The 1,131,160-nt window shown below is 41.9% G+C and overlaps 7 protein-coding genes and 4 long non-coding RNA genes across 21 annotated transcripts; 3 read left to right on the forward strand and 8 right to left on the reverse strand.

Moving 5' to 3' along the window:
• The first annotated feature begins 12,683 nt into the window (after positions 1 to 12,683).
• On the forward strand, positions 12,684 to 546,930 carry Slc9a9 (solute carrier family 9 member A9). The gene is made up of 16 exons (XM_040739467.1): positions 12,684 to 13,163; positions 28,180 to 28,382; positions 56,846 to 56,923; positions 58,456 to 58,532; positions 149,845 to 149,960; positions 188,352 to 188,457; positions 251,346 to 251,484; positions 254,288 to 254,393; positions 279,735 to 279,823; positions 339,517 to 339,630; positions 341,014 to 341,125; positions 373,685 to 373,838; positions 444,623 to 444,674; positions 458,643 to 458,722; positions 543,745 to 543,850; positions 545,337 to 546,930. The coding sequence occupies exons 1-16, from the start codon at positions 12,989 to 12,991 to the stop codon at positions 545,562 to 545,564; spliced, it is 1,935 nt and encodes a 644-aa protein (XP_040595401.1). The 5' UTR covers positions 12,684 to 12,988; the 3' UTR covers positions 545,565 to 546,930.
• Positions 204,363 to 205,411, reverse strand: LOC106021994. The gene is made up of 2 exons (XR_001197099.2): positions 205,171 to 205,411; positions 204,363 to 204,555 (listed from the first exon to the last, which is right to left on the reverse strand). It is a non-coding gene; the product is annotated as an uncharacterized LOC106021994 (long non-coding RNA).
• Positions 483,308 to 514,276, reverse strand: LOC110342872. Its single transcript, XR_002385045.2, has 3 exons — positions 514,227 to 514,276; positions 501,378 to 501,440; positions 483,308 to 483,446 (listed from the first exon to the last, which is right to left on the reverse strand). It is a non-coding gene; the product is annotated as an uncharacterized LOC110342872 (long non-coding RNA).
• A 126,796-nt stretch (positions 546,931 to 673,726) lies between the features above and the next one.
• LOC121137456 lies at positions 673,727 to 675,959 on the reverse strand. Its single transcript, XR_005874690.1, has 3 exons — positions 675,706 to 675,959; positions 674,575 to 675,006; positions 673,727 to 674,166 (listed from the first exon to the last, which is right to left on the reverse strand). It is a non-coding gene; the product is annotated as an uncharacterized LOC121137456 (long non-coding RNA).
• A 22,853-nt stretch (positions 675,960 to 698,812) lies between these two features.
• Positions 698,813 to 703,560, reverse strand: Chst2 (carbohydrate sulfotransferase 2). The gene is made up of 2 exons (XM_013120987.2): positions 702,811 to 703,560; positions 698,813 to 702,707 (listed from the first exon to the last, which is right to left on the reverse strand). The coding sequence occupies exon 2, from the start codon at positions 702,523 to 702,525 to the stop codon at positions 700,933 to 700,935; it is 1,593 nt and encodes a 530-aa protein (XP_012976441.2). The 5' UTR covers positions 702,526 to 702,707; positions 702,811 to 703,560; the 3' UTR covers positions 698,813 to 700,932.
• A 47,870-nt stretch (positions 703,561 to 751,430) lies between these two features.
• Positions 751,431 to 808,581, reverse strand: LOC101834837 (U2 snRNP associated SURP domain containing). 4 transcript variants are annotated; one of them, XM_040739484.1, is made up of 28 exons: positions 808,335 to 808,581; positions 799,117 to 799,161; positions 797,300 to 797,431; positions 791,417 to 791,515; positions 789,006 to 789,120; positions 788,449 to 788,582; positions 787,636 to 787,703; positions 787,036 to 787,130; positions 786,921 to 786,956; positions 786,746 to 786,828; positions 785,636 to 785,801; positions 785,232 to 785,443; positions 784,264 to 784,307; positions 781,098 to 781,202; positions 779,572 to 779,638; positions 779,332 to 779,495; positions 777,265 to 777,427; positions 776,838 to 776,917; positions 773,817 to 773,904; positions 771,338 to 771,460; positions 767,915 to 768,071; positions 766,895 to 766,990; positions 766,111 to 766,177; positions 763,850 to 764,009; positions 761,574 to 761,684; positions 759,135 to 759,253; positions 757,147 to 757,323; positions 751,431 to 755,978 (listed from the first exon to the last, which is right to left on the reverse strand). In XM_040739484.1, exons 1-28 carry the CDS (start codon positions 808,377 to 808,379, stop codon positions 755,840 to 755,842), a joined length of 3,090 nt encoding a protein of 1,029 aa, XP_040595418.1. In that variant the 5' UTR covers positions 808,380 to 808,581; the 3' UTR covers positions 751,431 to 755,839. The 4 variants fall into 4 exon arrangements, with proteins under 4 accessions (XP_040595418.1, XP_040595415.1, XP_040595416.1 ...); XM_040739481.1 differs by having other exon boundaries at positions 786,924 to 786,956; positions 808,335 to 808,493; XM_040739482.1 differs by lacking the exon at positions 797,300 to 797,431 and having other exon boundaries at positions 808,335 to 808,493.
• A 39,193-nt stretch (positions 808,582 to 847,774) lies between these two features.
• On the forward strand, positions 847,775 to 856,720 carry Paqr9 (progestin and adipoQ receptor family member 9). Of its 2 annotated transcripts, XR_005874817.1 has the most exons (3): positions 847,775 to 849,746; positions 849,852 to 850,035; positions 856,331 to 856,720. XR_005874817.1 is itself a non-coding variant. In XM_040739994.1 (2 exons), exons 1-2 carry the CDS (start codon positions 848,629 to 848,631, stop codon positions 849,943 to 849,945), a joined length of 1,212 nt encoding a protein of 403 aa, XP_040595928.1. In that variant the 5' UTR covers positions 847,775 to 848,628; the 3' UTR covers positions 849,946 to 850,673. The 2 variants fall into 2 exon arrangements, 1 of the variants encoding a protein (XP_040595928.1); XM_040739994.1 differs by lacking the exon at positions 856,331 to 856,720 and having other exon boundaries at positions 849,852 to 850,673.
• A 13,340-nt stretch (positions 856,721 to 870,060) lies between these two features.
• On the reverse strand, positions 870,061 to 899,669 carry LOC106021999. Its single transcript, XR_001197101.2, has 4 exons — positions 899,624 to 899,669; positions 881,639 to 881,846; positions 871,206 to 871,322; positions 870,061 to 870,996 (listed from the first exon to the last, which is right to left on the reverse strand). It is a non-coding gene; the product is annotated as an uncharacterized LOC106021999 (long non-coding RNA).
• Positions 899,670 to 922,260: 22,591 nt separating this feature from the next.
• On the forward strand, positions 922,261 to 969,149 carry Pcolce2 (procollagen C-endopeptidase enhancer 2). Of its 2 annotated transcripts, XM_040739610.1 has the most exons (9): positions 922,267 to 922,735; positions 923,515 to 923,623; positions 946,741 to 946,996; positions 951,703 to 951,827; positions 954,965 to 955,101; positions 958,304 to 958,458; positions 965,292 to 965,375; positions 967,502 to 967,669; positions 967,839 to 969,149. In XM_040739610.1, exons 1-9 carry the CDS (start codon positions 922,656 to 922,658, stop codon positions 967,967 to 967,969), a joined length of 1,245 nt encoding a protein of 414 aa, XP_040595544.1. In that variant the 5' UTR covers positions 922,267 to 922,655; the 3' UTR covers positions 967,970 to 969,149. The 2 variants fall into 2 exon arrangements, with proteins under 2 accessions (XP_040595545.1, XP_040595544.1); XM_040739611.1 differs by lacking the exon at positions 967,502 to 967,669 and having other exon boundaries at positions 922,261 to 922,735.
• A 9,332-nt stretch (positions 969,150 to 978,481) lies between these two features.
• On the reverse strand, positions 978,482 to 1,029,969 carry Trpc1 (transient receptor potential cation channel subfamily C member 1). Of its 4 annotated transcripts, XM_040739606.1 has the most exons (13): positions 1,029,274 to 1,029,969; positions 1,019,493 to 1,019,647; positions 1,013,144 to 1,013,245; positions 1,008,230 to 1,008,432; positions 1,001,823 to 1,001,954; positions 999,160 to 999,355; positions 997,246 to 997,582; positions 990,001 to 990,140; positions 988,290 to 988,433; positions 984,151 to 984,326; positions 982,642 to 982,843; positions 982,171 to 982,365; positions 978,482 to 980,352 (listed from the first exon to the last, which is right to left on the reverse strand). In XM_040739606.1, the coding sequence occupies exons 1-13, from the start codon at positions 1,029,491 to 1,029,493 to the stop codon at positions 980,125 to 980,127; spliced, it is 2,430 nt and encodes an 809-aa protein (XP_040595540.1). In that variant the 5' UTR covers positions 1,029,494 to 1,029,969; the 3' UTR covers positions 978,482 to 980,124. The 4 variants fall into 4 exon arrangements, with proteins under 4 accessions (XP_040595540.1, XP_040595541.1, XP_040595542.1 ...); XM_040739607.1 differs by lacking the exon at positions 1,013,144 to 1,013,245 and having other exon boundaries at positions 1,029,274 to 1,029,968; XM_040739608.1 differs by lacking the exon at positions 1,019,493 to 1,019,647 and having other exon boundaries at positions 1,029,274 to 1,029,442.
• Positions 1,029,970 to 1,032,645: 2,676 nt separating this feature from the next.
• Positions 1,032,646 to 1,109,392, reverse strand: Pls1 (plastin 1). Of its 3 annotated transcripts, none has more exons than XM_040739810.1 (16): positions 1,109,283 to 1,109,392; positions 1,070,336 to 1,070,440; positions 1,063,711 to 1,063,874; positions 1,062,245 to 1,062,374; positions 1,060,878 to 1,061,010; positions 1,059,294 to 1,059,375; positions 1,055,271 to 1,055,436; positions 1,055,048 to 1,055,190; positions 1,052,947 to 1,053,042; positions 1,052,075 to 1,052,270; positions 1,047,393 to 1,047,471; positions 1,042,967 to 1,043,081; positions 1,040,597 to 1,040,730; positions 1,039,976 to 1,040,099; positions 1,034,813 to 1,034,937; positions 1,032,646 to 1,034,581 (listed from the first exon to the last, which is right to left on the reverse strand). In XM_040739810.1, the coding sequence occupies exons 2-16, from the start codon at positions 1,070,403 to 1,070,405 to the stop codon at positions 1,034,446 to 1,034,448; spliced, it is 1,893 nt and encodes a 630-aa protein (XP_040595744.1). In that variant the 5' UTR covers positions 1,070,406 to 1,070,440; positions 1,109,283 to 1,109,392; the 3' UTR covers positions 1,032,646 to 1,034,445. The 3 variants fall into 3 exon arrangements, with proteins under 3 accessions (XP_040595744.1, XP_040595745.1, XP_040595743.1); XM_040739811.1 differs by lacking the exon at positions 1,109,283 to 1,109,392 and adding an exon at positions 1,101,052 to 1,101,124; XM_040739809.1 differs by lacking the exon at positions 1,109,283 to 1,109,392 and adding an exon at positions 1,084,276 to 1,084,424.
• Positions 1,109,393 to 1,131,160: the final 21,768 nt, after the last annotated feature.

Raw genomic sequence — 1,131,160 nt, forward strand, 5'->3', positions numbered from 1 at the left:
AAACACAAGGGCAAGCATGACATGAAGGAGGAGAGGTAACAGCCACGAGCCACATGGCAGAACATAGATTAATATAAATGGGTTAAGTTTAAAGAAGCTTAGAAACAAGCTTAAGCTATAGGCCAAGCTTTCATAATTATTAGAAGTCTCCGTGTCATTATTTGGGAGCTGTTGGGACAGAGAAAGACTCGTTACAGGTGGACCTAGAAGTGCATGTGGAAGGAAGGAAGGAAGGAAGGAAGGAAGGAAGGAAGGAAGGAAGGAAGAAAGGAAAGGGGGGAGGGAGGGAGGGAGGGAGGGGTAAGGGAGATTTTCCCTCCAGGAGAAATGGAATGAAGAAAAGACAGTGATAAAGTTTGTATTGCCCTGTGGTGAGAACCACAACACAACGAGTCACACTCCAAAGCAGTGCCGGGCTTTAGTTGAGGGGGTGTATAAATAAGAAGGAGGGGAGAAAATCCCAGCCAGGTGTGATGCTTTGGAGAACCTCTGGGAAAAGTGTGCAGCACCTGAGAGGAAGGCAGGTGTTTACTGTGGTTTTGCACTGGAGTGGAAGGGAGGGGAGGAAGAGAAGGAGAGAGAAGATGAAGGAAGGAGATAAAGAAGGAAGACATTAACGGAGGGAGGAGATGGGGAGAAGTGGAAATGGGGGAGGGAGAGATGGAGAGAAGGATGGGTTGTGGTACTATACACCCAAACTCCTTTGCAGGAACTCTGTTTCCCTGTACTGGGCTAGTAACTGATGTCTGGGGGCCTCACACGGCTGGCTGTAATTTGCATGTGTCATTATTTTGTTCCTTCTTTTTCTAATGAGGAAGTCATCCAGCAGAGACAACTCCAGTGTCTAGGGTTCCTGCATAAGCAAATTGAAGCTGACTCTGTCTACACAGCATAATTTAATTTGAGCCTGTCCAAGCAGAAACAGCCAACTGACCTCTTGGAACTCTACAGCTTAAACAATCAAATACTTTCTGCTTTGCTTCTGCAAACACCTTCTAAGTTTCCCTCTCACACCTTTTGGCAGAGCCTCCCTCCTGCCTCTTGGCAGAGCCTAAACTGCTTATGCTTTCCACCGCCCAGCACTTGAACTCTTGTCAGATTAAAGGGGTTCGTTAAAGGTTAAGTGCACTTAAGTTTATCTCTTAACAGGGCTTATTCTGAATAAACGGTTAGTACTCCTTGGAATTTGGGCTCCATTTACTTTGTGGTTCAAAATGCTATGGGTGCATCTATCTATCTCACTATCTCTTAGAGCCTTGTTTGCCAGTTTCCCAATAGGGTCAGAAACGTCCCAAGGAGTTCTCACACCCCACTGATATGACAAAGCTCCTGGGAGACCATGGAAGATTCCACGGCAGGCAAGGGTGACTGAGGTGGTGGACAAACATGCCAGGCAGACAGAGCTTAGTGAGAAGTTTTTTTTTCTTTTGGTTTTACGAGACAGGGTTTCTCTGTATTGTTTTGGAGGCTATCGGTCCAGCCCAGCCTCAAACTCACAGAGATCCGCCTGCCTCTGCCTGCCGAGTGCTGGGATTAAAGGCATGCACCACCACTGCCCGGCGAGAAGTTTTATTAGAAAGGGAAAGGAGGATAATGAAAGAGAAAAGAGGTAAAGAGACAGAGACAGAGAGATGACAGAAAAGAAGAGAACGACAGGAAAAAATCCTGTTTGCCCCAGGGGAATGGCAGGAAAGACAGCATAAGTGGGCAGGGGTCTTTATTTTAAAGAGGTCCTTTGCACCTGCGTGCAGACTACACAACCAAGGAATCCTGGGCTGACCAAAGTACATTCTGCCAGGTGACAGGGACAGGCCAACATAATGCCTGAATCCTTACATTCCCACCTCGCCACACCACCAACCCACCCAACACATACTCAGATCCACGTGGTCTGCCTCCCACCCAGTCCTGGAATTCAGAGTGAGGCAATGGCTGTCCCTCCCCAGAGGTGTACCTCCAGGTACATGAAGCAGAGGCATTCCACACTGGCTTTGAGTCTCAGCAAATAGTTTCACAGTGACCCTTGTACAGTGTCCTCTCTGTGACAGTCTAGACATCTTTCTCTAGGCAAACAGCCAGGCCCATGGAACAGAACACTCAGGCCATGGAGTTCTTCTCCGGGAACTTTCCACTGCTGCAAAGAAAAGAAACAACATCTTTGCCATTTTCTCTCTTAATGGGTGTGATGGCTGGAGCTGTCACACATCTATAAAGGTGACACAGCTCAAGACACGAACACAAACTGCACAGCCCTGTAATGAAAATCTTATCCTGGACCAGTGAGGTGGCTCCGTAGTTAAGGCCTTTTCATACTGGCCAGAGGAACTGAGTGCAATCCCCGTGCATCTCATAAGGAGCCAGGGGGATAATTGACTCTAATGGAGTAAGGCATCAGGAGGCAACCTACTCCAAAGAGTTGTCCTCTGATCTCCACACATACACTGTATTCACACATACACAAACAATGGATAGTAAAGACCGTGTCCAATTTGAGAATGGGAAGATACTTGACAGGGGTAGAGACGGCAAGAAGGTGGAGATGTGGTGACGGTGGCCGGTGACTGTGGGACCTGCAAGGGGCGTGCCTTGAAAGTCTGCCCCTTATTTTCATAGTGAGACTGTTCTGCTCTCCCTAACAGGGGTTGGCAGAAACGGGGTGGAGAGTGGAGAGCTGCAGGGCAACGAGCAACGAGCCCCCTCTGAACTGGAGGAAGGACACTGCAGCCTGTCCTCAATGCATTTTCCTGACTCCTGACCGCCCAATGCTGTCTAGGCTCCCCTGGTGTGCCAACAGAGGCTTGTCCATCACTGAGCTGGCTCCTCACTCTCTGAGCTGGGGGATTGCTCTGGGATAGATGGCCTCCACTGTGCTGGGGAGGAGTAGAGCAGAGGAGCTTAATGTTTGGGAATTCTGAAGGTATTTCATCCCCCGGGAAAGGGCCGTTGACAATAGAGAGGCATACCTTGCCAAGAGGAATGGCAGGTAGGTTTCGTCTCAGGCTGAGGGTGACAGAGCTCAGAAGGAGCAGAGTTGAGTTTGAACCCTAATTGGGAAGAGATGGGCAGAGCAACCCTGGTAGAGGGAACAAGTCCAGGCTGGGTCTCCTCTGGACTCTGCAGTTCTGAAGGTGATGCTCACACCGCCAGTCCAGGGACCTTCCTCTGAGATCCATGGTATTTGAAAAGCAATACAGAATTCTTACTATATGTTCATAGCATTGAGATGTTTAAATACAAGATTGCATTCCAAGGATAACAATTACATGGTTCAGAAAAATATTGCTAATTCACAAAGTGATTCTGTTTGTCATTGTATCCATAAGGAAATCAAAGATTTCTGTGATGTTTTGTAAGGCAAGCATCGGAAACTCAGAACTAGCTAAGGAAATTAATTACTTGAAGTCAGCCTCTCCAAACTACCCTCTTTAGCTTTAAAACTTCAAATGTAGGAGATTCAATAGCTTCTTGTCTTCAAATGGGCCCTGGTTTGGCCCAGTGAGAACACATTCACTTACTCTATCCTCTGGACATAGTCCTCAAAATGAAGTTTGTGACCCTGTGACCCTGTTCCATCTTCAATGGACAGAACATGGTTCACTGGACCCTTGGACTGCGTTCTATGCTTGAAGACTACATTTTATAACAAAGGAGGGCTTTCATGCTCTCTGTCTCTTTCTTGTCTCTGTCTCTCTCCCTGATTTCCTAACTTCTCAGGTAGGAACAGGCTAGCTTCCATGTCACTGGGTAAAGGGGCTTACCTAGGCAACATCATTCCACAGGCAATGTCCATCCTCGACACAGTATACAACACAGGGCTTGTGTTTGCTGCCAGGTACCTAAGTAAACTCAGAGTCTTAGACCCAGGCTTGGATGTACCCTCAGTGTGAATGTGCAAGTTCCAGATCAAAGAAAACTTCCAGTCTAAGCTGCATCCCTTGCTATTCTGGTAATGCACTTGCCTGCCTGTCCTGTGAGTGATCCTTTCATTAGTTAACACACTGGAAGGAAATGGGAGTTTTAGGTTTCCAATACTTCAAAAATGTAGGTCGGGAAATATGACCATTGAACCTGTGTAGGTCTTAGGTATGCTGCCATAGTCTCTGTGAGCCCATATGTGTGTCAATCCTGTTATCTCTTGATGACACTGTCTCCCCAGAGTCATCCACGGCCTCCGTCTCTTAGTTTTTCTGCCTCCTCTTCTGCATACATCCTTGAGTCTTTTGGGGAGCTCCCATCTAGAACTGAGTGCTCCTACATCTCTTACTGACTACTCTGTGGGAATTCCTATCTACTGCATGCAAAAGCCTCTCTGATGTGGGTTTTGTGAGGAATTGATCTGTCTCAATGCAGTGTGGCCACTGGGGATTACTGAGAAGGTGTTTTTGCAGGTCAGTGGCTGACAAAAAGGAATGAAGATGGCAGGGGAGAGTGAAATGTCAAATTCTTGAAAATAGATAAACTAGAGAGAAAGGAAGTATCCTAGCTACCACTGTCAGTTGGGAGGAAGGGGACTCCAAAGACCAGATACGGAAGGCGAGGCTGTGAGAAGCATCTGGGCCAACTCTCTCAGTGCACGTGCAGATCAAGGGAAACGTGGAGAAAGAACTTGCCTTTTACACTAATCTTATTTGAATTTTTTACCTATGGAAATATGCAAAGATGTAATAAAAAAGAGAGTAAAACATGCTGAACATCCATGTGTCTGTCTCTAAGCTTTGGCAGCTGTCAACACAAATGTCTGCCTCAGCACTCTTGCAGCACCTGCTAGACTCCTCCCCTGAGCACCTGCTGGACTCCTCCCTTGAGCACCTGCTGCCTGACTGCCCCTGCACCTGAGCATCCACTGAACTCCTCCCCTGAGAACCTGCTGAACTCATCCCCTAAGCACCTGCTGAACTCCCCCCAAGGGATCTGCTGGATCCTCCTCTAGGCACCTGCTGGACTGCCCTCCATCCCCTAAGCACCTGCTGGACCCCCTCCCTCCTCTAGGCACCTGATGGACTGCCCTCCCTCCCTTATACACCTGTTGGAACATTCTGAAGTTACCTCCAGACATCTTGTGACTTCATCTGTATTATCTTAAGCAAACAAGTTGTGTGAGCTGTTTTTGTTTGATTTGTGGTTTTTTGAGATAAGAATCTTACTTCATAGTCCAGGTTGGCCTCATGTCAATCCTTCTGCTTCCCAAATGCTGGTGTTCCAGGTATATACACCACACCCAACTAAAGAATTTAAAGAAAAATTAAGTATCTATAATCTATTTCACACTTAAAATATAGTCATATAACGTCTGCCTATTTTCTAACTTCTCTAGTTTTATAAATAACATGCATACATTCCTCAATAAATACATATAATTAGATCGGTTTGAATAAGGAAAGTGTTCACATTGCATTTGGTTGATATGTCCACTACATTTCTTGTCATCTAACAGCTCCACTCCATTTTGTCTGTATATTTGCCAAATTTTTCAGAGAAGTTATTGTTTCTTTGAATCTAACATTTTGGTAGCTGTTTTCTTAGGTTCACAATAACAGAGGAGATGGGAAACTTCTAGGAGTTGCTGCATATAGCAGTTCCAAGAGTGCAAACAGCATTTATGTGAGAAAACCCAGGATGATCCACAGAGTACACAATAAGATCGCTAGGTAAGGTTGAAGGTGGCACACTCATTACAGGTAGCAAACCTCACATGACCTTGGTTTGGTGAAGTGACTCACATTCTGGAAAGATAAAACAAAGTGAAAGGGGACCAGCTGGGTAAAAAAAAAAAATACATCAGTACCAAACCAGAGTTAGCTGCTAGAAGTCACCTTCTATGAGGAACTGGCCAGAATAAGGTGGTGTGGTGACTGGATGTCTGAACAAAACACACATTTGTCTTGCAAGTCTTTGGCTTTAACTGAATGATCCCAACCAGAAAAGCAAGAAGAGAGCAGGAACTCTGGCCCAGCAACCAGTGTGATTTACAAGTGTGGAATACGAATACGCATCAGAATGAGACAGTCTGAAGAAACTGAACAGTAGGGACAAAAAAGGGGTAAAAAGCCTAGGTGTACAAGAGGGAGGGAAGTTAGAGTTCAGTACATTTGTTTTCACAAGTGAGCGGTTATAACTGGGTATGGTGGCTCATCCCTGAAGTTCCAGTTCTTGAAAGGCAGAGGCAGGAGAATTGCCATTGAATTCAAAGGCTAGGATGGGCCACATAGTGAGTTCCAGGCCAGCCAGAGCTACACAGCAGGACTTAGTCTCAAAAGAGCAAAACTAAACAAAAATAGGAATCTAATAATTGAGATCAATGCTTTAAGTACTGAATATTGTTTCACAGTATACTTTTGAGTCCATTTAGGCTGACATTAAAATGGTGTACTTTGAGCAACTTAGGATCAACATTAGATGTTTGTTGTGACCAAACCTAGAGTTTTGAAAAGCTCAGCTGGAGTGCACTGTCACCCTTTGATGTAGGTGGAGGTTGGGGGAACTTCTCACCCCTTTAGGGCATCATTTACAGCAAGGACCACACAGGTCACTATAAGGTATAGAAAGAGTTCTCATGAGTATAAGAGCAGCCTTCTGGTGCAGTGCTGGTTCCCAGGTCTGCTGTTGGATCTCTGAAGATGGTACCCAGTGGGCAGTGCTTGCTTGTTGTTTGTTTTCAAGTACATTCCCTCCCCCCATCTGTTCCGACTCCTCTAGATGTGCTTATTGTCCCCACCTCCCCATCCAGCTTGTGAAGAGGACAAGTAAACCAAATCCCGTTTCATCACAGAGCACTCGCTTTGCATTCCTGGGATGCCCCACCAGTGCTCTTGCACAGACTGCTTTTGCATGCCCCTTCTGTTAATGTAGCTTTTCTCGGTAATTTCAGTGGTTCAGCCCAACAGGCTTCAAGAACAAATAATCAGGAACGGTTCTGTTCCTATTTTCACATTTCCACAGTGGTCGATGCAGGATGTACTTCTGATCTGTTGGAAGTGACATTGACTGCTTTGGCTCCTATTTTTGATCCCTTGGAACAGGCACCATCTGAGGGGACCAAGGTGTCACCTGAATGAACTACTCTTTGACACAGGTGAGTTTCCCGAGTTTGCAATCAAAGGCTGAATGTTTTTCCTCACATTATTTGGTCAACAGTCGGTGAGCCTATGAGGCTAAGGGTGATGCATGGAGCCCTAAAGTTCTTTCTCTTTCCTGTTTTGTCTTTGTAGGCAGCCCTCTTTTTTAAAACAAGCTGAACATGGGGATGCTATAAGCATGAAATAACAACTGTGCTTTAAGGAAATAGAAAACCAGCTTTAGGCCTACTTGATGTACTATCTCAGAAGTGTGATTCTAGAACCCAGGAAGCTGAGACAGGGGGGTTATGAGGCCAGTCTGGGCTGTGTAGTGAGTTCCAAGCCAACCTGGGCTACAACCTAGGGAGAAATCTTCTCTTTCTCTCCAAAAACAAAATCACAATCAAACAAAAAAGTTTATTTTGGACCAGATGGTATAATTGACCATAGCTTAGGGATATAGATTCAAGGTTCCTTGAAAGACGTGTTCCACCCTGGAAGGATAAAAGAGAGTCACAAATTCATGAACCTACAGGATACACTTGTGGAATATTGTGTAGAAACACTGAATCAAGGCTGGAAGATCTCTTTCATCACATTTTTAGCTTTAAGGTTGATGGAGAGTAGAGCTTCTTTTAGATTAATGACAAAACCCAAGAACTATATCTTAAAGTAAGGATGTTAAGTCAGAGGCAGATGCTGGCTAGAAGGGACAATGACACATAAGAAAGGACTACAGATAGCCCAAGATAAGTCTGGTCATTGACTTGCAATGTCACACCTAAAGTCTCAGTGTTCTGTTCAGTCCAGTAACTGCAGCCTGCAGGATCCTTCATATATAGATACAGCTATCCAGAGAGCTTCAGCTCAGAGTGGGCTCTGTTCTGCAGTCTGTTTAAAATGGCAGGTGCATCTCAGAGTGTATGGTCCTCAGCCTCCTGGTGGACTTGAGGTGAGATCACCAGGAGGCCTCTGCTCTAAGCCGCATTCTCAAACAGAGGTCACAGAAAGTCTGACATTTCTTCAGTTGACAGTAGCCGGGGACGTGAGAGTTCAACCTGTTAATGCTCTAGGACACAAATCCATTTCTCACATAGAGATAGAAACAGCTTAAGGACTAGGCTCTGGGGATCTCATATTATTTGAATCTTAAATTGCTGATAATCTTTTGGTTCTGCTTTTTTCAAATTCAAGGGTTCTCAGAGTGATAGTAGCTTGACAGACAAGGTTTCAATAATTTCAAAGTACAGTTTAGAATAAACACTTGCTTTCAAAAAAGATTCCTTATTTAACCTTCTTCCTTTCCAGACTTAATTTTGAAGCCCACATAACTGGAGAAATACTATTTAGATTGTCTTCTAAGAAAGGACACAAAGGACAAGACATTCATAGTTGTCCACTGTTTCAGTGATTATGGCGGGCAGAAAAGCCTTTTTCTGCAGCTGCCATGACACAGTGTTCCCGGTGGCAATTTTAATTGAGACTTTCAGAACCTGGCTATGTTCCAACAGACAATTCTTTCCATACCCTAAGTGTGGCTGTCTCAAAGGTTTGGGCTTGAATTGACTTAGATGAGACAAAGAGGCAACCATAGTCTGCTTGGAATTTTCACTTCATTTTCATACAGAGTCCATGAATCCCTGTCTTGAATTCCATCCTCTCCTGTCATGAAGAAAAGATGGGTACTAAGGAGAGGCAAGGAACTTGGTACAGTTCCTTGTTGGTTTATACAAAAGCAAGCTAACTTCCTTCCCTCTTTCCTTCTGCTTTCCCCCTGTTCTTTCCTTACTTGGTACAGTTCCTTGTTGGTTTATACAAAAGCAAGCTAACTTCCTTCCTTCTGCTTTCCCCCTGTTCTTTCCTTACTTGATTTATTGGGACACTGTCTCACCTGTAGCTCAGAGTGGCCTGGAATTCACTAGATAGCCCTCATATTCACATTGGTTTTCTTCCTAAGAGGTGGGATTTCAAGCACAAACTGCTACTCCTGGCCATACGAAACTGACTTAATCCAAGTCATGGGGCAGCCTGTTTCAGGGAAGGGAACTAGAGTAGTTAGTTGGTGGTGGAAGACCTAGGGTGACTTTACAGAAAGAGGCAAATGTATTTATCACATGCACACGTGAAAGGAGAACAAAGAAGGGGAAGTTCTCACACTTTTCGGCTTCAGAATTTCTCTTGGCTACAGAGGTTCTTTGATTCTCTTGTGACTCCCCTTGTCTTCTCCCTGCCCCTGGCTCCAGGGTTCCTATTCCATACCAACCAGGAAGCCTACAGGGATTTAGGCAGTTACAGCTACTGGGGCCAGCCTGCACCCCCTCTACCTTGCCTGTGGAGACCAAAGGTCAGTGAATCAATTTTTCCCTTAAGACTACTCTCTCACCATGTCCAGGACAGAAGAGAGGCCGATGGGCCAAAGCTTGTTTTTATTGAAGACGCATCCTCCAGAAGTTAAGAGGTGCCATGCTATAGACAAAAGGGAGGTGATTGCAGGGAACAGGTGAGAATAGACAAGATGGCAATCGAGGGGTGTCTGTATGGGCCCCTCCACATTCCTAAGGCCGTGGATAGAATGCCATTGCCTCTTTCATGGCTTGGGGATAACAAGGCTAAATGACAGACACAATGTCAGGCTCACCTGGATGCTGCAAAGAGCATGGAACAGAATCCTTGGGTGTCTCTTCTTCCAGGTGGCCGGCCTCTCCTGTCTGGGCTTGCAGCCCTCTTATAACAGCAGTGCTCACTGCTGGCTGTAGATTCAGTAACACTGGCTGGGTGCCACTCCCTCCTGAGAGCAAGATGTGCTCCACCCTGGCTTACCCTGGCAGCACAGGTTCCTCTCTTTGATTCTTCCTCTCGGTTGGCCTCTGTGGACAAGCTGAGACAGAACATATGGATGCCAGTAAACCAGGCAGATCTGTCCTTTCTCTTTCTTATCTCATTTGCATGTAGCTCATTTATGCATACTCATTTATATATGCTTATATGCTCATTTGCACACAGCATCTTGGGTTGAGCACCTTCAACTCAGTTCCCTATAGGTTTTGAGACTGGGATTTAAAGGCATGTAATAACTTCTCTTAGGGCTGTGTTTTGCATTCCAGTGGTGGTTAGTTTTGTTTTATTTCTTTTTGTTTTTTGTAAACTGGACACAAGCTAGGGTCATCTGGGAAAAGGGAACCTCAATTGAGAAAATGCCTCCATTAGATAGTCTGTAGGTGAGTCTGTAAGGCATTTTCTCGATTAATGATTGATGGGGAGCACCCAGCCATTGCAGAGAGGCGCTCCTCCTGGGCAGGTAGTCCTGGGGGTATGAGAAAGCAGGCCGAGTGAGAACAACTCAGGAAGCAGTGTTTCTCCATGGTCTCTGCATCGGTTCTTCTCTCCAGGTTCCTGTCTTGAGTCCCTGCCCCAACTTCCTTTAATGAGGGACTATGATCTGGATGTATGAGCCAAACAAACCCTTGATTCACAAGTTGTTTTGGTCATTTCAATAGAAACCAAACTAAGACAAAAGGAACTTGTTTGGGGTTCCACACCCCACCCCCATTCCTGTGAGGATGTGACATAGGGAACAGCACAGTGCCTTCCTTTTCCGTTGATAATCTTCCTACTGTCGACATCTACCTCCTGTTACTGCAAGTTAGGGTCCGGAACAGGCATTCCTGGGTTCTTGGCATCTTACCCAAAGAACTGAAGACAGGGCTTACACAGATTTACAAAAGAAGCAAGGTAACTCAGTCTGGGCAAAGCTGTAGTGCACACTGTAGAGGGAGACACATTGTCAAGATGGACAGCTAGCCACAAAAGTGTCAGCACTCCCGAGGGTCAGAAGGGCCGGAGGGCAACTCCTTTTGTTCTGTGGACCTAGGGAATTGAACCCGGGTCATCAGGTTTGGCAGCAAGCCCACTTACTCTCTGAGCCACCTCGCCAGCCTCTTCCCTTCTTTTAACAAATGAAAATTATATGGTCTTTCCAGGGGTGCCTTAGATGGTATTGTAAGCTGGTAATTAAAAACAAACAAAAAATGGGGCAAGGAGTTGAAAAAGAGAGTCAAAAGTCTATCTTTTGCTGTAAATGGGCTTTTGAGATCCCTAGCTTTGGTAACTGGGAAAGTAGAACGGCCGTTTGCACTGAGGCCTCAAGACAGCACCTTACTATGGTAATGTTACCATTTAAGCATCTATGGAAGAGGATTACTGCTTCTGTCCAAACCTTCCCAGCCACCGCCATGACTGGGCTTCCATCCTCCACTCTCAGCAGGCATGAGGCTTTGACCAGACTCACGGGTGAGCCGCCCCTTCCTCTACCCAAGTCTCCTTGTCTTTCTGCACTGCCTTGTCTCAGCATCCTTCAGAGCCTTTAAAAGGATTGTACAGCCGGGCAAACTTCCCATGCTCCTTCTCACCCACTTGTCACGTCCCTTTACCGGTAGAAGAGTGAAATGGTTGTGGTAAGACAATCAAGGGACTTGTGTTTTCTCACATGGAGAAACCATGAGAAGAGACAACCAATGTGACTGACTCAATGGTGACTTAAAAAGCAGCAAAACAGGAAGCTGTCAGGCTTTGAATTTGCATTATCTTGTAAATCTAACGACTCAACCTGTGGGCTTGCAAAGAATGAAGGTGAGGCTGCTGGCAAAGGCTTGCAAGCAATCGCTGACAGGCTGCACAGCATCTTGAAAATTAGTCATCGCAGATGACTGCCAAGGGGGCGGGGCATAAGAACATCTGCAATGCACACAGATACCCCCTGCCAAGCACAGAGAAATCCAGCTCCACAATTCATAAGCAAAGAAGCTGAGGCAGGGGAATGGTTGATAAATTCTCCCAAACTGCAAAACTAGGTTTTTGATGGGTTGACTTCCAGGGTCTATGTAGCTCAGGGAGACCTTGAATTCACATTGATCCTCTTGCCTCAGTTTCCTGAATGGGAGCATTCCAGGCTGGAAAGCCCGTAAACTGGGAGTTCCTAAGGCTATATGTTTGTCCCAAAGCCTTTGGTGATGTGCTTGGATTCTATGAACTCAGTGAGTTACATGATAGAAATGGGGTCCTAATTCAATCAGAATAGAAACCTGACATCAACACTCCTCCATTTCCACCATGTGGTGAGGTTCTGGGACTCCGCAGCATACCTGGCTGCATGGTGATTGGTTGTTAAAAGTAAGAAAGTGTTGTTTGCCAAGGAACAAGAAAAACTGGAGGTACCACCATCTTGAACATCTCCTTCTTTCTTGCCTCCCCCTTCCCCTGTCTCCCTTCCTCTCTTCTTTTCCTCAACATTCCCAAATACCATAGAATTGACCTAGAATTTCCCTTTAGATTATTTTAGTTGAAGGACTATGCTGTGACTAAAAATTATTAAAAAGTCAAAGGATCTGTGCTTCTCCATTTAAGAAATAGCCCCATGAAGTCCTGTCTGTCCATCCTTATCCTGTGGGAGGCTCTGGTGGGAAAGGGGAAACCCGAGTGGGTGAAAGTCGGGGTCTATACTTGCCCTTTCAATCTGGAAAATATCGATGTGGTAAATCTAACTGTTTTATCATCAATCTACAGTTTGCCAGTTATACAGCCTGAGAAATCATGCTGGAAACGGGAGGGGCATAGAGTCTACATATCAGCACCCTGCTTGCATGTTTGACCTCCGTGGAAGGTCTCTACCCAGAACGAATCGTTTACAGACAGTCTTCGATGATGAAACCACCCTCTCGAGTTTGAAAAGAGACGAGGCTGCTTTAAGAGAGAAACAGGAAGTTGTAACTAGAAGCCCTCTGAATGCTAAGCCATCTGAACGCTTGTGAAGTAGCAACAAAGTAGCAGCGTTTATTCTGAAATTCCGTGGCTGCCAGTCTGTCCTGGACAAATCTCTTCAAAGTGCTCATCCCTCACCCAGGGATTTCTGAGCATCACGTTTCAGCTAGTGGAGAATGGCGGGGCAGCTTCGGCTTACGACAGGCAAGGATGAAGATCACTTCCAACACCAGGGAGCAGTGGAGCTGCTTGCCTTTAATTTTTTGCTCATCCTTACCATTTTAACAATATGGTTATTTAAAAATCATCGATTCCGCTTTTTGCATGAGACTGGAGGCGCGATGGTGTATGGTGAGTGTGTAAATGGTGGGATTGATGTGAAACTTGTTGCCTGGGTGTAATTAGAGACTTGTGCTCAGATGGCAAAGTACCGAAAGTGAGGAGAAGATGCTGACTGAAGTGTCATTAGCTTGATGGGAGGTGCTGCGATGTTATGAATGTTAGCCTCTTTCTAGAGGAGCAGCAGAAAGTTGCCGGGTCACAGAGCCGCTGTCACAGTCATGTTCTGAGGCAGCACTTTATATGAGTCTGTTGAGGACAGCTGCAGTCCTTTGTCATGCAGGGAGTCAGGATAGTGGGGTGTGGTAGCGGTGTGGTCAGGGCAGCCTCTATCTCAGGCAGCCAGAGGATGGTGCAAAGTTAACCAAATCTCTTCAGATTCACTGAAGGAAAGACTCTTCCAACTATTTTCAAGAAGAAATGCTTGTAGAAACAGATCCCACCCCTGTTACAGGAATAATTGTGTCAAATCCCTTTCATCATATGAACATTATTTTAGCTTCTGATAATAAAAGTGTTAAACCAAGAATTTCCTATGCAATATTTCCCATTGCTTAGCCTGAGCTCATATTATTTTGTTTATAATACTAGTTTATGCTCTCACACACTTTCTGTTGCTTCTGCATTCTTTTTTAACTTTTAGGCAGGGTCTCACTCTGTAGCCAAAGTTAGCCTCACACTCACACTGATCCTCCTGCCTCAGCTTCCTGAGCGTTGGAAGAATAGGTGTGAGTAACAATACCAGATTCTTTTAAGCCACATGGAAAAGTGTTAGTTTAAGATTTAACCTCCCAAAGTGATGCTCCTTCTGTGCAAGTTACTATGTCATCCATCCTTTTTGGAAAGTTTAATAAAATGGATTATGCAGTAATTACAGACTAGACTGGATTATCTAGTTTTTTAAGGTAAGATACGAGGCACCTATACTGAACTGCCAACTGGCTTCACAATCCTTATCCCACCAAGTAAAAAATAACAACTTTGAACACAATGCTGAGAGTCTGGGGGCTGCCAAAATGCACAGTGAAGAACATATTTTTTGGCTTCCCATAATTTCAGAAGTCCTGAGGCCCCATTTATACGCCTGAGGTTCAAGGAATAAGATGAGTGTACATCATATGTGCTAAGCATGTGATGTCCTGATGGTAAGCATATAAAGCCCTGAAGTGGAACATGAGAAATCCTATCCTTAACCAGATCTGCTTCAAGACACCTGAGCCATAGAACAGACATTGGGGGCCAAGCAGTGCAGGTGGTTTTCAGGCAGCGCATTCAGAGCAGAGTTAAGCTCCTTGTAGTGAGAGTCTCACAGCACACAGCAAAACTTTTGGAGTGAGGGTTGAACTCTGAGGAGAGGTGCCTAAACAGAAAGGTGTGGCATGGCGCTTTCAGAGGCAGGGAGGCCAGGGCATGAGTCATCCTCTCTTTTTCTGTAATCGATTTACCAGGACCTTTCTCTGTCTTGGGTAATAAATAATCAAAAAGACACAGGATGTAATCTGAGAAGCCAGGAACAATGCCGCCCTTAGAGTCAAAGCATCAAATCCAAGGGCGGTGTATACCTTATGATGCATCACACATTTAAGGCTAGGTCCTTATTAGAGGGAAGATTAGCCCACAGCCTTATAATTCACTTGCTTGAATTATGATTATTGTTACCAATTTCCTTCTCTACTGTAGGGATATTGTTTTATAAAAGTAGTTAGAGTCTGACTGAATTAATTTTGACTAGTAAGCCGGCACAGAGGTCCTCCCCAAGCTGAACAGCAGGTGCCGTGGTCCTCCCATGTGTTTTCCTACATTTCTAGCTGTCACCTTCCAGGCTAGACTCTGGAAGGAATCCGTCAGGATGGCCTCCACATTCTTCTTCTGGGACAACCAAAATGCTGTACTTGAAGTGCTTCATGCTTTTAGTTAGGGATGTAATGAAATAGTCAAACTAAAACCTGGGGAGAAGAGGAGCCCCAAGAACTACCTGTTACTAGTAAGGGGGAGAGAACCCCAAATGCATTAGTTGCCCAGTCTTTGTAAAGGAATATGGAATTCCTACAGTGGAATGGGACCTCAGCAAACAGAATCCTCATTGTACAGAGGAAGTGGAACTTCTGGAGGTCACAGTGTTAGTTTGGAGGGGTGTTCAGCATGGCTTTTAACTAAGGATGCTAAGATAGTAATAGTAAATCCGTCAGGACATGAGAGAGAGAGAGAGAGGTGAGTGTATGTGTGTGTGAGTGTGTGAGTGTGTGTGTGTGTGTGTGTGTGTGTGCGTGCACTGCGAGCAGGGCGTGGGCGGATGGTGGAGAAATACAAAAGAGCAATCACTAAATATGGCTCCTGCTGTAAATGCTTTAAGGATATAGTTGTTGGGTATGTGATTGCTTGTTTGTTTGTTTGTTTTCCAGCAGATCGAACAAACTGAAATGCCAGGGTAAACCCTTTCTCCATATGAGGAGGAAGGTGTTGTTTCTATAGTAGTCTGGAGAGACACATAATGAGGACCAATGGACAAGGAAGACAAACTTAGACATTCTAATTGTCTTGTTTTATGAAGACAGACACAGTAAACTGCAGCACCACCCCCATCCCCCACAACAGGCTTGCTGCCTTAAAGTAGACTGCAACAATTCTCTCTACCCTTCAGGCTTGCCACAATGCGCTACGGAGAGTAGCCTTTTTCTTCAGGCTTATCAGGGAATTAGAATAGCAGCCCCTACTTTTCTGCTACAACTCTTACCTTCACAGGCTGCTTGCACAACCTACCATCAGTCCCTATACTGAGACCGGTATTTTCTTCAAGGCACCACATTCCCTGTATTCCCTCAGCCCAGTCCACCACCTGCCTCTCTACGGACATTCTGGTGACCTGTGCTAAATGTCCCTTAGAAGATTTAATAGATGTTGATACATTTAATCAGTGGACTTGGGAATCCAATTTAAGAAATTCTAGGATCACAGGCTTAGAAAATGAGCAGTTGGAGGATAAACGAGGGGCAATGTGAATGTTGAACAATTCTTTCATAATTATTGTTAGAAACAATTTTCAAGTTGTTAACCTTAAAATATCATATTCATAGTTGTAGGGGCAAGAAGTTTCCTCTGTGTTGATTGGAAATAAAACCGAAGATACAAATACAAGTAATTGCTTATACAAAAAAAAAAAAAGGTCTTCTCTCATTATTACAGGTCATGGAATGCTTTCAAAACTTAGCAGCATCATTGTAGCAATATTTTTGCTTCACCAGGCATAGTAAAGGGTAATTGTCGCTCGTGACATCCTATGGCTCTGCTTATTTCAAAATGGAAGAATAAGCAGCAGTAATAATCATTTAAACTGGACTAAAAGCCAGAATGAGCCTTAATGGTCAAAATATTGATTGACAGCAGCTGGAACACTTAGTGCTGTTTATTTGGGGCCTGGCGTCATCTCCTCATAAAAGAGCACTTGTTCTTGGTCCCTGATAGCATCAAGGAATCCGTTGTCTCTCCCTGGGGGCTGTCATATCCTGCAGGACATTTGTAATGTCATACCTTAGAGAATTGGGATTTAAGATGGGGGGCAGAACAATTTAAACATCTTAGAGTTCTATCTTTGGTTTTATAGTCATCCAATTGGACACTGCCCTGAATCCAGGTAGAAATTTGCTCATCATTTAGTAGGACCCAAGGAAATTCCATGCCTCTATACTTAGACTTTTGAGTTCCTCAAAAGCCCTACCATATTAAAATGTTTTCCAATCCCTGAAGAATCTTATTAGCTAAAATTTAATAGAGCAATTTAATTTAATCAACAGCTAGGTTTATTTTTTTCAGGTTTAAAGAACCCATAGTCACAAAACTGTCTTTCCCCAGATCTTGTGTAGGCGTTGATTCCATTCCATCCCTTCTCAGAGGTTCCAGGATGAAAATAGGCTACTGGTCCACTTTCAGCCCAGCCTGTGCCCCTGACAGCCAGACCTACAGAGGATGCTCATCACTGCTCCCCCTCCGTATCCACCTGAGTGGTCTTTCTTAGGCACTTTGCCTGTTGAAAGCTGGCAAACTCTGTAAAGAATGAACCCATGCTCTCTCTCTCTCTGGGGATTACTGCTTTTAAGGCTGATTCACTCTTCTCTGTCTCTGTCTCTGTCTCTGTCTCTGTCTCTCTCTCTCTCCCTCTCTCTCTCTCTCTCCCTCTCTCCAGTGTGATGTTTCTGGTCTGATTTTCCTCACCTGTGAAATCAGGAGGAAATGGCCCAGATGGACATGAGTCAGACGTCTTGGAGCTACTTCCATTCAATCCAGTAGCTTTCCTTATGGAGTCAAATAAGCAATCATGACATCTGGTCCTTTCTCCTAGACACGGTTTTATTTAGCTGCATTGATTTAACACTCTTAGTTCTTCCAGGCCTGCTTTGATTTTTAATTGGGCCCTCAGTAAATCTTACTGAATTTCTATTGGGATTCCTCGATAGGAAGCAACTCCCTCAGAGCACTTAGGGTTGGCTGTGGTGTGCATATCTGTAGGTCCCTTTCTCACTAGACCAGAGTGGCTCTGCCTTAACATGAAGGATCTGCAGGTCAGGTAGTTAGGATCAGGATTCCCCCACTGTGCTCTGAAAGCTTGATTTGGGCACCCCAGAGGTCTTCCCAAGGTTTTCCACAATGTATGATGTCTGCTAAATTAAATAAGTAGAGGAATGGAATCAAGGACATTTATTCTACGTAGTATGTTATAATGGGGCATCCTGATACACGCCTGTAATCCTAGCACTTAGGAGGCAGAGGCAGGAGGATCAACACAAGTTTCGTTTCACATCACTCTGATTTGCACAGTAAGTTATGGGCCAGTGCGGACTGTGAGTTAGACTCTGTTTCAACAAGGGCAGGAGAGATAGCTCAGAGGTTACGACTCTGCTTCAAAAACCAGAGGGGAGGGATTTTTTAAGTAAAATAAGCTCTGTATTCTAAATAAACCTGCGTATTGTGCTAGGGTTTGGAACCTCCGGAGTCGTACAGCGTTGACCTGGCTGCCCTGGTGCCTCTTCATTGCTCCTCTCAGGGCTGGAGGTTACTGACACTAAGAGAGCAGGTTTATGACTCAAGCTATTTATGAGCTATTATCTAGAGTCTAATTAACTAAACTCACACGATTAGTGACAGGAAATATTAACATTTGTTATCTCAAAGAGACGACATATAATAAAAAAACAAGCTAACGACAAATAGAATCTATAATGCAAAATTTACAGATGTAAGGACTTTGTACATATTAACCCATTTAATCCTCACAGCAGTCATTTTAGCTAGGGAAACTGGGACAGCAGAGAGTCCAGTAACTTGTCCAATGTCACACAAGTACTAAAGGCCAGGTGTGGGACTCAGAGATCACCAGTTTGGTTCTATGTGGCTTCTAGGTACCGTAAGTGTGTGTGTGTGTGTGTGTGTGTGTGTGTGTGTGTGTGCGTGCATGTGTTTGCACACACTTACACAAGCATGTGCGTGCACACACAAGTGCATAGAGAAGAGATCTTTGCTTTCATGCTACAGATGAGGAATCCAATACTTAGTCACAGAGTAGCTGGTAACTGCAGGTCTGCGTTTGAAACTCAGGACTGTGACATCAGTGCTCTTCTGCCTGCCCTAAGCATTCACTCTAGACTAGCTGCTGTTGCTCACAAAGGGTTTATTCTGCTCCAGGCAATGGTAACTGTGCTGCCTACTTTCATGTCGATTTGACCCAAGCTAAAGTCATCTGAGAGAAGGGAACCTCAATTCAGAAACTGCCTTCTTAAGATCAGGCTGTAGGCAAGCCTGCAGGGCATTATCTCTATTAGTGATAGATGGGGGAGGGGCTAGCCCATTGTGGGTGGTGCATCCCTGGGACAGGTTGTTCCTGGGTTCTACAAGAAGGCAGGCTGAGCAAGCTGTGGGAACAAGCCAGTAAGCAGCATCCCTCCATGGCCTCTGCTTCAGGTTCCCGCTCTGAGTCCCTGCCCTGGCCTCCTTCAATGATGAACAGAGATGTGGCAATGTAAGCCAAATAAACCTCAATTCCCTACCTTGTTTTTAGCATGGTGTTTCATTGCAGCAAATGAAAATCCTACGACAGCTACCTTTGGAAGTTTACAAAGTAAATATAAAGAAGCAGAGAAACAGAAAATGTACCTGCTACACAGAGCTGGTAGGAGCACTGTTGAATGTCTGTGCTCTCGGGTTTGGGTCACCATTGTGTTCTTATCAGAGTATGCCCCTTCAGTCACTGGGAGATTGTTGTGGGCAAGGGCAGGTCAGTCCCTTTATTACCTGGAGCCTCAGAAACGGTAATGTCTAGGGCAAACAGCCCAATGTAACCCAATGAATGCAATACTGCGACGTCACATTTATGCTAAGTAGCTGGAGCTGATGTATCCCAAGGAAACACTTGCCCACACCTCTGGGGTAGCTACCTTGACACTTGCCTCATTTTGGTTTTAAATACCTGTGGATGTCAGAATGTGTGTGGTAGATGCTTTACATAGCTTGAGAGTGGGTTTATGTGAATCATAAAAAATAGGCTTTTGCCATATGTCAGCTGGACTGAATTTAATTTTTGGAAGCGTTTGGAGGATGATGACTTTTATCTCAGGGGTCTCAGAAACCTGAGAGCTTCATGCTGAGTTGACACTGTTGATCTTGGTAGGATTCCAAGGCTGTAGTCTCAATTCTATTGCCTATTGATTCTACTATCTTATAGAGTGCTTCCAACAGCCTGGGTCCTGCACTAATAAATTCATCAGCTAAGGAACAATGACCAAAAGCAGATGAATATGAACAAAAACTCTGGGCTGTGACCCAGCAGTTTGTCTACCTTTTAGCTGGCTCCCACGGATCCAGACTCTCGAGTTTCACTGGGAAAAGAATTAAACAGGTAGTGCTGACTTCATTTCCTACCATCTTTTCCACCCCACTAGGGTGAAAATCATCTCCCTTTAGGAAGCTCCTTTCACTGTCCACAACATTATGCTACTAGGAAGAAAATGGCAGATTGTGTTGTCTAAAACTATGAAGTAAGGGAGCATTGTTTAGCCAATATGTATCTAGTTAGACCCTCTTGTCTACAGTTCTGCTGGCAGCCTCTTAGGGATCATGAGGAAGGATGTTGGCTACAAAAAGTTGATGCCTAAAGAAGTTTCCAGAGAAAAATAATCTATAATGCACGATAGAAATCCCCAAACCCAGTGGAATGTATGTATACATGCATATTGTATGTTATGTATGTGCACACATGTCTATATGGCATATTGAGTGTTATGTGTACCAAGGATGGGTGGTGGACATGAGGAATCTTACATTGGAGAGAATATGATGGCTGGACATCTGGAATTTTCCATGGTACTCTTCCACAAAACAATCAATATTTTGAAGTTGTCCCAAGGTGAACAGCTTCATGGATGGCTCTACATCTGGGTGTACATGGGGGGGGGGGCTCGGGCTAGCAGGTGCCACACTCTAGTCCTGAAATCATTAGGAAACTATTTTCTCTAGCAGACCAAGTTCATAGTGAAGAGCGTGAAGCAGTAAATTGTGTCCCTTTTAGCAACACCCACACTCTGATTTCAAATTTAGAAAGTTTGTGGTGGGGGAGTGGCAGGGGGATAAAAACCAGATGACTTAAATGACAGACAGCATTGTATATATAGATACTTCCCTTTCCTTTTCATCCCTGACTAAATGCAGATCTAAACCAAATCACTAAACAGGAACTTGTTAGGAAATGCATTTGGACATTGACATCCAAGTCTTTGTCATCTCTTTCAACCAGTGTGAGTACCAGGACTTTGATAAGGTGAAAACAGAATAGGTAACTATAAAATAAGAAGTTAAATGTAATGGAGATATAGTTTAACTCCAATACGTGTAAATGTCAGCTGCTTGGCTTTCTTAGACTGTCATGTTCTTTCTTTCACTGTCACCCTTATTGTTCACCACGCCCACTGCCTCATTGCCCAGTCAACAATGTGCTCCTTCTTCTGTGCATGCTTCTTCATGGCTCCGATACATCTCCTCTTATCCACAGACTGAACTCTTGGAGAGGCTTCCTGAAGATGGAGTTTCTTTCCTACCAGATCCTGCAGCCCTTTAGGCCCAAATAAACATACAGAGGCTTATATTAATTATAAACTGTTTGGCCAATGACTTAGGTTTCTTGCTGGCTAGCTCTCTCTTAATTATTAACCCATATCTATTAATCTATGTATTTCCACATGGCCTTATCTTACTGGAGAACATCAGGTGTCCTACCTTGCCAGTAGCTACATCGCAACTCCTCCCCACATTCCTCTTCCCAGAATTCTCCTAATCTGGTAGTCCCACCTTTACTTCCTGCCTGGTTACTGGTCAATCAGCATTAATTCATCAACCGTTAAGAGAAACATATATTCACAGCACCCAGAAGGACATCCCACATTAGCTTTCTCTGGTGCTGTAAGGACAAGGCTACTGGATGTTTTTTTTTTACATTCCCTGGGACTTGACACATTATTTTTTCATAGAGTTTTAAGACACATTCAGGGCTGGTGATGCAGCTCAGTATCAGTGCTTCTCGAATGCCCAGGACTTGTGGTCTATTCAGCAACAAATGATAGAAATCCTGACCCCTGACTTCCCTCTTCTCTCTTCCTCTCCTCTCCTCCCTGTCTCTCAAACTCTTCTATGAAGCTCCCTGGCAGGGTTTCCTTCACTTGTTATTGGCTGCAATAAGGTCACATAAATATTCCAGAGCCATCTACCAACAGAGGAAAAAAGAAGGTGCCTGGAGCTGAGAATGAAGTCAATTTATCTGGAGCACTTGGCTGTGTAGGGGAGGGATGACGAGAAATTGAAAAAAAAAAAGGGCATCCTCTATGTGTGGTGTGTATGTTTGTAGTATCAGCTATTGGTGAGGGGCTAGCAGGAGGATCATGAATTTGAGACCCTGTCACAAAACAAACAATAGGACTTTGTTACATGGCGGTAGAGAGAGTAGTAAAAACTAGTTTTACCAGACATGTCAGGTTGAGATGCTTAGGGATTCACCCACTTGGTTTACAGAAGGTGCGATGCCATCAGTCAACTCATGGGGTGTAACACGAATAATAAGAACCCGGAGACAGATATTGGGGTCCAAGCTGAAGATCAGAAAAGCAAAGCAGCCAAGCCAGCAGAGAGCTCTTACCTCTACCAAGGCTGGAGAGATCCTGACCTCAGTGTGGCTGAATGAATCCAGAATGAGACACTGAGTTCCTTAAACACCTCTCTAGTGCTGGGATTAAATGCATGAGCTCCCACATGCTGAGCTCTCCATCATGTGAGCTGTTTATCTTAGACTGTTTCACTCTCATGTAGCCCTGGGTGGCTTTGAACTCACAGAGATCCATCTGCCTCTATCTCCTGAGTCCTGGGATTAAAGGTGTGTGCCAACATTGCCTAGCTTCTATGGTTGTGGCCTGCTTTGCATTCTGATTCTTCAGGAGAGCTTTATTAAGTCATAAACAATGTATTACTACAATGGAGGATCAACTCCCGAACTCGGCGGTCTGGCAGTCTTCATGTATTAGTTGCCTGTGCATGTGACTTCCAGCACTTGAGTGAATGCTACCCAGTAGTCCATAAAGCTCTCCCCCACCGCTGGGATGGCTGTGCCCTTTATCTCCAGGGAAGCAGGATTCCTACAAAACTAGAGTCCCAGGGGAGCTGGAGTTGTGCCTTGCCCTGTGGGCACTATGTGGGTCCGTGTAAACAGAAAAGAGTCTGGGATACCGTCTGTTTGAAAGACCATTCTGCCATCTGCTGCCATCTATGATTTGTAGAAGTATTAAGGTCCTATCCATATTTCTGTAAGCAAAGCCCTGTCAGTGAGACATTTCTGTACCATATTGAGTAACTGTCAGCAGGATACAGAGACAAAGGTTTATAGCGAGACACTTGCAGTACCTCATTCTTGGAGGGCATCAGCATGCCAGGACTGTACGGGAGGAAAAGGCCAGTGGGCTGCTGGCCTATTCTCATGTTTCTTGGGGTAAGATCATTCTGTATTCATTTCTTTCTAGCTTCCACAAGCCTCAGAACAGCATTACATTAAGGTGGCATGCAAGTAGAACAAGGTGGATGATGAAATAAGAGAGAATCCAAATGACAAGGCGGCTGTTTCTGAATGTTCCATGATGGGAGCATCCCTGAAGCTCTTTCCACTTTCTGCTCTCTCTCTCTCTCTCTCTCTCTCTCTCTCTCTCTCTCTCTCTCTCTCTCTCTCTCTCTCTCTCTCTCTCTCTCTCTCTCTGCTCTCTCTCTCCTCTCTTTGGTTGTTTGACACAAAGCCTCATATAGTCTAGTGTTGCCTTAAACTCTTGATTTTCCTGCCTCCATCTCTCAAGTTCAAGGATAACATGTGCGTTCAGCCACACATCTCTCCTTCCCTCCCTTCTTCATGCTGTGACATGGCATGGCAGCCTCTCAGACATCTGCTAGATGACAGTCATATAGAAAGCCCTTAAGGACAGGGACATCACAGCATTTATTGAGGTGCTCATACTCTGTGACACTTTAAAATCCCTGGGACTGGTGGACTACTTAGCAGATCCTTTTCTTCACTTCAACTGGAAAAAATCCAGCTACAATGCTGCCTGAAGTATTTGTCTTTTTCTGGAGGAAAGGGGATGAATCATAGCACTGAGCCTCTGCCTTAAACAGTCTCATTGTGTACCAGAGGTCTGTTAGGCCACCCTGAATAATGTGGGCTCCCAGAAGACAGGCTCCCAATGCTGTGCAGTTTACACTATGTGAGCTGTACTCAGGAGGTCTACGTACAGGGGCTCTGATAGAGCATGTTTGCCAAGGTGAGGCCATATGCCTTCGAGTGCTGGGTGCTATGCAAATAAAGCTCTGTAAGGGGACTGTGTGATGCTGAGGGCGGCCAGGGTTCCTCTCCCTACCCTAGGTGTTCAGACATTTGAACTTAAAGGAGCCCCAATGCTTCTTAATTAGAGACTGCCTGAAAAGGTAATGCCAGTTCCTGCCAAAGAAGTGGGTCTCAGAGAAGTGCTCTGAGTGCTGGGGCAGACCTATGTTGTGATTGTAAGCATGCGTTCTGGGAGATGGTCCCTTACTGAGTGGGGCAGGATAGCTCCTTTGACTTTCTGATTTTCTTGTTTTGCAATGGAAGTGGTGCTGTTGTGTTCTGCAGCTATGGTGGCCCATCTGTCATTCATTTGTGATACGGTGACTGGCACTTCCTTTATCCCGTACCTTTGTGTGGATATGAAAACAGTCCCTTCCACTTGGAATGTTCTTTCTCTTGCAGTCCTCCTTTATCTCTGATCTACTCCCATGCAGTCTTGCCTGTGAAGTGTGTGTCAGTTAGCCACGCCATCTTTGTGTCGGCATATGACCAAAGCACCGAGTTTGCCTGTGAAAAACTGTGGGAGGCTGCCTGATCATGCCTGGCCTCTGACAAGCAAGGACTGTCCAGCTGCTGTTCCTGCAGCATGGGTGTGCTAGCCATGGTGCCTCTGGAAACTGCCAAGATTTGATTCCTCCAAACACTTGGGGTTTGGAGCAAACTAGGTCCAGAACCTTTTGGCTCATATGTTAAGTTGGCTCCTATAAGAAGGAAGTGCTGGAAGAGATTAACTGTAGAAACTATTTTACTATGAGAAACTTCTTTGAGAGAAAATGGGGAGGGGTATGAGAACTCCAGGATAGCTGTCTGTCTTTGATGTTGAACCAGCATTTTTGGAGAAAGGAAAGGAAGAGAGGCTGCGCAGGGGACCTTTAGCACACTACAATTCTAAGAAAGGTCTGGAAAGTTATGGGCGATTGCACCCATGGCTGTTCTTCAGAGAGGTCCCTGGCTCCTTGCCTTAGCAAACCTGCTGGGCTCAGACATTGGCTGTGCACAGGGCATAGAATGCCTCTGCATGAATGTGCTGGTAGAGCCTGGGATACAACTGCTAAATCCATGCTGACTTCCTTCCTCTCACGAGAGCTGCATTTTCTTGGCTAATACATCTGCTTGTTTCTGGCTGCAAATGCCTCCACTTACTTCAGGGAGTTTCTTCTTGGAGTCTGAGAACCAAGCTGGTGCAGGAGTAGGTAGGACCATTTAGTTTTTGAGGCCTTATGTAAACTTACCCAGACCAGTGAGTAGGCATTTACTGTTGGGGGCAAGGGCATGCTCTCTATGCTTGGGAAATGACTATGGGCAGACACTTTTTGTTCATTTCTTTTTATCTCATTGAGAGCAGTTTTCAAAACTAACTAGCTTACCTACTGGAAATTTGAAGTGATATTAATTTAGGATTGTTCCATTCAGACCCCTGCAGATTCTGTTTTGTGCTTCCTTTAGTCTGGTGTTGTGGCACCAGTTGACTCACTCTTAGGAGAGGAGCTCACAGAGTGATCTTCCACAGACACCCAAATAGCATGAGGTATGGGGGATGCATCCTCTGCCCTTCTGAAGGTGGTTTAATTATAAGCATTCAGCACTATGCCTGGAAGTCTCCTGCTGTTCTGTGAGCTGATAAGACTTCATTGCTGGGGTGAAACGGCCAAGAATACAACAAAGGCAGGATTTATTTGGGCTCATGGTCTCAGAGACTTCAATCTATGGCTGCTTGGTCCCATCTCTGTGGCCTGAGGCGATAAAGAACATGAGTGGCATATTGCCTGGAGCTCTTACTTCATGGCAGAAGCAGAGAGGGACAGGAAGGATCTGGGACAAGGTATAGTTTTAGGGAATTCCCCCCCCATGACCTTGATCCATTCATGCCTCAATAATTGAACCCAGCAGCTAAGAACAAACTTGCAACATGTGAACCTTTGGGGAGACCCCTTTTTTCTTATCTTGGTCATGAAGATTGTGTACAGTGTTCTTCTTATGGAAGAGTAGGTTAAACTGAAGCAAACATAAGTGAAAATTTTAAAAATTCATCAAAGAAATTTGTTAATTTGTTTTTTAACCCCTCTAATCAATTCTCCATAGTTTCCTGAGTGATAACTCTTATATCAAAATCTAATTATTTTACCATCTTGCCTAAAATGTTTCACTAGTTCTCAGTACCACTGAACTGAAAGTCAGTCTCTCAGCATATCAGCCGTACCCTGTGATCTCCTCTCTCTGTCTCTGTCTCTTTCTTTCCCTTCCCTCCCTTCTTCTCCCTCCTGCCATTCCTCCCTTCCTCCTTTCCCTTTTCCTCTCCTCTACCTCATGCATTCATTCTGGACCACTAGTAATTTCCTAAAAGCATCAGGTCTCCTTTGGAAAGTCCCTTTGCAGTGACACTTGTCCTGATGAGATTATTACTAGTGACTGTGGACACAGAAACACCAAGATACTAGCCATTTGTACAAAAGAGCAGCCAAACACAGGTGCTCCTGGCTGGCAGATGCCCCCACCCCCATACTCCTGGTTTCTCAGGGACCTAGTCCCCTTATGACCAGTAACATTGTCTGTCTTTAGCGTCTGTGACCATCTCCCTATGCAGCCAATAAGGGAGTGAAAGGAGAGAGAAAATTCACTAGATAATTCTCTGCCCCAACCTAGAAATAGAACCTATCACTTTTGCTTACATGCCATTGATGAGATCTGGCCAGAGATGAAGCAGCCAGGAAACAGGCCTTAGCTGAGCAAGCACCTCCCACCAACCGTGGTGCTGGAGAACTTATATCCGGATACACTTTCTACTGACTGTGAGTCCCACGGCTACCCAGATCCTGGTCATTGTCTGATCAGCTCATGGAGATAAGACTTCTGTGAGCCCTCGTTCTCCTCGGGCTCTGCGTTGTTCAGTGCTTCTCTCTACAACAGCGTGCTTCCCAGCTGCCCTGGCACACGTGGTGCTGTCTTAGAATTTTCTACTCATGAATCTTCAACAAAATATTTCACTGGACAAAATAGAACGTTGAGCTGGGTAAGGTGGTGTGTGCCTGTAGTATTAGCACTTAGGAGATGGAGGCAGGAGGATCAGGAATTTAAGGCTATCTTTGGCTACATAGTGAGACTGAAGCCAGCCTAGACTACATGTGATCCTGTCTAAAAAGTAAAAAAGGAAGCAACATCAAAGGTGGAAAGAAAACAAATAATAAATATTACAAGATTATAGAATTAACAAACAAAAGACAAAAACATGAGGTTCAAAGAATAAAGTTGGATTATTTATCCCAAAACACATATATCAATCCAAATTTGAAATCAAGAACTGTTTGGGGTCTCTAAAGCTCTTTTCTCCATATTTGTTAATAAATTCAAAATTTAAGAGTTTGTAGTGATCTTACTACCATGAATGTCCTACTAGAGTTTAGAAGCTTAGAAGTGAAGGATTGGCCCCTTGTACAAAGGATGCTATGTCTGAGAATACATGTGACTATGGGCAAGCAAACCTTTAACTGGAAATGGCTTGAAAGGTTAAGAAAAGGTATCTTGTTGCCTGTCAGGAAGTAAAGAATTTGGTAGCTATAGAGGAAGCTGTTTGATGTCACTCAGGAGGAAGCTCAAAGATGTCACTCAGGAGTCAAAGTCCATCTGTACCTTGGACCTGTGTCCTTGGACCAAATCCTCTTCGGGTTGGTCCCAGATACCTGCCAATAAAAATGCAGAAGCTATCGCTTTGTCATAACTTCAGGAAGACAACAAGGTCACTTCTCCCCCTAGGCCTGAAATATAAATGAATCAATCATGTTAGTGAGAAGGACAGTTCTTCACAAGACACAATCCCTGGGTATCCACTTCCTGAATAATAAGTCATTTTATGTTGGTCACAGAGTAAAGATTCTCTTGAATACTTTAAGTGGATAGGAGATGTAGGTACCTCCCCTCCAAACTGGGGAGAAAAAAAAAGGGAATATATTCTGAGGATGCAAGCAATATTACCCACAACTTATTCCAATAACACAACCCAACGAGTTAGTATCTGTGAGTGAACAACTTTCAAACCAAGCAAGGGCCCTGTGTTTCTTCATGTCACTTCTATTAAACTTCAATTATGAGAGATTTAGCTTGCCTTCTTCCAGTACAATTATTTGTTCTTTATTTTAGGTCTCATAATGGGGTTAATTTTACGATATGCCACAGCACCAACTGATATTGAGAGTGGAACTGTCTACGAGTGTGGGAAATTGTCATTCAGCCCATCAACTCTGCTAGTCAACATCACTGACCAAGTTTACGAATATAAGTACAAGAGAGAAATCAGTCAGCATAACGTCAGTCCCCACCAAGGCAATGCCATCCTGGAGAAGGTAAGGGCCCTGTCTGTTCATGTAGCTTTGTTTTCCATCATCGATGTTCCATATATAAGCCTCTGTATATAAGGTACATCCTACACACCTGTCGTTTTCAACACCGTAACACTGGGGCGCTTAGTTGACTATATAAATACAGTTGTCAGTATTTTGCATACAATCTGAGAAAAGATTTTAATGTAATTATTTAGCAAGCCAGAGCTGTATTCAATTTCTTTTAAAGATAAACTCTTTCAGCCATTTTTCCTTTCTTGAGATGTATCCCAGTGTTCATGTGTGTGCTTTTAGTGTTGTTGTATATGTTACCAGCTGGCAATTTGGTTCAAATCTCCCCAGGCCAAAGAGGAAATAGAGAGGAATGAAAATATTTCCATTTGCGAACTTTGATCTAGGATGGCTTTTGTTGCCAATAAAAGGCACTGATTGCTGGTTGGCTGCTTATAAATACCCCAACCTTGAGTCTACCCAGGACATCTTCACCGTGGTGGTTTAACTAAGGAATTTTAGGTTGAACAATTGCAAAATGATTCATATTTTATAAACTAATTTCAGGCTTGGGATGTAGTTCAGTGATAGGACACTTGTCTGGCATGTGTGAAGTTCTGGTCTTGATTCCCGGCAAAAAAGAGAGAGAGGGAGGGAGGGAATGAGGGAGGGAAGGAGGGAGAGAGACAGAGGCAGAGGTAGAGACAGAGACAGAGACAGAGACAGGTTGCACTGCACATTTGTGACAGCTTAGCTACTTTGTCCACTAGAAAGAGACCATTCTCCCACTGAAAACACTCAAAATAAGGAATCAGCTTTAGCGTTCTTTTGTGGTATCTTGTATGTCGAACATCACCCTTGAGATGGTAAGTTCCTGTTATCAATGAATGCCTGTGGTAGGAGCCAGAAACTTGTAGGAATCACTTCAGAGTCTTTGGGTCAGAGGTGTGCACTCTTTGGATGGTAATGCATTTTATCACTTGTATCTCATACAGTCTTAACTTTCTTTTTTTCCATTTTTTAATTTAAATTAGAAACAAGCTTCTTTTACATGTTAATCCCAGTTCCTTCTCCTTCTCCTCTTCCCTGCATCCCATCTACCCCCTATCCCATCCCCTTTCTGCTCTCCAGGAAGGGTGAGGTCTTCCATGCAGAATCTTCAAAGTCTGTCATATCCTTTAGAGTAAGGACTAGGCCCTCCCCCATGTGTCTAGGTTGAGTGCGCATTCCTCTATGTGGAGTGGGCTCCCAAAGTCCATTGTGTACTAGGGTTAAATACTGATCCACTACCAAAGGCCCCATAGATTAACCAGACCTCCTCATTGACACCCACATTCAGTGGGTCTGGATCAATCCTATACTGGCCTCTCAGACATCAGTCTGGGGTCCAGGAGCAACCCCTTGTTCAGGTCAGCTCTTTCTGTGGGTTTCTCCAGCCTGGTCTTTACCCCTTTGCTCATCACTCCTCCATCTCTACAGCTGGATTGCAGAGTTCAGCTCAGTGTTTAGCTGTGGATGTCTGCTTCTGCTTCCATCAGCTACTAGATGAAGGCTCTAGGATAGCATATAAGGTAGTTTTCAATCTCATTATCGGAGAAGGACATTTAAGGTAGCCTCTCGACTATTGCTTAGATTATTAGTTGGGGTCAACCTTGTAGATCTCTGGACCTCTGGACATTTCCCTAGTGCCAGATTTCTCTTTCAACCTATAATGGCTATGAGAGACACATAAGAAAGTGCTCAGCATCCTTAGCCATCAGAGAACTGTAAATCAAGACAACTCTGAGATACCATCTTACTCCTCTCAGAATGGCTAAAATCAAAAACACCAATGACAGTTTATGATGGAGAGGATGTGGAGAAAGCAGAACACTCCTCCACTGCTGGTAGAAGTAAAAACTTGTATAGCCACTTTGGAAATCAGTATGGCAGTTCCTCAGGAAAATTGGAACCAGTCTACCATAAGACCCAGCAATTTCACTCTTAGGCATTTATCCAAAAGTTGCCCATAAGATCCTGCAACCCCACTCTTAGGCATATACAGAAAAGATACAGATTCATACAACAAGGATATCTGTTCAACCATGCTTATAGCAGCATTATTTGTAGTAGCCAGAACCTGGAAGCAACCTAGGTGCCTCTCAACTGAAGAGCGGATAGAGAAAATGTAGTACATTTACATAATGTAGTACTACTCAGTGGAAAAAAAAAACAATGGAATCTTGAAATTATCAGGCAAATGGATGCAACTAGAAGAAACCATCCTGAGCGAGGTAACCCAGTCACAAAAAGACAAAAATGGTATATACTCACTCGTATATGGATTTTAGACATAGAGCAAAGGAGTACCAGCCTACAATCCACACCATCAGAGAAGCTAGGAAACAAGGAGGACCATAAGAGAGATAGACATACATGGCCACCCAGAGAAGGGTAAAAGGACAAGATCTTTTCAGTTTTAACTTTCTTATTAAAACACATTTCTAGGTAGTGGTAGAGCATATCTTTAATCCCAGCACTAGGGAAGCAGACACAGGTACATCTTTGAATTCGAGACCAGCCTGGTCTATAAGTGAGTTCTGGGACAGCCAAGGCTACACAGAAAAACTCCGTTTCAACAAAACAAAACAAGAACAACAAAAGCATATATTTCAGGCAAAGGGGCTAGAAAGATTGCTCAGTGGTTAAGGCTGCTTCCTGCTGTTCCAGAATACCCAAGTTTGATTCCTAATGAGATGGCTCACCACTGCCTGTAACTCCAGCTTCAGAAACCCAGACACTATTCTGGTTCTGTGTTACACACCACACACACACACACACACACTGTACACACACACACACACACAAACACACACACATACTTTCCCAATTTTGAGAAGTTTAGAGAGGTAGGAGAGGGATTTGGTTTTCTATTTTTCCTTTTACAAGATGACTGACTTACAGTTTTTTCTTTTTTCTTCATTAACTTCCACTAGTATATTTCTATATTAAATATGTAATAGGTTTGTTATGACTCAGGAAAGTCAAATTATAATATTAAGCCAAATCACACTTAACTAGGTAAGTAATTTGAGCACACAGCAAGGAAGCTAAATAATACACTTCTGTATTATTTTGAATGATCTCAGTGTCATATGACTCTCTTTATCCACAAGTATAATAGAAAATTATTTACCAAAAATAATTTTGTATAACCTGTTAACAATACAGAATATAATTTAAAAACATATTTCAGTTTTGTTTATTTATTGTGAGCCAAGATCTGTCTGTGCACCCTAATGTTTCCTGGAACTCTCTATATAGCACAGGTTACCCTTGAATTCATCTTAGTCTCCCAAGTGCTGGGCTCACAGGCATGTACCAAACACCTGGCCAGTTTACATTTGGCATTTCCTGGTTATAAATTACTTCTCTCCTTCTCCTCCTACCCAATTTTGTCTGCATTTCTATACAGCAGTACTCTAGACAGTTTGATTCTCCAAGGATGCTGGAATTATTCCTGTTGCCATAGCAATTTTGTTCTCTAGCAGCACTGCCCATAAATACCTGGCCCGAATTTTGGTACTGTGTTACAATATAGTAATTTCTTTATCATCAGCCACAATCAAGTGTTTGCTTTTGAAAACTTAAGGTAAGAGATGAAAATATTTCTTTCAGTGGTGAGATGATATGTCCCTAGGATGTTTTCTTTACATTGACTAGATCAGGCATCTTCTGAGTACACTTCTAAGCCATGAACTTTTGAGTCAAGGTCAGCACTTGGTTCTTCAAGTGCCTAGAGTTTATAGTTGATGACTCTGTGCCAAGTACAAATACTCCCATCTCTACTGGTGGAGAACAAGACATCTCCCAGAGTCTTTTACTGCATTAGGTGCTCTTAAATAGTCAGGAGTATGACTTACTCCATATCTGATACTCATGTGACAACAGGAGCCCATCGTAGGTCTGTACAAATGTACAGTTGTTGGCTTGGCTTCCTCTTGACTTCTACATGAACCATTTATATCAATCAGTTAATTTCTGTTAGATGAATAGAGATTCCATAAAAGGATCCATTCATGGAAAGTTAATAGGGAGATTACATGGATCACACAATATGTCATTTCCCCTAGGTCATTTAAATTGCTATTGTTCCCAACTTTCTTTTTCAAAAAATATTTTAAAGTTGTATTTATTTAATATGAGTGTTTTGCCTGTATGTATGCATACATATCACATGAGAACCGTATCTGCAAAGGTCAAAGAGGGGGTTGTATCCTCTGGAGCTGGAGTTATTGATAGCTGTGGGATGCCATATAGGTGCTGGGAATTGAAATGTGTCCTCTGCAACAGCATCAAATTGCTCTTATCCACTGATCAATCTCCTTAGTTCTCTAAACTTTGTTTTTAAATGCTACACAAAATTGTATATATCAATGGGGTATCATGTGATGTTTTCATATACATACACATTGTAGAATACACTGAAATAACTCTAAACATACCCATCATCTCAAACATTTATCATTTCTTTAGGCTAGAAACAATCACAACCCTATTTCTAGTTTTACAAACTGTACAGTATGTTACTATTATTAAAAATCATCCTACTGAGTGAGAAAAACCACAATGGATAGTCTTTTTTAAATTCTATGGTTAAGACTCCATGAATGTAGTCTCAGTGAGGAGGCCACAGAAATCACTGGGGTCTTGGGTAGTACATCAGTGTTTATCATGGTTTATGAATGATCTTTGGGAGCCCATTCCAAATAGAGGGATGCTCTCTTAGCCTGGACACATGGGGAAGGGCCTAGGTCCTGCCCTGGATGAAATGACAGATTTTGGAGATCCCCCAAGGAGGGCCTCACCCTCCATGGGGAATGATGTGGGGATTGAGTGGGGGGTTAGGGGGGGTTGGTGGAGGGACAGGGAAGGGGTGGAAGAGGGAGCTGGGAAAATATTAAGATTCAGTTGTACTTGGAGGTTTCATACTAAGTGAATATGAACACAGACTATATTAATAAACCAAAATAAAATTAAAATTTATGGAAATTTAATAAAAAAAGAAATATGGGTTAATTTAAATTTAAGAGTTAGCTAGTAACAAGCCTGAACTACTAGCCAAGCATTTCAAATTAATATAAGCCTCTATGTTGTAATTTGAAAGCGGCTACCAGGATGGGAAAACTCCACTTATAGGGTTATGCTTCTAAAAATCAACGTGACTAATAAATTACATTCTTTCTAACTATAAGAAAAATGAAAAAATTCTATGGTTATTATTTTAAGTTATGTGGATGTGAGTGCAAGTACCCTTGGAAGTTAAAGATGAGAAATGCTGGAGGCCCGAAAGATTAGATTGCAGCTACTAGCCACCTGATGTGGGCGGTAGGAATCAAACTCTGGTATTCTACAAGAACAGCAGTGCTCTTAACCACCAAGTCATCCCCCAGCCCAAAAAATTCTTAACCCTGTCTTCCTGACTTCGCACCTGTGATGATCAGTGTCACTTGCCACTGTCAGAGGATCTGGAATCCCCTGGGATATGAGCCTCTAGGCCAATGCTTCTCAACATGTGACTCCTAATCCCATTGGCAAACCTCTATCCCCCAAAATATCTGCATTACAGTTCATAACAGTAGCAAAGTTACAGTTATAAAGTAGCAACAAAAATAATTGTATGGTTGGGGAGGTCACCGAAACGGGAGGAACTGTATTAAAAATAATTGTATGGTTGGGGAGGTCACCGAAACAGGAGGAACTGTATTAAAAGGCTGCAGTATCAGGAAGGTTGAGAACCACCGCTGACCCCCTAAGGGATGACGTAATCCTTGGGTATGACTCTGAAGCGTTGATTACATTAGTTGAAGAGAGAAGACCCATGTTGAAAGTAGTTGGTCCCACTCATGGTCTTGCCATGCCTCTTATTGACCATTATATCCTTACAGCCTGCCATGGTGTCTCATGCTAAATAAATATCTGGTGAGTGAATAAAGAAATGGATAATTGAATAAATCTGAAAACTTGACAATATGTATACATCTGGAGAAAAATGAAACGTTTGAAAATTATCATCCTGATTTTGATAGAATTATAGTGTCCTGGATGCTAAATGTTTTAAAATTTTCAATTATCCTCTCATGCTGGTTGTGCATACGCAGAGAATAAAACAATCAGTGTCTACAGAGATGACATGCTGGACCAGACTTCTGTGCCAGTGGGAAGAATCCACACTGAGACTCACAGCACTTGATCCTGAGTCCTGACAGTTTATTGTACCCACACACTGACCAGCTCTCCAAAAGCCTGCAGAGAAGAGGCTGAGGCCAAGGGAATTTCAGCTTTACAGGCAGGAGGAGATGGGAAGTTCTGGGGAGCATTCAGATGTCCTACACAGTGGGGTTCAGAAGCCACCACAGGGCCCCCCTAGATTGCTTTCCTTTTTGGAATGTGTTACAATGAGTTTTAAGCCTTTTATCTACATATCAGGATCTGATAGTTTTACTCTTAGTAGGATGGGATTTGATGGTTGGATGAAATGCCAAGGTTTGGGGAGACAAGGAGGAATCCCCATGCTGTGTCATCATGTCTTGGAAGGTTTTACATGAGCACACCCATTTCTGGGCTGGATAGGCACTGGTGGTGCCTGGAAACAGAACACAGCTCGATGCCTCCACGCACTCCTTCCAATAGGAAAGCAGAAAGCTGGAAACTTGAGAGCTACCGGCATCTACAGCAGCGGCAATGTGCCGTGTGGTTATGTTGCATGCAAACTTCAGGAAATACCACATGGAAACCTGTCCCATTCATGCTCAACACAGGTAAAATGTAGGACAGAAAATGGCGTTTGACTTAGAGACAAGTGAAAACGGTGCTGCACATGTTATAAGCCGATGTGAACTCAAACAGCCGGCTACACCTGTCCTGTGGTGGCTGCACCTGTCCTGTGCTGCCCTGTAACTGCCCCTTTGATTCTCAGTGTTATTTGCCAGAGTTGTTCTAAGCATCCACGGTATCTAATTTTAACTCATTGGGGCCCACATTGTGCTTTATAATGGCTTTACAAATGTTAATTTGCTAAGTAATAGTTAAAACTGAACATTTCTGACTTTCATGTAAATAGGAAGTTTAAAAATTATTTTTGTAAAGGAGATGGAAATTTAAAGTAAAAAAAAAACAAACAAACAAGGAACCATCCACACTTCAGGAGTGGGGATGGAGTTTGGTGATAAAGAATTTACCAAGCATGTGAAGGTCCCAGGTGTGATTCCAAGTACCATCCAAAGAAACAACAGCCCTTGTCTATTACTAATGTTTCATTTATATATTCTTTAATATCAATGAACTGAGCTCCCCCCATACACAGTTATGCTTCTAAAATATACATGATTTCCAGGAGGATACTAGTAAGCCAGAGGTAAAAGTACCTGAGTAACACTGAGGAAGGAATACTAAAGTGTAGGTACCAAAGGGAGGGTTGTACCAAGACCCCCTCCTCCAGACACTCACAAGGAGCTGGTGTCCTGGGTATTACGACAGACAGGAAGGTTTACAAGGAAGCATCCAGATGGATTCTGGGTACATTTGTGTGGAATGATGAGATAAGGGTGGGGAGACATTCCAGGCAGAGAGAAGGACATGGTATGCAGGAGGGAAAAGCAATAAATATTCCAGGAAAGGAAACATTTACGATTTTTGGAAGTATGGAAGACTAGAAAAACAGGGGTGGAAATGAGGGCAGGTCTCGATTCCAGAAGCCGCTGAATGCCAGGCTGTTTGTGTTCACTCTTGTTTATAGTCACAGAGAAGGGGATGCTAACAAAGGTGGAAGGCTACTTAGGCTGCAGCAGGCAGGAAATAAAGCAGAAGCAGAGACAGCACGCGGGTGGTGACCCGGGGCCTGGTGGAGAGGTAGGACAAGCAGGGCTCCGAAGAACTGGGCATGAGGAGTAGAGGAGGAACTACTTGGTGTTCCCACCTGAGTGCATCGAAAGAAGGGGTGGGAAGAAATGGAGGCATTTGAATAGAGGACAAGGATTATAGGGGAAACTCCCAGGATGACTGACAGTGATGAATCCATCAAGTGTCTCATCATTAACACACTCACGAGTAGTAGCACGTTATGTACTTACGCTGCTGAGCTGAAAGGGTGAGCTGTGCATTTGGCTAGATTGTCGTGCAGATCCAGTATATTTTTAAAAAGTTGTCAGCACAGTTAAATTTATCATTCTATGCCCCCATAAATCAGATGACTACAGTGTACAGACAAAGGAAACTCCTCAGTGAAAATTTTGCTAAGTCTTCACTTCCTGTTTGAAAATGTGACACTATCAGTTGGTTAAGGGAAGTGGCTTTGGGGTGCTGAGCTATAATGTCCTATTGTTTCAAAAAGGATAATCTGGTCCTCTCCCAGCAGGTCACAGAACATGACTAATATGACCATGGTTTTCAAGGATGTTTTAAAGAAACTATGAACACAGATAATTGTATGCTTTAATTTGGTTGTTCCCTTTAATTTGATCAGTCAATTGTTTTTCCCTCTGATTTTCACATTTATCTGTGAGCTTTCTGGTCTTTCACTCTGCTTGACGAGTTTCTTGGGCAGAGGTCAGAGACAGAGCTCTTCTGGTAACAGGAACAATTTAACCAGGGAAAGTGGCTGAACCAAGAGATAAATCTGTGTAGTTAACACTGGAGCACTCTTGGGAAGGCTAAAGATGGTCTGGGGACAAGTTCCTGTAAAGCTTTTCTAGGCATGCTGGGAGGAGGGAGCCTCCAGGTGATTAATCAGCACCAGGGTTTGGATAAGCATTGGTGGTATACCCTCAATGTGTAGGTTTTATCCTTCATAGTCTACAAAGAAACAGGTGGTCTCCATCCAGACGGTCTTGACTGTACTGTATAAGAAGATCCCAGTGCAACCCGAGCTTGACAGAGAGGGCCATGAGGCTGCCTGGATACTTCACTGTTTTAATTCTAAACATTTGTTATAAAGAAGCAAATTCATTTATAAAGTTTCTAATTAGAAAATTTGTTATAAAGAGGCAGTCCCCTTGGTTTGGTTTGTGGTGAGAGCATCAGATGGAATCACCTCACAATGACAAAACATTCAGCAAAAGAAGGTTACGTCTCAAACAGGAGCAAGGGTGGTGGCTTATGACCAGGCTTCCTCTTCTGTAACACTATCTCTAAAGAACTCAAGGGTGTTGCATGAGAATTATCTCAGGACCCAGGCTCCACCTTCCCAAGGGTCCACATTCTGTGCAAATCACCGTGGATACCAGCCTTCAGTAACAATGTGACCACACTCAAACCATAACAATAAACCCAACTTCCTCAGTAAAATGCTCTAATATAACCCTACATTTTACAAATTATATGCAAGTAACACCCTAGATTATAACGCATATATAAAAGTAGAAATCTTCAAGGATTAGCCAACAATGAAATACAATTGAACTCTTCTCATCACAACTCACTAGCATATGGGACACCTTACTTTAGGGATCAGCATGATGTCACCCATTTTATTAGAACTGTATTTTTACTTTAATTAGTTCTGTATTGGTCCCTTCTGGGCCCTGATAATGGAACACCACCATACTAAGTGATATAAATAAGGTAAACCTGGCTTGTCTTTCTGAAGGCTAGAAACCAAAGATCAAGTCACCCATCTAGTGAGGACCCTTCTTCCCGTGTCAGCACAGAGGAAGTCATCAAGTGGTAAAACAGGAAGTGGGGGAAGGGACCAAAACTCATTCATCTTCCTGGAGCACATTTGTTAAGGTTTGAATCTAGAGTGTTCCCCCCAAAGGCTCACTATAGTTGGATTTTTACTCTTTGAGGGCCCTCCACCCAGCTCCCAAATAAATATATGGAAATTTATTCTTACTTATGAATGCTGGGTCTTAGCTTGGCTTGTTTCTAGCCAGCTTTTCTAACTTAAATTATCCCATTTCTCTTTACCTATGTTGTGCCTCTGGGCTTTTTACATTTCTTTATTTTGTGTATATTTCTCATCTTCTTACTCTGCGGCTGCTATGTGCCTGGGTGGCTGGCCCCTGGTGTCCTCCCCTCATTCTCCTTTCTCACTCCTTATTCTTGCCTGGCAGCCCTGCCTATTCCTCTCCTGCCTAGCTACTGAGCTATTGGCTATTCAATTGTAATTAGACCAATCAGGTGTTTTAGGCAGGCCAAGTAACACAGCTTTACAGAATTAAACAAATGCAGCAGAAAAGAGGGCAACATATCTTTGCATCATTAAAAAATATTCCACAGTATAAATGAATATAACGCATCTTAAACTAATACTTCACAACGGCTCACCATTTGAACATGTAGTCCCCAGCTTCTGGCTCTATTTTGAAGGCCGAAGAGACTTTATGAGGGCAGGGTTTGACTGGTGGGAGTGATCCTGTCCCAGCCTGATTTTGCTGAGCCTTCGTCTGCACCCAGGTAAAGAGCCTCAAGCTCTACCACACTGCATCCACACCTTCCTCTCCATGATGGGCTGAAACATCTCATTTGCCACAGCAGATCCTTCCTCTAGTACGATGATATTTTAGCATAGAAATGAAAGAAAATAACCAGTGCTACACTCTACAGTAATCCATTCCTGAGAATAATGCCAGTCCATTTTTCACACACAGCCCTCATGGGTTCAACATCTGATCAAGGCCACACCTAGCCATGAAGTTGCATCTGGATTGAGTTCCTAACTCAGAGTACTGGAGTGTTGGGGAAGTCCTGGGTATATGTCAATAAAGCACTGTTGGCCAATAGGGAAGCAAGATAGGTGGGACTAGGAGTCCAGGAGGACTCTGGGTAGGAGAAACACAGGGAGTCAAGATGTAACCGCCATAGAGATAAGAAGCACGGAGACTTCTCCGGTAAGAGAAATACTTACAAACAAGGCCAACAGCTTAATAATTAATACAGTGTCTTATGTGTTATTTGGGGACTACAACATGGTAGAGCCCAGGTGACTGGTTGGGAAAAACCAAGCGGCTAGCAAGGAAAAGACTTCTCTTTACACTGGAGGAGATGTGAAAACCATAGCAGCTCCTTCAGAAATTCCACTCTTCTGAAGTCTTCTCTGAGCTCTGGATTCACAGTGACAAGGGTGTGGTGTGTGTGTGTGTGTGTGTGTGTGTGTGTGTGTGTGTGTGTGTGTGTGTGTGTGTGTGTGTGTGTGTGGTGTGTATGGGTGTGTATATGTCACTGTGTGTACATATCTGTGTGTGTATGCCCGTGCATGCATGCATGTATGCGTGTGTGTGTGTGTGTGTGTGTGTGTAGGGGGGGTGTTGGCTTGGGATGGAGATATTTTTGGGAGCAGATAAACCTTTGAGGAGTGCATGTCCCCATCTTAAATGACCTCATGCCATTGCATTCCAGAATCATTATTTTGTGTCACAAGTCCACAGTCTCAGGCCCACCTTTCATTCTCCCTTTGCATCTAACAGTGTGGTAAATCCGAATTTCCTTCTATGATGATCTGATTAATGTCTCTCCTCCCCCAAAGCTTCCAGGAGGTCAGGGTCTAGATCTGCTGTCTGTCACATAGTGTTCCCAGTGCCTGTCACATGGTGGGTGCTCAGTAGATCCAGGCACACGAATGGATGGTGCAGGTAAGTATCCATCAGTTTCTGCTGAGAGTTGTGATCTGTCACTGCCATGGTGTCCTGTCTGAACTGCTGCCTATTTTGTACTGAAGTGTGTCATAGGTTTGTAGGTTTAATCCTTAGGGTAAAACATACCGGCTCTGAAATGACTCTTGTTACTCAGAGGCCTGAACTGCTACAAGCCTCACCTCCAAATATTCTGAGAGGGAGATATGAGGGAAGAGAGACCAAAGAGATGGCCGAGAATAGGCGAGACAGAAGAAGCTGGGTGGGGGAGAGAGGCTTCCTATTAGATGTTGACTCTGAGTACACAGAACTGGGAATGGATCTTACACTATCTCGGGCTTTGCTCTGCTCCTTCGAAAACACTAAACTGGCAGAACTGCAATTTCATCATGGCTGGTCTCTGGGGAACAGTTACATAAAGCCCGGTCCCATGGCACTCCCCGCTTTTCTTCTCAGGCCACCTGCCAGAGGCCCTCCCTGATAGCTCGCACAGCTGGGGTGGCAGACACAGGGCAGGCTGAAGTGAAGGCAGCAGGGGCCTTAAGTGGGGTGGAGGACAAGGGTCCCCTCACTGCTCTCTCATGTCATTTCTTTTCTGAAAAATATACTCACTTGTTCTTTCATCATCACCATCGTTGTTGTTTTAATAGTACGGGCATTGTACCCACAGGTTCACTCATGCTAAGTGTACCCACTCCAGCACCTCTCAGATCACTTCTCACGGCAAGGCCTGCAGCTGCAGCCATTCTGCCTCAGGCTGAGCTTGATACCAGAAGTCGAGCTAATATTGCCTTTCCTTTGCCTGTTGTCTCTGAGTTCTCAGAGAAGCATGGGCCCACAGAACAGGCAGTGTGTGGTGAGCAGGGTATAAGTGCCTGGAAGTTTCACTTGTGGCCAGAGGAAGAAGAAGCCTGAGGGCAGAAGGATATGAGAGGAGAAGCAGGCCTGGGATGCTGCTGTCTCCTCAGATGAAGCTGTGGTTCTGCAGTGGGCCTCAGGGCCAGCCTCATCTGAACCATGGCATCTCGCCCCTGAAGGACCAGACCATTCTGTGTCTGGGTCAGAGACATTCGGGAAAGGTCATGACCTTGCCAGTCTTGGCTCTGTAGCTTTGGCAGTCATCTGAGTTGCCTGATCACACCCCAGGCAGCAGGAACATCAAGGAACAGTGACCTCTCATCTGGATGGCGCTTCACAGGGTCCCAGTACCGACCTCCTCAAGCTACATTTCACTTTCCCAAGCCACACCTAAGTTAGTTAAGGCAGAGTGGGACTCAGGGGGTCCCACTGCAATATGAGAATCTCCCAGCTCTTGTGAGCCGAATTTCAGTGAATTTTCAGAGTCAGACGAGCCAATTGTTAAATGTGACAGCATGAAATGGGTCACACTAGGAATATTTCTGCTACAGGAATCGGGAAATGTTTCAAACCGAGCTTGTAAGAGTATATTCCCTCCGGAGAGATGATTTGCCAGCACAGAACACGTGCTTAAGTAATTGTATTTTTAGGATAATTGGAAGTATCCAAACATCTCAGGTCTTATCTCTCTGAAAAGTCCATCTCCCACAATGGCTGTCTTCAGACTTCCCAGGCAGACAGAGCCTCACACCCTCATCCTAAACTCTGGCTCCTCTAACCCTATAAAGAAAAGCATCAGGCCTTCCAGTTGGACCCAGGAGTGAATCTCATTTGACCACTCTCAGGAACAGGACCAGAATGTGAATTTCTCTGGGCAAATTTTCCCTCATCTGTAATGTAGGGCTTAGTGCTACCTACAGCAGAGGTCACTCTCCAAAGTTAAATACGAAAGTATGTGTTTAATGTCAGGTGTGTCCTAAATATTAGTCTGCTTCCATTTCCCATTTCTGAAATATTTGCCACTGACAGGTGTTTATTCCCCAAGAGCAAGAGGCCTGAGGTGGATCTCTGGAGGTTGGCTGCTGTGGTTTTTTTTTTTTTGTACACTATTTTTAAGGTGAATGCAACATTTAAAAACGCATTGCCTCATTTTAATCCTACTTCCTGCTGATGTCAGCATGCTCTCCTTCCCCTCCTACCCCCTCCATCCTGCTCTGACCCTGCTACTTGCTGACTCAACCCTTCCCAGTCAAGCTTCCCCAGGCCAGTTGCTCCCTGGTGAGATCTTATGGTGGGGAAGCTGTACGTGCCATTCATAGCTTAGTCTGATAAGGATAAGGCAAACTCAAAACAGTTGCTAGGCTTAGAGAGAAATGATGAGACAGGGATCCCCCTGTGTCTGGTATGATAGAAGCAAGGTGTCTCCCGTCTGAGGTATCAAGGTTGGCCAAGAGTAAGATCAGCTCCAGACTTGGGGAGATGGGAGTCACTCTTTATTTTTTATTTAAATTAGAAACATGCATGCTTCAAATGTCAATCCCAGCTCCCCCTCTTCTCCCTCCCAGCCCCACCCCCACTCCCACCCCCCCACCCCCAGCCCAATCCCCACATCTTTCCCCAGGGAGGGTGAGGCCCTCCTTGCGGGGATCTCCAGAGTCTGTCATTTCATCCTGGGCAGGACCTAGGCCCTTCCCCATGAGTCCAGGCTGAGAGAGCATCCCTCCATGTGGAATGTGCTCCCAAAGTTCATTTGTTTGCCATGGTGAACACTAATCTACTACCCAAGGCCCCAGAGATTTCTGAGGCTTCCTCACTGACACTACATTCACAAAGTTTGGATCAGTCCCCTGTTGGCCTCTTAGCCATCAGTCTGGGGTTCAAGAGCTCCCTCTTGTCCAGTCAGCTGTCTTTGTGGGTTTCACCAGCATGGTCTTGACCCCTTTGCTCATCACTCCTCCATCTCTGTCACTGGGTTCCTGCGGGTCAGTTCAGTGTTTAGCTGTGAGTATCTGTCTCTGCTTCAGTCACTGGATGAAGGTTCTAGGATGTCATATAAGGAAGTCATCAACCTTATCATTAGGTAGGGGCTATTAATGTAGTCTCTCTGCTATTACTTAGTTTTCCAGTTGGTGTTATCCTTGTAGATCTCTGGACATCTCACTGGTGTCAGCTCTCTCCTCAAAGCTATAATGACTCCAACTATTATGGTATCTCTCGTCTTGGTCTCCTCTATTCTTACCCCGACTCAACCTTCCTGCTCCCCCATGTCTTCTTCTACCCTCCTCTTATCCCCCTCTCTTTTTCCTGGTTCCCTCTCCTCTCCCCCCATGTTCCCAATCTGCTCAGGAGATCTTGCCTCTTTCCAATTCTGGAAGAATATATTGGGTGCACAGGTCCCGAGAAAAGTTCACTGAGGAGAGGTTGAATAGGCACTTCTACCCACTTGCTCTTCACTCTCTGTCTATCCTATGCCAGTCTTAGAATTAAGCTGTCCTGTCATGCCAAAGCCACAGACTGTGAGGCATACCAGGCCACCACTCCATGAAGGTCAGGCCAGAAAAGGTTAGAAGCAGTCTATCCAAGTGTAGAATGGGTTAAAGGGTCAGAAGTCCTGGCCTCTAGGGTCAGGAGGAAGCAGTTGTCACCTCTGTCTCATAGACTAGAACTTGAGAGTAAAGGGAGAAACTGTGTATGACTAGGAGAGGACAAGAGGCATACATGCAGCCAGGCCATATGATCACAGAGTCAAGAGTCACATAGGTGACATGGGGAGTAATCTGTGAGTTCCAGAAACTTAAGCAAAAGACAGGAGTCTCTCCAGGCCTTGCCAATTTGATGCTGTCTGGAAAAACTAATGCATGGCAGATGATGAGAGACACATGTAGCAGTGAATTATGTGACTTCAATATTCTTTTGGGGACAGAAAGAATACTGGCTAAGAAGCCAGTCCCTGGGCTGTATGACTTAGTTCAAATGTTACTTTACATCTATGTGACTTAAGGAATCTAGGTTAACTCTTTCAGTTCAATGTCCCCATTTGTAAAAATATAACATATTTCTGCTTACAGTGCGAGGTCATCATGAATTACAATTTTAAAAGTTACATGCAAAGAACTTAAAATAAGGACTGGAGTTTAGTAGGTGCTCACAGTATTGACTGTTCTTACTTCCACTAAAGTCACTTTTGCTCTCAGTAAAGCAGTTGGAATCTAAAGTTTGAGTCCAGGCCATGCTGTTTACCAGGTATGTGACTTTGGGCAAATCACATACCAGGGCTTTCGTTCCACATCTGTAAAAACAAGGCATTCACATATTTACCTGGAAAGGCTGTAGGGAAGGAAAACCAAGTTGCTATGTGTAAAGGAAGTGTGAAAACCAAAACTGCATCATGGAAATTTTTATATGTGTTGATGCTTATGATGAATTGACAAATGGTAGATATACAGGTACTCTCTTCTTTCTTTGTTGTAATGTGTAGAGTTATTATTTGTGAGAAGAATTTTATTACATTTTTACTATAACTTCCAGATAATATTAGTGGATGTCTATTTTAGATAGAAACATGTATTTTGAAAAGAAGGAATCCAAATAATTCTATAATATTATACAACCACCATGAAAGTTTCCAGATATCCAGTCTATCTTATCACGTGTATCATTTGTAGAAAGTTTAGACAGGATCTAAAACTTTTTCACCTTCCTATGCTTGCTTAAACTTAAACCTTTTCTCAAATGTTTAGAAACTTTAGTGCAGTGGATGGACTAGTGTTTGATATTTGTGTTCTTTTTAAATTGTGGCTGGCATGAGTGATTTTTTTAGTGAATGCCATCTATCCAAAGCTTCCCCTGTATCCTGGATCACTAAGTGGGCCATCTATCTGATGGCAGGCATGAAATATTTATTGAAATAAGTGCTTCCTGCATCTTCTGGAAAGCACTAGACAGTGACCGCATATCCAACAGAACCAGTGGCTAAAGGATGAATTGCTTAAAACCAGGACCTTTCCCTGTGACAATTGGCTCTCCATATGACAGAAAGACAGTTACTGAGTCCCCATTTCATGTCTGTAACATTTACATTTCATGAGAATTAATGACCTAGTTGTAGAATACAATACAAAAATGGTGAAATTGGGGAGAAAATATAGTTACAGTATTGGAATATGGAAAAAATAAAACCATCCCTTTATCTCAAATAATATAAAAATGCACACATTTCACAACATTCAAATTATGTAAAAGACTGTCTACAATGTCACAAAAACAAATTGTTGAAGGAGATAATAAGACTAGAAGAATTTATTTGAAATATAAGTAAGTAACCAAACAGAATTATAGCCAAATTCTGCAAATAAACTAATCAACAAGGAAACCCAAACTGGATAAAAGATATGATCAAGAATTACCATGAAGAAATATTTAAAATCTCAACAAGTAAAATAAATATGTTTATTTCATTAGCAATGGGAAACAAAGTAAAGAATGTGATGTTTACTATTAATCAAATTGCCAACCAATTAGGAAATTATCAGTCATAGTGTTGGCTAGAATGTGAGAAAATAGCCTAAGAATCCCCTGTGGGAGTGTAAATGGCTGTAAGCAGTAGTAACTTCTATACAGAGGCAGTCCATGTAGCGTACGGTTTAACAGTCCACCTCTAGAAAGGCTTTTGAGTGTATACAATAATTTCTACATCAGTATTTTGTGTTGGTGGAAGATAGAAATCCACCTAACTGTCCATCAGAGAGTAAAACCTGGATCAGTCCTATATACAATGTCCTAAGGCAGTTTAAGCAAACAGACAAGATTCATGTGTTCATTAGTATAGATAAATTTAAAAGCCGAAGTTGTATCAAAGGCAGGACACAAAAGGATATTTAATAAAGCCCCACAACATTACTGATAATTGTTTGTGGACACATCTTACAGAATGAAAGAATATAACTGACGAAGGAAAGGACACTGGCTTCTGGGTGTGTCTTGCTTCCTAGATGAGATGAAGATGGGCATCAACCAGACAGCACCTCACTTAAACTTCCCAAAATACTTGGGGCAATTTACATGCCTACCATTTTAGCTCTTGGGAGGTTGACACAGGAGTCTTGCTGCAAATTTGAGATCCACCTGGCCAACATAGTGAGTACCAAACTAGCCAGGGCTACATAGCTCTATCTAAATTGTCACCACCCCCATAAAGAATCTCAAAGTAAAATTAAGAGTATAAATAAAATAAATGATAATGGTTTCTAGTTTAGAAGTTTCAAGCCCATTTGTTAGTCAATCTGCCCCCTCTGAAACTGGATTCCAGGAGTTTGGCTCAGTGCTTGACTGCGAATCTCTGCTTCTGCTTCCATCAGCTTGGCTGCTCTAGGATGGCATTTAAGGTAGTAATCAATCTCATTATTGGAAAAGGCAGCATCTCCACCATTGCTTAGATTCTTAGTTGGGGTCATTCCTGTATATCTCTGGACATTTCCCTAGTGCCAGATTTCTCTTTAAACCTATAATGGCTCCCTCTATTATGGTATCTCTTTTCTTGCTCTCCTCTATTCCTCTCCCCACTCAGTCTTCCTGATCCCTCATGTTCTCCTCTCCACTCCTCTTCTCCTCTCCTTTTTCTCCTCCCTCCTCCCTCTCCATACTCCCCATTTTTTCAGGGGTTCTTGTCCCTTTCTGCTTCACTGGGGGACCATGTATGTCTCTCTTATGGTCTGCCTTGTTTCCTAGCTTCTCTGGAGGTGTGGATTGTAGGCTGGTAATTCTTTTCACTATGTCTAGAATGCATATATGAGTGACTACAAAGCATGTTTGTCTTTCTGTGACTGAGTTACCTCACTTAGGATGGTTTCTTCTAGTTCCATCCATAATACCCACAGAGATACCTGACCTGAGCAAGTGTGAACTCATGGACCCCAGCAGTCTGTCAGCTGGGGAACCAACATAGGACCAAAACAGGCCACTTGAATGTGGGTGCCAGCTAGAAGCACTGGGCAGTCTATGGGGCCTCTGGCAGTGGAACCAGGATGTATCCCTAGTGCACGAACATACTTCAGGAGTCCATTTCCCACAGAGGAATACTCTCTTAGCCTAGACACACAGGGGAGGGCCTAGACCAAATGACTTGACATATTTTAATGATCCCCCATGGAAGGCCTCACCCTCCCTGGGGAGTGGATGGGGGATGGAATTGGGGAGGGTTGTTGAAGGGTATGGGAGGATGGAAGGAAGAGGGAACTGGGATTGAAATGTAAAAGAAGATTGTTTCTAATTTAAATATATATATATATGTATATATAATTTTAAAAAGAAAGAAAGAGAGAGAGAGAGAGAAAATTTCAAGCCCAGTGCTGCCCCCAAGTGACCAGAATTTAGTTTTAGGTCAGGGATTCTAACGCTTTCTATCAGAGGGGCATTTTGTTCAATAAAAGTGATATAGCCTCACAGAGTACGGAACAGGCAAAGTCAAACTGCTTAGACAGGAAGGGAGACTGGGTCCAGGGAGGAAGGGAGGCTAGGCCCTGGCAGAAAGGGAGTCAGAGACCTAGCAAGAAGGGAGGCTGGGCCCAGGTAGGAAGGGAGGCCGATCTCTGGCAGGAGGTGAGGCTGAGCCCAGTAGATGCTGTGCAGTCACAGGACAAGCACCCTGCTCCCGTTGCTTCCCATGTAATGAAGCTTCCGTACAGCCCCTCAAGCCCTCTGTCTGTCAACGCTAACCTATGTAAAGCACATCCTACCTCTCTGACAAGTGCTTGCTACATTTAAGACGTAAAGGTTCTGCATGAAAGAGTATTTTCCACATGAATAGTCATCATTTAATGTGGACAGCCACGGTCTTAATGCCCGAGTAAGAGTTCACTGATTTGGAGACGCTCATTCATCGTTTATTTGCGCTGTTGCTTTTACCGCTTATTTCACTCCCCACGCTCATTCAGCGTCTTAATTTCGCTTTACTCCTCTGTCCAGCTCCCATTCTTCTCTTTCTTTCCTGCTCATCATCTTTGTCCCATTATCCTCCCCTCCCCCACACACACCTTCTCCTTCCTTTATATGCTGTCACTATTTTCCAGGTCCCTAAAGACAGCCACTCCCTGAGAGAGGGTCCCAGAGCCCACCGCACCGGCTTTCTCAGCACACACTTTTTCCATAACCCCTGTACCCACATCTGCCTCGCCGTCAACCCGAAAGGATCGGCTTCCAAACCATGAGATTCTGATCCTCAAATTGCAGTTTCAGTACCTGGGTTTGGTGGGGGGAATCGGTCCCTTCCCAGCCCATCTCAGAGACCCACCCTGAGCAAAAGCACAGCTCAGTTTGAAAGCTTGCGTTCTTGCCCCTGTCTGAAATTATTGAATTTCACATACACAGTGAATAGCTGGGGGAAATGTGTCCCAGATGTGGTGCTAAGAAATTATTCCGAGAACGAGGTTATGTACACAAAGCCCCAGCCTCCCTGCGCATCTGTCACTGATGCTGGCACCTGCATCCAATAGCAGCAACTTTCTGGAGCTCTTTATTGGGCCTTCTGCAGCTGAACTCTTTGTCTCTCTGCCTGCTATCTGTCTCTTTGTGTCTCTGTCTCTGTCTGTTTGTCTTTGTGTGTGTGTTTGACTGTCTCTTGGTCTGTGTCTCTGTGTCTGTCTTTGTGTGTGTGTCTCTGTCTCTTTGTGTCTCTGTGTCTGTCTGTCTGTCTCTGTCTCTCTTTGTGTCTCTGTCTCTGACTGTCTGTCTGTCTCTCTCTGTGTCTCTCTCTCTGTGTCTCTGTCTCTGTCTCTGTCTCTCTCTCTCTCTCTCTCCCTGTCTATCTATTTCTGCCTCTCTCTGTCTCTCTCCTCCCAGCCTTTACCCTCTTCTCTTTTCCATGACACTCACTCCCCAGAGACCCCGCTTCACTCCAGTGATTATGGAGTGTTTCTCCTTGGCATTGACCTTTCCATCAAGTACACGTCTCCAAGTGTTCCAGACACACAGACAGACTCGGTGTACTGAAGCTCTCAAGGCCTCTGGGGTCCTGGCCCTGTTACTTGCAAGGAGTCAGCCTCTCCCCAGCCACATTCTCTGTCACTCATCAAGGTGTAAAATCATAGGTCTTCCCTTTCATTTTTATGTCTCTGTTTCAACCCTAAGCCCTGCTAATCCTCCCTGCCATATGTCTGGCTTATTTTAAGCGAATCCTTGTTGAGTGAATAGCTGTGCCCTGGGTTTGTTTCTTCTCATTCTGTCTCAGCCACCTCCCCACCTCCGTTAGCACCTTGTGCTGGCTTTGGTATCTGCAGCCTGACAGTGTCTTCCTTCTACCCAGCTCAGCTTTGATGTCTGCAAACTAATCAAAGGACTCGTCTTTCCGAAGAAGAAAACAAACAGACAAAGACCACACTTTATTCTTTGAGTAGCTGAGACAGTCACATGACTCAGCATTTCAAAGATTAAAAGTGCCTGTGGGGATGTTGAAGCATCCTTTCCGTGTCTCTCCTGTCGGCCTCATTGTGCAGCCAATAGAGAAGTAGATGGGAGGTCAGAAGCGTGGAGATGGAGAGTGAGGTTAGTAAGGAGGGGTTCAGGGATCGAGTGGGTAGAGATGGAGAGTGAGGTTAGTAAGGAGGGGTTCAGGGATCGAGTGGGTAGAGAGAACAGTACTGATGGGGGAACCTCTGGGAAGGAGTACTTATTACTCCTCTCTGGATTCAGTTGGTTGGAATTCAGACATAGGCCCCACCTGACAGCAAGGAAGCAGAGAAAACAGTCTGAGTCCTGGGCAGTTTCAGCTACGTGTACTGGACAGAACAGGACATGGAGCTGGGCCCCCTTGTCCTTTCGAGTTGACAGAGGGCAGAAAGCAACTCTATCCAATTATAGGCTGCTTCTTTAGCCTTTCTAAGCATGTATAGTCACATTAAATTTCAGCTTCTGATTATATCACAATGGACTAACCAAGCAATGGTTCTGCCATCTTCTCTGATCTGTGGGGTTACCTTTCATGCAAGTCTATTTGCATCAGAAAAAAATCTTCAGATTAGATGTTGCCAAATCAAGCAGTATTGACAGTATTTTCATAGCCATTGTCAAATTATACAAGTTCATATTCCTAATAGCCATTTAGTGTTGATCCTGTTTAGAAAAATGTCTTGACTTTTCATTGTCTTCGAATGAAGAGAGTTCAAATTCATTACCAGTATTTGAGAGACTTAGTCTAGGCTAGCATGGACCCACCGAGCCTCCCCTCCCCCCACCCCTCTACCTTGTTTTTTTCTGTTCTGTAGGTATGACTTGTCTCCAATCCCTAGACCATTAGCACTTTCTTTCATTTAGATTCAGATCTCTAATAGTCAGAATCCTCCAAATTAATTAACCCTCTGAAGTCACCAGTTTGTAGACACTGTCCTACTTAAAGTGCTAATAGGAAATGGGACTCAGAGAAGTTGAGTAGGGAGACCATGGTCACCTGATTAGTGTCATGGAATAGTTTCATGAAGTATTTTGAGTCTGCCCTTTCTCTCACTTCTGTAGTTCAAACCAAAGTTATGCTGGGATAGAAGAAAGAACAAGCATATCCAAGAGCCACCACCAGATGTGTCCTGTGGCTATGTGCCCAAGGTCATCTGAGTTTCCTTTAAAGTCTCCTATTTGAATTAAAAATGCTCGGAGATCATGGATTCTACTTTTTAATTTTTCGCTTATTTTAGTATTTAAAAATATTTTAAGTTACTTGCTACCAGCTGTAACTGAACTCCTGGAAGCTGCATACTTACCCTGTGACTTGGACTACCCTGGCCCATGGGGCCAATAGCTGGTGACTGAGCATAGTTCTGCGTGTAGGAGGGCAATGGATACACTCTCATCCATACTGGGAATCCCAGCTCATCAACTGTTTTGATATCAAGACTTACCACAGGTCAGATATCCCAGAGTATTGTCTCTGTGCTAGAGAACTCCAAATTATAGTTTACCTCACGCACAGCCTTGTGTGGCCGGCATACAGTTTGTTGCCTTTCTTTGTTTATAGCCTTCCTGTGATCAACCTGTCACACAATGTATCTTCATATTCCTTATAACAAGAGGTTTGCTAAATTTCCAGTAATTAAAACATTGGAGATGACCGAACATGCCATTTTGCTAGCTGTTTTTGCTTGTCCAATGGAACCAACTATTCTCTGAATAACAAAAGCCTAACTCTTAGTCCCAAATCTTTCTTATTTATATAAACCTAGTTCCCTTGGGAAGAATGCATTTAGTTGGTTCATACATACACATTCAATTCCCAGTGACATTCCTGTCATGTTGATTGACACTGGGGCATGCCATTAATTTCTTCTTCTGTCTTTGGAAAATAGGGATAATTGCATTTGCCAGCTACCACTCAGGAATGCTGTCAGATGTGATGAAATACTGTTTTTAAAACAAATCTTTGAAAGGACTAGGCCACATCAATCACGGTCCTTCGCCAGTGTGGTTACTTTAGTGCTTATTTACTTAGTAGGTCAGTAGAACACTGGTATTTCTTCCCAGACAAGTCATATTGAGTCATTGCACACTCAAGACCAAATATAGTTTCATATCTACAACCTTCTGATGCCTCAAGGATTAAGTTTGAAATAGTCTTTCCACTCTTGAAAATTGTCTAGTTGGTTTTCTCTGGGATCGTAGGTATGGACCATTTCTAGTCAAATACTGGTACATATGCAGAATAGCATCTCAAATACAATCCACTATTGTCAGCACACTGGTATTTACTGTCCTCTTATTATCTTTAAGTTTTAATTCTGATGCTTAAAAAAATCTGTTTTCTTAAAACATAGATAACGCTTGCCCCTCAGAGTCTCTGGACTGTTGTTTTAAATCTTCCACATCTTTAAGAATGAAGCGTGATATTTGAAAATTTAAATGGTGTGAATGTGGGGTAACTGTATAAATGTTAACATGCTGATTGCCACTAACCACCAGCGCGAGAGGTAAAAATTCAGTCCTTCAGTTGAAGAGCTCAGCAAGACATGTTTCCAATCTGGTTTGTGATCACATAAAAGTTTTGATGGGCAGGGTCTAATCTGCAATTTGCTTCTTGAGAGATGTATGTAAATCCTTTGCCTGGGGCATTTTGTCTCTCTGCTCTTCTTCACCCTCTATTAAGGGACCCCCCCCCAACCCTCCGGTATTTTAATTTAAAAAGATGAATAGTTCAGACCTTACAACTGCCTCACTACCAAGGCCAGGATCGGAACACAAGTCTGAGGAAAATGACACGTGGGATTTCCAAGGGAGGCTGGGACAGTGGCAAACCCAGCCATTTCTGAGAAATCGCCTGGATTGGAGTCACTCCCAGAACTCTGATTTAGCAGCGACTAACCCTAGAACTAGGCTGAAAGGAACACAAATCTGTTTGTATACACAAATAAATCCCCCTGAGCTGCGCACCACTCTCAGCCAGCCAGCTTCATCTGGCTGCTCCAGAAACTGTAATCCAGTGGTGCGCTGGTTACCCCGTGTACGGGGAGTGTGCTGTGCTGATGACTGAAAAGCCTGCTTCCGCAGCTAGCCGGGTTTCTGCAGAAAAGGCAGAGGCGAGGGTTTTCCTGTGAAGAGATCATGCCACCGAGCTTCCACCTTCCAGATGGTCACAGCTGTATGCTCATCGCTCCAGCTTCAGTGATGTCCCTCTGGAGCCACTAACAGCTGCAGCTGACCTTTTCAGGAAGAGTCAACCTAGAGGGAGCCTTATAATCTGCACCCACACTTCACATGGATGTGGAACGGTTGTTTTAGTGTAGAAATAATCTTCCCCAGGGACGAGCATACCTGCTTATCTGGTAACAAATGGTCAGCCCTGAAAACATACATACACGTAACAATATGTAGACTGAGCAGATTATATTTAGAATATATATGTATGTGCATGTATTCATACAATAACAATTAATGAAAAAAAAAGACCATGAACTTGAAAGCAAGCAGGGAAGAGTATATGGGTGGGCTTAAAGGGAAGAGAGAAACGTTGTAGTTTTATCTGTTATTTGTTTTCATATTTGTATTTTATATTTTAATATTTATATTATAAATATAATTGTATTTGTGGAAATGTGTTTTATATAGATATATAAATGTATTTATGAATTATTTTATGTTTCTGTACTTGTAATTGTATTTGTTATTACAATTGTTTATTTAGTGTTTATGTGTGGGAACATATGTTGTCACAGCACACACATGAACATCAAGGGCCAACTGTGGGAGTCAATTTTCTACTTGTACCATGTGCATCCCAAATATTGAACGTGAGTCATCAGGCTTTGCCAAAAACACCTTTACTCATTATGCCAGATAGTTTTATGTCAACTTAACACAAGCTATCGTAATCTGAGAGAACAGAACCTCAATTAAGAAAATGCCTTCAAAGGATTGGGTTGTTAGAGCATTTTTTAAATTAATGATTGATGGGGGAGGACCCTGCCCTTTATGGGTAGTGCTATTCCTAGGCTAGTGGCCCCGGTTTCTATAAGAAAGCAGGCTGAGCCAACCATGAGGAGCAAGCCAGTAAGCAGCACCTCCTCATGGCTTCTGCGTCAACTCCTGCCTCAAGGTTCCTGCTCTGTATGAGTTCCTATTCTGACTTTCATAGATGATAAACAAGGACGTGGAAGCATAAACCAAATAAAACTTTTCCTCCCCAAATTGCTTTTGGTCATGATAACCCTGACTAAGAAAGCCAGCAAGCCTTCTTACTGGCCCATTATTAGAAAATTCTTAGCCATAAATTTTATTTTATTTGTAATGAACACTTACAAACTGCTAACTGTGCACCAGTTAATGGTGTAGGGCTTTACAGGTGACATCACTTATAACTACCTTAACTGTATACAACATATTATCGTGTTTGTTGTACAATAAAGAAATCAAGGCACCAGGAGGGTGAACCCAGGCCAAGGAGATCGGATTTAGACCTAGGCAGCATGACTCTTAGGGTCCACAGTTTTTTTTTTTTTTTTTTGGTATTTCGAGACAGGGTTTCTCTGTATTGTTTTGGAGGCTGTCCTGGAACTCGCATCGTAGACCAGGCTGGCCTGGAACTCACAGAGATCCGCCTGCCTCTGCCTCCTGAGTGCTGGGATTAAAGGCATGCACCAACAACAACCGGCTTTAGGGTTCACACTCTTAAAACTATCCTAGGTAACCTAGAAAATGAGAATTCTAGACCACAAGGGACTTAGGGTTGAAGTGGCACCTAATTAAAAGCCAGAAGTTTGAAGATGAAAAAAATGAAATTATAACATTACATTACTGTTGTAGAGTCTTTTACAGAATTTCTAAAGCAAAGGGAAGATGTCTTAAGAACTAAGAATGAATTATATAGCACAAAACCTGTTAGAACTGGGCAATTCTTTTAAAATAGCTTGGGTTAGCTTATTTTACACATTGGATGAACATCACCAACTTTACTCTGGAAATTGCTGCCTTCAGAGCAACTATTTCGAATGAGGCAATACATAAAACAAGATAATGAGTTTAACTGTGTTCACATAATGTGAGATATTCTCTCTCTCTAAATTTATATATATATACATACATGCATACACATAAGTACATATATATATATATATATATATATATATATATAGAGAGAGAGAGAGAGAGAGAGAGAGAGAGAGAGAGAGAAGCAAACATGGGCCTAAGGTGTCTTTTGCCCCTGAAGTGCAGAGTCCCAGAGCTAATTCTCCCTTTCCCGTCTTCCTTACCAACTGTTGTCACCTGCTCATCCTCTGCTCATCCTCTGCTCATCCTGCCTCCCAGCACATCTGGAAGACAGTCTCTTTTCCCTCTTTTCCCCATCACCAGGCTTGGATTCTGCAGCTGTCATCAACTGCATCTCTTACAGTAGCAGTTCTCAACCTGAGGGTCACAACCCCTTTAAGGATCAAACAACATTTTCACAGGAGTTACATATCAGATATTTACATTATGACTCACATCAGTGCAAAATTACAGTTAAGAAGTAGCAATGAAACAATTTTATGGTTGGGTCACCTCAACAACAGGCACTGTTATGAAGGGTCGAAGCATTGGGAAGGTGGAGAGCCACTGTCCTAAAGCATTAGGTGAGCTCTTTCTCGTCTGTGTTCCAACTTTCTCCTGGGGCTGTTTCTATCCAGGCCCCCACAAGTCTCACCTTGCATTCCTTTGGTCTCCTTAGCCACACTAACACTTGGCTTGCCTGGCCTAGTCACTCCAGGCTTGGCATTCTTCTCCCTACCTCAGATCTCCGCAAGTGTTGTCCTGACTTCCTTCAATGATGAACAGTGTAAGCCAAATAAACTCCTTGTACCCCAAGTTGCTTTAGTCAGGGCATTTCATCACAACAGTGATAACCCTAACTAGAGCAATGGGGCTCTGGTGGAAGCCTGGGGCGTAGATGACCTGTGTAGATGCTCACTGGTGTAGGAGTATTTCCATACTCCATGGGTGCCTTGCTGGGTTTGTGAGGCAGGGCCAAGCTTAGCAGTTCCTACTCATTCCACCTTCTCCACGTAAATATTATTTAGATGAGCAGAGTTGAAACTGAGCATGGAGAAGGGAGAAGAGAAACTCTGTTGGTGCTCTCATTGTCCCAAAATGAAAACCATCAAGTCAGAGAGAGGCTCTGCTGAACGTTCTCTACTATCCCTCACTTATGATGAGGCCGAGTGTGTCTCATTTTCTTTTAACAGGTTTGACTCTCAAAGGTAATTCTCTTTTCAGTTGAGTAAATATGTATTGAGCCATGGTCTAGGCAAAGGGAGGGACTGGGCTGAGCCAAAATGATTAGGCATCACTGTGAACGTGGATTTAATGGAAAAAACAGAGCATCACTCAGAATATGTCAGAAACCATGCTATCAGGAGGGGCCAAGGGCTATGAACACATAGAGAAGATGCAGCCTTGGTGGAGAGGTTGGGAATTTCCACGGCAAAGCCACTTCTGCAATCCACTCCTGGGATCCACTTCTGGGATCCACTCCTGAGATCTGCCTCAGAGAGGAGTGAGGGGAGAGGCAGCAAGAGGGAGACTGCAGATTATAGTATGAAACCTATGCATCTGGGGGATTTGGATGAACATCCTAATGGTGAGTGGGTCTTAGAGATGAAATGTGGTGTGTGTGTGTGTATGTGTGTGTATGTGTGTCTGTGTCTGTGTCTGTGTGTGTGAGAGAGAGACAGAGAGAGACAGAGATAGAGAGAGATGAAGATGAGGATTAGTGTAGGATGGCTTTAGAAAGCAAATGAGCTTTTTGCAAATTGTCAAGTGCACAGCAGATGTTGGATTCAAGAATTTTCACATCTCATTTCATTATACTTCACACCAGTTCATACTTTTTGGCTAAGTTTATTTTAACACAATTAAAAGCAATGTATAAATGCTAGAAAATGCATTTTCATTTTCACATGTGTTTTCCTCAGTTTGGAAATATATTTTAAACTTTGGAGGAGGATAAAGTAGAGAAAATAAAGACCAAATATCTAGCTTTTTTATTTTGAAAACACTTTAAATCTTTGTCAACAGCTAAAAAGTTGAGCATTTCAGCTTTTTGACCAATAAAGAGTAAAATATAACTAAAAACACACTTGAACTATGAAGGATGAGCTGTACATGGTAATGCCTACCCTGTATTCTCAGTACTAGAGTGGCTGAGGCAGGAGAATTGTGAGTTCAAGGTTATTCTAGACTATGTAATGAAAACTAGCATAATAAAATAAAATTAGGAATGACTAATCAGGTTAAAAGAAAAAGTTTTCCTTCCTAGAGAAATTTCATTGATATTTATTTGCTGTTATTGTTAGCAATAGGATGAAAAAATATACATTTTAGATTATTTAAATATTGTTTTACACAATAGTGTATCTATAGATTTCTAATGTTATATTTTCTTATTTTGTTTTTTCTTATTTTTTAATAGCATATCAATATAACCTTCATACAACCTTTGAAAACGTACTATACGTATTTTGTAAACACATGTCTAATTTTACTTTTGTCTTTCTTTGGCAGATGACATTTGACCCAGAAATATTCTTCAACGTTTTACTGCCTCCCATTATATTCCATGCAGGATACAGCCTGAAGAAGGTAAACTTAAAGAGTGAACCCCTCTCTTACCATTAAGTAGAGAATTTTGCCAACATTAATGAGAAGTAGTTATATTTTATGGGATTTCCAATTAAGTAAGAACAGCACTGTGTAGATCATGCAATAAATGTTTAACCCTGACATTCTTGGAATTCTTTTAAATCTATTAAACCTGCACCAAGGGTTTGGTCACACATAGCTAATGAGCACTGAGCACTGTGGCTTGTCTAAAAGTGAGATACACTGTAAATGCAACATGTACATTAGATATTAGTCTCAGCATTTTAAAAAAGAATGTAAATCATTTCAATATTGTTCTATACTGATTTCGTAAAGAAACTGTAGCATTAGGAATATACTGTGTTAAACAAAACATTAACAAACTTCATTTCACCTTTTAAAAGCTTATTTAATGTGCTCCCCTAGGAGACCTGTAAATGACATATGTGGCCTGTGTGATTTTCCCGTTGAACAGTGTTATTATAGATGACTGTGCCCCAAGAGCTCACATACTGGTTCACACAGAGTTTATCACTAGGGGGTAAAGTCAGAAAGACTGTAGTTGTCCTCAGAGAGAGCCACGGTTTTCAGTCATTGAGCCTGACTGTCCATGTCACAGGTTAGTCATTCACTTAGGTGGCTAGTGCTGTGCCACCTAAGTGGCAGAGGCAGGGGCAGAGCAGGGCAGAGAGTCCATGATGCTCTTCTGCTGTCTAGACACCACCTTGGAGACCTCCAGGGCTCATCTCTGTCTCCCTTTGGCCTGCCATATCCAGCAGCTAGGCAGCTTCTTCACAACAGACCTGGAGGGATTTTTGTTGTTGTTTGGTTTTTGAGTTTCCGGTTTTGTTGTTTTGTTTTGTGGACTCCAGGCTCCCTCTGGCTGCCAATTCTGTCTGTTCAGCTCTCACTAACAGTCTGGAAGGAAGTATTCCTTACTAAGCATTTGAAAGGATTCAGGTTAGATTTTTACAGGTCATCTTTCCTCATACCCTACCTACCTCAGTACTAGGCATCATTTCACATATGAGTCGTAAAGTATCTGTTTACATAGGATTTTAATGTTTGATTGCATCACATTCTGAAGATTTGTGATGGAGAGAACTCAGACTATTCTATGAATATTTCATGAATATTCATTTAAATTACTTGGAATAATATTTTAAAAGATAAATGTGTTATGTCTACAAAACCCTTCTTGACAACTGTGTCTGATTAAGTAATTGTCCCAGAGCCCCGGCCATTCACAGCCCAGCCTGTTCTGTCTTCTGGGGTTTTTATCGGCTCCATAGGTCATCTTTCCCCTGTCATCGTCATACAGATTTTTTTCATTGCTTTTCTTTTTTCCTTATTCTTTGTGGAGAAATCACTTACTCAGCTTCACACCCATGTGAAGTAAATCCTGGATGAGGCTTCCAGAAGATTTGCTTAAATAATAAGAGATCGGGAGGCTGTGAGTGGCCAGGCTTATATTTCCTGTTTCAGTAAGAACTGCAGATGTACTCTATGAAATATTTTCTGTTTCTCCCCAGAGACACTTTTTTCAAAACCTGGGATCAATTTTAACATACGCCTTCTTGGGAACAGTCATCTCCTGTGTGGTCATAGGGTAAGTGACCTTCAGAATCTGAGCTCTAGGTGACTGGAGGGCAGCAATCTGGGACAGGATCCCAGACTCCTGGACTCTTACTTCTTGGACCAAATGTGGTTTTCTTTCTACTGCATCACTTTTGGGTTTGTTGCACTCAATTTGTGTTTTAGCTGTTCTGTAGCGTAACCATGTAACAGGTTAGACAAGTCTCCTGCCACTGAGTACCAGGACATCACAGACCCAGGACATCTTGTCTTCATAGATTTCTTCCAGCCCTGGTCCAACACATCTATATCTTCTGATAAACATAAGGCTTTAGAGCAAAGCAAACTGCTACTGGGTGGCTGGATTTTCTCTGTGAGTTTCTCCTTCCGATTTAGGTGTGTGGACCACTTGACCTCAGCTAATCGAAGTCAATCACATTCTTACTTAGCTTGAGTAATGTATATGATCTCAATGCATTTTTCCCCACCATCTTTGTAGGGCCTTACCTATATTTGACAAAAATATAACAGTAGCTATATACCAAGGGTTTTATTCTGAAGAAAAATTTATAAGCAAGAAGTTTGAAACAAATAACTTCAAATATCAGCAGATCGTATACGGCTGGGGTGGCTTTCAGGTTGATGCAGTGTAGACTGTGATCCTCTTTTACCACTCAATATATTTATTGGTTATGCTTCTGGTCCAAAGTCTAATTGCAGCAACTCTGTCACACAGCTCTCCATAAAGCGAAATAAGGTCCAACATGGTGAAACGTGTCCAGTCTACTATGACATGAAAGTCCCCATTCAGAAAGATGTTGGCCTGCTATGACTGTGATGATGCATCTGTCTTAAACTGTGAGACACACCAACTCTACTTGTGAGTTTTTTCATGCCTGCAACATCTATCATCCCTCTCACCAAGAATGTGATGCCGAGCATGCACACCAGTCATGCCTCCAGCCCTTCTTTTACGAGGTGTTCAGTGTGTACCAGCCAAAGCTGAGGAGGTGTCAGGGCTCTATGCAAACCTGAAAGCAGGGAGTCTGCACTGAACACTTGTTTAATCAAAGTTAGAACAACGGAGCTCTACAGTCTGTGAAAATGTGCAGCATGGTTTAGGTGTTGAAGCAGCCAAAGACTTTTTTAGTTCCAGAGAGTGGAAGCTTCTGTGAATGAAAACTTGTCACATCCAGACTCTCGAGTGGTCACTAAACTGTCTGTGACAGTATGCCTGGTCCTTCCCAGTGTTCTGAGAGGCCTTCACGACCTGTGTACGTGTGTGTGCAGGAGCTCCATATGTAAATTTTGAGACTGTTAAGGGCCTCAGTGATCTACATCATTAAACCTGCTCAGTCTGAAGAGGAACTTGAAAAGCTAAGTAATTAGGCCAGTGTTATCATCAGTGAGAAACAGGGCCATGGTCAAGACAGAACTTGAAAGCTTAGCTCCTGACCCAGTAGAGTGTGCTTTTGACTTCCCTCAGCCTATACACCGTGCCACACCCACAGAGGGCTCTCAGATATATGGCCTAGTGACAGGTAATTGTTGGTTCATAGCAAACATCAGCTTTAGCAGTTGTGTGTCATTAGGATCTGAATTTTATAATGGATAAAGTTCCAAGATGACGAGGCAGTACTTAATTATAGTACAACTCGTTTTCATTAATATCCTGTATCCTCTGTACATCTAATTTTAAGTATATATATATATATATATATTTTATACTTTCATTTCTTAAAAAAATCCCTATTCTTTCTTAGATATGAAATAGTTCATAGAAAGTAAAGGGAACCATACCTCATGTCCATGAAATAGCTTTTTCCAGACTATTTCAATTTAAGAGATACGGTGATTTTCACTTATTGCAACTAAGAATTAGTTTTTGTGGGGGGAAGGGTCACTGTGTAGAAAAACCTGGCCTCACCCTTGTCACAATCCTCCAACCCCCCAAGAGCTGAGATCCAGGTGTGTTTCACTGTACTTGGCTTCTTTTAATGAATGTTATATGCATAACCAGAAATTTAAATAGTGACTTGAAGAAAAGTGTAGTTCTGGGAAAATCTTCAGAAAATGTTACTTTGTTTAAACTGTGAATGATAGGAGTCACAAAATCATGCAGGTTGATTTACCTTTTATTTTTTTGAGATTTTATACACAAGTACTTTATTTAATCTTTTGTAAGTCTCTCCCGACTCCAACTCCTCCTGTGTCTCTGCATCTCCTTCTCAAGTTCCTGACGTCTTCTTCTTTATTGGTTCACATATGCACATATGAATAGATACAGGCTGCTACATCCACTTAATGTTGCTTGTATGTCTATGTGTTTAGTAATGACCACGGGAGACTTGGTAACCTATCAGAGGCTTGTCCGTGGAGAAGACTGAATCTCTTCCCCTAGAAGTGTGCCCTGTGAGATTTACCCCATTTGTGTTGGCATGCTAACTGCTGTTGTAATTGTATAGGGCTTATTTAAGTGACCATAGTTTTTAGATTCTATGGGTGTGACTTCTCATCATAAGACACAGCAGGTGTCCTAATCCTCTGGTTCTTACAATCTTTCCCCCCCATATTTTACAAACTTCCCTGAGCCTCAAGTGTGGGAGTTGTGTTGTAGATTTATCTGTTGGGCCTGTGCATCCCACAGTTGATCTCTGTGTTAGAACAAGTTGTAGATTTCTGTAATGGCCTCCACCTGCTTCCTTGGTGAGGAATGAGAACCACACTCATCTGTGGGTATAAGGTTAAGTATTTAGAATGCAGTTAGAAGTTACACTGGTTTAGGAAGGTAGAATAAGAAAGAGGAGTAGATTCTTCTTTAAAGACCATGACATCACCAGCCATGCCTAGCCAGCTAGGTTTACAGTACTAGGCATTAATTCCATCCTATTGAGCATGCCTTAAGTGTAATAAGAAAGCTGTTGAGTAGTCCCAAGATAGAAGTGTCACTATTGCACCATTGGGTAACAGTGCCATCCCAGTCACTGTTGTGAATCAAGGCCTTATAGATAGTTGGGCTACTGTTCGATTTTTCCCTTGGCATCTTACATAGCATATTTTGGTACTACTAGAGCAAATTCTTAGGAACAAGGCTTTCACATAAGATCCAGTAGAATCATTCAAGTCCTGTGTCTGAAGTATGTGAAATCTTTAGCAATAGAGACTTATGTTCAGATTCTGGGAGGCAACTAAAATACAGTGTAATGCCTGTATTATTTATGGGGTGTCTCTTGGACTTCCTTGACCAATAACTCAAAAGGAAGTTTCTCATGCCTGGGACTATGATTATTTTTGTTAGGTAGTCTATGACCTTGGAGGGGAACATTATCACCCCAGGTGGCATAACTTCATTTAAACTCTGTGTGCCTGCATGTCTGTGCGCACATGCGCTAGTGTGTGGGGTGTGTGTATGTGTGTGTGTGTGTGTGTGTGAGTGTGAGTGTCACATACCATGTGGACCTCAGAGGATAATATATAGATAGATATACGTTCTTTTCTTCCGCCATGTGACTTTCGAGATTAAACAGAGGTTGTTGGGCTTGATGACTTGATGGCTTGATGGCGAGCACATTTATTCACTCAGTCATCTTGCTGGCCCAAGATGCTTTTTATAAGAGCAATGAGACTGGTATTCTTCTTAATTTCTCTGTTAATGGAGAATTTAAACCAACTGTGCAATACCAGAAATATTTATAGAAAACTAATATTTTGAATTTGTGCTGACATAAGCTTCTCATATGTGTTCTCTCATTTCATTGCTGTGATAACCTCATGAGATAACCACTGTTGTTACTTTCATTTATGTACAACCTTGCCAAGTCTGAGGTTTTCCCAAAGCTACACAGTAACTAAATAGTGGTAAATGGTAGAGGGTGCCAGACGCCAGAGTGTACACTCTCAGCTGACTCTTATCCTCCTAACACAACCCGTTACAGTCCTTGTGTTTTACACTGAGTTACTGCACCTGGCCAATAGACCTTTCATGGTTTCAAATTCAAACATTTATCATTATAACTAATGATTATGAAATCTGGGTATTTAAGAATTAGCTGAAATTATGATTGCATAGAGGAAATTGAATCTGCCTTCTCTCTCTAGAGGCAGCTAGGAGGAAGATAGAATATACTTTACTAGACTCTTGATAATTCACTCAGGTCAACCTGTATTTATAAATATGATGTTATTAACATTATTCGTGCCAACATTACTCAGGACTGATTTCCACATAGGAATCCCTATTATACACAGAATATTAGGATGCCCTGAAGCCTTGTCTATGAGGCACAATCCTGAACAGGGTTTTGTGGATGCTTGTTGCTGCCCTCTGAGTAGACATGGCTGCTCACCTGGGAACCTTTAGATCCCAGTAGCCCCCCAAATACTGACTCCTTAACCCTAAAGGAGGGGCACATCAGTCATTCAGAAGCTAAATGTGACGTTGGCAGCTCAGCGGGTGAAGCTGAGATGTATTCATGTCTTTAAGCTCCAACCCTAGGAAGAGAACTAATTCAAGTTGAGCTCTCAACTTGAGGAACAAGAACCCTGAGGTCATGCACAAAGCCTTCAGGGAAGAACGAAGGTCTTTAAGTTGGTTGTGAAGTTTTATAGGTGAGAGCCTGCACAGATTTTTACCATTTCATCAGATCCTCTTGGGAGCTACAGTCTGTATGATAGAAAGGAAAGAACGAAAGAACGAAAGAACGAAAGAAAGAAAGAAAGAACGAAAAACGAAAGAAAGAAAGAAAGAAAGAAAGAAAGAAAGAAAGGTGGATGGAAGGAAAGAAGGAAGGAAGGAAGGAAGGAAGGAAGGAAGGAAGGAAGGAAGGAAAGAGCCCTGCTTTAAAAGCCCTGACAAAGACAAAGCTGCAACAGTCAGAATTTTATGTATCTCTGTATTTAGTTAGGATGGGAGACTAAGAGTGGCTATAAAGTCTGGAAATACACATACTATCATTTTATCTTGTGTGGCAAGGTAGCAACAATAGCGTAGTCATTATGCATTTTTTTCCTGGGCTTGATGGCTATCTGTCCTATCTACTGAAGAGAGCAAGTGCAGGGCTATAAATCCAAAATAGCCACTCGGGGTTTTACAAAATAGCACTAAAATCCTTACTGTTTTTTTCTCTTAATGTCTCACAGTCCAGTAGGTACAAAATGAAATTGCATTGTCGCCTTCATTTGTGACTTCATAGTTATTGAATTGGTGATACTTTTGTAATCCTTTTTTCCCTCTTTGAAGTGTTTTGCCCTTTTTCCAAAGTTCTTTGGAGGTCTTTGTACGTGACATATATTAATCCATATTCACTTAATGTAGTTCTTAAGTGTATCTCTCAGGTGGCATTGTGTATTCTTGTGGTTAGAAGTTTTGTATTCTGTTGATAAGCCCTTCTCTGCCCTAAACCCCTAAGGTACTTTCCTCTTCACTGCTCTAAACTTTCACTGTTTATAGGGAGTCCATTTGGGGAAACAATTTTGGTTTTGGTGGACAGTAGATTTCCAGATTTTGGTAATACCATTTATTAGCCAACCTTGCATTTCTCCAGAACTTTCTTCCAAGTATTGTTCTTTTTATTTTTTTGGCTCTCAATTCTACTGGAATGACCTATAATCTATGTCCACCATGGCCTACCTAACTATTGATATTCTTAGACACCTCAGTTTCTTAGGTTGTAATATTTTATACAGAAAGATTCCAGATATACTATTCTGTAGGTATCATTAGTTTTTTATTTATTCTTATAAATTTACTGCAATATAATCTATGAATATACAAACATTTTACATTTATTAAAATTGTGTTTTGTACATACCTTATGTTTTTCTTAGAGATCCCTTTGCACATGAATAGGAGATTTGTAGCTTCATAAAGGGATTTGTAGCTTCAGTGGTCACCATAGTGGAAACTTGATACAATTTAGACCCCATAAGTAGGAAAATAGACAAGTAAATTCAGACAGTATAAAACTCCACAGCAGGGAAAACAATAACATCATCTAAGACAGCATAGACGAATCTCAGAAACATGATGGAAAATGGGCACATTGATTCACTGTTCATAATTGACAAACACTGAATGCTATTAAGACACATACATGTGGACATGAAGATATGTGTGCAAGTGTGTAATAAGTAAGGAAACTGAGAAGCCAGAACTCTGTCATGACCTGTTTGGGAAGGAAAAGGCAAGAATAGTATGGAAAGAAACACAAAGGAGAGATACATTACAGATAATATGCTGAGTCATGGCTGGGTGTTACACTATCTAGTATATTATTATGACATATAACTTGCATGCATCTTCTGTATAGCTTCTTGCGTGTATCAATTACATTAAAAAGAAAACAAAGGGGGCAAGTGAAAGGAGCTATTTAATGAATTTATAGTATTCTTCTTTGTTACCCTGTGGTTCGTTTCCAATCCTGGGAAACTATTCTTTTATTGTTTTCCTCTGTGTTTCCATGAGAACAGTTTGGGTTGGCAGGCAGCAGTGGAGAGGCACAAGTCCCAAGGGAGGGTTTGCCAGTATCCCCAGGTTCGTTCTTTTGAGTCCCAAAGCCCTTTTCCCTCTGTCTTCCAGACACACTTCTCTTTGTTTTCCCTTCTCTGCGTCCTTTCTTCTCAGTCATCTTTTCTCTGTCTCTAGAGACCATCTGGACTGCTCTCGATGTCTCTCTCTTTCTGGGACATCAAAAGTAGCTCAGAGTGCATTCTTTTACTCTCAATTCTGGCTGGGGTAACTATCACTGGTATCAAGGGGGAAAAACAAATATATCCCTTCCAAGACACAGCTGAGTAAGAAACATAATCTCTAATATGTGAAGGGACAGCGCCGGATGCTGACAGGGTGGTTTATTCTATCTGTATCAAAGTATGCGCAGACTGTACAGCCTGCAGTAGAGAGGAGACGGATGTATGGGGGGGGGGGGATAGGAAGGAAGAGACTATGGAGAACATCAGAGAGGCATTTGGGGGTGGAGGCAAGCTCAGGTTGATTTGCTCGTCTAATTCCCTTGCTGCCCTGGATGGTGACAGGAGATAAGAATGCCAGGGCCAGGAAGAAAACAGAAAGAATTCCCAAGAAAAAATGAAACCTGTCTCCAAACTGGAAAAAGAAATATTGGAAGCACCGAAGAATGTTATGTAGAAGCGCTGGAGTGGGACAGGAGTAGTGTCTAATCATGAAAGAAATATGTGAAAATTAGTAAAAGGCATTCTCAATGGGAATTTGCCAGAAGAGCCCCTCCACACGACAATGCAGCTGAAGGCTTCTGGCTGTGGAATTCCTAGTAAAGGAAATAACCCAAGCCTTCCCCTCATCCTCTAGCACCCTAAAATGTAAAGTCTGATTTTTTCTCATTTAACCAAAGATTGATAGGAGAGTTACAATATATGTAGCACTGCTAGCACACACACACACACACACACACACACACACACAGAGAGAGAGAGAGAGAGAGAGAGAGAGAGATAATAAGTAGGAAAAATAAAGGGGGTGTATTAATTTCTATTCCTGTATAATAACCTTTACCTCCAATTCTTGGGATCTTCAAACAGCAACCATAATTCAGCATTTAAAGTAGGGCTCTTCTTGGTAGTTTTTGGTTCCCCTTAAAGTCTTTCATGCTTGGCTGGGGTTAGTGACCTAACTAAAATGGGATCCCTCGTGTGTCTGATGATCGATTGTGATTTGGTGTGACAGAGGGCACTACCGCTGCTCTGGGGAGAGCTTCAGAAACACATAGGGAACTAGTGAGTCTTCTAGGGATGTGACTGCTGACCTGAGATCTTAAACTGTTCCAGAAAAATGGGGATCCAGGAGTGGATATCTTGTCAGACGAGACAGCACAGCAGACACCAGCATTCAGGCATTCATGTTGCCTGTTGTTCAAGGAGGCCAGAGGACATGACAACATCAAATATGGTTGGTATTGAGGCAGTGCTAGACCATATCTTGAAATGTATATTCTGGAGTTTGAAGATGACTGTTGACTGTAGGGTGGTAATTGAAATGTATATTCTGGAGTTTGGAGATGACTCTTGACTGTAGGGTGGTAATTGAAATGTATATTCTGGAGTTTGGAGATGACTCTTGACTGTAGGGTGGTAATTGGGAACATGCACATTTAAGGAGCAACTCTCCCACCACCTTTGGCAAGAATATGATGATGAGTATAAGAAAAACAAGAGAGCCACATAACATACAGGAAGTGCTTGAGTTTTGACCCTGGAGGCTGCTTAGTGGGACTTTGCCTAGGAGCTATGTGGGAGATGCTCAGGTGAAGAGAAATAAAGGCCATCATCATCAAACATAAAATTTCTGGCTTCAACCTGTTGTAAGGCCTTGCTAGTCAGAGGTTGCTATCTATCATGACCTGACAGTTCTCTCCAAAACTCAGCAACATGGGGGACTCCCTCCCCAGTGAGACATCCTGTTCTCTGCCTACCCAGAGACTGTCTCTAGGCCCAGAGGACTGGCCTTTTCTGAAAGCTGTCTCCAAGGCTGGATGCCTGATTTATCTCTAGCATGACCCTCAGTACAGTCTCTTGCTAGAAGGTTCCACCCCTGCTGCACATATGGTAACGAAGACTTGTGCTAGAAGCTTTGCTGTAGAACCCTACTGCCACATACAAAGCCTTACAATAGGAGTGTGTCACTTAAGTCAAATTAGGGGATGCCCCTGCCACTGTCCCCAGCCTCTATTGTCCCTGGAATATAGTTCTGGAATAAAGCAGAGGTGTAACACTTAAACTGTCTGCCCAGAGAGTGAAGAGCTGTCTCCATAGATTCACAAGTCCTCCTACCCCACTCACTCGTTTCAGTTCCCTCTCTCCTGAGGACAGGTGGCCAAAGATCCCAAGGAAGAAGCAGAGCCACACAGCTCCCTCGCTGTGGTTTGACTATCAAATAATCCCAGCCCAAGCCTCACACACTAGTCCTTTCTCATCCTTACCCGTGCTTTTCACTAGGCTGCCCTTCTGTTGCCCTTACTTTTCATGAGGCTGTAACTAAATTGCCAAGTGAGAACAGGATTAGTCGGAATATGTGAGAGCCGGGCATCCCTTCACTGTCAAACAGATGGGGAAAAAAACAATAGAAGTGACATCAGATAACTTTGTGTGAATCTTCTGAGTGCTAATCCCTAACTGACCACTCTGTATTTGCTGTCTCATTTTAACCTCACAATGATCAGTAAAGGTAGATGTTTCTGTCCTTAGTTCTTCCTTTTAGGAGAGGTACCTCAGGCTCTGATTGTTTAGTGACTTTTATGAAATGTCACTGATTCTGGAGTATTCCAAGTCCATACTTGCAACTGAAATTGCATCCCTGGTCCTCCAACACATCAGCAGCATCAGGAGTTTGTTAGACAGGCACAGTCTCAGGTGGTACCATGAACTCTTGAGACCATGTTTGCTTCTTAACAAGAGGCCCAGGTGACTTCCACTGGCGCTAAAATATTCTACATTCCCAAATTTAGCAGAGAGATTTAGTAGTTTTCTTAGGATCTACTAAACACAGATTATAGGCATGGAAATAATTTCAACAAATATCTAGTGCACATTTCACAGAAATCACCAAAACTAAACCAAATCAACTGATTTTATGATCATAGTCACAGTATTTATATGACACATGTCTAGACATAATAGGGTATGTGTATTATGCAGAAGATAATTGGTAGAACACTGTTACTTGGGCACAGAGAAGTATCATAGTGAAAAACGTTCAGTGTTCTGGTCCAAAGATTTTAGCACTTCAGGTGTGGGAAGTGTTCAACCTGACTTGGCAATTACATTCCGAGGTCATTAAATTAAAATGGTCCCAATAAAAGAACTAGAAGTCAATCTTAACTATTGCTTTGAGAGGTTTTATTGGCCTATTTCACTTGTGTCTGCTAATCCTCACTGCATGAGAGGCAGGTGGAAAACTCATTTCCTATGGGCAACCCACATGATTAATGGAATCATGACTACAATGGTGACATCATTGCTCAGCATTGATAAGCAAGTGCGTTCTTGAAGGTCATTGCTACTAGGAGGCAGATGCCTCAAGTCTGTGTTTCCATATGACTATCAGCCACTTGCCTTTTGGTTGCATTTCCTGTGATTTTGTTTGCTTTAGCTCTGCTTTTCTGGAGGGTTCTGGTACTTTCTGAAGCTATTAATCAATGGTTTTCTTGATCTACTAAGGGTACATTTGTTTTCTCTCTTCAAGCAAATTCTACCACATGAAAAATACTAAATATAAAGCTGGATGTAGTAGCACGTACCTATAAACTAGAACTTATGAAGTGGAGAGTGGAGGGGCAGGAGTTCAAGGTCATCTTCATCTCTATGGGCAGTTGAAGGCCAACTTGACTACTTGAAACCCTGTCTCAAACAAAACAAAATAGAAAAAGAATTATAAAGTATAGCAATGACAGTTTCTTGCATTCCTTAAGAATTTCATGTGTGCCAACCACTGCCTTTGCACACTTTCTGTGTAGAAAACTCACTTGATCCCTCAAGATTTCCCTCAAAATAAGACAGCATATATTTGCTTCTATAAATTATACAAAATTTGCTTTATTAGACATTTTCTAATTTTGTTGTAGTAGCAAAGAACCTTCAAAGTATTTTGAGAGGTCTCTTAATTTGTTGTATAGACTCATGCCAAGTGTTTTATTAATTTACAATAGAAACTTAAGGAATCTCAAAAAAGAATCTCCACATAGAATGTATAAGGCAAAGAGCAGATCCTAATGTCAATCATGAGCTTTAATCAGTAATAATGTATCATTCAGCGTTGGGCTGGAAGCTGTAACAAGTGGGTCAGATAGTGAAAGACGTAATATAGGACTAGAGTGAGGGAATGTGATCATACTTAGAATACTTCCTGTCCTACTCTTCTACAAGCCTGAAACTGCTAGTAAAAAATAGCCTGCTAATTTAAATAGGGTTTCTGTATTATAAATGCTTTATGTGATCCCTTTCATAACAAGTAGATAGTAACAGATATTTTCCATGACACTTCCTGTCCCACAATGGCTGACAATTGGCTCCCTTTTAGGCATGTGAATTCCCAGAAGTCATTAGGCTTGTTGTAGCTGGCATCTTGTCTGATGTTCTTTTTCCACTTCTGTATCCTGGCACCTGGCCTTCTGAGACTAGCACTAGACACTAGACTCTATGGCTGCCGAAAAAGTCCCCATTAATTAGCCTCACATACATAATGGTACTCTTCTCCATCTCATACCTGCTATGAATACCATGCTTGCTAAATAGCCCACACTTAACACTTTAGTTCTTCTGTATTAAGGAATGGATATTAGCTCTCTTGAGACTTTTGTTTCTTCTCTTTAAGTATCCAAACTTGTAATACCGACAAACTTACGAGTAGACAAGAGATTTGCCTGTGACTTAGTATACTGTATTGTTGATCCTTAATTAACTGTAATTCAGTCCACTTAAAAAAATAGGGCATACCTTCATTACATATTTTGTGCCATGTCACATGACAGCAAACCTTCCTTCCACACCACCTATTAATTGCTCCTGAGTCTCCTGGCCACTTCTGTTTCAAAGTTTAGTTGTTCCTATTGATTTTTTTTATAACTTGATATTCTGTCACCAAACCCTCTTCTTCCTAGGCAGACCTTGGCTTCTTCCATGTCAAGACAAATTGCTTACATGATTGTGAAGATGCTGCTGTTAATCTGCAGAACAGTAGCTATTGTAGGTTGCAGATTTAGGGCCTCCACAGAAATCAATGACCTGATTATTTTACACCTCATTGCACAGGGCTAAATACAATTACAGACTTATCCCAGTGGATGGGGAATTAGGAGTGCAGAAAGAGGCAAACATTATCCTAGGAGAATGGAAAGTAAAGAGAAACTCGTTTGGTAAGATGTGAGTATTTACTGTGCATGGCTCAGGCTTTAGGGAGTAATTTCACTTCTGGTCTCCCTGCATCTAAAGGAAGGCAGCTCAAGTTAGAAACATATTAAAAGGTACTGCTTTCCTCTGCCCACAGACAGGGTTTTTACATAGCTTATCATATTTTCATTTTATAGCTATAGGAAACAGTCAGGGTCAATATTAATTTACTGTATGGATACAAACACCAAGGGTCAGTTACTTCCCCAAATGCTATTAATATTTGTCAAAGTTGAGCATAACTATTTGTTCAGCTTTCTGGCTCTCTCTCTGCAAATGTTTTTCCAAAGTAGTTAAGGGCCTACTCAACCTTGAAACCTGCTCTTCAAATCAGTCATCCAAGGCAAAACAAAACAAAATTTGAGACTTATGAGCAGTGTGATAAATAATGTAATCACATATGTGATATATACATCTGTGTACACATCTGCACACAAACACAGCATGTTTAATCTCGAAATAGAATTTTAACCCGTTTTATTTCAACTGCTTATCATGTAAGCTAGGATTTGAAATTTCCTCCAGAGAGGCCCATTCATAAAAGACAATACATGTAGTGAAGTTGTCCAGAACCTGGAGGAAAAACTTCCTTAAGACTCTTAAAATGTCCTTAAGAGTCTAGCATTGGTGACAGAACACCATGTTCTCAAACATTGCTAAACGGAATTTAGTTCCTCTAGAGGAAATGACATACACAGAGCATGCAGGTTGGCTAACATTAACTCACTCAATTACAGCCCAAATTACACGTTTCAGGAGCTGTGTCTAAACTCCCCTTAGACTCAACTGATCCATTACTTTCACTGACCTGCGGCTTAGCTTGGCTACTTCACTGAATTTTTAGGGGGAAAGAAACTGGTTTTTCTGTTGGAAAAAATGCAAATCACCCTAAATGTTTTTCCTCCATTTCCTTCTAAATTTAACTAATTTTCCATCTATCATATTAGGAAAATACAACTACCTTAAGGTATCTTCTTAATGGCTGCCAAATAATTTCCACCCATCCCCATTTTCCCTCCCTCCCAGGCTTCCAGAAGGATACATTTCAAGGAACATGCTTAGCCAGCACAATACCATTCCAAAACACAAGCTCTGACTCCATTCCTTCCATGTTGAAAATTCCAATATTCAGGGAGAATGGAAATTATTTCTGTTTTAAATTTCCATTAAATTAGAGATTATAGTTTAACCTTAAGTTGTTCATAGCTATTTAAATATACTGAAGAATTTTTGAATAGCATTAACATTCTTCACATGATTCAATTATGAGCACTTGCCAAGGCCAATTAGAACCATAACATGAGGGAACCTGTGCAGTGTTGTGTGCAGACCCGTACTTCCTGGAGGATTGAGTGCTATTAGACTTGGACTCACTACAAAATTGAACATCAGCATTTAGGAATACTCATAGTGATTGGAGAGAGTAATTCCTGATCTGTTAAATATGGCAATAAAAATTGGATAGTTTTGTTTAGTATAAAACTACTAACTACAGGGATACACACATAACTGTGTGAGGCTGAGGCGGAAGGATGACTCAGAGTCAATTTGGGCTGCATAGTGAGTTTGGAGTCAGCCTGTGCAATATAGCAATACTCTAATTCAAAAACCAACCCCCAACAAAGCCCTTTCTTCAGCACACCATTTTATTGCAATAACTTAAGGATAATATTAGCTGAATTAATTAATCCTCCCCCACAGAGCCTGACAAGGGCACAAAGAACTCAAAGAATTCCTCTTTGTGGGGTCATCTATGAAGGAAAGGAGGACACGGGAACATTTTTAGGTAATAGTTTAGAAAATATCTTCTGGTTTCAAGGTGAATAATATTCATAGGATGGATAATTAATTTCTCAAAACAAATGTTCAATTCTACCAAAATCATCAAAATGACCTAAAATACATTTTCAAGAAGTGGTATTTTTAAAAGAACATTTAAAAAGTTATTTTAGTTTGTGTATGTGTGTGTTGTCTGTATGTATGTCTGTGTACCACTTACATGCCTGGTGCCCATGGACACAGAGAAAGGCACTGGATCCCCTAGAACTGGTTTTCTATACGCTGTGAGACATGATGTAAGAGCTGGGAATTGAGCCCTGGTCCTCTGCAAGAGTTGCAGCATTTAACCACTGAGCCATTTTTGCAGTCCAAGAATAGTTTTTGACCAAAAAAAAGGACTGTTACATAAATTTTATTCCAATTTTCTTTTACTGGAGTGGAGAAAGAGGGAGGCCACTGGATACTTACCTGATTTCCTCTATAACTTGAATTTTTCCTGTTGGATGTGTGTGAATGCAGCTGAATTTCAAGAAACTTTGATTGTTTGGGTTGAAACAAAAATGTTAGTTTCCAGAAAGAGCTGAGAGGGCTGGGCTTCAGACATGACCACTGCCAGGCTGGAGTTTCCTCGAATTAAGAGCAAGCTTTTATAATGTTTGCTGAGAGTTGATAGAATTATGTCTGATAAATATAATAAAAGCAGAATGTGGGGTCAGAGAACAGATTAAAATGTTAGAGAGCCTATTTTCATCAGAAACTCCCAGGTTTTTTGGGGAGGGGGTATTTTTCCAGACAAGGTTTCTTTATGTAACAGCCCTTGAACTCATTCTGTAGACCAGGCTGGCCTCGAACTCACAGAGATCCACCTGTCTCTGCGTCGCAATTGCTAGGATTAAAGACATACACCATCACTGCCCATATGGGAACCCCAAATTTGTGTATCTTTTTGTTTTTAAACAATCAAGATTTTAGGATTTAACTATTTCTCAAAATAAGCCTTTTTAATAAAAATATTTTCCAGAGAATATGGACAGTCCCTGTCATTTTGAAACATTACCCTTGAAATTGAGTCAAATTCATGCTCCTTAACCACCACCAATCATTAAGGATCCATATATAGTCAGTGTTTTTCAGCATAGTAGAAAATGTAAGCAACATTTATCTGTCCTTGCAGTGTTTAGAATACCAGTGTCCTCTGCTTGGGACTTCATTTTCCTAGATTACTAAAGAAGGTTGTATTCTCGTAGCCCCCAAGTTATTGTCTTCATGATAAAATAAGCTTTTTTCTCAATATTTTTTATTTAAATTAGAAACATGCATGCTTCACATGTCGATCCCAGCTCCCTCTCCCACCCCTCCTTCTTGCCACTCTACCAGCCCCCCAACCCCCCACCCAATTCCCACACCATTCCCCATATGCCCAGGCTCAGAGACGTTCCCTCCATATGGAATGTGCTCCCAAAGTTCATTCATAAGCCATGGTAAACACTGATATACTACCCAAGGCCCCAGAGATTGCTGAGGTCTCCTCACTGACACCACATTCAGAGTGATCTGGATCAGTCCCATGCTGGCCTCTCAGCCATCAGTCTTGGGTCCAAGAGCTCCCCCTTGTCAGGTCCGCTGTCTCTGTTGGTTTCACCAGCACCATCTTGACCCCTTGGTTTATCACTCCTCCCTCTCTGTCAATGGGTTTCAGGAGTTCAGTTCAGTGTTTAGCTGTGGGTATCTGCCTCTGCTTCCATCCGTTCCTGGGTGGCATATAAGGTAGTCTTATTATCAGGCAGGGGAAATTAAGGTAGTCTCTCCACTATTGCTTAGTTTGCCAGTTGGTGTCATCCTTGTAGATCTCTGGAAATCCCACTAGTGTTAGCTCTCTCCTCTAACCTATAATGACTCCCTCGATTATAGTATGTCTCATCCTGGTCTCCTCCATTCTTCCCCTGACTCAACCTTACTGCTCCCCCATATCTTCCTCTCCTCTCCTCTTCTCCTCTCTTTTTCCTGGTTACCTTTCCCCTCCCCCCATGCTCCCAATCTGCTCATGAGATCTTGCTTCATTCCCCTTCTCTGGGGTATCTTGAATATCTCTCTTGGGAACCTCCCTGTTTCCCAGACTGGCAATGGGATTGTAGGGTGGCACTCCCCTGATCCATGTCTAAAATCCATATATGAGTGAGTACATGTCATGTTTTTGTGACTGGGTTACCTCACTCAGGATGGTTTCTTCTAGTGCCATACATTTGCCTGAAAATATCAAGATTCCATTGTTTTTTCCACTTAGTAATACTTGATTGTGCAAACGTACCACACTTTCTCTATCCACTCTTCAGTTTTGGGGCATCTAGGTTGCTTCCAGGATCTAGCTACTACAAATAGTGCTGGTATGAATATAGTGGAACAGACATCCTTGTTGTGTGAATGGGCATCTTTGGGGTATATGCTTAAGAGTGGAATTGCTGAGTCTTGTGGGAGACTGATTGCTATTTTCCTGAGGAATCTCCATACTGATTTCCAAAGTGGCTGTACAAGTTGGCACTCCCACCAGCAATGGACGAGTATTCCACTTTTCCTACATCCTCTACAGCATAAGCTGTCATTGGTGTTTTTTATTTTGGCCATTCTGACAGGAGTAAGATGATATCTCAGAGTTGTTTTGATTTGCATTTCCCTAATGGCTAAGGATGTTGAGCACTTTGTTAAGTGTCTCTTGGCCATTTTAGAGTCCTCTATTGAGAATTCTCTATTTAGTTCCACTTTTTAATTGGATTCTTTGGTGTTTTAGAGACTTGTTTCTTGAGTTCTTTGTAAATTTTGGAGACCAGCCCTCTGTCAGATGTGGGGTTAGTGAGTATCTTTTCCCATGCTGTGGGCTGCCTTTTTGTCTTGTTGACAATGCCCTTTGCCTTACAGAAGCTTCTCAGTTTCAGGAGGTCCCATTTATTAATTGTCGATCTCAGTGTCTATTCTACTGGTGTTATGTTCAGGAAGTGGTCTCCTGTGCCAATTCATTCAAGGGTACCGCCTACTTTCTCTTCTAAGAGGTTCAGTGTGACTGGATTTATGTTGAGGTCTTTGATCCATTTGGACTTAAGTTTTGTGCATGGCAATACATATGAATCTATCTGCAGTCTTCTACATGCCAATATCCAGCCAAACTTGTATATCTTTTACCTTGACTATGGTGAGTCCTTTGTCCCTCTGAAGGAAATTTCCACACTGAGAATAGGGTTTCAGCACCCTGAAGTAAGTTTGCAAAATTCTTATGACAGGGAGTGTTAAATTGTACAACCTTTCTAAAATAATAAACCTGTATTAAAATGTGTTCTCCTCCATTGAAACAATGTTCCTGGCATAGTTATACCAAACACCCATTCATGATGAAAGGGAAGTAGAGTATAGCTTCTGATATGTCACTGGATGAAAACATTCTGATCTAGAAAAAGAATCCCCTCTTATAAATTATAATTTTGATATCAAATACTTTTTGACTCTTCTGTTTTAATTTATAATTTAATTTTTCTAATGAAACAGATCCTAAAAATATCTACCAATTTGGAGAGGAGTTAGTTGAGAAAAATAGCTTTTAGTTTAAAGGAAAGATTTCCTGATTTCCAAATTATTAAGAGTTAGCTTTATAATATCTTAGAATTTTGTTTTCAATTTCCCCCTTTTTGCTTAGATTTAATGATGTTTGTACAGTGGGCCCTCAAAAAGTCCTCCAAATCAGAATCAAGAACAAATCCTAATGGTTTGCACAAAATTTAATTTGAGAAAATAGGTGATGATTTTAAAATCACACAAGCATGGAGAGTAGTGGTGACCTCTATTCCCATTTCCTGTCCCTAGCCTAAGCCAACACACATTTTTAGAAAGTAATAGAAGATTGGTTTCCCCTGAAAATGTGAGACTTCAGATTTAAGAAACAAATATTTAAATTTTGAAGGTGATAGATTTTATTTGGGATATGGAAAATGTTACATTTTCTCAGAGCTCAAGGGTTTGCATATAAACCAGATTCATAGCACAATGTAAGCTGGTAAATCTAGAATCTGTTTTTATGTCTCTAAAGTGGCTCAGAGTCAAAGATGATTTCGAATGTGCTCAGAGACACTTCCATGTGTTATTCCAAACTCAAATCTCAAAGTCATTTCCAAGTTCTGATCTCTTTGCCTGCCGGGAGGATGATGTGGACATGTTTAAAGGCCCTGTTTTAATAGGCAGGTGTGAAAATCCATTTTGATGAAATTATTTGTGGATTTCAGAGTCAGTCAAACCCTAATCATGAAGAGTGGAATGTGGGTTATGTTAAAGTGGATGTTGAAAAGGTAGGGGCCACTGTCACCAGGAAGGAGGCTGAGCTTCCACTCCAAAATGTGCAAGGTAAATGGCCTGACTGCCATGGCCAAGCAGCCATTGGCTTTTACATTGTGCCCTCTAGTGGGAAACTTTATACATAGCAATTTCAATAGTCTGAATTCATTTGATAACATTTTCTGTAAAATCAAACTTCAACTTTTGGGAAAATGCATGGAAAATATCAATTAATCCAACTGCCTAAATTTGCCTGGAAATGAAAAATGACTCTGTGAGCTTGAAAGAAGTGAATTATTTATTGTTGAGTTCTCCAGTGTTCCAGGGAAGGTATTAATTATTGACTACCTACTAAGTGCCAGACACTACATAAGCATCATTTTATTAAATACCATCAACTCTGAGACATTTAGTTGGAGACATTTCTCCATCATTATCCCTGTTGCTTTAGCGTCTTCCCAGGGGAGCTGAAACCATCTCCAGACAGCAGACAGTTGCGTAAATGGCACTAAGTGCATCTTTTCTCATCATTTTTCAAAGAAGGGCCTGTGAGGAGCAAACTCAGTAGGGCAGTGCTCCTCTTTGTGGGAACAGAGTCCTGAGATCTGGGATCCATCACAAAATCAGCACTGGGAATGGGAGCCAAATCCATGCCATACATTGCTGGGCAGTAGAGACAAGGATAAATGGTAGAGATCACAGTGAGGCCAGTGACTCACTGTGAGAAAGATGGAGAGAAGAAAACATACTGCGCTGCTTTTTTTCATTGCTGTCACGAAATACCTGACAAATACAATTTAAGGAGGGTTGATTTTGGCTCGTGGTTTAGGAAAGGATAGATTCCATCATGACAGGAAGAGCATGGAACCAAGTGTGTGAGAATTAGGGTCACAGTGTTTCTGTAGTCATGTGGCAGAGAGTGGGCATAAAACCACATGGGCCACCCCCAGTGACTCATTCGTTCCAATGAGACTATAACATCTAGAGAGTCTACAACCTCTTTGAACAGTGTCATTAGCTAGAAAAAAATCAGTGTTCAAACGTATGAGCCTATGAGAGATATTTCACAACCAAACTGCAATAGCAACGAAGTACTTGAGTAGTTGGGGAGGAAGCCAAGTGGGTCCCAAAAGGGCTGAAAGCACGTTAGAGCATGTTAACAAAACTTTTAGGATACTCTCAGATCAATGCATAAGGCTCAGGTTGGGCATCTTGAATAGAATATGAAATATTTTTTTATAATTAGAAGATATCATACAATTATAGTTGAGCTTCTGGTTTTGCTTTCTGAAAGAATATTGCTTTTTTCCTTGTTTTAATATATATATAGTGTGGTGTAGCTAATAAGAGAAAAACTAATATATATCAACAATGTTCATATATGTCATAGTATGGGAATCCATTCAAGCCTCACTGTCCACTAAGTGGATAATGCTTTGTCCTCAATTTTCAATGATAAGACAGAAGCCCAGAAAGAGAAGAGACCCTGCTGAAGGTCACATGGCAAAAGTGAAGAGCTGGCATCTACCCCAGTTAACAGGCTTCACACCGTGTTCAGAACCAGTGTGCAGTGCAACTTGAAAGTCCCCGGCTCAACTACAAAAATGAGCCCGTTACTAGTACCACTGAAGCATCCTCCCAGATGCCTGTTCATGGCCCCTGTGAGTTTACTTAGCATCCCATACAGTTGAACAACTGGGCTATAGAAAGCCACCAGGTCTTGCTGAGTTTGACTCTTAACTACTGCACTGACTTATATTGTGACCATCCTAGAAGTAATGAAGATATTCTAAGAGGACACTTGGCTCATGCTCTTTGCCTATCAGACTATAGAACAATGCATCCCAAGAGCTGGAGTTTTCCCACCAAGTTTCCTGCTAAGAAAAGGAAAAGGCTGGGCCCTGATGCCAGCCAGAGTAGGAGCTCAACTCCCAGGGAGGATTTCACACAGTTTTGACTTGTCAGCAACCTGGAGGGAAGATGATGGTGGGTGGGACCATGTCTTGACAGAGCTTCTTAGCCAAGGGTATCTCTTGCCTTCTCTTTAAACCCAAACCTCATATCAGGACCACAGGATGATGGACTTGGAGGGCCAATGGACCAGTTCATTTGGCACTCTTCCCATTGTGGGCACATTTAGTAAATCTCTTTTCTCCATTACTTCTCCATTTAATTAGCTTGTAAGGACAAGTGACTAAGTCTGGGACAGGAGGGTCCAGGCCCTAATCATACCAACTCCTTTAACAGTGTGGGCTTTACATAGAAGCACAAGTTTGTGAGTTGATTGAGTTATTGAGGTCCAAACCCCCAGGAGTGTTGCCTTCTGTGTCTTTCTGTCCTGCATACGGAAATACCAAGTGTTAAAGCTTAAAGAGATGTTTTTGGATATCCAGTCAACAAGTTGTGGGCTTATGATGGTTCGTCTTCACTGTCAACTCAATTGGATTGAGATGCAAGACCATTACTAAAGTACAACTTTACATATGATTTGGGTCTTTCCAGGGAGGATTAGTGAAGAGGGGAGACCCACAGTGGTGGTGGGATCCTGGTAGACCAGTTCCTCATGTTGTGGTGAACCCCAACCACAAAATTATTTTTGTTGCTCCTTCATAACTGTAATTTTGCAACTGTTATGAATTGTAATGTAAATATCTGTGTTTTCTGATGGTGTTAGGCAATCCCTGTATAAGGGGCCATTAGACTCCTACAAGGTCATGATCCACAGGCTGAGAACCACTGAGGTAGACAAAGGGAACACATACTCTTGTTTTTGCTTCTTGGATGCCCTGATGTGAACTGCACTGATCTTCTACACCCTCCCACGCTGGGAGCCCCAAAGGGCCATCTTTAAGATGTTTGTCACAGTGGTGACCACTGACTGATACACTTCCCTATGGAAAATGCCCACTAGTTTCAATCATCATCCCCGGAGGCACTGATTTAATGGCTTGTCCCGGCTGGGAGAGCTGGTATTTTCAGGCATAAAAGCACTATAAATATGGGCTAACAAGCATCTCTTCAGAGCTCTAAGCTCAGAGGTATCCCGTATGTAGCTTGAAATTGGACATTGTGTAAGTATTTATTCCGTGGAAACCAACCAATGTTACAAATCAAGGAATTTCCTTCCAAAACTCTAGTTGTTGACCATTAGCAGTAAACCATGGTCACAGTGGAGATTCATAGGCACCCTCCAGCCACCTCAAAATATGATTTTCTAACAGAGTCAGTGATTTGAAAAACACACTATTTTTTTTAATTTGAAAGACAAAAAGGAAAGCCAAGCAGTCAATAAATCCCACTGTGATTCTTAGCAATGGTAATTTAAAGTATTACTTAACCTTTAATAGAGATTAAAGTCAACCCCATTTCCATATTACCCAAGATGTCAACATTTCTTGGCTTTGCACACAGAAATACAGCTGATGCTTCTGCAACTGGCAGCAGATGGTGGGACCACCTGGGGCAGTTTCCGGTCCGTGGCGGGTCTTCCACAGACGGGGCTGCAAGCCCACTATGCTGGCTGGCTAAGCAGAACCTCACAGGCACAGTCCCATCCCTTCCCTTTGGGTGGAAAGACATCTGCAGTATTTAATCAGTCCTGTGCCCGTCTATGACTGTGGCTACCCTTGCTTCCAGGACTGGTTGTCACTTCAGCGAAGCAGACGGAGTGCTCACAAAGTCATACAGTAAGGACTCACAGGATGAAACACACGTGACTTAACCTAGAATTTCAGGCTTTACTAACTGGAATCTTCCTTCTCTGATATCAGCACTGGAACATATTTTAATTCACAGTGCTGAGTGAGCAATAAACAGACATTTCTATATATGCTGGGAACATGGGATTAAGTCTCTTTCCCTAGAATTGTGTCCAACTGCCAGAGGCTTCAGAGCGCTAAGGCATGAGGGATGGGGGAGCCTCCTGTACAGGTAAGTTATCTGGGCACACTGGATGACCTAAAGTGACCTTCAGACCATTCATCAGTCATCACACACCCTCCTTGTCCTGGCAACAAAGCCTCACTGGCTGCCAGCAGTCTGGGTCATGTTGATGCCATGCATCCCATGGGAACTAGTCTGGGGCTGTCTGTTCCCCAGACCACACACACACACACTGCTCTGAGTCTGTATTGTGCCACCTGCCTAGGCAAGTCCTGGCCGCAGTCAATGTCATGACAGTAGTTAAAGCTCCATCCAGGACCAGCCACAGCTATGCCTCTGACCATCCATCCAGGCATCTCCATCTTCTGCTGCCCAGCTTGTGAGGTGGTCTGGAAAGGAAGCTACTTTTTCTTCTGAACCAACTCAGGAACAGGATGTGGTCATTGCTCCAGGCCCTGTGGTCAGTGATCCAGCCCCTGAGAACTGAGGAGAGGGAAGAAAGTCGTCTACTGACGTTTTCCTAGGGATTGAAGGAGAGGAATGTGAGTCATTTCCATCACTCCCACACCAAAGAGCATGGCAACAAGCAGAGACAGCAGGGAGGAAATCGAATCTCACTGACAAGGTCCATTCTAAAGGTCAATGAAATCCCATTATAGCTAAGGAGTTTCCTGAAGCCTAAATTGTGGTAGGTAGGGCTGGAATAATTCAGTCTAAAGAACAAACTCCCTCCTATTCAGAATTTCTAGGCATTTCTGAGTTTGAGATTCTAGCTTTTCTCCAATGGTACATATTCCAAGAAATTAACATGACAGATTGAAGGGATGAAAGATTATATAAACATATCTGTGAGGTTAAGTTCTACTAGTCAAGAAAGATTAATAAGAAGTCATCTATGGCAATGACTTATTGATTTAATATTTGCGATGAATACCAAGCTATCTGCAAGCAATCACATCTGCTGTCTTTAGACAGCCTATTTCTTTAATGGGGGCCACAGTCACAGTCAGTTCCTTAGAAGTTCCTCTCACCTTGGCTTGTCTTATTGCTGGACTGTGGAAAATGTGCTTCACATGTGAGTATCCTTGCAGCACATGGGGAAGTGAGGGAGGAGGCACTGGAGCCAGAACACATACTCTTGTTTATCCAGCACACAAGGCTATACTTCACAAGCAAGAGTGCTTTGCATATCAGCATTCCCGAACTTGCCCGTTACATTGCTATGTTTGTAGGGAAGTTTTAATCCATAACTCACACAGAACTACAAGTTAGCATCTTGGAGATCTGGGGTCACCAGCTGCTCTCAGACAGAACCAGAGAGACCATTTGTAATAGAGTAGGGAGGTGATAGGTCCCATGATTTCTTGTATTTTCTTCTGATTTTTGTTTCATTTCAGAGGAATACCTTAGGGACAGAAAAATAAAACATCAAATGAACTAGGCTGGTATCCACAGCAGAATTCAGTGTGGACTTGTTTGCACTAATGTTAACGTAGGTAAGGATTGCATGAACCCACCTAGGGGTATAAATAGGAGAGGGGCTCGTGTAGGGAGAGCCTGGTGTAAAAGAGCCCCAACTGTGTTAGGTGTGAGGAAGACATTCATTTATCCTTAAGATTATAAAACAGAATTTTATTTTGTCTTAACATTTTAGCTTTTTATTTCACTTTAATTGCTAGTAATATCATTTACTACTCACAATATAAAGGATCCATGATTCATGTTTTCATCCATTCTCGATCACATTATCATGTGGTTACCCCTCACTCAACAGTGGAGGAAGTGAGCTTAGAAATGTTAGTTAACTCAACTAATGGTTAAGGGGGAACCTGTGGAGAGACCTGGGTTCCGAGTCGCAGGCCATGTAGGGTCTCCCCTGACAAACTAAAAGGTTTTGTTTTTACAAAGATTTTTTGTACATTTATTTAGTGTGTGTTTGTGTTTCTCTGTCTGTCTGTCTGTGACTCTGTGTTGTATATATGTCTGTGTGTGAATAGCTAGGACCCCCTTTAACCTAAAGAGAACTTCCTGGAGTTCTGAAGCAGTTTCTGCAATGTTTAGATGGGATACATTCTAATAACTTGTAGGAAGCATTCCATTACTGCTGCCATGTCTTCCCGGAATTGTCTTTCATTCCCTTAAAATATAGAACAATCAGCTAGGCATAGTGTTGCATGCCTTTAATCCTAGTAATCTGGAGGTAGAGGCAGGCAGATCTCTGTGAGTTCAAGACCAACTTGGTCTACATAGTGAGTTTCAGGATAGCAAGGACTACGTAGAGATACTCTGTCTCAAAAACAAAAGGAGAATCTTGAATTTATAAGCTGGAGCTAAAACATAGCACAGGTTATAGTAAATATTAAGCAAACCAACTCGATTAAGTGATAGTTTTAAAACAATGCCAGATACTCCAGTAAGTGGTTTCTTGTGGTTGCTCATTATAATTATCATTATAGGGTTGAGGTAGTGATGTTTCTCTGGTGTTTCTGTAATACTCCAAATTAACCAGTAAGCCCCACCTGCCCAAGGACTGGAATGCTGGGAGTTGTAGTCCTTGAAAAATAATAACAGTCTCATGGGAAAGTATGGTGATCTAAGAGTTTTGTTCCAGACTTGTGTCTGGTCCATTCTAGGGAAAGGTCCAGGGAGTGGTCCTGACCAAGGTCAGTATTTAATATTTTAATAAAGCTTGCTTCGAAATTGCCCCCCAATGGTGAGACTGACTGTTCTCCGTCAGACCTCAGGATTAACATGTCCCCTGGCTGAGAATCAGCGGGAGTGAGGAGCCTCTTGCAGTGTCAGGCAGCCAGTGAGCAAACAAAGAAGGGAAGTGAGAGGAAGCAATACAGCTCATCAAAAACGGAAAGGCTAGGGTGCTGGCCACGTACATGTGCCTGTGACTCACATCACAAAGGCAGCAGCAAATGGGAGAAACTTGGATAGGACCCTACACTCTGGGTGGAACATCATGGTGGTGGGATCATATGATAAAAAGGGCTTTCACCAATAGTGGACAGGAGAAGGGAGGGGGCCTAGTGGGGACCAGGTACCACCTTCAAAATCACACTCCCCATCTTCAGAATGACAGCACTGTCTGGGAAGAAAGCTTTCAACTGATGAGCCTATGGGGGCATATCATATTCAAACCAAGACAGCCATGAAGAAGGAAAAGCCTAGCTTGGAGGAGAAAGGGAGTGGCTTAGCTGTCATTTTTTTAACCTTCAATTTCCTGGTCCAAAATTTACAACAAGAAGACCAACATTAGAATTCACAGCGTCTCACTTCAATAAAACCTATTTTGATCATGAAGCAAATTCTGGAGGAGTAAGAACTAGGAAGATATGATTACCACCTGTTTTATTAATTCTAAATCATTAGGCTTCCCTGCATAATCAGTAGTTTGTAAGAAGGAAAGGTGTCCGAAAGACACATGAAATGATAAAGACAGTTGGAAGCTTAACATCCACATAGCCGTTTGTGTGAGGAAATAGGCTGTTATTTTCCCAAACGCATGGCATTTGAAAAATTCATGCTGTAATGAACAGAGGAAGAGTTGAATGTATAGTCGAAGAAATTCTAACCCTTTTTAGATCTCTATAAACAAGTCTTTACTAAATGTTCTTTAGAGAGGAGCAGGAACAGCCTTGAATACTATAGGGAAATAAAACAAGAACACTCCTGGGGAATTTTGCAGGAGAGGTTAAGAAGGCAGCTTCCCACAAAGCTAACTATCCTCCTAGCCAAATGGGACAAGCAGTTCATGTACTTCTTTAAGTTCCTTTCTTTTCCCTCCTTTCAAAGGTCAGTGCTATCTTACCTGTTTGCATTCTGGGGAAAGGGGGGAATACATGCACTCGGTGTGGGAAATTGACAGGAAATGGGGTTCTCCTTGTCTTCCAAGCTCTCATTGCTCCTTGGCATGAATGACATAAGGATGCAGAACCTTGATTCTTTAGTGTGCTCCCTGCAGAACTTGGAGGATGCAGGAAAGCGGGGTGGGTGGCGTGTGTTCTGCAAACCCTAACCACATCTCTCTCAGGGTCAGGTCACACACAAACTGCCCTGGATGCTACACATTCTGCTTTCCCATGGCTCACAGCGGTTTGGATAGACCCATCACAGCTCTTACAATCATTTTGCAAAGGGTTGAATTAGTATACTGAAATAATAGAATTCTGGGGCACACAGAAATCTTTAGAACAACCCCTGTCTATACCTTTCCTTTTCAGTAAAGAAATTGAGGCCCAGTTAGACAAGTACCCACAGTGATAAGTCAATCAGCTCCTTTGAACCTCCAATGAGAGTGGCCCCTACCTGGTAGCCATCCTGTCACGCTGGAATTCCATTCCTTTTCCAATGTAGCCACCTACAGTTTGACTCACTCTGGCCTGTTGTTTGACTGTATCTTTTCCAGCTTTGTATCATAAAATGTCAACTAATCCATCACGTGGCCGTTTCCTCACTTGCGCTCTCCCTGGCTTTTGTTGTTCTATTCTCTAGGCATAGTTTTATGCTCACGCTTCAGCTGCCAATCAGAACTCCCTCTGGTCAACCACTGGCCATTGTGAAACACAGTGTGTATCCTATATCAGTCGCGTATCGCCTCACCAAATGACAAGGTAGCGATGGCAAAGCATTCAACGATGGTGCTATCTCAAATGTCTGTGGGCCGAGGAAAGGAGCCCTCACTGAGCTAAGACAGGAAGAGTTCAGGGATCATGTAGGTCCAGGTTTCAAGTTTTGCTCCATCTGCTGCGTTTGCTATTGCTCGGTGTCATATATTCGACATTTGGCTGGTGTGTGACGAGAGGGACCAGAGTGACTGTGCCATGCACGTCCGTTGTTGAGTAGACATGCCTAGACCTGTTTTTATGGAGCTGGCAAGGACCTTCCATGAAGCAGAAATGTGCAAGAATGCTGCTAAACCTTTACTCTGACTTCTCCCAGCAAACCTACTGGTCAAAGCAAGCCACATGATTTAGGCCATGGTCCAACTGACAGCACACTGCAGAGTTACAGAGCAAAGGGATGAGGGGTGGAGCCATGAAAACAGTCATCTCACTGTATGTCCAGAGTAAAAACTCAACGGTGACATGAAAGCTGTATTGAATATGGCTGCCCAGAGCCCAGGTTGACTTGGAGGCAATGGGTTATAATACTGATTTACATCAGTGAACAGAAATTTCTGGTTATCATGAACAGCGGTTGTCAACAACTGACAATTGTTGCTTATTTCTGCATTGAAGAACAGATAGGGGGAGGCTGAATACTATTTAATTCAATTTAATAAGCAATTCTTTACCAGGTGTGGCGTGCTAGTCATGAAAGAGCAGCTGGTTGGCTGAGCCGCAACAGTCTAACAAGAACCCAGTGGGACCCACGTCCCTGCATCTTTTCCAGGCAGCAAGCTGGCAATCTCAGAGACCCACAGAATTTGAGTCCCATGAAGCTGGCCTTAGGGCTCCTTCTTGTTTTGACTGGGGCAGACTCGGGGTCCTTAAAGAAAACACTAGAAATAATGAAGAGAATGTGGGAAATTGAGCAAAGGAATGCTCAGCCTTTCTGTATCAGAGGTGACCACCAGAGGGCGGGACTTTTTGCAGAGCAGTCTCCCATCCAGGTTTAAAGCAGAAAAGGAAAGATCACAGACGTCCTGGTTCTGCTACAATGTTTCAAAAGGATCGGGGATCTTAGACTATCTTAGCAGAGAAGCTAACAGATAATAATTTAGGAAATAGACGTTCATCATTTTACAAAAGCAACGTCAGCTTATCACGCATTTTGTATGAAAAAAGAGTTCCTCTGACTTGATGCCACAATATGCGGTTTGTGGTTTTGTTTTACAACACTCGTTACCTCTAAATGTCCACTAGGTGGAGCTCCTGAGCCATAATCTATGGTTTATGGGGCACATGAAGAAATGTGGAAAGCCTTTTATTTTGCTTTTTCCCCCCTTCAATTTTCATGGCTTTTTTTTTTCTTCAGCTTGAAAGATTGCAGAGAGGAATTATTTATCAGTTGGTATATTAAAGAAAATCTGGCATGTCCAAACAAGCACTTCAAAGGTTTTTTAGTAACACCTATCATAAGACTGAATTGATATGAAGAAGTAGGAGTGTAAATCCCATGATGGTATTTTATTATCAAAGAGAAATGGGAAGGGGTTGTGTTTCTCTCTGTGAAACAACAGTGACCAAATCATACATCAACTGTTGGACTGATTTGTTTATGAAACCTTTTTAGACCAGATGTCTGTATTCTTGCAACTCAGAATTTCTTTGTTCAGAGTCAGTAAGTCAGCAACAACGGAAAAAGTAAGCAGATGTACATTTCCCTAAGATGTGTGAACATCTACTTCTTGCTTTGGTGGCTGACATGGATATCCAAATGCCGCTACGAGTTGTATCTTGTGACTGTCACAAAGGTTCTAAAAGAAGTGAGTAGAAACTTCTCTGGTTCCTAAAATGTCAAATGGATTTCTAATTCTCCACACTGAATAGGTTTGTTGCCACCCTAACAACAGCAGAGGGCTGATAATATCTAAGTTCATCCTGGTCGAAAAGACCTGAGACCCAGTAATCCTCTTTGCTTGTGCTTTTGGAGCCCCAGAACATGGCCTGAGCAAGGACAGATCAGGGATCAGCTGCTTCTGTCTGGGCCTCCAATTCTGTTGGCATCAACTCCCTGTCCTCTGACTTGAGCGCCTGTGTCATAACTCTACACCCTGAAGCCATGGCCCTGTAAACTTGGCCTTCTCATGGCAGTAAAACACTAAGAGGTTACAATCAGAAATCTTGACGCCCAGTTCAGGGCCAACCTGCCTCTGAATTGTGTAGCTCGCTCTTTAGGCATCTTTATCTGTAAAAGTGAGAGAGCTGTTCATCCACACAAACACAGAAGTTACTGCAGGAAGCTCAGGTCAACCGGAGGAAGTAATCCTAGGTGGTACCTTGTGTCTCTCTCCTTCCTTCACAAAGAGTGGTTCACATGGTGACGTTGCCCTGATGGTCACTATACAATTGGCACAACATGTTGCTAAGCTTTATTCCAAAACATAAAGATTGTGCATCCATCTAGTTGCACTATTTTTGCTGTTTATTAAGGATCTCATGGCACTTGCTTTCTCTTAAATTGAAGCAGCTCAAATACAATGAAGGTATTCCGTAAAGAAAGCTGATGTTTGTGATATTAGCTATGATGCTCGTAGCTATTGTTTTTAACCATCTTTCTAAAGCCAGTGTTTCCTATCTTTTTCATGTGTACAGCATGGTTACAGGCAAGGACTAAGATCAAAGAGCCTTCAGCCCTTCCTCTTTCCTATACAACGTTTGGCAGGTTGTTTAACTTCCTCTACATTAATTTCTTAAGCTGTGAAACCAGAGTACCCACAGTGTTGGTAAGATACAAACAGTGAACGCTTGTAAAGCTAGCAACACAATGTAACTAATAAATATTTATTGTTGAGATCATTATTAAATGGCACAAGATTTTATCCTAATGTCTGGAGTTGCTTGGCTCTGGCTCTGCTGTTGCTTGAAGTTCTGAAATTGTCTGGTAGAAATTATGTCATCATCCCACCACCCCTATCTGGCTGATGTTCTCAGTCAATAATTTAATCTACAGACAACTACAAGTCTGCCTGCATTAGTTACTTTTCTGTTGCTTTGACAAAAATATACCCACAAAGGCAACTTAATGGAGAGAAGACTCTTATGACTTCCACTTCAGGGGATGCATAGTCTATCATGGTGGGGGAGACAGGGAAGGAATGGAGAGGGCTGCTTACTTGCTTCTATGCTTAGGAAATGGAGAGTGAACAGGAAGAGAGACTGGCATATAAAGTCTCATAGCGTCCCCCAGTCTCCTTCATATTCCAGCAAGGCTCCACCTCCTAAGGGTTTGACAAACTTCCCAAACATCACTACCAACCCAGACCAAGTGCTCAGATGTCTGAGCCTATGACTCTAGCGTTAATCAAATTAGTCTTAATCATAAAAACCCAGAGTCAGATATTGGGGTAAATGCTGAAAGATCAGGGAAGTAATGGCACCAGCCACTAGCGAGAGCTCTTACCTCTACTGAATCCTCGTATGGAAGGGACTGAGCTCCTGTCTCTACAAATTCTCAGACTGAGTGGGCAAGAGATCCTGTCTCTACCCACCTTCTATTCCTCTCTCTGCCCAGCCACATCACTTCCTGTCTCCATCTGGGATTAAAAAAGTGTGCCTCCCAAGTACTGGGACCAAAGGCAAGACATCCCAAGTGCTGGGATCAGAAGTGTGTGCCACCACTGCCCAGCCTCTATGGTTAACTAGTTACTAGCTCATATGAGGGACACTGCACACTCAAATCATAACAACCTCTGTCCCTCACAGGCTCGTGAACATTTCTTGATGCAAAATGTATCTAATTCAATTTTGAAAATCCTTTTAGTCTTTAACAGTCTCAGCAATATTCAAAAATCCAAAGTCTACAGTCTCTTCTGAGACTTGAGACAGTCTCTTAATTGTGACTCCCTGTAATACACACACACACACACACACACACACACACACACACACACACGGCCGGCATACAATGGTATAGATTATGTATTTGTATTTCAACAAAGAGAAATGGTGGCATAACAAGGAAATATTGGATTAAAGCAAGATGACTGGGGAGGGTTACCTGTACCTCCATGACTGGCACTTGGGGCTTATGGTGGAATCATTTCAGTTCCAAATGGCTTATGTAGCCTTGCTACCTCACTCTTAGGATCGGTCCACTCTGTGTATGTCATTTTTGTTTATGGCCATCCTGCTGGTTCTGGACTCTCTAGGATCTGGGCATCTCCATTGCAACCCAGGGTTCATCTTTACAGTTTCTCAAGTGACCTCAGTTTCTCATACGGGTATCTTTGCAAGTACTCTGACCCTGTCACATATTTCATGCCCTTAATAATTCTCCGGAACTTTGGTGTGGTGTAACACACTATGACTCCTTCCATCTTTCATGTCTGTTGACTCAAAGGCATTAGGAGTCCCAAGTGATCAAGGGGGAGTGCTAAGTTCCAGATCAATGGAATGTCTGTTAGACCTCATGAGAAAGGGACAACTCCTTGCCCTTCCTGGTTTGGAGCAGGAAGTAGGACTATTTATAAAGGCTCCAGACCTAACCCTTGTGACTCACTTCCTCCAGTGAGGCTCTACTTCCTAGAGGTTCTACAATTTCCCAAACAACACCAGCTACTGGGACCAGGTGTTCCAAAACACAAACCCACATCAGACATTTCAGATTCAAATTATAATGTTTTCTGGGAGGCTATTTTAACCTTCTCAAAACTGTGAAGGTTATACTTGTCATCAAGGACTGTTTCTACAACCATTGAGTCCTAAAAGTGGCAGATTCTCTTCTCAGAAGGTATAAATAAGTGCAATGCCATACTGTAAGAATCATTACCAGGTTTACTAAGAATTTCATCGCATGATCATTCAAAAGTGATTTCTATCCAGCTTTCACATGCCTGCAATCCAAGCACTCAAGGAGCAGAGACTGGAAGATTGAGTGTTCAAGGCCAGCCTCAACTTTATTGTGATATCCTGTCTCAAAAATCCAAACAAGCAAATATATCCAAAAGTCCTTCTATTTCTGAATAGAACACTGTATAGTAGATATATTAACTAGGATTGCTTTAAATAAATCAGAACTTGGTGCTTAGGTGAGTTTTTCACTTAAGGAAGCTAATTGTATACACTGCAGCACCTTGTGTGAGGGCCATTGACCAAGAGTTGGCAATGGCCTCGTTATGTAGAACTGGGCATTATAAATTCTAGTCATTAAAACTGGATTCTACTTTTAGTGAGGGGCAAGACACAAAGTGTAGAGTTTCTCAAATTGGACAGTCTGGGGAAGATCCAGGCTAATGGAAGAGGATGAAAGGGAGCAGGCTTGAAAGACCCTGTGGTTGGTGGCAACAGCAGAGAGGACTGGTCCAGCCTTCCTGTTTGCATACTTGCCCGGCTGTTCCCTTTGCCTAGTGACTGCCTTGCCTTTGATCATTCCCTCTGCCCCCTCCTCTTCTCATTATCTTCATATTTCCTGCCAAGTCCTCCATGGTCCCCTTCTGAGTGCAGAGGAAGGCAACGGAGAGGATCACCTTCAGCCATACCATCCTTAAACCAGAAAATCACAGCCGACTTGTATCGACACGAAGTAGACATACAAAGCAAGGTTTGAAAATGTCAAGCCAAGGTATGACATAAGTTAGCTTTGGAACTGGACACAGTGGTTCTCACCAGTGTGGCAGGAAGACACATGGAGTTCTCAAAGGGGGCATTTTAGTGTCGGAAAAGTCAGATGTGAGTTGACTCCAGTATACAGGGAATCCTAGAGGGAGAAATGTCTGTACATGAGAAACTTTAGTTGGAGGAATACACCGAATATCTCAAAAGGATCTCAGAAAGCAGGCATTAGGTCAAGACTACAATTCATAGATGTAAGTTGTTTGCCCTAAAGTAAACTTTATAGAAAAATTAATTTATGTATAGCAAGAGCCATTATCTCACCTTCCTGAAGACGCAGCTCCCTCTTCTTGTTTTTGAAGTCATTCATTTACTTTCTGTTTTCCTTTCCTAGTACTCAGAGGCATTTGCCACTGCCTGGTGATTTTGACTTAGGTGTCACAAATCTATGTTACTGAAAAGCCATGCAAGCTCTAACTTTTACTGACCTCTCTCTGCTTTTTCTTTTTCTTTTGGGTGGCAGCAGCAGAAAGGACTGGTCCCAGCCTTTCTGTTCGTGATTTTCCCTGCTGTTCCCTTTACCTGATGACTGCCTTGCCTTTGGTCATTTCCTCCTCCAGCACTGTTTACAAGGTAGAATCCTGGGTCATTGAAAGATGCTTTAGACCCAGGATGCTTGCTCTCAGTCTTGCTCAGAGACTCTCCTTTAGTAGTGGGCTGCAGTCAACACACAGGTCATGTAGCCAGTCAGAGTACTGAGAAGGAAACACTGAGTTTGCAGCCCTAAAGGGATGTCTGAATCCATCTCCACCCCTACCCATCCCCCAAGGCCCAGCGAACACCTCTAAAGGGGACAGAGGACACAGAAACAATGTCAGAGCAGGAGGAAGGGGAGGAGTGCTGAGAAATGTCTTCTGGACAGAACAGGGCTATGGCACTGTGAACTTACAGCAGCAGGGGTACTGCACAGGGTCAAGTCAGCTCCAAATATGGCATAGATGGCATGCTCGCCAGGCCCTGTCCCTTATTGAGGAGCTATCAGCAGTTGATAGATGCTGGGGGTGTGGCTCCTGAGAGGATTCCCCTGCTCCAGTGGATGGCCCCACCCCCACGCAATATAGACAGCACTAAACCACTAAACCGGAAGTGCATGAAGTTATGAGGTGTCCGTTGGGAAGAACATGAGGGGAGTTGTATGGGAAGATGGGGAGGAGATCCACTTACATGTCAGCATAAATGTATGAAATTCTTTGAATAAAAAAACTTTTAAAACTAGTAAAGAGAATAAAAGAAAATAAATAATGGAGACAAAATGAAGTTTAAAAGTAAGCCTTAATTCTCTGCCTTTTCCTGTGCTTGGTTATGAATATTTTGAATATTCCTATAATTTACTAAGCTGCCATAGAAGGCATTCTCAGCTTCTATATTTGTTAGTTCATGACTTTTGCCCATTCTAAAAAGACTGGAGGCAGCTTGCAGTAGTAACAAGACAATTAAAACGGAATCAGAGTCATTTAAAAAATCAATTCAGAGGACAAGAATTACTAGGGTTAATTTGTTCCTTCAGTTAGATATTTAACTTAACCCTGTGTCTCCTCAGTTGAGTGAAAAATGGGTTATATAATTTTCCTTGTTCAATTGAGAAGAATCACACAGATTTAGGGACCGAAACCACATGTGCTGACATTAACATCTAGGAGTATTTTGTTACATGGATCTACATAACTGTTCTTGTTAACATTTTTGGCCTGTCTGTATTTGCTGCTGTAAAAATGGATTATCCATCTAACAAGCCAATTTATCCCCCTAGTGTCCTGAATCCAATGCATGAAGTTATAGAGGACCAGTAAGTTTACTTGAAATACATTATCCCTTATGGTGTATCCATGATAGATTGACCTCAGGACCTTTATAGATTCCCACATTAAGGATGATCAATCCCCGCATATAAATGTATTTTTTGTATGTAATACCCACACATCTTCACATATCTTTAAATCATGCCTAGATCACTGATAATGCTTATTATAGTGAAAATATTATATAAGCAGTTATATTTTGTTCCTTATGGAGAAATGAAAAGAAAAGGTCTGGACCTGTTTAGAGCAGGTGAAAAAAATCCCCCCAAAATACTTTGGATCTGTGGTTTGTTAAATCTGTGAAAATAGAACCCAGGAGATTTGACTGCATGTGCCTTTGAAAATCTTTGATTGTCGATGGCCACACGTTTACTATACACAGGACAAAGATTATAAGGCAGATTGATGTTTAGAACAAATTTTTCTTTGGATTTGGGATTCAGATGCTTTTAAGGAAACGGAAGTGAGACGGGAGAGAATGTAGGACGAACACCAGCAGCTCTCCGCTATTCCCTCTGAATCCCTTGCCTGGCCACCCCATAGCTTTAGCCCATATATTTCAAGGGCTAAGCCAGCATGACTGCCACTCCAGAGGAGAGTCCCCCTTCCCTGCATCTTGGCTCTCCTTATAGGGTTATAGCTCAAAAGGCCCGTGGGTATTTTCTCCATATGCGACCGCATGATGGATGAAATGCCATTTCTGTTACGGTGAGGTGCAGGAGGAAGTGGTGATTTACCTGACACGGTCTTCCAGAGACTTCCCCCTCGGGCCACCACTGCATCACACAGACATGCCACTAGACACATCTCTCCCTGAACCTTTCCTCAAGTGTGACGTGGTATCCATCATATTTCCCTCTTTCTTTTTTTCTAAGAAACTTACAGAGAAAGGCAAAAACAGTTTGCTTCAGCTTACTTTACTGGGTTGTGGGCATTAAGATAGGACCCCACACTGTAGGCCATGCTAAACTTGAACTCCTGGAAATCCTCCTGCCTCAGCCTCCCGAGTACAGGGATCTTACTTCTTGACCCCTAAGTGCATTTGAAAAGTCACATGCATAGTCAAACACACAATTTGCATATATACTTTGCAATGTGTTTAGGATTAAATATATTATGACAATGTATTCTGAGTGGCTTCAAATTCTTTTTGAAATTTAGGGGAATAATATAAATGAATTAAGTAAGTAACAAGTCATTAGGTGTGAGTGTGTGTGTGTGTGTGTGTGTGTGTGTGTAAACCAGAGTTCTTATGTCTGGAGTCTTTGGTAGAAAGGAAGTGTATTTTCCTTTCTCGCATGTGACTGTTTAACGGGACATTTCTATGTGACCATAACAGAGTCTCACAAGTGTCTTTCAGATGGCATCAGAGCTCCTTTGTTTCTAGTAGCACTAGCTCACTTTTGAAATTGAAGATCTTATAAAAAAATTTCAATATTAAATATCCTGGACCAAAATTGCATAATAATCTAAATTGGTAGTTCTCAACTTCCCTAATGCTATGACCCTTTAATACAGTTACTTACTCATGTTGTGGTGACCCCTCCAACCATAAAGTTATTTTCATTGCTACTTCATACCTGTAATTTTGATAATGTTATGAATTATTTGCAATGTAAACATCTGTGTTTTCCAGTGATATTAGGTGACCCACGTGAAAAGGTTATTCGGTCTCTAGAGGGTCTGGACCCTCAGGTTGACAGCTAGGGGTTTTCATTTCCCCGTGTCTGTGGATGCAGTGTGTAAAATTCCTTGTTCTGAGATGTTGTGATCAGATTAAACACTGGAAAACATGCCTGTGGTCACATAAATGTTTGTTGATAGCAGGGTGGGTGAGTCACCAAGTCTTTTATTTATATATGCCAGGGGAATCTAATGTATTCAACTTGGCAACTCACTGAGACAGGACTGTCTTCAGTGTTGTTTAGGGTCAGTTTGGTGGCAGCTGGGGCTACTCTGAAAGCCTTCCGTTCTCTCTGAGAGGATGGGGGCTCCTAAATCACCCACTGTGCAAACATCTATTCCCTAGTAAGTTGTGTTATAAGACTATACATCCATAGCAGGAGTTTGATGGTGCTGTAAACCACTCGACCTCAACTCTTATAATTTATTGAAACATCAGCTCCCCTCAAGGGAATTATAGACAGATAATTACCACTTTGTCCAGTGTCATAAACCAAGTCAAGTGCCTCTGGATTTCTCTATGGTGAAACAAAATTCAGCATTGGGGGGCAGGAGGAAGCTCTTATGAAGACTAAACAGCTTAGCAGATAGGAACCACATCACCCAAATGGGACTCTTTTGATACACATGGTCCTGGCTCTCTCCTCACTGGTCACCCTGGTTAAATCACTGCAGATTGCTCTCTTGGAAGAGCTTGTGTGATAATTTTGCTCTTTCTCCATATCTCTGAAAGCCTTTGTGATATTTGTTTCTGTCACGGGCTTCGTCTCTTGGATCCTGGCTTCGTTTCCATCCTTCTGTTTCCCCTTTGTGCTTTTCCTCTCGTGGCGTCCTCCCCTGACTGACTCATCCTTTTCAGTCATGAAGCCCTTTCAACAGCTTGCTCACATGGGGAAAAATGTCTATTCTGCATGGGACCCACTGACGCTCCATGTCAATAAAGCAAATCGGCTCAGCGACAGGTTTAACCCATTTCCCAATTAATGTCTGCAGATGCTCTTCTGAGCAAGCAATCCCAGGATCTCTTCACTCACAAAACAACACTCCCTTGGCAGAGAGCTCTTGTTGGGAGCTTCAAAAGGAAAAACAGAACAAAGGAAGAATAGAAGATGTTCTCTGGATGGGACTTATGGGCATACAAATCACTCCTGTATAGAGGGATAAGAGCAGGGAGCATCGCCAAATCCCAACCCTGTGGTTTCCATGAAAGAGACAGGGCAAGAGTCTCCCTGCTTTACTGCTGAGGTTGCTGCTTTGCTGTCTTTGCCCACTGCCTCTGCCCTCCGCGTTCTGGATTCAGGAGCATTTACAAGACAGCATTCCCTCCTGTATGGCTTTCTCTTGAGTCTTTCACAGTGATCTCTGTCAAAATCCTGGAGGATAGGTAGGCCTCTTCACTTTCCCCTGCCTTCTGAAAGGAGAAAGCACTATCAGGACCCCCAGATATGGTAGACGGTCCATCTCAAGTTTTCTCTACCCTCTGCTGGCACAAAGTATTGGCGAGTTGCCATAGTGGACTTTATCTTTATTTGTAAGCCTGTCTCTTGCCTCTCTTCCCTGGCCTTCTGTACACAAAGCATCAGGAAAATTTTAAGACTGCTCTTGTTTAAATGTCACTATTACATGTCCTTCTGGGCAGTGCTGGTTATGCAAGAGTGACCCCAGTAAGGAGATCAGGAATGATGTGGTGGGAGATAAAGAGCTCTAATTCCCTCTGAGCTTAGTCACATCTGGGTATTGTCAGAGAGCAATCAGAGACAGCAATTCCTGTTCAGCCGCAGCACACAGTACACCTTAGCACCCCCCCCATAAAGCCCTCTGAGGTTGCTATGGATAATAGCCCCCGTGAAAGTTCAGTTGTGGTCACCAATGAATATGTATGCCGCAGGACACTAAGAAAGACCAAAAGGCTAGAGCAACCATGGGCCAGGGGGGTGGCATCTGATGGCCTTCTGTCTTGTAGGAATGTCCCGCGTTGGTCCTCGATCTGCCCATAGACACGGGTAAGCTTTGCAAAGGCTGCAGATTAGGAGAGAGGAGGCATGGTGCAGGGTCCCCCGAGTTGGGAGCCTCTGAAGAGTGCAGCTTCCTCCTGCGCTCTGCCTTGGAGGCGCTTGGCGAGCAGACTGATATGTCCACACCTCTCCCCACACAAGGCAAATCTTAATTTAGCAGGAAAATCCTCCCAGAGGTGACAAAGCAAGAGAAGGTAAAGCTACAGCCTGCAGGCAGATGTGCATCTTCGAAAAGCCGAGCAAAATTTCCAGAGCTGCTCTGCTCCAAGGGAATGAAAGGAGAAAAGGAGCCAAGGTCTGGACTTCAAAGAAATGTAACTAGAAATGCCTCCCACTCTGATTTTAATCTTCTCATTGGCCCTTTCTGCGAGGGGGGACCTGAGTGAGTAGATTTGCCTGCTCCTTCAGCAATTCAAAGCTTTTCAGAGAGGGTTCATCGGCAGGGACTCCTTACCCCAGGAAACTGTAATTGGAGGTAAATATTAATTCCAGAGGAAGGCCTTTAAGCTCAAGGAGCGCGGCAACAATGCGCCTCCAAGGAGCCGCTTCTTTTCTTTTCCGTGTCCGTTGGAAGCAGATTGTGGGAGCAAAGCTTATCTCCCATTTTTATCCGTTTTTAACAATGCTCTGCCTACTGCTAGTTAAACTGAGCTGCCTTAAGCTCAGCACAAAAAGCTCTTTTCAGAGCATCTAGTAGATAACTTTTAAAAAAAGAAAAGAAAAGAAATCTTTTCACATAGCTCTCCTGGTGCCCTTTCATGAGTCGGGGCTCTGTACAGGCAGCCGAGCCTGAGATGGCTTTTGGGGACAAAGCCACCATCAAGTATTAAGTCCACATTCATCCTTTAAAGCAGACCATGTTTGTGCCCCTACCTTCTGCCGTCTGTGCACTGTGCCCCCACTGACCCCAGTGTATGTCTGTGAGTGAGGCACAGTGGGACTCTCCGAGTCAAATCCGCGTCTCACCCTCACTGGGTGATGATACCCAACAGGGGCAGCCTTGTCCGGAGCCTTGCATGTGCCTGAGGTAATGAAAAGGAGAATTCGGAGCCCACGGAATGGTGGCCACATTCTGCTGGAAGCCTAAATAGCTGTGTTCCTATCAGCAGCGCCAGGGCTAGACCGCTGCTTTCCCTGATAATGAGAGAAATTTCTGGAATCTCATTTTCCTTTAACAATAAGGGCAGGGGTGGTGCCCACTCAGCGGCCGCAGACGATGAGATTTCTGAAGACTCTGTAGTTTATTTTCAACCCTCTGAACATATGAACATCACTTTGAAGTCAGTCTGCTTTGAAGCAACTCTGAACCGGATCCCGAAGAGCTTGATGAGCATCTGAGAGGCGATTCAAAAGGTTCTGGGTGGAAGAGCCATGCCGTCCTCTCGACCCTGGTTCTTCTGTCCTCTCTAAGATCCCCGCGGTGCTGATGAGATAGTCATTGAGGGTGCTGGGATCCTGCACGAGCATACCCAGCTCAAAAGGAAAAACATGGCCTCATGCGTTCTAATCTTCAATATTATCTGCATCTCCCCTGTCCTGTTTGCTTTCCTTAGTTTCCCTCAGCATTTGCCTGCTGAGGCCATATCCACCTCATTACTCTTGAATAGTCAATTTTACAGGGCAGGGATGATGAATCAAATGTTCTGAAAAGAGATGGGATCTGTGTCATATCACCTACCACCATCCCCTAGTCACACCAGAGATGTTTCCTCTGCTGGGGCCCTCCTGTTCTTGACTTGAAGTTTTTAGTGCCTCTCAAGAAAGTGCAATTTCCCATGTGCCAAGAACCAGGTTGGCAACAAGAAGCACAGTACCCTTGAATCCCCCTGAAATGCCAAGCCAAGACCAGCTGAGGACAGCCTGAGATCTTAGGGAAGTGATATTTAAAGTATCCTCTACAGCAGACTTGAGAAAGGGGTCTAGCAGCTGGAGAGGACAGCACCAGCATTCAGATGCCCCAGGAAACTTGGATTTCAGCACAGGGAAAATATATAAATATTTATCTAATCACATAATTAGAGAAAATCTACTGGCCTCTACAGTTGCAATCTAAATAGCCCACTTCATTAAAACACAAAAGTTCTTGCGCAACACTTTCAACTATTTTCTCCTCCAAATGGTTTTATTTGTTAAGATCAGGAAGAAATGTTTGTCTTAGATAACATTAAAATTTAAATATATTTACATATGCTTATGATACATATAAAGGTAGTATAATGGTTTATATTTAGCACCAGACGCAGGTACAGACTAACTGGACTGGCTTTACTCTTCCCATTTTATTTGCACTGTCAACATTTATTGGTACTGAACAAAAGCCTTAGGGGACTGTGTCACCATCACTTCCTTCCATGTCTCCAGTACAGGACAGCAGGCGGATTTGTCTACACAGGTGAGGGAAGTGGAGGACTGAATTATTCAGTGAATTTGATTAATGTTTATGTCAGAGCAGGAACTAATGTATCAGTAATGGGGAAGTTCAATTAGTGCTTCAATTAATTAGACTCCCATTTTTAGCCATATTGTGCAGGATAATTATTTGTTAGCTTTGCTTAGGGCCTGGGTTAAGGCTTTGATTGCAGGTATTTAAAAAAAACAATACAAGGTGGTTGGGGCTCTCTGGAGGCAACATGAAGATCCCAAGATTAGAAAATGCAAAGCCTTGTCATTTCCTGAAGTCATTAAGGGCTCCATGAGAAGTTAGAACAGAGTTCAAAATAATCTATTGGGGCTGACAATAACACTATTGTAGGGGCTCTTAGAGGCACTGATTCTCCTCCTTCTTTTGCATCCAGGGTTAATTTTAACTGTGCTGTCAGGAGCAAGTGGCTACCAGGCAAGCTGATGTTGGAGCCGCCTGTCATTCTTGGCTCTGCTAGGAGCTTCCTTTACAAAAACAAATGGTAAACCCACAGAGAAACATTCTAGTTCTGGAGGCTGAATCTTACAACAGAAGCAGAATGACACATTCAGGGGAGCCTGAATTGTTTTGACTTCACCCCAACTCATGGCCTGCTCTTGGTGGCATCTGCAAGGCAGGGGGACTTAATGTGTGTAAGGGACCTGTGTATAGACAGACTCTCCTTTTGTTTGTGTCCCCAGTAGGTCAGCAGTCCTCAGACTTTAGTATGTACAGGGTTATCACACAGAAATACACTCTCAAACCCAAGATAGCTGTACCCTATGGGCCAATTAATGGATGGTTGCAGATGATTGAGATGATCTGAGAATTAGAGACAAAGCTGATCAACTGTTGGACAGTTAGGTTAGGAAATCAATCAACTAATCACGTCAACCCTGGCTTTCCAGTATGACAAAAATACTGTACTACTGAAAATGAAACATACGAGTAAACACACGGGTGACTTGCCTCTTGGCTTTTAATGAATTAGACAGCATTTACTATTCATTCCATAAAGTAGCACGGCTTTCTATAGAGCCTATTGCGTTGTTCTTAGTGTGAGAGAAGGAGCATTTCCTGCCCAGCTCTTTGATTCTCAGCCTTCTGTGTTACATTATGACTTCTTCAAATTTCTGTGGCGGTTTGTGCAATGTGATTTCTTCCTCAGTTTATTTGTGTATACATATTTCTAGAAGGAAGACTATTCCAACTGTATGTGAGAATGTTCAATACCGTAGGTCTTTCTTTTCCAAACTACATCAGTCTCAGTGCATCAAACAGGTCAGAGATGTGTAGTGTTTTCTTGAATACTGTTTTAAAATAGCATGACAAGCATGATTTTATGTGTTCTCCATATTTAATAATGCTCTAAACTTTCTTTAGTTTATATATGAGCCTTACTAATATTGTCCATGAAGTCAGAAGGTAGACTGCCGTGTTTAACTGTCAACTTTTAAAAACTGATCTTTGCATCCACAAACCTATTTATCACAGTGATCAAGTCTATAATTTTAGCTTGTACCTGTCTTCAGTTAATACTAGACTTGTTTTTAATTTCTCTTACCCTCCTTTTAATGGTTTTGTATCATGGACATGAGTCTTTTATGTCTTTAAGGTGTCTGGGTAGTTTGTTTTTTTTTTTAATGAAGGAAACATCTATGGATAAGGATTCTTCTGGAGGAGGGTGGTGGGAGCAAGCCAGCAAATTAACAAGTATTTTTAAAAACTTAAGAGTACATATGGCCTTGTTCCCTGTGTTTGGCTGTAAATGAGTGCAATCAGGAGAAAGGCTAGGTATGGACTGTATATTCAAGATATATGCAGTGAACATAAATATTTAATGTGTTTCTCACTTGTTGACAAAAAGAAAATGATTGACAGTACATAGTCCCTGCTTTCATGGAAAAAGATTATAGATCTATTTCTGCTTTGTGTGATAAGCTCTAAAAAAATGTATGCATTTAGGCCTCCTGAAAGAATAAGGCCTCATGAGAGAGATGCCCTCTGTCGTCATGGCAGCAAACTGAAAGGTGGCCAGAGTGGAGTGAATTATGCTCGCTACAGCCTCACTGGACTGGTAGAAAGAAAAATTCTGTATGCCAAGCACAGCTAGAACATTCCTGACACAAGAGGCAGTGAGGCCTGAATGCCATATTCCACCCGTATTGTCAGAGGATGGAGTCATGATCATCAGCCCTTTGGCAACCAACCTGTGCAACTTCTAGAGCAGCCTGCAGTAGTTTCTCATTTAGGAAAGCAAGCACCATGTTGGTCTCTGAACAGGCAGCAGGAAGCTAACCAGTAAGATCCCAAGCCACAGGGCATCCTCTCCACCTTCATCCTCCATCCTCTTCATCTCCGCAAGAGATGCTCAGTAAGAAAACAATGACCGCAAAGGTGTGCTTGATGAGCTCCGGAACTCCTGCCAGAGAGACTGCAGGAATTCATGGATAAGTTGTGATGTCCCTGGAAGCAGGAGTTGCACATCCCGGGTGGACTCTGAGATGCAAATGAACTCAGCATCTTTGGGAAGCAAATCAGAGGAAGGAGGGGTTGGATGCAGATGAGCAAAGAGGGAGAAGAAGGAAGAATGAGAAGTCAGAGGGAATCCCACCCACAGAGTATGGTGGAGACTGTGGCTTTTATACTAAGTACCCCAGGTTATACTTAGCGTTTCCACAAGGGAGGAATATTAAAGAGAGCCCTTACTGCTTTACTGTGTGCGGCTGTATATATAAAGTTGAATTTCAATGAGGAACTATTGCAGAAGGGAAACCTTCTTATAGAACTCTGGTCCAGAAACAACATGGACAAGTGAGGATCTGGGGGTAGAGTTGGGTCATCTGAAAACCTCAGTAGCTTTCTTGCTGAGAGTCAGCCCAGGGAAGAATATATCAGGGGTGAAGAATTTGTGAATAGACTTAGCAGGATTCCTGCTCTTGAAGAGAGGCCCAAAGTTCATACCTCAAGATCAGGGATGGTGGGGTAGGGGCAGGCATTTAGTCCCAGCACTCAGGAAGCAGAGACAGGCTGATCTCTGTGAGTTCTAGACCAGCCTGGTCTACAAGAGCTACTTCCAGGACAGCCTCCAAAGCCACAGAGAAACCCTATCTCAAAGAAAAACAAAAAATTATCCAAATTCTGAAGTGGTGTGCATGTGTGTGCCCACGTGTGTGAGTGTATGTATTGCCTTTGTTTTCTGCTGTTTTCCAAAGCAAAAAAGAGAGAGATGAAATGGAAGGTAAAAGGACAGAAAGCAGACCATGCCCCAAAGAATTCCAAATAGTATTTGAGGTGGATGGAGAATGACTGTGTTGGTTTCCCCTGGTTTCTGTAATTGACAACCACATACCAGAAAACAAAGATGTTTTCTTTCAGGGTTCTGGGGGTTGAGGTCTGAAATCAGAATCTCTGGTAAAAAGCAAAGCATCAATAGTACCTCTTTCCCGCTGACACCCCAGGGAAATCACCATCATTTCATCTTTCTATTCTGGTGACTGCCACAATTTCTTGGTCTACAGCTCCATCATTCCAGTCTTCAGTTTCATTCTGCCTAATGCTCGCGTCTCCCCTGTGTGTGTGTCCAGTCTTTCTCTGCCTGTCCGCCCTCAGGGTTCATATGATCATATTCAGGGTCTGCTTGAATAATCTAGATAATATATCCATGTCAATATTTGCAATTTAATTACACATTCAAAGTCCCTATTTCTATTTAAGATCACATTTACATCCTCTAGAGACAAGGGTCTGCTGTCTTAGTGGGACCATTATTCTGTTCCATGGTTCAAGGGTTAGCATTTGGGAAGGAGAAAAAAAATAGTTGTGTCGGAAAAAGCACATAAAGTTGTTGGAAAGTTTAACGTAGAAAGATATATATTTCAATCTTGGGTGTTATAGAGACCATTATCAGTGGTGACAAATTTTAAGAAAAGAATTATGACTTTATTCCATGTTTAGAAAGTAAACCTGATAGCAGGTACCTGAAAAAAAATGAGCCTTTTCATCCAACTGTGTTTCTAAGTTGGTTCTTATTAATTGCTATTTTTTTATTTGTGATGAGCAGGTTGCAAATCATATCATATAAGAAAGAAATTATTTGAGTAATTTCAAAGAGGTGAATGTCCCCATATTGGCATGTCCTGGTGACAAGCTCTTTTCCTGAGAACTGGAGATAACAGCCTTGAATTCATTTCAACTTTTCAATTAAACTCAAAATGCATTTATTGAGAGACCAGGAACTGCCAAGCACTGAGCTCCATTTTGCTATAGAAAGATAAATTATATCTCAAGCGTGTCCTCCGAGACCCTACAATTTGGCATGTGAGAAGGGATGGTCATAAGCAATTAAGAAAGCAGAAACAATGCAGTATGCGCTGTGAGAAGGCTATGATTGAATTCAGGGATAGAGGTGCTGGAAACAGAGGAGACCCAAGGAAACTGATATTCAGGGCCCACTTAATACATATGCAAATGAAGAGAACCAGCCCCATCACCTGGAGTGTAAGCTGTCCTTACCTCTTATCTCAAGTATTGGAGAGCCTGTACAACGGTCCCCAGGAGCCACTTTTATCCTTCCAATCCCATTCAACAAATAGTAGACCATGCCATCCCTGCCTACAACCTCCAGTTGCATCTGAACTCACTGGAAACAAGAGCTCATTCTGAAGTCTCTTAGAAACAAGAGCCTTCCTGGATGTTTGGCATGATCCAGTCCCACTAGCTGCTACCATTCTAGAACCTCTGAGCTCCTTCCTGCCCCAGGGCTCTGTCTTTACCCTGGTGTCCCCGTGGAGAGAATCTGTCTTTATAAAGGACGCTCCCAAGGAATTGTTCCCTTGAAGCAGCTGTCAGTTTCCAAAATGATGTGTCTTCTGTTTGCTTCCTTCCACCCTCCGTTGAGATGCAATTTCCTTGAGGCAGGGACCTTGTTAATCCTGTACAACATCTTATTCCTGGTGCCTGTCACATCATAGAAGAGTATCCTGGCACCTGGGATGGTATGGCAATTCGCATATGTACTCCTCAAGGTCAGCATCCTGATGACAGGATTTCCAAAAATAAAAACACCAGCCACTGTTATCCTGGCACCCTAGTTTCCTGGGCATGGATGACACTACCCTCCAAGCCTGTGGGAGTCAATGCTATAAAGCTCACTGAGCACAGTTGTAAAGGTTTTATAGAGGACTGTTTTAGTGTCCTGTTCTTTCCAGACTCATGGGCTAGTCACGGAGCTGGAATTATGACACAAGAATAAAAATGAGCTTAACAAAATACAGCAGTACTTTAAAATAACAGCAGTCCAAGAGAGAACTCTGTGGTAATCTGAATTTAGATACATCCTTCCATTCCTTCTCTGGATTCTTTTCTGCACCCCAACGACAAAATGCCTGTAGTTTCTTTGTATCTAGAGAAAGTCATAGTCAAAAAGAGATGTGTCTGGGTGCCTTAAAAAAATGGTCAGTGGTCAGTATTTGCCATTCATGCCGTTTGGCCTGAACACCTCATCTCGATTTCCTTTGAGTTATCTCCCGAGCATCAAGCCAGTATCGTCTGAATGCCTGTCATATTAAATTAGAGGGTAAAAGGCAAAACCTCCTCTGTGGAAAGGCCAGGGTTCTTTAAAAAAAGCTTCTGGCATTCAAAGTTGGAGCAGTAAACAACAAAAGAGGATGACGACGTTGAACAAATGGTCTTAATTGGCCATTAAGCTTGGACTGCTTTGAGAATAATGCCTAACCCTGCACTGGGGTATCTGCCTTTTCTAAGGAGGGTTCCTTTGGTGGGTGAACTTCTGACAAACGCTCTCTTATTCCTTTCTCATTAAAAACTTCCTCTGGATGTTGGCATGGTGAATACCTATGTAACAAAATATATACGGCTTGCGTCTTATTCCTCTGACTCTTCGGCTTAGGTTTAGTTGTTATTTATTTGCCTAATTCAGGAACCATTTAAACCTATTTTTCACTTAATTGTCTGAGTAAAAAAAAGCAGTGAAGATTTTTGAATCTTTCTTAAACATTAAAGCATCAATTAATGCGTTCTAACTATTATCTAGTATCTTGGAGGAACAGAATCAGCTGCTCTTTTACGGCAGGAAGAATACACGCGGGGTTCAGTCAGGTTGCTGAATGGTGCCCTAGGAAAGAGAGCCGATTTTTCTATTATTGTGCTTCAGCTCTGAAGGAGGTTTGAGTCGGGGATACATGTATAGAATATGGGTGACTGTCATCGCAGATTAAAACAGCCTGTGGGCCTATGTGCCTCTGGAGGGGAGCAGCCTTATGTTCAGGTAGCTAAAGAGGACAGAGGGGATCTGGAGGTATCCACCAACCACGTGGCTGTCTGAGGACACCAGAATCTATGGTGACAACTGGAACACAGCGATACTTCTAACAAAATTTAAAAATTGCCATTAGCCAGACTATGTTAAGAATTCTGAAATTCTCAATGCTAAAAATAATGTTGAGTCCTGTATCTCGAGTGTCTGAGGTATGCTATGCATTACATTGATATTAACTACTGTTATTACTAGAATGGTATTAGATGCTCACCACTTCTTAGCACCTTAGCATTATAATGCTGGGATGTAGTCTAAACATTCACATTTAGGGGCTTAAAGATGTCAGAAGTTATTAAGCCGAACTTTTCACTCATATTCATTACTAAAGAAATGTACAGCAGAAATGATAGTCTTTTAACTTTTATGTCTCCATTCATGAAATAGTAGGAATGCCATGGAACCAATAGCACATCCCAGTGCATCCAAGAACATGACACAAAGGTCCCCTTCCACAGGGCATCCTGTTACCTGGCCCATGGGTTCCACAAGCAGAACAGGATTTGGATTTTGATTCCGATTTGCCCTGTGCATATGGACTTCCACAGCAGGGCCTCCTGGAGTCAGAAATAGACTCTCCTGGAGAAGTGTGATGTGTTTCATTCTTTGTAACAGTTCTAGAGGCGCACAAAAACTGAGCGAATAAGGGTTCCTGTTACTCAGTTTACCTCATTGACATTGTTTTAGAACTCATTTCTTAGAACTGGTTCATTGATCCCAACTAATAAACTGTGGTATGATATTACTAACCATAGTTTGTTGCAGTTTTCTTTTTTGTTTTTTGTTTGTTTGTTTGTTTTTTCTTCCCTGAGTGTCTCTTCCGTGTTTTAGGATCCTATCCAGTATTCTGAATTACATTTGGCCATTGGGTTCCCCTAGGCTCCTCTTGGCTGTGATAATTTCTCAAGCTTGCATTTGTTTTAACGATTTGAACAATTTTATGGGAGTTAGACAGGTAGTGTAGAATGACCTTGTCCTGGAATTTTCATCTCATGATTAGATGGGGGTTTTGGGTTTGGAGAAGAAAGATCATGGAAGTTCAGTACCGTTTGCATGGCATCATCCCAAGGGCACATACTCTCAACATAAATATTAGGACTGATGTGTACTTTGACCCCTTGCTGGAGGTGATGGTGGCCAGTGTCCCTGTCAAAGCTGCCTTCCTCTCTTCCCTGCTGCATGATTTTTAAAGGAGCTTACCTGTTGTAGAATATTATTTTAAGATTTGTTACATTTCTTTTAATGATGCAAATAGTGTTGCATTATTTTATGTTGCATTTGTTTAACTCTGTAAAGCTGTGTTACTTTGTCTAAAACACCAGATTGGTCTAATAAAGAGCTGAATGGTCAATAGCAAAGCAGGAGAAAGGAAAGGCAGGGCTGGCAGGGAGAGAGAATAAACAGGAGAAGAAATGAGAAAAGGAAGAAGAAGGAACAAGACAGAACAAGGAAAGGAGGATGTCAGGGGCCAGCCACCCATCCACCCAGCCACCCAGCCACCCAGACACCCAGACACCCAGACACCCAGACACTCAGTTTCCCAGCCAGCCACAGAGTAAGAGTGGACGTAATATATACAGAATTAAGAAAAGGGAAAAACCCCAGAGGCAAAAGGTAGTTAGGATAATTTAAGTTAAGAAAAGCTGGCAAGAAATAAGCCAAGATAAGGCTAGTCATTCGTAAGCAAGAATAAGTCTCTGTGTATGATTTATTTGGGAGCTGGGTGACAGGCCCCCAAAAGAGCCAAAAAAAAAAGTAAAGAATATAAAACCAACAACAGCACTTGCCATGCACAGCCCACAGGATGCAGCCTGTCATTTTCTCCACTCGGGTGGAGTGGATGCATACTTTTTAAAAAGTCTTCTCCATGGGAGCATCGCCTCTTTCCAATGGTTACTTTGTCCAATTACTTGTTTGTATCAGTGAGACCCGTAGGTATTTCTATTCTTCAGTTAATATTGTGAGACTCCTTCATTATGTTGCCTAAATGATGTCAACCTTGGCCACTGGGAGCTCTTTCAGTTGGCCTGCATGCCTGCCTGGCACACAGACACCACTGGGAACTTTCTTGCTTCCCTAGCAACGCAAGATGCTCCAGGCTCATGTTGAATATTCCCTTCTCTGTTCTCTGCACTTCCAGTACAGGGAGGTTTCTTTAGAGAGCCTAGGTTCCTCTAACTAGGGAATGAATTAGAAACGAAAATGTGTTGCTAATACTAGTAAGCGGATTCCTTCAGATGCCCTCAGGTAACAAAGACATAGACACTTGTGCACTAACCTGTCCACATGTGCACATCTATGCTGCCTTCACACAGAACCACCTATATCTAGAGCAAGGTAAACCTGGGTTATTACTTATATCTTCAACCCTAATTCATTACTACAGTGTAGCCTCTTTCTCCTGCTTCACTGTGACAGTGAGAAACTAATAAATTTCTTGATGCTATTATACATAGATACCAGTATCAGAATATTTCACTGCTGCTTCCTTAGAGAAGAACTTAAGTCCAGTCCAACAGTCCAACACTATTTGATAGTTCATCTTGCCTTTAGTCTCACAGGTTCTGCTTGTTTCTACAAATATTAAGGTCAGCTTCTTTCTCCTTTCAATTTTCATGAGATTTTTCACACATTAATTTATGTATCTGTGCATATTTGTATTATGTATTCTCTTGTCAGTTGATTCTCATTCTTGATTCCTGGTGGGAATGATTGTTTAGTAACCAAAGTAATCTTATGTTCATTCAAAGATTATATATATATCTTCCAAAAATAATGTTTCTATTTTAATGACTGCATTTATTTTGATATTACTAGAAAAGTACATAATTTCCTATCAAAATGATGGTATCATAAATACTATTAATTAGGACAATGACAGATAGATTTAATTTAATAACTGAGTCAATTAAGAAAACCTATTTGGCAACTGGGAACAGCTGTAGTTTGGGAGATCCAAAAGGGCCATACTCTGCTACTTTTCATAAATTATCCTTTTAAAAACAATTAACCCTTTAATTCCACAGATTAGGACATTTTTGACAATTTAAAATGATGTCTATACATGTATGTATATGTATGTCCCACATATATTTATATTTGAATTTTTGTATTATCTTTTTGTGTAAATAGCAATGCTTCTATCTCTAGTCTCAAGACTATACTCTACATGGGCAATAATCAATTTATAACTCAGCTGACTTCTTGTCAAGTTGAAAACTTCTTTGATGGGGCAGAGTATGGGAAACTCCAGGACTTCCTAGCAGGAGAAACTGGAAATTGTCAGCAAAACCAACATGTTAACTCAATTCATGGAAACATGGATGAGAAGGAGCATCTTGCATGGAAAGTGAGCATGATAAAAATGTCTTGGTGGGATATGGTATGGGGCTAGTAATGGAAACACTTACCAAAATCACCACATACACACACACACACACACACACACACACACACACACACACACAGAGAGAGAGAGAGAGAGAGAGAGAGAGAGAGAGACAGACAGACAGACAGACAGACAGAGAGAGAGAGAGAGAGAGAGAGAGAGAGAGAGAGAGAGAGAGAGAGAGAGAGAGAGAGGGACGGAGGGACGGAGGGAGGGAGAGAGAGACTTTACTAGCCCACAGGTTGCTGGGATTATCTCCATAGTTTCCAGTTAGCTACATCTGGGTAGATTTTCATTTGTAACAAATTTCTGGAAAACATTGACGTTGCATAAATGAGCATCAACCTGTTTCATTGGTCCAAGTGTTTACAGCGGCTTAGGAAAAGCAAAAGACCATGCTTGCCCTGTATGTGTTATCATAGAAATTATAGCTTCTAGCTGACAAAAGTTTTCAAATAAAAGTTTAGAAATCTAAATAAAGCTAAACCTAGACCCTGGAGTCGCCTTCATCTTTTGATCACATTAGAAGATGGCATGAGAAAGAAAGTGTTTGCCTGTAAGTGTGATGAAAGTGACAGCGGCATATCCCTGTGGCAGATCTTTTCTTCCATGGCAAAGAACATCAGATTGAAATCTGACTCCCCCTTATATTCTATTGATTGGAATGTTATTACACGTATATAATGCGTTTTGATTAAGTCCATCCCCAATTCCCTTCCCTCCGATTCCTGGACTATTCTTCCACTCCCAACCACTATCCTCTCTAAATTTCCTCTTTTCTATCTTATCTCATCTCATCTCTATCTACCTCTGTCTCCTTTCATCTTTCTCTCTGTATCTAATTTCTGTCTACCTCTATCTCTACTTACCTCTATTTCTATCATCTCTCAATCTCTGTCTATCTACCTCTACCTCTTTCTCTACCTATCTCCATTTCTATCATCTCTCTCCCTTCTGTGGGGTTCACACAATGCTGCTGGTATGTGCACAGGACCATATCCTGGAACATGGGGAAGTAACCTTCCAGGGACTGCATCCCTGGATAAAGGTGATTCTTCACACAGCAATCACAAAATAGATTTCATGCCTGGCACCATTAACGGGGCCAGGGACCCAAGTCTAGGTATTGTGTAGGCCCTAGGGGATAGCCTACTGCTATTATTCTGCTCAGTGGATATAATAGCAACTGACTTCTAAAGATGAATCCTTATTCCCATCAAATAATACATCTCAGTCTTCATTAGAGAAGCTTTTCTTTGCAGTAGATTAACAAAGCCCCACAATTAGTCAAGGTTCAGAGGGTAAAGAACTGTGGAATTTTCACCCCTAAGCAGGATGTCTATATCACACACCTCCTCCCAAGACTCAGGGATCACTGAGGAAGAGAGAGAGCAGAATGACTGTAAAAGCCAGAATAGTGAGTGACTACAGTGAAACACTCTTGTCCAGACATAACAGAGCACTTGCACATATGAAATGGCAGTGGTTGAGACGGCATGCACAGACCTACACGAAATCAAGCCAGACAAAATTACAGCATGGAAGACAGAGGTGGCCAGGAAATTCCATCCCTAGATGGGGAGTTTTTGGCAATTAAGTCTGATTTTTTGAAGTCAGGGGCTTCTTCTTCTTGTTGAGTTTGGGTTACTTAACTCAAATAGAATAGCCCAAAGAAAGAATCTTTTTCAATTAAAAATATTGTGTGTAGTTTTAGTTCACCTGATGTATATTAATATCAGATGTTTTTGAGACAGGGTTTCTCTGTGTACCTTTGTAGATGAGGCTGGCCTACAACTCACAGAGATCTGCTTGCCTCTGCCTCCTGAGTGCTGGGGTTAAAGGCCTGTACCACTACCACCTGGCTTAATATCAGAATCTTAAAATAATTCACAGCCTGAGATATTGTAATTCAATTTTTTTAGCAATCTGTCTTTGATAAAAAATGAAACATAGGGATATATGGGCAAAATCTGAGAACAGACATTTCATCATTATTTGAAAGTAAAAACTGGAACTCATCCTAAAATCCAGTATTAAGAAACCATTAAAATATAATATACTAAATATTAGCAATAGAATATTCTTCAACTCCTGCAAGTCAAAATTATAAGTGATGTAAAAATCGTCACACTATCATTTAAAAATAGACTACTGTAACATTCTGTAAGTGGTATGAGTCACAGATTGGTAGAAATGTATAAGATGTAGACTGATATAAAATGTTCCAAAGTAAAATACAATTTATCATAGAAGTTGAGTTCTGTCCCTAGATACAGATCCAGTGGGCATCAGCTCCAGCTTTTACCCCTTGTCCCCTATATCTAATTTCCCCCTAGCATTTGTACAAACCCTTAACAGCCTGGAATCTCCAGAAACAGGGGTGATAGCAGCATCTCTATGTCTGAGCTTATGCTGTTTATATGACTCCTGCTTGGCCCCCTCTGGCTTTAGTGCAGGCATTGATCATCACAGAGACAAAGGCACAAGTAGAGCATTGACCTCTCAGTCCCACCCCTCCCCCACCCAGCCCAAGAGTGAATTCACTCCACGGTTGCCAATGGTTTATTCGATTATGCCTGTACAACCAAGTTTCAATCAAACCAGACTATACAGAGCTTCTGGCTTGCCAAATACAGAAAGTACTAGGAGGGCATGAGCGCTTCATGCCCACTCCTTCCTCGCCTTGCTCCTCTCTTTCATTGGGCTATCCCTAAGTAGTATCCCATGTGGGGAACCAGTACTGCTGGGCAAAGCACTTTCCAAAGTCCTGTAAACTGTTGCAGCAAATAGATTATTCTAAGGGAGTTGTGGGGACCACTGATTTATAGCTAGTCTGTTAGAACTATAGGTAGTCTGGTTTTTAAAACTGCCATTTCAAGTGTGGACAGCCTTAGGATGAGGAGACATTTAACCAGTTTGGAGGTAACAGTGACTTCAGATACATAGCAGCAGAATGGAATTGAATTGCTGGACACCCTACTGATGACAGATGAACTAAAGAGCTGGTATTAAGAAACACCATAGGAATAATATTCTGCTGTCACAGTAAGGGCTTAATCAGGAAACAGATCCATCCTAGGTATTAAAATCAGAAAGAATTTAATTATATTTTGGAGCTTATAAAACAGTAGGTAGAAAGGAAGAAGAAAGTCAAGGAAATATTTTACACAGTGCCCCAGACCATGGGGGAATTTAAGACCAGAGTGAGAAACCATAGAAAATTTTGCCCCATGCAGCTGCCTAAGCCTTACGTGTAGAGCTAGAAAGGGATTCAGAGGCTACAACAAAACTAAGTCCCATCCTCTACTGTAACAGGAAAATAAATGGCCTCCCAGTCTCAGCCGTCTCCCAAGTCATACGCATATCATTAGATGGGAAAAAATGTAAGTCACAGAACCTGTGATGGGTCTAGGAGATGTAGCCCTTGTTTTCGACTCCGAGGGAAGCACAAAAACATCATAGGAATAAATGTGTATCACTTACACTGATTTTAAAATTCTGGCATTTTATCTTGTAATAATATTGTGAGGATTGAATTACAGAACACACATATGCATAACACACATACAGTGTTAACAGGACATATGGGTAATTTCATATATTTGGTGGATATAAACATTGTTCACTGTGATGGCGATGGTGGTGACAACCCTGATATGTTAGTGGGACAAGATTGGGTATCTGGCTTATATGTTACCCACATTTTCAAATTTCTACATTGAAACTTAATATTTTTTATTTTCAAAAAAAGGTGAGCTTAACCCCTAACATAAACACTAAGAAGTCATGTTTTCTGTAGCTTCATACTAAATATCGTTGTTAGATATCAATCATGTAAGAAGAAAGTCTAACTGTAGCAGTAAGTGAAAAACGTTTTCACACCAACCAAACGCATGGAGCTTGAACTAGGCATGGACACATTTGAAACTCCAGATTACCACACAGCTCTGCCATCTCGGGGTAATTTTATACTCACATTAATTCTTATAGACATCAACTGATTTCAGCATCAAGTCTTTATTTATGTGTTTCAAACTTTGCTACTGTACCTGCTGTCTTTCCCAACTAAAAATGCTTCTACCACGCACTAGAACATCTTGGCAAAGACTGGAAATGGCAAGTGACTAACAAAGAACATTAATTGTACCTAGGACAAAGCTAATAGTAAGAAAATGGAAGGACATTGTTTTCAGTGAACCCAAAGAGGAAATTCTAGTTAAAACTAACTAAAACACCAGGACAGAAAACGCTGCTCTCAAGAAGAGATTATATAAAAGACTTGTAAAGCAAGATCCTTCCACAGTAAATCTTAAGTTGTAACATACTACCATGACACTTTTTAATGTGGCATGTAGTCTATTGGATTATTATTGCTGACTGTAAATCTTCAGTACTACAAAACATGATAACTTGATATTTTAATCAAGGGATATTATTAGAAGGACTCAAAATCTGAGCTTTGTTCCACCTAGTGAATTAAAATAATTTTTTCCAAATACACCAATTATGATTGTCAGAGTTAAGTGGGAAATAATTTATTTAGGAGAGAACCTCCTTCTTAACACTCCCTACCCACTGACTCATAGTTTACGAACCAGCTGCAGCCAGCCTCAGAAGAGCCAGCTCGTTATTGGTACATTATTGTGTTAGTCCTTTTCTCAGGAACTGATTAGCAGGCCAATTAACCGCCTTCTCCTCAGAGTTCAGCTACTTGGATGGAGAGGGGATGTTCCTTCCATTGAATCATTGGCTTGAGTCACCAATTTTGAACCTGAGAAGTAGGAATAAACAGGAAAGAGATGTACTGGTCTTTGGTCCTCTCAACATATTAAAGTATATATGAGATTTAGACGAACTCTAAAGGAGAAAGGAAATACATATCCGTTGCCTCTCTTGCTGCTGTAACAAAATGTCCCATGGTAACAACTTAAGAAAACATCTATTTTGGCTCTCAGTTCAAGAGTACAGTTCATCATAGAGGAGAAAGCATGGTGGCAGGGATTGTATGGAGACTCAAAAAGCATAGGGGGCTGGGTTTGTATGTGGGGGGCTGGATGTGGGGAGGGAAGCTGGTGGCACTCAGCTCATTTTCTCCTTTGAATTTAGTCCAGAACCTCAGGCCATAAAATGTTGCTGCCCACTGGGTAGATCTTCCTCCTTAACTAACCCAATCTACAAATGCCCATATACAATTCCCAGAGATTGGTCCTGTCGGGCAGAAAATCAATACTAAACATTGCATCTTACTTCAACAAAGCCCCCTAGTGTATGTTTTTCCTGTTTCCCTTTCTTTAATAATCTGCTTCCACTGGACCCCACATTCTTAAAATGTAGTATTTAATTTTGCATTCCTTCTGAACCCAAATGCCTAAAATTTTGTCTGGCATATAGTAGGATCTCAATAAATGCTTGTTTAGCAAATAAATAAAGGCTTACTATGATATTATACAATAGCAAAGAACATGGCTCTTACCACATTGAAGGCAGCTGCCACGTTAGAAGAAAACCAGACACAAAAACAGATAAATATAAGCTTGTAGATGCTGCACTACTGAAGTACAGGCACGGGAAGAGAGCGAGACAAAGATGCTTAGTTTTCTGTCACATTGGCAGTTTGGGTTAGAGCAGAGCAATTTTCCTAGAGATAAGATCATATAAGTTTCAAAGAATTGTCAAGAACTCAACAAGCCAAAAGAAGGGTTCAGAACAAAAGCACAACATATACAAAGACATGGATTTCTGGAAGTACACTTTCCATTAAAAATACAACAATACTTATAAAATGCATGTACTTTTGAGACTTCATAGTCAGGTTTCCCTAACAGAAACATGACAAAACTTGGGGAAGAATGGATAAGTGGAAAGGAGAATGTCAATATTTAATAATTGAATTGTCTAAGAAAGCAAGGTCTAGAGATGCCGAGTAAATTGTTCACGGTCACATGGAAGAGCATAGGTAGAGTTCATTGAGTTCTTTTCCTAGAGGTACCAACATAACCCCTGACAGTGTGCTGTCACAGTTAGTGTGGGCTGCTGACTTCTCCTCCTTTCACTGAATTAGCAGACTCAACGGATCAATTCATTTCTCAAAGACTTCTTTGATGACTATGAAATCAGAAGGAACCCTGTGATTTGGATGATTTCTCAGAATCCTATTTTGCATCTAGTTATTGTTTGTTTATTTTCTTTTATTTTTAGCTCACTGTGTTGCCTGCCAACTCATTCATTCATTCATTCATTCATTCCATGGTTCAAGCTCACAGATGGCAAGTTCTGTGATGCATACTGATTCTTAGCTCTCTTTGCCATGGCTTCATTGAATTGACATGAGAAAAGCCACTACCTCTAACCTCTTTTCCCCCAGAGTCATTGAAGAGGACATGCAAATCTAGTCTTACTTATAGAATATCTCTTTAATTCAAGGATTTCACAAGTGAAAAGAGCCGTACTTATTAAAGAATTCCCAGAGTTCCCCACAGCAGGAGTCATTTTATTTGAGGACTTTGGGGATGCCTCATCTGATTTTCTGCCTCAACTTGTGGGTTGCAGAGGTTTCGGTAATCATTAAGATTTTCATTTATGGATCTGGTTCTCAAATCCATATTCCGTGGTGAATGTGGAAAAAGAAGAGAGTGCATTTCATTATTTATCAAGAGGAGATGCTGACTCTAATGCGTATGCATACTGACTTTGTCAAAGATTGCATTCTGTCAGTAAGTCCTCCTGGTACTCAAAGCAAGTCTTTGAATCTGAATATATCACTGATTGCCATGTGAATGAATCTAAGTAGACAGTAGCCAGTAGCCAGACAGAAGCAATAACCTCCCTTTTCCTCCAAGTCCCCTAGTCCCCTCTAATCAATGTTCTATCTCTATAATTTACATATTGTAGATGTCTCACATAAGTTGAATTATATATACATTTGTCCTCCAGTGTGTTTGCATATATATCACTTATTTTTGAGATTCCCGTGTTTTCATGTATCCAAACACACAACATTTTATAACTGTATAATTTTGCCTTAGCTTATGTTCATTGACCACCTACATTTTCACAACCTTGGATTAGCTATATAAAAATAAAATAATAACATGTGGTCTATGTCCTAAAACTGTTCATCACAGCAGGAAAAGAGAAGGACTCACTCATGGAAGTTAGGAAGCAAACCAATCAGTCATCCTGGACTGTGTGCTAAGTATTGTCAGCATGCACACTGTAACAAAGCTATGAGGAAAGTCACATGAATATGCTTCCTAATGCACTGAACAAAAACTTGGGCTTGCTGAACCATAAGTTTTAGAAGTACCAATGCTGTGGAAGGTGGCCACATCTGTTTCCTTCTTGTCCTCTATCCAGAGTCCACACATAATGCAAGTCCTGGGTAGTTTCTCATCTTTGGTCTTAGCACGGGAATGCATGACCTCACTGTTTGTCCAGCAGAGCCTTTGGGGCTGCCTTGTTTATCTCTCCTTCAGGAGCCACAGTGAGGTGAAAGAGAAAGTTGCCTCAGTGTTCTTTTTGGGCAACTCACATCTGTCTCCCTTCCTCCCAAGGCACTTCCTACCGGAAACCTCAGTGAGCTAAAGTGCTTTCCCTGGGATTCACATGGGAAATGATCCTTAAGTCTTATGCCCTGACATTGCCCCTGGCCAAGTCTGTCAACCCTAGTGACTTCTGTCCTCACTTTCTCTGTCTCAATCCACAGAATAGCAATGTCTAATGTGTAGGATCCACCCTCCCATTCTAATCCCACCCCCTTCTAGGCAAGGAAACTGCCTTTGATTTGGATTTAGGGGTGAGGTGGGGCTGGAAAAACTGGTTCGGGCTAAAGCCCCTTTTGTCCAAATCTATTCATCATATTCTAAGTCTTTCCAGACCTTTGATTTCAACATTCAAAACACAGGCTTTTAAGAAAACCCCCAAATCATTTTCTCTCCAACTGTTATATATCTTGAAGTACAAAATCTAAGAGGTTTGAAATCAAAAGTTGAGCTGAGGTAAGATGAAAAAGAAGTAATACTTCATAGATGACACCATTTGGCAGTGTGCTGGATAGTTTTATGTCAACGTGACACAAGCCGGAATCACTGGAGAGATGGGAGCATCAGTTGAGAAACGGCATCAGTATGATCAGGCTATAGCAACCCTACAGGGCATTTTCTTAATTAGTGATTGAAACGGGAGGGTCCAGCCCAGTGTTTGTGTGGCCACCCCTGGACTGGTGGTCCTGAGTTCTAAGAAAGCAGACTGAGCAAGCCAATAAGGTGACATGGAAATGTAAGCCAATAAACACTTTCCAAGTTGCTTTGGTCATGGTGTTTCATCACAGCAATAGTGAGGCAAACTAAGACAGGGAGGAAACCCCAAACCTAGTTGATGCAGCAAGTAAGACAAAGCTCTGTCTTTACACAATGGTGCTCCATCTGGACCTGCCTGCCTAGTTACATATTGTAGGTGACATTGCGTAAGACTCTTTCTTTGAGGTCAGTGCCATGAGCACACACTTTCACTTATGAGAAATGGGTCATTGAAGATATCTAAGGTGTCTCTGTCCTGACATGAGGGAAATAAGAGCTGCCCTTTGTCCACTAATATATCACAGGTATCACCTAAAAGGACTTGGGAGGCTAAGTTAAAGAACACATGTATTTTTAGCAGGAATAAACTGGCATTAGGAGTTAGACAGTGTGAGTATTTTAAATTCATGGCATAGTGTACTTACCTTTTGAGGTGGGAGATGTGGGCCCTCTGTTGTCATCAGTTTATCCTCTGAATCAGTGACACATGCTCCAATAAACATCAAGTGACAGCTCCTAGTCACTAATCAACACGAGGTTCCTGGAGCAAGTCCAATCCACAGGAACAGAAGCCATGTAAATAAACCCTGTTGGGCAGGTCATGCACAGAAAGTGAATTAGACTAAGACATCAAGACAGTTGCTGAACACACTGCTGTGGCTGAACAGATGGCCAGCAAGAGGGGTCCTCAAAGGAGCCAGTGGAGCACAATTCCAAGTGATGTCTCACATCCTTTGGCAGTCGGGGAGTGACAGAAGCAAACAGATCATGAGGGTGTGATAACACTTAGAAAGGAATGATCAGGCGCAAAGACGACCTGAGCAGAAGATAAGCTATGCCCATTTAGAAAAGGATAATGGATACAAGAGATGACTGAAACATAGGTACCCAGGAAGAGGACAGTGACCTTCAGGACATAGTCTAGGTCAGAGATGTAATGTAGCATTCAGATTGTCATATGTCTTTTTTTAAAGCCTAACTTGTGATGTCTCCAGAATTGTCTGTGTATGCTCAGTACAGAGTGTGTTCTGTGATTGTTGAGTGGAATGTCCTAAGTATGTCTGTTCTGTCCATTTGACCTAGAGTCTTATCTAAGTCCCTTTCCTCTTTATTTATCTCTGTATGGTCCAGCCATTATTAAAAGGGGAATAAAGCTTACTTATGCATTGCTACTTCTCAATACTGTTAATAGTCACTTTCTTTTTAAATTTCATTAATTTTTATTATGCATTTTGATCATATCTGCTCCCCTTCCCCAACTCCTCTCAGGTCCTTCACACCTCCTTACACACCGAGGTTCATTTTTTTCTGTCTCTGTCTCTCTCTAAAACAGGGGAAAGAACAAAAATAAAAACAGACCAAAAAAAAAAAAAAGAAGAAAATAACCCATTAAAACAAAATGTACAACAAAGACATGCCTACAAGGTATACTGGCAAGGCAGAAGCACAAATACATGGGAGTAATCAACCCAACTTTTTCATTGGACTTATGGCCCACTTCATGAGATGAAACCCATGTGGGACACTGATAAAGAGGCCAAGAATCTGAGACTGGATAGGTCATAGGCCTCAATGAAAACCTACTACTATTACTCTGCTAAAGGGAGGTAGGGACACAACGATTCCTCATGACTTACTGCTATACCCACAGGGCTGAGCATCACTCAGTCCTCATGACAGAAACTTCTTGCAGTAAATAGTAATTACCAAAGAGATCCACAACCGGACAATGTGCAGACACTGAGAGATTTTGGAGCACTCAGTCCTATATTGAGATGTTTATATCAATTCTTCCCCAGCCCGAAGGCTCAGGGTTGGGAAGACTATAATAGTCAGAGGTGGTAGATCACTCCAACAAGCTGTTCTTAATCTGTGGGTTGTGACCCCTCTGGTGGTCAGACAGCCCTTTCACAGGAGTTACATATCACATATCAGACATTTACATTATGATTCATAATAGTAGCAAAATTACAGTTGTTGCATAGCAATGAAAATAATTTTATAGTCAGGGGTCACCACAACATGAGAAACTGTATTAAAGGATCACAGCATTGGCAAGGGTGAGAACCACTGCTCCAAGGAAACAGTGTGTCCTAGACAAATCATACATATATCATACGAACTCACAGAGACTGGGACAGCACATACAAGATCTACACACATGCAAACTAGACAAAATCCCAGCATTGGGAAGTGAACACAAGTTTCCACCCTAGCCAAGAAGCTATTTGCAATTAGTACCTGCTGGAAAAGTGAAAATCAGCTTTCTCTAGTGGATAACACTGCGTCTATGAACCATACTCTAGAGCACTCCCCATGCCCGGGAGTACTTGGCCAATACAAAACGGAGTCCATGTTTTTTTTTTTATGTATGCACTTTTTGTTTTGTTTCTGGTATTTTGCCACATCTTTAGAGTCCCATGTTTATCAGGAGGCATTGCATCTGAAATCATGTCAACAGTGAGAATACTTGAATGGATGGAGACAGGCGTGGTCAAGTACTTCCTACCTCAGAAGGAGGAGCAAAGGCACTTACAGATGATGAGCAGGAACAGCTATGACCTTGAGAATCACAAGGCAGAGAAAGTAAACTAGGGCAGTTAATATTCAGGAATGCTCCATCCTTCATAGGTCCTGCACAGGCCCAGTGAGAGCAAAAGAGCTCAGTTCAACTTTGTATGGGTGTAAATATTACATGGAGAGCACTGATTGGGAGCTTAAACTTTGGAAAGGACACTGCTGATTGCCTGTTTAATGTCCCCTCTCCTTTCCTACTCCCTGAAGAGTCTATATTTCATTTCAACATGGCATCCACTTCTCACCCACCGTGCTCTGAGGAAGGTGGCTTCTTCCCTAGCCCAAGGGTAAGTTCCTGTTAGCATGAGAAGGACTTCTATTAGAGGATGGTTGGAAGAGGGCAAACTAGGTCTGGGCAATGAGACCTCTGGGTTATCTCTGGGGGATTCTGGGAAAAGATTCTCCTATCTAAAGATGAAATGACCCTTTCATTTTGGGGGCTTGTAATGTCTATACATAATGGCTAGAAAGTGATGCTGCAGCCATCTTTTGACCACAAAAGAATTGAATCATAAGCTCATCAGATAATTATGGCAGAGCTTAGCAATGTAAGTAAGGGCTTTTCACTAGAAGTTTATGGTGTCTTTATTAATGCTTTTGAAGATGCTGTGCCAACTTTTCAGAAAATATAGCAGTGTGTTAGGGGCAGAAATAGGTCAGCCAATAAGGCTTCATCTTCTTCCTTGCCATCCATGCATCCATCCATCTATCCATCCATCCATCCATACATACATACATACATACATGCATGTACCTATGCACCCATACATGCATATCTCCAACATTAATTGAATGCTTATAATGTGTTATGCATTTTGGTGAATATTAAGATAATATGACAAACTTTAAAGATCCCCATGGAAGGCCTCACCCTCCCTGGAAATCAGAAAGGGGATGGGATAGTGGGTTGGTGGGAGGAGGGGAGGGAGAGGAAACTAGGATTGACATGTAAAAGAAGCTTGTCTCTAATTTAAGTAAGAAAGGGGGAAAAGCCATGAAAATAAACCAGAAGTAACTCCTGATCTTCCTACATTCATAACCTGGGTAATAGATGATATTTAATAATATGACAAAGTAAATCCTATTAAACAGCAAACTATTGAATGTCTTGGTAGTTCAGAGTAAAGGGTTCTTATCTCTAGGCCAGACTTAAATAAGGACACATGGAAAATGAGCAGAACAGGATCAGTATACATCCTGAGCAGTGAGCCTGCAGAAGCAAAGAACAGCAGCAAAGAGCTACCATCACTGCAAACCCAGATACATGGCCGAGCGCAGACTATGTGTAGAAGCAGTCTCTGTCACAGGTGAAGCCCAGAGAAAGGTAAGCTAGAAAAAGCAGCTAGTTTATTTAGCTCCTAGAAGAAGGGGGTATAAGAAGAAGGCTTGTAGGCCCACTAGAAGTGTAACCACTGCTCTTAAGTTACAATAGCCTTGTTCATGCCCACAAGATCCTTCCAGTGAAGCCAAAGAAATGAGCACCCTTCCTGAAATCTTCACCCTTTTCTATCTGACTCTGATTGGCAAAGTTAGTTAAGTATTTCCATCAACCACGTTTGATCCTAACGCGTGCACTTGGGTTATACATACTTTATTTAAACGTTTATTTGTCATGTGTGTGTTATAGTTTGTAGGATGAGATTAGGAGATGAATAGTAGATTCGGGACTTAATAGTTTATAAGCTAGAAGGGAAAAATAAACACAGAATAATTACAAAAAAGGTATGCCTACAGGTGGAATTACTGAGGGTTACAGTGGTAGGAGGTTGGCCAGGTGCAGAGAGTAGGCTGTACTTCTACTGAAGGACAAGTAATAAGGGTTTTCTGTCTGGGGATATCTTCGGGGTGGAAGGAACCGCAGTCAAAGTGGCTGTCTAAGGTTGCAGTTTCCTAGAGAGAAGAAATCATAAAATGATGAGTGGGACTACCAGAAAACATTTACTGAAACAGCCTATGATGAGAGATGGGCGGGGCTCATGTATCAGCAGAAGTCTCACTTGGCATTTTCAGGAGCCTGAATATCATTTATCCTCTATTTAGTCAGTTTCTGCCATGTGTCACATACAATAAAATGAAGCAGAGTGTCTACATGGACAAAATAGGTATCAATGGGGGAGACAGACATGGACAAGCACAGAAGTGCTAACATGTATAGGGCCCCGCCTATGCCAACACTGTCTCGACTGTGTCTTGCAGTCTTCACAAAAATTCAGTGAATGGAAACTGTTGAGTTGGCTTTGCAGAGGAGAGACTCAGTATAGACAGGTTAAGTATCTTTCCCAAGACATTATAGATATAATGTAGCAGAATCTGGGTTCAAACTTTGGGCCATTGGGTTCAGGACTACTATAACAGAAATCTGAAAGCTCAATGGAGTGGTATTTAAGTCAAGCTGGAGTCAACGAAGTCTTCCTTAGGGAGTTGATGCATACAGTGTTGTAAAATTGAGACATACACGAGGCAATGAAAGTTGGCAGAAAGAGCAGTTTGAATGGGGTGTGGAGGTGGGGAGCTAGTTGCCTGATGGCAGCACTGGGTATTGGTTTTGCCACTGTTATAAGGCAAGAAAAAGTGGAAATGATCCTGGAGGAATCAGATCACAGATTGCCTTTGAAGGAATAAGCTGGACACTGTCAGTCCTAGCTTGTTCCATGGATATCATCATAATGTCATTATCGTCACTTCACTATCACCTTGGCTGATGTTAGACACAGTTGTTAATCCAAAAGGAGTTTGGTTTATTACTATGTATTATTATTAAGACATATTTTATTCTGAGCCAACACAATTGAGTACAGCCTAGGAACATGGATCCATGCTGCCCCGCATGAAACGCTCTACTTTGAAATTGGTTGTGTGAATTGCTTATATGGTCACAGAAAAAAATCATAAATCAATACATTCATCAAATCTATTGCTGGGAACATTAGGGAGACAGGTTACAGCAAAATATGAGTGAGATAGATGCTATCAGAGGTTTCAAATATTACTTAGCTTTAGGGTTGATGGAGGTGAATGATCCGCTAATTTCATATATTGCAAATATTTTTACTTGATAGTTAAAACAATGTTAGGTCAGATACAAGATGGATAATAAATGGCTAACAAAGCTATCAAAGACAGCCCATATATGATGTAACTTTCTGTCTGGAATATAATCAGCAAATCCTGATAGGTCAATCCACAGTGTACTTGTGGCCTTTTCAGGAAACTTCAGTTCATTGTCACTGTCCACACAGTAGCTATATGAGACGTTGAGATCACCACCCATCCTGAGGGCCATCCAACACTTGTTCAGTGAATCAGCACTCAGGGATGTTCTCTTTGGGATGCATAGCTAATCTGGTTCCTTCTCCATCTTCACTGTGGCCCTTCTCCCCATAAGACTGGCACAGGCATCCTGTACCTGGAATACAATAAGGGTCCACTTTGGAAGGTCTTGTCCTCCACCCAGAAGCTGAGGAAATCTCTTAAGAAGAAATCAGACTTTCCTCTTTGTTTTGTATTCTCCTATGGCTTCTCTTCCACATCAGAAATAATCCAAGCAGCTTATCATGGCTGGCTAGTATCTCTCCAAGCTCACCTCACCCTCTTATTCCCAGTCAACTTGAATCAACTTTCTTCCCCTGGATGGGTTTCAATTTTTCACTTCCCTCCTGCCTAGAGGCCATAGTTCATGCAGCAGTCCATACTAAACATGATATGGTCTAGATCTTAACAAGACTTCTTCAGATTTCAGCTTCAGTGCTGCTTTACTTGGTCCTCCTGTCCCCCATCATCTCTTTTCAATTTGCTCTCTATCTTTAATATCTTTTCTCTTTAGTGTCCTCATGATAGGTCATCTCTATGACTATCTCTTTTCTCACAAGAGGCAGTAAGTACTTTGTTGGTCACATTCCCATTCAGACCTAAGTGTCTATCCCAGAATAACTACTGGCATTAGAAATGTAGTTACCTTCTGTCAGATATCTCAGAACAGTTCCACCTACTAACAACTGAATATCTAAGACAGCTAAGAGACTGAATGTGAAGAGGAAAGCCACACATAGGACATGGGGAAGCAGGCATAATGCATGAGGGCTACTTTGTACAGTGACTGGCAGAGAAAGGGCATCAATAAACATTTGTCTAATAAATTAATATTAGCCAAATGATTTGTGAGGAGTGCAGATAGACACTCCAATACCGACAGATTCCACAGTGTCCAGGAAAAGCAAAGCAACAGCCCAAGTACAGATGGGTCATTCTCCAAAGTATATTCTTCATCTATGAAGGAAAAACTCACTGTGAAGAAGTGTTCCACTTTCCCAGCTGCCTAGTACTTAGTCACTATCCAAACTGAAGCCAGCATCCACTTTGTTATGGAAGATAAACCTTGCCAGCCATGACATTTTGGCAGGCAAGAGACAGAAGTATTTCCCCTTGGTAGAGAAAAGAGGTTGATTAAGTAAAGAGTAATCTAATAACACTGAGTGAAATAAGAATGGAGACCAAAGAGCAGCCAGAAAAGTGTTGGTCCCCATAGGATAATATGGTATTGGTAAGGGTGTGCTCAAATGCATTCGGTTCCAGTAGGAAAGTGGCCAAGGTCATCAGACTCGGTCTTCTGAAGGGAGCGATGGTTCACTCCACTGCCGTGATGGTGTCCTTAGAGAAAGCTTTATAAAATCTCCCTCATGTACAGCGGGAAACAGACTGTGTGCTTGAGCTATGTCGATTAGAAGCCAAGTATAAGGCTTTAGACTCTTGTCTCCTTGCACAGCCGCTCAGAGGGCTTTGGTTTTAAATCTCCAGCTATCAGTCAACAAATATTTATGGAATGCTTTCTATGTGCCAGACAGTGTTAATTAAAGTTTGCTCTCTCTTGTCAAAGCGCTCAGCTTTTGTCTTTGTTTGCCTTATAATTAGGAAGAGACTCTTTTTCTTGGTACTTTATTCTTCGGTTCATCATGACGTTTTTTTGGAGGCAGGGACATCTTAGGGCTAAACTTTTAAGTAAGTCACCTCTGTTCTCCAGCAACTATTGAAAGATCCTACACCAGTGCAGTCTAGGGACTACGGCCTGAACTGTTTAAGCTGTATGCTGGGTGCTTTTGTTAGGAAGAATTCCTTTGAGTGAGGAAAGCTAAATACCATTTGCTTACTGTTTTCCTGATCAACCATACTCTCCCTGAACATATACTCTTCCATTGAGCACTTTAGATAGTAGGTGGGTTATTTTTTACCATACCTAGGACGATATTATTTACTTAATTAGGTCATTATCTTTAAAATCTCTAACCAAAAAGCTTGTATTGGCCACTTGCTGCCTCATACTGAAGATACCCTTACTAGTAGCTTGGAGGACAAGTGGCTCGTCTGCTGAAGAGATGTGTCGGAATGTGTTCAGAATATTCAGGGGCAAAAACAAATCTATTGATGTACTGTGAGATAAGAATAAATATTATATAATAACGATTCTTATATTTTTCTTTTTAAGATGAAATGCATTAAGTTACACTTACATATAATGCAAGCACTCATTTTAAGTGTATCAACTAGATGGATGTTAACAAGCACATATATTGTTTAGTGCCATCTTAATAAATAGAGTCTTGCCATCTCTCAAAGAGTGTCCATGGTTCCCTGTGCAGTCAGTCTCCCTGCCCCTAGCTTTGAACAACTATTGATTAGAACTGTGTTTCTAACATAAAATGCAAATTAATGTTTAGAGTACAGGAAAAGAGACAGCTCCTGCTGTTGGATGACAAAACTTTTCATGGGGAGACACAACACACACATCCCATATTTCATGTTACACCAAAGCACAGATGTCACCAAAGTCCAAGTTGTGAACCAGTGAGTTTTATTGGGATTACTTACAAGAGCAGAAATGTCTCAACTCAAAGACAGCTGTATCATCAAAGCCAAAACCCATGCCAGCATAGGTGACAGCTCATGAGCGGTGGGAACCTGGAGCACAGTGCACATGGCCTGCAGCCAGATCAACAGGTGCAGAGTGTCCTTTCCAAGTGACTCAGTTTGTCTAAATCTCTTCCAGGCTACTCTGGTGGTCTCTGCTTCTTCCAGGCAGCTGGTCTAGTCAAGAGTCTTCTTGGCAGATTGACTCTCTGCAGTCTAAAGGGACTCTGAGTTTTTCCTTTGCTTACTCTGGCAGGGAGGCTTGTGGTGCACCTGGGCAGTATCAGGTACTTCCTGACATGATTTTGAGTTGTTTGTCTTCCTGCAAGAAGAAAAGTTTCAGTTTTGAAGGAAGCTGTTTCACAACATTTGCCTTCACAGTGTTTAAGTTATAGCAAGCAACTTTTAAAAAGCACAGAAGAAATTGGCTAACAAGGAGCTGTCGGATGAATGGAGTGTCCAGAGGCTTGGCAGTGGTGGGTGGAAGGAGGACTGGACTAAGCAACCTGAGCTCTGGTTCGTGTTCATACATTATTTCTAATTATGTTTCTTGTTTTTTGACTTATACAATAATGTGTGTCACCATCCTGCATCCAAAAGCCCTTCTGACATCATAGTCTTTGTTTTGCATCTGAGGGTGGCTTCTCTTTTGTTAGGGTTCAATTTGTATGGAATCCTGTACTCTAATATCTGTCTTCCCTAAAATACATTTAAGTAAAAATTCTAATTTGAAGCACTCCAAAGTCTTCTCATCAGAAGCAGTCATTAGAGTGTCATTTCAGTCTATTTACATAGTTTGAAATAATTTGAAGGAACTACCTTGGGTTCCGTTTTGAGAAATATGTTAACTGATATTTTTCCAGCCAGGAAATAGTTCCAGGATGCTCTTTTCAGTGGTCATCATCCTCCCTGCTGGCAGGTACACTTACCAATGCAGTTAGGTGTCCAGAAAGCTATAATTTCCACAGAAAATGAGATAAGTGAAAACACGGGAGAAGAGGCCTTCACAACGGCTTTAATTCCAAGAAGATCAAACTGCCACCTCTTGATACAGACAAAGAATTGGGTCTTTTTCTACATATCCTGCACCTCTGGTCTTCAGATCTGTTTATTTCCCTCCAATAGGCAGTACTTCTCGCTCTTTAACAAATTAAACCTTTGCAATGGGCCTCATGCTAGAATGTCTATCTCAGTCTGAGTTGGAGCTAGGGATTTTACCTTCATTGCATGCCCCCAGGTGGATGAGATGGACCAGAGAACACACCTGCAAGGTCCACTCCAAGGAGGAGTTGGAACCAGGACAACGGAACCACCGAGTACTCTTTGAAGTTCCTTATGTGTCCAAGGCGAAAAGATTAGAAAGCTTAGTATGCTTAGGGAACAGGCTGCCTATGACTTAAGCCCTGTGTAAATCAGTGCTCTGACAGTACTGCAAATACTATTGAAAAATACACATGTTCAACAGGGCAAGCAACCCAGCCATGAAGCCTTCTTGCTGGAAAATCTGTTGTCCTTTAAATTAACATGAAAAATGTGAAAATCACCCCCTGCCCCAAGTCCTCAGGGACCTGTATGCTAGCTGTCAATGTTCCATCCATCAGCCTCTGAAAGGACTCAGAGCTGAGACAGTGTAGTTTGGTTCCATCTACATGGACATCCGACTTTCAGGTCAGCATCCAACTCTGTGCATACCAGGGTCAGAACAAAGTTTGGTCCTGAACTTGTTTTTCAACAACAGTTATTTTTTCAGCTCCCCTCCACCCCTGTTTATTGGTTTGTTGATTTCTAAAAGCAATCTTTGTTCCATCAATCTCATACCCGGGGAGACATATTATTTTTATCACCTAAGGAAGGCAGATGCTGAAACTCAGAGCAGATTTATGTGCTGTTGGGTTTATTTATCTGTGGGGTATCTGAACTAAATCAGCCTGTTGGGTTGACTAGACAGGAGGGATGTGGAGAGTCGACATCACACTATAGTCAGAAGGTTGTGGGGAGGAATTACAACATCCAAGTTATGTGGAAAGGAAAGGCTAAATGACATTAGCAATGGCTGGAATTGGTGATGTGGGATGCAGATTAGATGGAAACTCGTTTTAAATGAAATGGAGAGTTCAGAGACAGCCAAATTATGGGTGTCCTGAGCCCTATGCACTCTTGGCGAATATTAAAGTTGCAATTATCTGAAATAATTGAGCCTTAGGAAGAGAGAATGTGTAAATAGATAGAACTTGCTCTTAGAAAAAGTCATAGTGAGACCAATTAGTAGCCACTAAGGAAAAAAATTTGCTAAAAATAAGAAGTTTGGGAGTGAGAAGAAAAATGTCACCAGGCACAGGAATGAAATACAGCAGAAAAAATAACCCTCCCAGCTCTGAAGGCCATGGACTTTTAGACTAGGTAGCTAGAAAGAAAATCTGAATTCTGCAGATTTTGTGAGACTGTGGTACCCACCCCCCCCCACTCTCCACCTTGGATACAGTGGCTTATTCCTAGGGGCCCTATTCATTTTTATTGATGAAAGTGACTTAGTTTAATCTGACAAAATAACCTCTGGATTAAGGCACATTTGGAACTTAATGCCACCTCCTCTATGTTCCTCAAATTTTTAAATACTTGACATGATAGAGCCACCTGCTACTACTTTCAGAGATCTTGAACCCAGAACCACCCAAATTCTAAGCAAGTACTTTACCATTAAGTAACACCCCAGTCCCTGTTTCTTTGTAAAGATTTATTTTATTTTTATTTACGTGTATATATGTCTGTCTCAGAACGACAAGTTATTTGAGCTGTCCAACACTGGTGCTATGAACTGAACTCTGCTTCTCCAAATGAACTGCAGGTTCTCCGAACCACTGAGCCTTCTTGCAGCTCCAGCCCTTGAATTTTAAAGACAAAAGCCTCCCTATGTTGCCCAGGCTGACCTCAAACTCAAGATCTGCCCCTACCTTCTAAGTGTTAGAGTCTTCAACCTGTGGTCCCCCCTCCCCCCCTCCTCTGTCACTTTTGTTCACTTAAAACCACTTTATTTTAAAAGAGTTTCTTGAAGTCCACCTTAAACTAGTGCTTTTTATTTTATCGACTGGCTTGTCAGTCATATTGCTGAAATGCAAAAGCACACCATAATTTAAAAAAAATACCATTGAGTTGAGAGTTCAGAGAGTCTACCTGGTACTTGCATGGCCTGTGTGAAGTCCCTGGGCTGGGTCCCTCTCACCATAAGCAGAGCAAAATTGACTGAATAGTTAGTCCCTGAGACTTGATGCTCATCTCCAGAGGGACCTCCTGGTTTCTTGCCTTCAGCTCCTATTACTCAGCTCTTCCTCTCCCTCTTTTCCTTGTCTACTCTCCACTATGTCTCCACTGTCTCTGGCGCTACCTCACTTATGTCCACAGCTGGAGCGAGGAGTCTAATGCCCTGGTGTCTACAGGAGGGAAGCTCTGGAGGGATGCTCCTCACCTCCATGGCCCCTGCAAAATGCCTCTTCTTTCCCTGAGCAAGGGGTACATCACAGGGCTCACCTCCAGAGCCTGCTTTCTACTGTGTTTGTCTCATCAACTCCTCTAGAGCATCCTACCCACACCCGTTCCTGAGTCTACATCACATTCTCCGTGTAAACATCTGGACCACAACAGAAAACAAAGAGACGGAAAGATGAATGTTCCAATGAGAATCCCCTCTCTGATCACATGAGTGGCTTGGCTTAGCCCTTTTCTATGCATCCCTTGTATATACCGTGAGGAGCAGAAATTGCAAGAGATGTAGTTGAGGGCCTGCACACAGTCTGGACTTCATTAAGTAAGAGAAGACATAAGGGAAATACTTAATGCTGTAGATAAAGCATCTACAATTAGTTCTTGAATCTGGGAAGCCAGATTTCACCTACCATCTCTTTGTCTTCCGAGAATGGGCCAAGAAAGTAGACCTGGGTGTGAAAGGCCCTTTCAGTGCTCTGCCGATTCTTTGACAAAGGGCAGTTGAGTGTGGAGGTGGATTGGGGCTGAGCTGGGGGAGATGAGTGGAAGCAGCAGAAGGTGGTGAGGAGAGGCAGTCTTGGCTCTGTGTGGTTTCCCAAGGAGTGTGGGGTTCCAGGAGGCCTAGAGAAAGTGGAAGGTGTTTCATATGGGCAGGAGAACCTTGTTTCCTGACACCTCTATATGTCTGGGTTGAATTGTCAGAATAAAACTGTACACCTGCTCATTTGTTCTTTTCTCTGCAAGCAAGGCCAAAGGCATTGACTGCCAACTACATCCTCCTCAGGTGGCCCCAGCCTCACAGTGCCGGTCCTGACTTTGAGTGCTAGGAAAAGAAGTGAAGAGACAATCCCTGGGTCTACACAAAAGCTGTGGACTTTTCAAATTGCCACATCTGTAGCCATAGGCACCTTTTTAAATGCTTGCATCATGATTCAGGAAATAGGCTGTGTGGCTATCTGTCTGTCTGCCTGTCTTCCTGTATTATCTATTTGTCATCTATGTACACATATATACACATTCATATGTCATATGATTTAATCTACAAATATCATGTAGTATCTTATATGATATCTTACATACACTACAATATCTCTATTTTGTTCTATGTATGTATAGTTACATATATTTATTTGTTGGTTTTTCTTAGTTTTATATACAAAATAGTGTGTGTGTGTGTGTGTGCGCGCACATGTGTGAGTGTGTGAGACAGGGTTTCACTATTTAGCCCAGAATGGACTCAAGCTCTTGATCCTTCTGCCAACCCTCCCAAATGCTGAGGTTATAAACATGAGCCATCAGACACTACTCACACATATATATGTGTATGTATATAAATATGTCATCAGAATCTTTACAAATATAACTTAGACTTAGCATAGTATACTCATTTGTAAGCTTTAAAAAATTCTGCTGGATACTATAGTTAGGAATTATAACCAAGTGAGAGACAAGCAGCAGACTCATTTTTGGACAGAATGATTATTGAGTGTGGATTCTGTAGAAGCTGTTCCCAGTGCAAAGCTCAGGGACTGAGCCCCATGGGAAGGAGTTCTGGAAAACTGACATCTATACAGACAGGCAGTGACAAGTGTCCCCACAGCCAATCTGTTATGCAGATTGATGAATGAAGGTTAAAAGCTGGTGATGCAGTCTTTTCAGGGGTCCCTAGATGGGACAACTTGGTAAAGACTGGGTTGCCAAGCTAGCTTTAAAGGAAGTAGGTTCCAGTGGGAACTTGTTGGGTTATTGGAGTCGTGCACTTGAAGGGGTCTGTGGGACTGTGGTTCAATTTTCACTCCCTTTGCCCTCTGAAGGAAAGGTGTTTACCAGTGTTTCTCTGGCATATATCCCATCTGTGATGTACTGTTTAGCCACAGTCCTAAATATAATGGCTCCAATTCACTAGAGAAATCTCTGAGAGTGGTAACCAAAGTAACCTTTTCTCTTTAAAGATTTCTCACCATGGTGTTCGTTACAGTCACATGAAATTGACGAACATAGGCAATTTTCCACATGGAAAGCCAAGAGAGTCCACCCTACACAAAACCAGGCTAGAGATTATCTAGTCTTGCTGTTGTGGGTTGCTTCTTTCCTTGGGAGATTCAGGAAGAAGAGGGTAAGGACTGGCCTTTGAAATGGTATTGGTCTCTGGACTGAGACCTGAATGGTATAGGACTGTTTCAGTTGGGTACAGAACCAAGGTAGAGGCATAAAATATCCCCAAGAGGGAAACAGAGGCACAAAAAAGTAAACTGTGTCCTTCCATTAGCTTTGTGCATTGTTCAACAGAAATACTGTACCCACATCATCAGGTCTTTTGTATCCAAGTAAAATGCAGATGCTATTTTTGTAGCACTACCATCTCTAACACTATTGTTTAGAACCTCACCAGTCAGGAGAAATGAGCAGGCACTCAAAGCACTGACTACTTTTATCAGCATAAAGGGAACTGCTATGTAATGGGTAGTAAATGGACCTTAAAGGTCACAAAAAGCAGAGGTCAGACATTGGCCAATAGAGCATCCTTTCTGAGGCTTAACCTCGATGGAGAAAGTATGCCATTTGGCTGCTCAGACCTGGAAGTGTCCCCTGCCTGTCCTCTTTCCTGGTTACCTGAAGTGTGTAGCTTTCCTTGCCCCACCCTCTGTTATAGTGACCTGCCCCCACAAAACTGGAAATGACAGAGCCAAGTGACCACAGGTAGTCCAGGAGACTCCGAATCAAGATCAGCATCCTTTAAGTTGATTGTTTTCCCTTTGGAATTTTGTCACAGCAACAGAAAACAAACATGCTGTTTAAAAGCTACAGGCCCAAACTCTCCATGTAAACTGAGTCCTTCCATCTGCAAAAGGCCCTAAGTGACAGCTAATAAGGTAAGTACATTGAGAGAGCCTCAAGTCCAACCCCAAAGAGCCAGTAAACTCAAGACACGTCACCCAGCTGGCCCCTTCCCCATGAACACTCTGTACTCTTCATCTGCCATGAGACACCCTCCAGGCAGCCCTCCACTATGTGTTATGTCCCATAGAGATGCAGCCATGTGTTGACAGAACATATTAGGAAATTAATGCTTCATTTGTCTGCTGAAGAAGTAGCATCCATTTATTGAGATGCCTACTGTGTAGCTGCAGAACAGCTCCACAGGCCAGTATTGCTGCAGTGGGCAGAAGAAACTAATGCTCTAAGTGGCTGTGTTGGTCTGGGTTAAATTGCTACTGAATGGCAGTGCTAAGACTTGGACTCAGCATTTCTGAAAGCCTCTTCTCTTTACATTCAGCTGATACCTGGAAAGGAATTGGATTTATAATTTAAAAAATATTATATATACATGTGTGTGTGTGTTGTTGTTGTTGTTGTTGTTATGTTGTGTTGTGTGGTCTTCATGGAGGCCAGAAGGGGGCGTTGGGTTTTCTGAAGTTAGATCACAGTAGGTTGTGAGCTACCTGACCTGAGTGCAGTAAGGATTCAGGCATTATGCTGCCCTACCCCTGTCACCTGGCAGAATGCACTCAGGCAGTACCCTGGTCAGCCTAGGTGCCAAGGAGCCCTTTAAAGAAAGACCCCTGCCCACTTACAATCTCTTTCTGCTCTTCTCTTCCCCACTCTCATTCCCGCTGTTCCCCTGGGGCAGACAGGACTTTTCCTGTCTCCCTCTTCTCTTTTGTCCCCTCTCTGTGTTTGTGCCTCTTTGACTCTTTTCTCTCTCCTTTCTCCTCCCTCCCTTTCTAATAAAATTCCTCACTTCAGCTCTGTCTGCCTTGCATGTTTGTCCCTCTGCCTCGGTCACCCTCACCTGCCATGGAATCCACCAAGGTTCCCCTCGCTATTTATCCTAACAAGTGCTGTGACCCTCACTCTGGTCCTCTATCAGAGTAGCAAGCACCCCTAATTGCCATCTCTCCAGATGCTCGCATTCATCTTTGATAAAGGGAAAAGGGAAGCTTAAACAGAGGTGAGCTGCTGCAGATCTTGGCCTGGGATCCTACAGAGGGCACCATAAAGGGTTCTGGAACCAACAGAGGAGTCAGCCCCTATCTGTCAGGTGGGAGGAGTCTGGAAGGTACTGGAATCTGGGAATTTCATTTCTGAGGCAGACCAGCTGAGAGGCGTTAAGACCCCAGGAACAGAGGCTGATCTACTCTTGCTAGCACGCTACTGCCTGCGCCTTTCATTCAAGTCCTTTGCTAACAAAGGCAGAAATGTTCTTTCTGTGAGGACTCCGTTGGTGTTACAGATACTGTATCAACAAAGGCATGAAAGAATTATGCAAGGAAAACATTTTCCCTCGAGTTCCTTCTCAAAATCTTACGTGCGGGGGAGAAAAAAAATGTACAAAGAATAGAAAGAGAGATGTAAGTAAACAGAAGCCAAGCCAGCAGGCGAGCTTGTGCATCCACGATTGCTAGAGGACACTGGGCTCTTTCAGGGTTCTGAGTGTTGGTTTTTTGGGACCCTTAATGTTTTCAAACCAGAGGATCCAAATGTGCCAGTTCCTGAGATATAGCTACAGTTAAGATGCTCTCCCTCCACCCCAAGTTCAGCCATTTTTCCCCATTGTTTATCTCTCCATGACCCAGTTGATTTTCATCTTTTGTGGCCTGAACCTTTTATCACTGACTGATGCATCCTACCACTGCTCTTGAACACAACCAGCTGCTCAGTTTTTACCACTTGAGAAAATTGTGTTCACATTTGAAGCATAGACCTACTAACCCCGCTGTTTGTAAAACCGTTCATCGTTCCTTCTGCAAATGGGCCAGGCCGCGTCACAGCAGAGAGTGTGTTCTCTGTGGACTTGCTTCCACCCCCTAGTCCCAGTGGTGTCGTGCTCCAAAATGGAGAAGTGAGGTTATTACTAAACACGCTTTACTGGAAGCAAAGACACTGTTCTAATAAACAGATAGTTCAAGTCCATATATCAGAATTTACAGACACAAATGCAAACGGGGCCAAGGCAGTCAAAGCAGTTCAGTAGCAAGTATGGTAAGGGTCCCGGGAAGAGCACACAGACAGCCCCAGTCAGCTCTGATCATTTCCAGGAAGAAACAGCCCAGCGTGGCCTCCATTGTATTTTCCAACAGATGTTCACAGTTTGACTTTTTACATATAACCTTTTTATTGTTAGTCAGTGATTCTAAAAAAAAAATAATTAAAATACTCTCCTGGCACTCAGCTGCCAGTGTGCAGCCTCTAGTAGTAAGGAATAAAGGGAAAAGCTCTACTAAGATAGCCCTATTCATTAGGAAATGGAAAGCGGTGTGTAGTTCAGGCCCTTAATCCTTACAGTGCACTCCAAAGCCCAGCAGACTTGGTGTTGGCTGTGACTGTTAGTCAGAACCTCAGGCCTCGTCCTAGGTTTGTTGACTTATCAAGGTCCCCAAGGGATTGGTCTGCACATTGGGGTTATGATGACAGTGATAACCTACATGAATGCAGGGTGGGGACATGCCTAATGTCCTAGAGAAGCCTCCACCAAGGCAGGACTACCCTGGGGACACCCCAGAGCCTCTAAGGTCTCAAAACTAACTATTGAGCAACATCTGATGGGTTCATCAACTCCTCACTTCGCTGTGGCTCATCTCTCACCTCCATCCTTTCCCCTCTTCCTGCTCTCATTGGTCAGCGAGCATGGATCACATGGAGCGGTACAGCAAACAGCGACAGAGCCACATGAAGGCCAGGGCTCTGGGAATTGCTTGCACTCATGCGACAGTTGCCTCTGGTTTCCTTGGCCTGCACCTCTTGCGTTTTCTTTAGTCATCTTCTTGCTTGTTTGACTTTAGTTGTTGTTAATCGTCTTTTTTTTTTATATTTTTAATTTTAAATAGCTTGTTTTACATGTCAATCCCAGTTCCCTCTCCCTCCCCTCCTCCCGCACTCCCCTTCCACCCTCCCTCCCACCCTATTGCCAAATCCTTCCACATAGGGGATGTCTAGAGTCTATCATTTTACTCTTGGTAGGGTCAAGGCACTCCCCTAAGAGTCCAGGCTGAGAGAGCATCTCTCTTTGTGCTATAGGCACATGAAGACAGATTGTATACCAGGGATAGACACTGATCCACAGCTCAGAGCCCCATAGGTTGTCCAGGCCTTCTCACTGACACTCACATTTGGGGGGGTCCAGATCAGTCCCATTCTGGCCTCCCCACTGTCGGTCTGGGGTCCAAGAGCACTCCCCTGTTCAGATCAGCTGTCTCTGCTGGTTTTGCCAGCCCATTCTTTGCCAATTTGCTCATCATTCCTCTCTCTCTGTCACTGGGTTCCTTGGGTTCAGTTCAGTCCTTAGTTGTGTGTTTGCCTCTGCTTCCATCAGTCCCAGGATGAAGGCTCCCGGATAGTTATAGACATCAAGTTCATTATCAGGAATGGGCATTCGAGGTGGTCCTTCCACTATTGCTTTGTTTTGTTTTGCCTCAGTCCTTTGTCCATCATTATTGGAATCAGAAGTCCCAGTCTAGTCTTTTGAGGAAGCTTCATCTTGTTAGTGCTCACAAACTCCAGTCTTGTCTAATAAATAGTTGCTATAACATTTAAGCAATAATGTTAGGAAGATGGTATGCTCATATTCACCACACATTTTTTCAGATATTTTCCATCCAATATTAGCTGAATATACAGACATAGAAACCAGAGATATGGAGGACCTAGTATGTGTGTGTGTGTGTGTGTGTTTCTTAAATGTATTAACATTTGAATCTGAAAGTAGAAACATAATTTCTTTTTCTTAAGAAGCACAAGGTAACACCTCTGTCAAATCCAGCCTAGTTACTGGACTATGAAAGCTCCAAATTCAGTAAGGTGAAAAACAATCTATTCTTTTGTGTATAAACCTCACATTTGAAAATGTATTTAATTGAAGATAACCTCTTTGAAAATAATATCTCTGGAAAATGTGTCATCTATTTGTGATGTCATTCCTCCCCCAGCTTTACTATGACATTGGGGAATTTTGATGCCTTTGTTTGTTGGCTTAGCAATGTGATATTTCACATGTGTAAGTGATCCTAAGTTTTCCTCAAAATCAGAAAGAGCCCTGCTGTTAAATGTGACAGAAAGATCACTAGACTTTGTGTTCAAGATCATTTGGAAAAGCAAAATGTGTGATTCCCAGTTTTGGAGAGAAATAGTTTGCTTTCTATTGCTGTGATGAACACCATGACTAAAAGCAACTTATGAAGTTGTCTTTCTTTCTTCTTTCTTCCTTCCTTCCTTCCTTTCTTTCTTTCTTTTTTTCTTTCTTTCTTTCTTTCTTTCTGTTTTTGTTTGTTTGTTTTTTAAGACAGGGGTTTTCTTTGTAGCCATGACTATCCTGGAACTCTCTCTGTAGACCAGGCTGGCCTTGAACTCATGAGATCTACTTGTCTCTACCTTCCAAGTGCTGGGATTAAAGGCATGCACCACCACCACTTGGTCTCTTAAAACTTGCAGTCTGTCTCTGAAGGAAACGAAAGCAGGAAACAGTACTCCAAACTGAACTAACTGTCTTGAGTTTTTATTCTGTGACTGACTAAACTAAGCTATTGGTGACTCCCTGACAAGGTTGCCTTTGTTCTTTTGTTGGTGTCCTTGTTCACTTTATTCTGGAAGATTTAAAACTTGAGGTTGTGGTTTTAGGACTAGTGCTCACTTTGATGCATGTTTACCACAAGATTCCTCCCTACTCTCAAAAACCAAATGCAGTGGATTGGGAGAGTCATCTCTTCCCAGGTAAATCTTGGTAAGCTTTGAGAATGAGCGCAGACACAAATATGCGCTTCCATGTAGAAAACACTTACCTAATGACAGTTCCTAGATGCTTCCAAAATAGAGCTCCTTTCGATTGATATTTTCTTAGAGAGAGAGGATGCTAAATAGTCTTGAGTGCTTCCATGAAAAATGATAGCTGGAAAAAAATGGAGCTAAATGCTTGAAACATTCAGCAAGAATTCCTGCCCAAGCACACAAATTATCATATTGCTTGTTTATGACAAGGACATCAAGGGGAAATAGGTAGCTGCCTATGGTCAATGACCAAGGGTTCCTAATTAACAGCCTGTTATTTCTGTGTTATCCAGTAGATTGTCCATTACCTTCTTTTCATTTTGTGTTCTGTCGCTGGCCACATAGTGTTGAACAAATAAATATTGGGCACTGAATTAAAAATATATGTAAACAGTTCTTTATTTTTTCATTAAAACTTGTTTTTTGGGGTTTTTTTTTGTTTTGTTTTGTTTTGGTTTGGTTTTTTGAGACAGGATTTCTCTGTGGCTTTGGAGGCTGTCCTGGAACTAGCTATTGAAGACCAGGTTGGTCTTGAACTTAGAGATCCACCTGCTGCTGCCTCCCGAGTGCTATTGGTGACTCCCTAACAAGGTTGCCTTTGTCCCTTTTGTTGGTGTCCTTGTTCACTTTATTCAGGAAGACTTAAGACTTGTGGTTGTGGTATTAGGACCAATGCTCACTTTGATGCATGTTTACTGCAAGATTCCTCCCTACTCTCAAAAGCCAAATGCAATGGATTGGAAGAGTCATACACCACCACCGCCCAGTTTAAAACTTGGGTTTTTTGTTTTGTTTTGTTTTGTTTTTACAAAGTAAAGACATCAACATTTTCTTCAGTTGTACCCTTAAGGATCAAATCAGGTTTGCTAAATAACAGGCATCTTTGTTCTTCCAAACAAAGGGTGGCTACATAATCAAATCAACTGTAGACATGCTTGTTCTCGGCCTTCATCTGCAGATGCTTCATGCAAACACACTCTGCATTTTGCCTGAATCAAAAGCCTCTACTCAGACAAGATGAAGGCTTGTAGAACATTTCACCTCAATGCCCTTGTATTGTAAAGTCGTTGTCAAGCTGGGGTTGGGGAGTAGTGGGCAAGGAGTAAGGGATAAGAGTAAGTCATATTTATTGTCTGGTGGCGTATAGATCATAATACTTTGCAATAGCCAAAATGCCCTTACCAATCAGTTACTATTTGTCTCATGTAGTTATAACATTAGTCTAATTACTTAATATTGTGACAGGAACATTTGAGAACAACCTCTAGATAAACCCTTTTTAAGATATACTTGGGTTTCCTGGGCATGGAGAGTTAAGAGTAGTAATGGCAAGTCTCAGATACATCACAGAACCATTTCTATATGAAAGTAGGTATTTTATATGCTGTTGTCCTTTAAAGTGTTGGGGCAATTTCTTTTACATTTGATTAGTGGATAAGTTTTGTTATAAAAGCAAAGCCTCTGAGAAATCTGTCTACTTTAAAGAGTGAATTGAATTATTACAAAAGAAGTTCACCCCATGCCCTCAAAGGAATTTCAAGTACCAGGCTGTGTTACATGCAACACAAGCAAAACAGGCTTCTTGAAGCTTTCCATTCTAGATTTAAAATCTTTCAAAAATACATTGACATGATTGAATATAAATCGGGGCAAAGAAATAATGTTTGATTTTCATCTTTCACAAGATAAGTTGTTCATTCTATATTGTCATTAATAATGACAACATATTTTAAGGCCATCAATCAAACGGCAACTAATGTAACATCTTAATTTGAGCTAAATACGTTTTAAACATCTCCATTATTTATCAGCTGACTGCTTGCTGGGATATTGATCTGATTGAAGAAAATCCAAAGGGTTGCATTTTCTTGTCATTTACATTCTGTTGCAACCAGCAGTTGTTTGCAGGGTTCCAAATGGTACAGCTGGAAAAGAGAAATATGCTTTAGAGGCTATGAAACGAGATGGAAACTCTCCTATGAATGATATATTAGGCAAATTATATTCAAATCATAGGCTTTTTTCCCTTTGCTGAAACAAAGCTTCAGGGGATTGACATGGGTTGCCAGTTCAGGTGAATTTAGGAGAAATAAAAATCACATCCCTGGTTCTGCTGCCAGCTGGCTTCAGTGTGGCTTCAACTAAGTCACTGACCCGACCAGGTCTTGATCCATGTAGATCTGCAAGAATTGGTCCTGAACCAAAATGCTGGACCGTTTCTGTCTACGTTGAATGTAAACAATGGTTCCAAACAGTGTTTTAGTTTCACACTTGGAGATAGATGGCAGAGAACAGGCAAAGGGATAAATAACTTCTGCACACCTTGTGACAGACAAGTCCATTGTCTGGGCAAGAGGAATAGTGGGAGTTGATTCTTTCCCCTCCCAGTAGAATGAGGACAAACGAGATGATGGTCCCACATAGGCTTTCAAAGGTAGAAAGTCACGGCCAATGGTTAGAGGTTCATTCACAGCTACTCTTCTACTTTTGCCTGGGCAAATTTCATAATTCTATTTAAAACATATTTTAATTAGTATTATTATTTAATTATGTGTGTTCATGTGTGAGATGTATATGTTTGAGGGCACACATGCCATGACACATGTGGAAGTCAGAGGACAACTATATAGAGCTGATTCTTTCCTCTCACCTTTATTGGGATCTGGGGGTTGAATCCAGGTCACCAGGACTGTGAGGCAAGCACTTTACCCTCAGAGCTGTCCTGCTGACTTCCCTCCCTTGAGATCTTTCTGGACAGTTTCCCCATTATTATTCATCAGAGGATATGGGCATAGTTATGTAGGTATTATGTATATCAAGCACATCATACTCATATATGTGCACACATATTTCACATCAGATAACCTAAGTTGATATAATGAGGCTCAAAACAAAGAAACCACCCACATTATCCTGTTAATTAGCATGTTCCTTTAGTAAACATAGAATTTATTCGGGTGTTTTTTAACCAATTTAAAATGAAAACATTGAGGATTTACTTGGGCACATTCTACAAACGTCTTAGAATCTTGCAGTGACCAGAATCAGATGTGTCCTAATAAAAGAAGACATTGTCCATCTATTGCTCTCAATATACTCCAAGAACTATATATCATAATTCAGAGTGTCTTACTAGTGTGACTTGGGGCCAGTAATAATGTCACCACCAGGAAGCATATCATAAATGCAGAATGTTGAGCCCCCACTAGCCCTCTGATATAGCTTAAACATTGTGATGGGGAAGGTCCTTCTATATGCTGTGAATATATGTTTCTCTTACAGGTTTAATAAAACACTGATTGGCCAGTAGCAAGGCAGAGAGTTTAGGCAGGGCTACCAGACCAGGAGACTGCTGGGTAGAGAAAGGTAGAGAGTGAGTTGCTGGAGAGACGCCATGTGGTCACCAAAGAAGTAACATGATGGAGCATGACAGGCAAACCACAGCCTCGCAGTAATACATAGTTTAATAGAACTGGGATAATAATTAAGAGAGAGCTAGCCAATAAGAAGCCTGCGCCACCGGCCAAACAGCTTATAATTAATATAAGCCTTTGTGTGTTCATTTGGGACTAAATGGCTGTGGAACCGGGTGGGACAGAAACTCCATCTTCAATATTGGAGCACAAGAAGTTATGATTTAGAAAGTTGTGTTGGATCCTGACCACATAGTAGAACAATAGACAAACTTTAGCAACACGATACTGGAACTCACCTTCAGAAAATCTGCTTTATTTTGTCAGAAGTTAGCCAGCATCATAGCCTTCAAATGATTCATATTCATTGTCATAGCCTTTACATGATTCTAATATGCAGCAAAATTTGTGACCCCATGAATTAGGCAATCTACTAGGGAAATTCACTGAGCTAACTTTATCCACAGCACAAGCATTACTTCCACTTGTTTTGATAGCCATTTGTCCTTCCTGTATTGTGACTGTCTAGTCCTCTTTCTCCCATAACCATATCTGAGCCTAAGCAACCTTTTTCCTCCTGACTATGCTTCCCCTTCTCAGGTTGTGGTCCTTTAATGAGTGTGGCTGAATTTGTGTTGTCCTTAGGATTCCTCTCAGCCTTGTGCAAGTATGTTTGAAACCATTGATACTGAAGGATGGGTGGGCTCTGTGCTGGACACAGCAGTTCCTTTTCACACATGAATGGCTGGTACTTGGCTAGACAGGGAATGTGATGAGCATAACATCAGGATGCCTTGTCAGGTTCTGCCTACGTGTAGTTCATTTTTAAAAGTTCTTTTCTCCTCTACATTCAATATTGCAGTTATTCCCATTACATATTCATGTTAGGGTTTATATCATATTTCTTCCAAGAACCTTAAGGCACTTCACAGAAGGGAGTCTTGATCCCCAACAGGCAGCTGTGTAGATTGCTGCAGCAGCAGGAACTAGCACGAAAACGCAAGGATGAGTGAAGCTTCCAAGGGATGTCAGGAAGGAGGTAGGAGGGAGGCAGATGCAAGGCAAGAGGGATTCAGCTTTCTTCCAAGAGTCTCGAGGTCAGAGACTGCCCATCCAGGATTAAATGACAATGTATTTTATCCCAGCTTGCAGTCTGCAGTATTTTCCCCTCTTCAAAAATCACGGGCGGTGGTGGTAGGTCTACAGGTAGCCAAGTGCAAAACTGGCTGGAAGGAAATCATGGAAGGCATAGGACTCCCACAACTGCAGTCAGCACCCAGAGGGAACTTCTTCTGGGCCATATCTAATCCTGAAATAGATAAGATGATATCCACTAGAAACAAAAGACATAGTGATAGATGTTATAACTTGGGAAACTAAGGCACAGCTGTGTTAAATTCTCTTCTTAATACTAAATAGTAAAAAAAAAAGTATTTTAAATCTCATTCATAATCATTGTTGGTTTTACCTGTTAATAAAATGAGAATGATGATGGCAGTCCAACTGATGTTCTCTCTCTCTCTCTCTCTCTCTCTCTCTCTCTCTCTCTCTCTCTCTCTCTCTCTCTCTCTCGCTCTCTCACTCACTCACACACACACACACACACACACACACACACACACGTTTCAGTAAAATTACAACACGTGGCAGACGGTAATGGTGCTAAGATTACCAATGGCTGGGTTTTATTTGTCTGTACATGAGGTTTTTTGTTTGTTTTTCCTGTGTTAAGAAGAAACTGCCATATGCTCCCAGCAAACACTCAAAGGTACATACAATCCTGCATTCCTCTTTGCCATCGTATGTTCCTAATCATGATTGAGCAAAGTCACTATTTTTAAACTCTTCTTTGTGAACTGCGGTAAGACACGAACATCTTCAGAGCTTCTCACTGATCTGAAATCAATTCATGTCCCAGGCCAGCTCTCTGTCTGGAGAGACTTGAGTCCCCTCCTAGCCCGATGCCTACTAGTCTCAATTTCTTCATGTCCCAGGTTCTTTTCTACCCATTATGATCTCACTTTACACTGTAATGGCCCTAGATTAATTGGTCCTCTTTTTACTGTTCAACCTCTCTGACCTTATTAGAACATCTCCTGCCTTTGACTCCTGTGACACTCATCTCTGGTGACAGATTCCTGGCCCCTCTGTTTTCTTCACCCTCCTTTAACTTTCTTGAAGTGATGGTATCCCCAGGCCTCAGCCATGAGCCTTCTACTGCATGGTCACTCGAGACTTTTATCTATACTAAGACTAGACTAATGCACCTCAAATGTTTGTTCTCAGGGCTGAGTCTAAAGCAAAATCCCACTGATCTGTCTCTGGCTCCTAACAGTCTGTCTCACTACCACAGACGCAACATTTCTAAAACAGAATTTCTGTAAAATAGAGATCCCTCAGATTTCCCCAGAACTCAGAGTTGTGTATGTAAGTTGTCTTCTATCTAGAACACTTAGCCACAATGTGGATAAAATATAAGATACAAATGAACTGATGAACAGTTGTACTCTAAGAGTAATCTTCTTGAGAGCAAGAATAATATCTACTAGTAATTATTTGTTGAATGAAGAAGTTTAGTGTTCAGATTTATGAACTCCTGAGTGATGAAATGAATGACATTAGCTGGAAGTCCCAATCCTGTGCAACAAAACTCTAAGGACTTGTGAGTTCTCCAGTGGGATATTACTATTAAATGTATGCCTCCGTAAAAACAAAATGGGATACTGAAACCCTGTAGCACATGAACAAATAAATAGGAAAATATGCAAATTCAAAGGAAAACATTTAGGCACAGAGTTCAGAAATTCATGGGCTGAAGGGACAGCTTAGGGCTTTAGAGTGGGCACTGTCTCTCCAGATGATCTCCAGCCCCACATTGAGTGACTCCCAACTGCTAGTAAGTCCAGATATGTGGGGTCCACCTTTTTTTCTGGACTCCTCAATGGGTTCCTGCACTAGTGTGCACATACTCACATATAGGAATGCACCTAAACATGCTTTAGAATATTATTTTAACTATATAAAGATGTGTTAAATTAGTGTAGGCTGCAGAATATTACTTTAACTGTGTAAAGGTGTGCTGCATTTGTTTAATGACGTAAGAATGTGTGTTTAATTATGTAAAGATGTGTTGTGTTTGTTTGACCTTGCCTGTCTAAGGCACCTTATTGGTCTAATAAAAAGATGAACAGCCAATAGCTAGGCAGGAAGAGTAGGTGGGGCTGGCAGGAAGAGATCATAAATAGGAGAGAAGAATGAGAGAAGAGAAGGAGAAGCAAGGAAGAAAGAGAGGGAAATGCCTGGGACCAACCAGACAGCTGCCATCCAGCAGACACAGAGTAGGACCTAAAGACGGAAAGGTAAAACTCCCTCAGGCAAAAAGTAGATAAAGAGAAACAGGTTAATTTAAGTTAAAAGAGCTAGCCAGATACGAGACTAAGCTAGGCTGACCTTTCAAAACTAATAATAAGTCTCTGTGTCATGATTTGGGAGCTGGTTGGTGCCCATCTCCCAAAAAAACAAAGCCTGATTCATATGCACAAAATTATAAATAAAATAAATCTTTAAAAATTTTTCAGAAATTCAGGCGCACATTGATCCTGGGGCCTATGGGTCCCAGATTTCTACACTAGTGAGTGAATTCTACGTAGTTGCCTGTTTCTTGTGCTCAGGCAGATATGTGATCCTTTAGAGTGTAATAAAAATAACCCATGGAGTTCAATGCAAAAAATCCTCCTTTCTTGGTGATGTAGACAGAGCTTGGTGATGGTTATTTTTCGAAAAGAAAAGGAGGACAGAAACTTTTTAAAATATGGAGATTAAAATGACATATTTTGAAATTATTCAAGCAACTGAACACTCTGGAACTTTTTGTTTTGAAACATTTTCTCAGCATGCCTTCAGGTGTGTGGTTTAGAGAGTGTGAGACAAGATGAAGAAATTTAAAATTAGCACATGCATCGTGACCACTCAGTAAAGTATGCTGAGCACTTCCCCCGACTCTGTTGCCTAGTGCCCTCCATTACAGCAAGTGACATACTGCCATTTTGTTACTCTAGTCACTGTCATAGATTCCCAACCCTGTGGTCTCCGTAGCTCCTGTGCTCCACTTCCCAAAGAATAGCACAAAGTGGGCATCCACACTTCTTGTGGGAGCCCAAGTTGACATCAGTGTTATCAACAGCTGTGCTGGAAGAGGCAGCTCCTGCCATTGTCCACCCATCACCTGGAAGGCCACTAATTGAAGTGACCCCGGGCAACCCGTCTCAGGTTTGCCATTCTGAGACACCTGAAAGGGTTTCTGTGAAGTGCTGATAGAGCACACCACTCTATAAAAATATATGGCTGCTAATGAGTTCACTTTCTAGCCTCCCGGTTGATGTGATCATAACTAATTGTCTTATTAATGACAATGTAGCCATGACAATGGTGTGCCAGTATATGAAGAGCATAATAAGAATAACTTATTACAGTTAGCAGCAATAGTAGCTCTTGTTAGAGAGCCGTAAGAGTTAAAGTGACCAAAATGAGCTTTTCTTTTTGCATTGCTTTATTTATTTAGTATGTTAATTCAAGGAAGTAACTCTGATTATAATTACCTTTGTCCAGTGGTTCATCTAGAGTAACTTATTAATTTACATTTTTAAAGCAAATGTGTGTGCATCCCTACCCACACCCTGATTTCACCAAGTATTCCCAAGCGTTGCCAAGCTGGGCTAAGCGTTTGTGTTTGTCCACCCAGCCAACGGAAGCTCGCTGTGTGACTATTTAACCTCTGCGACTCTTGATTGTCTCATTTGTGAAGGGGATAATTACAATGCCTTCCTCAGAGGACTGTGAGGATTAAATAGCACAATGACTATCTATTGTCTGTAACAGAACTCACTAATGTGCATTATTGTTTGTTTCTACCATGGCTATTATTGTAAAAGAATTGGAAAAATGCAGTAAAGCAGAAGAAAAGTTCACATTTAATTCCTTTTATGTAATTGCTATTAACAGTAATAATGGATCCTGTGCTGTTCTAGTTTGCTTTCTATTGCTGTGAGAAAGGCCATGACCAAAAACAACTTTGGGAGATGCAGGGGTGGGTGGAATGGTAGGGGTGTCTGGGTGTGGGGTAGTCAGGGAGAGGGATGTAGGGACTTAGGCCTTTACTGGGGCAGAGAGGGAATGGCAGGCAAATAGACACAGGGACAGGAAGCTGGGATCAGGTGGTCTGGGCTCTCAGATAGAGAAAATGCAGCACCCCAGAAGCGTAGCATGAAGCGGGAGAGCAGTCTTCAGGCTGACAACACCCAGGAGGAGAAAACTATGGTAGACATTTTCTGCACACATTGTCAATACCTATATCCTAAATCCCCAAGGAAGGATTTGTCATTTCCTCCTGGGTCTTACCTGGTAGAGCTTTGCCATTCCTGTGGAGTTGAGGTCCTTGATATGACTGTGTCTATGTCAACAGCATCCATCCATCCACAGGACCTCATACCCTCAGGACTTCCTCCACTCCTCACCAATTACAACAGCCAGATTACACCTGAGACTATGAGAACCTGGCACTCTGTGTTTGGGGATAGGCACCTCAACATCCAAAAGTGGTCCCAGAATAGCTGTCTCTTACTGGAGAGATGACCACCTGTTACACAGTCCTCAAGGCTGGGTTCTCAGGAGTCCCAGTTCAGCATTAGAAGTCTGGAAAGTGCTTGGAGAGCTGTTGGTCCTTAATCCAAGATGAAAGCTTGGAAACTTGGGTTCTGCTGTTAGTGAAGGCAGAAACAGTGAGCAAATCAACTCACTGACACGATGGAAGGCCACACCAGCAGCCTTGCTTCTGGCCCCCCAGATAAGTAGCTGAAGGTGCTGCCTCAGTCAGGGTGGGTCATTACACATCAATCAAGGCAATTCCTTGGAGCATGGTGGGGGGGGCTCCCCCTACCCAGGAGATTTTAATCTGTGACAAGTTGACATAAGAACAGATTATAATAAAAGAAAAGGATGTATTTGGCTTATACTTTCTACATGACAGTCCATTATTGAGGGAAGTCAGAGCAGGAACCAGGAGGCAGGACCTGAAGCAGAGATGATGGAGGAATAGTATTCACTTCCTTGCACTAGTGGGGAGCACTAATGGGGTGGCACCACTAAAAGGAGACTGAGATCCCTACACAAATTACTAATCTAGAAAATCCTGCCCCCAGATTTCCTTACAAGCCAATCTGATGGAAGCATGTGTCCTCTTCCCAGATGACCCTGGCCTGTGTTGAGTTAACAAAACCTAGCTAGGACACGTGCTTTCGGTTTTTCTGCTTGGGCTGATACCTAAATTTACACAACTTCAAAAAGTTTTTCATTCACTTATTAAATTTATTAAAATCGTAATAAATTTTCTGTACCCACAATATCCTTGTACGTAATTTTAATGGTTGAGAACTGGTCAGTCAGATGTGCTATAACCATCTTTGAACTGTTGCTGTCATAAGTACTTGTGATATGAAGCAAACTAAATGCATGTGTTTCAGAACAGATTTGATTAATTTATTGATATTCATAGAAACATTTGATGAAATACAGACTACTTTAACAGTGCTTTGTAAGGTGAATTGCCATATATAAGGACATCAGTTTTGTTTTTAGCAATTGTACAAACACGGCTTTTAGCTTCCTCTTAGTTTCACCAAGCATAGGTAACAGGTAGCGTGTAGTTTTCTCTTTTCCAAATTAATGGCTTCTGAACAATGTATGGTAAGTATATTTCAACTCTGAGTTTCTTCTTCTGTAAAATCAGCTAGTAGATACAGAACTCAGGGATATGATAATAGTGCATGATATTAGTCACAGTTCTGCAGCCTGGTCGTGCTCAGTGTCTGAAGTTCAGTTCAAATGAGAAAGGAGATTTGTGAAGCCGAGGTGTGAAAACGGGCTGAATTGTTATTGTCCAATGTCATGGGGCTGACCATACTTGCAGATTCCAACCAAGGGAATGATGCTGATAACAGAAATTTTTTACATTTCTAATTATTTTCATTTTTGTCCATCCCATTAAGTCATATTGTAGCCAGAGTTTCTTTCCTGCCTGGTTTCGTAGCCATTTAGCCCCAAATGAACACACAGAGGCGTCTATTAATTATAAACTGTTGGGCGATGGTTCAGGCTTCTTACTGGCTAGCTCTCTCTTAATTATTAAACCATAACTACTAATCTATGTATTTCTACCTGGTTTTATCTTACCAGAGGACTTTTGGCATCCTATCTTCCCAACAGCTACATGGTGTCTCCCTCTGGCTGATCCTCTCTTTCCTGTACCCAGCATTCTGGTCGTCTGGTAGTCCCGCCTATATTTCCTGCCTGGCCACTGGTCAATCAGTGTTTTATTTATCAACCAATAAAAGAAACATATATACAGGAGACCATCACCCATCACCGTATGGTCAATGAAGGCACAGATCTTGGTTCATTAATTTCTAGTAGAGAACCTGATATAGTAGGTATTCAATAAAATATATATATTGAACAACAACAAAATAAGTAGAATGAAATTCCTTGGATTTGCTGTGAGATTTTGTATTTGGCAGTCAGTTTGTGTCCCCAGACTTTGGGGGTATTTGCAGCTCCTGTGGTCATACCCTATTGGAATAGTGTTTACTAATATTGAGTACATTTGATCTAGTTAAGAGTCAGTTCCCACCCTGGAATCCACACTCTGCAAAGTCATGTTGAGTGTCTTAGCTCTAGCTCATTGTGGGTCCACTTAATAGTTCAGTCCAGAGGATGGTGTCAGCCTCAAGTTTTTAATAATATTTCAATCCTGCCCCTTAGACTGTCTAGAATGATTACTTAATGGCATGGCTAAGAGTCCAGTGCATGAGACAGTTTATTAGTGTAGTGGAAAACATAAAGCCATTCTTCAGGTAACACATTATGGTGGCTAAAAAGCCTGACATTAGAACCAGGCTATCTCAATTCAAACTTTAGCATCCTGCTTAATTTGCCATGTTAAATAGGTTATTGCATCACACTGTGTAAATACTGTTGACCTTACAGGATCCACTGTAGATTAATGTAATTAAAGCAGGTGAAGAGACAGAGACTGTAAACAAATGCTTCCCATCTCTACCCTCAGGGAGATGTAGGAAGCAGCTCCTTGAGAGGGCTAAGAGCACTGGACACCAGACGTTGCTTCTTTAATTCATCCTCGAACATCTCTGTGGGCCATTATTGTTACCTTATCTGATGAATCGAGGTACTGAGGGCTAGACAGTTTTAATAATACCCTGAATCATATAGGTTGAATATGATAGTGACTGTTCAAATGCAGCTCTGTCTGAAATATCCCCTTGAGGAGATAGTTCTCTTAACAGAATTGAAAGTGTTTGTATCACTGTGGAAACCGTTAAGTTCTAATAGCTGGCATTTAGCCATTTCTTTGCCATGCTCACAGCCTCAGCACATTTTTAAAAAAGTAAATTGCAAGCACATGTGAGGATTTCAACATCTGTCTAGAGATTGGATGGTCTGCAGTTTCTAAGGACTGTTGCTGATTTTAAATTATGTTGGTACCAAGGGTTAGTTCACTAATCTCTGTATTTTCTCTATTGGGGTTTAAGCAAAAATCAATCCTTTAAATAAATAAATAAGTAAATAAATAACTTTAAAGTTTTCATTAGCATATGTTAATTAAATATAATAGTGGGTTGGTAGTGCTATTTTCATACATGTGTATGATGCATTTTGGTTATATTAGCCTCCCCAGTGCCCTCTCCTGTCTCCTCCCTCTCCAGCTGATCCCCTCCCTTTCTCAGTTCCCTTTGCACTTTTACTTAATTTTATTTTAGATTATTATCATTTCTTGTTTTGGTGAATAAGCTTAATTAAAGTTACTTAGAGAAAAAGTATGGGTGATGTGTTTTTTACAGGAGCATGGGCAACTTAATCCATTTCTCTTCTGGTTTTACCCAGAGAATAGCTTTAGGTTTTCCATGATAGTAATGTTGTCTCATGCAATGTACTCTCAGCCACTCGGTGACTCAGTACAGGCTTCTGACCTGGTTTATAGTACCAGATGTGAATTTCCTCCAGTCAAACAGTCCTCAAATTCAATCGGAAAACAGTTGGTAATCCCCTCAAAGTCATGCAACTGTCTCAGCAGTGGGCACTTCTTGCTTGGGAGGTTGGTACTGTAGCTTGCAGGGTCCACAGCTGAGTAAGACTGTTGATAACAGTGGTAGACAGACCCTTCCAGCACTTTGCAAACCAGCTGGCAGACAGGGAGCTTCCAGCTCACTTTCAGCTTGGCTTTCTGTGTTCTGCAACCAAACTGTGTGGCATCTAGTTCTGGTGGGCAACCAGCAGCAGTGATAGGAGCCTGCATTGCTTTTCCCTTTGGAGGCACAAAGGGAGGTACTCTACCCATGCGACTGGGATTTTAATTTACAGACTTCACAGATTCTGAGACTGACTTTCTTTTAAAATGATAGCATGGCAAATCTTGAACCAGAGACACTGCATTCCATGTTGTAGAGATATTTAGTTACCCTTTAAATCTTCTTTAAAGGGTATCTTCTGTTGAAAAACCAAATATGTAGTCATTTCCGTGTTGTCTTCAATGCTGTCGAAGCTGTGTGTGCTTCTCCACCCAAAGCCAGAATTGTCCTGACATCAGGACAAGACAGACATACATGTGGTAAAGGGGCTGCTTGGCTGTGTTGTGGCTACAAGCAGTCAGCAGTCCTCTCACTACAGTGACAGACCCTTTCCTGATATCCCTAGCAGATAAAACAAGAAAAACTGGAAAGAAATCCATTTGCAGACATCAACACAGCTCCTGTGTCTGTAGGCATGATTTGTTGTGCTGTGTTTGACAATTTTTGACATCTTTGAAGCTTACCTTATTTTCCATGGCATATGCTATCAAATATTCTGTTACCATTTGCTAGGTGAATGGATTGTGAATTCAGTGAATGTACTGTTCAGAGCTGAGAGAGAATAGTGGCCATGAGTTGGCAGGATTGGTGGATTATGTGTGGTACATATCCAGAAAGCATGGTAGAATGTTCTCTGAGATAGCATGGGTTTACACAGGATCCAGTTTGATGTTTAAATGTTTTCTGTTTCTCTTCTGCAGGTTAATTATGTATGGCTTTGTGAAGATCATGGTGTATGCCGGCCAGCTGAAGAGTGGGGACTTCCATTTCACTGACTGTTTATTTTTTGGTTCACTGATGTCTGCTACAGATCCAGGTAACTGTTCAAATAATGCCTTTCTTTTTTTTGAAGAGTCAAACATTTAAATTGACCGTTTCTCTACAGGCAGTCATCTAGTCTCCCTGGTAATAATTCTTCATTCCTCATCACAGGCTGTTGACACATCTGTAAGTGAATTAAATAAAAAAGTCAAAAAAGAAAAGGCAAGATATAGGTGATATCTGACAGCTCCCAAGAAATTGGTCAGAAAGCAATCTCCATAGTAGAAGGGATTTTTTAAAGCCATTATGGCTGCTCTCCAGTTTAGAGCCATTCTAAGCTGTTGTCCTTAAATTTGCCTCTATTCAATATATCTACTTTTGAAAATCTGTTGAAGTAAATAGTTTAAAGATTCTTTTAAAACTGCTGCAGAACTTTTTAAACATGTCAAGGGTAGGGATTAAAGATGATTGCCCTCTAGCCGTTAGTAGCCAAATATGAACACATGTTCTCCAGCCACTCCTGTTTATTACGACTGTATTGCATTATAGTAAATTGTTGCCAATAGAAGACTTACAACTGATCATGATTTAATAATATGAAACCTCCAGTCACTGTTTAAATATCCTCAGTTCACTTGTCATTATTATCATTACTGGTTTGTTAGTAGCTTATACAAAATGTATCCAAAGATGACATGTAATTAGTGGCAATGTCCCCATGTGCCCAGTGTTTCTTATGGTTAAAGCTAGAGGCTTAATCAGAATTGGGTTCAACCTTTTCCTATCATGATTACTTTAAAAATGATGCTGGGGACATCACAGCAGAAGACAAGTGGTGACTGGTGAATCAGCTGTCAGGTTAATTTATCACATCTCTGGATTGCCACTCTAGCAAAGTCTACCAGAATGCACCAGAGGAATGAAATGAGTTTCTTATATGGTGAAATGAAAGAGAATGCTCACAGAGGGTGTGCAGGCTAGTTTTATGCCAACTCGGTACAAGCTAGAGCCATCAAAGAGGAGGTAGTCTCAACTGAAAAAAAATGTTTCCGTAAGATTGGGCTATAGGCAGGCAATCCTGTAGGACATTATCTCATTAGTGGTTAATGGGGGAGGGCCCCACCCATTGTTGGCAGGGTCTCGCCTGGGCTGGTGGTCCTGGGTTCTATAAGAAAGAAGGCTGAGCAAGCCAGTAAGCAGCACTCCTTCATGCCTCCTGCATCAGCTCCTGCCTCCAGGTTCCTACCCTGCTTGAGTTCCTGTCATGATTTTCTTCAATGATGAACAGTGATGTGGAAGTGTAAACCAAATAAACCCTTTCTTCCCCAAGTTGTTTTGGTCAGGATGTTTCATCACCGCAATAGTAACCCTGACTAAGACATCAAGGAACCATATGAGAAGGACTGGGTTTCCATTTGTGATATTTAGGGCATCAGGACTTTGCTCTGGAGTAGATGTGTCAGGAAGTAAAAGTAATCCATAGTTATCCATTCAGTTAAGTTTCCTCTTAAAAGAGATAAGACCAGACTAAGCCTAAATTTGTAATTAATAAAGAAGCCATTTCCCTCTTCATGGTCCGAATGGACGATGTTCTGTCAGTTTTAGGCTTGGATAATGCTCATTATGTATGTTTAGATATGATAATGTAGTTGTTTTTCTTCTACTCCACTCTGCTCAGAGTTACTTTGCCTGGGGTTGTTCTGTGGAAACATTTATATCTACTAAACCCAGTGGATGGTAGCAGCCAATACACCCTGACCAGCAGTGCTGGTGTCAGATGAGGTATACCAGAACTCTCTCAGGCTCAACCTCAGATGTCAGAATTTAACAGGGAGCCCAGCAACCCCTAAGCACAGGCATCTGACAAGCGCTACAGATTGCAGTTCCCATCAACCCACTGGCTTCCCCAGGTCTCATGATGGTCACTACTTAATGCAATATAGTCTCCTCAAAGGAATTTCATTGTTCAGCTATTTGAGCACTCCATGGTGTAATATAAACAAACAACAAGAATCAAGCAAGACAAATGACTGATTATTTCCTTTAACTTACTAAAATCCAAGATAATGTGTTGTTTCCATGGCATCCTCCACATGTTACTTGCAAGACAGGTCTTTAAAACACATCTCTCTGAACGTGTGTATTTTAACACAGCTGTTATATTTCAGCCTATGCTGGCTTTTTCCGTCCTATGGTTAAAACATTACATTTTCACAAGGGCAGGGGTGGAGGGCAGTCTTCAGGTTTCTGATGTAACTTCTTAGCATGACTTTCATGGTCTTTGATAAACTGCTTGCATTTAGGTAGGTCTAATATTCTATGACTTCTGTCCCTCAATTTAAAAATCAGCCATCTCTCCTAGGAGCCTTGAATCTTTTAAGAAGAAAATTGGTTTAAGGATCACTTTTGCAACTGTTTTGATTGCTATTGAATAGGTCATTCTTTTTAAACCTCTGTGTTTAGGCAAAGTTCTACCAGAAATTCCTTTTAATATTTGCAGCTCAGTTTTAGGATTGTAGAAATTTTATTGTGATGCCATGAATTTTAATTTACATTTGCATTTTTCTTCTGCTTCTTTTTCTTCCTCCAACCACATTAATATAATTTTACTTGCTTAAAATATATACTCTCAAAATGATCTCACATACATTAATGCTAAAAATATAGCAACTGAAAATTACTTAAGATTTCTTGTAGTTATTTTTAGCCTTTGAGTATACCCCACTGGGATGCAGTTAAAAGTTGTTCTTTTTTTTAAATCACTTGAAATTATTCTGATGTGTGGTTAAGCCCCAAGTCAATCACAATAATGTTCTTCTGTTGCACTGTGCTTTTTTTGTTTTGTTTTGTTTTGTTTTAAAATTAGATTAAATATCCCAAAGATTCATAAATGAAAAACCATGGTGGAGGTAGAGAGCCTAGCTGCTAGCCCCATTCCCTCTGCCCTGACTTTTGGGATATTTTGATGGTTATTGGATTACATTTCCACCTTTAAATTTAGGTGTACATGCAAGCATAAACACCCCTTCCCCCGTATTACACTCGCTCTTTGTCTTAACTTTGTTTAATGAGCAGCGTTTAGACATTGGCAGCATCTAAAGATCTTCCTCGTTCCCTTTTACAGCTACACAATAGGCTACTATTTAGCCACTCTCCTATCAATGGGTATTCCAGGGTGTTTTCTTGTACTTTTAAATTAGCAATTGTGCGGCAATTAATGGCTCTTAAATGAACAGCTTTCTATGTGTTTCCAGTGTGTCCTTGGGATTGATTTCTAGAAATAGATATTCCTAGATACTAACATTCTCCCCTGAACTGTGGACTGGTTTGCATTCATGCTAGTGATCTATGGAGGTTCATTTTCCTCACAGACATGCCAAGGCAAATTTAGGGTTCCCCATGGGCTAAGGGATTTACATGTCCCTGTGGCCTGCCCAAGCATTTCTCTTATTACTAGTAAGACTGAACATTTATTTACATGTGAAGGGGACATAAGGATATATTTTCAAACTCTGGTTTGGAGCCCAAGATGTAGATGAGAGAACCAGAGATCCATGCAGTGTAAAGAGATAGAATGCTCCACCCCCCAGGGTGCGGGACAGCTTGGCTAGTCCATCACTGCTGAGAGAGTTGCATTGCATTTTCCAGAATGATTCTACACTACATTACATGCCCCAGGGAAATGCAGAGGTGGCTTGGCAACCACTAGAAGCATAAGCTCAAGACAAAGGATTTCATCCCTAGTGCTTTTCTAGTATACACTCTTCGATTCAATATGAACATTCCGTCTTTCAGTGTTGGGTCAGATTTCAGGTCACCTTTACCCAAATGTGCGTGTTGCAAGGCACGGCATCCTTTGTTTCCTGGTCTCAACAGTGAGTTAACTGCTACAGCCTGAGTTTGCTGAATTCTGACTAACTGGGCTGTCTCCAAGCACACTTGAGTTGTGTTCAAGCTTTGTCCCTTCTGTTACTGTTGATATTCCCAAGGTTCTGTGTGAAGAACACAGAAAATGGACAGAAATGATGGGTGGGCAATCCCGCGTAGTAAATGATTACTTAGGTGCCTTTTGTCAACTAAGCAGAAGAGTCCTTTAAAATCTCACACTGGCTTGCAGCCAGTAGGAAAATGCAGAGAACCGAGTCCACCTCCTGTGTCTGGCGTGGGCCGGTTGTGCCACTTCGGGCGGCTGCTTCACTTCCTATGATTTCACAGATCCTTGCAGGCAGAAGATACGCAGTCTCCTGCCTTTTCACCTCTTGAGTTTTCAGATAACGACACTGCCTCTTCATCCGTAAACCACAAAGTACTGACCACAGCCCTCACAGCCTTCCAGCTCTAGTGGCCCGTGATTGTTTTTGTGAGATTTCTTTGAAAATGAACTCTAGTTTAAAGAAAATGTAAAATCAACCCAAAGCCAGTTTGGGGTTCTAACCCCACTCAGCAAATGTGGCCATGATTTCACCCAGCAGAAGCCTGCTTCATATAAGGAGGAGCCCTCACTTTCCCTCCTTTACTGAGAGCTAATTGTTATATTAAATGCATTGAACCCACTCTCTGCTAAATTGGTGTAATTTAAGATCTTCAATAACCTTAAAACACTTAATCTTACCCCACAATTATTCATTTATTGCCTAAATTCTCATGACTCACTAATTTATGAAAGAGAACCTGTACTCTCCAGGCCTGACGTTTCTTGGTCTTCTTTAAATGAGTCCTTTCCCAGCTAGCTGCATCTGAACCAGGGGTTACTACCTACTCATGTATCTATTAAATGAGCACACATTAAGACTCTAATTCTTCCTGCCTGTTTCAGACTCTCTCTAGCTAGGTTTGGTTTACTCTGACTAGTAAGTCTCCTAGTTTAGCTATGATGATTTGACCATAATTTGATTAGTTTTCTCTTACTGCTGCAATGGGTAATGACTGGGACAGTGAACAGATAACTTGGGACAGACTACTGTGTAGGCTAGGCAGGTTACAGGGGCATCCACGCAGTGTGTGAGGCAGCTTTTCTTCAGATACATTCAAAATAAGGAGATCAAAAAGATGGGGCAAAGACAAAGAAATTTAAACACAGTAGCAAAAGGCTACTCTCTCCTACTGGTCTCTCTCTCTCCTACTGGTTCTTCCTGCACTGAGTTGGGGCCATTTGGTACATTTAGACCACCCAGGATGATGACCTTGACTGAGATCTCAATGCCCTTTCAAATGTGGTAGATAAGACAGGTGTCCTCGAGTGTCCTTGAGGACCATGGAGACCCCACTCGCCCCCAGCAGAGCCACATGCCTTGAATATGACTGGTTCTGGGTTCTGTTGTGGTCTCACTCTCCTTACTCCACCTTCCTTAAGGACCCTGCTCAAGTGTCACCTTTTGTTGTGGGTTACCTAGCTCAGACACCCCTTGGGGGAGGGGGTGAGAAGATGCAGCACCAGCAGGCACTGGGAGTCATGAAGTTAGACCTGCCTCTATACCCCCTCCCAAGATCCCAGTGGCTCAGGTGGCTGACTCCGCTGCATTACCCTTTACTCATTGGTGTCTCTGGTGACATGTCTCTTCATCAGCAGTCTCCAGGGTATAGACAGGCTTGTCTCAGGGAGGAAGTTCCTGCCACACATGCTCATGGAGGCTAGCCAGGACATTTGCGGCTTGGATAGGCCAGCCCAAGTTTCTCCTACAACCTTTAAAGTAATGTTAGCTCTGCCCGGTTTATTAAGAACCTCTCATCCTCGTCACCTCGAAACCCTAGTCCCTTGCTATATTTATCTGAAGAGTACCTACAAGCACCAATTAGCTTTTTCTCTTGATCTATCTAATTATTGATGATCTGTTCTCTAGGTAGGAGGACTTTTCACGTATCTTTTAATGGTAGTATGTCTACTGTCTGGAACAGTGGGTTTTCAATAAATTAATTAATGAGTGTATTTGTGGAAGGAACTGTTAGAGCAGAGTCTGGAGCACAGAGAAGAATCTCCTCTGAATTTGAAATGTGAAGCAGTCTAACATCGGGGTCACTGTCAGTAATCAGATGTGTCATGGCCCTGGAAAGGACAGGGACATGAGGTACAAGTCAAACTCGGTATATAAAACATTTGTTTCTGTCCTCTAAAATGTTACAATCAACTAAAATGAAAATGTGGGCCTTTCTTTTCTAACCAAGTAGATAGAATTCCTTTCTCCCTGCCAGGTAGTCAGGTTGACACTTTTCTGAGAAGGGCAAGCCATGGTTCCTGGACTGAGGAAATGTAATAATGATGTAGGCATTTCAGGTTGGAAGATACTCAAAGTAATAAGGTAATACTTAATAAGACTTCACCCATTATGCCATGTATTAAGTAATCACCAGAGAACTCTAGAAACTCATCCTGGCATTTGACAAGAGTGATGCCTTCCTGCAGGTCCAGAGAAAGTTGCCCATTGGAGCATGTGTAATCTGTGCATCTTTGTACTCCATCCATTTCTCTATTTCTTCTTTGGATTAAAATGTCTTCATTGTATATGCTGCAGCTGCACTGAGACTCAAACACAGCTGCAGCACTTTGAGCTCTGGAAGCATTACATCAGAACTCAAAGCTGGAGGGTAACTCTGACTTCATAGACTTGGCTGTTTTTACCAGGAGAATCACTCCAGTCTTGCATTTGGGTCACATTAGCTAAGGAGGTGGTCTACAGTCTTGTCTGGTAGCTTACAAAATATGCATGGCTACTAAACACTTAGAATGTGATAGGTTCAGTCAATATGTACTATAAGCATAAATACACCCTCTGTTTCAAGGACTTAATATTAAAAATACTTCATTAATAATTTCTTTGTTGTTTTTGTGGTGCTGGAAATCAAACCCAGGGCTTTAGGCATCTTAGGCAGGTGCTGTGCCCCTGAAACATGAAATGAATTTCATCTGTTCATCTTTACTTTTTAAAATATGATCACTAAAACTTTTAAAATTATGTGTGTGGCTTGCATTACATTATTCAGTAGTGCTTCTTCAATAGAGCAATGTCAAAGACGAAGGCTGTAAGCCAAATGTATAATCCCTAATAAAAAAGTACCACAGTAATTTAAAGTTGAATACGAGAATCAGGCATTCTTACAGGTGTGTTGGTTTGAATAAGAATGGCCCCATAGGCTTAAAGACTTGAACGCTTAGTCATTAGGGAGTGGCAATAGGAGATGGGGCCTTGTTAGAGGAAGTATATCACTGGGGGCCGTCTTTGGGATTTCAAGTGCTCAAACCAGGCCCAGTGTCTTTCTCTGCTTGCTGCCTGTGGATCTCGATATATAACTCTCAAGCTACTTTTCCAGCACCATGTCTGCCTGGGTAGCACCATGCTTCCATCCATGACCACATGGACTAAACCTCTGAATGTAAGCAAGCGCCAGTTAAATGCTTTCTTTCATAAGAGTTGCTATGGCCATGGCATCTCTGTGAAGCAATAGAACAGTGACTAAGACACGGGGCCCCAGGTGCATCATGGCCTTTGTTGAAATACAGGTAATTTATAATTTATGAAATTGAACTAACATGTCTGAAATTTTCTTTCTTACAATCTCTTTTCTAGTCTCTTTTTTCCCACTGTAATGCATAGTGACCCATAAACTAATTTACACCCATGCTTCAGAAGCAAAGCAAAGAGAAAAGGAAGTAAATATCTGGATGATTTAAATACCATAGATGTGCCATCTAACCCATAAATACTGCAGCCTCTGACTTGGTGAAAGGCAGCTTCAATGATCAACAGCCTGAGAATCTCAACTGTTCCTCTCCTTAGCAGAACATAAATAAAAGGCCTAACAGCCTCAGACTATCTCCGCCCCGCTGTGTGTGTGTGTGTGTGTGTGTGTGTGTGTGTGTGTGTGGCTATTACTGATTTTGATACAGTTTGTCACACACCCAGCAAATCTCAGTCTTCATTATGTTAGTCCCATTTCAAAGTGTGTCGAGACATTTGATGTTCCTAAATTAGATAACTCAATATCAGAAATAAATGTTTATGTAAAAGAAGTCAATAGAGACTACTCATGTAGTTGGTTGGGAAAATATAGCCCATAACTCTTCATGAAGTTTAGCTTTTAAAACTAGCTGATGTAGATTATTGGTTTGGATCTCCAATTAAGCAAAGCAAAACACAGTATTCAATATGATTCGTTTATTTGTCATTGTCATCAATAAATGACATTTAGTGACTATATGTAAGAAAGCATTTACAGATGCCTCAGAATACGAAGAGGCTTGCTGCTATGGAGTGCAAAATAGACATGTGGTGAATAAATAGCAGAGATGTTGATTATTGCTTAAGAAAAGTCTGCAGGGAGTGACAGACTAATGTTTAAATCTGCCTTCAATCTGAGCTACATGAGCCTTAGTTTCTCCTTACAAAATGGGGATAAGATTTATTTAAAGGTTTGCCTTTGAGAGTAAATGAGATGATACGTGTTTTGGTTGTCACTATTTTACAATGGCACGGAGATGGAGATGGCATGTTGCCGTAAGTATAATACAACAAGGAGTGCACATTTGTGCTTGTTTTTCTGACAACAGTACTAAACTCTTCATCCTTGGTGGAATCTCCCTTGTATGGCTGCTCTCCTTTGAGGGCTGCAAGGTCACAGTCAGAAGTGTGGTGTGGAAAGGGTGGTGGTCTTGCTTAAACCCACGAGCAACACTTTCACGTCTGTTTCCACTGGTAGAGGACAATGATTCATAAAAGTGTTGCCCTTCAATGTAGATATTGTCATTACATTTAGATATTGCCATTAAATTTAGAGCATGTCATTTTATCCCTAAGAATCTAAAAATCATGTACAAGGGTGAACAAGTCATTCTCTTGTAAAAACTTTCAAAATCTTGTAAAAACTTGCAAAGAGTCTCAGAATCCACTGCTGTTATCAGCTAATCTATTCACTTGATTCCCAGATGGTCCATTCTGTCTGTAATAAGAACGCAAGCAGGATATATGAGTGGCATGTAGGTGTCATACCTCTAAGTGCGACAGTTGATTTCCCCATCAGGCTCACCCACCACAATTCCTTATGTTCTGGGCCTATTAGTTTCATTAGGAATGGCAAGATGGAATATATATATATTCCAAATCTTTAGCAACAAACCTATCCTATGTACTTATTCTAAGTCATTCCTATTATACAGACATTCTCTGGACTATTGTTCAAATGAACACTTCATAAACAAACTTCCATTATAGACATGTATTAAATTTAATCACAGTGCCACCATTGCACCTAAAATACTCGAAGCAATTTTTGTGGTAAGTGAAATAATGGCCCTGCAAAACCCTAATCCCCAGAGCCTACGAATATGATTACATTAACTTTCTTGGCACAAGAGACTTTGCATATGTGATTAAGTTAAGAACCTGGAGTTGAGAAAATTGCCCTATCTAATCATGTGGGACCCTACAAATTGAAGACCCCCTTCCTGGCTTTGATTAGAGGAAGATGTGAGTATGAAAAGAAGGCACAGAGAGATAATGTTGGTGCTGAAAGTGGAGGAGGGGAGCTGTGACAGAAGAAATAGAGGTAGATACTGCCAGCTGGAATGTCCAAGGAAACTGGTTGTCCCCTGCAGCCTATGTCTGCTACTTTTCTAGGATTATGACAAAATAACTAACAAAAACTAGAGAAAGAATAGGCAAGGAAGTGATGCAGCAGGAGAGTGAGGCAGCTGGTCACGTTCTATCATCAGTCCTATCCCACTTTGGGTCTGGACATGGGGCTTCCCTAAAAACCTCAAGGCCTGCTTAGGTGATCCACTTCTACCAGAGAGGTTCCATCTCCTACAGATTCTACAATCTTCCAGAACAGCACCATCAGCTGGAGACCACGGGTTCAAGCACTGGTACTATGAAGGTTGTTTCACCTTCAAACCTTCAGCAAGGATTGTAACCCTCCCTTAATTTTTATCCTTCTGTGATTGGTGTTGAGATCTACTTATAGAACTATAAGATGCTAAATTTGTGCTGTCTTAAGAAATTAAAGTTTCAGTTTGCTATGGTAATAATTTAATACTAATACAACTCTTAAATATTAGCAATATGTGATTAGGGTAAAATTTCCCAAAATGCCCCATAAAACTTACTATATCTGCTTTCTTTGATCAAGAATCCAGACAATATGTGCTCATTGCTTTTAGAAATAATTTAAAATAATAAAGTTGTAGGATGTTTTTCTAAAGTCTTTTTAAAGATAGTGTATACCAACATTTTTTATTTACAAAGAACAAACAAAGGTTTAGAAATAATTTGTCTCTACAGCAATCATTTGAAAGCTAGCATTACTAACTGGAAGAACAGCTTTGCCTATAATACATCACTTGGAAAGTAAAAGGCAGGATAATCTGAGATCCACAAGCAACCTGGACTACTTAGCAGGTTCCTGGGTGTCCTGGGGTACCTAATGAGATCCTATATTTTAAAATGTTCATACTGGTGATACTTAATCATTATTACCAGCCTGAGAGAATTTAGAGCCACCATGAAAACACCTTCAAGTACATCTATGAGGGTAGAGGGTGGTTCCAGATGGACAGGATGACCTCTGTGAATTTGTGACACCCCTCCATCAACTGGATCCTGTACTGAACATAGAAAAAGCCAGCCAAGCATCAACATTTGCCTCTCTCTACTCCCTGACTGTGAATCCACTGTGACCAGCCGCCTCATGCTCCTGCCACAGACTGACCCTGGATCTGTGAGCCAAAATAAACCCTTTGTTAAGTTTGTTGTGTGAAGTACTCTATCACAGCTTGAAATGAAGCAACTAAAACAGCTATACAATTACTCTAGATGGTTCCCTAGAGTCCACAGTGAATTCTGGGAGAGCGGCAGCCTTATTTTGTTTCCCCCATCTTTTGTTTCTCCACTTATCTGACTTTCCCAAGCTTTTGTTTCCCATATGTTCCCAAGTGCTGGCAAAAATCATGAGCTCTGTGTTGTTCCTGTAGAGTGAGCTTTCTGTGTTGTGAATAGTGTGAGTCTTTAGATCCCTCTGCCTGCTGTAAAGGAGGCTACATGTGGGGACTGGAAGGTCATAAATGTAAGAAAATTGTGTGTTGTAAACCTGTGCATTTTGACCGTTCATGATAGGAAGATGACAGAGGTTGATATAGACCTAATGTTAGGGAACTTGACCTCCTTGGTTCCTGGGTAGCATGGTGGCTTCCATTTGGTGCCTAAGGGCTAGCCATGCTGCTTCAGCATTGTCACTTAGAGAACTGTTAACATAGAGGGACTTCCCACACTTTCAAGCTCCAGGAAGCCAAGAAGCAAAATAAAAGCACAGGATTTCTTAGCAGCCTGAGGGAGGAAGAGCATCCCAGACAAGCAGAGTGCACACCCAGGATACTAATTACTCCAGCAGTCAAAAGAAAACTGCAGTGATCTTGGAGGGCCGCTAAAAAGACCAAGTGCAGACATGACCTATGGTTTTTCCAAGTAACGACTGAATGGAAAAGTAATATCACCCATTGTAATAAAAGCCTGAGTTAGTGGTAGGTTATAAAGAAAGAAAACTGAAATGTGTAAAAGGAAATCTAAGACATTTGTTTATTTTTATTTTGGGGGGGCACATGTATAGGTGTCTATTTCCTCCAGAAGAGGGCATCAGACCTCCTGGAGCTGGAGTTATAGGCAGTTGTGAGCTGCCAAATATAGGTGCTAAGAACTGGACTCAAGCCAGCTGGAGGAGAAGCAGGCATCCTTACCCTTTGAGCCACTTATCTAGCCCCAGAAAATAACATTTTAAAATATGTAAACCAAGAAGATAAAACCAGTAACTGGATGGCTAGGCCAAGATGCATCGCATATAAAAAATATGAGCACCAGCATAGAGAGAGGTTTTTTTTTTTTAAAAAGTAATAATTATACAAACAAGGCATTTTTTCTGGACTGATTAAAACCTCAACCCTTCAGATTAAATCTATTTGAGTCCATCCTGTTTCAAGCAGGACTGATGAGGAATCCTAAAGTGATGTCTTGGCAGCATGCCTAAATTGCACGGAGGAAGAGAAAGCTAAATAAAGCAATGGCATACAAATGTAAAAGACAAAACAATAAAGCCATTTGTGGTGGGAACCTTTAATTGTCCACTTGACACGGCCTCGAATCCACTGCAGAAGAGAGACGATCAATAGCTGTTCTTACTCTGTGTCGTGAGGCGACCAGCTGTCTTCTATTTCCTGCACTATGACTTTCCCACAATGATGGACTGCATACTTGGGATTACGAACTAAAAATTAACCCCTCCTCCCCCAAGTCGCTTTTTGTCTGAATGTTTTATCACCGCAACAAAATGAAGTCAGGATGCCACTGGACTTCCCCTCTGTAATATCTGGTGGTAGAACACAGAGCATGCAATATTGTAGCTGCTAAATTTATGTTTACCAATTTCAACAGGACGCATTCATTTGATTAAAGGATAATTATGCTGGGTGCCCTCAATAAACTCTTTTAGAATTAGATATAATAGAGAAATAAAAAGTAATGGATTGAATAATGTAACTAATCAACATGATATATGAGATATTTAATAGGTCTTTACCTTCCTAATGAAGAATTGCTTTTTGTTAATCAAAGAAAATTTCAAAACTTGGCTGTGTATTTTGTCACAAAGGAACACCAACAAATTTAACAACAAAGGATTTGCTAGTAGTAGTCTCTTATCGCATTGCCTACAAAGCAAAGGAGACAATAGAACTCTTTTTACAAATTGAAAGAAATCAAAAGGTATGTATTTAATGCCTAGTATATAAAGTAAAGAAGAACTTTGGAGCCACACCAAATAGACAATCAGATGAAATGTTATGGCATTAAATATATTTTGGGCCTAGGCCCTGCCCCAAATGATGTGACAGACTTTGATGATTCCCCCATAGAAGGCCTCATTCTCCCTGGGGAGCAGAAGGGGGATGAGATGGGGTTGGTGGGGGAACATGGGAGGATGTGAGGGAGAGGGAACTGGGATGGATATGTAAAATAAGATAGTTTCTAATTTAAATAAAAACAATACAATATATATATACACATACATACATATATCTACATATATGTATATTTGTTATTGAAGAAGAACCTCACCTATAAAGGAATTTAGAACTTAACATAGGAGCTCAGATAAAGAAAAATCAAATAAACAGAAAATGACAATTCATAAAGAGCAATAACCTGAATAATGAAATAGAAATTGAAAAAGCAACAAACAGATAATTGTGTGCAGGGTTAACTCACTGAACAACTGGAAAGAGAGATGTAGCATGCAAAAGCTTCATTGGAGACAGAGAAGACAAGGATAACCAACAACCCGAAGGAGAGGAGCCAGACCCTCAGCTAGTGCAGTGCCCGAAGTAATATTCCAGGCAACTTACAAGGAAAAAACCTTAACCATGAACAAAATTATAATAAACTTCTCTGGGTACAAATAAAAATCTGGAGCAAAAGATTAGAAAGATAATGAAACGTCTATCATTGCAAAGGCAGCATGGTCAAATGGTTTCATAGCTGAACTGCATCTCACTGTAAAGGACCAAGGATCCTAATAAAAGTTAACTATTGCAATCCATGAAGAGGCATGAATGCATCCTGTTGAAAGATGGCAAGATGCTGAAATCCAGCTGCTGAAAAGAGGCACTGCAGAAAGCTGAAATCCACCCTCCTCAGACTTGTAAATTTACTAGAGTTCAAAAGAAAACACTTGTAAATAGAAGCCATTAGTGTTAGTTATAAAAATTCAGAGACAACTACTGCATGCCCTGTGGCTAAAGTCTAGCCTGTCTCAGAGGAAACCATCAGTAAATGTCAATAAAATAAATAGATGCATCAAAATGATAGTAATGTTAAGTGGACTGAAGAGGTGAAACACTTGAGCAGCATGAACAAGGCCCTGGGTTCAGTCTCCAGGAACACAAAGAAAGACCAACAAAACACCCCACTAACTAAGCTTAATACACTATGGCTGTAAAAATGGCCAGTCTTCATCAAATCTACAAACTTCCTCTACTTCATAAGTATAGTAAAGAGGACACAACATCTGACATATTTGTGAGGTAAAGGCATTTGAAACCATGCTGTAACATTAAAAATGAATTCCAGGTTTAAAAGATGAATTAAAAAAATGTAACTCAAAGTATTTACCAAAATCAAATAGCCTATATCATCTTAAATAACAGCTTGAAAGTGGATAATTCCAAGATGTATTTGTAGCAGACTTTCTTCAAAGCAATGGATATGGAAGTCTGAAGAATAAAACAGAATTCTAATACTTTGTATTATCAATAGCTCTCACCCCTGTGTCCTTGGCTAAGAGGAGAAAGTGGCCCAGTGAACCAAATGGGGGAATCATGTGGAGTCTCTCACTGTAGGGGAAGCTTCTATTCAATGACACTGTCAGTTCCATGTAACACTGCAGTGAAAATCAAGACATAAACATCAACATTTCCCGTTTTACCTTTCTACATTCCTTTTGATTTCTCCTTGGACTCCCCACTGGACAGACAATTGGACACTAGGGCCTTGAGACTTCTTGAGACTTATTGTTATCATTATGTGGTCAGTGTTCTATGCAGAGAGCAAGGAGATAAAGACAGATGAGGTTCTGGAGGGGCAGATATAAGATACTGGCAGTGTTCCAGACATTGAACTAGGGGGAAGAGATGTAGGGCAAAAGTCACATATAGTAGAAGTTAAAAAATAAAGCTACCAGTTTTTTGTTAACATTGCACTATCTAAAACAACTATTATATTAAATGTAACATTTAGTAAAGTACCTAGATATAAGATAAATATACAAAACCCGCTAGCTTTAAGGTTTGTTGTTGTTGTTGTTTTAAGCTGGGCCTTGAAATCCAAGCCTGTTATCCACCCACTCAGGAGGCTGAAGTAGTAAGACCACAAATTCAGGGCCAGCCTACGCTAGAGAGTGAGTTCAAGCCTAGTTTGGGCAACTTGGTGAGACCATCTCAAAATGAAAAGTACACAAAGGGCTGAGGATATAGTGCTTGCCTAGTGTGCATGAAGCTCTGGGTTCAAGCCCAAGAGCTGGCTCCTGCAACAGCAGCAAAAATATATAGAAGTACAATACATTATCTACAAAATCTGCACATAGTTGGGGTTAGTATTAATACTGAAAATTATAACACATTAAATAATAGAACTGTTGTTGGGGTACCCCGAATTGAGGAGGGGTCCCCAAGCTGGATTCATCACCCCAAGAATCAAGAGTCCATGCGCCAATTGATGCAACACGCAAAGGCTTTAATTAGGCATCTGCAGATGGGCCTCTCAGTCAGCTTTTAGACCGATTGGCCCTGAGGTTCAGTTACAATCAGCTTTTAAAGACAAAAACCACAAGCTTTTGGGAGGGGTCCCTATCTTGTGGCGGGGGGAGGTGTATGTGACTACTGACCAGGGGAAGTAGATGTCTTCCTGACCTACACGTTGTAAATTCCTCAAATCTTGGTATGAGTTAATCCTCTCTCCCTAAGTAAATGGTGGTTATCGTCTCCTTGTTTCCCACAAATCTTGTTTGCCCACCTCTGATGCCCTGGTCAGTTCTTCACAGGTGGTCAGCAGCCCAGAATTGGCCTTTTGTGGGTTTACAGCCCTTCTGCAATTAAGGTTGCTAAACCATACATTCCATTCTGTGGTTTGGCCAGTTCCTGGGATGGGGTCCTTTGTTCACTTCCCAAGTTCTCTAGTGGGGTGCCCTCCCTGTTTAAGCTTATATTTTATTTCTATAAATTCGGGGTCTTTCACTGTCATTATATACAAATGAAGAAATAAATCCTACAATGGGTGCTGGGGTCTGGCCCATATCAGTCCTACGCTGCAAAAGAGTCACTTATCCTGGACTGGCCTGAACCAGCCAAACAGCCCCGGGTCTGACCCTGAGTGGGGGAGTGTGGATCAGGGAAGTCCTAGCTACCCAACCAACAGCTTTAAGAATGACACAGAGATATATTGTCTTTTCAGGAAGGCTCTCAGTCCATACTGGAGACACCAGTTTATTCCAGCATCCTCTTAAATAGCTTTCTAGAAGCAGGAGTACTGCCAGAAGACATCTATTATCATGTATATAGGGCTGACCAGGAAACACGTTCTTTAACCCTAGAGACAGTCCTAGAATGCACATACACAAACCTTCAGACCTCCCATAACACAGGTCTCAGAGTCTTCAGGTATGTCTCAATGGCCCCAGGCATGTCCCACTAGCCACATGATGGGTGCCTGGCCTAGACCTATTGTTATGCAAACTAGAAGTCATTCTCCACTGTGGCCACACCATCCAGAGGTAACCAGGCCACATCTAAATTACAGTAGGAGATTCTCAGAGCTCCTGGAATTGAGCTGAGGTCTATATTGAAATATCATATTCTGGCCCTGACAAATGTGAAGATCTAATTAGGGACTCTCTTTTTCTATCACTTGCTGCTAGATGTTTTTAACGTAGACTTTTATTAAACAACAAAGTCCTGAACAAGTTACATCATCCATGTTACTTCTGTTGTCTCATTCCAAACATGCTAATGCCAGTGAAACAATCTTTTTGAAATTTTGTATGCCTGGAAGTATTTTACTTAGGTCATCTTATTATAACAGCAATTTGATTAGATATAAAATTGGGCATTCAAAGTTCCTTTTCTTCCCTATTGCTTAAAGTTTATTTAAGTATTTGAAGTTTAAGTATGTATCTCTTTACATTTTTAGTTTCAATTCCATCTGTGACTCCCATTATCCAGAAGCTGTGCCCCGATTTCTTGCCTCCTGTTTCTCAATATTTTTAAATGTATTTTGTGTCTTAAACCTTCCTGTTTCAATCTTGTAGAGCTCCATTGCTGAAGTTCTCATTTGCCCAAATCACTTCTTCATCCGGATCCATTTATCCACTATCCTACATTATCATGTCCCTGTTGTGTTCTTTTTTTTCTAGTTCCTAATTTTGTTTTGACTTTGATTGGTTGATTGTTTGGTGTGTGTGTGTGTGTGTGTGTGTGTGTGTGTGTGTTCCTGAGTATGCATACCACAGTGCACACACAGAGGTCAGAGGACAACCTACAGAGATTGGCTCTCTCCGACAACCATGAGTCTCAAGGACTGAACTCTGGTGACAAACACCTTTCCCAACTGTGCCTTCCTGCTGACAGTGCAGCTTTTGTCCCTTACATTTTCTCTCTCATTTATTTCTATTAATAACTATTAAATAACTTAATAATCAAACCCTAATATAATCAATCTAGTACTGTTCCTGCTTGTTGCTTTTCTGTGTTGTTACAACCCTCATAGCTCCTTTAGCTATTTCAACAATTGAACTGATGAGTTCTGGATTGGGTCCTTAAGACCACAGCCAATCACTTTCACTTGCTAAGATTTCTCTAGCCCAGTTACCTGGGACAATTGACTTTCAGGAGACATTAACCACAGAGATCATTTTTGCTCATCGGAAGAGCGGTAGCTAGGCATCTGACATTGAGAGGGCAGGGAGGCTGCTAAGCCTTGATGATGCAGAGGACAACCACTCTAATAGGTACTTACCTGGTCATGAGTCCCAACGTTGCAAAGTCCTGTGCTAGTTAACTGTCTGGCACAAGGTTTAGACCTTAGGGGGTAACAGCATTGCAGTCTGCTGGCCCGGGATAAATGAAAAGGGTTTCAGGGTCTATTTATTTAAATTCCAGAATGCTCTATAATGCTCTGTTATGATGCCAGTGAACACCTGCCCAAGTGTCTGGCTATACGTGCATCCTTCAAACAACAGAGAGCCAAACAATGATTATACCAAGGAAATGAAAGTAAAAAATGCAGACTGTAAGTGAGCATAGTTGTTAAGAGAAGCTTTTTCCTTGAGAGGGAGCCGTTCCGCCAGCCTGGTTCCAGAGCCGTATCAGTCCCAAATAAACACACAGGAGGCTATATGAATTATGAAGCTGTTGGCCTTGCTTGTTTCTTACTGGCTAGCTCTGACTTAAGTAATTACCCCATAATTGTTAATCTAAGTATGTCTCTTACCGGAGAGGTTTCCGGGCTTCCTACCCCAATGGCGTTACCTCTCGAACTCCTGTGTTTCTCTTACCCAGAGTCCTTCTGGACTCCTAGTCCCTCCCATCTAGATTCCCTATTGGGCAGACAGTACTTTATTGACAAATGCACAGGACTTCCCCAACATCTCCTCTTTTCTGTTTAAACAAAAAGAAAGGTCTTAACTTTAACATAGTCAAATTGTATATGACGGAACAGTTATCAAGTAAGAACATAGTTACAATATTTTAGCAAGATTTAAAGAAAATATCATCCATCCCATCCTTGTGAGTACAAAGTTCTATATGTAGAAGATTTCTCAGCAAAACAGGAAATTTCAAACTGTCCATCTGCATTGGCAGTCTGTTATTCACTTTTCTTTGTCCTGTAGAAAGTCTCTTAGACTCTTCCATGAAGCAGGAACCCTGTAAGACTGAGTTCAGCAGTCACTTTCCTGTGGGTCCTGCATGTTCAGTTTATACAGCAACAGTCAAACAGTCTAGGCAAGAGCAGTTTCTTGCCCAAATGGCTAACCTTGCCATGTTGAAAGCAAACTCCGTAACAAGTTTCTTCCATGCCCATCTTCCTCTCATACGTAATTGGTGCTGCCAGGAGCAGACATTTCTCATTGTCAAGAAAAACCTTAAACCATTTTAAATCATAGTTGTTCTTGTTTCCTGATTTTTCTTGCTTTATTTGTCCCATTCTTCCTACCTCCAATTGCCTGCTCTTTATACACAGTAAATCCAAATAGCCTTCCTTCTCCCTAAGATTTCTCATAGCTTTTGTTGTTAATTGTTGTTTGTTTTATTTCCAATTTTCTATAGACTTCTTCATTATTGATTTTGGAGAAAGCTAGTAGCATATTATATTACTTTCATAAAATGTCACCGTCTCTTAAATTAATTCAATAGACTCCCAAGGAAAGCATAGTACTTTCAAATTGAAACTGATAAAATTATTTCAAGGCTTATGATATCAAATAAAAGTAGGAGAGGACCTGCCTAGCCAGATACAAGAATATCATAAAAATTCATTATAATCAATCAGGATGGCATTGGCCCAAGATAGGAAAAAAAGATGATTAAGAAAAATATCCCAGAATAAATTTGAAAGAAATGAAAACGTGATAGATTCACTAAATGCTACTTGCACAACTGATTGGCTATACATTTATAAGATGATATTTATAAAAATGTATTTGAATTAAAATGTGATAAGTAAAAACCAAGAGAATTTATAAACCCTTTTAATTATGAATATATATTGACCTTCATAAAAAATGGAGGCATGATTTATAAAAATACATATTTAAAAAGAAAAAAACTTTAAATGGAAAGAGCTACTATAAATAAAATCAAAGGACAGGCAACATACTGGTAGAAGTAATTTACATGCAAATGATGAGTTATTACTCTCTCTTTACGGTGGTAATCTGGCAATACCTAACAGAAACATGGGCATAGGCTAAGACCAGGCAATCTGTAAGGATCAGAACTACTTGGCCACAAACCTGACAAGTTGTTCAAGTTAAGGAAAGCCATAGAAATGTACAATAAAAAACAGCATATCATTTTACCTTTCGTAGTTTGGCAGCAGTTATAACACCAACAGTTACTGTTGGCAGGGATGCAGGGAAGGTGTACTTCTACACTTTTCCAGGGAAATGAAAACCATTAAGAGACCTTTGGAAAGCAATTTGGCACCATTTATTGTAACTTCCAACACATAGACCCTCCTGACCCAGCAAGGTGACTTATAGAGGTCTAATCCACATAAGTATAACAAAAAAACCAGACTAACTCTTAAGAGTTTATGAACGAGGATGTTTACCACCACATTCTTAAGATTATAGAGATTGTAGGACTCTGTAGAATATTTTGGAGCCATCAAAAGGGTAAATTAGTGCTTTTCCTATGGACGTCAGGATGTTTGTTCTAAGAGGCAATTTTCACTGTGTTAAGAAGCAGAAAATTATACACAAAATAATTCATTTTTTTTTAGTTTTTGTTTTTAACTTTAAATTTAAATTAGAAACAAGGTTGTTTCACATGTCAATTCCAGGTCCCTCTAATAATTCAAAAATTTAAATCAATGTCACACCCTCCTGTCGTGTGCCTGTGTTCATGTGTTGTATATACTTGATTTGGTCCTTGAAAGGGATTCATGAAGTGTAGCCATGAACACTGCTTTTCCCCCTCCTCATCGCTGTCTTAAAAAACATCCTGTATGCTACTGCTTCCCACTGATAGATTAAAAACCCTGAGGTATTTAAGTTGCTGGCAGAGACTAAGGTTAGTATTGAATACCTCCAATCCTATGTAATAATGCAAAATTTCAATTTGATTAAGGTGTGATTTTAATATCATTCTCCCTCACTTGCTGAAGACAGGTAGTAACACTTGAGAAGAGGTGTAGAAAAGGTCACCTATCTCGCATGCCTTGTTTGTCACTCCCTGGTATAGTTTCTGACTTCTCCAAGGTGGGGAAAGTGATGAGAAAAATAATGTTTTTATGTGACTGATACAAGCCACTTACTCAGAGCACCTATATAGCCTGTGCCTGTGAGATTTTCAAGTAAGACTCAAGCATCATTCCACTCCATTCATCCCCCAGCTCCCATGGGGGCATCTTACGTTGTCTATTGGGCTTAGATGCAATTCTTTTCCAAAGCTTTGAGATGAGGGGTGAGAGCCCCAGGCATCCCACATGAGTATGTAAGAGTCTCAGCTCACTAGAGGCAGAAGCCCCTTAACAAATCTCAACCTCCATGGGGGGCTAAGGCCTTAGAATCCTTTCACTGGCTTATAGTGGGCAAGTGGATGAAGAGCAGAAATCTCCCTGTAGAGATGCATCTCTGTTCCTGTGTTTCAAACTCTGATCTAACATCTGCTGCAAATGTGTGCAGTGATTATTATAAAGAGGCTTGTAGCGCGAAGAAAACCTGGTGGGACATATGCTGGATTGTAAGGTTGGGAAGAGAGAGAAAATGAGAGGTTGGGTTATGGGACATGGGAGAGGGTATCAAAAGCAAAACTACCACTAATGCAAAGCGCACAGATAAACAGTGTGTTTGTTTGTGTAAGCCTACTTGTGTGCTTGGAGGGAAAACCACATATAGAAATTAAGAAGTCATTTTTATAGTACGTTAGTAAACCACCATGAGCTATAAAGGAAAAGATCTTAAAACTCAGTACGATATTGTGCATGCCTTGAAATTTAAAACAAATTCAGCAAATTCACATATGACATGTAAGTCACACATCTTCACTTCCTCTAGCAGCTAACATGTGCTAAGAATCCAAATTGCCTGATGAGGCCCTGAGCACTGGATATGGGCTTTCAGAAGGAGACTACCGGCTCCCGCTAATTGAATTTAGAAAACTCACGGTGGCATTATCCTGTCTGGAGACTAAATTAAATGCATGGATTATAATTCATTTACTAAAATTAGATGCCAACAGGCATATGGATCTAAAGTCAAAGTCTATTTTGCTCATATTTAGCTGACCATCCCCTATTTGACATGTGTTGTGGACTAGTGCTGTTTTTATTATTGAGACCTAAGGTCTCACCCAAGTCCTGCTTCAAGTACACAGAGCACATTCAAGATGGCTGCTTAACTGTCCTAGGCCTTATTTTCCTTGTGTTGGTAGCTAAGATCACTTCCTTTGCAGTTAGGAGTGTTCCATTTTAAATACCAAAGACTCCCAGGAGAGTTTGTTAAAATACAGATTACTGGGTGCAGCCACCAGAAGTTCTGATTCGGTGGGTCCAGAGTTGGTCCCAATGTTCCTTTCCTAACAGATCTCAGTGAAAAATAATGATGCTGGTCTACATAGCTGACAAATGTAAAGCTTGAAGAGCAAAATATTTGCTTTTCTGAGTAAAAATGGTGGATTGTAAAGAAAAGTAAGCTCAATACTTGTGTTTTCTCTAAAGTATCGGTGAAAGCCCTTGTGGGACATGTTACAGTTTTAAATGTGTCACATCTCGTTTCTTACTGGAATTAGAAGAAAGACACATGTTTTTCCATACTAATTTTTTCCTAAGAGAATGTGGACTTCTGAAGTCTTAGTGCCCAGGAGCTTGGCACATGTAGAAACTTGGTCAGGGAGGCATAGGTCAGTGATGGAATACTTACCTAGCATGTGTGAAGCCCTGGCTTCATCCCCAGTACTGCAAAACAAATACATAGAAATGAAGAATCGATGAGTAAATAAAGAACTATGAAAAGTGCTGCTAGCAACATCTGGGATGGCGCTCTGTGTGGAGGACTGAGCTCTGCGTGGAGGACTGAGCTCTGCGTGGAGGACTGCGCTCTGTGTGGAGGACTGATGCTCTGAGGGGAGAACTGAGCTCTGAGGGGAGGACTGCTGCTCTGAGTGGAGGACTGCTGCTCTGAGTGGAGGACTGGAGCTCTGAAGGGAGGACTGGTGCTCTGTGTGGAGGACTGGAGCTCTGCGTGGAGGACTGCGCTCTGAGTGGAGGACTGATGCTCTGAGGGGAGAACTGAGCTCTGAGGGGAGGACTGCTGCTCTGAGTGGAGGACTGCTGCTCTGCGTGGAGGACTGGAGCTCTGTGTGGAGGACTGAGCTCTGAGGAGAGGACTGAGCTCTGAGTAGAGGACTGCGCTCTGTGTGGAGGACTGATGCTCTGAGTGGAGGACTGAGCTCTGAGTGGAGGACTGCGCTCTGAGTGGAGGACTGCGCTCTGCGTGGAGGACTGAGCTCTGCGTGGAGGACTGATGCTCTGAGTGGAGGACTGAGCTCTGCGTGGAGGACTGCGCTCTGCGTGGAGGACTGGGGCTCTGCGTGGAGGACTGAGCTCTGAGGAGAGGACTGAGCTCTGAGGAGAGGACTGCGCTCTGCGTGGAGGACTGATGCTCTGAGGGGAGAACTGAGCTCTGAGGGGAGGACTGCTGCTCTGAGTGGAGGACTGCGCTCTGAGTGGAGAACTGCGCTCTGAGCTCAGGGAGACCTCAGTCTGAGTGGAGGAAGATCACCACTTAGTGTCTTAAACTCTTGAAAACTTATATTTCACATCTTTGAATAGGCCTTGTCAAAACAAGACAAAAATCAAACAAAAAGTATTTTCTGTTTCCCCTTAGAGTTGTTGTCAGAACTAAATAAGATGTTTTGTAGAAAATTATTTATAAATTGCTGAGTGTTCTGTATAAAGTTCTATAGCACAACTTCGCAACTGTCAACTCTCCTTAGGTGTTTAACTGGCTCTTTGGATGCCCCTCCCATAGCACTTTAGCTATTTGATACTGCACATAAAATTGCCAGAGGTCCATTCTCCATAAAGCAGCCACTATAACGAACGTGCTTCCTCCCGTTCCTCTCTTGCCGCCATCCACTCCCATTGCAAAAACACTAAAAGGAAGGGAATAAGCAATTATAGTTATGCCCACGTGGAAGCTTCCCTTTCCATGCCTGCTGTGCAAGCACAGATTCTGAATTCACAGCAGTTGCTGGCTGTGAGGGTCCTGCCCCTATTGCCCCATCTATTAATTAAGTATGGCCAGATCAGCTTCTGTCCTGGACAGTGTTTGGTGTTACCTAGGTCATGGATGCTCTGAAAAACTAATCAGCTGTGGACACTTAAGACTTTCATTCCCTACCAGCTAATGTTTTGCCATCCAGTCCTACCCTGCCCATGTACTGTAAAGCCCTGTTCAGATCTGTGTTTGGGTTGGCCCGTCACTGCTGTCTAAACCAGCTCCACTGTTCCCCTAATTAAAGATGCTTTTTCTTTGTAATTTGACTGTCAGTCCTCACCCTGAGTCACTGTCTGCAGTTCAACCCATGAGATGTGTGTCTACCAACCTCCCCAGAGCTCATGAACACAAACTATGACAGCTCATCTTGGGATTTTTGGTGTGGGATTTTTTCCCCGGTCTGGAACAAATTCTCCAACTCAGAAATATGATTGTTAATATTATTGTTCCTGTGTCACACTCAGATAGAAGCACTAGAGAAACGTGCACATGTGAATATTCATCTTTCTGGTTACTAACACTGTGAGGAAGAGTTGTCCAAAATGAAAGGCATTTCCATACACCACATTTGCAAGTCAAAATTTTCTCTTAACATTTAAGGAGGAGAAAAACAAAATTTAAGAGCACTTCCACCCTTTAAAGTTTCCCTCGGTGTAACTATTCCAGAGGCACACGAACTATCTTACCTTTGATCGCACTGATAATCTGAGGACCCTTTCTATTTGGGGTTACTATGGTTACGCTGCACGGGTGATGTGTGAGCTGCACTGCTGTTTTGATAAAAATAGGTATTAACTAGCAGCCGTGGTGCCTCTCATCTTGAAGCAGCTCTTACTGAAGCGCAGTGGCATACTTAAAGGGGGACGCGAGGATGCGGGGGACCGTCTCCAAGGCACCACAAGAGAACATCTGCATAAATAATGGTGATTGGTCATGTGTATAAAAATATTTTTAATTAAATTCCTTCTAATTAAACAGGGCATTTTTTTCTGAATCCCTTTCTGTTATTTGCACCGAGCTTAGCCTTGAGGAAGATGGCTGATTAACAGACCCAAGAACCTATAATTAAAAGCAGAACTGTTATTTTCGGAGAAAAGCCTCTTCAGTAGGGGTGACTTAATTGGGCTGTCTCTCATGATTTTTCATTTGTCATTGAACCCCTTCATGTTTTTTTTAAGATGGGGGACATGATTACTAACATTGGTGTGACCCACAGAGTTTTTATTGAACCCCTTCATGTTTTTTTTTAAGATGGGGGACATGATTACTAACATTGGTGTGACCCACAGAGTTTTTATTGAACCCCTTCATGTTTTTTTTTAAGATGGGGGACATGATTGCTAACATTGGTGTAACCCACAGAGTTTTTATTTTGGGCATGTGCTTGCTGCTTGTCCCTTTGCTCACGCTCTCTGGTCACTGTTGTCTCTCACTATTTGATTGTGTTCTTCATTTATTTGCTTTGTCATGGAACCTGTCATCCTTTTGTATATCATAGTATATAAATATTGATTTTTTTTTTGGTCACCTTCTGGCTCTCTTTGCCTCTGTGTTTCCTAGTGTCAAGTGGCTAGATACTTGGCTTATTGTCTTTGGTTTTAGCATGCTACCTTGAGAAATCAAAAGGAAACTGAATAACTTTTTATTCACATGCACACATACACACACTATCAAAATAAACCAACCAAATGCGATCAACAAAGGCATTTATTCAGTATCATAATGAACAAGGAGAACAAAGACAATATTTAATTAACATCCCCTGTCTGGCAAGTAGCATAGGAATATACTGAGGTGGGTATGTCACCTGTATTCATCAGAATGAAAATAGAATACTATAAAGTTCGTAGAGTTAAATTATCTGTGCGGTCACTGTGGAGAAACATGTTTGACTCTACTTTCAGTATGCTATATTTGAAAGATATCACTGCATTGAGACTATGGTAGAGGACAGGAGTGAGAAAATATTCATGTACTTTCCTTGAACTGCTAGGGGGAAGAGCATATTAGCCTAGAACATTTCTGCCTGAAACCATCAGGCTTCGAGATAGTGCTGGCAGACCAGCCATTTTCTCTATGGGATCTGCTACAAGCCTGCACCGTGTTATTTAACAGCACTCGAATACATTTTCTTAGTCTATCCAATTCCATGTTAAGCACACTGTGATAGCATCAGTTGAAAAGCCTGTATATAAACCTTAGTCCATAAAGCTCCCTCATATAAACCCAGATTCTATTCTTGAGCAAATTTACTCAGAAGTAAAAATACCAGCTTGGATTTATATTGTGTATCTCTTTCAAAGAACTCAAATGACTTCCACACACAGTGTCTCTGCTCATTTCACATCATTGTCACAGGGAGAGACGAGCCACTTTTTAGTAAAATAATTGAGGTGCAAAGAAATTTGAAGTCAGTCTGAGGTTTCACAGCCAGCCGGTAGGTCCTAGATGAGAGTGCAGGTTTTGTATTGCCTCAGTTTTTTGGACTGTGCTGTTGCTAGAGCATCTATATGAGCAAAATGTCTTAACAAACTTCAGCCAACTTTCTCCCACCTGAAGATCAGTGATGTTTTTACTCTACTCTCAAAACAGCATCCCTGCAAGAGTCAGCATGCACAAGAAGAACCCCAAGCGGATAAAGAACAGTCTGGCTTTTCTACACAGAGGGTCTGTCATGTGCTGATAAGGATCTTTCGTTGTGTACACAAATTTCTGACCTGATATATTTGGAATACATGATTGTATCACCACCATGACCAGATGATTTAATCCATTTCAAGAAGCAGAGGTTCTAAATACTTTATTGCTTAAGTCTATAAAGTTCACCACAGGCAGCAGAGTTGAAGACAGAGCACTTTCAGTAGTCTTTGTCCCATGCCAACTGCTGTTTCTCAAGACAGAACACCACTGTGCCAATCAAGTTTTAAGAGAAAATGATGCTCAATAGTCATGTTCTCATTTCACTATTGATCTCATTTAATGAGTGGCTACTGGGTAGAAGATTCTGAGAGTGAGTCTATGGCAGCTGCAGGTAAGAGGCAAACGGAGATCCTGTCTCAAGCTATTCCAAGCCTGTGGAGGAGTGTAGTTCCAACCACTGAGGATGAGTTTAAAGGACAAAGCAGTAATGGGGACGCAGGGAGGGCCTTGTAAACACAGGTGTGCCCTTTACTGGTCTAGTTGGCTAAGGCTCTGGGAGAGCTTTTAGAGGCTGTCTCACCACAACCCAACACTGTGCTCTTTGGAAAGGGATGGTATGCCAGCTAGTGGAACCAGGAGGCCTATTCCTCCTCTGTAAGAGATGGGCCTGTGGTGAGCAGAGGGTTTTCATTCCAATCCAGGGCCACACACATTGTGACCCCCCCCCAACATTAGCAAAGTATCCCTGGGTTCAGACACTTCTGGGATCACGGCTAGACAGACAGTTCTAACCTCATTCCAGAGGGAAGGTTAAACTCATTAATAACTTTCACTGTTCTCCCCAATACATTTGAAGTTCTGTTACTCTAAACCCCTCCATTGATCCCAGCACCACAGAGGGGGCCCCTCTGCATAATTAGGAAGATGTGAGGGATCCACATCCAAGATCAGAGTCTGGGTTCTGGGAATTACAAATTTTGAGATGTGGAAGGCATTTAAAAGATAATCTTTTTCAGCCTCCTCATCTGCAAACAAGGACCCTGAGACTCAGAAGGAGAAAGTAAATGTGCGCACAGTATGCAGAGGGTTGTAAGAAAGCACATGTTGAGCCTTCCTTTACTTGACATCTGGTTTCCTCCCGTTAAATCATTTCGTGTCAAAAGGGTAAGAAAGGCGACTATCACTTGCTTTGTAGATAGACTCAACACTGGCATGAAAAATGATAGTAATGGTGGCCGCAATTGTTTGTCCACATGCGGTATGCCAAGTGCTTTGCAGAAACGGTTCCTCTTAGCCGTTTGCCAGGACATCTGAGGAATGAGCATTTCTCTTCATTTACCAATGCCACTCACCTGAAAAACTTTAGTCAGGTAGGTAGCTGCCTCAAGATCACCAAAAGCATTTGCATCATGTGGGACCCCAACTGGGGTCACTTTGACACCAGAGTCAGGTTTCCAACCACCTCCCTCTACTCCAGCATACAACAGATAGCAGGGTCTCACACAAAGGTCTTGCTTGAGAAGTTTGAAGTCCAGTCCTGGAGCATCAGCTGCACAGACCAAACTTGGAAACAGCAATAAAGGATGGCCAGCTATGCCTCAGGATATTGGACATAGATGCAGCGAGACTCCAGGTGTCCTGGAGATGGGGTTTCAAGAACACACTGAAAAAACATTTGAAGCAATTCAACGGTTCTAAAGACATCTGGGAAACAGCTGTGGTTGATGGACCTCTCTGGTTTACTGCTCTTGGGAATAGAATGACTCTGCTCAATGAAAGTGGTTCATTCGCAGCAGTTCTCAAAGGCAGACCTGCAGAATGGGGGCTTTGAAAGCCCACACCTCTGTTTATGACTTAGCGAGGATGGCATACATTGGAGCAAGCTGGAGTCAGCAATTTCTTAGATATTTTCCTTACAGTCTGGCTCTTTTGATGGCACAGTATGTAGTGAGATCAAAATTGTGGAGAAATGAGGCAAGCAGAAAAGATCATGGATGGGTGGGGTCAATGTTGTTTATACATCCCTAAGGGTGGTGCCACCTTAACGATAAGGCGTGTAGGGTGGGAGAGTACCCACTAGTAGTGGGCTGAGAGTTTTCTTAATCTAGGAAGATTCTTGAGTCCTTGGGTTAAGAATCCTTCAAGTATCTTCATTTTTCCTGGATGTTCTAGATGAGAAACCCTTTGCTGTCACTATACTACTTTAACAGAAATGGTGATCGTATCTATAAACAAGTACGTACGTGGTGGATCACCTGGAGAATGCACAACACAGAAGCTGTTCCTACCCAAGAGTTAACCAAGCAGCAAAATTAATGCTTGCCAGAAAACCTCGAGGCATTGACAAACACATAGCTGAATAAGCAATATTAAGGATGACTAGCTTTTTTTAAAAAGCTGTATTTATTTAAATTTCATGTCTGTGTGTTGCTTGCATGCATGTATGTGCACCACTTGTGTGAAGTGTCTAAGAGGCCAGAGGAGGGTGTTGGGTCATCTAGAACTGAACCCCAGTCCTCTGCAGGAACAAGTGCTCTTAACGGCTGAGTCATCTCTCCAGCCCCAATGACTAACTTGGTATCCCAGAAGACCCTGTCCAGGGTTTGTGTGATGTTCTTTGGGGTCACAGTGCTTTTGAAAGTTACTCTTTTCACATGAGAAAATAAATGAATCAGCAACTGAACTTTGTATTTTTTGCATTATTTTCCTTCTAGAAAGATTACTGTAGGGGGCTAAGACTTCAGGGCTAGCAAAGTTAATTCTTGCTGCAGTATCTGATGTAATATAACACCTTCAGGATGGATTTCTGTCTCCTTGCCTGACCTTGTAATCTGCTGTACTGCAAAGTGTGGTTTGACTCCTATTATTGTACTCTCTAAAGCCAGAGATTTCTCCATTGCAAATAACATCTGTCGATCTATCATCTATCTATCCATCCACCCATCCTTATAACACAAACAAAGAGCTTCTATGTTGGCAACATGATTTCCTTAGACTCAAAAAAAAAAAAAAAAAAAAAGCAGACTTATGGGGTTTCGCTCCAAGGGAGCCAAGAGCTAATCAAACGGCCATTCCCAGTGACAGGCACACAGAGCCACTGCAGGTGAAACTGCCCGGGAAGAGGCTGGAGACCTGAGTCTGTATCTGGAAAGAGAGAGGACTGAGATCCCCATGGGGAATATGTGTGGTGAGAAGGACCTTGAGGATGCTTTCCTGGCCAGGCTTTGTGTTAAAGCAATGATTTCAGGAGGACAGAGAAAAGAGGTCAGAGAGATTCAAGGAAAGCCACGGGAGGCCAGTCTCCCCAAACAAAGGAGAGATAAAAGGAAGCCAGAGTCTATGCCTCACATAGAGGGGCCAGCAATCTGGAAGCACAGACCAGGCACTCCGGAGGGCTAGGGCCTCCCACGTGGCAACCGCGGCTTCTTTTTTAGCTTGGGCAATTTTATGAATGGCTTTCTGCTCATTCTGAGCCTAAAAATATAGAAAATTCAGAATAATGAAACAAAATGCCCCAAAGTAATAATTCCAGCAGTTGTTTTCTCCTCTTATGGGGTTACTTTGTGATTTGGGACTTATATCAATAACTGAGACTGTTGGCCTGGCACCCTGGTCTGAACTCCATCCATGTTAGCACCATAATGGTGACTATGTATGACAGTGTGGCCTGGAAAGGGTAAGCCTGGAGAGTAAGGTGACTCTGAGGTATAAAACAGCACATTCTGAGGGACTGAATGATGTGCTGTATGTTGATGGCACCAGGAGGTGTATTCACAGATGACTACATCAGTGTTTAGTGTTGGTGCCCACTATGCCATGGTTTTTACTCTGGTTCAAGCTTGCTTTTGTTAAGTATGATCTAAAATATGAATTTGTGTATGTGATTCATTTTATGCCAGTGGTGCTATCGTGGCAGAAAAGGCTTGCAATGACTGAGAATGGCGTCATTCCAGCCATATCCCTACTCAGGAGCTCAGGTTCTAAAGAGTACAGTGCCTGCCCACCCATCATGTTCAAATTACTGTGGTCAAGGGTGCCCAGACATGTTAATGTGTAAGCAGAATAATAAATGACCACACATCCAGCAGACATTGGCATCATAAATTTATTACCTCACATCTTTGAAGGTCAGAAGTTCAGCTTGGCTGGGTTGAGTTCTTTGCTCTTAGTATCATAAGGTCAAAGTCAAGGTTTGACTGGTTGGTCTCTTTTTAGCAATTCTAAGAAGAACTTGTCTCTAAGATCATCTGGGTTCCTGGCAGAATACAAACTATTGCAGCTACGCGGCTTACTAACAGAGTCAGCCATGGCTGTCCAAGACATATCTCTCTCTCTGCCCTAGCAAAACAGTTTCTACATTTTAAAGGCAACAGAGGCATGCCAAACCCTTCTACCACCTATAATGTTCCTGACTTTACGTTTTATTCACATCCCTCCAATTAGTTTTCTCGCTCCAGCCTAAGAAATCTCCCCCCCTTTTTATTATATTTCTTAAAAAATTAAAAACAAGCTTGCTTCATATGTCAATCCCAGCTCCCTCTCCCTCCTCTTCTCCTGCACCCCCCCACCAACACCTCCAGCCCCCCACCCTATTCCCACTCCCTTCCCCATAGGATCTCCAGAGTCTGTCATTTCCTTCAGGACAGGACCTAGGCCCTCCCCCCAAGAGTCCATGCTGAGAGAGCATCCCTCTTTGTGGTATAGACACCCAAAGTTTATTTGCATGCCAGGGATAAATACTGATCTACTGTCCAGGGCCCCATAGATTGTCCAGTCCTCTTCACTGACACCCACATTCAGGGGGTCTAGATTAGTACCATGCTGGCCTCCCAGATATAGGTCTCGAGTCCAAGAGCTCCTCCTTGTTCAGGTCAGCTGATTCTATGGGTTAAACCAGCCCAGTCTTAACCCCTTTGCTCATCACTCCTCCCTCTCTGTCACTGGGTTCCAGGGGTTCAATTCAATGTCTAGCTGTGGGTGTCTGCCTCTGCTTCCATCAGTCACTGGATGAAGGCTCTAGGATGGCATATAAGGTTATCAGTGATGGGCATTTTAGGTAGTCTCTCCACTATTGCTTAGTTTGCCAGTTGGTGTCATCCTTGTAGATCTCTGCAGATTTGACTAGTGCCAGATCTCTCCTCAAGTCTATAATGACTTTCTGTTATGGTATTTCTTATCCTGTTCTCATCTGTTCTTCTCCTGACTTAACCTTCTTGCTCCCCCATGACCTCCTCTCTCCTCCTCTTCTCCCCTCTCTTTTTCCCAGCTCCCTCTCCACCACCCCCCATGCTCCCAATCTTCTCAGGAGATCTTTCCTCACTCCCCTTCTCTGGGGTACCATGCATATCTCGCAGGTTCCTTCCTGTTTCCCAGACTTTCTGGCAGTAGGATTTTAGGCTGGCACACCCCTGATCCATGTCTAAAATCCATATATGAGTGGGTACATATCTAGAGGTTGGAAAATTATTGTATATGACATCTGTTTTATATCATTTTATAGTAAAAAATTAAAAACACTCCTATTCTGTGTCAGCCATAGTCATGACTAACACAACTGTCTTTTGACTTCTCATTTTCCTTACAATTGCTCTATGTAATGAACCACAGTATTACGTTTACCTCCAAGTGATGATTTCTAAGTGACCTATCACTAACTTGGGCTGCTCTTTGGAGTCACTGGGCTTTTCTCTGAATGTATTTCATGATTTGTAGATAAACATTTGCCTGCCATATCCAGTTTTTAAATGGCAAAGTGCTCAAGCAATCAGCCTGATTGGAGAAAGCTTGTGCAGTGACATGAGTCATCTTCACTTGGATACTGGGTATGCAGCACAGATCCGCATTAAATTCCACCATGCCTCATTAAACCCTATTGGTGAGAAAATTGGGTCTTTGTTAAATGTTTATGTTCACTGCTAATGTTAAATTTAGAATATTCTTGCTGTAGATACCTTTGGGGAAAATTTCGAAGCACTAGCTGAAGTGCCAAGCAGGTTTCAATTCATACAGTCCCAGTTACAAGACCTAGGAACTTGTCCTGCCTGGATTGGTTATTAAATATATCTCTTTGCAGCATTTATATGTTAGAATTTAATTTTCTCATTGCCGGATCTCATGACCTTCTGGTAACTGTTTTCTGCTCTCAGAGACAAGTAGGTGTTGTACTTGTGGCTTTTGAGCAAAAGGTGAAGTCAGTTATTTTCAAACACCATGCAGCCATGAATTCAAGGATGGGATTGTGACTGTGTTTTCATTGTACACCCTTCCATTAAAGAAACAACTCCCAAATATTTTCCTTTCATAACAATGGCTTAAGCAAATGCAGATACCAGTGATGGAATTGTGACTCTAAAAATAGGCTCCTAGGGCTAATATAGAAAGATGACCATTTCGTCATTGGGAGTTTCTGTAAATCTTCTACATGGACACTCAGAGACAGTGTGGCAAAAGAGGTTGAGACATAGGAAGCCTTTCTGGGTAAGGACCAAGCATGCAAACTGAGCTCCCCAGAAAGTAACAGAGAGGGTGTTTCCTCATCTTTCTCAAACAGGATGCCCAGCTAGTGTCACACTGCCTAGGAAAGAAGCCATTATATACCCTCCTGTCTTAGGACAGTCATTCTCAGGCATTTTATAATGTGGTCCTTCATAACTCACTAAAATTAAAAAGGACCCCAAAGAGTTTCTGTTGATGTATCCATTATTATTTGTCCTACTAGAAATAATGTAATTTTATTCATTATTTAAAGTGTAAATAATTTACATGTGACTATAAGTAGCATATCTTTTTTGCTTTTTTGTTTTTTCAAAACTATGTAGCTTTGGAGCCTATCCTGGCACTCGCTCTGTAGACCAGACCAGCCTCGAACTCACAGAGATCCACCTAAATAATATACCTTATGAAAGACAAACTTATTTCCCAAGAGAAACAAAAAATTTTGAAAAAATAGCATTGCCTTATTTTTTGCAAAGTTCTTCCATGTGAGATATGAGCTATAAAAGTCAGGATCCTTACGTTTGCCCTGAATGCAATATGCTGCATTAATACTATCTTACAGCCTTTTGAAAGCTCTACTGCATGTGAAGCAAAGAATAAGAATAAAAAATGCAAGTAACACATCCCTGTTATTGTGAAGACAGTTCTGACCTTGAAGATCTTCCTGGATGTAACTCAGGCAACTCCAAGGATACCTGGGCTACCCGTTGAAACCATCACCTTAAGCATTAGAGCTTGTTTCTCACGAGGAGACCAGGCTGAAAGGGCTGCAACAGTGTGCTGGCATGTAACATCTTTTTCACCACTTACTCAGTACCTAAAACATATATCACCATGAAGGCCAAATAAAATTGCCATGTATTAGGGCTAAGTAATTTGTGGTGCTTTGTGGAATGTACAATTTAGAATAACCTCAACAAAGTAGCATCTAATGATATGCTTTCCAAAGTTGGCCTCATTCTTTGACCTAGTTCAAAAGGGTAGGGTTTCTGTTATATTTCTGTTATTATGACTGGCAGAGCCCCACTGGCAAAACCCATCCACGAATTGATTGTATAGTCAAGTGCGTGGAGAGGGAGGGTCCAGACTAAAACTAATTCCAATATTCTAGACTGTTCCCACAGAGCTACAACTGTTTAAAAAACTCCCCTATAAACACCATGTCTGGAAAATAAAAAGTTCACAGTATTGAGTTTTAAAAAGAGAAGAATGCCCCCTGATTTATATATATAAATGAATAACACTGTCAGGACAAACAGATTCAGCTGCAGAAGCCTTAGACACTTCTGATTCTCCACGTGTCATGGACAAGTGTCATACACACTGATTTGCACAGAAAGCAATAGCAAGTACTACAAGGAGAGCCAGCCTTTGACAAGGCTGAATGATGACTTGGAATGACAAGGGAGGAAACTATTGTGTCTTGTTGTCTATCGACCTAGGCAGATCTTGTGCGAGGTTGCTGAGTGCTGGCAATTGAAATACCATTTGAAATTTAAATTCCTTGTAAAACATCAAGAAAATATGGGCCAGATAGCTGCTAACAAAGGTTCTAAGACACGGACTGTCACTAAATCACTCCAAAGACTTCAGAGTTACTGAGAGAGCTTCCAGAAAGTGATCATTTACAGACAGGCAGTTAAAAATACACAAAGCATCACTTAGCAGCCAATACATTGGCATGCTGATGGGCTTAAATAGTCATTATCTGTATTTTTTACTCTAAGAATGTTTTCTTACCATCTTTCTGGTTGAGATGAGACTAGAGTTTCAGTATGGTGAGATTAATAAAAAATATACTATTTCAGTGTTTGGATTTCTCTTAGAGATTGAAAATTGGTTTACACTTGATTCTAATAGTTTGTCATGAGTTCATCCCTCTGGAGATATTTCAAGCATTTCCAGTCTCCAGGGGCCTGACTCATGCACTGGTACCCAGATCTCAGCAGATGATCTTATGTTACTAAGGAACCTAACTTCCCTGCTGCCATCCATTGTCCTCTGCCTTCTTCAGACTGTGCCCTAGTAGTTTCTTCTATTTTATTCTCTGTCTTCAACCTCTCTATCCTATGGCTTATTCTACTTAACTTACAACACTGGACATCTAGAAAAAAACCTGCTCAGCTTTGCACCTTAAAGTTGTGACCTTGGGTCTCTATCCCACCTCACTGAGTTCTCAGAAAAATAGCCATGCTATTTCTTCACACTCATGCCAAAGCAGACCTCTGCTGTTTGGCTGCTCAAACTATTTTCTCAAAACTGTCCCATGCTTAGTGGCATCTGTCAGTTGCTCAGTTGCCACACCCTCCCAGTGCCCTAGATAAAAGTCTGTACCTTTAGCATAAGTCATAGGAGCTTATATCCCTTCTTACACGGTGAGAGGCAAGGCTTAGTTTTCTGTAGCTAAAAATCATGTCTTAGGACAGCAGAGATGGCTCGGCAGTTAAGATCACTTGTTGCTCTTGCAGAAGACATGGGTTCCATTCCCAGCACCTGCACAGTGGCTCACAACCATCTATAACTCTTGTCCCAGGGTATCTGACACTCTGTTCTAACCCCATAGGGACCAGGCACTCATGTGGTACACACATATACTTGCAGGCAAAACACTCATATGCATAAACTTAAATTCTGGTCTTAGAAGGTATAAGAAAAAGAATGAAGCTGCCGTGGGGAAGCAAGTGGACTAACAGTGTGATGCAGGCAAAAATGACCAAATCTTAATAAGACTGTAAATTCAGAAAATTCATTGTGTCCTCTCTCCTCCCTATACAATTTTACATCTAGACTCTTCTCATGAGGTCACAAAAGACTAACCTTAAATACGTTCTGGTTTTCAGCCTAGCCTTGGGTTAGGACTAGTTTCCTCAACCCAGCAAAATCTGAGAAGAGCTGCTGTGAGTTGCACTTGACTGTTTCAAGAAAGTCTATAGTGGGACGGCACTGCTGACCATGTAGAACACTGCAAAAATGAGCACTGTCTGTGAACTAACTAAATGAGTTCTTTTCAAAGTTCCCAGCTCACTAGCAGAGTGGGTGGCTAATTTCCTGACTCACCTATTCAACTCATTTGCTGTCCTGACAAAATACTCCCCCCTCTTTCCTCTGGGACACACTGGCTGGCTTTATTCTGAAGCTGTTGCGTTTCTTCACAGGGTAGATAGGAATGCGCCAAGTAATAGCTTTCCCTTTTGTGTGGGATATTGTTTATGAAGCGGAGCCCAGTTCTTTGTTCAGGAGGAATCGTGTGAATGCCAGATCAGTTTTGAACATAACTGGATATATAGTTTAAAGGCTTTCCTCAAAATAGCCTTGTGCTCTCTTTGGAAAAGTGTCGACTCCATCTCATAGAACAAAATGAGTACCAATGAGCAGGAATTTGGGGATAGGAAACCAAATGTTATGCCACACATGAACTTTGGAAATCATCACCCCCCCCAAGAGTAGAGATGGGTCACAAGCTATCATCAGAGCTTAGGAACAAATACAGCCAGAAGCTGAAGTTGGCACTTGAGCTGCTGCAACAGAATTTTCTGCTGAAGAGCAACTTGTATTTTATTCCACAAGATCCCAGCAAAAAGAGAATGATGTTAACGAAAACCTCAGGTGAAACCTCATTGCTTTGGTTAGATGCATGCTCTTGGCTCAACCTAAGATGGAGAAAACAATCATGTGAGAGAGACACACGCTGCCCCTCCCATCTCCACCTGCAGAGGCTTCAGGTTATAGCAAATGTTCGAAGCTCCCCAGGAGCTGAGAGGAGATCTCTGCCATTTGCCTGGTGTGATTAATGTGACCCTCTCAGCTTGAAACATGAAATTGATTCAATCCTTGGTTTTTAAAAAGGAATCAGGGCATGCCGTCATTCTAATTCATGACCCCTGTCTCTCTTTCTTCATTTGTTTTGTTGTTACATTCTTATAGTAGCTTATTTTTTTAAAGCATTAAAGAAAAGATAAAATGTTTTACTCAACAAATAAAACTCATAAGGTGTTTATAGTGTGTGGTGTATTTGATGCCCACAAACAGTAGGAAGGCCAATCGCGTCAATTAGCGTGGGCATCACTTCACATGCTGATCAATCCTTTTGGGTTTTGTAGTAAAAACATTTAAAATCTACCCTCTAGCAATTTTCAAGTAGGTAATACATTATTTTAAACAAGCTGCTCCTTCTACCTTGTCCTTACAACACCCTTTCTTGTTTATCTGCTTGCTAACAGCATGCTACACTGCCTCAGAGCGTGGTGAGGTAAGGATATGAAAACCAATAAAAAAAGGTTTGTATTAGGACTTTGGTCATGGGCCTGGCTGTACCTGCAACGATAGATGTGCGGGACCAGTAGTGTGTGTGTGTGTGTGTGTGTGTGTGTGTGTGTGTGTGTGTGTGTGTGTGTGTGTGTGTATGTGTGTGTGTGTGTGTGTGTGTGTAAGGGCGTGGAGCCTGATTCCACACCTCTCTCTGTCTTGGACCAACCCATCTTTTACTGGAATTGCTAGGGATTCCTGGATCTACCTCTCTATTCTGCCTCTGCACTGATTTCTGAGCTTTATGTCCAAGTTCAAACCAGAATGTGTCAACTCTCTTACTAAAGACCTTCAGTTGTTTTCTACTGTGGGAGACAAGGCAACTTGCAAATTTCTTGATTACTTGCAAAACCTTCACACTTAACTCGCTTCTCCTCCCACATCACCCACACCCCAGCACTCTGTTTATCAAATACATATTGGCCTCACACTTGACGAAATAGGAGAGGAAAGAACAGAAGTAAAAATACGCATTCTGCCTTAAAATTTTTACTGTCAGTATCATTTTGTACCACTCTTTTTCCCTCTTGGCAATCAACTCAGTGGATAGTTTTCATAATGAGTGCTGCTCACACTTTGCATAACTGTTTTAAATATCAAGACTTGAGTGGTGTCTACTGCCCTGATCAATTTACAAAGGCTCAGAACTAAACAGCAGGTAGTAGCTGGGCAAGTCCTGCTCTGGATAACAGAGTCTGTTTTTATGACTGAATGAGCTCCTAGGAGCAAATGAGAGCCAGGATCTGGTTGCCTCTTCCTACACAGTAGCAGGCCCCTGCAATGATATTCATTTGTCCATTCCTTCACGCATGCACCAAATAATCATTGCATGCTAGTCACATAAATACCAGGGCTGCAGATTGCACCCTATTCCCAGGGAGCTCAGTCCCTTCTATGTGTCTGTGATTTGATCCGAATGCTAGGATCATAAAAGAATGAGCCGACCCAATGCTGAGGAAATCAGGGACTGAGATGGAGTCCCTTTCAAGGCTCTTGAAGAATGAATAAAAGGATCTTTGGAAGCAAAACTATATGTGCACAACCCATCCCCCCATGAGAGTGTGTCCTCCCTTCCCATTTGTGTGTGTCAGTGTATATGTGAATTGTGGGAATGGTGGAAGTCAATGCCAAAGACATTTACACCCTTTTAGGAGGAGTCAAATTTTAAAAAAAGTTTTAAAAAGTCAGTGTATTTGGAAAGCTGCAGCAAGTTCAACGTAACTGGAGGGCAACAGCCAAGGGTGGGCCAAGTGTGCAAAGAGAGGCATCCCTGGAAGGGAAGTGTGGTACTGATAGGACTTATGAACTGGGAGCAGAGCTATGACATCATCTATTGTTTTGAGTGAAGATCTCTTCTTGGTATGGAGGGTGAATTTGAAAAAATCAGTACTTAGTGAATGATTTTTAAACATGACCACATGAAGGCAAATATCACAGCCATGTCCTACCTAACTTGCCGTCTTTATGTGTGTCTTCCTAGTGACGGTGTTGGCCATTTTCCATGAACTACATGTGGACCCCGACCTGTACACACTGCTGTTTGGGGAGAGTGTACTGAACGATGCAGTGGCCATCGTCCTCACATAGTAAGTACCGGATCTCATCTTACTCCTTTAACCATAGTTACTCCTGGAGGTAATTCCTGATGTTTTCAGTAGCGTCTTTCTCTATGACAGAGCGATACAAGCACTTTGTAGCTTTTAAAGAATCGTTACCATAGACGAGCTCCAATAATGGGCACAATTCATTAGCCACCTAACAGTAATACCTAATACTGTTAATGGCTTTCACACTCCCAGCTTATTACAAGATACTACCCAGAGGGTAGCATATTTTTTTTTCCCTCGGTGCATATATTTAGTTGATTCACTGAAGGTTCCTAAGATGCAAGGAAATGAGCTTCTGCATTTCAAATCATTGCCTCTTAGTGTTTTCCTTCCACGAGTTGCTTTCCAGTTAACAGACTGAGAGAAGCTCTGGAATTTACCTTTTGGTTGATGGGTGTCCTCGAACTTAGGGTCCTTACCCTCTCCATGAAGATTCAGTGCTCTAAGGCGTGTGCACACACAGGTTGCTAACACTTCCTGTGTGCACGTGACCCGGAAGCTGCCTCAGCTGAGTACGGATGAGGCTTCCCTTTGCACAGAGGGTCTTCTTCCCAAGAGACCCAGCTCTGTTTTTATCCACCTCCTCTTTAGACATGTAGCCATTTATATTTAATAAATGCCACGCTGGCAGCTTTCACTGTGTCAGAGGTCTCTCTGTGGTTTTAGATTAAGACCAACACTTTGGGCAACTGTCAGATATCCCCAAGGAAAGCAGCTATCTGATAATTAAATGTGACAAGAGAATCCTATTCCCTGCGTTAATTACTTCAAATGCAGTTGAAAATGTATTGGGAAGTAACAAAGGATTTTCAAGGCTGACCTCAGGCATGGGAGTGAGCAGCAGGCAGAGCCTGGCAGCCCTGCCAGCTAGTTTTCTGCTTCCTTTGTTTGCCAGTTGACATTTCTTAAGGCTGCCTCCCTCCAAAGTTGCCACTGAATTCAGCCACGTTTACCTGGCCACAGAGACACACAGGGCCTTTTCTGCGTTGCAGGTAATTACCATCATGTATAAATAAAAGCAACAGCCGTGGGCAGAGTCATAAATGCAAGAGGATGCTTTGAAAGTAACATCAAGAACAATTAATTAGGACACCAAGAAACCTTGTCCCAGAAACACTCACATTAGAGGAATATATGAAGAAAAAAAAAAGGAAAAATCTGCTGAGTCCCCCATTTTTTTCTTCCTGAGCTGCCAAATTACAAAAGGCCAAGCCAAGCCAAACCACTAAAGCACAAAAGAGCTGAGCGACCCACACAGCTCCATCCAAGGCAAGCTTGGCCTCTGCTCAGCACTGTCACTTACAGTGGCTCCCATTAAAAATAAGGATTTGGGGATGAATGTCGCCCTGTTGAGTATAAACCTGGGGCACTGGAAACTGCTTCTTTTCCATCTCACGTTCATTTAAGCCTCCCTAACCCAACTATGCATGTCTAAATAAATCTTAATCACAAAGAATACCTGCCCATTTGTAGAGTGGGAGGAGTGATGACCAAAGGGGTCAAGACCACGCTGGGGAAACCCACAGAAACAGCTGACCTGACCAAGGGGGAGCTCATGGACCCCAGACTGATAGCTGGAAGACCAGCATAGGACAGAACCAGGCCCCCTGAACATGGGCGTCAGTTAGGAGGCCTGGGCAGTCTATGGGGCCTCTGATAGTGGAAAAGTATTTAACCCTAGTGTACAAATGGACTTGGAGAGCACATTCTCCATAGAGGGATACTTGCTTAGCCTAGACACACGGGGAAGGGCCTATGCCCTGCTCCAAATGATATGACAGACTTTGATGATCCCTCATGGAAGGCCTCACCCTTTGTATGGAGCAGAAGAGGGATGGCATGGGAGGATGGAAGGGAGAGGGAACTGGGATTGATATGTAAAATAAGATCGTTCCTAATTTAAATAAAAAAGAATGGTCCCCCCCCCATAATGAATATTAGAGGGTGGCTCCTCAGTTTGTGGTGATGGTGGAAGAGTCTGGAAACCTTAGGAGGTAGACTGCAGGTGGAAGACATAGATCCCTTGAGTCTGGTCCTTGGTGGTATAGATCCTGAACCCTTCTTGTTCTCTCTCCCTTCGCTCCTGCCCCGGCTTCCAGTATGCCACTGCACTTACCATGTGCTGCCACGTGTCCAGTCCAAACACATGGGTCAAGCAGCCACAGACTAGATTCTCTGCAACCATACAAAATTCATCTTTTTAAACTCAAGCTGTTTCTTTCAGGTATTTTGGTGACATGTATCTAATACATGCTATCTTGACAAGGTGTCTTCCTTTCTGGGCAGGAGACAGTTGACACTCTAGTTGAGGCCCTGGAGTCTTGAGCTTTGCTATTCTGCCACTGTGTAGTATAAACCCAGTGAGTTCCTGTTAAAATAAAACAATACCTGTGGAAGACTCTTTGACTGCCCAAAGTCCACACGTGAGGATCTCCAGGGTCTCTATCATGAGTTTGTTTGATTTGACTGTCAGCCACTGTGTGTGTGTGTGTGTGTGTGTGTGTGTGTGTGTGTGTGTGTGTGTGTGTATGTGATGGCCTAGCTCTGGCCTGTCTATCTACCAGCTTTTTCTATGTCTTGCCTCTTCTCCTTGTACATTGTTTTCCATGTGTTTTCTTTTTACTTGTTCACTCACTTCTTATTAAAACTATTTTGGAGAATTGTGTGAGTACTGTATATACATCATTTCTATCCTTTCCCCTCTCCATCCAATCTTTCCATGTCCCCCTACTTCTTCTCTGATTCATGACCTCATCTTTTTTTGTTTGTTTGTTTTGGTTTGGTTTTTCGAGACAGGGTTTCTCTGTATTGTTTTGGAGGCTTGTCGGTCCAGCCTGGCCTCGAACTCACAGAGATCTGCCTGCCTCTGCCTCCCGAGTGCTGGGATTAAAGGCGTGTGCCACCAACACCCAGCCCTTGACCTCATCTTTTTTTTTTTGTTTTGTTTTTTTGTTTTTTTTCGAGACAGGGTTTCTCTGTGGCTTTGGAGGCTGTCCTGGAACTCGCTTGGTAGTCCAGGCTGGTCTCGAACTTACAGAGATCCGCCTGCCTCTGCCTCCCGAGTGCTAGGATTAAAGGCGTGTGCCACCAACGCCTGGCTACCTCATCTTTAAATATATATATATATATATCCTATTGAATCACTTTAGTGTTGCTTATATGTAAATGTCTTTAGGTAGACCACTTGGGATTGAAAATTCATCAGGGGCTTTTCCTGGTGAAAACTCATTCTCTCTCTCTCTCTCTCTCTCTCTCTCTCTCTCTCTCTCTCTCTCTCTCTCTCTCTCTCTCCATCCGTCCACTGATTGCTTATAGCTTTTCATCTAGGGTACTTCTCAATTGGTTTTCTCATTATACAGGTCTTATTTAAGTAGTTATATGGAGATATTTCATGGGTGTGGCTTCTCTGCCATGTTTAGAACATATTAGCTCATAGTGGACATTCCAGTCCCTCAGACTTCTTCAGTCTCTTTCTTCTTCCATAATTTTCCTTAAGCCTTGGGTATGGGGGCTGTACTATAAATGTATCAATTGGATGTGGACATCCAATGGTCATTTATTCTCTGCATTTGCCAGTTGTGAGTCTCTGTATAGTCTGCAACTGTTTCAAAAGGAGCCTCTTTGAGAAGGGGTAAGAGTGACACTTATTTGTGGGTCTGAGTATTAGAAAACAGAATTGTATTGGTTTAGGACAATTGCACTAGCAAGTTCTATTTAGTTTCTACAACTTGTCCAGCCATTGTTAGTTAGCTAGCTGGAAGTGATCTGCAAGCCTCTTCCCTGAGAACTAATGTTCATAGTATCAGAACGTAGTATGCATTGTGCCAAGGAAGGAAAAATGATTGATAACCTACCCAGCTGTAAACCTCCCAACCACAGCAGTGGTCAGCCTTGCAAGACATCTTGAATAGTATAATAGTGGCATTTTTATTTTGGGAGTAACCAATGGTTGTCTAATTGGACATAAGGCTCTCTCAGTAGGAAAGAGTCCTGCCTGATAGTCCTTGCTTCTTCAGTTTAGTTTACATCCTACATATTGATCTCTTCATGTTATTTCTTGTTCATGTCTCCTTCTAATGCCCATCTCAACCTCTCTTTCAACCAAATCCCTTAGGAAAGCCCTATTTCAACATTGCTTGATGGTTCTCCTTGGCTTTCTTACTAACAGTTCATCAATACCTCCTCCTTTCTTTCCCTCTGTTCTGAACCTCACAGAACTTGACAGCCTTCTGGGTGATAGGTCTGATCCTTCACACAAAATCCCCCTTCCCACATTGCTCTCCCAGCTTCTGGTTCTGCTCAGGCACATCTTCCATCTCTCATCCCAGTATCTTTCCTTCAGGAACCACCAGCTCACAAATATGCCTGGACCTCCCAATGCTATTAATGCCTTTCCCGTTGGCATTGGATTTGAATATATGTTTGGTTTCTAGATAATAACTTTTGAAAACAGATACTTGAAGTGTGTATTAAAAGAATAAATAAATATTTCTTTGTGTTTTGCCTTTCTTAGTTCCACCTTTGGGAGATTTTCATGTTTAAGAACAGTGATAGGTGCTGGGAGCATAGCTCACTGGTAGGGCATTTGACTAGCATGGAATGGAACCCTGGGTTCCACCACTACTACCAAAGTTTTCCACAAAAAGAATAGCCATAGTGCTATTATTATTTTGCAAGAATCATGGAAAAATAAATTTAAAATTTTTATGTTAAGCTGGGTATACATTGTCTTTCCCTTTATCCACATGGGCTACATTTCAAGATTTTCAAAATTATCTAAAAGTCTCATACTGAAGCATACAGATGTAATGTTTTCTTCCTATACAAATATAGCTCTGATGAAATTTAATTTTAACATTGTAGACTAAGTGAAATAGACAATTAGTAACAACTTGCAATAGTGAAGAGCTCTTTTTTTGTTTGCTTTTCTAGACAGGGTTTCTCTATGTGACAGTCCTGACTATCCTGGAACTCTCTTTCTAGACCAGGCTGACTTTGAACTCAATGAAATCCACCTACCTCTGCCTCCCAAGTGCTAGAATTAAAGGTGTGCACCACTAACACCCAGCTGTAAAGAGCTCTTAAAAGTTACCTACTGTGCATTTTTAGAAGGTTCTGTTTAATAATTTAATTGAACTTGACCAGGGATGATAAAGCTACATAACAGCAAAACCATAGATAAATAGAGACTACTATATTAAGCCCCAAATCATTGATAACTGTGGCCATTTACCTTCCTGTTATCTGCCATAAAATTTTACTTAAGAACTATCTGTTCCATTCAGTTTTAATACTTGGTATTTTTAGTTGTTAATATTATAACAATAGTTTGCTCTAGTATTCAGTGACATTTTTTGATTAAAGATGCCTTTCTTTGATAGTCTATGAAACAAAACATTGTAATTAATACTGTTTCTTAGATTAAATGTCGTCTCAATTTCAGAGAATTGATTTATAATTGAATTTGATTTTTCCATTTCTCCTACATAGCACAGGATGATGAGTGCTGTATTAGGGTTCTATGGTTTCAAATGACCTAGCAATTCTTTGTCCTGAAATAAAAGTAACTTCACTTAAACACAAAAGTTCTGAAACTAGCTTATCTCTGACCCATATTGTGATTTCTAGTATACTGGAATATCCTTTCCAAATGTGTTCATACTGGCTCAAAATAAATGAATTCTACATGATGGATTTGCCTTTCTAAAAGTCGTTAAATAGACTTTAAAAGGAGGCAGAAGACAGAGCAAAGAGATCTAGAGGGGGTATGCATGCTTGGGTCCTAAACAAAGGCATTAATTTCAGAGGCAGCATGACAGAGTCAAAAAAAGCCACAATTAGAAGTCAGATCTGGTGTCAGGACCCCCATTAATTAACTGTGCAATCAGCAAAATTTTCACAGAACCAACTCAGCCATTGTAAGCAAACAGACTGTGAGCTGATGTAAATGAGCAGCAGCCATAGAAACAGCTCAGTCAAGGGCCCGGTGAAATGAGTACACTCTCCCTCAGCAGTCGTCATAGGAAGCTTCCCCTTTTGGATAGGAGGCAGCTGCCTCATTTTCAGAACAGACCAAGAACCATTGCCCCATGGTTCCCAGCCTTAAGTTTTGCCACACCTTGTAGATTCTAGAAAAGCTACTGTCTTTACGACTGCTCACTGAGGCCAGAGAGACACAGCATGACTCACTCATCTAAGCCATGTGCAAGGAGGCTAGGGACATAAGTGACCTTACTTGGAACCAAATGAGCTGCGATGGGGGAAAGCAGAATTATTGTTCAGGTAAAATTGCCATGAATGAGGAAAAGTAAATATTAGATAGAAACAGCAAAAGTTAGCATACCAGAACAGACATTTTCTATGGCCATAGTTATCTGTGTTTGTTTGCTTAGGCAAAAAAAATTTTTTTGGTTTTTCCAGACAGGGTTTCTCTGTATTGTTTTGGAGCCTGTCCTGGAACTCTCTCGGTAGACCAGGCTTGGTCTCGAAATCACAGAGATCCACCTGCCTCTGCCTCCCGAGTGCTAGGATTACAGGCATGCGCCACCACCACCCGGCTTATGCAAAAACTTTAAGAGTAACTGTTTAGTATACATCACAAAGTTACTCTGAGCAATAAATAAAGCAACACAGCTGAAAAATCTTTGTATCTCTATAATCTAGAAAGAATATGTGATAGAATTATTTTCTATTTATGTTATCATAAATATCAATCCCTGTTACTCTACCTACCCAGCTTTCTGCTTTCATTTGGCTGACACACTTCTAATAAAGTAGTCACTAATAAATATGGAATTTTATGATCCAAAAATATAAAGAATAGCCATCTTGACATATTATTTCCCCCATGAGGAATGCCTTATGTAATTAAGATATATTGGCTAAAGTTGGCAAATCAAGAAACAGAGGTATATTAAAGTTGTAAAGTACTTGTTGCACAGACTCTTCCTGGGAGATATGAACAAATAAATCAAGAAAAACATTTACATCCATTTATTAATAAAAAGAAGCATAGACATCTCAAACAAATAACCTAATTATGTACCTCAAGGTCTTAGAAACCAAAAGATAAGTCAAAATTTTAAAAAGTTAATGGAAAGTAAAAATAAAAAGGCAGTATTTACTGAAGACTAAGAAAAAAGATAGTACATAGAATCAAACAAAAACTTGACTCATTGAAAAGGTAAAAAAAATTAATAAACCCTTAGCCAAACTGACCAAAGGAAGCCAAATGGTCTTTATAATATGCATGGTGAATTGTTAACCTCCTCAGTATAGGACATTCAGACAAGTTACTGTGGTGGTTTGAGTGAGAATGACCCCGAAAGGCTCACGTGTTTGAATACTTGGTCCCTAGTTGGTGTAACTATTTGAAATTAGGAGGTGTGGTCTTGTGGGAGGAGGTGTGTCACTGAAGGCAGGCTTGTAGTTTCCAAAGACCCATGTCATTCACGATTAGCTCTCTCTGCCTCATGGTTGTCAGCTCTCAGCTGCTGCTCCAGTACCATGCCTGCCTGCCTGCTGCTATGCTCCCCACTATGATGGCATGGACTTTGACCCTCAGAACCATGAACCCTAAATTAAGTGCTTTTCCCCCCAAGTTACCTTGGTTATGGTATCTTTTCACAGCAATGGAAAGGTAAGACTGTTACTACATAACCTTTCGGTGCTTTAGCTGCTCTTCAGCGATGAGGGATGGTAGCAGTACATACCTCATTAGATTAGAAAGTCCTGGCTTGTTGCACTTAATATGTTGTCAGCCATTACCTTCTATTATTACTCCCATCTGCAAAGATCAGTTATAAGAGGTAAGCTTATAGAACAATGTGCAAACCATATAGAGAACGAACAAAAACCAGAAGCTCTAATGGCCAGTAAGATCAACTTCAGTAATAACAAATGAAAAATGAAAGAAACCCAAGCATATCATTTTTTTTAAAAAACAAGCAAATCTCCAAATCTTAAGAAGTCAAGATGGTATAATCACCAATAGAGTTGATGTCTAAGAAATGGGAACCCTTCTATGTTACTGACAAAAGAGAAAAGTGATAAAACGTTTACAAAGATAATTTAGCAGTATTTAGTAAAAGTCATTAGACTTTGAATCATTTGTTCAGGAACTACACTTCCGGAAATTTATCCTAAAAAGTAGTTGAGACCTTGAAGTTGTGTGCAATGGTTGTTGCCAGTTGGTTCAGCAAATTTTGTGTATTGATGTTACCCATCCCACATATTTAAAAACAATAGATAGAGAAAGAAATATATAGATGTAAAAATGTTCATAATATATTTAAGACAAAGTACCCTAATTTATATTTGTATCTAATAGATAACATTTATATTTTTTAATTTTTATTTTTAAATTTAAATTTAAATTGGAAACAAGGTTGCTTCACCTATCAATTCCAGGCCCCTCTCCCTTTCCCTCCCCTCCTCCCACGCCCTCCCACCAACTCCTCCAATATCCCCTCATTTCCCCAGGGAGGGTGAGGCCCTCCATGGGGGTGTCCATAGTCTGTCATTTCATTCAGGGCAGGGCCTAGACCCTCCCCTGGGAGTCCAGGGTGAGAGTGCATCTCTCATTGTTGGATGGGCGCCCAAAGTCCATTTGTATACCCGGGATAAATACTGATCTACTACCCAAGGCAATAATATTTATACTTAGTAAATACTATGAAATTTAAATAGATAGGAAGATCTAGATTGAAGATAGAATTCCAACCAATTACAAAGCAAATTCAAGGTCAGCCTTAGCTATACAATGAGAATTTGTCTCAAAAAAAATCAAAACAAAAGCACCAACTGTATGTGGATGCAGATATGCTCACATCATATTTCTGACCCAGTTTGCTTTCTACTGCTGTCACAAAGACCATGACCAAAGCAGCTTGGGAAGGGAAGGGTTTACTTGGCTTGCATATCTTGAGCACAGTTCATCATTTACTGAAGTCAGAGCAGGAACTCAAAAAGTCAGAACTTAGAGGCAAGAACTGAAGCAGGGACTGTGGAGGCATGCTGCTAATTGGCTTGCTCAATTTGCTTTTGTGTATAGACTATCACCAATCATTAATCATGATAACACCCCACAGACTTGCCTGCAGGCCTATCTGGTAGAGGCATTTCCTCAATTGAAGTTCCCTTTTCCATAATGACCTTACCTTGACTCAATTTGACAAAAAAACACTAACCAGACAAATTATGCATGTTTTAATGATATAGTTTATGTTAGTTCTTCATTTTACATAGAATTGTGAAGAGATAGTGAAGTACTTTTGTTATTTTCGTGTAAATTACTTGTGTATCATATATAAAATATATAGTAGTTCCATACAAATGTAATTTATATATTTGAAGTGGTAAGTACAGCATTGTACTGGAACTTGTTCTTTTGAAATAATTCCATAGTATATAAATGACTCCAAGTTTTCTTAGAGATAAACTAAGTGCCTCTGTAAAGACAAGGCTCTCAAAGGGTAATAAATACACTCTAAGTGCCTTTATGCTTTGTAAAGCAAAGACTGATAAGGAAATTCAGTGTAGCTCATTAAAAGAGAGAGAAACGGAGCAGCCATTTTTCCCCTTCTCAGTGAAGGTACTGTGCTGCTTGGAAGTTTTTGCTAGGAAATGTCATAGAAAGTGCGATGCCACTGAATGCTTGGCACTTCACCACAAGTGATATTTTGAAAGACCACAGTTCTTAAGGCCTGTGCTTCTTCAGGGGAATTCAACATGAAAGCTAACAGGATGCTGGGAGACTCAACCATGGAACCAAGAGGAACCTTGAGCTGTTATCCAGCCATTCAACATAATGTGCTCAGCACCTGTACATGCAATCTATAGATTATCTGGATACAGTCACCCATCCCTGCCCTCAGAGAGTTGGGCAAATAATAACTACAACATAATTTAATATGTATAAGAGAACATTTCTCTAAAAGTCAATTCAGAAGAGCTATAAAATTTGAACATAAAAATAGGTCCCTAAGGAAATCCCATTCATTCTCTTCAAATGCCTTATAGGCAACTTGGACTTTTCTCTGTCCCTCACAACACAAACTAGTTGTTTGGCAGTTTCTCCAATAATTACCGAGTGAATCAATTAGGGTCTTTTCAGGTGCAGATGGAGGCATTTATTAATTCTCTCATTAACATCTTTCTAGAGGACATGTGTTTAATCGTCTTTATTGTGCTTCTTCCAACATTTTGAGTGGCCCAGTTAGCTACTCTCATTAGCTCCGTGTCTCCCATTGGCTCCTACTGGGAAACATGGGCACGATGAGAAGGTGTACCTTGCGGATGAGAGTTAGCAGAAACTGCCATGACAACCCAGAGATATATTTCTCATCAACCTGATTAACCTAAAAGTGAGTCCCTTATGTCTTGACACATCTTTCTGACGGTGATTCAGAAATTAATTTTGGCTTGGAAACTAATAATCAGCCTGAACTGCATTTGTTTAGATGACTATCTAGATATATACTTGTGTGTTGTATAATTAAAAGAAAAATAATGTATGGCTCACTTTGCCTGAGGACTCCTGTCCAGGCAATCAATTCTATGCTAATGTCAGTTCTTAAACACTAGGTGGTGTCACATGGCAGGAACGGAAAAGGCACCCTGGGCTCTTTAAATAGCACCGGGGCATCTGTCCTCAGCTGACAATCCCAGTGGGGACCTTCACACCTGTCCCCTGCTGCTGTCTTGGGTTTTGCTCACTCTAGATCTCTGGCTCCTGTCTCCTGACCTTGACTTTGCAGTCTCCCTTACCCTGGCTCTTAATGCCTCTTCAGATCACTAGACTTTTAATGCCTCTTCAGATCACCTTGGCATTATCCAGTGACTCTGCTCCATTTCTTGACTCTTGGATTAGATCTAACAATGGCTTGCTACTTCTTCAGAACTCAGCCCCATGATGTAGAACTTGACTTGCTTATGCCATACCACATATGACAAAATGGTCTACTAAACATAAACAAATAAAAAGATAGATAAATATTGTGAATCCAGATTGATGGTTGTTTATCTCAATTCCATTGTACTTTAATTCATTGGTATGTATGTCAGATGTAATTGACACAGACACAATGAAAATTAATGTAAGCAAGGGAAATTATTGGACTGTGTATCAGGGTTGAGCTGTCTGGGGCATGATTCTCTGAGGGCAAGCCTCTGTGTTCACACAGGTAGATAAATGGCTTACTCTGTTAAACAGGAGAGGATATCTCTAGGCATATACAATTTTGAGTTCAAAGTAACACTTCATTTTTCCAGAATTTTGCATATCATTCACAAATTCTCCAATTGGTTCTGCCTGCATTAGATCACACTGTACTCCAAGGGAATTAGGAGGCAGTCATTAGTCAGATCTGAGTCTTGCCCCACACTAAGGCTTCAGGCTTGCGATCTATTGTGAGATGAAATCAATTGGCGGAAAAGTCTAACAGATTTTCCAAAACTGTAGCTACCGTAGTCATCATAATGTGGTGCATTGAAGCAGAAAGGCCCCCATGCTACCATAAGCTTGAAAATGTTCTATCTTAGAAAGCAAACGTTCTTTTCCGTAGGTGGAACTGAAGTCTAGAAAAATGAGCTCTGTATGCTACAAACAATAAAAACATCACAGCAGGAATGGGAAAAACCCACAGTGTGGGCGTGCATGCTCTCCTGCAGCCTCAGACGCTCTTGCACTGGAATCCCATTCCCCATCTTTTGATAATTCAGCTCTGATGTTTTCAGCTGCTCATTCAGCCACATCTGCTCTTCCGCTGACCTTAAGAAGGGGTAAGGAAGCTTGCCATTGCCTTGGAATTCAAACGATCCAAAGCATTGGACCAGGCAGTATGAAATCTGAAACATAACTCTGTAAATCAAAAGCAAAGGCGTGGAAGACAATTAAAACAATGTTCCCGCCCACACTCCACTCTCACCAATAAAACAATGTAATCCTGTTCCAAAGTGATATATTTTCATAGGTAGGGCCATAGAAATCCCATAGGAAAAAAGGAACAATTCTTCCTGAAAATGAGCTCATACACAAAAAGGAACAGGCCACTAAAGGGCATAGCTCCAACTGAGGGAAAACTAGGAATCAAGTAGAGGAGAGGAAGTCAGAGGGGCAAGCACCCAGAAGGCATGGAGTCTGGGAAGATTATAAAATGGGCACATTAAAATCGGCATAGAAAGCCAGTGGAAGAGTAGGAATGGGGAGAAGAGAAGAACTCAACGCAAAAATAGAGCTTGGCCAATGAAAATGCAAATATTGACATTAAAAACTCAATGGATGACATAAATGTCATATTATAAACCTACTGGCAAGTGGAAGATGAAGTTGACAAATGGTCCAGAATGAATGTAGCACAGGCTTAAAAAATATGACAGGTTGGTTAAGAGATGTGAATGATAGCATAGAAAGGAATCCAGAAGATATCAGCAAAAAATTCAGAAGGAGAAATGAAAGGGAATGATGTGAGGCCATATTTGAAGAGACTGTGAATAATAATTTTCTAGAGGTAAAGAGGCAAATTGAAATATCACATAGTATTTACAGCTTCATAAGTGGAAAGTAATTCTATAGCCAATACATTTTAATTTTTAGTTGTTTTTAAATCCCCCTCGTGTATGTGTGTGTTTGTGTGTGTGTGTGTGCATGCTTTTGATCAGATAGTAGTTCACTAATTAGGAAGCATCAAACTCTAAGTGAAGTAATAGGACATAAGAAGAAAATGTAAAAGGCCTTTGAGGAAGTACTAAGAGGGGTGGGGGAATAAATGATTGCTTGAAGTGCAGTGAGCTGAAAGATCAGTAAAGATAAAGTGCAAATCTTAAGGGAACCAGAAAGGTAAGATTGGGTCCTTAGTATGAAGGTCACTCACAGTTAGAAATTGTCCAAGAATAGTGTCCTCATTAGGAGTAAATGAATCCCAAGAGGAGAGGACTGTCCAAGGCCTGGTGGGAAATAACCAATAGCCCAAGACCCAAATTCAACAAAAATGTAATTTAAAACTAAAAGTGAAATATACTTTCAAATATAGTTTACTATTCATATGTCATCAGTTAGAGATCTTTCAAGGGATATAATTAAGTAGAAATAAGAAACTTATCTCAGTAAGAAATGAGGAGTGGAGGACATTAAACTACGGTATTGGCAGAAACACTCTTAGATAAAATGAGAAATGACTGCTGCAGACATAATGAAGATGAATAGAGAGGGGAGAATGGGGTAGACAGCGACTCCAAATTCTGCTCCAATATTCAAAGACAATGGATGTTAGATAGCTATAGGGAGAGAGATAATGTGGACATAGTAGAGATACAGCAAAGACATACTTACTGTAGCACTCCAGATTTCACTCATCCAAACATCTCTCAAGCTGGTACAAGAGAGTCTGAGAACAGGCCACAATTCTCTATTTTTTGCAATGAAAGCCTACTGTGAAATCTTGGTATTCTCATCATTTTGAACTGTGCAAGTGGTACCACATGCTAAGAAGCTGGGCTTGTCTTCTGCCGCACCTTTTCCTAGGTAATAGAAGCTTCACATTCCTTTTAGCCCAGTTTGAAAATTTTTCCTGTTGCTTAGAGGCTCCACAGTATGCCATAGTCTAAACCCAGAAAACCCAGCCATAAGAGAATGAGATGCACTAAGCAACCTGTACACGAGGCAGCAGTAGGAGCAGAGTTCTTATAATTAACAAAAGAAATTAGTGATCCATGGGTGAGAATAGCCATGCCCGTGTGATGGGTTGCTTTTCTTCCTGGAGCCAAGCTACTTCTGATATTTAATCGTCATCTGCTTTATTAATTCACCACAGGAAATTACTGTCATTGGGACTTCAAGAGTCCTAGGATCATATGGTCTTTCTCGCACCCGGTTTGCATACAGGAACAAATACTATCCAGAGGTGTGTGTGGTACCCATGGAGACAGGTGGAAGTTGACTGGTCTGTTAGATGATTGTCTTTATCTTCATCATTCACAAACTCACAAAAAGCTACTTAAAGAGCAATATTAAGCTACACAAAGTATACAGGGAAGGGTTCTCTTATGATACTTTATTAGGGAGAAGTCACTTACATGAGAAGCCAAGAATCTGAGGTCAGTGCTCTGCTGGTCTCCCAACCTCCACCAGAACCCCAAGAGAAGAGTGTCCTCTTCCTCCTAGGTCTTTATGTCCCTGCCTTCTCCCATATATCTGTGGCCACGCCCAAATGGGTGTGCTTAGTGCTACAGGTAGGTAAGATCTCTCCCTACAGTTACTTTCCAATGAGACCTGAAATTTTGGGTTTTTAGCAACCACCACCAAATACAAAGAACTACAAATACAAAGTTTGACAAGATAAATAGAACCGGCCCTTTCTCTAATGCACAGAGCTGTGATGGTGAACTGCAGTCTTCAGTTCCATGATTCTTCTCCATTCCTCCATGATTAACCAATTCCTCCTTGATGCAGTGTCCTTTTGTCATGGGGCAAAACTATTATTGTCTCTATCTAGTGTCCTTCAGTGTCTGGTTGGGAGAATTGATAACGTTTTCTAGTTTTTGACTCTGCCATGACCAGTGACGTTCACTGATAGGAGGGTACCTGGTGGCAGATGGTAATTCATACTAGGTAGCAGGCTGTATAAGGCAAGAATAAACCATGACTTTAGCCTCCTATCAGGCAAGCTTCACCAAAACTTAAGAACTTCTAGTGACAGTGTGATGGAAAACTCTGAATGCTGAATTTTCAGTGGGATATCAGAGACTTAGAGTCTGAAGGAAGTCAGGAGTCTCATACCACAGGGGTAAAAGGTACAAACTAATAAAAAGGTAAAACATGACAGTTTCAGGAGCTCTATATTAAGACTTTTTCCTCATAAGGTGTGGTTTATTTCAAACAAACTTAAGTTTAACTTCTCATTCTATATAACCAGGAAAATATCTTTGATTTAAAGTTCCCTGTTTTGAATTTTTTTCTACAATTTTTTTCAAGGAACAAGGGACCAAATCAATATTCACCCATAGTTTTGGCCCAAATTAAAATCCCTCTTGGCCTGCAGAATATAATCTGTTCATACTACATAATGCATTTATGTAGCAGGCTTGTTATAGGTCTGACATGGGTTCTGCCTTCCTGAGGCATGTGATGCTGAGGAAGTCTAATTAAACTCTGAGAAAGAGCAGCTGTTCTGTAATAGTGGATGAACTCGGGACCCATTTTTCAGAGCCTCACTGCGAGGCCTGGCACCAGCCATTGGATGATAAATGAACTGTCCCTGAATGCCCAACTCCCGTGCTAATAGCTTTAAAATATCAGTTCTTTATGAGAAAGAAGTTGGGAACTTTGATCAATTTTTCTGTCCCAGGGGTCCACAGATACGTCATTTTTCCCACTGGTGGAATGGCAGGCAGTGTTGTGAGGCAAGGGTAGAAGTTCACTCACCATTTAGATGTTCTCTATAGGTTAACAATGTCACACCTCATATCAAAATGTAGTAGATAGGGTTCCCAGTAAATTCTTATGTGAACTGAGACATAATGAAATCCAGACGACTCTCTACTGCATTTTCCTGTTATACTGGAATTATAATGCAGCTTCATATGGTATTTACAGAGGGGTGGACTTCAAACTGGATATATGAACACAATAGCCCAGGCCAAAGGGCTTATTTTCCAAATGACAGCTAAACAGTCAAATGTGTCTAAGTGCCATGAATGTGACTGTCATATTTGAGGGTATTGATTTCAAACTTTATCTTACCATGTGTAACTTTGTTCTTTTCATATGTCTGCATTCCTATCCTCATGTGTTTGTTTCCGTGGAGATTTGAATATTACTTTTTATGTGAAAGGTGACCATTCTTCAGTCTTTCCTTGTGATGTTCATAAGAAAAAATCATGGAAGAAACTATGCAAATTATTTTATTAATAATTCTGATAAAGTTTTGGTAGAAAACTCTTGATCTTTGAACATTCCTCAGATGTAGATGGGGTGGATTTTACTTCTTGATGGAATCTGTCAGGTTTCTCATCATCCAAGTGGGAGCTTTAATATACCCAGGGAAAGACGAACCTCTTTAGATGGGAGATTGAATGAAGCTGTGGATTATATAAATAGATAAGATAAACTTTATAGGGAGTAAAACTAGAAAATCGGACTTCAAGTATGCAAACCTGGTTCCTGGGATGGGTACAAAAGGCCAGGATATTCATCACATGAGGAAGGACTGAAATTATAAAAAGCAAACTTATAGAAATGTTAAATATGAAAATCAAAATAAATTACTTAATAGATACACAAAGGACCAACTACTAGTGAGCTCAGAAATTCAGCTCTGCAGGAGAGTAAGATGCAAAATTCAACCACAGCCATCACAGATAATAATTACCTTCCTCAAAGCAACCTTCACAAGTCCAAAATAATTAGAAGACTTTTAAATAATAGATGTCTAAAATATCTACAGAGAAAATCTTACTTTTGGCAATGGACAAAATAGTCTCAAAAATCAGGATTATAGTTTGAATATAACTCCCAAATTTCATATATTGGAAACTTAATCAGCAATTCAACAATGCAGAGAAATGGGACCTTTAAAGAGTGATGAGGTCATGAGTTTCTGCTCTTATGACTATTAATGTCATTGTCACAGAAGTGGGTGACTTATCACGAGTGAGCTCAAGAGTAAGGCTGTTTTTCCCCTCGCATACACTCACCTTCCATTGCACTCTATAATGGATGACACAGCATAAGCTCCCTACCCAGTATGGGCCCTTGATCTTGGATTCAGCCTTTAGAACTGCAAGAAGCACATATATGTGACTTACTCACCCTCTGATATTCTGTTACAGCAGCACAAAATGAACTAAGATACTCAGTAATATAACAAACGAGCTTGAGTGTGTTCATTGCTCTTTCAGAGGAGCAGGGTTAAGTTCCTAGAATCCAAGTTAGGCAGCTCACACACACGTACAACTCCAATTCTAGGGTGTTCAAATACCTCTTCTTGACTCCTTGGGCACCTGTACACAATAGCACATACACATGCATACATAAACATGTCATTACTGTGAAATAGGGCAAAAAAAAAATGGATCCCCAGGGTTAAAGAACCACTGGGTCGCAGATCAGATTCTTTTGGAATCACAAACAGCATGAGAGCTGCAGAGATGGTGTCTTTTGAGTTTCAGAAAAGACACATGGGACATCCAGGAAAGAAACCCAAGTCATATGCAGAGGTAGAAGTAATGAGGTTGACCTTTGACTTAACCAGTGACATCCGATTTTAGAAGGTGGAAACACAGCACATTTTTCCTTCTAAGGGAAAGAGTGTGGAACTCAGGCAATATGTCCCTCCAACATAAAGACTACATCACTTTGAGAGTTTTAATAAAAATGGTAGGACTGTTCTGTTGCGAGGAAAAAGCTAAAGACTTAATCCACACCATTCTGAAAATAAACTGCAGCCGGGCGTTGGTGGCTCACACCTTTAATCCCAGCACTCGGAAGGCAGAGGCAGGCAGATCTCTGTGAGTTCGAGACCAGCCTGGACTACCAAGCGAGTTCCAGGACAGCCTCCAAAGCCACAGAGAAACCCTGTCTCGAAAAACCAAAAAAAAAAAAAAAAAAAAAAAAAGCTGCAAGAATTACAGAGCTAAATGCTTAGAAAAACCACAAACAGGAAGTCTTCCTGTGGGTTATTTTTTTTAATGTTGATGTCATCTGATTCAGAATCTAGAAACTAAGCTGGCAAGATGGTTCTGTGGATAAAGTTCCCACTGGACAAGCATGAGAGCCTGAGTTCAGATTCCAGAACCCAAATAAAATGTCAAAAACAGAGGGCAGATGCCTGTGGCCTTGGTGCTTAGAGTCAGGGCAGGGAGCAGAGACAGGGGGATCAATGGGCTTGCTGGTCCACTTGTCTAGTTAGCTATTTGGTGAGCTACAGGTACAGTGAAGAGACCCAGTCTCAAAACACATAAGGGAGAAAGTAATACAACAAGGTTCCCTCTGGCCTCTACATGCATATTCATGCATACACATGCATGTACATGAATATCCATTCAGCACGCATGCACACAAAAAAATTTAAAAATCCACAAGAACAGTAGAGAAAAAATAGCCACTATACCTGTGACTTTAAAAACAAAGAGCTTTAGTAGAAAATGAAGGATGGACTACAAGAAGTATCTGTAATGTCTTTGACAATATTAATATATTAAACACACAGTCAGTGTATTTAAGATATTAATGCAATAGCATCTTGATAGAATTATGAATAATGAATTTATTATTTTCTGTGTTTTGTGTACAGATATGGATATATTACTCTGCATACACATAGTCAGTGTTGCCAAGTTTGAACACAAAGGAACTCATGTTCTTTATGGCAATATTGGAATAAGTTTTAAATATGCCCAACAAAGCAAGTTTGAGAAGCCTTCCTCAAGAAAGTATCTGTTTACATCAATAAAGATATCTATACATTGCAACAGCCTGCCAGCAATAAAAATGTGAATAGCCATAGATGTTTATTGATAAAGAAGAGATTAAATATTTCATCCTATATGCAAGGTCTGAAAAAATCCAGGGTCTTTCATAAATGTATTATACAGAAAAATCTCTAAAATTTTCAAGTTACAAAATTTCTGAAAAATGTGCATTACATAATAGCATTTATACAAAAGACTGAATAGGCATATAAATACAAGTAGATGCAATAGTATGGTTTCAGGCACTACACTCTTTGCACTTATACATTGCCTTTATCTTTAATACACATAGTTATATTACTGTTATAGTTTGATAATAAAAGTGATTTAAATACCAAATACATTTTAATATGAATAAAATATCTTGCCTACTTACCTAATAGAATTTAAGATTATAGCCCTATAACCTATAGTTGGAATAATAGTTGACTCATTTTTGTTGGCAGGTTTTTGTCTACTAATGAATGAATGAGTGATTGATTGACAGATATATAATGGCGATCTCATGGTAGACAGAGGTAAAAGGTGTATAGAAGTATATGTGTTTATGTGATGAAAAGGCTGTTTATAAATGATGAGAGCAAAACCGCAGAAATGAGACACACATCTCTGCTGCCAGAACAGTTGATTGAAAATTGCAATCTTTGGCCAGCCAACCAGTCGTCTGAATGATTAGCTTGGGAATTTAATCAGTGGCTCTGAAAGAGAATGGCTCTAACCAGTCCTGTCAGAGCCCATCACTGGATCAGAGCCGGATCCAGGCCGGCAGAACATTTCACATCAGTATCCCAGAACATGAGAGCATCTGATCAAGGCAGCTCCTTTAAGATGCATTACCCAATTTCCTAGCCACATAAAAATGTTTATGAGGCATTAGATGTGTGTACCATGAACTTGTCTTAGAAAAATATGTTTATATCAACTCAGAATTTATTGCTGCCAATGGAAGATCTAAGTGCTTTGCGGGCCAGTCAGCTAATGTAGATGTGTGATGGTCCAGGATATCAAGCATTAAGATGATACGGGGCCAGGGCTTAATGAAGATTGATGCCATCCAAACATGTTTTAGCTTCCATTTGCATTTTAATCTGTGGTATTTAAACATAACCAGATATGGCCAGCTTGTATCCCCAGGATTACCTGCCATGCTCCCCTGTTTTCAGTAGCATTTTAGCATCACCATCACTACCTTGGGCCACTCTCTCATTTAACTTCTACATCCTATGCCTTGTGCCTTGTTTTATCAGCAAAGAATTCCTTCCAAGGCACACACATACACTGTGTGTGTGTGTGTGTGTGTGTGTGTCTGTAAAAGAGAGAGACAGACAGACAGACAGACAGTGTTGGCTTTGACCTCACTAAGTCAAGGTTATCCTTGAACTCTTGATTCTGATTCTCCTGCCTCTACTTCCCAAATACTGGGATTACATACATGTTCCCCATGTCTGGCTCCCTGGTCTACATATGGCAATCATTCTGTAGAGTCAAGCTCCCATCCTACCTGGCTGGCAAACATTTTCAAGAACTTTCCAGATACGGATTCATTCCCATCCCTGATCCTAGATTCATTGTGAGTTTAAGGTCATTGGATCCATTGTGAGATGATTAGATGACATTAGATGTCATTAGGTGACACCACTCACTGGATTTGGTGATCTTAGAAGATAGCAGGACATCTCTGGGAGTTTCAAGTTTTCCCCTACACACAAATTTTACTTGCTCTCAGTCTTTTCAAGTCACTGAGCTAGTATTTTGTGGGAGCTTCCCAGTATTGAGCGATGGGGATATTTAAAAAAAATTAAATTTGTTGCCCAGATTTAAAATAAAGACAACATAAAAACCCAGATTTCTGGTTTCTTTTGAGAAAAAGAAAAAAGTTAGGAAATTCAGTAAGATTGGGAGAGTACATGTAGATTTTACCTGGCAATCGTTAGCCGGTGTTAAAAGGCTTCTGTCTTTCCCCTTTAACCCAAGAACAGAGCCTGCTATTGAGCCCAGAGTTTCAGCTGCCTAGGACAATTGAGTTAGTCCAGTGAGAGAGCTGAGGTAATGTTTCCTGTTCTTAGGCCTATTTCAGGAGAAGAACAAGGATGACATTGGCTTAACATGGCCCATCTAACCCTGGTGAGATCCAAGCAGCCATCTTTAATGTTAAGCAAGAATGTGCTCTCTGATAGAAACACCCTTTAGATATTAAAAAAAAAGAAAGAGAAAAGTAAAGCCATTAAGAATTAAATGTTTTCTCTTCTACAAATCCCCACTTGTGCTCTGCAGCCTCTGGTCACACCCACTGTCCCCACTGCTCTCCACTGAACAAGTTTGTTTCTGTTTTCAAAAGTGTATTAAAGTTTTTGAGCCAAATGCAGGGATTATTTTTTAATCCCTATGAAATTGTGTGTGGATTTATGCAAGATGCTTGGCCTCTCATCAGAAACTTGTGGATTAATACAGAGAGTTTAGAGCTAGATGCAGGCAAAATTAAGTAATTGCATATCGATTTGTATAGCAATAAATTCCAATATTTCTAGTAGCTTAACAGTGAGTTCTGTTCAGAAATTTATTCTGTTTAATATTTTTATTAAGGGCTGAACTTGTGGGAAACATGGCAAGTTTGTCAGGTCAGAGCTGATATGGGTCTGAGAAGTAAATGAAATGTAGAATAAAATATCAGCATTCACCTAGCAGCAGCAAACTGGAGAAAGAGAGCACATGTGTACTACAGGGCCCTTTGGCATAATCAGTCCCTGAATTATTCATTATTGTATCATCATCGCATTTTATGCGATATTTAATCATTAATAGCCAGATTCTTTAAACATAATTTGTATGGTTTGGAAAGCACACAGTATATAGCATTTCTTAATTTTTGAAGAGGAAACGTTTTTAATGAACTATAAATCATAACTATTTTTGACCCTTAATTTGTTTTCATGATAAACTCAAGCTGGGGCCTTATCAGTTTCCCCTTAAACTGTATCATTAACAAGTGCATGTTAATTTAAAAAATCAGGCAGAATCTACCTTAGCTTCTATAACAAGAAGAATTGTGAGGCTGGTGTTGTGGATCTGTGGTTAAAGAATTTCATGTGCCACCATGTCTGACATTCTGAGTTTAAACCCTGGAGCCTACATGGTAGAAGGAAAGAACTATTTTTTACAAGTTGTCCTATAAAAACCACACATGCTCCATGGCGTGTTCACACACATATACACCCACACAATGCAAAATGACTATACAAATGTAGGACAAAGGAATTGTTTGGCACTTTTCTCTACAAGAATCACTTCTCGGGGCTAGGGAGATGGCTCAGTGGTTATGATCTCATAGGACTCTTGCAGAGGTCTTGGGTTTGGTTTCCAGTACTCTGATCCAGGTCAGCTGATGCCTCTGGGCCCCAAAGTCACTGGCACTCACATGCACATACCCCCCCCCCCCCACACCACACACACACACACACACACACACACACACACACACACATACACATCAGGCATATACAATTTAAAATAAGATAAATATGTTTTTTTTAAATCAAAATCACTGTCTCACACATGGCAAACTGACATGTTGAGAGCAAAAAAAGCAATCACAGGTGTGTTTTTGATGTCTTTGTGATGTGATGTGATATGTTCGTGACTTTCATAAAGTTCTCAGGAGGTAGCCACATTACAAGACTGGAGAATACATCCGTGTCATCCATGGTCACATCCAGAGCATCTCTGTTGGTCTTGGGACATGGTAGACCAGACAAGTGGTTCTTTGGTTGTTCCTCGGAGCTCTATTTTTCTATCACATAAGCTGATTGACTTATATCAAAGTGTCTAAAATCTCTAAAAATTCACTTACTGACAAGTGACCCAAAGATGAGTATTGGAAAGAATAACAAAATGTTGCCTTTGAGAAGAAATGGCTACTGAATTCAGCAAGAACGTATTTTTTTTCCTCTGTGAGTCACATATTAGCAACTAAGGATGTAAAACGGTGTGTTTGGATGGTCTTCCATCACCTTCCTGATAATGATTTCCTAGTTTCTCTGTCTCAGCATCCTCAGTTGGTCCCTTTCTTCCCCCCTGCTCCTTTTCAGCAGACCCCTTTCCTCAGTATTTCTCCCTTCACTGGAGCACTGGCTTTTGTTTCCTGGTGTTTACTTAGGTCGTGTGTGTTGAGTCTGGAGAGCAGATGCACATGGAATTAATTATTTCACACTAATTGATCAGTGACTGGAGCTGACAGACCAGTTATTTCTTCAGTGTTTTCCCCTGATGTTGTGACTTAGTACAGCCAGTTATATTTAAAGACTAGCACCTTCTTTTCCTTTGATGCTGTCTTCATAGATGTCACCTCTACTCATACAGAGTAAAACAGGAAGAGGGCCCTGAACTCACCCAGAGACTTTAACTAATTAAACAAGTAGAATGCTGCTTTTTCTGTTGATTATTTCTGTGTTTGGTTTATTTATTTACTTATTTTTGCAAAGGAAATGAACATAATTGAGTTACATTTTAAAAAGTTGTTTTTACAAGATTGAAAATTTGTGTACACACACAGTCATGGGCAAATACACATACATACAACTGGCTCTTTGTATTTTATCAATCATTTTTGTTGGTTTGCATCACATATAAATTTTTCCACAAGTAATCCCTCCAAACTCAGTGTATTCACAGGAAATGTAGACAAGTAAGAATTAATTGAATGCCATAGAGTAGAAACTAACAATATAAAGAAGTGGAGAGATCTGGGGGCCAGCTTGGGTACCAGCTGCTGCTGAGTTCTGCAGAGCCCGACTCTTGTCTTACAAAGCATCCTACTGGATTACCTCTTCTTACTTCACCAGTGACAAGTCATCACCTCTTGTAACCACCCCTTAATGGAGGCAATGTGTTTGTGCTACCCAATGGACCTACCCAAGTAAAAATGCAAATATTGCTCAGAATGGGGTAGTAGTTCCAGCATGTCCAGAGTGTCTGTGCTGCTGTTTTCTCTGTCATATTAATTAGTGACATCAAGCAGGAACCAGTACCTTAGTTCATTATAGCATGATGTGGTGAGTGTACTAGGACAGAGTGTCTGCACCAACTCACCACCACTATTTTCCAAAGGAAGTACAGTGAGCTCCAAGGCTTCCTCAACCCCCTTGCAGCCTTCTGAAAACAGCAGCTACTTCCCAGACCTGCTCCTTTTGATGTGGGATAATTATTTTCCCATTTTTGTATTTCCATTTTCAAAGAATAGTTACAAGCTCAAACTCTCTGGACTGTCACTGAAGCCTTCCTTGGAATTGTTCTGGGCACCACACCTCTTCCTGTGGCTCATAGACTCATCTTCAGCCACTCTACTGCTGGGCTCTAGTCAGCCATGTTACTCCACTGGCCTACCAGAGCATGTCCCCATTGATGTTTTAATATCTGTTTCTTGTATGTTATATTCTGAAAGTGACTTATGTCAACCATCTCAGTCTCCCTAAACTACTATGATATATATATTCCATATTCCTACTTAGATCAGAAACCTTGCACAAAGGAAGGATAAGCTACTTGTTCAAACCCTTGCCTAGAAACTGAAAGGTCTTTGCTATAATTAAATGAGCAGAGGCAGGCGGATCTCTGTGAGTTCGAGACCAGCCTGGTCTACAGAGCTAGTTCCAGGACAGCCTCCAAAGCCACAGAGAAACCCTGTCTCAAAAAACCAGAAAAAAAGAGTCAAATGGAATAAATGTCAAAAGAAAGGAATCAAAGAGTTCCCATGAAAGGAGATGAACTCCCTGCAGATGAACCCAAGAACCACAGCATGACTCAGAGACAGGAGTCATCAGGAACCGGATTCCCTCAGTCAAGGCTGATATGAAGCAGGCATCAGGGTCAGAGAGAAGAAAATAGGCTAAAGCCACCAGTGATGAAGCTTAGCCTAGACCACTTCCTGCAATCCCAGGCAACTAGCAGGGTCTCTCTAATGTCCAACAAATCACACATGGAACTTTAGAGTAAGATGAATGAGATTAGCCTTTTGTTAGCTTTAAGATACCAGATATTGATTTATTTGGCCTCTTATGTTGGATACAGCAGAGCCAACTGAGTTACTGGGAAAGACAAAGACATGTTTAGAAGTGTTTCTTTTTTTAAACTCAGTTTATTCCCAAACTGCCAAACATGTTTGTAGCTCACTGTTGTCAGCTGGAAGGTAGTGGAGATTAAGGGGTACTAGTTTATCCTCTTATACAAAGCTATTGTCCTGGTAAAATGAAGATTTATGTGCCTTCCCTTGGGAGTGACACAGCCTGACACCATGAAATGAATTTTTATCTAGGACATGGCGAGACTTTCCCATGCACGCTGAACTCAAGTAAAGCCTCTGTACAAATGGGGGTGCTTGGCTGCTGTGCTCGGAAAATGTGTGTGCATTATGCATAATATGGAAATTTCTGCAAAATTTGAAAATCCGATTTTCATCAGAGAAGTATAATGGTTGGAGTTTGTGTTGAGTAAGCACCCTTTCTAAATATTAATCATTCTTTGTAAATGCATTTTCTTCTCTTTCGCCTATACATGAAATTACTCTATTTGTTACAAGTTTTATCCCAAACTGAGCATTGTGTGTTACCTTGCTCCAGAAGTTGTGTGATCTTTGTGAAGCCAGTGTGTCCTAGGTTTCCCTTTTAAACACTTTGCTTTTTGCCTTGTCTTCGGTTACTCCTCATGGGCATTCTCCAACGTCTCTCTCCAATGTTAACGAAGTACAGGGCTTGGAAAACTGCCTTTCCAGCTCCCATGGGTGAGTTAGATGCTGGTGAGTTGTTGGGGAAAATCTTTGTGTTCTGTGAGATTCCTTTCACTGTCGTGATGAAGCTGATTGAGAGACCACCCCACCTCTCATGCTGACAGTGTGGCTCTGGTCCTCTCAGGTGACATTCTGTAGAAACCGCCATTTCTCCTCTCCTCAGAAATAAGCTAGACCTTCTGTGTCTTTCATTCTCTATTTGAAAAACCACTAGATTGAAACCTATAGGAAATTCTTTCTACATGCTTTTTCCTCTTTTCAAGTAAATAGCTGTTTTGAGATTATCTCTCCATTGGCGAGTGAACACGGGATTTCAATTTTGAGAGGTGGCTGAGCCTTCTTGTTAGGTGGGGGTGTGGGAAAAGACTTGGAGGCCTTTCTGGATGCTGTGAAATAACTTGGCTGCAGTGCACATAGGAAATCTAAGAACGCTAGGCATCCTGTCTCAGTGCCAGAACGGCCCAGCAGTGGCCTCTCTCCTAACATCAGGACCTAGTATGGTTTGGGAGGCAAAAACTGAGAAAATTCTGCACAATTTCCAATCCTTGTAGAGTGTGTGGTTATCTGTATCTAACAGAATTTTAAAACAGGGGATATACATTGGACCCCAAGGCTCCTGACTAGCTCTTTCTCCCTTCAGAGATTTAGAGGTTCCATCCTTGTCATCCAAGGCCATGATTTCCAGCCCACGGTGATCTTTCCAAAGGGCTTTTATGCTGTATCCTAAATGCTCTAATATGTAAATAAATGAGTAAGACATGTTAAGCACAGTCATACTGAATTTTAGCGGCTCTGTTGAAGTATCCTGGTGAGGGTCAGGAAATGCTAGGCATTAATGACCTACCTTCCACCATTCCATTAGTCTGACATCTACTTGAATCTCAGTCTCTCTGTTTGCTCAGCCATCAGCAAATGTTCCAGAATCCATCTTGTCACCTTCCATCTGACACTGTGTGGAGGCCTCTCTCAACCCTTTCCTGAATCTCTTCAAAAGAAGTCTTTACTGGCCTCACAGCCTCCAGTCCCAGTTCCCTTCCATGTTCTCTTCAAGCTGCTCTCGGAGTCCTGGTCAATAAAAGCCACTCTTGTTGGTCAGTGCACTGCTTCAAACCCTGTGGTGTCTCCTGACACCCTGGGCTAGGAAGACCCAGATCCTTGGCAAGGTGCTACTGAACTACCTCTGCTTTGAACTCTAGCCCTTTCAGGATTCACGGACAGACAAGTGAGGCAGGCCAGGATGGGTAACTTGGACTTCAGGGAGATGCGAATTGCCTATATTTGGTATATCTGAAAGTGACTGATGTTGCTGAGTTCTGTCTAGGTACTGCATTACAGAAAATAGGGCCATAACAAATGGATCTGAATTTTCAAGAAAAATAGGGAATCTCCATTTTTTATGTGATGTTAGACCCTGATGTTTAAATGTTGAAAATACTTTGTGTTTTCTTTTTCACAAGCAAATAAAAGGAGAATGACAGGCCTCACGAAGGCAGACACTCAGAGGAGCCCGAGCTTCTGAATAGCCTACCCCATGTCTCTCTATGCTCTAACCCAGGTTCCGGCAATAGTGTTGATAAAACTGCTACCTGGGCCATGCTGTTTGTGAATTGTTTCTTCTGTGGTGGTAGTGGTGGTGGTGCTGGTGATACAAAATTAGCCACGCCCACTGGGTGAATGAATTAGCAAGGGTGTGTGCTCCAGTAGAGAGAGGAAGCAGATGGCCTGATCCTGTTGACTGAGGTCATTGCTTATTTCTGCCTTATCTAGAGACTATTCATAGTGGCAGAAACACTCCTGCATAAAATTTCTCAGGATCATTCGCCCGACTCTTTTTTGGGATGGAACCTACAAACACCTTTTGTGAAGTCTAGCTGTTGGGCGGCTCTGGCCTCCTGCATTGCCCTGAGAGTTCTTTCCCCAGTGTTCTCCCTGCTGCTCACTTTTCTGCTACTGAACATCTCTTTAGCGGGCACTTGACTAATATCTAATTAACCACGCAAAAAGAAATAATTAACATCATCTAATTTAACATCAACCTTTCTTTGTGTGTAGAATGATAGAGTGAGAGGGTTTTGTGTTACCCAGGCTCACTACATATGTAGCTCAAGCTAGCCTCAATTTATAGCAATCCTCCTTGCCTAAGCCTTTTTGAATGCTGGGATTACATGTGTGACCTACTATTCCCAGCTTGAATTTTTAAATGGATACACTTACACAATTATAATTGTAAATAATTATATTTGTTAATGTGTAATAAACATGATGTTCTATGATGTATGCATTGTATGCTGATCAAATCATGGTAATTATCATATCTGTCACATCAAACAATTATCTTTTTTCTGCTGGTGAAACGTCCAGGATCCACTTTTTTATACAATCCACTGCTAACTGTCATTATTAACCAACTCAGCAGTAAACATCAGAATTTACTCCTCAGATACACTATAACATTGTCAAACCCTTCCTCCTCCTACTCCTTCCCTCCCCCAACTTCTGTGACTTCTGGTTAGTCATCATTCCTCTTCCCATTTCTTCCAGATGTCTCATACAGGTTCCACTGAGGAATGAAATCATGTACTATTTGGCTTTCTGTGTAGGAAAATGTTCCACTGAATCTAGTCACATTATCAAAAATGACAAGATTTTATCTACTTTTTTTTGGTAGTAATACTTCAGTGTGTGAATATTCAACTTGCCTTCATCCTTTCACCTGCTGATATTTGGTTAGATCCTCATCCTGTTTATTGTGACGAATACTGCAGTGTGTGGGAGTTTGGATACCTCCGAACACACCCCAGTGTGGAACTACTGTGTCATGTGACTGTTGTGGTTTTAGTTTTTGGACCAGTCTCTACTTCTTCCCATGATGGGTTTATATGCTGACATTCTCACCAAGGCTTTGCTTTTCTCTCTGTTTTCCACCACGCTTGCTATCTTTTGTTATCAGCTGACCCAGTAGCAAGAATGTACTTGAGTCGTCATCCTCGCATTTCTACGATGATTAATGGTACTGAAGCACTTTTCACAGACTTGTTGGCCATTTGTAGAACTGTATTTTTAGAAATGTCCCATTTAGATCTTTTGTCTAGTTGCAGACTGAACTATTTGAGGTCTTGTTACCACTGAGTGTTTGAGTTCCTCACATATTCTAGATGCCAACACCTTGTGGCATGAGTAGCTTGCAAATCTTCTCTCTCCTTTATCACCGTGTTGATTGTTCCCATAGCTGTAAAGCTTTGTGACAGAGTTTGACATAATCCCACTTCTCTAGTTCAGCTTTAGTCCACTGTGTTTGGAAGTTTCACCAAAAGGACTTTATCCATCTCTGTGTCATGAGGTATCTCCACTATGTTTTCTTTCAGTAGTCCATATTACTTTTTGCTACCCATAGCCATAGGATCTTCTAGAAGGTGTCACTGAACATTTTAGCAGTGTGCTAGGAGGTATTCAAAGTGTCCTTAATCAAGAGTTTGGAAGAGTGAGTCTGTGCTAAGCATTGCCAGCGGCTAACCCTTGGCTAGGCCAACTCTGCCAGCTCCTGGGGTAGGATCGTTGCATTTCTGGAAACTGAACATGTGTCTTCCCCAGTGCGAGGCTAGCATTCTGCAGTCCACCTGTACCCTGTGTTTGTTAATTCATCTGGTAATATGGTCTGTAAATGTCTTCTCCATCCCCATAATTCCCTGGGAAATGGCATCTTACATCAGCCACAGAGAGAATCTGTCTGATGCCAACACCTGGTACAAACATCCAAGATTGCCAGGGGTAAAGAGAATTTTAGCACCATCACTCATCATCTCCAGAGTATATGTTTCGGGGTACTTGTATAAAATTGGTTTGGTGTTTTGGAATATTTTAAGAAATATATTTCTTCACTATGAATGTAGCTCAAAGGCAGAGCCTTGCTTAGCTATACAAAGCCTTGCATTCAATTCGCCATATTTCTCCTCCTTAAATTTTAGTTCTATTTTTTTATACATTTGGTAGCATTCAAACTCTTTATTTGCTCTTTCTGGGTTTTGCATTTGTAATTAAAAGTAGCCAAACTTCTCTACACATCTTAGGATTGTGTAGATGACAGAAATGAGAGGCAGTAGAGTGCTCTATTGAAAAGAGCACAGACTCCCAATTGGATGGATGAAGATAAACTTTTCCTCTGCCTCTGTCACTACCTGTGTGCAGCTTGAGCAAAATACTAAGGCTCCCAGATACCTGCTTTCCTCCTGGATGAAGTGGACCACCACACAGCTTCTATAAGCCAGTGTGGAAAATTATTACAGCATCCAACTAACCCATGATGAAGCTCAACAAATGGCCAGAGGGTGGTGGTTCAAACCTTTAATCCCGGAATTTGGGAGATAGAAGCAGACAGATATAAGGCTACCCTGATCTACAGAGTTAGTTCAAGGACAGTCAGGGCTACACAGACAAAACCTGTTTTTAAAAATGAATAAATAAAAACTCAGCAATGGTCATGCTTCATTTACTACTGCTACTAATACTATCATTATCATCACTATATCATCATTATTGACTCAAGTTATTGTAACATGGACGACACTAGTCACTCAGCTTGGAGTGGGTACATTTCCCATTTCTTATTAACTGACATCAAAGATGAGTCTTGTAGTTAAAGACATTCCAGCAGCTTGCTCTGCAGTGTTCTCACAGAACAGATAGCTGGAGCATGCCAATGACCTATACCAGATCCATCCAGGGACAGAGGATAGATCAGGAAGGCTGCATGTAAGAACCATTCTCAGAGTTTGGGATTCTCTGACTCTCTTTTTTATGCCCATATGCAGTCTTGGTAAGTGATCAGGAGTTTCACTTGAAAGTATGTTTAATCTGTTCTTAAATGGTAAACCTTAGCCGGGCGTTGGTGGTGCACGCCTTTAATCCCAGCACTTGGAAGGCAGAGGCAGGCGGATCTCTGTGAGTTCGAGACCAGCCTGGTCTATAGAGCAAGTTCCAGGACAGCCTCCAAAACAATACAGAGAAACCCTGTCTTGAAAAGAAAAAAAAAAAGGATAAGCCTTATTTTAAGATTCAAAAGAGCTGCATCTGAGCCAATTATAATGTGGTTGCCACTAGATTCCTGCACCTAGTGGTGATGACTGTCATTTGCAATGCACCAGGCAACAGATATCCAGTGTACCACAGACCAGAAGCTAACAGGCTTCTGGCTCTGCATGGCTTAGTGAGGTGAACCCAGGTGACTTGGCTCTGTGGGTAACAGCAGAATCCAGCTGACATCAAAGGGTACTAAGACTTCTGTGTGAACAGAAGGCCAGGAGGGCAACAGTGCCCCCTGTCGCATGTGTGACTTTGCTAGAAGCATTAGTATAGGATTTTTTGTCAGGGAAATCTCTTTGTTTCCCTCTCTGGAAGACAATAGCCACTCAGTTTTCTGCCAAGAATTTTAAGAATTTTACCTTCGCCTTCTGTCTTTACAGCATCATGATGCTGGAGCCTTCCAGACAAGGGGCTCCTGTGTCACAGCAAGAGCTGGGAACACACCAGCCAAACTGGTCTTAAAGCCAGAAGCACATTTGAACCACACTCCTCCTGGGATGGCGTCCCAGTCAATTATCTCCCATGATCATTTTAATGCATGGACATAAGCTTCTATAACTTTTTTTAAGCTTCTATTTCCTAAGCTCATGGCTGTCTTTTGTAAATCAAAGCATGATAGTATCTGAGTGAATGCCAAGCACCCTACCTGACATACAAAAGATATGCATAGCTGTGGATTGTGAATTGAGAGTTCTACCATCATTCTTGGCAGTGGAAAATTCTAATGTCCTAAGTGGGATTTATATCATTCTTACAGTAATAAAAAGAAAAACTAAAACCCTCTTGGATGCTTATTGAATACCATGTGAACAGAGACATGATCCAATTACAGAATATCCAGAGAGCAATTTCTTCTCCTTTATTAGGTAATCAGTACGATGCACTCTATTGTCTACCAGAGGACTATGAAGTGCCTGGAGTCTGAGTGGAGCCTTGCACAGTCTGTTTCCTCCTGAGCTGGAGCGGTCCCCAAATAGTTGTTGTGGCTCATTAGGAGAAAGACAGAGAAGTGATTGAGTTAGAAGGATCTGATACACTGCTTGTAAATGATGTGTTGTGAGGATGGGAGGGGAAAGAGACCAATAATGGACCCAGGATTCATGTAAACAGAAACAAAACCACTAACCTTAACCTTCATAAATGATCTCTTTATCACTTGCTTTCATCCTCTCAGAGGACAAAGCAAAGGACCAATGCTCATTATGGTAACCAAGTGCTCCTACCAGGCACAAAGATAACTAAAATCACAGAGATAGTGTGCACAGCCTAGAGAAGACATTAAAAAACTTGAGATGAGGAGAAACAGGCTATGTTCTTAGATAGGAACACTCAATATTAAAAATGCAAATTCTCCTGTGTGGTTTCATGTGGTTTCTGTAGCTATAACAGAGTGCTTGTCCTGGTAAGCCTTGATTTTCAACTTGATGCAGCTTAGAAGCATCGGAGGGGGAAGAAAAACCTCAACTGAAAAACGGGCTAGGTCAGACTGTGGGCAGGTCTGTGAAGGATTGTCTTGTAACTGACATAGGAGAGCCCAGCCCACTCTGGACAGCACCATCTATAGACAGGCTGTCTTGTTCTGGGCTGTATTTAAAGAAACGAAAGAATGAAAGAACAATAGGAAGGAAAGAAGGCAGGAAGGGAGGGAAGGAGGGAGGGAGGAAGGAAAAAAAGGAAGGAAGGAGAAAAAAAACCTAGTTAATTGTGAGCCTACGAGTGAGTGAACCCATAAGCAGTGTTCCTCCATAGTTTCAGCTTCAAGTTCCTGCTTGACTTCGCTCAATGGTATACTGTGATCAAGAAGTATAAACTAAATAAAATCCCCCATACTCTTTATTTCTTATTGTCAAGGTATATTGATCACAGCAGCAGAGATCAAAGTAGAATCTGAAGCCTGGAAGATACAACAAGAACTAAAAATCGAAACCCATATAGTTGTCATCTGTGAGGGTCTTCATACTGTATCATCTCATGGTAGAAGATGGAAAGGCAAGAGAGAGCTATATTATATTCACGTTTATAATAAGCATGCTCATGACAAGTGTCCCACTCTTGGGATAACACCATTTATCCACCCACGAAGGTAGAGATTTCATGACTGATGCCTTATTAGCATGCACCTCTTAATACTGTTGCATTGGTGATCAAGGTTTCAATATGTGGACCTTGGGGGCATGTTCAAACTACAGCTTCCCTAGATTAGTTTTAAAATGTAATATAATCTGCATGGAAATAATATAGCATTGTTCCTAGAACTGTATTACATTATTTAACTTTCATATGGAAGAATAAATGAATTACAGTGTCCAGAAATTCTAAAAATGAAGAATAATGGAATAATACAATTCTTACAATTATTGAAATGGGATACCAGTATAGAAAAGGAATCAGTATGGTCAAAGGAACAGCATGGAACCTGCAGGAGCGAGAGATTTATGCCACTGGACATGTATGTACATGTGTTACAAGTATATAAACAGTGTGACAGTTCTACCATGAAAGAGAAAAGATGCAAAGGTGAACATTTAGGTGATTAATTATTTGAACAAAAAAAGGAAAATTGTTAATTCTACCATCATGTCTCATATGTAAATAGGTTACAGATAATTTTTTTGTATTTTGATGATATTCACCCTACCTCCCTGCCCACTTAAGTTTGTCCACCCTGCCTTTCTCTCTCCATAGACTCAAATTTATGTTGACTAAACTACTCTTGGGTATGGGGTCTGTCCTGACGTGTGCGGTCAGTATTCACAGCATAAAAGAAAACTGACTTTCTTTACCAGAAGCTATCAATTTCCAAAGTCTTCTCAGTTAGTGATGAACTACATACTCACCTCCCCAACTATGGTGAGATTTTGTCTGGCCTGAGCTTGCTATGGGGCTTGTACATGCTGTCATAATATCTGCAAGTTCATATGTGCATTTGACCTGTTGTGTCCTGAAACATTGTTCCTTGAAGTCAACCACCACCTCTGTCTCTTGCAAACTTTCTGCCCTTTCTTTCATTATTCCTTGTGACCTTGAAGAGAGTGTTAACTCCATTTAAACTCATTTTAAATTTTACAAGGTTTCTACAATACCATGTTTCTATGTGGTTTCCTCAAAATGTTATTCATCCCTCCCATACAGGTTTCTGATCATTTTTATGGTAAAATTATAACATACCTGAAATGCTGTAATAGATAGTATACAGTAACACTGGTAGAATACTTTTTGGCTGTGATATTGGATTAGAAAATTTGAAAAGGCACAGTATTTTGAAGACTCTGATTGCCAGGTTCTTTGATACATTAAAATTAAACTTTATTTTTTAAATCTTTATGATTTTGTACTGAATTTCTTTTCAGTAGGTTAACAACTATAACTTCTAAATATGAATCACTTACTATTGGTGTTTGGAATACTTTTTCAACATTATTCAATTTTAAGGCTTTTTTTTTTAATTTAGGGAAGGAAATGATATATCTTCTATCCCTTTGGGTGAGATATTAATCACAGGATCCTAACCACAGCATAGCAAATACAAAGAGAAGTGATTGATCATGTTAAAAGTAGCTTGCATGACAGCATGTTTTGTTTCTTTTCAATATTTCCTGCAGTCAAGGAATCAGCTGAGACAAGAATACAGGCAGTATGTTATTGGGATACTCTTGTAATTGTCACAGCTGTTTCCAAATTGTTTGTCACATATTTTAGGACCTGCTGTGGTACTTTTCCTTTTTTTATAAATTAGAAAAAAAATCTGTATTGGTCCAATTTGGGCTTCTTCATGTACTTCAAGTTTCTAAGGGAATTCTTTAAGTAAGTTGTGTTTAAAGTAATTCCTTTTGTTTATGTTTAATATTCAAATCAAAATCACAGGAGTCTCTTCTACAAGCAAGCTAGAATGTTTCTGTGAGAGGCGTCAAAGAATTCACCCACAAGGGTGTATAAATATGCATCTTGGTGCAAATCAACAGGGGATTTCCTGTACCTGTCATTTCAAATTGGTAGACGACTTGCAGGTATTTGCTATAAACAAGGGAATATACGAAATGGAGGTTTACTAAACACACGGTTCTTCTGAGGACCCTTGCTTAGCCTCAGGGGGCAGTTATTATCAGTGCTTCCCATTAGACATTCACACCATTGCACCAGCACCCTAATCCCCAGGTGCCTCTTGCAAACAGAGGAGCCTGAGGAAGCCCTGAAGAGCAATGAGTCTTCATCCAGGCCAGCTTTGCTTATTCACCTAAGATACTCTCAGGAGGGAGAGATGGAAACGAAGGGTTTGGGTTGACTGTGCAGAGGGTGGTCTACTAAAATAGCTGTGCTCATAAAAATCGTATGGGTTCAAGTTTTGAGGCTTTGGAACAAGCAGAAATTGCAAAGTTGTTACTTCTATGCTCTCAGAATCCCTCTCCCTCTGTCCTTTCCCATTCCCATCCCTCCCCTCCCCTCCTCTCTACCACCGTGTGGCTATGCTGTCTGTGCACAGGACTAGGACTTCTATAAGGTACCATTACTCAGGCCATTCTCCCTGTCTACATTTTATATGCCAAACATCAAATACTGAGGACTGACCCACACTACCTCTTCAAAGCATCCACAGTTCAGTTGTTTTGTGCTGACCTACAGATCATCTTCCACCAAGAGCCACCCGGCATTCACACAGGCCACATGTTCTCACTCATGTTCCAGGGCTACACAGCACTTCTAGTCAGCTCATAGAACAGGGTCTAACATATAATGTCTTTGGAGACCATCTGGCCGTTTAAAATATGACCTGGGGTCGTTTTTCCCATAAACAAGTGTTTCATTCTAGAGTCTTGTGTTTGAGCCCCCTCTGCCTTGTTACTGACTTCTGAAGCACGACAGAAAAGTTATAGAATGGCAATACTTATCCACCACTCTTTCTGGATATATGGAGAACTAAATGACTAAAGGTTCAAAAACCCACATTTGTTTGAAAAAAAATCACTTAACATTTGCTAGTTAAGGATTCTGAATTATTGAAACAACAGCTTTAAACAGTTTTTAGAAAATAACTAAGGGCAGCCCCTTACTTTTAGAGAATGCTCCTTCGTTACAGCATGATCTTATCACTTGTACCAAGAACATATCCATAGTGCTTCCTGAGAGCACAGGGCAAGCCAAACAGCTGAGAGGGTGTATTTGACCAAGAATCAACTTGAGTTTTGTGAAATGAGGGGAAGTGTCAAAAAATTACAAAAAAAAATATTATTTAGTATTTTTCTTCTTCATTTTCTGCTTCTAAGCAAAAACACTGCATGTACTGTAGAAGAAAACTCCCATTTTTGAGGAGCAAAGGAACTGTAGGAGACCCCAGGATGCTCCCACCTGCTCAAAGATCACACACCACACTGTGTATGGCCTTGAGCTATGTATGCTCGTGAGGCACAGAGCTGACAAGGAGACCTTATCTTGCCACAGTGTAAAAGTGCATGAAACTGGCCACTCCTTGTCAGATGTAGTTAGATTTTTATCGTGAAGATTGTTTTTGTTGCTAAAATTTTACTTTTACAAACAGATATAGCAATAGTTAGTAGAAATAGAAACTGAAGCATAAGGGAAGAAAAGTATTCTGAAAATTGACAAAAATATCTCTAAAAAAACATAGAAATAAAGAGGACCCAAATTGCCTTTTCATGAAAACAGCTAATTGTTTTGCAATCCGTCCCAAGTCATTTTATTTATTCTGTTTTTTTTTATAAGCTAGTTGTTCTCTGTGACTGAGTCATTTTATTGGGTGATGTTGCATTTTTTGGGGGGAGCAAGTATTTAACTAGGGATCAAAGAGGGGCCCTCTGTGTTGTGAGGTGCTCTTGTCTGTATAATGGTTTACATCTGTCTTACGTTCCTTAAGTTCTTTTACCCACCCAGAGATCAGTGTGGACCTCACTCAGTTCTTACCTCTAGAAATGTCTACCACCTGTGAATCGTGAACACAGAATCAGCGCAGGCCTGAACACCTTTATCTTTTCTCCAGCTTTGCTAAAATTGTCCCTTCTCCGCTGCAGTCACTGTCGTCCTCTGGATGCCTGCTCCTTTGTACACAACTCAAGGGTATTTCCCAGACTCCTCTCTTCCTCTTTCATCGGAATCTCTTCCGGATCGCCGTCCTCCTTGCTCCTTTTAGATATGCTTGACTTTCCCCTCTTAAACAGTCCATCTCTATGTCCCTACTATCTACTTAGCAATTAGTGTTGGCCAACTCTTATAAAGGGAAAAAACATTTCATTGGTGTAGCTTACATTTTTAGATGTTTAGTCCATTATCATCATGATGGCACATGGTGGCATATAGGCAGACATGGTGCTGGAGAAGGATCTGACCACAGGCAACAGGAAGTGGTCTGAGTGTTACACTGAATAAAGCCTGAGCAAAGAAGACCTCAAAGCCCAAAAGACCACCCCAAGTGACACACTTCTCTAACAAGGCTGCACCTACTCCAACAAAGCCTCACATCCTCCCTGTGAGTTTGTGGGGCCCAATTGCATTCAAACCACCACAGTGTGTATGGATATTATGCCAAGTGTGTATGGATATTATGCCTGCCTGTATTATGCTTGTATTTCACATGGGTACCTAGTTTTCATGGAGGCTGCAAAAGGGCACTGGAGTTAGATATGGTTATGAGCCACCATATGGGAGCAGATAATCAAACCCATGTTCTATGGAAGAGTAGCCACTGTTCTTAACCACCAAGCCATCCTTCCAGCCCGATATTAATATAATTTTTTGCAGTGTGGAAATTTGAATCCAGGCCTCTTACATAGGCTAGGCAAGTGCTCTACCACTGAGCCGTGTTCCCTGCCTCTATTATCTTCTAAATATTACATAGTGAACATTGCTGTGTTTTCCACTTGTAAATAAAAGATCCTTTGACTATCGAGCTAGTTAGGAAATGATGTCACCTGAGAATAGTCCAGGCAAGTCTCCTTGCCATCAGAAAATGAGTGCTGGGTGCCTTCCACCCCTTGTTTTGCTAGTACCAGTCTCCTGTCTGAAGGACCCGGGGCACCTGGCATGAGTGGAGAGCTCTTCTCCCAGAAACTGAACTTCGGAAAGCTCAGTCCTGTGAAGGCAGAGTCCAGGGCTTATGAAAGAGTGGGGCCAGAAAAAAAACAAAACCAATTCATGCTGGAATTTAAAACACAATGAAAGTAGCTTTTCATGTGTATGGGGTGGGGGGAAATGAGTCATAATAAGATTTCTTTGTGATATTGTTTATAATAATAAAAATTGAAATAAGCAAAATGTCCATCTAAGTAGAACTGGTTTATTAAGTGTTATTAATTGTATATGAGTCTAAGTTTGTCTAGAAACTCATTTGGAAAAGCACCCAATATATAAATTAAGTTAAAATGCAAATTACTGATATATATATATATTTATGTGTGTGTGTACATAAATATTTTTTATTCTTTCGAAAACACTATTTAGTTTCTAATAGTTTCTATAACCCAAACTATAGTATAATTAAATATAGAGAAGCATGAGAAAGATTAACAGAGCTTATATCAGAAAGGCCTTGGCATAGGAGAGTGGGGAAGGATCGCGTATTTATTTTTACTTTATGCTTTCTGCACTGCTCAGGAGAATATATACCATAAACAGCTAAAATTTTGTTAAAACTTATTAACAATTTCAATACCTTGTTGTTTTTCAAATACCAAACTGAGTGAATAGTTTGGAAATGTGATTGCAAAAACATGGGTTCTAGACTGATTTATAGAGAATTAATTGGTCCAGGAGATGAGATTTCCTCAAGGTGCCTTCACTCTCCATCTCTATCCCCATGGGTCCTCCTTCGCATTCTTTGGATTTGTTTGTTTGAAGCTATGAGATCTTGCACCCCAGAGGTTTTTTGTCTTTGTTTTTGTTTTTTTTAGTTTGCCTTGGTGTGAATGCTTCCTGACTCCTGTTCTTGGTTAGGGCACCATGATTGCAGCCGACCTGTACACAGAACACTGTCTTTGTAAAGGGACTAAGCTCAGCTCTGCCCTCTGACCTGGCTAGGAAATGGATCACATATGGCTACTGAGCACCTCCTATGAGACACAATGAATTTATGACAGCATGGCAACCTTTAACCTCTAGAAGTTTCTGTTGTTCTGGAGAAAAGAAACTTTTCAAATACTTAGCAAAAAATTTTTGGTATCCATCACCCGTACGGGGCTTTAAAAAACAAAAAACAAAGCAGCAACAATTTTTTTTCATGTTTCCTCCTCCCATCGCCAGTTCCCTGAAATCCTTCTTCCTGTATTGTCCCATCCTAACATCATGGCATGTGTTTGTCAAACATGTGCCTATGAATGCTCTACTCCACATTTCTGCATCTTCAGGCCGAGTGAAGGAGTGAAGGGTATCACAGCGCGCTCACTTGTTACAGTTGGACCACACTGGCCACAAGGAGCAGAAAATCACTTCCAGGATAGCAGATCCACAGCAGCAGTAATTCCCTCACAAAACAAGTCAGTTTAGGAACAGGGCTTCTAAGAGCAGTTCCTGATCTCACACGATGGTGTTGTCTACCAGTCTGCTTCAGATCCTGGCTTGTGCATTCAGGGGAGGTTAAAGGTGGTGGGTGAACAATGCCTTTTCGTTATTAATTTTTTATTGGAGCAGGGAGAGAGATGCCAGAGATGCTTGCTGAGCAGGTGCTTCTCTTGCAGTTAGAGAGGCCAAGGTACTGAATGTTTCATTTTAAATGTCTAACATAGGACAAAAAGACAGGACAAAAAGAAGCAACTGATGACTTACATAACTAATCAAGATGTCTTATAATTTGCTATTATGTCTTTTAAGCTCATCCATATTTTTAATTCTAGATGTAAGTCATGTCATATGCTAGATAATATTCTCCCAGGACATAGTTATACATTATAATTTACTTGACCATCTTCCAAATTTTGTTACTGTTATAACAGTGCTGTGTGAGCATCCTTTTGTATCTCTTTGCAGTTGTGTGAGAACTTTTGTGCACATAGAAATTAAAATACAATACTTTAAAACATATTTCATATGCAAATCCTCTAAATGCTCACATAGGATGTGTGTGTTATACATAAATGTGTCTCACTTTGTGCTTTCATATACGAAGGGCTGTTTCTGTTCTTGTTTTCTCCTCCCCTGCTTCTGTGAGACTGAATGGCCATCATCTCTCATTTTTTGATCATTGTTGTAGAACTATGCTGGGAAGGGGGTTCATTCTGCTTCCTTCCATTGATTTTTAACCTTGTATTTTAGCCTATATAATAAACAGAGTCTTAGAGTTCTGGACACGCGATGTCTTCATTATTTCGCCCTCCATGCATCATGTTATTGTCGGCCATCCCAATTCCACCTTATCTTTAACCAGTCAGGGATGATTATCATTTATCTAATTAGCACTAGGTTTACTTTCTGCTTGCTTAGCGGTCTTATTGTTTACGGGGCCTCTGCTTTCCTCCTTCTGAAGCTTTTCCTGTGATGCCCAATGTGGTCTCTAACGTATGCACACAGTAGGTAATTTATCTTACTACTTCAACCTACCCAACCGGTGTTTTTTTCTGGATTAAAAGTTTATTTCCTCCTGACTGTGAAAGAATATTTTATGTGTGTATAGAATTCAGAATCGACAAGCATTTTTTTCCTTAGAACACTGGGAATATTAAGAGTTTAATTTTAGATGTTTTTATTACTATAATATGTTCTGGGGGCTAGAGAGATGGCTCAGCAGTTAAGAGTACTTGGATTTTTCCCATTTATTCTGCATGCCTGAGATGGCTTCCTGCTATACCTCTTTGTCACATGCAGTGTGGGTGATTTCCTCAGAATCTGCCGTTTCCTTTCGAGCTATAACCTGAGTTCATTTTTATTGCCTATATTTTATTTGCTAGATTCTTTTCTACCCTTTCTAAGTTGGCTTCAGCTATATCATTTTACTATATTTTATACTTAACTTTATGGTCTGCTTAGTCATTTTAAATGGGATGTTTTAGAGTCCTCAAGTTGTATTACTTTCATTTTACGGCAGTGGTTCTTTCTCTTTAAGTGTGTACTTTTTAATTCTCTGCCCCACCTTCATACACACTCCTCTTAGATATTTTCATATTTAAAATATCTTGTGAAGCAGTTATAATAGAAAGAGAAGGACAACTGTTTAACTGTTTTTTTAAATTGGAAGTTTATTGAGTTGTAGGAACCTCTGGCTAATTTTAGTGTGTGATGTTTTTATTTACTTGTAGATTTTTTATAATAAAGTTTGTAAAATTGATAAGAATAAATAAGTAAATCTGAAGGTCATCTATTTACTTGATTCCTTAAGTCAGTTAAAGAAAGCACATAATTCATTTATATAAAAATTTTTGTAGTTATCATCAAATGGAGTTTATCATCCTAGCAATTAGTTCCCTTTGTTTAATACTCCTAGGATTTTGTCTGCTTAAATAGAGCTATTTTATTTTTATTTTGTTTTTTTGAGACAGGGTTTCTCTGTGTAATTCTGACTGTCCTGGCTCTATAGATCAGGCTGGCCTCAAACTCACAGACACAGATCCTCCTGCCTCCCAAGTGCTAGAATTAAAGGTATGTGTCACCACTACCTAGCTCAGGCTTTTAAAACATGGGTATAATTTGCAAATAAACCTATGTATAGTAGTATAGGAGGGAGCTCCACTTTGGTCTGATTCTGTAGAGACACCTCTACAGACTGCCTGTAAATGATACATTGCTTAGGACTCCAGTTAGCCCTTACTGATGTCAGGTCACCAAAACTAAGAGACCTTAAAGGTGGTTTCTGTACAATTCCTTTAGCACGTGCCAAAGATGGTATCTACTAGCATGACTGTCTAAAGATGAAGTTAGTGACGTGCAGTCCCCGACCTCCACCATCCTGACTCCATCAGCCCACAGACTTCGTAGTCTGTGCAATGTTTAGTATTTGATGTGCCATTCCAGCATTTTAAAATTGGCAAATTATACTCCATGCATTTAAATTTTAAGTTTTTCATAAAAAACACCAGAATAACCCCAGGAAATTGGTGGACAGTGTGGGCCTGGGAAGGTGTGAATAGCTCCAGTCAACTGACCCTTCAGACAGCTTGACCTCTGCATGAGACATACGACTTGCAGGCACCCGGGTTTGCAATTGCTGTTCTAAAGATTTAAGAAAAAATTGCAGAGTCCCAGCAAATAATTACCATTAAGACCCCATTAAATATGTAAAAGGCTGATTAATTGAGCTAGTATGTGAGGTTCTTCACCCACACAGGTCCAACACAGAGTAAACCCTCTGTGAGTGCTGAGGACAGACCTACGTTGCTGTTAACCAGTGCACGCTGTGTATAGTTCCTATCCCAGGACACAGGTGCACATGCTCAGAGTGTGTGAAGTGCCAGGCTTGGTCACACATTTTCCTTCCATCCTTGCATTGGTGACCCAACTGTTTCCTCCCAAGAGTCCATATCTGAGGCACTTACAAGAACTTGAGATTGCCCATAGTTTTGTTCATATGATATGGAATGGAAATCTTGTCTTTTAAGACTTTATGCTCACGGGTGGCTGCTGTCATTCTCATCCATGAGTCTTGGAAATGTCATTTGACGTGCTTAATATCCAGTAGGATTGTCTCTTTCCCCCTTTTGTGCTTTTGTTTTGTCAAGATGGTCTTTGCTTTATAGCCCAGGTTGCCATTAGGATCTTCCAACTTCTGCTTTGCCTTTCCTAGTACTGAGCCTGGCAGAATGCATCTTCAATGGCCTTCAGGAACGGAGTTGAAACTGAATGAAGGGAAAAGGGCCTCTTTGGGCGAGACCAGATACTATTGTCAACTCCATTCTACAGGTAGATTATGCAACTTGGTACTGCAGAGATAAGCCTCAGATATCATTCCAGCTGGAATGGCACAGTTAAACCATCTCAGATTTTCTTCCCTTATGCCCAGATGTCTTAGAATCTTTTAAAAATCAATCATTAAACTATTAATATGAGTAAAATATCAAATAAAGCAATACCTAGTAATAAATAGCATTAAAGCACTGTGCTTAAAAATTAAGACTTTTTAGAAGATTTTTAAAAATCGCTAAAATTAACCAGATCGGTTTAAAGGCAGGGAGTATTTTCAGCAACAGAGCCGGCAGGCACAGCTGACCTTTCTCAATAGGGAGAGAAGAGCCTCTTAAGGGGCCGACTTTAAGATTTCACAGTGAATCATGAAATGTCCCAACCTGGACCCCTTTGGAGTGAGCCCCAGCTGCAGCTTTGGGCAGAAGTCTGCACAATAAAGAGGCTTTTGCCCCAGGCCAGGCTACCTAGAGCCAGTCCTGTAGGGAGCAAACGTGCAACTTGCTGAGGCAAAGCGGTTCGATGGGTCTTCTCTCCCTGCCGTGAAACATCAAATAATGCAACACCAAAAATGACACGTAAAACAATAGTGTTCCTGACAAATAAGGTCTGCAGAGACAGCTAATTGTTAAAAGTCAAGGAAAGCACTGCTAAGAATTTAAACAAACAAGGCCATCAGCTCTTCGGCAGTTAGAAGTGCCCTTACCGGGGAAAGCCTCTCCAAGAAGGAACAGCAGGGCCGAAAGTCCCAGCCAGCAGACGTGTGTGCAGTAGGGGTGGAGGGAGGCTAGACAAGGAACTGTGTGGACAGTGCTGAGCAATGTGTGGAATCCTGGTGAGCACTATCTGCGAAGTCACACTTACCTTCCCTCTGAGACAGCTTTTAGCAAAATGGGCAGAACTGGAGTCCAGTCTAGTTCTAAGTGGTAGCCAGATGACAGGCTTCGTCAATAGCCTCCTAAAGGTTGCTTCCTGAGGCTCCCGGCCTGCGAACTGATAAATTTGACCACTTGCTTTGTTAGCTGGAGATCTATTTGTCCTTGGCATTGACTGCGATGAACCTTCAGCAGCACGCTTAGACTCCTCTTTGTGTGTGAGAAACCAAGTCTAGGGGTGTTTGAGCAGACAGCTGTTACACAACATCCTCCTAAGAGCCCTGAGAGGAAAATTGGGGCAACTCGTGTTGTCTTGGCTCCCTCTTCACAGATGAGCCAACAAAGACAAAGGAAAGGGTTTCCTATATAACTGTGTTGTATGTACCACTGATTACATTATTGTGCCCAGAGATGCCAAGAGGTTGTCAGGCACACAGCTATCTCTCAAGAGGCACTGCCGACTGGCAGATCTGAAACCTGCTCTCCCTTCCCCTTGGTGATCCTAATGCACTGGAATGGAAAAAGCTAGGATCCATATAAAAATGCCAGGAGCACTTCATAATTTTCTCTTCCTTTCTCTGAATTCCTGAAACAGTGGCCTATCTACTTGGATCTGCCAAACTTACGTGAGAAAGTATTACTGTGCTTTATCTCTGCTTTGAAATTTCAAACCTCTTGAGAAAAGGAGCCATATTTCATTTCCTAATCACCTTCCAGCCCAGGTCCCTCTCTGAACTCACACGAACTGAGGCTTGGGGCCTCTTTGTTCCTCAAACCAGATGCAGCCAGGTCTCTCTAGTAAACGTAATTGGAAGCAGTGGTCTATCTGAAATCTGCCAGGCTGTATATTTACACTAGGGGGAAGAGGGTTAATGCATGAATTGAGGGCGTGTTTAAGACCAGGTTGGGAGGCTGAATGTAAATGTAGAGTTTTCAAAACAGTCTTTGGAAGTGAGCTGGTGCAGTGAGAAACAGACCGAGAGGAGAGGAAAGCCTGGCTGCTGCTCGCTGTGGAAATGAATTTAGTCAAACCACATTACTGAATTTCCATCTCCAGATGAGATATTGTCAAAAGCCCTTTATAATTCCAAGTTCAGAATTATTTTTCATTTGTGGGTGTGAGTCACTTCTCACCTTAACTAATGGATTGTTGGGTTATATATTTATCATCTATTTCACTTTATTCCCAGAACCTCTAAAACCCTAAGTGTTTAGTAGGTCCTCAGTAAATACCACTATGTGAAGAAATGTGACCCCCATCAAAGGGAAGACATTTTGAAAACTAACTAACCCCCCATCATTATCAAGATAACTTCTCCCCCAGGTTCTTATATCTCTAATGATGGGTGGTCAGTTACCATTGACAGCATTTTGCTTGTATCCCAGTTCACCATATTACTACGTTCAGTTACATTAGGTCACACTGAACTTTTCCCCATGTTATCTTGGTCTTCAGACAGCCATTCCAGAATAAGAGAGGTAACCCTGTTGTCACTTCAAGAAGCTTTAGCCTGGTAAAGAGGATTGGAAATATCAGAAGTGTTGGTAGGAAAAGCAGCAGGCTTCCATGTGTCTATATCCATCCTATCTCGCCACCTTAGCCTCTCTTAACCCTGTGAAGTACTTTTCCCACCCACCCCTTCTCTGGATCATAACCAGAAGGTCGTTTACACACAGACCAGTTGAGTTTGGGGAGGGTGACTTCAAGTGTACCCAACAAACAATAATGTTGCCAATTTCTGCACATTTATTAATATTTAGAAATGGTGGACTACGGTCCACTTACATCACTGTTTAAATTGATAAATTAAATAGTTGTACTGTTTATTTCCCCTTTCTTGTAGAATCCTACTCTGTCCAGAGGGAGCTTCCCTCTGTCCTCTGTTCTCCCTGCCCCCCCCCCCACTTAGGACAACAGAACACCTATGTGTGTAGACACTGGGTTACCAATCAGAACTGGGATAGACTGCCAGTTATTTGTAAGAGTTTGCATCAGTGTCTTAAGTCTCCATATTCTCACTGGTTTCTGGGCTTACAAAAGCATGTGTGCCATTGATGTCACACTTAGATGTTGAAAGAATAGATGAGACATATTGAGACACTTTAACTTCTCACTCATAATTGTTTATTCATTTGTAGTCATTATATTCAACTTATTATATATGCTGTTTCTAACAACATATGGAATTGTAATGTCTGAAGGTGCCTGAAGGAATTTGGATTCCTTCTTCCTATAGTCAGCTAGTAACACCAGTCATGAGGCAATTGTGAGGAAAATGGAAGCACTGTTTGTTACTGTCAGTCTCTTGCCATTGAGTTTCGAACACAGGCTATTGCACACGTCACAGGAGTTACAGATGCTGTGGCTTTCTAGAAGCCACATCTCAGTCTTGCATTAAGTACAACCACCTCAAAGGACTTCCGATTACTTACATGTTTAGCAAAGCAAAGGAAGGCCCTTATCCCAGAATGCAAGGACCACTTGCACTTCCTAAGAAGCATCCTTTTTTTTTTAGATTACTGGGCATTGGGCAATGTGTAATGACTACAATTCAGTGCTTAAAGCAACAACAAGATAGATCTAATCAAACCCCAAACAATATTGTGTCTCTGAGCATTCATCCATCAGTAACATGAGATGGGGTATTGATGGCTGGATAATTTCTCTTCTGATGCTTTTCCCCCGAGGAATGTGGTCAACTTTCCTCCCTTCACTGTTTTGTGGCTACAGTCCCAGGTGCACATTGTGTGGGAACATCAGCAAGAAGAGCCCCTCGCATGTTGAGGGGTAACCAGTTGAATCTTGTTTAGGAGGAGGAGGAAGTCAGATCACTGTTTCATAGCTGGGAGTTCTCACATCACATTTAGCATCTGATTTGGCTAGCAATACCAAGCCCTAAACAAAAACAAACAAAAAATACCTGCTACTCCAAACTCTAGTGACCCAGATAACAGCATTTTGCCCTTGTTAGTGCCAACTAGACCACACACACAGAACATCAAACTCCCTTCTCTGGAAGGACCAGAGCAGCATATTTGGTCTCTCTAGAAGGTCTGCATGGTTTGAAATTGCTGGTGGTATATTTATAGTGTGTAGGTGGGCAGCTCTAGATGGTGAGATAAACAGGGAGGGAGTCCCAACAGCAGCCACCCCTGGAGTGAGGATACATGCGGAATTAGGGAAGGTGGGTAGCTTTTGAAAGGATAAAACTGAACAGACAACAGCTCTAATTTATCAGCCCCAAATGCTTAAAATGAAAGCAAGTGGCCATGTTGAGGCAACCCATAGCCCCATCCTTTGGTCTATTAGAGGGACAGCATCCTCACCTGGCAAAGGCTGGAACACCATTGCATTTGGTCTTATTTCGTGATGCCTCATGGAAACAGCTGCGTTGTCTATCTTTGTATGGATACAGATTTTTAAAAATGAAAATTGTCATGGCAACAGCGGCAGCCACTTATCACAGAGCAGTGGGAGTGACGCAGGTATTTGTGGGGAAATCTATGCTCTCAGAATAATGTGTACCTTTATACTATAGTGGATTCCCCCACTAACATTTCTGTTCAAAAACAGAAAAGGGGTAAGAGGGTATGTTCAAAGAAATTCACCAGGAAACTGAAAGGCTGGGGAAATTAGTAAGTTAGGATGGAAACTTTTATCTGCATGTTAAACCCTACATATTAAACAATTGGGTTAGCAACTGTTTACAATAGCTGTTGGATGCAGCTATGGGTGGATGCACTGGTCTTGCATCTAACACCCTGGTACCCAAGGAGCCATCTAAACAGAATCACTAAATAGCAGCCTCAGTGATGATTAGGATGTTCACTGAATCCAGTTTGCAGCCTCTTTTAACATCCTACCTTCCTTGGAACTTTGAGGACTCTCTAGATTTGAGACTATAGGAGCCAGTTTTCTCCCATCTTTGTCAGTGAGTACAGGGTAGCTAAGAGTAAGCTAAAATTTCTACTAAAGTATGAGAGAAGTAGCAACTTTCATGGACTCTTAATAAATGTTCTGGCACTTTCTTTTTTCTGAAAATTTGCTTGAGTTACAAGAGTTCCAGAAGAAAAAATGGTTTGCTCTGACCTGGAAGAAGAGAATCTGTGTATTAGGTTTTTCATATCCCATTAGCAAGATTGCCATCTTAATGATCCTATATGCCATGCCTCTGATGGAAGCAGCCAGATAATACAACAGAAACTGTTCTACTATGAAGGAACAGAGATGCTACTCTGGGTAACTTATGGAAAAGATAAAACCTCAATAGGCTGGTGGCCTTCAGAGCTACAGATGAATAAGCCTTGAGTGTAGGAAGAAAATCCATCAAAGCCAATATCCTTCATGCACTTATGACAACTTCTGACACCTAAAGAAATACAGAGCAGTGGGTGCCTGTGAGTGAAGAGGAGCTGAGAAGAGACCAGAATGCATGTTGCCCACTAATCTGTCACATGGTCCAGATCCCTTAAATGAAAGTCTGTATGTCATGAGCCCTGAAGCTCTTAGTGTATGTATTTCACCTCCAAAATTACATTTTGTCCAGGCTTTCTCAAACTGTGTTGTGCCCTAGTTTGTTTCCCACATCATTCAGAAGAGGTGGAGAAGCCCATGGAGAAAAGCTTGGCTCAGGGCTACAAAAAACAGATTGCAAAAAGTCTCCACCTCATTCTGTTCTAGAAAATGACAGAAAGCCAGTCTCCTTCCTCTTCTAAGCTCTGTCCCCAGAGATTGTTTTGTTTGTGTTGTAGGACAGGGCAGGTCATTACAAAGCTAGTGTGCAGGACGCTGGAGGTTCCAGCTCTCTCATTTATGGGGCCAAGTCTGTTCCCTGTCCAAAGCAACCAAGGAAAGATCCCAGAACTGCAACCTGGGGGGTCAGAATGCCACCTGGGGGTTCTTTCCAGTGAGTCTCCATCACTGCTTCGTTGCTCACATTTTCTCCTTACAGCATTTGTGTGGTCGGTTGAGGGCAAGTTTCCAGTCAATACAAAGACCATCCTAACACTGTCACTCACACTGCACCCAGCCTTAGTTGAGAGGCTCCAGAGGAATACAATGGTAGCCATTTGGTATTCACTAAGCTAAGTAAGGATGAGGTTCTAAAGATTTAAATCCAGGAGGGAAACAGGAGCATTGTAAGAAATGCTACAATAAAGAAGGGAGGCTTGAAAGCCTTTCATGGTGGGGTGACCTCAGGCAGATGATTGACAGGGGCTGTAGGCAGAGCTAGGATCCCCCACTGGCATACATTTTAGTTTCAGTGGACTATATTGAAGACAAAAGAATGTGGCTCTATGACAGGGTATCCATAGTAGCTGAGCAAGAGGGGCCAAGCTGATCAGCTCCAGGGTGGACCTCTGTGAGATGCCTAGGTCAAGAGAGTCATGACCATAGCACTGTGTGTGTGTGTGTGTGTGTGTGTGTGTGTGAGAGAGAGAGAGAGAGAGAGAGAGAGAGAGAGAGACCTGTGATATGTGGTGAGTGTATGTGTGTATACACACGTGTGGACACACATGTCTTAGTATGTTCTGAAGAACAAATCACACAATTCAAATCTCAGTGTTCCAGAGTGCCATGTGCAGTTGCATCCTGTCTAGATAGTAATCAGGTTAGTTTGGTGATGAGGGCCTAAAGCATCTTGCTACCAAAAGTGTCTCCATTTGGAATCGTATTGAATTCTGACAGAAAAACAATGTTTTAATTAACCCCCCAAATGAGTAGCAATCAAGGATAGATATGAAACTTATTTGCTGCCAGATAAAGAAGCTATCCCACCTTTCAAACATAAACATTTTGTTGTGCCTAGAGGGAAGATCTGGATCAAAGCTAACCCTGTTCTATTTCTGTTTCAAAGGTTCTTTCTTGGGATAACCTGTTAGGCCACTTTTCTTTTTGAATTATTTTTGCTGCTTCACTTCTAAATAAACACAGAAGAAAAAGAAAAGAACTAAGAAAATGTGAAGATTCAGTTAAACTAAGTTATATGAAGACACCCAGTGGGGGTTAACTCACGAAGGAGCCTACCTACTGGGTAGGTAGCTAACCTTTTCTTCAAGCATAGATGTGCCGTTCACAGGGTGTGGGCATCAAAGTTGAGCATACAGCAAGGCACTTTACAGAAGATTGGCAAGGGATCTGATGCCAATGGTACCATTTACTACATGGCTTCGGCTGTGCTGCTTAATCTGTCTTAATTTCCCCTTGTAATGTGTAAACAATACTATTTCTGCTATGGGTTTATTGGGAGAATTATCTAGTAATGTATTAAAAATAATGATCACAATTCTGGCTTGCAAAAGTCTCTCAATAAATGGCAGCTATTAAAACTGAAATGTAGAACCCTCAGAGCCCAAGAGAATTTCACTGCTGAACATCTTGCTGAAATAGACTATATAAGCTTTCCAAATTCAGTATTTAAATATCGCCAAAGTGGCACTATACTGGGTGATGCTCAGTTTACTAATAAACTATCTTTTTGTATCATTATGGTTTGTTTCAGTATGGTTTGAGAAGCCAAGAATCTTTACCCCTCTTTTTGTTTTTGTCATCTGTTAACATTTTCTTTATTTCTTTTTTTTCCCCTGAAATCTGGAATTTTAAGAGTTGAACGTTTTCGGTAAGACTATCCAGACCCCAAAGTCTCCTTCCCCTCCAGCTCCACAGACTGCACAAAGCAGAGTGAAGGGTGGTCAGGAAGCCACCAAGCCAAGCATGGCTTGGATGCTGCCCCGTTTTCTGGGATGCCATTGCCCTGGGGTCCCAGTGCTGGTGCTATTACAGGATAAACACACTTTTTCCTGTGGGTGAAGTTACTCATAAAATAGTCAGGGTGCTGTAATCTCCATTTATACACGATAGGCTTTTCCTAATAATGTGCATTAGCATTGATTGACAAGATGGGCTTTTCATAAACAAAAAACAGGGGTTTGCTATTCCTCAGCATGCGATTTTGAGGTCCCCTCTCTAGGCACCCCCAACTTCACACACAGGGTCTGAGAGGTGGCACAGCCCTGCATATTTCTTCCTTTTAATTTAAGTGGCATTTTCCTTTCCTGTGCCACCTCACCCGTTTCCATTTAGGTGCTTTCTAACAATGGCCCTGAGGCAAGTGTTTTAAACCGAATTTTCTAAGAAGGAGTATAATAGGTTTGAATAAAAGTCTAATGAATATGCTTAATCCAGAGGAGATAGTGAGGTCTAATTATTGAATTCTACTCTTTCGCCCAAATAATTTGCAATTTATGTATAACCTTCATCCCATCTGAGAAGTATAGCACAACACTAGCTTGTAGCACTGCCGTTAAAGGGATCACATGGTTGTATGAAAAAATACCTGCTGAATAAATTCAGAGAGAGAGGTGGGGCGGGGAAAGACAGAGACCACAGAAGGAGAGGGGCTACCAAAGAGCAATCCTTCTGCCTTCTGGCCTCCAGTGGTGTGGGTTCCTCTTGAGTCACAGCCCCTCTGTGTGCTCTTAGGAGATCCTTGAGTTCTTTAGTTTGAAGCTGTCTCAAAAGCACCTGCATACCTCATGGTTCTCATGACCAAAGTACTATTTCAAAATTTAGTCTTCAGCAGAGGATTTTCTCAGCTTCTCGTGTGTATAAGTGTGCAAGTGTGTGTGTATTATTTCTTGTGATATATAATGACTCTGTGTGTGTGTTTTACAATGATAGCGGATCTTACAGAGATCTATCCCTGGGTGAGATGAAAATCAAGACCTTGGAATTGCTGCATCTCATGTATTCTGGTTGATCCCAGGAGCACTGAGCCCTGATTGTGGTAGCCATGTGGCTTTTCATGTATTGGCATAATTAATATTAATATCAATAAAGCCATGACTGAAAAGTCAGGCTGGTCAGCTCAGCTATGTATACCGCCTTCAAAACCCTCATTCTTTAAGTCATGTATGGATAGATGATGTCAGGATCCACCATTGTTTTCTCATTATCTTGTCATTACTCAATCTTAGTCTCCCCTATGGGGTCTGGAGCTCAGAGCAGCCACACGGGACCCCTGCTGAGCTGGAGGTGTGTGAGAGGTCATGGCTGAGGCACAGAGTCGCTCCCATTACCAAGATCTTGTTTCACATTTATTTTACCAGTCACTCAGCTTTCCCCTCTTTGCTCTGCCGTCAGTATTGTATACCAACTTCAGTTGTTTTCAGGGCATGTGGACCACATGGGCAATGTGAAGAAAACTGAGGAGTATCCCTCTAGATAAAAAGCATGTGTGCATTGACACGATTCAAGTCACATCATGGCTGGGCTCCCAGAATCATTCATTTCTGACCCCCAAGGAGGTTGTTCACATGCAAGCCTATGGCTTAGTTGCTTCATTCTAACATGAGCTTTTCTCTGATTGCTCTCCATCCCAACCATCAGCAAAACTTCCAATTACATCTTCTTCCAGGCTATAAGCTGTTACAGACCAATATATAAACCTGACCCTTAAGCTTCCAACTTCCTGAGACCAAGCCATAGCTAGATGGCTTAGCAAGGGAAATGTTGGCTTTTGTGTTGAGTCTCTGACTGGAAGGTTTTGTAAGACTTTCTATTGCGTGGTAGTGCAGAGAGATCTGTTAACGAATATGTGTTACTATAAGCTGTGTTTGCTGAAATTTAAATAGAATATACCAGAGAAGGCTATTTTCTGGAGGGTCTGTGCTTTCTAGCAATTTCTACGTGTGTAACTTAAGAACCTTAGGTGGATGAGAGCCTTTATCTGGTAAGCTTTGTTGATCTTCAGGTTCCATACTTTATATAAAATTCAGATGTGTGCACCCTGGTAAAAGGCTTTAATTTAAGATGGTAACAGGTGCTTCGATCCTAAACAGAACTTGAAGTTGAGGGAAATTCTCTGTACTTCTAAAAAGATGGATGTAGAGATTTACTTAAATTAATCTGTGATTTGGGATCCAGATGCTCACTTAATTGCTAATAAATGGGAAAGCAGTGGCAGGGGAGATGGTCTGGGCGAGTCAATTGATCAGGGCAAATATTTTGCAGGTGTTGCCTTCTCCATGGGTTGTCTCAGACAGCTGTTTATAATCAGAGAGGGACGAAGGAAAAAAGACCCCATATTAAGAAGGTAGCACATTGTCTGTGAAACGTCCTTTGACCCAGCCAGAGGAAAGAAACATTTCATCCAGCCACTCGTCAGCCATGTCCTCACCACACAGCACCTGTGGGACAATCAGACACCAATGCAAATGAGTGCCTGTGTCTGATTCTTCTTATCTCCACGTAGCATGTGATGAGTTGTGAATTGGCAGCCTCCATGAAAGCAAACTCAGTGAGTTCATGCCTTCTCCCCTTCATCACTGCTATCAACAATTCCACAAAGTGTCATGAGATACTGTTCACAAACATATTTCCTTCAGATATAACAGTAGGATTTCTGTGCTATGTCTGTGTATCTTGGGGTCTCCTTCCCTCACAGAACAGCTCAAAAATCAGCTGTTTGATTGGCGGGAAAACTAGTAGTGTTTTATTCTCAGTTATTGTTAAAAATGTACGTGCATCCAATTTGTTTGATACTATCCTTGTAACCCTATTGGCCTCATTGAGAAAAGGAGAAATTCAATATTTTATCTAACCGCACATATTGCTTATTCCATCCTAAAAGATTCTAATAAAGTTCAGACATGTTAATGGCAAATGCCAACTGTGCCCATGTTCTTAGAAATGGTCCTTAATTTTTACTTATTTCTTTCAGGGGAAAAGTGATAAAGAGAGATAATAGTCATCTAGTAATGTTAATATAAACTTTAATAATTATAAAGTTAACCTCTACGGGGAGCTGTCTATGTTATGTTCCAGGTGTTAATTATTAAAAACCTATGAACACATCCAATCCTAACCCTTAAAGAAATATTCCTTAAATATAATTTTATCACAATTTTTTAAGTAAAAACTCAGAAAACAAGATAAGCAATTGCTCTAAAGAGACAACAGTCACTACATGTTGCAAGCAGGGTGAATAATAGATGGAGTGGAAAGCCAGAATTAATGTTGACAGGAATGTCAAGAGATATGGATACAGTTATTTACTACAAAGGACAGGTCTCTCTTTAGAAACCCTAACCACTGACTGTCACATTGAAATGCATATTTTAACTATTGTGATTTTTTTTCTCCCTTGCAGTTAGGATTAGAAGTCCTAAAATCTTCACTTTCTGAGAATGGTCTTTGCCTGACTTGTATGAAGATTGTTTTTGTTGAGTCATTTCTTTGCATACTCTGAGGTGGTGCATCCAGATGTTTCCTTCTTAGTCAGCTTGCTATACAGGATGCCATCAGGGAGACCCAGAGTTGAGAAGCTGGTTTCGAGTTCAGTTGGGCAAAGGATTTCACCTCTCTGGATCTGCCTGGATGTAAAACAAGAATACTTCCTTCATGAGACTGTTGAGAAGATTAAGTAAGATGAAGTGCATGAAGTCACGTAATCTCATTAAGCCATAACTTCCTCACCTACAAAATGAAATAATAATGAGCCTGCTTCAGGGGGTTATGGTGAGGGTTGTAAGAAATAAAGCTTACAAAATGTTTAACAAAGCAAATTTTGGACAGGAGTGGGGTATTTTGTGTCCTCTATTAACCTGAGATGAAAGAGACTCTGTCTCCCTTCCCTGGTTTCAAACTCCCACTTGCACCCATTTACTGAATTTACATTTTAGTAGACGTCCATCGTAAGCTATTGACCCACTTTTCAGTATCTTTTCAGTTTTACTCCAAGTTTTGTGTATCACAGGATGGTGGTAGCTAAGATTTTATTAATGAGGATTAACAATACAGAAATGTTGGGAAAGGGGAAGAAATTCCCAATGGGACACAGGGATCCTGTCTACTCTGCCCTCTCCCCCAAGCCCCATCTCTCACCTAGGCTCATGGGACTCAAATTCCTATTTCTGCTTAAAAAGAAAAAAAAAGGAAGAAAGTGGAAATTCTAAGAGTGTTTGCAAGCTACTTTCATCTTTGAGGCCATCTAAAATTCACTTTCAATATTAGGTATAAGAGAAATTTTCTCAAAGCCGACTGACTAATTTAATCCTCACAAGATTTTTCAGGCTAAATTGCAAAGTAATTTAGGATCTCCTTTCAAAGAAAATGCACATATAATTCACACACACACACACACACACACACTCACACACACATGCACACACACACCCTCCTTTTTAACCACTTTTAAACTCAAGAGTTCTTTGTGTCACCTTGAAGTTGGGATTTAATGGACCAGAGCCACTCAGGAAACTGTCAAGGGCACAATTCTGTGCTGAACTCTCTAACTGTTCTTGACCCTGTTCCCAGTCTGATGTTGACCGACACTCTCGCTGCATTCTCTGAGAGATGGATTGGTCCTTCCTGGCTGTGGCAGTCTCTCCAGCATCTGTGTGTCCTGCCTGCTTCCATGGCAGATGCGGAGGAAGGTAGAAAATAAGTCAGTGACCGTTCAGTGAGCAGTTTCCAGGCAGTGCCATGTCATCAACTCTCAAGCACATGAGTTTCCTCCATGGCGCCCAGGCTAGAAATTTGTTTGTTCTATGTTTAAGCATCTCCAACTTCAGAGACCTCAAGGCTCTTTTGAAGAGCCCATCCCATTTTCACTTGGTTCTGAGAATCAGGATGTTTTGAAATGGACTATAATCTGAAATATCTTCCAATGGTATCTTACTGTCAGACTTTATCTGCCCTGCTAGACACGTGAGGTCAGGTGTTTCTCCACAGGGTTTCCAGGCCCTTCCTCTGCACCGTCGCCTTTCAAATGCTCGGTGCAGCTGCTACTCTGAAATCCATCTATCCTCTAGCCTCTTGTGGGTTCCTTGGTCTTTCTCTTCACTGCCTGTGTCTTTCCTAGGCTGTTCAGGCATTAGCCTCCAGCTGCTAAGGAGAGGCCTGGCCGCTTCAGTCTTTGACTATGCCGCGATGTCAATTTGCCAATTGCCTGACTGCCTCTGAGGGTTGTGAATAGTCTGCACTCTTTTCCTCTACCTCCAAGCTCTTCAGTGACTGCCCTTGTACCCCAGAGGAAAATCCTAACACTGGCTTGAAAGGTTCCCCAAGAGTCAGTTACACCCCCACCCTAGCCCTGCCTCCCACCCTTCACACAGCCACACTGACCTCCTGCCACTGCTCTGACCCTCCATGGATGCTCTGCCTCAGAATCCAGAAAGTTCTTTTCACCTCACTCCCCTCACAGTCATCTTCAAGCAGCCTTCCGTGCAGCACACACACACCCTCCGTCACATCCTCCCTTCCACTCAGGCCACCTTGGTTTCTGGTTAGCAGCTGTCATTTCTTCAAGGATTTGTTTGCTTAGCTGTATTCATGTTGTCTTCTCCACTGCAGTGTAAAAACAGCTGTGTTTTGTCCCTGTTGTATCCCCAATGCTAGGAACAATGTCTGCACACAGTAGGGGCAGTGGGTATTTGTTGGTGGAATGAATCACTTTGGCTTGAGATTGCATTACTCACACAGTATGGCTGTGACACAACAACTTCTACTTCCCATAGAATTATCCTTGTCTTTTTCTCTTGGTGCTAACATTAGAATAACAAGATGATGTTCATCAAGGGCCTGGAAAAATCACTCTCTGGGTATGAATTTGAGCTCTTAGCAAGTAATCATTAAATGATACTTCAAAACCCGAAAGAGTTAATTAATGAGCCTCCCCTGGCACAGCCCTCTGTAGGGCCCCTTGGCCCTTGAGAAGGTGAAACTCTATGCTTCTAACTCATGCTCAGTGAACTTCTGGCCAAGACCTCTTATTATTAAGACAGCTCTTCTAACCTCCCAGGGTGCCTGGAGTGCCCCCAATTCCTGAAGCCATTATGTTTTACAGCAGGTTCTCTTGACAGAACTTCATCAGCCTTTGGCAGAACATAAGCCCGAATAATGGGCAGGCAGACGCCAGAATGAATTCCAATGTGTACACACAATTCTTGGCCCCATAAAAATCAATTCCTTATTCATAATTAAGCAAGTTCCCTGGGAAAGGGCACGTTGGTATAGTTATTAAAAGATAAATAATAGATAAGGATCCACTTGTTTCTTGTTCTGTTCATCTTTCTTTTCTTAGTACAAAGAGTTTTAAATGCAAACTAACACTGTAATTAATTCTTTTCTCCTGCCTGGTCCCTGCCTGTGACATACAAGCCCAACAAAATGAAACAGCGTCTAAGAAAGTTCATTGTCATTCTGGGCTGTATTGCTCTTTTAAAAATGTGTCCCAATGAGCATAATGACAACCCAACCCTAGATGGGGAGAAAATAAACTGTAAGTGCCTGACATTAAATAGCACAAGTCACAGAGTGCTTGTCTCATGAGCCTTTTCTGGGTTTTCAGGTTGGGTTAGGGACATGGTTGCAAATGCAAAAAGTCTACATCTGAGCTCCATAATAGAGAGGCCCACCCCTACTAACTGCTGAATTCAATGGACCAGCCAATGCTGTGGGTTGGGAAGGATGGAGATGTCCTCAGAGAGGTGTAGTATTGAGAAGTGATGCTGCTGCCCCTTCTCATAGGAATACTTCCTCTCCCCTCAGCCACATAGAAGAGGCTCCCCTGAGTCACTAGACAGCTGGAACTGCCAATTCATCCTCTAAGGGAGAGAGCTAAGTCCTCCTCCAAGCAGAGTCCAAGGAGGGAATTCTTGGCTATGGATCCTCAGAGTGTGCAGCACAAGCACATAGAGACTGGTACTTTTTTCTGGCCTATAGAATTAATAAAGCAGGAACCAGTTGGAGTAAGACCTGTAGGCTCCCTGGTTTGATGTATTTGAGGAGCAGGTGAGATCACCTAGCCAGCTCTGTTTCTTGACCTAGGGGAATTCTTAGGGGAAATTCCTGAGTCCCAGCAGCCACTAAATCAAGCCATGAAGATAAACAGGAATATGTGTGGCTGGTATAGAAAACAAAGGTTGAGTTGGCCCCTGGCAAGTAATTCCCAACAGCACATCAGCTGAGGTCTCTGGGAGAATGACTCAATAGGAAGCAGAGTGAGACCAGAGCATATCTCACCAAGAACAAGAGCCAGGCACACCCTCTAGCATCCAGAACCACAGGGTACCAGCAGGGAAGGACCTCACTGCTGCCATCCCTTCCAGGAACAACCTGGTGCTGGTGACCTCTCTAGACTTTTCTGTGTAGAGAAGAGGACTCCTGTTGCGAAGGTGGAGGTTTAAAGCTGCTGGACTTCATGAAGTTTTACTCAAGAAGAGCCATTGAATAACCAAGTTTGACCAAGACATCTCAACAGAACTACTTACCCAGCACAAAGGGGATTCTATACAACACAAGGAGAGTGCTTTGGGGGGAGTGTGAAGCCATTTCACATTTAAGCCACAACTAATCAAGAACTCTTGTCAATGAACTGGTGCCAATAGTTTGAATTTCTTTGTTAGAGATTAAAGATTGGGCAGAGAAAAATGAAAGGTTCTTTTAAATATTTTTGGCTATAGTAATCATTTTCTTATTTTTTAATGATTAAAGTCACAGAAATTCTAAAGGGATATAGTATGTTCACTTAACACTTTTTATAAACTTTCGAGTGATGCTGACTTAATGCTAGCAATGGAGGTGAGAATAGATTGAAAGGTACAGAAGAAACTTGTTCTAAGGAGTCACCTGAGTTGCAGGAGGACCATGTAGACTATGGTGTAGCTACATAGATGCTGGGAACCCAGGCAGTTCTTATAAGTAACTGTGCAGCAATACATTTTAGGGGCTTCAGTGAAGAATATCAAGAGTGAAAGATGAGAGGCTTGATTTAGTTATGACAATTCAGAAAATGATGAATCAGTAGGGTCTGGAATGGAAAGGTGGTCAAAGTCATGGGTGGGACCAATGAGATCCTACGTTCCTTACTGTATGTACTCTCACTGTCATTTGGTCATTTTTCTCACAGCATCTCTTCCTCCTTTCTTTTACTTTTAGCTCCCCCTCCTCGATGCCTCCTTCTGCACCGTGAACTCTCTATCCCAGAATCCTTTGTACTAAATCCTTTGTGTGTACCAACGATCCCTGCCCCTCAGAGTTGAGACCAGGGGAGAAGCAGCAAAGCCTTGGTTCCATATACGTGAAAGTTTTCATGGGACATCTACTTTGAAACCCTTCCTTCAGAACTAAATCAAGGTCGAAGAGAGAAAAGGCAAAAGACACAGACAGAAATAGAAAAAAATTGTCATATCAGGATGGAAGATTTCCCTAAAAAGTTATTATCTAGTTCCTTTCAGGCACCAGATGCCATTTTAAGAGCTTTAAAATGTCGATGCATTTAATTGTCACAGCAGCACTATGTGGTGGGTACTGTTATAATTTTATAGAGAGGGGAATACAAATAGTTTAAGTAATTTGATCAAGGTCACACAGCCAATGAGACAGAGCCAAGATCTATTTCAAATTCAGAATCTCAATTCTCCCTTTGCCACCAAGTCTTTTCATTTGAGGACCATTGTGTTATAGGCATAAAAAAATCAGTTATTGAGGAATAGGAGACAGAATCTTAGTGGTGCCTATGAATCTTAAATGGTACACTGAAAAATGAAGACCCATATTAATGTTGTTTCATCAAGTTACAATACTTCATTTATTTCAAATTTCTTAGGTAGAAGGACCTGTGCACATTTATTTCCCAATTTCTGCTGAGCAGTCAGTTCCTGAACGGGGTAAATCGATAACCTAAACTTATTTCCAACTTATGAGATGAATATTTAAGCACTACTGGGTATTTCTGGTCATAATGTTTTCAAAGATATTGGCTCCATCCGCCTCAAAACTCTAGTGACTATAGCCACCTGTACCGGTTGGTGCTATACACAATGCCTCTTTGGTATTCTGAAGAACAGCCATTGAAGAGGTTAACAGACAGTCTACTTCCTTTTCCCTTCTCTTGTCCTTCCAATTTTTTACCCATTGATAGTTCAGCCATCACAATTGGCACTGGTCAAGTCACAAGAGCTGAAGTTGCTTCAAGTTGCAGGTGCTACCTAAATCTTGGGCTGTTTCCAGCTTCTAAGCCTAGCTGCTGCACCCAGTGTCATGACTGGAAACCAGAGCCCAAAGAGATGTCTTTTCAGGAGCAAGAATCTAGAGAACGAATTGTCTGAAACCTTGGCAGTGTAGAGAAGGCACCTCCCTGGGGACAGCTAGCTTTTGTAGTCTTTTTCTTCCCTCCTGCTTCATTCTTCCCCAGAAATTAGGTATCCCTCTCTACACTTGGAACTAAAACTTGCTTCAAATTATAGAACTCTGCTATCTGCCAGTGTGAGATGTGCAGGAGTTCTTAGCAAAACTATGTTGATAATGGGGATAAGCAACTTTCATTGGGTCTCTGTGTGAGTGTACATGACAAGCATTTACTGAATAACCCTGGAATTGGCACCACCTACATACGAGTTTTACATGTGCTTCATAAACTCACAGTTGTGGAGGGATAATATCATCTCTATTGACCAGGTGATGAAATTGAATCTGAGTATGACTTGCCCCAGGTCCTCCAAACAAGAGGTGACAGAGTGTGACATGAATAACAGGGTATAAGAGTGATTCTGAGAGTTGGACTGAGAACCCACAGCATGACTGCATCTACTCAATGCCTAATAGAAATAAAAATCTTAAGGGAATAGTTCTTTTTAAGATTTGACTAACTTTCAAGACTCTTTTCTTCCTTCCTCTTTTTATTTCTTTCCTCCTTTCCTCCCTCCCCCTCATTTCTTCATGCCTAAAATCATTCCATCATCTTTAGCACAGATTCCACATGCAAGCACCAGGCTGTGTTGTAGGCATACAAAGAGGAATGAAACCTAAGTGAGGCTGAACAAAGCTTGACGGGTGGGCGAGGAAGCCATCTTTGAACACAGGTTTCCTTTAGGAAGCCCAGGTGGTGCTGCTAGGACCCACTGCAGTACCCGCTCACCTTCCATCTGAGCAAAGGCTCTGGTACCCAAGAAACTACTGTCTTAAAGTGAATGGAAGAAGCACCACTCAACTATGTTCATGTGAGTTCTGTTTTCTTCCAAGGATTAGTTTCGTTGTTGTTTGTTTTGTTTTTTAATAAATAAGAAACCAAGTCTTCATACCGCAAGCTGACTAGCTAAGTGATTCTGATTTCTCTTTTCTTCAGCTACTTTATTTTAATAAGTAGGGAGGGAGGGAACAGGGGAGGAGGACCCGTAATTGACCCTGCTTATCTTACACAAATGAACAAAATTATAATGTAGGCAGAAGATAGTGGATGTTGTGAAAATGAGCATCTTTAACATGGAACTGCCGGCTCTGAGAAATGCCTTGTTACCCTTCTCACCTGTTTCACGTGGGTACCTATAGGTACTCCTGAGTTCCAGCCATCACCATGGCGCAGCTACGCCTTGAAGGTGCCCTGAACTCATCTGCCTCACTGCCCAGAATGGTCTCTCCCCATCACTGTCTGTTGACCTGACATCAAACACCATCTCCTTTATTCTAACATAGCATTTCCTCTTTTGTACTGTTAAATGTCTTATAGCTCTCACAAAAACACCACATTCAGCACTGGGCTTGTCATCCATATCTTAGGATTTTCTACTTAGAGATGGTTTCCATGTACCAGTTGACATTTGTCGAAGTTGATTTCGTTTCCACTCTGTGTGCTTCTCCACCTGTCTCCAGCACCCTGTATGTAATGTGTCACCCAGCATGTAGCAGGCACCCAGTGATTATATTATGGGAGGATTTATGACCAACAGATTCAGTGGACTACCTCCCTGGACCTTTCTTGTCTAATAAGACAAACATCACGGAGAAGCACATGGAGTTGAGCAATCATAGGCTCTATCATAATTGATGGACAGAAATAGAACACGTCCTAAAGAGCATACTTTAAAATCAGTGGGGCCAGCAAGATGAGCTGAGGTCACACAAGGAACTCTTTGTTAATGTACACCTTCTCACATACATTATAAAAATATATTTAGCATATCAAACTTAAATTTTTATACATATTTTCTAATGAAAGCTTTTATACCTGAATAAAAGTGAAATCGGCTTGAGGAAAAGCAGTTCATAAATAATGGTGTAAGGTGTCACCAGCTGTCACTGTGGATACCAGGAGTACCCAGAAATAACATTTCCACGGAGATGGAGGTGGGATGAAGAGGCACCACCTCCAAGGGTCAGATCCACTGGTACAGCCTCCAGAACCTTAGAGTTATTTACAAAGCTCCATTATTGTAAATATTAATGAATTAAAAATGCTTTTACTTAAAAGAAAGGAGAGGATTCTCCCTTTCATGTCTCTTCACTAAAATGGAGAATTGTGCCCGTGTATGTCAAGGTGAACTCAGGCTTCCCAGCTCCAGCTCTACACTTCCATCAGCCCTGGGATTTAACACATTCCCAGGGCTTGGCAACTACAAAGACTCAAAGGTGTGTTTGCGACTGACTTTCCTGAAAGCCTAGCACCCCGCAGCAGGAGGAGGGCCTCAGTGGCCACCTCCCTCACATCTACATCAGGGCTCCCTTACCACCATTCATGTTCCTTCTCCAATTAAGAGATCAAAGTAGAAGTGTTCAGCCTGCATGGGGGGTTTAAAGGCATACATAGAAACCCAAAGAACATTTAGAAGTACCGCCTCTCCTACATTCTTCCTGAGGAGAGGCTGGGAACCACTACTCCTTCCATCAACGACCTAGTATCTAGGGGCAGAGAGCCAGGGCAGAGGCAGCAGGCTCTAACCACCCAGGCATGAAGACTCAGTTACGTTCTGTATAATCCTGTATAATCTCAGTCAGCATGTCTGGTGTGCTGTTTTTTTTTCTTCACGCAGCTACGAAGTCCTTTCCAGAATTCACTGCCAAATCCTTAAATTTTTTTCCTGACTAATTTTAAGGACTCTATGTTAAAAATAAAACTATAAAAATTTTTCTAAAGTCTAACTTTGTTAGTCTCCCTAAACCAAGTCAGCTCATTTCAATGCTACACTATGAGGAGTTCATAGTCCCTAATATGGTACACAGCTTGTCCTTCTCATTAGCACTCTGGGATCTGAAGGCTCCATTAAATAAATCAAATACAGCATCCTCAGAATATCTGTGTAAGCCAAGCCTGATGGTTCACTCCTACAGTCCCATTTGAGAGGCAGATACAGGAAGATTTCTGTAAGTTGGGGCCAGACGAGGCTCAAAAGAAAGAAATTAAACAAGCAGACTGCCTGTTGGTGGCTTGCATTTCTCTGGAGGGGATGTGGAATCTGTCTATTGGCACAAGAACAAGACATGAGAAATGACCTTGGGTGGCTGCTGCTATTTATTTCTGTGGAAGGGTGGGGCTTTGCCTGTTTGGGGAGTCAATGCTACAGGGTTCTGCATACCTCCAGGGCTCTTTTTCCACAGGGTTGCACTGGAGAGAGAAATGCTTTGTGGCTTATGACAAGATCATGGCAGGATATTTTGTGCATGCCGTGATTTGTATCGCCCATTTGTGCACAGGCCATAAAAGTGCACTTTTTATCAGGAACATTTGTGAATATATAACAGCACTGAAGACATATGGCCACTAAATAATTCACAGTTATCTATCTTCTCAGCAGATTCCATGTACACCTACCATGTTTTAATGCCTAGTTTGTTCAGAAACAATATTCTTTACGACTCTCCCAGTATAACAATGTTTACTGACTGGCAGAGGTATATGGACACCATGGGAATGGCCTGGAAGACAAGGAACTTCTCTACCTTCTCTCCCCATCAGTTCCTCTCACCAGTACCCAGGCTCACTGGAAAGTGTGCCTCTCCCAGAAGGTAGTGTGCAAGTCCGACTGCCACTCACTAAGCTACTCTCTTCTCTTTTCAGCTCTATATCCATCTACAGTCCCAAGGAGAATCCCAATGCGTTTGACACTGCAGCGTTCTTCCAGTCCGTGGGGAATTTCCTAGGGATCTTCGCTGGCTCCTTTGCAATGGGCTCTGCATACGCAGTTGTCACAGCACTGATATCCTTTGTCCTTGTGTGGAAGGTGGGGACATTTCAGAGCAGTCACTGTGCATGAACTGTTTGTAAGGCTGAATGACCTCCGCAGCAATTATCCTAACTGTGGAGCTGAATAATCTTGAACAATTAAAGCTAAACAATTTGATGGTGGCCATAGAGCTAGGGTGCTCTGGGGCTGAGATTCAAAACCAGACTTTTCACCCTGCCAGCACAGACAAGGTGGGAAAGGTGAAATCAGACCTCCCTCAGGCTGGTGTGAGCAGTATGTGTGGACACAGAAGTGAGTGCGCTGATGAGGAAAGGGAATGTCCTGGAGGCTGAAAATCTGCCAGAGGTCAGGTCACATCTGGAAGAAAGGGCATAGAGGGGACCAGACAGAGGACAATGGAAAGCACTCCACTACAGTACTGGGTCAATTGTGTGGCACCTGGTGGCTTTAACGGGCTCTACAGACAGGCTATAGAGACGTAGCTGTCTGTCCGTCCCTATCCTGGATATCGTGTCCACACTAAGGTAGTCTCCTAAGGTCAGGTCCTCAGGCTCTAGACTTGGACTTCAATTCAGACCTAATGACTTCCCGGAGAAGGAAGAAGGAAAAGCCCTTCTATAGCTCACTTAGATACATAACCAAACAAGTGGAAGGCTTCCCTTTAAAACAACCCAGAAAGGGTTAGGAGAGCAGACCTGATGAGAAACAAAGTCTTCCTCCTAAGTAACGAAGGGGGATGTTGGGAAGGACCTCAGGTAAGCCCGTGCTTTACCCCACACATGCAGATCTTTCAGGAAGGATGTTTTACCAAAAGAACTTAACCTGAACCACCAACAGAAAAGTGTACATAGCCCTCATTGCATGCCAGTGCTGTTCTGAGTACGTCATTGAGTACAGGGACAATGACCAGATAATGCCATCATCCCATGTTCCCTCAGAGACTCAGAGGCACTAAGTGCTTTCGATGTATGACTGAGTGGAGAGTGCATTTTGAATCCTGCCATTCTGACTCTTGGCATTCTGGCTTTTTTTTTTTTTGCTTTGTATTTTTTTATTATTTTAATTTTAAATAGCTTGTTTTACATGCCAATCCCAGTTCCCTCTCCCTCCTCTCCTCCTGCAACCCCCACCATCCTCCCCAGCCTCCCACCCTATCCCCACTTCCTTCCACATAGGGGATATCTAGTGTCTATCATTTCACTCAGGGTAGGGTCCAGGCACTCCCCTAAGAGTCCAGGCTGAGAGAGCATCCCTCTTTGTGTTATGGACACATGATGTCTGTTTGTATTCCAGGGATAAACACTGATCCACTGCCCAGAGCCCCATAGCTTGCCCAGGCCTCCTCACAGACTCTCACACTCAGGGGTTCTGACTCAGTCCCATGCTGGCCTCTCAGCTGTCAGTCTGGGGTCCAAGAGCTCTCCCTTGTTCAGATCAGCTGTCTCTGCTGGTTTTGCCAGCCCATTCTTTGCCAATTTGCTCATCGCTCCTCTCTCTCTGTCACTGGATTCCTTGGGTTCAGTTCAGTGTTTAACTGTGGGTGTTTGCCTCTGCTTCCATCAGTCACTGGATGAAGGTTCCCGGATGGTTATAGATATCAAGTTCATTATCAGGAATGGGCATTCGAGGTGGTCTCTCCACTATTGCTTAGCTTGCCAGTTGGTGTCATCCCTTTAGATCACTAGAGGTCACACTGGTGTCTGATCTGTCTTCTAACCTATGACTTTCTAAAACTTAACAAATCACTTTACACACACATACCTCATTTCACTCTCCAAACTTGGGAGCGGATGTATTACTCTTTCTGCCAAGTCACATAGAACAGAGGTGGGGACCAGTAATACACTGCTCAGAAGCCACACACCCAGTGACTGGACAAGCCAAGGACTGAACACAAATATTCCATCCTAGAGGTCAAAGGTCAGGCTTTTCCCTCCATAACATGCACTGTCCATCTTTTAATGTTGAATGGGTTTCATGTTTTCTTCTAAAATCATTAGATTGCAAGTCAATCACATCTTGTCCAGGGCATTTGTGCCTAACAAACATGATAGCAATGTAACACTTTCCCATCATCAGAGGTCCCTAACCATCTCCCCATAACCCATTATTTATTTGCCCAGCTTGGGTCACCACCCTTTATTTTCCTTCTAATTTATACTTCACAGATTATTGTCCAAGTATTACCTTTGGCAAAATGAAACATTGCTTGCCAAAAGGTGTTTGACTTAGAAATAACACTAATTCTCCTGCATGCATTAATACCAAGAAGGCTTGAGCAGATCCCTTTTCATTGTGAATAACTTCATCTCTTGCCCTGTTTCTACCCCTAGGGTAGGGGGTTCAACAGGGAAGCCTGCTTCAGGCTGCATCCTAGGGACCAGCACCACCACTTCTTCTGAGGGACACTTATGATTCCAAGGCATGTTCCTTTGCTTGGCATTCTTCTATCTGCCAGTGTTTCTGGGGTGATACTCCAAGGGTCAAATCATACTACGGAGATTTCATACCCATAGCCTACTGGGTTTAATATATACATATAATATATAATATATATGTATAATATAATGCATATAATAAATATACACATATATATGTATTTAAATCTGAGCACTGGTTTGAATTTTTATGGGTGTGTTGAACCTGCAGTGAAGCATGGAACCCATGCTGCTCTTCTTAGGGCCTTCATGCTAGACCAACTCAGATGTGAAAACTTAGCCTTTTCCTCTGCGACTCTCATCACCAAATTCCTCTTAGCCAACAAGCAGATTTAGTTGTAAAAACAGTTGTTGTTTTCCTTAACACATCTTGTCACTTGACCAAATTTACCAAGCTCTGTGAGTTCCCGATGCTGGAAACAGGCCTGTTTTTCCTCCTTTCTTGGAGTGCCTTCCTGTCTGCAGAGGCCGCTGGCTTAACAGGTCAGTACTTTGTGCTGCCATGTGAGCAAGACCTATGAATGTGGCTTGTTGTATGTGTCTCAGTGTGTGCTCTCCCTGGCTCAGCAGGAGGGGAAATGAAGTCTTGCTTAAATAGTGAATCGAATGGGTTTTACCAGAATCAGTCTCTGCAAGGCTCCCTGGGGAGAAATAATAAAAAAAATAATTCACCCACTTTGTGCAAAATAGTTTAACAGAATGATTTCAAAATGTTCTTTTCTCCTTTTTGGACACGGGCTGTTGAAAGGACTGGCTTACAGTTATGATGAATGACTTTGCAAATGAAAGGCTGTGTGCACTGGGAAGGGATACACACAACCGGCCTTGCTGGGGAGGATGGAGTGGCAGCAGGCTCCATTGTGGGCAGCCTCCCCAGGGTGTGCACATCTCACACACAACAGTGTTCATAATCTTGGCACAGCTGCCTGGCAAGTCAGGTAGCCAAAAGCCAGTGGGTGGCTCTACAGGCTGATGTCCCATATGGCAGAAAGTCTACAGAGTCCTCTGTACAGTTGACCCAGGAAAAGCTGTCTTAAGGTCCCATGAACCCATGGACTCTGTATTCCTCAATCAAATGGCTGTTCTGTCATTGCATGGGCTGCACTAGGGTGGCTATACTAATCGGGTCATTTCCATGTGCAAGAATCACCAAGGCTCTCCAGCCTGACTTCCTTATGCTCTCCAGTTTCAGTCCTGGGCCCATTTTACACACTGCATTTTAACTGACAAGCAGGGGGTACAAATCTCTACTATACTATTACCCATAGTAATACATAGTAATACAGGTATTGTTGTATTGGGGGTATTGTTGTTCTAATGATGAATAACCTAAATAACACTTAAAATGGACACCCATTGAGGATGTTCAGTTTACTATCTGTCCAGATGATCTCATCAATCTACAGAAAAGAGATGCCCAAGTTCACTGTGTGGTGGGTGGTGACACTGAGGTTAAACCTAGAACATTCAAATCCAAACCTTGGGAAGTTCCATTGGCAAATGAATTTCCCTGTGGGAGACAAGGATAGCCTCCAAGAGAGGGTGGTCATTGGGTCCCAGGAGGCTGATTTGTCTGTTTGCTCTTAGGCTCGTCATCTCTGCTCTGTTCTGCCATGCACGTGGTTTTAGTATGATGACCAATTGGTTAACTGGCCTGTCACATTGCAATACCTCATGGGCCCTACATTCCTACAGAGTTCTAGCCAGAAGGTTCTCATGACACTGAAAGTTCTCATGACACTCTAGTCAAGACTGCACACACACACTTAAAACTGGTACATTTCTACGAAGACTTTTGATTTCTGGGTTCCTTTCAACTAGATCTTATTCTAGAAACTACATGCAAGGTCACAGTCTACAGGAAACTCTCTATTTCAGCTCTTCTTACCTCACTCATTTACCTTTCAACCTGATTCCCTTAGTAGACACCAGAAGACTAAGGAGCCAGCCTCACAAAATGGGTAGTTGCAGATATGAGCCTTGGTAGTAGGAAAACCCCAATGTCCGTGGCTGTACCTAGCATCAGGATCTCCTGAGCAGTACTCCAGATTTAGGCAATATGCCTAAGAGGCATTTGATTCAAACCAAGGTAGGTACAAGCATTTCCTATTGCCAAAGACCACGCCTAGGCATTCCAAATCACTTATGGGTTTATTTGTTATTTAATCCTTGCCTATTTCCAAATTGGATTTGTGACAACTCATAATACCAGCCATTCATATCATGGGGCTTCTTAGTTGAGGATAAACGTTCGTGTTCTGAGATAGTTTTTCTGAAAATTAGGCAGCCGTGTGTTGCTATAGTTTGGCAATAAGCATGGCTCTGAACTCTTTGGGAGCCAAAGTCAAAAGAGGACATGTTGAATCGTCCAGGACTAAAACAGCCTTGTCAGATGAAGTCTCATTTATTTATAAAAATGAGCAAAAAAATTTTTGGAGATTTTTGTCAGTTGGGTCATCATGTAGAGAGTTTGAGCACCTGACTGGAAATGTCTTTAATAATAATTTTTGGTGAAGTTTGTGACTTGTTTTTCATATGGCACACTAGCAGTGCAACATGTGGGACCTGTACATGGTACTTATGTGCCATCATTTCCCAGAAAGATTACCTGAGCCAAGACATTGTCTGTAGGTGGATTTTTCTGTCCCTCCTACCAGATCCCAAATCATAGCATGGAGACTTATTGTTAATTGTGAAATCTCAGCTGATAGCTTAGGCTTGTTTTTAACTAGCTCTTAAAACTTAAATTAACCCATTTTTATCAATCTACTTTTGTCTCGAGGATTTATCACCTTTACTGTGTATTGGCATGCTGCTTTTTCTCTACTTGGCTGGTTACTCTGCCCTTCTTCTTCCCAGCATTCTCTCTGCCCCAAAACTCCTGCCTAGTTGTTGACCATTATCTTTTTATTAAACCAATCACAGTGATATATCTTCACACAGTGTAAAGGAATATTCCTCAACATGAATCTTTAAGGACATTGCCTGGAAAGCAGGCCTGTGAACTGTCCATGGCTAGTTCTCTTTTGTAGGTTCTATGAGTTAGATTTTTCACATGTGATTTGGCCTTGAAAACAGGATAAATACATATTGTTACTTTATTTTTTACCTCCATTGAAAGACATTTACTGTATGAAATTTTAGAAAATATACATTCACAGAAGGAAACAAATTAGAAATAGCTTGTATCATTACTTCCTATTTATAACTATTATTAATATTATACTGTGTCCGTTTAATAAAATGTATGCACATATATTTACATTCACATACAACAAATTGAATATGTAGTTAAATATACTCAGGCAGTTAGATATATTTAATCTAAATTTAATTTAGAAAATGAATAAGCAAACTTGCTTTCCTCACTCAATAGTTTATAATAAATGTTTTTGATGATATTCAATACTATGGCGCATAGACTTAACTTCTACCAAACCTTTGATTATTTACAGCTTTAAGTATTAATATTTTGGGGATAATAATCCTTTTATCTAGGTATCCTAGTTGGGGTTTCTATTGCTGGGAAGAGACACCATAACAATGGCAACTCTCATAAAGGAAAATGTTTAATAATGGGGTGGCTTACAGTTTCAGAGGTTCTGTCCCTTACTATCATGGTGGGATATGGTGGCATACAGACAGACATGGTGCTGGAGAAAGAGTTGAGAGTCTTATATCTTACAAGCAACAGGAAATGGTCTGAGGGTCACACTGAGAGAAGCTTGAGCAAAAGAGACCTTAAAGCCCACCCCCAGAGTGTCATACTTCCTTCAACAAGGCCACACCTCCTAATAGTGCTCACTTTGCTCACTCCCTGTGAGCTTGTGGGGTCCAATTACATTCAAACTACCATACTTAGTATATGAATTCTATTTATAGAACTACCTTAAAACAAAATGTCTAGGCTAATATTTTAAGTTTATGGGGAGCTGTTCTAATTGTCGTCTGAAAAAATCAAACCCCCTTGTGCTTCTGCCAGCGTGGGCATTCACTCACATCAACCTGTTAAAAACGCTGAACTAATCATTGAGTTCTGTTTTCTTCTGTACGCTCCTCGTACTGAACAAAAGTGTCCTAATGGCATGCTGTTGTTCATCAGCATCTTTTTTTTTTTTTGGTGGATCACTTGTTAGGCTCTTTGTCCTTTCTTCTCATACAAATCCTTATCATACCACATTTTGGTTTCATTGTTCTTTATCAAGAAAATTTAACTTAACTTTCATTGGTCATATATTCTATGAATATTCTTCAATTTGTACTTGCCCTTTCATTTTATTTAGTGTGTGTGTGTGTGTGTGTGTGTTCCCATGTATGCACATGCTGTTCATGAGTGTGAAGGCCAGAGGTTAACATACATACTTTATTTGGTCATTCTCTACCCTATATATTGAGGCAGGGTCCTTGCTGAAGCCATAACACTAATTTAGCTGGTCTAGCTAGCGAGTGTCCTAGGGGATTCCCTGCTCTACCTCCCAAGTGATGGAATTACAAGTGGGCCATCACACCCAGTTGTCATTTACAGGAGTACTGGGGATCTGACCTTCTTGTGCTTGTTCAGCAAGTTGTTTAGTCATGGAATCTTCTCTCTAGGCACCTGTTTCCTTTTGAAATATGCTATATTTTGTTTACTTCTATCAGGTAATGTAGTCAATATAGACATTTTCAAGTTTTGTATAAGTTTACCCCCTTTCTGCAACACCCACATATTTCTTTAATGATAATATATGCTTTATTGTAGTAGTTCTTTTGTTTTATTTGTGGGGTAGAATAAGGATTTGATTTCCTTCCCAGGTGGTAAACTAATGAATTGTTCTAACAATCCATAGATTTAAATATACCTGTGTAGACATGTATTATATATATGCCCTGGACTTCCTGTACTTAGCATTTGATCTTCACTCTAAATTATTTCAGCTTCATGGTTTATCTTAATATTCAATACATCAGGGCTGGAGGGATGTCTCGGTGGTTAAGAGTACTGACTACTCTTTCAGAGGACATAGGTTTGATTACCCAGTACCTACACGGTGGCTCACAACCATCTGTAACTCCAACTCCAGGGGATCAAACACTCTTCTAGTTTTCATAGGAACTGCAAGCATGTGGTGCACCAACAAACACACATGAAGGCAAAACACTTATACACATAAACTAAAAATAAATAAATCTCAAAACTTCAATATGTGTATACATCTACATAGAGGTATATAGATATAGATATGTAGATATATCTGATAGATCAATAGCCTACATTCAATCCTCAATTTTAAAGGCCCCTATACTATTTATAGTTCTCATATATTTATAATTCTAAGTGACTTGAAAATAACATTGTGTTTCAAACAGAAAATGATTTCAGAATTATGTCTCTCTATTTATCATTTTATGGCCCTCAGTAAATTTTTATGGTTATCTTCATATTAGACTTACAAATTACTTCTTAAGTATCTTTTTAGCTATTTTTGTAGTGTGGGGTTCCATAATGAATGAGGACTTGCTTGTCCATAAGAATCTATATCTTACTACCTTACTTCATTTATTCTTTGTGATTATGAAATACTGAAGTACTGACCTGATGTGTAGACTTGAAGGGCAATAGACTATTAGGTCCACAGCAAGATTGAAATCTCCCAGGCACTTAGTCTGTGTATTGTGTGTGTGTGTGTGTGTGTGTGTGTGTGTATGTGTGTGTGTGTATGTGCGTACGCGCGCGCACGCAAATGTATGTGTGGGCCAGAGATCTACATCAGGTATCTTCTTCAATCACTGACCCTGGAACTTGCCTATTTGTCTACATTAGCTGGCCAGCAAGCCTCAAGAACCCTCCTCTCTTCATTTCCCTAATGCTAGGATAACAGGTACATTTTGCTACCCTCAATTTTTTTTGTTTGTTTGTTTACTTCTTTTGACTTATGGGTTCAGGTCCTCATGCTTGCACAGAAAACACATTACATACTGGACCGCCCAAGTCTCAGTGCTCATCTTTTTAGTCTTGGAATAAGTGAATACATTTCATCAGAGAATCAAATTTCCAACTCTGCATCAGAGACTTCATGATAGAGTAGTTAAGTGCTCCTGTGCCTGACAGTATTGCCATAGTTCCTTCTGACCACTGGTCAGGCCATCCCAGGGCAAATTCACAGACCAAGTAAATTACGACTGTGAATTTCATGAATCTGTAACCCGACTTCCATACCTACTCAGCTAAAAATTAGGACACTTAGACATGAAAATAGCCTAGTCTAGAGGAATGTAGTGGACACGTACTGGTGCATCTGCCCACCACCCATTCTCTCGTCCACTGATGGTAACGCCCCAGTGTTGACTAAAGAATGACCCCCTGTTCAACTGGATAAGAGTATATTAAGCAAGGTGTTCCACCCTCCCTTGCTAAAATGATTGACAGCTTCTGGAATTAGGTCCACCAGAGGCTGTCCCTGGGATGGGAAGATGGATAACTGTTGGCACCTATTCTTTGCAATAGCAAAACCCTTGAGACCTTCTATTCATTCCTGCCAGCACAGCCCTGGCACTTGGTACCTTTTTTTTTTTAATTTTCCCTGAGAGCTGCCATACTTCCTTCCAATAAATTCCACCTGGTGACAGTAACCATGGTCTGCTTACAAAGAAGCCTAAATGGGATCAAGGAAATAATGATCTACGGGCTATTTCATAAAGGAAACCGCAAGTGGATAACAAACCAGGAAGGAAATGAAGTTCAAAGACAGCAAGCCTTGAGGCAAGAGTACTTGGGACCATCTTATACCAGGTGCATACTTAGAGACAAACAAACAGCCCCCCCCAAATCGAGCTTTCAAAGATGGTTTGCACGGTGCTCGTTATCCTTGTCATTCCAGCTTCTTATTAGATTCATGATGAGCACTTCATCGGGGAAGGGGCTTTCTCACTACCACGTCTCCAACTTTCACTTCAGTTGCTACTAATTCGATGATGATCATTTGATTTGTTTTCATCATCTTTTACTTCAACAGCCATAGTTGCCACCACCTCATTCAGTCTCTTGGAAACTGCACCTGCAAATATTCAATAGTCACATGGAAGAGCCTGGTTTTATTGAAACAAGTGGTTTTTAGACATGCAAATGAAGGATGGCATTTCTAGTCCACAGAAGTCTGATTTTCCTGCTCCTGGAAATACTATGAGTGCAGTTGGAGAAGTTTTCTTAGGAAGACTGGACAGAGACAAGGTGCAAAGGAAAAGTCTTCCTTGGGGAGGAAAGTATGCACAACGAGATGGACATCAGGGATTCTCCAAAGCAAGGAGTGCCAAGAAGAAAGAATTTATGAGGCTATGTCTGCCTGGCTTTCACAACCAGCTGTGCAGGGAGCAGCCACTGGCTGGCTTCTGGCTCTTCAGCTGACTCACAAGGGGCTGGAACAAGCCATTCTATTAATTGGTTCTTATCTCTTCACTGATAAAGCAAACGGATTTCATTAGTTTCCAGTGGAGGGACTTTGTACAAATACCCAGTGTGGCTTTTGCTGAAATGCAAGACCCTGAGGTACTCTCTCCAAGAGATGCCTGGTATACCTGCATCCCTGACTTGTGATCAGGTAGAAATCTCCCTGTCCAGAGGCTCATTTTCTGAAAGTCATTAAGTTACTAAAGCCATTATTTTAAATTGAATATTGAAAATAATTCAGCAGCATTATGTATAGCATAATCCTTAATCAAACTGGATCCTGTTGCAGGAGCTGATTCTCAGCTTATGAAGATAGCAAAAGAGCACAGCTGGAGAGGTAATTTGAAAATTCATTTTTATAATCTCTTTCCCAGCAGAGACTTGGGGGTCCAGTTCTTGCCAGAAGCAAACTTTCAGGACTCTCATTAAATACTGAAGTATGTGATTTCTAAGGGCAACATTGACATGGTGTCTAATGATTCCCTACTCCCAGGCACTGCTGTAATAAATGCATCTTCCATTTTTAGATTCCTGGGGCCTATTTTATAGCCACGGGAGGAAAAGGGAAGGGGATTGACATGCCTCTCTCTCACACACAAAATTTAAACAATATAGCCCACTATTTATTCAGCTTAGAATGGTTTCCATCTAAGAAAATAAACTCATAAACTATGACGGAAACTAGCCTTGATTGCTGAGCAAAGCTGGTGGACTTTGAAGTCTGAGCCTAGAGAATAAGAGGTTCCATGAAAAATAAATACATAAACAACCATGGAGAGGCTAAAACAAGTCCCGATGTGGTTCACTCTCTGGCAGAACTGACCAAGATGTGGGACAAAGATGCACTAGGTTACATGTGTGGAATACAACAATGAAGTCACATCCCGTCACCCAGCTGCTTTTTCTGTTGGTTTGCAGTCTCAGGCCCTGATTACACTGCCTAGTAAGGAAGAGCCGACACATGTCAGGTCAGTCCGTGAAAGGCTTTTGTGGAGTGAAAGGGGAACCTGGGAAAGTTTCTCCTCTTTCACAGCAGCTGAGGAAAATAGCTCTCCCAGTGCAGTAACTTCACCAGACATGTGGAGACTTCATTTGATCCGTGTGACTCGGCTCTTGGCTTCTCATCCTTACCGTCTCACTGACAGGCAAAAGTGGGCTGAAAATTCCAAAGAAAGCTTTCAGCTTAGGAGAAATTGTGTTCCATTTGGCTTGCCTCTGCCTGGAACTGGAATATGGTGTTTATGGTGCCCAGTAACTAAAGCAAATTGCCATAAAGGTCTTAATTGGAACTGTTTCTCCAAACAAATCTGCCCAGCACCTCTTTGCTTACGATTTTACACCAACAAAACTAAGCAAAGCTCATATAGACAAGTCTCACCAATAGATATGGAACAGTGTTTACCAAGAGTCTTCAGGCTATATGAACAGGCACCCATCCTTCCAAGGAGGTTAGATACTCACATGTTGGGCAAGCATGCACTGATGCAGGGTCAGTGAGCAAGTATATCAACACATCTCTGTAGTCAGGTTTTTCTTTGGGCTGCCAGCTCACAAATAACAACACAGAGACTTATTAATTATGAAAGCTTGGCCTCAGCTTAGGCTTGTTCCTAACTAGCTCTTATAACTTAAATTAACCCATTTATATTAATGTATGCTCTATCACTTGGCGTTACCTCTTTTCCGTCTTGCACCTCCTGTTTCCTCTCCATGTCTGCTGGTGTCTCCTGCAGCTCAATTCCTGCTACTTCCTCCCTCTACCCAGAAGTCCAGACTATACATCCTGCCTAGTTATTGACCATTCAGCTCTTGATTAAAACAATTGCAGCAACACATTTTCAAGCAATGTACGTATCTCCCCCATTGTAGCTCATCAACACACATCTGTACTTTCTTGAGTCAAATTACCCTTCATGTCAATATCTAAACTACCTGTACAAGTAACTAAAGTCATGGACAATCTTACCCCTGCCTTCCTCACTGTGAGTGTTCTCAACCAATACCTCATAGCATCAGGAGGCAGAGTGAGAAAAGGAAAATGAGTTCTCAAGAACTATATTCTGCACAGGAGTATAAAAATTGCCATACTGTGACACAAATAACCAATGTACAGACAATGGGAGAAAAGGTAGTCAAAGATATTTCCAGATGCATACCTCAATGTTTCTGTTTACTAAAACAATGCAGGGAAGGACAATCTCTTGGTTCCTTTTCCTAGCGCTGTGATTAAATACTCTGACAAAAGCAATTTTAAGGATGGAAAGGTTTAGTTTAGGTCACAGTTCGAGGTGCAGCCCAAGGCAGCAGGAGCTTGAAACAACTGGTCACATGGCACCTCCAGTCAGAAGACTAGAACAATGAATGCATGTTAGTGTTTAGTTTGTATTCTCCATTTTATACAGTCCAAGTGCTCCTGCTGTGCAGTGGTCCTGTTCACAGTCAAGAGGGTTTTTGATCATCAATTATGTAATCAAGTGTCCAAGCATGCCCAGAGTCCCTTCTTCTAGATTCTGTAAGATGGGCAATTGTCACCAACTCTCACTGACAACAATTAGTTCACATAAGGGCCTTCAGAATTCTACCCATGTGGAACAGCCATGTAAGAAGGGGCATCTCCCACTAATAGGTGCAATCACTAATTAGAAATTCCAGCTATCTCACTATAATTGTGTTCATTGATTCTAAGGAAATGGACAGGCAGGTGGGCTTAAGGCTGATGAACTATTAAAACTTGAGGCAAAATGTCAAGGGTTTGAGCAAAACAACAACAAAACAAGAAAAAAATGAAATTCTCTTCTTCCTCAGCCCTCAAGTTAACCTGTATTCACGACCCCATTAGTACATTAGTACAAATTTCCTTACATTGATAGTCAGGGGTGGAGGATGGAAGTGGTGCTTAGAGGAAATTTAAAAACTTTGCAACCTGAAATAATGTTGAAATGTATATGCTGTGTGTACCAGAGAAGTCAGGAATGAGAACATAGGCTGTTTTCACTCTTACATTCCACAGACTCCTGACCAATCTACCAAGGGAAACAAGACAGTAAACCTACTCCTTGGAAACTTAGATTCCTTCATATTCCATGAGAGAGTTTTTCCATTCTGTTAAATCTTTGACTTCTCGCTTCCAAGTTCCCTCTCAGCGTTAGCAGCAAACATGTCAGAACGGCTCTTATACTAGATCAAGAATAAAGAAATGTGTAGCATGGACAAAGAAACCATCAGCCTTGAAACCCTTACAGTACTGAGTAAGAACAAGATACATTGTTTTCTTTCTCACTCTCTATCTGTGTTCTGGTAATATAATCAATATTTCCTGTCTAAAAATGCAATATTTTCCAATTTTAGAAACCCCTCAAGTCTGCATTTAATGTCAAAGAAAATCATGCTGTGTGTGACAGACATTTGTTTTTATGCTTCCCTGTCTGAAAGCCTTGTCGACTTTTAATGAGAAAAGGATAATGTTATCACTGACTGAGACTATAGGTGGCAATGGACTTGAATAAAACAGTTAAATGTAAGGGAAAAATGGAACGCACAACTAATGAATCCTCATAAACATGTGTTTGTATGTAAGGCTACAAATCCTCACCCCGCGTTCTCTTCTCAAAGTAAATAAGCATTTCATTAGGTAGAGAAGAATTAATTTGACAAACAAGCATTTGAGCACCTAGTATCTTCTAGAAAGTATTATCGGTTGGAGATAATACAGGGAGAAAAGTAGTGGACACACTCTTAAAGTTAAGTAGGTGGACAGGAAGTCAACATGCATCTGCAGGGCTCCCTGCAAGCCTTCCTTTCCACCTTACATAGGCCTTGACAGGATGTAAGAACTGCTGTGTTCATACCATGGACACTTCAAGTTGTAAGAAGTTTAGAAGTCACCATAGCCGGGCGATAGTGGCACACGCCTTTAATCCCAGCATTCGGGAGGCAGAGGCAGGCGGATCTCTGTGAGTTCGAGGCCGGGCTGGACCAACAGCCTCCAAAACAATACAGAGAAACCCTGTCTTGTAAAAACCAAAAAAAAAAAAAAAAAGTCACCTACCTTCGGCTGTGCTTGCCAGAACTTCTTGACTCTGACAGGCTATACTATAAATGGGTATATCATGTACCACTTACTTTTATATTTGTTTTCATAAGAGTTCTTACCTTATTTTGCAGGACAGAACAGTGCTTGTTAAAATTATGAAGTTCTCGAGTTTTCTTCCACCTTCCAGTTGTCTCACCCCAATTCAAAACCGCTACTGCAGACTACTGTCCTCAATTTACTGAGAAGACAATGGGATTGAGTGGAATGTGATTAATTTAATTTGAACCAATCATCCAATTTATTCAGTGTCTGAACAATCGCCTACGGGTCCTAGGCCTCCTCATTCCCAATGTAGTATTATTCTTTTACATAATTTACAATCACAGGATCATGAACCTTGATCATGTAAGCAAGCAAATTAATATGGAGGTCTCTAAGGGGGTCCGGAAGTATAAATAACAGAGAATGGTGTAAATAGTATTCAGTTACTCAAAGGGGGGTAATTGTTCCGTGAAAACTGACCTCTCTGGAAATAATTTACATATCAACAGTATCATTATTTTTTTTTTTGCCAAATAGCTGTTTCCTGAATTTTCTTGCCAGTGAATTTAAACTGAACTGTGTGCTTTGTGGTTTCTCAAAACAGTTCTTTTAACTGGTGTCTGAAAGTGTTGGTTCTAATTTTTGTTAAAAAAATGCATAAATGAGTCTCTGTGGCCAAGCCTTTTATGACCTTGCCCACCACTGAAACCTCAGTGGGCAGATGCTGAAAGGCAATTTTGTGCACAAACATGAGTCAGACACTTACTTTCCCTAAACCACTTCCCGATTTCTTCCAGAGGTTTATTTAATGGCTGCTTGTTTTTCCAGAGGTGGTAGAAATAGAACCAATATAATTTACATGATACAAAATGAAGAATATTTCCCATGTAAATTTATTGGTAATTTGAGAGTTCCATTCAATGTGTTTTATTATATTCGCCCCTCCCCCAAGTTTTTCCAGATCATCCATCGAGTCCCTATACACCCAACTTTATGTCTTCCCATGTAGTCTAATTTGTGCTACCCTTATATTCTTAAACATGTAGCAGCTAGCCTAGCACTAAAGCATAGTGGATCTACCACGGGTACATTCTTAAAGAAAACTGACTCTCCCTTGTATGGCTTGAACTGGCATGGGGCTTATGTATCCTGTCACAGCTACTGTAAGTCCAGGCATGCAACTGCCCCCCTGTGTCCAGGAAAAGACTGTACCCTTGTAATTATGCATGCCTCTGTTCTTGCATTCTTTCAGCCCCCTCTCTTGCAATGACCCCTGAAACTTGGACAGAAGGGTTGTGATATGTACATCCCATGTAGGGATGATAAATATTCACCTCCTTGACCAATCATGGGTCTTTGTGCTAATCACTCTCTACCTCGTGCAAATACAAGCTTTTCTGATAAGGGTTTACATATGCATTAATATAGGTTTACAATAATATGATAAGTCACTGCGAGTCAGTTTAATAATATGTACATTTAGCAAAACAATTGTAACCCAGGAAAACCTGTCCCCGCCTGGGCATGGCAGGCGTATGTAGCCTGGATCTTTAAAAGAAAGGCTCCACCCACTTCTGTTCTCTTATTCCTGCTGTTTCTTTGGAGTTCAGACAGGGCCTTTCTTGCCCCTCCTCCCGCCCCCACCCCTTTTCTCTTCTGTCCTGTCGCTGTGTCTCTTTACCTTATTTTCTTACCTCATCCATAATAAAACTCTAATTAGAGCCACATCTACAGGTCTCTGTTTCCCCATTGGCCTGCAATCCATGGAGACCTGCCACCTTCGGTCCCAGCCCATTGTTCTTTATTCCTGACAATAACAGTACTCGCTTCTCCCCTAGGGCTGATGGCCTGTCTAGCTGTAGACCCTTGGCCCCAGTAATAGTTCTGGGTATGAGTCGCATCTTGTAGAAACAGGCCTCAAACCAAACCAGGACAAGCTTGCCTGCTCCCGCCATGTCCCTGCCTCTTTTGCACCAGTGAGCGTGTCTTGTTGGGTTAGTCGTTATTGTAGCTCTTGGAGTTCATGCTGGCTAAGACTGGTGATTGTCAGGTTAGTCGTTATTGTAGCTCTTGGAGTTCGTGCTGGCTAAGACTGGTGATTCCTTTTCTCCTGGAGTAGGATGCATACATAGCACCTTCTAACTCTACACAAGCTGGCCAGGAGAGAGGAGACTTCCAGGTCATTATCAGCTTGAAATTCTCTATGCTCTATGATTCAAGTAGATGGTATCTTCAGAAACAGGGTCTGACTGTCAAGTTCTGGAGGGTCATCAATAACATTGGCAATGGCCTGGAATGTTTAGTGGTCCATGGGATTCATAGACCAACAACTCCAAAAGAGGTTAACCCATTCCGGACCCTTCCCTATATGCCCTCCTCTACCCTACCCTTCTACCCCCAACTTTAACCCTTCCTGTTCCATTATTCCCCTTTAACCCTTTACATCATTGAGTTTGTCCTCTCTTCTCTTTAAAGCCCCTTACTAATAGCCTGACCCTGGTCCATGTAAGAATGCTGAGAGAATATATAGGAAGAATCAACCATAGATTCCTCTTCCCAGATGTTTACAGCCTAACTCTGCTTTCCTATAAAGACCCATCCAGCAACTGAGACTAGCTAACCCTTCCTTCATGTGCTGATCATATAAACAGACTGAGTTTCCAGGTTGGCAGTGTAGTGGGTGCCCCCAATGAGAGCAAGGACGGCCCACCCAAACCCAACTTTTCTATATGTGTCTCTATCATTCCTTCAGTATCTATCATCTCTCCATTCCCATTCTGTCCTAGTTAAGTTTCCCAACATAAGTCCAGCAAACACCGATTTTACAACCATGTCCAGAGCCAGAAAATGGCAGCCTGGGTAGGAAAGAGACCTGAGGTACTTTGGGCTGCTGAGAGGCATAGAACATGCTGTTATTTTACTGCTCTGTATTTTACCCATCATCTACATTATTAGATGCTAGCTGATTTTTATTATACTTATTTTGAATCTATTTTATGCCACATGTCTAACTTCTTGAAGTTAATAGTCCACTTACTATCAATCTTTCTTTTACTAGTAAATTCTATATAAAGCTATAAAATTTCCTCCAAATAATGTTATTTCTATCCCCTTGGTTTTGACAGAAATATACACTTAGTGATATATATTTCTAAGTAAATTATAATTTCTAATTTGATTTTGTCTTCAACCCCAAGAAAAGTCTATTTTGAAATTTCTAATGTGCACAGTTAGTTGTCCATGTCTTTTTGTTAGTTTTTTATCCTATGTAACTTGGATGAAAAAAGATGTGATAATTTTTTATGTCTTTTTTATTTTTAAATTTAAATTAGAAACAAGGTTGCTTCACATATCAATCCCAGGTCCCTCTCCCTCCTCTCCTCCCATGCCCTCCCTCCAGCCCCCATACCTCCCTCCCCCAATCCTCACTTCTTTCCCTAGGGAGAATGAGGCCCTCCATTGGGGGGGTATCCATAGTCTGTCATTTCATCCAGGGTAGGGCCTAGGCCCTCCCCCAAGAGTCCAGGCTGAGAGAGCATCTCTCAGTGTGTGATGGGCACCCAAAGTCCATTTGTAGGCCAGGAATAAATATTGATCTACTACCCAAGGCCCCATAGATTGCCTAGGCCTCCTCACTGACACCCACATTCAGAGGGTCTGGGTCAGTCCCATGCTGGATTCCCAGCCATCAGTCTGGGGTTCAAGATCTCCCCCCTTGTTCAGGTCAGCTGTTTCTGTAGGTTAAACAAACCCAGTCTTGACTGCTATGATCATCAGTCCTTACTCTCTGTCACTGGGTTCCTTGAGTTCAGCTCAGTGTTTAACCGTGGATGTCTGCCTCTGGTTCCATCAGTCATTAGTTGAAGGTTCTGTTTCCCATACTCTCTGGCAGTAGGACTGTATGCTGGCACTCCCCTGACCCATGTCTAAGATCCATATATGAGTGAGTAAATACCATGTTTATCATTTTGTGACTGGGTTACCTCACTCAGGATGGTTTCTTCTAGTACCATCCATTTGCCTGCAAATTTCAGGATTCCATTGTTTTTTTCCCACTGAATAGTACTCCATTGTATAAATGTACCACATTTTATCTATCCACTTTTCAATTGAGGGGCATCTAGGTTGCTACAGGTTCTGGCTATTACAAATAATGCTGCTATGAACATAGTGGAACAGACATGCTTGTCATATGAATGTGCATCTTTTGGATATATGCTTAAGAGTAGAATTGCTGGGTCTTGTGGTAGGCTAATTTCTACCTGAGGAATCTCCATACTGATTTCCAAAGTGGCTGTACAAGTTGGCACTCCCACCGGCAGTCCAGGAGTATTCCCCTTTCTCCACATCCCCTCCAGCATAAACTGTCATTGGTGTTTTTGATTTTAGCCATTCTGACAGGAATAAGATGGTATCTCAGAGTTGTTTGATTTGCATTTCCCTGATGGCTAGTGATATTGAGCACAGTCTCAGTTGCCTCTCAGCCATTTTAGACTCCTCTATTAAGAATTCTCTATTTAATTCTGTAGGCCACTTTTTAATTGGATTCTTTGATGTTATGGAGACTTGCTTCTTGAGTTCTTTGCAAGTTTTAGAGATCAGCCCTCTGTGAGATGTGGGGTTAGTGAATATCTTTCCCATTCTGTGGGCTGCCTTTTTGTCTTGTTGACTGTGTCCTTTGCCTTACAGAAGCTTCTCAATTTTAGGAGATCCCATGTATTAATGGTTGACATCAGTGTCTGTGATACTGATACTGGTGTTATGTTCAGGAAGCTATCTCCTGTACGAATTCATTCAAGGGTACCTCCCACTTTCTCTTCTAAGAGGTTCAGTGTGGCTGGATTTATGTTGAGGTCTTTGATCCATTTGGACTTAAGTTTTGTGCATGGTGATAGACGTGGATCTATCCACATTTTTCTACATACCAGCATCCAGTTATGCCAGCACCATTCGTTGAAGATGCTTTCTTTTTTCCATTGTATAATTTTAGCTTCTTTGTCGAAGATCAAGTGTTTATACGTGTATGGGTTAATATCAGGGTATTCAGTTTGATTCCATTTGTCTACCAGTCTCTTTTTGTGCCACTACCAAGCTGTTTTCAGGACTATAGCTCTATAATAGAGCTTGAAATCAGGGATGGTGATGACTCCAGATGTTGCTTTGTTGACTAAGGTTGTTTTGCCTATCCTGGATCTTTTGTTTTTCCATAAAAAATTGATTATTGTTCTTTCAAGGTCTGTGAAGAATTGTGCTGGTATTTTAATGGGGATTGCATTAAATCTGTAGATTGCTTTTGGCAGGATTGCCATTCTTATTACATTGATCCTGCCTATCCTAAAGCATGGGAGATCTTTGCATTTTCTGAGGGATTCTTTAATTTCTTTCTTTAAAGACTCAAAGTTCTTGCAATACAGGTCTTTCACTTGTCTGGTTAGCGTTACCCCAAGGTATTTTATGTTGTTTGTGGCAATTGTAAGGGGTGATGTTTCTCTGATTTCTTTCTCAGCCCTTTTATCATCTGTATATAGTAGGGCTACTGATTTTCTTAAGTTGATCTTGTAGCCTGCCACTTTGCTGAAAGTATATATCAGCTGTAGGAGTTCCCTGGTAGAGTTCTTTGGATCACTCATGTAAACTATCATTTCATCTGCAAATAGTGAAAGTTTGACCTCTTCCTTTTGTATCTCCTCGATCTCCTTTTGTTGTCTCATTGCTCTAGTTAGAAATTCAGGTACAATATTGAAGAGGTATGAATAGAGTGGACAGCCTTTTCTTGTTCCTGATTTTAGAGGAGTTTCTATCCACTTAGTTTGATGCTGGCTGTTGGTTTCCTGTATATAGCTTTTATTATGTTTAGGTATGTTCTTGTTATCCTGGATCTCTCCAAGTCCTTTATCAAGAAAGGGTGTTGGATTTTGTCAAAGGCTTTTTCAGCATCTAGTGAGATGATCATGTGAGTTTTGCTTTTCAGCTTGTTTATGTGGTGGATTACATTGATGGACTTTCATATGTTGTACCATCCCTGTATCCCTGGAATGAAACCTACTTGATCATGTTGAATGATTGTTTTGATGTGTTCTTGGATCTGATTTCCCAGTATTTTAATGAGTATTTTTGCATCAATGTTCATGAGGGATATTAGTCTGAATTATCTTTCCTCGTTGCATCTTTGTGTGGTTTGGGTATCAAGGTTTGAAGCTTCATAGAAAGAGATTGACAAAAACCCTTCTTCTTCTATTGCATGGAATACTTTGAGAAGAATTTGTATAAGCTTCTTTTCTTTGAATTTCTGGTAGAATTCTGCACTGAGGCCATCTGGACCTGGGCTTTTTTTTTTTTTTTTTTTTTTTTTTTTGCTTGGGAGACGTTTGATGACTGCTTCTATTTCCATAGGGGTTATAGGTCTTTTTAAATTGCTTATCTGTTCTTGATTTAATTTTGGCAAGTGATAGCTATCCAAAAAAAGTGTACATTTCCTTTAAATTTTCGAATTTTGCGGAGTACAGGTTTTCAAAGTATGAACTGATGATTCTCTTGATTTCCTCAGTGTCTCTTGTTATATCTCCCTTTTCATTTCTGATTGTGTTAATTTGCATGTTCATTTCATAAGTTTGGATAATGGTTGGTCTATCTTGTTGATTTTATCAAAGAACCAACTCTTTGTTACATTGATTTTTTTGTATTGTTTCCCTAGTTTCTATTGATTTCAGCCCCCAGTTTGATTATTTCTTGGCTTCTACTCCTCCTGGCTGAGTTTGCTTCTTTGTGTTCTAGAGCTTTCAGCTGTGCTATTAATTCTCTAGTGTAACTATTCTCCAGTTTCTTCATGTGGGCACTTAGTGCTATGAACTTTCCTCTTAGCACTGCTTTCAAAATGTCCCATAAATTTGGGTATGTTGTATCCTCATTCTCATTGAATTCTAGGAAGTCTTTAATTTCTTCTTTTATTTCTTCTTTGATCCAGGAATGGTGCAATTGTGCATTATTCAATTTCCATGAGTTTGTAGGGTTTCTGCAATTTGTGTTGTTGCTGAATTCTAATTTTAATGCATGGTGGTCTGATAAGATGCATGGAGTTATTCCAAATTTTTGTACCTGTTGAGGTTTGATATGTTGCCAAGTATGTGGTCGATTTGTGAGAAGGTCCCATGTGGCACTGAGAAGAAGGTATATTCTTTTTAATGTGGATGGAATGTTCTATAGATGTCTGTTAATCCCAATTGGGTTATAAATTCTGTTAGTTCCCTTGATTTTTATTAAGTTTCTGTCTGATAGTCGTGTCTAGTGGTGAGAGTGGGGTGTTGAAGTCTCCCACTATAAGTGTGTGGGGCTTTATATGTGATTTGAGTTTTAGTAATGTTTCTTTTACAAACGTGGATGCCTTTGTATTTAGGGCATAGATGTGCAGGATTGAAACTTCATCGTGGTGGATTTCTCCTGTGATGAATATGAAATGGTTTCCTTCATCTCTTTGGATTGATTTTATTTTAAAGTCTAATTTGTTAGATACTAGGATTGCTACCCCTGCTTGTTTCTTGGGTCCATTTGATTGGAAAATCGTTTCCCAATCCTTAACTCTGAGGTAATATCTGTCCTTGAAGCTGAGGTGTGTTTCTTGTATGCAGCATAAAGATGGGTTCTGTCTTTGAATCCATTCTGTTAGCCTGTGTCTTTTTAATGGGTGAGTTAAGACCATTAATATTGAGGGATATTAATGAACATTGCTCATTCTTGTTTGTTTTAGAATGGGTATTGGTGGCTGAATTATATGAGGATTTCCACCCCTTTTTTCTTTTGGTTGTTGGTAAGGTGGGATTATCATTTGCCTATCTTTTTCTGGTTATAGCTAACTTCCTTGTGTTGGAGTTTTCCGTCCAGAACTTTCTGTAGGGCTATGTTAGTGGATATGTATTGTTTGAATCTGTTTTTTTTTTTCATGGAATATCTTGTTTTCTCCATCTATAATGATAGAAAGCTTTGCTGGGTACAGTAGTCTGGGCTGGCATCTGTGGTCTCTTAGAGTTGGTGGAATATCTATTCAGGACCTTTTGGCTTTCAGAGTTTCCATGGAGAAGTCAGGTGTACTTCGGATAGGTTTGCCTTTATATGTTACATGACCTTTTTTGTTAGCTGCTCTTAATATTCTTTCGTTATTCTGTATGTTTGGGATCTTGATTATTATGTGGGGGACATTATTTGTGGTCCACTCTATTTGGTGTTCTGTAAGCTTCTTGTACCTTCATTGGCATGTCTTTCCTTAGGTTTGGAAAGTTTTCTTCTATGATTTTGTTGAATATATTTTCTGTCCCTTTGAGGTGGTTTTCTTTACCTTCTTCTATACCTATTATCCTTAGGTTTGGTCTTTTCATGGTGTCCCATATTTCCTGGATAGTTTGTGTTAGGGATTTGTTGAACTTAAGATTTTCTTTGGTCGATGAATCTGGTTCCTCCCCTAGTGTATCTTCAACACCAGAGATTCTCTCTTCCATCTCTTGTATTCTGTTTGTTATGCTTGTATCTGTAGTACCTGAACGTTTGCCCAGTTTTTATATTTCCAGCCTTCCTTCAGACTGTGTTTTTTTTATTGTCTCTATTTCAGTTTTCAATCCTTGTACTGTTTGAATTGTTTCTTGCAATTTTTGCTTTGTCCTTTCCTCTATTTGTTGTATTTTTTGTTTGCTCTTTCTTCTATTTCTTGCATTGTTTGGTTTGCTTTTTCTTCCATTTCTTTAAAGGATTTTCCCATATCCTCTTTGAGGGCCTCTATCATTTTCATGGAGTTGTTTTTAAGGTCATTCTCTTCTGCTTCATTTGCATTGGAATATTGGAGTCCTGCTGGTGTAGAGTCTCTAGAATCTGGACTTGTCATATTTGTTTTTCTGTTGCTGAGTATGTTTTTGTATTGTCTCCTTCCCATCCCTTATTCTAGTGGGTTCAGAAAGAGTCTCTTCCTGGCCTGGTTGTTAGGGAGGCAGAGATCCCTTTTGGTGGGTCCAAGCAAGTCCAATACTCTGGTAGTTCTCCTCTTCCTGGTACTAGTCCTGGTCTTGTGGGTAGAGAAGAAGACCAGAAATATGGGGTGCATAGGCTCCTGCTGGGAGGGGAGGCCAAGATGTGATAATTTTATAGTGATTAAATGATGGGAGTTGTTTGCTTTCTTTGGAGAAGAAATTTTACTGATGGTAAAACTATTTGATGGTAAAACATATTGTTTAATTTTCTCCATGTAAACAATTTCTTAACTCATCAGTATTACTTTACTTAAAAATTAAAAAATAAAACAAAATAATTAAAGCCCTCAAAAGTTCTACATGATAGCAGGTCTCTGAAACAAAAATTTCATTCAGAGGATCATGTTGATTCTGGAAAACCAGAAAAGGAGAAACATAAAAAAAATACACAAAAATATGACTTTAAAACTTCCTTCACATTAGCAAGAGACATTGATAAAATAAGAAATAAAGGATGACAACAAAAAGTGTGTTGTTCCCAAAGAATCAAGAACAAAGCAAAGGTCTCATTTTAGGGCCATGCAAAGTTAAGGCCAAGTTGTGAGGCCAAGAGCAAGTTGACTTTGGTCAATGAATATTTCCTAAGTTTTGTCTAAGGACCAAAAAGTCTCCTGACAATATGAAAATATAGAGTTTGGGACCTTGCTCCAAAATTACTGTACTATAAGAAGTTTGCTAGTACTTGCTGATCTGGATATTCATTAACTCTGGTTGAATTCCAGAATTCTCTTGTCTAATGCAGGTTCCGGGTCACAAGAGGACTTCCAGAAGGGTAAAGAGCTTCTGGTGACAATGACAAGCTGTAGCTAAGCATATTCCAGGAGTGCTGAGGACAGGCAATGTGGGGGATGAGAAATAGCAGTAAGAAAGAATGTGGGTCACTCCTGCTGATCTGCCTCTGTCCTTGGGACAGACATTGAAGGAGTCTGGAGGGTTGATGAAATGTGTTTCAGAATTAGTAAAACATAGAACTTAAGTGAGACTACCTTCCACTTGATGAAAAAGCCCTTTCTAAAGTAGCAGTGATCATGAGCCTGAACATATCCAATCATGAGGACTTTCATACCCACTGTGGGGTTGTACAAATGTCCTGCAAAGGCCAAGGGACCGGGAATAAGAAGACACGCCCAAGTCTGAACTGTACCTCTTCTTCCATGTTCCTAGGTCTGACCTGTGCCTAATCCCAAGCCACTTTCTTTCTGTCTCAAACCCTTACTACTTTTTAGAACCACCTATTCCAACCATAAAGAGAACTGAAAAGAAAATGAATTGAGGCCTCCAAAGACATAAAGTCCCATCTACCTTGGTGTCCCCCATAGTCCTAGTTTTAACAGGGAAAATACAAGATGATTTTATTTCCAAATGGAAAGAATGCAAGGGTTCTGGGAATCATGAAGTTTAGAATGTGAGGGTGGCCCCAAGAGTCCCTTTCAAAATACAGTCAAAAAAGAGATGCCACCAGGCCACTGACATACAGATGACTCCAGGAACTTGGGTAACCTGGTGGTGTGGCATTAGTAAAGTCAAAGAAGGAACTGATGTCATTCTAGACAGCAAATGTGAACACCAGGACTAGATAGAGCTACGGGAAACGAATAGAGGAATTTGGAGGTGGGATCCTAGGCCTGTGGCCCTGGGAACACTTCCAGGCTGCACTTGCTTTCTCTGAGAGGTGTGCAGCTGGCCAGGAGGTGCAATAAAGGGCAAATGATAGAGTAGGAAAGGAGGCAGACCTGACTAAGGGGAAGAAATACTCTAAGGTGCCCCTGAGCAGAAAGTAGAACACAACAGGCAGGAGGGAGTCCTGGGTTCAGTTTGCTGCTCTTCCTCTGGGGCTGCTTGGCAGAAGCAGAGAGCAACCACAAGAGAGTGTGACTTGGATTCCTGGAGCTGGGATCAGAATCAAGAAGGAAGGTAGATTTAGAGCTGAGCCACTGGTGGGTGAATAGCTCAAAGAGCCCTTGGCTTCTGTCTCTTACATGCAACTGTCGGAAACAGAGCGCTTAAGTCTGCTGTGCAGGGCACTACATGACAGTAGCACAAGGACTAGCTAGCATGGGTGTGGAGAAGCATCATCGTTACAATTAAAACGTGCATTAGAAAACAGAACCCTGTCAACTCTGAATCTGTTCCATGAGGGGAAATGTTAGGAATACTCCAGTTCCCCTTTGTTCACAGGGGACATGGTCCAAGACCCATCTGTGCCTGAATACTGGATACTGCCTAACTAAGGGGCACAATAAGAGATCTGTAACAACTAATGCAAATCAAAAGAACAATTAAAATAATAAGTTGAAATAAAAGCTATTTTAAACTGAAGCATTTCTGGAATTTTCCATCTAGTATTTTCAGAACAAAATTGAGCACAGATAACTGAAACCACAATGTGAAACTATAGATAAGAAGGGGTGGCTGGCCAGACAATGGTGGTATACACCTTTGATCCCAGCACTTGAGAGGCACAAGCAAGTGGATCTCAGTGAGTCTGAGGCCAGCCTGGTCTACAAAGCCAGTTCCAGGACAGCCAGGAGTATGACACAGAGAAACCCTGTCTCAAACAACCAAAAAAAATGGTTTAGTTGATATATTTAGATGAGGCAGTTTCAAAATGTGTTTGGCTTGTAAAAGTCATTCTAATCATAGTAATTTGTGTGATTTAATTAATTACCAGGCTATAGAATTATGATCATGTATGCTAATACCAAGGGCCAAATCAAACTTGTTACTTTGCTAATTGCAGCAGCAAGCTTCTGATCACATGACTTTCATGGTTTGCTATACATCCGATGGAGCTACACACCTGGTTCTGAAAGTATTCGGCCGGGACGCAGCAAGTTAGTGTTGCACAGGAGGCAAGGAAATGAAACCCAACAGAGTGATGTGGAAAAACCTGCTCAAAGGACGAGGAGAGCCAGCTCAGATGTGTAATCCCCACCATCAGATATCCACTTCCCTGCATTATCAGAAACGACAGTTTTCAGACAGTCAGGAATCGCTTCAGAGCATTCCTAGATGGCCTGATGTTGGCAGAAAAAGGCAGAGAGAAAGTTGGGGGAAGGTGCATTACAGCTGTCACTTCCACAGTGACCTTCAGTAAATGACTTAGTCCCTCACCTCCTCGCGGGGACAGAAACATCCAGTTATTTATTAACAACACTCACATGTGCCCAGGGCTTCTCTAGGAATTAGTGGCCAGAGGCAGAAACTGTTAGGTGGCATTGGACAGCATGGACCGCGGAGCAAGAGATGGGTAGAGAATGATGAGAGGGCCAGTTTTACAAAGTGAGTAGAGGATGTTTGCTGTTTACATGACATCTGAAGAGATATCCAAAGGAAGGAGGGAACCATCAGGCTTTCTGGAGAAGAGCTCTCCCAATTCTGGGACTCAGATGTTCAAGGGCCTTGTGGCAAGGCATGTGTAGTAGGGACCAGGAGTCAGGAGGGTGTCAAAAATGAGGTCAGAGCATTGTAGCCAAGAAGAGGGCTAGACCCTGGGAATACATTACAAAGTCTGGGCAAAATGACTTACATAACCTGCAATGTTTTTAAATAATCACTGTTCCTGTATGAACACAATATAAGAGACCAACCAGGAAGCCAAGGACTTCACTTAGATAGCCATTGCTGTCATCCAAACTAAAAAATGATGATTGTTTGGAAAAGGACATCAGCTTAGAGCAGCTGAATAGTGGTTGGGCTCAACCGATGAATGCATTTGGTGTTATACAATGAAAGGAGAAGTAAAGGGTGAACCCAAGGGCAGGAAAAGGAGGGAAATGAAGACGACGCTGAGCAGAGGAAGGCAGCTGGAGGCACTACTGAGTCACCAAGAGCCTGAACCTGTGTGCAAGAAAACAGCAATGCAGTCGCCAGGAAGAGGGAGAGAAAACCAGCACCATTGTGTCCACCATGCTGAGCCCCTGCCCTGCAAAGCATCTCTTAGCCATTCTTATTCTCAAGATGAACCAATTCACTATCCTCCACACCTTCACATGTATTCGTGTCCTCTCCAGAATATCAATATATTGTTAATTAGTTTCACAGTATTGAGAGGGTCAGCGAATTCTGATTCAAACTAGTTAAGATAAATACTTCATCATATCTTCAAATAAACACAGAGAAACATTTGATATCAAAACAATTTATGAATGGCAGTCTTCCTACACCCTCAATATCCTTCATAACTGGTACTGGTTAGTTTTTGATAATAAATTCTGTGAAGAGTAAAAAATACTTTATTCTTAGAAACTATACAGATTTACCAAAAATCTCCAGGAGTATTTATTAGATATATATTTTTAAAAAACAAATCTTTCCTACATGGTTTTTATTCTTTATCTAAAATGTAAAACATCATGGTAAAAAGGAATAAGCCATGGAAATGGCTATGTGCTATTATTCTATAAACATGTTTAAACAATATTTTATCTGTTACCAACTTGAAAAATAACCAGCATGTAAATAAATGCATGCAGTCTACATATGAAAAAGCTCAGCCCTTTAAAACTCTTTATTCCAAGCTCATTTGGAATGCTGGTATTCCATTCACATAGCTCTATACTCTTAAGAATCATCAGCATTTAATTTATGAGTGTTTTTAGATGGAGAGCTTCTGCTGCTTAAAATTCAGTTCGATCCTCTTGTTCTGAGTTAAGGAATACTTATCTCCTGTGCTTTTCCCCAAGCCCCCCTCTATGCACAATTTCCCCTAATTAATCTCATCTTTAATCCAAAGTAGAATGAAGCTCTCACCAAAAGCCACCCAGGCCAGGGACACTAACAGAGAGGCAGAGCCAAGGAACAAGAAACACATTTGTCCTGTTGTTGCTATTCTCTGTTCTCCAAGAGCATCTGGCATGTGTGACTTCATGTAACATTTAAAACCATGAGTAATGTAGCTTAAGAAATGCTTTCCTGTAGCTGGCCAGGCATGGGCTGGTGGTAAGAACACTGGAATAGATGACAGATCAACTACCTTTAAGTAGAGCATGGCTTGGGAAGGGATACCCATTGGTGTTCAGCTGCAACGAGAGCCCACCCAGCTTTGCCAGAGAGGCAAAGGGGCACATGAGGTCTCTAGGGGATCATTTCCCTCCAGGAGGAAACTACTTCCATTTTAATAAGAATCTACTGCTTAATGCTTTTCTTTGTTTCAACTCCAAGACCTGTTTAAAGCAAGTAGCAAGATTTGACATGGTTTCATTATCACGGTAATTATTGAGATTGTTACCTCTCCAGACATCAAGTCCATTTTTCAGCCCTTTGACTTGGGAAAGAGAATTGGTTTTGACTGGTCTTCTCTTGAATTTCAGGCATAGTTGCTGTTCTCTTCTGTGGCGTCACACAAGCACATTATACCTACAACAACCTGTCATCAGATTCCAAACTGAGGACCAAACAGGTAAAAGAAAAACTGGTGACTAGCATTGACTCTTTCTTGGTGGGGGAGTTCTGTAGTAACTCTGGCAGTGCACGTGGAAAGAATTTCATTAGTAAAGGAAGAAAGTAAGCTTAAGGCTTCATTGCAGGTTGGATATTTATAGATTTTCCCCCTCCAGGATAACCATTAACAATTCTCTTGGTAAGCAAAAATATAGTTATAATAGTTTCTCCCTCCTGAGAGTTGTGGAACATAAACTGTCAGTCTTGAAGATGAAAGACCTACAGTCGGTAATAATTCATAGTCACTTAACATCTAAAAGGCGTTATAAACCGTGTGCATTTGAGTAGTTATACAGAGAAGGATGAAGAAGACTGTGGAATATTGCTTGATCTTCAATTGGATGTTTTTGTTTTCAAGAAAATTCAACTTCTCACTGCTACATGAGCAAAAATGCCTCCCTTATTCTGAGGATATATTGGTTTGTGTATCTGCAAAAGAACATACATAGGCTCCTTCTACTAAGACCTGCTTAGCCATTCTTTGCCAAACGCATCCTACTAGCTATGCTGAGACTGAATGTGGCTTTTCCTTCGAGGGAGAAGCCCTTGTGGAGGCTACTGATGAGGACAAGGCATATGATAAACACCCAACCCAGAGTGTGCTGCATATTCGGACAGAAATATCTGGAGAGTGTGTGGGGAGCATCCGATAAGGCCTTCTCCCATGACTGTGACAGGGAAAGACAGGAGGAAGTTGCCAGAGACAATGTCCAATCGGGAGCAAGATAAACAATAGTAAGGAGGTATCAAGTCAGATGTAGCAGAGGATGAAGAGTGTTAAGGAGGATGTTTGATGGGCTGGAGAGATGGTTTAGCAGTTAAGAGCATTGTCTGTTCTTCCAGGTGATCCGGGTTCAATTCCCTATCTGTAACTCTAGTTCCAGATGATCCCACACTCTCATACAGACATACATGTGGGAAAAACACCATTGTACATAAAATACAAATAAATCAATTATATTTTAAAAGGAAGAGTACCTGAGGGCAAGGAATTGGCACAGACAGAGTCTCTTGGGAAATTCACTGATGTGTTATAGGCAGTTGAATGGACTTACAAGAAAACAGAAACTGAGTCAAGGAGACACAAGTGAGGAATAAGAGCACACAGGCAGCTCCAAGCTAAGACTGATTGTGTAAGAAGTTGAACTTCATCCCAAGAGTAATAGGATACATTGCTGTTCAACCTTCCTAATGCATTAATCCTTCATACAGTTCCACATGTATAAAATTATTTCCTTGCTTACTACCTCATCACTGTAATTTTATGACAGTTATACATTGTAATGAAAATATCTGATATGCTGGATATCTGATATGTGATTCCGCAGGGGTCATGACCCATAGGTTGGGAACTACTGGGTTAGAGTAACTAGGAGGAGTCATTGCCTCAAAGCTCTGGAGTTCAGAAAATGGGACAACAGTGTTGGCATGATTAGCTCCTTCTCGGGGAAAATATGTACTATCTCTTTCTTCGTTTCAGGGGTTTTCTGACAATCTTTGCTCTTGTTCCTTGACAACAGCTGATCTGTGTGTTTGTTGATGTCTATGTGGTTCTTCCAGGCTCCAGCCTATCTTCAAAGTTTCTTCTTTTGATAAGAACATGAGTCACATTGAGGTAGCACCAACCCTACTCCAACATAACCTCCTCTGAACTGATTACATCTCCAGTGACCCTACTTCCTAATAAGATCAAGTCCTGGGGCACTAAGGATTAGACCTGCAATACATAAATCTGGGGGAAGTATGAATAACTCAGCTTATAAAGTTATTACAGAAGTACTTAAAGTCAGACTAATGTTAGGATAATCAGAGTTTTGTTTTAGGACCCTCATTCTGGTGGATATGAAGACAGAGTACATAGACAAGTTAGCTTTTGCTGTTTAAAAGCAACAACAAAAAATTGACTATCCAAACATCTAGTGGGAAGCATTTGGTTCCCGTGTCTGTAAGTGTCCATCACTTTGACTGATGGGTTTGGTGGTCTGCTTACATGGATTGGGCTTGTCCAAGTGTGTGTGGATTTGTTGGGGTATACGTTCTAGGATAAACTTTGTGCCTGTGCCTGTCATTCTGTGAGTACTGAAGCAAGTCCATTTCCAATCATCAGCTTGGACCGCCTCTCCTAATCAACCTCTGTGATTCAGTACAAAACAAGAAGTCATGCAAGTGCCCAATGTGCAGTGAGTAAGCTTTGCAGTATGATTTGGCAGGGACTGTGGCTATGGGACATGATGAAGAATTGGACTGAGTGGTGAGAGCTACCCAAAATGCAAATGAAGGCAGAGAAGCCTAAGACTTGCCATGTGATACTGGAGAGTGGGAGTAGGGAAAGTAAGACAACCTCCCAGCCAAATCTGGAATTGGCCAGGAGTTCCCGAAGGCTTATACAGGGCTCTCTGCCGCAGCTCTGGCTAGCTGTCATGTCTCAATCTCAGCTTGTCCTGACTGTGTCCTCTTGAACAGGGACTCTGCAAGGCCACCCTTCCAAGAGTTTATCACTTCACTTCAGGTGGATGCTTTAGAGACATCATCAAAAGCAATTGCTGACACTTTGACAGCCTTCTAGTAAAAGAGAAATAAATAAGCCAAAATCCTGATACTAATACCCAGAAAGCTCCCATTCCAGGATCTTTTAAACCATGAAGACTGGTAGAATTCTCCTGGGCTTTAAGGGAAATGTCTTGGGCTGGTTTTTCCTAGCCTCTTTGGTTCTCTCAGCATTTGTATTCCGGGAAGCTGAATCCTGTTTAGGGACTTGCACTTTTAAGTCATGCTATCTAGACGGCTCAGCAACACTTCAAAGATAACTCGTCTCATGGTGAGACAGCAGTCCAATACCTAGGGGAGACAAAGCCAAAATCAGTGCCCTACAGCCTTCTGTTCTCCCTCTGAATGTCATGACAAGTGCTCCCTGACAGGCTCCCAATTCATCTCATAGTACTTTCTTTATGAAAAGAGGTTTCTACAAGCTTATCCGTTAGCATCTAGATAGCGGCACATCTCTGCCCTTGCTCCCCCACTGCCTTCTGCCTGGGTGGGGTAGGAGTTTAATAAATGCTGATTCTCTTCCACTCCCTTCTAGTGGCTCTCCTTCTTTTCTTCTACCACTTCCAATTCACGTTCCTCTACTAACATATGCATATATATAGCATATACATGCATATACATGCATACTTGTGTGTATGTATGGGGTCAATACATAACCCACACTACCATATGCAGAGTCTGTGATCACTGCTCTGCAAAAGAAGAGAGAAGACATACTCAGACATATCTGCACAGAGTAGTGAGAGAAGTTCCAACTCTCTCTGTGAGCTGTACAGAACCTCCAAGGTATGGGTTATAATTGTGGCTACCATATCCCACTAAACTTGGGGATGCTTTGGAAAATATTATGTGACATCACATGGCCATAAGACACAGTATCTCTTCCCACACTATGTCCACACTGCCAACAGGAGAAGCAGCTGTCTGACCTCTGCCTCTCTCTAGAACCATGTAATGGGATATTAGAAAGTTAATAAAGGAGAGTTTCCTTCCTGGCAGGAGCCAGGCACCCCAGATCCCAGGTCTTCTCTTCCACCAACAAGACCAGGGGACCAGCAGGTCCAGGTAAACAAGGCCCCACATCCAGGCCTGCCTTCTAGTGCCTGGGGACTGCCTACTGACTGCCACAGAGCCTCCCATCCCAGCGGGAGCCAAGCACCCCAGATCCCCAGGTCTTCTCCTCCACCAACGGGACCAGGTGGGAGACTACACACTCCAGATTCCTGGGCTTCTTCTCCACCCACGGGACCAGGACTAGGACCAGGAATAGAACTATCAGAGTATTGGATTTGCTTGCACCCAACAAAAGGGAACTCTGGTCCCCTACCAACCAGACCAGTAAGGGGCTCATACTGCACCCACTAAAAGAAGAGATGGGAAAGAGACAAAACAAAAACACACTCAGGAACAGAAAAAAAAATAGGACACCTCCAGATTCTAGAGACTCCACACCAGCAAGACTCCAACATTCCAATGCAAATAAAACAGAAGAGAATGACCTTAAAAACAATATCATGAAAATGATAGAGGCCCTAAAAGAGGATATTGGAAAATCCCTCAAAGAAATGGAAGAAAAAACAATCCAAAAAATGCAAGAAATGGAAGAAAAAAACAAACCAAAAAAATGCAAAAAATGGAAGAAAAAACAAACCAAAAAATGCAAGAAATGGAAGAAAAAACAAACCAAAAAATTCATAAAATGCAACAAATGGACAAAAAGACAAAGCAAAAATTGCAAGAAATAATTCAAACAATGCAAGGGTTGAAAACTGAAATAGAGACAATAAAAAATACAGAATCTGAAGGAAGGCTGGAAATATAAAAGCTGGGCAAACATTCAGGTACTACAGATACAAGCATAACTAACAGAATACAAGAGATGGAAGAGAGAATCTCAGGGGTTGAAGATACACTAGGAGAAATTGATTCATCAACCAAAGAAAATCTTAAGTCCAACAAATCCCTAACACAAAACATCTATGAAATATGGGACACCATGAAAAGACCAAACCTAAGAATAATAGGTATAGAAGAAGGAGAAGAAAACCACCTCAAAGGGGCAGGAAACATATTCAAAAAATCATAGAAGAAAACGTTCCCAACCTAAAAAAAGTCATGCCAATGAAGGTACAAGAAGCTTACAGAACACCAAATAGAGTGGACAACTAAAAAAGTCCCCTCGCCACATAATAATCAAGACCCCAAGTATACAGGATAATGAAAGAATATTCAGAGCAGCTAAGGAAAAAGGCCAAGTAATATATAAAGGCAAACCTATCAGAATTACACCTGACTTCTCCATGGAAACTCTGAAATCCAGAAAGTCCTGGATAGATATTCTACCACAACTAAGAGACCACGGATGCCAGCCAGACTACTATACCTGGCAAAGCTCTCAATCACTATAGATGGAGAAAACAAGATATTCCATGACAAAACTAGATGCAAGCAATACATATCCACTAACCCAGCCTTATAGAAAGTTCTAGAAGGAAAAATCCAACCCAAGGAAGTTAACTACAACCAGAAAAACATAGGCAATCATAATTCCACCACCAACACCCATTCCAAATCAAAGAAGAATGAGCAATCAATGGTCATTAATATCCCTTAATATTAGTGGCCTTAACTCACCCATAAAAAGACACAGGCTAACAGAATGGATTCAAAGACAGAACCCATCCTTCTTCTGCATACAAGAAACACACCTCACCCTTAAAGACAGACATTACCTCAGAGTTAAATGTTGGGAAAATATTTTCCAATCAAATGGACCCAAGAAGCAAGTGGAGTTAGCAATCCTAATAACAAATTAGACTTTAAAATAAAATCAATCCAAAGAGATGAAGGAAACGATTTCATATTCATCACAGGAGAAATCCACCACGATGAAGTTTCAATTCTGAACATTTATGCCCCAAATACAAAGGCATCCACATTTGTAAAAGAAACATTACTAAAACTCAAATCACATATAAAGCCCCACGCACTTATAATGGGAGACTTCAACACCCACCTCACACCACTAGACAGGACTACCAGTCAGAAGCGTAACAAAGAAGCAAAGGGTCTAAAAGAACTTATGACTCAATTGGGATTAACAGACATCTATAGAACATTCCACCCACATTAAAAAGAATATACTTTCTTCTCAGTGCCACATGGAACATTCTTAAAAATCGACCACATACTTGGCAACATATCAAAACCGCAGCTGGTAAAAAAAAAATTGGAATAACTCCATGCATCTTATCAGACCACCATGCGTTAAAATTAGAATTCAGCCAGGCGGTGGTGGCACATGCCTTTAATCCCAGCACTCGGGAGGCAGAGGCAGGCGGATCTCTGTGAGTTTGAGGCCGGGCTGGACCGGTAGCCTCTGAAACAATACAGAGAAACCCTGTCTCGTAAAAACCAAAAAAAAAAATTAGACTTCAACAACAACACAAATTGCATAAACCCTACAAATTCATGGAAATTGAATAATGCACAATTGCACCATTCTTGGATCAAAGAAGAAAAAAAAAGAAATTAAAGACTTCCTAGAATTCAATGAGAATGAGGATACAACATACCCAAACTTATGGGACACTTTGAAAGCAATGCTACGAAGGAAGTTTATAGCACTAAGTGCCCACATGAAGAAAATGGAGAATAGTTATACTAGAGAATTAACAGCACAGCTGAAAGCTCTAGAACACAAAGAAGCAAACTCACCCAGGAAGAGTAGATGCCAGGAAATAGTCAAACTGAGGGCTGAAATCGATAAAGTAGAAACTAGGAAAACAATACAAAGAATCAATGCAACAAAGAGTTGGTTAATAAACAAGATAGACAAACCTTTATGCAAACTTACCAAACAGCAGGGTGTGAACATGCAAATTAACAAAATCAGAAATGAAAAGGGGGACATAACAACAGATTCTGAGGAAATTCAGAGAATCATCAGGTCATACTTTGAAAACCTGTACTTCAAAAAATTCAAAAATTTAAAGGAAATGGACAATTTTCTGGATAGCTATCAGTTGCCAAAATTAAATCAAGAACAGATAAGCAATTTAAAAAGACCTATAACCCCTATGGAAATAGAAGCAGTCATCAAACGTCTCCCAAGCAAAAAAAAAAAAAAAAAAAAGCCCAGGTCCAGATGGCCTCAGTGCAGAATTCTACCAGAAATTCAAAGAAAAGCTTATACCAATTCTTCTCAAAGTATTCCATGCAATAGAAGCAGAAGGGTCTTTGCCAAACTCTTTCTACAAGGCTTCAATAACCTTGATCTCCAAGCCACACAAAGACACAACTAAGAAAGAGAACTTCAGACCAGTATCCCTCATGAACATTGATGAAAAAATACTCAATAAAATACTGGCAAACCGGGTCGAAGAACACCTCAAAACAATCATTCACCACGAACAAGTAGGTTTCATCCCAGGGATGCAGGGATTGTTCAATATATGAAAATCCATCAATGTAATCCACCATATAAACAAGCTAAAAAACAAAAATCACATGATCATCTCACTAGATGCAGAAAAAGCCTCTGACAAAATCCAACACCCCTTCATGGTAAAGGTTTTGGAGAGATTTGGGATAACAGGAACACACCTAAACTTAATAAAAGCTATATACAGCAAACCAACAGCCAGCATCAAACTAAATGGACAGAAACTCAAAGCGATTCTGCTACAATCAGGAACAAGACAAGGCAGTCCACTCTCTCCATACCTTTTCAATATTGTACCTGAAGTTCTAGCTAGAGCCATACAACACAAAAGGAGATCATGGGGATACAAATTGGGGAAAGAAAGGTCAAACTTTCACTGTTTGCAGATGATATGATAGTTTACATAAATGACCCAAAGAACTCTTCCAGGGAACTCTTACAGCTGATTAACACCTTCAGCAAAGTGGCAAGATACAAGATCAACTCAAGAAAATCAGTAGCCCTACTATACAGACAATAAAAGGGCTGAGAAAGAAATCAGAGAAACATCACCCTTTACAGTTGCCACAAACAACATAAAATACCTTGGGGTAACGCTAACCAGACAAGTGAAAGATCTGTTCACAAGAACTTTGAGTCTTTAAAGAAAGAAATTAAAGAATCCCTCAGAAAATGGAAAGATCTCCCATGCTTTTGGATAGGTAGGATCAATGTAGTAAAAATGGCAATCCTGCCAAAAGCAATCTACAGATTCAATGCAATCCCCATTAAAATATCAGCACAATTCTTCACAGACCTTGAAAGAACAATAATCAATTTTTTATGGAAAAACAAAAGACCCAGGATAGCCAAAACAACCTTACTCAACAAAGTAACATCTGGAGGCATCACCATCCCTGACCTCAAGCTCTATTATAGAGCTGTAGTCCTGAAAACAGTTTGGTATTAGCACAAAAATAGACAGGTAGACAAATGGAATCAAATTGAACACCCTGATATTATCCCATACATGTATGAACATCTGATCTTCGACAAAGAAGCTAAAAATATACAATGGAAAAAAGAAAGCATCTTCAGCGAATGGTGCTGGCATAACTGGATGCTGGCATGTAGAAGAATGCGGGTAGATCCATGTCTATTGCCATGTACAAAACTTAAGTCCAAATGGATCAAAGACCTCAACATAAATCCAGCCACAATGAACCTCTTAGAAGAGAAAGTGGGTGGTACCCTTGAATGAATTGGTACAGGAGACACCTTCCTGAACATAACACCAGTTGCATAGACAGTGAGATCAACAATTAATAAATGGGACCTCCTGAAACTGAGAAGCTTCTGTAAGGCAAAGGACACAGTCAGCAAGACAAAAAGGCAGCCCACAGAATGAGAAAAGATATTCACTAACCCCACATTTGACAGAGGGCTGATCTCCAAAATTTACAAAGAACTCAAGAACCAAGTCTCCGAAATACCAAAGGACCCAATTAAAAAGTGGGCTACAGAACTCAATAGAGAATTCTTAACCAGGGACTACTCAAGGTACAGATTAAAGGGTACTTCAGTAGAAGAACTTTATAGTAGTCAAAATAAATGACACTAGATCATGTATTTACAATAGTCATGAAGCCAGTTGCAGGACAAGGAATGGAGATAGGATTGGGGTTTGAAATTTTCAATAGGGCAGCCAGAAAAGGCAAAGGCAAGACAGATATTTCACAGAGATGAAAATGGGAACCATATTAATATTTGGAGTACAATATTTAGAAATTGAGAACAGTTCATGATAAGGACAAAAGGACAAACATGGCTGGAACAGAGTGAATCAAGGAGTGTCAGAGGCATCAGCATGGCATCAAACGTCAGGTCACAGAGCATCTGAATGATATGGATAAACACTGGAGCACCTCCCACAAGCATGTATGTACTATGATTTAATATCAGAGGTGCCATGATGAGCCAGGGAAGGGTATGAGGCCAACTGGCTGGAAGACAATTAGGAGCCTGTGTTGACTCACTCAGTTGGGTTGTACATTAGGCAGTCAAATGGAGCAGAGTCCTTATTGTCTCGGGAAAATGTCTAGGCCAGATATGCAGTGTTGGAAGTCATCAGCATGTAGCTGATATTGATATATAGGACCTAGTGGGAAGTCTTAGATGTCTGGGTATACCCTTAAAGAGGGCTGTGAAACTCTGCTCCTCTTTATCCTTTGCTTCCTGACCATGGAGTGAATGGTTTTACACCACCACACCTCTTTGATGTGTTGCTGTAGGACTCACAAACCTAAACAGAGTCAACCAGCCCTCAACAACCTTCAAAGCTATAAGCTGAAACAATTATTCTCACTTTACAAATTAATTGTCTCAAGTATGTTATCATATCAGTAGGAAAAAGAAAGTCTGGAACAGTATCCTCTCCTAGAAACCAAAGGGAGACCCAGCTCATTAAGGAATGTGGTGAATTGTGGCAATGGTGATGACATATCAAGGAAAATGGGAAATGGGAAGGTTGTTGACATTGATGCCATAGGCTAGCAGAGTGACAAGGAAAACCCAATAAAAACAAGTCCAAGACAGAAGAGGAAGAAAGAAATTTGAGCCTTGTAGTATATAGACAAGCCTTCCAAAGCGATTCCACTGTAAAGGGGACCAGAAAAATTAACTGAGTAGCTGGTTGGAGTGGTCGGAGGGAGAATTAGCAGTCTTTGTTTGTGCTGGGGAGTGATATGAAGACTAGGTGACCAGTCAGAGGGTGTGCCAAGTCTTCTCAGAAGCAGACTGCAGCTTCAGACTTTTTGAGACTGTGGAACTTATTAAATGCTTGTTATTAGTAGGTAAGAGGGTATCAGTTAACCTCACTTATCCAATAAGGCTTTCACAATTGGCATGGATAAGGGGACAAATGCTTGGTGCCTCAGTCACTGTTCTATTGCTGTGAAGAGACACCATGGTCAAGGCAACTCTTAAAAGAGAAAGCATTTGATTAGGGGCTTACTTGCAGTGGAAGAGGGTCTGTTATTATGGGGGAAAGTATAGTGGCAAACAGGCAGGCACTGGAACAGTAGCTGAGAGCTACATACTCATCCATAGGTAAAGAAAGAGACACAGAGACCTGGCCTGGCATGGGCTTTTGAAACCTCAAAGCCTACCGCCAGTGACATACTTTCCCCAACCAGGTCACATCTACTAATCCTTCTAAGCCTTTCAATCAGCTCTACTTCCTGGCAACCAAACAGTCAAACATATGAGCATATAGGGGGCCATTATTCAAACCATCACACTTTCAGCTGGCTCAGACAGTAAAATTTTTCTTAAATTTCCTCTATCATACTTGAAAATCTACTAGTTTTGGATCATTCTACCTTCTTAACAGAAATGCAGTAGGGTTGGACATATCATGTATTTGCTTTTGAAAAGCCAGAGTCCTTGTCAAGTATTTATGGGCAAACAATAACACCTTCATTATAGCATTCCTTCCAGATGCTTATTTTATTTCCTCCACCTCCATGATATTTTTAGTGTTCATTGCCATTGAATGGGAAAGCAGCAATGCAAATCCAAATTTAAATTTCCAATAAAAAGAGACAATGGGAGCCAAATTGAATGTGCTATGCATGACTTTGCAAGAAAATGCAAATAAAGGATTTGGAATATAAGAGAAGCAAGGAAATATGGTGAAAGAGCATTTGACTGACTGCTGCTGATGGCAGGACCCTGGATACTTAACACGTGTGACCTTCAGTTTTCTCTTTTAAAATGAATGGTTGAACTACGTGTGCTGTCAAACATATTCCAAACCTAATATTCTGTCAAACACTGAGCACGAGGTACACACTTGGTTCCTTCTCTTAAACTACAGTTGGGGAAGGATAACTTGCTTAAAAATGATAATTCATGGAGATGTGATGAGGGCCTCAAATTGTCAAATTAAATTCATGATTGAGGCAATCAAAAATAACATCATTAGTCCTACTGGGAAGAAAAATTTCACACTGAGAATTGGACGATTCTCTGTGGAAAAATTCTCAGCTTGAACCAAACTGAGTGGTTGCAAAGGCTATTCCTAAGACTGCCTGCATCTGTGACAGAGAGCATAAATGTCATGCTTCCAGCACACAACATCTTCAGACATGAGAAAAAGATTTTCCAGGTTTTTTTTCCATTTTAAGCATGTTCTGAGCATGTACTAAACATGACAATGGTTACATGGCAGACATGATGGAAGCCTGGGTAACAAAGGTAAATAAGACAGTGATTCCCCTTAGGAGTTCCTAATACAACATAGATCTATACATGGGGGAGGTTGTGTCCTCCAGTGGAGCAAGAGTTAATATGGGAGAGAGGCCCAACATGCACTAATAGCCAGAGGACTAAATTGCTTACTAAAAACGAGGTGAAGCAAACCTGGGACTTTGGGGCTTGGAGTTTGGTTCTGATGGCAATCAGGAGATCACTATGCAGGTGTATAGAGCCTAAAAGCAAAGACAAGTAATTAAGAGCCATAACGCAGAAAGAAGAAGAAGCAGGAGTCCCTAAAACACAGAGTCAAAGTAGAAAGAAGGTACGTCTTGCTGCCAGTGTAGACCAGAAATAAAATAGAGAGGTGAGCTCAGAGGGACCTTTTAGCCCTCACTGGGCTGTTTTGGAGAACTCCATCCAATTAGGCTGATGATTGTTTTAGACATTCAGACCCGGGGGTGATGATAATCAGATGGATGACACTATTGAGGAAAGTTTTAAGGGCTAGTGTGGTTATTGATCTTAACACTGCATTTCCTTCTATTAAGCCATTCATACAAATACTATTTAAATTCACTTCAGCTTTTCAAGACTCTAGACGCTCATCTCTTAGGATGTTTGGTCTATAAGAGATGTTTATGGAAACTTATCCTTTGGCTTTTGCCTTGGACTTAGGTGTTCAATAAAATCTTACTGAATTAATAAGTAGATTAATGAATGACTGGCTTATGACCATGAACCTTCCAAGATAAAAGCTAGAAAGGGGAAACACTATACAATAATTAATGGGTTTTTCTTTAGTTCTGATATCGTGCATTAATTTAAATTTAATGAGCAGGATTCATAAGGCTAATGTCTAGGGTAATCCTGAGACATTGAAAGGAAGAGTGAGTGCAGTTCTATTACTTGCTGTGTTTCCTGCAGCGTGTCTCTGCCTTATTGATTTGCATTACAGTGGTTTTGGATTAAGGTTTTGTGCATTTTTCCCCTTCCAACACATTAACAAAAGCAGTCACGTTTCATGCCTGTTACCTATTCTGAGACAGTGGAGGGAGAGAGGGAGAGGAGAGCAACAATGCCCGTGCTTCCCTGACTTCCGAAAAGATCAAAGATATCTACAGAAAGCATAGAATTGCCTTTATTTTTTACTCTAATTACATTTCTTTTGTCGAGATTTCTACCACTTTTCTTCTTCTCTTCATTCAAAGTACCTTTAAAATATTATCCTAGAAGGGTTGAGTTTATAACTGATGGCAAAGTGTTTAAATTTCTCTGTAGCTGAGCTGGTGACTCTTTTCAATGAAACTATTATGTTGTATAAAGGACATTTAGTAGTTTGGCTAATAAGTGTTCCCTTTCAAATGCTAATGACAGTAACACTCCCACATCAAGGCAAGAACACACTGTACTGTACTTTCAGTGCCCAGAATGTCTGTGAACCCCTAGTGCAGAAGCTTTAATCCACAGGAAAACAGAGGCCATGGATGACCATTTGGAGAACCAGTGAATTCCCTCCGCATCCTGAGCACTGGAACCCAAGGGACAAGGAAGATAAAGATAAATAAGGCATGTACCAGGAGCCATACTTCCCCTTCAAATTTTTTCATGTAAATATTTTCCCCCCTCTGGCAAAACTATAGTCAGATTGTAACTGCTCCAATGATCTTTACTGGTCTGTTAACCTCACATCTGTGTTTGTTGATAATACATAGCATACCATTGTGTTGGGAATTTCCAGGATCAGAGCTAGGTGGGGCTATGAAGGTAAACTTTTAGCTTACACTCACAAACACACACGCACGCACACATGCGCCTTTCCATCCATCCATCTCTCCTTCACCTTTAGACAACAAAAAATACCATCATCAATACTTAAATAGAAGCCTATAAATATTTATGACCCATACTCTTGTATGATTATGTCTGATTCCATGCAAAATGAGAAAAAATGTATCTGAATAGAGTCTAATCCATCAACTGTCCTGGTCCCTACTTTGATGACATTCAAGACAGATGGTAACCCATTATTCCCCTAAAATTTCTAAGGATGGTAGTGGCATAACCCCTTTAATGGCCCATTATACTTTTATCATCCTACTTATAGGTACAGGTCTGAAGGGCTTTTGTATCATAATAGCATTTGAGGATGATAAATGGAAATGGCTGTAATTTTTCTACACATTTTAATTAAATTTTATTGATGCAGCACAGAAAACATCAAGGCTGAATGTATATGCCCAAGTGTGTGTTTATTAAGAATGTGGCGAAATTTCAGGCTGCCATTTCCTTGATGGCCTTGAAGGACATAGAGAATGCAAGTAACAGAAAGTCTCTTTCTTATACCTTCAAGAAAGAATCGGAATTGCTTCTAGAAATGTGACTCAAAACTCCCGAAACCATCCTTTCCATGAAAATATGATCTGGAGCCCTGAATAAAATATCTGAAAGAGAATTTGGATTTATGAAGGTCACTAAGGCACCTGTGCTATATGACACTGGGGTTGAGGCTGGGGAGGTTGAAATCCTGTCTAGTCTTGAAAGAGAGGAGACTACCCATGGTGGTAGACCTTCTTTGGGACGAGTGCCAGGTAGTGAGCTATGATTGGTACATTTCCTTTTTGTTCTAAGCTGTTAAAAGTATGCACTAAGACACGCTTCTTTCCCCTTTTTCATACTGTGCCTTGTTCTGATCAAATTAAACTTTCAAGATGAAGTAGAGGGAACAGATACCTGATTAAAAAAATGATTTTCTTTAGTGGAAGAGTTTTGATCTTCTCATCACTGTAAGAGCCTGTGTTCACATGACAGTTCTTCCCCAGAGATCTGGGAAGACAGGGTCATTGATGTCCTTCAGGATGGGTTACTTCGGGTTCCCAGGAAGGCAACATTTTGCTCTTCTCTGCAGACTGTGCCTATGATTCTGTGGGGCTCTGACACAGGATGGGGCAGATGTACTGACCACTATGTCAGACAGGTGAGGAGGGGTTCTGAGATCTGACACAGCAGGTTTCTGGATTGCTAATGGGAAGTTCTCTACACAGAGAATTCCCTAGGGCCAGAAGAGAAACTATGTCTTAACTTTTTATGTGCTAATGCAGGTTTTCTTGACTGGTGGTCTACAGGCTGATATCAGAGTGATTCATTCTGATGACACTGTCTGGACTCATTTCTGTCATAAATTAATAATTTATAGCACCCTCCTAGAGAAAACACCATCATTCTTCCCCTCTCCAATGATTTATTATTTGCCTTTAGTCTTGCTCTTAGAGCACAATGTTGAGGTCTATATGAGACTTTTGTTTCAGCTATATGAAGAATGGGAAGTTTGAGGCTATCCAAATGAAAGCAGGCTAATTTTTAAGGGAACATTTCTTTCCCTTAAAATTCTTACCAGATATTTCCCAGAATGAATGTGCTGTTTTGTAGAGTTCCAATGTAACAGCATGGTTACTACAGAACTCTTTGAAGGGTTTCTCTGTCCTAAAGGCAGTAAACATCAATTAAAGTCTCTAGAATGTCCATGGGCAGTACAATGTGTTCAGACCCACTTGGTGATTGCCTGAGTTCAAGGCCCCCCAAGGGGAAGGAATCTGGATTTTTATTAATAATTGGGATTCAAGTATTTATAAATTAATATGTAAACAAAAAGCCCTAAGAGTCAAATCCCTAGAAATGGAGAGGAATATGACAGAACTTGAAGGTCAGCCTCCTCTTGTGGGACGAACTTGACCACCCCAACTCACCTACCTGCAGGCATGCCTGCACTATGGGAACACTGACACTTGAGGCAGGGATAGGATGGGAGTAGAGGCAAGAGCGTTTCATCAGGAACACAGGTATCCCTACTTGGGCCCGATTCTCTTCTCAGAGTGCTAGAGAAAAACAACACACACACACACACACACACACACACACACACACACACACAAAACAGCCAAAAAAAAAAAAACCAAAAACAAAACAGAAGGAATTTGAGAAAGTGCCCAAGGAACAGAAAGGGGATCAGTTCTTAAAAAAAATAACACACACACACGAAAGCTTTTTTGAGAAAAAAATTATTAGAAAAACACATACATGCCAAAGACAAAGAGGCAGGAAAATATGGCTTAAGACCCCAGTAGCAGAAATAAGCTGGTGTCCCTAAGGAGTGAGACAATCCTGGAATTGCAGGTGACAAATCATGGTTAGTGTGGGTGGCAACCTGGGGTGAAATCTGGGCAAGCTGGGGCTAGCTGCAGCTCTGTGTGTAGGAGAATACCACCAGAGCACAGAGGCAAGCAATGACACATTCATGAGAGAGGCTATCTCAACTCTCTGAGAGACTGCTAAAGCAATACACATCAAAAATGTTGTTCATAAAACCCAGGTGCCTGGACCTCATGCCCAGGACGTATTTATTAAGTCTAGACTAGGGCATGACTGTAGCATTTTAAATTCTACTTAAGTATTTCTAAAGAGTGAGGGGGAGAAACTAGAAAGCCCTAGGCACTGCATGGAAGGACTGACTGGAATCCCGTTAGTTGGCAGGTGGAGAGGGTTTTGAGCCAGTGAAACAAGTAAAAATGTTTGTGTTGGTAAGAAGCAGCTAATGTTGGTGGGCTTTGGACGGTGATCCTCAAACCAGGATGCATGATGGAAACACACAGAGAGTTTTTAAAACCTGTTTGTTATGCCTTCAAAGATTCTGATTTATTGGGTCTGCAGTGCAGCTTCAGCAGCAGGATTGTAAGTCCCCCGGCAGAGGGAAACCCTCCAGAAGCAGTGATCAAGGGGACACTAAAGTCAATAAGGAACTCCTCCCTCCGGGTTTCTATAAATACTTAAGAAAAAAGAGTTTGCCAGGGATTTTATATTCTGTGTGAGTAGGTGGAGACTAAGAGACACCAAGAGTTGAGTGTTTGTATAAATGCATATATTTTTGTAGATGGGGTGACTCCAAGACATCGCCAAAATTAGAATCCTACAGTTCTCAGCTTTGGAAAAGCAATCCCACCGCCAAAGCCCAATCCCACAGGTTCCTTTTCAAGGTGACTTCCCCACTTACTCAGAACTCATGTAGAGGCTCCCCTGATGAACCACAGATTCACTGCAGCAATCGCAGCACATGACACTGCCCTACTACAAAAAGATAAATAAATCTATTTTCACCTACCCTAACTTTGTAAAATACTCAATTGATTAGTATTTGTTGAATATTTGTCATTCACTATCTAGGATAGTTCAATGAAAATTGACATCCTTACCTCTTGTGACGTCAACCACTGACCTACATGCTGTTTTGAGCTCTTGTTTACCAAGCAGGAAACTGGAATATGAGCAAAATGTTCATCACATGAAACTGTAGTCAGTAGAAACACGGGAAAAAAACAGATTGGAACCAATCCTAAGTCCAGTGCTTTCTCACCGCTGACATCCACCACCATCCCTAGTTTGTGAGTGAGTCTCCCAATCTCTCATGTTCTAGCTCTCCCTTCACAAGGGCACTTGGAAAGGTTCTCAGTGGAGAGTGTGCCAAGACCAGTTTTTATCCATATGCTATGCTCATTTACTAAACCTAGAAAATGGCAAATGTGTCAATTCACCTAAAACTATTTGGCACCCCAACAAACCATGTTTCTTGGATTCAATACTCTTGAAACTCCAGAGATTGAAATCTGATCTGCAATTTTGTCATCTGAGCACAGACAATGATTACAATTTGCACTCTATCCATTTGTGAATTAGGAAACAACATCCCATGACTGTTTCCTAAAAACTAAGGTCTGCTGGATGATTTCTTCAGAACTACATAAAAATAACATGTTTTCTATATAAAGATGTAAATGTTCAGTGAAGAATCAAATGTGTATTTGAGGTTTTAATTCATGTGCAAGTATTCTGTAAGTTTGTGTTGCATATTTAAGAATCTTTAACATTCTCAAGAACACTCATTCTCAAAATATTTTATTGTGTTCAGTGAATGGCACCTTTGTCTGGTAAACCATAAGCATCCTGAAGCCCCATTATCACTAAAAGATGTATTCACGGACTTGATAATAGATAAAGAAACCCTATTTCCAAAATCATATTTAATAACTCCAAGAAAAGTCACTCAGTGATCTCCAATGTTAAGGAAAAACAATTTTTAAAGGATGCAAATTTACTAATAATGTCCAACTGGGCATGGAAATATACTTCCCAGGTATCATTGGCTGAGATCAGTAGATTGTAGCTGGATCAAGGTTTCCACTTTTCACACTTGTCTTTCTGCTGAGAAACAATTTGTGCTATCACATTTTGTGATATGAAAATTATCCCAATTCCATGACAGAACATTAGTATTTTAAGCTCTTTTTAAGATGTTCTCTAATCTCTGTGTTCATAAATGACTCAGTTTTACATATATTTAAAAAAGGTATATGTAAAATAATGTAGCTCTCTCCTGCAGTGTATGTGCACATTATACTGGATACCTTGTCAGTGCTCTAAGTGCATATGAGCAATCTATCTCTTCTGAGTGCTTCCTCGGTCACAAGTCATGCTGAGAGTGATGACCTCCAGGGGCTGGAATCAGATCTGTCTTTCAAAAGAAAGGTGACTGCTTTTCTATTGTTCCTACAGATGTTCTGATGAGTGATGGGATCAAAACAACAGTTCTTATCCCTTCTATTACCTCAACCCAGGAATTTGAAAAGAAAATCCTAGATTTGAAATTGCGTTGAAAGTTTCAGCTAATGCTACAAAGGAAAAAAAGCAGGAAAAAAAACCCAAACCGTGACTTTATGAAGTGTTTCTAACAAATTGTTACATGTGCCATTAGCCTCCCTGGGACTTTAGTAATGATGGTGACTTAAAGGAAAGGTCTAGGCAGATGAATGTCATTATTCTCAAAATATTTTTCTCCTCTCATCCTGTATCAAAACTCACTGACAAGTATTGTCATATTGTCATATGTGGACCCAATGACCCTGTAGGCCAACAAAGGTACCCTTCAGCCAGCACACAAGATTTGGGTAGGTTCCAGGCCCAGCTCTGTACTGTTGCTATTTTCTGAGAGTAACTAGACACAGGGCCAAAATGCTGCAGAACTTAACATGAGCCAAGAGTCATCCCATTAAGAGGCTCCTGCTACTGGTATCCCAGGAGCTTGGTCCTGACCTGGGGAGGGGCACCGCAGTGCTCCTGGAGATACCTGATGCAGAGTGCTGTGCAAAACAGTAGTTCCCTCAGCAAGCTCAGACTCCAGAATGACCAGTTTGATTTTTTAAAAGAAAATCTAAAAAATATTCACATGTCACAGTCAGACTTCCAAAACAATGCCCTGTTTGTGGTTCTGTGTGATTTGAAGTCATTTTAGACTTTATTTAAAACATTCTATAAGAACCTATGTGCCTTTTCTTATTGTACATCCTTCTGAGCTCTGAAATATCATCAGGTCTAATTCCTGTGAGCTGGGCTTGACTCCCTATGCATTACATGATAACTGAACTAATTTTCAACATAGGCAGCGTAGGAATTTTCTCATAAATAGAACTGTTTGTGAGTGAATCTAGGCAGGGTGATTATTATGCTCTGATTGTAACTGTATGAAATCTCTAATAAGAAAAGCATTTATCATAGCTTTGTGAATTATTCCGACTTGTAAGGTATGACTTGATTTATTCATAGGTACTTATGTTAGAGTTTGCATTATATTTTAGACAATGGGTTAGGTGGATTGCACCCAGACACTTAGTGCATTACAGAGAGATCTACATTATTATTTTTGAAAAAATATATAATAACTCTTCTTAAACGTTCACCTCATTAACAAAGAAATGCCATTTCACTCTAGCTATAAAGACCTTTCTCTCACAGAGGCGCATTCACAGAAATGGACTATTTGAATACCTTTCTCCCACGCTCAGACACAGTTTTTTTACAATCCCTTCACCTCCAAATGACTCAAAGATATGATATTTAAGGCTGTGACCATATTTTTCCCCCACAGCTATGGGTCTCCACCACAACAAAGGTCACGTTGCCATGCTTTGCTCATCTGTCTATTTCAATCACTTTGGCCTCAGCAATACAATCTCCGTAACTCAGCATATCCGTCCTTTCAAAGCACCTTCAACTGGATTGGATCCACAGATACATTCATTCCAGGACTCAGATATACAAATGCTGAATTATCCTGTGTCCCAAGGCCAGTCTTCAGCTGCCTCAGCACCTGACAAGGCAGAGAAGAGTGGGGAGGGAGCCCACCTAGAAGGTCTGGTTTCTCAGCCTAGATCTGGGGGTACACCAGTGTGTATCACGGAGCGAGGGTCTGGTGACTATAATCCCTGGAATCATGGCACCATAAGAACAGGGTCATGATCTATTTCTTGGCCAGTGTTTTACAGTCCCCTGCCATTTGTGCAGTGTAGGCCAGTATGAACAGATGAGCCTCTGTGTTCTCGTCTATGAAGCTCAGGCCCACAGGAGCACTGGGAGTGAAGATCATATGATTCAGCCATCACTGGAGACTATAGAAGGTAGTAAGTTAATGACCTAGAGTCACCTGGTGCTTCGGGGGACTCCGTGGAAGTCAGAGAGGTCCTTGAGAGGAGACCTCGACACCAACTAGATGTGAAAATCAAAAGGCACTGGGAAGGTAGACGCATGGCAGATGGGGTCTCATCCAGGGAAGCTGTCTTGTGAGGGCATAAACATCTGGCATCCTTATAGTGATCACGTATGTGAGGAATGAGCCAGAGTGGATGAGAGCATCACTGGACTCTGAATTGTGGGGCTGAAAGAAACCTGATTCTCATATGAGCCCATAGTATCTACTGGGAAAGCAAAGCCCAGAGATCTCCAAACAATAGATTGAAATACATGCCTTTTCTTTTTCAGGGTCGGTTGGTTGGATGAACTGATTGGCTATTTAGATATTTTTTTGTCAATGTGACACAAGCTGCCATCATACTCGCCTACAAGCAAGTCTGTAGGGATTATTATTATTAATGATTGATGTGAGATGGTCTATCCCACTGTGGGTGCCATCACCCATGGGCAGGTAGGCCTGAACAGTATAAGAAAGCAGACTGAGCAGGTCAAGCAGAACAAGCCAGCAAGCAGTATTTCTTCATGGTTTCTGCTTCAGTTCCTGCCTCCAGGTTCCTGGTGGAGTTCCTGCCCCTACTTCTCTCAGTGATGAGCCAGGATGGGGGATGATAAGTCAAAGTAAACACTTTCCTCCCCATGTTGCTTTTGATCAGAATGGTTTATCACAGCAAGAGAAGACAAACTAACACAGCTGGATTTTGTTGGTTTGATTTTTTTGTCTTGTTTTATTTTGTTTGGATTTTAATTTGTTTTGTTTTTGTTTGTTTGTTTGAGATAGGGCCTCATTATGTAGACAAGAAACCTCCACTGGAACTCATAGAGCTCTTCCTGCCTCTGTCTCTGGACGCTGGGGTTAAAGTTGGTATGCCACTCACGCTGGCATTTCACAAACTTTGGGAAACAAGAGTTCTTCATAGTTTTAGAAATTACTGAGAAGAACTTGTTTTTGTGAATTGTGTTCAGAGGAGCTAGCTGGAACTGTCAACTCGAGTTTAGCAATGACTTGAGGACATAATGGGTGTATTCACACTATCAGGGTTCTCTCACTCCCCAACACTGCCAACTGTTAAACATCTACCAGCATAGGGTTAATTTCAGGGATCAATGTTACTGAATTAGAAAATTTTAATGAGGATTTTAAGACATTAGGTAACTTATTTCAAGAAACAATAATGAACATACCACATTAACATAAGCAACACTTTCTGTTTACATATTTGCAAATCTCCTACTGCTTGATTTATAGAAGGCAGCTGAAGTCTGTCTGCTTCAGCAGACAGGTTGGGAGGTTATGCAGTCTTGGGAAGCCTCTACTGGACTACATTCATGGGAGTGAATGCAAGGTAAAGCATGGCTTCACTTGACATTCTTGACAATCCTACCCTTCCACCCTCCAGACTCTCTGCAGTGGCCTTCGAGAGTCTTGGGCTGCTTTCATCCTTTGAAAGCTGTGACACATAAATATTTATGTATGTGTATACGTGTGCATACCCCACAGCACACATGGGGAAGTCAGAAGACAACTCCAACAGTGACTTTCTTCTTCCATGATGTGGGCCTGGATCCTCAGGCATAGCAGAAGGTGCCTTCACCAGGAGTTGCTTTTAGCAGCTGAGTCATCTTGACAGCCTCGGTTAAAAAGCTTCCCCACAATGGATTTGATATAAATCTTCATTAAAATAGCTCATGTCATATATGCTAACAATTAACTAGACGGCTTGTTGTTGTTTTTACTATTTTTTCCATATATTTTACCATCTAGAGAACAAGAGAACACAGAGGAGGCAAGATGGAACCCAGCAACTTCCTGATGGGTTCTTTTTGGGATATTTTGGGTTGATTACTCCATGCTTTATGTCATACTTGGGTCAGTGTGACCTCCGGCTGACAGACAGATATACTGTGTCTGCCTCTGGTTTTAATCTCTTCATCCTCCATCTGAATGCAAAAACATACAAGATGTCCTCACCAGTCTTTCAAGGCAGCCTAAATAAACAAAATCCTGCTGTGTTTACCACAGTCCCCAGAGAGCAAGGAGCAGACTCAGGAGGGAGGAAGGGTGAGGTTGTGGTTGACATTTCTCGAGAATGAAGGTTTTAAAATCTCAGAAGCTGAACAAAAGCAGAATGCTCAAGATGAGGCTGGGGTGGAAACCACACTCATTAATACGAATAATGATAGCCTTTACATCCTGACACCAGAAACCACTGTAGACTCATCCCTGAGTTCCTATGACACACACCCGCAGACACCAAGGGTTGTAGATGCCACAGTCCTTTTTATAAAGGGATATAGTGTTGGCATATAGCCTAGGCATGCTCTCCAGTAGACTTTAAATCATCTCTGCATTACTCATGATTCCCAATACCTAACAAATGTTGTGTAAATAGTTGCCAGGCTATGTGGTATTTAAGAAAGGGTCTGTATATGTCAAAACATTTGCAATGTTTTTTTTTATTTCAAATACTTTTGAACTGTAGTTGGTTGAATTGATGGGTATGTGACCCACACATGGGCCCAGAGGAAGTGACTGTACTCACCAAATAGACTCAAATAGGGTTGTAAGGACTGAAGTCTTCATAGATTAGTTTACACAGGTGTCCTAATAAACAATGTGCTCATGCAGTTTTGTTTTGGTTGTATTAATTCCCCCTTGTTTGTTTGTTTAATAACAAGGACTCAATATTTACCCCCACGGAACTCACCTTGAACCCTCAACAATCCTCTTGCCTCAACTCCCCATGTGCGGAAACTGACAATGTCCAGCGTGGCTCTTTTTTGTTTTGTTTGTCCTGATCTCTAGAGTCAGGATCATAATTAAACATCGCAGCTCAAGATTCTGATCTATAATCAGATTATTTTATTCTATGAATAAAATTTAAACTATTAAAAGAAGATAGGTTGACAGAGGTGAATCTATAGCCTGGCGATTTCTCAATGAGTTCAAATACAGTAGCTAGCAACCTGCAGCTGTGTTAGCGCGGAATAACATGTTGAGGAATGAACAGGCTGACAGTTCAGCGAGAGGCCAGAGGCAGCACTTCAGAGCTGTCTCGTTCCTGTCCTCCTCCCCAGTGTTTGCAACAGCTATTTGAATAATGCTATCAAAATCTGGACGAAACTGAGAAAAGGTACACACACTTTCAGCTTGACCAACGTTTCTCCTTCCTGGCTTGCCAGTTATACCTGAGTATTCCACTAACCAGAATCCAGATACTTACAGCCTCTTCTCATTTGCTGACACAGTCCTCTGCACTCCTCAAACACAGATATTTATTACCTTCTCCCAGCGTGGTACACCTTGCACACTCAGTGAATGAAGGCTGTGATAATGCAGACCCAGCCCTAAGTCCTGCAAACATAGCTGAAGTTCTAGGCAGATACCACCCAGGGGGACCTTACCATCACTCGTCCTTGTTGGGGTCATGGGGGCTGTGGCCCTTCCTCTCATCAGAGATTTGGACACAAAGTGGAGACAATCCTTTTAGATTTTCTGTTGGAAATCTTATTAGAAATACAGCATTAAACATGATACCTGATCATTCTAGCCTTCCAGTTAAGAATGGTTCCCCTTTTAATAAAGATTCAATGACTTTATAAATACTGTATAAATATATATAAATATAGAGCCTTCATAAAATACTCTGGCTTCTCAGTCTCTTCTAAGACGTTAATGATCATTCATGACCGTGGATGGAATGGACAATTATGACCTCTACTCTATTATCTTTCTTAAGTTTTACTTTCGCTTTCTTAGAATTAAATATCCATGCCCTGCTGGGTTTTGATTTTCATCCAGTAAATAAAGCTCTCAGTGGGTTTTTTTGGGGGGGGGCAAAGACAGGAGGTGCAACTCTCCATTGTCACTCTCAGCAGTCTGACTGAGGATTTCCCTTAGACTCTCAGGGATCTTTACTCAGGCCAAACCAGTTGATAAAGCTGAGTTGGAGTTAAACGAAGACATTTTAATGCAGCTTTAAACACAAAGGCTAAGAGAAAGAAACAGGCCCAGAAGGAAAGACAAGGCACACATAACACATGACTGTGGCTTCTGACAGGGAAGTTGCAGAAAACAAGACATCCCAAGCATGGTTATAGGATCTTCGGGGGAGTCAGATATCTCAGCCTTGTTTAGTGTTACTTTAACATAAGCTATCTATATATGAGGGAAATACTATTTCTGTGTTATGGCCCTTCACAGCAAATACTGTAGGTTGTTCTGGGATTCTTGCATTTCTGTTAGTGAGAGATGAGAGGCTGCTCTCCCTTCCTATGTCCTCACAATCTCCTCCTCCTTTTCATCCTGCCCCAAAGCCATTCAAAACAAAAACACTGGATCTTCCAATTCACACATGCCCTCACATTTCTAAATAAAACAGCCCAATGCCCTTGCTTTATCGGAACTCTGAGAGGGATACATAGCAATTTTTAGTAGAAATAGGACCAATATATGGCAGATGAATTAAGAAATCCTCTATGCCATTTCCCTGTCCCTTGGGTTTTTACACTTTTTAAGTTGTTTTTTTCCTGACTCTCTCATTGCTAATTCCTTACAAAAGGTATTTCCCACCCTGAAAGGATGCTGTCTCTGACCCTGAAGATGCTGCAGAAGAAAGGAGTCGGTGGCCCACACAGAGTCACCTCATCTGAAGCTCTGTCCCTCACTATTGGTCCAGGCCCTTCTTTCCCCATCTTTAGACATACATAGTCCCCTTCAGGCTTTGTTCTTTTTCTCTGGAGTTATGCTCTTAGCCAGTTCACACGTCCATCTCTTCATTGTGTTCATTCTCCCGACCTTTGAGTTAAGAAGAAAATCCACAGCAGGATAACAAACTCCTCATCCATGGTATAGTCAGACGCCTATCATACCGTTGGTGCTTAAGACCTAAACTGTTCTTTCTTGTAAACTAGCAGGAAAGGCACATGGATAGAGATGAACACATGAAAGGTCTTTTCTCCTCAGCTCTCTCTTCACTATAGTGGGACTTTTCTCTAGGTCAGATTTTGGGAAATGCTCCTATTTGATATTTTAAGCCTTATAAAAAGATGTGTTGGGGAGGGGTTGATTCCACGATGCTAAGTAGCTGTTTTGGTTAATCTTGATTATCACCTTGATTGGACTGAAAAAGTGATGAGATTGGTAAAGTGTGTCTTTTCCAGAGATGATTAGACCCTGTGAGCTCTGACCTAAGGTACAGGAGAAGATGATCAGTCTGTATCATGAGGGCATTGTTGGGAGGTGGTGAAAGCTGGACCTAGTTAGAGGAAGTAAATGACTGAGCATGTGTCCTTGGGATGGCCCTTCCTGGTTACTCTCTCTCCCTCCCCTCCTCCCCTCTGTCCATCTCTCTTTACCATAAAATGGAGAATCTGCTGTTACATGGTCCTACTGTCATATGGTCTTGCATCCATGATATTCTTTCTGTGCAAACACACAGGCCCAGGCAACCACAACCCAAGCCCCATAAAAGCATGAACTCAAAGAAACCTTCCCTGCCTTGCATCATTGCAGGTATTCAGTCACAGTAATGCAAAAATAGCTAATGCAGCTCCTGGATGGTGTTCTGTTTGCAAAGTTCCTCTTCACAGCCGGGGGACCAGTCGCAGAGGTTTGCCCATGACTGAAGAGCCACTTCTAGGATGTCAGAAGTAGAATGCTATCATGGGAGAAGCTCACCGCTTGGACTGCTGAGTCACCCTGATCATTATACTAGTCTAATTATGCTTTCTTATTCCCAAGACAGATAAAAGGTTAAAATCATAGCAACCTCATAACTCAGGTTACACAAGCCTTACTCTGTACAAGTGGCTCACTTTAATCAGTCCCTCCAAAACTTCCTAGTAGATTTCTAAGCAATCCTCAGTTCTTTTAATAAGTCACATCACAGTTTACTGCTAAGAAAAAGGAGATGTAGAACTACAAAATTCCCTGACAAAGGTCACAGCGTGTATGGTGACAGAGCAGAGAGCTGAGCCTGGGAATCTGGGTCCTCTCAAAGGAGGCAGGCACTCTTGTCTCTTCCATGAAGGTGTGCGGTTTCCGAAAAGCCAGACACTGTAACGTGTATTCTTCCTGCTAGCAGCCTGGGCTCTGTCAAGCTGTCTCAACCCCCAAATAACACACAGGACGCTATATTAATTATGAAGCTGTTGGCCATTTGCTATGATTTCTTATTGGCTAGCTCTGGCTTAATTATTAACCCATAATTACTAATATATATTTCTATAAGGACTTATCTTTCAGAGAACGCCAGACTTGTGTTCTTTCTTCAAGGGATCACATGGTGACTACTCTCTTTACTACATTTCCCAGAATCCTCCTAGACTCCTAGTCCTACCTATCTTGCTTCCCTATTGGCCCACAGTACTTTATTTATACCAGTGAAACATATACACAGAAGGACTTCCCCCGTAGACACAGAAGTGATTCATGAGGCAAAGAAAGGGGATATTCTCTCTAGGCCTCTCTAGCTTCAGTTTTTTTTTTCTCACTCTTGTTCACTGAGCATTTACATACAGTAACAGTTAATTAGCCTTGGCTGTGCCCCCAGCAAGCCCAGACTGCCCATATCCCCTACCCTACCCTAACTGTTAGCATAAGATGTCATGATCTGGTCTACTAAGCCTGTCTCTTCTCTGGACCACTGGTCACTGCACAGCATCTTCAGCTGGAGTCCATGCAGCTTTGTGGTTCTGCCTCTGCTGCTTAGTGACTGTGGAAAGGAAGGTCAAACACTAGAGGAGGGTGGGCCTTGTTGCTCCACTTGGAAGAGCCTTGAATGTCACATTAACATGATGCGTTTTCATCCAGTAGAGAGTTGGGAGCTATCTACTATCTACGAGCAATGACATGAGCTGCTCTGTGTTTTGGAAAGTAAGATCCACTGTGGACAGGAACAAGGAGTCTGTAGAGATGTTGACTATCTTCAGTGTATGATGCCTGACACATTCAGATGCAGTTCTGCTGAGCACTTAAGCACCAAGACAACTAGTCAGTCAGATGAGGAAAAAAATTCTGCCTACTGAAGTTCAAAGTCTTCAGGTTTTTACTGAGGATCCCTGACACTTACCTTACTGAACCAACAGAAAAATTGTAATGGTAAAACAAACACAAATACAAGTAGGTGCTAAGCATTGCCACCTGTCCCTTGAACACTTTTACAATGTTAGAGCCTACCATGCTTCCAGTGTGTACATCTATCTGCTTAAAACACTAAACGAGTGTTAATATAACACTGAAGCTTAAAAAGAAACCCTGGATTCACATTGCAGGTTGGATATGAAGAGATAGCAAAACTCAAAACTATGAAGTCTCCAAAAGGCAAATGACAGCACCGAAATGCACTTTCAAAGCCTCCCCTCACTGTTCTCTCATGGCTTAGGAATCCTACAAATATCCATCTAAACCTGGAAAGAGAGCATTTCAGAACTGAAGGCAGCCAAACCTACTTTAGAATAAGAAAGGAGCACCCCAAATAACCCTGGCCCTTTCTACAAAGCAGCCCTGCTTTAAATGAATGCAACATAATCTATGCATAAATCCATAGTTCCCCAGGGATGCCAGAGCCCTTCACCCCACAGGAAGCTTGATATGCATTTCAACAGGTAAAATAACATTACTTTGCCTTCAGACCTCCTTTTAAGGCTTGCTAAGTTCAGGATTCTTAAAATGGCTTCCAACTCAATATTTCAAAGACTGTCTACATTAATACTTTTCAAAAGCCCAAAGTTTGGCAAGGAATAAAAATTGTTTTTGAATGTGCTTCAGAAATTAATATTAGAGAATATGAGGCATTCCTTCTCAGAAAATTGAAGCTGAATGTATTGTTCTCACTGTCCTTAGAAGTGGAGTCTGAGGGCTGAAGATGGGTGCAACATGAGGAGGTGTGGCAGAGCTTTGGGGACCTATGTGGGGCCTCGGATGTGTTCTTACTCTTAAATGATGTGTGTGACCATATCCTTAAACCCAGTGTAGATGCCAAAATGCAGGAAGTAAGTCTGTTAGCTTAGAGTTATGTCCAGGATAATTGGATTTGCTGTGTTGTTGTGGCCCCAGAGTGGGGCTGAGGTGATTGTAGCACCCTCACTGCTTAGGCACAGGGCACTGAAGGAAGCATGCATGTGCCGCACTTCTCAGCCATGAGAAGACAAGCCCCATAGACTGCTTCACAATGCTTCAGCCATCTCTCTTGTCTTGGACAAGCTCATAGTCTTGGACAAGCAGGTATTTCAGTGACGTGAGGGCTTAAGTTCCTTGCTTCTTTCAAAAATCCAGCCTCTCACTCACAGGTCAAGTGGTTTCAATGACAGCTTTGATTTAGTTACTTCTCCTTATAGAGATAACATGATTGTTATATTATATTGGTAAATACAAAACAGAATAGTAACACTAGAGGAAAACTCCTGCTACTTGAAGGAGAAAGAGCATTGTAATTGCCAATATTTTGGCCATTTTCCCTCTAGTCTTTTTTAACCTAGTTACGAATGTGCTGTGTGCGGATAGTGTTGTACTCTGCACATTCTTCTTGAGTTTTAAACCAAGCACATCCCTGCCAATTCTCATTCCTCTTCTTTATTTTGTCATTGTTGCCCAAACAAAGCTATTTTAGATACCATCTACTCTTCTGTTAAAACCTATGTGTTTGGGTAATTTCACTCTTTCACTTATTTGGCTCTAGTTTAATTTGGATTTTAATAAGTTCATTTTTTCTTACTTATGCCGCATATTCTATAAAAAATCTATTTATATTACCTAAGTGGTATGCTTAAAAATAGAATAATGTTCCTCAGTTCTCAAAGACCCAGAAAGTACTCCAAAGTTGCTATGGAATTTGTAGACTACTTCTCAGCATAAATGATGAACAGCTTCCCTAGAACCACCCAGAGAAAGAGCTTGTGGAAGACTCACATGCTGCTTCCTCAATCCAGGGGACACATCAAGGCTAACAACAAGCTCTCAAACATGGTGTTTAACTTTCCTGAGCCTCTAAACCTCCTCTACAGAATTAGTGAGTGTCCTTCTCTCACCCAGGGAGGCTGCTAAGCACACCAAAGATTTGACCTCATTATTCACTGGGACACCTTTTCAAATCTGGGTTAATTTAAATATAGTTCATGAAAATAGAGAAATAACATTTTCCAGAGGGCCTTAAAATATAAAAAAAAAAGTTTCTAAATTAACTGCATTCCTTTTTCACTCAAGTCTCCCATATTTCTCCTCAGCTCAGGCTCTTTGACATCTGGATAAATTTTGATACTCTATGTTCATCTTGGTGAAGTGGGGATGTTGACTCTTAATACATATGATTCCACAGATCTATCAAAATGGGGAAGATTTATAAAGTTTAAAGAACTATAAATGAGTAAAGTTAGCATTAGTCCTGTCAGTCTTAGACAGAATAGTTGTTGGCATATGAACAAACAATATGGCCATACTGTAATCACATCTGTACATCAAGGCATTTTTGCTTGCTCATCATTCTACATATTATCCTTCCCAACCCTCCCTGAGTCCCTCACCTCAGGTGAACTGAAGTAATCAGTGGGATGGGAAGACTAGAAACCTTGGTCTTCTTAGTTCATTCTCTCTTCTCTCCCTCTCCTGTCTCAGAATGCTCTTACAACTCCTCAGTGTCTTTCTGAGACTTCTCTTCCCTGGTACCTTTAGCCCCTAAACCCAGTTGGTTCTCCTCAGTTCTGTCATCACAGAGAAGATTCATTCTTCAATCTTGTCTTGACTTGGTTTCTCTGAGATAGACAATTTGCTTCCTACTTTCTGATTCACTTCTCATTCTCCTGTTTTAATAAGACACTAAAATCTACATTCAGAAAGAACCACCAAATCATGTAATCTCAGCATGCTAAAAGTGGAATATTACCATTAAATTTCATTGTTGGCTTAGGTAAAGGAGACAGCTATATTCAGTTCTTTCTTCTTTTATATTGTTTCCATGACTATAAAGAACTAAAGATTAAAAAGTAATACTTAGTAATATTACAAATAGATAATGTGTATGCCATCAATACTTTGTTACCTTCTCATTAACTCGTTGTCCTAGATGTCACAACATGCACACTGTTGTCATGACTGTCTTCTAGCAATCACTCATTGGGATCCCTACATGTTAGATAGTGCAGAAAATTAGAAGTTACCCTTCATTGAACCCCTTGCATTTGCAAGAAAGTTTATATGACTAGAACCTTTCACCTTAGGTATTAAATACCTCAGTCAAGACGTCAAGTTCACACACCTTCCAACCAAGGACCCCATGTTCAGGCTGCATTCTTGACTGCATTTACAAGACTGGACGGAAAGTGAGGCTGATTACAAGATGTACAAGTCGGGAGATATGGCTATGAGGAAGCATCTGTCAGTTCTGACAAAACTAACTATAGAATTATATACTTCATTTACTTACCTTTCCAAAAATCAAGAGGAAATATTAAAGTAGTGGTTTCCTAAAAGGCAAAAAAATAATATCAATTTACAAATAAATTTTCTCTAGCCTCATAAAATCATGACTGGCACTTTACAACTGGTCAGGAACAAGAGAGGTCATTGACCCTAGAAAGAGACCAACTAATGTTTTATCGTTTGTTTGTTCATTTTGCTTTTGCTGAATGAACTGCTCTCAGCCCTTGTCAGACAAGCTTCTTTTTGTAGTAGGTAGTAGTTGATATAAATGATCTACTGGCCAAGTGCTGAGAATAATAATTTTGTGCTTGGTTCTAAATAGGATGACATCTCTTCTGCCCCTCCTAGGATCAGGAAACACCATGGAATGAGGAACAGAAAGACTTTGAGAGCCAGAGAATGAGGAAGGGTGCTGTGAATTTCTGTTTTCTGAGCATGGCATGTTGGCCATTGCTCTCATGAACTCACAGTAGCCAAGGTTATCTACACAAGATTGAAGCCATCATTATTTCACCATGGGTGGAGGAGGGGTTCTGAGTCCTAACCCTCCTTGAGGAGTTATTGTCTGTTAAAGATTGTTAGGAGAAGCACTGTCATTCTCTTCAATACTGTAGCCATTTAGTGATGTAGGCTCTGGTTTAAAAAAAAAAAACAGTGTACTCGTAACCATAGCTAAACTCAATGAATCACCAAACTAAAACAAAAGTCATGAAGGGAGCAGTAGGGGTTACTGGGAAGCAGAGTGGGTCATCAGGAGAGGGAAGGAGCCAACATTATGTAATGAAGGTGAACATGATTAAAATTCATTATGTACATGTATTAACTTGTCAAAGAATACAAGAACTGGGACAAAAATAGTGTTATTTTGTTTAAAAAATGAAAAATGAATTCAGAGAAGTCCAGTGCTGGCCTTTTGCCCATCGCTCCTAAGTTCTATGGACTCAGACATCCTGCAATTTGAAAAGTGCCAAAGCTGTGCTTCTCTGACAGCATTGACATTTTGTTTTCCTGTGGCTTTCTAGAAGTTAAAAAGACTTTCTTATATTGTTCCCAAATGAAAATAAATACCAACCTAGTGCTCACATGAAATCAGGGCAAGCCACAAAAGAGATCAGAGGCGTGCAAAGAGAAGCAAATGACTCTCTCTTCTTATATCCAGTGTTCTCTGTTTTTTCAGGTAGTTTTAGGTTGTGCTTCGCTGGGGTTTTATGAACATTTCCTTGTGCTCTTCTTCTTGCAAGTTTCCAATGCAGTGATTATTATGGCTTGGAGATACAAGTCTGAGTCTTACTGTAGCTGAATCTAGGCATCAGGGTTAGGTGTCTCAAGGGAGTCCTTGCTTCTGTGTCACTCCAAATATGCCTAGTGTCCTCTGATCTTGGCAGCTCCTTGAATTTTGTGGGAATACTAGGTGTTACCAGTATTTCTCTTAGGTGAGAAATGATGAGCAGGGACAAGAGGTGATGACCTGAACGTTCGCAAAGCATTGTGGAAGGTCCTGTGGATGTTTCAGAACTCAGGAAAAAGAGAGTTAGGATTGATCAAATTCATGCTGAGGCCATGTGAGTAGAGGAGAAAAGCCTGGTACCCATGCTTAGTTTATTCCAATGTAACAAGGTTGTCAATACCTCTGACTATGAACTCCCAGCGGGGGAGAATGTGTTTTTTCTTTACTAAATTTCCAGTGACTACTACAGTATTGGCACAAACTAGATAGTCAACTGGTATGTTAATAGTATGCAAATGATAGTTGTGAACTATGCTTGTTTCTGGTTTAAGTGCTGGATTTATCTGGTGAATAGTCATTAAATGAGACCTGCTTGTATTACAACCTCTGAGATAGCATTGGGTGTGTTCTAGATGGAGAAAGATGTATCCCTTGAGAAATTCAAACCTCGGGTTTGACTTTATGGGGGTTTGTGTTTTAAATTTATATTGCCTGTGACATCCAAGAGACTTAAACTGAAAAATCAATTTAAAACCAGTTATTAGATTGGAACAGAGGAAAAACAAAGATAAAGCATCTTTGCAGGGCTATACTCTCAGCCAAGGCCACAAAAGTGTCACCTTTGCTAACGTGCCACCAACACTACTCACAGTGGGAAATAAAAAGGTGCAATGAAGCAAACAACCATGAGAGACAGAGGAAATAACAAAACAGGGAGCCCAAATTTTCCAATGGTAGAATAATTGGATAAAGTTTATGAAACATTTGTGTTCAGATTGATTCAGATGGGAAAACTAAAACGCAGTGTTAAGAATGAAACATAAATTATTAAAATAAGGAGCAAATATTTGAAGGCTTTAGGTCCTTATAAAAGAGTTTCAAGGACATGAGGCTGGACAGATGACTCACCAGTTAAGAACATAGACTGCTTTTCAATAGGATCTATGTTCAATTTCTAGTACTCACACAGTGGCTCACAACTGTCTGTCACTCCAGTTCCAGGAAATCTGATTCCTTCTTTTGGCCTCCAGAGGCACCAAGCATATACATTGTACACAGACATACAGGCCAGCAAAACACCATATACATAATTATTTTTAGATAAAAATACAAAAGCATCAAGGATAATTTATATAAGTTAAATATATCTCTTAAAATACAGTGAGTAACTTTCCAAGCAGCAGAAGCCTAGAAAGCATAAATAATTAGTCAATCAATGCAAAGAAAAGTAGGAAATAAGAACAGCAACAAACCTAAAAACGAAGGACAGCCAGAGTAATTTGGAGGTCAATGGCTGGAGTAAATCCAAGTGTATTAATAACAAACAAAGTTATAAGCAGACTAATTTTGTGAACAGAGAAAGAACTTTAGACTTGATTCTTAAAATTTTCCATTGAAGTTAAAGATACCCAAAGAAAAATGCAGATAAGTGAAAAACACGGTGAATGTTCACAAACTGAACTCAGGTGGATAATCAGACTTCAGACATAAAATGCAACCGTATCAGCCCCTTGAAGCTGACACCATGTCTCTTTCTGCCTCCTTTGTGTTCTCTCCTGAAAAGGTGGCTGTCCTGAGCCCAACAACGTGTCTTAGTTTGGGTTTTTAATCCAGATTTGACTAAAGATATAATACAAAAGGCAAAATTCAAAAAAATTTCAGAAAATAGACTTTGTCATATCAGAGTCTACAAAAATCCTGAAATATAAGAATACATACAAAGGAAAAAAACTGATAAATTTTACTACATCAGGATAGAGAATTTTTGTTTATCATCACAAAAGCAATAGGGAGTCTGGTGAAACCTGAGAGAGAAAGAAAAACACTGCAGTCAGACAAACAATTCCCCTGGTATCTGTTCCAGAATACACGAGGAATCCCCCTAAGTCCATGAGAAACATGCTGCCAATTAGTTTTTGAAATGGACAAATGAAGTCGGCATACACGCCACTGGAGATTTAGTCTTCATGGCAGTCTATGTATCACAAAATGTTTGATGTGGTGATTACCCAGGGAACTCAAAAATGAAACCATAACTCCAAGATTGGTAAAAACTAAAACAGAATGTACAGCTAGAAGCAGAAACTGGAGTAGACTCTGACTACAACCTCAGGTCTGAACACTAGTCCTGTATTCTTGATCAAGTTGCTATTCTTTATTTTTTGCTTTCTATCTGTAAAATGAAGCCAATAATTCTTCCTACCCATTTTAGTCCACTTTCTGTTGCTAATACCAAGAAAAGAACATTATTTGTGTTAATGGTTCTGTCCCAGTATTGAGGGCCACATCTAAGGGTGGACATTTGGTGGCAGAGTTCTGAACTGGGCAGAGCTTCAAATGATGCATACATAATAAATAAATAAATAAATAAATAAATAAATAAATAAAAGAGAGATGGGAACACAAGAGGAACCTAGATCAATCTACTGTCAAGATAACCCATCAATCCATTAATTGTCTAACTGGACTAATCCATTCATAAAGGCAGAGCCTTGATCACCTCTTAGTATCTCATAATGGGGAAATTTTAACGTGGGTTTTGAAGGGAACAAGCTGTATTCTGACGATAGCACTAGCTCATGGGGTTACTGTGATGGACAAATTAATTATTATGTGCGAAGTGTGAGAAAAGGGCCTGATGTGGTGAGAATTTTATTTGCTAATTGTGTGCCTTGGGGTCAGGTTGTTAGGTCACCAGGCACTGAATTGATTATGTGTCATTTATTTCTCTGATGCCTGTCGTCTAAGAAACTCAACCCAAAGTACTGTCAGATTTATTATCTAACAAGGGCTTATTCTCTGGTTTACGGAGAATTGCCATCTGGTTACATTCTCTGATGGCAGACATGGAACTAGAGAAAGCTGTCATGTCTGCTTTTATAAGGGCACTGAACCCGGGGTCATAGATCTACATACTTACCCCAACCAGAGAAGATGCTTATTGCATCAGGAATGGGCTGAGAAGGACACAACCATTCAGTCCATGGCTATGTTAATAATTGTGACAGTAGGAGGACCGTGGGCCTTTTGCATTTTCTGCCTATATTGCCTTCCTAATGACCTTCCTCAGAATAATGGATTATTATATACTTTCAGCCCAGCCTCCTAAACTGTAGTCTCACATATTTATATATCTTCTCAACACAGGCATGCATTGTATAATGTTCTCCTAAACTTTAACATGCCTATCTACTCATACAAACACCCACACAGGCATACCTCCTTACTGAGAGCCTTCCGTCTTTCCCTTTGTTCAGGCCAAACCTTTTGCTGTTGACTTTAATTTCTTTATTTATCTTATATCCTAACTTTGGCCTTTAGAAAATATTATCATAATATTATCATGTCTACTTCCAGTGTTTGTGTGTGTGTGTGTGTGTGTGAGTGTGTGTCTCCCCTCTTCACAATCCGATTACCACCACGCTCACCCAGGATGCTGACATCTCCCAACTAAGCTATTACATTAACCTTCATACTGGCTTTTCTACTCAGCCCTGGATCCCTGCAGGCTACTCTCAACAAAGCAGCTGACTGATGATGCTACAGAAGAAGCAGGACCTTCTGTTCATCCTCTAAAACCTTCCAAGACCTTCCCATCTTCCTCAGTAAAAGCTTTAATTCCCGGAAAATTCTGTGTGTCCCTGAATAATCATATACTGTGTTTCCATTCTGACTGTCTCTATTTACACTCCATCTGCTTCTTCTTTGGGGACTTCATATTGCTATTCACTGTGTCTGGAGTGTTCTAGATGCTGACTCGGCTTACACCTCACTTTCTTTCATACCTTAACCTAAATGACATTTTTTCATTGACATGTTCTTTCAACACTCTCCAAAACCTCAACACTCATTGCCATGCTTTATATCTCCTGTGGTGGTTAGAGAGAGAATGATCACCATAGGTTCATATGTTCAAATATTATGTGATAAGAGAGAACTAAATTCAGGTGATGGATTCTTGGGCCATGAAAGAGGATATAAAACTACTTGTCTTTCTACTCTTCCATTGATTTTCATTGTTTTAGCACTGGATAGGTGCACAAAAATATATTTAATAGTGAAAGTATAAAATCCAATGTTAAGTTCCATAGCTCCAAAATGGCTATTCTGACTACAGAAGTTTGTTGAGACTCATAGACCTTGGGCCTTGTTAATTTTGGTGTCTAATTTTTTTATTTGCAAGTTCTTCATAATAAGTTTTAATAAAAAGTGCTGGCAAATCTCAGGAACAAAATGTTTAGCAATATATGCAACATAGTTTTATTACTATGACTTTCAAAACATGAAAGTAAAATTAATTTTTAATATATACAACAAAATGCAAAGGAAAATGAGACAACAGTCTTCTGTTTTAAGAGAATGACTAGGAGAGGGATAAGAAATGACAGGATTGTGGAGTGATTATAAAGGCAATGTTGTGTTGTTTTCTTTTTTGTTCTTCTTGTTTATTTACTTGCACAGTCAATGGTAATTTACTGTCATGGTTACAAAAATATCACAGTAGACACCTTAGTTCAATCTACTAATTACCCTGTTGGTTTGGTCTTTACTTTTGCCAGGATCTCTACCTTCTTCAAAATGGGATTTCTTTTCTTTCATTCTGCCTCATGAGAAAACAATTTGAAGGGTCATGGGAAATTATTTGTTTCCTTGAAGCATGTACCCCCAGTATAAAATCTCACTAATCAGATTAGGTCCTCCATTCAGAGAATACCATATTTACCACAAGACTGACCAATCAGAGTGATTTGCCAAGGCAATTCACTTTTTGTTGATTTTGCCATAACTGCTCTTGTAGATTAGTTCATTTCCTGCCTTTAGCTTTTGGTCCCTCAATGTGCCGCTTAATTCCACAGTCCTCTGTGTGTTATGAAGCCTTGTAAAATGTGTCAGAGGTTCCATCCATTGGAGATCTGGCAAAGAGAGTGAAGATGCAATAGCTTATGGCATTGGGGTTCACACCACTGATGCCTCTGATTCTGGAGGCCGATTTCTTAAGTACATAGATATTGCCATATTTTCTTGCCATCTCAGCAATTCTGATATCAGTTCTGGACATTGTCCTATATTCTTGTGATAGTACTTAGCTTGTACAATGATTAATTTCCCCCCTTGCCTTTCAAAGTATCTAGGGAACAATTTTTTAAATCAGGCTCCTTTCCCTCAACTCTGCTAAATCTTTTATTTTTCCCTTAACGGTTTATGTACAACAGAAACCTTTGTTTCTCTTTCTTCTGAAACCCTCCTTAGTTCTGCCTATGAGATGCTTTTCTTCAACTGTGAAATGTATATAGATATTTACAGTATTTCTTGTTTCATGGTTATAATTGTTCTGTAATGGCTATTCCACAGCTAAGAACTAATTTTTGACATAAACCTAAAGGGAATAAAAGAAGATGATGAAAGAAGCTAACTGGCTGGTAGGAATTAGAGATGTTCCAAGCTCATAATTAATTAGGAATTTTAAGTAAAACAATAATAGTGTCCCTAAGTTCAACAAAAGATGATCATATTGTGTATTAATAAAATTTCAAGGAAATAACTGGTACACATGGATAGGGGAATGATGTTCTGTCTTGGAGGACAATTTTGTAGTATCACTTGAAACTAATCATAGGTAAAAATTCCTTTAGTATATGTTCAAGATAAGAACATTTTTGAAAAGATAAAAAGGTACTATTTTATTGACTATATCTTTTTAGATGAAAATATCTTGTGTGGTTGGAAATGCATCAAAATGGGTACAAAGAATGTTCTATCAACAATAACAAAAATTGCTTTTGAAGGACTCATTTATACATTGCTTGCTTAATTGCAAGTAATTAATTGTAAGTAAAAGCTGCATACCAAAAGTTACAAAAGAAATAAAGTAAAAGCCACATACCAAAATTTGCTAAATGCAGTTAATTAAATGTAGCATTTAATTAAAATTAAGCATTTATATCCCTTGGTGTTTATAATAGAAACCACAAAACCTAACTTTAATGAGGTAAGATACCAATGTGAGAGGTTAGGAAAAGGCACTCTTCACAAATCTAAAGAATGCACAATTCAGCAAAAAAGGAAGATAAAAGCAGAAATAAAAGAAATAGAAGATGAAACTACAATAGAGAAGAGCAACAAGGTCAAAGTTGTTCCTTTGACGAAACCAATGGAACAGACCATTCTAGTGAGTCAAAATAAAAGAACAAAAAATAAACATATCTATAAAAGAAAATGAGGACCCCAGCAGAGGCACTTTAGAGATTATAAAGATAAGAGTATGCATGAAAAATTTATGCAAATAAATCTGAAAGCTTAGATGAAATGGATAACTTTCTAGAAGCATAAGCTTTAGCAAACTGTCTAAAAAAAAAGAATGAAAGGAAATTAAACCAGTAACTAAAACATCCATTCACCAGAAGCATAAGACTGGTGCTTTTTTTAGATGACTTCAATTTAGCTTTCAATTTTGTTTTTTTTTATCATTTTTTATTTTAATTTTAAATAGCTTGTTTTACATGTCAATCCCAGTTCCCTCCCCCTCCCCTCCTCCGGCACTCCCCTTCCACCCTCCCTCCCACCCTATTGCCAAATCCTTCCACATAGGGGATATCTAGAGTCTATCATTTTACTCTTGGTAGGGTCAAGGCACTCCCCTAAGAGTCCAGGCTGAGAGCATCTCTCTTTGTGCTATAGGCACATGAAGACAGATTGTATACCAGGGATAGACACTGATCCACAGCTCAGGGCCCCATAGGTTGCCCAGGCCTTCTCACTGACACTCACATTTGGGGGGTCCAGATCAGTCCCATTCTGGCCTCCCCACTGTCGGTCTGGGGTCCAAGAGCACTCCCCTGTTCAGATCAGCTGTCTCTGCTGGTTTTGCCAGCCCATTCTTTGCCAATTTGCTCATCACTCCTCTCTCTCTGTCACTGGGTTCCTTGGGTTCAGTTCAGTGCTTAGTTGTGTGTTTGCCTCTGCTTCCATCAGTCACAGGATGAAGGCTCCCGGATGGTTATAGACATCAAGTTCATTATCAGGAATGGGCATTCGAGGTGGTCCTTCCACTATTGCTTAGCTTGCCAATTGATGTTATACCTTTAGATCACTCGAGGTCACTCTGGTGCCTGATCTGTCTTCGATCCTATGATTCCCTCTTCCCCCTATTTTACCCCCACCCCCTCAACTTCCTGTTCCCCCATGACCAACTCCCTTCCTCTTTACCCCCTCTATTCTTCCCAGGTCCCACTACCCCCTCGCCGTGTTCCCCATCCATTCAGAGGATCTTGTCTCCATCCTCTTCTCTTGGGTACTATGCATATATGCATATCTTTTAGGTTCTTTCCTGTTTCCCAGACTCTCTATCTGTGGAAGTGCAGACTGGCACTATCCTGATCCATATTTAAAATCCATATATGAGTGAGTACATACCATGTTTGTCTTTTTGCGACTGGGTTACCTCACTCAGGATGGTTTCTTCCAGTGCTATCCATTTCCCTGCAAATTATAGATTCCATTGTTTTTTACTGCTGAGTAATACTCCATTGTGTAAATGTACCACATTTTCTCTATCCACTCTTCAGTTGAGGGGCATCTAGGTTGCTTCCAGGTTCTGGCTATTACAAACAATGCTGCTATGAACATAGTGGAGCAGATGCCCTTGTTGTATGAACCTGCCTCATTTGGATAAATGCCTAAGAGTGGAATTGCTGGGTCTAGTGGTAGATTAATTCCCATTTTCCTGAGGAATCTCCATACTGATTTCCAAAGAGGCCGTATGAGTCGGCATTCCCACCAGCAGTGGAGGAGTGTTCCTCTCTCTCCACATCCTCTCCAGCATAAATTGTCTTCGGTGTTTTTGATTCTAGACATTCTGACAGGAGTAAGATGGTATCTCAGAGTTGTTTTGATTTGCATTTCAATTTTATAAGAATCTTTCAAGAGAAAAACAGGAAGCAGGAATGCGCACCTAGTACCATCATCACAGAGCTAACACAATACACAGGAGGTCAAAAGCAGTCCACATCAGTGTCTTAGTTGCTTTTCCTGAGGCTGTAATAAAATAGCTCAATTTATTCTGTCTATGGTTCAGGGATTCAGTCCATCACTGTGGTGAAATCATGCCAGCAGGAAGGAGTTTGAAGCAGTTGGTTATAGGGCATCCACAGTCAGGATGCAGAGAGGAATGCATGCATCCTGCTGCTCAGCTCTGCTTCTACAAGTGTGCACTTCAGGGTTCAGTCAGGAAAAGGAGGTGCCCAGAGTGGCCGGTCTTCCCACCTCAGTTAAAGTAATCAAGGTAATGCCCAACCAACATAGTCAGAGGCCTGGCTCCAGGTGAGTGTAGATCTCATCAAGTTGACAAGTGAGATTAATCACAGACTGCAATGAAAATGAATAATGTATGTCAGTCTCACGGGAACAGATATGAAGGTTTGGAAGAAAATAATATCAAGCTATATTCACCAATGTTTAAAAAAGCACTATCCACCAGGAGTTGGTAGTGCACACCTTTAATCCAGCACTTAGGAAGAAAAGGCAGGCGGATCTCTGTGAGTTCGAGGCCAGCCTGGTCTACAACTGAGTTCAAGGACAACCTCCAAAGCAATACAAAGAAATCCTGTCTCAAAAACAAATGTACAAACAAACAAAAAAGCACTAACCAACTTAGGTCCATCCTAGGGATAGACTGGAATGCTGACACTCTTACACTCTTTCTCCCTCCTCTACAACAGAACTCCCTAAGTCCTTAGGGGAAGGATTTGATGGAGACACCCCATTTAGAGCTGAGGGTTCTAAGAGTTCCACTCTCTGTACATTGTCTGTCTGGGTGGGGTGGTGGGTATCTCTGTATCTGTTCCCATCTGCTGCAGGAGGAAGCTTCTCTGATGGTAGCTGAGCAAGACATTGATCTATGAGTCCAGCAGAATATTGTTAGGAGTCATTTCATTACTATGTTCCTTTAACAGAACACAGTATCTGGTTTTGGTTTTCCCCCTAGGTCTCTGGCCTATCTAGTCTCAGGTTCTTGACATCGAATGGGAAGTTTGAACATATGTTAGTTATATGGTTTCTAGAAAAACAGAATCAAAAATAATTTTCTTTATCTGTTAAAAATGTTTAATTAAAAACTATAGGACATGACAGATGGTGGTAAAGTTTGGCATTATAATCTCTATTATATACTCTAGTACAGTGGCTCTCAATCTTCCTCATGGTGCAACCCTTAAATACAGTTTCTCAGGTTATGGTGACCCCCCAACCATAAAATTATTTTCACTGCTACTTCATAATTTTGTTACTGTTATGTATCACAATGTAATATCTGTGTGTGCCGATGGTCTTAAGTGACCCCTGTGAAAGGGTCATTCCACTCCCAAAGGAGGCACAGCACACAGGTTGAAAACCACTGGGCTACTAGGTTTGCCCTTTTATATGTGTTTTTATTGCTTTCTATCCTTTTGGTTTAAAGCCATAAGCATCCTGGATTGTGCAATTGTCACAATTTCCTTGCAAGTTCTAAGATGAATCCTTGCTCAATCCAGGATGTATGCCATGTACATTTTAGTATTATGTTCCTAAATGTCCATGAGGGAAGATTATAAAAGGTTACTCAATAGGGAATAAAATGTACTAAGGGTTCACCTCTATTTACACCTATCTGCATATACATTTCCTGACAATATTCAGTCTCAGAAAACAAGGCCTCACCAGCCAAATTAATGAGCTTTCCCAATGGCCACAACTACTACTAAATATCCCCAAAGCTTAACAACATGAAGAAAAATCAAGAATCGAAAATAGACATAACATACTTTAAAGAACTAAAGTATAATAGGAGTAATATAAAGCAGGTATAAAAAGATGCAAGAAAAATGAAAATGTTAAACTCCTTTTTTTTAAAGTTCACAAATAGGCAATCAACTTTATGCTTTTTCCACCAACACAGAGTTTGAAGCAATCAGTTAATGGAAAAGTCAGTTAAACCAGGAATCATTAAAACACATACACATACACACACAAGTCTTAGGCATTTGCTTTTGATTTACTATAGGTAAAAGTGTATTTATTCGTTAATTTTTTGATTACTTGGTGCATTAGTTAACTTCCCATTACTATGACAAAACACTCAAGTTCATCAGCTCATGAGCTATAAAAGAAATAGCTTATTTTGGCTCACACATTTACCTATGGCCACTTGGCTCTGTAATTGGAGTCTATGGTGGCAAAAGAACACCATAGGAGCATATTGCAAATGAGAGCATAGCGCATCGAGGGAGCTGAGATGCTGAGAGGAGCAAACAGCCAGTCCCAACACCCTCACTAAGGTCGCTTCCTCAGTGAAATCATTTCTTCCATTAGGCCCCATCTCCCCAAGGTTCCATCACCTCCCAATAGCATTGCAGGCTGAGGACCACACCCTCTAAAACATGGGCCTTGGGGGGTATTTTAGATACTGGCAAAAACAAAGGCAATTCTTGTTTTAAGCATCCACCTTTGAATGTTAGATTTTGAACTTGTCTTTAGTATACAAAGCGCCCCCAAAATATATTGACAAGAAAGTCTAGCTCTATTTCTCTCTCTTTAGGTCTGAGCTAAAACCACGACACTGGCAAAGTAATAAAACTAAGAATGCTCCTATATTTAAATATGCAGCATTTTACAGCTGTCTTGCTCACTGCTAATTTCATAGCATTTGCTAAAAAGCTTGTGTCAAGTCTTCCCACATGTTTAATTTAGTTCTGTAGAGAGTATCAGCTTTCCTACACACTAATTTGTAATACATCGATATGGCTAAATACACAATAACATACATAAAATTTAAAGCAGAGGTAACCAGGGCCAAGTGGTTTAGTCAGTAAAATGCTTGCCTTGCGATCATAAAGACCTGTGTTTGAACCCTAAAACTTACATTAAAAGATATCAAAGTGTTATGGAACTTGCATGTGATGCTGGGGTACAAGGGTGAGGACAAGAGGCAGAGACAGGCTGATACATGGGGCTTGCAGACCCACCAGCCTCGCTGAATCTGTGAGCTCCAGGCCAGTGAGAGATGATCTCCAAAGAGGTGGTAGACAGCACCCAAGGGATGACACTTGAGGTTGTTCTCTAACCTCTACTTGTATGTGGATACATGTACAATTGCACGCACACAAACATGCATACACACAAATGAACAGAAGTAAATGTGTCAGACACAAACAGATTGTGCAGCTGGCACACAGACTCTTGTTGAGCACAGCATTCGTGTGGGGGGACAAAAGTTACCTGTGCACCTGGAGAGGAACCTATGGGCCATCAGTGTTTGGTGTGTGTGATGCAGGAAACAGCATGTTCCACAGAAGCAGTGGAAAGGGAATTTCAGTAGCAGAGTCTTTCCCTGCACACAAGCAAGGGATTTGTTTAGCATGCTGAGTAGATTTTGGTATGTGCACAAGTATCCAAGAGAAATTTCTGGGAGAGCTTTGTGAGTTAACACTGTTGTGCCTATATACAAAAATAAAATCGTCCATCAAATCTAAGATAAAGCTCCCCTCCAGGCCTGATTTATCCATGCAAAGTTTTGATGCGAAAGTAGGGCAGCCTTCCCCAGAAACAAAAGGAAAGACCTTCTTACACTGTAGTAATTCATAATTTTTGACACTTTCCCTATATTTTAGAAGGCTGCAGTATCTTCAGTTCTAATAGACTCTCTGAAGGAGAGCTTTCTAAATCTCACTGAAAAAGAAAGCTCAATGAAGCTAATAGATACAAAATAAGAATTTTCTGGAGTCAACATAAGCACAGATAATCTATACTCACTATGTTTTAACTGTGTGCTCCAAAGTAATGGGTCAAGCAAACCTCATTTTTATCAACTATGGATTTATTGGTAGTCATGCCTTCATAAAAATCATTTGATAGTGGTTCTCAAGTTTAATGGTATTATCCAAATGTCATATTTTGTATCCTTCATTTCCATTGATTTCTCTGATTTATAAAAACTCTTTCACAGTTTCTACTTTCTCATCAGGCCCAGCAGAATCAATGTTCTGCTCTGGGCTCCTGGCTTTGTATTGAATGCCTTTCTATGGTCCATTCTGCCGGAGTTTAAAAAATTGAGCTCAGAGTCTTCTGAATAATAATGATATTCTTTAACCCTTTGCTTCTAGCTCTCTAACTTTTTCATAGACAAGTTGATTAACTCTCTAACCACTTAGAAAACAAATGTTAAAAAATGTGAATATCATTGTTTACATACAGTGTAAACTTGACTTTTATATAAATCCATTAGATTTAAGATCACATTGAAAGACCCAACGAAGCCGGGCAGTGGTGGCGCATGCCTTTAATCCCAGCACTCGGGAGGCAGAGGCAGGCAGATCTCTGTGAGTTCGAGGCCGGGCTGGACCGATAGCCTCCGAAACAATACAGAGAAACCCTGTCTCGTAAAAACCAAAAAAGAAAAAAAAAAAAAAAAGAAAAAAATAAAAGAAATACCCAATGAAAATATCAATGCTTCCTCCAAATTGTAAAATGTCTTCCTCCATCTTTTTGTTAAAACTGGACCGCAAAGCAAAAGTTTGACAGGAAATCTGGTCAAGTTAATAGTAAATAAGTTTAATTAGTATTCACATTCTTTTCCCTGAGAAATAAAGACTAATGGAAGTATGGTAAAATAAATTTTCTATAAAGTTCTGGTGCCTGGCATACTGTTTAAAAGTATGTAAGATTGCCTTCTTTAGAACGTTTGCCCACAGAAATTTGAATATGGCAAATGCATTAGCATTAATGATAGTGTTCATTAAGAGTAAAAAAAGCACAAAGCAGATTCCATTCTTGAAATCTTCAAGCTGATGATAGAAGACTGCTCTGTTTCAGACTCTGGCTTCAGTGTCTCCCTGCAGAACACTGGGGACAAAGCTTACACAAATGAAGGCCAATTTGATTCCAATATTTCCTATTGACCTGGTTAATCTAAAGCACTTAATTGCAAAAATAGCCAGTCCTGAAACCATACTGAATAATGTCCTAAAATGTAGACGTTTACAGTATTTTCATCAAGAAGTGATATTGTGTAGAGGCCAAACACAGCATGTGAGGTCTGGGGTAAATGTTTGTTGCCACAAGAACACATGGTTCTCCTGGTAGGCAAAGCATCAGTCATATCAGTCATATCTTGGGTGACTGTCATTCAGATGGATGACAAAGGCAGGGATGATGATACTCAGTTTGAAAGCCTAAAGGGACATCATTAGAAACCCTTTCTTCTATGTTGTTATGGGCTACATGTTTGTGCTCCACCCTCCCTATTCATGTGTTAAAATTAGAATCCACAGTGTAATTGATATTTGGAGAGGGGGACTATCAGGAGGTTCATGGCTCTAAGTTGATGATGGGAAGACATGAGAGGAAATTTTTTCTGCTCTCACTGTGAGGAGATATCCAGTCATCATAAACCAGGACAGGTAGCCTCATCAGACTCTGATACACATGCAATTTGACCTTGAACTCCCCACTTTTCAAACTTGACAGAAATAAGCAATTTGGTGTTGAATCTACCCAATCTGCAATACATTTATCATAGCAATCTACACTGACCAAGACATGAATATTCATCCTGTCCCTGCCCAGCTCAAGACTTTAGCATAGGCTAATGAGAAAGATGAAAAGATACAGAAGCAAGGTACTATAGCTAGAGAGAACTGTTATGGAAGCTGCAGGCTTTCAGTAATAATGATATGTCAAGGTAGATTCTTTAGAACAAATACTGCTGCCCTGATGGGGGATACGGATGGAGAAATTCTGTCTGTAACCGGGGTATAGATAACTTATCTCAATTTTACTACAAACCTAAAACTTCTCTTAAAATAGCCCTAGAGACATACACACAAGATGAATAAGACTAGAATAACTTAAATGAGAAAAACTGATTTTTTAAAAAGAAGTAAACACCTTTTAAAAATTAGTAATGTGTGGAAATTTTTATGCTAGTGCTTAATATCAATATCAGTGTGTCTCTGCACTTATTAATTGAGTGACTTTTTAAAAGAGCAATCTAATTTTTGCAATATATATGTATATATATGAAATATTGCCTCAACTCAGTAATTTTCTTTACCTAGCATTTATTGGTGAAACCACAGAAAAACTAATTATGTTATTCTACAACTTTATTTTTCTCAGAAGCTGTGCTGTCAAGTGTTCTGTAAAGTGGTTTCTCTAGAGAACTTACCTGAATGGATCCTTATTACCACAGTCCCCAACACACACAAGAGAGAAAGAGACAGAGAGAGAGAGAGAGAGAGAGAGAGAGAGAGAGTCAGAGACAGAGACAGAGAGACAGAGACAGAGACAGAGACAGAGAGACAGAGAGAGAATTGCAAACCAACTACCACCCTCAGTAAAATATTTGTTTTCCAGACTAAGAAGACTATTGAATGGAAGGGGGATTGCCTATCATAGACTTGGCTCTTGCTGTTATGTATTCTGTGAAAAGTCTTCTCTGCTGCCAGAGCCACGTGGAACAAAACAAAATGATACTCCAGATGATTCATTCTCTATGAACCAAAGAGTAAGAGAAGTAGTCAGCATGATTAAGTGGTAAATTTCATCTGAACACAAGGAAGGGGCTTTCAGGAGCTATATTACCACAAGATGCTATTTGCTCACTTGTGTAGCATGGTGGCCTGAATACGAATAGCCCCATATTCTCCAGCTGATGGAACCTCTTTTGAAAGGATTGTTGGAGGAGGTGTATCACTAAGGGTGGGCTTCATGGTTTCAAAAGCTCACACCATTCCCAGCGTGTGCTCTCTATGCCTCATGGTTGTTATATCAAGATTTAAGTTCTAAGCTAATTAAGTTCCCTACCTCGGTACCATATCTTTCTCCCTGTTTCCATGTTCTCCACAATCATGGTCATAGACTATACTCCTCTGAGGCAGTAAACCCCAGTAAAGTCTTTCTTCTATAAATTTTCTTGGTCATGGTGTCTCATCACAGTAGTAGAAAAGTAACTAAGACAAGTAGTCATAAGATTTCTGCCTTTGGCCACAGTCTATTACAGACCAAGCAATGCACTCACAAGGGTGTTGGAGAAATTAAGAATTTAGTAGATGTCTGAACTGACCACAGATTGATACTGTCTTTGAAATCTTGTGATCCTAAGTCATATATCTGTATGTTCTTACATCATAAAAATAGATCTAAGACCAATCTTATGTTGAGACCAATATTTCTGAACCTTGTCATCAAAATATACATGTCGTGAAACTGGAGACTTGAGAAGTACTCTTGGTATCATAACTTAAGTGTGATACTATAGAACCTGCAATTCAATAGAAAAAGAAAGAAATGCTGTAAGTAGAAAACCCTCCAGAAATGAGAATATTATTATCAATGTTTACTGGCTAAAGTAATTTGGCAAATTGAAAGAAAACAGCCTTCCCCTTAAGTTATAACCTTGAAGATTTCAAGAAAACCTGGTTACAGTAGTTGTTAACTATTCAGTTTAATGAAGCCCAATTCTTTGAAGTTGTAACTACATTTATTTCCTGTATTAACTTTACTGGCTTAATGATGTCTATCCATCTTCCTAAGATGTGTTTTGTTGTCTTTTTGTAGGCTGCACTTTTGAAGGAGTCATGGTTTTTAAAAGTCAAATTAGGTTTAGGAAAGAATGAAATGCAGAGGGTGAAAGAGGGCTGAGTAGCAAGTAGGAGTGCACAGACAGCCCCAAAACATCTCCAGCAAAGGAGTATTATGACAAGTGCTTATGACTACAGGAAATAGATAATCTCAATGATTTTACCTCTAGCAGAGAGATCACAGACAGAACAGCAACTGTGTAATATGCATCTGATCTGAGACAAGTAAAGTAATCCATACATATCACCTCTCTATAATGTTGTATGCAGTCATCTCATTACTCTAGAGCCCGGCTTCTTAAAATGTGGGTCAAGACTCCACATGGGGGATCATAGTTGAGTGTGAGGGTCATGAATATATTTGGTATTAATATAAGGTTTCTGATCATTCAACAAACAAAAATTGTGCATTCAAAAATGTATAATGAACCCAGGTGTTTCTAGAAGCATTCATCCCTATAGCATTGTGCAACTTCATTGCATCTTGGTTCTAAACACATGACACACTTTACACTGAGAATGCCTCAAAATACACAATACAGCCAATTCTTCCTGAAGGTCTTCTGCTCAGAATCAAGATTATTGTATGTTATGAATTGCTCCTGTAGAAATATAATTATTTAATTACAGAAAATAAGGATGTAGTGTTTTTCTGCCACCAATCTCTACATGTTTAAATTACTCTGTTTTGGATTGTATTGTGCTACAGTATTGATTTTTAAACTGCTATTTGAGTTGCTGACTCAAGTTTCTTAAAAAGTCATTCAGTGAATTTGGAATTGGAATTAGGACAAGATTTCCAGCAATTTCTGAAATGACTCTATTTCTGCATTTTGTACTGTATATGTGAAATGGCATTCTGAGCATTGATGATAATAAAAATCAAATTACTGACCAGTTCTGAAAAATGTTGAAAATTCTCTGCATCCTGTAGGATCAAATATTCAGTCAAGACTTCATACTTTATATAGAAATAAGCAAGTACATGCATCATATTACTGTGAAAAATTGCTTTAATCTTTATAAATGTTCAAATAAATTACACATCAAAATTGTTTTAAAAATGTATTCCCTTATGATTTGTTATCATTGGTATATATATCTTTGCATTTTATATGCCTATATGTTCAAAGTCCTGTAAAATTTCTTGGGTAGGAAGGGATCGCAAGCAGACAAGCTTAATAAGCCCCCATCTGAAACACAGTGAAGGTCTGGAGTTTCTTTGAGGGAGAAATGGTGAATCAGAAAGGGCTCAGAGGGAAATTAGTCTTTAGCAAGAAATAAGTTTTCTCTTGTTGTTTCGAGTGTATAAAGGGGTTGGCCTTTATGGATAGATGATATTTGGGAGAAAATGAGTATATGCTGCCTTAAGTCACCCTTCCTTAATTAGCTTCCATTAACAGGCAAAAATATATTAACTGATTAAAAAGTAAATTTTGGCTAAATTTACTTCTTTTCATTAAGAAAAATGCAAGTGAAAACTATCTGGTCAGAGTCTCATGTATCTTCCGTTCCAATCCCAGAGCTGTTTCAATGAACAAACACAATATGAGTATAAATATATGCCTCTCAAACTCTGAAATACTGCAGGTGCTCACTGCCAAGTCTATGAGCAAGCACCATACCCAAACATGAACTTTCTTGGGGAAGCCACACCTTCTTGCAGAAGTAGCCTAGACCTTGGACCAAACTCATGATAACTCCATTTCCCAGTCCTGTGTTTCACTTGGACAAGTACATGCATACCTTAGATGCAGTCTCCCCAGCTATAAAGTGGGAAGAACAGTGTCACAGCATGAGTGCAGGTCGTTGCAACATAGCTTGCTTAGAAACAATCTTAAGTTAAAGTCCTTAATGTCTGCCAGTTTGTTAGGTCCTACAAACCTGGGAGTTCTTCAGCATTATTACTATTTTAAAAGTAGTAATGCTGTTATTACTAGAAGAGTCTCCAAGGAGTGCACTTTACCAATAGGTAACTAAGAAATTTCATCTTGCTCTGTGGTAAAATAGTTCTCAGAAGGTCCCAGTGATAAAGACCTTCATGATATCTCATCTCTTATACTACAGCCACAAAGATGACTGGGGGGTTACTTTGGCAAAATTTCTCAGTATGTAGAACTAAGCAATTATATAACACTGTTGAACAAAACTTTATATTTTCAATATTTCACTGTAATGGACATAAATTCCACAGTGCAGAGATTTTTACAAAATTCACTTATACCCTAGTTTATTAAAAATAGAATCTATGCATTCAACAGTATTTACTGGTGAAAGCTGAAATGTTTTCAACAGAACGATCCAATGTACCCACAGTACAATTCATAAAGTATTTGCCATGTACCCTTGAGGGTCTAAGGTTCATTGCCAAACCCATGTCACAAAGCTTTGCACAGGGAGGTAGAGACTGAATTAACCTTGAAATTGTTGGCCATACAACCTAGCTTAATTGACTAAAGTCCCAATGAAATAACCTACCTCCAAAAAGGGATTGGCTCCTAAGGAACATCTCAAGTTGATCCCTTGCCTTCACATACACATATACATAGCCATACATATTCACCAGCACATATACACCCAGAAAGAAAAAGACAAAGAAAGAGACCCCAGTAAAGAAAACAAAAAAATTCTATACAAATTTTAAAAAATACATGAATTCTGGGATAAAATTCTACAAAAAATAAGATAATATTTTGAGTCTTCACTTCATTTTTATTGCAATTCATACTGCAGCTTACTTCAAGCCCTGGTGTGCTGGTTAGGGTTTTGTTTGTTTGTCTCATTGGTTGGTTGGTTGGTTGGTTTTTATGTATTTGTTGATTTGATACAAACTAGAGACACCTAGGAAGAAGGAAATTCGATTGAGGAATTGCCTCCATCAGACTGCCCCATGGGAACTTTTACATATATATATATATATATATATATATAATTTTTAAATTTAAATTAGAAACAAGGTTGCTTCACATGTCAATTCCAGGTCCCTCTCTGTTTCCCTCCCCTCCGCCCGTGACCTCCCACCAACTGCCCCCAATATCCCCTCATTTCCCCAGGGAGGGTAAGGCCTTCCATCGGGGTGTCCATAGTCTGTCATTTCATCCAGGGCAGGGCCTAGACCCTCCCCCAAGAATTCAGAGTGAGAGTGCATCTCTCATTGTTGGATGGGAGTCCAAAGTCAATTTGTATACCTGGGATAAATACTGATCTACTTACTACCTAAGGTTCAATAGATTACCTAGGCCTCCTCACTGACACCCACATTCAGGGGATCTTGATCAGTCCCATGCTGGCTGGATTCCCAGGCATCAGTCTGGGATTCAAGAGTTAACCGTTGTCAGGTCAGCTGTTTCTGGGGGTTAAACCAGTCCAGTCTTAATCCCTTTGGTCATCAGTCCTCCCTCTCTGTCTCTGGCTTTCTTGAGTTCAGCTCAGTACTTAGCCGCGGGAGTCTGCCTCTGCTTCCATCAGCCACTGAATGAAGGTTCTCCTTCCCAGACTCTCTGGCCATGGGATTGTAGGCTGGCACTCCCCAGATCTATGTCTAAAATCCATATATGAGAGAGTACATGCCATGTTTCTCTTTTTGTGACTGGGTTACCACGCTCAGGATGGTTTCTTCTAGTGCCATCAATTTGCCTGCAAATTTCAGGATTCTATTGTTTTTTTTTTCTGCTGAATAGTACTCCATTGTGTAAATGTACCACATTTTCTCTATCCACTCTTCAGTTGAGGGGCATCTAGGTTGCTTTCAGCTTCTGGCTATTACAAACAATACTGCTATGAACATAGTGGAACAGACATCCTTGTATGAATGGGCATCTTTTGGATATATGCCTAAGAGTGGAGTTGCTGGGTCTTGTGGTAGGTTTATTTCCATTTTTCTGAGGAATCTATATATTGATTTCCAAAGTGGCTCCCACCAGCAGTGGAGGAGTGTTCCCCTTCCACCACATCCTCTCCAGCATAAATTGTCATTGGTGTTTTTGATTTTAGCCATTCTAACAGGAGTGAGATGGTATCTCAGAGTTGTTTTGATTTGCATTTCCCGGATGGCAAAGGATGTTGAGAACTTTCTCAAGTGCCTCTCAGCCATCTTAGACTCCTCTATTGAAAATTCTCTATTTAGTTCTGTAGCACACATTTTAATTGGATCCGTTGGTGTTTGGGAGACTTGCTTCTTGAGTTCTTTGTAAATTTTGGAGATCAGCCTTCTGTCAGATGTGGGGTTAGTGAATATCTTTTCCCATTCTGTGGGCTGCCTTTTTGTCTTGCTGACTGTGTCCTTTGCCTTACAGAAGCTTCTCAATTTCAGGAGGTACCATTTATTACTTGTCGATCTCACTGTCTGTGCTACTGGTGTTATGTTCAGGAAGCTGTCTCCTGTACCAATTCGTTCAAGGGACTACCCACTTTCTCTTCTAAGAGATTCAGTGTGGCTGGATTTATGTTGAGGTCTTTGATCCATTTGGACTTAAGTTTTGTGAAGGGCCATAAATATGGATCTATCCGCATTCTTCTACATGCCAGCATCCAGTTATGCCAGCACCATTTGTTGAAGATGCTTTCTTTTTTTCCATTGTATATTTTTAGCTTCTTTGTCAAAAATCAGATGTGCATATGTGTGTGGTTTAATATCAGGGTGTTCAATTCGATTCCATTGGTCTACCTGTCTATTTCTGTGCCAATACCAAGCTGTTTTCAGGACTATAGCTCTATAATAGAGCTTGAGGTCAGAAATGGTGATGCCTCCGGACATTGCCTTGTTGAACAGGGTTGTTTTGGCTATCCTGGGTCTTTTGTTTTTCCATACAAAATTGATTATTGTTCTTTCAAGGTCTGTGATGAATTGTGCTGGTGTTTTAATGGGGATTGCATTGAATCTGTAGATTGCTTTTGGCAGGATTGCCATTTTTACTACATTGATCCTACCTATCCAAAAGCATGGGAGATCTTTCCATTTTCTGAGGGCTTCTTTAATTTCTCTGTTTAAAGACTCAAAGTTCATGCAATACAGGTCTTTCACTTGTTTGGTTAGCGTTACTCCAAGGTATTTTATGTTGTTTGTGGCAATTGTAAAGGGTGATGTTTCTCTGATTTCTTTCTCAGCCCTTTTATCATCTGTATATAGTAGGGCTACTGATTTTCTTGAGTTGATCTTGTAGCCTGCCACTTTGCTGAAGGTGTTAATCAGCTGTAAGAGTTACCTGGTAGAGTTATTTGGGTCATTTATGTAAACTATCATATCATCTGCAAATAGTGAAAGTTTGACCTCATTCATCCTTTCCAATTTGTATCCCTGTGATCTCCTTTGTTGTCATATGGCTCTGGCTAGAACTTCAAATACAATATTGAAAAGGTATGGAGAGAGTGGACAACTTTGTCTTGTTCCTGATTTTAGCGGAACTGCGTTGATTTTCTGTCCATTTAGTTTGATGTTGGCGGTTGGTTTGCTGTATATAGCTTTTATTATGTTGAGGTAAGTTCCTGTTATTCCAGATCTCTCCAAGACCTTTATCATGAATGGGTGTTGGATTTTGTCAAAGGCTTTTTCAGCATCTAGTGAGATGATCATGTGATTTTTGTTTTTCAGCTTGTTTATATGGTGGATTACATTGATGGATTTTCATATGTTGAACCGTCCCTGCATCCCTGGGATGAAACCTAGTTGATTGTGCTGAATGATTGTTTTGATGTGTGCTTGGATTCGATTTGTCAGTATTTTATTGAGTATTTTTGCATCAATGTTCATGAGGGATATTGGTCTGAAGTTGTATCTTTGTGTGGCTTGGGGATCAAGGTTATTGAAGACTCGTGGAAAGAGTTTGGCAACGTCCCTTCTGCTACTATTGAGTGGAATACTTTGAGAAGAATTGGTATAAGCTATTCTTTGAATTTCTGGTAGAATTCTGCACTGAGGCCATCAGGACCTGGGCTTTTTTTGGTTGGGAGACTTTTGATGACTGCTTCTATTTCCATAGGGGTTATAGGTCTATTTAAATTGTTTATCTGTTCTTGATTTAATTTTGGCAAGTGATAGCTATCTAGGAAACTGTCCATTTCCTTTAAATTTTTGAATTTTGTGGAGTATAGGTTTTCAAAGTATCACCTGATGATTCTCTGAATTTCCTCAGAGTCTGTTGTTATGTCCCCCTTTTCATTTCTGATTTTGTTAATTTGCATATTCACACTCTGCTGTTTGGTAAGTTTGGACAAAGGTTTGTCTATCTTGTTGATTTTCTCAAAGAACCAACTCTTTGTTGCATTGATTCTTTGTATTGTTTTCCTAGGTTCTACTTTTTCTTAATTAACAACGATTGGTGTGGGAGAGCCTTTAGGGATGGTGCCACTCTGGGCTGATGGGCCTGGGTTGTATAAAATATGTGAATTGAGCAAGTCATGACCAGTAAACAGTATTTCTCAAGAGGTGTCTTCTGCCCCTGCTTGAGTTTCTACTCTGACTTCTCTCAATGATGGACTGGGATGGGAATGAATAAGCCAAATGAGACCTTTCCTCCCCTAGTTGGTCTTGGTTGATGTTTTAGCACAACAACAGAAAGCAAGCTAGGACATCCAGTCATGATGAATTTCAGTGCCTCTCTTTCACTACATACATGAAAATCACTAGATGTGTTAAACTCTCCTAAACCTAAGTGATGTTGAAGAATTCATGTGAACTTAAATTAATATATAATTATTTATAAATTTAAATTAATATTTGATAACTAGATGACACTGAATTATGTAAAATTTCTCCACATGAATAATGATTATGTGATCAAACTTCATATTTTGGAAGAAATAGGAAAATGTCCGTGAGAATTAGTGATTAGCACGCTTCATAAAATGTGATTTCTTAAGTTCTTAGAAAGGAACTCATGCCGGTCTGCATAGTGTGTAGTGAGTGTTTGCTGAACATTGCTTGCTGAGCAAAGTTGTTACTTGATGGACATGTGAACGGTTACCATGAGCTTCCAGAATATTAAAATAACCTATCCTCTTAGCAGTTTGAATCTTTCCAACTCTCTTTGGCACTGTTAGCTGGCTTTCTCTCCCCTGAAATACAGCACTGCCAAGCAAAGATTTCTTTTAACCTGGGTCACCTCCAAAAATTTGCATACCATGAATACATGCAAACAAAATAAATATGATTTATTATACCGATAACTAAAACGTTGAGTCAAGTTTCTTTCCCTGATCCCAAGTGGGAAGGACACAGATTAGCAATTTTTTACATTGAATTATGAGTTGAATAATCTGTTGCTATTGTTAATATTACTGACTTTGGGATGAAGCTTTTTTCTTTATATTTGTTCATCAATTTTTGCCTAAATTGGCCAGAGATTCCATTTCCTCAGTGACTGACTACTTGAGGCCTGACTTACACAATGATGTTTTAATAGTCAAGTTGGATTTGTCTGATGAGGAACTTGCTCTTGAGTACCTTTTGAAACATCTTTAGGAGGCTTTGCATGTGAAACAAAATTGAATTCACCCACAGATTTTCATTAAGTGCCTCAAAAAGGAAATAATTACAATGCCTGTTCATTCAGCCCATGGTGTTACATGCTAGAGCTAGACAGAGGAGTGCTAATCAGTGTGGCCGCCTTGCTATTAAAGGAATCTTTTTAAAATGCTAACAACTATCACAATTTAAAATACGTGAATCTATCAGATTGTCAAAGGTTTTTTAAAACTTGGTAAAAATGAATGTTGGCAGGAGTGTGGAGGAAAGGGTACCCTCTGCAGCCTGAGCAGAGATGCAAATTGGCTCATTCTCTCTGAAGGGCAGGCTGGTGGGATGCTCAAAATGGGAAATTAATGTATCTCCACTGACAGAGAGGACTGTGTCAGGAAATCTACCTGAGAAGCAATCACTCACTAGGAGAGAAGCCTGGACAAAGATGCTCTAGGCAGCATTGTTTATAAGTGAAGAGATCTGAAAATAACCAGGTGTCTGGGAGCAAGCACTGTGAAGTCAAGTTTAGTAGGAGGAAAGATACAGATGGAAAGTTTAGCACCTTCAAATTCTGTTGAGTGGAAAGAGGTTATCTGTACAAAATGCATAGAAAGTCATCCCATGTTGCACATGTGAACTATATGTCTGTGCTTAGACAAAGGGAGACACCATGGAAACAGATACTCTGCAGAAGGATAAATGCTGTTGTGTTGCTATTGTCTTTCTCTGTGTTGGAAAGTAGCCTTTAAAGAAAGCAGGAAGTGTACTAGACAGGACAAAGGTGCCTGGTAACTTCCTAGGAATACAGAGACACTGGTTAGCTGCTGACACAAAGCTAAAGAAGCAAATACTTGGAAGGGTTTTTATTTTACTTGAATATGCTGGTTCTAGTCTCATTTAATTTTTCAAACTATGAAAGGAATGGTTTCAAAGGAAAGAAAAGTTAAGGTAACTTTCCATAAAATAAGAAATGTGCACAAATAAGGATACCAACTACATGTTGGCTGTAAAGGAAAGCAATAAAACGTACTCTTATCTTAAAACAATAGTGAAGTCGAACCTACCAATTAATATGAAAATTATTACATAAATTTAATAAGACCCGAAATAAAAGATTCGTTTAAGAATCAAATAAATATACAGCAAACAATTAGAAAGTGAACTTAATTATGTTATACTGTTTACAATAGCAACAAATCATCAAATAGTAGTTAATCTAAGCAAAGATGTCTGAAATATTCATGCAGAAGTTACGAGGAGAAATTAAAATTGAAGTAATGATAAAGATAGGGAGAGTTTGTGTGTCAATTCCATGTTACAGAGCTATAAAGAGTTTATCTAAAAATTCAATGCAATTTCAACTAAAATATCAGCATGCTATTTTGTTCAAATTGACAAGATGATTCCTAGATTCAAAAGTCAAGAGGCAAAAATATGAATTCAAAAATCATAAAAAGAAAATAAACCCAGAACCATAGCATTGGCAGGAATGTGAAGCGACTGGGACCACTGGTGGAGTGGGAGTGGGCACTACCCCTCTAGAAGACGGCATGGTACCCCCCAATAATTCTGCAGAAAGGGAAACACATAACAACAGAACTCACCATGCTACAAACTGAAACAGCAGAAATGTTCACCTGCACTAGCATGAATAAGCAGATTATAAAATATTAATATAACAAAAACTGTCATATAAAAAATGAAGAATCTCACAAATATTCTATTGAGTAGTGGATGATAAAGTGGACATACTGTCTAGTTTTGTTCATATGAAACTGGAAAGCAGAGAAAAACAACTGGTGGTCATGTAAGTTCTAATTCTGGGGGAGCGTGTGTGACATGGAAGGGGCATGAGACCGATCTTGGGTGCTGACAATCCTTCTGTAAACTTTAAATTGTTGACATATCATTTATAGACCATATATAATTTTTTGAGTAATGAAGAATCAATAAAATTACTTTAACATATGTGAAACCAGACTCTATGTAATATTGTGATGCATTATGAGTCAATGTTACTTACGGGGGTCTGGCAGAACAGGCAACTGTGGGAACAAAGAAACAGATCCCAGAATGAACTTAAGTGCAAAGTGAAAGTCTTGTGCTGTGTATATGTACACAGATACTTATAATGTGTAGTAGATTTAAGTATGCTGAGTGAATAAATCAAACTAAAATTCAGCATTATCAAAAGGAAGAAGCTTTGTCAACTAAACACTCAAAACCATAGACCCAAAGTAAAATGAACAGTAAAAGCTCCCGTCCTACCTCAACTAACAGAAAGAACTGATTGTCCCATAGGTCCCTTTTCTCTCCTTAAGATGAGTGGCAGTCTGCAAGAATAATAAACTTTCCTATTATCTTAAAAAGGGTCAGAAAATTGTCCACACTCCTCTTAAAGCAGAAAGGACCTCCACTTTGTATTACGAGAAGTTAGATAAAAGAGCTGAAGGCTCAGCTCCCCTCTTAGCTATTTCTGCTGTGATCACAGATGCCTGTGGGTGGCTTCTGCCAGCATCCTTCTGACTTCTCATGCAGTGGAAAGGTGAGTGTCAGCATCCCATCACTCCCTAAAAAGCCCTGTTGAGTTGCTTTGGCTCCAAATATGCCATAATCATTTTGAACCAAATGTGGGGTGTAGAGAAATATGTGGATCTGAGTTATTTGGTACAGAATTCTGTGCTTCCTATCCAAGCTAGAGGGGCTTTAGAGGCCATAGAGTGTAGCCAGAGATTTTCTGTCCCATCCACCAGTCCCACAGACACTCATAGACACTCAGAGGCTTAATATTCATTATAGTTGCTTGGCCGATAGCTCGGGCTTATTACTAGCTTGCTCTTACATTTAAATTAACCCATTTCTGTTCACCTTTGCATTGCCACATGGCCGTCCCATTACCTCATTTTCTACATGTCTCGCATCCTCGGTGGCTGCTGGCATCTTCACCCGACTCTACCTTCTTTCTCCCTGTATCTCTGCTTGGATTTCCTGCCTAGCTATATTCTGCCCTGCCACAGGCCAAAACATATTTATGCATCAACCAATAAAAGTAACAACACACATTTGCAAAGTACAGAAGGGCATCCCACATCAATAGAAGCTACAGAGAATGAGGGACATTCTAGCGAGAAACTAGTGTGACCACACAGAAGAGGATGAATATATTCCTAGTCACAAAATGTCCTCTCCAGGGTAAAATACACGATAGACATTTTGGAGTGGATACACCATAGACATTTTGAACTTTGTATTGGCATTTGCTTATCGGTGTTAAAAACTATAGTGCTTCCCAGGACTGGGCATATTTCCATCCTCCTCCTTCCCTGGCCCCAAAAATTCAGATATTGGACCAGTGGGATGCTATTTGAAGGCAAAGGCTCAGGAAGTAGTAAGGTCCTGATCGTGGGTCCCTCATGATTTTAATCAGTGTTCTTATAAAAATAGATAGAAGAAAAGTAGACTCTTCACTTACCACAAGCAGGGGTAAATGAGAAAGAGGACCGTCTTCAACATCGGATCAGATGCCAGTTCCATCTTGTACATCTCAGTGTCCAGAATTATGGGAGACAAACTCCTTTGTTTATCCAGGCAGACTGGATCTTTCATTAGGGCAGCTCACACTGATTGATATAATGATGAGATCTTGCTTTTGGGAACAGTGAAGGCATAAAGAGATAGCAAAAGGTTATCCATCTTCTGTATTCCCTAGCCCGGTGTTCTACATTTGCAGTAGTTATGTGAGTGACAGTATTTGTTTACATTGCTGCCCTAGAATGAGAGCAGAGTGCTCACAGAAATTGATGATACTGCCACTGCAGAAAGACCATCTTGTTCCGAAGGAGCGGTGTCTTTTTTAATCCTTTCTTTCTATTACTGGTTTTAAATAATGCTTCTGACAAGATCCTGCTTCTCTTTCTGTCAACTGTCAGGGAACAGGTATTGGGCATTATTTGTGGGGCTGTAAATACATTACATGAAAAAATAATGAGTCCTCACAAAGTCGGAAGCAATGCCTCCAGAGACATTTACCTAACGTGATTTATGTAGGTCTGGGAATGAAGTTTCAGAAACTTCCAAATGGAAAGCCTGGATCATAAAATAAAGTCTCTGCCAAATCAGACTTTGGTAGAGCCCCTGGACACATTTCCCATCTACTTTTAATATGGAAATTAGAAAGCGCTTTTTATGTTCAACTTAAATTGTTTAGTTAATGGTCTAAGAATAACTCTGGGGAGTACCCCTCAGCATAGCATGTTATTACTCCATTCTTCCATCTGAGTCTGATGTATCTATTGTGTTCTTGCTGCAGAGGCTGATCCCTGAGATTAATCATCCCCTTTACTAGCTAGAAATTGGAGACATTTAATGGATATACCTACATCAGTCAATTTAATGAGTCTCATTGTCTAGGGTTTGAAATAAACTAATCACTCTAATGTTAAAATATAATTGATGTTCATCCTCACTCTAAGTTTTCTAGGTTTGTCTCTCCTGCCTGCCTGAAGAGGCCAATTTACTTTAAGCTGCTTTCTGTTCTTTCATTCATTAACTGGGCCTTTGGAACTAAATTGTATCTACTGGTTGAGGTAAGGATAGTCTGAACCGTCTTAGCATCTTTGCTATAGCACAGCTTGAGTGAGCTGCTTGCCTTCCACTTCCTTACCAGGGAATATTTTGCCACCATAGTAGGAACTGTTCTGTGAACACCGCCTGAGGTATCTCTGGAAGCCTGACAGTTGCAAATAATAGGACACCAACATGGCTGTGGCATGAATCACTGGGCAGAGAACCAAGGACATCAACCGACCTAATAGCAGGAGCTCAAGGCCAAAGTGGTGGCTTGCCCAGTCAGTCACCAAAGTACAAACAAGCTGTACACAAATCTGAGTCATAATCAGTGGATTTTGGTCTCTGTTTTGTTTTCAGCTGTTTGAATTTATGAACTTCCTGGCTGAGAATGTCATCTTCTGCTACATGGGCCTGGCTCTATTCACCTTCCAGAATCACATTTTCAACGCTCTTTTTATACTTGGAGCCTTTGTATCCTTTGAAGGAAAAATAAAATAGAAAAATGGTCAAACCTTTTTCTTAGTAGGACTTTGAAAACATCAGAGAAGTCAATGTGTCCATTGTACTTTCACCATCAGAAGCATCATGCACGTGTAAGTTTACTTCCATTGACTAACACCTTCTGGGGCTGTGAAGTTAGCTCAGTGAAATATTAACCTTACAAGTATGAGGACCACAATTCAATTCCCAGAACCTACAAAATATCCAGCCATGGTGGTAGATGATTGCAATCCCAGTTCTGGAGAGGCAAAGACATGTGGATCTCTAGGACTTGCTGGCCAGCCAGCCTAGTCTAATCAGTAAGTCACATGCAATGCACACATGCACACACACACACACACACACACACACACACACACACACACACACATACACACACCATTTCCTCCCTAGGAGAATAGACAAAATGTAGACCCCACTTTTAATACAGAGGGTACTCCTTCTGTAGGGCTTAAGTGGGAGGCAACCATCTGTCCAAAGAGACACTGAGCAACTACAAATGTTCCTAAGAAGAGCCTTCTGCTATTGTCCATCGCACTTGGAAAATGGGATGATGCTTCCTTTGGTCACAAGCAGATGACTTTACCTCTAAAGAGCCTGCCATGTCCCTGTGTCCACTGCTCACCTGAATTTGGTGTCAGTCTCTCATCCCTGAGGTTCTGCTAAACTTTCAAATTTCATCTGAAACCTCGATCTTAGAAAGAAGGAAACTATCTCACTCCAAATAGCTTCATCCTGCAGAGGACTGAAGGAATAGAGACAACAACAAAGGAGGAAGGCTTATGGCTGACCTTTTCAGGAGATATTCACTTACAAGACATTGGCTTTAGGAAAGTCTCCTGAAGTAGCATTTGTACTATATATATTGACAGTCAGCTTCTCTCAAAATTAAATCCAGTAAATGAAAAAGGTAAGCAAGCTTGCTAGAAACAGGTACATGAACCGATGGGAAGTGAAACGGAAACCACATCAGGAATATATTTATTCTTTCCAAAGTGCTGCTGGAGAAGATAACACCATAGTACCAGGTGTCGCTACCTCACAGCTTCCAGCAGGATTGAGGATAGAGTCAGTCACTGGGAACATAAATGTGATGGGAAAATTTAGGGATTGAAATGGCATGACTGTACCAACTTTCAGCCAAGCATATGTTCAAAGGAAGACAGAGTTTTATGTCATTCTGGGAAGGAACTGACATTGAACGATGAATGTGGTGAGTGAGTTAGACATAGATGAGTTGTCATGTTTATCCTTGTTTTCCAGGTCATATCATGGAGAAGCATATGGACATGATACCTGAGCATGCTCAGTCAGCCCCTCTGTGGCAGTGTTTTCCTTAATGTGTCCTAACAGCTAGCAATTTTTGTTGCCAGAGCCTGCAACATTTATCCCCTCTCCTTCCTCCTGAATCTGGGCAGGAAACAGAAGATCCCATGGAACTTCCAACACATGATGATGTTTTCAGGTATGTGGACTCACTGTTCACTCATGCTGCTGCTCTCCCACCTCTGTGGAGCACAGAAAGCCGTGGGGCACCTGCAACACTCATGGAAAACCTGAGTTTTCTTTACCCTCGGATCCAGCCCTGGGCTCATCCCTCAGTGCTGAACAACAAGGAGTGCTTGTTCCCAATGAGAAGGGAAGTTAAAGGGAATTTCCTGGTGACCTCGAGTATCTGAACAGAAGTGAGCTCCAGCTGAGCACTAGACTTTCCTCTGGGCCATCAGAGCAGTTTCCATATTAAGGAATTGAATTACCATCCTCTCAACTGCAGTATATAGTATTGAATGGTACCACCCTTCTCCCTGTGCCTTTACCATCCTTGCAGGGTTCCAAAACCTTTTTGTGGCTCCCACAAAGCTAGTCAGATCCAGGTGGGCTCTGTTATTAGTTGAAAGAACATGTTAATTAAGCACCAGAAGGTGCAAAAGAGTGGATCCTGACTCTGTCTGATGGAAACACAGGTCTCCTCTCCTAGGAATATTCTCATTGCTAAGTTATGAACAGAGCTCTTTTCCAGAAGAAAATACAGCAAATGAGTTTGCTGACCACTGAACTATTCTGAAGGATTGAAGCTGCTTTCTATTTGATTATCTTTCCCTGATTTAAGACAGGATTCAAAGACTCTATATACCTTCTGTGTGTGTGTACACCTACAATACATTTAGAAGAGTTCATTGGCAGATCCATGACATTAGAGTGAAAAAAAATCTGCCATCAGAACAGTGTCAAGACTGTTGGGACACGTGGGCAAATATAACAAAAATGAGAGTAACCAGTATTTATTAATATGTGTTGTTTGCTGCTTATAATACACCAGTCCTGGAAAGCTAGTGTTAGGTTTTGTGCATAGGATCTCTAACATCTGAAGTAACTAGACCAAGGACAAAAGCATTTACGATCCAGACTTCACTTCAGTGCTAACCAAGTGTTTTGAAATTCACATTTTAAAAATTATTTCATATGTCTGAGTGTTTTGTCTTGTCTGCATGTATGGAGGCCAGAAGAGGGTACCAGATCCCTTGGAACTGGAGTTATAGATGGTGATGAGCTGCCAAATAGGTGCTGGGAATTGCACCCATGTCCTCCAGAAGAACAACCAGTGTTATTAACCACTGAGCCATCTCTCTAGCCGAAAAGTACGCATTCTTTAAAATGGTCCTGAGAGTAGAAGGTTTGTTCCTTTCTCAATTCTATGTTAGCGTGGTCCACAGAGCACTTGGTGCAGCCCCCAAGTTTGGAATGAGTTGTCTTATCAAATATGATCACATGAAAATCCACAGTTAAATCTTGTCCTTCATAGGGCCTCTGACAGGACTTTCTAATGCTTCTAGATGTGCTATGGTAAGAGATTCAGAAAGAAAGTGAGGTGTCAAGTTGACAGTGATCCCTGGCTTAGGGCAGCATTGACCCTTATGGAAAAGTAAAGGGAAGCTTATTTCCTTAAAACTTGAAAGCCAGCACTGGTGTTCGAAGGGTTTCCCATCAAAACATCCATAGTTTTCTTATCAGTATCGTATTTGGAAAGCTTGGCATTTTATTTCAAGCATCATTTTATTAGACAAAGAGGTTTTAGTAATAAGCCAAGATTACAGACACGAGTGCAAACTCTCTGCCCAAATGGCCACCTGGCTTGATGAATTCTTTGCAATTTGGCAATGCCTAAGTTTGCTTAGCTATATGATTGGAGCTACAGAAAAACAAAAACAAACAGCAAATTTTAGTAGAGGCCAAAACTGTGGCATATGCAAAGACTGAGAAAAGATATGTAATTTGATGGTGTCTTTATGAGGTTCTTTTTTAAACCCTTTCTTTGATAAATTCACACATGCATATAGTAAATTTTTTAGTCATTTTTTCCTCCCATAATCCCCTGTTATCCCCCTTCCTCTCCACTAAAATCCTTTCTTTTTCTGACAAGTCTCCCTACTACTTTTGTGTTTTTTTTTAAATCTAGTTTTTAATGACACTAAATTTTAATTGTGTTTGTTTGCATGAGCCCAAGTGGAGGGTAATTTACTGGGTCCTAGGCAGTTTATCTGTGGATTTACACCCCCAACAGTCATTAGCAGTCCAAGGTTCCTCAGTGAGGGAAGATAGGCTCTAATGAACCCTTTATATAGCCTAATGAACCCATATTTGGTAAAATGGTGGTGGACCCAATCTTATGCAGATCTTGAGCAGGTAACTACAGCAAAGATGAGTTCATGTGTACAACAAACAGGTCAGGTCCAGAAAACACACAGCACTCTTCCCCATCCTCTGGCTCTTACATTCTTCCTGCTTTTTCTTCCCCAATGTTCCCTGAGCATGAAGGGATCAACTTAGGTGTTAGGACCATGTACACCGCTGTCAGTTACTCTTCTCAGCACTCCAGGCAGCTGTGAGTCTGTGTGGTTACTGCAGCTCACTGTCAAAAGAAGCCTCTCTGGCAAAGGCTGAGAGCAGCACTAACAGGTGGATACAAACATAAGTAGTTAGAAGGTAGATGATGCCATGTCCATTTAGCAAACAACAGCAATGGGTTCCCCACTAGAGCCCATGACTGCTGCAGCCATGGGCATTCTACCAAGTTTACAGCATCAGGCATGATTTCCTTCCTGTGCGTGGGGCTTAGATCCAATCATAAAGTGGTTGGTTATTTCCTACTAGTCATGCCACTGTTGCTTTGTTGAGCACATCTTGCCTGTCTGTTTGTTATTGTAGTTCATGCGGTCCACAGCTATAGGATTGTTGTTGGCCTTCTCCCACAGTGTAATATATCCTGAAATACAGCCAGCAGAGGGGGGCTCCCAGATCAACTCAACTTGACTTCTCTGTGTCCTATAACCCAAGTCTGTAACATCTTCAGCAGTAGGGACTAACCATCTAGTTCTGAAGGGAAACCAACAACTACAAACCAAACAATATTGAATAATTTGGGGGGAAACTTCTGGGGTCTCTTTGACCAACAACTCATCATAGAGAGTTATCTCACAGCTGGTCCTGGGTTTGTCATTTAATAGCCTTCAACTTCTAGGGGAAACATTATCTATCCATAGTACATCTACTTAACCCGTGTGTGTGTGTGTGTGTGTGTGTGTGTGTGTGTGTGTGTGTGTGTGTGTTAAATGCTTTCACTTGCTAAAAGAGAAGCAAGGCAAGATTCTTTAACTTACCTTGGTTTAATTTATTACCGCCACCAAAAAGACTGGCAAGTCTAATTCTTCAAACACTTCCCTATTGTGACCCTGATGTCAGAGAATGCTGTGGGTTGTCAACATCTGTGTCACTTGTCAAGTATTGATTGAAATGAATCTGAGCAACACAGAAATTGTTACTTCTACATGTTTTTAATAATATATTTCTTTTTTTTTTTGGTTTTTTGAGACAAGGTTTCTCTGTATTGTTTTGGAGGCTGTCCTGGAACTTACTTTGTAGACCAGGCTGGCCTCAGACTCACAGAGATCCGCCTGCCTCTGCCTCCCGGGTGCTGGGATTAAAGGCATGCACCACCAATGCCTGGCAATAATATATTTCTGAAAAGTGAATAATATTCATAGTTTACTTGGTATAGAAGAAAAAACACTGGAGTTTCCATGAAGCAGCTTCTCTCATTTTCAATGTTACATACTTGTCTGATGGGGCCCAATGATGCCACAAGCCATAAGCCACAGCTTGCCTTCCCAAAGCGTTTGAAACTCATGGCTGAGCTAAAACAGGCAGGGATTAACAACCTTTGTTTCTTGGTTGTTATTTTGTTTCATTTTACCCTCTAATTCTCTTTTCATTTTGGTGTTTGAAGACAGGGTTTCTCTATGTATCTTTGTAGACTAAACTGGCCTCAAACTGACAGAGATCTGTCTGCTTCTGCCTCCCAAGTGCTGGGATGCATTTCTAAACAGTGTGATGATCACAACCAATAGTTAATAGTCATACTCTTTTCATCTTGTAAAACGGAAACTGTAAGCATTAAACAGTAGCTCCCCTTCCAAGCACCTAGAAACTATCCTATTACTTTCTGCTTCTGTGATTTTGACTACTGTGGTTTCCTCATTTAAGTGGAATTGTGACTGCCTTGACATAGTGTCCTCAATATTTGTCAATGTTTTGTTAATACAAAATTTCCTTCCTTTTAAGGTGGAATGATAGTCCCTTATGTATGCGTATAAGTATCATACATTGCTTATCCAATCATCTAGCACTCTTGGGTTTCTTTTATTCTTTTTGATAGTACAAAAAAAACCCTGATATGAACATGGGTACACAAATTTCTTTTTAAAAAAAACCTTGCTCAGGCGGTGGTGGTGCACGCCTTTAATCCCAGCACTCGGGAGGCAGAGGCAGGCAGATCTCTGTGAGTTCGAGGCCAGGCTGAACCAACAGCCTCCAAAACAATACAGAGAAACCCTGACTCGTAAAACCAAAAAAAAAAAAAAAAAAAAAAAAAAACCTTGCTAACAATTTTAAATATATGTCCAGAAGTAGAATTGCTGAATTATATGGTAATTTTTACCAGCTAATTATTTGGGGGAACCACCATACCGTTTTCCATAGCAGCTGTGGTGTTTCACAGTCTCACCAGTGGTGCTCAGGAGTTCTAATCGCTCTACACCATTCCCAACACTTGTTTATTTGCCCTTTATGGTAGTCGTGCTCACTGACAGTATGAGGTAGTTCTTTTGATGTGTATTTCCTTGCTCACTGGTGATGTGTTGAGCATCTTTTGAGGAACACATTGGCCATCCATCTTTTTTTACTTATCTCAAATCAAGTCTTGTCTTTTGCTCAACAATTTTCAAATTTCTATTTCCTAGATATTGACCCCTTATAAAACAGATAATTTGCAAATGTTCTCTCCCATTCCATTTGTTTCTGTCATGCTGTGCTTAAGTTGTCTTTTGATACGCAACATTTTTTTTAATTTTCATGAAGTCTAGCTTTTCTGTTGTTTTTGTTCTCATCTGTGCCTTTGGTGTCCTGCCACAGCAACCATTGCCAAATCTGATGTCACTAAGATTGTGCCTGTATTCTCCAAAGAATGTTGTAGCTTTAGGCTTACTTAGCTGTTGATACATAATATGTATGTGTAATTTGGGGGTAGAACTTCATTCTTTTGCAACTGGATACCCAGGTGTTCCATTTCATTTGTTCACAACTGCACTTCCTTTCTGACTGATCTTCGCAGTTTTGTCAAAAATGAGCTAACCATATGTATGAGAGTTTATTGTCAAGTTGTTTTTTCTATCCCATGTTTGTCTTTTGCCTGCACCATACTGTCGAGATAACTGAAGGTGTGTGGGGTGTGGGGGGGCTTTAGGACACGCTGAGGTGTTATTCTTAAGCAACATCTGACCATTTCTCTAACCGTATCTCTCACTGGCCTAGAACTCACCCATTGAATTAGGATGACTGTCTAATGATCCCAGATATCCACCTTTCTCCTCATCTCTAGCATTGTAATTACAAGTGCACAGTACCATGCCCAGACTTTTTCTTTTTAAAATGGCTAGGGGATTGAACTCTGGTCTCATGCTATCTCCCCAGCCTTTATTGAGGTTTTTTAGTTAGTTTTACAAACATGGAAGCTTATTTTGTTCTTGTCCTCTTATTTCATTCTTTTTTTTTTTCAAGATTATTTTGGTTATGTAGGAGGATTGGAGAGGTCCATCAAGATTCATATGAATTTTCTATTTATTATCATTTGGGGTTTTGATAAGCATCAAATTAGGTAGTATTGCTAATCTTAATAATATTAAATCTTATAGTTCATGAGCATGGGAAGTGTTTCTATATATTTCTGATTTTAATTTATTTTAGCATTTTATAATTTTAATGTCATCATATTGGTTAATATCGAGGTGATTTTTTTCTTTTTCTGTTTTTGTAAATGGAATTACTTTTATAATTTCCCTTTCAGATTTTTCCTTGTTGGTTATTAAAATGTCCCTGACATTTGTGTATTAATTTTGCATCTTTCTATTTTGCTGATTTCATTTGTTATCTGTAATAGCTTTTGTGTATGCGTATGGAATCTATAGGATTTTCTACATATAAAATCTTCTCACATCTGTGAACAGAAATGATTTTACTTCACTTCCAACTTGAATAACTTTATTTCTTTTTCTTCATTATTTGTCCTGGCAAGAGTCCCCAGTACTGTGTTGAATAGAAATGATCTTCGTGGGCAACCTTTGCTTTCTTCTGAATAGAAGGGGAACTTCCACTATCAAATATGATATTTTTTCATATATGGCTTTTATTATGTTGAAATGATTTTCTTCTATTGTTAGTTTGCTGAACATCGTTTACTTGTGAAATGCTGGTGATGGGTTAACAGACTGGTTCAATGGATAAAGGTGCTTACCACTAAGTCTGACAACATGAATTTAATTCCCGGGACCCATGTGGCAAAAGTAGAGAACTCATTCCTGAAAGTTGTCACCCTGCGTCTACACACACACACACACACACACACACACACACACACACACACACACACACAAACACATACAAGCACACACACACACATCTAAATGGCATAATTTTTAAAGAAAGCCAGTAAACTGGACCAAGTGCTTTTCCTATATAAACCAAGGTCATCATGTGATTGCCCCTTCATTCTGTTGATACAGTTTGCTGTTATTTGCAGTGTTGAACCATCTTTCTGCTCTAAGAATGAATCTCACTTGGGTATGATGAAGAATTCTTTTAATGTTGTGTTGAATTTGAGTTAAGGTTTCTTCTTTCGGTAGTCATAAGAGATGTCAGCCCACTGGTTTTCTTGTAGTGTCTTTGTGTGGTTTTGGTATGAGAACACAGCAGGTCTTAGAGAATGAGCTAAGGGGTGTTTCCTTTTCCTCGATTTCTTTAGAAGAGACTGTAGGATAAGTGTTAGTTTTCTTTAATGCTTGGCAGAATTCACCTGTGACACCTCCCGGGCTTGCAATTTCCTTTCTCTGGAGAGATATTACTGGTTCCATCTTCTAACAGTTATGAATGTGTCTGTTTAGATTTTCTGCTCATCTTTAGTGAGCATTGTATTTCTACTCATTTACCCATTGTATTTAATTATCTGTGAAACTTGCTTACAATTCTTATTTTTCTACAATGATGGTAAGTCTCCATTTTTATTTTTGATTCTAGAAATTTGAATTTTCTTTCATTTCTTAATACATTTAGTGCAAGGATTGTCAATTTTGTTGAAACAACTTATGATTGCATTTATTTTCCCTATAGTATCTCTATCCTCTATTTCACGTATCTCTGCTCCAAACCTTATTATTTCCTTCTAGCTGGTAGTTTCAGGCTTTTTTCCTAGTTCTTTAAATCACAAGGTTTGTTCGTTGGGCTGTTGGCTCAATATCTTTCTTGTATTAATAGGCTAGTAGCTATACGTGTCTGCCTTCATTTCATTGTGTCTTAAAAATCTCGTTATGTATTTCCTTCTCAGCCATCTCTTACAATTTTCTACATCTTCTTCTGATATCACCTTTAATTTATTGGTTGCCTGTATGCCTGTACGCCTGTGTGAGTAAATGCCATAAATGCACAACTACCGAAAGAGGCTGGAAAAGGGTGTTGGATCTCCTAGTCCTGGAGTTACAGTCAATTGGGAGTCACCTGATGTGGGTGCTGGCAACTGGAATGGGATCCTCTGGAAGAGCAGCAAGTGCTCTTAGCCACTGAGCATCTCCTGCCAGGTCTTTTTCTGTTGACTTTTCTTGCAGATAGCTGACAAAAGTGGGACTAGACTTCTTTTTGTTGTAGTTGGAATTTAAACATTTTAACCTAATATTGTGATGACTTCAGAAAGTACACATGCCCCCCTGCCCTGAGTTTGCTTTCTTTTGCTATTGTCGTTATTTATATTTGTTTTAAATTTTAATTTAATACTTATTTATTTTTAACTTAAGTAGGCTGTCCTTCTGTAAAGGATCAAGCCAAGCTACATGCATCTCAAGTCCTTCCAAGCTTGTGGCTTTCTCTGAGCATGCCCAATCACTTTCTAATTTCACTCTAATGTGCAGATATTTTTTAATGTCCTAGTCTTTAATGGATGGTTCCCAAATGTAGAAAAAGAGAAAAATGAAAGAGGGAACATGAAAGTATTCTGACCCTTTAGATCTCCAGGCACTCAGGAGGCCAGGAACTTGCAATATTGAGCAGAGGTACAGCAGCAATGGCTGATGATCTCTCTGTTTGTGCCCTTGTGACGAGGACCAGCAATCAGATGGCAGCACACAAGTCCATGACATTATCCTACTGGTTCCTTCCAGATTTTTGTAAGCAGCTTCAGAATTTCACATGTCACTGACAACCCTATGATGGACAGCTTGCCACTATACTGTCCTAATGAGCTTTCAGTTTCTGTAATAGAAACAAAGACCAAAAGCAGCTTGGAGAGGAAAGGATTTATTCAGCTTACATGTCCTAGGCATAATTCATTAATGAAGGAAACCAAGACAAGAACCCAAGGCCTGGAGGCAGGAATGGATGCAGAGACCATGGAGGAGTGCTGTTCAGTGGTTTTATCTCCAGGGCTAGCTCAGCCTACTTTTTTCTGTATCCCAAGATCACCTGCCCTAGAGTGGCACCACACACAGTGGCCTGCTCCCTCCCCTCACCCCATCAATCATGAATCAATAAAATGCCCCCAAAGACATGTCTACTGCTTAATCTGGTGGAAGCATTCTTTCAATTGAGGCTCTCTCTTCACAGGTGAATCTGGCTTTTGTCAGGTTGACAAAACTAACCAGTATGTATACCAAGAGAAAAAATGATTGGACTCATCACAATTTATTGTCTGAAGTTTGTACTGGATATCTCAAACCTTCCAGTTCTAGAAATCCAAAATCAGTTACCTGAGACACATTCCAGCAGTGTGATTATTGTGCAGGAAAAGAGACGGATTCCCATTCTTTCCACTCTACATCTTCCCAGGATGTCCCTATTGGAACATGTAGAGAGACAGGGAGAAGCTGGGCACCCTGCTTACAATCTCACAACCCATTAAAGAATAATTATGAAATGAACCCAGCCTCTTGACTTGGAACTTAGAATCTTGTCTACATGATACTACCTCAGATTTACCTTCAAGGTGATGAGAACAAAAATTAAATGAAAACCATGTCTTTTGTAAAGCAAGCCACCCTCAGCCGGTGTGGCATGTCCCTCCTACAAACCCCAACCTTGTCTAGTTCACAAAATGCTCAACAAATGGGTGGGCTCCCCCAAGCTACAGACTGAGGCTTCATAATGACTCCACTGGTGAGTGCCATGCACAAGGTAACGTTTCTCTAAAGAAGATACTACACACTCACCGTTGATTACCTGCATGATTCTGAGCTATAGCTCACTCAGGACTTAGAGTTGCTCTTTGCCACTGAACAAGTGTGTGTGTGTGTGTGTGTGTGTGTGTGTGTGTGTGTGTGTGTGTGTGTGTTTGCACGCAAGCAGATAACCTCAGGTGCTACTCCTCCGGTGCCATCCACCTCATGTGAGACAGAGCCTCTCACTAGCCTGAAACTGACTGGTGGGTGAGCCCTAAAGATCTTCCTGTCTACATCTCCAGAGTTAGGATTATGAGCATGCCAACACCATACCTGTCATTTTAAAAAATGGGTTCTTGGAATCAAACTCAGGTCCTCAGGCTTGCAAAGCAAGCACTTTTCTGACTAAGACATATCCCAAAGTCTTGAACACAAAGAGTTCTGAAGGTCAGTATAATTTCACTCAAGCCAAAGGAAGGGATTTGCAAAGTAAAGCAAACAGTGGACCGACCATTTCTGAGTATAAGAGAGTGACACCAGCTGACACCAGGAGGAAAATGTAGCCATCTTAAAAGATACTTGCTTCCCATGGGGGTTAATGCTAAAGATGGTGAGGCGTGACATCAGTAGTCCTCTGACAGAATCTAGTTGCCCATGCTTAATAAATAAATTTAGATGGAACCTTTCTTTGCCTAACTCAAAACACTTTATAAGAAGCCCTTTATAAAGAAAACCAATAATGTGTCTCTAAAATGTGAATATAAAATCATTTTTTCTTTCATTGAAAACATATTTTTACTCACATAATATGTCCTGATTATGGGTTCCCCTCCTTTACTCCTCCAGGTTTCTTGCTATCTGCCCTTCCATCCAGATCCACCCCCTTTCTGTCTCTCCTTAGAAAACAAACAGGCTTCTAATGGCTAGTAATAAAATAAAAGATAAGTTAAAACAGAATTAGGGCGTTGGAATAGGACAAAACAAACAAAAGGAAAAGAGCCCAAGAAATATACATATATATATATATATATATATATATATATATATGCAGAAATCCACTCATTCATACACTTGGGAATCCCGTAAAAAACATTAAACTAGAAGTCATAATATATACACAAAGGACTTGTATAGGACAGACAGATAGACAGACAGACAGACAGAGACAGAGATAGACAGAGAGAGAAGATATATGCATATACATATTTATGTGCATATATGTGCTAAATAAAACTTTAAAAATAAGGTAAAATTTTAAAGCCCTGATGTGACATTATGAAACAAGGAACCTCCAACGGTACCATTGAGTTCATTTTCCTTCAGTTGTTTTTGTATAGTCTGGACTGGCATCTGTGCTCTCTGAGTCTTCAGGACATCTGTCCAGGACTGTCTGGTTCTAAAGTCTTCATTGAGAAGTCAGGTGTAATTTCAGGTCTTTTCAGATTTCTTGGATGTTCTGTGCCAGAACTTTTTTTTAAGATTTTATGTTTTCTTTGGTGGAGGTGTCCATTTCTTCGAATGTGCCTTCAGTGCCCTGGGGTTCTCTCTTCTGTCCCTTGTACCCTGTTGATGAGACTTGCTTCTGAGTTTCCTGTTCCAGTTCCAAAATTTTTCATTTTCAGATTTCCCTCAGTTTTGGGCTTTCTTTATGGATTCTATTTCTGCTTTCTGGTCTCTTTTATCCATTGGTGTTATTGCTGATTTCCTTAAGGGATTTATTCATTTCCTCATTATGCAACTCTATCATCTTCATACAGGCTATTTGAAGGTCTTTTTCTTGTTTTTCAGCTGTGTTAGAGTATTAAAGGTCTGGTGTGGTAGGGTTACTAGACTCTAATGGAGATTTATTGTTCTGGCTGTTTATTGATTGTTCTTATGCTGGCATCTAGGCATCTTGGTTTGAGGTGATCATATCTGGTCACTGGGTGAGGGGTTGTTGTTTTGTTTTCTTGGATTCCATTACCCTCTCCGGTTCTTAGGAAGATATAATGGTTGTGTGTTGCCTGATAGAAAATTCTTCTGGGATCCTGATAAGTGTAACTACTGGGAATTCCAGGTAAATATGTTTCTAGGTATTAGGAGCTAATCCTAGAATGGGGATGAACTAGGAGGTCCACCCTTTTGGAGGGAAGCAGGGTATTTCAACATGATCTACCTAATCCTGTGAAACTAGGGACAGAGAGTGAGAGCCATACCAGGTCTGCTACAGAGCTGGGATTAGACTGGGGATTAGATTTGGATAGGGAGAGTGAAGATGTGAAGCTGGCCTTCCTGCTTGGCTGGCCCACTTTCTTCTCTGGCAGCCTAGACTAGCAGGTTCCAGGGAATGTCTGCTGGAATTATGGGCTTGGATAACGGAATGAGTGAGCAAGAAGGTTAGAGGAGAAGATCCATGTGATCTGCTGGATGTGGTCAGAGAAGGGGGGAGGTGCCACACAGCTGGGTCTGCTACAAAGTTGGGGTGAGCCTGGAGCATTTGCTTCAGAGCAGAGGAGAGAGAGGTCCATCTGCGGTCAGCTTACCTGCTTCCTTGGCCGGCATGGTCTGTGGATTCCAGAGGAATGCCTGCTGGTGTTGGGGGCTGGGATAATGGGATGAGTGGCAGGGAGGAAGGTTGGAGGAGAAGGTCATGTGATCAGTTGGCCATGTGGTAAGAAGGAAGAAGAGGCTGCAGCAGGTGGGTCTGCTACAGAGCCAGGGTGAGAATGGGGGCGTTGGATTTGGAAGAGAGGAGGCAAAGGTAACGATCTGAAGTTAGCCTACCTGCTTCCCTGCAGGGCCAGAGGCATAAAATCATTTTTCTATTCGGTCATCCAGATACTCCCTCAGCACATATTTGTCAGCCAGTGTGTGCTTTAAGGTGGGTATTCGGGTAAACAAAGACAAAGGTGCCTTTGAGAGAGAGATTTGGCTTGGCTTAGTCCTCTAAGTACATATCCTTCAGACTCAAATGTCAATCACATAAAAACCTTAGCTCTCTGGTTCAGTGGATGGTGCCTGCCATTTGATAATTCTCCTATTTATCTGCCCTCATGATTTGCACACCTTTTGGCATTAGGCAGGAGGGGAAAATGTTTAAAGCAGAGGTGAATTCTTTGTGAACTTAGTGGACATAAGCTTTACTTTCCTCTTTGTACCAGAGTTCAGCTCCTGGGGAAAAAAATCCCCAGCAGAGCATCCTGACTTGTGTAGATATACTCATGTAGTTTCTATCTAGTCTTATTAAAGAGAGCCATGGATAGGCTTTAGGCTCCTTAAAACCAGGCCAAGCCCACCTCCAAATATGGATGAACCAAGAAATATGGGGCTGGAGAGATGACTTACTGGTTAAGAGCTCTAGCTGTTCTTCCAGAGGACCTGGTTTTGATTCCCAGCAACCACATGGTGACTCACAACTGCCCCAAACTCCAGATTCAAGGATCTAAAGCCTTCTTCTGGCCTCCATGGACACCAGGGAATCATGTGATGTAAGACGTATATGCAGGCAAAACATGTAGATGACCTAGTGATGTTTCTGAGTGAAGCACTGGTTGTTAGTGAGTGATTCCGAGACTGTTGCCCTGCCCCCTGCCTCCATCCTTGCCTCCAGAACAATGGTACTCACAAAACAACAGAGAGACAGATAGCATCCTGGATTTCTCGCCTAACAAACCCTCCTACAATTCTTCAACATAAACTAGTAGAGTGTATACATACAGCCTCCAAACAGTAAGCTGGTGAGTGGATTATGATCACCAGGCGAGGACTCTGGACCCCACTGTTTGTCTTCTCTGTCTGAAGGAGTTTTTGATGATGACAGGTCTATTGGTAGTTTAGATGCTGTTAAAGAGTCAATCAAAGAGGTTAATCCCAAACAATATGTAAGACTTTCCTTAAATGCAAGGCCAGGAGGCTGTAACTGCTCTGGAGTATCCTGTGACACCCAGGACAAAGGGCTTAAGCAGAACACTAAATTCCCTTGAGACCACTCCTACCTACCGATCCCAAGCACAGCCCTAGGAAAGCCCCAGTGAACAGCCCTGTCCCAGCTCTCAGCTCCCTTGAAACCAAAGAGGCTGCTCTCTGTGGTTTAAATTAAAGGAGGATATGTGTTTCGCACAAATTAGCTTCCCTATTGATGTGGTGCATATTACAAAGATCAGTCTTCTTGTTTTAATTCAAATCCATGTGCTGCAATTTTTATTTAATTTAAAACTAAATAAGAGCCAGGAGCTGATAGAAGAAGGGGAAATGCCAAGCCTAATTGAGCCCTGGCAGCCTTCTTAAAACCACTGATTTGGGAACTGAAGCCCCTGGAGGTGCCATGCAGAGATGCTCCACTTATCTGACTGGGAGGGAGGCAGGGCAAGAGAAAGAACACGCTTCCTTGCACGCATCCCCTTTGGCAGCACTTGGAAGAAGACATGAAGTCCATGATATAGCCTGTGCACAAATTCTGACAGGTCTTAATAATAAAAACCCAGAGTCAGAGAAGCAAAGCAGCCAGCCACTAGCTCTTACCTCTATCTCAGATGAAGGGGAAGATCCTGTCTCCATGAATCCTCAGACTGAATCCTCAGACTGACTGCCTAGACTGCATTCTCAAACTGCTCCAGACTGACTGCTGCTCAGACTGCCTTGAGCTCCTGTCTCTTCCCTCTTTATATTCCTCTCTCAACACAGCCATATCACTCCTGTCTCCACCTCCCTGGTGCTGAGATTAAAGGCATGTGATCCCAAGTGCTAGGATCACCTTTGTGTGAGCTGTTACACTTTTAGACTGGATCAATTTCATGTAGCCCAGGGTGACCCTGAACTAGCAGACATCCGTCTGCCTCTGGTTCCCTAATGCTTCTGGGATTAAATGTGTGTGCCACTACTGCCTGGCTTCTATGGTTAACCAGTGTGGCTAGCCTTGCACTCTGATCTTCAGGCAAGCTTTATTTCTTAGATCACAAACAAAATATCACCACAGTAGCCTCTCACAAAAACAAAGACAAGTTTGAAGTAGGGGAACGTGACCCCAATGCAGATTTATATGAAAACACACGCCTCAGCTCAGCACAGTCACCAAAACAACTATGCCAAGTCCTCCAGGCTTTGCTGATGTGTTTACTGTCCATTCTATCATCTACTGGCACATGTTAACGTTCAAATAGCTGCCAGCACCAAAGGAAGAGGAGAAAGATGTGGAAGAAAAACCTGAAAGTCATTTTTTTCATCAACATTTATTGTTGCCCCTCAGCTGTGTAAATGTCAGCATTCGTACTAATATCTAGTGGAGTGCTGTGCTCTTCAGTTTACGGTCAATGGAAGAATCACCACAAAGCTAGAGGTCACTTTTCCTGTTGTCATTTTGGGAAACACCAATCATCCACAATCTGGATTCCATTTGAGACTCTAACACAAAAGTTATTATATCTAGAAACCAGCTGAGAAGGAAACACAAATGGGAATGGGCCTGGATCAGTCAGTCTTATGGCACTGTGTCCAAACAACTATTAGCACATGGTTTCCGATGATCCAGTCTCTGGTCACTTGGTGCCATAAACTTCAGGAGAGCATGGCAGTGGCAGGAAGCTGTATAGCAGAGGCTGCTTGTCACTCCTTGGTTGACAGGAAGCAGACAGTACCCACAGGAGGGACCAAAGGTCTTTCCCTATGGACCTTCCCTCAGACACCTACATTTTCTAGCTAGGTCTCTGTTCCTAAAATGTCCAGTCTCCAAAGTAGCATGACCTGCTGGGAAGCAAGTGTTCAAACCATGACCTGTAGGACACATTTTCTATTCAAGCCACAGCAGAAGGAATGAAAGTGAAGGTGAAGTATGAAGAAGGCCACTGTGTCAGCAGTGTTAAGAAACAGAAACGGGAGTCCTTCTGTAATCCTTTGTGGACTAATGAAACTCTGTTAAGATGACTAACCTCTCCCAGTTGCCAGTCACTATCTAAAAGGGACACTTTCATGCTCTCCTAATCCAAAACCCCTATGCTAGTACATCTTCATGACAAAAATAAATTACCCTACATAATAAGAGAGTTTGATGATTAGCTTTAATTACCAACTTGTTATAACCTGAAATCACCTGGGAAGAGGGATTGTTTACTTAGGTCTGGTCTGTAGGTCTATCTCTGGGGGATCATCTTAAAGTAATTCATATGGGAAGAACAAGCCCACTGTGGGAGGCACTAACCCCTAGGCAGGGGTTCCTGAACTGTATTGAGAGTAGAGGAATCCGAATGATCACAGGCAAGCGAGCAAGCCAGTGTGTATGTATTGGTTTCTGCTTTTGACTATGGCTGTCATCAGCTATCTCAGCCTCCTGTGGCTGTGACTTCCCTGTAGACTTTAACATGGGATCGTGAGTTAAAATAAGTCCCTTCTCCCCTAAGGTATTATCACAGCAAGAGAAATGAAACTAGAATAGAGAACAAGGATGGATTTGTTCACAGTTTCCGGTTCTATGGATGGGCACTTGGCACTGTGACTTCTGGACTATACAGAGGTAAAGCATTGTGGTGGGAACATGAAATGGAGCCTCTTACCTCATGTCAGACAGACAGAAAACATAAAAGCTTTTCTGTGGTGGCGCACGCCTTTAATCCCAGAATTCAGGAGGCAGAGGCAGGTGAATCTCTATAAGTCTGAGGCCAGCCTGGTCTACAGAGCAAGTTCCAGGACAGGCTCCAAAGCTACCTAGAGAAACCCTGTCCTGAAAAACAAACAAACAACAACAACAAAAACAGAAAACATCAACGTAAAGGGAGAAGGTCAAGAACAAAACACCCTTCAAAGCCATGCCCCTTCCACTAACTAGGCCTTACCTCCCACCACCTCCCAACAATGCCATCAAATTAATAATCCATCCATATACTAATATGTTGATGAAGTCAGAGCCCTTCTGATCCTGTCACTTTACAATGAATGGATCCACCAGGGGAAGATCAACAATCAATACATGAATCTTTGTGGCAGATACTTCATAGCTAACCCATACCAATCCCCAAGTGTAGTACTCAACTTAGAAGTCCTTGGAGCTCATTATGAACACTGAATTTAATCTACATCCTAACAGAGTCTCAGGGTAATTCGGGTATATGTTTAGATTTGAGAAGAATGTTCCCAAAAGTCATTACAATTCATGGCTTCTGCTCTGAGCCTATCCCTTTAATTCACTCCTCCCATGTCATTGTGTTGGGTTGGAAGGCTTGCCTGTGGGCCACATGCATTCCAGGTAGCTGTGAATGCATTCCAACACATTTGTAGATGATAATGTCATATTACAACATCAAAAGACTGAACATTCCTGCAAGCCACTCCTAGGTGCCTTCATTCTGTAGTCTGATCAGCAAGCACTGTTTATTTAGTTACTGGATGTCTTTCAGTCGATTCAGGCTAATCTCTTTCTTCCCACCCTCCTTTACTTCTTAGTAATTCCATTGATTCTTCAGATCTCAGCTTAGACCTTTCTAACTAGAAGGTCTTGCAGCACCTTAAATCTAAGGCCTTTCAGCACCTCAAATCTCAGTTGACATCCTTCTTATCTGTTCTATGGCCCCTAACATTATCCCTTCCTAGAAGATATCATATTCTACCATGGTCGTCAGTCTGTCTATCTGTATCCCCTTCTATGTTGGGAGTTTCGTCAGACGTGATGCTTATATTTATAACTCAGCCCCAGAACACTGCTTGAGGAAACTTGAGTAGCCTTCTATATATACTTGGTAAATAATAAGCAAATGAATGAACAATGTACAGCACTGTTCACCAACTTAAATGGTATGTTTATATTGCCATTTAAGAATTATCTAATCTATCCTGTTTTATTTCTAGGAACTATTACAAAATTGCCCTGTTAGCTCACATCAGCCTTGCCCAGGTCCATAGGTGCAAGATAAGCAACACTAATTTCAAAGCAAGAGATTAACAAATGAAACTTACTATTATCTAGCCAGAAAGTTGGTAACATTAACATAACTTCAAAATAACGTGAATTTGAAAATATTTTTCAAAGCTTTGCTTGCTTTATGCTGGGGGAATGCGTTTGCTTTTTTATTTAAAAAAATCCGAGGTTATTTGAATCAAAAACGAAGCCAACTTAAGTTATACTTAGGAAGATAATTTCCTTAAACATGTGCTCAGGTTTATCTAAGACTCTGAATCCGATCACCGGTACTGAGGGATTGCATTCCCTTTTTCTTGCTTGTGCTTCCAGAGGTGAAAAGATTCCCAGCAGTGCCAGCACCCTCTGAGTAATAGCTATCCCACTGTCCTCTTTGCAGCCTTCTACCTAAATTCCAGGGCTTGCCCCTCTCCAGTGCTCCCTCTCTTCCTGCCCTCAGCCTACCTTGTGTAATTAATCAGTTCAGTAGTAGGCCACTAACCAACTAATGGGGCACAGAGACGGAACTTTTCTCCATTAGAGGATATGACTGTGGAAGCCCCGTCTTTCTCATGTGGTAAAAACTGTGGCCTGGGGCAGGCATTAGTGAGTGGTGACCGCAACAGGTCTTCTGAGGTCTTTAAGTGGGACAGGATTAATCAGTTTGCGCAGGAAATGAGCCACAAAAATGTTTTAACCACTGTGTCAAGCAATCACAGAAAATGTCATCTGGGTAATGGATGAGCATGCACAGCGCCGTTGTGACAGAGCCGATGAGCATCTCAGACCCCCATGGGTCACAGATCCCATTAGCTCTCCTGGTTTCACCCACTGGGGGACGGTTGTAGGATTGTGGTGACTGCAGAATAGCCGAGAAACAGCTGAGGATGGTAGGCAGTCCTATACATCTGTTTCTTCTATTAGGAAGTCAAAGCATTATCTATCATTCTTCACTTAGCTCCAAAGTACATTTATAGTAAGAATGACTTGCTCTTGCATTTTTAAGCAGAAAATTAGATTTTGCTACTTTTTACACCACAGTATTTCATAAATAGGAACTACTGTTTTGTCAAAGTATAGAAATTTAGACTTTGAAGTAGACTCTGCCCTTTATGATTAACTGGTTCTAACCCACAGCTTCCTAGATGGCCAAGTAGAAAAAAAAAATGTCCCTAGCCTAGATGGTCAGTGTTAAAAACCAAACTAGCTATACAGCTGCCTTGGGACTAGAGAGATGACTCAACTGTTAAGAGCACTTGCTGCTCTTATAATGAACCTAGGTTAGATTCTCAGCATCTGAACTGGGAAGCTCACAACTGATTAACTCCAAGTCCAGAAGATCCAGTGCCCTCTTCTGGCCTCTATAGGCACTGCACACATGTGATGCACATGCAGATAACCAGGTGCACACACATACACATAAGTAAAAATAAGTATATTTTAAATGATACTAGAAGATTCAACCATCCTGCCCAGAAGCTACCACCTTGGAGACACACAGAGGGAGAGTTTCTTTTGCTTCCCTTCACCATCACAGATGACAAGACAGCCCTCACAGGAGGTGTGCTCCAATAAGCTGCCTGCTACTCTCAGAACAGCATCCTTAAAAGGCTGAGGTCTTCATTCTGAAGAATGGATGACTGTTAATCCCTGTGGAAGACACAGTCTGGGGCAGAAGCTAAGTGTAAACTACCGGTATGTCTCCTGCTTCGTTCTCTCCTGTCAGGTGAGGACAGTTTAATATTCCATGTGCAGGTATATATCCTTGGTCACTATATCAACCAAAATGTTAAAACTCAAAGTACCAGTAACTACATGAAAAAAATATAGCGTTCTCCTTCCCCCACGAGTACCCATGTAAAATGAAGACCCTTTTTGGCATTTATACTGTGAGAAAGTGACAGTATCTTGAATTGACCAGACTGACTTATCTTTTGAAATAGTATAACCAACACACTCAATAATGAAAAGGGATAACACAGATTGTCACTGCTCCCTGAGTTCCAGGAATATAGTCTTAGAAGGATACAGGAACATCAACAATTTAGCCACTCAGTTCTAGAATTTTTATGGGCATTTGGGGTTTTCAAGATGTCCACATGAACAAATACTTTATTAATAGTTGTAACCAAATCAACTTTTCCACTGAGGCAAACAAGTAAACTATGTAATTCTACCCTATTTTCTGCCTGAATTTACTTACTAATAGTTTGCTGATTTGGGGCATGGAGTAGACAAAACCATAGAAACTATTAACATAAGCAAACCAATTTCAAAAATTAGTCTCTGTGTGCCAGCACAAATCCCTTGTAATATCTGCCTGGGGTTCTATAGATAGAACTCAAGAGAAACCAATAGAATTGATTCATATAAGTCATATGTGCAAATTAGCAAGGAGCAGTTGCATTCACAAATGCCTTGTGCTGAACACCCACAGGGCCAAAATTGTGCAGCATTGGCTCTGAAATATCAAGAAAGTTCCAACACTGGCCAGCCTGTGTTTCAGACACTGACCGAACTTCTGTAGTAAGGCAAGACTTCTAGCTCTACCTCCCATTCTCCCAAAGGCTCTGCAAGGAATCGGTCCCAATTAGGGGACTGGTGATCCCTCCTGAGAGAAGGAAGAGTCCCCTGGCAGCAGCTCTGCCTCCGACTCAGCATTTGCAAAATGGTCACCTGAGGCATCACAGCAGCCACCCTCTCTACACTTCACCAAAGCTATTTTCAATCCCACAGGGAGACATGCTAGCATAGGTGTTAAGGTTTGTTGCCTTTGGTGTTTTTCCTTTCTTTCTTTCTCTCTTTCTTCCTTTTCTTTCTTCTTTCTTCTTCATTTTTTTGTTAAGTCTTTCCCTGTATGTAGCTTAGGCTGGCCTAGGAGCTTCCTTTGTGGTCCAAACTTCCCAGACTAACGTTGATACTCCTGCCTCAGCTTCCAGAGTGCCTGGATTATAAGCATGAACCATTACACCTGCTGAATACTTTAAAATGTACTCCTCTTGGGAAGAACGGGTACTGCCCTTCAATCTATTTCTTACAATGGCACTCTTGCTGGTGGGACACTCATTCCAGCTGCCAGAGGAGATGAAGGCATGATTGGAGAGTCCAAGAGTGCTGGTTAGTTTTTGTCATCTTGACACAAATCAGAATCAGATGGCATGGAGGAGGCACCTGCACACGGCCTGTGGGCATGTCTGTGGTGTATTTTCTTGTAAGCAGCATTCCTGGGTGGCCTGTGCTTCTGTTCTTGTCTTGAGCCCCTCCTTAGCTTCCCTTGGGGATGGACTATAAACTTTAAGGTAGAAATAAACCCTTTCCTCTGCGATTTGCTTTTGGTCAGTATTTTACCTCAGAAATGGAAAATCAAACTAGAATAATGAGACAAACCACATTATCTTTGTGTAGGGTAGTGAGATTGATGTGGTTTCTGTCAGGCATAGCGGTGCAGGGCTTTAATCCCAGCACTCAGGAGGCAGAGGCAGGTTGATCTTTGTGAATTCGAAGCCAGCCTGGTCTACATAATGAATCCCAGGACACTCAGGTCTATATAGTGAGACCCTATCTCAGAGGGGAAAAAAGGAAAGGCAGTTTCATGTCTACTATAAGCCTGATGAATAAGGCTTTTAGAAGTCGAAGAAAATCTGGGACCATATTCAAGTAGGTTTTGTGACAGTTAGCCATCTTTGCTAAGGCAGCATCTAGAAAAACATTGTTATCTGTTACAACAATGTTACAATTATATTACAGTGCAAAACGTCTTAGATACAAAGTGAGGTTTCTCAACTCTAGGGATCCTTGCCATTTAAGTCAAGTTAGTCACTGCTGTGGCTATTGTGTGCATTGTGAACACTTGCAGGATCCCTGGCCTCTGCCCTGTAGATGACAGGGAAGTCTCACTAACTCCCAAACCCCACCACTCAGCCCACATCCCTGCATCCCAGCCCTAGGACACCCATGAACGTTTCTAGACCTTGTCAAATACTCACTGGAGCAAGATCCCCCCAGCTGAGGTCTTCTGCCCCACATGGAAAGTTCTGAGTTCTCTTGAGCACAGCCTGGGAAGGAGTTGAGTGTGGTTCAGAGACTGTTTTGCCTCTTCGGAAATCCACAGTTGGAGATGGAGCTAGCAGGGAGAATCAGCCCACGGTATACTGCCATATCCATCTTTACCACATAAAAATAAATGTCTAAAGCCCGAGGCGGCTCTGTGTGTTGACTTCAGAGCTGTGGAAGAGCTAATCCCATCCCCAATTACCCATCCTGCTGCCCAGGGCTTCCAAAAACAAACTTCATTCCAGATAAAAATGTATTGCTGTTGCATTACTTTCCTTCTTCACAGCCTGGAGTTTCAGTAATGCAAGTTCAGGGGGAGATGAAGGAAAGAAAGTTCTACTGGTCTAACACAAGTTTGTTTTCTAGAAGGACTCAATTTGTTTCCCAATGTAGACGATTTTTAACTCCGCAAACAATCTGTTGGCTTCCCTTCCCTGTGATAAAATGATGTTGAATTGAAAATGGAACCGAGTAGCAAGGTTGCACGATTCGGGAAGGCATATTTTGAAACCCGACTGACATTTTTGCTGAAAGTAGTTACCCTGTGCAAGGTCATAAGACTTTAGCAAGTGTAAAAGCTATACATAATTCAATTGTGGACCTGTCCCGGGCTTTGATTTACCAGACTAATAATAAGAATGTGTTAGGTCTTTGAAATCAGCTCCCTCACAGCAGTTAAAGTGAGGGTGTGGGGAGACTTAAGACAGGCTCCTATTCCAAATGAGAAGACAGGAAGCTGGAAGACTCCTACAAAGGACAATTCTTTTAAAGGACAGACAGGTTCCTCAGGTACATGACTGTACCCCAGTCCATCTCCCGCTCATTTCCTTTTGGATTCCAGTAACACTTTCAAATGCAAAAGTGACCTTTCCTTCCTCCATTCATTTGGGCATTCATCACAAGGCAGGCTTGAGCAGTGCTTACCCTGTCAGAGGAGCCATGCAGCCATCCAGGGGGGATGTCACAGCAAATGCCACAGACTGGGGCTACTGTTCCCAAGCTCACTTTCTAGTCAAGGAAGATGAATAAATAAATAGAAAACTAAATGAATTCCAGATGGCAAGGAATACAATGAACATGCATACACACACAAAAAAGTCCTGGGTGCAGGTGAAAGTATTGTGATCTGTCCTGCAGGCCTAGCCTGAGATGAGGAGGGGTAACCCAGGGATTGCCTGGGACAGGCAGTGTAGTAGGGAGGGGTAGCATGGGAGGGACAGGCCAGCTGAGGGGACAGTGAGTACAAAGTCTAAGAAGCAAAAACAAACTTTACCTTCCTGAGCTTTTCAAATCCCGAGGTATCTCCCTCCTCCTGCGCTCTAGTAGGAGGATGCTAACCTCCCTTGAACCATGCACTCTTTCATCAAAGCATCTGTCTGCTCAACCTTTCCACTGGGGAGACTAATGGACCTCTCATAATGGACTACAATCCAAGCCTTGATCGCCTTTGTCCAACCCCATCCTCAAACACACTCCTTAGTAGTTTCCCCTAATTCCTCTGAGTGCTTAGGACACCCTGTATTCCTGGTGACTCTCCCCACATGCCTTCATCTGACCCATCAACAAAGACTGTAAGACTCTGACATGCCGGGACCTACCACACTCTCACCCCAGTGAGCACACTTACCTGCTGCCTGGATTAAGGTACTGGGCCCACTGGCTCCTGGTTTCAGCCTACAAGTCTGGCTTCCACACAGCAGCCAGGGTTTCTCCTCTAACCATTGAGTAGATGAAATCACCTTCTTGCATACAACTTTCCTAAAGTTTCTCATCTCAGAATAACCTTGACCTTCAAAAGGCCATTGGTACCTGGCTCTGTGACCTCTATGGTATCTCCTCCTTCTATAGTCCCCAATCTGAACCTCTTCAACCTACACCAGTCACACTGCCTTCCAGCTCCCTTCCTTGGAACTTTCCTCAAACTTCCCAAAGATGAACAGGTACTGACCAGGCTTGTCCTTCTGTTGGAGCCTCTGATCAAACATCACTAACCTGTGAGGACTCCCAAAGCAGCCTAACACTGAAGCCCTGGAGTGCACACAGGCTGGCTGTCCTCTTACCTGCTATGGTTTTCTTCCCAGCACCTTATGCAACTAACCCGGATGTGCCTTTAAGTCAAGAACTAGCTCTCATTTGCTACTCAACTCTGTATGCTGAAGGAATTGAGGAAGTAAGTGATCACATGTAGGTATTACCATAGAAGTAAGTGATCACACGTAGGTATTGCCATAGAAGTAAGTGATCACACGTAGGTATCGCCATATCCTAGCTAGACAGTTGGAAGTCGGTGCAATTGTTCGCTTTAAGAGCATCACTGAATTTCATATCCGTGACACTGTGGGAAATCTGGGAACTACTTTAAAAAGATGTAATTCTAACCTTTTGAGAGACTAGAAGTTGGGAGAAAAGAACATGCCACATTAAAGATTGATTTATCCAGATTATGGTTTAGTAGTACAAGTGGTATGATCAGTGTATTGTATAGGATTTCAAAGAGAGAACATTGTGACTAGAGGATTCCAAGAACCCATGAGAGTGAGGGTAGGCAGAAACATAGTTAAATGGGCAAACACTGGAGAAGCCCAAAGGAAATGCAGAATTCTGGAAGTGAAGCAAGAGCTGAGTGGGCTGGTGCCATAAAGGCAACTGAATGCTGCGAGTCTCTCATTGCAAGCCAACAAAGGAAGACAGAGTGGGATTTGATCGAGAGGTTTCTGTGAACTATGGGAAGCTGTGTGCTGAGGTGAATTACAACTGCATAAACTAGGATTTGGGAGAGCTTTTCTGAGGGACATGGAGGAGAACATGGGGTTCATGAGTCACAAAGTGGACTTTCAGCTGGTGTAGAGTTGAGATGATGGCCTTGGGCCACCATGACCAGTGGCCTGAGCTATCACCATAAGATTTTGATGTGCACTCCAGTTGAAGACTACAAGTCAAGCCTTAAAATGTGCATTTAGAAATGAGTTAGCATGGGCTGGAGAAATGGCTCAATTGTTAAGAGCATTGTCTGCAATTCCAGAGGACCTGGGTTTCAGTCACAGCATCCACATGGCAGGTCACAGCTATCTGTAACTTTAGTTTCAAGAGATCTGATGCCTTCTTCTGGCCTCTGTGAGCACTAGGCACACTCATGGTGTACAAACATATGTCATATAGTGTACATATATATTTGCAGACAAAATACCCATACACATAAAATAAACAAATCAATAAATAACTTAAAAAGGAAATGAGATAACAGAAATGAAGCAACCTGCTTAGACTCATGGAAGACATTAGAGGTAGTCCTAATAACAGATTCCAGAACCCTTGAACCTCAACATAAGGAACTGAAATTAAATAATAAAATTTCAGGCACTGGGCTTTCAGAAAATATCCAACTATTACATCAAACTACAAAGTAGTCATCATTTTCTCTATGTAATTTGGACTTGTGAAAGATCAGAAGATTTATCTAGTCATTGATTTGGTCAATAAATATTCATTGAGCACTTATTATGTCCCTGGTCTTGCCTCAGTGTTGCTGGTAAACAAAGCCTGACAGTTATAAAGCATTGTATGGGAGCTCTGAGGGGAACTGGGCTGTTCTAGGAATATAAGGCAGCCTGTCCCAGCCTCAGGCCTCAGAGAAGGCTTCCTGGACAAAGAAGTGTCTTAGCCAAACTGTGAAGAATAGCTAGAACACAGTGATGTTCCACTGGAGGATACAGGAGAAAGAACTCGGATAAAAACAGATACTCCAGGGGTATTGCACTCCAGTGACTTCAGACCCACACATTCTGTGAATTGATTGGCAGTAGTCATAAATGGGGCCATCATAATCCTTCATCGTTTCCCTTCATCAGTATATCCTTTCAAAACACCCCCTTTAGTGCACATTTTAACATACCCTCTAATACACTCCATCTAAATTTACCTTTTATTCAATATTTATCTGAGGCTTTCACGCGAGTATACTGCATTGCATCATGTCCACGTCTCTTTCCCTCCAACTTTGACCCATATCATTCAAACTACCCCCCTCGAGAATTCAGACCTCTTCTGTAGTCACACACATACACAACCTACTTAGTCCCTTTAGTGTTATCTTTGTTCCCATGTGCTTAGGACTGACCCCTTAGGATTGGTGTCTCATCCCTGAAAAAAAAAAAAAAGACTTTTCTTATTCCTCATCAGCCACTGACTGCCTATAGCTTACCATCTAGGAATGGTGCCTTTTGAAATTTTCCTCCATGCACGTTGACATGTCATCTTGGTGAGATCTTTGTAGTCAGCCACATCATTGAGAGTTAATGGAAGCAGCACCCCCATCATATTCCGAAGATATAATCTCACAGCAGTCATCTGGGTCCTCAGGCTCTTACAATCTTTCTGTCCTTTCCTCTGAGATGTTCCATGAGGAGTAGAGTTATTGACATACCATTTGGGTCTGGGCACCCTGTGGTCAGTTGCAAAGCTGTCTATTAGTCTCTGACTGGTGTAAAAAGAAGCTCCATCAAAGAGATGTGAGAGTTGAACTTACCTATGGGTATAAGGATGAATATTTAGAAGGCTTTAGTACATTAGTACTCCAGTACTTTAGTACCAGATTACTGTAGTACAATAGTAATTGCAATAGTAATCTGGTAGTAGTAGATTCTCCTCTGGGGTCTACAGTACAGATTACTATAGTAGTACAGATTCCTATAGTAATCCCTATAGTTCTCCTTCAGGGTCTATGACTTCTCCAGTCATAGTTTCTTGGCTAGGTTTATGGTATCAGACATAAATTCCCTGTAAGTCACTGGGCTTTAGGTTGAATTAGATAGCTGTTGGTTGCCCTCAAGATGCAAGTGTCACAATTGCACCACTGAGGATATGTTGCTGGTTCCATTGTTGTCATTCTCAAGCTGTAAAGCTGGATAGGACTACTGATACCTTTTCTTCCTTGGTGGCTTGCATGACATCTTTCAACACTGTGAAAGCTAGTCCTCAAGGACTAAACCTCCACATCAATACCAGAATTGTTTTACCAAGACCTGTGACTGAAGTATGTGGTGTCTTCAGCACTAGGGTATTACCCCCATGTTCTAGAAAGTAATTGGGGGAGTTTCTTGGACTCTTCTGTACAACTTGAAGGTAGGCATTACTTGCCTGACATTGAGTTTTTTGTTAGCTAGCCTATGGTTCCTTAGGAGAACATTATCCCACCATGTGGGGTAACTCCATTAAAATCATATGTATACAGGGGCTGGAGAGATGTCTTAATGGTTATTAACACTAGCTGTTCTTCCAGAGAACCTAGGTTCAATTCCCAGAACCCACATGAAGGCCCATAACCTTCTGTAAATCCAGTTCCAGGATATCTGATGTCTTTTTCTGGCCTCCACAGGTGCCAGGCATGAGTGTAGTACACAGATAGATGTATATATGGGCAGAATATCCATATGCATGAAGTAAAAATAAATAAAATAAATATTTTTAAAACTAGATCCATGTATATCTTCTCTATCTCTCCCTCATCCTTGTGTGTGTGTAAGCTTACAAAATGACAGATTTCCCTATGGGTCTTAGAGACATCCTGATGTTATATCCCCTCCTCCCTCCCGCTCCACGTTGTAAGACAGTCGTGTTTGTAGGACTAAGTGCCTTAGAGAAGCTGAACCTTCCTTACTGTGTTCCCACTCTGTGTTTTGGTTAAAGCCAGTCACATAATGGGTGATCAGGAAATGTTTACAGTTTTGCATTACCGCTTTGCACCTTAAATGAGAACGTCCAAGGAGATATTTATATTCCCGTGGTTTAAATGTGGCTATATATATCTGACCTGTACCCATCTGCAGCACCTTTGCAAATGTGTAACTGATTAAATGCTTCACTGTTGCTCTTTAAAGATAAACAGGAAACTGCACATTTTCTGCCGCAGGGGTTCTTGCTGAAATCTTTCTTTGGCTCAATAGTGTTCTATTGTTATGAGCAGAACATCAATATAATTAACATAAGAAGCCCTTAGAGGCCAATTTTAAGTGAAACCACATTTAATTGTAGGTATTTCCTTTATTCCCCAAGATGATAATAACTTTCCAATTGGGCATATAAAATGTGTCAAAAATTCTCACAAAGTCAATCTTTTTTTAAAGTGAAATTATATAGTCTACCAATTCCCAGAAGTACAGAATTGCTTTGACTAGCTGACCGAAACAAAGAGAAGAAAGGTGAACCAAAGGGTCCAAGTACTCAGAAATCAAATCAAATCCAAGTCTTGATGTGCTCTGAATTTCCTGCTTCCAAGCAAAACTGTATATGCTCTTTGAAAGTACTGTTTTGCTACAATGAAAATCCCAAGATCAATATCATCTATTTTTTACATCTTAGTATTTTTTCAGTAGCTGGAATGATTTTTTTTTCAATTCTAAAATCCTCTGTGTCCTAAATCCGTGGTGTTAAGAAGAAGGGGTCAGCATGTACACATATGTACTTACATATGTGTGGATAGAGACATAAATATAGATAAGCATTAATTAAAGCAATGAATGGTCACTGATTAGACATTTACCTAGGCTCTTGATGTGTAAGGAGGAACTTCTAGAGTCATGAGGGATAGGCAGGACAGGACAGAGCGTCAACTGTACTTTGCCCACTTAGCAAACTCAGCACTCCCAAGAACTTGCACTTGCTGTCACCACCCCATGTCACCTGTGACAAATGCCATGCAGGCTAAGGATGACCAGGGCAGGTACAGATGACCTCTTCTCCCTATATCCCTCAGCTCTGAAGTTCACTAGGTGCCCATCCATTCAGAGTCATTCTTTCACAGTGTCTTAGAGTTTGGACTTAATAAACATTTTCCAACCTGCCACAAGGTCATTGCTATGCTTTTCTTGTTTTTGCCCCAGACATCTCTACATTGCTTTGCCTGTGAATATAGGTTTTAATACAATTTCATATATTAAAGTTTCATATAGATTGACATGAAGTCAGAATAACAATTATACTTCCATATATGTGTATTTGAGAATGTTGGGGTGTCTGGAGGGACCTTGTTTTATTTTTTTAAGATAGGGTCTTGCTGTTGCAGTCCATACGGTCTTCAAAGTTGATGTTCTCTTGTTGTAGCTTCCTGATTGCCATGGTTGCAGATGTACGCCATCAAACCTGCCACTATTTTAAGTGCATGCTTAAACTAAGGAGGGCTTACGTATAATTTACTTAAAAGACAGTTATGCCAGTTTGGCAGAATAACCGTACCTTATTAAACATGGTTAGAAGAGTTAGCAATTGCTTACTACTTTGTCCTTGGTATCTAATGTGGATGAGTTTACAGTGGGCAAGATACACAATGTTTTTATTTGTAGTCTTATAAAAACACAAAAGAACTACAAGTATTTACAGCAAGAAACAAACAGCAGATATCAATCATTGTTTAATATTCCATACCTCTTCTGTCACCTTATATGGGCAATGCTGTTTAACTGACATATCTAGCAATATGACCTTATTGGGGGGGGGGAAGAAAAATGAAAGGATTGCTTTCTCCAGGCTTGCACTATGATTAAACAACCTTGACCTATAAATCCTGTGCTCAGATAATAGGAGTCTATTTCCTTGCATTTCCATTCCCTAATGATGCTGTTTGTGTATCCTGGAGAGAGCATTACTCAAATTGTCCCAGTGTTGGGGCCTCTTGTTGCCCTCCCAGCCTTCTCTACCCTGTTGTGTCTGAGAGCAGGAACACCTTTGCTGAGCACAGCCATCCTGGCGTTCAGAACTTCTGATGTGAAGGAACATTTTTTATTAATGTCTACTTCAAATGTTATCGTCCCTCTCTTCAGGCCATTTCCTTGTCTACATGGAGATTCAGAATAATTTTCTTCCTCCATTACCTTGTCCCTTGGAGGTATTTTATAATCAGAGTGCATGTTCCTCTCTTTCTTCCGAGGCTTTTATGGTTCAGGCAAAATGTGTTCAATCTCTCTGGCCTAGTCCTCTGTCTCTCCTGTCACACCACTTGTCTCGTATGTTTTCAGCATGAAGCGAACAGAGAAGCATTATAATCTATGCTCTGGGGTGGCATAACTGTGACGGTCCTCATTCTACCCAGTATCTTTCGTTTCTCAACAATTTGAAATGTAAAATATTGATTTGGAATCCCAAAACTGTTATAAAAATGCTGCCTGTCCTTTGGCACAACCACAGTCCAAAGCACCTGTGATTACTTCTCTGACACCCTCACAAGATCAGGCCCATTAACAGTACCTCATAGGAAGAGAAACGTGAGGACAGTCACTAGACCCTCACCAGCGATGCCAGCTACTTATTCCTACACACATGCAGCTGCAAGTACTCCTACCTCAAATGTGCATCTCCAGAGTGCTAGAGAGCACGGGAGGTAGAATGTTGGTTTAAGGGGGGATCTCTACCCCTACACCTGCTTTTCAGTAATGTAGCTTTTGAGGGGTCAGTCATGTTTCTGGAAGAAATCCCAGTTAAACTCATAGGGTTCACCAAGTTTTAAATCATTAGTTTACCAAGCTGGTCTTGGATGGGATTATTTTTCTGGTCTGTTGCTGATGCCCTATTTAGAGTTAAAAATAAAGACATTTGCCCACTGTAGTATGAATAATAAAAACCCAGAGACAGATATTGGGGTTCAAGCTGGAGATCAGAGAAACAAAGCAGCCAGCCACTAGAGAATTCTCACCTCTACCAATGCTCAGACCTGAGGGGCGACCCACTGAACCTCAGACTACATCTCCAGGCTACACTGCTGTCCACCAAGCCTCAGAATCCTAGAATGCCCTCTGAGACTGCATTGAGCTCCTTATCTTCTCTCTAGTATTGGGATTAAAGGTGTGAGCTCTGTTTCTCTTTTAGAACACTTCACTCTAATGTGTAACCCTGGGTGGCCTTAAACTCACAGAGATCCATCTGCCTCTGTCTCCTGAGTCCTGGGATTAAAACTAGTGTGGCTGGCTTTGCACTCTGATCCTTCAGGCAATCTTTATTAAATCATAGATAACATATCATCACAGTTCACCTCTACCCTCTACTTTGGAGAAGTAACAAAGTAGACCCCTAGCACTACAGAAAATATAGAAACTGGACCTTTGAAATTATATGTATCTTATTTTAACCTTCCTATAAAAATAGCTGAGTCATTACTTCTTTGACTTCTGCTTGCTCCCATTATAAACCTTTCTCCCCTGCTAGACAGTATGATTAGCATCTCAGTGTTCAGTGAGTCTCAAGTCACCACCTCTAGCCTCCTGCTTTGCCTCCTTTGCTGCTCACAATTTATTTACTTCCCATCTAAGTCTGCATTTCTGTTTTTGTTAACATCACCCCAATTTGATATGTCCTTTCATTTTGTAAAACCTCTTATGCTTAATACAGATTAACAAATATACAATATAAAATTAGCATATTTTTACCTTAGAACAAAAAAGTAAAATAAAGAAAAAAGCAGTTCCAATAGATTAGTTTAAATCCCAGAGTTTGTGAAAGTATATAATCAGTCTAGAATGTTTTAAGTGTCAGTTAATTAGTAATTAGTTAATTAGTGGTCCTGGTTTTCCTTGTTATCTGACACATTCAATTTAGAACAGTGTTCCCAGAAAGGTATTCTTTTGTAGACAAATACAATATAAATCTAAAGTTTTATGGGAAAGCAAGAAAACCAGCTATGGGTGAGAGAAAGAATTTCTGTACCTAATTTAAAGGCCCACTATGTACTTACAGTAATCAGGACAGTGTGCTGCAAAAACGGACACAAATAAATGAAATAAGTAGAGAACTCAGAAAGAGTCACAAGGTATAAGCAGCTGGTTTTGGACAGATGTTAAAAAAAAAAGAAAAGCAGTCAATGGGAAAGGTAGATGTCACCAGTGCAAAAGATAACCATGACCCAAGCCTGTCCCTTGATATGAAAACTGCCCCAGGATGATTGTGGAGTTAAATGTAAAACTTATAAAAGAAAATCTTTGGGGACTAGGTTTATGCAAAGAGTCTTTAGAATTGACTCCAAAAGCACAGTTCATTTGAAGATTGACAAGTTTTATTCATCAGACTGAAAAAGATTGTTCTATAAAAGCTCAAAAAGTGAGAAAAAGAAGGTACAGAATAGAAGGAAATATTTTCAAAACATTGCATCTGACAAAGGCCTATTATGGACCATGTATAAAGAGCTCAGCACACAGCAATTAGAAATCCCAGTAATGCAATTAAAAAGTAGAAAAAAATGCAAATGCTATTTCATGTAGCAAAGTATACAGATAACAAAGTAACAAATTAAAAATATTCAGTGTTAGCTGGGCGGTGGTGGCGCACGCCTTTAATCCCAGCACTCAGGAGGCAGAGGCAGGCGGATCTTTGTGCGTTCGAGGCCAGGCTAGACCGATAGCCTCTGAAACAATACAGAGAAACCCTGTCTCGTAAAAACCAAAAAAAAAAAAAATTCAGTGTTTTTGGCCATTCAGAGAAGAAAATTCAAACCATAATAAATTACCATTCCCTATCTATCACAACAGTTTAGGCTAAAAGGTGACACCACCGAATATGTCAAGGATGGTGGAAATTTAGACAATTTTTATGTTGCTAGTCTGAATGAAAAAATGGTAACCTCTTTACAAATGAAGCCTGCAGATACAGCACCACTGTGATCATAATCTGGAGCTTTATCCAGAGAAAGGAAAGCATGTCACACACAAACCAGTATGCCAACTTGTGCAGCTTTCATTTAACCTCCAGGAACTAGGAAAAATGTAGATGTCCGTCAACAAACAGGTGATGAAAGAGACCACCCATGGAACATTTATACCAAGGTTAGGTTCAAGGGAGAAAACAAGCAAACACCTGGTCCAGTCAACACCTGAATACCTGGAGAATTATACTGGACAGGCACAGTGACAAAGTGATTCCATCATAGACATGAAAGCAACTGTAAAGTGACAAAGTTTCTAAATGGAGAATAGACATACTGATGACTGAGTTAAGGAGTGTGTGTGTGTGTGTGTGTGTGTGTGTGTGTGTGTATGTATGTATGTATGTATGTATGTAGTCAGTGGGTGAGATTATAAAAGAGCATCAGTGAGACTCCTAAGTTGATTAGAAGATACATTCTATGTCTTAACTGCATAGCTAGACATCAGTATTCTGACTAAGATAACATGCTGTTTTGTTGCAAGATGTTGTCACTGGCAGAGTCTAAGGAAAAGTATTTCTGTATCTTATTTCTCAGAACTCCATGAGAATCTGCAATCATCTCTGAATAAAAATTTTAGTTAATGAAGAAATTATATTAGCAACTTGCAAAGATAAATATAGTGAAGAGAATGGGTTAGTCTTGATATTAATTTTCTCCTCTCGGTTTCTCTGGAAGGTTTGCGAGGTGCCATCGCCTTCGCTCTGGCCATCCGCAACACAGAATCGCAGCCCAAACAGATGATGTTCACCACTACACTGCTCCTCGTGTTCTTCACTGTCTGGGTGTTTGGAGGAGGAACCACCCCCATGCTTACATGGCTTCAGATTCGGTAAATAATCCTACTATAATGAGCAAACCATTGAGAGGCCTGGCTGACCTGTCTCATTTCTACTACAGCTGACTTGTTTGGGGTGCAATGATAGATCTGTTCCTCAACTGTCCCTGGAGTTCCCAGTGACCTTCACTAACTGGTGAAGCAATATGACCTATCATGTACTGAGCCAGTTTTTTTCAACAGTCTTGGAATGATTTCTGTTTTCAAACTGTCCTACAAATAGATTTATTCACCCGTGACTTCTTCCATTCAACAGTGTTAGAGTTCAGTGTGATACACACTCTTGTCCTCAAGATACTCACCGTCTAGCAGACTGTTAAAGAAAAGGCAGCGAAACTAGCAAGAACACAGATTCCCTATGTTTTTAACTCCTGGCACTAGCACTTAAGATAGGAGAAAATACTTAACATGTATTTGGTGAGACAGTCATAGGTTTTTCAAAGGGGATGCTGTAGACACAAGCTATATACTTTCTCACCAAAGAGAAAGTCAAGTCCCAGTCAGAAACCATCTAATAAGCAGTGCCTGCAGCTGGCTGCTAGGAATTGAAACTATAGGGGTAGCAGAGGATTAGATAAAAGTGGATAGGTGAAGCCAGTTTGGAAAATGTATAAATCTGTCATACAGTGTTCTTGTCCTTATTTAAGTATTTCAGTGACCCAGGTCCTCATTTTCATTTTCCAGAAGATAAGGGATTAAGTAAACATTTGTTTCTCACATCTATACATGATAATGCTCATCCCCAGTTCCTACCTATTCTCTAGAACAAACTGATAGGTAAAGATCCTTCTAACTACTAAGGGTTTCTGAGACGACTCTACCAACAGGGGTTGTAATTTGGGCACCTTTGTCTGGCACATCGATTATAATAAAATCAAATAAATAATTCATGAAACTTAAATTAATATAACCATAAACACAAATGCTTTTGTTGCACATTTGCAAGAATTTTCCCTGTTTGGCCAAGAAGAAGCAGAAGCAAGCCTCACAGATTTAGTAGAAGAAGGCTTATGTGTAAACCAGGCCAAGTGGCTGCACATTAAACCAAATTTCAGGGGAAAAGGCCCCGTGGACTACTGTGAATATTACTAAGAACACAAAAGTGCATTGACTAAAGGTGAACAGTGAGCATTTTGAAATGCTTGTTGAATTATTTTTCTAGCCATATAAACGTGGCCTGCAATTTCTTTCACAGTGGTGGGTACCTGAAGGCTCCCATGGATGAGTACACACATTGCATTAAACTCTCGAGTATCAGATCCCCTGCAAATCGTTAGTGAGACAGTGGTGTGTTCAGATTTCTGGAAAATAAAATTCAGTTGTTTGGATCCCTGTGTGGAAAATGAGGGCATAGAAGGCAGTGAATTCATAGAAGTGAATTCCTACTGAAATACCAAATACACTATCAAATATTCTGTGGAAACATAAGGAAGAGATGTCAAAGTTTCCCTGGTAATAAAACATAATTTCTTTTCTACGATTTCTTTCCCTACTCTCAGGTTGTTCCCCAATTTGGTAACATATTTGTTTAGCCAGCTCTTCTAGGGTGCTTTCCAGTAGCAGTAGCTGACTTCCCATGGGTGTCTTAATTTACATGGTCTCTGATGCCCAGTTCACTGGGAAGAAAGAGGTATGCTAGAGAGTCCTTAGATTGGCTACAGCAATTATCCAGGTGACAAGACAAAGTTGATAAAGAAAGCAGACAATGTTAGCCAGGCATTGGTAGTGCACACCTTTAATCCCAGCACTCAGGAGGCAGAGGCAGGCAGGATCTCTGTGAGTTCGAGGCCAGCCTGGTCTACAAAACTATACAGAAAAAGCCTATCTCAGAAAAAAAGTGGTGGGGGGGATAATGTCAAAATCAGTATCCAGAATGAGGTGCTGGAAGGCCAACCTAAGTCAATGACATTCTCCCTACCAAGATCAGAGCATGGGATCACCTAATGGAGCTGTACCAGTTGGGGAAGATTCCAAAAGGTCCAAGTAAGACAGCACCAGATCTGGCCGCAAACTGGGAAAAGGAGAAGCATGGCTAGGACCACCACATTTATAGGGAAAGGAAATAACAGGGACTCAGGCACACGAAAAAGGTGATGTTTTCAGCTGAAATCAGGGTAGAAACCCCAGAGACCAATCCTAAGAAAATACAGGATATATAGATATGAAGATGTTCAGAAAGTTACCTTGGGCAGATGGACTTTGAGGCAATAAGAACATTTAAAGGCCGGCATGGTAAAAGATTACATATGCAAAAACACAGATGTGTGATGTTGGTAGGGCGGGCTTAACTGTGTTATAGTGATCTTGTCATAGGCTCAGCTCTCCTAGCTTACGATGTGGTTGATAAAGAAACCATCACTTCCGTCTCAGCTTTCAGACTCACAGCTGCCGTTCCCTGCACCGTTGGCAGGGTCTGCCTCTTCACAGTGCAATGCCCCATTCACCAGCATTCACCTCAGGCTCTTCCATAGAACAACAGCATGCAAGCTGCAACTTGGATAAAATGACATTAGTGGAAGAAGCTAAGGGACGGAATTCAAATGTGATCTCACACAAGCCCCACATTCTTGCCAGAATATGACTTGTTTACATATTTTACAAGCCCTTTCCTTCTTGAGTCCTACATTTGCTTCTCTTAAATTATTTGGAAAGTACTTGAACTCAGTTTTCGTTTTCAATTCCTATAGAATTTTTCATTCTGTTAGAAACTACCACAGGAGGAGATAAGGAAAATGTTTTTTGTCGGTAGCAATTAGTAGCAACAGCATCAGTTTCTCTTTGATAGACATGACTCAAACAGCAATGGTCACATCATGGAGACAAGCTCTTAAGTCTGGTCCTAGCCACAGTGTAAAGTTCTTAACTTAAAGAAACTTAATTTATTTTAAAAATAATAGTAAAATATATTTAATGAGGCAATTTAAAATACATCAGTTGTTTGTTTCTTTTTATATTTTAAAGAAAAATGACTCCTCCCATATTATTTTGGAGGCTTAGACGCAAAAAGGAAGGTAGAGTTTCTTCTTGGTTAGAGTTCAGCTCTTCCCTCCTATAGGTACGTCAGCACCACAGTGAAGAGAACCAGCACAGTCTGCGAGGATCCTTGGGTGCTAGGCAGGAAACTGGAGAGATGAAAGGTCCCAGACTCCCTCCATCCCGCCTCACAGAGGCCAATAAACAGGATCACGAACCCAATGTTCACATGTGCTTACAAATAAGCACCAAAGCCCAAGAGGCCCAGCTCTGTGGACGTGGCACTAAGTAGTTAACTGGAATGGCAATATCTTTCTCAACTTAGGGTTGGGCACCATGTGGAACTAACAGACTTGAGAATGAGCCCAGACCCCCAAGGACAGGCCAGTGCAGATGCCTCAATACTAAAAATGATGGGAGCCACCTCTCAGCTGGGGTAAAAACTGGCAATGTGTCTTCATCGTAGGACTGCAGAGCCAGGAAGATCCTGTCTACCGGGAGGACTGGTCAGGCTCACTTCTGCAACAGAGATTCTCCATGTAGTCTTTCCCTGTGACTAGCAGTACTTAGAGTTCAACAAAGTCAGTCCTGGCCCCAAGTTCCCAAAAGAGGAAATCTGTCTTGCTCAGCTACAACCTAGAATTAAAGGAATTACAGGAATTTATTATCCTTCCCCATTCAAGCCAAGCCATCCCACACTATCTTTCCCAAATCAAGGAAACAAAATTGCATATACTAGCCTTTGTCCATTACAGGGAAATAGCTTTTAGTTTGACTCCTCTGGTGTTTGGTATTTTAGCTGTATATTTAAAATTGATTCTTGGATTTTGGCCTAAAGCTATGTAAAAATGCTTTATCACTTTTGCCCACTGACTACAAACTTCTATGATAACAGTTATCTTTGGAATGTACACAGAGATAACAAGAGTTCTGTCCATATATATATATATATGTTTATATATATGTATATACATGTTAAGTACAAGTGCTTACACACAAAATTTCCTGTACTACTGAGGTGAGAAAACACCAATTTAAAACAGTGGAGGGATGCTTATAATAAGTTCTTAAGTTCTTTTACTATTTATCTATTTGGTTTCCCTCCAGCATCAAAGTTCCCAAGCATGCTCAACAACTACCTTCACAAAGAGATTAATGCAGCAAATATCATGTGTTTGTGATGTGTACATACTCACACAGAGATTTAAAGTAAGTCATTCCCTGTCTCTGCCTTGTAGAAGTAGGGACTATGAGCTCCCAATTCAGTTCTTCAGTTTTCTTATCTATGGAATGAGGGTGATAACAACAATACCACTTTAGAATTTAGGAGCAATAGGTGTTAAGTCTGCAAGAATTTAAAGCATGCAACAAGTACTCCTGCAAACTCAAAGAATACCTAGGTGCCTTTTCTTAGCTACGTACTTATTGCTTATTGTGATAAGCACAAATACAGTGTTTTTAATTAGACGCATTTGTGAAAGCTTGCTTTCATGGAATATAGAAAGAAATAGTCTCTTGAGAGATTAGTTCATTTTGTACTATAACTAGATTCATCAATTTTAGAGACAACTCCTACTTATGCATTCAAAAGGATAGACTTCATTAAAATCTCACAAAAACTATTACAGCAGTCCAAAGGCTCAAAAGGAGTCTTCCTAGACTGTGTTTCTATTGCCATCTTCACATAGTGACCCTTGCTTATGCGACTTTCAAATACCTGATTTGTGTCATTTCATCAGTTTATATTTTATGTTTATGTCTTGTATTGATTTTAAGCCAGCTTACACATTTTATGTCAAGTTATCTCAGTCAACAGACCTGAGAAATATGTTGTCTTGTGAAACATGGGCAACCAGTTCACTTACTGAAATAGAATTATACATTCTGCTTCTCGCCCACTGCTCCCTTTTGGAAATTATTTTCTACTTTCTATAGATTCTTCTATAAATATTTCTAAATCTATGGATTTATTGCTAACATCAATCTAAGTTGACATATTAATTATGAATATTGGATAACTGTAGCAGTCTACTGCTGACCTAAAGGAATGGCATGTTTATAAACAGTGATTATCAGTTAGCTGTCTATGTTCCCAGCACCAGCTGGCTTCTTTACTGTGCTGTGATCATAGATACAGAATCTCTCCAGTTCCAGGATACATTCTTTACCACTGCAGCCTCCAGCTGCCCCCCACTAGCCCTGTTCTTATTTATTTTCTCTGAGCATCAGTACCAGTGAGATTCACCCATGCTTTGTGTTAAGTTTACCAAACAACCGCGTTCCACTCTGTGGAAGGCAATCTATGTGATGGCTAGAAAGCACCATCCAAAACCACCCTTGCCTTTCTTAAAGTAACAGGCACATATTTATGTGAGTATGAGGTCTGACAAAAGTGGCTTAGCTGCAGTTTGTGGAACATGTTATTCAAGGGTGAGGAAAAGCTCCCACACCTGGCTGAAACAGAGCATTCGTGCTTACCCCCCACGCCTCCCAGTAAGTGCAACTCAAAGTACTTGACCCAGCACAAGCAGTGATTGTATGACGATTCTAAAAGCAAATGGTAGGAACCAGCCTAGAAGCCCATTAACGGATGAACAGATAGAGAAAACATGTTGTACACAACATGATGAAATTTTATTCTGCCATAAGGGAGAATGAAATCATGGCATTTTCAGGAAAAAGGGTGGAACCGGGGTGGTTATGTTAAACAAAATAAGCCAGAATTGGAACAAATCCCACATTTTGCCTCATATGCAAATCTAGGGGTGTGTGAGTGTGTGTGTGTGTGAGTGTGAGTGTGTGTGAGTGTGTGTGTGAGTGTGTGTGTATGTGTGTGTGGTGTGTGCGTGATGAAAGAAGAAGAAGGATCAGAGAGGGGGAGGGAGAAGAAGAGAGACACGGTGGTAGTAAATTGCATGTTATGAGAGCAGGAGGGAGAACGGCATCAGGAGGCCAGGAAGGACAGGGAGAGCGGCGAGGAAGAAGGATAAATAAAAACAAAATATTTCACAGGTATCTGAGAATAATGTAATGAAGTGTATCGCTTTGTATCCTAAATTTAAAATCATTAATAAAAGGAGAAAGAAAAGTAAGAACAAATGATAATAGATGAGGGAGTGAACGGATTCTTGGGCCGGCAGTGAGGTTCCCTTCTCCCTCTTCTGTGTCCTGAAGTCTCTTGACTTGGGCCCAAAGGCAGTCCAGTGAATGGATTTCTGCAGCAAGGAAATGAAAAGGAATTGTGAGATAATCCCTTTGTTTCTGGTTTAAGGAAAAGGCAAATAGTGAAACTGTAGGTCAAAGAGTAGGGAAGGAAGGGGAGGAGGAGGGAGGGGGGGAGTTTGAACAAAGAGGAAGTGGGGGAGGCAAGCAAGCACTAGAAGAGTCCCTGGCTTTGTGACTTTTCTTCACATTTTCTCCCTGATCTTACATAGCCACGAGGTAACAGGTGACCATGGCACTAACAAATGAGAAAATACCCAAAATCCCCCCCCAAAGGGACCTGTGGCACTGGGACCACAAGGAAGAATGATCCCATTGCAACTGTTTGTCTCCTGCCCCTCCCACCAGTTATCATTGAGAGCAGGTGAGCATTGTAGAGAAGGCGCGGGAAAGGCAGAGCAATGGAGGAAAACTAGAGACTTTAATTCTTCAGGAGCCAAGGGACGGCTTTGAGGCTGGAAGAGGCTCAAGCAAGTGGAGTTGTGATCAACTCTGGGCTATCTCTCGAGCTGTGTGTGTTTAACTAACCCTGAATAACACAGCACAGCTGAGTCAGAAGGCACCCTGGGTGACACACGTGCAAGGCGGGGCTGAATCGTGCCGCAAAGACTTAGGAACGGAATTGTTAATGGAACTACGGGCAGCACAAGGCAGGTAAGAGCTGGTGCCCTGAACCTAATCCTGCTGGACACCCATAAAATAAATATTTCATAGGAGAATCTGATCAAATCATTTCATATAATATTCAAATTTTCTAGTATAAGCCCATAATCACTCAGTATATGAAGAACGAGAAAAATATATATCACAAATAAAAACATGATAGATGCCAACCTCAAGATGATGCACATATAAAGACTAATACTTTGATGAAACTTTCATGACCTTGCCTAAGAAGTAAAATCAAACACACACATACACACATATATACATATACATGCACATACACATATGCATACATATACATGTACGCACACATACACATATATGCACACACATAAACATATACACATACATAGCAAACACAACAGAAACAAATTTAAAAATATAAATGGAAAAAAGATGTGAAGTGCAAATAAATGAGGCTTTTAGAACCTGAAAAGCAATGCCTAAAATGAACTATCCACTGGATTGGCTTAATGCCAAAATAAAAGATGGCAGATGAAGGACTCGGTGAAGTTGAAGATGGTTAACATCCTCCCCTTCTAACAAAAATGAGAGTGCGTTTTCACCAGCAGACCCATTCTGGATAAACAACCATATGAAGGGAATTCCTCAGAGGGCAGAGAAACAATAGTTGAATAAGGTCAAACAGCAGAAATAAGGAAGGATGTGGAAACAGTAAGCATCAGTATAGTATAGTATAGTATCGTATCGTATCGTATCGTATCGTATAGTATAGTATAGTATGGTATAGGATAGTATAATATAGTATAGTATAGTATAGCATAGCATAGTATAGTATCGTATCGTATCGTATAGTATAGTATAGTATGGTATAGGATAGTATAGTATGGTATAGTATAGTATAGTATAGTATAGTATAGTATAATATAGTATAGTATAGTATAGTATGTAGACCTTTTCTTCTCTTGGGATCTTAAAAATCCTATGTAATGCTGAAAGTTAACTTTAACATAGTTTTTCAAAACAGAGGGTGGGCATAAAGGTGTGGAAAATAGGTTTTTAAGATCTACTTGAAATGTTAAAAATTTTATTCAAAATAGATTGTAAAGAATTATGTTTATATTCTAATTTCTATATTGATTACAAAAATACATAAAGAATCAGAGTATATTTTAAAATTAAACTAGTACTAAAATGGAATATCAAATAAATTCAACACCCCACCCTCAGAAAGCAGTAAGACAGAACAGCACAAACAAAGCCAAGTGATAAGATATATATCTACACCCACATTAATTATTGCATCAGTTATATGAAATAGATTGTCACAATGAATAAAAACTAAGAATCAACTATGTGCACCCATAAGAGACATGCTTGACTAATGATGTAGGTGTGGCATAGTTGGCGAAACATAAGAGAATTAGAAAAGCTTTGCTGTGCAAACACCGATGAGGCTTTGCCCATGATAATCTTCTGAGCAAGAACATTTCTCAGGTTAAAAAGGATGCTATGTGATGATGAAAAGATCAGTTTACCCAGACAATATGGCTCTATAAAATGAGCACACGCTAACAATGTTGTTTTCTAAGACATGCCAAGCCTGACAGATCCAAAACGAGAGATGGACAAGTCCACACTTAGAACTGAGGACTTCATAGCTCTCACAGCAACTGACAAAACAAAGCAGGCAAAAAAAAAAAAAAGACTGTCATTCAGGAAGCAGCAACAACAATAGAGTGGGTTACTGAGCATACACACTCTGATTCCTTAAGTCATTTTTCATGTGGGTCTTTAATCACCTTCCCAATGTCTCTAAGACATGAGATCTCTCTCTCTCTCTCTCTCTCTCTCTCTCTCTCTCTCTCTCTCTCTCTCTCTCTCTCTCTCTCTCTCTCTCTCTCTCTCTCTCTCTCTCTCTCTCACACACACACCCTTTCACCTACTTCTTCAAGTCATTAATAATTTTCCCCTTTAGCTTTCTCGTCTTCCTCTGTAAATGCATATACACTAACTATATCTCTATGTAAGTGATCTTTTTGTAGCCCTGGGATGGAACCCAGGGTTTTGCATATCTTAGGAGAGCATTCTACAACTGAGCTACAGCCCCATCTTCCATATGCTTTATACTTCTTCTCCTTTCTTCTCTTCTGTTTGAATATCAGGACAGGCCTCATATTCTTCTTATGTTAAAGCATGTGTCTTAAAGGATACAGACATTCTATTAAGTATCCAAAATACATAGGTAGAAAAGACATTGTGAAGCATTATTATCAGCATTGTTCAAATGGTCCTTGTTATTGTAAAAACTGCTTTTACAGGTGTTTTGAAATTCAGGATTTAATCAAGGCAATATATTTTATTTGGGCCTTAGTCTTTTTTTCCATGATATTGATTTTTATAGAAGAAACCAGGTCAGTTGTTTTATATGCTTGTCCACATTCTGGACTTGTTTCCTCATAGTGTGGGCTTGTTTCCTCATAGTGTCAATTAATATCTTCCTTCCTGTATTGTATTTCTTATAAACTAGAAATTAGGTCAAGTCTTGAAATTTGGCTTGAGTACTTGTTTTTTTCCTTGCAAGAATGCCCATTGGTGATGTTGTGTGTATTGCTTGCTTTGTGAATTTGGGGACCTTGCCCTGCAGGCTCCATCAGTGTGTCACGATGATGAGTTTATTTCCATGGGACAGTAGTAGTATCTGTTACAAAGGTACATTTTGTTTATTTTATAATTTCCTTTCAATCTGTGGGGCAATAATTGAGTGCCATACAAACATCTTCTTCCCAACAATCCTCTTCTCCCCACTTGAGCATCCACTGGTGATGCTTGTTCAATTAAACTATTGCATTTGGCTAACTCAGTTTAATTTGCTCTTGATATCTAATGTTTTGCATGTGTGCACATGTGCCTATGTGTGGACACTGGCAGGCAACCTCAGGAAATGTCCCTGAGGCATCTTCCACCGTTTTGTTTTGACAGAGTCTTTCCTTAGGCAGGAGCTCACCCACTAGGGTAGACCAGCTGGCCAGTGAACCCCTGGGATCTGGTGCCTCTTCCTCCCCAGATCTGGGGTCATAAGAACCTGCCACAACTCCTGGCTCTTTATCACAGGTTCTGAGGTTTAAGTTCAGGTTCTCCTGCATGCATAGCACCATGTTTCCTACTGATCTGCCTTCCCAAACCTTGACACATAATTCCTAGAGAGAGAGTTCCTCTCTTGCCAAATGATTACGTTTTTAATAACATTTTTAATTTTCTGTGGGATTTTTTGGAGACAGTTTCATGTAACCCAGGCTAGTCTTGAACTCCTGATCTGTCAGCTTCTTTCTCACCATTGCTGAAGTTACAGGAATGAAACATCATGCCTGACAAACTTAACTGCTTTTTCTTGATGATGGGGATTGAGACCAGGACCTTGGGCATACTACACAAGTGCTCCAGCACTGTCACCTCCACCACAATTTTCCCTTTAAAAATATGGCATTCTTCTTTATGACCAAGAACAAATGAGTTCTTGTCATGAAAAAAGTATGTATTTGATATTTTAAGGAATAAAGTTCTATATATATTCATTGGGTTGATTATAATTCATTCAACTTCCCAATATCAATATCTCTGTCCTCCTGATTAGGCCAGAATGTGAAAGGTGTACATCAAATTTCTCATTATAATTTCTGTAGTCTGAGTCTTTTTTTCTGTAATATCTGTTATTACATCAGAATGCACCACACATTGCTAAGATGTGCATCTGACTGCTGTTTGTGAGGCATGTTGTTTTATGATAGACATCAGCCCTGCCTTTACATTTGCCTTCTCTGTTTTGTTCACCCAGAAATAAAACAAAATGGTCACATCGTCCTTATGTGTTAATGCCCCATGATCATCTCCAGTCCCGACATGTGGGATCATAAGGGGTGCGAGCAATGGGGTCATGGTGCGTTTCTGAGCCCTAGGCAGTGGGGGCTTCCCTTCTCTCACTCATTTTGGTTCAGGAAGCAGTGAGTAGGCTCCAACTTGGGTAGATTTCGGTATTTTCATCAACATCATTTAATTCTCCGTAATCTCTAGTTTCTCATCAGAAAATAAAGTCTTATTTTTTTAATCTGTTATAACCTTTTACCTGGTAATGCCCATTTTAAATCTACGTGGAACTGCTTAAGAAAAATTACAGAGTAAAATCCAAGGAATTACATTAAAATGCCCATTTCATGTCTACCCCAAAGATCAATTGCATAGCCAAAATATGGGATTCTAACTGGAGTTATTAAAAATAGTACTCAGGTTTACACTTAGCATCACATTGAGGAAATTGCTTTAGACAGAGAAACTGCCTATTAGAGGAAAAATATAGCTTAATGGCAATTTCATTGTACTCAGGGCAACTATCTGGTTTGGAAAAATGCCAGAGGAATGTTTCGAAGAATGTTTCTTCTTATTCTTCCTTCCTTTTTTCTTTAAACTCTCTTCAGAGCTAGGATCATTGCAGTGTAGAGTACAACCCATCAGTAATGAAGCTGTACCCTTGTTTGTAGGTGGTAACTCCAAGTATCTCTGGCCATTTCCCTCCCTCAATGGTACTGGCTACCTTTGTTTTTTTGTAGGATTCAGCCTGGATATTACAGTCTCCACTGTTACCTCATGCCTTTTCCTTCCCTTTCCTCACAGATGTAGCCTGTTAGCATGACTCCCTGGCAGACAAACCACGTTCTGTGCCAAGAGCACAACAGGGTGCTGAGGAGGGCTTGGTGGGCCGACTCTCATGGCTGCCACAGACTGTTCATGCTTTTCTACTGTACCTCAGGCTGCTCTGCCTGCTGCCCTTGTGTCCTTATGGGTTTATTGTGACATAGCTATTAAAATAATCCCACTTTTCACTTCTTTTAAATTACCTTCATCATGGACCTGTTCTTTTATACAGTACTTTTGTCATTTTAATAGGATTCTCAAAGAGTTGGAGATTATTGCTCAAAACAGTCAACTTAACTCTGTGTTTTATTAGCCAACCCTAGGCATTTGATCAAGTGGTTAATTTTTGTGCACACTAAAATAATGTTTATTACTTAAAATTAGAAAGAAAATATTATTTAAAAATTATATTTGCCTGGTTCATTTCACATGAAGGCAATTATGGTTAAAATTTTAGTGCGTTTTGCTAAAAATTAATTGCTTTCAATGTTTCTATTAACAAGAAGGTCTTTTTAACATTTAAAAATATTTTATGTGTATGAATATTTTGCCTGTATGTATGTCTTTGCATCAAATATATTTCCCTAGTGCCTGAGGGACCAGAAAGGATGTAGGACCCCTAGATCTAGAGTTACAGATGGTTTTGAGCTATCATGTGGGTGCAGGAACCAAACCCAGGTTCTGAAAGCAGCAGATCCTCTTAGAAATGCGACCACCTCTCCTGCTCTTCCAACCTGTTTATATTGGTCCAGGATTAGTTTGTGTTCTTGAGGGCACATACCAGTAATTAGAGCTTTGTCCTGGTCCCAGAAGTTCATTTCGTGGTGATCTGCAGGAAGATTCCAGTTTCCCTCGTGCAGTAGAATATCTTGATGGGCTCTGTGCTGACCATGTTGTCTTTGCCAGCACTTGAGTTTCTGATGAGCTCCAAATTCTTTCAGATTTGGTGGCTTCTACCACACAGGTACATAGACTTCCCATCCTCCCCTTGGGCCCCTTTGACTATGTATTACCTTTTACTGAAGTGACAGCTAACAAGTGGAAAGTGTCACATTTATAATGCAGGCCTGTGACCTCTTCTCCTGCCCTTGCTGCTTCATTCCCAGGCCTGTGACTACTCATTGCCTTCTACTCCTGGCATCTCCAGCCTGGCCCCCATCTTACTCACAGGACATTTAGTTCCTTAAGATACAGTGTTACATCATAAATGCCTATTTCACCTCACCCCCTGCCATCTCCATCCATACTGTGGTGGCTAATATTGACTGTATCTTAACAGTATATAGAATAATCTGAGAGACAAGCCATTGGGCATGTGTGTTGGTTAGTTTCATGTTAACTTAACACAAACAATAGTCATCAGGGACGAGGGACTCTCAGATGAGAAAAATGCCTCTATCATATTGCTCTATAGGCAAATCTGTTGGGCATAATCTTAATTAATGATTTGAGAGGGCCCAGCCCCCTGCGGGTGATGCCACCACTGGGCAGGTGTTCCTGGGTTCTATAAGCAGGCTGAGCAAGGCATGAGGAGCAGCCACGTAAGCAGCGCTCCTGGCTGATTTTTGCCTTAAGTTCTTACCCTGACTTCTCTCAATGATAGAGTGTGACCGGAAAGTTGTAAGATAAACCCTTTCCCCCCATGTTGCTTTTGGGGCTTTAGTGCAGCATACCTGTGAGGAATTACAACATGGGGTTATTTGAGATAGGAGGAACCACCCTAGATATGAGCAGAGCTATTTCATGGGCTCGGATCCTGGATGAAAGAAAAGTAAGAGCTAAGTAGTAGCATTTACTTCCCCTGGCTCCCTGCCTCACACTCCTGCCGAATGTCTTCCCTGCCATGGTGGATTTCCTCTCAAGGTGTATGCTAAATTAAACTCATCCTTCCTTACGTTGCTTTGGTCAGGTATTCCGTGGTAGCAATGTGGAAAGTAACTAAAGCACTCAGTAGACATTTACTGAACTATACTGTGACAGACGACAAATAAAGCATACACTCAGTGGCAAAAGCCTGTGACTTTGTGTGGTTGACACTATCCCCTGGCTTTCATCTTCAATGCCTGCGCCATGACAGCACTAGTCCTCTAAATCAAGCACACAGTGGGACTGTGAACAGCTTCCCAGTCTCTTCTGTTGTGCAGACAGACAAGGATGTTCTGTCCCTGAGATGAGACAGCAGTAGACCAGTGGTTTCTTTTCCCAGATTCTTCAGTATTGGGGGCTTCAGTGGGACTGTCACCTTTGGGTGTTAAAAAGTACTGACTCAGAAGCTCCTAGTCACCATCAACAGCTGCCAACTTTATACTGTTCTGAACAGAAGTCACACAGGGAATTTGCTAACCACAGTTTACTTGGCTGTGTGTCTTAGCTAGGGTTTTATTGCTGCGAAGAGACACCATGACCATGGCAATGCTCATAAAGGAAAACATTTAATTGGGTCTGGCTTATAGACCAGAGGTTTAGTCCATTATTGTCATGGCAAGAAGCATGGTGGCATGCAGGCTGACATGGTGCTGGAGAAGTAGCCAAGAGTTCTATATTTGAGTCAGCAGGCAGCAGGAAGGTAGAATAACATGAGACCTGACTTGAGCTTCTGAAATCTCAAAGCCCACCTCCCACTCCTCCACACCTACCCCCACCCCTCCCATCCAGTGTCATACTTCTCACAAAGTCACACATACTCCAAGGCCATAGCTTCTAATAGTGTCACTCTCCATGAGCCTATAGGGGCATCCACACTCAAACCACCACACTAGGTTTTGTTGTTCACAGCTGGTTAGTGGGCTGGGTGTTATTTTTTTTCCTCTCTAACGAAAATTGATTTTTGAGGCAGTGGTCTTCAGCAAGAATTTCTCAGTTGGTAACAGAACAAAACAAACAAACAAAAACACCAAAGACTATGGAAGTAAATGCCTTTTATAAAGCTATGGCACATTCCACTTTTCTGTTCACTTATTTTACTTAATATTTCTTCTTTGAATCCTTGATACAAACATTAAGATTTTGTTTTTAATAGCTCACTGAGACAAATCCTCAGAGTGCATAGCCGGGTCAGACACCAAGGTGAAATGAAGCTGTGGCCTGACTTTACATCTCCTTGTCAGTTTCTCACCGTGTTGCCTGGTGTGTCCTACTGCTATCAACATATGTTATAAAAAACAAAGGATACAAGGTAGGCATCCTGAGAGTCTGTTTGCAGTACAGCTCATAGAAGAAAAGGATGTAGTTTCAAGTATGTAACGAATATGGCATGGAAATAGGAAGACAGGATGTGCCAGTCATGACATTCAGCAGATGTATTTCTAGGACTCCTCTGTCAAACATGCATGCATGTAAGCCTATACACATTATGACTGTGTGTGTATATGCACACATACCCTACATTTCAGTATATTGACCTGCTTTCATCTCTTCCCCAACATGCCACAGTACTTTTTTCTCTTTATCAAGGCAGCCAGCCTTCCCACTTTCATTATGGGATGGTCACTATTTCCTCTTCATATCCCATCTAGGTTGGTCGTCTCTTCTCCTTTCTCTTATCAGTCTCCTCTGGTGCTGTTAGAGCAGCTTCTTTCTTGCTTGGTATCCCCACCACCTCCAGCTTTCCCTCCTGAAAGAGCCCAGACACAGAAATTAATTTCAGACTCTGCTTGTGTATATCAATGGCAGTTCTCCACTGTAGACTGTGAGACTCCAGAGAGTGGGGGTGAGTCTGCCTCCCAGTGCCTAGCACAGTCTCTGACATATAGTAGGTACTTGACCCTTCCAGGATGCCCACCCCTCGTCCTGAAGCTCCCGATCCCATGCTGTCTCACACTGGTTCACTGGTTCTTCGTCTCCACTCTCCTCAAGCTCCCATCTCCTTTTCTCAGCTGACTCTTTAAACTGATGATCTTTCCAATTCACTGGAGCAGAAGCCATCAATAAATGATTTCACAAGTCTCCCACCAAATCCACCTTGCTCCCAGCATCAACGCCCTTCGATTCCAACTTCCATCAAACTCCAGTGGGCAGACTGGCCCTGCTCCATTGAAGGCCCGTGGTTTTGTTTTATGTGCTAGGTCCATCCTCTCTCAGTTGCTGAGATGCATTTTTCCAACATTCCCTAAACTTGGCACAACCGAGGTAAAGGTGGGACTGGGGCAGTAAAGATCAGGAAGGGACAAGGAAAAGCTTTTTGTGGCATACCCAAACTGGTGCCAGGGACTCACTATGCGTGAACTGAGACTATTTCTGTGATGAGAAGTAACTAGAGGACTTTTTAAAAAGAACTGTCTGCAAATAGTAAGTCCTCCCAGGAACCAGCTCCTCGGAGTCTGTAAAAGTAGGCTAGGGATCAGGAGTTTCAGAGGAAGGAAAAGCATGCAGAAATGTCTCCCCTCCCCTCCCCTCCCCTCCCCTCTCTCTCTCCCTCCCTCCCTCCTTCTCTCTGTCTCTGTCTGTCTGTCTGTCTCTTTCTCTTGCTCACTAGCTCTGTGTATATGTGTGTGTGTATTTGCTTGTATATGCATGTATGCATATGCAATCAGGGCCGCAGGTCCACATCTGACATCTTCCTCTGTTGCTATTCACCTGACATTTTTAGACTGCATCTCTCTCACTAACCTTGAGCTCACTTATTGGTTATACTGACTGTCCAGCGAACCCCAGGTCTTCAACCCCATCCCACCACCAAGGCTGAGGACACAGAAGGGTACCACCGTGACCGGGTCCAATGTTTGCAGAGCAAGTATCTCCCCAACCTCTCAAGTTGTTTTCTTTGGTTCTCCGTCTGTTCCGAATGCTCCAGGCTCCAGCATTGCACTCTGGACTGGTTGCATCAGATGCATTTCTCATTGTTGTTACTAAACACCTGGTACAGATAAATCACAGGGAAGAAAGACTTCTTGCTCCTGGTTTCAGATGATTTGTCACTCCATAGCTGCTTGGCCTCAATGTGACTGGACAGGACACCGCTGCAGTGGGGCATTTGGCCTCAGTATGATGGGATGCAGCATGACTGCAGTGGGGCCATTAAGCAGAAGAACTTGCTTATCTCATTGATGACCAGACACAGAGAAAGAAACAGGAGACTGGGTACCCAGGACCGCTTGTGCAGCAGGCATGCTCCCACCCCTAGTGGTCTACTTCTGGCTAGGCACTGTCTTTCATAGACCAGGCTTTCAAAACATGAGTCTCGGGGACTTTCATATTCAAGCCATGACATTAAGCTCCACGTTTGCATCACAGTTTTGTGGAAATCGGGCAACTTCATTGATGTCCTTGACCATGAGAAAACGGAATGCCAGGACTTTAGTTCACAATTGGCTGGCCTCCCTCTTGACCCTGCTTACACAAAGGCAACCTAGGCATCTGGCCAAATCCACTACCAAAGAATTTTACTGCAAGGGTGTTGAATTTGGTTTCCGTTTTCATTTCTGAACACAATTGGTACTGATTCTCAAGTGTTTTTAGGAAGTCAGTTAAAACATAGAGGTGTAGCTGCAACTCTTTTATGAAATGTCTTCTTTTGTTTTGACCTTGCCTGTGCTTAGATACAGAAACTTGTGTGGTGTGACTGTGGGGTGTGGAGGCCAGTGACTTAAATCATTGCAACACCCACTGGAAGTCAGGGAACCCTGAGCCAAGGGTTCATTTCCTACTTTATGAAGTCAAGGGCTGCAATTGAGTGTATGGCTGTGGATAACGTGACTCAGATTAGGAACTGAGCCTATGGAATTTGTTTTCTGGCCAAAAGAACTAGAATTCAGTTGCAACCAGAGTTAAGTAGAAAATGTACACTTTCACCTTCATTGGCGCTACTCCTTTTAGATTCATCGGGACTGTGAGATTGAATTTAAAGATGGTGGCATGGATTCTGGTCGTAGAGAACTAAGAGACCCATTGGGAATATTGCCTTGCATTGTCAGCCCCGCTCAGGCTCAGCACCTGACCTTGGACATCACATTTCTGGGGATAGTCTCAGAAGAGAGGCCATTGATTACTCACACTCAGTACCAAGCTGGAAAAAAAACCCGCCTCATTTAGACACTGGCTTTACTAATATGACCCCTCATCTGCGGATTTATTCGCTTATCTAGTCATTTCTGTCTTAAAGTATAGCCTTTCGCAGCAGCACCTCCGGGTGCAAGCAGCACATTACCGCAGTGATGAAAAGAGATAAAAACACAACAAAGCAAAGCAGCTGCTGAAAAAAAGAGCACAGATTATATCTTGAAATACTATTATGCTGAAAGCGTTCTGTAAAAGACCATTCATGCCGTCAGTATAGCAGGCACACGTGCGCAGAGAAGAACCCCTGGCCGAGACTTTCAGGGATCATAATTAGAAAACACACGGTGAGAGGGACTGGTTCAACCTGCCCTGCCCAGCCCGGGCTCTGCTCTGCTCACCTGTTGAAGGGTTTGTTTTACAGCGAATGTGTCTCTTCAGCCTCAAGCATTTCAGAGGACTCAAAAGCCTCTTTCTTTCCCAGGGGCTGTAACTGGAGCTCCTCATTGTACATTACACGGCTTAAATGGCAGTTGATCATGCTTAAGTACTGGAAACAATCAAAGGACCACGACCTCAGAGAACATTCTTCCAGCTGAGTAGGAAAACCCTTGTCCTGCATCCCCCATTCCCACCCCCCCCCCCCCGGTGCCGTCAGCTGATGGTTTCCTTACACAGCACTGTATCCTCTCATGTCCTCTCATAGGCTTTAAGCAGAGCCTTATAATTCTTAGCCTCGAGGGTCCCTATTGTCATTCTAGTGTAACCTATAGCTTTAGACAGAATCTGTGTGAGCAGCAAGCAGTGCAAAGGGCAGAGGGGACCACGGCTGTTGGGTTTTCTAGCTGGGGAGAGCTTGGTGAGCTACCAGCAGGGTGTACTGCAATCACTCTTGGAGGACATGGAGGTTGCTGCTATGTGCCATTTAGGAACCCTGCCTTAGGAAACCCGTCTTGTATGTACAAAGGTGTCACTATATGTCCATTTCAATAACAAACAATTAACTAGAGGAGTTAAAGAGTTTCTTTCCTGGATTTAGAACTCTGCTCCCACCCCAGTCCCACCACTTTCCAAGTGAGTCACCTAAGCCTGGATTTTCTTGTCTGTAAAATGGGGCTAGTAAGAGACTCTCCCCAGGTGGTCACGCACAAGGTCACGCATTCAGAAATGTTCACTTTCTGCTGTTTTTAGACATTTCTCTATGTTATGAGGACATAGAAAAAAGACCCATTTCCTAGAGATTGTATTGAATGTGGTAGACAGGAACCAATTAAGATTTGTGATTTTTTTATATGACGGTGATCTTCGCTAAGTGTTGGGATGGTGAAGGTAAGGTGACAATGGAAACAATTATCTGTTTTAGAGAAGACAACCTTCCTGGGAAAGTGGCTTTGATCAGAAACCTTCTCCGTAAGGAAGGTTTTAACCGTAAAGTACAGAGAGCAAAAATCTCTTCAAGGAGTGATGAAAGGGTAACAGCATTGAATAGGGAAGATAGAGGCTGCAGGAGAGACCTACAGGGGCCCATTACACAGGGACTGGTTAGCCAGGGCACACATTGGGTTGTCATAGTGAGATGGAAGGTTTGGGTGGAGCAAAGGATCTGAGTGATAGGCAGGTGGCCCATCGGGCAGATGTGCAAATACCCTACTGCTTAGACGAGATTTTAAAGATTACTCCATGTCTGACCAAATGACAACTGTAGGGCTGAGATAGGGGACTCAGAGAATGGCTACAGAGAGACAGATCTCAAGAAGGCAGAAGCAACAGCCCACCAGGTTGAAGCACTCAGTGCTTCAACATGTCTGCACTGCAGACATTGCTTCTCAGATGACTACTGGCAATCGCAGTTATCCTTAGCAACACAGGAGATGCACACATTTCCCTGATGAGATGCCTGTGACTAGCCCTCGGGTTCCTCATGACAGATGAATGGCTACAGCCCATCAAGAGACTGTGGGCATGTGCAAAGGTACCTGACACTGAAGGAATATTCACTCAACTGTAAAATTGTTCATCTGGAATCTTCTGTGAGAATCTCACCTTTTCACTTCCCACGCTCCCTGGTGTATCTGCACCCTCATTTCTACCGAGCCTGAAAACAAGATATGTTCAGCATGTTATACCACAGTGTAAAACATACTGGGTTAGGGTGAGAACGAGGAATGATTCCAGTTCATCCTCATTGCTGATTACCACTTACTGGTTACCGTTAAGTGTTTGACCCTTGGGAGGGTGGGGCATAGAAAGTAGGCCTGGGGTAGCTGGGTGTTGGTAAGAGGAAGGGAAAACGGAGATGTGAAAAAGGAGATGTCAACACAACCGTGTCCTCCTGAGGGGTGAGCCTGCCCCCAAAAAGAGAAACTTCCTGATATCACAGAATGGAGTTGCCCCAAGTCTTCAAGTTAAAAGAGAATTCTCTAGAACAGCTCCTACAATTCTATACATAATGCTCTGTCAAATGCTAGAGAAGAGCGGCCCCCTAAGTCAGCTAGGCTCATTTCAAAGCGTCTTCCGCATGAACATATTTAAACACTCCATTTTTGCTAGTGGAAACCCTTTGGGGGCACAGCACTCTTTCTAACCATGAGGCTGTGATCATTCTGGAATTTCCCATCAAAGAGCAGATCACTGCATTCATTGAAAACTCTGCTGGAAAACAAAGGCCGGCTGAGGCCCTCAGCTAACCCTTCCAGGTCCGCTCCTTTCCTAAGTAGCTTCATATGCCTGATGAGGTGCGTACCCTACTCTGCCAAGAATGAACAGAGAGGAAACCTCTGGCAATTCCCATGGCAGGAGCATAATGACAACCAAAGATTTAGTAGACTGACTTTGAAAGACGTCCTGGTTTCCTCCAGGAAACGCTGTGAAATCGCCACCCTTTCAGTGCTTGCAAAGTCTTTAAATGGCAGCATCTCTGCTGCTGCAGAGAGTGGAAGGTTGAAGCTCTCGACTTCTTGGCTACCATCAGCAGGTTTCCTCTCTCCCCTATAAACTCACTCAACCCCAGTGGCCCTTCCCAGCCGTGAGCGTAGCTAGAATGTAACTAATGTGCAAGAGGGCAGTGCATCTTGGGCCAGCTAATTCTGCTAGCCTGAACCCCCATGCACACACCAGGGGCAAGCTGAATGCGGTGCTAGGGTAGCTTCCGAAATGCCTTCTGTGTGTTAAGGCTTAAGACCTAAGGCAGATGCCAAAGTTCTAAGGAACCGCCTCCACCCTAAGGTGAGCCGCTCCTGCTTTGTCCTCAGGGCTAAACATCTTGTCCTGAACCCCCCCCCCTTCCCACCTACCAAAGTGCTTAATAGATTCCTTGGCCTCAAGTCTCGGTGATTTCTGTCCCACCCACTGTCTTCATACAGAAAGTGTTTAGGAGGATGCTAAGGAGAAGTTGAGAAATGGATACAGAGAAGAATGGAATGTCCTCAAAGAGTTTAAGCTAAGTAGGAGGACAAGTCACACACGTGAAACCCTCATGCCTCCCCAAACCAGGTGTGACAGAGTCACCTCCAGGCCTTTGTTTCCAAAATCTCTGTGGCTCAGGGTGTGTCTTGTTCCATTTCCCTTATCCCACCTGTCTCAAGCTTAGATGAACCTTTTCCACTGAGGACTAAGCCCTCCCCCCATTCCCCCCCCCCCCCACTAGATTCTGAATGTGCAACAAGCTGAACCAGAGGTGGTACAGGCTCATAGCTTAGAAGATGGGTTATGCAAATGTTTGTCCCGGATCTTGTCCTTTCTTAGCTGCTGGGCATCCTGAGGGGAGTTGCTTTACCCCTCTCTGCCTCTGCTTCATCACTTTTGTAGTGCGGTCGAGCATATCTGCTGCACAAGGCTCTTTACTCCCTGAGATAGCCAGTGGGAATGGCTGAGTGACATCTGGCATGTGGGCAATACCTGTAACTGACAACTGTTGCATGCACTGCACTGCTGCTTCTAGGTACAGGTGCTGTTCTTATACCCCTGTACCTACACATCTGCAGCTGGACATAAAGCAGCCTATACAAACTGGAGATGAATGTTGGACAAGTAGAAGAATTGAATAAGTGATTAATTTACAAATAAATGGACCTTAGTATGGACACATAAGGTGGCAGGGTATGGTAGCAAAATCCCTGGACTCTCAGATCTAGAAGACTGTGTTTCACCAATAACATGACCTTTATACCCCTTCAAGTGAGACCCCGAGTCCTCTTGAACAATGACTTTTCTGGACTGGGTATGGTCTGGCCCTAGGGGTTGCATAGGAGGCTGAGATACCTCAGACCAGTGGCTGGGAACTGGGGACTAGTCTCAGCTCAAGAACCACATGGATTGATTGCTCTCTCCAGAGAGGGACTGGAAATTTGTTTCTAGAAGCTTCTGCAGGAGCTTCCCAGAATGCCCTGTACCTGGCCCAAGTTTGGGAATGACTGGACCAGGCTAAGGTTAGAGGTCCCCCAACACTGTTTTTCCATACCACCCCCACCACCCATACAAACTCACTATACATGTGCGTGTAAACACACACACACACTCACTCACTCAGCCAAAGGGATATTCTAAATAACTGTCCACCCCTTTCTGCAGACACAGTACCTCAGGTACCTCGGACTGCACCTGCCCACTAACTTTCCCTCTATGAAGGGGGTAAAGAACCCGGGCCACCGCGGTGAGGAGGCTGGGATCCTGGCACCTACCACCTCCCCAGCACACGCATGACAAGTGCAGGATGGGTCTCTGACTCCCCTTGAACCAAGCTGGTTATAAACTGTGATGGACCTGGTTAATTATTTTGCCTGCGTGCGCACATTTTGCTTCATCCATTTGTCAAGCTGAGGGGAGGTTGTTTTATAAAAGGGATTTAATTAAATGTTGTGTCCCCACCTGCCCTTTCCCTTTCACATCTGCATTACGCTTGTGTCATATTTTCCCTGGAGGGCAGGAAAACAATTTAATCAAAATGAAGGATCCATTGATTTACTATTGAAAAAGGAAATGCCAAGCTAACAGCTCCCCTCTATAATTTCCTAGTGACCATAAGAGAGAGCCCAGTCATTTAATGTAGAGGCGATGTGTTTCCCAGGCCACCCGAAGTATGCCTGCTGCTAGGTTTACAGTCTTCCTCTATAGGAATTATTTCCTGAACACCCGTTAGAGTTATTTTCCTCACTGAACAAATGTGTATTTCTAGTTAGTAAAATCCTTTCATCGCTTCCACCTCCAGTCTGGTGACTGAGGTGAGGACCCGACTTTTCCCCCCAAGACGCTCACAGTGAGGTCACAGGCTGCTCCTGTCATCTGACCACAGCTCTCCCACAGGGTATAGAATTCAACTTGCCCTACTTTCCTGCCTGCTAAGCTGCCTCGGGGCCTCGACTGTTCTTCTAGCTGATATCAGATGATTTCTGGGTTAAAATCTCAGATCCCTAGCTAATACAATACCCCTGAGCTTCAAAGAAAGCAGAATGTATACATCATCTGACGGAGCTGGGTATGGCAGGCCCTTGCTGATGTCCCCTGCCTCCTTCTGCCACCCTGGGTGCCCTGACGACTCTCTTGAAATCTGAGCGTGTCTGGAATGAGATAGTTCTAGAAGCAGCCTGCTTCATGTTGAGGGTAGGGGAATTGTAAGTGAAAGAATATAGCACTGGGATCGGGACAGGGTGACTTGACACTGGAGCATGGTGTCACCGCCATTTATTGAGCTCTTGCTATGGAAAAGCCACTGTGCCCAGGGACAATGGGGGTGAAGTTCAGAGTGCTGCTGACATGTGGTTTGGGGTTGGCAGAAGCAGATGGAATTGAGTTTTTAAGAAAACAAGCCTGACATGACAATAGAGAGAGTCTCACCAGAAAGACCTAGTGCACTTCCCACTCTGGAGGAAGAAGGCGCCGGGTAGACCCACACCACAGTGTCGCTCTTCTGATGCTCGTGTCCCTGTGACTAGAATACGGTCCTTTAGGAATCACAGCTGCTGACCTCTGGATGGGAGCCGCTCAGCCAGAATGCATTTACGCCTAATTGGCCACAAATTACAGTACACAGAGAGGAGATGTTTTGCTTGGCAGGATTATATCAAGAGCCATGGTCTCCCCTCTTCCCTACCTCCTTCTACACTACAGGGACCTACAAAGGGACGGTTCCCTTGCCTTCACTCTGCTTTTGACCACTCATCAGACCAAACTGGAGAAGATGTACTGGAAGATGTCAATGACACCTCTCAGCTCCTGGTGGACTGAGCAGAGCTGGTGGCAGCTGCTCTGGATTTATGGCACTTTCTATCTGAAGACTCCTAGTTGCCTTATTACTATGCGCCATCAACGCCATGGTCACAGGGGTTGGTCTCTTTGTTTGTTTACTTATGTGTTTTGCCACTGAGATTTGGGCCATGGACTTCACATATGCTCTTCAAATACTCTACCACTGAGTTACACCCCCGGTCTACAATTGCTGTGTGGCCAGTGATGATCAACCAGGCTCAGTCTACTGCCAAGCCCTCTCATAGGGATTTTTCATAGATGAGGAACTTGCTCATTAGTGATTAGGAGGGTGAGGAGGTGTGCCTGGGCGTGGCCATGGACCAGCTCGGCCAGCAGCAAAACTTCTCTTCAAACTAATCCTCTCCTATTTTCCATGGCTTCTCAGCTGGTCAGGTCTTTTCTGTGCTTAGACTTCCAGTCTGTCAGTCTTTCTAATATAGCTCTAGACAGTAGGTTGGGGGGGGCTCCCACCAGCATTGGGAGAACTTGAAGGAGACACCACAGGGCACCTTGTGGTCATGGCACGAAGAGATGACCGGAAAGGAAAAGGGCAGACTGTTCATCCATGAGTTTATCAGCCCTGAGGAGTTATAGGAGATGACAATCTAGTGACAGCTAAGCAGGGGGTCTTCCAGGACAGCCTCTGAAACGTGGTTTTCCTTTTCTTCTCTGGCCTCCCTCCCGTTCTTATTTCTTTTCTAAAATTCAACCCCTTGCCCCATCTTCTACTGACCCTCCATGTATCTGCAGAGTCAGAACTGTGTTTGTTTTCGCCATTGCATCATCTTCTTCAATTCTCCAGGAAAGCCACCTTGAGAAAGGTACCAGGCCTCGGTGTGACCTTGAAATATTACTTTAATTAAGTGAAATTAAGTGTGTGGGATGTTTCATGGTATAAAGCTGCAGTGTGCTGGATGCCTCATTATTTATTATCTTCTTATTGGATCCACTTGAAAGATCAAAAAACAGGTCCTGGGAGACAGATACTCATTTAAAGCCAGACAGGCAGTAAACTGTAATAGACCCTGACTCCCAAGCCCATCTGCAGCACATCGCCCCCTAGTGATGTGAAGATGAAGTGAGAAATCACTCTGTAAAGCTGTCACCCAAAGGTACAGAAGATGCAGGCCATTGGAACTTCAGGGTCACTGAAACTAACGGTCTAACACAACCTCTCTTCTTACTAACTGCTTTTAGTAAAATTTTCAGACTCATTCCAATGCCGAAAATATGCAGGTGTCCTCAAGATTTGGAACAGGGTAGGACAAGAGAGGAAGAAAGGAATAAACAGAATATAAATAGTTTCTCTGGGGTCTGTTTTAGAGTGAAGCATCCTGCATTATCCTCTGTGCTTGGCACCTGGTGCTCAAAGGGTTAGAAGACATCCCGCTTCCGTGTTGTCAGCAGATCTCAATTCATCTGGCAAATGCTATAAATCAAGGGCCAGTGTGAAATTGGACACTAAATGTATTGGACGTTATTATAAAAAGAGAAATTGGATAATTTCTGCTCATTTCTATCTGAAAATGAAAAACCGCCAGGGTAATGAATCTCCTTGATCTGTTGAAATGCCTTTCGGTTATAAAGTACTTTTCCATCAGCGAGATAAGCCATCAAAACACACAATGCAAATTATGCACAGAGATATTTCTGAGTAACAGTAAATAAGAGTCCCTGTTGTTTAGAGGTATAGTCCTCTAACGGAGCCAAGGGACTGTCTAAAAGCACAGCTTCAGAGTGAAGAGGGGCGCTTGTTGGGGGGAACTCAGAGTAAAAAGAAAGAAATCTTTGAAACTGTTAGGTGAATGGTCTCTATAAACAAGAGCCAACCATTAAGATTCCTATGATGGAGCAAGGATAGATTTGCTTTAGAAGGCCAATAAACCCAAAGGCTATATTTAAATAGTCTGTTGTCACTAGGGTTAACATCTTTCTCATCGTTAAGGTCAAAGATAAGAAAGTTACATGACTAGCAGGGCTCTAACCCAGTTCTAGTGGATGCTATTGGTCTTGTGGGATTGCATCTTGAATCCAAGGGAGGGAAGTGGCGTCAATTGGGATAAAACTCTGACGTGATCATCTGGGGCGCCATCATTCTGGGGGAAGACTCAGCAGAATTATTAAAACGTCTTTCTTTATAAATAAGGAACCACTCCAGTCTGGTTCTGAGTACTTGAAATAGATCATGTAACAACAAGAAAAGCAGTGAATGAAGAGAGGAGATGAGAGGAGAGGAGAGGAGAGGAGAGGAGAGGAGAGGAGAGGAGAGGAGAGGGGAGGGGAGGGGAGGGGAGGGAGGGGAGGGGAGGGGAGGGGAGGGGAGGGGAGGGGAGGGGAGGGGAGGGGAGGGGAGGGGAGAGGAGAAAAACTTGTCCTCGGGGAGTTTTCACTGTAACAAAAGGAAATAAATCATAAGCAAATAGCATGATAAACATGCAAATTATATATTAGATAAGTGAAGTAGAAGAGATGGAGCAGAGTAAATGGGGGAGGGGCACAGGGATAGGATTGTGGGGCTGGGATGTGATATGAATTAGGATGACTGGTGGATGCCTCCATGGTAAAGTGTCTCTTGGAAAAGACTAGAAAGGGGATAAGGAAGGGCATGCTAGCTGAAGAAACAGTTTGCACAAAGCTTATGGGCAGCAGTGTCTCTGGAAGGGCCAGCTGTGGTGAAGAGGAGAGTGTTGTAGCTAGTGAGAAAGAAAGGGGGTGGGGTTACATAGAGCCTGATGAGTCACTAAGACTGTGCCTTCAAGGGAAAGAAAGTTGTGTTGTGCAGGAGGCATTAATCAGCTCTGTGGAGAAGAGGAATGCTATCTAGCTGGTGTTCTGCAGGGATTCCTGTGATGCATTCTGCAGGGAGGCAAAGGTGGAGGCCAAGAAGCCATGGCAACAATCTGGGCAAATCCGGGAACTACACACACTCTGCATGTTGTCTCAGCACAAAAAACACTGGAGCCAAGGCAAAGTGTGGGACTAGATCTTCCAGGAAGACTCTCCCAGTGTTGTGACCTGTGTACTACAGGAAAAAATGTGTTAGAGGAGTAAAACAGGTGACATAGAAAGGTCTGGAGGCACCAGATGGCAGGAGCCTGGAATCTCGGGGCTACTATTCAATGTGAAACTAGGAAATATCCGAATACATAGCCCAGCAAATGGGTCTTGCCTTCTGCATTGTGAAATCTGGAGAAAGCAGCCCAGAACTGATAGAAAAAGATGAACAATAACGGTGTCAACTTGAACTCTTTCTGGTTCCCATGCTTTGCTTGTCCTGGTCTTAAGAGCACTGGCACATGTAGATTCAGAAAAAGGAAAGATGGGGGGGCAGGAAGGAAGGAGGGGAAGAAGCAAACAAGGGAGGAAAGAAGACTGGGAGGGAAGGAAGCCAAAGAGTGCCTGGTGAGTCTGCCTGGTTTATAACCAGGAAACAAAATCTTCTAGAAGCTCCCACCAACAAATGTGTGCTTATGTGTGTCTGGCCCAGCTGTTGACGTGACCATTCCTGTTTAGGAGGTGTTCAGCACAGGGGTGGCTCTGAAGGGTCTGGCACCCGGAGTATTATACAAGCTCATGGTCCACCAGCTGCAAGGGAAGACAGTACTTCCCCAGCAGGCAGAATGTGGCTCTGGCAGCCTCCTTGACTCTTAGAAGTGAGCTTGGTGCAGAGTGCTGCCTGAGAGAGGGCACCCTCCTCACCTCTGATGCCATTGCCCTGCCTCTTCCACATGGCCTCACATGGAAAAGGCTTCTAAGCTCTGCCTTTTCTACCAGTCTGTGAGCATCTTGGATTCAACAGGGGTCCAAAAGCTGTTAATTATGGCATCCACATATCCATGGAGAGGAGGTGTGGGTGAGCATCTCTGCTTCAGCAGGAGTCCATACACTGTACTGATCATGGCAGCCACGTATCCATGGAAAGGTATGTATGAATGAACCCAGCTCACTACCAGTTGTCTAAGTTATAAGTCCCCAAGACCATGTGTTGGGAGGAACATGTGGCTATGTATCAATAAACCACACTGTGTACCAAACAGGATGGATTCTGTAGATATAGCCTGCATTCTAGAATCCCAGGTTCCCCCTGTCCTTCTATCTTTGCTGTTTCCAAATCTGTTCACATAAAGGTTCAGGTGAAGTCATTAACCCTGAAGCACAAATGACTGAAAATGACCTGTCCTCCAAGTGTGCTTTTATTTTAATAGCTGCCAAGCTCCCAAGGCTCAAACCAAAATGTGTCACAGGCAAGGGCACCGGCATATCTGATTTGTGTGTCCAGCTCTGTCACTCACTTCTCAGAGAATCAATGCATTTGAGGATACAGCTTCTTCTCTGTAAATAGCCAACGACCTCCCAGGTTCTCCCTACTCTATGTAGTGAGTTAGGCATGTTTCAGCACCCAATGAGCTGATGGTTTCCAGGATGAGAGAGAGAGCTCCTTTCTGCTGCTTCCAACACAGTGCTGCCATGAAGCTGGTACTCAATAGATGTTTGTAAAGAGCTATGCACATGGCAGTTGAAAAGATGGCAGGAATAGACTGCTCCTTCTACTCTTCCTCTGAGAGATAGGCTCACTGAGCCTTTGCCTTCTGTCTGTTCTATGTCTTCCCTCTCTCTTCTTACTGTCAGACAGTCACTGTAGATGTAGACTCCCAGAGGAGACCTTCTCCCAGACACCACTGCTTATACTAGTTGACTTGGTTACTAATGTAAAGATGATCCTGCTTTGAATGTTCCATTAATGATAAGAGTAAGCACACGTAATGCTCTCTCAACTTTTCAAACCCTCTCCTCTCCTCTTTCTTGGGAGGCCAGTTTTTTTTAGTATTTACATGTGGTAGCTTCTAAGAACTGTGCTTGCAGCCAGCTGAGAGACAATAACAAGAGAGCCCAAAGATGCACATCCAAGAGAATTATATACTAACACAAAGCTGATGAGGAGCAAATTTAAAAAATGAAATATTAGACCCAGGGTATATTTCTGTCGTACATGTTGCTTCCTGCTCTTTTAAATACAGAGCCAAGTTTTACTGGATGTCTAAGTCCTGTTTCAGGTATTCTGAGACCATCATTTTCCACAATAGAGGTGGGTCCCTAATCCCTCTGTTTCCCCCTTTTTGTTACTTATTGCTCCCCTTTTCAAAGTCTTCCAAGTTGCTTCCCATTCAATTTTATTGAAAGATAGGGTACAAGTAATAAACAGGTTACTTTATAAGTATACTTATTACAGGTAATACTCCCTTATAAAAATGACAAATGCATAGGAAGATTTCAGAATCATTTTATATATCTTATAGTAAGTAAATCATCTCCATAGCTATCAACCTTCTATCTGTCCATCTATCTGTCTGTCTGTCTGTCTATCTGCCTATCTATTCATCCATTCATCTATCCATCTATCATCTATTATCATTTTTCTGTTTATCTTCATTGTTTTAAGTACATAGAAAATACAGTAAGACCACTTCTATTTAGAGTATGAGACCACATATACTGATAGGGTGACTAGTGTTAGATACACACAAAGCTTTGCTATCATCCCCAGGGGATGTACTCTGGCCATTTGACCCATGCCCTTCTTTAGCCCTATACACAGTAATTTCTTGGAATGATTGTCAGTCAGGATTAGGAAGTTGCTTTTTGATGTGTTTTTCTTGCATTTTCATGAGTTGCCTTTTGAAATGAAAAGTCGACTGATCCTTGCTCTTGCAGATTGGGTGTTACAACATTAGTAGATCCTCAGATGTACAATGCACCAGCTACCTGTGTTCCACGCTTATGGACTGATCATCTAGCCTCATGGTGCTATTACTATCAGGGGGTTACAGTAGAAACTGCGGATTATCATAATGGGAACTATCTTAGAAGTCATTATAATGGTTACCATACACAGTTCATCAAGCACTCAGTACTTGAAACAGTGCCTGGGACAGAGTAGGTCCCTGTTCATTGTAAGCACAGAGCACATTGAGGTAGAAGCATTTACTCAGAAATGAACAGAGCAAACAGGAGAAAAATAGGGCAAGAAATCGGTGAACTCGGAGATTCTTTTAAGAAAGGAAACTAACACATTCCCATAAGAGGCTCCTTCTACAACTGGATCAGCCTGGAAATTTCCATTGGCTTAATTGCGAGGGGCCAAAACTGTTCCACACTGATAAGTGAATATAACAGAGTAACAGAGTTGATTAAAATACTCTCGAAGATAAAGTCTTTGCTACAACCTGAGCCAGTAAGAGCTAGTAAACAGATAATTACATTATAACATGTTTTTTTAAAATTGTTAATTATAATAAAAGAAGCAACAACCCAACAATAATTTGCCAGTCCGTACATCTGTGAAGTTTAAATGGGAAAATTGCCTCTTGTCTCAGCAAGGATGTAATTGATTCTTGGGCACTTAACGATATAATACCAGTTGCTGTCTGCTCTTCCCTCTTCCTTCAAAGAGCTGACACCATTATGTCACTGATATAAATGGAATCTTGAAGGTGCATCAAAAATTCTGTCTTTTGAGAGGGGGAAAAAGTCACTGTGTCTCTTTGTTTGGAACAAGGCATATTCAACTGGAATGTCCCCTTGGAACAAAGTCGGAGTTTAGCCCAGCTGGAGTATTTCACCCTGTGTACAGGGTGAAGGAGCCCATTTTTTCCTGTTAGCAATGGTCATTGCGAACCAAATAAAATATTTTTAAGTAACATTGCAAGGGACTGTCGGATGATGATGCCAAGGAGCCTTGTCAGAGGCCATCTGCTCTCATGTCAGCTGAACCCAACTGGAAAAGTACACAGAGTTCTTGAGACAATTTGATCAGTGAAGATAAACTAAAAAAAGAACTCAACAAAAGATGCCTTGTAAAGTATTAGCCTTGTGCCCCATCCCCCAAACACACCAAGCTCTCAGTATTGGATTGTTAAGCTGATATCAAGTATACAAGGATGGAAAAGACATAAACCCAAGAGTCAAGATCAAAGTAGATCTTGATTCCCTTTCCTACCAGAACATTGCTTGACAAAACCTTTAAACTACTCTACTTTTAATTGAATTAGCCACACTTGGTAGCAGATACCCTTTAATCCTTTGTAACAGACCAGCCTTGCATATTTTAAAACAGCTTAAGAGACATCTTGTCAATGAGATAACCACTTTTTATTCAGTCCAATGTTTAAATTATTCCAAACACTACATTTTCACCTGATAGAAGGATCATGTGTAGTCAAAATTAAAATTTTGAAATAATTCCAGGCCTCATTGCATATCAAATGTGTACCAATAGTAAATTGCATGTGGAGAATGTGAACATATCTGTTACATGACTTCCATCTATAAAACATAGACATCTACTGGAATAATAGGATGGACCATACAGTAAGGGCACAAATGGTCCTGCCAGGGACATGCTGTGATGGAAAATGGATCCATTGACTGTTCTTAGGGCAAAAGACAGAACCTGGTCCTCATAACTCGCTATAGAATGTGTGCTATTGAGCGCTGTATTCTGTCAGCTTACCTAAGTCCACAAAGCAACTGTGAGGCCATGGTTAACCCCGCTTTATAGACTAGGGAAGTAAGTCAGGAACAACCTGGCTAAATCTACATAGCTCGGAAGTGGCAAAGCTGGGATTGAAACCCAAGCCTGTGGTTCCCAGCACTTCCCTCTGCCCACCGCAAGCAGCACCACAGTGTCCCTCGGTGGTTGAGGTTCTTACTGCTGGGGGGATGACTTTTGTCCATCAAACCTTTGAAGAATGACAATCGCAGCCCTCTGTCTTCCTCAGTCACTGAAAGTCATCGGGCCAACCCTCTAGCACTTTCAGCGAGCCAGTTTATGAGTCTGCGGAGTGAGATTGTGCTCTGCAGTTACTACCCAGATCTCCCAGTTCACCAGTCATGCCATTTAGACCTGGAGTAACAATTCTGGTGCTCGCGCTGGTTTTAGTATCATGAGTCCCTGGTCACTTTGTACCTAGAATAGTTCTCCCATCTTTCATAACCCTTTAGAGCATATCTACATACATATGTATACACACGCACACACACACACACACACACACACACACACACACATATCTATAAAACTACAGGCCAAGACTTTGCAGGGTTCCCTATTTGGTGTGTTTAGTATTGCCTCATGATTAGATATAGGTCTTGCATCATCATTATCAGGGACATTCTGGAAGCAATCCTGAGTTCACGTGTGCACTAATAGGGGGCAGTGATTTAGATGACTCCCATTTCTGGCATCTACACCCTGATCTCTTAGTTAATGTAACGTCACCCAGACTTCTCTGCTGTAATGTCACCCATCTACCCCACTCCCCAGAGTTAGTGCTTTGGGAAAGGTCCTTTGAAGCAATTCATTGTTTGATGTCAGAATGAACTCTGTGCCTGTATCCTGTGGATTGGAGAATATTACTGTTGTTATTTGTCTTGATGTTCAAGCTGTCTTCAGTTTGGCCATCGGGAGCCTCTTCAACCTGTCTGCTCTGCCACTGGTGCTCTTATCTTTTTTTTAAGGCTAATTGGAACAGTGCGATTTGGGGAGCTCATCCTGTACTGTGCTTGCTATGGCCCTGGGATTCTGCCTTTTCAATGATCCCTGTTTTATTTTCCTGGAGAACTGTACACAGAAGCCAAGGCCTGTGTTTGAGTGTGGTCATTGCTGCTTCAGGGTCAAGGTAGGAATAGGAAGAGACAGAGAGACAGAGACAGAGACAGAGACAGAGACAGAGAGAGAATACAGAATACACATAAGGAAAATAATTTACATGGTGATGCATGTTTATATCTGTGTGGACTTTCTTTCCATTTTCATATTTGGAGCACTCTTCTCTGATAGTGAGAAACCAACAGCCTGCTTTCTTACTGTGCTGTTCCAGGCAGGAAAATTACAGGGGTGGGGTGAGTGCTGAATTAAACTTCAAGAAAACAGGCTCCACTGTTGCTCTCCTCTTCTGTAGCTATAAGACGGTGAAGAAAATTACGACCTCTCTAGGGTCAGCACTCTGTCTCTAAACTGGTTATGGCCATAATATGTATCAGGACCCCATGGAGGATAACAGGCAAAGCACAGGGTCAGGGCCAGCTTCTGGATTCTCATTTCCTGTGCAACCTTGAGAAAATGACTCAACATCTCTGAGCCTGGCTTCTTGATCTTTAAAATGTGCATGATGCTCCTCCCCATCTACCCCTGCAAGCTACCCAAGTGATTGCGATGTTTAAATGTGTACAGAACCATTGCTCTATACAGTGTCTGGCAGATAGAACCAGCTATAAATGAATCCCCCCATTCCTCTTATGGCAATGTGAGATCATAACCATAAGATTTACCACCCCACTGAGGCTGAGCAATAGAAAATCCAACAAAAGTTAAAAAGATCATATGATTCTTTTTTCAAGTGCAGGAGACAACAGCTGGACATCCTATTTTGCATTTTATGGACTGTACACCCTTGCTGAGCATTCCCAAGTTAAATTAGAAGCAGAAAGGGAGAAGATTGTTCCAGTAATAATGAATCCACTTAGGGACATTCTGCCATTGAGTTTCTATCACCACGTTTAACTGTGTAACTATAACTAAGGATAGCTCTGATCGACTGGACCTCTGTTACACCAAGAACTTTCTGAAACTCGTTCCTAGATCCCTTCAGGAAAGGTAATACTGTGTCCATGCCATCAGCCATAATAATTCCTCAAGGCCATGCAGCCAGTCTGTGGCTGGGTGCAGGCTGAATCCATGATGGGCAGTTCCAATGGCAGTCTCCTTTCTGTTCTGTCCACGTTGTGTCTCAAGAACCACACAGGATGTACCTAGCTGACTTATTTGAGGAATTCTGGACAGGTTCATTTGAACAAAGAAACCAATTAAGCTTGCTGAAAATGAGCTCTAGACATGCCCTGCCCTGTTCCCAGAATTCCACACTCCCTGTTTCAGGAAATTAGAGAGCACAATGCCTGGAGTCCTTGGTGTCTTGTTGCCATAGCATTTCTCCAGGCCAGCTGGGTGAGCCAGCATCTGCTTAGGAACTAAAAGGACTCCCACAGAGACTGAAGTAAATTCAGCACCACAGACCCAACCCTTTTCTGTATGTAGCTTATTCCTTCTGGAGCTGTGTGCCTGTAGGGTGGGCCTCCTCCTTGGATGTACTTTGCCTGTTGAGAGATCAGAAACCCCAGCTAAATCAGAGTTTTTAATGAGGCAAGGAAAGTATTGCATCATCCTTGTCTTTCCTAAAATGGGGTAGGATATCCATAAAAATGTACTTGCTACCTAGATGGGCAAATGCATGCTGCTGGTGATCCATCCTGAGCAATGCCTGGCAGTGGTCGAAAAGGGAGGTAGAAGTCACAGGTAAGAGCTCAGTGGGAGATACTATACATTTCCATAGCAAATAGTGTAAGTCAACAGACAATTTTAGTACATTAGAAAAGCTTATGGGTACCAATCGTGTACTTCAGAAAAAGTGTACCTGGTGAACCCTCACTCTGGTTCTTACTTCCTGTGTGACCCTCTGTAAGCCACTAAAGCTACCTGTGCCCTTATCTGTAAGAGGAGGTGGTTGTGAAAAATCAATTTAGTCATATATGTGAATTGCCTTCAATATTGCCTGGCACCCAGTAGGTACTCAGCAAGCATGGTGTTACTCTCTGCTCTCATAGCCAAATATGGAGATCCCAATAGGGCAATGAAAAGAAAATATAGTGCCCAAAGCTACATAAATGAAGAAAATGTGTTCTTTGTCCAAAGCATTCCACAAATTAAATTACCATAAACTGGCAATTTACACATGTAGTCCCAAGGGAACGGACACAGAAATGAAAATGAAGCTGCCACAAGGTGAGAACTCAAATATATTTCCCTTCATCGTTAACACAGTGTGTAATGAGAAAATCAGCACAGTCAGTGGTGTGAAAGTAGACTTCGGTGCTCCGTATGCACATCTGCAAATAAGGGTTATCAGAAGAAGTCACTCTAGACCTTCCCCCTGCCACACTTAGGTCACTGGAGATTGGGAGAAGTTCACACTATCAAACCTATTTACACTTTACATTCATTGTCTCAAGATTTAAACTGGCTGCAAATTACATAGCAGGCTTTCTACATTTCCCTAGAAGTCTCATTTTTCCCTCTTAGGCGTCTAAATCATTCCTCGTCCATCCTTCACAGACCTTCCTGGCTGTCCTGCCCACCTTCCCCCTGTAACAAGCATTCTTCCCACCAGCCTGGTCCCAGAGTCACATCAGTCAAATGAACATGCAGGACGCTATATTAATTATGAAGCTGTTGGCCTTTTGCTATGGTTTCTTATTGGCTTAATTATTAACTCATAACTGCTAATCTGAGTATTTCCACATGGTCTTCTCTTACCTGAGAAAGGGTCTGGACCTCTTACTCCTCTCATATCCTACATGGTGACTGACTGTGCCTCCATTTCCCAGAATCCTCCACCTCTTCTAGTCCCATCTATGTTGCTTCCCTATTTATCAACAGTGCCTTATTCATCAACCAATAAGACAAACATATACACAGAAGGCCATTCCCCATTATCTCCCATCAGCTGAAGCCAAGCCCTCAGACAGAAGCCACACAAGTTCACTTGCTCCTTTCTCTTCCTCTCAATAGTCAAGAAGCAATTTCCTTTAGAAATTAGTGTCCTGGTCCGCAAGTCCTCCCCTTTGCTCCACGAACTCCCATTGGTCCCCTGCTAACAAGCTTGGGAAGGGAAAGCTTAAACAAAAAAGCCAACTCTGTTTATCGTGCACTAAGTTTGATTTTATAAAATGTGTATTGGTTTTCTTGATTCTCTACAACATGCTCATGAGGTTAGTGGTGGTATTGTCCCCACATGATGGGCAAGAACACTAAAACACAGAGTATACATTGTTAGCCATGAGCCACAGTACTAGGAGGAATGGATCAGGCCTCCACTCCAGAGGCTGAACTATTTAGTCCCCAAGTCTCGCCAGGAAGACTGGAGAGCAGATGAGAAAAGAGAAGGCCATTAAGCCTGGATTTTATAAAGACCTTCACTGCTCAGAAGAGACCCCTTTGGGGCCTGCGTTTTTCTTGAGGGAATGAGTGAGCAAAGGAAACTCCACAAAGCACAGGACAGGGTTAGTTAATCTCAAAACTGAGAGCTCTGAACCCTGGTCACCTCCCCCCCCATAGTTCATCCATTGCCCCAGCATCTGTGACACTGGCTCTAATAAGATACTATGTCTCCAGATTCAGATGCTCTTGGGGTCTTGGGAGCTGTTCTTGCATAAGTTGATGACCACATGTGTAGATGGATTGAGAGGTTTCTCAGTCAACTGGAGATGCCACAACAAAATGCCATAGCTGGGATGGCCCTAATCATGGACCACTTATACTTCTCTTATAATGACACCACTCCTATTAGATTAGGACACCTCCAATCTGGCCTCATTTACCAAAATTACCCTCTTAAGTCCTGATTTTAAATGAAGTCACACTGGAGGTTAGGACTTCAACTTGGATGGAGTTTAGACCATTGCAATAGGTATTCCAGTCTGTTGCTGCAACTTGGGAAAAGTTTCCTGCCCTAGTAGAAGACTTACCCCTCCTTCTCTGGAAGGTATCCCTCCCCTGAGCTCCAGACCCTGACCCCACTCACCCCTCCACAGCTTCCATCCTCTGCTATCCCTTCCTTCCTGCAACACCATTACTTCTATTCAGATCAGACTGTGTGGTCTATGTCAGAATCCCGACAGGTTCTCCACGTGTCACTTCACCAAGCAATCATGCCTTCTCTATCCTACCTAACCTACTTTTCTCCAGAAATACTGCAAGTCTCAGACAACAGACTCAAGCAACATGGCTCTTTTCAATGTTACTTCTGTGGAAAAGTAGTGATGAGCAGCCCGTGGTGTGTTCTAATATGTATATAGGTACACACCCATGAGCACACACAAACATTACAGATAGATGCTCATATATACAAATTGTATACATACACAAGTATAAAGGCATGCACACCTACACACATGTGCACACAGTGTGGAGAGGGTTTAAGAGTGAAAAGACATTGGAATGTGATTGAGAAAACAAATGGTGTCAAAGCTGAAGAAAAAAGATTCCAGCTGAATCTTGCTTTTCCGCTGAATACTGACTCTTCCATTTTCTACACATTTTTCAAGTGCCTGCTCCACGTCTGGCCCTGGGCAAGCCACTGGCCCTTGCTTTTTAAATGGCCCATTTAGAACATCAGCGTGCTCGGGGAATTTTTTAAGGGGGCAATAGGCCTTGCACCTAAAAGTGTGGTAGTGGTTTTTTTTTCACCCAGGAAAGGCTGCTTGGAACATACTGACACACCTTTATAATAAGCATACACACATACACATACGGAGGGGCGGGGCATAAGACCTGTCTCTGTATTAATTATTGTTTTCCATAAGGCCCCCAAACCTCAAGATGCTAGTGACTGGGGCAGGGGCAGGTATAGTCAGATCTTTTCTTCACTCATCTCCAAGACCTGCAGACATATGGCAACAGGTTAAAGTGATGGCTTCTACTTCTCACCTTAGCTTAGGTCCTGCTGTCCACCCGCAGCCTGCGTCACCTGAATCCATCTGTAAAGCAAGAGGTCTTCATTCAGTAGTGTAAGCCACCCGCTGTGATGAGCTGCCTTTGAAAGGGCAGCCCTTGTTGTCAGTTGTGATGGCTTAATGGGAAATGTCCCCCACAAGCCTGTGTGTTAGAACGTTTGGGTCCAGTTTGTAAAACTATCTGAGGAGATTGCGTACCATTGGGGCAGGCAGGAGGCAAAGACCATGAGGTAGTCCCCAGAAGCGGGTCTCAGGGTAAATTCTGCTTTGTACTACTTCTACCACTACACTTGCTGCTCCCCAATCCATCAAGATATGAGAAAGTGTGTCACACAGTCTGACCACCACAGACCATGCACTCCAGTTGGCATGTCTGTCTTTCGGTGATGGACTGTATCGCATGAGCCAAGAGCTAAAATAATCCCTCATTCCAAAATATTCTTTCTGTCAGATATTTGTTCACAATGACAAAAGACGTAACAAATCCATCAAACCCTCCATCGAATTGAACCTTTCACCACAGTGCACCTTTTGAAACTTCAGAAAGTGCCAGCACAGTTTTCTTCACAATTCATCTCTTCCATCACCCACCTGGACAGGTCCCTGGAAAGCACAAATTACTGGGAGAAATGTTTCTAAATCCTCTGGATCTCAGGCAGTGGGAGCAGAGCCTCCATATCAGCTCAGTGGCTGTGGCCAGCTGGAGGTCTAGCTGTTCCAACTCGGTTGCTCATGGAGTGGAAGAAGACAGTAGGAAGAGCCCCCTGTGGTGAGAGTTCATGAGTTCTTCAGGGTCAAGAACATCAGTCCATTTGATAAAAGACCAGCTGAAGCTCTGTGCCCTTGCCTCTCACATGTGGGGGGGGGGGAAGCACAGGACTGGTCCAGTAATAATTGGTGCAGTTGGTTTCCAGTCTCAGTTCAGTGCTATGAAGAATAGGGGCCAATTTCATATAAGACATTGTGGAAAGAGATAAGATGGACCAGGTAGAGTACATTGTGTTAAATGCCACCACTGAAGAACAAGCAGAAGTAGAGGATGAGGAAAAAAGAAAAAATAACCCAGTTGAGACTTCCTGGTCTTCTGAACAGTGGTTCCTTAGCTACACAATGACAAAGAGACTTTTGCTTGAAGGGAATATGTGCATAGCCATAGAAGGAGTGGGGCTAGACACAGCGTGGTTCTGAAGACAGGGACGACTCCAGAATGCTGAAAAACATAAAGGATAGAGCTTTCTCTGGTGAATGAGCCTAAGCAGGTCTCACCTCAAAAGACTAAGTTATGGATGTTGTATCCTAGGGAACAGGGAGTCACTAATGGTGCTGAGGCCTCAAGAAATGGGGAACCACTGGGGTGCACATCAAGAAGAAATGGAACTTTTTAAGGTGTATTTCCCAGAGAAATACTTGTCCTCTGTCCTTTCAGTCTTGCCTTAAGTCAACAACAACAAAAAATGAGATTAGGAGAAGATTCCAAGGGACCCCTAAGGGCAGGACTCGGGGAGTGCCTTTAGGTTCCATGGTAACCAGCAACACTTTCCAGCCCACAGAGGAGGAATACTGCTCCTCTTAGTAGAAGTCTCCTCTTCCACGGATCTGACAGAACCTATCCATTTCTCTGTTGAAAAGGGGGCTTCATCAGCCCCATCAGCCAAAGGCCACCAGCATGAGCTATTCACCTGCTCTATCTGATCAAATAGACTGAGCAGGACAGACATTAAGGAAGCACATAGAATTGATTAGAGAATGGAAAGTTACAATGATTCAAAGGGACTCTGAAACCAGAAGAAATACCAGGCTGAGCAATAAGAGCTGGCAGCTTCATTTATAGTTGAACTAATGGAAAGAGAAAGGAGACATTAATAAAAGTAATTAAAACAAAGATATAATTAGAGTACAGGAAAGGCTTTCTGGAACAAAGAATGATATTTCTGAATTTTAAAAATTTAGTAGACAAATTAAAAAAAAAGAATATTAACTGCCAAGAATAGATCTCATTTCTAAGAGACTGAGTTTCTGAAGACTGAAAGAATCACTCTCAAATGGAAATCACATCCAAAAAGAAAAGGAATTAGATATAAGTTCAGAGAACAACTCTAGGCTCACCAGACAAGCTGGAAGACAGGTAGTAAGAACACAACAAGAACAATAAGCAAACAATGAAACAAAGTACTGCAAATGTTCCCTAAGCTGAGGAATATTTGGTATCATGAAGAGCCAGGGAGTCATAGACAGAAAGAATTAGTGAAAACTAACCATTTGGAAGCACTTTGGCAAGATATTTAGACTTCAAAGATAGGCAGGGTATTAGTCTTCTGCCATGCTAACAATGCCTGAGACGATCCACCTACATGAAGGAGGTTGTTTGGACTCATGGGTTTACAATTATCAATCTGTAACAGCTGAATGTGTTGTGTTGGTGCTGTGGCAGCCCCATCAGGTGGGAACACATGGTAGAGCAACATGGCAGGAAGTTAAAGAAGAGAAAGAGAAAGGACCAGGCTTCTACAATCCTTCAAGGGTACCCACAATGACCTAAAGACTTCTTTCTTGTTGGGCCAGACCACTTAAGTTTTTTTTTTTTTGAAGTAGCAAAGAAAAATTTTTTTTATTTTTATAGCTTGTTTTACATGTCAATCCCAGTTCCCTCTCCCTCCCCTCCTCCCGCACTCCCCTTCCACCCTCCCTCCCAACCTATTGCCAAATCCTTCCACATAGGGGATGTCTAGAGTCTATCATTTTACTCTTGGTAGGGTCAAGGCACTCCCCTAAGAGTCCAGGCTGAGAGAGCATCTCTCTTTGTGCTATAGGCACATGAAGACAGATTGTATACCAGGGATAGACACTGATCCACAGCTCAGAGCCCCATAGGTTGTCCAGGCCTTCTCACTGACACTCACATTTGGGGGGTCCAGATCAGTCCCATTCTGGCCTCCCCACTGTCCGTCTGGGGTCCAAGAGCACTCCCCTGTTCAGATCAGCTGTCTCTGCTGGTTTTGCCAGCCCATTCTTTGCCAATTTGCTCATCATTCCTCTCTCTCTGTCACTGGGTTCCTTGGGTTCAGTTCAGTGCTTAGTTGTGTGTTTGCCTCTGCTTCCATCAGTCCCAGGATGAAGGCTCCCGGATAGTTATAGACATCAAGTTCATTATCAGGAATGGGCATTCGAGGTGGTCCTTCCACTATTGCTTAGCTTGCCAATTGGTGTTATCCCTTTAGATCACTAGAGGTCGCTCTGGTGCCTGATCTGTCTTCGATCCTATGATTCCCTCTTCCCCCTATTCTACCCCCACCCCCTCAACTTCCTGTTCCCCCATGACCAACTCCCTTCCTCTTTACCCCCTCTATTCTTCCCAGGTCCCACTACCCCCTCGCCCTGTTCCCCATCCATTCAGAGGATCTTGTCTCCATCCTCTTCTCTTGGGTACTATGCATATATGCATATCTTTTAAGTTCTTTCCTGTTTCCCAGACTCTCTATCTGTGGAAGTGCAGACTGGCACTATCCTGATCCATATCTAAAATCCATATATGAGTGAGTACATACCATGTTTGTCTTTTTGCGACTGGGTTACCTCACTCAGGATGGTTTCTTCCAGTGCTATCCATTTCCCTGCGAATTTCAAGATTCCATTGTTTTTTTCTGCTGAGTAATACTCCATTGTGTAAATGTACCACATTTTCTCTATCCACTCTTCAGTTGAGGGGCATCTAGGTTGCTTCCAGGTTCTGGCTATTACAAACAATGCTGCTATGAACATAGTGGAGCAGATGCCCTTGTTGTATGAACCTGCCTCATTTGGATAAATGCCTAAGAGTGGAATTGCTGGGTCTAGTGGTAGATTAATTCCCATTTTCCTGAGGAATCTCCATACTGATTTCCAAAGAGGCTGTATGAGTTGGCATTCCCACCAGCAGTGGAGGAGTGTTCCTCTCTCTCCACATCCCCTCCAGCATAAATTGTCTTCGGTGTTTTTGATTCTAGACATTCTGACAGGAGTAAGATGGTATCTCAGAGTTGTTTTGATTTGCATTTCCCTGATGGCTAAGGATGTTGAGCACTTTCTTAAGTGTCTCTTGGCCATTTTAGCCTCCTCTACTGAGAATTCTCTATTTAGCTCTGTACCCCACCTTTCAAGTGGATCCTTTGGTGTTTTGGAGACTTGTTTCTTGAGTTCTTTGTAAATTTTGGAGATTAGCCCTCTGTCAGATGTAGGGTTAGTGAATATCTTTTCCCATTCTGTGGCCTGCCTTTTTGTCTTTTTGATTGTGTCCTTTGCCTTACAGAAGCTTTTTAGTTTCAGAAGGTCCCATTTGTTAATTGTTGATCTCAGTGCCTGTGCCACTGGTGTTATGTTTAGGAAGTGGTCTCCTGTACCAACTCGTTGAAGAGTATCTCCCACTTTCTCTTCTAAAAGTTTCAGTGTGGCTGGATGTATGTTGAGATCTTTGATCCATTTGGACTTAAGTTTTGTACAAGGCGATAAACATGGATCTATCTGCAGTCTTCTGCATACCACTACCCAGTTATGCCAGCACCATTTGTTGAAGATGCTTTCTTTTTTCCACTGTACAGTTTTAGCTTCTTTGTCAAAAATCAGGTGTTCATAGGTGTGTGGGTTAAAATTAGGGCTTTCGATTCGGTTCCATTGGTCTACCTGCCTATTTTTGTGCCAATACCAAGCTGTTTTCAGGACTATAGCTCTATAATAGAGCTTGAAGTAAGGTATGGTGATGCCTCCTGAAGTTCCTTTATTGTATAGGGATGTTTTGGCTATCCTGGGCCTTTTGTTTTTCCATATAAAGTTGCTTAATGTTCTTTCCAGGTCCTTGAAAAATTGTGATGGAATTTTGATAGGGATTGCATTGAATCTATAGACTGCTTTTGGCAAGATTGCCATTTTTATTATGTTGATCCTACCAATCCAAGAGCATGGGAGATCTTTCCATTTTCTGGTATCTTCTTTGATTTCTTTCTTCAAAGACACAAAGTTCTTGATATACAGGTCTTTCCCTTCCTTGGTTAACATTATCCCCAGATATTTGATGCTGTTTTTGGCTATTGTAAAAGGTGATGTTTCTCTGATTTCTTTCTCAGTCACTTCATCATCTGTATATAATAGGGCCACTGATTTTTTTGAGTTTACCTTGTATCCTGCCACATTGCTGAAGGTGTTTATCAGCTCTAGGAGTAACCTTGCGGAGTTTTTTGGGTCACTTATGTAAACTATCATATCATCTGCAAATAATGAAAGTTTGACTTCTTCTTTACCTATTTGTATCCCCTTTATCTCCTTTTGTTGTCTTATTGCTGTAGCTAGAACTTCAAGTACAATATTGAAGAGATATGGAGAGAGTGGACAGCCTTGTCTTGTTCCTGATTTTAGAGGAATTACTTTGAGTTTCTCTCCATTTAGTTTGATGTTAGCTGTTGGTTTACTGTATATTGCTTTTATTATATTCAGGTACGTTCCTGTTATCCCTGATCTCTCTAGGACCTTTATCATGAAGGGGTGCTGGATTTTGTCAAAGGCTTTTTCAGCATCTAGTGAGATGATCATGTGGTTTTTCTTTCGCAGATTGTTAATATGGTGGATTACATTGATAGATTTTCTAATGTTGAACCATCCCTGCATTCCTGGAATGAAGCCTACTTGATCATGGTGGATGATTTTTCTGATGTGTTCTTGAATCCGGTTTGCAAGTATTTTATTGAGTATTTTTGCATCAATGTTCATGAGGGAAATTGGTCTATAGTTCTCTTTCTTAGTTGTGTCTTTGTGTGGCTTGGGTATCAAGGTAATTGTAGCCTCGTAGAAAGAGTTTGGCAGTGAGCCTCCTGCTTCTATTGTGTGGAATACTTTGACGAGTATTGGAATGAGCTCTTCTTTGAATTTCTGGTAGAATTCTGCACTGAAGCCATCTGGGCCTGGGCTTTTTTTGTTTGGGAGACTTTTGATGACTGCTTCTATTTCATTAGGGGTTATAGGTCTGTTTAGATTATTTATCTGTTCTTGATTTAGTTTTGGCAAGTGATATCTATCCAGGAAATTGTCCATTTCCTTTAAATTTTCAAATTTTGTGGAGTACAGATTTTCAAAGTATGCCCTGATGATTCTCTTGATTTCCTCAGAGTCCGTTGTTATGTCCCCTTTCTCATCCCTGATTTTGTTAATTAGCATGTTCTCTCTCTGTCTTTTGGTTAGTTTGGACAGAGGTTTGTCTATTTTGTTGATTTTCTCAAAGAACCAACTCTTTGTTTCATTGATTCTTCTCAATGTTTTCCTGGTTTCTACTTGATTGATTTCAGCCCTCAATTTGATTATTTCCTGGCGTCTGCTCCTCCTGGGGAGTTTGCTTCTTTTTGTTCTAGAACATTCAGCTGTGCTATTAATTCTCTAGTATGACTGTTCTCCAGTTTTTTCATGTGGGCACTTAGTGCTATAAACTTTCCTCTCAGCACTGCTTTCAAAGTGTCCCATAAGTTTGTGTATGTTGTGTCTTCATTCTCATTGAAATCGAGGAAGTCTTTAATTTCTTTTTTTATTTGTTCCTTTACCCAGGGATGGTGCAATTGTGCATTGTTCAATCTCCATGAGTTTGTAGGGTTTCTGCGATTTGTGTTATTGTTGAATTCTAATGTTAATGCATGGTGGTCTGATAAGATGCAGGGGGTTATTCCAATTTTTTTGTATCTGTGGAGATTTGCTATGTTTCCTATTATGTGGTCAATTTTAGAGAAGGTTCCATGTGGTGCCGAGAAGAAGGTATATCCCTTTGTATTTGGGTGGAATGTTCTATAGATGTCTGTTAAACCCAGTTGGGTCATAACTTCTATTAATTCTTTTGTTTCTTTGTTAAGTTTCTGTCTGGAGGTCCTATCTAGCGGTGAGAGCGGAGTGTTGAAGTCTCCTACTATTAGTGTGTGAGATTTTAAGTTTTAACCACTTTCCAACACCATATTTCTGAGGCCCAAACCTTTAACACATACCCTTTGGGGGCCATTCCTGATCCAAACTATGCAGGAAATGAGTTTAATTTTAATATAGGGAGTGAAGATACAGTCATCTGTGAAACTCAGCATTGGAGTACTGTGTTTCTGGATGTGCCCTGCTCACCCAGATCTCTTGTTGCTAGCCCAGGGCAATAGATGGCATCTCAAGATGACAATAAAAATATGTAAGTTTAATACAGACTGCTTCCAGAAGAGTCCAATGACAGCTCTAGGGTGAGAGACAAGGCCAGCTTCTCCATAACTGTCTTCCACTACATCTCAGAGGGACTGTCACCCTCAGAGACTGGGACTAGGGTGAGCAGGTAGAGAGACCAACAAGGTCAGCATTTCCTCCTCATTATTCTGCTCAAATGCTCTACTTAGGAAACTAGCGAGTTTCTCAAGAGATGTGTCCTTGAAGTATTTAAACACAATCTCAGTTGTAGCTCAATGACTATTAAATAGAACTTGAACTCTCTAGTTCAATTTATATTTTCTTTGCCCTTGCCCTCCTCCTGCTCCCACAGCCAAGAATTCTGGCAACACAGCACTGAGAAACTCAGATCTGAAAAAAAATATCAGAACTGCTGGTTAGGATCCTTAATATCAAGATAACTCCTTTGAACAAATGCAGGAATACATGCTCTGACCTCTTTCCAAGGAGTTCCTGTGCAGATTCCAGGAGAAGCAGGAATCCAGAAATAATATGCATTAGAAACAGAAAAGAAAAAGCCAGTCCAAGAGCATGCTGAGAGGAACATCTCCCAATGTGCACCGCTGCTTATGCCATTTGGATTTTCTCTTTTGCACAGAAGGTAGCTTTGCAAAATAGAGTTGCTGATTCCTCTACTACTCGTGCTATGTCTACTCAGTCCATGGATAATGACTAAACTGAGAATGTCTATCAGTGGTACCAGATTGGAAATCAGCCTTGATAGTGTGCTGTTCACGGCTATGAATCAAAGACCTCAGATACTGATATTGTTCTAGACTCCCATGAGTCTATTGTTACCCCCTAGGGTTCTCAGCTTTGTCCTTTCTATCCTGTCTCCTATATCTGAGAATGCTGCAGCCTACAAGAAAGGAGCCACCAGGTTCAGACCACAGAAGGTCAGGTATATATCTTTAAGGCTGCCACTATTCAGTCAAAAGAAATCCAAGGCTGTCTGCCACCTAACAATTGAAGCCTGTGAGTTTTGCTTTGAGTTAATACCCTTGGAGGTAACTGAATGTGGGCTCTGTGGCCTGACCTCGCATCCAAAGGAGCTCAATTCATGCTCAAGCAAAATAAAAACCTAGGCATCCAAAGCAATTCTGAAAGCTGGAGACATAATCACTGGAGAAAACTGGTGTCCCTGAGCCCAGAACTAACAAGCCTCCTTTGCAGGAAATTGTCAAACTGTATCAGGGCAGGAGTTCTTTTCTATTCAGATCTTTGATAAAGTCAACCCCTATTTCTCCTGGCTGGAGATTCTCATTAGCAGTCCAAATAAAATGACAGCATAATGGCTCTAGTCTTCTTCTTTTTTTAAAGCTGTACTTATCTTTGTAGATCTATTGAAAGCACCACTTTGGAAATTTAGGTGAGGTTTTTCTCTCCTGTCTATGTGCTAGCATGATTCTTCTCTGTGGCACTGGTGCCTTGTCTCTTGGCACTAGCTGATGAACTTTTAATAATGTTCCAAAGAAGGGGTCTAAGGATTTGACCTTCAGATAAAGAAGTCTGGGAGAACTTGATCTAGAGAGTACCGCATGACTTGGAAAAGACCCAAATATCTGAGCAGTATGCTCCAAGTAAAGACACATGGAGGTCATTTTCTTTAAGAACTGGCTGCCATTCTATGTGTTTTTTGCTTTAAAGCAGGAAAAAATATATGGCTGTAACATACTTTGATCAAGTCCCCCATTTTACTCTCTCATCACCCTCCCACTACCTCTGACCCCTTTCTTCTTCCCAGGAAGTTCCCACCCACTCCCCTGTCTTTTTCCATTTTGTGTGTGTGTGTCCTCCTGCATTTAATTAGGGTTGCCTGCATGAGCATGTTTATGGGGGCAGGGTGTGTGGGGAGCTCATATTTACTTGAATAACGCCAGTTTAGCAGTGTCTATACCACTGAAGAATATGACTCCCCATTAATTGCCTGTAGCTCCTCAAGGAGGGGTAGGGACCTCATGAACCCTTCTCCCATCCATGGTGAAATGTTGATGAGTACAATCTTGGACGGGTCTTCTAAAAGTAGCCACACCAGCTGTGAGGTCATGGGTGCAGTGAGGTCAAGTTCAGAATGTAGCCTTTCACAGCAGTCCTCCCCCATTCCCTGCCTCTTATTCTCTTTCTGCCTCCTCCATGTGTTCCCTTAGCTTTGGGGGGATAACATTGACCAGTTATAAACCTTTACATTAACCACTGCCCATTGTGAACAGAAGCTTCCCTGGTCAATGCTGAAAGCAGCACTAATCTATAAATAAAACATATTTAGAATGCAGTTTGATATCATGTCCATTTAGCCAAGTAACAGTAGTAGGTTTCTTTAGAGCGGTGGTTCTCAACCTTCCTAATGCTGCCACCTTTTAATACAGGTTCTCATGTTGTGGTGACCCCCAACCATAAAATTATTTTCATTGCTACTTCATAACTGTAATTTTGCTACTGTAATGAAAATATCTGGTATGTAGGATATCTGATATGCAGCCCCAAATGGGTCATGACCCACAGCTTGAGAACCTCTGCTGTAGAACCTCTAACCATCCAGTCATGAACTTTTCACGAGGTTTATTTATCCAGGTATAAATTCTCTCTTGTAGAGTGAAGCTAAAATCCAAGCCAAAAGTAGCTGATTGTTCCCCCACAACAATCATGCCACTATTTCCCCAGTGGCTACAGCTTGTCTAATAGGCTGGTAGTGTAGCACCTGGTGTTTGTAGCTGGGTAAGACTGCTGATGGCTCTTCTCTCCCAGCAGCCTGCACAGCATGCCAACAGCTACAAAGCTGAGAAGGAACTTCAAACTCAGTTCCAGCTTGATTTCTCAGTGTCTAACAACCCAAGTGTGTGATGTCTTCAGGAACGGGGTCTTAACATCCACCTCTTATGGGCAAAAAGAGCAATTACAATAGCCTGTATTGTCTGGGAAGTCTGAATGGCCTCCCTAAGCAAGAACTCATAAAGAGGGATCCCACACGTGGAACTGGGAATTTTGTTTAATAACCTATAGCTTCTGGGAGCAGCAGTATCCACACATTCAAGGCACCACCTTCAAGCTCATTTTTTCAATTATGTTTTTAATTAGCTTGCAAGGCAGTAAGCTTTCTTGTGGCTTTTCATGCCTTTGGGTTAAACATAGAAACACTCCTTGTTTCCCTCATCCTACCACTCCTATCCTCACTTAACTTTATATGTCATTATGTCACAGTATTGATATTGTCATCAGTATCATTCCTGAACAGGGCTTACTCACATTGTCAGCCATATGTTGTCCTGCTCTTTATTGCACAGCATTACTCTGTCTCAATATAGAAACTGGGTCCTGATAGCCCAAATATGAGCCAAACAAAGACCTGCTGTATCCACATGCCCTAAAATATAAACTCTCGAGCCATACCAACAACTGCTACTAAAATTCCTCTCCTTTCTATGCACAATTCACATGTTTAATTTCTATGTGTTTGTGGGGAAAAGGCCTATAAGCATGATATGAGGGTTAAATGGGGAAAATAAGGATGGGGCTCTGATCTGATAGTATTATCCTTATAAGAGACATAATAGAACTCTTCATTTCTGGAAATAATTATGAAGAAAATGGCATGTGAGCACACAAAAAGCAAGCAGCCTACAGGCTTAACCAGGAACTGATTTGGACATTCTCCTACTCTTGGCCTTTCTAGATCCTAGAATTCTGATGGCAGCTTTATGTTACTTAAGCCATCTGATTATGGTATTTTTGGTAGCCCAAACTGACTAATATACCTACTGATTCAAAATATTTATTCTAACAAGAGCCTCTGGTGATGAGTTAGTTACTTGTGGAAGTTCAAGAAGGCTTCTGTTTCAATTGACCTTGATCTTAAAGTAGAAAACTTCTTGACTGTTCTATCATTTTTCAATGGAGAAAAACTTGAGTAGTATCCAGAATGTGGCTTTACACTCTCTGAACATAATTTTTAGTCTCAACTTATCATTCTTTAAGATATAAGGAGCCCATGGGCTCTGGTTAAGAGTGAAGAGGTAGCCTGATTTGTTAGTGCACACCTTTAATCCCAACACTTGGGAGGCAGTGGCAGGTGGATTTTTGTAAGTTCCAGGAGATAGAGGGTTTTGGGGAGAGATGGAGGGATCCATGTGTGTCTAGAAGACTGGAAGTTGCAATTGGTTTGAAGGAAAGGCTTACATGAGGGTCACCAGTTGTCACACGGTAAAAAAGTGACATAAGGAAAAGCTTACAAGAGGGTCACCAGTTGTCATACGGTAAAAAAAAGTGACACAAGTGCATGGTTCTTTGAATAATACCCCATGTTGCCTTCCCTATGGCACACATTTTATTATCATTGGTTTCTGGTCTTCTTTTACCCAGGAGTCCATCACTCATGGGAATATGTTGTTTGGAGCAACACTTATGAAACCTTTAAAAAAAAAACCTTGGTATTTCCTCAAATCTAGTGTGTTTATGTCACCTCTGAAATTTCGTGTCAATGCAACAGTATGGAATGATGAGGCTTTTAGGTGATGAAGTCATGAAAGTTTCAACCTGAATGGATCCATCATTTATTTATAAAAAGGCTTTGGAGAGTAAATTGATCCTTTTATCCTTCTATCATGTGAGGCTACATCTGTCTCCTCTGAGGGAGTCAGCACTAACATCCCTTCTAGGATCAGAGAGCAGCCCTAGCCCAACAGCCTGTTACCTCCTTGATCCTATACCCCAAGTCTCCAGACCTGTATAAAATACATCTCTTGGCAAATCACTCAGGTTATAGGGTTTTGTTACAGAAGCACACAGTATAACTGTGATAAATCAAAGCTTATCTATTCCTATTTCTTTGGTATCAATAATAGTTGGTGAGAAACTATGTATGACCACAATATGAGTAGTAGTGTCTTCCTCAAAAAGATTATTCCATGTAGCAATGGACATCAACAGGGGACAAGTGAACAAGAAATTTTTGATTTTATAGCCTGGTGCCAGAAAAGCACAGAACTCATTCTGGAGTGGAGAAAGGGGCTCTGCCCTCACCAAGGGAAGGCAGAGCACTCAATCATTCCTACCTGACTGGGGACAGTGGGTGGTAATCTCCAGTGAGCATGCTGACACATGTAGCTTGGGTTTTATTTTAAACTCAAGTTAGAACATTTCATCTTAGAATTCCCAGTGCTAGATTTTTTTATGCCACTGTATGACTTTTACATATTGCTTAATCCTTCTTCAAGAGAGGTGCAGAGAGGCCTTATGCCCACTGGACAGTTTTGCTGTGTTTTTGCTGACTGTTATAAAGTATGCCTTAGTGCAACCCAGAAGGTGTACCTGAGTGAGTCTACCACTTCCTTTCCTCGTTAATAAAGTCCAAGGTAATGTGAATGTCCCCTAAGGTAGCCATTTCTTCTTTGTCATTGCTGTTCTGTATTTTTGTTTAGCACCGAGACCTGAATAGCATTCCCTATTGTGGCTTTCAGTTTTCTTTAGACAATGAAGTTGTCAATAGAGGAAAAACCAAGAATTAATCAAATAACTTGTGTCTTTCAAAAAAGGCCAAAATTTTCAACAAATATCTAAAGCACCAAACGCCTCAAACGGGAGTTCTTATCTAATCTTTGTCAGTTTATTCTCATTGTTGAGAAAAGTCCATCAACCAGGCTTGATGACTTACACATGTAATCCCTGCGCTAGGAAGGCTAGATTCAGATGATCACTTCAAGTTCAAGGCCAACTTGGGCTCCATAGTGAGTTCCAATTCAGTCCAAGCCACAAAGTGAGTCCCAATCTCAAAACTAAAGACACCACACACACACACACACACACACACACACACACACACACACACACACACACGCACACGCACACCAGAGCTTGTATCTAACCTTTCATCCATATATGGGTACTATCCATGTTTTGTTCTCTAAGATTTGCCTCACTTAATCGTATGCCTTTTGTGTCCACACATTGATACACATGACTGCTCGTCCTCTGTTGGTAAATGTCCTGGATCCAGGTCTACTTGTCCACTAGTCACAATCTCGCTATGCTTCATCCAAGAGCCACCACTGCTGAGGAGCAAGGGGAGAAGCAAACTCCCTGAGCACCTGTTGCTTTCTGGTCACCATTGCTGTAGCTGCATTGGGGTGCACAAGGCAGTCAAACCTGGAGCCAGATATCGTAGTAAATGCTGAAAGATCAGAGAGACAATGCAGCAGGCCATGGCCAACTCTTACCTCGACAACTCAGCCGAAAAGAGACAAAGCTGTCTCCTCCAATCTTGTATTCTTCTCTCCTCCCAATCGTATCATTTCATGTCTGTCTGTACAGACCTCTAGACATCTATGCTTAATTAGTGGCTAGATCCACCTTCTGATATTCAGACAACTTTTATTTGCTAGAGTACAAATAAGATATCACCACAGGTCTCTATTATTATCCTTTATAGCTTCTACTACTCTCCTTTATAGACGCTGAAAGTGGAGTTCCTGAAGGCAAAGGCTTCTGTCCACTGTCACACAACTAAAAATCATTGCTCCAAAATTCAAACAGAAGTGACTCTGGTTCCAAAACATCCCAGACATTCAGCACACTGTCTACAGGGTAACACACTCAACTCTAGAGTGTTTTCAGTACACTGTCTGCAGGGTGACACACTCAACTCTGGAGTGTTTTCAGCACACCTGTCTATAGGGTACCACACTGCAATTGAGAGTGTTCTCAGATGTGTTATGAGTTAAAGGTATACATTCATTTTTAACTTCAACATAACAAGAACAATCACTATTTAGTTCCAGTGCTTCTTTATTTTTATATTTCAAGAGCTTTTGTGAATTTTGTTCTTGAGTGAAAATCAACTTTCAGAAAGAAGGTAAATGCACCAAATGCACTTTCTGCTATGTTTTTGCTGAGATGATAGCTCGATGCCAAAGAAATATGAAATGAGGAATATCCCAGAGATTTATCAGCTGCTTAACAGTGTCATGCATGAAGCTGGGATGCTTTAGTCTTGCAAATATTTTCCTAGATTTCAAATATATCATTAAGAGATTGTAGCTGCTCCTTACTTTTGACTGTTCTTTACATACTTGTATCATCAAGATAAGAAAATTAAATAAAGTTTCTGGAATTTTAGATAGCTCATAACTTCATTAAAGTGGAAAAGTAGGCTGTCTTATTAGGTCCAGAGTACAAAACATTTTCAATTTTAGATATGTGATCAACAGTTACTGAGTCTATTAAATTATTTTTCTTCCCATAATCTTTATTATCTTAGTGTATATACCTAATTCAACATTTACCCATTTACAAATTGCATCAAGGAATTTGCACTCAAACAGCATTAAAATAATGAAAGGATGGTGGGTGTAGCCTTTTATAAGTATGGGATGGTCCAAATTCTTGCTTCATAGTATTTGTTATATTATAAAATTATTCCTGAGGAATGACTAACTGGACAAGAAGGCCGCATTTTGGTTTTGCTTTAGAATGACCTTGTTCACTCATGGATTCTCGAGTTGAAAATACATCTAGGAGGTCATTATCTGCAGAAGAATGATCTGAAATGCTATGAATCCTACACAACCAGTGTGACCACCACCCTCACAGTGGAGACGCCTGCTGCCTCTTTGCATCTGTCTTCTCATTTTCATTTAACAATCCTGAACTCTATGACTTTGTAAATTGTATTCTTTTTGCCATAATGAGCAAGGAATGAAAAATTCTGAATTTTCACTTGTGTTCAAAGGAAACCAAAAACAAGCCGTAAAGAGTATTTCCTGTCTCCTTTGTACCTTCTGACAGGTGATAAAATAAAATTGGCAACATAAAAATAAAACCAAAGAATGGCAGAATAATGATGACTCATTTCTCTATTGTATGTTGCTTTTGTGTTTTTTGTAATAATTTGGTCTTTTTATAAAAGTATTAAGGGAATAATGAAAATAATAGATAATAACGTAATAATCCCCAGAGTGATGAAAAGTTTTTCAAGGTTTAAGAAAACTAAGATCACTCAGATTTTATTGTATATCTTACCTTTCAAAAAGAGCTCAATAGACCTAGGTGGTAATTATAAGGCAAAAACAGCATTGGGTTTTAATAAGTAAAATTTTTTTCTTTGTACTGCAATATTAATAGGAAGAAATTTTAAAAGTCATAGAATATCAGTGATTACAAATAGAACTGTTCAAAGGGAATGAAACTAAAATTAACTACAATGGACACTGAGAAGGAAGGATTAAAATATATAGCTAGTATATCAATTCATGACTTCAGGAAACTATACCTTAACATTATGCTTATATGAACATCAATTGAGCAAGTCTTGTGAAAATCCTCCATGAGGAGCTTAGTAGACCCTCTCCTAATGAAGAAGACATTTAACTGGTAAAAATGATAATATAGTGATTTAATCTCTAGAGGTTGATATTAAGGTACATAGAAATGTCAGAGGTATTGTAAAAAATATATATATAGTGGCATATTTCACTATACACATTGATGACCTTATGATGACATTTTCATTCAAATATTTCATTTAATTGACTATATTCATTTCCCATGTCATCCCATCTGCCTCCTCCTTCTAGTCCAGTTCCTTTGCCTAGACTTTTTCACTTAATTTTCATGTAATTTGTATGTGTGGTATATGTGCACATGCATCCATGGAAAACCTAGCATTCATAAGTGAGAGAAATGTGCAATGTTTGTCTTTCTGAATCTCTCTTATTGTGCTTCATATAATCTCCAATTGCATCTGTATTCTAAGAAATAGCAAAATTTCATTCTTTATGATGAAACAATAAGAATGCGAGTCTGGAAGCAAGCCAGTTGCAGTGTTTTTCTGTGATCTGTGCTTTAGCTCCTGCCTTAGTTCCTGCTTCGATTCCTGCCTTGGTACCCCTCAATGATGGACTGTAACCCATAAGCTAAATAAACTCTTTCTACCATAATTTGTTTTGGGTTAGTGTTTTATCACAGCAACAGAGAGCAAGCTAAGATGCTAACTAAGCCATCTTGCTGGTTCTGTTTATATTTGCTGTTTGTTTGTTTGTTTGTTAAATTATAACCATTCTTACTGGACTAAGATGGAATCCCTGTATAGTTTAGTTTGTGTTTTTCTGATGCCCAAGGATATTGAACTTTCTTTCCCTTTGTTTATGGACCATATGTACATTTGTGGAGATTGGCTGTTTGACCTTTTTGATATTTAATTTTTGTGTTCTTTCTATATTCTAAATGTTAATCATCTGTTGGTTATGTAGCTAGCAAAGATGCATTTGCATTCTGTAGAATGTTTCTTCATTCACTTACTTCCTTCTCCATACAGACTTTTAATTTCATGTGAGCCCACTTGTCAGTGTTCATGGTTGCTTCCTGGGCTACTGGACTCATTCACAGAAAGTCCTTGCTTATACCTAGGTAAACATTTTCTTTAACCATTCAGAGTTTCCAGTCTTACATTAATGCTGTTGATGCATTTTAATTTTTTTAGTTTTTAGTACAGGGCCAAATTTGGGAATGCAGCTTCATTAGTCTGCATGTGGCTATCCAATTTCCCCAACACCATTTGTTAAACAGGCTGTTTTCTCCACTGTATGTTTTTGAAACCTTTATTAAAACTCAAGTGGTTGTAGCTGTGTGGGTTTGATTCTTAGTCCTCTATTCTATTTTGCTGATTTATGTGTCTGTTTTTATGCCAGTACCATGCTGTTTCTGTTACTGTGGCTCTGTAATACAACATGAACCCCAGCATTGTGAAGACTCCAACACTGATCCTTTTGTTCAGGATTGCTTTGGTTATGCAGTGTCCTTTGTGCTTCCATATACAATTTAAGGCTGTTTCTCTTGTTCTGTGAAGAATGTCACTGTAATTTTGATAGGGATTGTGTTGAATCTGTAGATTGCTTTTAGTAGTACAGACAGTTTCTTCATGTTGTTTCTGCCAACTCATGAGTATGTCAAGTCTTTCTATGGTCTAGTGTAAAAACATTTATTTATTATTTGTGTCCGCAGAGGTCAGAGGATGGTTTTGTGGGGTTGGTTCTTCTCCTTTACCTTTGTGTGAGTTCTGGTCCTGGGAATAAAACTTGGGTGGTCTGCCTAAGCAGAAAGTGCCTTTACCCACTGAGATGTCTCTTCAGCCCTCTGGGGTCCTTTTCAGTTTCTTCCATTGATGTTCTGAAAGTTTTGCTTAGGAAGCCTGTTGCTCCCTTGGTTATATTCATTGCTAAGTTTTCTCTTTTTTTTGTTTGTTTATCTTTCTTTTTTAAAGATTTGTTTATTTATTATGTATACAGTGTTCTGCCTGCATGTATGCCTGCAGGCCAGAAAAGGGCACCAGATCTCTTTACAGATGGTTGTGAGTCACCATGTGGATGCTGGGAATTGAACTCGGGACCTCTGGAAGAGCAGCCAAGTGCTCTTACCCTCTTACCCTCCAGCCCCTGTTTGTTTATCTTGAGTGTGATTATTTCCTGAATATTTTTTCTTGGCATGCTTGTTTTTGTTAGACAGGAAAGCCCTAGTGATTTTTGTGTCTTGTTACTTTGCTGAAAGGGGCACTCATTTCATAGAGGTTTTTGGTCAAGTCTGTAGTGTATAGGATCATTCGACTCAAATTGGGACAACTTGACTTTTTCCATTCTTTTATTATTTTTATTTCTTTGTCTTTTCTCATTGCTCTAGTTAAGACTTCAGGGACTATATTGAATAAGAGTGGAGAAAATAAATATCTTCATCTCAATTCTTAGTTTAGGGGACACACTTTATGCTTTGCATCATTTAGTTTATTGTTATTATTATATCGGATTATATAGCCTTTACTATGATGAGGTATATTCATCTTAGTTTCTCTTTAAAATAAATTTAGAATATTGGTTTTATATGTATGTAATGGGTCTTTCTCTGCCGCACCTCTTAGCTCCCCAATAACCACATGGAGACTTCTTATTAATTATAAAAGCTTGCCCTTAGCTTAGGATTGTTCCTAAATAGCTCTTATAACTTAAATTAACCCATTTCTATTAATATACAGGTTGACACATAGCTCATAGCTTTTACCTCTCCTCCTTCGTTCCCTGCTTCCTCTGCTTCTGGGTGGTGAGTCTGCCTTTCTCCCCCTCTCTGTCCCCAGAAGTGCCACCTAACCTCTTCCTGCCTAGTTATTGGTCATTCAGCTCTCTATTAAACCAATCACAGTGACACGTCTTCACACAGTGTAAAGGAATATTCCACAACATGTGTGTGAATATTTTGCCTGCATTGTATGTGTGTATACCAAATGGGTGCCTGGTGTCTGTGGTGGTCAGAAGAGAGTGTTGGATGTCCTGGAACTAGAGTTTATAGATAACTGTGAGCCACCATGTGATGCTGGAAACTCAATCCAGGTCTTCTGTAAGAGCAATAAGTTCTCTCCTTCTGTAAGAACTTTAAATAAACTCCTCAGGCTCCCTTTCTCATTTCTTTAGGGATGAGATGTTGGACGTCACCAAAGAAAACAACTTTATTACAACTATTAAGGTGACCATGTAATTTCTATCCTTATATTTATGTGGTATATTTATTGATCCGCATATGTCGAAGCATTCTTGTATCCCTAAAAGTAAGCTGATTTAGTAATGATTAATAAACTTCGTGTTTTCAATTTAAATTTTATTTTATGTATATGGGCATTTTGCATGCATATATCTGTGTATCACATGTGTGCCTCATATGACAGAATCCACAAAAGAATCCCCTGGGACTGGAGTTACAGACAGTTGTAAGCAACCACACAGGTACTAAGTATGGAATGTGGTGCTCTTAACAGCTGAACCATTTCTCCAGTCTCCTTTTAAAGATATTCTTGAAATCAGTTTTTACATATTTTATTTAATATTTTTGTAACAATGTTCATCATGGAGATTGGCTCATGATTTTCAATTTTTTAAATTGTTTATCTAGTTTGGTATCAGAGTACTGATGGATTTGTAAAATGAGATTGATAGTATTCCTTCCCTTTCTAATTTATGGAATAATTTGAGGAGCAGTAGAGGTAATGTTTATTTGAAGGACAGGTAGAATTCAGCAGTGAATCTGGTTGTAGACAGTTTTTTAGTTGGGAGACTTTCCCAATACTGCTTGCTGTATTCCCTTTAAGTTGTTTCTGTTGTCTAGGTTTAAGTTTGGTGAGTCATATGTGTCTGGATCCAGTCCTAGATTTTTTTCATTGTATTAAAATATAGGTTTTCAATGTATATTTGAATGATTCTATGATTTGCACAGATATTTGTTGCAGTATCTCCTCTTTCATTTCAAATTTCATTAATCTGACTCTCTCTCTCTCTCTCTCTCTCTCTCTCTCTCTCTCTCTCTCTCTCTCTCTCTCTCTCTCGGTCTTGGCTATTTGGCTAAAAGTTTGCCACTCTTGTTTATCTTTTCCAAGAACTAATCTTTTATCTCACTGATGTTTGTATTGGTATTTTTGTGTTGTTCTTTTTATTTCCATTTCATTAGTATATACCTGATTTCTATTGTCTCTTTTGATCTACTTAATTAAGGTTTGGTGACAACACTGATGACCCAGAAAGAAGAGGGTCTTGCATAAATACCAAATCTTTACTCCCTCTGCCTTTCCATGGTTCTGACAGTCAGTGCTTGCTATTGGCCAAACCAATCTAAGGTCAGAGGGTAAGAGAACTCAGTGCTATCCACATTTGTCAGAATCCAGAGACTAAGGTGCAAAAATGGGTGCAAAGGGGAAGATGGGGGAAGTTAGAACAATTCCCAAGGATCCAGTAGTAGATGTGTAAAAATGGCAGTAAGGTGGTTATTTCACCCAAGGACATGACAGAGCAAGACATCATGTCCCCAAAGGATGCAAACAGAGGTATCCTTCTCAGGGGTGTACAGATGCTTACTTGGCACCTGCATGACCCCCTGGGTATCTCACTCACCTCATCCTAAGCCTGGCTGAATTACCAAGTGACTTGGGGATTATATCCAATAGGATCAAGAAAGAAGATGAATTGCCTTAACCGAAGTGTACAGTGAATAGTTTGATAAAGTATCTCTTTTGACTGTCTCCCTGGATAACCTCTAAGTAATACTGGTCATACGTGAAATAAATAGGGATAGAATGTGTACAAGCAAGCATTGCTTATAAACCCTGGATTTTGAATATTTTGTAAGTATATGTCACTGATTTTAAACTTACATTTTCACATCTTAACCTTTCTCAAGTAAACATTTATCATACAATTAATGGCGCACCAAATATAGCCAACGGTAATTTTTTTGGGAAGTACATAAAGTAATAGCATGCCTTGTGATTGATGTTATCTTAGGTTTAGCAAAAAACCAGCAGAATTACTTTAAAGATTCACTAACAAATTTTTCATGTTTCCTGAAATAGCAAAACAAGAGTGGTCTTGATCTATTTTGCACTAAGGAATGCATCGCGATCATTATGAATCCTCCATTGTTCCCCTTCATACTTCCCCAAATGCATCTTCCTACCCCCTACACAACCTTATTCTAGACATAGAGTGCAGCAATTTTGCATATCAAGCCAGACGCATCCTTCTCTTGCAGTACTTATGTCAGCTGGCAATTATTGCAGTTACAAAGTTAAAACATAATAGACATGGGCATAATGAAGGACAACACTATTTAAACCCAGACAATTCTTTCATGGCTGCAAGGGTATGCTTATATATAGTTCCTTTTTCTACAAGAGGGTCCATGTCTCAATCTCTCTATAAAATGCAGACTTTGATGAGGCACTCTTTTCCTATTCCACCATACCATAATTCTTCTTTCACCAGTATAAACTCAATATGTATGATAAAGATGGTTCTATCCATCCCACAATTTGCATTGTATTTTTTCCTCTTTGAGCATAACAGATCCTACCATGGAGTCTATGCTTAGTGTCCAGGGAACTTACTCTCAATAGTTGGCACTAAGAGTATTCTTGAGACTTTCTTCCTAGTCTGTGTATGCATGCTCTGCTCTCCTTTCCGGAACTGTGAGATATGGTTAATGTTCCAAGTTTTGTATTTCTCATATGTACCTGTTTCCATTGAGATAAAAGTTCCTAGGATTGGGAATTGTAGCCAGTAATTCTAGATAAAAGATTTCAGAAGCATTAGCCCTCTGCTGAATCTTAGGGGAAAATATTTGAAAAGGAACAGAATTTCCAGGGAAAATGACAACTGTTGTATGTATGACTGACAAAGTAAAACTAAAAACTGCCCAAAGAATCACCATGTACACTGAGAGAGAAAGAGCCTGCAAGCTGCACAAATTTTGCACATTCCTATGCTATCCCATGAACTACTGGTCTTTGCCAAGTGAGAGTCCATTTCCACAGGTGCCTTGCCCTGAGGAAACCCATTGGACAGGTAGTCATATGCTGATCCGAGATTAGACTGCATGGCTCCCGACACATAGGTGTTTACCTTCAGGATGTACATAGTATGTCAGTTAAAACATCAGTTCACATGCACCAATTGTTTAAGCTGCCATCAGGATCTTCTCGAGTGATCAGCTGAGAAATCCTGAATGATGCATTAGCCATGAGCATCCACTTAACTCTCATTATTTCATTTCCTGCCAAATTGATGCTGATGTTGTTCCCGTGCTGTGCATGTTCTGTGGTCATGGTGACGATGTGAAAACCTGTTTTACAGCACCCTCCTCCTCTCTTTCATCTTCTCCTTCCTTGTATATTCTAACACAACTTCCTAACAGCATTCTCATCAGTTCTTGATTCATTTTCCTGATTTTAAACCATTGGTTCTAATATCAAAGTGCATTTTTTGAGTGTTATTCTAGCACTGAGCATGCATTCCTCAATGTTTTGAGCTTGAACATTTAATTTCACTTTCAGCAAAGGGAAGCCTCTGAGTATGCACACAGCACCATGCTTAACAGCAGTTGGTTTAAAGCAGAGGAAAATAATATTTTTCTGTCAATTTACCTTTTTCTAGTGATTTGCTTCCATCCTACTCAGCAAGAGGTGAAAATTACTTTCTTCTCTTTTGATGAGTCATGGCAGTAACAACTTCCTAACTTAGCCATTATCTCTTCCTGTCAGTTTCTTTTTTAAAATTAAGAGATTTATTCCCATTTAGTAAAAGCAAGATTTTATATTAAAACTGTTTATGACTTAACTCTACTGAGGTTACAGAAGAAGCTTTTTCATCTAAAGAATATGTGTGTATGATATGTGTGTAAATATAGTGTAAATATGAGTGTTAATTATTAATAACACCATGTGATCTTATGAAGTGTTAACCAACTAGAAGGAAAATAAGTTTTACTTGCTGAGATTATAGATCACAATCTACTTCTAATTATGGGCTTAAATGTTGGTTTTGGCAGCTATTATTCATCCCAAAGCCACTTTAATTTCAATTTCAGTGATTTATTAGTGTTGGTGAAACAATCTTCTTTGGCTATTTTTTGTTTTAGGTCCACATGGTTCATAATATTTGTAGCATCTGCAGGATGCTGGTGATGGATGGCCAGTAGCTATAGACATACTGGCACAAAATTACCATAGAGCCCAGTTGCTAGCGTGCTGTAATGATGAACTTAAAGTAATTACTTATAAGCCTTTCGTTTTTGTGTTTTTATTACTAAAATACATGGTGTATCTTCAGATTTTCTTCACCAGATTCACACACTTTATATATAATACATGAATATTACCGAGTTGAGACTTTTCGTGTCAACTAGTACTATCACAGTTTTGTGTCTCTGGCTTCATTTTTTTTATCTTCTTCTTCTCTTACTCCAGTGCTCTGTAGGAGCATCTACCAATAATTGTGGTGACCTTGAGATTTTGTTTTCACTTCTTCTGACTCAATCACTTTTACCTTATGTGAACACAAGTCCAAGAATTACCTCTGCCAAGTCCTTGCCTTTTAAGCCTAATTTCCAAAGAGACACAGAAAACCTCATGCTGTGCTAAGGAAGGTCATGATTTGTTGGAAAACCTGCCTCCCAAATTGGAAAGCTGATTTGAGATGGAGATTCCAAACAAAGCCCTAGAATTTTACCTTCTGTGTGGGATGGTTTTGCCTTTCATGAGTTTGTTTCACTTAAGCATCCATTAAGCTTGAAAGCATTGTTGCTTACCTCTAAGGATTCTTTCTAGGGCATCGCTGGACGAAAATATTTCCTGATTGTCATTGGCTTTGATTAGACCAACTTTTCTTAGATTATGCTTAGAGAACCTTAAATACTTGTTTCACCCACATGACCCCTTTGTCAAAGTCCACTCTTGATTTCTACAGGTGATTTTCATAGGATACAGTCCTTGCACTGCAAGACTATGTAGTCATTCTAGTTTCCTCCCAGGCTTCCATAGCAGCTGGGAAACACCCAAATCAGCACCATAAAGATGCTCTCAGATCTCTGTCCAGCCCACATTGTGCACCAAGCATGGTCTTACTAGAGAGCCAGGAGCAGGCCACAGCTTTCTCTGCCATTCCCTATAGCCAGGAGTGGCTTTGTGTGAGGGAAAGTTGTCCTTATGAATTGTCATCTATTTCTCTATGCTGGACTAGGAGGTAGTCATATGGCTTTCAGGTGTTAGGATTTCCACTTTTTCCCCAAATGCCCAATAGTCTAGGATTTATTTCCAACCACTTTCTACTTCATACCAACACATAAAGCACACTCCTGTGACTATTTTATATTCAGTAATAAACTGCCTTTCCCCATATAACATGTTCAGCCTGACTTTGAGAAGACACCCCACCTGGTAACACACTAGAATTTAAACAAGCTAATCCACTTGAAAGGATGTTTTTTTCTGGGGATGTGCATTTGGCCCTGATAAATCCCTAATTGCTCAGGCAGGGCACCACAGAGAAGCCTTAGGAAAGAAAGGCCAGCTGCCTCGCTAAGCCACTACATCTGTCTTCCCACCAAAGGGTGTCTGTCAGTGCACTGTGGCTTAGGTCAAAATAAATTGGTCTGCATAATCATTCTTAATCCAGTTTCGAACTGATTTTAGCTGTCGTTTGAAATTAGCTTACCTCTTGGCAGAACTAAACACTCTGATCTTAAAGGAAGTTTTGCTAAACATGAAGCACAGGATGTGTTTCTGTCTGCGACATGCACTTGTTTATTGAAGTTTACTTTTCAAAGACCATAATATTTTTAGCATCTCATACATCTCTCAATGGTATTCCAAGGTTGGCAGATGGGTTTAAACCCTTGCCACATGGCGCAGCTGTGCAGGCCAAACATACCTGCTTTTCTCAGTCATCATATCCCCAAACTCTATTGCCAATAAGCCTCCAGTGGAATCAGAAGTCACAAAGAAAACCTGCCTTTGGACCAGATGAGATGGGTGAAACACAACTGTTAGGTCAGAGATTTCAGGCCAGAAAGCAGAGGTACAAAGACAGTGCCATCACCCATCGGTACAAGCACCACTCTAGCTTCCAGGCACTTTCTTGGCAGGCCTTACATAGGCCATATCCACAAAGCCACCAGGGACAGTTGTCATTCATATCTCTATAAAGCTGAGGAAAAAAAACTGAGAAACAGCTTCTTATCTGGAGTCACACAAATAAGTGCTAAGACAAGGTAGTCTTAAGGAATATGGTGAAATGGTCATGGAGTATCTCCAGCAAACTTTATCAGCAGAGTCCAACAGCCCAGAACCCCTCAGTCTGCTCAGCTTGACAGTGTTTACAGAATCCATCCCAGCTCCATAATCTCTGGAAAAGAACAGATTCATGCAGGCAGCTCAGAACAGCAAGGCAGGAATGCCAAAATAATCTTTTGATCCTGCCATGTTCAGTTTGATAACAGGACAAGCCCCAGGGTTTGGGAAGTGGAACCTAGAACAGAGGGGCCCAATAGATAGGTCCATGCCAAGAAGGCAATTCTGCTCTAAGAAGCATCCTCAGGCTTGTACAGTCTGGGTACTGTCACTGCACATACTTCATGTCACACCGTGGAACCTCCCTCACCTCTTCAGCTTCACTTACACACTTCCTCACTGGCCACATTCAGAATCAGAGCCACCACTGAGCCCACACTTGTGCTCTGAAATGAATCTCTGAGTAGAAGTATCATGACATCTGCCCCATGACTGACCAAAGGACTCACTACAGCAACATTGCTGTTATGATCTATCATCTTTGCTTTGCGGTGGATGGGTACTGTGGCTTTTCTTGAATTCAAGCCAACACTGACATTAGGAAACTGTGACATGTCCCTGACCTGTGTAGTCCAGACCAAGATGTTTCACATTCATTGCATGTCTTCCCAGAAAATGCTCACTTCTCCCCAAGGTCACCTGACAACCAATCTTCTGAGCATCCTTCCTGACAGCCTCACTACAGTCCTTACGTTAGATGTCCAAACAAACACTACACATGACACACAATGATAATTTCCAGTCCACTGCCTTGTGCTTGCGTCTGAAGAAGCCATGAGTTATCCTCTTTCCTTGCACTTTACTTGTTGGTCAGAACCTCTATTCCAGACAAGCAAGGAGCTTAAACCTGAGGGTGGAGAGTTCATTTCTCCTGAGTTGATAATCTGGAGACTGACATGTTCCATTACAGCAGAAATGCTCTGACCTATGACCCTGAGCTTCAGTTTCACCTTTACAATTTGATGTCACTTTGGGTACAGTGTCACCTATGTTTCCCCATCTTTAATGTAGGAGGGAAGCAACTCTCTCAGGTGTCCTAAGTAGAAGTTCAGACGGGTCTGTCATGTGCCCCGTCAGCATCCCACCATGCATAGCCACATCTCTGAAATGTACCTCCTCTTTGCCTGCGTCCTAAATTATATCCTGATGAATTCTTGGCTAAACCACTGATGCTGCTCAATAAATGACGTGCATTTCCGGGAATCTTGCTAGTAAAACACATATCTCCAATGATCTTTTTAATACGCCTTCCTAAGCATAGCACTCGAGAGTCCTTAGAATTCAGCCTCCAGACACTTTGTAGTGTCATAAAAGCAATCCTGCCTACAGTTTTATCTGTTCACCACATTCCAAACATCTTATTACTGCTGTTCTTTGCTTTTCTTTCTTCGTTGTTGAACTACCTAGTTTTTATTGTCAACTTGACACAATGGAAAGAGGGAGCCCCAATTGAAGAAACACCTAGATCAAACTGGTCTATGACCATGTGTTTTAGAAATTGTCTTGATTATGTGGGAAGGGCAGGCCCATTATGGGCAGTGCCAACCCTAGGGCAGGAGTGCCTGGACTGTACAAGAAAGTAGACTGAGCGAGAACCGAGAACAAGCCAGTAAGCAGACTTCCTCCGTAGTTTCTGCTCCAGGTTCCTGCTCTGAGTTCCTACCTTGGCTTTCCTCAAGGATGTACTGTCACATGGAAGGAGGTGTAAGCCAAATAACCCTTTCCTCCCCAACTTGCTTTTGGCCATGGTGTTGATCACAGCAGCAGAACGCAATCTAAAATACTCGTAATGACCTGTCAAATGAACCTGTGCTCATTGCCACGTACAGCTGAGAAAATTAAGGTTTGAAGAAGTTATACAAATGTTTGAGGAACCAGGGAAGTGTCATTATGGGTGAAGGTGCTTGCCACACAAGTCTGGTGGCCTGAGATTTATTCTAAATACCCATGTTAAGTTGGAAAGAAAGAGCAGCTCCCCAAAGTTGTCCTCTGACCTCTACATGCATGTTGTGACTCACACACACACATATGCACCATACTAATAAATAAAACTTTCAAAGTTTCAAATGTGATAAGTGACAGAGTTCAGATGGGAAACCCAAAGCCCAGACTCTTTACTGTAGTGTCATACTGAAATTAAAAAGGGGAAAAGAGTACAGCTGCTTCTCCCACTTAACTTTGGTTTCCTTTCTTGTTTCCCAAAATAGTTACAATATTTTAGTTGTTAAATTGGATTAATTTTGATCTGACATGAACTCCAGTAGTATTTAATCAAAGGATGTGGGGAGCAGTGAGGACACTGCCAGACCATAGTCCCCATGTAGTGCCCTTGTGTCCATACGAGAGTCCCCAAGCATTATCAGGTGTGTCTCACACTGCTCCACCATCAGCTGTATTTATGTGATCAAGATCCAGTCACTCTTCTCTTACTGAAAATGTCCTTTTTTACACTGTCCCATCAAATGCTGTTCTTAGAGGAAATGGTTTCTCCTCCTTCACTCTACAGCCTATCAGCAGGCGGCTCAAAAGAATCAGAAGAGTTCCTGGGACCACTGGAATTCACATAATGAAAAACTAAGGCTTAGTGGTATTTCACTGCCTTTCCAGAGCTGCTAAGTGATAAGAATCAGCAAGGAATTTGTTGTCTTTAATGGGAAAAGTGAACCTTTTGTTAGTTACATCCATTGCTTTCCTGCTAAGAAAAACCCAACTTTGAAGCATTCATTTGGCTATGGTTGGGTATGGGAGCAGCCAGAGATTTTTATTATGTCTAATAAAATCCACCAAAGAATGGAGGCTGCATTATGGTCCACAAGAGATGCGTTTTGCTCTGAAAATGGAGCTGGATGCTCACTGTAAATGAGGAACCCAGAGTGAGATGTTCGAGGGCACAGCTGGGAATATGTGCAAAGCTCACTTTCATTTCCATTTGAATACCACAGAGGCAGCACTCCACTCGCTTAAAATTAAAAGGTACATCAAGAATGCAAAATGTCATATAAAATTTTCACCATACTTTTCAGTGGCTTCTTAATCCGTTACCGGCTCTTTGTCTCTCCACTTCTAGATAAAGCATTGCCCTTCTGGGATGTGCACACATCCACTCTTGGCCTCCTTTTCCCAAGGTTCCCTGTGCCCTCTGTGCCCTGCTCTGTACCTGCCTCTTGCACCCTTTCTTTATAATGTTGTCTTTTTTCCCTTTTAGTCTTTCCATTTCACCTTCCTTTGTTTTCTGCCTCCTGCACCCTTTCTTTATAATGTTGTCTTTTTTCCCTTTTAGTCTTTCCATTTCACCTTCCTTTGTTTTCTGCCTCCTGCACCCTTTCTTTATAATGTTGTCTTTTTTCCCTTTTAGTCTTTCCATTTCACCTTCCTTTGTTTTCTTCCTGATCAGCTCTTCCTTCTCCCTTCCCTTTGCTCTTTTGCTAGCCTCCTTTTCCCCTACTCTATGTGTGTGCATACATGCATGCGTGCGTGCCTCTGTGTGTGTGTGTGTGTGTGTGTGTGTGTGTATACATACATATATATATAATCCCAACTGAGAAATTGGGGTAGAATTGATACCCTAGAGTCCCACTGCGCACTGTCATGTGGCTCTTGCTAAAATTCTAGAGTGCCTCAATGCAGAACCTAAGGGTTTGTCTAGAGACACTGGTAAGCAACAGGCATGGCAAGTCTGAACTCTGGTGCTACTGACAGAAGATAACAGCAAACACTAATATCAACAGTAGCTGATCACATTTAAGAGCTTTCTGTGCACTGGGATCTAGGAAACATTCCACCCAATGAAGTCACATTGTAGCATTGCTCCCTTTGTACTAGCCAGAGAACTGAATAGAGACACAGTGCCTGGTGCAGGCCATCTGAGTTGAGAGGTAGAGCCATGCCTCCCAGCCCTGGCTGTCTGGTTTCAGACCACCCCTGTTGACAAATGGGTTTCATTGATACCTCAACAGTTGAAGAGAGGCCCTGGAGTCACTGGGCTCCAATGAGAGCTGGCAAACTGTATAGAACACCAGTTTGTCTTGTAGTGCCACCTCAGTATTGCCACACAGGTGAATAGAGGGTGAGCCAGGGTCACCACATACAAAGCAAGGTGGTCTTGGATGTACACAGGAACCACAACTAGAGGAGTTCTTCCCAAAGAGGGTGAAACTTTTAGGAGAGGGGATCTGAGACCCATGAAGAATGTGGTGAGAGAGCCAGGGAGATGGCAGGAAAACAACGTTTGAAAGTTCAGGCAGGACATCACAGAGGCAGCCAGTGTGGCCCAAACAACAGCCCTGGAGCCTGGAAGAAAGAAGTCTGATCATTAGAAAGGCATGGGTGAAGTAGGGCACAGAGCTCAGAGACAGTAGTAGATACTGGGTTAGGAAACAAGAGGTGCTGGGTTAGATTGGCAGAAGGGAAACCCAACAGTCGGAGGTGTGTCAAGGAGTCTTTAGTATCACTTGAGTAGGTTGGACTTCATTCCATAAACCCTTGATTTCACTTGGGGAGCTGCTGTGTACACATGTGGCATCACAAGCCAAGGTGACATCATGCCATGTTTCTACAATCTCTCTCAAACCCATAGGGTATAAGTAATATTTAATGCATAAAAGTGAATGCAAATTTATCCTGAAAATGTCTCTTTCACATTCTGGTTTGCTTCCTTGAATAGAAGACTGAGTGATACAGACATAGCCAGAATGTTTGCATAACCCCCTGGGATGCTGTGTGAGCATGCCATGAACATCAATATCCACTATTACATACAGCAATCAAGAAAAATACAGAAAACCACTCTTAGAGGAAATACAGGGGTTAAGCTGAGGGTACATGAACCGAGGTAAGGATAACTGAGTGTTTCTGTAAAGCTTTCTACAATGTTTGAAATTTGTTAGTATATAATAAACCTAAAAATAAAAATGTGTCCGATTGAAGAAGAGGCAGACTCCCTCGGTTAAGTACTGAGCTGAACTCAAGAAAGCCAGTAACAGAGAGGGAGGACTGTTGACCAAAGGGATTAAGACTGGGCTGGTTTAACCCCCAGAAACAGCTGACCTGACAAAGGTTAACTCTTGAATCCCAGGCATCAGCCTGGGAATCCAGCATGGGACTGATCAAGACCCCCCTGAATCTGAGTGTCAGAGAGGAGGCCTAGGTAATCTATTGAGCCTTGGACAGCTGATCAGTACCCATCCCGAGTATACACATGCACTTTGGACTCCCATCCAACAATGTGAGGTGCACTCTCACCCTGAACTCTTGGGGAAGGGTCTAGGCCCTGCCCTATATGAAATGACAGACTATGGACACCCCCATGGAGGGCCTCACCCTCCCTGGGGAAATGAGGGGATAATGGGGGGACTGGGGGGAGGGCACGGGAGGAGGGGAGGGAAAGGGAGAGGGCCCTGGAACTGACTTGTGAAGCAACCTTGTTTCTTATCTAAATTTAAACTGAAAAATAAATTTAAAAAAAAAGTAAAAAAGAAAAAAAAGAAAACCATTCTCCAAAAAAAAAAAAAAGTGTCCGATTTAATCATCAGGCTATTAGTCTCACTAAATAAAAAGTGTGCTGTGGTAGGAGACAGACATGACACGGAGAAAACACGTTAGCATATTATTGTTGCAGCCAGGAAATTAAGAGAGTCTAATTGGCAGATTTAAAAAAAAAAATAGTATTCAGGGAGCATTTAGTGTGATCATAAAGAGGTTCACACACCTCTCAGAAATCATTATAATGTGGCTAGCATTAGGTTTTATGGGACCAGAGGTAATGCTGAGCCCCCTAGTTAAGACGAGGACACCCTAGGACCCTGTATTTAAGGAGGCAATATATTTTAGCAAGATTTTTTTTAATCCAAGAATTTCCAAAGTCTCAAGTGAATGGTGTTTCTTACGCTGTCCCTTCATGACACTTAACTACCATATTTTTTTTCTAAATTTTATTTTCATTAAACCTTCCAAACTAAACACACACGGGGCCATTTCTGTTTGCTTTAGTGCTCACCCAGGCTACCCCGGGAAAGTGACTTTGAAGGGCTGCCTTCTGTCTTTCTTCATGCCACTACAGATGTCCACTGCGCTTTAGACCAAGACCAGCAGCAGTCTGTCCCGAAGCAGATCTCCTCCTGGTGGAAATGGGCTGAGTTGGGGAGAGCAGAGTCTTGTTTGTGACCTGGCCTCTGAGGTGTTTTGTGCACAGGAAGCCACAGCCCTTAATCGCCTGCCATCCTTCCTGCCTGAATAATTGGGATTAGAAGGGTCTGTTTTGAGTGCTGCTGGGGATAAATGATTAAGTTTTCGTGAGAAACCTCAGTACTGCTTCTGTAGTAGCTGGGTTTCTTAGGAAATTTTTACTCCTATTCTCTCCTGTGTTTCAAGAAAAGCACTAGAAAACAAGTCGCCAAAATAGCACAGGAATCAGTGCTTGGGGTTCTCAGCCCACCGGAGTGCCCGGCAGTCCTGGGAGAGGGGGACCTATTGAAATGGAGCCTCAAAGGAATTTCCTGTATGAGAAGCAAGGCTCAGCTCCACCAATCCAGTGTGAGGGCCTCCTAGTCCCAGGGAAAAGGGCAGCCCTGACCTCCACCCTCGGGATTTCTGGGGCCCAAGGTCACTGCCTACACTGGACTTGGGGGGAGGGGAATCTCACCTTAATTACCTTCTACTCTATTACCCCTTCCTCCCTAGCTTCCTTCTGTCCCCCTTTCCCCTCCCTTTCTCCCTCTTTCCTTTCCCACCCTTCCTCTTACCCCCCACCTCTGCTTGCCGGTTCTCCTTAAATGAAGTCGTTGAAACACTTTTCCCTACTCTACCGGGGGAGAATCTAATGTTAGTCCACGCGAACCGTATCCACCAGCCTGAATGCCACAGAGTGAGGCAATAGAGAGTCCTTCCTTTGGGTTGCTCCAGCAGAAGGGCAGCCTGTGCCCAGGGGGTTCTGACGTGCAGGAACTGGGTAGCTTAAACAGCTCCCATCTTCACTGTGGCTGGGGTCCTCTCACCAGCTCAGGGCTCTGAGGAGCACACTTCTGCCTCTGCCGTCAGGGATGCCTGGAGGATGACGGCAGAGATGTTTGAGAGAGGTAGAGGCTGAAGCAAAGACCCTGAAAACCTGCTAAAGGCAGCCTTCAGAGAGGCTCTGCTGGAGCAGACTTAATCACTTCCTCCTACACTCCCAGCCCCCCTCTCTTTGGGAGAGGAAATGTAATCATTAGAGCCCCTTGCTTGCTCTGACTCTTCCGGGACCCTGGGAAGGACCTCAGCACTGTGTTCCCAGGGTCTGTGTTTCTGTAAGAGTTGGGAGAGGAGAATGTTTTAAACACAGCCTGAAGGGCTATTTCCATCTCCTACAGCTCCCCGCTTGCCCTCATTCTTCTCTGATCAGAAGGCTGTGGGTATTTGGGGGATCCAACCCAAGAGCCCCTGAAGTGGGCATGGATTTCATTTGCAGTGAGTGGGATATATTTATAGTAGCCACAGTGACTTCTGTGTGTCTGATCTTCCTGTAGTAGGAAAAGTGTATAGGAACTGAGCTTAAAGACTGCATTAAATGCAGACATAGCCTTTGACACCTGGCAGCCAAGGCCTGTGGGTACTGGGCAGGGGGGAGGGGTGCAGCACACAAAACATGAGACACACAGAGCCAGAAGCAATCTGGAAAATGAAAACTCAGTTCTTGTTGATGCCTGTCAAAATGGAAATTCCGAAATGTATTCAGTAAGGAGGCATGGGTAGAGATCAGTACACTGCACATTGTTTATGGAAATTGCATGAATCTAGCATTTGGCACATTAGCATAACAGTGCTGCATGGAGCAAGTCAGTCTGGGAAAGGAAGCATGCCTTGGTACCTCTTGGTTATCAAGAATCTCAGTATAGCTGGGGAAGACTCCCTTTTCTTTCCATCCTCACTAGTATAAGATCATTATCAGATAAAGGAAACATCAAAGTATGCAAGCAAATTTCACAGAGGAAAAGGTGATTTTGGAGGTGTGCAGTTAATTAAAATTGTGAGGTTTTTACTATTGTTGTTGCTATTATGTGATATTAGTTGCATTTACTAGCTTTACAAAATGGTTGTGATTTTTTTCTTTTCTGAAGAGCCTCTTTAGAATATTCCATTGTTGTGTTCTATATTATTTCCTTAAAGAACACTCCCTCAAACTGTGTAAGTTTCAGGCCCCACAATCCTGACCCTCACCGTGCACAGCCCATGTGAATCTAGACAAGAGTTGACTGTCTCTGCAATAGGGAACCCTACTCCAGGCAAGGGACCCATGATTCTAGGAGAGTTTGCTCAGTAAATCCTGCAGGGTAGCCTTGGGTTTTAGGCCACAGAGGTCTTTGTTGTGTTACCTCCTATCCCAAGTTCTCAGGGCCTTGCTCCTCACTTAAAGTCCATAGCAGCGAACTGCTGTTGACTCTCACTTCCTCCAGCTGTGCTGAGCCCAGCTGTGCAGGGTCTCATCATGATCCGTCCATGGTGGACTGTGTTTCTGAGGAGGATGGGTGGCTTTCTGACAAACCTTTGCTCACATTTATGTCGTGATGATTTGACTGATGCTCCGGACCTCATCTCTTCAGCAGCAGGGCATTTATGGTTATCTGTTCTCTTTGTTTTTTAACAGAGTTGGTGTGGACATGGATGAAAGCCTAAAGGAGGAGCCCTCCTCACAGCAGGCAAGTCGGATAAGTTAGTGTACAAAACATGATCTGGTCTATGAACTGCTCCATGGTACATAGCCAGGGTAACTATTTCTAAAAGGAGCTGCCTCTGCTAATAGTACATAGGACTTCAGGGTGTTGGTTATGTTTAACATAGGAATGTTCAGAACCAGCTCACTGCAGCCTCTTATGATGCCAGGAATCCCAAAAACACAGACTGGGATCCAGACATGATTGTAAGACTGGCACCCCATGCTTCCCATCCTGCCCAGCAGCTAGCTCCTCAGATCTCAATCAACTCATGGCTGTTGTGAACTTACTCAGCACACAACAAATGAACCTTTTTCTCCTGAGTGGGTTCTCATTCATCAGATCTGGGTGTTCAGAAATAGTGAAACAGACAAGAGACAGAGAAACAATTTAGGTGATCCGTTCTTGACCTTACTGAACAACCATTCTCTACAAAGACCCAAAAAGCCTTTGAGAAGATTACTCAAAACAATGTGCTGATCCTCTGAGTAGGGGAAAATTATTCTCCAAGCCCTAGTTTTGAATCTGCCATCAAGGTAAGATCTGTCATTGGTGCTGTCCCATCTCTTACCATCATTGTAACACAGCTGGCTGCCACCCCTAGGCAGGAGGCCACTTCCCTGGGTCAGACATCCAAAGAAAGATGAGTCCCTATTCTGCAGAGAAGGCTGAAGAATGACGCTCATGATGAACATGACTCTGGGGTACTTTGAACTTGGTGATCATGTGTGTCCCGGGGCCATACGGTGTCCTTTCCACAGAAGATTGCCCTGGAAGCAACCTCAGGGTGGAATAGAGCACAGCATGGCTGCCGGAGCATTGGGACTAGGGCCAGCTTGGTGACCTTAGGGACAGAATCAAAGCCCTCACCTGGGCTGTAATGAGGAGAGAAGAAGGCCTGGCTGTGACTGAGTTTTCAAAAGCATTTTTATCTACCATAGGTCAAATAATCTGTTCTCTGACCTTCAAGCAAAACCTTTATCTAAATTCTATCCTTTTCATGTACCTTCTTCTTTAGAAGACAGAATAAGAAAATTCATCAAAGAAAATTCTTTGTCTTCCTCTAATGGCCTAAAATTTTATAATCACATATAATTATTGGTAAAAATTCCCTACTAGCCTAACTCCTTTTTAAAGTTTCTACAGATTTTAGCTTATTCATACAACCCTCTAAAGTTCAACATTGTTAATTCAGCAATGACTCTTACCTGGAGATATTACCATAATGAAAGGTATTTTTTAGTTGTTTCAGAAATAGGATTGTGTTACATAGAAAGTGAACATTATGTGACATTTAGGTCTCCGGAAAGCTCTCACATCTTGGAGTTTCAGCTTCCCTGTCTGTACAAAGTGAATGATAACAATGTTTACCTCAGCAGGCTGTCATGAAAATCACAAACTTAGGGCTGGGGAGATGCTCAGTGGGTAAAGTGCTTGCTGTGTAAGCATGAGGCCCTGAGTTCAGATCTCCAGCACATATAAAAGCTGGCCTTAATCACAGGGCTGGGTAGGGTTGGGAGCAGGGTGGTTCTGAAGTTCATTGGCTGATCAGCCTAACTCTAGGTTCAGTGAGAGCTCCTGGATCAAAACAAGTAAGACCAAAACACAACAAAGGAAGACACCCAACCTCAATGTCTATCCTCCACATGCACATAAGACTAGTAAGCATGCCCATGCACACATGCGCACACGCACGCACACATATACACATGTCACTAAAATAAACCAATCTCATCGTGTAAAAGAGTTTAGATAACTAAAACCATTGCATATCATTAAATAATTATGTGTGCTAAATTTCAGCAGAGTAGGAATAATCAGAACAGAAAGTAAACAGGCAGGGTAAAGAGGAGCCAAGAAGCAGGTGGTACAAAAACAGTGGTGCTCACTGTGGTTCACTGCCCTCTCCCCCAAGGCATCTTGCAGAGGGCAATAAGGGGCTCTCTCCATGTTAAGCCACTCCCACTTTAAATTACATGGTTCCTGGGGAGCTTATATGAGCTTCTTGTGGGCATTCTTTCTCACCATATACTGTTTGTTTGTTTGTTTGTTTGTTTCAAGACAGGGTTTCATTGTGTAGCCCTGACTGTTCTAGAACTCACTTTGTAGATCAAGCTGGCTTTGAACTCACAAAGATCCACCTGCCTCTGCCTCCTGAGTACTGGAATTAAAGGCTTGTGCTTCCACTGCCCAACTCTCACCATAGTCTTTAGCTAACAAAGCTAGCAAATAGCAAAAAGATGTTGGAGTCATTATTCTCTGTACCAAATACTGGAAACAGTGGACTCCAGCCAGAAGCAATTGGCCTCAGGATCCATGCATCTGCCATTCAACCCGCACAGACTGTTTGGTACTTTCCAAACCTCTGTGAAGATACTCTCTGCTCCCCTGTTGCCTGGTAGTGCCTTACTTATCGTCAGTATTTATTGATCCCCAGCATAAGTCTGATTCTCAGCAAGATTATGTCTCTGCTTTCTTTGCATTTATTAAACTGTGTTTACATTAGCAAGATGAACAAGTAGGATAATTTCTGCTCTGGCCAATGATAACACCAGACTTAACCAGAAGCTAGAACTGTTTAAAGTACTTACAGCCATTACTGACTGTACAATCTCAAAATCAATACTAAGCATGTATAATTAAATGTGGCTGTTTATAAAGGAGTTTTCCACCTTCTGAGTTTGTAGGGAATACCTTTGGGATGTGAACTTGAAATGCAGTTCCCTTCTTTGTGATGCGTGACTGTACATTCTCATTATACAGGCTGGGAGGCCTTGGAAAGCATCCTCCAAATGCAGCCGTTAAGCTTTAAATGCATACTGTTGGTAACTATTCTGTTCTAAGAAATGCAAGATTCTGTGTATGTCTCAGAAGCTTGGAAAACAGTAGTGCTTCCCTCTCCCATCCCCACAAGCTTTCCTTGTAGTTGTGTCTCTGTCCTTGGAAGCGTGCCCTTGTGACATAGGGAAAGTCTCTGGATACCACTCCAGCATTTAAGAGGACTCGGTATGGCTTCTTTTTCCCTTTTCATCATTCTGTCATAATCTGCCTATTGAATGCTGGCCATGGCTTTTAATACTGCTCTGAATGTATTGTATGTATTACCCCAATTTCCAAGATAACCCTGGACAGGTACTACATCATCCCATCTACAAACAAGGAAACTGTACACAGAGAAGTTAGATAATGTGACCAAAGGCACAGCGCAGGCAAGGGTGGAATCTGAATACAGGTAATTGGGTTCCAGAACATCCCATTGTACCAGATATGCATGCATTCATACTAGTAATCATTGACCCCACTCCTATCTAATACTAAGCTACTGCAAGGAGAGTTTAACTGCTACTATTTTTGAAGTCTTTTCTCACACAGAGATTCTGTTCGAAGGAGAGGCACCTATCAGAAAAAAATAGAGTAAGAAAAGGTTGTAAGTCAAGAGGAAAATAGTAAAGGAGGTGAGGGGGTAGGAAAGAGAGGAGAGGTCGCTGGCTATACAGGACAGGCCTACAAAAGTACCATTCGATAAAAAGCTGAAGTGTGCACAGAAGAAAGACAGGTGGAAATGAAGGAAGTGATCCAGTCAGAGGCCGCAGTAAGGATGCAGGCTCGAAGTCAGTGAACTTCTGTGAGCCCCAGCGGAGCAGCGTTCAGCCCCGTGTGGCCTGAAGTCAGTGGACAAGGCAGAAGTAGAAGGGATGGGGTAGGTGTGATGACCAGGGCCAGCACCTGAGCTGCGATGGCGAGTTTCATCTCACTGTGCATGTAATGGACACATTCAACAGTTTCTCAAGCTTAGAAGTTTTTCATTTCTCCTAACCCCACTCAGTCCACTCTTATGACAAAGCTCATTTTCATCATTACTAGTATAATTTTATTTTTAACACAGTGCTAACCTCTCCAGGGTTTCTCTTAATACGAGCTTGTGCCTTTCTTTTATTTCTGGTAGTCCCTGTCCTGAAGGTCTAATTTTGCTTGTCCATTCTGTGTGGGTGCAACCTTGGTCCTGATTTCTGTGGCTCTAGACAGTGGAAGCCGGCCACAAAAGGTCCTGAGAAGAGCAGAAGGACACTCGCAATAACTGAGCAACGGGGATTTAAAGGATAAGATTTCTTCCCCAGAAAGGCTCATGCTAAGCAGAGACACAAAGAAATGTCTGTCAAATATGAAGGGCATAAGTACAGTGAACAAACACCCATCTGCCGAGTCTCAGAAAGGCATAACCTTGAATGCCTTTGAAACTTGCCATCTCTAGTGCAGAACTGTAGGATTTATTCCTCTGCGCAAATGGCACTTCTTACCCTGGATCCTCTAGAGGTGTAGAGTTCAGAAATGTAGGTAAGTTCATCACGTGGAGTGACTAATCAGCAAAAGGTAGGGTCATCTGCTTCATTACAGAAGACTTACCTTCCCATTGTTTATATTTTCAAATATTCCTAGTAGAGTTTTAAGAACAGAGTGATGAACTTCACCTACAGCTGTCACACTTAGGAGTGAACGCTCTCCGGTCCTTTCTTTATTCCTTGAGCCTACAGTTGCCATTGGTTTCATGGGATATTAATTCCACCCAACACCCAACAAGTGTTTCAGGAACAGACTACTAGGTTCAGAAACTAATGTGGCTCAGATGAAACTTTTTAATGTTACACTGTTACTAAAACAACCTTGATAAAATTAAGATGACTATCCCCAAGCAAATTCATTGGGTTTCCCTTGGCTAACACTGGAAGTTTCGTTTATTATACTTAACTATGTTATACATACCCAAAAGCATACTCCCACTAACGTTTTTACATACAGGGTAAACATCCACATGCTTTTCGTACCATCAGAGTCTTTAATTCCATGCTCTGAAAAGCAGAAATAATATAATGAGGAAGCAGAGGGAGGTGGTAGTTACAACTTAAGGAGCAATTTTTTTACACATTTTCATATACAAGACTTAAGCCATCTTTAATTTTTAACTTGCCCAATCAGGGTATCTATTATTAAAGCCCTACCTTAAAATGATAAGATGAAAGTTTCTTAAAAAGGAGCCTTCCCCAAGGCAACCAACCAGTGATGTGTTGAACCATGACTGAAAGCCAAATTCATTCCATCCTGGCAGTCCTCCGTGGGCACTTATCTAGTCTGTGTCCAGTCTTCCTTCCCATTGACATTGAAGTGATCACTTTCCCAGCCCGGCTAACTTCTCAGTTCTATGAAGAATATAACCCGATCCTCGTTTCAAGGGCCTAAAGCTTAGTCTTCATCCCACTTGATTATCTCAACATGGAATCTTCCCTCCCCCGTGCCCACTAAGCTGAAAGCCTTGTTCCATTGTCTAAGAAGCCCTCTCCACAGTATGTCAACCTTCAGTTATAGCAGAATAGACTCTAAACCCTCCCCCCATTATTCTCTGCTTCTTAATTCCTCATTGCAAGGGTTGCCTGTCTAAAACTATTACTCCCATGGAGGTCTAAAGGAAGAACATTCCAGACAGAACAAAATCCCAGAGGAAGGAACATTCATAGCCTGTGTTACAAGTAGTAATGATGCTGCAACAGCTTTAATAGCAACAGGGAGCATTAGAGACTATGCATCTCTAAGAGACAGAGGCAGGAGCTAGCTTGTGTGAGTCTGTCGCCACATTAATGCTGGATAACACACTCAAAATCTGAGAGGTGTGCAGCAGGAGTCCTACTGTTCTGTGCTACCTTGGGTACCCCATTCTACTGGCAAAGACAGGGCAAGCATATAAGATAAAGCATGCAATGTTTCTTAGAGCTAGCCTTGGTTCTTCTGCTCTGGCACTGCTTGCTACATTCTATTCTCCAGAGAGTTTGAAGACCATCCTAGAAAGTAAGCAGAAAAACAGGCAACTCTTCTTTGGTGGAAAGTACTGCCAGGTTTCATTGGAAAGCCAGTGACAAAGGGAGAGTTGAGAAATTGGGATCTCTAACATAGCTGATCTGCCATTTGGGCTATGGTAAAGAGTTTCAATTTTATAATAGATAAAATTTAAGTCTTTTGAATGTGGTTGGCTTTATTTTATAATCATTATTGGTCCATCTTGGTAAACATTCCATGTAGAAAAGATGTGTCTTCTAGCAACTGTTTTAATAGCATACCCAACAACTGCAGGACATAGTTGGTATAATATTACAAAAGTGTCAGTCATTGGGGGAGAGGATGTAGGTTAGTTGTTGAAGTATATACCTAAAAGCATGGATTCCATCAATGGTGCTGCACAAGCTTGGAACTGGTGTTACTTGCTTGTAATTCTAACACCTAAGAGGTGGTAGCAGAAGGATGAGAAATTCATAGTCACCCTTGGCCACATAGTGTGAGAATCTCTCTCAAAATAAAAGGCTGGCTGGTAGGGTGATGTCTCAGTTACTAGAGTGCTTGCTGAGAAAACATGAGTGTCTGGTTTCAGGTCCCCAGCACCCCCGTAAAAAGCCAGGCACAGGGATACATGTCTGTAACCCCAGTGTGGGGAAGCAGTAACAGGTGGATCAACATCATAAGCAGCCATCCTAGATGAATCAATGAACTCCAGGTCCCATGAGAGATACTGTCTCAGAAAATAAGGTAGAGAGTGAAAAAGTCATCAACTTCTGCCCTTAATGCATACATGTATGCATACTCACATGCACATGTTCTCATACTCATACAAATATATATGTACCACACACATACACGCAAAATGTCAACTATGTCAGATTCTTTGTTTTAATCTACTCATTGTACCAATTACTGATGCAGCTTTCCCCCACTAGAGGTTTGCCTGTTTTTCCTTCATGCTTTGGACAGCACTGCCTCACATACTTCAGAAAGCCCTTTGAATATGAATATAGAACTCAATTTCTTTAACACTTTGAAAACTGTATTCTCTCACCTTCAAGCCTTTATTTTTTCATGAAATATTAGTAGAATTTATTTTATTTTACTGAACATAATTTGATCTGTATTAATCTCATTTCTTATCTTCAGTTTTAAAAGTTTGATTATGGCTTGTTGCTTTTTAAATTTATTCTAATTCAAAATCATTGAGTTTCTTGAATTTTCATGTAGATGCTTTTAGTTGAATTTTACAAATTGAATTTGTCCTCTCAAATGTTCTATTTTCTGTGTTCCATGTTCCTTTCATGCATTACAGACAAAGAATTCTTAAGCCACTTTAATGTTTTTCTTATGTCACTTAGGCTCTTTCCTACTATTGAAATCCTAATTCTCTGTGTTCTACATGTTAGATGATTTAATTTGTCTCTTTACAAGTTCACTACCAGTTTCTTCGTTAGTATCCAGTCAGCCCTTAAGCCAATATAGTAGATTTTTCTTTCTAGATATTATATACCTTTGTTCTGGAATCTTCCTTTTTTCTTTCTTTCTTTTTTATTTCTCACATGTTTCTTCTGAGGTCTTCATTTTGTACTTACTATCTCAGTGGATTTAAATTCTCCGGCATGTTTTTTAAATAGCTGTTTTAAAGCCTTTGCCTATTAATTCTAATGCCTGAGTTATTTCAAAATCTGTTTCTATTGATTGCCAATGGGAATGTTTCATTTTTGTTGCTATTTTATCTGTAGCTTACCCTGTCGTTCTCTACTGCCTATTACCCAATCATTGAGGCCTTTTATGTCTGTGATACCAGTCACTCCATATGCACACCATTGCATATTCTGTAAACAGTTTTGAACTCCGGGGGTATTTCTGGGGGTATATTAGCATACTTGAGGGTAGCTTGAACCAGGATCTAGTTTTGTAAGATGCATTTTCCAATATGGTGTATGAGTGCATGTGGATGAAGGTATATAAAAGGGCTATCATACCAATTAAGCCTTGCCATAAATCAGGTTATCAGGTAAGAGTACTGTAGAGAAAGAACAATGACATGGCGTGAACACCCTCCATCTTTAAATGTATCCATTTATTTTTCTTTTGTTTTGTCCTTGTCCTCAGTCTTCAGTTTGTAATATGGTCATTTTGAACTCTGTTAAGGGGGGAAATAAGTCTTCTTCTACCTTACAAATAAGTTGTTTGGTAAAAATACTTTCCAAGGACTATGTAAATATATTATTACATTTTTTAATTCCTATGAGTACCTTTCATATCTATAATTCATAGTAGAGTGTGAAATAGTTAGTATTCACTACCTACTGCTACATAATGACTTAGAACAACACATACTTGGTAGTTCAAAGGCTTTATGGGTCAAGAATTTGAAAGCAACTTAACTGAGTGTTGCCACTTGGTCTCCCATGAGGTCAACTGTAGTGACTGTCTTTGGAAGACTTTTCTAGATCCAGAGAATCCACATTTATGTCAGCAGAAGTCCCCAATTTCTTTCTAGCTGTACAAGACTCTGTGGTAAGACACAGAGGATTCCACGAGCCTACTACAGAGTCATTACCTGGAAACCAGCTTCTCAGAGCAGACAATCTAAGAAAGGAAGCAAAGACAGAGTCCTGGTGCCTTTATATGAGCTAATCTTGAGCAGGGCATACCATTATATCACTGATATAGTACATTTTAGTCACTAAATGAGTTTTTAAGTGCATACTACATGCAATGTTGAGGAAAATTAGGCTCCATCTTTTTAAAGGAAGTAGAATTCAAGAATTTGTAGGTATCTATTTAAAAACTGATACTGCATTTTCCTGAGTCAAACACTTTATCTTCCCTGTATGAATATACATGTGCTACCAGCCCAAGTCATATGGATCAGATCTGTTCATTGGCAGCTAACCTGGTAGTACAGGCTACCCGCAGTTCTATGGAGATACCTGGGAGACATCTCATTAGAGTTTTGCCTATCTCCTGTTTTATCTGCCTCCATGTTTTCTTCTAACACATGCATTTCCTGATTCCCTTCTTTGGAACATTTAAGAATTTATTTGGGAATTGGGAAGATGAGAACATTTGCATAAAGTGTTTCTATGTGAGGACTAAGAACTGGTGGTTGCCCTTTTAAAAGGTAACTTAAAAATTTTTCCATTTGCCCTCATATGCTATGAGCTCCCTTCAGAATCCTGGAATCTTTCCCTTTAAGGGCACAAAATTTAGTTCTCTCCTGAGTAACTAGTAAATCAAGGCATAAATTTGAAATTGCCAAATAAGACTCTCAGGACAGAGGTGATAAGGCAAAATACCAAAGCCATTTCATTTATATGGACCACAGAAAAGCAGCTTGGGAATCCAGAAGGGACCTCACATCATTGTGGAAGCAATTTCAGAATCCATTTAATAATCACTTCACTTAACTTCTACTTACATTAGTATTGAATATGAAATACCGAGAAAGAGAAAGGAAAACACTCCTTCAATGTGCCCATCTGAAATAAGCAACAGCCCATGTGGATACCTGCTGGAGAGTTCCCAGTCCAGTCAGGGAAAGCCTCATTTGCATAGTATTTGGAGCAAGCCTTCACATTTGCTCAGTACTTTTCTTTGAAGCCCATGCAGCACACAATCCTTCCTTGCTTCTGTGTCTGGTTTTTATAGGATTCTGGCCAGAGCCTTTGGTTTTTCCTTCACCAGTCCAAATGAACCCAAGACAAAGAAGACCATCATAATTTTCCTCCCAGGGTGGTGCCACACATGAGGGACTCAGTAAAAGAAAACTATTCACTTCCTGCTGTGCCCAGTCATTTCCCAATCTCTACTCTGTTCCCTTGTTCAAAGAGTGGGGGTGGGAAGGGAGAGAAAGATCAGATTGCCTAGCCATTTTTAAATGTTCCCAGAAACAGAAGATAATAAGGGAGCCAGAAATTCCATATACATCCATCATCCTGCTTCTTAGACGTAGCAAGGTAAATAAAAGGTACAATTCAACGCTCTTGAATTTCCAGTTCCCATGCAGAGCTGGGAAACCTGAGGCTCTGAGTTGGTGAGTGTATCATTGTTATTCAATGGAAGAGAGTCCCAATCTTGGTCTTGAAAACATTTAAGAATTCATCTGGGAGTAGAAAAGGTGAGGATATGTTGTATCCTATGCTTGTTCTAAAATGCGTACGTATCACTTCCCCGAAATAAAGAAACTAACTATGGTTAGTGATAAGAAAACCACCATGGAGCTGTAGATTCACCCTCCTTCTGGTGACTGCTCACATCCGTTATCCTTGAAGCATGTGCTGATCTTTATTTCAGAATAAGATTGATGCCCTCCTGTCCTCTGCACATTAGGACCCTTCTGAGGGCCTGTTTCCAATGCTGTGCTTACTGTCCCCACTCCGCTGTGACTGTAAGGGCTGGCCTTCCCTCGGCACCTTTATCTTTAACCCCCACTGCACAAACAGAACACACACTGGAGTAACTCATTTATTTCTGCTCATTTATTAATGGCCTCTCATAACCAAGTTATTAAGTCATCAGTAACTCCAGAGAAGTAAATGAATGGATCCAGATCTGGGCCAATAGATGTTTAAGATACATATTGAAATTTTTAACTATGATCAGCAAAACGGTCAATTCTTGGTCATCAGTAGAATTTTCCCACCTGGGAAAAGACATTCCACCCCTGTTTTATTAGAATTAGAACTCCATTTACTTCTTTATAAAGTAGATGAATAGCATCTCCAGTAACTCAGCTGAAATAAAGGTTGTTTTTAATTACATACTGTACCCTTTAGCTGACCAATAAATAAATAAATAAAATCTGTAGAAGTTTTTGCAGAAAAATGTCCTCCCAGGGATGCTTCTGACTTCCAATTTTGTATCCCTAGGAAACAAAATTAAAAGGAGGGGGAAAGGAAAGACAGGAAAGGGGAGTTATCGCAGAAAACACTTGAAAAGAATGCCTGAGTCTAAGTTGTGTGTAGCTGTTCCCTCTCATGTCTCGGTGTCCTGACCTTGTCTTCCTGCTCAGAGACCCCTTGGTGCCCCCATTGGCTTCCTGTTTACCCCAGAGCTCTAGCTGGATAAAAGAATTCCTGTTTCTGGAGAAATTAAAATGTGCTTAGAGATAGATCTCCATGTTCTCTATTCACCTTGGGTTCCTTGTCTTTAAAACAGAGGTAATGAAAAAACACACTTTCATAACTTGTTATCATCGGAATCTACAATGACCAAAATCTTTTAGTATGTTGTCTGACATTGACTGGCATGTGCTCAAGAAGCACCCACTGCTGTTATAGTGGTCAGTAATATAAATACAGTAATTCCAAATGGTCTTAGTTCCTTAGAGACCCAACAGTCTGATTTCCTCAATTAATTTTAAGATTAAGAAACTGTAACCCAGCCACGCGGTGGTGGCGCACGCCTTTAATCCGAGCAGAGGCAGGCGGATCTCTGAGTTCGAGGCCAGGCTGGACCGACAGCCTCCAAAACAATACAGAGAAACCCTGTCTCGTAAAAACCAAAAACAAACAAACAAACAAACAAAAAAACAAAAGAAACTGTAACCCACACTGAATATGCTGTAATCCTAGCATTTATGAGGTTGAGGAAGGAGGATGTCAAGTTTGAGGTCAGCATCTGAAAAAAATATGAGGAAGGAAGAAAAGGGAAGGGAGGAAAGCACTGTGAAATTATGTTACCCGCTAGAGAATGGCTATGCTCTCCGCAGTTTAAATATGAGATCCTTGGAGGAAACATTATCTTTGGAGTCTAGCAATTCAGTCCTAGACTCAAATCGCTGCCATTTCTTGGTAACCATGTGACTACCTTCACATCTTCCCTTCTCTGGGGGTCTCTAGGTCCTTGAGTACAAAATTTAGCTAGAACTCAACCAAGCTAGATGGATTGTGGCAAAAATTGAAAAATAATGATTGGAAAAATTAATAGCTGAATAATGTGACTAGCATGCTGCCTGGAAGTTAATGAGCATTCAATAGCTAGGAACTGTCATTATTTCAAAGCCACTCATCTGGGCTGTTGAAGACTGGCAGCTGAGCCTCCAATGTTACCCAAGCTTACCATCTCAACACCTACTCTTTCTTTATAAAAATGGGGGGTCTAGCCCTCCCTTTTCTCAACTTTACTCAGTGACTATTTTTATCCATTCCTGTTGATGGTTGGTGGGTAAAACTCCAAAAGTCCTTATTCTTAAGGGGAAAAAAAGGAGAAATTTATAAAGAAAGTTCCCACATTCTATGTAGACCTCCCTTAACTAGTCCAGTTCATTGTGAGAAGTTTTGCTCTGGCAGCTGAACCCTGGCATGTTGTGGGCAATAGAGGCTCCTAAACAGGTTGCCTCGTGATGCAGAAATTGCTGTATGAAGCAGTTGCTCGGATGTCATTTTTGGGTAAACACATACAAAAAGACACAGGGAAGTATGAGGAGATCAAACCAGATGACTATGTTTCCTTTAGTGAGAGGTAACAAGAAATTCTAACTCTTGATACCAAGGCATGGCACTTCATCATTCTTACACCAAAGACCTCATAATGCCCATGAGAGACAACAGGCCGTCATGGAAAGATTGGGAACAGAAAATGAGGTCCACAGTCCAGTAGGTATGAAAACATTACCCACTTGAAGATTTTTTTCAATGGTTATTATAATAGGTTAGAAGGTGGTGCCTCAGGTCTTTAACCTCAATACTCAGGAGGCAGAGGTAGGTTGATCTCCATGAGTTTGCGCCAGTCTGGTATACAGAGTGAGTTCCAGGACAGCCAGCACTATGTAGTGAGGTGCCGTCTCAAAAACAAAACAAAACAAAAGGTTGGGATGTTGGACTGCTAAGGAACATTTAGGGGACTGTCTAGCCTGTCTGTCCTCATAATGTCCATCAGTATGATAGGAACAGTGGTATTTCAGGGAGCATCACATAAGAAGCTTTCAGTTTTGATATGTTAGAGATCTTAAGACATAAAGATGATGAGTTTGGGTTTGGTTTCAGTGTGAGTCTGCTGCACCATTTTCAACAAAGGGGAAATGGTGAACAACAATGGGACACAATCACCTGTCCTGTATTCCTATTTCTTGGATCTGTAGCATTCTCTGGTACATTTCACAGAGCAAGCATAGTTATTCATCATTATCAATAATGGAGCTAGCTGGGAAGAGCAAGAAACAAGCTAAAGACAATGAAATCGAATCAAGCTGTGCTTGAGGGCTGGCTTGAGCATGGGGGGTGGGTTTTCGTCGTCTTCCATGAGTCATCGTGCATCAGAACAATGCTTACTTTATTGTTGATCAGCCAAGCCATAGTATAGTTTGAAGTGGAAATTCTGAGCCCAGAAAAAGCAGAAATTCCACACTAAACCTACAGTGTAAGAGGTTGTTACAATGGAGATTGATTGGAATTCACTTTTCCTAATATGCAAAATGCAATAATCAGACAACAAAATGCTCCTGAAGATCCATCTTACTGCAGTGCAAGCATCTTTAGCACAAAACCTTTCTAGTTGCCTTCTTTCCAGTTTCTCCTCTTTCATCCTCTGCTCTGCCATCGAGTGCATTTTCTTTCTCTTTTGTCTCTTTTGCCTTCTCCCTGATTTTATGGCACTTGTGGGTAGGAAGAAACAAGCACACCTCCAGTTCATATTGGTTTCCCATCAGGAACATCTCTTTGAACTGTTTCTAATCTTAACAGAAAGGTAAAAACCAATCACAGCCTCTAATAGTGAGCTATCAAAAAGAAAGTGAACAAAAACCAGTGTAATGGTCATTAGGCTATTATTTCTCTAGTCATTTCTTGATAATCTGCAAATAAATGTCACCTAGATTTGATTTAAATGGACCGCAAGATTCTTACAACAGCAATGTGACAGAAGCACCATTTTCACTAGGATCCAAAAGTGGTATCTCTTAGCTGTCCAGTAAAATTGAGATGATTAAGAAAGAGAATGCTGAACTGTGCCAAAAAAAAGTCTCACCCATATAGTAAGATCCTGAGCTAATTTGAAAACTCTTTCACCATTAAGATGAACATGCCTAGACTTTTTAAAGTGTTTCTTTAGTAATGTAGTTAAATTGGATTTGGTTTGACATATATTTAAGATGTACCATTTTCTATGGTCTCTCTCCAGGAAGCAAATAAGTTGGATAAAAACCCAACAAAGACAGAGAGTGCACAGCTCTTCAGGATGTGGTATGGATTTGATCACAAGTATCCTTTCTAATGACAACGTGGCAGGTCCTCCTGAGGGCAGATTGCTCTGCACACCCTCATCATGGAGGAATGAGGCCTACATCCCGAGGAGCACACGAAGGTAAAGTGAATACACAGGCAAGCTTACACCAAGGGATTATTTTCAAAGTCTAAAACTACATAGACCATGTGAAGTGTTGAAAAAGCAAAGTGAAATCCTTGTGTAAAATGTGCATAATGTTTTTGTGGTGATAGGATATTTTCTAATGTCAGATAACAAAATCTCATGATCCTAAAGAGTTTATCTATTTGTTGTTTCATATAAAGGTTTTACTTCCGGTTGGGTTGATCAGAGATCTGTTTTACTGAACAGGCTCAGTAGCTTTTGCAGGCTTTCACTGAACAGATGGGCATGGACAGAATGGCGTTACACCCGCCTCCCAGGAGCCCACTGTGTGTCTTTGTTTCCTGTGTAAAATGATGGGGTTAGAGTAGAAATGAATGGGCTGAGGAATGGCAGCCTGGTTCCTCACCAAATAAAATAGCATTGCTCTTGGTTTTCCTCTCAGGAACACTTAGGTAAGCTCTTTCCTCTGAAAAGCATTTTTTCCCCACAATTGTAGCCATCAGTGTGAAAACCGAAGCTCTGACATGCCTTGCCATGTGAGTCTGAGGGCTGAAGTGCTCTACCCTGTAGAAGCAAGCAGCCCATGGCTAATCCAGCCAAGAGCACCACAGTATGAAACAGACAATTGCACTGTGAATTGAATGTTTTGGGTCGTCCCTGGCTTTCTGTAGTGACAAAATTCCTCTCCATTCAGCAAGAGAAAGTCACTGGGATTAAAACCCAAAGCAACAGTTAAAACCACAACACTTCAACCGGGTTGGGGGGGGGGGGAGTTTAAGAGGAGCGGTGAAAGGATCTTTTTTTGAAAGCTTGATAAAACTCAGCAAACAGATGAAGGAGGAGACTGTATGATGGAAATGGGTGAGGAGGCAAGAAATATTGTAAATTCACATCAGGGATGAAAGGAACGCAGATTAGAGAAGGACTGGAAATTAGAAAGGAAGATTAAGACAAGAAACCAACTGAGGAGGCACAGAGGTAGGTAAGAGCATGTCCGTGTGAATTAGAAAAGAACATTGTGGTGCTCCGGCATCACATGGTGCTGTGGAGGGCGGGTGGGGGAGGGGCTGAGAGTTTAGTTCTGCTTAAAGGCATCTCTCTGCTGTCTGTGGCCAGATGTCTTCCCTCGCTTTCAGTTCTGCCTCTGTGTAGGCAGTGCAGCCCTGCAAAGAACATCTTGGTCATTAACAACCTCTTGCTCTGGTCTCGTTAGCTACCTGGAACCTTCCTGCTCTCTAGGGGAGTTTGTTCTTGGCAGGTTATTGCCGGTTTATACTCCTTCTCGACTTCTCTTCTAGAAACAGGATTGACTCCTGCCCTTGATTTCAATCTCTGATAACCAAATTTATAGGAAGGTAGAAGAAATGGTTGAAGACAGCACCTAACGAAATACACAAGCAAGGAAATAGGAAATCAGAAGCCTGGAAAGAGGTCTTTGTTTTCTTCCTCCAAATTCTAGAAGTGCTATGAGGAAGCTTTACAACAAAGAAAAAGGATAAAGTAGAAAAATTAACTAGGAGACAAGAAAATGAAATTTGGAGCCCACTCAAATTTCTAGCTTGGAGCAGCGGCTCTAAATTTAGATGATGTCACAGTTTTTAATCTCACTTTCCACCAAAGGTTTATTTTCATACGATTAAGGGCAGCCTAGTAGAAATGAAGCAGATTTATCCTCTGTGTAATATCTCTCTGCATTGCCATTTGTCCTCCTGTGCATTCACTCTAGAAACTGTGGTGCAGCCATCATTGCACAAATACGTTTTTCTTATCGACAACAGGGATTTTGTGTCCCAGGTAAGGTCTGATTTTTACCTGGCGAGGAGCATGCCAACCAGTTTTAACTCTGCGATCTCATCGTATGGGTATATTTTCAGACAAGTTGTGAATTTGGCATTGCATCCACTCTGTTGTCCATTTAGAACCCAGTTGACATTCCTTGTCACCCTAATAGGTTAGACCATGTCAGTCATTGCCATAGTAGAGATGGGAGTCAGGTTGCCTAGCCTTGACCAAAGGGAATTTTAGCATGCTGATAGAAATGGAATGTACAATGTGGTGCTATTGAGACTTCATTTCTATAAAATCCTATCGCATGGTTGAAGCAGCATAAAGAATTGTTGCTTATCTCTGTAGTATTGACAGTTTAAACTCAGGGCCTTGTATGTGCTAGATATGAGCTATATATCACCCTCCACCTCTTTAATTTTCTGTTTTGAGATAACCATCTTGCTAAATTGCCCATACTGGTCATGAACTCAGGCAGGCCTTGAACTTGCCACTATCCTGCTTCAGCCGTCTATCAAGAATTCCTGGCAAACTTGAGACAGAAGTTCTATGATAAGACACTTACCTAATATAAAAGGCCCCAGGTTTGATCCCCAGCACCATAAAAAGGGAATTTTTGACAAAAATGAACAAGCCTTCAGACACACCTGAATTACACAGGGTTCTCCAGAGAAACAGAAACAATTGCTAGAAGTAATCTGTGTATGCATATGTGCACATAGAGACCCATTTCAAAGAACCGGTTTGTGGAGTTGTAGAAGCTTTAAGAGCGCACAGTCTGAAGGTCAGACTCTCAGTCTAGAAGCTAGTGTAGCTACCAAGACTTCAGTCTTGAGGAAGAATCTTGCAGAGAAGCCTCCCTTCCGCTTTCAAGGCTATGCAACTAATTGTAGGAGACCTACTGGATAATTTATTTTACTTAGAACCAACTGATCGCACTTTTAACCACATCTACAAATGCTTTCAAGAGTGACATTCAAGAGACTAGTGGGGTAGCCTTAGAAATCTAGTGATGATTGTCCCCATTCCCATGCAGTTGACACCCAATGTTCAGACTCAAGGATAACTTATTATTTCATCATTATTAGCAATAAAACAAACCACTGGAGCTCACCATTTTTTTTTACTTTTACATGGCATTATGTAATTCATACATATATTCTTATAAAAATTTTCCTCAAAACTACGGGGGCAGGGGGGGTCAGAGGAATTATACAGATGAAGATTTAATGTTGATGAGCAATGGCCAAGTACCGAGGACTTTCAACTCAGCACCTCACTTCCATTCTGGGCTCTGTAGGAGGGTGGGGGTGCTAGAGAGTGCATACAAAGAGACCACTGGGGTCAAGGTTGGCCTCAGCACAGCAGCCTGGGCTCCCCTGTTCAACCATAATGTTGGAAGTCTCTGGAACCAAAATTGATGATTAATGACAGTCTCATCACAGTTCAGTGTGGACAGCAATTCTGAATCATGCAGGAGAAAGAAGAAATTGAGATATGAAGGCAATGGTGGGGAATAAGTGCTATTGAGCATTTTCAGGCACTGACTTCATGAATCTTAGAACCACACTTTTGGTTTGGGGTCTGACCCTTGTGAGAGAAAGCCAAACTCCCAGATCACTTACATAACTAACTTCACATTCCACAGTTGGTGAAATTCAATTTCATGATTCAAACCCAGATCCCCCCTGGTAAAGTCCATAGAGATATTTAAATGAACTTTACTTCGAGCAATTCTCTTATTCCACTTATAAGACTCCGTATTTCAATATATGCTTGAAGCTGCCCTTTGAACAAGGACTAGTTTTGATCCCTCACTACGTAGTACACCACTGCCACTCAAATGCCTGTTGACACTATTCTGGTGATATCAGGGTTAGGGGTCAGAGCTGGTCACAAAGAGAACATCACCACAAAAGAACTGCTAAGTCTCTGAGTCGCATCCTTGAAGTCTGAGCAGGGCCTATAACACAGCAGTAGAGCACTCAGAAGGTGTGAGGTCCTGGGTTCCATCCCTAGTACCATAAAACAAGTCATGTCTCCAACTTCTCAGGGCTATAAAGTTAAATATGCAAAGAACTCTAAGAATTACTTCAATCTCCTAAGACAATAGACTTAGTTTAGTTAAACTCCAAGGAGTCAGAAATGCAAACCAGACATCAAACTTCTGTGTTAACATGTCTCCATGGTGTGGAATAGTCTTGCCTATCCAGAGGATTAAAGTCACACTCTGGCCCCATATGCCTTGTATGTGTCAAGAAGAGGTCTCTGACTCTCCCTTCAGATTGCAATGCCTCTACGCTTCCCCTCTCTCCTTCCTTTTGCCTGGACCCTCCTGGCTCTATATTGGAATTAGCAAGTCCCTATAGGCATTCACTTAGTTCTTCTCGGCTGTATAATATTCCTATAATAATACTTTCTGACATATTATGTGCTTTCTTTTAATTGTCTCCTCTGACCAGGAGGAGATTTGGGTCTGTTCTTAGTCTGTGGTTGTCCTTAGGACACAGAATAATGTCTGGCAGGGAGGGGATACTCAATATGTATTGGGTGGATGGGTGGATCAGATAAGCAGCAAGCAAATAAGCCATTTTTTTTTATCCAAGGCACCTTCACTTCAGGTATTAACATAGGAAGAAATTCATATTAATTATATGAAGGTTACTAAGTAAGTCTGCAAGCAGAGCAAGGCCAATGGAATGATATTAGTGGTTCTCATCTAGGATGTCGCAGGTAGACATTCACCCAGGGTCTGCTAGCCTGTGTATCTTACTCCCTGGACACAAACAGCTATACACCTGACCTGGGTCCCAATTACTTTTGCTGACCTCAAGTTTACAGTTGATTCTCTCTTCCTTAGTCCCTACCCTATATAGGGAGAAATAAATCCAGGGTTTTTTTTTCAATTAATTTCCTGGTGTAACCACTGGAATTTTGCAAACATAATTTAGTAGTGACTTAATAACACAGGAGCCCAAAATTTCATGGCTAAGATTCTGGTTAGAGTAAGATGATTACCCATTGCATGTAAGGGAGGACTTTTTAAAAGTTTAAAGGATAAACTCAAATGACCCAGATATTGCACATAGTCATTTATGTTCTACTCCACAGCTGAACTGCTGTGTCGAGCTTGGCCCTGGCTTAGAAGCCCTGTATGCTCTGTGGGAGGTGACTGAATATATCTTATCACAGTGTTGGTTCTATTAACATCAAACTCAAAACTTTAGAACAACCTATCAACCTCACTAAGAATCTCATATAATGAGCAGGTTAGAAACTAAAATTGATGCATCCTTATTCATATTTTAAGACATAGGATAGAATGATTTGCCTAAACCCAGAGCGTTACAGCTGGTGTGGGACTCTTGCATGCCTTCCTCATGACTAATGGTCCTGCTGGGTTGTCGGCTTCGTAGAGTCTTTTTCCACTCCATCATTCATCATTGCTCTCCTTAAGCATGTGTGTATATTAGTCCTACAAAAGCAAATGACACAAGATAAAAATGACCTTTTCCAAAATAAAAAGGGCAGCATAAAATCATTTGAGCACTTCCCCTGTGCCAATATCAACTGACATAAGAACTCAGTGTGTACTTGCCAGCATTTTACATAGCATGAAGAATTCTCAGAGATAACAATGAGTTGGCAGACTGACCCAGTAATAGAATTCCAGAAAGCCACATGACTTGCGTATCACACACCCACCAAATGAAAGGCCCACTGCAGGATGCATGGGTGCTGGCTGCAGCTCTCGTATGTTCATATGTTCCCGTTGGGCAGAGTAGCAAACTTCCTGCTACCCTGAAGTGTGAGTGGTTGGGATTCCACTCTAGAAGACATCAACTCTGAGTATCTGGGTTGTTCTCTAACAGTATTTGGGACCACATATTTAGGGAACTTAAATGAAGCAATGCTTTGATCTTAACAGCGAATTAGAAAAAGGAAGTGATAATTAAATAGAGAATACTTTTCCTGAAACTGGACAGAATGCTTTCTATCCCGCATGGTCATTCTTATTTTAAATCCTAGGAATGAGTATTATCATCAGCAATTTCAATTTCAAGTGATGATTCCCCGAAATGCAGTTTTTCCTTATGCCAATTGGTGGAAGCAGCCGTAAGTCATTTATTGGAGTAGTGCTCTAGCCTTCACGAATGGCTTAAGTTTGTCTTACACAACATTCCAGAAGAGCAGGACCCTCTGCTCTATAAAGGAGCCACTGAGCTCAAAGGAGGAAAAGGCTCATCTGAGATGTCCAGTGTTGCTGATGGACCTGAAGCAGAAACATAGTCAATTCAATGCCCATCAGAAGAACCTAGAGCTCCTGGTTCATGGGATGTATTTATTGAGTTCTGCTGTCCTTGACATATGAGTGATGATAATGCTGTGCATGTATCTAGCATTGTTTCAGTGATTTTAACATCATCATTTCTTTAGGAGCTCATTAAAAGCTTTGCCAGTCTGTGCATGAGGCACATTTTACTTTCATTAGCAAGCAGGAAAGATAGCAGAATCTACAAGTATGAGTGTCCACTATATGCCAGGTGACACATTAGATCAGTGATTCTCAACCTATCAGTCACGATCCCCTTGGGAGCTGAATGACCCTTTCACAGGTGTCACCTAAGGCCATCAGAAAACAATAGCAAAATTACAGTTATGAAGTAGCAAAGAAAGTAATTCTATGGTTGGGGTCACCACAGCATGAGGAACTGTATTAAAGGGATGCAGCATTAGGAAGGCTAAGAAACACTGCATTAGATGCTAGATTTCAGTAGCAAACAAGGTAGGTGGATGGTTGATCCTCATGAAGTTCTGCTGTTTACCTTGTTGAAGTGAGTGTTGGCTCCAAATCCTTGTGAAATGACTAGCAAGACAGAGACTTGGGGATAGGAGGATGTGCTTAAAGGAGCTAGAGATTACAACCATACAGACATTTGTAGTTCTCACTTACAAAATGTAACCAGATGATCCAAAAGTGGTTTCAGGAAGCACCATGATTTGTACATATCTGAGACAAGCAAAAGTAATCTGCTTCCTCTGAATAGCTCCTCACAGAAGAATGCCTACAGCATTGTATCTGCTTCCCCCAGGAAGCTGGCCAGAAGGAGTGTTTCTGCAAGGAGCAGAGGGTCCACTACTGCCCAAATCCCTTGGTCAGTCCCTGGGGCATTCCAGTTGGCTTTTGGTCACCCTGGCCTTCATTAGATACCACTGTTGACATAGCTTACATCTAGTCCTTGCTTTTAGGCCTCAAACAAAAGAAATTAAAATTTACTGCAAGAAAAAAGCCAGTTTCCTGGACTCTGTGTTCTCATGACATTTTGGTGGAAGCAACACACAGGACTTTTAACAGGGGAGCAGAGATCATCGTGTTCAAGTCATAATATGGCTGTCCACTACCTTCTTCCATATAATAGGATGAATGCATATTATCCTTCACTTTGTCTGAATCCATGAGAAAACTGACTAGTTATTAAAAACCTCCTACTGAAAGCAACCCAACTCACTACCATCACAGCACCAAAACATTGAAAACGCCCAAAGAGTGCTATTTTCTCAAGGCCCTGCATCCTAAATCCGTAGTTGGGTTAGCTCTCCAAGACATTGACTGTAACTGTAGATTTCAACCTCTGAACACCATAGCCTTCCACTGCCATTATGAAAGTCCAATGATGGTGACAGGGTTTTCCACAATGGCCCTAGGGTTCTACATGAGACTTAAGACTCTATTTTCCCCATAAACATATTTTGATAATGTCGCTATTAGATGAGAATGCTTTCTCAATTCACCTTCACTTTAAGCAAACAAAATAAAAATTGAGATTTATGCAACCACAAAATTCAGAACATAGCTCCTCCTTTTATGAGAAATGGGTTCACAAATTTCATTAAATTACAACACCAAAACAATCTATTGTGTATTTTTCCAGTATATACAGCATTGTCTTAGATATTCCTCACTCCTTCATTGATTCATTCTTGGCTTGTTGCATAATTGTCAAGAACCTTTCATGGGCCAAAGGCCATCCTAGGCTCCAGATACGTGACGCAAACAAAATCCAGAGCTTGTATTCTAATATGGTTGAATGATTTCTGGTTTATAGGCATCCCTTTAAGAAGGCATTTCTAGAATAAAGAAAGGCACACTCAGATGCCCCGCTGTTGCTTTTTATCAAATAAAGAATATCTGCTTTAATGGGCAAGCATTGATTCTCTACAGCAAATCACTTCTTTGCCTCTTAGCTTAAATCAACTGTGATTTACTATTATGGCCTACCCAGGACTAGTCATGTAATTGTTTGGTTTGTTGTGATCATTAAGAGAATACACTCAGGGCACTTGGAGTGATGCTTAATAAATGTTAGACTTCTGTTAACTTTACTATGTATTGACAGATCTAAAAGAATAGTGTCATGTAGTGTACTTAATATTCATTATCACTTGTTATCTGTGAGTTGTCCAACTTCCATTTTATATCCCAGCAATAATGCTTAGTTATAAGAGTTATATTTTAGTACCATAAGGAAGTCTTCAGTCTGCATAAGTAAAAGGCTTCACTTGGTCTGTGTGAACTAGCCAAAATTCTCATTTGATCCCGAGTCAATGGCCCAGGCTGGAGACTAAGCTGAACATTTTTGTAGTCTGTGCTGTACACACACTTATTTCACTAATAATTTTTCCTAAGCTATGGTCCATCCTCCTATAGTTACTTTTCTGGAAATTATACCATGGAGAGCAATTTGGACTTGACAGAGAAGTACAGCAATCTTTTGATTCCACAATGGAAGCAATACCAGGCTTTGATGATAATTATTCCTCTTGTACCTTCCCTTGATAAAGGAAGTCATCCAATTGCCCCTTCCAGGTGAAGCTGTGCTGTTTTGCCATTAGCAATGCGGTGTCATAGTGATGATTTCTAGGTTAGCACTGTATCATTTGGTTTAAAAATAGTCAAAGAAAAAATGTAGACTTTTAAAATCAAATGCACACTGCTTCAATGTTGACAGTATTGAATTTTGTTTTTGTATTTCTTCCTCCTTGGAGGGAAAAAAAGTCTTTTGTTTAAAATTTAATTGTTACTTAGTCACTCCTCAACTGTGGCAGCCAGGGTATTTTCAAGTTGCCAACAAATTCATGAGCTACCAGAGACACGTTATCAGCATGGACGGCTGCTACTGCCTACACAGATTACCACCTGACACGAGGCAGAGCCTGGTCTCTCCAGAGGACTGAAGTTACTTAGCACCTGTCTGCATATGAAGCCGTGTAGACACCACACAACACAGACCGCCCTAAGTTAAGATTTCCCTCGCAGGGTAGAGATGGTGATGGTACCGTCTCCGTGTATGTCACACCGCTCCAGAAGCGAGAGTAGACAAAGTACAGTACACAAGGTTCTCAGAGGAAGGGCTTAACACAGTGATAGTTACTGTTCTTTCTGTCAGAAAGGGTCCATGGAGGACTTAAGGTTTCCCAACATGGAATTCAATAATGAGAAGGGAACCTGAGCATTCTAAACAAGGAGAATAACATGAGAAAGACCTGTGACAGGTGTGGTGTGCCATACATGGATAAAAGAAAACCCGCGAGGCAGAGAATCAGAAGAATGTGATGAAAGGCAGTCTCTACAGGACAGGGTTATTTCCAGAGAGGAGTGCACTAAAGCATTCCACAGTGAGTTACAGTAAGAGTTCTCAGGTAGGTGTGCTGGCACACACCTTTAATCCCAGCCCTTGGTAGGCAGTGGTAAGCAGAGCTCTGTGAGTTCAAGACCAGTCTGTTCTGTATGAGTTCCAGGCAGACCCTATATTACAGAGGGGTGGGGGAAAAGGAAAAGAATTCTCTCTTACTGCTGATTAATGAGTATTTTGTCTGGTGGCTTGAGTGCCTTAAAAATGGACCAAAGTGTACTTGGCTCGTCCCTGTGACAGTCATTTTTCAGGCACCTACACATAAAGCTTTCAGGATTGAATTTGGTTTCAATGTCTTCCTTCATAAGAAAAAATAGGTGTTTTGTTTGCGTCTTCTTGATTTTTCTTACTTGGAGTAGGGGGCATATGACTTCAACCTTCTTCCGAAGCCGCAGAAGTAAACTAGTCATCAGGTCTTTTCCATAGGGACAGAGGTCCTGTTTATTAGAACAGAACACTCTAAACTGAATCACTTCCAAAAGGCCCCGCCCCTCAGTGTGGCCCCTTGGGGATTAGGCTCCAACAGATGAGTTTTGGGAACACAAACAGCTGGAACATTGAGACACTGTGGGAGCCAGACAGACATGTGATAAGCAGCAGCTCTGGAGAGCCACAGAGCCACGTGGGAGGACTGAGGCACTGAGTGGCAGGCAGACCTACGGAGGCTGAGGGCAGGAGAGGCTCTCTGGCAGGTCCACAAAACCACCAGCAGGTGCAAGGTGTTTGGAAAACAGCACAACTGACAGGAAGTAAGAACTGAGCATTCTCCACACACAGGTTGTCAGTCACACACGTCATAGGCACAAAAAAAAAAAATCTTGCCTCTTGAGAACAGGAGGTGAATGCTTCAGCACAGAGTCACCCGGTGCCTTTGTTATGAGGATGAGGACTAATGGCCAGATGTACAGTGGTGTGACAGGGAAAACGAAATGATTTGGGATAGCTGCTTCCCAAACACTCACTAGTTGCCTGTTTGGATAAAAATTAGTGCGGTGAAATTTTCGTTCTACTTTGAATGATATTCTGAGCCCCTCAGCATGCATTCTAAGACATAAATGTGTTAACATGTGCAAGTGCCCTCATGAAGAGAGTCACTCCTAGATTTCCTCTAATGAAGATGAGCCAGTAGGGTAAGTATTCCAGGCAAAGTCAAGCAGAACACTTTCCAGCTAAAAGCCGAGCCAAGCCATCAGCCAGCTGACCTGGCATTTAGCTAGCCATCTACCGTCAGAAACTGCAGGATTTCCGACAGAGGCCTTAGCTAAGCTAACAGAAAATGTGTGGCTCAAAGTTCACTTTCAAAAAAATAAGTTGCTTTTCTGTTCTCAGACTGGTAAACTACAATGGCACCAGCATCCCAGTCATGCCCACCCAGCTCCTCGGGCAGCCTGTTGCCAGCAGTAGTGGCTGGCGCTGTTGCCTTTCCAAAGCAGGGGAAGAGGCACAGGGGAACCTCCCTCCTCCCAAAGGAAGCAGACACATCCGGAAACCATTGCCTTTGACACCCCTTGGAGCTATTTCCTCAAAATTCCTTGAAATCCAGCAGTGTCCTGAGTTTCATTGACGTGTTACCTGTAAACACAGCTAGAACACAGGATGCTATGCAAGCCCGTGCCTGGACTTCTCATGTGCACTAGACATCCGGCAATAAGAGAGTCTGGAACAACTCTGCGATATCCTCATGGCTTTTCCCCAGCAACTGCACCAAGTAATTCGGGGCACTTGTAAGTGTAGCATGCTTGCATCTGCCAGAGTGGCAGCATGTGCTACAGGTTCTAGGTGCTGAGAAATGAAGGGGTTTCCAGAAGAGAGCACCCCACATCTAAAACAGCTCCCGAAATATAAGCTCCTCTTTAACTAGTTTGACCAATGTTTCTCCTTTTGGAAAAAAAAAAATCTTTCACTCAAAGTTTGCAGTCCTCAGGCCTTCTGTAAGCTGCAATGCTCAGAAGATGAACATTATGGTAATTGGTAATTGTACAAGCACTTTGCAAACATCAAGTGCTTCATAAAGTTGAAATGATACTAAATTCAGTGACAGGTTTACAGGCCTGAAGGCCCGAAGACTCTTTATGCAGATAGAAACAAAGAATTTTATTGCATTTTTATTATTTTGAAATTCTAGCTGATTTCCCTCAATATTCAAGATTATGATGAGCATGTAAGTTTCCTCTCAGGATTCAGACACATATTATTGAGAAATCTTCCTCCTGCATCTCTCGTTCCCACAGATCTCACTCCTCGAAAATGCCACACTTCGACATGGCCTCCTTCCCGAAAGGAGCTGATGTCCCCTGGCTGGCCAAGGCCTTTCCTTCCTGTCCCAGTCTTGTCAGAACTGTTTTTGTTTCCAGGCGGAACTGTGCTTAAATCCCTGCTAAACGTGTCTCTCTTGCAAGTCCAGTCTGTTGCAAAACTCTCAAAATATTTGGGGGCTCTTAAAAGATTTCAGTTCGAGATTTTCAAACAGCAGTTCAGAACTCAGTAGTGGGTCTCAAAATCTGCTTAGTGGGTTCCTCGCTGAAATTTTGAACACACCAGAGCACACTGAATTTTTGAAAGCTTGACCTCTGTTGGCACGGTGCCTACCATGCCCTTATGCAGGAATTCTCAGGACTTTCCCCCAATTGTTGCAAGTAGTTAGCAAGTGAGGCAGTTGCTAGATAAACCCAGAGGAGCGCCTCATCCCTCGGTTTTGGAAAAGTACAGAATTAATGCATTCGAGCTGGACTTTTGTAGACTTTGATAGATGGGATGAGGATGGTAGATACAAAATAAAGTTTGAGGTTCTGACTTCTTAGGTATGGAATCTCAGGCTCCTGCCCCCCCCACTGTTTTCAAATCCATTGAATGAATACAGTCACATTTGTCCTGCAGAAAATCTGTGTGTGCAAATGGAGTAAGTAAGAAATAACAAGTCAAGCAAACACTAGGTGTACTGGCTGTCTCCCGGCAAAGCTACGTTCAGAGAGAAGGCAAGAAAGGAAAGTGTTACACACTCCTAGGGGTGAGGCGAGGGGGGGGGAGGAGGGGGACAGTTGCTGCCTGGTACATTGACAACTGGCTGTTAGAAGAGAGCCTAAGAAGCTGCGTGAAGGGAAACTTGTAAACATTTTCAGGGCTAGGGGAATTTGTCTGGATGTGATTTGGAAGACAATGAAGAATCAGGTAGTGTGTGGACACAGTGATCCTGGCTGCTTTTAGGAAGATTGATCTAGCAGCATTGATTCAGAAGTCACAGGGTACCTAATTAGGGTAGTTACAATGGGAATAGAAAGGAGAAGGGCAAGGGCTAGGAAACTCTTGCTCCAATTCCTCAGATTCAGGTGTGATATTATTGAAGACATCAGATCTACAGAGGTAAAGGGCCAGGCCGTAAGGAAGTAGGGATCCATGTGACCATAGGTATCCAGCCCTGATGATCCTAAGTCGAATGATATAATCATAGCAGACAGACTGGGGGGGGGTAAATACCCGCCTACCCAGGTATTTGATGACCTCATACTTATCCAGTACACATGGCACTCTGGAGACCTCTGAGCGAACTTGGCTTTTCTCGAACAGCTAGCTCTCTTACAGGGGAATGCTCCACAGTGAACACCCTGCTCAGAGAGACGGAACATTTATTTCAGTATTTTGCACTAATTTGGTCTCATCAGCTTGTCTTCTGTCTATAGACCTCACTGAAATTCACCTCAGGCTAACTTGAGTTATGAATAGGCAAGGCTGTGCCACATCTTACCAAGTCAACTTCAGACTCATTAGCCCCAGGCAGCACAGCTTGAGTCAAATGGCTCAGTTCACAGCATTGTCACTTACCAGCTGTGTGACTTGGGGACAACTACTGGAACCCCCCTCTCTAGACCCTGATGTATAACATAAGAATGATGACGATAATAACCTGTACATTGCATGATCTAGGTGAGATTCCCACAACTGTACACAGCATATGTAGCAAAGGGTTTCGCCATAACCACCCCATAGCCTTTCCCTATTTCCATAGAAGCGTTTACTGAAGTTTCTGCCCAAGAAGAAGCTCTGCCAGGGCTGGCCTGGCCAAACCTGTCCCTTAGAAGCAAAGTGTTCTCATTGTTCCTCTGCTCTCTAGACACCTTACAGCAAACCCCAGCTACAGACCCTCCCAACAAGATGATTTCATTCCAATCCAGCAATCTGGAAATTCCAAGTATCGCTTACTGAAGATCAGTATTCAGAACTGAGACTACTTGCTCAGACTGAGGACAGAGTATTGCAGAGAGGGGGCCGTGGTCTCTTTGACTACAAGTATCAGAGTCCTGGGGTGGCTGGCTTCCTCCTGCCTCGCCATCAGTACAATAATAGTTTCTATGTGATCCTGCAAATAAATTGCCCATTTTTTCTGTCATACACGGTGACTTTAAGCATTATCTATGCAAGTGCTTTTCTTCAAGTGAATAGAGTGTTCACTGTAGGAAAAATCAGGTACGTCCCAAATTGACCAGAACTTATATTCACAGACCATGCAGTTAGGCCCCGAGGTCACCAGCAGCGAGATATGGATCAGACTTGCATCTCAGACTTGCTGGCCATGTGAGCGTGAACCAGCCCTTCAAGGGCCTGTTTCTGACAGCTGAAGGAAACTCTCTCACTGTTCTTTTGCCACACGAGCAATTTCTATCACCCTATGCAGTCTGCATGCAAGTTTATGTGAGAGCCCATACACCTGGGAACCCATGTTTTCATGTGCCTTTCTCTGTGGTTTCATAGGCTTGGCAATTAGAAATGGTTTTACAGGTTTTCATCCAAAACCAAACCACAGAGTGGAAGTGTTTTGTTTTTTTCTGTGAGAGTCTGGCGTCTTGTTAGCCGAACATAAAAGATTACTTGTATCTAAAGAAATGAGTATTTCTTGGTGGTTTTGTGTGAGAGAAGGAAGAAGTCTCCTGGCCCTCCATTATGAATTTAAATCCGTCTTGCAGAACTAAGTTGCGTTTGCCATGTGCTTATCCTTACCAATTCAGTAAAATGTAGTAAGTATGTTAGATGGCATATAGGGAACAAGTGTGCTTTCTTAGGCCCCCAGGAGATGATTGACACCTTAACTTGACGTGACTTGGTCACAGAAAGCATGCATGAATATGAAAGATACCATATAGAGGCTAGTATGTGGCTATGAATAGCTTTTTAACTTCAGATATAGTTTCCAACATGACCTACTTTTGCCTTCCTTCTCAACAGACACAAACTCATCTATTCTATGACATTCTTTCAACTGTCACCTTACAGATGTATTTTTTTCCCAACTTTGCGCCATTCATCATCTTGGCTTTGGAATAAACTTTTCAAGGACAAACTACAAAGAGCTGTTCACTCTAAGTTGTCAGATGCTCATTTTCAGCGTTTGGAAAAAACGACTGCAAAGACAGCCATCCTCTATCCGTCAGGGTGACTGTAGATGGGAACGGGCAAGAGAAATGCTGATGCCCTTTCTTTCTGTTCATACCACCGACCAGGAATAACACTTGATCCTTAGAGGTAAGGAAACTGAGGCTCAGAAAAGCAATGACTAAACTCCAGGGCCAGAGCTCCCTTATCAAAGAACCATTTCCCTGTCCTATGCTTTGTTAACACCCGACCTCAAAGACACATAGTTTCATTTGATCTCTGATTTAACCAAAAATGGCCATCATTTTCTTAGGACAAATAGTCTTTGAGGCATTTTTGTTTCGTTTTCATTCTGCTTCCTTTAAATAGTCTTCATCTTGCCTTCCCTTCTTACCTTTTTAATTGCTCCATTTGTTGACGCAAACAAAACCGTGCTGCTTCCTTTCCTACTCTTCCATCTCATTAAGCCTCTTCTGCATGGAAGCCCTCGAGATTCCGCAGTCATGCTCATAGAAACGGATGCATGCTCACATCCAAAGGCGAAAAATAGCCTGGTGTTCCCTGCAGTGGGCAGCTAGATCCATCATCTCAACCCGCATAGCAGCATGCACTAGGATTCCAGCCTCTGCCTCAGGTCCATGGTTCAGTCCAGGTTGGTCTTTGAACAGTTAGATTATTTCTTTTGTTTGTTTTTGTTTTTCAAGACAGTGTTTCTCTGTGTAGCTCTGGCTTCCCTGGACTATGCTATGCAGACCAGGCTGGCCTTGGACTCAAGAGATCCACCTGCCTCTGCTTCCTGAGTGCTGGGATTAATGGGGTGTGCCCCATTGTTTCTTTTTATTTGAGGTTTGGTTGGTGAGTGGAAAAGTCCATTTACCTACCAGAAATTCCTGGTTTCTTGCCTTTCTGGGAAGAAAAAGTTTACTCTGGCTATCACTCATCATTTGGGGAAGAAAATTGGGGAGCGAGCTAAAAAAAATGTTGTGAAGTCTGACTGTAAATCATTTCATTACTGTTTTCATATCTGCTTTCTACATAGCAAATGTTTCATTACTTTTCTATTCCATCTTATCTACAAGTTTTTATAAAAATGATACCAAAAGACTAAATACTACAGAAAATGAATGGCACTCTACAATGAGTGAAATTTCTGGTTTTTGGCCTCATGGATTGCTTTTCTCAAGCAGTTAGCTCAGATTTCCTTCCATAGGAGTGATAGACAATTAGGTGTGTGAGTAAGATTTTGATATTCCTCCTTTTCCTCTTCTTCCTCCTCACCTAGAGGGCAATTCTTGGCATACAATGACCCTCTTTACCTTAGCCAAACGAAGAGGAGAGATGACTTTTCCTGCAAGCTCCTTGTTACCTCTGGCACAGCAGAAACTTACACTCATATATGAACATGCATCAGCATGGACTCGTCCAAGGTTTGTTTTTCCATAGCCGGCCTCCTACGAACCTGATGGGAGAGAGAGCTGATAAAGTTAGGCCCAGTCCTCTTTCTCCTCTACTTTCATCAAAAGGAAATTCTTTACATTCAGAGCATGGAAAGAGAATTACAGTTTTCAAAGGAACACATGCTTTTTCTCCTGTGGACCAGCTGTGTTAAAGGTGGCATACCACTAAATGAGGGCCTTCTTCAAGCCAGTAAGAGATACTGGCTCACATCTTTCACATTCCTCTTTGCCCAGGTGGGAGTCATGCTTCACCATTTTCACAACAGCCCCACAAACGCTCCAGACTCCACTACCTCCCTTATGCCACTGATCTGGAAAAAGTCCAAGCAGTAAAAACTCCTACCCATTGCTTCCAAAGCAACCACAGCACAGTTGAGTTAATGTCCTTAGCTCAATCTGAATTGTTGTGTTACAGAGAGCGAGCTACATACCTTAAAGACAGGTTTCTGCCTTCCTTATAAATGTTTGACCATCGACTTCTAACAGATCTGCACTACCCAAAACCCCCCACTGCACATCTCTCTCCATTTTGTCTTCAATGACTTCATAGCCTACCCCTACTTTCCAGAAATCTCCAGCCCTCTGACTCCTCACTCTGAACAACTGATTTTGCTTCCTTCTTCACAAAGAATGTGGAAGACATGTTGGGTGGGAATTGTTCCCATCAACCTGTCAAACATCAAAAACAATCCATTCCTACAATGCCTCCTTTCTTGTGTAGTCAACCTTCCAACCAAATCCTTTGAAATGACTTTTAAATGCCTAAGTCCTGACCGCTTAACAACAATGACATGAATAAAACCCTCCAGCAACTTGACAGACCCTCATATGTCACCTTCCCTTCCTGGTCAAACTCCTCAGAACATTGACCTTGTCAGCTATTCGTTTTTCCCAGCTGTTCAACTGCTGCCTGACTCCCCTCATTCCCAGTGCAGCTTGTCAGTCCCCAGGGACCACCCCATTACCAAGCAGCGGGTATTGTCAGCTCTGCTCTGACCTGTCTTTCAACAGCAACTGATACTTGTTGATCATTGGTCACTGTCTCATTATTGACATGCCCTTATCCTTGCTCTCCTTAGCTCTGTGCTGTTTGGGTGTCTCCCACCACTCTTCTGGGCAAGCATTTTCATGTTCATCTTCTGTTTTAGAAGTGTTGTGTGTGCACACATACATTCTGAAGCTTGTATACCCCAATGAACATGCAGAAGTCAGAGAACAACTTGTAAGAGTCTGTTCTCTCCTGAGTCTGTGCTCTCCTCCCACCATTGGGTCCTTGATTTGAACCCAGGTTATCAAGCTTGGTGGCAAGCACCTTTATCCACTGAGCCATCTCTCTGACCCAGGCTGACCCTTCTTTTTTTGCCCACTAAATGTCTTGTGGTGCTACAAGAGCATCCTTTCTTATTACCCAAGTCTCTGTCTTTTCCTTTCTATTCTGGGACTAAAACAACATGGAAACCAAGAAGAGTCCTATGTGTACCGCAGGCTCTGCCTCCTGGCGCCCTCACTTGCTATTGCATTGTGTGCCCCACGGGCACAGAAGCCATTTCTGCAGCTCATCTTGGGAGTCCTCTTCCAAGCCTAACCCACATCCATTCTTCCCTCCATCCTGATAGTGAAACAGATGTTCAGGAGTTTTCTGGATGCTCTTCCGGTCATCCAGCTGTTTTACAAATTGTCATTTCCCTTGCTATCGCCTTCAGGACAAATACTTCAGAATGCTATCATTATTATTGTCTGATTGTCTTTCTTTTAAAGAACAATGCAATATTCCGCCACCCCCAACCCACAATGCACTAAAACAAGAAAGAATTAAGAATAGGGAAATTATGTAACTATAAAGTTCTGTTCAGGACCAGACTGTTTTGCAAAAAGAAGAAAATCACATGCCAGGAAACATTTTATTTTGGTTTTGTTGCTACTGTTGTTTTTTCAAGAGACTGTTAGTAGTGGGTACCACCTTGTTACCCCCTTAAGGTCACAGTCATACAGTCACTAAATAACACAGAAACACCCAAAGTACTCCAGCCTGCAAGTAAGAATTCCAAAAAGTTGAAATGAATTACTGCCTCACCATCATATACATATATACATATATATATGTATATATATATGATGCCCTTATATTCGGTGGCATTGTAAAGGAATTTTAAAATTAATATTTTGATCATTAAATCTTGTAAATGAGCATGTTCATATTGGATTTATCAAAGGATCCATAGTGCGGCCTATAAAAGAGAGATCTCCTAATGTATTTTAAAATATATTTTCCTTTAGCGAAGAGCACTACACAGCTAGAATATATATTTTGTCCTAGTCTGTTTTAGTCATGACTGTTTGTGCACTAGTAAAGAAAACATTCTCCTCCACAAAAGCCCCACGAGAATGAAAAGTTACAATTGTTTGGGAAATAAATGCTGCATTTTTGCAAGTAATATCTTGTACCCTTATTGAAAGCACAGCATTCATAGGCACTTTCCCAAATAATATACTTCCCTCTGCCAATATACAAAGCCCCCCTGGGTTAATACAGACCATGATTAATTGTGACCTGAACAACATATGACATCAGAGAAAACTAGCATACATTATCCCAATGTGAAGTGTAAATGGATGCATCCATTGAATGAAGCCAATTTGCATGATTCTTCTTCCCACTGTCATTTCTGTAAGTAATCATTCATTTAAATAGTGGCCAGCACAAAAGCTGGAGTCCTAATTATTCTGAAGTTGTATGGATTTGATGGGCAAGCCATTCTTCCAGCCATAGCTTGCAAGCTGAGCTAGCCACTGATTACTCACCTGACTGTAAGTTTATCTACAATACTGCTTGGATAGTTAGATACCTGCTCCGATCTCTGCTCATAGACAGAAAGTCCCTGGGTCGTAGAACGGCAGCATGGGCAGACCCCTCAGGTGAAGACAAATCTCTCTCATTTTAAGTGTTCAGCAAGGAAACAAAAAGTGCTTCCCATTTTAGGTAACTGCGAATCTCCTTTGACACCAGAGAAATCAGTGGCAGACAGATCACCTGCTCACCCCAGGTTCCAGCAGAATGCCTCATTCATCGTGAAGGGACATAATAGGGACTCCTGCAGCTTTTTCTCTAGTATTTCCTTGCTGTAGCCAACACCACATTATGAAGCCCTGGCATTGATTTGATCGACTCCCACTCATGGCAGCTCTCGCCTAGCTGTTGAAAATTACTTTTGCCCACTCCCCCCCCCCCCCCTTTACATCTTTGTAGAACATCTTATTCTGAGAATTGACTTATTCTCGCCCTTTGTTCCCACACTTTTCTTAGGAAAAGAATTTTTAAAAGAATGCCCCTCTGCTCCCCCAGTCTTCTTCCCCCCCAAAAAAATAAAAAAGAATTTAACATTTCCTGTCACACACGTTCATGTGCTTATGACCACACACAATTAGTCTCCTGAACAATAGAGAGGGTGAAGCAGGAGAAAAGTATCTGTAACTTCTCATCATGTTGAGTCTATGGGATATACTACACAGTGGAATGCTCTATTAAGGTTAAAAAACCTTTCCCTCCTCTGCTGGATGTGTAAACTGCCCACATCAGTCATTTTAGTGAATAAAAGAATAAAGATTAGAAAATAGGATAGTTGCAAATTTGAGCACTCAAAGTGCCAGTGCCATGGACAGGCACGGCATCACTTGTATTATTACAGTAATTTTTATATTACTAGCATTTGAGGATTCTATTACCTGGCAGCTGAGGGTTGCTTTGACAGCTTGCTCACAGACAGGCAAGACAGGAAGAGGGCATAATTCTTTCAAGAACAGACAGATATTTACTCGTGTATTTGCACATACATGTGTGACCTGCCATATAAGACTCAGCCTTACTACATAGCAGATATGGTATATCTAGCACAAGTGATTAAATATAGAGCTTTCAGTAGGAATTTTTGCAGCTCATTTTTGTCTTTACCCATCTTTTGAAATAAGGTAATATTTTATGATGGTGTGTGCATTTTTTAAAACATTGCCTGATTATGTTAACTTGCTCTCGTTGTCTTGCAAACTCTGATTCTGGGCATCTATTTAATTCTGAAGGTTGTTTTAGTTGTGCACACTGATCTTGTTGCCCCAAGGGTGGTGGCACGGAGTGTGGTGCTTTCTATCTAAGGTAGTCAAATAACAGCCTGGGAGGGTCAGCAATGCACTTTTCGAGCTTCCAGCCCAGGAGTTAGAAACCGCTGGCCCGTAAGACAGAAGAAGTCCCAGTGTTTGTTCCACTTATGTATTTCCTCCAAAGGATTCCACCCAGCACCTTCTGAGGTGCTCAGCAGATGGTTAAGAAGTATTATTAATGGTGAGCAATAGACCTGCAGTTCTCTCCTTTGTCCTTGCCTGCCTCCAAGGTGCAAGGAGAGCTGCGGCCACACACAGCATGGAGTTCCTGTAACACAGCCTTCCTGGCAGAGGTAGATTTCCCAGGATCCAATGCAGCTCAGCTTTTAGAACCCTTCAGTTTTGTGGGCCTCTTTTAAGGGGGTTGTACTTATTTTATGTTCAAAAGTTTGTATTATTTTTGTAAAGAGGAAACCCATAAACTGGGTAGTCTGCAGGCTGGGTTTTATTCTTGTCCATGTGAGGGAATGCTGGAAGAAAAATAAGGCAACTTACAGTCTACAACATTAATTCTTCTAATAAATCACAATTGTAAGAGATCTCAGTCCCTACACAGCATCGTTTTCTTCATTTGCCTGCCAGTGCAGTTTCGGTGGATGAATAAAATTCCAGTGTGTTCAAGCAAGGTTCCGAGATTCTTTGAGTCTAACTCTCAGTGTTGTTTCCAGTGTTAACCCTCTCCATGTCTCTGTGCAGCCACTCTGCATAGCTTTCCCTGTTCGGTGCTAAGGCAAGCAACATGTCACCTTCGGGAGTGTGTATTTAAACCCATAGCCAGGAGATAGTAATCGTTCTAGTGCCTTCCCTTCTCCCATCAAAATGTACACTGCGCACTCGTGGCCTGGCATGATTCTGCCCTTCTTTGCAACTCAGCCTACTGCATTGATTATTACTCCTATAAAATCCTCCTGAATTCCCCAGACTGCAGGCGTCAGAGGCTCCCAAACTGATTCTGCCTCAGGTACCCATGCCCAAGACCAAAGTTCACGAGAGCTAACCGCACCGCTCCAAACACCCTGCTCCACAGAAGCTCCACAGAACAGTGGGAAGGATCCTAATTAAAGCAAATTGCTTCCCAATCATACCAAATTAATGCTGCCCTGAGACGCTTTCAGAGAAAAGAATTTATTATATTTACTGGAAGTGCCAAAAGGTATTTGGACAGACTATTCAGCCTTCAGGATAATGAGAGAGACAGTCTTCAGAATTCTGTTAGGGATTTCTTCAAGAATTTCCTTAGAATTAAGGGCCCTTTTCAGCTTTAATTATGATTCGGTTTATCAGCAAAAGTGCTTAAGTTCAAATGATTCTTACCGTGGAAAATACAGCTAGATGAAGAAAGTCATTCCTGATGGTGCCTGATACCTCTCGATACATTTTCAGTCTCTGTTCTCTACATTCCTCGAACTAGCACTTAGAGCAAATGAAAGGGTTCTGGTAATGGTTTCAAGGCCTCAGGAGAATCTTGGCTGAGAGCAGATAGACCAGAGCAGAAAGCCTTTCCTGAGAAGGAGTGGTGAATACAGTCAGGTGAATAATTAATGCAAGCAACATCTGAGAAAGGGTAGGAAGTCAATGCCACATCAACAGCAGGAATCCCAGAGAAGGTGTGGGAAACCCATCACAGACCCAACTGGCACCTCCATGAGTCTCTCCAGGACCCCCGTGGCTACAGAGTGTCTGAAGAGTGCACCATCTGGTTCTCCACTGAGAAACTGCAAGTGTGCATTAGTGCCTGTGTGCTCCCGGTTCCTGCCAACAGGCCCACTGTGTTTGACCACAACAGGTGCTCCAGAAATACCTACTTAGTGTTTACTCTGCAGGGAATGAAAAGAGTCCTTCAGTTCAAGGATAGCAGAAACTCTGTGGTTTCCAGGGAAAGACTTGCTATGTTTCAGGTTGGTAGTGGGCATTGCCTTTTGACTGCTATTCATTCTTTTACTGATTTATTTGCTTGGTGCTAACCTCTGTGACTTGGCCTGGTTGTGAACAGAATCTAGAGCCTGGGGTTGTATTAAGCTGGTCAAGCATGAAATTATAGCGTGTTAGCTGCTGGCAATGCACAAGGATGCACAGGAGACTAAGAATGACCCAACAGTACCGGGGACTTCCAACATGGATTTTATTATTCTGTTTACAGTGTCACCGTACAACAAGTTTACATTTTGTATCCTCAATGCTTTTGAGATTTCAACTTTGTAATAGTCTTTGCGTTTTAATCACGTTGGTTAACAAACACCCTTTGGGGGCTATGGTTGTGGATAGCACAGCCCACCATTTAGTCAGCACCATCCTTTTCCAGCATTTGTCACTTGGGAGTGCTATTAATAATTAGAAGAAACAGTGACTTGAGCAACAGTTGTTAACAGGAAGCCAGGGATCAGAGCCGAAGGCAGCCAGGCACAGCTTTGCAGCAGGGAAGAAAACCATCACTGTATCTGTGATCAAGAGAACTCCAGAGAACAGCCCAGCAGTCTGCTCTCACTAACTATTGTTCACCAGATACGCACCTTCTTAAATGATGTGGCAATGTGGTGTGAGGGAAGGATCTGGAGAGTAATTTATTCACACTAAGAAGCAGAGTAGGTGTCAGTGCAGAAGGGGGTGGGGCGTGATGGAGAGACCAAAAGGGAAAGGTTTGCCAACCACCAGTTGAGAAGTAAGCAGCCTGCAGCCAAGCAGAGAAACCCCCAGTCCCAGTCCTGAGCTGCCCAGGTGAGTGAGCGAGCTGGAAGCTGCGGTTCTTCTCCTCAGCTTCTCACTTCACAGGAAGCTGTGCAAATTGCAATTAATTACCCAAGAAAAGGATGCCAGACAATGCGTACTAGCAGAGGAGGCTGGAGGGTCCCTCTCCAAGGAATGTCCACATCAGGAGTGCGTGCTAATGAGGAGACTGAGACAGGGTAACATGGAATTCCTGGGGACTCACAAATAATTATTGGCTACGACTGAGGAGAAAAACCATTGGTAGTAGCATAAGCAAACCAAAATACCATGCCTCGGGCTGTCAGCTGACAGGGTGTTCTGCAGGGTAGGCATCAATAAGATTTAAATATGGCATCTGAAGGATCCCAGATTTCTCAACTGCTTCTTGTCTATAATTCACCAGCAAACTAGCAAAGCTCGACAGAGCAGCTGAGGCAGGCTGTCTGCAAGCTTTTCTCTCAGGCTGTAGAGGGTACTGACATGTACCTCGCAGAATGTGAATTGTAGAAGCAGGATCTGAACCCCTGGCTCTTTCACTTAACACCTGAGGGACTTGAGTAAGCTGTGTTTTCAAATCTCTAGTTTCAATTAATTAAAATGGGAGCCATGTACCTTCACCATGGGGCAGTGTGGCACACTAGGCTACTCATAATTCACTTATGTGATCCTCAGGCTGCGCAGGGTTGTTTTTAGCATAAAAATTGCCCATCCGTTCGGATCCTTTTCCTCTGTCCAGTAGCTCTGTCTAAACCTCTTACGGCCATAGGGTACAGCCAGCTGTGTCATTATTTTAAACAGATTATTTTAAGATGTGTGCATGTGTGTCCCAAGACCTGCGTATCCGTCTGATTTAGGTAGATATATGATTTAATTGAGCTGACTAGTGGCCATCTTGTTCACTCCTCCTCTTTCTCCTGCTCTCTCTTCTTCCTCCCTGGGATTCACAGAGGTGTTTTGAAATACCCCATCTGCTTATTAATCTGACATAGAATAACATAAAGACCAAATTGGGTCCAAGCAGTTATCAATGACTTCCTGTTGGAGTCGCAAGCTTTGTGCGAATGGAAACATTACAAAAAGAAGAGTCCAGTTTTACTTACAACAAAGGATCTTAAAATGGACTTAGGCCTGGCCAGGTGACAGCCATAACCCTGACATTGCAACCAACACAAGTGCTTTTTTCTTTCTTAAAACTCCTGAGGTCTGCAGATAGGGAACCTGGTGGTTCAGTGAAGTGTGATACCACACATACACACACACACACACACAATTAATTATTTTTAAAAGGAGTTTTGGTTTATTACATATTACTCTCGCGTTTAAAAAATCATTTAAATGGTGTTCAAGGATCCTTCCCTTCTTCATTTACCCTCGAGGACAGGTCATCTGGAACCATGTGACTTTGCATCTGGAAGACATGACTGGTTGCGTGGTGATTCTGACGTTCGCAGCTGCTCCTGCACTGACAGAGAAAGCATGGGTCAGGAAAAAATGATGTTAGAGGCCAAAGCCACCATAGGCTGTGGTGGCCCTCCCATTCTGTAGCTTCCAAGAGCCTTTCTTGGGTTCACAGTGCCGCCTCTCAGGGCTTTCAGAGAAGGACAGTTCCAGCTGCCTGAGCACATGCTTAGCGTTCAGTTTGTCTTACATTTAACCACTAGGGTTCAGGCTGTCTAGAGGTAGTGCCAAGAGGCCTGTATTGCTTAACCTGTGCCAGGGGGTTTCTGCTATAAAATCTACCAGAAAGCCCCGGAAAAATCCAGACCCTAGGAAGAGGGTGACTTGACACATTCAGGCAAAGCCTACCTGGACTACAGGCTTTGTGAATGACCAGATCAAGTAAATCAGTCGTTCTCAACCTGTGGACCATGACCCCTATGGAGGCAAAGGACCTTTTCACAGGAGTCAAATATCAGATACCCTGAAGATGAGATATTTACATTACAATTCATAACAGTAGCAAAACTAGAGTTATGAAGTAGCAACGGAAATAATTTTACTGTGGAGGAGGGGGGTCACCACAATATGATGAACCGTATTAAAGGGTCAGAGTGTAGGAAGGTTGAGAACCACTGAGGTAAATGAATAGGCAAGGGGAGGGTTTCTTAAAGCACGCTTCCCACTGGGTGTGAGCTGGTTGCTCCCAGTGGCTCCAGCTCTGTGTTCTCAGAGTACTGTACTGACCTCCTTTTCCTGAGCTCAGTCTCTCACATAGCTTCCAGGAACAAGTGTCTCCCCAGGTCCTCTGTCCATTGTTTCAGTTGGGTTGTTTATTTCTGCTGTCCGTTTGTGAGAATTCTTTATATGCCCGCAATACTAGCTCTGAGAGTTTACAAGTGTTTTCTCCCATTCTGTAGGTGGTTTTTCCATTTTGTTGATTGTTTCATGTACTGTGAATTTTATGATTTGATACCACATAGTTGGTCTGTTTTTCCTTTTATTGCTCTTGATGTCATAGCAGAATATAGTTTCCAAGCCCAATGTCTCAAAGCCTTCCCTCTTTGTTTTCTTCCTCAAGTTTTCTACTTTTAGACCTTCATCATTTTCAGTTTGCTTTTCTTTACAATATAAGGTAAGGTTCCAACTTCACTGTTTTATATAGATTCTCAGTTTTCCAAAGTCATTTGTTGGAGAAATTGTCCATTCCACATTATATGTTCCTGGTACCTCATGGAAAATAATCTGACAATGTACCCAAGAATATATAATATATATATGTATATGCATATATATATATTCTGATCTCTTTACTGCCATGATCCATATTTCTGTCTTATGGCAGTCACACACTGTTTTGATCATTATAGCTTTGTAATATGTCTTTATCATCCATGTTTTGATTACTTGAGAGCCCTTCTGATTATGTATAAATGATAGATTTTTTTATTTTGTTTTGTTTTTTTCTAAAGAGCCCCCTTGGAAGTTTAATGAGAACGCTACTGAATTTGATAGATCACTTTGTAGTATGAACATTTGAGCAGAGTCAGCTGGTCACTTGGCTCAGTAGGAAAAGACACCTGCTGCCAAGCATGATGGCCAGAGGTTCCATCCCAAGGTCCACTTGGAGGAAGGAGAAAACCAGCTCCTGAAAGCTGTCCTCTGACCTTGACACAGGAGGATGGCATGCATGGAATAAACAAACAAACAAATAAGAAAATAAATAGATGATAGATGAAGATAGATAGATAGATAGATAGATAGATAGATAGATAGATAGATGATAGATGTAGTAAAATGAAAAGACAATGAAATGAGGAGAGGGACACATCAAGAAGTTCATGTCACATGTCTTCTTTGACTGCTCATATGTGAGCACTTAACAATCAGGCAGCACTTACAAATTTGTCTAGTCTAGCCAGGCAGTTTTTTCCAGAGACCCCCATCTCTGCTCCTCAAGAGATGGAATTATAGGTAGGCCACCTCATCTGCTGGCCATTTACACAGGCACCAACTACCAGAACCCTGGTCCTCACACTTCTAAACCATCTCCTGGGTCCCCTTTTGTTGTTTACATTTTTTTGCTTTTTACATTTATTTATTCACTTCCACAATACTTTCTTCTCCTACATGGTAGCAAGATGTCTCCCAATTACTTGTGTCTGCTTTCATTCTGTTCTTGGTCATTCCCTGTGTTTATTCCTAATGTGTTTATTCTCTTCAAACCTTTTATTAACGGGACTGAGTTCTTAATTTCCTTTCTGTCTTACTTACTATTGATGTATGGAAAGTTAACTAATTCTTTCATGTAGGTTTGGTGTGGTGTACCTTTCTGATTTAATGGTTAGTTTGAACAGTATTTTGTGGATTTTTTTATTTAAGATTTTCAGTGTGTAAAAGTTGATCATTTTATTACTTCTTTTCAAGACAAATCACTTTTATTTCTTTTTATTCTTACTTAATTGACCTGGCTAGACCTTTCCATTGTTACCCTGTTAAATGTAAGTGGCACAAGTAAGCAGGCTTGCCTTAATCCTGAAAACTTGTTTGGTTTTACACATGAGGTTGTTTATGGACTTTTCTGAAATGCATAGCCTCCTGTGCTGCTAGCCCCAGGCTAGCAAATCTTTTTATGTAACTTATAATTATGTAAATCTCAGGATGCCATTGTGAATTAATATGTGAGTTACAGTATTGTTGTGACCTCAAGAGGTTTTGCCTTCTAAAGAAAATGGCTTGGGTTACTTCCTAACAGAGCCATTGTTACCATGTCCTTTGTCTGTGACTGTCACACATAGAACTGCTTCAATCCACACAAACATTAGGAGTAGGTATCACAATCCATCCCACTTCATAGAAGAGAACACTGAGACCTGATGTCACAGAGAAAGTCAAGGAGCAAACTGGACTGTGAACCAAACTCGTCAGCCTCAAGAGGATGCTGGCTCTCTCTATGAGAAATCCCAGTTCTCAGTGTGGATCATGTCTGGATTGCTGTGCCATCTATGACTTTTCAGCATGTTGGCTCCAAACCACATTTACTAATGATGTTTCCTGAAACATGGTAACCAAGACTATTAATTCAGCAATCGCATCTTTACACCAGCAGCCTGCTGGTTGTGGTAAAAGATCCATGCGTGGCCTGGACCTCACCTGAGAGTCAAGTCTGTGATCTACATGATGACTATGTTCATGTCAGTTTTTGAGAACATGTACGGGATCAAGATTGAATTCCCAGATGATTAAATTAATAAATTCAACTGATTGACATACACAGATACTTTTTCCCAGAGGTTTCCCCTCTCCAGGGCAGTGTGTCTCACAGCAACTGTAACAAATTATTTCTTTAATATAGAACCAATGAGAAGTGATGGGAGGGAACACTGCTTCTCCCCTGCTTTCTTTTCTTCCTGTAACATCTGCTAAGGTCCTCTCCCCCACTGTGGAATCTTGGAAAGAGCCCAGCTGGAAGGGTTGGGTTCTCTTCCCCATGATAATTTTAGAAGCAGAAGCTAAGGAAATGCATGGAGTTTGGTCAAGAGAGTGAATGATAAAAAATATGATAAATGCCCCTTGCTAGAGTCCTTTGTTAGGGCTTGGTATGATCTGATGACTGAAGGCAGCTTATTCGGAGTTCCGAGTTCAGAACTTGGAGCTCTGCTGTGTGACACACTTCTAACATCCTTCATCACTATCCAGCCATGAAGCACTCTAGCTATGGACTCAGGTAAGGAAGCAGCCTGTGGTCTTATACATGGGATCCAATTAGATGCACATCTTAGGTGACGGCTATTTGAGTACAGACTCCAGATGCTTCCGAAAGAGTAAGAACCCAGCATGTACAGGGAATATGCTAGCTACCAACAATGTCCTACTTATCAATTCTGATAATTTGGCAGCCATGGAGGATTATTTGGTTGATAAGTGACATCTGGCAAAACAAATCAAATTTTATAGACATCTGTGAAAGGCTAAACAAAGTGTCTTTGATGTGAGTGTACTTTCCTTTTGTCCAGCAGAGAAAACATACATCTCAGGAGTGTGGTGTAGTGTGCGCACTGGATCTGAGACAGTCAGGAAACATTGTGAAAGCACTAGATGGCAACAATGATTGGTCCAACCCTAAAAGAGATGCTCACATAGCCCATCGGTCTTCCCCACAATATGACACTTAGTTGGCCATTGTAACTAATGTCAATTTCCCTATGAACTTGGGTAAGTTAACTCAGTGTCTCCGGGTCTCCAAGCTTTGGCTACTTCATCTGTTTACTGGGAATAATAAATATATACTCATAGGGCAAATGTGAGAAAGTAAATGAAATCACATACCTATATACAAGTCAGTAGGCACACGGTTAGATAAGCACCAAAACATTTGTTTCTAGTATCCCCCCAATCTTGGCAAATCCTCCCTCATCTTTTCAACTCATTCTTTCCCATCTTTGAGTCTATGCTGAAGGAGGTAAAACTTCCATTAAGTACCTACATAAATAAATGTTGTCATGAAGAGAGAACAACAAAAAATAGATTGCAATGCTTGAGCACACAGAACCACCTGGCTTGGGTTTTATTTAGAATAAATCGGGATGTGTTAGCCTGTGGTGGGACCCTGGTTTGGTGTTTTTAAAAGCATCCTAGGGGGTTCAAAGTGCATCCAAGCTGAGAAACGATGGCTCAAGCCAGCAGTTTCCTTCTATTTCCCAGTGTGCTAATTCCAGTAAGTTGGTTGTGGCTTCTCAAAAATCTAGTGTGTAAGATTCTAGAAGTAGGCCTGACAAGAAAGGTCACCATTAGGTGAAGAGTCTGCTTCTTCCAGCATAGACAGTGAGGCCATCACTTAAGACAGCTGAAGAGCTTGCATGAGTTACTTGCTTTCAGCCAAAGGCTACATCCACCATCAGTTTCTTATTGTTCCTACCAGGCAGAAAGCCTGAGTTCCATGCCTTCACCTACTACTGCCAGCTCCTTGCTACAGTGGCCCTGCTCTTTCTTCCTCCCACTAACCCCTAACTCCTATTCCAAGATTCAAGTCGAATATCAACTTTCCCCCAAAGATTTCTGACTGCCCTGAATGTAATCAGTCTGTCTCCACTTCTAAACTGTGTAGCATTTTTCTCTTCTTTCTAATTGATTTTGTTGTGTTGTGTTGTGTAGTAATGTTCTCTAGGTTTACATGTGTGCCCTCCTAATACACTGAACATCACTGATAGTGAGTGAGAGAGTGAATGAGTGAGTGAGTGAGTGAATGAATGAGTGAATGAGTGAGTGAGTGAGTTAGTGAGTGAGTGAGAGAGTGAGCAAAAGAGAGAGTGGAGTCCTTAGGTGCATATGTTTATGCTTACTCATCTCAGTGAGTAACTGACACATAGTAGGAGTTCAGGGGGAGCTGACTGAGTGACGAGAAGTGTCTGTGGGCCCTGCTGCCACCCATCTGCTGCAATAATCTGGGCTCATTCTGAGTCATAAAGCACAATCTGCCAGAAAGCTTCCATCTGGAGAGACCTCTCCCCACAGCAGCCTCTCCTTTCCATCTTTAGGCCTGTGTTGTTTCTTATTCAACAGGAAATAATTGAATGCTAGTACTGACACAAAAATAACTGCGAAGCTATGAAAATCGTAAACTGTCTATTAGTAATATTGCACAGGATGCTGTAGGGCAGAGCTGTTCAGCACCACACGTTTAGCACCCAGGATTTCTATGTATCATGTGTGCATGCTCCTCTGGCTGTGTCGAGGCGTCAGCACATCAGGCTCACGGCTTGTGCAAAACCAGCTGGGTCCTATGCGTGTGGAGGAAATGTACTCCATCATCCCAAATTAGTTGATGTATGCGGGAGAAAGCCTGCCGCCACGGGTTCTCACTCCACCCACTTGAATCCCTAGCATTGGACTTTATAAAATACAAAGGGAATTCTGGTCCAAAGAACTGTGTGTAAGCACAACAACGATGATATTCAAGAAGAGTTAAGTTTTTTTTATTCCTGGTGATTGACTCGTTTAAGTCAGCATCACTGCAGAGCAGAAACTATTTCAGCTCCGTGCATAAGTGGAATATCTAATAGAGAATTACATTATAATGAAATATGCATTAATACAAGCTTCATAAAGTACTTCTCGTGTTCTGTGGGCATCCAAAAGTTTCAAATGCACATAATTTTATTTTAGTTGCTGTTAAAATGATGGTACATTTGGGTTAATGTGCTTAATTAAAAGTTACATTTGAAGCATGTAGCAGGGTAGTTAATTCTCTATTGACATTTACTATAACATAGTTAAGCATGTGGAAACAAGACAATGGGATATGTCACTGCTGGAGGGGGAGACTAGTGGAGTAGAAGAAGGATGTTTTAAAATGTTCAGGGTAGAGCAGGTGTTTGACACTCAGGAAAATGCACCAAGCAAGTCCTAAGACATTGGCCATTGATGATACATTTTTGGATAAAGAGATGCTCTCAAAATGACATTCAAACACTCTATAGCCTCTATTTAGATGGAGGTCAGTTGTCTAGATGTTTCCAGGGCTCCAAAACCACAGTTCAGATGCCCTGTGGGCTTACTGGTTGAAAAGTACATGGGATGCTCACCAGTTTTTCAAGAGCGCTGTCCTGATTTCCTTCCGCCTGTCCTAAGGTAAGTGTAACTGCCATACTACTCCATTGTTCCTGCACACTGGACATCCTGCTTCTGGGTGAGCAGGATCCACCCTCCCCCATTCTCATCCTCCACCCAGATTAAAGCCTGATTGAAGCTCAGAGCCAGCCCACATTATACTTCATCCCGCCTTGCAACCAGCATCTTCCAGTATTTTAAAGGTTTTCTCAGGTCTCCTCCTAGCTACCCTCCCTCAAAATCCTCAGGTCCAAACCCAGAACTCACCAAAGTGGAACACAGTAGAGAGGTTCAGGAACACCTGCACTGAATGCTTGGTTGGGCAAGATATACATGGTCTGAGTCCTGCCACCAAAGGCACCTCAGCCCCTAGCTGAGCTGAGAGTTTACAGACCAAATGGGGAACCTTGATGACCCAGGAGAGGAGTGGAAGGGAAGGGAAGACCCTAAGCCAGAGAGACCCAGCTTCTCCACAAATACAGGAACCTAAGGCCACAAGAGGCACAGAATCAGGCAAGACTATTAGTGGACAGCTAGGAATGGCAGCATGGTACCAATCCCCATTCTGCCAACAATAACTAGATGAAAAGGTCTGATTGCTTTAATGGCCAGTGATCTCCAACTTCATGTCAGTAAGCATACAATGGTACCAAGACAGAGGGGTTTTCCGGATAGACCCTACTTCTCTGCTGCATGTGGGCGTCTTCCTCCAATGTGGTCACTCAACATCCTGTCTGGGCTCTCATTCTCTTTCTTATGCCCCAATCAACTTCTTTCCTGATACCCCCACCCTAATATTTTTTCCTTCCCCCCCTTCCTCTCCCCCTCCCCCTCTCACTCCCTTTGAAAGACAATGAATGAGAAGATCTCTAAGTTGCCCAGACAGGAGAGTCCCCTCTGCCACGTGCAGTGTTTGCTGTGGGCAGGGAAGCAGAGCGTTCCGCTTGACTCTGCCAGGCTTGGGAAGCAGCTCCCTGTTAACTGGGGGGGTTCTTCAAAGCTGGGCTTTCGACTCTGTGATCTTTTTTGAACAAGTACCACTCTCAAAGGTCAGTGTAAGTGGAAAGTCCAAGGCCCACAGCTGGCAACAGGTTACATGGCCAGTGCCCTGTGGCCTGGTTTTCAACATGAATGGAACATGTTCAGGCAAAATTAACAGCAGAGTATAAGCACTGAGACTCGTAGGCAGACAAGCAAAGGAAAGCAGTGCCCTGAGACAGATCTGTGAGGATATCGGGCACTGACTCAAACTAGTCAGGAACAGCAAACTAGACATCTAGCAACTAAAGAAACACAGATGTCTGTGTTCATGTGTAGAACCTGGGAAAGTTCAGTAAGTTCCCAGTGGGGCTCTGGAATGACAGAAATGACTCCAAGTGGAGACTGGATGTTCTGAGAGATCAGACTTGCCTTCCAGCACTACGTGGTGCTGAAACAAGATGATGGGGAACAGAGGATGGTTCCATGGGGTTAAGGGCCACCCAGACTTCACTGTTACATAGGAACATGGTTAGAATAGTGGAAGAAATTAATACTGCTCCACAAGGTACCTATTTCACCAACTGGCCCTGTGTCTAAATTAGTCCCCGACTCCAATTCACACACATTTATGAAGAGAGTTCCTTTTATATCTTTTATAGACTCCTCAACTGGACCTCCCCCATAGTCTACACGTATCATTCAATGTGCTTTTCTTTACATATGGGAGGCCTGACTGTTCAGAAAGGATGCTAAGCCCTCACACTTGGATTTACCTTTGCCACTTTGGGAGACTTCAGCGTTCCTTTTTTTCTGTCCTGTCTATAAGTGCCTCTATAGTGAAGTCCAGGTGAAATTCTACAGGAACAAATTGCCAGTCCCCCAAGAATGCTCTAAAAGTCCTACAAGAGCCATGTGCACTCCTTTTTCAGCTGGATTGATCTTTTGACGTGTATACTCTGCTGACAAAGTCAAGGGGATCATTACCCCTGAGGAAAAAAATATATTTCACCATATAAATGATCACTGTTCCTATTTTTTAAACCCATGATCAAAAATATGAGAGTCTTATGACCATCAAGTATAAAAGACATACACCAAACATGCAGGCACTGTACTTGGTGATGAAAGATGTAGCCCTGTTTTCAGACAGCTTTCAATGAAATAATGTAGTGGGGGGGTCAAATTAACAAGAAGAATAATTACATCATGTGACATAACAGAAAACAAAAGAAGCAAGGGACTTCTTGTGAAAGGAGGTGGTGATAGAAGGACTTTCTGAAACTGAGGTGAGTGGAAGGCGTCTCCTCAGGAGCTGAGAGAACATTCCAGGCAGAAGGCACAGTTTGTGCAAAGACCTGGGAGGAAAGAGCTAAGCATGTTTAAGAAATGGAAGGCCAGTATGGTCAATGTGTCGGAAAATCCAGTTAGTGAGGAAGCCACAAGGCAGCCAACAGGCCACAGCCACCTGAGTGGAGCTTCCATTCTAAATGGAGTAGACATCCGTGGGGTTTAAACATCAGATAATGTACTTGGAGTCACTTCCCTTCAGATGGCTCTGTGCTGTGGAGATTGTTAGAATGTGAAACCATGTAAGAAGCTGTTGCACTAGTGTACACAAGAGCTAGAAATCACCTGAATGGGGAATTAAGGAATCATGATGCCTTGAGATCTGGCCTTGGAGTAGAATCACAGGACTTTGCATGCACGGAGTGTGGAAAAAGGGAGGTCAAGGCTGGTTCCCCAGGGTCCTGACTTACACATTCCTGTGGATGATGGTGTGATCTACTGGTACAAGGGGTATGGTGTGTGTGTGTGTGTGTGTGTGTGTGTGTGTGTGTGTGTGGTATGTGTGTGTATGATGATTACACTTGACTGTCAACTTGTCTAGATTGAAAAAACACCTAGATTTTCAAAGCACACATCTATTCACATCTGTGAAGATGTTTCTAGTGGGGACTAGATCCTGAGGGCTGTGATCTACTGAACGATTAAATTCATTCGTGGATTGGAACTTTGAACAGACCACCAGGGGCAGTGACACTGTGGGAAGTGGATCCTGGCTGGAAGAAGCCAGTCAGTGGGGCATGCCTTGAAGGACCTGACTTGGCCCTGGTTCCTTCTTGTTCCTCTTCCTCTCTCTACTCTCCCACTGTCTGTCATCTGGTGGGTGAGCAGCCTCCTCCCCCACATGTCCTCAGCCCAGAAACAACAGCGCCAAACAACCATTTATTAGCAACTCTGACACTGAGTCATCAACCGAGTACTAACAACTCTCAAGTCTTGATTCCAAGTAATCTCTTGCTACCCTGACCTGCTTTCTCAGATACTTTGTTACAATAATAAAAAGCAGACCAAGGGCTGGGAAGACTTAATAAACACGTCTGTCTGTCTATCCATCTTCCTTCTTTTGCTTCTTTTCATTGCAATCGATGCAAGTGATCCTTGTTTTGGAGCCATAGTCAGAATGACCATGGCTCAGGAACACAGATTTAAGCTACCCCAAGTCCTATGTTTCTCAAGTAGATTAAACTTGGTTTGCCAAAGGTGATGGTGAGTAGCCATCTAGTAGATCTAGCCAAGCTTGGTGTAACCTTCTCTCCCACTCCTTTCCCACTGCCCAGCTGGGACCGTGAGCACCTCAGGCTTCAACTGCAGTGGTACCTTCCTCTGCCTGTGCCTAGACCAGGCTAGCCTGTCCCCTTGGAGCACTCCCCAATACCTCCCCACACAGCCCCCACTTGTTCAGGAAAACCAGCACAGTTCTCCCGTCCTCATGGCTTCAACACAAGGGGCAGCCTGTGAAAAACCATTGTGTCCAGGGTGTGATACAGGGAGGACCTTACGTGGTCAGATAGCAAGGTTGGGGATGCCCTGGTACAGAGAGGGAGGCCTGATGGACTCCACACATTTCCCTTCCGGTGTCTACACATCTGTCATCACCAGCAAGTCATCAGTCTGTGACTGAAAGCCTGCCGCTTTGCTCTGCAGTAGAGACCACAGTAAGCGGAGCTTCTAGAAATCCAGGCAGGGCTTGCCCCCATACTCTCTGCTGGGCTCCAGTTAAACTGTGTGATATTAGGAGTTCATTTTCTAGGGTGGCTGTAACAAAATACCTCAAGCTGGGAATGACATTAATTACAATTTAGTCCCCACAGCCCTGAAGGTTACCTGCTGCAAATGAAAGTGTCGGTAGTCCATGCACCTTTTGGGAGGCATCTCTCCTGACCTCTTCTTACATGTTATGGTGGCTGGCATCCTCAACACCCCTTGGCTCACAGTGTCTGTCCTGCCTCTGTTTTGTCTTCTTGGCTGTGTTTCTGTCCCTGTATACACATTCCCTTCTTATGTAAAAGGACCAGTCATAAAAAAAGGCACCCTGTCCTAATAAATGCTGAACTTCCCTGTATAACAGAAGACTCTCTTCCAGTGTGTCAAGTGTTTCAGGGTGGGATTGGAATGTATGTTTTGGGAGGATATCACTCACCTCACAGTGCTTCATAGAGCTTTCTCCCTTTCCAGACAGTGCTGGGGATCGAACCCAGGGCTTTGCTCATACTGGACAAGTGCCTTACCACCAATCTCCATCCTCTGCCCTACATAAGAGTATGCTGTCATACAGAAGTCCTCCAGCTCCCATGCCCAGGCCAGTCCCCAAAACTGGCACGCCACAGTGAAGTAGATAGCTGAGCCACCGTCATGAAGCTCACTTAGGCATGGAGAGGCAGAGTTTGGCAAAGGAGCATGCCACATAGAGGAAGAGAGGTAGGAACTCATCCATGCTAAGGCCAAGGAGACCGTTTAGGTAGACAAGCCCTGAGTGATCCCCCACAAATAAGGGACTCATGTTTATGGGCAGATGATGGCCCTGACACAGTAGACACCACACTATGGAGGGAAGACAGAGACAAAGGGACAGGAAAGGGCTGTCACCCTCATCTGAGAGCCAAGAAATAGAAGTCATTGCTTCCAGGGCCCAGCCTTGCACTCTCTACCCTTTCCCCTGATCATCTTGACATGTTTCTTAGGAGGCTTTAAATTTCAATTTCAGCTGAAATCCTTGGTGACCTTTCGCCTTCCCCGTTAGCTGCTCCACCCACCCACCCCTGGCAATTTATTCTGCAGGATTTGTGTCTTCCGACAGACTGCAAATGTCAGTGAGGAAAAAGACAAATGGCAATAATAGCCCAGGAGCTGCTGCCTCTTTCCTATTCACAGAGGCGGCCTCTAGGAAAACCTTGCCTGCTAATTAAATAAACCTTTCCCCTGACAGATGAGAACCTAGGGGAGAGCAGTAACTGCCCTGAGACCCAGCCTCTCTTCTAAGGGAACTGACATTCCAACAAGCAGAGAGCTCTGGTTTTCAAAGGACTTAACAGAACCCATTCCCCCAAACCACCACTCTCGTGCCCAGGTGTCACTCATCACTGCTGTTTGCCAGGGGGGAAACAATGCAGTGTAGCCATTGGGCCCGGTCCTAGGACTCAAGGAGACAATAGAGGAAGCCTTGGTCCTAGGTTGCTTCAGGTGGCCACAGCTGCTCCATGATGTATGATGTGAGTCAGAGATCGTGTCCTTCCCTGACACCAATTGTTGTAGACTTTCTGCGGTCTTTACTTACCAGGTAGAGGCTTGGGAGGTTATTTAAATCTTAGGTGTAGTTTTTAAAAGTAGATTGTGTGAGATGTTGTAAAACTGAAAAGCAGTTTTGTGTCCAACACCCAGGTTGGTGGGTGGACTAACCTTTTAGACATCTCACTGTGGTGAAGGCCTACAAAGAGACAGATGAGGGGAGACAGAAGAAAACGGAACAGTGAACACTTCGGGCCTTGTAAGTGAATGATAAAATGTGTGGCACTGCTTCTCTAAAAGAAAGACAACAGATACTTGTCTAGTAGGCAGATGGTCCACATCTGGCAAACAGTGGGAAAGTCTTGGCCCCTAGATTTCACTGTTGCACTCCCTGATGACCTCACAGTCTCCTGCTAGTGGGAGTATCAGAACTATAGGGGAACTGTTTTAATCCAGGAGACCCTGAGATAATCAGGGATGGGTTTGGGCAAACGCAACAGGTTCCTCCTTGGCTGGCCCCTAGTGGGCATGGTGCTCAGCTGGAGGGAAAGGACAGCTGCCAAGTGCTCGCCTGGTTTCCTCTTGCCTTTAGTCATCAAAGGGTCTGTGTTGGGTTGGATATTTGGGGGGGGATCATCTGTTCTTCCCTTGGAGAAGAACTGCAGTGGAGATTTATCTCTGTGTGTGCGTATGTGTGTCTGTTTGCGTGTGTGCGAGTATGATGGTGGTTAATAATTATTGAGTGCTGACTGTATTCTAGATCATGTTTCTAGCACCTTGCCCATATAAGGGCATATGACTCAGATAGGAAGTGAGATCCAATGTTGTGCTTACTACTTAGTACCTTGGTACAGGGCAAGCACTGTCCTTTGACTCCTCCCTACCTCAGGATACTCATCCTAGAGATAAAAATAATGGCGTCACCTCCCTATGTGTCTTGTCAAGACAATTACATGCAAAGGTACTTGTAAAATGTTTTAAGTGCTCACTATGCCTTTGCTCTTAGCATTAGCCATGTCATCCTCCTCTACTCCTTCCCAGAAGGGCCAGTTTTCCCACTGCCTTACTTTGGGTGCATGTCAGAGTCAGGGTTTATTGGATGTCCAGAATGCAATACCTTCTGTACACATACATGATGTGGGTCCAACAAGGCATTCTCTTAATAGAACTGAGATGTGTCAATGTCAACACAGGCATGTCTACTGTGCAGTTCACTGCATACAGCATAGTCTGCTGGCCACTGTTATAGCCATTGTTTTGCAAACACGACAGAGGTTCTCTTGTCACCGCATTTATTATAAGCACCGCTGCTGTCCCTTCCAGAGACTCCCGTCCCATGTCTCTCAGGTCACTGAGCACAGAAATTGAAGTACTCTGCTTTTTCTTCTTGTCCTTACTGAGATAGAAACAAATTTGAAGACAGACAGTGTGTCTTAAGGATGGTTGTTATTGTTCTCATTGGCTGGTAAAGTCTTTAATATACTAGATATATAAATGTCAATTGGACCTGTAACTGCCCTGGCAGAAAGGAAGACCTTCAAAAGAGACACATGTGTCTCTCCATCTGACTATCAGAGAACTGAAACAATGGACCCCACGGAAAGGGGATTTCGTCCAGGAATCTCATGCTGAAAGGGCACCAGCCAGAGGAGGGGACTTGTCTCCTGGAAAGAGATTTCACATAGTTCTAGCGCCTTCTCAGACTCAGACACCATACAGGATAAAATTGAAACCCAGATAATGATGGGTCAATGGTGGATGCAACTACACCTTGACCAAGACTGATCTTACCTCAGGACACCAAAGATGGACTCTGTGGTGGGAGCAGGGGAGTCACTGGATCTCTGTTTCCTTCTTCCTAATGTGGCCACATCGAATAAATCTCCTTTTTTTATTTTTTATTTTTTGCTTTCACTATTCCTTTGGCTCTTTTAATTGACTTATTGGGGATGGGTGGCTGGACCTGACTTGAGACATAGGTTATGACCCCAAGGTTGATAATTGTTATGTCAATATCATGAAATAAAACTGGCAAACCCACCCTCCCCATATAGCCAACTTTGGGGCCCTGTGGGTAGTGGGTAGCTAAAGATCTAGGGAATGTGTTTACAGTACAGTCTTCATTCTTCCTGTCTTAGATTCCAGAATTCTAACTCTATTGATCCCCAACAACCGTCAGCTCCAACTGCCTCAGCCAAGTATAATCCACCCACCTGCTCAGAAACCAGTAGATGGAAAGCAGCCCAGGCAAGAGGACTAGAGATCTTTCTAGGTCACTACATCTCTCCACTCAGATCAGCCTCCATTTTTCTCTCCTCTTCACAGCATAGAGCCAAAGGATGGTGTTCACTGCACCAGTGCACATTAATATACATTTAAACACTACCCCCAGGGCAACATTAAACAGAGTTTCTATTTTTAACTCTACCAGTGGGAATCCTTACCATTAAAGAAATAATTTTAAAAAACTGAAGTTGTCACTGACTAAAAGTATCATAAAATTTCTTTCACAAAAGGACAAGCCACCCCTGGGTCTCTGTGACCTGTCTATGCTTGTGACCCATGAGCCTAACACATGAATTTTAACTGAGGAAAATTGCATAGTGGCAACTTTCAGTTCCTGCTGGGGTTGTAGGGATACTTGGCTGAGAGCAGCCAAGGCCCTCTTCTTTGTTCAAAGTCACAGAGGGAGCCGGGCGGTGGTGGCGCACGCCTTTAATCCCAGCACTCGGGAGGCAGAGGCAGGAGGATCTCTGTGAGTTCGAGGCCGGGCTGGACCGATAGCCTCCAAAACAATACAGAGAAACCCTGTCTCATAAAAACAAACAAAAAAAAAGTCACAGAGGGGAAAGCAGGGGACCGTTGAGCATTGTTTTTGCAATGCCATGTGGCGACCTCATGAGCCCTGGAGACACAGAGGATACAAGAGGGAGTTGAGCAGCATAGTCTGCCCAGACGGAGCCTGATGCCAGCAGAGGCTCGCCCCACCACTGGGCTTGTCACGGGGAGTCAGCTATATCTTTGCAAAGATCTAATTTTAGAGAACAGAGCTTGATAATGCGCACCCAATGTAACAGGAATAAAGTGTGACTTCCATTAGTTAGATGAACAGAAGATGGACTACGCCTTGTCTTTGCTGGGGCCCTGCAGCTGGAGCATTTTAAATTTCATTTATTCTCGAAAATTGATTTTCTTTATTCGATTTACCTCCTCATCAGCTTTCTACTAAGACTGCCCCATTGTGCCGCCGTTAATAACCACAGGACATTCTGAAATTTCCTTGAGTGTCACACCTGGGGGTTATTTGTTTCTGTGAATTAGACTCTTAACTCTGATGAGAACATTCAAAAAACCCAAACAGTATTTTCTGTTTAACATCCTAGGTGGGGAAGGGCTGAGCCCTGCCCACCGGGCCAGCAGCTGCTCACTGTGTAGTACAGAGATGGACCGGTTCTTAGAGACCCCAGAGCAGTTCTGAGGTTAATCTCCTGGAGTGTGGCTCTTGCCCAAAGCACCGCAAGGCTGCCTGGGCCACCTCTGTCACAAATGATATTTTACCTCCTGCTTTTCAGGCAGAGCCAGAGCATTTGTTGGGGCCAATTTACAGTTCTGATGCCAAGCAGTCAGCATGGAGGAACTGGGCTCCGGTGCATGTCTGTGACGCAGTCCCAAGGAGGGTTTGTCCATGGGGAGAAACTGGGTTAAAGACCTTGTGGCTCATCAGTTGGAGAAACTTCTTTCCTTTGGGCCATTTTGGAATGATCTCGAATGATTCATTTCCATGGAGTTTTGTTTTAAATTCTGAGTTCATTGTAGTGATACTTGTTAATCAATTTAAGTGGAAACAGCTGCTGTGTGTCACTCCCACGGTCCCCCTGAAAACCCTAGAAAACCATAATTCAAACCATCTTCTCGCTCTTCTCAGTTCGGCTCAGAATGCTTATTGCTGCTGCTCTGTGGGCCAGGTTTCTAGGCTTTTTCCTGGAATCGGCCCTCGGCACCGAGAGCTAAGGTGAGCATGGTGGAGGGAGGCACATGACTAGGAAGGATTCTGCACCTGTCTGATGAGACATAACAGCAAGCCACCTTAACAACAAAAGTCAGGATCCATGGGAAATCCATGTTTCTCTCCTCATTGGTCCAGAACGCACTTATTGAAAAGTTACTATGAGCAAGCAAACCGCTGCCTGCTGGGTTTGTAAAATAGAAAACACAGCTCTCAAGGAGCTCACAGCCTGGTGTGTGTGGGGGAGAGAACTTAAAAAGAAATTGTAGCACAGAGAACTAAATGAGAAAGCTGTGGTGGCCGTGGTAAGCAGAAGCCCAATGACGGGCTGCGGAACTCCTCTGTCCCATTTATATCCAGCATCCATCACCCCTCATCCCTACCCCCAGAGGGGCAGGAGTGCCTGGCATGACCATCTCCATGCTTGCTATAGCACGACTCCTCCCCTGGAGATGGGTTCTGCCTGATACAGATAGGATTTGGTGCACTGTACCCTTAACCACTGCCATGTTCTATGTAGCTCTGCCTGTGAATGGTCAGACTGCTTCCAGAGCCAGCATCAAAGCCAAGATGGTCCCAAGCAATGCTTGTAAGTGTTCTCTGTAAAAGCCATAAGGTTATGAATGCTCAAGGGGATGATGGTGATGTCTCTGTCAAGTAGGAATGATGCCTAGAATACGCTAGGACAGTGGTTCTCAACATGTGGGCCCAGACCCCTTTGGCAAACCTCTACCTCCAAAAAAATATGTATAGTATGATTTATAACACTAGCAAAATTGCAGTTATGAAGTAGCAATGAAAATAATTTTGAGGTCACCGCAACATGAGGAGGCGTTCGAAAGGGTCGCAGCATTAGGAAGGTTGAGAACCACTGCCCTAGCAGTAGGCAAGGGGAAATGGAACTGTTGATGTGAGAGGAGAGCAAACCAGAGCCCTCCATGCATCTTCCAAGTTAAAGTTACTCATAAAACTGTTTTCCTGTGGCTACAGGAAGACAAAAGGAGGTTGGGCTGTAAGGGGATTTAATCTGTGGGATACAGTATACCCCATCATTTGCCCTCCTTCTGTGAGTAGCTGTATGGTTGAGAACAGCTTTAGAAACAGCAAGATACTGTTCTCCCACTGACAGCTGAGCGCAGGCTCCATTTCCACAGCCACTGAAGTAGCAGCAGCCATCACTACCTGACAGGACCCCTGTGGGGGACAGTGGTGGGCCTTGTGAAAGCCCTTGGTGTGCTGTGTTGTCTCCAGCAGGAAACTAATCCCAGCTTTTGTGGTTGCTTTCCTAACTCCCTGAGTCCATGTCCAGTAAAATCGACCCTCATAAAGTCTCCAAAAGGAACGGGTTCTCTGTTATCCAGGCAGCAGTCCGAAGAAAGATGTTTGAAAGGAGAGGAGGGCGTGTCAGAAGAAGAGCCTGTTCTCCAGGGTGGAAGGTTGACTGAGGAACCCCCTGAGACCGTAATGTACGGGATGGGGCTGTCATGAGGCAGGGGGTGCCATCTTGGTCTGAGCAATGGTTACAGGTGTGAGTGACAAAAATGTGGGGGACAGCTTCAGACCTCAAATGTCTGACACCATCAGAAACAGCCATCACCTCTTCTGAAGGGAGATAAGGTCAGGATTGAACACTGCAACGAGGAGAACTAGGTACAAAGCAAGATGACAGCTGCGGGAATAGGGTACCCGGGGAAGGTGTAGAAAATTGCTTCTCAATCAGTCATGCAAGCAGGATAAGTTTTCATTTGCTTGAGATAACGGTAGGAGGATGAAGCAGATGACTCACCTGGGGTGGGGCCATGCTGATGCCTTGGTGGGTGACAACAAGCAGACCACCTGCTCATCAAGTCTGGAAGAGAGTCAGAACAGTCAGGATGGAGGTTTGAGCAACACCCAGCCTCACCCATAAAAATATATTCATACTTCTACAAACAGAGCTTTTCCTGGGGGCTGCTGTGACTGTGAAGTCAGGCCAACTGTTTGAAAGCCATGTCTGTTCTTCCTGCTCCTTTTGACTTGCTATTGTTTTGGGCCGGTGGTGGTGCCTTTTACCACCTACACACCAACTCTTGTTCACTATGTGACACAAGTAGGTCTTACTCTGTCCTCTGACACCATGACAGAGCGACTGATTATTCTCCTGAGATGAGTTCGAGTCTCTGCATCTTAAAAATCACTTTACAGACAAAATGTCATAATTCAGGCTTTGTTCCCCGTGAATGGTGGAGCTTCTAGGAGACAAATAGAATGTTTCTGTCAAAGGGACTCCTGTAAAAATTTTCCCCATTGGAAAAAGAAGTACAATATATTTTCAAAATGTTTTCTAAGACACATTAAAATATGGAATGACAGTCTTCAGTCATCATTTTCATAACATTTAGGACTGGTGTTCGGGACACACAGGTGCAAAGTCAGCCAGAGCAATGAGTAGAGAAAAAAAGAACATTCCCAATATTTTTCCTGTCTCTTCTCCTGTTGGCACAATCGGATGAACATCCTAAGGAAGCATGCAGAGAGAAGGGACTATCCCCATCATTTCTTTTTTTGTTTGTTTGTTTGGTTTGCTTTTCAAGACAGGGTTTCTCTGTGGCTTTGGAGCCTGTCCTGGAACTCACTCTGTAAACCAGGCTGGCCTCAAACTCACAGAGATCCACCTGCTTCTACCTCCCAAGTGCTGGGATTAAAGGCATGTGCCTCCATCATTTCTATTTTATGTCATAAGACTGACATTTCCTGTGAGTACGAGGCCAGGCTAGACCGACAGCCTCCAAAACAATACAGAGAAACTGTGTCTCGTAAAAACCAAAAAACAAACAAAAAAAAAAGACTGAAATTTCACCAGCTTTTAATAGATCTGTACTTGGGCCTAATTTTCCCAGTTACTGTCCCTTTGTTCTCAAAGTCAAAGGTATAGTTATTGAGAGTAGAAGCACCCAGCCTGCCCAGGAGGAAGCCTGCTTTTCCCTGATAACTAAGGAAGACTATCTCATGATTTAGGAGAGTTAAGTTCTCATGAGTTTTGAATTGGAATAAGAAGTCCCAGGTTTGAGCTCTGCACCTGCCACTTGTGTTCTTGTTAATAAATCATTTCCCATGCTTTCATTTCCCTATCTTTAAAAATAAGATCACACACACACACACACACACACACACACACACACACACACACACACACACACACCTGGAAAACATGAGAGGATGTATGGGAAAGGTCGAGTAAACTGTTAAGTCCTACCCTCCACTGCACAGCAGTCTGACATTTAAATGTCTGTATGCCATTGATTTCCCAACTAGCCAGAGGAGAGGGTCATAACCAACTAGGAAAACAGACATGTTAGCTTATTAATGAAGACCATTTTTGACCCCATGCCAAAGTAATTCCCTGTTTTACTCCTAAGCTGTGAGAAGTCTCTGTTTTGCTTAGGTAGAATGGAAATATTAATATCAAACTCACAAAGTCACACTTCTGTGACTTTCTGGTCCTCTAGACCATTTCACTGTCTTTGCTTTCCGAGACACCCTTCTCTTCATTGCTGAAGTACAAACCCTCCCCCATGGGAGGAGATACTGGCAGCTGGTAGGGTCTCACAGCTCAGACAGACAACTTCTATTAGCTCACAATGGACTTTCTCTTTGCAGAGTGTTAGGGAGATTGGAGATCAAACCCGGGCCCCTTTATATGTTAGGCAAGTACTCTACTGTGGAGCTACGTAAATCCAAAGCTACCTACTCTTCGAAGTAGGGTCTCACAAAGTTGCCCAGGCTAGCCATGAATTTACTCTGCAACTCAGGTAGGCCTTGAACTTGTCTCATCCTCCAGAAGAACAATCTGTACCACCAGGCCCAGCTTGAACTTGTTCATAAAGAAAAAAACGACCTGGGGGCTGGAAAAATAGCTGACTAATTAGGAACACTGGGTGCTCTTCCAGAGTACCAGAGTTCAATTCCCTGCACCCACATGGCAACTCACAACTGTCTGTAACTCCAGTTCCAGAGGATCCAATGTCCTTTTCTGGTCTCACTGGGCACAAAGCACACACATGGTATACAGACATTAATGCAGGAAAGAAAAAACCACCAACACATATAAAATAAAAATAATTTAAAAGGAACATATACCGACTGAGGCAAAGAGCCCATTTTAATCTGGTCTGCAATGGATAACAGAAGGCTCCCTAAAAATTAAGCTGTTTACAGTTATTCCCTTTTTACAACCTTGGGCAACTCACTTGACCTTTCTCAGAATTCATTTCCTGGTATCCAAAAGGAGAAGCCTAAGGACATCCCACATCCTCCCAGATAAACAATTCGGTTTAACTCAGAGACATTCTTAGCATTGGATGACTAGAGGTCCAGAAGATTTTTCTAGAACTTAAATATTATTTTCTATTTATGAACATTACAACTACCTGTGCTTGTCAGTGCTTACACAGTCAAACAAGTATGTAGAAGCCCCAGAACACAAATTCTTCTGGATGTCCCAGCTCTTACCACCACCCTCTCTACACATAGGACACAGTACCCCTTCCGTTCTTAGGAGTTCTAGCATAGGCACTATCTACCGCCATGTTCTTTTCAGTGGTTGCACAAAAGTTCTCCATACAGAGAGCATCCCTTATGTCATGAGAGTGAACAGGAAACTGAAGGCATCCATGTCTGATATCAGTGCAAATTTAGATCCTAAATTGGTATCTACAAAAAAAAATGTTAGAAGATCTGGTTTTGTTTCATAAAGGCCACCCCCACACTTCACTGCAAGCCCCTCAGCACCCGTTGGCCTGATACCAATTATAAATTAATAACAGCCTTCAAGAAAGATTATTCCTCTGCCCTGTAGAAAAGGAAGAAAGTGTCTACCAGAAATGGCTCCTAGTCTACAACCTCACTCATGGTCCCACACTGGCCTTCTAATCATGATGTCTCAGAATCTGAGACATTGCACTTCTTTACGAAGCTTGAAAATGGAGAACATGGTACGTGGCCCTGGACATCCTGAGTGTTTTGCAGACCCCTCCGGCTAACTGGAGCTCTGCCATCAACATTTCTGTGGTAGGAGAAGGTGGCACACAGTTCAGAAGAAAGCAAGCCTAAAGAGAAATGAGAAAACAAAACAAAATACCATCTTCCCAACAAGGAATATGCATCTGGCCCTGAGCCAGTTCGTGTTGAAAATGAAACTTTTAATGTTTTCTTTTAACTGAAGTTATAGATTGCCTTAAAAATGATCCAGACCTATTATTGCACAGCCAGGGCTCAGCTGAGGGAAGACCTGAACACACAGGGTGGGCATGATCTGGGGAGCAGCAAGTTTCCAGGGCCAGGCTGCTTTCCCTTAACTCTTTACCCCTGGGAAAAACTCAGAATGCTCTAGACACCAAACACATGACCAGATGCCCCATGTGTTCACATGGCCCAGAGCCAGGACTAAAAAGAGTCCTTCTCTCCTTCTAGCCTGTTCTCAGAAAGGAATGACTGACAAGATAGCCCCAACATAGCACTTAGGTAGAGGGAGCCGAAAGGTTAGGAAAGGCTCCTTTGATGCAGACAGCATCCATTTACTCAGCAGAGAACACAAGAAAGGGTCTGGAACCCTCCACTCCCCTAGCAGAATGCAAACAGACTACAGAGAAACCAGGGAGTCTCTTCTGTGTCAGGCATCCAAGCTTTGAGAAAACAGGAATAGTCAGCTTAAAATAAAAATCATGTAGAAAGCCCAAATGACAAGTAATGTTTTTGGTTTTGCTTTTCTGGTTTGTTTTCTATTTATTCTCATAAGAAATTACTCTAGAAAGAATAATTGCAAAGTACAATCCTAGATAGAGGCTTCCTGATGTTCCCTTAGCCCGTAATAACGTAACGCTGTGGAGGTCTGGCTTAGATTTCCACATACCCCTCACATCATATGGCCCTCTGAGTCCATTCACCTCCCTAAACCTCCAACTGCTCATGCATGAAATGGGGGATCTTTAAAGGAATTTTGGAAATAACCTAGGAGCCCTTCGTGTATGTATTCAGAAGGTAGAAATGTCTTTATGTGAATGGACCTTGAAATCCAAAGAGAATTTCTGCAAGCCCAAGGAGGCAGAAGAACATTAAGACCCTGCTCATGTGTACACACATCACGGAACTGATCAGAACAGATTCGGGGTTGGTAAGCTTTCTGGAGATTTCTGCAGTCCCTGTGTGATACACGGAGGGGGGGGAGGACCTGATCCTAGAGAAGCTGAAGTGACTTTTGGAAGATCACCCAGTTCTGTCAGTGTCAAGGCAAAAATTTAGATGAAGTCAAGCTGGACTTCAGTGAAGCAATCACGACTGCATGCGGTTTACCCGGACCATGGATGGGCTCAGTGCAGTAAATGTTTGGAGCCATTTAGCCACCATAGTCATGGGTTTGGACCTTCTCATCTCCAGAGCCAGGTTCACGGGCATGAGACCCATTCAGTTACTGATGGCCCCACTCAGAAGGACTATGTACTTGGTTTCTTGTTCTACCCAACCACTGGTTTGAAATCCTTTGTTGTTGTTTTAACATTTTCATTTTGCATTGATCCCCACAAGTTAAGCAGAGAGTCCTCACACACAAGTTAAGCAGAGAGTCCTCATTATTTCCGTTTCGTAGATGTGTCATCGGAGACTTACAGAAATTCAATTGTTTGTTCTTGGCCTGACTGCAAACATCTCAGCAAGGGGAAGCAGGGGCAGATGCTGCTGGGCTGAGGGGGAAGCTCCGAGGGTGGCATGATTGCAGAGCCCTTTGGGAATCCCCTGCTAACGATGACCTGAAGTCTCTTTGCTCTGGGGTTATGTGGTCAAATACGGTAATCACACATCCCAGTTTATCATAAACTAATCCTTTTTCTGTGCCAGCATCAGGAGAGTCCCTAGAAAACTGGGTTGAGCTGGTTATTCTATAGAGAGATCCAAGTAAAGCTTTCCAGAAGTGTCCCAGACCTTACCTGTTATACTGTTTTCTGTGCCTGGTGGGCCACAGATATGACCTCCAAAGATGGGACTCACCCAGATAACAAGCTAAAGAGCCTGATCCAGGCAGAAATAGGCAGCTAACTGACTGCCACTGCAAGGCTTGGAGTCAGACAGACAAGCAGAGAGGGAGTTAGCTTGAGAACTAGCCTGCTGTGGTCGGTATCCAGAGATCAGAGCAGACTGCTAACAGTATGGTGTCCTTAAGACAGCAGGATGGACAGACCTGTGTGCAGCCTCAGGGCATCTCCAGCTTGTCTACTCTGTGACCCGGCCAAATAATTTCCCTTTATTAAGACTGAATTTCATCGTTTAGAAAGTGGGGAAGTAGTATTAAACTCATGAGTGAGTGTTGAGGACAAAGAGCAGCTATACAGAGAGCACAGTTCACTGTGGCTGTACCGAAAAGCTTAACTTCCGTTTATTCAACTCTTTAAATATTTCCAGAGCCCTAACAGGAGCCAGGCTCTGTGGGACAGACTGAGATCTACGGAATCAGCCAGTAGCATGCTCATAAATGTTTAAAAACCAGTTATCCGGAGGAAAAGTAAAGACTACTTTATGGCATATGCCAGTTTCCATGGTGTAATTACTGCCCCTGTGGCACCATCTGTCACTGGATATAGAAGTAGGAGATGTCCGTTATCTTACTCTATGGATCCTACACCAGCTGAACACAGAGAACAGACAGACCGTGGTACCATAGGAAGGAACAAATAGTCAATACAATGGGACGGAATGGGAAGGACTTCCCTAAAGACAGAGTTCTACTAGACTTGGCAAATGTCTGGATATAAATGGAATAAAGAAGCAATAGTGGGTTTGGTCAGCCGGGAAGGGGGTGAAGATGAAAGCTAGCTGAGAAAAGCCCAGAACAGGGAAAAGACAGGTCTGAGGAAAAGCAGAGCGCAGAGGAGCCAGGGGCAGCATTTGACAAGTTCCAGAGCTGGGTTCGGTGAAGAGGAATGCATGGCACTCACCCCATAGTTTAGATCATTCTGGCTGCAGCATAAATAATGCATACAGAGACTAAAGGTAAGCAGGGATAGCAGGTCAGGTGACAGCCCAGGCAGAAGAGGCTGGTGACCAGGGCTAGGTTTATAGTCCCTTGTTCCTCAGTCACCCAGCCCCAGGATAATCAAACCCATAAATACTCAAGTCCCTTATATAGCATGGCACAATATTTGCTGAGAACCTATGCAAATCCTTCTGAATTTTTTTTTTATTTTTGCAATGCGAGGGATGGTACCTAAAGCCTTGTCCTTGTAAGCATCTTACTTCTGAGCTATAACCTTACCCCACTCCTAATGTCATCTCTAGAGTACTGACACAACCTAATATCATGGAACTGCCTTGTAAATAGTTGTTTACAATGTATTGTTTGGGGAATAAAGCAAGGAAAATCTGTCTGGATGTGGACACTATACCATATACTTTCGAGAAACCTTGGATATGCAAGATACAGTTGTGTATTTATTGAACAGGCATTCACTGAGTTTGTGCCAGGCACCTATTACTGTGCTAGGCCCTGGTAGCCCACCAAAGAGAGCGCTACCATAGCCTTTATGAAATTTATGGATGAGTAGAAATGCCCTAAAAGTTATAAGAATGGCTAGATCTGCTGGGCCTTTAATCCCAGCACTTAGGAGACAGAGGCAGGCAAATCTCTGTGAGTTCGAGACCAGCCTGGTCTACAAGAGCTAGTTCCAGGACAGCCTCCAAAGCCACAGAGAAACCCTGTCTCCAAAAACCAAAACAAACAAACAAAAAAAGAATGGCTAGATCTTTGGAGCTCAATGCATGCCCAGCACAGCATTTGCATCACTAGTTTGTCCTACTCTGCAGTAAATCTGACAAGTGACAAGCGTTGTCTTCCATCACAAACTATAAAAGAAACTGTAGAGGCAAGCCTGTGACCATGTCCCACTGTCAGCCAGACCCTAGCCGGTGATGCACTTCTATTTTCAGTTGTTTCTTTTTATGTGAGGTGACAGGCAGTTGGTTTTGATCATGGGCTTTAAAGAGAAATGACCTCTACTAACAACATCTGCTATATTTCCCAAAAGATTTCCTAAGACCATTCCACCCTAATATTTATATTTGTATAGACAGCCTCTTTTCTAGGCTTTCTCTTTCTAGAAAAGTATTTCCCCTCAGCAACCCTTCATAAACACACAAAGACCTAACTGGATGGGAATTTCTGTCTTTAAGGTCAGACAGAAACAGTCCAAGCCTTCAAGTTTCTAACTACTTAGGAGCCATGTAACTCTAAGAAATGTACCTACTTTCTCTGGGTCTGTTTCTTAGTGAAAATCTTATTTCCTGACTTTAGGTGGTTCTTAAGGAAGGGAAATGAGGTAAAGACATAAAGTGTTCAGCACTAAGAACATACATTGTTTCTGTGAGCAGAAATGGCACAGCAGCAGTCTACCAAAGTGACTATAACTCTGGGACAGAGTTAGGAGGGATGGGGACCACCTACCAGAACATGGGGGAGAAGTGCAGTAGAAACAGCTTATAGCATGTCCCAGAAATCTACTCACAGTCTACCCAGACTTCTCACACCAGCTGAGATTTAGGATTCTCAAGAGAATAGTGATATAAAAGGGAGTTCTTGTATCTTACTGGTTTTGAGTTATTTAAAGGGGAACTTGTTTCTTAATACTAGTAATTAGTGGGATTCTGATACTTGTTTGTGATCAAATATCAAAATATGTTTTCTCCAGAGCTAACATCCATAGACCCAAATCCATTGGTTGTTGTAAGTTACACACAGAGTAAGCAGTCACCAGGAAGAGGTGCTAGGCCACCAAAGAGTGTGTGGGGCCTTGGATGGAGAACTGAAAATGGAAGCAGCCCTCCCCTAGACTTTCAGGAGAAGGGTCCACCTCTGGGATGCTGGGTGTGACTCTACCCTGATGCTCTAGGACTTCCGTTCTAACAACAAGACTCTAAAAGGAAGGAGGGATGGTCAATCAGACTTTCAAACTGTTATTAATAAAAGGCAGATGTCTTGGGGAACACTTTGAGAAGGGTCATTTTTCATATTATCTTCCTTGAGAAAAACTTCAAGGAGACACAACCTTATCAGCAGAGATAATAATAATTTAATCGGCTTCTCCAAAGATAGATCTTGAGTGTCCCATTGATGATTCAACCTTGGCTGGACTCCTATCAGATCTGAGGGCTTCAAACCAAGTTCCCCACAGCCTCAGGCCAAGATGAAGGAAAGTCCAAGGGAGATAATTGTTTCCCTCTTCTCCCAGTGTCTCTCTGGAAAGCTGAGAGGATGAGGGCTCTGGATCTTCTCTCGGTGCTATCTCAGCCATGGGAAGCCTTCTCCAACTCTTCCATTCTTCTGCAGTCTAATGAAGGTGTGTCCCAGGCAGGGCCATCAAGCCATGCACTTCCTGATGGCTCAGCCAGTAAGTGCTCCGGTGGCTATGACTACAGCGTGGAGTTTTCCATCTCTCATCTCCCCACGGCCATCTCTAGGACCCGCCTTAAGAGACCTAGCTAAGAGACAGGAAGAGTGGAGAAACACTAAGGAAATGTCCTTTCTCTGTCCTAAGCGAGCCTGCCACGGAGTCAAGTGGGAGTGCAGACAATAGCACTGGCAATAGTCCGGCTTGATCCACGTCCCAGCTGGTGACTAAGAACTGACCAGAGTCACCATTTCCCACAAAAGCCCAAGGATCTTCACCCCCCCCCCTGCACTTCTTCTAGTAGAAGTGTTTTCTGGAAATCCCTGTCAGACAACAGCCAATGGGGAATTTGAGTTTAGCTTTCTAAATAGTGACCTGGTCGCCTGTGAAGACTTGGAGGAAAGAGACATGCTTAAGCCATCTTTTTCTTTAAAGAACCAAGGACATTATCTATGTCGAGCCAAACTTAGTCCTTTCTGGCTTTACCAAGTGGCAAGGATAGATCCGAGTTCCCCAAGGAAAATCTTACACATCAGACTGAAGTGTGCGTAGAACACCTAGTCTATCACAGCACAATGAGATCAGGTTATGGTTCCAGCTTCGATTTTGTGACCAGGAACAGGTCATTTACAAATGCTTCATTGGGGCCTAATTTTCTCCCAGTAAAAAACAGTCTCACCTTCCTGGAATCACAGTTCTCAGGGGCACATTTAACTCTGCTTTGTCCCTGCCTGAGACCAAAAGCTTGACCCTTCCTGTCTCTTCTTGCCTCATCTGATCTGGGACAAACACTCCACAATACTGAGTGCCACCCTCTTCCCTCCCCTGCTCCCGTTCAAACCCCTGGAATCACCTCGCCTTCTACCAGCCTTCTTCCGAAATGCATGCCTGGAGCAGGGGATATTTGTGCTGACCCAAACCTTCCCGAGGCACTTTGATAACTTTACTCAGTTGAGATGTCCCTGTGAAGAATTTCCCTGGAGTTCTGGAGACAGCTCCACGTGCTGCCCCAGCACAGGAGAGCTCCTTCCTGGCTAAGTTTGATCAGTTTCTTTGTTGTTTTGTTTTGTTTTGTTTTCTCACCTACAGCCTTCCCTGTATCATCTACCCAGGACCCCAGTCAGGCTCCTGTCCCTAACTTATACAAAAGTTATTTGTACAATAGCTGTGACCCTGGAAGAGTGAGGGTCTGCAGGACAAGGAGGCTGAGTCCACATTTGGAAAGGAAATGCCTAGAGTTCAGTCCAGTTGTGTCTTGGTAGGGGTGGGGGGTGGGGTGGGGACAGGATGTGGTGGGTGGGAAGGCTGCCAAAAAGTTGCTGTGGTATTAAAAGATGATGTCTGGTGCTGAGCTGAGGTGGATTTGTTGTGTGGGAGGGACTTTGCTGTCTTGAAGAGGATAGTTGAGATGAGGAGGATCGAGCAGTTTGTAAACTTCCGGTTCCAGACACCATGAGATTCCTGACCATTCACCTACATTGGTTCTGCTCTGCTCAGGCCCAAATCCCTGGACAAGCATGCCCTCCCTCATGGCAGCTCTAGCCTCCCTCCCTGGCCCCTTCTTTCTGGCTCTTTCCTCCTTTCATCTGCCTTCTTCCCCCAGCCCCTCATCCCCGCCCCTGCTGTCTTCTCTCCTGCCGGGTTTCACTTTTTACCTGTCTGTCTCAGGGCCTCTACTCCTTCCCGACTCCACTCAAGCTTCATGGGACACAGGCCCTTCCTGCCTCTCTCTCCCTTGCGGGGCTCTCCCAGGCCTGTGCTTCATCCTCCTGGCTGTTTATGGACACCAAGATCTCATGTTCGCCCTCCTTTGACATCACGCCCATTCTGTTTTCTGTTGTCCTTGGAGTCCTCTGTGCTTCCTCATCTTGCTACTTTGTTCGTTCATCGTTCAAATGTTTCTTTTTACATTTTAGTGGAGGTCAGAGGAGAGCTTTCTGAGGTCAGCCCTCTACTTTCCCACATGGGTCCTAAAGACCAAACTGGGGTCATCGGGTTGGTGGCAAGCACCCCTTGCTGCTGAGCCATCTCACTGGCCCTCATAGCATTCCCTAAGTTATTTCTCTCTGTATTCTGGCAGCATGCTCCATCTTAAGGAAACAAAGATGCATGCTCCCTTTTTGCAAAGCCACGGTACAAACAGTTGTCTCTCAAAGCCCTGCACTCCCCTCTCCCCATCTCTAAGCCCCCTCAGCTCACCACTGCCACACCAAATGCCAAGGGTACCCTGGCAAGCTAGGCCAAAAGTGAGAGGGTCACACACCTGAAAATGAAGTCTTCCGGGGACTTATGCTTTTGGCCTTGGATACGTTTGAGAATGTGTCCAGGAAGACACTACCTGAAAACACTAAGGGACAGCTAATGCTAAACAGAAGTCTCAACTTTGGATCAGTATGGGAACAACCCGGGGAAATCTGGCCAAACACAAGGGCCAGGCCTGCTCCTGCCTGGGCGATCTTCATGAGCTCTCCTCCTCTCTTGCCCTTCACTTTGACTCCGTTTTGCAGCTTACCAGAGTGGTGGTCCTGTCTTGGCATACTTAGAAGCCCCCAGGGAGCTGCAACTGGGAGGCTCCGTCCTGTGTCAAAGACACTTCAGTCTAACCCGGGGGTCATGACAGGACTTGTTAAAGCCCCACCCAGGGCAATCTTATATGCACCCAATTCCAGAACCACTGCCCCAAACCAGGCAACTCAAAGTTTATCTCTGTGCTCAAGGAGCCTGGAAAGCACCTAAGAGCTGCTTAGAGTCCCAGGCCCCACAGACTCAGGAACCAGATCTGTGTTTGAACAATATTATCAGGTAAGTTGAATGCATTTAAAGATTAAGAAGCACGTTTCAGAGGACCTATTTTTATACTGAAGAGGCTTACAGAGAATAATCACCCTCCAATTAGATCCAGGATAAGCACAGAGTGAACCAAAGAATTTTAGAATGACAATAATAACAGCTAATGACTAATCTACACACTGAGAACTCTTCTCGAATTATTTAATTGGATGTTCATCATGATCCTGGATATGGCTATAAGCTCTGTGCCCATTTCATAGCTAAGCAGAATGAGGCTCAGTCCTATGTAAACAGCAAAAGTACCATCCAGATAGTCAGATGAGGACACACTTCAAGTTTCCAGGATACAGTATTTGAATAATCTTGCTTTAGCGGCTTAGTCATCGTGTCAAACCCACGTATCAAATGTCTGAATTGGTTCCAGATGCACCCAGGTAAATGATCCTCAGCACCCGGAGCTGAAGGAATGACTATCAAGTTCTGCCTTACTCTACCTTAAGTGACACTTTGCCAAATCATCCTTTCCACCCCCACTAGGCAGAGAGGAAACTGTGTCCCCTGGGGTTAAGATCCTATGCACAGTCACCCGATGCCTTAAAACTAGGATGGGTCCAGTGTGCAGGAGTCCCAGCTTCCTGCACACACCTTCCCACCAGGCAGAGACCTTCAGTGCCCTCCGACTGAAAGCATCTTCTCAGCAGGGAACTGTAAGGTCTCCATGGCCACCCCTAGGTCGTCCTAGTGAGTCCCTGGGTGGTCCTAACATTGTTCAGCCTGAGAGCTGACCACTAGTGCAAGCTGCCCCAGGGCTGCCTCCACCCCCCACCCCAGCCCAGCTTCAGCTTCTCTGCAAAGAGAGGTTTCTTAAGGGACTTAGCTTTACACTAAGCTGAAATTTACATGCTGCTTTAATCTTCTTAGGGCCTTCTTTACCCTTTGGGGGTGGGGGGAAAGCTGTAATATTTTAGGATGGAGAAAGTTAAGTGGTGGCTCCAGATGAAATATTAATGTTCTTTCCGTGTTTTAACCCACTTTCTGCTAAGGTCATAAAGAGTTGGACGTCACCAGGAGACAGGAGAACCGGCATGTGCTCTATGCCGGGCAGGGCATCAGGAGCACAGGTCAATGGGCGTGTCTATCATCTCATTTAACATCATCTGAGGAAACTGAGATTAGAGACAGGTTGACTTGCTTAAGGTCACAAAGTGGCAATGGTGGCCTCAGGATTTGTCTTATCACCTGTGCTCCTCTGTTCTTTTACCTCCAGCAGGGGGAAAAATGAACCTCTTCAGGGTCTGGAACAGTCAGATTCTAGAAAGCCTAGAACAAGCCTCTAGATCAGAGCTGTCCATTCATAGCCCACTCAGTTCTCTCTTCCTGAGCCTGGGCTCACACTGCTTCGAAGCTCTCCAGTCATGAAAAGGGAAGTAGCTCACCTGTGAAGCATCCTGCAGAATTTAGGAGTCTCTCTATTTGGCAGCACCTGTTCCAAGACAGCAAGGATAGCATTTCAGTGCCCTGTAAGCAGCCCTGAACCTTGCTCTTTATATGACCACAACTACAGCTTGGGACAGGAAATCTCAAAATATGTAGCAGGATGACAATGATGCAGGGAAGTACGTCTCCCCGGCTCCCCAGTAAGAGCATCTGGTTCACTAAATACAAAGAGCAAAGAAAGCAATGGCTAACTCAGAGAGCCATGGCAGAGCAAGCTAGAGGACAGAGGGTCTTAAAAGTTTATGTAGTCAGTGTAGGCTTCCATTCCTGCCTGTTTCCCCAGAACATCTAAATACCCAGTTCCTAGACATCACATCCCTCACAAGGATGGACACATACAGGTTCTACAGAACATCAAGACAAGGGAAGCTCTTCCAACTTGTGGTCCAAATGGCTAAAGTCATTTGCAGAACTCACCAGGCAAAATAAACATCATGCTCAAACTTTCTCGTCCATACAAAAAAAAAAAAACCTCATTCTCTGCCCTGAGTGATGCTATTTGACTTTTACACTTTATCAAATGCAGATTGGCCATTTTTGTTAGTGTCTTTGTTGGAGATTGCCTAGACCTGAGAGTCCTCCAAACCTGTGCCTACTTTCCCTTTGAACTCAGTTCTGAGCCCACTGAATCTCCTCTGCCTGTATGTCACCACCACGCATGACTGCTGTCCTCAAGTCAAGAACGGGCTCAGCTACAGAATATAAACCAATATACAAACACTAACAGCAAACTATCTAGAAAAGAAGTTACAAACAAACATTAAAATAGTATCAAAAATGGTAAAAGGCTCAGAAATAAACTTGACCAAGGTAGTGACAGATTTGCACAGTGATAACTAAAAACCCTGGCAATAGACATTAATGAGAAGATATTATATGTTAATTCTACCTAATTGAGACACAAATCCATTTGTAATGCCCACCGAAATTCCAATGGTATTTTTTTCACGTGACAGAAAAGATAATCCTAAATATAGAACAGTGGTTCTCAATCTATGGATAGTGACCCTTTCAGGGACAAATAACCCTTTCATGGTGGTCACATACCAAATACCTTGTATATTGAATATTTCTGTTCTAATTCATAACAGCAAAATTACAGTCAAAATGTAGCAACAAAATAATTTTATGGTTGGGGGTCACCACAACATGAGGAACTGTGTAAAAGGGTTGGAGCGTTAGGAAGGTTGAGACTCACTGATATAGACCAAAAATGGCCAAAGCAATCTTGAGAAAGTAGAATCATATTGGAGAATCTACATTTTCTTATTTCAAGACGTATTAAAAGCTATAGTAAAGCAATTAAGACAGTATATTACTACATAAAATTGATATGTTACATCAAAAGACTAAGAAAGAAAGCTCTCAATTATCAGTCTATGTTGATGCAATAAAGCCATGCATATTCAGGCAACACTTCTCAGCAAGAGCACAAAGAACACAATGGGAAGAGAATCCCTTAGAACAATAGTGCTAAGGAAATCGAATGTCTCCATGTGAATCAGTGACACTGGACCCTGATGTCACACCACACACAATAATCAACTTAAAGAGTTAAACATGACATTTGTCTAGGCAATGATTTCTTGACCATGACACCAATAACACACACAAAAGACCAAAGCCCGACAAGGCTGGGCAGACAAAGCTTCCATCAAGGAAACAGTGGAGTGAAAAAGCAACCTACAGAAAGGGAAAAAGGTTTGAAAGCAATGGACCTGGTCAGGGTCAATAGCCAAAGTATCTGAGGGATTCCTACCACTCAATGGCAAAAATAACCTGATTCAAAAATGGAAGAAGACTTGGATTATAGAAGACAGTGTGGAACTACCTAAAAACATGAAATTAGCAGGTCACAATAATATATGCCTGTAACCTCGAGACTTGGGAACCTGAGGCAGAAATACTGCAGTTTAAGGCCATCTTGGTCTGTGTAGTAAGTTTGAGGCCAGCTTAGGCTACATGACAAAATTCTTTCAAGAACTTAAAAATGGAACCATCATACGAACTAGCACCCCCACATCTGAGTCCCTCTTCAAATCAAATAAGACCAAACCTCCAAGAATGTTTATTCTTCACAACTGCTAAGGTGTGAAACCAACCTGTCAATCAATGAATGGAGGGAGAAAATGCAGCTTGTACACATAAAGGGATATTATCTAACCTTTGAAAGGACAGTATGGAGGAACCTACAGGACACAATTAGAGCATAGCTGTCATTTCGGAGTTCTTACTACAATTACTTCATCAATTTCCAGAAATTATTCAGCTCTGCTGGGCGTTTCATATTATTGGCTACTATATGGCCTTGAAATCGACTAATAGAGAGTTGCCTAGTGCCAGAGAGTAGGGGCTCTTCTGTCTCAATGGGGAAGGTTGTCATGGGTAGGAAGGCAGGATCCTTTGGGTATTTCTGTGTATTTTTGTTTGTTTGTCTGTTTGTTTTTCGAGACAGGGTTTCTCTGTATTGCTTTGGAGGTTGTCCTGGAATTCACTCTGTAAGCCAGGCTGGCCTCGAACTCACAGAGATCTGCCTGCCTCTGCCTCCCGAGTGCTAGGATTAAAGGCATGAGCCACCAACACCCCACTATTTCTGCATATTTATTCCATTTAGGTTTATGTTATCACTTAATTGCGTGAATGCTAGAATGGTCTGAAAGCACAACAAAAAGTCAGTTGGCTAGAGAGAGAATGAAAGAGGGGCCAGGCTTGAAGGTATGAGTAATAGGTAACTAGGTTGGCTATGGAAATGGTAGGAAAGGTTATATGTTGTCCATCACCAGGTAAAGCATCCTCTGTGGCTTGGAGGTAGGGCAATACATTTTAAAAAGAGTTTCTTTGAGCTGTTTAATATCCACTGAGATTAATTTTCTTCAAACCAGCCATCATTCCACAGAACCAAAGAGTAACTTGAGCTTCCAAGGGGTTAATGAGCTAGCCTCAAATAATAGACTTGATTGTCATCATGGTAGCTTCTTGCATGCAAGTGTCTCTTAGAGCTTTTGATGCTTCTCTGCCTCCTGTGTCAGGAAAGCCCCCAAGATGCCTATAGGACATGGCAGGTAGTACAAATGAAAGAGGCTGCAGATGTGAAGAATGGAAGAAGCAAAAGCTAGAGGTCATTTGCCTTCCTGAATGAGGAGACAATGAAGCTATGTGGGGTCTGACTCAGGAAGAAGAACTGAGGACAATTCTGCGATCAGCTGCCCCTTAGAGCTAATTCTATCACACAGGGACTCAGTGTGCATCTGCCAGTGCCTGGACCAGTGAGCATCTACCTATGCCTGGACCAGTGAGTATCTACCAGTGCCTGGACGAGGGAGCATCTACCAGTGCCTTTATTTTATAGATAGAAAGTTCACATCATAAATCCCAGTCTAAATTATAATACTAATCTTTGTGTAAATGGCACTTTCAATAAATAACAGTTGTATTATAATATGGGCCTGTACAGAACAAACATGTATGTTGACATAAGAGTTTGCTTACATGTTAGCTAAGTGGGAGATGTGTGATGTCTCTGAACATTATACAAAATTTGCATGTGAGTTGGAGTTGAGATAAGATTTAAGTGAGGAAATGAATTGTCAGATATTACTGTACACTAGACCCATTAGGAGGCATTTGTGAAACCGTGGAGGTGTCTTCATGACCCTCTTCTCCTCAGCCCTCCTTGACCTGTGAATTGTTGGTTTCATTGTCCGAGCCACCAGCTTAGAATCCAGTGGGTTTCCTCCCGAAGTTAGTGTGGAATAGCAAGTGTGGCTTCTAGTCTGCAGATCAATCTTCTGCTACATTTCTTGGCTGGCTAGCTGAGCACCTGCTGGGTTCCTGGTCAAGATTTGAAAAAAGGCAACAAGCTCTTGAGCTCCCAAAATTGTCATAGGGGTACACACCAGTGATCCCTAGAGACTTGGAAGGTAGAGACAGGAGAATTAAGAGTTCAACGTCAAACTTGGCTGCCTGCGGAGCAAGTCCCAGGCTAGATGGGGCTACACGAATCAGTCTTTAAGAAAAAAAACGAAAAAAGATCTCGAGCTTGCCCTGCAATCATAAGAATTCTGTTAGTCAAAAGCACAAACAGCAAAAACTCCCCAATTCCTCCTCCTTGTGTCTCTGGTGTATGAATTTAGTGTGTTCTCTTCCACTATAAATGCCAACATCTGGGAGAAAGTAGGCAATTTGGACTTAGTTTTGCTTAGTTTTATTTGAGGCTAAGTGAGTCCCACAGCAATGAAAAATCAATCCTATATTTGGCCAGGTAGACATTATTAAGACACCTGGATTAAATGGAACATAAATAATAGTCCATTGATTTTTTTATCCAACTTGTTGTAATTTAGTTTACAAGAAACAGAATAATTCTCAACCCTCCAAGCCCGTGATGAGGCTGAACATGCCTACAAGCAGCTGTAGGCTCTGTGTTGCAACATCCATCATGTTTGTTCTAGTTGCTTTTATAAACATGGACAAGACTAGAGATGCATCTGTTTTCCTTCTCCAGTTTTTCATACCTAGCCCTAGTTAAATGATCCATTTAACAGTGAGCATCCCCTGCAATAGCTACAATGTCCAAAGCCCTGACTTTTGCAAAAAGTATGAGAAAAAATCTGAGGCTTCTTTTTAAGATATGGTCGTGGTGATTAAACCCTCTGACTTGGAGACTATCCTGTGCCCAGATTATTATTCAAGAATTATTTAATAATTTCCAGTTCTTTCTGGGCCAAATGAGGCTCTGATATGCTGCTGTGATTGGCAGGTACCTACTGGAACTTATAACCACCAATTTCAGTTGTCAGTTAGCTCCCTTCCCACACCTCAGCTTTGCACAGTAAGACTCAGTTCTCAGGTGAGTTCCGGTTTGAAGGTCCTTCCTTCCAGAAGCAGCGGATCCTGAGGGCTGTTAGAGGGAGGATGTCAATTATGGCCAGAGTGAGTAGAACTAGAATGCTAAACAGTGTAAACTGGTCTTCATCCCCTGCCTCTTCCAAAAGCATGGCTACTGTCAGCTGCTCATGTAAAGTTTGCACAGCAACCTCCATGTACATAGTATTGATCTGGGGGCGGGGGGATAAGAAACTAAAATAACGTGAGTGTGTGCAATCTGTTCAGACACACAACTCACTGCTAAGCGAGGCTCGGACTGCCGCATACAAGTAGGTCATCGCAAGCCACCACAAACCAGGGCAGCTCCCTTGGCAGGCAGCATTAACCTGCAGAAGGAAGCTTGGCAGCAGGTGATACATTTCAGCCAGGCAGCTGTATATTTTATTTATGAACTGATATAAGTGTATGGACACACGAGGAGAGGAATGTATAAAAATTTGTCCTTAAAGGTTCTGTAAAGATAGATAGGAAAAGATGAATACCTCTGAATTTTCTAATTTACCCAACTACCACCACCACCAAAGAGACGTGGGAGCTAATGCTACAACTCGAGGGTCCTTGTTTGTCCCCCAGCAAGGGAAACATTAGCACACCAGGATCCTGGCTCAGTAAAGACAGTTTATGCCTCAACCAGAGGAAGTGCCCTGAAGTCACAGGGTGATGACAGGTCCCACGTGTGCACTTGGCCCACAACCATGAAGGTCTTGCAATTGAGAAGATGTCTCAGAGGGTACAAATTTACCTTCATAGTGTCTATCAGGTGTGGCTCATCTTATACAGGGGACACATTAGGGACATATCACAGTCATGGAGCCCACACACCTGGGGATATTCCCAGCCACAGGGTCTGCACATCCAGCATAAAGAAGCAGGGGACCGTGGTGTGGTCGAGGAAGTGGCAGGTTAGGTTCTATTGAAAGTAGGATGGATAGATTCAGGTCTCAAATGTATGAACTGAGGCACAATTAACATTCTGACTCCAGCTTCACTCATTTGAACACTGGATATAATACCATGAGTTCATGGGCTACTGTCTGCAAACTGAATGTTTCATGATTTATTTGGTGGTAAATCTGACTAGGACTGAACTGACTTGGAGGCAAAACCTCCTTAAAGTAACATGGGGCTGAAGGTTATCACTCTTCATTCCATGATATAGTGTGAATTCTAAGTGGGCTTAATAATAAAAACACAGAGTCAGGTATAGGACTGAAATCTGAAAGATCAGAGAAGCAGAGCAGTCACTAGTTCTTACCTCTACTGAATCCTCAGACCAAAGGGGCGATCCTGTCCCTACAAATCCTCTGACTGAATGCAATGAGCTCCTGTCTCCTCCAGCCTTTTATTCCTCTTTCTGCCAGCCACATCCCTTCTGTCTCCTCCTCCTTAGTGCTGGGATTAAAGGCATGTAACTTGCAAGTACTGGGATTGAAGGTGTGAGCCACCACCACCTGACTCTGTTTCTCTTTTAGACTGAATCAATCTCATGTAGCCCAGGGTAGCCGTGAACTCCCAGAGATCCTTCTCCCTCTGTATCCCTAATGCTGGGATTATAGGTGTATGCCACCACCGCCCAGCCTCTATGGTTAACTAGTGGTTAGTTCCACACTCCAATCTTTAGGCAAGCTTTGTTTGTTAAAGCACAAACAAAATATCACCACACCATGGCGGCTAAGTGCCAGCCTTCCAAGAGGCTTCTAAGCCCAAGGTAAAGCCTCCATCCTTGTGCTGGCTGCACACCTGGTTCATGTCTGCTTCAGTCAGATAGCAGTTTGACCAGGAAGAGCCTGAAGACTGGCTCTTCTTTGACACAAATGTACTATGTTTAGACTCCCCTCAGCACCTGCCTTGTCACCTAGAGCAGAGGTAGGGCAAGCCCCCAGCTGTACTCACCTGAAGCTCACAATGGCTCACAAGAGAATTGCACTGGGACATTCCCTGGATCTTTTCTCTCCCGTTTTAAACTAGAAGACATCAGAAAAGGAAGAGGAAGGTGTGGTGATGCATCCCTGTCCTCCTAGCATTTGGGGAGGGGGAGGCAAGAGAATTGCCACAAGGTCTCAGGACAGTCTTGGCCTCAGAATAAGTTCCAGGACAGTTTGAGCTACATTTGCAAGGAATGTAATTCATTGCAGGAAAGAACAAAGGGGAAAGGGGAATTCCACTGAAACCTTAGGGGACTCCCGTCATGCTGTAACAGAGAATACCATCTCAGAAGAAACAATCAGCTGGTACTCCAACACCCCGTCAAACCACACCTTTTGCTCAGTGGGCACTGAGTTCAATTTTGCTTGCCTTAGCCAAGGCTATCCCTACAGATGGGTAGAGTATTAAACAGAGTGTGGAGTGGGCCCTGCTCAGAATAAGCCCTACCACCAAGTCCTCTGCCACACAATAGCTTTTTTTTCTTGAAGGTCAGAAAGGTTTTATCCAACAAGAAGCATCCGAGGCAAATGTGCCTGACTACAGCCAAGTCTAATCAGTGTGGCGCTTTGGTGTCAGAGACTGACAGCTGAAAGGCTACAGGAGTAGACACGGGGAGGGTGAGGCTGGGGACTGGGTGGTGCTCACAGAAAAGATCAGCTCTGGTGACCTTACTGTTCCTGGGCCATTGTCAGGCAAGCCTGAATCCTTCTTCGCCCCGCCCCACCTACAGGGCTGGCCTTACAGATGCCATGACCTCCCCAACCTCAAGCTCTCCATCTTCAGTCCGTGAGGCAAGAATCTTTTGAGCCTTGGCTGTGAGTCAGGTCCTGGGCAAGGCACTGATGAGCAAAGCCTGCAGATGTAAAGCTTCCAGGTGCCCGCCGGTGCCTGCGCCACAGCTCTGCAAGCTCTGCATTGCTTCTCAAAGGAGGCTCTGTAGAATACAAACCCTGGGTGAGTGATAAGGCAAGCAGGGTGTTGCCAGGGCTATTGGAATCTGAAAAACGTTGCTTAGAAAAAGTCTGAATCTGCATGGCTTCTTTAGGGTCCTGAGTTCATCTGTCCTATAACATCAGTGATCCAAGTTCTTGTCTTCCTGAAACACACTTTGTCATCTGCCCCTCTGCTTCATCTCAGAAGATTCTCTTTGGTATTCAGAAGGTTGATGGTGCTAGCAACGCCATCTGGTATGTCCATCTCTGTGCCGTGTGGGACAGCCGAGGCCTTTGTCAGAGAAAGAACAGGAAAGATTTAGGTTCATGGGGTATCCAAGCCCACTGGCAGTGGGCAGAGGCAGAGCTTCTCCTGGACTCTGGAATCTGGGACCACATGGCCAAACTGCTGTTTCCTGCTGTCGTGTTCATCCCTTAAACACTTACAAATCTGTGCCAAACACTTACTATGGAAGTCAACTACTTTGGGAACCAGGCATTACCATCCTCTTACGTGTCAGGCCTCTGAGATGCTTTTCTTGCCCCTCTTTCCCATGGACTTCTATGGCCTGCAATATTAGAACCTGACACTTGAGTTATGTTCCTGATAACTGAGGAAGTTGTGACCATGGACGGTGGTGGGGTTGAAAGGAGGCCTGTAAACAAGGCTCAGGACGTGCAGCATATGGGAGGAGAGTGGCCTCAGAGGAAAGCTGCATTAGACTCTTTCTAAGGACCAACGGGGCTGTCAGTATTTAGTTTAGTTTTGTTTCATTATCAGGGAAGCCCATGATCCCATCAGCTTTACAGAAGGCTATCTCTGACTCGGAGTGGAAGTGGAGCAAAACTCTGGGCTGATCAACACAGCCTGTAGACCTATAAGGGCATCGTTACAACTCTGAAGAGAGGTGCCAACAACCTGGGTGCAGCAGTTAGTTATGGGCTGAAGAAGAAGGAAAGAATGAATGGGGGGGGGGGGGGCAGATGGACTGACCGACACCTGAATACAAGGATGATAGAAGTGTTGATTTGACACAGTGGAGAAAAGAGAAGGAAGACTGGTAGGTTAGGCCCATGTCGGGTCATGAAATAGGAAGAGGCCGTTACAACGAGTAGTGATGCACAGAGGGAAAAACGGGCCCAGGCAAAGGAGAGACAGTACCTGCAGATTTGGTCAGAATAAGTGTAAAATGCCTTGCTGTATCTCTGAGAGTCCTTGGCTTTTTTTTTTCCAGAGCTTCAGTGCCAAATGGGGAAAAACAACATTTGGGGGAAGAAAAAAAAAAAGATTCAGAAATATTCTCGAAACTGAATGAAACAAAAAGCCAAGTCAAAGTGTACCAGGGCAGCCTTGTTACGGGTGCCATGAATCACTGCTGCTGTTGTTCAGGAGGCAGTGAATTGAACCTCCGATGCCAAGATCCTCTATTTAGTCTCCTCTGTTGTGGGACTAGAGCCAATATGAACAAGGACCCTGTAAGCATCCCGCCTACCCACCATGAGTACAGAGCCTTAGATTCCAGTCTGACGGCCCAGCTATCAAATGGGACGGTCTCAGGTTTAAAGTCGGTCGATGGATGATCTGAAAGCCATTCACCAGCTGTTTCATCTCCCTTGTCATTGCTTCCCTGTGCTCCAAGCATCCCTGGCTCACTGTGAACACAGAACGGGAATTGGGGCTGTAGGGTTTTGGTTGTTGTTGTTGCTCTGGACCAGAGACGATCAGAGCTTTAGGTTATCACGATTGTTCTTGGGTCTGTCAAGGTCACTTGAAATCCTGTAGTTGGTTTTCTAGCCATTTTTGACTCTGAGCTTCAAGGCTTCTCAACATATTGACCTTACTCTAAAAATAATAGCAATAGTAAAATTCCCAAACACTTGTGGTTCCTACTTTACCCTTATTAAAAAGGGGGAAATGATTTTCTGAGCTGACTCCATCTGTGGAGCTCTGCTCACTAGATGGCGCTGCAGTGGGAGGTGACCTCTGTAGCAACCATAAAAGTCACCTTCTCTAAACCCAGCTGGGGCAGTGGCAGCTGGAGTCCAATTTCTCAAACCCTGAGGCATCTGAAGATGTATTATTCACCCTACAAAGCCTGGCACTGTAGTCCAGAGGCCCAAGCTTTGCAGACTAAACAAGAAAATTCACATATCCCTTCACGATGTGTTGTAGTGACCCAATGGGAGTCTTTTAAGGAGGCCTGGAAAGAACCCTGAGCCCTGAATGTAGATCCTGAGTCCCGTATTTGTTTTTTACTTGGCAGTCCCTGGAAACCTACAGGCACTTGGTCTTTAAAACAACGTGTGATGTGTCCTTTGATTTTTTTTTCCATTGTTGTTATAATAGGAGGCCAGGCTTAGCTTCTTTTCCATGCTCTTTCTGTGTATAGCTGGAATAACAATCCTCATAGTCAAGCATTTGAGCAAACAAAAATAATCACTTGAAAGCTATTTCCCATACGCTCTTTAGTGCTCAGTTCACCACAATCCCGCTAGAAGGAAATGTTCCATTTTTGCCCATTGTAGTCCTGTCAGTGGCAGAAGCAATGACCAGCTCTCAACATAGAAAATTAACTCCACTCCAGCTTTTCTGAATAAAAACAAATCAATCAAAAGCCTGAGTCCTTTTCCAGGAAAGGGCTTTTTGATAAAGACCAGCACTTACCAAGGAACTCCATCCTTGTTATAAAGTTACTTAAAGTAAGCAATTGGTATAACTTAGAGTCTGTTTTTTTTTAATCAAGTAATTTATCTCTGGGAAATGTTTTAAGTCTTCCAAATGCTCTTTGGAGATCGCTTTATGTGAGTGATCCTCTTCACCTAGGTCATTCCTAAATGAAAGGCAAAGGTGTGGGGGCTGGAGAGAGAGAGAGAGAGAGAGAGAGAGAGAGAGAGAGAGAGAGAGAGAGAGAGAGAGGGAGGGAGGGAGGGAGGGAGGGAGGGAGGGAGGGAGGGAGGGAGGGAGGGAGGGAGGGAGGGAGGGAGGGAGGGAGGGAGGGAGGGAGACAGAGAGAATGCTTGCTTGCACTGGCCTGCATGAGCACTGGCATCGGGAATTCTTCCAGACCGGGAGGCAGCAGCTACACAGTCAGTTTTCATTGTGTGAGTAAGGAGAGAACTCATGGCCTGGAACCTGTGGCTGATCTGATCTTTCAACTCCAGGACCTTGTGAACCACAAGAGCAGCCAGCAATGACAAGCATGATAGAGAAGCTTCCAGAACACCAGTAAAGACAAAAGTGACATTCCCCCTTTAGATCATAACACCTCCCCTGCTTACCTGTGGCAGTCTATCATGTGACTCTTCAAATAAATCCCAGCAGGCTTTGCTAGAGCATGTCCATATCCACAAAGTGGAAACCATGCCCAAGCTGTGAACTGACCAAACCAAAGATCGAACACAAAATCGAAATTGTCACCAGCCTTGCCTTCTCTTCTCACTCAGTGCCCACAGTCCACCCAGAAGCGCTTCAGTGGTCTTTTCCCCGTCTCCCTGCTTGCCAGCTGGTGTCCTCCAGAGCACTAACCCAAGCAGCAGGGTGAGGGAGGACTTGGGAAATTCCACACATAAGCCTTTTGCTTCAAGATTTCTAGTGATGTGGACTCTGATGTCTCAGAGGTGAGCTGCACTGGCATGGGTTTCAGTCTCTTGGGAATCCAGAGATAATCTAGAGAGTTCAGGGTTGATCTGCATTATTTGAGTCTTGGAAAGCACCGAGAAGATGCCATTCAGATGCTTTCCAGGTGTGTATTAATCCATATTGCATTGATGACCTGGAAAAAATCAATGGGAAAGACAGACTTTCACCCTGTGGCACAGAACAGTGGCTGCTTTAGCTTGAGCAGGACGGCTCTGAGAAGCTGAACTAGGGATTAGAGCTAGAAGGGATGTCACCAGGTAGTAAACACCAGTAATTACTAAGAGCCTGGCTGCTTCCTGGACTAAAAATTACAGTGGACTCCTTTCAAAATGTCAAATTACTCCAATGATTTTGAATGGCATCAGGCTTCTGGGGTCCTGAGGAAGCCAGCAGAAGGATGGCTGGGCTGCTTGCTTGGCCTCTTCCAAATGCTCTGAAAGGTCATAGGCCCTGTCTGCATCAGCACTGTGTTTGTGACCAAGTCATTGCCCGAGCTCTCAGGTAGGTCCAGGAAAGCTGATGGAGAGCACTTCAGCCCTGCCCACTGCCCTTACCTGCAGAGAGTGCACATGCCCTTGTTGGCAAGCACTCCTAAGCTCAGCTACAGAATAACAGCAATGACAGAAAAAAGAAGCTCAATTAGGAGAAAATGGTAACAACTACCATTCAGTCAGCAGATGGCAGATGGAATATGGAGTTTCCAGCTTCTGAAATCATCAGCTTTTGGACGCCCTTGACCTCCCTCTATCTGGTGAAAAGAGAAGAGGACCCTTCAGTTCTCTGGGTGTTACTAACCCTGCAACCCAGCCTCTCTTGGGGGCTGGGTTATAGGCATCTCTTTCTCCTTGGTTGTTTAATTTCTGAAAGTTGAATTTCTCAAAGCACAGCTCCTGGATATAATCTTGGAATGAGAGAGAGAAAGAAAGAGAGAGAGAGAGAGAGAGAGAGAGAGAGAGAGAGAGAGAGAGAGAGAGAGAGACTGTGTGAATATTTGCTCTTCCTTTCTTTTTCTGCTTTGTCCTCCAAGATCCCAGACCCAGTAAGACAAAAGTGCTAAAAACTTCCATCTTTGCAAGTGGAAGTTTCCAGTAAACTTTCAGGGGAAAAAAATCTTTGTCTAACAGTCTGTGGCTGGTTCTCCTACCATAAGTGAACAGAGGCCTCAGATTCCCTTCACCTGCCAGGTTGATAACCCTGGGTGTGAAGTGTAGCAAGCGTCAGAGTGATGCTGTTTCCCTAGGAGATGCCTCCAATGACTCAGCCTGAGCTAAGGAAGCTGTTGTACTGCATCACCCTCCAGAGACAAGGTAGTGTGTTGGGAGGTGGTGTGAGTACATCAGTATATCGGTACATCACTAGGGAGTTCCACCCGATATTCTTGTACCCAGACTATATGGCCATACAGTGGTCTCCTGGTCCCCCAGTACTCCGATATCCTCAGGCTTAAGAGGAGGGCAATGATAAACAGATTAAAGAGCATTTTTCATATGAAAAGCTGGTATGGAGCTTCCAGAGTACTTTGTGTCTACCAGACAGTAGGCACCAAGAATGTAGTTTGCTGCGTGTGATTCTTGCGTAAGAAACTCAGTGATACTGCACAGAATTTGGAAAAGGACATAGCAGGTCTAAATCCATAGCCTGGACAGGGCCACTGCTATCAGTATGTGTGCACCTTCCCTTGTGCAAGCAGGACAGCCCCAGAAATGGTTATTCAATAAGCAATCTGAAGGTGAGTGAAATGTTATGTATATCCAGAGCAGTCAGCTGTCTGTATCATGCATTTTGCTAACAGAAAGTCTTGGGCTTCGGAGGATGACCCATGAATAATGGCAGAGTCGCTCCCATCATTTACCTATCAGCCAGGAGGGTGCAAGTTTTCAGGAGCCAAGTTCAAATGTTACAAGAGTACCTGGGCACCAAAGTCCTGTGGGGCTGAGGTGGAAACTTTTTAAGATCCAGTTTTCCCTGCCAAATTCCAGCTGGCTAAGACTCAGGTTGAGCTGCAGATATCCATACCATAATCATATTCCTGGACAGCTACCAATACTCTCTTCCTTACCACTGCCGAGCAGTAGACAGATGAATGTGAGGAGAAGTTTGCCATCCTTCTGAAACATTAGAGAGGAAGTATACCTCAAGGTGACAAGCCATTCAGTTTCCCATTTTCTGAGGTGATCTCCAAGACAGACTTCAAAGCTAGGACAAGAGCTAAAGGCCATTGACATTCCTAGAGCTGGCATTAAGTGAGTCTTCTCTGCCAGTGCTCCTGGCAATGGTTGGATGTTAACAAGGAAAAAAGAGTTATCATTTGGGACTCCAAATACTGCCACTTTCTTTATGTATCCTTAAAGAATGAATAGACTTCCAGTTCCTCTCAGTTCTGTGAGTCTGCTCACACTTGCAAAGGAATGATAAATAATCAGGGTGAATGGGAAGTGATTGGAGAGAGTAAGACTGCCTTGTGGGCTAGGTACTTTTTCTGTCTCTCCTGCAACATGGCAAGCAGAACAGCCCCAGCCACTGCTTTGGCTTAAATCCCTATCTGTGCGTTCCCATAAAGGGTCCTAGAACTGTTTATTAAAGTGAGCACACAAACACCCACAGCCAACCTACCAAAACAATTTTTATTATTTTTACAAGGACAGAATAATCATATTATGAGTCACAGTTTAATTTGCTCTCCAGTGGTTTTATTTAGCCAAAAGATCAATTTTGTTCATGCCAAACAACATTTCAAGTGGCTTTAATAAAATGTGTGCTTTCCATTTTCTCATCACATTGGTTCCCTGGTAGCCGTGACCTCTAGTCCCCAGAAAAATTGTTGGTATAGCAGATACAAACTATGTCGTCCTTTGCAGCCCTAATCTACCAGGAGGGGAAAGCTGGCTTTGTACTTATGCTGAAAGAGGTCTAGAACCCCCAGTGGTGAAAACTTTGATCTGGAGCATAAAAGCATCTTATCCAAACATATATTCCCTTAATCTTGCAACTCAGTCATGAAGGACCCTCCCAGAGTACCTGGGGGGGGCAAGGGGACAGGGCTGAGGCTTGCAGAGGAGACGGGCAACCATGCCCAAGGATCCAGTTATCTCTGTTCCACAGTCCCAGGGGAAAGGCTTTGCTGCTTGCTTGAGGAGGCTAAAACAAGAAGGCAAGGCATCCTTACTGGTCAGGCTGCCCCAGGGCTTTCTAGGGACATGGATTTCATGGCAGGAAAATGTGACAGCAAGTAAGAACTGCCCTGGGACAATCCACAGCTGAAACCATAGCTGAACTTTTTTTTCCCCTTTCCATCCAATAATGGGTTCAAAGGACTCCATCGGTGCCACATCCCAAGACTTTATTACTTTGCCGGTAAAATCGAAAATAAGATCCCAAGGGAATTTGCGTTCCAGCCCCAAATCTCTCTCAAGTCTCGATTTGATCCATCAAGCATCACTTGAAAGGATTCATTTCTGGTCACTTGGCACTAAGCACTTGTGAGCACAAAGAGGAATGAGTGACAATATCCCTCCCTCAAGATGCACACAGCCTAACTGGAGGTAAAATATGGTCAAATAATTTTGAGGTAATGCGTGCAGTCAGAATGGTCTTGGTAGGAGCTTGTAGAAATCTTGGTGAGGAAGTTCTCTGGTAGGCACAGAGACCTCAGCTCTGCTCCATTGCCTTGAGCTTAGTGTATTAGTTCCTACTGTAACAAAATACCTGCAGGAGGACAGGTTGATTTTGGCTCATGGATTCAGAGATTTCGGTCCATCATCATAGCCGATAGGCATGACAAAATGGCTATTCCCTGATGGTGAGAGTTTGAGGGGAAGACAGCAGGCAGAGAAGGCAGGCCCAGTTAGAGAAGTCTGGCTGTCAGTGGCAGGTAATGGAGCTCAGTGGTGTCACTGGTACTACTATAATCCCATTATTTGTTCTTTCTGCCAGTGCTAATGTGTGCTTGTTATCCATCCCCAAGTTTACTCTGGACCTCAGAATAGCTTCTGGAGTTCCAGAAAATGCATTCAAGTTCTAGACAAGAAGGGAAAGGGGACAAGATTAATGCTTTATTTAAATAGTTAGAAACCATATCTATCAATTTCTTCGATTTTGCTGGCTACCTTATCTATTGAGGAAGTAGACTAATTTAAAAACTTGGGTCTTTTATTTTAAGGAAGGGAGACTAGGCATTGGGAAGGCAAATGCCACCCCACTCTATATGCTTTAAGGCAAGACCTGAGGGTCAGTGCGTGCCAAGGTAAATATCTATAACAAGCATTCAATGGAGACGAGGCAACATGAGTACTCAAGAACAGCCTCTCACCAAATCCACCTTCATAAATCCATATTGTCTTTTGAAGTATGTGGCATCATAGGCATTGAGGTTTAGTCATTCACAAAATACTTCTATTTGGATGAGAGGTCCCCCTTGCAAGATGAAAAGCTAAAAGCAAAACATCTTTGGTTCAAGGTGTGGTAGGAGAAAGAGCGCGATGCTTTAATGATGAATCTGTGTGCGGCAGGGAGTGAGGGGTCCTGGGAGAGTGGAATATAAAACATCAAAGGGTCGTGGTTTGGAAACAGGAGATCTGCATGTGAATAAATGGGTAAAGGACTCCCACATGCCAAGGTGCACACTGGAGTGAACATTATCTGTAAAGATCCAGAGAGACAGAACACATAAAAAGGATCAAGTTTAATTCCAGGAAAGCTAGTGGAAGAGCATAGCCAATGAGACTAGGAAGAGACTCACAGAGGGCTGCCATGCACGTGTAGTGTCTTAAGGGCCCAGCCATGATGGAGGCCTCCAAGCCCATCTTTGACTGTTCAGTACAGCAGTTTATTTTAATGCTGAGCAGGATACACTGTAGTCTAGATGCTCAGTTCACACAGGCCGGTACTTAAAGCATGGAGTTGACAACACATGGGTCTGAATCCTTGTACATTTGAGAGGTAGAGTCCCACAGAAAGAGCGACTCTGCTGAGAAAGTGAACTTAGTCCCCATGCATTCTGGTAGGGACTGAGGAAGGAAAGCACTGGAGTGTCCTCTTCCTCCTCCCTGGAGCACTGTCCTTCACTCTGGGACAACAGATCCCAGCACTTGGGATACAGAGGCAGGAGGATCTCTGTGAGTTTGAGGAAAGCCTGGTTTCCAGAGTTAGTTTCAGGACAACCAGGTAGAAATTATGTCTATTTTTATCTCATCTAATCCTCTCTATTATGAGGTCACTGTGGTAAGTTATTTCCATCTTATAAAGATCAAAGATGTCAAAAAATTTAACCATTCATGGATAATCAGTAGCAAAGCTGTTATTCAAGCCTAGTCTGTCCTTTTACTTCAAAAATTTGTGAATAAGTAAACACTAAATTTGGATGGCCCTAAGGTAGTTAGGTATTATACATTGAATTGCATTCTCACCCCTAATCCTCTTTCCCCCACCCCTGCCAAGAAAGACATGTGGAAGCTCTAACTTCAGGACCTCAAAATGCAGCCTCATTTGTAAACAGATTGGTTAAGAAGAGCTGAGATCATCCTGGAACAGTATCACAGGTCTCACCCACAGACGTGAGAGGGTCAACTTAAAGGGCCAGGAGACTGCATTTTAATAAGCACAGCACCAGCTTCTGATGCAGTCAGGTGATCAGCTGGCAGAGACTGGGTGTAGACTTTCTTCTGAAGATCCAAGGATGTGGATTAGATGCATGCTAAGGTTTCCTCCTGATTCCAGCATGTCTGCTAGTTAATCCTGATTCCATTTGTCCTGATTACACTGGTGCTTTGGTATCTTAGAATTCTCATCTTTCCTTTAAGCTTTCAAACAAACATCGATGCCCTTTCCCTGTCCCTGGATGGTCTGAATATGAGGATTCCAACAGATTTATCTTAGCAAGTGATAAGTAGATCCTATAGCTATCGCTGATAAAAAACTAACCCCTGGTACCAACAGGATCATCAGTCTTCTACTTTATCATTCCTTAATCTGCCCTTGTTCCTAATCATTCCTCAGTTTCCTAACTCCAGTCCCTGGGCGAATGTCTGAAAAAATTGCACACAGGTGATGAGTGTGTTAGCATTTGCAGAGATAAATCCTCTGCCAGGGAAGGTGGAGAACCATGGCTCCAGGCATCATATGACTACCTAGCTCACCTGGGTATGGCTCCAATGTTCATTTTGATAATTCTAAGGGACACTGTTTGATTACAGGCAGATCTCCGGCAGCTTGAGTGATTCTGGGGGCTGGGAAGGTGGAAGTGGCATTAACAAGACAGTCTTTGAATCTCTACAAACCCCTGTAGAAAAATGGGTGGAACAGCTGGATAAAACACCCATGGACACATTTCCACCCAAATTAGGGTCAAATTGTCTCACAAGACGTAGATGACAAGTGGGTAGAAACAGCTAAGTAGTAGTATCTGGGAGAAGCTGGGAAATTGGGATGCCTTTGAAACAAGCATTAAAGGTGTTCAGGCAGTAGAGAGTATCACCATCTCTATCAGCAGAAATGGAGAGGTCTCAGTAAGGGGTGCTGAAGGGACTAGAGCAGACAAGTAGGCTGAACGTTCTCAGGATAGATCCACCAGGGTAGGGCGAGAAACTACATTGAGTGGAATCAAAATATATATGAGGTCCGGGTTAGCTGGAGGAGTAAACAGGCAGGGAAGTTCAGAATACAAGCCACCATATTTAATGTCATGTTTAATTCCACAGAAGAGGGACCCTGGAATTGGAAAAACATTCCTGAAAACAGAGTCTTGCCATAAGTTCAAGAAAAATAATTTCATGTAAAAATGAATGCAAAAATATGGAAGTCAGGTCCTAGGTAGCTTTTACAAGAAAAAAAATAAAACATAAATAACATACACAAAGAATGCATGCCAAAAATACACCCATAAAGTAAATCAGAACTATTCCATTACTCATTAGCTAAGTTAGAAAACAATGTGCAAATAATATAAGAAACAAAACAACATTAATCAGAATCATAAAAACTTAAACTCCAAAAATAATTTAAAAGAAAAAAATCATTTTAGAAATCATGGCTAAATTACAAATAAGCACAATGAATAATACCTTCAGAGAAAAAAAACAGCTGATAAAAGGATAAAGTTTAAATAAAGAAAAAAGACTATAAAAAGAATTTGAGAGAGAATGACAAATATCAAAGTCGAGCAAACCAAGTTGAACATCCAGGAAACAGGAGCCCCTAAAGAAGGAAGGCAAAACCCATGTATTACCTTTCTCTTGCTGTGACAAACCACCTGAGGAAAACAGCTTGCAGGAGGAAAAGGTTTTCTGGCTAGTGGTTGCAGTTTTCAGCCTGCGGTTAGCTGACTGCCCAGTTTTAGACCGAGGTGAAGCAGAAAATCACAACAGCAAGCACATGCATCAGAGCAGGCTGTTGGCACCATGGCATCCAGGAAGGAGGGAGAGAGAGAGAGAGAGAGGGAGGGAGGGAGGGAGGGAGGGAGGGAGGGAGGGGAGGGAGAGGGAGAGGGAGAGGGAGAGGGAGAGGGAGGAGAGGGAGGGGGGAGAGGGAGAGGGAGGAGAGGGAGAGGGAGGAGAGGGAGAGGGAGGAGAGGGAGAGGGAGAGGGAGAGGGAGAGAAGAAAAAGAAAGAGAAGGAGAAAGAGGTAAGCATCCTGCTCCTGGCTGACCTTTTTCCTCAGCCAGATCGCACCCCCTGTTACTCTTTTCAGCCATGAATTCATCCATAGATTGCTAATCCATTCGTCAGGATAGCATCTCATGGCCCAGCCACCCCTTGGTGTTCCACCTCTGACTATTGCTTGGGATCAAGCATGAGTTTGGGGTCAGCACTTCATATTCCAGCCACAAGAGCAAGGAAACAGCAAATTCTTAAGTCAGAGACCTTTCCTGAAATACCAGGTTTGGAACTGCTTGTAGAGCATGCCTCATGCCTGCGGCCATCAGGCTAGAACAGACTGCACCAGACAAATGCTAGTAGTACTAATAAATTCTAAGGAAAAAGTCCCTTGAGCATCAGGTAGAAAAGCACATGATTTACATTTTCATTATACTTTCAGGAGCAACTTCATGTGTCAAAAGAAATAGAGTGATATATTGATATATTTTCAAAGAAAATAAGTCAATGATTTTATTTCCAGAAAAATTGACTTTCAAAATATAATGGGCACTGACTGTTATCAATATACAAGAACTCAGAGAACATTGATGCCATGAGCCTTTCCTGAGAAATCTATTGAATAACAAGTTTAAATCTAGATGACTTGTGAGACATTGACAGAAGATCTGATGGTGGGCATTTGATGCACAGTACTTGTACAGCTGGGACTAGGAAAATATTAATAGCCACATATACAGGCAATATAAATAAGGGGCTGCTATCTATAGTTACTACAGAGTTTTGTGGGAAGCTAGAATACAAAAGAAGTGTTAATGCAAAAAATGAGAATATGCAAAAATCAACATTTTTGTAATTATTGTGGTGACAATAGTAATATTCTGTGTCTGTTCTGTGTGCAATATGGGAGATAACAAATGAATAATTATGCAAAATTCTAATTATTTTTGTCATGCCCTGAATAATTAGAAACTTGAACTTCAGGTGGAAATATCTGTAGGAAGGCATGAGATATTGAACCTGAAATACATAAGGGTAGCTGATAAAAGCAGACAGCACACAACTTTCCCCAGTTCCACATTCAACCATGTCACATTAATATCCTAAAATTAGCTATGAGGAAAGTACTTGCCCCATGGATATGATGAAGCGTTACTAACCAGCCTCTGTGTGTGTGTGTGTGTGTGTGTGTGTGTGTGTGTGTGTGTGTGTGTATGCATGCTAAAGGAAAACAGGAAATTCCAGAGAAATCTTTGATCCAGGCTATGAGCCAAGATATGTATAAGATGAGCCTGAAAACAATAGTCATATATATGGTAAGAATGATATCAAGCAGGTGGTGGTGGTGCACACCTTTAAACCCAGTACTTAGGAGGCAGAGGTAGTCAGATCTGTGTGAGTTTGACACCACCCTGATCTACAGGAGCTAGTTCCAGGACAGGCTCCAAAGCTATACAGTGAAACCCTGTCTAGAAAAAAAAATGATGTCCAAGGTATTGAAGTTGGAAATAGAGGCAGACAGATCCCTATGAATTCGAGGTCAATTCATATGAATGGCAGTCAGGGACTTTCGGGAGTCATCAAGTCCAGCCCTGCTGACTCCCTCCCAGGGTTCGGGTCAGTTGCCACAATGCAGCGAAGGGAACTTAGAAGATTTCTAGTCTGAGGAGTTACAGAATGAGCTCACACAGGTGCTGTTCAAGTCATGTTCTTTATTCCTCTGCCCACCTATTCTCTTGTCGAGATTGTCTGTAATTTATTAGTTCTAATTCTTTAGTTCTAATTCTAATTTTCTAATTCTCTGTTTCTGTTCTTCCAATTCTGTCTGCTTCTCTGTTCTTCTAACCTAAATGCATTTTTTAAACAGGAGGCTGAAGCAATAATAAAAAATGACAGGAGTTACATCCCATTGGTCAAAAGCACATTCCTTTGGGTGAGTGGTAAGAGCAGAGCCCTTTACCAATGGCAACACCAAGTTTGAAGCTCTCTGGAGTAAGATTGTGAGCAGAGGGTTGGGGCATAGTACCCGGTGAGATAAGTTTTAAGGCATAGGTCTTTGATCAGTTGGCCTAGACAAATGAAGAACTGACTGGCGTAGTTTTTAGGCTTCTTTGTGTTAATAACTTTGGTTAGACACCTGCAACTCTGACCTTGTGCATAATTGTAAAGTTTTAAACTTATGATCCATTAAAAAAAACTTTAGTCTAGTTTGAACTTGCTCTGAGGTAAAAATGAGCTAATTGTATGCAGCTTGCCTTAGTTGGGGAAAAACTTGTTGTTTTCTGATAGTATTCTGAATAATGGGAACTTTAAGTGTCACATGGTCCTCATGGGACAGTAGCTCTAGTTATGAAGCATATCCTAGAATATATTCTATATATCAAAATTACACAGTTAGTGAGAAGTGATCTTCATGATCATCCACAGATATATGTGCCCAGTAGATAGAATATTTTCATGAGATAAACACACAAGCAGTGGGGAAACACCCAAAGCCATTCTTAGGGAAGAAATGAAGTGATTCATGGGAGAAATTACAGAGACAAACAGTTATCCACTGCCAGTGACCCCACAACTGTGCCCCCCAACAGAGAATCACTCATCTGGCAGGTCAGCCTGTTGAACACTAGTTGTCACCTGCTGTGCACTCCCATCATCTGTAAGGGACACTTAGTGAGACCTTGTCTCAAAAAAGTAAAAAGACACTGGAATCATGTCACTAAGACTCAGGAGGTGGCTTGAAAAAACTATCACTAACCGAAGATGGGTCAATTTGAGCATCAACAATAATAACTATAATCAAATAAACTTAAACTTACCACCTCACTATGACATTTGCCAAAAATAACAGTCACTTTTAGAAAGACTGAAGAAATGAACCATTATCTTAAATGCTGACAAATACATGGGATGACTCAGGTACTGTCTTCCATATCTAATGTACTACCAAATAAACCAAATAAATAAATGATGTGCCTCTTTAAAATAGTCTACCTCGCAAAGTTATTCTAGAGATACAATTTCATTATTTTGCAACTCCCACTGAGCAAACAGATGACCTGTGTTTTACTTGTCAGTGGGTGGATGCTAGGGCCTCACCAAGGGCAACAATCACATATGAGCATGCATGAGCCAACTGGAAATAAGCAGGACGTGCCCAAGGCAGAAGAAAGTTGACTTTTACTTGAGCTCTAATCAGCAAAATGCAGACTGGGAAATGCCCAAAGTCAACTGGATCATCAGCAGATAGACTGGAAAAAAAACAAGAATGTTGGGGAAGAGCCCAAGAATCAGAAGACATATACCCTTTCCTTACTGGGCAAGACAAACTGTAGTGTGCAGGAATGCGCTTACAGGTGATAAAACTATAGTGCAAGCTCAGGACATGGTTCATATAAAAATCAGGATGTCAAGTCCCTGTGGGAGGAGGGGGACACTTTGATGAGGATGAAACAGGGCCAAGGGATTTTGCAAGTAGGTGATCAAGTTCTATTTGCAAGCAGCTGTGGTGTGTTTTTTTATTAACCTGTGTATTCGATTTATAAGGTTTGCCAATTCCCTCTTCCTCTCTCTAGTGAAAATCCTTTTAAAATATAATCAGGTGTGCTCACCTGGTACATACAAGGCCCTGAGTTCAATTCTCATCACTAGGAGGAAAAAAACTAAATAAAGTTCTTGACATCAAGGAGGCCAGAGTCTAGAGTGGGAAATCATGTTGTAAATAGTTAGTTTTGAGGCACTATGACAAATGTTTTCAGACATATGTGTACACATGGTTGTCAAAGCAGGATGACCCTGAAACAGTTCAGCAGGGCAGGTCCAAGAAGGCTCCCAGAAGCAGGAAACACATCACCTGGATTTCAAGGGATAACCTTCCCCAGAAAGGCATGTGAAGGACAGAGCCCAGAAACTATAGACTAGAGGGATCTCAGCAGAAGGACATGCAAGGGACAGAGCTCAGGGACTAGACTAGAGGGGTCTCTGCTCACCTGGCACTGGCTTTCTCTAGGCAACCCAGGATCCTTGGTGTTTATTCTGGAATCTGTTTCTTCCTTTGTGTCCCTGCATTTGTCTAAGGCAATATTCTCTAAGAGAATAGAGTATACAATTAATTGTTGACTGAAAGAGCATGTTCTTATGTGATTATATGAATGAAAGATAGTGTATCTACCTTTCTATCATTTTAAAACCAGAACATCACATATGCTATGGAAAAAGAGATTTCTGCTTTTTTTTCAGAGTAGCTGCTGTGAAGGAGGTTCCCACCTAGCCATGGTCAGCTATAATTCCTCCTTCAGCTGGGGAGCTAAGGGATGGAGGAGTTTGTAGAAGCCTTCCTGCCATTTGAGCCCCAGGTGCCAACTCTACAGAATGGCCCATTACATGTTTAACCAGAAGGACAAGACAGCAAACATCAGATGATAAAATCTGGCATATCCAAAGTGAAGAGGAAGGACACACTTTGTTAGGCTACATTTCCTGAGAACCAAACAAAAATGGTGTGATTTGTATTTTGGAATCCAAGAACAATTGTGTGTGTACAAGTCTGGGTGTCCTCTGCTAGCCCCGTTGCTGGATACTCTGTAAATAGCACTGTGGGGCCCAGAAAGGCATGTGGGACCCAGGTACTCTACAGGAACCTAAGGACTGAGAGTCAATTTAGCATCTAGTCCAGTACACACTTACTCATCTCACCCACCTGCCATTCATCCATCACTATCTCTGCTGGCAAGCTGGCACTAGAAGCTAAACGTACTCAGGAAATACAGTTAAGAATGGGTTAGAAAAGACTGGAATTCAAAACGTTGTCTGCTTCCAGGTTTATTGATTTATAAAATGGGGCTATAGCACCTGCCTCTACTGTTGAGGAGAAAACAAGATAAATGGGAAAAGTTAGAAATGAATGGAGTAGAGTGTTCCCAAGCACCTGACCTAGAGACACATACTTTCCTTCTGTATGCCACTAGGTACTGGCAAGTGTGTCGTCCTTACAAAACCCATTTATCGGGACAGTACATTACAGGCTCGTGTGAGTGTTCCCAGAATGGACAAATCTTCCCTCCACAAGCCAAGACATGCCACTCTGGTAATCCAAGACCAACATCAAGTATTCATCGTCTCAGACTAAGTATCTGTGCTGTCTCTCAGACAAGATAAAACCACCATCAGAGACCATCGCATAGATGTGGGTCAGAAACAAGTAGGCTCTCCTTCTTCCTGTCCTCATCCTAAACTTTGTAAATTTATGGATATGAAAAGGCATTCTCATTGGCTTCCCTGTTACCCTGCTTCTTCCTGTCCTCATCCTAAACTTTGTAAATTTTTGGATATGAAAAGGCATTCTCATTGGCTTCCCTGTTACCCTGCTTCTGTGTCCCTATCTTGCTCTAGTTTGGCAATACAACAACAAAAACATAAGAAACAAGCTTGCAAGGGTCTCAAAACCAGACTGATTGCTGGAAATAAGGATATCTTACTCTGCTGTGGCTTCTATAACAAAATGCCATAGACTACTTGGTTTCAGAAACCAGAAATTTATGTTCTCATTGGTCTGGAAACTAACATTTTAAGAGTAGATGCCAGCATGGTCAAGTTTTGGTAAAGCCTCTCCTCCTGGTAGAGAGAGAGAATGCAAATTTCTTCTGAGGACACTAATCACACCATGGGAGACAGCACACTGATGACCTCATGATACACACTGATGACATCATAACACACAATGATGACAAATGATGGCATCATGATACACAATGATGGCCTCATAACATCCCGCTTACCCCTCAGAGGCTCTATGTCCACTTAATATCCCATTGAAGCAAAGGCTTTATATCCAACACAGGACTCTGATAAATAAAACAAATCTTGAGTCCATGCAAAGGGGTGGTGGGGCTTTAAGTGGGGTCTTTGCTTCTCTGTGAAACGTCACTTAAACAAGGCACAAACACCAACAAACTGTACATCCATTGCTTAGAGTAAATTAAAATGAATGAAGTATGATGATCCAGTATGCCAAACCTCAACACAAGACAAAAACCAGAGTGGCCAGGTACTTCAGTTGTTAATGTGGATGGGTACTAAATTTTGCTCCAATATCTCTGACCAAAGGAGAAAATGCATTTGCTAATGGCTTTCTCCTGTTTCTCATGTGTTAAACCTCAGGCTGGGTTCCAGCTTCCACTCATTCCTGAACCAAACAACCAGTCCCTTTAAAAATGAGAAAAGCCGCTGTTTTCCCCCAAGAGCTTAACATTTTGTCTCAGTGCATTTTCAGCTTTCTAGGGAAGCAAAGCTAGCAAGACCAAATGCCCCTTGAGGAATCTCCCTCCCCAAACACGTACTAGAGTCCTAATGAGAAAAATAACACATTTTGCAAAATCTGCTGTTGAGGATATTTTTTGTAGATCAAAAGATTTTTCCTACTTTTTAATAATTCAGGTAACCTTGGAGATCCAGCTGCTTTTCAGATATTGCTTAGCAATGAAGAACCAGAAAGTTGCTGCTTCCCCTGTTCCCACTCAATCATCTTACTAGGCAGGTCCACTTAGTCTGTCTCTAGGACAAGAGGGAAAGCTATGGGAAAAGGGTCCGTAGTCTCAGGCCAGGTCTACTGCCTTCCACAGAGCCTTTATTTGCCCTCGCCTAGCTGGTGTCTTTATTGATTTAGCAATCATTTATTGAGTGACTAAGATATACCAAATACTGTACACAAATAAAAGGAATATCCCTGCACCCAAGGGTACTGCAGGCTGGAAACGAAGCAGTCCATCTTCTCACATAATTGTTACTCTGCCTCTGTGGGTGTTCATCTCTAGCCTGCATTAGTGTGGCACATAAAACAAAAGCGTACAGAAAGAAACAAGTGAGAGTAGGTGAGTGAGTGGGTGTGTGAGAGAGTGAGTGAGTGAGTGAGTGAGAGAGTGGGTGAGTGAGTGAGTGAGTGAGTGAGAGAGTGGATGAGTGAGAGAGAGAGTGAGTGAGTGAGTGAGTGAGGCACAAAGGTAATTTCTAAACACCCAATTTTGTGTCATCATCACGCTTCCTGGGACCCCCCATTGTCTAACAGTACAAGCTCAAGTGGTCCGTTTGACCTGTCTTAGCCTTCCATTCTTGGGGAAAAACTTGTGCCTTAGCTGTAATCTGCCTTTCTCATTCTTCCTGGGAACTCATTCAGAACCTACTCCTGTTCCTCATACCACACCACCTCTCCATATCATCCTGTACCAGAGATTCAGCAGACACTGAGCACATCATATATGGCCATCACTGAGCAAGCCAAGATGTTGGGGAGTACAGTCTGGGCTCCACATCTCTGGCAATGCATGGAGCACCATACCTCCCATCATGCAGAGAGGCCATGCTTCCTGGGGTTCACACCACTACAAAACGGTCAAAGAGCATTGTGTGCTTCCCAAGATCCCAGGAATCACCCATCAACAAAGGCTGCCCACCTCTCCCCCACTCATCACTTCCTGCTAGCCCCTACTGGGTAGTTTTCAATGGACACAGATGTCCAGGGGCACAAGGTCTGCCTCAGCGCTCATAAATTCCAATGCTGCACCAAATGCCTGAGTGGCAGGTGTGTTTACCTTTGATCCCCACTGTCACTTAGACAAGGACTAGAACGCCAAAAACAAATTTTAAGAATCAGATAAATAGTTCCAGGCCTGGTGGCAAAGGGACATAACACCAGATGCTTGAGAGCCTTGGTTAGGAAAACTACGAGTTCAAGGCAAGCATAGGAAACCTATTGAGAACCGCCCCCAATCTCAAAGTAAAGGTAAAAAGAGGGCCAAGGGTGTAGTTCGATGGTAGAGTGCCTGCCTAGCATGACAAAAACCTTAGTCTTAATCCTCAATGCCATAAAAATAGCATCTGAAAGGCAAGTTAAAGTTTAAATTCTTCTGTTTATGTTATTTTAGTAACTATGTATAACAAACCTGAGGCTCAGACAGATTAATAACTGGACCATCAGTTGTATAATACAGCTTGTGTTCATGTCCATATCATTTGCAGAGCCTATCCAGGAGGAGTTAAATAGCTCTGTTTGGTTTTAGTTCTAATATTCACAAAAAAGAAAAACCCTAGAATTTTAGTCTTTGAGGGTTTTCTCTAATGGTATTGTACATAATTTAAACAAGTACCTCATCAGGATTAAAAGTACGTTCTTAGTGCAACTTTAAACTTGTGTTTTACTTAAATAACCCTGTTTTGTCATTTTTTACTCTTTAGCACACTGAGAAGCCTGATAGAGGTCCTTGGGCCTCTCTCACACTCTTAGAGCCTTGACCACACTGGTACCCCTAGGACATTGTTGACATGCCACTACTTAGGCCTCAAGAAACCAAGTTGGCTAGGTTTTCCTTGTTCTTAAGTTGGTCGTTGAAAAGCCTTTCCACTTATTTTCATGGGTCTGTACATATGGTAAACCCTGACAGCTAAGCCTCTCCTGTCCCAGCTCAGAAGAGGCTCAGCTCACCAGCAGAAAGAGACTCCAAAAGATGCTTCTAGGGAACTCTGCAGATCACCTGCCATACCTGATTCTGCCTTGGTAAGTTCCCTTCTTAAGGAGATGTGGTGGTTTGAATAGGAATGACCCCCATAGACTCATGTGTTTGGTTCACAGGGGGTGGCATTACAGGAGGTGTGGCCTTGTTGGAGTAGATATGTTTTTGTTGGAGGCCTTGAGGTTTCAGAAGCTCAAGCAAGGCCTCGTGTCTCAGTTCTTTTTCTGCTGCCCTCAGATCAAGACGTAGAACTCTCAACTCCTTCTCCATCACCATGCCTTCCTGCTTGCCACCATGCTTCAGGCCATGATGGTGGACTAAACCTCTGAACTGTAAGCCAGCCCCAATTAAATGTTTTCCTTTATAAAAGTCACCATGGTCATGGTGTCTCTTCATAGCAATAAAAACCTAAGTAAGACAGAGATGATGGTGATGGATTTAAAATTGCAAGAGGGAGAGGGTCATAGAGGGATGGCTCAGCCATTAAGGGCTAGGCTCACAACAAAAATTGCAAAGGGAGACTTTAGGTTACATCAAATTATAATATCTCCAGGCCTTAATTCCTTCATCCAGAAAATGAAGGAAATAACACTCTAATGAAAATTAATAGGATACCATTGAGGGCTTTCAGATTTGTCTGTGTACTTATAAGATGTGACAGCAAAGCCAGTCTCTGAAGGATAATTTCTTCCCTGGTCCTCAAGTGACCTCACCAGCCACTCATCTTAAAGGAGCCAACCTTCCCATTTGCACGTAACACTGCAGACTGGCTTGCAAATCTCGTCAGTTATTTTCTTCCTTACCTGAGCCACGTTCACAGTCCCCTGCTTCATTGCCACTTTACTGTCAAGTGATCTGCATCCAGAGGGGTCCAGAGATCCTCCCTCTGCTCCCACTTGCTGGGACATCACGGGAGTGAACGAGGTATTCTCCAGCTATGGGTAGTCCCTATAGCCATCCCCTGGATCTTCTCCCACCCCAAGTGCCTGTGGGTGGCTGCAGATCTTCACAAGCCAACCAGTGTCAAGTGTTTCTTTTTTCTCCCTTTCTCTTTTTATCATCACTGTGTGGAAAGTTGATGAGATAAAATACACTCCAGCAGAGGAAATAATATAAACTTAGAAGTCATTTCTAATAGAATGGTGGAATAATTCCACTACTTTCTTTCAGATAATAATAATAATAACAATAATAATAGTAATAATGCCACATGATGCTCCTTCTGGGGATTTCATTATTGATGGATTGGAGGAGAGCACAATGGCTTCAGATGAACAGGTTTCCTTTTAACTGGTTGGAACACTTTGGGATGAAGAAATGAGACGGACAGGTGCTAGACAATAGAACAAACCTAGCAGCAGCTTATTTGCATAATTTTGTATAGAAGTGTACTGATGTATGAAGTATAAAGTTACTGTATTGCATACTAAAAATGAAGAATCTTGGAAAACATTCAGTGTTGACTACCCAATTCTGAAATAGCTGAGCGTTTTATGAAATACCTCTTGCTTCTTTGTGGAAATGAGTGGTGTTTTACTCTAGCTCTCTCTCCCTCTCTCCCTCTTGTTGTATGTGTGTGTGCACACATGTACACACTCGTGTTTGTGTACAATTTTTAGGAAACACACCTTTTATACTATTGTTCTAGGTAATTCTTCAAAAGGTATTCTCTAAACAGATTAGCCACCGTGTGGGGTCTCGAGGAATAGGGGGTTGGGCATTTTGCATCTTTCTCTAACACTGTGTAGCCCCTCGCTATGTCTGCATGATAAAAGGCCACCCGAAGGCCTACACCAGTGTATAGAGCGAAGATTAGGAACAGCAATTTTTGCAGGCCAAATCGCTCCCTAAATGAGGGAGCAGAAGATTTAAAGGTGAACATAACTGTCTGTTTGGACAGCATGCAAAGGTCTCTGCTGTGTGAGAAATGAAAGCCTAACCTCCTTTTGACAAGTATTCCTTAACAGGCCCCACCCCAGATATCTGAAGCCCATCTTAACCCACTCAGGTCCTCCACTGACCACCACATTGCCTGCGTGGTGTGGCCCTGTCTCCAGGCTGCTTACCAGTCCTCAGGCCTACGGGGTGAGTGAACAGTCAGGTGGGGCAAGCCCGGTGAGTATGGATGAGCTAGAGACCTCAGGCTTCCTCCTTAGCTTGAGGGGGAGGCAGCTTTGACATTTACTGCACCAAGAAGTATTTCTCTTCTCTGCTCAGTTGTTGCTGATGCTGGCTTCTTCTTTTTAAAAAAAATGGGGGATTTTTTTATTTTTACCAATATCTTTAATCATAAAATGAACTTAGAAAATGTAAAAGTGATGTGTCTTCACAAACTGCTGTGTTTTGAAGTTTTGGATATTAGGTCTGTGCTTTATAGCTCAGGGGAGTAGAATAAAAAACAAAACAAAACTACTGAGAAGCAATTAGAGTCATTACCAGCAAATCAGAGTGTCGGGCAACTGGAGAAGCACAGAGTCTGGGAGCTGAGAGAGGCCTAAGGAGCCATCAGCCAGCATCCTCACAGAAGGAGGCTCTTTCTCTCAGATAACCTCAGCCGCTGAGGGCTTCCCACAGGAACATGACCGAAAGACTCCTCACACAACAGATTCATTTTAAATAGCTCTCAGATGCTCCCAGAGTAGACTAAAGGTGGAACCCTGTCCTAAGGTGCCATCCTTCCTAACAAATGGAAGAGCTGAGATGCCACTCTCTTTGGGGGAACTTCTGGATGAGGTGACCATTCCTGGTCAGATATATTCATTTCTGACATTATCCCATCCTTTATGGCCAATGTCAGTCACTTCTAGTCTTGTGACACTTATCTCAAGAAATGTCCTGAAACCCCATTTAAAGTGAAACATAACATCCTGATCCAAGAGTTTTTCGAGAAGGCAGGGGCCTTTCAAACCCAGATGGGGCCTCTTTAAGGACACAGGATTTGGCTGTCTTGATTCTGGTCCACCTTCCTGGGTACCAGTGAAGAAAACCCACCAAATCCCATTCTTCTCCCCTGAGCCCATGGAGATGGGTCACAGGATCAGAGACTCTTTGAGGCTATGGAGAAAGCCAAGTTTTCATGTTGACATAGAGAATGCTATGCCATGAACAAGTGCAGATGGGCCATAGTGAAAGTGGCCATTAATTCAAAGAAAAGGGTTTTCCAGTCCTGGAGAGATGGCTCATTCGGGAAAGCATGTGCTGTGAAAACATGAAGACCTGAATTGGGATCCCCAGCATGGGCCATGCACCTGTAATCCCACAGATAGAGGCACATGAAGATGCCTAGAGCTAGCTCACTAGCCAGATGGTCTAACTTAACTGGTGAGTCCAGATCTAGTGAGAGAAAAAATAGAGAGGAAGAAAGAAAGGCAAAGTGGAAAACCATTAAAAACACAGGATGTCAGCCTCTGGTATCCACTCACATGTGTGTATGTATTACACACACACACACACACACACACACACACACACACAAATCTATTTTTTAACGCAGTAGAAATGCTTCTGTTTTCTGCCTTCATCATGAAGTGACCCCCCCTCTCTCTCCTCCCCCCCCATCTTAATAAACCAGGAACACCTGAAAGAGGATGATGTGGAATGTATTGTAAACCAAGATGAACTCGCCATGAATTACCAGGAACCAGACTCCTCACCCAGCAGTCCTGCCACAAAGCTAGCCCTAGATCAGAAGCCTTCACTCGGGACTCCAGGCAAGGAAAACATCTACGAAGGAGACCTTGGCCTCGGCAGCTATGAACTCAAACTGGAGCAGACCCGGAGTCAACCCCAGATGGACTAATTTCATGGTGAGGGCAGATGTAATCACAAGTGACAGTGACGCAAGACCGCTGCGGAATGCCAACAGCCTAAGAGGCAGTGCAGAGAGAGACAGAAAGTATTAAGGACATAAATTGGACAGAATCAAAACCTTGTCGCATGTTTCCTCCCGTGCCTTCAGAGACAAGAATTCATTACCTTCCCTCTGTATTATCCAACCTCATTTAATTATCTGACAGCCATTTTTACTGCTGGATTGGGGGCCAGGCGAGTCAGGTCTAGCTGCCTTTGGGATAAACCACATGTGCCGGGTCTGCAGGGGGCTCCGCCTCCTGCTCCTCAGATGGCTCTCCAGGCCCTTCACGTGGAGTATGGACTACCTTCCCTTAATTATGGAGCATTAACAACATGAAAAAAGAGCCTCTGAGCATAGCGACAGTTCTTATCTCTTAGGACTTGGCTCCAATTGTTCTAACTGATTCTAAGGCCATGGCAGAGCCCACTGAGTATTCAGTGCCCACTATTGATGGCCTCGGAGAATTTCCATGCCTTAGGGACCCTGTTGTTCTTGCTGGCACTCTCTCCATACTGTTCTTCCCACTATTCCAAGGAGCTACTTGCCTCCAGGTGTGTCTATGTTAAGCATAGGGCCTCTTGCCAGTCTAAGGGAACTCTTTCCAGGAAAAGCTGGTTTCTTTCCCACATTCTGTGTTTTATCCAAATGATGAGCCTCCCTTCCTTGTGCACTGGAGCAACTTCTTGGCTCTTGAAGCAGGTTCCCTCTGCATGCTGGGAAGACATATTTTGCAACATGATCCACATGGGGGAGACTGTGCAGGGCCCTGACCTTTCCCAGTTCCAATACTGGTGGCTGATTGGTAGCAAAAAGGCAAAAATAATAGGGCTGGTGGCATTTAAGCCACACTGAGGCACCAAGGACAAGCACCAATCCGGACTCACCCCTTCCCAGTGTGCTCAAGGATGCATTGGAGAGATCAACACAATAGTTTTTAATTCAGCTGCATGACCTGTGCCTTTGAAGCCATAAGATACCTCAAGCCTAGCTTCTCTTGAAATGCAGATGTTGCTATCAGGCTCCAAAGAGCAGGCTTCAGACTGAGGAGCCCAAGACATGATGGACTTGCTTTTGAGGGAGATGGAGAATGATGTCTTTCTCAGGCCCAAAGCTTAAAACTAATGCATGCTTTGCTGATCACTTCTTAGGCCTTAGACCTATGGTATCGGGTATACTGCTCTGCATGTCATCTTTCTTGCTTCCAAATAGTAGAAACTGGGGGAAACTTTTGTATTCAACTGATTAAAATCTTGTCATTTTGGGTAAATATGGCAAGTCGAGAAGTTTTTCCTAATAAAATTTTGTTAATGGAGTATGATTATTTTGGTGGTTGGTTCATTTCAAGACATCTCCTCTGACCAGACTAATTGAGAGTTCTGCACTTTTGTCTTTAGAGCGTGGGGTATTACTAGCAGGTACTAAATGCTAACTTAAGGGAGGTGCTTGGGTCCTCAGACCCATGAACAACCAAAGGTGACAGAGCAGCAAGCCACTGAAGGAATGAAGAAATCTGGGAGGGTGTCCCAAATGAGGGAACCCAGTCAAGCAAAGTGGCACAGCCTCCTTTCATCCCACCAGAGGTGACCGGAATTTGTGAAGAGCTATAAAAGTAGAGAAGACACTAAAGGAGGAAGGAAAGATGGCCAGAAGGTGAGGATCGATCTCATTTCTGCCCATATCACATGGAAGGAGAAGCTGAAAACTTGGTGTTTGCTTTGTGTTGAAAGGGAGGGGGACTTCCCCAAAACAGTCAAGTAGTAATGAGAACAGAGAGAGTGAAAGGAAGAAGAATTTGACTGGCAGATACCAGGTGAAATGACATAAGGTGTGGAGGGGTGGGAGCAGACTAAAACCAGCATCAAGTCACGAAGCACGAGTTAGAACAAAACTAGTCTCTGCCTCCCCAATGGCTTCTTGCTTAGAGACAATCTCCCTTTGCAACCCACCAGCATGCATTACTACTGACAAGGACAGTGGGATAACCATCACCATGCTGAATCCTGGAGTAGGATCCCAATCATAGCCCATCCTATATGTGAGACAGTGCTCTCTTCTTGCTATGTGACTACCAGCCAGCCTCTGAATCAGTCCAAGAACCTAACAGAGGCTAGTAGTGCCCAGTTAGCAATTCAAAAAGACAAGCCCTGTTATGCTGCTACTGGGAAGGATAATGAATTATTATCTTAAGCAATGTCCTGTGCTTTGATTAGCAGCCTCATGACTGTGAAATGCAAACCTATTATTTACTGCCAGGTTCTAATGAATAATAAAGGCACAAGTTCTTTATTCAAGCTACTAATATTTTCATTCATTATTAGAGCTTTAAACAGGATTCTCGTTAATTAGATGACTGGATCTTCCTTGAACTTTTTAGCATGGGTCCATCGCACACATGCGCATTCATACACATAGAGTTTGACTCACTATCACATACATGCGCATTCATACACATAGAGTTTGACTCACTATCAGAGCCCCGTCCAAAGCCTCTACAGTGTGTCCCATAATGCTTGGATATGTCTGAGCAGGTCTGAAACCCAGTATCAAATGCTATTATGGTCTTTATTTATTGTGAAATTTCTCAAAATTTCTTAGAGATCAATCTAACAATACAAATCAAAACTGAGATTTTAAGTACTCCCTGGACCACTAATATCATGTGCAGAGCTATTGTTTACAGTGAAAAGCAGAATACAGGAAAATCTTCAATATATCCACATTTTGGAAGTGGTACAAAGATGCCCAGTGGACCCCAAGTCTAACTTAGAATCCTAAAATGAGAAGGCAAGATGTATACAGAACCAAGCTGTCTGGCCAAGGTGTAGTCCTGGCCACCACTGTCTCTGCCCCAGTCTCTTCTGCAAGGCTATCTGACAAGTTACAAATCTGTCTCCAAAAGATATTAGATTCCTCTTCTGGTGGACAAATTTCTCCTCCCAATGCCACCAGGGCTTCCATACTTTCTTCTCAAAGCAGGAGATTCCTGGGAAAATTCTAATTTGCTTGTGTACATTGTTTGAATAGTATGAAAGCCCAAGAGAGGGACATAAGTATCTCTCTAGAATGTATTCATTTGTGCCAGGCAGGCTGGTTACATTTCCCAACTCTATGTTTGTTGTTTATTTTTGTTTTGTTTTGTTTTTGAGACAGGGTCTTTTTCAGACCTTGGTGTCCTAGAATTACTATAGACCACGCTGGCCTTGAAATCACAGAGATCAGATACTCTTTGTTTTAACAACTCAGTGAATTATACCTGCATCTAAAACAAGTCGGAGCCAAGGTTAGAACACATTCAGTTAGTATACAGTACACAAGAACCATTTCTGTAGAGCCTCTTGGCTTTGGTTGCTTTTGGAAGGTCTGGCATAAGGAACTCTATCTTGTTGGTTTGAGACAAAATTTCACTGTGAAGTCCAGGCTGGTCTCAAACTTATGGTATCTTCAGCTTCCCAAGTGCTGAGATCACCACATCCAACATGACTTCATTTTCGTTCTGACAATTCCCCCTCCCTTGTCTGTGAACAATATTCTCTGAAGATCTCACTGACTAACCAGCAGAGGGTTTGTTCTCTCTTGTGTCTCATTGCCAAGATAATATTAGCAGTTGGTTGGTCTGATTTGATTCTGCATTGGGAGAATAAGTGGCAGGTGTCAAGTTATTAGTGCCAGAAAGCTTTTATGGCCAATTTTGAGCAACTAAGAAGTCTAGAAGGAATGGCTCACAGGTCAAGCATTTCTAGAGTCCATTCTGTTTATTCTGTGGGTAGTGTCCTGACATCTCAAAAATATTGTCTGTGTTCCTTTGTCAGAGGCTGTACTTCTGCAGAATGTTCACAAACAACAGTTTCATAAAGCTTAACAAATATACAACTACCAAGAGCAAACACTGTTAAAGAATGCTAACAGAAAATAGTTACAAAGCTTCACAAAAGATATAATCAACCAGAGTAGAACTGATTCCAAACTTGTGTACAAATGTCCAATGCCTATTCATTCTTAGAAGGCTTATATAGACAGTATAAGAGGCATATAAAAGATCCCCCTAAAAATAAGCATTATTACACAGAACTTTATAAAGGCCCTATATATATATATATATTAATTTAGCTTCTACTGTTAAAACAAAATTTAGAATCCTTGGTTCAGTAGGATAAGGCTACAGGATTGACAATCAAAATTTTAGACCTCTCACATAGGCAAGGAACTGCTCTAATTATTACAGATTATATACAAATAGACCCCATATGTATAGTCACACAACAGAGCTAAGACAAACAGACCACAGTTTCAGATAACAAAATTGTTCAAATGTCAAGTTTCCCATTTGACTACACTGAAAACAACATTTTTTTTGGTTTTTCGAGACATGGTTTCTCTGTATTGTTTTGGAGGCTGTCCTGGAACTCGTTCTGTAGACCAGGCTGGCCTCGAACTCACAGAGATCTGCCTGCCTTCTGCCTCCCTAGTGCTGGGATTAAAGGCGTGCGCCACCAACGCTGGACAGCAATTTTTATTCTGGATATGTGAGAAGTTACACATATTGAAAGCATTTATTAAAACAACTTAGTTGTTATTCTGAACAATAAATCATGGTACATCCATTTCATAAAACAGAATCTTACATGTTCATATAAACTGAACTTTGAGATACGTAGGGCAACAAAGTTTGGGCCAGAATGCATGCCGGACTACCATGAGGAAACTGATAGGAACGGTTGACTGTTAAGAACTAGAGGGAGACAATTTTCACTTTTGTCCCTTCCGAGTTATACATACTGCAGACATATTATTTATTCAAAATAAAACATTAGTTAGGCTCTTACAAAATAATCCGATGCAGAAAGCTAAGCTGCAGTAGGAAGCGGAGTGGAAAGTTAGAAGCCCTATCATTGTCAAAACCGTCTTTCAGAGACCTTAAGAGTGTGCAGTGTGACACCTAGAGTACCCAGCACCCACTCATCCAGCACTCAGTCACAGGTGCCACTCTGCAAAAGCTCTGACTCACTGACTCCTGAAAGTGCCCCCACCTCTCAAATAATTAACACCTTTTAAAAAGTGGTTTCCTATCAGATAGCAAAACATGGAAAAAAGAGACGGCAATGTAACTAGAACAATGTGCCGCTGACCCAGAAACAAGCAAGATCAGGAAAATCAGTACAAAGCCCAGAAACAGACCTGTACATGGATATATTTAGAAGTCTAGTTTAAGAAAATGTGGCATTTCAATTTGGGCTAGAGAGAAGTGGACTAATTGCTTTTCAATTTAGAAAATGAAAGCAAGTTAGATACTGTCCTTTAATGAGTGTGAAACCAAATCCTAAGTACTTGAAATAGCCAAACATAAAAGAGCAAAACAACAGGACATTTCAAAGTTAATAATACTGCAAAACATACAAGCAACCTTGCCACAGAGTCTTCCTGAGACAGAAACAAAACAAACACAAATATGACTTTAAAATCTGAGACCTCCTTTGTTAAATAACACCAAATTTGAAAGCAAGAAACAAACAGGGAAATGTATGTATGTATGTATGTATATGCATATATGTATATATGTATGTATGTGTATATATATGCATATATGTTATCTGTATGTATAGGTTGAGAATTATTCCCCAGAATATACATTTTTTTGAGATAGGATTTCTCTGTGTAGTCCTGACTGTCCTGTAACTCATTTTGTAGGCCAACCAGGCTGCCTTCAACTCAGAGATCTTCCTGCCTCTGCATCCCAAGTGCTAGGATTAAAGGTATGAGCTACCACCTCCAGGCACAAATAATTCTTACCAACACATGAGAAAAATGTTTAAAAGACTACCAAATTTAAAAGAAAAAAATGGTGCCAAGGCTTATGGGATTAACTGTTGTGCACCTTCGAGTCATAATCTCTACTTTAAGGTAACTAGTAGAAAAACAATAACTGATATTTAGACATAAGAAAATGTACAGAACAGTCTTTAGTGTGACACTATTTGTTGCCACAAAATGTTGGGGAAAACATTCCAAAATGCCCATCAATAACACAAGAGTCACCTAAACTGTCCCATTCTGTGGAACACTGCAGCAATCCCAGGCTGTGATTAGCCTATCTGCATACGCTCAACTGGAAATATTTCTATTGGTAGGGTTTAAATATAAACTATCCCCATAGGATCTTGTATTGATCATGTATTGTAATCAGCTGGGGGTGCTCTTGCCAGAGGGAGGCGGGATCTAAATACACACAGTTGTAACTGGAGGGATGTGGAAGGAAGAGAAATACAGATGATATAATGACCCCCAGTCTAAGGCTTACACAATGACTTACATTATACATTACATAAGGTTTACACAACTCCATCCTTTGCAGGGGAAACTGAGAGAAAGAATGGGTTCGCAGAAAAGGTAGTCAATCTGGTTCCGAACAAGACAAAACTGAGGCTCCCATGCAGCACCTCTAGAGATTTATAGAGATACTGTTTAGGTGGTTTTAAAGTTTGAGTAGGGGGCTAAAATACATCTTAGTGGCATGACACTTGTCCAGCACTTGCAAGGCTGTGGTTCTAATCCTCAGCTTTGCAATAGCAATAATAATAATAGTGATAGAATTTAGGTAAAGGTTCTCGGTTGGAGATATGGGTTTGGAGGGATGAGATGTGCATGCTGGGAGTTTTTCAGGTACCATAAGACTCTTATGTTTCTCTAACTCCTGTAAAGGGATTCCAATATGTTCTCTATGAAAGGAGACTATAGACTCTCTGTGAGGGAAAGCATGACTGTGTCCAAAAGAAACCACAGTGATTGAGATGCACCATGGGAGAACTGCAGACAAGTAAGGAACAAAATGGAGAGCTGAGGCACGGTAGACGGCATAATTGGACAGACTACGCACCTGTGAAACACCCCCTGGAGGATCCCTTACTACAAAACCAAGATCTGACATTTGCATGGAGTAGAGAATTGGATACAGAGCAATGTTGATTTCTGCTGTCTCTGTATCTGTGGATTCACACACCTGCTCTACGTCTCCCCAGCTGTGATGGTCAGCCTAGCATATTATCACTTCCCCGGTACCTATTGATCTGACAAATACTTTGCTCTTGATAACTCTTAGAAACCACCGAAAGTTGTTTGCTTTCAGGTGGCAAAGCCAGAAGTGCCACTTCACTGTCCTATGTCAGTGGCATGTCAGTTCTTTTAATCTGGCCATAATTTAATCGTTGGTGGCACCCATCACCTTTCCCTTCCCCCAAGACATCAAACTGGTCTGTTACATCGATGACACTTGGACCTAGTGAGCAAAGGGTAGTAGCTATTATTCTGAACATAATGGTAAGACATTTGCCTGTCAGAGCTCAGAAATAAACTTGACAAAAATGCCAGACCTTTGAACCTTAGAGAAATGACCCAGTCTGGTAATGTACAGCATATTGAGTTATATCCTCTTGACAATGACGATAAGCTGTTGCATATGGCCCCTTCTGAGACTACAAAAGGCATTACACACTGGCTGTGAACTATAGAGGGAGATACATTCTTCATCTGCTGATCCAACTCATTTACCAAGGTTGAATTATAAACCCCTCAAAAGATATGGTACCCAGGAATGCAGCTTTACTTGATAATAGGATCTTTGTGGGTATAATCAAGTTAAGACGGGATCATAGGGGATTAGAGCAAGCCATAATTTGAACAACTACTGTCTTTATATGCAAATAGAGACACTCAGGACTGATAGCATGTGACAGTGAAGACAGACAATGGAGTGATGTCAGCTATAAGCCAATGAAAGCCAAGGATTACTGCAAAGGCCAGAAGCAAGGAAACAGATAGGCAGCATTTTTCTTTTAAAGCTCATGGTTGGAATTTGTAAGACCTTGAGTGCAGACTCCTGGCCTCTGGACCTGTACGAGAATAAATGTCTATGTTTTCAAGCCATCAGTGTGTGGTAATGTTACAGTGGCCCTAGGAAAGTCATATACAAATGACCTGAAGAGCTGTGAGTTTGAGAGGAACACTGGACAAGAGAAGGCTTTGTAATTGATCCAAGATACAGTGCAAATGTCTCTTGGCACTTGGACCCCAACGATGTGCTAGTGCTGGCCCTGCAAAGTCCCTGTAGATGAATCATCATTCAGAGCCTTAGGATTTCAGAGCAAAGTCCTACTGTCCTTTGTAGATAACTGCCTGTGGCTGAAAAATAATCTAATCTGTTGCTGGACCTTAATAGAGGCTGACACTTACCCATGGACCACCAAGGTGATGTGTGACCTGAGCTGCCATCATGAACAGGGTGCTTTATAACCACAAAGACACGAAACTGAGGGAAGAGGTATATAAAATGACCAGGCAGGCATTAAAGAGACATTTTAGTTTATGTGAGGATGTGCCCAAATGTGTGTAGTTCCAAATGTGTGTAGTTCCTCTTCTGCTATTTACTTTCTCTTCCCCAGCCTCACACGGAATGCCATATAAACAGCTGCCTGAGGCGGGCCTGGTTCACAGAGGGTTTCGCATGCAGAACTCAAATGTGGACAACTGCAGGCCTGTGGTCCTTTGTCCTAGCATCTCTGAGGGAGAGAGATGCCAGTCAATCCTCACAATGAGCAGAACACTTTGTTGTCACCTTTGTTTGGAAAAGAAGTAGCCAAAGACAAAGATCTCTGCTGCCATGGGTTACAGAGGATTTTTGGCCAGATGGCATGAAGTTAGAAATAGCATTATTGGAAAATTGCAGAGAAGAAGTCTGACAAAGAGGAGTGTTCAGAGACATCTCTGGGTGTGCAAGGAATGTGATGGTGTTTGTGTTTTCATGTCCATGCTCACAAATAATAATGATCTCAACAATGATAGATTTTAGTAAGTAAGTCAAAAGTGAAGAGAATGACCCAATATGTGGGTATCAGTGAGTCTGTTTGTCCGGTCATTGGTCTACCCGATAGCCTCATAAACACCATCCACTGGGACAGGGATATGGGTATGTGTAAGTTTAGCAACATGGACTTTCACTCCCCAAAGCCAACATGGCCACAACCACGGCTGAGTGCCAGTCTGCCACTAGCAGAGACCAACCTGAATCCCCAGCATAGCTCTATTTACTCAGGTAATCAGGCAGCCACCTGGTGGCAGATTGATTCCACTGGGCCACTCCCACTGTGGAAGAGACAGCCATTTGCTTTTACTGGAATACATATTTGGGTACTAATTTGACTTCCCTGACACAGTGCTTCTCCTTTGCAAAGAAAGGAAAATAAACACCCTCATAACCACATGCTCTGTTGGTCTAGAGGTCTAAGGAAAGATGACTTCCACCCAGGGACCACAATGTCCTGCCCGACCACTCCAGTCTCAGGAATAGAACTGAAGTTTGTGGAGAGAAAAAGTTTTACCTGGGGACAGTAGAGTCCACATCCACCAGAAGGTTCTAGTGCCCAAGTGATGGTCTGTCATCCATGCAGGACAATCCTATAACAGTATCACTGTCTTTCCCTTCCAACCTTCAAACTAGATTCAGAAAGACATTGGCAGTAAGAATGTCCACAAGAATAAATGAAACACAGAGACATCTGATGGAATAAGAAGTTTTCAAGGGTTATTTCTTTCTGAAAAAAACAAACAAACAAAAACACTCTTTGTGTTGAACTCACCATTCTCTGCCGTGTGTCATCACCCTTCTCTATCTGCAATGTAGTTCAAGGGGAGCTGATGTTCATAAAAATGGTCCTTAAACAAACCCTTAAATTGCCTAGACCAGCAAAGAAGCATTCAGGTGTATCCATTATTTGTGTCAGAGCAGTTGTTGGGCTGGGTATAGGGGGTTGTTTGAAGGTATAAGAAGCTTAGCTATTTAAAATAGAAGGTTCCATGTGCTTCGTAAATATTTCCCATCAACCTGTCATTCACTGTGTTCCACAAACAGTTATTAAACCCTTTTAGTAGGCTACTGATAATCACAGTTAGGCACAATGTGAGAGTCATGGGATGAATATGACTTGGGAGAAGAGGCCACAGTAGAGAAAGTGCATTGATTTGGAAACATGATCTCCTGCTTCATCACACTGACTTCTTAAACTTAGCAATGCATGGGGAAGACAGGGGGTCTTCCCCAGCCTGAGGTAAGAAGCATGGAGCAGCTATCTGCCGCACTACAATGGTCACTTTGCCTGCATGTCAGTATGTACCTTCACTCCTGTCCCCACTGAGCAGTGGGTGAAGAGAGACTCAGCATGGACTTAACACCAGTCTCAGACTCAAGTGCCTCCCACCTCCTAACGAGGTCCAAAGCAATACAAAACCACGCTGGGCACTCTCTTATCCCATGGCTGGTCTAAAGAAACTCTCAGTCAGTGGAAACCACAAAATTACCCTTCTTGAAAGCATGTTTTCCACCCACATCTAGCAGATGGCAAGCGTAAAAACATGCCGATTAAGCAGAATTAGACTGAATTAAATTTTGGCTCCCTTGTACCTGGCACTATCTCCTGAGTAAAGAAAGAGGAAATGACAGCAGGAGGGAAAGGAAACAAATACGAATGAGCCTTTATATTGGCCTTGCTTTTCTACACATGCAATCTCGTCTCATCCTTCGGACCTTGGAAACATCATCTTAAGATGTCTCCTCACTTTATGCACATGGTCCAAGGAGACAAGGGTCTAAAATTGCTTGGGTAGCTAATGGAAGAAGCAAATTTTGAACCCAGAATAATATAGATCCATGGATATTACCCTGCTATACCAGGATGCTGAAAAAATATTATATACACCAAAAACATTTCATGCACTAGCATTGAATGGAGCACTGGACAGATGCAACCAAGCAACGCGATGTTTATGGCACTCAGATCAGATTCAGGATAAATGGCCATGAAGAGTAGAGGGGCAGTGCCAAAGGGTCATCTAGAAGACCCCAGGGCCTGGATTAGTCAAACCTTAGTTGGTACACTAAGTGGTACCAAGATGCCCATCAGCACTCTTGGGCTTTACTCATTCTTATGGCCTGTAATTCCTAAACCCTAAAGGTAGCTTTTTCCTAATTACACTAGTAAAATCCTAAGAATGCTGTGATTGGCATCTTGTGCATCCTCTTCACTCCTGGGCAGTTATTGAGTCAGCTAGCCCACATTACATGCCCGTCTTGTGTAGTCTCACACACAAGTATTTGGTGGATGGCTCCTGTAAGAAACAATAATTAAGTTCTGTTGTGGGATGTTTGTACACCGTATGAAGATGTATTTCTGTGATTTGGTGTAATAAAAAGCTGAACAGCCAATAGCTAGTCAGGAGAGTATAGGCAGGACTTGTAGGCAGAGAAAATTCTGGGAAGAAGAAAGGGCAGCCAAATGCAGAGAAAGTAGGATAAGCAGTATGGAAATGAGGCAATGAGCCTCAAGGAAGCATGTAGATTTAAAAATAGGGGTTAATTTATAAGAGCTAGTTAGGAAGAAGAAGCCTAAGCTAAGGCTCATCTTTTATAGTTAATAATAAGTCTCCATATCATTATTTGCGAGCTAGTGGTCCCAAAGAGAAAGTACTATTACAAAGTTCTTGTGTTGTATCTTCCTAAATTAACCTACACAGCCAGCAGGAGATTACGGAGATAATAATTCATAAACACAAAGCATTTCAGCTTCTGCCAGGTGGTCTTGGATCTTAACACTGTGAGAAATTAGTTGTCACATAAAGATAGTCATGTGGAGAAGTTTATGTTGCATGGAAATGTGACTGCTTGCCAGTGTCCCCCACAACTCTTCACCATATTTGTTAGCAAGCTTGGAAGGGATCCTCCTTCAAATGTAACATTTGACTACAACCTATGAAAGTCCTTGAGCCAGAGCCACCCAGGGAAGCTGTTCCCTGATTCCCGATCCACAGAAACTGTAGAAAAGTAAATATGTACTATTGTTTTTCTGTCACTGGCTTTGAGGCTGGCTTGTTATGCAGTCGTTGCAATGCAAAACTCCTAGATGCACAAAAAGCTCTATGGCCATGCATACCATTAAGCACTTCTTGCAGTAAAAGCAAATCTTGTGCTTAATGATAAAGAGTGCATCTCCCCATCTCAGCATATACATATCTGATTTCCCCCACCCTCTGATCCTGAATTCATGAATGGAAGGCAGTGACAGCAGCAAAGTAGCAGTGGCTACACACCCTCTGATCAGAGTCACACAAGGGTTCTACCGGGGTTGAAAAGAGAGGCAGTATAGGCTCACCTAAATGACTGCTAATTGCTATAAGGGAACAGAGAATGGAAAAATCATTGCTGACTTGTAGAGGATTCTAATCTAGGTACAGCAATGAAGTGAAAATGGCATTCTTTCTATAATCCATAGAAGCATTAGGTATAAATGGAACAGCCATAACAGGAAAGCATCATGGTCCTTGGTCACCCATTAAGTTTGCACATTGCATCAATCAGGCGAGTTTCTAAGACTATTAAAGCATGGTTGCCAATCCTGGAGTTTCAATATCAAGCCATACTGTGACCCAAAATCCAGGAATATTTTTAAAGCTCCCCAGGTTATTCTACTGTGTGAATCACATTGAGAACCAGGAGTTTCAGGATATTTGATCGAACTGTGAAACACAACACTATGTTAATAAGATCAACCTTGGAGCCAGGGGGCAGAGCCAGCAACTAGTTGATAGAAATTAGCCATAGAGAGTATGGAGGGGCCGGAAAGATGAATAGAGAGATACACAGGAAGGAGTAGGAAGGAATTTGGAGTTTCAAGGTTTTGGTTCGGGACAGCTAGAGGGAAGCTCTCTTATTGGATCCCTGGCCAAAAAAAAAAAGTAGTTATCTGGTTGCTTCTCAGCCTTTCTGAGCTAGCAGGTTTTCACCCCATCATCTGACTCCCAAATCTTTATTGGTAAATAGAACTATAGAAACTTAGTTAGAAACAACAACCAGGAGCAATAGGAGTCTCCAGAGGGAGAGGCAATGACTGTCTGCAGAAAAAGCATCAGAGACTTCCTAGAGCAACTACGAGTTAACATGTGAAAGATTTCAAAACCAGAGAGGATAGTTCAGGAGAGGAGAAGAACTTGAGCAAGTTACCACAGTAGAGGCATGGTCATGTGACCTGGGGCTGTGGGGAGCATCCAAGTAAAAAGTCCTCACAGGTTGATGAGGATGCTGCTGGAGTTTCTATTCTTATTCCAAACCTTGGCTGTTAACTCCAGAACCAAAAGCTCCAGTTCACAAAACCTGTGAATCATCAACTTCTAAATCCTTGGCATGCAACACATTTGGGATATCATTTTAGGGAGCCACAGCTGCTGCCTGGACAAAAGAAGAAAGAAAAATAACTGCTCCCTCTGAGGCCCCATGACTGAACAACAATGTCATCCGACATACCACTTCAAATTGTCTCCTTTCGTTAGTACCAGATAGGAAGCTGAAAACTGCACCCAAATCTGGCTCCACTCTGGTTTGGTTAATCCTGGATATACATTTTCTAAGTATGTTTATTCCCCACTCAAATATTCAGTGAGAACTGTCCCCACTCTCACCCCACAAATTCACACCATGAGAAAGTGGAGAAATGACTACTGGTCTGACGGAGTTTGCCCATTCTAAGTGTTGACTTCCTTCCCTCAAAAGTCTGTTATTGCTCTTTCTGAGGTAAACATGCTAGCCCTCCTCCTGCCCGTCTTATTCCAAAGAGGCATGCAGAATGGGGCTTCTTAAATTTTAGTGTGTGTGTGGATACACTAAGGGTCTTATCAAAACCATAGGACCCAAGGGTGTGTGTTCCTATAGGGCTCCCAGATGACACTTCCCAATGGTCAGAGCAATGTCCATCAGGCTTGGGACTTCCTTGTCTACAGGCAATCTGGAAGCTTTAGCACTAAAGCAGCCATAACATCTCCACCAGTTTAACTACATTACCCATTTAACTTGCATTGATGGAGTTTTTCACAGAAATTCTTGTAGCTTTAAAGTATGTCCACATATGATAAAGATGGATTTGTGGTTTGTACCCTCCAGTTAATACAGGGCAAAGTTGGTTCTAATATATTTCACTTTATTTGGGTGTCCATGTTTATAGTTAACAAGTATCCATTTTAGTTGTTAGTATTATATCATCAGAATTCATAAACCTCTATCCATCACTCAATGTATTTTCTAGGACATAAAAGCAGATATGAAGCAACAACGAAAGCCCCAAAACTCCAGCATGGCATCCATAGAGGTTGCAAAGGGGTCTCTGTAAGAGCGCAGGACCTGATTCTGGAGGTTGGGGGTGTGAGTCTTCAGAACTGGCACCTGCACAGAGAAACCCACAGGAGAAGACTCTGAAATGCCCTTAGCAGGTCACCCATCACTTCTGCAGGACTCACTCTGTAGGAGGCCTATGAAAGTTGGACATGAAATTTTCAAAACACAGAGTGAACCCTTGAGTGCTTCCAGTACACATAAAAGTAGTATTTCCCAGTACAAAAAAATCCACAGATTTCACCCCCGATTGAAGAAGACTCCTAAGCCACATGAATGTCATTCAAAGCTATATACCTAGTAGCAAAAAAAGCTATAGTCTTGCCAAAGTATTTCTTAAACCAGTCTAATTGAAAAGAATGGAATCATCAGGGATGGTAGCATGAATCACTAAACCTAGCTCTGAGAGATGGAGGCAAAACAATCATGAGTTTAAGGTCAACTAAAGCCACACAGCAAGACCCTATTTCAGAAAGCCAGAAGAAGATTAGGAAGGAGGAAAGAAGGTTAGGGAGAAGGAAAAGGAGGAGTCAGGAAGGAGAAGAATAGACTCTAGGACAGTTTTCAAGGTGAAACCCCTTTCTGATCACTTTTGCTAGTTAATATTTCACTTTTCAGTGGTTCCATGTTCTGGTTAAGCTCAATTGACAATTTGATTAAGTCTAGAATCATCAGGGAGACAGTATCTGGGCATGCCCATGATGGGGTATCTTGATTAAGTTAGTTGTGGTGAAAAGACCTCCCCTGGCTGTGTGGGGCACTATTGCCTGGGCTGGAATCCCTGACTCTTTAAAGTAGGAGAAAGCAAACTGAGCACAAACATCCGGGTTCTCTGCTCTCAACAGCAGATGCAATAGGACTGGCTGCATCAAGCCCCTCCCACAGAATGTCCGGACATGATGGGCTTTACCCTTGAGAGCTGAGCCAAAATAACCCTCTCTTAAGCTGCTGTGTCAGGGTTCTTTTTCTTTCTTCTTCTTCTTCTTCTTCTTCTTCTTCTTCTTCTTCTTCTTCTTCTTCTTCTTCTTCTTCTTCTTCTTCTTCCTCTTCTTCTTCTTCTTCTTCTCCTTCTTCTCCTTCTTCTTCTTCTTCTTCTTCTTCCTCTTCTTCTTCTTCTTCTTCTCCTTCTTCTTCTTCTTCCTCTTCTTCTTCCTCTTCTTCTTCTTCTTCTTCTTCTTCTTCTTCTTCTCCTTCTTCTTCTTCCTCTTCTTCTTCCTCTTCTTCTTCTTCTTCTTCTTCTTCTTCTTCTTCTTCTTCTTCTTCTCCTCCTCCTCCTCCTCCTCCTCCTCCTCCTCCTCCTCCTCCTCCTCCTCCTCCTCCTCCTCCTCCTCCTCCTCCTCCTCCTCCTCCTTCTTCTTCTTCTTCTTCTTCTTCTTCTTCTTCTTCTTTTTTAACCGCAGCAACAGGAAAGCAGCTAAGACTGACATCAATGTGTACAGAATACAAAACAGCTCTTAGCTGTTGTGAGAGACGGGGTGAAACTGAAAGCTCTTGTTTTGTTTGTGAAACCCTTGCTGCAGGAAGACTTTATTTACATTTTGAAAATGCTTGTTCCATGCCTGATGGAACAGACTGGGGAAGAGGTGTTAGGGTCGAACGGGCAAAATCCTGTTAGGGTGACCAGGAAGGTCTTAGCTAGGAAATTAAACCTGTCTACCCTCACTTTGCTTTAGCAAAGAGAACCAAGATGGTCACCAATACACTCCCTGTTCTCTTCAGTGAGTATCTAATGAGAGCCTGTAATGGTCTGGCATTGTTCTTACCGTACATGGAAGCCTTGCAGGAGGCAGATGTAGCCATGTGGTATGTTACCAATCCCCACGGCCCCATGAGGTTTGAGAGCAGGGAAAAGCAGTTTGAGAATACAGACTGGGTGGTAACTTGGAAGTTAAAGCTTACCTAGAGGGTATGGTCCTATGAGAAGGTGGCATTTGAGACTTAACAAAGACGACGAGTTGAGTGAGATTCATCTTTAAGGAGAGGTGTCCAGGCTTGATTAGAACCTTCCAGAACAGCCAGGAAACAAGGTAAGCAAGGAGAACTGTAGAATACAAGGTCAGATTGGGAGGATTCAGAGCAGTGCAGTTCCAGTAGACCATCATAAAAACTGGCTTCTTTCTCAGTGACAGCGGCAGCCAATCATGGGGGCTGTCAGCAAATGGCAAATCTAACTTCTAAAAGAATCACTGTGGTACTTTGTGAAAATAAACTCGAGGCAAGTAATAAAGAATATTGGTCCGACATTGCTTCATAACAATGTTAAAAGCTCAGCCACATGAACAGTGAGGGTTTCTTTAGATAAAACATCTGTATATTTGGGGGTCGGATGGGCTACACTGAGTCCTACTGAGTCAGTGTCATTGGGCTCCCCCCACTCCCTTTGTAATCTCCAACAAAGCCTGCTAGCAGGACCTGGAATTCTCTCTCTCTCTGTCTCTCTCTGTCTCTCTCTGTCTCTCTCTGTCTCTCTCTGTCTCTCTCTCTCTCTCTCTGTCTCTCTGTCTCTCTTTCTCTCTCTCTCTCTCTCTCTCTCTCTGTCTCTATCTCCCTCCCCCCACCCTTCCTCTCCCTCCCTCCCTCCCTCTCTCTCTCTCTCTCTCTCTCTCTCTCTCTCTCTCTCTCACTTTCTAAATTAGTTCGTACAAATATGCTTTGATATGCTTTGATCTTATTCACCCCTCCTCCCAGATCCTGCCTCTCCACCCAATTTTGTGTTATTTTCTTTTTCTGATGTCCATCAAGGCCAAGGCAGTGTTAATCCCAACACTCGGGAGGCAGAGGCAGGCGGATTTCTGTGAGGTTAAGGTCAGCCTGGTCTAAAAGCTAATTCTAGGAAAGATAGGGCTACACAGAGAAACTCTGTCTTAAAAAAATGTCCATCAAGTCCAATTTGTACTGCCCATATATTCTTTCTTGGACCTGTGGCCTTCCACTGGACTGTGACCAGCCTATCAAAGGCTACATAACTCATAAAGGATGCCAACCGTCCTTCTCCAACAGTTGTCAATGGCTGATACTCCTCCTCTCCTAGGGGAGGACTTTATGCACACCCCCCCAAACACACACATATTCCATGTTGGAATTTGTAGACCTAGAATTTCCTTTTCGTGGCAATCATTTGCATTTCAGGTAACCTTTTATGTGTGATCTTGGTTTGACACTAATGTTACATATTAACTAAAAACTACATTCCTTGTAGTTTTCTTTGTTTTTGCTTTTGTTTTTAGCATGCCTTGTAGAGCATGTACAGTGAATATTTTGTGCTTTCACTTCCAAGTGTTCTAAGTGTGTGGCATGGTGGGACTCACTAGGGTTTGGTTTCAGAGAAAAGATTTTTTCCCTCCATGACAGTGACTGCCAACAGAAGTGATCTTTATAACATAACATTCCAACTTTTTTCCTCACGTTACATATCACAGCAATGTGTTCAGTTCCTGAACAGATTGACTCTATCTCTACAAACTGAAATACCATACTTCCAATGTTTCAGATAAGGCATCAAGATTAAAAAAATGCCTACAACTCCCTTATCTGGAAGTGGCAATTTTTCTAAGACGTTTTTTCCTCTTCTGAGAGAAAGACACTCACGACTTATTAGTAGGCATATTTGAAAGCCACATATAAATATTATGACAGAATTAGAAAAAACTTACAAATACAGTCAAATAGTAAATAATGAATCCATTTACCATTGGCTTCTTTGCTAGTATATCTAAATCTCTACAGCATCACCAACCTCTCTCTGGACTTGTGGATATAGAGACTGACAAAATGCCATGAAATTTGGGTTCAGTTTCCACTCAGATAGACAGCCTGAATGCCCTGACCCATCCCTTCATTACCAATGACATATAATTATGAGTTAAACCTTTTAAGTTCAGAAGTTATATTAAAGAGGAAAAGCAATGAGCTCTACAGAGATGCTCAGCTGTAGCCCACACTCCATCATTGTACCTGATTTGGTTGCTCTGCAATAGGCCTTGGACTAGAGATTGTGATGAAACAAAATAGGACAAAAACTATTATGATTTGTTGTTTGAGCTATGAGATACATCATTGAATCTTTTCTCCATGAAAGTGGTGGGACGCTAGTATACCACATGCCCATTGGACAGCTCATGAATTGCTCACATTTTGAGAAGCAGGCCAAGAAGTGACAAGCAAATCCAGCCTGTTCCCTTGCCTACCACAAATCAGGTTATACTGAGTACTGCTGACAGATAGCCTGGGATAAAGTATACGAGACAATCCATTTGAAGGGAAAATACTCCTAATAATTTTCAGTCTGCAACACCCAGTCGTGCCAGCAAGCCAAGTGAGTTATAAGAATGATGAAACAAGTACAGTCATAAAAATAGTGACCGAGCCACATTAAAAAGAGAAAAGACTCACAACTCCATTTGGCACTGGATGAAAATGACCTCTAGTTATCACACTGTCACAGTGACAGCTCCTCCCTCTCACACCCACTGGACATGTGGAAATAGGGCAATTACTAGCTCATTCCCTGCAGACAGCACTTCACAAGCATTTACAGTAGCCCTAACCTCAAGAGAGCTTGCTCTGAGGGGTAATCGTCCCTCCCTCCTATGCAATTAGTCCATCTATGTATCTCCCACTCTGAGTTGATCTTCTGAAGGGCAGCACAACAGGTCAAGTTCAAGTGCTGAAAACAGATAGCACAGATGAGTAAGATTACAGGGAACGCTCAGTGGGGAGCAGGCTGAGTCTGAAGGCCTCTGAACAAACATGGATAACCTTTTGGCCAAGTGTCTTGTGATAAAGAGTTGTGTGCACACAGGTAGATGAGTCTGAACCAGGTGGGGAAGAAAAGCGAACAGAGCAAAAGATCAGACACTGTAATGTATGCACAGTCCATGAAGGACAGAGGAGGACTGTTATTTCAACATGGTTTTCCATTCAACACAATCACGAGATAAAAGTCACCACTAACAAGCTAAAATGGCAGTTGGTTAAAATATAAGAAGAAATGTGGGGACTAAGCCAAGCAAAGCTGAGTTAGCACAATTCCAGGAAGACAGAGATGCTGGCCTGGATATCATCACCTGTGAAGTTGTCCCTGAGTATTTGTCTTAGTCAGTGCTCTAATGCTGTGAAGACACATCATGACCAAGACAACTCTTATAAAAGAAAACATTTAATGGGGGGGCTTGATTACAGTTTTAGAGGGTTAGTGTTGTGATTATAAAAAGTGGTGCCGGGCGGTGGTGGCGCACGTCTTTAATCCCAGCACTCGGGCGGCAGAGGCAGGCGGATCTCTGTGAGTTAGAGGCCAGGCTGGACTGATATCCTCTGAAACAATACAGAGAAACCCTGTCTCGTAAAAACCAAAAAATAAAAAAATAATAAAAAAATAAAAAGTGGTGCAGGAGAGAAAGACGCCATGTGACAGAGCTTGGATGGAGGGGATTTTTATTGGGGGAAAGTGAATGGGAAAGGGGAGAAGAGAAGAGAGGAGACCAGACTCTGCAGACAGAAATGGCAGAAGAGAAGAGACATGTAGTGTGGGTGGGGGGAGACAAAAACAAGCAAAGAAGCAGAGAGAGAGAGAGAGAGAGAGAGAGAGAGAGAGAGAGAGAGAGAGAGAGAGAGAGAGAGAGAGAGAGAAACAGACAGAAGGAGAGAGAGAGGAGGTGGACAGGGCCCTTCTAAAAGGGAATGTAGTAAATGTGCACAGGTGGTCTCTTAGTGGCTGCAGCTGAGGGTGTATCCTGTCAGAACCCCAAGGACAGACCAATACAGATGCCTGAATGCTAACTGTTAGCCCATGGTCATCATGTCAGGAAGCAGACAGGCATGGCACTAAAGCAGAAGCTGAGAGCTTTACATCATGATCCAAAGGCAGCAGGCAAAGAGAGAGAGATTGGCTCTGGCATGGGCTTTTGAAACCTCAAAGCCCACCTCCAGTGCATTTCCTCAAGCAAGACCACACTTCCTAATCCTTCCCAAAAGACCCACAGACTGGAAATCAAGAATTCAAACATAAAAGCCTATGGGGGCTATTCTCCTTCAAACCACCAGTGTTCAAATTGTTTCTTTGTTTGTTTTGCACCTAAAATGACAAAGAAGGATAGAGATTTGCATTCTTCATGAGCCAGGTCTCCTGCCTCCGTGTGCTTCTGATACCTCTGGCCCAATTCCCACCCAAAACACCTTCTCCTTTCAGGGTTGTGGGAGGAAAGGTGAAAGCATATTTTGCCAGTCCCTCCTTTGTGTATTGTATGTATCCTGTGTCCCTCCTTTGTGGTGGTATTGTATGTATCCCGTGTCCCTCCTTTGTGGTGGTATTGTATGTATCCTGTGTCCCTCCTTTGTGGTGGTATTGTATGTATTCTGTGAAGACAGCAGGCATTCCTGCTCAGAGGTAAGATTATCACCACACATGGAGAAAACATGGCAGTGACTGTGTCACCCAGAGCCACTCAGAAGCACATCTGCCTGACAAGATACCACCAGTAAAGCCATCAATATGCGTGGAGTAAGCCATCTGAAAATAACCCAAAAGATTGCAGATGTGTGACTGAAAGGACTTGGAACACTCAAAACTCCAATCAAGAGGACCAGAGCATAATTTCTAAGAAACAAAACTCAACTGTGATTGTAATTGAGATAAATAAATCCTAATCAATTGCATTGTACCCAGTTTAAGAACAGATTCTGGAATGCCAGGCACAGGGGTTAGCATGGAGCACAAGGAGAGGAGCAACGGAGCTGGGAGTAACAGCACTGTCCCAGCACAGTCCTGAGGGGAGAGTCCTCAGGTCAGGTATCATCAGCAAGATAACCCAGCCTGCCACAGGGCAAGACTGGCACGTCAGTCTCCTCAGGACCACTGCAGATGAGGAGGAGCCCAGCTGCTGTGATCTCAACTCCCAACCTGAAGCACCCAAAGCAGTCCCAACCCCGATAAATCCCACATACTGACATCCAAGAAGAACAAGAACAAGAAGAAACAGCAGGAGTATTGGTTGAGGAGCTAGCTGATTCAATAAAAACGCTTGCCATACAAACATGAGGACCTGAATTTGACCCTGAAACCCATATTTTAAACAGAAAGTGCGATTATATTCCTATAACCCACCCACGTACTGTGAGAGAGGAATTAAGCGGGAGGACACCTGGGGTTCACTGGCTAGCTACCCTAATCTAATCTGTGATCTCCAGGCTAATGAGGGGCTTTGTCTCAAAAGCCAAGATAGATGGTACCTGGTGCCTGAAAAATGACATCGGGTTAACCTCTGACCTCCACACACAAATACTCACACATGTGAACATGCACATATACATACAGAAAGTATACAGACATAAATATAAATAAATAAATTACAAGAGCCTTCATTGGAAAACATCTGTCCTTCCCTAACTAAATACCTATAAGACTCTCTGATATACTGTTCCTTCCCCTTGAGATGATGTCATAGCTACAAAGCAACTTTATGATGATAATTTTTCTTCCCCTGCTAGAGGGAAAAAAGGGTTCTCAAATAGCGATACAAATATCAGACACCAGCATTACATGTCCTGATGACAGGTGTATAAAATCTAGTATAATCATCAGACTCTTATAACATTAATTGGTCCTAATAACACATAAGTCAAGTCACCCTCCCATCTAGCTGAGACCAGGTCCCTAGTGGATTCACCACCCTCAAGTCTCTCTAGGACCCATCAGATAGCATTCTACCTTCACATGACAATATGGGAATCTGAATTAGATGTTTAACTTGAGCCTGTCAACCAAGAAAAACTCTTCTATGACCACAAAACCCAATGAAGGAACAAGTGGATAGATTTAACCATTATCTGTGGCAGGTGCGTATATACTCCCATAACAGAGTGGTGGGGAAAAGGGCTTTCTAAGTAAAGGGTGGGGTCTTTGAGAGTTTGCCCAAACCAAAAATGCTTCTTTCCTCTTCCAAAACTGGGTTCATGAGGTCCATCCACAGAGCAGAGCCAGTTAACTGCACACCTTTGCAAGCACACAAAGTACTTCATAGTAGAAAGAAGTCACTGAAAGAAAAGGATTTGAGGCAACCCAGGTCTTGACCTGGAGCACATCTTGGTTTCTCACTCCTATGGCAAATATTTGCATCAATTTATTTGCTTCAAACACACAACATATTGTCTGATAACACCAGAAGTCAGAGGACCAGCTGCTCTGGTTCAGGGCTCAGACATAGGGTTCTGAATGTATCTGCTGTCTCTTGGCCCTTTCTGCTTCTAGAAGATGTCAGAATCTGTGACTTGTGACTCTTCCTTGGATCATTCAACTTCTTGTTTCCAATTCTTATCTTCCTAGTTCCTACTTGTTTAAGAATCTTGGGTTACAATGGGTCCTCCTGGATAGTCTAGCAATTCCCTCTCTCACACCCCTATTCACATCTACAGAACACCTTCACCATGAAAGAGGGCACTGGCAAGCTCCAGGGACCAGGAAGTGAACATCTGGAAAGCTATTATCCAGCTTACCACAAGTGTCATAATTGTGGGTTAGAAACAAGAGTGATGGCATAACTGAATGTTCCTAGTGACTGCACTGTAACACAGACTTGAATTTGTCTGAAATGGACTGTCATGATTCAATAGGAGGCACAGGCTTCCAGAGGACATGATGTGGGCCAAGGACTGTCTCAGACAATACCCAGGACTAGGCAATGCCCAAGGACAATCCCAGGCAAAACAACATAAGAAAAAATACTGATAGAACCCAACGAATACCCTGGTCCTGGCCAGGTCCGCAGTTTGTGAGCTAGTAATTGAAGGGATTGAATGTGTGTTCATTATTCTTAGTACTTGTGTGTCTTTATTTTGTAATATATAGTGGGTGAGCATTATACTTTACTCTGTGTACTTAATTGTCCCCTTTTGTTGTCTTTATAAAGCCTGGGGCGGATAATTACTTTAAATCTTACTAAGCAAGAAACCTGAACAGAGGTCCTAACATAGGTGGTCACTGTGCCAAGATCTGAGGTGGGGAGTTCAGAGTGAGCATCATGAGTGATAGCAGTTCTCTGGAAGATCTCCCTCCCATGCCAGACATGCAGACACAGGCTCCTATTAGCCCAGTTATCTTTCCCAGGCCCTGTAACAAGCCTAGAAATTAGGATCTGCTTACTATCAAGCTTGATTTCCAAACTAGGTCTATCCATGTCTTCCTGAGTACCTGGAAATACAAATGTTAGCCACCAGCATTACAAATATCTAATTACAAATACATAACATACATCACAAGACTCTTCAGACCGTGGCTGATCCTAATGCCTAGGTTGTATTCAAACCAGTCACACCTTCCTGTATGGCTGAGATCCAGTCCTCAATGAAGTCACCACTCTTGTGATTATATTATCTGTGTGGTCATGATACATTTATATAACTTTTCTGAGTCTTGATTTCATTATCTATGAAATATTGATTAAGATCTACTTACAAGTTATGAACATAATGGCTAAAATAGAATTATAAAAGTGTTGGAGGAGTACAGTACTTGATAGATAACTGCTGGTATGGTTTCCTGGCCTTTAAAACAGGCATAATAATATAGTTCATGTTTTTTAAGACACACACTGAGCTTAAGACACAATATCAAACACAGAAAATACTCGCTTCCAAGCTCCCCTTCACTAAGCTCTCCAAATCATTCTAGTGAGTTAACTGCAGATGGAGTACTAGGCACAGACCATTTTTCATATGGACTTAGCACACACTGCTACCCAAGACCCAATCCTTAAGATTATGGGACAGCATGTCTGCAGGCGATTGGGATACTGCAGTATGCAGGAAGCCACTTACTAAGGGCCTTTCATGAAAAGATGGTCAGCAACAGAGTTACAGCTTTGCCAAGCTTAAGGGAAATACAAAATGAAGGCTTTGTTAGCTAGCATCACAGAAATGTCCAGTCGGCTTGTCTGGTAGATGTTACTGGGTCCATCCCTTGCCTTTGCTTTCTTCTGTTCTGTCTTTCTTTCTCAAGAAACCACACCCTAAAGGCAGCTTCTAGTCACCAGCTTAGCAAACCCAGAAGACAAGAGTGTCTTTCTCCATAGTTTCACAAAACCCCTGTGCTAAATTTCACTGGACCACACTGAGCCCAGTGGCCATCCCTATACTCGTCAGCAAACTAAAGGGATAGCCTATGATTACTGGGCAAGCCTGCCTAGCCCTTGGATCTCAGGTTTGCTTATGGTATAGGGAGGGCAGTGAGTGGCAGTTTCCACCTGAATCCAGTCACTGGAAGCTGGTGACAAGCAGTTTGCCAAAAAGAAACCACAGTTCTCCGATTAGAACAAACTGGAAAGGAAACATCTCAGAAGGTCCCCAAACCAAGCTACAGGCTCTGGAAGAATGGAAGGAGACATGTTAGGTCTACACAGCAATGTGGGTTGCAGCTATTGTCCAGTCTGCCTATTGTTGGAAAAAGAATCATATCTCATCTGCCTGCAGAGCCATCCCTAGCATGTCCATGACTCGTTTTCTTTATGACTCTGCTCAGGACATTCTATTATCTCTAGTATATTACCTGAGGTTGCAGCCACTTGACCACGCTGCCTGGTCATGGGCAAGTGAGGGTGAGGAGATGAATCTAAGTTGAGACAGGAAGGCAGAAGAAACGTGGGGTGGGTGGCCTGACAACCTTTTAGTTTAAGGTGCTTCTTTCTCAGTGTCCTGAAATGCAACTGGGTGACAAAAATGAGAGAAAAATTCTTTAACCACAAAGTTCATTACTGGACCATTGGGTGAAGCCCTGACCAAAGCCTGCCAAAGTGAAAATGACTAGTGGTTCCTGGTCCAAGGTGTCACACCTCCTCATTAGTCCATGGACTCTAACAGTCATCACACACACACACACACACACACACACACACACACACACACACACGGCTATTTAGTTGCTTTATTATGAGCTAACTTTACCAAAGGCTTCTGAAAAGACTAAAAAATTATAGCTACTAGTCCCTTTTATCCACCTCTTCATTTTCTGACAGGTTCAAGAGGCTTAATCTCCCCACGTCAGAGGCCCGTTCTATTCAAATTCCACCCATCCCATTGCTTCATATGGCTTTCATGTGACTCCTTTTAACTTTTGCAGTTAGTTCCCTGTGCCATGTGCATCTCAGCCTCTACACGCAAGAGTTTTATCTTCTGTCCACAATTCCCAAGGCTAAGCCACCTTTGCTTCAGCATCTGCAGAGAATAGTAACTGTGGCTTGCACGAGAAGACATTTCTGACACCTTTGGCCATGTCTGCAAAACCAGCTTTTCAGGATCAGGTGGTTTCATGCCAAACTGACAAAATAGCCAAGGATATGGGTTCCCTATTCTAACCATCCATTAAGATCATCCAAGGAGATTTTTTAAACTACCATGCCTCAGCCCTAAACACAAACCTCCAGGGTTGGGGGCCTATGAATTTTCTTCTGAGCATGCAGCCAAGGTATGAACTTTGGATCAGACTTCTAATTCATCTTCAGGCTGCTGACACCTGTAGGAAGATGTCTGCAGTGGTCTGAAGGAGTATATGTCCCCTTCACTGTGTCTTTTCTGCCTGAGGATGGCGAGCTTGTGAACTAAAAGCTCCCGAGGTAGACTTCAAGGGAGGTCAAATCTCTGGTATTTGTGAGGAGAAAAAAAAAGGAGCCTGGTTAGTCACAAAGGAGGAAAGTGACGATAAAGTATGATGGGAACAAAGGAGAGAAATAAATAAAGATCAGAGCGGGTAAACAGCCAAACCTAGAAGTGACAGCATGAGAGAGTACTACTGACCAAACTTCTGCTCCTTACCTGCTTGCCCTGGGCGATGCTGTTACCCTCCCTTGTCAGCTTCACCCTCTTAAAGAATGACACATGCTTGTTGGCACTTAGATCTTTTGCATAAATAATGGGCACGAGGCAGCCCATAAACCTAATTGTTGGTCTAAAATTAACCAAATGTCCAAACAGCCAGCCGAGAAGGAACATCCCCCTGCTGCATGCTGCCTTTACTTTCCTTTCGGTCACTTTAATTCTGTCATTTAAGGAAACAAAAGACAAAATCCTGAAAATGTACCTGGCAGGTGGTATTGAGAGAGAGTCATGCTGGAGGAAACGTGCGGCTGGGCAGAGAACAGTGATTTCAGTTTTTGCATTAGCCACACTGGTGACCATAGACAGGTGAATTTGAAGACCCAGGTGGGGAAGAGAAGCTTAGGAAAGACAAGCAGAAGCCCAGAAAGCCAGATGGAGGCAGGAACATTTGTGAAATAATACCCTGGCCAAAGCCAGAAACGTAGCTGTAGGACGAGAGGGCTTAGGGAGATGGAATCTGAAAGCTGGATCAGAAAGTGAGAGAACCCTGTCAGAAGTCTACACATTCCAGTATGGTTACCATTCACTGGACGCACGGCAGGTGACACTCAGGCTGGGCTCTGAGTGAGTGATGTCTCCCATGACTGTCCTCATTTCTCAAATGAACAGATTCATAGGGCTTGAAGAACTGGCTCAAGGCGAAAGCTCAGTCAGTAAAGGAGCCAAGTTTTATCATCCTTTTATCTGACTACAGAACATTCACTCTTAACTAATGTGTTCTAATATCAAGTACTGTCAGAAAACCTTTTCTTGTCTTCTGCTCTATGCCCAGAAAGGAGGTGAATTTTCAATTGCAAACAATAAAAGAGGAAACTCAGCCACCTGGGGGTTAAGGAAGCAAAGAACACTAAAATCACACCAGAAAAGGCACCACTCTCGGCTGTCTGCGCAGGGGCATCAAGGGCAGCTTGGCGATCTAATGCCAGGCAGTCCAATCCTTCCTTTCAAGATCTGACAAGCCAGCCAACCCTGGCACTTTCCTCTGGCTCACGCCACAGGAAAAAGAACTGAGCTGACTGGGTGGTCCAGGGACTGAAGTACCTAAACTTGAAGGTCAGGTGGAACCTTGCCGAAACCAGCTTGTTTTCTCCAGCAAACCATTTAAAACAGAACGGGCCCTTTCACGTCTTTGACATGACACACAAAGGGTTTCATGTCACCACATACCCAATGGAAATCTGTGTCTCGGCAGGAGGGTCTGGTCTGAAAGATGGTTTTGTTTCCCACAGTCTTCAGTGTTCAGATACAGGCTTAGTGGGAGGGGTCCTTCTGAGAGGACCACGCTAATGCATTCTCCTGCAGCATACGGGAAGAACTGTGTTTTCCTCCTGGATTCCACACAACTCACTGGATCCTGACAACTCAGGAACAGATACATGTCCCTCCCCATCCCACTTCATCCCTCCCTCCCACTCTCTCCCTCCACTACCACACACACACACACACACACACACAAGATTTCTTTCTAGCAGAACTCTATTGCCTTGTTGAAGAATGCAGTGAAGCAGAAAACAAATGCAGAAAGTGTCAGACAACACATGCATTTGTCCAATTAGCAATAAGAAAATTATAAGCACCGATGGTGACCACTCATGTTGAACAACCTGCTCAGCAAAAAGCCTTGTTACATGTCTGTCTGATCTGGGAACGGTTCATGCCATCACTGACTGACCTACCTTCCCCTACATTTTAATACCATGACCCTACTCTCGTGGTGTTAATTAAGGGCATTGATAGTTTTGATCCATACACAAACTATTGAGCTATTCTAAAGTAGCCCCTGCTCCATTTTACTATTTTTTAAATCTAGATATGCCTTAGAATCAAGATAACTGGCAACTATTATAGCATTCCCATGGCCTCTGAATGGCAAAGTTGCTCATGGCTGTTCATACTGTCATCATTTCAACTGAATTAAATACATGTTTTCAAGATGGGCATTAAGGTTCAATGATGTCATAAAGGTTATCAAAATGATATTCAATGAGCTTTTTTGTCTACAAAAAAAGAAAACATTGGAATAGAGGACTAGGTTTAAATCTGAGAGCTGCATGAAGCTAAGGCAGCCATTATCTCCAGAGTAAATAAGAGGCAGGAAGAGAGGAAAGGGCAGGAACATGGTGAAACACCCTCACCTAAAGCATGTTGGGACCCTTAAAATTTGAATATTACTTTAAATGCAATGGAAAGAGATGCTGTTAAATCTTTAAGAAACAGTCACAAAAGTCAAATTTTAAAAAATAAATAAATGACTGCTTGTGGCCTGAAGAACAGTGTGCTAAGAGGGTGTTGTCAGAGCTCAAGGGTTGTTTGGTGCAAACAGAGATGGAAACAAGGGCCCACATCTGAGACATGTTTTATTAAGCTAGAAGACATGTGGGTGGAGGCATGGAGAATGTGTTAAAACAGGGAACTAGGAGTCATTCCCTATGTTTGGGTTACAACAAAGCACTCAAGAGGACCTTGGGCAAGTGAGTCTGGAGCTTGGAGGAACTCAATGGGTCTGTGGGTTTAGGAGGCAGCAGCCTACGGCAGCTACTTAATAGCATGGATTTAAAAATCATATAAGACAAGATCACGTATAGATCTGTGGTGCTGCACACCTGTTATCAGTGACTCACACTTGGAAACTAAGTGTGTAAGTCGGGCAGATGCTCAGGTACCCAGAACCCTTGCCTTCTGATGTGAATGCAACTGCACAGCCATCTTACCTTGAGTGCTGTTGAGTCCTGTGACTTATCTCTAAGTCACAGAATATGGCACTCTCGTGATTACATTATATTATGTGTTAACAGTGAGGTCACTTCTGCATCATATTGCATTATCCAGTATTCCCTGCCCTTAGCTGTCTTGCTACCTCTGTTGATTTCATAGTCACAGGGATAGTGTTTATCAGCAGTCTGAAGAAGTTTAGAAGTTCTAATCTCACAACTGAGTTTCCAGACAAGAACCCATCTCTGACACTTGGATCACAATTTTTCTGAGGATCTGGCTCTGCCATTCCTGGCTTCTTGACCTACAGAAACTGTGCAATAGTAAATTTGTAGATTTTAAGTTGCTAAATTTGTTACACCGCATAGAAAACCTACATACCGAACTTATATAATATTCACCAAATTTCTGTAAATTTTAGTGATATTGTAAATTATCTCTACTATGCTGGCATCTTACAGAGATTAGAGATTATTGATGGTTTCTAGTAGGTGCTCAAATAAGTTGGTTGCTTATTTCAATTGTTGTTCTTTTATTCTTGCATTTTCTGAGAGTCTTTCTAGCCAATGACATGCCAACATTGTCTACACATTCTATCTCCCTTTCTTTGTGGCTTTATTCTTGGTCAGTCAGACCCCATCTAGTTCTTACCCATTCCAGACTACTGAAGAGGTTCTTGTCATGGTGACTAAGGACAGTGCCAGCTTCATCCTGTCAGCAGTGTCAGCCGTAAGTGCTAATGTTCAGTTATTTTTCTCCATTTTATTCAGTCCAAGACCCAGGCTTACTGAATGGTGCCACCCACAGTTAAAGTAGGTCTTCTCCCCTCAGTAAACACCTAGATAATCTCCCATAGGCAAACCCAGAAGCTAACCTAAACTAGAAAAAAATCCCTCACAGGCATGCCAAGAGGCTAACCTAATCTAGATAATCCCTCAGAGCCATGCCCAAAGGCTTATCACCTAAGTGATTCTGGAGCCTGTCAAGTTGCCAGGCAGTATTCACCATGTGCCCTGAAATAAAATTCTGTTTAAAACACCCCAGCTATGAAGCAACCTCAGGAAGGGGTACCAGTTGGAAGGGCAGACGCAAGAGTCTAATCAGAACAGTGGGTTTTCATGCCCAGTCCATGGCTGCTGGAGCCTTTAATCCCCACACATGCAGCCCAGAGCTATTAAAGTGCAGTTGCTCCTTGGGCAGGTCTGGATGGAGCCTGAATCCCTGCATCTGACCTCATTCTCAGCCCTCATCTGAATGTGTCTCAAGGATCTAATGGTGCAATTACATAACCATGTCTTCCCATGCCAGCCCTTTTCTCTCTCCTCCACCTTAGTCTGTCATTTTTCTCTCTACACTAGAGACCCAGTAGGCCAGTACCCGGATGAGAAAAGAGAGCCTATTATTTCTGGGTTCTTAGCCTCTTCTCTCACAAGCACAGCCCATTGCCTGGGAAGGTAAGATGCCTTTGAGTTGACCTGAAGAATTAATCTGCTGTTTCTTACCTTCAACTCACTCACTAACCTCCCTTTGTAGGGAGTACAAAATGATTTCACCCACCCCTGCAAGGATTGAATAATGCAGACCAGTGTGTCTTATTAACCAGGAACTGTAGCCTTGATGCACATAACGCAATAGGACAGGTTTTAATGCTGAGCATGAAATGAAGTAGTAGCCAAGAAAGAAGCTACCAAAAGGAGGAATGGGGAAGAAGAGAGTGAAGGCAAGAATTAGGAAAGTGTCCTAAGATGTCCTTACTCCTTCAAGATGGCAACAAGACCCACTCTGGATAAGAGTAAGTCACGGGCCTGCTAAACCATAGTCCTTTGAAGGAATTTAATCAATCAATCTATCCTTGGTGTTGATCTGTGTGAGTCCTTCTGGGACTTCAAAATTGTTGGAGGCCAGGATATAAAACTACTGCCTCCCAAATATAAAGAAAAAACTACCAAAACACAAATTAATAGATATTTATTGCCAAAATGTAACAGTATTTTAACCTCACTAACTGTTTAGTTTTGTTTTCCTAAGAATTTCATTACATCTGAACTCTATTTGTGGCTTTTGCTCACCTTGCAAAATCCCCTGAGCAAACAGGATGATTGCCAAGAAATCATAGCAAATTGCCAATTAAGTAAGTTTCCAGTGTCCAGTTATTTCTAAAGGCTCCTACAAAACCTTTTTTCCTACTTTACAGGAAAATACGATTTTAATGTGGGCTTTGGGTGCATATTAACACGAAAAGCATAATGTGAGACCTGAAAGCTGGTAGTGGCCTCACAATGTGTCAAGCCTTTATGGAAAACTGTAAACTGAAAAGAAAGTAAGACTCAAACAACGGTAAGTGTTAGGCGCCAACTGCACAATCTAATGGCTTACTCAAAGCTGTCTGCTGATAACATAAGTGATTCATTCATTCTGTAGCTCTGAGAGATCCTGTGTATGTCTGGTACCACTCCTGACAAAAGCAATAGAGAGTAAAATCAAAACCATACCTTGAACTACAGCTTGCTAAGCTCCTCCTAGCCCACTCACTGGAACAGGGCCAGGTAGGCCCAGCTGAACATGGGTGGAACATCAAAGACTTGGGGAAAGCCATTCTCATTACCTCCCGTGGAATGAGGGAATCTGTTTGACTAAGTGCCATTTTCTATGCCCGGCTCATGATCTCATCCTCCAACAACTCTACTAGATCTTGTCATTTTCATATTGGCCATAACATAACTCTGGGGGGAGGTGTTGGTTCCCCAAGGTCAGCCAGATGGCTAGTTGGTGGCCAGTTAGGATCCAAACCCAGGCCTGTCTAACATCTCACTGTGGTTCTTAATTCTGTGTCTTGGTTATTCATCTATTAATGTGAAGAGGCACCATGGCAAAGCCCACATTAAATAAAGCATTTAATTTGAGACTCACAGTTCCAGTGGTAGTGGAGTCAGTGACCATTATGGCAGGGAGCATGGCAGTAGGCAGGCATGGTGCTAAAGCAGCAGCTGAAAGCTTAAAATTTTTTTTGAGGACTTAACATCTTATCCACAGATTGGATGCAGAGAGACTAAGCATGGTGTGGGTTTTGAAACCTCAAAGCCCAACCCCTGTGACCCACCTCCTCCTCCAAGTCCACACCTCCTAATCCTTCCCCCAAACAGCCCCTCTAAGCATTCAAATACAAGAGCCTGTAGGAGTCATTCTCATTCAAGGCACCGCATTCTGACAGCCTTTCTGAGGGCAGCCTGGTATACTCTGAGAAGCTCTGTGAACTTCAACAGTGGATGACAGTGCTGAGCCTCTTTGTCACCAACCAGGATGGTAGTTCTCTGGCTCTATGAGAGAAGCCAGATGGTGATCCTGAAGGTTCTAGATGTTCTTTGTCCCTGTCCTCACAACTTCCCTAAATATCTCTCTGTCTGTGTCATCTGGTGTCTTGAAAGCCACCCACCACTGCCCTTTCTAGTGCCCATTAGCCCTTCAGATGTCCAACCTCACAATTCCTGCAGCAAAGCATTGCCTTGGGCTCTGAGCTTAAACATTTCCACCCCTTCCAGGCTTCTTTCCTCTCCCAGAACCTCAGTTCAGATCTACCACTCTCCCATCCCCAAGCTGGGCTCAGTAGAATGGCTTCTCCAGGAAGGCTGTTCAGTCAGCATCTGTGTTTATCTCCTCCTCAACACCCATGGTTTTCCCCAACCAACCTTTAGAAACTCAAGGGCAACTACTCACCAACAAAATATATTTGAAGACTCTCCACAGGCCATGATACCCAATCCCCACACCTATCTCTGGTGACCAGGTTGGTGAGGGGGTATCTTTATGAATGAGTCAAGAACACAGCGTTTTTGCTTAGCTTTCTAACAAAATAACTGACAATTTCTTCTTCAGCACCCAAAATGAAATCAGCTTTCCTATCCTCAAAGAAGCAGCTGGAAGACCAGTAAATGGCTGGCTAGAAGCCAAAGCAAATGAAAGCAAGTAGGAAAGCCATCCTGTCTTGTAGTAACAGCACATGAACCCAGCTGATGACAAGCATACAATCATGTGTCACTTAGCAGGGTTACATTCTGAAAAGTACATCTTTAATGACTCTACTTGCACAAACTGTAGCCAACTGCTTGCGGTGGCTCATAGTGCTATCAGGGACTCGAATACATGAGATGTGAATGACAGTTACCAGCATGTCACCACTCCCTGCTTCTCTAAAATGATGACTTAAGGACAGAATGGCAACTGTAAAAATCAGTAGCAGATTCTTTAGAAATCTGTTTATCTTTATTTCGTGGGTATGAGTGTTTTGCCTGTATGTGTGTCTGTGTACCATGTATGTGCTGTTCCAAAAGAGTCTAGAAGAGGGCATCAGATCCTTTGGGATTGGAGTTACAGCAGTTGTTAGCCACCATGTGGGTGCTGGAAATAAAACCTACATCCCTGGGAGAACAGGCAGTGCTATTAACTGCTGAGTCATCTCTCCAGCCTGCAGTAACAGAATTTTACCATGTTTTATGGACTGTATGCAACTGTCCATGTTATTCTGTTATAGCAGTGAGTAGATTTGTCTTAGTCAGCACATCACCCCAAATACCAGAGTGATGCCTCACGCAGCAATGCCACTAGGTGATGTGGATGTTTGCAGTTCCATTGCGATCTTTTCATTGCATTTATTTATTTATTCATTTAGTGTGTGTGTGTGTGTGTCTGTGTGCACGTGTGCATGTGCACGCACACATTCAACTGGGCCATCATGCATGTGTGAAGGTTAGAGGACAACTTACAGGAGCAGCTTCTCTCCTTCCATCATGGGGGATCCAACATCTTCAACAAATAAGCCATCTTGTGGTCTTCCATCATAATCTTATATTGACTGTTGTCATTGCACCAGTGTGTGTCTCTCTGTCTCCGACTGTCTCTCTGTCTCTTTCCTTCCCTTCCTCCCTCCCTCCCTTCCCTTTCTCTCATTCCACTGTTTCCCCCTGCCCCCACCTTCCCACTAACTTTCTTTAGCAGACACTTCCAGTTGCCTGCTCTCCTTGTCTTCACTAGGTTTGAAACCTTCCCTTCTATGTTTCCTTTCTGCTGCACTGACTTGACTGGCCCCATCCTCTGTCCTTCAGCTTTCCCTTCCCCATGCTGAGAGGAGATGGGACAGACTGGAGTTAGGAGGAGTTAGGTAGCAGAATTGACCTTCAAAGCATGAGACCTCTCTCCACAAGTCTCACTCTTTTAATTCCTTGGAGCTTATTCTTGTAAACTATCCTAGATATGAAGAAGCTAATTTTCTTCCAGATGGAGAGCCTGTAGTACTCACAGATTATTAAATAAACCATTCTTCTGCTACTGAAAAAACACATTTTCATATACAAAATTCTCCATGTAGAACGGGATCTATTTGTGAATTGCCCATCTGTGCTCTGATCTATACAGCTACCCTCTGTCTCTACACATAGATTTACGATGGTGAGTTTGCTATCTTAATATTCACCCAAGCAGCTGCCTCTTCACCATGTGGCTTCTTGCATATTTACTGGCTGTTTATGAACACTGCCCCTTCATATGAGATGCAAGATCCCATTAGTTACTGCACCAAAACGTCTGCATTAGAATTCCAGGTATTTGGTTAACATTCAAAGATTGACCAAGTTTTGCTACAATATTATATTAGCCCCGCCCATCCAAAATTTTAAGTTTTTCCACTCAATTTACATTCTTCCATTACTTCATATAGGTTCTATACTTTCTCTCAAATATTTAAATTTTTTCCTCAATATGTTTTTATTTAAATTAGAAACATAAATGCTTCACATGTCAATCCCAGCTCCCTCTCCCACCCCTCCTCCCTTGGTCCTCCACCAGCCCCCCCTCCAGTCCCCCACCCAATCCCCACATCATTCCCCAGGGAGGGTGAGGCCCTCCTTGGGGGGGATCTCCAGAGTCTGTCATTTCATCCAGAGCAGGGCCTAGGCCCTTCCCCACGTGTCTAGGCTGAGAGAGCATCCCTCCATTTGGACTGTGCTCCCAGAGTTCACTTGTACACCATGGTAAACACTGATCTACTACCCAAGGCCCCAGAGATTTATGAGGCCTCCTCAATGACACTACATTCATGGAGTCTGGATCAGTCCCCTGTTGGCCTCTCAGCCATCAGTCTGGAGTTCCAGAGCTCCCCTTTGTCCGGTCAGTTGTCTTTGTGGGTTTCACCAGCACAGTTCTGACCCCTTTGCTCATCACTCCTCCATCTCTGTCACTGCGTTCCAAGGGGTCAGTTCAGTATTTAGCTGTGGGTATCTGTCTCTGCTTCCATCAGTCTCTGGATGAAGGTTACAAGATGGCAGATAAGATAGTCATCAACCTTATCATCAAGGAGGGACTATTAATGAAGTCTTTCCACTATTGCATAGTTTGCCAGTTGGTGTTATCCTTGTAGATCTCTGGAAATCTCACTAGTGTCAGATCTCTCCTCAAAGCTGTAATAACTCCATCTATTATGATATCCCTCATCCTGCTCTCCTCTATTCTTACCGTGACACAACCTTCCTACTCCCCCATGTCTTCTTCTCCCCTCCACTTATCCCCCTCTCCTTTTCCTGGTTCCCTCTCTCCTCCCCCCATGTTCCCAATCTGCTCAGGAGATCTTGCCTAATTCCACTTCTCTGGGGTATAATGCATATCTCTTGGGAACCTCCCTGTTTCCCAGACTCACTGGCCCTGGGATTGTTGGCTGGCACTCCCCTGATCTATGTCTAAAATCCATATATGAATGAGCACATACCATATTTGTCTTTTTGTAACTGGGTTACCTCACTCAGGATGGTTTCTTCTAGTGCCATCCATTTGCCTGCAAATTTCAAGATTCCATTGTTTTCTTTCCACTGAGTAGTACTCCATTGTGTAAATGTACCACATTTTCTCTATCTACTCTTCAGTTGTGGAGCATCAAGGTTGCTTCTAGGATCTAGCTATTACATATACACGAACATAGTGGAGCAGACACCCTTGTTGTGTGAATGGGCAACTTTTGGGTATATGCCTAAGAGTGGAATTGCTGAGTCTTGTGGTAGACTGAGTCCCATTTTCCTGAGGAATCTCCATACTTATTTCCAAAGTGGCTGTACAAGTTTGCACTCCCACCAGCAATGGACGAGTGATCCCCTTTCTCCACATCCTCTCCAGCATAAACTGTCAATGGTGTTTTTTTTATCTTAGCCATTCTGACAGGAGTAAAATGATATCTCAGAGTTGTTTTGATTTGCATTTCCCTAATGGCTAAGGATGTTGAACACTTTCTTAAGTGTTTCTCAGCCATTTCAGACTCCTCCATTGAGAATTCTCTATTTAGTTCAGTCCCCCACTTTTTAATTGGGTCCTTTGGAGACTTGTTTCTTGAGTTCTTTGTAAATTTTGGAGATTAGCCCTCTGTCAGATGTGGGGTTAGTGAATCTTTTCGAAATCTGTGGCGTGCCATTTTGTCTTGCTGACTGTGTCCTTTGCCTTTCAGAAGCTTCTCAGTTTCAGGAGGTCCCATTTATTAATTGTCGATCTCAGTATTTGTACTACTGTTGTTATGTTCAGGAAGTAGTCTCCTGTACCAATTCATTCAAGGGTACATCCCACTTTCTCTTCTAACAGGTTCAGTGTGGTTGCATTTATATTGAGGTCTTTGATCCATTTAGATTTAAGTTTTGTGCATGGCAATAGACATGGATCTATCTGCAGTCTTCTACATGCCAATATCCAGTTATACCAGCACCATTTGCTAAAGATGCTATCTTGTTTCCATTGTATAATTTTAGCTTCTTTATCGAAAATCAGCTGTTCGTGGGTTTGTGGATTAATCTCAGGGTGTTTACTCGATTCCATTGGTCTACCTGTCTATTTTTGTACCAATACCAAGCAGTTTTCAGGACTATAGCTCTATAATAGAGTTTGAAGTCAGGGATGGTGATGCCTCCAGACATTGCTTTGTTGAGTAGGGTTGTCTTGGCTACCCTGGGATTTTTGTTTTTTCATATAAAGTTGAGAATTGTTCTTTCAGGGTCTGTGAAGAATTGTGCTGGGATTTTTATGGGGACTGTATTGAGTCTGTAAATTGCTTTTGGCAGGATTGCCATTTTTACTACATTGATCCTACCTATCGAAGAGCATGGGAGATCTTTCCATTTTCTGGTGTCTACTTTCTTTCTTTAAAGACTCAAAGTTCTTGTGATACAGGTCTTTCACGTGTTTGGTTAGTGTTACCCCCAAGGTATTTTATGTTGTTTGTGGCAATTGTAAAGGGTGATGTTTCTATGGTTTCTTTCTCAGCCCTTTTATCGTCTGTATATAGTAGGGCTACTGATTTTCTTGAATTTATCTTGTATCCTGCCACTTTGCTGGAAGGTGTTTATCAGCTGTAAGAGTTCCCTGGTAGAGACCTTTGGGTCACTTATGTAAACTATCATATCATCTGCAAATAATGAAAGTTTTACCTCTTCCTTTCCAATTTGTGTCCCCTTAATCTCCTTTTGTTGTCTTATTGCTCTAGCTAGAACTTTGAGTACAATATTGAAGAGGTATGGGGAGAGGAGACAGCCTTGCCTTGTTCCTGATTTTAGAGGAATTGCCTTGAGTTTCTCTCCATTCAGTTTGATGCTGGCTGTTGGTTTGCTGAATATAGCTTTTATGATGTTTAGGTATGTTCCTATGATCCCAGATCTCTCCAAGACCTTTATCATGAAGGAGTGTTGGATTTTGTCAATGACTTTTTCAGCATCTAGTGAGATTATCATGTGATTTTTGTTTCTCATCTTGTTTATATGGTGGATTATATTGATGGATTTTCGTATGTTGAACCATCCCTGCATCCCTGGAATGAAGCCTAATTGATCATGGTGGATGAGTTGTCTGATGTGTACTTGGATCCGATTTGCCAGTATTTGATTGAGTATTTTTACATCAATGTTCCTTAGGGATATTGGTCTGAAGTTTTCCTTCTTAGTTGTGTCTTTGTGTGGATAGGGTATCAATGTTATTGAAGCCTCGTAAAAAAAAAGAGTTTGGCAAAGACCCTTCTGCTTCTATTGCATAGAATACTTTTAGGAGAATTGGTATAACCTGTTCTTTGAATTTCTGAATTTCTGTTAAAATTCTGCACTGAAGCCTTCTGGCCCTGGGCTTTTTTTGGTTGGGAGACTTTTGATGACTGCTTCTATATACTTAAGTGTTATAGGACTATTTAAATTGCTTACCTGTTCTTGGTTTAATTTTGGTAAGTGATAGCTATCCAGAAAATTGTCCATTTCCTTTAAATTTTCAAATTTTGTGGAGTACAGCTTTTCAAAATATGACTTGATGATTCTCTGGATTTCCTAAGTGCCCGTTGTTATGTCTCCCTTTTCATTTCTGATTTTGTTAATTTGCATGTTCATATTTTGCCGTTTGGTAAGTTTGGATAAAGGTTTGTCTATCTTGTTGATTTTCTCAAAGAACCAACTCTTCATTACATTGATTCTTTTTATTGTTTTCCTAGTTTCTACTTTATTGATTTCAGCCCTCAATTTAATTATTTCCTGGTGTCTGCTCCTCTGGGGTGAGTTTGCTTCCTTTTGTTCTAGAGCTTTCAGTTGCGCTGTTAATTCTCTAGTGTGACTATTCTCCAGTTTCTTACTGTGGGCACTTAGTGCTATGAACTTTCTTCTTAGCACTGCTTTCAAAGTGTCCCATAAGTTTGGGTATGTTGCATCTTCATTCTCATTGAATTCTAGGAAGTCTTTAATTTCTTTTTTATTTCTTCTTTTTTGACCAAGGAGTGGTGCAATTGTGCATTATTCAATTTCCATGAATTTGCAGGGTTTCTGGGATTTGTGTTATTGTTGACTTCTAACTTTAAGGCATGGTGGTCTGATAAGGTACATGGAGTTATTCCAATTTTTTGTACCTGTTGAGGTTTGCTATGTTGCCAAGTATGTGGTCGATTTTTGAGAAGGTTCTGTGTGGAGCTGAGAAGAAGGTATATGCTTTTGTGTTTGGATGGAGTCTTCTATAGATGTCTGTTAAATCCAATTAGGCCATAACTTCTATTAGGTCCTTCATATCCTTGTTAAGTTTCTTTCTTGTGGTCCTGTCTAGTGGTGAAGGCTCCCACTACAAGTGTGTGAGGTTTTATATGTGCTTGGAGTTTTAGTAATGTTTCTTTTATGAACATGGATGGCTTTGTATTTGGGACATAGATGTTCAGAACTGAGACGTCATCTTGGTTGATTTCTCCTGTAATGAGTATGAAGTGACCTCCTTCATTTCTTTTTATTGATTTTAGTTTAAAGTCTAATTTGTTAGATATTAGGATTGCTACCCCTGCTTGTTTCTTGGGTCCATTTGATTGGAAAATCTTTTCCCAACCCTTAACTCTGAAATAACATCTATCTTTGAAGCTGAGGTGTGTTTCTTGTATGCAGCAGAAGGATAGATTCTGTCTTTGAATCCATTCTGTTAACCTGTGTCTTTTTATGGGTGAGTTAAGACCATTAATATTGAGGGAAATTAATGACCATTGATAGCTCATTCTCCTTTGTTTTGGGATGGTTATTGTTGGTGGGATTGTATGTGGATTTCCACCACTTTTTCTTTTGTTTATGTTTTTCTGGTTGTAGTTAACTTCCTTGGGTTGGAGTTTTCCTTCCAGAATTTTCTGTAGGGCTTGGCTAGTGGATATGTATTGTTTAAATCTTGTTTTGTCACAAAATATCTTGTTTTCTCCATCTATATTGATTGAAAGCTTTCCTGGGTACAGTAGTCTTGGCTGGCATCCGTGGTCTCTTAGTGTTAATAGAATGTCTATCCAGGACCTTCTGGCTTTCATAGTTTCCATGGAGAAGTCAGGTATAATTCTGATAGGTTTGCCTTTATATGTTACTTTGCCTTTTTCCCTAGATGCTCTTAATATTCTTTCTTTACTCTGTATGTTTGGGGTCTTGATTATTATGTGTCAAGGGGATTTTTTTTTGGTCTACTCTAGTTGGTGTTTGGTAAGCTTCTTGCACCTTCATTGGCATGTCTTTCTTTAGGTTGGGAAAGTTTTCTTCTATTATTTTGTTGAATATGGTTTCTGGCCCTTTGAGGTGGGTTTTGTCACCTTCTTCTATGCCTATTATTCTTAAGTTTGGTCTTTTCACAGTGTCCCATATTTCCTGGATATTTTGTGTTAGGGACTTAAAATTTGGTGTTAGGGACTTAAAATTTTCTTTGGTTGATGAATCTAATTCTCCTAGTGTATCTTCAACACCTGAGATTCTCTCTTCCATCTCTTGTATTCTGTTGTTTATGCTTGCATCTGTAGTACCTGACTGTTTTCCCAACTTTTCTATTTCCAACATTCCTTCCGACTTTGTTTTTTTATTGTTTCTATTTCAGATTTCAGCCCTTGCACTGTTTGAATTGTTTCTTCAATTTTTGCTTTGCATTTCTTCCATTTCTTGCATTTTTTGGATTGTTTTTTCTTCTATCTCTTCAAGGGATTTTCTCATATCCCTTGTTGTTTTTAATGTCATTCTCTTCTGGTTCATTTGTGTTGGAATGCTCCAGCCTTGGTGGTATAGGTTCTCTGGCCTCTGGCAGTGTCATAATGCTTTTTCTGTTGCTCCTTGTGTTTTTATATTGTCTCCTTCCCATCTGTTCTTGCAGTGGGTTCCAAAAGGTGCCTCTTTCTCTCCTGGTGGGTGTGGGACCAGGGTTCCCTACTGGTGGGTGTAGGCTAATCTCGGCTTCTTGGGCTAATTAACAGTGTTAGGTATGGGTTCTATCTCATGGAGTGGAGCGTAAATCCAAGTAAAGGGTCACTGCCATAGCATCTGTGCCCCTATTGCACCAATTGGCTTATCTTGCTAGGTAGGTCATTATCAAAGCTCAAAGGGTTCGCAGTTGGGTGAAACTGATGATTACTTTTCTCCTCTGGTAGCATGTATAGCACCTTCCAGTACTATGAACACTAGCCAATGGGGGGTGAAGCTTTCAGCTGACAACCAACTAGATTTGTTCTATGACATAAGTTTGTGGTATCTTCAGCAACAGTGTCTTACTGTCAGATTGTAGAGGGTAACCAATAACATTGTCAATATCCTGTAATGTTTGGGGTGATCTATGGAAACTCGTTGGCCAATGACTCAAAAAAATGCAACCCATATTCCCTCCTCTACCCCGCTCTCCCATCCCCACACCATTTAATCTTCTCGCTCCAACTTTCCATTTATCTCTCTTTCTAACGCTATATCCTATTCCTCCTTCCTTAGGTATTCTAAATGAAACACATGTGTCTAAAGCTTAGAGCTTATCAGCAACATATGAAAGAAAAGTTTTCCCATTTTGAAGTTCTTATTCCTAAGAAAACCTATTTCTACCATTACCAAATAATCTTAGTTCTAGAAATGCTTAAAACTAGACTTTCTTTGCTCTTGTATCTAAAGAGTCACATAATCAGTTTAGCTTTTACCCGGTGTTTATATAAATTATTTTATTATTTTCCTGTGAACATTCACTAAAACCTCCAAACAGTATTGAACAGCAGAGGTAATTATTTGCATCACTGTTGCATTATTGATTTTGACTTATCTTTAATATTTTAGTATCAGAGTGATATTTCAATCTCTCTTAATTTGCTATCTGATAAGGAATACTGATAAATTTCCACATATCCAATCCCCCTGCTTTTCCTATTAATCCTAATACGTGTTGGATTTTTTTGTAACATTTGTATCAGTCGCCTTTGTCATCATTGTGACTAAACTCCTAACAGAAATAGTTTAAAGGGGAATTTTATTTGGGATCATGATTTCAGAAGGGTTGGAACCCTGGCAGCTGTGCCCATTTTTCCTTTTATTACCCCAGGACTCTTCACTCATGGTAAGTCTCTCACCATTAATCCTCTCTGGAAGCATGCCCGCAGACACACCCAGAGATGCGCCACACCATCTCCTAGGGGATTCCAGATCTAGTAAAGATGATGTTGACATTAGCCATCAGGTTTCTATGTTGTCCTTGTGTTTGTGCTATTTGGGTAATAACTGGTGCTGATGTCATTGTTATACTGGCTTTATTAAATGAATTTGAGAGATTTTTTCATCTTTTTCTATGATCTTTAATAGTTTGCTGGAATTATTTTTGTTTGAATCTGAGACTAAAGGCCAAGAAGTGATTTTTTTTATCTGAACACAACATATTAACTTATGAAACTATCTGACTCTGGTTTTTTACACCACACAACCTTTTTAATTCTTCCACAATATTTTTTCTTTTCAAATCTTCCATCTTGTATTAGGTCATTTTTTGCAAACTATTTCTCTAAAAATTATTATTTCTTCTGGATCAAGTCAACAAACAGTGGCCTCCAGGCCAAGCCTGTCCCAACATCTCATTTTCTACAATTACTGAGCAAAATCTGATTTATAAATTTTTAAATGTTTGAATTTGAAATGGCACTTAAATGCCAGCATATTATCCTTTAGTTCACAATGTCTAAAATATTTATTACACAAGCTGGCAACCCATATCCTTAATTTTGGAAAAGCTTGCCAATGAGATGTTCTTTTGTGGTTTCTGACCTCTGCATTATCTGTTATTCCTTTCTCTTACCCCCCGCCCTTGTACATGTTGCTCTCACTCTCCTTTATACAAGCTTGGGAAGAGTTTACAAAGTTTACTAACTTTGGCAAGAAACTAGTTTTCATAGTTACTTATACATTCTACTCTCGCTTCTCACTCTTATTAACTCTAGCATTTGGCTATTTTATCACATTCCATAATTACTTTGGACCATTCTGAAAAACAAAACACTTTCACATAATCTACAACATAAGGCCTTCTTATCACTTCGTTTACTTGGTATTTCTTGGGAGAATAGTTTTAGATTTATTTAGGCCTGAGTTTTGGTCTTATTTTCCTGAAGCATCCATAAAAGGAAAATGTGAAACTTCTCCAGCTGTCTATAAACTGTCTTCTTCTCATGGGGAGGCCAGCTCTTTGAAGTCACAATGGACCTCACCATCAGTGTTCCTATCTGGACACAGTGTTGGTCCTCACTAAAGCAAGACAATCTTTTTTTCTTGGAAAAGCGACATATTATGCATTCCAAGTTTGCTCCACAAAAGTGCCCTTGCTCTTTCTGCAAGTTTCCACGTTGCTTATCTCTTAGTGGAAGTGTCACTCAAGTAGTTCAGACATCAGCTCGCACTCATAGTGCTGATGAGAGAGTGTTTAAATGGCCTTTTGACTGACATGCCGAGAGATTTCATTTGTATCACCAAAAGAACAGTCAAGTTCTGGCATGCACGGACAATAACAACGAGGCCATGCCACTACATGACCAACAAAAATTAAGGACACATCCCAGTTGCAGAGATATCAAAGTGAAAAGTGAAGCAGGCCTTTAAATTGATGAAATATGGTAATCCTTACTTCCTGTTTATTTTCCCTTATTCGGGATTTTTTGCTATTTTTAAGGTTGGTGATGTTTGTGTAGTCTCTCTCCTGTACTGCTGAGGATATTTAAGGCTATGAATAATTGTTTTTCATATAAATTATTATTCTTTTCATTGCATTCCAATAGATTTCAAACTCAGTCTTAATTTCCATTATACCAAGCATTATCCACTTATTCTTATTTGCCTTCGGCCACTGTTTCTGGAACTTTCCAGTCTCAGCTTATTATCAGGCTGTGCTGTGCTGTATGATTCACCTTGTAAAGTTCCACCACAAAAAGATAAGATCAGCCCAGCGAGATGAGATTAGCTCGGTGGTAGAAACTGCTTAGCATACAGTGAACCCTGAGCTTGTGCACCAAAACCTTTCTTTAAAATGATAAGATATTCACTGTGATAACATACGTCACTAATTTTATGGATTTTTGTTGACATGTAATATGTGTAATATTTATTCAAGGAAAATGAAGTCGATCAAAACAGAATACACTAAAACTTTCAATCAGCTCAATAATGGCTTCATTCAGCTCCTCCCTGTCTTACTGCATTTCCTCTAGTTATGAGAAAGTGTGCAAGCAGACAAGTTGCCCACTTAAGGTTCTGCTAACATGGAGGCTTTAGAAGAGCTGCGGGGCCAGCCTAGGTCCCTGTGTAGTCCCCGGAGGCTGGGTCCTCTGATGGGAATGCCTGAAAGTGGCCAGGAAGGGAACTCACCCTGTTCTTTTCCTCCTGTGCTGGAGACACATTGCATGCAGTTTGTGAATGTTCTATGACTTTTGTACATCTTGATAAAAATGCTTTTTCTTCTTCTTATAGTTTGTTAATGCAGCTGCAAGGTACAGTTATTTGGGGCTGCCGCTTCTCTCTTTCACTATTGCCTCTCTCACCCACAGGCACTGATCTAAGACAAATATTGATTTCACCTCTAGACCTGCCTGTGGAAACTGCTTCACGTCCCAGCTCCTGCTCTTCTGTTCCTACGGAGGCTGCTTTAAGCAACAGTTTAATCTAACAGAGCTGTGGATTAACACGCTCCCAGAGAGCCCAGTGCAGGTTAGCACAGGTCAGGAAGACTCCTCCTTGTAGCTACTCACCCTAGAAAGGGTGACCTTCAAACATCACAGTGGCAGAGAAAGAGGAATCAGAGGCCCACGACTGTGGCTAATTGTACTTCTGCCTCCATCTGATAGCCAAAACCCAGGCTCAGGACCCCACACTAACCAAGGAAGAGTCCTGGGGAAAAGTAGCTGTCAGCTGTCATCTTGCCTGACCTGGAAGAGTATATTGAATCTATCTTCTCAGCCACTAGAGTCAGCTCTTAATCCCACAAAGCAATGCTTACTTCTTAACCACATGATGCTGATAATATATATATATTATATATATGTATATACATATAACTTTAATTCTTTAATTGAGGAAATTTACATTGTCAGAATTGGAAAACAGCATTTTTGTTGACAGCTTATTAGTGCTGTTTTGTAGTCTCAGTACAGAAGTTAAAAACTGGTATAACTATGTTACTTTTGGAGCTTGAAAACATATTCGCAATACAACCCTAATTGACATATAGGAAAATACCCCAAGGCTATGTATGTAGCCCTGTTTACCTATGAGTAAAAGGCCATGTTAAGAATTGCGTGTGAACATCAGTTGCAGATCCCCAGCAACTAATACTCGCGTACTAAGAGCACTCCCAAACATTTGCTTGCCTCTTTTCTTTTCTTTCTTTCTTTTCACTAAATTTATTTATATCTGGACAGCAGTTTCCCCCTCCTTCCTCTCCTTCCATCCCCTTCCCCCACCACCCCTCTGCCCTACCCCAATCCACTCCTCCTGTTTCTGTCCTCTGTTCTGGCCAGCCTCCCGTTGATATCAACAAAGCATGGCATATCAAGTTGCAGTAGAACTAAGCACCTTCCCTGGTATTAAGGCTGGCCAAGGCAATTCAGCACGAAGTGTTAGGGACAGCCCTTGCTCCCACTGTTAGGAGTCCCACAAGTGGACCAAGCTACACAACTGTCACTTATATGTAGAGGGCATAAATGGGTTTCATACAGACTTCCTGGTTGTTGGTTCAGACTCTGTGAGCTCCTATGAGTACAAGTTAGTTGTTTCTGTGGGTTTTCCTGTGATTCCCTTGACTCCTCTGGCTCTTACAATCCTTCCTGCCTCTGTTCAGCAGGATTCCCCAAGCTTAGCTTAATGTTTTCTTGTGGGTCTCTGCATTTGTTTCCACCAGTTACTGATGACACTTCTCTGATGACAATTGGGGTAGTAACCAATTTAGGAGTATAGCAGAATATTATTAGGCATCATTACATGGACATTTTTTTCTCAAACCATGTTTGGTTCTATCCTAGGTCTCTGGGTCATCCCCTGTGTCCTGGCACTCCAGGCAGTGTCAGGGGGTGGATTCACTCTCCAGGAATGAGTCTCAGGCTGGACCAGTCATTGATTGACCACTCCCACAATCTCTACACCACCCTTACCCCAGCACATCCCATAGGCAGGACAGACTGTAGGTGGAAGGTTATATGGCTGAGTTAGTACCCCAAAACCTCCACTTGAAGTCTTGCCTGGTTACTGGAGATGGACAGTTAAGGCTTCATGCCCACTATTGTGGAAGTCTTAGCTGTGGTCATCCTTATAGAATCCTGGGAGTTTCTTTGCACCAGGTTTCTACCTGACCCCAAAATGATGCTGATATCTTAACCCTTGTTCTTTATGAGAAAACCTATATGTATGTGTACAGATAGATAGATAGATAGATAGATAGATAGATAGATAGATAGATAGACAGACAGACAGACAGACAGATAGATAATCTTTATGTTTATTATAGCTCTCTTCACAACAACTAAGACATGGAAACAACCTAAATGATTTAATTACTTTTTTATCATTATGACAACATACATGTGAAAAGCAACATAAAGGAGCATTTCTTTTAGCTCCCAGTTTCATGGTAGGGTAGGCACAACAGCAGGCTTGGAGGCAGGCACAGTAGTTCTGGGTTCATGGCTCATTTAGGCACCTGACAGAAAGCAGAGAGGGCTTGGTGTTGGAACTGTAACCCATAAGGCCCACCCCCAGTAACTCACTTTCTCTGGTGAATCCTACTCCCACCACTTTAAGGTCATACAATGTCCCATAGCAGTGCCAACAGCTTGGAACACTCTGTTCAAACACGTGAGCCTACAGGAACATTTCATCAAAAGGATAACATTAGGTGTCCATCAGCTGGTGAACAAGAAAATGTGTACATACACAGTAGGGCACAATTCATCTATTTTTTAAAGATAAAATATTGTCATGTTTAACACTATGGATGGGACTGGAGGTAGTAGTAATAAATAAAATAATCTGGACACAAAAGACAGTCTCTGCATGCTCTCAGCCATTTGTATAATAGGTGAAAAGTCAACCTCATAGAAGCTCAGAGTAGAATGATGATTGTCAGAGATTTGGGGACATGGGACAAGGGAGGCATGGGAAGGTTAATCAGTGGGCACAAAATTACTGTTAGGTAGGAGTGGGAAGTGCTGATATGCCAGTGTGAGTGACTGTGAATAACAATGTGTGCCACATATCATCTTAAGGCCCCAGGCAAGTGGGTTTTGGAAGTTTTTACCATAAGGAAAGGACAATGGGTATGTTTGTTATGATTTTAACTTGATACAAAATGTTTGCATGTGTTGAAACTTGACATGGTACCCCACTACTGTGCATTATTTTTATATGATTATGTATATATTTTAAAAGAAACATACCATTTTTAAGAGACAGAGGAAAAAGATTCCAGTGCCTGTTTGCAGTGAGTTTTGAAAATAGAAAATGGAAAAATACAGAGTTTTACTTACCCAATTATTTGTTTGGCAGTTAAACACTCTGATTTTTCTCGAACATTCCTCAGCAATGTCCAGTACTAGTTTGGGTGTCTCATATCCACAGTATATCATCAATTCTTCCTATATATTGGTTTTGCATACACATATTCAACCAACCTGAGTCAGAGACACTCTGAGAAAATAGTGTTATACAGTTCCTGGTGTGACTGTGTAGTTGGGAGTCTTGATGTTCTTTCTATTACCATAATAAAGCACCATGACAGAAAGCAACTTAGGGAAGAAAAGGTTTATTTGGCTTATACATCCCAATCATAGTCCATTATGAAGGGAGTCAAACCAGGAGCTCAAGGCAGGAACTTGGAAGCAGAAATGGAATCAGAGGTGTGGGGGGAGGGACACGACACAGGACTGCTTACTGGCTGGCTCACCCTGGTTTGCCTTTCTTATACAAACTAAGACTACCTTTCTAGAGGGACACCATCTACAGTAGGCTAGGCCTTCTCATATCAATCATTAATCAAGAAAATATCTCACAGACTTGCCTAAAGGCTACTCTGATGGAGACATTTTTCTCAACTGAGGTTTCCTCTTTTCTTATGACCCTAGCTTGTGCCAAGTTGACAAAAAGCTAACCAGCACAGTAATGGCTGCTCTGTATTGAACATGCATAGAATTTTCCTCATCATTGTACCCTAATCAGTACCATATAATGACAATTTACATGGTATTTACATTGTATTAGATACTCAAAGTGATACAGAAATAACAAAAAGAATACAGAAGGCTCTACGTGGGTTATGCACAAATACTACAGCATTTTATGTAAAGGGCTCCACAGTCTCTGCTGAGTTCCCTCTGCCCTTCCAGGCAGTCTTCTTGGTTAGTATCTTGGTTACTTTTCCATGTAATATTTCCCATGACCAAGGCAACTTATAAGAGAAAGCATTTAACTTGGTTATGGTTTCAGAGGGTCCATGATGGCAGAGTGAAAAAAAAAGCTGAGAGCTCACATCTTGACACACAACCGTGAGGCAGAGAAGAGCACCAGAAATCCCACAAGTCTATTGAAACCTCAAAGACTTTCTGACAGTAGCACACCCCTTTCCAACAAAGCCACGCTTCTCAGTCCTTCCCAAACAGTTCCTCCAAGTGGGAGTCAAGTATTTGAACGTAGAAGGCCTATGGCGGCCATTCTCATTCAAGTCACCTACTCTTGGAGTCTGGATAACTTCACATTGGTTTCCTCACACTCACCAGTTCATCTAAAAGAAATGTTTCTTGCCCCATTGTACTTATGGAGTGGAAGTCCTTCCTTTGTTGTGACTCCTCCCCATGCTTCCCCAAAAGAAGCAAAGCAGCACCAGCCTTTTGCCTTTCCATCCTTCAATGTGACGCAGACACTTATCTCTGCTGGGACATGTGTCAAGCTCACTGATGGCTCCATCAAAGACCTTCTCCTAAGCTTGAAAGGAAAGAAAACAATGTTACGACATTCCGAACACAACCCTCTCTGATTCTAGTTAGTCCTCTCATTACCTTGGTGGCTGAGGGATATGAGGACTCCAAAAAGACTGTGAGCAAATCATTTGCCTGTCCTGCACGGTGACCCCAGTCTCCCCTTTCTAACAGAAGTTAGTCTTGAGATTCTGGCCAAAAATGACACCAAAGGGGCCATGTGTTCTCATCCTGTGATACTAATCTAATGGAAATATTAGAGATCTGAACACAGACACATCTGATACCCAAGCCATCCTCTTCCTACAATGCCAGAACACTATTACCTATGTCAGCTTGGAGTATCACTTCAAATGCATTTGCTACTTTGTTAATGGTTTGTGTATAGCTCTGGAAAAGATGTCTTTCAAAATGTGTCCATGTCACACTCCTCTTCTCCTGAATTTTTTCCACCTTATTAAAGAAGAGAAAACCAAAACAGCCACTGGCTTCCATTTCTTAAGTGAGGTGGAGAAAAATCAATTAGCTCCTATTCTTAATAAACAGTGTAATTGTAACTATTGTCTGTTATTTCTTTCCTTAAAGAAATGGAGAAGTAGAATGGAGTACTGCATTATGCAAAGATAGATGATATAGAGATAGACATAGATGCAGATATACATCTATAGATATAGTTATGTGTAGCTATATAGATGTATGTATCTTCCAAACATCTTGGAAAAGGCATTTGCAAGCTTTTGTTACTGTGATCTCACTTTGTAGAAGCCTGGTGTTTCCAAATTTGCACTTTCAGATGGGCATCTGTAGACCAGTATGTAGACTTCTCTGAACACTATAGATGATACTGTAGTAGCCCTTGTGGTCGCTACTACCCCTCACCCTGAGCTCCAACTGAGTAGTCCCTTAGGACAAGTCTTCCCGTAACTAAAGGACTCCCTAATCTAATCTGCTTCTTTCACTGTTGTTCCACGATAAAGCGCATCTCAGGCTTTATGGAAAACATAGTTGTCTGTCCCCCTTTAATACAAAATAAAGTCTTCCCCAGAAGCATGTATTTAGCCACAAGGAGGACCCAGCAGGAGTTCTCTATCTGGAAGCAAGTTTTGAGAATGACTTCACAGACCTGAAAATCTTGGACAGATGAAGTTCCTGCTGGCAGAACAATGGGAAAGATTTCTGCACTTGAACTGAAACCCAAACCCTTTGATTACACTTGCTGTTTGAATAAACAATTGCACGTGCATTGAGAAGATTCAAATTGTTTGTTTGTTTGTTTTCCTGTAAGTCAAGGAAATGCTATTGCTAGAATTTCAATAAAGGATGTTGAAGAGAAGCATGAACACCTCCCAACCCCTTGGGAATTAAAGTTAAGAGCTTGACCATACATTTTCCTAACTATCTTAAAATTATTTAAATGTGTAATATAAAAATAGATTCTATTCCTGGTAACTTTTATTTAAATGTTTTATTTTTGAGAATTTCACCCATGAGTATCATTTATATCATTCCCATCCCTCCATCACCCCCTCTAAGTCCTCCCATGTCTCCCCCACCATTTCCTTTCATGTTCATGACCCCTTCTATAATTCTTATTCATACACACACACACACACACACACACACACACACACACCTGTGTCCATTTAGTGTTGCTCTTGTGTACCTGTGTTTAGGACTGACCACTTGGGATTGAATAACTTATCGAGTAACTTGTCACCAGAGAATGCTCATTCTCCTCTCATTGGCATATCTACTGGTGTTGTCTCATTATGCAGGTCTTGTTTAAATAACCATATTGTTGAGATTTCATGGCAAAGATTCCATGTCATGTCTAGAAGACACTGTCTTACATTGAGCATCCTGGTCCTCTGACTCCTACAATCCTTCCACTTCGTCTTCTCTGGTGTTCCCTGAGTCCTAGGTATGAGAGCTGTATCATTTGGGGCTGGGTACTCCACGGTCACTTATTCTATGCCTTTTGACAGGTTATAGATCTCTGTGGTAGCCTCCATCTGCTTCAAAAGAAAACAGCTTCCTTGATAAGGCATGAAAACTACACTTACCTGTGGGTATACGTTATAAATTTTATTGGTTTGGGGAAATGGCAGTAGTAGGTTCCATTCCAGGATCCATGGCCTTTCCAACAATGGGTATTTGGCTACTTTTACAGTACAAGACATGAATTGCCACCTATTTATCAGGCCTTAAGTCCTATTAGATGGCTGTTAATTACCTTCGAGGTAATAGTACCGCCACTGCACCATCAGGGTTATCTTGCTGAGCCAGTCGTTACCATGGTTCCCAGGCTTTACACCTAAGTAGAACTATTGGTTTCTTTCCTCCCTGGACACCTCCAATAGCATCTTCTAATACTATGAAATCTAGTCCTTGGGGAGGAGGCTTCCAGGTCGAATCTAGCTCACATTCTCCAAGCACTACATCTGAAGTGTGTGGTGTTTTCAGCAATAGGATCTTAACTTCAAGTCCGGGAGACAATCAAGGGAAACAGCAAAAGCCTATATTGCTTGGGGAGTCTCTTGAATTCTCCTAACCAACAACTCTAAGGGAAGTTCCCCATGTCTGTTACTAGGGGGTTTTGTTACATCGTCTATGGCTATTGGAAGGAGCATTATTTCCCCATGAAACACGGATATTTTAAATAATAAAGTATTGAATACAATTGAATTTCTTTTCTTCTTAGATGTGGAACTAATTATGCTATAAACTTGACTCTACAGAACATATGTTAAAATGAACAAAGCAGAAGTTTCTTGGCCTGACTTATGAATCCTAAGGTAGACAGATGGTACAAGAATCCTCTGGAATGCTGCACCATGAAGGTTGCCCAATCTCACATCCCATCATAGTTCATGAACCAGGACACAGCCACACCCTGGCAAGGAAAACTGGAGAATGTTGTCCTCTTTGGTGTCTATGGTGAAAACCACAGAAAGGGGTAGCCTTATGAGGGTGAGATGGGTAAATGCCACGCTGGTGCCGGTAGGCTTAGCTCTGTACAGAACTCTTGTCGTAACCTATTTGTTCTGAATCCTTTTATTTTATTAACTGCTCACCTTTCTAAATGCTTCTGTCTCACAGTTTACTCAAGCAATATTTTTATATCTGAAATAGGGGGTTATTTCCAGGTTCTCATTGTTTTCCTTTTGCCACCGCAAGCAAGAATATTGAATTTGAATGATCTTTTTCAAACAAACCCACTGTGTTTTATCTCTCCTTGACTGACAGGCGGAGAGATGACAATTAAGTCTTTCTTCTTCAATATTAAAGAGCCATGAAGCTGGCTGAAAACATGCATGTGAAGCGCCACAATAACCCCTTGTTCCCTGCTTCTTCCATGGGCTTGTTCCTTCCTTGGTGAAGGAGCGGGTGACTCACAGAAATCGAACTAGACATGTGTGCTTTACCAAGAGGAGGCTGCCTTTGGAGAGAACAGCAGTGACTCGGCAGATTTTTCTCCAGACAACAGGTTGTGAGCTGCACTCTGACAGGTATACCCTTTAGCTTAATTGCTCCTCAAAAGCGGAGAGTTTGTTGCTACTTCTTGCTAGGCGATTCCTGGCAAGAAAATGGTTTTGTGTTAAAAGGAGGATTGTCTGTAACCTGAATGCCCGATCATAATGTAGTCTTGGGGAAAAAATAATAGAGATGGGCAGAAAGAAGGAGGAAAAGGGAAGGGAAGGAGGAGAGGAGAGAGGCAAATCTGTACAGTAACACGTAGGCGTGGGGGATGGCCAAGCAAATGAAGCTGTGTTTTAAGTTAAGTCACTTTGGTTCTGATAATAGACAGGAGCTCATTTGTTTAAAGCTAAGAGGCATCTCAGGAGGCAAAGGAAAACTGGGTTCAGGGAAGGGCAGAAACAAAGAAGGAAAGAAAGCTCTCTGGCAATCAGTTTCACTCCTCCCATGTCACATCTGAAGACTATCCTTTTCTTTTAGAAATCCAGCCTAAGCTCGGCAATCTGTGGGGCCTCGGGTACTGATCAGTATTTATCCCTGGCATACGAATGAACTTTGGGAGCCCATTCCACATGGAGGGATGCTCTCTCAGCCTGGACACATGGGGGAGGGCCTAGGCCCTGCCCCGGATGATATGACAGACTTTGGAGATCCCCCATGGAGGGCCTCACTGTCCCTGGGGAGCTGAATGGGGATTGGTTGGGGAGGTTGGTGGGTGACAGGGGAGAAGGGAAGGGAGAGGAAACTGGGATTGACATGGGAAGCAAGCTTGATTCTAATTTAAATTTAAAAAAGAAAACCAGCCTAAGTGAAATGGGTTATACTATTAATTTACATGTCATTGAGAAAAAATATGCTATTCCATCCACCCTGGGATGATGAACTGTGGCTAAAGAAGCCAAGTCTACTGAAAAAAACTGGGTCCCAAGACTCCACACCCAGGGTACAAGTGCAGACCTCCAGGCATAAAGTCACTGTGAGCTGAGAAGACCTTCAGACAGAGTGATACATCGAGTCTCTCAATAGAAGAGATTACCCTTCAAATCATATTAACTTCTAGATGTTACTGACCATTTTAGAAGTGTCACCTGGTTTAGAGATTCAGATCACACAGGCAAGGCCATTCTAATAGATTCGGCAACTCTGGTTAGCAGTGTTATTGAACCTCAGCTTTTAAACCTGTAAACGGGGCGGGGGGGGGCTATTGCTTTCCATCACCAAAACACTATCCCAGCCAATGGAAGGGAGGTTTGGGGATTTCTCATCCTGCCTAGACCCAACTATCAGGACACCCCAACATATGTAATGGTCTTCTTGTACCTAGGAAAGTGTAAAGCAGGGACAAATACCAGCTTAAGAAATAAGGAAGATGAATTTAGGTTTGATACTTCTGATATCCAGCATGGAGGAAGACTCTGTGGAAGAGAGAAGTCGATGTGTTCTAACATTCACCCAGAACATCTCAAAAAGAGTGAATTAGTGTCACATGTTGTGAATCCTAATACCTGCTATCACAGTGTGCAAGCAGCCGATGGGACCACGTGACTTTCACACACACAAGCTAGCATCCAGTTCTGCCTAGCAAACACTTGCTTCTCTGGACTTTATGCAAGGCTACTTACTGACTTGTGGGTCTTCATTTTGATCACTTAACTAGCATAATGTTAGCTAGTCATCATAAAAAGTAGGTAAGACCATCGGTGCTGTAGAATTTAAGGTCAGTGGAGCTGAGACTGAAGTCCAGTGTGAAATGTCTAACTGGAAATATTGGGCTGAGACCACAGTTTGTCATCTCCAACAGTGTAGCTTCTAAAAGTAGCCTAGCAGCAATAGCTGCATCTTGCAGATAACTAACTTAGATGTTACCATAGCACTCAACTCTTGTTCTGCAAGAGGAACCAGGATCCGTGAAGTATGGATGTTTCTATTCTTCCTGGGAAGGAAATATCGGGTCAAGAAGGGATTCTTCTAAAAGACAGAGGGCCGGTTTGAAGAGCAAAAGGAAGCTGTGTGAAGAGTCCCCAGTTGATGAAGATGTGGTCCTTTGAGAACAGGATGCTGGCCTACTTCATGGTTGATTGAAATACTTTTTTAGATTTGTACAAAAAAAAAAAACATGACATCTCAATAGCACTTAGAACAAAACTGGCACTATAAAGTATTCAAAATGTGCCTGAAAGCAAAATGTAAGCATGATAAATTATGCTCAATATATATGGAATGTGATCATTACTGTTTGGGATTTTGTATTATATGAACTGGGCTTATAAGACTAATATTTAATACACACATATTCATAACATTGCATAGGCAAAGAAGAGTAAACATTAAAAAGTTTTGCTTAAGCCAAAAACTCATGGGGAAATTAGAAAGCGAATCAGGATCAGGAGGATGGAGCAGCACCAGTGGCCGCAAGCAGCAGGAGTACTGAACTCAGGACCCTCAGCAATCACACACAATGATTCACTCCGGAGTCCAGCCACAGGAGCCAAGAGACCAGAGGGCCAGGGCTGCACCAGAGGAATGGTGGTCATTTTGTGTAGTGTTTGAGGGAAGAATTGCCATACAGAATGAAGGAAATCAGACCTAAGAAGCAGAGTTGAGACCCAGTTGCAGGAGTGTCCTTAGTAACCCTTGGAGAACCCTGAAAGTAGAATGGCTCTTCAGGGAGATGGTATTTGAGGCAACTAGTCACACTTTCCTTCTCGGCATTGGCCAGAAGTCAGAGCACCCAAGGTCTGGAATAGACCTCAGGCAAGGCATCTTCTCTTTGCTAAAGGCAATTCCCCAGGAGCAACTCAGCTGGAGACCAGCAGCAAGAGGCCTGGAGTGGAGGGGGGCAATTCCTTCACCCTGAGGCAGGGGTCTGGGTGCTCTGACATTCACTGCAGTCCCCTCTGCCCTCCCACCTCCCACCTCCTACCTCCCACCTCCCAGGGTATCTGATTAATTTCTGTGAGTCATCCTTTAAGGAAGAACACCTCCAAAAACCTGGTGGTTTCTTTTTCTGAAGAAATTTGCAAGAAGCATGGCTAATAGGACACAGGTCAGCCCCTCCACTGCTGCAGGTTTCCAGGCTGCAGCAAGGACACACAACACAGTGGCCCTGCTTCACCCAGGAAGTGAGAGTTTCAGTGGTTAAACCAGGATAGCTCAGGGCAAGCTAGAAGGGCCAGTTATCTTGACGGCATCTACAGGCACTGGCACCCTCTGCTCCTCAGCAACTACTTACTCTAGATGCCTCAGTTTGCAACTCTCTTGAAATTTCTCCACTCTTGACAGAGCTAATTTTTCACATATCCTAAAATGCTTAAGCCATCATGAGGCATGTGACTTTTTCCGTCAGAATCATCAGAGGACAGTCACTTAACTTGGTGTGGAGGGGTGGTCTCTCCTACCCCACTGTGCAACATCAATCTATCTCCTGGTTATCATGGTCAGTCAATTATGCCAAACTGATGGTTTATTCCTTTTTCGATGTTCTCCCGGTACACAGACTCCAAGTTTGAAGTTTGCTGGTACTCACAGTATTCCCTGATGGAAATATCTTGAACTTGTAGATCTAGAGTTGTAGAGAAGGAAGTCAAATCTCCCCAGATGGCTTCTAGTAAGTCAACCCAATCCTACTTGTACTTTCTCCTTCTAAGATTCACATACCCTCTCTATTGGAGGCATTGCTTCATCAACTGTTGGCTTAGGATATATGCTCTATTCTGGGGGGGGGGCGGAACCCTTTCTTTTTAAGATGGGACCTCAGTTGTGCTTTCAAGAGACTCTTCTGTCTCTATAGGAACAAAAGCTTCTCTGGAACTGGTAGGTCCCATGGTCAGGTGACCTCTGCCACATGCCTTCTGCTGCAAACGAAATGTTCACTCCAATGAAATGTTCTGTCAAGTCCCACCTCAGCAGACTAAACACTCAGTAAGTGGGGGCTGGAGAGATGGCTCAGTAGTTAAGAGCACTGGCTAGTCTTCCAGAAGACCTGGCTTTGATTCTCACCACTTACACAGCAGCCCACAAGTCTAATCCAGTCCTAAAGTGATGTGATACCATCTTCTGGACTCCCATGGGCACCAGGAATGCATATGGGAGTGGAGACATACATCCAAGCAAAACGTACATACACATTAAAAGAAAAAGAAATAAATAAAAGTGGTTTAAAAAAAAAAGACCTCAGCAAGTGCCTGAATGGTCTGCCTATGAAATGTGCTGACTCTACACACAATGAGTTGCTTCCACACCTCTCAGAAGGGAAGTGACCCAGTGTGGTCACCTTGTTTCTAAGGGGTAGAGTCTATACTTAGAATTATTGTTGGTCTTTATCGCTGTCAAGTTGACCACTTGGTGTTAGTAGCAACTATACCAGTCACAGTAAATGACTCCATAAGTAGCCTCTACCTCAGTCACCATGGTAACTTAAGTTTTGTGCCAGCATTGATATGACTGATAACAACAGACCAAGTCATTCTATCTTCTTGTCAACGTGTGCCAGCCACAGCTGAAAGAGTATGAATGGAATACTAGGTCAATTGAGGCAGGGGGAGGGGAAGTTGGGTATAAGAGACTCCATTGATATGAGAATACTCTTCAGGACATAGGACCAAATGCTGGGGAAAAAATAGCTAAGCACCTTTATTTTTGGAGGCATGGAGAAGCTGATGACCCACACCTGGGCAGGTATCTTTGCTGTGGCTGCATGTTTCTATGCCCACTGTGTCCCATTCACCAAATAACTGTGAACCAACTGCAAAGCAGACATGAGAAATTCTCTTGCTGATGATGGAATAGGAGAGCCCTATCTCCTTGGGAGAGCAGGGATGGGATGGGCACATACTATGTGTATACAGGTTTCCTTAGAGACCAGAAGAGGACATCAGACCCCTTGGAGTTGGAGTTATAGGCAGGCTGTTGGGGATGAAGCTCAGTCCTCTGGAAGAGCAGCAAGGGCTCTTAACCATCCAGCCATCTCTCAGCCCCCCATCTGCTTCTTAACCAATTCTTCTATCGTTCTCCCCTCCTGGAAGGCAATAGACAGGATACATGCCAGGGTCCCAGTAGCTGCCATCTGGAGCTAGCTACTAATTATTGGAGATAACCTGAAGTCATTTACACTGAGGACTCAGCTCTACTTCCAGGGTTGAAAAGAAGGAGGAGGAGGAAGTGGAGGAGGAGGAGGAGGGAGAGGAGGAGGAGGAAGACAGGAAAACCAAATTTAGAGATTTGTGTGTGTGTACAGTGGGAAGAAAAATATCCCCTACTTACACTCCCAAGCAGCCAAGAGTCAGGCAAAGATCCAGGTTTTGGAAGCAACTTTTTCCCAGGAGTATTTTTCAGCATCCAGGGCTTCTGAAACGCAAGCTGTATGTGCAAAAGACTCACCCGGAAGTAGTCACACAAACTCCTCCAATGCGTGTCCTTCCTTTTCTTTCTAAAGCATTTATGCCCTGTTCCTACAAAAGATGACCTCCCTAGCCCCACGGCCTCTCCTGGAAGTCTTCTACTCTTGAGTGGAATCCAGGGTCTCTGGTTCCTGCTCTCCCTAAAGTCCACAGAGGAGAATGCAATGGGGCCCACTCTTTTCTCCTAGGTCATTTTGTTGCTTGGTTGGTTGGTTGGTTGGTTGGTTGGTTGGTTGGTTTCATTTTGTTTTTTTCATACTACTGACTTCCTTTTCACTTTGTGTTGAGGCAGTTTTTAAAATCCAGAGTCCTGGGACATCCTGCCATCAAACTTCAGCCAAGCTGTCCTGGAGCTGTCCTAGTGAGGAGACCTCGGTGTATCTCAGTAAACCCTGTGTGCCTGGCACTCTTTAGCACTTCCTGCCTGGCAGAACCACAAAGCAGGGTTATCATCTGGACAAATAATCCACTGACCCTCCAAGTGGCTTTTTGTGAGGCCAATTGAAGGGACAGAAGGAAATATCTATCTTCCAACTAGTTGTATGGCCTTTGTTAAATCCCCTCCCCTCCCCTCTGTTTCTGAGTCCTTGGGAGTCACCTGAGGACAAAATACTAAATGATGTAATACTTCTGACTCACTTGTTATCAGCATTTGGAACTGACACTTTGAACCCTCACTCTACACTCTTCCCCTTCTCCCCACATCTGGGAAAATCAGTAAGACAGTCCCAATTCTCACCCCTGTGGTGTTCAAGTCATATAAGCCCTCTGGTGTCCAGGAAACTTCATGTGACCCCATACCGTACCCAACAAGGAAAGTCACTATTTCGTGCCCACACGCTTAAGCCGTTTTTTATCTTCTTGGATCTACTGTATTTTCTCCAGTACATCCAATGAACAACACTTTTCATTTCCTACTGAGATGTGTGTGTGTGTGTGTCATAATCTACCTCAAAATCTGAACCAATTTTGAGGCAATGGGTTGTCCAGTTTCTATAGAGAGTCATACAGATGACCTCTGATGTCTGTGTCCCAAGGCTGTACCACAAATAAATGCAGTATGAGTCAAATGTGGAAATCACACATTTTCTAGAGGCCATATTTTGAATGTCAAAAGCAGCCAATCATGGTGGCACACACCTTTAGTCCCAGCACTCAAGAGGCAGTGGCAGGAAGATCTCTATGAGTTTGGGGCCAGCCTGGTCTACATAGCAAATTCCAGGCTAGTAAAGTGAGACCAGACCCTGTCTCACAAAATGTCAAGAGAAAGTAAAAAATCAACAGAAGGCAAATTCTAACAATATAGTTTGTTTAGTCCAATATGCTCAAGAAGTTCTCATTTCTACACTCAACCAACTTAAAAAAAACATTGAGTGTTGTTTTTCATGGCAAATACCCAGTACTTGGTGAGCACTTGCAACAAATCCCACCACAGCCTGAGCCAGTCTCACTGCAAGGGTTCAAAACATGCTATGTGTGTGCCCATCCTCTTCCACCAGACAGGGCTGCTCTGGAAGCCCCCAGAGAAAATGTCAGGTTCTAAAACCAGTGTTGTCTACAGGAGTTTCATGGTAGTCAGAAACTGAGAGGTCATCCATTACAAGCCAAGTTCTTACTTAAGAAAACATCTACAAAGTAAATAGCAATGCCTAGATCCCAGCTTCCATGCCTGGAGTGAGCACTGTGGACCTTTGAACTCTTTTGAATATATGCATATCAGTTCCCCCTAAAATCCCAGACTCCAGGAAAGCTCTAAGGTCGAAACCCAATATCTTTGGTGTTAGCACACATTCTTTTTCTGTCCTCCCACCCTTTCTGCCTAAGCTCAGACATTCCTTCCCTTAATTTCTGCTTATAGTGGAGCAGTGTCTGGACTAAATGTCTGTGCCCTGCACAGTCATAGGCTGAAATAAGAGCCCCAGGCAATGGCCTTAGGATGGCTCCTCCAGGAGATGAGGAGGCCAAAAACAGCAGAGCTTGGATTGAAACCACTGCCCTTCTCAAAAAGCCCCTGCTTCTACCACTTGAAGATGTAGTGAGAATCAGCAGACTGCAATTCAGGAGGGTTCCTCAGCAGAGCCCACCTACGCTGGTACACTGATATCACACTTCCGGCCTCCAGAATAAATATCTGTGGTTTGTACCCACCGATGTATGGCATTTGATTATAGCAACAGTAAGGAGCTCAGAGGGAGTCTATGTCGGCAGCACTCGCAGTGTCATGGGAATCCAAATGAAACTTTACTGTGACACAGCAAAATCTCCGAAGCCCCTAAACAGCCCTCTGAATGAATATCATTTTATTGCCGTAGACAAACAATAGCAAATCAGACTCAGAGAGGGTAAGCAAGCTGCTCTAGGTCAAACAGCATCTAAATGGCAAAATCAACATTTGAGTCTGCCTGATTCTGAACCCATGTATTTTGATAATCAAAAGAAGGAGATATGAAAGTGGGTTATAGCTAAGGACCCAAAAGAGAACTACTTACCGTTATTTGTCTTGGTAAACCCAAAGAACCAAGTTCAAATCTTAGTTCTGCAGCTTGCAGAAATCTGAATCACTCTGGCATATTAGTTCTCATGTAAAGTAAGGTTGAGAATATTTTCGTCACTGAAGGTAAGATTATTCACTTTTAAAACTGCCTACTGCTCACATGCCTTGTGCTAGTCTCCATTTCCAGTGCTGGGGGATAGCTCTGAGTAATTCCGATGAACTTTCGGCCCTCAAAAAGACTGGCAGTAAACAATTAAAACATTGGGTCACTGTCAAAACCCAATGGAGACCTGATCTATTGGAGCACTTGGGAGCAGAGACAGGGGGACTCCTGTGAGTGAGACCCTGTATCAAAACAAACAACAGAAATGATTAAAGGAGACAGGGCATTCGAAATGCTCAGCCCTGAGCTTAACACAAAGAGAGGGAGTCACAAGGTGACTTAGCACGGACTGTGCTAACATAGGCCATTGACTGGGTGGTCCAACCAATTTTCAGTTCTCAGTGCTAAGTAGAGGTGCTGGCAGATTTGATTTCTGGTGAGGGTCCTCTTGCTGGTTCACAGGTGGCCGTCTCTGTGTTGTCCCCTCTCAGAAGAGGACAGACGAGCTCTCTGAAGGATGCTAACTCCACTCAGAAAGTCTCCACTCAAAGCCTCTATCAACTACTGCTCTCACACAGAAGATTAGGATTTCAGCATGTGAAATTGGGGACTCAAACATTCAGACTAAAGCATTCTGCTCCTGAACTCCCCAAAAATCCATGTATTTCTTTAATGTAAAATATACTCATTCCATTTTAACAGTTCCAAATGCCTTAATTTATTCCAGCACCAACTCAAACTCTAAAGGCCAAAGTCTCATCTAAATGGCATCTAAATTAGATATGGATGAGACCCAAGGTGTGATTCATGCAAAGGCAAAATTCCTCTCCAGCTGTGAGACTGTTATATACTTCCTGAACTCAATAGCAAGATAAGCACAGGTTCGGCATCTCCATTCCCAAAGGGGGAAATACAGCTGAAGAAAAGGGTACAGGCCCCCACATAAGTCCAAAACCTAGCAGAGGTAGCAACAGTACCTAGTACCCAAAGATAACCCTGCTTAGCTCCACAGCCCACCCTCTGGGCCCACTGGACGCTGCCCTTGACAGTAACTGTCCTGTCATACGGAAGGAGGCCTGCAATCCTGGATATCCAGGGTTGGGGGCTAAAATGAAATGATTTTTTAATGTTATTTTTAATAAAACTAGTAGTGTTCAAATCACCATTAGGAAGGCAAGTCACCAAAAGGACTCCTCTGGTGAGGTTGGATTTGAGTCTCTGGGCTGTGGAGAAGGACAGGGTACCTGACCCCTGCTCTCCCATCTCTAGAAGAAAGTGGCTGAGCTCTGTGGTGCTCAGGATACTGAAACTCTACACACACTGAATGAGATGGTGAAAGGCCTGTGGCTGTCCCGGGATGGGCAGAGAGCCGGGAAAGGAACAAGTCACCACCATCCCAAGCAGGGCTTGTTATGGGACCGTAACTTTTATAGTCTCGTTTGTAATTCTAAACATTCCAGGTACCTAGAAGGTGGGAGTGATCACAAAAATAACTGCGAACTTTGTAGGCAAGCACAAGCAGGACTGTGAACATCTTTAAACACTCAGGAAAGTCAGTGCTGAAACATCCCGACTCAGCTCCACGTAATCAAGGAAATTCTCCTGCCCTATATCTAATGCCCATGCCGTCAGCCATAGCATCATGGACACTCTTTTCTATTGAAGGACCTGACTACTCTCCCTTAGGTCACCTTTTTCATAACTCAGCTAACCAGTAACTACGGCTTAAGGGAAATTCTGATGCCCCCTGTGCTGCCATCTGAGAGGCTCGGGTGAAGTGTTCCTGTGTGCTTGGAAACACTGCTTGTGCTGTGTGCTACTTTACGCCGAGCATGCCAAACATCAGCTCCCTCTTCACTGTCAGCCCTTTGCCTGGGTTGAAATTCTATCTGATCATCTTGATGGACACTTTTAGCTGAGGTCTTCATGCAACTGTTGTCAAACCCATAGGAAGCAAACTCGTTATGAGATTCCAGGCCTTTTTTCTGAGCTCTTCAGAACTGCAGAGGTGTAGTTGTTAACCGTGGGTGATAAGCCATGACCACCCAAAGCACTGTGTGACTTAATCCCAAAGCTTCATCTACAGCCCTTGTCTGTGTGTTGGATCCCTTCTGTTCACTGAGGTATTCTTTGGAACTCAGGAGAGTGTTTTAACAAATGGAATTGAGCATTCCAAGTTTCCCTGTGTCCTTATAAAGAAACCTGCTTAGTCATAAGAGGTGACCAACCACTGCAGCCAGAGCTGACATATGATAATGGGTCTAATGGAGGAAGCCATGCAGAGTTTCATTCTTTTGGCCTTTGTCTCTATGCTCTGGGACATCAGTGGATAGCTTGGTAGCAGTAGGGCAGGAACTGAACATGATCTGTGCTTGGTATCATCAAGGAAATAGCTTCTCCAGCCTTTGCCATACTGTGAGGTATGTCGCTGATGGTTTCTCTGATAGCTCTAGAAGGGGCACTTGGGCATAAGCATCATGCATGAAGAGTAACAACCCAAAGCAGCACTGAGCTCCACTCTTTCCTGTCAATCATATTGACAATAAACGTCCCCAGAAGCAGTCTCAGCAAACTTCTCCACTCATCCTGCCCGACGTGTAAAGTCAGGTGGCCTCAGTGTCTCAGACAAAACATTTACTCCAGGAACTCAAGAAAGAGCTCAGCCCGTTCTCTGGTATCTAAACACTCAGAGGACAAAGAACTGAAGTTGTGTCACTCTTCTCATTTGTATTGCTTAGAAATTTTTCTTACACTTGCTGGCATAAAATAACAATGATTTAACAATGTTCACAGTTTGTAGAGGTCTGGGAGGGGTGACCCATATCTGTACTGTGACATCTAAAGCTTTAGATGGAAAGATTAAGATTGTTGGGAGACCAGAATAGATACTTGAGGACCTCTTTACACATGTCTGGTGCTTGGGCAGAAGACGCCGAGAAGCTGAGCTTGCTAGGTGATTATGCCTCCCTATGGCTTCCCAGTAGGGCTTGGGCTTCCACACAGCATCAGGCTGGAAGGAACCAGACTCCTTATCTAGCTTCCCTGGGCTCCAAATGTGAATATTCCTGTGAACAATGAGACAGTTGGAGTGATTTGGGGACTCAGCCTAGGAAGTACTCTGTTGGTTGCTTCCATCCTTAGATTCCCAAGATTCAAAGGGAAAGTGTAGCAACTGCTCCTCAATAGAAAACAAAATAAAAAACTTTCCAATCATCTCTTAAAATCACTTTTCTGTTGTTAGCAGAGAAGCAGAGTCAGGCAAACAGCGGCATGTGCCTTGGGATCAGAAATAAGCTACATTTTCAGAAAACAATCGCAGAATAATCATACTTCTGGAAAACGTCTTGCAAACTTTTCCAATCGCCAAATCCCTGTTCAGCAGCGCGGCTGTAACCTCGACCACCTACCCATCGATTTCATCTATAATTTAGCAATCAGGAAGGTTGGTGCTTTTCAAAATATGTGAAGAGTGGTCTCTGCTCTCTAGGAACTGTAAAGTTTAATGAGAAAAAAAATAAGCTGCTCCATGGCTCCTTTTCTATTGGTTAGAAGTTCTCCCCGCATCCTCTCCCACTAGTTCTCCATCTTAAAATGATAGGGACCTTTGTAATCTGTTTGTCCATCTGTAAAATGGACTTAGTGAGCCCTGGAAGAGAAGGTTCTTGGATTCCTTTTCTGTATTCACAGCGGACTTTGCAAGCCTCGGAGACTGTGCTGTTTAAATGCAAAATGTTATGACTATCATTTCATTATCGGAAAACCTAAACACCAGGAGGATGCTTCTGTTACCCTGTTGCTAGGTTACTGGCAGACCTCCCTGCCTGCTCTGAGATGTTGAGACTTGCTACAGCTTTGCACCTGGGCAGTCTTTCCTGGGATGTGATGAAGGTGAGGGAGACAGTTGGCCTAGAGTCAAACTGCTGTGGCCATCACCATGGGGAAGAGGTATTTAGCCTGCAGGTACCATGGCTGTGTTTGCTTGCTCTCAGGATCCAACAACTCAACTCCATCAGTTCTAACCAAATGGGGGGCTTAACCTGGAGAAAGTTCAGGTGCCTTTCTGAAGAAGCCACACCCATAAGCTCTTCATTGTCCACAGAGTGAAGAAGGAGATAATCAAGTATGGCAGGCAGTAACACCTGGAACTCTTTTCAGGCGCTCACTGTATGCCATCACCCTACATGTGTTTGCCACATTTCTAAGGGTGGAGAGAGAAATCTCATGCGGGTAAGACTGTACCGTGAAAACTCTTCCTTCCAGGGACACATCATCTCCTGTTGGTGTTCGTACTATAGATGCCACTGGGAACCTAAAGGGTGGTAAACATCCCAAATATGACATTTAGATATGGTAACAAGTACACACACACACACACACACACACACACACACACACACACACACACGCACGCACACACGCACGCACGCAGGCACATACACAGCTCTAGTCCTGCCTTGTTTCTGGTGAAGACAGTTCACTCCCAGGGAAAGTTGTCAACAGATTCAGGCTGGTAAGCCTTTGTCTCTGTAACAATGATGTAAGGCAGGCAGTATCATCCCAGCTTTCAAAAAACCTGGGGTATTTTTCTCCCTGGCCATGTAAATCTGAAGAATAATTTTAGCAAATTCCAAAATGATCTCATCAATGGGGAGTGATATTCAGTATTCAACAGAAATCCTCTACCCATCTGTTTCCTTCTGCAGCAGCATGGGAGAAGTGGCAAGGAAACCAACAGAGTTGTTACAAATGAACAGTGGGGAAGGGCAGAGCTTGGAGCAGACAGGTGGACATCAAACAGTGGGACAGTTCTTCCTGCACTAGGCAGGGGAATGGAGAGCAGTGTTCCTTCAAAAGCCACAAATCCACTCACTGGTCACCAAAGACTTCCTGAGAATCTTCCCTGTGCTAGGCCTGTCTTAGGACCTGGAAGCAGCAAGGAGCCTGGGGGGACACAGAGATCAGCCAGAGAAACCAACAAGACCACCATGGAAGCCACCAAAGAAACCCAGGCCACTGTGTGCATGAGGACAAGTAATTGAAACAGGGAGGTCTCAGAAGACCTCCTGAGGAGGTAGCATTTGCTCTACAGAGACACCTGGAGACTGTGGGTGGTGGCTGGCAACAAGGTCACCCCAGCAGAGAGGCTTTTGGTATGTGCTCAGCTAAGGAGACAAAGTGGGTCTCCGCTGTTGCCTCCACTGCCTTGAGAATGAGAAACTGAGCTCACGCAGCCAGTGGGGCTCTCAGCCCCTCCACTTCTTCCCAGGGACCCTTGAGGGGATAGCCATTCTGTCAGCGAGACTATTGCATCTTAGGACCTCTTCTGTCTGGAATGATGTCAAAGATAACTTCCTGGTTGGCTTTCTTTCTCACTGGGCACATTGTCCTCCTTCCAACAGTGGGACTCATCACTCTTGCTCATGACCTCCTTTGACCCTCTGTGTGTCATTAGATGTCTCAAAGAACCCTGCTGCCCACATGATTTTGCAGCAAGCTGTCTTATGGGAAAGGATGTCCACGTGTACACAGGGTGAAGATATGTTATTCCAACTTCTCTTTACAAAATTAAAGGCTTCTGGGGCTGGGAGTAAACCAAATATTTCTCTTGATGTTGAAAGAACTTCTCCAGAGGACTCATCTCACAAGATAAACTCGAGCAGCGCCACATTGATTTGCTGTAAAGTAAGCTGGAATTAACCAGCTCTGTCGGGAAGGCCTCCTCGAAACGCTCCATCCTGAACTGCTGTCTGGGATGTGACTCAGCTGCATCCTCTGATACTGGAAGCCTACACAGAAAAGGGCAGCAAAATCCACAAGAGCTGGCCCGGCTCACTCTATCCAAGTCACATCTGCCATCCTGCAATAAACATTCTATATGCAAATCGCCTCGAGTGACTCTCCAGAAATTGACTAGTTTCTTACGATGTATCTTAACAGCAAAAGAAATTGAAAACATTTTTATGGCTTATGTCCATAATCCATTCCTTCAGTGTGTGCTGTGTATTTAGCCAATATATTTTAAACCCTTCTTTCAGTGCTTGCTAAGGCATCGGTTCGTTTTATTTATGGCAGTGGTGGGGGCAGGCTTTCATATTCATCCAAATGAGAGCTATTAATGGCTACCACCAAAGTGAGCTCACACTTCTACTGTTTCTTAAATAGAATTATTTCAATGAAGACAGTTGTGCAGATTAGAGCATGTTTGATACAGAAATTAGGCCCCATTCTTCTGGAAATGAAGTCTTGGGTGGACATGTGCTCTGCCCTGGGTTTCTTTGTCTGGTCATGAAGCTTTGTCTACTTAGGGCCTAAGCTTTACATCCAATCAAAGAGATCAAGTAAAGCCACTGTCCTCCGTGTTTTCTTTTTAAGTTGTGAGATGAAGGTGATTGTGTTTTTGTTGGGTAGGCTGCCAGGGATAGTAAATGCTTGGTCAGGCTCTGGTGTTCCTCCTAATCCCATTGCTCTTAAGAAGAGCCTGGCAGGGACTTTCAAAGGCCTTGTTTCTTTTGTTCAGATTCCCTGGAGCTTTGTAAAATAGTAACAGGACCCAGGTCCCCATCCTTCATCAAAGCCCCCACTCTCAGAACTCCACTCTCACCCCTGCTTTGGAACTGACACAATGCTAGTGCGGGGTGGTCTTCGATTTGTTTTTATCACAGAGTTGAAAGCTAGAAAATATATGAAATTGAACTGACTCCAAAGTGGACTTGGTTCTGCTGTTTCCCAGTGAATGTCAACTAAGAGCAGTGTGTGTGGGCATGTCCAAAGCTCTGTGAATGCTTGTGACCATGGTGCCATGGGCTGTAACAGCATCACTCCTTTTAGAGACCACTCGTTATACAAATGTTATGCTATAAATAACAGACTTGAGACTCTTGCTACCCAAAGAAGTCTGAGCAATGCTGACAAGACTTCCCCAGCTTACTAATGAAATGCTGAGGCCCAGGTCCCTATAGCCAGCCAATGCACAACTGAGGCAGGATCTAGACTTCCTGGTTAAGAACTGCTTGGATCAAAACAGATTCCTGTGTCCTTTTACAAGTTTCTTCATGATATTTGACTCAGGACTTTTATCATTTATACAAAAAGTAAGTCAGCTAGCTCGTGAAAAGATAGACTATTTAGGAGGTGAAAGGTTCCAGGTGCCAGATCCAAGGGGAACACTCAGGCAGGTGAGAGACTTAGTAAGAGATTTATTAGAAGTTGTTAGCAACGTAGACAAATGGACTGTGTGTCAGGGGCTCTGAGCAGAGTTCAGGCTCATGTCCCACAGTAAAAGAGCCTTCTTAGAGGGTTTGGAGAATGGGGAATGTTGCATGGCACATGGCTGATGGGTGCCTGTAGCAGTCCATGCTTGTAAAGAAGCTGTCTGTTGATGGAAGTTGTGCCGTTTGAGGAGGGAAAATGTTGTGTCAGTATGGGGAGGATTAAAGCACATTCATCATGTGGGATGTGTTACCCAAAAGTCTTTATAGGTGTGTTGCAATATCAGCCACCCTAGCTCTGGATGGGCAAGACCCGAGCAGCCCCAGAGTAGAACGTTTCCACCTTATAAAGAGAAAGGGGAAGGTTTTTGGAGAGGAGTTAGGGGAGTCTTTCAGGGTTCTAGGCATCATATTCAATTTCTGGCAGCTTCCTGCTGTCTGCTAAGGAAGCATGTAGTTAGAAGGCCTCCCCATCCCAGTCGGTATCAGAGACTGGTAATGGTATTCAGGCATCAAGAGGATGCTGTCCACATGAGTATTCATGGCATGACATGATCAGAATGAATCCAGTTAGCAGAATGATCAGAGAGAGGCCTATGAATATATCCATCAAAACTAGTTATCAAAGAAATAACCTTCTATGTCAGGAAGTCCATAAAGAGTTCTAAGGACAGTTTGAATTGCAGTTGGTAAGGACTAGTGGGTAAATGGAAGAACTGGTAACACAGTGGGCACCATCAGAAGAGGGTGTAGCCATAAGATCCAAGAGATCCAAGATCTCTATTCTAGAGGCAGTTGGGATAGAATGCATCAGAGAGAGCATCAGAGAGTAAAACTGGGTCTTGATAGAGTTGTTACAGATCTCCACAAAGTTAGTCATTAAATAGGTTTCTGAGTTTTGGTCACAATAAGGTTAAGTCATAGATTGGCTACTAAAAAGAAAGAAAAAGGAAGGAGGGAGAGAGAGGGAGGGAAGGAGAAAGAAAGAAAGAAAGAAAGAAAGAAAGAAAGAAAGAAGGAAAGAAGGAAGGAAGAGAGAGAGAGAGAGAGAGAGAGAGAGAGAGAGAGAGAGAGAGAGAGAGAGAGAGAGAGAGAAAGGCTAAAGTAGCCCAGGTTGTAGTCTTTGGCTTTAGACCTGTAATGTTCTGATTCTCCATGCTCACTGTTAAAGTTCTGATGACGCGGGTGCAGCTCATTGAAATTGTAAGGATGCAGGCTTTGCTTTTCCTCGGAACTTTAAAGCTTCCTGTTGGCCAAGCATACCAAATATGGGTTCATATGTCACATTGCTAAGATGTTTTGTCCTAGGACCTGAGTAGGCCTTCAGGGAAGAGATCTTCAGGGAAAAGAAATGGGTGCTAAAGTCACTGAGGAAGAAATTTCTAGATCCTATTAATCTATGAACCATTGTAATCAGGGAGCGATTTTGTCCCAGTTCTGCATCTGATTTAACATTGACGTAACAGAGGTCTTACATCTAATAAAACAATCAAAAATATTGTGTGTTCCAAAGAAGAAAAGCCACTGGAGGAAGGTGACAGGGACTTGCCCATCTTACTGATGAAATGCTGAGGCCCAGGTCCTATAGCCAGAGCTGGGGCAGGACCCAGACTTCCTGGTTCAGAACTGCTTGACTCAAAACAGATTTTTTTTTCCTGTTTTCCTTCCAATGAGAAGAGTTCACTTGACTCTTCACACATCCCTGGCTATAGTAAATGGAAATAAAACAAGTAATCCAACTCATTGGAACCAGTAAACATTCTTTTCTTTCTTCTTAATAGGATAAAAAAAAAAGTCTGTTGGGAAAAGTCTGTTGGGGGACACTAAAAGTTCGGATTTAAAACATAGGCACCCCCCATGGAGTTTCTTCTGGACAACTTAAATTAAGATTTTTGTCAATTTTAAAATAGATTTTTAAAAATCCAAATTATGCTGAATAATAAGATAGTGAAAACACTTGAATCATTTGAAGAGATCTTTTCCAAGTAAGCTGGGAGGGAGATCTGAGTAAAGGACTTGCACTTTCATCGGAATTGAGCAGAGTGTCATTTTTATCATTGAGGGATAGTTAGTGCAGCAAATTTTTGAATATTTTTTAAATACAAAAAGATTTAAGAAATGCAAGAGCATGATCCTCCCCCTTGAGGCTGGAGAGGGTCTCCTTCTAATTAATGAACTAATTTGGCTGTCTTTACTTTCCAGGCACTTATAGTGTAAACTTTCATTTCATTAATGCCGTTATTCATTCCATCACAATCCACACAACCAAAGATCAGAGACTTGATGAAATTTTGCATAATAGGCCAGATTTATAGAGATTTATGTTTTTATCCAGCAAAGTAAGTTTGTGATCATTATGCCCTTTAACAGGACTGACTCAAGCGGGAATAATTCTTTGTGGCCATTTCTTTTCCTCGCTGGGAAGGCAGTGTCTGTGTAATAAGTGAAGGCTTTACACGACAGTGAAACATGTTCAGGATTTCAAGAAATAAACACAGGTTTTCAATATCTCAGCAAAAGGATAAAGCAGAACCCTTAGTTTCCTTAGCCGGTTTTTGTAAACATTTCTGTGATTGGATCAATACTTTAAGAAAATCGTATTGTTGTAAACAGAATTGGGATTAATTTCATCTCAGTGCAATGCGATTCTAACCTCAGGTATTGTTGTATGTCATATATGATCTATGATATGTATGGTATATAATGTATCTAACCATCCCTTATAAATTTTCATGTAAAAATCTTTTTTCATCCCAAAGCATTTCCCTTTCTTTAACCTTCTTTATCAGAAATATACTTCGTGTCTATAACTCTTCTCTCAGAAATCACATTGCATGACAAAAACAATTAACATGATCATCGTGTGGATTGTGATAAAATGAACAACTACATTAATGAAATGAAAGTTTACACTATAAGTGCCTGGAAAGTAAAGACAGCCAAATTAGTTCATTAATTAGAAGGAGACCCTCTCCAGCCTCAAGGGGGAGGATCATGCAATTGTTATTAACCCAAATACATTGTAAAAGTTGTGTTGATGATGTACTAAAACACATAAGATTACCTGTAAATTCTAAGATGTCCTGTATGTATTTGAGCAAAAATCTCTTTTTCTTAAGATATTTGTATCCATCTGCATACTCACGCATTCACGTCCATGTACATGTTCACATCTTACCATCAGGCATACGGCATTCTGTGACCTTAACAGCGGCAAGGTCTTAGTTAGACTTTCTTCTCCCCTTAGGACACAGAGTGACACATAAAAACAGTTTACATACAAAGAACACCCTGAACACAGATTGCACACGGCTGCAGCACATAAGCAAAATGATGACGCATTAAATAGCATGATTCCATGTAGCCACTGAGAGGGCAAAGGCTTAGAGCTGAGCAGTGTTTATGGAACGCTCTGCCGTAGAGGACACTGTAGCTGGGAGGGAATGCAGGCAGCTTTTAAACCCCACTATGTATGCAGGTGCGAGCTCGCATGCGCACACACGGTTTCACAGCTTGTGACTGAGAACCGCAGGGCTGTAGGAAGAATCAGGTTAGTTGTCTGCTCAATTCTGAAGTTGCTCTGACTGGGGAGAGCCAAGACCCTGAGAGCTTCCTGTCAGTGGGGGTGCATGCTCAGCCTTGTTCAAGAAACACATTAGTTGTTGAGGACTGAACTTCCTGATTGGCTAAAGTCAAGACAATTAAGTTGCCTTGGTTGATGGGGTGGGGATTGAGGTTTACTTTTTTATATTATTATTATTATTGTAATGTAGTTCAGGGGTGAGTCAGTGTGGGCTCTAAAGAATAAGGGGCCCCTTCGTGTCTGGCTTGAGGTGAACCCTGGTTTTACCTTAGTCATAGTCAGCGGGCAGACTTGAACGTCAGGAGGGGCTGAGAATTTATATGTGGCTGCAAAGCAGACTTCTCCGTGGGAGAAGCAATGGCTGGTTAGCGCATGCGGCACTGGGACAAGGCCAGGTGGGGCACCACTTGGAGGGGAAAGGCTGCTTGGTGAACGTCCGTGCCAGGCCACGGAGGAAGAAGTAGGAAGACCGTCTTTTTCAGAGCAGGGGAGAAACTCAAAGAAAGAGATTCTGGGTGACACCATTGAGGAGAAACTAGATTCATATGTGATCAAAGCAAAGGAGTCTGGCTGCGATGGGCGGGGCTGGGAGCAGCCTATTATCTCCCACACAGAAAAGTTTCTGTGTCTGGAGAGAAACTTCAGGGAGTAAGTTTTTAGTAGTAAGATTTAGCAGCATACAATGGGCAGAAAGGAAAGTGATTTTAAGGTAGAAAAATGCTGACACCGGAAGTCTTCAGCCATTTGCCATTTCACGGCAGGAAGCTGCCTGGGTCTGAGAGAATTCTGAGGTCAAAGGTACACGTTATGAAGTATGGGGTGAATTAGTTGATTAGTGGGGAGGGATAAACGAGAAAAGCATCCTCAAAACTCTAACTCCCCTCTGGAGGTGTTGACAAATGTCGCGAATGGTGAACTGAGCGGGAATGAGTGTCCTTGGATTCAGCTGGTTGAGGGCAATGGAATCAAGCCTGGTGGAGAACTCTGACCTAGTACCCAGGTTGTCACAAATCTAAACAGAAGGACACAGCTCTCAGAGAACCCAAAACTCCCCAGGGGGAAGTGGAGGCCTGTACCAGATATGGAGAAAGGACGGTACAGGAGGCCCCAAGCACAACCCTCTAAAAAGTGGAGCCCTCATCCGAGTCACAGCGCTGGAAAGAACTGTTTCAGTCTTGGAGACCAAGGGGGGACACTGATATAGGTTTCCTTTGCAGTAAGAGATTTAATAGAGTTATTAACACCACAGGCAGACAGACAGACACCTGCCAGGGGCTCTGGGGGGAGTTCAGACTCATGTAGCAAAGCATCTTGGACTTTGCATAGCTGCCAGAAGAGCAGAAGAGGTTGCCTGCCACCATGGCAGCCCATAGTATGTGCTTGTCATCAGGCTATCTGATATCCCAGGAGCAAGGAGAAGGAAAGGAGCCTTGTGGTTCAAGAAGGAAATCTGTGGTCCTAAAGCCATTTAGCTAATATGCAGCCATCATACAAGTTGAGTCACAAGGTAGAAGGCACGAAATCAAGAGTACAAAGTTCTTCTGTCAAGCCCTTTGCAAAGGCACTTAATTCCACTCACTGTAAAGCCCCCCTGTGCTGGCCACTTCTTAAAGGTCCCTACCCCCACACTGTTGCTTGGAGATTAATTTTTGTCATGATTTTGGAAGGCGAAGGGAAATGTCCTGGAAAGTGATGGAGGGGGGTGTTAGATCACAGCACCTTGGGAAGGCTGAAGGTTTTCATGAGAACATAAAACTCACTATATTTTGGCTTTAATTTAAAAAGGCGATAATACTGGAAAGATGGACCCACTCTGAACCCTACCTTAGTGGGCCACAGTGATCAGTCTAATCCTTTTGCTAAAAATAGGAGCATGCAGCAAACCTCCAGAGACTTCTGAGGGGAATCAGTATGACAGGGAACCACTGTGGGAAAGAGAATAGCATATTACCAAGAATGCATGGATGGGTTCCTTTCATTTATTAAATTATCACACAAAGTAGCAGATATTATTCTGGCATTTTCAAACAAAGTACGTTTTAGGAGAGTTTCCTTCCCCTCATCTCCTGCATTCCCCTGCTCCTGCTGATCTCCCCTTGTGACATCCCTACACACAATTTCAAATGGGTTTTTTTAAAGAGACAGGACGGCTGTCACACCGTGCCACAGGCACACCGGGTAGCCTGAAACCTCCCAGGCTAGTCCCAAACTCACAGGTGTCAGCCTCCCATACTGCTACAATTGCAAGCATGCACCCCTACAATCAGCTGCCAATGCATTTGTAGTAGTAATTTTTATTCTTGGAAATTTCATACATTTATGTGATGTATATTGCCCATATCCATCTACCACTACCTCCCTTCAACTAGTGTCCTCCACCCAATCTCCCTCTCAACTTTGTGTCTTTTTATCTACTTACTTCTTTTTATCTATTTTCTTATTAATACCCCCATTCCACTTAATACTACCCTTCTGCACAAAGGAATACAACCATCCACAGGGGCATGAGCAATCTGCTAACAGCCACATCCTCAAAATGAGTGATTCCCCCTCCCTCATCAGTCATTGGCTTCCAGTAGCTCTTTCAAAGGTGATGGGTGCTTGGGGGCCCCTCCCCTGTCCTTGCTGGAACTTTGAATGGTTTGATCTTGTGCAGGTCTTATGCAAGTAACAACAGCTACTAAGAGTTGATACGTGCAACAGCCATGCCATGTCTAGAAACTGGCATTTCACAGCTCTTCTCCTCATCTGTAGGGAGATATCTTAGGAAACTGAACCACTGACCACACCAGTTTGGACATGGTCACAGATACATAGAAGGGACAGGAGATAAAAGCTAAGGGAAAGGAGATACTCTCTCTCTCGGGGTTCCAGTGGGGTCTTGGAGAGCAGTGGAACACTGACCTTAGGTTCTTGGCTTCTCATGTAAGTGACTTCTCCCTAAATAAATATCATATGACATCCCTATTCCTGTCTAGGCTAATCTTCCTCAATACTCATCCATTGGTGTAATTGTTTCCACCCCTTCTGCTAGGTATCCGGAGCCTTGGGTGGGAGGAGGTTGATACAGATGGCTGCCTACATCTGACCATGTAAAGTTATTTATACTCAGCACTTGAAGCAGTCATGGGTTTCTGGGCTAATCATTTTCCACCGCAAAAGAGCCTTCTCTTACCAAAGTTGAGACCGGCAAATACGTACAGCCTTAAACATAAATCTTTAGAATGATGTTTGACAGCATGACCACTTAGAAAGAAAAAGAAGGAAGACCCTTTGTGATCTGTGATATGCTAGCCATGAACTTTTGAGCAGCTTTGCAATACCAGACATAAAATCCTTCCTGTGGTGCAGACTTCATATCCAGTCAGATATGAACCTCAATAACTGCCAAGCCAATGCTGTGCCAGTGGGCACAACATGCCAGCATGTCACATTGTAGCACACAGGATTCAGAGCAGACCATTGCCGCCCTTTCTCCTTCAGCAGCATGCTCAACACCTTCTAATACTACGTAAGCTGGTATCAGGGGAAGTGTTTCCCATCAGTTTGAGGTTGATTTCTCTGTATCCTACACCCTAAGTGGTGTCTTCAGCAATAGGGCCTTACCATCTAGTTATGGTGGACAACCAAGAGACATGGCAATAGCCTATATTATTTTGGGTACCTCAGCATTGTCCGTTCATACAGGACACTACTGCTCAAACTCCCTTCTGTAAAGTGTGTGTGTGTGTGTGTGTGTGTGTGTGTGTGTGTGTGTACTGGTTGGCTTTGTGTGTCAACTTGACACAAGTTAGAGTCATCAGAGGAAAGAGACTCAGCTGAGGAAATGCCTTCATGAGATTCAGCTGTAAGACATTTTCTCATTTAGTGATCAATGGGGAAGGGTCCAGTCCATGGTGGGTGGTGCCATCCCTGGGCTGGTGGCCCTGGGCTCTATAAGAAGGTGGTCTGAACAAGCCAGGGTAAGCAAGCCAGTAAGCAGCTCACCTGCATGGCTTTTGGTCAGCTCCTGCCTCTGGGATCCTGCCTGCCCTGTTTGAGTTCCTGTCCTGACTTCCTTCAGTGATGAACAGCAATGCTGAAGTGCAAGTCTAATAAACCTTTTCCTCCCCAACTCTCTCTCTCTCTCTCTCTCTCTCTCTCTCTCTCTCTCTCTCTCTCTCTCTCTCTCTCTCTCTCTCTCTCTCTCTCCTCTTCTCTTCTCTATATGTGTGTGTATGTGCGCATGTGTGTGTGTGTGTGTGTGTTTTAAGTAGCTAACAAACTGGTAGGCTTCTATAAAACTTGCTCTAGAATCATTAGTCTTGACCAGCCTACCCTGTACCCTCACCCAGCTTTATCCCCACTTAAAATTAACTCCAAGTACATCACCCCCTCCTCTCACATCACCAGTGTTTGACTACCCTCTCTTTGAATAATTTTCTTGAGGTGAAAGATAGTAAGTCTTCATGTAACTTTTACACACAGCCTTCATTTTGGTTAAGCCTTTGTCAGCACCTGATTTCCCCATTCCCCTGCCCCTCCATACTTGAAATATTTGTCACCCCCCCCTTGTTCCTCCAGTCTATTTTTATTTTACCTATGTTATACTACCCTGCTTCCCTTACAACTTCCACGCTGAGAGGCCTGTCCCTAGTTTCCTGTCTTGTATATGTACTTCAGCTTAAAGATATAAAACAAAACACGTGGATCTATGATCTACATTAGATAAAAAGATGGCATTTGTGAGACCTTACTCAGTATAACATTTTCCAGTTTCATCCATTTACCTGGAAATTCCATGGTTTCCTTTTTCTTTACAGCTGAGTAATATTTCATACATGTACCACACATTATCTGCCTATTGGCTAGTGGACATCTTGCTTGATTCTATTTCCTGAATGTTATGAGCTGAGCTGCAATAAACAAGAATGTGTGAGTGTCCCTGTGATACGTTATAAAGCCCTTTGAGCATCTGCTCAGGAATGAGATAGCTGAGTCATAGCAGTTCTATTTCTAGTTTTTTGAGAAACCTCCAGAATGAGTCCTATAGTGGCTGCGCTAGTTAACACTCCCACAAACAATATTTCAGGGCTCCCTTTCCTCACGTCCATGCCAGCATTTGTTTTCATTTCTATTCTGATCATTTTCATTCTGACTAGGGGAAGACAAAGTCTTCAAGTAGTTTTAATCTGCCTTCCTGTGATTGCTAAGGATGTTAAACCCATTTTGAAGTGTTTAGGAGCCATTTGTACTTCTTGTTTTGAGAATTTTTGTTCATTTCCATGTCTGTATTTTATTTTATTTGGGTTGTTTGTTTTCTTGATTTTTAGTTTTTTTAGGTTCTCAGCAAAAAGACAAACAAAAACAAAAAGAAAACCCTAGCAATCAGGGGAAGAGGCATCCCAGAGAATAGGAGATCTTTGCCAGCTGGATGTCTGACTAGTGTCTAGAATATGCAAAACAATAACAAACTAAGCATCCGGTGGGTTTTAAGAGAGGCTGCACCCATGGGAACAGGACATATTGAAACATAGTACAGAGGACACACTTAGAAATATTTAAATACAATTTTAAAAACTAAAATCAGCATATGACAAAGTCAAACAAAGACAAGAGAATGAAAATCAAGAAGAAAAAGGAAGATAGAAGAAACTGAAAGATGGAGAAGGGACAAGAGCTAGACCCAGTTGCACAGGCCTCTAATTCCAGATACTCAGGAAGCTGAGGCAGGAGAATCATAAGTTCACGGTTAGAATGAGAAAGTTGGAGAGGGGCCTTGTCTCAATTTAACCTTGTTTAAACTTAAACAAAGGGCCAGGGATGTAGCTCATTGGTGGACAACTTGCCCAACTTGAGTGAAGTCCTGGATTTACCCCTTGGTCCTCCAAGGAGACAGGGGACCAGGAGAAAGAGGGGGAAAACATGGGTTGGGGAATAAGACTTTAATCCAAGAATTCTAGTACTAATCCAACAGACAGAGAGGTGGGGAGAGATAGGAAGGAAATAATTAAATCGATCCTAAAAGAAAGTCTCCTGGATGAGAGACAAGCACAAGATTCAGTGCTTCAATGACTGATCACAATGACCATACCTAAATATACTCTCCTGAAATCTAAAGCATCAAAGATAAAGAGTAGATGTAAAACTTTCACAAGAAGAAAAAGTCTACAAATGAGTTAGTATCAAACTTTTCATCAATCATACTGAATTTCCAAAGAAAGCAGAGCAAAGAGCAAAGCTGGCAAAACTCTCAATTTTTTCTACCTAAATTCAACACCTAGACAAACTATCAGTCTAGTGTAAGTACATCATAATAACTTTGAATTCAAGGACTCAGAAATGATATGTCCCAATAACCTTTCCTGGGAAACTTATCTGTTACTGTATGCCAGAAAAAAAATAATAAAATGGAAGGGGAAAAACACATAGATCAAATCAGAAATGCAGCAATCATAAACAAAATCTCAAGATGATACCCATGCAGTAATGCCAAAACTAGGAGTACAGAATGAAATAGGAACTTTAAAATATCTTCAATTAAGACAGAATCTTACTTCAATGACTGAGTAATGAAGAAACCTGGGAAGTTTCTGAAATTCGTAAGGACATTCCAACATGGTTAGTATCTCAATCTCCAGACTAACTGAGCCAAATCACAAATGGTAAGAACTTGGGCAATCATTTGCATCTTCTGAAGTTTGATTTTTCTTATTTGAAAAGCCAATGTGAGTAAGATGTTGTGGTACACACCTGTATCTCCAGATCTTCAGAAGTTGAGATAGGAGCATCATGAGTCCTGGAGTACATACTGAGACTTTGTCTCAAAAAGAAAACTGGATGTAAATAATTCCTTTGCTGGTAAGGTAACAGGTAAAAGTGTTTCCTGTGAAGCCTGGGGACCTAACTTCCATCTTCAGAACCAGAGTGTACACAGTGAAAGCAGGAGACTCCCATTAGTTGTCTTCTGTCTTCCTCATGTGTGCTATGACATGCATGTACCCACAGGTGTGCATGCACACGTGCACATGCATGTACACACACACACACAATCGTTTACATGTAATAATAATAAATTAAGTAATAATTCCTACTTCGTGTCATACTGAATAGTAGATGAAATAATGCATACAAAATACCTAGAACATTGCACTCAGTATTTTCCCCTAAAAGGCTTATTTTTATTATCCTCTCTGTACCAAGAAAAAAAAAGGAAGTCAATTAGAAATTTGGAGAAAGAAAAAATGAAGCTGTCAAGAAATGCCATGTGTCAAATCAAATAAAAATACAGTGTGATTTTGAGTGAATGTGAAGCTGAAACCAGGATTCATTTGATCTAAAGATGGGGGTTTTACCTCGAGTGCCATAGGTTCAGAGAGTTAAGATTATTTTTATTCTCCATGAGTCTAATCAAACTACTTGGTTCTTTACTGAATAATATTTACATAATCATAATTTCCAACTGCCATTAATGGTATTCAGTTTTAAGAAACTAACCTCTCTTGAAAGCATAGAAGACTTGATTATAGCCATGGATTAGAGGATAAATGTAATAAACCTTGGTCGTGGAAAATAAATTATGGAAAACTGGGAGGCATCAGAGAAAAAGGGGGGCAGGTGTGGTTCTCATGTGCTCTCTGGACATGACTATCCAAGAAACTGTAGCCACGTCTGCTGCTATAGGCTTTAATGGTAGCCCAAGGAAGACATTTTAAGCAGTGTAACTCGAAAAACGGTGCATGAGATGAGTGGTGTTAATTAATGTGCTAGATTCTGTGACTTCCAAAGCCAACTTGCCTCTCGGGATCAGAGTCTGGCAGCATAGTGCAGATGTCTTACATGCAAGCAAGACGATAATGTCACTGTTATTTTATGCCTGGATGCTATCTGAAATTTTTCTTACATGCTTGAATTTCTTATATTACTTATATTTTAATGAATCAAAAATCTCTCACTCTCCTAGTCAATACATATTTATAGAGTGCTATTCAGCTCCACGTCATGTCCGAGTTCTGAGAATTAATAAATATAATCCTTGCAGTCAAGTAAAATCTTGAATTCTTATCAGTGAGACTGACAGTAACATGGAAATTATTTGATCATTAAGCTGATTTCAAGTAATTAGTTCTACCAAGATGTGTTGTAGAGGGGAATGTACAATCTGTCTAGGGAAATCAAGAGAGGCTCTGGAAGGGGGCAACACTGAAACAGAGACCTGATCAAAGACAAGGTGACCATCTCAGGGTATGGGAAAGTGTTGCCTGAAACTAGAAATGTGGCACACTTAAGGCTTGAAGGCAGACCAGTTGGTCAAAAGTAGAATAAATGGGTTAGGGGGAAATAGTGAGTCAAGTTCAGAAAGTGTGTGAAGGCCAGACTTGATGAGCTCTTTTGGGTCACAATCAGTAATTTGATTTTTATCTAATTAAAATGAAAAGTTATTAAAGAGTTTTAAGTAAAGGAGTGACATCTAAATTGATTCTTACTTAATAAACTTGTCATTTGAATCAGACACTATGATTACTCAGGCAATGAATTTAATCACCTTCCAACTAGGAAGAGAATAAGCTGTCATCTAGGAGAGAGAATGGGGGGATGAGAGGCTAGGTGATGCAACAGTTTCTAAACAGGTGATAGTGGAGATGGTAAATATTCAAATTCAGAATATACTTAAGGAAGAATGAAAAGGCTATGGATATATACATGCATGGAGGGTGGATGGATGGATGGATGGATGGATGGATGGATGGATGGATGGATGGTATATAGAAAAGCAAAGGCTCTAACTGTAGTTGCCAGCTGTAGAGTCAGACTTTCTCTTGGACCACCAGCTCCCAGAAAATGACACAGACTTATTAGTAAGTACAAAGCTTAGCCTTAGCTTAGGTTGCTCCCACTAACTCTTACACTCAGGTTAACCTGTTTCTGTTAATGTGCATTCTGCCACATGGCTCATTACCTCTGCTCAGCACCCGGTGTTCCACTTCCTCTGTGTCTGGCTGGCTCATTCTCTACCTCTCAGATTCTTGCCTAGAGTTCCTCCCTCTTCCTGGAAGTCCCGCCTATCCTGCCTAGCTATTGGCCATTCAGTTCCTTATTAAACCACTCCAAAGGCAGAGATGCACCTTCATAAAAAGATTATACCGCAAAACAAAACTATGTGAATGGTGGTGCCCTTTACTTAAGTGGGAATTCAAAGAGCAACAGTTTAGCAGGAGTAGGGACTTAATTCTACCCCTGTGTTTTAGCCCTGTTAAATCTGAAGTGTCCATTAGACATTCAGCTAGCTGAAATATATGTAAGACTGATGCGAGAGAGAAAGAAGCTCTACGCAGAGATGCAATTTAGAAGTCACAGAGATGGACTGCATTTTTAAAGCCATGGGATTCCATATGCTCACCATGAAGAGTGTGCAAACCGAAGTCAGAAAACAGTGAGACTTCCCCACTTGGTAATCCATAAGGAAAGCTACAAAGGCTATGAAAGGAGAGGCTGATGAGGTAGGGTATCAACCAGTCAATGTGTGTTATGACGGAAAGGAAAGAGGGACAAGTTTCAGAAGAGCAGAGTGGTCAGCTGTGTCAGTAGCTGATGAAAGCAATGCAGAAGGGAGAGCTGGCATTGCCTAAGGTGAGAGCAGTCCCCCTGAAGGAGCAGAGATGAGCCCCAACAGCATGTCTGGAGGGGGCACAGGAGATGAAGACTCTGAATTTAGAAGTTCAGATTGTTGTTTCAGAGACATCCTATCATGAAACAAAAGAAAATCTTGGTAACTGAGCAAGCTATGAAGTCAAAGTGGGGTTTTGTTTTTATTTGCTGTGTTTAAAGTGGCAACATCAAAGTCTGTCTGTATGCTAATTAGAATGATTAATTAAACGGACAACTTGATATTGGAGAGGAAGGCATACTTGCAGCGATGAAGTTGCTGGGAAGACAGGAAATGATGGGAGCACCATACATGCCCACTTCTTGCAATTGCATGGGATGGGATCAGGGACCTGTTGCCCACACCATCAGATGGAAGGCAAAGCACTCCAGGTTCCTGCATGTTGGCAGGTGGTGGAAATGAAGCCCTTCTTATGTGACTGCATCATTGTCTTCATAAAGCCAGCCTTGGTGTAGAGTTAGCCAGAGGATGAGCTGGGTAACTCGCTAACTACTTAACTACTGTGGTCTAGAAGAGTAGTGTACTGTCTGGGGGTTAAGAAGGGATCAGTGGTGTGAAGTGAGCCTAGGAGCGTGCAAAGTAAACATTCAGGAAGCTTTTAAAACCGTTCCACTGTCTTGGGCAATCTGGATGATGATATAGAGGTGAGAGAGAGGACTTGGGATGGTTTGGGGGTTTTCTCTAGAAATATTAATCTATTCAGCTGCAGACTTGGGTCAACTGATAATTGACCAGCAGGACAGGAAAGGTGCCAGGCAGGAAAGAAGGGGGAGAGGACATGGGAGACAGTACTGCAGTGAAAAACAAAAGTATACCATTGTGTCCCAATAAAACTGCAATTCCAAAGCTACAACAGGAATCCCGCCACCACCATCATTCTGCACCTCTTTAACAGCATGACCTTGAGGGGGTGAGTGTCCCCCTCACTTTAGATCTAGGTTCACCATATGTGTCATTTTGACTCACAGAATGTAACAGAAATTGTATAGTTGAACTCCTGGAGTGAAACATTAAAAGATCCGCAGTCCCACCTTTGCTAAATAGAATGCTTACTCTGGAGATCCAGTTTGCAAGCAAGGAAGCCTAAGGGCGGCATGTGCAGGTCACTCTGATAAGCATGGGAAGGAGGGAGGGAGCGGGAGAGAGATCCCACCATCACCATCAAGGCTCCAGTAAATGAAGCCATCTCCTCTAAGTTCCTTCACTGTCTGACTACAGCCCCATGAGAGACTCCAGCAGATGTGGGGATGAAGAACCATCCAGCAATCCCTTCTGAATTCTGACCCACAGAATTGTGGGCAAATTGGCACTTTATTATACAATGTTGCATAAATAGTCAGAAAACACTCCTCACCCTTGTCATCAGTCACTGAGATGTGGGACACGGTGACAGGGTTGATACAGATGAAGGGTTTGAAGTTCCCACAAGCCTGAGGATCTTCTGAAGTAGAAGTTTTTCAATAAGGAGTTTCTAAGACTAAAGATCACCCAAAATACAGGAAAACTGAGAGCAGAGTTTTAAGATAATGCTGTCACAGCTGATGCAAAGATGGTGACTACTGTCTCAGGACTGGGTGGTTGTGGTGTGTCAGAGGAACCAGCAAAGTCAAGGGACAGCTACCAGATGATACTGCCAGCAATACTGATACGGAGACAACTTACCCGTTAAAGGTGCGTTCTTGGGACCAGATTATCGTTCTGCCCCTGCTGGAACCACTGGGTAGGTTATTAGGCAAAGCATATTATCTCTTTACACCTCACTCCACTCAGCTGTAAAATGAGGGTGATACTAATGCCTCCTGTAAAGTGTTGTTGGAATCAGATAAAATAATGTTTTAAAGTGCTCGGAAGGTTCCAGGAAAAGAGAAGTTCTCCAATAAATGGTGACTCTCATTGTCGCTGACACTGAAGATAAAGGCAGGCAGCAGAGCTGGAGGGACCAAGGATGAAGGTCAGAGAAGGACAGCGACAAGGTGGGGTAGCAGCTGGGCAGCATCTGATGATGCGCTTCAAAGGGCCGTGGTCTTTGAAGTTGAAAGCGAGTGCAATGATTAATTAAAGGCTGAAAGGGGGAGTAAGGAAGACACTCCCCCCTTTAAGGCAGAAAATCAAAAGTGCCTATGTGAGAAGGCCACAGAGAGAACAGTGTCCTTGGGGACAGCCAGGTCCCATCAGAGGAGAACGATGGTGAAACAACTCCAGAAAGATAAAGTTTATGTCTGTTGATGGCAAACTGTGAGCTCCAAAGGATTTGAACAGTTGAAGAGGAACAGAAGGGTCCATATCAAAACGTATAGGACCCTGTGATGATAAGGGCCTGTTGGCGACAGGTTCTCTGGTGAAGGTTTAAGGGGTGAAGCTGAAATATTCATGAAATACATGGGGTTAGGTCCAGAAAGTCTCTCGGGGGCGGGGGGGGAGAGTGTGGAGAGAACAGAGACGAGCTGTGTAGTCTTGGGGTTTGCAGCAGTGTATTGGGAAGGCACAGGGACCTCATCAAAGCTCCCTTCCCATTGTAAGCCTTTAAAGGTACCTGGGAAGGAGCAGGGGGAGAGAGGTGGGGAGAGGAAGGAAGGGAGGGAGGCAGGGAGGCAGGAAGGCAGGGAGGGAGGTAGGCAGTGAGGCAGGGAGGGAGGCAGGGAGGCAGGAAGGCAGGGAGAGAGGGAGGCAGTGAGGCAGGGAGGGAGGCAGGGAGGCAGGAAGGCAGGGAGGGAGGGAGGCAGGGAGGCAGGGAGGGAGGGAGGGAGGAAGGCAGGGACGGAGGCAGGGAGGGAGGCAGGGAGGCAGGGAGGGAGGCACAGAGGGAGAGAGGGAGGGAGGCAGGGAGGGAGGGAGAGGTAGAGAGTTGTACGCCCACAGATGTGCAGCACTGAGGCCAGGGCATGAAGTCATGTGTCTTCTTCTATCGCTATCCACCTTACTGAGTTTAGCCCAGGTCTCTCACTGAACTCATAGCTCTACATTTGACCAGGTTGAATGGCCAGAGAGCCCTCAGAATTCACCTGTCTGATGCTGAGGGTACAGGCACACTCAGGCATGCCTGGCTTTTTATATGAGTTCTAGGCATTTAAACTCAGGTCCTCCCCATTGCAGGGAAAGTGACCTTACACACTGAGTGATCTCCCCAGCTCCATGGGAATTCTTACAACAGCAAAGCAGAAGCAAACCGCACTCTGCGGTATCACCACTAACCTTAAAGGAAACACTGGATTCCTGGCTACAGAGAGAAGTGACGCTTAGAAATGGCAGGGAGGCCACAGCAGATGGTGAGGGGCCAAATGAGATGCAGAAATACTGAAAGTTAGATTTACAGAGGAAGCAATAGACCCAGCTTAGAACAACCAACCAATCAGTAGGCAAATAAGGGAAAATCCCCTGCCCTGCTCTGAGGCTGCAAACAAAGAAGTGGAAAGCCTCCAGACACACTGCAAAAGCAAAGCTTGAGACAAGAGATCTGTGCTGTGGAGTGATGCTGGAGAAAGGGCCTGTCTGCCTAGAGAGGGGCCCTGGCCCTGGCTTGCAAGTAACATTGGAATCAAACTATTCTCTGAAGAAAGGTAAAAATAAAATAATCCCCCCAAAAGCACTGTTACCTCTGTACGTACACACACCACACACACACACTCCACTGACTAATCCAGAGACTATCCCAAGAACCATGGAAACATGGGACTGGAGTTAACATGGGACTGGAGTTAAGCTGGACACAAACACACACGGGCAAACACTGCAGGCTACTGATGATAAAGCTGCAGGACTGTGGTAAGAGAGCATGCCACTACAAAGGTAAGCAAAGATGCATGGCCCCTTTGGAGCCTCAGTCACTGAAACATGTGGGTAGAATGTGCTACCCACCCGCCACCAAAGGAGAGGTTACCAGTGGGGCAGGCATCAAGCTATGGAGCACCCATGCTGAGGGCCGGAAAGGCTTGTTCTCAGTGGGAGAAACGGGTAGAAATCAACTCAGAAGCAAAATAGAGCAGAGCTTTCACCTAGTCATTCTAGCCTGTCTTGTTTGAACACCAGGGAGATAGACTGGCAGCTGCTTGCCCACTGGTGGAGTTAAGAATGCAAAGATACCCCAGGAGTAGAAACGTACAGTCATCAAATAAAAGTAGAAATACTGACTGGCATTATACTACTTTCTGTTTTTGTCTTAATTTATTTTTCACTCTTTTACTTTTATATTTTTATTTTAAATTATTTGTTTTCATTTTTGCCTTGCTTGAGTGGGCTTTCTGATTGCTCCACTCTCTTTTCTGTCCTAATCTATGTGTTCTATTATTTCTCACACCTTCCACCTATTGTTAAGGTTTTAATGTGAAATGTCCCTCACAGCCTCATCAGTCTCACCAGGCTGTGAACCCTGACAGCTATAATAATAACTAGCCTGACAAGATATGCCCACTGGGGAAATAGTGGCATGAATATTTTGGGAGTAACCAAGCACTTTCTGACTGAATGTAAGGCCTGCTCCATGAGATAAATCATATTCCTAACACTGTTTAAAAAAGTCAAGAACCTATGTGTAGACAGGTCAAGAGTTCTAGGTTAGAACCTAACACTGTTATTTTGGTAAATGAACATCATATTAAAGTGACTCCTGCTGACTTATTGCATTTCTCAAGCCTACTAGAAAAGCCTCTTGCAGTAGATGGCAATTAATACAGAGACCCTCAACTGGTCTTTGCAGACAAAGAATAAGAAATTTCAGCATTCTCAGTCCTGAATGGGATGTCTGTGTCACACCCTTGCCCCTACAGCTCAGAGGTCTTCATGGAACAGAAGATGGAATGATTATAAGAGCCAGAAGTAACATCAAGGAAACTGTTTTCCAGATATAACAGAGAAGTTGCATGTGTGAACTCACAATGATTATGACAGCATGCATAAGGCATGCACAAGTTCAAACAGACAAAATCCTAGCTTATAGGTAGATAGTAGGCATGGCATGAGATCCCACCATTCAGTGAGGAGTTATCGGCATGTGATAGCTTCTGGGAGACGGAGAATCAGTTTTTTACTGTTGTGACTCCTGGTAGGTCAACCGCAGCCCAAGGAAGACCCCACTTCCAAGATTAGTTGGGTAACACAAATTTGATGGGGGGGGAAGAAAGCACAGATTTTATGGGAATGGATTCATGGTGTAGAGAGTGGTAGTGGAGAAATGGGAGGAGAAGTGAATATGTTCAAACTACGTTTTATAAAGTTCTCAAAAATGTATAAAAATTGTTTTAAAATATGTAATGCCTTCTACGAAGGTTCAAACAAGTAAATGAATGATGTGAAGAAAGAAATTCAGAGCCTGGATAGAGAAGTCAACTATATGGATGAGAAAGTCTGCAACATAGATGAAAAACTCAGTAACATTAAAAATGATATTCTGAAAAGAAACCAAGTAGAAATGTTGGAAATGAAAACATCAATTGATCAAATAGAACTGTGGATAAACATCATCAATAGACTAGATTAAGCAGAAGAAAGAATATCACGGATGGAAGACACAGTTAAAGAAATATCACATTCAGACATTCATAAACAAAAAGTAATGAGGCCTGGTGGTACAGTCCTATAATCACAACTACTAAAGGACACCAGGACTGTGATATCACAAGTTCACAAGTTCTCAAGATCACATGGATCACAAGTTCAAAGCTAAACTGGGCTACAGAATGAGTTCAAGACCAGGCTGAGCAACTTGGTGAGATTTTGTCTCAAAATCAAAACTAAAATGAAGATGAAGATACAGCTAAGTTTTGAAGTACTTGCCTGTCAGGCAAGAAACAGCAGTCATACATTCCTACCATCTTCTACCACCAAACTTTCCATGATGGATTATATTTTCTGAAGCCATGAGTCAATGTAACCTCCTCCTCTACATTGCTTCTGGCATGTATTCCATTACAGAGACAAGAAAAGGAACTACCATGTCCAAATAATTTTCCTGTTGTTGTTATTTTATTTAATTTTTCCTTTTCTGATTCCTGCTATTGAAGACCTTGGGATTAGTTCCAAATTCCACAACAAAATAAAATGAAAGAAAAATGATAATAAAGAATTATCATGACTTCCAAGAACTCTGGGATGTTATCAAGAGACCAAACCTGGTCATCTAAGGGCAGATGAGCTACTCTGTAGAAGAAGGGAAGAAGGAGCTGAAAGGAGGAGGAGGAGGAGGAGGAGAAGGAGAAGAAGGAGAAGAAGAAGAAGAAGAAGAAGAAGGAGAAGGAGAAGGAGAAGGAGAAGGAGAAGGAGAAGGAGAAGGGGAAGGGGAAGGGGAAGGGGAAGGGGAAGGGGAAGGGGAAGGGAAGGGGAAGGGGAAGGGGAAGGGGAAGGGGAAGGGGAAGGGGAAGGGGAAGGGGAAGGGGAAGGGGAAGGGGAAGGGGAAGGAGGAGGAGGAGGAGGAGGAGGAGGAGGAGGAACTAATTTGTAGAATAATCTATCCAAATTTTCCACACTGAGGGAAATATATGGACATATAAGTATAAGAGACATTTAGAACCCCAAGTAGACATGACCCCCAAAAGTAAAAGCCACAGCATTGCTTAAATTTCAGAACAAATAAAACCAAAACTCTAGAAGGGAGAAAAACTAACTCTCTTACAAAGACAAATCTGCTCCCTAAGATCTGGGAAAGTATAACATCTTAGACATCAGCTTCTTGAAGTAAATAGCTGCCAGTCAAGATGATTCTGCCCAGCAAAGATATCCTTTTCAGTTGCTGGACAAATAAGTACCTTCCCAGACAAGCACAGAACAAAGCTGTGACTACTTGGCCAGCATTACAAAAGATGCTTAGGAAAATGATACACAGAGACAAGGAAGAAAGTCACTAAATGGTTGCATTAAAAAATAATAAAGGGACCAGATAAATAAAGAGCCAGGAAAGACTCAAACATGTGTAGCTCAGTAAACCATCAGAACCCCATGAAGAATAAGCAGAAAGAAAAGAAGAAGCACTCTTTGAAGCAACCAAGAAAACAACCAATAAAACCAACAAATGCCTCTCCACAATAACCCCAAATGTAAATGATCTCAGTTCCCCAATTAAAAGATACAAGTTTGTGCAGGAGCAATAAAGAGTGTGTTCTGCACTTGCCAAGGACCCGAATTCAGTTCCCAGCACCTACATCAGAAATCTCATCACTTGTGGTTCTAGATCCATGGGATCTGACACCTCTGACCTCCAAGGACACCTTCAGTCACATGCATAGACCCACACACATACACATAATTAAAAATAATAAAAAATAGATCCTTTTTAAAAGATACAGGCTACTTGGCTGAACCAAAACACAAGATCCAACTATTTGTTTGCAAAAGATATGGAGACCAAAATGAAAGGATGGAAAGTGATATATGGCAAGCTACAGGAAGCAGGAAACAGGCAGAAAGAACCATTCTTATATCCAACAGACTAGACTCAAGTCAAAAGTAGTCAGATGAAATCAAGAAAGTAATTGCACAGAAGTAGAGGGAACAAGCCAACAAGATTACATAATGATTGTCAATAGTTGCACCAAATGTTGGTGCATCTGATTTCACAGACATTACTAGACATAAAGAGGCAGATAGGTCCAGATACCACGATAATGAATCACTTCAATAACCCACTTTCACCAATATATGGACATACATATGTGTCATATTATACATGGTCATATATGTCATATATATACATGCATATATATGACATGAAAGCAGAAGGGGGCCTATTAGGAAAGGGGGGACAAGTAGGAGAAGCGGGGACAGGAGAGGTAAAGCCGATGAATATGATCAAAGTACATGATATTCTTGAATGAAAATGTCATTATGAAGTGCATAGCTTTGTACAGAGAATATACCCCAATACAATTGTTAAAGAGAAAATAAACAAATAAGACTGGGGTGTGAATGACTACTGGCAGTCAGCCCATTTGCTCATAAGGTAGAGTGGGAACATCCATATGATCCACTCATGAAAGCTCCAAAGATGATTACTCTCTGCCAGGAACATAAAGGCTGAGTCCCCTGGCTCTACATGATTAATGGGCGCCAGGCATTTGACATCTCCCTTGGGAAAAGAATGGGCCATTGTTCATCTTTACAGTACACTGACAAAATCATCGGGAAATGGTGCTTCTTCTGGCAAGGAAACTTCCCTAATATATGATGTGATGAGTACACAGTATTTATGGGAACAAGAAGCTCTACTTCCTCGCAATCATATAGGCATCACCAGTCTGCGAGGATAATATCTCAATTAGAAGTCCCTTACAGTCCACACCCAAACATAGCCCATGGAGGTACTGCCTAGACATGGACTACACGTCAGCTTCCCTCGGTTCCTCTGTTTTATAATTCCTTTATTGTTTTGTTTTGTACCTCCCTACCAGTTTCCCTTCCCTCCTCTGCTTCCGGTCCCTCCACCCACCTTCTCCCCCTCCCCCAACCCCATCCACTCCTCCTCTGTTTCTATTCAGAAAAGGTTATCTACCAAACATGGCATCTCACCTGGTGATGGTGGTGCACACCTTTAATCCCAGCACTTGGGAGGCAAAGGCAGGTGGATCTCTGTGAGTTCGAGGCCAGCGTGGTCTTCAGAGTCAGATCCAGGACAGGCTCTAAAGCTACACAGAGAAACCCTGTCTAGGCACATCCCTCGTATTAAGGCTTGACAAGGCAACCCAGTGAGGAATAGGCTCCCAAAAGCAGGCCAAAGAATCAAAGACAGCCCGATCTCACTTTTAGGAGACCCACAAGGAGACCAAGCTACACAACTGTAACATATATGCAGAGGACCTAGGTCATTCCCATGGAGGCTCTCTGGTTGTTTGTTCAATCTCTGTGAGCCCAGGTTAGTTGATCCTGTGAGCTTTATTGTGGTGTCCTTAACTTCTCTGGCTCCTACAATCCTTCCTCCCCCTCTTCTGCACAATTCCCTGAGCTCCGCCTAATGTTTGACTCTAGGTCTGCATCTGTTGCCATCAGTTGCTGGGATGGAGCCTCTTTGACGACAGTTCTTATCTTGCTTTGAACTGTGTTACCTTAGATGAATCATTCCCCCTTCTCTGAGTCAGAGACACCCCTAGTCCCACTGTTAGGAATCCCACAAAAACACCAAGCTAAACAATCACAACACGTGTGTAGGGTGCAGACCCAACTGCTGCTTCAGTCTCTGTGAGCCTCTATTAACCCTGCTTAGTTGGTTCTATGAGCCATATTCTCCTGGTCTCCTCCCTCCATCCCCTCTGACTCCTACAATCCTTCCTCCCCCTTGTCCATGGGGTTCCCCAACTCCACCTAATGTTGGGGTGTAAATCTTTATATCTGCTCCCATCAGATGCCAGACGAAGCCTCTCTGGTGACCATTGGGCTAGGCACCAATCTGGAGTTCTGGTGGCCATCATGGCCTCAGTGTGTGCGTGCATGCGTGCTTGCTTGCTTTCTTGAGAAAGGATCCCACTATGTAGCCCAGGCTAGACTAAAACTCCTTATACAGTCCAGGTTGGCCTTGAAATGGCATCAGCATCCCAAGTTCTGGGATTCTAGGCACTCACCACCACCCCGTGCTCCACAGCACCTCTTTTTTTCCTGTCATTTTTTCTATTTTTATTTGAATTAAAAACAATCTTATTTTACACATCAACCCCAGTTCCCTCTCCCTCCCATCCTCCCATGCCCCCCACTGACCCCCATCCCATTCTTCTTCTGCTTCCCAGGGAGGGTGAGGCCTTCCACGAGGGATCATCAAAGTCCCCAGAGCACTTTTGCTTATTGCATTCATTCACTGGTTATTTTTTATGTAAACCCCATGGTCCAGTCCCCGCCCCGATGGATGTCTCACAGAAGATCCTGATGTGCCTTTGCACTTGCCTTCCAGGACTCTTCCCCACCCCTGCCTCACTTCTCCTGACCACTCCTCTCTGCCTCTGGCTGGCTGGCATCCATCTCTTGCCCCTATGGCCAATTTCCTTTCTGTCTCTCCTCACTCTCCAGGAGTCTCCCCTGAGTTCGTGGTTTCAAATGCAACGAAGATCTCAGCTCACTCTCCCAGAACTGAACTTCAGATGTATTCCTTTAGCTTCCTACCCAATCTGGCTGTCTGTGTATCCAATAGGCATCTCCAATTTACCTTACTCAGAACAAGTTCCTAACCTGCCATCCTTACACTCCCATCCTTGCTACCCAACCCCCCCCCCAACACTTCTCGCATTCAGTGTCACCACTGGTCTCACTCACTATCACGCTTTCTTGGATTGTTACAGCTATTTTTATAATAGGCCTCTTACCTTCTCCCTTGCCCCTCACAGTCTAGATTCAGCAACTTTTTAAAATGTAAGGTAAATCAGTAACACACCTCTGCTAGAACTCTCCGATGGTTTCCATATTGTAAGTACCTACTGTCCTTGCAATGCCAAAAAAAAGCAAAAGCAAAAACAAACACACAAGAAACACCTTGCATGCCTTGCCCTTGCTTCCCTGGGCCACCTGCCTGACTTCATCCGTTTCCTGTCACCTTTTCTGCTAGTCACTTTTACCTCCAGGTTCCCTGAACCAGAGCAAGCACCCTCCCACTGCAGGATGTTTCTCCCCTTTAGTCTATGTATCTGGAACATAAATTTGTTCAATTAGAAATAAATTTGAACCCTTGTGTTTGTCTTAGACAACACCAAGGCTGCCATAACTGAGACTGTACACTGAGCATTTATGTCTCATCATTCCAAACACTGTAAATCAAAGATGAAAGCTCCCGCAGGTCTAATGACCGGTGAGGACATGTCCCTAATTTTCATATGTTATGTCTTCTCGTGGTGGACAACAGAGGCAAAGAACATGATTTAGTATCTCTTCTTTTAAGAGCACTCACCCCATTCACGAGGGTTCTGGTCTCATGACCTACGTACCCCACCAAGCCACATCTCCTAATGCCATCTCACTGCGGGTCAGGAGTTCAGCCATCATTTATGTACATGGCCTCAAACATGAGGCTTAATCAAACTATAATCTCGTCACCCAGAGCATAGATTTAAAAGCTTATATCATTCTGTTGTTGCTAAATTATTAACATCATATGTGTGGTGTATCTTCCATTGTGCCAGAATTTGATAGCTAAATGTGGTTGTTGGTGATGGTTTTACCGTTCGCTGATACTGACTAATGCTGCAAAATATAGTCAGGAATGCAATTGTGGATTGCGCAGGTAATCCTCTTTATGCCCTTCCAGAACCTTCATGAACAAAATCCAATATGCTCAGTATGTGTCAGGCAGGCGTGTCCTGCCCTCGTAGACTGTTGGCAAGGCATCCCACCCACCACAGTGAGACTCCATCAACAGCCTTTCATGTAAGTACGCTTTGTCTAAGAGAAAAAATAGCTCACCCGTATGACAACGATTCCATCATTCAGGACACAAGGGTGGTATTCTGTGCAATGAAAGTAATTTACTAAATGGCCCTCTAGTGCTGTGGAAGAGTGAATTCATTTTGCACAGGTCACAAGTTTACATCCAGAGAGTAGTTTCCTCTCTGCCAGAGCAGGCCCAAGTCTAATGGAAAATTGAAGCACAGTACCAACAATGGTTCCCATTAGTCCTGATCCTTAGGAGCCTGGACTGAGGGAGAGAAATGTGAGCAGCAATCTGTGGAAGACCCAGACGATCCTCCATTGTCATTCTTAGGACTGCCCTCTCCTATGGAAGGAACCAAAAGACCAGAGAGTGAAAAGGTGAGGGAAGCATGTAGGTAGAAATTAGAGAGAGAGAGAGAGAGAAAGAGAGAGAGAGAGAGAGAGAAAGAGAGAGAGAGAGAGAGAGAGAGAGAGAGAGAGAGAGAGAGAGAGGATGATGGCAACAGCTCAGGCCCACAGACAGAAGCAAGTGGGTGGGTAGATGCTCAGTACAGCTAACCAGCTAACGCTAATTCTTGTGTCAGGAAGGTGCACACTAACAGCCATGTGAGTGCATGCCCTGTGTCTGTGTTGTGTAAGCTCTCTCTCTCTCTCTCTCTCTCTCTCTCTCTCTCTCTCTCTCTCTCTCTCTCTCTCTCTCTCTCTCTCTCTCTCTCTCCTCCTCCTCCTCCTCCTCCTCCTTCTCCTCCTCCTCCTCACAGGGTGTGCCCCCCCCCGCCGGGGGGCTGCTTTTCCCCTTTCCCCACGCACAGCTCGTGTTTCTCACCTGATCTGCATTTAGAATCTGCCATTTTTGAGCATTCAGAAATCACTCCAAAGTGTCACACAAGGCCTGCCTGTGCGAAGAGGCATCACAGCGCACCCCACCAGGGCAAATGAGGTCCACCACTACACTTCCAAGCTTGCTTTTCAGGCTGCCTACAGTCAGAAGGAAATCCAGCAAGGACAACACTATGCCTTGGTGTGAAATCTCCATGGAGCAGATTTCAGACACGCTTTAATTTTTTTCCTTTTTTATTTTAATTTTAAATAGCTTGTTTTACATGTCAATCCCAGTTCCCTCTCCCTCCCCTCCTCCCGCAGCCCCCACCATCCCCCCCCAGCCTCCCACCCTATTGCCAATTCCTTCCATATAGGGGATATCTAGAGTCTGTCATTTCACTCAGGGCAGGGTCCAAGCACTCCCCTAAGAGTCCAGGCTGAGAGAGCATCCCTCTTTGTGCTATGGACACACGATGTCTGTTTGTATTCCAGGGATAAACTGATCCACTGCTCAGGGCCCCATAGGTTGCCCAGGCCTCCTCCCTGACTCTCACATTCAGGGGGTCTGGATTGGTCCCATGCTGGCCTCCCCACTGTCAGTCTGGGGTCCAAGAGCTCTCCCCTGTTCAGATCAGCTGTCTCTGCTGGTTTTGCCAGCCTATTCTTTGCCAATTTGCTCATTGTTCCTCTCTCTCTGTCGCTGGGTTCCTTGGGTTCTGTTCAGTGCTTAATTGTGGGTATTTGCCTCTGCTTCCATCAGTCACTGGATGGAGGTTCCCGGATAGTTATAGACATCAAGTTCATTATCAGGAATGGGCATTCGAGGTGGTCTTTCCACTATTGCTTAGCTTGCCAATTGGTGTCATCCCTTTAGATCACTAGAGGTCACACTGGTGCCTGATCTGTCTTCTAACCCATGACTCCCTCTTCCCCCTATTCTACCCTCCCACTCAACCTTCCTGTTCCCCCATGACCTACTCTCTCTTCCTCTTCTCCCCCTCTCTTCTTCCCAGTTCTCACTTCCCCCCACCCCTCGCCGTGTTCCCAATCTGTTCAGAGGATCTTGCCTCATTTCTCTTCTCTTGGGTACCATGCATATCTTTTAGATACTTTCCTGTTTCCCAGACTCTCTGTCTTTGTAAGTGCAGACTGGCACTCTCCTGATCCATGTCTAAAATCCATATATGAGTGAGTACATACCATGTTTGCCTTTTTGTGACTGGGTTACCTCACTCAGGATGGTTTCTTCCAGTGCTATCCATTTACCTTCGAATTTCAAGATTCCATTGGTTTTTTTTCTGCTGAGTAATACTCCATTGTGTAAATGTACCACATTTTCTCTATCCACTCTTCAGTTGAGGGGCATCTAGGTTACTTCCAGGTTCTGGCTATTACAAACAATGCTGCTATGAACATAGTGGAGCAGATGCCCTTGTTGTATGAATTTGCCTCTTTTGGATATATGCCTAAGAGTGGAATTGCTGGGTCCTGTGGTAGATTGATTCCCATTTTCCTGAGGAATCTCCATACTGATTTCCAAAGTGGCTGTACGAGAGTTGGCACTCCCACCAGCAGTGGAGGAGTGTTCCCCTCTCTCCACATCCTCTCCAGCATAAACTGTCAGACACGCTTTAAAGGGGAATGAAAGAGGGCAGACACAAAGTTTGGATCCCTGTCTAGTTCCGGTGCTGCTTCCACACTTTCCAGTTGCCTGCTAGGATACACTACAGCCCATGATTTGATTTTAGGACATCAGTTTAAAATCGGGCAGCCCTGGCCCACAGAGTTTTGAAAAAAAATTGAGGAATCAAACTAGTTTGATAAATCCCAGGTGTTTTAAGTTGAGGACTTATATCCAGGAAACTCTTTAAAATGTTAGTTAAACATTAGATAAACACACCCATTCATAATGTGGACGTCTGACCCATACTCCAGCAGGGTTGTCTGAAACAAGAGTCAGTCCCCAATAGTTGACAACGCCTGGCATAGTGGTTTAGATCAGACATTCTGAGGCCAGATTTCTGGGTTTGAATCCTGGCTCTTCCCTTTATTAGATGGTGGCCTTGTTCTCGTCATGACCTCTCCTTGTCACAGCTCTCTGTTTCTCTGTGTACATAATGAAAACAATAAGAGTGGCACTTGTTCGTATTGTTCACATGAGATCTAATGAACTTGGGATGAATAAGGAGTTTATACAAGTAGCTACTTGCAATACTTTTGAAGAACTGATATGGATATAAATCATTTCAGACTCTCAGAAGCAAAATGACGCATCTACTCTTTGATGGATAAGATTCCAGGGGCTGAAGACACGGTTCCCAGCACACACATGGCACCTCCCAACAACATGTAACTCCAGATCCAGGGGATCCATGCTCTCTTCTGGAATCTAGATACATGTGGTTCAGACAAAATACACAATACTTAAGATAAAATTAGACTAAATTATTCAAAAGGAACATTGGTTTCCTTTTAAAATGAGGTGGGAGGGAGGGAATCTCACTCCTCTTTCCCTTTCTAAGAACTGGCTTATTTTCAATCTGGAAAAGAAACAACAAATGCTGAAGTTAGGAATTAACAAAAAAAAAATGACAGGATCGTTATAAAATATGTAGATGTAAAAAGGAGATGTTCAGAATAGGAGATATTCAGAAAAATACCAGATAGGGACTGAATGCAATTTAGCCTAATTGCACAAAGTCCCAGGGCCTGGGGACACTGACAATTCATGCAGCTGGATATGCAAACCAATACATATGAGTACGTTTGTATGTGCTGAGCAGTTAAGTTTCTAGATTCTGCTACTAAATTGCTGAATTTAAAAAAAAAGCTACTTCTGTGTCATAACACTATGATCCTATCAACATCCTTGAGCTTTTGAAGGGAGATTTTTTTTCTTGATGACCATATTTAAAAGAGTCTCTTGAATAACAATGACTATGAATCCTGTGTCCCTTCAAAAGTCCCTTCTCTGACCTCTCTGTCACTGATGCCCTTGTCTGCACTCCCTTTTCTAGTGTATTCCTTCCTACACCAACATGAATGCCACACTACTTAAAATGTGAGTACCACTCATGGCCCATCCCACCAGGGCAAGTGAGACTCTAAGCTTTCTTTCCAAGCTCCCTGGAATCAAAAGGAAATCCAATCAGCAGCACCATTCAACAGCGTGAAATATCTACTAAGCAAACTGCTTTTTTCTTGTCAAAACAGGGTTTCGTGGATCCCACTCTGTAGACTAGACTGACCTTGAACTCACAGAGATCCACCTGCCTCTGCCTCCCAAGTCCTGGGATTAAAGGTGTGTGCCAGCATCACCCAGCAAAACTCTGCATTTTCTAATGTTCTTATATTTGCTCAGTTTCATTACAAGTTTCCGCTAAGTGACTTTTGCCTTACGGATTTGAGAGATGATTAGAAAGAACCCTTCTGGACTGTCAGTCCTCCATGTGGGAAAGCTGCTCCATGAGATAACCTCCCAAGACTGGAATTATGGAAGAAGCTGTAGCCTCTCTTCCTGTCCTGGTCATTGTTAATCAAACCTGGGCCTGTGCTTTTCACCAACAGTTTGCTCCCTGTCCCCAGGTCCATTCTTTGCCCTTCTCCCTGCAGAGCTAAGATGAGCCAGAAGAAAGCATCAGCCTGCCCCCCCACCCCCGTCTGAAGGTCTGAAGTTGGCTTCTGCACCAGGAAGAGGGGAGAGAAGACAATACCTTTCCCTCCTGCTAGCTCCCCGGTTTCTTCCTGCTCACTCCCAGATTCCTTCCTGTCACTCCCTGACTGGATGGTATTCTCTCACAGCTGCTGCATCCCTGCCTGTGTCCTCCCACTGCCCTGTGCTCTGTTCCTTGTCCCTAAAGACATGGGATGTGTTTATTCCCTTGATCTCACCCTCACTCCTTTAAGCAGCCTCTTGTTTGCTGTCTCTTTGACTATGTGAGCTTGATCTATTGGTTGAAACTTAGCTTCAAATATATATATATATAATTTCTCAGTGTTACATTTAAAGAAATATAGCCGATTTGCATGTACATATACTCTCAGCTCTATCACAAGTGAGTAGCCTTGCTGAAGGAAGTCAGGCTTACTGCAAATACCTTAACTTCTTCAGGAGCTGTAATACCTGGATTTCTAAATGAGTTGAAATAGGTGCACATATAGCACCCACTTACAAGCCAGAGATAATTGCTTAGCCAAGATTAGAAATGTTATTGAAGTGTATAAAGTAATGTTCTCTTAAAAGGAAAAGAAAGGTATGTTGAAAATTTTAATTTAGGATCTCATGACATTAATCCACTTTAGCAACCCTCTTGTGTCCCTTGCCTTTCTCCTTCCTTCCTGGGACCTAAATCACTTCAAGTCTTAATTGTTCCTGTCATGTAAACTCCAATGATCCCCACTTAGAGAGTGTTAAGTAGCCTGTCTCCCATCTGTGTGTCATCCAGCCTGATCCTGCATGTGGTACTTTCCATTCTAATCTTTCTTCTTCCTCACTGGCTGCAGATCCACAGAGCCTCAGACTCTCTTCCTCGTGGCTTTCTTCTTAGCTTATGGTTCCATAGCAAGCACTCAAAAAACATTTTCATGAGAATAAAGGAATGGGCACAGGAGACAACTTCCTGAATAGAACACCAGCAGTACAAATACTAAGATTGACAATTAATAAATGAGACCTCCTGAAACTGAAAAGCTTCTGTAAGGCAAAGGACACTGTCAATAGGACAAAATGGCAGACTACAGAATGGGAAAAGATCTTCACCAACCCCACATCTGACAGAGGTCTGATTTCCAAAATATATAAAGAAGTCAAGAAACTAGATATTTAAAAAAACAAATAATCCAATTTAAAAATGGGGTTCAGATCTAGACAGAGGATTCTCAACAGAATAATCTCAAATGACTGAAAAACACTTAAAGAAATGCTTAACCTCTGTAGCCATCATGAAAATGTAAATGAAAACGACTTTGAGATTCCATCTTACACCTGTCAGAATGACTATGATCAAAAAACACAAATGACAGCTTATGCCGGAGAGGATGTGGAGCAAAGGGAACACTCTTCCATTGCTGGTGGGAGTGAAAATTTGTGTAACCACTTTGGAAGTCAATGTGGAGGTTTCTCAGAAAATTGGGCATCAATCTACTTCAAGACCCAGCTATAACACTCTTGGGCATGTGACCAAAGGGTGATCAATGATACCATAAAGATGTTTGCTCAACTATGCTCCTAACAGCTTTTTTTCTAATAGCCAGAATCTGGAAACAACCAAGATGCCCCTCAGCTGGTTAATGGATAGAGAAAATGTGGTGCATTTGCACAATGGAGTATTATTCAGCTGTTTAAAAAATGACATCAGTAAATTTGAAGGCAAATGGGTGGAACTAGAAAAAAATCATCCTGAGTGAGATAACCCAGACCCAGAAAAACATAGTATGTACTCACTCATAAGTGGATATTAACTGTAAAGTAAAAGATAACTATGCTACAATCCACAGACTCAGAGAGACTAGGTAACAGGGGAGGGGGGGGAGGCAGGTCTCTGATCTCCCTGGGAAGGGGAAATAGAATAGATCTCATGGGTTGATGGGGGCAGATGGGGATGGAAACATGAGGAATCAGGTTGAGGGGTGGAAGGAGAGGGAGAGTATTGGAAGAGATGACTGGAAAGGGGGTTGCACTTCAAGGTCAGATAGAAACCTGGTACAAGAAAATTCTCAGGAATTTACAGAGATGACCCCAGCTGAGACTCCTAGCAATAGCAGATATGTAGCCTGAACTGGCCTGATGGGGGATGTCCTTCTGTATGCTGTGAATATATGTGTCTCTTATTGGTTGATGAATAAAGCTGTTTCAGCCAATGGACAGGAAGGACATAGCCAGGCAGGAAGTATAGGTGGGGAGAGGGCGCAGAAAGAAGCCACCAGGAAGGCACCAACTAACCTATACTCATAGGAGCTCACAGAGTCTGAACCAACAACCAAGAAGGCTGCATGGGACAAACCTAAGCCCTCTACATATATGTGTTAGTTGTGTAGCTTGGTCTACTTGTGGGACTCACAGCAGTGAGAGCAGAGGCTGTCTCTAATGCTTTGGTTGGCTCTTAGGAATCTATTCCTCATACTGAGTTGCTTTTCCCAGCCTTGATACAAGAGGAGGAGCTTACTCCTACATCAATGTGATATGCTAAGCTTCGTTGATACCCATGGGAGGCCTGCCCCTTTCTGAACAGAAACAGAGGAGGAGTGGATTGGGGTAGGGGAGAGAGGAGGTGGGGGGAGGGGACTGGAGGAGAAAGGGGAGGGGAAGCTGCTGTCAGAATGTAAAATAAATAATAAAATTAATTAAAAAGAGTAATTAAGGAATGCATTTCATTTCATATTTTAACTGAAACAAACTACCATTCTTCGCTGTTCTTGTACCGGAGAAATTAATTAGAGAAGTAAACAAACCTAAAAGTGTATCACAGGATAAAGTGCCCTTTCTTTATTCCTTTCCCTTTCCTTCTTTCTTTCTTTCTTTCTTTCTTTCTTTCTTTCATGAAACTGATATTGCTTGCCCTCAGCCTTTCCATACAAGGTGCATATGGAGGAGAAAAGGGGAACTGTTGGGCCCATCATAGTGAGGTTTCTCCACTGGGGGCTCCTGGTTCTGCAAATCCTGACTCCCTCAAGAATTTCCAGTGTCTTCAGACTTTAAGTTTTAAAAGTCATTTCATGACTCTGTAGTATGTGTTCAGTGGGCTGATTGTTCTATCATAAGAGAGTCATAAAAAAGTTAGCCATAGCTGAACATGGAAATGGGAAGGAAGGAAGGAAGGAAGGAATGAAGGAAGGAAGGAAGGAAGGAAGGAAGGAGGAAGAGATACATACATACATACATACATACACACACACAGACATATAGAGGATGGATGGATGGATAGGTGGGTGGGTGGGTGGATGGATGGATGGATAAATTGATGAATGGATGGAGTAAACAAATGATTTGTGGATTTTTAGCAACCTACAGGTCTAGAGAAACAAAAAAAAAAAAGAAATAGAGTTCAAGGCCAGCAAGACTGTTCAGACCAAGAAGAGCCAGAGTATCAGGAGAGAGGGGAAGGCAAGGCAGAGTCAACAATATGGACAACACCACTCCTGTTGAAAGGCCCAGACCCTCACCCAGGCCCCTGCTTTGGCAGCCATGACAGGCTGCAGAAAAGACCCAGCAAGATGTAGGCCCCTGACTCACCAGAATGTGCTGAGTCCCTGATGTCCCCCCCCCATCCCCCCCCCCCCGTTCCACCCACCCAACCTTGCCCTGCCTTACCCTAATTTACTGGGAAGAAACTGCCAGATACCCTTCATGTGGTAAGGAACCAATCAAAAGTTAGCTAGTGGGCTCTGAATGTGCTTCACTGATAACAGTGGAATGCAGTAGATAGCAATGACCCTCAGATGGCCTCCAGGCATAGCAACCTTTCTGCAGCTGCAGCTGACCAATCAACTCAGGACAGGTTCTCCCATCACTCCAGAGTTGTGCTAATCCTAAAACTGTTACTATGCAACTAGCAGATCCCCAGACACGCCCCCTTGCTCTACCCCTAACATATGCCCTGCCCCACTGCTGCTTGGGGTCCCTCCTACTCCACCTGCTGTGTCAGACAAACAGAGGGCCTGAGTTAACTTGTAAATTAAAAAGACTTCTTGCTTTTGCATCAGATCTGGTCTCTTGGTGGTTTTGGGGGTCCAGAGTCTGGGCACAACACTGTGAGTCATTTGCAGACTCATTGGAAACACCTCTGTTCAGACAGTAAAAGGCTTCTCAGGGAGAAAGAAGCCAGGTATGGCTACTGACAGTGTTGCATAGCAGAACATTCTAAGGTCCCCCTGGAGAAAGTGTCATTCAAAACGTGTATCTTTTATATACACTACTGACTACCCATAAAATTTTATAAGACATACCTAGAGACATGACCACGTGATGTTTTAAAAGCAACAGGAGCAGGCTCAAAGTCCTAGCCTGGCACATAGAAGACTATGCACTGTGTAAAGAATAAGTAAAGATAAAATTAGAAACAATTCCTCTAGAGACCGAATGAGTTATTTAAATACTTTCGAACACCTGAAGTTGCTAAGTTAATGAAAATCTATAAAACTGAAAATGGCACCAGAGAATTAAATCTATAAAAAGTAGATAGAAATTCTAACTGGATATTAGCTTACCTAACATGCACAATGCCATGGGTTTGATCAACACTACTAAAAATAAATGAATAGACCAAACGAATGGGTATTAAGATCAATTCAGTAAGTGGATTTAGCTGGAAAGGGGGCTAGCAACATGGAAGATGGAGAACTAAGTAGAAGCTACCCCAGAAAAATAAGATAGAAAACACTGCAAGAGATACAAAAAAATCCCTAGAAAAATCTAACATATATGGGATAGAGCCTCAAGAGAAAATGATGGGAGGTGGACACAGAAAAATATATGAAAAGACATGGACCAAGAATGTCTAAAGTTGACAAAAGGCATCAAGCCGCAGGTCCAGAAGCGTCTCGAGCCCCACAAAGATAAATACAAAGGGAGCACCAAAATACCTTGCAGAAAACTGTTATCGAGGGCCAGGAATACAGCTCAGCCTCTGAAACTTTGTCTGGGATGCATGAGCCCTGGATTTGATTCCCAGCAAGAAAAGACAGTAAAATAAAACTGCTAGACAGCAAGTACAAAGAAAGCCTCAGGGAGACACACAAAAAGGAGAACATTGAACTTTGGAAGATTAGATAAGAGATTCACAATTACTAAAGAAGACACATGAATGTTTTCAATTTAACATCAAGTTGAGCCTTAGCAAAAACAAAGGTCAAAAATAAAAATAAAAAAGACAGCATCCTCTCATCTAGCAGCCCAAGTTTAATGTTAACAGAAATATAAATATAAACACGATCTTCATAAAGCCTGCCAAGAGAGTCTTGTTAAAACATGAAACGAGGAGCATGGAAGCTATAGAACGTGTGTGTGTGTGTGTGTGTGTGTGTGTGTGTGTGTGTGTGTGTGTGTGTGTGTGTGTGTGTGGTATTGTTAGACGCACAGAAGGAGAAACCCAGGAAAGACACAGAGAGGTGCCACCAGGCATCCCACTGAGCAGTGAGGTGCTGTCTCTTGGGATTCCATACACAGAGTTGCTGGAAAATACAAATGAACAGCTGCAAACAGACTCCAAGGAAGTTGAGGCCCACCACAAGGAAGCTTTAGCAGAAGGGATCTTAATCCAAGACTTTCTATGGAAAGAGTACTCTGCGGCAACATGACTGGTGCTCATGAGAAGAAATCAGTTTCTTCTCCCAAGGCCAGCTAGTCTTGCCTTACGTCCTGCTCCAGACAAACAAGGGATGGTGTGGCCTGAACTGAGGCAGCACAAATAGAAAAGGAAACACAAGAGAGTTCTCTTGAAAATGTTTCAAGGTCAGTAGCAACAGGACCGGGCAGACGTTGATTGTAGGAAACAAAAATGTAAGACAAAGTTGATAGAATGTGCAGACAATGTCACAGTGGTTTTACTGTATGTATTGCTTAGAGACAACATCACAAGACTTGTTGAGTTAGAAATATCCATGAAACCTTTCAGAAGTGTCTGTCGGGGAGCTGGAAAGAACAGACTGGAGTTCAGGCACTGCACGGGTCAATATCAAGCTTTGAGGGCCCTGGAGGGGATGAGGCAGCCTAGAGAAGTCTGGCAGGGCAAGACCTGAGTAAAGACTGGTGACCTCAGAGTCAACACATCTCAGAAAAGGAGATTATCCCAAACAAAACACACTTGCAAAAATATTTTAATTGAAAAAAAAATCATGAGGGTACGCATTAGACAAGAAAACCATTTGAGAAGCGGATCTGTTCCCCTTCAAAGTTTATGTTTTCCTGAAGCCTTTCGCTAAGCTGAATCTCATTGTTTTTCTGCTTAGACAGCAGGAACACTAATGATGTGAGCTGTAGTTAAAGAGCATTTTCCAAGCCTGCCAATTGAAAGTCTCAGTATGAATAATGCCAGAGGCACTGGAGGGGTGATGTCTGTGTTGTGTTTTAAAAATAAGGCACAACACGTAAGGAGAAATATCATTTAAAATGAAATGAGGACTCCATAATATTAATTTAGGTATATACCCGCATTCTCGATGTTTGTACATGTCAATGGGGAGATCGGTTCTCTATGTGGCTGTAAGTTCCTCTCATGTCATGTATGACTTATGGGTAGGAATATGCCGTCATCAGTGAGAGCAGGAGCTTTTGGCTTCCCTCCATTATTGCAAAATACTGAAGTTCAGGTCAAGAATAGCAGACTTCCTTCTGCAGCAGAAATTCTCTCCCAGGCTTACACCGGATGTCATTTGAACTCTTGTGGTTTTTGGCCACTTGTACTGTATTTCTTAAAAAGTCTGTTGATCTGCTTCAAGTTCTTATGCTGTTGCAGAAAGGCAAACTTAAGTTACAATTTTCTCTTTTTGTATTTAGAGGTGACTCCCACAAAATACATTTCTACACCCTTAAAAATTGGCATCCTACTGAAACACTCTACAGCAGATCTAATAGTAAAATAGTTCTTAATTATTCAGTCCTCCATATAGTCAATTTGGTCCCATGAGAAAAAAAATAGAAGGAATAAATGTGAAGGCAATGGAAGACAGAGTTATATTTTTAAGGAGCTAACCCAAAATATCAAGATGTTATAAACAAGAGCTAAACTGGGCAGAGTCAGATATTAAGTGCTGTAGGATTGTCTATAGAGCGATTCTTATGAATTGTGCAAATTCAGATGTTCCATAGAGGGGGGGGATACCTGTAAAACACTGGTGCATGTCCTTTTCATTAATTTTTGTTGTTGTTGTTATGGGGAAAGCATTTGTCCTACATCTTGCCACCCAGCTGAGGAACAATGCCATAGGTTTGATGCTCAGATGTAGTTGGATCCACTGGAAATCCAAAACTTTATTCTATATTGGAAATATGGTCAAGGCTGTAGTAGGGAAGCAGGAAAGTTGAGTCAGGGGAAGAATAGAAGATAGCAGGATGAGAGATACCATGATAGAGGGCGTCATTATAGGTATGAGGAAAGATCTGGCACCAGTGAGTTTTCCAGAGATCTACAAGGATGACACCAACTGGCAAACTAAGCAACAGTGGAGAGACTACTTTAAATGCCCCTCCCTGATAATGAGTTCGACTACTTCCTTATATGCCATCCTAGAACCTTCAAACAACGTCTGATGGAAGCAGAGGCAGACACCTACCGCTAAACACTGAACTGAACTCCTGGAACCCAGTGACAGAGAGGGAGAACTGATGAGCCAAGAGGTCAAGGCTGGGCTTGTTTAACCCAGAGAAACAGCTGACCTGAGCAAGGGGGAGCTCTTGGACCCCAGGCTGATGGCTAGGAGGACAGCATGGGATTGATCCAGACCCCCTGAATGTGGGTGTCAGTGAGGAGGCCTTGGCAATCTATGGGGCCTTGGGTAGTATTTATCCCTAGCACACAAATGGACTTTGGGTGCCCATCCCACATTGAGGAAATGCTCTCTCAGCCTAGACTCTTGGGGGAGGGCCTAGGCCCTGCCCTGAACAAAAAGACAGACTCTGGATATCCCCCATGGAGGGCCTCACCCTCCCCTGGGGAACGGAGTAAGGATTGGGGGAGTTCGTGGAGGGGGCAAGGGAGAAGGGAGGGAAAGGGAGCTGGGATTGACATGTGAAGCAACCTTGTTTCTAATTTAAATTAAACAATCTAAAAAAATAATTTAAAAAAAAAAAGCTGTAGTTCCCCTCACTCCCAAGTCCACACCTGTGCCTCCTGCATCCATTTAACACAAACACAAATACACACACACACACACCCTGAGGGGGTGACGGAGAGAGATACCAAGCACAGAGGAAAAGCAAGGAGGATTCTTTCCCTGTAAATCTGATGTCTTATATGAGTGAGACGCTTCAGCCTGGTGCAGTCCTATCAGGCAAAATGGCTGCCTGACAGTCACACTGGCACATCCAGCCCTTATCCACAACCCTTCTAGCAATTCCCTTCATTTAGCTTTTCACTAGCATTTTCTCTCCAGGGTCTTAAGGCTTATTACTAACCAAATATTTATTCAGCACCTACAAATGTGCAAAGCACTCTATGGAGAAGGATGTACATCCGTGTTGGGACTAACCAAGTCAATTACAGAGAGCAGACAGGGTCATCTAAGTCTGGAAGGCAAGGTGACATCCTAGAGTCATGTATGGACAAAGCTACAGCACATCATAGACATTAAGTCTGCAAACACTAGGACTTTTGCAAGTGATTTACTAAGTTCAGCACTGGGGGGCTTGAGGGGTAGAGGTGCTCGACAGCCGAAAGTTCCTTAGTGCATAAACCGAGAGTGGAGTCTGCCCAAGGATTGCTTTGTAATCAGCAGGGGAGGGACGCTCATACTCAGAGAGGTAAGGAGATCTCATTAGACTCGAGAGAAGAAAAGATAAACCTTAGATCTGGGAGAAAAAAAGTCTGAGATGCTGATGACAAACACCTAAAAGAGGCCCTAGTTTGCTCAGAAGCTTTTCATGAGCTCTCATTTGCTAAATCTCTCCCCTCCCCCACCCTCTCTAATTACTGGCACGTAATGCCATCCTATCTTAGAGCAGCTTTCAGCAAGGGAAGGAGGCATCAGTTATGGTGCTTAAGGAAGACTTTATGTAAGAGGGATTATCAGAAGCCAGCCTAACGGGTAAGTCATTTTTGTTTCCAGGTGAGGTCTTACATGTAACCCAGGCCGGCCTCTAACTGGCTAACCTCCTGCCTCAGCCTCTGGAGTAGCTTAGATTACAGGTACACATCACTGTATCCAGCTCCCGATGGGTGGATGAAGAGGAGAGTGCAATGGGAACAGGGAACAGGACAGAGGGTGCATCACAGATGCACAAGACCCCTGAGAGCAGGGATAGAGAACCCCACCACAGAAGAGATGCAGAGGCCAGTTCTGCAGAGCCCCGGCTGCCACACTGATTTTCCAGACCAGACCTGATGTCAGCAAGTCAACACTGAAGAGTCACTAAGGCTTTCTAAGCAGGAAGGGTGGCTTGATCCCATCTCCTATCTGACTGCCCCTCCCATCAGACTGCTTCAACTGTTAATGACCTGGGAATATTTCCATTTCAACTAATAACTCCCCAGAGGCAAAGAAAGGGAGGGTGTTTGCTAATTCAAGGAAAGAAGTGTCAATGAGGTAATGTCTTGGGACAGACGCTTCCAAGTACACCTCAGAATGCTAAGGTAGTATTTCCTTTTTCTCTTCTATTTCCTCCTCCTCCACTTCCTTACCACATCCTCACTCTCTCCCCATCCTTCTCTGACATAGGTCGTGCTATGTAGCACATTCCGGCTTGGTATTCCATATGTAGCCCAGATTGAGCACAAACTCAAAGCAAATCTCCTGCCTCAGCTTCATGGGTGCTAGGATCACAGGCATGCAACATCAGAATTACCTCAACTAAGGCAGCATTTCCTAAGGCCCACTACTAAGGTACAAAAAGGGGCTGAGTCAATGTCTTCCTGTCCATTTTTCCCCTGAGATAGCCAGGGTACTCAGCCAGCTTACTGCATAGTCCACACCGAGCATCACTCCAATTGGGAACAACTGCATTTTCCTCCATCTGCTGCCTACATATTTGCCCCATCAGATGTTCCTTCTCTGTCCCTGAACCACAACTCAAGAGATCAAAAATTGTCCAGTCACTGTCAGCCCCACAAATAAACTTGTTTCTAATAATGAAAGTCCATTCTTGTATTCAGGCTAGTCTCCATCAAAATAATCAGTGTCATACAAGTCAGCGCTCAGCTTCCTGTACTTCCAACAAACCAAGCCCCGCCCCTTCTGCTTAACCCCAGGCAAGTACAGGAAGAGGGTGGCTGTACTTCTACTGCACCTTCATGAGCAACCCTTGCCTTTTTTAGAGTCGGAGTTAGAAAAGGAAGGCCAGTGCAATGTGGATGTGCACACTACCTCGCTGATATCCTTAGGCTTCTGCTTCAGCGCCATCGGAAGACCCAGTCCCAAGAACAGGAAGAAAAGACAAATCCCAGAGTAGAGGCTTGGTGGCCTCTATCAAGTTACTTGATCTCTACTGCTGTCTTCATGTAGGTCGGAGGTGTTCATTGCACTCATGCTCACAGTTTTGCTCAACTCCTAAATGTGAGCAGCACATGTTCAGCCAAACTTCCAAGGAATTCATGATATAATCGTTACTGGCTCTGGGGCTTCAGCAGAAGTGCCCGTGTGTGTCTGATGCATACTCAAATGCCATTCACTGATTGTGACAGTGCTCTTCTCTCCCGCTCTCTCATGAAACCGCAACAAATACAAGGCAATGGTGATGGAAGTATTGCACAGGAAGCCTTTGATCTGCTAGAATTTATTTTTAATGCATTGTTAGTGAACTTGGATGGCATAAGCATAACTAATAACTGATGTTTAGACACATAAGTAGAGCCTTTCCTCTGTTTGGGCAATTCTGATCTACCACATAACTAAACAGAAAAGTCTGACTATGTGGCTACATAAACTCTACAATGCCATGCTAAGTATGACTGTGTATCGCTAAATCACACATCATGTGGGCAGGTAGGAAATCCTATCTAATTATACTTGATGTCCCTATCCGTGCCCTGACTGAGGCAGGAAATGGCAGGGCTAAAGGAAAGAAAGGCTTTGTAGATAGCATGTGGTATGGGCTGGAAATGGTGGCTTTATGTGTGCAACCTCACTGCACGTTTTTTGCAGTACTTCTAAACACAGTCCCTGGGTTGTGAGCACCTGTGGTCTCTGTGACCAAATATGTGCTGATGAGGGTTGTTGCTATTGCTCCAAATTCACCAGTGCTACATTCTGTTGCAGTCAGTTCTTTAGTACACACAGCAAGTTATTAAAATCCAGCACCCGCAGAAAGCATCAGCCTCTGCCTCTGCAAGAAAGAGGATGATGGAAAGTCACTACCCTTTGTCAATTTCTTACACGTTTCTCAGTTACACAAAATGTTTAAAATCACAGGCCTGTTGCTCAGCTAACATATCCATAGAACACCTACTAGAACCCAGATCCTGTGGAAGCTGCCACGTCTGCCCAGACTGGGGGCACTGGGCTTATCCATCACTGCAGCTTGCAGCATATTTGCTTGCAGAGTGAACTTCAGCAAGTGCTGTAGGTCTGGAGGGAGGAAAAGAAAGAAAATGGAAACTCATCAAGAGGAAGAGGAGATTATACATCCCTAGCAGAAAACACTGGAAGATAGAAATCGGGTACTATGAAGAAGGGGATTCTAAGAGGATCTGGGAGGGAGGGAAGAAAAGAAAGAATACAACCAAAATATATTATATGAAAAAAGTAAAAGTGAGTTCTAAAAAGGAAAAATAATTAAATTTTAAAGAGAAGACAGATTTGGGAATACAGTTCTGACATTAGGAAGTGTGACTCACAGACAAGTCAGGTTTTTCCATTTGACAGTTGGGTCATGCATCTTCTAAGTCTTTGTTACCCAAAGCATGGCCCACAGACAAACAACATCAATATTGCCCACCTGGGAGCTTGCTGTAGATACAGGTTTTGGACCTAACATAAGAGATCGGTGTCTAGATTACAAAAAGATGTCTTCAAATGATTTGTATGTGTCTGAAAGTTTGAAAAAGCTTTAGTCCAAGTGTCAAACATTAGCCTCACAGGGTGCACACACACACACACACACACACACAATGAAAATAAGAAATCCACTTGAGTAGGGATTCTGAGCTACAGAGAGAGGAAAACTCAACAGATGTCCTATACAAACCTAAAGGACTGTAGTCACTGGTGCCTCCACTTGGCACCCATTTCCTTCTGTAAGAAGCAATGTTTGAGCAGCAGCTTTATAATTCAAGAGAGCCCCTTACTACTGAGTGAGACAGTCAGAAAAATGCTGAATAGGATCTCACCCTTTCCTGGGTCAACATTTGTAGTGTTTCATGATGTAACCACACTAACACTTCTGAAAAAGCTCTGTACCAAAAGAAGAACATCCAAGAAGACTATCTTAATGCCCCCCAAGAAATGCCAAATAGAATAAGAAGGTAAAGAAGAATGTGCTTCAAGCATCTTGGACATTTTGACAATAGATACAGTTCTGACTTGCTAGTAATCCAAGCCAAAAGAGACACATAATGAGTTGATAAATGCAACTTATCAGGAACATCCCTCTTGAGAAGAATTTTTTTGTAATTCCTACTTATCATCAGGAGGAAGAAGTTTAGTATTTAGACAAAGAAAAATGAATAATAAAATCTTCAGACAACAACAACAAATGAATTGCAATCATGTTTTGCATTGTGTAGTTGTGTATGAAAGTCTTCATGGCAGAGAATATCTATCGAATTTTCTGTCCTCTATGGCAGGTCAAGTGCAACTTGCAAAATCAAATCCATGGTCAAAAAATTTATATATTCCCTCTTGTTCTCTCCTTAAGAACTGAGAGTAGAAAACATAGACGTTTCCAGGAGTTTCCAAGCATTAGAGCTTGTCTAAAATTCACAACAACCTATGGGTGTTATATCCTTCTTTGTACTATCCAGTAAGCAAGCCTTGAAAGTTCGAGGTACCTACTCCATCCTATAGCCTAACCTGTGCCCACTCCATAGTCTGCTATGCTTGAAGCTACAGCAAGCTTCCCATTCTTGAAAGTCAGGATTTAATTTTGGTGAGCTCTCTCAAGATCTCATTCCCAGCTACCAAATGGCAGGTCTTGAGGGGCGTAATGCCTAAGAGGAGCAGAATATTGGTCTATAATATATAGCAGGGCATCAACTGCCTCCACTTACAAAGTTCACTCTTAGAAGGATCAGCAGGAGAGGGCTCTTGAGCTACAAACTGCTTGCACCGACGTGCTTGACAGAGGCAGCTAAAAGCTTAAGAAAGTTTAAAGACTAAAATAAACCTGAGATTGGGGAAGGGAAAAAAGCAAATCTCTCACAATCAAAGAAAAATAGCCAAGAAGACTAAAAAAGATCTCTGCTGGGACTGACCACCCAGTGACAAGTGATGGAGAATGTCCTTCTATATATATATATATATGTTTCTCTTATTGGTTGATGAATAAAACACTGTTTGGCCAATAGAAGCAGGAATATAGGCAGGCCTAGGAGATGAGGAGAATTATGGGAAAGGTAGGCAGAAAGAGCCTGCCAGAGAGAGAGATGCCATGTAGACCACAAAGGATTAACAGGTTCAGACCCTTCTCCGGTAAGCCAAGACCACGTGGGAATACATAGATTAATAGAAATGGATTACTAATTAAGACAGAGTTAAGCAATAAGAAGTCCTAGCCAACAGTTTAATAATTAATATAGTATCTCTGTGTGTTCATTTGGGGCTGAAGCAGAGGGACCTGGTGGGACAAGAAAAACTACAGCAGCAGACAAGCATGTCTGGCCAGAACTCAAAAGAGGCGTCACATCAAAAGAGACTGCCTAAGAGCAGTGTGAGGACGAGTACACCGTGGGCAGCAGAGCCTCACAGCAGATGACCACGGAGACTCGGACTACAAAAGGGCCCAGAGCCGCTCCCTTCCAGACCTTCTGTGCCTCCCTGAAGCAAAGTTAGCCAAGAACAAAAAGATCTGGTTCCTCCCCTGCTGGCCATTAGCTCGCTGCTCAAGGAAACCAACTGGAAGACAGCAATCATTTCCCCTATTTGCTGCTGTAGTAAAGGAGCCCAGAGCCTTCTCCGTAGCCTGCCCATAGCAAGGGTTCAGGGCCAACCGGTGTCTGCTTCTCTGCGGGTTTGCCCTTACATTTTCTACACAAGTAACTATGTAGCTTTACAAGCCATATTAAATTGGCTTTGGACTAGTGGAATGAAGATGACTGGTAAAATCCAGGTGTGATGGAGAATGCCTCTATTCCGAACACTTAGGAGCCTGTGGCAGAATTATGGCTTCCAGGTCAGCTTGAGCCACATGAAAGACCTTATTTCGGAAAAAATTAAAGTATGATTGATAAAGAGAAAGGAAGAAAGGAGGAAAGAAGATAAGAAAAATAAGAAGGAAATCCATCGTGACTGTGTGTATGGCATGGGGGTGGAGGTGTCCCTGGACAGCTCTTCCTAAAATCTGTCCTGGTAAAATAATACACCATTGGGAGGAACAGAATGAAGGCATCATGTCTCTGGCCAGAGTCCCATCTGAGTCCCACAGGACTCTGCTAGGCCAAAGAGGTGGTTGATGAAACCAACTGCTTAACAGGGTAGAATGTCTACAAGGCACCCTTGGCAGTGGTGCCTGCAATGCCCACGTGCCATTGCTAAGAAGTTAGCCTGCACCGTGCACTCTTCCATGCTTATTGTTTTTAATGTAGTCATAGAGAAAACTGCAGTACTCAGCCCCACACTCATGTTCCCCGGACAATGAAGTGTGCATCAGCCATGGCACCCCTTTCTCTGAGTCCTCTCCTATACCCATCTCCATCTTTTTGACAATATCCATTCTCTCAGGTGTGAGATGACATCCCATTGTGGTTTTAATTTCTCTTCTACTGACTTAGTTGTTTCCTTACTATTGAGTTGTTTGAATCACGTTTTGGGCATGAATCCTTAGCAGATGCATACTTTGTAAACATTTTCCTCATTCCATGGATTATCTTTTCATCCTGTTTGCTGTCTCCCTGTCTGTCCAGAACTCTTTAGATTGATGTCTTGTTTTTTTTGAGCCTTTCAATTTACACCCAAAGGAATCATTGTCCCAGCCAAGGATCATGGAGACTTTCCCCCATGAGTTCCCTAGAAATTTTAAAGTTTCAGTTCTTGTGTTGAAATCTTTAGTCTACTTTGAGTTAATTTTCATACATAGTGTAAGACAAGGGTCTAATTTTATTTTTCTGTACATAGCTGTATAGTTGTTCCCATTTCATTTATGGAAAACACTGTCCTTTAACCTCATGTATGTTCCTGGCACCTTACTGAAGAGTGACTGTAAATGCGTGGGTGTATTTGTGGACTCTGTTCTATCCCATTGGTCTGTGTATCCGTTCTTGTGCCAGGAGCATACTGTTTAGAACACTGTAACTTTGTGATATATTTTGAAGTCAAATGTAATGCCTCTTGTTTTGTCCATTTTGCTTGGGATTGCTGTGGCTACATTGAATCTTTTATGCTTTGATACAAACTTTAGGATTGCTGCCTTTATTTCTATTAAGAAATGTGGTGGTGCACACCTTTAATCCCAGCACTTGGGAGGCAGAGGCAGGCGGATCTCTGTGAGTTTGAGGCCGGGCTGGACCGATAGCCTCCAAAACAATACAGAGAAACCCTGTCTCGTAAAAACCAAAAAAAAAAAAAAAGAATTCTCATGGCAATTGCACTGAAAATGGGGAGATATAGAATAGTGTGGACATCTAGTGTGGCCTCCCAGTTTATGAATGCAGCAGGCCAAATTCACTTGTGTCCCTTTTTATTCCCTCCATCCATATATTTGATAGAACTCAGCATACAGGCCTTTCACCTCTCTGTTTAACTTGGTGTTTTGTTTTGTTTTGTTTTGTTTTTCTTTTCCAGCCCCGTGATGGGGCCTGGTGCATGCTGAACCAGTACTCTGACACTGAGCGATATTACCAGCCTGGGATTTTTTTTTTCTAAATTTCATTTTGGACAGTTGTGATGGTTTCTTTGGGTGACCAAAGTTTATTAATTTTGAAGTAATTTGTCAACTCTCTTTTTCATGTTTAGTGCATTTTTTTTTCATTTTAAACTTTTATTCTTGGTCCACACTATGGTGGAGCATGCCTTTGAGCCAAGCACTTGAAAAGCAGAGGCACATGTATCTTGGTGAGTTCTAGACCACCCTGGTCTACAAAGCAAGTTTCAGGACAGGCTCCAAAGCTGCACAGAGAAACCCTGCCTTAGGGACTATCCTTGTCTTCTGTTATGGATGCAGGAACAGCAGTTTCTTCTGAAAGCCATTTTTTAGGGTTAGGGCAGAAACCAGGAGACAGTAACGAAAACAGAGACCATGGAAGAATGCTTCTTACTAGTGTGAACTTGATGGCTTTTTCAACGGCTTGAGATTGGCAGCACCTTAGTTATCTGGGCTCTCAAACATCAATCACCAATGAAAATAAATGTCCTCCAGATATGTCTTCAGGCCTTAGCAAGTATGTTTGGGTTTAGAGAAGAAGAGAACCACACTCCAACTCCAAAGTCAGCTTTAATCTTTATTTGGACTGGGACTACAGAAAACATCATTTGTATATTATTTCTCCAGTAATAGGGTTTTCTTAATTCTGCCTTTCCAAAGGATGGCTTAACCTGCATCATCATCATTATTGTCTAACTGAGCTGGGATACCATGGAGTGATGGACTCCATATTCCATAGCAGTCCTTAGCAGGCCCCATATTCAGACAACCGCCAGACTACTCACTGCTCGTTTAGTGCATTTTATGCCCGGAGAGTTTTCATTGTTCAAAGAGCACTAAGACATTTCCCTTGTTTTCTTTGAGGAACTTTACAGTTCTGATTTTAGATATTTTGACTATAACCCATTTCACCATTTTTAAGGATCCATATTTGTGTACAGGCTGACGTGGGAGTTGAGTCTCACTCACTCCCATGAAGATGACCAGTTGTCTCAGAACTGTTCACTAGAAAAACTGGGATTGGTCCCTGGTCAAAAAACCCACCCATGTTAATCTTCGAAACAATCCTGCTTCCTGCTTTACATATCAGAAAACTTTAGCTCCATAGAAGGGCTATCCCCTAGATGAGTCATGTGACTCAGACCCAGCCTTGCTATCTGTACAGGCATGCCTTTAGAAATCATGCTACATAGATGTCTTCCTTCAAAGACTAACCCAAACCCTTATTCCCCAGGAAGACTTCCCCAACACATGTGGTCTTCCTCAACCTCACTTCTCTAAATTCCAGTCACACTCAGACTTCTAATTTAATCACAGTGACAGTTTTATATCAGTTTGTACCATTTCTCACTGGTTCCTTTATGTCAACCCACAAAACTGGGCTTCCCAGTTCCAACAACCCTGTTTTGATGTATCAAAGCCAAGTCTGAATGTGATTGTCTTCTTTATCACCGGACACAGTGACAAGTGCATAGTAGATACTCAATACAGGCTGTCTCTGGGTGGGGAGTAAGCGCTCACTTAAACCGTGAGTTGTATGCCCTCGTGCCTTGTTCAAAGAACTGACTCACTGTAGTTTCTACCAGACCCACCTCAGCCAGCCTGATAGTGACACAGGCAGACATTCACTGCCTCAGTCCTCAACCCCAGATGTGTTGTCCCATTGACAGAGGAGTGGTCCATCTTGATCAGAAAGGAATTTACTTCAAGAGGATTATAAACTGCCAAGTGAGCAAACTAAAGTTAATCACATTCTGATAAATGCAGTGATTTCTCACCCACAACACAGCCTTTCCAAAAGCCTCTAGACCATTCATTATTTAAAGAGATTCAGTACAGGAGTCTAGCACTGGGCTGATTGTGCAAGATTTGCAGGATTTTATTGGGAGAATTCCCTGATATATGCATACCTTGTAAATTAAGGAAATAGACAATGGACTATTATTGAAGGAAATCCTGTGGCTGAACCATTAGATCTCCTTTATCCCTATGACACAGCAAGAGGAGACAAAAGGAAGACCTGCGTTTGAGGCCCAGCTTCACACGGCAGAGCCACGCATCAGCCCCTTAATGTATGCACAGGCTGGAACCTCTATCCGGTTTCCTGCTCTTAGGGATGCAGGAGCTCATGGACTCTAGACAACTCCAGCTCTGCAGGACAGCAGTATCCGTGATCACAAAGCAAACTCCGCAGGCTAATGTTCTACATATGTGCTTCTATTGCTTGTCCTGCCTTACAGTACAAAATTATACATCCAGGTCACCATCCGAAGTCATATCTGCCAATGATATGCTATATTTTATAGGAGATTAAGGAGTTTTCGAGATGATACTGGTCATGTGCTACTTTCACCAATGAGGCTGTATCCAGAATCTGAACCCTGTGAATCCCTACAGCTCTACGTACCCCTGATTCTACTACTCCCATGAAAACCAGCAGAGACAGTGTGGGGAAGCTGCCTCTTAAACAGAAAGTTACCAGTATGCTACAGCTATCACAAACAGGAAGTGTACAGAGCTTAGACGCAGAAGTATCACAAGAGGTTTGCAGACTGGGCTGGTAAATGTTTAGGTCAGAGGGTTCCTATAGCATCCTACAGAGCCTTTCTAAAGAACTGAAAAGGCCGATCTAGGCAGAAGATGAGTAATTACTGAGGCTGGGGTGCTGCAGGGAAGCCCACCCTGGAGGCTTAAACCACACCAAGAAATGCATCTAAGAAGCAGCAGCACTGGAGGACAGTGATGTCCGAGAGTTTGAAAAGCCCCAGACCTGGGGCCCACTGTGGGATGACAAGATGCAGTGACAAAAGAATCCAAATTAATTCTTCAAATTTCCCTGTTTTTTGGGAGAGCTGATGGAGCCGTTTCTGCCCATGCCAAGGGTACTGTCGGCAGGCAGTGGTGAGGCGGCAGCAGTGGACACTGGAGTCCCCGGGGCAGAGAGGTAAGATGGCCTCTAGAGGAACGCGAGACGATAGGTCAGGAGGACGGAAAGCAGCTGAGGGCTACAGAATGCAGACGGAAAGTGAAGACCCTGGAAAAAAGCGCACGCCAGCTGCAGTAGCCGCGGCAAAAGGAGGGGTTCAGCTTCTGCTCCTTAAAGTCCTCTGCTCTATGGGGACAGTCAGACAGTCCTGTGTCCACTAATAGAGCCCCGTGTCCCAGAGCTGGGGGGCCTGGGGCCCACAAACTCACACTCAGGAAAAAGAACGTTGTCTACATTTTCCTTTACCTCAATTACTAGATAAGTTCTCAGCTTCAACTTTTAAAGGCAGAAAGATGCCTGCAACGAGGGGCGAGTCTCACCGTATCAGGACCTGTGAGGAATCTGTGTGCTCCAGTCAAATCAGCATGTAAGCATTCCTCTAAAAGTCTCCTAAGGTCGCTGCAATTTTTAGAATCAAGTGAAGAAAATAAAAGCAACGGGGAGCCATTAACGAGAACTCAATTACTCACACAAATGTAAGGAAGCACGGATAATTCACCAACATCCAAGAAGCCGTACAAACCACTACCCATCGTTCATTAGGGGATCACCATAGTGAAGGCCCTCTGCCATGCAACTCACATACAGGACTCCATTTAATTCTCCAGAAAACTATGGTAATAATAACACTGGCAAGATACACAGTCTCATGCAACACTCAGATCAAGCCTTCGAGAGTTAGCAGCTGTTTTGTAGATAAGGGAAGAATGTAAGGGCACCAAATAACTTCTCCGTGGTTGTATAGCCAGTGCGAACCAGAAAATAACTTCTCCATGGTTGTATAGCCAGTGCAAACCAGAAAATAACTTCTCCGTGGTTGTATAGACACTGCGAACCAGAAAATAACTTCTCCGTGGTTGTATAGACACTGCGAACCAGAAAATAACTTCTCCGTGGTTGTATAGACACTGCGAACCAGAAAATAACTTCTCCGTGGTTGTATAGACACTGCGAACCAGAAAATAACTTCTCCGTGGTTGTATAGACACTGCGAACCAGAAAATAACTTCTCCGTGGTTGTATAGACACTGCGAACCAGAAAATAACTTCTCCGTGGTTGTATAGACACTGCGAACCAGAAAATAACTTCTCCGTGGTTGTATAGACACTGCGAACCAGAAAATAACTTCTCCGTGGTTGTATAGACACTGCGAACCAGAAAATAACTTCTCCGTGGTTGTATAGACACTGCGAACCAGAAAATAACTTCTCCGTGGTTGTATAGACACTGCGAACCAGAAAATAACTTCTCCGTGGTTGTATAGACACTGCGAACCAGAAAATAACTTCTCCGTGGTTGTATAGACACTGCGAACCAGAAAATAACTTCTCCGTGGTTGTATAGACACTGCGAACCAGAAAATAACTTCTCCGTGGTTGTATAGACACTGCGAACCAGAAAATAACTTCTCCGTGGTTGTATAGACACTGCGAACCAGAAAATAACTTCTCCGTGGTTGTATAGACACTGCGAACCAGAAAATAACTTCTCCGTGGTTGTATAGACACTGCGAACCAGAAAATAACTTCTCCGTGGTTGTATAGACACTGCGAACCAGAAAATAACTTCTCCGTGGTTGTGTAGACACTGCGAACCAGAAAATAACTTCTCCATGGTTGTATAGACACTGCGAACCAGAAAATAACTTCTCCGTGGTTGTATAGACACTGCGAACCAGAAAATAACTTCTCCGTGGTTGTATAGACACTGCGAACCAGAAAACCAACACAAATTTCTGGTCCCGCTTCTGTGCTTTAATCCCGCCAGATCCCCTGCCCCCGTGTTGATGAGGAAATTGGGCCTCACAGAAGTTAAATAGTGTCAAGGAACACATGGCTGGTGAGTGGAAGACCCACCTTTCCCATGCTTTAAACTTGCTATTGTATTAGATCAATTCTAACAGTCTAATTTATATTGGAATTTTATTTGAGAGTATCACACAATTTGACATCAGGAAAATCCTAGGGCCTCGAGCCAACATCCATGGCCTGGACACAGGGATGCTGACCCCTGGTCCTGAGTTCCCAGAGCTGCTTTGGCTCACCATTGCAAAGCGAAGTCTGGCAGCTTTCCTTCCCTTCTGTGAGCTGGTTGCCTCCCACCCTCCAGCGCATCTGTCTCCTGCTCCAGCTACTTCTCAGATGGGGGTAACTCCTGTTGTATGCAGCAACTAAGACAGTCCTTCCTGAATCTTGAAGGGCCAGAGAAGACACAGCATTTGATGCGGAGCTTGGCATCAGAACCTACTGCAGAGGTGACTGGCAAGGAAGCTGCCGAGGAAAGTGTGCCTGAAAGACAAGAAGAGGGGACAGGCTCTCATTCTCTGTGTCTCTGCAGTTTTATGCCCTGAGTCCTCTGTCCCTTTCATGGTTACACTTTTCATAATTACCCCTCATCTAAACATATAGATTCATCAACTTGTGGTAACTAGTTCAGTTGTCTGAAACAGGATGCCAATGAAGGCAAGCCCTTCCAACTTGATCTTCATGGCTGGTTACCGTAGATGAGAATCACCGCTGTGGCGGGTACGCCAAACCAGATTGCAGCTCTCTTGGCACCAGGAGTATAGAGTCATTTTGGGAAATGATAATCAAGGGCACAAACTCAGGTCATGTGACAGGCTCTGCACTATGCCAGGTAGTACATTAGATACATCACATGTCATCTCATTGCTGTCAAGTAGGCACTTGTAACCAATTGATCTAACTGTATTGAAGTGAATGGCATAGCCACACCAAAGACCATGAAGAAGAAAGGAGAAGAGCATCAACCCAGTCCAGCAACACCAAAGGCAAAAGGGTGTACATTGAACTCTGGCTGTCACTGGCGGGCTTTGTTCTTTTAGGGATATTGACTTAGCAGTTCCAAAACAACTGTTTGTGCGCCACTTTTGGAGATAAACAGACACATTGTTCATGAGCACCAAGAACTCTCTATTAGAGAAAGACACTGCGATTAAGGAATGGGTGATGGTTGATGCTAGAGTGAAACCAAAAGTAGCAGTGTGAACCTGTAGCTATTTTTGATATTGTGATATACAAACATAAAACACACTATCAAAGCCGTTTTAAGGTGTGACTCAAAACATTCACATCGTACACTTCAAATTGTTGTGTAGTCCTCATTGCTACCCACTTGCAGGATTTTTTCTGTTATTTCTGACTGAAACTCTTACTTCTAATAAAGGGAGTTATATGACACATGCCCTTTATGTCTGCCGTACTTCAACTTACATAATGCTTTCAAGGTTCATTCATGTTATAGCATGTATAATAATTTTATTCCTATGAAAAGGGCTAGTTAATACTAAAGGCCTTTCAAAAAAGTATGTAGAAACCTACTACTGTAGAAGCTCCCTAAAATGTATATAAAAAGCTTAAGTAGATTTATCATATAGTGGGGGTTACCCCAACTAGACACCATATCCTCCCAAATAAAAACCCTAGTACCACATTTACACAATGGAGTACTACTCAGAGGAAAAAAAAATGGAATCTTGAAATTTGCAGGCAAATGGATAGCACTAGAAGAAACCATCCTGAGTGAGGTAACCCAGTCACAAAAAGACAAACATGGTATGTAGTAACTCATATATGGATTTTAGGCATGAATCAGGGGAGTGCCAGTCTACAATCCTACTGCCAGAGAGTCAGGGAAACAGGAAGGACCCTAAGAGAGATATGCATGGTACCCCAGAGAAGGTGGAATGAGGCAAGATCTCCTGAGCAGATTGGGAGCATGGGGGGGGGGGAGAGGGGGTGATCCAGAAAAAAGAGAGGGGGGAAAGAGGAGGGGAGAGGAGGACATGGGGGAGCAGGAAGGTTGAGTTGGGAAAAGAATAGAGGAGAGCAAGATGAGAGATACCATAACAGAGTGAGTCATTCTAGGTTTGACGAGAGATCTGGCACCAGTGAGATCTCCAGAGATCCACAAGGATGACAGCAACTGGCAAACTAAGCAATAGTGGAGAGACTACTTTAAATGCCCCTCCCTGATAATGATTTTGACGACTATCTTACATACCATCCTAGAACCTCCATCCAGTGGCAGAAGGAAGTAGAGGCAGACACCCATAGATAAACACTGAAGTGAACTCCTGGAACCCAGTGACAGAGACAGAGGAGTGATAAGCAAAGGGGTCAAGACTGGGCTGGTGAAACCCAGAGAAACAGCCGACCTGAACAAGGGGGAGATCTTGGACCTCAGACTGATGGCTGAGAATATCAGTGGGTATCAGTGAGGAGACCTAGGCAATCTATGGGGCTTTGGGTAATAGATCAGTATTTATCCCTGGCACACAAATGGACTTTGGGTGCCCATCCCACAATGAAGGATGCTGTCTCAATCTGAACACTTGGGGGAGGGCCTGGGCCCTCCCCAGAATGAAATGACAGACTCTAGAGATTTCCCCCATGGAGGGCCTTACCCTCCCTGGGGAATGGGGTGGGGATGGGGGGGGCTGGGGGTGCTGAGGGGGAGGATGGGCATGGAGGGGAGAGAGAGGGAACTGGGATTGACATGGGAAGCAGGCTTGTTTCCAATTTAAATATATAATTAAAAGAGTGTCCAAATAAAACCCTAGTACCAAAAATGGATTACCTCTTTCTGAGTTGTTGGTCAATGAGGTCTCATAGAGACCTCCCAAAACATTACAGGCTATTGTCAATTCTATTAATTACCCTCTAGGACTTGATGGTAGGACCCTATTGCTGAAAACATACTCTATGGCATATATTTGAGTCATAGAAAACAGTGAAATCTAGCTGGTACTCAGCTAGAAGCTTCCTCTCTATTTCCTAGCTAACATCGTACTAGAAGATGATATGCACGCTACCAAAGAAGAGAAGTAATAATCAATCCAACCCAACTGCAAACTCTACAAGCTACAGTAATGACTTACTTGACAAGATATGCCCACAGGTGCAATAGTAGCACAAATGTTATGTTAGTAACCAACCACTCTTTTTCCTTTATCAATTTTTGTAATTATAATTTAATTACATTTCTCTCTTCCCTTTCTTCCCTCCAACTCCCCCCCCCACCATATTCCTTTCACCATCTATTTTAATGGACATAAGGCCTGCTGCCCAATATAAAACCCACATGAGATGCCAAGTACTATGACTCAGTAGGTTATATGCCTTAGGGAAAAAACCTACCACTATTCTGCTAAATTGACATAGCATTAAAATGACTCCTAATGACTTATTGCAATAACAATATATCAGTGTACCTTTTCAACTATCATCAGGGAGACCTTGTGCAATAGATGGAAATTAACACAGAGATCCTCAACTTGTCAATATGCAGAAAATAAGCTACTTTGGAATGTTCAGTCCTAAATGGGACGTCTGTATCATGCTCCTCTGTAATCGGTTGCTTTTACTTTTTGGGGGCCCACCATCCAGCTCCCAAATAAATACACAGAGATTTGTTCTTACAAATGCCTGGTCTTACCTTGGATTATTTCTCGTTAGCTTTTCTTAACTTAAACTATCCCATTACCTTTTGCCTCTGGGATTTTACCTTTCTCTATTCCATATGCCTTTCTTTCCTTCTTTCTCCGCAGCTGTTTGTGTGGCTAGCCACTGATGCCCTCTCCCTTCTCCTTTTGTTGCTCCTCTTCTTCTATTTATTCTCCTGCCTAGCTATTGGACATTCAGCTCTTTATTAGACTGATCAGGTGTTTTAGGCAGGCAAATTAACACAGCTTCACAGAGTTAAACAAATGCAACATAAAAGAATGAAACACGTCTTTGCATCATTAAACAAATATTCCACAGCATAAAAGAATGTAACACATCTTTGACTAATATTTCGTAATACTCCTCCCCTCAAGCTCAGGGATCTATGTGAAGTGGGGGACAGAAAGATTGTAAGAGCCAGAAGTGGTGGATAGCATCAAGGAAACAGTTTTCCCAGAAACAATGGGGCAATTGCACACATGAACTCACAGCAATTGTGACAGCATGTATAAACCCCGTGCAAGCTCAAGTCAAACAAAAATTTGAAGATGGAGAAGGGGGAGGTGGCTATTAAGCACCACCCCTAGCTAAGGGGTTATTGACGTTTGATTGCTGATAAGAGAGGAAAAGGCAGCTTTCCTTAATGGTGTGTGTAACACCTGGTATATTAAGCAAAACACAGGTAGACCCCACACCCAGACAACACAAAGTGGGCTTGATAGGTCTTTTTAAAATAGAGAAAGAGAGATGAGGTTGAGTAGGTAGGAACATGGGGGAGGATCTTGGGGGAATTGAGGAAAGGCAATGAATATGATCAAAATGCCTTATGTGGAATCCTCAAATATGATAAATAAGATTATTTTAAAGGGTTTTATTCCTTGTGATTGACTATTGTTCTGCTGTCTGTATAATGCTTTTTATCTACTCATCTACTGAAGGATATTTGAACTGTTTCTCTATTTTGGCTGCTGTGAATAAGGTTGCTGTGAATGCCCCACCAATGTCTAATGCACACACAGTGGCAATGTGTATAATGTGGTGATCTTATGTATGGTGTTTTGCATAGTCACCACACTGTCTTCCACCGTGGAGACACCATTTGACAGTTCCCAGAGCACTCCAATATCCCAGATCTGCTCATCCTCCCAGATGTTTTCATTTTCAGTTTAGGTGACCCTGGCCATCCTGCTGGGTGTGATATAGAATTTCAAAGAGGTCTCGATTGCATTTCTCTAAAGGTTGTTGATGTTGAGTATCTTTCCATACTACTTACTGTTATCTTTGGGAAATTGTATTCAGTAATGATGGCCGTTGATGCACAAAATAATGGTTTCAATGTAGTTCAATTTATCTTTTCTGTTAGAGCCAAGAAAATGCCAAACCATGAACTTCCCCCCTGTTTTTCTTCTAAAAATTTTGCATTTTTAGCTATTATATATTGTTATTGATTCCATTTTATGTATATGGCATATGCCAGGGGTTCAGTTTTATTATTCTCTTGCATGTGAATATTCAGCTCCCCAGAAACATTTGTTGAAAAGACTGTCGTATTTCATTGAGCAGTCTGGACACCCTCGTCAAAAGTCATTTGGCTACATATGTGAAGGTTTATGTCTGAGCCTGCTATTCCATTCCACTGGCCTATATGTCTATCTTTATGCCACTGCCATACTTTTTCTATAGCTTTGCAATGTATTCTTTAAGTCAGTTAGTATGCTCCCTCCAGTTCTGTTATTCTTTCTTTGAATTAACTATTCAGAGTTTAATAGCTCTACATGACTTTTGAACTCCCTTTCTGTAACATTTAGTATTCCTGACTGCTGCCTGGTTCCTGTTGCTTCTTTCAGCCCCCAAATAACACACAGGACACTATAATAATTATGAAGCTGTTGGCCGTATACTTGGTTTCTTATCCGCTAGCTCTGATTTGATTATTAACCTAAAATTACTAATATATATTTTATAAGAACTTATGTTTTTGAGGACGCACTCCTGAGCGCCCCTTGCTCCTGGGAGATCCCATGGCGAGAGCTCTCCTCACTACAATTCCCAGAATCCTCCTAGACTCCAAGTCCCACCTATCTTGTTTCCCTACTGGCCAACAGTGCTTTATTCAAACCAATCAGACACATATTTACAGAATGACAGTCTTTGAAACACTAGAAGAAAGATTTTGGAAGTTTTTAACATAAGAATATGATCAATACTTGAGTAGATAAGTTTAGCCTGCTTTAAACATTGTACAATGAAGACATGTATTAAGACATCATTAGCTCAAGTTGTTAACATTTATGACTTAATAAATCATTTAAATAACAAATCTAGTTTTTAAAATATCCAAAACACATTAAATATGTTAATAAATAAATTAGTCTTTTGCTTCATTGGGAAATGTATTATAGAGAATCTTATTCTTCCTGATGCTGTTGTAAGTAGAATTTGTTTTCCAATTCTTCATTGCCAGTGTATAGAAGCATGGCTATCTTTATATGCTGAATTTTTATCCTTATCTCCAGGATACATTGCTAGTTATTTGTCTTTTTGTGCAATCTTCAGAGTTTTCCATATATAAAATCATGTTAGCTGTGAACATAATTAAAATTTACTTGAATGCCTTATATTTCTTTTTCCTGCCTCATTGATTGGGCTCCAACCTCTGATACTATTTGAAGAGAAGAAGAACTTCATCCTAAAGGAAATGCTTTTAGTTTTTCCACCAGTGAGAAGGATGAGATTCTAAAATGAGAAAGGAATTTGTTTTTAAAATGATAAAAATGCCAATAATCTATATTTTGTTAATACTGTACCAGCATTGCTTTCTTAGTTTTGTAATTATAACTATGTAAGACTGAACATTGGGAAAGCCTGATAAAAGGTAGTTTGGAGCTTTCTGCACTATTTTTGGCATCTCCTTTGTAAGCCTACAAAGATTTCCATGTGAAATGTTGCCTTTATAATATATGATACTGTCATTGCTTTTGGCTGTTCACTGGAACTTGAATGCATGACCCTTTGCTGTAGACACTACATGCTTCAATCCCCAGATGATGGGGGAAGTCCTGTGTATATGTCAATAAAGCACTGTCTGGCCAATAGGAATCTAGATAGGTGGGGCTAGGAATCCAGGAGGATTCTGGGAAGGAGAAACACAGGAGAGTTCGAGATGTAACCGCCATGGGGTAGGAAGCCCAGAACTATTCTCCGGTAAGAGAAATACATAGATTAACAATTATGGGGTAATTACTTAAGTCAGAGCTAGCCAGTAAGAAACAAGAAAAGGCCAACAGCTTCATAATAAATACAGCGTCTTGTGTGTTTATTTGGGGACTACAAAGCAGCAGAGCCCAGGCGACTGGCGGGGGATAAACCAAAGCAGCTAGCAAGAAAAAGCTTCCCTTAACACCCAGACATAGAGAAATCAAGTTGGAACTGAACTGGGAACTTCCTCCTTACCAGAGGATGTCTTTCTAGTGCTGCAAAGGGATATGTCAGATGATGAGAGACAGAAAAGACATTAACAATCTTACCCAACTATGAACCTTGTAAGCAATAGCAACCTGCAATTCAAAATATGCCCACCAGTACATACAGTACTAGCATGAGTTATGGGGGTAATAAACTGCTTTCTGATTGCATTTGAGGACTACTCTATAGGAGGAAACCCATACCTGGTGCTATATGCACTATAAACCTGATCAATAACTGTGGCTTAGGACATCAGAGGTCCTAGGGTGGAATTTGATACTATAGTTTGAAAAATGGGCATGCTGTTAAACTGCCATCTAAATATTCACGTTTATACCCATTGATTAGAGCCACTCTCATCTTTGATCAGAGAAACGTCTTACTGCCTTAAGTGGTGGTTAAGAAAGAGATTCAGAAGTGGTCAAAGTGCCTAGAATAAGTGACAGTGAAGAACTCAGCCCTAAATAAGACAGCTCAGGAAACACCACAGAGGAGGGCAGAAAGGATGTAAGAGACAGAGGATGAGAACATATGCAATAAAAAGACATCTTGTGGGCATGGCAGAACCATTGCGCTCATGAACTCAGCATCTGTGGTCACTTGCATCACACCTTTGCAGGACTGAACAATAGACAGGTGATTGGCCTATAAGGGTCTGTAGGCAGTTAGTGGTTGTGGGCAAAGGGTGTCGTTTTCTTCAGAGGTGAGGCTACTGATGAGCTGCCTATTCTCCAGTCAATACCCCCAGCCATGCTCATGCAAGCGTCTCTAGCTGGACTCAGTGAGTCTCACACAGAAAGAGACATGAGAGCAGCATGGTGGCCTGGAAAGAAGAGGTCAGCAGCATGGTGGGAAAGGGGCGTATGAGTGAAAGTCCTTAAATACATGTATGAAACCGCTAAAAAATAATATCGAAAGTCAAAAATGCTTTGGGATGCAAAAAGTGAAGAGAACACAGTGAGTCTTTTGAGTCTTGAAGGGTCTTTTCAGGAAGATGGGCCCCATTTCATTCTTCATGGCTTAGTTCTCTTAGGAGGTGTCCAGTACTATGCCACTCTGCAGTTTGAAGCTCCTGAGGGAATTTTCTCATTTGGCATATTTAGGAAGAACCAGGCACTGCACTTTGGCATATCCAAGATTTTACTGGAGGGATTTGTCAATTGGCATAGCTGAATTTATATTGAGGGACGTTCTCAAGGGTAATTTGTTTCATATCTGAAACATGAAGGTGACTTTCCAGGGTTGGTTGTGAATATTAACCAATGTCATGGTTAAGAAAGAACTTCATCCATGGTAGGTATGCAACAAACAAACCTTTCTTCTATATCGTTGAAAGCATTTTAGAACACAAAAGGAAACAAGGTGTGTTACCATTCCCATCCTAGTGCTTATCAGAACAAAATGCAGGTATGTAAAGTGGTTACCAAAAGCACTGCCCATTCTGGTCTAACCAGATGCTACATTCACTCCAGAGCAACAGTGTGCCCCAGAGCAAAGTACACACACAAAGGGCATGGGGGAGGGGGCATGCATTGCACAGCAGGCCAGGCCAGGCGCCCTGTGCACGGAGATGGAAATGCTGCTAAGAGGAGAATTAGACAGCTGAAAATGGGTGTGTCTGGAGAGCTGCCACACTGTGAGCCCAGGGTGGGTGGGAGGAAGCTGGGGAAGCATCCTGACCAGGTAGATGAGAAACAGAACCCTGGAGATGAGGAGAGGCAGGCTGAGTCATGCTTAGCCCAAAGGCAGGAGAAATGGGCCTGGCTGTTGAGTAAACCTGGAACTCAGGGAGGCGACTGGTGTTTCAGGGTGGACTGTATTTACCAGTCACAGAAGTGTTTTAAACAGAGAAACCAGATGATGGGACCACAGCCCAGTCCTTCAGGCTCAGTTCTGGTGTGGAAAACTACAATCACTTTGGCAGCTTTCGGTGGAAAGCATGCTTCGGTGTCTATAAAAATCACCAAATGACCAGAGGACTGAACTGTGGGCTGTTCTGTTAGAACAAGGCATCAGGGGGACTAAGAACTGATGAAGCTTTTTGGCAAAGACACCAGATGGCAGCTATCAAAATTGTGAATGCATTTCCAGTTGACCTAGAGATTCCAGTCTAGAGGGAAAAAAAAAACCTCTATTCTATTCTAGAAAAAAATCTACATATGAACATGATAATGAATATGCAGGATTTTCCAAAGGAAAATTATATATTTAAATAATTGGATAAATAAAATATAGAATCAAACATTACGGAATCAATAATGGGTTCTATGGGAGCCCTGGGGAGATGGCTCAGTGGGAAAGTGCTTGATGCACAAATAGAATCCTGAATCCCTATCTGCAGTGCCCAAGTGAAACAACAGAACTCCCAGCATGCCTGCGACCTCTGCACTGTGGAAGCAAACAGGTGCCCTGGAGCTCTGGTCAGCCAGACTAGCCAAACTATTGAGCTCCGGGTTCAAACGAAAGGCCCTGTCTCCAAAATAACTGAGTGGAGAAGTGATTGAGGGAGATCCTCAACATTGACCACTGGCCCGGGATTATCTGGGCGGGCAGACGCCATTGACCTCTGGTTCGGAATTATGGCAAATTCCTCAAAGACTATATGGCACCTTTATGAAGAGATCTCCAGGACTGCTAACTGAAGGGTGGAGGGAAGGTTCAAGAAAACAATGCAGAGCCAGGTGTAGTAACATATGCCTGTAATCCCAGAACTTCAGAGCCTGGGGCAGAGGGATATAGACCATTTGGTGCCTGTCTGGACTACATAGGGAGACCCTGTCTGAGAAAAAACAAACAAACAGAATTTTTAAAAACCTCCAGAGCATGTCCCATTTCTGGGCTTTAGAGGTGTATGAACTGGATAAATGAAAAACCCTGTCCACAGTACTGTCTACTTGGGGCAGGGATCAAGGAGGCCACTAAGGAGGTCACTAGGAAGTCACTACCTCTTCCTCTGAAAACCCTGCATCACTTGACTCTGACTTGGGGACTAAGATCATTACTGGTCACCTCCAAAGTCCTTCTTAAAATGAGATAAAGAAAACAAGACTGAGCCAATGTGGTGGCACGCAACTTTAATCCCCAGCACTTGGGAGGCAGAGGCAGACAGATCTCTGTGAGTTTGAGACCAGCCTGGTCTACTAATCAAGTTCTAGACAGACAGAGCTAATACACAGAGAAACCCTGTCTTGACTATAAGAAAGAAAGAAAGAAAGAAAGAAAGAAAGAAAGAAAGAAAGGAAGGAAGGAAGGAAGGAAGGAAGGAAGGAAGGAAGGAAGGAAGGAAGGAAGGAAGGGGGAGGGGGAGGGAGGGAGGGAAGGAGGGAGGGAGGGAAGGAAGGAGGAGCAACAGAGATAGAGGAAGAAAAACAAACCCATCAACACTTGGAATGAGCTGGGGCTGTGTCAAGAAAGGCCGGGGCTGGCATGAAGATCAACAGTTTCTTGTGGGTTTGCTTATATGAACAAGAGGGTGGGCCAATGAACAGGGATTACATTGTCTTTTGTGTGCCTGCTATGGTTAAGGTTGTACTTAAGGAATGTGGGCAGTTGGTATTTAGAGAGAGGTTAGAAGGCCTAGTCTGGAAACGTGGAGAAAAAGGAGAGGACAGATAAATTCTACCCAGGTAGAACACTCTCCGGTCATGCCCAACAGAACCAATGTCACCCATCTCTATCCACCACAGCCCATCTCCAATGGACTCTGCACTCCCTGGTGATTCCAAACACTGCTAGATGTCAAAGAAAGGAGTGAGGAATGGGGGACACCTACCCCATTTGGGAATCACCCAGGAAAAGCTCTCTCTGACCCCACCATGAGATAGATACACCATATATAGATACGCTCTGGTGCTGGAGGCCAACAGTGACAGTGACAACTATGCTTAATTCTGTGTGTCTCCTTTGGCTGTCAAGCAGGTGCCTCACACTGCCTACCCATCTGTCAACGTCTAGCTAATTCATTTCCTTTGACTTTTTAAAGTACATATTTATTTGTCTGCATGTGAGTGTGTCTGAATCCATTCATGAGAACCACATGCATGCAGGAGCCCTCAGAGATCAGAAAAGGGGTTTGGATCATCCAGAACTGACCACCAGAGATTGGGAGCAAATATGAGGGTGCTGGGAACCGAACCCAGATCCTCTGAACAACCAGTAAGTACTTTAAAAGGCTGGGCCAGCCTCTATAGCCTGGGATTTCTGAGTACTTTGAGTCAGCTCAGCACTGTAGGAGGGAGGCTCCCAGAGAGAAGGCAGCCCCAATCCAGATGCCCCGGTGTAGCATGGGACCCTGTCCTGGTTACATTCAGTCACGAGGAAACAAAGCAGGTGGTGGGGAAGTATCGATAGCCGCTTCCGTGGACCCAGGGTTATAATCCAGAAATGAATGAAAAGACCTGGACTGACGAGACAAAAAAGCAAATTCAATTGAGGTGCATAAAACTTATGAAGCATATGCTGAAAGCACCCCGGCAACTGGCTCCACAGCTTTCCCATAAATAACACAAGGACAAAGAGGTGAGGGAAATAAACCCCAGGACCAAGAGAAAGTCCCTTCTCCCACAGGGTGTGCAGTGGAGGTTGCCGCCTGCAGAGGGCCATAAGCTGGAAATAGGGACAACTTTGGGAGGCCTACTTCATCTTAGTTTCTTCGTACTTTTGACAGCTTGCAGGCAGACAGTGCAGGCACAGTCTGTTTAGCATCTAATTATGTTTACTGGGAAAAGCAGGGCTCAGGAGGGAGGGGATCAGATTCCACACTGCCAGCCCCTCTGCACCTCCCCGACACCTCTCCACCTGACCTCCTTACTTGGAAGAAATGATCTGAAACTCTTCTTTGGGAAATCTCTAGGCAGGTGTGGACACAGTGCAGATGTCAGAGTCCACATTTGCTGGCAGCTAGAAGAGGTTGAAGATTTTTTCCAGGGCTCTTTCCAAGGCACACTAGGAGGTGGGCTAGGAACGTGCAACTCTCCTGGTAACTGCAAGAAATCACGTTCCTCTCCCTGAGCCCATGTCCCCTCCTGAGGCCATGTCCCACCCTGAGTCCATGTCCTTCTCTCTGAGCTCCTATCCCTCACCCAGAGCCCATATCCCTCTTCCTGATACCACGTCCCTCTCTGAGACCACATACTTCCCTCTATAACCACAGTCATCTTCCTGAAGCCTTGTCCCTCTTTTGGAAGCCATGTTCTCCTCTTTCTGAAACTGTGTCCCTCTTTCTCTTCCAGGAAACTGGATCCTGTAGCAAGGAGGGGAAGGGGAAAATTCAGTAACCAGGAACACTTTGGACACTCACTTCATTCTAAAGAGCCAAGAAAAGAAATATGACTGTCCCTGGACTCTCTGACCATTCTCTGCACTTTTGATCAAGCCCCTCACAGCACTCAAGGGGGACAATAGCTGCCTCTGAAACCACAGCTGCAGGGGGATGAGTTTATATGATGAACACTGCCAGGAGGAAGCCAAGGGATGTGACCAAAAGAAAGAGCCAGAACAAAAAATCAGGCCAAAGAAGGGAACAGAACCCAGCCAGATCCAGACAGTAGCATCTGCTTCCTTACAATGAATTGTTTCAATTAATTTTTTTGAAGAATCAAAAGACACAGGAAGCCAGATGCCATAATTTAAGACAAAGTGGTAGCTGGAAAGGCCGGCTCCTTACTGAGAAAGACTGTATATTGTTTTCATTATCTGTTCATATGTGCTCTGTTTTCCCATAAAACCCAGAGCCCATTCCAAAGGGCGAAGTGTGTATGTCTGCAGACCATTGATATGGAAGCTATTTGTGCCGGTTAGAAATGCAGTCAGCTGCACATAAGAGAAAGCCTGACAGGCAAGGGCTTCGTGAATAATGATTTATTGGTCTTATGCAGAAGCTGTCTGGGTCAGCAATCCGGGAACAGCTCGGGAGTCCAGCACTTCTTTTGGCATCACGAACCTTGCGTTTCAGGCCTCCATCTTCATGCGCCAAGGTTCCAGGATAGCTGCAGCCCTTTCAGTCATCACCTTGGCATTCCAGGCAGAAAGAAGGGAAGGAAACCTAAGTGGGTAGCATTTGTCTCCAGAAAGCGAAAACTTTACCCCCAAGTCCTTTAGAAGCAGATTTACAAATCAGGGGCTAAAATGGGGCCACCGTGTGACCACTCTTAGCTACAAAGAGTTTGATTTACTTTTAGCTGGACATAACCATGTCCCCCCAACACACACACACACACACACACACACACACACACACACCTTGGTACTACTGCTATAATGAGCTTGTGTTATGGGCCAGAGGAAGAGCTGAGCAGCCCAGCTGGCCACAGAGGTACAAGCACACACATCATCCTGGGCATCCCCTGCATCTTCCATTTGATGTGAGTATGTGGGACAAGGCTGCTGACATTAGAAGCTGTGGGAAGAGCCCAGCATCTTATGCCAGTACCTGGATGCCCAATACTAGTAACTCTGCACATGAATTTGTCTTGTCTACACCTCAGATTTCCTTGGCAGAGGCGGGGTTATATGATGGGGTAAGGAGGGCTATGGCAACAGGTGCAGTGTGTGTTTTGTTTTCTTCCTCCTCTGCACAGGACTGGCCACTGGCAAGTGTTCGCATACTTATCTAACTTCCAGACTCACTGAAAGCAACAGCCGGGCAGTTTTCAACAGCAGCTGAGGTAGCCGCCATTCCTGTATGTGTTAGATGTGTTTTATTCGTTCTTTAGAATCATCGCATTGCGATGTGAGGAATGAGTAGCTGGCATTCTCCTCCATCACACCAGCGTTTACCATGTGGTGAAAGAAAAAAAGAAAAGAATTTGTTGTTTAGGCCTAAGGTTCTCATTAAAAAAAAGCTAGAAACAAGAAATATCATTCAGCCATGGTCAGGAAGGAAATAAAACTATAATGTATGAGCCATCACAGAACAACAGAACCATCACTATTAAAGTTAAAACCTTTCCTTTTTATTTAGAGAAAAGGGGGAAATGTTATGGAATAGAATATTTGTTTAACTATGTAAAGATGTGCTGCTGTTTTACCTTGCCTGCCTAAGGCACCTGGTTAGTCTAATAAAAAGCTTGACAGACAATATGGGCAGAGGAGGTATGGGCAGCACTGGCAGGCAGAGAGAAAAGGAAAGTCAACCAATCGGGGCCAGCCAACTGGGAGCCAGCTGGCCAGGGGCCAGACAGACAGACAGACACAGAGGAAGCAGGAAAGCAGGATAGACAGTACATAAATGAGGGAAAGGCTTGGAGCAGCACATAGATGAACAGAAATAGGTTAATTTAAGTTTAAAAAAAAGTCTAGCTAGAAACAAGCCTAAGCTAAGGCTGGGTAGTCATAATTAATAAGTCTCTGTGTCATGATTTGAGGGCTGACGGTCCAAGGAAAGCCTGTTACACATCACGGAGCAACAGAACTATCACGGAGCAACAGAACCATCATAGAGTAACCACCAGACCTTTTCCATTCCGGAAAGAGAAGCAGTTACACTCCCCCAACAACTATGCAATTATCGCCAGTTCAGTTCACAGATCATGTGAAGAGGTGTGCTCAGTGGTCACATCCTGCCTGCCCAGCTGCCTGCAGACAGACTCTACCTAATGCTCAACTCCTTTCTGTAAACGGCTCCTGTGGGAACTGGGTCATCCCCTGGAAGGATAGGTCAAAGGTTGTAATTCTTTGGTAAGTTGCCCAGAGTCACCTTTTATGGTCAGTGGAGCCCAGGTATGAAGCCTTGGACACCACATCTATGTCCTTTTCTCTTAGAGAAATTTATGGCCCAGAACAATATATAGAGGCCCAGTGAGACAGCAGGAGAGCATGTGTGGTGGCATTGAAGATTGTCAGAGGAAGGTGCTGGTTCAGGCTTGACTTTGGAGATAGCAAGAGCGACTTATTCTGTGGTCCCAAGTCACGAGGTTTCACTATGGAGTGCTATGGTGACCCATATGCCACGGGAAAGAATATCGTTGCTCTCTATATAGAATATATTCCTTTGAACAGTCAAGCAAATGATTGAACCAAAAAGTCCTCCAGAGTCCCTTAAGTGACAGCTCAGGACAACCTGTTCTGAGCAGATGCCAGAACCTGAAGCAGGTTCAGGAACCCAGCAGACCAAATGAAAAAACCTGTTTTCCCCACCAGGACACAGAGGCAGCTGCAGTCCTCAGGGGTGACTGTGAAACCTGGAGAAGCAGATGCTATCTGGAACTCAGGAGGCACTGAGCAAGCTTGGTGAGCACTCCTGATCATCCCGCAGGAGTGGGAAGACCCAAGAGGAGAACCCTGCCCCCAGCCTTAAGTGGTTAGCAAGGCAAAGCAAGCAGGCAAAAGTATTTCTTCCCTCAGAAGTCAACAAGCCATGGCCTGGGGGGACTCTGGTTTCTGCTGGGAGCCCCTGATCCCTGAATAAACACTAGAGTTTCAGGCCTTGTGTCCTTGGTCCCAGAACAGCATTTTCAGAAAACCATCCTAGCCAGCTGGGCACAGAACATCAAGTTAAGAAAAAGACCCAGGAACAGTTCCTGGCAAAGCAGCCATCATCCAGAGGCTAAGCACATTTATCGATAAAAATGAACAAAAATACTGTTTTTCTTTGTTTATACCATCTAGCGAGTACCGTAGTCGTGTGAGAGACACATTAGCATAGCTGTGACTACCCTCTGTGCATAGAACTTGCTTCTTTCACAAAATGTAATTACCCCACTCTCCATGCTTTTAGCCAAAGATAAAGTTGTAACCATTTAAAAGGTCAAAGCTGAGATCAAACTGTGTGTGTTTTAATCTCAAAATTTTTTAAAGAAAATGTAAATTGGGCCAAAATTTCAAAAATAACGAGCTTCATGGGTAGACTACATGTTCATGAAAAGTTTCCCGTGACATGCAAACTACCTCTTGGGCAGCATGTCTTGTGTCTGAGCCCCAGATGTCACCTCAGATGAGGAGTCTACTGTGGAAGCGCCAAGCTGACCCGTCGCTGAAAAGAAGCAAGTGAGTGGAATAGAAATATCACCACTTCCCCAGCCCTCCATAGCTGAAATCAACACTTTCCAGCATGAGGACCGTGACAATTTATCTGGCCAATATTTGAAATAAATGCCTTGGTATGTTCATATCGATCGCACTTATTTTTTTGCTGACAGAAATCATATCTGCTAACTCCATCCCTGGGTGTGTGTGTGGGGGGGGTGGCTTCAGGGATGATGAATTCCACTAAAGGGCATCATAAACTGTCCTGAAAAACGAGCCCCACTTGCATGGAAACAAAATGCCTTTCCTTCCACATGGTTGTTCTTCAACAAGAAATAATGAAGGAAAACGGTGCTGAAATGCGTGCTGCAATTCTTAATGGCATTTTAATAGTTTAAATTAGGAGCAAAAGGCCTCTCGGCATGTGGCTTTGCATAAACATTGCCCTTTCGTGATATTAATTGGGGTAGGGAGAGATGTCAGATGGCGGGCTTCCTCTCAGCTCCCAGGGTACAGCAGCTGAGCTTCCTCGAATCCCCTCAGACATAGCAGCCAGTCCCCGCATTTCAGAGGAAAGCAAACCCTATGAGCACCCCCACACATGGTGGAGTTTCTTAAGTGTGACGTGCATACAGTGCCAGTGTGCCTGTCCTGGCCACTACTGCGTTTGCAAGATCTTAGTAGACACGATCTGACAAGAGCCACGTGACTCTTCTCAGTCACTACAAAGACAGTCATCTAGATAATAAGATTCCAGAAGAGATAACCACGAGGGCCTGAGAGTTGCCAATTAGGAGATGTTCCTGAGACTCCAGCATGCCAGCAGAGAAAGTAAGATCAGTTCTGCCAGGGAGAGTGGATGATAACTCTATGTCCAGATCCACATGAGTGCTGTGGACTTGTTCTAAGAAGGAGTCTCCATTTACTGTTCCAAATCCCGAGGACACGCTTGTAACAACATAGGCGAGGGCTGCACTCTGTAATTCCTCATGCAGCTCCTAACGTCTGGGAAACACATCAGCATCGAAGAGATCCTGTCTCAGAGGTAGAAAGGGATGGGTGACATTTGACCTCTATGCATATGCTATGGCACATGTGTCCACACACACACACACACACACACACACACACACACGTGTACAGACACACAAAACATAACAACAATAATAAAACAAAGAAAGGAAAGCAGCGAAGGAGGAAGGGAGGAAGAGGGAGGAACAGTAGAAGGGAGAGAGGGAAAGAAAGGGAAAGAAAGAGAGAACACAAAATATCAGATAAAGGGTGAGTCATAAGGAAAATAAAATTGGAAGATGGATGTCATGGTGTATATTTGTAATCCTAGCACTCAGGAGGCTAAAGCTGGAGGGATGGCACAAATTCTCAAGGCAAGCCTGGGCTACATAACCAAACTTTTCTCAAAAACGGGGTTATGAGAAGGAAAGGAGGGAAGGGAAGGGAAGGGAAGGGAAGGGAAGGGAAGGGAAGGGAAGGGAAGGGAAGGGAAGGGAAGGGAAGGGAAGGGAAGGGAAGGGAAGGGAAGGGAAGGGAAGGGAAGGGAAGGGAAGGGAGAAGGGGGAGGGAAAGGGAGGGAAGGGAATTAAGGGAATCAAAGGAAACACTCAGAGAAGGGGTGGCCTCCTGATCCCTTAATGACCAAAGGGAACATCCTGAGATGGCAGGAAAGGCATCCCAGGCAGTTCCCAGACCAACACCCCCCTCCACACCCCCACACAGGCCCACAACCATGCCATATACCTGAACAGCCAGCCAGGTCTCCAGAGCAACCTGGAGTGTGTTTCACACAGGCCTTACTGGCTTATTGCTGTAGATGCAGTGGCAGGAAATGGAAGGTCATGGATTCCCAGGAGAATAGGAAACTCTGGAAGCTGCACTCCAGGTGCACAGAACATCTACAGAACCCCCTTCTGAGCCTTTCAGACAGCCACCAGCAGCACCACTGAATCAAAGTGCGAGCAGGAAGGTCTGAGATCTTTGGCAGACACTGGGCTACATATTAGATGCACACCTTGCTGTCCAGGCAGTTGGTCTGGATTAATCATAAGTTTTCCAAACATCTCATGATGGTCACAGGATCTCCCATGTAGGACACAAAATTTGAGCTGAGGACTATCAGCCTCAACAAGAAGACAAGTGTCCTTGAGCCAGATGAGAGCAGTTGACTTCCTCCACACCAGGGGCTCTCACTGAGGTAATACTCTTCACATGGCATCATGGTGGGTCTTTGGTTCTTCACACAGAAGACTGGACCAGATCTTATTTTTGCAGAGCACAAGGTTAAGTCGAACTGCTCATGGGGACGCATGTTTCTGTTGCAACAGTCCCCCAAGCACACAGAAAGTTCGAGAAATGCTGGGTGTCTTCTCAAACCTTCTACCTGGAGGCCCCTTTTGAACAGCAAAAAGACCCAAAAGTAGTGAGGCCCAATCATCACCATGAGATCTATTCTATTTCTATAATAGCAGCCTGGGTTGGAGGGTTCAGAACGGCTCAAATTTTGTAGAACTGGTTCAAGAAAACTGCAATCCCCAAATTGCATCTTAACAGACTAGATGGAATTCTTCCTCACTTTTCTCTCTCTCTAAACCTTGAGTTTTTCCTCCCTCATCTGTCACTTGCCACCAAACACATCAAGCACGACATAGGAAAGTCTTTGTAGATAAGAATTGGGTGTTTTGATTTATATGATTGCTCTAACTGCATTATCCACATGGGAAATTGTTGGCTAAATCAACATGATTGAATTGTGTTCCCAGAGTTTCTCACCAAACTGTGCAAGTGATTTTGATGAAGAACCCATAGAAAATAAAATAAAGACATCCTGCACTGAAACAGAACAAAATAGTTCTTGCACTGGCAGATTGGGCTTTGGCACCCATAAATTACCTGCTGACTATGCACATAGCCGCAGTGCTCCTTGGGGGAAAGGATCTTGACAGATGTATTACCAACTTATAAATTGGCATTTTCACCAAAGCTGTATATATGTGATAACGTTATTGTTTTAAACAATGAAAAGTATACTTACTTAGACTGTGACAGTGCCAAAAATCTGTGTCAATCTGATTTTTCTTGCACATGACTGAGCAAGGAGGTGAGAAAAAAATGGTTGCCGTATTGGTCAGCTTGCCATAACTATAACAAATTCTGGAGATGATTAACTCATTGTGGTACTAGAGGGTTGAACGTCAGACGACATTCATGCCAGGTAAGGAATCTACAACTAAAATAATCAACCTAGCCAGAGTATATGTTTATTTGGGTCAGGGTTGTATAGGTTTAGTCTAGGGTGGCATGGCCTCCCTGCTTTGGGCCTGTAGCAAGGGAACATGTGACAAAACAAAACCACTCCAGTCAGCCAGAAGTAAAAAGGAAGACACCGTGCACAATGGACATGCATGATAGAAATGACACTTTTACATCATAATGACAGAAATATCTAACAGTGTGTAGAGGCTGGAGCACGTGGGGAAGGTTCCTCATAGCATGGGGGTCCAAGAAGCAGAGAATATGCTGGACCTAAGGCCAGGCCATAAGCTTCTATAGCTCACCCCCAGAAACCCACTTCTCCCAGCCACACCTCATCTCCTCAGGGTTCCACAGCCTCACAAAATGGCACCACCAACTTGGAAAAAAACATTGAGACCACGAGCCAGTGATGAACAGACCAAATTCACACTATTACATGGCCCATTACCTAAAGATCTCCAATTATGCTCCACCCCTTAAGGTTCCCACCCCTTCCACATAGGATCAAACTGGAAACAAGGCTGTGATACATTCTAGATCCAAACTAACAGCACTGAAGAATAGAGTTACAGGCCAGTCTCCTCACACCAAGCACATAAGTGCAACATTAGAGTTTGGTTATCTTGAATCCAGTGTCTTCTCATCTAGTCCAAGCTTTGATTGAGTAGTAGAGGAATTGTCACATTAGTAAATATGTAGTAATAATTTGCTACTACACACTAATGAAAGAAAATATGTATGCTATTGTGCTGTAACTGTTAGAATGGTAGTATATATCTGAACACCTTACAGACTACAAAAATAAATTCACCAGACAGAAGGAACTGAGAGGGAAAGAATGGAAAATGGCAGCAACCAGTAAGCCCACCTGTACTGAGACAAAATAGTTCTGTCAAAATGACCAGATCTAGCTCTCTAGCCTTGATTTATAAATACCATTAACCAACAAAAGGAACCGGGGCTCCTGAGAGAAAGAACTGAGTGTGAGTCGGTAAAAGGTGAACCTGAACTATTTCCAGCTGTTGAGAAGCAAGAAACCTTCAAACACGGACGGGGACATGTTAAGATGAGACAAGAACCAAATGCCCAAATCTGGGACAGTTTCAGCAGTAAAATAAGCAATGGCAGAAATGCAGAATCCCCAGTAGCATACAAGAGAATCCATTCATCTATACTGACAAAAAAATAAATTTGTAAATAAATATGAGACGAAAAGGCTCTGCCTTTACAATAGAACTTCAATTCAATATTGAACAGACGATAGATATGGAACAATCACCATTTGGCAAATACACTAGCAATTGTTCCAGCAAGGATTACCAATGGGTACTAATTGAAATGAATACAAGTAGATGGTCTCGAAGTGTCTCTCCATAAATGCTTATGAGTTACATAGGGGAAGGGAGGAAGATTTCATTGGAGAACACTTTCAAGTACCAACAGGTTGTCAGTTAACATCATCAGTGGGGAGCAATCTTATGTGCTTCCTGACAGAAGGATGGCAGTATCAGTTCTTGATGTTCATGTCAAAGATGAGTAGCCTGTATTTAACCATCATGAAACATTACACAAATTCTGACTAAGGGACTATGCACTGAGTGACTGACCAGTAACTTTCAAAGGTATCAGAGGTCAATGAAAAAAGAGACAAAAAAACTTCTCCAAGAGGCTTTAGACAAGACATCTCATTTCTCCATTATTCATTTATAAGATGCAGCCAATAATAGCAGCCAGATCACCTGTCTTGAATAAAGAGCACAAGAAATAATACATCAAGCGCTTGCTGGCACAGAGAGCTCACGATAAACAATGGATACTCTTACCATCTTCTTCAGCATTGTTATCCTTTTACTTAGGAAGCATTCCTGACTGCCTCACCAGATTCCAGGTGCTTGGGAGTAGTGACTCTGTCCAGACTGGTCACCAGTGGAAGAAGAATCCAGCTACAGCCGACCTCTTGGATTATTTAAAACACAGACCTACTTGCTATAAAAAAAGACCCAATTTGCCAGTAAATTCAGTAAGGCAGGTTGTTTTTGTCATGTACACACCTCATCATGTATGGTCCATGACTCTAAGATGCCTCCTGGATCATGACCCAACTCTTGTCTTAGTTGGGACTATTGCCAGAGGCTCATGACACCATCCATATTCTAGTCATATCATGAAGCAAAACAGCTCAATAGGGAGGACACACCCCTTTAGGGACACAGTCATGAGCCACACCCTGTTGCAAGGACAGTTGTGAGACATGGTCTTTATTCTGGGAGTCCAGGGAACTTACTGCAACTTGGTGGTCCTTTCGCTGCAGATGAATGGAGAATGCTGCTTGGGAGAGGCCAGCACTCCTGCCCATGCTCCAGATCACTGCACTCAGTACTCATGCCTGAGTCCACAGCCTGTCCTCACCCTTGCATGTTACAGAATCCCTCTTTTGTCTCTTGGAACCTAAGGAGACAGATGTCCCTTTCTACACCAAACCTTCTTAAGCACTTGGCCACCTTCCATCAGGAATCAGCTTCACCTGCCCAGAAGTGACATTTGTCACACTGCACCTGAACCGTTTATTAGTGTTCCCACAATGTAAACTACATGACAACCAAAGATAAAATACACCATGCCCCTAGGCCATTGTTGAACTTTTTATTTCTGCTCAATGTGACGGATAAAGTTTCTAAAGTCCATATTTGAATGTCCTAGCTAATGTTGCTTTGGATAATGGAAGATTATTCTTGGCATAAATATGACCATCTCACCCAAGTGCCCTGGCCAGCAGGGCACAACAAAGGTCTAGCACACACCCCAGGTGCAGTCAGGTGGCAGAGAAAGTAGTTGTGAAATCAAAGCCACCACTTAGGAAAGAAAAGAAGCCAGATGTGGCATGCCCTATCCAGATGCTGCATGTTGCATGCCCCACAGGACCCTAGGGGTGCCTGTCCTGCTCCTGGCTTGTGTTTGCACCAGTTTTGCTGGAGGACATGTCCCTGGTCCTTCCTTCAAGGGAATCAGCCAAAGCTGGAGCTGCCTCCAGCCTGACGTAGCACCCACAGTTTCCTGAGAAAGAAGTCTGTGGCAACCAGACTCCGTTGCTTGAACACACAGCAGAGATGGCTTATGAACATGAAAAGCCTGTTTGATGTTAAAAGCATCAATTTCTCCTTTGGTATCTTGTGAACAGTAGGCAAAACTGTATGAGCCAAAGAAATGAGGAATTTCACCCAAAACACTAAACTTCCTTGGCTTCCTACCCTGCCCTGTAGTTCCAAACCAAAAACTTAAACACTCATTTGTGGATCTGGGTTTTATTTATTTAGTAAAATAGGCTGAAAGATGCTTTTTAGGCTGTTTCTCTTGCCCAGGGTTCAAATAAAAAGAGGGGAGTGTGCAAACCATTGAGGCCTGACAGAAGAACAAAGAAAACGGATCTACCCCCTCTCTGCAGCCACACTAGGAGCCATCTATGCTGTTTGCTTTCATGACATCACACCTCCAAAAGTAGAGTCTTCAGCAGCAATTAGTGTGTTACTTCTTTACAGAATGGAGCGTTTATAGTGTTAGGCCATCGAGCACTCTGTGTTAAGCTACCTTACAAGTTTCATCCAATTTGATACCTTCAAACTGCACACCTTCTGTTTCAGAACAGGTTAGAGTGGCACCAAGCTCAGGAGTAAGACTATCTTCTCTCATGGAAAGAGAAACCAAGGACCTGTTTTCTCTCTGGAAACTCAGGGAACGTTAACAGGTAGCCAAGAACTCTTTCATGGAGAAATCATCAACCGGCAGACTCTTGGCCAGTGTGTCTGTGACGTCACCGTCCGCCAATGCCACTGTCAATCAATGATCCTCGTACTTCTTGTTGCTTGTTTGATAGGCACAGATCTGTGATTCTTAGCTTTCTCTCTGACAGTGAGCACTGTGCTGTCACATGAGGCTATGAGAATGGTCTCACACCCTTGTACACATGCATGCACCCACAGGCAATGTCCTAATCCTTCTTATTAAATGTTTATTACAAATGTGTGTGTGTGTGTGTGTGTGTGTGTGTTGCCTAATGTGTGTCTGGGCACCACCTGAGTGCCTGTTCCCTGTGGAGGCCAGGAGAAAGCACTGAGTGCCCTAGCACTGGAGTTACAGACATCAGCTGTCATGTGGGTGCAGGGAATTACTAATCTTGGTCATCCGGAAGATCAGCCAGTGCTGTTAATGGCCGAGCATCTCCCAGCCCTTAATCCTTACATAGATTATACAAGATGGCAGGCACAGAGTGTGACTTCCCCAGCCTACTCTGAACTGCATAGGATGTCTTCACAATGTCTTGAGAACCTGATCTCTAAAGCGCAATGTCCATGTACAACTTAGCTTCAGATGTGTGTCTTTATTAGCAAAGGGTCACCACGGGTCAGAGCTGTACTTCCAATTAAGAAAACAGGCAACTAAGTCTTCTCTGGTCAGTCTATATCAACTGATTCAAAGTCACACAAAAATGTAGTCTCTCTCCCCATCCCCCTAAAGAGGACATTTCCATTGAAGTTGATAATTTGGTTCCAACTGCAGATGATATATAATGATGATTCCGATTAGAAATTACATCCTAATTGTGTATTTGGGTTGGATAACTTGAAGTATTCTCTGAAAAAAAAACTAAAAATAGAGAGCCAAGAATCATGCAGTAATTACTTGCACAAAGGAAGGAGTTTATAGTGCTTTCATCTTCTTGTCAAATGACCACACCTATTCTAGGTTTTTTTTTATTTGGCAGGAGTTACAGTAACCATGTTGATCTAAATGAAAATAACTATCCACTCTATCATCGAGATTGAGTTCAGTGATAAGTCCCCAAAGACAGTCTGTTTCTACCAATTACTAGCTATGTGACCTTAGCAGGTTACTTCACCTCTCCGACTATTATCTGTAGACACGGCTGAGTAGTGGATCTCAAAGGCTGCTGTGTATATGTTCAGTTCCTCACAGTAAGGATTAAATAATGCCTAGCCAGTAGCTAGACCCATGCAGAGGACCAAAGTTACAAATTACCATCCACTGGATGTCAGAGAATGGATGATCTTTCCATCTGTCCATTGTAAAATATAAAGCTGCTTCTAACAAGCAAATGAACCACCGGCTTAGTCAATGTGAAAGGACTAGTACCTCTCCCAGGGGAAGATAGAGTTTTTCTGCATCCCACGATTTGGATGCTCTGAAACACGGCTTTGTTTTACCCTGCTCAGCCTTGATATTGAGCAGCGCTCCTTATCTGTGAGAAAGCTTCCTTAGAAGCACACACATGCATGCACGTGCACACACACACACACACACACACACACACACACATGCGCACGCATACTGAGGATTACTGAGGGTTCTTAGCTTTCAGTGGCGATAATCATTGTGGTCCAGCACAAAATACTCTTGCTCCCCGAAGTTGAATATCTTCCATAATGTGTCCTGTTTAGTATGTAATGACTTAACTCTGCAATTTATTGGAGTTGTAAACCATGCACTGTCAAAAAAATGTATAAATGAGGACACTTAACCTGCAGCAAAGAAACAAAGAAAAAGACCCTTGTGGGAATAGAAGGTGCAAGTTGGCACAGCTGGAATGTCCTCATCAGAGTGCTGAGGAAACAACCTTTATGGGAGGCATCATAACATTTGTCACCCAGAGAACTGACTCACACGCAGGCTGGAGGCTGGAAGATCTCAAGGCCAGAGGTCTGGAGTTATTCCAGGTGCCCTGAAAGGCCTGGAAGAATAGCTGCCATTGGCAATGCCAAGACTCCTCCTCTCCAGGGACAGTGCTGAGTCAGTCATGCCCCACTTCCAGGCAGACAGCAGCCCCGGGGCCATGAGAGTGTTCCTCTCCAGCTTCCAGCTTAGCAACCTCACCTTCCAAGTGACTCATGATATTTGCCCTGCATTCCTTAAATTTGTCCAAGTCATTTCTGTCCAGTGTATATGCACATAGATGTGCATTTGTGAGCCTTAGATGAGACCCTCTCTTTGCAGCCAAAATCCATGTGCTAGGTGTAAAACTCCTTCCAGTAGAAATAAATATATTCTCAATGAATAGCCTGAACAGAAATCAGAATTTTAAAGAGAAAGATCTGCATTGTCATTTATAGCCAATGGAGAGTCTAACAAATGGAACTTTGATCACCTGAAAACAAGCTCAGAGCCAAGCATGTTACGGCCTGGGGAGATGTCTTGGTAGTTAAACTGCCTGCCCTGCAGGTGTGACGATCTTAGTTCAGAACCCCAGAACCCATGCAAAGCCAGGATCAGTGGCATGTGTCTGTAATCCCGGGGCTCCTGTGACAATATAGCAGGGACAGAACAATCACAAGGAGATCAAGGCCAGCTAGCCTGGTGGATACAGTGACAACCAACAAGAAGACTCTGACTCAAAGCAAAGTGTAAGGCGAAGAGCAACACAAAGCGTTGTCTTCTAACTCCACGCGTGTGCCCACATACATGTATTATACATGCATGTACAGACACACACAAACGAAAGTCAAGATAGTGGTTATTTTGTGCCCTTTCCATACTGCTTGTTTGCCGTTAGCCCTCCTAAGAATACATGCACGGGTTTTCTCCTAAGGTTCAAATTCTGGAGTCAGTCACACGGCAATCATGGTGCAAGGTAGAACCCCAGAATTCATTTAACACGTTGCATTCCCTAGACTGTCACAGAATTTAGGTTTCAGTTAGCCTTCTCCAGGCTCCCCAAACCTCTAGGAACCTGGTAGGCTGTTAACATATCCATAAGTAAGCAAGCCCTCTGCCTGCAGCAGACTACCAGTACAGACAGAGCCGGGGAGAGATCCAGACATCCAGGGCCTCTTTGCCTCCCCCCTCCCATGGGGAGAGACCAATTTCAGATGTTACACAGAGCAGTCAGAGCCTCTTTACATGTGCATTCACAGAGCCCTGTGAGCAGATACCCTCTGATGGAGCCTTTACTGAACTGGCAATCGCCAGCACAGCCTCTCCGGCCAGATGTTTGCAAGATGAAGCAGACTACAGCTCTCTGGAGCCATCCTTCCCAAAAGCATATGAATCATACTAAAGTGCAGATTCTGATGTAGAGGTCTAGTGAGTGGGGTCTGAGGACCTCAGTTTGAGTTGCATTGCTGAAGCAAGACACCATTCCACTTACAATGAAAGAAACAGTTTGGAGACAGATAAGTTACCAGGTATGGTGTCTTCTGCAGGAAACCCACGGAGGACACGACAAGGACCTTGCCTTAGAGGAGCTTGGCTGCTCACCACACACTAAGTAAATTATGCACTGAATACTGCCCCTCACATCATTCCCTGAAATAAGTAAGCTTGCTTCTCCCAGAAACCTTAACAAAAGTCTCTACTGGTTCTACATGGGCCGTGTGTTCAACCCTTAACCAAGCGCTGTGGTCTTTGGATAATCCAACTTCTAGCAGTGAACCCAAGAGTTTAGAGGAACAGTGCATACCAAGACAGCAGAAGGTATGGATTCCCTCAAGAAAATCAACCACTCCACAAATATTTCATTCACTACTTTGTGTGCAGAAGATATGAAGTGGAAAGTGTTATTTAATTGCTCCCAAGGAGATTACAGTCACATTGGAATATAGACGACATCAAACGGTTTGAAGCCAGTAACAAACGACTTTGCAGCCAGGTGCACAGAGAAAAGAGACATGGGACATGGACTGGAATAGAAGTGTCCACAGGCATGGCCTAGCAGATGCAATAATGAGCTCACTGGTGCACTGAGACATGAAGAGACTGATCAAATTGTACGACAGCACATTTTATCTTCAAAAAAGATGTGACCAGCTGTAAGCCTTTGGTGCCCGTCACAATGACGTCCCTTCTGCTGTGGCCTCTGCTAGCATGATTAATAACTGCAGTGTCCATTTGGGGTGCCTATTCATTTGACATCCTAGCCTTTCTGTTTATCATGGCCATCTTTAGTCCAGCATAATCCCCCTAATCCTAGACAAATAACACCTTCACCATCTCACAAAGTGGAGGTCTCTGGAATTCCTGACATCACCATGTCTACATTCTGTTCCACCAAAAATATAAATGACAAATCTCATACTGCTTCCAACCCTGTATCCCCCTGCTTCTCCACTATGCATCATCAACTACATGTCTTCTTTGCACCAAACCTAAAGCTTCATAATGTAGCTAGAGAATTATTGACTAACCTTACAATTAGTTGTAACCACAAACATCCAGGTAGTGATGGTGACAATGATGACATTGTTGGTGATGCCATTTATTAGTACCAGTTGAGTCTGACTATGAGGCACCCTTATTTCTGGTTCTGAGTCAATACGCGTGCAATTTTATTTGACTTAAATTATCCCAGTATAGCTTAAGGAAAGCACTATTGGCATTTGAACAGAGCAAGCCTTCATTACAAAAGACTGTTGGGAGTAGGGCAAAAGACTCAGCACTGCTTTGCTAGCCCGTCTAAAATCCAGCAGTATTCTATAATCATATGAAAAAAAAGTTCTCCTTTAATAATCTACTCCAGGCACAGTCCTACAACCACTTGAGACCTACTAGCTAGTAGAAAGAGAGTCACTTTGGTCATCCAAACTGAACCTACTCTGCATTCTGAACTTGAATAACCCCTTAGCGTCCCCAAGTCCTGATCTCCCCTAAAAGAAGACTCATAGAAACAATTCCATAGTTGCAAGTCTCAAATTATCAAATAAAATATTATTAGTAAAACTAACTGGTGAGTTCATTAGGACTGTGTTTGACTCTAACCGCCGTTAGCAAAGTTAAGCTAGCGGGTATGTGTTTTTCTGATGGGAGATGTCCTTCTGTGTATATGCTTCTCTTATTGGTTGATGAATAAATCACTGTGGCCAATAGAGGCAGGGATATAGGTGGGACTAGGAGAGGAGGAGAGAATTCTGGGAAATATAGACAGAGAGCAGTCACCATGTAGTGGAGGAAGGAGTAACAGGTTCAGACTCTTCTCTGGTAAGATAAGACCACGTGGAAATACTTAGATTAATAGAGATGGGTTAATAATTAAGAAAGAGCTAGCCAATAAGAAACCCTAGTCATCAGCCAGCAGATTTGTAACTAATACAGCATCTGTGTGTTTATTGGGTGCTGAAGCGGTTGTGGGACCAGGCTGGTGGGGCGGAAAGTTTCAGCAACATTTTTCCATATCTCAGTTATTCTGGAGACTAGCATTCATGGCTAGTACGGTGACCTCCGGTCATCATCAACAGCCTTGGTCCTCCCATAATTCTGAAAACTCAAAAGGTCGACCCCACCTCCATACTCAAATCTGTAAGCCATCCAGAAACAGGAAGAGGAAGAAAGAAGAAGGAGGGAGAAAGGAAGAGAGAGAAGGGAGGGGAAGGAGGGCAAAGTGTGATATTTGAAAAATGCTGATGTTCCCAGCAGACTTCCATTCATGCTTCCTTTATTGTCAAGTAATCATTTCTAGCTCTAAGGAAGACTGGGAAATATTTTTAGATAAGCATATTGCCTCCCTGAACAAAATTAAGGTTCTGTGAGTAAGGAAGAAGAAGAAAATGTACAGTAGGTGGGAAGCTGGCAGTATCCTTGGTAAACAACAAAGTACTATGGAAGTGTAAGGCAGAATGATTGTAAAACCTTGAAGAAAAACCAATCATGGAGTATAGTGCCTTCAAGAATTTTATCGCATGAATTCCATCTGTCATGCCGTTTATCTGTATTACTTGGGACTAAATAAATGATGGTCGTACATCCAATAAGCTTGGCAGACCAATTAGCTAATGAGGCACACACATCTCTGCCCACAATGCAGAACGCTCCTCATGCATATCAGACTCTAAAGCAAATAGCACCTGATTATTCATGGCAACCAGAGAGTATTAATAAAAGCGCATAAACAAGCATAAAGACTTTGTGGGTTTGAGAACACCTGGCATCCATTTCACATGTGTTTAATCATTACAGCCCATCTTCCTGCAAGAAATGCCTTCCCATGATGTGCAGATTGATGGGACTGTCAACCAAGGTGCCCTACTCAAGTGCCAAAAGCAAACACCTGAGCCAACCTCAACCAATCCAAGTCTGTCTTCTAAGACCTCTGAATATCTGAAGCAAGGTGAGGAAGGGATAAGAGAAAGGGAAGGGAAAGAAAAGAGGAAGAAAGGAAGGACAGAAGGAAGGAAGGAGACAGGAGTGGATAAGAACAGGAAGAAGGGTGGAAGAGATGGAGGAATAAGAAAAAAGAAAAAGATGTCTCCATCATTCCTCACCAGGGTGCGCCCCCATTTGTCCACATGTTTTCCTGTCCTCCTCAATCAACTTGAGTCAATATGATGACCGATGACATCAGTCAGATGTTCTCAGATCCCCACAGCTGTAAGCTTCCAGGAAGACTATGATAGCCCCCAAAGCCAAAATCTGAGAGCACTCACATAACCTCCAGATAAGTCATTAATTCTTTAGGAAATACTGGAGCTGCCAAAAGGCTGCTAGGAACCTAAGAATAAAAAGCTTCCAGACCACCAGAGAGTTCCTGGCTAGGACTTCAAGCTATGGTCTCTAGCTTGTGGCTCTAAAGAGAAATGTGAGTCTGAGCACATGACTGCTACCTCACACTCCACATCTGTGACTGACAGTTGACACCACCCCATCAGCTTTTATAACATGCCAACATGCTTCAACTTGGCGCCATCTGTGCCTGCCCACTGAGTTCCCTGTGCCCTGTCACAGCCTGTTGATCAGGCCTTGCCCTTGGAGCTGTGTCAAGACCACCTTACCATTTTGTCAGAGTGGGAGAGACATTGGCCTGCTCCTCCATATGTCCAGGGTGAACCAATACTCCACGGACAGACTCCAGTTCTCACGTCCAGCTTCTCTGACCTCTCTGTGTTCTGCCCAGCACACAGAAGTCATCTCCAAGGTGACTACATCAGTGACTTGGCTCAGCCAGGTGAACAACTCCCAACAGGACAGCTGTTCTTCAAGTCCCTGACCACTGTTTTCTCTTCATGGGTATCACAGTCACATCCCCTGTTGGGCTCCGACATTCTATCTTGTCCCTATTTTTCCTTCCTTTATCCAACCCCAAAATTTCCCACCCAGGCTTTCTGTAGAGTTACCTTCCACTCCCAAAATGGCCTATTACAGTGTTTGCTAAATAAAAGCCATTGTAAGAAAAATTTTGACCAGTGCTTAAGATAGCAATTACCCTTTTTTCTGTTATATATGAATGCTTCTCCAAAGATACTGGCACCAAGTCAAAATGCAGCAGGCACTCGGGATGCATCTCTCAGAAAGCATTTGGCTAGAACTGTGGTTGGGGCAGGGAGGGGACTTGCTATTTTGTTGGTAACACTTAAACTGCAAACAGTGTTACCTCAGATGTACTAAACAAGAAGAAAGCTTGCCCCTCACTGGTGATCTTAGAAATGGCCCCCCCGAACCTGTGTTCCCTTCTGCCAAATGAGACCCATCATGGCACCTGTCATATGGACTCGAATGGACACTACTTACAGAATATTTTGCACAGTGCCTGACACACCATCGTTCTTGACATTCAGGGTATCTGATAGTGAAATGGGAACATAGATAGGATGTTGTAAAGAGCACCGCACATTAAGGAGTCATTTCGGAAACGTGAACATGTAAATGAAAAACTATAGGCAGCCAAGTCTTAGTCTCAACAATGGGAACTCCCAGTCTGCAGCCTTAGGAAAATACTGATTTCACCAACTAAACATGACTGGTTAAATGTCAGGGCTAAAAACCATAGATGTGAGTGTTGTCTCAAAAGAAGATGTGTTTTCAGTTTTGGCTTTTTAGGTTTTTTGTTTGATTGATTGTTTTGGTTTTGGGGGGGTTATTATTTGTTTTGGGTTTTTTGGTTTTTTTGAGACAGGATTTCCCTATTTAGCTTTGGCTGTCCTAGAACTAATTTTGTAGACCAGGCCTGGAACTCAGAGATCTACCTGCCTGTGCCTCCTGAGTGCTAGTATTAAAGGCATGCACCAACACTGCCAAGGTTGTTTTTCTTTTAAAAGGCAATAATCCGATTCTATTCTTCATGTAGGTGCTGAACACAAAGATGAGAACATGAAATATTTTAATTCCTCCTAAGCTCTAGAACAATCCTAGAGAGACTAAGGATTTGGCAAAATACCTGTGACATCTCAAAATGGAACTGTAACATTTAGACCTCAACAATTCCTGAAAATTTTCCGGTTCCTAAAATGCTTAAAAGATGATCATATTGGCTGTGACCTCTACAAGTCACAAACACACAGTAGCAACCTACATTGCAGCGACACTCTTTCCTGTGACGGACTTTAAAAATTATCACTTAGTTTGACTATAATTCACATGTTACTTTTCGATGAAAGAAGACTCAAATTTGTTTATTTCTCTTTCAAACTTTAACATGAAGAAGACTACCACCTAGGTCCTCCTTGAGAGTTAATGCGCTATTCTTTTTCATCCATATTAATTTGTCTTGCTTTCTTAGCTTCTGCTAGCCATGTATCTGCAGACTGAAACTTGGTAGAACGCAGCTGTACTGAGCCCAAAGCTATTTGACAGAGTACTTGTCCCCAAACTGTCTTGTTTTGGTTTATGGTAGAACGCAGCTGTACTGAGCCCAAAGCTATTTGACAGAGTACTTGTCCCCAAACTGTCCTGTTTTGGTTTCTTGTGTTGCATTTTTTATTTAGCATTCCCTTAAGAAATACCTAGGAACACAGTACCCTTAGTCCTGAGGAAACACAGTACCAATAAACATATACTAATAAGATAGAGCCCCTTCTGACAGATCTGCTCTCAGGGAGGAAAACAGGCCTACCAGCAAGTGATTCTAACCTGCAATGAAACATGCCAGCAGATCTGTGCACAGTGTGGCAAAGGAGACTAGGGAACAGGAAGACATTTCCCTATCTTGGAGCAGGGTTGATAATGTGATTAGGCTTCAAAAGATCCAGGTGATTTTCAATAATAAGCAAATATGCACAAGTAAGGAAGAGATCTTGATGGTGCATGCCCACAAACCCAGGAGACAGAGGCAAGAAAAATTCCAGCCCAGCCTGGGTTACATGGCTGAGTACTTGTACAACAAAAAAGAAAGAGAGGAAGGAAAAAAGAAGGAAGCAGAGAGAGAAGCAGAGATTAGAAAGAAAGGCTTCCAGGAGAAAATATGAAACATATATGTGTGTATGCATAGGTATAATATGAATGTCTCAAACCTATAATAAAAATAATCTCAATCAGCTGTACAGAACACAGTAATGAGGTATACCAGTTGGCTTGGTATGCCTCATACCTCTACCCTTTTGGTGAATTGTCATTTGAGCTTTGCTTTTCCATGCTTGGATGATTGTCTTCATGCAGACTAAACATACAGAGAGAAATCCCCATATGAGTTCTAGATGGAAAGAAATATTAGCAAAACTTGCCAGCATCCTTGTTCTTCATCCAATGTGAGACTTCTGAGCTATTCTTGTGAAAAAATGATCACAGAACAGTACTCGATCTGCCTGTCTTCTAATTGATACTCCTCCCAATGACTGCAAGGGCATTGCCAGTAACTTGCTATAGTTGCCAAAGGGGATTTGTCATGTGTGTACAATCAGATACTTAGAACTTCACCACCGAAGTGTTACACACCTTTGTGTTTGTTACTGTCACAAGCAGTGACTCACACTTCTGCAGTTCCCCTGCACTGATAACTCAAGTCTCCTGTAGCTAGACATATCATTCTCGGCATCTAGAAGCAAGAGCCCTGGGGGTGCAGGACCTATAAACTGCACGGTGCCACAGGATAGGAAGGCTTCACAGTGGGTCTAATCTCCTGCCGTTGTCGTCATGAAAGGCCTACTCATTTTTTAACAAAGAAACTGCATTTTATTTTTACAAGTTATGCATCTGATTCTGTCCAGAAAACAACCTCACTTCAAGGTGAATTTCATAAAGCCTTGTCCATACTCCTGGCATGGGAGCCATCACAAAATGTTTCTGAGACCAGTTGCGTTACAGTGATTACTTTAGCCATCATTCACTTTGCAGGGTGACTGTCACAAGCCTGGGAGTGTAAGCAGCCCCTAAATTCTTTTGACATTTTATTACACGTAACTGATTTGACCAACTGTTCTGCTTTGACCTTGACTATACTTTATCATCTCATTAGCAACTGTGTAGATAGGTCTTCCCCCTTTAAAGTTCCTTCAAGTTTATAAACACCTGCCTCCCCCAAACACTGATTCAAAACTTTCCCATGGCATGGACTTAGGTCAAATTTAACATTTTCTTGAGCACAATTTGATTAACGATATGCAGGGTTTTGATATATGCTAAGCCCTATGATTTCCATTATTAAAAATTCCTACCACACCCTGGACCTGAGCTGGTCAGTGTCTCTTACTTGAGCTGCAAAAACAGCAGCTGACCATCCATCCACAAGGGAGGGAAACTATTTTCTTAGTCTTGACAGTCTGAAAGAGCTCTCCTTAAGGTGAGTGACAAGGGGGAAATCTATAAAGTCTGCATTCATCTCTGGACAGCCCATCACCCCTCAAGCCATTTCTTCCATTGTAATTATCACTTTCTACCTATCCACACTGGATCCTGACATAGAACTGTCACCGGTTCTGATATACTGATTGCTCACTGGCTCTCCAGAGGCCTGAGATCAAAAGTGAGTTCATCACACACGGTTAGCAGATATTGAGGCATTCTCTTGAGGGCCAGGATTGCAGTTCAGTTGGTAGAGTACCTACCTAGCATGCACAAAGTCCCAGGTTCGATCCTCAGCATCACACAAACTGGGCATGGTGGTATACCATGAGAATGAGAAGCCCAGCATTTGGGAGGTAGAAACAAGAGGCCAGAAGCTTAATGTCCCTCTTGGCTGAATTTAAGCTGGCCTAAGTCATATGAAAACCTCTCTCCAAAAAGAAAATGACTTGGGAATGTGGCTTCATGATAGAGCGCTTGCCTTGACCCTGCCAGATTCAATCCTCAACACCAAAAAGAAAGGAAGAAAATCTCTTCAGTATTGCATGGGCCTGTGTGTTGGTAAAGGGTGACAAGAGACACATCATTGTGATCTACTGTGGCTAACAGAAGTGGCACATGTCTCATTTCTCTCTTTCTCCTCCTGAATTCATGTCTAGAGACTGTGTTTCAAACATGATCTTTATTTAATTGCTCAGTTCCCAGGGAATATTAACTTAATAGTTTCACCCAGATTCACATTCATTTCAAACTAAGAGCATAATCCAGCCACAACGATACAGCGCATGACAAAAACCGCGGACAGAACCAACTGTAGCCAGGCTGTGGATACATGGGAGCATGGCTACATGAGCCCTTGTCTCACTCAGCATCTCCGGTGGGACAGACTTTCTCACAGCAGCCATTGCTCTGCCTGGCCTCAGCCTACACCACATTTCTTCAGTCTGTGCATCCACAGCACTCAGATAGTAAACATCACAGTTTCTTCAAAAGTAAACTTCACAGGCCACCCCTAGCCACCTGGGCAATTCTGATCTGCAGTTATGCCAGATCCCTGCCCTCTGTGTTCGTGCAGTTTGGAAAACAAACACTGGAAGTTTAATTCCTTATTTTCAGTTTGCCTCTCCACATTACCACTTTAATAAATTCTACAGTTCTTCCTAATTCCTTGGTGGGAATCAAAGATCGGGGTCACCTTGGAAACACTGCAGATGCATCATTGCTGTTCTGTGCGTCTAATAGAGCCTGCAGGCCACGACCTCACCCAGCAGCCTGGAACTTCCTCTGTACAGACTAACATAATCTTCTCCTCTTTCCTTCTAAATGTTTTCAGTATTTGATAGTTACACATTTCATCCACTTATTTAACAAATATTTATCAAGCAGTCACTGTGGGTAGATACTGAAGGGCACAGATTCGCTCCAGTCCCTGTACCCAGGGGTTCAGTGTGAATGTAACCTTTCATTGGCTCTGAGATTCCTGAAACTCAAGCACCCAGCCTGTGCCTCTGCCTGGTTCCAAACTCCTTTTTGTTGACTAAATGCACTGGCTGGACTTCATTCTTTAAATGGAGATTTCTAATTAGCAAATACATTCCAAAGTCAAAGGGCTAAGCCAGGCATGTCACCAGCCAGGCAGAAGTCACAAACAGAATTCCCATAGGTAAACAGCTCTGAGGAATATTCCCACCCCCCTACCACCCCCACCACCACCCCTGATGGACATGCTGCCAGGCTGGGAAATAAGAAAGGATTGCTTTCATACCCGCTGCCTCAGAAATGGTCACAGCTCTGCTGCAGTTTGTCATGGCACAGGTCTGCTTGCACCAGGGGCTGACAAGAGCTTGTTAACACCAAAAATGTTTCTCCCCTTCTCCAGGCTCTGGCAGCTAAATGTCACTGATATGACTATCTCAGCCTCTAGTGGGGACAACACCCATCTCACTTTCCTAGAACGCAGCTAGGTACAAATCTCCAGGAGCAACAATTCACCTTTTCAAATTGCAGAGTCCAGGAGTGGCGGAGTGGAGAGAATGCAGCGGCTACAAAACAAGGAAAATACAGACAGAAATCTGTGCAAACACAGGAGGGGAGAGCTGTTGGTGTTAGCTGAGACTTTCCCCTTAGCAGAGGCCATTAGTGCTCTGCAAACTTCAAGGCTCTGCAGAGCATCTAAATACAAGACCCAAAAATGTAATTCTATCTAGTGCAATCCAAGTCTGTGAATTTACTGGAGGAGAATGAAATCAACTGCTTAAAAATCTTTTGCTCAACAAGAAATGCATGTCACTGTGGCTGAAAAGAGCAGATTCTGATGCTGTAGGAAATTTGTTTTTAAATGGTTATTTTATTCAGAATCACTGTTTTTTAATGACACTACCTTAATTTTCTGATAAGCCTTTTTCATCTATAGTCGCCCAACATTAATATTTATTTTGTTCATTTAATTTTAAAGTATGCTTAAATTAGAGCTCTTACAAAGATTCCCCTGCTGCTGAAGGCACTCCCATAAAAAAATACCATGGAAATCTTGATCAGTGTTATAGTGGCATTCTAGCTCAATAACAAGACATGGGAAACAGTTTCAGTAGATTGGGAAATAACCATTCTAATTCACCTCTTTTTTTAATAAAAATGTGCTCTTCATCTTGGGTTTCACGTTGTAATGACTATTAAACTCAAGAATCGCCTCCTGTTAAAACATTTCCTATGTACATATTATCTTTCTTTTAAAATAATGTCTTCAGCATTCAACCCACATTTGTTGGCCTTCCAGTCTCAAAATAAATTACTGTAAAATAAAGCTGCAAGGATACTGGACTTGTACCATATTTAATATAATATACAATATACAACTATACTGCCTGTTTTTTCTACTTGGGTTTCATAATTTCTTATCGTAACACAACACCATACAGAATACTTCAGGACAATATGAGTTCAGGGTGTAGGAGTATAACCACTGCTGGGAAATTCAATGGTTTTCTCTCTGGAAAATACAAAATCTCAAAATCCTACACACTAATCCATTTTTATTTCCTCTTCCTCAGAATCCTTTCGATATCTAAAAGTTCTTAGCTAAAATCTTACGCTGTCTGCAGCATGTACTTGGTTTTGCAAATTTGCCTTTAGGAAATGAAGGGACATCGTATCTCCAGGACACCCCAAGTCCCGAGCAAACTATTTCAAATTCCTGTCTTTAGTATTATTAATTTGGATGGGACGTGAGGAGGAAAGAAAACCTCCAGTCCTCAGTTAAAACTTTGCTTTAATATGCCTCCAGATACTGTGTCAAGGACAAACACACTCAGATATATCTGTCATTCCACTAACTACAGAAGTTGCTGCCACCACCACCAATGGTATTCACTCCATCTTGAAACTTGTATTCTAGTCATCAGAACTTTAATATATATATATGTATATGTATATATATATATATTCTTTTTTCTGAACCAACTTCAGAACAAAAACACCAGTGTCTGCTTCAAGGTACCCTGTCTCAGCTCACAATACAGAAGTAATCAAAACCGAATGCCTTCAACTCTCAAGGGCTTGTTTCTTCCTTTATCTACTGAAAGCTGGCCAGGGAGTAGTGTGTGCTTTCTTTCTCTGACCTGCTTGGTTTTCCCTGTAGAAGACTGGTTTCACTCCTGGGCACCCGGCAAGCCGCGGTTTACATGTGACCAAATAACTCCCAGTTATTATGAAGGCAGAGGCTTCTCCCAGCTTAGCTGTCCCCCAAGTAAATAGCTGGAAATGCAGGGAGAGGAGGGGAGCAGAGGCCACTTGAAGTTACAAAGACAAGTAACGCTGGGAAGTCCAGAGCAATGGAGGCAAATATTAAAAAAGAATATTATTTATTATTATCTTCTTTATTAATACTCACATGTAACCTTTGCTGTTTGCACAAAAGTCTACTTTTGAAGAATGCCTCCATGGTTTACCAGCCTGGTGGGGGCTTCCTGCTCTGGGACCACTTCCCCCTTCTCCACCCACCCCACCCCACATCAAAATTAATCTTACACATTCACAGATACCACAAAAAAATTGTAAACAAGATTTGGGTTACTGGAACTTGGTTTATCAACAATCCTCTTCAATACGGAAGAGAGAAGGGAAAGAGGAAGAGAAGGGAAAAGGGAGAAGAGGCGGGGGACACGGCAATTTGTCAGTACTCTCATGTCTTGCCTTTTTCTGAGGTGTGTGTGTGTGTGTGTGTGTGTGTGTGTGTACACGCACGCATGTGCACGCGTGTTGAGGCTGTTCTTTGAAATTCACTGACTCAAAACGTTGACAGCGAGTGCCCGTGTGGTTATTTATATTATATATCTATAATAGAATATGTGGGTTTCCTCAGCTTGGGTCTGGGCTGCGTTTGTTTAAACACAACACCATCCTCTTTGTGGGTGTCTCCAGTGGGCATCAGATCTCTTGGGAACCCCTCTCAAAGCCGGGGCTTCCGAAGTAGGGTCTTGCTGAGGTCTTTCACCTCCTCGGGGCTATTGACCCGCTCATAGCCCAGCACTGCCATGGGTTGGTAGCAAAACTCCTCCACCTGTTTGATCTGCTGGAAGGTGAGCGCCGTCCGCCAGGCATTGGCGGCCTGAGTGGCGTTGCGAGCGGATACCACAAAAGGCTTGGAGGAGGAACCTGAACCACTGGTCATGTTCAGGGCAAACTGCTCCATTTCGGGACTCACCAGCAGCCCCACAAAGTCATACACCCTCCGTAGGGTCTTAACCGGGTCTCCCACAAGATCCTCGTACCTCACCACTAAGTAGTGTCCCTGCAGCCAGTCAGGGGGCTGCAGGGCTGTCTGCAGCGTTTTGGCCATACTGTTGCAGATGACCTCCATTGCGCCCAGAGCATGGTAGTCTGCTGGCCCACCTATACCCTCTTTCTTGGCACCCAGCTTGTGGCCAGCAGCCTCCAGGAAGGGCATGCGGTGGGCTCTGGGATCCCGGCTTCGCACTACCTGTAGGCTTTCCCGGATGAGGCCATGGCGTGAGCGGATACGGGAGCTGGCAACCGCACGAGGATCACGCACCAGGTGGATGACCTTGAGGTCCAGGGCTGGATCTCGAAGCAGTGGCGCCAACACAGCCACATCGAAGACGCGCACGCCCTTGATAACCAGCGTGCGATACTTGCGGCACTCCTCCTCGAAGCGTGCCAGGCGTTGAGGTGGGCACTTCTTGCACACGCGGTCGTCCACCAGCCCGACGACCTCCTTGCGGTAGGCGGGACAGAGTGGCGAGGAGCACACCACCTTGTTGGTGGCTGCCCCAAAGATGCCCAGAGTGGTGAGGTTGCGCCCCCCACTGCCGGCCGGGCTATACAGCTGGAAAACCGAAAGATCGCAGCGGTAGAGAGCGCTCAGCATGTCCCGCGCTGCCCCCTGCAGGGAAACCGCGTCCCCGGGGTACAGTTTTTGCCACACGTGCCACACAGGCTCGTACAGAAAGAACACTTCAGGGTTCTGGTTGAAGAGCTCGCCGAAGAAGGACGAACCGGAGCGCCACGTGGTGAACACATACACCAACTGCCGCTTGTCCCCTCCACCCCTGGTGCCTCGAGTGCCATTGCCTGAAGAGGCCGCAGCTCCTCCAGCCCCCGCCGCGGCTGCGGATACTGCCCCCACGCCGGCTGAGGGAGGGCGGTATGGGGCACGGGGGTCCAGGCGCGGATGAGCGCGGGGCGGCGCTGCAGGAGGCGACCCCGGCCTTCCCCAGCCACCCCCAGTCGCCCCCGCCGCGGCACCCAGAGGCCCGTCGGGGTTGCACTGCTGCAGCGGCTCCTTATGCCACTTGTAGTCCAGGAGGTTGAGCATCGTGAGCACCAGCAGCAGTGCATAGCCCGCACACAGCACCAGCGCCTTCCTGCGAAACACCTTCATCCCGAGCGGGGACGCAGGCCAGCGGCGTCCTGAGCGCCGGGGCCACGGCGGGAGCAGGGCCCGCTGCACGGCGGCAGGCGCGGCCGGCAGCGGCCGGGAAAGCGCGCCCGGGGGCAGAGCTCGCGGCGAACTGCGGCTCATCACAGGCACAGCCGGGGCCGGCGGCGCGGCGGAGGCGGCCCTGCAGCCCGGGAGGGGGACGCTGCAGGCCGGCTGCGGGCGCCGGGACTGGGGCCGCCGATCCGAGGCGGGCGCGGCGGCAGAGGCGGCTGGTCCCCGGCGCCCAGGGCTGGCTCTCCCATGGCAGCGGCTCCGAGAAGAACCTGCGAGGGGAAGCGGAGTGAATGGGTGAGCCCAGTCTCCCGCCCAGATGCCTCCTCCGCCTGAGTACCGCCCACCCTCTGGTCTGCGGGCTCCCCCACTCACCTGGAGCGGCGGGTGCGCCCCAGAGCGTCCCCGGATATCGGACCGGCGGACTGTCCAGCTAGCCCTGTCCTCGGTTTCTGTCCGGTTCTCTTCTGCCGGGGGTCCCCAAGCCTTCAAGGGAGCCGAGGGACTCCGCTGTCCTAGCCCTAGGCAGAGTTTCCCGGCAGCGGGCGCCCTGCAGCTCGGGAGGGGAAACTTTCACCGGGCCCAGAACCCGGCTGTGCGCTCCAGCGAGCGCGGCGCGTCCCGGCTGCAGCGACGTCTCCTCGAGTCTCTCGGGACCGCAGCTTTCCTCCCGGTTCCGGGGCACGAAGCAGGCTGGAGGCGACGGTGCGGGATGGCTTAGATACGTCCCAGCTCCAGGCTGATCGGCTCTCCATCGCTCGCTCTCGGCCTCCACGCAGCGTACCTTCCCATCCCTCCGGCGGCGTTGGCGGTCAGGGTACAGCGCGGCCCCGCAACGGCGGCCGCTTCTTCCATCACCCGGAGGATGTCCGGGCAGGCGGTTCAGGCGAGACCCGGAGCTCCGTAGCCGCGGGCTGGCCCAGAAGGACCCTGGACACGTAGCTGGAGGCAAAAGAGCGGGACCCTCCCCCGGCACCGGCTGCTTCTGCCCAACGAGGTCCCGAGGCAGAGGAAGCCCCCGCCGCGGCCGCACTAAAGCGGCGCCCGGGAGGATGCTGCTACCCGACTCCCCCTACGCCGGGCGCCTGCAACGCGCTCGGGCCGGCCTCTGCGCGACTCCTGCCAGCCCGCTCGGGGTTGGTGCGCGCCGCCGTCTGTCGCCCCGGCTCCTCCCCCTTCGCCACACTACCCTCCTCCTCTGCCTGTCCCACACCCTCCCTCCTATCAGCTCCCGACTCCCGCCGCCTCCTCCTTAGGGGCTGGAGACGCGACCCGGTTCAAGGTGGCGCCGCTCCGGCAGCCATCCGCGAGTCACAAACCAGAGCTCTAGGTCCGGCGAGAGCGCGGCGCGGGTGCCTGATTCGCAGCTCTCCTGGACAGCCGGAGACTTAGGTTCTTAGAGGCTGCGAGACTCAGTCTTCGCTTTCGAGAAGAGTTGGTGATAAAAGTTTGGGCAGAAATCCCCCGTTCGTCCCCAGTGGTCAGCACTGGTGTCCTCTCCTAGTGCGGGAGCAGCGCCGCCAGGCAGCGCTGGGTATAATCGAAACACAATTCTGAGGCTTCGACCCTGGTGCTCGCCCTCTCCAGCTGGCTTGTGGTTTCTCCCTCAAGGAGGAAGTAGTAAATCTTTCTGGCCTTTTGGCACCCTATCCGAGTGTCCTGGACTTGGACAAGGCCACTAGGTTTCAATGACCCACCTCCACTCCCACCTCCCCCCGGCAGATGCTCTAGGCTTGCGCTCCTAGTGGAGCTTCCACCTCTGCTAACATCCTCTGAGACAGGGCTGCTGGGGGATGGGGTGGACGCTTTGTTTTAATTTCTAGTAAAATACTTGTCCGGTTTCTTGACTTTAGAGAGGAAGAGACGAGATCAAAGAACTTGATCGCAAAGGAAAACGTTCTTGGTCGTTGAAAGTTACTGTTTTAGATGGATCTGTGTTGGCTTATATACTTTTTTTAACCGGTGAGGGAGATACCGAGAGTAGACCATGGCCTCAACTGTAAAATGGAACGTAACCCTAGGTGATGGCAGGATACGTGAAGGTTAGAGGGCAACGTAGGAAAAACTGTACTCCAGTTTCCACCGACGAGGGCGGAAAGGTGAGTCACTGGCCCTGAGGTTCAGATCTGTGGTCAACTGCGGATCACTGGCAGGCTGATTGCCCCGTCCCTCTGAAGCCGGTTCAAGTAAAACACAACTGCTGCAAAATTATCTTTCTCTAACTGGAGCAGCCTCCCTCGGCCTGGAGACCCTTTTAAATTTAAAGTGTTGCCATTGATGACATGTTTCTTCGGGGAATCATATTGAATATCGGACTACAAGGACTCTTTGGGGGGATTGAACAATTGTTCTGTGGCTTTAACTAGTCTTGTTTTGGTTAGGTTTCGTTTTGTGTTGGTTTTTTGTTTTATTTCGTTTGTTGTTTTGTTTTGTATGGGTTTAGTTCCAAGGTTTTAAAATTAAAAATAGCATGACATAGGACCAGCGAAATGATTCTGTGGGTAAAAGGCACTTGAGCCCCCTGAGATCTGAATTGAAAACCCTGGAATCCACATGATGGAGAGAATAGATTCCTACGAGTTGTCCTTTGAGATCCATATGTGCTCCCTGACACATCATGCCCCCCCATCCCTACATACAGAGACAAATAAGTAACACAAAACATGTTAATGATTTGACTTGGTCCTGTTTTCAAAAAAAATTCATAATGCCACAGTAAGTTTCAGCTGAAGTATCCCTCTTATGGTTCTAATAAAGTATATGGATAAGGCATTTCTAGAACAGACTTTACACAAATTGGGATGGAAGAATAATGCTCTACTTCTAAAACACTTTCATGCTGTGGGAGGTTCGATGCCACAGCACTGGTGTGGAGCTCTGTGTCATGTGGGTGCTGGCCGTGGGAATCTGGGTTCTTGGCATAGCAGCAAGAACAGGCTGGGCCGTCTCTCAGGCCCGTCAAATCTCGTGTGTGACTTTACAGAGGCAGCATTTCATTTTCCCTGGGTAGAAATGAAGCCTGGCCAGGTGGTGATGGCACACACATTTAAACCCAGCACTCAGGAGGCAGAGGCAGGTGAAATCTCTGAGTTCAAGGCCAGCCTGCTCTACAGCCAGGGTTTTAAAAAAAGTGATGAAGTCTATCGATGTTGCCAATAGATGCTAAAGGTGTTGCCTTCCATCCTTGTGTCCACATCCTTCTCCCTTCCAGCGTTGCTTCAAGCACACCTCCCCCTTCTTGCCTCTACTCTTCCCCCACCAAACCTAAAGCTGTTTTTTGAATGGAAAAAAACTGATGGAGGAAATAGGCACAGTGAAAAGAGAATAACACACCTATGGTCTCCATCATCATTCCAAGAGAAGTACCTTCTAAGAGTTTGAGACTAATATCTGGGTTTGTACTTACCCAGAAAGCACTCAATTGCAGTTATTTGAGGTAAGGGCCCTTTTAAAAAACAATTGTTTGCATAGAAACAATTTTGATGCAATTGTATAACGCTTTCCTGGAGTTGGCAAAACAGTGACTCCATTTTTCAGCCGCCTCCACAGTGATGTTCCGTTGTGATGCTCAGCTGGCATAAATTCACAGGTTCTGGCATCTCCACCCTCTCCCTGCTTGCAAATATTTTACTATTTGCACAGTGCCAAGATTAATTCCAAACTTTGTGACAGTTAATGATCTCCAAAAAACTAGACGATGCCTTTCCACCTGAATTTTTCTCCTTTGGGTCTAGTAATCACACACACTCACACACGTTAATAAATCATATAACAATTTCACTTGCAGAGGATCCCATAAGGCCCCTGGGCTGTCACCAGTCTCAAAACACTGTTTATATTATTATAATTTGATCTCTTCCAGAATGCCCTTTGAGCGGTCCTGGCTGCAGCCCCCTTGCATGGGAAACTGTTCCTGGAAGGTGCTATGACTTTGTCCTGCTTGGGACAAAGATGGATTCTAATACTCTGTGGTGTGGAAGGCCAGACCCAGCCTGGGGGAAAGTGGCAGAGATCACACATTTTCTGTAGACTCTGGACTGGGGAAAACTGTGACTGGGCTCACAGCTGGTTCCCATCCAGGTCTCTGTGTGAACCCAGGGCCCAGATCAGTCTTTCGGCAGTGCTCTTCCTGAGTACTAAAACTCATCCATCCTTTGCATTTTCAACAAACACAAGTTTCCTGAAATCTTTGGTTTAAGACATACTGTCCTCATTAGTCCAAGTGACTCCCTCCTCGTACGTGTTCTAGTATAATATAATTATTTGACTATCTACCCAAAGGTAATCATTCCTACTAAATTTAGATGAAATGGTCACATTCCCAAAGAGCATTTTAAAGAATGTTTTCCTTTACAATCTCAAGAGGAAATGGCTTGAATAATCTTGAGATTATTAAGGAACTGGCATAGTCACTTAAAATGTCCCCGTGAGAAAAACAACTGGCTGGGGAGGAGGGGGGATTTAAAGAAGGTTCTTCCACACTTTGAAGGCCAAGGTAGCTTCTATCTTGTACAAACAGTTGCACACGATAGTAACCGAGTAAACACTCCCCCGGCTCACGGCTCACCCTAGGGGATATTATCTGGAAGGAGACAGGGGTGGGAGGAGGGAGAATACGAATGAGTATGAATACATCATGGGTATAAACATATGGGTAAAGTGAATCTAATCAAATTGAGAGGAAGGACCCTGCTCTGTAACCAAGTTGTTACCCAGGAGCACAGTGTCCACTTAATGAATATTAGCACCCGCAGAATAGCAGGTGCTGGTCAAGCTATATGGGATGCAAGCGTGGCATAGACAAGTCTGCTCCCCACACTTGTGGGCTAGGAGACATTTAGTGCACACGCATTTAAATAAGTAAAGTTGCTCCAAAGGCAAGTATTGTGATAATACCTGGGAGCAGCTACTTAGATTGGGGAAATGACCTTTGCAAAGGAGGAATGATCCTCAAAAAGAATGAGCATACCACATGGGAAACAGAGGGCGTGAGAAATGCATGCTATCGATACCACAAGTAAAAACCCTGAGTGGGAATGAGGCGGTATCTTTTAAAAGCAACAAGAGTGGGTATGGAGATAGGATTCAGTGGTTAAGAGCACTGGCTGTTCTTCCAGAGGACCTGGGTTCAAGTCCCAGAACCCACATGGCAGCTCACAACCAGCTACAACTCTAGTCCCCTGGTATCTGATGACCTCTTCTGACCTCTGTGGATACTACACACACACACACACAGACATACAGGCAAAGCAGCAATGCACATAAATAAAAATAAATACTTCTTCAAATAAATAAATAAAGCAACAAGTACTCCAGCTGGATCAGAATCCAGTGAAAAGGCCATGGAGTCTCCTAACTGGAGTTTGCCTGGCTTGCAATACAGAAACCATTTCCTTAACCTTAAACTTTAAAATGCAGCCTGACAAGAAGCCTTAAAAGGATAGCCCAGAGACCTAGAGTAGAACCAAACATGACTGGCAAGAAAAGAAGAAGGGGGAGGAGGAGGAGGAGGAAAAGAAAGAAAGAAAGGAAAGAAAGAAAGAAAGAAAGAAAGAAAGAAAGAAAGAAAGAAAGAAAGAAAGAAAGAAAGAAAGAAAGAAAGAAAAAAGAAAGTTCCATCTCCTGTAATCATGCATGACTTCCAGTGAAGGGATTGGGACACCAACCCAACCACAAAACATTTGACCTACAATTGTCCTGCCTGCCTACAAGATGCACTTGGGGATAAATGGTGCAGAAATTGTGGGAGTGACCAACCAATGACTGGGAGCTCACTAATGAGGGCCAGGACCCAGAGGATAGACCAGAAACCTAAAATAGAACCAAACCCGACTGACAAAAAAGAAAGCAAAGTCAATGAAATTATTTTTAATGATATTCTGCTGTACTCATAGATTGATACCTATTGTCATCAGAGAGGCTTCCTCTAGCTGATGGAAACCACAGTCAAACATAGGTGAAGCTCGGGGAATCTTGTGGAAGATGGGAAGGATTGAAGGAGCCAGAAGGGTCAAGGACTTCACAAGTAAATGGTCCAAAGCATCAACTAAACGGGGTTTATTGAGACTCACAGAGACTGAACCAATAATCAGGGAGCCTGCATGGTACTGACCTAGGCACTCTGCATATATACTACAGTTGTGTAGCTTGGTCTTCTTGTGGGACTCCTAACAGTGAGAGCAAGGGTTGTCTCTGACTCTGTTGCCTGCTTTTGGGACCCTTTTCCTCCTAGAGGGTCACTTCATCCAGCCTTAATATGAGAGGAGGTGCCTTGTCTTATTACAACTTGAAACACCATGTTTGGTTGATGTCCCAGGAGGCCTGCCCTGTTCTGAAGGGAATGGAGGAGTGGATTGGGAGCAGAAGAGAGGTGAGGTGGAAGGACTGGGAGGAGCGGGGGAGGGGAAACTGTGGTCGTGATGTAAGATACGAGGGGGGAAAAGATGTTGTAGGAGAAACATGCCCCAATTACTTCTCTAAAAACACTAGTTCCCAAGTGAATCCCCTCTAGTGTCGTCCTTGCTTAAACAACCCCTCCTCCTCCCACCAGGGCATGCTGAACTGAACTGAATTTTTCCCTGTTTGAGCAGCTGTCTATCTCCTGAGTCTTGCCTTATCACTGATGCTGTCAGCAAAGCCTTAGGGTGTTGTTTGTTTTGTTTCTACTCCTTCCTCCTAGATCCTAATTCAGTGGCTTCTTAATCATTTTTTTCTTGGAGCCCCTTTCTGCCTGAGAAAATTTCATATAACCCCAGATACATAGGCATATAAAATAGCATGCAAGTCAAACATTTACTGGTAATAAGTAACAAAGAAATTTCTTTAGAAATAATTCTTTGACACAAAAGTAAATTTGCATACTGTGTTGTGCTACTAGTCTTGCTTGAACAAGATCCCTGACAAAAGCAATTTAAGAAAAAATGGCTGATTTCAGCTCACAGTTCATGGGTACAGCCCATGGTGGCAGAGAAGTCAAGGTAGCAGGACCCTGAAGTGGCTGACCACAGTCAGGAGAAAGAGGCAAACACTAATGTTCAGTGCCTTTTCTTGTTTTTATTCTGTCCAATATCCCATCCCATTGAGTGATGCTACCAAGAAGATGGGTCTTCCTATCAACCTAATCTGGGAAATCCCTCACAAACAAGCTCAGATGTTTCTCTTTTCCATGGTGACTCTAAAAGTCATCAAGATGACTGTCAGGGAAGGCACAGAATGGTCCTCTCAGGTCTCTGACAGAGAGAGGAAGAGGGAGGGAAGAGAGAGAGAGAGAGAGAGAGAGAGAGAGAGAGAGAGAGAGAGAGCCCGCAAGAGACCCCTCCTCTTCCTTATAAGGAACCCCGTCAGCGCAGGGAAGCTACACCCTAAGGCTGATACTTCAAATCTATTGGCAGAACAAGTTGCCACTACGGATAACAATCAAGATTAACCATCATACTGGAATATAAAAAACAAATTAGTAAAACAAAAAATAATTTTGAAAGGTGGTCCCCCACCCCCCTTCTTTCCTGGGCAGGTCTTTTGTTCTTAACTCACGGGGAGAAAATGCTTCGGTTTTTCTCACTGTGAAATTACATGGTAGAAACTTTTGTGCTTTTGTATAGCTAATGACAGTATAAAAGTCTTAAATGAATTTACTTTTACTACTGTTGATGACAGTTTAAAAGTCTGAGATGAGTTTGCTTTTAAGATGCTAGATCTAAAAGAAAAAAATAAATAAAGCCGATTGTAATTATTTCAAGAGAAAAATAAGATGGTAAATACCTAAAGAAACAAAAATCATTAAAGTTTCATGATAAAATAAAAGCCAAACTAAATAAATAAATAAAGGTTAACCATCACACACACTAACAATCTGATATGGCTGAGTTGTTTGTTGTTTGGTTTTCTGAGACAGGGTTTCTCTGTATAACCCTGGCTATCCTGGAACTCGCTCTATAGCCAAGGCTGGCTTCAAATTCACAGAGATTCCCCTGCCTCTGCCTCCCTAGTGCTGGGATTAAAGGTAAGAGCCACCACCGCCCCATTACGGCTGTTTATTTTTATAGAGAGCATTAGGTCTCAGTCTGCATTTGATACTGAAAGACAGAGAGTATCTTCAATACTCTTCAGAGCAGATGGGTATTTGTGTTATATGGGCATCGATGCTAAAATACGATTTCACCTAAATACATAGTACAGATGGCAGAAACCTGTTTAGGACTGTTTCAGAAACTATTGGAAAGTTTGTCCTAATCCTAAACCCAAATTACTCTGGTTTCCTCTGTCCCATTCAGTATAAATAGGATCACCTTGGGCACCTTCCCTTGGGTCCTGTTTCTCAAGAGCCCTGGTCTGTTGCTCCCTAAAGCCCCAGGCGTCCAGAGCTGCCTCACCTAGAGGTATATTTTCCCAGTAGTGTTTACTTCCCACATGTTGGGGGAGGATGTGGTCACAAAACATCTCACCGCAAATATCTGCTCTGTCCCACAAAACTGTTGAGATCTTTTATTATTTAACTGAACATTCCTATTTTAAAAAGATAACAAGGATGTAAGGTGGTCCACAAAGACAAAAACAGGAAAACCTCAGGAAAGCAAAAGCATGGCCTGTCTGAATTCGTCCCATGAGAGCCTGAGCAATCGCTAATAGTGAGTTGAAAAACTTGGCTCTGAGCTTCCTAGGAAGCATAGTGGAAAAGGAAAGCTTCTGAGGAGATTGACAGCTTTGGCATAGATGCAAGTAAAAAAAAAATTCCTTCCCAAGATTCACTCGTGTGGTTTCTTTGTTCGATGCTTTATTTCCAACAGAGCGAATCGTATTTAGCAAGCGGCTGTGCCATAAGGACTTATTGTGGGTTTACTGTGGGTCCCCTATAAGTACCTTATTGGTATAGAAGGCTGTGTCCTTAAGATTATGACCGTAAATATGTGGGCACAGTAAAATCGCCTCTTCCCACAGCTTCATGTCAAGAATCTCCCGCCAAAGTAGAAGGCGTGTTCTGCTAGCCTCAGCTGCAAAGTAATCTTGAGCCATTCTGAAAACCATTTCATTTCCTCATGGACTTTTCCTCCTCAGTACCACACAACCCTGAGTTGTGCACCCACTATGTGGGGGAGGGTTGTCATTCCCCAGAGCTTCAGTCTGTAGGGATTTTTCCCAGAGGCCTTCTGTCTCCTGTGGGCCTGCCCCTGGCTGTGGGTGTCTGGAAGCATGGCTTCCATGGACTGGCTCATAGAGGACGTTGTCCCCCAGCATTGTGGACATCTTGGACCCCTCTCCACATGGCTCCAGTCACTTGGAAGACAAGATTCTGTATTTGGATCCCAACATTTGAAAACCTGTAAGAGCTTTAGCAGTGAAACTTTAGGTCGCAATCAAAAATGTTTTGAAAACAAGTAATGACTCACCAGAACCAATTGTCACAAGGAAGGAGAGAAAACGCCATATCAGGAGGAATTACACATGTCCATTGGCTCCACAGTCAGAGAATTCTGTTTAAAACAGATATAAGGACATTCGCATGATACCCCAGGTCTTTGGTGTCCCCCAAAATCTGCAAGTGGTTGTCAATGGGAAGCTTCTCTCTATCAACAGGAGTTAACAGCCGTAAAATTTAGAAGCAGGATGTAGATGCTCACTGACAGGATTTGGAATCAAATCTAGATCTAACTCCCTACAAGGTAGCCTTACAGATCTATGTTCTCGGTCACAATGTGATCTGACACTAGGCCTGAGTTCTGTCTGTAACCCAGGGATAAGAAAAGCTCTCATACAGGGTCACCGGAAGGAAGTGGGTGAGAACAGAAGGCCTCAGGGCAGTTAATCAACAGTGATTTTTCTCCCCACCCCCACCCCAGCAAAGAGCAGGAAAGACATTCAGGGAGGAAGGAAAGCAGATGGAAGAGGCCACAGGATCTCTCAGGTGGATGAGTGTTCTAGCAATCTCTTTACTGTTTCTTGCAGGGACATCAATGGCATTTGGGGAACAATTTCTGAGCAGCCGCTAGCCCTTAAATGGCCTCATAAAGTTGAAAGGGAGCTTTCTCTCTGTGTCTGTCTCACTCTGTCTCTCCCCCCCCCCCCTATCACACACACACTGCTTCCTTACAGCCCCACACCAGTATGCAGTATGCATAGATAGAGATAAACAGATGGCTCTCAGAGCCACTTCTTACTTCTGCCCCTGGAGTTGCAGTACAAGACCCAACTGTATAAGGGTATAAGGCTTTGGTCCCAAGATATACAACCCAATGTTTGCTAATTCTCAGATGGATTCTGTCATTCTCAACTTCCCATGTGTACCAAAAGCAATAGAGATGACAGCTTTGCCTGAATCACATAGAAAGGAGAGGAAGTTATAGAGGCATTTATTTGCAATCACAAGGCACGGTCACACCACTTCCCTACGAAGAAAGATGCTCGGGCCTGCCCTGAGTCGCACGGTACACACGGCCACACACAAAGGCAAATTCCATTCAAAGCAGTACACTTTAGTTCCTGAAACTTACAGGTAAATCACTTTGCAGGGGCAAACTTCCAGAGGGGACCCCAGGGTTATGTGTCCAATTCCTACGAAATTTTGATGAATAAAATGGAATGTACAATCCCATGCACACTTTGCTTTGATATCACAGGACGGGAAATGCAAACAGGGAAAGGACAGAAGAAAGCAAGTGTTCAGAGGCTGGAGAGATGACTCAGGGGCTAAGAGTTTGCAGAAGACCCGAGTTCAGTTCCCAGCACCCATATCCAGTGGCTCACAATTGCCTGTAACTCCAGCTCCAGGGTGATCTGATGTCCTCTTCTAGATTTAGTGTCACCTAGCCTCATGTGCATGCATGGGTATTCAAACACACACACACACACACACACACAGGGCTGTGTAACTTTTCTAACACCATAGCAAAACAAACATCATGACCAAGTTGATTTATAAAAGAAAGCATTTAATTTGGGGCTTACATTTCTAGATTAGACTCCATGACCATCATGGTGGGGAAACCGGCATCAGACAGGCAGAGATGGCACTGGAGCAGTAACTGAGAACTCACATCTGATTTACAAGCACACAAGGCACAGAGACAAAGAGCAAGGCCTAACTGGAAAAGGCCTGGGCTTTTGAAACCCTGAAGCTTGCCCCCAGTGACACACCTCCTCCAACAAGGCCACACCTCCTAATCCTTCCCAGGCAGTTCTACCAAGAGGGGGCCAAATATATGAGCCTATGAGGGTCATTTGCATTAAGCTACCACATACACGTAGACGTCATTAAAAATAAAGTGAGTGCTCAACTCCCAGAGTTTCATTCTGTCTTCACAGCTCTCTGGTTAGTCTTTCTCTTTCATCTTCTATGTCAGTGTCTGGGTTCTGAGTTCCCAGAGTTCTGTGTCAACTCTTTTGCTCAGATCTTGCCTTAGTTACATGCCAAAAAAGCTGGGTCCGTTTTCAGCTCAGACTCTCGCATCCATTTTTGGCTGGCACGACCCCTCACCCGGCACATCTTTCTTCTCAGTCACGACATTACTTGTGGTCCCACTTACCTCCGCAGAGCAACCTTTCAGGCCAAGTACAGTTCCTGCCATTTCCATTTCTAGAGTACAGAATGCTTTGTTGATGTGGGGATCTGTTTCTCTCTGCCTTGTTACTGTCTATTTTTGTGCCACATCTCATTGTTGGGAGCAGGCTTCTTCTGTGGGAAATTCTCCACTGCAAACTCGTGCCCCACTTAGAGTTTGGGGAACGGTCTGTATTCCAGGTCAACAGACACCTGAGCCCCTAGCCTTCCTGGGAAAATATTTTGTTTTTCTCCATCTCCAGCCAATGCCCAGTGCGTTTTCTTACTTCAGGATCAAGCTGAGGAGGTAAAATTTCTGTGCAGCATAAGAAACTGGAAATTTATGACACCAGCATGTTCTGATTTGTATGACAAGCATCTGGCCTCATCTGGATTCGCTTCCTGATCATTACTTTAATGATGGCTATTTTGCTCCCATGCCTATCCCATCTCCTCTGACCAGTGGGCCTTAGACTTGTTTTGGTTCATTGCTTCATACTAATTATGGAGAACAACAATGTTCCCTTCAGTGCCAACTCCTGGACTCTGCCTGGAGAATGCAGGTTTAATGTATAACTTAGTATGGCGCCCAACAGCTGGTAATCACAGCACAGAGGGAAGACCGTCACTGTCAGACAGGAACCTTTCCTGCCGCTGGGAATGAATTCTCCTGCTTCACATGGTCAAGACTGTTCTGGAAGCTCTGGCTCCCTGGACTGTTTGGTTCTGCCCACAGCAATGCAGACATTATGTCTCTACATATCTGCCAAATCGTTGCTGGTGTCATCCAGTCAGGAATCAATCCTGGAAGCCCATCTCTGAAATGCGGCCTTTCTGCCTGGAATGCCATGTTGCAGAGAAACCTGAGAGGCATGATGCTATGTGGGAGGCTCTGTCAAAAGGACTGTCTCTGCCAACAGCTGGACCTGCCGGCCATGTTAGCCAGGAGTTGGGGGGGGGAGGTTATGGCACTTGTGAGGATCCCACACCACTCAGTCAATTGCTTACTTATGTTCTTTTGGAAACCCTCAGAAACCTGTGCTCAAGAGTTGCAAATGTGCCCACAGCCTGTCCACTGTCCCTGCCTGGGTCAGTAATCTTGCATCCTCAGAAACAACCCACACTGTAATCCCCAAACAGCCTTATCCATCTGGTAGTTTACGGCAAAGTGATGATTATGCACTATGAATTTGGGACTCACATTCGGTTCAATCCCATGGTTCCTCCTAATTTGAAAAGTCTTTATTTACCCGGAAGCCCCGCCCAGCCCCAGCACTAGCACTGGGTCTTTCTGTCAGTGCCAGGCAGACAATGCCACCTACGCTCACAGCCACGGTTTACTCTCAAAGCAATTTACAGATGCTGGGCCTTATAATTTCCCACTAGAGAAAGATGGAAATTTCAAGAAGCTGGGAAATGTGGTACTAATGCTGCCCATAAATAGCCAGGTCCAGCAGAATTTTAGCATCCTCATTTCACAGTGTCCTCCAAGGAACAGTGAATGTCTTGCCATGTGCTAGGCTTATGTCGAGAACAGGGAAATGTGAGCCTCCTACATCCACACATTCTCTTCCCAATGGCTCCCACAGAAACGCGGCATAATAGTAGCAAATATGCAGGTGAGTCTCCTGGGCAGCATAAGGGTAGAGAAACCCGCTGAAGCATCCCACCACTATTTGCCTTCAAAAGCAGAAGAACCAGGAAGTCACCCTGCTGTCCCGCATGGAGAAGGCCACTTGCGGAGGGTCTGTGCTCTGTGTCTTCTGTCAGGTCTGCAGCTCTGATCTTTTGCATTTACAGGTTCTCTCAAGTGGTTCCAGGACCTGCCCAGAGTGAGGCTGGAATGGTCCCCTCCCACACCCACTGACCCCTTAACTCGTAGGTCTTTAGAAAAGCCTTCTCAAGTTGGAAGTTCAGGGTCAACTTCAGCAACCATTTCCTCATTGGAGTCTTGTGCTACAATGCCAGTCTCTGCCCATGGAAAACCTCCTCAGGGGAGCCTTCCAAAATTCCTACAGAAAGAGAAGCAGCTAGTGTCCAGGCTCCTTCTGCAGCTCCTGTATGAACTATTGAGCTTCTAAAAGAAGAGATGTGTGCTTGTCTTATTCTCCCGTGTGAGCCTCCCAGATCTCCATCCGTTCCTCTTCTACACTGGTTCTTTGCTCCCAGGCACAGCCACGACTGGCCTTATTGTATGTTTGATATTTGCTTTCTTCTGACTCACTGGCTGAGACTTAACCTAAGTTGATTTTAAATACAAGTTATATGTCATTATCGGGAAATCATTATCATGTTACAGAAATAAGAGTAACTGAAGCACAGATATAGCAAAAAACAAAAGGAAGTCTTCAAATTTGGTTTGACTTACATGTGTTCCCTGTTTTGCTTTACATTTTAAGACAGTGGGCATTAACTATTAGACAGTGACAGAAACACACACACACACACACACACACACACACACACACACACACACGGTCCCAGACTGAACTGAGAATCCTGCCTCGATCTTCTGAAAACTGTCTCACGGACATTAAGTAAATACCAGGGTCCCGTTCTTTGAAAATCAATGCTCCATGAGTTTAAAGTTTCTCAAAGATAAGGGCTAAATTTTAGGGGAAATGCAAGGATTGAAAGACAGACATATTGCCACAGAAGAAATCAATCAAGACATTTGATCATGATGTGCATGTTCCTAAAACTGCTTCAGGGCTGAGCTTTGCATACAGAGTGTGATAGCCAAATATTTGTGGAGGGAATGAAGGACAGAATGTACAAGCATCCCAGCTGTAAAACTGACTTTGTACCAGTGCTCAGTTTTCATTAACCTCTAGTGCTTCAGTTCAGTGTTTCCTTAACACAATACGAAGTCTAGCGTCAGAGTTCCTTTTCCTGTGTGGCCTGCCCCGATTACACAAGAAGCAGACAGCAGCTGCTTTGCATGTGGTTTGATTGCAGTCAGTTTGGTCATTCATGGAAGCCCAAGTGGTTTTGTTGTTTGTAGATCACACTTTCTGTTTTGAGCACTGTTATTCTTTCTGCTTACACTCAGTCATAATCCACATGGACTGAATCCACCACGTGCATCTCAAGTTTAGGTTTCAGTTTAGGCCCTGATATTAGTTTATGTCTGATGTTAGTCCTCCATTCCTAGCTTCTCTGTACCTGGGGGTCGGTGTTTACAAAGAGGAAACCTAACATGATTTTCTACATCTGCAGCCTGGACGCCAACCAACTTAACATGTTCTTCTCGCTGCTTTCTTTTCTTTACTCTTTGTTTGCTATTTGCTTTAGAGGCAGGGTCTCACTCTTGTAGTCCAAGCTGGCCAGAAACATGCTACGTAGGCCAGCCTAGCCTTGAACTCACAGCAATCCATCTACCTCAGCTCTCTAGTGCTGGAATTACAGGCAGGCATGAGCCATGACACCCAGTGTTATTTTTCTTATTATGTTAGTTTAATTGTTAAGTAGCTTCATTCTTGGCTCATGAATGTTGCATATGATGCTAGCAAGATTCAAGAACATTATTTTGAAATGTTTATGTAATACACACAAAACCAGGTCTGTAGGTAGAGGTCTCACAGACCTGCAGTACTGACCACACCCTGGGAGAAACCAGGGAACACTGGACTATTAAAAAAACTTCTAAACTAAATCAGTCGATGTATTTCAAGGATGTCATTACCTCAGTTTGGAAACCAGGATATCTGTTACATTGGGGAAGGGGTTTCGCCTTTGTTTCCACAGGAGAAGAAAAGCTTTGGATTCCATCAAAATTGATCAAGATTCGATCCAAACAGGAAAAATCTCGAGAGGAGGAAAGATGACAGCTCATCCACAAAGTCATAGTCTACGATGTGTAAGGAGACCTCACAAAAGGAAAGGGAAGTGTTTTGTTTTTGTCTTCATGGGAAAATCCATCTCCAAACAACAAAAAAAATACTAAATGTGTGGATACGTAAAAAAGAGAGGATGGCTACCCAAAGACCATCAAACAAGAATCTAATGTTTGGTGTCAATGTCTAATTCTCTTAACCTTGTACTTATAATATGTATTTCTCTTTACTTCCTAAAGCTCTTTGGTCCCAATTCACTTAAACAGAAGCTGGCTTTGGAGTTGGATTTGGCTCTCCTCCTCTAAATCTAAGCATGTTGTTGAAAACAAAATTCAGAGTTTCTGAATTATATCAAGGAGCCAATTGATACAAGACAGAAAAAAAAAAACAAAATCTAGGGACTGTCATCTGTTTATACTCCGTTCTTTCTCTGAAAGTCTAATTTCCCTCATATTTACTATCTTCCTTATATGCATACATATAAAAGTTAAAATTTCTTTGTTGATAATAACATTTGAGTTCTCCACAGAGAACAAGGAATTTCCTAGCAACAATCTTCAAAAACTTCAAAAAGAAAATGGGGCCCCACATCATGGACTCCACCTGTCAAGTACCACCCTAAAACCAGTTTGGGACTACCTTGCTCCACACAATTCTGGACCAATGAACTGATATAGTACACCTTCTACAATCTGACCAGAGCCTCAGGCAAGAGCTTCAATCAACTTCAGAACTTCAGTCAAGAACTTCAATCAAGCATCTCCAGCCAACAGAAACTAAATGCAAGTGTTTCGCTACACTAACATTTTCTTCCTACAGGATCCCATGGTCATCCCATTTCAGCAGGAAGTTATTTTGAGAATACTACACTCCCTTTCCCTACTGTTGATATTGCAGAATAGTTTATACCTGATAGGGTTAGTTTTCAATTGTTTAGGGCTGGGATTGGAAGGAAGTGTTCAGACTTGAGCATCTCTTTCAGATAAGTTTAAGGTGTAGATGGGATAGATATACTTAGGACAGGATATAAGTAGATTATAATTTGTTTATTATTTTCTATGTATATATGCCATATATATATTTGAGTTTTGTATCAAGTCTAAATCTTTTCTTTAGACTAAAAGGAGAATTATAGGGAGAGGTCTTACGTACCTGCAGCACTGACCACGCCCATTTGGACCTGGTCACAGGTATATGGGAGAAACCAGGGATAAAAGAAAGGACAGGAGGAGACCCTAGCTCCCTTGGATGCTGGTCGAGGTTCGGAGAGCAGAGCACTTCTCAGATTCTCATGTAAGTGACTTCCCCTCTCAAAGATAATATGGACACCACCACCCCTTCCCCCCCAGTTTCCAGTATCCTTGGCTTGGTTAGTTTCGCATCATCTTCACTGGTCGATGTTTTGAAATGATCATGGAAACAAACCACTTATACCACACAGCCTACTTTGCCTGTGAAAGCTTATAGTTAAGGGAGGACTTTTTAACACATGTGCGTCTTTGCTTTTCAGCGGAGCTAGATCGTCATTGCAGGGTACTTGATAACCCACTGTTTTCTACATTGGTGTCACATGAATGTTAGTCTTTTTGAGCTGCTATACAAAAATCCAGAGTCCAACAGCAAGCTGGTTGATGAAGCTCCCAGGATATATCTTCTTCCTAGCTAGTAACAAATCTTTTTTCTGCCCCGCCAGCCAGCTCCCAAATAATGGCACAGAGACTTATTATTAATCATGAAAGCTCAGCCTATAGCTTAGACTTGTTTATGACTAGTTCTTATAACTTAAATTAACCCACTTATATTAATCTGCATTCCATCACATGGTGTTACCTCTTTTCCATCTTGCATCTCCTGTTTCCTTACCACATCTCCTGGCATCTCCTGTTCACCTAGACTCCTCCTCCTCTTCCCAACTCTCACAGAAATCCCTCCTATACCTCCTGCCTAGTTATTGACCATTCAGCTTTTTATTACACCAATCACAATACACCTTCACACGGTATATAAATATCCCACAACATTTCCTATTTTTGTCTAAATAAAAAGAAAAGGTTTTGACTCTGATATAGTAAAACTATATAAATAAGAACAATTATCAAGTAAGAATTACATTTACAATATTTGGTCCATATGTATTTGGCAAAGTAAAAAAAAAATACTGTGTTCTCTGTCCTATCTTAATGAGTCTGAAGTTTTATATACCTAAACCACCTTCTATCATAACTTGTATTACCATCCTAAAAATATCTTTTTAGATAAACAACTTAAGCTTTTGCTTCTCAACCTTATAAACTTTATGTCTCTCGTGTACGTTTTTTTTTCTTCTGAATTTGGTAACACCAAAAACTGTGTACTATTTAGTCTTCAATCCCATCAGAGATTCAAGAAGGATATAATATTACCTTAGTAAACAGGAAGTACAGAGCAAGCAACTTCCAAAACTATAGAAACAACAGAGACATCTGACTGCCTGGACAGTCAGACAAGGTTCTTCTGTAACATTGAAGCATCCATCCTTGGACTACAGGTCTAGAATTCTGACAGGCTTTTCTTTGTATCAGCAATTTTGAAGAACTGTCCTATCTTGTTTTGGCAAAGTTTGGCAGTCACTTTTTTTGTGTGTCCTACTTGTCTAATTTGGATAGCATACTATCAGCAGTTGAGGCAAGAGCAGTTTCTTGCCCAAATGGGTGGCTTTGCCACATTGAAAGCAAACTCTATATAGAGATTCTTTGATGCCCATCACCCTTTTTTGAAATAAATTTGTGCTGCCAGGAGCAGATGTGTCTCACTTTCATGAAAAGTCTTATGTTATTAAAACATTGCAAGTGCAATATTTTCTATGTCTTGAAAGTGTTTGAAGACCATCTATCTATCTAAAACATATTTCTGTATGAACTTGAAAACATAACATGATGACAAGTTTGATTGTTATAGATGACTAACTACTAACCTCCATTTCTTAATTATCCTAAATGGTTTATAATGATAGCTTTTAAGGACTAGCTGCATAGGTGCAATACCTTAAACAAGAGCAGAAACATATATACAGCATAACAAAAGTAACCTTAAATTTGTATCAATATATAAAATCTATACCAATGCAAAATATTTGAGACTACTGGTTGTTCAAAGGTAGAATCAACAATCCACTCTTTTATCCCATCATTCTATAACCCCCTTTTCCCATCAGAAAGAGATCCCTGAATCTAATCTTCTTTGTTCAGCTTTTTTTCCTGACCATGATCAACAACAACTTGTAACCAACCCTCTTAAACATGATAAATATGCATAATCTGTTGAATAATCAAAACCATCCACCCTACCTCTTGGGAATGTGAGCATTGTGTTCTCTAGACTGATTCCTGTTGTCTGGGGGGGGTGGCATCATTAGGAAACCCTGAGAAAATTGTGAAAATGGTCAAGACCTTAGAGAGCTAACTGTATTATTTTTGTTGTTGTTGTTTAATCTCTATGTGATGGTTAAGTGTAGAGTTTATCTGAAGTCTTGGCTGGATACTCTGTGAGACTGGTCCATCTTAACTAGCAGCTTTGAAGTTATTCTGGATGCAGAATTTTGAGGAAACTGTAACAGAGGCATTCTGGGAGGCTGGATCACCTGGGATACTTGTCTTTGTTGGTGTATTCTGAAAGCACACAAACTTTTAAGGATGAGGTACTATGTCTGTATTAATACAAATATGAAATGTGGATTGTGAGTGAGTACAAGTCAGGTAAATATGATTTTTTGTTGTTTTATGTTTGAGCAGGTAAAAGGCATCCGTCAACTTTTATAAGTCTGTTGGACTGTATAAACAAACTTCTATCCGTGCCATATGAAAGGATGGCATGTAAGAGTTAGACATGAGAATTCTGTAGCCAACAACATTTGTCCTGTCTTATCCAGTCTCAGAGCTGTCCCTATAGTAGAGGAAACAACATATATGTCACCTGTTTTGTAGTCTTTCTTGTTTTTTTGCATTTCTGTATCAAGATTTTCAGGATGTTCCCCACCCCCCAATCAAATCTGACCTTCATTAACTTTCAGGAGATCCATAACTTTTTGTTTCCTGTGGAAATAATGGCATAACTTTTCCCCAATGCAACTATTTTTTTATTTCCATTCTGAAGTGCAGACATTTTAAAAATATATAGGTTGATTTAATTTAACGGTTTCCATAATCCAATGTTTCTCAGCAGCTATTGCTTTTTGTACATTAGCATTTAAAAATTCAAAGTCAACAAAGCACCACACAAGATCCAGATGACCTGTGTATTTCCCATCCTTACATGTTATGTGGCTTATTTTTAATATTACTTTACTCTTTCTTTAAATACTTTATTATTTTTAAACAATTTTTCTATGACTATAAATACCCATGTTTTTCTATGTTTAGCATCTAAATACACTTTTAAAGGCACTGTAACTTCTTCAGAGATCTTATCAGCCTGGACCTGGCTCCCCACCCCACTCCACCCCACCCCACCCCCCGCCCTCATCTATAGCTTCCTCTGACCCCGTTGAACCAATCTTACACTGCTAGGTTACCTCAGCATGACTCTGCTTGGCATTTGGTGAGCTGGCAGTTGGCTTCACACCCCTTTGATGGGGGAAGGCCTGTGTATATGTCAATAAATCACTGTTGGCCAATATGAAAGTAAGATAGGTGGGACTAGGAATCCAGGAGGACTCTGGGTAGGAGAAACACAGGGAGTCAAGATGTAGCTGCCATAGGATTAAGAAGCCCAGAAACTTTGCTCCGGTAAGAGAAATACTTAGATTAACAATTATGGGGTAAATACTTAAGTCAGAGATAGCCAGTAAGAAAAAGCAAGGCCAACAGCTTCCTAATTAATATAGCCTCCTGTGTGTTCATTTGGGACCGATGTGGCTTTGGAACAGGCTGGCGGGAAGGCTTCCCTCAACACCCCTTGGTTTCATGAGATCTTAGTCTCATGTTGGCAAATACCAGCCCAGGAGCCGTATTTACCCACCCTAGCTCGGGGAATTTGTTGTGTCTGCCTAAAGCGGGAGATTGTACCCAGTGTCAGCTGCTCAAGTGCTCGGCTATACAGGTAGACCTCTTAAAAGACCCTGCCTGAGAGATTGCTTTCTCAGACCCTAGGTGGATGTTTGAGTCCCACATTATGCACCATTAGTAACAAGTCTTCTTCTGTCCCCCCAGTCAGTTTCCAAATAATGACATAGAGACTTTTCATTAATTTTGAAAGCTTGGTTTGTAGCCTAGGCTTGTTCCTAACTAGCTTGTAACTTAAATTAACGATTTATATTAATCTACATTCTATTGAGTGGTGTTACCTCTCTTCCATCTTGCACCTTCTGTTTCCTCTCTTCTTCTGGCATCTCCTGCATGCCTATCTTCTTCCTTTTTCTCCCTGGAAATCCCACTTATGCCTTCTGCCTAGCCATTGGACATTCAGATTTTTATGGTACCAATCACAGCAATACACCTTCACATAGTGTACAAATATCCCACAACCCTGATTTGCAGTTGGCTGCCTTCTCGCTGTGCCTCAGTGTAGTTAAAAAAAAAGACATTTCTCTTCTCTTCAAATAAAGTCACTAATTTCACGATGAAAGCCCTTACTCATGACCTCAACTATTTTCTTCACAAATGCCTTACCTCCAAATACCAGTTAATTCCCCTAATGACTTGGTGCATTAGGGGAAACACGAGATGGTTGGTTCATAACAGGCATCTCACTGAGGGAATACACAGTCTGCTTCCCAGTAGGCTTGGCCCTGCTACCCATTCCATCACAAGAAGTTAATACAGCTCCTATATATTCAACATATTTTTGAGAAATTGTTAAAAGAACAAACTACATACAGCACATATATAGTCATTTCCTTCCCTTGATCTTATCATAATCAGCTCATGGTGTGAGTGATGATCACCTTCCTGGAGGCTCATTTTCTGTGGTATGACAAAATCCTTAAAAGTGTTTGGCTCATTTTTAAGGATTTTTATGTCCTTCAACAGTAGTTTTCACTCTTGGCTAACATCAAAAGCACTCGTTCAGATGAACACACCACTTGCTGTATGATATAAAGGCCAAAAAGAGCTGAGAGAACATCAAACAGGGAGACAAGGTAAGAGGATTTGCTCATTTGTATAAACTTCACAAAAAGTGAAACTGGTTATGTTGTTTGATACGTACACATAAGTAGAAAATTATTTCTTAAAAAGCAGGATGTTTGGGGTGCTGGAGAAGTGGCTGAGCAGTTAAAAGCACTTGCTGTTCTTGCAGAAGACCTGAACTGAGGCCCCAGCACACATGGGATGGATCACAACCTTCTGTAGTCCAGTTCCAAGGGATCTCACACCCTCTTCTGACCTCTGTGGGCACCAGGCATGCATGTATTGCACACACATACATGCAGTTCAAACACTCATATACATAAATAAATAAATTCTTCTTTGTTAAGGCAGAATGTGCTTTCCACAAAAATCAGATAATAAATGGAAGGAAGTGTCTACAGAAGAGTTTGGAGGCAGGAAAGGAAAGGGGAAAGTGATATAAACAATTTTTAAATTTTGGGAGAGTAGTTTCCTTTGAATTAATGGGTTGTGTGTAGTTGTTCATCAGCATTAACTGATGGGTATGTTTTCAGTATAGTTCTCTTACATGTAGCATATTTTACAAGATAAAAAGACATAGAGGAGAAGAAAGAGAGAGATGGAAGGAGAAGGGAGGAGAAGCAGGAGGATACAGGGAGTGAGGAAAGGAAATAAAAAAACTGGAAGCAGAGATACCACTGCCTTCCCCGACCCGCAGGACATTTGATGTGGACACCTAGAAGAATAGAAGAAAGATGGGGGACAAGAGATACGAGGAAGGACGACAAGGCAGGACTCTGACCAAGTCGACAACCTTTATTTCATCCCAAAGGGATTTATATAGGGTAAGGGAGGAAGGGAAGGAATGGGGGATGTTAACTGCAGCTGCAAGGACGCTGGCAGGACAAGAGGTCAGTGGGAGGGGCGGGTCATCCTGTGTCCTCTGGTAACCTGTCTTTCACAATACCCTCTGTTGTTCAAACCTACGCCCTTGGTAATTTACACTAGGCAGGTAAGCCACAAGTCTGTTTTCTCGAGACTTGCTTCCTATTTTACGAGGCGGTATTTCTGCAGTGTGGCCTGGAGTCACGTCTTCTCTATGAGGATGTGATGACACTATGGCTGAATTATGGTGATTATGGACATGGTGACTGATATGCCTTCATTTCCCAGAATCCTCCTTGACTCCTAGTCCCACCTATCTTGCTTCCCTATTGGCCAACAATGCTTTATTCATTAACCAATCAGACAAACATATACACAGAAGACCATTCCCCATCATCTCCTGCTTTTCGTCTAAATAAAAAGAAAGGTTTTAACTTTAACATAGTCAAATTATACATAACAGAACAGTTATCAAGTAAGAACTATAGTTACAATATTTAGTCCATTAACATTTAGTAAGATTTAAAGAAAGTATTTTATCATCTGTCCTATCTGTGTGAGTCTAAAGTCTTATATGTAGTTTATCTTTTATTATAACTAAGAAAAACTATAATTATAACTATCTGTCTTCAACTCCATCAAAGACCATAGAAAGATAATATATAAGCACTGGAACTGACAGAGACATCTCGCTACCTGGAAAGTCACCCGAAGTTCCTCTGTAATGTTGGTGCATCCAAGTTCAGTCCATAGGCCACAGTGTCTGACAGACTTCTCAGCAAAGCAGGAAACTTTAAACTGTCTGCCTGCATTGACAGTCATTTTTTTGTGCCCTGTAGAATGTCTGGAAGACTCTTCCATGAAACAGGTACCTTTAGGACTGTCTCATCAAGTTCAGCAGTCACTTTCCTGTGGGCCCTGTATGTCCAGTCTATCAAACAGTAAAGGCAAGAGCAATTTCTTGCCCAAATGGCTAATCTTGCCATGTTGAAAGCAAACTCCATAATGAGTTTCTTCAATGCCCATCTTTCTCTCAGACATAATTGATGTGCCAGAAGTAGATGTGTCTCACTATCATGAGAAACCCTAAACCATTTAAATGCCATATTCTGTAGGTCTTTGAAAGGTTTGAAGAATATCTATCCACCTCAAATACATCTCTGTATACCTAGAAAACCTAACTAACTATAATTTCTGACTATTATAGGTGACTATATACAATCTGTATTTAATTATGCATTACATCTTAAAAGATCAGTATAAACACAATACTTAAACAAGAGGAGAAATATACATATCACAAAATTGACCTTAAATTTGTATCAATAGATGAAAATCCATACCAATACAAAGTATTCATTTCTATATCATATTCCCTTTTTCCTTTTAGAGATTGACTGTGATCATTACCATTTATAACCAACCCTGTATAAATGAAAACAAACAGTTATAGACAATATTTGGGAATGTGGGTATCGTTCTCTCTAAGCTACTTCCTGCTGTTAGGGGGCGCTGTTTTGGGGATCCTATGGAGACCCAGAAATCCTGGCTGTAGTGGTCTGTAACTGCATAATCTCAGCTGTTTTGGGATGTTGGGTCACTTGGGCCACTGCTTCAGGGGGTATTGCTTCATCAAACCATGTAAGTCTGGAAGGAATCCACAGCTTTTCATTTTCTGTGAAAAACTCTTCTCCCAAGTAAACTGTCCTTATATTTAAATTTAGAAGTCAAAGCATTTTTAAAATATATAAGTTGGATTAATTTATCAGCATTTACAACCAAATGTATTTTAGCAGTTGTTCCTCCCTTAGCAACTGAACAGCTGGACGACAACACAATAGCATACACTATCCAGACTCTGCGTATTTTCTATCTTTACATGGCTTTTTTATTGCTTTATATCTTTTAATTTTGCTTTTTACTTTTTTGAGACAAGGTTTCTCTGTGTACTTTGACTGCCCTTGAACTCCCTCTGTATACCAGGCTGGCCTTAAAATCACAGAGATCTGTTTACCTCTGCCTCCCAAGTGCTGGGATTAAAGGCATGTGCCACCACACCCAGCTACTCTATTTCTTTGTTTCTTTTTATTTTTAACCACTATCCTGTTTCTTTTTTCTCTACCAAGCCTATGTATATTTTTAAACACACTATAAACCTTTTAGAGGTTTTACTTCATCTGAATTTGACTTTACGGGAAATCTTTATGTTTTTCTGGCCATCTGTCTTTTATCTGCTAAACAACATTGCTAAAATTAAAGTGGTGGTTGTTTTAACTACTGACTTTCCAACATGGCGGGTGTAAGTTTACTGGGAGCTGTGCTCACTGCCTTGGTCTAAACCACCTTCAAGCAGCATGCTGCCGGCTTGGAGACATGGTCACTGCCACCGCCAGCTGCTTGTACTCACTAGTCAATTGTTGGCAGGGCCTCTTAAAAGAGCCATGTGGTCCCCATCATCATCATACCCCTCTTATGTTGACTCAGGAAAGGCTCCTCTCTTAAAGGAGCCATGCAAGTTTTTGCTTGTCTCTAGCAAAACAGAGCCCACCAAAGAAAATGCTGCTACCAAGAAGCCATTCTTGTCTCTGTTCTTTTGTTTCTAAAATCCCTTTTATGCTTTTGTTAGATTTACATGGAAATTCATGCAACCAACGTTGGGCGCCATATGTAATGTGCATTCTTCCCACCAGCCTGGTCCCAGTGCTGCATCAGTCCCAAATAACACACAGAGACTCTATTAGTTACAATGTTGTCAGCCAATGTCCAGGGCTTCTCACTGCCTGGTTCTGTCTTAAGTATTAACCCATACTTAAGGTCTTATCTTACCGAGAATGTCAGACTTGCATCCTCTCCTCCCAGGATCACATGGCAACTCTATCTTTTACTACATTTCCCAGAATCCTCCTTGACTCCTAGTCTCACCTATCTTGCTTTCCCTATTGGCCAAAAGTGCTTTATTCATCAACCAATAAGACAAACATATACACAGAAGGACTTCGCCCATCATATATGTGTTCATGTGTATGTGTGTGGCGGGGGGTTGCGTGCACACATGAATCTGTGTGTGTGGAGGCCAGAGGTCAACACTGAGTGTCTGTCTCTATTACTTTCCACCCTTTTTTTTTTTCCTTTTGAGACTGGTTCTCTCACTAAACCTGGAGCTTGCTGATTAGGCTAGACAGAGAGATCAGAAAACTCCCAGGATCCTCTTGTCTCTGCCTCCCTAGCACCAGCATCTACAGGCACAAGCCACTCTGCCTGATCATTTTATGTTAATGCTGGGGACAGGAACTCAGGTAAAGCAGCTTGCTCTCTGCACCATCTCCCCAGCCCCTGAGCTACTCTTATAAAAAAAAGTCTGTGACAGCTGAGTAGTGGTATTTATAGGGGATGGAAGCAGCTTTTTTTTTTTTTTGGAGGGCAGCTTCTTGGTAGGGTTGTGTTTTAATTTGGTTTGGTTTTTCTTTCTTTTTGTTTCGTTTTCCAAGACAGGGTTTCTCCGTGAGGCCCTGGCTGGCCTTGAACTCACTGAGATCTATCTCCTGAGTGCTGGGATTAAAGGTGTGTATACCACTGCCCCAGTTGTTTTTTATTGTAAAACAAAGACTCTGGTATCTCGGGCTGACTTTGAACTCAATATGTAGCTGAGCATGGTCTTGAACATCTAATCTCATACTTTCACCTCCTAAGTGTTAGATGTAGACAGAGTTTTCTTGTTCTGGGAACCACTTTCAAATTATCACACAGAGGCTTATGTTAACTGTAAATGCTCAGCCAATAGCTCAGGCTTATTACTAACTAGCTCTTACAACTTAAATTAATCCATTTCTATTAATCTATATTCTGTCATGTGGCTTGTGTTTTTTACCTGTCCTTCAGTGTATCTGACTCCCTCTGTGGCTCCTAGTGTCCCCTGTGACTCTGCCCTTCTTCATCTCAGTATCCTCAGTATGATTGTCCCACCTAACTTTATCCTGCCTTGCTATAGGCTAATCAGCTTCTTTATTAACCAATGATAGCAATACGTATTCACACCATACAAAAGCACTATTCCACAACAGCTAGGAGTACAAGTGTTTACCACTTGCACCTGACTGGAGGACAGTTTTTCAAGAGCACACACACATGCACACAGGTAAACTGGCCTATGAAAGGAGCCTATTACAATATGGTGCCAAGAGTCTACTCACAGACAAGAAAACTAACATCCACAAAGACTGAGCCAAGATCGCAGACTAATTAACCTAGCTATGGGCTTGGGACAGCATCTGCTCTCCACCGGTATCTTTCTCCTTCGGTGACTGCCAGCTGAGTTCTTCCAAGCCACCGTCACTCTGCCATTCCCCTGAAGAGGTAGAGGTACCCGCTGCTTTGGAGCCTTTAAATTCCTGCCCCCTTTTAAAATATAAGAATCAAGATGGCCTGGGTAATTGTGCAAACCTTAAATTCCAGGACTCAAAAGGCAGAGGCAGGCAGATCTCTGTGAGTTCGAGGCCAGCTAGGTCTACAAATTTAGTTCCAGGACTGGCTCCATAGCTACTGTTCAACCCTGTCTCAAAAAACCAAAAGAACCAAGATGGTTTAGTATAGGTGTTTTGTGCTTTTGAAACCTTGGTAACACTGATTTGACAGGGCACGAGGAGCACGGCCTCTCAACTGCACTTTATAAAGCCTTAAGCTATCAACAGAGGAAACCTGTCAGTCAATGGTCTTTTTGGAAAACTCTGCATTAGACTTGTAAAGCGTATCTCCCTTCCCATCCTTGCATTCCAGAGATCAGAAAATGACCACTGAAACATACAGTGGCGTTGGGCTGCAGGTAGCTAAAACCCTGTCTTCTGGCCAGCAACTCTGCTCAGCTGAGGGAAAGCAGTCAAGTATAGACTATAAGGTCCAGGTGGGACCCAGTCCACGGAGTCTGCAAACTGCACCAGTCCACGGAGTCTGCAAACTGCACCAGTCCACGGAGTCTGCAAACTGCAGGCATTTCCCACACGATGGAGGCCTACAGCAGCGCCGGCTCTGCGTTCCTCGGCCTTTGTCGGTTTAAGTTAGTGCTTTAATGCAATTTTAATAGGTAGTGATTTTATTTTATATCTAATGAAAGCAACAGAGCGTGAACACAGACGCTAGAATTCGGAAGATAATGAGTCTGCGAGCGCTGGCACCCGAGGAGCTGAGCGAGGTGCTCCGCTTAAGGTAGGAAGAAGAGGCTGCTTCAGAAGAGGCTTTTATTGGCTTCATTAGGGTGGTCATCAAGTGAATGATTTCATAGCAGATCTAATTAGCCAAAGTATGTGCAGAAGCAGCATCTTCCTCCTGCTAATTAAGCATCTAGACACCAACACATATTAGCTACCTTCAAAATAACTCTATAGGTGTGCGTGATATACTTTGTGGGAAGGGGTTTCACAGGGCATTGGCTTTTGAAACTAACACTAAAGAAAAAAAAAAACCCTCCCAGCCCCTGGTTCCTGAAGATGGGTCTCTATATGGGTATATCCACATGTGTCATGCCATTCCCCACACCAGGAAATGTGCAATCCTCAATGGCAAACCAGAAACTAGAGGAAATCCCTGTGTAAGGATGTAGCTAAGCAGAAAACAGGGAAGAAAGAACAGGGCCAGGTCATAAACGTGGTGTGTGTGTGTGAGTGTGTGTGTCTGTCTGTCTGCCTGTGTTTGTGTCTGTGTGTGTGTGTATGTCTGTGTGTGTGTCTGTCTGTCTGTCTGTGTTTGTGTCTGTGTGTGTGTGTCTGTGTGTGTGTCTGTGTGTGTGTGTGTGTGTGTGCGCGCGCGCACCTGGGTACCCGTGGGTGCGTACGTGTGTGCACACGCTTGCGCATTTTGCCACAAAGAGCTCTTTTGGAACAAGTGACTGATGGCAGGGACATTGAGGATTCAGCAGTGCTGCCTTGATTAGGGCAGAGGAACAGTGGGTAACACTGCAGCCCTCCTCCTCCTCCACTACACTGCAGTCCTCCTACTCCCCCACTACACTGCAGCCCTCCTCCCCCTCCTCCTCCTCACTACACTGCAGCCCTCCTCCTCCTCCTCACTACACTGCAGCCCTCCTCCAGTACACTGCAGTCCTCCTCCTCCTCCACTACACTGCAGTCCTCCTACTCCCCCACTACACTGCAGCCCTCCTCCCCCTCCTCCTCCTCACTACACTGCAGCCCTCCTCCTCCTCCTCCTCACTACACTGCAGTCCTCCTCCTCCTCCTCACTACACTGCAGTCCTCCTCCTCCTCACTACACTGCAGCCCTCCTCCTCCTCCTCACTACACTGCAGCCCTCCTCCTCCTCACTACACTGCAGCCCTCCTCCAGTACACTGCAGTCCTCCTCCTCCTCCACTACACTGCAGTCCTCCTACTCCCCCACTACACTGCAGCCCTCCTCCCCCTCCTCCTCCTCACTACACTGCAGTCCTCCTCCTCCTCACTACACTGCAGCCCTCCTCCCCCTCCTCCTCCTCACTACACTGCAGCCCTCCTCCTCCACTACACTGCAGCCCTCCTCCTCCTCCTCCTCACTACACTGCAGCCCTCCTCCTCCTCCTCACTACACTGCAGTCCTCCTCCTCCTCACTACACTGCAGCCCTCCTCCTCCTCCTCACTACACTGCAGTCCTCCTCCTCCTCACTACACTGCAGCCCTCCTCCTCCTCACTACACTGCAGCCCTCCTCCTCCTCCTCCACTACACTGCAGTCCTCCTCCTCCTCACTACACTGCAGCCCTCCTCCTCCTCCACTACACTGCAGCCCTCCTCCTCCTCCTCCTCACTACACTGCAGCCCTCCTCCTCCTCCTCCTCCTCCTCCACTACACTGCAGCCCTCCTCATGCTGGTAAATGGAATGTCCCAGGACACCTGCCAGGCTTCTTTTGTATCAGCTTTTCTTTAATCCCTGCCCATTCACCTGAAAACACAGGTTCCCTTTTCAAGAAACTTCAGATATCTAAAGAGGAAACTCAAGCTGGCTACTGGGTGCTATGAGAAATCTGGAAAAGATCCATTAACAGTTAAAACGTATGAACATGCCTTTAATCCCAGCACTCGGAATGCAGAGGCAAGCAGATCTCTGTGAGCTCCTGGACAGCCCAGGGTACATAAAGAGTTCCAGGATAACCAGGGGTTCAAAGTGAGACCTTGTCAGAGAGAGGAAGGAAGTTAGGAAGGGAGGGAGGAAAGAATTAGAATTCATCAAGGAAAGTAGAGACATGAAAACTACATCCAGGAAGTTTGACAGCTATCAAGTAGTAATTCTAGTATAACTATGCAATCATACCTGAAGACAAGAGGCCATCAGTTGGGAAAAGAGGCCAACTCAGTAATCTAATGGAAACATATTGGTAAATATTGAGTCAAGTATTAGAGTAAAACCTATTCACAGTTAAAAACCAAAAGATTTATTATATATCTTAGTTGAAAGAACTAAGCAAAACTCAACCAATTAGAACAGTGCATATGCGACACAATTGAACGAAAGCTTATGGAAGTGAAGGAATGTTTAAGGGAAAATCCACCTGGCTAAGAATCTGGGGAAAGTCTCCTTCAGTAGCAAACACGATTGCTGTTCTGTCTTGTTTTAATTCTCGATGGTTTTTTTTTCCTTGCTTCTCTGGTTTCACATTTTGCAGAGACAGGACTTTAACTCGTGTACAAAGGCAAGCATTCTAACCCTGACACACCCTGCCCTGAAAGTTTGTTTAGGACTGGTTTTTAGATGACTGTATCTTCTGCTACATCTTCAAGCTGTAGCTGGTTCTGGGGGATGATACTTACATAACGGCATTTTTACAAAGGCCACCGGCAGGTTTTCACATTCAAAGTGAAGACAGGATGGAGGTCTGTGTTTGAACTACAAGCAGAACACAGTCTTTAGCATGGCTCTGTGATGATGACAGGCATGAGCTGAGAGGAAAGCCGAAAGCGGAGACAGAACCCTGAGTGACCATCTCAGATGACAAAGGCAGTCTCAGCAGTGGCACTCATAAGCTAAAGTGCACTTGCTTTTTATTTTTTATTTAAGCTAAAGAACAAACTTAATAGGCTCTGCCTTCACACACACATACACACACAAACACACACACCACACACACACATATATACACACACACCACACACACACACACATATACACAAACACACACCACACACACACACACACATATATACACACACACCACACACACACACACCTGTATTTTCTTCATATTCTCTCCCACTGTCCTCTGAGCCTTCCTTCTTGGTAGAGAGAAATTAAAAGTTTCCACTTAAGGCTTATATGTCAAGAAATAGAGGCACAAACATATCACATCAATTTATGATGGTAAATGCTGGAAGAATTTAGGACAGAAACTACTTACAGTGTTTGTTCTGGGGAGAGACTTTAGCTCTGTTTCCATCTTTCACTCCTTTATATGTTTGAAATGTATTCTTTTTCACAGCTGTATCTTTCTTGTGGAATTCTTTTAGTTCAAAAGAGAGCACTCACCTTCATGGCATTGTAATCTTTGGGGCTACCTTTTCAAGGCAGTGGATAGGAGCATAGTGAACAGAAAGCTTCATGCCCTTCAGATTGTAAACTCACTCATCTTTAAAAACCTTTAATTAGTTCAATGTAAAAGATCAAAATAAAATCTAATAAGTTTTCCTCTTAAAAAACATGTTAGCCGACAGTGATGGTGTACTCCCTTAAACCCAGTTCTTGGGAGACAGTTCAAGGCCAGCCTGGACTACAGAGCAAGTTCCAGGACAGCCAGAGCTGTTACACAGAGAAACGCTGTCTTCAGAAAAAGAAAGTAACTGTATGTGTGAGTTCTAAATAAACACACACATTATATACCTTTAGTATGTAGTATAAGAATGTCACTCCAAAACTGTTATTTCTGTCCCAACTATCACATCATGACTAAGGAAATTCATAGAAGCATTTATTTGGTCTTAAAGTTCCAGAGCGAGAATCTATCAAGGCAAGGAGGAATGGCAGCGGGCCACCAGGCAAGCATCACAGGAAGCTGAGAGAGATAGCGTCTTCAACCACAAACACAAGGTAGAGAGAATAAACTAGAAAGAAGTTAGGCCAGGCTATAAATTCTCAAAGCCCATCCCCAGTGACCACTTCCTCCACCAAGGCTCCACCTCCTAAAGGTCCCACAATGACCCCCACACACCCACACACTCACACACCCACACCCCTACTCCACCCTCCATACCCTCGCCAAAAACAGCACCGCCAACTGGAGACTAAGTGGTCAAGAACCTGCATTATAGGGACATCTCTCGTTTAAACCCCCAGGGTGTCCATTCCACATCCATCTCTGTTGAGAGCAAGGTGACCCCGAAGCCCCACGCTCGTCATAATTACCACTCTTGACTGTTCCTCCAGCAAGGCCACAAAGGCCTGATCTGGGGATGGGAGTAGCTGGGGAACACATAATGTCAAGGGAAGAGAAGCAGGTGAGGAAGGAGGAGCCGGGAGAGAAGGATAAGACGCCCATAAGTTTCCTAGAGCACCTTTCTTGGCCGTGCCTCAGTTTCTCGCACGGTATCTTCAGGTCAAGAAGGGAGACAGTAGGAATGACGATGTCGTTGCATGGCTGAGCATGTAGCTAGCACAGTAACCAGAGTTCTCTAGAGCAAGCAAACCAAGAGAATGAATTCCATTAAAAAATAGATTCTGTTGGCTTGGCTTGCCTCGTGCGTTCTAGGTCCTCAGATGGCTGTCTGAAGAAGACCTCACACCTGACGAGTCCACAAGGCTGGGCACCTCCGTAGTCCCAGTCTAGTGCTGGACCTGAAGATTCCTGGAGAGCCACTGGTCCTCAGTCCAGGTTGGAAGCCCAGAAATGCTAAGTTGTCATCAGTGAAGGAATTCAGTGGTGGAGGCAGCAACAGAGTCGATGACGTCACCAGCAAGGTAACTGAACTGCCCAACAAGATGGGAAGTTTCTGCACCAAGGCAGAAACTAAAAGATTTTTCCCTTGGAACTCCCTTTGTCTAGCTGCCACAGGAGGTACAGCCCACATTTAGGATGAATCTTCCCACGTCATCTAACCTGACCAAGAAGATGCCTCCATGTGTGTGCTGGTACCCATGTCTCTTAGCCGATTCCAGATACCGTGAAGTTGACAGCTGCAAAGCACCATACATGAGGTCCTGGACTGAATTCTCAGTGCCAAGCAAAGGGGTGTCTGAAGGGTCATCTGGGGGTCTCAAAGAAGTCCAACCCAGCTCAACTCTCAACCTTGGACTACCCCCCAAGCCACGGCAGAAGCACCCCTCCCCCTTCCCCCGTATTCACTGCCTCCAGGCTCCCTTCACATCAACATCCCTGACCCCTACAGTGGTATAGAGAGCTTCTCTAAACTCAAATCTAGAGTTTTCTTTTCGATGTAATTGCCCCATGACTTTCATCTGCCAAATCTGTCCCCTACAGTCATAGATATCCATACTATCACTTCATGATTCCCTTCTACAGAACATTTTTTAAAATCTCAAATACATGGGTTTTTTTCAGTCATTCTAAGCAATACCCATAATACTGTGGGCTTCATATGCTGTTTATAATTTTTCTCAGTGTGCCCTACTTATTCATTGAAAATGCAAGTATACATTGTCTACTGCTGAGAGACATCTCACTGGTTTATGTCTCCCCAAAATCCTGTCAGAAGTACATCAGTCAAACCAAAACTGAGTTTAATAGGCAGATAGATATAGATTCTATTTAGGTGCTATGAGGAGAGGTCACCTCACGAGGCAGAGAAGAACACAGAGGAGCCAAACTCATGAAGGTCAGAGTCAGGAAGTCCACTCTCGGTAGAGGGGCCAGGAGACTGCCTCGGCCTCACACAGATACAGCCACTGACACGAATGACATCAAGTGTTGTCTACCTACATGTCACCGTCTGATTTATATTCCAGGGAGGAAACTCCTAACAACATGCTCAGGTCCCCTGCCCACCCCTGAGGTATTGGTGCAAGTGCACTCATCAAATGAATATAAATGAATATGTTCTAGGATGGGGAATGGGTGGTCTGGGTTCAGATAGGTCGCTGAGCTAAGAGTCGCTCTGCTGACAGTAGCTGCATGGGTTTATATCATTCCATTTCTAGATTCATATGTCTTTCTTTTTTCTTCTTGGACTTGCATCTTTTTGTTTTTGTTTGTTTGTTTGTTTGTGACAGGTTTCTCTGTATTGTTTTGGAGGCTGTCCTGGAACTTGCTCTGTAGACCAGGCTGGCCTTTGGACTTGCTTTTATGTGGTATTAATTGCTTTGGAAATCGTAAAAGCTAGTTTAAGCATGGCACATGGCAAGTTGTAAAATATGGATGACGTTGAAGACGGCACTGGTCATGAAAATGATTCACGCTCAGTCTATGTGCAGGATGGAAGGAAGGAGACAAAACATGGGTGCTGGGAGCAGGCATTGGAAAACGCTCGGGTGCAAGGCGTTGGGAAATGAGAAGACAAAAGCATAAGGAAAGGCCGGGCAGCAGCTTGACCAGGTTAGCCAACCAGAAGTCAAATCACCTGATTTCTCTGCAGGCTCAGGTTAAGCAGCCTTGCCCCTCCTCGGAGCACAGCAACTAAGCATAGAGCCTCCCCAGGCCAACTCACTCAGCAAATGCTTCAAGGCTGGGTCCTTCTATGTCTCCCTAATGACAGGTTGTAGTGACTGTTCAATACATTTCAACAGATGTGGTAGGAAAAACCAATTGTGCAGTTCAAGGCAAGTGGGCTGAAATTCTAGATCAATGAATTCCGAGTTAAATGTTTCTATTAAAAGTGCAGATTCAAATAATGGGCTCCAGTCGAGAGACTGAGCCTTAGTTCTTTGGGGTTATGCCTTTGGAACATTATCTTTCTTTGAAAAATCAAAACATACCAAATAAGATTCTTTTATTTCCAATTGCTCACTAAAAATGAAAAATCAAGGCATCCAGGGGTGTACATACACCAAACATTTCCACATAACCCTATATAATACACTGCTCACAATAAACATTTTAATCTGAGAAATAAATACGCTTACTATTAGCTGTGTGGTTAGGCAATTAGCTGATCTCATCTTAAGCTATTCATCATTTTTCCAGAAATCCCCCAATATAGGTGAAAAAAAAAACCTTCCCAGAAAGAAGAATAAAAAATGCAATGAGTTATCAACTCAAGAAAGTAATGGGGGAAAAGATTTGAATAGACACTTTAACCAGAAATCAAACCCTGTACCAGAAACATCATCAACATGAGAGTGGCATCCACCCCCTACCTGCCCTCCCCCCACCCCTCCACCCCCGCTCCCCCACTCAGTAAGACCAAAAGGGGCTGAGAAGTCCCTGGTTCCTTTGCATCTAGGGTGCAGCCTTTGACTTCAGCCTGTCTGGTGGCCAGTGCAGAGACAGAAATAGAATATCAAACAAATGGTGGCCTTGAGAGTCTATACTGCTAGTGCCTGGGACTCTGCCATTCTGATTTGCCTCTTTCCTAATGATTCAAGGGGAATTACACGATAGCGACGGTTACTCACAGGGAACAACCCTAATTTGTACGGTATCAACCCCCCCCCCTCGCCCTGCTCATCTCTGGGGGTTAACTGTGCCTTGCTCTTTCACCTAACATGTGTGCCTGGTAACACTAACTTACTTCCTGAATTCTCTTTAAGAAACGAAAACAGGCCTGTGGCATTGCTAACCGGTGTGAATGGAACATGTGTGTGCAGATGTTTTTTGGCCCAGCTTATTTTACAGAAGAGACTACGAATGGCAGAAGCAGAGGAGAAAGGACTCTATTACACGTCCACAGCCACGCTGCAGTTCCTTCTGGCTCTCGGTGGGAATGCAGCTGTGCAGCAGTCTTCTTGGACTTCAAGATTTATGGGCACTAGCTAGGAGAAGGGAAGGGCGCCTGCCCAGATCCAGTGAAGCGAGCTACAGCCCCGCAAAGCAGCTTCCAGTGTTTTCCCCGCCTTGGACCTCTTCCTTGCTACTGAGCTCACCGCAGGACTCCAGCTAGGAATTCATCTTGCAAGTTGTTTTCTGCTCATCAACTAACTACAGCCTCCCATGGCAGTTTCAGAGGCAGAGGCTAGGGACCCTGTTAATCGTGTCACAAAAATGAGCCCAGGAGGAGGAAAAGCTGCTAACAGAAGCCTGTTCTCGGAAGAAAAGGTCACTCGATGAGGGGTGGGGGCGTGAAGCAGTGTAGCTCAAGAATAGTCCTTCCTTAAGGCTATCTTTTCAGTCTTACAAGGTCAAGATGCCCACAAACGTTAGAAACTGTCTGCAAACCCTTCCAACAGTATCCTGTCTCCTCTCATTGCAGCCGTGCCGAAGGTGAACAGGACGGCCCCGGGCAGGCATCACAGGCGGGGAGTGCCAGCAGCTCCAGGCTCTAGACCACAGGCAGATCGAAGCACGATCCCGTTGCCTGATGTCAGAGACTTGGAAAGCCTTTGTCATCCGCTGCAACACCTTGAGCCCATCTGTTTTTGTTTTTCTCACCGGCAGCTTAGAGAAATTTCTGTGAATCAGCCTGTCACCCGCGCACCCTCACCGTCTCCAGTGGCACAGATGTGGCGGTGGCCAGCAGGCCTCGGGGCCACTCAGGTTCCTTTTTATAGGACGGTGCTGCCAAGAAAACGTTAAAAATAGGATGCGTAGAGGGAGCCTGGCAGAAGCACCGTCTTCATGATCCCCGCAGGCACCCCTAGTGGGGACCTCTAGGAGAACCGAAAGGATGTCTGTTCTCTAGCCTGGCACCCCCAGCAGACTCCTCCCCTGCCCCTCCGCACAGCATGGAAATACACAGGCAGAAGTGGTACATAGCCTCTGGTCCCTGCAGGGGTCTAGGGTTGCCCCCACTCTTGTGATAGGGGAGGCTGGCCAATCCACGTTTACCCTCAGCCGGTGCCCCCTTCTCAGAGGGCAATGAAAGGTCTCTGCCCACTCAGCACAGATGGTCAGTTTGTCTGGACAGGGGGCCCCTGAGCTCCAGCTGCCAGTCCCAATGGCATCTACCCTCTCTAGCGGCATGCGGCCCTGGCTCAGCCACCGCGCCTGGCAGGCCTCTGGAATTCCATTCTGCACAGTGTCTCCAAGGCCCGTTCTACTAGGCCACATCACAACGGGCTAACTCCTTTGAGAGTTTCAATCATTTGTGTTAGCATTTTTTCAATATTATTCCTAGATGAGACAGGACTTTATTACCATCTCAAGCTGCCCTTTTCAGTTCTAATATTCTCATATTCTCTGCGTCCCAAGAGGCCTCTTTCCTGACAAAGATATTTACCTTTGATATGTGTAACTTCCTGGACTCTAAAATACGATGGTAAAGCTATTAGGGAACACAGCGAATTTTATTTCCTCCAAGGCAGGACTCACACCATTATTAACTCCCTTAAGCTATTCTTCTTTACATAGCTCCCCTTTATCCCTGTATGTGGGGAGTGCTTAAGGGAGACTCTATCTTGGATCCCCCAGGGGACCTACAGAATGAGGCCTGCGTCCCCCAGGGGACCTACAGAATGAGGCCTGCGTGGCGTATTAGCTCAATAGATTACATTTATGATGGAGTAGAGAAAGAGCAAGCTGACCTCCTGGGAGGTCACACCTGGGAGACCTCAGCACACCTGGGAGACCTCAGCACACCTGGGAGGCCCTGGCATACCTGGGACACCTCAGCACACCTGGGAGACCCTGGCATACCTGGGACACCTCAGCACACCTGGGAGACCCTGGCACACCTGGGAGACCTTGGCACACCTGGGAGACCTCAGCACACCTGGGAGACCCTGGCACACTTGGGAGACCTCAGCACACCTGGGAGACCCTGGCACACATGGGAGACCTTGGCACACCTGGGAGACCTCAGCACACCTGGGAGACCCTGGCACACTTGGGAGACCCTGGCACACTTGGGAGACCTCAGCACACTTGGGAGACCTCAGCACACCTGGGAGACCCTGGCACACATGGGAGACCTTGGCACACCTGGGAGACCTCAGCACACCTGGGAGACCCTGGCACACTTGGGAGACCTCAGCACACCTGGGAGACCCTGGCACACATGGGAGACCTTGGCACACCTGGGAGACCTCAGCACACCTGGGAGACCCTGGCACACTTGGGAGACCTCAGCACACCTGGGAGACCCTGGCACACATGGGAGACCTTGGCACACCTGGGAGACCTCAGCACACCTGGGAGACCCTGGCACACTTGGGAGACCTCAGCACACCTGGGAGACCCTGGCACACTTGGGAGACCTTGGCACACCCACAGCACCCTTTGCCCCTGAAGCAGGAGGGAGGCATCCAGGCAGGGGAGGGGTAAGTGCTGTTCCTAAGTCACTTCTGCCCCAGAAAGGGTAGAATACCGACACTTTCCTGGAAATCAACTCTGATGTGTCCCCTCTGGATTCTGGTGCAGGCGGTTGGCTCTCAAACTGGAGCACTTCTTAGGGTCACAGACTTAACTGCTGGGCCCTGGAGTTCCTGATTCTACAGGCCTGGAGTCAGGCCAAGAGTAACCGTTTTTTGCATGGCTGCTGCTGCTCCTGGTCTGGGGACTATGCTTAGAACTAGTGGCATTCCATAATGGGCCAGCCACTCTCGGAGAGTCAATAAATGATCTTGCCAGCAACCCAGGCAAGCTGCCCCCTGGTACTCAGGTCCCATGAGTGTTCCTGAGAACAGCCCTCTCTGGAGGAAGCCAGGCTGTCCAGGAGGGGCCCAGGCCCAGTCACTGTGACTCAGGCCAAGCTGTTCAGTACCCTCCACTCTCAAACCCATTTCTGGTGGTTTTAGCCTCTGACAGGATGAGCTCCATTATTTGAGGGTATCAGGGGAAATGGGGAAAAAATACCTCCAGAGACAATTACTCACAGATTAATCAGTAGAGTAGCAATTGAATATCAAAGATGGGCCCTTCCCCCTTAGGGCTTAGTTCTCTGTCAGCATCTTTCTCCCTGAGTCCTCACACATCGGCTCCCTACCCCACCTTCTTGGCTCCAAAGCCCTTACCCCTCGTAAAAAAGAAAAAAAAAAGAGTATTGGTATTTTTGAGGAGGGAAATTTAAATGCCTGCCAAAACTGTAGAATTTTCCTAGTTTTGAATACAGCAATTCTACCCTGAGGGGTTTTTCTTCCCGTGGATGTATTCCTTGAAGTGTTCTTACAAGGCTCAAAGCCTGTTTGTAGTACCACATGTGTAATAAAACAAAATGGAAACAACTTAAACGTCTGTCAGTAAAGAACAAGGTAGATTTATAGGCAATGACAAGAACATAGATCCAAGGCATAGTAAGAATAAAAAGCAAGTTAAATGTGTACAGGAAGAGACCAGGGAAACGGCTCAATGGGTAAAAGCATGGGGACCTGAGTTCAGACCCCCACATCAAAGCTAGACACAGGGCTAGAGAAGACTCGGAGGTTAAGAGCACTGACTGCTCTTCCAGAGGACCTGGGTTCAATTCCCAGAACCCACATGGCAGCTCACAACTGTCTGTTACTCCAGTTCCAGGTGACTCAGCGCCCTCTGCTGGCCACTGAGAGTATCAGGCATGCACAGGGTACACAAACATGTCTGCTTATGCTCATCCATGTAAAGTGAAAATAAATATTTTTTACAAAAGATGGACATGAGGTCACTAACTAGCAGGTATAGCCACAACAACAACACACACACACAAATTAAATTTTCAGAAGTTAAACTTAGGAACTGAAGAGAAAACTCAGAGGTTAAGAGCCCTGGCTGTTCTTCCAGATGACCTGGGTTCAGTTCCCAGCACCACATGGCAGCTCACAACTGCCTGGAACTCTAATTCCAGGGGATTCATCACCCTCACACAGACAATATGCAGGCAAAACACTGACGCACATAGAATAAAATAATCATTTTAAAAAAGAAAAGAAAGAAATTAAAGTTAAAAACTCAACTGTTTCCAAGAAGAGGCCTGGACTACCAGCCAGGACCATGCCCCCTTCCACACTGTGACACATCTGTAATCCTCAGCCTGTTACTATGAAATCTCCCAGGGACCCGTCTAGGCTGCCTCTCCACATGTCAGGTCTCCCGAGAAGGAGACTCCTATGGAAACCTCATAAAACATGCAAATGAGAAGAGCTTATGAAATGTGTCTCATAAATATTCCTTTATTCGCCTTTTCACCCAAAGTTAACAGACCGAGTCATCTTTTCATGTTTGGACTTCGGGACTGTACCGGAACACCCAGCCGACACTGCGCGTGGTTCTCCTAAGCTACAGGTCCCTTTTCATCTCGCCCTCATTCAAAGCCCACTGTGGTGCCTGCGGAAGGAAAGACTCAGCCTGCCGTTCCCAGGTCTCTGCTCTGAGTTTCCTCTTGCCTTTCCATCTCACCCCCTCTCGCCAAGAGAGAAAACAATGGGGAGATAGGTGCCCTTAAGGAGTTGCCATGAAGCTGAGTCAGACAGAAGAGGAAGCTGGTGATAGGATCTGGGCTTCTCCCTTCCCTCCCTGCCCACCTCCCTCTCCCCCACTCTTCTCCCCCACCCCTTCCCCAACCCCCATCCCCACCCCGCCTCTGTGTCAGTTCCAGTCTGAATGGAGAAATCAGAGGGGAGGGGGTTCTAGATGTTAGGAGGGTAACACAAACGTGACCTGAGAGAACGTGCTCAATATCTAATCAATAAGGGGCAAGCCCCAGTGTTGAATCCATCCCTTCGCTACCAAATGCTTCCCTATGCTAGGCTCACCCCGCTTCCAAACGGCAGAGCAGAGATCCTTGGAGGAAAAACCATCCCTCAATACTCCCCAGGGACACCCAAAGGGGGCAATAAGACACTAGGGGGTCAAAGTCACTCTTGTAGCAGAAGTGTGTGTGAGCATAGAGGAGGCAGGCTGGGCTGCGTAGCTGTGACGTCACCAGCACCCTGGCCCTTCTCTGCCCCGTGTTGTCCTCCTCTCCCACTGTCACCTGCCCCATGTCACCTCTTGGGCTTTATGGGAGTTCCACACGCCTGCTCTTTCCAAATTACAAAGTCAGCAAATAAATAAAAATGGACTTACAGAATTTTAAAATCCATATTTAAGTCATTTGGTTAAAAAAAAAAGAAAAAGTAAAGACACGGCGGGGAGAAATCTCCTACATGTTTGCTGACATACTGCATCACTTTGATATATTCCATTTAAAGTTTCTCATATGCGTATTATAACACTGTAAATATAATCCCGCATCTGCCAGCATAGACTTCCTAAACATTACTTAATTGCCTTGTAATAGTCTTTCCAGCAACTTCTCAGCATTCTACCAAACCACTTCCCTGTTTTGGATGTTTGAACTACATGTTTTCATGGGGTTTGTTGTTTTTGTCTTATAAATTCCAAATGAAACTCTGATAGTTTTTCTGCATTTTCTTCTATTTTTCCTTAAACCCGCCTTTTAAAAGTAGTACTTCCAGATCAGAGAATGACTAGTGTATGGAATATGTACCCATAATTCTTTTTTTAAAGGATGTATCAATTTACAGTGCAATAAGCAAAGAAAAAGATTGTAAGTCACATATAAGTTTTGGTGTATATAAATGTTTAAAAGACAATTTAAACTACATTTTTGTAGTCATTTAGCAAGACAGCAACAACATTCTGGAGTAGGTTGGAGTAGGAAGGAACCTCAGCTCTAACCCAACGGTCCTTAAACTTGATTTCCTATCAGAATCACCTGAGGGGTGTGTGTGTGTGTGTTGGGAGTGGCTGTGCATGTGGAGGCCAGAGGTTGACATCTGGCATCTTCTGAAGTCTTTTTAACAGCTAAAGCTCCTTGGAGAAACGACTGGTTCAGGTCTGGAGTAGAAGTGTACAGGAGGGTCTTGGAGAATTTGTTATTTCTGAAAACTAGGACGTTCTGAAAAAGTTATCTAGCAAAGTGCTCTGGAGTAGCTTGAAGAGGCTGCTACTGGCCAAAGAGATGAATTGGAAGGACAAGAATTGTGAAGAACTAAAGCCCACCAGATACATCAGAATCAACGCGGTTACATGATGCACAGCGGCCACTGGGGGAAGGGGGGGACAATAGTGACAGCCGGCACCGGAGTGACTTTGAAAACTAAAGGGGAGAATCCAGCATTTAGGCCGCCAGTCCTCAGTGAACTGGACTATGGCGTAGGCAGATAGTCACCAAGGGAAAGTTTCTCTGCTAACCAGTGAAAGAGCAACGACCAGTTGCCACTCAAAAAACAAAGCAAAACAAAATTAGTGGACTCAGGCATCAACAGTTGCTCATGCCACAAACAGAGACACAAGCAGACATCATGTGCCCCCGAGGAATTACACACAATCTCCTGTCATGTAATCATGTCAAAATGCTACCAAACCAGGTCCAACCTAGACTCCTGGACAAATGATTGATTTTCAGAAAGTAAAACAAAGGTGGGGTACACAGTTGACAAAGCCCAGATTGTGGGTCAATCTAAAACAATCCAGTTTCTTTAAAGAAAGCTGAAATTGGGACACATCGATGAACTAAAAATATTTGAGCTATATTAATGCATGAAGAAACCCGATTTGGGCTTCAAATGAAAAAGAAAAACCTTATAAGACCATTGTGAATTTGTGAACACTGCCAGTACTTCTGATGACACCAAGAAGCCACTTGTAACTTTTTATGGGGGCTACGGGATCATGGGCTTTTCATTCTATACCATGTGAAGAAACAAGCATACTGACATATGTATAATTACAGTGATATCTGGGAACTACACAGATTAAAGTGGCTTTGAATGGCTGGGACCAACTGTACTGTTCTTTCTTCTTTTACAGAGTTTGAATTTTTCCAGAACTCAATGCAAACAGACACTGAGTCTTAGGCCCCTCTCCAAATTTGCTTGACCAGGAATCTAGAGAGTTCTGTGATTCTCCTAGAGTTGGTCTATGGGCTGGTGCCCGGGAAACTGATACTCGAAAGAATTAGAGCACCGACAAGAAATATCTTGCCCACACTGTGGAAAAACCTAGGCTGCCTCAGTCTGACCCAGAGTCCTTCGTGAGATGCCTGCAGGCACCTGTGAGCTTTCCATTCCTAAGTAACACAATGCCCTGACCCAGTTTAACTGCACACGTCCACTTCTCCTGGGAGTTGTCTGGGATCTCTTATCACCCCTGAGCTGAAACCATACCCATGTGGTTGCTTGATCTGTGGGGGCCTCGGTGTCCTCTGTGTGTGGAGGGCAACTCACAGACTAGCTGACACTAGTTCCAAATGGGACTATAATGGGAGGTCACAGCCTCCCCAGCCATCCTCAAGCACCGGAGTATAGCTTTAGCAAAACTCTCTGAATCCTCATCTTTTATGGGTTTTTCTTCAGATAAACAAAATGCAACCCTTTTGGTTGCAAAGGGTTTTGCCAATAATGATGGATTTTGAGTCATGAACAGTATAGGGAGTACCCAGTCCCAGGGGGATTGGTATACTGGAGGTGAGGGATGGCCTGGAACCTGAGGTAAAGACAACTGATTTAGTCTTAGTGGTTGTCTGAGTTACTGTTCTATTGTTGTGAAGAAGCACTATGACCAAGATAACTCACAAAATAAAGCATTTAATTAGGGGCTTGCTTTCAGTTTCAGAGGGCTAGTCCATGATCATTACGGCAGGGAGGATGGCAGTAGGCAGGCAAGCATGGTACTGAGGGGTCACATCTGATCCAAAAGTTGCAGGCAGAAAGAGAGAGACTAGGCTTGGTGTGGGCTTTTGAAACCTCAAAGCCACTCCCAGTGACACACCTCCTCCAACAAGGCCACACCTCCTAAGCCTTACCAAACAGTTCCACCAACTTTGGACAAAGTGTTCAAATATACAAGCCCATGGGGCCATTCTCCAGACCACCACAGTGATGTTATACAAAGAGAATTGCAGGTTTAGTTGGCTCATGGAGAAGGAAGCTGAGACCAATTAAGAATGAGCTTTATTAGAAGAGCAAGACAAGCATGAGACCATGATCAGCCCTTGCAGTGGGTATTCTGAGCAGTCTGAGAATGCCAAGAACAGTAGACTGAAGAGCAGGAGAGCCCCCATGTACAGCATGGGAATAGACAGGGAAAGCCCTCATCTATAGCATGGAGGAGGGCAGGGAGAGCCCTGTGCAGAGAATGGGGGCGGGCAGGAAGATCCTTCAGAGGAATTCCCCTCTGAAGCACAAACTATATACAGCAAGGAGCCAGGTTGGTAGGACCATACATCTTTCTTATAGCTATAAAAGAGAGGCTGAGCTTACTCTCCTAACCCACACCTTGAGATCTGTGTCCTCCAACCTTCACAGCAAGGGCCTGTCAGCGGCAAAGAGGTGTGGTTTTATTTGAGAGTAGCAGTTCTAAGGTCCAAGACCTAATAAGAAGATTATAGGAACACAGTGGTAGACCCGGGTTGTGAAAAGCTGTGACAGGAAAAGGAGGGCTGAGTGTCTGGTTTTCTCATGACCACTGTTTAATGTGAGGGCCTCTTCTTGACTCTTGGTGATGGAGATGTCATTAGTAATCTGATGACCTGACCACTATTTGGAAAGAGGCAACCCACACCCAACGCTCCGACAATAGGCTTGAGGTACCCCATTCATGGTGGAGGGAGGGGTGCTTTCCTCTTTCACATGGCACATTTGATGCTCAACCCTGCCACTCTATGGACAATCAACACAAAATAAGATTTGGAGGTAAGAATTCATAGTGTAGTTTCTGATGAGCTCTTGAAGAAGAGCCCATAGCATCCTGTCCCAGAATTCATTTGGAAGAAAATTCCCAGCCGAATCACAGTAGAAAGTTGGAAGCATACCCAAATGTTCTCCCTTTAGAAGAGGACAGACACTGTTGCACAGCTTGACTTTTTTAAACTTACTGTCTTCCTTTATCCATATCTGGGACACACACATACATAGAATTACATTTGTGCATACACAAAACTAACTGTGCAAAGTTGCACCTGAAAATTGAGAACAGGTGAAGTCATCCAAAGACTTGCGTTGAAGATATTATATATATATATTTTTTTTCTCTCTTTTATAAATAGTACAGTGGTTTAAAAGAAGGGAAATGGGCTACAGAAGACTCCTACTGGGTGTCTTTGGCTTCGTGCCTCAGCTGTCAGAGGAAATCAGTGAGCATCTGGGGACGTGGCTGCCACTCAGCATGGTTTATGCAAGTGGGACTGCTTTAGAGCACAGATTTCTCCAGATGACTACACCAGTTACTTCACTCACCTAGATAGCCTGCCAAAATCTCCCCTTGCCATAGAGTCCAGAAATCTCCCCAGCTGGGAACAAGTAATTTCATCCAATTTGAATTCCTTTTTGAAACAGTGTGTCACAAATTCCAGGGCTGGCAGGGGTGTGGTACATACTCATTTCCCAACACTACAAATCTAAAACAATGTTACTTTTTTCTTTCTCTTTAAAGAACGCTGACAATATGCATTGCTGGACTTTAAAATGTTTACATGATAGTTCTATGCCTAAAAAGGACCCCAAACTTTTTGTGTGTGCTAACAGTATCAGGCATGGTGACCGTCATCACAGCATGGTCTATGATGGGTTACCTGAGTTGCTAGCAAGGCATTGGCAAAGTAAACTATAGTAAATGATCTGATCATGGGAACCCTTAACTTCTCAACGTTGAGGGCACAAGACAGTGGGGGAGGGGGAGGTCTATCAGACAGTCCCCTCCTGAAATCTAAACAGAGGTTGAGGACTGGAGTTTCAATACTTCCTGGTGAAGACCTGCTGGACGGCCCCTGTAATTAGTTCCTAAGCCTGCTGCTTTCTCTCTTAGCTATACTGTCATTTCTTTGGCCCCAAACAGGTCTTTCCAGGGAATTCATTATTAATATAGCTAGAGACAGTCTGTCTTTTTAAATAAAAAGACACTGAATAGTAGTTACCTAACCACAGTTCCAAAGAGTTTTCCCAGTGTGTCTGGCGGTGCTTCAGCCTCCTGAAATCAGGTTCGGGAATATCACCCTCTGTCTGAGGACACACAGTACACATGCATGGTCTTGAGAAGCGCTCCTGTAAAGAAGCCTGTTTAGCCCAACATGGTCAAGCTCACAACTCAGCTTTTTCCAAATACTCCACTAACCCTCTCCAGAGCAGCAGGAGCGGGCAGCAGCAGAGGGCAGTGGACCAAAGACAGAACCATTGTGTAGTATATAGTTTCATCATTTCCTCACATGCCAGCAAGAGCAAGGAGTCCTGCTCATTTGCTGCAGTGTTACTTAAGAAGGCAAGTAAGTCAATCTGGGTGAACACTTAGCTTCTGTTGTGGGTAGGAACCACAGGATCCAAAGAAATGATGAGAGTGCTTATTTAGACGAGAGCTGTTACATGTTGGGGCAGTGCTGGAAACCTTACTCACCTGATCACATTAACCGGCACAGCCATAAGCCTCCTCTCTGGCTGTCCTTGTCCACCCCATCCTGTCAGAATGGCAGTCAGCCATCTTTTTAAATTGCATTTGCTTCCCTTGCATAAAATGCCAGGCTTTACCTGGCCTCATCTTGTGCCATCCTCCAGGTTCCTCCCTGTATTCAGGCTATAGTACCTCCCTCCTGTTTGTCACTGCAGGGTTACTGTGCCCACTTAAGACAAGCTAACTCCTAACCCGTTCAGCCAGGAACTGTGTTCCCACCAGCAGCTCCATCCTACTCCTGAACCCTCCGCTCAGGCATTGCTACCCTCCAGGGTACCTCTCCCTCTCCTACTCTGCCATTTTTCAGAACATTTTGCCATCTGAAGCCATCCTGTTCAATCTTGAGCCTGGCCCCTCCCATTACTGAGTTCCTTGACATTAGACTTCTCTGTGGGAGACCATCTATATTGAAGTTGATAAAAAATATTAGGTACAGCTGCCCAAATCACTTTACAAACTACCTAAAGAACTGTGAGAGTGCTAACTGGTCTTCCAAACCCTTGCCCTGGTCTTCTTGCATTGGGCAGCTTCTGTCAAAAGATCTGTTTACGTTAAGCAGTTAAGAGACACATGCTCTAGGTTAGGCCAGGTAGTTTTCAGCTTGTTTGCAACACACACTGAAAAAAAAAAGCTAAAAACTGCAGAGAAGAAAGAAAAACACTGCCAGGGAATCTGGAAGATAGGAAGGGGGGACAAGTCTTCCACTGTCACCCCCCATGCCCACCACCAAAGCCCATTGCAGGTACTCCTTTCATTTCAATGGAGACAAAGTATCAACGTCCACTGGAGCTTTTAAAAGGCTCTCAAGGACCCACAGTTCCCCAGTGGGTGTTACGCAAACACACAATACAAACTGGCCAAGGGCACAAGGGCGGCATCACACCGATATTACACTGCTGGCTTTCTTCCTATCACCTGAGTTCTTTAAGGAGCTCTGAGGTCCTGGGAAAACTGGCAATCTGTGTCACTGAGGACTTCTGAATTCCACTGTGAAGTCTGGCACAGAAAATCACCTGAACTCTTCACTGAATAGACAATGTCAGTATCTTCACCGTGATTATACATCAAGAATATTTTAGAGATAAGCTATTGTATATAGCCAAGTTCCGACACTTAAGAACAGATGTGAAGTACAGAGGAGGCAGGTTAATTCTTAACACCAGAACTTCTTCCATTCTCAACACATTGTTAATTCTAGTTTTACCATTTAATATTCACAAAATAAAGGTTCCACTAGATTTTATTCCAAAACATATGCAAATATTCTGAGCTTTACCAAGTTCTTATGTCAATCATGAGAACAAACAAGTAAAATGATCATCCCCACTTCAAGACTTTCTCTAACATACCTGCTATTTAAGTCAAATTAAGCATGCTTTCAGGGCAATCAGTTCAGAATTAAACCACTATTTTTAGACGCAGATGTAAATGCTTCTTGAGAAATACCTGAGGAGAGGTACCTCTGCCTTGTGGCACTTACACAAACAGAATTTAGCATCACTGGGCATTCTGCAGATCTTTCTGGAGAAAACACATTCTTCGGATATGTTCTGTACATAACATAAAACATATAAGCTACACATTCATGTCCTTTTGAAATTTACAGGCCTTAGGTTCAGGTTACCTAAATATTATGGCAATTAGAAAAGACAGCTCCTTGTTAATAGAACTATTTCTGGTACCTAATACCTTACTACACTCCGGGAGAGGCTTGGGAAGCCTACGCCAGCCTTTATTAGAAAGTTAGCACAGCAAACTTGAGGAAAAGCAGTTTTCTGAACACTTTAATAAACTGCTTATGCCCAGTAGCTTCCGCACTACTGTAAAATATGCTGAAACAAAACAAAAAAAAATCAACTAATACCACTTCTCATAATGGGAATAGTCAGCTGCTCAGGAAGTCAATCTGTAGTGAGGTGCTTACTCAGTGTGGAGTTTCAGCTGTATAAGCCACATGATGTTTTTAATCATTTAGGCTCCTCCAAATTCATGTTTTACAGCTCTGAGAACTCCAAAGGAGCTTTGCCAAAGTCCTGAGGACATTACCACAAAGCTGCTATTTCTGAATAGGATTTAAAGTGTAATTTCCTTTTCAAATTCATATAGTTAAAGGTCTAGTCTAAAAGTAGTTTTAGGGCACATTTCTTCTTGCACAATCTGAAGCTATAGATTCCAACTTGCAAATACATAAAAATACAAGTGTGGTCATGTCCAATTGGCCCACCTCCATTTTCTTAGAGGATTTTGTTCTGTTAATTTGTGTAGACTTAAACAAAAAACCAAAACTTTGAACTTGAACACCTCCAGGCTCACTCCACACACCATATTTCAGCTACTCATGGTCAGCTTCTCCTTTCAGAAATCTTGCCTAAAACTCCACGACAGTAAATGATAACTGACAAAAGATATTTTACTTTATATTGTTGTTTTGAGACAGGGTCTTACCATGTAACTCTGGCTGGCCTGGAACTGTGTAGACCAGACGGGCTTCACAGAGATCCACCTGCCCCTTGCCTCCAAACTGGGACTAAAGGCATGAGCCACCATATCTGGCATTCACAATAATGTTATCCTGGGTTAACAGATTATCAAGTGGTCGATGTGTGATCACAGAGGTTAAGAAATGTTAACTGGATGTAGTGATCTGAGTGTTTTGAACTTTGTTTTTACTTCAGACAGGCACTCGCTTCCACCATCAGATCCCAGGAATGCTGAATGTTTATCTACCCCACTAAAACAGCCCTATGCCGGCAGTGCACGTGTGGCTGCATCATTAGCTCCCAGGTGAGAAGAATTACAGCAACACACATCCTGATTCTACAGCCCAGGCTCTTCCTCCTCCTCTACTACTGTATGTCATGCCACACAAGGTTTCAAAGCTTTAAAAGGAGGTTCTTTATTCTAAGACAATTTGATAGCACTCTGTTACCTAAGATGAAAAAAACAACATTCAAAAACAAAACCAGCAAATTATTTTTCCCCCTCTTCGTAGAGAAATGAGTGTCAAAGCAAGCACTAAGCTTAGCAAGCACTGGAAAGTTCCATTCCTTTCCACGAGCCAATAAATGGAACCAAAAAAGCATCTGGGCATGGTCATTAATATTAATCCATTGCAGTTTCAAAAAGTTTGCTTCCTAAGTACATTTAGTGTGCCAGGCTGTGACGTGCTGGTGTGAAATTACATCAGACAAACCAATAGAGAGACCACGGAGCACACCATGTTGTACAAATGGTAAAGAATTTTAATTAAATGTTTTATATTTCACTTTCTAGATTAGTCAAACAGCAACAAAGCAGAATGTGGCTGAAAGGGGCAGGGCAGAGGGGAACTCGGTGGGTACAGAGTTTCAGTTTTGCAATGAAAGAATAATATGGGTTGGCTACACAACAATGCGAATATACCTAACACCAGCAAACTGTACAGATAAAAATGCATTGTCAAGGGCACTGTATAACTAAAAGTAAACAAACTTGAAAAAGGAACCAGTGAGTTTTTAGTGTGATGATACCATGTTGGGTTTTAAATCAAAACAGATACACTAACTAACAAGCTGAGATACACAGGTTAGTGGATAGGTGGCCACTATTGTATGCTGGAGGCTGTCAGTGAAATAAACACAACAGAACTTTCTTAACAGAAAGAATAAGGGTATGAAATTTCCTAGTTAGTAGGGAGTCAGCTATCATGAAACTATGCAAAAGAGTGTAAGAGCTGAAAACGTCCCGGTTCTGAAGCCACCATGGGTAGACGCAGCTCTGCACATCTGCTGAAAGCCAGATTATCCTATAGGGTTCCCGGAGAACACTGTATGCAGGAAATTACATGAACAGTCAAAATTTACTACGAAAACAATGCATTTTATTTAAAAGAAGAAGAAGAAGCAACAGAAGTGAATTCCACTAGCTTTGTTTCGATTAATCTGTACGTCTCATCTGGAAAGCAGCCCTACTGGCATTGCATGGAGTCTGTCCCACTCAGGATACTTCAGCTGAGCCACTTCCAACTATGTCATTCCAATTCTAAAAATCTGTCTTTTCTGCTAGTTCAAATTACCAGACACACAACATACAAGACCCTGAAGTTAGAATAAAACACCAACATTCTAAGCACGATTACATATGAAAGTGAGTGAGGACATGTTACCTACAAAACTATAAAACAACCAGTTACACATGCAATCCATTTACATCGGAGCTCCGTGAGGTGGTACTGAATAAACAGAGGCATTGAAATTTAACAACAGAACAGCTCACTTGGAACAGCAGCACATTCCCACCTCTTCCTCTATCATTACACTTCCCTGGGATTTATATTCACGTATTAGTCAAATCTTAGCAAGCTGATAACAAAAAACAAGAAAAAGCTGAAAAGATAATAAACACTTCCTAAAATCTACATGCATGTGAAATGTGAAAACACCATTTTGTTAATGTGAGTTTTTAATCACAAGACCCTTTCAACTTACTCACAAATATCTGCATTGAATTCTTTGCAGTTAGGTCTGCCCACTAAAAATCAGAAGGGAAATAAACAAAAAGTTTATTTTTAAAACACATTGTTTTAGAAAAATATTGTGAGCCAAATGAAAGAATCCTTTGGGATCACAGCTTAAAAAAAAAAAAAACCAACAACTTTCTCTACTAAAGAAACCTAGTGTGGTCATCAGAATAGGCTTCCACTCTGGCAACAAAGGCTTATCTGTCCTCATTTTTAACCATAATAAACTATTATCATACTCCATGTAATTTTTCAGAACTTATACCACCATCATGGCAAGTGTATAGGGTATTTCTAATAAACCTACATTTGATCATGAAGGAAATTTCTTTAAAGTGTTTTCAAGTACTCAAAAATATTAAAGAATGAGATTCCCTCCAACACTCTAACTGGAATACAATCCTCAGGTTAAGCCCACAGGAATGGTCTGCAATAAAGAAAATTAGGTCAGCATAGAGCAATTTCTGCAAAATTTAGCAAAAAAGCCAAAAATATTATAAGCCAAATAAAAGAATCCTTTGGGATCAGGGCTTTCTGTCTCCCCTAGTTCTTTAATATCCAACTGGCTACAGTCAGAAACCCCCACATGCTGACTCTCAGCAATACAGAAATGCAATGCCAAAGAAAACCACCAACACAACCCTTTTAGGTCACTCTTTGGTAAGAAATGGACCAACATGTTACTTTCCACCCGTGTTTGGAGAAAAGTCAAACAGCATGGTCTTGGTAAGGGACCCTGGGCTAGGGCCTTTGTAAGGATGGACAACAAGAGGGTTTCCTCGAACATGTAACTTAGTAGTTACACAGCTGGAACCACTTTCCTATAACTCTCAGATCCTTTATGTGGTCTTTAGATATGAAAACTAAGCTATTAGAAAAAAACAAAAACAAAAACGTGCAGAACAGCTTCCTTCTTGTAAGAAACGCACCAGTTCCTAATCCTATGACACTTACAGGGAATGTGTTTTTGAAACAGGATCTCAGTCTATTGCCCAAGCAGGTCTCAACTCTTGAGCTTACGGTCATCGGACCTCTACGCTGGCATAACAGGTATGTATCACCTGCATCCACTGTGAATCTTAGCAGCTTATTCTAGATGTTTCCTCATAAAGTAAAATTGGAAATAACCCAGTTAATGCTATTTACAATTCAAAAGAAATCAAAATTCAACACAACCTAATATATACATTAAAGAACTCCAGATTAAGATAATTTCCCACGTACCCAAAGCCACGTCGATCTGTTGCAAGATTTAACTATAATAGCTACATATGGACCCATTGCAGCAGTAGAAAACACTACAAATAAACACCCCAAACCAAGCTAAGGTTTTGTACTCAAGACAGAAAAGTAACTAGCCCTAACTTGCATTAAAAAAAGAAAACTTACTTTCTGGCCAATTATTTCTTGGCCTATCCAAAGATCCAGAGAATGAGGAATGCTACAACTACCAGTAATTCAACACTATTTTTCTGAAAAGAAAGATGATATAAAATGCCATTCTCCCAGACAATGAACACGGGAGAAAAATGTGATTCTTTCGTAAGTTATATTTATATAGATCTTTAAGTATCAGCACCAAATGTTCACATAAATTATCCTAAGCAACTTTACTGAATTAGCATTTCCTAATAAAGTAGGTAAACAAAGGACTGAACACTATGTTCATGCTAAGAGCCACTATGTCAAACTGTATGACCAGCTCATTTCTAAAGCTGCTGTAGATGTGCTAGGTGAGGAAAACATGCCTTATTGAAGCTGATGTGACTGCTCCCCACATCACGGGGTCAGGACGCTGTATTTTGGTATTAGGAAAGATTAAGTAAACAAGGTGAAAGGATTTCAAAAAGTAAGTTAAATCCAAACAATCCATTGTTAGAGGAAAACAAACAACTAACTACATAAGTACCTAAATGAAAAACTGAAAGCAAGATTGACAAACAACAGTGTCAGTCCGAGACTATGTAACCCTTTATTACATTATATTCACTGTGGTATTTTGGTCAACATTTACAAGTTTTCCTATTTCTCCCTAAACTACAGAAAGTTCTTTCCTGTTTATAACAATATTCAACTCTGCAAATGGTTTAAGTCAACTTTTTGCATCTTGAATTTACAAACCACGGGTGTTAAAATGGCCTGAAAACCATTTAATTTTCAATTTTTATTTAAAGCTGTACTTCAAACCAAATCCTTCAAAACAGAAAAGCTGTTTCAAACAAATTTGTACAAATATCATGATACCAATATTTTAAAGATAACCTACAGACAATTATAAAAAAGGCAACTATTATACAAAAGAATTCTATGGCAAATCGTTTTTATAAAATCTTTTATAAATAAACTTGTTTCATGGTAGAAGATAAAAATTAAATTTACCCTAAAAATACGTAATTGCTCAGAAGATGGATTGAGTGCTTTGAAATCATGTTGCTTCTTTGAAAAAGAACTTTTAACTGGGCATTACAGTACAAAGACCACTTCATACCCACTCACTTATGCCTTCTGATATCTGGGTATGGAAACCTTTTATGGGGTATCCCTGACTTTGGGTAGTCATTTTAGTAAACATTGGAGCTTGTAAAGTGCACTAGGTATAAGAAACAGCAACAGTGCCAAATTCATTTAGTAGGTCTTTAAGGGACTTGGTGTCACCAATTGGGCAAAAAAACAACATTATTGTTTTCTGTTCAGATTTTATTTGAAATCTAATTCAAATTGTCAAAGCTACAAAAGAGGGGAAGACATCTGTATTATGTGTCTAAGTCACAACATCCTAAAACAAAATACTACTACTGCCAGCAGATCCATTGTACACATTTTTGATGAAATTCATTAGCACAATAAAAATTTCATCTTGAGAAACAGCCACAACAAAAGTAATTTATACAATATAAAACAATGACAGGTCTACAGATGCAGTTACTCATGAGTTTACACATGCATTCACAAACAAACAAACAAACAAACAAACAAAAACCCAGGAATGCTCTTTCATTAGAATTCTGTTTTTGTGTGTGTGTGGTTTTTTTTTTTTTATTAAAAAACAAAACAAAACAGAAAAAAACAAACAGACCATTCAGGCACAAAACAAACTTGCATTTCCAATAAGTGACAGCATCTTAAAAATATATGTCAGTGTTTGTTTTTCTTTGACTTTTTATGAGACCTGTGAGGAGACCGGGACTGGGATCTGGATTTCTTCCCTGATTTCTTAGGCGACCTAGACCTAGACCGCCTAGACCTTTTAGGCGTCCTTGAACCCGATGGCGACCTGAAGAAATAAACAGGAACAATGTCTAAGTACTTGGCTACCAAAACTGCTTACACTCTTACCTGGCTTAAAATGAGGTTCACGTGGGCATAGAAGTCACTAATAAAACAGCAAATTCGAATTTACTCTTTACTGTGTACCCACAGAGATTTATTTTGTACTTACCTTTCCTGTGTGATCAGAAAAGTATTTGTTTAAAGAGATTTCTGAGTTTTACTACTGCTATACAGAGAGTGTACATCTTTAGTTCCCCAGGTAACTGATACCCCCAAAATTTGAACCTGTAAACCTCAAGATGAAGTTCAAGGTGACAACTAAACAGTCACACAATTTTAAAAGCACAGAAGCTGTGCACTCTGTAACTTTGAGGGGAAAAAACTCCTACTCAAGGTCATCATTTAAAACAACACAATTTGTTGTTTGAGTCAGTGTAACACAATTTGTTGTTTTTGAGACAGGGTCTAACTGTGTAGGCCTAGCTGGCCTCTGCCTCCCAGGTAGCAGGATTAATGTCATCTGCCACCCCATTTGGCACCAGTAATTTTGCTAAGTTCTGTTCATGAAGATTTCCCAAGCAAAAAACTACACATACATATACACCTGCACACATGAGTACGTATGGTCTTAAACAGAAGAAAGACTCCACAGCAGATGGTTACAATCATGAAGTATCAGCACATAAATTCAAGTGCAGCTCAAGAAAATTTCCCTGTGACATCAAATACATTTATGAACTGCTTTTGTGGAATTAAAAGGCTTAAATAAAACAAAATATGAAAGAGATAATCCAAATAGTAATCTATCTCCTTAGTCACACTTACTTCTGTGGGGGGGGGGGGGGATATTGTTGCTTTCCTTCAACTTTGACAAAATCTAAGGCTATTTATTATAATGAAATAAAGATCAGAATGAAAAGGAGCACCCCATTCCCAACAATGGACATGTGAAAATCCTTGATCAGTCTTTTAACTTGCTGGAATTATTCTATAGTTGAAACATGGCAAAAACTGGAATAGGAATGAGAGACAACCCAAAATAAAAGTACATTTCTCTGTTTTTCTGAAATCTTTAAAAAAAAAAAAAAGCCAACCACATTACTTCCAAAGCTTGTAGACACTTAGTTAACTGGTGGCTGAACTATATATAACAAAGGGTGATGCGTGTTTACCTTTTGGCTTTCTTGCTAGCATCTCTAGGAGAATCTTTGTGAGATGACCTGGACCGTGAGCTTTCTTTATGAGATCTTTCTGACCGTTCTGATCGTTCTGATTTTGGTGATGGGGATTTTACTCGCCTACCAGTGCTACTCCGAGATGGGCTGGGAGAAGTACTGTGTCGCCTTTTCCTACAAAACAAACCATATAAAACTTTGTAAGTGACAAAAAAAGCTTACGTATTCATTTTAAATGTTTACTGAATTAGCTCCTAATCACTCCTAGTTTACACTAACTTAACTCTCACTATCCATACTAAAGCTACTTTCCAACAACATTCAATGTCCCTTATTTCATGAACAAGTAAATCTTAAGACAGCATGCCCAAAAAACAAGTGAATTCAATGAAATACAACTGTCTTTTGCTGTAAGAGAGTACTAGGAAGACAAAGAAAACCTGACATTCTGAATTGGATAATTGGTTTATTTTTTTTTCAATGCTAACTTCTTTTTGTATTATTTTTTCTTTTTTTTAAAAAAACTTTTTTTTAAGATTTATTACATATACAATGTTCTGCCTACATTCCAGAAAAGGGTACCAGATTGAATTGTAGATGGTTGTGAGCCACCATATGGTTGCTGGGAATTGAACTCAGGACCTCTGCAAGAGCAGCCAGTGCTCTTAACCTCTGAGCCATTTCTCCAGCCCTATTATTTTTTTCTTTTGGTTTTTACAGACAGGGTTTCTCTGTAGCTTTGGAGGCTGTCCTGGAACTCGCTCAGGAGACCAGGCTGGCCTTGAACTCACAGAGATTCGGCTGCCTCTGCTAACTTCTTAGTGTGGCACTTTTACTCAAGTTAAATGAATTCGATTCAGGAAGCTGGGCTCTGTTCTGACCAATTATAATGAACTGGCTGGAGGTGAAATAGAAAGGAAAGAACTAAAAAGAGAAATAGAAGCATTTTAGTAGGTGGAGCAATTGGGTGAAAAGTACATGGGGACTGTAACTTCTATAAAACTGAAATTATATCAAAATAATAAAAGACAAAAGTGCCACTTCTTTGTTAACAAATCTGTATAACTTTGCTATTTATAAATATACACAGAGTGATTAAGCCAGTTTTCTCATTTGCAACCACTTGGTGTTTATAATGTGGAAAACTTTGATTCTGTTCACTGAGGCAACTGCTTCACTACATTAGACATTTACAAACTATAAAGCAAGAAACACAGTTCAATGAGGTGGCTCAGCAAGTAAGAACACTTCACCTGATTTTGATCCTTTGGAGTCTACACAGCAGAAAGAGAGAACCAAGTCTCATAATTGCCTTCTGACCTCCACAAGAGCATGAAAGTAGGTACATACCCTCACACAAAATAACACACACACTAACTAAAAACATAAAAGCTAAAAATATAAATGTAAAACTCCTAAGTTGGGACAAAGGACTTCACATGATGAGCAAGTCACTGCAGCTTGTACACACATTCTCCTTCAAGGCAGAAAAGGATGCTTACAGGCAGACATAACAAGTTGTTATTTAAGACGTGGAGTTGACACTCAATAGTGTAATTGAATTCCTGCAGTGCATTAAGGCTAAGAATACCATATGAACCCAAGTAAAAAGATGATGTCCTAATTAGTTAAGCCAAGTGGCAACTAACCGCTCCTCTCAGCAAACTCTGCCTCCTATAGACAGAAGTCAAACATGTTATTGTGAAATCCACTTCTGGCTTATTGCTAAGGATGATAGAAACAGTTTAAAACCAAACAACACTTCAAATCTTGAAACAAAGTAGATTAACCATGACATGTCAGTCAGGCACTGGCAGCACATGCCTTTAATTGCAGCACTCAGGAGACAGGCAGGAGGATCACTGTGAGTTTGAGGCCAGCCTGGTCTACAGAGCAAGTGCCAGGATAGGCTCCAAAGCAATACAGAGAAACCCCGTCTTGAAAAACCAAAACCAAAACCAAAACCAAAAAAACCTATGCCATACCTTTCTTTTCTTGTTGGAGTACATTCATCTTTCTCCTTCTTGTCTTTGGATCGGGACTCCAATTTTTCTTTATCTTTTTTGTCTCTTTCTCGTTCTCTTTCTAATTCTTTCTCCTTTTCCTGTTTTGTTTTTTAAAAGAAAATATTTAGTTGCTTTTTAAAAATGTCATCTAGGATATCTTATGTATCTAACCACATTTTCTCTTTTAGGAATTTTTAAAATACTAAATAAGGTATGATATTGTTTTCAAAAAAACACCCTTTCAGGCAACTAGCCATTTTTTATATACGAAATTATCATCTTCCTCCTTGTGCAGCAGCAAAATATTTACTGAGTGCTGCTTATCACAGCCCAAAGAAGACAGTTACAATTTTCCACATACCATGTTACCCTGTGATCCTTTACAACATTATCACTCTCAAAGTTTACGCAAATGACCATAGTCATACCAGAGAAAACCAGGATTCAGTCTAAGAGCTCCTATCCCTTCACCACTACCACATCAAAACAGGGAGGGGAGGGAGGGAGGGAGGAAGGAAGGAAGGAGGGGCAGGGAATTTGAATCAGGAAAAGCTAGCAAGCAACACACTAACCTTCATCAGATTGCAAGAACCTAGTTATAAAAGCAGTTCTGCCTGTACATAGCAGGTTCACTTAACAAAGTTCTTACCAAAGATTTTATTGTAAGTAATTATAAAAGGAGATGTAATCCTAACTTATAAACTGATTATATAATAATATATTTATATAAACCATAAAAATAACTGTTTGTTTATCCCTGGCTGTCCTAACAAACATTTTTCAATAAAATTCTAATTTCTAGGGGGCTGGAGAGATGGTTCGGTGCTTAAGAGCACTGGCTGCTCTTCCAGAGGTCCTGAGCTCAATTCCCAGCAACCACATGGTGACTCACAACCATCCATAATGAGATATGGTGCCCTCTTTAGGCATGCAGGCAGAACTCTCTCTCTCTCTCTCTCTCTCTCTCTCTCTCTCTCTCTCTCTCTATATATATATATATATATATATATATATATATATATATATATATATATATATATCTTTTAAAAAAATTCTAATTTCTATTAATGGTAGAATAATTAAAGTAGTGGCTAAAGACACCGAATCAACTTAGTTCTTTAACAACAGAAATGGAATTTATTTGTGATTGATATGCATCAAAAATGTTATCTAACTGCTGCTTCTCATTTTTAAAAAGTGAGAAAATCTTGTAACTAGATACTGGCAAACTTTTTTAACAGAGCCAGACCAAAAACACTTTGTCTTGTGAGCTATATACAATCCTTTTAACAACTACTCAACTGCATCATCACAACAAGAAAACCACATAGATAACACCTAGGTGAAGAGGCATAGTTGTGTTCTAGTAAACTTTATTTACAAAGATCATAGTTAGCTGACCTTCAGCATGTGCCTGTTAGAAACACAATCTTGTCTCTAATTAACACTCATGGAATATAGGAGACTAAACTAGTAACTAACCTATTTTTTAGTTTGTTGTCACTGAGATGCAGGGAGCATTTCAACATGTAATCTTCCACAAACACTACTAACCTGATACCATTGCCAAAGGCACTCAAAGGGTACAGACAACTAGTACCATTTAAAATAATCTAATTTATCTTTTTCTCAAATACATCACAGAATATAAATATAAAGAGAGGTACAAAGGAGACCAACTTCTCTTAACGATGTGTAATATACACTTTCCTGAAAGATAAAAAATTATTTATTGACTGACTATACATTTTATAGAAACTATACTACAATTTTAAACATTCTGATTCAATACCACAGAACAATAGCAATCCTAACTATGATTATTAGATAAAACTCTAATGGTACACAACAGAGAATGGTATAGGATTCCATAGGCTAGCACAACTAGCTATACAGTCGCTTTACTAGGCAGCTGCCTGACACTAATTCTGTACCTGTAAGCTCCTGGGCATTACTATCACTGTAATGACGGCCAAGGTACCGGATAAAATAGTAATTGCAATGGAAGTCCTGAGCATCCCCACAATCACCATATGGGTCCTAGTTCCGGTGCTCTGCACTTTCCTACATTGTACCCAAGCCCTGCACTCCTTGATGCAGTAAGTATTCTACCTCTTACCACCTTCCCAAGAGCAGTACTTCTCAAACCCCATCTCCATCTTCATCTTCATTCATGTTACTTCCTAGGATTACTGGTTTCTTACTATCATCAATGTAATGTCTTCCCATAAGGTTTTCCAGTTCTGAAAGCATATTCTTAGCAAGACTGTCTAGTCCATGGGCAGTACCCAGAATAAAATATATCTAATCATCATCCAATATTTATACATTAAAGACTACTGTTTGCAATGCACTTCCTTTTAGGCTGCTATTACCCTAACTGTGGAAATGCTATTACTGAATAAACATATTCCTTACTCGCTGTAGCAGTTTATCTCTGTAGTGTTCGACTTGTTCCTGGAAGCTTTGGCCTGGTTTTTTAGGTCTCTTTCCAGATTCCAATTCATCTTGAAACTTCATAACTTTGAGCTGTGAAATAAGACATTTCTAATATGAATCGACTATCACAGTTTCTCAAGCATTTCTTTTCTCCTACATCAAAGCAGTGACTGGTTAGGACTTGGTCAAAATATAACCACAACAGAAAGTCTGTCAGACAAACCCACCACACAAAATTCAAGCTATCAAACACCAACACACATGTTCTCAGGCAGGAAAAGACTAAAACCATAGACTGTTTTACATACTTAAGAACATACTTGTTCACCTAACAATAACAGTGTATTTGGTATCTAGTTCACCAAATCAAAAGGAAAAAGTGAATACAAGCAAGCATACTTGGAGCAAGATTCAACAGTCAGCAGGATATAAACAGAAAATAGATTTTAACCTACTTTTAAGAACAATGGTGGTGTTCCAGTTACAGTTCCTTAGAACAAAATACATAGCTGCATCCACTCTATTTACAGCAGCATAACCACTGACCATCAAAATAGTAAATCATATTCAGATGTACACCTTTTAAGACAGAGTAAATACTGACTTAAAAAAGAACAGAAAGAATTCCTTGTTCCAATTCTTAAAATGAATCCCTTAGAATGCCCTAAGCTATTTATATGATGAATATTCCCTGTAGCATGATAGTAGGCCACTTACATATTCATCCTAAGATTTCTGGCTAATTATATGCAAAAAAACACAGATTCAGACAAACCTGCAATCATCAAAAATCTGAAAGCCAGTACCTATCCCTACAATTCCCCTCAAAAACAAAAACAACCATGTAAAATCTGTAACAGAAAAAGAAAATATAAGAAAAAGGGAAACTAATTTCACATTTTACTCTGGAAATTTAAATATTTTGACCATCCCCTAGTCCTGGAGAAGATGTCTTACAATGTATCCCAGGCTGGCCTCAAACTCACGAGGTCAGGTCATCAGGCCATGGTCTCCCAGGGCCTGATGACCTGTTTGATCCCAAGGACCACACAGTGGAAGGAGAATACACAACTGTTTTGACTTCCATTTGACTGTTGTGATATGCACATGTGACAATATACAAAATAAATTTAATTTTTAAAATTTTTGAAGAGAGTAAATTGACAATATATTTTAAACTAGGGTTGGAATGATGGCTCAGAAGATAAAATGTCATTTAAGCCTGACAACTTGAGCTCAACCCTCAGAACCCCTATGTAAAATACTGATGTGGTGACCTGGTGACCTGGATGTGTAATGCTAACACTTCTAGCACTACATGAGGCAGACCTGAGAATCACTGGGAAGTCCACAACTCATTTATCCTGGAGTATACAGAATGGCAGAAGTAATAAGACCCTGCTTCAGCAAGGTATTAGAGAACCGGCCCCTGGAACTTGTCCTCTGACTTCCTCACAACACACCTGCTTCTCCTCTAACCACCACACCCTCTATTCTCCCCTCTCCCCTCTCTCCTCTCCCTTCTCCCCCCCCCCCAACCCGGCTTTCTTCTTTCTTTTTCGTTTCAGACAATCTGCCCAGACTGTTCTTGGTCTCTCTAAGTAGCTCCGCTAAGTCTCAAACTTATACTTTTCCTGCCCCAGGCTCCCAAGCATCTGAGGTTGCAAGCATGAGCCACCAAGCATATTTTATTTACACTCTTAGTAACTTTGTCAAGGTAGGAAGGGCTTCTCAGGTAGACAGACAGTTTAGGGAGTTACAAAAGGATTCACAGGATGAGAAAAGTCCAACAGTGAGTGTGTTCACCGCTATACAACACCCATTCCCCTAAAACTGTTAGGGAACAAAAGTGTGTACTATAGGGAAAATGAATTAACTAACTTAAAGCTTCTTATCTCTGCTTACAAACTGGAACTGTGATGAATCTGCACAGGGCTAAAACAAAATGCTTTCTTTCTTTGGTTTGGTGATGCTGGGGAAAGAGGTGGTGAGAAAGAGTATGCCTACTAGTGATTATGTAGAGAGGCAGAAAGGAGACGGCACAAAGCAGGCATTCAATGCTACTATTAAATGGGTACTATGGACTGAGGACTCTCACACATTCTTTTCAAGTCCTAGACATACTTGAACTAAGAGGCTATGTTAACTCCTATGGAGGTTTTCAAGCAGAGACAATGTGATACCAAGAGGAAGTTAATTTGATGTTGAATGTTAAAAGGCCACTAACCTAGTTTTAATTTTAATGCAATACAAACCTCAATTTCACGAAGCTTAGCTCGTTTTTCTTCACTCATTTCAGAGTACTTAGAGAACTTCGACTCAGTCATTTCTTCTCTGACTGGGTTAGAATACAAATGATGTTCTTCTGATTTGGAACTCTGAGTGTCTTCTTCATCTTCACTTTCTTCTTCTTGACTTTGGAAACAGAGAATACACTGCATGTCACAGTAGGGAAAACAAAATATTGTATTTTACAGTTTGTGTATTTGTTTCTCATTGTCTTGGAACTTAAATGATACTCTGGAATATCTAAAACTTTACCTGCAAATATTTGGTCAAATAATATTTTAGATAGTTCTAAAAAAATGTTTCCTTCTACAGAAAAAGTTGAGTTTCAATATAATAATATAACCATGCTTTTAATAAATTCTGTCTGTATTAACAGTATCAGTGTGCTTTTCATTCACTGTCACAAAAGGAAATAAAAGGAATAACCAATGAGCGTTGCATATTTCTCAGTTCAGTGAAGGTTTGTATTTAAAAAGCCAATGTTTACCCCTCCTTTTGCAGAGGCTATCATCTGGAAAATAAATGAACTTGTCACACTCACCATAAAACTATCAATCCAACACACAGGAACTTATGAGATTAGCACATTATACTGAGTGAAGCACCATATAAAGTCTGAGTATTAGAAGACTTCAACTGTTGTGTCACAGCTAACCTTAACGCTAGCGCTTTATTCAGTTCTTGCTTGGTATGTTCATGAAGTCTGCGCTTTTTTAGATTTATTTTATTTTGCCTGAATGCATGTACGTGTATCGAGTGCATGCCTGTTGCCCATGGACATCATGAGAGGGTTTTGGAACCCCTGAAACTGAGTTAAGTAAGGATGGGTGTGAACCTCAATGCAGGTACTAGGAATCAAATCCTGATCCTCTTCAAAGGCAACAAGTGCAATTAACCTCTAAGCCAGAGTTTCCTGCTATACTTTTATGAAAAATGGAATTTCAAAATTTTAAATCTGTATCAAATTCATTACAAATGCTACCATTTTTTGGCATCTCTTTCTACCAGTTACAAGTACTGACTTTAAATTCCATCTCAGTGAAAATGCAACATTTTAGTATATGAAGCAGCCCTCAGCAAAAGGCATTTCTGATCCAGCCACTAGAGAGCAGCAGTGAACTGTAAAAAAAAAAATTCTGAAGGACCAGAAAGCTATGTGCAAATCAGCATCAATACTAAAACACACTCATACAATACAGTCACACAAAAATCATTTTTATGCCCCCCAAACCCAATGCTTTCAGAAAATGAACCTAACAATGTATCTGGAGCTCTCTGATAACTTTCTACCCTTCACTGTAAAGTAAAAATCATTTGATTAATACAGCGAATATTTATGCTAACATTGAGATGTTGCTAATGATAGAGTCATAAAACATAAAAAAGTCAATGAAAAGTTACAAAACAAACTAGCCTAAATCGTCCAACTCTAGTACTCTGCACTTCCAGAGAGCTATCGCCATAGTATCATCATTATCAACCTGCTCCAGTCACACCAACCTCACTGTCAGTTCCCTCATGCCATCAAACTGTCTACAAACTACTCAGTACACACTTCCTTGCAATCCATCAGTTGCACACAAATGCATACAAGGGCATACAAATGACATTCTGAGCTGCAACAACAAAAGTGCTTCCCCATTTTTCTTCTTCCATCTAAGAACAAAAGACTATAGTTTTGACAAAACAAAAACTATTCCCAGAATTATCTGTAAAAATATTCACAGCAATGACTTTCAAAGGCAAAAAATAATTCTATAATGACGACAAATGAGAAAACTATCAAAATCATAATTTCTTTATACTCACGAAGCCCTCCCCCCCCATTCCTTTCCAGTTCTTCTGACATGTTTACATTTAAAATAACAAAGCAGTACTTAGTGATGGACTATCCAAAAGGAAAGGAGTATAATCTTCCCACTTAACATTTTAAGAAATCACTTTTTTGTGAATCTAAAACAATGTTTGATGACAAAGATTTGGAACAAATACAACTGATAAAATAGTAGCTACAAGACAGAAATGTATAGCCTCAGGTAGAAAATCCAGCAAAGAACTGACACCAAAGCTCTTCACTGAAAAAAAATGATGGAGACTAAACATGACTCTCCCACAACGATCTGAAGGTGAAGTCATCCTCTTCACTATTATTTCAACCGCACCTGCCAGTAAAAAAGGGAGTGTATATGTGTAGGGAACTTGAATGTGTAAAACTTAAGGTTCTTACTTTTGGTTTTCTTCTTCTTCTGATTCTTCATGCTGGTCAAACAGCTCCCACTTAGAAGTTGTTACAGCTGCAGAGGGAAAGGTAAATTAGGATTTTTGCTACAGCACAGTAGAAGCCCAACTTTAGAGCTAAAATTTGTATTACAGAAGCTTTTATCTTAAGCTTATGTCATCTTCATATTCTATACATCTTCTTTTCACATACCTATACTGTAACTATGCTGATTCAGGAATGATTAAAAACAGTGCCACATTTATTTCTATGGTAAATGGAAAGATTTATTTTATCAGACAAACAAATATTAACAGATACGCATCCAAGTTAAGTGTAAAAAGAAAGGCAAATGTAAACTGGATCTAATAAACGTTGTAGAATTTTCAAATGGATGCTGTTTACCATCTACATTTTCTATTAAAACACCTTGTGACCTGAAAGGTTTTTCATGATTTCTCTGATTGTACTCTCAAAGTTCCAAACTGAAGGCTCTAAGACAATTATTACAGGAGCACCAACAATCAATAAATACTCATGATAGACCTATAACATGGAAGCACTGTGTCTGAACACTCAAAACGGAGGTTTTAAACACAAAGGAAACATACACATGCAAATACAAAGGCACCAACAATTATTATAAGAACTCAATTTTCTTCTCCCTCACCAAGTCTTGGGGATTCAACCCAGTGCCTTAACACATGCTAGGCAAGTACTATACCACTGAATGACACCACTATTCCAGTACACAACTGTTTAAAAGCTCAATGATTGTAATGTACTCACTCACCTTGTGCTTCCAATTCAGATTCATCTACAGCCTCCCATTTCGATGGTGCAACTTTAAAGATGGGTTCATTCTTCTTTGAGTCTTCAGTTGCATCCACTATTGAAGAAAAGATGAGCTATTAAATATATTAGGGGATGACTCAAACTAATGGGCTTATCAAAAAGCTAATAAAAAGCCCACATGTAGAAAAACATTGACAGTATCAAGAACAACAATTATAATGAACTCACTTTTTTGCTTCAGACACTATTTTTAAGCAATACAAAGTAATCCCTCTTTAATCCATAGAGTCCACATCCCAAGACCTCTAGTCATGGCTCTGAACCACTCTCAATTATATGCTTACTATGTTTCTTATCCACATGTACTTATAAATAAGGCACAGTAAAAAAGTAGTAAAAACAATCATGAAAAAGAATAATTGCTAGAATGTACTCTGAAATCTAAAATTTGTGAATTCCTTTGAACTTTCCATTTAATATTTGCAAACCAAAGTTGGCGGCAGGTAATTTTAAGCATGAACAGCAAGGCAGAAAATGGACAAAGAACTACTGCATAGAAAATTCAGGTAACACTTTAAGCATATGTAGGTGAGAGGGATAAAAATAGATAAATAAAAAATGCTAAATTATTTTCTAAACTACAACGTTCATACTTTACTCAATAGCTTAAAGTAATTTTAGTCAGGAAAACAAATAGGAGAACAGAATACACTGGGCATCTGACATTGCGACTATGAAACAAATACAAGACGTGGCCTATAGCTTTCAAACAGAAAAGAAAAACCTGCTATTATTATAGGAGAGTGACAGTCCCAAAAACAGAAAAATGACCACAATAAAGCCCTTTCTTTTGCCATAATCAAACATATTGCTAGATACTTGAGTTTTAAAATGTCAGAAAAGGTGACTTGACACACTCAAAAATTAAAACATTTCTCCAGAACATCCTGTGTAAAAACTAAAGCATTCTGGCAATTAAGTCTGTTTGTTAGTCCTAATGTTTGAAATCTGAACTTACAAGGCACTCCATCCAGATCATCATCAAGACTCTTTATAGGGACTCCATCCAGATCATCAATGGGAGTAGCATCAATGGGAATTCCATCCACATCTTCCAGAGGTGCACCATCGAGCTCTTCCTCGATGGGAGCACCATCAAGATCATCTGGCACATCCTACAGAAACATGCACCACTGTAATGTTTTCTTGATTTGCTTAACTCTCTCACTGTTAGATTAACTTAAAATCCAGTACAAATCAACATGACTGGAGATCCTTATTTCTAGACACAATGTAAACATATGCTTTATCGTCTAGCCTACTAAGGCAGCAATTAACTATACATTTATTTACCTAACATGTACTAAGTTCTTATTATTGGTGCCTGGTAGCATGTGACACAAGGATGAACAAAATCAGTTTTGGTTTTTCTATCAAAGAGCTTATAAGGTAAAGGTTTTTGTTGTTTAAAAAATATGTCAGAACAATAGATTAAATGGTACATCACCATCTTATTATACTATTTAATAATTAAATTTCACTTAAAAAGATTGAAGGTAAAGGTACCCTGAAGTTACAGTTAGGCTGAGATCAGGTAGGACACAAGGTCCAGAAAGAAGAATATGCACAAAGACCAATAGCAGGAGGAACACTACCCTGAAGAAGCTGAAACAAGAGTTTAAGAAGATGGCAAAAACAACAACAAAAAAGTAACTGTCTCCTCAATTGGTGAAGCAATGTCAGGAAAATCCATGAAGGAAGTGAAAACATTCTTGAAAGTAACAGAGCCAAAAAAGTGTGCAGCTGGAAGTGTAGTTCCTGGCTTCCAAAAACAACTTACTTCAACCTCACCAAAGGGTACTGAAACTGAGCCCTCAAAAGAAGGCTGCTCAATAATACTTTCTGCTACAAAACCTAAAAAAAGTACACCGAAACCTACAGATGCACGGGCTACAACACAACACCATGGAAAAGATGAAAGTCAAGAATCTCCCAAAGATCTTAAGTCCTTGACTAAGAAACTCAGATACTGATATAAGTCAGAAGAAACTTTGCAAAGTTTTTGTGTAAAAATAACAAATGATATAAATCAGAAATTAAAGGAGAGTCAGAGACAGGAAAATTGTTAACAAAGTTAGCAATATAGATTGAAAAAATTAAAAATATTAGAAACGAAAACCTCTATGAAACAAAATTTACAGTAGTAAGCCACAAGATGGTATGGCAAGTGAGTACTTGTACATACATAGGCTTAACAACCCGAGTTCAATCCTTGGACTAAGTAAGGTGAACTAAAGAGACTGACTAATATCAAGAATATTCTGGGCTCTCCTCATGAGCTGTGGCAAGTACATGCCTGCAATCCTGCAATCTCAGCACTCAGGAGGCAGAGGCAGACAGATGTCTGTGAGTTCAAGGTCAGCCTGGTCTACAAAGTTACACAGAGAACCATGTCTCAAGAGAAAAAAATGTTAAAAGGGAGGGTTGTTTTGTTTTTAGGTATGTGTGGGGGGAGCAGACTTCAGAGATAGCTCAATGCTCAACGTGAAGACCATTTGCTCTTGCAAGAAAATCTGGGTTCAATTCTTAGCACCCACATGGTGGCTCACAACTATCAGTAACTTCAGTACCAGAGGATCTGATCCTTTTGTCTGATCTCTGTGGGCACCAGGCATGCATGTGACACACATAAACACATGCAGGCAAAACACCCATGGACGTAAAATATCTAAAGCAAAACAAAACAGGAGGAAGCATCACCAATAGACTCCTAACCAGAACAGAGAATTTCAGGTATGGAGGACAAAGTGGATCAAATACTGCACTCAAATATCAATGAGGAAAACAAATGAATAAACAACCACCAATACCACAGACATCCGAGAACTTGGACATGGTCAAGAGCCCAAACCTAACCATCCCAGGAATATCAAACAAGTTTAGATAAGCACTAAAAGCACAAGAAATTAACAGATTCAATGAAATTTAGGAATGGAAAATTTCACAAATCCAGAATATATATATAGTTTTGTTTTTTTGAGACAGGGTTTCTCTGTGTAATTCTGCAACCTATCCTGGCACTCGCTCTGTAGCTCAGGCTGGTCTTGAACTCACAGAGATACATCTGCCTCTGCCTCCCGATTGCTGGGATTAAGGTGTGGGCCATCAACTCCCGGCTACAAATCCAGATTTTCTTTAAAACACAAAAGGTACTTAAAAATCCAACAGACCTGATACCAGATAAACCTCTCTGTGGTATACATGTTCAAGACATTAAAATACAAAGCAAAACAGCTGTAAGGCAAAATGTCAACTCACCCACAGAGGCAGAAGCATCAGAATTAATATATCTTTCAGCACTCCCAAAGCAGGAGAGCAGGGAATGATGTAACCAAGAGTGCTATACCCAGCAAAATTGCCTTTTAAATACTCAGAATTAAGAATATTTTAAGACAAGCATAACTAAGGCAGTTCACAAGCACCGTTAGCACCGCAAAAGACATTATACTATATAAGAAGAAGAAGAACCAGGAATGAAAGATTTTCAAGAGAGGACTGAATAAACAAAGAAAAGATAGGAGAGATTACATCATATCCAACCTGATAAACCAGCAAACCCTGATCCTAAGAGGGGAGAAACTCAAGAACGGGGGGGGAGAGGGGGAGAAATAATAACAATTAGGATTATAACAATTAAGAAACCTTTTTCAGCAATAACCTTAAACATGAATGACCTCAATTCACCAACAAAGAGAAACATGCATTATCACAAGTAATGAAGATAAACGATTTACAAAGCCATTTTAGAGGGAAAAAGCAAAAGAATAACGATGAAAACAATTTGGTACCATCATGCTACATCTTCCAAGTATATATTTACTTTTTAAGCTAACTTTAACAAAATGAAAGTTTTTGTTCCCAACTCTTGATGATTTGACTTACACTTTTTAAGAATTTACAATGATACAACACACATTCAGTAATAACTGTATTTCAAATTTTGATCTTAGGGTAGTGATATATAGTATGATGTTTTCATGATGTTAGGTACTTAGCTATGGGCACTAGTCAATCATCTGATCGCATGGACAAATAATATCTATCTACAGTGTTTCACTGACATCATTTTTGAATATAGGTCTTCAGTAAGTTAAATGAGATACTCAATACTTTCTTTAAAACTGGGTTTCCTGTTAGATCATTTTTGCCTAACTATAGGCTAATTTAAGCTCTAGGAGATATTCAAGGTAGACTAGGCTCTCAGGTTCAGCACTCAATGTATCTTCAACTTAGTGAAGTTTATTTACAGTAAGTTTATGAAGAACCCCTTGTTAACTGAGGGCCTTCTGTATATTATATCTTCTATTAATAAATCACAAATCCTTTCATGTTCCATATGTAACACCTCTCTCCCCAGAACAATAAAGTACAGAATACCTACCTCTGTTTCCTTCTCTTCAATGATATTTACAAGTCCTAAGAAAATATTTTGAAGTTTGATCAAAAATGGTTCTGGATAGATTGCCCAATCTTCCCATGCTCTGAAGCAGGTCATTACCCGTTGCTGAATAAATAGAAAACAAACAGTGAATGACTAGTTGAGGCAGTATGTCTCAAACTTCAGTTCATGAGGACAACCAAATTTTCTTTGTTAGATTTTTTTCCAAATTAAAGAAAATTATGTGTGTCATTTCCAAATTTTTTAAAGCAATGCTATCTCCCAAGTAAACAGAATAAAGATCTAAAAATATGGGGGGTGGGGGGAAGACCACTTGTTTTTTATTTAAGGTCAACTCTCATGTAGTTCGTAGTGTGTGTGAGCCACATTCTGAAATACCATCTCACAGTACCTTCTGACACTAGAGACCAAAGCCATCAAGCTTTACCCTGAATCCATTATGACTCAAGTCTTGGCTAAAATTTTTCTTTGTACATTTCCTAAACTTTCCTTTAAAGCATAACTTACAATGAAAATTCAAGACAAAAATTTTTTATGGATTTGTTTGAATATTATGGTGATATGAATAGGAATGGCCCCCATAAGACTCATATGTTTGAAAGCTTGGCACATAAGGAATGGCACTATTAGGCAGTGTAGCCTTGTTGGAAGAAGTGTGTCACTGTGGGGGCAAGCTTTGAGGTCTTCTATTCTCAAGCTACATCCAGTGTGGCACACAGTCTCCTTCAGCTGCCGGCAAATCAAGACAGAACTCTCAGCTCCTTCTCCAATACCATGTCCACCTGTATGCCATCATGCTTCCAGCCATAACAATGGACTAAACCTCTGAAACTATGAGCCAGCTCCAATGAAATGTTTTCCTGTCTGTGGTCATGGTGTTTCTTGACAGCAATAAAACCCTAAGACAAATACCTATATAATGAGGACATGGGACAGCTTCACAAGCTAAAGAAATTTCCCAACAAAGTCTCCTTTCCTCAGTAGTACATTCATTTATTCAATAACTACGGGGGGAGGGGTTGAGAGGCGTTTTCTTTTTTTTTTCTTTTCAAGAACTGTCTTCTCTATTTTTATTTTTATTTTTATTTTTATGTGTGTAGGTAGTCAGAAGAAGACACTGGATTCCCTGGAGCTGGAGTTATAGGCAGTTGTGAGATGCCAGACATGGGTGTTGAGAACTGAACTGTGACCTCTGGAAGAGTGGTAAGTGCTCCTAACCTGAGTCATCTCTCTGTCCTGATTGACTTTTTCTTAACATTGGTCTACAGGTTAAGGTTATTGTTTTTTTCTTTTAAGAGGCTATAAAACAAAGAAACCCGAAATAGGATTTTCCCCCTTCAAAGCAGCTCATCAAAATTATTCCAGGCCTGTCTTAAATATGTACTCATGATTTAAACAAGGACAGTGTCCAGTGTCTAGTACTCCTCACTCTGAGAAATTTTAAATCTTCCACACAACTTCTGAAGATTAGATTTTCAATTCATCATCAAGGACATTCTTAAGCCACCTTTGCGCTCCCACCATTGTTCAGCTTCAAGCTCTCATGTGCAAACTGGGAAACCAGTGATGTCCATTATTTCTATCAAGTTTTACACTGGGACACAGCTGTAAGAACTCGGCTTTCAGAATGACACATTTCACACTAGGGTACCATGAGGCCTTTCTGTGGTAGGCAGTCACTAAATCTACTCAATCTTCCCATTTTCTGGGGGAAGAAACACAGGCCAAAGCTTCAGGCCACCCTGAGACTCTGAAAATATGTGGCTAGCTGCTGCCATCCATGCGCTGTTCAGATCCTTACCCCAGCTCAACCATGGTACCTCAGCAGACACAGGGTCAAGTGGCACCTCCAGGCCCCATGCCTCAGAAGGCGAGGTCTCACATCACAAATGCCTGATATACTGGAGCTATCAATGCCATAAACAACTATCTAAACAACCATGTATAATGTACTTTCTAAACAACCATGAATAACCACAATTCATCCTCCTAATCTAGACAAATTACATATAGCATGATAAAACAATGATCTTATAAATGTGTTCTGTAAGGAGAAAAACAAAACAGTATTAAAAATATTTAAATAAAAAGACTTGAGGCCCTGAGTTCAGCTCCCAGCACCTACATCAGTTGGTTCACAATTCCCTGTAACTCTAACTCCAGGGGGGTCCTATACCTCTGGCTTGGATAGGCAGCTGCACACATGTGAATATACCCACACAGAGACACATATATACCATTAAAACTAATAAATCACTAAAGAAAATTTTGAAAATAAAAATATTTAAATTAACATAAAACTAAAAACTACCTGGAAACATAATATTTTAAAGAATTTTAAGAGTAATTTCTAAACAATCCAAGTCTTAAATATTATATTGGTCTAACATTCTTTTATAGCCCTCTAATGCCCTCCTCCTCTATTTGACACATCAGGGCAAAAACAATAAAATATACATACCTTAAAATTTTCAGATTGTAAATGGCCTTGAATTGTACGATAAGTAGCATTGAGGTCTGAAAATATCTGACATAGCTTTGTTTCAAAACTGAAATTCAAACAATACATTCTTTAAAATAGAATTTGTTTAAAAACTCATATTTTCTTCAGCCTGCTAGCCAATGAAAACCTCTCCTGGTCTTATATATAAAGCAAATTAAGAAATTTAAAATACCAGTGTCCTTTAGCAAACAATTTTATACTTAAGATGAACTTAGCCATATGGCCCTCCTTTTTTGTGTCATATAACAGCAAACTTAAAAGGTAAGTTTTAATAGAAGGAAAAAAGTATTAGCATAAGTGGGGCTCTCCTCCTGATTCCGCTCCCCTTCTCTTACCTGCACAAGTACTCACACAGACACATATACACACATATGTAGCATAGGCTAACCTAGAACTCGCTACTTGGCCAAGGATAACCTTGAACTTCTTATCCTCCCACCTCCACCTTCCAAGTGGCACCACCACACCTGATTGTATGCAGTGCTGGGGATCAAACCCAAGAGTTCTGGGCACCCTATGCAAGTACTCTACAAACTTAACTCCACTCATCCCTAGGTCATGACTTGTGTTTTCAAAGAAGCACCTGGACACTGTACAGGAACAGACCAGAGGGTATAGAGGAGAGACCAGATAGGAGACTACTGCTGTAATTCAGGTTAGACAATGGCGACTTGGGCCAGCAGCCAAGAAAGTGTCAGTCAGCTTCTGGATAGATTATAAAATATATTTTTATCAATAAGAAGTGTTAGGGAACAAAGTATGGGGTTGACGAGAAACAGGGAAGTATGAGAGACTTCAAAGAGCTAACACTCTAAAATGCAAGTCATATAGCTTAGTTAGAATGATCCTGAGCTGCTGATCCTCCTGCCTCTGGACTGTCAGGGTCACAGAGTACACTACCACATTTGCTTTTAAGTGGTGCTGGAGATCAACCCAGTGCTTCTTAGCCAGGCAAGCCTCAACCAACTGAGTTATAAATCCCAGTCCAGGCCACAATTCTGAATTTCCTTTTAGAGTCAATTCCTTTCCCTGAGCCTGACCATTTAATAATTACAGACAGGTAGGAGCTCTGCAGAACTGAAGATTTACATATGAATTACAATGCTGACTACAACCCCGTTTGTTTTAGAAAACAAGAACAAGGAAAATAAATGAACAGGGCTGGCAAGATAGCCACTAAGAGCCGTGAAGTTCATTCAGATCCTGGTAAGGACATGGCTGATCACAACTATGATCCAAGGGATCTGACACCTTCTAACCTACATGGGCATCAGGCACACATGTGATGCACATAATACATGCAGACAAAGCACTCATATGGAAAAAAATAAATAAATTTTTAAAAAACTAATATAAGCTGGGCATTGGTGGCACATGCCTTTAATCCCAGCACTCGGGAGGCAGAGACAGGAGAAGCTCTGTGATTTCAAGGCCAGCCTGGTCTACAGAGAAAGTTCAGAGAAAGTTCCAGGACAGGCTCCAAAGCTACACAGAGAAACCCTGTCTCGAAAAACCAAAAACTTAAAAAATTAAAAAAAAAAAAGAACTAATATATTGATTACCAAAAGAAAACAATGTTAATAAAGCTTTATTTCTTCTTTTACATATGCCATTATTTATTATACTATTTATGTTTATTATAAAGTAGCTAAATAGGCAAACTATGTGGTTTTAATTTTTTTAAAACACCATCTATTTGTTCTGTCAACATTTAAGAGATAAAATATAGCTGGGTGGTGGTAGCACAAACCTTTAAATCCCAGCACTCAGGAGGCAGAAGTAGGCAGATTTCTGAGTTCTAAGCCAGGCTAGTGTACAAAAGGAGTCCCAGGACAGACTCCAAAGCTACACAGAGAAACCCTGTCTTGAACACCAAAAGAAGAAAAAGAAAAAGGAAATAAAATATGACATATGGTGGTCCATACTATAATCTCAGCACCTGGAAGGTTATAGCAAGAGGACTGCCACAAGTTTAAGGTCAGTCTGGGCTACACAATAAATTCTAGGCAATCTAGGATAGAATGAGACCTCATTTCAATAAAAACCAAACAAGGACAAGCTACATGGCTTAGTTGGTGAAAATATTGTTGTCAGTGAGGACAACTTGAGTTTAATACCTGGGACCCATGTGGTGGGGGAAAAAAAAAAAAAAATCAACTTTTTTTTTTTTTTTTTTTTTTTTTTTTTTTGGTTTTTACGAGACAGGGTTTCTCTGTATTGTTTTGGAGGCAATCGGTTCAGCCCGGCCTCGAACTCACAAGAGATTCGCCTGCCTCTGCCTCCGGAGTGCTGGGATTAAAGGCGTGCATCACCGCCGCCCGGCAAAAATCAACTCTTACAAGTTGTCTTCTGACCTCCACTTACAGGTCATGTTCCATGTTTACATATAAACACAAATAAATGCCATTAAAAAGAAAAACTGAGCTGCGCATTGGTGGCGCACAACTTTAATCCCAGCACTCCAGAGGCAGAGGCAGGCAGATCTCTGTGAGTTCAAGGCCAGCCTGGTCTACAGAATGAGTTCCAGGACAGCCTCCAAGACAATACAGAGGAACCCTGTCTCAGAAAAAAACAAAAAACAAAACAAACAAACAAAAAAAACCTGAAAAAAGCTTTCAAAAAACTACTAATTTAGCTTACATTGCTTTAGTTCAATAAACATGTATATCACTTTAAAATTTCTACTACGTTTCTTTAAAATTTACTATTATTGTTGTTGTTGTTGTTGTTGTTATTATTATGCAGGTGATGGTTGAAGTCAGGGTCAGAAACAACCTGGTGGAGTCATTTCTTTCCTTCTACCTTTACATGAGTTCCTAGACTATCAGGCTTGCATGGCAAGCATATTAACCCACTGAGCATCTCACCAGCCCCCAAAATTATTTTGTATTAGGGAGGAGTCCTAACAGAATAATCTCTTTTTTGATCCTCACCCTTAAATATACCATCTCAGAGTATCAGCTCCTATCTTATACTTACAATTTCCTGTAATATGAGGCATTGGCAACTTTGGCTGAAGAGTTGTACAAAACATCAGAAACCAAATATAATCTGGCAATCTGTAATACAAAATGAGACAAAATGAAAACATTAGCCAATAGTATATCTAGAAAAAAACTGTACACTCATTTTTTGAAGTAATGGCAGAAGCTAAGTTTAACTATCATTTAACAGCAAATACAAACTATTAGTTATACGAGATCCATAATCATTACAATCATGACTTTTGCAGTAATACAATTTGTTAATTTCTTTGCATTTCAACCAGTTTCTCAGACAAAAGACTATCTAGAAAATACTTCATCTGTTTAGCTCTTCATGTAAAAAAGAAAATAATTCCAACAACAAAAAAGTCAATTATTACCCCACCTTAACTAATGTTCAGAAAGAGAAACCGCTTCAGTACCTTCTTGGGAAGAGGTGTCTTTAAGATGGACAATGACTCAGTAATGCAATCCACTATTTCTTCAGCAGCTTCAGCATTATTAAGACAGAATACCATGGCATCTCCAATATCATTTTTCCTTGGAGTTAATCCTCGCAAGATTTCTTCTAATTTATCCCGCTGTCTGAATATAAGTTTTTCACTTATAAACATTTAAACATAACATTACAAATGTCCTAATAACTACTGCTCACAGACTAGCTTTCTTGTGTGTGTGTGGGGGGGAGGGGGTTTCTCTACTATATCAGTTACCATGTTCACCTCACAAAAACTAGTTTGTTTAAAACCCACTCAGATAAAATGGTTTTTAAAGACTGAGTTTTGTTTGTTACCTTTTTTTTTTTTGGGGTGGGGTGGGGAGATTTTGAGACAGGGTTTCTCTGTGTAGTAGTACAGCTGTCCTGGAACTAAGCAGGCTGGCCTTGAACCTCCAGACATCTGCCTGCCTCTGGGATTCAAGGTGTTCGCCATCACCACTCACCTACAATTTTTAAAGAACTCATATATAGAAATGAATACCTTTTCTAAAACTAACAAAATATTCTAGTGACTTTTTTAAAGCTTAAATAATTTTAAATTATGGTCATTTATTTTCAAGTCTCCAAAAGTATTCCACTCAAACTATCTCCATTAAAATAGAAACCCTCTAAGTTCTCCATATTATTTTTTTAAAGGATTACATTATCACTTTTACAAGGGATTAAATAGGACAAGCTTTTCCTATAAGGAAAACATAAATGGTTTAAGTCCTGCAGGCCACATGGTCTCTGTAACACAGTTCCTCTAGGCTATTATTCCAAGGCAGTCTTATACACATGTAAAGAAATGAGCAACATTGTGTTTCAATGAAGCTTTATTTACTTGGAAGGCAAGATGACAAAGCAGGTAAAGGCATTGCCGCCAAGCCTGATAACCTGTTTCATTCCTAGGGTCCAGAGGTGAAAATTAAGAAAAGTGCTGTGGAGTTGTCCCCTAACCTCCAAATGCATGCCACAAGTGTACATGCATACACACATATACAAATACAGTAAGCAAACATAATAAGACTTTAACTTTCATTTACAAAACCAGAAATAGCTACATTTAGACTAAAGACTGGATCTGCAGCTAATGTAATGAACATACTACAGGAACAAACACACTCAACAACTGAAGGACCCCACTAGCAAACACCCTCACCAACACAGCACTGATACATAGCTTTCCACGAGGTGCAATGAAGCATGTAACATTACATGCTAAAAACCTTTTAGCCAACATTTTCCATGAGGTATGAAGAGCCTCTAAACACTTATTATGTCTGCTTTTTAAAATGTAGCTAACTCATTATAGCAGTTCTGAATGAGCACTAACGTTTTTTGAAGATTTAATTTCTATCTTATATATTTGAGTGTTTTACCTCCATGTATGTATATACATACACAACATGCATATGTGACACATGTAGAGGCCAAAAGAGGACATTAGAGCCCTAGAACTGGAGATGTAGATGTTTGTGGGCCACCATGTAGGTACTGGGATCTGAACCCAGGTCCTCAGCAACAGCAACAAGTGCTCTTATTAGGTAAGCCATCTCTCCAGTGGGCACTAATATTGTTTTCCTAGCTGCCACCTCAGAACTACTACACACTATAGTAGTAGTTCTATATAAAACTACAGAAAGGCTTTGTATTGTATATGCCTGACCCTACTACACGGCAATTGTTCTTCTTTTATCTTGCACAAATTCTAATAGTTTCTAGGTAATTTCTATAAGAATCTTAAGTACTACACTACTAGAGAAAGAGCTCAACTATACTTAAGAGATGATCACTAATTTCATTAGGAAGAGGTTAAGGTCAGCAGGACACCTCATGTTATTTACCATTGTTTTTACCCAATGTCTAAAATCATAAAACGTGTTCCTCTTAAACACTCCCAAGTTAAAAAGACCATTTTTATCATGTGGCTGAAAGAGTTACAGCAAGCCAGCTAGAGAAAGCGACTGTTAGAGCAACTTTCCTGAATACATAACAGAAAAGCTCTTACTCTTCCTTGAGCGCTCCCTTTTTACTAGGCTCTTCCACAAAGGCTTCTGCCTCTTGCTCTTCCGACATCCCGTGAAGGTACGGATTTAATGGTGGTGGCCTCCAAAATGATCCATTTTTGAACATGCGAAAATCTTCTGTCCGCCATTTAGTTGGAGAATCACCCTAATAGTATCCAAAAAGTTATTAGAAAGCTCTAAACCTCAGAGTTAAAATCAGCAAAGTAACTGATCCTACTTGCCTGCAGAATAGAATAAAGCTTCCACCTGTAGTAAACATGGGCTGGTGTCTGGTTTTCAAATAAGAACCTAAACAAAACAAACAAAAACAACCATCACCATATTCTTTAGGGAAAAGCTATCTATACTTTCATGTCTACAAGAAACCTTTTACTTCTTAGTCTATTCATTTAAAAAGGAGAGAGAAAGCACGCTACTCTCAACTAAATAAAACAAATAAGAAATACTAATTTGCCCTCTTACTTCTAAAGAGAACCAAAAGCAAAGACCCTGGGGCATGAGGGTAGGGAAGGGGTCTTTGCTTTTATAATATTCACCCTTCCTCTGCTCCTGACTGCCTTAGGAACTAATATGAACATTCAAAATGTTTTTGTAATTTTTAATTTTTTTGTTTGGTTTTGTTAGAGACAAAGTCTTTCTATGTAGCCATGGCTGTCCTGGAACTCACTATAAGCTACCCTCCAACTCACAGAAATCCACCCACCTCTGCCTCCCACACACTAGGAATAACGGTGTGTACCACCATGCCACAACTGGCATTATAAAACATAGGTCAGAAGATGTTAGAGAATATTAGAGAGGTTTTCTAAACAGGTAATTTGAAAAGTTTTTACCCTATTTCATAGAGCATTACCAAAGCAATGTCTTAGATACAGCAATTCTGATGATAAACAATTTCCTTTCAAACTACTTTGCCCAATTCTAGCTTGCTTATGACTCTCACTGAAAAGCATAATGAAAAGCTATTTTCCTCCTAGACAACGCTAAAGCTGTCTTTTTTGTTGTTGTCATTTTATTCTTGGAAATAAATACATACATATATTATGTGTTTGTACGTGTGCATGTGCTCATGCATGTCACAGAACAAATAGCAGTCAAAGGACAACTTCTCTTCCCACCAGCTGGGTTCTAGATTTTGAGCTTAAGTTGTCAGCTTGGCAGCAGGAGTCCTTAACCCAATGAGCTATCTCATTAGCCTACTCTTGGAAATGATTTTAATATCAAAAAAGAAAGAAGCAGAGTTAAAAGACTTGAAAATACTATTTGAGGATAAGTAAAGTATAGAATATAGACACAGACTTTAAAAGGAGCTAGGTATGAATTTTGCCTGTAAAGTAGGGCAAGTACAGGGCCTGCCTAGGTTACAGAATGAGATCATCTCATTCTCCCCCTCATCTGCCTCCAAAAGAAAGTGCTGAAGTCAATCCTAAAAGACAAATGCTATATGATTCTACACTTAAAGAGATATGTAGAGTAGTCAAAGTCATAGAAATACAAAGAATGGTATTTGCAAGGAGATATGAGGTCAGAGAAATGAAGAGTTATTCTTCAATGAGCATAGAGCTTCAGTTTTGAAAGGTGAAAAGAAATCTGGAAGTGAATGGATACATGGCAATGCTATAAAATAATATGAATGTATTTAATGCCAAATAAAAATAGTTCATGCTAAATTTTGTTATATGTGTGTGTATATATATATATATATATATATATATATATATCAATCACCATAATAAAGGAAACACACCTGAACATAGGATTGTTGATTTCTCTGTTCATAATCATAGCTTCAAACATTGGCCCTTCACGCACAACAAATTCTATCATTCGGTGTATCAGGGCGAGTAAATTCCTACAACAACAACACAGTTAAAGAAAATGGATTCAGACATACCCCTATATAAAACTACACTTGACCTAAGTTACTATAATGATGCAGTTTAAAAAAAAAATCATTCTTCTGACTAACAGAATTTAATATCAAAAAAGTGACCTGGAGCATACATTAAAGGCCTTGTGTGTAAAGAGGGAATGGAGGACTAGGGTGGAGGGGAGGGAGGGAGGGAGGGAGGGAGGGAGGGAGGGAGGGAGGGAGGGAGGGAGGGAGGGAGGGGAGGTGAAGGAGTGTGGGAAGCCACAAGACAGCCTTGTAGTTAATAGATTGAATTTTCTAAATGCCACTTAACATTATTTTCAAAATGCAAAAACTTAAATTATAAATCACAACTAATTGGATAGCTGCAAATATATAAAATCAGCAACTTAAAATTTGCATGTTACAACCATCTAGAAATGTATACACTATATCTTTTTTAAACAAAATAGTCCTAATACAGGCACTTTCATAACGATACTAAAATGCTATAACTATAACTTTAATTTACAAAAATGTAAAACTATCTAACAAATTTAAGACCTGATTTAATAAAAGACCCATCCAAATTCCTGTGTTTCTAGTACACACATACCAGATGGAGTTTTTATTAAATCTGACCTTTAATGAGGCAACATCCCTTTGAAGCATACTTCAAAATTAGTTCAGAATTTCTAACATGTAACCCTGACTGCATATTACCAACCAGTGAAAAAATAATACTGTAAAGTCATGAGTAAATGAGGTCCTACACTTTACAAAACAAAGGACATGGTGAGGTGCCCATATTCTGTAATATTATCTTCCATATTTAAGCACAAAGATATGAGCTACTGATTATTAAGTCACTTTATTGGTTGCACTCATATGAAGAATTTAATTTTTTAAAATTTAAAAATAAAATCTGTAATAAAAGCTTCTAAACTAATTTCAGGCATTGACTAATGCGTTAGGCAGAAATGACTCAGCTTACTTATTCATAAGCTGCTCTCAACTTCACTTTCACCAGTCCCCAAGTAGTACAAAGTTGGCAAGTAACAATTGGGAAAAGCAAAAGGATATTGGCTCCTGGTATAAGACACACATAAATTACATTCTGAGCATTCTTGGCTCAATTAAGTCCATGTAACTGCTAGAATATAAATACAATTATAAAGACAGATTTTTTTTTCTTTTTTGATGGGGGTTCTATAATACTTTGCTTTAAAGTACCTATCTTACACTGACTATATTTTCTTACACTGATTGTATTTTCTAGTTTTCAAACAAGTCTACTCAAATGGACACTAATATTTCCACACAATAGGAAAAAAGTAATTCTAAAGATCAAAAAATTACATGGAGGTTTAAGTCTTTACAAAGGGGAAATTATCCATTTAGATCTATCAATTCAACTTCAAATTGTTTTTTTAAAAATCACTTAATTTTAACTTAAAAATTATTCTCCTTCACAAAAGTATTAACTGCTATGCAGATACTAGTGAGAACTTGGCAGCCATTCAGTTTGTGGCACTGTTTAGAAGGGGCCATGCAATTATTACTTAATTTTAAAATCCCCACTGCTATGAGGCAAATTAAAACTCAAGAAAGTTTCATGTGCAAATAATAATACATGACCATTTACATGACAAATGTTAAAGACTCAGGGGCTTCTATCAATATAGAAAAAAAAAAAACAACTTGACTTCAGTAAATTAAGAAACATGAAAAATGGTTTATCATTTAAAACCAAAGGACTCATTTTAGTGGTAAATCAAGACTTTTCAGCAAAATATATAAGGAAAATTTTGTATAGAAATAAGCTGAGTCACACATGAAATTACTGGACATGTTTTTTTGAATGCTACAAAAAATACTTTCCCTATGAATGTTTCAACAGTGGAAAAATAACCCACTATAGTTTTAAACAGGCTTGTAACTGATAAAAATCTACCTTTATAAAATTATAAGCTTAACGGAAGTTAAAATGTTTCATATGATTATCTTAAAATCAAAATCTGACAATTAGTTGCTGCTGTCTTGGAATCAAGAGTAAAGAGTTGTAATCATACTCATCCCTCAAGGATCGTATAATTTTATTTAAAAAATGACTTTTCTATCAAAACAAAAACAGTGTAGTACAAAAAAACATTTTAAAGTGCATTATTTTAGTTTTTAAAACAGTAATTATCATATTCTGGGCAACCACAACAAAAAAAGTCTCTCAGTTATAATAAAAACCACATTTATTGGAGTCGATCGTACCAATGTCTGGTCAAAAACTGTATACTTTCCCAATCCATCCCATGATGTTTTCCTGGTCCCCCGCTGCCGCAGACAGTTCAGCTGGTGTTGCTCACCAAGGCCAATGTCAAAGAGAATTTGGAATTCTTTTGTGTTCATTTATTATTCAACCAGTGTTGTGTTCCTGTGTTTGGGAAAAGGCTGAGCTTGACTGAGCAAGAGCATACCTACAGCATGATTGTTCTTCATTAGAAATGTATTAAAAAAGAAAAAAGGGAAGGGAGAAAAATAAAAAGATCCAAACACCTTTGTTATCATGACTAAAAATTCCTAATATGTCTAGTGTCCACGAAAACAGTTAGAATTTCTTCTCAAAATCAATTAGAAAAAAAAATACAACTGCACCTCCAGTAAGATAAATCAAGATTGTATATTAAATGTAGACAATCCAGAAACCAACAAAAGACTGGTTCAAATTGCAACATTATCTAAAATTTAAGACATGTTTTATTTAAAATACCTATTTTTCCCTTTACAGTAGTTTCAAATTACCAGACCAACAACTCCACATTAATCTACTTAAACATTCTAACTTCTAGAACTATTAAAAACTCTCTAAAATGATAACAAAACAAAAGAAAAGATAACATAAAATTACAAGTGTACTAAACTTAATTTTTATACATTCCCCCAAAAAGCACTGGAAAGGAGCCATTGCTCAGTCAAGATATTACCTTTTCCTCAACACCATTTCTTTTCAATTCAGAAGGGGATATTGTCTATATTTAGATCAGTAATAATAAAGAAAAACATGTACCTTTCTGTTGGGATAACCACTTTGACTATGGCTTGCGACAGAGTCTGTATATGAAGTCACATCAGATAATAAACATAGAATATGTGAGTATTGTTAACAAGTAACAAGCAAAAATATACATAATGCATTGAAAACACTACACATCTAATCACAAGTTCTGCAGGCAATCACTGCATTGGAAGTAATTATACACTATGCAATTACATAAATGCAAATGGACGTGTTCACAGTGAACAATTAATGTTCACCAAATGCAAAGAATCAGAACATTCCCGCTAGAATGCACATCAATGCACTGAAATAGGTACTACACTGAGAATTATCAGATAAAGATTTTAATTTGTGAAGTAATTAACTGTTTGCCTCTGACCATACAGTTTGCTACTTTGTTCCCAAGCCTTTAAAACCAGCCCTGCAATTTCAAGTGTAATTAACTTGTAACAGAACCAACAAATTCTTGTAACTCGAAATTAAGTTGGTTTTATGTTTAATAAAGAAAAATACTCACCCTTTGCTCTTACTAGATTAGCTAATTTTGAAATACCATATATGCGGTTATATAGTCTAATACCTCAAGACCTGGAAAGCTAAGTTAGTTTGCTGTCATCCAAACAATTTAACTATTTAGGTGGTCTTTCTAGTTGAAAAGTCTCTTAACCAAATAAAACTATTATGTTCTTAGAACAAAGTAAATTCAAACACTGAATTCAAGCAAACCTGAATACAACACTGAACAAGGGGGGAGGGGAGCTTACCAAGGGGTCAAAAGGGAATGGTAGCCAAATAAAAATATGACCTACTAATTTAATATAGGGTTTCCATGGGCTAAGGCAGGGAACATATCTACTTATTTCTTTATGAGTTGCCAGAGTAACACACATATTTTTATAAAATTGTTGAAAAGAAATACTACCACAGATTTAGTATTTACACATTAGATGCCGCCCTATGTACATTTTTAAAATTACCTTCTCGAAATCCTCCTTGTTTTTAGGTGGTGGTAACATAGGAGCATTGGGGTTTTTTAATCGCTCTCTAGGCTGCGCATTAAAAGGCAGTCCGGATGGAGGTGGGGGAAGGGTGTGTTCCATCATAGAAGGCGGAATGTATATTGGATGTGGAGGAATAGGTACAGCTTTACCCCAACCTAACTTCATTTCAAAAGACATAATCATTTTTCCTAAAAAGGAAAAAAGAAAAGAGAAAGGTTACTTTGACAAACCTCCAGAGAAGAAAGTACTCCAGGTAACATAAATTAAATTTCCTTTATAGGCTTTCAAATTTTATCTAAATTCTCAAGACAGTTTTTATGAATAATCTACACCAAACAAAGAAATACCTAAATTCTACAAATGGAACACAAGAACTTTACCATTTAAATTTTTTAGAGCTCTTTCAGCATCTCTTCTATTCATAAAAGCCACAAAGCCACAATTTCTTTCTCTTGCTCTTTCTTCATCAGTTCTAGGCCACATAATTTTTACACTAGCTAATGGTCCAAATCTTCCAAATTCTTGGCACAGCATTTCTTCATTCATCTATTAAAAGATGAGAATGTTTGGTTATACAACACAAGGAAAGGAAGGGGCAAAGAAGTCTATGCAGCCCAGAAAGCAAAATCATTTTTACAAAGTAAAAAGTAACATATGAATGTTACAGTATTACATTCAGATACTAGGAACTCAACACCAGTAAAATCGGCCCTACCAGTGCATCTGCAGTATGTTCATGTTAGAAGCCTTCTACTTCATTTAAATTAGCAGCTTTAAGGTCTTAGAGCTACTGTAACCAAAGGCATGATGAACTCTCTTCCTGATTGAAGGTCTTGGGATCTAAACATCTGTTTGACAGCTATAGTTTACTATAGTTTCATAGCTATAGTTTCAGGCAAGAATGGGGAGTGTATTTGTTGAGGGTGAGAGGAAAAAATAAGACCCTATTGCTCTCCTCTCTCAAGTACCCATCTACCAGGGTGAACAAGAACAGACTCATAAAACAGTACATACACAGCAGGATCAAAAGTATTCTTTTCTCCCAACAAAATATTCCATCTAACTACCATATCCCCTCAAATATATTAATCAAACCAAAGCAGGGGAATTAATACACTGAGCCAGTGCAGTGGTATGTCCTCCCATCAACAGAGGGAGGTGATAAACAGGAGGAGCCCAAGTTCCAGCTAAAACAGGAACACCGTTCACAAAGGGAAAAGCACAGGACGAAAAGAATAAGGAAGCAAGCTACACACACGAAAAGAGGTGACTCAAAGAGTACAATCTAGTTACTAAGAGAGAAGACACATCGTCCAGAGCATACAGAACAATTTGGATCTAACCAGTAAGTCCCAAGTCTACAAAGTAATTATTTAATGCCATCAGATTTGTCAACTTCAAAATCTAAATTTAACTTTACTTTCCTAGATTTTATTTCCAACAACAAAAAGGAACATGAGCCAACACTCATTTTATTTTACTTATATTACCTGTGGATTAATGTTTCCAAGATATAAGTTAGTAGTACTTGGATCTCCTACATCATGTGAGCCAGGTGCATAATCATCAAGAACTAAAACAAGGAGAAAAAAAAAAACATTATACCCTGTAAAATACAAAGCTGAAACAATTTCTATTAATTAAAAAAGCAAAAAACTGTATTACCACCAGATGATCGATTTCTTCTTGAAGGCACATCCACTTAAAGAGAAAAGAGAACAACTCTCAGCTTTTAGGATAATATATCACAAATATATATACTAAAATAAACATCACTTACTAGACCGTCGTTGACCATCAGAATCTGACTGAGGAGGCTCAAATCGACTTAACCTGCCTTTTGTTTTATGTCTCTCATCACGTTCTTCCTGAATTCTGTTGAAAATATTTATAGTCAACTCAGAGTAAGCCATACTCATATTTAGTAACACAACTTATCTAAGTAACATCGTCAAATAATTTAATGTATTTGTATTACTGGTAATTACATACAAGATTAGTGATCCCTTCCAGTTATAAGACAGGAAGGAACAAGCATATCTCTGCAGTACACACTGAAAATAATGTCTCTTTAGGGGTGAAAAATAATCTTAACACAAAACTACTACTTACATTTTTTGCTCTCAATAGATTTGATGACCTCTACTCTAGTGAATAAATACGATTCCAGATAGGAAATAAACCAATTGAACTAAATCTACACATTACAAGCAGCAATGGACATTAACTAAATGCTAGTTGACTCTCAAGCACATACTATGTGTTATAGCTACAGCAAGCTCACTTGTAAACCAGTTGATAACGAGTATACATACATACCAACATCTCTACCTATCAGTCCAGTATGCCTGTGGTAGAGAATTCTCCCTATAAAACTTACTGTTTTAGTTCTTCTTTGAAGAGTTCCAAATTGCTTTTTTTCTTTTCTTTCTCTCCTTTCTTCAGTGGCTATGAAGAATATGATAAGTTATAGTTGAAAAAAGATTATATAAAATTTATGGTTTCTTTTGGCAGTGAAAAAATCTTCTGGAATTACACAATGGCAATTTTAGAATAACTGTGAAAATACTAAAAGAGCCTACCCAATACAGACTTTAAAATTTTTAAGGGGTGTGAATTACATAGCAATAAAGCTGTTATATTTTAATTGCTTTCAGAGCTATCTTAACAGCCGCAAGAAAAATCAATCTCACTATTTAAAGTAATCATATTTAATTAACCAAATGTGGCTCTAAGTGACCAGATCCCACATTTATCAACCTACTGTCTCATGGAAACTTTTGATTTCCAATGAACAAAACTCTATAATGAAAAATTAAAAGATACATCAGCTGACAGTAATCCCTAAGAAGTTGTAAAGCCATCCTGAGAAACATGAACATATTGCTAATAATTTTAGGATCGTGGTTCAGAACTGTTTAAAAGGATAATATTACACTACATTTACAATAAGACTTTTGACTTGCGATATATAATGTGAATACAGTCACAAATGTTCAACAAGTAGTACTGTCATGTCCTCACCTAATCTACCACTGCTCATCTCATGAATTACTGAGTTAGACAACATCAAAACTCAACACCTACTCCAAGACTCATAAACCATAAAACATTTCTTATACGGGGTGCACTCAAAGTACCAATGACAATGCTAGCTTCTAAAATAAACGCTCAATTATTTAACATTACTTACAGGTTTTTTTGTTTCAATTACAAGAAGAGATGGCGGCCTTTCATTGGACGACTGATTCGGAGGATTTTTTTGATCTGCAAATCTTGAAGATGGCTTATAGATTTTACCTCTTTTTTCATCTGTTTCATGTTCATCTGAAATTTAAAATACTAAGTTGTAAAACTTCATATAACTTTGGTTTTTCTTATTTTTATTTAAGAGGACACTTTTAGTATTAAGATTTGAATATGAAATTAAATTTAATTACTACTCTACCCTAAAAAGTCACAATTTAATCACTTTATAGCAAAACTAGTAACATTAAAATTTCTGCAAAATAATCTGTTTATTTTTAAAGCTTGGTACTAAGTATTTTTTGTTATTAACTCCTTCATACAGTCTTGATAATCACATTCAGTATCTCTTCATCACTCCATATTTGGTCATTTATTTTGCTAGTCTAACCACTAGAGGGCTCTAATAGAAAAGAAATGTGAAGCTCAAAGTCAAATGTCTTCCATAGTTAATTTGTTGTTGAATCATCCAAGGTTCGTTCAAATCCAGATTTCTGCACTTACCTTTAGCTGCATTAACAACCCCGCCTCGAACAAATGTTTTCACTTTATTACCATCACTTCCTTCAAAAGCAGCAAGAAATTCCTCATAAATTTCAGCAGCTGCCTTTTCATCCTCCTAAATACATAATGAAATATTAGTGACGTGAGAATTGCTGTGTGGGTATGGCTTGACTTGTTTGTTTTTTTAAAAACTGGATACTAAACAACTGTTTCTTTTCTTTTTTTGTTAAGATTTATTTATTTATTTCAAATACAGTGTTCTGTCTACATACCAGAAGAGGGCACCAGATTGAATTGTAGATGGTTGTAAGCCACCATGTGGTTGCTGGGAATTGAACTCAGGACCTCTGGAAGAATAGTCAGTACTCTTAACTGCTGAGTCATCTCTCTACCCCCTTGTTTTTGTTTTTTGAGACAAGATTTCACTACGTAGTCCAGGCAGACCTAAACTCACTATGTAGACTAGACTAGTCTTGAACAAAGACATCTGCCTACTTACGCCTATCAAATGGTGGGATTAAAGACAAATGTCTCTATGCAGAGAGACAGCTCAACAGCTAAGGCTCTTCTTCCTGAGGACCCAGCTCCAGCATCCACATGGCAGCTCACAACCATCTGTAACCTGGGTCCTTAGGGATCAACTCCCTCTTCTGACCTCTCTGGGACCAGGTACACAGAGGGCACAAACACATAGACAGGCAAAACACCCATACACATAAAAAAGAAAAGAAATTACACACACAAAGCTTCTTCCTTCCCAAGTAATTCTAATATCTACTATTTGGTAGACAGACATTAGATATCACCAATAATCATTATGCTAAATGATTAAAACAAAAAGGATTTGCTCCTTTATTAGAAATTTAAAGAAGCAGAAAATAACTTAGAATATATATGGGTAAACAAGTAAATGTATTTAAGGACAATTCAAGAGACAAACTATAAGACAAAATGACTGTATGAAAACATTTTAGCCTATTACTATTTAAGAAGTTCTCCAAGGCACGATGACTTAATTCATCATAAATAAAAATTTCATTCTCAAATAACCAAAAATGCAATAGAAGCAAAGCCACAGTACCTATTTCTAACACGGCATTAAAAAAAAAAAAGCTAAAAGAACTGAAATTCTCAACTATACAACATCTAAATGTCCCCAAAATATATGAGTAAGAATACCAAGCTGAGAACGATGACACATACTTAGCACTTCAGAAATGAAGGCAGGAAGACAGCGTTCCAGTCCAGCCTGAGCTACATAACAAGACACTGTCTCAAAAACCCAAATCAAACAGAAGAATGGAACAATTAGAAAAGAAATACATCCAATAACAAGTAGAAGTGCTACTCAATAAAGGGTAAGTATACCAATAAAAGGAGTGTCTAGTGTCAGAGGGAGATACACAGACTTTCCCATAAATGAAACTGGCATAAAAACTATTTGAAAAGAGATAAAATGAAATCAATTGTTTGTTTTATATGCCAGGAAAAACTGCATGAATATTAAATTTACTTAAAAATGGAAACAATCCTAGGAATTCACTGGGATTCTCCTACGAATGCAGATCCTAGAAGAAAATAAAGGAAAATCCATCTATAAGCCAGAAATGGAAAAGAAAAAAAGCAAGAAACCATGGGGAAAATCTGACCACTGACTATATAACAATAGTTTTTACAAAAATAAAACCAGAGGAAAAAAATAAAAAGAAATATAACAGGGGAGAGGGCTACTCAATTGTTTTCTCACTGAAAGAACTGCAAATTTAAAACTATACTGAGGTATTATTTTCCACACTACAGACTGGCAAAGACTCCTTCAACAAGATTCACTACATGCAAGTGTATGGGGGTGGGGTCATCACTTTTATTAGTATTCACTCCAACTATCTCCCTTTTCAGGAATATGTCCCAAAAGGAAAATTAGAAAAAAAAACAAAATGCACCTATTCATAAAAAGCATTTGTAATATAATGTCTTAAGAGCAAAACCATAAATTCCTCAATAGGATTTTAAATGAACACAGACTACTACAAACCTACAAAGCTATAAAAATGTAGACTTTCTCTATCCTATAAAAGTAATCATAAAGATGCAACACTTGGTGAAAAAGGGTAAATGGAGGAAAGTACTCTCACTTTGACTACAGCATGCTACCATCCAAAGTACATGCACACACAAACACACAACTCACACTTTGACAAAAGGAACACTTCAAAAAATAATCAACACATCGAGCTATAGATCAGGGAATAGGCAGAGAAGTTGAACTCATCTAAACATCCCTTATGTTAAAGACTTGACTCAGACATGGAATTGCAAACATCTAAGCAGTCAAATTCTTCAGAAACCATGGTTTCTACTACTTACACATTCATTTCCAAGCATAACCTAAAATATACTTTAAGCATTACCTTTTTCTTTAGTTCCTCTTGTTCCTTCTTACTTAAAGTTCGCTTTGCTGTGCTCATTTTTCCAATACTGAATGCTTTAAGCTTGTTTTCTAGAAGAGGCTGTGAAAAGAAACAAAAAGATTATTTTGTCTTTACATACATATTTTAATGTTACTTATGAATTTAAAATATGTTAATTTAAGCAAAGTCGTTAGAATAATTAGAGTGTTTAAAGTGCCAATGCAAAGGAAAACTGGGCTTACTCCAAGCAGACACCTACCTCAGGCAAATACCCACTCATTGAGGAATGTTCTTTATTTCCTAACTCAAAGTCAGTAACAGGCAAAAGGCTTTTTTAAGAGGGAAGGGGGTTAAAATAATAAAGAAACAGAAATCAAGATGTAGTCAGTTTCTTACTCTTTGGGGGCCTCACCCAGCTCCCAAATAATACATGGAGACTTTTTCTTACTAATGAATGCCCAGCCTTAGCTTGGCCTGTTTCTAACTATTTTTTCTAGCTTAAATTATCCCATTTCTCTTTAACTACATATTGCCTGTAGGCTTTTTACCTTTATTTATTCTATACATCTTTCTTTCTTACTTACTCCATGGCTAGCCCCTGGAACCCTCCCCTCCTCCTCGCTCTTCTTCCCTAAATTTCTCCTCCCATTCATTTATTCTCTCTGCCCTGCCAGCCCCACCTACTTCTCGCCTCTGCCTAGCTACTAGCTGTTCAGCTCTTTATTAGACCAATCAGGTATTTTAGGCAGGCAAAGTAAAACACAGCTTTACAGTTAAACAAATGTAACATAAAAGAATGCAACACATCTTTACATCATTAAACAAATATTCTATAGCATAAACAAATGTAACACATCTTAAACTAATATTCCACAACACCAAGGCTTAGAACAAAAACAAACATAAGAGAAAGAAGAATATAGACATCTCTAGGCAAAAGTAGCAGGACAAAAAACAGACCCTCAAGTGGGAGAGGCATACATTTCCACTCTCAGGAAGCCATCTGGTATTACAAATCACATCACATTCTTTTTTTTTAAGATTTATTATTTATGCCAGGCGTTGGTGGCACACGCCTTTAATCCCAGCACTCGGGAGGCAGAGGCAGGCAGATCTCTGTGAGTTCGAGGTCAGCCTGGTCTACAAGAACTAGTTCCAGGACAGGCTCCAAAACAATACAGAGAAACCCTGTCTCGAAACCCCCCCCAAAAAAGGATTTATTATTTATTATTATGTATACCATTTTCTGCCTGCATGTACCTATCCATGCAAGCCAGAAGAGGGCATCAGATCTCATTACAGATGGTTGTGAGCCACCATGTGGTTGCTGAGAATTGACCTCTGGGAAACCTGAGCCATCTCTCCAGCCCCACATCCCATTCTTTTATAACTTGATTAAGTACCTCATTTATCAAAAATATTTATATTAACATAATTCCATTTTCTTTCCTGGGACTATACCATCTACTGCACATTTCTGCTTTCAGTATATATAAAACTTTATCAATAATTTTGAAAACACAAATGAGCATCTCCAATGTGGAACCCAAAATCTGAAACACTCCATATCACAAATGTAAAGTTCTATACTTCATCCCAAGGGACAGGTGGCAGTCAAAATCCAGGTGCAAAATACTGTGCAACAAATTACCTTTGGGCTATATGTATAAGATATATATACAAATCAGAGATGAACATTATGTTTAGACTTGAATCTCATGCCCAAGATGCCACAAGTCTAAGATTATGTTCCAATAGTCAAAATCTTTTTTTAAAAATCCAAAATCCAAAACACTCCTTGTGTTAAACAGTTCAGACAGTCAACTTATGTAAGAACACTGTATCTGGCAGCACTAAGGAGACCCAGTGGGTTTAAAAAATAAAAAGTGGAAGTCCTCCTTCCTCCTGCATCCTTCTCTTTGCCCAGTGCCACCTCCACACCTAGCTCCAGATGTAGAATGGGCTGGGAGCTGCCTCTGCCTGATAACCATAGCTCTCACCCTCACAGAAGCTCTCTTTGCAGCAGTCAGAGACCATCGCAGTAAACCACAACTGTCCAAACTATAGCGAACAAGTGATTGTGAGGTGCCCAAACCCAAGAAATACATCTAAAACACAACTGGATGAAAGAAAATGAAGCCACACCCATGAAACAATTTGGCTGCCTAAACAGTCCTGAATAATAACACCACCAACAGACATCTTAGTAGAAGAGGGAAATCTCCAGTGGTCCTTCCTCTAGGCAACTAAAGACTGCAGAGAGGGAGATTAAGCCCACAACTGGTTATACAATACCAAGAAGTCAGTCCTGAAATCATTTACACATAAGCAACACTAAAACCAACTTGTAGAACAAATCCTAATTGGTTTTAATAATAAAAACCCGGAGTCAGATATAGCTGAGCGATCAGAGAAGCAGAGCAGCCAGCCACTAAGTCTTACCTCTACAGAATCCTCAGACCAAAGGGGAAATCATGTCCCCACAAACTCTCAGACTGAATGCAATGAGCTCCTGTCTCCTCCTGCTTTATATTCCTCTGCCCAGCTACATCCCTTCCTGTCTCCACCTCTCTAGTGCTAGGGTTAAAGGCGTGTGACTTCCAAGTACTGGGATGAAGGTATGAGCCACCACCACCTAGTTCTGTTTCTCTTTTAGACTGGGCTCAACTCGCATAGCCCAGGGTAGCCTTGAACTCAGAGATCCATCTGCCTCTGTCTCCCTCCCAAGTGCTGGGATTAAAGGTGTGTATCACCACTGCCCGGTCTCTACTGCTGACTAGTGTAGCTAGCTCTGCACTCTCATCTTCAGGCAAGCCTTATTTGTTAAAGCACAAACAGGCAAGCTTTATTTGTTAAAGCACAAACAAAATATCACCACACCAACTCAGAGGGAGGAAGGGAGGGAGGTGGGGGGGACGAAGGGACAGAGGGAGGGAGGGAGGAAGGGAGGGAGGGAGGGAGGGAGGGAGGGAGGGAGGGAGGGAGGGAGGGAGGGAGGGAGGGAGGGAGGGAGGACCAGTGATAGTCAAAGAAAAAGACATGAATTTGAGGAGTCAGGAGGTGGGGATAAAGGAAGGGGTTGAGAAAGTGCATAAAGTTGGGAGGGAAAGGGGTAGGTGAGAGGAGTTGAAAGGGAAGAATGGAGTGTAGACTTGATCAAAACGCATATATACATATGAAATTCTCAATTTAAGAGAAAATTCTTTAAAAGGTTTATTTATTTATTATGGAGACGCTGTTCTACCTTCATGTATGCCTATAATGAGGGCACCAGATCTCATTATAGATGACTGTGAGCCACCATGTTGTTGCTGGGAATTGAACTCAGAACCTTTGCAAGAGCAGCCAGAGCTCTTAACCTCTGAGCCATCTCTCCAGTTCGAGAAAACATGTTTGTAAAGAATTCAGTGCATTTTAACTCTATTTTTGTGTTTGCCTGTGAGAAACAGAGCACATATACCAAAGCATATGTGTGAAGGCCAAAGCACAACTTAAGAGAGCTGGTTCTCTTCATTCATGATGTAGATCCCAAGGAGCAAACTTGGGTGGGTCAGGTTTGGTGGCAAGTACCCTTACAACTTGAGCCACCTAGCTGGTCCAAGTATTTTAATGAAGCCTTCATATGTACAATTTAGAAGCAGTTTTTTCCTTCTGAAACTGTCGATAGGCAGTTGTTTCATGTTACTCATCTGATTCATAAACTTAAAAAGTAAGATTGTTAATTAAATACAACCTAAAATACTGAAAATCTGAAGTTTTTCTCTTCCTTACTAAAGTAAGAAGTTAACAAATAACTAAATTACTTTGGAAGTATACTATAAAAGAAACCCACTGAAGCCACCTACTTTGAAGTTACATTAAAAGCCCTCTGGGAAAGATGAGCAGTTAATAATAATACAAAAGACAATCAAGCAAGCAATCTCTCTCTTCAGATTTGTACTTATTTTATGAGTGTTTGTTTGCATATATGCATGTGCACTACATGTGTGCTTGCTGTGCAATGAGATCAGAAGAGAGTGTCAGATCCCCTGGAACTGGAGTTACTGATGGTTGTAACTCACCTGTGGAGTACTGGGAACTAAGCCTGGGTCCGAGGCAAAAAGTAGCAAGTGCTCTTAACCACTAGGCCATCTCTCCAGCCTTAAAAGTCAATTTTTTAAACAGATTCAAAAATGTCATTGAAGTTAGTTTCAAAAATTTAAACAAACGAAAATTCAAGGAAAAAACACAATTTTAAGAAACAAAATTTGTAGCTGGGAATAGTGGCACACAATTTTAATCCCAACACTTGGGGGGGGGGGAAATGGGACCATGACATGGCACAGGACACACAGAAGAAGGAAGAAGGAGGAAGAGGAAATGGAAGAAAGAAAAGAAACAAAATTGATTTATGTGTTCAATTCAATACAGCTAGATTTGGATATCCAGAAAAGAAAATTGCGAAAAAAATTACTGAGTGTGTCTCAAAGAAGCAATATAATCATTTATGTAAAAGTTAAGTTTTTTTCTGAAATAAAAATACCAGAAAAATAGGCTATTTTAAGATGTATTCCTATGAAATGTATCTCAGAAAGGTAAAAATATAATTATGCTTAGAAAAAAATTAACAATGTGTGACCAGGCCAGACATGGCAGAGTATGTCTTTAATTCCAGCACTCTGGAGGCAAAAGCAAGATAATCTCCATGAATTCAAGGCCAGCCTGGTCTATGAGAGGACCAGGACACAAAGGACTATGTAGAAATCCTGTTTTTTTTTTTAAATAATAAAAAAATAAAATAAGTATGATCAGTGTTTAATGCTGGCTGATAATGATATTTTCTAACTTTTTCACAATAAAAATTATTTAAGTTGTATGCTTTTTAAAAATAGTGCTAAGAACTGAATGTAGGGCCTCATCCATGCTACACAAGTATGCTACCAATAACATATACCTACCTCAATAAAAATTATTTTAAATAGTTTTTTTTAAACTAAAAGACCCAGAGATGTTTTATAGTAAAGAACCCATTTCGAGGGCAGGAAGATATCTCAATCAGTCAAATGTCTACATCAATGAGACCCTACATACGGATCCACAGCACCAATGCAAAAAGCCAGTGGTAGTGGGGTATGTGTCTGTAACTCCGGCACTGTGGATGTGAGGCTCAATGGTTAGCCAGGCTTGCAGAATGGAAGAGGAGCTCTAGATTCAATGAGGAACCTTGGTTCATAGTAAACAAGGTGTAGTGACTAAGAAAAATGTCCAGTGTTGACCACTGGCCTCTGCTTGCACCTGTACACACATACATGTACACACAGAGAAGAAGCCTCTTTCCATGTCCCTGATTGTCCCAGGACTCCACCTACCCAAGTGACTAACATCTAGTCCTGTTTGTTTCCAGAGAGAACATAAGCTCTTAGAACATAAGGACTGCATCCTCTTTTGCATTGTGTGTGCGCTCGTGTTGTGGGTAGGTGGTGTGCACAGCAAAGCATGTCTGTGGGGGTCAGAGAACAACTCTGTAAAGTCATTTCTCTTCATCCACCTACATATGGGTTTTGGGATCCAACTTGTTCCTAGGCTTGCACAGCCAGCACCTTTACCTACTAAACAATGTCACCAGATCCAAAGACTGTCTTAATTGCCTGAATATGTCTAGTACCTCAATAAACAAGACAATAATCACTTTACATTCAAATGTTTACTTTTCAGATAAATTAAACAAACATCTTCAATGAAACATCTAATATAAGCTAAAATTTTTCTATATAAATAAATGGGAGTATATTGTTAATAAAAAATACTGATCTCAAATAGTATAAAATGAAACAAGTACAAAACTACCATAATCAAGGACGAGTAAAACTCTTAGCCATCCTTTGCATCTTTAGCAATACTCACTCTTGAGAGATTCTGATGAGGAGAATCACAAAGGCTTTCACGAGTACTTTCATTCCTATAATTGTGTTTTCTTGGGCTTTTAGGTCGTGTTCGACTTGGCATATCACTATCTGAGGGTCCAGATGCATCCATCTTTGGATAAAGTTTTAAAAATGGTTTCAAAAATAGCATCCATAGTACTAAAAACTAGAATTAATCCAAAGTGTCTACATAGTGACAAATTTCTCAGGTTATCTAAAAACACATTATTAACAACATCAAGTTCAAAAGTAAAGTCCTTAAGGGGTTTTCAAAAACTCTGACTTGCCCTTGAAAGCTCAAATATTACATTGGAAACATTTGTTACTCTTGAAGTAACATGTTCTTTCCTTCTCTTTCAAGAAATAATCTGTCAAATACACAAGTCAGATAACAAGTTTACATGTCAAGCATTCCTTCAAGTAAGATGGCTCAGTGGTTAAGAACATTAGCTGCTCTTCCAGAGGTCCTGACTTCCATTCCCAGCAACCACATGGTGGCTCACAACCATCTGTAAGAAGATCTGTTGCCCTCTTCTGGCCTGCAGGGATACATGCAGACAGAACACTATACAGAATAAATAAATTAAAAAGAAAAAAAAAAAAGAACGGTAGTTCATGAATTAGTTTCATCTTCAATTCAGTTGCTTTACTACAAACTTCATACTCTGATAAGCAGCAGGCCATGTATGTACTTGTTTCATCACACAGGATATGAGAACAAAAGGCCCTCACATGAGCCAAGTCTTCATAATTTTACAACTTTACTAAAAACAATACTCTTTGAGTCAAGGTCTGTTAAAATAGTGAGTCAACTTCAACTTCATGGTTCCATGGCCTTCTTTCCTGCTTTATCCTCTCAAATGCTGAAGTTATAGGCATAGCCCTTATCCAGGATCACCCATTAAAACATCCTTAAACTAGCATATTTTACTGTATATGACGGGAATGAATACAACAACAGTTTATTTTGGAGTCACTTCCTTGTTCATGCTAATGTGACAATAGTTTGCCTACCAGTTACTTCTGCACTATCAAAGAAAATGTTAGTCACTTGCCACATTATTTGAGGCAAGATCTCTCACTGAACCTGGAACTCCACAGTTCACAGAAGCTGGCTAGGCAGAGTGCTGCAGGGATCCATCACCTGTCTGTCTCCCCAGGACAGAGATTAAATGAAACACAAACCACGATGCCCAGCTTTCACACGGTACTGTGACGAGCACTTTACCTATTGGGCTATCTCCCAAAGCCCCTATTACAAAATAGCTCTGAGTTCACATACTCCCAAAAGGTTCAACAGCTTATAGGAGGAGGCTGCATACCATACTTTAAATGCTATAATGTGGAAAAATATTAATTGCAATATTCAAAATGTCAAAAGGCTTTAAACAAAAATGGCATATACCCACTAAGAAAACAAACATGTCTGTCTACCTTTCTATAGTGGAACACTATATCATGAGAAAGAACTGATCAGCACTCCCTATGCCAGCTGACTTGCAAGGATCTCAATAGGCAGGTACAATGTGCAGCAAGAAAGAGGTGTATATAAGGCAATCAGTATGTAAACAAACACATTTATTTACACAGAATCTTATAAGCACAATAAAAAACAAAATATACATGCCAAGTTTCTAATGCAATTTGAGTTTATGTAAACAAAACACAAAGGCAGACACAATTAAATGCTGACACAGTATAACTGTATTCACTTACCATGTAACTCATACATATAGATATATAAAAAGAAAATGCATTTTTTAAAGAAAAAAGAGAAATGCTATCTTTTATACTTACATGTGCATCTGAAGACCCTGATGAATGTACATCCGATGATCGGCTCTATGTATCAAAACAACAAAAGCAAATATTTAAAGGATTGGAAAGTCTTTCTACATTGTTTCTTATGCTGCAGAGGTTTAATCTTCCCTAGCTTTCAGTCACTACTTTTTCAGCTAATGAAACTGAATGTAATGGCAGTCTCTGGCTTACAAAAAAAGTCGTGACCCAAGGTAAAAACATGTTAAGTCGATTATTTAAAAATAACAATGCATATTTCCAAATATCTGACACAAATACAAATGAAAAATCTGAACTGTAATTACTTTTTCATTTTACAGGCTGCAAACCCACCACTATCCGTAACAAAACATTTATACAAAAACTTCACCCAAGTCCTAATGCTAACACGTCAGAGCAGCACTTCCTAGGTCACAGAAATCTCCCTTCCTTTTTCTAGTCACTCAGCAAACATAAATAGGTTGTAACAACAAGAAAGCACACTAACCTTCATTGCTTAGAAGAAGGCACAGCAGTCACTAAAGAACTAGTTCAAGGAAAGGAAAATCTCATCAAATCCCCAAACAGCTGCCATTTTCAACTTGATATAAGAAAGCTGCTGCTGCCAAGCTGGTATGGCGAAGCCATTTAGTCCCAGCACTCAAGAAGGAAGAGGATCTCTGTGAGTTTGAGCCCAGCCTGGTCTACCTACATATCAAACTCTGGGGCAGTCAAGGATACATAATGAGACTCTGTCTCAGAGAAAGAGTACTGGCTAGCTATTTTTTTTTTTTGAGGGGGGGAAGAGGGAATGTTTTGAGAGTTTCTCTAACAGTCCTGACTGTCCTGGAACTTGTAGACCAGGCTGGCCTTGAACTCAAAAAGAACTCTCTGCCTCCCAAGTGCTGGGATTAAAGGCGTGCGCCACCAACACCCAGCCTTTCTCAAAAATAAAGATGTGGGGTGCAGGGACAGTTACCATCTAAACTCTGTAATACACATCTTGAAATCTGTAGTCATCTGGAAATTAGAAAATCCAAAATAATAAATGCCTACTTTCACAAAAGACGAATTCAGCCACGAGGCTAAAGGGAAGCAACTGCTAGTTGTTTCCTAGTACTAACCTGTAACAAAAAATAAATGACCCAGAGACTAACATTGGGGTTCAAACTTCAAGCTGAATATCAGGAAAGCAAAGCAGCTGACCACTAGCCTCTTACCTCTACCTCAGACTGAATGGGCTGATCCTGTCTCCAGGATCTCTCAAGAACCCTCAGACTGTAACTTCTCCTCAGCATGGCTGAAGGATACCTCATACTGACTACTCGCTCCTGCCTTTTATACCTCTCTAATGTTGGGACTAAAGGTGTGAGCTACAATTCTCTTTTAGACTAATTCACTCTTGTGTAGATCTGGGTGGCTTTGGACTCACAAAGATCCGTTACCTCTTAATCCTGGGTCCTAGGATTAAAGGTGTGTGCCACCACCTCCTATCTTCTGGCTGCTAGAATTAAAGGTGTGTGTCACCACTGCCTCATCTCTATAGCATGAGGCTGATTTTACTTTTCTGAATCCTCAGTCAAGCTTTAATATATCACTATCCTAACCAACTAGAAAACAAAAATAATGTAACAGTAACAAGAAATAGAAACTATTCAGAAACTAACTTTAAAGGTATTTTAGAAGAAAAAACACAACTTTATGAAAACTTCATTCATCCAAATCACCTTTTGAAGGCTCATTCCTGGACAGGAAAACTCTACTAAAATCACATTAAAATTATCCAAAATTATGTATGTAATACAACTTTATTCAAGTCGAAATCCCAAAGAAAACTCTTTACAAGTAGAAAGGGAATTAATTGTCAAGATATCCCTGAAGTTTACATTGAAGCAGTAGCTTGCGAGATGCAGCTTAAAAAGACAGCATCTCGCCGGGTGGTGGCGGAGCACGCCTTTAATCCCAGCACTTGGGAGGCAGAGGCAAGCGGATCTCTGTGAGTTCGAGGCTGGGCTGGACTGACAGCCTCCAAAACATTACAGAGAAACCCTGTCTCATAAAACCAAAAAAAAAAAAAAAAAGACAGCATCTTCTTAATCTATGTGTCATAACCAAATGGCCTTGTCTAGGATTCCTCTTTTTTGTTTTCATTTCTAGAATTTAAAAATAAAAGCCACCAGATACTCTGCCTGTTTCCCTGTAGTTAAATCTCTTCAGACTCCCAGACATTTGTAATCTAATCATGAAGACTATCACTTAGGGCCACTGAGACAGCAGGTAAAGGTGCCTGCCACCAAATCTGATGACTTGAGTTCAATTCCTTCAACCCACCTGGTGAGAAAGAACCAGGTAAATAACAAAATGCAAAACCAGAAATGTAAAAAGGCTATCACTTCAATAAATAACTGTTCATCAAGTTGGTAAATAATGTCAAAATCAAAGGTAACTAGTTCAAAAGTCAGCTACAATGTGATGAACTTGTAAATAAAGCAGCCACAGCAGGACCTGAGAAGATAAATCAGCTGGTTTCCACAAACCTCTCACCAATGATATGCTGCTTAGCTACTCAGCATTCAGATCAGAGTTAATTTTAGACTTATGATTAACAAAGAGATGCAAACTGAGGTTCACAAGATTTTCGTGTGTGTGTGTGTGTGTGTGTGTGTGTGTGTGTGTGTGTGTGTGTGTGTGTGTCTGTGTGTCTGTAGATGGGCAAATAACAATGCATAGAGGTCAGTTCTCTCCTACCACCTGAGTCTCGGACTGAGCTGGGGGGGGGGAGGGGCGCTGGTCAGGCTTGCCAGCAACACCTTTACCTGCTGAGCCATTTCGCTGCCCTGAACACTAAAGAAACAACACAGTTGAAACAATATGGTTATACCACAAGAGTACATCTGGCCAGGCAAATCTTAATCTGGCAAGGAAAGGAAGAATGCCAGGAAGCACTTCTAGGAAAGGATATGAAGATATTTGAAGTAATCCCTCATAAACCCAGCAATGCAATAACCTCTAATCTCTGGCCCTCCAACCTTCAAATTCTTTCTAATCTATATTTTTGAGCAACTCTCCTAAAGGACTTTCCAGTTCTCTAATTTAGCCCAGTCATTATCTGTCCAGTCTTAGTTCCGTTTATTCTCCCCATGAACACTACCTGGACTGACCACTCAACAATTCATTTCCCAATTGTTTACTGTCTTCATCTTCCCCAGTTCTTTTTAATGCCCCAACATACAACCTTCAAAGCTCTGCTCAATGTTCAAAGCAATCAATCAAATTCCACTAAGCTCTGGACAGCTCCCAGTCTCCCCACTCAAGTATCATTTCCTTCCTTTCAGATACTTCTGACAGCTCTGCCTTGTTCTGTGTACTGACTCTCTCCCATTACACAGCATGCTCTCTCTAACTCTTCACATTTCTTGTTTGAAATGTTATATCTCAGCATTACACTCAAGACAAAGCAAGAGAAAGAGCTTCAATATAACTGTTGACTTATATACACACTAGACTACATATCACTCTGTCCATTCATTAATAAGTGGCTATTCAAGCCAAACCATGGTTTCCAGTTAAAACACACACAATTTGGGGGTTGGAGGGATGGCTCAGTGGACAATTAAAGAGCACTGGCTACTCTTACAGAGAACTTGGGTTCAGTTCTGAGCACTTACAAAGTGGCTCTAACTCCTGTCCCAAGGGATCCAATGCCTTTTTCTGGTCTCTATGGGTAACAGTCACAAACATGGTCTGCACAGGCACACATGTGGTCCACAGACATACACATAAACTAGTTTTTATTTAGTTTTTAAAAACTTCAAGAGCATTAAAACACTCTGTATAATATAGTTAAATTATTTATTCACACACAAAAACTATCAAAATAGGAAATGCTTAAATACATTTTAAACGTCTCTAAATTTTCCTAAAAGTTGAGGAACAAACCTCTTAATAATAGCCTCAAGTGTTATTGGCTTTCAAAATTTATTTGCAGGTTGAGGGTGTACCGCAACGACAAGAGTATGCACTCTGTGCGTGTACAAGGCACTAGAATCAACTCCCAAGGACACCACAGTTTAAAAGGCAATCTGCAAGACTAATTTTTCATTTTAAAATCCCACAGCAAAACTTTTACTTATTACAGAAGTGCTGCTCTGTAAAAAGGGTTAGAGAAACAGAAGTCTTCAACTTGTACACCAAATGACTTCATTCATGTGCCACTATGACTGTATTTTCTAAGGTTTATTTTCCAAGGGGAAAGTTTCAGAAATAAAAGCCAGAAGAATTAGAAGGATTTTAGAAAACAAATCAGTCCATTAAGATATTTTTTAACACCAACAATCCATAATCTAGCAAAATAGTTCTGAAAACTCATCTAAAACACAGGAGCTAAAGCAGTGGTTCTCAACCTGTGAGTCACAGGGCCCTTTCACAGTAATTCCAGTTCCATGGGACTAATGCCCTCTTCTGACTTCCTTGGACATCAGGCACAAACATTACATACATACAGTATTACATTCAGACAAAACTCCCATACACATAACATAAAATAAATCTATTTAAAACATACTAATCAAGAAAAATGGGAGTTCAGAAACCAGAGATTTAACTCCATTAGGAAAGTGCTTTCCCAGCATGCACAAGGCCCTGGTTTGATCGCTAATACTTTTCAAAGTTTGTGTTCTGCTTGGAATTTTTCATACTTAAATCCTCAACACACACACATACACACATACACACACAGGAAAAAATAAACAGGAATCTCAAGTCTTGAATAGATTCCAATTTTACTATGTTAAGCATTGCTTTTTTGCTAGTACGCAGTCTTTCAATTCAATACTACATGCTCAAAGATTCAGTAGTTTGATAGCAGTGTGCAACAATTCCCTCCAAACTAAACCTCCATGTTGGACAGAAAATCTTAAAACACAGTATTCTAAAGGGGAAGCTAACAATCTAAAAGCTTCAAGAAGTCCCTGAAACTAACCAGGTACCCTAGACTCCTACCTTTTCAAAGAAATTAAGTGCTGAAGACTCCTGAGAGACATTCTCAGACCAAAGTCACCTGAAAGAGAGTGGCTAAGTTGCCCAGAAGACTCTTAGACAAGCTGAGCTGCTTGGAAAAAGTTCAGATCAAATTGCAAATAGCTGTTTTTGAGTCATTTCTGCTCCTGTAAATAACATCTCATCCATAGTCTTGTAAGTAACCTCAATATAATACATTGGACCTTGCTGGTATCTTTTGGTCTGCCTGTCAGTAAGTAGACACTGGTTCACATCTCCCCAGAAGTGTTACACTGAAACATATTTTTTTTAAAATGAAAAACAAGGGGGGGGGGCAACTGGGACAGGCAAAATGGCTTACCTGGTAAAGCCACTTGCTGCCAAGCTTGACAATCCTAAGTTTGGTCTCAGAACCCAAATGATAGCAGAAAAAGAACCAACTACTTCAAGCTGTCCTCTGACCTTAACCCATGCCCATACATAAACACACACAATAAATGTATTTTAAAAAAAAGGAAAGGAAACAGGTACTGTCACTGTCAGAATGAAATTATCATCCTATTTGCATCCTCATTCGTATTAACATGCAAAACAATAATGTCAAAATAACAAATTTTTTGTTTGTTTTTAGGAACAGGGTTTTTCTGTGTAGCCTTGGCTATTCTGGAACTTGCTCTGTAGACCAGGCTGTCCTCAAATTCATAGAGATCCTCCTACCTATGCCTCCTAAGTGTTGGGAATTAAAGGCATGGACCACCACTCCCAAAAAAACAAATTTTTAATAAATTATTTTAATGTTTAGCAATATCTTAAATTAACAACCATAGGTTCTGTCTCTCCCCTCTGAAGCAAAGCTATAATAAGGCTCCAAAACCCCTCCTAAGGCCAAGAAATACTTTAGTAAAATAGAAAAAAGATGGAATAGGAAACTTCTGTTCATTTCTAAAATATGTACTCAGTGTCTACCAGGAGATATTAAGATGAAATGTACAGAACAATTATATGAAAATAGAAGGGAATGTGGGAGGGTACTTCCCCCATCAAGTCCACTTATCAGGGACAAATACATACACTGTGTACATCATTTGACTATAAATACATAGTTATTTTTAAAAATAAAAGGAACTCTAGTTGTTTGTGTATTTGTAATTAAGAGACATGAAGGCCACCAGTAGTATAGTCAGAATATAGGCACTTGCCACACAGCACAAGACCTGAGTTTGATCCTTGGAACCCAGTGTCCTCTGACTTTCACACATGCACTGTGGCATGAGGGTCCAAACACACTCACACTCTCACACACACACACACACACACACACACACACACACATTTTTTAAGAGAGTTCACCATTATCAATGGCAAATGCCCTGCATCTTGTACAAAGTTAACATTTTCTTCAATGTCTAGAAATGACTAATAAGCACCTCTATCCATATTGATGGAAATATTACTACCAAGGAGCATGAAACAGAAGTATCTATCTACCTGATGTACATTGTAGAATACAAGGTAAATAACCATTATTTCCAGAGAAAGAAACCAAGTCATATGAAAGGCTGGCAATTCCAAATACTGTTGTGCTAGCCAATATGATTTTACAATCTAATAATGTCTGAGCACATTCAAAGTGAAAAACAGCAATTTGAGCAGTCATTGTGACAGCTGATGATTTACGATCACAGCATCAAAAGTGTTTACCCTAACACTCCTAGAACCAAGCGCTAGCGCTCTCTATTTCCTTTCAAAAGAAAAAGAACTGGAAATATTTAACCTACACCTGTAATCCCAACTCTGGAGAAATGGAGGGAAGGAGAATCAGGATGCTGAGGGTTATAGTGTAAGCTCAAGTCAGCCTGGGCTACATGAGGCCCTATCTGAAAAACCTACTAGCCAGGTGTGGTGGTACACACCTTTATAAACCCAGCACATGGGAGGCAGAGGCAGGCAGATCTCTGTGAGTTAGCCTGGTCTATAGAGCAAATTCCCAGACAACCAGGGTTGTTACACAGAGAAACTCTGTCTTGAAAAAATAAAGAGGAAAAAACAAAAAATGGGTAAGTAGGATGGGGTGGATGATGTGCAGATATAGAGGAAGTAAAATTTACTATACATTTATAGACACTAACTCAGTCAACCCCATAACAAAGATTTTCTCAGGAGAGCAGCGGTGGGGCACGCCTTTAATCTCAGCACACAGGAGGCAAAGGCAGGCAGTTCTCTGTGAGTCTGAGGCCAGCCTGTTATACAGAGCAATTTCAGTACAAGAGCTATACACAGAGAAACCCTGTCTCAAGAAAGAAAAAAAAAGATTATCTGTAATAAAATGAGAAAAGTTGAGGCTCAAGACATTAAGCAATGTGCCTTAATATTATCACATATATATTTAATTGAATCCAAATGTCTTCTTTTCAAAAACTACATATAACCTTGCCATTCAATTACAGCACTTCATTACTAATGGAGAAATCATGGGAAAAAATTTAAGTCTTGCGGACACCAGTAAAACACCTGTTAGTAACATCTAAAAGACTATACACTGAAAAAAAAAGTGTTAATAGAAAAATCCAACAAGTTACTTAATACTTAAAGGGAGCAACTACACGTTCACAGCTATAAGAAATATTCTTTCTGTTGTTGTTTTCGAGACAAGGTTTCTCTGTGTAGCTTTGTAGACCACGCTGGTCTCGAACTATCAGAGATCTGCCTGCCTATGTCTCCTGGGCGCTGGGATTAAAGGCGTGTGCCACCACCGAGCTGAAAAGTATTCTTTTAGAAGGACGTTTGAACACATTGAAAAGTTTTCAATGTATCCAGGCCTCAAATAGGGGATACTTAATTCTTTGAGAAGAAAAAACAAGAGTATTTATAGATGTGGGTAGCTTTAATAATAACAGCACCCTCATACAGTGAGATGTTTTCATCAAGAGTCTTAAATGAAGGTTGGCATCTTGAGGTACCCCTTTATTTACCGTCTCCCCAAGAAAGGTGAGGAGGGGAATCTACTAGAAAGAAACTAACTTCAGTAAAGGTTTGGTGTAAACACAACCAAAACTGCACCCCTACTACCATAATTTCACATAACTAAAGAATGTCCAGTATGGTCATCGCTATTTGCAAAGCAAATATGGGTCAATCGTTCAGCAAAATGGCAGAAAAATTCATTCTAATTAGAAACAGAGAGAGCAAGTATTCTATGTGTTGTTTCTCAAATGAAACGGCAAATCCAAGACCTTTTCTGTAAACTTAATTACCTAATAACTGACTGATAACCATACACTTTTTAATTCCCTAGACTTTTAAGTGTAACCCAACTTCTTGTCTCTGCATCTAAAGCCTCATAACTGGTTTATGCCAGTACTTATTACCTTTAATACCGAGTTAAGGGATGAGAATCTCAGAACAAAACAATACAGAATACGAAAAAAAAAAAACTTACTAAACGCCCTGGCCAAGATGACAACTAATACCAGATGTTAACACAACCTTACTAACAAACTACTTTCACTGCTCAACGGTTTCCCCCGCAGAGCTCTGGGCTCCCGGTAAATCAATGCAAGGTGCTATTCTTTGGGAACTTTCCAGGTCTACAGTAGTTTTCCCACACAGTGATGGAGACCACAAGTCCGCGGCCCTCCAAAGTGCCGTTCACTTTTCACTTCCTAAGAAGTGATGGGAGAGCCACATGTGGAACCCGAGGCACAGAGAGCCGCTCCCTCCCCGCGACCCACCCAGAGGCCATCCACTGGTGGGTCTCTCCCACATTGAGACCGTCCAGGCCAATTTCCTAGAGGGTATGAGAGAAACTGAGAGAGGCCAGGGGCTGGTGAGACCCGACATTAAGAAGGTGGGGGGTGAGGGAGAGAAATAAGACACTGGAGACCGGGAACCTTCCCGCCTCTCCCAGACGCCAGCCCGCGACCTCCGAGCGCAGCAAGCTGCGACACAAGGACGCCGAGCCAGTATCTCAGTCACTGGTCTGACCCCAAAACCAGAAGAGGGGCGAGCCGCGCTCGCCGCCGCCCCCAGGCACGTTAGTGCGGGACTGAATCCCGGCCGGGACGGACGCGCGCTCTCAGGCCTCTCAACCTGCGCACCTTGGTGCAGCGGTGCCGGGCCCACTGTGGCGACCAGGCCTTAGGCCCTCACCCCAGTAAGCTCTCGAAGGCCACAGATTTCTGGAAGCCCCAGATCACCGTGAAAGACCCGCTGACTGACGGAGATCTCTAAGAAACTACCTTTGAACTGGCCTTCTGAGATCCGCCTGGCGTTTTGTCGGCCATCTTGAGCTTTGCTCCTCCTTCAGCGGAGGCAGCAGCGCGGGTGAGTCGAGCACCGAAAGAGCCGATCGCAGCGGAGCGCGCCAGAGTCCTGCCAGGCTGAGTAGCCGAATGCCGAAACAGAGACCGCAGACGCGCCGCGCCGCGTGACTTCCGTGTCGAGTCGCCCCGCCCACCCCGCTCGTCTTCCGGTGACTGGCGGCGTCTCGTCACGTTACGCGGCCGCGGAATTTAGGGAATCTCCTTGACCCGACTTTCAAGGCCAACTGATAATTCAGTGATTTTTTTTTTCTTTCTCGAGCCAACCGGTGTTAGCTGCAAGCGGGTTCTACTTCCTGTGGGGGAGGAAAGGAAGCTGCTCCTTAGAAAGAACGGCAGGAGCCACGTGGGCTGAGCGTCCCCGCTAAGAAAATAGACCTGGCTGTCTCCACACTTGTTTGCGCCACGGCCCCTCGGGACCTCAGGCCTTGGTGGGAAGGCAGAGTTGCAATCTGCTCACGTTAAAACGGTGAGCCGTGAGCTAGTGTGACTGCAGAGTTGAGAAAAAGCATTTGGCCCAACCCGAGGGTAGTCGGATAAAAACCGTTTAGGACCTGCAGAGCCTGAAAGAAAACAAAAATCGTAGAGACGGTGTTATAAAAGGAGCGTATGTGTAAATTTTATTTATTTAATTATTGTTACGTCGTAGTGCAGGCACGCCACAACAACCGTATGGAAGTTAGAGGATAATTTACAGGGGTTGTTGCTCACCTTTGCATCCCGATGGGATCCGGGGATCGAACTCAGGTGGGCGGGAACCCTCAGCCAGCGCCTCTTACCCTCTGAGCCATCTGCCTGCCAGCTTCCGTTTCTTTGAAGCATAGTTACAAAAGCTGTGGCAGAAGATGGCTTTGGACTGCGGTTCTCTTGTCTCTAAGCCTGTCTCTCAGCCTCGGGTCCTGAGGTTAGTCTTGTGCCACCATGCCCCCTGGTTTTTCTTTGTTTTGGTTTCTCCAGATAGTGTTTCTATGTAACCCTGGCTGTCCTGGAACTCACTCTGTAGACCAGGCTGGCCTCGCACTCAGGAGATCCACCTAGCCGGGCAGTGGTGGCGCACGCCTTTAATCCCAGCACTCGGGAGGCAGAGGCAGGCGGATCTCTGTCTGGGCTGGACCGACAGCCTCCAAAACAATACAGAGAAACCCTGTCTCGAAAAACCAAAAAAAAAAAAAAACAAAGAGATCCACCTGCCTCTGCCTCCTGAGTGCTGGCATTAAAGGTGTGAGCCACCACCGGCCGGCTCATTGAGAGTTCTTAATCAGGCTCAGGATTCAAAGGAAAGCTTGCTTGACAAGGTCAGTGTGGAATCAAGTGGGAAAATGGAAAGGTATCCTGGGTAGTCGTTAAAGTAAAAGTCTTATAAAATTTGTCAGTACAATCCTTTGTACGGATCACCACAAGCGTCAGGGTGACCAGTTGTAGGGAGGGGACAGGAACAAGTTCACATAGGAGGCCCAGGTAACTGGTCTGGTTATGAGTTAGAATCGTATTCTCAGGATGCAGTAGGTTTTAAGTAGAGTCGTGATAGGAATGCTGAAGTGTAGGCTTCATAACTTGTTCCTAATTCATTATGTGAGCCCCGCTGGGTTGGTTGGTTGGCTGGTTTGGGTTTTGGTTTCCCTCCCTCCCTCAGCCTCCCCCCCCCTCTCTGGCTTTTTTTGGAGAGGGGGTGTTGGTTTTTACTGTTTCTCTGTATTGTAAACCAAGCTGGCCTTGAACTCACAGAGATCCACCTTCCTCTGCCTCCCGAGTACTAGGATTAAAGGCGTGTGCCACCATCGCCGGGCATCTTTCTCTCTTTTTTAATTACTTTTATTTTATATATATTGGTTTTTGCCATGGGTGTTGGATACCTTGGAACTGAAATTACAGTTGTCAGCTGACATGCGGGTGCTAGGAATTGAACCCAAATCCTCTGGAAGAGCAATTGGTGTTCTTAACCACTGAGCCATTTCTCCAGCCCTGGGTTTTGATTTTTTTTTTTAAAAGACAGTTTCTCTGGCCACTGCTTCCTGAGTGTTGGGAATAAAGGCATGTCCCACCACCCCACGAGTCCTGCCGTTTTTAATCTATAAAAAAGCCTGCACAGTGTTGTGACTTACAAAAACAAATAAATAATAACAATATACAATGCAGCCAGACGTTGGTGGCTCATGCCTTTAATCCCAGCACTTGGGAGGCAGAGGCAGGCGGATCTTTGTGAGTTTGAGGCCAGCCTGGTCTACAGAGTGAGTTCCAGGACAGCCTCCAAAGCCACAGAGAAACCCTGTCTCGAAAAACCAAATATATATATGTATATAATGCAAAACTTGGGAATAAGGACAGCAAACACAGAGATAGCAAAGTAACCCTGTGCATAACCGATGCTGAAGAAAGGAACAGTAGGGAAGGGAACTGAGAGAAGTAATTAGCTGGAGAGTGGGAATGGGGGAAGAGATGGTAGGCAGATTCACTGAAGCAAGAACATTTGCCAGGCAGAAGTTGAATTTTATTTTTTGTTGATGGGGTTATGGTAAAGGGGGTCGGTGAAGCACTTAGAATAGAAGGCTGTTTCTCAGACCCTCTCAAAAGGGCAATAGGACCTGGTGCCAGGCATAGTTAGGGAGTAAGGGTAGAAGCCATAATAACAGCAAGCCTGGTTAGAAAGTAACGTTTGCTATACGTGAAATTACAATAGAATACTGTTCTGTGCCTTGCTGCCCAACTGAATTTATTTCCATTCTCGGATCCCACCCCTGAGTTCTGAGCCTCTTCTCTCAATCTGACCCTCACCTGTAATTGAGATCTAGTTAATTTTTTACACTCGCTAAAGATATCACTTCCTTCAGGAAGGTTTACAGACTTCCTTCCCCAGCCAAGACTGCTGGAAATGTTTCTGTTTCCATGGGAACCCATAATTTTCCAACTAGAGTGTATCACATTAGATCTTAATTGTTTAGTCTAGGATTAGAAATATCTCCAGGCATGGTGGCAGGTGGGTCTCTGAGTTGAAGCCAGCCTGGTCTACAAAGTCAATTCTAAAACAGCCAGGACTACACTGAGAATCCCTGTCTCTGAAGAAAGAAAGCAAGTGAGATTGTCAGCAGAGACAGCAAGGCCTGGGACTGGGTGTTCTGGCATTCCGCCAGCTGCCTTGAATATATGAACATGAACATACGCAGCTCCTCAGTCAAACCCCCAAACCCCTACTTTTGAAAATGATTTTTACTTCAGAAAACCACGACCAATCAAAATGCAGAGTTGTGAAGCCCAGTCCCAGTGGATACATCTGTAAAACATTCCTTCACCTAAGGCTTCGGAAACACTGCAAAAGAGCATGCAGAAAGATTGTAAGAGCCAGGAGAACTGGAGTTTACTGTGAGATCGTAATATCAGAAGCTACACCCACAGTCTCACTAATGTGACTGCCCTGAACAAGGATGACACCAGTGAACATGCCAGACTGGGAAGAGAAAAGCTCACAAGGCCTGAAGGCTGCCCAAAGAACTGTAAGTGGCTGAGGAAAGCTGGGAACAGGAGAGGTGACTTTCCCAGGGAAGAACACACCAATTGGTTGTCCAGTGCCAAACAGCTCTGAAAACATACATACAAGTAACATGATATGGACTGAATGGGTTATATCTAGGGGTATGTGTGTATCCATGTAATAAAAATTAGTGGAAAAAAAAATGAGGCCACGAATTTAAACCGCAGAAAAGGGCATGTGGGAAGGTTTGGAGGGAGGAAAGGGAAGCCTTTGCTATAATCTCTCTAAAATAATTTGTACTAAATGTTCACCCCTACATGTTTAAAAAAATGCAGAGTAAGGTCCAAAGCAAGTTGTACAAATGTGTCCTGATAGAAGTAAGACTTGGTCTTTATTAAGACCAATTAAGTCTAATCTTAAAGCTTTCAAATCATAATTATAAACAGTTATCCTTAGTACATTTAAACCATGTCATCCTGACCTGGCTATTCAAACTACAAATGAAGGAGAATGACTCATTAAATGAATCCAAGTAGACCTACAGAGCCTGAAACAATTGCTTCATGATTACTGTTCACCAGGGCTTGCACATAGTAGAAAGCACCGTAAAGTTTACTGCACATTGCCCTTCTACCCTGACAGCAAACACCACCGCTCTCGTCCTTGAGTGTCAGCTCTGGTGTCCTCACAGCCACCATTTGTTCAGTTTCACCTGCAATGACCTTTTCCATCAGAAGTCGCAAAGTAATACCCAAGACATTCCATCAAAATGTTTGTTTAGTTTTAGCAGATTTTTTCCTTTGAAATTTCATCTAGTGTTTTACCATGGGGAGATTTTACATAAAACTCATTTTCTTTGAAAATGGAAAAGACTGGCAATTCCAGGGGACAGTCCAGTCAAGATGAGCTACTGCACCCTCTAGGGACAGGAGCTGTACACCCCAGTTGACCAGGCTCTCACCATGTACATGCTAGACAAGTTTTCCTCATGAAGCCTGCCTATGGACAATGTGGGACAGCCTAAGTCATATTCAAGTATCCAGGCAATGACCAGAGCTGAAAGCAGCTAGGCAGAACAGAGGGCCCAGGGCCTTGGTTCCATGATTTTAGGTGCCCCCCATTTTTTCTTAAAATGGGGAGGGGAATGTAGGCTGTGTTTAACAATATGAATGATACCGGACTGGAGAGATGAGTCGGTAGTTAAGAGCACTTTCTGCCATTTGGATCCCAGCACCCCTGTCAAGTGGCTCACAACGACCTGTGACTCCAACTACAGATTTGATACACTCTTCAGGCCACTCAGGTCACCAGCACATACATGGCAGACAACAAATAAAATAAAATTTTTTTAAATGGTTGTGGAGGCTGGGCTGTGGTGGCGCACACCTTTAATCCCAGCACTTAGGAGGCAGAGGCAGATAGATCTCTGTGAGTTCGAGATCAGCCTGGTCTACAAGAGCTAGTTTCAGGACAGCCTCCAAAGACGTAGAGAAACCCTGTCTCCAAAACAAAAAAAAACAAAAAAAAAATTGCTGTGGAATCTATATACTGAATGTGACCTTCAGTGTAATTGTTCCAAGCTGACAGTGTAGCCCAGTAGTAGAGTGCTTACTTGCCCTGCACACAAGCTCCTAAATTGATTCCTGGGGCCACAAAAAAAAAAAATCCTGAAAGCTAAAACTTACCATGTTGCTTAACTAATAATACTTTAATGAAGAGGCTTTCCTTCCTCGATAGGAGTTGAGCACAAGACTTGTGCAGGTAAGCAAGTGCTCTACCACTGAGCCATGCTCTCAGTTCTCACCAACCCTTACCTTTTCAGGATCTGGCCAGCACACCTGCCCTCTGCCTGACTCTGCACTTGTGTTACAAATGCATGCTGGCTTTTTGTGTGGGTGCTTAGAAATCCAAACTTGGGTTCTCATGCTTACACAGAAAGCACCTCAACCACTGACCCAGCTCCCCAAATTCTCTTATTTGTACAGTTGGTCAGTTTATTTTCTCAAGCTTCCAGGGATGCAGTGATACCACTTTCAAGTAATAACTAGTCCACTTTCTCTTGTCCCTCTTTTTAAAAAACGGTTTCCCTTCTTGCACAGCTCAAGAGTAACGTTATCAGATGGTGTTTGTGGACAGCCTTGTCTAGTTCCTGACTTTAACAAGAATGCTTTTAGAGCCGGGCGGTGGTGGCGTAAGCCTTTAATCCCAACACTCAGGAGGCAGAGGCAGGCGGATCTTTGTGAGTTCGAGGCCGGGCTGGACCGACAGCCTCCAAAACAATACAGAGAAACCGTGTCTCATAAAAATAAATAAATAAATAAATAAATAAAAGAATGCTTTTAGTGTGTTTGTGTCTGTGGCAGTGTTTCCAGAGAAGATCCATCCTGAATGTGGGTGGCACAATCCCATTGTCACTGTCTAGGGGTCTTGATTGGATTCATTTTCTGTGCCTGTCACATAATTAAAAGGCAGGGGAACTAGGCGGTGGTGGTGCTTGCCCTTAATCCCAGCCAATTAAAACCAAGTCCTCATTCCCCCTTTCCATCAGCCCCTGGCAGCCTCCATTTAGCCTTGGTGTCTACACAATCACTGTAGATACCACATGTAAATGGATTCTTACAATGTCTATCTCTTTGGGGTTTTTTTGTATATTTGTTTGTTTTAGTTTTGGGGTTTTTTTGGGGGGGAGACAGACCCTTGTACTACACACCATTTTGGATCTTGGAACTATGTTTAGAAGAAAGGAGTAAGTGTGACCAAGCACTTGAAAAGTGACTCTTAGGACAAAGGAGTAAGGAATTAAAGTCACCCTGCAGAAGAAGAGGATGGGACAGCTCACAAGAAGCAAACGTTCCCTCCCTGTCCCTGAAGGCACAGAACAACCAATTCCATTTCAAGTTTTCACCTCTAGGAGAGTTTGGCGACGGAACAGTTAGCCAACATTTCTTCATGTGACACACATGGAGAAGCTACAGACGGTAGAAAAGGCTCCGAAACAGGAAGGACAGCCGGAAGACCTGAGGTGTCCATCCTGCGGCCTTCACCGGTCTTTCTCATGTCTCAGATGGAAAAACAAAGAGCAACATTTCCAAAGGAAATATTCGGTATCAGCTTGGTTTGATAGCATCTAGCGCCACATCCCCTGAAGTCTGGATCTAATAAACTGACTGTGGAGTACCCCTAAGAAAGCTAGCAACTTCAACAAGAAATGTTATCTCAGGTTAGGCTTATTGGAACCAGAGGGATCAGCAGGCACACCAAGGCATAAACTAAAGGCTCCTTGCTATTAGCTATGTGTGTTCTTTATTTTCTATAAATACTATTACTATTATTATTATTATTATTTTGCGATAACATCTCACTGTGTAGCCTCAAATGCCTGATAATCCCCCAGCATAGCCTCCTACCTGCTGAGACTGCAGGTGTGAGCCACCATGTATGTCTCTTATTTGAATAATAGGGAAAAAAAAGACCCAGGTAAATTCAGATCCAATTAAACAAATGGCAGAATCTTGTCCAATCTAGGAACTTTGAATTTTAGTTTTTCACTTTTCCCATGCCATTGGAGTTTGTGGAGAGACACTGTGGATAAAGCGCAGGTCCTTACTTTGGAGTTGCAATTTGGCCCTAGCTATCAAAATGTAAAGCACATGTTGAGAAGCACCTGTGTAGCCAACAACCCAAAGCTTCTAGGTGTCTATCAATATGGGGCTTCAATTATGGCCACACATCCAAAGAACGCTGTGTGAAATGGGCTTGAGATGTCATGACAGTGTCAAAGCGAGGGGTCTTCCTGAACAACACAGGAACTGTGCAGCTTCATGAGGAAAAGTCTGGAAGGGGACTTGCATTAAAAATGTATCTGTACATAAAAATACAGTACACACATGGCAGGTGGCCCCTGATGGCCTCCAACTTAGATCAGCCCCTCATTTGATTCCCTTCCTGCGACGGCTGCTTCAACCTGATGCCTTGCCTTGCCTCTAACAAACAGACCATAACAACAGTGACAGGCTGTCCTTCCAAGATCAGGTTAAAATAATCCCTTAGCCTCTTGGCCTGCCTTTTCTGGCTCCTCTCCCCCCCCCTCCTCCCTCCCTCCCTCCCTCCCTCCCTCCCTCCCTCCCTCCCTCCCTCCCTCTCTCTCTCTCTCTCTCTCTCTCTCTCTCTCTCTCTCTCTCTCTCTTTCTCTCTGTCCTTGTTTGCTTTAATACAGACAGTTCCTGTGCTCCTATTGAGAGGCCCATGTTAAAAACAAAACAAAACAAAAAACCTGAAGGAAGGGTCAGACCAAAAGCCAGAGACCAAATGAAGCTGCCTCCAACAGCTCGAGGAGCTCTGCCCTGCCAGCAGGGGTCTCGGCAGCCCTACAGAGGACCTGCTCCGGTTGGCAGCCTGACACCAGCCTACCTTAGGAAGTCCTCACTAGAGCCAGGTCAGCTCTAAAGCAGAGGGAACAGGAGGTTAAAAACAAAAATGCTTGTTGTTTGTCACTAACAAAATACTGGGTAATTTGTAACACATCAAATTACCTGATGTAATGTAACAGGGATATTTGTGAAGGCATTCATGCAGTATATTCCTTTTTAAAACTAGAAACTACTTGTCACTAGGGAAGAAAACAAGATTCTGAGACTCCAGTGGTGGGACATACACTCTTTCACTGCAGATCTTTTCCACTGTTTATCTGGGGTATGTCATTGCTTCAAATGAAGACAATAGTCACATTTTACACATGCCGTTCTTTAATTTATCTGTCTTTTAATGCCTAGGCAGTGAGCAGGGAGAGTTTGGAGACAGGAGACTGGACAGTGGCATACCATATATATAAGCTATCAACCCCCGTAAAGTTTATGTATCTCCTTAAGACTAGAATGTAGGAGAGGGTGGGGGAGGAGGGGAGGGAGAGGGAGCCGGGATTGACATGTGAAGCCAGCTTGTTTCTAACTTAAATTTTTTAAAAAAAGGAAGAAAGAGGACGGGCAGTGGTGGTATATGCCTTTAATCCCAGCACTCGGGAGGCAGAGGCAGGTGGATCTCTGTGAGTTTGAGGCCAACCTGGTCTACAAGAGCTAGTTCCAGGATAGCCTCCAAAGCCACATAGAAACCCTGTCTCAAAACACACACACACACACACACACAAAAGGAAGAAAGGAAAAAAAAATAAACGCCATACTAGCTGGAGGGATAGTTAAGACACAGACACACACACACACACACACACACACACACACACACACACACCACTAGAATGTGATGTGAAGGGAGGCCACTTCCTAGAAAACATCCCAGATGGTCAGAGATGTGTAAATACCCATGCTTAAACCAACCAAGATGGTCAGGGGAAGAAGATGAAACAATATGCCTAGGCTTGGGTTATATGAAACACATGGCCAACCTGAAAATTCGTTATCCAAACAAAATCTAGGCTCTGCTGAAAAGAGGAAAAGGAAAGGAGATAATCTACACTCTTTATTTATTTATCTATTTATTTATTTTGGTTGTTGTTGTTATTTTGGTTTCTCTGTGTAGCTCTGGCTGTCCTGTAAACCAGGCTAGCCTTGAACTTAAGATCTGCCTGCCTCTGACTTCAGAGTTCTGGAACTGAAGGCATGAATCACCACCAGCCCCAAATCTTTTTTATATTGTGAGGACCTAGGCTCACTGGCTTTTAATCATTTAGCTGAACTGAGTATATTATAATTACAGATTCTACATCATTCCTACCCCCACAGGTTCATTTTGTAAATTATTACCCATGTGACCCAAATCTAGCACAGAACATTGGTTTTAGAACTGTTAACCATTGCTGGCACTAGACTTACTGTTTAAATAAAATATTATGGGATCTGAATACAAAGAGCAGACAACTAGCTCTGCATCCAGACTGGTTTTCACTGGGAGATGGAAATGATGGAGTTTCACCTTGCCCTATGGGCCAGCCACTTGAGTAAACTTGGAGGATAAACAGACCATGAGTTGAAAAGCCAGGGATGCTGTATGGGATGAGAGGCTGAGTCTAGACTCTACCCCATCGTATGGGCATATGAACCTAGCACAGTGAACGTCAATTTTCTGGATCTCTATTTCCTTGTATGTAAAATTGAGATAATAATACTGTGATAGATAGTTTTATTTCATCTTCACACAAGCTAAAGTCATCCGAGAGGAGGGAACCTCAACTAAGAAAATGACACCATAAATTCAGGGTGTAGGCAAGCCTGTAGGGCATTTTCTTAATTAGTGATTGATGATGAGGGCCCAGCCCATTGTGGGTGGTGCCATTCCTGGGCAGGTGGTCCTGGGTTTCATAAGAAAGCAGGCTGTACAAGCCAGTCATCAGCACCCCTCCATGGCCTCTACATCAGCTACCATCTCCAGGTTCCTGTCCTATTTAAGTTCCTGCCCTGTTTTGACTTCCTGTTCTGGCATCCTTCAATGATGGACTATAATGTAGAAATATAAGCCAAATAAGCCCTTCCCTCCCCAACCTGCTTTTTGGTCATGGTATTTTATTGCAGCCATAGAAACCCTAACTAGAACAAATACTGACCTTACTGGGTATGGTAGCACATGGTCATAATCCCAGGATTGAGACACTACTAGGCATGGAGACCTAGATAAGGGTCTGGAGAGATGGCCCAGTGGTTAGGAGCACTGGCTGCCTTCCAGATGATTCCAGGTGGATTTTTTTTTTTTACAGAGTACTGTTCCATGGCTCAGGTTGACCTTGAACTCCAGATTCACAAGACTCTTATTTAAATACTGGTCCCCAGTTGGCAGAACTGTTTGAGAAGGATTAGGAGGTGTGGCCTTGTCAGGAAAGGTAGCCACTGAGGGCAGGCTTTAAGGTTTTAGAAGACTCAGTGTCATTCCCCGAGTGCTGTTTGCTTCCTGCTTGTGACATGTGATGGCTCAGCTGCTGCTTCAGCTGCCTGCTCCTGTGTCTTTACTCTGCCTCATGGTGTTTTGTCACAGCAATAGAAACCCCATCGGATACAACCATCTCAAACAAAACTTCACAAATATAAACAATAGAGCAAGCCGTGGAAGTATTTGATCACATTAAAAATTAAAGAATTTTACTTTTAGAAGCCATCGAAGATTAAAAATAGAGATTACAGCAGGGCGGTAGTGGTGCACGCTTTTAATCCCAGCACCTGGGAGGCAGAGGCAGGCAGATCTCTGTGAGTTCAAGACCAGCCTGGTCTACAGAGGGAGTTCCAGGACAGGCTCCAAAGCCACAGAGAAACCCTGTCTCAAAAAAAAATAGAGATTACTGTACAGGGGGTGGTGTATACCTGTAATGCCTATATCAGAAATGAAGTATGACCCTTAGGAGTTGAGCCTGACCCACAAAACTAGGCCCTGTCTCAATGGGGGATGTACTGGGTGGTTTTGTGTGTCAACTTGCTACAAGTTAGAGTCAATCAGATGAAGGAGCCTCAGCTGAGGAAATGCCTCCTTGAGATGCAGCTGTGAGGCATTTTTCTCATTTGGTGATCAATGGGAAGGGCCCAGCTCATGGTGGGTGGTGCCATTCCTGTGCTGCTGGTCCTAGATTCTATAAGAAGGTGGGTTGAACAAGCCATGGGAAGCAAGCCAGTAAGCAGTTCCTCTCCATGGCTTCTGCATCAGCTCCTGCACTCAGGATCCTACCATTTGAGTTCCTGTGCTGACTTCCTTCAACGGTGAACAGCAACGCTCAAGTGTAAGCCTCCCCAACTCGTGTTTTGGTCATGGTGTTTAATGGCAACCCTAAGACAGGGAACAATAGACACAGAGAGATATTACAGAATAGAAGAGATGAAAAATGACGCAGTATTGAGGAAAATAAACAAGGGGTATCTTGGCAATCTGTTTGGCTTGGGCTACATACACACTCTTGTCCTACCAAAGCACTCAACAACAGGACCCCCAACTACACTGGACTATTCACAAACCCCAAAGCTCTTAGCAACCGAACCCCTCCTACACAAACTGTACTGTACTGTTCACAAACCCTTGTCCAAAAAAGCTACTGTCACTCTGACCTGTAGCTCTCTAGAAGCCCCTTAACCCCCTCTCTTGTGGTGAAATACATCTTGGAATATATCTTGGAACTAGGGCAGTGGGCTGGTCCAGCCTGGACTCATTTTGGGAGCATGTGCTGGAAAGCAAACTACATCCTGTGAGTGAACTTTTAGGGAAAATCCTTTACTTGTCATCTTTTGCTTGTGCCTAATGGGGCATGCATTTGATCAAAACCAGATGCATTGTGGGAAAGGATATGGGAAGTGTTTACATAATCTAAGCCTGTCAATAAAAACAGAAAATCACCCAACTTTGTTCTTAGCGAGCAAATCCTCCTGGACCAGGAAAGGAAGCCGCTGGGCGGAGATTAGACAGCAATCTTGAGCTGCAGCAGTCTCTCAGCTGCTCTCTAGTGTATAGACTCTGCACGTTAGCCTTGCTTTTGAATAAAACCCTTTGTTACTGAGCCTCTTGTGTGTGCTTCTTCAGTTTGAAGACTGCCAAGAACCTGGAAACACCCAGAATGTATGGGCAGTCCAGCAGACCACGAAGGAAAGAGAACTGCATAAGAAAGGTGGACAAAGGATAAATAGACAGTTTAAGAGGAAAAGGCCCGAAGTCTACTAAAAATATAAAGAAATCTACAACTTCACTAGCAATTTTGGAGAAATTGCTATTAAACAGGCTATCCCTATAAGAGGCGAAAAATTAGAAAGCTGGCTAATGCTCCATGGCCATGGGGACTGTCGATTCTTCTGGTAGGAGTTTATCACATATCTATGGCTACAGAGGAAAGCACCGCCAAACTTACTGACTTACAACAACCATTTTACTAGCTCACAGTTCTGTAGGTATGGAATTTGGACTGGGCTCTGTTTGACAGCCATCTTCTGCTGTGCTGTCTCGTGATTAGCTTGGCCTTCTGCATTACTTTGGAAGGGCTCCAAGCTCAACAATAGGAACTGTAATGGTTCCTGAGGTCTGGTGCAGACCTCACACAATAGAGTTAGAAAATGCTGTTACTGCTCAAAAAGTGTACAAGATTAAATCCAGGGCAAGGGAAACAGAGGATGGAAATGAGTACCACTCTTTCCTCCCCTAGAGACTGAACCGGGCCTGTAATTGGACCTTTTGATGGGAGTTGTTATGAAGCATTTATAGATCTTTCTGTGACCTTTGCTATAGAGAAGACATTGGTTCGTCCATTCTAAGACCAATCTTGTACTTCACTTAAAATTAAGTGTTTTCAGTTTTACGACTCAGAAATTCTCTTCCCAGCAGTGTACATCTCAACAATATTCCATTTTGGGTTAATAAGGAGAAAGTATTGTTTTGGTACTAGAGATTTAAGAGACAATTGGATAGCTGTGGTTTGGTGAGAGGATTGTCAGAAAATGAATACACACCAAGGAATATCATGTAGTAGAGCTGGGTGTGGAGGCACACACCTATAATCCCAGCACTCCAGAAACAGAGGCAAGAGAATCACTGCAAATTTGAAACCAGCCTGGTCTACAGAGTAATTTCAGGATAGCCAGCACTGCATATTTATTTGGTTGTAAGACCAGATTGTTCTGGGAATGGATGCACCTATCTTTGCTGCTCATAATAAAGGTTAATGGGAGTTCATAAATGATGTCATTATAGCTCTGGGCTCAACCCCCTGGAATGGGAGTAAAATTTATTCTCCTTCCCCAATTTCTTTTATATCTGATTCTTGACCTTGTAAATTTTTTTCCTACCTTAAAAACAAAACTAAAAGAGGGCTCTGGATATAGCTTAGTCAGTAGGTGCTTACCAAGCATACACAAGGTCCTGCCTGGGTTCAATCCTCAGCACAAGGCTTGGTGCTAATGCTCCCAGCACTCTCCAGGCAGAGATAGACCAGGAGGTTAAGGTTGTCCTTGACTATGGAGGGCATTCTAGGCTGGCTCAAGATCTCAAAAAACAAACAAGCAGACTAAATAAATGAAAAATACATAAGATGCACACAAAACAATAAATTGTACAAGTAAGAAACAAACAAAAATTTAATACATTACAATAACTGCCATTAAAGTCAGGTGTTGGTGGTGCAAGCCTTTAGTTCTAACACACGGGAAGCAGAGGCAGGTGGATCTCTGTGAGTTTGAGGCCAGCCTGGTCAGCAGAGTGAGTTCCAGGACAACCTCCAAAGCAATACAGAAAAACCCTGTCTTGGAAAAACAAAAATGAATAAATAGAATAAATACAATAACTTCCATTAGGTAAAGTCTTACAAGGAAGTGAATAGTGGAAAAAGAGATAAATAATTGAATCAGTTAATTAATAACAAAGAAATTCAGCCAGACCAGCTATGATTTATCCTGAGCTGAGAAGTGTAGTTGTCTGAAAGCCATGAACTTCAGGTTCAGGGAGAAAAAGCATGATCATGGTTCCTTTATTTGTTGTGATCTTTCCAGTACACTTGTCCCATAAACTATCAAACACGGTCATCCACAGCAAGCAAAAGGCAGAGAAAGAGGAAGGGCTAACCCAGAGACGAAAATCACACTTATGAGTTACTCTTTGTTAGAGCCACTTTCCCAAGTAAATCCAAGAAGAGGTGGCCTGTCAAGCATCTGTGAGCTTCTGCCAGCATCCAAGGATAGCAGGCACAGAAATGAGATGCTCTTCCACTGACAGCAGTGTACAATATTCCCAGAAAAACCTTGATCACCTGTATAAAGATGACCACGACTCATTCCTGACTGAGCTGACCTTCCTGCCCTACAGGACAAAAGTACTCTCAGAAAACCACACCCTGGTTCTCCTTAAGCTTGCTCAAAGAGGCCCTGATCTATCAAAGCCAGGCTCAAGGACACTCCATAAATGGCACTACTTTTGAAAAATTTCTCTAAATCCAATCTAAGATCAGTCACAAGATGAGGATTCTTCATCACCAACTCTGGTAGTTGTGTGTTTTATGCTGATTTTCTTGTTGCTTTCATGGGCAAATTAGGTTGTAGTTAGTTTAGGTTTCCACTCCCAAGTGAGTGAAGGTAGCCACATACCTGGCTCTAAACTGAAAACTACATTTGACCTGAGTATTAGGCTTGGGAAAGGTGGGTGGTAACTAAAGACATTATAATCATTTTCTTCCACAGTTATGCCATATTCTTGAGATACATATTTGTGTGTTTCCCACCTTTTAAGAAAAGAATATATAGAGTTTAAAAATTAGTTTAAGCTGGTGTGGTGGCTTAAGCCTTTAATCTCTGCACTCTGGAGGCAGAAACAGGTGGATTCTTGAGTTCGAGGCTAGCCTGGTCTAAAGAGTTCTAGGACAGCCAGGGCTACACAGAGAAACCCGGGCTCCAAAAACGTGTGTGTGTGTGTGTGTGTGTGTGTGTGTGTGTGTGTGTGTGTGTGTGTTACATGTACATGTATATGTATGTGTGTATGTATATTTATATGTATATATATTATGCATGCAGAATTGTTGTATGTCGGGAATATATGCTCAAAATGGGCAGTTTTGTGGCGTTGTCTCTCTCCTTCCACATTTATGTGGGTCCTGGGGCTCTCTAGGCTTGTGTAGCAGTTGCCTTATCTGCTGAAACACCCCCATGAGACCTAGTGAAAGAGTTTTTACTTAGATTTTCAAAATAACAGTCCTTGTTTTTTGAGAAAACCAGGGGCTAAAGAATGAACAGTTTGAGTATTGAACCACTAGAGGGCATATCACACATGGTGTTTGGGGTTGGGTTTACTCTCCCTCCCCCTTCAATTTTATATAATCAAACTGTAGATTTTTCAAGTGTATCAGAAGATAAGAAAAAGAAGAGATAAGTGGCCTTAATATAAGTGATTCAGGAAAAGAAAAGGAGGAGGGGGAGGGAAAAAAGATGAAGAAGAAAAGTCCATAGGAGTGGGATGAAGAGTTTTTTGTTCCTTCGTTTCGTTTACGAGGCCCTGTGCAATCAATAGATGCACAAACCTTTTAGTCAGCACAGACTGGGAGGAAAGAACTCGGGTTTGCTCATAAGTAACAGCAGGCACAGACCCGAGGGAAGGCTGCGCCATGAACTGAAGGCAAAGGAAGCTTGAGGGAGTTATAGAAAGGGGATTCCATCCTTAAATAGAAGCATTCACATTTAATTAGATTGTCTTATTGGCAACATATTTATATTATACAAACTTTAAAAGTACAAATCAGTAGACAGCGAGGGACCGACACCCCTCGCCTCTGCTCAGTCTATGACAGCCTCCCACCTTGGAGGACAACACCCACTAATTTCTTATATGTCATTAGCAAAGGCATGTGTTTATTGCCCCTTAGCTCAGCAGACCTATGATGGTTTCTTCTCCACAGAATGCCTCCATGCTTCAGCCCCTTCTCCCACTGCTGTCTCCTTTCCAGCTTAACTCTTCTGATCTTCCTGTAGCTGACGGTGGAGGTGCTCACTGTCAGCAGGCTGCCACTGACTTTTAATGAAGTGATGTTGTCTCACAGTTCTATTAAAATTATGCTCATGATTAACTTACTCGGTCTCCACTAAAGTTCTCCCTGAAAGCAATGCTGCAATGAATACCCCCTTACACATGACCACTTTGCTTTGCTTTGCCTGGATCTGTAGGATAAATACTGTGTCGAATCCAAAGGTACATACAACTTAAGTTCCCTCAGATGCTGCTAATTCATCTTCCTCCAACTCCCCTCCCCCATCCTATTTTTCTATTACTTGTTTGCAGGGTTTATATTCGAATTATTTATGGTTTTTTTCTTTGTTTTGTTTTTATCTTGGACAACACACTATATGGGGAACAATATCTCCTGGCATCTCATTAGAGGGTCAACATTTTTTTAAAAAAGATTTTACTGACCCTGGCATTGGTGGCTCACACCTTTAATCCCAGCATGCGGGAGGCAGAGGCAGGCAGAACTCTGTGAGTTCCAGGCCAGCCTGGTCTACAGAGCAAGTTCTAGGACAGCCTCCAAAGCAATACAGAGAAATCCTGTCTCAAAAACAAACAAACAAACAAATAAATAAAGATTTTATTGTCATTTTTAGTCGTGTGTATAGATGTGTGCTTGTATATGGATTTGTGTATATATTGAATTCAGTGCCCATTGAGGCCAGAAGAGGGTGTTGGATTCTCTGGAGCTGTACTTAGAGGCAATCTTGAGTCACTGGATGTGGGTGCTGGCAACCAAACTTGGGTCTTCTGCATAAGCAGTTTCTACTTTTAATCGCTGAGCCATTCTCTGTCCAGCTCTGAATATCTTTTTGTCTTTTTTTCTTTTTTATGTTTAAGAGAGTGGCTCATGTTAACCATGGAACAGCACTGTGTAAAAGGGTATACTTCTGGTATTATCAGCCAATTAAGACAAGAGGGGGAGGTACACTGGGATGAGGGAAAGGAGAATCCAGGTAATTCCCAAACCATCCCATCAGCAAACCTTCCAATGTCACTCCTTCAGCCACTGGGCAGGCTCAGACTACTTACTGCCTTGTATTTTAGAACCAAGCTCTTCCCAGCAAGCAGAGATACCACCTGGGACTCGAAGGTAAAGGGTGAGGCTATCGTTTCCAAAATACTTCTCCAGCCCCTGCCTGACCTTCAGTCATGCAGGACTGAGTCCCTGGGACCTTTCCCCTGCACTTTAAGACCAACTCCATCCAATAGAAATAAAATCCTAGGAGCTACTACATCAAAAATTTAGAAGCAGAGTCAGGCATGATAGAACAGGCCCATATTTCCAGCCATTTGGGAGTTTAAGACCAGTCTAGGTAACTTAGTAAAATCCAGCCTATAAAATAAAGAAGCAGTTTGAATACTTTTATTGATTTAACGCAATATATACAAACATTATCATTTCAACATATAGTCAGCATTAAAGATCATCAGTAAAAACTTTTCCTCTCTGAATCCTCATAATCCCGTGAGTCTGTTCATACTCATTGCATCTCAAATCAGACTAGCAACACTTCAAGGGTGTGGCACCAGCATGTGTCCGGACTAGCATCATTCATAGTCTGAGAACCTGACCTTTGATCTGCTCCCTAATTACCCATCCCAGCAACATTGCTTATTTCCTATTTGCAATGAACCGATTATTGGATATCAGGCAAGGTATATTCCCTACTGAGCCACATCCCCAACCCTTGCAGGCTTCCTGAAAACAAAGTTGAACCACACAGCTAAAGGGACGGATCCTTCTCATTCCCTTCACTCAACAAATCCAATACCCCTTTCTCCAGCCCTTCTTCTTGGTAGGTGTGGTGGTTTGGATAAAATGGCCCCACAGGCCCATAGCAAGTGGCACTATTAGGAGGCATGACTTTGTTGGAAGAGGTATACCACTGTGGATGGACTTTGAGGTGGCAGAAACTCCAGCCAGGCCTTGTGGTTCTCAGCCTTTTTCTGCTGCCTGAGGATGCAGAAGTAGAACTCTCAGGTGACTCTCCAGCACCACGTCTGCCTGCATGCCACTATGCTTCCTACCGTGATGATAATGGACTAACCTCTGAACTGCAAGCCAGTCCCAATTAAATGTCTTCTTTACAAGAATTGCTGTGGTAATGGTGTCTCTTCACAGCAATGGAAACCCTATAGGCTAGGGACAAGAGTGGGGAAGAAAAAGTCTTTGTTCATATTTTAATATTTCTTGGGTTTTAATCACAGGAACACATTACCTGCCCCCTATAAAACAGAATAAAGAAGAGATGTGTTCATGTAAAATGTCCTATGACAAGAAGCCTGTCTAGCCTTTATAAAAGAAGTTAAGATCACAAAAACATCTCTTCTGTCATTCCATGAGAAAGTTAATGTGTAATGGCTGTTTCTCCCAGCAGGAGCACCTGTTCCGTAGTTCCTCATACCAAATATTCAGCCAAGTTTTCCTTCTCGTTCTTGTCCCTCATCTCCACAGATCCCACACCGGTTTTATAGGTGAGCTCTGTTATTTTCCATGACAACTGCGTGTTCACAAGTTTTTTAACCAAATGTGACTGAATCCAGATTCTTCTCCCTCCCATTTTAAAAGGATATCATGTGCATTTACTGCCTGGCCTTCCTCTTGAAGCGTTGTCCATCTCAGTCAGAACATCTCTTAGGGCACCTTTGTTCACATGTGTGCTAGCTAGTTTTATGTCAACTTGATGCAAGCTAGAGTCATCTGAAAGGAGGGAACTCAATTGAGAAAATGCTGCCATAGATCCAGCTGTAAAGCATTTTCTTAATTAGTGATTGATAGGGGAGGAATTAACCCATTGTGGGTGGCGCTATCCCTGGACAGGTGGTCCTGGGATCTATAAGAAAGCAGGCTGAGCAAGTCATGGGAATGAGCCAGTAAACAGCACCCCTCCATGGTCTCTGCATCAGCTCCCGCCTCCTGGTTCCTGCTTGAGTTCCTGTCCTGACTTGCTTCGTTGATATACTATGAAATGGAAATGTAAGCCAAATCAACCCATTTTTCCCCAACTTGCTTTTGGTTATGGTGTTTCCCCGTAACAATAGTAACTCTAACTAAGACAACATGGACATGATATTCTGTGTTGCCAGTCCACAATTTAATTGGATCCTTGTCAATCAAGTGTTGAGTTGCCTTTTAATGTGCACTGTTACAACTGATGCTAGACTACAAACCTTGAACTTAGCCACTTTCGAGTATGAGAGCATGTCTTTAGGGTAAATCTCTCAAAGGAAAAGTATAAAGCACACATGAATGGCTAATTTTAATAGACATTACTAAACTGACCAAAATTAGGTTTTTCTTTTATTGTTGCATGATACTCTGAAGTTCAAAAGGTCGATGCTATTGTGTATGGGCCCCTTATGATGGTCAGTCTTGATTGTCCAGTTGTCAAATTGTCAGCTAGATGAGATCTAGAAGCCCCTATGAGAGGAGGCTCTGGCATGCCCGTGGAGCATTATCTCTAGATTAGGTTAGTTGAGATGGCAATACTTGCCTACTGTGGATGGCACCATTCCATGGGCTGGGGTCCCAGACTATACAAAAAGAAGCAAGCCAGTTGATCACAAGCTCGCACGGCCTTCTGTTTCCTGACTATACGTAATATAAGCAGCTGTCCCAAGCTCCTGCTGCCGTGACTTCTTGGCCACGATGGACTAAGCCTTGGAACTGTGAGCAGAAATAAGTGCTTTCTACCTTAAGTTGCTTTCATCAGGTTTTCTGTTTGTTCATTTGTTTGTTGTTTATTTTTAGCACAGCAGTGGGAACAAGTAACTAGTTGTGATGGTTTAAATGAGAATGGTTCCCATAGGCTCAATATTTGAATGTTTGATTCCACACTCAGTGGAACTATTTGGGAAGGGTTAGGAGGTGTGGCCTTGTTGTAGGAGGTGTGTCACTGGGGGTAGGCCTTTAGGTTTCAAAGCCATGTGCTTGCAGATGAGTGTAAGCTCTCAGCTGCTGCTCTGGTGCCAAGCTTCCTGTTGTGGTGGTTATGGACTCACCCACTGAAACTGTAAGCCCCAATAAAATTCATCTTCTGTAAGCTGCTCTCACTGTGGTGTCTCTTCACAGCAACGAAAAATAACTAAGACACTAACACACTGCTCCTACTGAGGCAGGACACAAAGTTACCCTAAATTGTTGGATAAAAGCAATGTTACAACAAACACTTATTTATAATCTCTCTTGTGTATGCATTGTTCCATGATCATTGACAGAGTGAAGAGAGAGGGGGAGATATGTCACCAGAGGAAAGAAAGTGGAGCAGGGATTGTCATAGGGCTTAAAGCCACAGTAAGGTGTGAGATTTATTATAGACCAACATTATATGACTTACTTCTCAAAGATCATCATGCTTGCCACCTGGAAAGTGGTTTGGAGGGAGACGTGGGAAGCAAGAGATTAGGCAATATCATATGTGACACCTGGCATCAGAGGGAGGCCTAGCTGGGGTGAAATGAATTAACTCTTCCAGGCAATAAATGTAACGGGAAATGCCCTACTTCCTATAGTGGCCACCAGGTGGCACTCTGGAGAAAGATATGAAGGATTCATGGATCAATACGCCGGATAAAACAGGCACAAGTCTCTGTCTTCGGGGATTTAGCAAATAATTGCAAGTGTGTATCATTGCACCACGGGCAGTTTGTAAAGATTGAAGGCTCTTGCTCTTGAAACACTACTTTGTTACCTGGGTAAAGTGTTTTCTTTTTCTCTCTCTCTTTGGCCCTCCAACCTCCTTTTCCTCTGACCCTTCTCTCTCTGATTTCTTCATTAGGGAGGGTTAGTGAGGGGCTTAAATGAGACCACTTTGAAAAACTCTGGCCCCAGTCTCCTAATTCCTTTCCTATTGCTGACCTACCCCAGAGAAAACAAGCTCAGTGAGAGCTTATTTGGCTCATAGCTCCAGATCACAGTCCATCATGGCAGGAAAGTCACGCAGACAGAAACTTAGGGAGATGGTCGCATTGCGTCTGGTTGAGAAACAGAAAGCGCGACGACGAATGCATGTTGCCACTCAGTTCTGTTTATACGCTTATATAGTTCAGGATCCCAGGGAACTGTACCACCACGGTGGTCTCTTCAGTTTAATACAATGATAACAGCCCCCACACACAAGCATGGCCAGAGGCCCATCTCCCAGGCGATTCTGTTGAGAATTAATACCAATCATGGCAACTGGATTTTAAAAAGGAGTACTGAATTATGTTTGGTGAATGGGTGGGAAAGGACCGCTTTTTGTCCCGTTTGTCTTGTGGAATCCCTGCCAGCCTTTCCTGTCAATCGTGGGTTCTTCTCCAGTGTTATAATGTCATTAACAATGAAGAAAACTGGGCTCATTAAATCTGTACAGTGGTTTGCCTGAATCATAAGCTGGGAGGAAACACAAATTAATTGCTCATATATTTTGAATTTATTCTCTTTTAAAAGTTACCCTTTTAAAAAATGAAATATTTATTTCCTCCATCTTTTGATTATCAGGAAATTTTTAATATACTAGGAAGTGTAGCTGGAGGCATCCATTTATTTGATTAATGGATATCAAATTATTATGGTTAAGTTTATTGTCTTAGACCACATTTCTGTAGGGACATTAATAAATGTGATTGCTTTTGCTAGACTATTCGCTAATCCTGTGGTTTAGTGTGTTGATAACAGAACATTCTGTTCCACTGGCTCTTAATGAGCTCTCCCCGCTGGCTAGCTGAAAAGCAAAGAAAATGATTTTACAAACACGTGTACAGCCAGAGGACTAAGATAGGTTTCAAGTCTCCTTACACTCTCAGACAATGTCACAAAGGAACACTTGAATGTAGATTCCTTTTCTCACAGGATTTTCTCCATCAGCCTTTAAAAATTTTAACAAAGAAATCTGAGAAGCAGTTGCTAAGAACTGAATGAACCCTTCGTGTGGTTGTATGTGGAAATGTGGCCTAAGAGAGGTGATGGCGGTTTTTAAGAAACCATATAGGCGGGTCCCTTAACGCAGTTGACCTGGCGCCCTCTTATACAAAGACAAACTACTGCCAGAGTGCTCTCTCTCTCTATTCTGTCCCCCTGAACCCCCTGCCCCCCTCCCGCTCATGTGCTTCTGCAGTATGAGAAGGCAGGGCTGCACGCCAGAAGAGTTCTTGCTAGGAACTGACCCTACTGGACCTTGGTCTGGAGCTTCAGACTTCAAGAGAGGAGAAAATACAATTTCGGGAGAAGCCACCCACGGCTGTGTGGCGGTGCCACGGCAGACTCCGGAAACCCTAAGCCTGGGCTCCTTGCTCCCTGCTGTTTCTGGTAGAAAAGGCCGTGTTGTTTCGGCTTGGAGCCCTTCATTGGGATCATTTGCTTTATCAGTTTTGGGGTTTGCCTTCTTTATGGATTAGCAGCTCCCAGCAGACAAAGCGATAATGATGAAAGACTGCCCTGTTGATTCAGGTCACCCCACAGTTGTAAAGTGAGATGTTTTCATTCACAGCATCAACGGGGCTTTCTAGTCCAGGACAAATCGATGTTTGACTAATACGTGTCAAGTCAAATGTTAACTCTTATGTGTACCTGGAAGAGCTTCCGCCCCCAGAGAAATCTATGTAGATCAATGCATGTGTACGCAGGGCTATCTGCCCACCCCATTACTTATTGACAACATGAAATTAAAAGCTTCTCACTCAAGGAAGCTGGCTAAGCGTGCACATTTGCCTAATCCTGTCCCAGAGACTGTCACTGTGTTGATATTTTCTTTTTAAAGGAGAGGGATAAAATTAAATCATCAAAGAGAATAGGAGAAAAAACCATCGGTGAACAATATGAAGCTGGAAGACAGACAAACGGAGCAGAGAAAGCAAAGACCCAGAGCATACCAGGGAAGAGAAGGCAGATAAGGTCAAGAGCTGCCTGGCAACGGCTTGACAAGGACCTCCCACCCAGAGAGACAGCACAGGGCAGCTCTCTACTTTCCATGAGCACAATAAAACACCTGGCTGTTTTCTAGAGAAAAGAGTAGTTATCTTACATTTCGGAAGCTAAAAGTCTGGAATTGAGAGGTGTCATCAGGTCAGCAAGGGCTGCCTTGCCTGTGAGCATCACGTAGCAGGTGGGATCATGGCTGGATGGTATGCAAATGGGAGAAATCAAATGGTAAGACAAGAAGCCAGGGAGAGAATTCAGGGTTACCATGTTATTACCCCTGCTTTATCATTTCAAATTAAAATTACAGGCAGCAATACTGAGGACCAACCTTACCAATACTGAGACCACCCATAGCAATACCGAGACCACCCATACCTATACTGAGACCACCCATACTAAGACTGAGGACCATCCTTATCAATACTGAGACCACCCACACCAATACTGAGACCACCCATACCAATACTAAGACCACACACACCAATACTGAGACCACCCACACCAAGACTGAGACCGCCCATAGAAATACTGAGGGCCACCATTTTCTGTTCTCCACTCAATGCTTATGTTGTTGTATTGTACTTCACTTTTATGGCTGATGGTTTCTTGTCTTCCTGCCTTTCCTGTGTCCTCCATGTGAGATTTTTTACAAATACTCTTCTATATTTTTCTGTTATTTTATTATTTATATTTCTAATCTGTCTGGGATTTGTTTTTATTAGCATGTGAAATAATATGTGTAATGATGATAACTAACATTTCTACATGCTAGGCCCTTATTTAGATTCTTTGATAGATGTTTCTCTAATCTTTGTATTCATATGCATTTTCTATTATTGTATCATTTTTGTGAATAGAATATGTTCACATATGTGTTAGGTCATCATAGGTATCACAGAAGTAAAGTTGAAGTTTTATGTATATGTGTCTTGCAATGAGCCTAACCTTTGTTTTTGTTTTCTGGGAACAGGGTTTCACTGTGTAGCCCAGGTTGGCCTGGAACTCATTGCATTGTCCAAGCTGGCCTCACAACCCACACTTCTCCTGTCTCAGTTCCTGAGTGCTAGACCATAGACCTGTGCTACCACAACTGGCTTCTAGATATTTAATGGAATCTTGCTTTTTTATTTTTAAATGCATACTGCAAAGGCTTGCTCCCTTTTCCAGTTTTCAGGTTTTTAGACAGAGAATGTTATTAAAAGCCATCTGAAATATTACACAACAGCACCGAGGGCAGCACCACCCCGTCCGTGATCATCTTGACAGCAGCCTTAAGTTTTCACTCAGTAAAATGACACTGCTGGTTGTAAACCAGTCATTGTTGTCTTTAGATAGCTTCCTTGTGCTCCTATTGTACTTAGAATTTATTGTTATTAATGGGTTTGGTTTGCAGCTTGATGATAGAGCACTCGCCTAGCATTTGGAATGCCCTAGGTTCCCAATGAGGAAAGAGGCAAATACTTACAGGTTGATTTTTTTCAATTTGAATTTGTTTAACTGGTTTGGGTTCTTTTAAGACAAGGTCTCACTGTGTAGGACTGGCTGGAACAGGTGTGTGGACTAGGCTGGCCTTGAACTTGTAATCCTCCCATTTTTACCTCTGTAGTGTTGGTACCTGTACCACCATCCCCAGCTGGTTTGTAGTTGCTTTTTTAAAATCTAGTGTCATAATCACATAACTTTTGTCTTTAACTTTGTAGCAATATTGTGGACACTGTTGCATTTCCAGTGCTGTGGAGTGCACAGTTGCAGGACATGAACTGTGTGGTTGTCTGTGCACATCCGCCATTCCGACCTTGGGAAAAGTTGAGCCTTATTTTAGTTCACCGTATGATTCCACCGTTTCCTAAAAGCCACAAAAATCTGTTGCAAAATACACAGCTCGAAAATTACAGAATACTGTTAAGAAAACACATATAAACAATTCTAAGTAAAACAATTGAATGCAATCCAGTGGTGTTAAAAACTGGCATCAAATGACAGGAGACTATAACTACAACCCAGAACAAGTCAACCAAATATATACACTAAAAGAATTAGGTGGGGGGGAAGGCTAGATACACAAATGATATAGCAAGAAAACCAGGAGCTACAGACAAACAACACCCAGTTAGGATTGGAAGTGGGAAAAACCTGTTCATGCCTTTGACAACATTTTCCTGCATTCTTTGAGAATTTGTGAGATGCTGTGTTGAAAGCAGGAAGTAAGACTGGCTGGAGCCTGCATGCTGTCTGATGATTAATGCATGTAAACCATTTATGATAGCGCAAGATGCATGCTGACTCAGCACATCTCCTTCCTTCAGAGGGACAAGGGCACCAACGGAATTCAAAACAATCCTGAGACTTTCAGAAAATTACTGATTAAGCTTTGTTTCTTAAAAGAAAAAGCATGTAATTAAGAATCCATTTTCTCTGGTTCTTGCTGGTCTTTGCTTCCAGGGGCAAGACTGATGTCACCCCAACAGTCTTCTGGATTGTTGCTATAAAATATTTTTTAAAAAGCCTTTCTTATTGCTTGGGAATCCCTTTGGAAATGCAGAACTGAGCTCATTTCCACTCATTTGTGGAATTTTCCTATTTCTAGGAACATGTTCATTCACTTGTGAATTTGACCTCTATTGGGCTCCTAAGATGTGAGGTACCAGGTGACAGGAACAGAGTGGCAGTATGCTGAACTGGTGCCTCCCTTAGGAGCTTGGGGACTAATGGGATGTGGACAGTGTTGTAATTTAAGAAAAGCAGCTCTCCAGAGAAAGACACCAGGACAGGGTTAAAGCAGAAGGTTTTTTTTTTTTAAATTAGAGAAAGGGATCATAAGAAGGAGAAAAGGGAGGGAAGAGACCAGCCCCGGGGACAAGAGCAGCAGGAGAGAGGAGAGAGGAAAGAGGGGGGAAGACAGAGAGACAGACAGAGAAGTAGAGAAAGACAGCGCCAGAGAGAGAGAGAGAGAAAGATGGGAGGTGGGCAGGGCCCTTTTAAAAGGGAACATAGTGAATGTGCACAGGTGGTGCTCTCCGTGGCTGCAGCTGAGGATATATCCTGTCAGAACCCCAAGGACAGGCCGGTACAGAGGCCTGAGTACTAACAGATAGTACTGCACAGAAATTGTAACTCACCTCAGTCCTTTGCTGCAACAGGGTACAACTGTTGAGTGGAGAACCATTTCCACACTTTGCAGAAATCATTTTTTCCCTTCGTTTTTTAAATCTCAGAAGGATTTTATGATGTTAGAGTCTATAACTGTTAATGCAGTGCAACTGTTCCCCCGATACCTCCTTTACTGAATATTTTTCTTTTCTTAAGCAGGGAGAAGCTGCTTGAGGGCTGAGGCCAGCATGCTCACTCAGCAGGCATCTGCCCTCTTATCTTTAAGGTGGGCCTTGCTCCAGCCTTCATGCACACACTGGTGTGAACCCCAGGCAGAAGTCACCACACATCTGGGAATCCCTGTGGGATAAGCAGAGAAAGCCTGACACAGTCTTTAGGTTGACAGAAGAGTGTAAGGGACACATCTGGGGTTTTGGATGTTTTTGTTTTAATTTTCTTAAAAAGAAATCTGTTAAAAACAGAAGTCACCCACTGTTCACAAATTTTTAATTCTGTTCTTGGGAGTTAACAGGAAGTAAACAACTGAAAAACGTAAAATGACCAATCATAATTCTTTGCATATCAAGCACTCCCAGTGGCAAGCCATTGTGATGGGATGGAATGTCCCAGAGACACTGACAGAGAAAAGAACACGTGCTGCTCCTTTGAGGCGATAGTGCCATTAGAAACAGAACATGGGATGGAATTCACACACGGACAGTAAACGCATGAAACGGCTTTAGTTCAATTTAAAACGACTTAAGGAGAAATTTGAATATAGCCAATGGTTTAGGAAGAAATTGGCTGTTTCCCTAGAATTTTTTTCCTTGAACAAAATTGACACCCTTTAACAAAAATTAGGACAAACTATGACTGACATCTTGGTAGCTACTCTTGCCAGATGTGAAGGGATGAGCAGAGACTGCCTCCTTCGTGTTGGAGTTGTCAGTCTGTGCCTCGCTCCAGGTTCCATGGCCTATCACCTCGTCCTGGCCAGTTTTATGTCAACTTGACACAAACTTGAGTCATCTAAAAGGAGGAAATCACAATTGAGAAAATTACTCCATAATATCCAGCTATAAGGCGTTTTCTTAATTAGTGATCAACAGGGGAGAGCCCAGCACATGAAGGGTGGTTGAGGTTTAAATGTAATTGGCCCCCAGAAGCTCATCGGGAATGGCACTATTGGGAGGTGTGGCCTTGTTGGAGTAGATATGGCCTTGTTGGAGGAAGTGTCATTGTGGAGGCAGGCTTTGAGGTCTCATATATGCTCAAGCCACACCCAGTGTTTCAGACCACTTCCTGTTGCCTGTCAGTCAAGATGTAGGACTCTCAGCTCCTTCTCCAGTACCATGTCTACCTGCATACCACTATGACGTACCATGCTGATAATGGACTAAACCTCTGAAAATGTAAGCCATGAAAATTAAATGTTTTTCCTTTATAAGAATTGCTATGGGCATGGTATCTCTTCACAGCAATGGAAACCCTGAAACAGTGGTTCTACTCCTGGGCTGGTGGTCCTGGGTTTTGTAAGAAGGCAAGATGGGCAAGGCCTGGGGGCAAGTCAGTAAGCAGCACTCCTCCATGGCCTCTGCATCAGCTCCTGCCTCCAGGTTCCTGACCTGTTTGAGTTCCTGTCCTGACTTCCTTCAGCGATGAACAGTGGAAGTGTGAGCCGAATAAACCCTTTCCTCTCTGTGGCATTGGTCATGGTGTTTCATCACAGCAACAGAAACCTTAACTAAGACACACCTTCTGCAGATCACACTGAGGAGCTGTTCAAGTCAAACATGGTTTCTTGTCCCCACATGCCAGTTGCTGCCTCCTCCTCTCTTCCACAGATGCAGCCAGGGTTTCTCCAGGATGGTCATCCTCCCCAAGGGGCCTGACTGCTGGTACCCAGGCAGGACGTCTCCTTTCTGAGTTCTCCTCCTGAGTGGTTTCCTCCAAGAAACATCTAGCTGAGCTTCTCCAACACTTAATATTCCCTCCTGCAGGGAACTGGAGGCCCAATGTCCACCCACTGCCAGGGGTTCATCCCTTTAAATCTCAATGCCTTTTTATGGGCAGGCATGCCTATTAAAAGATGAACACCCTGGAAAGTGCACCATGTTAAGCTCATATTTTGCAATATAGTACACAGGCTTCTTGTTGCTTAAGGGTGGTCACTGGAGTAATAGAACTTTCTTTCTTCTTCTACTGGTATCTTTCTGTGGTTGGCACACTTCACATGTCAGTCTTCATGATAACCCTACAGGAAAGCTACGTGGTAAAAGAGAGGTTGGACAACTTTCACAAAGTTAAATGTCTAGTCAATGACAAAGTCAGACTTTAAGCCAAGGCCAGTCTGACTTGAAAGGTAAGGTTCTCATTGCGTACTCAGTCTCCAAGAAAACCACAGTTTGATGGTCATAAATGTGGTTGTGTGATCTTAAGTTCACTATTCACAACTCTAGGCTGTGTGAGGCAGCTGCCCAGCAGAAAGGAATGTTAGAGGCTGAGAAAGCAGGCTACAGGGTCACCATTGCCTCCCAGGGACCATCGCCATGCTGTCTTGGTTCCCTGCTTATCACACATACAGGTTGTAAGTCGTTTATGAAGAGAAGAAGGGACCAAGTATGGTCCCAGCTATCACATGAAGAAGTAAGCACGGGACTCCCTCCTCCGCCCTACCTTTTCACAGGGCAGCTCTGGGCTGGGGGAAAGTAAGGTGAAATGTTTGTGACTGGCCTGCAAGACTGGTCCACAGGAAGGAGATTAACCTACATTGGGAGGTTGAATTTACAGACAGGGACGGAAGGAGGGAGTACATTTTGCACTCAAGACTAAGTAATACCATCATAGACTCTGCCACAACAGAAAGCATTCAGAATACAGAGGGGAACCAGGCAGAATACAGAGGGGAACCATGACCTCAGGATCAATGCATCTGAAAAGTCAGGCAACAAGGCACAAACTATTCTTTGCCCAGAAGCTGTTTCCAGCTGCAACCTCTCCATGTCACCACACTAACACACAAATACAAGCTTGTATGAATACCAGACTATCTAAGCTTCTTGCTGACATACCAGGAGGAAGGAAATCCTCAATGAAGCAGAATGCTACCTTCCTTGTCTGTCACTGATGCTAAGCTCAGACCTTCCGTGTACCACCTTTCACAGACCCACATTTCTCAGAGTTAGCTCTCTTCTTAAGCTCTGGGCTCCCTCGTGGGACTCGCTTTCAGCACTGGTGCTCCTGCAGAGGCTGTCAGGTCACCTGACCCCTGAAAAAGCACTCCGTCTATCAGCCCTAGAGGAGAACACACTCAACAAACCTGCTTGCAGCTGAGGTCTGGCTGCTCCCTCCGACCTGATCCCAAACAGGGATTTGCCGCTGGGCCAAGCGTGCATCCCTGTAGCAGGCCAGGCCAACTGTCGGTGCAAAGAGTGGGCGTGGCTTCCACATAAGCCAAAGTTTCTCTGTGCTTTACCAGGGCCCAACTTCATTGCACAGTGGTCTTAGAGGTCCATTTCATGCTTGCAACTCCTAATGTTTAAAACCAGCTACCTTCGGGAGAAGGAGGGTAATGCTCAAAGCTCAGGCCAAAGGCACAGAGTGTAGATTTTTCATACTACACCGTATCTGCACTGACATCTATTGTATTTCTGGAAAGGTGAGAACACAGGGAGACTCTGCTGAATGGTGGGGATGCTAAATGATGCTATTAATAGCAGAGATTTCAAGAATTCCCTTTGATACAAACTACTTTGTTCGAATTGACCTTTAAAATTCAAATTAAAACTCTGCGACTCTTTCTCCCAACATGTTCTATGTCATTTCTTTCCAGCTAAATCACCAGTCTAGCACGTCAACACACCTTGTTCTAGACGCTCAGCTGAGTGGGGGTGGATGATATGACACGCATCGCTTTATTTTTTTAAATTTTTTTAAGGCCCCCAAGTGATTGATGGTGAAGAGTGGAAACCACTGCCCTACTCTCTGAGGTTCACAGCCAACATCTTTTGTGTTTTCTATTTTTGGTCTAGCAGGTCTGGGTTGTGGAGACTATGCCAGACCACTGTCGATACAAATACTCCAAGCTGAGCCTAGGCTCTGGGTTTAGGAAGTATTTGGAAGAGCCTTAAATAATTGCATTTCAGTGTGTGTGTGTGTGTGTGTGTGTGTGTGTGTGTGTGTGTGTGTGTGTCTGCACGTGCACCTGCAGGCACACACGCACTTGAGCACCCAGGAATCGAACTCAGGTTGTTAAACTTGGTGACAAGTACCTTGGCCTTCTGAGCCATCTCACCAGCCCACGGGAGCCTTTTCATCGTTCCATGGACGTTCATCAGTTGTCCGCCGTGCATCAGGCTCTGGAGAAGACCACTGAGCAAAGCTCCTGCTTCTGTAGATCTTACATTACATCAGACAAGAAAGCAAATGAATAAAAACCTATCGCGCCCCATAGTGAAAGTGTGGGTGATGCTAAGCAGAGACCGAATGGAGGGAGACCGGAAGAAAAGCGTGTGAAGCCAAAAGAGGTCGAGAGTGACCAAGTGCAGGGCCCTGGGGCAGCTCGCAGCTACCGGTGAGCTAAGTAAAAGGCCCTCCTCTCCAGAGAAGCTACCACATGCCTGGCTCAGGACCTGGGCCACTGGGCAGGGGACAGCCTGGGCACAGCCACACACATTGGTGACCTAGAGGAACTACATACAGGAAGGCTGACAGAGCCAGAAAGATGATGAGGATGAGGATGAGGATGATGATGATGATGAGAAGGAGGAGGAGGAGGAGGAGAGTGGAAATTAGCCATCCCAGTCATTCAAAATCCCTTTGTCTCTTAAACCAGCTACTCAAGACAGAGTTCTAAGTCCATCCTCCTCCACTGGGTCCCCTCTCCATGGACCACTAACATGACACCATCAACAAGGAGAGTCAACCTCCATAGCAAAGTCAACACGGCCAGCCTAAGTGCAAAATACTAGTGTATTTGATATTTCTAATTACAAAAAAACAAGTAAATCAGATATTTCTCACTCTTTTCTCCTAAGATTTATTTTCTTTATCTGAGACTTTATTTCTCATTTGTTTCAAATGCCTTAAAATGGGTCTGGAGAGACAACTCAGCAGTTAAGAACACTTGTTCTTGTAGAAGACATGGGTTTGATTCCTATCACCTACATGGCAGCCCACAGCCATCCATAACTCCAGTTCCACCTCTCTGACCCCCTCAGGCACCAGGCACACACGTGGCACATAGACAAACATGCAAGAAAAATACTCATATACATAACATAAATCTAAAAGAAAAAAAAACCTTAGTATGTAGCTTTGCTATCTCCACATTAAGTTACTTGGTAGCCAAAACTGAAGAGTAATTTGAGAACATAATGCACTGTGCTGTTTACATCAACCAGCCATGCAGTCCTTTGTCTCCCTGAGTGGATGTAAAATGTATCCACTGCTGAGTGTCTCGTCTGAAATGCTCACTCGAAGTTTCCAGTGCTCTCTAGAGCTGGGAATACAGGACAGAATAGGAGCCCGTGGAGCCAATCCATTCCCACTCCTCTTCCCTCCAGCAACAAGGTTAGTGCAATCAGGAGGTCTGAAAAACACACAGATGGCCATTCATGCTATGTCAAGTAGGAAAGGAAGGCCCACTCGCCAGCCTCCAGTTCCATTTGTTAATTACAGTCAAGTGATCCTGGTGGTTGTCTGCCCAGGACAGTGGGCAGACACTAGGAAAAGGAGGCCAGTTCTCCAGGACTGACAGTTCTCTCAGGGATGTGTGAGTATGGACGAGTCTCTAGGTTTACACAGTTCAGACCCTCACCCCAGCCTTAACCCCCACGAGGTTAGGGTCAAAGATGGGGGAAGGTATTCTTCTTTGTGGTTGTTGTGGGTTGTGTGCCACACCCACATGTGGGGGCCAGAGGACAACTGCAGGAATCAGTTCTCCCCTGTTGTGTGGGTTTGGGGCTGAACTCAACATTAGGCTCGTCAGCAAGTGCCTATGCCTGTTAAGCCATCTCTCCAGCCCCGTTAGCGTATCATTTAGAAAAGCATCCAAGGCTTAATGGTACTTAGGGTAGTACTGAAATTCTGATTTTAAAACAGCGGACCTAGGAAAAGTCATCTTAGAATGGTTGTGTTAAAACCTGGTGAGGCCATTTCCCTGCAGCTGATGGATTCTGTTTTCACTACACGGTGCTCTGTTTTGTTTCTCTGCTCTTCCACACCCTGACTTCCTACCATTGGCTTTGAACACACGGATGCTTATTAGTACCAGGGATGCTAAACATGCTCAATAAGGGATCCAGCAAATGACCCCATCCCATCATTCACAAATGTTTCTAGACGGGGAATTATGTGTGCATAAGACCGGGGCAGCCACAGCTGAGACTTGATGGAGGGAGAAAGAGGAGGGAGGAGGGAGGGATGAGAGGATGGTGCAAGGACAAGGCAGGGGTCAAGAATGCAGCAACATAGTTGGGTGTGGTGGCACATGCTGTGATGTGCTGGCACCCACTTGTGATCCTAACACATGGGAGGCAGAGGCTGGTAGACGTCTGTGAGTTCAAAGTCAGCCGGATCTCAGCTTCCAGGACAGCCAGAGCTGTTACACAGAGAAGCATAGTCTCATAAACAAAAACAAAAAAGAAATCAGTCTGGGCTACATGAAATCCTATCTAAAAAAAAAGACAATAACAAAGCAAAATATATCTGTTGTGACAGTAGTACCCACTTACAGCCCCAGCAGTTGGGAGGCAGAGGCAGGAGGGAAGGCAGAAGTTCCAAACCAGTAACAAACAGTATCACACACACACAAACACACACGTACACACACTAAAAATCTCTAGCTCTTATTTGATCACAGACTTTCCAAAGAGAGAGAGAAAAGAGCACCAGGACATAGACCAGTGAGTGCTCACCGGGGAGAGGGAATAGGTTCCTAGAAAGAAAAGAAACATGCTTCTTGTTTCCTGTGTAGAAATGACAAGTGTGCAGAGCAGCCACAGAGGGTCACCTCAAAGGGGGCCCAAGATAAATGTAAGATCACTGGCACATGGTCAAGAAATTGATACGCTTCTCTTAGTTTGGTGAATGGCACCTAGGTATAATCACACACATTTCCAATAGATACTGAAGCCATACAGCGAATGCTATTGCATCTTAAAACTGATAGTGAATTTGAAGGCCAAACAGCCTGAAAACCGAGGAGCCTTCCCTTGATGTTAGGTACATGATGGCATTTAGGCTGAATACTTTCCTTCCTCTATCCATCAACTGCTGTAATTAATTATATTTTGCTAAATGTGAGGATCATCTATGAAATCACAGTCTTCTGCTTGCCTCTCTCTGCTGTAGTGGGTCTGGCCTACCCCTGGGATTAACAACTCCTTCATTTGGAGGATGTTCTTTACATCACATGTGCCAGGTCAGTATGCAGCCCTCACATCACACATGCACACAAGCCTTGTTTGGCATCATTCTTTTGGGGATTCTCAGGCCAAATCCGATGGGTACCCGTATTCAATAACATTTATGGCCGGCCTTCAGGACCAGATGCGCCACTATGTTTTTCTCATCAGTTGTGCTCATTCCATTATTAACAAGGCTTTCCAATAACAATGCTAAAATTTAAGTGGAAAAGGTTAAGCCACTCTACCAGAAATGTTCAAGGCTAAGCATGCAGCAATTTCTCAGGAGGCATTGCCTTTACAAGCATGAATAAGGGGCAGGGGATGAATATGGATTCACTCCAATTCTGCCACATGACTGCTTAACTTCTTTGAGCCTGTCTTATTTTCTATCTCAAACAGGGGATGATGTAAATTCACCTTGCAGATGGTGTTCTGAGAACCAGAGGTATAGGTGAAGCTCCCATCACTGATATAGCACATGATCAGTAAACAAAACAATGACCACGGATGGGAAGTCAGCTTGCATGGCTGCAACTATTAGACAGTATCCCTACTCTGCGATTCTAAGTCTTAAAACCTTAAACTCGAGCTTACATAACACGAAAAACATGCCCCGGTTGTGTTGTGTTGGAATGCTTACTGTGTGCAAGGCAGTGTGTTTTAAGAAAACCTGTAGATAAATAGTGAGGGACCAGTAATCTACGTTACACACTTGCCTGTTTCTCAAGCACATGGCAACCACCCAACAGTTTGCACCAAAAGCAAAAAACAACAGGCCATGGTAGGCCCCTCCCCAGAGGGTAACTTGGAACTGGGTTCAATGCAACAAATAAATATGAGGCCTCAATCATACAGGCTCTGGGCAGTAAACACTAAGGGTAGAATTGGGAGAAACACCCCAGATTGTGACCTCTAAATGCCCTTCTTAGAGGCAGGAAGGCAGAGTCCATCCTGAAAGAAAGGGGTTGGAGGCAGGTAGGACAAACAGGGACAGTGGATTGTGGAGCAGAGGTCACAATAAACAGTTTTGCTCTCTCTCCTTACCAGTCATGGCGCTGCCCCTCCCCCATGCCCAACTGCATTTACACATTCACAGCATACTAAGTGTATCATGAGAGCCTCACAGTACAGACACTGAAAATAGAGAGATCCATTTGTGCAGAAGTTAGGACACTCTTCATCTTAATTCATTGCTGTGTGCGCTTGCTTTGGAGACTGCCTGTAGGGAAAGGGGGAAGGAAATTTCCTGAGGTTGAAGAATAGCACTGACCATGAAAGGTGAACATATTCTCACTAAATTTTCATCCATTTTTGTTTTTTTGTTTTGTTTTGTTTTTCCAAAAGATAACCCTGTTGCCAACTTAGAAGCAACAGCTCCAAATAAGAACCCAGTTCACTAACGAATGTCCTCTCTAGATTCCAGCCCATCCAGCCTTTTCCACCATGCTTTTACAAGGGCTGTCATATGTACTCTTCATGCCATTAGGGAGCTCAGATGCTATTATTCTGTTGTGAGTGTCTCTAGCCTGGAAGAGAGTGGCTGAAACACAGCAATGCTAATTGTGTTTTGGAGAGAATGGAACATCTTTGCTTAGCCTGAATGCTGGAGAGGAGTCTCACACAGGCTCTTGAGGGCAGTTAATGGAAGGTCCACTGCAGCTTTTTGTTTAGTTGGTTACTTTGGGACTGCCATGAAACTAAAAATCAAAATTAGTTCTCCCAGTTCTGGTGAAGTAGTCCTGAAATTACAGCTATTCTGGAGGTTGAAGCAGGAGATGGACAGGCATGCCTGCGCTTACAGAGTGAGCTCAAAGACAGTCTGATTAACTAAGACTATGTCTCAAGATAGAAAATTTTAAAAGGGTAGAGTACTTGCCTAGTATGTGCAAGACCCTGGGTTTAAACCTCAGAAAAGAAGAAAAATCTCTCTGAAAATAAGTGTATTATAAAAAGGCTTGCTTTTCTGCAGGTTGAATTTACCGAAGAATAATTTTTTGTTGTTCCATTTTATTCCGATAGAAAGACAACCAAAGAAAATCATTTTGGGAGAGGAATTCATCTGATTTTTTCATCTGGTTTGCTACAGCTGTTATAGACAGCGCCATTCCCAAGACTTAGAGCAACTCCATTTACTGTTTCTGTATTTTCACCAACTAAATCCACTTTTCTAGTCTTGGTTTCTAACTCTGAATGCCAGCATTGGCTATCCAGTGTCATTCCTGATCGTTTCTGGCCATTACAAACATTGCAAAGAGCCTGGTTCTCTCGAGATGCCTAATCTAGGGTACACCCATGGGAATGGCAGCTAGTCTATTGCTTCTATCTGCATTGCCAAGCCCAGTGCTATGAGCATGCTTCTCACTGACAAGAAGCAGTTAGATTACCAGAGGCCAAACATAAAACCCAGTTCGTGTAGGACTTGGAAAAAAATTGGTTCATATTTCAATTTTAAGAATCAGAGAACCTCAGCCAGGTAGGGGTGGTGCACACCTTTAATCCCAGCACTCAGGAGACAGAGGCAGGTTGGTTTCTGTGAGTTAGAGGCCAGCCTGGTCTACAAAGTGAGTTCCAGGATAGCCAAGGCTACACAGAGAAATCCTATTTCAAAACAAACACACACAAGAATTAGAGAACCCCTATTGTCAGTAGTTAAGGAAAACTTGCCTTGCTGCTGTTTGACACTGAAAACATGTTTAAACTTTGCTATTTAATTAGTTCCTCTTTATATGGCTCTACCAGGCAGCAAGGACAGCTGTCTGGGACTCTACACAAGAGAATGCTCATGAATGCTACTTTCCTTCGGTAGCACAACCTGTTTCTTCTTGTTTGGATAGTTTGAAAGGTACTTCTTGGGATTTGTATGCATTTTCATATGTGTGTATCCTGTTGCTTGCTCACAGTCACTCAGCCCGAGACATCAGTTGGTTTTGTGCCTTATGTGCGGCCAGGGATATGGAAGGAGAGGAGCAGTGGTCGTAAGACTTTCTGGAAGAAACGAATGTCACAAAACATTTTGTTTTTACTTTACAAAATACTAACTTTGTAAAAGAACTCTACATTTCATTGGAGTCAATTCTATCACATTGGGAGCAGGGGTTGAGACAGGGTGTTTCTCTCTGTAGCCCTGGCTGTTCTAGAACTCACTCTGTAGACCAGACTGGCCTCAAACTCAGAGTGCTGGGATTAAAAGTGGGCACCCTCATGCCAGGCCAATTCCATCAGCCTTAATCAGAAAGATATATACCGTGCACCTACATGCACAGTCATTTACAATCATCCCATTATTTTGCTTACAGTGTTTTTAACCTGCAGAATAATGTTCCACTGTGACATTTTCATAAATGTGTACCATGTGTTTTGCCCATATTCACCCCAACTCCTCTTGGTATCACCTTCCCCTCTCCTCCCTCGCTGGTCCCCTTCTTCTCCCAGCCAGTCCACCTGCCCTGATGGCATTTGTATTTACATCTATAAAAATCTAGCTCTGGCTGGGCGCGGTAGCTCTCCCCTTTAATCCTAGCGCTCAGAGGCAGACACAGAGACAGGTAAGATTTCAAGGCTAGTCTCGTCTACATAGCTAGCTCAAGGCCAGACACATAATGAGAGCCTGTTTCAAAAACAAAAACAAAACAAAAAATCAAATTTAGTTTTGCATGTGAAATAAAAGTGAAATTTCTCCCAATTATTTAAGTGAGCTGCTTATGCAACCAAGGGGTTGCAAATGTGAGAATTATAATCTGATTAACACCTTTCCCAGGCCACGGCTTAGGTTGTTTGTGAGGAAACAACGGAAATATGGATAATTTATTTTCCTGATTTGCCTGGGGTTCAGATTTGGCCTTCCTCTACCTGGATTAAATTCATGACTCTTAATCAGTTAACATGAGTCCCTGTTGTGGAATCTCCACACTGTGTGGAGATGTATTTGTTTCAACTGGTGTAGTGAAAAGCTGAATGGCCAATAGTTAGGCAGGAGGTATAGGCGGGACTTGGGGGGGGGAAGAGGAGGAGCTAATCGAAGTGCAGACAGACAACATGACTAGGAATGAGTTGGATACACAGAATGGGAAAGGAAAAAACCACGGGGCAAAACGTAGTTTGTAACCAGTCTTTCGCTGTCCCACCAACCAGCTTCCAAATAACAACACAGAGACTTATGAAAACTCAGCCTTAGCTTAGGCTTGTCCCACTAGGTCTTATAACTTAAATTAACTCATTTAATCTACATTTTGCCTTGTGGCTTTTTACCTCTCTTTCCTATTCTGTGTGTCCAACTTATTCTGCATCTCGTTGGTATCTCCCTGTGCCTCGATTCTCTCCTCCTCTTCCCTTCTCTCCCTAGAAATCCCACCTGTACCTCCTGCCTAACTGTTGGCCATTCAGCTTGTTTGTTTATTTCAGGTTTTTGTTGTTGTTGTTGTTGTTTGGTTTTTAGTTTTTGGTCTTGTGAGACAGGGTTTCTCTGTGTAACTTTGGAGCCGGTCCTGGAACTGGCTTTTGTAGACCAGGCTGGCCTCAAACTCACAAAGATCCGCCTGTTTTTGCCTCGGAGTGCTGGGATTAAAGGCGTGCACCACCATAACCTGCCATTCAGCTTTTTATTCCACCAATCACAGCAAATACATCTTCACACAGTGTACAAATGTCCCACAACAGTCCCTTTCTATGTGTTAAAGGAAAACAGAACTCATTTTTTTAAAAAATGAAAAGAACTAAAAGAGGAAAAGAAATAAAGAAAAATACCATTTAAATAACTTCAACAAAAACTAATTCATTGCAAACCCACTAACCAGAAATGTGTGACAGGTCAGAAAGATACGCGACCAATGTGTACCTTTGGCCAAGTTGTGTAAGCATTTGCTAAATCAATGAGTGGAAACTATTTCAGAGAAAAAAATTGACACTTCCAAAAAAGACTTGAGTAATTCTAAACATTTGCAATATGAAATGACAGTTTAATTATAAATAACTCATCCATAACTTAGACGGTGTTGTGCCTCCACGAAAATCTTTAACATCCTTACAGAATTTGTTTTAACGATGAAGGTAGCCTTTCCATTTTAAAATGAACATGAAATACATTTTAAAAAGAAAATGAAAAACCTTTTCCTAAGTGGGATGGTTCTTCCTACCAGCCAGCTTTCTGACTGAAGGAGGTTATTGGGTGTTCTAGATTCCTACATGAAATCTAAAAGTAGCCTGTGTGGGTTCAGATTCATCACCTGGGCATGCTCATTATGGACACGGTGCCTTCATTTCCTTACCTGCAAAACGGGGTAAGGAGTATCTAAGATATTTTAAAACTGTAAAACACCTACTGCCTAACTCTTTAAAATTTTAGATGTTATAGATACCAAGGTAAAAAGACACTGGCCAGAGAAAGCCATACCTCAGGGTGTCACTGGGAGATGGGACACGGTGAACATTTTAAATGTCACAGGGAAACCTCATCTTGGAAGCCTAAGGTATGTTATTTCTACACCTCTGTCCATCACAAATCTTTGAACTCTTCAGGTCTCTGTTTCTTCGAGGCTCTTACTGAAGAAACCCAAACTAGCCTGCCAGGCACTCCTGGTTAATTATGCATAGGTTTATCCAAGCCATTGCCTCTTTGTCTCTAGGAAAGGTCTCAACCCTCTTTTCAAGTTCCTTCTAGAAGGCGCCTATAGTCTTCCCTCGTCCACGCCCTCCCGAGACTCCCGAACAGCTCTGCTTGGGAATCCCTTTTTAATGAATTCCTCTGCTCCTTAGAGGCTTCCTGGACGCCCCATATCATCGTCTCATAATTGTTCTTCAAAATCCGTTGTTGAGCAGCGCCCCTGAGCTCATCTGATTCCTAGTTAAAGACACAAAGCGGTGATCTGGAGCTCCCATGTTGGTGAGCTGAGCTGGTGACTAGGTTGGGGACTGCCCCTTTGGACACCACAAAGAGAGAGCGAGGGGAGGATAGTGACGCGCCCGAATAGGTCCGCTAGAGCGGAGAGAAACTAAGGCTTACGGCGGATTGAGTAGAGGGCAACACTCGCGCACGCGCGCGAACACACACAGCCACACTCGCACACATAAACACACACTCACACACGGGTGAGAGCCGGGCAGAGAGGCAGCACCAGGTGTCTGACAACCGCATGGCTCGGATCAGGACGCCGTCTCTAAGCGGGTATCGTCGCAGTGCCGTCCCTGCCCCCGCGGCAGGTTACAGTTCGAGCATCCCTCCGCCCCGCCCGGCTCCCCACCCCCCGCGAACTCGGGTCCCCAGTGTCCTCTAGAACGCCGGCGTGGCTGTCGCGCTTCGAATCCCCTGGTCCACTCTCGCCCTGGTCGCCGGCGGACGCGTCTCTGGCCAGCCTCCGGCCCCGCATCAATCATTAACGCGGCGGCCCCAGCGGCTGCAGCCCCAGGAGTGAGTGTGTGTGTGTGTGTGTGGGGGGGTGTTGGTAGAGGACGCGAGACAGGGGACACCTCCATCCCTCGCCGCGGCGCAGACACCCTAACCCCGGGGGCCCCCGCCCTGCGCGGCGCCGCCCTCCCCCGCCAGCGCCTCGCGCACATCCCGCCTCCCGCCGCCCGCCCCGCGCGCACGATGCCCAGTCACCGCCGCGCCGCTGCCGCCGCCGCCGCCACCGCCACCGCAGTCAGCCGCGCCACCGCCTCCACCACCGCAGCGCGGCCGGCCGCGCGCTGACGGACGCGAGCGTGGCGAGGACGCCGCCGGGAAGCCGAGCGCCCCTGCCTCCCGGTGTCCTGAGCTCCCGGAGCAGCCGGCTTCCAAGCCGAGGCCGCGTCGCCAACCTGCGGCCGCGGTCCCGCGCGCGCGCGCGCGCGCACAAAGGCTCCGACGGCGACCGGCACCCGCGGTCGCCTTGCGCGCGTCCTAGCTCAGCCCGGGGCACCATGCCGCGGCGCCTGCAGCAGCGGGGCGCGGGCGCCAAGGGACCACCGGCCCCGGCCTCCGGGCGCTCGCCCCCCGCCCCCGCCCCCCGGAGCCCGCCGGCCACCGCCGCCAAGCCGCTGCTGCGCTGGGACGAGGTGCCCGACGACTTCGTGGAGTGCTTCATCCTGTCCGGCTACCGGCGGCTGCCGTGCACCGCGCAGGAGTGCCTGGCCTCGGTGCTGAAGCCCACCAACGAGACGCTCAACTTCTGGACGCACTTCATCCCGCTGCTGCTGTTCCTCAGCAAGTTCTGTCGCCTGTTCTTCCTGGGCGGCAGCGACGTGCCCTTCCACCACCCGTGGCTGCTGCCGCTGTGGTGCTATGCGTCGGGAGTGCTGCTGACCTTCGCCATGAGCTGCACGGCGCACGTGTTCAGCTGTCTGTCGCTGCGCCTGCGCGCCACCTTCTTCTACCTGGACTACGCTTCCATCAGCTACTACGGCTTTGGCAGCACCGTGGCCTACTACTACTACCTGCTGCCCAGCCTGAGTCTGCTGGACGCCGGGGTCATGACGCCGTACGTGCAGCAGCGCCTGGGCTGGCACGTGGACTGCACCCGGCTCATCGCGGCCTACCGAGCGCTCGTGCTGCCCGTGGCCTTCGTGCTGGCCGTGGCCTGCACCGTGGCCTGCTGCAAGAGCCGCACTGACTGGTGCTCCTACCCCTTCGCCCTGCGCACCTTCGTCTTCGTCATGCCGCTCAGCATGGCCTGCCCCATTATGCTGGAGAGCTGGCTCTTCGACCTGCGAGGCGAAAACCCCACGCTCTTCGTGCACTTCTACCGTCGCTACTTCTGGCTGGTGGTGGCCGCCTTCTTCAACGTCAGCAAGATCCCTGAGCGCATCCAACCGGGTCTCTTCGACATCATCGGCCACAGCCACCAGCTCTTCCACATCTTCACCTTCCTCAGCATCTACGACCAGGTGTACTACGTGGAAGAGGGCCTGCGCCAGTTCCTCCAGGCGTCCCCTGCCGCGCCCACCTTCTCCGGCACGGTGGGCTACATGCTGCTGCTGGTGGTTTGCCTGGGGCTCGTCATCAGGAAGTTCCTGAACAGCTCCGAGTTCTGCAGTAAAAAGTGAGCCTCCACCCAGGAGGCTATGGTTTGCCCGCCTGTTTGCGTGGCATTTCTGTTGTTATTGTTGGTTTGTTTTCAAGTTTTGTTGTTTTCCTTCTTTGCTAGAGGAGGATGCTGCAGACCACAAGAGAAAGAGAAAGGTCTGCTGCTAGTTGGGGATCCCAGTCTACTGGCCTTTGGAAGAGGGAGATGGGCGTGATGCAGAAGGAAGAGGGCCTCTGGAAAGAAAAAATTAAGTGTTGCCCGTGATATCCAGGGATTTTTGCAAAGACAACGAAGAAAATCACAGGTAGAACCCCCAACAGTTGGCTTTTCTAACAGTCTTGTGTCCCTTAGTGAAGTCAGGTATGCAGTAAAGAGGATAAACCTAAACCCCTGACTGCCTCCACTGCAGTCTAGAAATGCTCGGATTTGTTAAAAGAATGGACCTTTCTTTGTTGGGAAATGGGCACAAAGACACAAACCCAGGGCTTAACCCGCTAGACAATGCATGGAATGTGAACACAAGTTAATTATTTTAAAAATGTTTCTCAGATGTTATTTAAATGATAATATATACAATGATTTTTTCATTATTTATCAAAGCCCGTGAGATGCACTGAGTTTTCTTTGTAACATAGCTCTGATTTGGCAGCCTTCTGCATTGCACACGTGAACTGGACATTAGGACAAGCTGCTTGAGAGTTCTCGACTACATTTTTAAACAGTGTTTTCTGAAGGCCTATGAGTGTCGTGATAAAGTGGAATGACTTCTTAGGGACCCTGATTAGACTATTGGTGAGGTTCCAGTGGTTTGTATAGGTCTCCAATTCCTACTTACTTTAATGTATTCCACAAAACCCATCTGGGTTTTTATTTTTGTTTTATAAATCAGACTCTTTCTACTTATTTAAGTTGCCACTAAAATAAATGTGCCTTTTGAAGCAATGCCCAAATGACTGGTCCTCAATACACCATTTCTTGTATTGGGAAAATAGCGTATTCTTTGCCTACTTTTCTGCAAATTGTGAATGAACAGAAGGGAAGGAAGATGGGCTTGGTTTTAGGTTTATAGTGGGACCAGAAATAGCTTAGAGGTAAAGTATACGGCTTGTGCAAGAGTCAGCCCTCTAATGTGGCTAAGGTTCCTAGTGCCACCACAAGGGGCGGGAGAGGGGACATCGATGCATGGATCCTTGCTCAAAGTTTAAAAGGCAATCAGGAATATGTGAGGCAGTTCTTTTATGGGAATTAGGAGCATATTACTTATTACTGAAATTTTTGAGTTAAGACTACAGTTGTCCAGTTAAACACCAAAGCCTCAATTGAATCCAGACTGTGGAAATGATTGGCAATCACCTGGAAAAGCAAATGCCCCCATATTCTTTCAATGACCCTATTGACCAGTGTTGTTAGACATTTCTTATGTTAACCTGTCATTAAAATGGCAACGCTTCATCACAAACCATCGAGGCAGTGTATTTAAATATGCCTCACACTTCTTGGTAAGGCCTTCTGGCTAAGAGCCAACCACATTGGTGAATGGGGAGTCCTGGCTTCAAGGTGTAATTTAAGGCAAGCACATAGGTTTCATGAACAGTTACCTCAGTACTGGGAGGATGGTGCTCCTCAAAAGACAGCTGTTTTGTTTATGCTCGTAATTGCTACTGTATTTGTAAACAGAGAATCTTAGCACAATTCCCTGGAGGAACCAATGCCCCGTGTGTGTTCACTTGCACACAGAAGTTAAATCCCTGTGTGCACTGAATTTAGGGCTTCTTAGTGGGATTTTAAACACACTTTGCACAATCCTGATGAATGCCAGTGTCTCATTCTTTGATGCGTGCTCCCCGCAGGTACTGGTCCCCAGCCACACTTAATTCATCGAGCATGTTCAAGGGTAACTGTGGAGATCAGGGTACAGCCACCCCACCTACTCACTCACATGCCACTGTTGCCTCTTGTAGCGTCTCAAAGAATGTCCACTCATAACCTAGAGAAACAGGTTAAGGGTGTTTCGTCGGGTTTGTTGTTGTTTTGTTTTTGTCTAATGGGACCCCCCCCACACACACACACTTTTAAAAGAACTTTCGAGACACATCTGAAAGAACCTGTGCCTGTGAGGACAGAAACTTAAAACCCAGAACTTGTCATTTTAGGCTTTGGTTGCAGAGCTTCCAGGTCTCCTCTTGCTGTGTGTCTTTGTCTTTAAGCAGAGGCCGCTTGAGGATAAAAATCACATCCGTATCATTTTCAAGTGATTATGATGCATGAGCCAATGAGATGACCTGCTTTCCCAGGAGAGGTCTCCCCACCCCGTATGATCCAGGGAGAAGGAGGGTTCACCTCCCCTCTCCTCCTGGCATTTCCTTTCTTCAGGTTCCTGTCCCCCTCTTTATGTGCCACCAGCATTGGCAATGGGACCCTCTAAGTGAAAACAGGTACCACATACACTATTCAAGATCAGGTATGGCTTAACTACCTGTTACTGGCTGATTTAACATTATTTCTGATAATATGATGCAGATAATGCCATTTTAGAGCAAACATTTACTCAGTCTCCATTTGCATGGAGCTAACCAGGCTTATTACATATCTCAGGAGTAATGTAGCCATCAGAATGGAACTGTTTAAGAAATACTTTCCCATGATCTCCATTTTGTCACATCCACTAAATTCCATTTTGTTTTATTGCACTTAACAGTTCAAAATATATGACAAATCATAAATCACAATCGGCTCCATTATCTTCATATAATCTATTTGGTTGTAAAATTTTGAAGCATCATATGAAATCTATTTTATTTTCACTTGTTATTTATAACCTGGCGGCATCCTAGGAGCAGCCCCTTGGAGTTGTGCCTGGGAAATGACTGTCTGACCCTGTGCCTGTTGCTCCGTGGTTGATCCCGAGGCTGGCTGGCTAAGGTTTAGTTGGTTAGGGGAAGATCCTTTCTTCCTACCCCTCTTGCCACTCAGGTGAAGAAGGTGACCTTCCCAGAGAGAGGAAGTACAACTGCTCCATGTCACACTGGCTTGTAAAAATAAACATGATCTTTTTCCAGTAGCCATACACGTTCCATAAATAACCCAGGGAGAAAGTATGGGGCTACGTAACTGTCCAGAATGGCCTTCATCTGCGTCCATTCATAAAGCCTGCCTATAACTGCTTGCAGTCAGAAAACCACTTAGCCTAATGTTTCCTGCTACTTTAGGTATGGCAACCGTTGCTAAGAATGTAAAATCGGTAAATGTTTTTGATTTGGTAATGAATCTGAGGGCTAATACCCAGGACTGTTTATCTTCAACTCCCCCAGTGAGTTAATCTGCATGGAGCTGTGGTAGGCAGGTATGGCAGGAGTTACTTTTCAAGGGTTTCACCTTTGGCTGAAGGCAACAGAATTCAGTCTTCAGACTGATGTCAGAAGGTGCTCAGTCATGTCTGTTAGTCTGCAGGACTGTGTTATGTGATCAGACATACAGATGCTAACTGGATATATGGTATATAGTCTTGGATAAATATATCCCTTTAATTGAATATTTAATTTTGGAATAGAACAAAAGAAGAGATGGCTACCTTTAAAATTAGATTATAAAATCTGAAAATGTTACCAGCCACTGGAACGGTTTTCCTCATCTTATTCTTCATCTGTTAGGTTTGCCATTGCTGACTCTGTTAGGGTCCTTTGACTGACGTCCATCTGGTCTTCTTCTAATCTCCTTAGTGATTATCGAACATCTTCTGAATGTAAGACATTAAGCAAGGATCCATGCATCTGCCCATATTATTACAAACATTACCAGAGTTAGAAGTTTGGGTCTTTTCTCCCATTGATATAAGATCAGTATGCCAGAATCCAATTTTAATCAACACAGTAATTTATCTGCAGCTTTTTACTTTTTTCTCTGTTCCTTAGCCTAAAGTTTTAAAAAAAAACCTTGAAAACTTTAATTTACAATTCAGGTATAAGAAGAATATGTCTATGAACAGAATTTAAAGTTTACCGTCACAATAACGACACTGCTAATGATGAGCTACCGGAAGGCTTAGAGCATCGGCCTTTCTGAAGAGGGTTCCATTCAAGGTGCCTAACATGAGGTGTAATTGAGTGACTTTCCCAGATAGTGTGGGGAAGTCAAAGCAAGACTCTTCACAGGTGTTCAAATGCTTAAGTCTCCAGAAAGTTCCTAGCCTTTTCTTTCCTTCTTCTAAAATCCTTAAGTTGTAACTTTTCAGAGGGTATCATAAAAAAGAAATCATTTGTCAAAAGAGGGGCTCACACACACACACACACACACACACACGCGCGCGCATGCATGCAGCATGCGTGCGCACGCACGGTTGGCAGAAGGTGTAGGAAAGACAAATGGGGTTGGATTCGAGCAGTCAGCACAGGGCAGCTGTTCAGCTATGGACAGGGTTACCTGGTTTTAAATGTTGTCCCCGTGTGGACTCGGAGGGTGTCAGTGCTTAAGCAGGTGACAAGGGATCCAATTTGGCATCCTAACAATATCCTGTAGCTTTTGACTAGAGCACTGAGCGTCATGGGATGTTTTGAGTGGTCCGTTTATCCCACGGCTTAATTTGTTTCCATAAAATTAGGGCATGGGTCAAAAAGGCATTAGGGGCTAATTGTGAATCACATTTTGAGTCATTTTCTTGAAGGGTTGCCAGGATTGGTTGGCATGTATTGCCAGACGAAAGCAAACGAGCCTTGACACCCTGAGGAAGGAAGCCTGGAAGGCTGGAAACGGGCATACAGGATATTCCTTTATGAGGGACCACAAGCCTTCCTATTGAACTTTGGGGTCTTTGATATTGCCAATAATTTTTTTAAATTACAAAATGATTATCCGTCCTTCTTAGTAATCAAGAAAATGTAACATAAATTTCTGTTGTCATTTCCCAAAGAACATATATATAGTATTGCTTTTCTGGTTTGTGAATTTCTCACTAATTTGTAGGCTTTTTTTTTTTTTGGATTGTTTTGTTTTGTGCTAGCGTCTTACAGTCTGTGAGCAAGCTGCAGAACTGGATAGTTCAGTTATAGGTCAGAGCCCAAAATGCCCATTTAGCTAGTGATGGTGGCAGGGTGTGACTTTGGAAAGCTCCGAACACACACCTGTATGCAGTTCCGACTCGGTGCAGACCAATGGCCGCCCCTTTCAGGTTTTGGAAATAACCTGCCCCCTACCTAATGTAACATGGAAGCTTAATGCTTTTTGTCCTGAACGTGACAGTTCTCAAGGTCATGTCTTGAGTGTGCAAATTTATTCTCGAATGTGTAAGAGTGGCAGGTCACCTTCCCCACGCCTTACAGCTCCACCCAAAATATGCAATAAGTACTTGCACTCGAGGCCGAGTTGGGAGGAGCCCTGAGATGGTTCTTTAGCCATAAAGACCCTGTGTCTCATGGGTACCAGCACACCGAGATAGGACACCGTGCTAATATGCCGTTTCTGGGTGACGCGTCGGGACACGCTTCTTTCCCTTCTTTTGGGCCCATCTCTATTTAGAAAGTACACTCTTTTTTAACTTGCTGGATGCAAAACAAGACAATTCCTGGGAAATTTTTTAGAGACGTGTTTTGATTTAATATTCCCAAGGTTTGTAATAGCAACTTGTGTGTTTAAAAACGAACAAAAAGCAGGCCTTTGCACATGGATGAGAAGGCTTTTTTCCCCAAAGCCTCATCTTTGTTTGGGCATTTAATCATTCTGAGGTCTTACCCAATGATAAAGGTCTCTTGGGCCTTTCAAACTGTAAATATTACATAGTTTTGTTTTGTTTTTTAGAAAAAGCAGATTCTAGGTGTGTAACAAAGCTAAACTTAAGCCTTTTTGTGAAATTCTGGTTAGAAACTTCACTAAATTCCCTCTCCTGAGGAGGTTCAGTAATAAAGGCCTGTCTCTGCCACATTGTTAGAAACTTCACTAAATTCCCTCTCCTGAGGAGGTTCAGTAGTAAAGGCCTGTCTCTGCCATGTTGGTTTATTTTTCTAGCATCATGGGGGAAATTATCAAACCAAGCAACTGAGTACCCAGACAATAAGGACGTTGGCACATTCCACATGGATGGAGTGTCACCATAGTGAATCATAGAGCCAGCAGGATGCTCAGCCTGGGATTTCTTCCACTTCAAACCATAAGTCCCACATATTGTTGCATAGATGGGAAAGCCTTCCACTTGCGGGGTGGTGGAGGGAGTGGTTGGGGGGAGGATTTTGTGGTGGTTTTTCCTTTTGCTTAGGCACGTGGTAGCTCTGAACTTTGATCTTCAGTTCAGTCATCCCCAACCCATTCCAGCCACACTTTGAAACTTTTACCTTCCACAAATCCAGCCTTGAAGACAACAGATTCCTAAAGGGATTCCCTGTGTATTTAGGCATTCAACCACCTGCCTTACGAGGGCATAATTTGAAGGACTGTCTGTCTTCACATTCTTCGGGGCAGAGTCAGAGTGGGTATTTAACAGACCAAATAGAAAGGTTTCATGTGTTGTTTTTAAATCTCATTTAATGATAATAGTAGATAAAGACATGAATAAAGAACAATGTAGATATAAAGAATTTTTTTCCGCTACTTGCTAAACTAATTCTTCTTAGGTCACCCTGACTCTGGTCCTTACCAAAGAGCTGACTTAGCTGGCTAGAGAGGCATTCGCAGGATGGAAGAGCTTCCAGCCTGGACTCTAAGGTGGTTTCAAGACCATGAACCATTCAAGTCCATTCTGACAGAAGAGCATTACTTCATCATAATTCCAGATTTCCAGAAAAATGAAGCGAAATCACCTCTAGAAACAGACATTCTGGTCAGTTCTGTGCATGTGACTGAACAAATTGCCTTTCATGTCTGTTGTACCATTTGCTATGACTTTGGTTTTCTGAGACATTTGTTTCCTCCTGTCTTGAATATGAAAAAAATCTGTGAAAATGATATAACTATGCATTTTTGCTGGAAAAATGTATGAAATAAAAATAAATGATTTGTAAGCACTGCATTTGTATGCATCTGTCAGTGTTCAAACCATACTAAGTGTTCCCAAACTAACAGCCAAATACATGGAAAACCTCTTGGTACTCAGAAGCCGAGGCCAGCCTGGGCTAAATAGTGAATGTCAGGCTAGCCCAAGATATCCAGCAAGTCACTGTCTCAAAAAAAAAAAAGAAAAGAAAGAAAAAAGAAAAAGAAAAGAAAGCAGCAAAGTATGTTTAATACTGATAAATATAAGGAAATATGACAATCAGAAGAATATTGTTGCCCTGAAAAATCCTTAGTATATTATTTTTACATTTGTTAACTGAAAACGGAAAATTCCTAAGGGACTTTGAAGTTATATCTCCTATGATACAAGGTCACTGATTTTAAAGGGTGTACATGGTCCATGGGTACTGGGCAGTGAACACTGTCCTTGAACTCTGATGACGTTGGGAATTCACAATATTTTTATCCCAAATTCTTCTACTAGGAAGGAAGACCCAGCTTAAGTCTTTTAGCTCTGAAGAGTTTTAGGACTAAGCCTTTAAGTTTGGTTATTAGCGACAGAACTTTTTTCCTTTCAGTGAAGCAAGGTTTATAGAAGGAACAGGGGCAATTCACAGAATACAGAGAGTTGATTGGTCAGACAAGCAGTGCTGGCAAACTGCTGCTTTCCAGGACACGCTACCCGACAAGCCAACACCAGCTGCTCTCCAGCATGGTTGTATCTAACCCATCTCAGATTCCTGGGAAAGCGTATCAGATTGGCCTATCTGAGATCACATGGTCTTTTAAAAAGGCAAAGTATGTATGTCTGTCATTTGAGCCTTTTTTAGAACCACCAGAAAGGTAGAGACAGTTTCCCACAGGAAGGCTGATGGGCAGACAAAACTTCCAGTTAGACAAAATGAACTGCTGGCCACTTCATCCACCCTCTGTGCTGTATGGTAGAGGCAAACCCAAATCCCCATGGCTGTGAAGTATGAGTCAAGGCTGCCTTAAGGGAAAGTGAGAGCGTGTGTCTGTGGCTGCCAGGCAAGCCAGTGCCCTACTACTCTGGGGTCCCTATTGAAGGATGGGAAGAAGGGCAGATGGAAGGAAAGAAGAAAAGGGAGGGGGAGGGAGAGAGGAAAGGAAGGAGGGAGGGAAGGAGGGAGGAAAGAAAGAAGGAATGAATGCTAACATACCAAAATAATAGTGGCCATAGTCCAGCCTCCCCCTGGCTAGCACACACCCTCCTTTCCACACAAGAGCTTTTCACAGAATACAACTACTACATAGATGCTCCAACTCTTACAGGGTCCCTTCCCAAAGACAATCCAAATCTTGACTCAGTACTTTAGCCCCCATGACCACCCGCATTCAGGTTAGGGTTCATGCACTAGGTAAGACATTTGGCCACCTCCCAGCTTCATCTAAGGTCACTTCTAAGAAGGCTGCTCCATCTGGCTGCCCCGTGTCTCCTGCCAGACACCTTCCTGGGGCTTTCAGACTCACATGCCACTTGTCCTTTACCCATTCTGTGTGGGGGAGCTGCTTCCAGGCGTCCTTGCACATTTGTTTTAAGGTCCTGCCAAAGGGATGAAATCATAGAAAACTGGATTGGTAGGAAGGGGGCAGAAGGTAATTTCCTTCTTTCCTGGCTTCTAGTTTTTTTGGGTTTTCATGTTATTGTTGTTGTTTCTTGAGACCTCTATGCTGGTTATTGTCATCAGCCATTGTCTAGCCCTTAGAGAAGAAACCAAGATAAGAATAATGCTAGCATCTACAGTGGGTCGAGAAGAGTGGGTCATAAGAAAGCTGTTTAGTCTGTGCCTGAAGTCTACACACCTTTGGACTTTCTCTTATGAGTCAATAAATTCCCTTTGTTATAGGGTTCAGTTGAGGTTGGACTAACTTGAAGCCAGAAGTTTTTGTTCATTTCAATCATGTGTGTTAGGATTGTTATCAAACTCAGGGTCACAGTCTGTATCCAAGAAGTGAAGTTTAGCCACAGGTTCTTGAGAGGTCAATTTAAACAGTAAAACATAGTGATAATCATAATAAATAATAATAATAATGATATAAGAAACAAGGTAAGTCATTCAGTGCAACCACCTTGGGAAGAGGGACAAAGAAAACCATTCCAGCCCACCTCAGCCCACTACCACATTCAGCTTCCAGGGACCCATCATTATCTGGGCCTCAGTCTCACCTTACAAGGTGACCTGACAAGCTTCTAGTATTGTGCTATCTCGTTTCTGCACAAGTTGCAGGGCCTCAGCCCACAACAGGGGCCTTTTCGCCCAGCTTGAGATGCCTAGAGAGATTCCCCTCTCTTGGGGTCCACTGTCTCAATAATCTGATGGACTAAGAGATGCAAGTGTCTCGGAAGTATTTCATCTCCACCAGGTGGGTTCACTGGATCACACAACCCCAGCCCACCTCAACTGAGCTAGTCCAACTTTATTAGGATCTGTATACTAAATCTTTGTAGAACTTCACTCAAAAATTTTAAATTACTTTATAAATTTGTTGGGTGGGAGTTGTGTCACAGCACATGTGTGGAGATCAGAGAACAACTTAAAGGAGCTCATTCTCTCCTGCCAACATGTTGCGTAAGTTTCTGAGATAGAACTGTCCCATCCTATAGGGAAGATCCTTAAACAGGAAGATAAACAACTCAAAATAGCTTCAGGAAGTCCCTGAAACTGACCAGATTCACTAGGGCCCTCCCTGTCAGAAAAAAAAAAAACGATAAAAGCTGAGATCCTCCCTCAGACTAAGTGAAGCCAAGTTGCAATGAAGACTTCTCAGACAAGCAAAGTTGTCACCCATGCTGGCATGGGCTTTGGTGATGCAGTTGTCTTTGAGTCATGTCTCTCTTTGAGTAATTTCCTCCGCTGTAAGTAACCCCTTATCCATATTCCTGTAAGTAACCCCAGTAAAACTCATTGGTTCACAAAGTTGGACTTTTGGTCTGTCACGAGTTCTCTCTCTGGGGTGAGAAGACATACGTGTTGCATCTCCCCAGGAAAAGTTTTATGACACTACACCCTGAGATTAAACTCAGGCCAACATACAAGGTTTCTATAGCTGTGATACAGCACCATGACCAAAAGCAACTTGGGAGGAAAGGATTTATTTCAGCTTAAAGCTCTCAGGTCACACTCCATCACTGAGAGAAGTCAGAGTAGGAACTGTAGGCAAATCCCTGGAGGCAGGAACTAAAGCATTGCAGTGAAGGAACCCTGCTTACTGGCTTGCTCCTCATGGCTTGCTCAGCCTGCTTTCTGGAACAACTAAGGACCACCTGTCCAGAGATGATACCACTTACACTGAGCTGGGCTATCCCACATCAATCATCAATAAAAAAAAAATACCTTACAGACTTGCCTACAGGGCAATTTGATGGAAGCATTTTCTCAATTGAGAGTCCCTCTTCCCAAATGTGTCTAGGTTTGTGTCAGGTTGACAAAAGTCAACTAGAATACCCAGTAAGCCATTTTGCTGGCCCTGCAATACTTCATTGCAAGTGTGGATTTTCTGCATCGGGACTCAGTCAGTGGTGCTCTGTGGTAGCCGCATTATTTCCTTTCTCCATCCTGTCCTCCGGTGAAAGGGTTTCAAGTCTCTAACCCCGTTACTCTTCACCTAGCCTCAGATTTCAGCTCCCACTGCTTCCCACCTGTTCAGACACCACACTGCACCCATCACGCATTGCGCTCCAGTGTGTTTTCAGCTATTTCCTCCCGACTGAATTAGTCATGAGAGCATTAAAACATAGACCACTAGTGGCTTCCATTTCCCAGTTGAGAGCATTGCCTTGCCATCAACCCCCCCCACCTCCATTTGCTCCTCTGATCATCATCCACCCCCACCTTCTTTACAGCAGCTTTTGGAAAGGTGCTGAGCGTTGTCCTTGCTGTTTTACCTCCCACTCCTCCACCCACAGTGCTCTGGATCCATTAATATTCCTCCAATCACTAACCACTTCCTCACTGACTAATAACAAATTATGTGTGTGTGTGTGTGTGTGTTGTACATAGGGAAGAGAGGCATACAGCAAATGTGTGTGTACTAGACTGTGCATGGATGTGTGGAAGCCACAGGTAAGTGTCTTCATCTATTAGTCTTCACCTGAGTTTTCAAGACAGGTTCTCTCACTGAACCTGGAGCTTGCTGTTTCAATCAGACTGGCTGACCAGGGAGCCCTGGGATCTGTGCATCTGCCTTCCTGTACTGCAGTTACAGACTCATGGCACAGTGCCCTCCTGTGCTACAGTTAAAGATGCATGCCACCGTGCCCTCCTGTGCTGCAGTTACAGATGCATTCCACAGTGCCCTCCTAGCTGCAGTTACAGACGCATGCCGCAGTGCCCTCCTGTGCTGCAGTTACAGATGCATGCCACCATGCCCGGCTTTTACTTAAGTGCTAAGAATCCAAATTCAGCTGCCCATGCTTACCCCCTGAGCTACTTCCCCAGCCAGACATCTCTGAGATCCATTTTTTCTGTTACTTTCTCCTAAGACTCTCTCAGTGACCTCTGTAACATGCTACTCTCACATGATCTCGTTTGTTGGTTTATCTTCCCCATGCCTTCATGAAGAAAGGTTCAAAGTACGAACAGAAACCGTCGACATCACTGTATTTTAAGGTCTAGGTCAGCAGCTTTCTGATTCTGCTGCCAGGCATCAGCATTTCTGCTCCACCAGGCCACTGCTGTTCTTGTTCAGGCTCTAGACTCCTTTAGTTTAGCCAGTGAGTTAGTAAGGCAGCCAATGCCAGATAATCTCTCTCTCTCTCTCTCTCTCTCTCTCTCTCTCTCTCTCTCTCTCTCTCTCTCTCTCTCTCTCTCACTCACACACACACACACCTCTTCAGTTGCCTGAGTGGGTTCTATTGTCTGAACTGAGTTCAAACTGATGTCCTGGTAAGCAGAGAAAAAGATGATTAGAAACTGTGGGCAAGCTGGGCAGGAGGGTAACTGAGGGAGGCAGAGACAGGAGGATTAGAAAGTCAAGGCAAGCCGGGCGTTGGTGGCGCACGCCTTTAATCCCAGCACTCGGGAGGCAGAGGCAGGCGGATCTCTGTGAGTTCGAGGCCAGCCTGGTCTACAGAGCGAGTGCCAGGACAGCCTCCAAAACTACACAGAGAAACCCTGTCTCGAAAAAACCCAAAAAAAAAAAAAAAAAAAAAAAAAAGAAAGTCAAGGCAAGTCTCAGCTACATAATGAATTCCATTTTTGCCTGGCCTATATGATGAGTTTGAGGCCAGTCTGGGCTTCATATGACCCTGTTATAAATGGGTGTGGGTGTGGGAGTGAACTCTGGAAACTGGGAGGTATAGCTCTGTGTTCCCCAAACCACTGACAAGAATACTGCTGGGCTTCTGGGGGGAGTTGGTTTTTGTTTTTTTAATCTTTATTTTTTTTTGGCAAAACAAAGCAGGTTTTGTACCAGACAACATCTTTGGGGAGTTTGGTTCAAAGCAAAACAAATCAAAATAATAAACATTAGGAAGATAATTACCTAGAAATCCCCACCCCCGCTTTAATGGGAATTTTGAATGAGTAAAGGAGGTACAGCATGGATACCTAGAATGGACATCAGATGAGGGGATCGTGAGATGGCTCAGTGGGTGAAGGGACCCACTGCCAAGCCTGTTATTTGAACCCCATTCCTGGCCCCACATTGTGGAAGGAGAGATCAGACTCCCACAAGTTGACCTCTGAGCTCCTCATGTGCACAGCAGCATGCGTATGTGCACACAAATGAAAGAAATCTAAAATAAATACAATAAATGACTAGGGTTTCCATAAAAAAGACAATGTATACACTGTTCATATCAATGTCATGCCCCTAGTAACCAAAAGGTCAGTAATGGTATGCCCTGGTTAGTTTTGTTGACTAAGCACAAGCTGTACTCCTTTGGCAAGAGGGAATCCCAAATGAGAAAATACCTACACCAATTGCCTCTAGGTAAGCCTGTGGGGCATTGACTTGATTGACAGTTGATGTGGGTTGGCCCGGTTCACTGTGGGCTCTGGTCCACGGCCTCTGCTTCAGTTCCTGCTTCCAGGTTCCTGCTGTAAGTTCCTGCCCTGGCTTCTTTCAGTGATGGATTGCGAAATGGAAGTGTAAGCAAAATAAACCCTCTCTTCCCCCTGTTGCTTTTGACCACAATGTCTTATCACAGCAATAGAAACCTAACTAGGACATAGAGGAAATATGTACAGTTCTAATATCGGATGAGAATTCTGAGTCTTTGCTCTTAAAAAGTTAGCCAAGGCCAGCCTGGCTTCCTGTTGGGGAGGAGCCAGAAGTGAGTTGGGGTTTTAGAAGCTGCTTGCTTTTTTCTTGTGTGGAACAAGGTGCTTGTGTCTATACGGCATCCGCTGTTTCTACTGGGAACTCCCTGAGCTTCCTGGGAAAGGGTCCCTCCCACTGAACCCCACTGAGCCCACTGAACCTTCGCTGGACTGTGTTACCAGGCCTAGGAAGGCAGGTTACCAGGGGTCTATCCTGAGCTTGCGCCTTCCTCCTCCACACACATCTTCATGTGATTCTTGAGCTAACCCACAGCCTTCCAAAAGTCTTTCCGTTTTTGTTGTTCTTTTCCCGATTTCATTTAGTGGCCCTCATCTCCTTTGAGTAAAGAACATGGACTGAGGACTTCCGGCTTCCTGGGTGTCGAGTAAGGAACTTGGAGGTTGTGACTCCAAGTAGCAAGCAAAAAGCTAACGCTTTCAAATCTATCAGATAAAACGAGGCCACAGAGCAACTGCTGCCTGGACATGGAGATGGACATGGGAGCACGGAGAACCACAGAGAACCACAGAGCCGGAAGCAGTGAAGAGTTTTGGGGTTGCCTTTGGATTTCATTCACCCCACACAGAAGACATGCCTGTTTTCCAACCAAAAAAAATCATGAGACTTACTAAAAAGAGGCGACACCCACCGTTAAAGACACAAAGCATGCTTCAGAATGAGGTTCAGATTTAGCAAGAACATTGATATCAGCAGACTCAAAATAGTTGGGCTAAGGGTTCCAGTGATGGAAACAGTCAATATTGTAGGAAGGTTCATCGTCTACACAGAGGGGGAAATGTAAAAATTCAAAGCCAGGGGTAGTGGGGCATGCCTGCCCTAAGTAAGCACTTCAGGTCATCCAGGGCAAAATAATTTGTCCCTACCTTGAAAAAAACTAAGGCTTAGGGATGTAGGTTAGGGACACAACACTTTCCTAGCATGGGGGAAGGCCCTGGCCTTATTCCTGATGCTTAAAAAACAAAAAGATTGAAGCACAAGCACACAGAGAAAACAGTATACTGAGAAGAAAATACTAGAAAATATTGAAAATGGTCGACGGTAGCAAGTCCTGTACAGTGGGGATAACGAAAGAACTAAGAAAGAATACTGACCCATCCTGCACACGACATCTGCAGCCTGCAAGGGAGGGAGCTCGGTCCCACAGAACATTCATTATTTTTTCATCACTTGCAAATGAGTTTCTTTCCTTTCTGTCTTAGAAATCCACTCTCAGTTTCTGTCCTCCATTTTTTTTTTTTTTTTGCCTTGCAAGGTAAAATAATTCCTTTTAAAAAATGGGGATTTACCCTGAGATTTGTAATGTTCAAAGCTATAGTATTAGCAAGAGAGCATGCATACTCACCTGCTCACATAATTTCCTCCGACAGCCCATCTAGGAGATGTCCAGAAGGGTGGGCATCATGTGGATGTTTATCAGTATAAGACATAATTCTCTTCAAGACGTAATTATCGCTTCCACATAATGGCCAGGCACAGTGGCTCACACCTATAATCACAGTGCTTGGGCTAAGGCAGGAGGATTGCCATGGCTTTATGCCAGCTTGGGATAGTGAGACCCTGAGAAGGTTTCTACTGCAACCCCTCTTAACTCAGGGCTGGCTGTGTTAGTGGATCTTTGCCTCACTGCAGGTCTTCTCTGATGCTGATCTGTAAGTGTGAGCCTCAAGTTCCTTCAGGTTCTGATTTGAGTTCACAGAAATGTAAAGTACAAAAGGAGACTGGGTAAGATGGCTCAGTGGGTAAAGGCTCTCGATGCCACACCTAACGACCAGAGGTCAACCCTGGACCCACATAGAAGGAGAGACCTGACTCCTTCAAGTTGTCCTCTGACCTGCACACATAAACCAGGCATGCAATGCACAGGGATGCTCTCTCTCTCTCTCTCTCTCTCTCTCTCTCTCTCTCTCTCTCTCTCTCTCTCTCTCTCTCTCTCTCTCTCTCTCACACACAAATAAAACTAATAAAAATGTACAGAGCACTCTCTCTCACAAATACAAATAAAATTAATAAAAATGTACAGAGCAGATGTACAATAAGTCAGCTGTAAGAAGACTACACCCACTCATTTGCTTCTATTGTTATTGCTATTTTGATTCTATTGTTTTAGTTTTTTTAATCTTCATTTTGGTATTTTATTTCGGTTAATCTTAGCTTCTGGAGAAAGGGTCAAATACGAAAATAGCAGATGTGAAACCCAACCAGAAGTCCCTCATTTTGGTTTCTGGTGTTCCCTTTGTCTTGCCAAATGCAAAGCTAATTTATAGGAGCCCGCTTAATATGTAAAGAAAATGATCTGGAGCAAATGATATGTCAGGGCTTATCACACACATTCAAGGGTGGCTCTGAAACATAAACCCTTTACTCTCTGTTCTTTATTTTTAAGTGCGTGTGTGTGTGTGTGTGTGTGTGTGTGTGTGTGTGTGTGTGTGTGTGTGTGTGTGGTATCTAGGTGTGCATGTGAATTCAAGTGCCTGAGGAGGCCAGAAAAGTAAATCGGATCCCCTGAAGCAGGAATTGTGTGCAGTTGTTAGTCACATGGTGTGGGTGCTGGGAACTTGTGTCCTCTGCCTAAATTGGGAGTAGGGAATTCTTAAGTTCCATTGCCCTCCCTAACTCCCACCCTGCCCCCCCACCATTCTCAGAGACACAGGGTTACTATGTTTATGAGGAGGTTTCTAGAAAGACCTCTCTCAGAGGTAAGACAGCAGAAGGGAAGGGAGTGTAGGTGGGAAAGGAAAGGGCTCTGGGTTCACTGGATTCCTGTAGGCTCCACAAGGCTCTGGAATACCCTGTAAGCAGCCAGCAGCCTATGGGGTGTTCTCCAGGGGGCAGGAGTCAGGACTCCTGCTTGGTTAGGGGGCAGCCTCTATAGCAAGGTCTAGCCTTCTCTGCTCTAGGCTTTTTTGGGCCTATGGTAGGCAGCTTCTGACTGGAGTCGGGGCCATGCTCTAGGGTTTTCTTTTTTTGTATCTTCAATCTTGGCCTGGCTTTGACTTCTTACACTATTATTTCACAGTCTTCTTGTTCCCTAAAATGAGTTGTGTTGGCTGTTTGGCCCTCCACTCCTCAGCTATAGAATGGGCTAAGAATCTGTTTTACTTCATCAGAGTGTGAGGATCCAGCGGATTTCTGCACTGTAGTTTTGCTCAGCACTGCTATTCAGTTCCATTAGCCAACATACACGATGTTACCTCACACTCGTAAGAGCACTCACCACAGCATGGCGGTGGTGGTGCACGTCTTTAATCCCAGCACTTGGGAGGCAGAGTCAGGCAGATCTCTGTGAGTCTGAGGCAAGCCTCATCTACAAAGTGAGTTCCAGGACGGACAGAGAGACTCTCAAAAAGCAAAAACAAAACCACACATATCTCACCCAATGCTCACGGAGGTGGGTGGAGACAAAGGTTCATTCTAGAAACAAGTAAGACTTTGGTGTTCTGGTTGTTTTTTGTCAGCTCTGCACAAACTAGAAGAAACGTTAATGGAGAAAATTTCTCCTCCAGATTGGCCTGTAGGCACATCCTTGAGACATTACCTTGATTAATGATTGATGTGGTCTGGGCCCCTGTAGGTGAACCACCGCTGGGCAGATGGTCCTGTGTTGTATAAAAATAGCATCCTGAGAGAGCTATGGAAGCAAGCCAGTAAGCAGCTTTCCTTCATGGTCTCCGCATCAGTCCCTGCTCTGACTTCCCTTCATGATGGACTATAAACTATAAAATACTATAATCCAAATAAACCCTGCCCAAGTTGCTTTTGGTCATGGTATTTTATCACAGCAATAGAAACCTAACTAGGACAATAAGTGATGTTCACTTGAAATATCATATGAAACACATGTGCATTTTAAATATTCAAGTAGGCATATTGAAAGTACAAAAACAAGTTAGTTAACTTTAGTATATGCTTTATTTGACCCCATATAATCGAAGTATTAGCATTTCAAAGTGTGCCTGTGTGCTGGAGCTCACGGTCGCTCTCTCTGCTTTCCATCGTTGGGGTCTAAGCTCAAACGTCACCATCACCTTGGGTATGCAGCATAGTCACTCCTTCCTCTCTGCTCAAACACACTTCTTCATCATGTAGTCACCATTTTCTTTTCTACACATCATTTGTCACTCGGTGAAATTCTTTATCGTGTCTTTCTCTGCTTTGGTTTGCCTTCTTTTGCTGTGATAAATGCCATGACCAAAGGCAACTCGACAGGGAAAGGGTTTATTTTGTCTCACAGCTTATAGTCCACCTTATGGGACACTCAGAGCAGGAACCTGGGGCCAGGAACTGAAGCAGAGGCCATGAAGAAGTGCTGCTTACCGGATTGCTCAGCCTGCTATCTTACACAACCCAGGACCACCGGCCCAGGATAGCATCACACACAGGGGCTGGGCCTTCCCATATCAATCATTGATCAAGGAAATGCCCCCATAGACTTGCCTACAGGCCTGTTTGACGAAGCATTTTCTTAACTGAAATTCCTTTTTTCCAAGATGACCCTGGCTTGTAGCCAATACTCTTCCTGTTGGAACCTAAACTCTGAGACTTTGAGTTTGGTCTTCAGCACACATCATAGTCCCTGATGCCTTGTTAGGACTCTCTCTCTCTCTCTCTCTCTCTCTCTCTCTCTCTCTCTCTCTCCCTCTCTCTCTCTCTCTCCTCTCTCTCTCTCCCTCTCTCTCTCACACACACACACACTCACAGAGAGAGAGAGAGAGAGAGAGAGAGAGAGAGAGAGAGAGAGAGAGAGAGAGAGAGAGAGTGTGTTGAGGGAATGGCTAACTTGGTAGTCCTTGTTGGAAGAAACAGTTTGACGTGATAGAGTCTTAGCTTCCAAGAATGAAAACCTCTAATCAGGGGAAAGGCTACTGCCCCACAAACAGCCAAAATCAGAGCTTTTTCTGCATGCTTCCAAATGAACCAAGCAAGTAGTTTTGCTTTCTATCAGCAAACAAAATTAGAGGCGTTAGAGTTTGCATGTTTCCTGTGACATTAAATTCTGGAGTCCCTATTAAGAAGTGTAATGTAAAAGAGCAAGGCCAGGCCTTCTTAGACCCTCAATCGAAGCTTCCAGTTGACACAAAGGCTGTATTCCTGGCAGTGATGTGGCATTTGTTTACTGAAAGCAACGTAAGTTCCCAGATGGCCAAAAATAGACAAGATCAACAGCATATCTACCTGTTCTGCACATAGCACTGCCCAATATCAATCATGAGGGCATCTCAGCATCATGGAATAATACTATAATTGAATAACCCCGAAGAAACCAGTACTCACAGGGACACGAAGACAGGTTCCTATAAATTCGATGATTAATTTTAGGCAATAACAAATGACTCAGCTTCTATACTCATGCCAAGGCTTATTAGCTCAACCCTCCCAGTCTCAATAACAGAGCTGTTAGATGCTCCTTAAGAGCCATTTATTTGCTGTATAGATTATCTGAAACTTGTGCCAACTCAAAGATTCCTTTCAAGAGTGAAGAAATGTGGATGAGGAGTTCAGGGTAATCCTTGGCTAAACAGTGTGTTTATGGCCAGCCTGGGAAGCGCAATACCCTGTCTCAAAGACAAACAAAAGAGGCAAAAAAGATATTTAAAAATGTGTCATGTTGGATATAACATTTAACAATAATCAACGTTGAATTGGACAGGGTCTGAGAAGACTCCATTTACTGTACATGGGTTCAGTCACTGATAAGACAGACAATGGGCTGGCATAGTGGCTCACACCTATAATCCAAGCATTTGGGTGGCTGAGATAGGAGGATCACTCTGAGTTTGAGGACAGCCTGGACTACAGAGTCAGGCACAGGTCAGCCTGGGCTAGAGTGAGTCCTTGCCAGGCAAAGAAAAAAAAGGGACTGTGAGAACAGATGAGTGAAGTGTGTGGGAATATGATGTGTGTATATTCAGTTGAGATCATTTACTAATATGGCACTATTCACAAAGCTAAATATTTGCTCTATGAGTCGGTGACAGGATTATTAAAACCTGGGCAAGCAACATGATTAAGGCAATGAAGTATTTGTGGCACCAGTTCTGATAGATTCACTCAGCTATAACATGTGAATAGAGGGCAGGGCATGGTGACATGTGCCCTTAATCCCAGCACTCCAAAGGCAGAAGCAGGAGGATCTCTGTGAATTCGAGGCCAGCCTGGTCTACAGAGTGAGTTCCAGGACAATTGTCTCAAAAAATGAAACATAACAAAACTAGCAGGATAGAAGCTTCCATCCTCGGTTGTGTGGCAGCATCGTCTAGGGAGCTTTGGTGGCTACTGATTCCGGGGTTTGGTCCTCAGAGTGTCTAACTCACACCATCTCTCAGAGCTTTGGAACCTGACGTTAAAAAAGTCCCCCTTGGTAATTCCACTCACCAGCCAGGTCTGGGAACCTCTGCAGTAGAATCTTACAGTATCTTCCTAGTTCCCAGAGTTCAGCTCAGCACCCAGGTCTTCTTATTTGCATGTCTTGCTTACAGATCACTGTACTAATTATGATCTTCATTTTCTTCTCTTTCTTCATCTTCTTTGGAAGTACTGGGGATCGAACCGAGGGCCTCACATCTGCTAGGCAAATACTCTGCCACTGTACAAGATTCCCAGCCCTGAATTTATTTTCTTAAAGCTCCCTAATTATAAAGGATTCAGTCTCCATAAAACCTAAATCTGCCTCTAACCAGAACCTGCACTAAACTTAGAAACCTACAGCCACGGGGCAAATCCAGCCTTCTGCCTGCTTTTCTATGGCCCACAAGCTAAGAAGAGTTTTGATGTATTTAAATGGTTGAAAAAAAGTCAAGAGGAGTAATACTTCATGACATGTGAAGCTTACATTTTGGTGTCCATAAATAAATCTGTGCTGGCTCCATTCATTCACTTATGTATTTTCTATGGTCGATAAAGGGCCACAGTGGTGGGGTTGGAAAGCTGTAATAAAGATGGTATTACATGCAAAGTTTGAAATATTTACTATCTGGCCTTTTACAAAAAAGGGTTGTGAACCTCTGACTTATAAAATCAAATTATAACATAGACACAACAGGAAAAATGATTTGAAAGATTGCTTTATTTAATAACTTAAAAAAACCTGACAGAATTATTTAATACAACTTACAAAAACTGCCAATTACAGAAGTGAGAAATTTGGTTTATGAAAATTTACCAGTCATTAAATTTAGGCACAACCTTAAAGGAACCGTAGCAGTGTATTGAGCATCAGGTACACTGAGTCATGTCTAGTCTGTAGATTGGAAGCCACAGTTAGTAAACTAATTCAGGATTGGCATAAGTAAAAGTCCTCCAAAGTGGAATTATAGGGAAAATCTTGGAGAACATTTGTAAAAGACATATGCAATTAGATTCACCACTAACCATAAAATAGTATTTCTCTGAATCTGAACTAGGCAAAATATAATGAAATGTTGCTAACGTTACATATCAAAGTTCTACTCTGAGGGTGGATTAGTAAGCCAGTCAGAACAGGCCTACAAACAACATTAAAAACACTAATGATCGGCTGTACTAGGCAAGAATTGTGACAGATCATCGAATTTTGGCAACAAAACAGATTAAAATATTGATTTAGCTGTCACTCTTTACAAAAATATGACAAAATTGTTTGCAGAGCTGCAAGGGACACTGTGAAGGCCTGGGCCTCTGAAAAGACTCAAGGAGGAAGTTTTATAGAGGCGGCCAATGTGGCAGCTGGGCAGCTTGACTGCTGACCCGGCAGTTTCTGGACAGGGCAGACAGCAGGTGGAGAGTGAGACCAAAGGACAGGCCAAGTGGGAAGATCGGCCAGCGAGGCTACCACTGGGTTAGGAGGTCAAAGATAAAAGCGGAAGCTTTGTTATCCAGCTGACTTAGCAGAGCTCATGCTTAGACGGGCCAAAATCAATGGCGGCCCTTCACTGACTCCAGGGCCTGGTACTTTGGGAGGGTTCATGTGGTCACAGCTGGCTGTTTGGCAGGGATCTGATCTGTCCTGTGGGAGAGCATAGTTCCTGTGTTCCAAGATCACCTGGGAATATCCCAACTAGAGTCCAACATTCCCATTTCCCTTCCCTCCCTCCCTTATTCCTTCCTCCCTTCCTTCCCTCCTTCCCTCCCTTATTCCTTCCTACCTTCCTTCCCTCCTTCCTTCCCTTCCTCCCTCCCTTCCTTCCCTCCCTCCTTCCTTTTCTTTTTGCATACCTTCTTGTGATGCCAGAGATCAAACCCAGGCCTTGTGTGGTCCAAGGAAGTACTCTGTCATTGAAGTACACCTCCAGCCCCAACTTTTGCACCTTCACGCTGGAGGAGACCTGGGAGCTGTGAGGGTAAGAGAAGCATAAATGGAGTGATTGAGAGGCAGGTGGGGAAGAGGATGGCAAAGCGGTGTTTTGAGCATCTGCATCCGCTACATGGCAGGCACTTTGCGCATGTTATTTGGTTATATCTCACTTTCCTTCAAATTAATCATTGATCCTGTTTAACCGTGGAAGCAGTGTATGCTCGTTATTCACAGCCAGCAACTGAGAGATGGAGAATTGCAGAATTCCTAGGTGTGGGTGCTAAGGTGTGAATGCAAGTTTGTCTTCCCAACTCACCATGCAGCTCCTGGGGCGCCCCCCTAGCAGAAAAACACCCAGCAGGGAAGCACAGTATCTGCTCTCCTGCTTGAGGGCCACCAAAGCAAGGCTTACCAGTGCTACAAAATAAAAGTGCTCTAAGACCCTTCACTGATTAACAATCGCCTCCAAGGCGGAAGACCGCTTTCTTTACCTATGGCAGCCTTTCTTAAAGCAGCGTTTCTAATTTTGAATGTAGGAAGCGTCCAGCATTCGGTGGCTCTGGGACTTTGCAGAAGCCCCCAGGTTAGCAGCCAACGCCTTCCCTTCCTGCTTGCCCAGTTTTGCTGTTCTGACCGCTCCAGAACTACAGGAGCAGTTCAGCGTCTTTCACCGCAGCCCAATTAGGAAAGTGGTAGCAGTTCTCAGCCCTCCCTCCCCTGGGGGTTTCTTTTCCCCGGGCCATTAGAGTAATGAGTCATGTGATCTTTCCCTTAGGTGATGGGTAGGGGCAAAAACAGTTAGTGAATCTTCAGAGGGATTGTCACAAGCACAGTGAAAACAGCAACTCCCTCCTCCCCCGTGGGGGGATGCACGCTGCACTTGGAAATCCAATGAATCAACTGGCTAGTTTGTAGATATTTCTATTTCCATCATAACTTTTACCTCTTTTGTTCCCCCAGAGTTTAAAATGGCTACTCTTTTCCCGTCACAGACCACTCAGAGAAGCTACCGGAAGAAATTGCAGTCAGTAATGCCACCTTAAAGAATCCTGTCAACTCTAAGTTTAGATTTCCCTTGTAAACCTAGGCCTAATCTCAGATTAAACAAAGCAAATGGCCCCTAAGTAGCCGGTGTCTTTACGACCTCCATGTGTTCATGTGTCCACGAGCTGGCTTCACCCCCAGACAAGCTGTCAGGATAATTTGCAGTTCAGGAAGCTGCCTTCCAACCTAGCAGAGGGAAAAGGGAGACTTATTTCATCTAAACGGCCATTCTGTAATTACAGGATTTGGGTTTTGAGTCACTTCACTTTACATGACCCAGAATTCAACTCAGAAAATTAAAAGAACAGCGTTTTCGATTCTATTTATGAAAGTTAGTGTCTTAGCTGGTGGAGTTAGTAAAGTTGAGGGGAAGGGAGCATGAATTGGGAGGCAAAGTAACACTGTCTTATTCCAGTGCTGTGAAAAACTTCAGTCATATGCTATTACCATTGTAAGAAGTAATACATGTACTTCTAGATTTGTACAGGAGGACATGATAGCCAGAAGGGAACCATGGGGAGAGCTGGACTAGGATTCCAACCAGGGAGACACCCCAGTGGCCTATCAAATCTAAATAAAAGATTGATGATGATTCTGAGTTTAAAATTTAATGTCCTAGCGACCTGTTAAATTTTACATGATGAGGCTCTCTGCTCTGCTGTAAATCAGTAAAATCGATTATGCTCTCATGTCTTTTATAAGACGAAGAGCATGTAGACTTTACTGTGCTTTCTTTGAGATGGGCATCTTTACTTCTTCCGTCATCATCATGTCCTGGAATTTTATTTATGAGAAAATCTTAAGAGCAATTAACATGTATGATACTTCATACATGCCACATTAAAATCCTAGCCTGCTAATCGTCCTTTCTTTTTCCCTATAAATTTCTGATAACCACTGGATTTGCTGAAAGCAATGTGGTAACTGGATATACTCCAAGTCCAGGAAGCAGTTCTCAACTTTTAATTATGTTGAAATGTATCCTCTCCCTGAGAAGGGAGCGTCAGGTGTGGACACGGCTGTGAAGAAACAGTGCGCAGTAATCACAGCTATGCACCTTCCTTGTAAATAAACATTTAGTGTGTGTTGATCCAACACTGTAGTTACCGCGACAGCCTTTCCCCAAAGGCAGGTTACAATTCCCAGGAACCGTCCTTGATGAAGCCCATAGCCCATTTCTCAGATGAGTTAGTAACTGTGGAGAAGGTAAATTAACTTTTTTTTTTTTTTTTGAGTTTCAAGTGGACAGGGAGACCGAGGCTCCTGTAATGCCCTCAGAGGCCATGGTTGACAACATTTATTTCCTGCTGCATTCTGTCATCAGTGTTCCCACTGATCCTTTCCTGCCCTGCTCCCCACCCCAAATCCTCGGTGGGGGAGGGGGCAGATAATTCTGAATAACACCAAAGTAGATACTGCATACCCATGTCACCAAATTGTGTTTCTATAAATGAAAGATGCCACTGCAAAAAAATAAAGCCTCCAATATGACCACAGGTAATCATTAACATATTGCAAAATAAGGAATTTTAATTGACTCATTAACTCACAATTAGACTTTAACAGAAGTAAATTATAAGATCATTATGAAATAATGCTTTATTTTCAGTCAAGAGAAAAATCTAAATTCCTAATTGTATTAGCTTTGTGTGTGTGTTGCTGTTTTAATGCTTGGTCACCAAGGAGTGGTACTATTAGGAGGTGTGGCCTTGTCCTTGTTGGAGGATGTGCATCACTGGGAGTGGGCTAAAGCCAGGCCCAGTGTCTTTTTCTCTTCCTGCTGCCTGCTATTCTGGATGTAGAGCTCTCAGCTACCCCTCCAGCACTGTCTGCCTGTGTGTCACCATGCTTCCCACCATGACGATATTAGATTAAACCTGAAACTGTAAGCCAGCCCCAATTAAATGCTTTCTTTTATAAGAATTGTGATGGCCATGGTGTCTCTTCACAGCAATAGAATATTTGCTAAGACAGTATGATCTAGGTTCAGATGTGTCCAATCTCTTGACACTGTCACACAATATTGTCATCTGCAAAGGTCATGCTCAAGAGCCATACAACAGAGTTATATGTTAAAAAATCTCTCTCTCTCTCTCTCTCTCTCTCTCTCTCTCTCTCTCTCTCTCTCTCTCACACACACACACACACACACACACACAATCTGGTATCATTTTAAGTAAGTTTGTGATTTTGCAATAGACTAGATTCAGAGCTATCTCTTAGTACACACTACCCATAGGCCATGGGTTGGATTTGCCTGGTAGTATGATATTTATGTCTGTAATAGAGATCCCAAAAGTGGGGATTAAAGATAAAAGGACAGACATTTTTATGTCTTACATTGGTTATATTTCAAACCTGCTGCATTCCCATAAAGTATGAAATGAGAATATTGATTTCCTCAGATTTTTTAAAATGCTATATTTAAGTATAAGCTCACTGATGTTCACAAATATTTATGGCATATTCATAAAGCAAAAAAATGAGGAATGTGCACTCACACATGAAAAAATATATCAAATTTCTGTTTAGAAAGTCTCTTAAAAATTAGAAAGCTAAAATTACAGTGGGAGGGATTATTTGCTGCAGATAAGAAAAAAGAAGGTGTGAGGTCCCTGACGCATGTTTCCTTTCCAATTTAATTAGTGTTTAATTTTTCACATTTTTATTTTTACTTTTCTTTCCTTTTTATGAACAGTCCCTGATTTTTTCACCAATTAATATTTTTGTTTATGAGCTGAGAGATGGCTCAGCAGGTGAGGTGCTTACTGCCAAGCCTGACAACCAGGGTTCAATTCCCGGGACCCACATGTTAGGATGAAGAGAACCAACTCTAGCAAGTTGTCCTCTGACCTCCATATTCATGCACCTCCCCCCCCACAAAAATACAAACAAAATCTCAAGACTCTTTGGTCAAGAATAGTCTTGGGAGTATATACTTATTCTAACACAGTATTACCTACTCTTAGTTGTTACACTAAATCAAATTATATTAATATATTTTCCAAAGGTTAAATTCTTTATGAGACTATAAGGCACTATTTTCTCAAGTCATTTTTATATTGCTTCTGATTATTTTATGTAAAATTTAAAAGTAGAGAAATATTTTTCTTTAGACATTGTATTTTTAAGCTTTCTTTCTGCGTGTAGTCATTTGCAGGGATCCCTGAAATGAATCATAACCTTTTGCCTTTCTGTCCCTTTTTGTCCCTGTCTTCCCTCTCCCCTTCCCCCTTCCCTCTCCCCCTTCCCCTCCCCTCCCCTCCCCCTCCCCTCTCCCCCTCCCCCTCCCCCACGCTCTTTTGTCTCCCCACCTCCTCTTCCCTTCTTGCCTCCCCACACTAACAGTCAGTGTGCTTCAAGTTTTTACTTCAAGCTGATATTGATGTAGCAGAAACTCAAAGCAATAGAATTAATATTCTAGAAGATTTCCTAATAGATTTGCTTAGGAGACATTAAATCACACAAAGTAGAAATTCACTAGGGGAATGATACCTCCCATATAGCCCAAGGATACATAGTCTGCTAACCAGGCTGGGTTAGAGATATACTAATATCTGTAACATTTGTTCCCAGGGACTGACTAAAGAACATGACTCTAACAGATCAAAGGGGCAGTGCAGGGTCCCCATCCAAGTTAGGTCCTGGAGTACCACACAGACGGTTCTCTTCTTGAGAAAAGAATACTTCTGCCAGGTGGGCAAGATGACCCTGGGTAACAACTATGGGAAAAGAACAGCACTGGTGCACTTATGAAATAAATCTTTGCTGTGTAAATCTCCCATCTGCCCAAATGATCAAGCTTGCAATCTCCTGTCTCTGTTTGAATTGTTCAAAATGTATCTGGGCTGGGACCTGAATGAGATTTCTCCGTCTGGCTGGTGAATCCTCTGACTCCGCCCATCTTCACAGCATCCTTAGTTTGGTCACCCCACCCATTTTCCCTGTCTGTCTAACAGCCAATCAGCTTTTTATTAACCCAATTTGAGTGACAAATCTTTACATCGTACAAAGTATTATTCCACAGCACACACACTTCCATGGAACAAAAGTCTTTCTCTTAAAAACACTAAATATATTAGGGGGAAAGGCGTCATGAACAATAACCAACAGAAACGGTAGATAACATTATCATTAAAGCACTCTGAAGATTTCAGATAGTAACTATCTCAGATACAAAATATAGTAATTATGTTAATTTTAGAAAAAATGTAAGGTAATCTTGAAACTGTGAGCAGGCAGTGGAAAGCCATGTTTAAATATCAGGAAAACATATTTTACTTTATTCTGACGCAGGGTTTCATGTATCCCAGGCTGGCCTTGAACCTCTGCCCCTGGGCCTGTAGGATGGCAGAATATTATCACAGAGAGGGAATATAAAGAAAAGCCGTTTTCGCCTCATGGCTTCCAGGACACAGGGAGAAGAGACAGGAAGGGACCAGCGCGAGATAGAACATGCCCCCAATGACCTACTTCTTCCAATTAGGTCCCACCTCCCAAAGTTTCTACTGCTTCCCAAAATAGCATCATAAGCTAGGGACCAAGCCTCAGGGAACATTTCATACCCAAACCATAGCAGAGACAACAGCATTGTAACTTATTCAAGGTAAGTTCTGAGTGTACTCTTACATTGTGTGGGGACATTGCCACATAGATTCATGTCTTGATGACTCTATGAATAGGACCACCACCTAGAATGGCTGTCTCCCATGTCTTTGGTTATAGTGGTGGCTTAATCCAATATGCACAATTTGGAGGCAATCCTCCTGGCCCTCTCAGCTTTAGATTTGTTCATCCATGGTGCAGACCACAGATGATCAAACAGGCCAGGTTTGCAAATCTGACAATACTGACACACCAGTTGAGAGCTTGGAGAAGCAGCAATTGTTGGACCGAATAAATTAGCCTGTGTTTCTTCTCACCTGCCTTCCCACAGCCAATAGGGAGGTGGAGAGGGTGTGACGCTTGCTGGCTTCAAGAGGCTCCTGCTTTTGAGCGTGGGTGAGCCCTGAGTCCACCTTAGAACTCAGTCATCTCCTGACTATTTCCTGCCCAAACTACAAGCCAGCAGTGGAGGCATTGGGCTGAGTTCAGCCGTAAACACTACTCTAACAACCTATTATTGCTCAAACCACCTGAGGACACTCACTGCCGGCACTCCTGCATGAGCTAGGGCTTTCTGTGCCTAGTAACTGAAAGCCCAATTTAGATGGACTCAGACAACAGTATTTTGGCTAATAGTCCCACTGGGGGTTCTCAAGTTTAAGCACTAAAAATTGATTCTGACTGATTAAGGGCACTACCAATTTGTCAAAAGGATAGTCCAAAGGCTGGGCAGAAAGGACACAGCCCAATCTCTCCAGAGAAGCAATCTGGTAAGCACAGTGCTGATGGACAGGGGTACTGTCTGATGTCCCTTGATATGGGTACCAATAGCCATTCCCCACAAGAGCACTACTGCAGTCATGGCTGCTGCCCCACCAAGAGGAATCCCGACTTCTTGGCTGCTCCATTTCACTAGCCCTGTCCGGGGAGGGAGGGTCTGATGGCCAAGCAGATAGGAGTACCTGTGACCTGGTAGGAAAACAACCTAGGACTGGGACTACCCCGGAAGTTTCTACACTAGGAAACATCTCTACCTTAGGGAAAAGCAAGTGGTAAGGGCATCGTCAAACCTGGTGAGGTAAGCAGGTCCAGGCCTCACATCTGCACCCCACAGAGAGACTTGTGCAACCAACTCCCTCACCATCTGGGGAGATCTTGTTTCCAGAGGTCTTTGTTCACTGGGAGTTAAATAGTAACTGGCTTAAACGGTGAACTTGAAAGTTTGCCAAAGCAGAACTTTACGGATTCAGTGTCTACTTCACAGGTTGTTAATGGTCAATTCAATGACCTGTGCTTCATTCCAGAGCTCTAGGGGAAGAAGTTCCAGTCCTCTGACAGTAAGCCACTGTGACTGGAGAGTGGACCTGCTTGCTCTGTTGGTATGGCAGAGGTGATTGAAAGCCAAATCCTCCAATTCCTTGTATCCACTCCCTCTGCAATGGGACTCTGTGCTCTGTCTCCCTCATGAGTGGGTCCTCTGACTGGGTTTGGCCATGTAATTTTGCTTTGCCCAACAGTGCAAGATAGAATACTCGATAATTCAAAGCCCAGGTCAATGAGGACCTGGTGATCAATTTCCCAACCCTTGAACTATATATTTTATTGCCATGCACTGGTGAGATTTTAAGGGATTTTGTTCATAGAGAATGTTCATTTGCTGGGCATGGTTGTTTACACCTTTAATCCTAGGCAGATCTCTGTGAGTTCAAGGCCAGCCAGGTCTGCAAAGCAAGTTCCAGCCCAGAAAACCTGTCTCAAACAAAACAAAATATTTAGCCTATCTTAAAACTATTATATATTTATTTATCATGTGTGTGAGAATATAGTATACTGTTTGAACACATCTGCAAGTACACACTCCCATCGTGGGTATGGATGCCAAAGGAGAATGTCCAATCAATCACTTTCTGCCTTACTCCCTTGAGACAGGGTCTCTTCGTGAACCTGAAGCTACAGTGATCCTCACATTTCTATCTCACCACAGTGCTGAGGTTGCAGGCATATGGGCTATCCCACACAGGTTTTTATGTGGGTGCTTGGAATTTGAACACCAGTTCTCATGTAATGAGCACTCTTATCCAGTGAGCCATCTCTGTAGTTTTTGGAAAGTATTTTTATTAGTTCTTCTATGAATTTAAGTTAAGAAATAAAAACTGGGCTAGGCCTGGTAATGTGAACTTATTGTTGTGGGATATTAGCTTAAGGGATGTTACCTTCATTTATGGTGTAGAATACTTGTTTAATGATGCAAAGATGTGTTGCACTTGTTTAACTCTGTAAAGCTGTGTTATTGGACCTTCCTAAAACACCTTCTTGGTCTACTAAAGAGCTAAACAGCCAATAGCTAGTCAGGTGGGAGGGACAGGCAGAGTGAATAAATAGGAGGAGAAATCTAGGCTTGAAAGAAGGGTAAGGATCAAGAAAAGGAAGAGTACACCAAGGGCCAGTCACCCAGTCACACAATCAGCCATGGAGTAAGAAGGGAAGAAAGATTACCCAATAAAGAAAGGTAAAAAGCCAAGAAGCCAAATGTTGAAGAAGAGAAATGGGTTGATTTAAGTTAGAAAAGCTAGCTAGAAACAAGCCAAGCTAAGATCAGGCATTCATAAGTAAGAATAAGTCTCTGTGTGTTTATTTGTGAGCTGGGTGGCGCCCCGCACCAGCCAAAAATATTCAACTATAACCTGTAATCCTAGCTGCTCAGAAAGCTGTAGCAGGAAGATAGCAAGTTCACAGCTTAAAGACCGCAAGTTCAAAACGTGCCTGAGCTGTAAAATGAGTTCAAAGTCAGCCTAGGAAACTTAGTGAAATAAGACTAGGGGTGTAGCTCAGTGTATTAAAAGAAATAAGGAAGGGAAGGAAAGGCAAAATTGGGATATCAGCAAGATGACATTTTTCTAGCCTCAGAAGAGTCATCAGTTATCAGTTCTGGCAACTACCCAAGAACAAGGGGCTACAAAGCTCCTCATAACTATTACGAGAGTGCTGTAGTTCAGATTTTGAATGGCCTTCAAAGTTCATATGTTAAAGGCTTAGTCCCCAGCTTCGTACTCTTGAGGGATAGTAAAAACTTTGTGGTGAGAGGGCTTCTGGTTCACGGGGCTGAGCCCGCAAAGGAGAGAGTGTTCAAATGTGTTTCCGTGGAAAACACGACTAGTTCTTGTGTTCCTCTAACTGCTCTGTGCTGGCACTCATCTGAAGATTGGGGCATCAACAGACAAACCTGGCCCTTGCTGGAGAGGCATTGATCATCTTACTGGAGTGGGTTGCAGGGGATGAACAGGTGAATGAGTAAACCAAGATGACAATTCCAAGTAGTGATTAAAAACTGGAGAACATAAGGGACGCCCCCACCCCAAATCCAAGCCTGGTGTTGCACCAAAAACAAGAAAGAGATGTACAGATCTACAAATCAATGCAAATCTAGGCAAAAGCCACAAAAAAAAATCCCTGGGACTGAGGAGGGACAGCTGTGGCTTGCTGTGGACCAAGGGTAGGCAAAGCAGAGGAAGCCACTGTTGGTCGCAGTGGAGGCAGGGTTGTAACTATTCTCCTTTCCTGACCACTGTCTCTGGTAGATCACTGCCTGGCACCCCCTGGAGGTGACATATCTGTTAGACAGAAGCGCTGAGGTGACATGGGGTAACAGTGCTTGTGTGAACTAGCCTGGTAACAGTTGTGGCATCTGGAGTCTGAACTACTAAACCCACTGCCTTCCCACAGCCTAAAGACTAGGGACTGCTGACAGGGACAAGGGCAACAGGTAGCTGACAGGCAGAAGGTGGCAGTGACTCCCTGTGGGGCAAGTACACTGAGCCTGCATTTCTTCATCTGTAAAAGTGAGGGTTATGCCTCCTCACTGGGTTGTGGGGACTCCTTAGAATGCGTGTGGGTTTGACCCTCTGTACTGGATGAACATATCCAGTCCATCCTCAAACAAGTCTCTAAAGGATAGAATGAACATCCCCACCATGGAGCTGCCATGAAACCGGGCAGTTGGACGCATCTCAGGAGAATGGGTGAAGTTCACACTACAAAACAGTAGGGGTCAGGTACATATGTGTGTGACAAATGTACCGGGATCTTTAAACCCATAGTGGAATGCACCCATAGCGACCAGAAGGAAGTCCCTCTCTGGGCTTAAGGTAAGCTGCCTTGTGATAGGGAAGCAGGGAATGAGCTCCAAGTAGCTTGACAATGGAGGTTCCAGACCGCCAATTCCCACTCCCCAGAGACAGAAACATCAGTGGATGCAGGCTTGGCACCCCAGACTGGATAGCAGAGTGATCTGTGTCCGGGCTTATACCAGCCGTCTCCACTGTGGCCTAACTTGACATTTGTGGTGGTTCGAGTGAGACTGGCCCCTGGGGCTCATATGCTTGAATGCTTTGACCTCAGTCAGTGGAACTGTTTGGGGAGGATTAGGAGGTGTGGCCTTCTTGGAGGATGTGAGTTACTGGGGGCAGGCTTTGAGTTTTCAAAAGACTTCTGCCATTTCAAATGTGCTCTCTGCTTCCTGCTTGGGGTTTGAGATGTGAGCTTTCAGCCCTGTTCCATTGCTATGCCTGCCCCTTGCTGCCACAACGCCCTGCCATAGTGGACTCTGCTCCCTCTGTAACTCTAAGCCCAAAGTCAACCCTTTCTTCTGTAATTTGCCTTGGTTATGGTGTATTATCACAGAAACAGAAAAATAGTTAATACTCACTCTGCTTCCAAGGCTTCTTAGACTCTTCCCTGGGATCCCCTTCCCTTCTGAGCCTCTGCCATTTGGGCTCTGGGATCCTGTACTCTTTCCCAGACACCAGCCAATCTTCTTCAAAAGCACATTTGATGGATCAAAGGCACAAAAGCCCAGCCTTCATTCTATCCTTGGGTGTCAGTTGGCATGACTGCCAAGTGCAGACCTGTCCTTTCTGAAACAGAGACAAAGGGCAGTAGCAAGCTGGTTGTCACTTGAGATGCTTGAGGGTCCTGGACTATCTTGATTCCCATCTCTCCCTGTGCTCAGAGAAGGTCAAACCTACAGTGCCCCATAACATGAGTTAGTTCACATACACATGTATGTTTCTTTTTTCCTTTTTTTTTTTTTGAGACAGGGTTTCTCTGTAGCTTTGGAGGCTGTCCTGGAACTCACTCTGTAGACCAGGCTGGCCTCGAACTCACAGAGATCCGCCTGCCTCTGCCTCCCGAGTGCTGGGATTAAAGGCGTGCGCCACCAACACCCGGCTACATGTATGTTTCAAAGTGCTGCTTTCTGTGGTAAAACTTTCAACTAGAATTTATCTGTCTCAAAATAATCAGCACCATTTTTTATTCACAAATAATTTTCTCACCAGTACTGTGGATCATAATAGTATATTTCTTACAGTATATACTGTGTGTTTGAGAGAGTGGGGGTGCTCAGGTGTGTGGGGGTGCAGATGCTGATGCTACTAGTGCATGCAGGGAACAGAATGTCATCAAGGATCATCCACCTTGTTTTTAGGGCCTCTCACTAGAACCCAAGACTTGCCAGTTAGGTTAGACTGGCTGGCCAGTGAGGTACAGAAATCCCCACCTCTGGCTCTCTAGTGCTGGGATTATAAGTGCATGCACCATGACCAACTCTTCACGCAGCTGTTGGGGATCAAACAGTCCTCATACTTGCCCAGCAAGCTTTTTACTGATGAAGACATCTCCCTAGCCTCATGATAATATTTCTTAAGTGTTATATGCAAGATTCTGACTTCTCCCATCTTAAAATCTACAACAACCATATGAAGTATGTGCTATCCCATTCTCAACAAAAGAGACACTGGAATCTTAAAGGATCCGATTGTTTTCCAGATGTTATTATTATAGTGTGGTACACATGCCACAGAATGGGTACAGTCAGAGGAAGATTTTGCTGCAACAGTTGTCTCCTCCCACCTGAACACGGGTTCTCTGCCTCACTGCGGATAAAGTTCATCTTAGTACAAAGTCACTTATGAAACTTATGAACCTGAGAACAGCATTAGAAGCAGCTGCTGTGTCATCTGCCCCCAGTGAGTGCCAGACTAAGTAGTGAGTAGGGGCAGAAGGATGCATTCCTACTTCCTGAAGCCTCCCAAGTGTTATCAAGCCGGCATACTTCACATGGTCCCACCGCATCTTGTACCTTATGACAGGGGGACCCCTGGGTGGGCACAAGGCAGTGCCACCAGGAGCAGCTGGCACTGGCCGGGCTGCCTGAGCAGGGAGAAGTCTGCAGCAGCATGACTGCTGTAGCTGTGGAGTTCTGAGAGCTCCTGTAGCAATGAGCAAAGTGTCCTGCCAAAGGCTGAAAGGTGATCGTCCTTGAAGATCAGCTTAGCACTGAGTAGGATCGATGAACTCAGACTGGCAGGACATTCTCACCTGTGTCTAATGCTCACATGGGAGGTTTCTCTTGGTTGTATGTTTAGAAGTGTGATGCCTGGTCATTGGGAAAGCCCATTTTAACTTCACCGGCTTTATCGGAATTACAGTTGTAACAATAGCTTCAGGGAGTTACTGGTTACTGATCCCATCTAATTTTCTTTCCTCAAAAGGTCCGTCGAAGAATAGCCGGATGGCTCAGCCAGTAAAGGTACCTACCTAACCTGCATTTGATCCCCATATAGAAGGATAGAACCAACTCCCACAAGTTGTCTGCTGACCTCCACATTCACACGTGCAGTGGCATGCACATGCCTTCATACACACAAATAAATATAAACAAATAATGAATTTTTTAAAAGTTCACCAGAGACCCATGTGTCGATCTATAAATTCATCCTGAGGATGGTGGAATAACAAAATATTCCCATTACAATTTCCTCCTTATTAAAGTGATAATTGGCATCTGCTGCCAAATTCACAGGAAAGCCCAAAGTAAGAATTTAATGCTTTGAGGCATTTGGACTCAGAGAGAGACGCTAATATTTAAATCCACATCCATTTAAACCCAGAATTGTCATTGTTCCCAGGAGAGTGCACAGGCTGTGTTCGACCCTCATTCTCAATTCTCTTTGCCACCGTGCCTCCCTCACTCTATGTGCACACAGGCCTTCTTACCCACCCCAACCCCACGGACTCACATGTCCGAATCTGCACCCACCTAGCAGGGAAGCAGTGTGCGCTCTCATTTCATAATCCATGGAAAGTAACACTGGGCAAGTCCTTATCACACATCAAGATCTGGGTACCCACTGGGTGATGGTGATGTTCCCATGGAAGCCTGTGACTACCTAGGCTATGTTCATGTGGCTTCAACTTATAGTTTCAATACTATTCTCTGTTAAGAGAAGCTTTTCTTTTGCTAGCCGCTTTGGTTTATCCCCCGCCAGTCGCCTGGGCTCTGCCGCGCCAGCCTGGTTCTAGATCCGCATCAGTCCCAAATAAACACACAGGAGGCTATATTAATTATGAAGCTGTTGGCCTTGCTTGTTTGTTACTGGCTAGCTCTGACTTAAGTAATTACCCCATAATTGTTAATCTGAGTATGTTTCTTACCGGAGAATAGTTTCCGGCTTCCTACCCCATGCGGTTACATCTCGAACTCTCTTGTCTTTCTCTTTCCCAGAATCCTCCTCGACTCCTAGTCCCTCCTATCTAGGTTTTCTATAGGCTCAACAGTACTTTATTGACAAATAACAGGACTTCCCCAACATCTCCTCTTTTCTGTTTAAACAAAAGAAAGGTCTTAATTTTAACATAGTCAAATTGTATATAACAGAACAGTTATCAAATAAGAACATAGTTACAATATTTTAGCAAGATTTAAAGAAAATATCATCTACCTCTTTCTTGTGAATCCAAAGTCCTATATGTAGCTTATCTCTTATCATAACTAAGGTAAACTATAATTATAGCTATCTGTCTTCAACTCTATTAAAGACCACAGAAGGATAATATATAAACACTAGGCACCCAAGTTCCTCTGTAACGTTGGGGCATCCATCTTCAGCCCATAGGCCACAATGTATCTGGAACACTTCTCAGCAAAGCAGGAAATTTCAAACTGTCCATCTGTATCAGCAGTCTGTCAGTCATTTTTCTGTGTCCTGCAGAAAGTCCCGTAGACTCTTTCATGCAGCAGGAACCCTGTAAGACTGAGTTCAGCAGTCACATCCCTATGGGTCCTGCATGTCCAGATTGTACAACAATAGTCAAACAGTCTAGGCAAGAGCAGTTTCTTGCCCAAATAGCTAATCTTGCCATGTTGAAAGCAAACTCCATAACAAGTTTCTTCGATGCCCATCTTCCTCTCAGACGTAATTAGTGCTGCCAGGAGCAGACATTTCTCATTGTCAAGAAAATCCCTAAACCATTTTAAATGCCATTTTCTGAAGGTCTTTGAGAGGTTTGAAGACTGTTTATCTGTCTGAAATACATTTCTATCTATCTAGAAAACCTAACTTACCTAACTATAAGTTCTGACTATTATAAGTAACTTCTATAATCTGTATTTAATTATGCATTACATTCTAAAAGATCAGTATAAGCACAATACTTAATCAAGAGGAGAAATATACATATCACAAAATTGCCCTTGAATTTGTATTAATAAATGAAAAACAATACCCATACCATAATTCCCCTTTTTACCATTAAAAGGAGATTGGTTGTGATCATTAACCAATTATAAACAATCCCATTTAAATGAAAACAAAGATTTATAAACAAGATGGGAATTAGGACGTCGCTCATTTCAAACTGCTTCCTGCTGGAAGGGGGTGCTGTTCATACCATGGGGATCATGACAAAACTCAGAAACCTGTATAAGTCCGTATTTTCGGGGTCTGTAAGACTGCATCATCTTAGCTGTTTCAATTGTTGGAACATCTGATCCACTGCTTCCGGGGGTCTTGGTTCGTGAAACCACAGAAGCCTGGAAGGAATTCTCAGCTTTTCATTTTCTGTAGAAACATAAGCAAATTCTCCTTTTCCAAGTAACATATCCTTATACTTAAATTTTGAAGTCAAGGCATTTTCAAAAGATAGAAGTTGGATTAATTTAGCAGCATTTATAATCAAGTGTACTTTAGTAGCAGTTCCTTCCTGAGCAAGCAAAAAACTGAAAAACACAATAGCATACAGTATCCAGACTCTCTGTGTATTTTCCATCTTTATGTGGCTTGTTTATTTATCTATTATTACTTTATTTATTTCACTTTTATTTTTCTTTGAGACAGGATTTCTCTTTGGAAATCTGCCTGCCTCTGCCTCTGGAGTAAGTCCTACCAGCATGTGCCACCACAACGCCGGCTTTTGTATTTATATCCACTTTGTCGTTTCATTTTCTCTCTCAATCTCACGTATATTTTTAAACACACTGTAAACCTTTAGAAGTTTTTCTTTATCCAAGTCTGACTTTACTGTAAATCTTTATGTTTTTCTGGCCACGTGTTTTATCTGTAAAACCGCGGCTGTTTTAAACTGCCGGTTTTTCCGTCAAGATGGCGGGCGTAAGCGTGACTTCAGCTTACCGCCTCAGTCCATGCTGACCTCCAGCAAAAGCTGCCACTTCCAGCTGTACGTACACACCTTTCAATCGGTAGCAGAGTCTCTTAAAACAACCTTGCTGGTTTTTTTTTTTTCTTTTTATGCTGAGTCAGGAAGACTCCGGTAAGCGAGCCACGTGAATCTCGGCTTGTGGCTAGCAAAACAGAGCACACCTGAGAAAATGCTGCTACCAAAATCTGTGCTTCTCTCCGTTCTTCTGTTTCTAAAATTCCTTTAAAGCTTTTGCCATTCTGCGTGGAAATTCATGATCCCACTCCTGATCACCATTCTGTTAAGAGAAGCTTTTTCTTTGCTAGCCGCTTTGGTTTATCCCCCCGCCAGTCGCCTGGGCTTTGCCGCGCCAGCCTGGTTCTAGATCCGCATCAGTCCCAAATAAACACACAGGAGGCTATATTAATTATGAAGCTGTTGGCCTTGCTTGTTTGTTACTGGCTAGCTCTGACTTAAGTAATTACCCCATAATTGTTAATCTGAGTATGTTTCTTACCGGAGAATAGTTCCCGGCTTCCTACCCCATGCGGTTACATCTCGAACTCTCTTGTCTTTCTCTTTCCCAGAATCCTCCTCGACTCCTAGTCCCTCCTATCTAGGTTTTCTATAGGCTCAACAGTACTTTATTGACAAATAACAGGACTTCCCCAACAATTCTCCTTTATTTTCAAAAGACTTTTTAAGTTCTTATGTGCATAAGTGCCTGCAGAGGCCAGAAGAAGACATCGGATCCCCTGTGACTGGAGATACATAGGATTGTGAGGCACCATGGGATGCTGGGAATTGAACCCTGGTCCTCTGCAAGAGCAGCAAGAGCTCTTAAACACGGAACCATCTCTCCAGCTCCTTCAACACTAATTTCCTCATCTCTTGTGGCATTGGTAGGTGCGGTCCCAGAGACTACGGAAGCATGTCCACTACAGAGATTTTTAAGAACAATGCAAAAGACTATACGTTGATCCACTTTTAATATGATTACACACTAGCAACTGCATATCGTGCCAAACGTCCTTTCCCTCCAAAAGCTTCCTTGACTTAACCTTTAAACAGCCTCTGCTCTTGCCATCATTTTGTGATGAACACAATCAGTGACCAACACAGAGAAGCTCTGACACAGATGTTTGAGAGCCTAGTCCCTAATGGCTCAGGACCACTAATGCTGCTGAGGCTTGCCTTGGGTGCAGTTGCATTACCGACCTGTGTGGGGCGCTCTGCTTCTGCACTCAAACACAAGATCTGCAAAAGTCACGGTAGAACAGCGGTCATGACAGCACCTGAGCAACTTAAATCTTTCTCTTCCACTTCATTCTTCTCATCAACTTCATTCTCTCATAAAAGCTTTCATGGAGTGCTTGATCAGGATTAAATTTTAAAACAGCAAAACTGTAAAATTGCAAGGTGTGATTTTTTTTCTGGCTTGTTAATTCAAATTCACATATGATAGATTCTTGATACATTGATATTGACTCTTTTTAGTAGTCTTTACTATTTTTTTTCCAGACAGGGTTTCTCTGCATAGCTTTGGAGCATATCCTGGAACTTGCTCTGTAGACCAGGCGGGCCTCTAACTCACAGAGATCCTCCTGTCTCTGCCTCCTGAGTGCTGGCATTAAGGGCATGCACAGCCACCACCACCTGACTAGTGTCATTACTATTAAGCTGTAATGCTATTAGTCATTTCTGTAGTCATTAAAAGGAAGGCATGTATATTTTTCTTTCCTTTGAGCAATGGTAACGTAATTAAGGCGAATAATCAATTACATTCCCTTCTCTTGATATGGTAATAATTTATTTTATTACTTATTTTTTTAACTGGCCTACAAAGTTTGGACAATCCTTCTTCAGCTCATTCAATGATTAGTGATAATGGATTGTGGAGGCAAATGAAGGATCTGCTCTCTGTGCAGACACCTAAGGTGCACCCTGAGTGCCAGCTCCCTGATCAGCCAAAAGGCAAGGAGGTGTGGATCTGAGAGCACCTCTGCCCCCTGCTGCTTGCTGTGAATTTGCTGATGGAGAGATGATCAACCTTTGTTTCACCTAAATCTGTTGTGTTCAGAGACACAGACTTAACTACAATGTCAACTCTGTGAAGATTAGAATTTAATTACATTCACAGAGAGCTTTGGAGTCAGTATGGGCAGTTGATGTGTTTTTATTGAAGGAATGAAGGAATGTGACTTTACTCTGTTGGAAAAACATGCTAATACCTTGGCATGGTTTTTGTCTTTGAGTTCAAGGCCAGCCTGGTCTACAATGCAAACTGAGTTCCAGAACAGCCAGGACTACACAGAAAAACAAAAATAAGAAAAAAGAAAGAAAAACAGAAAATGTTCGACTTACTTAAAGATGCTATAATATAGTGCTGGGTCTTGAATGCAAGGCCCTAGTGCATGCTGGGTAATGGGCTATTCCCCTCAGCCCATTCTGTGTTTTGTGTGAGTGCTCACAGTGCAAAGTAGGTGCCTTATCAGGAGCACACATCATAGATTACTTCTGCATCCTCCCTTCCCAACTCCCCCACTTTCCTCAGGGTCAGAGACTCAGTAAGTGTAGGTGACAGTCAGTTGGTTTACAAGATCCAGACTCAAAGCTATTCTGAGGAATTGAGAGTAGCCAAGAAGTTAAAATTTGGTAAAACAGCATTTTCATTGATATCTTAACCGCATTAGGTTTTAGGGCAGTGTGCTGGCTAAGTCTGTGTCAACTTGACACCAGCTATGGTCATCTGAGCAGAGGGGACCTTAGCTGAGAAAATGCTTCCCTAAGATGGGCATGTAAACCCAAGAGAAGCAAGCCAGTAAACAGCACCTCCATGACCTCTGCCATCAGTTCCTGTGTACAAGTTCCTGCCCTGTTTGAGTTCCTGCCCTGGCTTCCCTTAAAGGACTGTGACTCAGGACATGTAAGCCAAATATACTCTTTTCTCCCCATGTTGCTTTTGGTCATGGTGTTTCATCACAGCAATAAACAACTCTAAGACAGGTAGGTTAGGGGAGTTGCTCATTAAGAAATAAAATGGACAAGCTGGAAAGATGGCTCAGTGGTTAAGGGCACTGTCTGCTCTTCCAGATGTCCTGAGTTCAATTCCCAGCAACCACGTGGTGGCTCACAACCACCTATAATGAGATCTGGCGCCCTCTTCTGGTGTGCAGGCAAGCATGCACGATACATAAGTCTTTGGGAGGGTGGAGGAGAAAGATGGGAACTATAGTTGGATTGTAAAATGAATAAAAAAATTTGAAGAAATAAAATGTTCACCTGGCAATGGTGGCACACACGTGGCAGAGGCTGGCCAGCCTGGTCTACAATGCAAACTGAGGTCCAGAATAGCCAGGGATACACAGAAAAACAAACAAATGAAAAACAAAAGTAAGAAAAAGACTGACTTACTTAAAGATACTATAATGCCAACTTTATCCATTTCTTCGTCACTCGTGTAACCAGTACCTAGAAATGCATCGGATGTAGCTCACGATCACCGAGCTCTATGATTTCTATTCTATATGAAGTGAGAAAGGAAGGAGAATGTACCAGGGTTGTTAGAGCAGGGTATCTCACTGTGTACCTGGCTGGCCTGGAACTTATTGTGTAGACCAAGCTGGCTTTCAACTCAGAGATCCAACTGCCTCTGCCTCCTCAGTGCTGAGATTAATAGTGTGTACCACCATACCCAGGAATGTAGCTTTTAAAGCATCTGTTCTTGCAAGGTATCTTTGCAAGAATAATACTGAATGTTAGTGTTAAAGATCATAAAAACTGAGCTGGAGGGGTGGCTATGTGGGTAAAGTGACTGTCACATGCGTGTGAAGATCTGAACTTGAATCCCCAACACCCATGTAAAAGCCAGAAGGGAGGCACATCTGCAAACCCAGTGTTCCTACGGAGAGATGGGAAGTGCACTAAGAGAACCCCTGGAAGCTCATTGGCTGGTTAGCATGGCATATACAGCAGTGAAGAACAAAAGAGTTAACACTGACCTCAAAGCAAGATGGAAGGAAGGCAAGGACTCACACTGGAGTTTGTCCTCAAACTTCAACATGCATGCAAGTGCCTGCCTGTACACTCTCTCTCTCTCTCTTTCTCACACACACACACACACACACACACCATCATATACATACAGTCACATATACGCACTCACACAGTCTCATTCACATACACACACAGCCACACAAGGTCACACATTCACACATGCTCACATAGTCACACACGTGCTCACATACACTCATACACACTTACACTCACATACACATATTCACACGGTCACACAGTTCAGCCTCAGTTTGTAAATAAACATGCCAGAGCCCAAAGAGCATAAGTAACTTCAGGAAAACACCTTACCAGGGACTCAAGCATCTGAGGATACTGTGAGAACCAGAGCCAGCAATTTCAGCTCCCACATGGGTCTCACCGTAAACAAAGAGCACTTCCAACTGTCAAACCAAAGCTCCTGAGGCTGAGGGATCTTTGAAATGAGGGCTTGTTAAGCCTTAGAGAGGCCAGGAAAAGAACCAGGTTGTAAGACATGTCCCTGTAGCTACTAACAACGAGGCTGGATAGAGTTGGAAATATGCCTGGCAAACTTATGAGTCATAAAATATTTTTATAATGAAAGCTTGTGAAAAGAAAGCATAAATAGTTTACACTGTATTCACATTGGTTATAGAGATGAGGGGTAGAATTGTGCAAAACAGGGCATGTTTGTCTCTTTGGGATTGGTTGGACTTAGCAGTCCAGAAAGTTTACCTAGGGACAGGTATGGTGGCACCTGCTGTTCCCCGCAATGGAACTTATGTCTGGGGTTTCAACACATATTGGAGAACATGAAACAGGCTTTTGTTCATTTGGCTCAAAGCTGTTTTATCTCTCTTCCCCTCCATCTTCTGACCCTTATAATTAAATGTGAGACATCTCAGATTTTTTTTTCTCATAACATACGAGAAAATCACTCCATTTCCTCATTTTACCAAACTGACTAAATTATTTAAGTGTTTCAGAATTATAGCTGTGACCAAGCAATGAAAATTAATTTTAGAAAGTTACATGGGCAGATAAGAACACACTGGCTAAGGGTTATGAAGAATTGCTTAGTATGGGCCAGGCCTAAGCACACCTGACCCAGTGCATGGAGGGCAGAGGCAGGAACTCACTGTAACGCATACCTTTACGAGAGGAGGTGCTAACATGGAACATGCCACATCGTTTGCCCCTGTAGGCACTGTTGGCTCACTAACACATAATGCACATGTAACTCAGTGAAACCAGATCTCCAGCACCAAGATCTGCAACCTCCAAAGTCATGAGAAAGTAATCGGGGGTGGTGATACTTTAATGTAGCATGAAGAGAACAAAGGTGATACTTTAATGTATCATGAAGAGAACAAAGCAATGAGTACTTGGCAACTCATAGAATTACAGGAAATGTCAGAGCCAAAAACTTGAAGGGGGAGGACAAGAGGGTCAACAGAGTCAGGACACACACAAGTGTGTCTCATGCTTGTCTACTGTTTTAGGGTTTCATTGCTGTGAAGAGACACCGTGACCAACTTTCATAATTGAAAACATTTAATTGGCTGGCCTACAGTTCAGAGATTCAGTCCATTGTCACCGTGGTGGGATGTGGGAATGTGCAGGCAGACATGGTGCTGGAGAAGCAGCTGAGACTTCTACATCTTGCACAAGCAACAGGAAATGAACTGACTCACTGGGTGTGGCTTGAGCATATATGAGATCTCAAAGCCCACCCCCACAGTGACACGCCTACCTCACCAAGGCCAAACCTTCTAGTAGTGCTGCTCCCTCTGGGGGCCATTTTTTTCTTTCAAACTACCACATCAACTTTACATGGGCTTTCACTCTGATGAGGGGAAAGCATAGGATCAAAAAGGACAACGTTACAGTTTAGTTCAACCATCTTTAATTGGCTTAATTTTTGACTCTAGAATGAGGCAACACTTCACTCATACAATAGAATAAATGTCCCAATGATCTAAACAGCAATCTGTGTTATCCAATGAGAAAAGCTGAAGAAAACAGAACTGAGAAAACAAATTTGGATTGGTCATTTCAAAGTTACCTCCCTCATAAACTGGAGATGGGAGACAGCACAGCAGGGTGAAGGCTGACCAGTCAAGGTCGGGTTGTCCCAGGTTTGTTATTTTATGCAACGGTTAAATCACACAGGGCTCCTGAAACTGACCTCTTTAGGGAACTTGGCAGTGATCTTTCTAATTCTGCTCTCTCCTGAAGTCAAATACCCTGACAGGTGGTTTGCACATGAGTGCTTCTGTCTGAGTTTTAGCCAAGTTTGTTGGGGCCTAGAGCAGATCACAGTCCAAAGCAATGATCGCCTGCGATTTTTGTGGTTTTGTTATTTGACTTTCTTTTCTTCTAATGTTTCTCAACATGTATCCCAGACTGACCTTAAACTCCAGGTCCTCCTGCTGCTACCTCCCACTGTCGAGATAACAGGCCTGTCGTCACACTTGGGACAGGAATAGCTCAGGCTAGCCTTGAACTCACACCCCGGCCTATCTGTATCAAGCTGGAGACTGCAGTTCATCACACATGGAAAGCACGGCGGCAGGAGCATGGAGCAGGTGGTCATGAGATGACCACTGATGCTCAGCTAGCTGGTGCTCAGCTTGCTTTTCCCTTCTGGTGCAATCCCAGACCCCAGACTGTGGAACAGTGCTGCCCACATTTAGGAAGACCCAATCTTGGAATTCCTTCACAGGCATGCTTAGGGGCTTATCAAATCTCCTTAATTCTAGAACCTTCCGAGTTGACAGTCAGCATCAACCATTCAACTCAATTCTGTCACATCCACCAATGCCTGTCATTTTAATTATTTCCACTGATTTTTTTCCTGCCAACTTCAGCAGAGTGCCAAGAGTATTCTCAATTTAATTCCACCTGAGTCATGTGACCCACTGTAGGCTGATCAGTGAATTCTATTATTCACTGGAATTGTTTCCAGCACCCTTAAGTCTGAGGCCTCTACTTTCCCAAGGAGTAAACCTGGCTCCAAAGGAATGCAGACATTTGTCACATCTTCAAAAGACTTGTCACAACCCCCGTTTCCAGCCCTACATCTCTTCCTTTTCTGAAGAATCTGCCATCTCTGATTCTGTGCCGTGAAATAGGGTCTCTTTCCTCTCTGCCACATCTGCAGAAAATGAATTTTCATCTTATCAGCTTTGCAGGATCAGAGCTTTCTCAACCAGTCCCTACCTACATTCCAAAGCCGAGCTGACATGAGATCTTCACCCATTTCCATTATCCAGTGGACTTGAGCCTTTTAGGTATCTTTACTGTTATTTTCGTGGCATTCTGAGAGATCAAAGAAAATGTATTCTGAACTGTAATGTTTAATCAGAAGTCTAATTGGAAGAATTCTCAATAATGTCCTGTGAAGAGGCTACAGTGGAATATGCTCATGTACAGTGCAAAGGGAAAGCAGAAGAGGGGGGGCAGGCAGAGGGAGAGGGGGGCGGGCAGAGGGAGAGGGGGGTGGGCAGAGGGAGAGGGGGGCAGGCAGAGGGGCGGGCAAGCTCTGGCCCACACCCCAGTGCTAAGCAAAAAATGGAAAAAAAGAAAACCTGCCTTTTTTATATTTTGGGCTTCTAAGGTTTCATCTAAAGAAAGAGCCTTCAACTAAAAATAGCCTTAAAGCCACTGTACACCACCAGGGTGCCTGCTACATGTGCTTGGGTTTATAATGATTCTGAATGCTTTGAGATTCTGGTTTGATTTTTTTCATTAGATTTCATTATAAGTATCTTTCCACATTTCTGTATCTTTTTCATGATCCATTTTATAAACTACTGCCTGACATTGGTAGACCTTTAGCAAATAATCATGGAATTATATATTATATAATAACCATTTCTAATTCCTTTATATTATATAGTATTTATGTAGATAGATAACCTATTTCATTCATGCATGCATGCATGCGTTCAGCTCCCAGGACACATTTTTGAAAAGGACTGCATGCCCAATACTATCAGGTGAATGCATGGATGTAAGGCTGGGAAGCCAGCATAAATGAGATAACATAGCTCTTTCTTCACAGATCCTACTATCAAAAAGGGAATCTAGCAAATTAATTCATAATCATGATGAAGAAGAGTTCTGGGAGTCAAAGGGGACTATAAGGGCACATAGTAGGGAAACACATTGGGAAGTCAGAGAAGGCTGCCTAAAGGAAGACTCAGGGCAGAGCCTAAAGGATGAACACACCTCTACACAGTTAAAGCAATACTCTGCACATAAACAAATGTAACATACCTTTACATAGTTAAAGTAATATTCCACAACATTCACCCACATTGCCCTCTGAGAAGCCGTCTGCTGTGGCTTGACCTGTCTGTTGTTCCCCTCTGGCTCTTCAGGAAGGTTCTCCAGGGCAGTCTTCTTAACTTCTCCACTTGCAACCATTTGTTTTTGTCTGAGAAAAGTTTACAAGATCCCAGGTATGCCAGTATATAATATGTGCACAGGAGTCAAGCAATTGGTGACAATAAATCACAAATATTGACTAAGAAACCATGTGCATATTTATGTGTGCCTGAGTGAGTTTCTGTGTCCCATGTGTACATGTGTACAGGGAGACCAGAGAGCACATGATCTCCTGGGCCTAGCATTATAGGCAATTGTGAGCTGATATGGATGCTGGGAACTGAGCCCAGATCCTCTGCAAGAGTGGCGAGCATTCTTAATCACAACCAAAGAAATGTATTGAGAAACAATTGCTTGATACACATAAAACTTTCGTGTTTACTAACAAAAAAGCAAACCTACATACTAATGAAGTAGATGCATTTATTTTTATATACAGAATTAAATCTTGGCTGAATATTTGCTACTGCAGAACATGGAATGTCTTTAGTGTGTATTAAAAGTTCATCACTATTTTGATTTTATAATTGTCAATACAGAGAGTGCTGCTTCACGTAAATATGTACTGCAAGAGTATGTGTGGGCCATTTCAGAAATTACTGGAAATTTAGTCCCAATCATAAGCCAAAACTTGTAGAATGTGTTTTTTAATGACACTAAGCGACTCTACTATCAATTTTTTGTTGTTGCTGTCATTGTGTTTTTTGTTTTTTTGTTTTTTGTTTTTTTTTTGTTGTTCCGTTTTTGGGACAGGGTTTCTCTGTGAAATAGTCCTGGATGTCCTGGAACTCACTCTGTAGACCAGGCTATCCTGGAACTCAGAGATCTCTCTGCCTCTGCCTCCTGCATGTTGGGATTAAAGGCGTATACCACCATGGCCAGGCCTACGATCAAATTTTAAAACCAAACATCTCAACACAATACATTACAAGGAAATACTAAATTGATACTTCCATGCTGAAGAATGACAAGAGGAACCTAATTGTCTTTCTTTTTCTACAACAAAGCCATTACCATTCCATAAGAACGAAAACCTTGTACCTCCAGGAAAAACACTGCCATCCATGGCATGATAGTCCCAAGGTTGAGCTAATGTGTGCCAGGCAGTGTTCTGGAGTTCATGGTGTGAGGGCATGCACAGTTCAAAGTGCATGTGTTGTGCATGCTAAACCAGCTGTGTGGTGGCATTGGTGAGAGCTGTGGGAAACACCAGCGCTTCATTGCATGTTCCATTTAGAATTAACTTTGATCATTGTGGTCAGAAACATTTCACTGTTGGCAGTTTTCAAAGCCCCCATGCTCACTTACACAACCCTACAGTATTGCCACCTACAGTTTAGGAGCTGTGGCTTTAAAGAAGGTGTTCCTAGCTTTAGGGTAATCCCCAGAAGAGTCCAGTGTGATTTTTCTCTGTTCCCAAGCAAGATGTTAGTCACACCTGCTCCAGGTGTCTTTTCCCCTCCCATTCACTCTCTCTCAGTCAATCTCTCCCCTTTTCTTCCCACAGGCTAACGTATGCCCTACCACGCCAGGGTCGTAGGACATGATTAAGGAATAGAAATAAAACAATGCCAAATCTAGGGAGCAGGGAATCAGTGAGACCTCTTTGGGGGTGGTGCTGTGTTGGCAGGGAGTAGGGCCGCCTGTGCCAGGCAGGTACTGTTTGGGAAGTGAGGCCTTCCAAAGCTAGGCCAGTAGGGGACAGATGCTGAGGCACGGCCCAGTCCCTTTCTTATCTCTGTGGTCCCGACTATCTTCTCTCCCCCAGAAGGGGGAACCAGCCACCTATCCCTACTATCACCATGGGGATACAGTCATCACCATTGGGAGGGTTTCAACTCCCAGATACCAAAGAAAAACATTTTTTTGTACCCTATATCCAGGTTTTTAAGGGTTTAAACAAGAGCTAAAATACCATCAAGTAATGTGAAACTGCAGAGCCAACCTTGCACCCTTGTATACATTATTTAACAGGTAAGTTAATGTTTTGACTGTTTTTTTTAAATCATTGTTAATGTTTGAAATACAATGCTCACATTTTCTGTTTCAGCTTTCTAGGTTTTTATTTTGTCAGCAAAATAATTTGTTTTGGAGATAGGATCTCACTACTAGCTCAGGCTATCCTAGAACTCACCATAGAACCCAGGCTGTCCTTGAACTTACAAACACACAGCCCCAGCCACCCAAGTGCTTGGATTTAGGTATGTGCCACCATGCCTGGCTTGAAAAAAAGAATTTTTTTACTTCAAGAATTTAGTTTAAAAAGCAAACAAATGTAAGAGAGAGAGGAACCAGCAAGCATGAGAAGATACAGTTTTAGGGATGAGTTTTAGAGTTTCTGTTGCTGTGATAAACACCATGATCAAAAGCGACTTGGGGGGCAAAGACTTTATCTGACGTACACTTCCACAATGAAAAGCATCAGGGCAGGAACTCAAGGCGAGAGGCTGAGGCAGGAGCTGAAGGAGGGCCACGGAAGAGCAGCACTGCCCCACGCCTGCAGCTTGCTTGGTTTGCTTTCTAATACACCCAGGGCCACCTTCCCAGGGTGACACCGACAGTGGGCTGGGCCCTCCTACAACAATCATTCATCAAGATGCCCACAGGCCTGCCTGCCTGCCTGCCTGCCTGCCTGCCTGCCTGCCTGCCTGCCTGCAGGTCAACTCTACGGAGGCATTTTCTCAATTAAGATTCCCTCTTCCCAGATATGCCTCACTTTGCATCGAGTAGACAAAAACAGCCAGAATAGTGTGGGGCTATATTTTTGGTTAAAAGATTAAAAAGAAAGGAAAACAGTTTTGGATAAAAATGGATTTTGGATGATTAAATACCGTTTTGTCTAACATGAAAACAGAGATAAAAGCAACACCAAACTAAAGCATGCTACACAAACAAGTGTGGTTGTGTGATAAAACTTAAAATGACTCATAATTGAAGGTTATTAAAATTTTCTAAATTCAAATTTTAGCGCATGATACAGAGCTAAAGCCCAATTCTCCATGTAAAACTACTAGGTTTTAAGATACTGGCTGCTCTCAGGAATGGTGACAGAAGCTGGCTTGAAGAATGGTCTGGGCAGCTCTCTCTGGAGAAGCTGGGGGTCTCTCGGTGATGTGCCCACCAGACCATCCTTCTCCTTGGCTCCTCCCTCCTAACACCTGTGCCAAAACCCACACTAAGACGGTTTCTTAATCAACTGCAGCCTCCCTTCACACTGATTCATCCTGACAGGTTTTCACATCCTGCAGCGTAAGTCAAGAATCCCAGGTTTATCCCTGCAGCATTAGTCAAGATTGTAACTCAAGAATCCCGGCTTTACCTTAGTGTAGGGTCTCTGCAAAACTGCACAGGACTGGGCACTATAGGGGTCTCTGCAAAACTGCACAGGACTGGGCACTGTAGGGGTCTCTGCAAAACTGCACAGGACTGGGCACTGGGGTTTTCAACTACAGCTGGCCATGTTGAGCCCCGCCTCTCACTTCCCCTGGCCATCTTCTGTGGTGGCAAGGGTAGAGAGACTGTGAAGCTCTGCTGGCGAGTTTATTATTACTTATTTATTATTTGTTATGTTATTGTTGTCACTTAGCTGCTCAGCCCTACTCTTAGTTCCCATATTACGTTCAGTTCTCCCCCACCCCCACCCCCGCTTTTTTTTTTTTTTTTTTGTCTTCTGGCCAGAGAAACACTCTGTGTTTAATGAGCATCACTCACACTCTTACAGGGACAAACAGCCTTGGAGGCCACTGAGGATGGAGCCCACCTCCTGTTTCCTTCAGTAATAGTATTTAAATTACTATATAAAAAAATGCTGGGCAGTGATGTCGAACGCCTTTAATCCCAGCACTCCGGAGGCAGAGGCAGACAGATCTTTGTGAGTTCGAGACCAGACTGATCTTCAAGAGCTAGTTCCAGGACAGGCTCCAAGGCTACACAGAGAAACCCTGTCTTAAAAAAAAAAAAAAGAAAAACCAAACAAACAAATAAAAAGAGTGGAGGTGCCTGAGCTTTGGTGAGACCCTGTGAGGGCTAACATTATGTTTCAAGTTTAAATGACTGTGCTTAAGAGATCTGTAAAACAAAAATACGGCTAACCTGTAAGCCCCATTTGCCCAAGGAGAGATAACTTCTGGAATGCTGGGGGCTGTTGTTCATGTAAGATGACAAACCATGTGTTTTCACTTCTGTACCAAGCTTGGCTGCCCGAGTGTTCATTCACCTAGCCAAGAGTCTACCCTGTGGAAAAGTTGGTTCCCCTGAAGACATGCTAGGAAGAGGGAGGACTAATTACCCCCCAATGAGATGATGTACTGATCCTTCCCAGAACCCCTCCTTTGCTTACAATGCTTCTGTCAGGCAACATGGCCGAGTCTGTCCTAACTCTGAAAAACATAACTTTTTATCTTTCTTTCTAGCACTGACCTTTCTAGCTTTTCCTGATACACTGCAGCTCCCCACTCACTCTCTGAAGCACCCCTTCCCAGGCTCCCCACTCACCCTCTGAAGCACCCCTTCCCAACTTCCTACTACACCTTGCTTGCCAACTTTCATTGTAAAAGGTATGACTTGTCCTGGAACTCTCTGTAGACCAGGCTGGCCTCAAACTCACAGACATCCGCCTGCCTCTGCCTCCCTGGTGCTGGGATTAAAGGCATGTGCCACCAACGCTCGGCAAGAAAACACTGTAAATGCAGTTCTTAATTGGTCTGATTAATAAAAACCCAGAGTCAGATATAAAGGAAAATGCTGAGAAATCAGAGAGAAGGAGCAAGCCAGAGCCACATCTTACCTTCTTAGTGTCTCCACACAAGAGAGTGAGTTCCTGTTTCTTCCAGCTTATATCCTGTTTCTGCCCAGCTAGCTCACTTCCTGACTGTCTGTACAGACCTCCAGACCTCTATGGTTAGCTAGTGGCAAGCTCCATTCTCTGACCTTCAGACAGGCTTTGTTTGGAGAAGCAAGATATCACCACACTCCCCCTCCTCTTCCCCTACCCCTCTCTTCTTCCTCTCCTCCTTTCCTCCTCCACCCCATCTCTTCCTTCCCTCCTCCTCTTTTCCCCCCTCCTTCTCCTTATTCCAGGCAGCTGCTGAGATTTACAGCTCGCCTGCTCTCTTGTTTTTCTCTGACTCTAATAACGTTGTCCTTGAGTTTCCTTCCCAGTCCATTTATGAACACTTTTATTAACAAGACTAACAACCCACAAGTGGGCACAGCAGCCCACTGGGGAGACCAGCAACCCGAGACAAAGCACAGTGGCAGGATCCTTGAAAATCCTTTGAGGGTGTCCTGTCCTCCAATTATCAACTGTGGTCACCAGCTACCCTCTCCCCACATCAGCTTGGACTGTTGAGCGTGGACTAAACGGCAGATAAAGTAGCTCGGCCTGCAGGCTGAGCTCATCGATGGTGGCATCAGTGGCTGATCAGGGCCACCCACTTGTTCCCCATCAGGCTGGCTAAGACACAGGTGCAGGACCAACAAAATGACTTATCAAGACCATCTGTTTCAAGGACTATGAACCTGACTCTGGTCACCCTCAAGAAGGCCATCCAGCAGACAGTTAATGACCTTTTCCAACACCAGCTATCTGAGGGTAGGCATAAGGGTAGGATGGTGACTGCAGGACCATCCCCTGCTAGGTGATTGTGACCTTGTTACCACCCCCATTAATATACTGAAGATACAGGTTACGCTGCTGCCCAGGGGAAGACTCTGGCTGCCTGAGACCAGCTCTCAGCCTGGCTGGCTGCCTAGTTCTCAATGATCCAGAGAGAGGGTTCAGCAGTTAAACACTTGTGCTGTCCTTCTAGAGCGCCCAGCTCAGTTCCTAGCACCCATGTTGGACGGTACACAGCTGCCCATAACTCCAACTCCAAGGTATCTGGCGCCCTCTCCTGGCTGCTGGAGAATACAGTGTTGTTTTGTTTTGTTTTGTTTCTTGAGAGACAGGGTTTCTCTGTAACTGCCCTGGATGTCCTGGGACTCACTCTTAGACCAGGCTGACCTTGAACTCCAGAGACCCACATGTTTCTGCCTCCCAAGTGCTGGGATTAAAGGTGAGTACTGCAGCCGCCACCACCATCACCTGACCAAACCTTTTCCCTTCCTTCCTCCCTTCCTTCCTTCCGTCCTTCCTTCCTTCCTTCCTTCCCTTCCTTCCCTTTCTTTCTTTCTTTTTTAAAGCAATCTGGGGAAGGCACATTGGCTTGCAGGTTGCTGTCTCAGGTTACTGCCTATCACTAGGGAGGCCCAGGCAGGAGCTCAAGCAGAGGCCATACAGGAACTCTACTTACTGGTTCACTCAGGACCTTTCTCCTGCAGCCCAGGTCCACCTGCCTAGAGACAGCAGTCCCCACAGTGAGCTGGGCCCTCCTCCATCAATTAGCAATCAAGAAAATGCCGCACAGACCTGGCCACAAGCAATTCCTCAGTTGGCATTTCCTCTTCCTAAGTGTGACAAGTGAAAATGACAATTCTGCTCCGTCACATCCTAACTGCTTTGAAATCTAGGTAAGCTTGCTGTTAGGTCTCAAACAAACCCTGCCCTAATGGCTGAGGGGCCTATTAACATATCAAATCCGGGGCGGGCAGCTCTCCCAGAATCACCCTGTTCCTCCCAGCATTTCTCACCCGGCCCCAGCCTAAACCTCTCCCTCCCTTGAACCTCAGCCATTTTGGCTCTCTTGGCTCCTGCTTCCCCTCTTGACCTCTTGGTTCCCTGGTGCTCTCTCTGCTCCCTCTCTCTCTTCTTCTCTCTCCCTTCCCACTCCCTTCCTCTCATGGCCTCTGGCTATACTTTCCCTCAGATCTACAATAAAAACTTTGTTCTCTGCCATACCAGGAACGGTCATGTCTTCTACTATTTTTGAGAAAATAGCTATGCTTTTAAGTATTAAGATGATAATAACTAATTACTCATGTCCCTAGGATAACTCTTAACACAAAGAGATAAGAACCATCTCTATCCTTGTGCTCTTTTCTTTCAAGGCCAGGTTTTCAAGCCAGGCTTGGTATTACGTTAATCCCAGCAGTCAGGAATAAGACCACTACCACAACTTAAAGCCAAATTTGAAGCAAGCTTTAATTAAACACTGGATAAGTGGGTGGAGTCTGGCCAGGTCCATTTCTGGGTTACCAGAAAATGGTCCCGAGTCATGGTTTGCAGCAACCTAAGTACTTCCTATCAGGTCCAGTCCAGGGGCAAGCATACATGCTGGCATATTTCCTGTCTGTGAACCTCCTGCCCACAAGTGATCATGCACATTCAGGGCAGACGGGTCAAACAGACCTTTAGGGGAGTGAAAACATGTGACTTGTTATCTCCCAACAGCCTCCAGCACTTCAGGCACTATCTGTCCTTGGGCAAGGGGCTTGCAGATCAGAGACATTTTTTTGTTTCATGGATCTCTTAGGCACATCTTAAAATTTAAGATGTAACTTTGCCTCTCTCAGTACAGGCTTTTAATCCCAGAACTTTGGAGGCTTTTTAATCCCAGCACTTTGGAGGCAGAAGCTTGCTGATCTCCGAGTTCAAGGCCAGCCTGCCTGGACTACATAGCAATTTCCAGACCAGGCAGGGCTACTTAGTAGATCTTGCCTAAAATACAGCAACCAAGAAACAACAACAAAACAGAACAAGCAAACAAACAAAAAAAAACTGTTTTTTTTCAAGGTTCTTATCTTGTCCAATTAAAACTAACGGAGAAAAAACTATTGGGGCTGGAGAGGCGGCTAAGTGGTTAAGAGACGGCTAAGTGGTTAAGAGGCCCAACACCCACATGGTTGCTCACATCGGTCTGTAACTTCAGTCCCAGGGTTTCTGATGCCCTCTACTGGCCTTTGCAGGTAACAGGCACACATGTGATACACAGACCTACACACCCATACACATAAACATAAATAACAAAATTTAAAACAGAAACAAGCTGTTGGTGCCTGCTCAGCCTTATCACCTTGTCAATATACAGGTTAGGCTCTGTCCTTATCAAAGGTTTTATACTTTATGTTAAAAAATAAGTAAATAAACTCTATCTTTATATATGACCGTGTATATACACATTATGTATATGTACTTGTGCTTTTATGCTAAATCTTTAGGTTTTATGGTTACTCTTTAGAGTTGTAGGCTACTGTGGTGGTGTAGCCTTGGAGCCCCTCTCCATTTCCCTGGTGACAGCTCTGCCTCTCCTCAGAGTTTAAAACGCCACATGAAAGGTGGAGGCACCTGTGTTTTCTTGAGGCCCACTAAGGTGAAGCTAGTTTCTCCAGGACTAAAGAATACAATACAGGTCCCACTCCTACTTCAGAACAAAAACATTATGTCCTGCTGTCTCCACCTTTTAAGAGTTAATTCAGACCACACACGGTGATGCATACCTTTAATCCTGGCAGGGATAGACAGATCTCTGTGAGTTCAAGGTCAGCCTGATCTACATGCTTGAGTGCCAGGACAATCAGGGCTCCATGGTGAGACTCAGCCTTTAGAAAAAGAAAAGAAGTTAATTTAGCCGGGCCTGTCAGTCTCCCAGCGGAGATTCCATCCTCCAGGAAATGAGTCACCTGAAGACTTTTACAGAGAATGGAGGATTAGCTATTCTCTTAATGAGATAATCCACTCTTCTTTCCCAGAAGCCCTCTCCCTGGAGGAAGCCACTTGCACAGCTTCCAGCAGGCAGCACTGCAGAGCCTTGGCTGTGTTACCTGCCTGCCTTCCTTCCTTCCGTCCTTCCTTTCTTCCTTCCTTCCCTCCTTCCATCCGTCCTCCCTTCCATCCTTCCTTGAACACTGAAACCTAGCCTTCTCATGCTTCCAATGATGCTCTGGGCCTCCACACTTGGTCTCTGAAGCTCCACCCCACCCTGCCCCACCCACATGCACACTTTCTGCCACTTCACTCCTTACCAACGCCTTTACAAAAGACACAGCTTTAAGGTCACCTAGCCAAGTCTCTAAAAAGATCCGTTGTCTTATCCAGGACACTATTGCAACTACTGATTTCCTTTTGCTTTTATAGATTCTGCTGAGCATTTGTGAGGCCCCGGGTTCAATCCCCATCACTGCACAAGTAAAACTACTTTAACGAGGTTCTCCATAATAGTCATCCAAAAAATTGCAAAACATGCACTGGAGGAAGCTGTCAGATCGCCAAATCCTGTCATTTCCTCTGTCTTTAAAATGTAGTAGTATGTAAGCAGTACACACCACAAGAACCTCCAAGAAATAGAATCAGTCAATGAAAAAGCAAGATGCTGGCATAGTAGAGAAAAGAGAAGTGGTAAGTATTGGATCCTGATAATCGGATTCCTCCACTGAAGCAATAAGTGAAATCAAACTGAATTAATAAATCTAGATTTCATAAACAGAGCAAAGCAGAGCAGAGCACTTCTCGGTGACTCTCAGGGAGGCAGGAAGGAGAGCACATGGCAGATCTATGGGCTGGGACTTAAGTACCCTGTGGGTGTGGTCTTAAGCATCTCAGAAGGAGGAGCCACTGATGGCAGGCTTTCTCAGGGGCGGGGTTTGGAATGGGAGGAGTGGGGCTGGGTGGAGCTTCCCAACAAGAGGCACGAGGCTGAGAAGAATGTTTACTTCTGTTGGCATTTATTTGACACTTACTATTTAATAAATTCTGAATGTTGAACTCGGGCATAATTCTGAGCTTCAATTTTTATATGAAAAATTACATTTGTCAGTGATTGCTTCCCCCCTAGGAACATTCTTTTTGGCAACGAAAAATTAAGTGGCTTTGATTCTTCAAACTTGAGTAAAGGACTTTTTTGTGTGTATTTGGTTTTGTATTTCTTAGTAGAGAGTCTTAAGAATGGCCCCGCGTCACCGCCTGCATTGAGAACTCTGCCCTCATTCCTTGGTGATGATCTGAGAGTTGGATAGTGTCCTCTGCTTTTACAAACACGTTGTGTAGGCTTTTCCACTCATCCACTGACATTACTCATTATTTCTTGACAATGATTATTTAACAACTCACTTGTTTTCTTCTCTGAGACACCATTTCCAATTAGATACTCCTTACAATAAAAAACTAAATTTTCTGCTAAAGGACTGTGTGAGATCCTTCACATGAGAAAATTGTATCTTTATGGCACCATAAAGAATTGAGTTCCAGAACTATTCTGCACAAATGTTTTAAAAACTCAGCAATAGTCCCTGCCTTGGCCAGCTTTCCAGCAATGTCACTGTGCCCCGGTCAGTTGCAGTGTGGGCTTCACATCTTAAGGATGAGTGGTCCTTCCTTGTTGAGTGTGAAAGAGTTCTCCTTTGCTCCATCTCTTCTTCTCTCTAACTACCTGTCTTCCACTGAAAATTATTCTGTGAGATTCTTTTGAAAATACAAGTGAAATTAAAATAGTCATATTTTGAGTTTTTTTGGGGAGGGGGTTGTTTTGTTTTTTTTCTTGCTCTCACAGAATTCTGGGTCAGGCATGGAGAATTCATTACCATGAAGATAATTTTATATCCCTTTATAACTAATTTATGATTTATCCCTTTTTACTTGATGAAAAATTCAGAAGTTGGTTCAGATCATTTTCTCAAATAGATTTTTGGGAAGAACCTAGCCATTGTGGATGCTGTCAGAGCATTGCAGCTGTGGCTTTACCCATAGTTCTAAGCTTTGGGGTAATGGGTGGAACATACGATGGTCTCAGTGGGTGAGACCAGCAAGATGAGAAGATGGGGGTGCCCTGGAATGAAAGCATCCTCATTGCTTTCAGCTGCCATCAGTTCTGGTAACAGGTAGACTGGATTTAAATGCCCAACAGGTACCTACAAGCTCTGTGACTTTGGGGAAATCCTGAACCAATGTGAACCTGTTTTTCACTTATGCAATGAACCCATTAGGGTCCAGTCAGGAGACAAAATTCAGACTGGTTCTCTTAGCAGTGAGAATTAAGTACTTAAAGCATTACTAACTATGTTTGGTAGTGCTACAGAATAATCCTTCTGCACTCTGTGGATATGTATTACTCTCATTGGTTGATAATAAAGCTGATTTGGCCTATAACAAGGAAGAATAAGGCTAAGTGAGGAAGCCAAACTGAAACTACAGAGAAGAAGGGTGGAGTGAGGGGTGAGCCAACCATCAGAGGAACAAGGTGTGACAGAGGATAGGTAAAGCCATGAGCCATGTGGCAAAACGTAGATTAATAGAAATGGGTTAATTTAAGTTGTAAGAGCTAGTTAATAATAAGCCTGAGCTATAGATGAACCATCTTTTTTAATTAATGTAAACTTTTGTGTGATTATTTGGGACCAGGCAGTTGGGACAGAAAGGCTCCACCTCTGTTTACATGGTAGTTTGAATGACAAAGGCTGATAAGCCCATTGGGAGTGGCACCATTAGGAGGTGTGACCTTGTTGGAGTAGGAAGTGTGTCACTGGAGGCAGGCTTTGAGGTCTCAGATACTCAAGCCAGGTCCAGTGTCTCCCTTTCTTCCCGCTTCCTGCTGATGCAGATGTAGAACTCTCAGCTACTCTCCAGCACCATGTCTGCCTGAGTGCTGCCATGCTTCTCTCCATGATGACAATGGATTAAACCTTTGAACTGCAAGCCAACTCCAAGTGAAGGAAGTGAAGGTTTTCCTTGCCATGGTGATGGTGTCTCTTCACAGCAGTGGGAACCCTAAAACTCTAGATATGAGGCAATTGAGGTAACTGAACCCATTAAAGACTTCACTAGAGAATAGTAGCAGTAGAGCCTGCAGGAAGCAATTGCTGCCCCCAGAAGTGGGGTGGTGGGGTAGGGAATTGGAAGAGTAACCCAGGGCCCCTGAGGATTGTGTGACAGTTCCCCGGTACCGGGGAGGTGCCATGAAGGTGGTGCTGTAAGTGAGAGGGAATCTCCCAACTAGATTCAGAAGCTGCTCCAGCAAGGGATGGAGGGAACGTGGTTTAGGTGACACTCATGGGAACAGGTTGATTGAGCCCACAAGGGAAGAGCAAGACCCTCTTCCTTCCTCCAGCCTCTTAGTCTTCTGTTCTCCCCATCAACAAAGCCCCACCCCGGGGTAGGGGCAGAGGGATGGGACAAAGCTGATCAAACAGAAATGTGCCCTGCAGAGTCCCAGCCCACCAGAGCACCGCATAGTGGTATAGTAGTTTTGAAGAGATCATCAAAAGCCTTGTCACTGTCATGGGTGTCATTAATGCAGTATTCCGTGCTAATTGTTCTATATACACTCACTATTTAATTAATCATTTTATCAGCTTAACAAAGAATCCCTATTTTTACAGATGAATAAGCAAAGATGGCAGGTGTGTGACTTCCTAACTCTTCTGCTGTAAGCATCACATCCTGTAGCATACACATCCCAGCTCCCTGCCACAACATAGTCAATATTTGCAGATCTTGGTGAGTAGTGCAAGAAGGCAAAAGAAATGGAGATTTGGGAGAGCTTACAGAGGAGCTGAGGGGCTTCAACAACAGGCAAGAAGAAAAAGAAAGAAAGAAGGAGAGATTGCAGGAAGGAGAGACTGATCTAACAGCTAAGAAGCTATCCATCATCACATAAGGCTATGGTGCTGCTTCTGAAAGCCTCCCATAGGGAATCAATATCACTTTTCATGTCTTACATTACTGTGAGAGCTAAGTTATGTTTTAATTACTGTGTCTGAGAGATCTATAAAGCAAAACTGCTTCTAACCTGTAAGCTCACTTGCCTGAGGACAGAAGCTTCCTAAAATGCCAGAAGCTGTTGTTTATACAAGCCTTGGGTTTTCAATCTCTAGTCAAGTTTGATTGACCTAACTGCACTGGCTGTGTTTGATCACTTGTAGGCAGGATGTGCACCGGCAGGAAGTATGTAAGGATATATGTTTGTCCCTGATTAGACCTGGTGGGAAATATGTAGCCTTATGGGTTTGCCTTTATAAGCCTTTGCAAAATGTCACTCATCACCAAATGGGAGTCTTGGAATGGTCCTGCTCAGAGTCCATCATCTTGGACGGTGTCTAAATAAAGCTTGCTTCAACTTTGGCTCTTAACAGGTATATTACCACTGTGACCCAGACAGGAGTAGGTACTGGGTACTGGGACAAGTGATTCATCCTGCAGACACGAGGAGAGCCTGGACCCACAGCCTCAGTAAGGTAGAGGTGGCTACTCCCTGAGCATTCAGCTTCCCACAAAGCTTACACCGTTTTTTTAAAAGCACAATTTGGAGCAAGCAGCCAGCTGCCGAGTTGCCTCAAACAGTCTCAGAGGAAGATCCAGACTGTGGAGATCATGCTGGAAGTGAGAGCCATCCGAATGGGTCCAGAGCACATTCCCACTGCCTGGAGTCCAGTTCCCTGGACTAAGTGGAGTGTACACACAGTGTCTATGAGGAGTCTCACAGTGAAGACACCTGTCAGGGCAAAAGGGCAGCTGGAGGGGAGGCAGAACCCCTGTCCTGCAGTGTCCAGCTGAGTGACCCTCAGATGCAATTCAGTCTTCCCAAACAGGGATGGATCTTTTCATTCTTGCACAGACCAGTCTTGGCTGCAGTCCTTCTAGCAGAGACTACTACTGCAGAGAAGCCAGCTGAAAGCCTTAGCAATCAGGACACCCAGAGACTGGAGTGTGGTGCCATGGTCCTGAACAGAGAGACCACACAACATCCACAGCTCCATCAATTCAAAACATTGTTGAATCACACACACACACACACACACACACACACACACACACACATTTGAGATAGGGTCTCATGTGTCTCTGGATGTTCTCAATCTCACTATGTAGCAAAGTCTGCTCGTGGCCCTAGATAATTTTTTTTCTACCTCTCATGAGCTAGAGCTACAGGTATGCATCCTGTCACTCTGTCTACCTAAAGAAAACTGTGTATTGAATAACTGCTAAAAGCAGGCACTAGGAATGCATTACTGTTGGAGAGTGTATCAGTGATTGAGGCACATGAAAGTCTGGAAGTGTACAGCTATGTTTACTAAACATTTCTTTGCTATGTTTGGCCTCATCTGTTAATTATGGGTAGTAATGGTTCTTGACCCACAACAGAGGAGACAATGCATGCTAAGTCTGTAACACTTGGCTTAGCACATGGCAATAGCTCAGTATTAGATACTGTGATGAAAATATCAACTCTGCACTGTCTGATGACGACCTGGAGGGCCAAGAGACCAGTCAAGTCCACTGCTGTCATGGTTCCCAGGCATGTACAGTTGCTTGGGAATCCAAGGGCCACTCTGAATAGTAAACTCTGCCTATTCTCAAGACTCATATAAAACTGTGTAGTATTTGCATATATCCTGGGCATCTTAAAACATCTCTAGGTTGCTTAATGTGAGTATTAAGTACATTGAGACCCAATGTAAGTGCTATGAAGACAGTTTTTACACTGTATATTGTTAAGGGAATAATGATGCAGGCATGCAATGCTAATGTTTTTCTTAAAATATTTTCAATTTTTCTTGGTTGAACCTGCAAAATGCAGAGTAATCTCCCAGAGTAGAAATGTTATGGTTCCCACCCCCGTAAATTGATGACTAGTCTGTCACCTCAGGGAATTAGAACAAGAGGGCTATGAGAAGAATATGTGACAACTCACAGGGCTGTCTGACTGAAATCTTCAGGGTTATAAGCATGACCCATCTCACCACACCCTGCCTAACTAGGCCAGCAGCTCTGGATGAGTCACTGTGGGTTATGCACCAGGCAATCAACTCAAGCTCAAGTTCATCTCTCCATCTAGGTACCCCTCAACCAGCCATCCAGATATTGCCCCTGTCTCTCTACACCTTGATTTTACCACCATAAACAATGGTTTCTAATAGCCCCTCCTGTTGCTTGTGCTCACAACTCATGGGTTCCATTCATCAATGGGTTCCAGAAGTTCAAGTGCAAGCCTTTGGGAGAAGTGGGGAGAGACACATAGGGAGTTGGTCCTTCCTGCCACTTGTGATGTCTCTTCAGCCTCTGGCATTGGAAACCAAGCAACAGCACTGGTCTTGACAGACACAGAAACACCACAGGCCGCCATGACTAAGGATGGAGAGGGCCTCTTAGATGCTAGATGAACTGTTCAAACAGTCCACATGTGACTCCTTACTAAGAGACCCTAAGGACCTACACAATTGTGAGGAGCTGAGAGGATAAAGTCCCTACATTGTAGGAGGGAATACAGCTGGAGAAATTCTGGCTTTTGTTTTTCTGGTCCCAATTGTCCCTCCCATCTGTCTCTTCCACAACCGCCACCCTTGTATGACCTGAGTTATTAAAAGTTTCATTTAGATAAGTGACACCTGTTGTTTGTCACTTAGCCTCCATACTTCCTTCTGATAACCACAGCAAGATTCCCCTCAGGGCTGTTACCAGCTCTACTCTCTCCATCTATAAAATTATGGTGGAGTTAATTCAACCCTTGGCTGTTGTATGGCAGTGTGACTGAAGCCCAGACAACTAGAAAGAATGCTACTTTTTATTATTATCTAAAATCTTCTTATTCTTGAGAACTTCACATATGCATGCAATAAAATACAATCACAACTCTCCCCTTATCCCCCTTCTAACTCTACTCTTATCCTCTCCAGCACCTACTCCAACTAAGTCCACTTAGTGCTGGTCCATATGTGCTTGGGTGTTGGGATAGAGATGATTGTCTCTCCCCAATCAGCTATCAGCTGCCAGCAGGTCTTCGGTAAGGGGGCAGGGTGGCTGGAGACCGCCTACCCTATAGGTGCTGGAATTTTGGCTGGCCTGAAATTATGTAGGTCACCCCATCTTCTGTGAGCTCCTTAGAATACTCATGTCATATCCAGAAGATAGCACCTCACAGCTCTCTTCCCCATCTTCCAGCTCTTACATTCCTCCCACCTTTTCTTCCACTGTGTTCCCTGATCCTTGGCGATGGTAGCATGGGGCTTGGGGGTTGAGATAGATGTCCCATTTAAGGCTGAATAGTCAGCCTCTTATTCTTGGCACTTTGACAACTTACACATCTCTCCAGTGACTGCTGCCACTGAAGACTGGTCACACTAACTGGTGTAAGGATAGAACAACACGCAAACAGAACCAGTAAAAATGGATGTGATTTGTAAATAAGTTCTAGGGAAGGGATAATTACTGTTTCATGGCAAAGTGTAGATAAGAAATATGGGTTAATTTAAAATGTAAGAGTTAGCTAGTAATAAGCCTGAGCTATTGGCTGAGCATTTATAATTAATCTTACGCCTCTGTGTGCTGACTTGGGAGCAGCTTGGGGGACAGAAACTTCCACCTACAATACACCTCACTAGAATTTCAGTGGGAGTAGGAGTGCCTGTAGGTTTCATTGCCCACCACATACCAGATCGTCAAGCACTCAGCTAGGCTGCTTTCTATCCACGATCAACTGTACCCTTCACAGCCTCTCTGTCACTGGGCCGTCTTCTTGCTGAAGTTCTTCTCTGCTGTGGCCAAACTGCTGCTTCAGCTGCAGTAGAGACTGGAGCTCTGCTCCCCTTTGTTCCTGAGGCTCCAGTCTGACGCCAGACGTCTGGTAGTCTCAGGCTCTCTCAGACATTGTCTTGCAAGTCGAATTCTATCTTGGTGTTTGCTTATCTTGCAAGTCTAATTCTGCCTTGGCATTTACTACTCAGAGGACCAAGCCCACACATTACAAAATGAATGAGACTATTTGAAAAATAAATCCCTCTTTTAAAAGTAGGAAGTGGTAAGGATGGGAGTGTTTGTAGAGGTCAAAGGAGAACCTCAGGTTTCATCCTCCGGGAGGTCCTTCATTCCTTTTTGAGGCAGGGTTTCTCACTGGCCTTCAGTGTGTCAATTAGACTGGTGAGCCATTGAGTCTGGGGCCCTTCTGGTGTGTACCATTGTGTCTGGTTTTTTACATGGGTGTTGGGGATTAAATTTAGGTCCTCATGCTTGTGAGGCCGGCATGTTACTGACTGAGCCATCTCCTCAGGTCCTAAAAAATAGACTTTATAGGTATTCTCAACAAGGAGTGTGGGAACCAGGCCTGTTCTACTGTGCAGGCTGTACCTCCAGGGCCTGCTGTAGCACTTGGCATTGAACAGGCCCCTACTAACAGGAAAAACAGAAGAGAGACAGGGAGGGAGGCTGGGAGGCAGGGAGGCAGGGAGGCAGGGAGGCAGGAAGAGAGGGAATGAAGAAAGAAGATTTGGATTAGCCTGGACTGAAATGTAATAAAGTATTAGGGAATGTTAAAAAAACAATTCAAAGAGAAAATGGGCAGATGAACGAGCCGTCTGTTTGGAGTATAGATAAGGGGCGGCCCAAAGTGTGTGTTTCTAGCACTGCCTGGGAGACATACACGTGTACATGTGCACAGACACATTCAACCTCCATCTAAATCTACATATGCATAAAAGACAACATTCAGGAAATAATACACAAAATGTACACTTATATGCCTAATATATTCACAAACCAGTCAATCCTTACGAATAAGACCTAAATGTACCACAAAAATAGAAGGAAAATGAACCAGCAAAAATAGCAACAACAAAGTGTCCAGACACTGCCATGGAAACACTGCCACCAAGGAAACAGAGCCAACCGTCAGCTCCAGGCACAGAGGTGGTGTCTGCTGCGGGCACTTCTGCTTCCCTTGTGCAGTTAGCCAAGAGCAGTGGGTCAGGAGAATGCTGCTGTTAGTGTCTGGCCAACCTCTCCCACTCAGAAACATCAGTCCTTGTATCTGTGAGGCTGGGGAGCGGGGAGTCAAGGAAGAAGTATATTCTGATTAAGTTCAGTCAAATAGACAGGGCTAGCACTGGGATTTAAAATTAACAACCATTTAATACCCGTGATAAGTTTATGCTAAAGTTCAAGTATGTTGACATTGTTTAATATGTTCCTGTGTTGAGAACAATGATTTCATCACATGTATCTTCTTTTGCAATTATCTTAGCAAAAATGTGTTTTCAGAGTTCTCCTTTCTTAGGATAAATGAAGTTTTGTTGGGATTATTTCACCAGCATTTACAGGGTTGTAAGATATTTTCAGAATTCTGAGAGCAAAGGAGTTGACACAGGCTTTACACCCATTTTATTGATAATGTGGATTTGTGACTATGTTCATAAGGATAATATATGCTTATGATTTACACATACTTGTAAATGCTGTTGTATTTTTCTCTCAAGTTCTAAATTACAGAGTATCCTTTAATTACTTAGTCTCACAGCTCTAGTCCCTTTGTTTTCATATACTATTTATTTGAATAATTCATTTTTGTAATCCTACTTTTTCATAAATGATATCTCTAAAGCAATCTTGCAACATAATAACAATATAGGCTCAAATGGGAAAGCCAGACTCTTTCACTTCAGGTGTTCAGTGTGCAATGAATGCCATGTTTTTCCTTGAGTTGAAAATGAACAGCCAGGTGAATTGACCAGATTGGCTAATTGTCTACTGCACCCTTGATGACAATGAGGTTCTCCAAGTAGCAATTTAGAAGAGAGAGGAGTAAGAGGACCAATGTGGCACTAGTGTTGTCTCTGGATGATCTTAGGGGTAAATTATTCCTTCCTTGCTTCCTTCCTTCCTTCCTTCCTTCCTTCCTATTTCCAGATTTTGCATAATGAGCAGATGTGGTGGTTTGAAAGAAAATGGCCTCTGAAGGGAGTGGCACTGTTAGGAGGTGTGGCCTTGTTGGAGTAGGTGTGGCCTTATTGGAGGAAGTGAGTCACTGTGGGGGCAGGCTTTGAGGTCTCATGTATGCTCAAACCACATCCAGTGAGACAGACCACTTCCTATTGCCTGCCATACTCCCAGGCACCATGTCCAGCCGTGATGATAATGGACTAAACCTCTGAAACTACTAGCCATCACTTCAATAAATGATTTCCTTTATAAGAGTTGCTTTGGTCATGGGGTCTCTTCACAGCAATAGAAACCCTAAGACAAAAGATATTGAAGGATATTTTTATTTAAGACGCCCCTGACACACATGCACGTGCACGCGCGTGCGCGCACACACACACACAAAGAGAACAACACAGCTGAAAAGTCAATTTGTTTTTACTCCTTGGTGTGGTCTGCCCCAACCTTCTAGAATCAGTGAGTGAGGAGAAACATCTGAGGGAGAAGGGATCTGGAATGACTCCTGCTCTCTGAGTATGCCTTGTTCTAGACTCCTGACTTCTTTCATCAGCCAGCTTGGTGGCTCACCTTTGCTGTCCTTGTCCTCACCTTGGGTGGACCTATTGCACTGCCATTCTTGAAGACAAATGCCAGCTTGCTATGAGTCAAGGTTATGAGTAATATTGAGCCCAGTGAGATAGCCAGGCTAGTCAGCTACAAAATGTACTTACTGACTCTGTGCCCATTTATAGGATGAAGCTATTCCCATGTGGTAAGTACACCTATACAGTAAGGAGATCTGTGTGACAGGCAGCTGATACTAATCCCTCTTACAGGCAAAACTCTGTCTCTACAAGTCAATATAATGAGACAACTCCAAGGTATTTTGGTTTGATTTGGAGGTATTATTTTCTGTACTTCATACTCCTTATTGCTGCTCATGCTCCACACAATTGGCTTCTTTTTATTATTGTTATTGCTATTATTTGCAAACCCAGGGCCTTGCACAAGCAAGCATTATAGCACTGAGCTACATCTCTAGGCTTTGGGTTTGATGGAGTTCAAACTGGCCTTGAACTCATGATCCAACTGTCCATGAATGCTGGGATTACAGGCGTGGGCAACCATAACCAGCTAGCATAAACACTTGATGAATGCTTTGATTATCCTTATATCTTCCATTCATGACTTCTCGGTACTACGTGATAGAACTCTTCAGTTTTCAGTAGTCTTTGTAATTCTTGGAACTCCAGTTCTAGAAGGACGGTCTATGTGGTCTGTTGTTCTGAAACACTGACCTCAGGTTTGGTCCTGGAAATGTTTGCTTACACACTACTTCCAGGGGATTAAAGAGGAGACAAAAATAGATAATTAAAAAGCTTGAGTGAGCGCTCTCATTCAGTCCTTGGTCAGATTTCCTACCTGGGTGCCTGAGGAATAGTGAATGGGCTTAGTGTTCACAGAACCACAAAGCACAAGGGATTCTGGGAAGGTAAACAGCATCTGCAAGTCCATTTACACCCACTGTCTCTATGTGCTGTGAGCATTTTTTGTCCTGGTAGAGGTCATGGTGGGTTAGCTTATAGTACTGATTAAAAGCTTGATTTTCAGTCAGCCTGGGTTCAAATCCCAGCTTTTCATACACAAATTAATGGCTAACTGCTTCATATCTCAGAATCTCTGCCTGTAAAATGACAGCAAACCCTCTTACATCACAGACTTGAAAATAGAAGCAAGCTCATCTTGTTATATTTTACTTTGTCATGTTTGGTTGTCATCTCTTAGAAGCCTGTTCTTTTCTAATGAGAGACACAAAGGGAGTGGATTGGAGGGGAGGGGAGTCTGGGGAGAAAGTAGGAGGAGTAGAGGGATGGGAAACTATAATCAAGATGCAGTGTGTGAGAAAATCTGTTTTCAACAAAAGTGAAATGTTGCTGTGCAGGGCTCAGCACAGTTCCTCTTATACACTCTGTGCTTGGCTGAAGGCAGAGATGATGCTAACAGTGATGATGACAACGGTGACAGTCTGTCATGGAGGCCCTCTGATGGAAATCAGCCAGCTGCAGCCCCCCCCCACCCCTGCCTTTGACGGGCCAGCCTCACCTGTCAGCTGCCTCTATTTCAAACACATTACCTTGGACACTCACACAGGAAGATTCCCTTCAGGGGCTTCCCTCACTGAAGGAGATGGGCTCCTTGAGCTATGCAGATCCCCAGCATGAGTATTACTTATTCTCATGCCTGTCCACTGGTTTTTGAAATGCGTAGGATCTCAACAGTGCTAGACCCTCATTCCCCACATGCGGAGTTTCAGGCTGCCTTGGAGCTGAGCTGAGATGCAGGCAGGGCACACGGATGGTACCTATCCTATGCACTTGGATCCTGTGCTGAGCTTCCATTCTGTAGCGGGTAGCAGGAATTTACCAGAGCAGAAAGGTGTCCCCCAGGCGTGCTGTAGTGGTGATGGCAGTAGGTTCAAGTGACTGTATTTAGTTCTCAGTTTTAGCGGCAGTGATGCCTATGGATCTCTCAAAGGGCTACTTGCAAGGCGAAATTCTGGCCATTACTCTAGAGTAATAAGCCTTGAGTTTTTTCCTCTACCTCCCTGAATGATATTGTGATTGCTTGCTTGGCCTAGTTTGTGACAAAGAAGCCATTACCAATTCAATCCCTCTGTAGCACCAGTTTTGGTAAGAGAAATAGGAGGGTTGAAGGAAAGTTTACTTTTTTTGCTAATGTATAGTCACAAATATATATACCTTTTTTGAGACAGAGTCTCTCTTTATGTAGCCCTGGCTGTCCTAGATCTCTTTATATAGACCAGGCTAGCCTTGAACTCACAGATACTTGCTTGCCTCTCTCCCTCTAGAGTGCTGAGATCAAAGGCATGTGCCACCACTCCTGGCTAGTAACACATTTTAATTGAATTTTTAGTTGGAAAGTATCTACCGATTGAGTATTGCACAGAATTCACAGCTAGAATTGGGCAGTGGTGGCACACACCTTTAATCCTAGCACTTGGGAGGCAGAGGCAGGCAGATCTCAGTGAGTTTGAGGCCAGCCTGGTTTACAGAGTGAGTTCCAGGGCAGCCAGGGCTGTTATACAGAGAAATTCTGTCTAAAAACACAAACAAATAAACAAACAAACAAAAAAATTCACAGTTAGCAGAGATTCTGCATGTAGTATTTCTCATGATGAATTCAGGGGCTGATTATGCTACTCAGTGTAGAGCGCATGACTAGCAGGCACAAGGCTTTAAGTTCAACCCCCAGCATCAGAATAATAGTAACAAAAATAACAGCAAAAGCTAAATGGAGAGATGAAAAGCTGAATCCAAGAAAGACGTTTTGAGCACAGTAGTAGTATTAGTCTCAAAATTCTACACTATCATATTTTCCCAAAAGTAACATAAGGAATTACCACTTTCATAGTTCTAACGAATTAAAAATATTATGGAAACATCAAGAATGTTGTATTATCACTAACTTAGGCTGTACAAAAAGAATATCCACACTGATAGCTTTCCAGGCCTGTTTTCTTCCTTACAAATCAGAACACCAATGATGTACAGTTGGAGCACAGAGCCCACCTGACCTCCTACAGATACAGCTTGGAACAGTGAGAGGGAGAGTCCAGAAACTCTCACGGCCTCCTCCTTAGCCTGATGCAAAGTCTTAACTGAACTGGTTTCAAGGCACCTTCCAAGATAACCAGAGGAAGCCAGTGTGGCAGTTTGAAAGAAAATGGCCCCCAAAGGGAGTGGCACTATTAAGAGATGTGGCTTTGTTGGAGTAGGTAAGGCCTTGTTGGAGGAAGTGTGTCACTGAGGGGGGAGGAGGGTCACATACATGCTCAAGCCATACCCATCGTCTCAGCTCACTTCCTGTTGCCTGTGCAAGATGTAGAACTCTCAGCTACCTCTCCAGCACCATCTGCCCACACACATAATGGACTGAACTTCTGAACTGTAAACCACCCCAATTAAATGTTTTCCTTTATAAGAGTTGCTGTGGTCATGGTGTCTCTTCACAGCAATAGAAACCCTAACTAAGACACCAGGTATCTTGGTTTCCTTCCTGTTGCTGTAATAAACACCATGGTCAAATCAGTTTAGAAGAGGAAAGGGTCTATTTGGTTACATTTCTAGTTAACAGACCATCTTTGAAGGAAGTCAGACAGGAAGTGAAGGCATGAACCTGGAAACAGAGGTTGTGGGGATCACTGTTTACCAGTGTCCTGTAGCTTCTGCTCAGCTACCTTCTTATATAATCCCACCCAGGATGATACTGCCCACAGTGGACTGGACCCTTCCACATCATCAATGAAAACAGTTCCTTACCATATGTGTAATCCCAGCATTCTGGAGGCTGAGGCAGGACAGCTGTTGTAACTCAAGGTCAGCCTGAATACATAGTGATTCGAGGCTAACCTAGGTTAAGGGTTAAACCTTGTCTTAAGTTGAAAGAAAAAAAAGATAGTCAGAAATTACTCATACCATATCTGAGATTAATTGTGTATAAAAGTCCACTTATTTTCTTAAAATAAGCTACAGATATTTATGGCAGCTATTGAAACATTATTGTGGCCTTTATCTTAAAAAATGAATCTGAATATTAGAAAACTAATTTGATTTGGATTTACAAAATGTCCATTATATTTGAAACTAGAGTTAATTCTCAAAATGAACAAGGACTGAATCAATATGAATTTTGTCTTTGTGTGTGTGTGTGTGTGTGTGTGATATGTTGTTTGCATATGTGTATATATGTGTGCTTCCATGTATGGCCAGAGGTTGATACCAGGATGTCTTCCTCAATAACATGCTACTTTGTTTTTTGAAATAGATTCTCTCACTGTGCCTAGAGCTCACCATTTCAGCCAAAATGGGTGGCCAGTGACCCTCCTGTCTGACCTCCCCACTTGGCTGTTTTCAGCTTTTATGTAGGTTCTGGGGATCTGAATGCAGGTCCTCGCTCTACCCCCTTAGCCATCTTCCCAGCCCCAATGTAAACTTTTAAAATATAATTTTCCTGATGAAACCACATAATAAATTACAAATCTTCTTTTCCCTTTTGACTGTCACTGCTGCTGTGTGTTAAGGGCCTGTGTGTTAAGATCCTCAGCCTACGGGGCTACTGTGAAGTGTTAGGGTCTTCGAAAGGCCTGTGGGAGGTGACTGAGGGCGTGGTCGGGCCTCCGAAAGGCCTGTGGGAGGTGACTGAGGGTGTGGTCAGGCCTCCGAAAGGCCTGTGGGAGGTGACTGAGGGCGTGGTCAGGCCTCCGAAAGGCCTGTGGGAGGTGACTGAGGGCGTGGTCAGGCCTCCGAAAGGCCTGTGGGAGGTGACTGAGGGCGTGGTCGGGCCTCCGAAAGGCCTGTGGGAGGTGACTGAGGGCGTGGTCAGGCCTCCGAAAGGCCTGTGGGAGGTGACTGAGGGCGTGGTCAGGCCTCTGGAAAGGCCTGTGGGAGGTGACTGAGGGCAAACCCCTCTCCAGCAGGTGTGAGGACCCTGGTCCCTTCTTGGTTCTTGTACTTTTTCCTCCCCGTACAACAGTGGTTCTAAACTGTGGGTTGCGACCCCTTTGGGGGTCAAAGGACCCTTTCGCAGGGGTCATCCAAGACTATCCTGCACATCGTATGAACCTACGTTATGATTCATAACAGTAGCAAAGTTACAGCTATGAAGTAACAGTGAAAATAGTCTTATGGTTGGGGATCATCACAACATGAGGAGCTGTCTTTTTTTGTTTTGTTTTGTTTTGTTTTTGTTTTTGTCTTGAGGAACTGTCTCAAAGGATCGAAGCTTTAGGAAGGTTGAGAACCACACCGCTCTACAAGTGAACAGTTTGACTCCTCCCTCAGGATTCTGTTGTGATATACTGCCACAGGCTGGAAGCAGCACAGCCGACTAGTCACGGATTGAACAAAACCTCTGAAAAGGTAAGACTAACCCTTTCTCTTCGTAACTTGGTTGTTGCAGGCATTTTTGTTTGTTCACCGAGTGTAAAGCTAGCAAAATCACTTTTGGAAAAGCACTATAGGGGTTCATTTGTTTCACAGGCTTCTGTTAATACTTTGGTATCGGAAAACATTCTCTTGAGTTTGGAGTATCCCTCAGGGGTAGAACACGTGCTTAGCATGTGTCAAGGCCCTGGATCCAATCCAAAGGGAGAGGAGAGGACACAAAAGTCACTGTGACTTTTCAGCAGGAGCCTTCTTTGGTTTCTTTCAGTTGTTCACTGAGGTAGTGCTTCTAACGTCATTTATCATATAAAACTCATCGTTGTCTCTCTCTCTCTCTTTTTTTTTTTTTTTGGTTTTTCAAGACAGGGTTTCTCTGTATCGTCTTGGAAACTGTCCTGGAACTCGCTTTGTAGACCAGGCTGGCCTCGAACTCACAGAGATCCACCTACCTGCCTCTGCCTCCTGAGTGCTGGGATTAAAGGCGTGGGCCACCAACGCCCAGCTCGTTGTCTCTTTTTTGTCAGTATCTCTGCATACATACACACATACACACACACACACACACACACACACACACGCACGCACGCACGCACGCACACACTTTTATAGGACTAGTGCCCTTTAAGAGACTGTGCTGGAATTTACGGTATACTTTTAGAGGTTTACAAGGTTAATGAATCAACCAGAGATGAAGCAGCAAACACTAGGGGCCAATATTCTGCACAATGCATGCTAATTTTCCAAGTGGTCAGTACACTGGTAGCTTTGCGCCTGCTCCCGTGACTTGGGTCCTTCGTGCAACACCAGAGGGGGTCTCACATACTTGGATGCAGAGGACCCGTGGCCCCTCACTCTGCTGTCCTTCAGACCATCTACCCACTGGACTGTTGTCTCTCATCACCTCCCTTCTGCTCTGTCCCTTCTTGTCCTAATTACACCCTGAAACTGACCTCACAGATGTGAAGTGTACACACACTTTCAGGAGTCCCTTGAGGCTGTCTCAAATTTAACACATTAAACATGTCAGGACATTTAAAGTTTATAATTTTGGTTAGAACTGTAGTTCCAGGTCAAATATGTGTTTTTAAGAGCAAATAACATGGTCCTTAATAAACCTTTTCAATAACACGGTGAAATCTTTTTTATGCTTGTCAACAACAACAAGAATGATCCATGTTAGAACCTTTTACTTTTAAGAATATGAACACGGCTATTAACGTATAAATTAAGAAAAGAAAATACTTTTAGATGTTTATGCTCAAGCATTTCTATTTATGCCTGGTTAACACTGATTTATTTTATCTTATTTTTTTAATCTTACAAATGAAATAGTTTCAGGCATGAGAAAACTCCAAACCATTGTTAGAAAGATGAATTGAGCAATATTTTCACTTTAGAACTTCAAACTGTGACTTTGTAATAAACTTTCATTTACCAAGTCTTGAGTTTTCTGATAACTTTCTCTAGAAACATGTACAAAACAAACAACTTATTTTCCTCTTGGCTCTTTTTAAAGAAGTTTTTACTAAGTTGAGGGTGTAAGTTTCAGAATATAATAGACACTGCCAAATTCTGTAATTCCTTTTACAAAAATGTCATACAGGGTGTGGTATGTTTAGGGAATTTTTTTAAAGTTGTAATTCCTGGTGAGGGTTTTTGTTTTGTTTTGTTTTGTTTTCTGCCCCTCCTTTTTAAAAACAATGCTAAGGCAGGGAGGGGCTAGAGAGATGGTTCAGCAATTAAGAGTTCTAGCAACTCCTCCAGAGGACTAGGGTTCAATTCCCTGCACCCACAACCGGCTGTAACTCTGGTTCCAGGAGATCTGATGCCCTCTTCTATCCTTTCTAAACACTGCACACACATGGAGCACAGATAAACATGCAGGCAAAAACACCCATACACGTAAAACAAATATTTTAAAATTACTTAAAATGCTAAGGCAATCTAAACTCTGGAAGGGGCTTTCTAATGATTAGACTATTGCTTGTAGTTGGTTGTTTGCTGACTTACCACTGCAAATTCACAATCAGAAATTAAGTCTTTAAAAAATATTTATGGCCGGGCGGTGGTGGCGCACGCCTTTAATCCCAGCACTCGGGAGGCAGAGGCAGGCGGATCTCTGTGAGTTCGAGGCCGGGCTGGACCGATAGCCTCCGAAACAATACAGAGAAACCCTGTCTCGTAAAAACCAAAAAAATAAAAATAAAAAAATAAAAAATATTTATGTGTGTGTGAGTGCACGTGTGCGCCCACAGAGGCCGGAAGAGGCTGTTAAATCTCAGATAGCTGAAGTTTCAGGCGATTGTGCACAGCCTTACATGGATGCTGGGAACCGAACTTGGGTCCTTTGAAAGAGCAGCAAACACTCTTAAAGTCTGAGCTGTTCCTTCAGTCCCAGAGCTGGGGTCTTGATAAGTACTGCGGCTGACTTTTTTTTTCCTACCAAGGTGAAAAATAATTTAAAAGGAACAACACTGACGAAGCCTCAAGGTTAAGTTTATCTCCCATAAGCGTCGAGTCCATTCTCTTGTTGGTGATGTACCACAATAAAGGTATGAAACTTTTCTGTCATTAAGTAAAGCCTCAATGCCACTAGGCCAGAACTGTTCTCCTCCAAAGTGTGTAAATATTTTAACTCATCAATAAAGTTTCCCTTTCCAGCCGTTGGGGTAACTCTTCAAATAGCGGAGATGCCCGCAGAGAAACACCATTTTCAGAACCTAACGTGGGTGGTGAGATGAGGAGGCCGGACACTTAATGACAGTTCACTCACAAATCGCTTGCTTGGAAACGCATGCTGAAATCTGCCCACAAAACTGCGCCTCTAGCCATTGTGCACTCCCGTGAACACAGTCTCTGGCATGTGTGTGTATTTAAAGCCAGAGTGAGGGCTGGAGCAGGAGGTCCACTGTGGAAGGATCTCTTTACTTGTCCCTTTGGGCTGCAGTTCCAAGAAGACAAAGGAGAAGGGGGCTTCCCCAGCAGGCCCGCTGCGTTTTACTTAAAAGCAAGCTGGGGGCAACCCCTCACCCCCACCCCCGAGAGCCAAGGCTGGCCCTGGGTACCGCTGGCGGGGCTCCCTTCCCCCGCGGCCGCCCCGGGGGACAAGCCGCGGCCCCTCCCGCCGGAGAACAAACGGGACATTCAGCCGCCGCCCGCGGCTGCCAGGGAGCGTCCCCCGGGGAAATTAGGCGTGGAGTCGGCGGCGATCGCCTTCAAAAGCGGCCCTCCCGCCGTCCGCGGCGCACTTGGTACCTGGCTGCGGGCTCCGAGCGGGATGCCTCAGTGAGCTGCCGGCCATGGGGGGCGCGAGCGCCTGCGTCCCGCTCTGCCTGCTGCTGGCCGCCGCGCCGCTGGCCTGGCCGCAGACCCCAGAGAGGTAACGCCCGCCCGTCCCTTCCCCGCACCCCTGATCCCGCACCTCGCTACCGCCGGCTGCCCTGCTCCGCCGGACGCTGGCGCTGCGGCCCCCGGGCCACCACGTGGCGCGGCTCACTCTCCCTTGCCTCGCCGCCTCCCCGCGGCTTGTGTGCTGGTGCAGGGTTCACTAGCGCTCGAATGTGCTCCCTCCTCTTCCCAGCTCTTTTCTTCCCAGCGTTGGCCAATCTAGGGCGAACCCAGGGAGCCGCTCTTTTAAGTGAATCCTCACTAACTTCCGAGGCAGAGGCACCTACAGGATGGTTAACTCCCGCATCACCTCCAGCCTCCTCTGTCTCCCTATTTCCTGGGCGCGGGGAGGGGCGCACTGAGAAACCTAAGTTTCCCGAAACGGGGAGAAAACAAGGTCTGTCTCCAAATCTGGGAACTTACAAACTTTATATTTACCATGGCTTTTAAACCATGTGGCTCTCCCAGAGTGGCCCTCACCACCTCTCCCACTCTCTCCAGTTAAATCATTCAATTTTTACTCAACCCCCTTGAGTGGAATATTTTCATATATGCACATGAAAGACCTATCTTAAGTTAATGATGAATTTAGGCAAGTTATCGGGCTATGATTTGAATATTCTAAGAACTGGCAAGCTTTCAGATTTTTTATCTGGTGCAAGATTTTTTTAACGATATCAACTTGTTCATATCACCTAGTACACTTTTTTTAAATCCACTTTAGATTGCTAGACTGTGTTTCAATTTAAGTGTTCTCTCTTATTTTCCCAGACCTGTTTTCACATGTGGCGGCATTCTTACCGGAGAGTCTGGATTTGTTGGCAGTGAAGGTTTTCCTGGAATGTACCCTCCGAATAGCAAATGTACTTGGAAAATCACAGTAAGCACTTATTTTAAAGGTGTTCTTCTGGATGTGGGTACTGGAAAGAGTGCACACTGGTGCCCTTCCCCCTGGTGTCAGGCTTTGGGTTAATCGTGGATGCCTGAGAATGTGAAATGTTGCATTTACTTCCTTTGGAGGTTTTATTAAGAGAGTGGTGGTGTCCTGCAATAGTGATTAGACAGGGCTCGGGATGATGGTTGAAGAAGAAACCCTTCAAGCCGATGTTTCTGAATTAGTTTTATGGATTCATGATTAAGGCTGTTTCCAGTTAGAAGAGGACCTTTGAAAGTTAGATGCTGTTCATGCCTGCATAAATCCCTCCTGGGAAATAAAAGATCAAAGTAGTTTTGACTGCTCTACACAGAGGAGAAAAGGAAAAACAGTTACCAACCATCCTTGCTGCCATTTATTGTCCCTCTTAGGAACCACCACTAAGGCAAGCTAAGAATGTTTTAAGTACTGGGATGTGCCAAGTGATTAACAAGCGTCTCACTGAGTCCACAGAACCTTTCTGATCATTGTTGTCCCGTTTTATAGACGGCAAAGCTGAGACCTAACAGAATTAGATAGAGACATTGACTTGATAAGCCCGACTTTACCTGCTGTGCAGCGACTATTGGCAGGCGGAATCGGGAGGAGGACCCCTCCATAGAATAAAACTTGGCTTTTTAAAATTTCAGTGACGGGGTACAGACTTCATTACGTTGTTACAGCACATGGAGCTAGGGGAGAAGACGTTCCAGAAGCAGCTTTGAAACAGTGATATTAATAGATGTGAAATAAGGCTGGGCGACAAATGTAAAATGACTTAGTTTATTTTGTAGTTGTGTTTTCATTGTGACTCAGTGGTTTCGTGTTCAGAATGATCCAAGAGGCATCATGTGCCTAAGACAAAATTCATGTTGGCTGTGTATTTGGGGGCTATACCAGTCATGTTGCTGTGCCATCCGACACTAATGAGGGAGGGGTATCCAGAGGAGATTTCTGGATCAGGGAGGGCTTTGCCTCAGAGAAGGTGCAGTTCCCACCCCAATAAAGACCCGTAGGTGGTGCGGAGGGTGGGGGTGGGGTGTTAAGGGGTGGGGTGGTGGGGTGGGCATGGGGTGTTAAGGGGTGGGGTAGGGAAGAGGTTTAATTGCCTTAAGAACAACTCAAGGAAGCCTGTGTAGCTGCAACAGAGCGAACAAAGAACATAGTCTGGAGAGAGGTGAGAAAACGGAAACCGGAGGACCATGGGTTTGAAGCCAACCCAAGAGCCTGAGTAATGAGTCTCAGACTTAAAAAGGTGGGGGGGGGGTGCGGTGCGGTTAGGATGCTGTTAAGGATCCAGGAGAGGATGGAATGAACGGAGGAGTAACAACAAAGATGAAGGGTGGCACCTCCTGCCCTCAGGTGTTTCATAGGTAGATGGACATGCAGCCAGGGTGTAGCGTCACCAACTGAGAGGTCCCTGTGCCAGCTTGTCCCCTTTGTGGCTCCTGTCCTAGACAGAGGTGACCTCTGCTAGGACTTTACCCAAGGCAGTCTAGGAAGACTTTCCCAAAGCCAGATGTATTAGACAGGGTTCTCTATCTCTAGGGGTACAGAACCAATAGTGGTATGTGAGTGTGTGTGTGCTTGTGTGTGTGTGTGTGTGTGAGAGACTTGGTGTGTATGACTCTGTGTGTATGACTCTGTGTGTATCTCTGTGTGTGTCCATGTGTCTCTGTGTGTGTGTGTCTGTGCTAAAAGCGGATCTATTAGACTGGTTTGTACCATGGGGTTTGGGGAGTCGCCCAATGCCTGTCAGCACAATGCAGAGGCAAACAAACTAATAACTCAGTAACCACTCAGTCAATTAAACTGGGTACCTCAGCATCTCCATCTGGTGCTGAAAGCCTGGACGCTCCCTGGAGAGCCGCTGGTGTGGAAAGCTGAGGAAACCAGGGTGTGATGTCAGTGTAGGATGAGGACAGACACACAGGCTCCACAAGAAGAGAAAGCAGGATCATTCATACTGCTGTTTCCTCAAACCTCTTTCTATGTGGGGTGCCTAGGAGATGGTATCAGCCTCAGTCAGTCCTCTCTGAAAGACATAAAACAACAACCCTCCTCTCACAAGAAACCCAAAGGACCTAGAACCTCATAGACACACCTGTCACATCAATTGATCCAGTTCAGTTTTCTGCTCCTGCAGTCAGAAAAACAAGAACGGAGTTCCACTGGAACTCAATATTGCATCTTAGCATATACATTATATGTTATTACACTATGTTAGTGGTTATGTGTGTGTATGTGGGCTTACATGCACATGCGTGCAAGTTGAAGCCAGGCTTTGACATCTAGTGTTTTCTTCAATGCTTCTCTACCTTATTTTGTGAGACAGTGTCTCTCACTGAACCCTTATCCCACCCATTGACTGGACTGGCCAGCAAGCCCCAGGGATTATCCTCTCTCTCCTCCACAGCTACTGTCATCCTCCACTAGCATCAGACTTTACATTTCCCTCCCATCCCAACCTTTCCCACTCAAGATGTGCTCATCAAGGTGGATTTCACCACCAGATGGTTTTCATGGAACTGTTTTTTTTTTTTTGGGGGGGGGTTTTGGTTTTTCGAGACAGGGTTTATCTGTGGCTTTGGAGGCTGTCCTGGAACTCGCTTGGTAGTCCAGGCTGGTCTCGAACTCACAGAGATTCGCCTGCCTCCCGAGTGCTGGGATTAAAGGCGTGCGCCACCAACGCCCGGCTCATGGAACTGTTTTATCAGTGGGAAAATGAAGTAAGTCTGATGCATGGCTTTAAAATTGTCACAACCAAACGTTTTAGCCCATTGTCTTGGCTTTCCTGGTATGGAAGTGTAGCTTGCATATTGGAAATGTTTCCTTGTTTTAATTTGTTTTGTTGTTGTTGTTGTTGCTATGATAAAACACTGGCCAAAAACAATTTGAGGAGAAAAGGATTTATTTCATCTTATATTTTACGGTCCATCATTGAGGAAGTCGAGCAGAAATCTGGATGCAGGAACTTAAGCAGAGCTCATGGGGGAACGCTGCTTGTTTCCTCTCACTCGTTCAGATGTTTTACTTAGCCCAGTGCTACTTGCCTAGGCATGGCCCCACCCCCAGTGGACTATGACTCCTGTGTCAATTAACAGTTAAGAAAACACCCCATGGATATGCCATGGGCCCATCAGATGGAAGCAATTCCTCAACTGAGGTGCCCTCTTCCTAGTTGGCTCCAATTTGTGTCAACCTGACAAAAACTAACCAGCACAGGCCTGATAGAACTCACTTTCCTCAGAGACAGGATCAAACTCAGGGGTCCCTCTGTCCCTCTGTCCCTCTGTCCCCCCCTCTCTGTGTGTGTGTGTGTGTGTGTGTGTGTGTGTGTGTGTGTGTGTGTGAGACTGCATGTGTATGGATATTTCCATCTTTTAAAATGTCGCTTTGGACAGTTCTAGAGAATTTTAGTGCTTGTGTGCAGACATATTGAGAACGGAAGTGCTGCAGTCCACATAGCTGTACTTCTGCTCTGTCAATGGGGAAGTTGATATTAGTCCTCCATAGTTGATGATGCAATCCTGTTGACGCAGCCTTATCATTCTGACCATCAACTTAGCTGACTAGGTTTTAGTAATTAATTTGGTTGAGCATGTTCTTAAACAATGCAGGGCTAGACATTAAATCAGAGGATTTGAGGGTTGTGAAATAGTTCAGTATTATGTAATCCACAGTAAGAGTGAGTGTTTCTTAACTTCCTGTAGATGTTAGCTCTACAGAAAGTTAACCACATGGACATCTGCTTTAGACGCCGTAGCCTTGCCGTGGTAGTAAGGGGCAAGAATTGAGTATGACTCAACAGTTAAGGTTCTTTCAAAAGTGGAAATCGGTGTTGTAATCAGGTTTGTAATAAAAGACTGGGTTGAGGCTGACGGCACCCCAAGTCACTGAAGCATGAAAACCACGTGGCAAAGCCCTGCAGCAAGAGATGAAAACTCCAGATCTTGGCTCACTACCACCACACTTGGTTACAGTTCTCCTTTGCAACAATGTGCAGGGCACATGGGAGGCATCTGAGATCCTCAAAGAAAGTGGAAAGGCAACAATGAAGCCCTGTCAGCAAGGACTCAGGTGGTGTGGAAGTGAACTCAGTGCTTCATCGGAACACTGGCCAGAAGCCTCCCGGGCGAGCCTAGGCGGTGTCAGAGTGATGTGAGCTTGTGCAGACGGCTGAGAGCCGTGGGAATAGTGAGATAAAGCCCACCAGACTCCTTGCACTTCTAGCTTTTCAGTGCCTCTACGTCCAGACCACCAGCCCCTTAACAGTTTCTGGATAAACTCAGCACAAACGTGTGGGGAAATCACTGATGCTCCTTGATGTTTTCACTCATTGAACTCTTATAGTCCTCCTAGCTCTTATTTCCATAGAAGAATTAAAGATAGAACTTGATGATTTTAAACAATTTCACTCTTTTGTAGGAACTACAGAAGATATGCTTTACAAAAACTATAAGTTACAGGAAACTTGAAGCCCAGAGCGTTATGGAAAATCTTAAGCATGTATAGGAATTGTTTAAAATTAGTTCCTGAACTTAAAATCCAGCAGAATATCCAAGTGTATAAAGGAGATGCTGTTACTGAGATAATGCTGGGTCTGCAGAGATGGGCAGAAATGATTTTATTCTTAGGTTTTAAGCTAGACACAATTTGCACATCAGTTTTAAAATAGGAAAGTCCACATGTGGAGATCGATTGTTACACATCAGGATTAAAATCACAAAGCCTCTATTATTGGTAATTGCCTCATCTATAAAAATGTTTGAAGAGCATTGAAGTCAGCTAGTTATTTAAAGTTTTAAATATTAATTTCAACATGAATCTGACAGGGGAAGAAAACCCAGCAAGTCTTTGAGCAGTTTGCTTATGTTTCTTCTGCAGAAAGAGCCTCGGCTGCCTAGCCAATTCATGTATGGTCATTTCATAAGTTACCTGCTTGATTCTGGCCAGCTAACACTTACTAGACTTAGCAGGTAATCCATGATACTAAGACGATAATGTATGTTTTCAGCATGCCTTCACATGTATTGAACTATTTATCTCATTTGCATTTAATTCTCTGATCTCGGTGAGGCAAGCATTAATATACCCATTTCACAGGAAGAGAAACTGAAGCACTTTTGTTAGATTTGAACTGGGTATGGTTGCTTATACCTGCAGTTACAGAGGTAGGAGAGTGCTGTAAGTTAGGGGTCAGCCTGGTCTATACAGTGAGATCCTGTATCAAAAAACCCAAACTAAACAAAACTTGTATATGGCCTAATAACATCATGTCTGTAAAACCATGAAAAGTCTCGAAGTTTCCCGTCTCAGTAATATAATTAGCTGTGCACATACTTGTTTGTCTCCTATATAAACATTCTCACTGAGTGCCTTGTATAGGTGCTCCATTGCGCTGGTCCTTTGGGTAAAGACACAAGGCATGTTTTCCATCCCCAGAGAGTTCAGATCTGGTAAGAAGGAGGTAAGAGAATTGGTGACAGGAATATTTAGAAGTCATTTTTGCTGCTCACTCTTATGTAGCTTTATGTATTGGAAATTTTGAAGAGGCCTTTGTAAGGTTTTAGATTCACAGGTCAGTTTTTTTTTACATGTGCCTTGGCTATTTCCATATCTGAATAATAATGAACCCTATGTCTGTACCACTACCTTGAGGGTAATCTTATAACTTATGTATGTTAAAGTCATCATACTGAATCTGTCTTCCAGGAGCCTGGTTAAATTCAAATGGCATTCACATTTTTGCTTAGAGAATTTCTAAATTAAAAAGGGGTTGGAGTTTGTTTCTTCTCAACAACTTTTATATGGTTAATGAGAATAAAATCAACATGGGGTTGTGTATGTTTGAGACATATAGTGATGTTTTAGGAAGACCAGTGATAGGTATATAATTTGAGAAAACAAAGAATTAATCTGGGCAGGAACTCAACATTTAAGTCAGTTAATTATACCTAAGGGTAAAGAAAGGGTTCTCAAATAACCATAACTATTATTTGTCTGGAGTATCCTCAGCAGGGTAGATAGAGGAATGGAATTTGGGATTTAACCACGTACTTCCTGGCTTTTGACTGCACATAGGATTTAGCATTATATGGGGACTTAAGTTCTAATCTTAAGTATGTTTTTTTTTTAATGAATGTATACATTTCTCTTATAGGCACGGCACTTTAGCTGCCTGAACAATGTCATCCAATGCTAAAGTTTGTATCATTTATACACATTAAGCACAGATGAGTGAGGTCACTAGAACATGTTTGCGTCTTCAACCTTGGGAGCCGAATGACTAGACCGAGGGTATGCAGCAGTTGCTTGCTTTGTGTTTTAAGGTGATAATTTCTAACTTAGAAGTTTAGAGTCTTGCAGTAGATAAATTCCTCCAGCAAGGGTACAGTTACTAAGACACTAGAGTTACAGAGCTATCCTGCTGCCTCAGGCCCTTTTGGGAAGGACGAATATAAATCCTAAATAAATAAGAAAGTGGGTAACACTTTCCCAATGGGACCCCAGTCCACTCTTTCTAAATTTATTTAGCTTTCTGCTTGCTTTTGAGGGCTTCTGTTGCCTCTTTTAATTTTGTTTTCCTTTGCTCTTTTAGATGGATGTTAAGTATGTTTTTATTGATTGGAAACCTGATGTTTTATAAATGTGCTCATTTATTCTGCCTGTGTTTTTAGTGATGTTTCAATCCAATGCCTTTAAAAGGCTTAATGAACAGAGGGGGTTAGCATGAAAATGAAGTCTTCATGTTTTTCTTTTTTGACAGAAATTCTTTGATAACATTATCAATGGAGAAGGCATTCAATAAGGGCAAATATCTAGGGAGAATTTTTTAATGTATTATTGAAAGGGCTGACAGATACACCTTTACATCCCTTGCTTATGCCGCAGTTTAAATTATGGTGTGAATCCAGTGGCAAATTTAAATTGTTCCATAGCGACTTTGCCTTCAAAGTTGTCAGTGAAAGAGAGGGCTTCTTTGTTGGGTTCCAGGCTCCTCTGTTGAGTTCCATTTGCTGAAGATGGATGTGGTGTTAGAGGCTTCTACTTTTCCCATCCTTAGAGCTGGGTGAGCTCTAGCGGATGGCTGCTGTGTGGTTTCTTCACGCAGGGAGATGCTATGTGTATGGTGGAGCCTGAGGAGCAGCCTATGAAAGCATCTGTTGCCCTCACATTCACACCTCAATGGTGCAATTATGCCTTTGGTCATCTCTGAATTTCTTCCTCTAGGAACTTGGGGATGGAAGAACAAGGGTTTTCTTCAAATTCATTATCCGTTAGCTCATGAGAGATAAATCTTGGACAACCAATGCAAACATCCCGAATAAACTGGAGATTTGGAGCAGTGTAGAGTTGGAATTGAAGCTTCCTAAAGCATAAGTTCTGCCACTAAATATCACCTCTCTCTCACCACCGCACCCTAGTCTCCCTCCTCAAATGCTCGCTCCTGAACCCCGTACATAGCCAAACAGTGTTTCCTGAAATGTCCAGGAAGAGAATGACCCAGTTCGTCAAGAACAGGCCATTACCAGATCAGACTGAGAAGAAAGGCATATGGAAGCTTGTGGCAGTTTTACTGTTAGGTGCCCCAAAAAATGAATGTTGAGTTTGACTGCTAGACACAGACACACTTGCTAACATCTTCAGGCTACAACTGGCCTCTTCTGAAGGAATTCACTAAGATTGTTCATCTCTTCTGAAGGAATTCACTAAGATTGTTCATGAAGTGCCCATCTCCGATGCTGCACTGAATCCAGGAACTGCACTAAGGGTTGAGAAATCACACCCCTGAATAGGAGCAGGGAGAGGCACGGAGAACGGGGCTCAAATGGAATTCTTTATGTGGCATTCTTTGGAGCCTAGGAATAAGCATTAGAAGGCATGTGGACATGGGTTTTCATCTCTGTTTACGCATTTGCTAGGCGTGCGGGGAGGTTTCTGAATCTTTCTGAAGCTGGCACCCTCTTGATGAGAGCATGGAAGTAGGTATTAGATGGGAGGCCCCTTGGCACAGGGCGAGAGGTGGTGTTGATCTTTTTAAACCACTTCTCCAGGGCTGTAATAAGGAATGAAAGTGTGGTGCTTGTGTAGAACTTGCCTGCAAGCCAACTGGTTTCAATCCGGATGGTAATCCCTGGGGGCATGGCAAATTCCCATCAGAAATTTCTCCCTGTGTCCTTTCTTCATTTAAAATACAATCTTTCATAAGATTTCATCCACAGAGCTGCCTCCCACCCCAGCCAACTCCCACCCCAGCACCAACTGAGGATTCTTCCAGACTTTAAAACTGGGGTATTTAGACTCAGAGAAAGAACCATCAGTGAAGCTGAGATAAGGCTGAGCTCAATGAAGGGGCACATGATTATCTTGTGCAGGGTCCTGGGTTCTGTCCCCAGTACTACATTAGAAACATTGTAAGGACATTTTTGTCTTCAGAGATGGAGACTTTGCCCTTCTTTGGAATTCCAGTCATCAAACAGGCCGCTAGTTACACAAAGCAGCCAAAGGCATTACCCAGGGATTCCTAATGAAGACACACCATGATCTAGTGTTTCAGGGTTAGGTCTTCGAACCAGACTGCTGGGTCCATCACTAGCCCTACACTTGGAATCTCCAAAGATGAGCCTCCGAATGCCATGCCTCCTGGTTTCCCAGTGTTCTCCCATAAAGAGTCTTGAGGGCTCTAGTGAAACGAGGAGAGTGAAGCAGATGAAATTCGTGGGAGTAGCCTAGGAGGAAGTAACCGTGTCCAGGAAGCTAGAGAGATTTCCCAGCAGTTAAGAGCAATGGTTGCTCCTCCACAGGATCTTGGTTTGATTGCCAGCACCTACATGGTTGTTGACAACTGCCTATAACTCCAGCCCAAGAGGATCTGACATCTCTTCTGACCTCCACCAGGACCAGGCATGCACACGATACAAAGACATGCATGCGGACAAAACACCCATACACATAAAATAAAAGTTCTAAGAGCACAGCACCTAGTGGATAGTAAATTCTAAAATTTTTTTTCATGAAATGTTTGCTGAACATTTACTGTGAGTCAGGCTGTGTATATTCTGGGCTATAATAGAGTAGGGGAGATCCCTGCATTGGATAGTGCTTGCCTAGAAGCAGTGAAACGGGTAGGAATCAAGGGGGGTAACAAGAGCTGTGAAGACAACATACAAGACATGTAATGAGAATTGAAGACTTAATTGAAATGGGATCGATGATGTGTTGACATCTGAGCTGTGAGACTCGGGTGTCTCTGAGTCTCCGTCACTCAAAGTAGTATGCAGCAAGGTCTCAGCACATCTGTGAACCAGAAAGACCATGCTTGGAACTTAAGGTTAGCTTCCCAGAGCATCCAGAGAGAACCTTTGTTGCAGCATTGAGTGATCACACGCCACTCTTTGCTTACTAATCTGTGTCCCCTGCTAAACTGTGAAGCCCTTGAGGACATGGCCCTTGTAGTTTCCTTTCCTCTCTGGAACTTCCTACACAAGCCCCACAGAGGAAATGGAGATCTAAACCCTAGTACAACTCAGTCCTTCCTCTCCCAACCTTGGAAGGCCTCAACTGAAAGTACAAAAGCAAACTGAACAACCTCCACAGGGTGTGAGTCGGGGGCTCAACCAACAAACTGCTCTAAACATGCAAGCCTCCACATAGAAACAGCATGAAGAACTGAGACAACCCGTCCTCTGTAAGAGCTTTAAACACCCTTCACCAACGAGCCATTTCTCCAGCCCCTACTGCTGATATTTCTAACTTATTTATAGAGTGGTGATTATTTCAAATTAAGGACACAGCTCATAAAATTAGCAAGATATGCTATGCTGTTTGTGGTACATAATGAGTTACTGAGTTTTCCCGATAGGTAGCAAGGTGGCAGACAATAGTACGTTTCAGGTAATTTGTTAGACAGATCCATATCAAACAGTGTCAACCTTTCCCTAAGTAGCGGGTTTCAAGTTGGCACTTAAAGAATGGTTTTATTGTGATAGCTAGTATTTTTATTTATTTACTTCTATTTTCTGTATATGGGTATTTTCCTTGCGTTCATGTCTGTACACTATTGTGTGCAGTGACCAAGGAGACCAGAAGAGGATATTGGAGTTCCAGTAAGCCACCATGTAGGCACTGGGAATTGAGCCAGGAACCTCTGCAAGAGCAGCCAGTGTCCTTAACTACTAAGCTATCCCTCCAGCCTTCATAGTGTTAGCCAGTCTTTATCTATGCTGACTGAATGGTAAGCACTACTCTGAACTCAGCTTACTGGTAGATGAATACAGATTATTGTATTATACAGGTCATAGCACCTGCATGGCACTTGGGTTGGCTTTCTTTTTTTTAATTTCATTTTACATTCCAAACAAAGTTCTCCTTCCCACCGTTCCTTCCTTTCCTCTCAACTCCCTGGCCCCCAATCTACCTTCCACCCACTCCTCCCATTAGATAAGGAGAGTCTACAAAGTCTGGCACATTAAGTTGGGGCAGGATCAAGCCCTACCCCCCTGTGTTAAGGCTGAGCATGGCATCCCACCATAGGGAATGGGCTCCAGAAAACCAGCTCGTGCATCAGGAATAGATACTGGCCCTGTTGCCAGGGGCCCCTCAGACAGTTCAAACTTCACAACTGTCTCTGGCATACGGAGGATCTAGTTCAGTTCCATGGAGGCTCCACAGCTGTCTGTCTAGTATTCATTAGTTTCCACGAGTTTGGTTCAGTAGTCTCTGTAGATTTCTCCATCATGGTCTTGAATTCCCTCCTTCCTCTCTTAGACTGGATTCCTGGAGTTTGGCCTAGTGCTTGGTTGTGGATCTCTGCATTTGGTTCCATCAAGTACTGGATGAAGGCTCTATGATGACAGTTGGGGTATTCAGAAAACTGATTATAGGGGAAGGTCAGTTCAGGCACCATCTCCACTATTACTAAGAGTCTTACCTGGGATCATTGTGGATTCTTGGAAATTTCCCTAGCATCAGGTTTCTCTCTACCCCATAATGACTCTCTCTATCAAGATATCTCTTTCATTGCTCTCCTTCTCTGTCCCTCATGTTCTCATCCCCCATCCTCTCTCCGTTACCGCCCTCCTCGCCCCCAGTTTACCCAGGAGGTCTAATCTAATTCCCTTTCCAAGGTGATCCATGCATCCCTCTTAGGGTTCCCCTTGTCACCTAGCTTCTCTGGAGCTGTGGATTGTAGTCTGGTTATCCTTTGCTTTACATCTAATATCCACTTATGAGTGAGTGAAGTAACCCAGACTCAGAAAGACAAATGCGGGTTGGCTTTCTTTGTTATTATTATTTAAATTTAAAACAATCTTATTCTAAATACCAATCCCAGTCCCCTCTCCCTCCCATCCTCCTACTCCCCTGATCAACTCTCCATCCCATCCCCCATCCACTGCTCAGAGAGGGTGAGTCCTCCCATGGGGAATCATCAACGTCTGTCACATTATTGGGGTCAGGACTGAGGTCCTCCCCCCTGTATCTTGGCTAGTGCCATGTTTCACATTAATCCCATAATGGCTCCCTCTATCAAGGTATATCTTTCTTTGCTCTCCTTCTCTGTTCTTCCCCCAACTCAGCCTTTCTGATCCCTCATGTTCTCCTCCTGGCAATCTTATCAAAAGCAATCTACAGATTCAATGCAATCCCCATCAAAGTTCCAGCACAGTTCTTCACAGACCTTGAACAATACTCAACTTTATATGGAAAAACAAAAAACCTAGGATAGCCAAAAACAATTCTGTACAATAAAGGAACTTCCGGAGGTATCACCACCCCTGACTTCAAGCTCTACTATAGAGCTATAGTAATGAAAACAGCTTGGTAGTAGCACAAAAATAGACAGCTGTATCAATAGAATCTAATTGAAGACCCTGATATTAATCCACCACACCTATGAACACCTGATTTTTGACAAAGAAGTAAAATTATACAATGGAAAAAAGAAAGCATCTTCAACAAATGATGCTGGAATAACTGGATGCTGACATGTGGAAGATTGCGCACAGATCCATATCTATCGCCATTCACAAAACTTAAGTTCAAATGGATCAAAGACCTCAACATAAATCCATCCACACTAAAAGTCTTAGAAGAGAAAGTGGGAAGTACCATTGATTGCATTGAAACAGGAAACTACTTCCTGAATATAACACCAGTAGCACAGACACTGAGATCGATAATTAATAAATGGGACCTCCTGAAACTGAGAAGCTTATGTAAGGTAAAGGACACAGTCAACAAGACAAAATGGCAGCCCACATAATGGGAAAAAATCTTCACCAACCCCACATCTGACAGAGGGATCTCCAAAATACACGAAGAATTCAAGAAGCTTGTCACCAAAGCATCAAATAATCCAATTAAAAAATGGAGTATGGATCTGAATAGAGAATTCTCAACAGAGGAATCTATTAATTTGGGTGCATGCTGGATGCTTTTGAAGGCCCGAAGATAGTGTCCAATCCTCTGGAACTGGAGGTCAGTCATTTGTAAGTCACTGTGTAGTTACTTAGAAATCAAACCTGGGTCCTCTGGAAGAACAGCGTGTGCTCCTAACCACTGAGCTATCTCTCTAGTCCCATGTTATCAAGAGTAAATGAATGGCTAGTAGGTGTGTGAAGAGACGCATAGCATCATCAGCTACTGGAGAAGTTTAAATAAAAACTACAACAAATACAAAAGTAAAAAGCACAAATGTCAAGCATGGGAGAAGGGCAAGAGTCAAGAAGACAGACAATAGGGACTGGAGCGATGGCTCTGTCAGTAAAGCGCATCCCATGCAAGTATGGGGACCTTGACTTAATCTCTCACACCCACATAGACAGCTGAATGTGGGGCAGGCCTAGAGTTCTCTGGCTCGGAAGGTGAAGACAGGAGGATTCCAGGGACTGGAAGTCAGCGGATCTCAACCAATCAGTGAGCTCCAGGTTCAGTGAAAGTCTCAAAAAATAAGACAGGGTAGTTAAGGAAGACATCAGACATGCACACATGTGCCCTCAGTCACAGCATGCACATGCACACACACACACACAGTCTTAACTTTTTCACAGTGCTGGTAGAAGTGTAAAATTGTACTTGTCACTTCAGAAAACAGTTTCTTTTAAAGTTAAACATCTACCACATGGCCTAGCACTGACACCCTAAGTACAAGAAAAGTGAAAATATGTCTTCGTAAGACTTGTGAAAAGCTGGCCATATGACTGACACATTGTTAATAACCCCAAAGTAGATGTACTCCAAATATCAATCAGCTGATGAGTGGACAAATAGAGTGTACATACAATGAAATACTTTTTAGTCATAAAAGGAACATGGTACTCACTCATGCCACAACATGGATGGATCTGCTGACACCATGCTAAGTGAAAGAAGCCAGATGCAAAGACCCCGTGTTACAGTAGTCCATGCACATAAAACATTTAGAAAAGGCACATCTGTGGCTTCCTGAGGTTGGGGTGGGAACAAGGGCTGGCTGCAGTTGGCATAAGAGATCTTTTTGGAGGCAATTGGTAGAAATGTTCTAGAATTAGATGGTAATTGTAGTTGTGAAACTGCATGAATTTACTAAACATCACTGACTTGTGTACTCAGGATGAATGAGTTTATAGTTGGTTACCACACCTAAATGGAGTTTCTGTGTTTAAGGTTATAAGAGAGGGTGGGACTTCAAATTGAAAATCTCTGGCTTGACTGACATTTGAGGTATCAGGGGACTGTGGGGACCCTGCCTAGGGGTTGTGGCTTAGGAGTGGAGTGAGAACAGCAGCTCCCCTTGTGCCTGGCTTCCTGGGGCTGATTGAGAAGTTCCATGGCACCCTACAACGCCAGCCAGCCCCTCAGGCAGTGTGTGTGGGGGGGGGGGGTCCTGAGTAAAGGTGCTTTAACTTTTTGTGAATTAAAGTCAAGCGCTGCTAAAAACACAGACAGGATACCTAGACACACTGGGCACCGTTCCCTGCATCCATGGTGGCCTGTCCAGCCATGTGCATCAGACAGTGCCCAGTGACAGTGCTCCGCCTCTTCTGTCCTCTTTCTCCACTGGTGTCCTTATGGTTTTTCCTATGCCTGTCGTTGTCACAGAACATTTAAGAACATTTAATTAAATATCACACCAACTGAGCAAAGTTTTACTTAAATATCATGCTAGTTTATCCACTTTTCTTCTGGTTTTAGTTTCATTAAAATTTTTAAAGCTTTTCGAGTGAGGCTAAGTGGAAGATAATTTAATTGTTTTGAAGAGAATGTATAATGAAGTTAGCTAGGTTTCTCCCTCACCCCCCATGTCCCCCTCCTCCCTTCTCACCCTTGGCTTTTGAAACAGGGCCTCACTATGTATGTATCCCAGGCTTACTTTGATGTCACTGTCTTTCTGCTACAGATTCCTAAGTGCTGGGGTAACAGGGAAGGCTTCTCTCTCTCTCTCTCTCTCTCTCTCTCTCTCTCTCTCTCTCTCTCTCTCTCTCTCTCTCTCTCTCTCTCTCTCTCTCTTGAGATGGGGACTCACTATGCCCTAGAATTCACCATGTAGACTAGCTTGGCTTCGAACTGACTTCTGTCTTTCTGCCTCTGCTTCCCAAATGCTGGTTGTAGCTTCTCTACACACTTTCTAAGCATCCTGAGCTGCTAGCAAGAGTTTTAGAATTACATGGCCGAGAAACAAGGAAGGGGAAGCAGCTTTGCGTGGCCAGTCATGGCTGGTCACACTGGTCTGGTTGATCCATTTCTTAGGTCTGTTTCTTTGGGGCCCAGCTAACCCTAGAAAGTCTTTATTGCCGGGAGATTGATAGTGGGGTTCTTGTCATGATGTCCTTGCATGGAAGAATTCAAGATGAGTGGAGGCAAAATGACACCCAGAAAGATAGAGTGGGTTAGGGAGCCAAAACTGGAAGGAGACGAAACTGGGGCCTTTGTGTCAGTCACTCTAATTGTCCTTTGATATTGTAGCATATTCCTGTAGCATCTTAAACTCAACACTTTAAAAAATAAACTATTGTGCCCTCTGCCTCTCTGCATGTCTTCTAAAGTAAAATAACACACGTTTTTCTTCTCTTGACTGCGTTTCTATTTCTGATGCTGCCCATGGGCTTGCTACCTCCAGGGTATCTTTGATGAAGTGTCTTTTACTCAAAATTGTCCCTTCTTGTCTCTTGTCACCTTAAATAAGCTCAGTTTTCCCCCACAATGACCATAAAATAACAGTGATGTCTTTCCTTTGTAATATGTGCATATGCACCTCCTAAGTTGGCACATATTGATAGCATCCAGGTAGAAAGTACTGAAAACAGGAATTAACACAGCTTTCTGGTGTTAATATTCTGTTAATTTTTAAATGCTGGGACTGAGGAGATGATTCAGTGTGTAAAAACAATCTGTGTATAAGCCTGGTGACCTGAGTTTCTGTCCCCAGAACCCAACTAAAAGCTGGAAACAATAATGCAAATGTCTGTAATCCTGGCATGCTTATGAGAAATGGGAAGGGGAGACAAGAGACCTTTCAGACACTAGAGGGCTAGCCTGGTTTATCCAGACAACAAGGGTCCATCTCAGACAAAGTGGAAAAGCAAGTATCAACACCCAAATGCACATATGCATCTTCTGCATCCCCCATGCACGCGCCTGCGCATGTGCACACACACACAGAAAGAGAGAGAGGAAAATAAATTATTCACAGGTTTTGACTTCATCAGTTACTATGAATCTATTTTGTATAAATATTCCCCTAAACACAGGATTTGTGTAATTACATATATAGTGACAGAATGGATGTTCCCGAGGAGAAAGTGGAAACCGTGGACTACTGATGCCTGTATTGGGAGGATTTAGTGATAGAGACTCAGAAAACTAAGCAAACTTCGAGCAATGCAATTACCACTCCAGGGACAACAAATCTCATGAGAATGGAACACTTTAGTTCAGCAGTGAATGTTTATACGAAGGTGGCACTGAAAATTTTGAGTACTGCTTTAACTAGGAGTTTGATGGAGGAGTAGGGGGAATTATAGGAAGCAAAAAGGTAAGGAGTAAAGAGATAAATCAAGACGAAGCGCTGCGGGCTGCGTTTCCACAGGAGGCGAGTCCTGGAAGGGCTCACACAGAGCTAAACTGGTCGCCTGTGAGAGGCAGACACCAGGGGAGGGAAGACGGCAGGGACTGGAATGTCTCATTAAAGCATATCGTTCTGTTGTAGATTGTGGGCAGCAACATTAATTTGTACAAGGAAATTAGATTTTCAAATAATTGAGTTATCTCTTGCAGCAACTGTATGTAGCCCCTCAAAGCCTTTTTTACTCATGGGAGAGGAGAGCAGACGCTCTTTTGTATATATTCTGTTTTAACTGTTCAGTTGCCTTGCTATGCCCCCCCCCCCCCCCATCTCAGAAGGGAAGGGTTTTGTTTCAGTCCTAGTAAAATACTACTATATTCAGGACCATTACAGATCTATCCAGTTAAATTCCAGATTACAGAAGTATTCTTGAAAATGACATTTCAGAGGTCCCCTCCCCCCCTTCTTTAGGTCACTGGATAGAAATAGGCTCTACTTTACAAAGGTTTGGAGGGATGACATTTAGGATCTTTTAAGAAGAACAATCCAGAGACTGAGCGAGAGTAAGGATGGTAAAAACTGCTGAAGAATCTGATCCTTGGAACCGTGGGAAAAGCCGGGCGTGATCTCTGGGGCTTGCTGTCCAGTCAGCCTAGCCTAATCGGAGAGTCCCAGGTCCCAGTGAGAGACTGTCTTAAAACACGAGCTGGACAGCTCCTGAAGAACAATGCCTGGGTGACCTCTGGTTTCCACACGCATGCGCACCTGCTGCACACACACTCGGAAACACACGCACTCGTGTGTGTGCACACACAAGAAGAAGTCCTCAATACTCTATGATGAAGAGGAGTAAAAAAGCTCCTCCGGCTTTTATTTCTGTTGTGCTTAAAAATAGCTGTAACATGGACTAATTGTTTAATGTAGGGATACTTTTTTCCTTCCACAAATCTCCACCAATCATGTTTATCTTGTTCTGGGTTACCTCATCTTGACAACTTCTGGAAACCAGAAAGAATGTCCTAAAATGACTCTTTGAAGATGCAGAGAAATTGGCTTGCTTTCGTTTTATGACCTTCTGAAGTCTATCAGGAAGCATACCCCCCCAAAAAAAGTTACCACCACTGCTTTTAAAATTCACAACCCTGTACACACAGATTGAAAGAATGTAACAAAGACTCCGGGTGGGACAGGCATATCAGCCTAGCCTAAGGGGCAGCCTCTCATCTCAGAGAGGTCCAGTCTGCTCCAAAAACGTATTGTCACATGGACTCTTAGAGTTCAGTTCTTTGTCCTTCCCTGGTATTTAATGAACACTTGCTGATTTGCAAAATAGATAATCAAAATAAATAAAATGAAGACGGAAATGTCTCCCTTGTTCCCACCCCCCACCCCCTCACCCCCCACCCCCTCACCCCCGCCTCACAGGCCTTCCCAGCACCCGGAGCTCCCCTGCTGGGTTTCAGTTACTAGACAGATCTCAGAGCGGAACTGTCTGGCTGTGCACTGTGAGGTTGGGGTCATGCTGAAGGTCACAGTGAGACTTGTGGTGACTGGTTGTCTGCCAAGAGGAGAGGAATAGTGGGCTCTGGTGGGGAAAGAGAAATGATAACTCCCCCTACATCTGGCCTGAGGGGGTTGGGAGGCAGGTTCCTAGAGAAGATGTGTTTGGCCTGACCATGATATGCAACCCACCACAGGCTGAGAAGCAACAGTATACAATTGTGAGAGCCTCTGCCCAAATAAACACCATCTTCTCTTACAGTCCCTTCATCTCAGGCACGTCACCATGACAGAAAGCTGACAAGTGCTATGTGCCCGGTTATTCTACTTTGTCTCATTTTTGTGATTAATCCAAATAGACCATGCCCCCTCTGAAATGACTTGCTGTCAATGGAGCACTCTTTGCCAAGTACACTCTACATAGCTGTCATCGGGCAAAGCCATAAAGCCATTCCCCCCCTTGGGCATTTTCAGAACCTGCTTTATCTGGGAGGCACACCAAGCTGTTTGTTTGTAAAGAATATATAGACACTGACAACAACAGAGATGACAGCGACATGTCATGGAGGTGTCTGGGAAGGATAACTGATGCATGCCACTGCCTGGGTCACTAATGGAAAGTACTGAGCTTCCCTAACAAGCAGCTCAGAAAACCCCAGTGGCCTAACCCAGCACGTAGTTCTTGATCTCTGTGAGTGGCCGTCCTGGCCAGCGGTCCTCAGCACTAACTCCTTCCCTGAGAAGCTGTGCCATCTCCTAGGACCTTCTGTTTCCTCTACTGAATCCTTTCATTAAAGCCAAAACAGAACTCCTAAGGGATTATACAGAATATTTGATATGTCACTTCTACTGACATTCTACTGGCCTAGACCTCTTCACATGGCCTCATTCTTCCTGCAAAGGAGACTGGGAAGTGTGGGCTTCCTGTGTGTCTAGAGAGAGGAAATTAGCTTAACAAGTGTCCCCTTGAACACTCCTCCATTGCTGATGGGAGTGCAAACTTGTTCAGCCTCTATGGAAATCAGTATGGCAATTTCTCAGATAATTAGGGATCAACCTACCTCAAGACCCTGCAATACCACTGTTGGGCATATACCCAAAGAAGGCACATTCACACCACAAGGACATTTACTCAACTATGTTCATAGCAACATTATTCGTAATAGCCAGATCTTGGAAACACCTAGATGCCCCTCAACTGAAGAATGGATAAAGAAAATGTGATACGTTTACACAGTGGAGTACTATTCAGTGGTAAGAAACAATGGCATCCTAAAATTCGCAGGCAAATGGACAGAACAAAAACAAACAAAAAACACATGCTGAGTTAGGTAACCCAGAACCAGAAAGGCAAATACAGTATTTACTCATAAGTGGATACCAGACATAAAGCCAAAGATACCCAGCCTACAAACCACAACCCCAGAGAAGCTAGAACTCTCTTCCAGAAACATGCAGAAATGCACAACTAACCTTTGGGCAAAGCTCCTGGAGTATAATCAAAGTGAGGGAGGAGTGATATTATGAACTAAGAAGTTAAGACCATGATGGGGAAACCCACAGAAACAGCTGACTTGAGCTAGTGAGAGATCACTGACTCAGATCTGACAAATGGGGAACCTGCATAAGAGTGAACTAGACTCCCTTAATGTAGGTGACAATGGTGTGACTGGGACAATGTATGAGGCCACTGTCAGTAGGTCCAAGAGCTAACTCTAATGCACAACTGACTTACTGGAGCCCATTCTGTTATGAAGAGATACCTTTCCTAGCCTAGACACAGGAGTGTGGGGGGTGGAGAAGTGCCTTGGTCCTGCCTCAAAAAGATTATGGGACAGACCTAGTAGACATCCTAGGGGAGGCCTTATCCCCTCTGAGGAGGAGAAGGGAGGTTGGGGGAAGTGGGAGGAGAGGAGGGAGGAGGAACTGGGATTGGAATGTAAAATATAAAATACGAAAAAAAATAATAAAAAGGGTCCTCAATCTCTGCCACAGCCAGGTCATGGGAAACACAGGAAGGTGCAAACTTTATATTATAGTTGTCTATTATATTACGATTGTCTATTATATTATGTCTCTTCCTAGTCTTAAGGTTAATAATGTTTGCTCTGTACCTTTGAGTTTGCATTTTTATGTAATTGTATGATGAACAGTCGGAAGCACAGCCTGCCACTTTACTCTTTTAAGATTACCAGGATATAGTCATTTGCTCAATGGATATTTTCCAAGCACCATGCTGGCTGTAGGTAAATTCTGCTCTCTGACCATGCCTGCTGGTGGTAAGATAGATGCCAAATAACCCATGAAGTAGTATGGCTGTGTGACATGAATGCTCTGTGTGTGGGGCCTGAAGGGCTCAGGTGGGGCTCTGTGAAGAAGTAGTCCTTGAGCGGAGACCTAAGATGAGGTGACTCAGCCTTAGACTCTCAGGAAGAAGCGTTGGCCAAGAGGCGGGCCTTGAGGTGGGAGCCATCTTTGGAGTGTTCCTCCAACAGTGAAGTGAGGGCCAAACTACGCCGGAAGACACATGAGATGGTCACGGGCTGTATCATGCAGGGCCTTGACCTCTCTACCTCAGTTTCCATCAGCCTGGGCTAATACTAGCATCAGCTTCATGGAGTAGCTGGGATGGTTGTATGAAGTAGCATGTACTGTGTTTAGAAATGTACCTGACACCTGGAGTTCACGTTTGTTATGACTCCAGAGGCAGTGAGAAAGTTTGGGATGATTTCCAGCAGGGCAGTGTGACTAGGTCTCTGTAGACTCCAGCATATGGGTTTTCTTACGTCTAGATGTGAAAGGAGTTTAAATTTTTTGGTGAAACTCCCAGGGACAAAAGGAAATGTTCACAATATTATGTGTTGTTTCCATTAAAATTGTTTTATTTTCTAAACATGGGCAAGAATGACCTTAAAAATAGTATTGAGATATACACAGGCAATATACGAGCAAGATCTTGAAAGCTTCTGATCTACTCCTATCTTGAAAAATAACCAAATATTTATGCATACTTTTAATGTGAAATTTCCTGGTGTACATATGGGGTACATAACAGTGGGCCACCTTTCTTCTCGGGCTTAATGTGACTGAAGCTGGTCTGAGTGTCAGAGCATGAATTGTCATGTCTGTCTGTAGGAAAGAGAAATCCTAGAAGCTGGAAATGATAACCTAAAAAAAACCAAAACCAGACATGCTGGTGGAAGGGAGCTGCAGACCCAGGAGCAGAGTCTTCTACAGACGTGCTCTCCACAGCAAAGCTGCCTGTGGAATTGCATTTGCTCATCCTTCCCTGAAAACGCAAACTGCCAACTTAGAATTCACTTCCCCTGTTTGTTGGCAGAAGCCCCGGTATCAAGTGACTTGGCAAGTGTGCCTGTGACAATAAGGACATCCCAGGGGCTGTGGGTGAACTGAGGTCATCGTCACAACCATTGGCCTTGGTCCATACGGGGCTCAGCTGTTGACTGGAAAAAGCATGTGGGGTTGTTTCTCCTCCAGGAAGATAATGAATCCCCTAGCCAATATCATCTCACAAAACAACAGCATCATCTAATTGCCACCAAAATAAATAATTGTCAAGTGCCTACATCATATGTGAGCATTTGGAGAAGATTTAGAATAAAATGTTTCTATCCAGCAATGCTTTGCTTTTGTGAGAATCCTTAAACATTACACTGCATTTTCTCTTAGGTTCCTAGATCATATCTCTGGAGCATCTGGTACTTGTACAATTAGTACAAATATTTAGCAATTAGAATGCAGCCAGGGAGTGCTGGGATATGAGACTTAGTTGGTAGAATACTTGCCTGGTGAGCATAAGGCCCTGAGTTCAATTCCTAGCACATAATAAATAAAGCACAGCCTGTAGTTCGGGCATGTGGGAAGCGGAGGCAGGGGGATCAGAGTTTCACATCCTGTATAGTTACATAGCAAGTTCCAGGCCAGGCCTGGACTTCCTGAGATGCTGTCTCAAAGCGGGGAGAAAAATGCTCTCTTGGGGTTTTTCCACTACAGTTTCCACTGTGGGTTGTTTATGAGTTTGACAGAAAAACTAAATGACACTGAAAATACATTATTTTGCTGTATCACACTGGGAAGTGTGGGCTTCCTGTGTGTCTAGAGAGAGGAAATTAGCTTAACAAGTGTCCCCTTGAACACTCCTCCATTGCTGATGGGAGTGCAAACTTGTTCAGCCTCTATGGAAATCAGTATGGCAATTTCTCAGACAAACAAAACGTGCCCTGGGAAAACAAGATTCATGTTAGTGTTTCTCTGGTCTTCAATTCTGAGGCCCTCCATTAAGACGGGTGTGGAGCCAATCAGCTTGAACTTACAGGCATGCACTTCCAACACTGACCTTTATCATGGGAACATCTTTACAGAAGAAAAGCCTGAGCGTGAACTCATGTGGCTAAAAGAATAAAGCCTGTGATCTGAACTGTAGAGCGGAGCAGCTTGAATGAAGAAAGTAGAAGACACATGACTGAGACTGATAGCCAGCGATCCCACCAAATGCTTTTGTAGATATTTTCTCCTTCTTCCTCACAGGACAAAGGAGGAAGCATCGTAAGAATTGCATGGGCAAACTAGAGTGAAGAAAGTATGGCGAGGGAAAGATTACCTTTTTAATTGTTGTGCGTAGTAATTCAGGGTCACCTGACAAACACACTTTCCACCCAGGGAAGACAAATAAAAAATGTTTTAGAACATAGTGATTTTTTTTAGAAGAGATGAATCAACAAGTCTCCAATTAACATAATATAGATTTTCTTGGCCTCAACTGAACTATGTGAAAATTAACTGTACAATTGCCAAATAAGTCCTTAACTTTAAAAGTCACAGAAGCGGTCTATATAGTGAGGTTATCTTTTGTTTCATTTGAAAAAAAAAAAGGCTTTTTCCCTTCTCTCTTTCCCACTGCTCCCCTGGGGCAGACAGGACTTTTCCTGTCTCCCTCTTCTCTTCTGTCCTCGGTCTCTCTGTCTCTTTACCTCTTTTCTCTTTCCTTACCTCCCCCCTTTCTAATAAAACTTCTCACTTAAGCTCTGTCTGCCTGGCATGTTTGTCCCTTCCGGGGGAAAAAAATGTTTCCAAATGTTTCATTGTCAAGCAACATGTCTAGGTAACTCGGTATTTTAGAATATGTAAATGCTTTATAGACAATGATATCAGTTAACGAGATCAGTCTAGTATTCTGTGGCTTTGTTGAGATAATTCTTTTACAGAATAGGGTCGTATTGTGCCTTACAGAACCATTGAGCTTGCGAAGGACAGTAAGGACTTACGTTCTTATTCTAAAGCAGTGTGCTGGAAATTGTCCTGCTTAGTTTAGCCCCGAGAAGAAAATCACCTTGAGTCATTTACTTATTTGTTTATGAGTGTGCATTGCTGGGATCGAACCCAGTACTTCACACATGCCAGGCAAAGACTGCACTGAGGCCCCTCCGGCCTGGCACACTGCACACTGCTGCCTTCAGTGCTGACAGGCCACAGATGTTGGTTCTTTGACCGTTTTTCATCTGCCTTTTTTTCTTGACAGGTCCCTGAGGGCAAAGTGGTCGTTCTGAATTTCCGATTCATAGACCTTGAGAGCGACAACCTGTGTCGTTATGACTTCGTGGATGTGTACAACGGCCACGCCAATGGCCAGCGCATCGGGCGCTTCTGTGGCACATTCCGACCTGGATCCCTCGTAGCCAGCGGCAACAAGATGATGGTACAAATGATTTCCGATGCTAACACTGCTGGGAGTGGCTTCATGGCCACATTCTCTGCTGCTGCACCAGATGGAAAAGGTACCCATTTTCACACAGGGGTGGTGACAACAGTGATGAATGTCATGAGGATTCATTACTTACCGTGTGCCAGGCTCTGTTCAAAGTGTAATAGCAGTTCTCAAAGAGCCAAGGAGGGCCAGCAAGTCACCAAAAGATCCTTCTAAAAAGTCTGTCCATCTTAGAAAGTTCATATGCAGTCTTGTAAAAAGTCAAATATAGAAATTCATGGGGCTAAATGAGAAGCTTGAAGGTATCTTCACAGATGTGCAAGCCACTACTTGGCCACATCCTCCAGAAAGGCATGGCCAATGGCTTCTGTATTTTTCTCTCAGTGTTAACTTACATTCATGTACCTTTACAACTCTTTAAAAACCTAAGTGAAATCACATATTATTTCATAACTTTCTCGTTTTACTTAACGCCATGTTGGGATATTTCCGTGTCAGTTTTAGGAGCACTCCAGGAAAGCACTTTGAAAGGTGATTGCAGCAGGCAGGATTTCTGAATCCCCAGCCCTCTGCCCGAGGATACCTGCTCATCTGCCCTGGGTTTGAGTCATAGTACCACATGACTACACTGAGAGGTCAGAAAACAGATTGAGGGCAGGCAGTGCAACCCGAGCGCTGAGGGAGAAATCCTAGCAGGCTGCCACAAAAGCACAGAGTTCAAAATATACAGGAAAGTTACCCACATCTTTGACATCAAAACTGCAATTTCACAGTGGGTGATTGGAGGGAGCGGGGCTGGAGAGATGGCTTAGAGATTAAGAGCACTGACTGTTCTCCCAGAGGTCCTGGGGTCAACTCCCAGCAACCATATAGCAGCTCATAGCTGTCTGTGACTCCAGTTCCAGGGGTCCAGACACCCATAGCAAAATACCAATGCACATAAAATAAAAATAAATGAAACTGAATTTAAAAAACACTACAATTTTGGGACAAAGGCCCAAACACAGATTAGAGTCTCTGGCTACTGCCAGGGAGACAGACTGTTTAAGTGTAGCTAAATTTCTAGTAGGAGAAAAATCATTTTTATAGGACTATAACAGACTCTAGAGTATAATGTAGCCCATTCATGTTGCATATCCGTAGTGAAGAAAAAGGCAGTCAGTAGAAAAACTCATTATAAATTAGAGGTTGCCATTAGCAGATGAATGCTTCATTTTTCCATTTGGCTATTTATTATAATTATGCATTGGTGATTGCTCTGTAGAGAAATAAACCAACATGAGACAAGTGGAAGTATAAGGAATAGACAGACAGACAGACAGACTGACAGACAGGTTTGAGGAATGGCTCACTACAAATACTTTAAACAGCTATTGTGAATTTGTTTCCTGAGGCAGGCAGATTTCAAGTTGAAGGCTAGCCAGGGCTACAGAACAGATCCTTTATTGTGGGGGAGGGGAGCTGGAGGTGTGGCCTGGAGGTAGAATGCTTTCTTAACCTGTGGGAAGCCCTGGGTTCCGTTTCCAGTACTGAGGGAGGGAGAAAGGTTTCGGGACTTAAAGGAATGTGTGTAGGATAAATAAAAAGAAGCAACAGAAACTAAAAAAAAAAAAAAAAAAAAAAAAAGAAGAAGAACAAGATAATGATTTTAGAGTTAGAAAATACAGAGTTTGATGTCTTATAATTTACCCAAGAAGTAGCCTGGAAGTTAAAGAAACCGTTCCCCACAAATAGAAATTACCAGTCTGAAATACAAGCACAGAAAAGAATGAAGGGGAGACCAAAAGACCAGAGAGATAGAGAGATAGCATTAAATTGTCCATGTATAACTGAGTTTTATCTCTAAAACAATGATAATAGTACTGAAGTTTCTACACCCCGACAAGCCTCTCCGCCTATGCAGCAATCCAAATCAGATCAAATCAAACTGAATTAGAAACAGCCCAGGTTTAATGGATACAACGCTCTCAGATGGCTTTCCAGCCCCCCAGAGAGGAAATGGGGAAAGAGAGACTGGAAAACCAGGAGTCTATTTTCTGGGGGACAGTTTACATTCCCTGTGGGAGGGGTCTTGGGCTTCTCTGGGGGAGGGGCCATCATTTGGCAGGCTTTCTGAGATGCAGCAGGGTTTGGAGGGAGACGGGGGAGGGGGCTTGGGTGGAACTTCCAACATAGTATCTCAGACTCTGGGTATATGGATGTCAGGGGTGGGGTGAAGCTTTCACCGTAACAAATACAGAAACAAAAATGTAAAGAAAAATGACTTAACTGCATAGAGGTTTAACAAAGTACTTGAAATTGATGCAGCCAAGAAGAAAACAAACTCTAAATAGATTAAAAGGAATATAAAAATAAAAAACCTTAGTCTATTATAATTGAATTACAGAACTAAGAGATAAAATTCCTAAAGCCAAGCAGATAAGAAGAACTAAGAGATGAGCTTGGCCTTCTGTTGTGAGCCGCAGAGGAAGCAGAGGACAGTGTCATGGCGCCCTTCACGTGCTGGGATGAAGATGCTTAGCATCTTCTACACCCAGCTTTCCAACATGAAAGTGAGGGAAAAGCACCTACAAGTGCTGTGGATATCTCAGAGACGTTTTTCTATCTGTGCCACAGGAAATGCTGATGGCAGCACCTCGTGTCAAGGGAAACGATAGCAGGGCCTGACCTGAAAGCAGTGAAGAATGCCCACAGGGAATGGCTAGCATCGAGGAGGGCATTTTATGTTTGTCTTTTGATTTCTTTTCACAGTGTCATGACTAAAACATGAGCTTTGCATTATGCAAGATATAATGTCTTATATTTGACAACAAAGGATGCTTAAATACAACCACAGACACACACACACACGCACATGCACGTCACACATGAAAATGTTCAGAATGATCTCTGTATAGGCTGTGATGAGTTACATGTGTAGAGCATCCATTAAAACCTGAAGATCTATGACTAACAGACACAGATTTAAATAGAATACCAACATTACCCACTTCAAGAAAGCTTGAAGGAAGAGGACATGTAATAAGAGGTGAGAACAAATTGAAAAAAAAAATAGCAACAGGCACACTAAACCCCCGACATCCATAAATACACTAGATATAAGGGATTAAACACCCAAATAGAATAAGGTTATTGTTAGGATTGATTAAAAGCAAGTCCCAGGCACATGTTGTCTATCAAAAACCACTTGAAATACAAAGACCAAATAGACATTTACCATGTGAACTTCATTAAAATTAAAACTGGTACATATCAAATTACGCCATTACAGATATGAACAGGCAATCCACACCAGTAGAGGAAATATCCACAAAGGGTTAGTTAGTACTCAGAATACATAAAAATAACACCCAACAATAGCAGAATCTCGGTAAATACAAACTGAGTGAAAAATTTGTACAAGCAGCCAGGCGGTGGTGGTGCAAGCCTTTAGTCCCAGCATGCAGGAGGCAGAGGCAGTCAGACCTCTGTGAGTTCGAGACCAGCCTGGTCTACAAGAGCTAGTTCCAGGACAGGTTCCAAAGCCACAGAGAAACCCTGTCTCAAAGAAAAAAAATTGTACAAGCATTTCACAGAGGGTGCTATGAATGGCCAGTATCATTAACCATCAGAAAAATACAAATGAAGACAGTGAGGGGCTAAGAGATGCCTCAGTGATTCAAAGCACTGGCTGGTCTTCCAGAGGACTAGGATCTGTAACTGTAGTCCCAGGAGATCTAATGCTTTCCTCTGGCCTCGGTGAGCACTGCCTACGCATGGTGCATGGATAATACGTTCAGGCAAACACTGAGTATACACATAAAATGAAAATAAAAAAAATCACAGTGAGATGCCACTACCTCCCCATTATGTTGGCTAAAATTCTGATAGCATTGTGTGGTACCAAGAATGAGAAGTAGACAATTATCTCACTCTTTGAGTGGTACAAAATGATAGCAACCTCTTTGGTGCTGGGAGAAGTTTTGGTGGTGTTGATTGTTTCATGAAGTTAAATACCTGTATCTATTCTGACCTAGCAATGCATTAGAGGTATTAATGTAAGAAAAATGACAATACACATCAACAAAAAAGATGCGCACAAAAATAATCATAGTAGCCTCACTAGCAAAAGCCTAAACTGAACTCTACTATATAAGTGTTGCTAGATGCTATATAGTGGTTTTATATATATATATATATATATATATATATATATAGAGAGAGAGAGAGAGAGAGAGAGAGAGAGAGAGAGAATACTAGATACTAGTAATGAAAAGCTAATTTGTAATTTGTCCATAGGGCTGTAAGAAAAAAACCAATGAACCAATGCCTTGAGGATTCTTAGAACCTGGTTCATTGCACTGTCTACAATTCTGAATGAGTGGGAATGTTTTGTTCCAAAGGAGGGGGAAAATTAACAACAGAAAAGCCGTGGTTCTGACACCACTCGTTCCCTCTTGTGTGACATGTCAGGCAGTGACAAAGTGCTTGGTGAACTGGTTGGGGGGATTACATGTCTGTAACCACAGCACTAGGAGGTGGAGGCAGGAGGACCAAAGCCAGCCTCAGCCACATAGTGCATTGACTGCTAGCCTGTGCTACGTAAGACCATCTCAGAAACAAACAAATCAGATGTGTAGAGTAGATTGTGTGGTCATTATATATAAAAAAAAACTGAACAGCCTCTCCCTTTGCCTTGATGTGCATGTTCTCATCCCTAACCTCCAGGTGATTGTGCAACTATGACCTATGTTGGGGTATAAACTTGTAATTTTTTTTCATATTTAATGACTTTAGGAGACAGGTATTGTGGAGGACGCCTTGAAAAACCTTCCGGCTCTTTTAAAACCCCCAACTGGCCAGACCGAGATTACCCCGTAGGAGTCACATGTGTGTGGCACATCGTAGCCCCGAAGAACCAGGTGAGGCTCCAGAAAATGTGACAAAAGTGAGTATGTGCGAATTGCCCACGGTGTAAGCCTCTGCTTCTGGGGCTGGAGAGTTCAAGATGCAAGTGAGGAAAACCCAGGTGGACACCAGTACTTATTCTTACCAAGACCCAGGTTACAGTTGCCCTCGGCACTCTTTGACTTGCAAAGTCATGGATTTGATTTTCTATTATTTAATCGTAACTATCAAAACAGTTTTGAAAATACAAATTGTAAACAAATTCCAGCTGGGACTGCGTAGGGCAGGGACAGATGTAAAGGGCATGAGGCCGCAAGCGTTGGTACCCAGCAGTGTGGGGAGGAAGGTCCTCAGAGCACGCATACGCCAGCATCTCCTTTGCTCACTTAGGCATGGCTCCAGCACAGCCAGCCAGCAGCCCCAGAACCTTCAAGGAGCCCCTAACTCTGGGGATAAAGGGTCGGCTTTTGAGTGTTGGGGTTGTTTGAAACAAAATGTGTGCGAGCTGCTTATCTGTTCAGTGGCTCTCACCCTTCCTAGTGCTGTGGTCCCTTTAATACAGTTCCTCATGCTGTGGTGACCCCCCCCAAACATAAAATTATTTTGTTGTTATTTCATAACTGTAATTTTGCGATTGTTAAGAATCGTAATGTAACATCTGATATGTAGGATATCTGATATGTGACCCCAAAAGGGTCGTGACCCACAGTTGAGAACCACTGCTCTAAAACAATTAGCTGAAATCCAGTTTGCCAGTGTTTATTACTATGTGATTATATGAATTCTTGACCTTTTCTGGAAACCACCACATATCAATTGTAGGACAGAATTTGATGCAGGAGTAGATGGATCTTGCTGTAGGAAAATTTAAAAATCAATTGGTAAACACTACTGACTTTAGTCTAAACAATCTCCAGTGAGCATCACAATACTGCTTCTTAAATTATTTTATTGATCTATTATTTTTATTTTCTGTGTGTATTTTGCCCACATGTATGTCTGTGTACCATGTGTATGCCTGGTACCTGTGGAGGCCGGAAAAGGGAACCTAATTCCCTGGAACTGGACTTAACAGATGATTATAAACAGCTATGTGGGTGCTGAGACTTGAACCCTGGTCCTTTGGAAGAGCAGCCATTGAGCCATCTCTAAAGCCCAAGATACTTGCCACATATTTGTTTTTAACGTCAGTTACGATCCAGGAAAATATACCATGCAAGTCACTGAGGTGAATGCATATACATAAAAATGCAGCCATCCACACTGACCGCATCTTAAGACTCAGTCCTCATTTAAAGACTAGAAATGTAGCCTTTTATTTAATAATGAAAGACCACATGTCTGTTGAAGGGATTACAGTTTATAGTAATAGTTAAAAGTACATTTTTGAAATACTTAAAACTGTTATGTAATTCTTGAAATTGTGTTGATAATTTCTCTGTGACACTGTTTACAGCTGACCAAATAAGGTCAATGTCATTAGCTTCCAATTACAGCCCCACGTCTTCTCTCCTGGTTCCCCCCCTCCCCCGTTATTGGGAGGTTCCGGCTTCTTTTGTTTCACTCAGTTGAATTTTTCATCAGCAATGGGGTATTCGGAACCCTCGGGCTGTTCTGTCCAAAGAGGAAAGACAGCCCAAAAACCAAATCCTGAGGAATTTCTGTGCAAGGCCATGGAATGTTCTTCAAAAGCGCTGCATCTGGGTTCTGTCCCAGCCTTCCCCTTTCTCCCTTTAGTTCTTTTAATCTCCTCTCCAAAAGCTTTTTAATTTTTAGGGCAAGAAAGTTCAGCCAATTTTTAAATGGAAAATATTTTATTAGTTGTTGGTGAAAAGTCAGTGGCTTCCCAAAGGAGGTTTTAAAAATTGTTGAAAGCAGTTTTTAGCATGAGTAAGATGGTACTTCCCCATCACAGGCACGGGCTTTTTAAAGGCAGGTAAATATCTAGATGGATGGCCTTATGATCCAATCAAAACTGACCTCTGTGTCCAGCTGCAATGCCAATGCTTTTGCCACCTTTGCTCAGATTAATGTGCAAGCGTCTTCTTGAGCTGGGAATTAATGCCCTTCTTCTAGTGGGAATTAATTTCCATAACATCCCTGAATTAGCAGAGTCCCTGGCTACCGATTGCCAAGCAAGTCTGGATAGCAGCTGAGTGCCACAGGTGTCAATGACCCAGGAAGACTTTTTTAGATTCACATATTGAAAATGTTCCTAACAAAACTGCTTGTTTGGGGGACAGAGGGACAATGACGGCTTATGAAATTAAAATGTGCTGTTCGTGTGAATGATTTAGGAGACTATTCTTAGTAGTAGAGCTAAAACAAAAAGAAAGAGAGGGGGGAGAGGGAGGGGGAGAGAGGAGGAGGGAGAAAGGAAGGAAGGGAGAGAGAGACAGAGAGACAGAGAGACAGAGAGAGAGAGAGAGAAGGAAGCCTTTGATACTGACTCTGTGTATCAGGGCTTCTGTGCAACCTCTTTGGAAACCAACCACACCCCACGTGACATGCTTGGAGTGTGTACACTGTGCAGGCATCACTCTTTAACAACTCTAGCCAGTTCCCATGTCCCTGAACCTTTCATCCCCAAATTGACTCCTTTACAAGTGATTAGGATTTTTGTCTACTCTCAAAAGGAGAAACCTACACATCTCATGACCATACACACCATGCTCACATATCACACCCAGATATAATGCAATGTGGGGAGCATCTTAGATAATTCTTTGGATTTCTGTTCATTTTTTTTTCCAGAGAAGAATGGATTTGGTATACAGGTTCCTTTATCACCCCAACACACATCCAGTCATCCAGATAGAACCAACCTTTTGATTCTCTTATTCTTTCTAGCTTTATTAAGGTAGAACTGACAAATAAAAATTGTATATACCTACAGTATAGAGGGTGACACTTTGATGATGCATATATTGGGAAATATTGCAGTTAAACTGACTAGCATATCCTTCACCTGGCATAGTTACACTTGTGGTTGTACACACTGACAACATGTAAAATCTATGCTCTTAGCAATTCTCAAATGTATATTATTATTATTTATAGTTGACAATAGATTTGCAGCACCAATTACAAGGGGATTTCCACTCAAGGTCATTCAGGTTTTTGACATTTCCACGGTGTGCTTTTCCTGAAGCTTATAGAGTTAAAGTTTGAGAAGTTTGATGTTGAGCGTGATAACTACTGCCGATACGACTATGTGGCTGTGTTTAACGGCGGGGAAGTCAACGACGCTAAAAGAATTGGAAAGTACTGTGGTGACAGTCCACCTGTGTAAGTAGTGCCTGTTTGTGTCACTAATATTTTAATGACTCTAAACCTACATCCTACTAATTCCCTAATTCCCTTTATATCCTGGGAAACGTTATGTTGTCGTTTGTTGACAAAGCTTGTGTCCCATAACTGTGGAGCCCTGTCCACCAGCAACAGCAAAGAGAAGCCACTGAAACAAGAGGTCAAGCAGTCATGAGGACAAATAGAGGCAGGGCTGATGGTGCCTCAGGGGCAGACACTCCACCTGTGTCACAGACCTGCTGAGGGGAGCTCAAGCATTGGAAAACATGGGAACTTCTGAGAAAAAAGGAAAAAGCCTGGGCTTTATTTCCCTAGGAAAATCTGTGTAACATTGAAACCACTGTTCCTCAAGTGTTTATCAGAACTCTGGAGAAAAACCATATTGACTGGTATTGGGGGCTACACTGGATTGGTAACTGCTCATCAGCCCTGATGATGGGATATGGACATTTTGTCCATTACCTAGCCAGGGTCATGCTGCACAAGGCCAGCTACAGACTGGAGAGGGTCTGGTGTGTGCAGGGGGAGTAGTCTGGGAAGGGGCGCTTGACATGCCCCATTCCCACTCCTGTGTGTATGTGATTAAATGTCCCGGACACTGGGATGTGAAATGCTTTGTTTGCTGTCCCAGAATGCCCCTCATGGAAGGGGAACTTGAGCTATTCTGAGCTTCCCGTAATTCTGCTGTCTGATGCTTGTGCCTTTTTTTTTTTTTTCTGCTTCCCCATTTGAAGGGTATATAAGGAACTGTGATCCTAATAAACCCGCTGGCTTGGGTCATCAGCCCTGCAGCTCTTCTGACCCCAGCCTTAACTCTTTCCTTTATTCCTTTTTGTCCCCAGTGCTCCCCCTCAAGACCATCCAGAACCCCAATACAGCTGTCTGGGTCAGACTTCTTTTTCCGACTCAAAGGAAAAACAAAATTTACTGCTCAAATATCTAGAGTGATTTCTGTAGCTTTTTCTTCTCCCTGCATCCATTTTGAATGAAAAGAATATGTTTTCTCTATGTTGCTAGACACACTGTCTCTGTCAGTAGCCCAAGAATGCTAACTTGGGTAGCAATGGGAGAAGCAGGACCTCAAGCAGATCTCCATCAGATAAAACATCTGGATTTGTCATAAGCTTTCAGCTTCTTGGCCTATCTTTGGGTGAGATCTCATCTCCCCTACCTAGTTATTCATAACCTCAGCTTGTAAATGCAGCCCTTGGTCCTCAGGGCACTGTGATCCTGTTATGTTGCCACAAAGCACCACAACAGAAATCTACTTTTGTTACTAAAATACTCTTCCTTGAAAAATGAAATCAACTTCTGATATAGTGTCTCCCAGTTAGTTCAAAGAAAAGTCAGGGTGTGGTCACCAGAATGACATTTGCCTATGTAAGCCATCCTGACTGGATTTCCATTGCGCCTATTGGGAGTGCTTGCTGCAATCTATCATTTAAACAAGACTAGCATATTTTGTTTGTAATTGTAGGTGAGAATAGTATACAGGGTAGTTTTAGAAATTTTTTTCATGAAGCCGGGCAGTGGTGGTGCACACCTTTAATCCCAGCACTCGGGAGGCAGAGGCAGGCAGATCTCTGTGAATTTGAGGCCAGCCTCGTCTACAAGAGCTAGTTCCAGGACAGCCTCCAAAGCCACAGAGAAACCCTGTCTCGAAAAACAAACAAAAATTGATTTCATGTTTTTCTTTTTTCTTTTTTTCTTTTTGTTTTTGTTGTTTGTTTTTTTTTGAAACAAGGTTTCTCTGGGTAGCCCTGGCTGTCCTAGAACTTGTTCTGTAGACCAGGCTGGCCTCAAATTCACAGAGATTCGCCTGCCTCTGCCTCCCGAGTGCGGGGATTAAAGGTGTGCACCACCACCACCTGGCTTAGTTCATGTTTTTCATAAGCATGTTGAAATATCTTTGTAAAATCTTGAATCTCTGAAGCATTGTTTACATGGTCCTAGCTTTGGGGATGGGACATACAGGGCAGGTTATGAGCCTCCTGCCTCTGTTGCTCCCACAGTCACTAAGATCAAGTATGGGAATCTGCCAATTCACAGCAGGTGGTACCCAAATGACCTGCTCATTATGGGCTGTCAGGCCCATAGACTAGAGGGATGCCCCAGAAAAAGACTTCCATCAAATCACTGTCTGGTTCAATCACAAAATTAGTTTAATCTTTTTCTACTTATGAATTAGTTTTTAAATAAGATTAGCCAAGCAGCACTGTCATCGATGATAAGGAAATAATAGCGACTGAAACGAGACTGACACTTCAGACAATCATCCCCCAAGATGCAGAGGGACTTCAAGGCTCTAACCCTGAAGTTCCAACCACCCAACCAGTCCCTACTGCTGGAGCTCTTCAGGGTGTCATGGTTACCAATCAGTAGTCACCTGCCTTCTTTCCTTACCGACATCTCCCTGATAGGGATTATAAAGAGAGATGCCGCCATGGCAGGCAGGCACTAGCCTCCCTTTAAAAATGAAATGTGGTCTCTTTGAGCCCTCCACATCATCAGCTCTGTCCCTCGGCTTCTGCCTCACCAGCAGTTGGTGTGAACCCCAGACGTAGTTCAGACTCACAAGTCAGGCGAAGCCTTGGGGCCTTGTGGGAAACAGCCATAACATCATTGCTCACACTGGTCCCAACATCTTCCACTGTTTCTACAGTCACTGGACTCCTAGGTTCAAATCCTGGTTCCCACATGCTGACTGCAGGACCTTGGGAAGATCACTGAATTCTGGGTTCAGTTGCCCATTCTACAGAAAGAGGATGATGACAGGATCCTTGGGAAGCGGGCTGTTAGGACTTTCATTTTTTCAAGTGTTTTGCATTTTAGGGTTACAGAGTTGTTAATCTATTGTCAAAAATGAATTGAAAGCTAGAAGTTTTAACCAGGCATGGTGATGTAAGCCTTTGCACTTGGGAGACAGAGACAGATGGATCTCTGAGTTCGAGGCCAGTCTGGTCTACAAAACAAGTTCCAGGATAGCCAGGACTATACAGAGAAACCCTGTCTCAAAAAAAACAAAACCACTAAAAAGAAAGAAAGAGAGAGAAAGAAAGAAAGAAAGAAAGAAAGAAAGAAAGAAAGAAAGAAAGGAAGGAAGGAAGGAAGGAAGGAAGGCTAGAAGATTTGACATGTTCAGAGAGGTACCACATAAACTGTAAATGTGTTTCTCTCTTAGGCCGATCGTGTCTGAGAGAAATGAACTTCTCATTCAGTTTTTATCAGACTTAAGTTTAACAGCAGATGGATTCATTGGTCACTACAAATTCAGGCCCAAAAAAATTCCCACAACTACAGCTATGCCTGTTACCACCACGCTCCCTGTAACCACAGGTAAGCTCTGCTGTGTGCAAGTACGAATCCCTTTGAAGTAGAAATTCTTATTTTAAGGCAAAATAAGAAGGTGCTGGAAATGGAAATAACTTTGTGTGAGATGATAATGAGATTTCATGGATAAAACAAAAACAGGTAAGAATGCTTCCCAGCTAGTGGTTTGCGTTAGCCATGGGGAAAAAACAATGGCCACCTAAGAACTACATACACAACGATAATTATAATATAAAAACTATCTTTATAAACCCACTGTTCCTTCACTAGTACATGGCAAAGTTCTTCCTTTCATTGTTTTTTTTAATTGACAATAATTGGCACGTATTTGTGGTATATACAATTTGATCCATATATATAGCATACAATGGTCAAACTGGGGTAACTACCATTTCTGTCTCCATAAATGTTTGAGCTCATCTCTCTAGTTCTTAGAATATGTAGTACAGGGCTGGGAGGTTCAGCTTGAAAGGTGCTGGCTGTCCAAGGGTGGAGCCTGAGTTTGCTCCTGGGACCCACACACCAGTGAAAGGGGAGAACTGATTCCCGCAGAGTTGACCTCTGCATACACACCTCCCCATTTTTTGAAACTTACTATTTTGACTGTATATAATAACAATGAATTATGTAGTCACACTACAGTGCTGTTGAATTTCAGAACATCCCTCCTGTTTAACTGTAGTTTGATGACTGTAGTCCTGGGTCACATTTTCTTTTGTCTCCCTTCTATCTTCTTAATAGTTTTCATTTTATTACATACAATTCTATTTTAGGTTAATGCTCCAGGGCCTGATACCTGCCAGGTCTTAACAACAACCAGTTTTAAGATTTTGTTTTGTTTTCCCATCTCAGAAGATGCCAAATAAAATATATATTTATACACATGTGCATATGCACGTACATATGTACACATATGTACATACATGTGTGTATGTATATAAATATTCAAATGGAGTAAATCAAACAAAAATGTTCACTAGTTACAGAAGCTGCCTACAGTGACCCATTGTGATCTAAGAAGTGATGAAGGCATTGGGGCCTGGTCTCTGGTCTCTGTGGCCTACCTGCTCCACCCTGTGGGAATTCAGGAACTCAGACTAGAGACCTCAAGTTAGGGCATGGATTAAACTGGCAGTTAATGGCATAGGCTTTTTGCCCTTCTCTGATAGGGTTGTCTAGAGCACAGGCATGCCCTGGAAGCTAAATAAAGCTTGTTACTAAATGAGTGGTTTGCAAGTTAATAGCTTATGTGAGGTTAGGATTTTACAGCTTTATCCCTGTTAAATCTGACCTTTAAAAACTTGAGTCGAAGGTTTAACTGAAGATCCTTTAGCATCAAAATAAACTATAAATGCAGGAAACATTACCATTATAGAGACTATGACAGTTTTTATATGACTTAGTTTATCTGAAAGCTTAACAAAATAAACAAAGATAAAGCATCTAGACAGACACTGCTTTCTCTGAACGGTCCACAAATCGGCCACCTTGTGGTCTGGCTGTGCACTGCCTCGTGTTACTGTCACGTGTCCCCAGCCCAGCACAGTGGGCAGACCCGTGGTGCTAGTGGCTTTCTGACTTTTAGCTCCAATTTGAGCTTTCTCTAAAACTGCAAATGGGCTTTGCGGTGAGTTTCCCGACACTTCATGACATGTAATGTATTATGCTCAGCTTGCTTTGACCACACCCTCTGCCTCAAGCCTGTTTCCTGCTTGTTTGCCCAAGCACATGCCCACCATCAATGGACATTCTCAGTCACCTTTGCCTTCCTTTTGTTTTTTTGTTTTTTTGTTTTTTTGAGACAGGGTTTCTCTGTATTGTTTTGGAGGCTGTCCTGGAACTCGTTCTGTAGACCAGGCTGGCCTCGAACTCACAGAGATCCACCTGCCTCTGCCTCCCGAGTGCTGGGATTAAAGGCGTGCGCCATCCTATCTCACCACTTGCATCTCCCCACCTAGCATAGGCCACATCATTCTTCCATTAAATTTTCCATTTGTGTGGTCTAATGTGGTGAGCGCTGGTGAGCACTTGAAATATAGCTAGTGATGCAAGAACTAATGTAGTTGGTGATTACTATACCTGAAAGCCCAGCAGTCCAAACTCCTTCACATAGACCTACGCCTGGTATCCCCTTCAGCCTCTAGAGATTTGGTTTCAAGCTTCACCCCTCTCCGTACTCTCTGAGTGCTTTGAGTTTTTAAACCTAAGTTCAAAATGAGATTTGTTGGCTGCAAAGATCGTCCTGGCTCCTGTGAAGCGGATGAATCATAAGGAACAAGACAATGAGCATGCCCACTTTAGTTGTTTGCATGAACTATGCTGTGACACAAATTTATAGTCCAGAGATGAGTGGAGGACAGTGACAGGCCCTGGTGGCTAGCTGGACAATATCTCCCAAGTCACTGGCTTGCTCAGCGGGGGAAGGAAGTTTCTGTTCACTGAAGCAGGCTGGGGAGTAGGAGTCACAAACAAAGGCTTGAAGTGTCTGTGAGATGTGTCATGCAGGCAGACATTTGGGCTTCCAGACCAGGGAGGGAGCTTTATGCAAAGAGTTAAGGGTTATGAATATGCAAAGGGACTTCTAGGACTGGACAGATGGCTCAGTAGTTCAGACACATGTTGTTCTTCCGGAAGATCCAATTTGATTCTCAGAACCCACAGGGTAGCTTACAACCTTCCATAACTCCAGTTCCAGGGAATTCAACCCCCCTCTTCTGACCACCAAGGACACCAGACACGCATGTGGTACACATATATACATCTACAGCAATATTCATACACAGAAGGAAACAAATGAATCTTTAAAGAAAGGAAGTATCTAGCTTGGGAGAGATTCCGGTGCAGGGAGGGAAGAGGCAAGAGCAAAGCTTTGAGGAAACTGACTTTAGCGGAGGAGGAGGGAGGGAGAGAGGGACACCCGCGGCGCAGATCCTAGAAGAAGACACCTTCAGAAGATGCGCTCAGCGAGTACCCTGATGATGAGTCAATACGGGAAGGACTAAAGTGTTGGTGTTTAATCCATGACCAAGAGTTTTATAAGTGGTGCAAAGTAAGCAGAAGCCAGGGTGGGATGGGGAGCATGTGGAGCAAGATGAAGAAACGGAAAGTTCTAGCAAGTCATAGCACACATTTGATCCTAAAAGAAAAGAGGAGTGCATTGAGAGGTGAACACATCAGTGCGGGTGATCCAGTGACAAAGGTGGATGCAGGGACAGAAGGAACAGAGGTGGGGAGGTTGGTCACAAAGGCTACAGACTACATCTCCATAACCAAAAACCTCGAGCCAGAGAGGGTAGCCTCCTCCCTAAGAGAAGCAAAGGAAGAGGGTGTGTGGGTGAAGGTGACACCAAAAAGAGCATTCTCCTGCAGGACTTCTGGGGGCTGAGAGAGAGGGAGCGTGACAGTTTAAATGACTGTACAGAAAATAGTTGGCTGAAAAACAGACTTTAGGAACCAAGTGATATAACCAAGCAAGTAAGAGCAAACTGGGGTTGGTCGGCTAGAGACTGTGTGAGGGCTCAAAGCGCTGGGCCTCCAGTGTTGGGGTGGGGTAGCCATTAGATTAAATAAATCTGCCTGAAAAAGAGGCGCCTACCCTGGATATTAGGGTGTCTAAATAATAGATTGGACATATGTGTTTTGCATAAGGACATGTGAGCCAGGGTTTGAGTGGCGGATGGAGCAGAGGATGCTCCTTAAAGAGGCTGAAGCTGGATCATCCATGACAATGGTGGGCCCTTGAGAGGTCATCCATGAAGAAGATGGACCCCTTGGAGGTGGTGTAAGAATGCATAGGGAGAAAGGCTGGGAGCCAGGGCCTAGGATTGAGAGTGCAGAGATTGAGGTAAAAACCAGAGGAGGAGGTGGAAGTGGTGTAGCCTGGGATTTAAAGAGATGCCCTGCCAGGCAGGAAGCAGCAGCGTGGGTACCCACCCAACTCCCAAGGCTGAAAAGTGCCAGTTTCCCACAGTCCACCTGGGAAGATGCTCCCCTTCATCCCTGTGCCACGGAGGTTTTCTGAGTTATTCGGGAAGTTTATCCCCCAAGTGAAGCCCAGTGCTTCTGGGACAGTGAAATCCCACTTTGCTGTCTATCATGGTAAAACAGTGACCAAAAGCAACTTGGGTGGGAACTCAAGGTAGAGGCTGGAGGCAGGACTGGAGACAGGGACCCTGGAGGCTCTCTGCTTACTGGCTTGCTTGCCATGACTGACTTAGCTTGGTCTTTCATACAACCCAGGACCACCTGCCTAGCACCACCCACAGTGGGCGTGGCCCTCCTACATAATCATTAATCAAGAAAAATGCTAGGGCTGGAGAGACAGCTCATAGGTTAACAGTACTGACAGCCCTTCCAGGGGTCCTGGGTTAGATTCCCAGCAACCACATGGTGGCTTACAACTGTTTGTAACTCTAGTTCCGAGGAATCCAACGCCCACTCCCAGCCTCCCTGGGCACTGGACATACACTTGGTATATATCCTGGCAAAACACTCATACGCTTGAAATAATATAAAGAAACAGGAAAGGCCTCCATGGGCTTGCCTACAGTCAATCTGATGAAGGACTCCATGGGCTTGCCTACAGCCAATCTGATGAAGGCCTCCATGGGCTTGCCTACAGTCAATCTGATGAAAGTATTTTCTCAATTGAGGCTCTTTCTTCCCAGATTCTGACACAAGTTGACAGTTGACAAAGAACTAGCAACACAAATAATAGAGCTTCAGCCTATTGCAATGCTGCTGAATTAACAACAACAACAAAAAAAGCCAAGTCCAGCAGTGGTGGCACACGCCTTTAATCCCAGCATTCCAGAGGCAGAGGCAGGCAGATCTCTGTGAGTTCAAGGCTAGCTTGATCTAGAGAGTATGTTCCAGGACAGCCAAGGCTATTACACAGAGAAACCCTGTCTCAAAAAACAAAACAAAACAAAACAAAAAAGAGTGCCTAAAGGCACAAGAAATACATATAGGTTCAGAGACACACACATAGGAATCTGGTATAAAACCAAAACCAACAAAAAACAAAAACCATAATATATACACAAAGGATCTGTAAGGCTAAAAAAATGCTCTGACTTAACATTATGAGACAACTTTCAAAAATGCTGTTGAATTTGTTTTGTGTTTTCCCCAATGAGACTGTCTTGGAGAAACTGATTTCTGTGTTTCTGTAAGGGTAAGAAACTTAGTAGCTACAGTAAAAATGTGATGGACACTCACATGCTGTAGATTCCCGCCCCTGGAATCTTAGCTGAGGTATTTCAGGCAGCGGTGGCTGCTGTGATGGGACCTGGCCTTCTGCTGAATGAAGCTCCGTGTTCACAACTGAGGCTGCCGTTTACAATGCAGCACAGGCCAACGCTGCCACAAACACCTAGACACAGATACCTGCTTTTTAAATCGAATTAGTTTTTGGTCATCGTGCATTCAGGAAACTTGTAGCATTGTCAAACCCTTTGTGACTCCCACATTCAGTTACAGGACCCCATATGAGCTGCAGTGCAGTCTTAGCTAGGGTTTGTGTGCTGTGATAAAATGCCATGACCACAAGATCCTTTGGGAGGGAAGAATTTATTTCCTCTTACAGCTTGTAGTCTACCATCCAGGAAAGTCAGAGCAGGAACTAGTACAGAGGCCATGGAGGAGTGCTGCTTACTGGCTTGCTCTCAAACTTGCTTAGCCTGCTTTCTTATAGAACACAGGACCACCAGCCCAGGGACAGCACCACCCACAGTGTAATTATTAATCAAGACAATGCCCTACAGACCTGTCCACATGCCGGTCTTATGCAGGCATTTTCTCAGTTAAGACTGCCCTTTCCCAGGTATGTCTCAGTTTGTGTCAGGGTGGCAAAAGCCAACCAGCACACAAACACCATCTAAACTGTGAACTAGATGCCATTGTTACCTCCCTAGTTAGGACAAATGTTTCCTATGACCATCAAATGTCACCCACAGAACGAAGTTACCACCAATTGAGAATAATTGTGGTTGTGTCTAATTTTACTTTTTAACTTGTCAGTTTTGATGGATAGAACTGATAACTGTGCTCCAACTCAGCTCTTGAGAGCCTCATAGCCAACACTGGGTTCAAAAGAAATACTCAGGGATTCCTGGCATCAAACCTAACACTTTACATGTGAGTAGCACATTTTAAGCAAGAACTATGTACATATTCACACCAAAAAAGCTCCTCTTGCCCTTATGAGAACACCACAAAATTCACGAAATTGTGAAGAATTAGCCTGTGCTTTGTCAGTTCAGATTTGTCATGCTGTTCTCTTGGTTTTTTGTTTGTTTGTTTGTTTGTTTGTTTACCTAAGCTGGCACACAGATCAATTCTGTTACAGTAAAGACTTCATATAAAGCATTGGTTCTCAGCCTGTGGGTCACGGCCCCTTTGGCCAACTTCTTCCTCCGAAATATTTACATCGCACTTCATAACATTTGCAAACTTACAGTTATGAAGCAGCAATGAAATAATTTTATGGTTAGAGGTCACCACAAATGTGGACTGTATTAAGGGGTTGCAGCATTAAGAAGGTTAAGAACCACTGATATAAAAGGAGAAGAACAACAAGGCTGAATTTGGGTTATCTTTGATCTCAGGTTTAAAATTCAGTAGAGAGTATCGAGTTCCCGTGAGAACGAACAGTAGTTGGTAGCATAGAGAATTTCTCTTGCGTGGTTCATAATTATTTCATCGCAATGGTGGATTGGTGGCTCAGGGAAATAAATGTTGATTTCAACTGACCAGATTCTGATATAAACACCAATTACACTTGAATTCAGTTTCCTGAATCTCACGACTACCTTCTTTGAATTTCTTCTTTGAATTAGGTTTAAAACCCACTGTGGCCCTGTGTCAGCAAAAGTGTAGACGGATGGGGACTCTGGAGAGCAATTATTGCTCAAGCAACTTTGGTAAGAAACAAAAGCCAGCCTTTCTCTCTAATGAGAAACTTGAGCCTGTGTCTTTAATCTCAAAGGCACTCCCGTGACTTGTTGGGTGGCGGATCCCCAGCGCTTTCACTTACCCATGAAAGCATTGTCCTGTCCACCAGAGTGTGTCCACCTGTGTTCTTTGAACTGTCTGACTTCACAGTGAGAAGAATAAGCTTTAGAAACCATGCCCCTTCCCCCCACTTCAGTCTAATAAGTTGACTCTTGGAACCTGACACTGCTATTCTGTATTCTGGCTGACTTCGCAAAGAAGCCTGCATAGACTTTTTGTCACATGTTTCTTTTTTTTTTTGGTTTTTCGAGACAGGGTTTCTCTGTGGCTTTGGAGGCTGTCCTGGAACTAGCTCTTGTAGACCAGGCTGGCCTCGAACTCACAGAGATCCGCCTGCCTCTGCCTCCCAAGTGCTGTGATTAAAGGCGTGTGCCACCAACGCCCGGCCTCACATGTTTCTTTTTCATACATCAGAAAATGGCATCTCACATCTGGGATTCAGCTTAAGTAAACTAAATAGTTAAGCTCACATTCAAAAATTGGCCTCTCCTAGAAAGAAATACAAGGATCTTTCTCAGCCGTGTCTTTCCAAAGTGCTAAGGTAAAATGTGAAGATCTGCCGTCCATCTGAAGCTCTTGTAAACTGAACCCTGAGGAGGGGTACTCAGGTGCTTGGGTTTCTAAGGAATTTTTCCAATTAGAAACTTGCATCATCATGAAAAGCACTTGAGAACGAAAGATGCCAAATTTATTCTTAGCAGGAAAAGAAAGATGGTTCAGCCAAATAGGTTATCAAAAACAAGCGTTACTGCTCGTTTTCAGTACCCAAAGTAGTAACTCTGCTGCCCAGGGACAGTCTTGTAGAGAAGGCATGGATCTTACTGCAGTTTTCATGCTGAGTTCAAATGACTGCATAGAAATATAAGCAAATACTCCAGGTGCTTCTGCAACCACACCCAGGTCAACCTTCTGTAGGAGACCGGCAAGGAATTGCGTTTCGATGCCTTGGGAACCCCTGATCTCACTTGGCTGACACTTTGTAGTGGATCTGCACTCCCAGGAGTCAAAGGAATGTGTGCTAGGAATTCTGATTTTAGGAGCCTGGTGTATTACAAAGCACTGGGGGTTCACACCATCCTGCGGCATTGTTACCTATGTCTAAAACTAGATTTAGCCTACCGTCTATGACTCACTTAGATGGCACAGTAACCAAACATTATCACCAAGGGACAGTGAGTTCTCAGCCATGGAAGGAAACACTTCCTGGGGACAGTTTTTGGTTATATTTGGGAGTGCTAGGACAAGTACCCAGCTCAGTCTTTGTTTTAAGTTATAGTTCAGTCCTCTAGTTTGATTTTCTATATGAAATAAACAGGCTTGATAAATACTCATAAATAAGTAAGACTCATAACTCTATCCTTTAAGTGACAATCTATCCACATGTTAGAAAGGGTCTCCATTGCTGGGCGTTGGTGGCGCACGCCTTTAATCCCCGCACTCGGGAGGCAGAGGCAGGCGGATCTCTGTGAGTTCGAGGCCAGCCTGGTCTACAAAGTGAGTTCCAGGACAGCTTCCAAAGCCACAGAGAAACCCTGTCTCGAAAAACAAAACAAAACAAAAAAAAAAAAAAAAAAAAAGAAAGAAAGGGTCTCCATCTCAGCCAGAGATGGCAGTTGGGAAAGCAGCTAGATTTCTCTCCCGGGACCCAACACCCAAACATGGCCTTATAGCTCCACAATCCTTTTCTTTCTTTCTTTCTTTCTTTCTTTCTTTCTTTCTTTCTTTCTTTCTTTCTTTCTTTCTTTCTTTCTTTTCTTTTCTTTGGTTTTTACGAGACAGGGGTTTTCTGTATTGTTTTGGAGGTGGCTGTCGGTCCATCCGGCCTCGAACTCACAGATATCTGCCTGCCTCCCGAGTGCTGGGATTATAGGCGTGCGCCACCACGCCCGGCTTCCACAATCCTTTTCTAACCTGAATTTTAGCCATGAATTTTGAGAACTCTTTAACACTAAGTTTTCATTTCTGAAACGTAAGAGAATGAAAATCGTTTTCAGCTCGGTTTGGATTCGCCTTCACCGTCAGTTTTCCTCTACAGTGTTAGCGGGCACAGTCATCACGACGGTCACTCGAGGTGGGAGTTTGCAGGCCACAGTCTCAATCATCAGCATCTACAGGGAGGGCAACCTGGCCATTCAGCAGGCTGGCAAGAACATGAGTGTCAAGCTCACTGTGGTCTGCAGGCAGTGCCCGCTTCTCAGAAGAGGTAAGGACGGAGCAGACCGCTCTCCGAGCAAGGCGTGCCCCTTTCCAGGCAGGGGCTGGTACAGCGAAGTGGAGTCAAGGCTTACATACTGTCCACTGATGGGGAAGTAAGCCTTTAGTCATAAACATGAAGGAAAAAAACAGTTATTTTTTACATTCTCTTTCCTTAGGTCTAAACTACATTATCATGGGACTAGTGGGTGAAGATGGGCGTGGCAAAATCATGCCAAACAGCTTTGTCAAGATGTTCAAGAATAAGAATCAGAAGCCCATGAACGCCCTGAAGAACAAGCAGTGTTAGCCCGAGCTCGGTCCCTTCAGCCGCACTTACTTGTTCACCGCCTCTGGAAGATCTGTTCTCCCCATGTTGAAGAAGCCCATACAATTTAATACTGAGCATTCTGGGAGATGGGGCCAAGTCACTCCTCACGTGATGGATGTGTGAGCCCCTCCTCCCCACCCCATGTTGCTGGTGGAAGTTCCGAGCCTGTGCTGTGAGGAGCAGATATCTGAGAACACGCCCACCCTCTGCCTGCTGGGGGACAGCAGCAAGCACTGGCAGCCTGAAGCTTGTAATATACATCTCTGTAGAAAAATATTCTAGAATTGAGTTGTATGAAGATATAAAAGGGATTTTATACAGTGCAATATTTATAATGATATTTGGTTACCTTCGAGCGTTTGCTCTGAGGTCATGTTTTTCTCTTGCATTTTTTTAAAAATCAATGCTTAGTAAAATATTTTAAGTGTTTACAAGGCAGCCGGTAAACTTGTCCTCACAGGAAGGACGGCTGTGAATCCACTCCTGTTTAACAGCTATTTGCACATAAGGTTCTGATTGTGTCGGTTTAGAGGTCACACTCTAGAAATTCCAGGGATGAGAGTGATGCGATAATGTCAGTGGACCATAATTTCTATCTGGAAAACCAAAAAAACAGTCCCTCTGTCATCTGGTCCAAATTCATTCCCTCACTGTCACTGAAATGGAAGGTGTATGTCTATATATAGGGACTTCCCCAGAGTATACGTCTCATCAGAGACAGGACAATCATCTCCGAGTCCTAATCTAAACCCAGCGTTCACAATGTTGCTAGAAGACGGCCCCCAGTCCCTGTGAGAAAGCTGCCTTCCTACGCGAAGCGTTCAGTACTAAGGACTAATATTTAGGCTTGCATTTGCTAGACTGAGCAATAAGGTAACCTGATCACTCGGCTATGAGCTCCAGGGCCCTTTCCTGGTCCACACCCATTTTATTGAATCCGACTGTAGCGGCTGAGATGAACTGCTCAAGAGACAGCTGTAGCTGCAATGGGTAGACAGTCTGCCTTCTAGGAAGTTGCTGGCCAGAGGCTGTGAAAGAGGGTGCATCATCTCCATCTAAAGATGGCAAAAGGAACACTATGTGTGAACAAAGGCGCGGGGCACAATGTCTCCTATGGTAGGAATAAAATTTTAGAAATAAAAGGAGCTCTTATTTTGGACGAGAAGAGTAACTCCCAGTTCTTGCCCTGACAAACTCTTATGTGGCAGAAAAATATTAATGTAAGTGGAACCACTGTTTTGGTGGCTGATCAGGTCTAAGAGCAGCTAAGAGGAATCAGCTAGAAGGGTCAGAAGTTGTTCTAAACGCTCCTGCCGAGACGTCCATCAGTTCCAGGATCTCACCAGCTGAAGAGGGAGATGACGAGCTAGACGCCCTGCAACAGCTGGGTGTCAGCTTCTCTGGAGCCCTGTCAAGAATGCACGTGAGGGACAGACACAAGGATGGTCACATCCTCTTGTCTCCCAGCATCCCCCTCTCACTGATGATGTGCTCAGCTTGTCGGTGTGGCACCCGCACCACGGCCCCGCTGTCTCTTGTGTTACCAGGGCAAAGATTCTGAGTGGGGTCTGGAGTCACACCGCAGGAAAAACAGAACAGTAATCCAAGCTGTTCGTTCCCTTGACAGCTCTGACACAAAGCAACTGCCAAGGGATTGGTGGCTAATAATTACCACACCAGCTGGTCTTTCAAACGCCATTATTTAAGTCAGAGACAATCAAGCTGAGTGAGTAGTAAGACTATTCTTCCTGGTCCAACAAATGTTCTAACTTCTGTTATACAATGATTTCTTTAGACAGAATTTCGGTTTCCTCGGTTATTAATGGAGGAAGCTGCAGAGGGTACATCTATCCACTGAATCATCTCACCAGGCTATATATAGAGTAAATTTTAAACTTTCCTGCTTAAGGTACCACGAAGCAAATTTTAAAGAACTGTGACATATGGACACCTTTCCCTAGCAACAAAGGATAGAGATCAGTGCCAAAAAACTAAACAAAAATAAGGAAAATAATAATACAATCTTTTGCTGGAAATTAAGAGATATGCTATTAAATAATCTACTAAAAATCATAACATAGAATAAAAATACTAAAACCAACCCTTCAAATATTTTAATTTTGGGGGCCAGAGAGATGGCTCAGTGGTTCAGAGCACTGGCAGCTCTTCCTGAGGTCCTGAGTTCCCAACATCCACACTGCAGCTCACAGCCATCTATAACGGGCCCTAAGGTCCTCCACTGGCATGCAAATGTACACGCAGATAGAGCACCATATACACAAAATAAACGAATCTTTAAAAACTATTTTAAATTTTATAATTTCATAAATGACACAAACTAGGAAGTTAGTAAAATAAAAACAGTCAAGTTTTAAAAGGCAGGAAAGCTGGGCGTGGCGGTACTTGCTTTCCAGCCCAGCACACAGGAGGCAGAGGCAGGCAGATATCTATGAGTTTGAAGCCAGCCTGGTATACAGAGTGAGTTCCAGGCAAAGTAGGACTACATAGTGAGACTCTGCCTCAAAAATCAAACAAGCAAACCAAACGCCGAAAAGGCAGGGAGGATAGGGTGGGGTGGGGCTGGCATTAAAGTAGCTGCCAGGAATTCAAGCCTTTGGATTTGAATCTGCAACCCCAGTACCCACAGGAAAGCCATGTGCCACAGCAATGTAAGCCCAGCACTGGAGATGCAATACTTCTACATAGAGAGGCTGGGAAAACTGAGTCAGGCAGAACCATAGAGCTTGCTGGAAACCAGCTGAATCAGTGAGCTCCAGGTTCAGTTAAGACCCTCAGAGAAGCCGGGCAGTGGTGGCGCATGCCTTTAATCCCAGCACTCCGGAGGCAGAGGAAGGCGGGTGTCTGTGAGTTCGAGGCCAGGCTGGACCGACAGCTTCCAAAACAATACAGAGAAACCCTGTCTCGTAAAACAAAACAAAAACAAAACAAAACAAAAAAGACCGTCAGAGAAACAAGGTGGAGAATAAATGAGGAAGACACTCATCATTGGTCTCTGGCCTCTACACACACACCCTCCACCCCCCCACACACACACACGGGGAAAATACTCCTAGAACAGAAATTGAGTCAGAAAGTAGTTATAAATAACAGATGAAGTTAACAAAGCTAAAAGTCGCTTCTTTAAAACTACTAATAAAGCTCAGAAAACTCTGCCAAGATTAAACATAAAAGCAGTAAGGAGTAGGGGCTGGAGAGATGGTCCAGTGTCTAAAAACACTGACTGCTCTTCCAGAGAACCCAGGTTCAATCCTCAGCCACGGTGGCTCATGGCCATCTGTGTCTCCAGTTCCAAGGAATCTGACACCCTCTTCTGGTCTTTTTGGGCACTGCATGCATATGGTGCATAGACGCAGTAAATCACCCATACATGTAAAATAGAAAAAGACAAATGTTTGTTTTTAAAAAGAGAGCCAGGTAAACCCAGTTTTATGACTAAAGGGGGACCTTTTCTCGGGAATTATAGGATATTATAGATGATTTAGTAGTAATAAGAGTTCTGGGTGCTCACCTGTAAGGTCAGCTCCCATGAAGGCTGAAGCAAAGAACATCACTTCAGCCAAGAAACAGGGGCCACATAGCAAGACGGGACACACTCACTTCCGCTCTTCTCTCTGTGTCTGTGTGCCTGTCTGTGTGTCTCTGTCTCTCCCAAGTGACAATACTAAGATAGCATTATGAGCTCTCTGTGCCTACAGGTTGGAAACTGTGTATGAAATGAGGGGAAAAAGCAGTTCCTGGGAAGAAGGCAGGTGTGCCCAGCAACATAGACTTAAGTAGAAAAAAATCACTACATCTACTGAAGACAACCAGTAAGTATTTAAAATCGTCCTTCAAAGAAACTTCAAACACAATTGTTTTATTTGGAAAGTTTGTCAGGCATCTAAGGAGCAAGGGCTGTCCACCTCACACCAACTGTCCCAGAGTGTGCACAAGGAAAGAGCACAGGGCACTTTCTGTGAGATTAATGGCCTTTATTCTAAAAGTTTAGCAGACAGTAGGCGCCAGGGAAACATCCAGTCTGATTTCTTTAGGAACATAGGTGCAAAAGCTCTAAACAAAACATTACCAAACAAAATCCATCAAACAAATAGATGGCCATCAAGTAGGGCTTAGCCCGGGAATGCATTCAACATGTGAAAACCCAGTGACTAGCCGGGCAGTGGTGGTGCACGCCTTTAATCCCAGCACTCGGGAGGCAGAGGCAGGCGGATCTCTGTGAGTTTGAGGCCAAGCTGGACCGACAGCCTCCAAAACAATACAGAGAAACCCTGTCTCGAAAAACCAAAAAAGAAAAAAGAAAAAAAAAAAAGAAAAAGAAAAGAAAACCCAGTGACTATACTTCGTTGCACTAAGAGTTTTGGTGCAACTAAACACTCAGACTCCTAAGAACTCTACAGGTCTTTCTTTCTTTCTTTCTATCTTTCTTTCTTTCTTCCTTTTTTTTCTTTCTTTCTTTGATAACATTCTTCTCAGATGAAATATATATATCAAGGTATAAAAATATATATATTTCTATAATGCAAGTCTTCATGGCTATCTATCCTTTGTTAGTTTTTCTTTGGTTTTCCTAGATGATGTGTCAGGTACAAGAGACAACAGTCACATTAGAAGGGTATAGACATCTCAGCCAGAAGATATCTTCAGAAAAGCTCCCAGACATCTCACAGATGCCCAAAGCTTTGGCTCCTCACTAGATATTCCCAGTTTGTTAATGGTTCCTCCCAGTCCAGATCAATTTGCCAATCAGAGCCTATGTTTTTTTTAACCATAAGCAAATATTCCTAGCAACAGAGTTAACATACCATATCATCAAATTGCTAGGTAACAAATTAGATGAAACTAGGGGTGTGATTCCACTGGTCAAGTGGTTGCCTAACACAAAGCCTCGGAATTGGTCCCCAGCGTAAGTGGTGTGCTGGTTCACAGCAGTAATCCCAGCTCATGTTCTTAATACGGTGGAAAGTGATCAGTCTGATTCCATTTTTATGTCAAAAAATAAACCTTAAGCAACCTGTGAATAGAAGAAAATGTCATCAGTGTTACAGGGAACCCTTTGGCAAACCTCGTGGTAAATTACTAAGAGCATTTAAGATTCAAATGATTGCATTATACATTTTTGTATAAAATGACCATTTCTATTAAAATTGTACTGGAGGATCCAGACAGTGTAGTGAGGGAGGAAATGAAGTGTATGATGAAAAATCGGAAAGGAAGAATGAGATTAATATAACGCAAAGATGATACGTCATCCAAATAAAAAACTCAGTTGAAGAAATTTGAAGGTAAATAAGAAGAGTTATGCCAGGCGTTGGTGGCGCACACCTTTAATCCCAGCACTCCAGAGGCAGAGGCAGGTGGATCTCTGTGAGTTCGAGACCAAGCCTGGTCTACAGAGTGAGTTCCAGGACAGGCTCCAAAACAATACAGAGAAACCCTGTCTCGAAGAAGAGTTATTTTATCATTAAAGGAGAGTTGGTGAGATGGTTCAGCCAGAAAGGACACCACCAAATGAACCACAAGAGTTTGATTTCTAAAACTCACACAATGGAAAGAGAGAACTGACTACTGCAAATTGGCTTCTAACCTCTGCATGCACACTGTGGCATGTATGCCCATCACACACAAACACACATGTGCAAATGTGTCTAAGATAAGTAATAAAATGTAATTAAAAATAAGGGTTTCACATATAAAAACAGGCTCTAACTTCAGGACAAACTATTGTATGCCCAGTGCATACAGTAGAGTTCAGGATCTCAAGTCAGTTATATAGCAATTAACAAATTAATTCAAATGCTAGCTTTTCATCTACTAAATTAAAAGCTTGCAGAGATTATCAAAGATTTCTTCCAGCTCAACATGAAGAATAGGATTAGAACACATACAGTTTTGTGTCTACTTATATGCGATCCCATATAAATCATGGAATAGTTTCCTCTTGAGGAATCTGTGCCATTCAACACTAACTCCATACTAAAGGTGTAGCAGGCAGAGTCCAGCCCTGGATAGAAACATTGATGAAGCAGGGTCTCTCTTCTCTGTCACTGCAGCTATGCAGCCTGAGCGAGCTTCCAGGGGAAGTCCCCTGTCTTCCTCTTCTCCCATTTTACCATAAGAATGCTGGGATTACAAATGCATACCCCTGAGGCTGGGGCCAGTTTTTGTGTGGATTCTGGGGGTCTGACTCAAATCATCAAGCCAGCATGTGCTTTTGCCTGCTGAGCCATTTCATGGGCCCCTTAAACAACATTCTTGGGGGGGGAGCAGAGAATGAACTGATGGCTAATTACAGGGTGAAGAGAATGGAGCTTGTCCGTAATTTTGATGGTCTAGGATACTTTTTTAAAAATAAGCCTGCTGTTTTACTTCTTGTGTTCCTATAGTTTAATATGCATCAGAAACCACGTTCTTGAAAATGACTACTTTAAAGCATACAAAGAGATAATAAAACATTCCCCAATTCTTGTGTTGGGGTAGCTGGTGTTCATCTTCAAATGCAGATAAAAACGGAAAAAAGGAAATAATGTGAAATTATCAAATGAAATAGTATGTTTATGCATTGTGGGAGGGTGTGATGCCACAAAGGGAACATTGACTTTCCAGTGAAAAATTCAGAGCAGTTATTATCCCTAATATTTTCTTAGTGTAATTTGTCTCTTTGTGTATGTGCTCATGTTTGCATATGCATATAGAAGCAAGAGGTTGACATTAGGTGTGACAATTGGAGATATTGTGTGTGTGTGTGTGTGTGTGTGTAGATACATAGTGTGTGTATGTTGTTATTTCATTTTCTTGATCATGCATATATGGAAGTCAGACAGAAGTCAATGCACAGTAACTTCCTCTATCACACTCTACCTTATTTTCTGAGATGGGCTCTCTTACTGAGCCTGGACCACTATTTTAGCCAGACTGGCTGTCCATTGAACCCTGGGGTCCACATTCAATTCTCCAAGTGCTGGGGTCACAGGTTTACACTATCATCTCTGGCTTTTATGTGGGTGCTGGGGATCTGAAGTCACGTTCTCTTGCTTGCATAGCAAGCATTGTACTCACTGAACCATCTTCCAAGTCCCCTAATTTGAGAAACCTGAACTTGGACCTCGCCCATTCAACAAGACTAGCTGGCCAGTAAACCTCAGGAGTTCTGTCTCTGCCTCTCTACCACTGAGACCATGGGTGGGTGCTGAGAATCAAATTTAGAACCTTAAATGGCAAGCACTTTACCATTTGAACTATTTCCTCAGCCCTTGTAAAATTCTGAATTAGGCCTGGATGGTTTTTTTTTCAAGGGTAATGATCTCAGATTATTTAGTGTTTTAGAAATGTACAGGGGTAAACAATAATTCAAAAGTCTTAGGAATCCAGACATTGTGGCACATATCTTTAATCCCAGCACTGGGAAGGCAGAGGCAGGCAGATCTCTGACTTTGAGGACAGCCTGGTCTACAAAGTGAGTTCCCCAATGGACAGGGCTACATAAAGAAACCTCATCCTAAAAAACAAATAGACAAACAAAAAGTCTTAGGAATAAAAAAGTTCTCTTGACTGGGAAGAGATAGTATGTATTCATTAGAGATGAGACAAAGAACATTTCCAGCTTTATCTTTTTGTCAAAGACTAGCAATTAGTAATTGGTTATATGTGTCCCTCTACTAATCAATAAATTTAATCTCTGCTTTTAGGAAAAAGAATAATCTGAGTGAAATGTGAACTAATTACTAATTGTGATCAAGGTACAGATCTTCATCGGAGCAGCACAGTGGTGCTCCACTGGGTTTGTTGTCTGCCAACAGTCCCTCACAGGAGGGTCTGGAAAGGGTCATTGGACCCTCATCTGAGTCATTCCTTATCAGTTTCATGTAATTCTACCCTAATTGCCCTAGGCCTCAGGGGCTCTGGGAAGGTCTAGAACATATAGGCTGGGGCTTCATCAGTGCAACCATGAGGGAGTCATCATCCATGTTGAGCGAAGAATTTCCAGTGAGGATGCTTTAGGTCACTCATGCTCCTGCCTGTAACCCTCATCCACTATTCTGTCTGTAAGCCTAATAAACTGTTTTCCCCAGGGTGAATTTGAATGGAACCAAACTGGTGTGTCATTGAAAACTGTAGGAGGACAGGAGGCCCTGCTTAGTGTCCCCACAGGGAGATAATCCCCTAAACACATGGGTAATAGAATCTTCATATTTTTAATTATTAAAATGCAATCCCACTGGGTCCTAGTGCTAGAAATTACTGGGTATTTTAAGGAGACCTGAATAAATACACAGATGAGCTATGTTGGTAGACTGCAAGACACTGCTAAAATGTAAATTCTTTCCAAGTTAGTCTCTAGATTTAACATAATTCCAACAAGAATGCCAACTTGGATTTTGTTTAGAAATTGATCATTCCAGTTTGTGAGAAAAAGCAGACCACCTAGATAATGAAATTCCTTTTGAAAAGTACTGCACACACGGTGATTACCTGTGTGCTACTGAAATTCCTTTTGAAAAGTACTGTACACACGGTGATTACCTGTGTGCTACTGAAATTCCTTTTGAAAAGTACTGCACACACGGCGATTAACTGTGTGCTCTCCACCACCATGCTGCTTGCTGATAGATCCAAATAGCAAGTCTTTCTGCTACACGGCACAAATAGTTCTTCTGTAGTAGTGAACTGTAACACGCCTGCTGTTTTCTTGTAACATGCCTGCTGGTTTCTTAACTCTTAATCCGCTACAGCATTATTTATTTCTCATTAGGTTGGCACAAGCATAACCCTAACACATTAAAATTCACAGTACAAAGCAGGGGTTCGCCATGTAGTTCTGTCTAGCCTGCAGCACACTCTGTTGTCAAGGCTGGCTTAGAACCCTAAAATCCTCGTGTCTCTTCTTCCTGAGCATTGGGACGACAGGTTTGTGCCACCAGGCCCAGTTTAAAGTTCATCATTTTAAATAGAAGTGTGATTTTCTGAGTTGTGCAATCGATTTTCTATTGTAGATTGTGTGAACCAATGATTTGACTTTGGTTTCTAACATTTTTATTTTGTATAATGTTACATAGTAGAGTGTTCAGTCTGTAGTATTTGTGACCAGCTTTTTTCACTTTTAAAGATTCATCCATATTACTGCAAGTGGGATATCCCCAGTCTGTATTTGTGGTGGCTTTATGTGTTAACTTGCCGAAGACTAATTTCATTTCCCAGAAACCTCTTTGTGTGTGTCTAATCAGGGTGTAAAATCTGAAGAGTGACAGCAGTTCTTTTGTTCTTTCTGCCAGGCCTTTTCTAACTCACGCGTGCTGTTTCATCTTGACGATGTGAGGCAGCAGCACCTTTCCTTGGTCCTCCTTCAGCATCTATGATTCCCGAGCCAAAGGTGTGTTTACTAACACGCTCCAAAAGGCAAGTGGCAAAAGGCAATAGTATTGCCACAGAATATGACAGCTGTCATAAGGCTGGGGCACAAGAAGTGTCATTCATCCAACTCCATCTTCACAGGTGCCAGCGTGTCTTTGCCCTCTTCTTTGTATCTGCCTTTTCTTCTTAGCTGCTACCTCAGGGACCTCTAACACTGGATGCGAAGACAACAGACCCTGCCCAAAACCTAATGAGTGAGATGTCAGACCTTATATACAAATGTGTGACTGTGCATACACACTACACTCATGCTTATAACTATCCTAGCAGCTTTGTTTCTCTGCCTGAACTTGGACACATCCTTTTCACTCTAGGTTTATACTATGTAAATATATTTATTGATCCATTCACTAGTTGAAAGGCTTTTAGTTATTCTCAGTTTGGGACAATGAATAAAGTTCTCTTTAATAGTCACATACAGATCATTGTGTAATTAATGTAAAATATGCTATACTAGGAAAGAGCTAACAGTTAAGTGTAATTGCTTCAGAAGTGGAAAGTGTTGCTAAGAGTGTCTGTGTTGGTATTTAAACCATAAGTTTAAAAAATACTAAATTTTATAGATGCACATTAAAAAATTTTATTATGTGTTTGCATGAGTGTAGACGCTGGGAGACACAGCATGCACATGGATGTCAGTGACAACTTGTGGGAGTTTATCCTTGATGTGGGTGCCAGGGGTAGAACTCAGGTCACCAGGCCTAGTGGTAGGCACCTTTCCCCACCAAGCTGTCTTAGCATCCATGTATCTCAGATTTAAAAAGCAGATGAGAGGCTAGAGAGATGGCTTATTGGTTAAGAGCACCAGCCACTCTTCCAAAGGACCCAGTTTCAATTCCCAACAGCCACATGGTAACTCACAACTGTCCGTTACTCCAGTTCCAAGAGATCCAACACCTTCTTCTGGTTTCTGTGAGTACTAAGCACATGCATGGTAAACAGATATACACAGGCAAAATACTCACAGACATAAAATAAAGTAATTAATAGTAGCTAATAAAGTAATTAAAAGTAATTAATAAAAAGCAAATAATAGTAAGTAAAATCTTCAAGCTCTAACAATTTGTAATCTAATGTCAAATTTTATTCACTTTTTTCTTACAGTATGCTGTCATTCAAAATATACTTCATCAGTAACTCATGCACACAATAGGCACTATATAAATTTTTTAATAATTAGGTATTTTTTTAGAATGACTAAAAATCCTGATGTAAAATCCCAGTTGGGAAGTGCATAATTCCATTGTAGACAAAATATATAACTTTACAATAAACATTTTTATAAGAATTTACCCAAAAGAGGGAACACTTAAACTTGAACATTAAAAACAAATGTAAAAAGCAAGATGAAACCTAACACTAGATTACCCAGACACCACCTGAGTAGGTGATTCTCACAGACCATGGGCTGCCTGTACCCTCACCTCTCGAGGCCAGTTGACATTCAGCTAAGTAACATGTGCACTGCTCACTGAATGCTGCAAGAATGTCTACACCATAGCTGGGGAAACCTTCAGCTGCCCTTATATGAACACTGAAAGGAGGTCAAATACACTTTTTATTTTCAAGTTGAAAGAACAAAGCTTTACATCTCAAGCAGGAGGCACAAAGTCACTCTTCTAGAAGCTACATTAAACTCTGTGGCCAGCACTTCAGAAGAGAGCTCAAGAACCTGCATTTGAACTGAAAGCTTTTTTCAAGGCCCCTGATGCTCTCCAGCCAAGCCCCCTATGACCACACATGAAGACAAGCAGCTTATGCTTTCTGACTTATTCAAACCTGAAAAATTAGAAGGAAAAGTTAAAACTAACCAAATGCCTATAGAAGTAACTTTGCGAATGCATAAATATGAACAAGTATTCTATGGTTAAAAGATGTCTACTATTAGTCAAAAGTCACAGAATTCTACAAATATTTAAATATGTGAATTACCTCAAGACAGAGAACTATATATAAAATATTAAGTCAAAAAACAAAATTAAAAATATAAAATCATTATAACCATGTAAAAGTAAATACATTATACAACAATATCAAGGTGAATTTAGATTGACAGAACTAAATAATAATTTTTTATTTGTCTTTGAGGCAGGTTTTTCTGTATAGCACTGGTTGTCCTGGAACTTGCTCTGTAGACAAGACTGGCCTTAAACTCAGAGATCTGCCTGCCTCTGCCTCCCGAGTGCTGGGACTAAAGACTTGCACCACCATGCTCGGTTAAATTCAAATATTTATTAGAGACTTTTCTTTGTTGCTAAAGATTATAACAAAAAGAAAAAATAGGGTATTTTAGATAAAACTATACTCTTAAACAATAAATACTGAACTCTGTGAACTCCTAAAACAAGAGATTTTAAACACCATGAACTCTACATTTCAAGTGTCTCTTAAGGTAGCTGCATTTGATGATCTTCATTTTATAAAAGGGAGTGGGCAGCTGCCCCTCTTAAACATTACAAATTTAAGCACTGATGAGCTAAGAAAATCAAATAGCATGCCTCTACAAAAAGCCACAGACAGGTTTTAAAAAACTAACTCTATATACATATTTTACATGACATATATTTATACTATAAATATTTAAAGAATGGCTTTTGTGTAATTGCTTATGCCCATATATATCTTATTACTTTAACTGTAAGGTATGTAAATACAGTCTTTCAGATTTGTTATGGAAAATTATTTCTACAAGATTTAGAAAATGATTAATTTCTTGGATAAAACATAGCGTATTTAGAAGTCCGAAAGCCAAGCAAATCCCTTATTTCATTTCGGAATTTTGACAGATCTTGGCGTAGTTCATTGAGATTCTCCACGGTTGCCTGGTCTGTACTCTGCATCTTCTGTCGCATAGACGTCAAGTAACGATGCACGAGGCAGCACATCACTTTCTGGTAGTTCTCGTCTCTCTTCTGTTTCAAGTTTCTCCACTCCTTCAAAACAAGCAATTATATGGTAATAATGACAGCAGAACAACGTATGTGTGAGTACACGCATATGTATGTAAGAAAACATGTATATACACTCATACATAGATATGCATTTGCAGTAATAAGGAATGAGCTCAGGGCCACATGCATGCTAGGCAAATGTCTGCAATCAAGCTTTTCTCCAGCCTCTGAGACAACATTTAAATGAGGTAAAATTTAAATGTATTAATGGATATCCGTTTTCAATGCATTTAGAGGACAGTTTACTTTGGTAAAAATCATAGTCAGAACATGTTTAAAAAACATAGCCTGTGTATCTGTTTCATTCACTATACTTTAGGCCAATTACATTGAAAAAATTTAGTCTTTGTAATGTTCAGTCTACAACAGAGATTCACAAACTACCACCCCAAATCAATAACCCACTTCCTGTCTTTCTTACCTTGTGAGCTAAGAATGGCTTTACAAATGAATATCTGTAATCAATTTTATAATGGACAACTTGATTTAACTCTAATTGAGCAAAATTTTAACCTTCCCACAGGGAATTTTGTCTTCCCTAGTAATTTATTACCATGACTGTTACTTACTGCTATATTTTTAATTTCATCTAGAAGATTTTTTGGAAAATGTTTCTCTTATATAACTTCTTAGATGGTATTCTTTGTTTCGTTTAGCTTGCAAAATACAAAATATTACTCTTTGGTCTTTTAGGAAACATAACAATCCCTGGTTTACAAGCAGCAAGCACGGGATAAGAAATACACTGAGTGGCCGGGCAGTGGTGGCGCACGCCTTTAATCCCAGCACTCGGGAGGCAGAGGCAGGCGGATCTCTGTGAGATCGAGGCCAGGCTGGCTGACAGCCTCCAAAACAATACAGAGAAACCCTGTCTCGTAAAAAACCAAAAAAAAAAAAAAAAAAAAAAAAAAAAAAAAAGAAATACACTGAGTAACTTTCAAGACCCCAAAACACTATGAACCAATAGTCGTTCTTTAAATATATAGTGAAAGACTATGGGATAAGAGTTCATATGTTAGGGAAATTTAAAAACTAAGAAAAGAACCAGAACCAACCCCCAAATCCTTAGTTTTATTTCTTATTCTCAATTATTTATTGAATCTTTATATTAGATACTACAGCATGCATTAGAGATACAGTAGAAAACATGTCAGTATAGCCCTTATCAATCCAGCACAGCTGTGCTTTAAAAAACATCTGTAGGTCTTTAACAAAATCTCAACTGTTTGATTTTAGCAAAAAGAGTTGGGGTCCAGGTGCTGGGGTAAAAACGTGCTAGTTCAGAGAGGCAGAGAAAGCACCTGGATGACCTTCCTTCTCAGGTAATATCCCAGAAGCCTCCCCACTTTCACCTACACTGTCTCAAACAAGACTTCCTGTCAACTGGTTGCTTGCTCTGCATCTTGACCTATGGTTGACTTTATTTAACCCTGTTTAAAATATTCAAGCAGACAGCTCTTGTGTTAAAGGTGTGTGCCAGGACTAAGCCACACCACAACTACAAACAGGTTTTTCCAGTAAATAATGCAGTCTAGGGTATGGTCAATCACAGTGTGATCAAATATTCTGCAACAAACATCTGAACTGAGCATGGTGGCATACACCCATCATCCCAGCCCATGACAGACAGACAGGAGGATTGCTGCAAACTGATGCCAGCCTGGTCTACAGAGCAAATTCCATGCCAGTCATAGCTATACAGTAAGACTCCATCTCAAAAAAATAAAACAAAGAAAAAAAAATAAAATTGAAATTAGCAACTGTTAAAATGTGGTGCGATTCAAATCTTTACTTTCTCACCTTCAAACTGTTTTGCCGTTTGACCTTGCCTTTCGATGTATGAGAGCAAACCCACTTACTGAGACTACTAATCATATAGCAGATTGTCTTTGGTGAAGGAATAATATTGAAAGGTGGGGGCAGTGTACATTTGTCATCGAAGTAGCTAAGCCACAGCTTTGCTCGAGCAAACTTCCATTCTTTATCCTCATGATTCTATAGGTAAGGAAAAGCAGGATAGAATAAACATACAAACACAAACATAGATGCTGTGGACAGGTTGGGGAGATATTGATTAAAACTGCCTAAATGTCACCACACCTTACAGATTAAAAAAAACTGGTCAAAGATGTGCAATTATTAGACATTAATTACATTTTAAAATCAATATTTAATTTAAAAATATTATTATTAATTCTGCAATCCTCAGTTATTTGATTCATACATTTTATATGATTTGGAGAGGATATAAATCTTTGAAAGACCACTTACTGCTATCAACTGAAAGCTTTTGTGAAGCATGGCTACCAATAGCTTCGTAAGCACAATCACAACCACGACGTTGTATGTCCCAACAATCACAGCTCCAACGAAGGACTGCAGTTCTTCTCCATAGCTAAACCTTGTGACAAAGATGGCCACGTGTGCTAAGGAGAAGATGTACCAGAACAAAGCAAAGCAGGTGCCAATGAACCTGGTAAGGGCAAATACATTCTGTTTAAAAAGGAAATTAATTAGCATGAATAGATAATGCATTTATATCAAAATTATACATATGAACCATTAGTAATGCTTGCATAATACATTATAAAATTATTTTATTGCTTTATTTTTTATTTTCACAGTACACATAGTCATATTTTAAAGGTTGCTTTTATGTGTGTGCGCCTGAGTGTATGTATGTGCACACATGCACGCAGGATGCCACAGAGGTCAGAAGAGGGCACCAGATTGCCTGAAATTGGAGTTAGAGTTGTGAGCCACCAGGTAGGTGTTGGAAACCAAACCTAGGTCCTCTGTAAGAACAGTAAATGCTGTTAACTACTAAGTCATCTTTCCAGCCCCCAAAGTCTTATTTTAAATGAGGAAGTACACTCAAAAATACTATTCCTATTTAACTTTTTTTGGCTGTCTTTCTAGTCTCAATACAGCAGTCTATAGGATATCTAGTTAGATTCTGCTAGTCCTTCACTTCAACCTTCATATAGTTCTTTTTTTTTTTAACCTTCAGATAATTCTTAACCTAAATAGCCCCAAATAAGACAATAAGGTCCAACATGATCATCCCTATTACCCATTCATCCTGGCCAGCCCAGAAATCTTATTCTCTAAATGAGAGGACACACAAAATACCTAAAGAACTGTTGACACATAATAAGAACACAACAAATGTGTAATACGTATGCATCCAAATTTCATTTAAGGATGAGGAGAGTAAGACTGGGGATTAAGTTTTGGTGTTTAGCACTTGTTTAGCACACACAGAGCACTGGCTTGGATCCCCAGCACTAGAAAAGGAACCTGAAGGGAGGTATTCCATCTACTTTATAGTGGTTGTACCATTCTTCACGATCCACTGACCCATAAGTTCTAATGATTCTCAATTCTAACGACTTCCCAAGATATGTTGAAAGCATGAATGCTCTGGGTTGTACCAGCAACCAACAGATGGTACAGGTATTTAATAGTTTGGGGGAAAAGGTGCTGAACACTCTAATATATGGGATAGATAAAAGAAATTTCCCAAAGTGCTAAGAGTGTAAATTTGTCAAGAGTTCAGACAGATTTCAGCAGAGAAGATATATGTAATTCAGTAGAGAAGATACATGTAATGACTTGAATCTACTACTGAAGATCCTATAGGTAAAGATGATAAAAAAATAAGCATTTGTTAAAGTTTTCAGACATTTAAAAAGATTTTTAAAAGAACAATTTAAGTTCCATTCATGCAATGACTAACCCATACAGAACTCAGTAGCAGTAAAATCTGAAGATACTCACGAGTGGAAGGTATCGTTGCTTTGCTGTTCACAGAAGATGCCAACACAGTCCTTCTGCTCTTTGGGAGTGTACCCCTTGTCATAGAGTTGTGTCAGTCCAATTGTGAAGGAAAACAGAACAAGAAGGAACATCCCCAGAAATTTCCCAAAATCTTGTAACATCTGTCCCATTGAAATCTGTGGATATATCACATGGGTGTACATTAAAACTGTAGGGAGAACTATATATCACCCAGTAATAAAAGGAAGACTAACACACGAGCTGCAAGTCATACCTATTATTTTACCTGGTTGAAATATTTCAGTATGCTAAGAGCATCAAAACTCTAGCTGCAGGAAAAACAAAAAAACAAGACAAAACAAAACCAACAAGAATCCAGCTATCTACCAAGAAGTCATTCTAACCAAACTAGCACTATGATTATTAGATGAGTAGGCCTTACCAGACAAGGTCTTCAAGGTCTTACTGTGTAGGGAGAATAGATACATGGAGAACTTCACCTACTTTTATTATTTATTATTATTATTTTGGTTGTTGCTGAGACACAGACTACTCCATGATCAATCTTTCCATAAGACTCATCATCCTCCTGCCTCAGCTTCGCACATGCTAGGATCATGCAAGCATCACCATTTCTACAACATAGAGATTGTTTAAAGATAACTGGCAGGAAATAAAGAAATAACTCTCTGAAAAACTTAAAGGAAAATAAGTGCTTATATTTACGTGTTTTTTAAAATTGTTTTGTTTTTTATATTTAACTTCTTTATTGACTCTTTGGGAGTTTGACATATACCCCAATTCTACTAACCTCTAGTCCTCCATATCCTCCCCTCATCTCTGCTGTGCCCCCCGCCCCCCCAAGAAAGCAAATCAAAGTAAGCAAGCAACCAAACAAAAGCAAAAACAAAACAACAAAAAACTAAAACTAAAACAATACAAAACCCACCACAACAGAAAAGCCCTCTTTGCTTCTTCTTTCCTGCCTCTCCAACACCTCTTCATTCATCCTGGTGGCATCAGAGGCCTCAGTGTGCCATAAGTTTTACTGGCAAATGTGGTTTTTTTAGGGTATACAAATATTAAATCATTTCGAAACGAAGCATTTCATCTGATTTTGTAACTACTTCTCAACTAACTCCTAAAGGATAGCATCAGCATCTGGGACTGTCCTATTTACTTTCCAAGAGTGAGCATCTTTTCCTTGTGAGCATCTTTTCCTTATTTCCCTTTTGTAAGATAGTATGGTGTGCAAGATACTCTAGCACAAAGAGTTAATAATGACTATCTTTTACACATTAGCATGGAGCAATGAGAGGCTTCTTTAAAGCCTAATTTTATTTTCTTTCATACTCCTCCAATGTCTGAAGGTTAGGTAGTTTAATAAATCTTGATTTTTTTTTAACAGGAATACTTGTGTTTTGTTTGCTTGTTTGTTTTTTTGAGACAGGATTTCTCTGGGTAGCCCTGGCTGTCCTGGAACTTGCTCTGTAGACCAAACTGGCCTCAAAATATGTGAGAAAGAGAAGAAATGTATTTTCCTCTTCCTCCTCCTCCTCCTCCTCCTCCTCCTCCTCCTCCTCCTCCTCCTCCTCCTCCTCCTCCTTCTTCTTGGAGACAGGGTTTCTCTGTGTAGCTTTGTAAAGTAGGCTGGCCTCAAAGTCACAGAGTTCGGCCTGCCTTTGACTGCCAAGTGCTGGGATCAAAGGTATGTGCCATCACCACCCAGCTGTATTTTCATTCTTAATGCACTAGCGGTAACTTTAGTAGGTCATTCAGGAAAACAAAGTCATTCATTCAGACTGTGAGTATTCAGAATATAATCACACCTAAACCAGCAGGGAATGTACTAAGGCAGTAATAAAGCAACAGCTTTTGACAATTTCAAGAAAGATTAACTTTGAAGAAAGTTCTGGTACTATTCACTTATCTATAAATAGAGTTTTTGAAAGTAACCACTAATAGTGATATAATCTTAATTTTCAAAAATAATTTTAACACAACTAAATAAAAAAAACAGAAGTGTAACCAATTTGAATATCAAAGTGAGTTCATACAGAAGGAGAACACCAGAAACTGACATCAGATTTGCATAATACAAAACTAAAAAATAGTACAATGGATATCACAGTAGAGGCTGGAATACTAAACATGCATGTGACAGGTAAGCAGCAAAAACAAACTTCTTGTGGATGGAAAGGTCATAAGCATCATGCCTTTGTAAATCTGATATTCAAAAGGGGATAGGGATCATAGGGTGGCAGATTTTGAATATGACATATCTATGTGGAGAAAAAATGACAAACAGCCCACAAATATTAGAACTAAGAGCCAGAAATAAATCTAGAAACATTTCAGCATGCAAGATGAACAGGCAATAGTTGCATGTCTATATACTAGTAATGCAACCACCTGAAAAGGGTCAAATATTATGATAGCATATCCTCTATAACAACATGAAAAAGAATGAAGCAGGACAGACCTAACCCTGAATTAGAAGACCTATAAACTGAAAACTCCAGAACACTGACAAAGAGATGGAAGAAGACACTATGTTAAAATATCCATGTAATCAAAATACTTACAGATTTGGGACAAAATCAAAATCCCAGTAATATGTTTATATATATATATATGTATACACATATACATATATATATACACATAGAAATTATAAAATTTGCATGACCTCAAAAAAGACAATCTTGAGAACAAAGCTAAAGATAATACAATGCCCAATTTCAACATCTATTATAAAATTACAGTAATTAAAATGGTATCAAACTATAGTAAAGACTGATGTGTAGACCAATGGACAAAATAAAGACTGGGACTAGAGTTTGAACTCTCTTGGTTCTAGGACAAGGAAAGAAACATGTCTCTTGCAGTGTCTCCGGCCAAAAAGCAAGGTCATCTAGTTGCTACTCAGTTTCTCTGAACTAGCAGGTTTTCACCCCAGCCTTTGACTTCTGAGTCTTATTGATAAATATAAACAGAGACTTAATTTAAACCTACATACCATGGCCCAGGACCAGAAGCCCGGCTAGGTCACAGCCTAAGTAGCTGGCGGCTCTGACTGAGGGACCATAGGGTGGCAGATGATAATTAAAATATCAGTAGATTCATGTGCAGCAGCTAAACTGACAGTAAAAATATCAAGGCTAAGCAAGTCATGAGGAGCAAGTCAGGAACCAGCACTCCTCAATGGCTTCTGCTTCAGTTTCTGCTTCAAAGTTTCTGCCTTGAATTCCTCCTTTGACTTCCTTCAATAATAGACCTTGATATAGAACTTTAAGCTTAAATATGCCCTTTCCTTCCCAAGTTCCTTTTGGTCATAGTGTTTATCAGAGAAAAAAAAACCAAACATACAAAACAAAAAACCCTAACTAAGACAGAAATTGATACCAGGTAATGGGGTACAGCTGTGACAGACCTGACTATATGTTTGGGGAGGACTACGGTGGCATCTGAACTGTTTACATAATGTTATTTCTTCCTCTTTAATCTATCTGGGTTTTTGTTTTGTTTGTCCTTTTTCCTTTTTGCTGTCTTATTTTTGATCATTTTAAATGCCATTTTATGTCTTCATTGGTTTACTAACTATAACTGCTTTATTTCATAGATTGCCTTAAGGCTTATGACACTTATCTCATCACAGCCTAGTTTCAAGTGATATCATACTTCTTTACATACAGCTGAAAGCCTTTACATACAGTTGAAATACACAATAGTGTATTTTCATTTCTCCCAGTCTGGTCTTTATGTTCTTATTGTCATTCATTTTACATGTACATATTTATGTGTTAAAATCATGTAGATAGTATTTTTATTAAAAGTCAACTATCTTTCAAAGTTTAAATATGAACTTTATTTTGGTAAAAATCAGACTTCTGTACTCCTTTCTATGAAGTGTAGCAATATTTTAAGGATATCTATAGCTAGAGAATGAAGGAAGGAGGCCAATGGACCACAGCTTGATAAAGTTTCAATTCTTGAAAGAAAATTATCAATGAGCCAGAAGCAAAGTATTTACTAATCATTTTCAAATGTATTTTAACATCATGAGAACAGTGTCGAAGTGAATAAGCAGTTGCAATAGTAGTGACATGTAACAAACATTTTTTAAGACCTTTATTTACCTGCAGTGGACCCAAAATAGAGCTGGTTGTATACATAAAAAAGAGCCGAAGGTAACTCAGAACATTTGCAAATGCAAAAAGTCCTTCTGCTACAAGTGTGGGGTGGAATGCATCCCAGTCCTTCCGGTCAGCAAAGTCATGAAACTGGAGGCAGGAAGAAAAGCCAAAGTCAATCAGGAAAATGAAGAGAAATACCAAGAGATGTCTGAATGAAAATTATCTTAATTGTCTTCTTGTGGTAGACTTAAATAATGTTTTAGCCAAACACAAGCTTTTCATGTATGCTAGGAAATGCCACCTTATATGAAGAAATTTATCAGAAATTCCTTGGTTTAAAAAATTTAAACAAGTTATAAAACTTATCATTAGGGACTGGAGAGATGACTCAGCAGTTAAGAGCACTGGCTGCTTTTCCAGAGCTCCTGAGTTCAATTCCCAGCATGCACATGGTGGCTCACACCATCTATAGTGGGGTTTGATGCCCTCTTCTGTCATAAAGGTATACATGCAGACAGAGCATTCATATACATTAAATATATAAATAAATCTTTAAAAAACTTATCATTAAACTTTCATGAATGAAATACTGGCTAGTTTCCTTAAATTCTATAACACAAATTGTGAGAATGTATGCTGTCAGTTAATTAGATGCCATACTAGACAGTTGTTTGACCTAGGAATTTAGAACAAACCACAAATGTTGGCTCCCTTTCAAGTAAAAAGATGTGTCATTGTACCTAGACATGGGCATCTACCAGTCCCTCTGCAAAGATGGTATACCAGTTCAGTTGTTCTGTGACTCTTAGCCACGCATCCTTCCACTCTCAAAGTATCCTGTTTGGATTAGAAAACTACTTCTAGGACTTCTAGAAATTAAGTCTGAAAAATCAATGCCACCCAATCTATCGGCATTAATTTCCATATGATCAATTTTTTAGTAACTTCTCACTTCAGTCATCGAATCTCCCTCTGACCAACACATTGCTTATTATTGATCAATTAAAGAAACAGATGTTAAGTAAACTGATAGAATCACTTTGCTTTTTCTGTAATCTATAAATAGCCCCAAATCATGAAATACTATATATCTTAGTCTCTTAAATGTGACACTTCATAGCTAATATAGAGTCTATTATATTTTCTGACTTTGAGAAAGCATAAATATTGATTAAAGTAAAATCAGAAGAGGTCTTAAATATATATGCACACATATATGTGTATATATATGATAAATGAGCTAAATGAAGAAATAAGACACTTGGTAGAAAGAAAATATTTAATACTTGGATTTTAATCATCTTTTTAAAAACACTATAGTTACAGATATCTTGCTTAATATCTCTGAGTAATTTTCTTATTTGCAAAATGAGGATAAGGACTTTTGTCTTGAAGAATTCCTGTGAGAATGCAATTAGATACAGTATATCTAACATTGACCATGGAATTTAGCATATGGCAGGCAACCATCAATTGTGAGGATAAGATTAGATGTAGTCTATCTAACATCAACCATGGGACCCAACATATGGTAAGTAACCATCATTGAAAAAGTAAACCATTCAAACTACTGAAAAGGTAAGCAGATTCACACAGATTATTTTAAAATGAAAAGACACCAGACACAAATTTGGGTCTATATTAACTGAGTTCCATGGATAAGTATATTAGTTTTTTTAAATAAATGTCTGTATCTTTGACAGTGAACAGTCACCTTGTTGTGAGCCACCACTTTGAGAGCAAAGGTTGCCAGGTAGAGGGAATTCATGACAAAGCTGAGCTGATTACGTGATTCTTCTAAAAAGTCTTCTAACCCTTCATACCAGAGTCTCTTAATGTCTGACCAAATCATCCCTAAAACAATGAAAACATCAGATTTGTTAATTCAATAGTAAACTAAATAATAATTTAAGAGACAAAGTGTTTATAGCACTTGTGTTAACTATAGCTGCATTCCGAAGGCAGTGGTGGTGGGGTGGGGGAACAACAGCCTTTTGGTGAATAGTTTTTAAAATTGGAAAGAAAAAAAATCTTATGTTTCATGTGACTGGAAAAAATAATAACCTTAAGTTTCATATTGGCCAGAAAGGAATGTTAAGTGATATGAAACAAAGTAAGAAGGCAAGATAAATGCACGCACGCACACACACACACACACACACACACACACACACACACACACACTCTACATTTATATACACACACAGCTTTGTTCTTGACACTTTTCATAATTACATAATACTCTAATGATATTATCCAGTACATTGGCTTTAAATAACATCTGTATAACAAAAAGTCTCAAATTTCTATTATTTTTTGTGTGATCAGTGAATGTATGCATGTGTGTACATGTGTATATAAGTCAGGGATTAATGTCAGTTGAATTTCTCAATCACTCTCTACCTTACCTTTTGAGACAGGGTCTCAATTAACATGGAGCTCTTTGTTGGCTGGCCAACTAGCTCCAAGGATCCACCTGTCTCAGTCTTAACAGCTACAGAGGCATGCTATAGAAAATGCTTTATGTGGTGCTGGGATCCTGAACTCAAGTCCTCAAGCTCGCACAACAGGCATTCTTCTGACTGAGCTATCTCACAGCTCCTTAAACACATATAGTTAAACTCAATTTATATTTACATAACAATTTCTATCTCTAAACCTCTCTCCTAAACTCAATTTATTTAGACAATGTTTTGATCTGAACCTCTAGTTGAAGGCCCAAATTGAGCTTAATCTCTGCCTCAGATGCAACACACTTACAGATTTTCTCATTTCAGTTACTAGTACTCCAAACCTCTAGCTGGTCAATGTTAATCAGTTCAAATCTTGAATCACCCCCAATTCCTGTTTCTTTTAAACTCCACATCTCTTCCAGGTAGGGAGTCCAGATTCAGCCACCAGCTCTACTCATCTCTACTCTGAACCCTCTGGCAGGGACCCAAATTCACACTGACAACTCTACCCAACCCTATGACTTGCCTGAAGACCATGTGTCCCACACCTGCCCTCTAGCCCCCACTCTGGCTGCTCATCCTCAGGTAGGGAGCCCAGACTTGTGACACCAACTCCACCCATCTTTGCAGCTAAGGGCTGCCTATCTCCAGGTGAGTATGCTAGACTCAATCACCAACTCTACAGGCTCCAATGCCTGAGGACAATTCAGGAGCACTTCCCCTAGATTTTAAATATTGGCTATGCGAATCTTCTAACTCTATAGAAGGTCTGCTCCTGGGCTTAGAAACTTCACTTAACCTACACTGAGCCATGACTATTACTACTTCTAAGACCACATTTTATCCTCACCCTCAACTGCCCCAAGACTGAAGTCTAAGCCCTATTTAGCTAGACTACAACCTGATAAATGCAGGTAATAGGAAACAAACTCAAACGCTGGCAAAAGGGAAGACAGAATTTCCATATCAAGAAATACTACCACTGCTTAATTCCAAATGTCTAGGTCCCATTGCAAAAACACAAATAAGAAATAGATCTACTCCAAAAATTAGTACTCAAATAGTAATGTTCTCCAGAAAAGTGAATTATATGGGTAGACTAGGTTAGCCTCAAACTCACAGAGATCTGCCTGCTTCTGTCGCTTAAGTACTGGGATTGAAGGTGTGTGCTACCACACCAGGCCATTAATCAAGACATTTTAAAGAAGCTATGAAGTAACAGAAAAACGAGAACTACAATATAGCACATGAATGGAAATAAAGTACTTTTGGCTAACCAGCAGGCAAAATAATTTCATATGAAAACATGAAACATTCTTGAAAAAACATCTTTATTATATGGTACTATATTTTATATAGAAACAAACTAAAACACATGTAAATCTGAGAGAAAAAAGAACATGAATATTCTACTTAGTAACTTTTTGTCCAAAATGAATGATACAACCATCTAAGATGTTAAATGAAGAAGTCTTGCAGGTTGTATTTTATCAACTTAAATATTTCCCTACTTAAAAGGGATAGAGATGAAAAATTCTGGGGACACATCTTGCTCAACCTCACCCCAGAAATATAGATCACAAACTATTAAATCCTCCACAATCATACCTTCTTTAAGAACTCAAGTAATTATCTCATCCTAGATCACGGTGTACAATAATATGTAAATCTTAACTTACATAACATTGCCAAATAACACTTTAGATGATGATCTAAGAAAATGTATTACTTCTGTGCAATGCAGGGATTTTATCTAAATAAGACTCTACTCCATTATTAGGAGAAGGCTGTTGCATGAATTCTAATTGTTTTTAATATCAGAGTCAGATATCGGGGCTAATGCTGAAGATCAGAGAAACAAAGCAGCCAGCCACTAGAGAGTTCTTACCTCTACTAATGCTCAGACTAAGGGGACAATCTTGTCCTCAGACTGCTTAGACTGCACTGTTCCTCAGACTGCATCTCTCTCGTCTCCTCCAGACTTATATTCCTTTCTCTGCCTAGCCATATCACTCCTGTCTCTACCTCCTTAGTTTAATATAGACTCCCTCCATCTTTTCTTGCCACCATCCAACCCACTTCCTATAGACAGAATGACCTTTCCAAAGCACAAAACTCATCATATCAATGAACTGATTAAATGCTTTGATGGTTTTCTATTTTCTTAGTATAAAATTAATTTGATTTGATCTGGCCTAAAGGCTGTGCAAGTGTTTCTACAGTGTCATCTTTAGCATTGCTCTCCTTATTTTTCCTGCAGAGGAACATTCACCTTTACTCAATACCATGACATCTCCTGCCATTGTGCTTTCAAAAATGCTTTGCCCTCAAACTACGATAATTTTCAATTATAGGAATCCATTTTTATAATTTATATCTGTGCTGGGTGGTTTATGTCAACTTGACACAAGCTAACGTTATCTGAGAGGAGGAAATCTCAATTTAAAAAATGCCTCCATAAAATCTGGCTGAAGGCAAGCCTATAGGGCATTTTCTTAATTAGTGATAGATGGGGAAGGTCCAGCCCACTGTGGGTGGTGCCATTCCTGGGCAAGTGATCCTGGGTTCCATAAGAAAGCAGGCTGAACAAGCCACAATGAGCAAGCCAGTAAGCAGCACCCTTCCACGGCCTCTGCATCAGCTCCCACCTCCAACTTCCTGCCCTGTTTGGATTTCTATCTTGACTTTGTTCAATGATAGACTATAATGTGGAAGTATAAGCCAAATAAACCCTTTCTACCCCCAAATTGCATTTTGGTCATGGTGTTTCACAATAGAAACCCTAAGACAATATCTTAGTTTACTTCTTACTTCCTCAAAATCTCTTTAACACACCCTGATTTGGGCACATACCTACACAGTATACTTGGTACCCTAGACCGTGATCATTTCTTAGTAAAGTAATGTGTTTGTAACTTTTCACAGATTCTCAAATTAAATTTAGTGTTGGTGGCATTGTTTTGTACCTTATAGACCACAATGTCAATGAGTATAGGAGCTGTATCTGTTCCTTTCTATGCTTGGACAAAGTGGGTATACAACACTTTTTAATATATGTTTTTGCAATAGATGCTTTATTATATTTAAAAAACAAAACATTAAGAAAATGATACCCAGCACTCGGGAGACAGAGGCAGGCGGATCTCTGTGAGTTCGAGGCCAGGCTGGACCGACAGCCTCGAAAACAATACAGAGAAACCCTGTCTCGTAAAAAAAAAAAAAAAAAAAAAGATAATATTCTGTATATTCATCAGCAAATTATTTCCTTCCTCCTTCCTTTTAAAAAATGGTTTAATTTTTTCTTAAAGAAGCCAAAGGGAATAGCAACAGAAAATAACCTGGTCATTATGAATAAAATGTTAACTGTATTTCCTTGAAATAACTAAACCAATGAATGACTTTAGACAAATGGACATATGATTCCTAGACAATGAATTATAACAGGTTTAGATCTCTATATTTAAGGAGGTCCACAGCTATCGAGTTATGTAACCGGCATCGGGAGACATTCTTGGCAAGGTACATTCAGATTTAACTGTTTCAAAGTAGAAGCTGTGCTAAGCAAGGTTTAAAAAAAAGTCCAGGAAATGTACTAATTTAACTCATAAATCCTTCTAGTAAGGCAGACAATGGTTAGAAAATTAATATTATGGTATCAGGGGAATATATATATGAGCATACACATACTGTTACTGAAAATAGGGTAATCATGTAGTCATTCCTGAAAATCAGCTATTTAAAAAGGGTATAAGTCTGGGTCTAGTGAATTTTATTTACTGTTAAGATATATAAACTACTGGATTCTCCTACAGACTTGATTAATCGTAATCTTAATTTACAAAATCCAAGATCATATTTTCTATTAAACATCAAGTTTATTCAAGATATCTTATCTAAGGTATATGTAAGGATCCTTCAGAAATTGCATAAGTAAATATAAGGAAGTCTCTTCTTAGAGGTTTTTTAAATAACTTTTTTAACTTAACAATATAAAAATTTACATTGGAAAGCTACATATAATATATGGGAAATATAATTATTCCCTAAATTAAAACATTAAATCTTAGGGAAATAAAGAAACAGGAAAATATTAATATGAAATTTCTCTTTAACCTAATTTTATCTTACCTACCTACCTAATTTTACACATTAACGCACCATGGTTTGAATATTGCTAAAAGTAAAACTCAGAAGTCAAGTCACTTGAAAAAAATATGTAAATTACTTTTACTAGCAGAAGGAAAACTCACCAAATTATCTAATAATGCAAACAACTAAGAACAGAGCAATCAAGAGATAAATATAATCAATATACCATAGATTATATTTTAATCCTTTTATTCTACAATAAACAGTTAATGGATAGATGGGGCTTGCTGAAGCTGATGATACAAAAGAAAGGAATTCTCTAAAAGACCATAAATATGCAATGTGATTCCACATAATCCCTTACTTTTCCACCAAAACAACAAGGCCCAGGACAGTTAATCCCTGCAGAATGCCATATAATACAATTATTATACAATGTAAGACTCAAAATATTTTTTAGAAAATAAAAACATTTTATTATTTTAAACTCTTACTTCTTCACAGCTTAGGTTTCCATGACAAAGAACTGACCTATAAAGTGAGTCACATGGGAGCCCTTTAAATCTATGAAAATAACATCTCTATAATATAAAGTAAATTATAACTACAAAACTTAGTAAATACTTAATAATAAAACCACAATGAAACAAATTAGTTGTATGACATCTGAAAGTTGTTGTTTTAAGATACCTAGAGGGGCTGGAGAGATGGCTCAGAGGTTAAGAGTGCTGACTGCTCTTCCAGAGGTCCTGAGTTCAATTCCCAGCAACCACATAGTGGCTCACAACCATCTGTAATAATGCCCTCTTCTGGCCTGCAGGTATACATGCAGATAGAACACTGTATACATAACAAATAAATAAATAAATCTTTTAAAAAAAGATACCTAGAAAAATATATGATATATACAAAAGATTATGCTTCCTGTGTAATAACTACTAACAACACAGTCCAAGAATAAATAATTTTTAGGGCTGGGGAGATGGCTCAGTTGATAAACTGTTTGTCATGCAAGTTTGGGAAAGTGAATTCAGATCCCCAATATGGACATAAAAAGCCAGGTGCATCAGTAGCCCCAGTGCTACGGAGGCGGAGACAGGCAGATCCCTAGAGTCAGCCAGCCCATCCCTATTGGTGAAATCCAGCTTCTGTGAAAGACCCTGTCTCAAAAAAGAAGGTGGAGAACAACTGAACAACACAGTCACCCAACTTTGACTTTTTGCATCCATGCATGTACACACACACATGCAAATTTTTTAAAAAATAAGCTTTTAATTTACAAGCTGGAAAGATAGCTCAGTCTTTAAATGTTTGATGTGAAAGCATGATGATTTAAGTTAGATTCCTAGCACTCACACACTTACACACACACACACACACACACTCACACACACAGAGCCAGGTGTGGCAGCATACACCTGTATACCAACAGCAGAGACAGGAGAATCACTAGGGCCTGCTGAACAGCCAGCATTGTCTAATCATAATCTCACACCTCAGTGAGAAATAAGGTGAATACTCCTAAGGAATAATATCTGAAGTTTATTGCTAGCCCCTATTTGAACATGTACATTTGTGTAAAAGGAGATTGCAGCATTACATCCATTAGAGAAGCTCCTTAAGCAGGAAGGTAACAACTTAAAACAGCTTCAGAAAGTACCTGCAACTAACCAGATTCACTAGTCTCCTTCCCTTCCATGGTAAACAATAAAACCTGAGAGTCCCTCTAGGACCAAAGGAAGACAAACTTTCAAAGAAGACTCTCAGACCGGACCATCTGTCTGGAAGAAGCAGAGGTTTAGACCAACTGAGGTACTTGGAAAGGACACTCTCCAACCAGCTGGGCTGCTTATAAACTGTGCAATGTGCTCTGAGTTCTAGCTTTGTGAGTTATAACTCATTATGGGGTGGACTTTGGTAATACAGCTGTCTTTGAGTTACTTCTGCTCCTTTAAGTAACAACCCCTGACTCATATCCCTGTAACTAAAACCAATAAAATCACTGTTTCATCAAATTGGACTGTGGTGGTATCCATACTTTGGTCTGCCATAGGATCTCTATCTGGGGTAAGTAGACATGTGTGTACATTTACCCAGGAAAGTTTTTGTCACATAACACACCCACATTGCATTCATACCCACACATGAATACCAGCACAAATGAGCATGTGCGCTTGCACACACACACACACACACACACACACACACTTTTTGACTTTCATGAATTTAAGTAATACAAAATTATAAAATCAGGAACATTAACATTTGTAAAGGTATTAGATAAATAATTATGAAAATGTTCATGTCTTAGTTGTACCAAAGGACAAAATTGCAAATTGAACTCCATTTTCATAATGTCACCAAACAAGGAATATTAAATAATAAAGGAAAATCTTTTAAACTCACTTGAGACTTACCAATAATCCACAATATGAGAAGATAGTCTATTCTCTCAAGGGCTGGCCCCATTGTATTTTTCTTGTCTTCATTGTAGACAAGTGAGTAGAGATTTAGTAGCAGCAAGAATGTGAAATATGATGCTCCGTGAATAATAAATTTCATAAAAGGTGTGTGAATGATTCTGCCAAATTGAGATTTGGGAGCTATCAAATAACATAGTGACAAAACTGGCCAGAAGATGCCAACTGTCAAAACAGTCATTATCTTCTTACAAGTGGGCTTACGGCGGTAACCTGACATTTGTCCAAACCAAACTGTGTTCAGGAACTGCTGGCAATTTGACTGGGAGACAAACTGAAAAGGACATACAAAAATATAAAAAATAAAAAAGGTAAATGAAACCTTTAAATAGTAACTGGCTGATATTCAAAATCTTAACATTAGGTGAAAAATTCTACACAACGTACATAGGTTTTTTTTTTTTCCTCTTAAAACTAAGAATGATCAGCACGGGAGTTTTGACCTGCTCCGTTTCTGACCTGGGCCAGTTCACCCCTCCTTAGGCAACCTGGAGGTCATCATACTGATGCCGAACTTAGTGTGGACACCCAATCGGCATAGCGCACTACAACCCAGAACTCCTGGACTCAAGCGATCCTTCTGTCTCAGCCCCCTGAGTAGCTGGAACTGAACAAGGGGGAGATCTTGGACCCCAGACTGATGGCTGAGAGGCCAGCATGGGACTGACCCAGACCCCCTGAATGTGGGTATCAGTGAGGAGGCCTGGGCAATCTATGGGGCTTTGGGCAGTAGATCAGTATTTAACCCTGGCACACAAATGGACTTTGGGTGCTCATCCCACAATGAAGGATGCTCTCTCAATCTGGACACTTGAGGGAGGGCCTGGGCCTTCCCAGAACAAAATGACAGACTCTATAGATCCCTCAATGGAGAGGCCTTACCCTCCCTAGGAAATGGAGTGGAGATTGTGGGGGCAGGCTGGGGGAGGTCCCAAAGTCCATTTGTCCAGTGTTTGTCCCTTAAGCTGAGATACCTGGGAATGAAATGGTCTTTCTTCCCAGACTACCTTTTAGTACCAGCCAGAAACTAAGGGACGTCACCTTTCCTCAAATATCAAAGAAAAGTCAACCCCACTTCTATGCTTGGCATCCCTTAATATTATGATAATTTAATTAAAAATTGTATTAAGTAGTATCTAGAATAACAAAATTTCAACTGCAAATGTCTACAGTGGTTTGAGGCATGGATAAGGATTCTCTAATACTCCTGCCACCAAGAGGTGGTGGGCAGAGGAGGAAATCACTGTTCCCATTTGTCCTTTAATTCAGTAATATGTGATTACTATAGCCAGCAGAAAGGACGACATTCTAGCAGAAGGGACACAATTTGACCTCTGAAAGGCCTCCTTCAAGGTCATGCTTTTTTTCACCTTCTTCACATAAACACTAACTTTTAGAGTTAGGAGTTGCCATGTAAAAAGGTCCACTACCCAAAGTCTGCAAGTTATGAAAAGCCCAAGAAACACAGACATGAGAACACTCCAGTCAGCCCTTAGCTGCTTCTTGGCCCATGACCTCACTGCCCACTGTGACTATGTGCTCCCCCAGGTTCTGGTTTTGAGTTCTCGGGAGCTCCACTTTCTGTGGACTCACCCATCTCAGCACACAGCCTACTGAGACCGTACTATTCATGGTCCTGGCTGATGTTCAGACACCAGAGAGCTGAGTGACAACCCTACAAACAGGATCTGCTTCTACTTCCACACACTAGCATGACCTTTCCTTTAAACTGTATATACACTGTCGAGCTATGAACGTGTATCTATATTCTTACTTTTTAAATTTTATTTGAGAACCAAATAAAATAAAATAAAGGTAAGGAAAATAAATATATCACAGAAAGCTTCATACCTCCTTTTGGTTATATTTGATAGCAAGTTTTAGACGACTTAAATTCATTCTTTCTTCTAATAGTCCTCGTTTGTCAAGAGGCTCATCGCTAGATGTATGGTTTAGGATAACTTCCAGTTCACGTGAATTCCGGGCTTGTGCAAGCAAATCTTTAGCAAACATTTTGCACTGACGGGCTAGCTCTTCATAATCATTCCTATAAAATGCATAGTCAACTATTAGGAATGCCATCCCCACTGCCCAATGAGATTACATCACTAGAAATTACTTAGCAACATTTAAATTCTGACAGGGTTACATAAGATCTGCTCTTCTGCTGGCAATCACAGGAGCTTACAGTGCAGAAAGTCTCCACAGCTGTGGAGAAATATGCTTCCTATGCCCATACTGATAATTTCAGATGAACACAGTATACATAATATATTGATACTCTTAGAAACGCTTATAAAACTTGTTCGCTTTTCACTTAATTTAATTATCTCATTCTCTGTAAGATGGCTAAAATTTCCCTTGACATTATTTGTATAAACAATAAAACAACATTTTAATATTATTAAATGGTTTTAACCTATAGTAATTTCAATAATCTATAATATACATATGCTGCTTTAATCCTGAAAATGTATTGGACTCATATTTAAAGTGTTTACGTGAGTAAAATTCACTTAGTACATCTTAATGGCATCTCTTCAGAAGTGCTAGTTTCCAAACCTTACTGTCTTTGACTTACTTATAAACACTGTACTTAACATAATTTGTAAGAAATGAAGTTTTAGTATATAATTATTTATTAAATATCAATTACATTAAATTTATAACTCAGTTAAACAAAAGCAAGTTTCATAAGAGGCTGAACTTTAGAAAATAATTTTATTAAGCTTTTTCCCCATGCTAAAATAAAGGCGAACAAGAAGGATACTTAGTCTTTGTACATGGCAAACGTTCCCATGAACTGACTGTATAGAGATAGACTTAAAACTCATGCTGGGTGGTGGTGGCGCAGGCACTCGGGAGGCAGAGGCAGGTGGATCTCTGTGAGTTCAAGGCCAGCCTGGTCTACAGAGTCAGTTCCAGGACAGCCTCCAAAACAATACAGAGAAACCCTGTCTCGAAAAACAAACAAAAAAAACCTCACAACTTTTCCTTAGAGGCAAACATTTTTCTCATTCTTTGCATTACTACATAACTTGAGAACAATTCTGTTTAACAATCAGTTATTTAACAAATGAAGTATTTATTGCATGCCTTTTGATTTAGGAATATAACTGCAGATGAGAACATGCATCAAAAATGTTATTACAAAGATATCTCATCTTTAAATAAATATCTAATAGACCTTTAGAGCAAAGTATACAATTTATTAAACTGCTTAATCTCTAACAGATTACGGAGAAGATAATTAAGTGGATGTACAGTTTAGACAGAGCTACAGTTAGAGATGAGCAAAGATCTTGTTTCCTAAATATAACTTTATAGGGATTTTGTACCATTTTGTTTTGCTTTTAAAGACAGGGTCTCACTGTGTAGCCCTGGTTGCAGAATTACTAGGTAGACCAGGCTGGCCTCAGAACTCACAAGAGTGAGATCTGACTCCCATGGGCTGGGATTAAAGGTATGTGTTACCACACCCTACCCTTGTCTCTGCTTTTTTTGGGGGGGAGGGGAGGACACCGTTTGTTATGTAGCCCAGGGGGTTGGCTGCAAACTCACAGCAGTCCTGCTTCCTCCTCACAAATGGTGGCACTGCAGTCATGTGGCACCATGCCTAGCTGTAACTTTGCTTCTTTAGGTTTTAACTGCGGCTAACGTGTTGTTGACATCAGTTAAAACATTTAGCTTTTGTAGACTTTTCTCTGTCTATTAAACACCAGGGTGAAATAAATGAATTCTAGGATAACATTATAGTCTAACTTTATTAACTCATGAATATAATACAATCATAGGAGTTGTTCAAATCTTTTTTGGAATAAATTAGATAAATTCCATTTTATATGGAAACAAAAAATAAGGTTATAAGAAATTCTTCATATTTAAATAGGATTTATTCATAGCCTCATATGCTAATAAAGTTTTTAGCTATGTTTTATGAGTTCATCAAAGTATATAGATATCATAGTTTTTTTAATGTAATTACTTAAAGAATAGTAGTTCTAAACCTGTAAACTTATATGTAGTCTTTCCTATGTCTCTGGACTCAGAACTTTCAGGAACACACTATGTATGCTTCTGTTAAGGCTAAAGAAAATTGAGTTTCTGATCCCACTCTGCAAGTGTGAATGAACTTTGTCAACTTTTCAAGATGGAGCAGAGCCACACAAGATGGGGCAACACAGGTAACCGTGACCAGAAAGTGGGTTCATGTACTGTCCCTGTCGGCACTTTACAAATGGGAGTTGGCGAGAAGGCACTAGAGATACTCTCCATAAGGATGATTGCAAGGTTGCCTGGGGGACTAAGTGGTTACAGGAGAACAAAGGACAGAGAAAGAGTCAATTAAACAGCACCAAGATATGTTCCTTTGACAGAGAGAGAAAATTCCAAATGGTAACAACATTAGTTATCTTAGATTAAATGTAAATAAGTGCAAATTATCATTCAGTCTAGAACAGATTGAAGCAGATGATTCTACAACAAATGACATAACAACATCCATTCTTCCCCACCTGAATTCCACTTCCACAAGGCTGAGTTCCTTTAAGTCAGCACTAAGTTCAAATGCTCTCAGGATTGGATCCTCCTCTGTTAACATTATTAGAGCTGGACTGGCCAGACATCTATAGATATCAAGACGAAACCTGTGGTAAAATTTGATTACATAATGCAAAAAATTTACCCTTGTTAGTCTTAATAAAGTTTGCAAATGTATAAAGTATAAAACATTAAAATGCAAATATACATATGCTTATTTCAAGATAATTTCCATAAGGGAAAAACATCTAAAACTTAAATATTTTGAGGAACAGATATTGGAAAATGTTGTCCACTGCTTTAAGTTACTGTCTCTTTTCAAACATTCAAAATTTTGTTGCTTTGGTATAGCTGCAATTTCAGCTCTCAGGTAGCTGAGACAGGATTGGGAGTTTGAAGGTTACAAAGTAGGTTTCAGGCCAACCTAGCATACACAGCAAGAGATACCCATACCTGGAGGGGTCATAGACCAGAGAGAACTACCACTGCCGTTTTCCTAAATCAATATAATTTCTAAATAGCGTCTTCATTCCCACAGGTGAGTGCATCTCCTGTCTCTCATTAGAGTAGCTTATTTGTCCAAAGGACAAGACTCTTTCAGAAACCTACAGCTCATTAAAATGCATACCAGGGGCTGTTGGGTGCTCAATCTCATTTTATACAACTTCAAGGCAATCACTACAATTCAGATTATAAAAACACAGATGAGGTGGGCAGAAAGGTTATAAGAGTCAGAGGTTTTCTGCCACAGACTGTCCTCTAGGCATGGCAGTGAAAATGCACCCATGACATCTCAATAATATGTTTTTTTTTCTTTTTTGGTTTTTTTTTTTTTTTGAGACAGGGTTCTTTTGTGTGTAGCCCTGGTTGTTCTAGAGCTCGCTCTATAGACCAGGCTGGCTTAGAATTCACTGATATCTGTCTGCCTATGCCTCCCAAGTGCTGGGATTAAAGGTGTGCATCACCACCAGCTCAGCAATATGGTTGCTGGAACAAAACAGCATAATGACGACACAAGCTGATAACAATGTAGAGAGTGGCAATTCCATATGGACCTACTCCTAGATAAGAAGCTGTAGGTGCTCAGTGCCTGCTGAGAGAAGAATTAGTTTCCTTCAGGAGTAGCTCCTGTATTGGATATTCAATCCCAAACAGTCAGTCCTGGATACATGTACATACAGGCAGGATTAAATGCACTCAGTAGATTGTATATATATAATAATAATAATTAAGAGACCATGGGTTTAGGAAGGAGAACACAGGAAGAGCTTGAGAGGAAAGGGAGTGATATAGATGATGGTGTAAATGTAGGAATTTCTCCAATAAATAAATAAATAAATGACAAAGAACCCATAATCTAATTGTATTTATGACCATACAGAAGAACACTATTAAATGCATTTGTCAGTTGCATAACTATATTAAGACTGGAGAGCACCATGCCTCAAGGAAACAAAAATTCACAATGTTTAAGATGAATATTCTTTTACTTCTGAACATTTTAATTGTAGGAGAAATGTTCTGTCTATAATTCCTATCACCTAATGTTTTAGTTAGTCTGGAAAAATGTGAACACAAATACCTTAGGGATCTAATTTAAAACATATACTTCTCCTTTCTTAATTCTATTTTTATGTATAGTTTATATAATCAGATTAAGTTCATTGAAATGATAGGTAACTTGTGATCTTTTTTAAAAAACAAATGATATAAAAATCGTCTGTAATATAGTTAAAGTAAATATTTCTATTTCTGAACCCACATAATTTTAAAGGAAATGTACTAGCAAATAATACAATATGGACTGAATAATTACTGATTGTTTTCTCTCCCAGAGATTAAACTTCTTTAGCATTTTAAGTATATTTAACATATGACTCATTAATCCAGGTTACAATTTTTGAAAGATTTTTCAAATAGTTATGAGTGAAATTACTCAGTTATGTATAATTTCTAATTGAGAAAATTGAGAGAATCTCTTTTACTCTCTGTAATTTAATAAATATTACTATTTCAATACCAAAATAGGAAACAAAACTTCATCAGAATTCTTTATTTATAAACATTTAAGTATAATTCTTAGTTCACAAATTTGGGAGCTATAATACATGTTTCCTTTACATGTAAATTTAATACACATTTCTGGAAACCTGGAATGCCACAACCTTCCTCTACAGTCACCACATTTTAATGCATCTCATTCTTTCCTACAACTGGTTTTCCATTTGATGGCTGTCCACTGGATCTCCATTAATGAACATTTAAGTTGCTCCTTATTTACTTCTACCCTAAAAATGAAGCAACAAATACTCTTTAATTTTCACATCTTATACATAGCTCAAACTACTGGGCAAAAATAGCATACATATTGTGTATTCTGAAAGATTATAAAAATCCATAAAATAAGGAAAGTGAAATTTCCCCACGTCTCCATCATATCCACTATTAAGCACTATCATCTTAAACTTGGCCAACTTTAGACTGTACTAATCTGTATTTCTTTAGAAGCTTGATTCTTTCATTCCTAACATATGATTATACTTCTGTAAAATGTCCATTCATATTCTTTGATCCATTTTTCTGCTGATTATTCTCTAGACACAAGTGATTCAAATAGCTTTTCCAGTTGACTGTTTAACTTTTTACTTTCTTTTTAATCATTTTTTTTCTGGATAGAATTCAAAATTTACTGATATACTCTTTAACATAAGGTTAATGTGTTACTTACAAGCAAAATTAGTCTGTATTCATGGATATTCAGGAGGCTGGGGCAGGAGGATCTCTTGAACTCAAGATTAGCTTGGGTAACATAGCAAGATATCACCTAAAAAACAAAACAAAACAAACAACATCCAATTGTCTGCATGCCCTATTGTTTTTCAATACCCAGGTTGACCGTGAGCTCACAGTCCTTCTGACTCAACCTTTCAAGTAGCTCAGATTACAGGAATTATCAGGTTTATCTGTATCTTACATATTTCTGAAGAGGTAGCTGCCTGCACTATAGCTACCAAATATATGTAGACAACTTATCTTTGTGCTTTCATCAATATCTCTACATTGATTAATTTTATCAGATCATTATAGATGGCATGCAGGCACAAGTAGAGCTTCAATAAAGGTATACAACATAATGTAGGCAAATGATGCCAGAAACACTCCAAATTTGCTGTTCGATTTTGAATTAATTTTTAGCTATTTCACATCCACAGACCTTTTACTGTTGACAAGTTTCGTGACCCTCCCACTGAGTTTAGAAGCTACAGCTGCTCTGCCTCAATCCTTCCTATTTCCTATTCAATAAGGAGCTGTAGTTTTTTCAGGTTCAAGGTAGTAAACCTATAGCTTTGGGCTAGAAGAACCAAACAGTGGACTGGACAAAATGACCAATGGAAAACCAGCTTCTCAAAACTGAGATGGCAAGTCAAGATGAGGCCAACAGAGGACCAACCAGAAATGTCAAGAGATACTCTGGAAGTGAGAAGGCTGCAGATGAACTACTAGTGTTCCCACAAATCTCTAGCTGACTAGACAATTACACATATGTGGGTAACACTTAAGTTTGGAAAAAGAAAAGACCTTAAGAAGTTACCTAATGCAGGATCATGTGCAGGATCCATAAGCCACCAAATGTTTCCACTTAGATAAGTTTGCAAAACAGTGCCAACATGGATACAAAAATTAGACTGTTGTTTGTATGCACTGAAGAGTTGCAAATAGCATGGTGTTTTAGTTTGAAATGGTTAAACTCTAAAGTGACCAATGATAAACTTTATTAATACCTTGTATTGCTGTGAAGAGACACCATGCTTATAGCAACTTTTTTTTTTGAGACTAGGTTTCTCTGTAGCTTTGGACAGAGTTCAAACTAGTGCCCTGGAACTAGTTCTTATAGACCAGGTTGTTCTACAACTCACAGAGACTCACCTGCCTCTGCCTCCTGAGTGCTGAGATGAAAGGCATGTGCCACCACCGCCTGGTGACTACGGCAACTCTTATAAAGGAATGAATTTAATGGGGTAGCTTACAATTTCGGAGGTTCAGTCCACTATCACCATGGTGGGACATGGTGGGTCATGGTGATAATGCAGGCAGACATGGTTCTAGAAGTATCAGAGAGTCCTACATCTTGACATGCAGGCAACAGGAAGTGGTCTCAGACAGAGTGTAGCTTGAGCATAGGAGACCTCAAAGGCCACCTCCATAGTGACAATACCTACTCTAACAAGCCCACACCTTCTAATAGTGCCACTTTCTTTGGGGACCCTCTTTTTTTTCAAACTACCACATATCCTAACATCAGAATTTTACATTTTAAAAGGGTGAAACTTAGTTTGTTACTTTATACTTCGTTAGAAATGAATTATACTCTCCAATCCTTCCGAATTAAGGGAGAAGTTACTAGTAGAAAGAAATGTGAGAATCCTTTGCATAAATGTACATAAAACATAACACATTTGAAAACAATCCAGGGATCAGGAGAATGAGTAGACAAGTCATATAGTAAGAAAAAAACTAGTATCCTTCCTTATCCATGCTGATGCCTGAAACCATCAGGAGCAGCAAACACTACACTGATGCTCCTCAGCTTGTAAGGTTCAACTTACACCTATTTTTAAACTTTCCTACTTTGCAAGTGTGAAAGCTCTGTACATTCAATTAAAAACTGAACATCACAGTTTTTTTTTGTAATTAGTATTTCTAAAATACTTAACAGCTCTATTTTGCAGACAAGAAAATCAATGACCAGAGGTTGCTTAACAACTTGCCTCATTACATAGCATCTTTGGATATTATGTATAATAATACCTGAGACCAAGTAATTTTACTTTCTAAATATCTTCTGCTGGCCTCAAATTTATGATCCTCCTGCCTCAGCATGAAATGAAGTTATAGATCTCTTATATTGATCATATTTCAACACTGCTACAATGAGAATCAAAACCATATGTAAAGCACAGAAAAGGCTTATTCTGAAAAACTGACTTCTCAACCTGCTGACAACCACATTTGTAATAAAACTGCCCATGGGCTACTCTTGTTCAATCTATAGAAAGCAGGTACTTTCTTGATCTTAATATTTCAACTTGGGAGATGGAAAGAGATGATAAATAGCAAAAAAGTAAAATAAATATGATCTAAGAGGGAGAATAAGAGACATCAAGAGTTCAAATGTTTAGTGAGAAATTAAGGTTTGTGGGCTAGGAAAAGGGTTCAGTGGTTAAGAGCACTTGGTGCTATGCAGAGGACCTGGGTTCAGTTGCCAGCATCCACATGATGGAAAACAAGTATAACATGACCTGTGAAGCTTGAGTCCTGGAATGCTAATTGTGGGAAGGGGATAAAGAAAGGGCAAACTACACACACATATATACAGTAAAGCTGGGATCAGGTGGGGTTTTGCTATCTCTGGAACCTCTCAGCACATTTAATATGTATAGCACAGAGGGAGGGCTTAACTATTCTCAGTAGGAGATCTCTGTAGGCAGCTGTCTCAGGCTACAGATATCTAGGAGAAGGAAGATGAAGTAGCTAGACTTTGCACACTCATAAACTGTGGTGTGAATCTTTCATAAACACTCATACCTGGGCACTTGATGAGATATTTATCACCCCTCTTGAGTCTCACCTGGGTAAGTGTTTAACCACCCTGGAGGTCCTCAACATGGCTATACTGATGTCAACAATACACATTCACTCAGGACTTCACTCACTCAGGGCATTCTCTACTCCCTATACAAGTATCTGTAACTCTAGTTCCAGAAGATCTGGCCTTCACTGGAAACATGTGGTATACAGATACACATGCATGCAAAACACTCATACACATAAACTAAAAGTATTTAAATAAATGTTTTAAAGTTGTCTTCTACCAGGAATAGTGGTACACACCTACAATCCAATTACTCAAGAAGCAGAGAGGCAGAAGGATGACTACTTGAGGTCAGCTTTAAAGTCTACAAGGTGTAGCCAGTGCTACACAGCAAGACTCTGTCTCAAAAAGCTAACATGATGATGGTCATCATCATGATGGTGGTGGTGATAATGATGGTAGTTTTGTTTTCTTTATAAGGCAGCAAGTGGTACCCTTCTACTCCTGCTACCTGGAACTACTCTTGAACTAATAAGCTATGCTTCTAAAACGCCTTAGCAGAAAGAGTATAAGATAAACTTATCTTTCTATTTAGCATTTGATAAACATTTCTGAAAACTTCAGAATTAACCTCATGAGCAAAGGAGCCAGAAATCTAGCTTTCCTAAGGCACCCAAGCACATTTTTCAGAAGTTGCACTAAAAGAACAATTTTTTTTTTAAGTTAAGCATCATTGACAAGTACCTTGGTACATCATTCTTCCATTTATCAAAATCCTAATTTTCTAACCTGGAATGTCTGAGGCTGTCCTTTTTGTTTTTTGCAGAACACAGTGTGCATTCACAGCCAACTGCATGGGGCTTGGGCAAAGACACATCCTGCTTTAAAAGCATTGTAAGAATTTCATAGTTGTTACGATGAGCAGCTAAAATGACAGGCGCAACATCCATTGTTGTTGAATATTCAGGATTCTGAATTCGTTCCATAAGTTTCTGAAAAATATTCATACAAATGTCTAAAGGTTATTATCTATGACTTCAAAAATATACTTACCTAAAGGATAGAATAAAAATAATATTATATAAGGAAGCTTAGAATTATTTTAATAATACATTTTACTTTGGCTCATTTTTTTGAAACTTTAAAATTTCAATTCTAATTAACAAATGCTATATAACATAACAGATAGAATCTTTGATAGGCAACATTCTAAAACTACATACTTTTCCTAGTAAAGATGCAAGGATATCTACAGAAATAACTTAGGAAAAATTATTAATTTTTTAAAAATTTAATAGAAACATGCATGATAAGGAGAAAGAATAAGAATTTTAGGAAAAGAATAAAATGGAAAATAGAAATGTTAAAACAGTCGTAGTATAAATGCATGAGAAAAACTAAAATTTCTCCCTGTGTGGCCAGCCTTGTCCTACAAATAGCAACAAAGCCACTTCTTTATACAGTCTAATCCCTGCCTATTCTGAAACCCATCACAAATACCCAAGATCACTACAATCACAGGAATATTTTATGAGAACTGGTACTGTCAGTCATTTATCATCCCATTTAATGCCCACAGTGAACTACAAGGCTGGGTATAATTAGTAACCATGAAGAAACTGAGGCTCAGAGAAGTTAATGTGCCTGAACCATAATCAGCACAGGTGCCAATCATATCCAGGTCTGTGTTACTCAGGACCCTGAGCTCCTCCCATCACAAGGACCCTCAGGCCTACAATGTTATGAAATGAGAAAAAGAAACAAAACACAAAACATTATCAATTTAAGAACCAGGGTTAAATAAAAAGATTGGCTATTTTATAACTACTGCATATTCTTTCCAATGCTTCTCACTTTTTTGCAGAGGTTTCCCTGAGAGCTGTTTGATTCCAGGGTAAGCTCATCAAGTTCACATTTTGGTAACTTTTATTAACACTGTAAAAGTAGTGTACACTCATTATAAAATATCTGAAAAATACAGAAAAGCAGAAAGAAGAATAAAAATACCCATATTCCTTCTACTCAAAGAACATTTTACATTACAGTATTTATTTCTAGTTCTTTCTTTACTTCACCCCTTTTGAAGGACACATTTTACATAAACCCTAGTGTGCTAAGCACCAGTGATAAAAGCAACGGTTCTTGATAAAAGCAATAATTCTTAATACTTCAAAGATCAAAAAAAAAATCTCATTGCTCTAGAGCCCAGGATCTTCAAGGACAAAATCATGCACAGAATTTTGCATGCATTTAAGGAAACTCACAGAATCTGTGTTTAAGATACTCAGCAAAGTAAATGACATTACAGAAAATTACTATGAAAATAGCTTTTTACAAATTTAGGCCTGCCTCATTAGCATTGACCCTCCCCTAGGAGTAGTACAGGTCAAAAGGCCAGGAAAAATGTGACGTTCTTGCTACATAATGTCAATGTCTTTTCAACAGTTTATGGGGATAATATGGGGATGTATCCATTTCATACTGAAGTTTTAATCACAGCAAAGGGCACTGTCACTCTTAATATGAGCGAAAACTATGAAATTTTAATTTACTTTCTTTTAAATACTGGTAAGTTTTGATATTTTCTGATATGCTTCTCTTTTTTTATGAAGTTTGTGTACTTTTCAACTATTTATTGGAGATTTCATATTCATGAATTTATGTAAATTTGGTACTTTTCTCTCATAGTATTATTGATTGAAAAGAATTATGTTTACTCCCAGGCTTAAAGTTCTAACTGAAAAGTGACCCTGTGTTTCCTATGAAGCATTCATAGCTGGAAAACCAGTACTAGATACATGCAAGATTAAAGTTTATAATTTGACTGCTGATAGTAGAACCTGCACATTTTCAAATAAATAGCTCACATTTTAAAGTTAATAGCAAAAAAGACAATTCAAAGCAAAGGCTATAGAATAAGTTCACTAAAATATTAAAAGACAAATATATCCAAATATTTAATTGTGTCTGTCTAGGTAATTTTACAGGTGTTGTTAAGTGTTCAGAAAAAGACTGAATAAATAGCCTTCATTTGCTAGAGACAGAGCAGAAAGTGTTTTCTTCACTGACTAGCTGGGGACTGCCGAGGCTTTCAACTGCTGAAGACAATGGTGATGAAATACTTGCCACTGTCCTAATGGCACGCAGCACTCTACCTTGTTCCAAAGAAAGGAAATGTGTTCAAAGGCTAGAAGGTGGAACAGAGTATAAAAATACAGTAGTAACTGCAGGATAAATGGTAGAAATTGAGTGGGATTCTATTATCTTTGGTCCTTTAGTGAAAGAACCTCCTCTTAGCCCTTTTTACTGTATTTACTGGTTTCTTCCCAACATCTGAACTAACTGGTAGTCTAGGAAAGTCACACTTTTTTGTTGTTGTTGCTAGTTTTTAACCCCTCGCCCCCCTCTCTTTGTGTGTGTGTGTGTGTGTGTGTGTGTGTGTGTGTTGCTAAAGGCTGCATGGTAGACAAACACCTTACACTATTTATAACATCAGTCCCCCAAATCATAGGGTTTTTTTTAGTAGTCTAAATAAAAGTAAAACGAATTTAGTTCTTTAAAAATATTTTATTCTCATTACAGTCAGCTGATAATTCCTGCAGTTATTTAAACTGATTAACCAATCATTTTACTATACCCTCAACAATAAATATTAATTTTTTAAATTCCATGTACAAAAATATCTCATTATCAGTAACTATCTTCCTACTGAGAGAACCAATAAAACACTTTTTTAAAAACCTCAATTAGGTCAATCAATAAGAAATGACTACTATAAAGTAACATTTGGTTATATCTATATATCTCTTTTCTGTGTGTATTTTTAAGGATTTTAAAAACATTTATTTATTTTACGTGTATGAGTACTTCACATGCATATATGTCTGGACACAATATCCATGCAGTGCCCAGAGGACAGATGAAGGTGATGGATCCCCTAGAACTGAGTTGTAGAAGGTTGTGAGCTACCATGTGGGTGCTGGGAACAGAACCCAGGTCCTCTGGCAAGTGGTCTAAACCACTGAGCCATGTCTCCAGTCCTTTTTCTACGCATTCTTTTAACCTTCAGTCAATGGTATGTATGGTTAAGTATGTTCACTTATATCATTTAATATTTCTTATTCCTGAAACGTAATTTGAGAATATTATCTTTAGCTGGGGTGTGGCTCACAGCTATAACCCAAGCACTTTAATGGTAGGGATAGGAGGCTTAGGAGGTTGAGGTCATCCTTAGTTATATAGGGAGTTCAGGGAAGTTTGGGATACATTAAAGCCTGCTTCAAAAAATTTCAAAGTCATTTGAATTACTGCCTTATATTCCAAGGTTTATATACACAATTATTTATATTTCCTGTCTTATCTTTTAGAATGTTTTTCCTTTTCTTTCTTTTTTTCCTCTTAAACTAGGAATGTAATCAAGGAAGGGCATGTTAGATAAGTGCTCTACCACTGACATACTTTTTGGACATTTAGGATATGTCAGTGTTTCAAACTACTACACATAAAATATAAGTCAATGGTTTGCCCGTTTCCTTCTCAGATTTCTAGGGGAGAACGCATTAGTCTGAAGAACACAAGTATCTTTCTTGTTTATGATAGACCTTGCCAAAGTATTTTCCAAAACACCTGTTTTGCAATAGTACACAGCTGTGGCCATTGTTTTTCTTAATTTGGTAATCAATAAGCAAAATTCAGTATCTTACTTGCTTAGCAATTAAGATTTAAATTTTATGCTTTATTTTCTGAAAGTTTCTAAATGTTCTTTTCTAATAGATTTTGGTGCTTTCCATCATTTTTTTCTATTACTACTACTACTGCTACTACTACTACTACTAATAATAATGATAATATCTATCTATCTATTTATTTATTTATTGAGACAGGGCTTACTGTGTAGTTCTAGGTTGCCTGGAAACTTGCCATGTAAATCAGCCTGGCCTCAAACACACAGAGATTCTCCAGACTCAGCCTCCCAAGTGCTGTCATTAAAGGTGTGTGCCACCAGGTCCAGCTCTACTATTAAGAGATACTCAGAGGAAGCCTGTTTCCCAGGTACCCACAGCTCTACGCTTGTCTGATGTCTGAAACTGAGACATCACTTCTGTAACAATCAGAATGTGTGTACTGCAGTTCTTGCGCACAACTTTTAAGCTGAAACAGTTCTCCAATGCCAGCCAGCTACATACATATCTACATGTCTTCTGTTTTTATGGTTTCATCACTTGCATTTCTTTTTTTTTTTTTTTTTTTTGGTTTTTCAAGACAGGGTTTCTCTATGGCTTTGGAGGCTGTCCTGGAACTAGCTCTTGTAGACCAGGCTGGCCTCGAACTCACAGAGATCCGCCTGCCTCTGCCTCCCGAGTGCTGGGATTAAAGGCGTGAGCCACCAACGCCCGGCCATCACTTGCATTTCTTAAATCTATCTAGAAACTAACCTGTATTTCAACATTACCTGAGCAGTATCATATCAAAAATACTGGTTCACACTGACAAAATATGGAAATATTAGCTAATTTTAAAAAGGTTTTCAGAAAGCAAAATTAATTATTATTGTCTCTACTTCAAACTAATATTTTCCAAAGCAAAAATATCAATATTTTTAAAAACAAAATAAATTGGGGAAGGGGAAGAAAAGATGGCAATGGGGCAGGAGATCCACTTTGGCTTAAAAATCCAAATTAATAAATATGTAAGAGTACTGACTACTATAGTTGGTCTTGATGCTCGTTTTGGTCGATGATTAAGTAGTATATCAACAGCTCCCACTACTTCAGAGTCGATTGCCACCAAAAGTGCATCTGCGGACTTTAAAAAAATAAAAGTTACAATGAAAATGGAAGATAAAAATGTAAATGATTTTTACTAATTCATGGTTATTTTAAAGTTCTTCACACTGTATTATATACAGTAATATTGGATTTTAAAATTTTAATATTGTCCACGTAGTACATCTGCTTGCCAAAATCAGTAGTACTTCTATGTACCACAACATAAACATTTCTGTTCTGGTTTCAATGAACAACCTGGTAAAATAATGACTATTTCATAGAAGGGATTCTATATGTAATAGTGCTGATCCATGCAATGTTTAAAGCTAAAAAGTAAAAACACAAAACCTTCAAGATGTTTTCTCTTGAACCATGGACCAAAAATTTCTTAGTGTTCCAAAGTTATTAAAGAAATTACCAGGAACTATTAAGTAAAGGACTATGTTTGATATAACATCATCAGTGTAATTCTGAGAAGAAGGAAGAATGGAAAAATATACAAAAGCAAGCCCTCTTCAAAACCTACATGGCTGATAGAAATGGTAGTTTGATGTTGGTACCAGCACTCTTGTCAAACATAAATCACAAAGAACCCAGTTGCCAAAGTTGGTAGAGTCAGGAAGGAATTTACAGTTCCAGTGCCAACTACTGTAGAGATCTACTTCTGACCAGAGGTGAACTAACAGACCTAGGGCTCAGGGGCTCTATGCTTCTCTATGACAAAACCTATGTGCTACTGGCAACCACGACGCCAAGTTTTAGTTTCTTTGCTTTTTTTTTTTTTTAGAAAAACCATAATAATGTAGTAATGAGTAATGATTTAATCTAAGAAAATGCCATGATTATTTTCAAGCTGTATAACTTACATTTAACTTACATAACCTTTACTATTTCAAATGTCAATGTTCTTGCCCCAGGAATGAAAGTAAAACAGATCTGTAGTATTACTTGTAGCTGCACAGAATAAAGCTTTTACTTTCCTTTTGTGAATATCAAAAATAAGACTAAAAATAGCAGATTTTAGTGGGATATTCAACAACCTAAAGAAAGGACTAGAATTCTTACTAAGCCTAGGTATTTTATCTAGAGTTTTAATTTTAATCAATAACGCTAACTATAGTAATGCCACTGCTCTCAAACACCGTAAAATTCCAATAATCTAAAACATAGCCATAAGTTTATTTACAACTCAAAACAATAACAACGCCTTAAAAAAAACCCAAGTCACAGAGCAACACCATGAGCATTGTTTCCCAGAAGAGACAGGCCTAAGCACATTGACTTAAGATTTGCCCATAATTTAAGGGCAGTGACTTTCCCAAGCATTCCTTAGATTTTTAATGAATAAAAGAAGATCTGGAGTAAAACCAACAAAAATGGGGAAAAGAAGAAAAAAACTAAAAGTTGACCATAGAAAGAATAAAATACCAGTTGAACAAAAGTCACTGTCAGAACATAGCAGTCTGCAGACTTTAATGCAAGGACAAATTTTTAATAGTTTGGGACCTCATAAAGCCAAGTAAAATGATTACATTCTCAAGAACTCCAACTAACGATGGTAAAGTTAAATTATATTCAGACACACTACTCAGTAAAGGATAAAGATATATGTTAATATTCAATGCTTAAAAGGATAAGCTTCAGCTGTGAAAAGTATTTAATTAGAAACATAATTAAAGAGTGGCCATTGACTCATTCTATACAAATAGTATGTTATTTAATAAATAAATGGCAGTTCTGAAGGAAAATATCGTATTTAAAAAAATAAACTTATTTGAGATAGTCTTAAAACCAGACTGGTCTTGAACTTGTGTTCCTTTTGCCTCAGCCTCCAAAGCTATGTGCCACTACACCCAGTTTAAGTATTCTTAAATACTTGCAAGTATACAAAATATCCTCACTCATCTTTATTTCCCAATTTCTAAGTAATCTGACCATCCCCACTAAAACATATTCAGCACATACACTTACTATATATTTGAAGTCACTTCCTTCTCACCTCAGAACTTGTCCAGCAACTCCTGAATCTTCTATACTTGGCAAGAAGATACTTATATTTCCTTTCTAGACCTAATTTCCACTTATAGTATATATTAATACTCGGGAATATTCTAGAATAACTTGGTCTTTCATCCAAAGGAGTACTAGTCCCACTTCCTATGACATTAAATGCTTCTCTTTTTGTTAATTTAACTTGATCTTATCTTCCTATTGTCACTAAATGTTTTCTTTTTATGTCACTGTTAAAATTCTCAAATTCAGGTACATCATGTTCCCTAAATCTTTCAGTACCACACTTTCAAAACCCAATGACCTTTCCTCTCTCCTCTTGTGTCTTTATTTCTAGCAAGAAATTAAAATTTCCTTTTTGGCTTTCACACCACCCTTCTAACTGACAAATTGTAAATAATTCATTTGATCTTTTAAAATGTAACTCTTTCCTTCCAGTGACCTTTATTAAATGTAAAAACTCCATAAGAGTGAATCTGTGCTAGCTCTATGCTATATGATTTCTGCCTCTGTGAAGATATATAGAGCCATCTTCCCGCTTATAATGCCTAGATTACCTTGGTCATTGTCAGATAACCCCCAAATATATAAAGCTAAACCCCAGAAATTGTATTCCTTTACATCAAGCCTACCCTCTCCTCCAAACTTACTAGTTTTCTCTCCTCTCCCCTAGTTGTATTTAATATTGATAAAACCCTAGGATTCCTCAATTCCCTTTCTTGACAGCTTTTGTATCTGTACCCCTTCCTCATATCCCTCACACACAGAGCCTCAGGCATACAAGGCAAGGGTTTTACCAGAAGCTATGCCCCAGGTCCTCCCCTCTCCTCACAGCCACTGTCACTTTTACAGCCAGTCTTTCAGGTCAGACCTTAATATTCATACCCGAATTAATACAAAACTGCTAGAGCCTTCCTTTCTTTCCCAGTCTTGCCTAAACTTGATCACTATATTCATCTATTTAAAATACCACAAGACACATACCATACTTTTTCTGTCAAAATGGCATTGAATGATACCTCACTATCTATTATATAAAACACAAATTCTCAGCCTCCCATTTAAGGCCTTTTTCCTCAGTTTGTTTACTTATTTTTCCTGAGAAATTCCATTATATTACAAGCCGAGTATTTTATTCTAACAGCTGTAAATTCACTGTCTCAAGAAACACATTTCATATATCCACTTACATTCTTCCCTGCATGCCCTGTCCCTTAACTGTTTCTAAGTTCTTGAGTAGAGATGGGTAACAGGAAGAACATGGACTGCAGAGCCAGATCCCATTTACAAAATAAATCAGACAAGTTACTTAATCTTTCTGAAGATCAGGAAGTCAAATCCACCGGCACAATGTAGCACAATATAAATGTTAAAGATGTTGATATTCCTTTTTATTTTTAAATTTTATGTGTATGAATGTTTTGTCTGTACTGCGCATCACATGTGTGTGTTGTGCCTGCAAAGGCCAGAAAGGGGTGTTGGATCCCCTGGAACTAGAGTTGCAAACAGATAGCTGTGAGTCACCATGTGGGTGTCAGTAATTGAACCAGGGTCCTGCAAGAGCAACAGGGGTTCCTAACCACTGAGCTATCTCTCCAGCCCAGTATTAATATTCCAAGGCTGAGCTTACTAGACACTCTTCCAGTGAAATCTTTCTTAAAAAATTTAAGAGAAAGTGGTGGTGCTTTTAATTCTAGCACTTGGGAGGCAGAGGCAGGAGGATCTCTGAGTTCAAGGCCAGCCTGGTCTATAGAGTAAGTTCCAGGACAGTCAAGGCTACACAGAGAAACCATATCTCAATACAAACAAACAAAAAGATACATTTTTAATTAAAGGATAGCAATATATGCGTGTGAATGCAGGTGTCTGTGGAGGTCAAAAGCACCAGTGCCTCCTGAAGCTGGAATTATGAATTATTTGATGTAGGTACTAAGAACAGAACTGGGGACTTCTGCAAAAGAAGCAAGTGCTCTGAACCATTTAACCATCTCTCCAACTTCAAAACATTAAAAAAAAGTTCCTTCCACCTCCTCAGTGCTTGGGATCAAATACTGAGATTCACACATGCTAGGCAGAAACCTAATTTTCTTGATAGTTCCAAACCATAATGATCTTATTTTTTATATTGCTAAACTATTTATGCTGATTTACAAAAAGTCTAACTATATAAAACAGGGCCTCTCACAAGCAGCTCTATTAACATTTTGGGTCACATATTGTTTTGGTGTTGTTGTAGTACCTTTTCTGTGTAATGTAGGATGTTTAGTAACAACTATAACATCTGCCCACTAGATACCAACAGTAATCTGCCCACCAACTGTGAGACGAAAACATCTCCAGATACTGCCAAATATCCCTTGGTGCAGACAAAATTGTTTGAGAACCAGTGATATAAGTCAAGATAAAACAAGAAGCACTTTGCAATTGTAAAGCAATATACAAGCATCAAGCATTGTTATCACTCAGCACTTGTCAAATACAGCCTTGTATTTAAATTCCTTTGTAATCCATACATGTTTTAGCTGTCTCAATTCATTTGATATTCACTAGTGTATTTTCCTTACTCATTTCCACCGTCACACCCAGATAAAGGTCTTTGATATTTGTTGATTGACAGAATGAGACACTGGTAACTTGGACAGAATACAGAGCTGGAAAAAGATTAAATTCAAACAGTAGTTTTGCCTTTACTAATTTTACAACTCTGGGCAATTCATTAAAGTCTATGAGCCTCAGTTTTCTGGCCTATAGAATACAGCATCTAGGCAGTCTGACTGTGATGCTCAAATGTAATCAACAGTGTGAAAGAACCATGTGTACTGCCGAATTATTATGTACATAAAACCATGCTTATCCAAAATCAGCAAGGACTGGATTTCATCATAACTTTATTTTCTAGATAACTGAAGCTTATACCTTTAAGTGTTTAACTTTAAATCTTAAATAATTTTGATGGAAGTTTTCTGCTTTAAAAATATATAGATATATAGATATAGATATAGATACATATATGTGCTTTCATCTAAGGTGTTAGGTAGTGAATATAATTTAACTTTTCCTTACTGATTCTAAACCACTGTTATAAAGCTTAGCCACCAGGCAGACATATAGTGCTAACAATTTCTAATTATATTAAACAGTATGAGTGGTTCTATGCTTCATTTTGTTCAGCTGCAACTCTAATGCCCACTTTATGGCCTTTCTTTATTCTTGTCAGATCAGAAAACTAGAAAATTAAGTTTGTTAAAATGAAACCTAAAATGAGAAAAAGTAGACTTTGAGGAGAAGTGTTATACAACTAAATGTAACCTAGAAACTTCATGGAAATTACTATGGCAGATCATAAGCTCTTCTCATTTGGCTTCTTGTAATACTCTAATAGCTAAAGTGGTTGGGTACCCAATTCCCTTATCTACCCCAAGTGTGTGTGTGTGTGTGTGTGTGTGTGTGTGTGTGTGTGTGTGCGTGTGTACTTATAACACACATAAATCACTCATGATGCCACATTATAATATAAATAATAGGGATGTACATAAAACCCTATCATAACTAAAAAATAATTTCTGTGTTTCCTGATGTCACTGCAAAAGCTATGCCTCATTACAGTTGCAATAGAAGAGCCAGAGTTCCTGTGCTGTGTTCATCATGAGTGAACCAGAAGTTATTATTAACTTACACCTTCAAGGTGTATATGCATGCCTGCTTTTCTACCTTAAGTGATATGAAGAGAAATGGAAAGTTCTATCCATTCTAATTTTAAAACAAATCACTCATCTTTAGATGAGAGGAAACACTAAATTTCAAACAAAGAGAAAACATAATGAAACTTAAAAGAAACCAAATTGAACTGTAAGTTGTTTTGTGAGGAACATTTTGTTCATGTGCCTATAAATAACATGAGTCACAGAAAACCCTGTCCCCTGGCACTTCTAAAACACTTGCCCTATTTTTAGGTATAGAATACAAATAGTAATCCTATCAGTAACAAAAATAATGTCATCTTTAATAATTCATGATAGTTTATATCTTTGTCTGATGTAGGGAAAGGAAACAGGAAGAAAAGCACAAATAAATTTAAAATGTTACATTTTTAGATAGCTTATTTGGGTTTGTTTTGTAAACTTGTTAGTAGCTTAAAACCAAACAGAAGGTGAAAGGCAAAGGAGAGAGAGGAAACAAAGGACAGGAAGGAAGGAAAGCTAGAAGGACAGATGAAAGCATGGCATAGCTAACATTTCTTAGAAGCTACTGGATAAAATCATCTAGCCTTGTACCTGACAACCGTAGTCCAAAAGCAGCTGCAGTATATCCAAGCTTTCGTTTTCAATAGTTATGGTAACAGCATTTCTCCCAAGCACATCTACGCAATTTATGTTCAAGTCACCTGAACTGTTTTCCTCCAAAATCTTTTTAACCATATAATAGTCACCTAAATAACAATATACAAACATACTTTAATATTTAAGACATTAAACAAGAATGAGTATAAAGAAAATTTTATCCTGCTGAATTAAAAGATTAAAAATACCTAAACTCATTTTGTTTTGCATGTGGACATGTGCACAGAAAATGTGAACATTTCCTGGAAAAAGTATATCTTGATAAAACAATACACATATAAGCAGTAAATATAAAACACAACTAGAAAAAATTAATGTGTAACATGAAAGAAAAATTTCTAGTTTAAAATTCTTAACCTGATGTTATAAGAAAAACTCATAGAAGATATGTAAAACAATTTAATAAAGAATACCCCCAAATATAGACTGAGAGCTATTATAGAAAAATAAAATGAAACTTAGAAGGAATTAGTTTTGGATCTCAGACACACACACATTTACTCATGCGCCATATTGGTTAAAATGGAGACTGGGGGAGGATATTAGAAAGAGAGGAAAGCATACATTTAAAAAGTAATGTGAATTTGACAGTATATATAGTAAGGGTACCTAAAGTTCTTACTCCTCCCCCACCTTCTCTCACACACACATGCGCACACACGCGTGCACATGCCATCTTGTTAAGGAAGACAAGGTGTAGTGTTAATATACAGGGAGCATCCAGCTCACAAAATGCCAAGTTGGGGCTAGAATGACGGCTTGGCCTATCAGGAGCAGGCAGGCTGTCTTCTGCCTGACTGAAGGCCACCCCAGACAGTCAGCCCATGTGAGGAAAACGGGAATTACTGTCACCAAAGGCACAGTATATTTGCCTGCTAATGAGATTGTGCATGAAAAAGAGAAATAAAAATTCAAAGGGAAGTGCTCACTAGAGAATGAAAGAGGATACTGGTTTCATTTTACTTTTTAAAAAAAATGAGTGAACAGTTTTACAGTTATTCCTTAGATGCCTGTGAGTAAGAATAAGGAAAGAATAATCAGCGTGGAAACTGGAAAGAGAAAAGAAGTAATTTCATGGTACACAGGGAGAAAACATTAAATTAAGCTAAATGAGTAAGAAAAACAATATTGCAACTAAGGTAGCAGATTTTATTTGTGAAAATTTCAAACTTCCTATTATTTTTAACACCTGCTTACATTAAAAAAGAAATTGAATAATAGTGTTTTTAATAACATATCTCCTTAGGTCTCAAGAATAAAAAACTAGTCATGAAATAATTTTCCCATTGCACTAATTAACATTTAAATTCTACTGATGAAGTGATATTCTGAGTCTTGAGTTGCACCCAGAGAGCCAAGTAATCCACTCAAATAACATCACTATTACTAAAATAAATAAATAAATAACATTAAAAATATTTCAGACAAGTTGGCTTTTAAGCATAGGGATAAGAAAACGCTACTCATAAAACTCCACTTTGCTATCCTGGTATATCTAGGTGAGAATCATTCATTTTAATTCACCTTCTTGGAACTCAATAGGCTTTCTAATTTAAGGTCATTTGCACTTCATTAATTCTACAATATCTTCCTTCAGCCATTACTTCTTAAATGTAGCGTCATTACTAAACTTTATATCTGTAAATCATTTAAAGTGATATGCCATAAAGACTAAAACAGTTGTTAACTTTGAGGATGAATGCATATGTGAAAGAGGTTAGAAAACTTAAATCAGACAGGAAATTAGCTAAAGGCCCAGATGCAAGTTAAAATGCCTGCTATGCAAGACGATGTTTTCCTTTCATAGTGAATTGCTTGCAAGTCATATCTTTTGTCTTTGGAAAAGCAATATAATTTGCTTACTTTTCTGATGGTATGGTTGTTTTTAAAATTTATTTTTAAGTGTGTGTGTGTGTGTGTGTGTGTGTGTGTGTGTGTGTGTGTGTGTGTGTGGAGGCTACAGGTCCTCTTCTATTGCTCTCTACTTCCCATGGTCTCCAGACAGGATCTCTCCCTGAGCTCAGAGTTCACTGACTGGCTAAACTGGATGCCATCAAGCTCCAAGGATCGGCTTGCCCAGGGTTACAGACTTATATCACTTTGCTTTTTACATGAAGGCTGGAGATCCAATTTTAACTGTCAACCTCAGGTTCCAGTGTCTTTATTCAACAAAGAAAACAGAAATGTTTTTCAGCCTACTCCATAGGTAGTGCACCAATGCAAGAGCAAATCATCTCAGCCCGACCTCTAAGTAACTCCCATATTCATTCACCTGTCCCTGTGAACACAACCAGCCCTCATCTAAACCATTACCATCCTTCTGGACAGTGAAATAGCCTTAGACCTACTGAAAAAGATTCTCTTTGACCAGATCCTGAGCAAGTTAATGTTTCCCTTTTCCCTCCTACGAGGCTTCAATCTTAGTCCATAAGACTTGAACAAAACGTTTCCATACTTTCTAATAGCTTTAGGTTTCATCACTAGCATGCAGTCACACACACACACACACACACACACACACACACACACACACACATGCCTGAGGAAAGCCATGGTGTTCGTTCATCTGAACACTGAAGACAGGGCACATGTGAAAAGATAGCCATCTAACCGTCTTTAGTGCCAGGTAACAAATCCACACTGGTACACAAAAATCAACCATCTACTTTTTGTACATTTCCCCTGCTGTTTTGTAATTTTTCCCATACTTGACTCTACGGAACCCCCACTCACTCTCCTTTCTAACCCTTTAAACTAGCTGCCTCTGTACAAAATGAACTATGATTCAGTTCACACTGAGCTCTCTTCTATATTATTACACACACAATGCTTAATACTTGAACACAGGAGTCAACAAAATAGTTCTGAGAAAAGAGTCTGACAGTAAAATATGCTAGGTTTTGTGGACATGATATCTCAGTCACATTTACCCAGACCCATTTGCACCAAAGCAGAGACAGAGCACATGGGAACAACTGAGGATGTGTTCCAATAAAACTATTTGAATTTTATAGAATTTTTATGTTTTAAAATAGAATTCTTTCAATTAGAAATATTTTTAAATATTTGAAATATAAAATGTAAACACCAGTCATAGCTCACAGGCCTATGGATCAGTTAGTCACCCATGTTCTAGCCCTACCTCTTCAGCCCATTCTGTAAAATTCAAAGCATATCAATCTTATGGTTTCCTAACATCCTCAATGGACACAATGATTACTGAATTCTACAAAGCCCACTGGAAACTGGGCCAGCAAATAAAACAGTATAAAAATACCAAGGTGATCCCATAGATCCTCAGCAATAAATTTATTCTGCCCAACTCTGATAAATCCTTGAGAAATATATGGTAGAGAAATGTTACAATATTAGTAAAGATGATTCTCTATTTCATCACTGGCTTCTCATCTGACTTTCTAACATATGATGATAAGTTTCTGCATTACTTAAATGACTGCATTAATGTTGATCAGTTTTGCCACACGTGGGTGGCCCATGCCTGTGATTTCAGACCAGGAGGCAGAAGAACCGCTCCAAGTTTGAGGCCAGCCTAGGTACTCGCATATCTAGCGAATCCCAGGAAAAACTGGACTATAGGCTAAGATTCTGTCTGAAAAAAACCAAACCCTCCCCCAATTTCCACAAAAAAAAGTTGGCCAGTTTTTAAATTTTATTTTAACCAAGCAGAACTTGAAGCTAGTTGTGAACTATGGAAAAAATTTTGTATCAAAAAAGATATAAATCTTTTCAAACCAAGCTTTCTATAAAAAACACTTTGGATGTGGAATTATAACATTCTACTTTAAATATTCCCATTTAAGGCAAGTAATGGTGTTCCACGCCTTTAATCCTAGCAGGGAGGCAGAAGCAGGCAAATCTGTAAGTTCTAGGCCAGCCTGATCTACACAGTGAGTTCCAGGACAGCCAGAGCTACACAGAGAAAAAAAATTCTCAATTAATATTAAAAACAAATTAAGAGGAAAAAGCTTTGGAACCCAAAGAAATTCTACTGAACTCATAAGTAATTGATATGGTACTAGAATCTTTTAGTTCTAATCATTCACTTTGGATTTTAATGTTATCGTTTATTGTTCCTAAATAATACTTGAGTTTTTCATTACCTACATTAAACTATTACTCCTAGTCTTAGGCTTCTCAGCATAATTAATTTGATGGAATCAGTCTGAAGAAAACATTTATAGTACTACAACTGGGCAAGAGAAACTCAGATTGCACCAGTGCTGGTGCACTCAAATTTAATCTTTCAGCCTCCTAATACACAATGTACTGAGGTTTCATTTGGATAATTTGTTTTTAACTTCCAGGAGAGAGTGCTCTGTACTAGAAATATCCTATTTTCCAAATCTCATCTGGGCCATTTAAGCTCAAATGAACATTTGCTCAGAGAGATTTATTAAATACACAACTATACATCATGTTATCCTACTGTTCCTTACTACTGCACAAGAAAACATTGTTATTATAGAAAAATTCTTACAGGATATGGATGCAGTCAGAAACTCATTAATAACAGCTTTTGTTCAATGCTTTAACACAATTAAGAACTTCATGTATGTTTTGATAGCATGGCAAAGTGCAGCAGATTAAAAATAAGGAAAAGAAACACATTGTGAGAGCACTATATAGGCCAGTAAGGCAGCTAGCTGCTCAGTCATCTTCATTAAAGTAACTGTGAACCACTCCCATGGCTACAGTGCTCAACTAGTACATTCTAAAACTTTGGTGATCCATAGGTTCTGTAGCTAGTGATACTTTGTGAGCTATATAGAATGATACAGTGTAACCCCACTACTCTTGATGTTATACTCTCATCATTCCTATTTCTGCAAATAATTTAAACTAATTTCCTTCATCGTACATCCTTATATTAGATGTTACCTATCAACACAAAACTCAGCAATAGTCAGTACTCTGCTTTTTAATTATCCAAACCACTCTCCTCCCTAACCTCACACCCTTCAAATATCTTCTAAAATAGCAAAGGCAGAAAGTACCATATATGCATATTAAGTAAGGTGTTAATACAACACTGGCATATATTCTCGAGGAAATGCTGCATATTTTGAAAGCATCCTGAGCCCCAAGGTACACAAAGCTTCTACAAAAACTTAAATTATCCTTCCTTATAATGTAGCAAGCCTACCACATAGGTGATAGAACAGAAACTAAAATGAATCTAGGGTACAGGTGAAATTCTGCCCTCCCCATCCCTTCTCCAACTCCATAGTGAAATGTTCAGAAGGGACTACTAATGCAAATATGAATTTTCTGGTAATACTCTGTTATAGAATATTATTTTAAGGTGTGTTACTTTTGTTTATTCTCTGGAGCATTTGTTTAATGATGCACCTGTGATCAGGAGGTTACATCAGCAGCTAGCTGACAGGAAGCTGTAGGGAGGAGCCAGGTGGAGAAGGATTTATAAGGAGGGGCGAGACGGAGCACAAGGACTTCTTGGGAGACATGAGGCGGTGAGCTAGGTGAGCTGCTTGTTATTCAGCCTCTCTGGGGAGCAGAATTCTACCTCAAACTTTGAATTTTGAGTTCTTTGGAGGGACTGAGATTTAGGTAAATTTCCTCTGTAGCGTTGAGTCAGTGCCTAAGGTAACACAATTTCCTCAGGCTGAGGCTCTAGCGGGCCAAACTGCTGTTGATAGCAGAGGAGTTACAGTCGCTGACTGGGTAGGTTAAAAGGCAGCAACAATTAAAAAGTGAGCACACACTCCACATGCAGCACTGGCAGAGAGTAAATGCTTTTATTCTTCCTTATTCGGCATAAGCACTGATCACTGATCTCAACAAATCAAAAGGCTTATGTTCACAACTATGTTTTAAAAGGCATCATCTGCTTAACACTGTAAACTAGAAAAAGTAAAGACATAATGAAATTTAGGTGCTTCCAAAAACATTATTTACCCTTTCAGCAGGCAAGAGGCCTGAGGGATATCATAGGCTTCCACAAGTTAAGTAATTACTACACTAACTCTCAATAAGAGAGGGGAAAAAACATGGTGGTCTACTTAATATTAATAAGACAACACATTTATTATCAGCTCTTATTCAATTAGCTTTTGTATCTGAATTCCAGTCTATATAAAGAATTCACACACACATACATACATACATACATATATACATATATATATACACACACACATATATATATATATATATATATACTTTATAAGAATTTAATTTGGTAGTTTTATGTAAAACTTTGCTTTATATCAATGAACAGAAACTTTCATTTTTTTTCTCATTTTTAATATGAAAAAAGTTTTGGAGCAGTGGTGTCGCATGCCTGTAATCCCAGCACTTGGGAGGCAGAGGCAGGAAGATCACTGTGAGTTCATGGCTAACCTGGTCTGCAGAGCGAGTTCCAGGACAGCCAAGGCTACACAGAGAAACCCTGTCTTGAAACCCAAAACAACAACAACAAAGGACCAAGGGTTTGTAACGTGTTTTCTTCCCGCCAGCTGCCTGGGTCCTGCTGCTGTCTCAGCCCCCAAATAACACACGAGACACTATATTAATTATGAAGCTGTTGGCTGTTTGCTTGGTTTCTTATCAGCTAGCTCTGACTTATTAACCCATAACTGCTAACCTGAGTATTTCCTCTTGGTCTTCTCTTACCAGAGAAAGGGTCCGGACCTCTTACTCCTCTGGTGTCCTACACTGTGACTGCCTGTGCCTCTGTTTCCCAGAATCCTCCTCAACTCTTAGTCCCACCTATCTTGCTTCCCTAATGGCCAATCATGCTTTATTGATCAACCCTAGGACAACATATACACAGAAGAACTTCCCCCATCAAGGGTTAGCTTTGAGATGATTCTGGTCTATGTAGATGATCCATAAGAACCATTATAGTTGACTAATACTTGCTTGGATTTGCAAATGCCTAGATTTATGGAACTAATTTACATAAAAACTAGTTATTCCAAACCACAAAATCTTTCCCTTTCCTATTTGTGTTTACTCCTTACTCTGTACACTACTCATTTTAAATTGTTCATCACTAAAATACAAATAACCATCTCATACCTGCAAATTTTCTTTAGAAATCTCTAGCTTTTATTTTAGAAGACTATACTGTGAATACTTTATGTATGTAGAAAAGATTATTAAACAAAACTAGTTGATTTTCTCTGGACCTATTAAGGATACTATGCTTGTTTTTTTTATCTTTACACAGAAAACAGTGTACAACCTACCTATACAGATAAGAGTTAATTTCCAACTAGTACATCCAAATGCAGGTGCCTTTTCTAATATAAATTATTTTAATTCCTTCAACTATAATCAAAACAATAAAGCATAGTGATGACTTGAAAAACAACAGATCTGATAAATGGAGATGTGAGGATTAAATTACTTGAAAACATATATATATATATAATATTTTAAGTAGTGGTATTGGTGATTGAACTAGGGCCTTGTTTATGTTAGGCAAGTGCTTTACCACGGAGTTATATCCCTAGTCCCTGTGAGCATTAGATGAAATAGTTTACAAAAAGCATGAACACTCCACGCCAAAGGTATGCTAGTGTTTGCCATTTGTGCTGATGAAGATTTTGATGTAAAAGTGGGAGTTATAGCTATTTCAAGAACATTTCCACTTTTATATTTGATTTGGGCCAAATCAAGAAGGGTTTAACAATATTAGAGATTATGAACATAAAAATGTGTTCTTCTAACTTCAACTCATCTTTAAAAGAAATACAAATTCAAATTTTATGCAAGAAATACATAGTTTCTTCATCCTAGCACATTAATCTCTGTTCCACTTCTACATCTCTCCAAGGATTCTAATAATGCTACAAATATGAATACATATCAGGTCCTAGTTTTCATACACAGACAGACAGATATGAGATATCTCAAGCTGTTTCAACAGGTACTATGGACAGCTTATAAAACTTTTATAATTAAAACTCCTTTTGAGAAATCTCATACAACTACTCTAAATACATGTATCACAAAAAATACATGTCTGTCCATTCCCTATGGAGGGATACTATTTCAGCTTAGATACATGGAAGAGGGCCTATGTCCTCCCCCCAAATGATGTGACAGACTTTGATGATCCCCACTGAAGGCCTCACTGTCCTTGGGGATCGGGTAAGAGGTGGGTTGGGAGGGGGCATGGGAGGATGGGGGGGGCAAAGAAAAGGGGGAGATTGATATGTAAAATGATTGTTTCTAAAGAAAAAGAATACCAGCTCCAATCATATTCCATTATAACACTTCTCTGTTCTCAGTTTAACAAGAATATCAAATCCCCTTTCCTAACATACTTTTAAATAATCACACACAGTTAACCAGAATAAAAGCAGTGATTCTTGACTACTGTAGTATAACACAATCAGTTCCTTTCTGCTTTTAGATACTTTCTGAGGGAAAGAACTCAAACAAAGTACTTGGGGAAAATTAAGTAATTTATATAATCTATAGATCATAATTTTGTGACATTATAGACATACATTTTAATTTCTTTATATTTCTAAGATTAGTCAAAGTGTCTATGACAGACTTTAACAAAATGCTTATTATTTAATATCACATAAAATGAGTTGGCAACAAACAAAAATGGACTTTATATGTCAATGTGTTTTCAAGAAGTTGCATAAACAGTTGCTTTATGGCTAGGCAAAGATCAAGTGTAGTTGTATAAAAAACGAAAAACTATTTCAAATGCTTTAAAAGGTTAGGGAGACTGTTGTTGACTTAAACATACACATACAAACAAAAACAAAAACTCCGGTAACTAGTACTCCCATAGTGTAAGCTGCCTCTAGAATTAGCTTTCAGAAGTCCACAAGGTTCTAACGAAGTCTTCCTAAATGAACACAGCCTCTGCACAGCACACTGCTGAACTGAGGAATGGCAATTTTTTCAGTACTCTTTCTCAGTTAGGAGAAAAAAGCAGTCTGAGAGCAACCAAGTTTCCATTCCTTCATTACAGCTCATCACTTGAAAACATGCTTATCCTTTCGTGTGACCATAAGGTGACCGACTTCTAGATTCAAAAACAGTATATAGCCCACACATTTTGCCTATACTTATTTTTCACTATCCTTACCTCCCACCAACTCTCTGAATCCATAAACCTTTCTCCCTAATTAAAAAAAAAAATACTAACACTCAAAGGGGTCCATAAGTCTGGGGAAAGTTTTGGCAGCTACGGCAGGATTTTTCCTGACTCGTTCTTATTTCGTGTTATTTCTGCTTAGGATAATGGAATAGCTAATTCCACTCAAGTGTAACAGGCCAAGGCACTGGCGGCTGATGTTAAACAGAAGAAGTTTTAAAAACAAAACAAAAAATGCAAGGTGACAGCCATAAATAGGAGAAATAAGGGGAATTAACAGACTTTTCGGCTTAGAAGGTCCCAATCTAGCCTCTGGCTCCCAAAGGAAAGACTCCAGCCAGCAGTTTATCAGCGGCAGAAGTGGAGCAACTTTGGGATCAGAGCTCCCAAGGAGCCACCAAAACATCCTACCTGCAGGAGTCCCCCGCCCTCGCCCACCTGCCGGCAGGCTCCTGCTCAATCAGGCAGAAGTCCTGCGGGCCTCACAGGTAGGGAATAGCCGCCCCCGCAAGAAAAAGCGGAGTCTGGAGTAAGTGGAAGCAGAGGCAGGACCCAGGGAGTGAGTCTTAGGGTGTCCAGAACCGGAGAAAGGGGCCTAGCTCTCACCCTTGTCGCACGCCAGCAAGAAAAGCTTCTCATTCAGGGTGTTCTCCTCCTTCACCTCCCGCACATCCTTCAGCGCCATCACTTCGTTGGGCGACGAGGAGGATGGGGAAGAAGGCAGGGAGGAGGAGGAGACGCCCGAGAGGTCCGTGCTCGGGTACAGGGCCGCCATCATCGCGGCCCACGACGGGGGCAGGCCAGGGGACGGAGGCGGGGCCCCCATGGGCGCCGACCCCGACCCCAGCCCCGAGCCAGAGCTGGAAAACGGATGAGTCGTCCCCCCGGCCACATCTGCGTGCGGCCCGTTGGCCCCGAAGGGCGTCGCCTCGCCCCGGAACCAGCACTCGCCCTCCACTGACAGCCCCAGGTTGGTGGCCGCGCCGGCGCGACCCCGGGGCCAGCGCCCTCTGCCCAGCCGCCGGCGTCCCGGTCGAGCTGGTCCGCGCCCGTCCGGGGACGACAGAGTGGAGCGCGCCAGGGCGGCAGCTGAGCGCGGGGCCGTGCCAGGAGCCGCAAGGGGCCGCGCAGGGGGCGGCCCGGCCTGGGAGCGAGAGTGGGGGCCGCCGGCGCAGGAGCTCGGCGGTGCGCTTCGCGGCACGTCAGGCTCCGGGGCTGCGGGAACCGCTAGCCCAGCTGAACCCGCAGGAGGCAGAGGCTCGCCGCTCTCTCTCCTCACGTCATCCTCAGCCCCGCGGAGGCGACGACACCGGGGCGGAGCTAGCGGCGAAGCCGGGCTCGAGGGGGCGAGGTCTGTCGGGGCGGGGCTGGTGGGCGGGGCTTCCGGCCTGACGCGCCTCCCTCGTCAGTCGCCTAGAGCCCCCGCAGCATCTTTGAGCACCAGAGAAGGGGCGTGGCAACCTTCTGGCCTCTGTTAGTAGGTTGAGGATTTGTGGTAGTTTGCTGCTGCCTGTAGCTGCTGCAGTTGCTGCAATGTGCCATTGAGCTTTTGAGGAGTTAACGTTTAGTTGAAATCCCCTACGGAATTGTCCTAGAGCCTGGCCAAGCAACCAGATTTGGGAGTTTGTGCTTTCGCTACCCTTGTTTTTAAAGTTCATTCAAAATTTGCTTGTGATCTAATATGGCCTAACATTCCTGATATTTCTAAAGTCATTATATATACATGTATATGTATGTATTCACATGTAATTCGAAGATGACCTATAACCATTGCATACGAAGAGTTTAGGAGTTAACTCTCCATACAGTTCTTTCAGTGAATGTATTACATCTGTCACATCTGATTTTAAGACATTTGTTATTTAGACATCAGCTGACTGAAAAATAGCAAGTGTGACTTGAAACTACATCTTTTCAATAATTCCTAATATAGTACGAATTCTAATTGATATTAATAATTAAACCTCAGAGTCAGCTATCAGGAGGTGAAAGCTGAAAGATCAGAGAAACAAAGCAGCCGGTCACTAGAGCTCTACCAATGCTCAGACCGAAGCAGCGATCCTGGCCTCAGACTGTATCCTCAAACTGCACAGCTCTTCAGACTGCCCTGAGCTCCTCTCTCCACCCAGCCATATCACTTCCTGTCTCCACCTACCTCGTGCTGGGATTAAAGGAATGGGATCCTAAGTGCTGGAATCACCTTTGTGTGGGCTCTTTCTCTTTTAGACAGATTCAATCTCGTGTAGTCCAGGGTGGCCTTGAACTAACAGGGATCCATCTGACTCTGTCTCTCTAGTGCTGGGATTAAAGGTGTGGTCACCACTGCTTGGCCTCTATAGAAGCTAGTGTGGGTAGCTCTGCACTCTGATCTTTAGGCGAGCTATTTGTTAGATCATAAACAAAATATCACATCTTATTGCTGCCTACAGTCAACACTGGGGAGAAATCTGAACTGTGTTTAACGTTTAGATTTTTAAGACAATGGATAAATTTACTTATGAGTACCTTAAATTTGAGGGGGATACTTCTGCTCCCATGTAGGCTGCTTTGCTCCACTACTTTCTCTACCAACATTTTAATTCCCAAAATTTTTAAATCAATGTTCTCTTTAGATGTTCTCTAGAAGGTCTCAGTAGACATCTTTTCAAACATTTTTCTATGTGTTTACTTTAAAATAGATAGTCTCTGGAATTATTCTGGTTTTTGTTTCTAGACAATCTCCCCATTATTCTGTAATGTTCAACACAGTTCCAAGTTTATGTATTTGGTGAAATTTCCAAGTGGCTCAAGGTGAGGTCAGTGGAAACAGGAACATGTTTACTTTTGTATCTTTACTTACTCTTTATCGATGAGTAAAATGTTTAGCCGGAAGCAGAACTCTGACTGACCTATCCACCATTTCAGTATTTGAGGCTGAAGAATTCAAATGACTCATAGCCCTATACACCAATTATTTATTTAAAGAACTCCTATGGGGCCTGGATTAATTTTTAAGATTTGAGAGAATTCCAACCACTTCGGTAGTAATCTTAGGAGCACTTTTAAGCATTACAGAGTCTACTTCAGGCAATCGGCATTCTAATACACTTCAGCTTTTTGGATTGTCTCAGCTACAGACTATCTTCTTTCTCCTTCTTCTCTAGTAAACTGGCTAGCATAAATTGAATCATTCTCACATCACTTACATATTTTGCATACATGATATGATGACCAGTGGTGAAGTTATGATGAACAATGGCATGCAAAACTCAGAAGTAGCATATTACTCTAAGCAACTCCCTCAAGTCACAGGTATAAAAAAAGAGCAATCACAACTCCAGGGAAGGGAAAGAAATTCTGATTTAGATCTAGCCCGACAAGTAAGGTCGATCCTATTTATATTTTTCAGTGTCCTCCTCCCCTTTGCTAGAGCCATATCTGTGCTGCTTTTCATAGTGCCTCCGCCCACTAGACTCGTGATTTGCATTTTCCCTGCTAAACACAGTCCAAACAAAACATCCTTAAACAGACTCTGCCTAACTACCTAAATAATCTCCCTCTGCTCCCAAATCAGGCTGTAGCACCTCTCCTGCTTCTTCCTCCCACCATCACTATTTCCACCTTGCTATTTCTTTATTGGCTGACTGTCACTACTAAGATTTAGGTCAAAAGACTGTCTATATTTTTCTTAGCTGAATCCCAAGAATCTCAAGTAGTATTTGAACATTGGAGACAATAAATTTGTGCTAATGGATTTAATTCATTCAAATTATTTCATTGCAGACTAAATTTGTAATAATCATGTAGGTTGTCTGTAATAAAATCCTTCATAATGAGGGCCGGTGAGATGGCTCAGTAGATAAAAGTGCTATTTGTGCACTTTTGTGAAGTATTTTGTATTACTTCATTTACGTGTTGTATTCTTTTGTTGGAATTAAGTTTATAACAGACCAATATTGAAACCTCTATTTCTTTAAATGAAATAAATACACAAATACATATTGTACATACACAGCATTTTATTAAACATACTTTGTGAGAAAAAGACTTTAAAGTACTAAATTCCATGTAAATCAGACTATCTTAGTAAATATGGTGGTGAAAAAAATCAGAAGCATAATTTAAATAATCTCAGAAAAAGAACAAAAGCATACTTAATCTTCATATAAGAAAACAAGCATCAAAATATAAAAGTCAAGTCTCTTGTAGAAGAATATATTTCAGAACTCCACCTGTTAGTATTTCATTTTAAAAAGTCTACCCTACACACACAGTCACTCCACTTTTAACATATATGTTTCCATCAGTGGAAGAGGAGGGTGTAGACAACTCATTCACACGGAGATAAGTGGAGCACTTTCGTTGCATGGTAGGATTGCTCACAGGCACTAAAGTAGAAGATGAGGGGAGTATATTTCTAGCGTCAACTATGAGCCACAGAATTTCTCTACTGCTAAAAAATTCTGAGGAAAAGAGGTTTCAAGTTTTAACTCTTCCTATTGAACACAAACCTTAAAACATTTCCAGTTTATACAGGGCCATGAAAAACATGAAACTATGACAGACATTAGCTTTTAAATGTTTTCTATGAAAGTTATTTGGTGGGCATATTCTAATTATGTAGGCTTCATTACGACTAGTAATGAAACTAGTAAGTGTAATGTGATGCTAACAGGATAGTATCAGTGTCAGCTGGGATGTTCTATTCAACGCTTGGCTGCAAATACTTGAAAGGAACTAGGTGAAAAATAACTATATGCACATTCATAATTAATATTTGTAAAAGATCTCACATATCAGATATCCACAAGCTGAAAAGTGTCACACATATTGTAGGGGCAAAATAAATACTAAATGGCTGGCTGACCACTTAATACATACCATTTAAGAGAATCTGGGAGCTGGGTGGTGGTACATGCCTTTAATACCAGCACTCAGAAGGCAAGAGACAGGTGGATCTCTGTGAGTTCAGGGGCAGCCTGGTCTACAAGAGCTAGTTCCAGGAGAACCTCCAAAGCCACAGAGAAACCCTGTCTCAAAAAGCCAAAAAATAAATAAATAAAGCTGTATTATCAAACTAGGACATGTAAAGTAGCAAAGCTTTAAGTAAAAAGTTCCGAGTTTGAGGCCGTGCTGGACCGACAGCTTCCAAAACAATACAGAGAAACCCTGTCTCGTAAAAACAAAAACAAAACAAAACAAAAAAAAAAAAAACAAAAGTTCCTACAGCATGAGTGAAACTTGGGGTTTAGTCAAGACTTAGTTTTCATGTTAAAAACATTTACTGTTGATGAACTATACTTATCCCTTTAAATTATTATACGAGATAGAAATTTACAGAAAGATTACAATTTTAGATCACTTTACATAGGGAAAAACAAAAGGATTAGGTTTGATTATGACTTTAGGTATATTTGTCATCAAAATTAAATAACACTTCAAAAAAATCCAAACACATTTAATAGTAGGACCTGACAAAACTTTATACAGATCTTTTTTGAGCCATGAAAAATAATGATTAGTCTTATTTTGGTAAGACCTTTAGGAAATAAAATTATTTAACTATGAAATAGCAGCTTGAGATTGAGAAGATATTCCTGTGTTGGTATTGATTATTAAAGAAATTGTGTTATCCAAAAGATTGACAAATTCTAACTAGTATGGACAAGATATTATTTATTTACTGAATATAGAACTATTTTGAGCATACAGATAATCTGATTTTATACCCACTACATTTCAAAATTCTGTAAACTGAGACATTCGATGTGTTTAATGTGGCAGATCATAAATGCTTCATTATTTTATTCTGTTCAGTCCTTTTCCCATTAAGCAGGCAAACACAGTCATAACCATCTTTGGTTTTACTTCTACGAGGTCATCAGGTAATGCATATATCCGGGCACCAATCTTCCGAGCAACTGAAATGGCATATCTTGAAAAGACAAGAAAGACATCTTGGGACTTGTTATCTACCATGTTTTAAATTGACACATTTTAACAGAAGAATCTTGTTATGAGGTCAACTTTATAAAAAGGTTAGGGATGTGATTTTTTTAAAATCATGTTCCCCACAAAAATTGTACTTTAAAATGTAAAGATATCCCCGTGAGTATTTTAGGTGATGAGAAACGGCTGTGGTCTAATATAAACCCGAAAGGCTTACTTAGCATTGTTCAGTTTGTCCTCATCAGTCAAGTCTTCTCTCTTAATCATTTCTTGACGAATTGCATTTGGTGCGATGGCATCTATTAAATCTAAGACAGGCAAACTTGTACTAATAGATTTATCCTAGGAAATAAGGAAAACATGCGTGAACATCTTATCCTTGATTTCCACAAATGTCAGCCCCTTCTGTCATAGTCACATAACTGAAACCAACCTATACATTTTCTTTGTACTTAATATTACACTTTTCTGCAACAACACATATAATAAACTGTTTAAATTATGATTTCCCTTCAGTCTTCATGTAAATTATAGTGTATAAAGAGTTGCCCCCAAAAATTGAAGGGCCAGAGCCGGGCATTGGTGGTGCACACCTTTAATCCCAGAACTTGGGAGGCAGAGGCAGTTAGATCTTTGTGAGTTCGAAGCCAGCCTGGTCTACAAATGAGTTCCAGGACAGCTACACTGAGAAACGCTGTCTCGAAAAACATAACAAAACCAAAACAAAACAAAAGTTTCCCCATATCCAAATATTATTTATGGCCGTGATAGTTACTACTTTTGCCAACTGTAACATCTGTTCTGCAAAAAATAACTTTAGAGATAGAGTTGATGCATTTTAAATTAATAATTTTATACTTGTGGACCAGAAAGGAAAGTCAAATAGTGAAAGGAACCTCTCATTTACAAACATGGCGTTTTGGTGATTTACATGTTTTATTTGCCATTATTTTTTTTAATCCTACGTCCCAGAAACAAATGGACTATATCTTCTTTAAAGTATACAAGTCCAAAAGGCCAAATGGCTACACAGCCAATAAAAAAAAGGATTTGAACTGTGACAGTATAACACTAGTACGCAAGATACTCCGTTTTGCAGTTACTTCCAGAATGAATCAAAAATGGACACCTATCATAGGGAATAGATATTGTAGTTAAAATAAACAATCCTGATCTGAACTGATTTTGTAACTTGCCTGCTCATGGACAAATGACCTTTTGTTCTCAGCTTGAGTAATGGCCTCTACTGCTGACCTACCAAATACTGGCTCACTCCTTACCTCTCTCTATTCTAACAGAACCCATATTTTTTGCTGTGTCCATACCTTTCATGTGGCCATGAGCTTCAAGGAAAGCTCTTGCCATCAGGTGCTCTAGGAATGAACCTGAGTTGAGTGTAAGTCATGCCTTCTTAAAAAAAAATAAACCTTATGTGTAAAGAATACAATACACAACCAAATGTATAATATATCTACATATTAAACATTCACAGGGAAAGACTAGAGCTGGCGGAGCAGCTCAAGAGCACTGGCTGCTCTTCCCAGAGGACCTGGATTTGATTCCCAGTGCACATGTGGTGGCTTACAGCTATCTTTAATCCAGTTCCAAGGGACCAAAGCCCTCTTTCTGACCTCCACAGCTACTAGGCATGCACATGGTGCACAGACTTACAATCATAAAAAAAAATGACAAGGAAGGGCTAATTAAGAAAAAAGAGTATCTAAAAAAGCCCTTGCCCAGGGGCAGTAATAAAACAAAGCTGGAAAGTCCCCAGTCTAAGATGAAGGGAGCAGTATCCTATCACCACAACGATTTTACTTGAGCCTAAGTAAATCAGGCTTTCAGAAACCAACAAGTTTTCTGACTGTGAAAGAGAGGATGAAGCCTCTGTCATAACCAGCAATACAAGAGGAGAATCAGCTTTGGGGAATAGCTGACTGTTAAATGGCAAAGCGGTAATAGGTGGGGGGAGCTACTGGCTGAAATAGTCCTGAAGTCTAATCGACCTCTGCATTTCTGCTGTTGTAGTCAATGTCTTTCTCTTTAATCTAAATCAATTTACATTTCTATTCTTGAAGTCAAAAACATCTTTATCTAAGCTCTGGGATGGGAATGACACAGGATTCTTGGCCATTACTATAATGAACAATGATTTTTCCCCCTCCTATTTTTCATGTTTACTTTGGAGAAAGTTTTTACTGAATTAAATGAAAAGTTTTAAGCTTCTAAAGATTTTTATCAGATCCTTAAGTAATGTTTCCAAGAAAACAGACCTATCTTCTAACTTCCCTGACTTGTATGTTATCATTGAAAGGCATTTTATTATTGCAAGGAGTATACTGTGAAAATCCCTAATTCTATATATAAGTACATTTGTAGCACTTTAAGTTAAGTGTAAAGGAATTATATAAGTAAAAAGTCTCTAGAATCTTAAAAGAGAATGAAACCTAGAGCTTAGCCTGATTTCCAAGATTGTAGCATCTCTTTCCTTTGATTTCATACTCTATTTTGTTATCCTTCCTGATGTTTTTAAAAATAAAAGTAAAAAAAACTGGGACATGACCAGGAGAGTTTTCTTAAAGACTTAACAGGAATCCCTCCACATATGATGCCCTTTATATATAGGCAGTGCTATTAATGTGCAAGTCCCATTTATTAAGCCTTTACTGTGTGCCAAATATGCTTAATTTTTTTAATTTATTTAGTTTTACAACAATCCTGTAAGACAGATATTATCTCCATCTTAGACTTGGGGAAACTGAAACACAGAGAAATTATTAGAACTTGTCCAAGATCACACAGATACTAAATGAAGAATCAGGTATTAGGTCTGTTTCATTCACCCAGCTACTAGTGTAAACTGCCAAGGTTTCCGAAAAACAGATGTCTTCGTGCAGTGCCATCTGCTTACCTGATTTACATAGCACTGCTGGCAGCCATACTACAATGCTACTTTTCTCACTTGTGTCCTTCCCTGAACAGTGAGTTTTTTGAGGACATTGGTAGCTATGGTAACAAGGTACCTGACACAGTGATCTTTGATATTTACAGACTAAGTAATATGTCAGTCACACAGGTCACAAGTGCTGAGGTAAGCATCAAACACAGGGCCATACAACTACAGAGTTTGGTTTTGAACGTGTACATAGACAGACCTTGATAAGACAGTCAGTTCTTCCCTTTAAAAGGGCACGGCAACGGACTGACATCTCTAATGCTCACATTTTTGCTCCTAGAGTTGGTAAATGTGAAGCGTGCTTAGCGTAATGGCAAACAGTCTCGATAAATGGCAATTATAATTATAACTTGCTAATATACTCCTCTATCTTCTTAGTGAGGGAAAAGTTCTTTACAAATAAAACAGTTAAATATGTCTTTTCTAACATACCTAGTTATAGGATGTCTTGAATATGATCAGCACCTCGTTTGTGAATTCAGACTTTTCTTTCTGAAATAATCACACTTCCCACATTACTCCTTCTACTCAGTATTCTTTATTTAGGACAAACGTCTCCCCCATGTTGACTTAATCTGTTTTGTACAATATGCGTTGGAAACCATCCTCTCAACATTGCCTCGATTCAAACGGATGCTTCGAGCTTGTTTCTCCCTCTTCTGCCCACCAGTTCAAATCGTCCTCCAGCAGAGGTTCAAATCAACTTGCTTTAATTTTTTTTAGGTTTTAAAATGCACATTATACTGAGTTAGTTAAGGTCGTTTTCATGAAGGCATATAAAGCACTTTGAGCCTATATCCCACTACCAAATGTTTTTCTCTGTCCACTCTTCACTGACCATTGAGTTAGAAAGATCACTGTACACTTGAGAAAATCAGTTGTATCGCTTGAATTTTATGATCCACTCCATAGTAGTATTACATCCATTGTACAAGTTTGTCTTTAATATAAATGATGGGCACTGAAGGCTAAATAAACTTCTTACGCTTTCTTTTACTTTGGCTAGAAAAGCTTCGTTCCTTTTTTTTTTTTTTTTTTTTTTTGGTTTTTTGAGACAGGGTCTCTCTGTATTGTTTTGGAGGCTGTCCTGGAACTAGCTCTTGTTGTAGACCAGGCTGGTCTCGAACTCACAGAGATCTGCCTGCCCCTGCCTCCTGAGTGCTGGGATTAAAGGCATGCACCACAAATGCCTGGCTGAAAAGCTACATACTTAGTAATACTTCAGTAAATATTCCTGTGTTCCTAAATGTTTCTTCATTATATGCTTACTGCTAAGAATTGAACCTAGGACCTTATGTATTCTACCAGCCTTCTTATTTTTAGTAAGTATATAAGTATGTGTAACTTTGGCATAATATTTTCGGAGATGACCTCTTAGAGAATTTTGTAATATACCACATTCCTATTTTACATTTAAAAATTGTATTTTATATCTAAAATGTGGAGAATCAGACTAAAAGTTACTTTTAAAAAATCAACAAACAATAGTATTACTAGTGTCCTCAAAGACATAAAAGAAAGATACACCTGAATTGGGACCTAAAGAGCACCTTTCCCAAGATCTATTCTGTTAAAACCATTCGAAGTCTTTGTTTTTGTAAAGTAACTTAATTTATCAACGTATGGCATTTCTGCTACCCTCAAATATTTTTAAACACTAAAAGAATAAAGATGGGTAGGTGCCTTTAAAAATAGATCAGTGTTTCATCTACTGACACATTTAAATTGTTTTTAAAAACAGAAATTGCTGGGCTTTTTAAAACATATAATAAAAGTCACAAACATAAGGGTCACTGAATGAATATGTTCAAGCGGACATGCTTATTTGTAGCTAATACCAGCTTGCATGCAACAGCAAAACACAATGGAAATGCATGGAAATTAGTGGGTATGTCTGTGAAGACTACATTCTCCGTGCTTTATGAATCATCCACGAATGCTCAGAAGGAAGTGTTAGGTGCATTATGAAACCAGATGATAAGAATCGTTTTTCCTACCAGTTTTCTCTATCCCCACTTGAATCGCCTTGGCTGGCTCTGTATGGCTTGGAAATGATGCCAATACAATTCAGACACTGCTGCTAGGGAGCACAAAACATCACAGGTCCTATATAAACAACCAACGCTTTACAGCTTCTTTTTTTTTTTCATTTGACAACTGGGTTTCTGGCTCAATTCTACTTCTAATGTCAGATTACCACATTAAATGCACTAACCTGCATTTATATTCAATACATAACCAATCAAAAATATAAGAATTCAAATTATTTCTAGTTTACACATGCCAGATAGTTACTATGCCTAAATCCCTGGGTTATAGGTTTCTGTGATATAATACTAACATAATTCTGAACGTCACTAATGTAATTCTCCTTAAAAATCCCTTCCATTAAACTTAGGTAGAACTTTTCAAAGTTCTTGTTACCTTGAAGCTGGAAATAGAAGTGCTTTTGTTTGCACTTTTAAGAGTCTGATTGACCCATTTAATAATGATATCATCACTGACTTTTTCCCCTTCTCCAAGATCTGATAATACATTCAGTGTGTACCTGCAACAGAAACGATATGAAGTTGAGACAAGGGGGTGAAATTTGTTTTCACATCATTTATATCAACATTTAAGAAATAATCAGGTGTGGCTTACGTCTATAACCCCAGCACTTGGGACGCTGAGGCTAGAGGGTTGCAAGTTCCTGTTTTCAAAAATTAAATTTCTAATTTTAGTCTGGCATTTGTACTTAGTGATATTCAAAAGTGACAAAGCTCACTAATCAAAGCAGAATACTACCAGATAGTATTTCAAAAATTTTAAACAATTCCTTACAAAGCCATTTTAAGAGGTATTAATAGAAAGTGATTGTATCACTACAGATTAGCCCATTATAATGTTTGAAAACATATACCCAATAGCAAATCTTTAATAGAATTAATTTATTTCACATTGTATATTTAGGTATGTTCACTAGTCTCCAAACCTAGCTACATGTTTAGTTCAAACGATCTGTTGACGGAAATTCCATGTTACTATGAAGACATGAGCCTTTACCTTCTCATGAGCTGCCATACCAGTGCCAGGGTAAGGGTTGCATTCCCTTCGTTTAAGTCCTGCCCACCAATGCCAACCAAAGAGAATTTGGCTTCATTCTTCCCAAGCTCTACTGCATAGTTACAGTTCTCAATCTGTAAGCAAGTAAAACCGTCAGTATAAAAAACAGATTTCAAAAACATTCCCAGTCTATGCTAACCTAGGCCAACCACCTGAGAAGTAACAACAATGGCACTATGTGACCAAAGTTTAACTCGTTACAAACAAGTGATACAATTGTGCCCAGTTTACAGGGAAGTGGTCAAAACAAGAAAGGGATTAATCTAGAATATGAAAACGGCTGAACAGTACTAGGCTCCCCTTCAATCCCAAAGTCTTGACTGCAGATAACACAGTTTATTAATAGAAAGCCTATGGCTAAAAATTATTTCACACGACCTCTGGAATTCAGGTCCTTGCCCACTTGATTCCGCAAAGGCTCTGTCTGGGTTGTGGCTGTTCTGCAGCATTTTCCTCCTAGATAAGATTTCTATCTTGGAGGGAAGTTTCTTAAGACATGTGGTATTCTAAAGGGAAGTGAAACAGTCCATCTTGCAGGGAAGCTCCTTAAAATTCAGGAAGTCTCCGAAACTGGCCAGATCCACTGGCTCCTCCCTCCCCAAGTGAGGATGCTGAGAGAGCATGAGAGTGGCTGAGCTGCTTCAAAGAGGCTGAGGCCAGCTGGGCCACCAGAAAAGGACAGTCTCCACCCTGTCCAGCATCCTGTAGGCTGTACACTGTGCTCCAGGGTTCTAGCTTTCATAAGCTGTCACCCACATTGAGGTGGGTGTTGGTGTCATTTCTGCTCCTGTAAGTAACCCCTCACTCATGCTCTTTGAAGGTACCCCAATAAAACTCATTGGCTCACCAATCTGGACTTTGGTGGTAACCTCACTTTGGTCTCTCATAAGTTCTCTATCTGGACTGAGAAAATGCTTGCTTGTATAAGTCACCCCAAGAACAGTGTCACACAACAACTGGCAACAGTAGCTCAGTGGTATTTTCCTAGTATGTGTGAATCCCAAGAATCACAAAACATAACTAAATAATCTTAACTATACCAGCCGATTATCTAACCCATATTAACCTCCTTAGATTCATGGACTATGTTATACCTAGTTTTTAATGTGTTTTCTTTTATTATGCATAGTACCAGTGTCCTATAAAAAATGTTCAGTAACAAATCCTTACCATTCTCCCCACACTTCAGCTTTGTTCTTAGCACAGTATCATTTACAGTAAAAACCTGATTTATAAACACTTGGGTTGGTTTGAATAATGTCCCCCATAACTAAGACAAGCGCCAAGTATATAATTTCCCACTTACTTAATTCTAGTCATAAAAACCTGGTTTGGTCCAGTCTCTACAGAGGTTTCTTATTAGTCATCATCTGGTGATACATGTATCGGAGGTATGCTTTTTATTTTTTCACCTTTTTCTCTCTGTGTGTTTACAGTTGTGTGTTTGTATACATGTGCAGGTGCATATAAATATGACATATGCATTCCCGCAGCACTAATGTGGAGGCTAGAGGGCGACCTCAGGCATCAGTCCTTACCTCCACCGTGCTATTCCGCTGCATACCCCAAAACGTTAGGTGTTTGTCCTGCCTCCCCCTCCACTTCCCTATAGGAGCACTGGGATTATAAGACACTGATGCTGCATGTCCAATTTTTATGTGAATTCTTGGAATTTGAACTCAGTTCCTAACACCTGTTGAAAGGACTTTTACCCACTAAACTGCCATTGCAGCCCCCATCCCCGAGGTATTTCTGCTCTGATGAAATTGTAAGCTCTAAAATCTTTTTTGTTTCTGCCGGGCGTTGGTGGCACACGCCTTTAATCCCAGCACTTGGGAGGCAGAGGCAGGTGGATCTCTGTGAGTTCAAGGTCAGTCTGGTCTACAGAGTGGGATCCACGAAACCCTGTTTTGACAAGAAAAAAGCATTTCCCTAGCTTACGATTTTTCCTATCATGCACTACACTGTGCAAGTAGTAAGAAATCAGGATACATCTGATGAGTAAATGAATAGCAAGCAGTCAAGATTTAGCAAGTTGTGGCAATTACAGCAGAAGAGTGCACCTAGGGTGCATCTCAATAACAGAAGTACCATAACTTGTTAAAGATGAAAACAGTGTAATCAAGTGTCTGCCTGGAAGGACTGCCTTGTCTTTCCAAACACTTAATAACCGAGCTTAGAAAGAGACCATTATGCTTAGCAGATCTTAAAATGAATGTACAGGCACAAACCTTACACCAATATTTACAAAACTTAACCCTTGGCTTTACATCCGAATAACAACAATATAACTACAGTCATTCTCTTCACCTTCTTCATGTTCCCTCCAAGAGCAGGATAAGGGGGCTTGTTGACATGGCTCCAGTTGACTGGCACACGGATCATCTCATACAGCTGAAAGATCACCAAGGCGTCTGCAAGGTCACTGAAACGGGAAGGAAATACATATAAGAAAGGGAAAATTGTTGGCTACTACAGATGAATGAACGTGTGTCTTTAAAACAGAGTCATTTAAAGCTTATCATGACAAGGCATTTCATTTGACCTCAAATTTTCAGCCAAAGAATATGTCCAACTTTTTCATGCTCACAAGGCATTCGTACATATATGCACACTTGTATACATGCACACATACGAAGGTTTTTATTACCACTGTATTTATAAATATGAAAACAAATGTCCAGTATTATAAAGTCAACAACCCTTACTATGAACTCCTGGGCTGCTCTCAGTTATGTTAAATTTGGTTTTAAAATGCTAATATAAAAAGTTATACAAGATACATTAAGTATTTAAGATCAAGTGGCAGGACACTCATTAGTTTGATCTCAGTCAAAATTTTATACATATGTAAGGATTACTAAGAGCAATCACTTGTGATCAGGAAAAAGGGAATGAGAGGGAACAAGGAGGAATTGTACGTTTTATTTTATTCTATACACTTACATTGAGACTTATACAATAGAATGAGTTCATGTGTTATATGAATTATGATTTTTCAAAACTTTAAAAATAGTTATAGGAAAATTGCAGCTATTCAGTGGGTAGCTAGCTGTTCCTGTTCAACAATAAAAGTTAAGAGGAAGGATTTTATAAGGAAGTAGGAGTTCTGAATGTAAGAATACTGAAGAACACTTTTACTTTGAATTCAGAAAATACATTCTCCAAGAAGCTTAAAGTCTGTTGAGTCTGTTGTCAGCTTTTGATGTGAAGGTAAGGAGCAGTATCAATGCAGTAAGCAGTTCTGGGAAGGAATGCCTGGCTTTTCTCTTCCATAGCTTATCCACTGGCTGTGTTCTGCTACGATTCATATCACAGTTACTCTTCCTTCTCTAGGCACACGTGCAGCATTGAATGAATGAAGTCAGGTTCTGTGCTGAGTGATGGAGACATCTAATGGACAGCTATTAAAATCTGAATGGGCTAGCTGAAAGCACACGCACATTTGTCTGCAAAAAGAGATCACTAAAGTCATTGTGTAAGTTCTGGAATTTTACCTATTTCTTATTCTCTCTTTCTTTTTAACTTTAAATACATTCACCTTCCTTCTTATTTACTATGGTATTATTATTATTACTCATGCTCTGAACATTAGAAACCCAAGGCTCAGAGAGGTGAATAATTTCCATCCATTCACAATAAATTCCAGAACCAAATGGTGGTAGAAAATTCTAGGACTAATAGTTCTGAAAATATATTTAACAGCTTATTTAAAGAAAAGAATATTTAGTTAAAACCAGTGTTACAGTCAGTCTAGTTGCTTTGGCATCAACTGAGTGCATAATAGGCAGGAAACTGAGTGCTAAGAGTGGGTTAAGACCCAAATTCACAGACTTATGCTGTTGCCTGTTTTTTTTTTTATCTTCAATGGTTTCCTTTGAGATTATGTTACTTTGAAGATTTTCTGAAAGTGAACTATCTTTCTCAAGAAAAAACTGCATAGGCCTTGATGCCTTCACTAATATTTCAAGGATATCATAATAATAATCAAGCATGTTTTAATTAAAAATTTGGTAAAATCGCCGGGCGTTGGTGGCGCATGCCTTTAATCCCAGCACTTGGGAGGCAGAGGCAGGCGGATCTCTGTGAGTTTGAGGCCAGCCTGGTCTACAGAGAGAGTTACAGGACAGCCTCCAAAACAATACAGAGAAACCCTGTCCCGAAAAACCAAAAAAAAAAAAAAAATTGGTAAAGTCTCTTTTTTCAGTCATTGAGAACTTTAGTGTTCTCAACATTTATAAAAGTTAACCTTGACTCTCAACAAATCTTAATCCTTTTTAACGTGTATGTGTGTGTGTGTTGTATGTGAAGTGTGTATGTATTTATGTACACATAGCCACCCCAGGACAACATTAGTTACCCACCTTGGTTTTTGAGACAAGGTCTCTCACTGGTCTGGCATTCACTGAATCACCTACACTGACTGACCCACCTACTTCTGGCCTCTGTGGGCACTGCACACACATAGTACCCAGACAAACAGGCAGGCAAGACACCCATACTCATAAAATAAAAATAAATACATCTCAATTTTTAAAAATGTTTAACCATTAATGATAAGAAAATAAATGTTCACTCTTAGAAAATAAGATCAACCCATATTAAAATGATATTCTCTATTCCTACTACTTAGACTTGTACAATTTGGTATATACCTCTCAAGACTTTAAGAATTCATTTACAAATTTATATATAGTCAATTTGAAACTAAACCAGATCATACTTAGACCTATTGCTGGTTTATTCTCAATAAGATACTACAGACATTCTTTCAAATGAATTCAACACATTTAATCACGTCTCTCTCCAATGCTGGAGTTTCAGCTGCCCTGCTCCTACAACAAAAGCTCTAGTCTAATTGTTGTACACCTCTTCATTCAGCTAGAAATTATAGACTTTTGTGTTTAAATGTCTATTAAAATGATAGTTAATAAAGTAAGACAATGCTTGCTTTTAATTAATGTTTTAATAAATAGCAAGGAACAGAAATCCTCAGCTAGGACCAGCAGGTTGACTGTAGGTAAAAGTGCTTGTCATGCAAGCCTGATGACTTGGTTTACTTCACAGGTCAAGGTAGAAGGAGATAACCCATTCTAAAAAGTTACCCTCTGACTTCCACATGCAGACCATGGTGTGTGTACATACCAATATGCAATATAAAATATAATTGAATGAAGTTTTTCAGCTAAGGTTAATCTTTATTCAGTTCGTTCTTGAAGATGCCTTTGGTATGTAAATTGCTGATCAATTTAGTAGATTTTTTAATTAAAAATGGAAGTGGAATTGTTTATCTTGCATTTTTTTAATGGTTTTTCGAGACAGGGTTTCTCTGTATTGTTTTGGAGCCTGTCCTGGAACTCACTTGGTAGACCTGGCTGGTCTCAAACTCACAGTGATCCGCCTGTCTCTGCCTCCCGAGTGCTGGGATTGAAGGCGTGAGCCACCAACGCCCGGCTTATCTTGCATTTTTGTCTAGGCTATATTCTTAACCTGTTAACCATCTCTCCAGCCCCCATCAAGGCTATATTCTATGATAAAGAAAAAAGAAACACTTTCTCTTACTCATTCCTAAAGAGACATGATTGCTACTAGCAAAAAGCACAGGAAATAAGTATTTTCATAGCCCTGTTAATGTGCACAAAACAAAAATAGAACTACTATATTATCTCATTATGCCATTCCTGAGTGTATACTCAAAGGAACCACAGAGACACTTGTACATTCATGTTTATTGTTGCATTATTCATAATATCTAAGATAGGAACCAGCCCACATATCTATCAACAAAAGGATGAATAATAAGGTAATATGATCCATACATGTAGTGTAATTTTATTCAACACTGAAGAAGAATAAAATTAGGACACTTAGGGCTAGGGTTGTAACTCAACGGTAAAATGCTCACCACTCATGTACAAAGCCCTAGGCTTAATCCTCAGGACAACAACAATTAAAAGATCACCTCACATGGCATTAGGGCACACAGAGGAAAACAGGTGCAAGTGGAGGCCGTTACGTTACATGAAGTAGTGAGACTCAGGAAGACACATGGCACGTGTCTCTCAGATGTGGGATCTAGACTTAAATCACGACATGGATGCATGTGTAGGACATGAACATAGGAAAGGGATGATGGAGAAGAGAAAAGAAGGATCTGCAGGGATGAGTATGACCAGCCAAAGGGGGTGAGGCTGCAGCCGCAGTGGTGAAGAATAAACAAAGTATAATGATACATTTACAGAAAAATGAATTTTTAAAATCTTAAAGAATAAGACAAAATTAAGTAATTACCCAAGGAAATGAACTATTTCTAGAAATAAGGAAAATGATATGTGAAATACATATATCATATAGTATAAGTAATGATAAAAATAAATGAAAAACTATGTTAGAGTAGAAAACGATATATATATATATGGAAACAATTTGTTAGATATTAATGTTATTCAAATCCTTAGTACTGAATTAATTTCTTATTTTCATGATCAGCAACTACAAAATACAGAAATTTACCCATTATAACATAATTAAATATTATTATCATCACATTGTCTTTTTATATAACACTCAAAAAATCCCAAACAAACAAACAAAAAAACCAGATTGCCCATTCCCAGCATTGCAAACATTGGCTAAATTCTTGTGGTTTGAGAAAACATCCTCATGTAAACATACCTAGAGGGGAAACTTAAGTTAGATCATGGCAGTAAGGCTGAAATATAGTCAGCTATTTTACCTGTACAAATGGTTGATGTATGGGTTGACCCCCAGTGAATTCATCCAGTTCCGAAAGGTCCTCTCTTCCTTGCTCTCCCCTAGGGTAGACGAAAGCCCACACTGATGATTCAGGCCAAATAAATAAGAATTGTGCTTAAAGCATTCTGGTAGGGTAAACCGGCCACTTTGTCTGATACAGTTTCTTTACGGAGAAAGTATTTCTCATCCCAACTACCTAGGAAGCCCCCATTTGTTCTCTCTCCATCTGGTTCCCCTTACTTGAGGTCTGTGGACTACTCCTGAGCCATGTGCTTTTCTGTTCAAGGACACAAGAGATAGTACAAATGCAATTTAAGCAGCATAAAATTACAACCTAATTTGGCCAAATATAAAGCCAGTCTTTTAGTGGGCAAGGTAACAGACAGCACAGTAAACAGACTAGAAAATTCTACCTTTCTCAAATGTAGCATTTCTACATTTGGGTAGATTATGGTTAGTCAGGAACCTTCCCGGGCACACAAATCTAAATTTCACAAATAATGAAGGGGAGATTTCAGGTGATGCAAAAAAAAAAAAAAAAGCAGTGAGGGGCACCAACATTTCCCAGCTTTCTGAGTTACTTTGGATTACAACTGTTGGAAATTCAAGAGGAACATAGCCACCGACAGCATTTCATTTTATTCTGAGATACGTTTCATCACTATTAAGTTACTGGAACCCAAAATCACCTCAAGGCAATAACTCAATGGGTACTTCTGTTTAGTCTGTCTCCCTGAGTGTACATCATCTGTTTTTAAAAACAAACAAACAAACAAAAAACATGAGTATGGTATGCACAATTTGGGGAGAGATGTGAACTCTCCCTGCCATATCTGCCTTACAGAATCTACTGACAGCAAATGGTTCTAAGTGACTACATCATGTCTTATTCTTTGGCAAAGGACAGGATGTGGGGGCACAATGGAATAACTTAGACTGTATCTTATCACCAACTCCCTAAAGTTAAAACCTTTATATTTCTTAAAATATTTATACTCCTCACCACGTCTAATGTACAGGCCAATGAAGGTTACTCTAGACTTTGGTCCATGAGAGAATTACAGTGCCATTTGGCATAGAAATCTATAACTACCTAGACTCTAGGATTCATTCTCAACTAGGGCCAACTTCAACTTAATTGCCACAGAGAGTATGAACCTAAATATCCACAAACAACCAAAGCCTTATACAATCCAAATGATTCCATTTATTTTCATCAAATATTCAGTAAATAAAAAGCTCAGCCTATTTCTATGTAGATTTTCAATGCTATTACCTAAGTTACCACAACCTATATAAGTCTAGCTTTATTAACCAAATAATTTCTTGCTTATATTCTATCCCCTCTAATCTCAAAAAGTAACTGATCAGTTTGTCATATCTGCTACACTACTTTATACTAAACAATCTAAACTTTATATTAAAAGAGCCACGTCAAACTAAGTGGTGCAAACACGGCATAAATATAAGCACATTATATTCACTGCTTGACACATTTGACTTGGATTGCCTTTGCTTCTTTCACTAACTTAGTGATACCATATGAAGATACATTTCCCCCCAGTAATTAGGAAATGTCTGCATTGTTTCTAGTTAGGAAAATCCAAATTATGCTTTTAAATTACGAAAGATGGATGTCACAATTTTTGACTAAGATACTCAAAGTCTATTGAGACTGTTGATATAACAGTTATTTGAAAAAGACATTAAACTTACATGTAAAAAGTCTGGAAACTGTTATAAGTTTTGGAGATTTACATTTTTTTCCGTTCTCAACTAAATGTGCTATTTTGGTTTTTAACACATGAAAAGTAAAATAGATTTTTTTTTGGTGAGCATTTATTTACCTAGTTGCACTTAAGTCATCTTGGTAAGTAGATGCTCACAGCTACAAGCACTATGCATTTGTGCAGGAGCCATAAAAAGCATTTCAGAAACATATGTATTACAGACTAGAAAGTGCCTTTAGATTGCAGACAACTAAAGCAACTGTGTAACTAAGAATCTTAGTTTCTAACTACTTGATAGCACTATAAAATATTTTTAATTTGTAAGTCAAATTGGCAAAAGTTTCAATAAAACAAGTACATTTTAAAACTACATTGTTAGAAAGACAGAAAGAGAAAGATCATACTGAACTCACTGAATATGCCTTCCTCCGTTCGTCCTAGCCATTAATGAACACATACTGCTGATTGAATGCTTTCATTTCTGATCACGTTGAACCTCTCCTGGGACTCTTCAGAGTAAATATTATTACTTGTGTGTTATATATAAGAAAGCCAAGGCTCACAGCTGGTACTCAGGTATTAAATGGTGGAGCCATGATTTGAACAAAGTCTTTCTAGCACCACAAACCAATTCTTAGATACTCTCCCTGTATGCTGTGTATGTGTTTGGCACAATTTGATATGAAGGCTTAACACATTTATCTGGGCTTTTAAATTTCATTAGTTTCCTCTAGGCGAAATTCTCTGCCAATGAGACATACTAATATATGAATTTGGGGTGTGGTAAGTTCAAAGCTAAAATTTCATAAGGATCTACAAAATAACAAATTTACAGAGGAAAATAATCCAGTGACAGCCAAAGTCAAATGCACTTTTGGCAGCTATGTCAGGACATACATATGTTCTAAATAAGACGACTGGTAAATATTTCCCACAGTATCCTACCAAGCATACCAGAGGAAATATGTAGCAACCGTGCTCACACTGAAAACTCTCAAAGCATGCTCAACACTAGCAAAGGAACCCACACATGACAGAGGAGGACGAGCAAGCTGGAAAAGGTATTTAGCAAAGAACTCAGTGACTATAAAAAGCAGATCATTTTTAATATGCCACTCTAAACAATGCCTTCTGTTGTAAGACACAGAGGGATTTTGAAATTTTCCAGACTCAGAAAAAAAATAATCTTCCTTTTTTCCTTAATTTTTAAAGTTCTATTTTTTTTTTTTGTTTTGTTTTGTTTTGTTTTTTTGTTTTTTGAGACAGGGTTTCTCTGTATTGTTTTGGAGGTTGTCCTGGAACTAGCTCTGTAGACCAGGCTGGCCTCGAACTCACAGAGATCCGCCTGCCTCTGCCTCCCGAGTGCTGGGATTAAAGGCGTGCGCCACCAACGCCCGGCCTAAAGTTCTGTTTTTTTACCCTAATTTTTTCTTTGCTTAAAAAATGAAATCTACATTTTTGTTATTTTCCCTCTCAGGTATGTATCTTTGTAAACAATGTAGCCCTTGTCTAGCAGGACCCTTGGATAGAATGGATTAGATTAATTACATAGGTAAAAATACCTTTAATCTGAAATTTTAGTAGTTGTGATGCTGTAATCACGAAGTGATAGGACACTGGAACTCTAGCTGTGGCAGCCCAAGGCAAAAGATGAAAGCTGGCTCCTCACTGGGGAAGAAGGCAAGAGGAGGCTGCAAAGAGGGCACGCTGCGACGCTAAATTCTCCTGCTCTCCCGAAGCCAGGCGGCTAGGCTTTAGGATTGTCTCTCCCTCTGACAGCTAGCAAGGCTGCTACTGTTTTTACTCTTCTTTTCAATATTAACCATGTTTATGTGGGTGAGGGTATGAAAATGGGAGAAAGTAGAAGAGTCTGGGCGACAGATGAGGAGGGAGAACTAGTTATTGAGGATGTTTTTGCCATTAAGACAATTCATATATTGTAAGCTTCGATGATATTTAGAATATACAACATAAATAATATGAAACAAATTATGTTGTAAACTATAAACTATAAATAAATCCTTTCAAAGCCACTTAGGATAAAAAACAAGATTTGCCACAGGAGAGAGAGATAAAGACTTTACATTAAATAATGAAGTCTAATTGTCAAAACTAGTTTCTAATATGTTTACCACAATATCCCATTATTTTAGAAGGCAAATTAGGTAGAGTGTACATAATCAAAGCCTTGCTCTACTTAATTAAATTTCATTTGCATTTTTTGCTTGTAGTCATTCATTCTATAGGTATAGTAAGACAACATAGCATGAAAATGCAAAACAATAAATATCAACCCAGAGGGAAAAAATAGATGCCACTAATAAAAGGAAAATTCAGAATGAATATATTTATAGAATATAGAAAAGTACTAAATACAGTACCTACATTAGGAGGGGTCAAATCTGCATTTCATGAAGCAAAACAGGAAAGTATTATATTATGAGACAGGTAACAACCACCCACACACAATAAGTAATGAATAGGATGATTTTTTTCATATACTCTGAAAACATTAAAAAGAGGAATAACTAAGTCAAACTTGCTTTCAAAGAGAAAATGCTATCAAGAGTCACTTTTGCTAATAGATTATTCATTCTCTATATTGGTAACAGAGTTACATTACAGGATCATTTATGAGACTTCTTTAAATGTCGGATAGTCTTCAATTAAGTCTTCTGGAGAAATGGTAGGTAAGAGCTACTCAGCATTTTCTTATAACAAAATCTAGCAATCACACTCTGTAATCTAAATTTTCTGTGACTGCACATGCTCACACACACACACATGCACGCACGCACACACACACACACACACACACACAATCACAACCACATCAAATCCCACCACAGTCCCTTACCCAGGACAGTTAAGTAGGACAATAAATACCACAGAAAGAAATACAATAATTCAACTCAAGGCAGAAAGAACATACCTTCCAATAAATTCATATCAATATCATTATTATCAGGCTTGTGCAGGCATGGGTATGTGTTAAAGAGATTTGCTACAAAGGCTAGATTTAGCTTGGGGTTTCCTGAAACCACATCTGCAGGGGTAACAAACTGTCTGCAGCCAAGCTTATCGGCCTCCTGAAGCATGAATCCAGCACGCTTCAGGTCGTTTTTCTCCTAAACAAGGAAATAAAACAAAAAATGGTCAATATCAAACTTTTATTTATATAATTTTATTTATATACATGTAAAATATTTACAAGCAATTACATTTCCACAAATGCACCAAATAATAGCAGAATGTGAAAGAATCACAAATCAACCTCCCATTTACTTTAAATATTTTAAAGTCTCTTGGAGGGCTAGAGAGATGGCTCAGAGGTTAAGAGCATCAGCTATTCTTGTGTTCAGTTCACATCACCTATGTGGAGGTTCACAACTATCTGTAACTCCAGTTCCAGGGCATCGGATGCCCTCTTCTGGTCTCTAAAAGTACCAGAAACTTACATGGTACACAGAAGGCAGAAAGAGAAGGATGGAGGGGGAAGAAGAGGAGGACAGGTAGAGCAGGAGAAAGAGAGAGTGCAATATGCTGCATTCACTATTTAGATTCAGAGTTAAAAAGTAGAATAGCAGAGTCACCAAGAGTTGGGGGAAGATATTGGTTGCAGGTGGATGGAAACAGTTTCACAATGAGATTAAGAAAATGCTCTTGGGAGAGACAGTAATGACGTTTACAAAGAACTATGGATGTACTGAATGCCACTGAACTATACACTCAAAAATGATCATTTTTATGTCATCTGTACTATTACTACAATATATAAAATTAGTTTCTAAAAAAATCACTTACATTAAATCCTGAAAGATCAATAGCAATGGCAGGTTCATTATCTCGGTCACCTTTAGGAGCAATTTGATTAAGCAGATGAAAATAGGCTTTTGAGTCCTTCAAGAAAAGAAGAAAATAGCATTTTTAAATGAATAAAATAAAAAAAATTTAGGAGAAAAAGTGTTCTCATCTCAGAACAAAATGGTGTATTAAACAGCTTAGTGCATCTTTACCCAGTTCTTGAATACACAACACTACTTTATGCTTCAGGTTTCTAGCAATGCTCTCTTATACCCTACACCTAGAGCTTCTAGCAATGCTGCTGCCTGTACCTTACATCACCAGGCATCAGTCTCATCTAGGCTTAAGTCAAACATTTACTTTGGGAAGGCTTCACTGGCCTCCCTAGAGAGAACCAATGTTATACGGCACCCTTTTCCATCTCTATACATAAACTGTGACCTCACTAGATTACATCATCTAATGTGGTCATCTCCAAACACACATGTAGCTTTTCCCAGCAGGAAGCCGAAGCTATCTCCCTCCCCGCTTATTTAGGCTGCCCTGGCTGTTCATTCTGACCAAATAATACTGTGAATGTTCTGGGGATTTCAAGCTCCAAATCCCAAGGAGCCCCCGGTTCCTCCCTCTTGAAGTTCACCTCTACCTAAAATGTCCTACTACTATCTGATAGTCTCAGAGTGTAAGGAAGCTTGAGCTAGCCACACGGAAAGGCCTGGCAGAGGAGCAACTGAGACACATGACCAATGCCTTTGTGCACCTTTCAGATCAGCCAAGCTGACAACTGATTCCAGAAGACAAATGCAGAGAAGAACCATCGGCATACAAAATTATGAGAATTACTAAGTCATTTTTTTTGTTTTTTGTTTGATTGTTTTTATTTTTCAAGAGGGTTTCTCTGTGTAGCCCTGGATCCTGAAAAGTCACTCTTGTAGACCAGGCCAGCCTCGAACTCACAGAGGTCCACTGATCTCTGCCTCCCAAGTGGAGGGGGATTAAAGGCATACACCACTACCGCTCCTAATCATTGTTTTAAGTCAGTAAATTCTACATAGTTTGCTAGGTCTAATTGGTAAACTTTTCAAATGCCAGCTTTTACATCGGAACACCTGGTATAATGTCAGGAGATTCTTAATATTTGGATGAACTGAATTTTAAGGAGATTCAGACTACTAAGCTTTTAAAACAGTAGTTAATACCTGAACGCAGAGAAAACTGTATCACCATTGTGGCAAAATGTGACTGACGGCACTGAATTTAAAGAGGAAATATGAATGAAAGACAGCACTATTCTAATTATTTTTCCAGACCATTCTGGAAAAAATAAATCACAGAGAAGAAAAGTCACAGGGATCCATTTTGATAGTGCTTACGACAGCAGTGACCTTGGAAAGTTACTGCTAAGTGGAAGCAGAGAAGAAAAGTGCTTCCAAGCTACTCTGGCTAAGAGACATACCATGAGATCCCCATAGTCAACAGCCCATGTCCTCAGACAACTTGATTTTCTATTTGCTGGTCATTAGCAAACTGGGAGGAAGAGTGTTGAACCCACAGGGCTCCAATTCAGCAAACAGATGCAGTAATTCTTAGCTTCTTATAATTTAGCAGGCCAGTGACAGTGGGAAATGCTTTCATCTGTTAAAATCATCTCCTTCGTCTCATAGTCAGCTGTAAGTCTTATTTTTAAAAGTCACTAAATCAGTTTATTCTTTTAAAAGGTATTTGTGAATGTAACTGGTAGCATCCAAATCAGATGGGAAAAGATAACCCCCCATTTTTCACCCCAAGTATCTTTGTAAATTCAAATTTAAGTCTGAACCCCCTATATGTCTTATAGCCTACACCCTTATTTCATTGTAAACAATCTGAATGTTAACATCTAAACTCCCAGCCAGTGAGATAGCTTGGTGGGTCATGCACTTGCTACGGAAGCCTGGTGTCCTGAGTTCCATCTGCATGGAACATGGAAGCAAGGAGAGAATCAACTCCCACGGCTTGTCTTCTGGCTACCACACAGATATTATGACATATGCTTCCCGCCAAAATAATAGTAACAACAACAACAATAATAATAATATGAATGATTTTCAAAAATCTAAACCTTAATGTCCTGGCTGAAGTTGCTGATGGTCTGCCATCCTGCATTGGTCAGATGGTAGTTCACCCAGCGTAGCAGCAGCTCCTCAGGAGAAAGCTTCATCAGCTCCTCTAGCTCCTCCCCTTCCTTCAGCAAGGCAATCAAAGCTAAGAGGGAAGCAGGGAGAGGTCAGCTCTTCCTTCACGAGCTATCCACACGTAAAGAGTAATGTGTCTGACGAGCTTACCTTCATTCCTGGAAATCTCAATATCAGCAAAAAGCCCAACTTTGATGATCTGCCAGAGAAGCCCCAGGACCAAGTGCGGCTTTCCCTCTTTCAGATCCTGGGCACCAATGTTGACCACGGTGCACCCAATGGCTGAGGCGGAATTCAGGGCTAGATTCAGATTTTCCTGAATTGCCAAAAGAAATACACAAGTGAGGAAATATTTCTAAGGTCTTACCCACAAAGTTGTTTGTAACAACTGATTGAAAATTTTCATATTTTTAAGCATAATATTTACAAAAGTAAACTACTACTAGTGGAACTCACATGGTTAACTGTCATCTAGACAGGCCAATGAATGTCAGATTTCCATCTTTAGACACTCCTGCAAACACCTACTTCAAACTCTATGGTTGTATATCGTCTTGGTTATATCTACTGTGCGTTCTAACAGCACCTCAAACTCGGCATGTTCAGAATACTCAGCTCTTCTTGCCATCCTTCCCGTCATCCTACCGTCCCTAGTACTGGCAGTTCTCACTGTCTCAGTTGCTAGGTGCAAGCTTTGGTCTTGCTTCCTTTCTTCCCAGGCCAGAAGCCCAAGCAGGGTCATTGCTCTTCCTTACCTTCCACAGTCAGTCATCAATTTCTATCAACGTGCCTTTCTTTGATAGTTTCCTAACCCTGAATGACCGTTCTCACGCTTTCCCTGCCCAACCTGTTGCCCGTAGTGCTCTAGCATCAGCTGTCCTAGGAAACATAAACCGAGGCTATTGGTGAAGTTTAAAACCTTCCACATTTTCCTGTCACTGCCGTTACTCACGTTCTCTCCTTCTCCCTTGCTCCATTACTCTCTTGCTCTCCCTGCTCAAACTGCACAGGACCTTTGACCTGAGTCAGTCCCCTCCTTCCACCATGTGGAAGATCAAATACAGTTAATCAAGCTTGGCAATAAGCAATTTTACCCACTGAGCCATCTTGCTGGTCTGCCCAGTTACTTTAAAACTTGGTTCAAACACACCTAATACCTGGATATCCTACACAAAACAGCATCTCCACACACATCCCATACTTTTCCCAATTTTACTCCTATCTCTCAAAAATATATATTACCAGCCAAGCAAGGTAGTACCTACAGCGGCAATCTAACACATAGGAGGTAGAGGCAAGTGGAGTTCAGGGCCAGCCATGGCTACAAAGCAAGATCAAGACCTGTTGAGTGACATGAGATATTGTCTCAAAAACCAAAACAACAAACAAACAAACAAAAAGACAAAACAATCCTCAGGCCCATTCACACAAACAAGGCAATGCAATGCAGTATTACTATACCTACTTGTTTCTTGTTAGATCTCCAGTTAAGAATTATTATTTTTTTCTTTAGTGTTAGGGCATAAACACTGGGCCAAAACTCTACCTCAGAATCCCAACCCCTGCACAAGCAACAGAGCAAGAAAGCCCTTCAGCACCTTTAGAAGCTCACAATTCACTTACTTCATACCAATCTGAAAGAGCTAGCAGTACTTGGCAAATACTGCAACTGAAGGCTTATAAAACATTTAATAGCTTCGGGTGCTTTGAAATACCCAAAGTCAAATCAATACAATTTTCAAGACACATCCTCTGCAAACTTAGGCTTGACCACTAACCGTTTCCTGGCTTTTCCTTCCAGAACATAAAGAATGCATTAGCAAGCGGGGAGAACTGGGCTTGCAATGATTACAACAAACTTAACTTTACAATAACCCACTTCATATTTGTTGACACCAGGAAGCTGTGTTCAAAAGAAGTATGCAAGTACATTAAATTGACTGTAATCATAAGTAAGAATCACAACCTTTTACCCCTGTTCTCTCACAAAATAAAGCATTTAATCGAGGGTTTGCTTACAGTTTCAGGCTAGTCCATAATCATCTGTGGTGATATATTGTTTATGATCTAATAAAGCCACTGGAGATCAGAATGCAAAGCTGGCCATAGCCATAGAGCCAGGCAGTGGTGATACACACCTTTAATTCCAGCAGCCATACTAGTTAGCCATAGAGGCCAGGCAGGGGTGGGACACATCTTTAATCCCAGGAGTCAGGAGACAAAGGCAGATGGATCTCTATGAGTTCAAGGCCACCCACGGTTACATTAGAGTGAATCAGTCTAAAAGAGAAACAGCTCACACAAAGGAGATCTCAGCACTTGGGATCCCATCCCAGCTCTAGAGAGGTATAGAAGATAGGACTAGGACATTCAGTAGTCAGTCTCAGAGATTTATTCCCCAGTCCTGCTGAGGACAGGACAGCTCTTTCAGCCTGAGATAGAAGTAAGAGCTAGTGGTCGACTGCTTTACTTTTCTGATCTTCAGTGGCTTTATTAACTCATAAACAATAAATCACCACAAGCAGAAAGGCATGGCCCTGGAGTAATAGCTAAGGGGGGGGAGGAGAAGGGAGAGGGAGAGAGAGATGGAGGCCTGGGCTTTTTTTTTTTTGAAACCTCAAAGCCCACCTCCAGTGGCATACTTCTAGCAAGCCCACACCTCCTAATCCTTCTAATCCTTGCAAATAGCTCCACACCCCCACACCCCCACCCCCCACCCCCGGTGACTGAGCATTCATAGATAAGCCTCTGAGAAGGGCCAGTCTCACTCAAACCACCACAACTGGCTTTGTTGTTGTTCATGTTGTAATTGTCTCGTTTTTGCTTTTATTATTATTGGTGGTGGTGGTGGTGTTTACATTTGGTAACAGACAGATTCAATTTCTTTTTTGTTGTTGTTGTTTCGTTTTTCTAAATCTAAGATTTTTAAATTCTACTGCAGCAATCTTGTGGGGTGCAAACATTTTTACTGTGTTATATGCTGGTTATTTTTGCCTTTCCATCAAGACAGTAAATTTTATACTTAGCAATACTATAAACAATGTATGTACAGTAATCAGGAATGCTTTCAGAGCATTTCTTTATTGACTTCTATGTCAGGTTTTTTGTTTTGCTTTGTTTTCTTCATTTTTTAAATCTAAATTAGAAACAAGCTTGCTTCACATGTCAATCCCAGCTCCCTCTCCCTCTCCTCCTCCCCCGACCCTCACCAGGCCACTGAGCCCCTCCTTCCAATCCCCCCTCTGATCCATCCCTCGGGAGGGTGAGGCACTCCATGGGGATCTCCAGAGTCTGTCATTTCATCCAGGCCCTCCCACTAGAGTCCAGGCTGAGAGAGCATCCCTCATTGTGGGATGGGCACCCAAAGTCCATTCATATGCCAGGGATAAATACTACCCAAATCTCCATAGATTGCCTAGACCTCCTCGCTGACACCCATTCAAGGGGTCTGGATCAGTTCCATGCTGTCCTCCCAGCCATCAGTCTGGGGTCAAAGAGCTCCCCCATGTTCAGGTCAGCTGTTTCTGTGGGTTAAACCAGCCCAGTCTTGACCCCTTTGCTCATAAGTCCTCCCTCTCTCAGACAGACTCAATTTCTTGTAGCTCGTTTTGTATTGGTTTTCTTTTTTCTTTCTGTTTTGAGAGTCTCCTATAGCCCAGGCTCTCCTCAAATTTATTCTGTAGCCAAGGATGTCCCCTAACTCCTGTTCCTCCTGCCTCTGCCTACAAGTGCTGGAATTACAGACATGTGTCACCACACTGGGCTTGATTTTCTGACTTTCAGGTCTTCACATTACTACTGTTTTGCAATCTTTAAGTAATTACTGTTATTTGGTAGTAATAAAGAAGCATGCTAACTCACTCACGGTCATAAAACTTTCTCATGGTGTCTTTCTTTTAAATGTATTTTTTTTATTTAGCACATGTATTCATGTGCCCAGGTGCCCTACAACACACGTGTCTAGGTCAGAGGACAGCTCGCAGTGGGTGACACTCTCTGCCCACCATATGGGCGGGCTCTGGAGACTGAACCCAGATTCTTAGGCTTGGAAGTAAGAGTCCTTATCTGCTGAGCCAGCTTGCCAGCCCTCACATTACCTTTTTGTGTATGTGTGCATGTTTATGTGGACATGTATTTTTTAGCCTAGCCACGTATAACCAACAGAGTACTCACAGAGATCGTGAACGGAGTGAGTTTCTTCTTATTGATGGCCCTTTCATCAATCGTGTCTGGTTCCGATAAGTTGACCATTTTGCTGAGGAGAAAATAGGAATCATTTAGATGAAAATTTCTAGAGATGTTTTAATCCATTGTGGCAAGCAGTCAGATTAGTTACTTTTCAACAGTGATAGTAAGCCATTCTATTCTACTAAGCTGCAGTTCAAGTCAGAAGCTTCATTTGAAAGCCTAAGACACTGTCTAGGTCCTGAAGTATAACTGCAGCAGTCACCTGCCCACCCTACAGCAGTCACCTGTCCACTTTACTGGAGTCACCTGTGCTTTCTGCATCTGTCCTGAAGCTCACCTGCCCTCTCTACAGTCACCTGCGCTTTCTGCATCTGAATCTTCACCAGATGGTCATTAACATTAGCAACCTGAAATGTAGACAAATTCTGAAGCAGCTAACTTTCACAGAAATCAACACACTGTCGTCTCAGAGATGAAGGAACAGAAGCCTCAGTTGAAGACTTCAATAATTTAGACATTTAAAAAAGAAATATTACAGATTTTTGTCTCTATGTTTCAGAATACATTTTATCTTTGGAAACTAAAATAGGAAAGTACAGATTTGATTCACAGTTAGACATTCTCTACAAATTGGGGGAAGAGATAAAAATTATAAATGGGGCTGAGGTATATTTTATAGATACCAATTTCCTCTACTTATGGATATGTTTAGGGATTGTTTTCTTTTAAGTACATTGTCTCCCTCCCTCCCTCCCTTTCTGTCTCTCTCTGTCTCTCTGTCTCTCTTTGTCTCTGTCTCTGTCTCTCTCTCTCTCTCTCTCTCACACACACACACACACACACACACAAACCACTAAAGACAATGAGCCACAGTACTGAGTTAACCACAAGGGGTATTCGTATTTGTGATATGTATTTTCTACTTTGGAAGTGAACTATGTATTTTTTAATAAAGATGCCTGCATTATATAAAGATGTGTACTGGGACTTGGTGATGAAAAGATGGCTCAGTAGTTCAGAGCAGTTCTTGGTCTTGCAGAGGACCAGAGTTCAATTCCCAGCACCCACAAGGTGGTTCACAAGCATCCCTAATTGCAGCTTCAGGGATCTGATATCCTCTTCTGACTTCTGCATGCACCAAGCATGGGCACACACACATGCAAGCAAAATACACATGCAAAAGAAAACATGCTGTGACTATACACATTGATACACATGACAAAGATAAATGCACTCTCTTAGAAAGTTTATAGTGTAGTAAGCAAAACAGACTGAACAGAGCCAAGGCTGAAATGAAACACTGTTTCATTTAGGCTTAATGAAGGAGTATCTTCCTTCTGTGTCTCCTCAGGCTCCTGCCTGGGTCAGCACTCTTTTATGGGGAAGTGAAAAGAAAAACCATGTCACCATTTTGCAATGCAGGATCATGGCAGCAGACACAAAAGGCACCATAAAATAAAATATTATATTACAGTGAAAATTCTGAAAAGTATATGGTACTCAAATTTCTAGGCAATCATGCTAAGTCCAAAGAAAACGAATCTTTCTATGACCAGAAGTTCAACTCACCAAAGAAGGATGCCATCTGCAAGCGATTTGAACAGGCTGTCATCGCTGGGGTTCATGGGCAGAAGATGGCTACAGTCTGGGTCATTCTCTAGAGCTTTGTTTATCCAGTTGACAAAAGCTACTTTTTCTTCATCTGAAAAGAGAAAATCTTGGTAGGCAAACTGTACTTTACGGTATTTATCATCCTACAAGAATGTACTTGTTCATTTCTATTAAAAAATAACAAGTGACACTATTAAAACACTACTGAGAGACCCTCAAGGATTTAATATATGGAGGAAGAGGGATTCATTGTACTTTTTCACTCAACATATTAGAAGGCAAGAAGGAAGACATGCACCTTAACTTAGTATAAAATGCATGTGGTTTGATGTTAAAAAAAATCTTTCCAAATGTGAACTGTTTCTAAAATTATGTGAATTAGAGACATACCACAAGAGGTCAAACACACGCACATACATATAGATTGTTTAAATCAGAGAAAAAGAAGAAAAAATTCATGGACATAAACTCCATCACTGGGACTGGGAAGAAGGTGGCCAGTGAGAGTGGGAGAGAAACAATATGGTCCAAATACATTATACATGTGGGCAAAAAGCACGGTGAAACCCAGTACTGAATATAAACATATGCTACACATGAGTAAAGCACGGCAGGGCACACGCGTGCGCACGCACACACTCACAGAGTTGATGTGATTCTGGGGCAAAGCTCTTGCCTATCATACAGAAGGCTTATTAAATGTGTTAAGGTCACTTTGGGTTTCAAACTGAGCAAAAGATCCAGTGATCCTATCACTGGACACATCAGGTGGCATGCCCTCTATTCAGTGGCTTGATCAAAAACAGAATCAAGTATCTCCACTCTTAGAAAACAGACAGGAAAAAAATGCTTATACTAGATCGTTTCTACAAGTCAAGCCTGCCATCATGACGAGAAACCCACTCAAAAGTGGTGATGAAAGCTTGGTATAGCCAAGCGGTACAGCACTTCCCAAGTATGCATAAGGCCTGAGATTTGATCCTCAGAGACCACTCCCTAAAATCCTTTACAACTACTCCAGACATCAGAATTAAACCCACCCAGAGCTGAAATACAAACAGCATCTGTTTCGTTTCCAATGCTTTTGATTGACATACAGTAGGAACATACAGATTTTCAGTAATTCTGGTGTCTGTCATGTTGGCAGTGCTAAACTTGAGATATATTTAAATCTGATGTCACAGTATAATATGCCTGCAGCTTTTTTCTCCCTCCACTGTATATAAAAATAATGGTATGAATCACAACAGCAGCTTAGACTGGATGGCATGTGGCATGTACTAAATGAATCAACGATTAAAGCCAAATTCAGAGAAGTAGATTACCTGAGTAGGAATGCTGTGTACCCTCGCTGGAAATAGATGAAGTTCCCCCGATAGCAGTAATCCCTTCTCTTTTGTTAATTATTTTCCGGAATGTTTTGCTGATATCTTTGCTTTTTAACTCTTGCATTAGCTGGAATGGAATATAAGTAAAATTGAGACATTCTAGTAACATGAAGGACATTCAGTGCTCACATTCATTTGAAATGACAACAACATAAATATGAATTGGGTACCCTCATACTTAACACTTGTGTAAACAGACAATTCTGTTATTTTACCAATTATACAAAAATGGACCAATGTTTATAACCCAACAACGGGAACATGTTACAACTGAGCTGAAACTAAACACACTGAAAATATTATTGACTAGCCAAGGTCTTCTATGCTACATCTCAAGAAATCACAGCATGATAACGATTTTAAGATACTTTAGTGAAGGCAGACTCCTGCCTGAGCATCCTGAGTATAAATACATGTTCACATAAATAAGTCAGCTTTTGTAGGAAATACTAGAGGCTTACAAAAACTGCATCACCCAGTTATTCACTGGGTTCTACAAAGACCAGTAAGGCTAAATTTAAAAATTTCTTCATGCACTACCAGTGATGATTTTTTATGCAAATCTAATCACATCACTTTATTCTTCCCACTCGGGTGACCTACTGTTGCAATAGGATAAAAACAAAGATCTTACATGGCCCTACAAGGCACGATTCCTGCATAATGTCTCCAGCTACATTCCTTACCTCCTCAGCTCTAGCCATACTAATCACCTTGTAGACACTTGAGAGATCCAGCAACTCTAATAACACAGGGTCTCAGGACACACTGCCAAGTCTACCTGCTTCCCACATTATTTGCACCTCCATTCCTATTTAACTTCTTTCTTCAGATGTCAGCTCATCACAGATAGAAGGATACTTCCCCGAGTCCCTGGGTCTCCCCTTCAAGTTCAACTCCATCCATCCTAACTGCTCATGGAGTCCGTGCTGTTCTACCACAGCAGTTGCCATAGTTGGCATTTCTATCCATTTGTGTGATTCTGCCTTCCCCCACAAGTACATACCATGAAAGCAAGGACCATGTCGTTTCTGCTCATCACATTATTCACAATGTCCAGAGCTCACATATTTAATTAATAAAGAATATACAACTAGAAAATGTTTATTTTATCAAGACTTATTCAATTATGCTAATGGTCAATAATATACAACTTAAGTACAGTAATTCTAGGGCATGAATGGCTATTATCTGAACTGGATTTCCATTCAATGTGATTTGCTCTTTGGCTTACAGAAATGATTTTCACAGTAATATCTGTTATTAGCATCATCTCCATCATTTTAAAAGCAGTGTTTTGTCTGGACTCTGCATCCAAGTCAAAACAAAACTAACAACAGCATTATTGAAATTCTACTTGCAACAAAATGATCAAAAACTTAGAAGAGTATTGGGTTACTTACTGACACGAATTCTTCAAAACTGATTTTGCCATCTTTGTTGCTGTCAGTAAACACGAAAATTTTCTCCACAATCTCACGCACCTTGTACCCAGGAAGAGGAAGATTTGCCTCCTTAAACAAGTCCTGAAGTTCATAGTCACTAACATATCCACTGTTGTCAATATCTGTAAAGATGTACGGTAAATTGTCAAACGCAGAAAACCCAGAACTCTAAAAGTTTGCTTCATAAGTGGTGGTAGTAGCCTTCCTTCCTAAACCTGAATAATGCAGGGTGCACGTGGATTAGTCACTTCTCTGTTGCTGTGATAAACACAGTGACCAAGACTACTCACAGAAGAAGTTTATTTGCACAAAACTCAGTTTTAACAAATGACTAAATCTCAGAGAAATAAGCCTGGAGAAGTGTCAGATATATATGAAAAGAAAAATATCAGTCAAAGTCAAAATGGAATAACCAATCAGATTTTATGCTGATAAATTTATTAAATGAATCTGCTGGCCCCACATTCTTTATATACTATCTATCTGCAACATATATGACATATGTAATCAACAGAACTCTACTCCTAAAATATGCAATCATTTTCTTTATATTTTATTTTTGGTGACAGTTTATTTATTGATCATTTATTGCTTGCTACATATTTATCATACCATTATGTATGTTTAATCATGTTTGATGACATTTTGAGATTAGGTGTTCAAGAAATTTCACCCTATATTTGGACTTTTAGAAACAAACTTCTAAGTATTTTTTGTTACCACAAAGATAGCATTAGGCAGGTTGTAGGGTTCCCTAGAAATCAGGAGCACTTCTGGACTCAGAACAAAGATAACATAAAACAAATCTGCATAGTTGGCAACACGTCAAGATGCCAAGTTGGTTATTCTGGCTATGACAAGGAATCACCTCGTACAGAATCTCTGGTGGCTAAGTTTTAGAGTCTAGAGTGGTACCCATTACATCAGATAATTACATCGTTGTCAACCTGAGAAGATTCAGAACCAGGAAACACACCACCGGGTGTGTCTAGGAGGTGTTTCTGTAAAGGTTTAACTGAAAAGGGAATACCTATCCCAACTGTGGTCAACACCAGGCCAGAAATTGAGGTTCCTGCTGGAGAAAAGTAGACTGCGAACTGAGTACCAACACACACACCTTTGCTAACGTCCCCTTCTCTTTTTACTGCACTGTTACATCTTGCACTTTTCTCTTCCCCTTGGTAACATTTCCACATTTAAACTTTTTTTAAACTTCACCCAATATTCTACATTAGTTTCTCTAACTGATACTGGAGAATAAGCCCTTGGGTGTAGGATACTCAGTAAAAATATCCCCAAATAAAAAGGAGAACAAATATTCAAACTATCAGATGTGTCATAGCAGCAAAGAAACATAAAAAAAACAAGACAATATGGCTTCCCCAAAAGATCATAATTCCCCAACTACTGAAGTCAAAGTTACTGAAATAGAGGTAATGCTGGATGAAGATCTCCTAAGTTCACTAATATAAATGGTCATTGACGTCAAATAGGAATACAAACAAGTAGGTAAAGGAAGGAAATCAGTCCAGAGTACAGCAACACTGAGGACCAAGTCAATAAACTATGAGTAAATCAACCACATGTATAAAAATGTCAGAAACAAGGAAAAGAAAGTCAGCAAAAATATTGATGGTTGGGGGACACTAAATGAACAGAAATTCTGGACATTGAAACTTTATAAATCAAATAAAAATACAGTGGAAAGCACCCATTGTCAACGATCTCAACCAAGCAAAAGAAAGAAAATCAGGGATGGGTAGCAATGTCAATACAGTACTATAGTCAAACATTAACAAATGGGGAGAAGGAGAGAGAATGACCATAATGTCTAAGAACTCTAAGATGATTAAAAGATTAAAACTAATAATCTCTCTCTCTCTCTCTCTCTCTCTCTCAGTGTATGATGTGAAATTCCCAAAGAATCAATTAAAAATATATTAAAAAATAAGATCCAATCATTTGCTATTTCCAAAGATCATAGCTCACTGGCAAAAAAGCATTCACAGACAGGCAGACGAAAGATGATGTCAACCTACCAAACACAGAAGCCATCAAATACAAGATGGCATAGTTACTTCAATAGCTGATAAAGTAGATTTCAAACCAAGTTACTCAGAAGAGATAAAGAATGTAGCCACAAATTAATAAAGGGAAATATTCATCAAGATGATAAAATAATTATATATATATACATATATATATATATATGATGGGGAATGTCCTTCTGTATGCTGTGAATATATGTTTCGCTTATTGGTTGATAAATAAATGCTGATTGGCCATTAGCCAGGCAGGAAGAATAGGTGGGGCTACCAAACTAGAAGAATTCTGGGAAAGGGAAAAGGCAGGGAAAGAGTCAACAGGGAGATGCCATGTAGCTATGAAAGGAGCATTACGGGTAAACCAAAGCCTTGCAGTAATACATATTTTAATAGAAATGGGCTAATAATTAAGAAAGAATTATCCAATAGAAGCCTGAGCCATTGGCTAAACAGTTTATAGTCAGTAGAAGCCTCTGCGTATTTATTTGGGGCTAAACAGATGCGGAACCAGACTGGGACAAAAACTTCCATCACACACACACACACACACACACACACACACACACAGAGAGAGAGAGAGAGAGAGAGAGAGAGAGAGAGAGAGAGAGAGAGAGAGAGAGATTGGATGTCGGGGTTCCCAGTTTCATAACGCAGACACTAATAGCAGAAGAAGTCAATTAGACTCTGATACGGTAACAGTAGGAGAGATTCAATACCCCCACTCATCTTTAGGTACATCATCTGTTCAAAATCAACAATAAAACATCAGAGTTAACTACACCATAGACCAAATGTACATAGTGGTTATCTAATAACAAGCTTTAAAAACAAAAACAAAACCTTAGGAATAAACCTAAGCATGGAGACAAAAGACCTCTATAATGAAAACTTTGAAACAATGAAGAACGAGTCTGGAGACACTAAATGGTGGAAAGACCTCTTATGCTTATGGATGGCAGAATTAATATTTTTATAATATTAATTATTAAAAACAATCCACATACTCAATGCAACCTCTATCAGAATTCCAATGACATTCTTCACAGAACCAGAAAAAATATCTTAAGATTCATATGGGAACACCAAAGATTCTTAATATCCAAATCAACCCTAAGCAAAAGGAACAATGCTGGATGCCTTACAGCATCCCAAACTATACTACAGAGCCACAGCAACCAAAACAGCACGGTACTGGCACAAAAACAGACAGGTAGACCAATAAAATGAAATATAGGTCCTAGAAATAAACTCATACACATCTATAGCCACCCAATCTTTGACAATGGTGGAAAAAAAACATTGGAGAGAAGATCCTTCTGGGAAAATGACATCACCATGTTAAAAAGAAAGAAAAAAAATATAGATTCATTCTCACTCACCCTGAACAAAAATCAATTCAAAAAGGAACCAAGATCTTAGCATAAGATCCCAGACTGAAATCACTAGTGCGAAACACAAAGAATACACCCAGAGATAAGCAAAGGTCTTGAATATACATTTCTCTAGAGAAAGCATACAAATCACCATAAAAATATTTCAATATCTGTACTTATTTGGAAAATGCAAAACCACAACAAGTCACTACTAGTAGCCCTTTAAGGGCGGCTGTTAGAAAACAACAACAACACAGCAAGTACCAGTGAGGATGAACAGAAATGAGAACATAAGTATCATGTTGGTGGGGATGAAAGCCAGCACACCCACAATGAAAAACAGCTGCACACCAGACAATTAAACGTGGAACTGCGATGTGACCCTGTAAGTCTGCAGTAGAGTACACCCAGAAGTGATGGTGGAGCTTGAGCAAGTGTTTGTGCACCTGTGTTCACAGAATGCAATTCAAAACAGCCGGAAACCCAGATGGCTATCAATGAAAGCACTGGCAAGCAAAACACTGCTGTCTACATACACAATAGAATATTAGCCAGGCTTTAAAAGGAAGACGGTTGTGACATATGCTACATCATGAAAGCATTAGCTCACACAAAGTGAGAAAGCATTCAAAGCCACAGATAGAGTATGATTCTCTTTATGTGCAGTACCTAGAAGAGGGAAATTTGGACAGAAGGGAAGGGAGAGTGGTGGTCTCTGGGGGCTGGAGGAGAAGGACACGGGAGCTGCTGTTAACAGATGTGGAGTTGTAGGGTGGCAGAATGAGAGGGACGGCTGGAAAAGGATGGCAGTGCTGAATAATATGAATGTACTTGATCCCATTGAACTGTACACTCACAAGGGTCAAAATGGTGTTTCAACCCAATTTTAAAGAGAAAACAGGACAGACAGATATTTTTAACTTCCCACTTTCCCCAGTGACCTCAAAATCCTCCCTCTGGTAAGGTGGCATAGGTGTGGTCACTAAGGAGTTGTTTGTACTTGCTGAGTTCATGAATCACAGTTTATCTTGTAAAAAGTCAGTGAGGACATATTCTGCTAGTGCTAGTAGTTCTCTCACAGCACAAACTATCTTGCTGCCAAAGTTATTTCATCAGTGGATTGTCTACTCAAAATACCATTAATTAAATATTGCAAGATTATGTTTCCATGAGTCAGAAAGATTAAAGTTGGCATGCTTGACAAAGAAAACAGATTACTAACTCATTTTACTGAGACCCAGGAAGGGTCTCTTTCATTAAAAGGCACCTAAAAAATGACTGCAATGCCAAACTGACAGATCCAATTTTGTTAGGTTGTTTTGGATGCCTAAAATAAGAAAGAACATTCAATACTGCCCAGCTCTTAGCTTGAAAAATATGCCGAGCACCACAGACAATATTCTAAAACATTTATTGCTAATAGCTTTCTGCAAATCATGCCATGTGCATGCAATGTTACAGTGACTGATGGGAGTGTTTCCACTTCCAGGCAGAAGAGCAAGGCACAGACTTTTCAGAAGTGCTTATTTACACGCCGAAGATCCGCGAATACCTTTCTGAAGACAAGCTAAGCTGTATTTTTAACAACTATTATTATTGTATTCTAATGTTCACCCTACATGAATTTTAATCATTGTTGGAGAGGCTGGTGAGAAATCCAAGAGTGAGAGCACCCACAAGCACCCACAAATACCCACAAATACCCACGAGCACCCACAAACACCCACAAGCACCCACGAGCACCCACAAACACCACAAACACCCACGAGCACCCACAAACACCCACGAGCACCCACAAGCACCCACAAATACCCACGAGCACCCACAAGCACCCACAAACACCCACGAGCACCCACGAGCACCCACAAACACCCACGAGCACCCACAAGCACCCACAAACACCCATGAGCACCCACAAACACCCACGAGCACCCACAAACACCCACAAATACCCACAAACACCCACGAGCACCCACAAACACCCACAAGCACCCACAAACACCCATGAGCACCCACAAACACCCATGAGCACCCACAAACACCCATGAGCACCCACAAACACCACAAACACCCACGAGCACTCACAAACACCCATGAGCACCCACAAACACCCACGAGCACCCACAAACACCCATGAGCACCCACAAACACCCACGAGCACCCACAAACACCCATGAGCACCCACAAACACCCACGAGCACCCACAAACACCCACGAGCACCCACAAACACCACAAACACCCACGAGCACTCACAAACACCCATGAGCACCCACAAACACCCACGAGCACCCACAAACACCCATGAGCACCCACAAACACCCACGAGCACCCACAAACACCCACGAGCACCCACGAGCATGATGACAGCATTGCCCCACTACCTGACTTGTTTTCCATGCAGTGCTTCCTTACCCAAGAAGTCTGCTGAGGACAGGGGTCACTTTCTACTCGCATACATTTACAAACTAAAGCAAAAAATCCAAAAAACAAAAAAAGAAATGGGGGGGGGAAGGAAGGAAAGAAAAAGTGTGCATATTCTCCTTTTTCATCAGTTTTCAAAGAGGAAAGTGTGACACTGAGGTTCCACAGACATCGAGAAGTGTTTTCAGAAGAGGGAAGTACAAAGCTGCTAAGCCAGTAACATCAAAACAAAACACGGGATGATTCCAGAGAATGAAAGGAGAAAAAGGAGACAGTCAGGTTTTGAAAACAATACTGAGTTTTTTTTTTAAACTTATGCATAAGAGGGAAAACAAGACATTTAAAAACTGTATTTTTAAGCATTCTGCATTAAGGTAGAAGGTACTGTTGCTAGTGACAAAGACATATGGGCAGAGTTCAGTTTGTACACAAGGAAGTGTTTCTGTATTTTCTTTTCTGTGATGAGGATAGCATGGAAAGTGTATTCAGTTACACCATCATTCATTAACCTGGATTATCCTCTGCACAGGAATGACCAACAATTAAAGTCCAACTCACCTAGAAGTGCCAGCTCATCTCTAGCTTATCTTTCAGAAAGAATGCAGTTAAACCCTGATTTTAAGAAAAGAAAGGAATGTCCTTGAGAGAGCTGAGTGGCAGCAGAAGTCAGAGGCGTGGCTCCATCCCTGAAGTCTGGTAGCCAACAGAACTGGAACACCACAGTTAGGCTTCCTGGAACTTACCTATTTTATTAAATGCTTCTTGAAGCTCCTCAAGCTCCTCCCGAGAAATGGTGGTGGTACTGTTTTCCATCTTTAGACAGGAAAGGCTACTTCAGGTCTTTATATCTAGAAAGAACATATTACAGAGAGAATATTAGCTCTCGGGAAACATTTGGTTAAGGCCTGTAAGGCACAGAGGCAGCACAATCTCTGCAAAGTCTGGCTGACAACAAGGAACAAAAAACGGTGGTGTCTCCTAGTGACACTTCCAGCACAGCCAGGAAACAACAGACAGTATTGGGGGACGGGAGGAGCCTTGCTTTTTACACCCCAAGCTTCTACAAGACACGAACCTTCTCAACAGTCTGTATAATTTTCATTTATATTTTATATGACTCTTTCAGTTTGAGGGAAGCATAATATTTGCAAGCATAAAGGCCAAGGAAAGCAAAACTTAATGACATGTGTAATAGCCACAAAAACAGTTAGCGTCTGCTCATGCAGAGATGAATTTACGGTTGAAATGATTGCCTTCAAAATAATCCAACCATAGCCACATTCCCTGTGAGAGGTCAGTCCAGGTTAGTGGAACCCTTCTCAGAACAGGAGAACAAACTAAAAAACATGTGTGAAATTAAGCTATAAGAAAGTAAGAAGTAGGCTCAGTGGTTAAAAGTATGTGCTGGGCTTGCAGAGGCCTTATGTTCAATTCTCAGTACCCATACTTAGTGGCTCACACCCGTGTGTAACTACAGTTCCAAGGCTTTTCTGGCCTCTGCAAGTACTGTTTACATATGGTTCACATGCAAACAAGCAGGGGCACACATAAATAAAAACCAGGAAAAAAGATAGTGTTGGCTGTATAAAGTACACACAAAAATTTTAAATTATGGGCTGGAGAGATAACTCAGTGGTTAAGAGCACTGGCTGGTCTTCCAGAGGTCCTGAGTTAAATTCCTAGCAACCACATGGTGGCTCACAACATCTGTAATGAGATCTGGTGCCCTCTTTTGGCCTGCTAGCATACATGCAGACAGAATATGTATGTGTAATAAATAAAAAATAAATCTTAATTAAAAAATTATACTCATCTTATTATCCAGGAATAACACCTAATTAATATCTTTTTTATCTTTTCTCAGATCCACTTTCTAAGCCCAGGTACCACTGTGTGGTGGTGGTGGTGGGGCGGTAAAATGTGAGCATACTATCATATTTAAAATTAATGCATTATTAGTATTCTTTCATGTTGTTTATCAAGAAATCATGTAATAACCACACATATTACTATCTCAAAATTAATCCTTGCAGGGTATTTACATGGTTTCCAATTCTTACACACAATGCCTCAAAGAACATACTTGCTCTAGAAAACTTTTTGATAGGCTGGCCTCAAACTCATAGAGATCCACTTGTCTCTGCCTCCTGAGTGGTAGGAATAAAGGCGTGCACCACCCTGCCTGGAAGTTAGGGCTTGGTTACATCGTGTTAAGAGATTTATTAGCAGGACCTCTAAGCATAACTTGCTAGTTTTTCGAAATGTTGTTCCAGTGGTGGTCACTGTGAACCTCTGCGGTCTCGGCCATCTTGCCTGTCTTATTCAAAATGATCTCTGGCACTTGTCTACAGTTTTAAAGGCTGCAAATTAACTGTGCTGAGAACTTCACTTCTGAAATGGTAACTATTGTAATTCAAGAAAAGCAGTGCAGCCTGGAGGTGGTGGCTCATGCCTTTAATCCCAGCACTTGGGAGGCAGAGAGAAGTGGATCTCTATGAGTTTGAGACCAGCCTGGTCTACAGAGTGAGTTCCAGGGCAGCTTCCAAAGCCACACAGAGAAACTCTGTCTCAAAAAAAGAAAAAAGAAAGAAGGAAGGAAGGAAAGAAAAGAAAAGCTGACTAGAAACAAGCCAAGCTAAAGTCAGGTATTTATAAGTAAAAATAAGTCTCTGTGTATTTATTTGGGAGCTTGGTGGTGGGCCCCAAAGACCAAAGAGCAGAAACAAAACAAAAAACAACTACATATACTCTTTTGTAATGCCTGTATGCATACGTGTTCATATGTTTATAGGTCTGTGTAATTATGTGTACCTTTTGCATGTAGAGGCCAGAGATCAATACTGCATGTCTTCCTTAGTCACTCTCCACCTTAGTTTTAGGGCAAGGTCTCTCCCTGAGCTTAGAACTCAATCACTGGTTGGGAACAACCAGCAACACTGGTTGGGAACAATACCCAGGGACCCACCTATCTCCATCCCTCCAATGCTAGGACTACAGACACTCACCCTAGACCTGGCTTTTTACATGGTGCTAGGGATCAGAACTTAGGCTCACACACCTGCATGGAAAGTGCTTTACCAATCAAATTTACTTATTTATGTATCTTACGTATATGAGTGCTCTGTCTGCACATATGCCTGCAACCAGAAGAGGGCATAGGCTCCCATGAGAGATGGTTGTGAGTCACCATGTAACTACTGGAAGTTGAACCTCTAGAAGAAGAGCCAGTGTTCTTAACTGCTGAGCCATCTCTTTAGCCCTCTTTAAGACACTTCAGGTATATAAAATAAGATTGTTTTTAATCTAAATAAAAGTTAATAAAAAAGACACTTCAGTGACTTATGAAAATGAAATTTAAATCCAAGTCTTAACTTCCTAACTTACTGTTGTTACCACTTAATGCTCATTAAGTGTCAGTAAGACAACAATTATATAGGGGGGGAGATGTGAACTGCTTCTCGAGAGGAAATGCAGATGGACAAGTGGTGGAAAAGAAACCTTTTTGTTATAAAACACTGTGTCCTTTTAGAACATAAACCTTCTAATCCCTCTAAATAACTGAAAAACAGCAAAGGTTTTTGTTGTGGTAAAACAGTGAATAAAATATGGTGAGTACTAGCAGTCTGGATACACTTTTCTAAATGTTGATAGTGACAATATTATATATAAACTTATTACCTATATATTAGCATTTTAAAGAATGCTGGTATTTCTTTATATTGTAAAATACTATGATTAAAACACTAAATATATACACTTTAACAAAACTGTCTTCACTGCTCTGTGTGTATTCTTATTTAATCCCAGCACTCCATGACACGGTTCCTGTCTCCACTCTGATGCTTCAGAAAGTCGTAACATGAAGATAAATGAAGTCACGACATTTGCAGGAAAATGAATGGAACCAGAAATTATTATAGTAAGTGAAAGAAGATGGAAAGGAAAACAGGAAAAATCTAAAAATAACCAACCAAATACAAAGATGACATCTTGGCCTCTCTTTTAAAAGGGGGAAATTTTCAAGGCTTTGGAAAACTACAAGTACTTCAATCTCCAGTAACTACAAGTTAACATTATGACAGAATTTACTGAAATATTACATTCCACTTAGTCTTTTCCTCCTCGTTTAAAGCAACAGCAACATCTTGCCTTAGGGTCCTGGGAACACAGAAGAGAAGATCAGCCAGAAATCCATGGCCCCCTCTGTCCTAGGAAAGCATAAACCTAGGTTGCGTGTTCGGGGACTGGGCTGGGGTTGGCAGACAAGGCATAGATGAAGAAGGCAAGATGGAAAATGGAGATTACTTTGAGGGGAAGGAAGGAAAACCGGTAGAAGCCAGTCACTGGGGCGCAGGCTGCCGACTAAGCCGAGGGGTGGTTTTCTCAGTGCCACTGAGGACTGACCGGTGAGGCAGCAGACAGATCTTCAGCTTTTCCGGCAGGGGCAGTCCTGCTAGTCCCTCCCCCACTTCTCTTACCGCCCACTACAGCCTTCCCCTTTCCTGTGATTTCTGTTTTCAGTGCCCCATTGCAAGTTTAAACATCTCGGTGTCACCAGAATCTACCACCATGTGAAAAACACAAGTAGCTAAGAAATAAAATGTAACGGAAGAGTTTCCCTTCTAGTTTAAGGCAATCCTGGGAAGTATTTTTTTTTTCATATGTCTATAGTCTTCCCACAATTTCCTCATTGAACAGCAGGGACTCCACCATCCATTTTGTAAAAACTCCACAATCATAGTCTCCTTCAACCTGCTATTTTTAATCAGATTTTCTCTGGTTAATTGGAATTTCTACTAACTCTTGAATATAAGTAGGAGTTGAGATATTGTTTCCTTGATTAAATACGAGTTTCTATGCTACACAGCAGCACAACTGTTCTTTGGACAGAGGTGCCAGGTATTAAAAAGTTCCAAATCTCCCCAAGAATCCTTCAGCCCTGAAAGAACTCAAGTCGGCTTTTTCTTTTGATCCATAAGATGCAGCTACATACACTCTTCTTTTAAATGTAATTTTACTGTCAACAGCCTGGATTTGCCAAGTCCCAAACTCTTTTTAAAAAGAAGTTGTGGACCTTGAGAGCTTGTTGACGTGTGCCTTTAGTTCCAGCACTCAGGAGGCAGAGGCAGGAGGATCTCTGTGAGTTTGAGACCACCCTGGTCTACAAGAACTAGTTCCAGGACAGCCTCCAAAACCACAGAGAAACCCTGTCTCGAAAAACCAAAACCAAAAAAAAAAAAAAAAAAAAAAAGAAGAAGAAGAAGAAGAAGTTATTTTCCTTGTTTGAGAATTGCCTCAGTGCATGAACAAAACTAGAGACCTTGGGAATCTTGAGAATACACACCAATTAGGTACCATTATAAAGAATGAACCCCTAGCTGGGTGGTGGTATTGCACGCCTTTAATCCCAGCACTCGAGAGACAGAGGCAGGTGGATCTCTGTGAGTTCGAGGCCAGCCTGGTCTACAGAGTGAGTTCCAGGGAAGGCTCCAAAGCTACAGAGAAACCCTGTCTCGAAAAAAAAAAAGAATGGAGTCCTATACCACACAGGGTGAAGTGACACTGGATTCCAAACTGACTCACTTTGTGATCTCCTAAACTGAAGCCTGGCAGTATTCCACAAAACAACAAATAATCTGGTGTTCGCTTCGATTCATAGCTGGACTTTTTCTCTCTGGCCTTTCCCCTTCATTATCCCTCCACCACCACATCAACATCCTCCCTGCACCCTCCCTGTTGAGGTCCTCCTCACGGGTCTAAGACACAACGCCTTTGTCCTTTCCTGCTACGACTGTTCGTCAATTTCTTCCTGGTCATATGTTGTACGCAATGATGTCGCTTTGTTCTTTTAGTCTCACCTCACAGCTTGTGTCTCACAAGCAAAAGGGAACCAATCTTCCTTTGTCCCCCCAGCAGCCTGAATGGGTTCTACACACGGAAAGGTTCGGGAAAGTTCAGCAACAGCCTTCCCTCCCCGCTAGTCCCCTTCTTCTGATCAAACAGCTCCCCCTGTACTTTTTCTTATCTTTTTACTTTCATCTAGATTTCACAAGAGAGTTTTTTTTTCTGAGTTAGGCTTATTTTGCTAAATGTGAGAACAATCTGCAGTCCCATATACATTCCTGTAAACGGGAAGTTTCCTCTTCATTATTGCTGGGAAAAAAAAACCTTGAGGACGATTTCCTGTGACCTCTAGCTCTAGGACTGCTGGCTTCACCAGTGCCCTGACCTCAATGATGATGAAAACCCTTACCCTACCTGCAATGTGTACCAAGCTGTGAGGTGCTGTCCGGGAGCACTCCTCCGTGTCTCCATCATCACATGCAGACGCCAGTCTGACTCCAGGGACTGGAGACCCTTGGCCACATGCCCCACTCCTACAGTCAAGGGACACCATTGAGACAAGACCTGCAGCTCCAGAGACCTGTCCTAGGTTCACTTGCCTTCTTCACTTGCCTTAGGCTTGCAAAAGCAACGGTGTTTTAAATTTGACTCTTACCCACATATAAGCACGCCATTCTAAAAGTGTTGCCACCAGTGCTTGGTACCTAGTCACGAACATCTAAAGATTATGAAAAGTCTCCACAAGCTTGCTACCCTAAAACACTAAGCACAGCACTCACAATGGCAGACCTGTGTAGTCACAGGAAATTATATACTGTGGGGGGGGTGTGATTTCCCAGACTGTGATTGCCTATAAATGCCGAATGTCTTAGAATGAATGTTTCAGTACCACACCAAATAGCTGTCAGAGAACAGGAAACAGGGACTGGTGACTCACAATTCCCTTACAAATACTCTGGACTAACCTAGGGATACCTTCCTGGCTTGCCATCCTTTCCCCAGCTCTAGCCCAGAATTCTCAGAAATCGAAGGAATGCAAATGAACCTCCAGTCTAGCTAGTGCCAAACGAGTTGACAGTCCTTCCCAGGGTTACCTTGGCAGGGCATGATGACCTCTAACCTTCAAAACACACACTGGCTCGCAAGTGAACTTTCCTCTTTTTGACATTTCAGGAGATGAATTCCTGAGATGACATTTTTGCAACATGAAGGATCCAACTCTAACTGTCCCCATTAAAAAGCAAAGAGGGACCAGGCATGGAATGCCTTTAATCCCAGCACTCAGGAGGCAGAGGCAGGCGGATCTCTGAGTTCAAGGTCAGCCTGGTCTACAGAGTGAGTTCCAGGACAGCCAGGACTGTTTCACAGAGAAAGCCTGTTTCAAATAAACAAACAAAAAAATTACAAAGGGATATCATAATAACAATTAACAACTCTCAAACTATTATCACTTTTCCTAGAAAGCACAATAAGTTAACATTACTCTTTTAACAAGCAGCATGCGTCCTCTGAAGGATTTGACCAAACAATAGACTACGATTTTCTTAGAGAAGGAAGACTGATTCTCTGTGTACAAGCAGGGACTTGCCCACTCACTATGAAATATCCATCTTGTTTGCTACTGCAGAATCAAAGAAAACAGTATTCATAGAGCTGGAAGTTTCTCCTCTCTAGAATTTCAACAACAGAAAAATTAACGCCATACTTTATATGGGTTTCTCTGTATTGTTTTTGAGGCTGTCGGTCCAGCCGGCCTTGAACTCACAGAGATCCGCCTGCCTCTGCCTCCCGAGTGCTGGGATTAAAGGCGTGCGCCACCACCACCCAGCAGGATTCTATTCTTATCACTGGTTTTAAACAATTTAATTACAGTATGCCTTAATAATATTTTCCTCTATCTTTTTCTTGGTGTTCATTGAGTTTCTCATAACTAGAGGTCTATAGTTTTCATCCTCAATTTTTTTCAACTCTTATCTCTGTAAGCATTTCTTCTGTTTTCACCCCTTCTTGGAAAGATGATAAATACATGTCTGAGACCATGTGAAACTATCCACATATTTATTGCTATTTTAAAATGTGTTTTACAAACATTTTCTGTTTTAATGTGGATAATTTCTACTGCTGTGACTTCATGGTTACTAAGCTTCCCTTCTCAAATGTCCAACTTGTCCCTAATTTTATCACTGTAGCTTTTATCTCTAGAATTTCTTTTTGGGTATTTAAGGATACTTGCTATGTCTCTATTAACTTTTTCAAGTAACAATCATTCGTATACCACTATCTGACAATCTGAATGTCTCTGTCACTTCTGAATCCAGTCTGATGCTAACTCCTTAGCCCTTTCACTGAGTTACATTTGCATTTCTTTGTGTGTTTCTTAGCTAATAATGATAACAAACTTTATAAAAGAAAGAATGAGTTTGACCAGATGTGGTACCACACTTGGGAGCTAAAGACAGGAGGACCAGGAGTTCAAAGCCATCCTCAACTATATAGTGAGTTCAAGGGCAGACAAGGCTTAAAATGCTGACTCAAAAAATAAAAATAAATTTGATAGTAGAAGAATTTAAGACTCATACTTAAGAGTTTACTAATTTATAAGATATTTTCACATGTATTATTGCATCTGTTTCTCACATACATTCCCCTGCACAGAAAGTAGAATTAAAATGAGATTTCATAGTGTGTGTGTGTGTGTGTGTGTGTGTGTGTGTGTGTGTGTGTGTTAGGAATAAATACTATTACTATTATGCTATATAAACAGTGTTGGAGAGGCCAACCTACAGAGCAGGTCAAGTGCTAGTCAGTGTCAAAGCTAGGCCTATTTTCAGTATGCCCAAGTCTTTGTCTGTATTCCTTTCAACAAACCACATGATTCTTGTGTGGCCAAGAGCAATGAAGGGAGACAGGGAATCAGCTTTCTGCGTGATACTCAAGAGCGAGACCTGAGCCTCTTTTGTGTAAACGGTGAAATGAGATGACTCAGAGGTTTGCACAACAATTCTGTACGTGGTTCTTTTGACTTCATCAATTTAAACCTAAATTCTCTCTTTTTACTAGTAACTTAAATACTACTTTTTATTACATTAGCAAGAATTAAGTAATGAACTAGGCAAAGTGGTTGTACAACTGTAATCTTCTCAGGACCTGTGACACCAAGGCAAGAGGGTCACAGTTTCTGGTCAGCTTGGGTCATATATTAAGTTCCAGGACAGGTGTTTTTAAGAGGTAGACAGTTATTATCACCAGTGAGCCAAACACTGTCATGAGTACGTACATTAGTCGGATAAGGCAAGGCAGAGTTGGGATACTGTAAAAAGTACTGTTCATACAGCTACTGAGTTTCATGATAAGATTAAAGAGTTGAAAATTAGTTGGAAAGTAAAGATAAATTTAGATGTCTGTACATCCTCTATAACACTAATTCTGGTTGGTTGAATGGTTGGTTTTTTGTTACTTTGGTTTTTTTTTTTTTTCAAGACAGTGCTTCTCTGTGTAACTCTGACTATCTTGTAACTCACTCTATAGACCAGGCAGACCTCAAACTCAGAGACCCTTCTACCTCTTCCTCCACAGTGCTGAGATAAAAGGCATGCACCAAAGGGCTAATTTTTAAGTCTTCTGATGTTGACTTTTTAGTAAATCACACATAGATTACATAAATCACCTATTAATCCAAATTCTGCACATAATTTCAGAGAATTTGTGGACACACATCTCACTCACAAGCCCATTCCTGAACTTTTTATAGGCCCATGGGTTCTGAACTAATAACTCCAACTATGCATATTCTTGTGTATACATGGTTTATGTGTGTGTGTGCGCACAGGTGCTCTAGTAAGCATGCACTAGTGTGTGCACACATTTGTGCAAGCGTGCACATGCACATGTAAAGGTCAGAGGTAACACTGAGTGCCTCCTGTGATCAGACTCCATTTGATATTTTTTTGTTTGTTGTTTGTTTGAGACAGGGTTTCTCACAGTAACTTGAGCTCTCAGATTTGGCCTTGCTGACTATCCAGCAAAGCCCAAGGATTCTCCTGACTGCCTCTACGTCATGAACAGCCATTCCTGGATTTTGTTTTGTTTTGTTTTGTTTTTTTCCGAGTCAGGGTTTCTCTGTTTAGCTTTGGAGCCTCCTATCCTGGCATTTACTCTGTAGACGGGCTGACCTCAAACTCACAGAGATCCTCCTGCCTCCGCCTCCCAAGTGCTAGGATTAAAGGAGTGTGCCACCGACGCCCGGCCATGCTGAATTTTTAATATTGGTAATCTAAATTCAGGTCCTTGTGCATATGCAGTAAGCCCTTTATCCACTGAGCCAGCCCCACAGCTCCTCTTCAACATTTTAAATGGAAAAGTTAACCAGCAAGACTTCCTATCATAAGACATTATCAGTGAGCAGATATGCTTTGTAAGTGGCAGACATACTCACATATATGCATAATTAACAGGTCTATTGATGAATGTACAAGTAGAATTCCACAGCAAGACAAGTGAAGGGACAAATACTTCAAGCATGAGTTCTGACAATGATTTTCCTAAGTGGGCAATGTTTAAGCTGAGTGGCCACGGAGAGGGGAGGCGTCTACATTTCTGACTTGGGTGTGACCAACATTTCTAAGGTCTTGACTTGCAAAGCAAATCTTAATGCATCACTACATAGTTAGTGTTTTCTTTTAGACTGATTAACTCATAGCAATGCTCACTGCTTGGAAGTAGTTTCTATAAAGAATTAAAGCAGTAAATTACACAGGTTAAGCATCTCACTTCTCCTCAACAGATGAAACAATAAACACCAACAAACACCTTGACATCTTGTCTTTATCTACTCTAACTTCTTTTCACAGATGAGAGTACTAAGACCATGCTCTTGCTTGCTAATAACACACATGGTCACCAAGAATTCCAGTCTCTGCCAGAGGTAAATATTAGAATATCTTATATTTACTTTGAAAACTAGAGTGAGGGGAGGCACCAGTTAGGTTCGTGAATACTTAACATACATTTTCAACAGCTTAGCAACCTGGGGCTTGTGGTAGATGATTTTATAACACAACCAGCTAAAGTGATGCCTCAGCGAATGTATTCCATAATGAAAAGGCTAGGGGCAGGAAAGATGGTTCATTGCTTCCTACTATTTCAGAGGACTGGAATTTAGCTTCCAAGTACCACTTGGGGCAGATTACAACCTCTTACAACCAGCTCCAAAGGATCTGATGCCTTCTTCTGGCCTCTGTGAGCACCTACACACACACACACACACACACACACACACACACACACACACACACACACACTTTATTTTCTTGCTTTCTTTTTTTCTTTCAGTATTTGCAATATTCTGCAGTTTATGTATACCTGGGAGAGATTGTATAATCAAGTTGATATCTAAACTATCTTCGCTAAATGAGCAAATAGCTTTCCCTATACTAGAAAATGAAACAAAAGCAAATAATTGTGTATTAGGCAAAAGTTTCAAAATTATCAAGATTATTCAAAATACTTCAAATTTAGCTATTGTCAGTAAACATTATCCTGTGTATATATGTACCATGAAGTATTAGTTAAGGATACTATAAAATCCTTATCATTAACAGTACATTTTCAAGGTCATATTTTGTTACATTTTATTCAGTTATTTTATGGGTACGCACACACAGGCCACATCACACATGTGGAGGTCAGAGGACAAGTTGCAGAAGTCAGTTCTCTCCTTCCACCATGTGGGTGCTGGGGAATGAACTCAGAGTGTCTAGCTTGGTGGCAAGAACGTTACCCACTGTGTCTCACCAGAACACATTAAGTGGAACATGAATACACTAATAAATTTAAATATATACAGGTTGGACATTCTATATCCAGAATGCTTGAGTGTCTCGGATGCTGGACTGGTTTGCATTTTGGAATGTTTACATATATACAATGAGCTATCAGAGACAAGGCCATTTTTAATAAAACCTATTTCTTGGAAGTAGCATACGCCCAGTATGCTCTTACCGAAACTGTCTTTCTAAAATCCATAGGTTATTTTCCCAGATTCAATGAACCGTGAAACAGTTTTTAAGTAAGAATGCAGTCTCCATCTTAATCCTGGTTCTTTCTAACAACTTTTTAAGATTTATTTATTTGACTTTGTGTATGATTGTTCTGCCTTCATGTATGTATCACCCATGCAGTGTTCACAGAAGTCAGAAGAGGACGTCAGATCCCATGAACTGGAGTTACAGATGCTGTGAACCATCACTTGGGTGCTAGGAATTGCACCCAGGTCCTCTGCCAGAGCAGTGGGTGTGCTTAATGACTGAGCCATTTCTCCAGCTCCTATTTCTTGTTCTTTTTTTTTTTTTTTGGTTTTTTTTTTTTTTGTTTTTTCGAGACAGGGTTTCTCTGTGTAGTTTTGGAGGCTGTCCTGGCACTTACTCTGTAGATCAGGCTGGCCTCGAACTCACAGAGATCTGCCTGCCTCTGCCTCCCGTATTTCTTGTTCTTAAACATAAATTCATTTGTGTTTCATATGTACTTCATACTGAGAGCATGAGGCCATTTCATACAACCTACTGCTTGGAAGTGGTGCTTGCCCTCATGTTTTTACTGACAGGGGAGTTGAGAAATTGCAAATGCCTGGGGGTCATTAAGAGGGATTTTCAGGTGCCGGGCGGTGGTGGTGCACGCCTTTAATCCCAGCACTCGGGAGGCAGAGGCGGGCGGATCTCTGTGAGTTCGAGGCTGGGCTGGACCAACAGCTTCCAAAACAATACAGAGAAACCCTGTCTCGTAAAACCAAAAAAAAAAAAAAAAAAAAAAAAAAAGAGGGATTTTCAGGAGAAATAGCTCAGCTTCCCACTTTGTGATCAGGTAAAGAAATAAGAATCCTTGCACCATTTGCTGCTGTGGTTTGCTGAACTCTTCTGCCCCATGAGGATGAGAACAGCATCTGAAACATTTGGGAGGAGCAGAAAGGATAGAAACCTTGATTTTTAAAAGAACATGATCAGAAACTCCCATTATCTTTTTCCATTCTTTTAAGAATTCAGGTCTAGAAACACTGAGCTTGAGATTAAAATCAGCACTTAAAAGGAAAAACCAGGCCAGTCCTCGGCGGAATACTTGAGAACTGAAGATATGTGCATTTTCAGTGCCCGCCCGCCCGTTTGGCCCCAGTGCTGCCCCAATCTCAGAGACTTCTGTTACGAGGACCCCAGCAACAGAACCTTTTCCTGCAGGGACTGTGGCTCAGTAAGGGATGTGGCCTTTTTCAAAAGGCTTGATAAGGCTACACCACGAACAACATTTGTAGCTACGCAAAGTAACCTAATAAGGGTTATCAAATATGCTTTGGGTGGTAAGGTGATCTAAACTGAGGATCATAAAGGAATGTTATCCCCAAGTGCCACAAGAACACAATTGAGAGACTGGCTGTTTCATTATGAGAGAGATGCACAAGGATACAGCCTTTGTTGAAGCCTGAGCATGACATAGGCAAAGCAATTTGGATTCCAAAGAAAGCTCCAAGGAAGGCTTGGCTTGGCTTTGTTTTTTAAACTATGTAACATTTTTCTATGGCAATACTTTCTAGGGCTGGCTGGTCCTAATGAGTTTGTTTCCCTAAGAAGAGCCGTGGAGTAACTCTACACTGTAATTCCCAAAGCAGAACAGGTTAAGTCCTAATTTTATACAGAGGTACAAGAGTTCAAGGTCACTACACAGAGGACCATGCTCAACTTCTGAAAGGCCTCTCCAGTTTAAAACTGCACAAGTCCTTGATTCTTTGGCACTGGTACCTATTCAAATCGCCAGTTGTATCACTTTCCTTGACATGCAACATTCAAGACCATCTCAGCTTTATGTGGGCTGGGAACTGCTCGATTTCTGCTTTGGTGAGAAAACAGCCCAACTCACAAACCATCTCAAATGACCAGAGTGAACGGTGACATGCTCACACAGAAACTGTTTAGAAGGAACTCTTTCTAAAAAGCAGATTGTTGTCCCCAGATCAATGCAGTGGCTTAATTCCTTTTTTTTTTTTTTTTTTTCCTTTTGGTAGCTTTGGAGCCTGTCTTGGAATCTTGGAATGCACTTGCTCTGTAGACCAGGCTGGTCTCAAACTTACAGAGATCCGCCTGCCTCTGCCTCCCAAGGGCTGGGATTAAAGGCATGCAGCACCAAAGCCCAGCACTATGGTGAAATTCTTAAACAAGAACACTACCTCCTATTAATTCTGTCTCTTCAAGACTTAGAAGAGCAAAAATGAATAAAGAACTTATTGCAATTTAGACCCTCTCCCCACTGCCCAGATGTGGGAGACACAACACTTCATCACTAGCAATGCCCTGCTCTCAGCTTTAAAAACAAAAAACAAAACAAAACCAGAACTGCAGAATCTCTTCAGGTAGGAAAAAAGGAGTTTTACTTATCCACAATAAAACTATAGACTGCAGGAGCACTTTCACTGGCCCAGAAGCATCAGTACATGCATGTTCTAGAAGGCAACACCAAGTGGATCTTGAGTTACTTCAGCACTCCTCAAATACTACATACCCATTCCTGAAAAGAAGATCAAAATCTACCCAAGAATTATGTGCAATTTTTAAGTCCAACCCAGCATAAACCAAAGCCCTCCTGTCTTATCAGTTTGGAAGACACAATTAAGAATTGTGTGACCATCACACCAAAGCTAGCATTTGTATTGATTATACAAAGTAACTCCAGAGCAAAGGAAGAGTTTAGTGAGAAAAATCTGTAATGCAGCTTAGCTCAAAGTAACAATCGCAGGGCAACACCAGCAGCTGTGTCTGGGATGGCTGCCACTGACAGAGGGAAGCAGCTGCATACATACCTGCTTCCTGAGGTCTTAGCGCCTGACAACTGGAGGTCCAGGGAAACAAACCCAGAAGACTTAAAATTCAATCTCTCCGAGCTGTGCCTGTCCTTGGATAACCATCTGCAAAAGGCAGCGTTTGACCAAAGAAGACAAGCAACTCAGTCTACACTGAAATGAAAGTTCTGCCTATACCACTGATTTTAATCTCAAAAGAATTTGGCCTAGGTAGAAAGGCCAACCTGACACACAGGTGTGGCGTGTATATATATATATATATATATCAAGAGGCAAAACTGTCGATGTCATTACCATGTCTAATCTATTATAGCTAGAGTGCTTAAAATACATTGTGAGGCCTCACCTTCCCTAGGAGAGTGTGCTCACACAGGCTTTGAAATGGAACTGCCCTACGAACTCCCACATTACTTTTATTGTATTATAATTACTTTGTCACTTTAATTGTAAATGCCAATGTTTTTTAATCATGTGAAAAACCACTAATCAATTAGCATTAATTTGTGTTTCCTAGAAAGAATTAAGAAATTGTGTTAAGACAAAAATAAAAAAATAAAAAATCCTAACTCCAGAATCACTGAACTAATTTCAAACAAACATAAACACTGTCTTTAAACAGTAACTGGAAACACTATGCCATCTATGCAGTGTTAAACTAGGGAGAAACTCAAGGGTTAGAGTCCAAGTCTACTTTTGAACTGGCCCAAGAACAGTTTCCTTATCTACTTTACAATCCATATTTATGGTATAGTGGCAGCACATTCTGAGGAGGAAGCCTGAAACATCTTTTATAATGCCTCTATAAAAAATGGACATTACAAAACAGTTTTACAAAATGAAAGAAAAAGTAATTTTGAAATTACAAGCAACTTTAAAACCAAAGTATGTATTACATGTACTTTTAGAATTTCATGTATATGAATGTCAAATTCTAGACATGCAAACTAACCTGTGGTGACAGACAGCAGAGCAGCCGTTGTCAGAACACAGGGATCACCCAGGAATAACATGCAAAGGGACATGAGGTAACTTTTAGTAGCAATGCAAATACTGTGTGTTTCCGATTGTGGTGACTTTGCTGGGCGGTGGTGGTACATGCCTTTAATCCCAGAGGCATGAAGCAGGTGGATCTCTGTGAGTTCAATGCCAGCCTGGTCTACAGAGTGAGTGCCAGGACAGGCTCCAAAGCTACACAGAGAAACCCTGTCTCGAAAACCTAAAACACACACACACAAAGAGAGAGAACTGGAAATCTCACCTTTAACAATCCTAGTTCTACCCACTTACATTAGACATTTTTAGCAAAGTTCTTCTGACAAGAATGCTCTAAGGGAACAATATACACATCTTGCAGAACTTGGATATGTACCTGGCATTACTTAAAGTTATTTTAATTCAATAGTTCATCTCAGTGATTATTAAGTATCTACTGTATCCACTATGTTGAAGGGACTTCTCTAATGCTGCAAAGACTGGTGGAGGAAGACATCACACAGAACTCAAAATCAGCCTTTGAAAAACTGGCAGATCACAGGCATTATTACCTTAATTCAGCAATTGGGGGGGGGACAGATGCCAGATTTTTAACATCTTAAAAAAAAATGTCCCTTAGAATATGTAGGTGTCAAACTTGTGAATATAATGCTTATGGGTAGCTAGAAGGAAGGGCAGAGTATCTAAGGGACATGAACAAAGGTGCATTAGCAGGGCCCAGGGCACGCAACAAACACCTGAAAGCAAATACAATGACTGTAGGAGTGTGCCTCCTTCAAATCATAATGCTTTTCCTGAACCTAAGTTACCAGAGAAACAGTGTAAATTACCTCCTGTTCCTGCACATAGGTAAGGGATGCAGCTCTGCCTGACTTTAAGCCTTGAAACAGACCTGTTAAAACTATTTGAAGTCTGACACAGACTTGATTCTTTTTTTTACGTGTATTGGTGTTTTGTTTGCATTCGTGTCTGTGTGAGGGTGTCAGATCCCCTGGAACTGTAGTTACAAACTGTTGTGAGCTGCCATGTGAGTTCTGGGAATTGAACCCGGGTCCTCCGGAAGAACAGCCAGTGCTCTTAACCGCTGACCCATCTCTCCAGACCTCCAGACATGATTTTAATTTAGAAAAAATATCTAGTTAAGTCACATTTCCTTGTTTGCTTAGGAGTTTCCTATCTTTGTCTTACATAGAGAAGGATTTTGCTTGTATGTATGTACATGTGCCACATGCGTGCCTGGTGTCCACGTAGGCCAGACAGAGTCAGATCACTTGGAACCAGAGTTACAGATGGCTCAGCCGTCATGAAGGTGCCGGGAGGGAACTGGACCCGGTTGTCTGCAAAAGCAACAAGTGCTCTTCACCAGGAGTCATCTCTCTCGCCTCACATTATTCTTATCAACACTAATGCTCCTTGCCCGCTGGAAGCAATAATCACCACTGTCTTCCTTCAAAAGCAGGCAATACATCAATATTAGACAAGGAAATACCCTAAAGATACCTCTAACACAATCCCAGGGTCTGTAAACACAGATGTTGGCAAAGGGCAGGGGCCTTGGGAGAGGGAAATACAGCCTGGATTATCTATGCAGGCCTAAGGGTCTTTCAAACCAGAGGAGGAAAGAGATTCAAGTGCAGAGAAGCTTGACCTGTTGTCCCTAAGCTTGACCTGTTGTTCCTAACTGAATACGGAGGGGAGGGGACCTGAGTGAAGGAGTGAAGATGGCCTCTAATGATGAGAATAACCCCCAGGTTTACACACTACAAGAAGGGGAAATCTCAGGACAGCAACTTCAGCCAACATCAGGAATGAGCCCTGAAAAGATCCTTCCCTCAATCTTGTAGAAAGGAATATAGTTCTGCCCAATATCTTAACTTTGCCCGGTGGCACCTAAGCCAGACTCCTGACCTATAAGTACAGGAAGGTAATAAACTGGTGTTGGTTATACTGCTAGATTCGTAGCGATAGAAGCAATTGAGAGAGTTAATACAGACTCAGGGAATTTTATTCCAGAATCAGCAAATTTTATCACCTTGGCCTTGGACTGATCACAAGAGAGAACAGCTATTACTTGGGGACTAGGAGGTGAGAGCAGGCAAGATGTCTTGGGAGAGGATCAATGCTGTCTTTACAGTTCTCTTTAGAGAGATTTTTCATTTCCATCACATTACAGAAAACATAGGAGGACTGGCTTGGAGCTAGAGTGGTGAAAAAGAACCTGGGATCGACCCTCAGCAGGAAAAGAACAATAACAACAAAAAAAAAACTTAGAAGTTGGGCAAGGGTTTAGTTTAGCATCTTAAGAATGAAAACAGTACAAAAATGCAAATATTCAAGAGTCTGCCAATAATGCCAAGCAAAGGCCTTTATTAAAGATGTGCACCACCACAACATGGATAAGGCCTTTGTCTTATCTTTTTGTTTTGTTTTGTTTTGTTTTTCATGATAGGGTTTTTGCCCTAACTGTCCTGGAACTTGCTCTGTAGACCTGTCTGGCCTTGAACTCATGGAATGTGCCTGCCTCTGCCTCCATAGTGCTGGTATGCACCACTATGGTCTGTGTTATCCTTCTCAATGCATAAGGCCCAGAGATCATCCCTGGTACCTTGCCATTAGGTACTATTCTCATTATAGTCCTAAGGACAGACCAAAAAGTGATAGAAAATGCAGATTCGTAAACCCCGAAGATTTTCCTTCAGAAGTTTTGGGCAGGGCCCAGGAATCTGAACAGGAACAAAATTTGGAAATTCTGAATTTTGTCCTCTAATAAATGGCTGGAAGTACTGAGGCACTCCTATTATATTCTCCCCCAAATACCAGAGAACTCGGCTCCTCTGAGCAAGACTCAAAAAGCAGCTCTGGTCAGAGATCACTCTGGAAGCTAGCCACTCTAAGTACAAGCTAATTGGTTAACTGCATACATAGCTTTGGCGTGATCAGATGTGATTCTGCTCTGGCCACTTAATGTGCTTTGGGCAATTCACACTATTTTCTGTGCCTCCATTTTCTCATTTGCATAAGGGGAGGGAAAAACCTCCCAACCAGCAGTGTTGCTATGGCAGCTTTAGCACAGTCGGTAAAGCGTCTACGGACGATGATTACCAACACACTCCACTTCTACTTTTAGATGAGATCTCAGTAAAATAAGCATTTTGAAATCTTCATGTTCTTATTCCTATAACAGAATCTAGAAGGACGAAATATTTAGTAGAATCAAACATTAGCTTCCATCCTGAACAACATGGGAATCAGGTATTTTCTGAGGTGTATGTGAAAAGGGGGAAATGAGCCACCCACTCTGAGGCTATATATACCAAGAGGGGTGGCAAAATTTAATTCTAAAATTGTTGGCTGAAACAAAAAGACAGCTTCCTCAATCACAAATATCTAGAAAATCTGCCTCTTGTTTTTGGCCTTTGGCTCTTAAGTGCCAACCTCATGGATTGCTTTCCAGGACAGGTTATTTTATTAGCTAAGTGGGTGGGCCTCCATTCTGACTGGAGGATGATTGAAAGTCAACTGAGTGACTTACAGTTACAAAGCAAGTTAAATAATCTCAACTGCCAGGTGCATATGAAGCGCATGTATAATCAAGTCTCTAAACATACCCTATCATTAACACTAAAATGGAACAGGTACGAGAGCAAACAACACAGCAGACACTGGGATACTAACTGCATTGTGGTTAAATGGCATGTAGTTGAGGTCACAACTAGAAAAGCTAAGTTTTAATTAATAAGATTTAATTAATAAAATCATTAAGTGATGAATTTGTGGTGAACAACGAAGTAGGAGATGTCATAAAAGTCAGGTAAAAGCAGCCTTCCAAAATGGCAGTGCTAGTGACAATGTTCTACAATATTCTGGCCAGATAAAATAGAAGGTTTGTTACTGGGTAAACTGAGGCCTAAAGTTAGGTTTCTGTTAACCAGGAAACTCCCTTAATCCATCTGTAAAAGTCAAATACCTTGGACAAGTACATTCGGTCCCAGGTCAACCTAAGGAGCTTGCATCAGCTCAAAGACCCTCCACAATGCTTGGCCGCCATATAAAATCTTCTCACTTTCCCACCATTTTGCTCCTCTCTGCCCCTGAGAAACAGCCTTGGCAGTTTGATCCCCGAAGAACCTTTCTTCCTACCCGTGGAGTGCTCTGGTTGAGTGGTTTCATGTGTCCACACTTGTAACACACAGTTCTTTTTGTTCCCCCCTCTGTATCATTTAGCATTGTCTCCTTGCTTATGTTCATTGCCATGGTGGATAATTTTATGTCAGCTTGACACAAGCTAAATCATCGGAGAGAAGGGAATCTCAATTATAAGATTAGGCTATAGGCAAGCCTCTAGGGCAGCAGTTCTCAACCTGTGGGTCAAGACCCCTTTGGAGATCCTTTTCACAGGGGTCGCCTAAGACCATCAGAAAGCACAAACATTTACATTACAATTCATAACAGTAGCAAAATTACGGTTATTAAGTGCCAATGAAAATAATTTTGTGGTAAGGGGGTCACTATAACATGAGGGACTATATGAAATGGTCACAGCATTAGGAAGGTTGAGAAACACTGCTCTAGGGCATTTTCTTAACTGATGATTGATGGATCCAGCCTCTTGTGGGTAATGCTATCTCTGAGCTGGTGGTCCTGGGTTCTATAAGAAAATAGGCTGAGGAAGCCAGAGGGAGCAAACCAGTAAGCAGCACCCCTCCATGGCATCTGCATCAGCCCCTGTCTCCAGGTTCCTGTACTGCTTGAGTTCCTGTCCTGACTTCCTTCAGTGATGAACAATGATGTGGGAGCATCAGCCAGTTAGACCCTTTCCCTCCCCAAGTTGTTTTGATCATGGTGTTATATTACATAAACAGTATCCCTAACTAAGACAATTGCTCATCGAATCTTTCTCTCCTTATTCTTAATAGAAAAAGACAGAGACATCAAAAGGTAAGAAACTTGAGTTGATGGCACTGTCAGCATTTTGTTGGTTGACACAGGGTCTCACTGTGCAGCCCCAGCTGATCTGGATTCCCTATGTAACCCTCAGAGTGTTGATCCTCCTTTTCGCCCTCTTCAGTGCTAGATGACAGGCACGTGGTACCAGGCCAGGCTCAGGAGAAGACAGTTAAGGAAAAGTATCACTAAAGCACCTGAAGAGAACTAGTTTAGAGCATTCACGTTAAAACGTATACTATGAGCTTAGCTCAGTGTTAGACTTATTTTCAAAAATGGCAGCCAACAGACAGACTTGCACAGTCTTAAATTGCATGTGTATAGATCTATAATAGCTACTTCTCTCATTGCAAACGACAGTAGTAAGCAGGGAGAGTTTATTTTGGCCCAGTGTGAGGGTACATTCCATCGTGGCAGGGACAGTATGGTAGCAGGAACATAAGGTGACTGATAAAATCGTATGTACAGGCAGGAATTAGAGAAAGATAAATGTTTGAGCTCAGGTCACTTTCTCCATTATATTTGGTCCGAGACCTCACCCTGTGGGATGATATCAGATGCTCTCTCCTCAGTTAATTGTTAAATTACATGAATTAGTACAAAACAGTGAGCCTGCGCATAAAGATACCAAATACAAAGCTATGTGGTTAGCCAATTAGTTTGATCATCAGGACTGTCACCTGAAGGACTGTAATGTGAAAGAAGTAAACTTGATTGTTACTCCTTGGAAAATGTAGCCATATCTGGAAATGAAAATCAAATTGCTAAATCAATCAACTACAGACACGTTGGAAGCGTCATTAGTTTATAGCAAAACTCACAATTGATTAGCAGGTTATTATCACTAAATATTTCAGTTCACTTTTCCATCCTTTCAGGAGACTTGTGGCCAGTTACTAGTTCATGGTCTGACATGATGAAGAATTAAGGAGAGAGCTAACAAACCCTGGTGAGTAGGTATTATATGGAGAAATGCAAACCTTCTCCTCTGCTGCTAGATACAGCACCCTTGGGAAAGTTTGGCAGTTCCTTGAAATGCAATTGCCATGTGACTCAGCATTCCCACTTCTGGGCACTACAAAAGCTCACAAGAAGTAAAAGCAGGGTCTGCAGAGACAATTTAGCAGGAAAGAGCAGTGGCGCTCTTCCAGAGGACCCAGTGTCACAGCCCAGTATTCACATGGTGGCTCACAACTGTCCCTAACTCCAGTTCTAGAGGGTTCAACCCTCCTTGGGCCATCACAAACAGGGTGTACAGACATACGTGCAGGCAAATACCCATATATGTAAATTAAGAAATGAAAACAAAGCCAGGCAGTGGTGCACACCTTTAACCCCAGCACTTGGGAGGCAGAAGCAGGTTGATTCTCTGTGAGTTCTAGGCCAGCCTGGTCTACAAGCTAGTTCCAGGACAGAGAAGTCCTATTTCAAAAGACCAGAAAAGGGAAGGAAGGAAAGAAAGAGGGAGTGAGGGAGGGAGGAAGGGAGGGAGGGAGAAAAAGAAAACAATGTGCTTTCCTAAAAAGAAATCATAAATGTTCCTAACGTCATTGCCTATTAGGACTGTGCAGCTCAAACTCTGCCCTACTCTGAGTCTCTTCACGTTGCACAAAACAGTGGCTCTTAGCCCTGGGTGACTCCACTGCCTTCATTTGAACACAAGGCCCAGAGAAAGAAGAACTTCACATCTTGTTCATGCACATCACCTGTTTGGCATGAACCATAAGACATGGACTGACAACTTATTCATACAAATGAAAAGGTTAACACCTACACACTTATCAAAGTAGACTACTGGAACCCATTCTATGGGGCTTCAGTCAGATTCAGCTGACTTGCTTGGTTTGTACCTGAGAGGGTGAGTGTGGATTGAGAAACAGTAGGTAAAGACGAGAAGAAAAAGATAGAGACACAGGATAGAGTCAGGGGGGTCAAGAGTAACCACACCTCAAAGCAAGTCTCTTGTTATTTAGATAAGACATCCACAACCAAGATCAAACATCCTACAGTAGCCACGCCTTAGACCTTTAGGTCTTATGACTTTAACCTTGGAAGAGTAAGGACAGCTTTGAACTCTCTGATCTTAAGTCAAGATGAAGCTGAGTTATCTCTCTTGGCCCCAACAATAGACAGGGCATGCACAGGCACAAGGGCATATTAAAATCATATCTAGAGGCCGAAGAGACAGCTCAGAGCTTAAAGTACTTACTCTTGCAGAAGACAGGGATTCAATTCCCAGCACCCACATGGTAACTCACAACTATCTGGAACTCCAGTTCCAGGGGATCCAACATCTTCTTCTTAACTCCACAGGTATCAGGCATGCATGTGGTGTACATATATACATGCTAGCAAAACATTCATATACATAAAATGAAATAAATAAATCCTAAAAAGAAATAAACTTTTTTAAAAAGTGTGTGTGTGTGTGTGTGTGTGTGTAAGAAAGACATAGAAACAGACAGACAGGCAGATACCAGCTTCATGTGCTTAACGACCACACCAGATCAAGAAGGGAGCAACATTCTCACCTGGACCCCACAAGAAGAGCACATCACACGGCAACAGCAATACCTACACCAACCTGTCATCCCCACTATTCTGGGACACTCAAAGGCAGAACTCCTGAATGTCCCCAGGGCTTTAGCTCAGGATGGTGCTCTCTAGAAATGTAATCTACCCATCCATTCCTCTGTCTACAAGCTCTCTGGATTCAGTCCTTCATCTCTGTCTCTGCCTCCAGCAATCCTCTTTGAACTCTGTGTTCTTTTAATCTGTGCGTACTGTCTCAAGGAGAATGTACGGCCTGAGTCCTTCTAGTGAACCTGTGTCTGCCAATGGCCTTTTAGTGAGCCCCTTGTTGCCAATGGCCAACTACCAGGAGGAATCTGGACTACTTGGTAAATTGTAGCCAATGAAACTGAAATAGGCTGTGAATTTATTATTCAGTAAATTCTGCCATTGTAGAAAGATGCAAAAAGTGTGTTTGTGCTTGTAACATGGCATGCTCATGACAATAGCTTAAAAGAGGAAACTCCAAGCAGACTATCAAATGGATTTTTTTAGTGTGGTGCAGCCATAATGGAATATTACAGCCATAAGATAAGTATTAATGTATACTATAACATGGTTGAATCTTGAAAACATTATGTGATGATAAGCCTGTCACAAAGGGGTCATGTGTCTGTGGTAGGCATGGCAATGCACACTGAAACAGGCAGGAGAATCAGAAACTAACCATCCCAGCAGGAATGAAGATATGCTAAGACAAACTCTGTCTCTCCCTTCGGCTATCAGACTATTAATACAATGGGCCCCAAGATTATGGAGTTTCCCCAGAAATCTCCTACTGGGAGAAGGAAAGGCTGGGAGCCTGGTGTTAGCCAGAGCCCAGGAGGTAAAGGCTGAGAACTTAGTGCTAGTCACAGGCCAGGAGCAGACATCACACAGTTCTGATAACTTATCAGACCACCTTGCAGGAGACCCAAGCAGAAGACAATGAATGATAATGGACAGGATTACATCTTGACTGGAACTTCTCAGCTACACATACTTATCCTCTGTGTAAACCTAGATCTCCTGTTAGGACCTCACAGTTGGACATGGGTATCACTAGAACTTTTTGTTCCTCTCCCCAGTGTAACCACAGTGAGAAGATCTTATTTTTCTGTCTCTATTATTTGCTTTTTTCCCTTTTTCTTAAATAAGACTATTAAAAATGTGTGGCTGGTCTAGTTTGTTGGAGCTACTGGGGCTCAGAGTCTGACCTTAATGATTCTGGTAATAAGAAATTCAAGGCCATCTTCAGCAACATAGGGTTTGAGGCCAGCCTGGGCTATAAGAGACCAACTCAAATACATACATACACATACATACACACACACACACACACACACACACATAGGATCCTAGTAAAAGTATAAAAAGCGTGGGGACAGAGGTGGTGAAGACGGGAGATTTAGTTGGAAAAGGGGGGGATGCTAGTAAGTACAAGGCAAAGGAACTATTTTAAAATTGACCATCTACTTTAAATTTTGTGTTTTGTTTGTTTGGTGATACGAGGTCTTCCTATATAGCCTTACCTGGCCTAGAACTCGGTATATAGACCAGGCTGGCCTCAAATTCAGTGAGCAGTTAATATGAAACCTCTAATTTCCCTGCAAAGTCCTGCTGCCTGGTTGTGTGACACTCCACTTCAGTGCCCAAGTCCATAAAAGAATGGAGAGAATCCGTGCATTAGGAAGTTTCAGTGTGTCTCAATGTCCTTATTAGATTAAATGAACACAAATGACCCAAGGCCCCCTTCACAGGATATGGCTTCACTGATACTTAACATTCACTTGCAAAAACGAGTATTTTATATGGCCCCTTCGAATACTGCTTCAAAATGCAGTCATTCCCTCTTAATTACTAGAAAATTGGGCCAGTGGGTAAATATGTTTACTGCAAGCCTGACAACCAGAGTTCGATTCCCAGGAACTGCATAGTAGAAGGAGAAAACTGACAGTTATTGTCAACTAACCCCAATATGTACAGGACAATGGCAAAACACATACACACACAAACACACAAAATAAAGAAATATAATGCATAATAACTAAAAAAGAAAAATCATACTATTGTCCATTCCCCCCTTTTAAAGCATTCTAATCACACTGGCAACATGAACCTTATAAAAATATTTCAATTAAGGCTCTGCCTTCTACAGCACAATACATTTATTTACACAGGAAGATACAGAATAAAGAAACTCTTGGTTCTCCATTCACTTTCAGCAGGAAAATTAATTGTAGCAAACTACTGCATTAATAAACATTTCTTTAAGCATTGCTATAAGCTACTCTCCCAGTCACTTTCAATTTGGTTTCTCTCAACACAATAATACATTTATTTTCAAAGGTGAAATAGTTTCACATGCAAACATTATCTCCTACATGTCAACTACTGTTACTATATATTAATTTATTCGTATTTGGACTTGATTTAGAATAAATAAAACTGCAGTAATCCCTACTATTGTGAATTCTAGTTATTTAGTTCACTCTATGGAAATATTAAAAGTACCTCTCAGGATTTCCTGTCAGTAAAGCCCAGATGTGGGCTTAATAATCTAATGTTCCCCTCATCATGAAAGATATGTTCCAAGACCTAATGAATGCCAGAAACCGTGAGCAGCACTACACCACCAAATCTATAGTATGATTTTCCTATAGAACTTTTGCTGAAAGTTTAATTTATAAAGTAGGTACAATGTGGTGGTTTGAATAGGAATGACCTCCAATAGGCTCACATACTTGAATCCTTGACCACCAGGGAGAGGATTATTTGAGAAGCAGGAGGTGTGGCCTTGCTGGAGGAAGTGTGTCACTAGGGATGGGCTTGGAGGTTTCAAAAGCCCACATGAGGCCCAGTCTCCCCGCCCCCCTGCCTGCAGATCAGGATGTAGACCTCTCAGTTACTTCTCCAGCACTGTGTCAGCGTGCATGCAGCCAGGATGTAGACCTCTCAGTTACTTCTCCAGCACCGTGTCAGCATGCATGCAGATCAGGATGTAGACCTCTCAGTTACTTCTCCAGCACCGTGTCAGCATGCATGCAGATCAGGATGTAGACCTCTCAGTTACTTCTCCAGCACCGTGTCAGCGTGCATGCAGATCAGGATGTAGACCTCTCAGTTACTTCTCCAGCACCGTGTCAGCATGCATGCAGATCAGGATGTAGACCTCTCAGTTACTTCTCCAGCACCGTGTCAGCGTGCATGCAGCCAGGATGTAGACCTCTCAGTTACTTCTCCAGCACCGTGTCAGCATGCATGCAGATCAGGATGTAGACCTCTCAGTTGCTTCTCCAGCACCGTGTCAGCATGCATGCAGATCAGGATGTGGACATCTCAGTTACTTCTCCAGCACCGTGTCAGCATGCATGCAGATCAGGATGTGGACCTCTCAGTTACTTCTCCAGCACCGTGTCAGCATGCATGCAGCCAGCCTTGCTCCCCAGCATGACAATAACAGACTAAATCTCTGAACCTGTAAGGCAGCCTCGTAAAATGTTTTCCTTTGTAAGAGTTGCCTTGATCACGGTGTCTCTTCACAACAATAGAACAGAAACTATGACAAATTCACAACAATGATCAACAATGTCAAGCAAATATGCTGTAATGTAAACCATATCAGTGTTCTTAGTCATGGTGGCACACACCTGTAATCCTAACACTGGGAAGTTGGAGGCAAGGAGCCTCAGGAGTTCAAGTTCAACCTTGAAGCCGATACAGCAAGTTCAGGGACAACCTGAGCTATGGGAAACTCTCTACCAATGTGTCTCACTTCATACGCCGTTGCCTGGTGTATGGTAGGCTTCTCATAAATTGATGAATGGGAGAAAAAGTTAATTAATAAGTGGCAGATATGCCTCTCCTACTCACACCCTACTCACATACTGTGGTGGTCTGATTAAGAATGGCACCCATAGGCTCACACATTTGAGTGCTTGGTCATTAGGGAGAGGTGCTATTTGACAGGGATTAGGAGGTATGGCCTTGCTGGAGGAAGTGTGTCACCGGGGGTGGGCTTTGGGGTTTCAAATGCTCAAGCCAGGCCCAGTGTCTCTCTCTTCCTGCTGCCTGTTGATCCAGATGAAGAACTCTCAGCTACCTCTCTAGTACCATGTCTTATTACATGCTACCATGTTCCCTGCCATGATGATAACAGACTGAACCTGTAAGTCAGCCCTAATTAAATGCTTTCCTTTAAAGAGTTGCCAAAGGTCATGGTGTCTCTTCACAGCAATAGAACACTGACTAAGACTCATGCTTAATACTTTATTGCATCTTCCATATAAGAACAAGGTCTTTAGCACCTATTTTTGTACTATAGTTGTCTCCTCTTATTTGTAATTTCACTTTCTATGATTTTGGTTATCCATGCCAACTGCAATTCAAAAATAGGAAATGGAAAATTGCAGAAATAAGTCATAAATTTAAAATGAATATCATTCAGAAGATTACATGAACACACTACTGAAATACTACAACAATCAATCTAGCAGCCAAGGTGACTACTCAGTGGTAAAAGGTGAGTAGTAATCAGAGCAAGGATGTTCTGGTCAACCACACAAAATTTCGTGCTGATTTTTTTTTTTTTTTTGGTTTTTTGAGGCAAGGTTTCTCTGTATTGTTTTGGAGCCTGTCCTAGAACTTGCTAAGTAGACCAGGCTGGTCTTGAATTCACAGAGATCCACCTGCATCTGCCTCCCGAGTGCTCGGATTAAAGGTGTGCGCCACCAATGCCCAGCTCATGCTGATTTTTAAATAATCTCTTGGGTATCAGCAGAGGTCAGTAGTAGCCTAAGGCTGCATCATGATACAGAGGCTATTCACCTTGCTTAGGTTTATCAAGGAGGCACTGTACTCAATTCCCTTCACCAAAAAGGATAAACTCAATAAAATATCATATTTTAATAGAGTTTGTGTGTGTGTGTGTGTGTGTGTGTGTGTGTGTGTGTGTGTGTGTGTGTGTGTGTGTGTGATATGTGATGTGTGTGGTGGGTGTGATAAGGTATGTGTGGAGATTGAGACAACTTTCAGAAATTGGTTGTCTCCTATGGTGGGCTCTGGGGGTCAAACTCAAGTCATCAGGCTTGTACAGCAAGCACTTTTTCCCTCTCAGCCATAGTGTCAGCCCCACAATAAAGTATATTTTGAGAGACAGAAAATACACAAACACCGATTTACTTATGTGTCTTTTGGAATCAAAGCTGGTTGTCCTTTTAACTAGCTTTTAATTCTTAGAAACACCTAGTAATGAATTAATTTGAATAAGCCCTTAAGTCACTTTATATACACATTAAAATCAGAAGCAGAAAAAAAGTATTTTAGGAGCTATTTCCAATGGTATTATCCACACATGAGTGTACTATAAGAATGAGCGTAACTTCCTACTAAATACTTACAGGGCATAGAGGAACCTCTAGTCTGGTAACCCTGGGATAAGCCTATGACTAAGTTACAAGATAGTCCTATGACTCAATACAAGCTACAGAATAATGTCTGAATCTACTACCTTGTACTCCCAACAATCTCTGGCACTAGAGGTCTTGCCATGGGCGGAGCCTACCCTTCTCTGTCCTACCATCCATCTGAGGTTCAGCCAGCCCTTTGGAATTCTCTCCTCATTACTACTCCCTGCTATGATTTAAATATGGTTTCAGTGTATTGCCCAAAAGGTCACAGGCTGGAAGCTTGTTCTCCAATGAGGCTATACTGTGGTTAGAACATTCAACAGATGGTGCTTAGTACAAGATAATAAAGGCATGCAGGCACTACTCCCAGAACAGGATAAATGCTTGTCTCAGAGTCAGTCACTTCTCTCAAGAGTGGGTTGTTACAAAGAGGGGCTACCACATCAGGTCCTTGGGCACATAACCAATTCTTATAGGTTCTTACAAAGTCAAAGAGGCTGTCACCTGAGGCTGCCTAATCTTTAACATTCAACCTATAAAAATGTGAGGGAAATAACCCACGTTTCCTTATCAACTATTCAGATTTGGGTATTTTATTAAAGCAAGAGAAAACAAATTAATAGGCTCCCCCTGCCAACCACTCACCAGATGAGGAGCACCTACCCACCCTTTAATGCCTACATTAAATGCCCTCTCCTCACTGAGGACATAGCTCGGTGGTAAAGCAATCGCCTAGCATGCAATAGCCTGGGTTCAATTTGTGGTACTACAAAAATAAACATCCCTTCCTCTACCCTTTTCTTTATGTTAAGTGCGTGTCAGAAGAGAATCAGAATTCCAGAATGTGAGAGAAGCCATTCTGGTAACAGACTGGAAAGGAATCTGCTACGAGTGAGACTGAATTTAAAAGTAATGAATTCATGAGTGTGGTGGTTGACGCAAAAACCACAGCTCTCCTCTAAAAGGAAATAAGGGATAGCTAATTCTGGACCATTTGAGAGACCATGTCCCAAGAACACAGATTAGGTTGCCCCCAGATTCCATGTTCCAATGTGGAAGCGGTTTCCCAAAGTTTTTATGGTTTTACAGAACAGAGAAAGTCATAAATCAAGGCGAGCTTAAACACCATGGGCAGGTAAATAAGAGAGGTGGGTACAGGATGGGGGGAGCTTTCCTATAGGCTCAATGCTATCTGACCACACTCTGGCACACTTAGCTTTTGGGCTGGTAGAAGTCAGTTGCCTGCTAAGTCAATAGATCCTAAAAGGTTTTGTTTTTTTTTCCCTCAATGCCAGTATTTAGCTGAGATAAGGTAACCAGCCCATGGGCCTGCAACATTCCAATCTCTCCACAGCACTGAGACCTAATCAGCCAGTCGGCTACCAAGCACACAGGCAGGCTCCTTTCAGTTTTCCTTCACATGCAGGTGCAGCCTCTCTTCATTCACATGGCAAAGGAAAACTTAGGACTGGCTAACATTCTGCCTATAACATCATTATTCCCTGCTTTTACCCAAGTATGCAGTGCAAAGGAATGAGTATAGCAAGCTGATATAAAAAATGTATAGTTTATGGAGAAAAAGAATTATACCTAAAGCCATGTGCTGAAAGCACAGTGGTGAGCATTAAGAGAGCCCTTCTCTCCACATTGGGAAACAGGAAAGGACAAGGCCTCACAGCTCAAACTCTCCAACTTCAGGAACTTCAAATTCATTTGAAGAGAGCTAAGCTCAGTAGGCCTAAAGCGCTCTCTGATCTTCAAATGCAGCTGTAGCTGGTGCTTCCCAGGTCAGCACACAGAAACTGCAGCAACCACGGTGCAAAGGGCCCAGGCTCCAATCTGACTTAAGTCGAGAGTCCTAGAGTCCTGTCCCGTAGTTCTAGAGCTACCAAGGCTAACCACGGTGTGGCCGTGAGAGGCCATTGTGGGAAACTGACAAAGAACCTCAGGCTGCAATGAGAATCCTAGGTTGTTGGAAAGAGTCCAGAACCATAGAACATCTGCCAACAAAAACAAGGTGCGTTTCCCTGGCCATCAGCCTCAGCATCATCTGGGAACTTATCCTCCAGTTGGTTAGGATCAAGGTATACTGTATGCAAGTATGAAATGTCAAAGATTAAAAAAAGAAGCAAAAAAATATTTTTAAAGTTCAGAAACTCCAGAGTTAAGACACAGAAATATTTTTTGTTGTTGTTTGTAACAAGTTTTCTAGCTAATTCTTATGTGCCACCATGCCTGGCCCTCTTTGGGTTCTTAATCTTGGTAATAAGTAAATTTAAGAAGCCGAGCGTTGGAGGTGCATGCCTTTAATCCCAGCAGGCTGGACCTCAAACCTAGATTCATCTTGCCTCTGCGCCCTGAGTGCTAGGATTAAAGGATGCACGACCTGGATTAACGCTGAAGAGAAGAGATGAATCTGATGTTCTAATTTTTGGAGCATATCAGAATGGCATGCCTCCACCCAGAACTCGAAGTAGATTCCTATAAAAGGGGCTCCAACCTCATCGGCCTACAAGGTTCTTTGAACAACTTCTCTTCTGAGTGGGTACCCTAAAACCATTAGGAGATGTGCTAAAACTAGAGAATAATCATAGCCCATTTCCACCATGAAAATGCAGAGATCTAGTTCCAGAGTTGTTCACTGTTAAGTCTCAAACCTGGTACATATGGTGAAGGTGCCTAGTTAACACATCAAAGTGGACCTGGCTGCCAGGTTCTCCCAGCATCCCTCACTCCCTACCTGTTACAGGGTTTGGGTGGCATAATCCGCCCCCTACCCTAGACTTCACCAGCCCATGTATTGGGCTGGGCTTCCCTCCCCAGCTTCTCTTCCCTGTATAATCCAACCATTTTGGTTACTGCCCCTTTGTCTACCCTTTACCTTGGCCTCTTGGACTGGCTCTGCCTTCTCCCTCTCCCTCTCCTCACATGGTCCAGCTCAGTCTGGTCATGTCCACTCTGTAGTCTCCCAGATACTCCTACCTCTGGCTATGCTCTCCTTTTTATCTACAATGAACCTTCTCCTCCAGCATACCAAGGAGCAGCCACGTTCTTTCCTTTTTTTTTTTTTTTTCATTCATTCACAGTATGAGATTAGTATCTGGACTGGAATCTGAATCACATACTTAGGTATTATAGCTTCAAAGTAAAGGAGCTCATTTAGGAGGAGAAATAACAAGGAACTAGGAACCAGTCTTCAGGCATTTCCAGTGCCCAGCAAAGATATTCCCAGAACCACTGCTCACAGCTAAGGCTAACCACAGAACACATGCTAGAATTCTCTGTAAATGTCAAACAAATTTCACAGAGAAATTATCAGAAAGAGACATGGAGTGACTGGAAAAGCACTAAATTCAAGGGCATGAGACTGAAGTTTCTAGACAGGGTTCTATACACTTGTCTATCACCATAATAGACAAGTATGAAACCCCAATTTTTTTCAAATGTAAAATTAAAAAACACAGTATGAGTTTGATCTCTGCCATTTCCAAGTTGGGTAACCGCAGGTAAGCAGGTTATTCTCAAAATACTAGCCACTTACCAATGGAAGGCAGCAAATTCACACATAAAAAAATTATAGCTATCAATAAAAGCTTTTCCCTTATATCTCCAGTTTCAGCTTCACATTCACTATTACTTACTGAAGGTTTCCCCTCTTCTGGGGTCAGAAACAACCACAGACTTTGACCTCCCTTGTACAATTCAATTGATTTCTCGTATTCAAAGTCCGTACTGCCCCAAAGGCTCTTTTTGATGGACCATTAAACAGTGAGAGATTTTTCAAGCTTTTTCCACTGATAATTACCTTGGGTTTAAAGGGCTGCTTAAGATTAAGATAAGGAGCTCTGTGAGGTAAGATGGCTCAGCAGGTAAAGGCACTTCTTGCCAAGGCTAAGGATGGAGTTTGACCCCCCAGGTCCCACGTGGTGGAAAGATAGAACACAACCTGCACTCACGCCCTGTGGCACATGAATGCATACACACAGAATGAATCATAAAATATAGGCTGGTTCCAATTATGCACATGTATAAAAATGCCATAATAAAAAGAAGAAAAGGGGTGGGGTTGTAGTAGCTCTATCTCTGATAGCTCAAAGCCAGCTAGGTCTAAGAAAGAAAAGCAAGAGAAAGGATCAGCCTAAGCCACACAACACTCTGAAGGGTGAGACTGAAGGAGGGCTGAATGGTCAGGGGTTCAAGGCCAGCCTCAGGTACACAGAAAGTTTGAGGCCAGTCTGAACTATATGAGACCCTGTCTTTAACAAAAGAAAACAAAACACACACACACACAAACCACACGTGGGGTGGAGGTAAAGAAAAGTGCCATTACTGTCTTCTTTCTGATATTAATTCACTTGTATGACAACCAATGCTAAAAACATCACTGAGATTTATTTTACGAGCTGATTTTCACAGTTGGCACCACACTGACCTGATAATAAAACTCTGTAAGAACTGGGCCACTCTTTAAAAATATGCCCTGGACCAAATGGGTGCCAGTAAACCAAACTGAAGGAAAGAGGTAGGAAACAGGGCCTTCGCAATATTAAAAAAAAAAATCTGAGTGAACGCTCCCGTGGAAGGGGGTCAGAACCTGAGAATTTCTGGTTCCTTCACAAAGGTTATAAACACTAACTTGGTATCAGGCTACTGGTTCAATTATATACTAACTTGATATTGTCTTCCCACCAAATTATTGATGAGCATCATTAAGACATTCAGCAGACTCATTCAAACCTCAAAACTCTAGTTTGCATTGATTTTCATCTATACACAGTACACAGTAAGTATATATTTATCACCAAGGACAAAAATGGAGAAAGAAAGGAATCAATATAACTATAAAAGATAGCATTTAAGACCAAGGGAACTAATACAAAGAGCCGACTCATGTCATTGGGCACCCACCGTAAGGAATCAGCTCTGGACCTACCTTTCACTTGAACACTTTAACCTTTCCAACTATGGTAACAGTAAGCGAATGCTACCTTACCTTCCAAGGTATTCAAACTGCCTGATTAGTACTGGTTTTAGGCCACACACTGCAACGCCTCCACTCTGGCCCTTTCTGTTGGGATCTGTGAGCAATGACTTACCTGTGCAGTACTGAGGGCCTGAAAGCACATTGAGTGGAGAGGTGGGGTCTGATGAGAAGATATTGGTACAAGAAAAACCATAATGATGTCTTAAATCTAAACCAAACTCTATTTTGGCAATATTCCTAAACCCTTTACTTCTTGGTTTCAAAAGACTGCAGGGACTTTCGTACTGTCCCTTACTATTTTTGTTACTGTTTTTGAAACAAGGTCTCATGTAGTAAGCATCTTTGAATTAGATGTGCTTTGTAGCCAAGGACAACCCTGAGGTTGTAATTCCTTAGCCCCTATCTCCTCTGTGCTGGTTTTCAGGCCAGCACCACTACACCTGGTTTATACATCAATGAGCATCAAATCCAGGGTCCTGTGAATGCATAGCAAGTACTCTGTCAACTGAGCTGTTTAATTGCTGTTTAAAAAAAAGTTATTTCCTAAATCTGTATCTTTCAGCAACTTAAGATTTCCTTAACAACATAATAAAGTTGGTTTCCTCTAGTGTCTTTAAACACATCTCCAAACCCTTGGCTTTTTGTCCCCCCTCAACATATACACTTACAACATCACTAAATCATCTACCTCCTCTACTAAAAAAAAAAGACTATAGTTCCTCATGCTTTCTTCATGATTAGAATCGAACCCCCCCCTTCTCGCTCATGTGTATGCATGTGTGCATGTGGATAGGTAAGGGGACAACTTTCAGGAATCAGTTCTCTCCTTTTACCCAGTGGGTTCTGAGGATTTGAACTCAGGTAGTGAGGCTTAACAGCAAGCACCTTTACCTACTAAGCCACCTCGATAGCCCCAGAGTGGATCTTTTAAAGAAAGCATGCCTACGTAATGAGTTGTCATCCAAATATTTTTGTGGTTTTTCTGGCAACTAAATTGCTTTAAAACTCAAAACAACACCAAAAACTCTCCATTTATAAGGCTGGGATTTAACTCAATCATCCAGTAAAAAGAAAAATCAGTTTATCTATTATAAAAGATAAGATCCTCTTCATAACTGGACCCTAAGAATGAAGCTATCTAGATCTGTGCAAAAATATTTTCCAATAAAATGAATGGGGTCTGGTTTTTTTTGTTTTTGGTTTTTGTTTGTTTTTTGGTTTTTCGAGACAGGGTTTCTCTGTGTAGCTTTGAGCCTATCCTGCTTGCTCTGTAGACCAGGTTGGTCTCGAACTCACAGAGATCCACCTGCCTCTGCCTCCCGAGTACTGGGATTAAAGGTGTTCCCCACCAACACCCAACTTACAAATGAATGTTTTAAGAAGAAAAACATCCTGCCAATCTATCGCTTCATTATTTCTGTGCCCACAATACTCTTAAGACACTATTTGCCAAAGAAAACACTAAAGAACAATTTGCTTTTACAGAAACCATGCACACACACCAAACAGACTCTTCCAGACACAGGAATAGTGAACAGAAACAGAATGATCAAAGTTGACACAGACTCATATCTCGTGTGACCTTATACAGTAGCAAAGTTCCCAGCAACTGACATTATATAATCATTTTATAACCAATAAACATGGGTATAGTACAAAGACCTCTTTCTCTTTCTCCTATTTTCATCATCACCTGCAGTAAAATGTTAATTCCAAACCATATGACATGATGAGCCTTTGGATGTTAAAACAACAGGTGGAGGCCAGAAGCCACCGGACCTTCTTCAGACCCAGATTAAATGCCTGGGAAAATTAAATGCTGGGAAATTCCAATCTGCCTTCCATTTTAAGATTCTCAAGAGAGGACTGGTGGTTCATCAGAAGAAAAAGAACATATTTCCTCACAGGCAACTCAGTAGATCACCTATGGTCAAATCTTGGGCCTCATGACAGGGACTATAAATTACCTTTCCCTGAACTGACACCTAACCCCAACTACTGACTCAACACACTCTCCAGTCTTCCCCCTCTCTCCCTCCCCCCCCGCTCCATGTGCCCACGCACATGGGTGTTTTGCCTGCATGTATGTCTCGTCTGTGTACCACTTGAGTTGCATGCCTGATGCCAGAGGAGGCCAGATCCCTGGAAACTGGAGTTACAGACAGTTGTGAGCTCCATGTGGGTTCTGGGAATGGAAGCAGGGTCCTCTGGAAGAGCAGTCAGTGCTCTTAACCTCTGAGCCATCTCTCCAGCCCTTCAAGCTTGGGGATGCACAGAGGCCCTCTTCCGTTAAGGATTTTCCCTAGGGTTTTATGAACACAACCCTTAGGCCTGAAACTAAGTCCGGCACATAATTCAGAAGCTTCAATAAAAGGATTGTTGGAAAGAAAAATACTTACAAACCTTGGTCACCCAAAGTTGCTATGTTCTTACATAGGTGCATGTCTTACCTGCAACTCCAGAGGTACTGTGTGGATCACTACCCTCACCCTGTACTACCCAAAAGAAAGCCATGGCCAATCAGAAAGAAACTCTTTTAATGTTCCATGCCAAAAAAAGACTATTGTCTCTTGTCTCTAGGAATGCTTCAAAGCAAAAGTGATACAAGAGAAAATGAAACAAAAATAACTATCAGAAAGATCTATTACTATTTTTTTATTTCTCAAACTGAAGTTTTGCTCATGGAATAATGAAAGCCGTGGCCTTTGACCACTCTAAGCACCTGTTAGAGCACACACAGATAAAGACATTTGATTGTTTGAGCTCTCAGGTCTTGAAGTCAGGCAGTCCTCAGGTCAAATCTCATCTCAGTCACATGCTGACTGTGTGGCCTCACACAGATAATTTTTAACAATCTAAGTTTCCATTTTCTCATATGTAAAATGAGGGTAATAATTGTGTCTACCTCAAATGATGCTTTGTAAAAAGTTAAGTGTTGTCTGGTGTTTAGAAAACACTATAAAACTAAATACTAATACAGTATTATTTTGAGAAAGCTACATATATACCATGAATGTCAAGGGCAAGAATGTGCCCTCCATCAGTTCCCTCCGTGTTGTGTGTAGCTCAACAGAAAGATTGTGTTTTGATTTGCAAAATAGACATTTGTAACATCTGTCCCAAGGCAACAAGTACATTCCAAACACTTCTTGAGCTAGATTTAGGTTTAGAATCATTTCGTTATTTTTCTAGGGAGTCTGGTGATACTTTTGTCACGTTCTCTCTCACAGTGTCCCATATGCTGGATCAAAAGGACCACTCCAGTATTCCTTTCTCTGAGATCATGGTTCTCAAATAGTGGAGTATCCTAAGAGTACAACACCCCACTGTCCAAAGACTCTAGGCTAACCTGCTTTTCTTTCATCCTAACAAGCCAAGCCAGCAATGGCCTTTCTAGACTGCTCCCAGGTACAAACTCCCAGGTTCCCAGCCTCACCCAACACCACTACCCCAACTCACAATCCGTACATCTGATTATAAATTGACTAGCAATTCTGTATCTCTCGTTTCCTCCATGGACACAAGGAGTTCCTCCTTTACACAATGAGGTCATGGGCTAGACAAAGTAATATTGTGTAGCTTATAGCCATAACTATCCATCTTCTCCATGTCAAAACACAATTTATTTATCCATGCAATAACTGTTGAATATCTGATGCAAAATAGTGTCATCATTGTAAGGGTGGAGTGTCATATTATTGTCCCTCAAAGAGTTCATCTTCTGGAATGAGAAGTATGACTAGTACAACAGCAAGACACAGAAAAGAAACAATGTTTCCATCAGAAGTGCTTGCAAGATTTCAAAGATATTATAAGCCCACTACCAACACACCAATCCTGAAAGATTTCAACACCTCTCCCTTCTCTCCATATAATTTTTTACCACGTTTTCATTTTACATAATTTCTTTTTCTTTTGTTTGTTTTTAAACAGGCTTGAAACCACCATGTAGACCAGATAGACCTCGAACTGGCAGAAACCTTTCTGCCTCTGACAACTGGGTCCTGGGATTACAGGTGGGCATCGCATGTGACTTTTATGCCATTTTTTAAAAAGTATTTAAGTGTATGAGTGTTTCAACTGCATATATGTCTGTGCACCAGGCACATGCTGGGTGCCAGCGGAGGTGAAAAGAAGCCATTGGATCCTTGAGAATTGGAGTTACAGATGTTTGTGAGACAATACATGGGTTCTGGGAATCAAACTAAGGTCCTCTGGAAGCGCAGCCAGAGCTCTTAACCACTGAGCCTTTTCTCCAGTCCTGCCATTTCTTAAATCTGCGTTCTCCACTTTGCATTTCTGATTACCCCAAGTCCTAGAGGACACTCTGTGTTTTCACTCCATCTTAGCGCTCCCAACCAATCTGTGATTTCTGGATTCATAAATCACTCCAACTTGCTTTTTGTATTGACTGATCTCTTGTACTGTTCTAAGGTGACCTCTCTGCTACCACAGAGCATCCACGCCAAATCCCCTCAAATGTCCTTCCCCACATAAACAGCAGCTGGAAGGAGTCTGAACTTAGTACTGGGTGGGATCTTTAAGTCACACACTTTCCGGAATTTACACACCTAACAATTTTCCGGTCAGCAAACAGGAACATGTACTAAAATACAACTCAAGAAGCTGTATCCAAAGAGGAGAACGGGCAGCACAGACAGAAGTCATAAAATACTACTGGTTTGGGAAAAAGAGAGCTAGTTGTCGCTGCTGCTATCAAAGGAAACTACCAAGAAGAGGCAATGCCTGAGCGATGAATTCAAACAAAGGGACACAAACAAGCAAAGAAAGGGCACAGGGTTTGGTTTCCAAGCCCAGCAAACCGTGGAGTTTGAGCGGTGGGTCTCTGCGAAGGAGTGCATGAGCAACGAGTAAAGTAGAAACAACTTCCTGCCTCAATCAGATTGCACGGGAGACGATGAATGAGAGCGCAAGCTCAATCATCTAACCAACACCGAGGAGAGGATCGGAGAGGCCAAGTAAAAGATCCCTGAAATCAGAAAACCAGGTTCCCAGGCCCAGCTTTGCCCAGAGGGGCTTGTGCGGGCATAGCATAGCCAGACACCTAACCTCCCTGGTCTCAGCTTTCTCATTTGTAAACTGAAGCAGTTGAACCGGTTGACCTCGAAGGCCCCTCAGTACCAAACTAGACCAACTGTATATTATTTCTGCTGTTAAACATTCATCATGGCAGGAAAATGAGGGGAGTTCCCTGCAGTCTCCTCCTACCGTTTGTTATTCCTCAACTTTGTTTCCTAAACTTATTACAGTTATGTGCCTGGCACATCACAAATTTAACACTTTCCTATAGAATTTCACTAATGAATTAAATTTAAAAAGGAGTTGATTACAAGAGGTGGGGGTGTAATTAAACGCCCTTGTTTCACCTTTGTGGGACCAAACCATCTGTCTCTGTATTCATCTTGAAATTCTAGTTATGACTTTAAAGTCCTCCAAGAAACGTGTCCATTTAGTGTTGGTCCCATACATACACAACTTTAAGGGTAAAATACATGTCCCTACAAGCCATAAAATGTAAATAAACAGGTTATCTCCATCTTTCCAATATTACCCAGTAAAGCTTGGGGGGGGGCAATAAGGTTGAAAACAGGTTTTTGTGTTTTGTTTTGTTTTGTTTTAATTTGTAAAGCCTGTACTTCACAATGCAGTTTGCTGAGCCGCACAAAATTCTTGGCACTGACTTTCACTGAGGACTGACATTTTTTTATGCTGCATCCAGAAGCCCCAGGGCACCAGGAAAGGCAACAAATCCAGGAAACACGGATGCAATTTCATTCTGCCCCTATTTGAGCCCATGTACCAGAAACAGGCAGAGCAGTCACACAACTCAAAGAGAAACGCAATGGCTCAGAAAGCCTCGTCAAACAACCACGCAAAGTTTAAAACTGAAAACTTGGGACCCTCCCTTCCTAGAAGCGGGGTATCACGATGCACTTCTCGGGCAGTGGTGTAAGCAGCTGCACTCGGGACTTCACACCTGAGCGCTAGGCTCCCCCACGCAGGGCAGGAGGTGTCTGGGGCGAGGAATTGAGTCCCACGCCGAGCGCCGCTAAGCCAAGCCTCCCTCTCCCGGCCCTCGCCCGCGCGCGCGTCCCGGTACCCGGTACCTGCGGCGATCTTCCGGCAGCTCCTGCCCGCGATGCCCGCGCCCGCTTGTCCGCTCCTCTGCAGCTACCGCTAGCCCGCCTCTTAGCCGCGGCAGTCCCGCCACTGCGCATGCTCGGCCCGCATCCCGGCACGCACGCTTGGAATCCACTTGCCAGGTTTTAGTTGCTACACCCAGGGGAGAGGCAGCCAGACCTTTGGGTTCAGGTGAAAGGAGGCTTGGAGAAGCTGGGGAGGATTAGGAGAAGTGGACAGGCTCTGCAGGGCGTCATCCCTGCTGCCCACACTTTACCAAGCCCAATTACGACCATCTGCACCCCTGCAATGAGTTTAGCACCGTGATTCTCAAAAAAGGGGGCATCGGGATCACCCGGAGGTTTATTCAAACAGCTCTCAAACCCAGAGTTTCTAAGTCTGTCTGTGCATTTCTAATGTGTTGTCAAGAAGCCTGTGCCACTTAGAGTGCCTACCACTTTTGAAAAACGCAGCTTGGAAGACAAGATATGTATTAAAGTAAAACACTTTCTCTCTTCCTTCTCCCCTTTGGAGAATTCAGGTAATCCTTCCTCTCCATTTAACGGCCACACCTATTTAAAATAAATAACAAAAGCCCACACTCAAACAAAGGTGGGGTCTTTTCCTAGAACATGTGAGTGGAGCAAATGGAATGCAGCTTCAAGAGTTCTTGTATCCCTTCCTGGGAGCATAATCCATGGCTGTGCAGGGTACCACAGCACCCCTTTGCTGCCCTTTGACCTAAGGTCCTACGTGCCCCTTAGGATCTAGTCTAGAACTGATACAAAATAAGGTAAGGTAAAGAATACGGCTTGAGAAGGTGATTGAAATTGTTTAAAGTCCAAAAGAACTGGATGAGTAAATAAATATGGAAGTAGACCAAAGAGGAGTAAGAAAAGGATTTCTCCCTGCCTACAAAACCCTATAATCGAAAATCCCATACATAAATTTAACGTTTTAATCTGAGCTCAGATCTACAAGAGGAATTGTGTTCTCACAAAATATTTACTTAAACTAAACATGTATGAGCAACTTGACCTAGACGCCCAGACATTTCATTCTTAGCTATTATTCAAGAGAATTTAAAATATATAATCACACTTGAATACTAATGCAGCAGCATTTCTTTCTTTCTTTTTTTTTTTTTTTTTTTTTTTTTTTTGGTTTTTACGAGACAGGGTTTTTCTGTATTGTTTTGGAGGCTGTCGGTTCAGCCCAGCTTCGAACTCACAGAGATCCGCCTGCCTCTGCCTCCCGAGTGCTGGGATAAAGGCGTGCGCCACCAACGCCCGGCCGCATTTTTTCTTTTTTAAAACAGCAAAAATGTGGAAGGAATTGACTGTCAACAGGTGAACAAAAAGCAAATTGTGCTATATCAGTACAATGGAATACTACTTGGTATAATAAGGAATGGCCTACTCAAATGCTTCAGTATAGATTGCATGTCCTGCTATACCAGGAGGGAATGAAGAAAAGGCAAAACCAGAGACACATGGACAGACAGAGGCTGAGATTACATGGTCTGGCCTCCAGAGTGGAGACGCCACAGCATCTTGGAAACTAAGTGTCTATTATGTACAGTTAAACAGGGAGGTGGGGCTATTGCCTGTAGCTGAAGGAGTCAGGTTTAGGGAGTCTCAGTAGGAGAGGCTTCTGTGTAGGGAGGCAGTCTTCAGGCAGCAAACATGAGGGAGGGGACAGAAAGCTGTAGTGACACTTCCAACACAGACTATCAACCCTGTAAATGCTCTACAGGAAGGCTTTGCTATCCCTTTGAGCCTGATCTGGGGAAGGCTTCATCACCTCCATAGGGCTGAGGCATTGGGGTCCTTGACATGGCCAACCTCACATCAAAAAATACACATTCACTCAGGACCTTATTTACTCCCTACAATAGATAAACCTAAAATCATAATGCTGAACTGAAGAAACCAGAGAGAAAATATACAGTATAAGGCTTTATTTCTGAGACTTCAAACCTATAATGACAAAAAGCAAGTCAGCAATTGCCTGGGTGAGAAGTGAAGAAAGAATGAACTGCAAGAGGACAATGAAAATCATTTGAGGGTCATAGAAACATTCTTTTTATTGATAATAATGATGGTGTTCTTTTTCTTTTTAAATTAATTAATTTATTTTATTTTATGTGCATTGGTATTTTGCCTGCATGTGTATCTGTGTGAAGTGTCAGAACTCCTGCAACTGTAGTTACATACAGTTGTGAGCCACCATGTGGATGCTGGGAATTGAACTCAGGACTTCTGGAAGTGCAACAAGTGCTCTTAACCACTGAGCCATCTCTCCAGCTCCAATAATGATGATTTTCATGGATATATGCAAATACTAAAGCTAAAGTGGCTACTTTAAATACATAAAATTTCATTTTCTATAAATTGTTGTTCAATAGGATCAGAAAGAAAATAATAATCAAATACACTTATATCCTATATATGAGTAAAAATATTGACCAAGGTAAATCCATGAAGAAATGCAGAATCCAAATGTGGCATCACTTGATTTGAGAAGGCAGAAGAAACTCATTCCCCTAAAGGAAGGTAAAATACCAGTTTTTAAACATATGTAAAAGTAACTAGCCCCAAGATGCAAATTGTTGATGATAAAAACCCAAGTATTTCCCAGAAGTTTCTCACAAATCTAATATAACAGAGTATATAATTAGAAATGCACATGATTATAAATAAAATTGTAAGTAGGTCTGGTGATATAGACCTATAATCCTAGCTACTTGAAAAGCTGAGACAGGAGGATTACAAGCAGAAGACCACCCTGGACAGCATAAGGAGATTTCACAAGAACACGGGCTGCATCCCAAGTACAAGAATGGGAAAGAGGAAGGGAGAAAATGACTGTCTAGTCAACTGACTACATTTACCACCACCAATGAAACATAAAAAATTTCAAACTCAGGGAGAAAGTTGGGCATGGAGGCACACGCTTTTAATCCCAGCACTGGGGAAGCAGAGGCAGGTGGATCTCTGTGAGTTCGAGGCCAGCCTGGTCTACAGAGTGAATTCTAGGACAGCCACAGCTACATAGAGAGACCCTGTCTCAAATAAATAAATAAATAAATAAATAAATAAATAAATAAATAAATACATTATTGAGACGTAAAAAAACATAAGCAAGGAGGTTCCAGGTCAAAGCTCTCAGCTCAGCTTGTATTTAAAGATCAATTTAAAGATTGATCATTTAAAAGTAATTAAAATCATGCCTGCAATCCCAGTTCTTGTGAGGTAAGAAAAGATCAAGTGTTCTAGGCCAGTCTTAGCTACATAGCAAGTTCAAGACCTGCCTGGGCTACATGATACCCTATTTCAAATAAACACATAATGGGGGTAGGGGGTGACTGAAGTAATAGTAATAGTCTCAGTAGCAAGAACTCACAGGAAAGGCATGCTGTACTTTAGTAACTGTACTGTTTATAGTAACCATAAGCTGAAAAGATAGTTCAGTGGTTAAGAGTGTTTTCTGTCCTTGCAGAGGACATGGGCAGCACCCACATGGTAGTTCACAATTATCTGTAACTCCAATTCCAGGGGATCTGATGCCTTCTTCTGCCCTCCTCAGGCACCAAGCATACATATTGGTGTATTCAAGAAAAACACTCACCCACAAAGTAAAATGAATAAATCTAATTTAAAATGTCTTAAAATAAAGATCAGTAGTAAATATATGTCAAAAGTAACCAGGGTTCCCTAGAGGAGGAGAACTAATAGAATAAATATATGTTACAAAGGGGATGTATTAGATTGACTTGCCCAACACCTGCTGGGTAGTTTGGGTAGTCAGCAAAGGCTGTCTACACAGTGGAGAGGTTGAGAGTCCTGTAATGACTGTCTCTGAGGCTGGAAACCTCAGCAATCCCAATCTGTCACTGGATTCCTGGAGAGGTGCTGCTCCTTAGTCCACACTGAAAAGCTGAAGGGGTTGAGCTCTGAAGTCAGTGGAAAATAGTAAGTAGCGCCTTGGCAACAACAGAATAGACACATTCACCAGCAAGTGGCAAAGTCAGGCAGGAGAAGCAACTTTTTGCTAGGGCCCCCTCTGCATGCCACTCACTGAGGGGTGGGCCTTAGTGGAGGCTTTTCCATCTAGGTTAATCCTTCCAGGAAACACAGATCTTTATAGTTGATTCCAGCCAGATCCAATCAAACTGATAACCAAGATTAACTACCACACCATATGCTCCAGTTTTCTTAGATAATTCCCAATTCTGAATATTTGCTATCACATAAATTAAGTTGAATCATGCATTCCAGTTGTTGCTTAAAAAAGAAATTATATCTACTAAAACCAAAGTGGAACTATTTTTCATATCTTCTATTGCTTCTATTGTTAAGTAATAACAATAGCTAAGTTACTGGACTCCTATTTAATATGTCACAATTTTCAGCACTTCAAGGTGTTGGGTTTTTTATAGAATATCCATAACAGCCCTAAAAATGATCTTAATTGAATAGATGTAATTTTTATGTAATGTGGGGGAGGGATCTGAGGAGATGAGTTAGTGGGTAGAGTAATTGCTGTAGAAGCCTTGAGGACTAGAGTTCACATGCTCAACAGGATACCCAATATAGTTAGGTGTGACAGCTACCAGTAATCCTAGCCTGGGGGAGGTGGGGATGGAGGCTCTCTGAAGGAAGCTGGCTAGCCAGACTAGTTGAATTGGAAAGCTCTGTGTTCAAGTGAGAGAACGTGCCTCTATATATAAGGTAGACAGCCATCAGGAAAGACACCCAATGTCAACATTTAGCTACCACACACTAACACACATACACAAAACCAATCACATTTTTCATAACACAAACAAATAAAAACTAAAGGCACCTAAATAAATTGTCTTTCATATAAAGACAATCTTTTCTGATTCCATACCTTGCCAAGATTTATATGGATGGATTATGAGTTTATTTTACTAGGTTCTTTGGTAAGGGAAGGGCTACCACAAAGAGAAAACTCCAGTGTTCACTATCATCACTGCTAATGTTCAGCCATGTCTTTTTTGCACTATACAGACTCACAAGTACAAAATACTAGGATTCCAACTCAAGTTCAATTCCAAAGTTGTGCTATTAGCACAATGCTAGTCCTTGATAAGATATGTCTTTACTCTGTAGACATCCTGGACTCTCATGTTTTAGTTAGTATTTGCTCCCCAAAGCCCAAGGTTTCAAAAATACTTCTAACTACAAACAGTGGCTGCCACAGGCACCAGTTTCACTTTGAATTTCAGAAAAACTAAATCCATTAAAAAACAGTTTAGCAGGCTGGAGAGACGGCTCAGTGGTTAACAGCACTGACAGCTCTTCCAGAAATCCTGAGCTCAATTCCCAGTAACCACAAGTAGCTCACAACCATCTACACTTGGGTATGATACCCTCTTCTGGCATGCAGGTATATACATAAATAAATAAATAAATAAATAAATAAATAAAATTTATTTTAAAAGTTTAGCATATATTGGGCTGGAGAGCTCAGAGGTTAAGAGCACTGGCTGCTCTTCCAGAGGTCCTGAGTTCAATTCCCAGCATCCACATTACAACCAACTGTAATGAGATCTGGTGCTCTCTTCTGGCCTGCAGCCTGACATGCAGGCAGAAGATTGTATACATAAAAAGTTTAGCATATATTAATTGCACAAAACAATTGATTTCATTGCAACCTTTCCATACATTATGCTTTGATCATATTGCAACCACTCCCATTATCCTCTCTTGTCTCCTTGTCACATTTCTCTTCCCAAATACATCTCTTTCTATTTTCAAGTTAGTGCTGTTTTTAATCTATATGAGAGAAAACGTGATATTTTCTGAGTCTGGCTTATTTGGTTTAGCATAATGATCTCCATCTCCACCCAACTTCCTGCAGATGTCATTATTTCATTCATCTTTGTAACTGAATAATACTTCACTGTGTATATAGACCATACCCATTCATCTTTTGATGGGCACTCAGTCTAACCATGATACATTTTGAATGAAACCAGGAAGTATACTACAAAAATATTGAGTTTATGTAGCTATTTTTCGCAATAAAGTAAAGAAAATACATACAAGTGAAAAGGACAATATTCAGTTTAACATTTAGTTCAACTCTAGATTTGTGTTGGTTTTCTTTTTAAGAACATCATTTATGGGGGGCTAGTAGGGGGCATGGGAGAATGGGAGGGAGAGGGAACTGGGATTGATATGTAAAATAAGGTTGCTTCTAATTTAAATAAAATAAGAACATCATTTAGAGAAAAAAAATAATAATCTAAGAAATAAGGCAGAGATGAAAACTAATCTGCCCCCTCTGTCGAATCCTTTCCCTCTCCTGTAGGGATGACATAGGTATAAAAATTATCTAAACCTTTGGGGATTTGAAAGTAACTAAAATGAAAAACTAAATGGACAGTCTAGCTTTTGAAATAGCCACATACATGAGTAAGTGGAAATCAACTGAACAATTATCCTAGAGTGAAGTGAGCATAATAAGCAGAGGTGGGGAAAACAAAACCACACACATTAACTGAAACAGATGGCAAGTTATCAAAGAAACCAGATGTCAGCATGGCAGAGACTATATGCAGTCCCCACACACCTTTTCACCTTTTATATATGAAGTTACACATACATGGAAATGACTGCATTTCAAAATTCCGGACAGTCAGTAACATATGTGTAACATATGACTTACCCCACTCTCTCACATTGTCTTCCTGGAAAGCCCAAACTAGTATTTTCCACATTTACCTGTAACTAAAACAAAAATTATGTGAGTCAGCCGGGCGTTGGTGGCACACACCTTTAATCCCAGCACTCAGGAGGCAGAGACAGGCAGATCTCTGTGAGTTCGAGACCAGCCTGGACTACAGAGTGAGTTCCAGGACAGCCTCCCAAACAATACAGAGAAACTCTGTCTCAAAAAGCAAAACAAAAAAAAATTATGTGAAGTTTGAGATTCCTTTCTGACTTACTGTGCTCGACACCTCTGGGCATGTTTCTAGGAGTCCGTTTTCAGACTCTCCTCAGGTTATTGCAGTGCAGACTCAAATCCCAAAGTTTCTTGTGCTTTACAGCTTGAAGAGCTACCTGGTAGTAAAAGTAATTGTTCCAATCATTACTATTATATTTCATGCACTCTAGGGTCATATCTGAGGCCTTTGTATTGCCAATAATATTAATTTGTTACCTATACAGAAAGCTTCCGCATGTGTGAAGTAGTCTGTGTTATTTATGCATTGTTTCAAAATTCAGGGGACTCTGTGTGTGTGTGTGTGTGTGTGTGTGTGTGTGTGTGTGTGTGTGTGTGTGTGTAACTGTTACAGAGGTGGAAAGACAAATGGCTTTACTGAGTGATTTATAATCTAAGTATATTTGGGTCTGGATTGTAATTGAATGTTTTCAATGTCTCTACTAAGTGAAAACAGGTGCGTTGGTGCTATTTGGCTATAAGGAATCACTTTTTTCCTTCATAAGGATTCAGAATGATAGTTTGTAGTTACGTTGTTCATTACTTGAGACTTTACCCAACAGACATGTTCTCCCTTGTAACTTTAGAACATGTATGACAATAGCAAATATATAAACACCATACTGAAGAAGGGATTGGATTAATCAGATTTGAGTTTTGAAAAGGTTGTACTGTACTGTGTAGAACAACTCCAGTTGTCACCTGCATTGCACAAGAACTTATTTAAGTCGTCAACGACAGAGGACTAGTGATATAGCTTGGTATCAGACAGCTTACCGAGTATGCATGAGGCCTCATATCCTATTGCCAGCATCATAAAAATAAAAAGACACAAATCACAGAATCACTTGTGTACCAAATACAGAAACTTTTGAAACTACTTACATTCTTGTCTCATCTAGGATTTACTAAAATGCATGCCCTTTATACTGGGCATTATACAATGAAATCCTAAAAATAGCAATGCTAACAACGTGTTTTGATGGGACTTGCATATTAGCCGGCAGACAGTTCCTGCAGCCTCTAGCCAGCAAGTCACAAAGGTCTCAGTGGGGTTGTAGTGCCATCTACTGGTCATTTCATAGAACTATATCACTAATAGGGACTTCTATAGGTATGACTAATGAAGATTTTTCAGGTCCGTTGGTGTACCTTTGTTCACACACATTAGGATACAATGCTTAGTAAATACCAGGGACATGGGATGTACCCACATCAAACTCTCTGCTTCTAAAGCTTTACCCTCCAGACATTTAATCTCCCCAAATGATAAGACACAAGTATGCATGAGGCCCTAGGTTCTGTCCTCAGCAGAACAAAAAAGAAGACACAAATTATTGAGTTTGTATACTAAGACAGTATCCATTTATGTACAGAAAGTAACTTCTATAACTATTTATATTGCACATTTTATTTATTTAAGGTTTATATTTTGTAATGTGTGCTATGTATATTAGAATATACATGATTAGTAAAAACTATATAAAGACATATATTTCCTGGACATAGCAGCACACAACTGTAATCCCCACATTCAGGAGACAGGCATGAGTTGCAGACCAGTCATTGGTTGCCCATACCAAGACCCTGTCTCAAACAAAACAAACAAAGAATAAGACATATATTTAAATTTAAATTTTAATTTTTTAACAATACTAGCCTAAAAGAAGCATGGAGACCCCAGCATGAAGAATGGGTTGGAGAAGAAATAAGTCTATAGGGGAAAACAGCTAGAGAGGCTCTCAAATTGCTCAGACTGGCCTTGAACTCCTGTTCCTTCTGCCTCCACCTCCCAAAGCCTAGGATTACAAATTTATACTAACACACCTTTGAATGCTTCTGAAGAAATGTAGCCAAGACATGATGACTGACCGAGAGCAGAATGTGGTCATGAGATCTGACAGGAAAAAGATGGGTTTGACAGTTAGGAAATAGAATTTTAGAAATACAAACCAAAGTAATTACAAATAAACTGATGTCTGGGATTTTATTTAAAATTATCCACCTGGGGCATAGGAAGAGTGATTATAAATGTAACAAAGGCTGATGAAGGCTGGGGGTGCCATTCAGTAGTAGAATTCTTGTGCAAGGTTCCTGGTCAGATGCCAACTGTGGGCAGTGGAGACACAGAATTGACCACAATGAAAGAACTGTTGGTTAGGTAGCAGACATAAGGAAATTCTCGATCTTTGTCTACTTTTATTTATATTTGAAGCTCCTCATTTTAAAAACAGCAAAACTAAAGTGCCTGAAAGCATTCAAGGTAGAAAGATTTGGTAAGGACAAATGAAATATAAATCTTGTAGAGAGAGTAGGGAACAAGTAGTGAGTTCTAGAATGGTCAACTAATGGAAAGTTACCCGAAGTTTTCAGAAGGAATAAGTTACCTAATAATAATAATAATAATAATAATAATAATAAAGCAATGAAGACTGGGAACACTGTAGTAGACATCTTACTCAGCCCATGATGCTGTGGGGTTGGGGAAAGGAAGAAAGAAAGGAGAGAAACCCAAGGGAGGATCCTAAGGATACCAAAAGTTAATGGAAACAGCAAAGGACGTACTGCTAAAACACAGGGAATAACCAAGGAAAGCATTCCAGGGAGGCAGTGATCTAGATTGTCAAATATGGAAGAAGAAAGAAAAAGAGTGACCAATGTCCTTTGGGCTTAGCCAGATGAAAGCCATGAGAGAAAAGAAGGACTCTGGAGAAAGACACTGAGTTGAATGTCGTTAGGTGAGAGCTTTATTAAGAGGATCATTAACTCCACAGCTGCATTCCAACCACACAAAGCCAAACCAGGTGTCCATTCTTAAAGGTTTCTAAGGGAGGGGGTGATCCTTGCATACTGAGGAAGTAGGCTTAGTTAATATATGACCTGCGCTGCAAGGCATGCATGACAGGAGTCAAGGAGACAGTGAATAAGGGAATGGGGCTGGTTAATGTGTGACATTACTCAAGCTGCCTTGGACCCTGGGCAGCAGTGGGGTGGCAAGATGAGGATTTTGCTTTTCATGAGTGCTTTGAGCAGGGAAAGATTCAGGTCTGTGAGGCTGATGACAGCAGCTAAGTATGGCTGTCAGTTCCTTCCAGCCCCTGGGAGGGGAGAGAAGGATTACAGGTGGGTGTGGGGCTGCTCCCAAGAGTATCTGCAGGACTGTCTGGCATGAATGAAGGTAGAGTCTTAGTTACTGCCCTATTGCTGTGAAGAGATGGAATAACCAAGGCAACTTAGAGAATAAGCAGTTTATTGGGGGCTTGCTTACAGTTTCAGAGGGTTCGAATTCATGACCATCAGGGCAGAGACCATGGCAATGGGCAGGTAGGCATGGTACTGGAGCAGTAGTGGAGTGCTTACATCTTGACCCACAAGCACAGGACAGGGAGACAGAGAGAGAGAGAGAGAGAGAGAGAGAGAGAGAGAGAGAGAGAGAGAGAGAGAGAGAGAGAGAGAGAGAGAGAGAGAGAGAAACAACTCTAACCCCAGCAATGTCCCTCCTCATCAGTCTTTCCCAAACAGTTCCACCAACTGGGGGCCCAGCATTGAAATATATGAGCCTATGAGGGACATTCTCACTCAAACCTCCACACCATGAGTTTGAGCTCCAGTACAACATAAACTAGACGTAGTGCTACAAGCCTGTTTTCCCAGCACCTAGAAGGGGGAAGCAGAAGGATCAGCAGTTCAAGGTCATCCTTAGCTACATGAGGCCAGCCTGGGCTATGGGAAACCCAATCCCAATAAGCAACAATAAACACAGCAACAACTGTGAAAGAAACTATTGGTGATCCTGGTGAGAATTAAGGCAGGGAGGGGAGGGACAATGGCACAATGGTTTAGGACTGAATAGGAGATTAAAAAATAGAATCAACTTCATGAAAAAATTCTTCCACGAAGTTTGGCAGAGAAATCCAGGAGTACTTGGAAGACATTTGTTTGAACACTGACCTCGACATCAGTTGCTCATTCACTGATGTATTGCTAAAGCTGTTGATATACAAATGGATGCCAGCTTCCTTTCCTTCCAACTCACACCTTCCGCCAAATTCAATTGGACCTTTGACTAGTTTTGCTATTGTTTGGGATGGGGCATTACACAGCCTAAGTCGGCTCAAACTGGGGATCCTCCCGCCTCCTCCTCTAAAGTGCTGGAATTATGGCATAAACCACCATGGCCAACTTATTGTAACTCCATGTAAAAACAATTAGTGCCTTTCCACAGCTTCCTGAAGCATGTCCTTAGGACACTGAGACATGATGTCATTTACAGAAGTGTTGGGTCAATGCAAAGATAGCCTGCCAATGGTGGCCTACCAGTGGTGGGCTACAGGTTAGAGACGCCTGTTCTAAATGGTCCCTAAATGCCATCTAAGCTGTATCATTCAAACCTGCATCCTTCAGTTTACACTGTTCCATTTGGTTAGAATATTCGGCTTCTCCAGTCTTTGCTTCTGGCTTCCTTAACCCTTCCTGAGCCAACTCCTCTGTCCACTGCAGCTCAACTGAGTGCTTCCTTCTCCTGTCATCTGATGAATGCTGACTGTCTCACTCTGCCTCTTGTTCCATCACATCTTGCTTTGAATTTACTTCGAGGTTCTTGCATTCCTGTATGTTACTTAAAACTGGCTTTATCTTCCTCATCTTTCCGTCACAAAAATGCCCAACGTGCACTGTATCTTACACATGCACACACCCTTCTGGAAGCTCAGCAGATAAGACTGCCTGTTGCTCTTGCAGTCCCGTTCCCAGCACCTACAGAGTATAATATAACTAACTGCACAGTAGTATATAACTAACTACATAGTAGTATATAACTAACTACACAGTAGTATATAACTACACAGTAGTATATAACTAACTACACAGTAGTATATACTAACTACAGAGTAGTATATAACTAACTACACAGTAGTATATAACTAACTACAGAGTAGTATATAACTAACTACACAGTAGTATGTAACTAACTACACAGTAGTATGTAACTAACTACACAGTAGTAACTAACTACACAGTAGTATATAACTAACTACATAGTAGTATATAACTAACTACACAGTAGTATGTAACTAACTACATAGTAGTATATAACTAACTACACAGTAGTATGTAACTAACTACATAGTAGTACACACCTCTAGTTCTACAGGGTCTGATGCTCTCTCCTGACTCCCTGCTGCCACAAGACACATCGTGCATATGCAACACACAGGCAAAACTCATACATATAAAAATAATAAATCTTTCAATCAAAATAAAAAATAAAACTACTTTTTTGAATTAAATTAGATTTGACAGCGCTGTGCTCTTTGTGAGTCCTGCTATCCACTGTGCATTATACATTTTTTTTGAGACAGGGTTCCCTGTGTCCCAAGCTGCCCTTATGCCCATTATGGAACTGAGGATGGCCTTGAACTCTTGGTCCTTCTGCCACTACACGCAAAGTAAGGGAATTGTAGTCATGTGCACCTGTGCCTTGTTTAACTGTTATTTAAAAGTGTAGTTTCCACAGTCTGCAGGTCAAACCTGGAGCCTCACATGCTAGGCTAGTGCTCTTCCATTGGGAGGCACCCTCAGCTCGTCATTATTGTAATCTTTCTCAATATAATTTAAATATAGCTACTTTTTGTTTTGTTTTTTGAGACAGGGTTTCTCTGTTTTGTTTTGTTTTTGAGACAGGGTTTCTCTGTAGCTTTTAGAGGCTGTCCTGGAACTAGCTCTTATAGACCAGGCTGGCCTTGAACTCACAGAGATCCGCCTGCCTCTGCCTCCCGAGTGCTGGGATTAAAGGCTTAAAGGCTGGCTCCACCGCTGCCAAGGGACCCAACCTGGTGGAATCAGCAGGAAAGAAGGGCCTGCTGAGCTTGACTGTAGTCTGGCATGGTGAGGAGACATGAGAGGTGTAGAATAAGTGGGAGGCTCCTGGAGGGGGGGTGGGGCATTCCCCTGGAGTGGCAGGGACAGGGACAGGGCAGCCAGTGAAATACCACTACTCTCGATTCTGGTGCCAAGTGCCCTCTGCTCTGCTGACAGTGCCAGGTGGGGAGTTTGACTGGGCGGTACACCTATCAAACGGTAATACAAGTGTCCTAAGGCCAGCTCGGGGAGGACAGAAACCTCCCATAGAGCAGAGGGGCAAAAGCTCCCTTGATCTTGATTTCGGCAACAATACAGACCATGAAAGCTGGGCTTCACGATTCTCAGGCCTTTTGGGTTTTTAAGCAGAAGGTGTCAGAAAAGTTACCACAGGGATAACCAGCTTGTGGTGGCCAAGTGTTCATAGGGACATTGTTCTTGATCTTTAGATGTCGGCTCTTCCTAGCATTGTGAAGCAGAATCCGTCAAGCGTTTGACTGTTCACCCACTAATGGAGAATGTGAGCTGCTTTCGGTTGACAAACTTTTTCATCTATGACTGCCCTAGTTAGGTTTCTATTGTCATGATAGAACAGCATGACAGAGAGTTACATGGGGGAGGAAAGGGTTTATTTCAGCTTCCAGCTCCATATCACACCCCATCCCTGGAAGAAGTCAGGCAGGAGCTGATGCAGAGGCCATGGAGGGACGCGGCTTACTAGCTTGCTCTTCGTGACATTTTTAAAAAAATAGGATCCAGGGCTACCAGGCCCAGGCAGCATCACCCACAGTGAGTTGGACACTCCCACATAAAATCATCAAACCATGACAAGGTACCATAGGCTTCCCCACAGGCCAATCTGGTTGGGGCATTTTTTCAATTGAGGTTCCTTCCTCCGAGCAGACTCCAGTTGTGTCAAGCTGACATAAAAGTAGCCAGCACAATGATTTACAGTTTAAGCTTTTAGAAGTATAATCATTCCATTTGTAGTGGCACACACTTGTAATTCCAGCATTTCAAGGCGGGGGGTGGCAACTGTCTCTTTGTTCATGTAGACAAATCACCTTCACTTGGAGCAAACAAGTGAATGGGGGCAAAACGTGAGACCCATGACTCTGGCTGTCAGTTTTCTCAAGTACCTGGCTTGTTGCAGATTTGCCTCCCATGTAGGAAACGAGAATGAGATGAACTCCAGGTGGAAACACCGACCTTGTAAATGGCATCCCTGGAGCCCTTTTCAATTCAATGGGTCAGTGAGAGCATGCCTGTTCAGAGTGTGCTGCCTGGATGGCCCAGGCATGTTCTGCATTGATGCCCTGATCCTGTTTTAACATGTTTCCCAGCTGTGTTCTGTGCTGAACCAAAAGTGGGCTTGGCTAGTGACGTAGTTCCGCCTACGTATGTATACGTCTTCACGTCCAGCCGTATACGTCTTTAGTCCTGCCTAAAGTGGGTGTGGTTAGCGGTGTGGTAAACCGCCCTTTTATTACCTCATCTGTATGCGCCTCTAGTAAGTCACATGTTTAATGGCGGCATAGACTTAGTAAGTCACATGTTTAATGGCGGCATCAGACTTCCTCCTACAATTCCCCTTTTAGTCTAAAAAAGGACAACTAACTTGTGTCCATGAACAAAATGTATCAAACATCTATTCTATCTAAACCTAAACTTATCTTAAAGAAACACCCAAATATGAACACCTCCTTCCAATCCCAACTCTAAAATAATGGAAAACTAACACTAACAGGTGTAAACTTATAATATCAATAGTAGGGAAAGGGGCGTGGAATTCTCAAAACTACTTCCTGCTGAGATGGGACGATGATAATCTCATGGGGACCTGTGAAAAGAAAATGTTAGTATAATAAAATCTAAGTAGATCAGACAGTCTCAGTATGGCAGGAGATGCTTGATTGAAGTTCCTGACTGGGGTTCTTGTGTTGATTGAAGCTCTGGTCAGATTGTAGAAGATGTGCTATTTCCGTTCCTTGGTCTGGAGTTGTGTCGAGTGATGTAGTTTCAAGCCAGTTTCAGGATAGTGCTTGTCAGGTGGAGTCAATGATGTGGGGCAATTCGGATGCCTCCAGTCGAATCAGGTGAAGTCAAGGAAGTGGATCCTCATTCTCTTTCGGAAGCAGTTGAAGATTGCTGTCAGGAAATCCCTTGTTCTCTGGAAAACTCAAACATTAATGTTAACAAAGAAATATTTTAACTTTCATATGTATGCATACAGAAGAGGTGACAATAGGGAAGATGGAAAACCTGGAGGAAATTAGACTGTTCAGAAAAAGAAATCCACAGATAATAGTCCCTCATTTTATTTCTTCTGTCTTATATCAATGGCTCTTTGATATAATACAGAAATTCTGAATCGTATTTAAATAACATGCTTGGGTTTAGAGTAGGAGAGCCAATCCAACTCCAAAGCCAGCTTCAGTTAAATGAATGGGAATTGAGGTATGTGAAGAAATAAAGATAAAAGGATACTATGAAAAAGCAATATAGAGAGATTTAGACTTTGATACCACACAGTGTGTGTTTGATGGTCCTCAGGGTAGCTATTCATTCTTCTACAGGAATCCATATGTCCAGTATTCTTTGCTGAGTTTACCTGTGAATACAAAAAACAAAACACTTCTCTTTCCTTTTAGGAGGTCCCTTTACCCATGGTGGACTATGAATTTGTAGATGGGCTGTTATCTTCCTCCTCCTGAAATGTTTTCTGTTCTGATCGAATTTTAATTAATTTTGATGGAACCCAAATCTTTTCTTCTCCTGTGGAAACAAAAGCATAACCCCTTCCCCAACGTAACACATATCCTGGTTTCCAGACTGAGGTCATAACATCCTTAAAATACACCGGTTGGTTCAGTTCAGAAGTCTTCTCTGTAGTCCAGTGTCTTTCTGCTGCAGTTTGTCCTTTTTCATCAGCATTAAGAAAATTCAACGTTAGTAAAGCATTGTGTAACCTGTGTCTAGGTGTCTTTGTTTTCCCTGGCTGTTTATGAAGCATCTCCTTTAAGGTTCGGTTAGACCTTTCAATTATTGCTTGTCCTGTGGGATTGTAAGGTATACCAGTTACATGTTTTATATTATAATATTTGAAGAATTGTTCCAATTTACTGGAGACATATGCTGGACCATTGTCAGTTTTTATTGTTTTAGGTATACCCATAACAGCCATTACCTCTAAGAGGTGTGTAATAACAGAGTCAGCTTTTTCAGAGCTGAGGGCAGTAGCCCATTGGAAGCCTGAGTACGTGTCTATAGTATGGTGTACATATTTCAAACTGCCAAATTCTGGGAAGTGAAATACATCCATTTGCAAAAGTTCATTTCTGTGAACACCTTTAGGATTACAACCTGCTGGTAATGGAGTTTGATTGTACAATGAGCAACTGGGACAATTTCTTACTATTTCTTTGGCTTGTTGCCAGGTAATAGAAAAATCCTTCTTTAAACCTTTGCTGTTAACATGGTGTTTCTTATGAAATTCTGAAGCTTCCAACACATTACCTACTAATAAACGATCAATTTCATCATTGCCTTGTGCCAGAGGACCTGGCAGACCTGTATGGGATCTGATGTGTGTTATATATATAGGATGAGTCCTGTTTCTGATGATTTCCTGCAATTGTAAAAACAATGAGGTTAATTCTGTATTATCAGGAACAAATTCTGCAGTCTCAATGTGCAGGACAACTCTTTCTGCATACTGAGAATCCGTGACTATATTGAGAGGCTCTGTAAAGTCTTTAAGTACCATCAGAATGGCATATAACTCTGCCTTTTGTACGGAGTTGTAAGGGCTTTGAACTACTTTACTTATTTTTCCTGATTTATACCCTGCTTTACCTGATTTGTTTGCATCCGTGTAGAAGGTAAGAACTCCAGAAATAGGTGTTTGCCTCACGATACGTGGAAGAATCCAAATTGTTTTCTTTATGAATTTGATTCTCTCTGTTTTGGGATAGTTATTACTAATACTTCCCAAAAAGTCACTGCAAGCTATTTGCCAATACTCATTATCCTTCCATAAGGAGGAAATTTCCTCATTCGTTAACGGTACAATAATTTCAGCTGGGTCTTTCCCAGTCAGTTGACTAAGCCTTAATTTACCTTTTAATATCAAATCAGATATCTTTTCTATATATGTTTTCAATTTTTTATTTTGTTTATGTGGCAGAAATACCCATTCTAGAATGATGTCATCCCTCTGCATTAATATTCCTGAGGGGTATTCTCTAGATGGTAAAATAACCAGAATACAGTCCAGATTTGGATCCACACGGTCCACATGTGCTTCTAATATTCTCTTTTCTACCCATTCTAATTCTTTTTCAGCCTCAGCTGATAGTACTCGTGGGCTGTTTAGGTCTTTATCTCCTTTTAAAGCCATTTTCAGGTGTTTTAAATCATGCCCTTCTACACCAATAATCGTCTGTAATTGAGAGATTTCTCCTAATAGTTTTTGAAGATCATTAAGAGTCCGGTAACGATCTCTTCTGATCTGTACTTTCTGTGGTCTAATTTTCTGAGCATCTATTTTATAACCTAAATAGTTAATAGAATCTCCTCTTTGTATTTTTTCTGGGGCAATTTGTAATCCCCAGCGAGGCAAAATTTCCTTTACTGCCTCAAACATCTTTTCCAAAGTATCCTTATTTGAATCAGACAATAATATGTCATCCATATAATGATATATTAACGAATGTGGAAATTTTTTACGAATTATTTCTAGAGGTTTATTCACAAAATATTGACACAAAGTTGGACTGTTTAACATACCTTGAGGTAGTACCTTCCACTGGAATCTCTGTACCGGACGGGAATTATTATAGGTAGGTACTGTGAAGGCAAACTTTTCTCTGTCGTTTTCTTGTAACGGTATGGTGAAGAAACAATCTTTTAAGTCTATAACTATAATTGGCCAATCCTTAGGAATTAGAGAAGGTAACGGCATCCCAGGTTGTAGAGACCCCATAGGCTGAATTACCTTGTTGATGGCTCTAAGATCAGTAACCATTCTCCACTTACCAGACTTCTTCTTGACAACAAAAACAGGCGAATTCCACGCACTAGTTGATTCCTCAATGTGTCCAGCATCTAGCTGTTCCTGAACTAACTTCTCCAAAGCCTCTAACTTCTCAGATGTCATAGGCCATTGACCCACCCAGACGGGTTCATCTGTCAGCCATTTTAATGGTAGAGCTTTTGGTTGCTCTGTAGGTTTGGCACTAGTATCTTGCTTCTGCACAGCCTGTACATTTGGCATCTGTTTTCTGTACTGTCTTACTATATTCTTACTACCACTAAGAGCTTGTCTATAATTCCTAGCTGATACAGGAGGAATTTTAATCTGCGTATTCCATTGCTGGAGTAGATCACGACCCCAGAGGTTTATAGCAATATCTGCAACGTATGGCTTTAACCTTCCTCTCTGTCCTTCTGGCCCAATAAAGTCAATCCATCTAACGCTCTGTTTAACTTCAGATAGGGTTCCGATCCCTAAGAATTGAACATTAACCTCTTTTAAAGCCCAGTTTTGTGGCCAGGACTGCTGATTAAGGATAGTGACGTCACTTCCGGTGTCCAGTAATCCGTAAATCACCCTATTATTTACCTTAACCGGAAGTTTGGGTCTATGATATTGTATAGAAGTTTGCCAAAATATATGTTTTGTATCTCCTCCTGATGTAATTGATTCATCCTCTGGAGCTAATGTATTATCCAGTGCCGTATTATTTACAATGGGCAGTGGATCTTCTAATTGTCCTGGGAGAGGCTGTCCTCCACTGTCACTGGGAATGACCGGATAATCTTTCTCTTCGGGCTCCATGGAGCCCCGGAAGCCCGTTTCCCTGCTGTAAAGATCTACCTTGTCTGTCTATTGTGGAAAAGCATTCATCAGTCCAATGGCGCCCCTTCCCACACCTCCTGCATAGACCAGGAGGCTTAGGCCTTCTGTTTGATACATTCCTGGTAAAAGCATTATTTCTAGGAATGCGTTGTCTACAGTTCCTACTAAGATGTCCTATTCTACCACAGTTAAAGCATTTTGCATCTTTACGCCTATTTAAATTCTTTGAGATTGCCTTCCCTACCCATGCCTCTATATCATCACAGGTAGGGTATTTGGCATCCTGGTGCCTCCTCAAACCTGTAGAAATAGCTTCACCTACCCAAGCTCCTGTATCCTGACTTTTACATTCCAGGTTCGCTGTATGCAGAACCCATTCCTCCAATGGCACTGATCTTATTTTTAATGGCCAAATTACCTGCCTGCATTGAGGATTCGCGTTCTCATACGCCAAAGATTCTATAAGAAGACGCCTGGATTCTGGGTTCGCTACCTGTACCTCTACTGCTCTGGATAATCTCTCTAAAAATTCAGTGAACCTTTCCCTTGGGCCCTGTAATACCTTGGTGTAGGGTTGCATTATCTCTCCTGTTTCACAAACCTTATCCAAGGCATTTAACGCAGCTGTACGGCACAAAGACAACATGTGCCCGTCATATGCAGATTGAACCTGCGTGTCAGCGTAAGGACCCTCCCCAAGAATCTTGTCTTGGGGTACTTCATGACCCTTCTGCAATTCCTGAATCTCAATTGCTTTTGCTTCTTGCCTCCATAAAGCTCTCCATTGAATTTGGCAAGAATTTTCGAGTACTGCAGAGGCTAATTGGGCCCAGTCTTTTGGGGTTACTTTATTTACAGTAGCCCATGAGGTTAGGAGCTCTCTGACAAAGGGAGAATGAAGACCATACATGACAATGGCCTCCTTAATATTTTTTAGATCCTTCATCTGTATAGGCTCCCAGTGATAAGCAATGGGACCATTTGATTGTTTTTTCGTTGCTGGTTTTTCTGTTACAGATACCGGAAAAACCATAGGGGAACGCATAGCAACCTTAGGGAAATCATTCTGGCATTTGAGAAGCTTTGGGAAACTCCTGTCCTGACCTGTTGCCTGTATTTCTGATTCTGAAGTATCAGATTGAGCGTCTTCTAAATCCTGCAGTCTATTCATCATTGTTTCTCTGAGCTCTTGAAGTTCTTGGGACAAATGATTTTCTAAGGATGTCATGGAATCTTTCATTTTTTTACATTCATCGTTTACATGTGACTCCAAATTTCTAATAGTCTCATCCTTAGCAAGTACCTCAATAGCATGTAAACTGCCTTCTACAAATGATATTCTATCAGTTAGTTTACCATTGCTCTCAGACATGGAACAATTCTTTTCTGCTAGCATTTCAATTTTATGTTCCAGTCTTTGTAATTTGCTAGTGAAATCATCAAACATGGAACCGTGTTTGTCGTTAAATGTTTCCACATTATGTTCCAATTTTTCAATTCTATCTATGGAACACATTTTTCCTGAAAATAATTCAATTTTGTGTTCCGTCTCTTTAAACCTGTTCGTCAGACCTACATTATCATTTTTAATATCCTGAATATTTTCTACCAACCCTTTCTTACTCTCCTGCAATGAATTTTGCATTTCCTGAATCCTTTGTATTAAGATTTCAAAACTATCCTGCGATGACTGCATGACCTGTATAAGTTTATTCCTATTTTTGAGCCATTTCATTAACAAAATTATATTGATTATGAAGCTAATAATCACCATCATGGGTAGGAAGCACCTTTCAGGTAGGTCCTCAACCCTTTCTAAAATCCCATCCATACAAAAAACAAGAAAATTCTTAACATCCTGCATCATAGTGTTAGCTGTTGACATTGTATAAAGCAGTTACGTTTGTTACCAATGGAGTAATTCAGGCCGAAATCAACAGGCTGCCAGCGAAAGAGCACGTGGCCGGAGTCAGCTGGCCGCCAGTAAAACAGCACGTGGCCGCGAGAGAAACCTTGGAATTCCGCCTAACCTTACCGGCAGGTAGAAGGTGCTGGTTCCTGGCGGCAGGAATCGTGCCTTGCCGAGCGAAGTAGTGAGGAACTTAGCGAAAGGAGAGTCCACGTGTGCCTGGTCGGGCCGAGAGAAGCCCTGGGTCCCGATTCCAATCCCGCTCCGACACCAAACTGTTGGCTTTACGGACGCTGTAACGATACGCGACACACAATTACTGAAAATAAGGCTAAGTATTTTATATAGAAAATTACTCACAAGATACCAAACCCCGAGAAGCCCAGCAGATCTCAGCTAGCGACTGGACCGGAAGCCGAACTCCAGGAAAAGAGAGCGAGACTTCCTGTGCGCTGTCTTTTATGCCTTCCCCGTAACGCCCCTAGCCATGCCCAAAAGTGGGCTTGGCTAGTGACGTAGTTCCGCCTACGTATGTATACGTCTTCACGTCCAGCCGTATACGTCTTTAGTCCTGCCTAAAGTGGGTGTGGTTAGCGGTGTGGTAAACCGCCCTTTTATTACCTCATCTGTATGCGCCTCTAGTAAGTCACATGTTTAATGGCGGCATAGACTTAGTAAGTCACATGTTTAATGGCGGCATCAGACTTCCTCCTACAGCTTGCTCTTCGTGACATTTTTAAAAAAATAGGATCCAGGGCTACCAGGCCCAGGCAGCATCACCCACAGTGAGTTGGACACTCCCACATAAAATCATCAAACCATGACAAGGTACCATAGGCTTCCCCACAGGCCAATCTGGTTGGGGCATTTTTTCAATTGAGGTTCCTTCCTCCGAGCAGACTCCAGTTGTGTCAAGCTGACATAAAAGTAGCCAGCACAATGATTTACAGTTTAAGCTTTTAGAAGTATAATCATTCCATTTGTAGTGGCACACACTTGTAATTCCAGCATTTCAAGGCGGGGGGGGGATTCTTCATCAGGACCAGCCAGGGAGTCATAGTGAGATTTGACTTAAAAAGAAAGGGAGAAGGGAAAAGAAAAAGAGGAGAGAGTAGCAACGGAAATGAAAGACATTCTCTTTGTCACTTCTTAGATATTACTATACTAGGGAGAGGAGAAAAAAATGGAAATAAAAAGAGATTAAGTACTTTCCTGAGGCCATGAAGCTTCTAGCAAGTGTAATGATTTTTTTCAGGGTTCAA

Source organism: Mesocricetus auratus, unplaced genomic scaffold, assembly GCF_017639785.1.
Source record: "Mesocricetus auratus isolate SY011 unplaced genomic scaffold, BCM_Maur_2.0 Super-Scaffold_100691, whole genome shotgun sequence".
Lineage (NCBI taxonomy): Eukaryota > Metazoa > Chordata > Mammalia > Rodentia > Cricetidae > Mesocricetus > Mesocricetus auratus.

Coding starts and splice junctions, on each gene's coding strand:
- Pcolce2 (XM_040739610.1), top strand. CDS start 922,656: ATGGGGGGCGCGAGCGCCTGCGTCCCGCTCTGCCTGCTGCTGGCCGCC. Junction 922,736..923,514: donor TGGCCGCAGACCCCAGAGAG/GTAACGCCCGCC, acceptor TTATTTTCCCAG/ACCTGTTTTCACATGTGGCG. Junction 955,102..958,303: donor TGTGGTGACAGTCCACCTGT/GTAAGTAGTGCC, acceptor TTTCTCTCTTAG/GCCGATCGTGTCTGAGAGAA.
- Pls1 (XM_040739810.1), bottom strand. CDS start 1,070,405: ATGGAAAACAGTACCACCACCATTTCTCGGGAGGAGCTTGAGGAGCTT. Junction 1,047,472..1,052,074: donor TGATATGAATTTATTGGAAG/GTATGTTCTTTC, acceptor CGTCTACCCTAG/GGGAGAGCAAGGAAGAGAGG. Junction 1,034,938..1,039,975: donor CTTCTATTTCCAGCTTCAAG/GTAACAAGAACT, acceptor CTTATTTCCTAG/GATAAATCTATTAGTACAAG.
- Trpc1 (XM_040739606.1), bottom strand. CDS start 1,029,493: ATGGGGGCCCCGCCTCCGTCCCCTGGCCTGCCCCCGTCGTGGGCCGCG. Junction 990,141..997,245: donor TCTCATATTGTGGATTATTG/GTAAGTCTCAAG, acceptor TCATTGTTTTAG/GGATGATTTGGTCAGACATT. Junction 982,366..982,641: donor AAAGCTTTCAGTTGATAGCA/GTAAGTGGTCTT, acceptor CCTTACCTATAG/AATCATGAGGATAAAGAATG.
- Slc9a9 (XM_040739467.1), top strand. CDS start 12,989: ATGGCGGGGCAGCTTCGGCTTACGACAGGCAAGGATGAAGATCACTTC. Junction 149,961..188,351: donor GATGTCTGCTACAGATCCAG/GTAACTGTTCAA, acceptor GTGTCTTCCTAG/TGACGGTGTTGGCCATTTTC. Junction 251,485..254,287: donor ACGCAGTTGTCACAGCACTG/ATATCCTTTGTC, acceptor ACATCTTGTCAC/TTGACCAAATTTACCAAGCT.
- Paqr9 (XM_040739994.1), top strand. CDS start 848,629: ATGCCGCGGCGCCTGCAGCAGCGGGGCGCGGGCGCCAAGGGACCACCG. Junction 849,747..849,851: donor TCCGAGTTCTGCAGTAAAAA/GTGAGCCTCCAC, acceptor CTTCTTTGCTAG/AGGAGGATGCTGCAGACCAC.
- Chst2 (XM_013120987.2), bottom strand. CDS start 702,525: ATGAGCCGCAGTTCGCCGCGAGCTCTGCCCCCGGGCGCGCTTTCCCGG.
- LOC101834837 (XM_040739484.1), bottom strand. CDS start 808,379: ATGGCCGACAAAACGCCAGGCGGATCTCAGAAGGCCAGTTCAAAG. Junction 787,704..788,448: donor TAATTGAAACAAAAAAACCT/GTAAGTAATGTT, acceptor TATTCTTCATAG/CCACTGAAGAAAGGAGAGAA. Junction 764,010..766,110: donor GAAGAAGAAGAAAACCAAAA/GTAAGAACCTTA, acceptor CTGTTTCCAAAG/TCAAGAAGAAGAAAGTGAAG.